This window comes from Mesoplodon mirus (assembly GCF_964341445.2).
Source record: "Mesoplodon mirus genome assembly, chromosome: 4".
Lineage (NCBI taxonomy): Eukaryota > Metazoa > Chordata > Mammalia > Artiodactyla > Ziphiidae > Mesoplodon > Mesoplodon mirus.
The window spans coordinates 17,390,541-18,479,202 of NC_138979.1; the positions used below are offsets into that span (position 1 = coordinate 17,390,541).

Genomic DNA, 1,088,662 nt, shown 5'->3' on the forward strand with positions numbered 1-1,088,662 from the left:
TACAGTTAGTACGTCTCAGACATTTGGCTTCCAGAAACTTCAGTTTGCAAAGGGAGGTGTATATAGCTCTTGAAGCTATTTTACAGGAAATTGAATTGTATGGCTCTTCCATCTCAGGAGACCCACCATCTCTGTCCACTGATTCCCCCTCTCATTGCACCCAGCAATTAAGAATGGACTTGGATCGGACATTCCGATGTAAGGGTGGCATTTGGATTTAGCCTGATTTGTAAACAGCATGATTCACAAAAACCCATGTGAGTAACAGAAGAAAGCAGACAGGGCAGTGCGAAGCTGTAATTACCGCAAACCTGAGGATGTGCAAACTGTCCACATCTTCCTGGCTGCACAAGAGGTAGCAGCTGATGTGTCGAACCGGATTCCAGAACAGCTTGCAATCTCCATAAAGCACTAACCATTCAAAAGATGGGTTAGAGCTGAGAAGATGTATCAAAAACAATCACTCTCTTCTTAAGGATTACCCTCTGGGTGAAGAGGAAAGAAAAGATGCTGATTTCCCCCAATTCCTTCTGTGCCAGATAAAATCATTACACAAGATTAGAGACCCAGAGGGTGGGAATTGCTTCCCTACCTGAAAAGTGACCTGAGTGGATGTCTGGCTTCCCACCTCCTCCCTGAGACAGTTCGATCCCTCTGTCCTCTCTGGGGCAGAGATGCTCTCCAGCCATACCCAGAAGCTGTCCCAGCTTCTTTCTAGCCCAGCAGACAGGGGTTCTTAGAACATAAATTAAGCACTTCTACTAGTTAAGCACCTGGATGCATAAGAGATTTACGAGGGGGGCTGGGGGTAGGGAGGGTATCGTTTGTCTTTCCGTAGGGTTGTTTATATTCACTCTCAGCTCTTTACTTTTGTATGCACACACAAGCGCACACACACTCACTGGAAATTAGGAAGGGTTCTCTGGAGTTTTGCAGGCTGTCCGGAGTTGGCCTGCGTGCATTGTTTATAGCCATGAACATCATCAGAGATGCCCAACATATCTTCCTGGATTTTCTTCTGAGCACAGAGTAGGATTGCAATTCCTCGCCCTCCTAGCCAGGCGTGGGCCTGTGATCAGCTCTGGCAGGAAAGGGAATGGCGTAACACACCTCCCTTCGAGGGGGAGCTTGCAAAGCCAGTGCGTGACTCGCATTCTTTTTCCTCAAGTTGCCACATTGACTGGCTACTCTTTTAGCTGGCATGGTTCTATCAGACTGGGTCCTAGAGATGGCACAAGGCAGGAAACAGACGAGTGCATGGACAGAAAATATACCCTATTTTTTCACACTACTGAGATTTAAAGGATGTTTTCCACCCTAGCTTAACCTTGCTTTTCCACCCTAGCTTAACCTCGCCTCTATGGCTGAGATACTAACCTTGAAAATCCCCCAGACATCTGAGAAACTCTTGTGTTTACAGGGCCTGTCTTCGAGCAGAGTACTAGAGATCAGCCCTTTCTCTGTGTGCTTTCTCTGAGCACCGATGGAAGCCTGTCCTGCTAAGGCCAGCACAGACGCCTGCTGGTTTCCATATCTGCCAAGTGCTTCGCGAAACTCCCAAAGCTCTTGACATCAGATCTGGGCTGCACGTTTCTGCAAAGACAAAAGGTCACTTTAAGAGTCCAAGCCTTTTGCTTTTGAAACGAACTCTTGGTCTTTACCCCTTTCCTACCTGAACTCACTCTCTCATAAATTCAAACAAGATAACTAGCCCATCAGACATTAATAAAGACATAAGGCCGCCAACCCATTTTGGGAAATACACACTTAGTCATCCATTTCTCCACCTAACTATTCATCTGCCCCCACTTCCAGGAATTATTTCTGTCGAGAACAGCAGTTATCCGTCCTCCAGCTCCCAATCTTCCTTGGCTCGGCCATCTCTCAACCCATAATAAGGCAATTTGAAACACAAACCAACTCAGGGAAGTGGCCCGTCTCTGAGCACGTGTGTTGCAGCCTCGGTCTCTTCCACGAGCCGCTCTGCTGGGATTGCCCAGTCAGCACCCTCAGCTGCCGCCCTGGGATTCTCACCTTCCATCCGTACACAAATAATAAGGACCGAATCTCTAAATGCAGCTTTCTGCAAACTTTAGATTCATTAGCCTGAAGTTAAAAAAAAAAAAAAATTCAGTTGATAATATCAGAACTTACTCTCTCCCACAGGCCTAAAAGAAAAGAAACTTAAGTGGAAAAAAATACAGTGACACTGAAATATTCAAATACGGGATTTACATGATAATGGGGGAATAAATTCCATTTTTCACCATTCTACCTGCAAATGATTACAGAGCAGTAGAATTGTTGGTACAGCAAGAGCAAATCATATTGAGATTAAACCTAGAAGTTCAAAAGATTGATGGAAATCTTTTGCTCATTTCCAAAACAAAGGCAGCAAGAGACACCTGACTACACCCTCCATCCAACCTCCATCATCGAGCTTTTCTTCTCATGTCAAAGTCCTCTCTGCTGAGACAATCCGTAATGTGGGTTCGATTATGCCCCGTTGTCCTGAAGACTTTTCTGTTTAGAAAAAGTGAGGCCTCTCTAGGTTAGGTGGCCCTTTTTTATGCTTCCCCAGTAGTCCCTGCATCCGGCTGGTGTGTGCTGTTCACGCTGCAGGGGGCCCATGTGACACCCTTATCTGACGGTGCATTCCTTCAGGGAGGGACCATGTCTGATTTCATTGCTGCATCCTTGGCAGTGAGCATCACGCCTGGCACAGAGCAGACACTCGCTGAATACTGAACGTCGAGGGCTTTTTAATGAGGCCACTTTTGAGTATCCCAGACTCTCCACTTCCAGGGTAGGAGTCAGGACAGAGCCAGGGTCCAGGACAGCAGTAAGGGGACGGCCGAGGTCCCTTCACGAGCGCTTCTCCCAGGAAGGAGCAGGTCAGGCCTGAGGAGAATTCTCCTGGCTCAGGCTTCTCACTACTTAGGGGACCGTCAGGCCAAGTTACTGGGGGGAGGGTGGGGCCTTCTGCCTTCTCCAGGCACACTGCCCTCCCACCACCTCAACGTGTTCATCAGCTTGTAGGGGTTGCATGGGGGCTTTACTATGCAGGCACAATCCATTAAATCGTGGCCCACTGGTGATTAACTCATCACCAGCCCTCTCCCCTCCCCAGCTGGGGGTTGGGGCTGAGGTGTCAGCCCTCTAGTCATGCTTTGGTCCTTCTCACAATCATCCTTCATCCTGAAGCCATCTAGGGGTCCCAGCCACAAGCCATCTCGACAGCACACAAAATATACTCTTCCTCTTAAAAGCGAGCAGGACCCCGCAGGGCTCTCTCAGGTACTAAAACCCCTCCATGTCCCCTGTTTCTTGTTTGTAGAAAGAGGCTCTAGTCTCCTAGGCCTTTCCTGAGCTCCAAAGAGCAGACTCAAGCAGTTACTAATTAGGGAAGTGGGGGAGCAGAAATAAAGGAAAAGCAGTCAAGCAAGAAAAGTAATGATAACTTAAACAATAGCTCAGTGATAAAACAGAGTCCTAGTTTCTCCTCAAGGGATATACACAAGAATCTGTCATGTAACTTTGAGTTGTTCTGCAAGAACTAATATCTCCTCCCACCCCCAGGTGAAGGATGGTGACTACCTGCTGACCACAAGCACAGAGGAGACCCCAGACTGGTTGGAACCAGAAGGTTGATGATTAAGATTCCTGAAACATCACCCTGTCACCTCACCAACAACCAATCAGAAGAAAGTCCATGAAGTGCAACCCCAAATGTTGCCTTTAAAAACCCTTCCCTGAAAGCCATGGGGCAGTTCGGGTCTTTTGCACACAAGCTGCTTGTTCTCTTTGCTGGGTCCTGCAATGAACACTACACTTTTCTTCGCCAAAACTGGGTGTCAGTAGATTGGTTTTGTGGGCAAGTGGACCCAAGTTCGGTCCACTGGAGAGGCCAAAGATTTCAGGAATTATGACGGGAATGAGGGACACTCTTTTCTCCCTGACCCTGAACACTAATGCAATGACATCATTGTTTACTTTTGAACCCATTTTTCCATCTATTGTCTGTCTTTCCTACTAGAATGAAAGCTCATTAAGGTCCAGGACTCAATCCCAGGACTCAGATGTACTCAACAGACACCTGCTAGGTGAGGGAGTGAGGGAGTGAAAAAGCCTGAGGGTCACAGGTACATAACTGCTCAGAGCCACAGACCTGGGTGTTGGGACTCTTCCTTCCAGGCTCTGACTCTACCACCAGGAGGTCTGCAAACAGGAGTTCCAAGTCTCTTCCTCTGTAATCCAGGGAAACCGAAAGCCCTTTCTGAGAGCTGTGTTAGTTTGCTAAGACTGCCATAAAACAAAGTACCAAAACTCAGTGATTTAAAACAACAGAAACGTATTCTCTCACATTCTGGAGCCTAGACGGCCGAAATCAAGTTGTCAACAGGACCGTGCTCCCTCTGAAGGCTCTAGAAAAGAATCTTTCCTAGACTCTTCCTGGTGGTGCCGCATCCTCAGCGCTCCCTGGCTTCTACCTGCATCACTCCAATCTCTTCTCCGTCTTCGCGTGGCCTTCTCCCCTGTGTACGTCTGTGTGTCTCTTCTTTTCTTCTTATGAGGACACCAGTCATTGGATTAGAGCCCATCCCATCATCCAATATGACCAGGATAACCTCATCTTAATGTGATACACCTATAAATGTATCTAGTTCCAAATAAGGTTCCATTCACAGGCACTGGGGTTAGAACTTCAACATCTCTTTTGGCGGAAGAAATTCAAACCCCAAAGCATTGATTAGATTAGTCATGTGGTGCACATGGGAACTACTTTAAGAATCAACCAGTCCTTCCATCTTGGTCTTGAATTCAGGCTACACAGTGTCTCCCGGGACACAGACAAAGGAGTCTCCACGTGGCATCTTTTTATCAAGAAGCTCATCAATCTCAAACACATAGAATTTTGGAAGAAACTGCAGTAGAGAGTTTCTGAAATCTTAAGTGTCAGGGAAGAGGATAAACAGAATACAAAGCAAGTATTTAGGTGACAGACATTAGTAAGGATGGGGAACCATCCTAGTGTTTCTAAGAAGACTAGGATTTTGGAATGGAGATAGGTCCAAACTTTTAATAGAAAAGTGAACAAGTTTAGTCTTAGCAGTGAAAATATATTTACCAATATATTTAACACAACAAATGATTTTGTAGAGTATGTAGAAGTGTCTTTGCATTAGATTCTTGTTTGGGAAAGAAAAATAAAATCCTTAGACTAAAATCCTTAGGCTAAAGTCCTTAGGTTAAAATCCTTAGGCTACAAATTTCTGAAGAAGAAACGTGAGAAATGACCCCAGAAGCCCAGATTCAAAGGCTTTTCTCAACACAAAAAAACGAAAACTGCTTCCCAGTAATGCCCAAACTACCAGATGGTAGTGGACAAATTCCATGAACAGATCTTTGTTCTATATAATCCCAAATGTCCAACTGTCGTGTGGGTGTCGTGGTCAGAAGTACAGTCCTGTTTCCCTTCCCCACCCTGACTGCCGTAGGAGGGTCACGTAAACATCACTAAGAGGACTGCTCAATTACCAGGAGAATTGGGAGTCTGCGGAAAAATCAAATTCAGCAGAGGGCGTGAAGTCCGTGATTACCAAATGGGAGTGTATTCCACTCCTAAGCCGACCGACAGCTTGATTTGGGCTCAGGAGAAGCAGTTACCGAAGCAGGACATACCATCTCTCTCTGTGATTCATAGCATGAGACTTTAAGAGAAGCGCATTTCATTTGGTTCAATGCTGCACTCTCCCAGAATCAAGCACGCTTCCACATGAAGTAATGCAGGCCTAATTTTTGCAAATAGACAAGCAGTGACCGACTAGAATACTATAAAATGAATCTCTGCAAAACTGTGGTAGAGAATCTCTCGTGCTCCTTCCAACTCTAAAAATTGTGTAACTTTGGAGATTTATTTCAGTCCCAGAAGATTTCAGATACACAGATATTTCACGTTCAGTGAAAGAGAGATCAGAAAAGAGTAACATTGTAAATGATACAGAAGGAATGTAATCATGGACACAGCACACAAAATGAGCAGCTGAGACTCCACTTTGAAGCAAGCGTCTAAGGAAATCAGGAGTGGTTGTTTCATCTTCAGAGGCTGATCTGTCTGAACAGGAAAGGACCAGGGCCATGGAGCCATTTCAGAGAGTGGCCATAGGACAGGCTATCAGAAAAATCAAGTCATCCTCCATCTAAAAGAGCCTTAAGAAGCTGTACTTTCTTCAGTAATTTATATTTTGTAGTGCTGGTTCTAAAATTGAGGACAAGGGTGCTAGGTGGTGTGGAGAGAGCATTTTGGAATTAACCTGGGAGTCTTTCTAAATTACATGTCCTTTCATATAACTGACAAAAAAATGTTTTCTTTCGTTCTCTAATCAAAGAAATAAAAAAATTAGACAACAGTGAAATATTCTCTTCCTTCTCAAATTTTTCAAGGATTATTGACAAAGATATAGGCAGTATAAATCAATGCACACTATTTTGGACTCCAGTTTGGCAATAGATCAAGAACTTTGAAACGTTCTTTTTCTTTGACCAAATAATTCCACTTTATGGAGTTTGTCCCAACAAAATAGTTTGAAATATGAACCCTGGTTTAGCTATTCATCTTATCATTACTTGTAATGATGATAATTATATACTCCATATGCCAAATAAATGGAGTAACATGTAAAAAAATTAAATTAAAAGTAAAAAATAAATTACATGTACTTTGGGAGAGTCTGAGGGGAGGCTGGTGGGAGAGGGGTGATCAGGCAGGAGTGTGTTTGAAAAGGTTCCTCAGGTGACTCTAATAGTCTTATCTGTTTCAGAATCATTTTTACAGAAAATAGAATAAAAAGAATTTTCCTTCATTTCAATCTATTTTGTTAATGATTTTTCCTCCAAAGTTGGCTTCACTTCTCACATGGCCATACTTTCCTTCTACGGAGCAGGCTGTAAAGGAAATCGCTGTAACAATTTACTCAGTAAAACTGTCTTAGCCAAGTCTAAAAGGTTCTCTTTTTTTCTCAATTTCAAAAACTCTATTAATTTGTGGTGATAAAAATCTTTCTCATCTTGAGAGCTCAGTGAAAAAAAAATTCAAGGAATATATGATTGCCAAAAACTGTGGTAAATTCCCTTTTGTGTTGCTGCACAAGTAGGAATTTACCCCAACCAGACCTCCCATGCTTAGGGACTTTCCTCAAACCCCTTGACTTTTTAAGATTATGAAACATGCTCTGGGTACGACCCTCTCAGAGCCCACACCCTCCCACTCCAGGAAGAGACAGAACATCTGTTCTTCAGCTCTCTGGGAAAGTATATTTAATTACTGGATGCTTTCCTTTTCAAAATGGTGCTGGCTTTTTTCTTCCCTCTTTTTTTTTAAGCCTCTGGGGCACAAACAAAACAAAATAATCCCTTCGATGTTTAAATCAGATAATAGCATGTGCATCAACAAAAATAACAGCTAATAACATAAAATCGGGTCTTCTAGACCTGCAGAGAATCAAGAGTCAGGATCAGGCATTGCTCCTCTCAGCATCCATGAAATACATTTACCTCAGGAGACTTCTAGAAGCAAGGGTGTGCTGAAAACGGGACAGTGAGGAAGCAAAGGAAGATGATGGGATTTTGCAAATTTGAGCAACCCACAAAGTTCAGCTTGGGTGTCTCAATCCTGGCACGACCTATCAGAAAATTGCACACGTGCATGTGCACTCGTGTGTGTGTGTGTATGTGTGTGTGAGTGAGAGAGAGAGAGAGAGAGTGAGAGAGAGAAGAGATACATTGGAAGAGATGGAAGCAAACCAAGCATGTGAGTCTTCTTCCTGAGAAAACGACATCTTCCACATCATGGTATGAAAGACTGAAAAAATGAGAAGCAGGGATTTCACTGGATTCAATCTTTAAAAAAAAAAAAGTTTAAGTAAGTGTGATCCTGGCATCATTCACATTTAAACACCAACCAGGGACCAATATTGCCAGCCTTTGTAAGAATTTTGTTATTCCAGATTTGTAATTTTCCTACTGTCTTATTTTTTTTTAAGTCCTGTTTTTCTAAAAACCAGCAAAAGCTAGCCAAAAAGAAGTTTGCTTTCGTTTTAGCAAGAGCAGAAGAGGAATAATGGAAACACTCTCCAATTTCAATTCAGTTCAATGGTTATTTTTTGAACCACTTCTAAGCCAGAGTCCCTGCCCTCATGAAGTGGACATTGATCGGAGAGATACGCAATCCAAGACACAGTAGTTCAGTTGGGAGGGGCAGATCAGGGAAGATTCCCAGAGAAGTGATGTTCACACATGGTTCCCAAGCTCTCAGAATTTCCAGGGGAGCCTTTGACACTACGCATGCCTGGATCTCTCTCTCTCTGCATCTTTGAAATCAGCATCTTTAAGAGAGGATTGTCTGTTCAAGTTTTCCCCAGGAAGCATGGAAGCAGTAGTCTGACCCTGGGTTCCAAGAAGAGAAGAAAAATAAAGAACATCTAGGAGGCTGGAGGTGAGATGAGCACGTTGGAGAGAGAACTGAGAACCGGATGGGCGTGCTTGGCGCTTAGGGAGCAACTCGGGCTTAGCTGGCTGATCAAACTGGAGAACGGAGGGCTTCCCTGGTGGCGCAGTGGTTGAGAGTCCGCCTGCCGATGCAGGAGACGCGGGTTCGTGCCCCGGTCGGAGATCGCGGAGCGGCTGGGCCCGTGAGCCATGGCCGCTGAGCCTGCGCGTCCGGAGCCTGTGCTCTGCAATGGGAGAGGCCACAACAGTGAGAGGCCCGCGTACCGCAAAAAACAAAACAAAACAAAAAAAACCTGGAGAACGGAAACGATCAGGAAGGGGTTTGTGTATACTGTCTAGCGGGGTGACCCCGGGACAATACATTTGGATGAATGGGAGCACAGGAGAGGGGCGCGGGGGTCTGGGGACTGCGGGAATAAAGCTGAGAGGTATCAGGAGCCATACCAGATCCACGCCCCCCTATCAGGGGCTCTAAGCAACCAAGAACCAGTTCCGCTGCCTTTGTTGCACTGTTTATCCCCCAGCTCTTCCCTTCCGTCTACACCCCCACACGATTCACCACTGGGGAAAAGAGATGAGATGGACACATCCATGTGGTTTAGGATCGACTGGTCCACCTCCCCTTTCTCGTGTGCACAAACAGAAATGTACACAGCTTCTCCCAAGGAGAAAGGCTTCATTGCCACCAAACCTCTCTAGGCTGCCCGGTGTGACTTCTTCCTCTACTTAAGGCTACTTAAGATGTTCCTTTTAGCTGATCTCACTTGTAAATACTATCATGATTGGTTTGAGTCTCTCCCTCTGACGCTGGTGATTGGCTGTAAAACCTGCCATAGGATGATACACATCCTGTCCTCCTGGTCACATGACCAGGTTCTCAGGGTGCGACTCTCCTCCCTGGCTTCCTTAGAGAGTAGTGATGTCTGTCGTAAGCATCTGAGTGGACGCAGCAAGGAAGAACGGATCTATCAGAGAGGTCGGGTCCAGTCTTTGTCTTCAAGTGAGAGCCGGCCTTACCTGTCCCCGCAGGTGCATCAATGCAGCTTAACTGGCAAAACTGGAAATCAGGAGCAGACGTCAGTGGGAAGATTTAATGAAACCATTTAGTGGTAACAGGTCAAGAGGTGGATCTTTTAAAACCACACATTCTTCCCCCAGCCTCTGTTTACGTAAATCTACTTGTGCTAATAAGAAGGGAGGTTTCCCTAAGCAGAGGAAATGAGAGATGAGAGGAAAATAACCCCTCGACCATAGAGATTTTTATCTTTATCAGTAACCACATAGAAAATAAACTGTACTGGGGAGGATTAGGGCATCCCTCCTTCATCCGGTGGGTCTGTAAACAGCACTGTTGTTGAAAGCATCACCCAGTGTGGAGAATCTCAGCTTAACGTAACTGCAGACATCTTCCAACAGGACACTGCCTTGTCCACACGGCTGCCCATAGCTGTTTCGACGTTCTCGACTTTAATAAGCCTTCATACGTTGCTGTGGGGAAAGCTGGGGGGTGGAGATGAAGAGGCGTTCCCAGAGAATGACTGACCCAAAACTTTGTTTTCTACTCTGAGTCTGACCCAGACAAATGATCTGAACCCCAAATCAAAAGAAAATCCAGAAATCTCCATCTCCCCTACTCAGAAATTGTTTCTCTTAAAGCTCTGTCAGTATGTTGGAAAGAATATTCAGAGGTTGAAACTATCTAATAAAAGTCATTATCAAGATCTAGAAATTAATTTTGGTGAAAGGAAGATTTAACACAACAAATGATCTTGCAGAGTATGTAGACGTGTCTTTGCATTAGATTCTTGTTTGGGAAAGAAAAATAAAATCCTTAAAAATGAATTGAGTTACCATTCTAATGCTGTGGTTTAATATGTTGAATGAAGCCAAGATCCAGATTAAAAGGAAAGCAATTTAAAACACAAATCTAAAAGATGAGCTCATAACTGAACTTTCTAAAAAAAGAGAAAACCTTTCACAAGAGAGGCATCCCAGTTTTGAGCTATTCTTCCCAGGAGAGGGAAAGAAAAATAGAGCAATAAACAGAAACAGAGAGATACCGGGGGGAGAGGGAAGCCGGAATATTCTGTTTTCCATGGACAGGTAGCTCGTCTGTGTCTCACACCCCACCTGAACCCAAATGCTGAATGTATAAGTGAGACAGAATAATAGCCCTTTCCTTGGGTGTTGGACATAGTCTAAAGCTTGTGACTGTGGATTCAGAGACATCTGTCTTCTGCATCCATCATCTGTCTGGTCTACCTTAGACTACAGTCTTGGGTGGAATTAATAGCTCTAGTCATACGAGATGATGCCTCCAGGGGAAGGAGGTGAGAACACAGAAATATTAAGACACCATCAGAGAAACGATTCAAAAGCCAGCAGCTGACACTGTTTAGTCTCATCGACATACAGAGACTGCATAATCTTAAAAGTGAACTATGGGGGGGCTTCCCTGGTGGCGCAGTGGTTGAGAGTCCGCCTGCCGATGCAGGGGACATGGGTTCGTGCCCAGGTCTGGGAAGATCCCACATGCCGCAGAGCGGCTAGGCCCGTGAGCCATGGCCGCTGTGCCTGCACATCCGGAGCCTGTGCTCCGCAACGGGAGAGGCCACAACAGTGAGAGGCCCGCCTACCGCCAAAAAAAAAAAAAAAAAAAGTGAACTATGAAAGAAGTTAAGGGCTTGCTTGAGGCAAATGTTAGCAGGTATCACAACCAGCCCGCTTAGGCTACTTCTAAGATTCCAGTGGACGTGAGTTTGTGGTTGAGAAGGCAAGAGGATTCCTCAGGACCCAGAGTTCAGCTTTTCCTAGTCTGGTGTCAAACCCAAGCAGGGCATGAAAACTGATTTTTATAGAGTCCAAGGCACTGACAGTATATAAAATTTTAACATCTGATTTCGACAACATGATCCTTGCTGTGTAAATTCTCATCCTGCTGAGAATGCAGAATGGAAGACACTGAATGTGAGGGGAAAGTCTAGACCTGCTCAGGGACGAGGGGTTAAAAAGTTGATACGGGTAATTACTTAGGCAGTAAGCCTAAAAAATTCAATATCAAAATCAGGGCTGGTTCGAAAGAGATAACCCAGGGCGCTAGGGAGGCCAGAGGGGCAGGTGAGTGGCAATTGCCTCGCCTCCAATATTTCAGTGCTGTGGAATCTTGCTAAGTTTTCTTATGAAATCAAAGAAAGGACAGATTTCTGTGAGCTCCCCTTCATGCTGTCCTTACGGCAAACACTCTGCAACATCAAGGCAATCATCTTCCTTTTTTGGCTCAAAAAGCAGATTAAGTACATGCGACTGAAATAAAAAAATTCAACCTCACTAATGACCACGCCCCAAAAGATCTGCTGATGTAAATAAGTAAGCAAAGTATTAATTCTGACACTGCACAGTGATCAACCCCCCCCAAATAATGTATCTGCTGATATAAATAAATAAACGAGGTATTAATTCTGACTCTGCACTTAAGACACATTCTGCATTCACACTGCTTTTCGCTTAGTTTATTCATAATTATTCAAAATCATCCAGAGAGGCGTAGAATGATTTCTATGGCAATTTCATGGTCCTAACTTCAAAGAAGTCATTATTTTCTGAGATTCATCCAACAGTAAGAATGACAAAATCACAGAACTGCTTATTTCTAGTTCTCTGCTCGGCAGGTCACCCAGATGGGAGACTCTGTGACACGGACGAGCACTTCATTTTGGATCTTGAGACCTGGCTCAGGGCCCCAGCACCACCTCCTATTTTCAGTGAAGCATACTTTTGACTTGTTTTATTTCTATCCCCTTTAAAACCATATCCCGTCGTTTCTCTTCTGAAATTCTTCAATTTTTGCCATTAAGCATTTTTACTGGGCTCTCTAGAATCACGCTTTTATGAAACATTGATATGCTAAAGAATACAATTTCAAGCTACCTAACCATTGAGTAAATGCGGCCTGGAAGGAGATAACGTAGTGATTCACGTACAGTTATGAAAAAGAATGCCTAATGCCAAGCAGAGTGTTAGATGGCCTGTTTTTATGAAATCAATATTTGAGCATAATTTAAACAAAAATGTACTACGAAGTTTATCATGAGTAACTAGTTATTCCCTTCCTCACACCTCTTTCCACTGAGTCCTACTGCCCAGTAGCAAGAGCTTCAGCTTTTTAGCGGATTCTTTTGATACTTGCTTCCATTTTTCTAAATACTGTGATTAAACTTAGACTTGATGTATCAGTTCCCTATTAAAACAGGGGAGGATTTAACTCTTTATACCAATAAATACACACACACACACACACATGCACAGAGTCTCTGTCCCCCACCATCCTCCCATAACATTATATAACTTTGTTACTCTGTGTAATTATTGTTTCCAGCTGAATCACACAGTGAACTGTGACAACATTTCCTTTTCTCGTATAATTTTTTTTTCAGTTCGTAGTTGCCTCAGTTTGGTTTGTTTGATTTGTTTTCTACGCCCCATCACTCAATCATTCTTTGATAGAGATGGGGTCTCCTAACACGGCCACATGCATCATAAAGTCTAACCCTTTTTTGATTCACGTCCCTGGAGCCTTCTCTCTCCTGCTCTAATCTGTTCTGGTTTCACTATGCACGGCTGCAGTTTTGTGCCTTCTCTTCATCATCAACCTGGGAACTTCTTTTTTCTCTCTTTTGCACCTGATGCACAGTTTCCTGATCTTCTATCTTTCTCTTTACTCCTTTGTCTTCCTAGAACAATCTTCTAGTGGCTTCTATAGAAAAGACACAGGGAAGGTCACTATTTGAGACTTTAATATGTCTTTAAAAATCCTCACTTTCATTTGCTAATCTGACTTGCTCAAGAATTTCAGGTTGGAAAACATTTCCTTTACAATTTTAAAGGCATCGTAATACTGTTTTTCCAGCTTCCACTGTTGTTACTAAGAAGTCTGGTGCAATTCTAAAATTCAATCTTGTGTGTGTGTGTGTGTATGTGTGTGTGTTTGGTTTGGTTTGGTGTTTTTTTTAATCTGTAGAAGCTTCTGAGGTTTTCTCTTCATTCCTATTGCTCTAGAATTTCATAATGAGTCTTGGGTGCTTTGTTTTTGTCTGATTTGGGGGGATTTTTTGGTTTTAGCTTATTATTTTGGAATCTTAGTGTAGAAACTCATGTTCTTCAGTTTAAATTTTTTCTTGAATCATATCTTTGATAAGTTTCTCCCTTCTTTCTTCTCTGTTTCTCTTTCTGGAATTCTTATCAATTAGATATTTTACTTACTGGAGCAAGCCTCCACTTTTCTTATCTTTTTCTCTTTTTATAAGGATAAAAGTCATCTTCATTCTTCTTCCACTTTTTGAACAATTTTCAACTTTTTGCCTTTCTATTAAATATTTTATTTTATTTTTACTATTGTTTAATTTCTAAAAGTTCTAGTTTTCCCATTGTATACTGTTCTTATTTCATAAATACAATATCTTCCTTCTCGATCTGAATATAATAATTATTGGGGTGTTGTTTTGTTTTGTTTCAGTTTTCTTTTCTTCCTCACATTGCTGTCTTTTTCATATTCTTTTCTTTCTTTTGGTTTATTTTACCCTTTATGTGGGAGTCTCTCCTAAGGAACTGGTGGTTCTTAGCCGTCACTCATTTAAGAAAGAGGAACTAGAGAGCTAACTATAAGCTCAGGGTGCCTCCATAGGGCTTATGAGCTTTGCATTTGAGGGCAGAACAAGGACCAGCAATTCTAAAGGATGATCCCAAATGTCAACATCAACAAGTCTTTTTTTCCTGGAACCTTCAATTTCTCTGGAGAGAGATCCTCCAGTCTCTAGTTACTGCGAGGGTGCTGGGGACCTCGGCAGAGGAGGGAGCTGGGGGTAGGGAGGTACGTCTCTCAGTAAGACATAGTCATGGAATCTCCCAGCTCTCACTTCTGCAACGTACCCGCCATCAGCTGCCTTGTGGGCATGGAACTAGAGTCTCTGCTCCAGTTTCTACAGAGACTCCACCTGCCCCCTGCTCAGGTCAGGAAGAATGAGAGAGAGAGGAGATGGGGTTCTAACTACTCCATAAACAGAATTTCCAGCTTACTGAAGTACCTTTTCTGCCAATCCTTGAGCCAGTCCCAGATCCTATGAGATAATAAAAGGACTCCTCATTGCCATTTCTCTCTGGAGGCATGGAGATTTCAGATAAGTCTCTTTTCCTTTCCCCCCTGCTTTCCATCCTTCTGAAATGTCACTGATACTTCTCGTCCCCTCTGTGCCATCTTTCAGTCTCTTTGTCCTTTGATCTTATTTTTTTTAAATAAATGAGTTTTTTTTTAAAGATTTGTTTGATGTGGAGAATTTTTAAAGTCTTTATTGAATGTGTTACAGTACTGCTTCTGTTTTCTGTTTTAGTTTTTTGGCTGCGAGGTATGTGGGATCTTAGCTCCCTGACCAGGGATCAAACCCGCACCCCCTGCATTGGAAGGTGAAGTCTTAACCACTGGACTGCAGGGAAGTCCCTGTCCTTTGATCTTAAACCTCTTAAAATTATTTACTGTCAGCTTTGAAGCACTTTGGAGGGAATACAGCCAACCACGTGTGTTCAGTACACCTTGATGTTGAATAATGGTATTTTACTATTGTTATTATTAATACATAATAAAGTTATTAGTTCATATTACTATTATAATAACCATTGCTCATGTCCTCTGGCCACCGTGAATATAAAGTAATTTAAAAAGAGAAGGGCTATTGGTGAAAAGTCAGAACCTGGAATATTTTGTGTATCTCAGCCTGGCTCTGAACAGCTCAGGGGTAGAAAATTCTTCCTCCTCCCTCTCAACAAAACTGCACCTTTTCAGTGGCTTTCCCCAAGCTTTCTGGGTTCCTTTCCTCCAGTCACTTTTTTTTTTTTTTTTGCGGTACACGGGCCTCTCACTGTTGTGGCCTCTCCCATTGCGGAGCACAGGTTCCATACACGCAGGCTCAGCGGCCATGGCTCACGGGCCCAGCCGCTCCGCGGCATGTGGGATCTTCCCAGACCAGGGCACGAACCCGTGTCCCCTGCATCGGCAGGCAGACACTCAACCACTGCGCCACCAGGGAAGCCGTCCAGTCACATTTTAATAGACCCCTGACTACAATGTGACCTCCCTGTGAACACTTTGGCTCCTGGCAAGTCCTTCTCTCACAAACCCATCTTAGTGTTTCCACATTTCCTTCACCGCTTCCTGGTTCCACTTGCCCCGGCTGGCTTTCTCCTTGTCAGGTCATCAGCAGGATCTCGATAATTCGACTCACAGAGCACTGACCCAGCAAGGCATAATTGAACTTCAAATTAAGTCCTTTAATTGTGGCATGTGGTCCTGAGCTCCTCAGAGAAAAGGCTCCATGTGGAGGGGAACATAATACAGGAAATAAGATCAAACAATGGCTTCTCAGAATGTTTCCAACAATTCCACACACAAGCAGTGAAGGAAAACTGGGCACATCCAAATCAGAGGGGTGGGAACCCAGGGTGCCCTCTGACCTGAGCTTATAGAGGAAGCACAGCAGGAAGGCCGCACCGAGGGCGGCGGAGACCTCACCTCTGTCCAGGATCACACAGATGGAGAAAAATCGGGACGGCTGTTCCCCCTCTTAACCTGGAGCTGTTCGTTGGGACAAGCCAAAATCCCTTCTTTGCCTGGAATATGAATTATTGGCAATCTCCCCATCTACCTTTGAATACAGGGACTCAAATTTCTGAAGAAAGCATCGATTTCCATTCCTATGTCTTTCCATCTTTCTCCCTAAGTACTGCATAATCTTCCTGCAGAGAGAATTGGAATTCTGGTTTCAAATGAGATCTCTGCTCTTTTTGAAGGCTTCCCCTTGCCTTTGGGATTCTTCAGCTTATTTATTTATGTATATACTGCAAAGATGTCAGTGCCCTAAAAAAGTGTGTCATGCACTGAAACTTCTGGTTTTATGTAGGAGCTTTCAGCTCTGGAGTGAAAGGACAGAGAAAAAACATGAAGAAATATCAAAGGCAGGACAGCAAAAGTACAGCACCTTCAGGTGACATGAGCAAAAGGGTAATTGTTTGACAACTTTCTTTCTACCAAGAGACCATACTGCAAGACCAACCTAGGAAAAGATACACAGTGAATTATGCAAGTATGTGAGTAAGGTTCAATAATGGAATAATTTAAGGGAAGATACTGTGGGCCGAAAACTCCTGAACTGTAACAGTTTAATACAAAGAAACACTGGCAAAATCTCAAGTTAGAAATCCCTGGTTGATTTAACTCTCCATTCCCACTGTCCCTCAGCAAACCTCCCAGTGAGCTGACGAGCTTCGCCAGTGCCCCAAAATATTTTGCTTTAATAGAAGATTGTTTATCTTGGCTGCTAAAATTTCGTATGTCATCTCTGACCTTTATTTGGGTTGAAAAATACTGAATTCACAGAAGAGATAAGAAAACTCGCCCTTCAGAATAAAAGAAAGAAAATACATTTTGATTCATCAGATACTTCATAGAAAGACTGAAGATGTGCACGTTCTTTAAATGTCTCCCGCACCGCCGCCTCCCCAAAACTTACTCTCCGAAAAGACTGAACAAGAGGAATTTATACCAGCCGCAGACCATTCAGGATTTGGCCCCTTCTTTTTAAAAATAAAACAGCCTCTTTTGCCCAATCACAACACTGAGTTAATTAGAGTTTTCACCATTAATATCCAATTGTGAATAAAGTAATAAAAATAACAGCATAGGGGCTTCCCTGGTGGTGCAGTGGTTAAGAATCCGCCTGCCAATGCAGGGTTCGAGCCCTGGTCCAGGAAGATCCCACATGCCTCAGAGCAACTAAGCCCGTGCGCCACAACTACTGAGCCTGTGCTCTAGAGCCTGTGAGCCACAACTACTGAAGCCCGTGTGCCTAGAACCCATGCTCTGCAACAAGAGAAGCCCACGCTTGCCGCAACAAAGACCCAACATAGCCAAAAATAAATTAATAAATAATAAATAAATAAACAACAGCATAGTTTATCCCAGAAGTGACTTTCAAATAATTCTTTCATTGACATTTTTTTTCTGGTAAATATGGGATCTTTGTAATTTCTGTAGGAAAATTGAAGTAATTTATGTAAAGGAAAGTTTGGACAGTTTAATCAGTTGGGAGAACCATAGCCAATGGAACAAAATGGAAGAAAAAAGTGATAATTTGGGGGGAGGTATTTCACTAACTAGCCCTCAAAAATACCAGTATGGTCGAAGGTTCTTTATCTTCCCCAAAGCAATGACTTTAAGATAATATTTTAAAGCTTGCACCGCACATGGAAGGATGCAGCTGCTGGGCTGTTTTTCTTGGCAAGCACTGGGATCCTTTGTGGGTATTGAATAAACTTGACCTTCAGAGCTGAGCAACTCTAGAATGAGGCTGTTGGATGGTTCTCCTGAGAGTTCAAACACTTGAGTGAAAAGGTATGTATAAAACTCTTCTTGTTTGGATGCAAGGAAATATGGACACTTAACCAGGTGTGAAAACATGGCTGAGCTTCTGTAAACGTGGTGTCGGATGTCACTGGTCTCAGTAGGTGATGGGAAATGAGCCTTCCCAAGCTGCAGACTCTTGGCAGAAAAACTCAACTCCCCAATCTGCACCAAGAAGTGACCATCTCTACTTTGTGGTTTCCTTGGGGCTTTCAATTAGGAGAACATTCCTTTTCTCCTTTTAGTGTTTCAAGTTTGGTCCAGGTCAGTAAGCACCTGAAGCTTTTTGGACAGCAAATAATAAGCGTCATCAGCCTCCTGATGAGTGAAAATGTTCTCAGAGTCTCAGCACTCCAGCCTTTGGCATTTTCCTATTCAAGATAAGCCTAGATAATATCTGGGATCAAATGCAGTTGATGAGGTTTGAAGTGCCCCAAAGCTTAGTCCTTTGTGTTTTTTTTAAAGAGAACTCAGTCCAGTTACACTCGTAAAAGTGGACCACTTAGTTTCCTCTCCAAAAAGCTTCCATTTTAAATAACATTTCCTTTAGAGCCAACATCTAAAGGTATCAAGAAATGTCTGCAGCAAAATGTGCTGCTCATGGGATGCTAAGAGGCCAAGGAAGAGAATGTTGCCACTTGGCAAACAGCTGAAAAACACAATCTTAACCTATGTAGAAGTTACTAAAGTATTTCATTTAAGGAGGGCTGAGAGAAATGGAAAGAACAGTTTCATAGAAATAAACAATCCGTAAGGAAATCCTGGTGACCCTCTCACAAGCACAGCGTCCATGACTTTCTTTGGTCAGTTTACTTAGTTCAAGTTACTATTCACAAACAAAAGACATTAACCATTTTATTTTTACCTATTGTTGGTATGATTAAATCCATAATTCTAGGGTTTTTTTCTTGATCTTTATAAATGACTAGGTGGCCAAGTCACTCTGTATGGTTCCTCATGCAGATCATTTACAGGAGATGATCACTTGTGCTGATTACCAGGGCATCTCTCAGGGCAGTGGAGTCAGACTCACTTCAAGACGTATTTTATCACATTACTCATCGTTAACTGATAGATGGCAACATACGCACTGAATTATATTCCTTGTTAAAGGGCTGAGAGTCTCCTGTTTCTAGACGTGGTCTCTAAGCCCCTGGATGGAACAATAAGGGAAGATCTGAGTCATCCTGTTAAGAGGGTGACTTGTTTCGGTCAACGTAGCCACAAAGCTCATATGCCCAGAAGACATCCTCCCTGTGGCATCTGACTTGCGTGGTCCTTGTCTGGCTCTCCCTTTTAATTTCTGCATAAAGTACTGCAGGCACAGCTTCCTCCTGATTCTGCCTCCTCTGGCTAGCTCTGTTCCCCCATCCTGCCCAGCCCCAAGGTCTGCTCTGCACATGAGGCTCCCCGCAGCGAGGCAGGCAACAGTGGCCTCATCGCTACTTCATGATGGCGGCAAAGCACGTTGCCATAATGTAGTGGGTAATCACAGCAAAGCGAATGTCATCTCTGTGGCCCAGTGGGGCAAACCAAGGAATAACACCTGTCCTGGTCAAAATCTGCCTGCCAGGGGATGTTGGAGGTAAATGTAAAGTGAGTTTGTGTTTTAGACAGAGCTACAGCATGCTGGTTCGAGAACAATACAGTGTCTTTAGATCTCTAGCAAATAATAATGTTTCAATTAAAATAGATTCAACTTTTTCCATATTATGGGTTACAGGAAAGTTGGAAAGAGCTGTATGAAGAAGGCAACCCTTGAGCAAGATTTTGAAGAAAAGGCAGAATAAGGATGCGTCACGCAGGGGTATGAGAAGAAGAAATAGTAGCAGCAAAGGCAAGGGGGCCGCAGGGGGAGGGGGGAGGAGAAAAGCTGGGAAGGCAGCTGGAGGGTCTCACGTTCGTTGGTCTGACTTCCATGCTGAAGTGGGTAGGCTATTCTGCAGATAAAGGGGAGCCCCTGATGGTTTCTGAGCAGGAGATTGTCATACTCAGAGCAGGATCCTTAGGAAGGTGAATCTGACCACACAGGTGGGATGGAGGTAGCAAAGGCAAAGCAGACGGCAGCTGGGAGGCTGGCGCAGTGAAGCTCAAGGGAAGTGAAGGTCTGAGTCAGTGGGGACAGTGGGGCTGGAGGTCGGGGACAGAGGATGTGTCAAAGACTTGGATAGGAGTTGAACCTGGGGGCTGAGAAAAGAACTGCAGAGTTACTCTGAGGTTCCCAGCCCAAGTGACCAGGATGGCTATGTCACCAAGGATGGACCCGGGGAACCTGTCCTAGATGTTTCATTTGAGGGGACAACCAGACATCCAAGTCCAGCCTTGAAGACACAGGCCTGCAGGAGAGAAAATAGACAAGAACCAGAAATGGTTCTGGTTCTATTTTCTGAGGGAGGCTGGGGGGAGAGTCTGCATAATGTTGGACCCCAGGTCAATGGCAGGGTGCTGCTTACTTCCTAAGTATCAGTTACTTAAATGAATGAGAGGGAGAAAGGGAGAAAAATACGAATATATATTCATTAGCCCCACTTACAGCAAAGATGGAATCAATGAAATTCAGATACAAATAAAGGCTGGAGAGCATAAAAGACCTGAGGAAGCAGGGGCTCTGAAAATGCTGAGTTAAGCAGAAGCCATTCCTGCCATCTAGAAATTACTTAATAAAATTGGCATAACATGATGTAATGATATAATAGAGCATAACTTGCACTAATGAATTACAACAAACACTCACAAAATCCAAGAATATTTTTTAAAGTACCAAGAGTACTGCTCTGTTCAATAAATTATGTAATCAAAATGGACCTATGGCATTCTTCTGAAAACAGTGGTATTTCTGAATCTGAGAATCCAGGCACCCTGCTGCCAGAAGTGGCTTATTACGTGGGATGTCCAATCTTTTGAATCTCTCATTGAGAACAATGCTTCAGGTCTTCAACTGCTGTAAATAGTTTTGTTTGGGTATTTTTTTCCCTCCTGAAACTAGCAGGATGTTATAGCAGTGAAGTTGTAGACAATGGTTATTTCTTCAAACAGTTGATTTTTTTCTCATTTCTTGAGAGGTTGGGTGTTAGTGGAAGATAAGTGTGTGTACGTGTCCAAAAAATTGTCAGGAGCAGAGAAGAAATGCAGAACTGTAATAATATTAACAATTTGTATTTCTACAGCATCCTCACTTGAAAGAGCTGAGGATGGTTTTAGAACTATGTCATAATACCAGTGTAGATGGAAAATATGATGGTCTTCATGTTAGAGATTTTTGAGCTTGGTCAATAGAACTTTCTCTACTCTACCAATAAACTGTATTATTAAGATGTCAACTCTTAAATCTGAGTCCTCTTTTCATCAATGGTCAGTTCTTTCTAAACCTCCACGGTGAATAGCTCATCTGAAATGACTTGCACTAAAGTTCCCTTGGCTGCAGGCCTAAGCAGATTAATGATTTGAAGAATCATGGTCTTTCACTTTGAAAGAAAATAATTTTGCCACAGGAGTGATGGTGGGGAGACAGAGGTAGAAAGGAGGGTGAGAGCTGGGAGATGGGAATTGTATAGGGAAGCCACCATATGCAAAGTTTAACTGTTATCAATCAATCATTCAATCAATCAATCAATAGACAGACAAAGAGATGGACATCCAACTTGTCAGTGGAGTCCAGAAATGTCTGAGTCTTCACCTTTTCTCGAGCCAGCTGTGAAAGATAAGGTAAAATGAGTTCCAGCTAATGGAATTCATAAATCATTTGTAAAAGCCCAGGCACCTTTCAACTTTCAAATCCTTTTGTGTGGTTCTCAGACAAGTTGGCAGCTAAGACATTTAAAAATCCCTCTCAGCCACTGTCCTTCTCCCACTGCCACAAACCCTCAGAAGAGGAGGAGACCGAGGCCCTAACAATTCTGCCTTTCTGGCCTATCAGGTAGTTTCCCTGAGGATCTATTCCAGTTTTGAGAGGGGAGTTAGCAAAGGGGGAAAAGCGCAGCTCAGACACACTTCCTCTGAGTCTTCAGACATTCATGGAGAGCTAGTCTAGTGAGGGATTCAAAAATAAATTAAAGACAACTCCTTCCCTCAGAAAATATATCAAGGGGGAAACTACAAAGCTCCCCACTTGTTGCCACTGTTGGAAATGGCCGGGCCAAGGGACCTTTGCTCTGGGCCCCCTTGGCTATTTGCAACCCTCCCACTATCTCCTCTTCTCAGCCCAGGGAAGGGACAGGGCAAAAGTGTGAATTAGGGCTTCCCTGGTGGCGCAGTGGTTGAGAGTCCGCCTGCCGATGCAGGGGACACAGGTTCGTGCCCTGGTCCAGGAAGATCCCACATGCCGCGGAGCGGCTGGGCCCGTGAGCCATGGCCGCTGAGCCTGCGCGTCTGGAGCCTGTGCTCCGCAACAGGAGAGGCCGCAACATGAAAGGCCCGTGTACCGCAAAAAAAAAAAAAAGTGTGAATTATTTCGTTTCTCTTAGCCCCGCTCTTTTCTCTCCTTCACGATGCCGCTTCCTGTCTCCCTCACTGGCTGTCTCAGAAACACCATCCTCTGGCTCACACCTCCCTCCCATCTCTCAGGAAAGGGTCTGAGATCGGTGGTTGGACAAGAAATGCCACATGTTTCTCTCGGGGTCAGAACACAGTGATGCATCCCTAACAAGCGACAGTCACTCTAAAGCCAGGAGGCTGATTTCCTTGCACGAGGTATGGAAAGCCAGGTCCTCCCCTACTTTATAGCCACCACCTCCCTAACCTTAGCAGGAATTTAAGTTCCACCGATACTTGCTTTTAGGACTTTTGTCTTAGCTCAGGCTGTTGTAACAAACTGCCAAAGACTGAGTTGCTTAAACAACAAACACTTATTTCTCACAGTTCTGGAGGCTGGGAAGTCCACCATCTGGGTTCCAGCATGGTTGGGTTCTGGTGAGGGCCCTCTTCCTGTTTGCAGATGGCTGACTTCTTGTGTGTCCTCACATGGCAGAGGGAGGGGGGGAGAGAGAGAGAGAGAGAGAGAGAGAGAGAGAGAGAGAGAGAGAGAGAGAGAGGAAGCATCTCTTTTGTCTTTTCTTATAAGGGTATTAATCCCATTCACGAGGGCTTCACCCTCATGACCTAATTACCTTCTGAAGGCCCCACCTCCTAATACCATCACCTTAGGGGTTAGAATTTCAACATATGAATTTGGAGAGGACACAAATGTTCAGTCCATAACAGCTTTGTCATTGTGTAAGCTATTTCAAGCATTATGAGTTGATGGGTGGGACAGTGATTTTGGAGAAAGAGCCCTTCCCAATACCTCAGAAATCACTCCATCTAGATGGCCACATGCCATTGTTCACCTCTGAGCCTGCACTGTCCATTATTGTAACCTGTAGTCACAAGTGGGTGTTTAAATTAATTAAAGTTAAATGAAATTAAAAATTCAGAGTCTCCATCACTTTAGCTGTATTTCAAGGGCTTAGTAGCCATATGTGGCTAGTGGCTACCATATTGGACAACAAAGAACATTTCCATTTTCACAGAAATTTCTATTGGACAGCTCTGCTCTGAACCAGTATTCACACCATGGCTGAGGGTCACTTTCAGATGTGAAGTTCATACAACAGCAATTTAACTGTGTCTATAAAAAAATTGGCCACAATAAAAAATTTATAGTGTAATTGTGCAACACAATTTATTCCTCCACCCATAAAAGGACCAGAGACAACATTTTTCATTATATACCAAAGAAAGAACATAACAAAGATGTCCCAGATAGAGTAAGGACTGAACTAAAATGAATTAGAAAAAACCAACTTTGTCTTTTCAACAGGTTTAGTCTTCAGAGATCTGTGTAAAGAGGTAGTTTATAATTATAATAATCTTCACGGTACTCTAAAATTACCATAAATAATTTAATCTGTATATTGGTCCTTTAGTGTCTAATAAAAACACACATGGAAAGCCTGCAGTGTGGAAATTCAGTATATCATACACAAAGCTCAAGGCAATCTCCACCCAATCAGATACAGAAGCCAGGAGCAAAGAGAGGAGCATCCATTCAATACAAAGAAGGTCATGTGACAGCTGCTGATAAAGACCTTCCTGTGGTCCAGGGGCTGGGGAAACTTGCCTGGCTTCTTAAAGCCCTGGTTGGTGTTCTTCCCTGTCCACAGCAGAGCAGTGGATTTTCCAGACCCAGGACTCTCTTGGTCCTTGCTCTCCAAAGCCTTCCTGCAGCTGGTAAAGCTGTGAAGGAGACACAGCAGAAGAGACCTGCGAATTGCAGGCCAATGAGATTTGAGAATGGCCCAGTTTGTGGCTCATCTTTGTCGAAGAACTATATCACCAGCCCTGAGACCCCTCACCCCCACCCCAGTCTGGATCCCTATTTCCAACCCGTCACTTAATAGAATGACAAAATATGGAAGGGCATAAAGGAGGAAGCCAAGCATGAATTTTAGGAGACTCCCCTGACTCTTGTCCCTGCACATGCTCTGAGCTTCACCTGATTCCCAAAGCTGACTCCCCTTCCCCAGGATGGCTCACCCTGAGAGCAGCTTACCACTCACAGACACACAGAATCAGCTTCTCCGTTCCAAGTAAGAGCTAAAATACATCCCAAGGATCCTTGTTCTGCCCATCTGCAGCCCAACATGACACCAACTCTCCTGGTGGCCTGAAGATAAGCCACTCACAGCTGTAGTCATCAGTCATCACATACTTACTGGCACCCATTATAGATCCAAGCTCCGTGCCTTCATGAAGCTTGCAGATGGGAGTACCCACCCCTGTTAAAATGCAAACATTTGAGACAGGAAAGTGACAGGTAGTCACAGGGACCCCACCCCTTGATGACTAACTGAGTACCGAAAGCATGTGGACAGCAGGGCAGGAGTAGGATGCTCAGGGCACAGGGAGGCCATGCTTGAGTGGGGTGTGGATGGTGTCAGAGACACCAAAAGGGCAGGGAGAAGGACCAGGAAGGTCAGCCTTGGCATGACCATGGTCAAGTGCACGGCTTGGGCCTCCTCCACTTCACCATCAAGAAGCTTCAGGAGTTAGTTACAAGCATCTTTTCCTTCCTTTGTCTTCTCCTTAGTTTTGTTCATTGTTTCCCCAAATACTTAGACATGTTTTTACCAAAAGAGTACCAATTAGAACACCCATTAATTCTCTAAAATTCACATAGTAATACATGACTGCTATGGGCAGAATATTTGTGTCCCTCCAAAATGCATGTGTTAAAGCCTAGCCCCCAGTGTGATGGTGTTAGGAGGTGGGGCCTCTGGGAGGTGATGATGTCATGAGGGTGGGCCCTCATGAGTGGGATTAGTGCCCTTATAAAAGTGGCCTCAGCGAACCCCTTCACCCCTCTCACAATACAAGGACACCAGGGAAAGGCAGCCATCTATGAACTAGGAAGTGGACTCTCACCAGACGCTGAATCTGCCAGCATCTTGATCTTGGACTTCCCAGTCTCCAGAACTGTGAGAAATAAATGTCTGCTGTTTATAAACTACCCAGTCTATGGTATTTTGTTATAACCACCCAAACGGATTAAGACAACAACCCTAAACAGTAAGCCTTTCTCTTTATCATACTCTGGTCATGAATATAAGTAGCACATCATCAGTGGTACCAGTTTTAAGATCTCAGGCTTTCAGAGAGAGGTGTCAGGACAAAGCCTATTGGTTGGGAGTTATACCCAAGTTACTTTCTTGTCTTCAGGCTGGATGGGAAGATTGTACTGAAAGAGACAAATAGGGCTGAGCATGTTTAAAAGCTTGCAAGGGAAGGGAAGTAAGATCGGCTACTAAGCTGCTCTGTGACGCCACCAAGACCACAGTTTTAATTGTACTTGGTGGATGAACTAATTATGGTCAGAGAAAGTTAGCGCTGGGGCTGCAAGGAACAACACGTTTTTTTCTAGGACACACAGCACACAGGTGACATCCTTATGCAATTCAAGTGTTTCTTCAAGGGTTTGGAAAGATATTTAAACCAAAAGAGTTCAAGACAAAGGGGAAGGGGGAAAAAGAAAGAGTATCTGTGTGTGATTGTGAAGGTAGAGAGGTGAGCAGGAAGTGAAGTTCAAAAGAGGTAGAATAATGCCTCCAGAAGACAGCAACACGTGGGAAGGAGCAACTAACTGAATCAGTCTGTTAAGACTCAAAACAGTCTGATAGAAAGACGACGTAATATCCTGATTCCCGACTTAGGATCCCAAGTCTTCCGTATGCTGAATAATTAAAGCCAGCTCAGGGGAAATGGATTCTTTAATTTGTATATTCAACAGGGGCAATGCAGTTAACTCTCTGACCTTTGTCCAAACTTTCTTTTGGGGAAGGTAAATTCTTTAAGATCCTCAAAAAAAAAAAAAAAAAAGTTCGGAAGCATTCTATGTAACCACGACGAACTTGAGGTTCTAATGAAAGGACCAGGAAACAGCCTTCACTCCCCAATGTGCAGCCAACCACGTCCTACCCAAACCCCAAAGTCTGTCTCTGAATTCTCACCCACTAGCCTCGCCATGAACTTCAGGGAGTCTTACCGACAATGATATTTCTGGGTTTTTCTATTTCTTCCTCCATTTTGTTACCCGATAGGTATACTTTCGGGCACCCATATCCATACACTCATGCCACGAGGAGCAGGAGGCCAGTCCCACTATCAACAGAGACACATCAGCCCTGGCCTGGGGAGAGCCGTGGGCACCGGGGAAGGCGGCCCCTGGCCTCCGTCCAGTGGGTCACGAGCACAGTCACGGTGAACGTGGAAGATTATTTGACTGTTTTATGCAGTTTTCAAACTGGAGAAGGCCCCACCTCCAGCTCTGGGAAGATGAGTTATTCAAGCTTTATGACTAAGAACACACCAAGTGGGAAAAAGCCACTGAAGTGCATGGAGAGAAAGAAGTGAAAATAAAAAAGTTTCCTTTTTTTGAAGGGGGATTTTATTCTCCACTTCCAGGAATAGTCAAGGGTTCTTCTCTCCCCACAATAGGGAGAAGGTATGCATAAAGTGGCCACAGTGTTAGGAAGAAACAATGGAGGATGCATTGCATTGTTGGTGGGGCTTGGGTGGGGCAAGGGAGGCAACAGCTGAAGGGCATCTCCAGGGATAGTCTGTGAATGAGGGTACCATGTTTTGGACAGCTGAGAGCAAGGCACTGGCAGAGGCCAACACCAAAGGCATAAAGAGCCCAGGGAGCAGAAGGCTCCACATCCACAGGATCACCTGTCATCAGGCCTTGGGTGGTGGGGGCGGAGCAGGGCCTCAAGCCCCGGAGATTCTGATTTGGCAGGTCTGGGATGAGGCCAGTACATCTGCATGTCTAACAACCTCCCCGGTGGTGGCGTCAGTGCTCCTGGCACTGTTGACAGACAAGTTCTGCAAGAGAGCTTGGTTACTATGGAGAACTATGATGGGAAACCTGGTGTCCACGTGCCTTAAACGGGCAGTGCAACAGCATATTCTGTTAGGCCCCTTAGCAGAGGATGATGTAAACGTGCTCACCACGGGGATGCACCACAGTGGGACCCAAGCTCCCAAGAACCAAGGGGAGGGCTCATTGGTTGTTTCCGTCCCACAAAGTCATCTCTGCCACAGGGGAAAGTTTGGTTCAAATATATACACAGCTCTTCGAGCCCTTCTCTAAACTAATGGAAAGCCTCGTTAGTCCGTGATTCTACTGCTTCGTGTTCTCAGTTTCAAGACAACTCAAGAAATCCCTACATATTAGATGAGGATGTTTTCCTCCCCTTCTTCACCAGCAGTGGTTTGTATCCAAGCTTATTAAAAGTCCTTGGAGACATCTGAACACCTGCCCAGAGAACCGAGAATCATATGAGCTCTGGAAAGAGCCGATATTGCTCAACACATTGGGTGTTTGGTGTTGAACTTGACTTGGTGGGGACGGGCTCAGGTGCTCTCCACAGGAAATTACGGTAATACACACACTACATTTAACTGAAAAAGTGACTCCCAGACAGTTATATTCCGTTTGGCCATCTAGAAATTGTGTCCCCAGGTGATCTGAGTGAGACAGCCACTTTAGCTATTGGTTCAAAAGCCTCACTTCCACTGTAAAACCATTTCAGCCCTTGTTCATTAAATTTAAAACATCAAAGAGGATTTGCAAATCTGGAAAATATTTTTGAAAAATTTAAATGGGGTGTCACTTTGGCAGTGTAAATGGCATGAACTGCTTGATTTTCAACTATTTACAGATGTATCTGACTCTGAGATTAATGCCTATATTTTCCAGGAGAAATTGTGTAGGCAAAATTTTGACCAAGTTGGCCTGAAAGAAGAAAATCAGTTTAAATATATATAAGGTGAACTATTCTCCTATCTATAGTATATGTCTCTTTGTGTATATGAGAAAAGAGAAGCATTTTTTCAAATTTGTCTTGTTTTATAGCTCTTGATACCAGAAATTCTGCATCAGAAAATTGAACAATTTAATGTTCTATCCTCATTTTTGCTTGGAATTCCTGAGTCCCAAAGTTGCCAAATCCTTTCATTCTTAATTCATATTTATGGTTGAGAACTTTCTTTAAATAACTTTTTGGAACCTGGTCACATAAGACAATGCCAAAAGACAATATGAATTGGGAACATGTCTGGCCCTCCACAAGTCTAGAATTTTCATCCAATATTGTTTTTCTACTGTAGATTCCAGTAAATGAATGATACTATGACTCAGAGCTTCAACCCTTGGGGAAAAAAATGGAGAAAGTTCAAGTCTTAGCCTAGAATATATTTGAAAGATTAAGTGTTTTCTGTAACTCACATTTTAGTTATTACTTATGTCACTTCTTACTCCTAAAATGATGTGCTGTGACTTACATAAGTACATACAATACTTTTAAAAGCACGCCAAGAAAATGAGGAAAGAAGAAACAATAATTGCTATAAGTACACTTCACTAGAAGTCTGCTGAATATTGGGATCTTCATTTTCTAGCAGCCAACTCAAAGAAGGAAACACTCTTTTTGAAACTATTAGAAGAGAAAGCAATTGCTCAAGAGAAGTATAATTGGGCCTGGCACTAAGACCCGCATGAAAAGTTTTACCCGGGTCAGTTTAGAGAGAATTCTCTGTATTCTCAACAGCTGTCCTACATGATATAATCATGGCTTATAAAAGACTTCAGTTCTATACACCCCTGAATACATGCCAATGGCTCAACCCCAGAAGAGAGCTCAATCAGAGAATGCCAAGAGGAGGTCCAGAGAATTCCAGAGCCTTCCAGAGAATCCGCTGTCCCCTCATCTGGTTTAATCCAAGACCATGTGGTCTATTTAGAAAAATGGATGGATTGCATATACTTAAGGCAATCATCCCTAGATATTATTATCTTGAAAACAAGCCTTTATAAATTGTTGAACAATAATCCTCCTCCTGCATTTCACTTGGAGAGCTTTAAAAAATGCAGTCGTCCTCACGGTCTTCCTGAAACCTCAACCCCTGATCTCAACATTCTCTGTCTTCTCCCCACTCCTGCCCTAGGTCAAGTCATCACTGCATCTCCCCTGGAATTACTGAACTCTAAGCTCCTTTAGTCTTGACACTTTGAGAAGAGTTGGAATAGTTTGGATCGAATTAAGTTGCAGATTTCTAAAGCACACCTCTGAGTTTAGAAGTATGGTCTTCTTTTACCTACCAGAATAAGCTGTATCATGTTTGGATCTCAACCTGCCTTTCCAAACATCCTTATCCCATACAAATTCTGCCCTTTCCATCTCTTTGCCAATGCTCACACTGTTTCCTCCAGTGGAAATAACTCTCTGATCCCAACTGAAATGAAACCCTAATTCCACCCAGCGTTCAAGGCCTGTCAGCTACATATCCCACAGATCAATTAGAGCAATGTCTTGCCCAAGGTTGGAGTTCAATTAATATTGAGTGAATAAATGGATGCATGAATGTTCATCTCAGAATTTTCTCTTGGCTGCATTAGGCAGAAAAGTCAGAACTTTTTCATTATTTTAAATTAATTTAACACAATCCTTTCAGGGGAAAATAGTCATCTGGGCCTGCTTTGGCACTTCTTAAAGACCAAAGTGAAGAGCTTTCACACGTGGCCCTTCACAGAGAGCAGAAACCTTTCAAGCAAGCCACATGTCGTAGCCTCTTAAGGAGACCTTGTTTCCCACCACGAATCAGAGCATCTGTGAGGGGCGAGTCGAGGCATGACACAGGGAAATCCACAGGATAGGAATTTGCTCAAGATCTTGAAACCAGGAAGCTCTGCTAAAGAGCAATAGCTCAGTTAGGCAAGAAGCATGGAGGTTCGCTCTTCACCTGCCTGCTATTACGGGTGCAGTGACACCACAGGACACCATGATTTATCAGAGGAAAATCGCCTGGTAATAGGAATAGAACTAGACCTCATTAAGATGAAACAGGCTCTGATATCCTCGAGTTAGATAAAAGAGAATACGAAATTGATGTGGTCAGCATTACTGCCAAGCTGCATTTGAAAGGAATCAAACCAGGTGGCAATTGACAGCACTTGAGGAGGAAAATACCCACAAATGAAACAGAAGCGTGTTGAATGTAAACCTGGAGTCTTAAATGCATTAAAATATGACTTTGCATTTGATTTCCTTCCACAGTGAGATCACTTGGAGCAAATCTATGAAAGGAACAAGGAGTGTACACTTAATATGCTCTCGTCAAAGCCCTCTGGCAAAGGGTGTTGGGAAGATTAATTTAATTACCCAACTCTCATCATCTTGAAATAAGTGTGGGCTTGTTTGTAGTGCTGAAAACACCAAAAGTGCTCAGGAAAGGGTGGCGGAGAAGAGCGGGTGATGCTTGATTTGGAGAGGACCATGTCACTGGCCACCGCCCTCAAAGACCCTTCACTATTAGATAAAGGTAATGTCAGTTATCCAACCTTGCTTTCAGCCACCTCCCAAAATTTGTAGGTGGGATGGAGGCGTTTGTTTACAGCGCCTTTAGCTCATGAACCATGCAGTCTGTACGTATGAATGGCCTTTATACACATGAATGGAAGGTGGTCGTCACGCTTCTGTCTGAGAAGCAAATGGCAACTAGTAGCAACCTCCATGTCAGGCTTGTTGGTATTGTTGTTGTTTAGTGTTATTTATTGATTAATAGAAGAAAGCTTGGTGATCCATTTTTATTCCAACAAAAATATCTTTGTGCATGATTTCCACCATACATATTCTCCCAAGATACTACCCCTTGATCCCACCAGGGGACCATCTCCAACCTTTTATCCCCAGCCTTCGATGTCCCTCGCCACCCTGAGCATATTTCTAAAGCAGCCAAAGAGCTGCACCGGGCAAAAGAAGGAGCGGTCAAATGTATACTGAAGACCCAACCTTGAGGGGCCGCTCAAGGCAGGGACGGATTCCACTGCTCCCTCCTGGCTGAGGTGCCTCTTCGTCCTTCTGATTGCTCATTATTTTCCAAGTGTATTATTTCTGAAATAACTTGAGGCCATATTGTAAAAAGCATGGACACGTTACTTAGTCTACTTCTTAATTTTAAACACTTCAATGTAGATACATCTATATGTGGTGAATATTACAGTTTTTCAAAATAAATATCTTGTTGTTACACTATTTCTGTAGAACAGAATGTTTGCAGAGAATAAATCTTCGGAGAGCGTCATCTTATCAGACACATGGCTCTTCCTCAGCCAACTGTGACAGCAATAATAAAGGGTGGGAAAAGGCAAAGTAAACCAAAAAAATGCAATATGTGCCTTACAGGGATTTACTTGGAACCGTGACCCATAATAATTGCAAAAGAGGGAAACGTTTCCCTGTGATTTTTTAGAAACCTACCTCATCTGAACAAGTTGATTGAAAATGAAGGAACAACGGACTTTCCTAATTTAAATCTTACTTCCTAAAATAAATAAATTCTTCCAAGAGGGCAAAGGGGCAACATGGTGACAGACAAAACAATGGCCTGGCAATGCAGAGTTTCAGTTCTGCCTCTGGGTGACAAGGACCCCAGGAGTCAATTAGTGAAACTCTCTGATCCAGCTTCCCTACTTGCAAGGTGAGATTCAACAACTGACTCTCATAGACTGAGAAAAAGTCATAGTAAGAATAATAACAATAAAATGGAGGAGGAGAAAGAAGAGGAAGAGGAGAAAGCTTCTTTTGAAAAATTCTGAACTTGGTGAATCCTAATTCAAATCATAGTATTTACACTATTTCAAAAAACTTTCTTAAGAGACTTATCCTTCTAGCTTTGACTTCCCTGGAAATTTTTTTCTAAGGAGCATTGCAATGAGCAACAGAGGTTAAAAAATTTTTTTTCTACAATTAGAGACAACATAAATATGGTGTATGTGCTACATGCAAGGATGAGAGGAAAAGTGAGGAACCTCCTGCTGACCCGCTCCAGAACCCTCTGCCAACAATCCTATGAGGTTATTTTACCAGTTAAAGGGAGATGGCAGAGTCTACTCCAAAAGTGATACTGGGGTCAGAAAACAAGCAAGCACTACAAAAAAAATCATAACCCTTTAATGTTTACTGTGAAATATGAACATTTTATTTTCTCTGTGTTTTGCCTACAGCAAACTTCTTTGTTAATGAGTTCCATGTTTGGGAAGGAGTTTTTGTATGATTTAGAAAAAAATAATGTGAAAACCCCACAAATAGAAGAACCATCGTTTCAACATTAATATAATTCCCTTCCCCACCCATTTCTCACAATCATGTATCTTGATATATTTAATCTTTGCAATGGTTCCCATAGCAACTCCTCCTGGTAGTGGCAGAGCTGAAGGCTACTGGAGTCTTGAAACTCAGCCCTGCCCAGGGCAGCTTCTCTCTCTCTTTCTCCCCCCACCTCTCTCTCTCTCTCTCTCTCTCTCTCCACTTACTTGTTTATATTAAATCTTGGGTATTTTAGAACTCTCCTTACATTGGCCATCAAAATCCTGCCAGAGATGAGAACATGAGAACGTGAGATCCTTTTGAGGACAAAAGATGAGAACAAAAGATGCGTTATTTTTGTTTTGTTTCGTTTGGGGGTTTCCAAGCAGAGGCCCTGACTCACTTAAATCTGTACTCTCCATGACCACTTACAAATTCCTTAACAGCATTTAAACAACACGAGGAGGTGCTCCTTAAGGGGTATTCATTAAAATTTGTCCCTAAAGAGTGAAAACACCACCTCTGCCCTGCCCTGAGTTTTGGGGTGACCAGGAAAACAAGGTGCTGAAAATCTCATGTAAAAATGCATGGGTGACACAGGCAGGGTTTGCAGTGGCAGCTTTGGGACCATGTAATGCTTACAAATTCAAATGGTAGGGCATTCTTCCCATTTCCCTCCTGCAATTTGTTTCTCTGCCTCCAGATAATACCAGCTCTGAGGAGTGGGCTTGGGGACTAGAAAATCAAATATTATTATTAATCACTGTAATTACTTTTCTTGGCCCAACTGTAGAGCTGGGAAGCAAATCAAATTCTCTTGAGTGCAGTCTTAACTAAAACATGGTGCTGAGCCACGATGACATCATCTTTAGTCATCTTAAACTAGAAAGACTATTACTGCAAAAAACTATTTTCTAAAATATAATTGATCTTGTTTACATATATTCAAGTCATGAATGACAGGGTTTAAAGCACTTCTTCCTAAAGAGGGAGAAAATTCTTGTCTCTAATTCCCAAAAGTCCCCAAAACTTCAATGTGAATAAAACTAATTTAAAAATTACTTATATACACAGGTATGAGAATACACTTCTGCTTACCAGTTGAGGAAGATTAAAATTTCAGAGTTAATAATATTTAAATGCTTTGGTTGAAATTATAGCAGTTAGACTTCTAATAACCTAGTGGTACATTCCCTTTTCTGATAAATGTACATCTAGGGCCTCCACTGTTGCCAAACTCTGTAGGGTGCCACTCACATTGAAAAAAATCATAGATCTGTGTATTTATTATGACCATTCTCCAGCAAATGGAATTAAACTCTTTTGATCTTAAACAAACCAGAAACAGCATATTGTGGCAATTTTCTGCGAGTAGAAAGCAAAGTTATCCCGAGGAAAGTATGGCTTTTTCTAATTTGCACAGGAGCAAATACTAAAGATATTAAATGCATTCCATTTAAAGCCATCGATATGGTCTACAGAATATACCAAAATATTTTGAGATTTATGGTCAGATGAAACTCTTGCTTATTTTGTGCTATATTGAACAACGATTCAAAAGATTGCTTAAATTTTTCAATCAGTAGATTTCACCATCAGGAAGTCAGGTTTGAGATCACATGAACATGACATTTTGACCATTTGTTAAAATGTCACTGTGCCTTTGCTTTATGGGGGGCAGAAAATCAAAACTCATTTCTGTCAGCTGGTTTAGACACATTGCATTGTTGTATGATTCAGGGCACATCGATTTACCCCATCCAGGCTAGTTTCTTCGCCTAAAAGATATTAGTGCTGAAATTCTAAGTTCTCTTTGGTGTATATTTTATAAGATTATGAATTTGATCCACTGATACCTTCAAGAATGCATAATTGTATTGTAGTCAAAGAGACACAACCTTTAAAAAATGTTAGTATTTCGTAGGTCAAATGGCAGCATATGAGACATTCAAATAGGTCAGCTTCTATTTCCTTTTTGGAAAAACATATATTGAGCTATAAATAACAAATAATAAACTGTACCTAATTAAACATAAGTTTGGATTGATGTATATACCCATGGTCACCACAATCAGGATAATGACCATATCCATATCCCACACTCCTCATGCTTCTCTGTAATCCCCTCTTCCTGTCACTCCTCTCCTCAAACCCCATTCCAATCCACAGGGAACCACTGATCTGCTTTATTCATTACAGATTAGTTTGTATTTTTTAGAATTTTATATACAAATTTTATATATAAAAATATATAGTATGAATTGGTTTTTGGTCTGACTTCTTTCACTCAGTATAATTATTTTGAGATTCATCCATATTCTTGCAAATATTGATAAGCTATCCTTTTTTATTGTTGAGCAGTATTAGATTGTATGGAAATATCAGAGTTTGTTTATCCATTAACCTGTTGATGGACATCGCAGTTGTTTACAGTTTGGGATTATTACAAATAAAGCTGCTAGGAACATTTGTGTATAAATCTTTGGACATATATTTTCATTTCTAGGAACAGAGTGGCTGGATCATATAGTAAGTGTATCTTTAACTTCTTAAGAAACTGACACATTGTTTCCACAGGGATTGTGTGCATGTATATTCCCATCAGCAGAATATGAGAGTTCCAGTTGCTCCACATCCCGGCCAACACTGGTATCATCAGTCTTCCTAATTTTACACATTCTAATCGCTGTGTATTGATATGTAATTGTGGTTTTAATTTGCATTTTCCTATGTTCAGTATACTTCCATGAGTTTAATTGCCATCTATATATCTTCTTTGATGAATGTCTACTCAAATACTTTGTTCATTTTGGTTTTGGCTATTCATCTTCTTATTACTGAGTCTTGAAACTTCTTAATATATTCTGAATTCAAGTTCCTTAGCTGATATGTGATTTGCAAATATTTTCTCACCGTCAGTGGCTGTCTTTTCATTTTCCTTACAGTGTTTTCAGAGAACACAGTCCTTAAATTGATGAAATCTAATTTACCAAACTTCTTTCTTTTAGGGATTGTGCTTTTGACTTTATATGTAAGAAGTCTTTGCCTAATCAAACATCACAAAAATATTCTCCTATGAAGATAGAAGTATTCTTCTAAAGTTTTATAATAAAGTTTTATGTTTTATATTTAGATCTATGATCCAATTAGAGTGAATTTTTGTATATGGTGCAAGGTATGAACTGATGTTGTTTTGTAAGTATGGTTATCCAATTGTTCTAGTAAAATTAGTTGGAAAAGTTATCTTTTTTTTTTCCCCACTGAACTGCCTTTGCAATGAAACTTCATTGACCATGTATGTGCGGGTTTGTTTATGGACATTCTTCAAGATTTGTCTACTTATCCTTGCCCATCTATTTGTTTTGCTTTCTATATTTTGAAGTTCTGTTATTAGATGCATTAACACTTACAATGGTTGTGTTCTAGAATGAACTGACCTAGTTTTCATTATGAAATGACCTTCTTTATCACTGCTAGTATCCTTTATTCAGAAAACTGTCTTGCCTGATATTAATATAGCCACTGAAGTTTTTTATGATTAGTATTAACATGATATATCTTTCCCCATACTTTTACTTGTAACCAAATTATGCCTTTATAGTTAAACTGCATTTCTTGAAGGAAGCATATAGTGATTCTTGCTTTTTTTTTTCCCCATCTGACAATTTCTGCCTTTTAATTGGAGAGTTAGGCCCTTGTGATTTAATGTAATTATAGAAATGGTTGGGTTATATCCAACATCTCCCTGTTTATTTTTATTTGTCCCATCTATTTCTTGTTAAGTGATTGAATTATATCTATATTTTCACTATTTATTTGTATTTGTCCTGTCTATTTCTCTCTCTCTTTTTCCTTTTTCTCTGCTTTCTTTTGGATTCAGTATTTTGTAAATTTGCTTATTTATTTAAGAGCTATTCATTGACATCTACTCTATGGCAGGCATTATTCTAGGCACTGGAAATACAACCGTGAGTAAAACAGAAAAAAATCCTTGCCCTCTGAGACATAACCTCTAGTTGGAGAGATAACAAGGGGCCAGGATGACTGGAGCAGGGTATACAAGGAAAAGACGGGAGGAAACTGAAGTAAGAGGTTCAGTCAAGGGTCAGATCACATAAGGCCTTGTAGGTCATGGTAAGGCATTAGGATTTTATTCTCAGTGTGATGAGAAGCTACTGACAGGTTTTGAGCATGAAAGAAACATGATCTGGTTTACATTTTAAAAGAATAACTGGTTGCCGTGTGGCAAAGCTAGAGTAGAAGCAGAAAGTGCAGTTAGGAGGCTGTTGCAGTTTTCCATGGGAGAGAGAGTGGTGGTGTAGAGCAGAATGAAGCAGTTCAGATGTTAAGCGGTTGGATTCTGGCTATATTTTTAAGGTAGAACTGACAGAAACTATTAATTGATTGGATTTGGGAAAGGAAAAAAGAAATCAGGGATGATTTCCAGGTTTTTAATTGAGCAACTACACAAAAGCTGGTGCCATTTGCTGCAGTAGGTTGGGTTTTGTTTTGGACATATTAAGTTTGAAATGTTTATTAGATATTCAAATGGAGAGGTCAATTAAGATGATGGATAGGAGCCTAGAAGATGAGGGGAACAGTCATGCTGTAGAGAAATAGTTCAGAGTCACCAGGGGGCTGCGTAAACTTTTAAGAAAATATTTCAATTGCTATACCCCAGGGGAAGAAGAACTTATTTTCTTGTGGAACATATGTGCTACGTTTCTTTGCATGCCCAGTGCAACACACAGCCTATACTGTATTGGTGAAGGTTCTTCTTTTGATCACGTACAACAGAAACTGACTCTGGATAGCTAAAGCAAAAATAAAATAAATAAGATAAAATAAAATAAGGAAGAAATTAATTAAAGGACTTTTTCAGTACAGTCACAGACTTGATGGAATATTGGAAACGATGACACAGGAAGGGCAGTATCCAGGGCCAGCTCAGACATCTCCACGATAAGACTCTGAGAAACTGCTATTAATAAAACTCAGGTCCAATTGTGCTAGGTCCTCCAAAGTCACTGCAATGCTCTAAAAAGCCAGGAGAAGGGCTACCCATCCTTCATCTGCTAGAGAAAGGGACGGAAAGAAATCCTTACTATTAAAGTGTGGTCCTTGGATCAGCAGCTTGTTTGGAATGCAGTGTTTTTGGTCCCAACCCAAACCTAATCAGTCAGAATTTGCACTATAATAAGATCACCAAATGATTAAAATACATGTTAATGACTGAGAAACAGCGAACTAAATGATCTTCTAGCCATAAAATTCTCTGATCATCTGAATTGGGCAGATGATTTTATACAGCAGCTATATCATGGGAGGTTCTTTTGGATTCTTACCCAAATTAACTTTAGGATTCCATCTTGATTTGTTTATATTGTTTTTGAGAGCTTTATATATAGTTTTCCTATAAGTTGCACTGAGTATATATACATGTGTACAATAATAACTATATATATGTACAATGGAATATTACTCAGCCATAAAAAGAAACAAAATTGAGTTATTTGTAGTGAGGTGGATGGACCTAAAGTCTGTCATACAGAGTGAAGTAAGTCAGAAAGAGAAAAACAAATACCTTATGCTAACACATATATATGGAATCTTAAAAAAAAAAAAAAAGATCATGAAGAACCTAGGGGCAAGATGGGAATAAAGACACAGACCTACCAGAGAATGGACTTGAGGACACGGGGAGGGGGAAGGGTAAGCTGTGACAAAGCGAGAGAGAGGCATGGACATATATACACTACCAAACGTAAAATAGATAGCTAGTGGGAAGCAGCCACATAGCACAGGGAGATCAGCTCAGTGCTTTGTGACCACCTAGAGGGGTGGGATAGGGAGGGTGGGAGGGAGGGAGACGCATGAGGGAAGAGATATGGAGATATATGTATATGTATAACTGATTCACTTTGTTATAAAGCAGAAACTAACACACCATTTTAAAGCAATTATACTCCAATAAAAATGTTAAAAAAAAGAAAAAATATCTATATAGGTATTGCACATATAAGACAGACCTATCTTATGCTCATCTATTTACGTTAACATATTACCACTTCAAGTTTAGAAATCTCACCTCCATTTAAGTCCCTTGAACTTCCCCACTTTTAAATATAATTTAGTATCAGATGGTGTTACAATTTTTTAGTCATCAGATTTGATTCATAAAAGTCGTGAAGAGATGGGTGGTCTCTTGTATATCCATCTATTTCTGCTCCTCCCATTGTTCTTACTTCCCGATGCTCCAAAATTCCTTCTTTGGTCATTTCCTTTCTGTTTGAAGAATCTCCTTTAGTCATTCTTTAAGGATAGGTCTACTAGTGACAAAGTCTTTCCATTTTTCTTCATCTGAGTGCCTTTATTTCCCATTCTTTCTTGAAGGATAGTTTCACCAGACATAGTATTTGTGGTTGATAGTTTTCTTCTTTCAACACTTGAAAAATGCTGTGCCACTTCTCTCTGGGGTCCCTGGTTTCGGAATAGAAATCCACCGTCATTCAAATTGGTAGGTAGGTAACATGTTTCTCTCTGGCTGTTTTCAATATTTTTTCTTTGCCTTAATTTTCGGTAATTTAGTTATGATATGTCTCTATGTGGACTTCTGTGAGTTCATCCTACTTGGAGTTTGCTCAGTGTCTTGAATCTGTAGGTTTAGGTCTTTTGCCCAGTGTTTCAGCCAGTATTTACTTGAATACTCTTTCAGTCCCACTCTCTTTTTCTTCTCCTTCTGGGACTCCACTGATACAAATGTTAGCTCTCCTGTTATTGTCCCTCAGATCTCTGTGGTTCTTTTTTTTTTTCTTTTCTGGCTGTTTTCCCTCTGTTGTTCAGAGAAGATAAATTCTATTGCTCTGTCCTCAACTTCGTTGATTGTTTTCTCTATCATACCCACTCTAATATTGAGCTCATCCACCTGGTTTTTTGTTTCTCTTATTGCATTATTTAGTTCTATAATTTCCATTTGGTTCTTTTTAAATCACTTTAATTTCTTTGCTGAGGTTTTTCTATTTTTTTCACTTGTTTCAAGAGAGTTTGTAATACCTTGGTGAAGCATTATTATGATCACTGCTTTAAAATTCTGGTTCTTGGTGCACAGGTAGTTTTTTTTTATTATATCCTGGACATTTTGGCTTTTATGTTATCAGACTCTGGGTTCTATTTAGATCTTTTATGATAGTAGGCAGTCACCACATTTGGGTTTAGCATACAGGTCCTGGCCTAATTTTGTGGGTTATGGTTCCAATGACAACTTATTTTTCAGAGCCATGTGTTATTATTTTGTCTGCTTGTTTTCTTTGGTATCACCGGGGGTCCCACTAGTCTCTGATGGTACTGCTTGGGGTTATGGGATATAGTTTCCCCAAGCCAAGGTATCTAGTGCCTTTAGGTGGGGAAAGGGATTCTCTATCCAGGAGGACAGAGACATCCTGGACCAGTTTCTGATTGTGATGGGTCCCCTTTTTTAGCATCACCCAGCCACTCTGTGGCTTTGGGTGGAAGATGGGAATCTCAGGCCTTGAGGGGAATTAGAACACTTCCCTGGCCAGTTGCTTTTTGCAGTGAGATCCCCCTTGCCAGTGCCACCAGTGAGGAAGGAGAGCACTTCCCCTGGTCACTTATCATTACAGGGCTCTTAGTCAGTCCCCCTGCTGGTGCTACTGAGCTTCCTGTTGTTGCTGGCAGGACTCTCATTCAATCCAGGGCACAAGTGAGACTATCTGAAGCTACCTTCTGTTGGTGTTGGGGGTCAGTGAGTCACCTTCCTCTGTCAGGCAAGGGGATCAAAAGACACCCTGATGCAGTTTTTCCTCTAGCCGTGAGGCCCCTAATCATTTACCTTCCTCTTTCGACCATTCAGAGTTCTCCATTGGTTGCTTCTGGCATTAGTGCCAGAGTTTATAGTTGTACTTAACAGGGAGAAATGAGTCTACACCATTTTGCCTAGATCATAAGTCCCTGGACTGAGCATTTTTTTTAACAATTTCATTTACCTTTTGTGTTTACTTATTAGCTATAACTTTCCATGGAATTATTTTAGTAATTGTTTTAGGGCTTACAGTATAGTATACGTCTTTACCTCAACAGAATCTACCCTCATATGATATTATATCACTTCACATATAGGACCAGGACCTTGCAGCAGTATACATTCATTTTTCCCTCCAAGCCTTCATTCTATTGCTATCATCCATTTTTTTCTACATATCATACATACTCCACAATACATTGCTATTGCTTTAAGCAGTTGATCCTCTTTTCAAGAGGTTTAAATAATAAGAAAAAACTCTTTATATTAACTACAAAGTTCCTGGGCTCCTCATTCCTCTGTGTAGACACAAATCTCCATCTGGAATCATTTTTCTCTGCTTAAAGGATTTCCTTTAATATTTCTTGTAGTGTAGGTATGTTACTAACAAATTACTTTTAGCTTTGTCTGTCTGAATAAGTCTTTATGTGCCTTTATCTTTCAAAGATCTTGTTTTCACTGGTGAACACTCTAAGTTGACATATTTTGCCTTTGAGAACTTTAAAATTCTCATTATCTTCTCACTTACATCAGTTTCTGGGAAGAAGATGACTTTTCTTCGTTCTGCATTTAATGTGTCCCTTTTCTCTGGCTGTTTTTAATATATTCTCTTTGTCACTGGTTTTAAATGATTTGATATGATGTACTTAGTGTAGTTTTCTTCATGTTTCTTGTTTTTAAAGCTTCTTGGATCTGTTTGATTATACTTATCAAATTTGGAAATATTTTGGCCATTATTTCTTCAAATAATGTTCCTGTCCTACCCCAATTACACAGTATTAGACCTCCTAAAGTTGTACCAGAGCTCACTAATGCTCTCCTTTTTTTCACTCTGTTTTCTCTTTGTTTCATTTTGGAGAGTTTCTACTGCTATGCTTTTAAGCTCACTAATCTTTTATTATGCAGTGTCTAATCTGTTGTTAACCATATCCTGGGTATTTTTCATCTCAGACATCTCTAGAAGTTTGATTTGGTTCTTTTTTAAAATATTTTCTCTGTCTCTACTTAATATATTCAAACTTTTTTTAAGATTTTGACCATATTAAATAGAGTTATAATAACTATTTTAATATTCTTGTCTACTAATTCTATCATCAGTATCAAATCTGAGTCAGCTTTGATTTTTAGCCTCAATATGTGTTGTACTTCCATGCTTTTTTTTTTTTTTTTGTATACCTGGTAATTTTTGATTGAATGCCAGACATTGTTATTCTTATCTTATTGGCTGTTGAATATTTCTGTATTCCTGTAAATTTTCTTGAGTTTTTCCCCCCATGGTCAAATTACTTGCAAACATTTTAATCCTCCTGGGTCTTGTTTTTAAGCATGGTAAGGCAGGACCAGGGGAGCATTACGTCTATGGAAAAATTTTCTCACTACTTAGACTACTAACTACTTTACTCAACGAACCATAAATTATGAGGTTTTACATTCTGTCTGCTGGGAATGGGCATTATTGTTGGCCCTAATTGAGCCCTGGGAACTTTTCATTCTAATCCTTCTAGTTCTTCCTAGTTCTAGTTCTTCCTCAACCCTGGACAGTTTCCTCACAGACATGCACTGGTCACTTTTCAGTAGAATACCCGAGGAGGCAACCCAGCAGATTTCCAGAGTTCTCTCTCTTTGCAGCTCTCTCCTCTCTGGCACTCTGTACTATGAACTCTAACCACAACATATATAAACATCATTTTCAATGATGAAATACTGAAAGCATTTCCTCTAAGATCAGGAAAAAGAAAAGGATGTCCACTCTCACGACTATTATTCAACATAGTTTTGGAAGTCCTAGCCATGGCAATCAGAGAAGAAAAAGAGATAAAAGGAATCCAAATCAGAAAACAAGAAGCAAATTTGTCACTGTTTGCAGATGACAGGATACTATACACAGAGAATCCTAAAGATGCCACCAGAAAACTACTAGAGCTAAATGTTGAATTTGGTAAAGTTGTAGGATACAAAATTAACGCACAGAAATCTCTTGCGTTCCTATACACTAACAACGAAAGATCAGAAAGAGAAATTAAGGAAACAATCCTATTCACCACTGCAACAAAAAGATAAAGTACCTAGGAATAAACCTACCTAAGGAGGTAAAAGACCTGTACTCAGAAAACTATGACACTGATGAAAAATCAAAGATGACACAAACAGATGGAGAGATATACCATGTTCTTGGATTGGAAGAATCAATATTGTGAAAATGACTATACTACTGAAAGCAATCTACAGATTCAATGCAATCCTTATCAAACTACCAATGGTATTTTTTACAGAACTAGAACAAAAAATCTTAAAATTTGCATGGAGACACAAAAGACCTTGAATAGCCAAAGCAATCTTGAGGGATAAAAATGGAGCTGGAGGAATCAGACTCCCTGACTTCAGACTATACTACAAAGCTACAGTAATCAAGACAGTATGGTACTGACACAAAAACAGAAATATAGATCAATGGAACAGGATAGAAAGCCCAGAGATAAACCCACACACCTATGGTCAACTAATCTATGACAAAGGTGGCAAGGATATACAGTGGAGAAGATAGAGTCTGTTCAATAAGTGGTGCTGGGAAAACTGGATGGCTGCATGTAAAAGAATGAAATTAGAACACTCCCTAACACCATACACAAAAATAAACTCAAAATGGATTAAAGACCTAAATGTAAGACCAGACACTACAAAACTCTTAGAGGAAAATATAGGAAGAACACTCTTTGACATAAATCACAGCAAGACCTTTTTTGACCCACCTCCTAGAGTAATGGAAATAAAAACAAAAATAAACAAATAGGACTTAATGAAACTTAAAAGCTTTTGCAAAGCAAAGGAAACTGTAAGCAAGACGAAAAGACAACCCTCAGAATGGGAGAAAATATTTGCAAATGAATCAACAGACAAAGGATTAATCTCCAAAATATATAAACAGCTCGTGCAGCTCAATATTAAGAAAACAAACAACCCAATCAAAAAATGGGCAGAAGACCTAAATAGACATTTCCCCAAAGAAGACATACAGATGGCCAAGAGGCACATGAAAAGCTGCTCAACATCACTAATTATTAGAGAAATGCAAATCAAAATTACAATGAGGTATCACCTCACACTGGTTAGAATGGACATAATCAGAAAATCTACAAAAATCAAATGCTGGAGAGGGTGTGGAGAAAAGAGAACTCTCTTGCACTGTTTGTTGGTGGTAATGTAAATTGATACAGCCACTATGGAGAACAGGATGGAGGTTCCTTAAAAAACTAAAAATAGAATTACCATATGACCCAGCAATCCCACTACTGGGCATATACCCTAAGAAAACCATAATTCAAAAAGACAAATGCGGGCCTCCCTGGTGGCGCAGTGGTTGAGAGTCCGCCTGCCGATGCAGGGGATACGGGTTCGTGCCCCGGTCTGGGAGGATCCCATATGCCGCGGAGCGGCTGGGCCCGTGAGCCATGGCCGCTGGGCCTGCGCATCCGGAGCCTGTGCTCCGCAACGGGAGAGGCCACAACAGTGAGAGGCCCGCATACCGCAAAAAGAAAAAAAAAAAAAAAAAAAAAAAAAAAGACAAATGCACCCCAATGTTCATTGCAGCACTATTTACAATAGCCAGGTCATGGAAGGAACCTAAATACCCATCAACAGACAAACGGATAAAGAAGTTGTGGTACATATATACAATGGAGTATTACTCAGCCATAAAAAGGAATGAAATTGGGTCATTTGTAGAGACATGGATGGATCTAGAGACTGTCATACAGAGTGAAGTAAGTCAGAAAGAGAAAAACAAATATTGAATATTAACGCATATATGTGGAATATAGAAAAATGGTACAGATGAACCGGTTTGCAAGGCAGAAATAGACACAGATGTAGAGAACAAACATATGGACACAAAGGGGGGAAAGCGGAGTCGGGGTGGTGGTGGGATGAATTGGGAGATTGGGATTGACATATATACACTAATATGTCTAAAATAGATAACTAGTAAGAAACTGTTGTATAAAAAATAAATAAATAAAATGAAATTCAAAATAAAATAAAATATTTATTCCACCAATAATAATAATTAAACTAACATTTCTAATTCTAAAATCAGAGGTTGAAACCATTTTTGTTTTTATTGACGTGAAAAGCAGACAGAATCATTTCAGGTTGACTCTAAACGATCTTATTACGAGCCATCGTCAAACGTGCAGACATTTTTCAGCAGGGAGAGCAAACACCTGCTGAACTTCCCATCATGGTTAATACTGTGCTGAATTTTGAGATATAAGATCACAGTTTAAATACCTGTCTAACAAAAGAGCATCTGGCTGAAGACACTGACCTTTATTTTTCTAAAACACACAGAACATTCTCTCTCCCATCAATGAGCACTGCTGTCAAATGCTCTGGGTGCAGCCACTAAACACTTGCAGGATTGCAAGTTGAGGCATGGATGTTAACCATGCATTTAATCAGCTGCAGAAGGTGATACAGAGCATCACGCTAATTTCAGTCATAACTGTAATGGGCTCTTAATTACATGTAGTGTCTGGTAGATTCATTTAGTTGCTGATTGCAAGATGGAATGGCAAATACTGAACAGGTTACCTCTCTTTATAGATGGTGCACATTTTAAAGAGAAACCCATATTCTCAAGCCACGTTATTGTGAGTATAAATTGGGGAAACACCTTTGAAGGGCAATTTGGCAACACCTATCGAAATTGAAATGTACTTCTATTCCCTTTGACCAAGCAATTTGAATCTAGTAGTCTATCCTACAGATAGTTTCACATGTGTGCACAAAGACGCATGTACAAGGATAGTCACTGCAGAGTGGAGGGTAAGAGCAAAATATTGGAAACAACTTAGATGTTCATCCACAGGAAATCTGTTGGATAACTTATGGTATTTCCATACACTGGAATAAGGGCAGCTATAAATACAGTGAGACGGTACTTCTGTAAATACCAATCTGGAACATTTTCTGAGAAATGCAGATATGTGAGGAACACAAAATGCAGAACAGTGTGTAATATACTCCTATTCTTCCAAAGGGGGAAGGGCAAGTATAAATACTCTGCATATATAATTGTATGTTTGAAAGGATACCTAAGAAATGAGTAATCTTGGTTGTTTCTGGAAAAGAGAACTGGAAATAGGAAACTGAAGGCAGGGAATGGGGAAAGGTTTACTTTTCATATATATCCTTTACATGCTTTGAATATTTTACTATGGAATATATAAGTTATTCAATATTAAAAATTAAAAATCTATCAAATATTTAAAATTTTATCAAACTCTATTATAAATTTTGACATGGCTGCAGGAAAAAATACTTGCTAGGAGATGGAGTAGAGATACTTAAGAATGTACCAAATCCTGTTAAAATTGCATATTTCAAGGAAATGAGAAGTTTCTGATAAAATGGATGATTATTAACACAAAGTTGGAAATATAGAAACAAAGGAGTTACAGTGCTTTCCTTGCTGGGCTCATTAGCTTCCCGTGCTGAGAAAAAAATCATGACAGCTTTCCTGAACAGAAGATACTTAGTTCCTTGCCGTCCCTCCTCTTCCTCTAGGAAGCTCAGACCCAGGGGTTGCCTGGCATTTATTAATCTTTTATTAATAAATAGGTTGGTCTGACCAATAAAGGAAGGAGAATCAGGAATATGAGAAAAGAAACCATTTAAAATTGTACATGAATGAAAGAGCATGTTAACTGGGATAAAACACTTTACCAGCATGAAAATACTAGACTAAAAATACTTTATTTGTCAAATTTCTAGGTAATGAAAAGTAAATATCTATCTATCAAAAGGACCCCATTTGCATTACCTGTAAGTTTGTGGAAGTATATAGGCCATAAACAAGTGCATATGATAAAATAGATTAAGGGTATAGTCACCCCCTGAGCAGCCCTAAAAAGCTCTGTAACCCAGAGAAAGAACATCTAGGCTATGGTGAGTACTTCTTTGTAAATTTTTCTTGAAGATATAAAATCTAAACTTAAAGTCACTGTTTTGCATTTATAAATATCAGAAGATTTGTTAACACCTCACTTTCATCTTGAAAGGTATTTTCTTTTAACGGTCCTGGTTCAAGACCTTAACGCGTTAAAGGAGTTTTTGTTTTAATTAGACATAAAAAAACACTGGTGTTTTATTTTCCTTTTTTGGCCAGTTTTAACAATTATAAGCTGATGCACTAAAAGGCCTGATGAGGATAGTAGCCACCAGTTAGAGAAGCAAGTCACCAGGTGGAGGACATACTTCAAACACCCAATTGGCCTGGTCATGAATCGTCAGTGAGAAAACTCAGTTCTTAGCTTAAGAATTGCCCTCATCACTCATGAAAGATGCTCAACATCGCTAATCCTCAGGGAAATGCAAAACAAAACAGCTATGAGTTATCACCTCACACCTGTCAGAATGGATATCATCAAAAAGAACACAAGTAAAAGACATTGGCAAGGATGTAGAGAAAAGGGAATCCTCATACACTGTTGGCAATGTAAATTGGTGCAGCCACTGTAGAAAACCATATGGAGCTTTCTCAAAAAACAAAAACTAGAACTCCTAGAACTACCAAATGACCCAGCAATTCCACTCCTGGGTATATATCTGAAAAAGAAAAAAGCACTTATTCAAAAAGATACATGCACTCCAGTGTTCATAGCAGCATTATTTACAGTTGCCAAGATATGGAAGCAACCTAAGTGTCCATCAACAGATGAATGGATAAAGAAGATGTGGTACATATATACAATGGAATACTACTCAGCCTTAAAGAGGAACAAAATTTTGCCATTTGCAGCAACATGGATGGACTTGGAGGGCATTATGCTAAGTGAAATAATTCAGACAAAGAAAGACAAACACTGTATGATATCACTTATACGTAGAATCTAAAGAATACAAGAAACTAGTGAATATAACAAAAAAGAAACAGACTCACAGACATAGAGAACAAACTAGTGGTTACCTCTGGGGCGAGGGAAGAGGGGAGGGGCAATATAGGGTTAGGGGATTAACAGGTACAAACTATTAGGTTTAAAATAAGCTACAAGGATATATTGTACGACACAGGGAATACAGCCAGTATTTTATAATAACTATAAATGGAGTATAACCTTTAAAAATTGTGAATCACTGTATTGTACACCTGTAATTTATATCATATTATACATCAACTATACTTCAATTGAAAAATGAAAGAATTGCCTTTATCAAATCACATTCCACAAGTTGTTGGACATTTTCTTGGGCAGATTCCACTATGGTAGAACTTAACCAACTCTAAGTGCAACTTACAAGAAGATGAAAAGCATATGCTCCTCAACACACACAGGTGGCTGCATTTTAAAGAACTGAACTGTGGCTAAAGGGAAACAGCAATTTCTATGGGAGAAATACAAGGAGAAAAGAAAAGGAAAAGCAAGAGATAATGAAAAGAGAGGATACATCAGAGGATAAAAAAAAATTAATTTCCTCTAGAGGAGCAAACTCCTCCCTTTCCTTCCTGCCTCACAGCTCTGACCAGAACAGCTCCTCTGGACACCAGACTCAAGTCTCACCTCCAGTCACCTAATAAAAACCATTTCCATCCCTCCCCTCTCCACTTAAATCCATCCCAGGCATTCTACCCTAACCTTGAACGATTCTTCTCCCCCCATCTTGGAGTCGTTCATTGAACAAGGCTGCAAGATGGCAGATGAGTTAACTCATGATTCATCATTGAGCTCACAGTTGAGTAAATGTCTTATGGTCCTTGACTCTGAAGCTTGAGCTCAACAAAGTAGAACAGACTTCAACATAACCTATCATTACACAAACTCCTACCTGTTTACTGACTAGCACTTAGACTCACTGCTGAACAGAAGTATGTCCTCCGACTTCAGGTATTATTATTTCTGTTCACAGATTTTCTGCAGCTCCAAACACTGGGTATTTGGTATTTGCATTGCTTCCTGTGATTCAACTAAGAAATGCCTCATCTGTGATGTGGAGGGTTAGAAAAGGTCTTACAAAATTCTCTCATGCCTACAGGTATATCAATCTATGACTCTGTACATTGGGTAACCCCAAATCAGAGCAGCCTCTGATTTGTACGTTAATCATTCAGTAATTCTACAACATATTTATTGAATGTTTAGTATATATCATATGATATCACTTACATGTCAGATGCTGTACAAGGCCCTAAGGAAAAAATGTGAATAAGACATAGATCCTGCTTTAAAATTGCAAAGAAACTTGAACATGAGTGGTGTGTTGAATGGAAGGATGGGGTAGAGAAAGCAGGTCACAGAGGTAAACAATTGGCTAAAATAAGAGTGACCGTTGCTATGGCAGAGGTATGCCTTCCATGGTGGAGTAGCACAAAGGAAGGAAACCTAAGATTCACAGTCAGAGAAACCTCTGGGAGCAGGTGGATCATAAGAGAAATCACTAGCACGTATATGAATCTGTCAGAGAAGGGTGAGCAGGTAACATAGTATCCAGAAGGGATGTGCCTGCTCTAGAGAGAACGGACCAATGGGTCCCATTTGTCCACTGCTTTGCCCCAGTTCTAGCACAGACCTGCCTTATTGTATGCCATCAGTGGATACTCGTTGAATGAATAAATGTTGATTGTTCTATACATCCGTAACATAGAATGGGGGGAGGGCAATGTCAAAGAACAAGGCTTGAGGAGTAGGAAAGTCATAAAGAGACGTCTGTGACTCTCGGAAAGGAGTTTGTAGTTAATTCTACAGGTAACAAGAAGCAATGAAGAATTATCTCCAGAAAACGGACATGGAAATATTCATCATCATCTTTCCCAAGAGTTAAATGCCACGTGTCAGTGCCTGTTCCTGCCTCAGTCCCCAAGAGCTCAGGCGACATCACCTGGATGCATTCTTTGTGCACAACTGCGCTGGCACATCCTTCTTTGATGGAACCTTTCCAGAAGGAAACTCAGAAGGATGAGGAGCAGATCACATGGGGTGGTACTGAGCACACATATTTTTGATATAATCCTAATACCTTGGGGAAGAGGAGGTTTGGGGTCTGTCCTCTCAGTCTGAGAATGAAAATCGTTGGAGGCTTTATCATACTAAGTGAAGTAAGTCAGACAGACAAAGACAAATATCATATGATATCACTTACCTGCGGAATCTAAAATAAGAATGATACAAATGAACTTATCTACAAAACAGACTCACAGACTTCAAAAAAAAACTTGTGGTTATCAAAGGGGAAAGGTGGGGGGAGGGATAAATTAGGAGTTTGGAATTAACATATACACACTACTATACATAAAATAGATAATAAATAAGGACCTACTGTATAGCACAGGGAAATTTATGTAATAAACTGTATGGGAAAAGAATCTGGAAAAGAATGGATATACGTATATGTATAACTGAATCACTTTGCTGTACACCTGAAACCAACACAACATTGCAAATCAACTATACTCTAATATAAAATAAAAATTAAACTAAAAAAAAACTAAAAAGATAAGTAAGCAAAACTGGAAAAAAAGAAAAAAGAAAATCACTGGAGGCTAATTTCAAGGACTCCATTGAGTCTATCTTTCCAATAGGTGTGCCTGGCCCAGCGGCATGAGATGGCTGGTAGGCCCCCATGGGTGGAGCCTTGCCTGAGTCTCTGGGCTTCTCATCAGGGCAGTTCCCAGGTGAGGGTGTTTCCACCACTGTGAGGAAGGAAGCATTCCTCAAACCACTGTCCACAGAGTCACCTAGGCTGGGAATCAGATTAGCTCTCAGTAAATGGGATTGGTCAAGGCACGAAAGTAGCGTCTTGGCGCTTCAGGTGAAGAGGGGTGAAGTGGGAGTGTTATCAGAGTTGCTCAGGGACAACAAGAATGAGACGGTGTAAGATGTACCTTGTGAGGCCTGGGAATCTGGGTGTCTTTTCAAGGGGAGTCTTGCAAGGGCTGAGCTGCTCTCTTCCCAGTGCGGGTACCTACAACCCAGAAACACCATGCTTGGTAAAAACAGAAAGACCCAAAATAGGAAGGAAAACACCCATAGAACAGAGAGCCCGAGTGAGACAGACTTTTAAAAGACTGAGACCACTTGCCAAGCTTCTTAGTTTCTATACCCAGTTCACAGATTTATCATGCTATACATCTTTGTTTAATAAAAGTCTGTACCACTACATTGAGGAGGATGTACAAGGTGTGTGCCCTGGAGGGGGATGACGGGCACTGTCCACACACCTACAAGTACTTCCAGAGGCTATGCTCAGTGACAAGGATATGAGTCCAACCAAAGATGGCTTCCAAAGGAGGGTGTAAATATCTAGTGCACACAAGGACACATATAGCTGTTCAGGCGTTGAGGTACACGAAAGGCAAAAGTGACACATATGTCTGCTGATATCTAATCCTGCGAAGCCTCTAGAAAGAACTTCCTCATCTCAGGTGAAATCCCCACGTTATCCCAACATTTCTTCACCACCACCACCTCACAACTAGAACATTTCTTGTCTGGATGCTTGATTCAATCTGCTTTACAGTTCTTTGATGCCTTAGGCGGAAGACATTGACAACTTTCAATCACTTTAGAAACAGTATTTTTATATTACAGGGAACAAAGCTAGAGTATGAAGCCACAAAGATCTTTGGAGAAATTTTCAGTTGATTTTTTCTTTCTTTTTTACATTTTATAACATGAGAAATAGATTAGGTTCTTAGTTTCAAGTATTCAGAACCAAAATAGAAACTAAGTATCTTTTCTCACCTTTATTTTGAGACATTGCCATTAATGGATAACATTTTAGGGTTAAGAATCAGGAAATTATATAATTAACACCCTAGAAAAGCTCACTTATGGTTGAGAGGCGTCTCCACGTAGGGAACAGCACATTTTCAACAGCCCATTCTCACGTGTACGTACCAGTGGAAAAAAAATGATGACCGGGTAACAGACCACAGGACAGCTCAAGGGCAAATTATAAACAGTATCAGAGGCAAAGGAATTTACAACCAGGGGATGTCACCTTATTATTAGTCATACATGTTGCTGCTTACCATAGGAGCTATTTAAAAGACTTTATTCCAGATTCCAAATTATAATTATCCAATTATGTACCACCTGGTTCAAGAATTGTAGGTAAAGAAAGTTTGGATGATTAAATAATGCCTAGACCACTCTTTATTGCTTAAAAAGATAGAAAATACCTTATTTTTTGAAGGGGAGAAAACCCAGAAGATGTGAACGACAGTAGCTTCCAAGTCAAATCACTTAATTTGGTATCACGTGCTATGTTCATTTCAGTTTTCCTACAGAAGAGTAATTGAAGGTTTATCTGATATTTCTTCTCTCAGCTGCTGTGAGTTCTTTTCCTTGCCATTTCTCTCTGACAAATGGATGCACACCGTTACTTTCTGAGCACCCTCAGGGGCAGCTGCTTCAGCAGAAGTTAACTTTTCTGAATGCCACAGGTTGAACCAGCGATCCATTAGAGAAGACAGCTTTGGCCTGGGATTCAGGATCTGGGCTGCTGGTCCCGGCTCCTCCACCAGCTTGCTGTGTGACCTTGAAGAAGTCATTGCCTCTGCGAGGCTTACGTCTTCATATCTAACTGAAGGGGGCTGCACAGGATGATCTCAAGGATCTCCTCCACCCCTGATATCACCATCTGTGGTTACAGGAAAGAAGCACAGTCATCGGGAGAACAGAGAACCAAGATAAGAGACAGTGACCTGGAAGGAAACTAGTTCAATTGCTGAACATCCAGGCCAGTGAGGTGATCCCAAAAAAATGTCAGGTGGTGGGATTGTAAGAGCCTGTTTTTCAGTTTCACAGTTTCCATCTCAGATCTTGGAAAACCAGCATCTTCAGTCTTTTCTCCACTTTGGCATCTCTGACTCCAAGTCAGCCCTGAGCCAACAATTGGCTCAATGGGTCCTTAGCGAGGGGTGCCCCTGGTCCCCGCACATCTCTCTTCCCACGCTCCCGTTCTCTCGCACCAACCCATCAACAGCACAGAGAGTGAAGGGGCTGACAAAAACTGAAGGGAATGTACAGTCATGCAGCAACCTCACAGTGAAAGGGAGGAGAGCTGGCGTCGCAAAGGAATCCAAAGCAGACAGCGTTTAGCAAAAAGATGACTACAGAGCAGAGGTCTAAGAAACCCCACATCCCCTAGACGGGTAAATCTCAGAAAACAACCAGAAGAGGAGGAGAAAGGGAGCCCTAAGCAGAGAGCCAGCTTCTCAGGAATGATTGAAAAAAATCACGAAATGAAAAAATATGCCCAAATCAAGAAGAGAATATATTATCAAATCCCAAGGGAAGATGCTGACGACGCTTTGTTGTCATTATTCAAATCCAGGCAAGTCCGGGCATCAGAAAGACACACCACTGGGATCAGATGACCGGGCTGCATGACTTAACAAGTCTTTCCTTGCCTGGATGAGAGCCACAGCAAGGGCTGGATGAGAGCCACAGCAAGGGCTCGAGGGCTCCACGAACAAGAACAATCATTTGGTTGATAGTGATTGGACCTTGGTTGATGCAGACAGCATATTAAATTGCTAGTTTGGGCAAACAGTATAACACAATACAAGCGTGTTTTCCCTGCTGGCATCCAAGTTCTCCATCACCATGAAAGCAAGCTGCTTCTCAACCGTAAACACAAACTTCTAAAGAACATTTGGGTCCTTGTGGGGTTTTCTGGTGGCTGATGGGGTATGTTTGGGGAAGGGAGGCACTTTACATTCTATCCATCTAGCTAAACATAAGAATGTAAGCACATACTTTTCTGACATAGACAACGTAAGGAGAATATTCTGACAAAGACCACAGTGCTTCAGCCCACGTCCCCTTCATCACAAACAGCTCGTGGGAGTGCCCTGCTAAGAAAAGGACACTGGTAGCCTCATTTGTGGTATCAAAGAACAGCCAGGCAGGCTAGAGCCCATCCAAATGCATTCGTGTCTCTCCCAGAGGACGGTACCCCATGACAAGACAGTCTCTGTTTTTAGAGACAGGGAACTGGAAAGGGCAAGATAAAATAGGTTTGCAAGTGAATCCTGCTCTAATATGGAAGGACCAAAGAAAATAACTACCAAAACAAAACAACTCAGGCAGCAGCAACCCAGAGCCCCAGGTCACCTGCTCCCCATTTCCTGGCATGGACTTTTCTGCTGCTGTTGCGAAACAAGTCGGTTCCTAGTTAACAAGAATTTCGGATTCATTTTCCTTGCAGGTTCTAACCAAGCTCCACCTGATTGACAAGGCCTTAAGTTCTAAGAACCTTTCACAAGAATGGGGTGTCTTCCAGGATAAAACCTGACCTCCTTCTTAAACAGCTTGGATCCTAATGAAAGGTTAGAAGAGACAATCAAAGAAGTTTCCTCCCTAAAAATCCAAAATTTTGGCCCAATAATTAAAGCAAAAGAAATCAGACAGGCTCAGAGTAATCCCGGGGTTCATTAGAGCTTCAGTATCATACCTCCTGCTGAGCTGATGACAGTTGGGGATCTTATAGAAATCAGTGGATCCAATTAGCACCAGGGGTCCCCAAGCCAAGCACTTCCAGGCTACAAATTATTGGTGACATTTCTAGACACAGATTGACAGCTGGAGCCAGGACAGCCTTCTCCTCACCCTTGGAATCTGATTAGGGAGCAGATGCCCCACCCAACTTTTCTAATCTACAATATTAAAAAAAAATGCATCCTAAGAATTTTGTTACCACACTGACTCATGCCCAGGGGCCTGGCATATGCTTACTCTTAAGAACCCCAAACAGGCTTGTCAGTGATGTTCATGTTTTGAACTTGTAAGAACATGCATATCCAGGCACCCAGACTGTATAAGAATCATTATCGTGATACAATTATATAGTCGTTTGTTGATAATGGCATCACTTCGAGGTTCTCTGTCTGGAAAATTTCAGACTCCAGTCTTGCAATAAAGGAGTTAAGAGTCCACTTCTGTTTTAAACTAGTCATTCTCAAACTGTTTCTTTAACATAATAGCGCTCCAGAAGCTGGGCCAAAATATTCCACAAGTGGCATTCCATCAAGTTAGACAGAAAAAATTACTAGGAAAAAGTTGAAGTTAATGATTCTCAAGTAGGTTTCCTCACATGTATCTTTTTAAAAGCCTCGATGGTAGCTCCCCACGTGGCTGTTAGAGTATGCTGGCCGATGACAACGTGGATGAACAAATAGCAAGTAGTCAGGGAGACTCAGTAACAGTGGACCCTGCTGATTCAACAGCTTGTTTCTTTTCCCATGTACATGTGTGCTCATGATTGTGGTTGTGTCTTACGAACGCGTCACATGCCTCCATCCAGATTTTCAAGTTTCAGAGAAGGAGGATGTCTCTCCCCCCAGTTCAACTGACTGTTTAAAAATACCTGTCTTACCTTAGTAGAAGGAAAAGAGCACACACACTCTCTACGTACTCATCAGGGACTGTAACTTTTCACTCCTTGCCTCTCTGCAGTGAGCAAAACTGAGCGAGAAAAACAAGGCTGAAGGAGAGGCAGTCCAACCCCTTCTACATAATCTAAAGCAGGAGCAAGCTTTCCCAGTGAAGGCCCAGCGAGTAATTATTTCAGACTTTGTGAGCAACATGCTCTGCCCCAACTGTGTAACTGCCGTTGTAGCACAAAAGCAGGCATAAAAAATACATGAATAAATGAATAGTATGTGTTCCAATAAAGTTTTAACGACGGAGACTGAAATTGCAATTTTATATAATTTTCATGTCATAAAATCTTTTTTTCAACTACTTATAAATACAAAAAGAAAAAAATTCACATTTGACCCACAGGCCATAATTTGGCAACTTACCCTAAGTTCTAGATGCTTTCAAATGTATCCTTGATCATTGGAGAACAGAGTGCCTGACTCCCTCATTTTGGCCCACGGCTAGATTACTGAATTGGCTTTGCTGCAATTCCATCAAACTACACAAAGGGAAGTGTAGAAATGGGAGATGAACTTCACAATTGGGTTTACCGAGAAGATGCCACCCAGAACCTCACACGCTGCTATTTGACAGTGGGCAGTGATTTCTCTGGGGTCTTGATCGTAGGAATGGTTGTTCTCCTGGGCAAGTGGCTTATTACAAAGAATAACACTGATAACTTTCCTTCTTTCTTTAGCTGTTACAAAGTTCACTGGCCAATTTGCTCAGATCTAGCAAGCATATTGGATTGCACAGCATATATTTTATGGAAATGCATCCCATTTTTATCTTGTTTTTCTAACCAATTTTTCTCTTTAGAATGAATTCCTCACTTTTAACACATTAGTGTATTATATGGATTTGAATAATTAGCCCAATATGGCAGGATGCAAATAGGATAATACCAATAAAATATATACATTATACTTAATTTCTGTACTTAAAGTTAGTAATTTATTAATCAAAAATAATTTTGCATAATGTCCTCAAAAGAGCACTGTGACCTCCAGGTACATAACCAGTGAGACCAGTGGTTTTCTGGCTTGTCACAGCTGGAGTCCTCTCCTTGAAAGAAATCTTAGGCAGAAGCCCAAGAATGCACCAGACACAACAAGGAGTTGACCTGAGTGAAGTGGGACCACGGGCCCAAGGAAAGAAGATACAGAGGTCACCTGAAGGACAGTCACTGGGAGTGCTTATTAGAATGACAGTCTTCTGGGCTCCACTTAGAACCTCTGGATCTTCTTCTTTCAGGCATGGAGAATGATAATCTGCATTTTAAATCAGATCCTTGGAGAACTCTTTGAAACAGTAGAAACTGAACATCACTCTGCTAAGGACAATCAGAAAAACACTGTTCCAGATAATAACACCAACTACTGGAGAATTCCGAGAGGATGGGGCTAGAGAAAAGGAGCCATTTGGGAAACTGGGCAGGTTCTTGGTGTACATGATGATGACATGGCCCCCAGGACTCATTTGTCTGGGTTCAAATCCTGGCTCTGCAGGTTACTAGTTGGGTAACCTTGGGCAAGTCACTTAACCTCCCTGTAAGTATAATACCTTCTTCCTAATCTATATCCTCCATTGTAAAAGGAGGATGTTGGTAAGCAAAGCCTTGCTGGGAAGATTCTGTGAGTGTCTGTAAGTTTTTAGAACAATTCCCAGACACTTTTCCGTAATCCATCCCCCTCCTATCAGACACTTTCTAATGCCTTTCCCAATGTCTCCTATTTCTCTTCTCTCCTTTCCTCTGTCATTCCTATTCTTCTGTTTTACCCATAGTGGGACCGAAGTGGACAAAGGGAAGCTGATCCTGGTTGAAAAGATTAGGAGGAGGCTGGGAGGGAGATAATCTTTGCTACTTTGAAGCCACGCTACTGTGAAAACCCCACAAAAGAATGAGTAGCGTCCTCACTAGGCTTGGCTGAAGGCACTTTCGCTTCCTTAGTGGATTGGGCTGAATTCTGATGACACCCCTGTAGACCAAGACCCAGTTTTAGATGTCCAGTTTGAGTCCAGCCATGTCCCCACTGCCCCTAATGGCCCAGCAGCCACAGTGCCGACATTACCAGGAAGAGGTGTATACTCAACGCCCATCATCTTTTAGTGCAAATATACATTAAGTATAATCACTACATTTCCATCAGTAGCCAACCATTTCAACAGGTTTTTTCACTTATAGTGCCTTAAGGAAACAAAGTGTAAGATTGACTTGGCAGTATTGTGTGTGTATTTCAGTACATGTATGGGGCGGGGCAGGGATATTGCCCAAGGTGATGAAATTGGTTCTTGGGAGGCAAAAGAATCTCAGCTTTTACAATGGTTTATGGTCATATAGCGGTCTACAGTACATAAACAGATATACAGCATATTTGAGGCATTAAAATTTCATGGGGAAAAGGAGTGATTGGGGAAAAAAATGTCTAAAAAAACTTGGCAGGGTAGTGTAGGAGGATACTAATGAGAAAAGGTTGAGAGATACTGTTTCAGTGAACTAGGCTGATGCAGATTTGGTGGCAGAAAAAACTCAGGATGCTCAGATAAAAGAGATTTTAAGGCAGATCCATTAAAATAATCCTGATGCCTCCTGAAGATTCCGAGGGGGCCTCAGAGCTTCTGGAAGACATCATCATTGGCAAAAGTTTTAAGACGGGCTGTAGGATGGGGTGAAATTAAAGCAATGCCTAGTAAAGTACACTCCATTGTGTTGTCAGTTAGCTCATGGCCTGATTCTAAAGAGCCTTATTGCTGGAAACTGAGAAATCATTTTTTTCCAAGAGAGAAATCCACTCCGTCTTCTTGAATTAAAAATTATGCCCCATGAATTCTGAACGATAACAATAGCTACAATAAAATGATTGAGATGCCCAAATTCATCTAATCACATGTTCTGTCTGGCCTATTCAAGCACAAAAGAATGAGTCCCAGCCTTTCTTCTCGCTGCTGTCTGTAAATAGGAAAGAATGTATGAAAGATTGTGATCAAGTTCTGTCGGAAACACTCATATTTTCACAAAATGTAGATTGCCTTTTAGAGGAGAGATTGGCTGAAACTTTCGTTTATTAAACCAGAATAAGAAAACAGGAGTTTAAAAGAGCAGTATTAATATTCTGTTCAAATCACCTCTTGATTTCTATTTTGAAGGGCACCCTCCAACGGCTTGATTTTTATTACAGTGAAGGAAGAGAAAACGGCTCCTTTCCATTAATCAAAAAGAACCATAAAAATAGGTCTCGCTAAAAGCTGACTCTGACAAGTCCAAATGGAAAGTTTGCTTTTGGGAAGAGATAAAGAATATCTTTCGAAGTATTGCAATCAATTCTGAAAAACTTAATTTTTTTTTCTTTCCTAGCTTCTCAGCTATTGGGATCATTAATCCCAAAGCTTTCTTTGAGTGATTTCTTTCTGTCCCACAGCAGGAAATGAACTATTTAGCTCCACACATAATGGCAAACTCCATTTCAGCATAAGCATCAGGCCCAGACTCCAGCAGGCCCCGATCGATACCTTTGGTTATCAACCAGGGGCCCTTCCCGCAGTGGAGATCCTCATTGGAGATAAAGACCAGAGAGCATCCCTGATTTATGCCCTCTCAGCAGTGCACTGACAGGCCAGGCCCCAGGAGGCAGAGTGGAAAACCAGATGAAGACAACCAGAGATCCTTGGGGACCATCACGGACCCAGGATCACACCTCAAAGCTGACAGAATGCAGCCCTGGAGCGGCCCATCCTACCTTGCGGAAAACCTGGACTTGACATCTGGCCAAAGCAGGTCTGTGAAGCACAGGGCTCTTTTGGGCCAGCTGAGGAGCCTGCCCTCGAGGTGGGCTCACAGAACGCTCCTCAGCTACACGCAGCCCTTGCCCTCCTGTGATCACTCCCTACAGCTTGCTTTGACTGGCCGCTGGGATCGAAGCATCACTGCAGCCACAGCCCCCCAAGTATTGGGGCTCAGCCTAAGACACCCTGCAGATCAAACACCTTGCAGGACAAGTGGCAACAGACAACTATGGAGGGCAGAGTCCTGGTCACAGCCAGACCCCCAATGTTACAGTTCTGCTGGGTAAGACTCAGATTTATTTCATGGGACATGTATGTAAAAAGGCAGAAACAGTTCCTTCTTCTGAATGGCACACGGAACCGACTTTGCAAATATTGTGCAGTTTTGAGGGAGAACTCTGAAACTCATTAAACATTTTGCAAGTAGCAGTAATAGATCAACCAGCTTTAATAAAGACAAAAGAGTGAGAGAAAAGTAGCAATCAGGAACATTCTAGCAGGTAGGCATGGATGATCCACCTAGGCCCACAGAAAGAAGGTATCTACATTCCTGGATTTATGCTTTTATATCTTCTGAAGACAAACCACAAATAGCTCTTTTTTTTTTAATCTGCATGTATGTGTAATACTTCATAGAAATGATTGGAACAACAGAGTCAAACATCCAAAACCTTTAAATTCATTCTTGGCTGTTAAACTGAAAAAAATAGGGATGTGAACCTTCAAGATGGCAGAGGAAGAAGACGTGGAGATCACCTTCCTCTCCACAAATACATCAAAAAAACATCTACAACTAGAGTGACTCCTACAGAACACCTACTGAACGCTGGCAGAAGACCTCAGACCTCCCAAAAGGCTAGAAACTCCCCACATACCTGGATAGGGCAAAAGAAAAAAGAAAAACAGAGACAAAAGAATAGGGACAGGACCTGCACCCCTGGGAGGGAGCTGTGAAGGAGGAAAAGTTTCCACACACTGGGAAGCCCCTTCACCTGTGGAAACAGGGGATGGTGCGGTGGGGGGAAGCTTTGGAGCCACGGAGGAGAGCGCAGCCACAGGGGTGCAGAGGGGAAAGCGGAGAGATGCCCGCACAGAGGATCAGTGCCGACCAGCACTCACCAGCCCGAGAGGCTTGTCTGCTCACCCGCTGGGGCAGGTGGGGGCTGGGAGCTGAGGCTCAGGCTTCAGAGGTCAGATCCCAGGGAGAGGACTGGGGTTGGCGGCATGAACACAGCCTGAAGGGGGCTAGTGCGCCACAGCTAGCTGGGGGGAAGTCTGGGAAAAAGTCTGGAACTGCCTAAGAGGCAAGAGACCATTGTTTTGGGGTGCACAAGGAGAGGGGATTCAGAGCACCGCCTAAATGAGCTCCAGAGATGGGCGTGAGCCACGGCTATCAGCGTGGACCCCAGAGACGGGCATGAGACGCTGACGCTAAGGCTGCTGCTACCACCACCAAGAAGCCTGTGTGCGAGCACAGGTCACTATCCACACCTCCCCTTCCAGAAGCCCGCCACTACCAGGGTCCCATGATCCAGGGACAACTTCCCCAGGAGAACGCACAGCTCATCTCAGGCTGGTGCAACGTCACGCTGGCCTCTGCCGCCTCAGGCTCGCCCCACATCCGTACCCCTCCCTCCCCCTGTTCTGAGTGAGTCAGAGCCCCCTCATCAGCTGCTATTTTAACCCCATCCTGTCTGGGTGGGGAACAGATGCCCTCCGGCGACCTACACGCAGAAGCAGGGCCAAGTCCAAAGCTGAACCCCAGGAGCTGTGCGAACAAAGAAGAGAAAGGGAAATCTCTCCCAGCAGCCTCAGGAGCAGCGGTGTAAATCCCCACAAGCAGCTTGATGTACCCTGCATCTGTGGAATACCTGAATAGACAACGAATCACCCCAATATTGAGGTGGTGGACTTTGGGAGCAACTGTAGACTTGGGATATGCTGTCTGCAACTGACTGTTTCTGATTTTTATGTTGATCTTAGTACAGTTTTTAAGGCTTGTTATCATTGATGGATTTGTTTATTGGTTTGGTTGCTCTCTTCTTTTTTTATTACTTTTTAATTCAATAATTATATTTATTTTACTATTAATTAATTAATTTTTCTTTCTTGTTTTCTCCCTTTTCTTCTGAGCTGTGTGGCTCACAGGGTCTTGGTGCTCTGGCCTGGTGTCAGGCCTGAGCCTCTGAGGTGAGAGAGCCGAGTTCAGCACATTGGACCACCAGAGACCTCCTGGCACCACGTCACATCACTTGACGAGAGCTCTCCCGGAGATCTCCGTCCCAACGCTAATACCCAGCTCCACCCAACAGCCAGCAAGCTCCAGTACTGGATGCCCCATGCCAAACAACTAGCAAGACAGGAACACAATCCCACCCATTAGCAGAGAGGCTGCATAAAATCATACTAAGTTCACAGACACCGCAAAACACACCATCGGACCCAGATCTGCCCACCAGAAAGACAAGATCCAGCCTCCCCACCAGGACACAGGCACCAGTCTCCTCCACCAGGAAGCTTACACAAGCCACTGAACCAACCTTACCCACTGGGGGAAGACACCAAAAACAACGGGAACTACAAGCCTGCAGCCTGTAAAAAGGAGACCCCAAACACAGTAAGTTAAGCAAAATGGGAAGACAGAGAAATATGCAGCAGATGAGGAGCAAGGAAAAAGCCCACCAGATAATACAAATGAAGACAAAATAGGCAGTCTACCTGAAAAAGAATTCAGAGTAATGATAGTAAAGATCCACAATCTTGGAAATAGAAAGGAGAAAATAAAGAAACGTTTAACAAGGACCTAGAAGAACTAAAGAGCAAACAAACAATGATGAACAACACAATAAATGAAATTAAAAACTCTCTAGGAGGAATCAATAGGAGAATAACTGAGGCAGAAGAATGGATAAGTGACCTGGAAGATAAAATAGTGGAAATAACTATCACAGATCAGAATAAAGAAAAAAGAATGAAAAGAATTGAGGACAGGGCCTCCCTGGTGGCGCAGTGGTTGAGAGTCCGCCTGCCGATGCAGGGGATACGGGTTCGTGCCCCGGTCTGGGAGGATCCCATATGCCGCGGAGCGGCTGGGCCCGTGAGCCATGGCCGCTGGGCCTGTGCATCCGGAGCCTGTGCTCCGCAACGGGAGAGGCCACAACGGTGAGAGGCCTGCGTACAGCAAAAAAAAAAAAAAAAAAAAAAGAATTGAGGACAGTCTCAGAGACCTCTGGGACAACATTAAACGCACCAACATTCGAATTATAGGGGTCCCAGAAGAAGAATAGAAAAAGAAAGGGTCTGAGAAAATATTTGAAGAGATTATAGTTGAAAACTTCCCTAACATGGGAAAGGAAATAGTCAATCAAGTCCGGGAAGCGCAGAGAGTCCCATACAGTATAAATCCAAGGAGAAACATGCCAAGACACATACTAATCAAACTATCAAAAATTAAATTCAAAGAAAAATATTAAAAGCAGCAAGGGAAAAGCAACAAATAATATACAAGGGAATCCCTACAAGGTTAACAGCTGATCTTTCAGCAGGAACTCTGCAAGCCAGAAGGGAGTGGCAGGACATATTTAAAGTGATGAAAGGGAAAAACCTACAACCAAGATTACTCTACCCAGCAAGGATCTCATTCATATTTGACAGAGAAATTAAAACCTTTACAGACAAGCAAAAGTTAAGAGAATTCAGCACCACCAAACTAGCTTTACAACAAATGCTAAAGGAACGTCTCTAGGCAGGAAACACAAGAGAAGGAAAAGTCCTACAAAAACAAAGCCAAAACAATTAAGAAAATGGTCATAGGAACATACATATTGATAATTACTTTAAACATAAATGGATTAAATGCTCCAACCAAAAGACATAGACTGGCTGAATGGATACAGAAACAAGACCCATATATATGCTGTCTACAAGAGACCCACTTCAGACCTAGGGACACATACAGACTGAAAGTGAAGGGATGGAAAAAGATATTCCATGAAAATGGAAATCAGAAGAAAGCTGGAGTAGCAATTCTCATATCAGACAAAACAGATTCCACAAGAGAAAAGAAGGACACTACATAAGGATCAAGGGAATGATCCAAGAAGAAGATATAACAATTGTAAATATTTATGCACCCAACATAGGAGCACCTCAATACATAAGGCAAAGGCTAACAGCCATAAAAGGGGAAAACCAACAGTAACACAATCTTAGTAGGGGACTTTAACACCCCACTTTCACCAATGGACAGATCATCCAAATGAAAATAAATAATGAAACACAAGCTTTAAATGATACATTAAACAGGATGGACTTAATTGATATTTATAGGACATTGCATCCAAAAACAACAGAATACACTTTCTTTTCAAGTGCTTATAGAATATTCTCCAGGATAGATCATATCTTGGGTCACAAACCAAGCCTTGGTAAATTTAATAAAATTGAAATTGTATCAAGTATCTTTTCCAACCACAATGCTATGAGACTAGATATCAATTACAGGAAAAGATCTGTAAAAAATACAAACACATGGAGGCTAAACAATACACTACTTAATAATGAAGTGATCACTGAAGAAATCAAAGAGGAAATTAAAAAATACCTAGAAACAAATGACAATGGAGACACAACGACCCAAAACCTATGGGATGCAGCAAAAGCAGTTCTAAGAAGGAAGTTTATAGCAATACAGTCTTATCTCAAGAAACAAAGACCATCACAAATAAACAACCTAATCTCACACCTAAAGCAATTAGAGAAAGAAGAACAAAAAAACCCCAAATTTAGCAGAAGGGAACAAATCATAAATATCAGATCAGAAATAAATGAAAAGGAAATGAAGGAAACAATAGTAAAGATCAATAAAACTGAAAGCTGGTTCTTTGAGAAGATAAACAAAATTGATAAACCATTAGCCAGACTCATCAAGAAAAAAAGGGAGAAGACTCAAATCAACAGAATTAGAAATGATAAAGGAGAAGTACCAACTGATACTGCAGAAATGCAAAGAATCATGAGGGATTACTACAAACAACTGTATGTGAACAAAATGGACAACCTGGAAGAAATGGACTAATTCTTAGAAAAGCACAGCCTTCCGAGACTGAACCAGGAAGAAATAGAAAATATGAACAGACCAATCACAAGCACTGCAATTGAAACTGTGATTAAAAATCTTCCAATAAACAAAAGCCCAGGACCAGATGGCTTCACAGGCGAATTATATCAAACATTTAGAGAAGAGCTAACACCTATCCTTCTCAAACTCTTCCAAAATATAGCAGAGGGAGGAACACTCCCAAACTCATTCTACAAGGCCACAATCACCCTGATACCAAAACCAGACAAAGATGTTACAAAAAAAGAAAACTACAGGGCTTCCCTGGTGGTGCAGTGGTTGAGAGTCCGCCAGCCGACACAGGGGACATGGGTTTGTGCCCCGGTCCGGGAAGATCCCACAAGCCACGGAGTGGCTAGGCCCGTGAGCCATGGCCACTAAGCCTGCGCATCTGGAGCCTGTGCTCCACAACGGGAGAGGCCACAACAGTGAGCGGCCCGTGTACCGCAAAAAAAAAAAAAAAAAAAAGAAAACTACTGACCAATATCACTGATGAACATAGATGCAAAAGTCCTCAACAAAATACTAGCAAACAGAATCTAACAGCACATTAAAAGGATCATACACCATGATCAAGTGGGGTTTATCCCAGGAATGCAAGGATTGTTCAATACAGGCAAATTAATCAATGTGATACACCATATTAACAACCTGAAGGATAAAAACCATGATCATCTTAGTAGATGCAGAAAAAGCTTTCGACAAAATTCAACACCGATTTATGATCAAAACCCTCCAGAAAGTAGGCATAGAGGGAACTTTCCTCAACATAATAAAGGCCATATATGACAAACTCACAGCCAACATCATTCTCAATGGTGAAAAACTGAAAACATTTCCTCTAAGATCAGGAAAAAGACAAGGTTGTCCACTCTCACCACTATTATTCAACTTAGTTTTGGAAGTTTTAGCCACAGCAACCAGAGAAGAAAAAGAAATAAAAGGAATCCAAATTGGAAAAGAAGTAAAATTTTCACTGTTTGCATATGACATGACACTATACATAGAGAATCCTAAAGGTGCTACCAGAAAACTACTAGAGTTAATCAATGAATTTGGTAAAGTAGCAGGGTAGAAAATTAATGCACAAAAATCTCTTGCATTCCTATACACTAATGATGAAAAATCTGAAAAAGAAATTAAGGGAACACTCCCATTTACCACTGCAACAAAAAGAATAAAATACCTAGGAATAAACCTACCTAAGGAGACAAAAGACCTGTATCCAGAAAACTATAAGACACTGATGAAAGAAATTAAAGATGATACAAACAGATGGAGAGATATGCCATGTTCTTGGATTGGAAGAATCAACATTGTGAAAATGACTATACTACCCAAAGCAACTTACAGATTTAGTGCAATCCCTATCAAACTACCAATGGCATTTTTCACAGAACTAGAACAAAAAATTTCACAATTTGTATGGAAACACAAAAGACCCTGAATAGCCAAAGCAATCTTGAGAAAGAAAAATGGAGCTCGAGGAATCAGGCTCCCTGACTTCAGACTATACTGCAAAGCTACAGTAATCAAGACAATATGGTACTGGCACAAAAAACAGAAATATAGATCAATGGAACAGGATAGAAAGCCCAGAGATAAACCCACACCCATATGGTCAACTAATCTATGACAAAGGAAGCAATGTTGAAAAGACAGTGTCTTCAATAAGTGGTGCTGGGAAAACTGGACAGCTACGTGTAAAAGATTGTTATTAGAACACTCCCTAACACCATACACAAAAATAAACTCAAAATGGATTAAAGACCTAAATGTAAGGCCAGACACTCTCAAACTCTTAGAGGAAAACATAGGCAGAACACTCTATGACACAAATCACAGCAAGATCCTTTTTCACCCACCCATTTCTTAGGGAAATGGAAATAAAAACAAAAATAAACAAATGGGACCTAATGAAACTTAAAAGCTTTTGCACAGCAAAGGAAACTATAAACAAAACGAAAAGACCGCCCTCAGAATGGAATAAAATATTTACAAACGAAGCAACTGACAAAAGATTAATCTCCCAAATATACAAGCAGCTCATGAAGCTCAATATCAAAAAAACAAGCAACCCAATCCAAAAATAGATAGAAGATCTAAATAGACATTTCTCCAAAGAAGATATACAGATTGCCAACAAACACATGAAAGGATGCTCAGCATCACTAATCATTAGAGAAATGCAAATCAAAACTACAATGAGGTACCACCTCACACCAGTCAGAATGGCCATCATCAAAAAATCTACAAACAATAAATGCTGGGGAGGGTTTGAAGAAAAGGGAACCCTCTTGTACTGTTGGTGGAAATGTAAATTGATACAGCCACTATGGAGAACAGTATTGAGGTTCCTTAAAAAACTAAAAAATAGAATTACCATGTGACCCAGCAATCCCACTACTGGGCCTATACCCTGAGAAAACCATAATTCAAAAAGAGTCATGTACCACAATGTTCATTGCAGCTCTATTTACAATAGCCAGGACATGGAAGCAACCTAAGTGTCCATCATCGGATGAATGGATAAAGAAGATGTGGCACATATATACAATGGAATATTACTCAGCCATAAAAAGAAACGAAATTGAGTTATTTGTAGTGAGGTGGACGGACCCAGAGTCTGTCATACAGAGTGAAGTAAGTCTGAAAGAGAAAAACAAATACCGTGTGCTAACACATATATATGGAATCTAGAAAAAAAAAAAAAAGGTTCTCATGAACCTAAGGGCAGGACAGGAGTAAAGATGCAGATGTAGAGAATGGACTTGAAGACATGGGGAGTGGGAAGGGTAAGCTGGGACGAAATGAAAGTAGCATTGATATATATACACTACCAAATGTAAAATTGCTAGTGGGAAGCACTGCATCTCATGGGGAGGTCAACTCGGTGCTTCTTCACCACCTAGAGGGGTGGGATAGGGAGGGTGGGAGGGAGATGCAAGAGAGAGGGGATATGGGGATATATGTATACATATAGCTGGTCCACTTTGTTATACAGCAGAAACTAACACAACATTGTAAAGCAATTATACTCCAATAAAGATGTTTAAAAAAAAGATAGAAAATAATTAAGGAGCAAAGCAGGTTTCTAGAAAAAGCTGACATCAAAAACTAACATTTCAGTTCAACATAATCCATTTGGACAAACTCACACATGGAGCACAGGAGATGTAATGATTACTCACTCTCTCTAATGCATCTGCCTATCAGTTGCTAATGTAAGCACAGAGGATCCGTATTTTCTGTCAGCAATTTCATACAGTATGGATGCTCTGGAGAAAATTATTGTTTAAACCAGATAACCCATGTGAGGGGGTCCTACACACAGTAGGCAACTGATCGAAGTTAGACTCCTTCCTATTACTTGATAGGTCAACTTGCTCTTTTCAGAAGATGTCCACCTACACAGACACAGGCCCTGTTCCAATAACAAAATCCCGCTTAGCTCTCCCAGAAGACCTGTATTTATTCCAACACAGTCGCCCAAACATTCCCCCTCCAATTTTGAGGCGAATTCTGATGAGGAACATCATTTGTGGGTGTTTCAGGTAATCCATTTGAGATGATATTTTGCAGTCTTTCTTTTCTTGGTTTGGTTTTGGTTTTAATAACAACAGCTGGGCTCTGAATCAGCTTCTTTTTGTTCCTTCTAAAGTGGCTGGAATCGGAGGGGGCTTTGAAGGATGCTTCTTCGTACCACTGATCAAAGATTCTTTTTCCTGAGAAAGGGTTCACTCCCTATCTGTACATTAATCAAATCCTCCCCTTTTTCTCAACCGCCAAGAGTGTTTTCCTTCCCTCCCTCTAGATTGAAGTCTGAGTCCATATTAGGAAAGTTGATGGAGTGGCTCTGTTGTGAGGGAGACTCGAAGGGCTTTCATCTCTGAGACCACAGATTCCATCTCCCGGTTAGCAAACCATCAGGCTGTGCCTTATCCGTCCCCTCAGAGCCCCTTCACTGCGGGGTCAGAGTCCACACCTGAGAACTGGCAGAGACCAATCTTGTGTGTTTGTGAAGCGATGACCTACATGGGGCAGCCCCCTGGGGGACTTGACCCTGCAACACACATCCGGATCCTTCTCCGAACAGCAACTCTTCACTTTCTTTGCTGTCAGCCACTCGGCCATTTGTCTTCTGTCAGTCATTTTATCTTTTGCAATAAATTTTTATTGGGCAACTATAATTCCCTTAGACTTGAAGCTCTAATTAGGAATCATCTTGGTCATATAAAACTTTTTTTTGGTCAGAGTAGCCATTATTTCACCCCGCATAGCAAATGCCTTATTCCGTACCCAGTGTTGCCTTCCTAATCATATTCTAATTTCCTGCATTTGGTCTCTTTCTGGCTTTGCCAGTCTTGTTCTGAGAATAACCCTTCTAATTCACAAGAAGTAAATAAATAGTTAGTATTTGCAGAACTAAAACATTGCACCAGCCCTTCAAGAAAGGAAAAGAACTCAGCTTGGAAATCTGTTGCCTAGTAACACGGTACTAACTTTTCTCTCCATTTCCCAAACCAGTAGATAGCCTCCTGTTGGTTTTGTCAGCATTCCAATGCAAAACTTTCCCCCCCTTTTTAAAATTAGGAATGAACATTTGGTTTTTTAGTTTCAGAGAACTGACTTTAACCATCACCATTTTTTTCTGTATTTCACAGTAATCTTGGTTCTGTCTTTCTCAATAGGTCCCAGTTTGTTTACCTTCCCTGATAAAAACTGCTCTTATCCTCCAATTAAGTACTACATCTAAGAACAATTTGCATATTTCTCAGAAAAGGACACAAGCTTCAAATAGAAATTGAATTGATTTTAATTAATAATAACACCAGGCAATTAAATGGCACTTTATACTTTGCAAAGTCCTTTCATGTCCACTCACTCATTTAATTCAACTTTTGGATGCTCATTCAAACTTCCTTGGCTTATGACGCCATGCTCACAAAAATCTGAACCACGGGAAAGAGGTTCGTGGTGCTGTCTTTGGTCATTTTGCTTTAAGTTAGGAGACAGTGTCCAGTGACTAGGCTTTCACATGGTAATGTTGGCATTTCCATCCTTAGCCTGGTCAGAAATCTAGAGGAAAATTACACAGAGCTCCATTTTACAGGTGATGAGCCTTGGTCAGGGGTGGTGGGCCAGGGAAAAAAAACATTTTTCTTGCTTCTTCCATTGCAGCCCCTCTGGGTCTTTGACAGGAAGTCATGTCACAGAGCTGCCAAGACAGCGGCAGAGCTGAAGAGGCTCCCGGGCTCACCCTTATCTTGATGCCTTTTTCTGCCTATCCAAGGCCTTTGAAATTTTCTCTAGACAGAAAGTAAAGAGAGGCTCTGACAAAGCATCTCCTTATATCTTACAGGACGTTTGCTGTCAACACTGCCGTGAGCCACATCAGCTGTGTTCAGTGGTTAATGTCTTAGTTTTGACTCAGGTCCTTCTTGACAGTTCACTCCACACCACCTTCCACTTGACTCCCAAATCCTGGGCTAGTGTTAGGGGCTGCAGGCTGCAAAAGCACAGTGATTCCTAGTCTTTGTTCATTCAGTCAGGGAGCCGTTTTCTGGTAGGCTGGGCCCCGGTTCAGCACAATAGATGGCCAAGTTTATGAAAACCACCCATGTCTCGTCTCTTCAGTGGAAATACTCTACAGGGTTTTTGTTTTTGCTTTCAGAGGTTGAAAACAAAGCTTCAGCACAACCCATCTCAAAACCACTCAGGGAGTCAATGTAAAGATGTGAATAAATTAAATTAGATGAGGGAATTTTCACTTTGAAGGCCTGTGTTTAGACATCAACAAAATGTAAGAGAAACAAATGTGTCCTAAAATATCAAAATCCTTTGGCAGCTGTATTATTTGGTTTGTGTTTTAGGATATGTGAATATGTATATTTTAAGGCTCCAAATATGTAATGTAAAAAAAAGAGAGAGAAGAAATATCCTTAAATATTCATCCTGACATACCACAATGCTTTCACTGACCAAGTAAACCTTAGCAGAAATTATGCTTTGTTCGTTCCTTTTTTAAAAAATTCTTTCACTCCAGAAAAAGGATTTCCTGAGTCTTTCTCATCCTCCTCCTTCATTTCCCCACAGCAGGCAGCTGGGCTAGTCATGGTTCATCTCCTTAGAAAGTGGAGAAAATAGTGCACATGCGTGCATGGGGGACAGGACAACGCACCGAGGGAGCATCCTCCACCAAGACGTAATGTGTGGGATCCGAACCCAAATGAAACACCAACCCCTATTTCAAAAATGATTAAGAATTTCCAGGTGGCAACAGTGGACCATGAAACCAAGCCCAGGCCCTGTCTCAGCTCAGGTCCCGTGCACATGAAGCCCACCTCACCTCTGGTCCAGAGGAAGAGAAGAGCATCAATCAGCATCTCGCATGACACGGGATGGTTGTATTTAATACCTGCTATTGCAATGAACTCCTGTAACAACATTCCAAAGAAGGTACGTCAATTTAACAGATGAAAGAAACTCAAACAGAGCAGCGTTCCCAAATTTTACAGCTTAAAAGTGATGGAGATTGGATCTGAATCCCGATCTGGCTTCTCCCAAATTTTGCCCTCACTGTTGTGTTCCATAGGTTCAGAAAAGCCTGTTCTTAGCACCCTTTCTTAACACTAGAGACAAACCTATTCAGTTGAGTGAAAGAGGAAAATTAAAGGGTGGATGAGTGTTTGTCAGCACTATTTACAATAGCCAGGACAAGGAAGCAACCTAAGGGTCCAGTGACAGATGAATGGATAAAGAAGATGTGACACATATATACAATGGAATATTACTCAGCTATAAAAAGAAACGAAATTGAGTTATTTGTAGTGAGGTGGATGGACCTAGAGTCTGTCATACAGAGTGAAGTAAGTCAGAAAGAGAAAAACAAATACCATATGCTAACACATATATATGGAATCTAAAAAAAAAAACAGTTCTGACGAACCTAGGGGCAGGACAGGAATAAAGACACAGACGTACAGAATGGACTTGAGGACACGGGAAGGGGGAAGGGTAAGCTGGGATGAAGTGAGAGAGTGGCATGGGCATATATACACTACCAAATGTAAAATAGACAGCTAGTGGGAAGCAGCTGCATAGCACAGGGAGATCAACTTGGTGCTTTGTGACCACCTAGAGGGGTGGGATAGGGACGGTGGGAGGGAGACACAAGAGGGAGGGGATATGGGGATATATGTATACATATAGCTGATTCATCTTGTTAAGCAGAAACTAACACAACATTGTAAAGCAATTATACTCCAATAAAGACGTTAAAAGAAAAGAGCGGATGAGTATGGTGATTGAAATAGCGCACTTTGTGCTTCCCTAACCTCACCTGCACCCTCCTCTCTTTAGGGTTCACTGTCTCTCCAGGAGCCCCGTGTCCTCACTGCCCTCTGGTCCTCACACCCTCACCTTGGTGTTCCCAGCATGCCTTCCACATGACATCCTAAACCCTAGGTCTTTCCCAAACTTTCTTTCCATCAAAATGTCCCCATTCTACATCCCACCATGGTGGGGAACATTTCTTGCCAAAAATAACTAATCAGATCAACTTATTCATGAGCCAATACCTTAACCCCACAAAAATGTAAATAATGTGTGAATTTCAAGGCTTAATAGCAAGGTCGTTTAGGTGAACTTTTTTCCTTTTCTGAACCCCTCCAATTATACCTCCTAGTCAGATTAGGCCTGTGGTTTGACAGCATCTTTATCCACATAAAACAAAATAAATGATTTAGCCACAATTATCAGGTTTATAGGTTAAGTTACAGGTTGTAGGAAATAGCTTTAGGTACCAGAGAACTTTCCCAGGGAACAGCAATTAAACATTTTACATCTGACCTGTAATATCCTGTACCCTCGTAGTGCTAGACCGGCAGTGAACAAAATGGCCATTTCTGCCAAATTTCATGGTCAGTGAGTCTATGATATGGAGAAATGTCCAGCATGGATTAAAATGAAATCATTTACGGTCCCACACTGACAACCTATGACAGACTTGAACCATCTCTCCAAAAGTACATTCATAACTCAGACCACTTCACCTTGGAGTCCACTAAAATAGCATAAAATAATGTGGGGAAGCATCCAAATAAAAACATAACACAGGATACTCAAACCCTTGGTATTGTTCTTATTGAATACAATGTACTATCTCAGGGTTCCCTGAGCTCAATATTCAAATGTTCGTCTTTGAGAAGAAAGAAGCTATATTATTGGTTCCAATACAATACACTAGACAAATACACAATCCAGTGCAATTGCTATACAATACACGATTGAACCTGGTCCAGGCACAAATTTCAAATGATTTGAAAAGAATAAGCCATTTATATTTGGATTTGGAATATGATGTTCTCCTGAAATTTAAACATGATTATGTCTGATATTCTAGGAAATGACTTCTAACAAGATAACCAAGTCACATTCTGAAGACCTGATCCAGAAGAATCTGGGAAGAGTTTCCTGATCCTGTCCTTTCTGCTTGTTCTCTGCAGTATTTGCCATTATTTGCCCTCTTTTGAAACTCTCTTTCCTTAACTTCCATGATACTGTATTATATATAATTAATTTTTCCTCCCTTGGTCTCTTTCTGCCTTACAATTCCTTTTCTGTTGCCCTGTCCTCCAAAGGCCAATCATGGTTCTCTCTTCATCTCTTTCTCTTACCATCAACTGTTTTTCCTCGCTACTAGTCACAAAATCACCTCATTTCCTTGGCTCCAGATCTTTATCTCCAACTCCAGTCTCTCTACTGATTTAAAATCCTTCATTTCCTATAATCTGAACAGCCTCTCTTGACCACAAACTCAAGAAATCTAAAATGAATCTCCAAAGTTAGTAGATGCTTTTTGAGGAGATAGACCTTGCCTATTATTGGAGATGCCTATCCTAGGTTGAACTTTCCCTTTGCACATTGATATAGAGAAGATCTGAACACTGGATGTGAGGTTGGACTTCATGAACTTAGTCAAGGTCCCGTCAACAATGAGATTCTATAATTTATTACTTTTCCCCCACACCAGTTTCTCCTTTTGAAATTTTCCTTGTCTCCCAGACTCAAAATCATGAGGTCCCCATGGTCCCTGGTTCTCCTTTTCCTTCCACATCTAATTGGTCACCAAGTTCTAGTGATTCTTCTACACAGCTTTGTTGGGTCTCCCCTCCTCTCCATTCCCGTTACCCCCAGTCCCAAACAGCAACAACATTAAGCTGCTGAAGCTGATGCCTTTGAGCCGAATCTGGGATCACTCTAGAGCCAGAATCCCTGTAGCAATTTTTTCATCATCGGTAAAAACTCAGAGGAGAGAGTTTGACAAAATGAGCAAAGGGGAGGAGGAGAAAGAATGAGAAACGAAAGCAAGAGGGAAGGTGGGTCTGCAGCCTCTCCTTGGTCCCCACTCAGCTGCTCTGTCTTCAGAGAGGATGCTGGGCTCCCCACTCCCTCTGGGTTGATAGCATCTTCCTCCCAGGTCTGTTTTCACAAGTTCACTCCCACTCCCCCACAAAAGCCCTCAATCTACATCTTTCCCTCACTACCCCAAATTTCTTGCATATTTAACCAGACCCAATTTCCCCTTCTCATTAGAAGAAAGAGAACATCTTCCATTGTACTTGGGAGCTTCACATTCTCCATCAGGTTCATTTTCATTCACCATCTCACCAGACTCTTTATCTCATTCTTAGGATCTGTAACTGCCTTCCAGTCCCCTGATATCCTTACCCATTGTATACAATGGTACCAGGTGAATCGTCATAGAATATTGATTTGTTTGTGTTAATTTCCTACTCAGACATGCTCAGATAATGACTTCCCATTGAACAGAGTCCAACCTTAAGCCTCATGGTTAAAGCCCTCCCAAATTTCTTCAACTGCTCTGTTCCATCAAATCTTCCACCTATTCACATTTCTCTCATGGTCCCTGACTACCAGGATATATCACTCACTCTAACTTTCCACCATCCATCTCTCTGGGTTGAAGACCTCCGGCTACTTCCAGTTATAAAGATTCTATGCATTCTTGGGCTTCCCTGGTGGCGCAGTGGTTAAGAACCTGCCTGCCAATGCAGGGGACACGGGTTTGAGCCCTGGTCCAAGAAGACCCCACATGCCATGGAGCAACTGAGCCCATGTGCCACACCTACTGCACCTGCACTCTAGAGCCCATGAGCCACAACTACTGAGCCACGTGCCACAACTACTGAAGCCCATGTGCCTAGAGCCCGTGCTCCACAACAAGAGAAGCCACCACAATGAGAAGCCCGTGCACCACAATGAAGAGTAGACCCCACTCGCCGCAACTAGAGAAAGCCTGCGCACAGCAACGAAGACCCAAGGCAGCCAAAAATTTAAAAAAAAAAAGATTCTGTGTATTCTTAAAGATCCAACCAAATGTATCTTTATTGTCTAAGCTTCTCCCCCAATCAGTCAGCAATACGTAGTCTCTTCCTTTCTATATATGTATTTTCTAAGATTATTTATCAAGTAGGTGATGGTGTCACACACTCAAGGTATTATAATTACCATATTTGTGTTGTAATTTTTGCACATAGCTCAGCTTTTCCACTAGTTCCTTCCCTGGAGTTCTGACATACTTCTCTGTAAACATCACCATGTTAAATATGTCTCACATGCAGTAGGCATTTGAAAAGTTTTCATCAGCTAACTAGATGAATGAATGAGTGAATGAATAAATCTTCCTTAGCATCGCCTTTGCTAATAATAGACTATTCTTTCTTAAACAGCTATAAATTTTGCTCTCAACATTCCTTGAGGGAGGCAAGTAACTTGGCTTCAAAAGATGTCTATACAAAAATAAAATAGAGTTGAGATGTGAAACAAGCTATAATTAATATTAGTTACTATCAATGGTGTGTGCATAAGTTTTTGTTTTCTTAAGTATAGTACTTAGGTAGTATGTGTGAAAGCAAGGTTTTCCTCAGATAAATTAATCCACAATTATCAAGCATAATTAGGGTAGCTACATGCGAGTACTCCTATCCCATCATTGCTGGGTGCAATTGGCAAACTTCCCTGGAACAAAATTAGTAAATGACCACTACGTTTAAAATGCCAACTGAAGTCCAGGTAAAACAACACATACAAAAATTCATACAATATAAATGATACAAGACCTCCACAATCAATTCTATTAAATGCTCATGTAAGATTTACACCACTCTTAAAAGATTTCCTCTTTTTGCTCTAGCATACTGATAAAGGGAGGTCGTTACTAGCTGAGAAATTACTAGTTTCCTGTCTTAAAAGCATGGAAGTTTATCCATTGTGATAGCAACCATTTGAAAGGAGATTTTTTGAGATGCTGCTTGTGCTCTATGAGTAAAGAACCATCTGTTTGGCATCAGAGCTGGTATGTTCAAATTGCCAGTATGTTTCTATACATTTAAAACCCAAAGGACTTGGAGACCAATGACATGACCTGAGTTTTTAGAACAACCATGTGGGTAATGCCACTCCTGTAGCTGCTCAGCAAAGTCTGCACACTTCTAGTGTCTACAGCATGATACTAGTTATTTGTTCAAGCAGTTGACAATTGCCAGGCACTGTGTTAGGTTTTAGATATAAAATGATGGACAAGACATGGCCCTCGAGGAACTCTCAGCCTAGGCTGAGAAACTGACACGTAAACTAGCATTTAGCGTGAGAAGGGAGCTTAACAGAGGCATGTTCCATGTGATGGAAAGACACAAAGAAGTAGCCCCAGACTCTGCCAGGAAAGTCGAGAGAGAGAGATTCTTATAATACCTAATATAATGTAAATGCTATGTAAACAGTTGCTGGCGTGTGGCAAATTCAAGTTTTGCTTTTTGGAACTTTTTGGATTTTTCTTTTCTGAATATGTTCAGTTCATCATTGGTTGAATCCACGGATGCAGAACATGCAGATACAGAGGGCTCACTGTATAGATTGCTTTTCTCTGGGCAGTAACATTAAAAATAATTTTCTATTGTATTTGCACATACGTTTTTCCCATTTCCTACAATTGGCCTATAAAAAAATTTTTAAACAACATGAAACAACCTAAATGTCCATCAACAGATGAATGGATAAAGAAAATGTGTTACATCTATAAAATGGAATAGTACTCAGCCATAAAAAAGAACAAAATAATGCCTTTTGCAGCAACATGGATGCAACTAGAGATTATCATACTAAGTGAAATAAGTCAGAAAGAGAAAGACAAATACCATATGATATCACTTATATGTGGAATCTAAAATCTGGCTCAAATGAACCTATCAACAAAACAGAAACAGACTCATAGACATAAAGAACAGACTTGTGGTTGCCAAGGGTTGCAGGGGGAGGGAGAGGGATAGACTGGGAGTTTGGGGTTGGTAGATGCAAAGTCTTACATTTAGAATGGATAAATAACAAAGTCCTCATGTGTAACACAGGGAACTATATTCAATATCCTGTGATAAACCATAATGGAAAAAAATATAAAAAAGGAATATCTATCTGTGTAAAACTGAATCACTTTGCTGTACAGCAGAGATTGGCACAGCATTGTATAATAAATCAACTACACTTCAATAAAAAACATTGAAGAAAAGTATTTTAAAACAATAATCATTTTAAAGCTAGTTGACTTCATTCACAGTTTTCAACATTTTTCTCTGTCAGCCCTCAAGCATATATATATATTTTTTCCATGACCAATTGGAGTTTGTTCCAGGTATGCAAGGGTAGATCAACATTCAAAGATCAATTAAAGTAATCCATCACATCAACAGGCTAAAAGAGAAGTCATAGAATCATATCAATAGATGAAGAACAAGCATTTGACAAAATCCAACACTCATTCCTGATTTAAAAACAAAACTATCAGCCTTCTAGGAATAGAATGGAAATTCCTCAACTTCACAATGGATACGTAAGAAACCTTTCAGCTAATATCATACTTAATAGTGAGAAACTAAACCCTTTCTCCCCCACCCCCAAAACTGGGAACAAGATAAGGATGTCCTCTCTCACCACCCTTATTCATACTAGAAATCCTAGCAAATAAGACAAGAAAAGGAAACATACTCCTTCCTCCTTGCTTACAGTTTTCTCTATTTTTTTAAATTTTTATTTTCCATTTCTTTAGCTTTTTAATGACAAATAATATAGAACAGAGAAGTTAGCATAGGTGTACAACTCACTGCAAATTCATAAAATGAACAGTATATTTCACATCTAGATCAAGAAACAAAACATTGCCAGGAACACAGAAGTTCATCTCATGTTGCTTTTCCACAGCCCACAAACGTATTAAGAGAAACCATAATTTAGAGAAGAAAATTAAGTGGCAATTAAAACAAACCCTACAGAGCCATGTTTTTTCTTTGTTTGAAACCTCAGTCAGATCATACCTCCTCAATTATTTTGAGGCGACACAATTCTTACAGTGTTTATCAAACGTTTACTTTCTAAACATTCCTCTTGATCTCTCTTGATTTTCTGCAGTTCAACCCTTCTGAACAGTGAGTCTGAAAGCACACTACAGCCCTTCTCGTTCAAGCTGCAGTTCAGTATTTATTAAGCAATTTGGACCTCGACAAGAGTCAGGGGAATCAGCATCTCAGCCTCAATGATGAAATTGGTTAATTACTGGGTGAGCAAAGCTAGATCTCTATGCATTTTGCTAGTCTTGCTAATCATTGAACTTATACTATTTTGGAAAGCAGAAAAACTTCGGGTGGCACATACCTATTTGTTTACTTACTTTATTTCATTACTTATTTCTACTAAATACAAGTCAGTTAAGTTTCCATCATGATGTTGGCCATTATGAGAGAATCAAAAAATAAATTCAAAAAGAGTAAATGCATACATAGTATGCAAGGTTCTTTATGTCTGTACTCAGCCACTATACAGTATCCATCACTCACAACCCTCTTCCTTAGATACCTACTTCACCACAATACCCATAGTCTCTGGTTCCTGAGAACAGACTAGGTGAGAGCATGTGCTGTGTTATAAAGTACAACTTGCCTAAAAAAGGAGATTGCCATCTCGCTCACTAATTTTACATTACCATCCTGTGCTTCTATTGATGTTATCACAATGCTTTTTACAGCTACTCACTGCAATTGCAAAAATACACAGATTGTTCTGTCATTAGGAGGAGTAAATGATTTTTTGAGTGATGCAAGGAAAGGAAAAATTTTATGATCATTTTCTCTGACTATAGCAAATTGTGTGTCTATGTGTAAACAGTCATGTGCCATATAAATTGACGTGATGGAGCTACTTCGTTGCCCTTGTACTATTGAACTGTTGAAGATGTCTGGCTCTCCTGCAGAATGTCGGTCTAATGGCACATAAACAAAAGAGCTTACTGACATTGTTATAAAGATGTGATTCATCTCAATTTTCTCTCTTATTCCTAAATCATTGGAAAATGGATTGAGAAGCAATGGCCGTTGAACTACTAGCCTAGTTGTTTGTTAAGGTTTAGTATATCTGCACATGTCAATTACACACAAAAAAAGATAAAACCATCATAAAAAACACTTTGGAAACAAAAATAGTAATTTTTTGTAGAAAAACCATTGGACTGGAAATCAGAAATAGGGTTTCAGATGCCAATCGGTCACTTACTTAAGCACGTTCATTGGACAAGAGCCTGGGATTAATAAATGAGACAGACCCTGGTTTGAACGGAAGCTCTACTACATATATCTGTATGACCTTCAGCAAGTTACTCCCTGAGCCTCAGTTTTCTTCATCTATAAAAGTGAGACCATAATAGTAACCAACTCATGAGGTCGTTGTAAATATTACATGCAATAATGCATGGGAAGCGTTTAGCACAGCATCTAGTAGATAATAACACCCAATAAGTAATGGGTATCATTATTTCTCCTAAGACATTATTTCTAGCCACCAAATTCTTCAGCCCTATAACATAACTGTGTGAGTCCATATCTGAGGGTTAATCCAGCTGTAACAGTCTATGATTGAACTAGATGATGATTACACTTTACAAAAGAATTCCTCACAAAAAATTCAAATGACAAAAATAACATGTCAATTCATTCACAGAAATATGAACCTCTATTATAGAAATCTTATATGAGGTAAAGATCTGATACTAAGGATAGTATGTGGGAATTAAGATCATGTTTCTCTGTTTATCTTCCCCAGTAGACTGTAAAAATTTTGGAGGCAAGGATTATATCTTATTTATCTTTGGAATCCCAGTGTTCAACTCATTGAGTGATTTAAAACAAATATATAGAGTGACTTAAAACAAATATATAGGTGAATGAATGACTTAATGATGGAAACAAGCAGCCGAAAATCTCTGCCTTTGTGGAGAATATAGTCAAGTGAAACAATGTTAAAAAAAAAAAAAAGTGTGCTCAACATTGCTAATTACTAGAGAAATGCAAATCAGAGCTACAATCAGGTATCACCTCACACTGGTCAGAATGGCCATCATCAAAAAGTCTACAAATAGGGCTTCCCTGGTGGCGCAGTGGTTGGGAGTTCGCCTGCCGATGCAGGGGACACGGGTTCGTGCCCCAGTCCGGGAGGATCCCGCGTGCCGCAGAGCGGCTGGGCCTGTGAGCCGTGGCTGCTGGGCCTGCGCGTCCGGAGCCTGTGCTCTGCAACGGGAGAGGCCGCAGCGGTGAGAGGCCCGCGTACCGCAAAAAAAAAAAAAAGTCTACAAATAATAAATGCTGGAGAGGGTGTGGAGGAAAAGGAACCCTCCTATGCTGTTGGTGGGAGTATAAATTGGTGCCGCCAGTATGGAAAACAGTTTGGAGGTTCCTTAAAAAAACTGAAAATAGAGTTACCAACAATCATACTGCTGGGCATATATCTAGAAAAGATGAAAACTAATCCATAAAGATACATGCACCCCAATGTTTATAGCGGCACTGTTTCTAGTAGCTAAGACAGGGAAACAACCTAAATGTCCATCGACGGATGAATGGATAAAGAAGATGTGGTATATATATATATATATATATATCTCAAATGCTGCTTGTAGGTCAGGTAAAACGATGACCAAGAACTGACCATTGAGATTAGCAACATGGAGATCATCCATGACCTTGAAGATAGAGGTTTGGGGAAGTGGTGACACAAAAGTTGATGGAGAGGATGCAAGAGAGAATGACTGGAGAGAAATTAAAGAGAGTGTATATGGGAAACTCTGTTTTTATTAAAAAAAAAGGAGAGAGAGAGAATAGTAGCAATAGGGTAAGTAGTCTCTAGAGAAGGATTTTTTGTCTGCTTTGTTTTTTCTAAGATGAGAGAAATAATCACATATTTGTGTGCTCATGGGAATAATCGACTAGAAAGGGAGAATGATGATGTAGGAGAGAGGAAACTTGTTAGAACAACGCCCTAGTCTGAGAGAGGATAAGATCTAGTGGACAAAGGGAACAGTTGGCTTTAGCTAAAGATCAAGGATGGTTCCTTCATAATCCTCAGCAACGAAGATGAAGGAGAAATGGGCAAGTTTAATCATGTGGTTCTTTATATTCATTCTTTTCTAATGATGAAAATAGATTGGCTTCTTTCTTAAATTCACATGTGATTACTAGAACAGCCCTGGAGTTATTATTCCAAATTGCAGATTTTATGGAAATAATTTTAATTCAGCAAAGCACAGTTTCACCTGACTTTTCAGGAATGCATCTATTGCCTGAAGCAAATTACTCCTAGACAATATAGCTCACTTCTGGAACCAGCCATGGAACAGTGACTTTTCAGAAGAGACATTTAAATTTAGATTTACTACATAGCTTCTTATCTCAAGATAACAGCAAATCTGTAATAATATTTCATATGTGAATTATTGTTCTACATTATGAAGCAACAGTCTTTTAAATCCCTTTTGATTACTCTCCATCTTCTCAGAATGCTAATAGTCCCTATCATATATGTCATTCATTTAATACTTCACCAACTGGAATGTTGTACTGTTCATTTCACATAAGTGTGGTACCTGTGTGTGCACACCTGTCAATAAACATAATATTATAACTAATTGGAGAATATGGGCCACATTTGCTTGTATTTCTGCATTACTGATGATGACTAAAGCAGTGACCTAAAAACAGGCAAAACCAGGAAATTTCTGGAGAAATATCCATTGTCATATAGCCATAAAAACAGAGGTAGAGGGCCTCCCTGGTGGCGCAGTGGTTGAGAGTCCGCCTGCCGATGCAGGGGATACGGGTTCGTGCCCCGGTCTGGGAGGATCCCATATGCCGCGGAGCGGCTGGGCCCGTGAGCCATGGCCGCTGGGCCTGCGCGTCCGGAGCCTGTGCTCCGCAACGGGAGGGGCCACAACAGTGAGAGGCCCGCATACCGCAAAAAAAAAAAAAAAAAAAAAAAAAAAAAAAAAAAAAAAAAAAAAACAGAGGTAGAAAATAAATATACATAAGTCCACGGAGAAATAAGTCTCTTGGACTACCAGAAATAAATGGCAAGCCTATATGCATTCTTCAAAGAAGAAGGCAACTTCCCAAGACAAATATCATATCATTTTTAAAAACAGTATCTCTTTTTTTAGAAAATTGGGCCAAAAAAAATTTCCCAAGGAAGAGAGTACCTGAAAATAAAATTGCTACAACTATAGATCTTTCATATAAGCCTCACATAGAGAACTTGGCTACCCATATATACAAACGATGAAAGTTTAAATGCAGTCCCACATTGGGAGTTGGCATCCTAAAGGATATCAGTATACCATGTCAAGTGAAAGTTGTATGCCTCTTCTTTCCTATCTGAGGTTGACCCTCTTCTGCATGGCAGGTCTTATCTACCTGCTGTAGGTTTCTCAAGGGAACATCTTATACCATCCTATACCATGGTATCAGGCACATAAAAGCACTTGACATATAGTTGTTAAATTTAATTTTCACATTAAAATCTTCCAGTGATAACAAATATTTCTGTAGACTTCAGTTTCTAGTTACTGGATAGTGCATGTTAAAGCAAAATTCTGGCACGTGTTATTTGTATTAATAAACTATAAAGTGCAAATTACTATGTTAATCAATAGCTCCCTAAAATGTTCTAAAAGTGATACACTTTGTTAACATGTATTAATTAGGCTTTGTTGGCAAACATTACAGTTCATTATAGAACAATTAAGAAATATGGAAAAACACAAGGAAAAAGAAAAACACAAAGAAGAAATTTTATATTATCACCCCAAGACCATGTCCCAAATAAATTCACTAACATTTTATTATATCCTCCAAATAAATATTTTTCTAGCCAGTTGGCATTTTATAGTACCTGTTCTGTAACATGGTTTTTTGACATAATTAATAATATAACATAAATGATCTTCCATGTCATTAATGGTTTTTTAAAACATCATTTCTGTTGGCTGCAACAGTATACAGGTATACCATAATTTATTTTACAAATTCTCTATCACTGGTCATTAATGATATTTCTCATTTTTCTTTATTATAAATGATGCTGAAATAAACATTCCTATGAATAAATTTCCCAAATCTGAGGCTGTTTCCTTAGGTTAAATTCATCAAAGTGGAATTAGTTAGTCAAAGGTTGTAAGTATTATTTTTTTATTAATCTAAAAAGGTTATAATTATCTTTATTTTTGATTATCATCATTTTATATTGGAGCATAGTTGATTTACAATGTTGTGTTAGTTTCAGGTATACAGCAAAGTGATTCAGTTGTAGATAGATAGATAGGTAGTTAGATAGATAGATAGATAGATAGATAGATATTCTTTTTCAGATTCTTTTCCCTTTTAGGTTATTACAGAATATTTCATTATTAACACTTTGAATGTATACTGCCAAATGGTTCTATAGAGAGGCTGGGTAATTTACACTCACCACAGAGTATGAGTAAAATACTGTTTTCTCTGTAATCTGATATTAGTCTGGGGAAAGATCCTCCTCCTTTAAAAAAAAGAGTAGTATCCATTTTGAAAATTTTGACAGATGAAAAATATCTCTGTTTTAATTTGCATTTCATTGAATGCTGGTGATGAACTTTTTTACATATTTTCTGGCTTTTTAGAGTTCATATTTTGGAAACTTCTGTTTATGTCTTTTGCGTTGGGATGGTCCTCTTCTATTGATGTCACCTTCTTTTACTTTTCATTTGTGTTTTTATATATTTGGGATATCAGCCTTTTGCTCTCACATGTTACAAATATTTTTTGTTCATTTTTTCTTTAATTGTATTAAAAGGTGTGTTTGGTATACTGAGTTTTTTTTAGTGGTGAAATCTGTTGGTTTTTAGGTAGTGAATATTTGCATGTTGGCTTCCCAGCATCCATATCCTGTCCTTAACAGCACTCCAATTCCTTCCTCCACTCTCACTGGGTATCCTCTAGAGGGACCCAATTAGAAGCCTCCCCTCCCTTAGCCAGAGGGTGGATACATGATAAAAATTAGGCCTTTAGTACATACTCTCTTTGAAATTTAAAATTTTAGCTGGGGGACAAAGAAACTGAAAAAGGTTAGAGTTCCTCCAACTCCAGCTGAAGGGCCCTTTTTCCTGCTACAAATTCATCCTTATCATTTTGATTTCCTTGTCTCCAAAGCTCTTAGGATAACTACCATTTGCCAAGCCTGCCTATTTCCAAGCATCCACTCTGGGGGCTCCTGATATTAACCCAATGACTATCTTTTTCCTTAATGAATCAGTCCTTGTAAGCAATGCTGTGCCAACATAACAAAGAACCCGACAAACCTCACCCAAGTTCATCTCTCACTCAAGTTCTGTGCTGGCAAGAAAGTTCTGCTCCTCTACGAACTGGCGGTATTTTCATACTAATACATACTTCCGTGGCTCTAGGGCCAAGGGAAATAGCAAGTTAAACCTCTCTGAAATTTTCTGTCCAGAAGTGGCATACCATTGCTTCTGCTTACTTTTCATTGATCGGAGAAAGTCCCATGACCAAGCCAGATGTTACAGAGGCAGAAAAGTATAAACCTTACCCAAGGAGAGAGTGTGAATATTTGGAAACAATATTAGTGTCGACTCCACTCACTTGATTGGAGAGGTTTCCTGTTGCTTAGAACAAAAGAACCTTTAATAATAAAATTTTTCTTTCGGAGATCTACATTCAATATGTCTAGAAAGGCCTTCCAAATACCAAAATTATAAAAATGTTTCTTGGAATTGTCCTCTAGTTTTTAAATCCAAATTTCCCAAATTGGTATTATATTTTGAAAATAAAAATAGTTCTACGTAATTATGCCAAGTGCTGCACTCTAATGCAGCTCGTGAATTCACAATGCACATTAATTTCATTTTTAGAGTTTTTGCAGTAAAGAAAAACAGCTTAATTTATTTTAATTTGGCACCTCCCAAACTTATGCATCCATCGAACTAATTTTTCATATTAACCCTATTAACAGCTTACAAGTAAGAGCTCCTTTGAACACATATAGGAATTGTTATTTTCTCTCTTATTTGGGATTTATGCTGTTATCCAGGAGATAGAGTTCTATATCTGTAATCCAAAGAGTTAGTGAATTGCTTTAGCACCATATGTTAAATAGATTTTACTTTATCTAGTAATCCCGCAGACTTTGGTATCCTCGGGGGTCCTGGAACCAATCTCCCATGGATACCTAGGGACGACTGTATTCTGTTTCAATGATCTTTCTTTTAATTCTGATACAAGCAATACTTGTTTTAATCACTATGGCTTTATTGTGTTCATTTCTCTGTTACTACAGTATTTCCTCTGCTACTCTTCAGTATTTTTCTTCCTTATTTCCATTCAGTTTTCCACAAAACCGCTAATGCAAGCAATTGTGACAGGCAAAAGAACACACAGATGAATACTATACAAGAATGTTTGCAGACATGAGGCCTATATTCTAGCAGGATATGCAACCATTAAACAGTTAATTACATAAACTATTCACTGGAATGTTCATGCGTGCTATGAAGTATGGGGCCATACAATGCAACAAGAGGGGATGTACTGAGGTCTGCCTTGAAATACATGATGTTGAACTGGTTCTTAGAGGACAAGGAAGACATACCCAGGGGAAGAGGAAGAGAAAGAGAGAGTCGAACAGAAGGAATAGTAAAGACCTTGGGGTGCAAACATACTAGCAATTTGTAGACTAAAGTTACCGTGCCTGGAGCGTGGCATGTGTCAGGCAAGGGAGCCAAGATGCAGCGGGCAAGGTCCGTGGGAGCTGTGTGATACAGGACCCTATGGATCACAGGAGGATGGAGCTTGTATGTGTACAATAATAAGAAGCTCTGGAAGGACTGGAAGCAGTGGAGTTACAAGATCAGGTATCCCCCTTCTTATTATTGTTTAAGAAAAAAATAAAGAATGGAGGCTGCCATGGGCAATGGTTGAAAAGGGAGGCTACTTAGGAGGTAATCCAAAAAATGATAGTTGCCTGGATAGTAGGAGAGATGATGTGATGTGGAGAAACAGGGAAAATATTTAGGGGGGAAATTAATTGGATCTCATTATTTATGGGATATGCCCAGATAAGTTCGAAATCCAAAACCTATTGTGATTTGATTAAAATGGAATTCAGTCTATGAGTGGATTTGTGGACAGTTGATGTTTTGTACCATATTTATCCTCTAACCCGGAACATGGTTTGCTCTTCCATTTATTCGCACCCTCTTTTATCCCCCTCAGCAATATTTGCTTGTCTCCTTCGTGTAAATCACATATACTTCTTGCGAGGCCAGCTTTTAGGGGTTGTGTTTTCTTGTTGCTGTTATGAATTAGAATCTTTTTGCCAAATGTATTTTTTATCTGATTGCCACTTTGGTACACAAGAAAGCTTCTGGCTTTGGTAATGATTCTGTGACTCATTACTTTATAATAGTATTCACCATTACATCTAATTATTTTTCAACTGATTATCTTGGGGTTTCTGTAGATGATGATTACTTAATCTCTCCTTTCCAATGGCTACACCTCTCTCTGCCAAACTCCTTCTCCAACTTACTGCATAGCCAAAAAGTTCTAGAGATGATAACAAATATTCTTATTACTCCTGGCTTTAAGGGAAATACAAAGTACAGACATTTTAAAGAACATTCCTTAGGATTCTGATACATGGTTACACAAATAAGGGATTTCAGGGTCAAATAAGCTTGGAAACACCATCTTGAGAAAAGTAAAACTGATTTCTTGATTACATTTGATTCTCAGAAGTTTTTACATGTTAACGTTCATTTTGAATATCAAAAAAAGAATCTGGTATAGAGCATTTCCCATATTTACATGAACATATATACCCCTTTCCTTTTCTCTTCTCTTCAGCTTCTTTTAGGCTTCATGGGACACAAACTTGGAAAATGCTGCCCAACTATTTCACCATTGTTTTTCTCTAGATCACCTTGGTTGTAGGCAAGGATTACTCGAAATAACTAGTTTTCCTATCAGTCCCAAATTCCTGGGATGGGGACTCTATTGACCCCCAGCTGAGGCCAGGGATTCACTTCACCTCCAGGCCTGGGACAAGTCTTACACCCATGTCCCCTGGGGCCACTCCAAGATAAGAGACGATTCTCAATTCTCCACATTCTGTGAAGTCAGGCCACCCGGCAAATCATCTGTGTCCTCCCATCGTGGGAGGGTTACTCAAGAAAAATGCCCTGTGGATTTCCTGATGCATCCCGGAGTGGTGCCATTAGACTCACTTAAAAACTAAGGATTAAGTAATTTACCCTCCATTTTATCCAGTGATCTATGGCACTGGCATCATCTAACTACTTGATACATGTCTAGGGCTGTGTGAAGATTGCATAAGTGGGAATAATAAATATTAGTCTTTTTAGTGATGGCACGATTCCAGTGTGGTCCTTGTCCACACATGAGAGTTTCCCAAAATTCAACCTACTCTTTTAGAATTAAACAAACACACTCTATCTCCCTTAACACTGAGTTGTTTTTCTTTTTAATCTCCTATCAAAGCATTCCATTCACAGTACAAACTATTACACAAATTGAATGGATGTGTTAGAGGAAAAATACACCTCTGCTGCTGCCTGATGAGGAAACCTAGAGGTGAGTTGTCTGGACTGGCACTGCGGTGCCTCAAAGATGCAAGCTTTCTGCACAAACACTTTAAACATCTGCAGCAATGTTACAGCAGTGGCCGTCCTCTTTGCCTAGCGATTCCCCCACGGTGCATGTTCCTGCAGTTGCACTCAGAACTCAGATTGTTTCACGTCCAGAAAGCCCCAAAATATGAATGCATAGATATACTATACGCACAACCAAAGACATCGCTTGAATAAAGATATTTTTATTGCCACTCATTAAATTGCTATGTTTGAAATGTCTCAAACAAATGCTCTGGAACAGCAGTGTGCCAAACTCCCCACACAAACAGAAAGGCAACTCAGCTTAAAAAAAACAAAGTGCTAGCAGCCACCCTGCTGTGATTGGAGCCACATGGGACTCTGGGCTGCCATGCGCTGCTTTTTCCACCCGAATTCACTGGGAACATTCCCTCCTGAGGACCCCCTCTCCCATTCCCCCCCACCAATTTAGAACACATTACACAAAACCTGAATGCTCTTTATCCTTTACCCAAGGAGGGAGGACAACACAAATTGATTATGATCAAATAGAGAGAGCTGTTTATTTTTAATCCCTGAGCTACCAAGACTACCTTTTACCTGTTCCAAGAAAGAACTCACCTACCGGCCGTAATCAGGATACTGTTCATTTTCAGGAGGATTATTTGCTCAGCCGAAGTGTAGCACGTGGTGTGAATGCTCGGGGCTGCATCCTCAGTAGAGACACTGTGTGGTTACAGCACAGCCCTGGCCCCTGGGGAAAGAAAAAAAAAGATGAGATGAGGAAAACACACTTTACTGAGGAAGAAAAAGAGATGTGAGGCTTCTTTCACTTATCCAAGATCCCAAAACTCCTAAGAGATGGAAGAAAGACAGAGATTGAGGGCAACAGATGCCAAAGCCCAAACTGTGTCTGCCTCGCTGTTTGGACTCCTAAGGCCACCTACAGCAAGGTTTCCCTTTAGCCTAAGAAAATAGCATATTTCAATCACGAAACAGTCAGACATTTATTTCATTGAATGTTTAATTTGCAATATTTAGTACTGTTTAAAAGCAGAGTTTTGCTGAAAAAAAAACCCACAAAAAAATCTTTGCTTTTTCCTTGACTTGAACAAAGAATCCGCGTCTGTTTCATTACAGCAGCATCTCCTAAGTGTCACTATGTGGACCATCACGACAGCCCTGTAGGGTATTTTCCCATGTAATAGATGGAAGAACTATCTCAGGATAACAACACCACCCATTCGAATGCCCTGTGGCTTGCCAATATTGGCTGCAAATGGGCATCCTGTAAAGATGGTGCCCTCCCCTGCAGCTTGGGAGGGCAGATTCCAAAGCATCACAGATGCACAGATATACTAAGCCAGGCCCATCCACTGAGCACCCTCACAGGAGCACGCTTGGCATTTGCACCTACATGGTCACCCTATTGCCCCCCTGCCCCTTGGCCTCTTGTAAGTGCCTGGATCTTTCCTGCACTTCAAGGCAAGTAGGAAGCTGCTCACCTGTTGTGAAAGAGAACTCAGGGAGAGCTACTCTGTGCCAAGAAAACATACGGTCTAATTTCCTGAAAGAAAGAATGGAAGGGTCTTCCCTGGTGGCGCAGTGGTTGAGAGTCCACCTGCCAATGCAGGGGACATGAGTTCGTGCCCCGGTCCGGGAAGATCCCACATGCCACAGAGCAGCTGGGCCTGTGAGCCATGGCCACTGAGCCTGCGCGTCCAGAGCCCGTGCTCCGCAACGGGAGAGGCCACAACAGTGAGAGGCCCATGTACCACAAAAAAGTGTTCTAAAAGAGCTCTATTTTTAGAGGAAAAAGGTGTTGAACAGAGTAGTGAGTTGGCTAAATTGTTTTCAAGAATAATTTTAAAAGACAGGTGTGTGGACCAGGTTTGATGTTTCCTGAAACCAGCTCACATTAAAAAAAAAAAACCTTAAAAAGGAAATGCGGGTCAGTGTGTCATTCCTTTGACATTGGAAGTGATAAGGTTTCCCATTCACCCCACCGCCTCCTTGTCACCAGCGGCCTTGGTCCCCAGCAGCACAACCAGGCAGGATGGAGGTCGGAGGTCTACAAGATGACTAACACCTCTCCCCATGGGTAGAAAGAACCCTTTCCACTCTGACCTAGTTGGGAATTTAATCATCCACCCAAAGGAATGAGCTTTCCAACCCCTCCCATTACCAAAGCACAACATAAAAACACCCCAGCTGTGGGCAAAAACCTGGAAAATACTCAGAACGAGAAAGCTACAGGACCACAGAGGTAAAGAAGAGGTCGTTCCCCGGCCATCACTGGTGGCATGGGATTGATGAGAGCGTGGGAGAAGTAAAGCCCTTGGAGAGTGTGTTTGTGGAGATTTGGTCGTTATGGTGAACCTGGGGCACAGACCGAGGATGAGTTTCTCCTGCAGCTGGTTTTGGGGACCCTGCCACTTGAAGCTCACATTCCAGGGCCAAAGGCAAAATTGAGAGAGGCCCATGGAGAAGCAAATCTGGTGAGAAACAAAGCAGGAGAAATACTGCCCGGATTCTAACAGAGCCTTCTCATACCCAAACGAGGCTCAGCATTCTCACCAATTCAAACTAAGAAGAGATTGGATTTTTTTTTTCTTTTTTTGCCAAAATCCTGATAAATAGTGGGACAAGGACTGGAACACAGACCAGCTCATTTGTTGCATAAAGATGCCTTATTAACTACATAGAAACCACACAGAATGCTCATCCCATCCGTGGGTTCACTCGCTCGTTGATTATTGTTGTTCTTGTCATATTGCTGCTGTTTTTGAGCAAGACGGCGTCTTCCTTAGGACGGTTGACTGGTTGATTCTCTCCATCAAGGGTCCTGGGCCCCTGTGGGGAGACCATGTGGGTAGTTCTACTGACGAGCAGCCCAAGCTGACTTCAGTCTGTACGTGCTACGCCTGACGTGGAGAAAGGGGAACTGTGCATTTAATAACGAGATGACATGTTTATTGCATTCTTAAAACACAGTCTCAGATCATGCCTTTCTGCCTTGGCTGTCACCTCACAACGGCCTGAGGCCCTTCTCTATGACCGTCGTCCTCAGAGAGAGACTCGTCTGGGGGCAGGGAGCCTGGCTTGTGCATCTCTGTAGCTTGTACCCTGTACCCTGCCTCTCTCACAGTTCCCAGAACAGCAGTTCCCACACCACCGGCACTCAATAAATATTTATTGGGGTCAATCTGCTGGAACCTTCTTCATGCTAGCACCTTGACGATGCTAAACATCTAAGCCAGTCAACTTGAGAATAACAAAACTGTTTGTTATTTGTTGTAACTGTATTGTTATAACAAACTGTATTTGTTATAACTGTTTTGTTAGGAGGAAGCATATTTCCAAATGACATGTGTGAGCTTTTTCTGATCACAGAAGTAATACATATTCATGGTAGAAATTTGGGAAATTCAGAAAAGCATAAATAAAAAGTAAAATAATACTCCCATCATTTACAAAAGAACCACTGTGAACATGCTTATTAGTCCAGGTTTCTTCCTATGCCTCTATTCACATATATTACAAAACTGGGATCATGGCAATTACTATTTTTAATCTTTTTAACATAACTTATGGGCTCTATCATGCATGTCCTTAAGTATTCTTGAAGAACATGATTTCTAATGGTTGCAATGTGTTCTACCATATGGATGTCCCAGCATTCTGTAATTTAACCAATTTCCTTTGTTGGGTATTTTGGTTGATTTTAATTTTCCACTGTTATAAATAAAGCTTCAGTGAACATCCTAGCACATAAATCTTTGCACCCATTGTAATTATTTCCATGTGTGAAATTCCTAGAAGTGAAATGGCTCAAAGACTAAAAAGCAAGAGTATTGTGAAGATGAAAAATGATACACAGACCAGAGTCTAACTTCATTCATTTAGGGAGATGAAGACCAGGTGACCATCTCTCAGCCTCAAAGCACAGCCCTGACTTTTTTGGTTCATGGATCTGATACCTTCCACTCTATGAGAAGACTCTTCTGTTGAGAGTCGGTGCCACGTAATGAAAAGGGGCTTTGACGCCAGACAGGCCTGTGTTCTAAACCTGACACCTTCACTTGTCAGCCACGTGACCTTGGCTAATGCCCTGAGCCCTGCTTTCTCCAAAGACATAGTGAAGATAAAAGAAGGAAGCATCCAAAAATGCTAGTTAGCCACCTAATATTTGTTCTCCCCTCCTCCTTACTGTTGGAACCTTGTTTTTCATTTGGGGAAATACTGTACCGAGTGAACTTATGACAAAGTCAATCTCCCTTGGCAGCTAGATGTGGCTAGAGGCGGTCTTAGGTATTAGAACTTAATCGTAAGATGTAGGGGAAAATTGTGGGACTCTTGGGAAAACTTCTTTATTTCCTAGCTTTATTGAGATATAATTGTCATACAACATTATGTAAGTTAAAGGTGTACAACATGTTGATGTGATACACATATATATTGCAAAAAGGTCACCTCAATAAGATTAGTTAACACACCCATCACCTCATGTACTTACCTTTTTTCGTATGTGTGGTGAGAACATTTAAGATCTACCCTCTTAGAAACTTTCAAGTATAAGATTCAATATTATTAACTATAGTCAACATGTTGTATCCATTTTTCCAGGACAAATTCAACATCTAACCCAAGTTAGTACTTTCAACCAACATCCAGTTCCCCCCAGTCTCTAGCCCCCACCCCTGGAAACCACCAGTCTGTTCTCTGTTTCTATGAATTTTTCTTGTTTAGATTCCACATATAAGTGATATCATGTGGTATCTGTCATCCTCTGTCTGACTTATTTCATTTAGCATAATGCCCTCAAGGTCCACCCATATTGTTGCAAATAGCAGGATTTCCTTTTTATTAATGGCTAAATAATATTTCTGCATGTGTGTGTATAGCATTTGTATAATGTGCAATATAAAAATAAAATATAAATGTCATTTTCTGGGACTTCTGGGGAAGACGGCAGAAGAGTAAGACATGGAGATCACCTTTCTCCCCACAGATACACCAGAAATACATCTACACGTGGAACAACTCCTACAGAACACCTACTGAATGCTGGCAGAAGACCTCAGACCTCCCAAAAGGCAAGAAACTCCCCCACGTACCTGGGTAGGGCAAAGCGGAGAGATTCTCGCACAGAGGATTGGTGCCGACCGGCACTCACCAGGCCGAGAGGCTTGTCCGCTCGCTCGCTGGGGCGGGCGGGGCTGGGAGCTGAGGCTCGGGCTTCGGTCAGAGCGCAGGAAGAGGACTGGGGTTGGCGGCGTGAACACAGCCTGCAGGGGGTTAGTGTGCCACAGCTGGCCGGGAGGGAGTCCGGGGAAAAGTCTGGAACTGCCGAAGAGGCAAGAGAGTTTTTCTTCCCTCTGTTTCCTGGTGCGTAAGAAGAGGGGATTAAGAGCGCTGCTTAAGGAGCTCCAGAGACGGGCGCGGGACGCTGGGGCTGCTGCTGCCGCCGCCAAGAGGCCTGTGTGCTAGCGCAGGTCACTGTCCATGCCCCTCTCCCGGGGAGCCTGTGCAGCCCGCCACTGCCGGGGTCCGGGGATCCAGGTACGGCTTCCCTGGGAGAACGCACGGCGCGCCTCGGGCTGGTGCAACGTCACGCCGGCCTCTGGTGCTGCAGGCTCACCCCGCCTCCGTGCCCCTCCCTCCCCCCGGCCTGAGTGAGCCAGGGTCCCCTAAGCGGCTGCTCCTTTAACACCGTCCTGTCTGAGCGAAGAACAGACGCCCTCCGGCGACCTACACGCAGAGGCGGGGCCAAATCCAAAGCTAAGACCCCGAAGCTGTGAGAACAAAGAAGAGAAAGGGAAATCTCTCCCAGCAGCCTCAAAAGCAGCGGATTAAAGCTCCACAATCAACTTGATGTACCCTGCATCTGTGGAATACATGAATAGACAACGAATCATCCCAAATTGAGGAGGTGGACTTTGAGAGCAAGATTTATGATTTTTTTCCCCTTTTACTCTTTTTGTGAGTGTGTATGTATATGCTTCTGTGTGAGATTTTGTCTATACAGCTTTACTTCCACCATTTGTCCTAGGGTTCTATCCATCCTTTTTTTTAAAATTTTTTTCTGCATAATTATTTTTTATTGTAATAACTTTATTTTACTTTATCTTACTTTATTTTATTTTACTTTATCTTCCTTCTTTCGTTCTTTCCTTCCTTCCCTCCTTTAGACAACAAATCATCCCAAATTGAGGAGGTGGACTTGGAGAGCAAGATTTATGATTTTTTTCCCCTTTTCCTCTTTTTGTGAGTGTGTATGTATATGCTTCTGTGTGAGATTTTGTCTATACAGCTTTACTTCCACCATTTGTCCTAGGGTTCTATCCATCCTTTTTTTTTAAATTTTTTTCTGCATAATTATTTTTTATTATAATAACTTTATTTTACTTTATCTTACTTTATTTTATTTTACTTTATCTTCCTTCTTTCGTTCTTTCCTTCCTTCCCTCCTTTAGACAACAAATCATCCCAAATTGAGGAGGTGGACTTGAGAGCAAGATTTATGATTTTTTTCCCCTTTTCCTCTTTTTGTGAGTGTGTATGTGTATGCTTCCGTGCAAGATTTTCTCTGTATAGCTTTGCTTCCACCATTTGTCCCAGTTTTCTATCCGTCCATTTTTTTGTTTGTTTTTTCTTAATAATTATTTTTCATTTCAATAACTTAATTATATTTTACCATACTTTATTTTATTTTACTTTATCTTCTTTCTTTCTTTTTGTCCTTCCTTCCCTCCTTCCTTCCCTGCTTCCTCCCTCCCTCCCTCTTTCTTTCTTTCTTTCTTTCTTTCTTTTTTTCTACTTTTACAAATTCTTTCTTTCTACTTTTTCTCCCTTTTATTCTGAGCCATGTGGATGAAAGGCTCTTGGTGCTGCACCCAGGAGTCAGTGCTATGCCTCTGAGGTGGGAGAGCCAGGACACTGGTCCACAAGAGACCTCCCAGCTCCACATAATATCAAACGGCGAAAATCTTCCAGAGATCTCCATCTCAACACCAGCACCCAGCTTCACTCAACGACCAGCAAGCTACAGTGCTGGACACCCTATGCCAAACAACTAGCAAGACAGGAACACAACCCCACCCATTAGCAGAGAGGCTGCCTAAAATCATAATAAGTCCACAGACACCCCAAAACAAACCACCAGACGTGGACCTGCCACCCAGAAAGACAAGATCCAGCCTCATCCACCAGAACACAGACACTAGTCCCCTCTACCAGGAAGCCTACACAACCCACTGAACCAACCTTAGCCACTGGGGTCAGACACCAAAAACAACAGGAACTACGAACCTGCAGCCTGCAAAAAGGAGACCCCAAACACAGTAAGTTAAGCAAAATGAGAAAACAGAAAAACACACAGCAGGTGAAGGAGCAAGATAAAAACCCACCAGACCTAACAAATGAAGAGGAAATAGGCAGTCTACCTGAAAAAGGATTCAGAATAATGATAGTAAAGATGATCCAAAATCTTGGAAATAGAATAGACAAAATGCAAGAAACATTTAACAAGGAACTAGAAGAACTAAAGATGAAACAAGCAACGATGAACAACACAATAAATTAAATTAAAAATACTCTAGGGCCTCCCTGGTGGCGCAGTGGTTGAGAGTCCGCCTGCCGATGCAGGGGATACGGGTTCGTGCCCCGGTCTGGGAGGATCCCATATGCCGCGGAGCGGCTGGGCCCGTGAGCCATGGCCGCTGGGCCTGCGCGTCCGGAGCCTGTGCTCCGCAACGGGAGAGGCCACAGCAGTGAGAGGCCCGCATACCGCAAAAAGAAAAAAAAAAAAAAATACTCTAGATGGGATCAATAGCAGAATAACTGAGGCAGAAGAACGGATAAGTGACGTAGAAGATAAAATAGTGGATATAACTACAGCAGAGCAGAATAAAGAAAAAAGAATGAAAATAACTGAGGACAGTATCAGAGACCTCTGGGACAACATTAAACGCACCAACATTCGAATTATAGGGGTCCCAGAAGAAGAAGAGAAAAAGAAAGGGACTGAGAAAATATTTCAAGAGATTATAGTTGAAAACTTCACTAATATGGGAAAGGAAATAGTTAATCAAGTCCAGGAGGCACAGAGAGTCCCATATAGAATAAATCCAAGGAGAAATATGCCAAGACACATATTAATCAAGCTGTCAAAAATAAATACAAAGAAAACATATTAAAAGCAGCAAGGGAAAAACAACAAATAACACACAAGGGAATCCCCATAAGGTTAACAGCTGATCTTTCAGCAGAAACTCTACAAGCCAGAAGGGAGTGGCAGGACATATTTAAAGTGATGAAGGAGAAAAACCTGCAACCAAGATTACTCTACCCAGCAAGGATCTCATTCAGATTTGATGGAGAAGTTAAAACCTTTACAGACAAGCAAAAGCTGAGAGAGTTCAGCACCACCAAACCAGCTTTACAACAAATGCTAAAGGAACTTCTCTAGGCAAGAAACACAACAGAAGGAAAAGACCTACAATAACGAACCCAAAACAATTAACAAAATGGGAATAGGAACATACATATCGATAATTACCTTAAATGTAAATGGACTAAATGCTCCCACCAAAAGACACAGATTGGCTGAATGGATACAAACACAAGACCCATATATATGCTGTCTACAAGAGACCCACTTCAGACCTAGAGACACATACAGACTGAAAGTAAGGGGATGGAAAAAGATATTCCATGCAAATGGAAATCAAAAGAAAGCTGGAGTAGCAATTCTCATATCAGACAAAATAGACTTTAAAATAAAGACTACTAGAAGAGACAAAGAAGGACACTACATAATAATCAAGGGATCGATCCAAGAAGAAGATATAACAATTGTACATATTTATGCACCTAACACAGGAGCACCTCAATACATAAGGCAAATACTAACAGCCATAAAAGGGGAAATCGACAGTAACACACTCATAGTAGGGGACTTTAACACCCCACTTTCACCAATGGACAGATCATCCAAAATGAAAATAAATAAGGAAACACAAGCTTTAAATGATACATTGGGGCCTCCCTGGTGGCGCAGTGGTTGAGAGTCCGCCTGCCGATGCAGGGGATACGGGTTCGTGCCCCGGTCTGGGAGGATCCCATATGCCGCGGAGCGGCTGGGCCCATGAGCCATGGCCGCTGGGCCTGCGCATCCGGAGCCTGTGCTCCGCAATGGGAGAGGCCACAACAGTGAGAGGCCCGCATACCGCAAAAAGAAAAAAAAAAAAGAAAAAAAAAATGATACATTAAACAAGATGGACTTAATTGATATTTATAGGACATTCCATCCAAAAACAACAGAATACACATTTTTCTCAAGTGCTCATGGAACATTCTCCAGGATAGATCATATCTTGGGTCACAAATCAAACCTTGGTAAATTTTAAAAAATTGAAATTGTATCAAATATCTTTCCCGACCACAATGCTATGAGACTAGATATCAATTACAGGAAAAGATCAGTAAAAAATACAAACACATGGAGGCTAAACAATACACTACTTAATAACGAAGTGATCACTGAAGAAATCAAAGAGGAAATCAAAAAATACCTAGAAACAAATGACAATGGAGACACGACGACCCAAAACCTATGGGATGCAGCAAAAGCAGTTCTAAGAGGGAAGTTTATAGCAATACAATCCCACCTTAAGAAACAGGAAACATCTCGAATAAACAACCTGACCTTGCACCTAAAGCAATTAGAGAAAGAAGAACAAAAAAAAAAACCCCAAAGTTAGCAGAAGGAAAGAAATCATAAAAATCAGATCAGAAATAAATGAAAAAGAAATGAAGGAAACGATAGCAAAGATCAATAAAACTAAAAGCTGGTTCTTTGAGAAGATAAACAAAATTGATAAACCATTAGCCAGACTCATCAAGAAAAAAATGGAGAAGACTCAAATCAATAGAATTAGAAATGAGAAAGGAGTAGTAACAACTGACACTGCAGAAATACAAAAGATAGGGGCTTCCCTGGTGGCGCAGTGGTTGAGAGTCCGCCTGCCGATGCGGGGGACGTGGGTTCGTGCCCCGGTCCAGGAGGATCCCACGTGCCGCAGATTGGCTGGGCCCGTGAGCCATGGCCACTGAGCCTGCACGTCCGGAGCCTGTGCTCCGCAACGGGAGGGGCCACAGCGGTGAGAGGCCCGTGTACCACCAAAAAAAAAAAAAAGAAAGAAATACAAAAGATCATGAGAGACTACTACAAGCAACTTTATGCCAATAAAATGGACAACCTGGAAGAAATGAACAAATTCTTAGAAATGCACAACCTGCCAAGACTGAATCAGGAAGAAATAGAAAATATGAACAGACCAATCACAAGCACTGAAATGGAAACTGTGATTAAAAATCTTCCAACAAACAAAAGCCCAGGACCAGATGGCTTCACAGGCGAATTCTATCAAACATTTAGAGAAGAGCTAACACCTATCCTTCTCAAACTCTTCCAAAATATAGCAGGGGGAGGAACACTCCCAAACTCATTCTACAAGGCCACCATAACCTTGATACCAAAGCCAGACAAGGATGTCACAAAGAAAGAAAACTACAAGCCAATATCACTGATGAACATAGATGCAAAAATCCTCAACAAAATACTAGCAAACAGAATCCAAGAGCACATTAAAGGGATCATACACCATGATCAAGTGGGGTTTATTCCAGGAATGCAATGATTCTTCAATATACACAAATCAATCAATGTGATTAACAAATTGAAGGAGAAAAACCATATGATCATCTCAATAGATGCAGAGAAAGATTTCAACAAAATTCAACACCCGTTTATGATAAAAACCCTGCAGAAAGTAGGCATAGAGGGAAATTTCCTCAACATAATAAAGGCCATATATGACAAACCCACAGCCAATATTGTCCTCAATGGTGAAAAACTGAAAGCATTTCCACTAAGATCAGGAACAAGACAAGGTTGCCCACTCTCACCACTCTTATTCAACATAGTTTTGGAAGTTTTAGCCACAGCAATCAGAGAAGAAAAGGAAATACAAGGAATCCAAATCGGAAAAGAAGAAGTAAAGCTGTCACTGTTTGCAGATGACATGATACTATACATAGAGAATCCTAAAGATGCTACCAGAAAACTACTAGAGCTAATCAATGAATTTGGTAAAGTAGCAGGATACAAAATTAATGCACAGAAATCTCTGGCATTCCTATACACTAATGATGAAAAATCTGAAAGTGAAATCAAGAAAACACTCCCATTTACCACTGCAACAAAAAGAATAAAATATCTAGGAATAGACCTACCTAAGGAGACAAAAGACCTGTATGCAGAAAATTATAAGACACTGATGAAAGAAATTAAAGATGATACAAACAGATGGAGAGATATGCCATGTCCTTGGATTGGAAGAATCAACATTGTGAAAATGACTCTACTACCGAAAGCAATCTACAGATTCAATGCAATCCCTATCAAACTACCAGTGGCATTTTTCACAGAACTAGAACAAAAAATTTCACAATTTGTATGGAAACACAAAAGACCCCGAATAGCCAAAGCAATCTTGAGAACAAAAAGCGAAGCTGGAGGAATCAGGCTCCCTGACTTCAGACTATACTACAAAGCTACAGTAATCAAGACAGTATGGTACTGGCACAGAAACAGGAAGATAGATAAATGGAACAGGATAGAGAGCCCAGAGTTAAACCCATGCACATATGATCACCTTATCTTTGATAAAGCAGGCAGGAATGTACAGTGGAGAAAGGACAGCCTTTTCAATAAGTGGTGCTGGGAAAATTGGCCAGGTACATGAAAAAGTATGAGATTAGATCACTCCCTAACACCACACACAAAAATAAGCTCAAAATGGATTAAAGACCTAAATGTAAGGCCAGACACTATCAAACTCTTAGAGGAAAACATAGGCAGAACACTCTATGACATAAATCACAGCAAGATCCTTTTTGACCCACCTCCTAGAGAAATGGAAATAAAGACAAAAATAAACACATGGGACCTAATGAAACTTCAAAGCTTTTGCACAGCAAAGGAAACCATAAACAAGACCAAAAGACAACCCTCAGAATGGGAGAAAATATTTGCAAATGAAGCAACTGACAAAGGATTAATCTCTAAAATTTATAAGCAGCTCAATAACAAAAAAACAAACAACCCAATCCAAAAATGGGCATAAGACCTAAATAGACATTTCTCCACAGAAGATATACAGACTGCCAACAAACACATGAAAGAATGCTCAACATCATTAATCATTAGAGAAATGAAAATCAAAACTACAATGAGATATCATCTCACACCAGTCAGAATGGCCATCATCAAAAAATCTACAAACAATAAATGCTGGAGAAGGTGTGGAGAAAAGGGACCACTCTTGCACTGCTGGTGGAAATGTGAATTGGTACAGCCACTATGGAGAACAGTATGGAGGTTCTTTTAAAAACTACAAATAGAACTACCATATGACCCAGCAATCCCTCTACTGGGCATATACCCTGAGAAACCATAATTCAAAAAGAGTCATGTACCAAATTGTTCATTGCAGCTCTATTTACAATAGCCCGGAGATGGAAACAACCTAAGTGTCCATTGACTGATGAATGGATGAAGAAGATGTGGCACATATATACAATGGAATATTACTCAGCCATAAAAAGAAACGAAATTGAGCTATTTGTAATGAGGTGGATAGACCTAGAGTCTGTCATTCAGAGTGAAGTAAGTCAGAAAGAGAAAGACAAATACCGTATGCTAACACATATATGTGGAATTTAAGAAAAAAAAATATCATGAAGAACCTAGGGGTAAAACAGGAGTAAAGACACAGACCTACTTGAGAATGGACTTGAGGATATGGGGAGGGGGAAGGGTAAGCTGTGACAAAGCGAGAGAGTGGCATGGACATATATACACTCCCAAACGTAAGGTAGATAGCTAGTGGGAAGCAGCCGCATAGCACAGGGAGATCAGATCGGTGCTTTGTGACCGCCTGGAGGGGTGGGATAGGAAGGGTGGGAGGGAGGAAGACGCAAGAGGGAAGGGATATGGGAACAGATGTATATGTATAACTGATTCACTTTGTTATAAAGCAGAAACTAATACACCATTGTGAAGCAATTATACTCCAATAAAGTTGCAAAAAAAAAGAATCCAAAATAAAAAAATAAATTAAATTAAATTTTAAAAATTTTAAAAATTAAAAATAAATAAATAAATGTCATTTTCTTTATCCATTCATCCATGGATGTACACAAGATGTTTCCCTGTCTTGGATGCTATGAATACTGCTGCAATGAACATGGGAGTACTGAGATCACTTTTTTCTTTCTTTCTTTTTTTATTAAGGAATAATTGACATACAATATTATATTAGTTTCAGGTATACAACATAATGATTCAATATTCGTATACACTGTGAAATGATCATCACAATCAGTCTAGTTAACATCTGTCACCATATATAGTTATAGCATGTATTTCTTGTGGTGAGAACTTATAAGACTTACTTTCTTAGCAACTTGCAAATATGCAATATAGGATCATTAACTATAGTTGCCATGATGAAAATTAGATTCCCAAGATTGGTTTATTTCATAACTGGAACTTTGCACATTTTTACTTCCTTCACCCATTTTGCCCACTCCCCACCACCAGATATCTCTTTGAGAAGATGATTTTATTTCCTTCAGATATATATCCAGAAGTGAGATTGTTGGATCATATGGTAGTTCTACTTTTAATTTTTTAAGGAACCTCCATACTGTCTTCCATAGTGGTTGGACCAATTTACGTTCAAGGAAGACTTCTTAAAAGCAGGAATAGTTGAGGAAAAACCCTTTCACATTCCCTCCTTCCTGATGCTTGGAACTCAGATGTGATGGCTGGAGCTCCAGCAGTCATTTTGGGATCTTAATGAAGCCACTCTCTAAGAATGTTGGAAAAGAAAAGCTGGTGCCCAAGTCCCTTGTGATACCATGGAGCTGCCACATCTGCCCTGGACTGACTCATTCACACTCTTCTAACTGAGAGAAGAAACACTGTTTGGTTAAGCCAGCCTTGTTTCGAATTTTCTCTTATCAGCAGCCAAACCTAATTCTAGTTGATGAGAATACCTCTATTATGTAATCATTGTAAAGATAAAATAGAGTCATTTATTAACATTCCTGGCATATAGCAGGCTCTCAGTAAAGGTTCAGTCCTTTGCTGTTCTAATTGAATCCAGTTTTTATTCCCAGAACATGCTAACGTTCTGCTGACACTCTCCCCTTTTCCCCTTTTCCCTCCCAATATGAAACCACAAAAGGACCTTCTCCTCCAGCTTCCAGTGGAACTTTTCTTCCTGGTAATCTTAGCAGTCTATCTGCTGGTATAAATTTCTCTTTCTTTCACCATTTTCTGCTTCCCCCCTTGAAGCCTAAGTTTCCACTGATTAACTGGGATTTCTGGACTCATATTCCTCTCTTAGGGGTTCAGAACCATTTCTGATTTTCCAACAATTAACACAGAAATTTATTTTATATTTCTCATCAAGACATAATCATTAATCACTCCAAATAGCTCCAAATAGCTATCACACACTCAGACATATTTGTGCCTGAAGTTCTAATTTACAGCTTAAATTACCTTACAGATCAGATCTGGAAAATTCCCTGGTCAGAAGAAAGTCAGAAAACTTTATTCTCAATTTGGAAACCAGAAGAATACCGAACTGCCCCATATGAAGTACTGAAGATGCTCTACCTATCTATCTACTATGTTCTCTCAGTGGGCTGGGAATCTGAAACAATAACCAGAGCAGGGCCAACTTCTTGAATGGTGGGAATGAAATTAATTTGAACAGTCAACAAAGTGATTTGACCAAATTTGAACAGTCGTTAAATTAAAAAGGAAAATCATCGTTTGAATTCAAAACTGCCTTCGATTTTGCTTGCAGATGTATACGAAATTTAAAAGGGGCTAAATTATGTTTACCATAGCATTAGTTTTAATATTGAAAAATTGGAAACAACTTGAATGTAGCAAGAGATTCATAAATTATGTTATAACCATCAGTTATAAAAGTATAACTGTATATAAAGTAGATAATAACAAGGGAAACTTTTGTAGTATTAGGAAAATGAAATACACAGATGGGGTAAACATCAAGGCCATTCTGTCCCCCCTACTCACTGTTATCTGCTGATTTTTCAAATACTCCCACACATTCAAAGAGCATTCTGGCACCTGTTTTACAACATTGCCCTCCAGCCTAGTTCTACTCAAACTTCCTGATGGCATGATTGTCCTGGTATAACATACATCCACTAACCTGGTCTACAGTTCTTCCCTTTCTGGAATTCCAATGATCCTCCATCCTTGCGTTCAGGGCTTTTGTCCATTTTGAGTTAATTTTTGTATATGGTGTGAGATAGGGGTCGATCTTGATACTCTCAATGCTTGAAATTCTCTCTCCTCTTGGCCTTCAACACTGCCTTCCCTCCAGTTTTCACCCAATCTCACATCACGTTCATTTTGTTTCTATAAAATGTGTTGTTTTCTTTTCTACAGGTCTCCATTGACATTATTGATTCAATTTTGACTGCCTTACTTGACTCTACGTTTGAGAGCAGAAACTTCATGTTTGACTTTATTTCACCAAAACCTCTGACAAAGCCTGGAACTCTGTGGGTATTAATCCATGTTTATGTAAAAAACAAAGATGGCATCAGGAAAAAGGTCTGAAAGTAAAATATAGAATATGTGTATGTGTGTGTGTTTATGTGTGTATGTGTGTGTGTTTACGTATGTGTGTGCATACACACAGATATATAGATATAGATCTTTCCTTTTTTTCTTGTATTTTTTATAGTAAAGATACATGGAAGTAATAGGAAAACATCTGTATTTAAGGGGAAGAGGGAAAAGAGCTATCATTTTGACAAACAAGAAAAATAATTTACTGCGCTGATAACCTCACTAGATTGCGAGATCAAATGAAACCATGTAATTGAAAGTAAGTTTTATTCAAAGCACTTTACAAATACAAGATAAAGCTCTAAACAAACCTCAGATGTTGATGTCCTTGTCCTCATCTGGTAGACTCTGAATTCCTTTAGGGAAGGACCATTTCATGTGTGTCTCCAGCATCTCACACCATGCCTGGCATAGAGCACATCCAAATTCTTTTGCATATTCAACTAATATGTCCTGAGTAGCTACCACATGCCCTAGAATTGCCCTAGAATCTGTGAGGAATAAACGGATGTCTGAGACCTGCCTTCTGCCCTAGGAAAGTGCAAAGGCTAGTAGAGAGAGAGGTAGGCGGACACAGACACAGATGACTCTAACCCAGGGCAGGTGTGAGGAATGCTGGAAGAGGGGCTTGAACAAAATGCCGAGATAGTTCAGGGTAGGGCAGGATTACAAAGAGAACATCATGTTATCTTAGGGAGGTTTCTGCTCATACCTGCCTGATGGGCAACTTAGGCTGGGACAGCTTTACAAAGCTGGAGCATCTGTGTGGTAACCTCCCCGCCCACAATGATGGACAGATGGCGGCCCCAGAAGTCATCACCGAATGCTGGGCTCCCGTGAACGTGCAGGACAGAGCCTGAGTGTGGTGGGTTTTCCATTTCTTCTGGAATATGGGAGATAAGCACCACAGAGCAGGAAGGGAAGCTGGGGACCATCTAGTCCAACCTCCCACTTGACGCCTCATTATTTGTTTGTTTTTTCTATCTCTGAGTCTATGTACACACTCAAGGATGAGTGTCTTTCGACTCCACCTTCCAGGAGACGCTTGGATTTTTTAAGTTACCTACATTTAAAGGAAAAGTTGAAGAAATGAACATTCAAAAAATATATAACTCAAACAATCTGTTTTATCAAAGCAGATTGATTATAAATCAGAGGAATAGGTGCAGTCCAAGTCACATACACGAGACAGGAACTTGGCAAGGACCCCATCTTGGCAAGCTGTCCTCCCAGGTCTATACAAGGTCAATATGGTAATTCATTTCCTGAAATTGCTTAATTCTGGTGCCTGTAACCAAACGGTTATTTATCTTAATGTACAGAAGCACATCATTTCAGGTAAAACTGATATTTGGAAATCTAAGTTTACACTCAGGTGAATTGTTACTATACCACAGGACCAACTCCTTTACAGAGGGACATTTCTTAAACACTCTAAAATAGGACTTCATTGACAAAAAGTTAAAAATACTTTTTCACTCCCTTTCCTGGAACACAGTACTTACATGGAGCTGGTATATCTCTACAAAAACCTTCCCACTGTGGTCAGCAGATAATGTTTGTGCTGGGGCAAATTCCAAAAATCTGAGTGGTAAAAGTCTTCATGCGGCCAAGCCAGATTGCTGGAAGTCAACTGTAACTTCCTTTCAAATTATAGTAATTAATAACAGATTTGTTTCCTGTTATTGACCCAGGCTTAAATGCAGGCTTGAAAAATAGCCAAGTGAGTCAGAAAGAGAAAAATAAATACCGTATGCTAACACATATATATGGAATCTAAGAAAGAAAATGGTTCTGAAGAACCTAGGGGCAGGACAGGAATAAAGACGCAGATGTAGAGAATGGACTTGAGGACACGGGGAGGGGGAAGGGTAAGCTAGGACGAAGTGAGAGAGTGGCATGGACATATATACACTACCAAACGTAAAATAGATAGCTAGTGGGAAGCAGCCACGTAGCACAGGGAGATCAGCTCGGTGCTTTGTGACCACCTAGAGGGGTGGGATAGGGAGGGTGGGAGGGAGACGCAAGAGGGAGGAGATATGGGGATCTATGTATATGTATAACTGATTCACTTTGTTATGAAGCAAAAAATAACACACCATTGTAAAGCAATTATACTCCGATAAAGATGTTAAAAAAAAAAAAAAGAGGGCTTCCCTGGTGGCGCAGTGGTTGAGAGTCCGCCTGCCAATGCAGGGGACGCGGGTTGGTGCCCCGGTCCGGGAGGATCCCACATGCCGCGGAGCGGCTGGGCCCGTGAGCCATGGCCGCTGAGCCTGCACGTCCGGAGCCTGTGCTCTGCAACGGGAGAGGCCGCAACAGTGAGAGGCCCGCGTACCGCAAAAAAATAAAGAAAGAAAAAAGAAAAATAGCCAAAACAGATTTACATGATGCCCTAAAAGAAAGTTTTCCTCTATGGCACCAACATAAGCCTTACTCCAGATTTCTGGCAAAACGCATCTCAGCCGCCTTGCTCCAGCAAAGTGGGCCTACGCACACTGCAAAATAAACTCAGAAAATATTCAGCAATCTGCTGGCGGAGGTGCTTGCTAAGTGAGCAGCTCTCCCCTCCGTTAGCTGAAGTGTGATCATTTCTCTGTTCACCTCATTTGCATTATCTCGTGAAAACTGCACAACCTGGGACCATATTTAAAGCTATGAATTTATTAGACCTTGACAATAAGGAAGCAGACCCGGTATGGATGTCTTCCCTGAAAACATGTTCACTAACACAGGACAGCATACAGATTAGATGAAGATGTGGATGACATGCTTTATCTATGTGTAAAAGTCCATGCATTTATTTAATAAACATTTAACAAACACTAAGAAGACTAGGTAAGAACCTTACCAAAGGTAGAAAGAAATAAACTGGAGGTAGAATGGCGGGCTGGACATGACACAGTCTAAGAGAAATCGATGGGCCCTCCGGAGAGAAGTTGATTCTATCTTGGGCCAGACGGTGGCTGGACTCTTCCTATAGTTAATAGAAAACGTTGGAGAGATAATCTACCCAGCTGATTCTATAAGCATCGTGTCTTCCTTACGCAAACATGAAAGCTTTCAAATGAGGGTGTGCTTAGGAGAGATACAAATCTGTTGTTGTTTTTCTAAAATTGAAAGTCTCTTTGGAAGAACCCGGGGGATGAGTTACACTGAAAACTCTTTTTTTCCAAAAAAGAAACGGAGATCTTCTTTTACGGAGATGTATGACATCAGACAGACTTCCTTGCTCTCTGCAGAGTGCTCACCTTTCTGCTGTAAGTTCAGGGCTGCAGGTGCTCTGATGATATGTACTTTCCCCTCCTCTCTTTTGAGTAAGAAAATGACAGCTGGACCCAGCACAAGGCATTGCCATCTGTATGCATTAGAAGAAGCCAATTTAACTTTTAGGATTTTCCAAGCCTTCAAAGCTACAGGCAAAGAAGGGAGGAAACCAGCGTAGACTTGCTTGGATTCTGGAATGATTTTTCTCTCTTATGTAAACTATTAAGATGATGGAAACTATGGACATCACTATATTTACTTCATAAGATCCTGTTTCGTAATTGTATTTGAATCTATATTACAGCAAAAGGAATACTGAAAAGTAAGGTGAGATGCTGCTCTGTTAGTGTTGGAGCTGAAGAGACACACAGTCCACAGCAGCCTGGGCTTCTGTGGGGGGCTTGTGAATGTCAGAACGTATCAGGGAATCAGGAGCCGTCACCAAATCCAACATGCTGTCAATGTGGGAAGCTGTTCTGTGCTCCCTACAGAAAGGCACAAGCAGAGTCTATCAAATTGGGCTTTAATTAGGACATGAGTCAATCAGGAGACTAAATTCCAAGGCTAATTCTAGCACTGTCCAAAACAAAAACCAAGAAAAAAAAAAAAAGCTCAATTAGATATTGTCTTCTGGTCCTGCTCTAAAACGGAAGCATCTGCCTAATTAGAAAAAGACATCATTCGTCCAAGACAAATGAGGAGACTCATCCATGGAGGGCGCATGCAAAAGGATGTGAGGAGGGTAAGAATTTCTATAACTCCCAAGAACGTGTGTGCAGAATCACACAGGCTCTGATGAAAGTCTCATTGCATCCTGCTCGCAGGGCTGGTGTGAAGGGAGTTATCCTTATCTTTAAATGAACAAATGCCAAGAATATCTCACCCAATAGCCTCTCTCTGCAGAGCAAGGAAATGTGTAATTTGGGGAACTGAATGCACATTTAGCTTCCTCTTTCTGTGTTGATTATATTTTTCAAATTCATTTTTATTGAATTGGTCCAGCTTAAATTGTAATTGGCTTCAGAGACGATAAAAATAGGTCTCATAACAGTTGTACTGAATTTTTAAAATTCAAAATAGAAAAATAAAATGATGCAAGCACATTGATTCAAGTGTGCCAGTTCCAGCCCACATCCCATCCCACACTCCATCCCACACATGTGTGGTTCAATCCAGGCTGTACATCTTTCATTTTAAGGTGCCCAGAAAATGATAATACATGTGGCCGTATTAAGCAACTTATCATTTGGCTTGGAGGGAGTAATTTTACCAACATTACAGTTCTGCATTTTATTTTTTTATTTGTATTGAAATATAGTTGATTTACAATGTTGTGTTAATCTCAGGTGTACAGCAAAGTAATTCGGTTATACATACATATATATAAATATATATATTCTTTTTTTACATTCTCTTCCATTATAGGTATTACAAGATATTGAGCATAGTTCCCTGTACTATACAGATGGCCCTTGTTAGTTATCTATTTGCTTATCCTTAACTCCTAATTTATCTCCCTCTCCCCTTTAATATAAGGAAAACCAAAGCATGTAGTTGCACATTTAGTAAGAGTTCCTCACCAGGGAACATCTATTAAGAATCCACCTGCAGGTACGGCTCTGTTGAGTACTCAGCAGATCTCACCTGTGTCTGAGGAAGCTTAAATGTGTTCCTGCAAATCACACACCATGAAAGATCCTATTTTGTCAACATTCAGTTTTCAAGTGCAGACTAAATTTTTAATGAAATATTTTACTTTTATCTACCCAAATATCATTCCCAGAAAATTCTTAAGAGGCAAAAAAGGCATATAGTTATTCAGACTCATTCATTTTTTTCCAGTTCAACTTACATTTTTATATTAAGATCGTAAGGCTTTATATTAATAAAATGACTCTGAGTGCAGTAATGCCTCTAGTTACCTATGATGAGTTGCTTAAAGATCTTGCACTTCTTCCTCGTCAAAGATTTTTTTTTCATCATTTGAGAGCAAGTCAGGGCAGTTGCTGTGAGTCAGGCCCCAACCCAGAGAAGGGCCTCACAGGTGAAAGGTCGTGGGAATGACGCAGTCTGCCATACAAAGGAAAATGGTCAAAATGGTCCACCCAGGAATATTTCTCCTTATCCTTTCCCAATCTCCTTTATAGAATGCAGCCCACTCCCTCAAAATACTTAGAAGGGAAACTATTCTCTCCCCAGTATTTCTGTGGAAGGTTGTTATAAGAAATCACCTGCCCTTGTAGGAACTCATGGCAGAGAATTCAAGGCAGATCGGATTCTCCAAAGAGGATGCGGAGAAAATGTTCATCCTTCTTTTCTCATCTCCAAGTCTTTCTTGCTCTAAGTGCCTCTCTTTTCTTGACCTCTAATACACACCTCAAATACCTTCCTCAGCATAATCTAGAAAGCGATTCAACCATTCCATCCCTCCATCTTTACTTCTTCCAGAATATGCCTCAAGAGAATCCCTCCCTTCTTTCATTCCAAGATTTTCACTTGCTCCTTTGACAAAAGTAGCATAACACCTGTGTCCTCTCCGTTCTCTGTTTGGTGTAAAACGTTGCATATCCACGCCGAATTGGACAGTGTTTAGGTGTCAATGGAGCAAGTCACAGCTAGGCTCCACCTTCAGCTAACTGCCCTGCCCTCCAGGACTGCCCGGCAGCACAGCCCTCAGGCTGCTCTTTGGAGGTGGCCAGTGACAGGACAAACAGAGACATCCCACAAGCACCAGCGCCCAGCTTTGTGTCACAGATAGCTCTGGCCAGCAGTGTCAGTGGTAAAGAGTTAACCAAACTGGTTTTGGGGGTTCGGGCTGAACGTGCAGGGAATGGTCAGTAGGTATCACAGTAGAATGGAACAAAGGGAAAGAGACACATCATGATAGAAGATTGTGCAGATCTTAAGAGAGCACCTGACCTATCTCTATTTCCATGGCTTCCATACTAGCCAACATCCATCTAGAGTGACTGTTGCTTAAAATAGAAAATGCCTAATTAAATATGTACTAACCCATCCATTTTCTCTCCACACTCTACCTCCTTCTCCCCTCCCCCTCACATCCTGGAATCCCAGTGCTGTTGCTGATGGTTCTAGAACTTTCTCTCCACCCCTCTACCCTTCAGCAGTGCATCCCCCCTCACCAACCGCGGAGGTTGTTAGACACAGCTAAAGGGCACAGTCCTATTCCACCTCTTGAATGCACAAGAAGTGTCCTAAAGACACCTTAAGATGCACTGGCTAGCTGAGTGCATGTGAGACCAGCTGGGAAAGATATGTATGAAATATAAAAGGGAAGCACTTTTTGGAGAAGGTGTCTAGGATCCAGCGGGAACCAGAACAAGTAAACGTGTAATAGCTTAACCAGTTCCAGAAGGCAGTTTAAGCAAATGAAGAAGACTGGGGGTCAGAACCGGTGATTAAAATATGGCTCAGAATAGTCTGGAGTGAGAATCCATGGACCCTTTGGGAAGTGCGACATGTGCCTGAATGAAGATGGCTTTCCATAATGACCATTTTCACGTCTTGGAGTTTAATTGGCAGATTACTTTTTCCTGGAAATTTTATTTTTATGTTTATTTCTGGTTCCTGATATCTGATTAAGAGCAATGAAGTCAACCCATCTTAAATTGTGCTAAGGAGTGTTTAGCCCTCTGCTAGTCTGCAATTTATTATCTGGGCCATCTTTACCACACCAGTGATGGAAATGCAGCTTGCTTTGCTGTAATGTTGCCGTTAAGTCCATTTTGATAAAGGGGAGAGCCTGTCATGAGCTCAAAAATGGAATGAAATTTGTGTTTTTGTGGTAAAATAAATATCTTTTTTATCTTTTTAAGCCAGAGACTCTTTCCCCAAAACCTTTTAATTTGATTCCACTCTGAAAAACTATCCCATTTTCTTTACTTCACTGGATGGTATTTTTATTTAAAAGTTGATGTAGGCACTTGTATTTCTCAACCCAAATCTTTATGTCCTGCATCCCAGCAAGGGATCCAGTCCACTGACAGTGGTTGTCGGCATCTCCTCACATGACCCACTGCCCCCCACTCATTGTCAACAAAATTCATTGTCAACAAAACTCATGGAGACCATAGAAGTCCCACAGATAACATTTCATTCCCTATAGAATGCAAGTAGTTGAACTGAAGGAAACCAGTCAAAGTGGATTTGGCCTTAAAATCCCCTTGAAGGAGAAAACCTATCTATTGATATTTACTTTGCACTAGAAAATATTCCTTTAAATCAATCAATCAAACGACAACAAAGGAACTTCTCGGAGATGCATGAACTAAATGAAAACATCATTGGCTCTACTCTAACTTTGTAATTATCTCTAATTTCTCTGGGCAAAATTAATTTAAATTTGTGTGTGTGTGTGTGCACGCACACACACATATAAGTCTCAAAAAGCCCCTGCAGAAGAAAAGAGAGACTTGAAGAGCCACGTGAAGCCAAACAATATTAGAAGCAAACAAAAACAATCGGAAATTACTGGACTAGGAAAGGTGCACAGATTTTTGTCCTTTGCTTTTTCAACATTAAGTGCCACTCGACCTGCGTCCGGTTCTGCTCTGTCTGCTTCTTACACAATCTCTTCCTGCTTAGCAGAGTACAGCTTCGATATGAAATAGAACAGAACAAGATGCAGATCATTCTGGCTCTGGGTCATGGCCATACGCCCAGGACTTCAGGTCAATGCCTGGCCAGGAGGGAGGGGTCTTGTCAGGCCCAGATATCGGGCCACAGCAGGCAGCCCTGCTCCCTCCCTGGCCACTCGACCACCCCTCTGAAATAGAGTTATCCTGGAGAGTGACAGATGACCAGACCTGGAGGTGACAGCCCTACGGTGCCTCCAAAGGACAGCTGAGCCTGCAGAGGGAAGGAAAGCCACAGCACCTAATCTGTGACCCAGAGAAGCTTCTCTAGGGAAAAAGGGCAGCCACATTTCAACTGGGCAATCGTTGGTCTTTGTTTTCAAAGTCGCTCTCAGGCTACCATGCTTTTACTTCTCCTTACTCTTGGGCTGAGCTTTGGTGGAACACCAACCATGCCCATTTCCTACAAACTGGCTTCAAGTGGCAGACGGTTTCTGACCATCTCAGCTGATGTCAGCTGAATAACTATTTCTCTGATAAGAAACCGCTGCCTTCCCGCTCTAGACCAGGAGTCATGTTCCCTTTAGAATGTAATCTCTTTTAAGGAGGACATTGTCTCTTCTTGGCTCCATCTGTTTTGACATAATAGACAAATGTTAATAAATATTTAAAATGGATAACCAACAAGGACCTACCGTATAGCACAGGGGACTCTGCTGAATATTATGTAACAACCTAAATGGGAAAAGAATTTGAGAAAGAATAGATACATGTAGGTATATAACTGAATCACTTTGCTGTACACCTGAAACGAACACAACATTGTTAATCAACTGTACTCCAATATAAAATAAAAGGTTAAAAAAAAGAGTATGTTATCCTTCTCCACTCATGTTTTTGGGTCATGAAATGTTCTGACAGCTGATAGATTATAATGAAGATTTATAAAGAGAACAGAAGCTGGCCCTCAGGTGCAAGTAGCACATACAAAATTAGTTGACTTTATTAGCTACTTGCATCTAGAATCAACAGCTCTCCTGGTTGGTCCCTCCCCAGTTTGGCTCTTTGGCCGATGATTTACAAACACTCTCAGAATTGACATCCCCTTGCTAACATCTTGCTTTCAACACATAAGATGAGACAAGTGGTCTAGTCTAACTCTCACTGCTTTAAGGTAATCCGTGCACTTATGCCTTTGCTAAAAATGTCTCCCAAAAGGCCCATCTAAAGAATCTACCCCCCCACTTAGACCCTATTAAATTTTTAAAAAAATCAAATCTTTGCATCCAATGTTTATGAGAGTTTCTATGTGAATCACTGAGACATAAAACCATACATTAATCATCTGTTACACACAACTGGGGAAGGGTCTACATGAGACAAAGACAAATTGGTAGTGTTACTTAGAAGAAAAATAGTGATATTCTATCTAAGTATTTGGGACATAGAAAATACTTCACAAAATGTTGCTTTGTGTTATGATTTCTGTCCTAATTTTACCAGGTAAAGTTGATTTATTGAGTAAAGGACAAAGCAGCTCACCGCTTTCCTCCCCAACAATGGTACACCAGCCTAGAGACAATTATTTTCTATTTTTCAAGTTTTGTGTATTTTGGCAAATGGATCACAGAAAAACCTTAATAATGCCATTTCACAGATATCTCATAAGTTTTCTATATCCAATGGAGATTGATGTGTTGTTTTATAACATGTATTGAATAGCAAAATAATACTAATTTTGTCCTCCCTGGTTTTAATAGATATACCTTTTAAAAAAGAAACCTTGGGAATTTATCATATATTCGATTATTGAGAACTCGATTATCAGATTAATTATTTGTTTCCAAAATATTAAGGACCTACCACCTCCTAGACACCAAAAAGTAAGAAGAAAGGAAGAATAACTATGGTCTCTGTTTCACAAAATTCCCGTACTACAAATGGTTAAGGACTAACCCTTCTCTTTTCCATTATCTGACTAGTTAATGCTGGGTCCTTTTAGGAAAAGAAATGTTAAGAAAGAAGTCATAGGAAACAGGCCCTGCCAGGAAGGCTATTGACCACCTACCTGTTAAATTGCATTGCTACCCTGAACTTTACAAAAATAATAATAATAATAAAATAAAATAAAAAAGGAAGAGAAAAAATACCTTTGAATGAAATAAGCCACTTCCAATATGTCAGACAAACATAATGCATTTTGTTCACACCTTTTCTTATAACAGGTTTCTTTCAAAGGTAAGGTATATTTTTACACTAGCAATTCTTTTTAAGATCAGTAAGTGCTGAGTTAAAAAAGATCTGCAAAGTGCCTCATTCAGATATGGACATTTTAGGAGGGACGGGATTGGTTAGACTCAGAAGACTTTCAGCATTTTCTAAATGTATACTAGTTCATCACTTTCCTCAGGAGGAAAGGTGAAAGCTGGCTTGCATTTTTCCCTTGCTGGAAACATCGGTGTATTCATTTTCTGAACATAAAATAATAATGATTTATAATAATAGCATCCTCTCCTAGTGTAGAACCTATTGGCTAGAATCATATTACTAATGGAATTTAAGCTATTTTCACTTATTATTCATAGTAATACTCGGGTTCAGCTCTAGGCAAAATGGTTAAATAGGCAAAACTTATCTTTGGTGCCTTCCCCATTGGTAGAAATGTCCCCTAGTGGGGAAATCTAGACCCATACTGACTAGGTGTTTATAGCAAATGCAGCAAAACATTCGGTATTACCTCTTCCAGGGATATTTGTGCACTAATAAGGAATTTTTAACATTCCTGGAAAAGGTGAAGCTAAATTTGAGATTTCTAGTCCTCGTGGCCAGCCAAAGAAGGACTTTTTGGTCCAGAATTGCTCCAAGCAGCACCCTTAATGGTCTTCCATGCTTCTCTGTCAATGTCAAGGCTTACTCTTATAAAAACAGCAAAGCACCCCATTTTAAGCATAGATCTTGCTATTATTCATAAGTGTATATTAGGCAAAGTATTTCAGTTTGACGTTACAGAATGGTACTTTGCAAAATGTTGCACAATCTGATTATACAAGCAGCATTCCTATTCTCCGTGCTTTTTCAAAATACAGAAGGCAAAACACTTAACACATTTTCTTTGTTTATCTAAAAGAAATTTCCCTGAACTGAGGAAGAGGAGAAACTCTGTAGACTGCAGGCCACCTCACTGGTCTCTTTATCTACAGACATCTTATGGGCGCGAAAGAACAACAGACTTTCCATTGACTTGATTGCCAAGTCAACTATCCAATTTTAGAGTCATTCCCAGAAAAAAGAGAAAGTAGAATGAAATGAATTTTGGACTAAGAACCAAAGTTATAAGTTCAAATCATGGACCTCCTGCTATGAGATCTCGAACAAATCACATCTCCTTGGGCTAGGATCTAAAATTCTCATCCAGATGGAGAACTAGATTTTTAAAATCCCCCCCAGCACCAAAAGCATCTTGAATTTAAGAACACAATATTAGACAAACATGAATAACAGTCCAGCTGAAATCCCAACTTGGAGAGGCGAAGTATGGCTTTAAATATTTGAACTATTCGGAATAACGAACGGAATCCTTACTTCCTCTTTCCCATGTTCACACTCACACCTCTTACAGCCTTCCAGTTATGATTCATTCAGAAGGAAAAAAACCCTTCTTCCTGATTTAGTGAAAAGCTCATTTTAAATGTAATGAGGGTCAAAGTTTCCTTTTCTGTATCGGGTGAAATTACATAACTAACTCCAGAAATAGGATTACAGAATGGGCAAGATAATAGCATTTTCAATAATTAATGAGTATGGTTGTCTTGGTGGATGCAGTGAACATTTCATGCAGATCTGTATTTATTCTGTGGTCAAATATACGTCCAAATGAGACAGACAGCGTTTGAATTGTACATCATAGTGGGGGGAAAGCCCTGCCAATTCCCCTGCTCGCTTCCACGAATTGCTTAATTACACTTAAGTGGCTTTTGAGAAATTGGATTTTCCCCACTTTTCCTCAGGCAGGAACCAGAAACAGGAAAAGCTCTAAATACAGTTAACAGGACCCTTTCCTTCAGGCTATTTCCTGAAGCTGAATACAGATCATAGCCCAGATTGGTTCCTTTATTCTCATGTAACATCATCTTCAGAGGAACGCTTTTTAATAATAAACTACTCTTTGAGTCTCTGACTTAAGTAGTGACTATTGATTGGCTGGTTAGAACTTCCATGCTTTATGAATTGTTCTCTGGAGGTGATGAAATGAGGAAATCAATGCTCTTATTTGTGTTTATAGTCAGTCTACAGAGTGAATTGGATTTTCAAACACCAGAGACAAAAGGGTATTTTAGAATACCATTACTTAAGGAATACAAATTTAAAAGGGCTAACCACATCTAGGCAAATGTTACTCAAAATATTCCTAAATGTTCTGAAATGAGTGATTAATGTGGAGAGAGTCCATCCTCAACAACTTTCTATAAAACAGAAATTGTCGGGCTTCCCTGGTGGCGCAGTGGTTGAGAGTCCGCCTGCCGATGCAGGGGACACGGGTTCGTGCCCCAGTCCAGGAAGATCCCACGTGCCTCAGAGTGGCTGGGCCCGTGAGCCATGGCCGCTGAGCCTGCGTGTCTGGAGCCTGTGCTCCGCAACGGAAGAGGCCACAGCAGTGAGAGGCCCGCGTACCTCAAAAAAAAAAAAAAAAAAAAAAAGAAATTGTCAAATGTGTCTCTGTTCCCTTGCTGTTTAATTTGTGCAAAACGAGGTTATCTGATGATTCAGAGCATGACTTGGAGTCACACGGAACCCGGTTGGTCCTGGCTGTGGGACCTTGAGCATGAAGCTTAGCTCATCTAAGCCTTAATGCCTTTTCTATCAAATGGAATCATAATAGTCCTTCCTCCGAGGGCTGTATGGAGGATGCAATAATGTGACATGATGTCTGACTATGGTAGGCAACATCATAAATGGTAGTTGTCATATTATTATTATTATTATTAGCAGTACTACATAGTAAGTAGATACTCAATAACTGTTGATGGAGGGAGTTTTCGAAACAAGTCTGCAGAGGTCTTCACTCCCTGGTCTGCCCCTGATGTCTCTCCCATGGTCCGTCCTCATGCCCACTGACTTCGGGTATGTGTTTAGGACTTGGTGATCCAAACCAAGACCCCTGTCTCTTGGTTTTGGACCTTTGGGTGTTCGTTAACTGTACACACTCCTCCAACCAGATTCAACCTGTAGAGCCCTTCTCCATACTCATCCCATAAAACTAACCCTTCTCAGCTGGACTCATGTCTGTAGTCCTTAACCATGGACCACTAGATTTAAATCCCACTTTGACGTGAACTCCTTTTGTGCTTAAATCTGGAGAGTGCTCAACCTTTTCCCCTGCAGGGTAGGAAAAGGCTGGATTTCTCCAAGAATCTAGAGATGTCACAGGGAGAAAGGGAAATGGGTGCTGGAAGGAAAAACAATAAGTATCCACCAGATTATTTATCCAGACCCAGCTCACACAAGAAAAAGAAATTGTAGCAATGTATGGTGTTAGATATTAACCAGACTTAATGTGGTGATCATTTTGCAATATGTACAAATATTGAATCATTATATTGTACACCTGAAACTAATATCAGTATAATAGACATATATGTCAGTAAAAATGACCCAGCTCAAATTTTACTTCCTTAATGTAAATTCAATTCATCTCCATTCACAATCATTTATCTCTTGTCCAAACTCCAATTACATTTTTTTTTTTTTTTGGCCATGCTGCACAGCTTGTGGGATCTTAGTTACCAGACGAGGGATTGAAACTGCACCCTCAGCAGTGAAAGTGTGGAGTCCTAACCACTGGACCGCCAGGGAATTCCCCGTGCCTACCTTTCTGATAATGGTTGACACATTGTGCCTGTTGAGTGTCATTTCTACAAACTCCAAAGCCAGAGCCTACATTACACAATTCTTTGTATTTGTCACCTGGTGTGCCACGATAAATAGTGTTTTATAAATGTTTATCAAAGGAATAAAGTAATAAACTTCCTAATGGAAGTATTACAGTCAATAATAATTTTCATTATAATAACTGGTTATTCCACTCTCTTTCCTATCATTTTTACCAGTTATTCAATTTTTCTGTCAGCCACTTTCTCTAGAGAAAGAATAACCTTAAATAATCACTTGTAAAACTTGAATGGTTAGGCAAAAGCACAGGTGAGATTTATAATACTCTCACCTAACAGTATATATCAAGCTTGATCTTGTTTTCTTTCTCTTTTTCTCATTGTCTTCCCCAAAGGAAAATGCAGTAATTTAAATGTGTGTATTACTAAGTAAAGGACTGTGCCTGAAAGTCTACAAATAACCACAACTGCAACTCTAAAAAATTCTCCAGGTCATCTCATCTTAGTGGAAATGAAATGAGAAAGTACCTGTATAATACTTCTAGTAGACAAAATGTCTTCCTGGGAACAAAATCTCTCCCACAGTCAAAGTCTACTAACTGTAGGGCAGACCGGGGAGACAAGTGGCCACAGATGGAGGGAAGGAAAGACTAGGGGAGCACCAAGGACTGAGGCTAGATGTGTTGTCCCATAAATGAGCTACTGTTCTTCCTCCATCATGTACAGACAGTATGTCCCAAATGGTTGGGACAGTGAGAACTAATATGGGAGAGAACACAGGCTGTGTGGAGGAAACCAAAGGAAACAAGTTTGTGTAACTAAAGGTTCTCTTCCTTAATTATCATTACAATTAAAGGTATAAAATGTGCCAAATTTAACTACAAAATGTCCAAAAGATTTAGGAAGTCATTGGTCTATCTCCCTACCCAATGCTGAAATAGTCAACAAACCTTTATTTTTCTCTTTAAAATAAACATCAACTGGATCTTTTAAAGGTCTTGAGGTAAACATTTAATCATGAGGGTGTGTTTTCCATTCCATCTTGCCTTATAATCATTTGAGCAGAGTAACAGCACTCGAAAAGTGTGTTTGAATGGATGCACTTGACAATTAACACACTCGAATGTGTTTCCTAAGTTGCACTGCGAATTATTACAAACATTTTGAATGACTTTTCTCCACAACTGAAAACTCTGTACACTGTATTTTACAGGTCCTTCCCTCACTCTACTAGCCTGGGAGCTTGCTGTGAACAGTGTGAGAGATAAATAGACAAATCAAAGTTTGTCTAGGAAAGTTACCGTTTCAGTATCTTCACAGCAACACCTGTTAACATAGGTTACTTCTAGATCCAGGTCCTCCAGGTCTCTGGAATGATATTTTTTATTCTTTATATTACTGGGAGTACAAGATACCAATCTATTAATATTCTCTATTATGTATTTCAGTATCGTAAATGTTATCAGCTTAATTGACTACATAAATTCCAGGGAGGAGAAGAGAGAATGAGAATTTTATGGGAAGTTTTGTGTTGTTATTCTTTTTAAATTATTTACAAGGCTAGTAAAATATATACCCAATGTTTTGATTTCAATCAGAAACAGACGTTTCCTCTCATCACTGCTTGTCAGTATCTCTTAGTGCAGTCAGCTTTATAGAATTTCATCCCATTTAAAATTATCTTATCTTTCAAGTAAAAGTGACAGTTCTGAGTGAAATAAAGACATTTTCTTCAGTAGAAGTAGTAATTATTTCCATTTTTCATTAAAGTAATCCATTCAGTAGTAAAGATTAGAGAAAATTTAAATTATGAAATAAAATTGCCGTTAAAGCAGAAATGAGCTAATATAAGAAAGTACATAAACAAGATGAATATGAGTACTTTTGAAAATTAAAAGAAGCAAGTAATGGATAAACATTAATAGCAAATACTTTGTATTTCCAAAATACCTTATATCTAAAAACATAAGACTTGAAGGCAAATGAACAAATAAATATAATGCAAAGGAAGAAAGGCAAAAGAAGGCAGGATTCTCTTTAACCTTTAGCAAAAAGAAATAAAAGCCAAAAGAGAAACAAAGATTCAAGGCATTTCTTTCTGCCTCACTCTTCACATTTTAACGTTCTTCTGAGAAATGAATTTTCTTTGAAAATATTTTTCTCTCTGTGCGTTTCCTATACTCCATGAGTTCCCTTGGATCACAGAGAGAGATAGGCCTGGTGTGTTGGGACCAAGATGGTAATGTGTGCATGTTTTGGAAGGAATACACTCATTTCTTGCCCTGCTTCATTTTTCCTCTTTCTATGGTGTTTCTGAGTAGAGGGCAAAGAAAGACAGAATGGGAAGGTGGGAACTAAAAATTCCTCCAATCCAGCTCCAAGGCCTCGGGAAACTTCATGTAAGTAACTTAAACCCATGCGAAGCTCATCAGAAAATGGACAGGAGGTCTGGAAACTAGAGCGTCTGCTGGTTATGCCAGGTGGTAGCTCTGATACCTCAGTCTTTGTGTGGCATTTTCTCCACCAAGACATGCCTTTACTACTACAGTAAACTGTGGCTGTGCTTTTCCCCACAAACTAGAAATTCTGGAAAAATCTTAATCCCAGCTTAATTTAAAAACAAAAACAATACCAAACCAGGAATCTGTTGTTGTTTTTTTTAATTTGAAAATTCTCATCAAGATTATAGAAGTTTTATCCATTCTTCTGGGTATATTCAAGGGAAAGAAAAATAAGTTAAAGAAAACAGTTCTCCGAACAAAAGGCAATGCTGTTTTTGAGCATATGATCACATATTACACCCACCCTGTGGCCATCACAAAGCACATGCACTGTCAAAGCACATGCACACACAAAGCCACATGCAAAGTCTGGCTTTGCTCCCCCCTTCCCCCTCCCCCAACGGTGACAGAGACACTGCTCAGAGGCCCCATGACAAGCACTGTGTCAGACATAAGAGTCAGATTTCTCACATCCAGGCTTGGGAAAGTCAGCTAACTTCTCTAGGCTTAAATTCCCTCATCTGTAAAATGGAAATTAAATTAGATAATGTGGCCTGGCACTCAGTCAGTGCTCAGCAACTATTCTAAATTATTTATTAATTCTAGCCAGTGATCCTTGAGATAAATGGAAGGAAACAGGTGCCTATTCATAATAAAGATCCAAGTCTGTTTTAGAAACAATTTTTAGATCACAACACATTTAAATGAGCAGTTGATATCCCTGAGCTCAAAAGGAAACTCCATGTAATCATTCTACTGCAGAATCAGGTAGAAGGAGACATGAGGATAGGGATAGGTCAGAACTTGAACTCATTATGAATTTTCCCTAGAGTCTCAAAACCTATAAGTCTTCTGCACAGCAAAAGAAACAAGCAACAAATGAAAAGGTAACCTGTGGAATGGGAAAAAATATTTGCAAATCATATATCTGATAAGGGGTTAATATTCAAAATACGTAGAGAACTCATACAACTCAATAGCAAACAAACAATCCAACTAAACTATGGGCAGTAAGTATTTTTCTAAAGAATACACACAAATGGCCAACAGGTACATGAAAACATGTTCAACATCACTAATCATCAGAGAAATGCAAATCAAAAGCACAGTGAGATATCAGCTCACAGCTGTTAGAATGTCTGTCGTCAAAAAGACAAGAGATAATAAGTGTTGACGAGGGTGTGGAGTAAAGGGAACCCTTGTGCACTGTTGGTGGGAATGTAAATTGGTGCAGCCATTATGGAAAAGAGTTTGGGGATTCCTCAAAAAATTAAAAATAGAACTGCCATATGACCCAGCAATCCCACCTCTGGGTACATATCCAGAGAAAATGAAAACAGGATGTCAAAGAGATACCTGCATTCCCATGTTCATTGCAGCATTATTCACAATAGCCAAAATATGGAAACAACCTAAGTGTCTATCAATGGATGAATTTTTATTTTTATACAATGTCACATTAATCAGTCATTAAAAAGAAGGAAATCTTGTCATTTGGGACAACATAGGTAGACCTTGAGGGCATTACGTTAAGTGAAAGAAATCAGACAGAGAAAGACAAATACTGTATGATATCACTTATATGTGGAATCTAAAAAAGCCAAATTCATGGAAACAGAGAGTAGAATGGTGGTTACCAGGGGCTGGGGAGGGGAGGGAGAGGAATAAGGAGATGTTAGTCAAAGGTACAAACTTCCAGTCATAAGATGAGTAAGTTCTGGGGCTCTAGAGCGTGGTGATTATAGTTAAAATAGGGTATTATATACTTGAAAGATGCTAAGACAGTAGATCTTTAATGTTCTCACCACAAAAAGGAAATGGTAATTATGTGATGTGACGCGGGTGTTAGCTAAGCTATGGTGGTAACAATTTTGTAATATAAAAGTGTATCAAATCAACTTATTGTACACCTTAAACTTACACAGTGTTATATGTCAATAAAGGTAGGGAAAAAAAACCTATGTGTCAATCCCTCAGATTCCTCCAATGCCTACAGAAAAGTGCATTTAGAAGCAACATTATATCTTTTAGATGCAGAAGGTACCATAAGAGCTACTCCACCGAGAAAAGCATGAGGATTGCATGCATTCAACTTCCCTCTCACACATCTATGTAACCTTGGGCAGGTCACTTAATCTTTTTAAGCAAGCGTCTGCTTTCACCGTCTGTAAAATTGTGATTTTAGCTGGATCTACTTCGTTGGTGGTTTCTAAGAGTCATGTAAGCGCTAATGCTTGGCAAGTGGTGGGTTTAAAATAAAGATGGGCTGTTATTTATTAATATTATTCTCTCCTAAATTAAAAACGTTAGCTAGACTGAGAAAACATGTCCATAATGAGGTCAGTTTAGGATGCCACACTTGGTCCCAGCCTACCCATCCCTAGAGCGACCACAGCAGCCCTATGGTCCACACAGCACTATTCTCAAATGAGAGAGATTAATTGCCTTCTCTGAAATCTGAACAAGGAGTGAGCTCCTGGCTTTACGTTATAAAACCAACTCTCATCCCATCCATTTCAGTCCCACTCTGACCCCTCCCTCAGATCCTTTCCCTTTCTTGCTGAAGTCTACCAGCCGGGAAAATATGGAGCCACCATTACTTCAGAGTGATTGGGCTTGAGCTGCAGCTGGCAACCATGTTATCTTTTAGCAGGTGACCCGAGTCCAGAGGCGATCATCATTTCAAACTAGCCAGGAGAGGGAGAGTGAGAGAACTATAATGTTAGTCAGGTAGCCGTTTCTACCTTATCAGCCCCAGCAGACGCAAGCATGCACTGACAAATACTATACCAGAGGGTAGGATAAAAATGGAATTAGAAAATAGCTACCTTCAGGACATTCTGGGCTTCCAAATTCGATATGCAATTGTAATATAGATAACATGGAAAAACTGATAATAAATACAGCTTTTAATTCAAACATGACCTTCAAAGAGCTTTTCCCTTAGAAACACAAACGAAAGGCCTCAAACCTTTGGAAGAGCAGATCCAAACAATAAGCATCCTCCCTGGCCCCCCACCCAGAGCGCAGAGCACGCACCCCAGACGGCGCTTCCCAATCATGGGCTTGTAGCGGTGCTTTTATCACATATTATCACACATTCTAAAGTTCTTTATCCCATTGGAAAGATATGCTTCCTTTACCACGTTTTATCTCATTCCAAAGGTATCTTATCAATATTCACTGGGCGAGCGTATTTCTAAATGACAGCACAGAACAGTGCATGATAAATGGGAACATTGCTGCCCCTCGGATCGGTGGGAGAGATAAAGAGAAAGTGGCCAGCCAGAAAAATCAGCTGGGTTCGGCTGAAGTGTCAGGATCATCTGTAACGTGGCAGGAATGGTGCATCACTGAGCCCCAAAGATGGAGGGGACCAAGAAATGCAAGGTCGGAGTGGCCCGAGTTTCCTGCAGAAGTGGCTTCTAACTTCAGCCAAGTGGGAGCCACGTACTGTCCTTGAGAGGCGAGGGAGGCTCTGCGTTAAACTGTCTGCTCCTTAAGCCATGTTTTATGGGCACCAGAGCTAGAGCCTTTTAATTGAGCTGAAGGACGTGCACGACCCTCTTAAGGATCAGGGAGACCCTTCCCACCATGACATTGAAACAGAGACTGTTTCTGCTCCTCAGCAGTTGGTAAATCACACGGGAAATCCTGAAAGGACACAGTCCCCTCCCTTGACCCTGATGTCTCCTTTGCTCCCTTTGCCCTGCCCCATCCCTTTGGTTTCTGTTCTGAAATGGATCATGTGTGCCTTGTGTAGAAAGCTTTCCACGGGACAGGAAAGGTAAACATGCAGCTTGCTCTCTCAAACAAGCATTCAAGCATGCAACTGCTTTACTCATTTCCAAGAGTACTGCAAAACAGGCTTTGTAAACAAAATTGTATGAATGGTCTAGTTAAGAAAGATGGTTACACAGAGGAATTAAGTTCCACCGAATATAACAAGACACACATTCTCATTTCTGATGTTAAGACCCAAGACCCAATGAATCAAATAAAAAGGCATAAACTCGATCTGTAAGAAGTAAGAGGAATTTGATCCTAATAATGAATATATTATTTGATCCAAAAGTAGATGAAGTGATACCATTCAGAAAACTTGCTAATCTTATCAGTCAAGCCCCTGGACACCAGGTGCAAAACCAGCCCGAAAGCTGTCGTGCTACAGATGACCTAGGAGGCAGGTCAGTGACCCCAACAGACACCAGGAGCCCTTTTGCAGGACTGCGGAGTTGCAATTCACAAGCAATTGAGTGGAAATGACTTCCTCTCTGGGGCAGTTGAGCTGGATAACAGAGTCACGAATGCTGTGACTGGGTTAGCTGAGTTGTTTTGAAAACAGTGTTAATGGTGGCAGGGTGGCAGGGTCAAACCCCATATGGGCTCATTGTTTTTGGAGAGGGAGAAATGGTAAACATGGCCAAGTTGGCTTCAGGAGCGAATGTGTCAGGTCACATGGGGACTCAGCATCAAGGGTTCAACCAAAACCCATCAGTACTTCTGGAAAAGCAATCCAAAGGGCAACCTCTCCACCTAATTATGCCCAATAAGTATGACCCCTGAAAGGAAGACACAAGATTATGATAGCACTTCGTCAACCAAGAATCCAGGACAGGAAGATGATCTGATTTCACTGTATGTTGTCAAGGGGCTCAGAGGAAAGAAAGTTGGGAAATCAGGGCCAGAAGTATGAGGGCTTTAGGAAGAGAGGGTAGTCTCCCCCAAATAAAATCTGATGGAACAATCACAAATAACCGCAAAAGGGAGAACAAGAAGAATGACCTTAAAAGGCATGAGGAGCTCCAGAGAAAGGAGACTCTCTCATGGCTCCCCCAACAGTCAGTAAAACTCACACCTCGGGGCAGGGGGGCCTCCCCAACCCCAAAACCTAACACAGCCTAACTGCTCTATCGTTGAACTGCACCACCACTTTGCAGGATAAAACAGTCTTAAGAGACATGGCTCTTTCCTTTTTGGTCTGCATTCTAAGTATAAGGCACAACTGCTGTTCAACATGTAAGTGGACATTTGTGAGTAAACACTAAATTCTAAATTAACTTATCTTTCTCCCAGTTTCATTTTTGCACCATTACTAATTAAAGATTAACTACCACCTCTAAATAGGAATTTGGTGAGTCAGCTCCTATAAAACAAATTATTTCGACAGCAGCAGCATCAAAGAGCTGACAGATAAGCATCACCACTAGTTCAGAATTCAACCCTTTTCTATAAATATGTTTAGATCCTGCCTTCCTGCCAGGCTGCTGTATATGCCAAACACAGTCCTCGACTCCGTTTAAAAAATGAGAAGATGGAAAGGGACCATCTTTTTTTAATGATTGGCTGGCTGACCAATCATTTAAAAAGTTAGGTTGGATCCTGAATGCTAAGCATTTCTCCAATAAACACTCACCCGCAGAAGGCCATTCTTAAAAATGAAAGGACAACTAACCAGTAGAGAGGTTAGAAAACAAGCAGGGGTTATAAGGGCTCAGGATCGAGATTTGACAGCCAAGCATGAGAAATCTGTTAATTACGTCTATGAAAAAGTCAGTAATTCAAACCTCAGTTTCTCTAAAGGATTACCTCTATCTTCAGCCCTACAAATAAACTCCCTGATGTTTTTCATAGCTTCTGGGACCAAGGTGTATGACTGTTGCAAACAACACAATTACTTCTCTCAATCCTGGGCCACTTAATGGTACCACCATCAAGCTAGAGGAACACGACTTCCAAATTCCAGAGACCTTTAGGAAGAAGTCCCAGAGAGAAACACCAACAGAAAAGTCAAGACATGTACATCTCTATCTTTTTAATATTATTATTGAAGTATAGTTGATTTACAGTATTGTGTTAATTTCAGGTGTACAGCAAAGTGATTCAGTTATGTATATTTTTTTCAGATTATTTTCCATTATAGGTTACTATAAGATATTGAATATAATTCCCTGTGCTCTACAGTAAATCCTGTTGCTTATCTATTCTATGGATAGCAGTTTGTATCAATTAACCCCATTCTCCTAATTTGCCCTTTCCTCTTTTGGAAACCCTAAGTTTGTTTCCTGTGTCTGCGACAGACACGTGGGCTTATAAATGGAATCTATGATTTGATGAATATCCTTCAAATTGTTTTCCTTGAGAACATATTTCTAGCTCTGACTGATGAGGAGAAAGTAGAAAAGGTCAACAGCAAAAGAGATAACGCTGACATTCAGAGCATTCAAATAATCAACTTTCAAAAAAAAACCCTGGATTTAATAAGGAAAATGAGAAATGTAGTTAAGCTCTCTCTGTTCTATTATAAACAGAAGAATGATTTACTCTCTCAGCAACCTAATGACCACCGTTCACATACCTTGACAGAGTGAAGCTTTGCACAAAGGACTCAGCCTGGGGAACCTCACTGTTCACATTGAACCATCTTTTTCATCAAGCCCTTCCTCCAACTCATGGCGTCACATCTGAATTCTCCCTCAGCATGACTCCAGTCCCTCCTGGGAACATGGGATTGTTGATTTGATGTTCAGGGAAAACAGACAAGGAGCAGAAGGGTTGATTCTGGGGCTGACACGCTATACGGTGAAGTCTCATATTTGCAAGCCTTTTCCTGACCAGCCCAGCCTGAAGTCCCTGCTCTCTTCCTTTCTCTCCACCAGCTCTTATCTCAAACATTCACTAGGTACTTGCCCTAACTGGTAGGGTTAGTTGTCTATTTATGTAAACTTGTCATGCTGTCAGAGTAGAAGGTAAACTAATAGACACAGGAGCCATTCAAATGAGATAGCGTGATTACTGTCATATATTTCTGTAACTCCTTGCAACTTCACTTAACACAATAGCTTGTATAGTAAATAATCAATAAATCTGTTGGTTAAACATATGTATGTAAGGTATTTTGTTGGAGAGTCAAACCTTCACTACTCAACTACAAAGTCAGGCATTTATATTAGATTATCTTTAAATTTATTTTGAGCTTTAATTGTCTATGATTCTTATTCATTAATTTGCAATCAAATGTTATACTAAGGTTTATCTTTGCATGGTATAAGAAAAAAAATTGCTGAAAAACTTAAAGTCTGACAAACAAGACTCATGGAAAATGATTGAGCAAAAGCTTTCTTTTCTCTCTTTCCTTTTTTCACACTTCAAGTACATCTATTTGATCCAAATTGGTTACTTAATTACAAATCCTTATTCATTTTGATAACTCTGTTTCCTTTGGTTGCACTAAAGCAAATTATATTTTTAAAAAATATAGTCTGTGATTCCGTGCCTGAATCACTGAAGTGGATTTCACTCCACCTAATTAGGGACAAAGTCAGGATTCAGTTACTGATTTATTTCCCCAAGACCCACAACCTTTTGAAAACCTTACAAGGTAGAAAATATCCAAATGATTCTATTGAATTGACTATTCAAGTCACCAGCTATCCTTTCTCTTTACCCACATCTGATAGCTCATTCATAACCAATTCAATAAATATTTACTAAGAGGCTATTATATTTCAGGCAATGTACTCCACACTAGAGTCAAGAAAAACTTATAAACTAGGTTATGATTCAGGAGAGGTAGGCAGAATTATACAAGCAGCCATGACTCAGCAGTCACATGATAGAGAGGAGCAGCAGATTCTCCTGGTCTCAGGAATATTTCCCTAGGGAAGAGTATCTTCCCGAAGGAAAAGATACCAGCTGAAATCTGAAGAGTTAGCAGAATCTAGCAAGATGTGATAGTTTTGTCAAGGGATACTCTCTAGTCAGAAGGAACTGGTCGTATAAAAGAGAGGAGGTAAGAAAGAACATGTTGTTAGGGAACAATTTTAAGCTGGACTGGAGTCTAAGTGGGGAGAGTGGGGAGAGGTGGAAGGAAAGGAAGGAAGGGAAGAAAGAAAGAAGGAAGGAAGGAAAGAACGAATGAACAGACGAAAGAAAGGAGGGAGGGAGGGAGGAAAGAAAGAAAGAGAAAAAGAAAAAGAAAGAGAGAGAGAGAGAAAGGAAGGAAGGAAGGAAGGAAGGGAGGAAGGGAGGAAGGAGGGAGGGAGGGAGGGAGAAAGGAAAGTGGAACCAGAGAAATGAGCATGAGCAGTGGTAAGATCAGGCCAGGTTCTTGTGAGCCATATTAAGAAGTTAGGACTTTATCTTCTGGGTAATGGGAAAACCCATTGAAGTGTCCTAAGATACAGGAATAAAATGATCAAATGGTATGAAGCTGTAGTGTAGAGATAGTGAAGACTTGCCCAAGGAGAGCAGTTAGGAGCATGAGAAGGTGGTGTGACTGGGCAAGGGCAGTTCCTATGGAGATACAGAGAAGTGGTCAGCCTTTCCAGACATTGAGGAAACATCTAGAGGAATCAGTGATTGGTTGACTATAGGGAGAGCAGGTGGAGAAGTCAAGGATAAGGCCCTGGGTTCTGCCTTGGATACCTGGGCAAATAACATCATTCACTGTGACAGAGAACACAGAAGGAGAAGTGGGGAGGGCAAGGAGATAAGTTGAGTTTTTGTGGTATGGAGTTTGATGTACTTGTGAAACATCCCAGTTGGAAGTGACTGGTTGGCAACTGGCTGACCAGACAAAGGCTCAGACTTGGATCAGACGAGCTCTGACTTGGAGATGGGATCTGGGAATCATTAACATAGAAATGGCGACTGAAGTCATTGGAGACAGAAAGAGGAAATTAAGAGGAGAAGGCAACAGGGACAAAAACCTAATTAAAAGTAACATTTAACAGTGTTTGGGGAAGAAGAAGTGAAAAAGCTGACTGAGTGGGAAGAGCTGGAGAAGTCGAAGGAAAACTGAGTATGTTCTCATAAAGGCAAAGAAAGAGAACGGTTCAAGAAGGAAAAAGAGACGGACAGTGCCAAGTGCTACTAGGAGATGAAGGTTAAATCACAGCCATTGGGTTCAAGGGCAAAGAGGTCACTAGAAGCCTTGTTGAGAGCAATCTAGTAAAGAGATGATTAAAAGCCAAACGGTAGAGCTTGCCTTTCAGACCTCTCCACAGGACTAGCAATGGCCGCCCACCATCTCTCCCACGAGTTTTCATTGGCATCTGGGTTCTGCCTTCTCTTCCATCCTAGACGGTTCATTTCCTGGACTCTTTTCTGCTGCCCAAGCCCACTGAGCATGGGCACTCTCCAAGGTCCAGCCCCCAGACTACCCTGCTCCTTCCTCCCTCTCCCCTCCCCAACCCCTGTCAAGAACCCCATCCTCACACCTTCATCGCTTCCGTGGCCAAACCTTATCTCCTGCAGCTGCTTCCCCAAGCCTCTGGCTCCCTCTGTCTCTCGCTCTGTCTCTGTGTCTCTCTTCTCTCCCCATCCCTCTCTCTCCTTCTCTGGCAGAGACTCCTGTGTACTTTGCTTCTGTAACTTCATCAGCTGAAAACCCCTTGAACTCAAGGTAGCCCAACTGAACTCTGCACCTGCACCAACCCCTCTTCCCACCTCCCAATGCCTCTGTTCCTCCATCTCCCTATTTCTCACTTCTCTTTTGGTCCCTGAGTCCAATCTGTGGAGAGATCCCATCTACCTCATGTGCCCAGTTTTGCTCACGTCTTTCCCCATCTTCCATCACACACCTGCTATTCATTCGGGCTTAGGCCATTCTTACTCTTTGACAACAGATCTCTAATCGGTCGTCTTCACAGTCTGTCTCTTCAACAGGCTGTACATTTTGGAGGACAGTCCAGCTCCACTCATGTTTCTGCTGCTTAGAAGCATTCACACCTCCCCATTGCCTGTTGAATTAAGTAAAAACTTCCCCGATGTCCCTTCAGATCCCTCCATAACTTGAGACTTTACAGCCCTCCCTTCCAGTTTACTGTTCCTCTACCTGCTCTAAGTCCCAAGCAAACTAGACTGCTCACCTTTCAAGGAATTAAACCCACATTTCTCATCTGGCTCCTGTCCACCACGTTTTCTCTCTGGAAATCCTTCTATTCCATGAGGACCATCTCCAACCCCACCCCACCACCAACTCCTCTCTGCCAACATGTCCTTCCCACCCCCAAAAAATTCCTCATAGCATTTCTATTGTACTTCTCTTGTGGCACTTACTGTTTTGGGGGTTCTTTTTTACCTTAATTATAATCATTTGTATCTCAGAATTATCACTCTCTACTGAAGTCCAAGATTCCTATAGGACAAATCCATGTCTGCTAACCCGGAGCTTTGGGTGGGTAGTAATTGTCTGTTGGCCTGAATTAATGAGATTCCATTGCACATGTGTAAGCATTTGTTAATAAGAGTTAATTTTTTCTTTTCTAGTGGCATCTAGAACAGAGGTCCCAAACTGGCAGTTAGAAGCTGAATCTGGCCCACAGATGTGTTTTGTTGAATCCACAGTTATTTTTTTAATTGAGTCAACATTTTTCAATGGAATATTTTACATAAAATGCCAGATTTTCAGCTTCTCTAAAAGTAGAGTGTTCTGGCAACAATGAGCCTGTACTCACATCTGAGAGGAAATGACTGAAGTGGGGGCCGGCCACTCCCTTTGGATGGAGCGTGTACACATCACCTCACACAATTCCCCAGTGCTCCCTGGTCCACTGACTCACTGATGTTACCAGTGCCTCCCCTGTGGGCATTAGAGTTCCAAACCCCTGGTCTAAAGTCCTTGCAAGGGCAGTCTATAGAACCTACGTTGACCCATGTTACTAGCCCAGGACTGTCCCTCGAATCAAATTTGAGGGATACATGAATCGGACCATGGCATTCCTTTCCCTCCTTTCAGTGCACCCCACCTCCACCCACAATGCCCTCGGGTATCCGTGTAAAGAGCCATGCTCCTTTCTCATCAAAATGCATCTGCCCTCTAATGCAAGTTGGATGGTTAATATGTGTTCAATGTTAATGAATTAATAATGATAACACTTCCTGCATAGGTATAGTACAAGTATGAAAAATCTGTGTCAAGAATGATGTAGCCTGCGTGCACACACACATACACACCATGGTAGACGTCACAAATCTATCGCAGGTCTCTTTCCAGGTAGGTCCTCAGAAATCATGTCAATACAGCCCTTCAGGAAGCCACCACCAATGGCTCAGAGCCGGCACTAAAGCAGGCAGCCTGCAACCTTCATGTACATCACCTCTTCATTCACACAACAGGGAGGAGGGGTGGACAGAAGGGACAGCATCCTTATCATTTTGGAGATGAGAAAATTGATTCCAAAAAAATCTGTCGCTTGCTCGACATTAAGTAAGATAAAGGTGTTTGAAATACATTTAAAATCCTGCCCTCAGCGTCAAAAATCTGCTTCCCTACAAGAAGGGAGAAGAGTGACTTAACAGCTCAACAGGAAAAATTCAGAGGCTTCCCATGATTTTAACTGAAACGGATTGACAATATGATGTGGCTCCCTGAAAGTTAATGCAAACAGGGGCTCTCAGAGATCCAGAGAGTGGCGCCTCTCTCCTCTTCCAGGCTTCCTAGGGCACCTATGACCTATGATGAGCACCTGAACACCCTGGTTGCTTCCATTTAACAGAAATAAACTTGCCGGGGATGGGCAGTGCAGCGTGAGAACAAAGGGGACTCAGCTGGAAAAGAAAAGAGGTGGCAATCACATGCACGATGACAGAAAGCCGACCTGGACATTTCAGTGAATACTGTCGTTCACTTTGTGATTCATCCCTGTCACTGGAAACGTGGAGGAGGTTTTAGGGGGATTTCACACACTTGGGTGGGGAGTGTCACTCCACGCCTCCAAGACACTTTCCGTGGTTAGTATTCTGTGTTTCCACACAAAGGTCACTTAACTAGGAAGAGCAGAAGCCAACTTTGCTGATACCCGGTCTGGCAGGCTTTCCTCCAGATAGTATATTTGCATTTTAACAGAGGACTTCGGTGCCTTAGATAATGTAGTAAATCTGCACAACACGATGCTCCAGAGCCACACAGTTTCTGTGTGTCTATCCTATAGAGTGAGTTATCCCTAGTTCCCGTGTCATACCCCATAGCATTCCTGTCTTAACCTGGATATAAGCTCAACCCTGCCAACAAAACTCTGTAAAATGTGCAGGGATATTTGCCTTCCCAAAGGATCACGAAGTATTAGAGCCAATCTAGCTAATAATCTGTGGGAACTGAGAAGCAACCTTTGGATGCTTGGTCCTGGGTTTGTGTCAGTAAATAACCCACTGCTGGGGCTCCGCTCCATCTTATGGTGCCAGGATTTGTAGGTGTGGAGTCCAGGGACTGGTGGCTGCATGGGGAGGGGAGGAGAGGTAGGAATCAGGTAACAGGAAGTACAGAGAACCAGAGCATGGGGCCCAAGGGCAGTGAAGCAAGTCAAGGCCTAGTTCCAGATCCGAAAAGAGCAGAGCCAGCCAGAAATACCAGTATAAATACAGTTTGTTGTTTGTTTGTTTTGCTATAATTTTTCCCAGTTGGCCATTTTATTGAGATATGATTGACATGTAACATTGTATTAGTTTAAGTTATACAACATAATGATTTGATATATGCATATATTGCAAAAATCTACTCTCTTAGCACCTTTCAAACATAAAACACTTGTTACCTATAGTCACCATGCTGTAAATTACATCCATTATTTATCTTAGAATTGGAAGTTCATACCCTTTGACACATTTCACCCATTTCACTCATCCCACCCCTGCCTTTGGCAACCACCAATCTGGTCTTGGTTTCTATGAGTTCATTTTTTTAGATTCCACATATAAGTGAGATCATACAGTATTTGTCTTTCTCTTATTTCACTTAGCATAATACCCTCAAAGTCCATCCCTGTTGTCACAAATGGCAGGATTTCCTTCAATTTTATGGCTGAATAATATTCCACTGTGTATATATATATATATATATATATATATATGTATATATATATATACCACATCCTCTTTATCCATTCACCCATTGACGGACACCTAGATTGTTTCTAAGGCATAGCTATACTAAAAATGCTGCAATGAATGTGGGCTGCAGATAACTTCTTCAAGACAGTGATTTCATTTCTTTCAATATATACCCAGAAGTGGAATTGCTGGATCATGTGGTAGTTCTATTTTTAATTTTTTAAGGACCTTCCATTCTGTTCTTCATACTAGCTGCACCGATTTACATTTCCATCAACAGTATACAGGAATTCCCTTTCTCCACATCCTCACCAGCATTTGTTATTTCTTGTCTTTTTGATAATAGTCATTCTAATGGGTGTGAGGTGGTATATGACTGTGGCTTTGATTTGCATTTCTCTGATGATTAGTGATGTTCAGCACCTTTTTATGTACCTGTTGGCCATTTGTATGTCATTTTTGGAAAAATATCTATTCAGATCCTCCACCCATTTTTTAATCAGACTGCTTTTTTGCTATTGGGTTTATCAGTTTCTTATATATATTGAATATTAATCCCTTATCAGATATATGATTTGCAAATATTTTCTCCCATTATGTAGGTTGGCTTTTCATTTGTTGACAGTTTCCTTTGCTGTGCAGAAGCCTTTTAGTCTGATATGGCCCCACTTGTTTATTTTTGCTTTTGTTGACTTTGTTTTTGGTGTCAAATCCAAAAAAATCATTGCCAAAGCCAGGTCTTATGTTCAAGTCTTTAATCCATTTTAAGCTCATTTTTGTGTATGGTGTAGATAGGGATCCAGATTCATTCTTCAGCTTGTGAGTGTCTAGTTTTCCTAACACCTTTTATTGAAGAGACTGTCCTTTCCCCATTGTATATTCTTGACTTCTTTGTTGTAACTTACTTGATCATATATGTGGGTTTATTTCTGGGCTCTCTATTCTGTTTCATTGACTTATGTGTCTGTTTTTATGCCAATAAAAACAGTTTTGATTACTATAGCTTTGTAATATAGCTTAAAATCCAGGAGTGTGATGCCCCCTCCTTTTTGTCAAGATTGCTTTGGCTACTCAAGGTCTTTTGTGGTTTCCTACAAATTTTACAATTATTTTTCTGTATCTGTGAAAAATGCCATTGGAGTTTTGATAGGGTTGCATTGAGATTGTATACCACTTTGGGTATTATGGACATTTTAACAATATTAATTTTTCCAATCCATGAGTGTGAAAGATCTTTCCACTTATGTGAGTCTTCTATTTCTTTTATCTGTATTTTATAGTTTTCAGTGTACAGATTTTTCACCTCCTTAGTTAAATTTTTTCCTAGGTATGTTATTCTTTTTAATGCAATTGTGATTGAGATTGTTTTCTTAATTTCTCTTTCTGTTAGTTCATTTTTAGTGTATAGAAACACAACTGATTCTTACATGTTGATTTTGTATACTGCAACTTTACTGAATTTGTTTATTAGCTCTAACAGTTTTTTGATGGAATATTTAGGGGTTTCTACATATAATACAATGTCATTTGCAAATAAAGAAGTTTTACTTCTTCTTTTCCAATTTAGATGCCTTTTATTTCTTTTTCTTGCTTAATTGTTCTGGCTAGGACTTCCAGTACTATGTTGAATAAAAATGATAGTGGGCATCCTTGTCTTGTTCTCATCTTAGAAGAAAAGCTTTTTTTTGTATGATATTAGCTGTATGCTTTTTATGTATGACCTTTGTTATATTGAGGTATGTTACATCTATACTTTTGTTGAGAATTTTTATCATAAAAGGATGACAAATTTTTTCAAATGCTTTTTCCGCATCTATTGAGATGAACATATAATTTTATCCGTCATTTTGTTTATGATGCATCACATTGATTGATTTGTGGATGTTGAAACAGCCCTGTGTCCCTCAAATAAAACCCATTTGATGATGGTGTATAATCCTTGTAATGCATTATTGAATTCAGTTTGCTAACATGTTGCTGAGGATTTTTGCATGTATGTCCATCAGGGATATGACATGTCATTTGATTTGTCCCTGGCAGTCCTCCACTGTCCCTGTATTGGTTGGTCCTTCCTCACAGTCAAGGGACATCATGGGATGTAAATGATAAAGCTGGGGTCTCGGGAGGATCAGAGGGCCTTAAAGATGGATTATCATTCAGCCTGCAGTGAAATCAGACCCTAAATAATGGGACATGCCACTCAGGAAGGCCCCATAGCAAAAGATACTCCATAAAAACAAGCAAACTGTGGTCTGAAAGGGAGCACAACCTGGGCAGTGGAGAAAGGAAGTCTTAGTGCAGCACGCCAGTTGAAAAGGAAATACTGTGTATTACAGACTTTCTATGAACATGGGGGTGAAGTGAGGGGAGGGTCCAGAGCACAGAGTTTTCTGAGGTCAGGCTGTCTCTGTGAGGCTGGGCAGCAGACAGACCTGACAATCACCCTGAGGCACCAACACCCAGAGGATGCTGAAGTGCCCTGGATGTGAAGGCAGAGCTCTGAATCAGCCAGCAGCTCCAGGGAGGCTTCTCGTGAGGTCAGGAGCCAAGCCTACAGCAGTTGTAGCCCAAGGTTTAAGGGGGGTGGTGAGAGAATCTGCCTGCCAAGAGAGAAGAAAATGTGGCAGTTCAAGACAAGTCTAACCCATCATATTGGGAGCCATCCCTCAGATTCAGGGACCTACTTTTCTGATTCCTAGTCATCCCACGTGTTGTCTAAGATCTGGAGAAGTAATTTAGAAGAGTGACTACTACTTTCTACCTTTCCAGAGCCGAGAAGTAGTAAGTACATCATGGCTAGTGTACGTGTACATGTTCATGTGGGTCCCTATGCATGCATGCATGTGTACACACACACACATGCCCACACATATACACGTTACTTCCTCATGTTCTGAGCCCAAATATAGGTCATCTACGTAGCTTGACAAGAACACAAATGGGGGAAAATAGAAACAGACTATTCCTGTGCTTCACAATCTTGCAGCACTAATCTTACTGCAGTCTACTCCCCAGTGGAATATAAGCCTCATCTTCTGCTGGATTTTCAAAAGTGGTAAAACCAAGCATATTTTCCCATAGAGCAAATACTTCTCTGCTTCCTATGTGACCATGTCATACACAGCATCACACACAGGAGGCTGCCTAGTAAATGCCTTTTCATGATTCTGGTGACATACCAAGAATCATGTGATCAAGCAGAGTTTTCTAGACTATGTGCTGCAACGTGCTGAATTCCTTTAGCACTCTAGGCTAAATCCATGGGAGAGAAAGAGTTGATAGCATCAAGTCTCACTTAAATAGTTAACCAGATATCTTTGTTTGAAGTCAAACTAAAAATAAAAGAAAAATATTTTTGCTGGTAAAAAAATTCTAAAAATAGTGATTAATGGATATACTTAACAGGGTATTGCTCACATTCATCTCTGTCATAAGTTGCCTTGATAGCTTTTGGAGACCTTTATCTGTGTTAATTTTGAAAGAGATTATCATGAAAAGTATGTTTCGAGATGTCATCTTTCATTTCTTAGGACTGGTTGGTAGGCTCTCCAGGGGTGTAGCCTGGAGCCTAACGACGGTACCACCTCTGTGCCACCACAGCACAGAGGAGCGGAAAACACTGCCCGCTCTTCTCTGAACAGAAAATACCACTGTTTGTTCCATTGCCACATTCAGGGTCAGGATCAATGTCTATTTCTCAGAGTCAGGCTTGGGTAATAACTCAATATTAAAAGCTTGACTGAATGGGGTTCTTTCTAATCAGCTATAGGGTATAATCTAAATGCCCTTTCTAGGAATACAGAGGCAGAAAAAAAGCACAGGGTCCCAAACTACCATAAACTGTATAAAGACAGGATGTGAGGTCTGCTGTGAATGAGGGGTTGGGTTAGCTCAGCATGAACCTGGGGCCCTGTCACTCTAATGAAGCTCTGTCATGATTTGGGGGAAACATCTAGAGGGTGACTAGGGACTCTTAGTTTCAAAAGCTGGAATTCTTGGTCCTTCCTAAATGTCTCCTAAGGTAATGGAGATTTTGGTATACCACAATTCAACTTCTCTTATAGAGGTAATCTCACTGAATAAAATGTTCAGTTGAGGTCCATTGGCCCACTTACAACCTGCAAGGAAGTTACAGGAAACAAGATACAATTTTAAAGAAAGAACTCAAAAGAAAAGGAGAGGCCAAACATGGTTGACACTTCTCTTAGGCTCCGTGACTACCAGGAGGCCTGTCCACACTTGCCCATGGTCACCATGCCACTCAACCCAGACTCCTGGGTCATAGCCTCAGGCTGGCTTTGTAGAGACACAAGACAGACCCTTTCCCTGAACTGGACATGTAGGAAACGGTGGCATTTTCCATCCAAACAGCAAATGGCTTTGAGATAAATCTTGATTTAGACACAATGCAGACCTCTTTTCACTGTGGGTTTGCAGATTCGGGTTTGCTATGACATTTCATCAATTATTGAGCCAGTCCCCGATGGAGAGGCATGGTTGTGTTGCTTACCACACGCAAAGGACATGGGTGACCTCTGTGACAGGGCTACTGTTATTGTGACTTTACCTGTCAAAGAGCTGGGGCTCAGAGGGGTCGAGGACCTCCCCTGGTGCCCAGGACAAGAAAGCGGCTGAGCTAGGATTCAAACGTGGGTCTGCATGGTTACAAAGCTCATTCTCCATGTGACACTCATCACCTCTCACCGATTCGCTCTAACTTGCTGTCTCTGAGCTGGGAAAGGGCTGGGGAAAGAGCATGAAAAGGAGAAAGGAGAACCCGGCAGCAATGTGTTCTCAGACGGCACAAGCCAATAGAGTTCAAGAGGGCAGATGGGAAAGTCAAGTCAAGGCAAGAAACCCAGAGTCCAAGCAAAGAGCGTCCGCGATAGCGGTGGCGGAGGAGGGAGGTTGGTGGAGAAACAGACCAAGTGTCCACCGCTTACAACGAGATCAAGGGCAAGATTCACGGGGACCCAGGCACCAGCACACAGAAGAGACAGAGCCTGATGCCCAGACAGCAGACGCCGCCGCATCCAGACGCTCTTCTTCTCAGTCTGCTCCCTTGGCTCTGCTGTTCTCCGGAGAGTCTGGCCTAAAGCCCCACACGTGAAGAAAATGGAAAGCAGCTGCCGGGCCAGCGGGCTAGGGAGCGGGGAGCAGACCCTGTTCTCTGGCAAAGGCAGTCCCCTGACAGGTGGCAGGAGGAGAGCCTGTTCCCAGTCACACCAAGCTGGATGGAGAAAGAGAAGATGAAAAACAAATGCAATGCCATCTCTCTGAAATTTCCACCTGCCCAGGGAAGCGGGTGCTGGCTGGACCCTGGTCAGGGAGGTGGAAGCCTCCCGGCTGAAAATTGACACCCAGATGCCGGGCCAGCAGAGACCCGCACCCAGATGAGGTCCTGACTCACGGGAGCAGTCGTGATCGGAGTAAGAGCGACACTCACTGAAAACTCCTTATGGCCAAACACGTGTACACATTTCCCTGTTGCATCACCCCAAGCATCCTGGGGTTTCCCCATTTCACAGGCGAGGACCCGGTGGTCCCCAGTGGTTGAGAGAGTTGCCCATGGCAAGGAGAAGCACACAATCCTGTAGAAGAAAATCTCCCAGTCTGGAGAAAATGTCAGATCCCAGAGCCTGTGCCCCTCCTGCTGCATCCTATGGAAGTGTTCTTCCCCCAGCAAGCATCCAAGCCTGGAATTCACTGGGAAGGGACACACACACACACACAGATACACAGAGAGATACACAAACACACACACAGAGACACAGAAACAGACACAGATACACAGACACACAAACACACTCAGACACACATAGACACATAAACACACACAAACACACACAAACACACACACGCACACGTTTCCTGTATCACATTTGGCAGGTTTCAAAGGTATTCCCAAATATTTTCAATTTTGAAATGACCATACACATCCTTTTTCCTTCCGGAAGATATATCTTAAAATACATTTAAATAGAAAAACAACTTTTAAACAGGAATATAAAATCCTTTCTTCACATCCATCTTAAGAGCAAGTTGCTTGTTAAGCTTTTCCCCAAATTTAACTTTTTTCAAAATGGAAATCATATATGTCCATTTAAAAATTTTTGGAAACATTATTTAAACACCCTAGATCCAATTTCCTTCATCCAACATTTCATTATTCCATTTGAATTTGATAATAGTTAGTGGACTTGGGTAAAATTCACAGATCTATTCCCAGCTAGCATATTTAATTCTCTGTTTTTAGACCAAGAATTATGGGATCTACAATTCAAAACATAAGTAACTTCTACACAAGAAAAAATTTTAAAAGACATTTTTCCTATACCATTCACTAAAATGTGTATTTAGCACTTTTGGCCAATCGACAGGACCAGAATCAGAGAGCTTCACAGGAAAAAAATAAGTGTATTTCACTCGTTCACCTGAAAGCTCTGTTTTTAATTTTAAACACACTGAGTCTTTAGAAACCCAGTTTTGTGGAAGTTGGTTTAAGGGCACGTAGACGTTAATAGTGGGTTGTTCTTATCTGTCATTTTACTACCAATACCAGCAAGACCCTTCAAAGAAACTTCCAGGGACTGTTGTGCCTCAAAGGGGCTCGTTTACTCAGTCGCACTGTCCTTGTTCCCAAATGGGCTCTTCCGAACAAGCACAGAAGCTGAAAACAACACTGGAAAAAATATCCTGGAAAATGGTGCACAACATTCTAATGGGTTACAGATGGGCTGGGAACCTTACTGCCATTTTTTTACTGTTTGCCAGCTTCCTTTCTTCTGTCTGCCATTTTATTGCTTGCTTTCCTTGTTAGCCTCCTGGATGCTTGAATCAACCCACCGAATCTTTCTACTCCAGGGAAGGGGGGGGGAGGCAGGACCAACAGCCCTTGGCCAGGAAGGTATCCAGTGGATGGACGGAGAGGGTCCTCAGCCATTGAACTGCGTTTCCACACAGTCTGTAACAGAAGATGCTCAGATGAGTCAGGCCCAGCAAGGAGGTTGGAAAGCGTATTTCTGTAGAGACATTAAACTTACTTTAACAAAAAAAAATTTTTTTTTACTCCTCACAGTTAGAATCATGTCCTTGGAGACCAGGGAAGCTTATCCAGATCAGCTTTATTAGGCTGAATATCAATCAGTAAAGCTCATTCTGCCGGAGGATGATTGTATTAGGAAAGTAAGTTAGCAGGTTAATGGTTCTGCCTGTTTGCAGTGTTAACTGGTTCACAAGACTGAGAAGGATTATGACCTGACACTTGTGTATCCTTGCTGAGTGTGGAATGTGATGCCTCAAACCCAACCAACACCAACTATGTCACGTGTCACTGACACGGAAATAAAAATCAATGGAGCCAGACAACAGAAGAGAAGGTGGAACTTGGGAAGTGCACTGCATCAGGAATCAGAAGACTTGAATCTGGTCCTCAGGGGCCACCCTGGGTCCATACAAGGCACCTCCATGTTTGCCCAGCCTCCTCCCCTGTTTCTTCTGGGAGATGCTCTTCCCTCCCAGCCACCAAGCGCGTCTTCTAGTGGGGATGTGGATCGGGGTGCTCACTGCACGTGACCCAAGCTGCCCTGGGAATTTCTGACCTTGAACTAAGAGAGGACGTCTCCCTGGGCTCTGTAGGGGAATCTGGGAGCCACCAGTGACTACGTGTGCCACCAAGTAGCAGGTTTGTAAAAAGAAAATAGGACTCAGACACACCCAGAGCAACAGAGACCAGGGATCAGAAAACCCAGTGACTGTCAGCTCCAATTCCATCCTCCCAAGGTTTAGATCCGACTTTGCCCTTCCCCCCAGCGTGGGTCTATGAACCACTGTATCTCCCTCACCCTTGAGCTCACTTGGGGTGGGTTTATCTTACATAAAGTTAAAAAGGCCTAACGACAAGAATGCTAGGAATTCATCTCTCTGGGCCCTCTGTGTCTTTGAAAAACTTTCAAAGCACTGCATTACTTGGGATATGGGTTTCTCTGCAGTCAAAGGACCTTGAAAGAACAGTTTCTTACTCACAGGTAAAATTTCAAAGCTGGTTTGCCACTCTGCCCTGTGAATTTGTCAGGGGCTCAGGCTGCTTCTCCCTGGGTGGGGGGGACCAGGGAGCCAGGACATTAGTGCAAGGCCAGAGTGAGGATTTCATGCTGTTTCTGCCTGGTGGGATCAATCATGGTTACGGTCCAATGACCATTGTGTGTCTCCCGCTCTTCCTTTCTCTGAATGGGCGTTTTTACTGGTTACCATCATTAATCTCACCCTGTACTGTGTGTTGACTGTGAAGAGGGAGCGGATGGACTCATTTCACTGTGTAGAGGAACCTTATATAGATGGGACTGAGGTGGCTATGCCTCCCCCAGAGACCCTGGGCCTTCCTGGGTGCAGTGACTCCATGGGACTTTATGGTGGTCTCTCTTGGGAAAGGGCTGGCTGTGTTCTATGAGGGAAGAAAGCACGTGGGTGCTTGCAGGCCTGTGACAGAGCCTGCTGATACCTCCCAAATACCTCCTTCTTAATAGAATGCCCAGTATCTGGATGGACCACTGGAGAAGAAAGAATAAAGAACACATATCCCGGGCTTCCCTGGTGGCGCGGTGGTTGAGAGTCCACCTGCCGATGCAGGGGACACGGGTTCATGCCCCAGTCTGGGAAGATCCCACATGCTGTGGAGCGGCTGGGCCCGTGAGCCATGGCCACTGAGCCTGCACGTCCTGAGCCTGTACTCCACAATGGGAGAGGCCACAACAGTGAGAGGCCCGCGTACTGCAAAAAAAAAAAAAAAAAAAAAGAACACATATCCCAGCCTCCTGCAGCTTGGAGAACCCACGTGACTAAGCTGGGGCTAGTGGAGTATGTGGGAAGGGACATGCTCACCTACGGGACAGGCCTGAAAGGGAGAGGCATGCCCTCCACTCCTCCTTCCTCCTCCTGACAGCTGATGTGCAGACTGGGTGGTAAACCAACTTGGGTCATGTAGACGAGACCGAAACCTTAGGGACGGCAGAGCAAGCAGACTGGAGGATCCTGGGTCTCCAACACAGGGAAGCTGCCATATCAGCCTGGAATGTTCCATGAGAGAGAAATAAACTTCTGTCTTCTGATACCCTTTATATTGGTCCTGTTAGGACAGCTGGACGTTTCTTCTACTATGACAAGCACTACGTAAGTGCATATCCAAGTAGCTATGCATTTCAGAATTGACGTTCCTAGAAGTCAACGTCTAGGACCCCTTAGTTTCCTGTGTGAATGTGAAACTATAATGTTTAAGGTGATTAAAATGGATAACCACACCTTTGTCTGGCCTTCCTCCCCCAGTTCCCGGGGGCAGCCTGTGCTTGCCTTTGTCCCAGAAGCATGTCCCTGCCTGGGGTCCCGTGGGTCTTGCCAGGGGCTGACAGGCGCTGGCTGCCTTGGTCTCACTGAGGCTGGACGAATTTGAAATGAGTTTCCTCCCACAGAGCCAGTGTCACTGAGGACACAAGTGTGGCTGCAGGGACATAGTCAAATGGTCAAGCCTGTGACACTACGGCAGGAGGGAGCCTGGGGCAGCGTGACGAACAGGTCTGACCTCTGCCCCAGCACCCTAACCTTCCCCAGAGCCCCACTGTCCAGCAAATAAAGGGTTAGTGTCCAACTCATCTGGTTAGCAAGGCTCACCAGGACCTTGCTTCAAGGCTATATCTAGTGTCCATGCTGACTTATTGGGCCCGAGGTATAGGAACAATCAAGTACTTGGAATCAACCTTGCCTGTAGGTACCAGGCTCTATTGTTCCACCCACCTGCCTGTTCAGGTCATTCCAGTGAGTTTTCACAATGGGGTGTCCACTTAGTTCCCCTGCCGGTTATTCCTTCTTCCCACTGGAACTGGAGCCTAGTCTTCAAGCCCGTGTCCTGATACCCTGCCATGTTCTTGCAAACTCTCTTCCTCTTTGGGGCTGGATGGGTCCTGCCATGAACGGAAGAGACTCAATGCCATTTCCCTGTCTGTCTTCTTGACTCCTATGGCCATGCACTGCCCATGATATGATGGATAAGTAGATAGATAGATAGATACATACATACATAGATACATACATAGATACATAGAGGTATGTCATATATCACTGATACCTACCTAACCACACTCAAGGGTGTTGTGTGGATTGTAGTTTAAAGCTCTAGATTCAGAGCACCTGGGTTCAGACTCTACCTCCATCAAAGTCTTGGGAAAGTTATCCTTTCTAAGCTTCAGCAGCTTCATCTTCAAAATGAAGAGAATAATACTTACCTCATGGTCTAGTTGTGAGAATTGAATGGCACATAATAAGTAGTTGAGAAACTGCAGCTGAGCTGTGCCGCTATACCTGAGCTCACCACCCACCTGGCCATTACTCCTGGCTCATCAAGCTGCCTCTCGGCATCAGCCTCCACAGCTCGGACATTCTCCTCATCTATCTGGTCCTGGCTTCTGCACCTGTTCTACCTGTCAGTGTTGCTGACCCCTTGCTGAGTGTGCTCAATTCCACCCAAAGCATGACGCCCCATTGGTGGGTAGGCCCTCAGGATGTGTTTACTGAATCAATGAGTGAGTGAGCTCAGGAATTATATATGGTGCCAACATCCATTTTTCTCTAAATACCAAGGGTCTACTCTAAGCAAAGACCTGCTCAGTTGCTGTGTCAATAAGTATGGCAGCCTTCCCCAAGGGGTCCATCCTCTGTCCTTCAGCGTCATTGTCAGAAAGGACAATACAAGCCAGTTGACACGTCATGCCTTCATCTCCACACTCCTGAAACTTACAGGAAGAGAACTACCACAAAGGAAGTTCATATTTGCTTCTGAGTTCCTGGGATTAACCCAACTCCAACATCCTGGTGGCCTCTGTGTAGACATGAGTCACCAAAGCAATCTGTGCTCCCCGTCCTGCAGTAGGACTGCCCCGCTTCAGGGTCAGTCAGCAGGGGATGAGGGAGGTAATGAGAATGTGAGTGTCACCAGGAGTTCCCCACTGGGAAGGAATTGCCAGGCGCTGGCACAGAAGCTGGGAGCAGCTGCTCCTGCCCTAGGAACAGCGCTGGCCTCTGATATCGAGAAGAGTGAAAAAATGTCAGAAAGGGAAAACTTCCCTATTCGACTTACAAATACGCCACCTGGTCCATGAACTGGGGTTCCCTCTGTCACCCCAGAGCATCACCCCTGAGCACCACCCTAGGGTTTAGAATAAAGAACAATGTCCACATGGCTTTGCTTCAATGATTATCTCAACCTTGCTTAGGGAATCTGTCTACATAGATTTAAAAAAAGATCTCTTTTCCTCTACTTCTCTATTCTCAAGTGTAAATATCAGGTCCTGAAAATTTTTAGAAAGGAGTAGGAATGAAAATGATGTTAGGAAGGGCTGGAGTAACAAACGAGAAGAAGGAGACAATTTGATGAAAGAACAGTGAAGATCAAGATAGATGGAAGACAAGTGAGGATGAATACTGAAAACACCAGTGAGTGGTTTTACATAACCAGGAACACACAGGCCAAGGACACTCTGTTCAGCTTGTGGCTGCAAGAACCGGTCCACCTGCAGACCTGCAAGAGACACAGATGATGGAACTGGGAGTTTGAGTACATCATAGCAGAGTGAGACACGTCATCAAAATATTTCCCAGTGGCTTCCCTTTTATTGACCATCCTGGCGCACCTGTGGTACAAGTACAAGCAGTGTCCACGGAGAGGTTCTGCTCCCTCAGGCACGTGGGTGCTGAGCTGCAGACGATGCCATGGGCACCCTCTCCCCACGGCCCTCTCATGGCCTCCATCCACTGGGCATTGCTCTGGGCAGAGCAAATGTTTCCACGGAGCCATGTCTAGCCATGTGGCCCTAGAGGGCGGGCACGGCTGCTGGGCAGATGGGACATTAGCTGCCGCTAAGGAATCAGGGCTTCCCTGGGGCTCTGTGCACCTTTGGCTCAGGCCTGCATTCCATGTTTCCCCCACTGTCCAAAAAGCGAAAGCTTTTGTAAACTGAAATGGCGTAAAGTGAAGAAGCAATGACCTCTTTTTGTAAGAGGGAAAATCCTCTTTGGATTTCTTTTGGCTGGTGAAAACAGGGACTCACAGGAGTTCTTCATCAAAGCAAAGTGGTGTAAAGGGAACCTCCGAAAAGTGGGGGAAACCTATATTCCACAAGCCAAAGGAACAGCTATTTATTATGGCCCTTGACTTTACTCAGTGGCATGGCTGATGAATGACTGGTGCACATTTTCCTCTGCATTGGTGATATAGGCTCTTTAAGGACGAGGACGGTGTCCCAGGGGTGGTGACTTCCCACACAGCGTGGAGCAGGGGGCCAGCTACGTCCTGGAATAGAGCATTTGAAGGTGGACACGTGGACATCAAGACTCTGCTCTTCAGCCTCATTTCCCATCCCGACTGTCCTCTGTGGATGGAAATATGACTTCCATCTGTGGCAAAGGAGTGTGAGAGTTTGCCAAAATTCTCCCCACCGCAGAGCTTTTCTCCAGCCAAAGATGACTCATTCGGGTCATCTTTGTGAAAGACCAGGAAGGCCTGTCACTTGCAGTGGCCTCGTGCCAAGAGCAGGATGGAAGAACTCACTTCTTCTTCTCTCTGCCCACTTCCCACTCTGCACAGCATCAGTCTCCCCTCCACCCTCAGGTGACCTTCCTTGCGGGAGCACAAAGGCACCGGCCCACTTTGGGCTCAGCTTTGCCAACAGTCATAGATTTCTACGCCATGGTGTCTCCTCTCTTTCCCTGGAGAGCAGCCCAAGCTTCCTCTCACCTTGGAATATTTGGGGCACCGCGAGCTGGATGAGAATAACAGCATGAGGACTCAGAGGAGCTGAGCTTTCCCCGTTCCCTTCTCCACTCCTTGCTACCACCCAGCCTTCCCTTGGCTCAGTGGAAGTAGAAAAAGGAGTAATCATGTCTAGTACATAGAAGACGCTCTATAAATGATGTTGAAATATTTGGTCCACAAACTGGGATGCATTCTCAAGCATCATTGAAAGACTGATAGGGAACTCCCATCCTTACAGGATCCCTCTGGAATCATGTTAATTAGATGACTCTTGAACCATGGGAAAAAAATACAGTATCTACCAAGGGAAGAAGGGGGGGTTGGGACGAATTGGGAGATTGGGATTGACATATATACACTGCTATGTGTAAAACAGGTAACTAATGAGAACCCACTGTATGGCACAGGGAACTCTACTCAATGCTCAATGCTCTGTGGTGACCTAAATGGGAAGGAAATCCAAAATAAGAGGGGGTATATGTATATATATGGCTAATTCACTCTGCTGTACAGCAGAAACTGACACGACATTGTAAAGCAATGATACTCTAATAAAAAAAAAAGAATACAGTATCTCATATATGATGTGTATACACATAGGTGGGTAACCATCAAAGAATTATTTCCTTATCATTTCAATTAAACTCAGCAAACATTAATTAAGTGACTACTGTATGCAAACCTCTGTGCCAAGTTCAAGACCAGAATGAGAAGGACACGGTGTCTGCTCTCTGGGAGCACAACTGTATCAGGAGAAGAGTGAGTTGACAATTCATAAAGATGTGTTGAGACCCAAGGATGGTGACAGCCACTAGCATGAGTCTTCCTTGAGGTGGGGTTGGTGGCTAACGTCAAGGCAAGGTTGATTTAGAAAGTGATGTTTCCCTGGGCTCTGAGTGAAGGCTAAGATTTTCCTTAATGTCAGGTGTGTGGGCTTGGGTGGGGCTGGGAATGATGGTGGACCAGTGTTCCCGGCAGAGGAAAGCCACGAGCAAAGACCTGGAAGGGTGAAGACACGTGGGTTCCTGGGGAGCCTGGCTGACCCAATGTGTCTTCAGTGTAGGCTGTATAGAGGTGCAGAGGGCCAGAGGGCTGGAAGGATGCAGGGGGTCTGACTGTATAGGACACTGTGCTCCACGCTCAGGAGACTTCCTGGAGGCCCCTATATGATCTTCTATGGGTAAGGACCTGATTACACCTGCATTTTAGAAAAGGGATTACTTTCACCTGTTAATGAACTACAAGAGATTGAGGGTCCACTCTCTCACCTCCAATACCAATGTAGTGCCTCAAAAATGGCACCATGACAAGAAAAATTCAAGTGCCACTGGTGCGCCTATGTAAAGGGGTGTGTATCACATTGCCCTGGCTCAGGGGTCCCTTCAGGTGGTTCCTGAGCCCAGCCATGTACAGAGAGAGGCATGTCCTTTTCCCTTCCATTGCCCTGCTGGGGGTTCAGAACCCCACATCTTTCTCTTGACCATTTTCAGGGGAGCTCTCCACTTGGGGTTAATCAGACCAGAAGGCATCGGTGAGGGCCCAGGCAGTCCCTGCCAGCTGAGCAGCTGGGCAGGAGGCTGGCTGAGCCTCGCCCCAGGGAGGCTGGGCAGTCTGCGTCCCTGTTCTCTCCTGTCTGCCTGGTCTCTTCTCCTCGTGGTCTCCATCCTCTCGCTCCACCCACCTCCACCTCTGAGCCTGGACATCTGTCCTAGTGCAGGGGCTGAGGGAGAGGGAGGATCAGGTGGGGGCCTTGTGTTTACTTGTGAGGTTTTCTTCCCTAATCTTGCCTAGGTTAGTCCTTTCCTTTCTCATTAAAAGAAAAAACAATCCAGGAAGAGGTTTCTTTTTCTCTGTTTTCTACTCTCATTTCCCCTTTGAGAGCCAAGAGTCACAGAATAGTCCAAAGTTTGAACAGAGAACAGGACAAAATTAAAAAAAGAGAGGTTGGGGCACAGGAAATATTGCCAATATTTTACAGTAGCTGTAAGTGGAATATAACCTTGAAAAACTATGAATCACTATATTGTACACCTGTAACTTATATAATATTGTACATCAACACTACTTCAGTAAAAAAAAAAAAATTTCTGGTGTTTTTCCCACAAAAAGAAAAGAAAGACTGGGGGAAAGTTGTTTCACATCTCAAAAATATCCTATAGCCAAGGGATTCTTTCAATGTTATTGGGTTTTATTAATATATGTATTATGTGCATTAAATGCAAAATTCTTGAAATTCATCAAATACTTTCCTACAGGCATTGAAACATATCCAAGTCACCAGAGCACAGGTATTTATAGACCAGCAAATACTAGTAAATCCATCTGGATCCTAATTAATGCAGTTATATTTCCACGCAGACAAAACTTGAGTGCTTATTACAATCATTCAACCAGCTGGCTGGTTCCTCCCCAACGACATCACCACTCTGAATAATTGTGCATAGAAAATATTTTCGCAAACCATCTTTTTTTATGAAAAAGGAGCTCAAGGCACAGAGATAATTCACTCCATCCCTCATCTGTAAATCTTAATCCAGTTTAAGTATATTCATATCTCTCTTAAATAGTCTCCTTAGGTTCCGTAAGCTTTTGAATCTCTTTTCAAAAATTGCTCAGTTCTGAAAAATGTCTCTTTGGGTATAATACTTGGTTACGTGAAGTCTGTCCTGGACCCCAACCAATTCTGGAGTGCCCACCCCTGACACGGCATCCCGGAGGTCCCAATTTTTTAGTTTCCAGGTGCCAAAATACTGTTCTCGCATCATATTTCACCTGCTGGAAAAGTGGCAGAAGGTTTTATTTCTGTTCTGCTAGATGACATGGTCCAAAATGTTTGAACAGGATCACCCTCACTGTGGTCCACCTAGGAATGTCCCAGTGACCCCAAGGCTGTTGTATTTCAAGATGTACCCATAGTGTGATAGGCCCTTTTCCCTCTTTAGACAGATCACTTTTAGATAGACCCTGAACCCTCATTAGATCACTTTTAGATAGATCCTGCACACTCGTTTAGATAGATAGATCACTTTTAGATAGACCCTGCACCTGAAGGAAGCTCTTCCAGGAGTGAGAGGGAGCCACTGAAGCAGTCCACTGAAGATTCTTGCCCTGGCTTTATTTTTTCTGGACCTAATGCACATATGTTTGAAAACTCTTCCTTCTGCCTTGTCATCCAATCCAGGCCTTTTCTTGGCAATCAGAAGAGCATGGTCTGGGAAAGATGCCCTTGACTTGGGTTCTTTACATTCTGCTTTACATTAACTGAAATTAAAGAAAGCCATATTTCTTGTTATTTTTTGGTGTGCTTGATTTTCATCTGACAGTGCTCTTTGCAAAATTATATGTAAGTGGGATTGTTATTCACATGGTGTGGTGACAGGTAGGAAAGCCCTTCGTCACTTCAAAACATAATCTTTGCACAAGTGACTGAGTGCCTTTTGTGTGCATGTGTGTGTGTGCACATGTGTGTGCGTGTGTGTATGCATGTGTGTGTATGTGAGCAATTTTTTCCTAGAAGTCTGTCATTAGTAAATCACTCATTTGGAGTTTAAAAAGTGTTTATGCTTGACTATGATGGTGTGTAATGAATTGGGAGATTGGGATTGACATATATACACTAATATGTATAAAATGGATAACTAATAAGAACCTGCTATATAAAAAAAAATAAAATTCTAAAATTAAAAAAAAGAAAAAATTTATGCATAAAGCTTGATAATTTATCTTGTAAAAAAAAGTGTATATGCTTGACTCTGAAGGAATTTTTTTAGTATACCTCTCACAGGCCTAACTGATTGTCAGTGTTTCTTCAAGTAACAGAGTCCCCTGGAATGCTCTTTGAAACTACAGCTTTCTAGGTCCTACCCCTATGGAATCATAATCTTTGGTGGGAGAAGCTAAGGATCTGTAATTTTAACAAACATTCTAAGGGTTTCTTATGAACCATGAAGTCTGAAACCATCAACAAAATGAAAGGACAACCTACTGAATGACAGAAAATACTTGCAAATGAAATGACAGATAAGAGGTTAATATCCAAAATATATAAATGGCTCATACAACTCAATTTCAAAAAACCAAAAAACACAATTAAAAAAATGGGCAGAAGACTCAAACAGATGTTTTTCCAAAAAAGATACTGATGGACAACAGGCACATGAAAAGATGTTCAACATCGCTAAACATCAGAGAAATGCAAATCAAACCACAATGAGATATTACCTCACACCTGTCAGAAAGGCTATCATCAAAACATCTACAAATAACAAATGTTGAAGAGGATCTGGAGAAAAGCGAATGCTTGTACACTGTTAGAATGTAAATGGGTGCAGCCACTATGGAAAACAGTATGGAGGTTCCTCAAAAAAATAAAAATAGAACTACCATATGATCCAGAAATTCCACTCCTAGGTATATATCTAAGGAAAACAAAAACACTAAATTGAAGTGATACATGCACCCCAATGTTCAAAGCAGCATTATTTATAATAAGACATGGAGGCAACCAAGCATCCACCAGCAGATGAATGGATAAAGAAGATGTGGTATATATATATAATAGAATACTACTCAGCCATAAAAACGAATGGAATTCTGACATTTGAAACAACATGGATGAACCTAAAGGGTATTAAGCTTAGTGAAAAAGTCAGAGAAAGACAAATACTGTATTTTATCACTTATATGTGGAATATAAAAAATAAAACAAATGAATAATTATAACAAAACAGAAACAGACTCACAGATATAGAGAACAAAGTAGTGGTTACCAGTGGGGAGATGGAAGCGGCAGAGGGGTAGGGGATTAAGAGATACAAACTACTATGTATAAAATAAATAAGCTACAAGAACATACTGTAGCACAGGGAACTATAGCCATTATTTCATAGTAACTTTAAATAGAGTATAGCCTATAAAAATATTGAATAGTTATGTAGTACACCTGAAACTAGTATAATATTGTAAATCAACTATTCTTCAATTTAAAAAAGAAAAGAAATTAGCTGAAATTAAGAATTTGATAGCTGAGTTGTTTCTCAGATTAGACAGAGGAGGAGAAAGAATTAGTGAACTGGAAAAGGGGCCAATAAACTAACCAAATGAGAGGGAAAAAAAAAACCCTAAAGTCTGAGAACCACTAAGTTAAATACTAATAATAGCTATTATTATCCTGGCCTATGTAATCTCTCCACCAAAAAAATGAACTCTCCCTCAAAAAAATCCTGGGGTCTCTCAAGACTTAGTCTTTTTGTGGACTTCCATGCAAAGAAACCGCCTGATACCACAGTCCATGAAGAACTATGTTACAGCAGGTATCAGGACAACGACAGGGCACGACTCTCACAGAATAATTTACCCCAAAACAACCCCAGTGACTCTTCAGACCTCACTCCCACTCCTCCAATTTTTCTACTCTCAAAAACGTATGTATCTATTAAAATTCTTTCCCTCTTATGCATTGAAAAACACAAGCTGCAAAAGAAAGCTTTGGAGAGTTGGAGAAATGTGACTATGAGCTATATACTAAACCTTACTGTAGAATTATCAGTTTAGTTGTGTGTGATGATAGTCGTGTGGTTATGTAAGTGAATGCCCTTCGTCTGAGGGGACGAATTCTGAAGTACTTAGGGGCGAGGTGTCATGACAGCTTCAACTTACTTTCAAATGGTTCAGAAAAATAACCCTATATAAATATATTTGTGTAGTATATTTGTGTGTGTGAGAGTGAAGGAAAGTAAACGTGGCTAAATGCTCACGACTGGTAAATCTAAGGTATGTTTGGATTATCTTGTAACTGTTTTGTAGATTTAAGTTGTGGAGAAGCAAATCCCTTTCTGTTCTTCTTGCTGCCCTCTCCCCACCTCCCATGCCCACCCTCCAGCTGGAAGTGACCACCTTCCTTGACCACATCAAACCACAGACCCAAGGCCACCATGCTTCCCGGTTTCCCTTGCAAGCCATGGAAGCAACTAGAAGGATAGTTGTCTGCTCTCACACTAGTTTTCCTTCAATAAATTCCACCTTGTAATGCAGAGATATGCTTATCACTTAGTTTCCAGTGAACAGTGAACTGAAAAACTCCAGAGTGTATTGCAGTTCCAAGGGACTAGAGAAATAAAAGCCAGCAGACAGTCCAGGGCACTCTTGGGTCTGATTCCATTCTTAGGTGGATGTGTAGAGAGTACACAGGTATCTCTGGACTAGATGGGCCATGAGAACAAATATCTCTTATTTACCACTAAGCCTACTCATCACTGAAATTCCTCCTCCTCTACCCACTGTTCTCCAGTTCTGGATTAGCTCACAAATCTCTTAGCATCACATGGCCGAGTAGAACCCTCCTGAATGGTCAGAGGTTTAGCAATGTTCCAGGAAGCATCCTGTCACTTGCATCTGCCAGTGGGATCCCAACCTCCATGTGATTGAAGCACTTTAGAGCTCTCAGGACACCAGGCCCAAAGTTCTCAAAATCAACAGGAAAAGTGAGATGCTACCTCCAGCAGCATCAAGGGGTGTTATGTAAAGCAGGCAGCTAGAACTCTGTAGAGTTCATTGGCGCTAAGTCAAGGCTCATTAGCAACAAGGTGATAAATGTCACTGTGGTCAAACACATTCTGCTTGTGTGTGTGATACCAGAAAATAACATTTCAATGTAGACCGTCACTGAAGGGGTTGGGTCAGGGGAGAAAGAGGCTGGTCCCATCACGACAGCAGAGCCTTCTCTGGCTCCCCTCTGACCTCACCACTCAGGACCTCAGAGGTGCTGGAACGGGGGGACTTTGAGGTTGTATAACAGCAGGGTCCCAAAAAGTCCAGTGGAGGTAGTTTGATGTAATACAAACATAACAGACATAAGTGCCTTTGAACCTTAGCTCCGCAATGACCAGAGCTTGAGTCTGAGTTTCTCTTTCATCTGAAAATCAGAAGTAATAATGCTTCCAGCTTTCTGTGTGGAAGAAATCCAAATACGGAAGGAAAGACCCCAGCACAGTAGCTCTTCTGATCGTTGTTGATTACAGGAAATGGCTTTCCCAAGCCCTAGAGAGTGTTACTGTCAAGAAGAGGGCTGTCTCCCATGCCCCTCCAGCTCACCAAACTGGACCCCATGGCAGGAGTCCCAAGCTCCGAGGTACAGCACTTTCTGCTCATTTTTCTGGACATTCCTCAGTTCATGGAGCTGACATTTGCAGGGCATCAGCTGCATGACATGTGGGGGTGATTCGGGCTGGGCCATGGGAGGGAGGCACGTGGATGAGCCAAACCATGGCCCTTCCTCAAGGGAGTTCTATTCCAGGGTGTCTAGACAAGCACAGAAAGACACTCATGGTGTCAAGCAAGTGGAGAGCCATGGGGGGGGATGGAGCAAGGTACCACGGCCAGTTCACGGGCAGATGGAAGGCTTCAGTGAGGCTCCCCAAAGAGGGCTGTGATTTACGTGGGCCCTGGAGACAGGCAGGGCTGTGACAGATGGCAGAGGGTCGAGGAGGGAGCCGGAACATCTGGGGCCTGCTTACGCAAGGGCCGGCAGTCTGCTGTGGGTCGGTATTACGTGGACACGCTTACATCCACTCTCTCCACATGCAAACACCATTCCTCAGTTGGGAGGTTCTGCTTGATTCTTCAGGGTCATTACAAGGTACAGAGAAAGGCAGAGCATTTAAACCAACGCTCAGCCCTACTCTTCCTGAGAAAGAGAAGCCGGCTTTTCACTCCTGCGAGAGGAATAACTTGGGTTGCTTTTCTTAGTTAAACAATTGTAGAGCTAGCAGGTGCCACAAGCATAAGGGAAACCCAGAAGATACACTCATGGCTGGAGGAAGGCATCCCCAGGAACCCTTGGTGAAGGGTTCTGCAGAGGGGTTGCTGCCAGTGGCCAGAGTTGCTTCCCAATTCTGAACATAGGAGAGGCCAGCTGACATTGGCTAGGGCACTCTGGCTGTGGTCTGTGGCAGAAAGGAAGCCAAGGACCCGGATAGGAAGTTCACAAGGGAGAAGGTTGTCTGTACTTGTGACCTGAGGTCAGCCGAGGGTGAGAGTCATAGGATGAACTGGTCCCAGCCAAGCAGGGGCCTCATGCTCTAACCCCCTCCAGACCCACAAGGCTAGTGCAGTGCAGCATTCTGGAACACACACCTGGGGGTGTGAGCAGGAACTAAAGAGACAGTCATCTTGGAGCCCATCTACCTCTGAACATAACTGGCAATCCAAGCTGGGGAGGTCACCCTCCCCACCCCCCGCAGAGAGGCATTCACCAGACAGCACAGGACCATTCCTCTGGGTGACACCTACCTTGTTCTGAGCATAGAAGCAGCTGTGCTGGGCAACCTAGAGAAAAAGAAGAGTGTTTATCACATTAGTACCAGCTGGCCAGAAAGGTCCTACCATATCCACACTGTTCATTGCTCAACACAGATTTCAGTATATGACGATCATAACACCAACATCCGTATCTGTGTCATCACTTCCACACAGTGAATTCCTAGCAGGGACTCGGGCTGTGTAGTCGCCTGTTCATCCCAGAGGGTGGCAGCCACCCAAGCCCTGGAATGTTTTTTGGTGGGGACACTGATGAGCAAGTCATGGTTAAACATCTTAAAAATCTTTCCTGTACCAGGTTACATGTAGATTATGTTAAATTCATAAGTACAATCCTTGTCAGTTTGTCTCATTTATATCCAGTCCTAGATAAAAGGCCCTTTTCTCTATGGTTTCCTGTCACCTATTGTTTTTTAATCAGATAATTTAACATCAAACTACACCAGTGTGGAAGAAAGCAGATGAACAGAAGGGACACTGGGCTAATTTCAGCTGGTCTTCTGAAGTTCAAATCAAGGTGCTGGGCGGAACAACTGGTTACGTCCTTTGGAGTCTCAAATTCACCAAGATCAATAGCTGTACTTTCTCACTAGCCCTCTTTATCTCCAATCTGTCTCTCCAACTGCACCACTTTGTATGATCAAAGAGTGAAGGATGGCTCCCCGGACCCTCAGAGGAAGGTCCTTGTGGGACTTGTACCTTGAACATGCTGTCAGAAGGAACAGTGACAATGGCCCGGCGCTGCTGACCTGGGGGCCCTGTCTCCGGTTTCACCAGGGAGACACAAGGACAGACAGCTGCTCCAGGCATGTTTGTGTATATGTAAATATCCATATACTCACTCCAAACTCTGAGAGCAGTCTGGCCATCTGCCACAAATTCAGTGTATGTCTCAACCATACAGGAGCGTCGCAGATGGAGACGGAGTACGCACCGCACATCTCTGCCCCAGTCTCAAGCACGCAGACCATCCCAGAGCTACATTTCTGAGCCTTTGAGATTTTCCCATCCCATGATTACAATAAATAGAGAGTACAATTCAAATGAGATGTTGTCTTATTGTGCCATTGTATCTAACGGGGCGGGGAAATGCCAAGACGTTATTAACAAGACAAGGTTGAAAATGCCCAGACAATAGGATATCCAGACACCCCTCCCTCTCCTCCAAAGCTGTTCTCTAAACACTACCAATAAGCCTCCCCCTCAGATCCAAATCAAGAGCCCATTGAAAGACTTCCTTACTTCAGATCTCAGAGACAAAAGTGAACAGCCAAGCATCGTCTCAAATGCATCCTATTGTGCCTTCTGCTTTCTCCCCGGCCCCACCCCGAAGTTTCTCTGCCTTAGCTGTTCTTTATTTCCCTGGATTCTCAGCACTGCTGCCTTGTTTCCATAGAATCACAGAAGTCAAAGCTAAAAAAGGCTTTGCATGATTTTCCCCTTCACACAAACCCCAAGGGCAGAATGTTACCAAATTCCTAAATTTAGATCCACAACAGACTTTCCTACAGGGAGTGGGGCCTGAGCGCAGACAGTCACACGTGATTATTGAGTCCTGCCATCCACTCGGAGAACAGCATTGGGCTTGGCAGGTCTAAGACGGCTGAGGGAATGCTCTCTCCTTCCAAAAGAGCTTTCATCCCTCTACTCGGCCCTCATTTCCTGCTCAGCATTCGATGCCTCAAGTTCATGTATATTTCTAAGCACTCTCATGGCAAACTCTACCCATCACTAATGTGTGGTGCATACCCCAAGCCAAGAAGCACTCAGAGAGATGGATGGGGCAGGAGACAGGGGGGCAGATGAACTCCACGAAGCTTTGTCCTGTCTGTGCCACGGTGTGACCTTGGGAGCTGCCCAGCTCACGTCAGGCCAGCAGGAAGCTAACTGTTCCAGAGATGACGATATTTCAGAGCATCTGTCTTGGAAGTTGGTTTCCTGCGACCCAGTTATAGGCCTTCTCTTCCTTCCACTAAACCAAAAAGTGCCTGCCTCCTGTACTGTTCTTTTGGGGTCCACCTCGACTGGCTTTAAAGGTTCAGTTAAGTATCAAGATTCGGTTACATGACCTAGGTCGTCCCTTCAATAACTTAACACTAAAAGTATTGCCTAATGGCAGAAAAGTAGGGCGTTGAGAGCTGGCCAGTGCAAGAAATATTTCAGAACCCAAATTAGTGATGGTAGATGACCGTCAACTGCTTGGTGGGTCCTTGTGTTTACTCTTAAGCAATAGAATCAAAACATTAAGTTGATTTTCCCATTACATGATCTTTCCAACACAGATGGGAATGATAAGTCTCTAGGCCTAGGCGGTGCGTCAAATACGTAGACCATAGGGACAAGAAAATGTTCCTGGACCTTCCAGTCTGTCAGTCTGGCAAAGTGGGCACGTCCTTCCTACTGGACAGGCTCACTCGGGCAGCTGTGCCCACCGACCCTGTCCACCAACGGGGACCTGGTTCACACACAGAACCAACACTTGATCATGAGCTGTCCAATTTCACAACGGTAGGAGTCTGCTCTCCACACCAGTCTGAAAATCAGCCTTGTTAAGAATCATGATCAGATATATCGATCACTTCTCTCAGCATCTCTTCAAGGGATTCTCTAGATACACTTGACTGAGCTGGATTTAATTTAAGCACTTTGCTATCTACAGATGCTATGAGGTTAGCTTTGTGAAAATTATGACATGAAGTTCCCAGCTTCCCTAAGGAGAGCTGAGCCCCAACGTTCTTGACGTCTTGCATCTCCCCCAGCTTGAGGAAGGATTTGGACACATCTTCCCCTCATTTCCAGGTGAGCCCTGTGTTACTGTCACCTGTCTCACACCACGCACCATGCCGTCTCGCCACCCAGATTTCTCTCCCCGACGAGCAATGGCTTAGAGTGGTCTCATTCCCAAGACCACATACCCACCACTCTCACACTCCATCCCACTCTGAGAAGCAACTTTCCTGCCCATATAGAGAGAAGAATAAAGCAGTTTGAAGGATCCACATCTCCTTCCTACTGTGTTTTCACCTCTGGAGAAGGTCTTTCTAGCCAACGTCTGCGGGCCTGATTCTTTGATTCTTTGACAGTGGGGCAGAGTGGGAATTATGCGTGTGCAGAGGAGATAGATTTTCAACCCCTTTATTTCCTTGAAACGATTTCCTCTGCTAGTGTGAATGGAATTTTTAAAATGATAGCTAAAGCACAGCAGGAAAATAATGTAAACCTAGTGCTAGGAAATTCTTCCCTCCAGGCACCATTCAAAAGCCAAACTCATTTGACAGAAGATGCAGGGGTTCAGAACAGTTGAGAGGGCACTTGCTTCGCCTTGCCCGATTACATTAAAGAAAGAGACACAAGTATGTAGGGAATGAACTCGGAGACCTTGGGCTCACGTGAGTCAGCCCCAGAGACACCCACCGAAAACGGGCATTCAGACTTGTCGAGATGATTAACTGGAGGCGTGTGTAGGTGCAGCTCGTGTTGCAGATACTTTCAGAGTATTTTGTCATGTCATTTGTTCCATGAAGATTTGTTTAAAAGAAGAAAAAAAATCCAGGAAGCTAATGTCAACAGGTAAGAGGATTTTAAAAATACCATCCCTCCCACTTCAAGTGGCATTGCCTCGATCAACACTTAACCATACATCAGGAATACTTTTGAAAGAAATTATGTGAAAACAGCAGTCAAAAGTTCCTATTATTTCAGGAAGCTTTTTCCAAAATATCTACTTTGATTTCACACTTCTGAACACAAGTAGCCACAGTCATATTTTTAAGTGGAAGCTTGTTCTGAAATGGATGAGTGGTGTTGCCATGAAACGGGAAGCTGGCGAGCAGCAAAGCTCAAGTGTGACCTGGAACAGCGACTGCTGCAGGAGGCTGCCCCCGCTCTAGTAACACGTGACGTGGGGCAAGCCTGGGTGCCAACTCATCCCAAAGGGGTACAGATCTGAACAGCAGTGGGTACTAGAAGTCCCCTCCAGGTGGGACGGTTGCAGTAAGACACAGAAAGCACCAGAGATTAAAGTGAGGTTGAGTGAAATCCTAGTCTTTGGGGTAATACGTCGCTTGAAAAGGACTTTTGCTTTGCTTTGTTACTTTTCTCACCTAAAACTGTAGTGTTGTAATCCTTTCCCACTTCCCAGTAGAAAGCATTGATGGTTGTGAAGGTTTTGTTTGTTTGCTGGATTTGAGAAGCATAAGCAAAGAACTGAGCACAGTAACAAGAGCAGTAGACATGCAATTGATGAACAATGTGAGGCTGGGGAAGGAAACCTTTGTTCCTGATGATCGACTCGAGAGCATCCTAGCTCTGGGGTTTCTGTCTCATTCCAGGGATGGGGTTGACACCCGCTCAGGTTTCAGGGTGATTTGAACTAACTGGGACAATCGTTCAAACTAAGGAAAGGCTTGTATTCCAAATCATAAAACACTGGTATGGTCCTTCTTATTCCAACCTTTTCTGAACGACCCAGTCCCACAGATATTAGGTGAGATAGAGCAAGGGCTGGAGGGAAGGGGTCACAGTGGCCCAGAGTGGGATGAAGAAGCCAGAGAGGATGAAGGAGACACCTGCATAGAAGGGTCCCCTGCAAGGGGTGCCAGGCAGTGGTCCAGCCCAGGGGATGCGAGCCCTTGTGGGGTGAAGGGTATCCATGGGGGGCTGGCTTCAGTGGAGGCTGCACACATCAGACAAACCCAGGCTGAGGGATATTCTGCATGCTACTAGTCTGTCATCTTCAGAAATGTCAACCTCCTGATCATTAAGCAAGGACTGAGAAAATTTCCAGACAGAGAGACTAATGTGGGATAATAACTAAACGCAGTGCATGATTTTGGATTGGATTCTTTTGCTATACAGCCATTATTTGGACAGTTGGTAATACTGGAATGAGGTCAGAGGTAAATTATAGAAATGTATCATTTCTAATATCCTAATTTTGATGGTTGTGTTGTGGTTACACAGAAGAACATCCTTGTTTATAAGAAATACACACTAAGGAATTCAGAAATGATGAATTGGGCTTCCCTGGTGGCGCAGTGGTTGAGAGTCTGCCTGTCGATGCAGGGGACATGGGTTCGTGCCCTGGTCCGGGAAGATCCCACATGCCGCGGAGCGGCTGGGCCCGTGAGCCATGGCTGCTGAGCCTGCGCATCCGGAGCCTGTGCTCCGCAACGGGAGAGGCCATAACAGTGAGAGGCCCGCGTACCAAGAAAAAAAAAAAAAGAAATGATGAACTATTAGGTTGGCAACTTGATCTCAAACAGTCCCACTAAAAAAAATACTGTATTTGCAACGTTAAGTTTGAGATTCTTTCAAAAAATGTTTTAAAAGCATCTTACGGGATAGGTAAATTCTACAAGGATTTTGCATAAATTAATACAGCAGTGCAGCTTTCTGAATAGTGATCCTAGGCCAACAAGCATAACAGAAAATTTTCAAAATTTTTCAAAACACACACATACATATCCTACACACATGCACACACACACACATACATATAGAGAAGTAACCAAATTTAGCCACTAATCTAAGCTAAGTGAGCTCTAGAAAGGAGACGTTGATACTGAACCACAGAATTGGCCTGTCGTTATGTTCACCTATTATTATAACACAAGCGAAGGGTTCAAAAGAAAAATGAGTTAATGCAAAGAAGCATTCGCTGTCTCTCCTCTTAATGATAAGGTACCCAGATTAGCACACAAGGCTGATAACTCCTTTTGTAATCTATACTGTTAATTCTCAAAGTTTAGGTCATAATAATAGCAGGTACTCAATAAATGGCAGCAAGTGTCACTTGTCACCGTGTGCCAACAAGGCTTTTATCAAGGGAAATATAATTACCCCCTAAGTGGTAATAACCTGTCCACCTGCGACTCAGAGAGGCTGAGGTTCTTGCTCAAGGTCACACAGCTAGAAATGTCATTAGTACTTTCTCTCCCTGACCCTGGATGGAGGCCAGATCGCCCTCCCTCCCAGGTACCCTTCACTCAGTTGCACAAGCCCTACTCCCTTGGTAGGAAAGACCTAGAAGAAAAATATGAAGATCTTTTCAAAAAGAAACCCTTTCTCCATCAGAGCACCTTTGAATTGAGCAATGTCACTTCAGTGTCAAGACATATCATCACTATCCCAACCTGGGAAGGAGACAGAAGGTGCAGCTCTCCCCTCCCTCACTGATGGAATCACACGGCAGCACCGGGTAGGAGCCTGAGTTCTCCCTGTCTGCCAGCCTATGTGCCATCGGAGGAGACAGGCTTGTCCCCACTGCTCATGCTGGATGCGCGCTACTTGCTGTCTGATTCCTGCAATCAGCCATATCACTGGCTTAGCTTCAGAGTAAATGTGATCAGGCAGAATTTGACGGCCTCACCCTCACATGGCTTCTCTATCCAAGCAGTTCTAAAGCCTGAACACACCAGGTCTTTATACCGTGCCAGAGCAGTGTCCAATAACTAGGGAAATTGTTCGCCATTCTGTGAGATGTACTTAGATCTTACATTAGCTCTTAGCAAATTTCCAAAGGAAAATCCCTACAGCCGTTGTTTTTAAAAAGTCTGTAAACTGGATACTGGATTTTGGCCCGTATCTTCATGTCCCACTTTGATAAACAAGCAGTTTGCATTAACCCAGCAATAGTCCTTGGATCAGCTCAGGTATTGGAGGACCCCATCAAGTAAGCAGGGGAAATAAGTATGGGGATTCTGTAGGCAGTGGGAAATGGGAAGAAATGCTTGGCAGGAGAAAAAAAAAAAGAGAGAGCAGGGCTTCCCTGGTGGCGCATTGGTTGAGAGCCTGCCTGCCGATGCAGGGGACACGGGTTCGTGCCCTGATCCGGGAAGATCCCACATGCCACGGAGCGGCTGGGCCCATGAGCCATGGCTGCTGAGCCTGCGCTTCCGGAGCCTGTGCTCCACAACAGGAGAGGCCACAGCAGTGAGAGGCCCGCGTACCACAGGAAAAAAAAAAAAAAGAGAGAGAGAGAGAGCAGAGCTCCACAAAAAAGGTAGATTATTCGCCGTACATCATCTTATATGTAAAAAAAAAACTTAAGTGATGCAAAATGGACTCAGTTTCAAGAGTTACCTCCCAAAGGCGAATGGTCCAATCCGTTCACACATTCAACAAAGATTTATCGAGAGTCTGTTACTTATCAGGCACCGTTCTCGCCTCTGAGCATACAGAGATGAACACGACAAACAAAATCTCTGTCCCTGTGGAGAATCAATTGCTCACTCACTCAACACATGGTTATTTGCTGATACAATATACAAAGCCCTGGGCTGGTGTCATTTGCTCCCTTATGGCTCTTCCAACCCCAGCTCCGTCCAGCTACTTAGCTTTATAGGCTGTGTTGGCCACCCATGATCGCTGCCTGCCACACAGTCTGTTAAAGTAAAAAGAGTTAAACTCTTCCTTTCTCTCAACTAACCATACAGAAGTCAGGAGTTGACAGACTGATTTCTCTTTCAAAGAGGAGCACAGTGATACCAGCCACCAGCCATGTAAAGCTTGGGAGAATTTTTTCATGACGGGCGACAACAGTTGTCCTCCAGGGTCATTAATGAAAATCAGGCATCTCGTTTACTCTATCTGGATACTAGCATCACCTAACTGCAAAGCTTTAAATGCTCCAGAAAGCAAAGCTAAGATGGCTCTCCCCTTTGCAGCTTGACTAGGATGAAACCCACCACCCACCTGTTCCCAGGGCCAATTAACTGGCCAGCCCGTGCTGTGAGGTAGCTTTTAATGAATTCCACTATTCTTATGGCAAAGACAAACTTCTACAGTTGTCAGGGATTTATTTCAGGCCCTCCTTATGATGGGAAAGAAAAGCCTCCCTATTTGTACAAGCCGCTGTGTGTTTACAGAGGGATTCTAAACATACTGCCAACTGGATGGCATGGAGCTGGCCTAGTTTTGACAAGAATCTTAATTAGTAACACCAGCAAAAATCCCATTTAAACCAAAATTTCATGTTTCAAAAGCTTTCATCTCAACTCCCCGAAGGCTTATGGATGATTATTTCTGGAACAGTCTAGAGAAGAAAGAGTAAGATAATCCCACACCATATATTTATCTCATTATATCAAAGTAAAAAAAAAAAAAAAGATTCAGGCAACTCCAAGCTCACAAGTTGGAGCATGAGAATGAGTCCTTATAAACACTGATGATCCAGAATCTTAGGTTTCCTTGAGAGGTCCTTCTGTCTCAGGAAGGAGTTTACCAAGAGCCCTCATCTGCTTTCCTGGCCAGGCCACAGGAAAAGTCAGTTCTCCAAACTTGGCTAAGGAAGGGTATCTTCAGTTACAACAACTTATCTGTTTTTTAGGTCAGCATTTCTCAAACATTAATATGCATGTAAACTTCCAGAGGATTTTGTTAAAAATCAGGTTTTGATGCAGGAGGTCTGGGGTGAGGCCTGAAAACCTACATTCCTGAAGCTCCCATACAATGCTGATGCTGCAGGCCCGTGGACCACAACTTTGAGTAGCAAGGTCCTAAGTGATGACAAGTGTGAGAACTTGGTACCACCTTATGCAGAAGTGGCTCCCAATGAGTTAGAGGGAGGAAGCAGTGCTGGAGAGCAGAGCCTGGAGGAAGAATGTATACTCTGGTTCCTGGACCACTTAGTCCATATGTGGCCCCATCCAGCCTCTCACGGGAGATGTTCCCCAACAACACACCACCTAATTCTCAGCAAAATACTTCCAATGTTTTTTCTGCACACCCATCCTGGGGTGCTCACATTTTATGCTCTTGGAGGGTGGAGAATTTCAGGTGTGGCTTAGCTTTACTATTTAGAGTCTTACTTTGGGGACTTTCTTCACTAGTACAAACTGGCTGACCTGCCTTCCTCCCCATCTGAGCTGACCTTTGAGGAAGGGACCCCACCAGTCCCCAGTTTAACAGAGCCTCACCTAAGACTTGGGGCAGCTGGCATCTGTAGTCCCGAGATTTCCAGCATCTTTTCTGCTCTCCACATGGCCCTGCACTGCAGGTTGCTACCTGGTCAGTTCTGCCAAGGGCAGGTCTGACTTTCACAGGAAGGAACTGCCCCTCAACCCCACCCCTCATTCTCTTCCCATCTAACTATTTACTTAACCAAAAGACAAAGCTTTTCAAATAAAAGTGTTTTCTTAGAGCAAGCAAGGATTAAGATACAGAGGGTTGATTAAAATAAAAACAAAATGATTGATCTGGAAAAAAAAAAGTAAAGAAAAATAATAAAAACAACCATTCTTTAGTATGTTCAATGACAGAAATGTGAAACTGCTGACTGATTTTGGCTTGGGTTTCTGCTTCCATAGAGGATCATGATGCATTCTTCTTTGCCCACATTTCTGGGGCCCCAAAAGATAAGCCCGTGTGAAGAGATGGGCCTGCTGCACAACTGTAAATACCATTTACAGCATTGCCAATTAAGATGGCTCTTCTCTTGACATTCCAGTTTTTATTAAATTCAAAAAATCTTTCCATATGTGGAGAAGCCTGGTTTAGGGAAAGAACACAGATCCAGGTTCACTTTGAAATGTTCTGAGCTATAGGCCTTGAAACTCAAAGAGAGGTTTGGGGAACAGTAGCACTGGGATCACTTGGGAGCTTGTAAAAAAAAAAAAGCAGAATATCTGGCCCACCCCAGTCTTACTGAATCAGAATCTGCATCTTAACAAGATCTCCATGTGATTTGTAAATGTATTAATCTTTGAGAAACACTGCTGTAGAATTCCAGTATTTATGTAATATAACATTTTGGCAACTCTCATTTGAGGCAACTTTGTTTGTTCAAGGAACCAATCCCAGAATTGCAAATGAACTGTTCACACAGTTTGCAATTCTAGCCTACAATCTCTAGTGTGGGAAATAAGACCCAGCTGCCCCCTTTTCAGATAGATTCTTCTAAAGAAAATGAGAGTTTTGTTTTAATGGGCATGAACAGTCTAAATTGTCTTTGAAAATATCTTTTAGGACAGACAAAAATGTCCACAAATTCTACTAAATGGATCATTGCTGATGCATTGAATTTGACCCAACCTCACATGACATTTGTGCCCAAGTGACCCAAAGAGTCAAAGTGGGGACTTTGTTTTGTGTCCTGGAGCAACGAGGGTAAGTAAATGCCTCTCCCACATGACTCCTCTAGTCTCTTACTCCAATGGTCATTCTCTCCTGCTGACCACTCTTGAAGCACATCTGGGATCTTAGTTCCCCGACCAGGGGTTGAACCTGCAGTGGAAGCATGGAGTCTTAACCACTGGACCACCAGGGAAGTCCCCTCCTGAAGTACTTCTTACGTTAGTCATTTCTCTGCTCCAAATAAGGAATAGAAGTGCATGATATTTTGAGGAATAGTAAAGTGGGCTATTTGGACCAATCATAAGGCTGAAAACAACCAAAATTTGCAGATTAAAATAAAGAAACTGCCTTCTTAAAGAGGTGATAAGATAGAAAGGAATCTGTAGCACATTTGCCAATCTGGACAAATATGAATTTTCATCCTGCAAGGTTCATGATGGAGGAGGATACAAATCATAGTCCAGAGTTTACAAAAGATGTGGTGGCCCCCAGATAAGCTGGGACCCCAAAGAGGGCAGTCTTAGGGTAAAAGTGAACCAGAAGTAACCAAAACCTAAAGATTGGCATCCCAGTTCAGACTACCTAAAGCTTTACACTGGGTTTAAGCATCTGAGACTGGTAAGAACTTAGCAGAAGCAAACATAAACCCCTTGTGAGATAGGATTGCCATCAAGGATAATCAGGCAAACAGGGAAGTGAGACACCATGAGTAGCAGCCAACAGAAGCAAGAGGCATCAGAAATAAGCTTCAGATACTGGATTATCAGACAATAATTATCAACAGAGTGCTCATTATCTTAAATAGTCAGAAAACATTATCCAGAATGCAGCACAGGGAAACAAAAAGACAGAAAATACAGAAGTAAGGGTAAGAGGCATAGAGAACAGACTGATAATATCTAATATACATTTTATTTGATGTTTCAAAGGGGGAGAAGAAAGAGAAGGGGGGAAGAACCAATGTTAGAGGAAATAATAATGGAAAGTTTCCAGAATGATGAAAGATGCCAAATTACGGATTTAAGGAGTACAACAAATCCCAAGTAGAGTAAATAAAAAGACTGACACCTCCACATATCACAGTGAAACTGCAGAAAACTACAAGCAAAGAGAGCATCTAAAAACAAGAAAATAAAAAAGGGTATGGTTAGAGTGACAGCTGACTTCTCAAAAGTAACAATAAAAGCTGAAAGCCAATGGAAAAATACCTTTCATGTACTGAAGAAAATTACTGTCCATGTAGAATTCTATAGCCAGTACAACAATCTTGCAAATATAAAGGTAAAATACAAATGAAGATTTTGTCACCAGCATACCTTCATTAGAGGAATTTCTAAAGCAGTGTTTCTCAAATTTTTCATGGTGAAGAACCAGGTTTTTTATTTTGTATTTTTTTAAATGCTCAATCTGTCATAGTCTTGGACCTTCAGTTTATTCCTTGCTCAACTGGTCAAGTACACTGATCATCCCTTGGATATTTGGCAATGCTAAATTGCTATACAAGTTTTAGATTCTCAATTTCTGTACTTTGTGGTGGTAACTGACAGTTTGAAGACTGGCAATCTTTCTGTGGACTACACTTTCCGTAGCAGAATTTTCAAGAATGCACTTTAGGCAGAAGGAAAGTGATCCCATATGGGTTGTCTGAGATACAAGAAAGAAAACAGAGTCAAGAAAGTGACTGATCTTGTTGAGGACACATTGGTAAAGAATCTGAATGTCAAGTTTTACATGGGAGTAATTTCACATCTCTTTTTAAATTAAGTGAAGCTGAGTTAGCTGTGGTGGCTCATTAAAGCAGTTTTGCAACCCAGCTTTTGATATGTGGCAGGAAAGAGTGAATCTCATTGCAGAGAGGGCGAGAGAGAGAGAGAGAGAGAGAGAGACTTTCCCTCCTCTTTTCAAAATCAAATACATTGTATAATGATGCACAGTCTTTTAAGGATTATTACCTTTCCCTGATGATATAGGTAATTGTGAAAAACCACTCGAGAAAATTGCCCTAGAAAAACCTCCTAAAACAAATTTTTAAATCAACTATATTTTCTCTCTCATATTATCACGAGTAGAAAACTAAAACAAACTGTGGCTGGGTGATTTAAGTTATGGAGTTCTCAAGTAGAGATCTGGTTGGGGCATGACAGTATCAGAAGTGCTTCTCCTTTGATTGCTTTAATAAATGATAATGTCACAGCATAAAAGAGACATTTACAAGCCAAGTCTAGTATTCTTAAAAATAATGAGAGCTTAAAAATAAGATTCCGACTGCTGACTACTGAGGAGTTTATTCTACCAACTAAATCAGAAACTGGCATTCCACTATTTCATGTTTTTTTTATGAGTACCCAAAATACATATTTGGATCTCATCTTTTTCTTTCCTTTCTCACTAATTAATTAATTAATTCCCTTTATCTTCATACATCATTCCTGCTCCCCACTAAAAGCCATTCAACTGTGTTTAATGTGTATGTAGGGCTTCCCTGGTGGTGCAGTGGTTGAGAGTCCGCCTGCTGATGCAGGGGACATGGGTTCATGCCCCAGTCCGGGAAGATCCCACATGCCGCGGAGTGGCTGGGCCTGTGAGCCACGGCCGCCGAGCCTGCGTGTCCAGAGCCTGTGCTCCACAACAGGAGAGGCCACAACAGAGAGAGGCCCGCGTACCACACACACACACACAAAATGTGTATGTAATCTTACAAAATATATATTCTTGTAAAATGCATACTGTTTTGTGCACAGGTATCTTTATTACATGCAAATAGCGTTGTGTTATATATTTTTAAAATCTAGATGGCTCCTTATTTCACTGACTCATAGATGCACAGAAGTTAAATTGAACTTTGAAGTCAAATGCCTCCTTCCTCCCAAGATCATCCACAGGACGACAGGCTGGATATCCAGGCTGCTTAAATACTCCGAGTAACGGGAATCTCAGCCTGGTGAGGGGGCCAATTCCATGGTGATGGTCAAGTTCCTTCTTCTCACTAACAACTCACCCTCAATGCCACCCACTGTAGGAACTCTGCACCAGGACCCACAATGGCATCATGAAACCGTGGATGCCTCACGAGGGACCACTCTGCCATCTAGTTTCCCAGGCTGAGACTTAGGAATTGGGTTTTATAAGATCTACTGACTTGTATTAACATTGCTTCCCTCAAGTCATTCCCCTCTTCAGAATCCTTCCTCGGCCCCTCCATTTCCGCTGCACTGTGATTCCATGGCTCTCCCGGCCCCTTACACACCCGTCTGTCCCTCTTTGGCGCCGGGAGGCCAGACCTGCTGTGTTACAGCAGGTGCTCATCCCTGGCTCCTGTGCATGCTTTGCTGGTTCCGGCCATCGTGGCTTTGTTCACACTGCTTTTTTTTCTCCTGACACCTTTTTCTCTCTCTCTCTTCCCAGACCCAGGTCAACTTCCACTTCTTCTGCCGAGTGTTGGAGACGCACACTGAGAGAGGGAAAAAGTCCGTGGCAAAAAGCAACCCAGGCAAAGGAGCCCCTATACAGGAAGCTGACGTGCGAGTGCCCGTGACTGCGCTCTGCTGCAGTCTAACTAACTCTAGTTAGTTTAAGCCATAAAGGAGTTTAATATAAGGCTGCCAAGTAGCTCATAGAATCTATGATCAGAACTAGGGAACAAGGCTTGGCAAATGGACTGGAAGGCGGAGGACATGAACAGAGCCATGTAGACCACGAAATCACCCGGCGCGTCACCGGTATCCCCACCATCTCCCCCAGCGGGAGATCCTGGCACCAGCGTCGGTTCCCGAGGGAGGATGGAGACCCTGGACTCCCGCGCCGTGGATGCTTTTCCATCTCTCGCCCTATCTTTAACTCACTTTCTCGAAGTTCAGAGTCCAGGAAAGAGCATCTGACTCCCCACCCTTGGTCCTACTTACATCCGACTTGCTAGCAAGTGAGGAGAGAGAATTATTAGCCCATGAAGATTTCTCAGACTGGGATTCTGAGTGCAGCCACAGGCTGCAAAGGAGACCCATTTTTTCCCCCTCTTCAGGCACCCTACACTCTGGGAGGCAGAATAGGACGGAGACACTTGGTTTGAGACACTTGGTTTAAGGCCCTTCCCTGAACCCCAGATTTCCTAACACATCCTTCCATAGGATTTCAGAACAGCCTATGCTCATTTTTGTGATTTCTTACTGTAGTAGCACCAACCACATCTCTCTGTGTTGAAAATGCCCAGGATCTCTCCTTTAGGGGGATGAGAATTCCTCTTAGTCTTTGCTTATCCCCTCTGTGTCGATGCCTGGCAGGAAAAAGAGAAGGTGACAGAATTCAATTCACTTGACGCAGCACAGCGAAGGTGTGTTTCAGGGGACACGAAGAGGCTCTTGCCTGCCTGGAGCCAGGACTGGAGGAAGACGCGGGTCATGACTGAGGATGGAGGTGGGGATTCCGGCCCCTTCCTGGAAGCCAGGGATGAGTGGCCAGGGGGAGAGGGGTGAGCAGAGACCTGGGCAGTGTGTGCGCATGCTCACAAGTTGGGGAAAGCAATCAAGCCTCCAAAAGACGAAACAAAGTATCCTCCTCTCTCCCCTTCAAAGGAGCCCTGCAAACGCCAATAGCTCAACTTTGCACTTTTCAGGTTTTATGTCCCTCCCAGAGGCTGCTTTTGAAACCCCCAACTCCACTTGGATTAACAATAAGGAAATTCGTCATCCCACAGGGTGGGAGGGAGGAGAGCAGGCAGCTCAGGCCGCCGGCTCTTGGGCTCCCATTGCCGGCTGTGCTGGACACATCCCGGGGCTGCGGCGAGGCGGCCGCGGCTGTTCCAGGCATCATGTCAGACGTGGTGCGTGGGCTGAACTGTGTCCCTCAGATTCGTACGCTGAAGTCCTAACCCCCAGTACCTCAGAATTTGACTGTCTTTGGAGATTGGGTCTTTAAAAAGGTAATTAAGGCAAAACAAGGTCATTAGGATGGGTCCTAATCAGACTAGTGTTCTTTTATTTAAAGATTTTTATTTTTTTTTGACGTGGACCATTTTTAAAGTCTTTATTGAATTTGTTAAAAATATGGCTTCTGTTTTATCTTTTGGTTTTTTGGCCACAAGGCACATGGGATCTTAGCTCCCTGAACAGGGATCGAACCCACACCCCCTGCATTGGAAGGTGAAGTCTTAACCACTGGACCACCACGGAAGTCCCCAGACTAGCATTCTTATAAGAAGAGGAGATTGGGCCACAGACGCACAGAAGGAAGACCATGTAAAGACACAGAGAAAAGACCACCACCTATAAGCCAAAGAGAGAGATCTCAGAAGAAACCAAGATTGCCGACACCTTGAGCTTGGACGTCTGTGAGACAATACACTTCTATTGTTTAAGCTACGCAGTCTGGTACTTTGTTATGGCAGCCCTACCATACACACACGTGGCTATGTCCAGAAACACAGAGGACCCACTCTCTCTTTCTTGGGATTCTGCCCCCAACAGATGTTGCCTCATGTCTCACTGGCCAGAATCAGGTCTCAGACACCTTCCTGGTCAACCTGGCAAGACGAATGGAACTAGTGTGATTGTATTAAACTCCTCATCTGAGATGGAATGGATATGAGAACAGAAACCCCCAAGGTCACCACAGAGCCACAGGAAGAATAATTCTCTCTCTGCTTTTTCTTCCTTTGACTCTTATACCCAGGAGAGAACAGGATAGGAAGACCTCAAATATGGGAAATGAAACATACTAGTATGTATTGTGGCAGATTATATTTCCCTTTCAAGCTCTTAAAATATGTAGGTCTATTTGATTTTTTATAGAAACCAACAGACTTTTACCTTTTGAAATCAAATCTTATTTGAAGAAAGATGCAGCTTCTACAAAAAAAGAACCACTCAACATTTGTCCTTTGGGGTCACAAGGCAAAACGTTCTTTGTCATCTGTTAAGGGCAATGCACAGTGCCTCACATATAGATGGTACTTGATAGTGAATGAAGATTCCTGGTCACTTTAAGAACTTGCTTTATGAGAAAAAGGAAGAATTGAGTGAAAATCTGAGCAATGTTTAGGAACCAAACAGAAGCAACCAAAGATAGCCAACAGACTGAAACATTAGATTTTATCTCTCAGCAGTGAATACATCCAGGCTTTGATTGGTCCCTCTGCCCAGAAGCGACTGTATAATTACTTTGCAAACAGGTTTGGCGTTTGGTAAACTGGGGGAAGACGCTGGATATACTAACCTGCTATCCACACACACGACGGTGCTGGAGTTATGGTCCCAAAGCGTGCCCTGCCCATAGCACCTTAAACAACCACATTTAAGATAACGTAGCCCCTCTCCACAGCCAGATCATACTGGATCACTGAAAGACAACCGACTCATGGGCGAGCCAATGTCTCTGTTGGTCAGTGACATCCACCTCAAAAAATATGGGATGGGCTCATCAGATATCTGAACTGTGAAACCATATCAAGCAAGCAGCAAGAACAGTATTGGAAAAGATGCAAAGAAAATGCTCCTGGAACAGTGGAAGCTCCACATGTTTATGGATAAAAGGAGCTGGGAGGTACAATTGGGGTCACGACAAGCCAAGTGCTGAAGAAGCAGGAACTGAAAGGTACAGAGCAGGTGTACAACATGGCAGCTGCCTTCCGAAGTCAGCACAGAGCACCATATTCTTATGAAAATGGTGTAGAATCTTCAGGCCTTCCCTTTAGAGCAGTGCGTCCTGTTGGGATGCCCCCCATGTGTCATGATTCTCTTTGATGGTGGATTTGCTTTTACCCCAGAGCTATTTATAGCCACATCTTATACATGTAATTTGCAAATCAACCAGCTCAAGAGAATCACTGAGCCCCTCTCCCTGCACTTCAATTGATCAGGAGTTTGGATGAGGATCATCAAGTTCTTTTCCAGTGCTACCGTTTTGTCACCATGAGTTTCACCAATACCTTCTCTTCCTCGCTGCATCTAGACATGAAAAAATACAGGAACATTTTCCAGGGGGATGAGACCCCTTTTAAGGCAGATCTTGGGGAATTTGACAAAAAAAACCCCACAAAATTTAGAAACCATAGCTACTCCAGGCAATATCAGCCTATTTGGTCACCTGGCTTCCCCGTACCACCCCTGGGCTTCTGGTCTTGATCTGGAATCACAGACCATGCTTCTCTTGTGTCCCTGGCTTGCTTCTGGGCAAGGAATGGTTGGAGCCACTTTCCCCAACGTTTCCAACCTGGACTGCCAGACCAACATACCAACTTCCAAAGGCTAGCTCACCACGGGAATGTGTGATAGCAAACATCGACTTTCACTTTTCTGATTTCCTCTGTTAGCATATTTCCCATAAACCTAATCCCTGGAGACCTTGGGGGTACAAACACAAAAACACAAATTGAATCCAAATTCCCCAGAAGAAGGGAAGCCAGAGGACTGTGGAGAGAAGGCCAAAGACAGTGATTCGCGTTGCTCTGGGTGGTTGTGAAAAGAGGAGGAATACTGCTCCCAGGTCAGTGCTTGGAAAACTCGTGCCCACTTGGTTGGCAGATCCGACCACTGCGTTTTCTGGACACACACATCCGGCCTTCCAGCATTTGCTTCTTAATCTTCTTAGCTGTTCATTGCCCCGATGATTCAGGTCCGAGGTGGAGAGTATGGATTAGCTGTAATAACCCCCCCTGCTTTGGAGGCATGTTATGGAGCACACGTTTGCCTCTCAATCACCACATTTTCAAAGGCCTATTGGAAATGTCAGGGAAAATTAGCTTAAAAAGGTTTCTGAAGTAAAGGCTGGTCAAAGGGACATAGCAGGAGTCCTTTATGTGCCTGTCTGCTCTGCTGGGGCCTGGGGTGTGACTCTGCAGTAGATTCAGGACAAAGCAAGGTGGGTGGCTGACCAGCACACAGGGGAAGATGCTTTAGGGCTTCATGGAGCTGTTTCCCATAACCCTCCTCACGGATAGTCACATCTATTTGGGAAGGACTTCGGTCCTTCGAGGTGGACACCATGGAAACCTCCCATGAGGAAAACCCATAAAGGCGCAGTGTCTGTAGTGCACCAGCTTTTCTAGGAAGGGCTGTTTAACAAAAGCACCAGCCTGGTCTCCACTTTGTGAGACTGCATCACCGCCAGTGCCCTCCGCCAGGCTTCCAGCACGAGCCACCAAGGTTGCTCTTGTTCTAAACTGAGCCAGGTACACTGATGGTCGGGCAGAGGAGGGCGGGCAGGACCTTCTGTGACTGACAGCTCCAGGCACTTACGTCTTGGAGCCTCGGGACCCTTTGCACTCAATGACAGACAAAAAGTTTATGCCTTTTACGAGGATGTAGAAGAACTAGACTCCCCTACACTGCTAGTGGGGGGTGAAAACAGCTTTGGAAACAGCTTAGCAAGGTTCTTTTTTTTTTTTCCTACTGAAGTATAGCTGATTATACTAAACAATATTATATTAGTTTCGGGTGTGCAACATAGTGATTCAATATTTTTATAGATTATACTCCATTTAAAGTTATTATAAAATCTTGGCTAGCTCCCCACGGATACACCAGAAATACAGCTACACGTGGAACAACTCCTACAGAACACCTACTGAACGCTGGCAGAAGACCCCAGACCTCCCAAAAGGCAAGAAACTCCCCACATACCTGGGTAGGGCAAAGCGGAGAGATCCCCGCACAGAGGATCGGTGCCGAGCGGCACTCACCAGCCCGAGAGGCTTGTCTGCTCGCCCGCTGGGGCGGGCGGCGCTGGAAGCTGAGGTTCGGGCTTCGGTCAGAGCGCAGGGAGAGGAGTGGGGCTGGCGGCGAGAACTCAGCCTGAAGGGGGCTAATGTGCCACAGCTAGCCGGGAGGGAGTCTGGGAAAACTCTGGAGCTGCCGAAGAGGCAAGAGACTTTTTCTTCCCTCTTGGTTTCCTGGTGCGCGAGGAGAGGGGATTAAGAGTGCTTCTTAAAGGGGCTCCACAGACGGGCGCGAGTCGCGACTGAAAGCGCGGAGCCCAGTGACGGGCGTGGGACGCTGGGGCTGCTGCTGCCGCCGCCAAGAAGCCTGTGTGCGAGCGCAGGTCACTGTCCACACCGCCCTTCCGGGAGCCTGTGCAGCCCGCCACTGCTGGGGTCCCGGGATCCAAGGGCGGCTTCCCTGGGAGAACGCACGGCGCGCCTCGGGCTGGTGCAACATCACGCCGACCTCTGCCGCTGCAGGCTCGCCCCGCACTCCGTGCCCCTCCCTCCCGCCCGGCCTGAGTGAGCCAGAGTCCCCGAAGCGGCTGCTCCTTTAATCCTGTCCTGTCTGAGCGAAGAACAGACGCCCTCCGGCGACCTACACGCAGAGGCGGGGCCAAATCCAAAGCTGAGACCCAGGAGCTGTGAGAACAAAGAAGAGAAAGGGAAACCTCTCCCAGCAGCCTCAGAAGCAGCGGATTAAAGCTCCACAATCAACTTGATGTACCTTGCATCTGTGGAATACATGAATGGACAACAAATCATCCCAAATTGAGGAGCCAGGAGTCAGTGCTGTGCCTCTGAGGTGGGAGAGCCAACTTCAGGACACTGGTCCACAAGAGACCTCCCAGCTCCACATAATATCAAACGGCGAAAATCTTCCAGAGATCTCCATCTCAACACCAACACCCAGCTTCACTCAACGACCAGCAAGCTACAGTGCTGGACACCCTATGCCAAACAACTAGCAAGACAGGAACACAACGCCACCCATTAGCAGAGAGGTGGCCTAAAATCATAAAAAGTCCACAGACACCCCAAAACACACCACCAGACGTGGACCTGCCCACCAAAAAGACAAGATCCAGCCTCATCCACCAGAACACAGGCACTAGTCCCCTCTACCAGGAAGCCTACACAACCCACTAAACCAACCTTAGCCACTGGGGACAGACACCAAAAACAACGGGAACTACGAACCTGCAGCCTGCAAAAAGGAGACCCCAAACACAGTAACATAAGCAAAATGAGAAGACAGAAAAACACACAGCAGGAGAAGGAGCAAGATAAAAACTCACCAGACCTAACAAATGAAGAGGTAATAGGCAGTCTACCTGAAAAAGAATTCAGAATAATGATGGAAAGATGATCCAAGATTCTATTTCCAAGATCCAAAATCTTGGAAATAGAATAGACAAAATGCAAGAAACAGTTAACAAGGACCTAGAAAAACTAAAGATGAATCAAGCATTGATTAAAAACACAATAAATGAAATAAAAAATACTCTAGATGGGATCAATAGCAGAATAACTGAGGCAGAAGAACGGATAAGTGACCTGGAAGATAAAATAGTGGAAGTAACTGCTGCAGAGCAAAATAAAGAAAAAAGAATGAAAAGAACAGAGGACAGTCTCAGAGACCTCTGGGACAACATTAAACGCACCAACATTCGAATTATAGGGGTTCCAGAAGAAGAAGAGAAAAAGAAAGGGACTGAGAAAATATTTGAAGAGATTATAGTTGAAAACTTCCCTAATATGGGAAAGAAAATAGTTAATCAAGTCCAGGAGGCACAGAGAGTCCCATACAGAATAAATCCAAGGAGAAATATGCCAAGACACATATTAATCAAACTGTCAAAAATTAAACACAAAGAAATCATATTAAAAGCAGCAAGGCAAAAACAACAAATAACACACAAGGGAATCCCCATCAGGATAACAGCTGATCTCTCAGCAGAAACTCTACAAGCCAGAAGGGAGTGGCAGGACATAATTAAAGTGATGAAGGAGAAAAACCTGCAACCAAGATTACTCTACCCAGCAAGGATCTCATTCAGATTTGATGGAGAAATTAAAACGTTTACAGACAAGCAAAAGCTGAGAGAGTTCAGCACCACCAAACCAGCTTTACAACAAATGCTAGAGGAACTTCTCTAGGCAAGAAACACAACGGAAGGAAAAGACCTACAATAACGAACCCAAAACAATTAAGAAAATGGGAATAGGAACATACATATCGATAATTACCTTAAATGTAAACGGACTAAATGCTCCCACCAAAAGACACAGATTGGCTGAATGGATACAAAAACAAGACCCATATATATGCTGTCTACAAGAGACCCACTTCAGACCTAGAGACACATACAGACTGAAAGTAAGGGGATGGAAAAAGATATTCCATGCAAATGGAAACCAAAAGAAAGCTGGAGTAGCAATTCTCATATCAGACAAAATAGACTTTAAAATAAAGACTACTAGAAGAGACAAAGAAGGACTCTACATAATGATCAAGGGATCGATCCAAGAAGGAGATAAAACAAATGTAAATATTTATGCACCCAACATAGGAGCACCTCAATACATAAGGCAAATACTAACAGCCATAAAAGGAGAAATCGACAGTAACACAATCATAGTAGGGGACTTTAACACCCCACTTTCACCAATGGACAGATCATCCAAAATGAAAATAAATAAGGAAACACAAGCTTTAAATGATACATTAAGCACAATGGACTTAATTGATATTTATAGGACATTCCATCCAAAAACAACAGAATACACATTTTTCTCAAGTGCTCATGGAACATTCTCCGGGATAGATCATATCTTGGGTCACAAATCAAGCCTTGGTAAATTTAAGAAAATTGAAATTGTATCAAGTATCTTTTCTGACCACAATGCTATGAGACTAGATATCAATTACAGGAAAAGAGCTGTAAAAAATACAAACACATGGAGGCTAAACAATATACTACTTAATAACGAAGTGATCACTGAAGAAATCAAAGAGGAAATTAAAAAATACCTAGAAACAAATGACAATGGAGACACGATGACCCAAAACCTATGGGATGCAGCAAAAGCAGTTCTAAGAGGGAAGTTTATAGCAATACAATCCCACCTTAAGAAACAGGAAACATCTCGAATAAACAACCTAACCTTGCACCTAAAGCAATTAGAGAAAGAAGAACAAAAACATCCCAAAGTTAGCAGAAGGAAAGAAATCATAAAAATCAGATCAGAAATAAATGAAAAAGAAATGAAGGAAATGATAGCAAAGATCAATAAAACTAAAAGCTGGTTCTTTGAGAAGATAAACAAAATTGATAAACCATTAGTCAGACTCATCAAGAAAAAAAGGGAGAAGACTCAAATCAATAGAATTAGAAATGAAAAAGGAGAAGTAACAACTGACACTGCAGAAATACAAAAGATCATGAGAGATTACTACAAGCAACTCTATGCCAATAAAATGGACAACCAGGAAGAAATGAACAAATTCTTAGAAATGCACAACCTGCCAAGACTGAATCAGGAAGAAATAGAAAATATGAACAGACCAATCACAAGCACTGAAATTGAAACCGTGATAAAATATCTTCCAACAAACAAAAGCCCAGGACCAGATGGCTTCACAGGCGAATTCTATCAAGCATTTAGAGAAGAGCTAACACCTATCCTTCTGAAACTCTTCCAAAATATAGCAGAGGGAGGAACACTCCCAAACTCATTCTACGAGGCCACCATCACCTTGATACCAAAACCAGACAAGGATGTCACAAAGAAAGAAAACTACAGGCCAATATCACTGATGAACATAGATGCAAAAATCCTCAACAAAATACTAGCAAACAGAATCCAACAGCACATTAAAAGGATCATACACCATGATCAAGTGGGGTTTATTCCAGGAATGCAAGGATTCTTCAATATACGCAAATCAATCAACGTGATACACCATATTAACAAATTGAAGGAGAAAAACCATATGATCATCTCAATAGATGCAGAGAAAGCTTTTGACAAAATTCAACACCCATTTATGATAAAAACCCTGCAGAAAGTAGGCATAGAGGGAACTTTCCTCAACATAATAAAGGCCATATATGACAAACCCACAGCCAGCATCGTCCTCAATGGTGAAAAACTGAAACCATTTCCACTAAGATCAGGAACAAGACAAGGTTGCCAACTCTCACCACTCTTATTCAACATAGTTTTGGAAGTTTTAGCCACAGCAATCAGAGAAGAAAAGGAAATACAAGGAATCCAAATCGGAAAAGAAGAAGTAAAGCTGTCACTGTTTGCAGATGACATGATACTATACATAGAGAATCCTAAAGATGCTACCAGAAAACTACTAGAGCTAATCAATGAATTTGGTAAAGTTGCAGGATACAAAATTAATGCACAGAAATCTCTGGCATCCCTATATACTAATGATGAAAAATCTGAAAGTGAAATCAAGGAAACACTCCCATTTACCATTGCAACAAAAAGAATAAAATATCTAGGAATAAACCTACCTAAGGAGACAAAAGACCTGTATGCAGAAAATTATAAGACACTGATGAAAGAAACTAAAGATGATACAAATAGATGGAGAGATGTACCATGTTCTTGGATTGGAAGAATCAACATTGTGACAATGACTCTACTACCCAAAGCAATCTACAGATTCAATGCAATCCCTATCAAACTACCACTGGCATTTTTCACAGAACTAGAACAAAAAATTTCACAATTTGTATGGAAACACAAAAGACCCTGAATAGCCAAAGCAATCTTGAGAACGAAAAATGGAGCTGGAGGAATCAGGCTCCCTGACTTCAGACTATACTACAAAGCTACAGTAATCAAGACAGTATGGTACTGGCACAAAAACAGAAAGATAGATCAATGGAACAGGATAGAAAGCCCAGAGGTAAACCCACAGACATATGGTCACCTTATCTTTGATAAAGGAGGCAGGAATGTACAGTGGAGAAAGGACAGTCTCTTCAATAAGTGGTGCTGGGAAAACTGGATAGGGACATGTAAAAGTATGAGATTAGATCACTCCCTAACACCATACACAAAAATAAGCTCAAAATGGATTAAAGACCTAAATGTAAGGCCAGACACTATCAAACTCTTAGAGGAAAACATAGGCAGAACACTCTATGACATAAATCACAGCAAGATCCTTTTTGACCCACCTCCTAGAGAAATGGAAATAAAGACAAAAATAAACACATGGGACCTAATGAAACTTAAAAGCTTTTGCACAGCAAAGGAAACCATAAACAAGACCAAAAGACAACCCTCAGAATGGGAGAAAATATTTGCAAATGAAGCAACTGACAAAGGATTAATCTCCAAAATTTATAAGCAGCTCATGCAGCTCAATAACAAAAAAACAAACAACCCAATCCAAAAATGGGCAGAAGACCTAAATAGACATTTCTCCACAGAATATATACAGACTGCCAACAAACACATGAAAGGATGCTCAACATCTTTACTCATTAGAGAAATGCAAATCAAAACTACAATGAGATATCATCTCACACCAGTCAGAATGGCCATCATCAAAAAAATCTAGAAACAATAAATGCTGGAGAGGGTGTGGAAAAAAGGGACCACTCTTGCACTGCTGGTGGAAATGTGAATTGGTACAGCCACTATGGAGAATGGTATGGAGGTTCCTTAAAAAACTACAAATAGAACTACCATATGACCCAGCAATCCCACTACTGGGCATATACCCTGAGAAAACCATAATTCAAAAAGAGACATGTACCAAAATGTTCATAGCAGCCCTATTTACAATAGCCCGGAGATGGAAACAACCTAAGTGTCCATCATCGGATGAATGGATAAAGAAGATGTGGCACATATATACAATGGAATATTACTCAGCCATAAAAAGAAATGAAATTGAGCTATTTGTAATGAGGTGGATGGACCTAGAGCCTGTCATACAGAGTGAAGTAAGTCAGAAAGAGAAAGACAAATACTGTATGCTGACACATATATATGGAATTTAAGAAAAAAAAATGTCATGAAGAACATAGGGGCAAGACAGGAATAAAGACACAGACCTACTAGAGAATGGACTTGAGGATATGGGGAGGGGGAAGGGTAAGCTGTGACAAAGTGAAAGAGCGGCATGGACATATATACACTACCAAACGTAAGGTAGATAGCTAGTGGGAAGCAGCCTCATAGCACAGGGAGATCAGCTCTGTGCTTTGTGACCGCCTGGAGGGGTGGGATAGGGAGAGTGGGAGGGAGACGCAAAAGGGAGGGGATATGGGAACATATGTATATGTATAACTGATTAAATTTGTTATAAAAAATAAAATAAATTAAAATGAAATGTGTCAAAAAAAAATCTTGGCTCTTTTCCCTGTGCTGTACAATATATCCTTGTAGCTTATTTATTTTATACAGTGTAGTTTGTATCTCTTAATCCCCTGCCCCTGTCTGAGCTTCCCACCACCCTGGTAACCACTAGTTTTTTCTCTATTATCAGAGTCTGTTTCTGTATTGTTATAGTCATTCATTTTATCTTTTAGATTCCACATATAAGTGATAACATACAGTATTTGTCTTTGTTTGTCTGACTTAGTTCACTGAGCATAATACCCTCCGGATCCATCCATGTTGTTGCAAAGGGCAGAATTTCATTCCATTGCATACATATACACATTTTTATCCATTCATCTGCCAGTGGACATTTAGGTTGCTTCCATATATTTGCTACTGTAAATAATGCTGCTTTGAACATTGGGGCTTGGCAGTTTCTTAAAAAGTTAAACATATACCCCCCATAAGATCCATTGTACTCCCAGGTATTTTCCCAAAGGAAAAGAAAGCTACTACCGTACAAAGACTTGTGCGGGAATGTTCACAGCAGCTTTATTTATAACAGCCAAACCTGGAAACATGCCAGTGTCCATCCACAGGTAAATAAATAGATGATGGTAAATCCAGTCAATGGAATAGCACCCAGGAAAAAAAAAGAGACTGAACCATTCGTGCATACAATGGTACGGATGAATCTCAAAATAATTGTGCTGAGTGAAAAAAGCCAGACAAAAAAGAACACGTACTACATAATTTCACTTATATCAAAGTCTAGAAAATTCAGACTAATCTGTATTGACAGAAAGTATCAGTGGTTTCCTGATAATGATAGCTCCAGCTTTCACTTTGGTGTCCTTGGCACATACCATGGCACCAGGAACATAGATGCTCAGTGAGTGTTTGTTGAATGACTAAATGAAAGAATTTTAAATATTCACTTTGCATCTTCTAAAACACGAGATACAAAAGTAGGGACATAATATATGCCTAACATTCAATAAAGGATGGATGAATGGATGGAAGGATGGTTGGAGGGATGGACAGACAGATGGGATCCACTGGCCTGACCACACCTGAGTCTGTAGCATCTGAGGCTATAATTCCACATGACCTGGAGTTAGCTTCTGAAACCTCCCCCTGAACGCTGCCCAGTAGCCACAGTGCCCCCAGGCCAGCAGTCCAGACCCCATGCTCCCTCCATGCCAGGCATCATGAGATCCAGTCCACCCCAGAGCCCTGTTGTGACATCAGGAATTTTTCCAGGCCTTTCCAAATCAATATTTCACCTGGAAAATGTTCTACTTTGTCATGGTGCTGAGTGGAGAAAAATGGAATAAATTATTCCAGTCTGATGCCTTCTTTTTTGCTAATAAACCCCAATTTCCCAAATTATAATTAAAAGGAAAATATTAGAGCACAAACAGCATTATAACATTGAATTGCTGTACTTGGTGGAGTTTCCTCTCTAAATCCACATCAACAGGCAATTTAACAATAGGAGAAATCTCAATGGGAGTTCAACAGATGAAATTAACACAGCACACAGCTCTGGACTAAAATATTTCTTTGCCCATGTAATTGCTTGCAGCCACCCTTGTGTAAAAGCCCCCATCGCATTACAGGATTTGTTGTATGAAAATTGAAGAATAAATGGTTGGTAGCACCTTTCAGCTCTGCGATGCTGGAAATGAGTTTTTTAATAGGAAATTAGATTAGTAATATATTAGTCAACAAAAATGTGGAAAAATTCTGCATAAAGATGAGAAAATCATTCATGCACAGAGACTTTAGCATCAAGAGTGAACAATTGTTGAAATCTGTGAATGGTTATTCACAAAAGAATTTCTCGACATTTCTCCTCGCCAAAGTCCAGGGCAGAAAAGAAATGATTTTCTTTATCACAAGATTCCACCACAATGCGCATTCTAGATAACCAGAGTAGAGTCCTTTCCCGCAAGCTCCCAACATTTTGTGTGTAACCTGGAAGCTTAAATCAGCTGCAGAGGTAATTACGGTGCTTCCTGCATCCTAATACGTGGGATGTGGGCTGCATTGTAAGGACATTAGCTCATGGCCCCTGGAAGGCCAGAGATGGGGATTCACGGGGTGGGGGAGAGTGTCAGGGGGAGGGAGGCGAAACCTGGGGTCTGGTTTCCTTGCTCCAGCAAGGGGACCTGACTGTGTTCTGGGAACCAGGGTGAGATGGGCCTTACCTGTTGTTCTAGGCCAGAAGGAAAAGGGAATTTGATACCTGGATCTCACTCTCAACCCAGGAAAAGTGGAAGCCAGGACAAGCACGCAGTCCCAGTGAGTGGGAGAGACCAGGGCAGAGAGAACAGTCCTTAAGGGCTGGTCACCAAGTCCCCGAAAGCCAGGCTGAGGAGGAGTAGAACTAGAGTTTTCATTTTTGGAGACAACGCCTAGAAGGATCCCTGGAGCAGGGACAAATCTAGGTTTTGAAACTAGTGTGTGAAACTCACACAGTCAGGGGAGCTCTAGGAAAAGAATAGAAAGTTATGACTCTCCCACAAGGCACAAGGTCTCCTTGGAAGGGGCCTTGCAAGGGAGGGGCCTGGAACTGAAGCTTCGTGAGTGGCCCTGTGAACCCGCCTCTGCCCTCAAGACATCCCTGTGAAAGAGAGGAAACCCTTTGTGGGCCTGTGACTGACCGTGGCTGGGAGAAGATGACACCGAGAGATGGGTTATCTTTCTTCACCGAGGTTGGGTGGTGCAGACGGAGGGGTAGAGCGCTGGGGTCTGGAGCTGGTCCTGGACAAGGAACAGAAAACACCGCTGGAGGTGGCCGTCCAGCCCGCTTCCACCAGAAGCAGGGAGTGGACGTTGTGGGTTCTGTCAACAGGCACAGGCCTGCAGAAAGCTGCACCACTCCTTCTAAATGGCCTTTCAGAGAGCTGCGCTAAGGCAGGAGCACGACGGAGAACCCGGTAGAATCAAGGCCAAGGGAGCCTGAGAAAGGGTGGTTCAGTCTCTAATTTTATCTGGTTGAGAGCATTGGCTCTATGGAGAGCCCCACCACCTCAGTGTGAATCCTGGCTCTACCACTTGCTAGCTGCGTGACTTTGGACAAATAATAAACCTCTCTATGCTCAGTTTTCCACATCTATAAAATGGGTACCATAATAGATAGCATCGACCTCATAGGGCTGTTGTGCATGAATGTGTCTAAAGCACTTAGACCGGTCTAAGAATAAATACAAGTTATGATTATTATCTGCTCCTTTTAAATGATAATTATGCAGATTAATGGATCTCAGACGTGTGTACCTTACCATCAACTGGCAACAATTTTTTAAGTAAACTTTTTATTGAAATATGAGGTAAGCATAGAAAAAGCACACAAAGCATAGCTGTACATTTTCATGAAGCAACTACCATCCAGACCAAAATAGAATATTGCTGCACGTGATGTGCTTTTATAAAGGCAGATTCTCTAGCCTCTTTCCAGAATTTCTGATAATGGAAGAAAGTGTTAGAATTTTCAGCCTCCCTCATGTAAGCACCTACTGGGGCCAGGCAATCCAATCAAACGTATGGATTGGCATGCCATTCAGATAGTATTTTTTTAACTGTCTAATTCAATTGAAGTGACAAATGTTAGAGGTTTCTAATGACAGGTCAGACTTCAGCCATAGGAGAGCCCACATTCAGAAGGGGTCTTATATTATTTAAATATTACCCCATAACAGATTACTCCCACACACTATTTATTATCTCATTGTCTCTGTTGGTCATGGATCCAGGTAAGACTTAGCTGTGTTGTCTGTTTTGGGGTCTCTCACAAGGCTGCAATCATTTTGGCTGAGGCTGCACTATCATCTGAGAGCTCAACTGGGGAAGGATCTGCTCCATCACATGGTCTCTGGCAGCATCCATTCCTCACACGCTGGACCAAGGAGGCCCTTGGTTCCTTGCCATGTCGGCCCCTCCATATGGCAATTTGTCTTATCAGAGGGAATGCACGAGGAAAGCCAAAGCAAAAGAGTGCCAGCAGGACTGAAGTTACCCTTTGTTATAACCTAGTCGTGGAAAAGCCCATCACTTTTGCTGTAATTCATTCACCAGAAACTTGTCACCGGGTACAGCTCGCAGACGGATGGAGGGGGAGGGGAAGGGGGGCATCACACAGGGGGTGAACACCAGGCAGTGGGGATCATGGGGGAGCCATCGTAGAAGCGGCTGAGAACAGGTCTTTTTCCTAAGTTGAACACTCCCTCCCTTCTGAGCTGCAACTTAGAAGAGACGAGTAGGTCCTGGACATGGAGGGGTGGGGAGGGGGGCTGCTCCAGCGAGGGCGTTTCCTCCCTCAGCTCTGGCCCCTCACTCAGCACTGGCTCCCTGGTGATGGGCTGAACCGGAGCCAGGCTACCAGTACTGCCTGTGTATTGGGCAAGTCACTCAACCTCTCCTAGTGACTCTTCCTCTGTGATAGGAAGGTAAGGGGAGCCTTGCAGGGACATGGGGAATAAATGAGTTGGCATCTCCGTAACGCCTGCTGTACAATGTGCACTCAGTCGTTTTCTTTTCCTCACCCTGTGTTTTGAGGCATTTGATGTCCCTCCAGTGGAAAGCATCGCCAGTCCTGTCTTACCCCCTGAAACATCTGGCTCCTCCCTAGAGCCCTCTGAGGCTCCCTTCTCTGCTCCCCGGCATCCTGGAACCCACACCACTTATTACCTCTTCCACTCGTCTGGATTTGGGAGTTCAATCAATTTAGCACTTGAACGTATACAGCCTCTTATTTTGGGCCAAGTGTTTCCTAATTCTTTCATGTCAGAAATGTCTCCTAAACAGTGGGCTGTTTGAAGGGAAAAGCTGCACCCAATATATCTTCTATTTTTAATTGAAGTATAGTTAATTTACAACGTTGTGTTAGTTTCAAGTGTACAGCTTATACATATATAGATATTCTTCTTCAGATTCTTTTAGGTTATTACAAGATATTGAGTACAGTTCCCTGTGCTATACAGTAGGTCCTTGCTGGTTATCTATATTTTATATATAGTATATAGTGTGTATATTTTAATCCCAAACTCCTAATTTATCCCTCCCTCCACATTTCCCCTTTGTTAACCATAAGTTTGTTTTCTGTGTCTGTGAGTCTATATCTGTTTTGTAAATAAGTTCCTTTGTATCATTTTTTTAGTTTCTACATATAAGTGATAACACATGATATTTGTCTTTCTCTTGTCTGACTTACTTCACTTAGTATGATCATCTCTAGGTTCATCCATGTTGCTGCAAATGGCATTATTCCATCCTTTTTTATGGCTGAGTAATACATACACAATGGAATATTACGCAGCCAGTGTATCTTTAAAAAGTATATATCCGGCACAGTGTGCAGCCCATAGCACCTGCTCAGTGCCTGCCGAGCTGATCTGAACTAGTTCTCCCCTCTCGTTCAAAGTGAAATGGATTCCATCGTGTTGCCTTTCTGCACTGCGGTTAGGCAGGGAATTACAGGATTGACGAGCTGCAAGTTTCCCAAGAGCCTAGTAACTATTTAAGATCCAGTTTTCTGAACATCCCTGCAAACTCCCTCTGAGCCCATGAATAGAAGGGGGCTGCCAGGAAAAACTGAAGAAGATACTCTCACAAAGGAATCTGTGAAGAAGAAAAACTACTACCATTTGGGGGGCACTTAGGTTCTAAGCATGGGACTAAGCAGTTGTGTTATTGATAAATTGTCTTAACAACCCTAACTGGTAGGTACTGAAATGGGGTACTGTCCCCATTTCACTGATGGGAACACTGAGGCTTGCAGGGGTTAAAAGCCAAGATTATCCAGTGAGTAAGTGGCAAAGCTGGGATCCAAACCCAGGTCAGCTGACTCGAGCCCATGCCTCTTGACACTGCACTGATTTGTGTCACAAACAAGAATGGGGGGCAATGGGGAGGGACCGTGAGCCCCAGTGGGAGGTTGAGGGCCCCCAGAGATCATGGCCTCAGGCACAGGCACTGGTAGACCCAGAGAGGGCGCCAGCAGCAGAGGCAGTGGCTCCTCAGCGCCGTAGACAAGAGCAAAACAGAGCGAAGACCACGGGAGAAGTGAGGGTCCCAGGGACATGGGGGCCGGGTGTCTTCAACGTACAGGTGGCAGTAGAAGGGATGAAAAGGAAGGGGACAAAAGGGAGAAGAGAAGAGGGCCCAGGACATATCCCAGAGGAACATTTCAGGGATGAAGGTGGGGGTCAATACTCTATCCACTGAATTTTATTAAAACATGTCAAATTTCATTAGGAATAACTCTCAAAGTCACTCAAGAGTCTAGGAGTATTTGCCTTTAAAAATTTTTTCTACTTCAAATGTACCTACGTCTGTTTTCTTATTCCTTGGTCTGTCTCTCTCTGTCTTTCACTCATTGTTTACAGAAACACTACACGCTTGCTTTAAGTGCAAAAAGGGAAATCAGAAAGACACTACAGCAAAAACTTCAAGTCCTTTAAATAAAGTTTCAGGCGAAGCATTCACTCAACAAACATTTATTGTCTACTATGAGAAAGAAGCCAGGTTAATTTCAAGGTCAATTAATTTCACGAAGTTAACCTAACAGAGGTGTTGGATGTAGTGTCCTGGGTGTCATCTGGGGACAGCAAAGTGTGATCCAAGCCTGGAACACGTTTGGAGAGATGCAGCTGAGCTGCTTGGTCAAACCAAAAGACAGTGGAGGCTGGGTCACCAAAGAGGGCTTGCATAGAGGATGCGTAAACCAAAGCCAGAAATAAGCCTGAAACACAAGGCTGGGATTAAACAAATCCTTGAGGTTAACTGGGTGAAAAGATCAATGTGGAGATTTAAGCATCAGAATCGGGCCTCAGGGCTCGCCCAAGACCAAGGATTCAGGGTGCACCTGTAGGGTCTTGAAGGGATCCAGCTGTTTTTAAAACAATGGGCCGAAGTCTCATCTGGATTTGAATGGACTCGAGTCCTGCAGCGTGGAAGGATCATTTTGCAAGGTGTTGCAGTATCTCACCTTCAGATTCACCCAAATGGGATTTAACATGCGTGTCCCTAAAAGTCTTAGTATTCGTGGGTTTTTTCCAACTGATGGCCCCATTTTCACATGAAAAAGCATAGATCTTAGCAAAGAAAGGTTTATAGAGAAAATGGGCAAAGTGAAGAGGCACGATGATTGAGTCAGACTAAAGAAGGACACAGCATCTGAAAGGGAAAAGGACGCCGTCAGATCCATTAAAGTCGGATGGACACTCTGGCAACAGACACTCCTTAACGTAGAGATCTCTTAAATGTAGGCTATTAACGATGCCGACCACCTTAAGGTGCTGACCACCTTAAGTTCTCCTTTGTAAGAAACTTTTAATCAGAGAGAGAGTAGCATTTCCTACCCTGCAAGGGTGATCAATACTCCCACGCATGCCAAGAGCCCATCTGCCAAAGCCAACATTTTCGCCAGTCTCTCCAAGTTTCAAAAGGAAAGTTGGCACTCCTGAGCAGAGCGTGAATCTTTGACAGTCTCCTAATGGCCAACGTTATTAAATAGTAATCAGATGGCTCTAGACACCTTAGCATCCTGTCATTTCAGGATTCAAAAGACTGCCTAAGTGCCAGGCACTTGCTACTCATCCCACCTCCCTCATCCTCCCAGGGATGGGCTGGAAAACTTGTACCTAAACTTCCCAGTATGTTACGTGATTTCTCTGGGTCTCTGGCTCACCCTCAATATGAGCTCTAGTGAAAAGTAGTCATCTGGTGGACGCATTCTGGAAAAGTTGTGATTTGAGCCATGAATGGGAGGAGAGAGATCCTAGGGAGGTCCCCACCCTGTAGAGAACGCCCGACGGTCTTCTCCCTCTAGAATCCGACTGTCCATCCTGAAGATCAATCTGTAGCTAAGTGAGAGCTCTTAACTTCCGGTATTTGTAACAGCTAAGCTTTTAAACAATTCTTTTCTTGATTAAACTTTAAAATCTTTTGATAAAGACCAATCAGAAAAGATCAGGCCAAGAGTTCATCATTGTAAGAGATGTCAGCTTGTTCCAGGTACTGAATAAATGGTTAAGAAAACAGGCTGTAAGGCTTTTGTTGCTGGACCAACCTGAGGGTTTAGAAAACTTCTCGGGCTCCTCTTTATTGCATGCAGCTTTTTTTTTTTTTTTAAGGAAAAAAAATAAAACTCTCCCAAACCTCTCACACATGCTCGATGGAAGGTAGTTTCTCTATTAATTTCTTCAGCTTAAGTCACTGGTCAATACCAACAAATTCCCACGCAGCAAGCAGATTTGAAGAGGGGTCAAAATAATTTTGATCAATGACACTTACCCAGAGAACATGGGATGGTTACTTGTTAAGAAATTGAGGCAGGAGCCACTTGAAACATTCAAGGGCTTTAAACTGGCAGTAACTTGGGGACCCATGAGGGCAGCTGTTTGAGGTACAGAGGCCATACGACTCTCTACTATTCTCAGTCCATAAATAACAAAACTCAAAGTTTTGTCAAAGGTCACCTGGTTGAAGCCCTCTTCTTTCTCTGGGGCTTCTTGTTACATATTATGGTACAATAAGACCCTTATAAAAAGAAAAGGAACTGATTAAAATGTGGCACACCTTTATCATTCCACATCAACAGTATTTCCAAGTTCATTACTCAATACTAAGTGACGTAGTAAAGTGTATCAGAGATCTTCATGTGTTAGAGCTTTCATGATCCGCATGGAGTGATTTACTGAGAAAAAATTAATCTCCTAGATATATATGCTATATTCACTTTAATAACTGATAACATACGAGTACATCGTATGCTGTTATTTATTTAACCATTCTCTTATTTTTGCATGTTTAGGTCCAATTTTTGTAATAAACAATTTTTTAAAACTGCTTTGGGTATAAATCTGTCCACCTTTTGGGTTGTTTCATTAGTTCCATTTTAGAAAACGAAACCTCAACACCATAGGTTATGAAGTTTCCAGGTTCTTGATATTTTGCCAAATTGTTGGGTTTTCAGGATCTTTCAGGTCTCAACTCACTAGACCTTTCACTGTCCCCATCGTAATTATGTCCCCTCCTCCTGTTTTTCTCTCATAGCAACTTGGTTTTGAGAGCCCTTGTCATAGCTTAACGTACTATATCTACTAGTGTGTTTATTTAATTAGTGTTTGCTTCTGCCTTTGGACTGTAATTTTAATGAGAATATCCATGTCTCTTTAGTTGATCACTGAATGCACAGTGACGGCACACTGTCTGGTATATATCAGCCCTTGGATGGATGGATGGATGGATGCGTCTATTGTCATCAAGTGGGTTTGGGCATTTCAGCTGCTGTGATGCAAAAAGTCATAGCAGCCCACTGCTAGGCAAAGGGGACTGTAACACTTTGCAAGACTCCTGCTTTCTGGCATCTGAGAAGAGGGTAATGGTTAGAACTGAATTTCTACCTCCCACTCAGAGACCAGAGAACTTTATCTTGCTCTGCACCCGCTTTCACTTCATCAGAAGACGCCCAAGATGTCTGGGTTGTGCTCCTAATGTCATATGACATCCCTGGAGGGCTTTCTCCATCCCCACCACTTCTTCCTCCTGTCGACCCCACGGCCTTCCCAGGGTGGCTGTTTTCCCCGGACACTGTGCATATTTCGGGCTTGGCCGTGGGTGAGGTGTCCCTCTCACTCCTGTTGATGCTCCAGGGCATTCCCCCTCCCTTCTCCCCAACCCTCCCCCAGTTCTTTGCAGCTGTGAATTGGCTACAGTATGTGCTATTCCACTCTTGGTGGCAGGTTTCTACCAGACCTCCATCTTGTGACGATGTTAGCGCCTGCACTACGGTCTTGCAACCATCTTTGTTGCCGTAATTGATTTCAACACCCACGAAGAAGATCCTTCTGCCATACTGGTCTCTCGGTCCCTGACTGTCTCACATCGGCCACCTTCTCCCACGGACACACCCTCCATACCCCTCCACAATCGCTCCTCGGATCACCCCACTCATCAGCTCTAATCCCCAACTCCAGCCATCCTTTGGCCCCACGGGCCCGGTATCACTTCTTGTCCTCGCCTGACTCCAGCCCTCACTTCCTCCTCATCCAGCTCTGATCACTGCCCTCCTCTTCCCCAGCCCATTCACCTGACAACTCGTTAAACCTGGCCTCCTGACTGCTCCGTGACACACCAGGCACACGGTGGCCTCAAGTTTGCACTTATGGATGCTTCTCCCAGGCAGGCTCTTCCTTCAGACAGCCCCAGGGCTCCCTCACCCCTTCAGACCTCTGCTCAGCTGTGATCTGAAACAGAAGATCCCTGGCTTCCTTTCATTCTCTATTCCCTAGCCCTGCTTCATTCTCCTCATGCTAGTTTCACCCTCTGACTGTTATCAGCAAGTCCCCATTAGAATAAGACTGTGTTACTCGCTGGAGTGTTTCCAGCATCTAACCCAGAACTCGGCACACAGTGGGAACTACAAACGAGTGCGTGAATGAATGAATGATTTTCCCTAAACTGACTCCACATTACACATTATCCATTTCATGCCTTGTAAAGTGGCATCTTCTTTAAAAATCAATATTGGCCTCTTCATGGCCTTACAATTACCTTGAATAGATCACACAAACAGGATATCCATGGCTTTCAATTAATCCAGAGGGACCCCTAAAAGGACTTCAAATGGGCAGCGGAAGATACTACCACAGTGTATGAAGTAGCCAGTCAGAGATTAGAAGTCCCTGATGAGCCATCCCCTAATGAATGGAGAGAACATTTCCTGGCTTACGGGAAGGAGAGCTGGAGCCAAGGGAAGTGCCTCGTTCAGCTGGATTAGTTATTGGAAACTCTTATCCTTGGGCCAGCCAGTTCTTCCAGATGCGAAGTCTGTGGCTGTCTGTGTCTCTTCTCCAGGGGCACGGATCAGAGGAGTGTGCCCTGCAGCATCAGTGGCTGGCTCCTGCTTCACAACCCTGCAGCCCATTTAAAGGAGCAGAGGGTGGACACAGCTGTACGGTGAAGCAGCGGGCAAACCCCAGAGGGCCCCCTGGAAGAGGTGTCCCATCCTTCGGAGCCGCCCAACCCTGCCCCCTGCCCTGAAACATACCCAGCAACCTCCTGTGTTTCTCTCCGGATGCTGTGACTGTGTTTGATTAGGATCTGGAGTGAAATAAACCACTGGTTGCATTGGGAATGTCTCAGAGTAAAAGTTTCTTTCTATGCATAATTAATACTCTACCTCTTTGGAGATACATTGTATCTATCCAACTCTGTAAATGGATTGTTTCCCCTTGGCCATTAGTATGCCATCTCTTTACCAAAAATAAAATAAAATACAAAGAAAAAGGAGAGGTAAAGAAGAACTCCTCACTAAAACTGATTTACATTTTTATTCCAACGTGAAAAGCTTAAGAATGTTTTTAATGCCTGTCCAGCTTGAAACCCACCGCAAATGTCTTACAACATTTTGTAACAGGCTTTTCCCATCTGTGCTGAAAACAGCTGATGATTTAATGCAAATTGTCATTGTGTTTTTGCACAATCTCCCAGCGATCTTTTCTATTTTGTATTAGCGTTTGGGAGTCTCTTTTGCATCTGCTTCAGAAACTCGCCTGCTAGGACTGGCTTTCTGTTGTGGCCTGTGTTCTAATGCATCCTGCTTTCTCCATGGTACAGACCCTTATTTTATTATTTTTTTAATTTGTCTGCCTTTAATCTCATAGGACTCTTCCTTTTCTCAACATTAAAACCTGGCTTAGAGAGACATACTTTCTGGTCTAAGAGGTTTAAATAGTGAAGTAAAGGATCCAGAGCATGGAACAGTAGTTACCATCAAGGGACCCAGTGAGGTCTGCAGATCCACACAGAGGCCTGGCTGGTTGTCTATTTCAAAAGGCATTTTTGGACTAAAGTAAGCCATTATAGAACCATTATGTTTGTCTCACATAATGTATATAATATATGTACATATGTATTTGTAAATGCACGCAAATAGTATTATGATAAATAAAATTTATTTTCAGGGCATTGTTAATTTCCTAACTCTTTATGCATTATATTGTGTTTCTTTTCCCAATCAATGAATTACCATCAAGTAAGGAATTTTAAATTGTTAAAAACAAAAAAACCATCCTTTTGATAAAACCCTTATAACCCCACAGGTTCAGGACAATGGGTTCCACATTGTGATTGGGCTGTTCACCAACCGGCAAGTCACAAACTCTCGGAATCCCCATTTCTTCATGCGTGAAATTGGACTCTCATTTCCCTAACGTGCTTCACAGGGTTTGGGGATGCGAAAGAAGAGAACGCTGTACAAATTGTAAAGCACTACGAGCATAAGTCAACCTGGTAACATGGGAGCCAGGGGCTGCTGTGCCCTCTGATGGCGGGTTCAGATTCTGTGTTAACGCTTTGGTTGCCTGGATCAGAGGGCGAGCTCCTTAGGCTCAGATGGGAGGCAAGCCATGCAGATGACATTAAAGAAGGCTTGGAAATGGAGTTGCAAGTCAAGGGCACGTGCAGGACAAATTCACCTGGAGGCCCCACGAGCCAAGTTCAAAGCTTTGCATGATTCCAAAATACCCGGCTTTCAGGGCAAGTCCTCGTTCCACCTCTGTCTGGGTTGTCAGGCTAATGTTTGCTCCCATTTCATCCCAACAGAAACAACCGTGATAAGTTTGTTGCCACTGACAACGAGAGCCGAATAAAAGCAAGTCAGATATGAGCTGAACCCTGAAACCAAATCATTCACCAAGGTCACGATTGGTTTAGAAATTTGGGCTGTTTCCTTCCTGTCCCTTGCCAGCAATTTATGGCACTTCCCCCTTGTAGTTTGCAGTCGGCTGGGCCCTGAGCCACGTGAGACTGTTTTTAATGGCAAAATCTTCAAAGTTGTACTTAAAATATTTGCATTGTAAAGTCCCTCATGGAAGCCAAACTTCAGTTTCAGAAGGAGCCTCCTAGCAAGCAGCAACTTGCCTTCAGAGAAGGGAGAAGGGCTCCTGCCCTGACACCACGTTCCAGCCGCTGATCCAAGAGCTGATGACACCCCAGGAGGAGACTCAGATCATCACGAGACTGCATCTGCAGATGCAGAGATGGGAACAAACTCCAAACGGTTTTTCTAAGCCAACGACCGTGCAAGGTGACTCAGCAGTTAGTTGAGCAATTCAAAAAAGCACTTTTTTCACACATTTAATTGATCCTGTGAGGAAATAAATGTTAAGGATGAAAAGTGAGTAATTGTTCAGCTTCACAGTGGGAAGCCTTAGTCCTTGTTTCTTGCACTTTTCTCCCGTGTCCGGAATGAAATAGACACATCTAGGGAGTGACAGGCCAGCGCACAGATAACTCGCTTTAAAAAATTTAAAATGAGGATCGTTCAACAATCAACTGATCGTTGAAATTTAAACTCAGAAAGAAAAAAAAAAAAAAAAACTCACGAGGAAAGGCGAGTACTCTCTTTAGCAAAGACGTTTGATCTTATCTGACTCATAATGGAATCTTTTATAAAAATCAAATTCTCCACTATAGGGTTTAATCTTAAAAAACTAAATTTATGGACAAAGGGCACCCATCGATTTTTTCCTTTGATGAATATGAAAGCTGAGGGAAAAGGAAAAGGAGGCAGAGGAAGATGTATGCTGACTGGGAAGATGATGAATTTTGGAGGGAACAACCCATCTAACGGGAAAATAAGCTCCTTCTGTGTGGAAGGCAATGATAATCCCACCTTTTCTCTATGAAATCTGAAGTAAAATATCAGTTTCTTGTTCAAAAAAAACAACAAAAAAGCTTATGCTCAGAATTACAACCTTCATCCTCCTTGCATTAAAAATAAAAAAGTCAATTTAATTCAACCAGCTTTGTGATCTAATCATTACTCAGAGCTGAAGATGGTTTTTCCATTAAAGTCTCTCCATCATTCTCACTTTCTGACCTGTGAACATTCTTATTAGCTGCCTTATTAAGATGATATCCTGTCTCTGAAGTAAGAAAAGATTATCTCCTTGCCTGACATGTCATTGTCAGAGTAATCTTTGTTAAAAAAAAAAAAAGAAGAAGAAGAAAAGAACTGACTGTTAAATAGACATTTAAATGTACGGCACACCATGTCGTACAAGGACATCCACGATGGGACAAGCGTGATGGAACCTCAGTCACTTCCTCTGCCAGGACCAGCAAACAAAGCCAGAAACAAATTACTATCTGCTTCAGCTCAGGTTGATATCAACTGGAGGTAAGACTTGGGTTTTAAGAATGAAATAAGGGACACATGAAAATAACCAGCTAAATATAGAATTACGTACGCATTTCACACCTGCTGCATGTGCCTGTCACGTGTATACACGAACAACGTCTACTCCCTAATGAAAACAATCGGAGAAAGGGAGCAGCCCGGGAGATGAGTGCCCTTTTGGGGTAAGTGATGTGGACAGAGAAGCCTCCGGACCCCTGGCCTCTTCTTCCCTCTGGCCTCGTGTTCAGACTCATGGTGGCAGATCATGACAAAGCCCACTGCCGCCTAAGTGGTGGTCAGCAATCTTTGCTTACTTTCTGCCCTTTTTCAAAAAGGGTTTGCAACAAAACCAGTGGCCCCCACTCGATGAAACAAAATTCATTTGGTTTACCGTCTCGGAGTTGATAGATTTGACTTCCTTGGCAGAAAACCTGAGGAGCCTGGGTCCATCTCTCCTTCCTTTTAGTGAGATACCTGGGATCCGCTCACCTCTGAGCTGCCTTTGGTCTAACTGACTCCAGGGAAAGGAGGTGGGTGTGGTGCTTGAGTTACACAGACTATTGCTACATTATATAATGTTGTTTTATAATGTATAGTTACACATACATATTTATAAGACTATCTGTAGTCCTAATGGCCTAAGAGAGGTGATAACAGGGGGACCACGTTTTCTGAGGGACAGTTGAGTGGCTGCACCTCCATCCTTAGCTGCGTGAGGACCTTGGCGTTGCCACCTGCACCCTTTCCTGACTTGAGACTTCTCCCCTGTGGACACACTCTCCCTCTGGTCCCAGCAAGTCCTTGTGAGATGTGCTGGAGCAGAGGCCAGTTCATTTAGACAAGATTGCTTCGTGGGGCATATTCTCACTTCTGTGCTGACCCACATCTATTTCTCCACCTCTTCTCTGTGTGGCTCAAACTGTCAGTTTTAATCAACAAATCCTCTGTGATTTAGGCTCCCACAACATTCAGTACTGTCTCTCTTCTCACTGTCAGCTGAGATAAATAACCTGTGAGTTTTGGCATTTGCAGCGGGCCTCCTGGTCAGTGAGAAAATTAACAAATCTGTCCATCTTTGCTTTTCTACTTTCCCACACCTTGTAGGCATATAAGAACCAAAGACGTGTTATCTCCTTGGGTTGCTATACACCTCTCGTTACTAATCTTGAGGTGACAGAGTTTGGATTTAGTGGCAGGGTAAGGGTTGCTATGACAACCAGCTGATGCTCGGCCCTCCATGGGAGGTCTTTGCAAAGCCTCCCCTTTGGGTGGGGACCACGACCATAATGGTGCACAAGACCCACCCAGGGATCTAGTGCCCTTTGGGCCTTCAAAACACCATACAAATATTAATGAGTGTCCCTCTGGAAGAAGGAGCAAAGCCTCATCGTGTAATCTGAGAAGTAAGAACCAGGATAGTTTGGAAATCAGCTTGCATTTGGACTCCTCTCTGGGATCGAGGTACACGTGGTTAGGACTCAAGCAGAACATTCGTCTTGTTGAAATCGTCCATAGTGCAAAGGGCAACAACGAAATATTACATCGCTCTCTGTATAATTATTCTTTTATTTATTCTAGCGTATCGGTTCCTTCCATTCCGAACTCCCCGGCTACTCTGGGCAGCCTGGGCCTTCCCGTGGACTCATCCATTAGGTCCTTCTCTCTTTCCTGTCCCCTCTCCTCAGGTGTTCAAATAAACAATCAATCACCCACTTCCGTGTTTGCACAGACAGAGACGAGGAAACGTTCAACTTTATCTAAATATGGAAAAAAAAATTACATCTGCTAGTAGACTTTAAAAAAACCCAGCTAAGAGAGTTTTCACAGGAATACTACAGACACACAGAGAACAGGAAGAAATATGCCTTTTATTAGAAGTCTCATATGTACAGGGAAAGCTGTTTCTCACAGCACAGGGGAGGCTGTGAGGAAGAGCAACTGTCGTCGGAGGTCACCACGCTTACACTGGTCACATCATTTCAACATCGCTATGTTCCGTGAACAAACAGAACCATTACACAGAAATGTAAAAGAGACGTAGGTACGGGGATGAACCCCTCACATATTTTCTAAAAAGAAGTGGACACAAAAATACAATGTGCCAGTAAAAATAAAAAATAGGCATATCAGTACATGTCTTTTTTTTTTTTTTCTTTTTTGTTAACACACAGTATGCTGAGCTTTCATCTCAAGCTTTTTTCACATCGGGATTTGCAGGCACTTTAGCAATCCAGCCACGGTTTACAACAGGATGTTCAGACCAACAAATGAGAAGATGGGAACACGGGAGTAACCCAGGTCCTCATGGCCCGCACGTACATGAACATATTGACACCAGGGCAATCTTTTGTTATCCCTGTTTGGGGACACCAGAATGTTCTGTGGGATGTGGAACAGCTTTCTTCTTGTTTACCTTTTCTATTTCATGGCAGAATTATCTAGAAACCTGGATGACATCACCAGGCAGAGAGACAGCAGGTGGATGAATAGACAACCATCCACTGCAACCGACTTTAAAAACCGGAGAAAGCAGGTGAGGTTCTGGAATCCCAAAAGGAGCGTCCGACTGATCCTTGTTCCATGCTGGGCCCTTCCTGCTAACTCATCAAACAAAAACTAATTTAAAAAGAATGGCTGGGATGTACTGGGCCAGACGCTCATCCTGGGAGAATTCTCTCTTTCCTTAGCTACCACCCACCGTGTCATGACACACACTGGGCCGGTGGGTGCGCGGCCCCCTGCCCCACCAGGGCTGACGCCTGTCTCCCCTGTTTCCCACGCAGAGCCATGGTGACCCAACACACGTGAGGATCAGGACTGAGCAAGGGTATTTATACACGCGGACAGAATCATCACTTTATTGGTAACACTGAGTTATAAGGCAGTTACAAAAGGACCCCCCCTGATAAACAGACAGTGTTGGAATATGGCTTAGCTTCTTTTAGATGAAGGAACTTTCTTGTCGCAAGGGGCTGAGAAAGAACAGGGAAACCATACTGGTTACAAAGGATTAAAAATGACTGTGCCGGGAAGTACCACGGAGTCCCAGTTTCTGGTGTATGTCACCCACTTTCATCCACCAGAGATGGAGATGTCACCTCACCCAAGAAACTTAAGGGGAAAAAAGAGGGATCAACGTCACCCTTGACTTCAGGGTAATCTGTTGCCACAAGCTGTATGGGGCGGTAACACGAAGCCACGACGTCTCCCGGGCTGGGCCAGATTCCCAGTACCTGAGAGATGCAGAGCGTAGGATGCCTCGAACAGGTGATTGTCAGATGGCAGGAAATCCTTCAATGAAACAGACACTTGGGACACAGTGGCAGAGACATTAAGGCCTTCCATCGAATTGCCCACACTGCTTAAAGGCACTAATACCAGCAACAGAAGTATTCCCTGCTACCACCGAGGTTTCAAAAAAACTCCCAAAATACGAGTCTTCATAGGAAAATGTCCTTTATTGCATGACACGAAGAGTCTGCTCTCCTCCTGCTCAGGAATAGAAGGGTCTCCCTTTCTCAGGAGTCTGGAGTCTGTTCAGCCTGGCGACCTGAGAAGGGGAGGGGGGAACGTCCTGCCGGAAGGGCCCCTTGGGGGGGATGTGACTGGGGTCCTGGACTTTCTTATATGAGTCATAGTTGTTGAGCCCCTCGGGGGGAGGGGGCTGCTTCTTCATCTGCTGCTCTTTCCGCCTCTGCTCCTGGCGGAGGAGCTCCTGGGTCTCCAGCATGACCCTGGCGTTGAAGCCGTGCCCGCCCAGGTAGCCGTTCCGGGAGCCTTGGTAGCTGGAATACCTGGGGTTCTCCTTGGCACTCTGGAAGCCTTCCCCAGGGGAGTAGTTCTGCTCCCAAGAATCCTGGGAGACGGAGCTGGCATTTTTCCTACTTTGCCTAGGAAGCAAAGCCCAAAGGTGAGTGTGAGGGCTGGGAAAAGGGGAGGGAGAGAGATGGAAGGACGGAGTGAGGGGTCAGGGTTGAGCCAAAATAGCACTTCTATATCCCAACAAATATTACAACAAGTCCCCTACATACGAACCTTCAACTTGTGAACTTTCAAACATGCGAACGTGTGTTCGCATGTCTAATCACGGAAAGTTACTTCATGTGTCTGGCGTACACTGTCACGTGTGTGCATCCTGTACAAACGGTTGTGCTTTTGTGTACTTTACAGTACGGTGTAGAGTACAGTAATACAGTATCTTCATTTCAGGCCCAGGATGTCCAGAAGCAAGCATAAAAGCAGCGGTGATGTAGCTGGTACTACTGTACTCTTCAAGTACTGTACTGTAAGACTAAACATGTCTTCTTTGCTTTGGGGGTTGGTTTGTTTTTTTAAGGTATTATTTGTGTGGAAAGTATTATAAAACGATTACAGTACAGTACTATATAGCTGACTGTGTGAGTTGGGTACCTAGGGTAACTTTGTTGGACTTAGGAACATGCTCTTGGAAGGGAACTCGTTCGAATGTAGGGGATTTACTGTATTTGGTTCCAGTCACGTGCCAGACACTGTGATAGGGACGGGAGGATGAAAACGTGACTGTCCCTGGCAAGTTCAACTCTGAGACAAGTCTGCACAAACAACGGCTACACAGGAGAGACAGCTAACAGATTCTGCAGCTACTCAGAAACAGGGTCCTCCTCCTGTGTCTGGGTGGTGCTATCTGTTCTGCTCAGGGTGACAATATCTCCTGCAGTTTAGACTCATTGGCAGAATGCTGTTAGGGGTATTAGCGATTTGGCAGCTTCTACACCAGCAATAATTTCTCGCTTTAGAACGTTACAATTCAATTCTAAACAAACCAGACAAATATTTTACGCAGCTACCACCATCGTGCCAGAGACGCTAGCTAATATGAAGTACGTGTGATGGATTCCGATTTGAGTTCAGTTATGAAAGATTTAAGTCTAGACTGCTTTATGATTAAAAATACAACAGGCAATCCCTTAAAGCCCCGGCTTTTGAGTTGTATATGTGAGCAACTGACACCCTTCGGAATACATGCTCATCAAGATTGCAGAACCTGGACGTGTGTGGAGAAAGCACTATTTTCCTGCCCACGGTATCCTTACCCAAGCCCAGGGTAACTTACTCAATTCATTTTCTGTCACCCCAGGATGGGGAAATAAATCAGAGTCCTATAGACATTTCAGCTTCTTATCCCTTCTGCAATAAAGCTGCACATCATTTTCAGGAAACATTATTCTTTTGAAACATCTTTAATTTACTATCAAGTCTCTAGATGCTTTTATGAATTTACAATAAGATTGGCTATGATAAAGTAAAACAATTTTGTGCCAGGAAGGAAGACATGCCCTAATTTTTTTGCCTTAAAAATGGAAGAGAAGGAGCGAGAATTGAGCCATAAAACAAAATATATTGCTCCATTTATCAATAAGAAAATCATTCGGTGTCAGTACGTATTGTTCAGCCTTTCCCATCGACACACACAATATGACAGAGTGTTCAGAAAGACCAGTAGAGGAAGAATAAGGTCTATGCAGCACTGGGTCTCCCACAGGAATGAAGCCATTTGCATCCCTGAACATTCAGAAGTTCCGTCAACATGGTTTGGGATAAAATCTGCCCCTTTTCCATAGGACCTAAAATGTAGTCAAGGGTATTTTCAATAAGAAAGATGAACTACTGTCCAGAATCCTCCCTGGATATGACTCTGATTAATTGAACAGCCTACAGTGTGTCCATCCTTTTAATGGGAATTGGGCCATGTGTACAATCAGCCCAGGCAAGGATCCTTATATTTGATGGAACAGTTTATTTGCCTAAAGCACTGATTACCTTCACTTAAAGAGTCATAAATTAATCTGCTCAGAGCAATGAATGATGCAAAGTGCCAGCATGAAAGCAAGGGATTTGACATTAATCCTGAAACTTTAATTAAAACAACCAACTTGCTACTGATGTTACAGCAACAACGCGGGATTCCTTCCCAGGTCAGTTATCAGTTTAAGGATAACCAGAAATGGGCTTCTTCATCCTTGGTCCACGGGGATCCACTGGCCCTGTCCACCCCCGTCTCCGACTCCATGATGCCAGAGGCTTTGCTCCACGTAATCACGTACCGGAAGTTGCATGTTGAATCAGTCCAGGAAAACAGAGTCTTTTTGTATTCAAACACACGGAGAATTCACTAACGGTTTGTTCAGGATGGAAATTATGACAATGTGGGAGAAAGAATTTCTTGAAGGTAAAATTTTCTTCAAATTAAGCAGTTTAGAGAGAAGGAAGAAAACCTCCCTGAGGTTCGAAGTAAGACACTTGAGGAAAGTACATACACACAGATACGTACACATGGATGCATGGACACACGGACACACACACACACACACACACACACACACACACACACATGCTTCCTCAGAAAGGAAGCTAGCGTAGCAACAAGCTCTTGATTAAAGAAGAGGACAAGAAATGAGCAGGTTGTAGAGAAACACAAGAAAGCAGCAGACAGAGAGTTTCCTCCACTGGAAGACGAGGCACACAGGCGCGGAGCACAGTGTGAGAGAGGCTGGGTGTCCCGTGGACACAGATCCAGCCCTGAGTCTGCGCGTGTGGCTGTGTGAGCCTGGGAGGGTTATCCTCCCTGGGCCCAAGGTGCATCATCTGTGAAACAGGCATAGTCTCTAATCTCATAGGGTTCTGGGGAGAAATAAATGAAATCACAGACGTAAAATGCTCACAAAAGTGTGGCATATAGTACATGGTTCACTACTGGGTGACTTTCAAGTGACTTGGCCTCCAATCATTAGGCTCTGGGTTTGGGAGGGCATCTTTCTGACCAAGGGAAAAAAATAAACAAAAAGTTCAGCTTTCTGTCCTTTGTCTGAAGGGTTGGTAGAGATCAGGGAGCAGAGAAAGGCACCAAAGACTAACTGGAGAACCCTCACTCGGGGAAGCAAGTCACAAACATGTCCCAGAGTTAGAATCAGAAGCAAGCTTTCCACTGTCCCAGCGTTGCTCAAAGGCCACGAATAACCACAGGAGCCACAAAGCATCATTCCTTCCAATATGTCTTTACAGTCAACACGCAGGTTTGTTGGGTCCTGGAATGCGCTCACTGGAGACTCGTGAGTCGACCCAAAGCACGGACCCTGGTGTGGCAATAACTGCCTCATAGTGATGACGCCTGAAGACCACTGTCATGCACAGGACACCCAGCAAAGCCCCAGCGCCTGAGGAAAGCCGCCAGTCACTGCGCTGAGGAGGACACACAGGGATGAAGAAAGACAGACCACAGCTGACAAGGTGAGAGGTAGTCGAGACACGTAATAAACGGGCCTGTTGGGGAGACTCAGTCAGGGCGTGGAGACAAAGCCGGGAAGCAAGGTGGATGAGCAAGAAGCCACCAAGGGCAGGAGGAAAGATGCAGAGGAAAGGTAAAGAAAAGCGTTCAACAAAGAATCTTGAGTATGTTTTTCTATCAGTGACTATGACCCAACATACTTTTCTACAACTCAGATTTAGAGCTGCCTTTTGGATACTAAGGAACTAAGCTAGGCATTTTTAAAAGGATTTAAAAAAAGAAAGTAAAACAGAAAAAAGAAAACTAATTTAGGAATAAAAAAATAAAAAAGAAATCCCCCTCTGATTGAGAATTAAGTGTGTGGCCACTCGTGTCCCCTTTCCCCCGATCTCGTGTTACCACCTGGCTAGTGTTTCTTACTGACATTTCGCGGGGCAACCTGAATTCTGCCTATAGGTTTCCTTAATCACAGTGAGAATTTACAAACCCCTCTGGTGCGTATACATCCCTCTAATTCAAACCACCTCACCTAGCGCGCCTGAAACAGAGTCTCGACCATTTGTTTTCTTTTATGCTCCACTTTGCCACTGAACCCTTTGTGTGTGCGTGAAATCGTTTTGGTATCAAATGCCACAGCAACTTGCTTAGACTGAAGTCCGCTAATTGTCCACATCCGAAGAGCTGAGGTCCAGTGTCTTTGAGGAATATCACATGTCAGAAACGGGGATGCGCCTCCAGCTCGTGAGGGTCACAGCCCCCCTCCGATCTCCAGCCTCTGGCTGAGTGAGGTTCCCCGCAAGGAACCAAGAGGTGTGCAAGGCCCTGCATTCCTAATTCCCTCACTCAGAGATGCACATTGAGGAATTACAGTTGACCCTTGAACCGCATGGGTTTCAACTGCGTGGATCCACTTACACGTGGATATTTTCCAAGAGTAAATACCTCAGGACGACAGGGTCTGTGGTTGGTTGAATCCATGGATACAGAGGAGTCGTGGATGGAACCATGGATACGGAGGGCTGACAATAAGTTATATGCAAATTAACCCCCCCCAACTGTACTCTCTAAAAGAAGTGAATGTGATGTACAGGCCGACCAGCCCCGCTCACCTAAACTCACACAGCTCTTTAATTTTAAGATTTCTACTTTTCTCCTATCCGCACAGAATAAAATGGCTAATAGTAAGGGAGTTATAAATGACCAGAGGGAAAGTTCTGGTTCTTTAGGGAAACACTAACTGACGGCCATAGTCCCAGCAGCAGCAAGCCTCTGGTCCATGGACTTACAGGTGCTTCTACCTGTGCTTCAGGGGGAGAGGAGGGAGAGAAGCACAGAGGAGGGGAGAGCTGGAGAGGGTCAGGAGTGGAGATGGAGAGGGGCGCCAGGATGAAAGGATCCGTGTGGAGAACTGAGTGACTTTGGAAGGTGAGCAGGAGGCATCCGGGGCACCTGCCTCTCTCTGGTCCTCTTCCCGAGGATGGGGCCCCGGAGTCTCTCCTCTCACCAGGCCCTCCCACCCCTATCCCTCCTCCTTCCCTTCCTTAGTCCTGGCCATTTCCCATCTCACTTTCTTCTCACACACACCTTATGAGAGCTCTCCTCCAATTCTTATAAATATTCTCAAACATAACTAAAATATAAGAAGCCAAACCTTTTACCAATAAGATAAGATCACAGCCCCTGCGCGGACAACACCATCCGCGTGGGCCGTGATGCACAATGGCCACTGCGTGGCTGGGACGGCAGGGCCACACCACGCGTGTCAGGTCATCCCCATCATCACGCTCGTCTTTCTGATGGAAGGCAAGCCGACAGCCCCAAGAAGGGAACTTACACAGGAGAAGCTTTTTGTGTAACCCTTGAAGTGTTGCCCATTTGATGCTCTGGGGTGATTCAGGCGGTGGCCTTCCCCCAAGTGCTAAGGGCAGCAGAGCACAGAGGCCTTTATATCCATATCGGCTCACATTCCAAGTGTGAGCACCAAAGCCCTCGGTAGCAATGAGCATTACAAAATAGTGGTTTAGGGTCAGGGGTTGGGCAGGGTGGGGTTTGAATTCTGGTGGAATTACATACTAGTGTGTGGCCTTAAGGGGCGTACCTTAATTTCTCTGAGCTGTTTCCTTGTAAGACGTGCTCTCCAAGGACTTGTCTAGACCTAAACTTCAATGACTCTTGCCTAGAGTGGGCTAAATAACTGTTAGTTATGCTCCTATGTAAAAGAAAGGAGACTTCCGTAGTCACAGGAGACACAGCTTTATGGATTGAGAGAGGACAGCTGAGTGATCAAGTTCCCACACTAGGCAGTGCCCCTCCTGGTACAGAGCTTCACTCACACCCACGTGGGCGTGGCTGACCCGGGTCAGTGCAGTGAAGTCCCCCAGGGCTGTTACGGTGATTATTTAACATGAAAAGGACTCACCTTTATTAGAATCAGGATCACTTTTATATCAGTCAGTCAAATTTGCCCCACCCCAGCACTGTTTTCCCCCAAATTCAAAATGGTCTACTTGATATCAACATGGTAAGTAGACCGTTTTCCACCCAAAATGTTTTTGTCACCTGGTTTTGAAATCGTGTTCCGTACAAACGCCTGTAAGAATTGGGATGATAGGAGTGACTTCTTTGGGGAAGTCTGGAAAGCTGAATGTTTTTAAACACTTTCATTATTTACAATACTTAGATGGAAAATGGCTATTAATTTCAACGTCTTAGGGTGCCGTTACCTGAGGGCTCTCCAGGCCTTTGGCAGAGAAGCCCTGGGGCAGAGGGGCCTCCACGTGGGGAGCCCGGCAGGGAAACCCTTCTGGCTCAGCCACCAGCTAGGCAGGTGGACATCCCAGGACTCTCCGAGGTTCAACACTGAGCAGAAGCAGGGATGGCAGGACGGCAAGAGAGGCGGGTTTCGGACCAGTAATGCCCCCTAAATATGGTGCCTGGAGCGTTTAGCACCTATCCTTTTGGAGAACTCTAGATTTACAAGATATCATTTATCCTAGTTACCCCTGAGCTGAGCAAAGTCAAAGTTCTCTTTCCACTTCTCAGTTGAGGAATCTGTCTCCAGCCCCATGGGAGGTCACAGAACCAACACAGTAAGTCCCCTACCTACGAACCTTCAAGGTGCGAACTTTCAAAGATGTGAACCTGCATCTGGTTCCAGCAAGGAACCAGAACCTGTGCCATCCACGTCAGGCGTGAGGGAAATGGCAGCCCGCCCTCCGTCTCCTCTTGCTGATGACCCCTCCACTCTACCATCTCCCACCTCCTCTCCCTCCTCCAGTCCGTACCTCTTCTCACCTGTTCCCTCGATGCCAGCCCCTGGATGCCAGCTATTGTACTACTGTACTTTTCAAGGTACTGTACTGTAAGATTAAAGATGTTTATTTTTTGTCTTTGTTTTTTAGGTATTATGTGTGTGAAAAGTATTCTAAACCTATTACAGTGCAGTACTACGTAGCTGATTGTGTTAGTTGCGTACCTAGGCTACCTTTGTTGGACTTATGAACAAATTGGACTTACAAATGTGCTCTCAGAGCAGAACTCGTTCATATGTAGGGGACTTACTGTACCAGAACCCAGGTCTGACCCCTAAGCCCAGTCCTCGTGGATCAAGCCACTTCAGGTCCAGTGAGGGAGCTGTCCGGTGAAGGTGTGGCCATCTCCTGAAACACCTCCCTCCGGGTCTCCCTGCCACGTGGTAAGGTGGCCTCTAAGTAAGCGATGATTCCCACCGTCTATGTGCGGGTCTTCGTTATTGGAGAAGACAGTGCACTGGGGAGGAGGGATTTCCCAAGGGACAAGGACGGGGAGGATGGCGACGCGCGGGGGGTGCGGGTGGGGCGCTCGTACCGCGGCAGGGAGCTGTACTGGCGCTGGGCCTGCTGGAAGCTCTCGCGTTCTTCCTGCCGTTGCCGCTGCATCTGCACCTCCACCGACACCGAGTGCCGGCCGCTCTGCGCCGACGGTCTGGAGTTGGGCTGCGGGAGGGAAAATGCAACACGAATCACGAGAAAGGAATGACGAATATCACAGGACCAGTGACTATTTCCATTCTCACAGACTGACTTAGAAACAATTTGCAACTTCCGTGAATGTCTTAAAAATCAAGTGCAGTTTTCTCAAGAGGCGTCTCATTGATCTCGTGAGCCCCAAATACCCCATCATCCTAAATTTTAATTACGGCTTTAGAATGGTTTAAAATTGAGACGTCCACCTTTCTAGTCTGCCTAAGTGAGGTTTGGTAAATGCTGACATTAGACACTAGTTTACATCCCTTGTATATACAGCAAATACAGAGGAGTCAGGTTGCTCAGAAATCTAGAAGTCAATGCCAAAAAATATAAAAATTTGCTACAATAATTCACAACAGTGGGAAAGTCCAAGGGTACACACTTGAAAGTTGGCCATGCTGGTGAATCTTTTCAGTAGTTATGTATTTTACTCTAGCAGTAGGATACAATGTAGCGGATCCCCCTTTTATTAAAGGATAACAGCTAAATTTTGAACCAAGATTAGTTGAAACTAGGTAGCGTTCACCACGTACAGGTCCTCCAATCCACGGATGGCAGCCACATGTGAACAAGAAACACTTATTCAAAGAATGAATCTGCAAGGTAACAGCTACTGGAATTGGTTATGAAATAATACATTTTGCCTTAGTTATGAGGATATGGCATTTTTACCTAGGTTAATTATAGGCTACAGAGAAATTTTCCATCCTCTGGCTAAATACTTTGGTCAGCAGGTCATCTGCTCATGGCTGCCGCTGACCAAAACCAGATATTGGGTGATATATGATGCTGGGCCCCTGTGGATGCTTTAGCTTCTCACCATCAGCGTTTAGCTCACCTTCGAGATCTGGACTTTTGAAAGTAGCTCCACGCAAAATAGACAACGATGCCTCTAACTTTACAAAACAGCTGACAGTGGTTGATCATAGCGTCAATGGCAGTCACTCTTTTTTTTTTTTTTTTTTTTTTTTTTTTTTTTCTTTTTGCGGTATGCGGGCCTCTCACTGTTGTGGCCTCTCCCGCTGCGGAGCACAGGCTCCGGACGCGCAGGCCCAGCGGCCATGGCTCACGGGCCCAGCCGCTCCGCGGCATATGGGATCCTCCCAGACCGGGGCACGAACCCGTATCCCCTGCATCGGCAGGCGGACTCTCAACCACTGCGCCACCAGGGAGGCCCAATGGCAGTCACTCTTAAGTAATCCTTTTTAGTGCTCGCCGACCTCTGCCCCCTTTGTGTTATGCAACATTGTGCAATAGGCTTATTCTGAATGAAGACTGTCTGTTATAAACAAGTTATTGATTTTCTTTTAGAGTTGAAAGCCAATGAGAGACTTGGGCTCAATAATCATTTTCTGAGTCTCAGCATTCATTTGGTAAGATAACACGTGGGTTTGTTCCTTAAAGAGTGGCTCCTCTGGTTGGCTTTTGTGCAAAGAGAAAGAACGCAATCTCTATTGTCCCCTTTCTGCCTAGCTAGCATATCCCATATGTTGGTAAGCAATGATGAGGCAATATGCAGGACAAAATTTCAAAGCATATGTGCATCATCAGCGAGCATATTAAAAATATCCTGATACAAAAATAATGGGTGAAGAGATTACCCCAGTCTCTACTAGTGGATGTTTATAACCACACGCCTTGGAACAAATGTGTGTGTGGAGACCCACTCCACAACACCGTTCAAATAACATCAGTGGTGCCTTCAGCAACGAAAACACATTGCCGAGTGAGCTCTGCTTATACAAACAGAGCATGAAGCAATTGTTCATCAGCAACATTAAGGAGACAGACAGTTTCTTCCATGACCCTTGATGAGGCTGGCCCCGAAGAGCACTGAGCTGACCTCTTATCGGTGGGGAGCCCGGGGAAGGGCCACTGGACGGGGAAAGTGAAGCAAGGAAATACGCCTTCAAAAAGAACCCCATTTTCCTTTCCTTTACACCCAGTCTAAGCTACACACATGTGTCAAACAGTCTTGAAAGGCCTGGCATTCTGCTGCAGGATTTAGTAACCAGCTTTTCAAGCTCACGCCGTTCTGTGACACGCTGCTTGTGGAGTTGTGAAAAGAAAATGCAAGGTCTTGTAGAAAGTTGTTTCTCCCAGAGGCCTGAAAATTTGATTCTGACGGAGGAAAAAAAAAAAAAGTTGAAGGGCTTTTGCCTCCGCTACTGTGCATTTTCTGATACTGTTTATCAGTGGCACATCTGGTTGGGTTTGGATGAACCCCAGTAATGCAATTATCATGGGATCTGAAGACAGAATGAGGGGATGAGTTTGGAATCAGCAAACTGACATATTTCATTCTGTTTGCTCACTCTGATGAAATACAAACCTCAGCCTTACTATTAATATTTTACTCTCTTTCTCTTTTCAGAGCATGCAAAAGAGTAGGTTATTAGAAAGAATCACCAGGGCTTCCCTGGTGGCACAGTGGTTAAGAATCCACCTGCCAATGCAGGGTACGTGGGTTTGATCCCTGGTCAGGGAAGAGCCCACATGCCGCGGAGCAACAAAGCCCGTGCGCCACAACTACTGAGCCTGAGCTCTAGAGCCCGCGCACCTCAACGAAGAGTAGCCCCCGCTCGCTGCAACTAGAGAAAGCCAGAAAGCCCGTGTGCAGCAACGAAGACACCATGCAGCCAAAAAAAAAAGAAAAGAAAGAAAGAATCACCCTTATTTTTAGGATGAAAGTTGACTGGGCCGCAGATTTCAAGGAAGATTGTGTGCATGACGGGTCCAGAGCAACAATGAGAGAAGGTCGTCCTGGCAAGTTTTCTACTCGGCCTGAATCAAAAATAACCTGATTCATGATTTCAATGAAGATCTCATAAAAACGTAAATTGTGGGAACAGTCTTACCACCGACAGCCCCAACTTTAAGATACTGTGGTTTTGTGGTTTTCATCCCTACAGCAAAAATAGAATAATGTATCTAGAGTCCAAAATCATAAAAATAAAGATAGAAATGAAGAAAGAGATCAGGTTTAACCCCAGAGAGAAGGGCATGTTTTCAGATAAAACAGCATCAGCAACTACAACAAAGCAACATCTATACAGGGAAACACGCAGGGAACACATAATTGTAATGATTCCAGAGATTCACCAGACAGCAAGGCAATAGCTCAGCTTTAAGAGTGAAAATTATAAATAACCCTGGCCTTGTTTGTGATGAAATTGGTGACAAGCAGCTACCTTTTAAGTAAAAAAATAGCCCAGGTTGCCAAAGCCATAATAATGACAGAGGTTATAAGACAGAAGTATATACATGATTATCTCTTATACAATACACTGGAGAACCACGATACGTGACTGTCTTCATGGCTTATGTTTAAAACCACAAGTGAAAATGATGCAGGCTGCTTTTGTAAATGAGCTGCAAAGTACTGGTCTTTATTGTGATTATGAAGAGATACAATTTATATTATATAAAAAATTACATAAAGCTTCGAAAGCTGAACAGTTTTGGTATCACTAATGTAGAACAAAATATTGAAAATATCTTCTGTACAGTGTTTCACTAAATTAAGTCCTTATGCATTTCTCTCCATTAAGTAAAAATCATCCTTATTTTTCCAAAATAAAAATAGACAACACAAAAAATAAAAATACAAAACCCAAACTGTTAATAGACTAAAGAAAGAACAAAAATAAATGTATACTGTACAAAGTTTCAGTACTAATTTGAACTAGGTGGTATTATAAGACTTTTAGAGCTTCGTATAAAAGTGTATGTGTGTCTCTTACGAAATAAAATTCATTAGTTTTATTAATATTTAATACTGTTTAAATAATCTAATTTTTCTTCATATAGATAAGAAAAAGAGCATGTATGCATATGTGTGTGTGCACTTGTATATATTCACACATACACATATATGTAATAGTCTTATGAATGAGAATTTAGGGTGGGCTTTCTACTTAAATTATGAATAATAAAAAATTTCAAATCTTCACATATGTCCAGGGCATGTAGAGAAAACAAAAATAAAATACAAGAAGTTTCTGTGCTTTGGATGAAAACCTATGATGAAGATGATGATAATGATAAAACAAAGAACAATGATATCCCTTGAGATTTAAAGTCCTTATTTTAGCAATTCAAATGCACTGCAATCCTAGTATGAATTCCACATTCTGATAACAAATAGTCACTTAACCATGTTAAGAGTGTAAGTTGTTTACTCTGTTTAAAAGTGGCCATTGCTAATATTGGTAATGGTTTTCTATAGAGGACTTACTGCCAACCTCTAATCCAAATAAAGTTAACTTTTGTTTCTAGATCCTGTCCTCCCTGCCCTCCCCTCTACCCATCACACACTGTACTTACACAGCTATCGATTGAACTCTGGGTTCTGAATGTTGAAAAGCTTAATTGCTACTAATGATGTGAGTAATGGTTGAAAAAGTGCCACACACACCAATTTCCCTCATCAAGATTTTATAAATATGTGTTTTGGTCTTAACATGCTATTTGTCTTCTTCTCATCTTTCCCAACCAGGGTTTGGATCTATTTTCCCACCTTAATCAGCAAGTAGGTTGAAAATAAAGGAGCAGCCCTCCAGTGTCCCTCACTGATGGGTGGCAGGCAGCCTCATGCACTTCACCACTGGAGGGTTCTGTGGGTAGAACAGCCTGCGGGTCATGGAGGCTCTGGCTGGGAGGGTGGGTCATGGGACTCCAAGAAAAGGGTCTATTCTGCAGCAGCACAGAGACACCCTTGCCATAACTAAAGGGCACCCCTTTGCTGCAAGAATGGTTTCCTCCAAGTGGATTTTCAAGAGAGGTGATTGCCACCCAATTTGAACTGGAGTAACACTACACACAGCAAGGCTATCAACTAAGAAGGTATTTCTTGAGTCCAGGCGTGGAGGCCCATTAGGAGGAAATGACAGCAGATACCTCTGAAGTCTTAAAAAAAGGAAGACAAAAAGAGAAGCATCATCTCCTCAAATTCCCCAGGTCCAGGGAAGGCAGTCTAGGGGTGCAGGATGGCTGTGCAGTGTGACTGGCCCTCTTACTAAAGCAGGCAAGAACCTAAATGGGAAAGTGGGGTCGTTAAAAGTCCAAGGCAGGAAAATGGAGAAAGGGACAGATTTTTTTTTTTTTTTTTAATTTGTTTAAGGACAGCTAGCTAGGAAGAAAGCTTGGGGGAGAACAGGATATTCATATCGTGGAGGATCAATTTTCTCTCTGAAGGACTAAACTACTTTCAGTCACTACCCACCCAGGATGGAAAGGATTTAGCAATACGGCTATTAAAAGCTCCATTATCCCATCCATCAACAGTCTCAGCCAGTATGTCTGCTTGTGGGCAACACTCAGGTATCTGTAAAGTTTTAACAGCATACTGTACTTAGGTCTGCAGCCTGCAATTTAATTCTTTTAAAAGCAACACTAAGTCCTGTCCATATCTGAGCTCTGTGATAATAACCCTAACCTCAGCTATTGTTCCATTATCTTAAGAAAGATTTGCAGCAACTTGCTGCTTTATTTATGCTGTACCTGGCACTGCTTTGGGGGAGGAAGTTCCTTTTTCTTCTTCTTCTTTTACTCAGCTTGGGAGAGAATTCACTTCCGTTATGGAGCTAAGGAAATGTCCTGGGCCTCTGCTCATGGAAGGACCTTTTGTGTCACAAATCAGCTCCCTCAGGCCCAAACCATTATTTTGAACAGAAGCCCAGGAACAGGTGTGTACTGTTCTGCTAGAGTAGAGAGAACATTCTGAAAATGGATAAGTTGAAAAGGGCCCCTTGGAAGAATTTTCTGCAGCATCTCTCTCTGTATGTAAAGCCATTGGCTTGGATATTTTTCAATGATACATCTGACTGCACTTCATGTGTGGGCATTTCTGACAAGCGGGACAGTTTCAATGAATATGGTCTAAGCTGTACACACAGCTTGAAGATGGGCTTGTGGTTCCTTAACACTAAAGTGATTACAAATAATTCCAGTGGGTGAGATCATGGCCTCATCCTTTCCAAACACAGTTATCTTTCAAGGTCAGAATACATACGGGAAAAGAATCAAGATACCAAGATATTCAAAGCTCATTTTGTAAAACAGATAATAAAAACTATAGGCTACGTTACATTTTGAACAACTGAGCCGCTCTTCATAAGGCAACAATGAGAATCTGTATGAAAATTAATACACTGAGTAGAATTACAGTCACTTTACACTCATTTACACGATCTGTAGAATGGAGAGTACACAGCAAGATCCCAATTGTTTGATAAATGAATGAATGAATGAATGAATAAATAAATAAATAAATGGAGAAGGTCAACTTCTGACCCACAATTTAGGAAATTATTCCATTCCCAAGGTAATCAGCCTGTCATCCAAATAATTCCCCGCTCAATCATCACAGGAAATGATCATACAAGCCAAGTTGTCCATCTGAAGTTGCTACAGCATTTTGATATACAATAATTTGGCCTATGACCTTCAGTAGTCGAGTTTCCTAACGTACAAGACATTCTCAAACATTTTTTTCCCAACATGATTGCTCATATTAAGCAGATAACATAGAAACATGTACCAAAATATTCATGCCCCGCATTAAAAAAAACTTATAAAGAAACCTAATGGATACCAAATGGTTGCCACATCTCCTAGCACAAAACTGCTAGAGCTAAGAAGGAGGAAATGCTCATTTAGCCTCCAACAAACCTGGAGATCTTGTATGTAGATAACTAACCAGAAATAATTCCAATTAATTTTAGTTCCCAAAGATAGATTCCTCTGTTTCTCAAAGTTATATATTTAAAATATTTTCCAACTTCAAAGAGGTGTTCTTTCAAGCTTTTTTGTGCCCACCCACAATCAATTTGGGTGTGGTTTCTCTGTGTTCAACAGTCCCTGCATCCCCCTCTCAAGATTGTAAAAGCATGCCTTTCCTTTGTATCAGCTCCACTGTAGGATCCTAAGGGCATTCTTTCTTTGTTTTCCAGAACCAAACACAATAACAGAACATAATCAACACTCATGAAATTTGGTGAGTTAAATGATTCATTACGGACTAAAACATGCTGGTTGGATAATCCACTTTCCCTGGTAAAGTAAAATGGCACGACACTGCCCCTCCTGGGCTGGACGGGGAGTGAAAAGCCCTTGGAGGGCCTGGGCTGCTAGAGTTACGGGTGTGAGAACCATTTCCATATGCAGCGGCTATTTATCCCTTCAGGTTGCCACTGGCCTCTTTCTTCCTTTCAGCGCCTTTGTGCAAATATACACAGTTAAGGATGTTTACCCCGCAACACAAAAGAAGCCTGCTTTAGGAAACCTAGCAGGACTAGGTTGAGTCATTAAGCCAAACAACAGAAGTAGATGAACATAATTCCATCCTGTTGCTACACGGGAATAACTCAGTTTCCTTGATCATCTAGAAAAATAAACTAAATATTATTAATAGTGATATTGTTGCAGAGGCCAATGAGATTTTCATACGTATTAAATCTGTTGCACATGTTTTATAACCTCCCAAAGTCAGCTACGATTGATTTCCTGAGTTTTTCCTCCGGGATGCCGGTCTCATATTGCCTGTTCTAAGGTCCCATCTTCCTCACTTGAACCAAGGTGAGGTCCTTCAAACTGGGACGGCTTCTCCAATTTTTCCTTCTTCTTCTTTCATTTGCAAAATGAACCTTGCACAAACTCCAACTTGATCACCAAACCCCAGATCAGAACCTTTTCTGGCTTTGTGTGGAGTGTGTACTGAGAGTGCTGGATTTTAGGACCAAACAGGACCTCAGCGACGATCTAAACTCTGGAGCAATGCCTCCCAGAGCTGACCATCCTTCGAGGGGATGTGGAGGGCTTATTAAAATACAGATTCCTGGGCCCCCACCCACAGAGGTTCAGATCCAGTAAGTCCGAGGCAGGGCCCAGGAACGTGCACGTGTGACAAGCTCCCAGGAGAAGCTGAAGGTGCTGGTCCGTGGACTACACTTGGAGAAGCTCGGACCCACGGCAGCAGCCTCTGTATTCAACCCAAGGAGCTCTGCTGACATCTGCTTTACTCTATACCCCCAGCTTCCTCTTAAATGTTCATTCTAACAAAAGGTTTAGTAACTGACAATCAGCTACTCTAACCCCCTTGGTTTACAAGTAAGAAAACTGAGGCCTGGAGAAAAAATTTAAAATTATTTTTTCTAACCTGGCTAGTGGGCCGGCATTCTGTCCTGACACCATTTTTGTTCAGACTTTCAGTCTAGCATGGAAAGCTCCTAGAACCTTCCCACCTTCATCTCTCCTTCCCTACAATCTAACCACACTTGGGTCTATGTCAGCCTTTTCTCACACCATTCTTCGTCCGCCCCTACTCTCCCACATATCGAGTGTGATCATATCCCCAACACGTTGAACTGAACTCAATACACGTTTTGGGCCCTAATCACTCCTCCACTTCAGGAACTCCCATGCATGGACGGGACACCTTTGATCCCAACATCATCCAGATTTTCCTGGACTCCAAAAATACACTCTTGACCGCAGCCTCCTAAGCTTTATAACCCTGGACCGCTGGCACCCCCAGCTCCACTCCCAGCAGCCTCCCAGGCTATCAGAGCGGTACTGACCACCGGTTCATCCCTGTGGGGAATACTGTTCATCCCTGCGCTGTACTGACCACCCTGCCCACACGGGGCAGTGCTTTACCAGTATCCTCACCAGGCTTGCCTTCCTTGACTTTCTGCCATGTCTGTCTTGCCAATCCTCATCACAGAATTCAACTAAAAAATTATTTTTCTAAACAACAAGGTCCTACAACTCTATTCAATATCCTGTGATAAACCATAATGGAAAAGAATATGAAAAAAATATATATATGTGTAACTGAGTCGATTTGCTGTATAGCAGAAATAAACACAACATTGTAAATCAACTATTCTTCAATAAGATAAATTTTTTTAAAAAATTATTTTCTGGGACTTCCCTTGGTGGCGCAGTGGTTAAGAATCCACCTGCCAATGCAGGGGACACAGGTTCAAGCTCTGGTCCGGGAAGATCCCACATGCCCAGAGCAACTAAGCCCGTGCGCCACAACTACTGAGCCCGCATGCTACAACTACTGAAGCCCGCACGCCTAGAGCCCGTGTTCCGCAACAAGAGAAGCCACCGCAATGAGAAGCCCGCGCACTGCAACGAAGAGGAGCCCCCGCTCGCCGCAACTACAGAAAGCCTGCGTGCAGCAGTGAAGACCCAACACAGCCAAAAATAAATAAGTTAATTAATTTAAAAAATTATTTTTCTATTCCCTGTCCTCAAAGCATTATTGGCTATGGTCACACTATCATGTTGACTGGACTTACTAATACCCTCAGTTAGATTTTCCTGCCTCAGGCAGCTTATTTACTCATCTCTAGTTGACTCTCTCAGGTTTCCAAAGAAAGCCTTCACAATTCCCATCATATTGAACCCCCAAATCTGGTCCAATGCCTCCCATTCCCAGAAGTGACATCATCTCTAAGGCAAAACACAAGATCAGAGCCCAAGTTTGGGGCTGGATTGGGAGGATTAATTAGCCCGCCACACTGTGGAATCTGGACTTATCTTGGGGGCACTGAGAAGCCATTCAGAGCGCTGCTGTAGAAGGGTCCCTCTGGCGGCGATGGGAGGGAGGATTGGAGATGGGCTAGAGGCAGAGACCTGGCGGGGGCTCAACACATGCACACAGGAGACGGGGGAGAATCAAGAATCTCTAAATACTGTACTTTGCGTAGAGCAGATACACCATAGACGTGTTGAACTGATTTATTCAGGCTCTGACTCTCAGAAAAATGTATATAGAAAAATACTTAACTAAACTTTAAAAAATGCATAGTTGAGAGTCAGAATACTCCTGCTCTGTCTTGTCATCAGGCAAATGAAACCTATTCTGCAACGGACAGATGGTGCAACAAGATATAAAATGAAATTAGCAGTGATGAAACCCAGATGGAAATGAGGAAAAGGTCAATATGCTAAAGGTCAAAGGAATTTGGCTCCATCTTGTCTTGTTTCATAAAGGTCTGAGGTCACAGCTTAGTGGCTTTTACTGCAGGGAAGTTGCAGGACTTCCTACAACTGTGCCAAGGCACCAAACACTCACCCAGGGTTGTTCAAAGCTATAGGTACGTCGCCGATCTTCCACATCTTCATCCTGCTTTGCTTGCTGAAATTCTTGCCGGAGACGCTGTATCCGATCATGGTTGCTAGGAGTTGATCTGTTGCTAAAAGACAAAACAGGCAACAGTGAACACCCTTCAGAAATACAATCTGTGGATGGCAGTTGCTAGGAAAAAATGGCAGCTTGCTGTGAAATGGTGCTGTTTGAGAGGAAGTGAAATTTTAAGACAATATCTAGGCATTTGAAATATGTTTTCATTTTGTTCTCATGATTAAGACTTACTGGGGTGATTTTAGATATTCAAGAGGGCAAGTGGTATTTTTAGACATTCCTTTTTTACGCAGCTCTTTAAAAGCCTCATTTCCTCTCGGTAATCTGGCAAGGTGTTGGCAGCAAAAATTTTTTGGAAAGGACATTGCATGAAAAGTTGGAAATACCGGGGTCCAGTCCTAGCTTCTCCACCTTCTTAAAGTAAGACACTTAACGTCTCTGGGCTGTGGCTTCTTTATATATATATAGGAAGTGCACATAAGAATCCTTTTTGCTCTAAATATAATAGTTGTAACAATCAAGTGAGACAACACCATACAATATAGACTCACAAACGTGCAGTATTACTTTCATAATGCCATTATATGAAGTTCTTATTTATGAGTTTTCCCACATCTGTACACAAAATCCAACACTCACAGTATACATGAAAAGCATTTAAAAAATAACCTCAGGTGATAGTTTGATTGAACCAATGAGTTCCTAATAATTTTGCCTTCTTTTTTATAGTTTTGAATTCTGTTTTATCCTCACAGAAAGCTTATAAGATAGGTGCAGAAGGTAGTATTTCACACACACACACACACACACACACACATCCACACACACACAAAGGTAGAAACTGCCATTCAGAGAAGATAAGTAACTTGTTTGAAGTCTCCAGTTTTTCTCTAGCCAGTGGGGAATGTGAGACTAGAATCCAGAATTTTCTGGCCACTAACCCACCCTCATCTCACTATACCCTGTTGTTTCATTTAGTAAAACACACAGCAGACACCAAAGCCCCTCCCCTATTAAATTACATACATATTTAAAACAGTATTTTGCAAGAGTAATAGATAAAACGAAAATCAATCTTAAATCTCACAGCACTTTTGGTGGATTCCATTCCCTAAGCACAAAATTACATCCAATCCAGACAGCTATTCAAGCACATTAGGTATATAGTTTTCCAACAAAACTTCAGACTTCCTGAGGACAGGAACCAAGTCTTATATTTATCACATATACCCCTCCAAGCTGCTGGCAGAATGGGAAGCTGTCAGCTAATAGGAGGATGGGTCCCTTCATTGAAGACATGTTGCCCTGGTGACTCAGAGTGGATCTGAGTTCTTTTGGCTGCACAGCCCCCTGGGTAATGTCATTTGTGAGAGGTGGCCTGGAAAGAGAAAGTCTGTCAGAGGAGAGCCTATAAAATTCTCAAACTAACATGTCTTTGTATAATTTCACATATTTTCAAGAATTCCAAACGTTTGAAAATCTCAAATTGAAAATGATCACATCCAGGACTATAACATGGACATCTTCTAAGAATAGGGGATTGTCTTTCATCACTTCATCTCCTCGGTGGCTCCTGTCACCCTTATGTTTCTATCAATTTCATGAGAGCTTCTGGAATATCCTGTCGATACATTCAATTTGATGATTTTCCCAGTCAATGAAAACTTGTGTCCCCTTTGTTCCTCTTCTGATAGATCTTTGGAACTGATCAGCCAGAGAACATGGAAAGTTAATCTGTAAAATGTGCTAGTTGACAACACGAAGCTTCCGTCTACATGTGGGTACCACTTTAAACTTCCCCTCCACACTCCTGAGCCTAGCAGGGTGTTATTCCTACTGTTTTTTAAATCATATATACAGCATCTTATCTTGTCCCAGCAGATACGTTTTCCAGATGGAACGCCCAATCCACAGAATTCCTCACCCTCCATGTGAACCTGTGATGGTGTAGGTACGTGGATAGATTCATAAGACAAAGGCTAGGAAAGCGAACATTCATTCACCTCACTGCCCTCTTTCCAGCTGTGACTCTTTTGTCCCCTGCATACTTCACAGCTTTTAATAGGGGGATTGTAGGAGCCTTGCATGGTGAAATATTTTACATGTCTTAGTAGAAATATTTCCCTATTATTTTCATGTAGCACAGACAGTTTTAACCACATAATTATTAGGTCCATGAAGTCCAAACCGTTGGTGAAAACGGACATCTTCTTACTATTTGTGATTACCTGAATGCGCAGTCTCCCAAAAAAGTGATTTGGTTATACGTATACTTGTATCTATTTTTTTCAAATTCTTTTCCCATTTAGGTTATTACAGAACACTGAGCAGAGTTGCCTGTGCTATACAGTAGGTCCTTGTTGGTTATCTATTTTAAATATAGCAGTGTGTACGTGTCAATCCAAAATTCCCAATCTATTCCTCCCCCCCACCTTTCCCCCTTGGTAATTGTAAATTCGTTCTCTAAATCTGTAAGTCTGTTTCTGTTTTGTAAATAAGTTTTTGCATCATGAAATAAAATTTTTTTAGATTCCGCATATAAGCGATATCATAGGATATTTGTCTTTCTCTGTCTGACTTCACTTAGTATGGTAATCTCCAGGTCCATCCATGTTACTGCAAATGGCATTATTGCATTCTTTTTGATGGCTGAGTAATATACCATTGTACATATGTACCACATCTTTATCCATTCATCTGTCAATGGATATTTAGGCTGCTTCCATGTCTTGCCTATTGTAAACAGTGCTGCAATGAATATTGGGGTGCATGTATCCTTTTGAACCATGTTTTTCTCTAGATATATGTCCAGGAGTGGGATTGCTGGATCATATGGTAATTCTATTTTTAGTTTTTTAAGGACCCTCCATACTGTTCTCCATAGTGGCTGTACCAATTTACATTCTCAGTCTCACAACAAGGGAAGTGGACCCAGGTCCTTAATTTTAAGTTCTGGTGACCTTCATGCTTTTCATAGGATAAGACAAGTTCTGGAAGTCACTTCTGACCTTACTTCCAAATCTGAGCAGCTGGCGAGACCACTGTTTCACTCTCTTTTCCCTGCTTCCTTTCTTCTTATGCTCTAGAGGAAGCAGACTGACCTGTCTAAGACTAGCAAGCACCCGAGGGTTGAAGGCTGCAGTGGTTTTCTGATGGATGGAGATTTCCAAAGACTGGAAGCCCATCAAGCATCCTTGGGGAATAACAGCTGGAAGTCTGCAGGTGAAACCCTGGCTTCTAGAGATGGAACCACTGCAACTGCTTAGTTCTGCCTCTCAGGCCAGGCTCTAAGGGCCAATAACTCACATCTGGATTTCTAAAGCTCTTGGTTACCTCTTCTGCCAAGAAGGCCAAAGGAAATTTGAAATATTCATTAGCATTCGTGACGAATGCCTGCAGACCCCAATCAACTTATATTTGGGTTCACTGCCAACTTAAAGTTGCTCATTATTATTATTTTTTTTGGTGAGGAATATAATAAAGATATCACCTAAGTTGATCAGATGGGTGAATGAGACAATAAAACTCTTAATGAGTCAGTAAATCATAATTTACCAACAGTGTACAGAAAGGAGGGATGAGGATGGGAGTGACAGAGATGCTTTTTGGGTAAAAAAAATCTACATGGTTTATGTCCAACATTAGCATTTAGCCTTTCTTACACATTGGTGTTTATACACGTGCACACACTCGTGTGTGTGTGTGTGTGTGTGTGTATTTTAAACTAAATGAAGAGGGTTTTGGTCCCGTAATGATCTGGGACTTTTTCTGACAGGGTCAAGAAAGCGTACATTGGATCACACACTATGGAGATCCCTAACACACATGTACAACCTAACCCTGACTTAGACGGAACCTAAATCTTTCCCATCCAATTACCGTGAGAATGTACTCTCTCCTATCAGAGGTAGATCACACAAAGTACTAAGTATTAAAACCTTCAGATTGGACTCCTGCGATGTGCTTCACAAGCAAAAGTAGCTGAGAAAACACCAATCCATGCTAACTGCAGCCACAATCCTGTTTGTAGATAAGCATCCGAGCCTGCCCTGCATCTGTGCTGCACAGGTGCACTGAATGAGGAAAGAAACTTCAGAATCGTGGGTCTCACCACTAGACACGTCTTGTGTATGAATCTCATCATCCAGAGTGCTTTTTAAAAAATGCTGGTTGAGACTCATCTTGAGATATTCTTTTTTTTTGTTTGTTTGTTTTTGTTTTTTTTTTTTTTTGCGGTACGTGGGCCTCTCACTGTTGTGGCCTCTCCCGTTGCGGAGCACAGGCTCCGTACACACAGGCTCAGCGGCCATGGCTCACGGGCCCAGCCGCTCCGCGGCATGTGGGGGCATGTGGGATCCTCCCACACCGGGGCACGAACCCGTGTCCCCTGCATCGGCAGGCGGACTCTCTACCACTGCGCCACCGGGGAAGCCCCGTCTTGAGATATTCTGAGTCAGCCCGGCTAGTGCAGGGCCCAGGAATCTGCATGCATTTGAAAGCGCCGCAACTGCTCTACGGACAACACTTTGAAAACAAGGCCTGCAGGCTTCACAGTTGGGACAAGTTCCAATGCCTGCGGGGCAATTAACTAAAGAGTGAAGGAGACCCACTGCGCTGGAAGCACGAAGCATGTGCTGTGACAACTGGGAGAAATATGCTTGGTCTAGAAAGGGAGGCCCTTACCTGGTTCCAGGAGATTATTGCCCTGAAAGGATATGGGTCTGATGTCGCCTTCTAACTTTTCTGAGAGAAGTCAGAATTATAGTCCCCACCCTACCTTCTAATTTTTTTTTGTGGTACGCGGGCCTCTCACTGCTGTGGCCTCTCCCGTTGCAGAGCACAGGCTCCGGACGTGCAGGCCCAGTGGCCATGGCTCACAGGCCCTGCCACTCCGCGGCATGTGGGATCCTCCTGGACCGGGGCACGAACCCGCGTCCCCTGCATCGACAGGCGGACTCTCAACCACTGCGCCACCAGGGAAGCCCCCTACCTTCTAATTTTAAATGTTGGCTTATTTTAATTTTTCAATCCTAGGTGAGACAAAAAAAATGTCTGTTGCCTGCTAGCTTGTAAGCTCTACTTTATATTCTACAGATGCTGCCTATTTTATATGTTGCTTTTCTAGGTTATTTACTTTCACTGCACCGAGATAAGGCTAGTGGACCCCTACTAACAGGCCCAAGAAGCAAATATTTTTTTAAAAAAGACCACTGGGCATTGTCCATGCAGCCTTGCCTCTGCTCCTTATCTAACACTGGGCACCCTGGCCTGCAGGCTTGAGTTCTGACCTATCTTTTCAGACCATCATATGCTGAGAGAGAGGTGTTTGTGACGTGACTGATGAATTCTTTATGGACTAAAAATACTTTAACATTTGCATGTTTAATTATGCAAGGGAAATCCAGAAAACTGGAATAGAGGGCATAGCCTTAAGACCCAGAATCCAATGGAAGGGAGAATAACCACTCATTGCTCTGAACAAGGACGTACCATCTTGGTACACACTTTCCTTCCTATAGAAGGAAGGAGAGAGGGAAAGCGAAGAGAGGAGGAAGACAGAGGGAGGGGATGGATCCATGGGCTCAGAAGGGGGAGATGATTCTAGACTCTAGTACAAGAGAAGACACACTCCCAAGGAAGAGAGGAGATAAATTTGCTCGTATCTTTCTTTCTGTAATACCCTTTCTTTTTCTTTCCATCTTTCCAATTCTACCAGGAGGTCAAAGAAATCAAATTCCACCTCCTTGAAGCCTTTCCTAACTACTGCAGCCCATGTTCATTTTTTCCTTTCAATTCCTCAATAATCCTTGTCCTCTGACCCAAATACTGTTGTACAGTGTTTGGTACTTAGATGGGTGTGTGTTCCTCTTCCTTAAGTTTAGGCCTTCATTACAATCACGTTATATATATATATATATATATATAATTATTTTTTTTGTACGTCACATCCCTGTGGCAGGTAAATTGTTAGCAAATATTTATGATGGACAGACTTTCAGGTGTCCCATGATCCCTGCCTCTGGGATCCCAACCTTTGTGCAACCCAAACACGTAAGTGTGGGCAGGGCCTGTGACTTGCTTCTACCCAGTAAAATGAGGCAAAGGTCAAGAAATGTGTATGACTATATGTATGTGGTTAAATAAGAACACAGGGTCCATCTTACTAGTCCATCTTTCCCCTTTCTGGCTTTGAAGAAAGAAGCTGTCACGAATCCTACAGCTTCAAAGAACAGAATAATGCCAACAACTCCAGGAGCAGGGAAGTGGGGCTTCCCTAGCACAGCCTCCAAGTGAGAACCCAGCCTGGCTGATACCTTGATTGCATCGGGATGAGACCTCGAGCAGGGGGTTCCGCTAAGCCCTTGCCAGACTCCAGACCCAAAGAAACTGATACAATAAACATGTGTTGTTTGAAGCTAAGTCTGTGTTCACTTGCTCTGCAGCAAAAACTGATACCCACTGATGATGGCCTTGGCTGTGTGACTTGATTTGGCCGGTACGATGTTAGTGGATATGATGCAAACAGGGGTTTGCAATGTGATTGTATGGCAGGTCTCCCTCTGATGACAACAAAAGATAACACCTAAACTCCCTAAACCTTGCTCTCTTTAGCATGGACACACACACCACCACTATCACCACCACGTCACCTTAAACAATGTGAGGGCGTTGTACACTATTAAATGAAATCAAGTAGCCTGGAAGGGCTCACAGAACTATGTCTTGTCCACAGTTGCAACCTAATAAATATTGCCTGTTGCAAAGCCTGTTGGTTAGAAGAGCAGAGTAAAAGAGAGGAATCATACTTGATGAATGAGTTTTACCACTATCATTTATATGATTAATCACTCCAACGTTCTGGTCTCCTAGAAAAATTACACAAAGGAAATACTATTGCACAAGATGTCACTGAAAGATGGTAACTGCCAGATCTTAACACGTGAAACCAATGGAGTGCACTTTCCACTAGACACTAGTGTACAGCCAAGAACACCCCATGGAAATCTACCCAATGGCTTAGGGTAACTCCTTTTGTCAACCTCCCCATCACTTCACCAAAACGCCCCACTCTGGTTCTGTGATCTCTGAAAATCAGCCTTCATAAGGCCAAAGCAACAATGCTTTCCCCGAGTGTGGGGAGAACAGACCCACCAACCAGGTGGTTTGGTAAAGCCAAACTCAAGGACTCATCCTAGTTTCTCTTTCTGGCAGAAATTGGTGACCTGCTAGGATCTGGGTCGACACACAACCCACAAGGAGATATTCCTGGTTAAAACGAGTTTTAGTTACTTTGCCAAGGATTCAGTTTGTAACAGATCTCCTTCAAATCCCCAATTTGCAAAAGAATAGGTACACAGTAAAGATTCTGGTTAACCGTATCAGCTCATACCTCTGGCCTCTTCATTTTTGCTCTATACGTCTCAGCCCTAGCAATTTACTTTTTGGGCTAAGTACAAAATTCTATTCCAAATGCTAGTGAATTTCATACCTGTACTTGGCATCCAATTACTGGGGATGCAAAAGGACATTATTCTTTTTTCCCAATTAAAAAAAATGCGAAAGCTGATATCCAAATTATATCTGAGACCGTGGAAATAAAGCAGCTCCACACTTGAAGCTTTTTCCTGTTGATATATTTCTATCACCTCCCCCCAGGTATTCCATGGGCACACCAGATGGGAAAAGTGCCAGCCTCTCTGCTTCAGGAACTTTTTCTTCTCCACCTGCCGGCACTTCAAAGACCTATCCTCTCCGGATCCTGGGATGCCAGTCAGGATGCTGTAACATCATTATGGTTTGCGTCCCAGCACCACACTTAGAAAGGCGATAGTAAGTTAAAGCTTCCAAGACTCCATTCATTTATACTCAGATCCTGTTCTGCTGACCTCTGACTTCTCCAAGCCTTGATGATGTCTTTAGCTAACAACTCAAACTTCGTGCAAGGTTTCTGGGTTTTAGTCGACTTCCTTAAGGGAAATGTTATCTTTTTATTAATTTTCTTGGTATTTACAGAGACGGAAAGACTTAAAGATCCAGCACAGTATGGGAACAACCTATCCTGCAAGACTACTCGTATTTTTGGAAACATTTTCATTGGAGAGAAATTAGAGTGTATTTCCCTCCCTCGCTTGATTCATTCTTCTTACATCCTAGGAACGGAAAAGCTTTTAGTGCCTTTATTAGTACCACTGGCAAGTCCAAAATTCAACTATTTCCTGGATGTCACTTAAAACAGACAACCGAACTGGAGCAGGCAAAAAGTGACACTGGAGAAAACATATGTAGGCCAGATCTGTCACATAGCTTTGGAAACAGGCAGCCAGCAATGACCACAAGCGTCTCAGATCATTAAGCAATGTCTTACTGTGATGTTACGCGTCGATGTACGGAGTTGTAATCCTTTCAAACTAGACAGATTGTCAGCATGATAAAGTGGATATAAACAGGTTCTTGAACAGGGATGACTAAAGTGTTGGTGGGGGGGTGATGTTACTGAACCAAGAAGGGATGCCAGCTCAGGGACCAGGAACCAACGCCGTTCAGAGGCTGCAGGTAAACAACGCTCTTCTCACTTAGATATTTTTCTCCACTGATTAGCAATTCCATAAAATATTCCTGATCTTGTAATCGCCAGACAAGTAGTAATAATCTACAGATGTCAGAACTGAGTTCTTAATTGCTGTAAATTAGTGAGCAAACCCAGGTTTCTCATTAAACCCATTACACCCCGTATGGTAAAATGGAGCACGTGTCATATGTTCTCTTTCCTGGCACTCAAATCAAGAGCATTCTTTGTGAAATCCTAGGGACAGACAGAGCAGCAGAGAGAGAGTGCTAGGGTGTGTTTGTGGCGGGTTCCTGTCCCCCAAAGTGTGCTTCCTCTAGGGGAAAAAGAAAAGCCTCTAAATGGCAGTGAATTTGTTGCCTAAATTCTAACAGCGGGCTCCATTGTGCCTCATCTTTGCTTCCTTAAGGCAGAGTAAGTGGTATCACTCCTCTGAAAACTTTTGCTTCTCTTAGAGGAACCTGGAAGCACTTCCTCCCATGGCCCATGGTTTGCCTCCTGTCACCTGTGCGGGCGAAGAGGCATAAATTTCTAAATTAAAAGGGAAGGAACAGGCTAAAATGCCATGACAAAGCCAACTCTGAACTTCAGCTTAGGTACGCATTAGTGGGACCAGGCTGAGAAGACTGGCTTTCTGCTGTGGCTCTACCCCTCAGACTGGAAGATTTATGGGGAATGGGGGAAAGGGTGGGAGGGTTAAACCAAGAAATGTATCAATTAACAAACTACAGATAAAAATACCTCCTCTGCACAAGCTTCATTAAGTTTTATCAGCAAGTATCTTGGGGTTTTACACTCAAACCACAGGTCATAAATTCTCAGTAAATCCTCCATATGTTCACCAAACACCTGAATTCAATTTCTCTTCTGGTTGTGAAGGAGGAATGTGGTGCTCAAATTAATTATGCATGCAAAGTTAGTTTCTAACAAGGGCAGCTCTTTTGTGATGCTGAAAGGTATTTACAACATCTGAAATTTGGGGATAGATCCTTCTTCAATCTTAGCATTTTTATATTGGTATAAATTCTCTCTTCCAAGTTTGTACAGTGAAAAAATAAAGTTGGTGAATACCTTGTTTTAACGTTCGCATTTTTCTGTAGATAATCCCAGATATTTGTGAGATGTAACACATGGTCTTAATATTTACTATAAGGATTTTAGACAAATATTTCTATGGGTAGGTACAAATCACCTTGAATTATAGGGAAAGTCTAAAGTGAGGCTAAATGGCTATATTTATATATGTTTACGTGTACATGTGAAATTAGCTACTTAGGAAATTTCGTGTCATTTTCAGTTTATTTTCAGTTATACTCATCATCTGTAATATGAAAAGAATTATGAGAAACTTATGCAAATCCCAGAGGCACTCACTTTCCTCAGCTGATAAAATTCATTTTCAGATTCTGACACCCATGATTTGTGGTCCATTTCACACCAATTTCAGTGTTATAAATCATAACAAATTAAAAATGTACAGCTATGTTCTCTGGGTTGAAAAGGTGGTCACCAAAGCTGTTAATACTGCACTTGCTTCTGATGTGATGAGTCATAGGGAGGGTCATCTCTCTCCATCAGAAAGACTTGGGACCGGGTTTCACTCCAAGTCCCCCTCTGTGGTCATTCGGTAACAGGGCTATCATTTCATAAGCAGCAAAATCTCAGGAATGTACCCCTCGCCTCATTTTATTACTATCATCATTCTTCCTTATTAGCCTGTCACTGGGCTCAGGCAGGAGTGAGAAAAATTTAGCTTTACTTTTTCGAGGGGAATTCCTCCAGCTACAAAGAACACACACATGCACAGACATACATAATTTCAGGACTCAACAATAAATACATGAAAAAAGATATTCCACTGTGAGCCTGAGGTGCCTCCTCCTAACTAGTAAATTTCACAGAAATAATACAAGTTGGTTTCTACCAGAAAGGGTTGATCAGTCTTCAGGCCACACTTCCAGGGAGGCATATGGCAAAACTCAGCACAAAAGTAATATTATTTAGCAAGCTTTCAAAAACTATCAACATAAAACTATCAAAGAGGTCGTATTCTAATAAACCTTTCTAAACAGACAGTCTTTGAATACTATGAGGGTGAATGGTAGAATCTAAAACCCCAGGGATGGTGGAGAAATCCAGATTGAACTTCCACAAGCCCCTGTGAGAAATGGGGGCTGAGCCGTGGACAGAAGTGGAGTTCTGCAGGCATGAGTCTTCCTAGCAGGCAACTCTGTGTGGTTTTAAACAAATAAATGATGGGAGAGAAAATGCTTTCCAGGTATACCTATGAATTTAAATGCACTCTTGAAAATAAAATGTTACTGCCTATAAGAAACCACATATGTCATTTTTCTTTGCACAATGCAAGAAGCAGTAATAATTTGGGGTTAATACCCAAAGTGCACTTACTTTTCATAAATCGTGTGATTTTTCTTGAACTGTCTATTAAACGGCAAGGACATGGAAGGTTATTCTAATGGGTTAGAGAGTTGAGGAGAGGTTATGGATTACACTATTCATTCAATAAAACCACCGGGGATACAAGGGTTAGTCAGTGGTGACCTACAGTTAAAGTCTGTGCTTTAAACTAAAATATACATTTGAGTGTCTGAATAAAGAGCAAATGGATCTTAATATTATAGGTGAAAACCCTGAAGAACTAAAAGAAGAGTGAAAATCAGGAATATATTAAGGAAATATGAAATAAAAAAACAATGAAAATTAAATTACCAAAACTGATGGTTTTTGATGACAAAATAAAACGATTATCATGTTCTTTTTCACATTACAGAGGTTTTACCATACAAGTATAGAAACTAATTATAGAACCATTATTTTAATTCTTTAATCATGAAATAATTACATAGAATTTAAGGCTAACATTTTTTTGTGTTTTTGCATTCTCTGTCTTTAATGACAGCATAATTGCAAAATATTATACAAAACTAAGCTATGGTTTTTTTAGGATAAAAATTCCAATGCAGTGCAGTGCTTAATATTCATGTCATAATTCTAAATAATGGTTACATTCTATGTGGCTTTTCTGAAATGACTTAAAGTGGAAAATAATGTAACAGGAGATATAGTGCCTGTAGGTTTCATGAGTGGCTAACCCAAACATTTTTGATGCCTAGAATAAAAGCTGAAACATAAATTTATTCATTTTCTAAAAAAACAACATTGGATGGGCCCAAATAAAGAGTCTGCATCTATTATTTTTAAACATTTTAAAGATTATTAGAATATTTTTCTTGACTGGTAATTAAAGTTTTTACTTCTATTTATGCTCTAAATTAATTTCATAATTATTAGTTAATAATTTTTTAGGCTTTTCTTCTATTCACAATTTGACCACAACCTAATTTACAAATTATTTACCTGGAAATAAATGAGACAGAAATGTCAATCAACTAACTTCTCATTTAGGTTTAACTGAATTATTATGAGAAAGCACAAAAAGTGTGACCATATTGGTTTGGAATTAATGGTAGACATCATTCTTTTGTAAATTACATTTTTTCACAGTAATACTCGCCTATGTATAGTTTATATGTTACGATGCTAAAGAAAAAGCTTAAAATAAAAGAATCTCCTTTTTCATCACATCTTGTCCCTCTGACTACCCAATCCTTCCCCCCCACAAAAAAAACCCCACTTTTTAAGGCTTTTAGCTGTTTTCTATGATATTTCTTTTTTTTTTTTTTCTTTTTGCGGTATGCGGGCCTCTCACTGTTGTGGCCTCCCCCGTTGCGGAGCACAGGCTCCGGATGCGCAGGCCCAGCGGCCATGGCTCACGGGCCCAGCCGCTCCGCGGCATATGGGATCCTCCCAGACCGGGGCACGAACCCGTATCCCCTGCATCGGCAGGCGGACTCTCAACCACTGCGCCACCAGGGAGGCCCCTCTATGATATTTCTTTTTAACTCAGCCTGAGATAGTCAGAACGGATCGAACATCATTCCCAGGTTGTGATATACTCTTGATGATTTCTGCATGACTCACTCTCTTTCACTTAGTGATTTTTAATACTGGACTCAATATTATTTAAATTTATCAATATTATCAGTATGACTCATTACACAAAACAAAAGCTAGGGATTTAACAATAATCATATCTAGCCAAATATCTCTGGTATTTAACTACATATTTCAGAATGATACATTTTTACTGCTATCTTCTGATTCATTAGTTTTAAACATCTTTTTTTTTCTATTTCTTTACTTTGCATCAGTATGAAACGATGGGTGTTCACTAAACTTATTGTGATGATCATTTCATGATGTATGTGAGTCCAATCATTATGCTGTACACCTTAAACTTATACGGTGCTGTGTGTCAATTATATCTCAACAGAACTGGAAGAAAATAAAATAAAGCAAAGTAAATAAAGTAAAGTAAAATAAAATAAAATAAAATAAAAAACACTGCTGACTTCCTCTGAAGGTTGGTGAAACATTAGCTCTCTTACGCACTGCAACCCCAATTCCTACTCCCAGTTCCTCCCAGTAGAGCTCTAGCACAACTTTTCAATGATTTTTTTTTAGTGTTTACATTATTCGTATATTGTTCACTGCTAATTCAAGTGGCGCATCATGGTTACATTTCCTTTCTTCTATGACATTCATGGTTTTTCTTTTGCTTCATTTTCTTAGAGCCTGTCCCTACAGCCTTTTTAAAAAAAAGACTTTATTTTTTAGAGTAGTTTTCAATTCACAGCAAAATTGAGAGGCAGGTACAGAGCTGTCCCATGTACACCCTGCCCCCATGCAGACATGGCCTTCCCCACTATCCACATCCTCCACCAAAGTGGGGTATTTGTTACAGCTCATGGATCTACACTAACACATAATTATCACCCTAAGTCCACAGTTCACAGTAGCGTTCACTCTTGGTGTTGCATATTCTATGGGTTTGGACAAATGTATAAAGACATGGATCCATCACTGCAGTATCATATAGAGTAGTTTCATTGCCCTAAAAGTCCTCTATGTTCTGCCTATTCATCCCTTCCCACCACCCCTCCCCTGGCAACCCCTGATCTCTTTATGTCTCCACAGTTTTGCCTTTTCCAGAATGTCATAAAGTTGGAATAATACAGTACGTAGCCTTTTCAGACTGTCTTCTTTTACTTAGTAGTACACCTTTAGGTTTCCTCTATGTCTTTTCATAGCTTGAAAGCTCCTTTCTTTTTAGCCCTGAATAATATTCCATTGTCTGGATATATCACAGCTTATTTATCCATTCACCTACTGAAGGACATCTTGGTGGCTTCCAAGTTTTGGCAAGTATGAATAAAGCTGCTACAAACATTTGTGGGCAGGTTTTTGTGTGGATGTAAGTTTTTGATTCTGTGGGGTAAATACCAAGGAGCACGATTGCCAGATTGTATGGTAAGAGTATGTTTAGTTTTGTAAGAAATTGCTAAACAGTCTTCCAAAGTACTGGTACCATTTTGTATCCCACCAACAATGAATGAGTTCCCGTTGCTCCACATCTTCACCAGCACATACTATGGGTTTGAACAAATATATAAAGACACGGATCCATCATTACAGTATCACATAGAGTGGTTTCACTGCATTGTTGGTGTTTTGGATTTTAGCCATTCTAATAGGTATGTAGCGGTATCTCACAATGTGCATTTTTCCCTGATGACATATGGTATGGAACATCTTATCAGATGCTTATCAGCCATCTCTGTATCTTTTTTGGTGAGATGCCTGTGAAGGTCTTTGGCTCTTTTTAAATTAATTAATTAATTAATTAAAAATTTTATTTATTTTTGGCTGTGTTGGGTCTTTGTTGCTGCGTGCAGGCTTTCTCCAGTTGCAGTGAGTGGAGCCTACTCTTCATTGCATGGGCTTTTCATTGCAGTGGATTCTCTTGTTGCAGAGCACAGGCTCTAGGCACGTGGGCTTTAGTAGTTGTGACAAGCGGGCTCAGTAGTTGTGACAAGCGGGCTCTAGAGCATATGCTCAGTAGTTGTGGCACACGGGCTTAGTTGCTCTGCAGCATGTGGGATCTTCCCGGACCAGGGCTCGAACCTGTGTCCCCTGCATTGGCAGGCAGATTCTTAACCACTACACCAACAAGGAAGCCCTGGATCCTTTTAAAAATCAGATTGTTGGTTTTCTTATTGTTTTAAACGATTTTTTAAACGTTCTTTGTGTATTTTTTTTATCAGATATGTGGGGGTTTTTGCAAATATTTTCTCCCTCTCTACAGCTTTTTTTTTTTTTGTGGTACGCGGGCCTCTCACTGTTGTGGCCTCTCCCGTTGCGGAGCACAGGCTCTGGACGCGCAGGCTCAGCAGCCATGGCTCACGGGCCTAGCCGCTCCGCTGCATGTGGGATCTTCCCGGACCGGGGCATGAACCGGTGTCCCCTGCATCGGCAGGCGGATTCTCAACCACTGCGCCACCAGGGAAACCCGAGACTAAATTTTTAAAGCATTGCATATGTAATCTACAAAGCTCCAAATATAAGTAAATCATATTTTAATGATTTACCCAAGTCCTCCAAACTTTCTCCCCCCAAATGCACATTCTGACATTAATACTCGAAACAGTTTTCCTTCTTTGACATGTGATGAAATTCACAGCTTGGCTTTATGTTTATTACACAAGTTTACCCCCACTGGTCAATGTGGTGGCTATGATTTATAGTTATTAATTCTCTGCTTCAATATTTTCTGGCCTCCACTCTTAATTCTCCTGCCAAATAGTGACCAGCTTCCATTTGTATCTCTTAAAATCATTCCACTTGTGCTCATGATAAAGAATGTGTCCTGACTTCTCCCACAGTACAGTCTTGCCTCAGCTACAGAGCATGCTTTGAGAATACAGTTCCAGACTCCAGAGACCCCACCACACACAAAGCTGATGTCATTTTTCAGGAGATAGCATAGTTTTGTGGCTACTACATGTGAATTAATACAAGCAAATTAAACCTAGTATAAGAGCCCGAACAATCATAGTCTTAGAAGAACCAATTGATACTCTGAAGAACTAAAAGTTTATCAAAAGCCCTTTTTGTTTGTTTCAATCCTCATGTTTGAAAATCCTTCTAGAAAGCACTAAATTCTCTTCCATCTTGGAAAGAAGGAATGATGAATATCATTTAACTTTTAAAAAAGTTTCAAGATTCTCATGACCTTTAGTTCTTTTTTTCTTTAATAAATTTATTTATCTTATTTATTTTTGGCTGTGTTGGGTCTTTGTTGCTGTGCGCAGGTTTTCTCTAGTTGAGGTGAGCAGGGGCTACTCTTCGTTGTGGTGCGCAGGCTTCTCATCGCAGTGGCTTCTCTTGTGGAGCATGGGCTCTAGGCACACAGGCTCCAGTAGTTGTGACATGTGGGTTCAGTAGTTGTGGCTCTCGGGCTCTTGAGTGCAGGTTCAGCAGTTGTGGCGCACGGGTTTAGTTGCTCCGCGGCATATAAGATCTTCCCAGACCAGGGCTTGAACCCATGTCCCCTGCATTAGCAGGCGGATTCTTAACTGTGCCACCAGGGAAGTCCTGACCTTTAGTTCTTATTACTGACTACTCTGAGTAGGAAACAAAAGGAAGAAATTGAGTTGAATGTTACCCTACTGACTATAGGTATTATCCCAAAGCCCTTTCACTTTTTTTTTTACAATTTTTTTTTACAAACTCCCAAGAGTAGCACTTCTGTAGGCATCTACCTCTTTCTCCTAAAAAGTGCAATTTGCAAACACATTGGCTAATTGTGGGTTTGCTTGGTTGGCTTCTAGTTAATCAAGACTTTATTGTATCATTTTGTTTAAAAATTTAAAAATTTTTAAATTATACTTTAGCTGAATAAAATGAGAAAAAATATAATTTCTTTTCTGGGCACAGTATTCATAGAAGAGCTTCTTTTCTCTAGTTTGACTTTTTCTCAGTTTCAGGGATTTTCAAATTTCCAAAAAAAAAAAAAAATTGGTAATATTGAATTCCAGACACAAATCATTTAAAATGTGGATAAAAACCTTTTGACCTTTGTAAGGTGATTCATATGGTGAAATTTTCACTTCTCTGTGTCTAAAATATTGTTCAAAGACTTTAATCTGATACTTTACTAATTTAAATAACTTTCTTTTGGGACAAAATCCTTATTTAGCAAGATTACAGATTTTTTAAAGATTTGTTTTTCTGCAATAAACAAAGAATTTTTGATCTTTCAATTAATATTGAAGAGCTGGAAAACAGAGTAACTACCCAGCCAAGGTGCTACTGAACCATGAGTGGAAGGGGCAAAGGTCATGGGAATTCAGATGTACATTTCAAAACCAGCCTTGATGCCTGAAGGCTCCCCAAGGCAGGGGTAGTGTCAGCTATACCTGAGGACAGAGGAGAAAGAAATGGAGCAAAGCATCTGCTAAAACCCAGTATGATCCCTTACAAGCAGACTGTAACACCGCCTTTCCCATATTTTTACGTTCAACTGATGTCCAAGTACTAGTGTGCAGGGAAGCTAAGCCAAGACCAAATAGAACTAATTATGTGTGTGGTAGCAACAGAAGCCCAGAACATAGATACAGACTTTGACACAGATTTAGATGTAAACATCAGCAATTTTCTAACACAGGCATTATACCAAAGAACCAGTTTGGGATATTTTCTTGAGTTGCAAAAGAAGGATTTAGAAAACATATACTGAACCCATGTTTGTCACAAGCCAATTATCCGACATAAAGCTACATTGAGACTCAGAAGTCACAGATCTCAACGATATCATTCTGTTTTGTCTTTTCTCATATTGTAATGTCTCTACAGACTGGCACTGATATTGTTTGATTTTGATATCATAATAGTGTCTCCATGGATTTTGCCTGACATTTTGTTTTGACATTATGCTACAACAGACCTCCAATGACATTTCATTTTGTCACTGCAACATTGTTTCTATAGGTTTCTGCTATATTATTTTGTTTTGACATCAAAATGTCATCTCCATGGTCTTGGCATGACATTATCTAGAGAACTTTATGAAGTCGTATGGAGTCCATGGAATAGATGGGTAAAATGCCAAACATCTAATAAACTTGAGGGTGTTTTTGATAAACACAAATTTATATGATACTTACTGCAAATTTTGCAAAATTGTTTCCATCAAGTCACTAGGGTTTATTACAACATGGATTCAGTTAAGGAGTTGATTCTCTATCTTTCCAGTAACATGTCAACAATTTTGGAGAAGTAATCTCCACTACCCTTTTGTTGCCAGAATCTAGTTTTTTTTTTTCTTTTAATCAATATAGTCTGATTTTTTGTGTTGCAAACTGAACTAAAATGTAAGAAATATGTATGAAGTATACAATTATATGTATATTTCGCTGAATTTAAGAAACCATTAAATCACCATTTGTAGCAACATGGATGGACCTAGAGATTAAAGAGAAAGACAAATAACATATGATATCACTTATATGCAGGATCTAAAATATGATACCTATGAACTTATTTACAAAACAGAAACAGACGCAGAGACATAGAAAACAAACTTATGGTTACCAAAGGGGAAAGGGGGTGGGGAGGGATAAATTAAGAATTTGGAATTAGCAGATACAAACTACTATATATAAAATAGATAAATAACAAGGCCCTACTGTATAGCACAGGAAACTATATTCAATGTCCTATAATAAACCACAATGGAAAATAATATATATATGTATAACTGAATCACTTTGCTGGACACCAGAAACTAACACAATATTGTAAATCAACTATACTTCAACTAAACAAAAAAGGGAAAAAAAAGAAACCATTAAATCATGACACATTTTATATATCTCTGAGACAGAAAGAAAATGCTGCCAATTAAAATTGGTTGTAAGAAGTATCTTAGTATTGGAGATTTTAAATTGTGAAAAATGTGAATCTTATAATTGATGAAAAGTACAGTGGTATGGCATTTGATAAAATCAATTACCAAAATGGTGATTTAAAAAAAAACTTATGATAGTTTGAACATTTTTTCTTAAAAATCATGGGATAAAAACATAAATCTTAAGCTGATTTTGAAGTTGTAGGTAGACATTTTTGGTGAAATTCCTGACAAAGGATTCTCCCCTTCCTAGTAGTTTCCCCCTTCTTTTGGATTTACAAAATTATCTATGAACATTTTACTGTTCTTAATAAGACCAAGAATATTTATCCAGAAAGCTAAATACTTCTAGGTTATATTACCTTAAATTATCAGGAAAATGTCTCTACAATATAATGTTATATCTTCAACTTTGGTCAAAAGTCAACATGACAAATGGTCATAATGTGAACATTTCTGTGTTCTTTGCAACCCTATATTTACAAATGTAATCCAATTCGTTATACAATTTTTATTTTAGAAAGTGTATATGTGAGAAATTACTCCTAACATATAACACCAGAGAAGATATTCTACACATGATCTCATATATTTCCATTTATTGCCCAAACAGTTGATCATAATAAGAGCATTCATGGATCTTATATAACCCTTCACTTGAAAATGGTCATGTTGTTATGCAATTTCCCTTTTACAAGTATGTATGTTAAAAATGACTCCTGGAATTAATTGCTAATCAGAGCATTTCTCCAAATAAACTCATGCATTTCCTTTTGTCACAGAGTAAAGTTTTCATGTTGTCCTTTTTGCCTTGGCTACCAGGAAACTGAGATAAACTTAATGTTCAATTATAATTACTAGCTAAATTTTCTAATATTTTTTTACCTTTTTTGGTCCTTTTAAGCTTCATTTTAATAACTATTTTAAAGAACTGCTTACAATAATTTTTGGAAATTCAGTGGTTAGTACTCCTACAAGAATAAATTTTATTTCATTAACCACAGTTCCTAGAGGGTCACAATGACCACTCTATTGAGTATGGAATATAAAGCCTAGAATTTCTTTCCCTATTCTGAGTAGTTATTTCTTCTGACTCTTCTAACAGAAATATTTGGCTTGTGTGTATGTGAATAATGTGAGATGATGTCTAAGAAAGCATCTAACCCAGGCACTTGATAAACACTGAAGACAATGACTTCTAGAGAGAGGCACAGAGTACGTTATACGTCTGGGCCTGCAGCCCAGGGGAGAAGTGAAATTGCAGAGAGAGCTTCAGCTGCCACCAACACATGCACAGGTGTAATTTAAGCCATAACAGTGGATCAGATACAGAAAGAACATGTTGAAAGAGAAGAAGGATGAGTATATATGATAAATCCAACCAATATTGTTAGGAAAGGACTGTTTTTACTTTTCACAGCAATAGAGAAGCAAAAAAGAAGGCTGGAAGTGCTTATGAAGGGGGGCTCTAATGGGATATAAAAATGTGCTCTGTTTGAGCAGCAACTCAAGTAACCTGCCAGGCTCTGCTGCTCAAGGCTCATTGCAAGGAATCCCTGTGGGTCCAAACACCAACCTCTCTGCCCCCTCCAGGCTGGGACTTGGGCTTGTTATACCTGGGATGCTGGCAGGTACGCTGCTGTGCTGGTGATACAAAAGAGTGTCCTCAGGGGCTGTCGATCTAGTTCCTTTCACGAGAGCTAAGGTTTCACTAACTGAAAGAAACTTTAAAGAAAATTAAAATTTTGTTTGAATGAACTAAACGTGACAGCTCTGATGTACTGTTGTCAGGATTATCCTAAATCCAAGCCTGTAAGATTAACCTTCTCATTTCCTTGATGTTAGGTTAATATCTGTTATCAAATATGTTCCTTGTTCCACTGAGAGTTTGGCTAACTCTTCTCATGAAAAGAATGAAAGAAAGAGTATAGTATGTGCCCTCTCAGGACCAAGGCTACTGTTCACTATATTCTCAGTATTTCTGATGAGTTACTTAGTTTGATGAGTTACTTCTAAGTCCCAATGGATATTATTATGACAGAGATTTTGTTTTTAAGTTGATTGGACATATTCAATTAATCTAAGCACTTTCCAAAAAAAAAAAACCCCAAAACTTAATAAGCTTTATTTTTTTGTCCTTGTAACTGAGAATCTCATAACTAAGATTTCAGGATCTTAGAAGTAATTAAAATAGTATGTTAAAGATTTTTACCAATCATGTAATTCTAACTACTGATGAAAAGGAGCACAAAAGGACAACGAGCTTTTGCATCTTTGAGAGAAAAGCCAGGATTTATCAGTAACTATGACTATAGCTTATGTTTGGCATCACAGAGAAGAGAGATCTTTTACTTTATAACATTTTAAATAAAACTCTCATTTCAAAAACATGAGTGTATATATTTGTAGCAAACTTTCCAACTGAAACTTAAGCTTGACGTATACATTTGTTATCCCCTTTGTATGCACTTGGGGGGGTGGTGCTCTGAGACCCCACTCAAATCCAATCCATGAACAGCCTCCAATCTAAGACACATTGTTCACATCTTGCCAACGTGTAACTGATAGTATAAAAGGTTGAAAAGCCTGTATTTTAAAAAAGGCAGGCATTCTCGACTTGTCCCCACAATGTGTTCCTAGAAACCACATCATAAAGTGAATCACATTTTCCCATAGGAGCAGTGTTATAATTGGAGGTTATGTTTCTGACCAAGGAGTTGGCACCAGATAAGGCCATGATATAGTAACAATGGATCACATAAGGAAAGATATAATAATTCTAAATCTTTATAGTTAAATAGTAAAAGTAGACTGCAAATACTGTAAAACGAGTTTAAGTACAGTCTATGTATTCCCTATACAAGAGAACACAAGATTCTACAGAATATATATATATATATAGCTAGCTAGCAAGCTTTATCTATCTATCTATCTATCTATCTATCTATAGTACTAAGAAATTTTTAGAAATTCAGCATGAAATGAACATCCCAACTAAATACCATAATACTTCTGCTTTTTTTTTTTAACTAAAAATGGCTTTACAAAGGACTAAGACCAGATTTTTTTGAAGACAAAGAGGGACATCTTCTAGTTAAATCCTTCAATTTTACCCTGTAGACCCAACATGCTTTTTATGTGATTTTTCACAGGATCTTTCTGTTACTTTGAAAAAATTTCCCTGTAGCTAACAGAGACTTTCAAAAAAAACCATACCATCAACTTCATAACTCTTCCAAAATGCTAGAGCCAGGACATCACAGATTGTCCAATTAAGTGTTTGGGTGTGTGTTGATCTCCATCGTGGCATTTAACATTTTATTCAAATGCCATTTAAAAAACAAAGCCGGCTTTAAAAAAAGGAATATTCAATCATTTCCCAGATAATTGATAGAACTGGCATAGAACAACATCCAGGCTGTCCTTGGATTGTCTGCTTTCCTGTCTTCTAGGTCAGATGCAGGCTGGGAAGATTAAAGGCAAAGAAAAGGAAACCGTAACTGTTTCTTGCACAGTAGGGAATAAACAGCCAGCATTCAAATAACTCTTATGCTGCAGTCTCTACTCCAGGATCATAGGACCATTGCTTTTATTTTTATTTTATTTTTATTTTTATTTTTTTTCTTTTTGCGGTATGCGGGCCTCTCACTGTTGTGGCCTCTCCCGTTGCGGAGCACAGGCTCCGGACGCGCAGGCCCAGCGGCCATGGCTCACGGGCCCAGCCGCTCCGCGGCATATGGGATCCTCCCAGACCGGGGCACGAACCCGTATCCCCTGCATCGGCAGGCGGACTCTCAACCACTGCGCCACCAGGGAGGCCCGGACCATTGCTTTTAGAACTGAAGAACACTCCTGGGGGGTGCCCCGGTGGCGGTGGGATGAATTGGGAGATTGGGATTGACATATATACAATAATATGTATAAAATAGATAACTAATAAGAACCTGCTGTATAAAAAATAAATAAAATTAAATTTTAAAAAATGACAATAGGGGCTTCCCTGGTGGCGCCATGGTTGAGAGTCCGCCTGCCGATGCAGGGGACACGGGTTTGTGCCCCAGTCTGGGAGGATCCCACATGCCGCGGAGCGGCTGGGCCCGTGAGCCATGGCCACTGAGCCTGCGCGTCCGGAGACTGTGCTCCGCAACGGGAGAGGCTACAACAGTGAGAGGCCTGCGTAACGAAAAAAAAAAGACAATAGTTATAGCTAATCAGTACTGAGCCTCCCCCAAAAAGAACTGAAGAACACTCAAATCATAAGGTAACACTGAGATCACTGGGACCAACTTCTCTTTATCAATGAGAAAATTGAGGCCCAGAGAGATAAAATGATATGCCAAGGTTATTAACAAACTAGGAGACGGCAGACTCAGGATGATGCAAATATACAGATTCTCAGCCCAGGGCTATGCCGGGTTGGCCCACATTTTAACACTATGTTGCTATTGTCTTCCTGATGCATAGAAATTGGAGAAAAAGCTTTCTAATCTGTGCCGTACTTGAATTAGGGGATCTCTCTCTCTCTCTCTCTCTCTCTCTCTCTCTCACACACACACACACACACACACACACACGTATATATAATAAATTTTCAGTTCATAATATGACTTCAAAGTAAACATATGTATCTGCAGGGGTCTCACCCACTGAGGGTGTTTGCCGGCCCTTCATACACAGACACCTCCACACACCACCCACCATCTGGCTGTGGCAAAAGCAGCCCCCAGAGGGATCTGGAAAGAATCTCAGATCCAGGGAAAGGCAGCTTTTTAGAGGCAGGTGTAGCCTGGGGTGTGAAAGCAGAGAGCTGGGTTCCATCATGGTTCTTCCATCTCTGATCAGCTTTGTGAATTGAGTCAGATGACAAACTCTCTGAACTCTTCTGTGAAGTGGGAATTTCTTTGCAGGCTCACTGTGGGGATTAAATAAAGAAAAACAGAAAGAACAGCCCAGCCTTTGTAAATGCTCTCTTAACAGTTTCTTCCCTCTGCAGAAATCCACCCTAAAGAGGTTGGGATTAGCAGATACACACTACTATATATAAAATAGATAACCAGCAAAGACCTACTGTATAGCACAAGGAACTACACTCAATATTTTATAATAACCTATAAGGAAAAAGAATCTGAAAAAGAATATATATATATATATATGCATATATACATGTATGTATAACTGAATTACTTTGCTGTACACCTGAAGCTAACATGATATTGTAAATCAACTATACTTCAATTTTAAAAAAATCCACTGTAAAGACTTGAATCCAAAAAAAATAAAAATAAACATAATACGATTTCTTATTTATTCCACATGGGATCAGCCAAGTAAAGTCTTTAATGTATATCATTCCTAAAAGAGCACCATATTTGAGGTATAATAAACAGAAAAATAAGAAGAAAACCAGCCTCTGGCCATTTTAACTCAGATCCTCTAAAAGTCAGTCAAATTTATAGAAGTCCTTTGTCCAAGCTCTGTCTTTTATTAGTGGTTGGTTGAATTCAAAGTCTCGTAGAAAAGATGAATTAAATATTAATCAAAGTCCAGCAAATTTTAAGCATCTACCCCATTATCTTAACTGCAACTCCAGACAAACCACCAAAGCAAGTCTCTCTCCTTCCCCCTAACCCTTCAACATAAATAAGCCTTTTAGTCTTTTCCCTGATGGTGTAACTCAGACCAAACCATGACACTATTTACAGTATCTGCTTTAAAAGGGCATAGCTTCCATTCCTATTTCAATTAAAGCCATTGTGCAATTATGCTTTCAAGAAACAATTAACAGAGGAAAAAACCATTTCCCTGGCTCCAGCCTTTTTAGAGTTGGGTAGTGTGGACCCTTTCTTACCACGCGTGGCATTGAAGTAATTATTTAATGTTAAGGTTCACTTCCTCGTGTGTAAATTTTGGTTTTAGCTGACACTAAAAAGAAACATCAATTTATTAGGAGATAAAACTTGTTCTGCAGTAATGGAGCAGCTGCGTACATAAATTTATCGCAGTTTAATGTTCTCACACATAAAGCAATTAGAGTTTTCTGACAAACAGACTTGCCACTGAAATGACAGTGCGTACAGTGGTGGGGACGGGAAGCAGAAAGGGAGGCTTCAACGGAAAACTCTCTGAGGAAACATAAAATAATAATAATATGTGTTGGGCAAATACAAGTGAAGCTCTCTCCTCAGCGAGTTTGAATGGAAAGAAATACTGTGAATTTTACAGCCATTGGTGAATCCCCTTAGCACCCACAGCTTTCCTGGCAATGGACTGACTTCAGGATGCCTGGAACTGAGATTGCCTGGATTCTGAGCAAAGGATGACACAGTCCCAGACCAGCATCACCTGATCTTCTCCATCAATAAGGGGCAACCGCAGATAGATGAGCAGCCACAAAGATTTCTAATCGCTGAATGCCTGAGCCAGAGAGAGAGAGAGAGAGAGGGAGGGAGAGAGAGAGGGAGGGAGAGAGGTGGCAGTTACCTATAGTTTATTTCTTTGCACCCTCCAGCTGCTTCCCCAACACCACACCTGCAGGGCCATAGCTGCCTCTTTGCTTTTGGTGGAGAATGTTTTTCCCAGTTAATATGGGAAGATCCACTGAGACTTAAAACTGCTATAACATATTTCTGTAATTTGTAATTTGTAGCAACAATTACCATGGTAATTTACTGATCACCTATCAGATGCCAGCTCCCTTGCCAATTGCTGAGAATACCAAGGGGTGAAAAATGGTTCCTACACTCAACAGTCAAGTAACATAATAATAGATAAGGTCTTAAGTTAGAAAGTAAATGTATACTTTTTTGTGTGTAAATAAGAGGAGGGAGTGACCAGTTCTTCAGGAAAAGCAGAGACTGGGCCAGGTGCGTTTTCACAGGCTCCCTGGATTTGGGATGGACTTGGAGTGAGGAACAGGTGTCGGCCAGCAAAGAGATGGACCACGGGAAGGTGAGTCAGGGTTGAGAAGAAAGTGGTTCAGGGGTCCCTAAATGGATGCTGACAATTCTTACAGAGAAGCTACTGAGACACCAAACAAACAGGACAGGTTGAGTAGAGACAGGCAGCTCAGCTCTCTTCCAAAACTCCACTAAAATAACAGAGGAATAAAAAGTCTTAAGACCACAAGGGAAAAAAAAATAACGATAGAAGAGACTGAAATACATAAATGAACGGTAAGATTTTAGCAGCTGGAAGGCTAAGGGATGGGACTTAGCACATAGGAAAAGGTGGAAAGCAGAGCCTTCATCGGGGGAAGACACCAAGAGGCAAAACGTTGGTTCTGCAGGACCCCAGAGAGACTCAGGAATGGAGGCCCAGGAACCTCTGAAGATGAGTGGTCAGCCAGAGCAGAAGATGACCCTTTGGGTATTTTTGCTTTACACAGTTTTTCCCCTTCTCCATCCTCAGAAACCACAAGCCCTTTAAGAATACATGTGTAAGGGGCTTCCCTGGTGGCTCAGCGGTTGAGAATCCGCCTGCCAAGACAGGGGACACGGGTTCGAGCCCTGGTCCGGGAAGATCCCACATGCCACGGAGCAACTAAGCCTGTGCGCCACAACTACTGAGCCTGCGCTCTGGAGCCCAGGAGCCACAACTACTGAAGCCCATGTGCCTAGAGCCTGTGCTCTGCAACAAGAGAAGCCACCGCAATGAGAAGCTCTTGCACCGCAACGAAGAGTAGCCCCTGCTTGCCGCAACTAGAGAAAAGCCCACACGCAGCAACGGAGACCCAACGCAGCCAAAAATAAGTAAATAAATTTATATATATAAAAAAAGATTGTGTGTGTGTGCGCGTGTGTATGAGTATACATACGTATATATGTATATATTTATATTAATTGTTTCAACTCCCATGGCAGCAGCAACAAGGCCGATGAAAGGAGCTCCGTGGAGGAATGTGGCCACTGGTGGACAGACAGGTCCTCTGGGAACTGGGCAGCTGCACGGGGACCATCTGCATGGACCGTCATGCTTAGAGGCAGGAGGCAGATGTGACACCGCCCGTGCACAACTTGCTGCTCTGCCCGAGCAGGGCAACACCCAGCTGCTCAGCAGAGTCCAAAGGGCCGTGGCTCACACCTCTAACACGGAAGCTACCTCCCTCTGATGACGGTCCTTGAGCAGGAAGACAGCAAGGGGTTGCAAGGCACGTGGTCCGCAGGCAGGAAGTCAGTATTACGCTGCATGGTTCAACTTCCTATTTTTAATAGAGCAGCCACAAGTCAGAGTTTGCTGGACAGGCACAATTTCAAATACTCTGCCCATAAACAGACTGCTCAGGGTCAAACTACATGCCCCAATTTTTCAGCTGGACCTAGCTGGTCAGCCTGGGGTAAGGCAAGTGCTCCCTCAAGAGAACTCAGGAGGGACAGGTGAGTTGCAGTCAAGGTTCTGTGTGAGAAGGTCCTGCTTCTAGCCCCACCCGAGCTCTGGGCAGGAGCACAGATGCTAGATTCCACTTCTGGAGGGAGGAGCCTCCCGGAGCCGCGGGGACAGAGCTCAGCTGGGATCCAAGTTGCCGGGCTGCCACGGGCATGCTCTTCTCATTAGACCAAACTGCCGCCCAGGCACTCACTAAACTCATCTCTTTGGTTTACATGAATGGGAAGAACAGCTTCGGCACATTTAATCTTCTTACTATAAATACCTCAGTGAAGAAAAAAGGTGACAATGAAGGCTCATCCCACTCAATTTATTCCTGTTAGCGTTCTTACAGTAGAAAAAAGGGAGGAAAAAAAAAAACCCACCAGCCCTTGAGTATGAATGCAACATGAAAAAAAAAATCTCTGCTGAATCATGAGCGTGATTATGATATGAAAAGATTCAAGCTGAATTTTAAAACCTCATTTTATAGCTACTTATAAATCCTCTGAATGGCTGTGCATGGAGCCCAGTGAACTCCACACTAGAACACGCATCATCAAGGGCAGGGATTCTCAGACTTGGTTGAGATGATGAGAGTGACGTGAGGCAGAAGATCCTACTTGAACCAGCAAGGCCCCGAGGATGAACATACCCTTCCACGCCCCCAGCCCCCCATGCCTAGCTGTCTTACTGGACTGGCTCTCTCTGGAACTAGGCAGTGAGCTTTTTGAGTGGAGGGACCTTGTCATTTTCATTGTCATTCCGTTAGCCCTGATCCCAATGCCAGGGAAATATGTGCTGCCTGAATTTGCTGAATCAATGAGAACCTCTGATCTATGCTTTCCAGTGATATGCTCCCCTTTTCTCCCATTTTCTTGATAAGTAGTTATATTCCATGTCTGTACCTCCTAACATAGAACATCATGAGGTCATACACAGTGTTTCCCCCATGAAACCAACCAGAAAGGATTCCCTCTACTCACATCTGCAAATTTCACAACAAAACTCCTTCCATCTTGTATTTCCAAGATTTCCAAACTCATGACTCATGTTTAAAGATTTGAGACCATCACGTGCTTCCTGCACAGGGTTCCTCACTCCAACCACACCCCCCCAGAATGAAGCCCTTAGTTTTCATGGTTCTGATAACCAGAAAAGGATGACATAAAACATGACAAAGCAAGTCTAACAATATTACAGAAATGGGCATTGGAAAATGCGAAAAAGAATTCTATTTACTGTGTGAGCTACAAGTCAAACCCAGTATTATTCAGGTTTGACCACAACCCACAATAAAAAGTACTTTACATAGCTACCAGTACATTAAATGTACGTAAATCTACAACTGAAATAGAGATTATGAAACAAAACCATTTCTATTGCTAATATACTCTAATAGTTTCTGTTCTCTTCTACCACTTTCTCTTTAAAAACCGCTGATAACAACCGACTAAGATGATTTCATAACCTGACCGTGGGAAGTGACTTATGGTTTAAAAACTAAAGCTGTCCATCTCTCATTTCGTCTCAAGAGAGAAGTTTTGATATGATTCAAAGGCAATAGAGAGTCTTTAAGACCCAGGAGGTAGGAAATAACTTTCATGGAAGAAGCTAAAGAACCTAGAATCTTCTGGAGAAATCTCTCTCATGCTTCTTCTCCCTTTGGTACCTTCACACCTCATGTGGTTCTTGGATAACTTCTGATTCTCTTTTCTCTTCCATTTCATGTTGCTCATGTGGTTAAGACCAGGCAGGAAGTAGGCGAGCCCAGGGGAAATAGAAGAGCAGCCTGTGCTCAGGTCTGACTCTGGGCACACCGGGCTTTAATCTCAAAGGCCAGAGGAAGCCTGAGAGCTCACCTGAGACCTGTCCTGTGTTCCACAGCACAGGGTCCAGACCTCAGCTGGAACTAGAGTGTGTATGTGCCACATGCCTCTGTGACTATCCCTCTACGACACCACGCAACACAGCTCCAGCATAACAGAAGGGCTGTTCATCCGTGCTGGACTGTATGGTCACCACTAGCTACGCGGGTCTACTGAACCCTTGACGCTGGGTAATTCAGTGGAGAAATTGTGTTTTTAACTTCATTTAATTTTAATTGTTTGGAAGTTAAAGAGCCAAATGTGGTTGGTGGCTTCCATACTGGACAGTGAGACCCTGGAACCTATTAAACATGGGTTGAGAGGTGAGGTCAGATGGCCTAGGGGTGGGTAAAAATTTGGAGATACTGATCCCAATCATTCCATCAGATATTTCCAAGATTGAGGATTGAACTGTGGCATTTGCCTTCTCAAATCTTGAAAGAGAAACAGAGTCTACAGAACCAAACGACCACAGAGTTTCAAAGTTGGGATTCTGTCATCAGTAATAAGCAGTTCCTTCCAACTACACCTGTGGTGAAGGGTGTTTGCAGGAATAGTTGCATGTGCTTCTAGGGGCAGAGGAGGCAAGCATCTAGTTCACCGTAAGGTTTCAGAAGGACCTAAGTCTAGTTTCTGCTGTCACTTACTGGCTCTAAGACCCAGAGCATGTTCTGAATGTTCTTTTTAGCCCCATGGATGCTGAGGGGCTGCTGGGAGCAGGAAGAAAGTCGGTGTGAGGGAAGCACAACGCTGTGGTTTACAGCACAAAACTCCTCAATGTGTGCGCACAGGCAGGTGGGTAATAATTGTTAGTCAATTTCAGGATAACTACCGATTCAATCACAGGTGGAAAGAAGGCTGACTTTATCCGACATCTGTGTAACTCCTAGAAAAAAGGAGAGTCATCAAAAAATTGCAGGACATAGGATAATCTGAATAGAAATCCTTCAGTGTACAATCTTACACCATTAGCAAATCCCTAAACCTAGAATACAGCTGGCCAAAATCAGTTCTCTGCACCACTTTATCCATTAGTGTATCCACAGCAAAAACAGCTAACACAGCTGTATAGCTCTTCCCACACGAGGCCTGTCCTAGGCACCTAATCCTCACAGTTCTAGGAAGTGAGAAGAGTTATGTACATTTAACAGATGAGATAGTGAGAAAAGAAATGGAAAAATTAAGTAACTTGCCCAAGATCAACACCTAGCTGATAGCAGAACAGGGATTAAAACATAGGGTGTAGAGTTTTATTTATTTATTTATTTATTTATTTATTTTTGCTGTGTTGGGTCTTCGCTTCTGTGCGAGGGCTTTCCCTAGCTGTGGCAAGTGGGGGCCACTCTTCATCGCGGTGCGCGGGCCTCTCACCATCGCGGACTCTCTTGCTGCGGAGCACAGGCTCCAGACGCGCAGGCTCAGCAGTTGTGGCTCACGGGCCCAGCCGCGCCGCGGCATGCGGGATCCTCCCAGACCAGGGCTCGAACCTGCGTCCCCTGCATTAGCAGGCAGATTCTCAACCACTGCGCCACCAGGGAAGCCCAGGTGTAGAGTTTTAATCATTACACGAAACTGCCTTTACAGGAAGAGTGGGTTTTTATGGAGTATAGTCATCTTAACATTTTCTCCCAGGAAGTTGTATTTAAAATAAGCGAGCATCTTAACTGCATCAAAGGCACAATGGTAGAAGTGAGAAATCGTAGATGACTATAGAAGAAGTCTTATAAAAACAGGCTGAAATATTTTAACAATCTGAAGTGATTTAATATAGGAGCAATCAGTTCTTTATATCTTAGAAATCCAATGAAAAAATTAATGCAAATAGATGACCTAGAACCATTAAGTAAGGTTCAATTATCATTTGAATAACTGCTGGGGGAAGTTAGGAAATCATCACATTTACTTAAAGAGAATTCCCATTCAATACTGCAGATAATATAGGGAACATTTTTAGTTCTGAAAAATGGTAAGCTTTGGTTATTTGAAAGATTCACTATACACATGAAACCCATGAACACATGAAATAGTTATACAAAACAAACAAGACTTCAATAAACAAAACAGACTGGATTCAGCGTCCTCTAAGTGCTTATATTCAAAAAGAGTCTACAGCCTGGTGCAATCAGTAGGCACCAACACAACAGCAGTTTCAACACTGCTGTTGGGTACATTTAAAAAAATGTGCTAAAATAATGGGCCATGGAGGCATTCTGAAATTAGATCTAACGAGGTGAGTAATTGCTGTGCTAGTCACGCTCCATTTCCCCGGCTGTGTTCTCACACTGAACAAGGTGCAGATATTGCCTTTCAAAGGCATCATCTTCTGTCATCGTTTTTGGGTGTTCAACACCATTGCTTTCCAGTGGAGGAAGAAAGCAAGAGAACGAGGGTGTGCATCCCCCAGACCTCCTGCCAAGATGGAAACTGCCCCTTCCGTGTGCAGCTAACTGACCAGCTGGACGGAAGGACTTACTGCAGTGCTCTTGGGAAAAGGAGTGGCGTGCCTTTGGAGCCTGTTTCTGGGACGCAGGCCCAGCTGAGAGAGCACATGGAGAAGGCTTATCACCCCATGTGAGTTTCCTTTTTAGGCCAGTGCAAACTAGGGAGAATTGGGGGGTGGTACTCACCTGAAATTCAATGCCAAGAGGCTAAGGAATGCGATTCACTCCCACATTTCTACGGTATATGGTGAGCGACAGGCATTGTGTTACACCCATGGGGAATAAAAAGATGAATAAGACACAGTGGCTAGAGTAGAAAAGGTCCACACTTGGGTGTGTGAACCTATGCATGTCATTATATGCCTCTCAGCAGAACCTAGTGTGCTACGTGCTGAGCATAAAGTGATGCCTAGGACAGGTATGTTTCCTGTCCTTATGGAGTAACTGTGCCCATAATAAAATTTAACTAGAATTGTGTTATGTGCCAGGAAGGAGAAAAACAAGACGCGCCTGCACTGAGGTGAGCCGGCATTCCAACTTCACCCGAATTCCAACTTCATGAAATGGGTTGAAATGATTAGTTAAAAAAAACTCCACTAAATGTTGCCCTGATAGGCTAGAAGGACCCCTCAGCAATAGAAGTGCTCTCAGATGGGCGTTTAAAGCTACCGGCCATACACTTTTGACAGGACTGTGAGAATTCAGACTCATCCCCCCAACCCTGGAGTGAGCTGCTCGGATAGAGGCCACCACCACGTGGAAATCTGAAACCCCATAATCTCGGAGCTGGAAATGCATCCCCAAACTGGCAAGTTGAGTTCTAAGGGGATGCAGGGCACATATGAACCATCAGAGCAGAAACAACTCCATATTCTCACTTTATGACGCCCATGAAGGGTGGCTTTTCACATCACTGTAAATTAGTTTAAATGCTTCTGTGATTATCAGGTGATCAAATCTGTTACGTTTGACTTCAGAAGCAAGTGATGTGTCACCCACTAGACTACAGATGATAGGGGTTTAAGCCCAACACCCAGGCTGGGGCTCAGAGCAGCCACCCCCGGGAAGGGCTGAGCCCTTATCTTGGAAGTTAAGTCTGGGGGAGAGGCCTGAGCTCCTGGACACTCTATGGGCCGGGAAAGGAAGTGCCACAAAGTGCAGGATAGAAAATTAGTTTAAAAGTAGAGTAATCCTTGCTGGTAGAATCAGAGAAGACTTCTTAGGTGAGGTAGCATGCGTGTTGGATCTTAGAAGCAGAATTTGAAAAGATTAGGAAAGGACATGAGATGAAAAGATAACATAGGATGATGTGGTTGGATAAAAAAACGAATGTCGGTCAATAATAAGCCTGAGACACATGAGGCCCAAATGCAGAGACAGGAGCGTGGGAGATGAAAGTGGGAAGACACAGGGGACAAATCATGTACAGTGGGATTGAGAACCACTAGCCACTTTTTCTATAAAGGGCCACATAGCAAATATTTTCAGCCAAACAGTCTGTTTCAGTTATTCAGCTCTGCCTTTGTGGGAGACAAATTACCACGGACAAACAGACAATATCCCCCCAAATGGCAGGCGGGACACTTGGTCCGCGGCCATAGTTGGCAGATCCTGTGTTAGAGGATTTCAGAGAGATAAGATCTGCTCAGCACAGCTTTGGGAGGGCCACTGGGACAGCAGATCAGAATCAGGGATATTCTGCAGTAAGACCGGGAGAGGGGTGTGTGTCCACTGAGTAACGCTGACACTCTGAAGTAAGGATTCTTTTTTTTTTCTTTTTGCGGTACGCGGGCCTCTCACTGTCGTGGCCTCTCCCGTTGCGGAGCACAGGCTCCGGACGCGCAGGCTCAGCGGCCATGGCTCACGGGCCCAGCCGCTCCACGGCATGTGGGATCTTCCTGGAACGGGGCATGAACCCGTGTCCCCTGCATCGGCAGGCGGACTCTCAACTACTGCGCCACCAGGGAAGCCCCTGAAGTAAGGATTCTTGTCATTACATATACCAAAGGGTTCCCCAAACAATAAATATCCGAGGGAAAGAGGTAACAAGGAGCAAAGGAACTAAAGTGGATGATTACTCCATGTTACTTTGCCTAGTTATTATATTTTTAATATACAAAGAATAAACATAGACCCAAAAATGGTTAAATAAAACACCACACACCTTGGTCGACTTGTGGAAGGCAATGAATAGAAATCACTGCTACAGACCTTCTGTAAAGCAGAGAAGTAAGTAGCTTGTAGAAGGCTTTGTATTCCAAACAGAGAGCTACCAAACAACGAAGAAAAGGATGAGATGGCCATAAAAGCCATTCCTCCTGTTTTTGACTAACTTGTGAGAGGTGAGTGGAAAAGTTTCTGTTTATCTCGAATGGGCAGTTTTTCCACTGAGCCGTTAACATCGCTGAACACATTCAAGCATGATCGCGGTTTACTGCTGCGGTGGGCAAGTGCGACAGCTTCTGCGTGAACTGCCGTAATGCTTGTAATTTCCAGGAATTAACCCAACAGGGATACTTTCAGGTCATTCAATACCATAAGAATACGCTTATAATAAATATATTCTGTAACATATCGGAATGTTCTAGAAAGGAATATGCCAAAGCTTTCATCGAGGAATAGCAGCTGTTGAATTATTCTCACCAAAATACAGGACAATGCAAGACAAAGAATCACAGTCTGAAGCAGAGGGAACTGGAGACCAGTCCTTTTTTTTAACTTTGAGGAACATTAAGCCAATTCCAGCAACAAGTTTTGCAGATGTTTTACAGCCACTGCTGAAGAGGACTTGTAGTTTTACTGCGGGCAAACAATCTAAAGCTGGCTTACATATAAAGAAATTGTACTTTTTCAAAATTCACCAAGTACTACTTCTAGTTTCTCTCCTCCTTGGATGGAGACACACACACAGTATTTTAATTTCATAGTCCTTTGGGTTTAAAAAAAAAAAGGCACATGGGAGCATTTCTGAAACAAACTGACTGAAAACATCCATAGATGTTATCAAGTCACTAAAGGGAAAGTTTTCAAGAAATCACCTGGCCTTGACCCTTGACTTCAGCCAATTGAATAGCAGTTATTTAAAACAGATGAGTCTTTTTTCTTTAAAAAAAAAAAAAAATCCCACCCTAACGTTTTCATCAAGTTCTAAGACACGACCAAAAAAAAAAAAAAAAAAATCTCCTTTCATTTAAACTCATTTCACCCTTATTTTGGCCTCCAGAAGAGTAGGAAAAAACTGGTCAGACTCACCCTCATAGAACTCTTTGTGTTTCTGAGAATAAGAGCTAGATCTCCATCCAGTTTTCTCTTTTATAAACTGAGTAAATCTCAGTTCTCCAGCTTTGACACGAAGCCTGTCCTCCACTCCTTCAGCCCTGCCGGTGAAACCTGCCACTTCCTCCTAGTCGCTTTCGATAAGCGGACATCAAATTTCACTCTGGCCTTCCATCACATCTCCAGCATGCCAGAGCATCCTTCTAATATAATCAGTAAAATCAGAAATGTAAAAAGCCAGACTCTGTGTTTCCTGGAACCGTACAGAATATCTTGCATGTTGCGAGATGCTGTCTGGAGACAAACTTAATCATGGCTCAAAGGAAAAATCGTCTTCGATTTTTCCCCCCATAATAATTCTCTTTTGTGTCTCTGTTTTATACCCTCCTCCACCCACCTGCCAGCACACTGCCCTCTCCACCCCTGCTCATCCTGGATGAGCAATTAGGACGTCCCTACCTGAGTTATTTTCCTCTTACATCATCAACGCCTCCTGCGTTGCTGGTTGCTTTAACTCAGCTTAATAGCGTTTCCTTGACCTTCCTATTCAATTGTTATAGGTGCCCAGTTCCCCCTCTACCCTTTCGTGCCCAGCGTTGCCCAGGAGCCACTTACCCCCCACTCCCTCACTTCACACTATCTTCTCAGCGCCCAGCGGGTTGGCTTCGGCTGTGCCCACTGCATCCTCACATGACATTCTAATAGTTATAACAGCGAGTGGGCTCTTCGGGGGCTTGTTTCTTGCAAAAGTTGACGCTGCTGACTCTCTTCCTTTGGCAAAAACAAGAATTCCCCATATTTGTTGAGGAAATTATTACTCATCTCTTTTTAAAATTAATTAATTAATTATTTTGGCCGTGCCGTGCAGCCTTAGTTCCCTGACCAGGGATCGAACTCGTGCCCCCTGCATTGGGAGCATAGCATCTTAACCACTGGACTGACTGCCAGGGAAGTCCCTATTACTCATCTTTTATCTTTATTTGCTGCATCCATAGGCTGGCCCATGCATTTCATGCAGCTCTGACCTCTCTCCTAAAACCCACATCCATTATTCTAATGAACTACCTGCTTGCTGGGTATCTCACCTGCATATACTGACAACATTTCGAACCTGTTACACATAGTCGGCCCTCCGTATCCACGGGTTCCACGTCCACAGACTTAACCAACTGAGGATCAAAAAAATTTTGAAAAAAAAATTTCCACAACAGTCTAAAAAACAAAACTTGAATTTGCTATGCACAGGCAACTATTTACATAGCGTTAATATGGTACTGGGTATTATAAGTCATCTAGACATGATTTAAAGTACATAGAGGATGTGCGTAGGTTATATGCAAACACTATGCCATTTTATATCAGGGACTTCAGCATCTGTGGATTATGGTATCTGTAGTGGTGGGTCCTGGAACCAATCCCCCATGGGTACCGAGGGACAACCATACAAAAATGAAATCTTTCTCCCCAGAGCTTCCCTTCCTTCTATTATCCCTATATTCTGTCTTTAAAATCAGCCATTTAAAAATTTCTTTCCCTAATCCCTGCCACAAATTCAATGAGCTACACTCAAAGACATGAAGTAGGAATAAGGGATTTTACTTTATTGCTGATAAAACATTAAACTATGAAAAACAGTTGCTCTATTGGGTAAAATTAATTGGAAAACAGAGTTAAATTTAGTAATAAAGCTTGGTGTTTTCCAAAGTATGGACTATATTCTTTCTTAAGAAGTACTGGTGGATGTTAATTCTTCTCCTGAGTCTCAAGGAAAATTCTATTTTGACCTTGATGAATGGAAACACCAGAAATTTCGCTTGCATTAAAGAGAGCTCAGAAAGTCTCAAAGACTCTGAGCCCATGTATGTGAGCTTGAGGCCTCTTCACCCCTCTAGAAGAGAGGACAGTCACAAAACACTGGATAAACACAGCCACAACACACACACGCACACACAATATCTAACCTATAATTCTCCTTAAACACTTCTTTTAATTTTTCCCCAGATTTATTGAGAAACAATTGACATACATCACTGTATAAGTTTAAGGGACACAGCATGATGGTCTGGCTTTTATATATTGTGAGATGGTTACCACAATAGGTTCAGCAAACATCTATCTTCTCATACAGACACAATGAAAAGAAAGAAAAAGAGGAAAAAAATCAAAAAAGATTTTCCCTTGTGATGAGAACTCTTGGGGTTTACTCTGTTCACAACTTTTATACAGATCATATTGTACATTACATCCCCAGAGCTTATTTATCTTGTAACTGTAAGTTTAAAAACATAATCTAAAAGTAAACCTTGAAGATCTTTGTGACCTGTGTTTCTCTCCATTTCTAGTTAAGGAAGGGTGGCTGCTATAATTCCGTACCAACATTCTGAACGTTCCATCTGAAACAATGCAGTATGTTGGGGTCACTATTTGCAAAAAAAAAAAAAACCTATCATGCCAATTAAAAGAGTGATTTGTGAGAACAAATGAAATAAGCCTGGCCAATTTGTCTGGGCAGCAATGATACAAACCTGGTCGCCGCTAAAGATTTACACCTGCTGCGGTGTCAGCTCAGTTTTTCTGCCGCCTTCACGTCAGCTGCTGGCGGGCTACATCTGTCTGAGGCAGCAACCGCAGGCAGGGGAGGGGCTGAGCTCGGCTACGGAAAGCTCCCACTGTTCCACAGCAGCGTATTAAATAGTGTTCACTAACAATTATTCATCCAGATCTTACTTACCAAAAGTCTGACTATGATAGAGTATCCTTAGCACAAAATTACACTGAGCACCTTAGGGTCACTGAGAAAGTCCACCATCGTTGTTGGCTTCCACCAGCACGTGCATGTTGGTGTGATGGGCTGTAGCGCCTGAATGCATGCCGTACCACGCACAGTTAGGCTCCCAGGAAAGCCTTTTCATTATACACTCCATACTAGGAGCAGTAGTGAGCGTTTTTCAAGAAAAGGTGCTCCATAAGTGACAAGACTTCTTCATTCTTTAAAGAAATATTTTTAAAAAACAAAACAAAAAACCTCTCAAGTTGAGAAACTACTCCTATGGTTAGTAGTAGAAAATGGAAAAAAGCAATATTCAGGTAAATAGAAAAAAGAACATCTTCTGAAATGAAAAAAAAAATAGCAAGCACAGAGAGAGCAGAACTAAGGAAAATAGAGAAGTGTCTTCCTTAAGGGTAATTTATCTGTGATATATTCTAAACGTATTCTGTCAATTTCTAACAGAATAACTTGTTTATGCTTGAACATGTTTCTACTCTAGTAATGGAAGGTAGTTTTATAAGACACAAATTTCTAATTTGTTTTCTAATTTAATTATTTTAATAGCTACACATTTGTGTCCTTTGGTACAATAATAGACTCTTGGTACTGACATATCCACTGACCCTGTGTCCTAAAATCATGTACCACCATCAACAGAAAGGGCTGCCCTCTGGCCTTCACTGCTCCCAGGGGTGCAAGAGTATGATGTTGAAACATGGATCTTTTGGAGCAAAGGTCATGTCACTAGTAATGGCTTGGTGTTCGGTTTTTCTTTTCTTCTTTTCTCCTTAATGAAAAGGCTGAATATTTGACAGAACTGTAACATGTGAGCTATCTTCATTTTATAGCTTTGGTATTAGTTGCCAAAATATAGCTCTGAGATCTGTAGCTTAAATATTTTATGAAAAATCCCTGCTCCAATAGAAATGTTAATAATTTAATACATGATAGACTATACATTATGTTTCAGAAATAGTTATTTAGTAATATTTTTGTATTTGGTATGAAAGCTTAGTAGTTAATTCCCTTGATGTACACTTTTACTTAAAATGGTGGGCTTTTTCTGCAAAATTACGTTAGCATAAAAGATGTGTTAGTAAACACTCATTTTAAAATGAGTTTCTAATTTTTTAATTTTTTTCTTTAATCCAGAGAACCGAGAGCATGTTTTTGGGCTATGCCAACACATCTTGCCAAAGCTTGGTTTTGATGTTAAATATTCAAGCCCACACATTCCTATGTGGTTCCATTTAGCCAAATACTTTTCTGAGAGGTGGGGGGAAATCTCCAGGACAGGCATAGGATTTGGTAAGTCATCGCAAGGGTGATGTGCTTTGCTCTGATTGTCCTGACGGGCTCTCCCTGAGGTAGTTACTAAAAAGAGCATCTATAATCAACAGCTGTGTCCTGATGTTTTGCCAATCTGTGCTCACAAAACATGATGTTTGGTAACATATTTCAAACACGGTTTGCTTTTGTCTTTTCAATACCAAAACTCCCACTTCTTTCATCCAAGAATTTCTAATAGTTTGAGGGCATTAATTATGCCATACAAAATCCTTTCACAGTAATTATTGGTGTTACTGGTATCCTAATTATCCATAATACCGACAAATCCACTTTCTATATTGGACTGCACCATGGAGATACACTTAATGGAATATGCTTTAATGCTATCTAGAAATGTCTGCTGCCTTGCTGACAAACAAAGAATTCTGAAATGCATACCACAGAATCTTATCTGTTCCACATTGCACTTTTCACATTAAATTTGCTGAACTTCTTTTTCTAAAATGCCTCTTCTCTATACAGACTTATCCCTGTGAGTAGGAATTAAGTTTGCCAGCTACATTTTGTAATTAACTTCTGATGAACTGATGCTACGCATGTCAAAGAAAGGAACAGCTGCTGAAAATTCAATTTCAACATACTGTGTGTAGCAGGAAACACAAAGAGGAGGCATGCAATCTTTGCTTTCTAGAAGCTTACAGTTGCAGGGGAAGACCAGATGCAGGACAGAGCACAGGAGTAAGTTTGGTGTCCCGAGATGGTGACAAAAGGAGACAGGAAAACAGCCTGGGAGAAGACTCATAGGAGGGCAGGAGATGACAAAGCAAGCTGGATATTTTGGTGATAAACTTGGAGCTGAAAGTTCAAGTTTTGTTTTTACTCACAAATATAATGAGAAACTTTTGGAAACCCTAAGGAGATGATACACGATCCAAGAGATGGCCAGAGAAGACCACTTGGAGGTGGCCAGCTGTTTCCACCTCTCTGCTGGGGACTGAATGGAGGACAATGGGCATTGAGGGATTTAGATTAGAACAAGAGAATACATTTCCGACAGTGAGACTTCTTAAGTGAATAATGGAAGAGGTTAGAGAAGGAAACTGTGAAAATGTCATCTGTGAAAGTCTTTAAAATTGGGATACATTTTCAACAACCTAAAGAATGGAGCACTGGGGCTTTCCTGGTGGCGCAGTGGTTGAGAGTCCGCCTGCCGATGCAGGGGACACGGGTTCGTGCCCCGGTCCGGGAAGATCCCACATGCTGCAGAGCGGCTGGGCCCGTGAGCCATGGCCGCTGAGCCTGCGCGTCCGGAGCCTGTGCTCCGCAACGGGAGAGGCCACAGCAGTGAGAGGCCCGCATACCGAAAAAAAAAAAAAAAGTATGGAGCAGTGAGGTATGGAGTGGACTAACCGAATGGAAACCACATAGCATTAACTTCCAAGGACAGAACCAAGGTTCCTTGGCCACCTCTGCTTGGATTCCTTCTCTAGTCTTGATGGTCCAAGTGAACCGCCACATTCCCTCACAGTGACCTACGACCCAGAGAGGGCGTCTGAGAGGTCACCAGCCCAGAAGAGCCCAGATCAGACGCAGAGAATCAAGGTTCAGCTTCCGTATGACATGAACCGACAACGCTAGATTTGCTTGCAGAATCCTCCACAAACTTAATCCACAGGCTCAAATTTTAAGTCCGGCATCCTTAGAAGAGGTTTAACTTTTAAGAGCTGGTTTAAGATACTATTGAAGGGACTTCCCTGGTGGCGCGGTGGTTAAAAATCCACCTGCCAATCGGGGGACACAGGTTCAGCCCTGGTCCGGGAAGATCTCACATGCCACGGAGCAACTAAGCCCATGTGCCACAACTACTGAGCCCGCCACATACCACAACTACTGAAGCCTGCGTGCCTAGAGCCCGTGCTCCGCAACAGGAGAAGCCACCACAATGAGAAGCCCATGCACCGCAACGAAGAGTAGCCCCTGCTCGCAGCAACTAGAGAAAGCCGGCGCACAGCAACGAAGACCCAACACAGCCAAAAAAAAAAAATATATATATATATATATATACATATATATATATATATACTATTGAGGTCACAGGTTTATCCATCCAACAACTTAGATGCTCAGATGGATGTTTATCCATCCAACAACTCAGATGTGTATAGGTGGTAGGCACAGGGCAACACAGAGTCACTACCCTGGGGAAGACAGGCACGTAAAGAGTTAATTATACAGCAGAGTGACACATGTTAGGACAGAGGGAAGCCCAGAATGTGTGGGGAGCACAGATGGTGGACACTGACCCTAGGCAGAGGGTACACGGAAGACTCACAGGCGGACGTGGAGTGATCCCGGGAGGAAGAGTCAGGCAGCTGACAACAGAGCAGAAAAGGTTTCTTTCCAGAAAACGGGCAGGGCATGTTTGAAGGTTTTGGTGCCGCCACAAAGTACGATTGTGCGAAAGCCTACAGCATGGGGAAATCTGGCAAAATCACCATCACAATCTCAGCTAGCATTCTCTCTGCCTTCCAGAGCCAAGGTTGCTTTTTAAAATATTTAAGTAAGACCGTCAGCTTTGATTAGAGCATCTGTCATATGAATATGTATTTGCTGGCTCCTTAGAATAATGTGTTAGACACGGAATTCAAATGCCCTTTCATTTATCAATGGCTACTAAGAACTGTAATCAAGCCAAGTCCTCTTATCTAAACAAAACTCACTAAATGTAAGGGTAGATGCCTAAACAGAAAACATGATTTACTGATCATTGTTTTCTCCCACTGTAAACACTCAACTTTTTATTCATGACATATATTCTCATATGTGGACACATGTGTTTATACACACTATCCATCAGTCAGGGGAAAAAAAGGTGTCACATTGAATATATGATTCGGCAAGCTAGAACTCAAGCTTTACCAAGAGGCAAAAAGAAGCTTTAATGCATCTTAAAATTTTTCTGGTATACATCAGCTCAAACTATAATACTCAGAGTAAAGGTAACCAAGGTTGCTTTTTGTAGGTTCATCGCCCACTGGGGCTTCCCCAGCAGCCTTTGTCCACTTTGTCAGCATGGCTAAGAGGTCGCTAATAGGAAATATGGATGAGGTTCCTGCCGGGGGGTCAAAACACAGAAATCTCACAAAATGATATAAATTCAATTTGTAGAAGAAAGGGAGAGAAATGTCAATGTATGGTTAGTAAAAGTATGGATTTGGGCTAGGCTGCCTGACCTACACGTGTCCTGTTCCTTTTCAGCACCTAAGCCTGTACAATCCTCTGACGTCACCCCACCAAGGATGTGTAAAACAGAAGCTGTCCACACAGGGAGGGTGCACAGATCTGTCTCCAGGCTCAGAGCCTGGAACCCAAACCCCAACTTCTCTGGGGTCTTTCCAGTGACTTTTCCCCATTTCTCTATGCCCTTACGAAGGATTTACTCCAAGACTGAGATTTTTTGGACAGGCAATTGCTGTTGTAACACAACCTTCTCAAGGGTTAAGTGCAAATGAATCAGAAACATGTGGCTTAAATTTCCCACAAAAATTGAATTCATATGGATTCAGATATAAAAGGGAAAACAATGTTTTCCAAGGGATGGTTTGAGTTTTGAAACATTTCAAGTGCTGGGGAAATAGTTTAGGTACTCACTTAACTTTTAACTATAGCCAGAAATCAGTCATCCAGAACACTCTAAAACTTCATTCTTTTCAATGATGTGTCATGCTCAGGGAAAATTACATACATAGTGATTATATGTATATGGAGAAGCACCCACCTTCACAATTTTGTAAAAAGCTCCCACAGAATCAGCGAGAATGGAACGGAGTAAACTGTACGTGTGCTATTCGGGAACCTTGTGAAAATTCAGACTCTGATTCAGCAGGTCTCAGCTAGGGCCTGAAATTCTGCGTTTATAACAAGCTCCCAGGTAATGCTAATGCCACTGGTCCATGGACCCCATCAGAGCGGCAAGGATGTAACCACCCACGCTGCTCGTCACGTAAGTCATTTAATACCATGTTTACAGATCTCGGGGCTGCCTGAGATTCCTACTTGTTTGGTGACAAAACACACACACACACACACAAAAAACAAGCAAAATTACATAAATGAGAATTAAAATACCCTGCTAAAAAGGTATAGATAATTGCTCTGAAATTTACATAACAATATTCACTGATTAGAAGTAATGTATTCATTATGACACACGAACAATGAGAAAACAAATAAGAAACAGTAAATATTCCTCATTACCAGCTCTGCTACCACTTTACATCCTAATCCGACTGGGAATTCTTTCACAAAATCTTCCAAATCACTTCGGACATCGGAGAGACGGCCTGTTTTGAATTCAAGCACTTTTTGTTTACCAAATGACTAATTAGTAAGACATCGGCTGGTCTTTTGCACACCTGAGTTTTGCACATATGGATGTCTTATTTTCACAACTAGATTTTAACCTCTGTGAGGGTGTGGACTGTCTCCTTCCTTCCTGAATTCTCTAGAACCCTCAGCATGCTTTCTGAGTTGACCATGAAACCACCTGCACGTCCTGTATAACCATATTATAGGGTCCTGGTAAATCTCAGCTGATAATTTTTCAAGGTTGTACCAACAGCCATAGCCGTTTCTATACAATGTCAGAATTCATGCTGCTCAGCATGCAATAACGCTGATTCTATTTGTCACCTCGAGGGAGGGGCTGAGGGCAGTGGCTGAAGTTGGAGCTGGGTAAGGAAACACACATGCTCTGAGAAAACATTCGTTACTTCCCCACAAGGTCTGATGAAAAATGTGTACCTTCTTTCCTCCCCTAGGGGGTGAATGGGCCCATTTTTCATACATGCAGCTTTACAGGAACCTTGATAAGATGAAGAATGCTACCTTTCTCCTCTCGGGTAAACGAAAGAAGAGAAGCAGCTTTCTGAGCATCCCACCACAATGGCAACGCTAGGAAAAGGACTTGGCAAGCCCTCCAACTTCCAAACCATGCTATCTGACTGCATCTCCAAGGGCGAGGTCATCCCAGATTCTGGAAAACCCATGCACACACCCTGCCACTGAAGGAGTCACCCGGTCACTGTCCTTCATTTTCCACACGAGAGCACCTGGGCTCCAAGAAAGAAGGTCCTCTTCTTACAGCAAGTGAAGAAAGGCAGCCCTCAGAGTGGCCCTCAGAGTCCTAGCTATGGGCTCCCATCCCTGCTCTGAGTTCTTCTGCAGCTGAGGCCCCAAGGCCACAGCCTCCCATCCCTCGGGCAGGGATAGGAAGCATTGCCTCCTTCCAACATGTTACACGGTTGGCCGCTTGGACATGGAAACAATGTCCCTTGTGCTGGTTGGGTGGTTGACCCAAGCATGGGTCCTGAAGCATAATGATGCTCTAGAGGAAAATGTACCCCAACTTACACACGGCCAAATGGTAATAAACTTAAGTGCTACCTATTTGAGTAGGACTGTTCAAAATGGACTTTTCGAAGATACGACTGTCAAATTCACCCTTCAAGTATCAGCTGAACAGCAACTACATGCACAGCACAGTGCTAGGCTGAGTTTGGGAACAGGCTAATTTTTCTTCTTATTTTTGAACTGTGGAAGTTTGCAATCTAGGTGGGAAGACGAGATACACACATGTAAGCAGTTGAGCAGCTTTACAGAGCCAAGGATATTAATGCAAGGGATGTCATGAAATGGTACGAATTACAAGAAAGAAGGTTCTGAGTTATTCTTGAAGGTCAGGAAAAATGTAGAAAGAAAGAGGAGGGAAAAGCATTCCAGACTGAGGGTGTGCAGTCCTGGAACCCTGATGCTCACCTGTCTGGCTGGTGCAAAAGGGACAAAACATCAGGTAGAAATTTAGGTTGTGGCGAAAGTAAGAAAATCATCAAATCAAAGAGTGTGGATTCCAGCCAGTAAGCGGACGCTTTCCAAAATATATTTCTCAGAATTCTAAGATTCTGCAGAGGTGACTCAAAATTCTCAATGACTTACATTAAGAATAAATAAACATAATACCTTTGACCTTAAAACAAAGTTTATGTTAATAAAATACGATTGCCTTGATTAGTTTTATATACTAAGTTTCTACATACAGTTTCATTGAGAAAAAAGAATAACTGATAAGGGAGAGCTGCCTTTTTTAGTTATCACAGGAAAGAACAGCATTTGTTAAATTTCAAGGATTTTACTTTATTTATAATACAAAATCACTTCAAAATGAATTTAAAATTCATTGTATTTTTAAAATAATACAAATGCTTCATTTGACACTTGGAGTTCCTAGTACCTATAATGGCAAAGTTATTACAGCATCATCATTATTAATGGTATCAATCTGGCCACATCACATTATATGATGAGAACTAATTAAGACGGAATATGTACCATAATGGGATTTAACTGCACACAGTCTAAAAGAATCGCCTGTTTCCCCTGATCACACTTCCTTATATATACAGAATCCACATTAACTTCACGGTGAGTTAAGCATCAGGCAGTGCTGGCAGATGATGGGGCTTTTGTCCTGATGACTCTACAGAAAGATATTAATTTCAGTTTTGCAGCTCATTCAGAAAATTGCCTTGATAACTTGGAAAAGCCCTGTTTATGCACTCTGCTAGTGTGTGTGTGTGTGAACCCAAAGAAACCATGCCAGCCATAAAGGAAATTAAAAATAAACTTAAATATGCTTCCATATGCCAGTGCCAGGGCCCCAGAGACTTGATCGTAAAATTGCACATTTAAATGGTCTCCATGAATTTTTGATTCAAAAAGTGTACTAAGCAATTTCATCATCACAATCACATAAAATAAATTTCCACTTGGGGAAAAATATTCCTCAGACAAGCAATGGGGTATTTTATTTAGATGTTCAAGTATCAGACAATTTCTAATAAATGAACATTCTGGATTTTAAAAAGTCTAATAAAGCTACTACTTTCCCTTGTATTAGAAGGTAATATAGAGTGAAGAATATAGGAGATATAAGAAAGGGAATTTAAAACAATCAATTTTACGGGGTGATTGAGAGTTTTAAAGCAAAATTACATTAACAATTTAAGTGTTAAATCCCCATGTGTCAGTTCATTCAAATCCCCTTATACTGCTAAACAGAAAAGAGGTGTTTAAGTTCTTATACTACATTTTTCATACTTACACCACTCTTTTCCCCTCACTGTATTAAAATAATTTTCAAATAGTGACTTTAGGTGCTGAGCATCCTTCATACAAGGGTGATTGAAAACAACCCACAAACAGATAAAGAGAAGGTAATTCTCTTATTCAAATATTCAACAAATACATTTCTCTAAAATTTTATTTCCTATTTTGGACTACAAGTCATCTCCTTGACATGATTTTAAAATAAGAGGTTATTATAAAACAGGAGGTTGTCACCATGCTCCTAAAATGACTGGGGCTTGTCTGCATGTGGACTGCCAGAGCTGCCACTTCCCTTTCTTGATTTATTAGATTCAAGAAAATATAAAAGAGTTGAATCAATTTAATTTTAATTCCAATTAACAAGAAGTGTCTGGCAATTAAATGACAGTCACAGACTTTTAAGCCACGAGGACGCAAAAATCAGGACAGTATCACTAATGTGTAATGTTACTATGAAAAATTTTAGTGAGCATAAATTAAATGGGGGGAAGGGCAATAGAGCACTGGAGATTAAACTCGTAAAAGTGCTCGTTAGCAGAAAACCCACTTGCTTCTTGAGAGACAGCCTCAATGAGCTGATGGTGGGAGTGGATAATTTGTTTATTGTTTCCACTTTGAGGAAACATTTTCTTACCTATTTCCAACCAAAATAATGGGCCCAGTGGAGTTGTGTTTAGTCTCTAGGGCAGCTCCTGCCACCTGTACCAGTCACTGCAGACCCCACCCCCAAGTCCACCCTAGGCTTGCCAATCACTCTCTACACCATCAGATGTCTTGGAAGAGGCCTGGACTTCTGGGGTGAGGGACTTCGGTGTTGCAAAGGTTGGTGCAATCAGATCCAAAAATGACTACAATTAAAAAGAAAAAAAAAGCTTGCAAGGGGTAAGCCCCGCTATAGGGATGAAAGCCAGCCAATCATAAAACCCTAAATGACAAAGCAACTGAAGTCACTGGGCCTTCCTTGGTACAAGATTGTCAGTGGGAAGTGATTTGCAATTGTGCACAAATTGGTTTTTTTCTTTAAAAATCCTTCCTAGAAGGATTGGGATTGGAGGAATCTGTGCCATTATTTGCTTTTATTATAAATGTCTTGATCTTAAAATCTAAGGCTAGTATGGATATACATATATACACACATATACATAGACATTATGTATATTAATATGTATAAACACATATGTATATATACATTATATTATATATATGCATATGGAAGGCAAGAAAGTAGCAAAAGGACATGCAGTCTTTTAAAAATACACCAAATATTTGACACTGCCCTCTGGCACAGCAGACGTTGAAGCGGAAGCAGGAAATAACCGGGCGACGGGCACTGCTCTGACCTGCGCCTTCCCCCCACCTCCCCGCCCCGCCAAGCAGCTCCTGGAAGAAGATAAAAAATAAGACAAAGACCCCCCCCCACAAATCAATTTGACGAGTCTTCATCAAGCAGATTTCAAAATGTTTAAGAAAACCTTTATCTTAGACAAAATAAATTAAGAAAAAAAAAGTCATCCTTTCTTCTCTCCGGTTTGGTCTGCTCGCTGGGCTGCCAGCTTTCAAGCCTGACCCTTCCTTGATATCCACTTATTGTCCCCTAACCTCAACCCACTGGGCAATTAGAACACAAGCACTGCTTTCCAGCCGCCGCGGTTTAGTTGAACGCCTGATCAAGGAGTTCCCGTGAAAGCAAGCCCCGCACGGGGCTGGGGAACATCACAGCCGCTTTCAAGATGCTGCAACGTCCGCCCTCACAGTTAACAGAGTGACACCAGGAAGAGGGAGTCCTCGCTTCCCTGGTCCTTGTCCCTTCATCTGCTGCGGCAGCTCTTCCCCGATGGGGGCTTGCAGCCCTCGGCCACTCTAAGGTCTTCAAGTGCTTCCAACCTTATAAAGTTATTTCCACAAACTACTATCATTGGTCCTGAGAATGTACTGTAATAATAAAACATAACCTAAAGTATCCAGAAGAATACTTCTGCAGAAGTATCTTCTATTGTCTTTGCTGTAAAAAGTAACATATATAAAATTTTTATGTTTGATCAAAGTGATTTAATTAGAACAATACCTTTTGGGTTGCAGATCTCTGTAAATTGTGCATTTATAGAGACAAGGGGATAAAAGATGCATCGTGAATAGGCTGAGATTTCTCTAACAAAATAACATGACACCAATCAACTCTCCTCTAAGATAATTACCTACAGCAAAGTTGGTTTCTTTATTCACATCCAAGTTCAGCAAATGGAAAAACCTAAGATTTCAGCAGCAAAAACAGAGATTATGAAAGTCAAGGCATCCAGCGGACAGGTCAGCTCAGCCCATAGCCCACTTTCTACCAGACCACAGAGACGTGGATGCCAACATTTTTTTTTCTTTTTAAGACAAGATAATGAGTTTTCATGTTTCTGTGAAAGAAGAAACCCATGAGCCAGAATGCTTCACAAACACTGACCTTTAGCGTAAGAAAGTCTCCTAAGGAAAAACAGGGATAAGAAAGTAACCCTCACAGATCCTTCTTACTGAGTGGCTTTTATGGAATTATCTGCAATCACCAGGTAGAAATGGATGGACCTGCCTCCATCTAAATTCGTCATGAAATGCTGGACCTTGAGGCGTAGAGGTTGGAGTGTATAAAGGGATGAACATTTGCCAGCTCCAAAAAAAGAATGCTTTGGGATAGAAGGAAGGGAAAAAACAATTGGGGGATCACAGATATGATCCTTTTCACTTCCCATAATCTGCATGGTGGTCAGCTAACACAGTGCTTTCGTAACTTTAACAAGAACACAGTATATGATTAGAACTGTTTCACTAATGATGGAATGAGAGGTGATTTCTTTAGAATGTGATATGAAAGAAGCACTGGAATCAGGACTGGCTACCAGGTTCCTGGAGCTGTCAGTGGCTGGTGGCCTCTGCAAGGTCACCCAGCCAGCCAGGCAAGCACACTGCCCCTGCCCCAAGGCCCCCCTCCCACAGAAACTGAGGGAGAGCAAAACCAGGAAAACACCAGGGTGGAGGAGGGGGGAGATGCCAACATTTCCCCCTGCCCTTCTAACAGGAAAATAACACACAGGTGATTCGTGTACAGTATGCACACACAGGCACGCACACACACACACGGAGTTTAGAGAGTGTATTTTTAAATTTACTGCAGGTCACAGAGGCCCTGAGTGGAGGTATCTATAAATAGCATGGGGATCTGGCAGGGCAGCCCTCTGGTGGAACATTGCGGCTGTGGGAAGGCTGCTGCTTCAGAATATCCGCGTGGGTGTGCTGCCATCCCTCAACTGGAGACCTGGAGTGGGGAGATGGTTTCTATCACGTGGAAACGTGAGAAACCTGGGTGTTTCAGTGGAGGAAAAGCAAAGCATCACATAAATCAACTCAAAATGTAAACATACCACTTAAAGATTAATCAAGGTAATTACAGAAAAATAGTCCAGAAAATCTCTGTAACAATCCAAGATAAATAAATGTCCCCAGACTCAAAAGAAACTCAGAACTCATTTGTTCTTAACATGACTTGACTTTCTTCATATAACTCATGCGAATACCACGTGCTTGGCTACATCTGTCCTAAATGAAATTATCTTCCAGTTGTTATCTGATTCTAATCCAGCAAACCTACACAAAACACATATTCAGGCTTATGAATAGGGAAAACGAAATCCAGGATGAAAATCAATGAAAATAGTCACAATATCCATCAAACAGAACCATGCTATATTTTTAAATAGAGCCTGTTTCTTAACTGCTTCCTTTAGGAACATGTTAAAAAGAAGAATGGGCATGTGTGCAGTGGGGGCAGGTATGCTTAGGCCAGTCTGTGGCTAAAATTCCTTACTAGTACAGAATGCCAATAACCTAAGCAGGTAGAGAAACAGGAGAAGCCAGTTCTCAGCATCCACAGGGAGTACAGGCTCTGGAGTGGTTTGAGCTGAAGTTTTGTTGAGGCAGTGTGGTCCGATGGGCTCTCCAAGAAGGAGAAAAGTATATCTATGTTACATGGTGATCTGGGGAAACAGAATTGCAGACAGACAAAACAGCAAGTGCAAAGGCCCTGGGGCAACAAAAAATGTGCCTGTGGAACAAGAAAAGCCTCATTAGCAAGGGGAAGAGTATTCAGCTCAGTGCTTGGTACTCACCCTGCATACTCAAGGGCTTCCTTTTCATCTTCTGAGCTCTTTAAAATTGGAAAAGGGGCTAGGCTAGGTAATCCAAGATGATTACCTAAACTCCAACATATTTTTGGTCACCAGGGAGGCAACTGACACAGGAACTTACTAGCTGTGTGACCTGGGGCCAGCTACTTCACCTCTCTGAGCCTCAATGTAAAATGAAGATAATTGCTACCACCTTGATGGGATTATTGTGCGGATACAGGCCTGGCACACAATAGGTGTGCAAAATTACTGCTGACACAATATAAATATTCCTGGCTTGACCAGTCTCTTTTAAGAACTTTCTCTAGTGGATTTTGTTTTAACAGGTCATTAACTTCTGGAGACACTTCAAGCTAAAGTGCCAAGGCCAATGACAATGGCAGAACAATTATCAACACGGATCAGTCAGCTCTGAAGCCTTAACTCAGTAGGAAGCTATGATCCAATTCACCAACATTTGGTTTGTGGATCTCTGTTCAAAAATACACATCTGTATAATGTCCATTTTTCAAGCTAAAACACGTTCACATGCTAAAATTAGGAGAGAGACTTAGAGAAAGGTTCCGCCTCAACATCACCCCACCACTTCTGTAAAGTGCTGAAGAAGCAAAGAGCCTCCAAGCCATAAAGGATGCTTTCAGAAGGTAAACACAACCAAGAGACCCATCATTATAATCTGTTCTTGTTTCTCAGTATGTGTCTGGTAGATACATACAAACTTTTCTACTATCTACAAATTTGCTTTCTTTTCTCCAAAATCAGTTAACACCAGAAATCTTAACAGCCATAGGTAACAAGCCATCTTCCTGAAACCTGCTGACATCTGGTTACGAGCGATTGCTTTGGAGCGTCATAATTCAGGACGTCCCTACAGGAAACATTGTGTTTGACCTCTATGCAACTAACACTGGTACTTTCAGACATGGCTACTGACCTGACAGTTGCATTTGAAAGCCCCCAATAAAGGCATAGCTCCAAATTTTAAAACCCAGATTCTTCCAAAGGCAGGGGAAGGATCAAAAAGTTGCACTGCTGGAAACACGATTCATCCTCAGAAATTGCCCCAACTTATCATATCAGGGTCAACTAAATGTGTCAGATAAGAATTTGGTGAATTTACTTCGGCTAACACTGCTCTCCTTCTGAGTACACACGGCTGGTGAAAAGCCAGATGTTTTCAATCTGTAAAGCTTAACACCACTGCACAGCAAAACCAGCTGGCAACATCCTGAAAGAAACTGTGTGTCTTTCTTGGAGGAGTCTGGGCCCCGGCCTGTTTGATCTTCTACACACACCCAACAGAGGTCTCCTCTTCCTCAGTCCACGCCTGTGTCACTGTCTTGACAGCCAGCTCAGCAAAGACTTTGGGAGCAATAGCATAACCTCATCCTTCTTCCTAGAGCTCAAAAATACTTGAAAAAATATATACATTTTTCCCCCAAATAGATCTCTCCTTATATGCTAACTTGAAAGTAACATAAAAATGATTTAACTCTCCCACAATGATTTAACCATTTCATCTGATTTGCACCACGGTACAGATATACACGTGTGTGAACACAGGATCTATTTCAGCAATTCATATATCGCTCGTTCTTATAACTTGGGAAGAGCCAGACTGAAGTTGGCTTGTGCACGAATCTATAAAGGGTTGTTGTGCAATTACTTGTATTTTTAAAAAATCAAACACAATGGGAATCTATCATAGGAAACAACTGCTATAATCAGCTCTCAAGCACAGACGGAGAGAACCCACGTATGGATACCAAGGGGGAAGGGGGTGGGTAGGATGAATTGGGAGATGGGGATTGACATCTCCCAATATATTGATACTATGTATAAAATAGATAACTAATGAGAACCTACTGTATAGCACAGGGAACTCTACTCAATGCTCTGCCTTGACCTCAATGGGACGGAAATCCCCAAAAAAGGGGGTATATGTATACATATAGCTGATTCACTTTGCTATACAGTATAAACTAACATAACATTGTAAAGCAACTATACTCCAGTAAAAAAAAAAAGAAAAAGCACTTCAAAAGTACCCATCTGCCCCAGGTGATGCAGGCCAGAAGCTCACGAACAAATCTTATCTATTCGGTACAAGCAAACTCCCAGTCCCCCTAATAAGCAACACTTTGTTGGCCTAGCTTCAAATTGATGCACTTCTTTTTAAAAAAAATTATATTTCTTTAAAAAGCAAGTTAAAACTTGAACTTCACAATTTCCAACACTCCTTCTAAGAGGCTAGAATAAGTGAGATTTCACTACACACGTAAATGGGATCTTTTATGCCACACCATTGCTATCTTCCATGCAAAGTGTGTCTTTCTCATAAGAAATTCAAGTCCATAATGTTTATTGGTAAATTACATCCAAATTGCAAAAACATTTCAATGATCCTAACGTCTCTGTCAGATAAGCAAGCTGGGGAGACGAAAATACTTACCTGACTTGGTAAGAATAAAGAAAATAGCATGGAGCCGGTAGACCACGAGGCAGGAATTGCTTTCCTCATATTTAAGTCCTTGGGGATAAATCCAATGTCTAATAGGAAGTGGAAATTTCAAAAACTTGTGTTTGCCAAATAAAGCAGTGATTGAGGGAATAAATCAACGAATGAATGATTCTCTGAATTGACTATTAAAACCGCTAAGGAAATACTGATTTCCAGTATGGCCCAGTTGCTGCCCGTCCTCCTACACTGGGCAGAGGTGAACTGAACCCAGATCTCTGGGGTTTTCAGACCAAGTACAAGCAGAGCTTTCATAATGAAGAGGGAACAGCGAGAGGCAAAACAGTCACACAGCACACTGAACGACAAATGCCTGGAATCATAGGACAGAAACTAAATTCTTAGTGGATAGACCTTCATTCAACCTGGTCATAAAATCCAGGTTTATTTCCCACACAGGCTGATACACATTCTACCTTTGTGCTTCTTTCTCATAAAAATTCCACGCAACCTCCTTGGCTCCCAAGGCCTGCAGTGTTCGACTAACTTGGATCTCCACTCCGGCAAGAATCTCTGGCCCCCCCCTTCGTGATTAGCTACCGAAGGCACCCCTGGCTCACAGGGGGTTTAGGGAATTAATTAATGTTTGCAAAGTGCTGTAGATCCACAAGCCAAGGGGTATTATATAAATGCAAATGATTAGCATTATTCTGTTTTCCACAGGGACTACCCAGAGCACTTATTCATGCCTTATAAGAACACCAAGTCTCCCTACCTAGGTCTTCCTCTGTTAAATGGGCTGTGGATTTACATACAACCCAGATCATCAACGCCTGCACGTCAGTCTGTGCAGGCCTTCGGATTTTTAACTTTTTTCTCAAGGATCTATTCTGGGACCCTTGGTTATTTATCAGACTCAAAGCCTGCAAAAGAGATCAGAACTGATCATGAAAAGCAAATCCCACCTCCAGAAAGGAATTTCACATCTCACTTTCTCATCATTGGGAGGAGATGAGACAGAGGTCTTGGCTGTTTGGAAAGTTCGCCGTGTCCCTCGGTGGAGGCTGTGGCCGAATTCCACTTTGAGCGATTACCTTCTGCTCACCTCAAGGTCTCCTGCCGTTCCAACTGCGGGTAGTATTTATTGCCACTTCCTGCCTTGAATGTTTTGCAGCCTTCCTCTGTTCTGCTTAAACAAGCGCTGCTGGTCACCTACCACAGCCCTTCCTCTGGAATTAGGGGAGCCACCACGGCCATCACTTTTAGGGTCTAGACCCCTGGTTTATTTTGTTATGTAGATTGGAGGAGCCATTCATATATCATCTTTACACATGTACTGTCCGCCTTTATCTCTGTTATTTTCACTTTGAACCTGGGAATACAGTTGGGAGGTTGTGTAAGCCTTACCCAGAGTCCTGATCCACAAATATCTTTGGCAACTTTTTTTGGTCTTTGAGAAATCCATTCCTTTGTACTGAAAAAACACTCTTTTGGATCATGTCATCACTATCACACAACATTAGGGCACACTGTCATAGAGGCCTCCAAACACACTAGAGGAAGGAGAAAAGGCTTTACATGAGTCTTCTTGTATGTTAAAAACAGAAACAAAAACAAAGGGAGAAAAAGGAATCACTGTAAGGAATGCCTTCATTTGATGGATATTTATTGAACTTCTCTATGGAACCAGACATGGCATTTATTTTAGGATACTTTTCAGCTCTAGGACAGTTAAGTAACTTTGGTGACAAGGTGACAAGGCAAGCAGTGACCACAGCTCCCACTCAGGGCTTCATCTCGGAACCGGAACAGTTACCGGGAACCTTGACGGGCCCCAGAGTAGGTAAGGAGGAATAGCAAGATTGAAAAAGTAAAATGACACTTTACATATCGTATTACATACACACGCATGTGTACCTACTGTATATTATATTGTAGAGTTTTATAGTTTAGAAGGTGCATTAAGATGTGACCCATTTAACTCTCACAAAAAAACCCCAAGTAAAGTATTACAACCGTTTGAGAGATAGGAAAACTGCCTCCGAGGAGTGGGTGCCGTGCCTAAGAGCACAGAGCCAGTCAAGGCGCACGTCCCGAACTTGGACCAGGGAGCTCCTCCAGGGAGCAGTGGAGAGGGGTCAGCCTCTCATGCTTTAACTCAACTAATGCGCACGGAGGAAGACAACGTAAGAGAGAAGAAATACAGGTGGAGCAGGGCGGGGAATGTTTGCGGAAAGGAGACTCAACTCTTCCAGACACCCGCCAGCTTCCCACCAGCGCCCCCGTCAGAAAGACTTTCCAACGTGGATCTGCTTATACGAGTTGGAATATGAGGTCTGACCCTCAGTTGCACCTCACTCTGGTCCCCTGGCCTCCACGGGTGACTCTGAGAGTCATTATGGAAGAAGTCATCTCAGAGACCATGGCTGGCCCCAGATTTTATGCCTATGTTGCCCTCTGATCAGCCTAGAGTGAGTTGCTATCCCCAGAGAACACTGAGTGGAACAGCTGGGGCAGGGGTGGGAAGGGGCACAGAGCAGTGTCAACCTCAAGGGTCCATGCGACCCCCCGGCCTCTCCTTCTTCCTCGCTGGGTGTTGAGGGTCCAGACATCTGCCTCCCCACTGCCCTTCTGGGGTCAGCCCCTGTCTCCTGTATCCTTAACATCTGATGTCTCCCCTCTCCACTCCAACCCTTCCCAACAGGACTGTGACTTCCTGTGGCCAGAAGCAGGCCTTCGTTTTTCTTGGTCTTCCCTGTGTACTAATTCCAAGCCAGACATTCCAGAACTGTCTACTGCATTAGCTCCTGAAAAACCCTAAGTCCTTTCAGAACCCACCTTTGTTCTCTCCCGCTGTTTAATTGATAATATGAACTCTATTCAATGTGTAAGAACATTTCCTTCTGGAGAAAGGACCCTGCACCAGCAGCTACCAATGAGTTGGATTTCAGTTTATTGGTGTGTGCAGTCTTGGTCCCAGGAGGGCATGGGGCAGGGGGAGGGAGCGGAGGCTTCAAGGACTGGTCTTGAAGGCTGCTGGACGCCTTCAGAGTTGGCCATTTAGAGACACCATAATAGCAGCAAGAGGCATGGTATTGGGCAAGAAATGTAACAGAACATCTCGATGCTTCTACAAGGAAAATGCAGGGAAGTGTCGTTGAAAATTCCCATCTGTTAGAATCACGTTTGAAAGTCCTCGGCCAAGACCCACACATTCCTGTACCCTTCCCAAGCACAACCAAAACAGATGCTTGGAAGCTCTTCCAGGGATGAACGCAGGATCAGTCCTGATGTGGATCATTTTCTTCTGCATCTTGTCTCACAGAAAAAAATATCAGACCACAACACTCATGAAGACACTGTCTGAAACGGTAAAACAATGAATCCCAGGTCGGAAAGCCTTAGCATAAGGAAGTCACAAAGCATCTTCAACAACTGATTGAAGCAGTCATGTGGCCGGGGGATGGCAATAGAAGTGCAGCCCCAAATGTTCCCCCCTGAATCTCCTTCTGTGATCCTGGTCTCCCTGTGTTTTCAGGGTAAACGGACTTACACGACATTCATACCCACAACAGTAAACTGCTTTCCAACTGGAGGGAAATCAGCAATGTGTTCCTTCTTTTTCTAGGGCAGCACTAACTACGCTCTCCAAAAGTGAAGCCACCAGGCTTTGTTTCTAAGGCATTTAACTAGTTCACTTTAATCAACCTAGTCAATCAAAGATGAGCTATATATTACCTTTCTCCCATGGCAATGAAAACCTTCCTGTCACCCTGGCCAGAGTGGGGCAGCAAACCAGCGGGTAGATACGGCTGGGAAAGGAGGATGGAGCAGCGGATAATTAAAGTGCTTTAGACCACTCGCCCATTGATTTTCCTCTTGTAAAGGTAGCTCAATTGAAACGATTCAGAATAAATCATGTGTTCGAATGATCCTCTCAAGTAAGAGCTGAGAGCATATTGATTAATAATTATTTGCACTAACAGACTCAACTAAGGCAATATCATCAATTACCTTAAAAATTGGCTGAGATCAATCACAATGGAATCAGCTGAGTTTGAAGGTCCATGGTCTTTTGCTTAGTATTTTTAAAGAGACCCACAGAGAGGCAGGGCTTCTGAATGGAATCCTAGGCGAGCACTGCTGGCCTGAGCGAATGATCGGCGACGACGGCTGAATATACATTGACCTGGACCTTTTAACAAAGTCATGAGTCTCCCACACTTCCCCTGAGTGGGAGGTCTCCATGGTAAACAAATGTTTTCCACATATGATACAGGATGAATGTGCATAGTCCAAGGAATGTACTGCTGATGATAAAACAAACTGGGCCAGAAAGTAATGGGCTGGGAGGCTGACCAGCCAACGGTGCCTGTACATCCAAGTTTATACACACGGACACGTGAATATATGCCTAGGATTCATCCAGCAAGTAACCCGCACATAGTAGACACAAGAACACCCAGAAATACCTGCAACCTAATTTATTCATGCAGTCGAATGTGATTTGAATAAAGACACCACTCCAAAGTGTTGAAAAATGGGGAGCTTACTTAATCTTATACATGCATTTGGCGACTCAAAAAAACACGGCTAATTTTGGCAGTGAGGTCCAGTTCCAACTTCCCAGCTCCCCAGAAGATGCTCCACCCTGCGGCCACCACGGTCACTCTAAAGTACAAATCTGACCATGTGGTTCCTCCCCTCCCGTCCTTCCGGGCACAGCACTGACTAATTCTGCAGCCCCTGCCAAGGGCCTCGGCCTCACCCTCTGGCCCCATGGTGCTCAAAGTGTAGTCTGTGCACTCATGGGTCTCCCAGGCCCTTTCAAAGGGTCCACAAGGTCAGAACTATTTTATAATACTAAGACCTCACTTGCTTTCTTCACCGGATTAACATTTGCAGTGATGGTGCAAAGACAGTGCTCCAGGGAGCTGGTGAAACAGCTGGCAATCGGCACAGATCAAGGCAAAGACACCAAACTATACCGGTGGTCACTGAGTTCTTCCCCTCCAAGCACTTGAAGGAAAACGAGTGCCAGTTTCACTCAGGCATAATCCCGATGAAGCAGTAAATATTAACGTTAGTAACTGGACACTGAGTACACCTCTTTTTAATATTCTTTCCTGAGAAAGCAAGTATGCATAAAGCAGCTGTGTCACATACATACCGAAGTATGATGTCTGTCTCAAGTAAAAGCACTTATGGGATGGAGTTGAAAGCTGAACTAGCCTTGCCCCACGCACCGCCCCCACCCCGACAGAACACCATTTTTAATTAAAAAGAACAAGTGGGCCTCCCTGGTGGCGCAGTGGTTGAGAGTCCGCCTGCCGATGCAGGGGATACGGGTTCGTGCCCCGGTCTGGGAGGATCCCATATGCCGCGGAGCGGCTGGGCCCGTGAGCCATGGCCGCTGGGCCTGCGCGTCCGGAGCCTGTGCTCCGCAACGGGGGAGGCCACAGCGGTGAGAGGCCCGCATACCGCAAAAAAAAAAAAAGAACAAGTGACAAAAACCTGTTATTCAGACTTAGGTATTTAAAAGGCATTTTCCTGAAAATAAACAAAGTATGGATTTGTCCCTTTGTGGCAAATTAACTGACAATATTTATGGCCAATGATAAAATCTGGGTTTTTCAGTAAAAATTCAAACTTTGGAAAACTCACCATGAGTTTGATAGCTTCCTAATACTTTCATCTTTTTGAAAAAAGCTGAATGAAATGTAATAAAATGTATCAGCATTTGGAAGATCTTTAGAACTTAGTGAACCCATATTTTCAAAGTGACCAATGCCTGGTGTAACTAAATCATGCAGGGGTCAAAAAAAAAAAAAAGATTTTTAAGAGCAGGAGAGATCAAAAGTTTCAAGGTAACAGAGAAAATTTCATCCCTGTGGTTTCAGGTTTCACATCACAGTCGCATGAAACTACCACTTGTCAGTTCTGGTGTAGACAACTACCCACAGTCAACGCGCACTGTCTTCATATACTTTAAACAAAACCTCCCACTAAACAAGGTTAATGTAGAAGCAGTTACGAGAATCCAGCTGTCTTCTCTTAATAAGCCAGACATTCTAAAAACATAAAGAGCTTTGAAAAAATGTAAAACAATGTCCATCTTCTTAGTACATTTTATTTTGAAGAATAGTTATCTTATATAAAAATGTAGCATCTGTAATACCATGTAATGAGATTATTATTGTTGATTTTAAAGGAATGAATAAATAATTTTAAGATGTCTCAGTTTACATTTCAAATATGATAACTAACAATACCTGTTTACTCACGTAAGAAACAGAAGGCTCTTTGACAGCCTCAGTAATTTTTAAGAGTATAACGGGAGCCTGAGACCAGAAAATGTGAGAACCACTGTTCCAGTCTTATCCTTGGGCACCATCTCACTCGACACTATTCCTGCCCCCAGGAGCTCACAGCCTAATGGGGAGACAGACCAGGAGGTGGCAGCTTAGAGCACCGTGCAATGAGCATGTGACCGGAGGCCTGGGATGCAACAGAAGAGAGCACGAAAAAGAATGAAATAATGCCATTTGCAGCAACATGGATGGACCTAGAGATTTTCATACTAAGTGGAGTAAATCAGACAGACAGAGAAAGAAAGAAAACCCCCATATGATATCACTTATATGTAGAATCTCAAATATGACACAAATGAACTTATCTACAAAACAGAAACAGACTCACAGACATGGAGAACAGACTTGCGGTTGCCAAAGGGGAAAGGTGGTGGAGGGAGGGATAAATTAGGAGGTTGGGATTAACAGATACCCACTACTATATGTAAAATAGATAATTAACAAGGACCTACTGTAGAGCACAGGGAACTGTATTCAATATCTTGTAATAATCTATAATCGAAAAGAACCTGAAAAAGGTTACATACATATATGTGTATGCATATATATGTATACATACATATATGTGTATGCATATATATGTGTATACATACATATATATATAACTGATTTGCTTTGCTGTACACCTGTGGAAACTAACACAACATTGTAAAGCAACTGCACTCCAAAAAAAAAGTTTAGGTAAGAAATAAAGCAGCCCAAGTGATGGCATGGACAATTCAGAGGGAGAGGAGAGGAGACGGAGGCATCAATAGCCAGGAGAGACTGGGTAGGGAAGGGGCCAGATTGGAGGAAAGTTCCCGAGTTGAATAGGGGTATGTTGACTGTATTGAATGTGGGACCTGCAGGAAAGGTGGGCAGCTAGATGGACTCTGGGCTTGACTGTACCAATCACTGAATCAACCAATTGATGGAGAGGCAGTCACGGAAAGTACTAAGGAATCAGAGTGAAAGAAGGACAAGGACTAACACACAGGAAGGCATACTCCAAGCTCCATATCACAAATATCCCCTGGTCCTAGGAGGGAACAGCAACAACCATGACCCTTCTGAATAAACCTAAATTGACTTGTTGGATCGAAGATGCACATTACCAACCAGATGTTTTCCAACTCACAATCCCAAAGGCTCAGTGTAGTATGTGCCTCAGTACTGTGGGTGTGGGTGGGGTGAGGACGGGTCCGGGGCAGCAGGGGGAGGGAAGGATCAAAGAAGCTGGCACTGAGTCAGAAGGATTTCTGCCCCTGCTGGAAAGAGGGACCAGAGCCAAGCCCCCAAATGAAGAATGACAGTATCAGCATCACCCGCTAATTCCCTGTGTCAGACACAGAGGATTCCAGATGAGGGAACCCAAGTCCAAGAGAGATTTTTGTACGTGACATGTGATCCAAACTGTTTCATAACAAGGAACGATTTTTATCTCTGAAGCCAGGAAATATATACTCTGGGCTAACACATGGGCTCCTTTGAATTCAGAGGACTTGGTCTGAACACACAAGCCGGTAGGAAGCTAGAACTTTGTGGAACGCTTCAGAATCAAGCATCAATGACTTTCCTGTCTGCCCTTCGGGTGGATGTGTCTGAGGCAGAAACAGCACTAATCTTAGAAGAGAGTTCATATCTTCTCAACACAGATCTCACATTTCTCAATGATTTCCTTATTGTTTCATGCTTTGCAAAAATGTCTTCCATTTATTTCAGGGCTACCAAATGGAGATCAAATTCCTCTCCTCTTCTTCTGTCCCTGGTGAGGCTGGAAGATGCCTGTTGATGGCTTAGGCTGGCATTCTTCCTGGCTTGTGTAAAAAAACCTTAGGATCTAGGGATAGCGGGCTGGCTGTGGTCTGCGTTTCAAAGCTTTGAAAGCACCATGGGAGCTTCATGTGACTGGGTGGAAACAGTGACCTCCACACTGCCACCCTCACTCTCCAGTCTGTTAGGGGTAAAGGCATTACAACCAGAATGCACTTTGATGGCATTCTCACTCTTCGGTTAAACTCAGTTTTAAAGTTGGCTGAGCCAGTGACAGCTCCTAAAACTAATTTTTGAAGGAAATGGGAACACTGCTAAGAAGAAGCCTTCCCTTAATTATACAAAACATCTTTTGAATTAAACAAGTAATTCTTCCCACTGAAGTATCTAATTTGAATTTAAACATTTCTTTACATGCTACCTTAATTAGATGCACGTTTCTCTCAGCATCTTAATTTTATGCATTTTACACTTCTAAGCAGCTTGCTAGTGAGGATTGCTTATTTGCATTCATTTACATACAATTTGCAAGAAATGTTGAAAAACCTGGAAAGGGAGAGATTGTAAGTTCATGGGTTTTTTCCCTAAATAAAAATGTCAACTCTATTAGGAAACAAACAGTGCATTTTTTCCTTGCTTACCTACAGTACTTTCAAGACTACTTTTAATATTTGTACACACAAAGAGATCCATTTAATGAATGCTGCAATAGGAAGAGTTTCTCCTGCACGTTAATGAGAATGATGAAAAAGCCTCCAAACTTCTAATCGCCTTCTTAATATGAACATGAAACATCCTCGAGCGGATAATGTCTCCTCAAAAATATTATTTGCAAAGCGCATCTTCTCATACAATAAGGACATAGTTTATCAATTCTCCTCTAAAGAGTCATCCAATTTTAAAACTATTTCTTTTAGCGATGGGTAGTTGATTCTGTATGACTTTCACTCCAGTTAATTGGATTTTTCTCCACATCTCTCTCTCCTCTTGAGCTTAAATTTATATTCACAATAACTCCACCATCCTTACAAGAAGCTGGAGGCACAGTTCGGGCCACTCTTTATGTGAGAAGATTCAAGGTGGTTATTTTGCAGAGATGGAAGCTGTCGCTACCTCCCTGGTTTTCAATGCCTTTTATTTCCACTAACATCACAAAATACGGGGTACTCCTCTCCCTGTGACCTTGAGCATGGGGTCTGCCAGGGCTCTGGGAAGAGATTTCCTGAGGCAGCCACTTCTGCAGGGCTGCAGAGGGAGCAAAATGGTAGCACATGCTTAAAACTATAAGTGCCTTCCACATTAAAATTTTCTCTAATTTCACTGGAACATGGCAGGGAGCCGCCCCAACCCAAGCTTCATATAACCACTGTGCTTCCAGAAGGCTCTCCCCTCTACATATTGAAAGTAATTCTAGGTTACTGCTCTGAGCTTCAGGAAAGAAAGCTGTCTGTCCGAAAGAAGACGTACCTAAGCAGAATGAGAGTTTTGACAATCTTCTAGTTGTAAAATAACGTGAACTGGCAGATGGAGTTTATCCTTGAAAGACAATCAAAAAGCTAGGGTGGAAGTTGCCTCTGTAGAGCAGTAAGGGAGGCCAGGAGCCCACGGCTGGAGGCGGCTCCCGCCACAGCAGGCTCCAGCCGCTTCCTGTGTGGGCTCCGCTGGTCACATGACTCCCCTGTGCCTCAGTCCTCCTGATGTAAAACCAAGATCTCACAGAGAAAGCAAAAACAGATGCTGCACTTAAGATGATCTCTCTAAAGTAAACAAATTAGGGAATTTATGTCAGCTGTGGTCTCTGGAAATCAGCAAGAACTGAGTTTCCTAAAATAATTCAAGAAATCACTGTGAATATCCTGCAACATGCCAAAGCTATGTTGTTGTTTTTCTTCAAAAAAAAAAAAAAAAAAAGCTTTTCTCCCTCCCTTCTCAAGGCGCTGTTAGGTGGATGATGGGAGACGGATTGTGATTAAAGGTCTAAGGTATCACCATAGCCCCTGAAGGGTACCAGTGGAATTGTAGCAGAGGAAAAAAGAAACACCATTTTTATCTAAGTGCTTAAGAAAACTTTGTAAACTTAAATTTTATAGCAGGTGTGATTACATACATCTGAGAAAGTAAAATTTGATGAACTTATCTATTAAGTTAAAATGTCAACTTGTGCTTATTTATAAAACAGATTTGCTATTTTTGGTCCAGCAGTCCAAATCCCCAGTCCTGATTTCATAACTTCCTGAATTGTCTGTTCAAATACCTCAAGATGCGCCAAAGCGATTTCTCCATGCTTAGTAAACGGGAGAATCCAAGTCGTTTTATTTTACAAATAAATATGCCAATGTCTCTTATGGAAAAGCATATTGATAATTAATTAAATAGAATAAGCTGAAAATGAATTGAATAAAATTAACCCAATGTTTGTGGCTTCTTCCTTCAATTTTCATCTTATCTAATTCTAACCTCAAAATAAAATTGATTTTTTATGTGCCATTATCAGACTTAGACAAATAATAAGATCCTCAGTGCTGACGGTGGACTTTCTTCACCACACTTAGCAAGGTGTCTGCTCTTTTCTGTGCTGTTCTAGCAGCGTCTGGCCCTTAGAACAGGCATTCCGTGAATAAAATGTATAATATGCACATTCACAGAAAGCTTGCTATGAATACACACACACACACACACACACACACACCCCTCAAGGTACTAAAATGAGTATTAACTGATGATACACAGCAACACGCTTGGTGCCTGTCAGAGAAAATTTCTTTAAAAGAGACAAATCATAAGTTTACGCATCATAAACAAACATTTATGGAGTGTTTATGTACTGGGGCAGGAGACACATTCACCATCCTCAAGAAACCAGTTCCAGTTTGGGAGACAAGATCTATTTATATTACTAAGAATATAAGGCATTGTATGTTACACGCAAAAGAGAGGGACAGAAGCTGCCAGAAGAAGCAATGCTTAAACATGTATTTAGAGTCATGCAGATGGGCACAAATATCCCAAAGAGAAGCTTAGGAAGAGGTGTGTGACGTCAGCAAACAAAATAGGACAGGCTTTATGTATACACACAAACATCCTCACATCCTCACAAACAAAAGCTGGCCACTCGCGAGCTACGAAGACTTGGGCAGGCTCCTCCACCATCTCTCTCAATCTTAGTTTCCCGATCTAGTCAATGTTGATCACAGTAGTAACTCACAGAGCTGTTGTGAAAGTGAAATGTAGAAAGAGCCACCTGAATCCATGTAAAGCGCTTACACAGGGCTGGTACATGGACCACGCTTTCAAGAAATATTAGCTATAACAGAACTGATTTACATTAAACTTACCTCACCCCTCTTAGCCCATTATTCACTCTTAGGTCATTTGATTTGTTCTCATCATCAGTCTTGTAGCTGGCCTGGGAGCCCCTTGTCTACGCTTTCGAGAAACAAGTGATCCAGGCAGAGTTCAGTGTTGGTGCTCCACACAGTTACACAGGATGACTCAGCTCTGTGACACACGGCCTTAGACAGAGGACAGGGATGCAATCACACCCATCTATCCCTGATCAAATCTAACTAAAGAGCACCCTAGGGTGACAGTCACTTTTTTATCACTTTTATTCTTAAGATCTTTGAATCTCCTTATATTGTGGACTGGTTCTTGTGTTTATGACCATTTTTGATACAATACAGGGATGATCCTACCACCCGTCTTAAATTGAACAATGTGTGAAATAAACAGGGGAAGCTTGGAGCTCATTCTGTCATATAGATTTTCATGATACTAGCTTTTTTTTTTTTTTTTTTTTTTTTTTGCAGTACGCGGGCCTCTCACTGTTGTGGCCTCTCCCGTTGCGGAGCACAGGCTCCGGACGCGCAGGCTCAGCGGCCATGGCTCACGGGCCCAGCCGCTCCGCGGCATGTGGGATCTTCCCGGACCGGGGCACGAACCCGTGTCCCCTGCATCGGCAGGTGGACTCTCAACCACTGCGCCACCAGGGAAGCCCTACTTCTGTTCTTGATGTAACTTGGCAATCTGAGCTTTGGGAGTCCCCCTCAGGAAATGGCTGGTTGTGCCTGGAAGCAGGTAGACATCATACTTCATCACCTTGTCCTTTCCCACCTGTACTCACTAGATGGGGAAATAGTCAGCTCGAAACTAAGTTCAATGAATTTGAAAATTGTTTCAGTGTCTTGAAATAACGTGCTCTTTTCCAAACTTAAAGAGTGTGTGCACACTTGCACACACACACACACAGATGCACAGACAGCTAGCCCACAATCTTGAACAATTTCTTGTAGTGACCAAACACTACATATGTATTCTTAGGAAAACATTTGTTTTTAAGATTCAGTTGGCCTCTGAGTATTCACAGATGGTCTTCATGTTTTAATTACTCAGTCTGAGGGACTGATTGGACCAGAACTGGAATGAAACCTTCAACCTCCTGTTTTTTGTTCCATCAGCACTGTGTTCAGACAACTCTTAGGACAACGTATTGTTTTCCTCTAAGAAAAAATGCAGACCACCTGCCTGCCTCTACCAAACTTAAAACAAAAAAACAAACAAAAGAAACACCCCACCACCCACCTCCAAGTTCCTGGCATGGATCCCTTCAACAATGTAAACATCATTCGTTTGGGTTTAATTCCTTTGGGACATAAAAATTGCTCAGCTCTGCTCTCCGACTTAGACCAGGTGCATGAGAAGTGAACGACCAAATCCAGGATTCTAGGTTAACACATCAAAGATTTTTTAAACATAACCCAACTAGTTACTTGCTTGAATTCTCCACTATTGTTTACCATGCAAACCTTAGCTGTTACTGCAGAAGAATGTAAATCTGTGATTATTTCATGAAAGAATGAGAAATCCTCTTGGACCCTGACATTCACAACACAGCTCTTAACAATAACGATAGCAACAAATTTTTAGAAGATGGTGCAGTCATTAAAATTGTGAAAAAAAAATTCTATAAGCCAAGCATGTGCGTATTTTCTGGCCAACTTACATTTAAAATTATTTTTTGATTATCAAAGAACCATAATAAATTCAGATAATACAGCTATATAAAAAGAAGGAAACAGGGCTTCCCTGGTGGCGCAGTGGTTGAGAGCCCGCCTGCTGATGCAGGGGAAACGGGTTCGTGCCCCGGTCTGGGAAGATCCCACATGCCGCGGAGCGGCTGGGCCCGTGAGCCATGGCCGCTGGGCCTGTGCGTCCGGAGCCTGTGCTCCGCAACAGGGGAGGCCACAACAGTGAGAGGCCCCCCCACATACCGCAAAAAAAAAAAAAAAAAAAAAAAAAAAAATTGTGAAAAAAAAATTCTATAAGCCAAGCATGTGCATATTTTCTGGCCAACTTATTTAAAATTATTTTTTGATTATCAAAGAACCATAATAAATTCAGATAATACAGCTATATAAAAAGAAGAAAACAAATCATTCATAATCCCGGCAATTATGATTTTAATGTTTGGGTCTTTTTTCCTTATCCAGACAGACCTCATTTTATTGCACTTTGCGTTTTTTACAGATTGAAGGTTTGTGGCAACCCTGCTTGGAGCAAGTGTGTTGGCACCATCTTTCCAACAGCGTTTGCTCACTTTGTGTCTCTGTGTCACATTTTGGTAATTTTCACACTCTTTCAAACTTTTTCATTATTATTATCTTTGCTTGATGATCTGTGATCAGTGATCTTTGGTGTTACTACTATTATTGCTGAAGGCTCAGATGATGGTTAGCAATTTTTGGCAACAAAGTATTGATATTTTTGAGGTATGTACACTGGTTTTTAGACATAATGTTTCTGCACACTTAATAGACTGCAGTATAGTGTAAACATAACTTTTATGTGCGCTGGGAAACCAAACAATTCTTGTGAGTTGCTTTATTGTGATATTTGCTGTATTGCAGTGGTCCAAAAGCCAGCCCACACTACCTCCAAGGAATGCCTGTCGTCAACATTCAAGGGGTGGCTTAATGAAGATTTATTGTATTTCAATAAATTCCACCTGGGTACCAATTTTAACTAAAATTAATTTAAAATCTAGAAGAATGCCCATTTGAAATCACTGGTTGGCATGTGTATACACACATAAGGAAATATCTGGAAGGATGGCCCTAGAAGGATATTGATAGGATATGGGATCATCTTTATTTTTTTTCTTTATGCTTTTCTGCATTTTTGAATTTTATAATGAACACTATACCTTTTATTATTAAAAAATTATTCCAGATGGTGGAAAATTTTCTACTGAACCACTGTACAGCAAAATGGGAAGGACAGTCAACTGAACCACAGATACACCCTGATATCCCTTTACAGCTTACAAAATTGTCACAAGCAGTTAATTCCTTCAAAAGGTGTCATAAAATAGGCAAACACAAAGGGAAAGCCAAATTGCCAGGTTGAACCCCAGACCTTGAAAGTACTTGGGCAGGATTTGAGAGCTTTGGGCTCAGACAAACGTGAGTGATGCCCTGCTCCCCAGGTGGGAAGAGAGGACCAGCCCCAGCCTGAAGAAGCCACAGACATGGAGGGCGGCTCCACGGAGCCATGGACATGCCACACATAGCCCAGAAGGAGGGCCTTCCCAGAAGCACAGGTGTGAGGACCACGAGGGAACTGCGAATGCTCTAAGCTGACATCCATGCCCTATGGCTGGTTAGCTCAGGCGGAGCTCAGAGTTAATGAGGCCACAGCCACAGCTTCAAGCTGGTGACCAAGCAGTCTGCTCTGCCCACAGCCATTGAGAACACCCCCAACTCCAGTTACCTGTCAGCAAGGGCTGCCTGTCGTGTTCAGGAAGCCCAAATAGCAACATGAGAATAAAGCACCCCTCTCGTACTTCTGAGAACAGAGGATGCAAACTTTCTCTTGTGAGCCAATTCTCCTGATTACACAACAGGAGCATCAGTAGCTGGGTCAAAAGAAGGTGTGAGCTCTTAGTTACAGCCTAGTTCACCCTGGTATTCTCCTAGGTTCTTTAACAACAAAGACTACCCTTCAAATGTGAGTAGCGATGGCAGACCCTATCAAAAGCCACAATATTAAATCCATGAAAAATGGTCATGGATATATGTGTATATCCTGAATTTCACTGAGGCGAGGAAATCAAGACAGCCATGAAACGGGATTGATAAGTAAAGACCTGCTCAAAAAAAGTGGAATTTTATAAATGAACTATCTTTGAGGCTATGATTGTGTGGATCTTTGTTACAAATAGTGATGAAAGTAAAAGCTTATGTCTATGTTAAGCAGTTTATACATTGTCTCACTTAATCCCCAGATCAACCCAGGAGACAGGGAGAATCACGATTCTTCTTTTGTGGAGTACAGCTTAGACAGGCTGAGTCACTGGTCTAATGTCACCCATTGAAGTTCGGGTCAGGAAGAGTGAGCCCCTAAGAGTGTTGACTTCCAAACCTCTTAACAACAGGAAAAGCAAACCATAGATTTCCTGCAGACAGTTAACTTATCGAGAGATGGGCGATATTTTCGCTGATTGGGAGTGGAAGTTAAAAGAACACGGCTGATATACATATACATATATCTCCCCTTTTTTGGATTTCGTTCCCATTTTGCTGTACAGTAGAACAACATTGTAAAGTGACTATACTCCAATAAAAATTAATTTAAAAAAAAGAACATGGCTGCTGAACATGGATGGACCCAGAGATTATCACACTAAGTGAAGTAAGTCAGAAAGAGAAAGACAAATACCATATGATATTGCTTATATGTGGAATCTCAAATATAACACAAATGAACTTATTTATGAAACAGAAACAGACTCACAGACTTAGAGAACAGACTTGTGGTTGCCAAGGAGGAGGGGGGTGGGGGAAGGGATGGATTGGGAGCTTGGGATTAGCAAATGCCAACTATTATATACAGAAAAGATAAACAACAAGTTTCTATTGTATAGCATATCCTGTGATAAACCATAATAGAAAAGAATATGAAAAAGAATGTATATATATGTATAACTGAATCACTTTGCTGTACAGTATAAATTAACACCTCATTGTAAATCAACTGTACTTCACTAAAATCAACTTAAAAACAAAAAACAAACAATAAAACCATGGCTGCTGCCCTGTGGAACTTCTGCCCAAAACGTAGGGAGTTAAAACCTTGTTGGAGAGAAGAAACACATCAGGAAAGGAATTTGTGTCAGTACATGGGACCTATCTGCTATTTGCTCATCTCTAGTTGAGGAGCCTCAGCCTGTCTCAGAAAAAGGAAATTGTTAGCTGCCCTCTGCCCATCCATCACACAGCTTGCTACCTACTGAATTCCAATAAGGTATCGACAGCTCATCGGGGCGAGTCCAACTGCTCAGCTAGATGTGCAGTAAAGAACAGGCTAGCTAGGGGGCTGAGTATCAGTAGACCCCGAGCAGTGACAATAGGAAGGAAGGGACAAAGCATCAGTTGGTAGGCTACTGCCTCTGTCCACCCCAAGGCTCCTGCTGCATCATGGAACCACGGCCCCAGACAGACAGCAGGACCACAACAGCAGATGGTTTTCAGCTGGCTGCGAGGTCAACGCAGGTGTCAGGACGAGTGTGGCTGTCCCTGCATCAGTCTCTGCTCTTTCCTGAACAGGGCAGACGCTGAATAAACTCTTTGGCAGCTTCTTGGCAAACTTCCCCTTCTCTCCCAATAGATGTGTGAGTGTCTGTGTGTGCAGCCGACACACACACCTGCCAAGTTATCTCTAAGCCCTGTATCTGCTCATGGGAGACAGCCTGGAATAGGAAAGGTGTGAGTTTGGAGACAGAGGGAGAACTGGGTTCCAGTCTGATCTCTGTCCCCAGAAATGGCTATGCTGTACATCTCTCATCTCCCACCTGTCAAAGAAGGACGCGCTCACCTACTTGCAGAGAGCTCTGAGGATGAAGTCAAGTCACGACGCACACAGTGCACTCAGTGACTGCCACCACTAATACTATTGTTAGGAGCCGCTGTTCAGGAAATGCTGATAAATCACATTCTATTTCCACTGTGACAACCTTCTGGGAAGAAAACAGGTATCCTCTCATTATTTAAAAATATTTTACAACAAAGGAAGACCCTTATCTCAGCATAAGTAAAACTTTATTTAAATAAATTATTAGAAAACCAAAGAGAAATATAATTTAAAATTAGAAAGAAACGAAAAGCCACATGTATTAAGAGGGCTGGCGTATTGTGGAGAGAGAAATTCCAGCTGCTGGTTCATCTCTTCAGAGTGCTGACAGTGACACTTTCAAAAGGGGAGACTTTGTTTTTTAAATTTTAAATCAACATAGAGTAAAAGTGACCTGTGTGGTTCTCTGTGTTAAAATCCATAGAGCTGTACACCAAAATGTCAACTCTACTCTTAGAAAAGAAAATTAATTTTTTATACATCAAGAGATTAAATAAAAATAAAATTAAAAGAGAAAATGAACTAATTTGAAATAAAATACATTAAAAGTTAATTTAAAAATAAAATTCATTAAAATAATTTTAGAAATAAAATGCCTTTTCATACATCAAAAATAAATTTAAAATAAAATGAATCTGTTTTTATAGTAAAAGGAATTAATTTTAAAAATGAGTTGTAATCATCAAGAGACTCCTGTAAGTATCCCACAGTCAGGATCCAGGGTCTTTCAGCCTAAAAATTCAAAGGGGAGAAGTGTGGTCTATTTAGCAGACACTCCCTGAATGCTCACTCATGCTGGGTGTGCTGGGTATTAACTAGGGTAACTAGGGATGTGAGGCTGAAGGATGGGGACCCGCACCCCAGAGCATCGCTGCTGTTGGTGAGAAAGGCCAGAAAGCTTCCAAAGTATTTAGTTTAAAGACTTTTCAAGCATATTCATTACACATCCCTTTACCACGTTACAGATGAGAAGCGAGAAAGAGCTTACAAAGATTGAGATATCCACTCTTTGGAAGAAGAAAGCATCACCTCTTGTCCAAACATCACATTGTATAATGAAGACTAAAACAGAGGTACAGAGAAGCTAAGTGACCTCACACAGTGGATCCAGAACCAGGGCCTTGGCAGGAGACCAAACTCCTTCCCAACATATCTGAAAACTCAACAAGACAAACTTTCTCTTCCTTTTATTTCAAATGATATTTTGCATATGGTGGCACTGCTTATATGCATTGATGCAATTACATCAGAGAATCCATTACTTATCATTTATGAGTTTATCTCCAATTTAATGACAGAAGACGAAAAAGGAAAATAGTCGAAATGTGTGTTTAATATGTTACTTTCCTGGCAATATTTAAGCCATAATACATGATTCAATTTCTCTTATTGTGATAACACACATAAAAGACAAGTGGCTTAGATCCAGAAAAAAAGAAAATAGTGAGTCCTCTCAGTGACGGTAGCCATCCTGAGCTGGCTGAAACAGAATGTCTGTCATTCTGAAGGGCCAGAGCTGGAATCCACCAAGGTCTGCCTTTGAAGACAACCAAGGCAGGGATTTCTAACATTGCCTTCCCCACTGCCCAGGCCCTGCTGTCAGCTGCAAACCCACGGGACACATCTCCAGTGTCTCCTGTGTCAAGACAACAGGACAACTTAATTTTGAATGTCCTTTTGGGGCTGGTCATAATGCAGACGGGAGCTCTGTTTCCCTCTGACTCTACCAAGAGAGAGAACAGCAAAACACTTCAATGTATGAGCCAAGCACCTGAAGAATGAAGGCAAAATGGACTCATCGCCAACAGCTCCTCCAGAGAAATTCTCCTAGACTCAGATCAAATGAATGGCACCTCTGAGGCTGGTAAAACTGTCCCTGACTCCTAGCCTTCTTCATCATCTGCAAAGCTTCTGAAGCCAGCATTCCCAAATATCATCAGAGAAATCACCACCTGGAATCCACACATCTGAGTCTGCTGATCTAGCAATGACTGGTTTTGCTACAGTAGAAAGTATACTCAAGTTATGAAATAGGAATGATGTGAATATGTTTTGTTTATATGCAAGAGAATTTGGGGAGATGTCTGATCTATTTTAAAGAATGTTCTGAATAAGTCAAAGATGCCTCTCATGTTATGATTAAAAATCAGTGGCAGCGGGACTTCCCTGGTGGTGCAGTGGTTAAGAATCTGCCTGCCAATGCAGGGGACATGGGTTTGAGCCCTGGTCTGGGAAGATCCCACATGACTCGGAGCAACTAAGCCCGTGCGCCACAACTACTGAGCCTGCGCTCTAGAGTCTGCGAGCCACAACTACTGAGGCCTCGTGCCACAACTACTGAAGCCTGCACGCCTAGAGCCCGTGCTCCGGAACAAGAGACGCCACTGCAATGAGAAGCCCGCATACCGTAGTGAAGAGTAGCCCTGCTCGCTGCAACTAGAGAAAGCCGAGAAAGCCTGCATGCAGCAACAAAGACCCAATGCAGCCAAAAATAAATAAAATAAATAAATTAAAAAAAATCAATGGCTGCTAGATTGTAGTTATCATATTCATAATTAGAGTTCTATCCCTTGATTAGAGGTTTCCGAATAGTAAAGGTATTGACTAAGCCTAGATCTCATGTAGAAAGTGGAAGGGGTATGGAAAGTAAAACTTGATATCTCAACATTTATTGATGGTATTGATTTCAATGATGGTAACAATGAAAGTTACAGGAGGATCTGGATTAATTTTCAAATTATCTTTCTTGATGTGGACTTTAGCCAGCATAAGATTTTTCAGCTCATGCCATGTATATTTCTGGCATCTATATAGTCTGAAATGTAACTTTATAAGTAGAAAAATTGTTTGTTTGGCAAACTTTGGATGTGCTTCTCTTCTAACTACAAGTCCATTAATTTTTACAATCATATTAAAGAACTCCAATAAAACTTTCAGTGACTCAAGGGAAAGGCAGTTTTAGACAGTCAACCATAATTAAGCAAAATGATTGTACCAGCATCATTACTGGAAAATGCAAGGCATAATTTGAGTCTGGGGACAACCATCTTCAAAAAAATTGGAAAAAACACACTGTAAACCTTTTGCATCATAAGCACATTTCGTCAACAGCAGCCTCAGGGCTCCAGTGAAATCAATTAGCTGTGTTATATATTTAACAATGGACAAAAAATCTTTGATTCTGTATTTCTCAACTAAGAGACATCTGATGCTGAAGTCACTGGAACTTTCAGGTGAGAATCAGCAGGGGCTGAGAACTATAGCGCTTGCTTGTTGAACTTGCCTAATCTGACTATATTTAGTCTGTCATATCTGAACTCAAGTTTAAAATATTCCTATGTTGGCCTAAATTCTCTTGAAATGCTACATAGGCCAGGTATCATGAGGAAAAACTTTTCAATGTATTAGAAAAAAAGTTAATAAAGTATTCAAATCTTTCTGTAGTGTTTTTATTTTATCTTTTATTTATTTATTTATTTATTTATTTTTTGTGGTATGTGGGCCTCTCACTGTTGCGGCCCCTCCCGTTGCGGAGCACAGGCTCCGGACGCACAGGCCCAGTGGCCATAGCTCACGGGCCCAGCCGCTCCGCGGCACGTGGGATCCTCCCGGACCGGGGCACGAACCCGTGTCCCCTGCATCAGCAGGCGGACCCCCAACCACTGTGCCACCAGGGAAGCCCTCTGTAGTGTTTTTTAAAAAAAATTTTTTATGAAAAAACAAACTCTTCCCACTCTATTCTCTTGATCCATTTGCAGAAGTAAATCCATGAACAGTCATCACTTAGGACTCTGGTGAACTGTCAGACGCAAAGGCTTGGATTTTGGAAAAGGATGCCAAGCTCTAAGGAAGAAAGGGGAAAGGGAGGGAAAGAGGGCACCGGGACAGAGAAGGCAAAGCCTGGGTGAAGTGCTGAAGGAAGCAGAGACCAGCTCTTGGAGAAATGCAAGGACTCACCCCCTGATACTGTTCCTCAGGGCTCCCCGCTTTTGAAACCTCATCTAGGGTCCAGTGAAGTCAGCAGATCCCAAGGATTCTCTGGCTTCTGTCTGCTCTGGCTACTGGACTGGGAGGAGGCACTTTCTCTGGGTGGAGTCCCCCACCCCCCGGGGCTGGGCTTCTGAGGGCTATTGTCACCAAACCCCGATGGGCTGCGGCTGAGGACTGATGCTGAGCACGGGAGGAGGGGCAGCCGCACGCACGGTGGCAGGTGGGGCGCGAGGGAGGACAGGATGATGGAGAGAACTGGCGCACAGTACATAACTTGATCATCAATCCCATGCAGCATCTCACGGGACACTTACTTCAGGCTCATGGGAGACAGGAGAAGGCAGGTGGTCCAGGAGCAGCTGTGAGCGGTGGCTGTGCCTGAAAAGGACCGAGACGCGCGCCTCCGTGATGGCCCAGAGACCACGAGGGCAGAACAGCGTGCCGGCGGGTCAAGAGCTCTACTGCCCCCTGGCTGTCAATCGCAGATCTTTAGTAACCGGGGTGTGAAACTAGACTAAGGCTCACAGGTGGCATTGGCTGTCGTGACAGAGTTCCAGCAAATCCAGCACTGTCTGTAAGCAGGAAACCGGTGACATTTGCCTTGAGTGAGCCCCTAAAGCCCTGGTTACGCCCCTCCTTCTGCTATTGGGAACCTGTCAAGGTCCAGGCCTGTCCCATTTGTATGTTTCTGGAGGAAGTCCTCCTGAGATTAGAGAAAACTTGTGGTATCTCCATGTAATTCAAGAGGATCAACGCAGGAGTCTACATAGTTTCATCAACCAACAGGCACGCAGCTGTCCCTTGCCCTGCACCCAGTTTGAAACCACCACCTGCCGCGGTGTGGTGAGTGCCCGCAGGTGTGCTTGCTGGTCTGTGTAGCGGGACAGTTGGGACAGGTAAGGTCTCCCTGTTTACAGTTTAACTGGAGAAACAAGACTTATAAAACTTACATCAGCAATTCGCTCCTAAAATATATTCCCCCTTTATCTTATAGAGGGACTCATACTTCATTAAGATTCAGTCTTCTGATTATTTCTCATTCAGATGGTTGTTTGTTTTGCATCTCTTGGGTAAAAAGAAAAGTAATCAGTAATAAAATAAATAAAAATAAGCACAGCAGTGAGTGTTTTCAATAAGCAACTCTTACATTAACTGCTGGGAGGTGGGACTGATCTTCTGCAAGCTAATTTAATGTAAACAAGTCAAGACTAGAGAAAGTGAAAGCCCAGCCGTGGGGTTCCTGGTAAAAGCATTTCCTGAGTGGGTGGAGAACGCCCCCGGTCCTCAGAGGGAGTGAGTGTCAGAGGTCACCATAGGCTGGGACACCACGGATTGAGTTTCACTCTCAGGACAAAGCTGGTTACATAAATAAGGCCTAGAGTCACCAAAGGGTTAAATGCATGCTCCACCTTCTCTTTCACCATGAAAAGATGATTTTCCCCCGTTCATACAAATCCCCCAAAGCACACACTATTAAAGACACACAGTAAACCTTATGGGAATTTCCAATAGATATTTATCAAAAGGGTTTCATTTCAAATTTCTCAATTCCAACTTTAAATAAAAATAACCAGTATGATCTTAGCTTTTAAGATGATATAAATCAGAAAAGTTCAAATATCTGATTTTTTTTAAAGCCCTTTTTTCAGAAAATAGAAATTTGATGTTAAAAGAGGCAGTGGGGGCTTCCCTGGTGGCGCAGTGGTTGCGAGTCCGCCTGCCGATGCAGGGGACACGGGATCGTGCCCTGGTCCGGGAGGATTCCACGTGCCGCGGAGCGGCTGGGCCCGTGAGCCATGGCCGCTGAGCCTGTGCGTCCGGAGCCTGTGCTCCCGTTAAAAAAAAAAAGAGGCAGTGGTCTAACTTTTTATAAAAGAAAAAAAGTAATGAGCTCTCTCTGGACAAAATATGCTTGGGATTCTCATGCGAAGAACGTACTGCTCCAATTTTTCAAAGCTTGAATATTCTCTATGGTGTAAAACAATCGTAAGTACCTTTGCTAATTAATGAGCTGCTTTTAGCTATAAATCACCAGAATTGCATTTTTTATAAACACATAGCCATGAACATAAGATTTACCTTTTTTCTTCTGTATATGTATCATTTTTTAAAAAATTCAGTCTTTGTCACGGACACAGGTCAAATCAGGGCTTATGAGCCAGCCATTCTCTAAAGTGCAAATAACAGCGTTCATTAAAGAAGAAGTGTTTTAGCAAAGAAAAGTAACTGACCCGTAAGGATGACGCGTAAGTGAAGATTGCCTGCAGGTGGCCCGAGTGTGGGACGCTGAACCAAATTATAGAGGCTTTGCATGACTCTTTATTCAGTTGTTCAAGACGAGAACAGTAATATTTTTGAGTTCTCATCTAACATTACTGACGATGACCCTTTTGTCTTAAATCTTCAAAATCCTTGCCAACACCACCAGGGGCTGCCAGGCCTTTAAATACGTCTTTAACAAGGTCGTTTACTAATGCATCACACCTCATGGCATAGGCTCACCTAAGGCTGATTTCTTGTGAGTTTCATTTTGTACCAGGTTACAGATAACAGACAAAGCAGAGAAGAGACGCAGCAAAGATGGCAGGACGTGATGGTTCCAAGGTACCCCTCTCAGGACAGCTGGGTAGTGAGCAGGAGCTGTGCACCCAGCAATCGGTCCTTTACTGACTATATTTCAGAAATATACTTGTCTGATATACAGGAACATTTAAAGAGGAAAAGCAATACTATTTGAGGATGACCATTTTAATGCAAACTAGATGTTCACATATGATATTTTGACACCTCCCCTCCCAGAAAAAAGAGGTAAAACAAAGCAAACTTCAATCCTGTCACTTAAAATTAACTAGAAGGAAAAAAAAATGACTTCAGATTCTCTTTCTACTTCAGTAACCTAAGAATCCCAGATTCCTTTAAATTCCATTTCTTGGGTCAAGAGAGGAAGAATATATGAATGCACTGGTTGTGTCCATGAGAAACAAACTTCATTTCACAGGAAACATCTTCTCATCAAAAGTCTAGCAGAATATTTAGTTGGAGGGTTATGTAGTTATTGGGAGCCAAAAGGATTCAGTCTTACTTAGCTTCTTTTAATATCATGCTATTAAACAGTCTAGAGGTGAAGGAGGGGTGGAATTTACATGGAGATGTTGTCAGTGCCAGGGTTAGAGTCTGGACCTGGAAGAGAAGCGTTCTGAGAAGCAAAGCCTGGCCGATTCTGTTCTTTGTGAGATAACTGATATTAGTTAGATAGCTAGTGGGAACCTGCTAAAAAGCACAGGAAGCTCAGCTCGGTGTTCTGTGATGACCTACATGGGTGGGATGGGGGTCGGGGCGAGGGAGGGAGGTCCAAGAGGGAGGGGATATATGTATACGTATAGGTGATTCACTTCATCGTACAGCAGAAACTAACACAACGTTGTAAAGCAATTATACTCCAATTTAAAAAAATGAAAACAAAATTAAGTTAATGTTTAATATTAATGTATTGGGGAAGAACTACCATGGGAGTAAACATTTAACACCTTTTATAAATAGGGAAAACAGTTCTCAACTCAGTTTTCTTAACCAAGAGTGAAGAGACCAAATTCAGAGGGACCCGTGTTCAAATGCTGCCTCAACCACTTAGTGGCCATGGGAGCTTGGCTGAGTCACCTCTCTGTCTCTGTAAACTCTGTGTGCTGTAAAAATGGTTTAAAAAAAGTGCCCACCTCCCAGGGATGATGCAAAAACAAAATGAGAAAATGCATGCAAATTCTTGCACAAGAAAGCACTTAATATGTTAGCTATTATTAGTTATCATTAACATTCTCATTTTTACCACAAAGTTGTGGTAATGATAAAACTATATTAGGTGAGATATTCATGGACAGAAATCCAAAATAGGTATCCAGTTTGATTATCAGTCACATGTAACCTTCAGCCTCAGTTACCAAAAATCCTCCCTAGTGGAGATTAGATTCACTGAAGTTATAACATATATCTTTCTAAAATTATCCACATATTGCAAGGATAGAAGGATTTTTTAGAATTCATACCAAACTGTGAACATCTGCATGATATTGTCTTTTCTGCGACGTGCTCAATGCAGGACCAGGACTAAGGATTTCCCAACATATAACATAAGAAAATATCTCGCATGTCACTTCTGTTACCATGATAAATGTAAAGATGGGTTGTGTGTGTGAGCCCATATGTGTTGTCCACGTGTGTGTGTGTTTAGAGGTGGTGAAGAGAAGAGAAACTGGAACAATACTAAGAGTATTTGGGTTTTGCTTCTTTACTCTGTTCAGGAAGGTTGTGGTTTCACAACCTCAGTGACATGTTAACTTAAATCAGAATGGCTCTTTCATGGGTGGATTGCCCCACATGTTTTGCTTGTGAATTTTGGAGGAGGTGTTTGATGAGACCAGAGGAGACAGAAAGTACTTCTGGTAGGGTACCACCTCTGCTTGCAAGCCCAGGGCTCCTGTAGCACCTGAAACAGCTCAACTTGTTATGGCTCCTCCATACACAATGAGGAAAGATCTACCCGGCAGTACAAAATGGTTTATCATTCCCAGGACCTGCGATGGTCTGGGATGACCCCAACCCTCTGATCCCCAAGAAAACTAGAATTCAGTCCACAATGGCCATTCACAAACTGACCATTTCCTCTTGACTTAGTTTTTCAACACAGGGAGGGAGTGAGGGGTAGTGCCAGACCTGCTGTGATCCCCTCTCCCCATTATTAGGAGAAGGCGGCAGTGTACTGCTTTCTACTTGCTGTGTCAAGGTGGTCACGTGTGTGATCTCATTGAATGCCTGCTTCACGGGGTTGTCAGGAGGATTGAGAATGCATGCATGTGTACCCCTATGTTCATAGCAGCACTATGCACAAGAGCCAAGACATGGGAACAACCTAAATGCCCACTGATAGATGAATGAATACAGAAGATGCGGTACATATATACAATGGAATACCACTCGGCCATAAAAAAGAATGAAATAATGCCATTTGGAGGCAACTAGAGATTATCACACTAAGTGACGTTAAGTCAGAAAGAGAAAGACAAATACCATATGATATCACTTATGTGTAGAATCTAAAACATGACACAAATGAACCTATCTATGAAACAGAAACAGACTCATGGACATAGAGAACAGACTGTGGTTGCCAAGGGGGAGGGGGTTGAGGGAGGGGTGGATTGGGAGTTTGGGATCAGCGGATGCAAACTATTACATATAGGACAGATAAACAACAGGGTTCTGCTGTATAGCACAGGGAACTCTATTCAATATCCTATGGTAAACCATAATGGAAAAGAATAGTTTTAAAAGAATGTATATATATGTATAACTGAATCACTTTTCTGTACAGCAGAAATTAACATAACATTGGAAATCAACTATACTTTTTTTTTTTTTTTTTTTGTGGTACGCGGGCCTCTCACTGTTGTGGCCTCTCCCGTTGCGGAGCACAGGCTCTGGACGCGCAGGCTCAGAGGCCATGGCTCACGGGCCCAGCCGCTCCGCGGCATGTGGGATCTTCCCGGACCGGGGCACAGGCCCGTGTCTCCTGCATCGGCAGGTGGACTCTCAACCACTGCGCCACCAGGGAAGCCCTATACGTTAACAATAAAAGAAAGAGAGAGAATGCATGCACAGCCCTTCGGCCTCTGACTGGCACATTCTAAGCACAGATAAGCATTCCTTCTCTGCTCTTGACCCCTGATTCTTACCCTTCTGTGAGGTCAGTGTAATCACTCCCAACCCATAGATACAGAAATGTGTATCTCCGTACAAATCCTGGGTACTCAAGACAGGAAGTCACTGAGTAAGGGTTTATGCCCAGTTTGGGCCCATGTGACCCCAAGTCTGAGCAGGCCCTTTTCCTTCTGCCAAGTCAGCTCCTCCAAAGTATGTGTATCCTCTTTAAGATCAGAGTCCTGGTATCAGGAGATGACTGTGCACTTAGAAATGCTTAGAATCTGGGGAGGGGTGGGGACAAAGGCAAAGCAGAAAGGGGTGGAGGGAGAAAGAAGAAAAAAGAGCAGGAAGCAGAGTTCCAGTTGGAAAACTGAGTAGAGATGTTGGTCCCTTTCCCAAGAGCCCCCTTCTCTATTAGCAGCCCCTCTCCCCTTACCCGACGCTCCTTCCCCACTCCTGCTGTCAGGAGTCTGGGGAGGCTGAGCTTCCTCTTTTCCATCATCACAAAAGGCCACTTTTTGGTGTTCCATGTAAGAGGTTATTTCTTTAGAATCTGTCAGTGCCCTAGACTACCTTTCTTTTTTGCTCCCAAATATTTTTGCTCTATATTTTGCTCCCATGTATATTTCTGCCCACTCATCCCATTCTTGTGTTTCCTATTGCAGTGTGCTCAAATCACCATCATCCTAGCTGAATTTAGGACACTATCAGATGAACCATACTGGGGAATCCAACACTCAAAATTATCATTCCTCCCCCCATGCTTTTATTTCCCTAGAGTCTCACAATTCGCCAAAAAATATTTTTAAAACCTCTTTAATAAACTCACGTCGGGATGTGAAGTCCTGTTATCTAAGCTCATTCTTCTGGACCTTGTGGCTGCCTCCCTAAGTGACCCTGCAACGTCCACATTGTTCTAGCCTGATCCCTGACGGCAATCTCTTCTAGCCCAAATGAGCATCATTATTTTGTTCTCTGCTTTCTTTTTTCCAGCTTTTTGTTTCCATCATTAAAAGTGAGAATACTCTGCTAGGCTGTGAGGGCTAGGAAGATATTCAGACAAGGGCCTCACTTAGGTAGGGAAATATAAGGGAGACAAGAAATAGGTGAGGGAGATTAAGAGGTACAAACTTCCAGATGCAAAATAAATGAGTCACAGGTATGAAATGTACGGTGTGGGGAATACAGTCAATAACTATGTAATATCTTTGCATGGTGACAGATGGTAACTAGATTTACCGTGGTGAGCATTTTGAACTGTATAGAAATATCGAATCACTATGTTGTGTAACAGGAACTAACAATGCTGTAGGTTGATTAGACTTCCAAAACAAACAAACCCATAGAAAAATAGACTAGATTTGTGGTTACCAGAGGCAGGGCATTGAGGGAGGCGGGATTGGATGAAGGGGGTCAAAAGGTACAAACTTCTAATTATAAGATAAGTAAGTATTAGGTTTGTAATGTACGATACAATAAATACAATTAACACTGTTGCATGTTATATATGAAAGTTGAGAGTAAACCCTGAGTTCTCATCACAAGGAAAAATTTTTTTCCTATTTCTTTTATTTTGTATCCATACGAGATGATGGATGCTCGCTAAACTTACTGTGATAATAATCTCATGATGTATGTAAATCACATCATTATGCTGTACACCTTAAACTCATACAGTGCTGTATGTCAATTATATCTCAATAAAACTGGAAGAAAAAATATATATATAAGGGAAACAAGACCAAGACATGTCTTGTATGTCCTTTAGCCCCCCAATGGGGGAGGGAATGATGGGAAGGTGGGTGGGAGGGTTCACAGGGGGTGTGGGATACAACGGTGGGAGGAGAGGATCATGGACCATGGATGGGCCTCAGTTCATTGTAAGAGGCTGAGATGTCTAGATATGATCCTTTAACTAATTGCGGGGGGGGTGGCTAAGAAAGGTTATTCATGAATCAGCAAACCCCCATATGACTGAGGATGGATTGGAGGGACCAGAAACTCATGACTAAACCAGTTAGGAAGCTCTTGCAGGAGTCCACAAAAGAGCTGTATCTCCATCAACACTGTTCCAACCTCAGGTGCATCAGACCCATCGGGACATTCTTCCTGAAAGCCCTTTCATCTCCAATGTTCCTCTTCTATCCCACTCCTAAAATCATCTTAAATCAACCTAAAGTTTCCCTGGCTTTTCCTCATTCTTCACACGACCTCAGGCCTTTACAAAACTGCCCCAGGGTCTTCTATCAGATGAAGCCCACCTTTATTTCATCCTGACTCCCTACTCTCCACTCAGACCTAGAAAACCTATTGGCCTAACTTGATTCAAGTACATGTTTACTGAGAACGCTAAGTGCAGGCCTCCTGTTCGTCTGGTTATGTGTAGAGGACGTCAAGAGAGGCTCTCAAGGGCTCACATCCTGAGGGAGAGCTAAGATGGTTACATAAATAACAGGGATAAGGTCAAAGGACAAACCAGCAGTTCAGAGGACAGGAGGGAAAGCAGCCACTGGTACTCCACATCCTAGAACTGTTTCATTTGATGACCACAAACTGCTGACTTTTTTCTGTTATACATTTTCCAACCTATTGTGATTTTTTTTACAGGGTAACTTTTCATGATGACTTTTGTACATGGACTCTTTTGATTAAGTAGAGTGCCCTAATTTATAGCTCTTCGGGGTCTACAAATTGGGAGTGGGGTGGGTGTTTCTGATTTCAGAAGCCATAGTGAAGTCACTGGCATTATTAATCTAGCCATACATGCAATTTGTATGAAAGAATTCAGCAATTCTTCCTTCCCCATCGTCAGTGACAAGTTAAATTGACCACAGAGGAGTCTGCGGTTTCAAGCAAAGTGGGGTGGGTAGGAAGGTGTGTCTGTTCTGTGCACACAAGAGAGACCAGCCCGTGGGTCTTCCACTAGCCCTTCCTTCTGGCTGCCACCACCATCATCCAAAGGGGAAAAAGCTGTGGTTGTATACACTGGTTTTCCTTTAATGAATGCCTGCAAGTATCATATACAGATGGGCCTCTAACAACTCTTCCTCTGGAGAAGTCTAATATCAGAAAGCGACATTTCGAAGATAATTAAAAACTTGACCAAATCAGGTCTTTTCAGGAAAGGAAAGCTATGAAATGAGTTTTCAGCACTTCAGAGCGTCTATACTACTTTTTGAAAAACCTCAAATGATCAGGCTTGGTTTCCCTTAGGGATCAGCCCAGTGAGGAAGTTAACACACGAGCTCTGTTGACCGATGTCATATTAGCATTAAAGGTCCATTGACTTATTGGGTCCCCCTCACCTATTGGCATTCCAGGCACCTTGCATAAACCCTGCAATAAAACCAATTAAAACCTCATTAAAAGATAAAACCTAAAACTATGCCAATAAATGCTAAACACACTTTAAATGCATTCATTTTGCATCATTCTTGGAGGGTATAAAATGGAAAAGAATGGTGTGAATGTTGCAAAGCCTTATTGAGGATGGTGCTGATCTCAGCAGGTCAACCTGGAAAATACAATTAAATTAGTAAAATGTACCCAGACTTGTCAAATTTCCAGGTCTGGTTTTCATCAGTGCCACATTTAAGGGATTTCCTAAGTTTTACATGAAACTCTGTTTCTACCTGTAATAAAGTAAGGGAGAGATTTCTGAGATAAATACACATATTGAAACATACATAAAATGTCATGATAAGCATACTGAAATGTCACTTTCAAAAAACTTATCCTTTTATCCAATTCTTAGCACATATGTCTTAGCAGAAAGCATGGAATTTGCCATGTGAATGTCTCTTACAGGAAAAAGGAGTTGCATTTTAAGTATGATACTTAACAACTTGTGTGAACAGCCTCAAAGAGCTGATCCATCAAGAATTTTTGAAGCGTCCCAACTTCATGGATTATAAAAATGCCCTTCTGTTACTCTCTACAGAAGTATATAACATATGCTCAATTACTCTCCTTTCCATAATGTTTGAAGACAGGAAAAGCCACATTTCCTTTAACCAGAGAGAAGAAAGAAAATGAAAACAAATCATATGCACAATTAAATGAGCGTTTAGTGAAGAAGAGAAATGTCTGCATGTGTGTACATGTGTGGGGAGGCAAGGGGAAGAGGGAGAGAGACGTATTCAAGAATAACACATGCAATACGCTATCCAAAGCCACAAACTCGTCATCACTGAAGGTGATACTTGTGTTTTACACTGTGCCTTTCTGTATTCTCCATGCTTTTGGCATTAAAGATGTAGTATGTAGTATTTAGGAAAATAAGTGCTCTCTGAAAACTTGAGTAGATATTAGAAATACAAAGAAGGTTAGTTGACTCAGTCTACTCAACTGGTCCCCCAAAAAGAAGAAGAAAAAAAAAAATCCATGTCAAATGGCTGACACTTATTTCTGGCACTACCTGTATTCTCTCATGTGGGCACAGCCGTGGTCTAAGATGGCGCCACAAAACCTTTGATGTCCCGCCACCCAGTTCAATCTCTTTATGCAAATATTTAAGAAACACGCATGACATTGAGCAAGTGGGTTACACCGCTTTAACAATAACCGTTCATAATGCTATTTGTACTACTACCTGCTGAGAATAACGCTGGATGATCTCTTTGGAAGTGTTATAAATGGAACACTGTCAAATTTATAAGCAACACTTTAGACAGCAAATATGTTGCTTGGATTTTAGCGTTCTTAAACACTGCAAGCAGCTTAAGCTTATCTCCCAGTGCCACTGCCTTCCTGGAGTAATTGATGCTTGGAGTCCCCAATTTCACATCAACCAGGCCACTGTGTTATTGTATACCGCAATCTGACTGCTGGCAGGGACAGGAAACTGCACTGAACCCAGATCAATAGACATGTCAACGGTAAGCGGCTTAATCTAATCCGGCCAATCTCATCTCGGGGCACAGAGTTTGCAAGTTTGCTGTTGGGCCCCTCTGGCAGGAAATGGTTTGGAAAGTTTAGTCTTAAGAAGTTTAAGTGATATGCTTATCCTTTAGGCTCTTGAATGTTTATTTAGCAGAGTAGCTGTTTTAAATGTTTTTTAAATGGCAGTAATGTAAACAAGGCACTCTGACTTCCCTCCCACGTGACAACTATAATGGTGATTTCCTTGACCGTGGACATCGCGATTAACACCACAGCCAATCACAGTTTAGAGGAAATTGCTCTGGTTCACATGTTCTGAGCTAACCTCACGTTTAAACTCTATCCCCACCCCCAGTCAGTGGCATTCTTCTTCATTTAAAATACATATTTGTTTCTTCTTTAACTATATTTTGGACAAATGACTTCTTCCATTATGAAACCTCCAGTAATTACCCATCAAAACATCATTCTTATTCCTCAGAAGGGTGCGGGTGATAAGATTTGGTGCGTTGGGGGAAGGGAGCATTTCTGCCATGGAGGATGAGAGTCTGAAATCCTGAATTCTAGACCTGCCTGAGACCCCACCCTCTCGGGCTGGGGTGGGCCACCCAACTACCCTACTGTCCCTGAGTGCTCATCACTCTCTCCAGGAAGGCAGATGAGATACCACATCATCACCCGGGAGATGGAGGTGAGTGCTAAGGACCTGAGAGTGCCCGCATTGCTGGTGCAAGCTGTCCTTCAACTATCAGAACAGGAAGGACACAAACCACGTTGCACATGTGTAAAACCGCTCCATGTGTACAAGTCTCCCTACTTTTGTAAGTCTTTGGAAATGACAACTCATTATCACAGTCATCCTTAAAAGGACCTTCTACAGAAGTATAACAGGAGATGTGATCCCACCTTATGGGTGGAGAGGGCGTGGAGGACGGGGAAGAAGCGGGCAAGGAGCATTGGGGATGCAGGAGGAGGAAGGGGGAGGGTAAAAAGCCGATTCATCCTGTGATCAGTGGCATCTAAGAACGACAGAGTGTAAAGATATTTTAAGATCAGGTCTGCGTTTGGAAATTAATTAAGGGCTCCTCTACGTAACTTAAACCAGCCCAACACTTTCTAAGGCAGGACAGTAAGGAAGCTGGGCCAAATATGGGCTGGAAGTGAAGCTCACACGAGAGCTGAAGCATCCAAGAAAGTTCCAGTCGAAAGAGCTGGGAGTCCAGTTGGAAGAAATTAAGTCAAGGCTGGTGCCCAGACTAAGAGCCCAGGAATAAGTCATGACTGGGGATGAGGAGAGATTCGGCCACGGTACTGAAGGCCAAAGGGCAGAGGCCGAGCTGCGGATACAGCACTCACAGGCCCAGAGAAGGCTAAAGAGACCGCTTTAAAGGTTCACCTTAGAAATCAAACTCCACGGCAGGGTTAGGAAGGATTAATTCCCCTTCTCAGCTGGGTCTGCCCATTTAACATATTAAAATCAAAAAGAAAGAATCTAGTAAACCTTCTTCTGGATTTCTAAATAATCTCAGCCTCTCTGGTTCTTCAGGGTGAATCAGACAAGGCGATCCTAGGAGGCTAATCTCCCAACTGCGAGGGAGGAAGGGTCACACAATGTTTCCCAAGAAACTGAGAAACAAAATGCCTACGAACCAGAAACAAAAGAAGAATCCTAGTAAGAAACTGGTTCCATTTATTACCGCACATATTCTTAATTAAAGATGAGGAAGAACCCCTAAGAAATATGCCCTTAGCTCTTTCATGGTAGCTGGACTATGCATCTCCCCGTAATTATGAAACAAAGTACACCTTTACGCACCTGACGATTTTCTAGGCAATGGCGTAGTACAGTGTTCAACAGGGATTGTTTTAATAGGGCTGGTAATGAGATCTGGGTGAAAAATCTCTCTGCTAATTTAGCAGTCCTCCTGAGATGTTAAAACTCTAGTTGGCAAGTGTTTCGAAGTTCCTCGCCAACCTGGCCCCAGCCCCTCCCTCGTCTTGACAGTAGATTCTAAATATCACCTGTATCCCCATATCCCCTCCCTCTTGAGCCTCCCTCCCACCCTCTGATGTATGTATGCATATGGCTGATTCACTCTGTTGTACAATAGAAACGGACACAACATTGTGAAGCAATTATACTCCAATAAAGATGCATAATAAAATCAAATAAAAAATAAGTAAATATCACCTGTAAACCTCTTAGTCAATTTGCCTTCAGCAACAGTCACTTCTGCTCCCTGCCTGCCTCTCTGCCAGTGTGAGTCTCTTTTGATTTGCCCGGCACTAACTAAAATGCTATTAAATGAATAATTTGACACTATAATAATCCATACATTTTGAAGGCAAATCTCTGCAGAGTTTAAACCCTAAGATCTTTCCCGTCAAAGGCAAAGCAACCTCAAATAGCCAGAATCGACCCCAGCAGCTGCGGCTGCTTCCCAACCTTTTTGTTTAAGGAATACATCAGTCCCTGTAAGCGGACTTAAATAAATGACTTGCAAATTAAAAGAAACATTTTTTCTGATTCACTGCAGTAGCTTGCTTTTTGGGATACAAGGTTAAAAGTGAACAGTAAACCTTTTAAGGTTATTGAAACTAAATTATTAACGCTGTGTTTCACCTTCCTTTTGCCCTCTGTGTGGCAGTCTTCCTGATTACTCACTGCCACTCCATTCCTACAAGTTGTAAATCAAATGAAAAATCTTTAAAGCACAAAAACAGCTGATTAAAATGTTCAACCACAGGGGAACTATAGAAGGGATGGGGAGTGGCACGCTGCATTTTAAAGAAAAAATATGAAGCTTCTCATGTAGCTTTTGAAAAAAAATATGTTGTGAAAACTGTACACTTTCATCTCCAGAAGGAAGCGAAAGGGACAGTCCCACTTTTGAAATCCACTTGCAACCTTCAAACTAATGAGTGCTTTTCTCCACTTGGATACCACCTGGTTCCTCACACCCAGAGTGCATTTTACCCGTATGTTTTAATGCTCAAACACGAACTGCTTCAAGGGGACTGGTGACTCGGCAGAGAAGGAAGTTTTCTTTTGGCCCTCACATTAGGGGGTTATCGACAAAGCTCTGAAATCAGAATATGGGGATCTGTAATGTAAGTGAGGAATACCAAATGCCACCTCACCTGCCCTCGGCCTCTATTTCCTCAGCTGTAAAATGGGCTGATGATACTTTCTTCTTAGGTCATAGTTGTGAATAGGCACCTCCCAGCACATATTTAATAAAATATTCATTGGATAACCCATGCTTTACGCATCTTAGAAAACTGTGGTTCTGTGATTCACAAAACAGTTTGAATTAATTAAATGTATTCTGATTAATAAAGCATAGCCAGTGCCACGTGACATCTGGGATAAGAGGGAAAGAGCTATTGAAATGAGGACAGGGAAAAAGGTGGGGACAGGGCCAGACTGTGGGAGACTGATTCCAAGATTGCAAGTGGTCTGATTTAAGAACTTCCAAGAGCAAGGCAGTCCCCAGAATCTTCTGTTCCTGCAACCATGTGTAAAACACCAACCAAGAGCGGGACCAGCTCCACGGGTGTGTGACCGAGCAGGCACTCAGGGCCTGTGCTGCAAAAGGGCTCTGCTTTGACTGTCTTGATCATTTATCTTTGAGCTTCTGTTGTGGAAGTGACATCTGATGGGACAATGGATCATGTGTGTGAGGACAGGAGATCCCAGCAACGTTGTGTCCACTGAGGGTCCTCCTCACCCCATTTCCACGTCCTGTTGTGAACGCTCCCCGAGCTCAGGAGCTGACAGTCCTGAGAAGCCACGCTTGCCATTCAAACCAGAAATTGCTTCAAATGCAGAAAGGAGGTAACATTCTAAGAAACAGGAATGACCAAGGAGTCCTACTGTATCCTTCCTTACTCGTGTTAACTCCTGTAATTAACCACATACAATATAAAGGAGGCACAGAAGGGAAGGGAGAGATAAGGCAACCATAGTTCCTTTTCCTTGGAATCCTTCCTTACTCATCAGTAAGTCAAAGGCAGGGCGTGTGGGTACAACACACTCATCAAGAAGAGATACAAACAGCTGAGTTAGTTTTGTGCAGTATTTCACTGCCCTGCCAACTATGCAATACACCTGCATGTATGCTTTAGGGAAAACAAATTATGTAATTTCAGTGATTCTGTGCATGAGTTAAATGTTCTTATATTACTGGCATTGATCACAACAACGTGAATGTACTTAGCACTGCTGACCTGAACACTTAAAAATGGTTACGATGGTAAATTTTATGTTTTGTGGTTTTGACCACAATAAAAAGGCTGGCATCGTGCAGTATAAAGATGAACGGTAAAATTCATGCTAACAATTTAAAATGTCAGTGTTTCTTTATTTGGAAAAACATTCAATAAGCAAATTGAAAACATCATGACAAGTCAGAAGAGAGACTACAGAAGAAAGGCGCTTTGAGTTTTCGTGCCTTTTACAGCATTTTTTTCTTGCATTTCAGATAAGGGGCCCCATGTTTACATTTTGCATTGGGCCTCACCAAGCATGCAGCTGGCCCTGACCAAGAGCCTGGTGTCTGAGCACACGTCTTTGTCCTCGGCATGACCTGGGAAAAACTGAGGCTTGCCCACGGAGGACGGGAGCTGCCCTGCCTGCAGAAAGCAGAGCTCAGGGCTCCTCCCACTGGGGGCTGAGAGCACCAGGCTCCAAATGCAGAGACGCCTTAAAGATTCAGGAACCCTCCATAGACCCTACTGCTCTGGCAATAAATGTGATAACAGAAGCAACAGTAGAGTAGCAGCTTTCTGGCTCCACCAGATAATAACACATGGAGAGAAGGAGGGATCCACCTGGTGGTGGTGAAGGGAGAGAATGCACTTCTTACTTACCTGAAGGCTACACTGGGTCCGCGAGCATCCCTGGCGTCTAGAAAGGGCCTGCCAGAGGCCCAGGACTGGACCAGCAGATTGGCTTTGGGAACAGAGGCCACCGGCAATGCCTTTCCCTAACTTCCACCTTTAAAGAAGCTTTTCTGCCTTCTCAGCCCTTGGGAATACGCCGCCTCCGTCTCTTGCTCTAAGACCTCAGCTGTCCTGCTCCTCCTGGATGTCTAAGCCCAGCACAATAAACCCAAGTCCCACGTGGGAGATGCAAAGCAGGTTCTGAGAGATGGGGTGGCACATGTGTTGTCACAGAGAACGCAGGAAGGGTACAGGAAATGCAGAGGAATCTGCAGCTGCACTTTCCATCACCGCCCAGGGCTCCCGGGCCATGGGAAACCACAGGCACGTGGCAATCCGGGACATTATACAAGACAACCAGCTGGACTGCACAAATGGCACCGTCAAAAAAGACATGAAAAGGGAATGTGTGGGAGAGAACGTTCTAGATGGGAAGAATCTGAGAAAGACAGTGCAAGCAAATGCAATACATAGAACTGAACTGATCCTGGATCAAAACAAACTGCACCAACTGGGGGAACCTGAACCTGGATTATACATCAGATACCACTGAGTCAATATTAATATAGGAGGTGAGTTTTAAAGAATGGGTTAGGGGACAAAGACCAATTTCAGGACATGGCTCATGTCTTTAAGGGGGACGGTGAACGGAATGGGAGACGCATTGGACCGTATCTGAAATACGTGATTCCTTTAATAAGAAATCTATAGCATAAAAAACAGAATCAGAGCAAGGGACACTATGTGAGGCACAGAATGCTATGTTGAGATCATACAGGTGTAACATAATCAAGTTCAAGTCAGCACAAAAGTAGTCCAAAATGTTAATAACGATGGCCGTCTAATAAGAGCTTATTATGCACCAGGCTTAGATCCGCACACCTTCTATGTACTCCTCAGTCTTTACGACCTCTCTGTGAGATAGGTGTGAACACCGTTGCTATGAAACAGGAAACCGTGGCTCAGAGAGATCGTGTCATGTACTCAAGGACACACAGCCCCAAAATTCCAACCCAGATCTTCATGGCTCCAAATCCCAGCCTGATCAGTATCCCACACTGTGTGTTTTAAACTAGAGGAAAGGTGAGGACATAGAGGTAGATATTAAAAAGCTCGTTCTTAAACCGTGAGAATGTGTTTGATATGTTTCAAACCTCCCGAGCAGGTTAGCCTCAGAGGGGAGAATCCTAGAATCATTGCTGCCCTCCCATTCCTGTCTCAAAACAACAAACCTTAAGAAATTGACTTAAAAGCTTTTCATAAGACATAGTTAAGAAGATCAATATCCAGATACACTGCTGTCCGAATCCTGCTTACATTGACAATATGGAAAGATTATTTCTCAGCTGGATTTGGGAAAATCTCACCAGATTTTGCAGAGGCACATGGGGGAATTGGGGAACATTTCTTCTTCTTTCATCAATGTTCTAAACATATTGAAAACCCCCTGTGGTGGAAGGGCCAGGTCTCATTCAAATGTGTGTGTGTGTGTGTGTGTGTGTGTGTATCAATCTTCCACAGGGTATAGGGAATAGAGTTTAATACATATTAAATCCTCAATAAATATCTGTGGAGAAAGTGAGCTAGATTCTTTCACCTGATTACAAAGAAATATAAACAAACCTTTATTGCAGCAAACTTAAAATAAATCCTTAAGGCACTGCTTGTTGTTTCACCTTGTGGAGTAGAAAAACGGTGTGTCACGGGCCACAGCAGGAAGTGTGCAGGACAGGGAGCTGGAGAAAGGCGCGTCTCTCGATCAACAGGGACAAGGAAGGCCCTCAGCGGACAGAGCACAAAAGGACCGCGAGTAAATAATAGAGGTGGACCTGGTCCACCAGGTCTGTTGTCGTCTGAGGGGTTCCAGGCTTTTAGAGATCTGCTGTTTCATTAGGTCTGTAGCCGTTATCCATCACCCTGTTCAAGCCCCATCAAATCACTGTCCCTTTTTATATGTCTATCTCAAAAAGCTGCAGAGCAGCTCTGCAGAAATCTGGGTCCTGTCAGCTAGAATGATTTATTTCTTTTCCTGAACAAGCTGGTTGCCTGGACTATTGTTGTTGTTTCAAATCCTAGTGTGTTTCAAATTTTAAAAGAGAGAGAGAGATGTTCAAAGTTCGCAGAGGTTGACCTTTAGTCAAATTCAACCCCAATGGGCCTCCCTGGTGGCGCAGTGGTTGAGAGTCCGCCTGCCGATGCAGGGGATACGGGTTCGTGCCCCGGTCTGGGAGGATCCCATATGCCGCGGAGCGGCTGGGCCCGTGAGCCATGGCCGCTGGGCCTGCGCGTCCGGAGCCTGTGCTCCGCAACGGGAGAGGCCACAGCAGTGAGAGGCCCGCATACCGAAAAAAAAAAGAAAAAAAAAAAAATTCAACCCCAAGTATTTTAGGTCCTACTAGGTTTCCGGCACTGAGGCTCTGGAGATGAAGAGGTTCCTCTGCTAATGGGGAAGCCCGACATAAAACACTGTCATCACACAGGGTTTACTCTCAACAAGAGGCAAATGCACAAAGACACAGAGGAGAAGCAAGTTCTATCAGAGTGGAGGAGAGTGGACATCGAATACATGAGAGATGCACTGGGTAACTTAATTATCCAAGCTGGGTCCTCAAGGATGAATAGGTGAATGAATGAATGGAGTTTGCCAGGCAGACTCTTGCCTATCTCGAGTTGATTGTTGGTTAGGATATCCACATGCAAATAAGATTACTTTAGTTCTTTATGTCACACCACACACAAAAGTCATCTCAAAATGGACCACAGCACGGACACATATACACTACCAAATGTAAAACTGATAGCTAGTGGGAAACAGCCCCATAGCACAGGGAGATCAGCTTGGTGCTTTGTGACCACCTAGAGGGGTGGGATAGGGAGGGTGGGAGGAGATGCAAGAGGGAGGAGATATGGGGATGTATGTATACGTATAGCTGATTCACTTTGTTATACAGCAGAAACTAACACACCATTATTAAGCAATTATAATCCAATAGACGTTAAAAAAAAAAAAAAAAAACCACAGACCTGAATGTAAGAGCTACATCTGTAAAATTTCTGGAAGAAGATGTAAGAGAAACTCTTCAAGGCCTTGGGTTAGAGAGAGAGGTCTTAGCTATGACCCCAAAAGTATGATCAAGAAAAGAAAAAATATGATAAATTGGATTAACCCAAATTAAGAACTTCTGCACTTCAAAAGACATCATTAAGAAAACTGACAAGCCACAAACTGTGAGAAATATTGGTAAATCATATATCTCTTAAAGTATTTATATCCAGAATATAAAAAGGATTCTTACAACCCAATGAGACAACGAATCTTATTAAAACAGAGGCAAAAGATATGAATAGTTTACCAAAAAAAAGACATACAAATGGCCAATAAGCAGATGAAAAGATGTTCCACGTCATTAGTCATTAGGGAAATGCAACTTAAAATTATAATAAGATACTATTTTACACCCACAAGGATGGCTATAATCAAAAAACCAGACAATAACAAGTGTTGGCAAGGATGTGAATAATTGAAACTCATATATTGCTGATAGGAATGTAAAATGGTACAGCCACTTTGAAAAACAGCGTGGCAGTTCTTTTAAAAAGTTAAACATAAACTTAGGATACAACCCAGCAATTCCACTCCTGGATATCTGCCCAAGAGAAATAAAACATGTGTCCACACAAAAACTTGTAAGCAGAAGTTCATAATGGCATTACTCATAATAGCCTCACACCAAAGAAAATCCAAATATTCATCTACTGGGGAATGAATAAACAAAATGTAGAATATTCACAAAACCGAATATTATGAGGCAATAAAAAGGAAGGAACTATTAATATTTGCTACCATATGGATGAACCTGAAAATGTTAAGCTAAGTTAAAGAAACCAAATGTCAAAAAATTATAATTTATAGTTCCATTTAGATGAAATACAAAATGTCCAAAAAGGCAACTCTACAAAGACAGAAAGCAGGTAAGTGGTTGCCTAGGGTTGGGGATGAGAAGAGAGATTACCTGCCAACAGGCATGGGGGACCTCTTGGGATGATGGAAATGTTCTAAAACTGGATTAGAGGGATGGATGCACAACTCTGTAAATTTATTTAAAATAAATGAATTGTACACTTAAAACAGGTGAATTTTATGGTTTGTAAATTATACCTCAATACAGTTGTTAAAAATTATTGGTTAGGGTGCAAGTAGGGAAAGATACAGATTTTGAGGCAGCGCGACAGTTGATTAGCCTGGAGCGTGATAAACATATTTAAACAAATGAATAGGAAAATAAAAGAATGATCATCATGCCCCCAAAATACGCTGATAAATACCCCATCACGTAAAACTCTTTCACCTTCTCCTCTGTTGAAAACAGGTACTTTCGTGCCTGGAGGGTAACTCTGGCATTATTCTGAGATCTCTCTCCTCTCTGCTTTTGTTTCTATAGTCACCTTACTTTGCCTGTGATTGTGCTTTCTTCCTTTATAGCCAAATTATCCAAGTCCAAGGGTTACCAGCAGTGTTTCCTTATCATTTTCCTCAGCCTCAAAACTTCCAGTACCTGGCGCCCTGTTACTTTTGGTCTAAAGCCTCAGCCCCCTGAACAGCTACTCCATGTCACAGCACCTGGGCAGTGGCTCCCAAGCCCAGCTTCTCAGCATCAGCTACAGGACTCTTCCTACATGGGGTACCTCCGCTTCTCTCCGGGGCAGTTCACGTCTGTTCCTCCAAAGGTGGTGTAGCATTTTTCTTTTTAAACTCATCCCACAACAATTAAGCTTAGATATGTCTCTTTAATGGTATTATTTTGCTCTTATTCATATGTCCTTTTGTCATTCTTCTCTAGTTGGGGGGGTGTGTGTGTCTGTAACCAGATTGAAAGCTCAAGATCTCAAACCATGTTCTCCCCAGTATTTCTGATGCTTCCAACACACCTAATCTATCTTCATTATTTCTGTTGTTGGGCAATGCATGAACAAATGACCAAAGGAATGAATGAATGAAGGCAGAGGCACCAAAGAAAACATTTCTTTCGTTTTAAACGATTCATCCAATTTGCCCATTTGAATACTTTTGGTTACATGAGAAAAGTCTTAAGTGCAAACTCTTTATCCACAAATACTTATCACATGGTTCTCATATTAATTCCTATCTACATGTGGTCAGTTTGAAAACACCATAGCTTTAGTTCATAATTAGGCATTTGGTCAGCTATGAGGTTCAAATACCTTAATGCCAAATATGGATGACCTCTCCTCACCCAGCTCTGGGAAGCCCTGAGTGGAGGAAACCATTTGGCATCTGGGCTCTATTTAATACATGGAGCAACCACAAATCAAACACTGCAACCAATAAAGAAATACATAACAACAGAATATAAACCACCCGGGCCACAGAAACCAGGAAAGCCTCGACCTGCCGATTTCCTGGATAGAAAGAAATACACCAGGCACAGCCCAGTCCAGACCACAACACCAGCTGGTACCAGAAGCGCTGCATCCCCGTCCCATTCTTGCGTGTATCTCTATCCCAGCTTGCTCTATGAAGACAGATTTCTTTCTAAATTCACATTGGTAAAGCTAAGCATTTTGTTTATATGTGTCAAAAAGCGATAGTAAAAAGACACTTCCATATAGCCAGTATCTAGGTGTTTGTTTGCTTAGGGAAGACAGAGATTGGACGCTTACCATGCCCAGCAACTCCCTCTGCACACTGGAATGCAGCCCTGGAATGAGTTTATCTCCTCCATGTTGTGTTTCTTTTATATTTAAAAAACAAAATTTTTTATTGGAGTATAGTTGATTTACAATGTTGTGTTAGGGTTGTGGAATCTAATAAAAAAATGATACAAATGAACTTATTTACAAAACAGAAACAGACTCACAGATCCTGAAATCAAATTTATGGTTACCAAAGGGGAAATGTGGGGGGGAAGTGATAAATTAGGAGACTGGGATTAACATAGACACACTACTATATATAAAATAGATAACTAATAAAGACCTACTGTATAGCACAGGGAACTATACTTAATATTCTGTAATAACCTATATGGGAAAAGAATCAGAAAAACATGGATATATATATATATATATATATATATATATATATATATTTCACTTTGCTGTACACCAGAAACTGTGTTTCTTTTAATCAGCTTGGTACTGGGATGTCTTGCCTTCTTTTGCCCTTTAACTGCTCAATGCAAACCAGCCACCTGCAAAACGAGAACCCCTTTTTCTAGTCTCCCTAAAATGACAACAAATTTAGAAAGCAGAGGAGAAAATGTACAAGTAATAACTTAAAAAAACATAAATCTCCTCTAACGTTGCTTTTCTTTCTTAGTTTCTTCCACCTGCATCCAAAGGAGAGGCTAATCCCAGCCACAAAAAACTGCCGAAGTTTGTCAAATGAGATTCAGACATCCATATGTACACACGCACACAGCAACATTTCTTGAAATAAACGAAATAATAAACTCCAGTCTTACAGGAAAAAAATATGTGTGTTACAACATGAGATTTTTTTCCCCTTTCATCGGACACGTGCTTGAGTGCTACAATCTTAAAAGACAAATAAAGAACTTATTCATGAACTATTTGCTGTGAAGAATCAACCTCTGGTGGCTGAACTTCATTATTTCCAGAAGTCATACTAACTGGAAATATATTAGTTACCTCTGAAGGTCATAAAATTTCGATCAGTTTTAGAACATCAGGGCTGTCCATGGCATATTCCAAAACTCAACATTCAAAGTGGCAGCTGTGGCTTAAGGGTGATCATTTTTCAGGTCTGTCACTGACTTAAATGGTTTTCACAATGCAGAGACACACAAAAAACTTGTCTGAGGCGAAGGCCACCTCTGGACAGTCTCCACCACTCTCTCCAAACAGCCGTCCACCGTTCTCTAACTTGGACAGACTTTGCTTTAAATCTTCATCTGTTTTTGCGTGTTAATGCCCTGACCTTGGCATCTGTGCTTGAAGGCCAGCTAATGTGATCTGCTCCGACAATGCTGACTTTGGCAGGGAACATAAGCGTGCTCCGTGATGTCACTGAACTCATTAGGGATATATTTGACATTTGGCCCAAGAGAACATACTTATTAAACACAACCTGAGTGAACAGCAGTATGGCCTGTTGATAAGTAAAACAATGCATGTTCTGTCTTACTATAAAAATAGCACTTTGACCAAGAAATAGGATTTCTGCTCTTATCCCTCTAGTTACGGCAGCAGAGCAAACTGAAAGATACATTCTGTAAGAAGAGATAATAGTCTAAAACTCTCAGGGCTATGTTAGGCATTTTATAGACTCTCATAAAGGTCCAAATATTAATTGATCATTTAGCAAACAATCCCCTTCCCAATCCTGGTCCAAGAGCAGAGGCAGGTGTTACTAGAAAAAACATCTTATACGTACACAAGAGCAACATCTAAATTATGCTTTTAGTCCAGATGGGATATTTAGGACCTGATAAAGCTGACAAAATGTCAGTTTCCAAAGACTCCGAGAATCAATGGCAGTTTTATCCCCCTGACCGTTCAGTAAAGCTGGCTTCACCTGGGTGTGACAGGCAGGCAGCAAAGTTTGAAAAGGTTACAGGGACAGTGCTGATCTTTGGCATCCAGAGCAGGACCTACAAAGTTTAGAAAACCCGCTAAAACGCTGCAATGCGGTTTCACTTTGGCACTTGGGAAAGGCAAGTCTTTCATTGGCTTTTTTTTTTTTTTTTTTTTTTTTAATTTTTTGGCTGTGTTCGTTGCTGCACGCGGGCTTTCTCTAGTTGCGGCGAGCGGGGGCTACTCTTTGTTGCAGTGCGCAGGCTTCTCATTGTGGTGGCTTCTCTTGTTGTGGAGCACGGGCTCTAAGCGCACTGGCTCAGGAGTTGTGGCGCACGGGCTTAGTTGCTCCACTGCATCTTCCCGGACCAGGGATCGAACCCGTGTCCCCTGAATTAGCAGCCGGATTCTCAACCACTGCACCACCAGGGAAGTCCCTCATTAGCTCTTAAAAGATAGAAACTCCCAACAACATCTTTTCTGAGATTTTTCCAAACATGAGGACTTTTAGCCTGTGAATGGAGTTTTACTCATTTATTGAGCAGTATGATTGAAGAAAGCTGGTCATAAAAATCACTAAGTAATGGATCTGTGCAATGTATACACCGGGTACTCGGGTCCCCAAGTTATATTGTAGAGAAAGCAACTTGAAGGCATAGATGGGATCTTCATCTCATGGCAGGTAGAGAATAAATGCTAGGAAACTATCAGGACTCACATACATCAGTCCCAGATCTAAATAACTTTTTTTTTGGCCCATCTCTGCATGGTGCCCTGAGCTGAGGAAACAGTGTGGCCTTTCTGTACCCTCAGGACGCTTTGTGTCAGAATGGAGGGCCCTGGCCTTCTGTGACATCTTCCATCTTTCACCCCATCAAGCATGTAGCCAAATGTCCTCAAGTGGCTACACCCACGGTCATCCTTCCATCCACATCTCATTCCACGCACTCAGCACCATTACGAACAGGTGGCCACTGCCTCCCTCCGGTCTTGGTTTCTATAGAATCCCACTGTCTTGATTTCCCTCCTGCTATTCTTTCCATCCTGTGTCCTTCACTCTCTCCCATTCCTGTGCCGACCCCTCAAGACTGGAGACCCCCAGGGCTCAGAACTAGCCCTTCTCTCTCTCCATCCCCTCCCTACATGACACCATCCAGTTCCATAGTTTTTAATACTGTCTGAAAGTTGATGATTCCCACATTTGTATCTCTGGCAACACAACTCTGACCACCACACTCACAAACCCAATGGTTTACTTGACATCCCAACTTAACATGTTCTAAACTCAATGCTTACATTCCTCCCCATACCTGCCCCTCTTGGTTTCCCTAGCTCCATCAGTCAGAGGCTTGGGAGTGCGTCTTGACTTCGTTCTCAGTGAAACCACGCCATCACAGCAGGTCTTACTGGTTCCAGCTCCAAAATCGCTCTCAAATCGATTCCCTTTCCATCCCACCAGCTAGTCCAAGCCTCCAGGATGGGGCAACAGCTTCACTTCCACAACAGGGCAACAGCTTTCCTGTGCTCAGTGCTGGGTATTTCTCTATGGTCTCTGCTCCAAAGCCACCTTCTACTCCACTCTGTCTTGTGAGAGCTGCTTCCTGCACTTGTTATCCCTAGAAACTTCTGTGTTCTCTTTCTCCTCTCCACCCCCTGTATAACCAGGCCCCCATACTAAATCCCACCTGTTTGAATGTCTAGTGTAGTTTCTGTTTTCCTGGCCGACATACCCACCTTACAATCTACTTTGCATAAAGCAGCCATTGGGGTATTTAAAAAGTCTAAACCAGACTGGGCTTACAATCTAGAAAACACTATAATGGCTCCCCCATGACACTGAATAAAGCTCATTTTGTAAGCCTTGCCTGGACAGGTTCGATTTCGACATACCTCTCCAATTTCATCCCAGACCCTACAGGCTTCCTTCTAATTTCTGGAACACGCTGACTGTTTCCCTGCCTCTCACCGGCTCATGTATTGCTCCCTCTGCCTGGACTGCTCTATCTTTCACGTCTGACCTCTCTGTATTCTTCGGGATTCAGCCCAAATGGCATATTCTCAAAGAAATCTCTTTCTTCCTGAAGTATTTCAGAGCCCTGATTCTGTCCTTAACATCATTTGCAATTAAATATTTATTCATTAAACCATGTTTCCTTAACTCCAACCCACAGGATGTGGAAGGCAGGGGCTTTGTTGAACTCACCTCTGGGTCCCCAGCACAATGACCTCAACGTGTATTTGCTCAGTGAATGAATGCAGGAATGAATGGGTAAATGAAGGACTTCCACACACCACAAGTAGTTTAAAAATCAGGAATATCTCTCCTTATGTCTCATAGAGAATGATTTTGCAAGGCAAATTCATAACATGCATTCACTTCAGGGAGCAAAACCACTTAAAAATCCAAGTCCATGGTGGATTCTTTAGAAACAGTGCTTTATTTACTCACTGATATGCAATTTGTAAATGTTTCTTATCTATTTACCAAAGCAATTTCTCCAAGGAACTCCATGAGTCTGAAAGTAATTAAATTACTATTAAATCTTTTAAGATTCTATAATTCAGACCACTAATTTAGTTAGGTTTTTCTACTTAATGTGAATTTATTAAGTTTTGCTGTGCTTTCTGCATTCATTTTTTAAAAGTAAGATTATTCTGTTATAGAAGTATAAAAATCCTTTTAATTCCAAAGGTTAGAATGTCACAAAAAGTTATCCTGAAAATATAAGACTGTTTGGTGAGACAAGGAAGAAGCAGAGAAGAGATTTGCAAAGTCAGCCCCCTGCTGTGCAAGGATGAAGATAACTTCAAGGGCTGAGAAGGTTCTAGGCCTTCTTCCAGTCTCCCACTTGGACTTTTTTGTATAACCGCATTCAAATTAGTGGCCTTTGTCCTGTTCTTTCCTACTCACAGGAATTTTTGCAATGGACATGGCATTATTTACAAATGGTCACTCTTCGCGGACAATTCACTTTTTTCTGATTCATTTATGTGTTTATAAAATGCCACATTAACTACCACTGCCGTTTAGTTACTGATCTCTAATGACTTACATAAACAAACAAACGTGTGTGTGTGTGAATGTGACCGGCATGAAATCAGATCTCATGGAGTTCTGACTAAGGATATTCTGACTAAGGATATTGAGTTTTCCCACAATTCTAATAAAGAAGAGGTCATTCATTTAACTGTGTCAGATATAAAACTAAAAATAATATTATAGCATTATAGCATTTTCCTATAATGAGTATGATAGACATTAAAAGCTTTAATTATGAAAAATATTCTTTCACCTCTAGTAAACTAGAAGCCTTTCCGTTGCTGTTGTTTTCCCATTTATATTATGTACAAATCGTCTTGCAACTTGACTGTCTTGCAACCCTCGATCACAGGAAGGAAAGGCCCTAAACCCATTGTGATGCTGAAGTTTGGAAAATGTTAACAGATGCCCAAATCTTTGAGTCAAGGTAAAACTTTCGAAAGTTTTAGTGGAATTCAAGAAGGAATAATGTGGGCTAACAATCTTCACAATGCTCTTGGCACCAATCAAGTCTGTTCTCCAGTAAGTCTGAGTGACTTCCATTACACAGATGTGTTATTGATTGGGGCTGGTGGGGGGGGAGGGACTGAGAACTACGATTCTTGTTTTAATTTTTTTTAATGACTTCAAGATAGTTTATTGTAGAAGCATGGTCCTAACCTATTTTTCTTTTTGTTGTTGTTGTTGATTAGGTTTTTGGAGATTTTGTTTGTTTTTTAATTGGAGTATAGTTGATTTACAATGTTGTGTTAGCTTCAGGTGTACAGCAAAGTGAATCAGTCATACATATACATATACCCACTCTTTTCTTTTTTTTTTTTTAGATTCTTTTCCCATATAGGCCATTACAGAGTATTGAGCAGAGTTCCCTCTGCTGTACTGCAGGTTCTTATTAGTTATCTATTTTATATATAGTAGTGTGTATCTGTCAATCCCAATCTCCCAATTTATCCCTGAGAATTATGACTCTTAAAGCTTTTGGAAACTTTAAGAATAATTTAACTCCTGGAAAATATTATTGCCAACATTTATAACAGCGGATATTAAAATAACGTAGATTTAGATGCTCCATAAAGGGAACTGAAGAATTCCTACTAAAAGCAGAGAAACTGTAAGTGACAGATGCCGAGGTCAAACCACGCAGCCTTTTACAGCTAATACGAGACCTATTACAGCGCTCCGTACAGAGCGCCGGGTTGTCAGAACGAGCCTGAGTCTTTAAACCCTTAACCACAGATTAGAGGCTTGCTTCCTGAGGGTTTTTGGTTTTTTTTTAAACAGATGGTCCAAAGTGAGGATGAAGAAAGCTGTTTTGATCCATTGTGTAGGTACAGAATGTTATCTTTGTTTTGTTTAAGCATTATACTGCCTAGAGTTAAATAATTGGGTGAAAATTCTCAGCTTTACTTTGAAGCCAGAGCACATGGAGGAGAAGTGTTTGATCATTTTTCTTAGTGTATTTGCATAAATGTTTACTCTCCAGCAAATATGAATATAAATCCAACTATTCTTAGTGCTTACACAGTTATTTAAGGGATAGGCATACTTCTGTATACATTGTTTATTTATCTATTTCCTTAAACAACTGTGATCATCTTTTGTGGAAACAGGAGAAATGCTACCGTTTAACGAAGTTTAACTGAAGATAGGAGGATAAAGCCTTATTTAAGTTTCCACACAGCATCTCAAACAGCTTTCAAAAAGTGGAAAGTAAATCTTCCTGACACTTCTTTTGATTTTACAAGCTATGGACACATACATGTGAATTTAACTCTGAAATACTGATTTACTTATGAGCATTTACTTATGAAATTATTCTGATATACGTTCTGATCCGAAATTACATTGCTAAAATAATAGGACTCAAAGTAGTATTTAATACACACAGAACTGGGAATAAAGAACACTGTCTTTTTAAGCTTAGCATTTGAATGCACTTTTTTATATGCCTCTCCTGGCTTGGCTTCACACTGGTAAATGGTATTTCATCAGCCCAAATGATTGGGAGGATGGTTCATGAATTTAGTTTATGAATATTGACACATTTCAACCCACAAATTGGGATGTAACACTGCATCAAAATGGAGCTAAAAGAGGGAAAAGACTAGAGCAGCCAATAGGAAAATCTAGATGAACTGAACAAAGGCACTTAATTTAATAATGAAAACCACTCCAAGCTACAATGTACTGTACTATACCTCTAGCTATTCAATTATTAAAATAAATGCATATTCAGATGTTTCCCAAAGATGCTTGCCTTCTCTTTCAGATTCAAAAGAACGCCTTTCTAATCCAATACAATTCTTTTCACTCTGCATTTCAGCAGCTGCCTTTCCTGATTTCTAATCAAAGCTGATGATAACTGGCTTTGGCAACAGCCTGTAGTATCCCAAATGAGTAATTAAAGCTATAAATGGGCTCACTTCTTCCTCAAAACCCAGGGTGCATTTCAGAGTCTAACAGACTCAGGCTCAACAAGGCTCTCCTGGTTTTGAAATGTGGTCAGGATCTCGAATGCATCGGTAAAGGAATGGCGGAGTCTTTGTGTTAGCCTTTCTCAATGGCCAGTCCCACTTCCACAATACAGATGTCAGGAGGGTGACAAACTCCCTCAGTCCCAAATATCTCCCACACATATGGGCCCAGAACAAAGAAACCGGCAGCCAACACTTGGTTTAGGCTAAGAAAGAGAAATATGGGCGAAAAAAAGACGTGTAATTTTAAGGGAAAACATAAGAAAATATTTTCAAAATCAGAAAAAGTGCTCTTAAAAAGCAAGGCCATGCCAAACACTTTCAATCTTCTCTATCTGGGAAACAGGAGTCCAGGCAAGAGATGTTCACTCCCCACCTCTTATAAGAAAGATTGAGTAACTCATGAAATGAAGAAAAAAAATAACAGATACACCGTTTCAACTTAATTAAAGCCTAAACAGGATTTTCTTTCCAACTCTTAATAACTGCATTATACGACCATGAACATAGATTTTTTAATATACAGAACTTCAGAATAGAAATTTAACTTTGACATATTTTTTTAATTGATAAAACTTTAATCTTATTGTAATTTTAGAGATAATATAATCCCAACATCTCCTCAATATTTCTTTTTTTTCAAAATTATATAATTTATTCACATAGTTCAAAAAGCAGAAAAATCATTCTTATTTTTTATGCAAATGCAGCATATTACAACTCTCTGTTCTCACCTTATTTTTATCACTTATTGATGTGTCTTAGAGTTCTTCCCGATTAGTACCTTTTTTTTTATACAGCAGGTTCTTATTAGTCATCAATTTTATACACATCAGTGTATACATGTCAATCCCAATTCCCCAACTCATCACACCACCACCATCACCCCCTCCCCCTGTGGCTTTCCCCCCTTGGTGTCATATGTTTGTTCGCTACATCTGTGTCTCAACTTCTGCCCTGCAAACCAGTTCATCTGTACCATTTTTCTAGGTTCCACATGTATGTGTTAATATACAATATTGTTTTTCTCTTTCTGATTTACTTCAGTCTGTATGACAGTCTCTAGATCCATCCACATCTCTACAAATGACACAGTTTCGTTCCTTTTTATGGCTAATATTCCACTGTATATATGTACCACATCTTCCTTATCCATTTGTCTGTCGATGGGCATTTACATTGCTTCCATGATCTGGCTATTGTAAATAGTGCTGCAATGAACATTGGGGTGCATGTGTCTTTTTGAATTGTGGTTTTCTCTGGGTATATGCCCAGTAGTGGGATTGCTGGATCATATGGTAATTCTATTTTTAGTTTTTTAAGGAACCTCCATCCTGTTCTCCATAGTGGCTGTATCAGTTTACATTCCCACCAACAGTGCAAGAGGGTTCCCTTTTCTCCACACCCTCTCCAGCATTTGTTGTTTGTAGATTTTCTGATGATGACCATTCTAACTGGTATGAGGTGATACCTCATTGTAGTTTTGATTTGCATTTCTCTAATAATTAGTGATGTTGAGCAGCTTTTCATGTGCCTCTTGGCCATCTGTATGTCTTCTTGGAGAAATGTCTATTTAGGCCTTCTGCCCATTTTTGGATTGGGTTATTTGTTTTTTTAAAATTGAACTACATGAGCTGTTTACATATTTTGGAGATTAATTCTTTGTCCGATGATTCGCTGGCAAATATTTTCTCCCACTCTGAGGGTTGTCTTTTCGTCTTGTTTATGGTTTCCTTTGCTGTGCAAAAGCTTTGAAGCTTCATTAGGTCCTATTTGTTTATTTTTGTTTTTATTTCCATTACTCTAGGAGGTGAATCAAAAAAGATCTCACTGTGATTTATGTCAAAGAGTGTACTTCCTATGTTTTCCTCTGAGAGTTTTATAGTGTCTGGTCTTACATTTAGGTCTGTAATCCATTTTGAGTTTATTTTTGTGTATGGTGTTAGGGAGTGTTCTAATTTCATTCTTTTACATGTAGCTGTCCAGTTTTCCTAGCACCACTTATTGAAGAGACTGTCTTTTCTCCATTGTATATCCTTGCCTCCTTTATCATAGACTAGTTGACCATAGGTGTGTGGGTTTATCTCTGGGCTTTCTATCTTCTTCCATTGATCTATATTTCTGTTTTAGTGCCAGTACCATATTGTCTTGATTACTGTAGCTTTGTAGTGTAGTCTGAAGTCAGGGAGTCTGATTCCTCCAGCTCCGTTTCTTTCCCTCAAGGCTGCTTTGGCTATTCGGGGTCTTTTGTGTCTCCATACAAATTTTAAGATTTTTTGTTCTAATTCCGTAAAAAATGCCATTGGTAATTTCATAGGGATTGCATTGAATCTGTAGATTACCTTGGGTAGTATAGTTATTTTCACAATATTGATTCTTCCAATCCAAGAACATAGTATATCTCTCCATCTGTTGGTATCATCTTTAATTTCTTTCATCAGTGTCTTACAGTTTTCTGCATACAGGTCTTTTTTCTCCCTAGGTACATTTATTCCTAGGTATTTTATTCTTTTTGTTGCAGTGGTAAATGAGAGTGTTTCCTTAATTTCTCTTTCAGATTTTTCATCATTAGTGTATAGGAATGCACAAGACTCCTGTGCATTAATTTTGTATCCTGCAACTTTACCAAATTCATTGATTAGCTCTAGTAGTTTTCTGGTGGCATCTTTAGGATTCTCTATGTATAGTATCATGTCATCTGCAAACAGTGACAGTTTTACTTCTTATTTTCCAATTTGTATTCCTTTTATTTCTTTTTCTTCTCTGATTGCTGTGGCTAGGACTTCTAAAACTATGTTGAATAATAGTGGTGAGAGTGGACATCCTTGTCTTTTTCCTGATCTTAGAGGAAATGCTTTCAGTTTTTCACCATTGAGAATGATGTCTGCTGTCGGTTTTTCTTGTTTCTTGAGGTAGGCTTGTATAGCTATAAACTTCCCTCTTAGAAATGCTTTTGCTGCATCCCATAGGTTTTGGATCATCTTGTTTTCATTGTAATTTGTCTCTAGGTATTTTTTGATTTCCTCTTTGATTTCTTCAGTGATCTCTTGGTTATTTAGTAACGTAGTGTTTAGCCTCCATGTGTTTGTGTTTTTTACGTTTTTTCCCCTGTAATTCATTTCTAATCTCATAGCATTGTGGTCAGAAAAGATGCTTGATATGATTTCAATTTTCTTAAATTTACTGAGGCTTGATTTGTGACCCAAGATGTGATCTATTCTGAAGAATGTCCGGTGCGCACTTGAGAAGAAAGTTTAATATGCTGTTTTTGGATGGAATGTCCTGTAAATATCAATTAAATCTATCTGGTCTATTGTGTCATTTAAAGCTTCTGTTTCCTTATTTACTTTCATTTTGGATGATACGTCCATTGGTGTAAGTGCTAAAGAGTTTTAAAGGTGTTAAAGTCCCCCACTATTATTGTGTTACTGTCGATTTCCACTTTTATACCTGTTAGCAGTTGCCTTATGTATTGACGTGCTCCTATGTTGGGTGCACGTAGATTTATAATTGTTATATCTTCTTCTTGGATTGATCCCTTGGTCATTATGGAGTGTCCTTCCTTGTCTCTTGTAACATTCTTTATTTTAAAGTCTATTTTATCTGATATGAGTATTGCTACTCCAGCTTTCTTTTGATTTCCATTTGCATGGAATATCTTTTTCCATCCCCTCACTTTCAGTCTGTATGTGTCCCTAGGTCTGAAGTGGGTCTCTTGTAGACAGCATATAGATGGGTCTTGTGTTTGTATCCATTCAGCGAGCCTGTGTCTTTTGGTTGGAGCATTTAATCCATTCACATTTAAGTTAATTATTGATATATATCTTCCTATGACCTTTTTCTTAATTGTTTTGGGTTTGTTTTTCTAGGTCCTTTTCTTCTCTTGTGTTACCCACTTAAGAGAAGTTCCTTTAGCATTTGTTGTAGAGCTGGTTTGGTGGTGCTAAATTCTCTTAGCTTTTTTTTTGTCTGTAAAGCTTTTGATTTCTGCATCGAATCTGAATGAGATCCTTGCTGGGTAGAGTAATCTTGGTTGTAAGTTCTTCCCTTTCATCACTTTAAGTATATCATGCCACTCCCTTCTGGCTTGTAGAGTTTCTGCTGAGAAATCAGCTGTTAACCTTATGGGAATTCCCCTTGTATGTTATTTGTCATTTTTCCCTTGCTGCTTTCAATAATTTTTCTTTGTCTTTAATTTTTGGCAGTTTGATTACTATGTGTCTCTGTGTGGTTTTCCTTGGGTTTATCCTGTATGGGACTCTCTGTGCTTCCTGGACTTGGCTGGCTATTTCCTTTCCCATGTTAGGGAAGTTTTTCACTATAATCTCTTCAAATATTTTCTCGGGTCCTTTCTCTCTCTCTTCTCCTTCTGGGACCCCTATAATGTGAATGTTGTTGCGTTTAATGTTGTCCCACAGGTCTCTTAGGCTGTCTTCATTTCTTTTCATTCTTTTTTCTTTATTCTGTTCCGCAGCAGTGAATTCCACCATTCTGTCTTCCAGGTCACTTTTCCGTTCTTCTGCCTCAGTTATTCTGCTATTGATTCCTTCTAGTGTATTTTTCATTTCAGTTATTGTATTGTTCAGTTCTGTTTGCTCTTTAATTCTTCTAGGTCTTTATTAATCATTTCTTGCATCTTCTTGATCTTTGCCTCCATTTTTTTTCTGTGGTCCTGGATCATCTTCACTATCATTATTCTGAATTCTTTTTCTGGAAGGTTGCCTATCTCCACTTCATTTAGTTGTTTTTCTGGGGTTTTATCTTGTTCCTTCATCTGGTACATAGCCCTCTGCCTTTTCATCTTGTCTATCTTTCTGTGAATGTGGTTTTTGTTCCACAGGCTGCAGGATTGTAGTTCTTCTTGCTTCTGCTGTCTTCCCTGTAACTTTGACATATTTTAAAAGGGGACTATATCTTCATTAGAAGTAGAGATGGGTATTTCAAAACATAACCCAAAATAACAGAAACATTCCAACATTTCTAAATTTGTTTACTTACATACTTCATCTAATGAGAGAAAAGACTCAAAATAAGAACATTTAAATTAAATAGAACAACTTTTTATTGAAGATCAAGAACGTTTAAATTAAATCAAACCACTTTTTATTGAAGGTCATGTGAACTCTGAAAGAATATTGGTGAATTCCTCAACTCTGATAGACAATCTCTTTGGTCCAATATCATTCTGAGGCTAGCAGCCCAATGAGCCCTGAGAGAGAGAGAGGAAATAGAGTCTAGGAGGGGAGCTGTCCAGATTCAACAGAGGGGCACTCCAGGGCATCTGTCTGTAACATCCTAGGGGAACATCAACCTTTAGCCAAAGGTCGGGTGAAGAGGTGTTAGAGGCTGAGGATGAGACAGACTGAGGGAAGTGGGAGGAACCTGTACCTTCAGATGGTAACCCGTAGGGCAAACACCGAAGTGTTTTGAACTTGGGATTTGCCTTAAATAGAAATGTCCTACAATCTTTTGATAATACTATTTGAAAATGAAGAACATTTTTAGAGTTTAAAAATATTTGATTGATAAAATACAAGTACATATTTAGATTCACAAGAAACTGTAGTAGGACCGGACTTCCCTGGTGGTCCAGTGGTTAAGACTGCAGCCAAAAAATAAAAATAAAAACAAAAAATACCTTATGGACTTCCCTGGTGGTGCAGTGGTTAAGAATCCGCCTACCAATGCAGGGGACAAGGGTTGGAGCCCTGTTCCAGGAAGATCCCATGTGCCACAGAAAAACTAAGCCCGTGAGCCACAACTACTGAGCCTGTGCTCTAGAGCCTGGGAGCCGCAACTACTGAAGCCCGCGTGCCTAGAGCCCGTGCTCTGCAACAAGAGAAGCCACCACAATGAGAAGCCCGCACACTGCAACGAAGAGTAGCCCCCGCTCACTTCAACAAGAGAAAGCCCGCACGCAGCAACAAAGACCCAATGCAGCCAAAAAGAAAAAGAAAAAAGGAAAAAGAAATCGTAGTAGGATAGATCACAGTACATTTTAAGTTCTTGAAAGAGAGTAGGAAATGGATAAATAAAAACTGCAGCTAATAATCAATCAAGCACTTTCTGTGACAGGCATTATTCTCAGTCCTTCCTATGTGTTATCTCGTTTAATTCCCTGAGACCGTTTAAGGCATTATTATTATTTCCTTTTACACATGAGAAAACTGAGGCTCAGGCAGTTCAGCAATTTGACCAAGATAAATCCATGAAATGAAATACTGTTGCCATTTAAAAACATGCTTTTGTAAGAGAATACTTGTTTGTGACATATTAAGTAAAAAGGCAGGTTTCTAAGGAGCTATGCTGTATGACTCTATTTTTAGTTGTGTATAAGTACACATATGCAGATAGCAGTCTGTGTGTGTATAGTCCAAAATGTTAAAAATTATTGGCTCGGGGTGAGATCTTTAATTTTTCTGTATTTTCTAAGTTTTATATGAAAAATTTCTACTTTCATAATAAGATAGCTTTCAGGTTTAGTGAAAGGAATCATACCATTACTGTGTGTTATTCCATGTTAACAGCTTCTAGAAGCTCCCCATGATATACTATTGAAGGAGAATTTTTAGAAGGCATGCAAGAAGGGTTTAGGGGCTTCCCTGGTGGCACAGTGGTTGAGAGTCCGCCTGCCGATGCAGGGGACACGGGTTCGTGCCCTGGTCCAGAAAGATCCCACATGACGTGGAGCGGCTGGGCCCATGAGCCATGGCCGCTGATCCTGCACGTCTGGAGCCTGTGCTCCACAACGGGAGAGGCCACAACAGTGAGAGGCCCGTGTATCGCAAAAAAAAAAAAAAAAAAAGGGTTTAAAGCAAAATGTTTGATAAATAGCCTTTGATGTATAGCCACCTGGAGGTAAGGTAGGATTTTTAGATTTGGTGACAAGGAGGTGCTTTGAAAACCAGCAACAGGAAGCATCATAAGGAGAGGGTTTGCTCTGGTCCTGATGGGGATGGTTTTCTCGGTGGCCCAGCCAGGAGTCAGTCACCCATCCCCACCCCCAGCAGGATTTTTGGGAGGTGAGAGTGCTTACCGAGCAAGGGGCAGGGAGCCCACACCCCACCTACAGACAGACATACAACATATAAATATACACACAAAGAGACATGCATGCAAATATCCACAGCACACACAGTACATACATGAAACACACATGCAAACATACACACATAGAAACCCACAGAAACACATTCTAAACAAGCATAAACATACCCTGTACCTGCATACATACATGAAACACACGCACATACGCATATCCATTAGCACCTGCTGCTTGCCAGCCACCGTGTGGGTGCTTACAGACGCACGACAGGCCTGAGGAGGCCGTGGGGTGAGCTTGGGAGGCCTGGCCGGAACACATGCGTCCAGGCCGGCCTCGCTAGAAGTCGAGCAGAGTGTCCAGAGCTCCATCAACAAGGAAGAAATGAAGAAAAGAACCAAACAGAAGAGTGGGAAGCAGCCCCAAGTCGGTTGAAGGATGGAGGGAGCAGGGGGGTAGGGTGAGCACCTGATACAGAGCCAGTCATGTGCCTCGGCCCATGTGCAGTGAAGGGACACCCCGATGCTGAGCGAGACCCTGTAACAGACTGAAAACGGACAGAGCTGAGGGCGCCACGATCCCCGGCCGGCAGAAGCAGCAAGGACGACGCGGGATTCAGAGGAAATAGACCTGGGCTTCCCAGGCCAGATCAGCTGACCAGGTTCTCAATAAAAAGGATGGTAAACATGCAAATCACACATGCACTGTTTACTCACAAACAGCTGTGTCTGCTTAATTTAACTTTGAAGGAAATCTGGTTATGACTCTCAAGATTGTGCATTTTGAGTTCTTTTTAAAAAATCTCTTCTCACTTGAAGTCCAGTTAGACTCTTACTTGGTAGTGCTTATAAAAAATATATTTATATCTAAAATCAATGGAACAGGATAGAAAGCCCAGAGATAAACCCACGCACATATGGTCACCTTATCTTTGATAAAGGAGGCAGGAATGTACAGTGGAGAAAGGACAGTCTCTTCAATAAGTGGTGCTGGGAAAACTGGATAGGGACATGTAAAAGTATGAGATTAGATCACTCCCTAACACCATACACAAAAATAAACTCAAAATGGATTAAAGACCTAAATGTAAGGCCAGACACTATCAAACTCTTAGAGGAAAACATAGGCAGAACACTCTATGACATAGATCACAGCAAGATCCTTTTTGACCCACCTCCTAGAGAAATGCAAATAAAACCAAAAATAAACAAATGGGACCTAATGAAACTTAAAAGCTTTTGCATAGCAAAGGAAACCATAAACAAGACCAAAAGACAACCCTCAGAATGGGAGAAAATATTTGCAAATGAAGCAACTGACAAAGGATTAATCTCCAAAATTTATAAGCAGCTCATGCAGCTCAATAACAAAAAAACAAACAACCCAATCCAAAATTGGGCAGAAGACCTAAATAGACATTTCTCCACAGAAGATATACAGACTGCCAACAAACACATGAAAGGATGCTCAACATCTTTACTCATTAGAGAAATGCAAATCAAAACTACAATGAGATATCATCTCACACCAGTCAGAATGGCCATCATCAAAAAATCTAGAAACAATAAATGCTGGAGAGGGTGTGGAGAAAAGGGAACACTCTTGCACTGCTGGTGGGAATGTGAATTGGTACAGCCGCTATGGAGAACGGTATGGAGGTTCCTTAAAAAACTACAAATAGAACTACCATATGACCCAGCAATCCCACTACTGGGCATATACCCTGAGAAAACCGTAATTCAGAAAGAGTCATGTACCAAAATGTTCATAGCAGCCCTATTTACAATAGCCAGGAGATGGAAACAACCTAAGTGTCCATCATCGGATGAATGGATAAAGAAGATGTGGCACATATATACAATGGAATATTACTCAGCCATAAAAAGAAACGAAATTGACCTATTTGTAATGAGGTGGATGGACCTAGAGTCTGTCATACAGAGTGAAGTTAAGTCAAAAAGAGAAAGACAAATACTGTATGCTGACACATATATATGGAATTTAAGAAAAAAAATGTCATGAAGAACATAGTGGTAAGACAGGAAAAAAGACACAGACCTACTAGAGAATGGACTTGAGGATATGGGGAGGGGGAAGGGTAAGCTGTGACAAAGCGAAAGAGCGGCATGGACATATATACACTACCAAACGTAAGGTAGATAGCTAGTGGGAAGCAGCCGCATAGCACAGGGAGATCAGCTCAGTGCTTTGTGACCGCCTGGAGGGGTGGGATAGGGAGGGTGGGAGGGAGACGCAAAAGAGAGGGGATATGGGAACATATGTATATGTATAACTGATTAAATTTGTTATAAAGCAGAAAAAAAAATCTCTTCTCACTTGAAGTCCAGTTAGACTCTTACTTGGTAGTGCTTATAAAAAATATATTTATATCTAAAATCAGGACTATTCCAATAACCCTCTGGCATGGTGAGGTATATCTCCTTTTCAAAGCTGCTATCATATCCATCTTTGAACTAATTCACCTACTCAACATAATTCTACAGGTCGCAAACAACAGAGGTCAACAGGCGGGGTAATTATAACAGTATGATACAACACACAGGTAGGGATTTGTGTTTTTCAGTATGCTTTCACATGTATACTTTATTTGATGAATATATATTTCTTCTGGAACTGGCAAACCAGGAATGATTATCCCTGTTTTATAAATCTGTAAAAAGGATACAACACACAGGTAGGGATTTGTGTTTTTAAGTATGCTTTCACATATATACTCTATTTGATGAATATATATTTCTTCCGTAACTGGCAAACCAGGAATGATTATCCCTGTTTTATAAATCTGTAAAAAGGATACAACACATAGGTAGGGATTTGTGTTTTTAAGTATGCTTTCACATATATACTCTATTTGATGAATATATATTTCTTCTGTAACTGGCAAACTAGGAATGGTTATCCCTGTTTTATAAATCTGTAAAAAGGCTACTCATGATCAGGACTCATCCAAGGCTGGGCCTCTACACAGGGCAGCAGGCCCACAGCCCGCACGTTTCCTGCCCCCGTGTCAGGCATTCCTGCCACGGTACCAAGACTTTCTTAACTGGAAAGATGGGGATAAGGAGCACCCAGCTTCTTCCACAGCCCCACCCCTCTGTTCCCACTTCTGTAAAACAGGAGGCTGTTAAATCAAGTTCCTTCCTGCTCTAAAATGGTAGAAATCTTTGATTCTAAATAAGGGTTTTTAACATAAAATTTAATGAAAACCAATATTTCATCACCCACAAAAGCAACAGTATGGCTGTCAAACCATCACTACCCCTCGACGCTGGAAACCAAGAAGTGATTACCACTTTAAGAGCCTTGTTAAAAATGTTCACATTAAAAATAATTTACAGAACCAATTCTCCGTTTTGCAGCCACAGTTTAAGAAACGGAAATTTATATCTGCCTTTCTATCTTGTTAATTCCCGTGTTATGTTGGTGTTACTAATAACATAAAAGTTTTAAAATTTATGTTACACAGAGAGCCAATTATAATTATCTAGTGAGAAAACAATTTTATATGGGAATCTGAAAATAATCTATTTTACCACTGTAACAGATCACACACGTTACGAAATAAATTCTATCGCCAATTAATGTTACAGTGGTTCATCTACCGACAGTCCAAGTTTGAAAAGCTCTCATTCCAGCTGATGCCAACATTTATAATACCATACTCAGGACACACTAGAGAGATACAAAATTGTTATCATGCATATGTGACACATATTAAGTACACTGCCCACTATGTCACAGTCAGGGATTATCTCACTTTATTTACTCCACAGTTTGGCCAGCAGTTTATACAGATTAAATTCCATTTAAAATTAAGTCCAAGAAGTTGTCCAGAAATTTATCATGTGCTAAAACAGAATGCTTATTCAAGTAACTGTGCTTCTCACTGAATTTTCAAGATCTACTTATTAGAAGGCTTTTTATCATAATACAGTTTTAAAAAAATTTACGGAAGTATAGTTGATTTGCAATATTGTGTTAATTTCTGTTGTACAGCAAAGTGACTCAGTTATATATATATATATATATATATATGTTCCTTTTCATATTCTTTTCCATTATGATTTATTACAGGATATTAAATATAGTTCCCTGTGCTCTACAGTAGGATCTTGTTGTTTATCCATCCTACATATGATAGTTTGCATCTCATAATATAGTTTTGACATGAGATTTGACCTCCACCACCATTAAATATATGTATTTATAATACTGCAAGCAGGCATTGTACCAAATGGTTTACCTGTATTATCTCATTTATCCCACACAACCCAACAAGAGAGTGATTATTATTGTTTATTTGTATGTAGCTATTTCATTTTACAGAAGAGGGGAGAGAAGTGCTAAGTTTCCCAAAGTCCCATAGTGTTTAAGTTTGAGAGAAAAAAATTCCTTACGTCAGTATATAGTCCTTCAGTGTGGTTGACCAATGAAATTGATGAATGTGTTAATAAGCTTAATATTGTTTCTACCTCACCTCAATTTCAACATTGCAGTACAGTAACAGGATGCTCCTTCAGACAATGTTTAATTACCAGAGCTTTTGCTTAGAATTTGAAATTAATTGGAATAGGACTTTGTTTAGTGTAAACAGACATTTCAAAAGAAGCTGATTAAGGGATAATATGTTTCTTACTCAGGAAACAAAGGAAATCAGCAAAATGTTGTGCCTAGTTAAATACAGTGGCCAGTAGTGTCTGAATAGCTGCACAGGAAGAAAACAGACACTACAGAGATACTGAAGGGTCCCAAAATAACCTAAGCTCTTCATTTCCTGGTCTTGAATCCAGCATTATCAGTAGAAGAACATATCATTATCACTGGCTTAAGAAATGTACAAAGAAAAAATATATATGCAACTTTGTTAACACTGAATTATAGTTATTTTGGGAAAAAAAGTCCTAGCCAAAAAATATACTGTAAGAATGGATTTGTAAAGCAATCCTATTCTGTTCCATGTCATTGACACATTACTGGAAAGTTATAGATAGCTAATTTTTATGAACTGAATTATCCGTACATGCTGAAGCTATTAGGTAAAGGAATCTTCTTAAATCAATCAAATCACTAAACAACTTGAAGCCAAAATTTTTTCATTCATTCATCCTACATACCCACTTATAAATTCTCTACAAATGTACAGCTAGTCCAACTTGTTGTACTAAATTGCAGAAAGATGGCATTTGGAGAATTGGGATTTTAACAATAGAGATAAAGAGGGGTGTATGCATCAGTTCCAGACTGATTTAACAACAACAAAAAAGTACCTGTAATGGGAACTGAGGTAGGGAAATGCTTGATGTACTCTGGGATGGGAAACAGCCTGGAGTGACTAGAGTTTTGACGAGGACAAATACAGAGGGTTAAGACCGGGCTGGTTCTCTGGGAGGAGAATATGCCACACTAAGAAGTTTGGACTTGACTCTGCAGTCAGGTTTTTGGGGGCAGAAGTGATGCCACCCAGACTAGACTTTAGGACTAGACTTCCGGTAATGCTGACCGGATGGAACAAAACACAGTCCTCTACACGCTAAAATTCAAAATGTCTGACAGCTGATGAAAAAATTATTAGACATAAGAAGGAGGAGGAAAATGTGACCCAGAACCAGGAGAAAAATCAGTCAATAGAAACAGATGCAGAAAGGGCTGTGAGGCAAAAGGACTTTTTAAAAGCTGATTTAAATATGGTATATATGCTAAAGGATGTAAAGGAAAACACAAACGAGGAGGAGAGAAATGAAAGATACAAATATTCTGCTGGCACCGAGGAAGCTAGGGAAGCCACAAATTCTTTAAGAATTGATTGATTAGATTAGAAGACAACCTAATCCTGTTATATTACTGCACTGCTACACACAGGAATTAGTGGTTATGATTCAGAAGAATTTGTATATTGAGCCCTTTATATAGATGAGGGAAGCACAAGGTCATTCTACTTTAAACCCTATCTAGAAAAACATGTTATTGCTAAGTATTACTAAACTCCGTTTTACATTCTTCCTGTGTCACAACACCATTCAAAAGAACGTAACCTGTACTGTGTACCCACAACCAACTGACTTAGGGTAGTTTTATAACATTTCAGGCATCCTCAACCGTACTATGTACCTTCTATTCTGGGTCATTTTACATACTGGTTGCCTATGACTCTTTGGTGCAACAAATTTCCAATGACTAATGCTTCATAATCCACACCTTATCTCTTAAGATGGGTGTTTATATCACCAAGAGCTTGGAAAATGGATCAATTCGAAATAGAACGCTTTGCTAACAACTTTCATGGTTCACTGGCAGAGAAAAGAAGGCTTATTAGCTTGGCACTCTAGATATGGCCTTGGCCATATGGTAAAAAACATACCAGATTTAAAAAAAGTCAATCAAACCATTCTGGTCTAGCTATTAGAATAAACAGCATGGTCCATAAAACCGGTTGTGTTATTTAAATCCGTCTGTTATTCTCCCAAAAGACTAGAAGAGCATTACTATCAGAGGCTGGACCTGTAGTTCTCTTTTACCCACAATAGTTGCTAACACAGATCATGATGGGTGGTTATAAAGAATGAATTTTCTAAATATAAAAATCAGGACACAGCTGACATATGGTCCAACAATGGGACAAAAAAATTTAAATACAGTGGAGTTTAACGAGGCTTACAGAGGTTAAATAACTTGCCAAACATCCAAGCAAGTGGCAGAGCCAAGATCTAAATCTAAAACCACATCAGCAGACAATGTCACCTGCTGTGCTTCCTCAGACCTGCATTCACGTGTAGGAGGAACAAAGGCTGTAAAGCAGGACAGGCAGGTTGAGATCACAGAGGTAAAGGAGAAGCCTAGAAAAGAGACATTGTCCACACTACCTCAAAACTTCCCCCCAGAATCGTGAAGAGTCACGTGCAAAGAATAGAATTATTGAAATCTACATACTCACCCAAAGCAAGTCATGTTAACTCCAACATATTAAAGTATTTATTTTATCGAAAGGGTTCTCAACAAACATTCCACAGTTAAGCAAGATGTAAAGAGTAGCTCTGGGCAAACAAGGACTTTTAATTTTTAATGGTTGCTAATATCTCCTAACACAGAAGCATTATTTTAATTCTCCACTAGTAGATATTTATACGTTTATTGGTGGCTTATTAATTTTTTCGGATATTTCTGTAATAGAAATCTGGGACCTGAGGAAAGTCAGCGCTATGTTTTCTTGGAAATATTTAAAAAGGTAAAAAAAAGGTTCCCATCCAATGAAAATATGTATAATTTTCAACACATATACATTTACCAAATTTTGAAGCACGCAAATTTTTATTTCTTAACATGAAGCAATTTTTGCTCAGCCTCAAAACTGGTACAGCTGGTGAAAGTTAATAATATGCAATGTATACAAATTGTTTAACATGCCTATAGGCGACAGACATAGAGTATTCCATAATTAATCTGGAAAAATGAAAATATCTATCTATTCATGTATTTATATATTTTTTCATTGCTAGCAATAGCTTGTCAGAATCTCAGTCTATGTTGGGGATTCTTCCATGTTTTAGATTAGTGACTTCCAAAAAACCTAGGATTTTCTATGCATTTAAGGAGAGGTGCTTGGAATTTGGGGTTTTAAGAGGTCAGATCAGATCCCCACGCCCCGCACGGGCTGTCTCTGGCTGACATCCGCACATAGTCAGTGGACAATTTCAGAAGAGGAAGATTGATGTCATAGTCTAAGAAGGTGCCCGAACTATTTACTTCCCGACTTCTGCATATGGGAAATCAGTCCTTACTCTCAGAAGTTAGGAAACAGAAAATTCGCACGTTATTATCAGATATTCAAATGATGAAAGAAAAATGCCTAAGCACACACACACACACACACACACAGAGCTTTGCACAGCCTAGAACCCTTAGCTTTAAGTACAGTTTAAAAAAAAAAGAAGGGTGGATCAATTAGCAGCCCCATGAATGTTGGAAACATCCTAACAGTGTCTTGGAGATGAAAGAGTATCATACAGAATGAGAAAAAGAGGGAAAGTTAAATGATGTCTGCAGTCATAACGAGTCAAAGCCCAGAAGGAGGTCTGCAAATCAGCAGGTTCTAATGAAATAGTAAGGTAAGTGATTATTGATGAAAAATGAATAAGCCTTTTTGATTTCGGCAACCTTTAAATCACACCTAGCTAATTAAAACAACTCAAAAGCATTCATTGACTCCTTGATGGGCATTTAGCTATCCTTGGGTATAGTCAGACTTCATTTTGTGAGGTATGTATGTAGCTGATGCCAGGTACCTGGATGAGTGTGCCTGAAAAAGACATATCATAAAAAAAAAAAAATCTAGCTCCTTTTCATATTTGATTTATCGTTTCCAAGCTGGAAATAAAAAAAATCACAAGGGACATTTCCTGTGTACCATAAATAAAACATCTATAATGCTCTACTACATACTTATTAATATTGAACCCTATTTTCATTAATTATCATATAATGAATACAAGGCATTTATAATACCAATATTATGTAATTACATGGTAGTTTTTATTTTTTATTTAAGTATATCACAGAGCTATTGAAAACGGCTCTATTATTCCAGCCCACACCTTCAGAAGGAAGAGGCACAGACAGTATCTCCAAAGGTGGGCATCGCCCACACATCACATCACAAGTCATGGGAGGATCTGACTGCAGCTCCAAGCCTGCACCATCTTCATTCATGGCCGCAAATATCACAACCCTTGTCACCTTAGTCTCCTGTTTTGGAAATAAATGAATCTGTGCCTATTCAAGCTTCAATACTATACCAAATTTCTGCAGGTTAAGTGGCTTCCTAATTACAGAAATCAATCGAACGTCCTCAGCCAGGCACCCTTTAGCAGCAGTATAGCGCAGCGGTCTGCAACCTTTTTGGCACCAGGGACCGGTTTCCTGGAAGACAGCTTTTCCCTGGATGGGGCGTGGGGGGGGATGGTTCAGACAGTAATGCGAGCGATGGGGGGCGGCAGGTGAAGCTTCCCTTGCCAGCCCAGTGCTCACCTCCTGCTGTGCGGCCCGGGGTCCTAACGGGCCCTGCTGGGGACCCCTGGTATAGAATGTAAAAAAGCTGCAGGCATCAACTGTAGCGTCCAAATTAAAAGTCGAGAAACCTATAAGTTTTACACACGAAAGATGCTTTAAAAAATACAGAATCATCCAATATCATACCCGTGCAAAAACAATTTATGCAGCAAACTCTTAGCTTCTAAATGTCCCATGAACTCAAGAATACAAAGGCTGCTGCCGACGGCGGTAGGGGTGGCAGCAAAATGATAACAGCAACTAATGCTTTCTGGGCTCCTCCTATGGGCCAGGCAGTATTCAAAGTGCCTTACATGGACTCATTCATTCAATCCTCACACAAACCCGATGAGGTAAGGACCGCCATCCCCATTTTACACATGCAGGAAAGTGAGGCATAGAAGGCGGCGCTGGGAGGTGAGCTCAGGCTGGCCCCGGACCTGCGTCAACCACACCTGTATCCTACCCGCTCTTAGCAGGTCACACTGCATGGTCTCCACTCTCTCTCTTTCTCTCCAAATTACATAAGCTCTAGGAAACCTGCAAGCATCATGGATTTAGCATAAGCAAAAGAGATTTTAACAATTAAAACGGTTAACTGCATTTGGCTGATAGAAATCCCACATTTGTTTCTAAAGCAGGCCCTCTCTGAAATCCCAAACACACGCTTCTGGTTGTCCTGACATACACTACACCCCGACGACTGCCTTTTCTGTGCTGCTGTGGAGTTTGGTTTCTTCGTTCGTGCCGTGATTTAACATATTTGAATGTCTATGTGCCAGGCCTTGGAATACAGCCATGAACAAAATAGACCCAAACTCCCACGTTAAAATGGAACTCCATTCTAGTTGCTAGAGATGAATGACAAACACAATTTTTCAAGTGTGAATCTGCCATATCATCATGTCATAGGCACTAGTCAGAAAAACAAAGCAGGGAAGGTGGTAAGGGAGGTCAGGGGAGGACGGGGTGGGGGGGAGATTAGTGACTTTAAATTATTTGTGTCCCCATAGCAGCTAAAGCCCCTCCCCCACTGCTGTGGGAACAGAGCTTGGGTCCCTCAGAGGAGTGGGCTCTCGGCATAGAAGTGACCATGAGAGCATTCCAGGTGGTAGCACCTGGGACTCCCTCCCTCCTCAGGCCTGAGGCTCCAGCGATGCCCCAGAATTCGCTTGGGATGACAAGCGACTTGTTGTCACCTGGCCTACCTTCCTCTCCCTGACTAACCGTCTTCCTAGTGGCCCCCTTCCCACTGTCGGCAGTGATGGCCCAGGAGAAAACTTACGGTGCCGGCCAAGTGCCAGCATGGGGCACAGCCCAGAGAGCGCTCCAGCAGGACACCAGTCCACGGGAAAGGGTGAAGCCTGGCTCCACCGGCCTGTCCCCACTGAGATGTCCCCACAGAGATGGGGGGACGGCAGGGACCTGCTTGTACCTTCCTCAGTCCTGGGCTCTTCCACGAAGGCAGAGTGTATCACCAGTGCCTACGGGAAGCATCATCGTTACTTTCACCGTGTTTTCTCATCTCTCCAGGAACACAGCCTCTTCCACCCCTGCGTACACACATGTGGGCGGAACTGGCACAGTCATTTGACTTTTAAGCATTTTTAAGAATGGCCTAGATGTGAAAGTGGAGAAGTGATGGTCTCATGCAACTGCTGTAAAGGAAGTCCCAGTACACCACCAGGGCATCATCACCCTTCCAAATCCATCAACCCACTGCTTCAGTTATCAGCGGATGGGATTGTTGGAGGCTGTCTGTTCCTCAGTCGGCAAGGATAACCCTACACCTACATCCAGGTGGCCTTGATCTAGTACAGAGGCTGGAAATCTTGTAGTAAAACCAAGACCATTCAAAGATGTGCTGATTTTTCAAAGAAACCAGGGTAGTATGTTTTGGGTTCATTCATTACACAGAGGGGTGAATGGGATTCTCCCAGGGGCAAATAAAATTCCTTAGAAATCACATTAGAAGGAAAACGTTGACTAGACGATGACTCCACGAGATCTGTCCATCTTCCTGAACTGTTTTCGCAAGGTAGATTGTGGCTAGAAGATGCTCAACAGATACTGTACCCCCGGTGCTCCAGCAGAGCCTGCAGAAGGAGCAATACTGCGAATCCCGTGTCATTCAGAGTCACAAATGGCCAAAACAAGAATTTCAGATTCCTCCAATGCTACATTGAAGACATTACTATCCTCACGAACCTGCTTTGGAACTAACCCGTGAGGGCAACATCACTCACAGTACCTGAGCCGCCCACACAGAAACCACCTGGTTGCTGCCCAGTAGGGTCTGCACCATCTCTTCCCACGTCGGCTCCATCTTGTTATCCTGCAGCCCTCAGTGTGCCACATGCATGAGGGTTCAAGGTACCAAGAGCCCTAGGGGCTGGGCGAGCCTTCCTTGCTGATATCCCATAGCACTTTTCAAAGCACAGACCACTCAGAGAAAAGCAACCACAGTTCTGCCACTGGCTCTTAGGGGCAGGAGGGAATCAAGGAATTTATACAGTAAAGTGTTGACCATATTTAATATTTGCCAGGAGCCTATAAATCCAGCACGTAAACCAACTGGGCTGCACCATCAGTCAAATCTCTATAAATACACATATAATTATATTACTCACATTATATATTATGTACATGTTATAGTGCTGACCCATTTAGCATGGAGCTCAAGCACAACACCTCTTAGAAGCCCCTCCTTCCCTGACCTGAGCCAATCTCCTTAGCATCCTACTGAATTCATATCACTCTGGGTACAATACGTTTCGTGGTCTGTCATGTGACACGGAGTAAGAGGAAGTGGGAGGTGAATTTCTTATTCAATTCTGTATCCCAGACACCGCCCACGTCCCTGTACACTGCAGCCGCCAAATAATTGTTGGGGAGGGGAATGGACAGCCATGGGGGCTGGAAGAAGAACAGGTACAAGAATCTGGGGCTTGTTCAAAGAGCCCTTAAAGATTTAGCCCTTGAAGATTTCACAAAGCTTAAACAACCAGATGAAAGGAAAGAAGGAAATGGAAGAAAAAGAGAATAATTCGAAATAAGTATTTATCCTCAGCTTTAGTTTCTGTCACAAAGCAGGTGATTTTTTAAGTCACGCTAATGCAGCTTGCAAAACCAAAATCGCAACTGGAACTCTCCTGCATCGGAATTAGAATTTTACAGAATCGAAGTCATTTCTAGGTCCTCCTTCCTCCATAGGCCACATGTGACTGGGAAATTTAGAGAAAACCCTCATTCCTCAAGACACGGAGTGCCACCTGCCAGAATTTACCATCCTTGTCCGAATCCACAATGGCTGGGAGTTTTGTGGAACTCTCTGGAGTCTGTAACTTGTTCCACAGATACCCCATGTCCCCCAGTAAGCCCCACTTCCTTCTGCATCCTGTCCATCTCTGCTTCCAGTGTTCTTTAGAATTCTAAGCGCCATCTGAATTTAAAGCAAACTTGGAGTGAACATTTTACTTTACCACTTCTCTGCCTACACGCCTGACGCTGGTCCAATTGATTATACAACCTTCAAAAGACAAAGCAACTATTGCTTTTCAAACTTCATACCTGGCATTGAATGACCCATTAAGTATCAAAGCAGAGACCAGAGAAGAGAAGCAAAAGATGTCTGGTATTTGGTGGTCATGCAGATTATCTGGAGAGACTTGTCATGATAATCGGTAAGTTCTAATATGCCAAACATTTTCCTTAAAGTCACATTTTCCTTCATGAAAGACAACACTATACTTTTATTTTTTAAATATATTTTCACAGTTCCAGAATTATATGAAGTCTGCATGAAAGTATAGCAGGATTTTTCTTAGACAGGTAATTTGTAATTATTTTAGAGACCACCATTTATAACTTTTGAAAATCTATGAAGAAATTTGTCTTTCCCCTAGTAAATTTTTTAAATACACATTTATAGTAGAAATGGGATTTTAGGAGGATTCCTTTGAAGGGAATTTAGGATAATCCTTTTCTATTCCAGTGGTGTTGAGATCAAAAAATGTGTCTCATCTAAACAAAATTTAAGCAAACTGGATATATACCTAAATGAGAATAAAGACAATTGTTTTTTTCTTTTTCTTTTTGGCTGAAACAGCACACGTTTATTTCTCACAATTCTAGAGGCCGGAAGTCCAAGAGCAAGGTGCCAGCAGATCCAGTGTCTGCTGAAGGCCTTCTTCCTGGTTGACAGATGGCTGCCCTCCTGTATCCTCACATAGCTAACAGCAGAGAGAGGAAGCAAGCTCTCTTGTCTCATCTTATAAGAGCATAAATCCCATTCATGAAGGTTTAATCCTCATGACCTAATTACCTCCCAAAGGTCCCACCTACCAATACCATCACATTGTTGGTTAGGATATCAACATATGAATTTAGGGGGACACATTCCATTCATAACAGCCCCTATAGTAAAAACAATTTATAATGTTTAAAAACTAAAGGTTTGCTCACTGGAGCACTGGTAGCCCTTTATCTGAGTTGCTGGGTGCTCTTTAAAATTCAAAGTATGGTATCTTTGAACAGAGCCTTTAATTCAGGCTTTATGCTATTTCCTCTATTCAGACTGACATTACCAATCCATTCCAAGTAAGCACGGTTTAGTTCGGATTCATGCACACCCAGGACATCCTCCAGACTCCTGAAGATGTTATGTTCTTCATTTCATTTGGAGAATCTGAGCTTTGATATGAGCCAGGATCACTGGCCTGTTATTCCTTGGTTTGCTCCAGGCTCAGTCAGGCTCCACCCACGGAAGGTTAACATCTCCAGAGTCTGGGCCAGGCAGGCCTCTCTGGGAGATAACCAAGAATTTCCCTCAAAACATGGGCAATAAAGATATGCAAATCCAGGCTAAGGCTAGTTTCTTGCCGATAACATCTGCTTGACTTTTTAAATTATACTAAACTAATTTGTAAAAAAAGCTAAGCCGAAAGAGTCACCTGCCCTACCAAAAGGAACCACCTTGGAGATGCTTACCTGGGCCCAAGGCATTTTGTTTCAAGGACAAATATTTTCAAAACTCTGTATCCCTAAGGATTCAACGATATAATCCCTGTATAGTTTATTGACTAGAAATAATAATGAAAGGTATAAAGTGATACAGAAAATAGAGTTTTAAAAATATTTGTTTTGGGGAATTCCCTGGCGGTCGAATGGTTAGGACTCTGTGCTTCCATTGCAGGGGCATGGGTTCGATCCCTGGTCAGGGAACTAAGATCCTGCAAGCCGTGTGACAGAGCCAAAAAAAAAAAAAAAAAAAAAAGTTGTTTTACAGAAATGTATATTTATAATAATATTTATTCATTCTATTTATTGAGTCCCTTTTATGCAATTTTAAATGCATATTAAATAATTACTACAGATCCACAGGATATATGAATTATCTAATCCTTTTCTGTTCTGTGACAATACAGAAGTTTTGGAATTTTCACATTTCTATCTACACATCTATTTTAGTGGAAGAATCTAAGGACTTCCTTGATTGGAAAAGACAACAAACATCATTTTTAATCAACTACTGCTTACACAAAGTTACACAAAGTCAACCAATGGTGCACTAAAGGAAGGAGAGGAATGAAACGGCAAATACAGAAAACTCAAACGGTTACCCACACTGAGGGCGGGGGTGCCCAAGGAAAAGCTCTAGAACATCTGGGAACTTAATTTAAAAATGGATTTTGGATTCAGATCTTGATAAGTCTCCCAAGAAGTTGAAAATGCATCTCACAACAGGGCTCCACATAAATCCTCATGAATTTATATTGAGTTGATTGATATTCTATCCTGGTGCAAGAGCAAGAAGGAAAAAAACACCAACCTAAGACCACTGAATACCCATAGGATTGGCACTTGAATCCACAGGTTCGGACCGTCTAAAGGACAGAAGAACCAAGCAGCTGGTCAAAATAAAAAGATGAGTTACTGGCTGAGCTGCATGGAAAGCAGGATCTTAGTGCTTCTGTTTGAAGGCTAAAATCAAATGAAATACCAAGCAGCTAAGGGGAATTTCCACCAGTGTGGCCAGCTCATCATCAAAGACCCCAAAGTTCAGTGCCTTGCAGAGGGAAAGACATTAAAACAAGACAAACACGCTCTGCTGGAGGATTATTTGCCTGATAGGTACCAAGGTCTAAAATAGTTTCCGCTTATCCTCATATTTCTGCAGAATATTTAAACTTTCTCTAAGGCTAAAATAAACCTATAAATAAACAACCCCCATTACGCATTACTTCTCCAAATAAATTGTGGTTTCAGGCAATGTTAATCAACAAAAAGAATGAAAAAATAAGTCTTTAAAATTAGCCATGACCTTATTTATGGCTTCATTATTTTCGAGATTTCAGTTGTTGGGTTGTTTATGTCACCTCAGCCTTTAATTTAATTGCTGCATCTCTAACTATATTCGAATAGCTTAATGAATGGTGATGGCTTGTTTTTACTCACCAAAATTTAACATTTGCAGAACATATAACACCAAAGGGCCACTAAATTCATCCATGCATTAGATGAAGCTGGATTTATACTTTGAGACTGATCCTCTATTAGGAAAGTATGATGTGAGCCAATATGACACAGCCTGACATAATTAGGGATGAGGCTGAAACAGGAGGTCTTAGGGCCCAAAAACCTCATGCTGAGGGCTTGGACTGTATCTTGGAGATGATAAACAGCCACAGAATAATTTTAAGCAAGAGAACGAGATGTCAGATTTTAATTTGAGATAGAAAACTCCAGGTATGGGGTGAAGTAGGGATTTGAGAATAACAAGACGGGAGGCTGAGGGAAGAGTTACAAGATTACTGTCAGCTTCCATGTGTACCGGAACAGAAGGAGAGAAAGGGTTTGGAATTATTTGGGATGTAAAATTGGTAGGCCTTTGTCATTGACTGATGCCTGGGGAGGGAGGCTGGCTGCAGAAGAAAGGCTTGGTCTAGAGTAAATGTGTGGGTGGTGACAACATGCTCTGAGATTAGGCTGATGATACTAGAGGAGGTCTGGACTGAGTAACAATGAATTTGGTTTTGGATGGGTTGGGTTCAGGTGACTGGGAGGCACAGGAAGCATGTGTTGGTAGCTAGCTCCGAGAACCTGGGGCTTACAGAGAGGGCTGGGCTAGTGCAGACTGTGCATCACCAGTGCCTCACAGCAATTAAAACCAGAAGGAGAGATTAGGAACCAAGATGGCGGAGTAGAAGGATGTGCTCTCACTCCCTCTCGTGAGAACACCAGAATCACGACTAGGTGCTGGACACTCACCAAAAAAGATACCCCACATCCAAAGACAAAGGAGAAGCCACAATGAGATGGCAGGAGTGGCGCAATCACAGTAAAATCAAATCCCATAACTGCTGGGTGGGTGACTCACAGACTGGAGAACACTTATACCACCAAAGTCAACCCACTGGAGTGAAGGTTCTGAGCCCCACGTCAGGCTCCCAACCAGGGGGTCCGGCAACGGGAGGAGGAATTCCTAGAGAATCAGACTTTGAAGGCTAGTGGGATTTGACTGCAGGACTTTGACAGGACTGGGGGAAACAGAGACTCCACTCTTGGAGGGCACACACAAAGTAGTGTGTGCATCGGGACCCAGGGGAAGGAGCAGTGACCCCAGGGGAGACTGAACCAGACCTACCTGCTAGTGTTGGAGGGTCTCCTGCAGAGGTGGGCGGTGGCCGTGGCTCACCGTGGGGACAAGGACACTGGCAGCAGAAGTTCTGGGAAGTACTCCTTGGTGTGAGCCCTCCAAGAGTCCGCCATTAGCCCCACCAAAGAGCCAGGTAGGCTCCAGTGTTGTGTCGCCTCAGGCCAAACAACCAACAGGAAGGGAACCCAGTCCCACCCATCAGCAGTCAAGCGGATTAAACTTTTACTGAGCTCTGCCCACCACCAGTCCCTCCCATCAGGAAAATTGCACAAGCCTCTTAGATAGCCTCATCCACCAGAGGACACATAGCAAAAGCAAGAAAAATGACAATCCTGCAGCCTGTGGAACAAAAACCACATTCACAGAGAGACAGACAAGATGAAAAGGCAGAGGGCTATGTACCAGATGAAGGAATAAGATAAAACCCCAGAAAAACAACCAAATGAAGTGGAGATAGGCAACCTTCCAGAAAAAGAATTCAGAATAATGATAGTGAAGATGATCTGGGACCTCGTAAGAGAATAGAGGCAAAGATCTAGAAGATGCAAGAAATGTTCAACAAAGACCTAGAAGAATTAAAGAACAAACAAACAGAGATGAACAATACAATAACTGAAATGAAAAATACACTAGAAGGAATCAACAGCAGAATAACTGAGGCAGAAGAATGGATAAGTGACCTGGAAGACAGAATGGTGGAATTCACTGCTGTGGAACAGAATAAAGAAAAAAGAATGAAAAGAAATGAAGACAGCCTAAGAGACCTCTAGGACAACATTAAACGCAACAACATTCGCATTATGGGGGTCCCAGAAGGAGAAGAGAGAGAGAAAGGACCCGAGAAAATATTTGAAGAGATTATAGTGAAAAACTTCCCTAACATGGGAAAGGAAATAGCCAGCCAAGTGCAGGAAGCACAGAGACTCCCATATGGGATAAACCCAAGGAAAACCACACAGAGACACATAGTAATCAAACTGCCAAAAATTAAAGACAAAAGGAAAATTATGGAAAGCAACAAGAGAAAAATGACAAACATACAAGGGACCTCCCATAAGGTTAACAGCTGATTTCTCAGCAGAAACTCTACAAGCCAGAAGGGAGTGGCATGGTATACTTAAAGTGATGAAAGGGAAGAACTTACAACCAAGATTACTCTACCCAGCAAGGATCTCATTCAGATTCGATGCAGAAATCAAAAGCTTTACAGACAAAAAAAAGCTAAGAGAATTTAGCACCACCAAACCAGCTCTACAACAAATGCTAAAGGAACTTCTCTTAAGTGGGTAACACAAGAGAAGAAAAGGACCTACAAAAACAAACCCAAAACAATTAAGAAAATGGTCATGGGAACATACATATCAATAATTACCTTAAATGTGAACAGATTAAATGTTCCAACCAAAAGACACAGGCTCGCTGAATGGATACAAAAACAAGACCCATCTATATGCTGTCTACAAGAGACCCACTTTAGACCTAGGGACACATACAGACTGAAAGTGAGGGGATGGAAAAAGATATTCCATGCAAATGGAAATCAAAAGAAAGCTGGAGTAGCAATACTCATATCAGATAAAATAGACTTTAAAATAAAGAAAGTTACAAGAGACAAGGAAGGACACTACATAATGATCAAGAGATCAATCCAAGAAGAAGATATAACAATTATAAATCTATGTGCACCCAACATAGGAGCACCTCAATACATAAGGCAACTGCTAACAGCTATAAAAGAGGAAATCGACAGTAACACAATAATAGTGGGGGACGTTTAACACCTCACTTACACCAATGGACAGGTCATCCAAAATGAAAATAAATAAGGAAACAGAAACTTTAAATGACACAATAGACCGGATAGATTTAATTGATATTTATAGGACATTCCATCCAAAAACAGCAGATTACATTTTCTTCTCAAGTGTGCACCGAACATTCTTCAGGATAGATCACATCTTGGGTCACAAATCAAGACTCAGTATATTAAGAAAATTGAAATCATATCAAGCTTCTTTTCTGACCACAATGCTATGAGATGAGAAATGAAGTACAGGGGAAAAAACACAAACACATGGAGGCTAAACACTATGTTACTAAATAACCAAGAGATCACTGAAGAAATCAAAGAGGAAATCAAAAACTACCTAGAAACAAATGGCAATGAAAACAGAGCAACCCAAAACCTATGGGATGCAGCAAAAGCAGTTCTAAGAGGGAAGTTTATAGCCATACAAGCCTACCTCAAGAAACAAGAAAAATCTCAAATAAACTATCTAACCTTACACCTAAAGGAACTAGAGGAAGAAGAACAAACAAATCCCAAAGTAAGCAGAAGGAAAGAAATCATAAAGATCAGAGCAGAAATAAATGAAATAGAAACAAAGAAAACAATAGGAAAGATCAATAAAACTAAAAGCTGGTTCTTCGATAAGATAAACAAAATTGATAAACCATTAGCCAGACTCATCAAGAAAAAGAGGGAGAGGACTCACATCAATAAAATTAGAAATGAAAAAGAAGTTACAACAGACACTGCAGAAATACAAAGCATCCTAAGAGACTACTACAAGCAACTCTATACCAATAAAATGGACAACCTGGAAGAAATGCAGAAATTCTTAGAAAGGTATAACCTTCCAAGACTGAACCAGGAAGAAACAGAAAATATGAGCAGACCAATCACAAGTAATGAAATGGAAACTGATTAAAAATATTCCAACAAACAAAAGTCCAGGACCAGATGGCTTCACAGGTGAATTCTATCAAAAAATTAGAGAAGAGCTAACACCAGTCTTTCTCAAACTCTTCCAAAAAATTGCAGAGGAAGGAACACTCCCAAACTCATTCTATGAGGCCACCATCACCCTGATACCAAAACCAGACAAAGATACTACAAAAAAAGAAAATTACAGACCAATATCACTGATGAATATAGATGCAAAAATCGTCAACAAAATACTAGCAAACAGAATCCAGCAACACATTAAAAGGATCATACACCATGATCAAGTGGGATTTATCCCAGGGATGCAAGGACTCCTCAATTTACTTAAATCAATCAATGTGATAAACCATATTAACAAATTGAAGATTAAAAGTCATATGATCATCTCAATAGAAGCCGAAAAAACTTTTGACAAAATTCAACGCCCACTTATGACAAAAACTCTACAGAAAGTGGGCACAGAGGGAACCTACCTCAACATAATAAAGGCCATATATGACAAACCCACAGCAAACATCATTCTCAATGGTGAAACACTGAAAGCATTTCCTCTAAGATCAGGAAAAAGACAAGGATGTCCACTCTCACCACTATTATTCAACATAGTTTTGGAAGTCCTAGCCACGGCAATCGGAGAAGAAAAAGAAATAAAAGGAATACAAATTGGGCTTCCCTGGTGGCGCAGTGGTTGAGAGTCCGCCTGCTGATGCAGGGGACACGGGTTTGTGCCCCGGTCCAGGAAGATCCTACGTGCCGTGGAGCGGCTGGGCCCGTGAGCCATGGCCGCTGAGCCTGCGCGCCCGGAGCCTGTGCTCAGCAACGGGAGAGGCCACAACAGAGAGAGGCCCGCATACCGCAAAAAAAAGGAATACAAATTGGAAAAGAAGAAATAAAACTGTCACTGTTTGCAGATGACATGATACTATACATAGAGAATACTAAAGATGCCACCAGAAAACTACTAGAGCTAATCAATGAATTTGGTCAAGTTGCAGGATACAAAATTAATGCACAGGAGTCTTGTGCATTCCTATACACTAATGATGAAAAATCTGAAAGAGAAATTAAGGAAACACTCTCATTTACCACTGCAACAAAAAGAATAAAATATCTAGGAATAAACATGCCTAGGGAGAAAAAAGACCTGTATGCAGAAAACTATAAGACACTGATGAAAGAAATTAAAGATGATACCAACAGATGGAGAGATATACCATGTTCTTGGATTGGAAGAATCAATATTGTGAAAATGACTATACTAACCAGAGCAATCAACAGATTCAATGCAATCCCTATTAAATTACCTATGGCATTTTTTACAGAACTAGAACAAAAAAATCTTAAAATTTGTATAGAGACACAAAAGACCCCGAATAGCCAAAGCAGTCTTGAGGGAAAAAAATGGAGCTGGAGGAATCAGACTCCCTGACTTCAGACTATACTACAAAGCTACAGTAATCAAGACAATATGGTACTGGCACTAAAACAGAAACACAGATCAATGGAACAGGATAGAAAGCCCAGAGATAAACCCACGCACCTATGGTCAACTAGTCTATGACAAAGGAGGCAAGGGTATACAATGGAGAATAGACAGTGTCTTCAATAAGTGGTGCTGGGAAAACTGGACAGCTACATGTAAAAGAATGAAATTAGAACATTCCCTAACACCATACACAAAAATAAACTGAAAATGAATTAGAGACCTAAATGTAAGACTGGACACTATAAAACTCTTAGAGGAAAACATAGGAAGAACACTCTTTGACATAAATCACGGCAAGATCTTTTTTGATCCACCTCTTAGAGTAATGGAAATAGAAACAAAAATAAACAAATGGGACCTAATGAAACTTAAAAGCTTTTGCGCAGCAAAGGAAACCATAAGCAAGACAAAAAGACATCCCTCAGAATGGGAGAAAATATCTGCAAACGAATCAACAGACAAAGGATTAATCCCCAAAATGTATAAACAGCTCATGCAGCTCAATATTAAAAAAACAAACAAGCCAATCCAAAAATGGGCAGAAGACCTAAATAGACATTTGTCCAAAGAAGATATACAGATGGCCAAGAAGCACATGGCCAAGAAGCACATGAAAGGCTACTCAACATCACTAATTATTAGAGAAATGCAAATCAAAACTACAACGAGAATGGGCGTCATCAGAAAATCTACAAACAACAAATGCTGGAGAGGGTGTGGAGAAAAGGGAACCCTCTTGCACTGTTGGTGGGAATGTAAATTGATACAGCCACTATGGAGAACAGGATGGAGGTTCCTTAAAAAACTAAAGATAGAATTACCATATGATCCAGCAATCCCACTACTGGGCATATACCCAGAGAAAACCATAATTCAAAAAGACACATGAACCGCAATGTTCACTGAAGCACTATTTACAATAGCCAGATCAGGGAAGCAATGTAAATGCCCCTCGACAGACAAATGGATAAGGAAGATGTGGTACATATATACAATGGAATATTACTCAGGCATAAAAAGGAATGAAATTGGGTCATTTGTACAGACGTGGACGGATCTGGAGACTGTCATACAGAGTGAAGTAAGTCAGAAAGCGAAAAACAAATATCGTATATTAACGCATATATGTGGAACCTTGAAAAATGGTACAGATGAACCGGTTTGCAGGGCAGAAATTGATACACAGATGTAGAGCACAAACGTATGGACACCAAGGGGGGAAAGCGGCAGGGGGTGGTGGTGGTGGTGGGTTGAATTGGGAGATTGGGATTGACATGTGTACAGTGATGTGTATAAAATTGATGACTAATAAGGACCTGCTATGAAAAAAATAAATAGAATTTAAAAATTGTTTTAAAAAGAAAATGGCCTTCTACTATTAATTTTATAATTTCTTCTTCATTTCAAATTTTGATTAAAATTTTTAAAAATTAATAATATGTAAATAGGATGAGTTATTCATTACAAGTACTGACATTAATATTGTTTTTCTAAGAGCTGAAATTGTCTTCTTTTATTAAAGGTGTTATTTCAAACAAAAAAAAAAAAATCCCAAAAGGAACGTGTAGAGAATAGCAGTGGTCCAGAACTATTGCCTTAGGGGACCCAAAGTTAGGGGACAAATAGAAGAGACTCTCTAAAGAGACAGTGAAGGAATAGTCAGAAAGGAAGGAGGAAGCAAGAGAGAGCAGTATTGTACATAGAAACTAAGAGAAGAGAGCTTCACGGAGGCCAGAGTGACCCAGAGGGAAAGAACGGAAGTGTTCACTAAACCAGGAGTCCAGGAGGTCACCGGGAAACTAACACAGCATGGCTGCTGGAACCAATGCCCACAAACCTACTGCCTTAAGATAACTACAATTTATCATATTTGGGTGCTGGAGTTCAGAGGTCTGAAATTGGTTTCACTGGGCTTAAACCAAGGTGCTAGCAGGGCTGGTTCCCTCTGGAGGCTCTAGAGAAGAATCTGCTTTCTGGCTTTTACCAGCTTCTAGAATCCACTGCCCTCCTGGGCTCAAGGCTCCTCCCTGTCTTTACAGCAGCAGCCTGCATCTTTCTTTTTTTTTTTTGCACATTTCAAAAATTTATTGTGGTAAGAACACTTAACATGAGATCTTCCTTCTCAACAAATTTTCAATTTACATTTCAACCAGCATTCAATACAGTGTTTTGATCTATGGGCACAATGTTGTATAGCAGATCTCAAGAAGCTTTTCATCTTGCATAACTGAAATTTCATACCCATATATTAGCAATCCCCCATTTCCCTCTCCTGAAGCCCTGGCAACTATGATTCTATTCTTTGCTTCTTTAAGTTTGACTATTTTAGATACCTCATATAAATTTGAGTTATGCAGTATTTTTTCTTCTGTGATTGACTTATTTCATTTAGCATAACGTCCTCAAGGCTCATTTATGTTGTTGCCTATTGCAGGATTTCCTTTTTTAACAGCCTACATCTTCAAGTCTCTCTCCAACCTTGACTCTCCCACCTCCTTCACTTATGATCCACTGGGCCCATCTGGAGAATCCAGGGAAACGTCCCCATTTTAAGATCTTTAACGTAATCAGATCTGCAGCGTCCTTTTTCTTGCATGAAGTAACATATTTACAGGTTCCCAGGACTAGGGCAGGGGCATCTTTGGGGACCATTATTATGCCTACCACATGGAGTGAACAAGATGTAGGAAAGAAGAAACAGCAGTCTCTATCAATCCTAGATTAATCTTTCAAGAAGTCTGGATTAGAAGTGAAGAGGAAAACTAGGGCAGAGAATAGCCAGAGGTTAAAAAACAATTTTTTTTTTTTTTTAAACAGCATGATCAAGACATCATGTTTACCAGCTACGTAGAAGTGACAGCAGAGACACACAGGCTAAGAAGGGACCAGGAGGAGGCCCTGAGAAGCAGGCTCCTTGCACGGGTGGGGCTGGGATCCAGAAGAGTGTTCCCAGGGCCGGCCAAGAAGAAGGAAAACCCATCCTCAGCAAGCAGGGAGAGAGAGGTGGTCCGGGCACAGACAGAGGAGGTGGATGGAGCTGGCCAAGGTCAGAGATGTGTAGTGGGGATACTTAGCTGGGGCCAGGGTGGAGCTCGTTCATCAGCAAAACATGTGCAAAACACGTTACAATAAGATGGATTCCATTTGAAAATTACTTTCTCACATCTCAAGAAAAGCCGAGATTAAAAAAAAATAACTAAGTAAATGTAAGTAAATAAAATTGTATTTGACTTTTTGAATAGCAAATACAACTTTGTTATATGACCCAACCTTTTAAAAAAGAGCACTTGTTTAATAACAGCCTGTAGCTAAGAAAATTAGTTTTGTTCTGTGTTTGCCAGACTTCCTTTTGACACAACTGGCTTCCGGTTTTTAATGGGGGAAAAAACAAGTTCACAGAGGTCTTTTCTTTTAAAATTGGCATTTTCTCTTTAGTCGTAAAATGCATGCAAAAAGCATATGATTATGGTATTTATGTTTCCATTAAGGTGTCCTCAGCAAGCTGGGGGAGTCTAGCCTACTATTTTCCTGCTATTTAGATTTACAGCAGCACAGTAACTGTTTTATTTCAATTATATTTGAGGACAATGCTCTCTTGGTGGCAAATGATTGCATGGTGACAGTCAGCAAATGTCCATTAGAGCTGTCTTTCTGTGGAGTTTTTAACTACAGATTCTGGGATCTGACTATAAAAAAATGAATTGCACCATGTCCTCAAATAAATAAAAAACATTATCGACAGACATTCCATCAATTCTTTGCTAGAATTCAAAGCACACGAAATTTTGAATTGAAATTGTATAATTTACATGAAAAGAAACTTTTTGGTAAGTGTCAAGAAACACTGGATAAAGTTTATGAATAACACACCTGCAGTCTGACCTTTTGAATAAAATGATGATTCAGTCATAGGTGAAAAATGGGCATTTATGAATGCTCAGTTAAAGCTGTACCCAATATGGAAATTATAAATTATTTCACCTCTTCACTGTAAACAGACCTTACTAAACTAACTGATAATGGAGTTCCAGTTTGTTTTTCATTAGCCCAAGAATAGTACTGTTCAAAGGGTGGATGGACCAACTGCATTAGTCAACTGAGGCACTTGTTGAAAATGTGAGTTCTCAGACCCCAGCCAGATCTACTGCATCAGGATACCAATGGGTGGAGGTCAACACTGGCGAGAAGCACTCCACGTTCTTGATATACATGCCAAAATTTGAAAGATCACTGTTCTAGAATGCAGGCTTTCCTAACTCTTAAGAGCACGATCCCTACCTGCCCAGCCCACCAGAAGACAATCTGATGTAAAGAATAATGTCAACATTTTCGCCAAGGTTTGAGAAGTCCAAGCCTCCATATCTCCATGGAGCACTGAAGCTTGGAATCAGCAAAACTTTCATGAAAGTAAAACAGGAAGATCTTCAAAGACTTCCATGAAAGTACAAAACGAAACCTTCAAATTCACAAAAAACAGACTGAAATTGATGACTCATGTCCTGACACCACTATCCCCCTAACTCATTCTCAAATAAGGCATTTTTTCAGTACCCACCATCTACTTTTTCTTCCAAGTATTTATACTATAGAAGCAATCTGGTATGACTCACACTGAACTCAATAAGTCCTAATTTAAAGAGAAATGGTTCATGATATGATGTGATTTATGGAGAATACTTAGTGACCAACCTACTTGATGACTGAACTGTGGGCATCAGAGAACTGCATCCCCACACTTTTATATGTATGTTAAGTATAAGGAATAAAACCATCTTTTTTTTTTTTTTTTTTTTTTTTTTCCCGTACGCGGGCCTCTCACTGTTGTGGCCTCTCCCGTTGCGGAGCACAGGCTCCGGACGCGCAGGCTCCGGATGCGCAGGCTCAGCGGCCATAGCTCACGGGCCCAGCCGCTCCGCGGCATATGGGATCCTCCCAGACCGGGGCACGAACCCGTATCCCCTGCATCGGCAGGCGGACTCTCAACCACTGCGCCACCAGGGAGGCCCGGAATAAAACCATCTTTATTCATTCCATTTTCATTCCTTGCTTGTTTCTGTATCTGGGTGGGGATGCTGTCCTTTCCTGAGAGTAAGTGCCCATTTCCCAACTTATAATACCAACAGCAAACACCTAAATAGTGCTTACTGTGGACCAGGCACTGTGCTAAGTGCTTGGAAGATATTAACAGACTTAGTCCACCCCAAGCCTAATGAGGTAAGTACCACTATTATCTCCATTTTACAGATGAGGAAAGTGAAGCACAGAGTTCACACTAATGGTGGATGAGCCCAGAACCAGAGTCAGGCAGTGTGTATCTTGGACATCACACTTAGCTGCCTCTGATTTTATAACAGGGGACTTCCCTGGTGGCGCAGTGGGTAAGACTCTGCACTCCCAATGCAGGGGGCCTGGGTTCGATCCCTGGTCAGGGAACTAGATCCCACATGCATGCCTCAACTAAGAGTTCGCATGCCGCAACGAAGAAGTCTGCATGCTGCAACTAAGACCCGGCGCAACCAAATAAATAAATATATGAAATTTAAAAAAAAAAGAGTTTTTGATTTTATAACAGGATTATTGATAGAGGTAGGAGAGAGTGGTATATCAGAGTTAAGAATGATAAATGCTGTCAGTAACACTGCACTGCAAATTTGAAAGCTGCTAAGGGAGCAAATCTTGAAAGTTCTCATCACAAGGGAAACAATTTTTTTTTAACTTTTCATGGTGACATGTGGTAACTATATATTGTACTGATCATTTCACAATGTGTACAAATGTTGAATTAGTGTGTCATACACCCAAAACTAATACAATATTGTATGTCAATTATACTTCAAATACATCAATAAAAAAAGAAGGATAAATCTAGCAGACATTTGATTGATAACATTTCTTTAAGTAGAGGTTAGCAAAACGAAAGGTAGAAGAGATTACTGAATGACACTGAAGAATCTCACAATTCTTACTTAATTTCACAAAACATTGTGGCAATGATTTGACTAGGGGGTAGTTCTCCAATGTGTGGACAACCTTGATATGAAGATGATGATTCCCTTGGACTCTTGTGTGCATGATTCCCTTAACTCAGAATGGTGTTGGGCATGAAACAGAACCCTGATAGAGGGAGACTTAGGTAAGGAAGGGGCTCAGTTCCCAGGTAACAGGAGCAGAGGGCGGGCATCCCAGGACTGAAGCCACTGCTCAAGGGACCAGGCTGCTTCCCTCTTCCTCCATGTGGCCTTCATCCTCAGGCTTATTAGATGAGCCCCATCTAAGGGCACCATCCAAATCCAGGCAGGGAGAAGGGAAAATGGCAAAGGGAAAAAGCTGTGTCGGCTCTATTTTCATCAGGAAAAACCTAGCTTGGCAGAAAGTCCCATCCTCTGAGACTGTGGATCCTATAAATGAGTCCCACTTAGCTCATTCGTCAGAATAATGTCACGTGGTCACCTCTTACTGCAAGGGAGCCCGGGAAATTGAAAATTTTAAGCCGGGCACATTGCCAGCCTGAAAAAAATGGGGATCCTATTAGGTAAGGAAGAGGGGGAGAAGAGGTTCTGGGTAGGCGGCTAGCAGTGTCTCCCACGGTGGGAAAAACGTGGGAACACAGAGGCGCTGCATCAGAAGACACAGCAATCACATAGGAAATACACTCCGCCAAAGAGATATAGGACTAGGAATCATTTACAATAGCTACATCTTTGAGGTCTCTGGTTATAAGCAGGATAAAAGTAAGTTCACCAACACTTTTGTGAGTTTGAGCTTTGTTATTCATAGAAAACAGAAGGGTAGGGGCGACTTCTCTGGCATCCACCCAATATGAAAACTCAGAATGTTACCAAGGGCATTTATAAATAGGAGTAACAATGGCCAAAGGGTACAGTCAGATAATATTTCGTGTGTCAATCCAATTAAACAGGCATGGACAATATTGCCAGACAGAGTATGAAGCTATTGTAAAGAAGCATTTTATAAATAATATATGGAAATTGAGAAAGTGTCCCATTTTGACATCAAATTCACAGCACTTAATAAATTATCCCTGGTTATTTCCACGTGGGACTACCAGATCCACATTTCCATTAGATCAATCAAAATTATAAGCAATGAAATTCAGAATATGGCTTTCTTACTGAACAATAAAAATCCCAGAACAGACTCAGGCTACGCTTCAGACTGTCAACAGACTGGCGATGCTCCCATGAAATCCAAAAATTTGAACAGTAAAGTTCATCTGACACCAACGGCAAACTCGGGTGAAATTTAGTTAGTTGATGGGAGTTTCTTTATTGGGTAAAAACTCTCTCTGAGGAGTTTCAAGTTTTATGTTTCCATCATTTAACTTTTTAGAAAGTTAACAGAAGCATATTCTAGATCATCTTATGTGATAGATATTTCACTGTCTGAATTTAAGTTTACAGACACAGAGGCACCAAGAAATGCTACTTTTACTGTCTCGAGTTAATAGTAAGAGAAGCAGGTTGGACTTCATGCATTAGGATGCGTGGATGTAGCACATGGGTCAAAGGTCACGGGATACAGACATGCAAAAGAACTGCAGAATCTAACTGAGAAGAGTGATGGCTGAACTGAGTGAGTCCTTGGCTTGTGGAGCAAACAAACTGAAATGAACCAGGCATGGAGCATCCACCACCATATTCACGATTTGTGTGAGACTTTAGATTTTAAAAAAACATTATTGGCCACATTAAATTAATGTTGTTCATTTGAATGTAGTGGTTTTACTGTTTTGTTTGTATTTAATTTGTGAAGATGTTTGGTTTTATAGTTACATAATGGCCGTAAACAGAAGGAGTTTGGCCCTATTTTATTTTTATACATATTTAAGTAACATTATAATCAAAACAATTTAACTCTATGTGGCAGTATCAAGAGATCATCTTGTAAAGAGTCTCTAGGCTACTCAAGTCTGAGAAACACTTTTTTACAGCTTTTACTCTGACAGAAAATGGCAATGGAGGTGATGCTATTATTTCCAAACCAAATGCAAATTCAATTATAGGTTGATGAAGAAATACTTTACAGGTGCCATAATTCCCAACTTTTTGGATTAGTGAAATCATTGTTCAATGGACAGCTTACTCTCTGAAAAAATAATAATTACAAAAACACAAAACATAAATTTGTGATCCATTTAAAAAAAATTAATTATATCTCTCTTGAGTTGGACACGTCTTAGAAAGTCTGTAGTCCAATCACCCTTCTGGGACACTAATACATAGAACTGTAAAATCTCTGACACACAGTTGTCTGGGATGTGCCTGAGTGAGGCTGAGAGGGGCTTTGAACATACCGATGTGTATGATGTGATTCTGAGCTCTTCTCCCCAAGACCAAAGTCTCCTCTGGAATGTGTTGCTGAGTGGGATTTTGATGGAAATGAATTAGGAGGCTGAGTTTCAGTCTGAGGTCAGCTTGGGGCAGAACTGAGCCTGCAGGCTGGGATGCTGGGGACCCTAGTAGTCAGGACCCTGGACACAGAAGGCCTTTTGAAAATCTGCAGAGATCTTCAGGAGGTTTAGACTCTTGTAGGGCACTGGGGTTTAAACGGGGGGTTAAAGCAACCATTTCTGGACCCCAGGAGCTGGAGAGACCCCTTCTGACTCCCATCTCTGTCAGGGGGGATTTCTGAGTCATGTGAATAATCACTGTAAGTCAATCTTTTAGATTTTCAAACTAGATGTGGAAGGTGATGAAAATGATCAATATTTTTATCAATGATCAATAACACGTTAACTCATTTTCTTTTAGTTCCTCCAGGAGTTACTAACTGGCAGTGCCAGTGTTGCTGCTGTGCCTTCTCCCAAGAAAACACTTTCCATGGGGCATCCACGGCCTTCAAGTGCTATTTGACCTTTGACAAACAGCTTTCACAAGTACAGCAAAAACCTAGTAGAAGTTTTTTAAGAAAATGTCACTCGCTGATAATAACCTTACTCTTTGAATCCTGATACATCCATATTAGATAATAAACACAGTGGACACCAAAGGGGTTTAAGTAAACCAGAAGCCTCCTATGTTAACTTACAAGCCTCACTCATTACAATCAACACCAAATAGATCTTCCTAAAACAATTTTTTAAAACCCTAAAACCACACAAAACCAAACCAAAAAGAAAGAACAGAACAACAATCTGACTAGCTTTCCCTAAGATCTGCTTCTCCTTTTGCTACTCTTTAAAACACTCCTATCTGGGTTTGCCTGAGAGTTACCTGTTGCCTTTGCAAACCCTTATTAAAAATAGCTGCAAGTAAATAGCTAAAACATAGACAGCTTGCAAAATAAAGCAGCCAAATAACACATGGGTGCTAGAGACAAAGGAATTCCAATACATCTCTAGTCTTGTAGGGGTTCATAAAGTACAGCACCAGCATCAGACCTGGGAATTTGTTAGAAATGCAAATTCTCAGGCTCCACTCCAGTCCTACGGAATCAAAATTCTGGGGAAGGGTTAATCCAACTGTGTTTTAAGAAGCCCTCCAGGTATCTGATGTGTGCTAAAGAACCACTAGTTTGAAGTGAGACCTACTATTTTTAAAGCCTAGCTTCACTATACAGCAATGATTATAAGACATCACTACAAGATGGGATGGAATGAGTGTATTGTTTATGATGACAGCATGCATGTGTTTCAAATAAAAAGAAATGAATATTATTTTCTTCATGAACTAAACTTTATATGGTGCTTGAATACATAAATGAAGGAGCTGAAGATCTGTTTCTAAATTGTTTCAGATAAAATTTGAAATAAATATATAACCATTAACATAGGGTCAGCATTGCACTCCTCTGTGCTACACTAATATACACAGTCAGACCTGTGGTCTGTGGCTATTAACAAGCAATTTGAAGACTGGCTATACTATACATCTCATTCACTAACTCTTTCATGATATGAAATCATGTCACCAAAAAAAAAAAAAAAAAGTGGCCCAAATCAATCATAATTGGAACAAATCATGTCATTGCCCATCTATTTAACTACCACGACTAGAGGCTCTCCTAGCAATAAAAGGAAATATGCCTTAAATAGAAGAACCATAGTTTCAAGTTTGCTTCTTATTTCAGTTATAAACTACAGGTTAGTTCTCCCATCTGAAACCATTTTAAAACAAGATGACATATTTTGGGATCATGAGACAAGCTATCAAAATCTCTACTGTTCTTCCATTAGGCTTTGATTTGTGTAAACTCAATACTCTTAGACACAAGGGTTTTTAAAAGGCCATTAATAAAAGGCAGTTCTAGTCTGAGAATTGATGAACAATCTACTCCCTTGTCACAAACTACATAAAAGTTGATTTGGAAGCAATACCTTGACTGCTCCAGGAGCCTACCTGTCTGCAGGTAAAGGTTTGGAATTCCGTGGCTTCTTCACTTGGGCATACAAAGCATCCATCATATGCCCTTCTCTCGGACTCTGGGGTCTGGTGCTGAGAGCCATGGAACCTTCATAGGAAGAAATTCCCCCGTACATCAACTCATCATCACAGCCAAATGTCCGATGAAAATCCTGGATTTCAGCATAGTCACGCTCCCGAGCCTGTCGCTCCCTAAATTCTCGAGTTTTCGCTTGAATCCTGTAAAATTAGAACAAGTTGGAACAAGAGAAACTATGCCTTTCCTAAGAACTGCACATAGAAACATTCCTCAAAATACGTTGTAAAATACCTATTATTTCATGTAGTTCTAAGAAGATAGATAGGATAAACGATGTTATATTCATTCTAGATTGTCAAGGTAATGTCATGGATGCTCAAAAATTATCATTTCAGATAGCTTTGTTCATGTCAGTAAGACACAGTCATGATTTACATCTTAATTTAAATTATCACTTATTAACTAGCTTTTAAAATTCACTAGGAATAGTTTTAGGCATCCACTTGGGTTTTACTCATGAAATTTTTTGAGGCAAAAAGTTACTTTTTGAAAAGTTACACACACATATACTATATATGTATACATTTATGTGTGGGTGCACCATGTACAATCTTACTCATTACAAATATACCATACACATTCGACAAACTATGAAGCTTAACCATGAATCCACACCACAATTCTTTATTAATGGCAAAAGAAGATCTCAGTTTAATGATAGTGACTTTGATTTTATGTGATGTATACAGAACTGGCAAATCCTGAGATAAAGGACAAGAAGGCATGTATCTAATCAAATTGTGAAATATAACTTGCCTGTGTTATAACTAAGAAACAGACCTTAAATAACCCCTTTTACTGAAGATATGTTTAAATATTTCCTAAGATTTTATTAAGCTACTTGGTACAAAGTCCTCTTCAACCTATTGAAATAATATATGTCCTAAGATGGTCTTAGTTAGCTGAAGATAATTCAACTACCCTTGATAGAATTTTGATAACTTTTGATGGGAAAATAATATTTCTATTACATACTTACAAATTTAAATGTTAATTTAAAAGTGAAGTCTTATCTATAAAAAGCAATACTTTCAGCTGTGTTTAGTATTTTATTGCAAAGTTATTCACCTTTTTCATACTTGAAGTAGACCACTGCTAGCATAAATGATACATAAATGTATTCAAAAAATATAGAAAAGATAAAAAATCAGATGAAAAATCAGTCCAATAATAAAAAAGAAAACTACAGGTCAACATTTCTCATGAATATAGAACAAAATTCCCTAACAGAATATTAGCAAATAGAATTTGGAAATATACAAAAAGAATTACACACCATGACCAAGTGATGTCTATTGCAGGAATGCAAGGCTGGTTCAATATTGAAAAATCTATCAATGTAATACATCATATTAATAGGCTAAAGAAGAAAAAACACATGATTATATCAACCGATGCAGAAAATGCATCTGACAAAATTCAACACCCTCATGACAGAAATCCTCAAAAAACTAGTAATAGAGCAGAACTAACTTCCTAACCTTGATAAAAAGCATCTATAAAAAACCTACTGGGGCCTCCCTGGTGGCGCAGTGGTTGAGAGTCCGCCTGCCGATGCAGGGGATACGGGTTCGTGCCCCGGTCTGGGAGGATCCCATATGCCACGGAGCGGCTGGGCCCGTGAGCCATGGCCGCTGAGCCTGTGCGTCCAGAGCCTGTGCTCCGCAACGGGAGAGGCCACAACAGTGAGAGGCCCGCGTACAGCAAAAAAAAAAAAAAAACCTACTGGTGGGCTTCCCTGGTGGCGCAGTGGTTGAGAGTCCGCCTGCTGATGCAGGGGACATGGGTTCGTACCCCGGTCCGGGAAGATCCCACATGCCGTGGAGCGGCTGGGCCTGTGAGCCATGGCCACTGAGCCTGTGCGTCCAGAGCCTGTGCTCCGCAGTGGGGGAGGCCACAACAGTGAGAGGCCCGCATACTGCAAAAAAAAAAAAAAACCTACTGGTAACATAATGGAGAAAGACTGAATGTTTTCCCTTAAGATTAGGAAAAAGGTAAGGATGCCTGCTCCCACCACTGTAATTCAACAGGATGCTGGGAATTCTAGACAATGAAAGAAGCCTAGAAAAGGAAATAAATGGCATACAGATTGGAAAGGAAGAAATAAAACTGTTCTTATTTGTAGATAACATGATGGTCTTCGTAGAAAATCCCAAGGAATCTACAAAAATCTCCTAGAACTAAAAAGAAAGTTTGGTAAGGTCACAGGATACAACATTAGTATACAAAAATCCATTGTATTTCTATATGCTGGCAATGAACATAGATGCCAAAATTAAAAATACGATGTCAGTTACAATCAATAAAAAATGAAATACTTAGATTATAATGGTTGGTTTATAGATATGCATAAAATACATAGATGTAAACCTAACAAAACATGTACAGGACTTATATGCCGAAAACTATACGATGATGAAAGCAATCAAGGAAGATCTAAAATCTGGAGAAACAAATGGTATTCACGGATGAAAGATTCGACATAGTAAAGTCAGTTCTCCCCAAGCTGACATGTAGTTTTAATGTAATTCCTAGAAAAAAACCAACAAGATTCTAGTAAATATAGACAAGATTATTTTTAAATTTATATAAAAAGGCAAAGGATAGAACAGCTAAACAATTGTGAAGAGAACAATAACGTGGGAGGAATCACACTTCCTGATTGCAAGACTGGTAATACACCTGTAATAATCAAGATGGTGTGGTTTCTGTGGAGTGATAGACACTTAGATCAATAGAACAGAATAAAGAACCCAGAAATACCCAACAAGTATGGCCAACTGATTTCTCGTAATGTACAAAAGCAATTCAATAAAATAAAACAGTCTTTTCAACAAACAGTGCTGAAGCAATTAGACATCCATAGGCAAAAATGAAAACAAAACACAACAGGACAAAACCCACATTGAATTTAAACTTCATTCCTTATACAAAAATTAACTCAAAATGGATCACAAATTTAAATGTAAAATGTAAAACTATAAAACTTTAGAAGAAAACATAGAAGAAAATTTTTAGGACCTAGCAATGGTGAAGAATTCTTAGAAATGATACCAAAAGCATGATCCATAAAAGAAAAACCAGATAAACTGGACATCATCAAAATTAAAGCATTTCCTCTGTAAAAATATTAAGAGAATGAAAAGACAAGTACAGACTGGGAGAAAATATTTGCAAACCATATATTTGACAAAGGACTCATGTCCAGAATATATAAAGAACACTCAAAACTCAACAATGAGAAAACAATGCAATTAGAAGGGCAAAAGACATGAAGCAATATTTCTCTGAAAAGAATACAGAGATGACAAATAGGTACATGAAAAGATGTTCAACATCAGCAGCCATTACGGAAATGCAAATTAAGATCACAAAGAGCTATCACTACACACCTATTAGATCAGCTAAAATAAAACAGTGATGCTACCAAATGCTGGGAAGAATGCAGGGAAACTGGATCTCTCACATACTGCTGTTGAAAAGGTAAAATCGTACAGCCATCATGGAAACTAGTCTGGCAGTTTCTTACAAAACTAGACATGTACTTATCATACCACTCAGCAATTGCATTCCTGGGCATTTATCCCAAAGAAATGAAAACTCAAGTCCATGCAAAAACCTGTACACAATTGTTCCTAAACACTTTATTTCTAATATTCAAAAACTGGAAATAACCAAAATATCTTATGATAGGTGAATGGTTGAAGAAACATCCATAGCATAGAATACTACTGAGTAATAGAAATAAACAGACTACCATTACACACGGCAACTTGACTCGATCTCAGGGGTATTGTGCTATGTGAAAAAAAAAAGTCAATCTCAAAAGGTCACAGACTACAAGATTTCATTTATGGAAGAGAGGGGTAAGATGGCGGAAGAGTAAGACGCGGAGATCACCTTCCTCCCCACAGATACACCAGAAATACATCTATACGTGGAACAACTCCTACAGAACACCTACTAAACGCTGGCAGAAGACCTCAAACCTCCCAAAAGGCAAGAAACTCCCCACGTACCTGGGTAGGGCAAAAGAAAAAAGAATAAACAGAGACAAAAGAATAGGGACGGGACCTGCACCAGTGGGAGGGAGCCGTGAAGGAGGAAAGGTTTCCACACACTAGGAGCCCCTTCACGGGCGGAGACTGTGGGTGGTGGAGGGGGGAAGCTTCGGAGCCACGGAGGAGAGCGCAACAACAGGGGTGCGGAGGGCAAAGCGGAGAGATTCCCGCACAGAGAATCGGTGCCGACTGGCACTCACCAGCCCGAGAGGCTTCTCTGCTCACCTGCTAGGGCGGGCGGGGCTGAGAGCTGAGGCTCGGGCTTCGGTCAGAGCGCAGGGAAAGGACTGGGGCTGGCGGCGTGAACACAGCCTTGAAGGGGTTAGTGCGCCACGGCTAGCTGGGAGGGAAACCGGGGAAAAGTCGGGACCTGCCGAAGAGGCAAGAGACTTTTTCTTCCCTCTTTGTTTCCTGGTGCGCAAGGAGAGGGGATTAAGAGCGCTGCTTAAAGGAGCTCCAGAGACGGGCGCGAGCCGCGGCTAACAGCGCGGACCCCAGAGACAGGCGTGGGACGCTAAGGCTGCTGCTGCCGCCACCAAGAAGCCTGTGTGAGAGCACAGGTCACTCTCCACACCTCCCTTCCGGGGAGCCTGTGCAGCCCGCCACTGCCAGGGTCCCGGGATCCAGGGACAACTTACCCGGGAGAACGCACGGCACGCCTCAGGCTGGTGCAATGTTACACTGCCTCTGCCGCCGCAGGCTCGGCCTGCCTCCGTACCCCTCCCTCCCCGCAGCCTGAGTGAGCCAGAGCCCCCGAATCAGCTGCTCCTTTAACCCCGTCCTGTCTGAGCGAAGAACAGACACCCTCCGGCGACCTACATGCAGAGGCGGGGCCAAATCCAAAACTGAGCCCCAGGAGCTGTGCAAATGAAGAACAGAAAGGGAAATCTCTCCCAGCAGCCTCAGAAGCAGCGGATTAAAGCTCCACAGTCAACTTGATGTACCCTGCATCTGTGCAATACCTCAATAGACAACGAATAATCTCACATTGAGGAGGTGGACTTTGAGAGCAAGATTTCTTATTTTTTCCCCTTTTCCTCTTTTTGTGAGTGTGTATGTGTATGCTTCTGTGTGAGACTTTGACTGTATAGCTTTGCTTTCACCATTTGTCCTGGGGTTCTATCCTTTTTTGTTTTGTTTTGCTTTTTTTTACTTAAAAAATTTCTTTTCTTAATAATATTTTTTTAATTTTAATAACTTTATTTTATTTTACCTTACTTTATTTTATTCTCTTTCTTTCTTTCTACTTTTTCTCCCTTTTATTCTGAGCCGTGTGGATGAAAGGCTCTTGGTGCTGCATCCAGGAGTCAGTGCTGTGCCTTGAGGTTGGAGAGCCAACTTCAGGACACTGGTCCACAAGAGACCTCCCAGCGCCACGTAATATCAAATGGCGAAAATCTCCCAGAGATCTCGATCTCAACACCAACACCCAGCTTCACTCAATGACCAGCAAGCTACAGTGCTGGACACCCTATGCCAAACAACTAGCAAGACAGGAACACAACCCCACCCATTAGCAGAGAGGCTGCCTAAAATCATAATAAGTCCACAGACACCCCAAAACACACCACCAGACATGGACCTGCACACCAGAAAGACAAGATCCAGCCTCATCCACCAGAACACAGGCACTAGTCCCCTCCACCAGGAAGCTTACAAAACCCACTGAACCAACCTTAGCCACTGGGGACAGACACCAAAACAATGGAACTACAAACCTGCAGCCTGCAAAAAGGAGACCCCAAACACAGTAAGATAAGCAAAATGAGAAGACAGAAAAACACACAGCAGATGAAAGAGCAAGATAAAAACCCACCAGACCTAACAAATGAAGAGGAAATAGGCAGTCTACCTGAAAAAGGATTCAGAATAATGATAGTAAAGATGATCCAAAATCTTGGAAATAGAAATAGAGAAAATGCAAGAAACATTTAACAAAGACCTAGAAGAACTAAAGATGAAACAAGCAACAATGAACAACACAGTAAATGAAATTAAAAATACTCTAGAAGGGAACAATAGCAGAATAACTGAGGCAGAAGAACGGATAAGTGACCTGGAAGATAAAATAGTGGGAGTAACTACTGCAGAGCAGAAGAAAGAAAAAAGAATGAAAAGAACTGGGGACAGGCTCAGAGACCTCCGGGACAACACGAAATGCACCAACATTCGAATTATAGGGGTTCCAGAAGAAGAGAAAAAGAAAGGGACTGAGAAAATATTTGAAGAGATTATAGTTGAAAACTTCACTAATATGGGAAAGGAAATACTTAATCAAGTCCAGGAAGCACAGAGCCCCATACAGGATAAGTCCAAGGAGAAACACGCCAAGACACATATTAATCAAACTGTCAAAAATTAAATACAAAGAAAACATATTAAAAGCAGCAAAGGAAAAAAAACAAATAACACACAAGGGAATCCCCATAACGTTAACAGCCGATCTTTCAGCAGAAACTCTACAAGCCAGAAGGGACTGGCAGGACATATTTAAAGTGATGAAGGAGAAAAACCTACAACCAAGATTACTCTACCCAGCAAGGATCTCATTCAGATTTGATGGAGAAATTAAAACCTTTACAGACAAGCAAAAGCTGAGAGAGTTCAGCACCACCAAACCAGCTTTACAACAAATGCTAAAGGAACTTCTCTAGGCAAGAAACACAACAGAAGGAAAAGACCTACAATAAAAAATCCAAAACAATTAAGAAAATGATAATAGGAACATACATATCAATAATTACCTTAAATGTAAATGGACTAAATGCTCCCACCAAAAGACATAGACTGGCTGAATGGATACAAACACAAGACCCATATATATGTTGTCTACAAGAGACCCACTTCAGACCTAGAGACACATACAGACTGAAAGTAAGGGGATGGAAAAAGATATTCCATGCAAATGGACACCAAAAGAAAGCTGGAGTAGCAATTCTCATATCAGACAAAATAGACTTTAAAATAAAGACTATTAGAAGAGACAAAGAAGGACACTACATAATGATCAAGGGATCGATCCAAGAAGAAGATATAACAATTGTAAGTATTTATGCACCCAACATAGGAGCACCTCAATACATAAGGCAAATACTAACAGCCATAAAAGGAGAAATTGACAGTAACACATTCATAGCAGGGGACTTTAACACCCCACTTTCACCAATGGACAGATCATCCAAAATGAAAATAAATAAGGAAACACAAGCTTTAAATGATACATTAAACAAGATGGACTTAATTGATATTTATAGGACATTCCATCCAAAAACAACAGAATACACATTTTTCTCAAGTGCTCATGGAACATTCTCCAGGATAGATCATATCTTGGGTCACAAATCAAGCCTTGGTAAATTTAAGAAAACTGAAATTGTATCAAGTATCTTTTTGACCACAGTGCTATGAGACTAGATATCAATTACAGGAAAAGATATGTAAAAAATACAAACACATGGAGGCTAAACAATACACTACTTAATAACGAAGCGATCACTGAAGAAATCAAAGAGGAAATCAAAAACTACCTAGAAACAAATGACAATGGAGACACGACGACCCAAAACCTATGGGATGCAGCAAAAGCAGTTCTAAGAGGGAAGTTTATAGCAATACAATCCTACCTTAAGAAACAGGAAACATCTTGAATAAACAACCTAATCTTGCACCTAAAGCAATTAGAGAAAGAACAAAAAGCCCCCAAAGTTAGCAGAAGGCAAGAAATCATAAAGATCAGATCAGAAATAAATGAAAAAGAAATGAAGGAAACGATAGCAAAGATCAATAAAACTAAAAGCTGGTTCTTTGAGAAGATAAACAAAATTGATAAACCATTAGCCAGACTCATCAAGAAAAAAAGGGAAAAGACTCAAATCAATAGAATTAGAAATGAAAAAGGAGAAGTAACAACTGACACTGCAGAAATACAAAAGATCATGAGAGATTACTACAAGAAACTCTATGCCAATAAAATGGACAACCTGGAAGAAATGGACAAATTCTTAGAAATGCACAACCTGCCAAGACTGAATCAGGAAGAAATAGAAAATACGAACAGACAAATCACAAGCACTGAAATGGAAACTGTGATTAAAAATCTTCTAACAAACAAAAGCCCAGGACCAGATGGCTTCACAGGCGAAATCTATCAAACATTTAGATAAGAGCTAACACCTATCCTTCTCAAACTCTTCCAAAATATAGCAGAGGAAGGAACACTCCGAAACTCATTCTACGAGGCCACCATCACCCTGATACCAAACCAGACAAGGATGTCACAAAGAAAGAAAACTACAGGCCAATATCACTGATGAACATAGATGCAAAAATCCTCAACAAAATACTAGCAAACAGAATCCAACAGCACATTAAAAGGATCATACACCATGATCAAGTGGGGTTTATTCCAGGAATGCAAGGATTCTTCAATATATGCAAATCAATCAACGTGATACACCATATTAACACATTGAAGGAGAAAACCCATATGATCATCTCAACAGATGCAGAGAAAGCTTTCAACAAAATTCAACACCCATTTATGATAAAAACCCAGCAGAAAGCAGGCATACAGGGAACTTTCCTCAACATAATAAAGGCCATATATGACAAACCCACAGCCAACATTGTCCTCAATGGTGAAAAACTGAAAGCATTTCCACTAAGATCAGGAACAAGACAAGGTTGCTCACTCTCACCACTATTGTTCAACATAGTTTTGGAAGTTTTAGCCACAGCAATCAGAGAAGAAAAGGAAATAAAAGGAATCCAAATCGGAAAAGAGAAGTAAAGCTGTCACTGTTTGCAGATGGCATCATATTATACATAGGAATCCTAAAGATGCTACCAGAAAACTACTAGAGCTAATCAATGAATTTGGTAAAGTAGCAGGATACAAAATTAATGCACAGAAATCTCTGGCATTCCTATACACTAATGATGAAAAATCTGAAAGTGAAATCAAGAAAACACTCCCATTTACCACTGCAACAAAAAGAATAAAATATCTAGGAATAAACCTACCTAAGGAGACAAAAGACCTGTATGCAGAAAATTATAAGACACTGATGAAAGAAATTAAAGATGATACAAATAGATGGAGAGATATACCATGTTCTTGGATTGGAAGAATCAACATTGTGAAAATGACTCTACTACCCAAAGCAATCTACAGATTCAATGCAATCCCTATCAAACTACCAGTGGCATTTTTCACAGAACTGGAACAAAAAATTTCACAATTTGTATGGAAACACAAAAGACCCCGAATAGCCAAAGCAATCTTGAGAACGAAAAACGAAGCTGGAGGAATCAGGCTCCCTGACTTCAGACTATACTACAAAGCTACAATAATCAATACAGTATGGTATTGGCACAAAAACAGAAATATAGATCAATGGAACAGGATAGAAAGCCCAGAGATAAACCCACGCACATATGGTCACCCTATCTTTGATAAAGGAGGCAGGAATGTACAGTGGAGAAAGGACAGCCTCTTCCATAAGTGGTGCTGGGAAATCTGTACAGGTACATGTAAAAGTATGAGATTCGAACACTCCCTAACACCATACACAAAAATAAGCTCAAAATGTATTAAAGACCTAAATGTAAGGCCAGAAACTATCAAAGTCTTAGAGGAAAACACAGGCAGAACATTCTATGACATAAATCACAGCAAGATCCTTTTTGACCCACCTCCTAGAGAAATGGAAATAAAAACAAAAATAAACACATGGGACCTAATGAAACTTAAAAGCTTTTGCACAGCAAAGGAAACCATAAACAAGACCAAAAGACAACCCTCAGAATGGGAGAAAGTATTTGCAAATGAAGCAACTGACAAAGGATTAATCTCCAAAATTTACAAGCAGCTCATGCAGCTCAATAACAAAAAAACAAAAAACCCAATCCAAAAATGGGCAGAAGACTTAAATAGACATTTCTCCAAAGAAGATATACAGATTGCCAACAAACACATGAAACAATGCTCAACATCATTAATCATTAGAGAAATGCAAATCAAATCTACAATGAGATATCATCTCACACTGGTCAGAATAGCCATCATCAAAAAATCTAGAAACAATAAATGCTGGAGAAGGTGTGGAGAAAAGGGAACACTCTTGCACTGCTGGTGGGATTGTGAATTGGTACAGCCACTATGGAGAACGGTATGGAGGTTCCTTAAAAAAACTACAAATAGAACTACCATATGACCCAGCAATCCCACTACTGGGCATATACCCTGAGAAAACCATAATTCAAAAAGAGTCATGTACCAAAATGTTCATTACAGCTCTATTTACAATAGCCAGGACATGGAAACAACCTAAGTGTCCATCATCGGATGAATGGATAAAGAAAATATGGCACATGTATACAATGGAATATTACTCAGCCATAAAAAGAAACGAAATTGAGCTATTTGTAGTGAGGTGGATGGACCTAGCGTCTGTCATACAGAGTGAAGTAAGTCAGAAAGAAAAAGACAAATACCATATTCTAACACATATATATGGAATCTAAGACAAAAAATGTCATGAAGAACCTAGGGGTAAGACGGGAATAAAGATACAGACCCACTAGAGAATGGACTTGAGGACATGGGGAGGGGCAAGGGTAAGCTGTGACAAAGCGAGAGAGAGGCATGGACATATATACACTACCAAACATAATGTAGATAGATAGTGGGAAGCAGCCGCATAGCACAGGGAGATCAGCTCGGTGCTTTGTGACCACCTGGATGGGTGGGATAGGGAGGGTGGGAGGGAGGGAGATGCAAGAGGGAGGAGATATGGGAACATATGTATATGTATAACTGATTCACTTTGTTATAAAGCAGAAACTAACACACCATTGTAAAGCAATTATACTCCAATAAAGATGTAAAAAAAAAAGATTTCATTTTTGTAACATTATTCAAATGACAAAATTATAGACATGGTGAACAGATTAATGGTGCTAATCTGTAAGCAAGGGGTGAGTGGAACTATAAAAGGAGATATTTGTGATGAAATAATTCTGTTTCTTGATTGCAGTGGTGGTTACATGAATCTACACATGTGATAAGATGACACAGAACTATACACGCAGGTGGTATCAATGTTAACTTCCTGGTTTCAATATTGTATTATACTTATGTAAGTTGTAACACCCATAAGAGAAGTAGGAACTCAAATTCTAATGTCAAATTTATCTAAATTTATAGTAGATTTTTTATTATAGTCTACTTATTCATTTCGGAACAAATATGACAGTCAAGGATGGCATTATAGAAGCTGATTACCACGAAATACTAGATATCCACAATGAAAAAGTTTATAAGTTCAGAGATAATTTTATTCTTTGCACCATACTGTCTTTCTGACTCTGTATTCAGCCAGAAAAACTTTCAAGAGAGGAAAATGACTTCTTTCTTCAACTCAGTGGGGTATTATTTTGAAGCTCAATTAGGATCACTTATCTCACAACCCACTTTACTACTATATTTGGTCATTATCGGACAATCACCTAATCATAGGTAATATTCAGGGTGAGTGGGCATTCACACAAGTCTTGAAGTTTGGGAACCCAAAGCAATTTGAGGGGCTCTATTAGAAATAAAGCCAAAACTTCTGAATTTGGAGAACCTCTTAAAAACAAAGGGAGTGATTTGGATTGGTTTAAAAATGATTGAACCCTGTGGTTGGTTAAAAGTGAAACTACTCTTGCTTACTGAGGTTGGAAAGTGTGGCACTGTTAAGCCATCAGAAAAAGAGAATAGGAACAGTCTCTTCTCAAGGGAAGCATGAAACCTAGATAATCTCCCCAAACTACTTACACATCAGTTTCAATGTATTATTGATGGGTCTTGGATTTGAATATTCTTTTGTTCCAAATTACACAAACTCATGTTGACTGGAGGTCAATTTCTGACAAGTCAATGGCTCAGAAGAAATGCTTAGTGGCATGAGGAACAAATCATAAATGCCAGTTCTCAATTGCTTTCTTTTACCCAAAGTTGCACATTATTACTAATTGTCACTCATCACTACATCCAATAAACATTAGTCACATCTATAGTACCTTCTAAAAACATTGATTATTTTTCCTTAAGCTCCAATAACATAAGAAATTATATTTTTATTGTTTACCTTGTCATTACCAATAAATTTATCCCCAAAGTTATAAAAGCTGTTTGTATCCCTCCTTTCCAGGCTAGTGGTTCATACTTTTGACGGAAACCTTAGAATAAAACTACAGTATAACTGCGGCCACCGACGGTGGGACTGGCCACAAAGGACTGACAAATCTGGTTATTAGCCTGAACCAATGTCTATTTCAAAGTCATCCTAGAAATCAATGCTAATGAAGCTTGCTGTGCAAATGGCACTAAAAAGTAGAGTTTTAAAAGGAGGAATGCACTGTGGTTTTGGTGCATTTTAGTGATAGTTCAGTCAACAAAAGACACACAATGATTTTATTATATACTTTTACATTTGAATGTCTTGTTTATTATAAAGTGAGAAAAGGGACTTTGCAACACAACCAAAAGTTATATATACATGTTGTATATTTTCATGTTCACATTTACATTTCATATTTTCATTTTCATATTTTTCTTATTTCAGAAAAAAATATTTGGCTCAGAGGAGAAAATAGTTTTGTTTAAGGAGAATAGCATAGTTTAAGGAAACTTTTCAAAAAGAGGGTATCTTGCAGTGTAGCCCTTAACAGTTCCAGATGGTCAATGCTATAAAAGGACACCCCCTCCACCCTTTTACGGTGACCCTGGGGTCACAAATTATCTCTAAGATGTAAGAGTCATCCGTTTTTCTGAACAGTCAGGTTGTTGTTTAGCATTATCCATCTAATTTATCTCGGGCCAAACCTCACCAATGACAAAAGTAACTGATTAGCCCAAAACTTAGCCAAAGAAATAAATGTCTATTGCTTTAAGCAGTCCAGAAAGTCGTTCTGAGCCATAAACAAGAGAACCATTCTGAGGTTTAAATGATGGCAGACAGCTGTTCTGACATTGATGGGCAACATCTTCACGCACTATTTCCCTGTTCTTGGAATGTTAACAAAAATATTAAAACAACCATTAAAACTTTTTAAACTTTTTACTAAGACTTTTAAAAATGTCAGTAAAAAATTCATCATTTCAATTTGGTATGTTCAAACATAAATATTCACATCTTTCTTTTTTGTTAGAAAAATAACAGTCTTTTCCATTATGAAAATGAAATTGCCTTGAACCTGCACAGAAAGGAATACACAAAATAATGTAATATACTAAATAAAGTAATAAGGTTAATTTCTTTCCTGCTGTCACTAAATTCATGCTAACGGTCTCTCTTCAGCTTGACATCAATTAATGATTTTCATTCCAGACTCATTGTGGTGTTCACTACCCTTTTCTCTAATTAAAATGGATGATGCGTGAGGAGGATAAAACACACAAGACTTCTGTTCTTGTAACCTTTCTATTAGAATTGTTTTTACAATAAATGGCTTCTAGCACTAATTGCGGTAGGGTAAAATGAAAATCACTTTTTTATGACCATGAAGTATAGTTTTTCTATAGCCAGAAAAGATACAAGGCTTGAGAAGCACGACTGAAGAACAACTTCTCAGGATGGAAAAATCAGTGGTTACTTAAATTACTCTGCTGTATCCAAAATACTTCTACTTCCAAAGCTATGAAGCCTCAATATATGGAATGTATTGAATCATGCATTTTTAAAAAAGACTCCAAGAAGCAGAAAGTAACCTTTAATGATTTTAATTTAAAAAAACAAAACACTTTTAATATCTACAGAAGATAAAATATACTAATATTAGTTTAACATAAAAATTAAAATAAACTTCAGATTGCTACATATTAGATAAGGGTTAACTATCTTCCAAAGAATATTTAAGAGCTTGAAGTCAACTCTTTTGGGAAACATTTTACCCCCAACTTATTGCACTACCATCCAGAAGCCTCAGTCTGGAAATAAATTTCCTGGATCTTTTCCCAACAATATTTCCTCTCTCTAAAAATCAGTATTACAGAAATTCGTCAAATAAAACCCAATTTCATGGAGAATGAAATTTAAGCTACAAGGCAACTGGAAAAAAACAGTTCAATTTAATAGCAGTTTGTGTTCAACTGAATGTTTAATTTGCCCCTCAAAACACTTCAGCAAATGGCAGGTGTCAGAAATCTTCAATTTTCAGCTTACCTTGCTGGGCAAATCTAACAACTGCCACCTACCAAGATGTAAGCTGCCAATGAGGTCTCTATGCTGAATTCCCAAAAGAAGGCCAATGTCCCACTAAATTTGAAAACATAGTTATAATTTTAAGTAGGATAATACTTGTGTAATATTGGGGCAAAAGTTGATTTGAAAAGAAAGGCTTTCCACATTCTGATTGGGGCCTTAAAAAAATTATTGAGCAGGAACAACTGTTTTAAAGATACATTTCCATTCAAGGGAAGAAGGTAAGTTGTTGAAATCCACAGTGGTACCTTATAATAAATAGGTGGGGGGCGGCGGGTGGTGTGTTAAATTTCATCCCTCAAAGCTAAAATGAGATAATAGCAGTTTTATAATATATAATGGTTAGAAGTTGAAAAAGAGATAAAAGAACAGCATTCATAGAGACAGTACTAATCACTAATACAACCACAACTTTTCCAGAATCTAAGCAGTTATAAGAATGTGCACCCACCATGAGCCCTGTACCTGAGCGTGGATGTAGAATTTTTCCATTTTGCTAAATTCATAAGTTCTTGGGAACTAGATCTAGACCCCAAATTACCATCTCTAATAAGTATTCATTATTAACTCTAGCCCCCCAACCTCTTCCCTTCCCAAAGCTCTGTGGCCACCAACTTTCACAATTGATTATATGTCTTACGTTGATTTTTTAATATTATGAGGTTTAAATCTTTTCTCCCTCTTAACAAAGGCAAGGAATCCCTGAGAGGGGAACAATTATAATAATAAAAAAATTTATACCATCATTTTATGTACTTAATATATCGTGAACAACAAAAATTTCTCTTTTACACTAATAAAACACTAGAATGATATTTCACTAACCAAAACACACACACATACACTCTCTCTCTCTCTCTCATAGATACTTGCTCATTCACTCACATCATGTTCGAGCTTTCACAAGCGTCAAAGCACCTACAGTGGGCTTCCCTGGTGGCGCAGTGGTTGAGAGTCCGTCTGCCGATGCAGGGGACACGGGTTCGTGCCCCGGTCTGGGAAGATCCCACATGCCACGGAGCGGCTGGGTCCGTGAGCCATGGCCGCTGAGCCTGCGCATCCGGAGCCTGTGCTCCGCAACGGGAGAGGCCACAACAGTGAGAGGCCCGCGTACGGCAAAAAAAAAAAAAAAAAAAAAAGCACCTACAGTTATTTCCAACTCAAAGAGAAGCTACAATGCCAAATACATCTAAGACAGCTCTCATCAAAAATGAAACTGCCTTTCCTACTCCAGTTACAGACTGTCAATAAAATCTGTTCCAATTTGCCCAAGTATTGGTCTATTTTAGACTTCCACAAAGTTAATAGATTCTTTAAAAATCTGTTCACTTGCACAATAAATTCTTAAAATATGTCTGATGAACTAATCTCATTGATTAGAACTGACTTTTCTGAAGGATTTAAGAGGTCAGAGAAAATATGAAGAACTCTGCTAGATGATAGAAAAATATATTTTTTCTAATAAAAGGTTAAATTTTAAAAGTCAAGCTGTGTTTGAATGACAATATGTGACCTGCATGCAAAAATTATCCAGGATATCTGGGTTCTGATGCCAGAATTCGGGGAATCTGAACACTAAGTTTCAAGCCAAAAGGAGTGAAAGTTACTTATTCTTTCAGATACACAGGGAATGCACCTATTATTGCTATACAGTTTAATCCTTCTGTAATTTCACTAATTTTTTATTCATGCACTTTAAAGAAACTTTACTACTACATTATGATACATATTGTTTAAATGTTAATATCTGCAAAAACTGATAAACATATATCATCTTTGAAAAGGATCTTATCAACTAAGAAAGACCACAAAAAAGTTTTTATCAAAATTTCAAGTACTTACTCAAAGCAGATATTGGGAACAGTTGGTAAAACTGAAAAGAGAAATGCCAGTGATTGGAAACTCGAGGCAAAAATGCCACAAAGCATTCCAAAATGACACACCCAGAACCGGGAGTGCACCACTACGGACAAAGATAGTTCAATGGCCAGGTGTTGAAAACACAAGGCTTTTAATTTTTAAGGGTGATTATCACTTTGAATAATGGAACATCTCAAACCATAAGTCCTTAGCAGATTTATAAATAATCTTCATATTATGGAAGAATTTCATAAGAAATTCATTAACTTTTTCATGTCTCAACTAGAAGCATTCAGTCTCCTTGAAAATATTTCCAACTTACAAGGTAGATATAGATAATAATATCATCATGGGTATCCCCTGCTGAGTAACTACAAAATGTAAGCCAGTTAAAGTTATAAATCTCATTTAATAGAATGAATAACATATGAGGTAAATATTATTTGAGAACTGGGGAATTTGGCCAGTTATCACAGCTAAAATTTCATCTTTCAGACCTTATTTCCTTCCTTCCCATCCATCCTGTTCATACAACCTTGGCCTTGTTCCAGAAAACATTTACCATGACTTTCTAAAACTGTATGAAAATGCAAAATAAATCAAAATAAAAATAGCTGTTAACTATTGAAAATAGATGTCAGCTTTTTAGAAGTACGTATGTGTGGAAATATGTATTTTATAGGAAAAAAAATTAGAATGGCATAGACCAGTACGTTAACAGTGGTGTTATTACAGACAAATTTTTGTTTTCCTATTTTATGGGTTTTTTTTTCAAATTTTCTGTAGATTTAGAATTAGAATAAATTTAGAATTAGACATTAAAAAGATATATGTTTTAAACAGATGAGAAACATGTGGGAAAGAGAGAATTGGAAAAAAAAAAAAAAAGATGTTTCAGGGATAAGATTCATAAGTACCCAAAACAGAAGCCATAAAGTAGAGGAAGGTCACAGCACTGGCTCAGAACTTGCTCACAGTTCTATGAAACAATCAACTCTGACAATCCCATTTACAATTGTATCAAAGAGAATAAAATCTAAATAAAAATAACTGGGAATAAATCTAACAAAGGAAGTATAAGACACTGATGCAAGAAAGTGAAGACAACAAAGACAGATGGAAAAATGTACCATGTCCATGGATTGGAAGAATCAATATTGCTAAAATGACCATACCACCCAAGGCAATCTAGATTCAATCCAATGCCTATCAACTTACCAATGGCATTTTTCACAGAACTAGAACAAATAATTCTAAAATTTGTATGGAAACACAAAAGACCTCAAACAGCCAAAAAAATCCTAAGAAAGAAGAACAAAGCTGGAAGTATCACTCTCCCTGATTTCAAATTATACTACAAAGCTATAGTAATCAAAACAGTATAGTAATGGCACAAAAGCACACACAGATCAATGGAATAGAATGGTGAGTCCAGAAATGAACCCACACTTATATGGGCAATTAATCTACTAAAAAGGAGGCAAGAATATACAACAAGGAAAAGACAGCTTCTTCAATAAATGGTGTTGGGAAAACTAGACAGCTACATGCAAAAGGATCAAACTGGACTACTCTCTCCATCCATGCACAAAAATAAACTCAAAATAGATTAAAGACTTAAACATAAGACCTGAAACCATAAAACTCCTAGAAGAAAGCATAGGCAGAGTGCTCTTTGATATTGCTCCTAGCAATATTTTTTTGGATATGTCTCCTCAGGCAAGGGAAACAAAAGCAAAGATAAACAAATAGGACTATATCAAAGTGAAAAGCTTTTACACAGCAAAGGAAATGATATCAACAAAACAAAGAGGCTGCCTACTGAATAGGAGAAGATATTTGCAAATGATATATCCAATAAGGGGTTAATATTCAAAACAAACAAAGAACTCAACATAAAAAAAAAAAAACCTAAGTAAAAAATGGGCAGAAAACCTAAATAGACATTTTTCCAAAGAAGACCTACAGATGGCCAACAAGTGCATGAAAAATGCTCAACATCTCTAACCATCAGGGAAATGCAAATCAAAACCACAATGAGATATCACCTCACACCTGTCAAAATGGTTATTATCAAACAAATAACAGGGCTTCCCTGGTGGCGCAGTGGTTGAGAGTCCGCCTGCGGATGCAGGGGACACGGTTTCGTGCCCCGGTCTGGGAAGATCCCACATGCCGCGGAGCAGCTGGGCCCGTGAGCCATGGCCGCTGAGCCTGCGCATCGGGAGCCTGTGCCCCGCAACGGGAGAGGCCACAACAGCGAGAGGCCCGCATACCGCAAAAAAAAAAAAATAACAGGTGTTGGAGAAGACATGGAGAAAAGAGAACCCTTGTACACTGTTGGTGGGACTATAAGTAGGTGCAGCCGCTGTGTAAAACAAAATAGAGGTTTCTTAAAAGACAAAAAATAGAACTACCATATGATCCAGCAATTCCACTTCTGGGTATTTATCCCAAGAAAATGAAAACACTAATTCAGAAAGATATATGCACCTCTCTGTTTAGCAGTATTATTTATAATTGCCAAGATATGGAAGCAAACTAAGTGTCCATCAACAGATGAATGGATAAAGAAGATGTGGTATAACAATGGAATATTACTCAGCCATAAAAAAGAATGAAATCTTGTCATTTGCAACAACATGGATGGACCTAAAGGGTATTATACTAAGTGACAGAGGAAGACAAATACCACAGGGTTTCACTTATATGTGGAATCTAAAAAACAAAACAAATGAACAAACATAACTAAACAGAAACAGTCACAAATACAGAGAACAAACAGTGATTGTCAGAGGAGAGGGTGTTGCAGGGAGGAGAGAAATAAGGAGGTGAAATTGTCAGAGGTGAGGGAGATTAAGAGGTACAAACTTTCAGTTACAAAATAAATAAGTCACAGGTATAAAATGTACCGTGTGGGGAATATAGTCAATAATTATGTAATAGGGAGCCTGCACACAGCAACGAAGACCCAACACAGCCAAAAATAAATTAAAAAAAAAAACCAAAAAAAACCAGAATGAGATCAAAGGTACTACTCTAGAATTATGGTAAGAATACCACACTTGGTCTTAGAGATGCTGGGTTACAATCCTAAGCTGTGGATGATATTTAGCTTTATAACCTTGATTAAGGCTTCTGATGCTCCTGATACCCCAGATTATTAAAAGTAAAAGAGGCATAGTAGTTCTTGCTACGGCAGCTTGAAATGAAATAGCTGCTACAGAGAAGCTCACTCCAAGCCTGCAAACTCTAATAATACAAGGGTGAGATGATTCTCTCATCCCCCTGCGAGTTATAATGAGAAAAATTCTAATTGCTCATAAAATGGTTTTCAAGTGTCTGCTTCAAGTAACTTCTCATTTATTTCATTGGTCTTTGGGTTCCCAACATGAAATGACTCAACAATAGATAATAATCTTTCTGGAAGAGATGGAGTAAAATTTAAGTAAAAAATGTCACACAAAATATGATAGCAAAATAGAAGGAGAAAAAGAAATAGATGTCAGATTTGATAGGAAAACAGCATAGTAAAAAAACAACAGCCTCTTCAATTCTTATTAGAAATCAAAATATTTTAAATGAGATATAAAAACTCAGAGTTTTATTTCCAGATGAACATTTCTTTAAAATTATTATAATATACTATATACTCACAGATGAATTAGACAGAATTTTACATATTTTTTGTGATTTTAAGTGATCATTCATTGATTTATTGATCATTAGTTGATTTATTCATCTCATATGCCCTACCATCTCCTATACAAAGATCTTAAATAAAACCAACAAAATTCATTTTAATGCCTCAAATAAATATAAGGTTTTTTCTTTTAATCATTCTTTATGCTGTATTCATCCAACCATCAGTATCTGGATTGACACAGAAAAAAACAAAAATAAAATAAATGCAATTTCTTTATATTAAAAAGAAAAAAAGAAAGAAAGAGTAGAAAGGAACAAAAGAGCCTCCCTCTAATAAGGTTCAACCAAATAACTGAAATCTACCTTTCCTGCTCCTGCTTCATCCGTACTCTCTCCTCTTCTGATGTAAGGGAGTCCTGCATTTTTATTTTACCCGTTTTCTCAATCTTGTCATCTTTTCGATGTTTGCCAAACCTGTTGATAACAAAAAATTCTAACTTGTCAATATATACAAAACGCATTGTCCTTCTTTTGGGATAAAGACCTATGCACTCAATGAAGTGTGAGCATCCTCAAAATGAGGCCCCAATGTCTCCTGCCCAGTATTAATATTTTCAATCAGATTACTTTAATCCTTTTTAATTAGAACTTTCCAGAGAAAACCCTTTTTGGAAATGGCCTCCATACCCATTTTTCTTTAGGCAACACAAAAATAACAACAAAATCCTTGCAGTTCATTCTTATTAAACACACAATCCATAAATGTATAGAACAGTGTGCTGAGTACGGCAGGTGCGGAGGATAAAACTCTGCATCAGAGTGGGGTTCTCTTAGGACTGCAGAATGATAATCCACAATCATCTTTTTAATGATCTCTCCATAAACAACTATTCTTCTTTATTTTCACAGTCAGTTTTATTGGCAACATTCCTCGTAGTTTAAACACTGATAAACAAGGTCACATTTGCAAGGTTCAAAGTAAAAAGGATAATTTACACTGTGATTGTACTTTGGGCTTATTAAACTGAAAGCTTTAAGGAAGTCTCAACAAATACTCTTCCTAAATCTGATGAAAAGCTATCGCCGAATGTGGCATCTTTGACTTGGAAATCTGTATCTGATCAAAAACAAACATGAGGAACAAACACGCAATTCAAAAACAGTGCACACCCATTTCCACATATGGGCACTGAATTCGAGGCTCTCCAAAAAAACACTAATATTATTCCCTTCGGGCATCCAAAATACCTTAGAAACCTCCGACTTGGTATCCATTATTTTTCCTGCTCTGTTACTTTTTTCTACTTTTCTCCAGAACATGTTGCCTGGAAGGCATGTGTTCAATCCCCTGAAATAATATTCATCTGTAGTGATTTGGTCACCAGATGTTTCAAAAAAGAAATCTTTTATAGACAGTTACTCAACTAAGCATTCATAAATATATAAAGTATACCAAGCATTTTCTGAGCACAAAGTAGGAATCTGGCTTATGGTGACAACTAATCATATTGAAAAAGAGACGAGTAAAAGAGTTGGTCCAAAGCTGATATAAAAGAGAAAAAAAGTATCTCAATTACTGGTGTGGTTGGGAGCATATGTCTTTCTTTTTTGATATAAATCTGATGTCAAATACTGGTCTATGCAGGAAGTGTACATGGGAATATCTCATGGGTTCACCAAAGTAACACTATGTTGGAAATAAGTAAGGAAAAGCATTCTCAAGATGTTAAAATAGAAAAAAGTTAAAGTCTCACCACCACTATTCCTTCAAAATTATGTGTATTATTAAATGGCATTGAAAACTGCCTATAAAATTAACTTCCATAAAGCAAATCTACCCTTAACTTTTAATGTTATTTAGAAATTAGAAGATCGGGCTTCCCTGGTGGCGCAGTGGTTGAGAGTCCGCCTGCCCATGCAGGGGATACGGGTTCGGCCCCGGTCCGGGAGGATCCCACATGCCGCGGAGCGGCTGGGCCCGTGAGCCATGGCCGCTGAGCCTGCGTGTCTGGAGCCTGTGCTCCGCAACGGGAGAGGCCACAACAGTGAGAGGCCCACGTAACGCAAAAAAAAAAAAAAAAAAAGAAATTAGGAGACCATTTCAGTGGCAAAAAAGAAGAAAAAAAAAAAAAAAAAAGGAAAAGAAAAACTCCCTGGGAACTTAACCCCCAAACTGATGATGTCTGACAGGGGAGAAACTATGTACTATGCTTTTAAAACTAATAAATACAAAGCATTAAAAATAAAAACTTTCTCTTTCTGTTGTTTTTGTCAATATATCGATAATGCCTAAGAGTTAAGCATAATGATTATCTTTATAGAATGAATTAATAAATGAAAGAGCAAACATAAACGACTGATATGTCCCAGGAGAAGCCAACATTTGACAAAAATTTATTGAGCATCTAAGGACAGGGCTAGACAAATTCATTTGCGTGTCATCAGCATTTAGATGGTATTTAAAGCCCATATGAATCCCATCATGAAAATTCTGCAACATTGAGGCACCTGGAAATATAAAATGTATTAAATTCTAACTTCAAGAAAAGTGTCAAGTTCAAATCTTAATACATGACATTTATTATTTTTTAATTGGAGTATAATTGCTTTACAATGTTGTGTTAGTTTCTGCTATACAATGAAGTGAATCAGCTATATGTGACATTTTACTTATAATACAGATTCCTAAAGGTAAATCATTTAACCATTTAGTTTTTCAGTTCATAAATATCCTTCGAACAATACAACGTTGCCATATTGACCTGTTTTGTTTGTGTTGCTGGTTCACATTCTAGACTACATACATTCAACCCTGTACCATATTTGAGAAACACTACCATGATACAAGATATATCATCTATCTTTACCAAAAGGTACAGTTTAATCTTCCAAGAAGAATCTGCCCTTTGAGTTAATAATGTGGGGAAAAACTGAGGTGGTTGACTTTCCCATGTTTTAAAGCAGTTTCGATATTTTCAACCCAAAACCTAACACTGAATTTAATCAGCTATTGTTAAAATCTTTTTTTAAATGGTCTTCATCCTATTTTGTGAAGAAAGTTTCAGTTTTCTATCTCAGTCTACCAGCTTTCAGTTTTTTATCTCAAATACACATGATTAAAAAGAAAAAAAAAACACCTATGAATCCCAACTCATATTTAGGAAGTGAATTTTTTTCTCATTATATTTGATGCCAAAATATTAGTTTCCTCGGCTGCCTCATAATCACCAGAATATACTATTTTATTATTTGTAAATTTATTATCAAACTGTTATATTTTCCTTTTAAAAACTACAGTTTCAAGATTAATGTATGAAAAACTGAACAAACCACAGATAAAATGTTTATAGGTTAGCATTTGGACATTTCCCTTAATGCCTGCTTTAGTTAATAAATTATGTGATTTCTTTAAGGCATACTATAAAAGCACAGCACATTACTTGTTAACTGGGGTAAAAATGGATCCCTCAGCTATAAGTTTTTGACAGATTGAAATAAAGACTGTAAATGAAAAAAATATACCAACCATTCTAGAGTATAAAAAGAAAAAGGAATTAGCTATATCCTCATCACTCTAATTACCAATTTATTCTAGTGTTCATCTTAATTTATAGTTGCTTAATTCTTTCTGAAAGGGGGACAGGGGAGGTCATTGAAAAACTTCAGCTACACATGTACTCACAAAGTCAATTTCACAGCTGAAATCAGTAATCAACCTATGAAGACAATCATTTAATAGCAAGATGCTTAGAAACTTGGAGGACATCAATTACACTTATTTTATTATCTTTTAAAAGCCACAGATAAATTTCAAATGGGTCATTTCCCAAGGAACAGCATAGCTGAAAAAACATTGTGTTAATAGTATGTCCAGGAAGCAAACCCATTCCCAGCAAAGAATCAGTTTCATCAACTGCCTTCTGACTACCCCATACACATGTTCAAAGAGAAATGTCTGTCACCTCTAGAAGAACTTCTTGGTCAAATCTTAGGATGTATGAATACAGTAGAATGGCCTTTTTTTTTTTTTTTAATAGAGACAAAAAGAAAAATAGAGAGCTTGAGAAAAAATTGAAAGGGAAAAATTTCTCTACAGGTACTGCCCCATGGAGACAGAAGGTACAATGAAAAAAGTGCCAACAAGCCACTGAAGACTCCTTTCACAGAAGGATACAGTGGATGAGCCCGTCTTATCAGAGTGAAATTGATTGCAACTTTGCTTAAACATATGGTTTTCTTCATAAAGGATACAGCGATGTTTCCATTCAGCTAATCTCCAAGTAATCTGACAAATGGGTTCTACCATGACGCGCTACAAATGAGATCATTGCCGTCTGCCAGATCAGCCATATATATTATTATTGCAAAGAGTGATGGGCAAGATGTGCACTTGTTGATGAATGCGGGAAGAAAAAAACAAACCAACCAACAGTCACAATGGATTGCAACAAAATTCTGCTGGTTTTATATAGAAAGAGCCATCATGAAAAATTAACTGATAAGAGTTTTGTGCTTTTCAACCATCATTTTGGTTTTTAGCAAATTAACCTCATTCTCTCTGTGGTATAAATAACACTGAACTAGTTTTACTATATTTTCTACTGCTACTAAAATTATAGATCTTTAGGAAAGATTAGGCTGAATGATAACACACAGCATCCTGCTATAAAAAAATGAAAATAAAATTGGTTTTGTAATGAAAGGGCTTTTCCTAATATCATATTTGAAAACACAATAGAGGAAAAAAGAAAGTCTAAAAAATCTGCTGCCATATTTAAAAATAGATGAACAGACTATCTAGAACCAATTATCTTGTAAGTTTTGAGAAATAATTTTTAAAATAAGATTTTCTTCCAAAATAACTCCCTGAAATGTCACCTAGAAGTCTGGTATTTCTCACTGCTAATTACAGAGGTCTTCATGTCTAAGGAGGGCTTTGCTGTAAGACTTGTATGACTATTCACCCTAAGAAACGTATAGATTAAGTGATACTGCTTGGCTGGGGAGAGAAGTGAAAATGGCACAAATTCAAATTCAGTGTCAGCTACCAGAAGCCTTGCGTCCCCCTCCCCCCACCCAACAACTCCCACACTGGTATGGTCAACACAGCCCTCTAACTCCATCCCCCGCCCTATGTTTTCCCCTCATTTCTACATATGTGCACCATCACGTGATTTAATCATCCCTTTCTCCAGGAACTCGCTGTCTCTTTCTGGAACCTTCCAGTTTCTGGTGGACACATGTGTTGGTACAGCCATTGTGCTACCCTGTCTTTGACCACTGCCTGCTTTACTAATGTGCCAGGGCCCTAAAGATCCTTGAGAGATGCCAGCTGCCCAGTGGGCCAACTTCAAGAACCTGCAGAGCAAAACTGAAGACCGTGTCCTGTGCCATTCCTGCATCCCCATCAGCAACCTGTATGCCTCAGAACACACGTTCACTCAAACCAAAGCAAAATCACCAGCTTTTAACCTCATTCCTCTGTAGTCCTTTGAGTGATACTTTTCCTAAATGGTTTTGGATCCAAGTTTCTCTACAAACTCTTTATCAGTTAAATCTCGTATAATCTTACCCTACATTCCTGGTGCCAGCGGTGACTTCCCTTAATTCATCACCCCGGTGATGAACCTAGGAACTGATTTTTGCCTTAAAGCCCTAAAAGGTAACTGCTCTAAATTTTAGCTGAAGAAAATAAAAATCTAGCCACGTGTCTCTGCAGATTGTTCTAGCGCACTCCTGTCCAAGTGCACTGAAGCTCCACATGCACATATGTCTGAAGATGGAAGCCTAGAGATGAGTCAACTTGTCCAATGTCTTCATTTGACAGACAAGGAAATTGAGGCCCAAGAGGTCTGCACGCAGAGCTGTGCAAAGTCACCTTGCGAGTCAGGAACAGAACTCAGTTCACCTCAGTGAGTTTAAGAGACCTTGGTGGGGGCTTCCCTGGTGGCGCAGTGGTTGAGAATCCGCCTGCCAGTGCAGGGGACACGGGTTCGACCCCTGGTCCAGGAATATCCCACATGCCGCAGAGCAACGAAGCCTGTGCGCCACAACTACTGAGCCTGTGCTCTAGAGCCCACAAGCCACAACTACTGAGCCCACGTGCCACAACTATTGAAGCCCACGCCTAGAGCCCGTGCTCCACAACAAGAGAAGCCACCACAATGAGAAGCCCGCACACCGCAACAAAGAGTAGCCGCTGTTTGTGGCAACAAAGACCCAATGCAGCCAAAAATAAATAAATAAATTTATTAAAAAGAAAAAAAAAAAAGAGACCTTGGTGGGTCTGAACTTGGACACTCCTAGAGAAAATGAAATTCCCAGACCCATGAAGTTCACTCCTAAGTGAGACGTAGAACTGAGCATCTGTTGAAGGCTCTTTTGCTCACTTAACAACACTTAACTAGAATTTATTGAATTCTTATTTATGCATACTTGATCTCATTGATTCCAATAACTGGCATATTAGGTATGTGTTCTTTAGGGGAAAACTCAGGAAGCACAGGGCGATTTAGTGATTGAACAGGTCATCTGGCAAGTAAGCAGCAAAACCAGAATTCCGGCCCAAGATGGAATTACCACACCCAGCCACCTCCAAATCAGCCAGTCACTCTATGCTTTTATAATGAGAGCATCTGGTTAACACATCTTGGGTGAAATCAATGAGATAAATCTTGTATTGCTGGCAGCAAGGAGGTCCAAGGGACATTGTTCCTGCATGAACTTTTCTATGAAGGCCAGGAGTTCAGACGCAAGGTCAAGAACTGGTTCCAATCATTGGAAAGGATCACACAAACTGCCACATACTCATTTTTAGGACATTGCCAATATTTCTAAGTGCAACGACACTCCAGAAGTCAACGCTGTCTGCGTAATATATGCAAATCGTGCCAGGCAACAGCAGAAGCGTGTCAAACCGCCCAAACCCAATCAGAGGGTAAAACAGCAAGAAGCCACTGCGTGCATTTCTCTTGTATGATGATGCGCTCGTGGTTTCTGGCCCTACCTTTTTTTTGTGTGTGCCTCAGCTTCCATTTTATAAATGAGGGGAAAAAGGTCCTTTCTAATGTGTCCTTCCCATACAGGATCTTCCATATTTTAGTGACATTTAAAGAAATTGCTACAATGATTGTGTACCGATTTGCTCAGCAGTGGCTTGTGGCAATGCTGGATCAATCAGGGAAAAGAGGGTTGATTAGGAAAAGCAGAAAGCTCCCATTTAGGCAAAAAACATCTTGGTAATCAACCATGATGAGAAGCAGCCTCGGAAAGAGTACATGACAACTTGATAGTGCTTTTGTCAAATGGGATGCAGTTTTAAGTCAGCACAGTGTAGCAGGGGTTCTCTTTAAAAGGAAATCTGCAAACTTGAGAATCATTATTTGATTGTGTACGGTTTTCATCAGTGCTAGTCTGATTAGATTTAATAAACTAAATTTGTGTTGCTTGGCATCCAGGAAAAAAATAAGTGACTTTTTTTTTTTTTTAAAGTAAATATAGCTTCTACTTAACCAAGCTAGAACAGCCTTCAGACATGTGATGTTCCCTTAATGGACAACATATCCTTCTCAGGACCCCCATTAAATGCCCTTAGAAGTGCATTCTTCCCCTGCGTCTTCGTAGCCTGTGTTATCGAATCAAGGATGCACAGATATGCCTAGTAACCCGACACTGCAGGAGTCCAGGACGGATCCCGACAAGGAAATAGTAAAGCAATTAAGAAACTGAACCCAGCACATTATCGATTTTGACTTTGTAAGAATCATCATAAACTCGAAAGATCTTAAAAACCAAACCAAACACACACACACACACCCCAAAAAGTGCAGGATCCAGATATAAAGGCTTAAGGAAAAAAAAAAAAAGCAAGCACAGTAATCCTTCAAAACACAAGATGAACACATAAATAACTCTGAAATAATATTTATAATCTATATTTAGAGCCATTCAAGTCAAATGACAGAAGATGGGTGAAAGTATATCTTAATTATGATATTAAAGCTTCCCTGACATCAGCTAGTCCATGGACCACACTACATACTTTCTGTAGTAAATAAATTCCTCTTTGTAAAAAGGGGTCAATCAGTAATGACTGTTCCATACAGGATTTTTATAAAGTTTGATATACCTCATTATTTTCAAAACATACCCACACAGGTAATCAAACTACACGAACCCAAAACACCAAACACGCAAGGCAAATAATATGCTAAGTAATTTTTTTTGTTTCCCCAGCTACTACATTGACTTTATAATAAATAATATATATATTATTACATATAAGATTAAAAATATATATATATATATACACACAGACACACAATTAAATATAGTAAAAACAAGACACAAGTCTGATTTTTCTAAATGCTTAATTTGGCATTGAAATCAGCCATGTCCACTTTAAATGATTTTGAGAGAGTCTGTCTCACAGCTACTTCTCTGGATCCTTTCTTTACCACTATACTCCTAATTCTTGCGCTGTTCATTTTAATGCATTATTGTTTCATAATACAATACTACAAATTGCAAATTACATTTGGCTCAAGGAGTGATTATGAAAAATACTATCACTGCTGCCTTTGCCAGAATAACTCTGATAATAATGAGAGATTGATTGAGCTCTAAGCAGCCTGAGTGATGAGAAGGGTCGATTGGAACATTTGTATTAAGCTTCTTTTGTTAAACCCAACACTTTGCCACGTTAGAGGCAAATAATCACACCCTATATCTGGTTACCATGGTTTTCCTTTTCCTAAAGCATCAGAACAATTTAATAAGTGGTACTGCCCCAAAGGCAGTTCTTATAAGAAATGTTAATGAGACCTAAGTCAAAAAACACATCTATGTAAAAGGGCACTTGAAAGAAGAAAAAGTAAAAGATAGAGTGATACTTTACAACATACCTTTTTTTTTTCTATTAGGACAAAGCCAGGAGTATTTAGTAACAAAGATAATTCTAATAATTTCTGTTACCATCTGCCTATCTGATGCTCAAACTGGCATCCAGGTTATAAATGCTGAGAAAGTCATGCAAACACACGCACAGCTTAAGGGTATCTTTTTTTGACTCAGAAATACTCACCCTCAGTTAAATATGTATTGTGCTTCAAAGTCTATGTTTTGACTATTGATACGAGATACCTAACTACAGGTACAGCTAACACACCCTCCAATATATTCTTGTCCTGATGGTTACAGAGCAAATGAAAGTGGTAAAGACAGATAGATAATGTGGTCACTGGTGTTTGGGGGAGGGGAGGAAGGAAACAACTCCGGGAAACTATGAAAGATTAAAACTTCCCCAAAGATCTCATTATCTGTAAAGTTAAGGTGTCAGTCAGCACTTTTTTCTGTCGATGATAGGAAACAATTTCTGATGATTCACATTCCTGAGAATACTCTGCAGAGTAAATTAGGAGTCAGAGCTTTTCCTTTTTTTTGTCTTTCAGTTGATTTGCATATTCAGATTTAAAATTAAGGAGCTGACCCGTTCTTTTAAGGCCCTACAGGGCTGTGCAGGCAAATTACCAAGAGCTGGAAGCCACACCTAATTCTTAGACCAGGAAAAACAGAGCAATGCTGCTCAGGGGCTGTGGCTCCTCAGGCCTCAGCGCCCACACCCACCTTCTACCTGACTCACATCACCCTCTTAAAGAACAAAGCAACTAAGGTCACAGACTTGGTTAAAATCGGTGTTCTTACAGTGCACCTGGGTCCTGGCAAGTCTAACACATACAGAAGGTGACCGTGTGACACCAAAAACTGGCAACGGCTGTTTTCTTTATTCTTCTGTGCTGGGGCTTCACTCCACCAGGACGCACAGCGCAGAGTATTGTTTATGACTCGCCCGTAGGTAAGAACCCAGCTGGTAACTGCGATCCACAATCTTGGGATAGGTTCAGGGATCGAATGACAGGGGCTCAGGAGGAAGAGACAGGTTTAGGGTCTCCCCTCCAATCAGCACGCCCCTCCTGGGAAGGGGACATGAAATCTGACAAATGGCCAACCACCACATTTCCCCTTATTTGGCTAAAGAGTTCAACAAGCGTTCCACTACAGAACTTGTAGATTTGTGCACTGGCCTGGAATTCCTCTCATCCCAACTCACTTCCACCTCCTAAGAACTGTCACGTCTGCACTGCCTGTTGTGTGTGGTCTGAGGCTCCATGACTCTCTGGCAAACACAAGGCATAAGTGGGGCTCTGTCAGAACACGCATGTTTGTTCAACAAACCCTCCTGGAACCGGAGCCAACACTACTCACAGTCGGTTTAAATCCCCACATCTCCCCAGTTACAGCAGCTGTTACAGGATATCATTATGTTGCTTTTCCTGGGCTGAAGTTCGACCTGTCTGGTCTAAACTAGTATAATCATGGTATATTAGTAAACCTCATTTCACTGAGGGCAATACACACCCCCCCCACACACATATATGTATACACACATATTTCTGGATAGAAATAAACTATACATCTTTTTGTTAGCAAAGGCACTCAGAATATTTATCTAGGAACTAACACAGGAATAATTAATCTAAGGGGAGAAAAGCCCATGAAAAAAGAACTTAAACAACAGGAGCTGACAGATACGCAGCACCTTAAGATTTCAAAAAGCTTTCAATACACAGTCTTTCACTTCGTTCTTAAAACGAAATGTGAAGCAAGTGGAGATCAGGAAACTGAGGCTGATGGGCTAAATGCCAGAGATGGTGGAGCTGGGCTGGGAAAAGAAGGCTTCAAACTCTAAACCCCAAGTTCTTTCCACTACAGAATACCCTTCTCCCTCTTAGATTGACCTCAACCCCTTTGAATGCCCCTTAGGTTCTTCATGTTCATTTATATGTTAAAAGTAAAGCAAAATCTTTATTGCACTGAAATCACGTTCAAAATAAACTGTAAGAAAGGTCACCACGTAAACTTCTTAAATGGCGTAACATCAACTAGACTGTAAAATACTCGAAAGTGGTTGATGTAATTATAACTCTTAAGCAGGGGTCCTCCACACAGAATGATGGCTGATAGATGGACCAAAGACAATCGGACACAAAACAGCAAAGCATCCAGGGAAACTTATCTGAAGGTCAACAACTCAGTTGCATCTTGGACAGCCGTTGAGCTTGGGCAGGGTTCCTTGACCTTGGCATTGTCAAGATTTCAGGCCAGATAATCCTATGTGTGTGGGGTGAGGGGGTCCTTGTGCATCGTAGGCTATTGAGTAGCATCTCTGGCCTCCAGCCACCACATGCCAGCACACACCCTCCCCACTTGTGACAACCATATAAGTCACCAGCCAAAGTCCCCTGTGGGGCAAATTCCTGGGGGTTGAGAACTACTGGGCTAGGGTTTAAGACAAACAACAAAGTTCAATGTGATAGCCTTATTATTTACAAAGAAGAGGATTCAAAGGATAGTAGAAGGTGATTGGTCTTAACCAATCATTATTTCAGGACTACTTCCTCCACACTAAAGAAGGAAAGCTCTTTCTACAGAGAGGGTTAAGGTTGAATGCTGATGACCATCTAAGTCCCAGAAGACAAGATCTAGCTGGAATATTGGGGGAATATATCCATACAAATCAGAGGGTTAAAAAGGCACCAAATTCGTACAATCAACATTAGAACACTGACTGAGAACTTCTACTCCAAAATCAGAAAGACATGGGTTGGACTTCCCTGGTGGCGCAGTGGTTACGAATCCGCCTGCCAGTGCAGGGGACACAGGTTTGAGTCCTGGTCCAGGAAGATCCCACATGCCTCAGAGCAACTAAGCCCGTGCGCCACAACTACTGAGCCTGCGCTCTAGAGCCCGCAAGTCACAACTACTGAAGCCCGCGTGCCACAACTACTGAAGCCTGCACATCTAGAGCCCGTGCTCTGCAACAAAGAGTAGCCCCCCACTCACCGCAACTAGAGAAAGCCTGCGCATGGCAATGAAGACCCAGCGCAGCCAAATAAATAAATTTGTAAAAAAAAAATAATAATAAGACATGGGTTATCTGATGTGTGGCAATTGGCACTATTAAATAATAATAAAAATACTAACTATAAAAAGTAGTAGTAGCAAAGATTAAATACAATGTTTTTAAACAGGTAATGCACTGCTGGCAGAAATCATTACTCAGTAAATAACAGAAACAATTTTCTAACAAAAATATCTATATATTCAGCCCCTCCTCCTGTGTTTCCAGCTAGCTCCTCTAGGCTCCCTACGTTGGGGAGATCATGACCACTTCAAGTGGTAGACATAATCAGGTATTCCAGAATTTGTGGTCTACTCCCCGTCTTTTGGGTTAAGCCAAAATGATCTGGCCGGTGGTGGGGCTTGGCTGGCACAGCAGCGTGACGGTGGCCAGCACCGCAGTGCTACGGAGCAGCTGCAATTCCAGAGGCCAGAGGCCACCAGGCTTCAGAAACCGTGAGATGGAGAGGCAGCTCCCAGGGGCAGGCGCTCCAGGGCAGACTCTGCTAGTTGCCTACCCATATCCATTCTCCTCCCCCTCCATCGAAGTGGAGCCCCGATTTGGTCGGGAGAGGAAATACGCCTAGTTGAGATAAAACTATTTTCCCCAGCTCCTCTGAAAACAGGAACAGAAGATGGTAGTTAAGAGCATAACATCGGAGCCAGATTCCTGGGTTAAAATCCCAGCTTTGGGGCTTCCCTGGTGGCGCAGTGGTTGAGAGTCCGCCTGCCGATGCAGGGGACACGGGTTCGTGCCCCGATCCCGGAAGATCCCACATGCCGCGGAGCGGCTGGGCCCGCGAGCCATGGCCGCGGAGCCTGTGTGTCCGGAGCCTGTGCTCCGCAACGGGAGAGGCCACAGCAGTGAGAGGCCCGCGTACAGCAAAAAAAAAAAAAAAATCCCAGCTTTGCCTCTTACTAGCTATGTGACTCACTACCCCTGGACAACTCACTAAACCTCTTGGATGAAATGCGACCACCCTCATGGATTTATTTTGAGAATTAAATGGACGATACATTCCCGGTGTTGGCACATACCAGCACTTTCATTATCATCGTGAGTCTCCGTTTCTGGCTCATCGAGGTGGACGGCGGCACTTCCGGGAAGACCCTTACAAAGGGGGCTCCCGCCACTAGCAGCTGCCTCTTGCCCTTCCTGCTTCTTCCTGCTTCGGATTCTGACAAGATGCTCAGAGGTGTCACCAGGAAGTGACAGTGAGGACACAAATACACGTTAAGACACTCGTGTTCATAGCAGCATCCTTCACAACAGCCAAAAGGCAGATGCAAACTAAGTGTCTGTGGATGGATGAATGGATGAAGAACATGTGGTAGATACATACAATGGAATATGACTCAGCCTTAAAAAGGAAGGAGATATTGACACACGTTACCACATGTTTAAAACTTGAGGACATTATGCTAAATGAAATAAGCCAGTCGAAAAAAGATAACTACTGCGTGATTCCACTTATATGAAATACCTTGAGTAGTCAAACTCAGAAAGACAGAAAGTTAGAATGGTGGTTGCTAGGGGTGAGGGATGGAGAACGGGAAGTTACTGTTTAAAGGGGACAGAGTTTCCATCTTACAAGATGAAAGGAGTGCTGGGGAAGGATTGTGGTGATGGTTATACAGCAATGTGAAAATGGTTTAGATAGACATGGAAGCAACCTAAATGTCCAAGGACAGAAGAATGGATAAAGATGTGGTATATAATATATATATATATGTGTGTGTGTATATATATATATATATATATATACACACACACACACACATATATTTGTGTATGTATACACACACACACAATGGAATGTTACTCAGCCATAAAAAAGAATGAAAATACTGCCATTTGCAGCAGCATGGATGGACCTACAGATCATCATACTAAGTGAAGTAAGTCAGACAAAGACAAATATCATATGAGATCATTTTTATGTGGAATCTAAAAAAATGATACAAATGAACTCATTTACAGAACAGAAATAGACTCACAGACACAGAAAACAAAGTTGTGGTTACCAAAGGGGTTGAGGAAGGGGAAGACATATTAGGAAGTTGGGATTAACATATACCCACTCCTATATATAAAATAGGTAAGCAACAAGGACCTACTGTATAGCACAGGGAACTATGCTCGGTATATTATAATAACCTATAACGGAAAAAATCTGGAAAAGAATATATACATATATATCAGAATCACTTTGCTGTACACGTGAAACTAACACACCATTGTAAATTAACTATACCTCAATGTAAAAAGTTTTTTTTAAACGGATAAGATGGTAAATGTTATACATACTTTACCACAATTAAAAAAATAAAGAAATACATATTAAGGATGGCTGAGTAAAAAGGAGGTAGTGACATTGCTGATGCTATGGCGCCACCATACAAGACTTGGATGGTCAATCTTCAGACCTCTTTTAAATTAGAGAAAAATAAGCCGTGTCTTCCTTTAACCACAGTTATTGTGCTACAACCAAAACAATTTCTCACAGATAAAAGCACGGAGATAAGAAGGCAAGGAGTGTTTCCTTTCAGGTATTCAGATTCCCAAATAAAGGAAAGGAGACTATATTCTTTGCAACGTCCTTGGAAAGGATCCCACCTTCACATCAGTACCTCAACTGGTTCAGTCCTACAGTTCCCAGCAACTAACTTTCTCCTCAAGATGTCACCCTCACAGTCAGTCCATGGTGGCCAAGGGACAGCAGGATGGGGCCAACAGCCTTCCAAGAGGGAAAGAGCAGAACTAAATGAGAACCAAAAAACCCACCAACAGGAGCCTCCTCCATTCAGGACAATACCGCCATTCGAGCTGACAAAGACTTCTCAGTAGAAAACAAGAAGCAAACCGCACTCCCTGAGTCAGAAATGATTTCATTTCCCCTCATTGTTTTTGATGCTATGTGGGCATTTCTCCAGTGGGGGAGCAGAGACACCTTCACACACTTCTTCTTATTTGGCTGTTAATGGTGTTTCTCTCTAATTAGACAGCTGCAGCTCAGCTGCATGTATTCAGGACTGTGGAAGATACCTCTAGAAGAAAACATCCTGTTCTATTGCTGACCAGAGTATCTGGAAACAGTATGAAAACCCTGCTTTAGTGAATTATATAACTCCCATCTCACAAGAAAAATAATGTTCAAAGGAGTTTTGCCAGACTAGATGGGGGTCTACTCTAAGAGAAAAAGCGTAAAACTTTGACAGTAAAGATAATAAGACCCATATGGATAAAACTATATTTAAATATGGGACCTTTCAAGAAAAGAGTTCCATAGGAAAAATGTGTAATTTTTTTTCTATTTGTTCACTGAAGTTGAGAAGACAGATCTAAAATCTTAGTAATAACCTTCTAAAGCTTTGTAATGGTTTCTAACATGACCAAACAATAGCTAACTAGTTACATTTTCTGCTTTTTAAAAATTACTTAGTTTACAATACCTTATTACTGAAAATATAAAAGAAGTCAAAATTGTGTCACAGCAGGGAATACATATAATTCTACACTTTCCTGGGAAATATATTTCCAGAAAGAAATCTAGTTGCAATGTTTTTGAATGCAGCAATGGCTATAAAGTACAGAATACACAGAATGATTCATGATAGCAAAAATGCATATAAAAAAAATAAAAAGGTTTTTAAAAATGATGCATATAAGCAGAGCACAGCCAGGAACCCTTCAGGAAAGGGCAATAAACTAAAATCACGGGCATGCTCAATATACCAGTTCAACAGTATATAAACCCATTAAGAGCTTGAACATAGCCAAAACTTCATATCCCCTTGGATGGAACATAAAACATGAGCAGTGTTGCCTTGAAAAACAAAGATATCTGCAAATCACAGTTTATTAAAAAAAAAATTTCTTTCTTTTTTTTTGAAGCCACGGGAATGGAAGCACTCATGAATCTTGGGAAAATAGGTCCTGGGAAAGCACAGTCTGAAAATGAGGACTCCTGAGTACGTATCATAATGGTTAAATGTCACAATATTAAAAAAAAAATCTTTCACACAAGGTAATTTTAAAGCTGGTTCTTTGATGAAGCAAGTAATTTATCTGGCCTCAGGATTTTTCTTGTTTTGAGAGAAAAGTGGAGGAGGGCCCTATTGTCACGTAGCATCTGAGTCATCAGGGTCCACCCACTCGGGTCACGTGCACAGCAACCCCACAACTGCCAACAGGAGGGAACAGGACAGAGATGGGAGATGATAAATTCTCCCACCTCGAAGGAAAGAGCGACCCCACAGTCAACGAAACCATTTCATCATTTTATTCATCTTTCTTCCAAGTTATATTTTGGTAGTAACTTACTTAAAAAAAATTAATTCCTCGAATCCTAATTTCTACAAACCTTTGTGAAAATCTGCAGTTGGGATTAACATGCCACTTAAAACATCATTTCTATTGCTCAAAAACAGGGAAATCTGGCACAGGTTTCTGTGCTTGTGTAGAGAGTGTTGGGGGGAAAAAAAAGAGCTTTGCTTCTTGAAATAGGAGTTGATATATAATATCCTTAACTTGGAACAAGAATTAGCGTCAGGAGATTGTCAGTACTGGCATCACAAAGAGACACTAAAGTACAGCACGAAACAACGGTCACCATTCAACACGGGTCCAGGGACACCTCCTGACGTCAGCAGCTCCCATGCAGCCGAGGCCATGAGCACTTGTGACTCCTTGGTGGGAGTACATCCTTGTAACGAGTAAGAAATGCACTCGTAGTCTGTTGTATTTTTAGATTCCACATATAAGTGATATCACACAGTATTTGTCTTTCTCAGTCTGACTCATTTCACTTAGCAAAATAACGCCCTCCAAGTCCATCCCCGTTGCTGTGAATGGCATAATTTCATTCTTTAAAGAAGCAGACTCACAGACATAGAGAACAAACTATTGGTTACCAGTAGGGAGAGGAAGCGGGGAGAGGCAATTAGGGATAGAGGAGTAAGAGGTATAAACTACTGGGTGTAAGATAGGACACAAGGATATACTGTACGACACGGGGAATATAGCCTATAGTTTATATTGAATAATAACTGTAAATGGAGTAGAACCTTTAAAAACTGTGAATCACTACATTGACATCCTGTAACATATAATACCATACAGTAACTATACTTTAATAATAAAATAAAATAATTTAAAAAAAAGAAACGTACTCCTGCTCTGGCTTTGACAACCACACTTTTCTGGTTTTCCTCCTCTCTCTGCAGCGGCCTCTCCTGGATCACGAGCATCTCCTCCTGCCAACTGATCCCCACGCTGAGCCCCCGGGCGTCTGAAGGGTCCTCAGAGCTCTGGTCCCTGCCCCTGCACACAATTCCCGGGCAGCCCCTCCACTGATACTGCCCCGGGCTCAGAGTCACCTTCTCTGTCTTCAGCTCCCAAATCTCCACTTCTCCAGGCCTCCCCCTCCTCTGCCTCTGTCGCCTCCACTTTTACCTGCAGGTAAGTAAACACCAGGTTCCACATGTCACTCTCCTCCAAGTATACAAATACGATCCTCCTCCGGGGTTTTCCTGTCTGCACGTGACAATCCACCCAGCTGATCAGGCCAGAACATGGATTATTTCTTACTGTTCTTTCTCTCTTGTTTTTTATATCTAACCAAACAATCAAGTCGCCTACATTCCTCCTGAGAAATCTATATTGTATCTCTGTCCCCTCGGCCACCACCATTTCTGGCCGTGACTTTTACAACAGAGACCTAACAGAGTTCCTGTGTTCTCTTTGCTTCAGCCCTTTTCATTTTTAAAATTAAAAATTATAATTTTCTAAAAATATGTAAATTTTATCAAGCCATTCTCTCGAAAGGCTTCCCAGTGTCCTCAGGATACGGTCCTAACTGAGTCATGAGTGCTTCACGATGAGCCACGCTGCTTCTCAAATGCCTCCAGGCTCCTCCCCCACACACCTCTGCAAACCTAGAGGATTTCTACCACCTAAACAGCGTATTTCAAATTGGGTGTTGCAACCCATTAAAGATGTAAAACTGATTTGGTGGGACCCAACATTTTTTTTGAAAATGGAATTACGGAACAATAATAATGTCTACAACAGCTAGCATTTACATAGCGCATTCTTTGTGTCAGGAGGGGTTCTAAAGTGCTTTGCACATATCAGCTCACTTGAGCTTCCAAGCAACCCTGTGAAGCAGCTACCATTATGATCCGCACTTTACAACTGAGAAAAGTAAAGCATAAAGGTGTTCACGAAGTTGCCCTAAACCCAAGGCTGCTGAGGGTACCGCTGGGAGTTGGCCCCGAGCCATCTGACTTCAGAGTCCAGGCCCTCAGCCTCTACACTCCGATGCCTCTCAGCGTTAGAGCCCATCACGAGGAGGAACGGCAGGGATCAGACGGCAAAATGTTTACTGGAGTTGTTGGCGCGTGTCTCTTGCTGAGGACCACATCAAAGGAGTCTGAATCCCACTGATGAAAACTCCTCTCTCCAAAAGCGCCTTCAGATACAGAAGTCACAACATCTGTAGGACCTCGGTTTTGAGGTCATCTTCTGGAAGGAGGCTGACTGCCTCCCGGGCTGGGCCCACCGGCTCTCTGAGCCCCCCTCAACCCCTACAGGCGCCCTCCTGAGGCCCAGGGCCCCCTCGGGCTCCCGTTACACCCGTCACACAATCCCACGCACCTGGCATCGAGCCTAGCCTGCCTGGAGCAGGCCTCCAGTAAGTATTCGTGGAATGTGTGGATTAAAGCTTCTACCTCACAATTACTGGAGAATCATACACGCTCCATAAACAGACTTGAAAAGAATCCACCCCCTCATGGTTGGAAACAATTCTTTCCAGGTGAGGAGTGAAACACTCAGAATTCATTTCCCTGCCCAGGTGACTCTTGTGTGAGATGCGTGGCTGCACAAACCTACTACACGTGCTTCCGAGTCACCCCCGACAGCTGACGGGGTGACAGAGAGGGCGCTGGATATGGTGGGAGGAGAGGCAGTTCCCTTAAGAAGTAATCAGCGGGAAAGAATAGAAAAAAAGAGAATGTCTATCTGTGTATAACCGAGTCATTTTGCTGTACAGCAGAGACTGGCACAGCACCGTAAATCAACTGTCCTTCAATAAACAACAAAAGAGAAGTAATCGGGACCAGAGGCCCACGTCGCACCCCCCAGCAGGTAAGTGCCTTTCCTGCCCGAAGCACCATCTAGGGAACGCGCTGTCCTTCACAAGACTTCTTTGGCCCCAGATCTCCACTCTCACCCGCCAGTTTGCAAAGGAGCCGTGAAAGTTCATCTTTAATAGAATTACTTATCCAATATGATGGCCCATCAGGAGGTTTACTGCTCGTTTATACTTACCTGAATGTGGAGACACATCACACCAAGTTTATTTCAGGGGAATCGCCTTTCCCGGGTGTGCTTAGGACAACTTGGGTGCACAGTAGAGAGTTCTACACAACTGTTTATCAGTGCTTTGCCATTGCCCAGCGGCTGCAGCTAGGCTCTAGAGACACACCAAAGGAAAACCGCCCTCTTCTTAGTGTACCTGTCTGAAACTGTTCCAGAATCAACCTATACTGAGATAAAGTAGATGCTCTCATTTTTCTCAATTAAAAATGTTTTGGGCATTATATTTTAAAAGGAGATAACATTAAAAAGGAAAGAAAAGAAACCTGAAATTCTAGGACTTCAAAAGTACACTTGAGATGCTCTCCTGACAGCTAAAATCAATTATAGAAGCAGGAATTAGATAAATTATTTCCCTGCAAGCAGCAGTGGGAATCTGGCGACGCCAGGGATGACGATCCCAGATGGACACAATGAGCGGAGGAACCGAGGCAGGAGGCACGGAGCCGGGAGAGCCTCCCAGGGGAGGCCCAGGGCTGAGCACATCCAAGGGCCAGGCAGGTGCTGATGTGGGCGGCAGGGACGGGGCGTGGGTGAGACAGAGGAGGCAGAAGAAACACCGGAGGATCAGAAGAGGAGGTCGACGCTGAGAGCCTGCTCCCAGGAAAGGACGAACAGCCCCACGATTATTTTAATAGAAAAAAATAAACGAGAGCGCAGTGATGGACCCATCGCAAAGGCGTGTAGAAAGGCAAGGGAAATGAGGTGTGGAGACAGGAAGGATGTCAGAGCCTTCACAGGACTAGGGGGCCATCCTGAGAGCAGAGCAGGAGGAAAGCCTTTTCAGAATCATCGTCGCTAGCGTTCCAGTCTGAGGGTCAGCTGTGGACAAGGGGATGTGGCAGCCAGTAATTCTTAATTAACAGTAAAATTCCTGCGTCCTTAAGACTTATTTTGGAGAGAGAGAGGACCACAGACAGAAGAAGCTTCAGAAGTCAAATAGGAACAAAAGCCAGGTTCCAAAGGTACTAAGTTCCACGCTTCCCGGCTAGCAGCAGGGGTCTACATTTTCAGAGCACGCAGCAGCAGTGGCCACTTCACACGATGACCTTCACAGCCGTCGCAGCTCCCACATGGGGTTGGGGCAGCAGAACCCACAGGAAAAGGTTGAGGAGGCCGGGTGGTCCAGCAGAGGGGTGGAAACCTGCCCCTAAAGGGGGACAGGCCTTCGAACCCAGTGGCCCCGCCCTCACCCACTGGGTGGCCTCTGTGACTAGTTCACCTCTCCCAACCTGTGGGTTTAGTTTCTTCATCCGTAAAATGGGGCTAAAAACAGCACCTACCTGACAAGGTGATTCTGAGGATTTAAAGGAGTATTGAGAATAGTGCTCTGGGCAGCCTGCCCACGGGCCCCAGCGCTCAGTGACTGCACGCCACCCAAAGGATGCTCTTCTCTTTAAATTTGTACCAACCAGCCCATCACCCCCAAAATCAGAAAGGAGGGCCAAGAAGTGGTCTTGGATGGACAGCCCTCTAAATTAACTGGAAGAGCTGAGACGGAGAGAGCTTAGGACAGAAAGTGGGGATATTTTCCAGTTAGTTTGTGTCAGTTCAGTTCAAAGTCTCTGTTCCTTTGTGTGGACAGAGAATGTAAAGCTGTTCCTTTAGTTTCTTTGTTTAAGGACTGGAATTGTAACATAAGCCAAAAGATCGTGAGAAACAGAGATGCTGTTTTCAATACAGGTGAAAGATAAGTTATAAACATTACAGACAGTGTGGAAGGAGAAACAAAGGAGGTGAGATGTCCCCATCTTGGTCAAGCCACACCTCACACTGGTCAGGACCATTCCAGGCCCCGTGGGGCTGGGAGGGAAAAGCTCCAGAGCGCCACCTAGGGGCGGGGCCGTCTCTAAACTAAACCTGGTGGGAGTGGCCCCCAGAAGGGGGAGGTCAGCCACCAGGTAATTCTCTCTGAGGCAGCTGTTCAGAGACTTGTGAAGAGTAAAACCAAGGTTCTGACTTCTTTTAGGGACAGGATCTTACGCCATCGCCCAGAGCCTGACATTTGAGGCTTAGGAAGACATCCACAGGGCAATGTTAACACTTACTCCATGTTTGAACCTATAACCCCTCAACCATACCACCCCCAGACTGAAGGTTGGGGCCTGCCCGACAGGAGGACTTAACTTGGAAACTGTATCATCTTTTTTGCAAGTCTGATGGAACAGAAAATCCTTAAATCATTTATGACTACTAAGAGCGGAGAAGACAGTCACTTCCACAACAAACCAAAGAACATGATGTGCTCTCGGAGCATGAAAAGACTTGCTCCCTGGGGACCATCCCCCTCCGTCACAGGCCAGCTTGGGAGGTGATTTCATCTCCCAAAGGCGGGAACAAGCAGCCCTGCCCTGGTTCGGTCACTGCTCATAACATGCAAAACCACTCCAGGTAGAAATTCCTCACGTGCACCGTCACCACCTACTCTAGCAATTTTATGGATTTTCTTTATCTGTTCACACAACAAACACATTATCTTAGTCTGGGTTTCATCAGAAGCCAATCCTGAGACAAGGGCTCAGGGCCGTGGTCTGACGGAAGCTGAAGAAACTCTGGTTGGGAAGTGGCGATGGGACCAACGGAAGGAAAGGCAGCCCGGCAGGACGGTTCCCAAGCCTGTTTCCACCGCAGGCAGGAAGGGCGATGCCGAGGGCAAACTCTGGGAGCTGGAGGAGGGACGGCCTCTCCACCAGTAACATGCACGGGGCTCCCCAGGGCTGATAAGCATAGATTCTGATGTCAGTAGATCTGGGGTGGGGCCTGCGATGCTGCATTTCTGCCAGGCTCCCAGGGCCTGCCATGCGCTCTCAGGGCTAAGGGCACCGACTTCCACCTCAGCGTTCTAACCCTAAGGCCATGAGGCCTGGAATGCGTTCACACGGGCTTCCTTGGGTCATCGCTGACGCTGCTCTGAGCAGGCCTTGTTGCAGGCACTGCCGGCAACTCTGCACTGTGGAGCTGGGGGATCCGGGCTAGCAGGCATCTGGTACATTCCCTGGGCACTGATGATGCACCAGGCAGTCTGCACAGGATGCAGCAGGGAAAAGGGGGTAACAGTCCCTGACACTGTTGACATTTTATTAAACCAGGTAAGTGGGATGGATCATATGTTAGGGGGTGGTAAGTGCAAAGGAGAAAAAGGATGCCAAGCAGTGTGGCAGGAAGTGTGCCGTGGGAGAGAGAACAGTTTGCGGTGCTGGACGAGCCCCCCGAAAGCTGACGCTTGAGTGAAGATGTTAAATGTCCAAGAGTGAACCCGTCCGTGACCGTCTGAGAAAAGATTATTTTGGTAGAGGGATGGGTGAGGTCCAAGGCTGGAGAGGGCCTGGCAGTTCAGGGAAGAGAGGCCGGGGTGGTCGGGGTGAAGTCAGCAGAGGAAAGAGTAGAAGAAATGAGGTCCGAGGGACTGGGGGAAGGGGTGGATCCTGTCGCATCCAATGGGAGACTCAGGATTTCCTCTTTCACTCTGAGAGACCTGGGAGCCAGCTGGGGGTTGAGAGGAGGGACGTGCCGTGAGTCTAGCTTCGGAGTTCAGAATATACAGAAGAGAAGCAAGGGAGTGTAGCTGGGAGACTACTGCCCAGATCCAGGAGGGGAGGGGGATGCTGAAAAGCATGAGGGTTACAGAGATGTGTCAAAAACAGATCAAATGGGCCTTTGCTTTTGTACATAACAGATTGAATGCGGGGTATAAGGAAAACTAGGAATCAAGGACTACTGCCAGCTTTTGGATCTAACCAACTGAAAGAACAGAGCTGCCGTTACGTGAGAAAGGAAGACAGAGAGGAACAATCCGGAGAAACGCCTGAGCCGTGTGCTCCCCACGCGCTAGGTTTCAGGCGCCTGGGGAGAGGTAGCCTCTGCGGATCTAGAGTTCAAAGAAGCTGCCCAAGCCGGGGATGTGAATTTGGGAGTCATGTGCCAGCAGACTGTCTTTAGAGCCCCGACGCTCTGTTTCCTAAGAATGCAAACGTTCTGTGTTGCAGAATAGAGGAAAACAGACGGAGACTGAGGCCCGAGCTTGGAGCACTCCAATATCTGGAGGATGGGGCAGGTACAGAAGTGGCAAAGGAGACAGTGACGGGGTGGGCGGGGAGAAAGGCGACCCCGGAAGGGTGATCTCAGAGAGGAGCAGGAATCCACAGGCTGAAGGGTCCCGCGGACCCAGGAGAGGGTGCGAATACAGCAGGAAGACGCAGCAGGAGAGGCCACTGGTGGCCGGATGAAAACAGGCTTTAGGGAGCCAAGGGGGACGAAGGCGTCATTGAAAGGAGTTTAAGAGAGAACAGGCAGCAGATAGAAACTGATCCCAGGGCTTGCTAAAGGAGAAAGGAGGAAATGGGACAATGAGGGAGTACTTGGAAGGGGAGGGAGGGTAAGACAGACTTTTCTCTAACGTGGAGGGTAGGACAGAGATGATGATCCAGGAGGGAAGGGCCAGCATCACGGTGCAGGAGAGAGAAGAAAGAATTGCTGCAGCAACGTCCCGGCCTAGGTAAGAAAGGATCAGACAGCTTTGGGGGACTGGCCTGAGCTTAAGGCATGGGTGGCTCATCCGTCCTCAAAAGAAAAAAAGAAGTAAGCAGAAAGGTTAACAGGAGACCATAGGTTATTTCACTATGATAGGAAATCTAACCCGTCTCTTGTTTCTAAATTGGCCATTATTAAACATAGGTCAGAAGACAACCATCCAACACTCACTTAGGTAAGAGGTCACTCCCCCAGTGAATTCTTTAAAAGACTGTTGGAAAGGATCAAACAGTTACTTTTATATAATACTTTGTGGCTTGACAAAAATCCATTGAGGAATAACATGTACTTGATCCACGATATTTAATGTAAAAGATAGATAGAGAGTCTCTAATGGTAACAAAAAACATGCAGAAAGAATATTTCCAATCTATGCTGTGGTAAATGTCATTAGCCAAGCTTGTCTTCTAGTGCAGTTTTCAACAGTGTGTGGTATTTATTTACACCGTGTTAGTAAGGAGTGAATAGTCACTAGCCTTCAATTTTCACATCAACTGCAGAAAAAAGATGCCATTTTCTACACAGTCTGGTATTGAAATTGACTTAGCATCTCAGAACTGTCAAAAATTTCTTTTACGAAAAGGTTTGCTTTACCGAGACTATAAAGTAGGTGTCATCCTTGACCCTTGCATTCTGTATTCAGGCTGCGGGTCTCTGGAAAAGCAGCGTTAAAGAACGTCAGAAAAGGTCTTAGCAAGGCCCGGTCGTCACGCTCGGCGCCCCTCAGCTCCCTCTGCAGTCAGTTTCCACGCTGGAGATGTCAGAGGCTCTTTGCTTCAGCTAGAAGAATCCTTGCCAAGGATGCTATCAGCTGCCCTAGGACTCATCTTTGCTAAGAAGTCAGTCTGGCACTTACTTTCCTCTGTTAAAAACGGGAACCTGTTTCCTTTCAAATTAAAAGAAGCATATACTAAGTATCGGATTTACAAATTCAGAACTTATTCCAAGGAAACCTCCCAGTAGGTGTACTTATATAAAGGACCCATTCTCTGTCCAGGTGACCAACTAGAAAACAAATAAAAATATGCAAAACCATTCTCTTCCAGCTCCTTCTTTCCCATGACAAAGTACTGCTCTTGTGCTTCATTAAGTAGGCCTAATTTTTCTCCACATTTATTTTAACTGCATCCCCTGAATCACCAGCAGGCTGCACTGGATGTCATTCAATTCTGCCAACGAGAAATCGGTCACATTAATCCACAGGGCAGTTGGGCCCGAGGCAAAAATCCACACGTCCTGCTATTTCTGACGTGAGCAAATTGACACTGTTCTGTGTGCTTCCTTCCGGCAGCACCGGAGGGTTCGCTCAGCCGGGGAGGGTGCGAGGGTCGGGCTGCCAACTGCTACCAGGTCAGAGCGGAGGTGAATCCTTCTCACAGGCTCCCATCCCAGTTCTGTAATACCACTTATGACATGGTTTTCCTCTTCATCATCACATTTCTCTTTGAGCGGGATGCAATTCTACCATTCTCAGGAAATAGAGCTAACTCTACCGTTTCTCTGAAATCCCAGGGGGCCATGAAGCATGAGGGGGTTGTGGATGAAGGCTTTGCTCTAAAGGAAGGACAGTCTGAGACCCACATGCACGAGCTTTCACACCTGTGATGACAACACCTGGCAGCTCTTTCCAGGAACGTTTTTATAAAAGAGTGTGCACTCTCACTCCCTGGGGTCCCAGCAACCTCAGGATCATTATTTGCCAACGTCTCTCTACTTTTTCACCCTGGAAGAACTTGCTGGTTCAGCCATCCCTGAGCAAAGATATCTATTTTCTCAGCACCCCCCACCTCCATTTTTTTGTCTAAACTGTGTAACCCATCAAGGGAAGAACCTTTGCTAAAAAGTCCTCTTCACACTGGCCCATTGGTCCGTCGATGGGTGACTATCCCAACCCACACACCTCATCGCCCGCAGACTGTTCCCCTACCTGCCTGTGTCCCCAGCTGCCATGTCGCACAACAAAACCAACCCGGTACATTGCGCACTCTCAAAGCACCCATCCTCACGCCCGATGGGTGTGGGCGGGTGAGTTCTGAATACACCAGCAGTGAGAACTCTGGTTTTCCACTATGAAAATGGGCCAAGAAAAGAGAGGAAAAAACACTTCTCTGTCTTGTCAAGCAGTAAACCCCCAAGCTTGACATCAAGAACAGAAAGTCCCAAAGCGATTATTGTGGGTGTTACGAAACCATCAAAACTGCTGATGTCGTAAACAAAATCTGTCAACAGCCACTAAGAATTCATTGAAAGTAAATTTATTGTTTGTTTTAAAAAAACAAAAACAAAAACAAAAAACAGAACTGTGCAATATGTGCTTCTCAAGACATTTGGACTCGCGTTTGTTGCTCATCTCTTCTCGGGCTTCAGTTTGGCCAGGCTAAACGAGAAACACGGTACAGACACACGGTTAGTGAGCACAGGTAAGGGAGGCAACCGAGACGCGTGCTTGCTATTCTCTCAAAAGCCTACAAGGTGTGAGCCAAACTATGACATCGAGTTTTAAAATCTCATCGTGTTCACTGCATTCTGAAGACGATTATATTCTAAAAAGGGAAAGACAGCCATATATCTGATTTCAACCAAACAAGCTTTCACACTAAATTATCCTTTTCCTCGTACAGAACTGAATAAAACCACGCTGTAGGGACCCAGGGAATCATTTTCAATGTAACTGGAGGATTCAGTTTGAACGGTAACAGTGCAACATGGCTTTTGCTTTAGTGGTCCAGGGGGCGACAGGCCCTCGGCCATCATGTGTCACAGCGCCACACAAAGCACCTGAGGCGTGAGTGGGGTCACGTCCAGGAACTTTCCGTTTCAGAGGGCAGGCAATTCCATGACATTCAAAAGAAAACGGTTCTAATTTTTCAGGCAAAGTCGCATCGAATTACGCTTATCCAAGGGCTGAAAAAAAGGGGAATACATAGTTTTAAATGCTTACTGTCTGAGAATATTGTCCTAAATAAGGGAGTTTATTATCTTATTCTTTCATTTTGGAGATGGAAACACACAAAAACACGCTGCTTAGCAATGCTATTGCCTTCCTTTAAAAATGGATGCATTTCAAACATTAAACAACACATCTCTCTCCTTCTACAGCACGGACTCAGTTCCCTCTTTGGTGACAATTTCATACAATTGCAGAATTCTCAGAAATATTTTATAGTATTAAATTTGAACAGTCATGCATCCGAGAATCAGACATACACAAAGGCTCCACGTTTCAGACCCTCACGCTGCCCTGCACTTTTCACACAGAACGATCACATCAACAAAGTCAAGTTTACCTTTTTAGTAGAGAAACTCAGCCTTCTCAGATCCAAAGCCATTTTAATTAAGGCAATGGGAGCGCCTTAGGGGCAAAAGAAGATGTAGTACATACAAGGAGAAATTCATACAAACACGGGACCCTTTACATTTGCCATTTGATTCCTTGTAGATTAAATTTGGGATTTAAAACTTGCATTAAGGCAGCTTTTGCACCTCATATACTCCATAATTTATAAATAGAGGAGTGATTCACGTGACTCCCAACATTCTTTCCTAGAGCTGTTTATCAATAATTAAATTGTTTTTGTGACGACCATTCAATGCACGAAGTAGAAAACCATGTCGTCTGTATAGACCAACAAATAAAAATACCGACTCAAGGTGCCGTGGTTTCCTCTGGTACAGTTTTTGAGATATGGTACATCTATGTGGCCCTCATCAAAGGTAAACAAAATCACAGACAACTCACAGGGGTGGGAATAGAGTGTGTGTGTTTTGGGGTCAAGGGGAGAGAGACGGTGGGGAGCAGAACCTGCAAGCCTGTTTTTTGAAGGAAACCATATTATTATTCCCTCAAAAGACTAAAGGGGAAAAGCTCATATGCCTCAAAAGCTACACTCCCAACATCTAATTCCCCTTTCCCTTACCTTCTTCTTTCTGTTATAACTGAACCAAAAAGCAGAAACAAATCATAACAACACCCCCCAACACACACATACACACACACACAGACCCCTGCTTTGTACTTCAGGCCTACGTTGGGCAGCTATACTTGAATCTTCTTACAAAGTGCTCTAAGAAATTATATGCACATACACATTTTGATTAAGGTATTTTAAAGCAACACTGCTAAGGGAATCACATCCTATTCTCCTCAAAAGAACAAAGAGGGAGGAAGAGACTAATTTTTAAATCTTACTATATTCCCCTCTGTTAATTAAAAAAAAAAAAAGGAAACATAAAAGAATCAACCTGCAAGTCTATTAGTCTCAAATAATTAGATCCAGTAGGTATGGAAGGTGGTAAAAAAGGTTTTGAAAAGTCTAACAATGCTTTAAGAGTCTTCTCAAATACTAAGGACATTTCATAATGCTGTGAAGGAGTTAGAGGCAATAGACAACCAAACAAAAAGCTTCTGTTAGTCTAATAAAGGATTCTCAACTTCTTTTCAAGGAGGAATACTCGCAAGCTTCAACCATTTCCCAAAGGGAAACCAGAGAGAAGATGGCCACATTCAAGGCAACTAGACAAGACACTGCAACCTGTTAGGATATCTTTGCATTCTCCATGTGGTGGTATGTGGCTCTCCTGGAAGAAAAAGCCCTGTTTTGTGGAATTCATACACTTCCTGGGGTATAAGTACCCCCAACACGGCTGATTTTAAGCTACCAGCGTGTGGTATCAGCACCATGCCAATACAGTGGGTGTAAATAACCTCAAAAGCAGAGATCATAGTGAAATGTAATAAAATAATTAGGAAGTGATGAGTTTTGAGTTATTAATTACCTTTGATTTTTATAGAACTTATCTAATTTTATGAATGGCTGGGTTTAACAATCAATTGGCAAAATTTCTAAAAATTGAACAATTGACCCTCACAAGCCAACATGGGCTGACTCCGGCAAATTGGTCCCAGAAAAGTGTGGACACCCACGATTTTCTCAGTAGCCATTCTTAAACACTGGGAGACTGTGGGCTCAGGTTTTAGAAAATACCTTCAGCCCCTGCACTTAAACACAGAAGTTGATTTTTAAGAATACTCAGGCCTTTGAAGTTACAAATGGGTCAACTTCTTTATCACAAAGCTAGCTTTCACTATGTATTAGAGGTATAATCTGTAGAATTTGATCTAGAGAAAACATCATACAGTGTTTTACAGAACTTTTAGTAAAAACGGGACTGGGTTGGGTTGCATTCAGGGTCCCTTTGAAACAATATATATTTCCCCATGGTCCCCACACTCACCACTCCTCTGGCCCCAAAAAGAAAACTCTACCATAAAGCCTCTCTTACTCTGGAGTCCCAAGCTACAGAAAAAATAATGTATAATTAAAATAATGTATAATTTCTAAAATCATGATAAACAATCTAGAAGTTTGCTTACTTTTTTATTCAATAAGAACAGAGCGCTGAACCCATCAGATAAATGTTGGCCGATGAAGGAAACCTACAAGCCATTAGCCTTCAGGAAGACTTCATTGGGGCGGGGGGGGGCGCCGCACCTGGAAGTGAGACTGGGCTCCAAGTGGGATGTGTATATCCTAGGGGAGGTTTCCTCTTACTTCATATTCTCTGATTTAAAGAAAACAGGGGTGCAAATTCCCTCAATGTTAATGGATAGACAACAGCTTTATTTCTGTGCATTATGTAGGTGCCTGATTACGAGCTGTCAGTTTGCATATATAGAGTGAGAAGCTCTCTGCCTAACACAGAAACTGAAGTGGCAGTTAGCTCAATTCCATCCGTAAGTGTTCCTGGACATGGAATATAATGATGAAAGATGATCTGACGGCAAATGCATTCAGGAGGAGCGGTATATGAACAAGAAAAACTCTGGTGTGAAAGGATGCAAATCCCAGTGTTCTGAAGATGGAAATGCGACCGTATTTAAATTAAAGCTGATACTGCCAGTGGGCCGGGCCCTGTGTGATCTGTGTCTGTAGCCTACTTATTCCATGCACTTGACTTAGCCAGACATCCACAGGACACATCTGGTATGTGTGTAGCCTGCAGGCTGGGCCCGAGTCCTCGCTTCATGGCCTTGACTTATCTATAACTCCCTGAGTTATTGAGGTCAACCTCAGGACCATAAATCAGGAAAATTCTATGAAAATAAAAACTCTTGTTCACATTTTGCAATTAACAAAAAGCTAAAAGGAAGGGATTCATAACGCAGGATAACTACTTTTTGAAGAGTCAAGGGGCTATGCCATCTGTTTTCAATTTTAAACCATCATCTTGATATGTTTAGGGGTTTAATTTATGGAACAATCAAGCAATCTTTATATTTAACATTAAATACCTGAATATTATAAATCACCTCCAATGAACGTTTATGGGAGAGTTTCAGAGCAACTTCTGAACGACTTGTCACTTTTATTGTGCAGCCATGATTTGTAAAAAAATGATATGCTAAGTAATCCTAGAGTATAATTCAGGGGCACAAAAACAACTGTCAGGAAACAGCCAGAGACTGCATTTAATGAAATCTTTACCGACTGAAGTAATAAGTATTACATTAATCAACACAGCTTAATTGAAGCTCTATTTGTAACATTTTTTTTATTAGACTTGTTATTAATGAACCTTTATATGCTATCACTAACTTGGGCTTGATGTTCAACTTCAACAATGAACAATTGTTCACACGCATAAAAGAACAAACACGGCTGTGAGGGCCCTTTGTCTCTGGCCCTCATTCCTCTCCACAGTTATTTACATGGTTGGCAAGATAGCATCTTTCAGGCTCTTTAAAAGGGTCTGAAATAGTTCAAGTGCAATCCTTAAGAAAGTAAAAACACAGCAGCGAAGCCTGGGAACTAGAGAAGAATCTCCACTGACCTCAAAGACAAGGTCATCAAAGCGGTGCTTGCACTGGCCTGGCACTCACACGGGGGCCGGCTGGCCCTGGCTGGCAGCACCTACCTGAACATGTCTCCCAGGCCCCTCAGCTTCCCCTTCTTGGCTTTCATCTTCTCCTTCTCCTTGTCTCTGTCCTTCTTCTTCTCTTTTCCCATTTTCTCCTTCCTCCGATCGGTCTTCTCGCCTCTCTCTTGGTTTCCATTCATCTGTCTCTCCAGAGAGTGGGAAGGCTGGTCGCTGGCTGTGGAGACAGACTCTCTCCCTGATCTTGAACTTTCTTCCGTGTCTTCTTCCACTTGGAAGGAAACAAACACACAAAAAAGATAAGGAACACAGGAAACCAAAGGGACAAAAATAAGGAGGCTGAAGTCGTGTGAGGGTTTTCTTTCCCACATTTCCAACTAGGCCTGCAAAGCTGTTTACTTCTCAGTAGAATTAGAATGAACGCGTGAATTAGACTGAATGCGTGATGTGGATTATTACTATGCACATGTGTACTCCTGCGTGAAGATGATGGGCCAACAGTAAGAGAGTAACGGTAACAGTAATAGTAACGGTAACAGTAATCTGGCTCCTGGGCCGGATGGATTCTCTCGCGTTGATATAGAGCCTGTACTGCTGGGGGGATAAGCAAGCCCTCATCGCACAGCCAAGCCCAAGGGTCCTGTGTACCACATTGGCGAAATGAAGACAAGCAGCCCCTCGCCAAGAGCTTCCTTTCCTCTTGGGGTAAGGATGATGTAGCTCCACCCCAGCCCCTGATGAATTTGCTCAATCGCACCACTCCCTAGTAAGCACCCCAATGTCAGCACAGGACTCCTTTCCTCAGCCTCCCAAATACGTATGACCCTTTGTGATTTCTGCATAGAGAAGACTGGATCTTCACAGCCTGTCTAATTTTTCCTTATATTGTCATTAAAAGGCCAACATCATAAGCCAACGCTCCTATATGTTCTAATCCAAAATAATTTTGCATGTCGGTCGACACGATGGCAGGTGAACAGAGGCGGATGGAGACACGGAAGGCATAAATCCACAGCCTCACACTCCTTTGAACTTTGCAGATAAAAGCTCTGCTTAGTGATAACGATGTTCCATCCTTTGAAGCAACACTTAGTAAGCATATGGTCCAAGTGCATACCGCCAACTTTTTGCATTTGAAAGAATGACAAGTAACTAGAGTAGGTTTCTACCTACAAAAGAACTTTAGGAATTTCTATATTAAGAAGCAATAGATGCACACATCAACAGCCATTCTCATAAACCTTTTTCCAGATTAGCTGCCTAAGCTGTTCTTACAAATATATTGATAATAAGAATTATTGGGGTTCCAGATTACCCCTTGAAATCTGAGGTAATTTTCCCCCTGCATCAACAAATAAAGTATGAATCAGTGTTTTTCCGCTTCTTCTAACAGAGAAATATATAAGACAGTTAGAAATCTTTCACAAAGAACGGACCTCTAGATTAAATGAATATATCTTCAAATGAAAATACAGTCTTGCCTCTCCACCAGCACTTGAGTTAGCAACACACAAAATCAAGAGTATAATAAGACCAGTTAAAACGATACTAGTATCAATTTATTTACAAAACAGAAACAGACTCACAGACTTGGAAAACAAACTTATGGTTACCAAGGGGGAAAGGCAGGGGGAGGGATAAATCAGGCATTGGGGATTAACATACACACACTACTATATATAAAACATATAATCAGGGCTTCCCTGGTGGCACAGTGGTTAAGGATTTGCCTGCCAATGCAGGGGACACAGGTTCGAGCCCTGGCCCAGGAAGATCCCACATGCGTGGAGCAACGAAGCCCATGCACCACAACTACTGAGCCTGAGCTCTAGAGCCCACAAGCCACAACTGCTGAGCCCACGTGCCACAACTACTGAAGCCCGTGTGCCTAGAGCCCGTGCTCCACAACAAGAGAAGCCAGTGCAATGAGAAGCCCGCGCACCGCAACGAAGAGTAGCCCCCGCTCACCGCGACTAGAGAAAGCCCACATGCGGCAGCAAAGACCCAACGCAGCCAAAAATAAATAAATAAATAAATTTATAAAATAAAAATAAAACAGATAATCAACAGGGAACATGGAACTCTGCTCAATACTCTGTAATAGCCTATACGGAAAAAGAATGGATATATGTATATGTATAACTGAATCAACTTGCCATACACCTGAAACTAACACAACATTGTACATCAACTATACTCTAATGTAAAATAAAAATTAAATTAAAAAAACAATCTTAGTATCTTTGTTCTGCTATTAAACCCTCACAGATCATAGAAGATGCTATCAAATGATGGCACAACCATAACCAAGTAATTCAGTTTTTTACAAAGTACCAATTATTTAACGTAATAACAGAAAAAGTGTAGAATTCTTTTGTTTTCACATTTGATTAAAAATACAAGCCAACATATTTCCCATCCCCGCAGGTCATGACCTGGGTACAGCCAAAGAGTAAAAATACCACTGTGTCTAAATCCGGAAGGTACTTTGGAGGTCATTTAGACCAACTTCTTCCATTTCTTGCTGAGGAAACAGAGAGATTTGGGGCCAGCACATCACCAGTACAGGGCTCGCTCTACTATTTTATTCTGGTACAATTGTACCTCAGCCAGACCTTCATGCATTTCTTTGATCAACTCTGTGATTGCTCAATTCCACGCTTCATACAGCATGGATGTTGGTCATCTATCATCCAGTCACTCCACGGTCTGCCCAGGAGATCATTCCAGCAGCCAGCACTGCATCTCAGGAAACCCACTGTCAATCCTGTAGTCATTCAGCACCGTGACTTGTAGCTGCTACTGAGGAAATCACTCCAGAAGCTCGATCAAATGTGCACAGGGACTCGAGGACCGGCTCCCAGCCACAGAATGAGCAGAAAGGCTGGCCTCCCTCTGTACTGGGGTATCTAACTGGAAGCCACTCTCCTCTTGCAAGAGACAAGGCAGCTTTTTAAAAAGTTGCTTCTTTCCCTCTCTGTCAGTTCATATGGAAAAGGAATTGTGCGGGTTTGTTAGAGAAAGCCAGTTACAGCTTTCAGATGGGCATTGCTAGTGAAAATCCATAGCCTTACAAATAAATGCTGAGTTAAGGCTGTCATTTTTGTGTGGTGCACAGAGAGCAGGGAAAGACTCCTGACCCGGGGGGCTTGCTGTGTAGCCTTTTCAAGGGGAGTTCCCCAAGAAAATGTAAATATAGCTTATGCAGGGTTGGAGCATCTTGTCTGAAAACACCCTTGAACTTGGCTGTGCTCTAACTGATGGTAAACCATGGCTTCCACATTATGGGAAATGGGTGTGGCCTCAACTTTGAGGTAATGGACCAAATCAGGATAAAACAGTTCTCAAAAGTTCCCGGGAACTACAAAACCTAGGTGTGTCTGTTGGTACACTCAAGTGAGATAAATGGATGCTGGTGATTATTCTACAAGTCTCGCAGACAAAACTCCTTTTACCTATCCATCCATAGCGCTTTGTACAAACTTTTATTATTGCACTTCTCATATGATACGATCACAGGTCCGTTTCCCATTCCCTAAACTTCTAAAATGAGGACTGCTGAGCAGACAGCGGCTGCCCGTAAACGGCTGTTTAACTGGAAGACTACTGGTGAGCCTGACTCGTGACTTTATCCCAACCAGACAGACTTTCATCCAACCTCTGTACATCACCATCCTCTAGCTTCAGAACAATGTCTACGCTCCTCCAATGAGGCCTGACAGCACATGCCACACCCCGGCGACAGCAACCCCAGGAAGGCCACTGTGCTTGGTTAAGCTCTTATCAGTTTCTGGTAGAGTTTTATGCTATTATTGTTCATGCTCTATGTATTATCCGGTGGCTTGCCTGGCCCCCTACAATGTCTGAGACTATAAACAAAATAAAATGAGCTCAATACATGTAAAAGAATTCGTCTTCCACAGGGACCATTATCATAAATCATGAATGGAAAGATCAGTAGCGATTCTGCTAGTTTTCTGCCTAATAGTTTTGGGAGAAGCACATGGGACATATGTCTGCTCTTGGCTCCATCACAGAATAAAGGCAGAGCCTTCACAACGAACTATATGCTGAAGTCACATTTGTTGCCAGTTCCTTTCATATTCGCAATAATTTCCTGGTGTATGTAATACAACTTACTTTCTAAACTGGGTGAAACAGAGAAAATTAGTATTAAGTCATTTATTAACTTCAGGTTTTGTAACCTCGTTTTATAAAATCAAAACTCCTTGCTCAGTTTCCTGCCCCGAGCAAGTGGACTGTTTTACAATCACACTTGCACATTTTGAGATTTCTTTATGCTTATTCTGAACATTCTGATTTAGGTAATACACTATCACAGAAACTCTTCTGGGGGTGTACTGATGTAACTAATCCCTTTGAATGCCAACTAATTAAAAATATTTAGCAATATGTGCCTTCATATGCATAAACATAAGATGTTCTTTTAGAGTATTACATTGTGTATGCTTCAAATGCTAAAATTATTTGATAGAGAAAAATAAGAATCTCACTTTACCCCATCCCTATGCAGAATTACTGTGGTTTTTAAAACTTAGTAAATTGGTTACACGTGCTTAATTTTTTTTAAAAAATGTATGTATTAAAGTCACTGGTAGTCAGATTTTGTTTTCAGTTTTAAAACCAGTCTTTGTACATTTAATACTAGCTTTATAATAAGGTACATAAAATATTTTTATTCTCTTAAACTACAAAAGATATTCAGATAAACAATTTTTCAAGTAAGAAAAGTACTGGTAATATATCACCCGTAAATGGCTTGATCTATTGCGTTCATACAATAAATTACAATGCACGGACTAATCATAAACCTACATTTAGGTAATTGACTATTTTAAATGCTATATAAATTTTACGTTTTTTCTCTTTAATTTTGCTCTTTGCAGATTGTTTGCTTTCCTTCTGCAGATAGTCTGCACAAAGAAAGATGATTACCTCCTTCCAAACAAATGGAAATTTCTATTTTTGACTAACATTTCTGCTCTGTGCATTGCACTATCAGCTACTTTCCCACGTGATTACCTATAAAAACAGATACTTTCAAGTTTCTCTTTTTAAAGAAGGTGTAATGTGAAGCTGCTTATTTTTCTTTCAGGCAGCACATTCTATAATTAAGACATACCTAATTACCATGTTTTCAACAGATGCAAATACAGCTCAATTAAAATTCTAGTCCATGCGACAAATTCAGCTACTCAGCTCTGCAAGATATCACGTTAGGACTGGGTCACCAAGAAGTTTGGAAAAGACTGAGCACATACATGGTAATGATTATGCAGAACATGACCTTAGGCGTCAATTGAACCTCAAAGTCCTGTAGCTTCTGCCATAAATAAACACTTTGATCTGGTCATCACACACACTTCATTGTCAACAGTTGACTCTAAGCCACATGGTCTTTTTCTTCCGTTGAGAAGCAATACTACTGTTGCGACCGTAATGATCTCCATTGCTTGCTTATCCCAAATCCATTTCTCCATTTCTTCTTCCTAATGAACTCTGATTGTGCTCAGGAACGCAACCCAGCTTCAAGGGGTGAATTCATTACTAAATTTATACCAACCTATGGGCCCCTGCCCCTGTTGATTTATTAGTCCAATGTTATTAGTCCAAGAATGGCCCCATCACCCCGAATGGACATATTCCATGCGTGGGGAGATGGCTCACTCCCTTCAGTTGGATGTGATCAGGAAAGCACGAGGCCTCTGAGCCCTGCAGTTACCTCTGGAGAAGCTGACTTGTGGACAGTGTGGCAGAGGGTCAGAAGGATGGCGGGGCTTTGATAACACCGTTAGGCTGTGGAATCAATAACCCTGGAAGCTACTCAACTCTAGAACCAGTTATGGAGGACAATGTATTTCCTCATGGTTTGAGCTGGTCTGAGCTGGGTTTTCTACTAAATGCAGTGGAAAGCATCCTAATAGGTACGTTATATAAATCAAACTTTAGAGCAGCTGTGGAATAACCACAGTACTATGTATCACAAGTGTAAGACTGAGCAGTTAATGTCACTCTAGGCAGCTTTGACAATGTTACTAGAATTATTTTGTTCAGACTTGTTACTAGTGTTAACTGAATTGGTACAAACATCCGGAGAAATACAAAACAGAGAAATACAAAATGAAAATGACAGCATTACTTCTTATTTGCCAGTAAGCAAGTACTCTTCTCTGAGGGCATAGCTCAAAGAAGTGTTATTAAATATTTGCTGAGTGGACTGAACAAATAGCCCATCATATGAAAACCATCCTTTACTGTTCCCTGTTTAGAAAGAACTACTCTAGGAATTAGGAATATCTAACAATAGAAGCACATATTCTTGAGTAATTTCCAATTTGCTTTGGAAGACAAAGGATTAAACGTAATAATTGGACACAGGATTATGCAGTCTTCAGAATCTATCTTCTTAAAATTTAAAATGAGTTAAAATGAGACATTAGTAACTGGAAAATTTCACTAGACTGAGCAAATCCACTGACCACTACCAATTTCTATTGACGAATGTTAGGTAAAATACAATGTAATAAAAATAAATGAGGACTGAACCCCCAGGCACTGCAAATCCTGCATAGGATTTGAGAACATTTTATTATAAATAAATATATATATATACAGATATATTTTTATATATGTATACACATATCATTTTTGTTTCTTATTTTAGTTGAATATTTGACTTTGGAAAAGGAAGAAAAGATGTAAGAAATGAACAGCTAGTGACACAGATGGTATTGAATAACAGGATCTGCTTTTCTGGACCCTGACTTTTAACATTAGAATGATGAGCTTTTGGCAATGGAAAAACTTAGCTTTTTCAGAACGTTTAAAAAAAACACATACACACACAAAGCTGGCAAGAAGAATTAAGAAGCTTTTATACGAAAATGTGGGGGTGGGAGTAACAACTGATATTATGAAGAACAGAGAACATGACAGTGAAAGGAGGAAAAGCCATGAAGGAAGTGGGTGACGTTTATCAGCAGGCTTAGAGAAGGGTTTTCAGCAACTGGAGGAATGTTCAGATAGATGATTCCTAAAACCCACTCTTCTAAAATTAGATTTATTTCATTAAAAAAAAAAAGCCAACCTCTTAGTTTACATTGGGGTAAGGAGTAGAGAGACAAAAACAATAAAACCACACTGCCAAAGAGTTTAAGACTTATTATCAAAAACCACTCCTTACTTCTCCTTCACAGTCTAAAGTTTTCTTTAACGCATACTGCCAAACAAACAGGTAGAATGCTCCTGAAGATCCTGGTAGAATGCCACCTCCACTATCCCCCCCTGCCCAGGAGAACGCTGCAGAACAAATACAATGAGGATCACAGCCTCCATTTTCTGAACGCTTGCAAATTTGCTTTCAGTGTATAATTGACTTTCACATACAAATGATGGTCCACAATAGACACTGTTTCCTGTGCACAGGGGACAATGTATAAAGAAGCTGAACGCTTTCCTTTCAACAGATGCAATGGACTGGCTACACAATGAAAATGGTAGCACTCGTAACCCTGCTGTTGGAACTGCCACTAAGAATTTTATTTTTATCAAGGGCTGAATTGGTGTCAAATGTATATTTTAACAATATACAAAAAAATTACGGTGTCAAGGAACGAGTGTCCAGGCCACTGCTCTCTTTTAAGTGAAAAAACAAAAACAAAAATAAATAACAACATAAAAATGTGCAAATGTGATGAAACACTGAATGGAGAGCAGTGCTCTGTTTTGCTATTTACTGAGAAATCAAAACAACTGTCCCCTAAAAGCCAGTGTTCTTAACTACCAGGCCCTACAATCCAAACTGGGAGATCCTCAAAATTTCTTAATGTTAAAAAAATATTTTATATTAAAAAGTCTCAGATACATCTATACACAGATTTTTCTTGAGTTACAATGGGGTTACGGCCTGTTAAACCCAACATAAACTGAAAATACCGTAAGTCAAAAATACACTGAACATGGGCTTCCCTGGTGGCGCAGTGGTTGAGAGTCCGCCTGCCGATGCAGGGGACACGGGTTCGTGCCCCAGTCCGGGAAGCTCCCACATGCCGCGGAGTGGCTGGGCCCGTGAGCCATGGCCACTGAGCCTGCGCGTCCGGAGCCTGTGCTCCGCAGCGGGAGAGGCCACAACAGTGAGAGGCCCGCGTACCGCAAAAAAAAAAAAAAAAAAGAATACACCTAACCTACTGAACATCATAGCTTAGCTTCACCTACCTTAAATGTGCTCAGAACACTGACATTAGCCTAAGTTGGGCTCAGTCATCTAACACAGAGCCTAGGTTATAATAAAGTGTTGAATGTCTCATGTAATTTAGTGAATACAGTACTGAAAGTGGAAACCAGAACAGTTGTCAGCTTATCAGTTGTTTCCCCTTGTGATCACATGGCTGACTGGGAGCTGCAGCTGCTCCCAGTACCCAGCATCTCCACAGAGGATCTGCATATCACCTGCCCGGGAAAAGATCCAAGTTCAAAGTTAGATGTACGGTTTCCACTGAATGCACGTCACTTTCGAACCATCGTAAAATCCAAAACTCCTAAGCGGAACCACCATACATCGGGGAGCGTCCATCCCCAGTTGGCGCTTTAGAAAGTCAGAGGAAAACTAGATTGCTTGGGAAAAAGTGTCTTGAAGAAGGAAGATGACAGTCCAATGTACACAAGAGGGTAGGGGACAGTCAGGGCAGTGAGAAGATAAGCCTCACAGACAGCACATAGTCTGGGTGAGAACGCACACAGGAGCTTGAAGGACTGTGAGGACAGCGTGATCCCAGAGCTTACTCAGCCAATGTAGAGACAGTCGGACCAGTTAGGAGATCCTAATAGTCACTTCAGATATTAAAAAATGAGGATTGGGGCTAGATTGGGCAGAAGGAGAGAAATGAGGAGATTTCATGGGGGAAAAAATAAGAAAACTCGGTAATGGAGTGACTACACAGTGAGATGATGATTCTAAGTTTCTGAGCCTGGAGGTACTAATAAGAAAAATCACATCATCATCATCCATCTTTACATGTGAGATGCTAAGCATGTAAACACAGTCTCTCCCTTTCCTCTGGTTTTGCCAAGCATCATTACTCACCTGGAATCTTGCATTATGATCATAGAACCAGTCTTGCCACCAATGCTGCGACTTACCATCCCATTCCCAATAAGCCATCCCGTACAACCCTAACAAGCATATTCCTTTACTTGAAATTCTTCAAATGCTCTTTAAGGTCCTTAGTGTGGACAAAAATAACGTAAACGAGGCTGTCCGTGATCTGTTCTCTGACTACGTCTTAAACCTCACTCCTCACCATGCCCTCACCCGCAGTGCATACATGAACCTTAACAGGATGACGGAAGTCCAGAGGTGGTCCCGGCTCCCCATATTTCCTACGCACCCACTGAAGACCACTCAAGCAGTATTACTCATCTAAAACAATACCTCTTCTGGGAAGCCTTCTCCTTACTATCTCCCACCCCACTCAACTTCCACATGGGCTGAGTGGGTCCCCCACGGTTTGGTGCCATGGTAACCTGTGCACTACAATGGCCCTTAACTATTAACCACACTGCTTCTCAAGTGTCAGTTTATCCACTGGGTTGAACCACCCACAGCCCCTCAGGAACTTAGAGCTTAGATATCAGATTTTAGGTACTACAACTCATTCATACTCTATAGTAGTTTCAGTGTAATGGCTTATCCCACTCAGAAGTTTGTTGAATATTCTAGAAAACTCACAGGACTGCAAATCAGAAGGCATGCATTCTATGATTTTGTTCCTAAGTACAATCTTGGTCATCTATTTACATACTTTTTCCTTATCAAAAAAATGCTTAGGGACTCCCCTGGTGGCGCAGTGGTTGAGAGTCCGCCTGCCGATGCAGGGGACGCGGGTTCGTGCCCTGGTCTGGGAAGATCCCACATGACGCGGAGCGGCTGGGCCCGTGAGCCATGGCCGCTGAGCCTGCGCGTCTGGAGCCTGTGCTCCGCAACGGGAGAGGCCACAATGGTGAGAGGCCCGCATACAGAAGAAAAAAAAAAAAAAGCTTAAAATGAGGATTCTATAATTCAAACACTTCAGATGTGACTTTTCATCATACTTTTAGCTTAACTTACTTTCCACCTAGAAAAAGAAATGTAAGGAATAGATAGCTTCGACTATTTCACATGCTTACACCTCTATTGTATTCAGAAATTTCCTAAAATTAATCAAAGCTCCTTTTCTTAAACTGCAAGTGATACTTAAGTATACAAATTGGCATAAGAGGATAAGACAGGTTATTCTTATTCCCAGCCCTTCAGAACAAATATTTTTTATAGATCAACACCCAATTATCCATTAAGATAGATTAATCAAATGGGAAATCTTTTACAAAGTACTTTGACTTTGAAACCCCTATACTGAATTCTTCCACTACAGATTAACAGTAATCTAGTGGGTTTCTTAAGATAACAACCTAGCTTGCATTTTTTTTGCTCAAAATGTAATGACAAAAGGTGGTTAGAAATGGGGAGGATGCTGAGAGTAGAAAATCTTGAGATATTCATACAATATGCTATTTGAAGCTAATAAAATAAAAATTCTCCTGGAAGCTTTCAGATTAGCTGATTTACTAACATAAATTCAGTTTCTTCAAATCTCATATTGCTAACCTAAGTTATGTATATTTTAGAGCGGTGCTTTTTTTCTGATCTGTTAAGAGTACTATAAGAAAGTAGGCAAGCTACTCAAAAGCAATCTGTCTCTACGTTTTCAAGGCATACAGTTCTCACATTAAAATTGTAAACTGGATAGATCTTAAAATTGAGAAGTACAATTAATAGGATAGTCTTTGGTTTTGTTGTGTTTCACCTCCTTGACCCGGACAAAAAGCTGTTACTGAATTGATAGTAAGGCTGACAATTTGGCAACTTGTAATAGAGAAAAAAAATGGGACTCTATATTTTCAAAAATAAAACAAAGCAATGTTATATAGCATCCATGTTCTTGGTTTCACAGAAACAGATTTATTATGGGGGATGTAGGAGCTGCTTGCTGGGAGCCAGGCGGCGAGTGTGATTTGCATAGAAGAGGGAGCAGATTGTAGATGCCCTGACCTGTCAAACACAGGTAGGACCTCGGAGATAATGGGTCCCAGAATACAAAGCTCCATCTTGATCCAGACAGACACACACAACATGGAGAGGCCAGATGGATTAAATGAGAGACAAAAACGCTGGCTTCTGCCATCTCCACAGGAAGCACGTAAGTGTTACAGAAGATGACAGATACCAGATACCACATGGATCCCGCCCCAGTCTCTTGGCCCCCATTGTTGTGTGCATGCCACAATTTCGATGCTGCTGAGAAGAGGCAAGCCTGTTCTGAGCCATGAAAGAGAGTCACTGGGGAGGACCTCGACCCGATTGACAAGAGCAATCAACCAGGCCTCCGCCTAAGCGACTTTCCTGTTAAGTGGGAAAGGGCTGCACGGGACAGAAACAGGCAGCTGGGTGGTACAGGTAATGCCGCCCCCATGTTTCTAGGGTGCACGGACGGCATCCTCACAGGACAGCCATCTAACAAAGACTGTCTGCCCAGACAGGGTCCTCTTACAGAGCACCGCTCAACAGTGACTTGGCATCTTTAATTTAACGGCAGCCATAACTGGGTCCCCTGAGTCCCACCTCCGTACAAGAAAGGCCCTCGTACAAGGCCCTTTCTTGTACGGAGTGTCCCACAGAGCACGAGGACGGCAGGGCCTAGACATGTGGCCGGGGACAGCTCCCATATGGCAAGGATGCCAGGTGAGGCTGCACAGGCAAGGATGCCGGGTGAGGCTGCACAGGTGAGGGATGCACAGGCACGGATGCCCGAGGGAGGAGCACAAGCAGAGGACCAGGAGCATAAGCAGAAACACAAATGCAGACAGTGGAAGAGAGTGTGTGGATCACGCCATGAGAATCCACAGCCTGACTCGGAAAAGGACGGTGTTTAGGGAACTAGAGGAGGAGCTAGCCAAGCGGGCTTCCTTCTCACACCTGTACCTAGTCATACGTAAAGGTGACAGTCTCATGACCACCAGCAGTAACACCAGCCTTGAGAGATTTTTTTTTTTTTTTTTAAGAAAAACAAACAGTTTGCTGAGGCACTGGAGGTCTCAGACATGCAGGTCCGGCGTGGGACACAAGCAGGAGGAGTGAAATGTCACTGCTGCCCCGAGTGCCACAGCCCGACGCTCGCTGTGTCTGGGTGTGTGTCTCTCACAAACAGTGGGGCTAGTTAAGCAGGAGTCCATTTACTGATGTGACAAGCAGTCACTGACTCCAATGCTTTGCCGAGCTCTGAGCCTGGTTACGCAGGAATAAGACACGGTGGCGTCTTTCTTTGTGGACTTTACAGACAATGAGAGCAGGCAGGCAGGCCTGAGGTCAGTAAGTGAAGGGGGAAACAGAGTCATGCAAAGTTAAAACTGGAAAGAACCTCAGGAATGGAACCATCTACACCGGAGCTTTTCAAACTTTTTCTGGAAAACTGCGAACTTCCTTTTTTTTAGACTGAAAATTGACAAAGAACCACAATGTATGAAAAGTGATTGTAAAAACTCAGGACTGGGAATTCCCTGGTGGTCCAGTGGTTAGGACTTGGCGCTTTCACTGCAGGGGGCTCGGGTTTGATCCCTGGGTAAGATCCCATGAGCCGTGCAGCACCCCCCCCCCAAAATATAAGTAAATCAATAAATAACACATGACTGTTGAGGCAACAGCAGGGTGCGGGGGGGCTGGTGACTTTGACAGAGCCCATCCACCCAGGCGCCCATGTGCTTCCCGACTCCCTGAGACCGAGGCTCCCCTCTTCACTGGCCGCCGCCACACACAATCTGAGCATTAATGACCTGGGCGTCCAAAGCTTGTTTTACAAGTGAGGGAATTAAAGCTCAAGGATGTTAAGTAACTTGACCCAAATCCCAAATGGGTGAGAAGAATGTGGATGGGATGTAAGTCATCTGGACCCCAGGCTCACATCACCCTACTCACACAGTTTTGACAACCCACACTGCAAACATTTGAAATGTAGAAGAGTTGCCTTTCTCTGGCCATATCCAAAGTTCACCAGACTGGTCTGGAAAAATACATCATAGAGTCAGGACTTTGGGAAAACCCAGCACTTTGTGGTCGCAGGTGCACGTTGTCACAGTGTCTCCCTCAGCTCTCGTCCAGAACTTTCCCTGCCCTGCACAAATCGTAGTTTATTTACTTGGTTTTGTCTTGATGATAGTTGAATACAAAAGTTTTCATATAAAATACTTAAATCTGTTCTTTCCGATTAAAAAAGGAAACTAAGTGTATAGAAGGACAAATTTAGATGTTCACACCAGTGGGAAGCTCTGGAGGCTACAGAATTAAGAACATGCCTGGTACCGATAGCTAGTCCGTCCCCTGTTGCACATTTGAAATAAGTGATATATGTGAGAAAATTGCATTTATGAGGGAATTTAAATAACATTTTAACCAGAACAAGAAAAAAGCTCAGAAGCATAAATTGTGCTTACAAAAACAAATATGGAGGTGCCAAAGCACTGTATCTCTTATTAAATATGCACCCAGGACAGAGGCAAGATCTCTAAGTGATATAGGGTCCCCACCCTAGAAAGGCAGCGCAAGTATACTGGTAAGGCTGGCAAGGAAACACTGATACGCCAGGAAAAACCCAAGAGGGTTGAAAGCTCATATGACTCAGGATCTTGGAGACCAGGATTGGCAGCAAAAATAGGAAATATGTTCTTCATCTGGGAACAATGAGCTGCATATATTTGAAATCACTGGCTGCATGGAGTGAACAACTGTCCAGATTTAGACTAAGAAATCTGGGGGGAGAAAGCAGTGATCCTCTCCTAAGCTTTGCTTTGTGTGTTACATTATGGCAGAAATATTCATCTTCCGAAACACATTATATCTGATATGCAAAGATTATATAATTTTGCTTTAAATCTCCTCAGAACGTGATTTTCATTTAAAACTCTCCTTCCCCAGCACAGTCTTCCTTAGGTACGTGTGATCAAAGTGGTTCACCCAAAAGTTAAATTGTAATTGTTTACAATCCACCTAAATGATCTCTGCTTTAACCTTGGGCAGTGGTGTCTCCAGCTTTTCTTCTCCTTTTTTCCCCCCTCTAGCTTTTCTTACAATGGTTAGATGGGTAGAGTCACTTTGAAGTTAGAAAACTAAAATGTGATTTAGTAGATATGAATAGTATAAATTAATCAACAATTTTTTCTATTAGGACTCTAGTCCTTTCTCTTCTAAATAAATACGCTACTGAGTTTCTTCCTTATGTTTAAATTGAATGGCTATTTTTATACCATAAATATTTAACTACAGTGACAACTCCCTGAAGCATACGTTTGTACGTATTTATACATGTTACTTTTTTCTCAATATACTATGGAAAACACATTGCTCATTCATGGTAACCTTTGACTTTCAATAATCTTGACTTAAAATATTTGGCAATTTGGAAATACACATACACAAATATGTCTTGCTAGCTCAGTTCAAGGAAAGCAAGAGTAATTTATAAAAACAAAACAAAAATATGTTATCAAAATCACAGATGATTACATGTACTCATTTGAGATATATTAAAGACATACTATACAGCAGTGGTTTTCAAATATTTTGGTCTCAGGATACCTTTATACTCCTAAAATTTATTAAGGACTCAAAATTTTATGTGGATTATGTCTATCAATATTTACTAAACTAAAACTGAGAAAGTTTAAAAATACAAATTACTTTATAAAAAATAATAGCTTTCATGTAAACAGAAATTATGGTTTTTACAAAAAAAACCACTGTATTTTCCAAAAACAATTATTGAGAACAATGGCAAATCTCTTTAATATCTAGCTGAAAAGATTCTTCTATCTTCTCTGCATTCAGTCTATTGCAATATCACATGACATGTTGCCTCTAGAAAACCCAATTGTACACCTGTGAGAGAATAAGAGTAAAAAAGGTAAATAACTTCTTCTTCTTCTTCTTTTTTTTTTTTGCGGTACGCAGGCCTCTCACTGTTGTGGCCTCTCCCGCTGCAGAGCACAGGCTCCGGACACGCAGTCTCAGCGGCGATGGCTCGTGGGCCCAGCCGCTCCGCGGCATGTAGGATCTTCCCAGACCGGAGCACGAACTCGCGTCCCCTGCATTGGCAGGCGGACTCTCAACCACTGCGCCACCAGGGAAGCCCCATCTTCTTCTTCTTATGAAAATAATTTAGATCTCCTAGATCCCTTTGAAGGGATGCTGGGAACCCCTAGGGTTCCCTGGAGCACACTTTAAGAACTGCTGCTCTATAGAGATGCCTGGCATGGCTACTCTTTCAGACATTGTAAACTTACATGTCTCCATGCCTTCATCGTCGTCATCTGCCACAGGTTTATCATAGGACTTGTCAATGGCAGCTCTGAAGCTTTCATTGCATCCCCTTCCTCGGATTATCCGCGGCCGCGGGCGATGAAAAGGAATGTCCCCATTCAAAGTCACCTCAGCGACTGCTGTCTGCAGACTCTCTAAAGAGCTTGACTTCTTCAGACCCAAGGAAGGCCCCACATCTCTGCTGGGAGAACCTTGGAGGTTTTCAAAAACAAAATCTTAGTTAGAATGAGTGGAGAAAATTACATGTCTGAATATCTACAAATTGTGGAAAATATCAGGCACATAAATTATTTGCTCAACGTCAACTGGAATGTGGGTGGCAAGATATAAAAAGTAAAGTAAAAGTAACTAATTTTAACTTTTCCCAAATGTATATTAAAGTAGGTCTATTTTCTCTATTCTCATTAGGAAACACTCTGAGTTATTAGTTTCCATTTTTAGCTTAAAGATGAAATCTTTGTCAAATCATTTGCTCCAAGTTATGTCAACAATATAAAAGAGGCTGAATAACCCAGGAGCTCATTTAAAAAGCAGAATGATGAGAAGGCTAAGGGAAGCAACCAAGAGTAAGCTTCAAAATGTAGCTGAAATCATTGTTTGGCAGTTTAAAGTTATTTACAGTGGAAGTGAAACTTTCACCTCAATGAGTTTCATCAAGCCTTTTCCTCATCATGGTGCAGGCTCGGACAACTCAGCAAGTAAGAAAAGCACAAGAGACCACGTGTCACCAATACAAACAGGGCACCCTGGCACCAGGTAGAAACCTAATTCTGGAAAATGGTAGTTCTCTTGGAAAAGCAACACAAGATGTGAATAGAAACAAACTATATAAGGGGGAGAGAGAGAGAGAGAGAGAGAGAGAGAGAGAGAGAGAGTGAGAGAGAGAGGAGTAAGGGAGAAAGGACTCAAGAGCTGGATGTGAGTACTTAGATCTCCAGGCCTGCAAAGAGAAACAGGTGATGAACAGAAGGAACAAGACATCACGATTACCAAGAAAATTTCAGTAGGACGGCAGGGGAGAATTCAGAGGATTAAAAATGTGACTCTGGGGACTTCCCTGGTCGTCCAGGGGTTAAGACTCTGCGCTCCCAATGCAGGGGGCCTGGGTTCAATCCCTGGGCGGGGAACTAAGATCCCACATGCTGCAACTAAAAAAAGATCCTGCACGCCACAACGAAGACCCTTGTGCCGCAACGAAGACCCGGTGCAGCCAAATAAAAATAAATATTAAAAAAAAAAAAAATGTGGCTCTGTGACCTGAGGATCTAGGGCAGGAAGTCCCGAGATGGTAACCGAGCTTTAGAAGGCAATCAAAACAGATTTCTTTAACCAGGTAAGACAACCTCATCCATCACTGCCTGACCTGGCACTCAGAGGTAGATGAATTTAGCGTCTAGATGGTTGAAACACCAGCAACCACCAGCTGGGCAATCCAGGTTACAGAACTAGTTCTTCACTTATACTGTTAAAAAGACAGGTGCAGGGCTTCCCTGGTGGTGCAGTGGTTGAGAGTCTGCCTGCCGATGCAGGGGACACAGGTTCGGGCCCCGATCCGGGAGGATCCCACACGCTGCGGAGCGGCTGGGCCCGTGGGCCATGGCCGCTGAGGCTGCGCGTCTGGAGCCTGTGCTCCGCAACAGGAGAGGCCACAACAGTGAGAGGCCCACGTACCGCAAAAAAAAAAAAAAAAAAAAAGACAGGTGCAAAAAAAAAAAGGGAGGGTAGGAGAGGCTGGATAGTTTCTCTCCACATGGGGCCATCAGCCCATATGTGGATGAATAATTAAGGAGCAGCCTTGATATGTTATCCCTTAGAAGACAAATAGTTCTGACATGGGCTTTCCATTGCTCAGAGTATAAAACAGAATAAAAATTAAATTGGGAGAGTCAAAACAAGAATTATCTTTTTAAGATTCATTTACATGACACCTTTCACATAATTTTCACAATGGGGTAGCAGTTTTAAGTTAGAATAAGTATGTTAAAATGTAACATAGGCAGAAAGGCAGACAGATGACTCTAAAGAAGAAAAAATATTCTATAAATCATTGTGCTTGGGAGAAAAATATGATTTATTTAACTTTTTCCATGCAGGTTTGTGTATATTTGATTATTTATTTTATGACAAAAATTCACAAGAAATATTTCTTTCTAGGATGATCAACCTTACTTTTTCTCTTGATAGCCCTATAGTTTTTGACAAGTTCATGTTTTAAATACCCATAAAAGTCATGTGACAGGAAATAAAATGAATTTTTTTCAGAAGAATGAAAGAAAAAGTAAGAAATCAAAGAGAATGGGAAAAGATGATTCCTGGGTAGGGACATTTACATTCACATTTTTTAGAATTAGCACTAGGAAGATCTTTTTCTGAATAAATCATGCCTATCAATTTTCATAACTTACTAGTTTCATTTAGGTCCTATAAACATTTATAAGGCAAATATTCAGTACTTTATTGGCTTCATAAAGGACATGTTTATGTATATATGTATGTATGCATGTATGCATCTATATGTATCTATGTATATACCTCCAATGAAGACTTGATGCTTCCAGTAAAGATTATCATAAAAACATAATAACATAATTTATGGGCTTCCCTGGTGGCTCAGTGGTTAAGAATCCGCCTGCCAATGCAGGGGACACGGGTTCGATCCCTGGTTTGGGAAGATCCCACATGCCACAGAGTAACTAAGCCCATGTGTCACAGCTCTTGAGCCTGTGCTCCAGAGCCCGCGAGCCACAGCTGCTGAGCCCACGTGCCACAATTACTGAAGCCCGAGTGCCTAGAGCCCGTGCTCCACAACAAGAGAAGCCACTGCAATGAGAAGCCTGCACACTGCAACGAAGAGCAGCCCCCACTCGCCACAACTAGAGAAAGCCCACATGCAGCAACGAAGGTCCAACGCAGCCAAAAACAAAAAACAAAAAACAAACATAATTTATGTATGAAAAGTTAGCTGAGATTTGACTTAAGATACTCAGAGCACTAAAAGCTCTAATAATTTCAGATATGGCATGAGTATTTATTCAAATAAATGTATATATATTACATGTATATAAATATTGATACATGTATAGATAAATGTATATATGTCTTTATTAAGAAACAAAACACAAGCGAATCAGGGATTAAAAAATGATAGAATTGTAACTAAATAAGCAATAGATATTTTGTAAGCATAATTGGGAGCTTACCTATCTACTCTTTTCTCTAAATTCTTAACACTGTAGTATAACATTTTGGCAAAATGTTGATAATTATATATGGTGGGTATTGGGTATATGGTAGGTTAATAAACTACTGTCTTTATATATGGTTGAAAATTTTCATAACATCTATAATTTGTGCATCTATAACAGGGATCAGCAAACTATGGGCCAAATCTGGAAAATCTGACTGGAACACAGCCATGTCCATTCATTTGCATATCCTCATGGCTTCCCTTCACACTACATCAGAATTAAGTAATTGCTCCAGAGACTGTTTGGTCTACAAGATCTACCATATTTACTCCCTGGCTCTTTACAGAAAGAGCTTGCTGACTCTTGATCTATAACTGGATTTCATTCATGTAAGTGGTATGTTTGTCAAAGAAATTTTAACAGAGATTTTGTTAAGTAATAAATTAATAAGATTCCTAAATGAGGATCACTGAGATTCCTAACATCATAAACTTACTATTTAGCAGGAATAAAAACTGAAAATATCTCTCACTATATAAAGTAGGGGCAAGAGAGTAGTTCTATTTACACACAAAAAAATCAATGTCTCTAAATTTTAAATAATTTTTAAATTATTTTAAATAATTTTTAAATAATTTTAAATGTAAAATAATAACTTTTAAATTATTTTAAATTTAAAATAATAACCTGGAGATGGAAACAACCTAAGTGTCCATCATTGGATGAATGGATAAAGAAGATGTGGCACATATATACAATGGAATATTACTCAGCCATAAAAAGAAACGAAATTGAGCTATTTGTAATGAGGTGGATAGACCTAGAGTCTGTCATACAGAGTGAAGTAAGTCAGAAAGAGAAAGACAAATACCGTATGCTAACACATATATATGGAATTTAAGAAAAAAAAACATGTCATGAAGAACCTAGGGGTAAAACAGGAATAAAGACACAGACTTACTTGAGAATGGACTTGAGGATATGGGGAGGGGGAAGGGTAAGCTGTGACAAAGCGAGAGAGAGGCATGGACATATATACACTACCAAATGTAATGTAGATAGATAGTGGGAAGCAGCCGCATAGCACAGGGAGATCAGCTCGGTGCTTTGTGACCACCTGGAGGGGTGGGATAGGGAGGGTGGGAGGGAGGGAGACGCAAGAGGGAAGGGATGTGGGAACAGATGTATATGTATGACTGATTCACTTTGTTATAAAGCAGAAACTAATAAAAAAATAAATAAATAAAACAAAAATAAAAATAGTATTTTGAAGCTCCTTATATAAATCGTTTAGGTCATTAGGATACTTTGCTTATTTTTTATATTCAAGGATTAAAATACTGGAAACACAATTCTCTTATTCCTGTTCCCTCTTTTCTTGCAGAAAGTAAATTTACCCCCCAAATATCATAGAAGATTCCTAAATCCAGGAATAAAGGGGAAAATCATAATCATACTATTTTCCTTAGGTCTATTTTTCTACTCTTACCTACTAATACCTCTCTCACCAAAAAAAAGGAGAGGATGTCTTTTGCAAGGGCAAAGGGAAATGGAATTCAATTTTCATTATGAAAGGCTTACAGCTAGACAGATGATCTACAATAAAATGCCACTCTGACTCTACCAAAAACCTTTGGACTAAACTGTAAAATCATGATAATCTTAGCAATTCAAGTGAAGTGAAGAAAGAAAAATAACTGAAAATCTGTCCACTGTCTAATACTGGAGGATGGGAAGGATTCAGTGTAGATATTTTATTCATTGTAGATTTAAAAGCAATAGACCAGAAAGTACTTTGATGTCTATGTAATAATTTTTTTTTTTTTTTTTTTTTTTGCGGTATGCGGGCCTCTCACTGCTGTGGCCTCCCCCATTGCGGAGCACAGGCTCCGGATGCGCAGGCCCAGCGGCCATGGCTCACGGGCCCAGCCACTCCGCGGCATATGGGATCCTCCCAGACCGGGGCACGAACCCGTATCCCCTGCATCGGCAGGCGGACTCTCAACCACTGCGCCACCAGGGAGGCCCTATGTAATAATTTTTTGTCCCAAGTTTTTCCAATTTAATTCAGTAGGATAGATCGCACTTAGTATTTTATAAATGCTTTTTATCTAGGATCTAACTAACATTCTAAGGCACTATGAAAGCAGATGATTCAATTAGATGATAAAAATCTGCCTTCTCACCATGAAAGTTAATGTTTTCAGTTGAAATCTGGATATTATTATTTTTTAATCATAATAAATTTTTCTTTTCCTGTTAGTGAGTTGGTTAAATTAACTATTTTCCTTACTTTGCCTAATTGGCGTATTATATAAAGTCATGTTCTTTAATCTGAGCAGCTCAATTTGTTTTTTATAAACATTAACTTGAACAGGGGTTACTTCTTGAAAAGTACTGAATACCATTAACTCCAAAAATGAATTACTAATTTACATATGTAAACTATCAAATAATGTTTTTCTTTAGCCCTGCTTCAAAATTCCAATGAATGTTATGTTTGATAAAAGAAATAACTACTTAATAAGGGCTGAGGCTATTGTTAATTGCCCTGCACTACAGTTAGTCCAATGATTTATTGGATGTAGTTTTTATAATCTATCTTTACAGAATGTGAAAACTCCAACCATGTCCACAATTATCTTTACATATGTATGTGGGATACACATTTTTCAAGGAGCCTAAAACTAATTACTACTGCAGGTTAAAAAGGTGAATTGAAGCTAATTAGTGCTAAGTGGTGTAACTACATCATACTGGAGCTAGAATAATTAAAACTCTATTCCAAACTTATAATAATAAATCAAAACACTCAATTGTACAAAGCACATGACTTTAATTACACATAGACTTTCCTCTGATTATTGTCATAAAATAACATATAAAATCTACTATCATGTAAAACCCAGTTCAAAATAATCCATTGTTTCTACAGAATGATTTAGGCAGCATCTTAGAAGCAAGCCCTAAATAGTTAAAAACAAAAACAAAAACAAAAACAAGGGCTTCCCTGGTGGCGCAGTGGTTAAGAATCCGCCTGCCAATACAGGGGACACGGGTTCAAGCCCTGGTCCAGGAAGATCCCACATGCCGCGGAGCAACTAAGCCCATGTGCCACAACTACTGAGCCTGCGCTCTGGAGCCCATGAGCCACAACGACTGAGCCTGCGAGCCACGACTACTGAAGCCTGCACTCTAGAGCCCGCGAGCCACAACTACTGAAGCCCACGTGCCTAGAGCCTGTGCTGCTCAACGAGAGAAGCCACCACAATGAGAAGCCCGTGCACAGCAACGAAGAGTATCCCCCACTCGCCGCAACTAGAGAAAGCCCGCACGTGGCAATGAAAACCCAACGCAGCCAAAAAATAAATACATTAAAACAAAAAACAAAAACAAAAACAAAACCTTCAAGCAGGTTCACAAAGATAAGGATGCAATATATAGTCTAATTCAATGTTAGGTAACTACAAACTAATGCCTGCATCAGAAAAAGATCTAAGCTTTTCTGAGTGACTAATGAAAGCAATACTAGACACTGTCCTTCAGTGAAAATATTTATATTTGTGCCATTATCCGTCAAATGAAAAATCACCACTTTGAGAATCATTTTTTGGATATTAACCTAAGCATCAGATAGATGACTTCAAAACAAAGAATCCACCCTAAGAGATCACATTTTCAGGATTTTGACTTTTTAAATAAATTGTGACAAAACATTCCTACACAAATATAATTAAGAAGATCTAGGTTGTTTTAGTGTCTCTGAAGCACTAAATTATATTTCCATTTAGTATGTACTACAGTGCTAAATTTCTTCTCACAGAAAATTTTCCTTTTCTTGTACCATTTGATTTCCTACTATGAAAACATCCGTGCCAGCCTGGAATATTTATGTTTACGTGCTATGTGATTGGCAGCTCTGTAATTATGATAAGCTCCTTGGACCACGGTTTCTATGGCAACAGTCTAAGTGTCCATTCTTACCTGCTTTCTGGTCATCCACTGTATTGAGTTTAGTCTCGTCAGCTACTGTTAAAAGGTAAATGTATAATGGTTAGCCCAGTTAGTCCCACAGCCCAACATGCTTCAACCATTCCCAGATCTTTTCAGTTAGGTGATAATTCTTAGGTAATATTTCATGCAAAATATATGAAATATCAAGCAAACATTCATAATCAAAAAAAAGGGGGAAAAAGCAGTGTCTCCATGCAATGCCAGTCATCTCATTTCACAGACATGTGTGTTATTGATATGTTAGCATATCATAATTAGCTAGGCAAGGAATAGCCCGATTTTTCTTTTATGCATGGGATAAATGAATGCTTTTAGTCTCGAAGTACAAACAGCCACCAGAGAACAGCATAAATACGTTATAGTTGATTAACAAAGGTATTTTTCTAATCACTCAATTGGTGTATGGATATAATTAATTAATTAATTTGTTTGTTTGTTTTGGTTTTTGGTGGATTTGGATTTAAAAAGAGACACTACGTGATTGGTGTTTGATTGAACAACTGGGATTATTTTCCTCCTCTCATTTGCTTCCAAATACTTCCTACAATAAATATGCTCTCAAATTATGACTCCAGTTAAAGGCCTTAATTATCAACACATAAGAGTTTCTATCAAATAAACCTCAAAGGACAGCAATGGAAGGAAAATATCATGAAGTAACCAAACTCTAGACATGGATTGAGATAATGGTTTCTCTCCAAAACTGCTTCTTCTGGTTCAAGCATCCCTACAACCAACCAAATCATATTCCAATGAAATTGGTTTTAAGCAGCCAAAGTGTTAAAACATTTCATTTTTTTCAAATAAAGATACATGAGTAGAGCATGATATGCACATGTGTTTGTTTCTTTTCTCATCAGAAAACATATATATTAACATATTGCAAATGATGTAAACATGCCACTTAGAAGTATGGTTATCTCAAACTTGGAGAAAAACTAATTTTGCCAAATTGCCTCATTTCGCATTTATTTTCTCTATTGCTCACAGTAAACAGACATGTGTTTGGGACCATCAATTTTCATCCGAAAGCATCTAAACCGTATTTAGATAAAGATTCATGGAGATTGTACTCACTACCTAAATCCATGCTTTTTGATTTTCGCGTTTTAACGAAATCCAATTGACTGGCATCTGAAAATTGCTTTGTGCGTTTTTCTGACATACTCTGACGTCCAAATCCCTCTCGTTGAAAAGCAAGAGCTGGATCGACGTCTGGACTCAAAGAGCTGGTGTGAAGAGAAAGAGAAACATAAAAACATTTACTGAAAATAAGAGACATGACGTTCAGGAAAGTTCATCTACACCTGTGTGTATGAATGTGTGTAGATGGATATTCCTCAGAAATATTTAAGCTAAATAGCACAAATATAGTCCATCAAAAAAACTGTGGTTGTGTAGGAGGTGATGGGAAAATATGACATTAATTTACATTTAGAGCAATTCCTTCTCCATGTGAGAAAGACTGAATCTTTGAGGAAAACTTTCATATATTAATACAAATACTGGCAGCAAATTAGTGACTATATGAATTGCAACTGAATAGAAGTTTTGAAAAGGGTATGTTCTGCAGACTTGTGGTTGACAAGGGGGAGGGGAATGGGGGAGGGATGGATTGGGAGTTTGGGATTAGCAGATGCAAACTATTATATACAAAATGGATAAACAACAAGGTCCTACTGTATTGCACAGGGAACTCTATTCAATACCCTGTGATAAACCATAATGGAAACGAATATGAAAAAGAATGTATATATGTATAACTGAATCACTTTGCTGTACAGCAGAAATTAACACAACATTGTAAATCAACTATACTTCAGTAAAATAAATATTTTTTAAAAAAGGATATGTTCTGGTCATCTTATATATTCTTTATCTTGTGTTTCAGAAAAAAAAAACACACCTTTATGGCATGTAGTTTTATGAGGATGTAGCTTCTCTGCAATACTTAATCAACTGAGAAGAAATCAACTCAACAAATCACGATTAGAACCTATTCTGATGAAAGTGTGGTGCCGGGTACCAAAGTCAAAGTAATAAATAAGAAAAGATCTCTATTCCCTAAGAAAAATACCAAACCAGAAGCACACAGAAGACTCTGTGATGCATGGATGGGAGACTGACTGGTATTCCAGGGAGTCAGGAAAAGCATGACTAAGTCTGGATGGCATTTGATTTGTGTGACACCAACACAGTGGCTCCAGCAGAGATGATGAAGCACAGGGCAGATCAGTGGTAACAGGATACAGTATCAAGTGTTTTCACAATGGAAGTGGCAGGGGAATCGGTCCTATTTGTAAAATCCCACTAACACTTTCAGAAGCACCACCAGGTGTTGTGAGCCCAGCCCCACAATGAAGTGGTTTTTCTCTATGCTGAGCACAGTGAGTAAACAGAGAGCTCTCCTATATCAGTGTGGAGCCACCTTGCCTATGTGGCCAGGTAGGAGAACATCCCTCCACAGCTCACTGGACACACTAGAATGTGGCGGCCTCTCCACTACGTCAGCTTCCACTATACAAGCCCTCCTTATGCTTCTGCTGGAAACCAGCTTCTCTAACCCTGTATTGGTCCTATGGGAATGACCATGCATATTGATAAAAGGGGAATGATCTGGTTTGGATATACATCAGAAATTTAGCTGACATTCACTGTGCGTGAAATGACAGATGGCATTAGGGAAAGGCTAAACCAAAAACTGCGACAAGGAAGACATCCAGGCAGTGCTTCGCCATCAGGTGATGTGGCCTGAAGGCTTTGAGCCCCTGTGTCTTCATTGGCTCCATGAAGAAAAGAGTGGCCCCAACCACTGGCCGGGCCACTGAGAGAATTCAAGGACACAAGGGGAAAGCCCTCAGTAAACTGCATACCACCATGCAAAATAAATTATTATTAGCCAACAAAGACTTGATATCTCAAATTTTCAAAGTCATGAAAATTATGATAACAGAAACAGGGTACTTAAAAACCAACCACCAACCAAAACCTCAAAAAGGAAATGAACGATCCTTCTCCATCTTTTCCACCAAGTACAGAGCAGGGCCCGGGGAGGAGGCAACGTAGGTGTCTGGGACTCAGAATTCAAGGGAGCTCTGATCTCAGGGTCCTGTGAGTTCAGAGGCCACACCTGAGAGTGAGAAGCTCCTTGCGTTTGCTCCCCTGGGCACCTAGCTTGCTAACCCTTGTTCTGGCCCAGGGACTGGGAGCTCAGCCCAAAGCAAAAACGATTTTTTTATGTAAAACACTACATTATATCCTAATCAATGTTATTTTGTTTGCATCCTACACTAAATCTTTTCATTTTTAATATATCATATTTCATCTGTAAAGCCCGGAATAAATTTGACGTTCCAGGAAGAAGCAGGGTCATGTTCACCTTGAAGCCTTAGGTGCCCCTTCTCATATGACTCTGCTTAGACCCTATGTATGGATGTATATACATATGTGTGCATAGCTCCAGCATATATTATGTATATAAGTATAGACTGCTTTTACATATTTCTTAAATATATATGTGTGTGTATATTATGCTTATATAGTAGCATCCACATACTACTATGCTTATAATTTCCAGGGCACATCCACCCCAATTCGAAAACACAGTCCTAGAAGTGAAAAATTAAAACCTATATGGTGAGAACTATGACCCAATTTTGCAACAATAAACACTAAATATTATATTTGAACCGAGTAATTCTTTTTGTTTGTTTGTTTATTTTGGCTGCGCCATGCGGTATACGGGATCTTAGTTCCCCGATCAGGGATCGAACCCATGTCCCCTGCAGTGGAAGCTCGGAGTCTTAACCACGGGACCGCCGGGGAAGTCCAAGGGTAATTCTTTTAGATACTGAAAGTTGATCTCTCCGCCCATCCTGCACATGCTCATCAACCCTTTTCCGTATCGTGTGAATTACACTAAAACCTGAATTCCAAAGTAGGCATCAAATGTGTGAACAGAGTGAATCTGCAACACATTTTTAATAAAAATTATTGGTTAAAGGTTTTTCAAAGAAGTACAAATTTTTGCTCCTGAAAGCCACGTATTGGCGTATTTTTTAAACTAATTTTATATCCTCTGAAATTATGTTGTCACTAAGATTAGAATTTGCTGTTTTACCTTCTTCACCTTCAAAACGTTGTTATGTTCCCTAAGTCAATTCATGGATTGAAAACAAGTATATTCTATCAGTTAAGAAATGCAAAGTTTAGCCATTTAACATATTCAGCCTTCCACAATCGTGCAGCGAACTGTACACGTACACAACTGAAAACGGCAAATGAGTTTTTGAGTGAATAAGCATCTTAAAATAACAAAATATTCTTAAACCATAACATAATTAATTCTTCCCTATCAATATACCCATTAAACGAATTTCAGACACAAGAAACAATACGCTAGCATACTTAGCAAGTTAGTCTGCAGGACTGACAGCTGATTCTTTAAAGAATGCAGCCATACCCTGACCCCCCCCAAAAGTTATTAAAATTCCAGTTATTAATCCTGCCTTATTGCCCTTTTGTTTTCATAACATTTTCATCAAGGATTAGGGAGATATTGTCAGGCTGGAAAAGCTTACATTTTCTGCTGTGATTCAGAACAGCTGCCATTCTTGTTTGGATAACCCTTCATTCATATTCTTTTCCAGCCCCTGCACATTCCCCACAGCAAAATCATACAAGTCCTCACTGTTTTATGAATCCCCTTAGGGAAATTAATGCCACACTCCAGGCTTGCTTGTTGTTTATTGACTTTCACCAATACAGCATTTCTTAAGGCCCCAAACATCTATTCCTACGGCTGCCTTCAAAATTCCTCATCACGGTGGAGACTCAAAAGGTTTTTGTCCCTTCGATGAATACTGCAAATATCTAATCCTTACTTTCTCTGTCATTGCTTTACACTTTCAGAAAGAGATATAAACTGCAGCGGTAAATGCTACAGCATCTGATTCAAGTGGGTTTTTACTTTGTATGGTAGTTCCCCCTCTACGATGAACCAAAAAACTCGTTCAAAGATAAGCTGTTATCACGCGGGCTTGAGTGTGGCTCAATGCCACAACACTGAAATATCATTTTGCTGATGGATTCTTAAAAGACCCCAGAGAAAGGCCAATAAGAAGATTCTGGTATAATGCTTCACATGGTTGCGTTCATTATCACTACAGCCTTCCAAGGTCATCCCTAGGAGGGACTTTCCCTTCGCTTATTGATGTATATAATTACTAGGCACGCAAATGAAGACACTCATCCACATTTATTTGCCACACATTGGCTCAATAATATCAAATGCTTTCTTCTATTCTGAGAGATACAGGAGAAAAAATAGCATTAGACTGCCCCTGAAGTCATAATGTTAGAAGTAAGTACAAAGACTAGTAGAGTTACAGCACTCTAAAAAGAAAATCTGAAAAAGCCTCTTCCCACTCCCAGAATGTAACAACTACTAATTTGGCCAAAGTCACCTAATTGTTACAAACTCTCAGTCACCGAAGGGATTTGCTTAGAATTTATTTATGGAATAGAAAAACAATTCGTCGAATTAACACAGATCTAAAATAAAAGTTTCACTTGTGAAACTTAAATGAGTAGGGTTTGGGGGGGTTAGTGGTAGTTTTCTTGTTGGTTTGGCTAAACTCTTGACAATAGCCCTGGAAAGGCTAACACAGTTGGGCAGGTTTATGAGGTTGGAGGGAATCTTTTGTTTGAGGAGTGACAACTACGAGTATTAAATCATTATTATGAAATCAGAACACCGCTATAAAAGACACTGATTCACTGTGCTATGTGACAGACCATTTGACCCTAAAATCAAGTGTGACTGCAATTAACGGATGTTTCCCAACAGTGCTCTTACCACTCTGCTGACTCACTGATGCCAGCCTTGGCCCACGCGCCAGTGTCCGTGGTCACAAATCCTACATCATCGTGGGAGCTGGAAGATGACTGGTCAGAGAGATGTGGGGGGAGCACTGGCAGCCTGTCATCTTCGATCATGACAGTGTCGTCTTGGGGCATATTCACCGTGGGGGACAGCTGGTATTTACCTGTCCAGTGGAAAAAAAACAAAGAGAAATTCTAGACATCCATCTAAGGGTTATGTATATGAATGTTAATACTTTGCTACATTAGAAAAAGTCTAAATTTCCAAAATCTGCTCAACCTGGTAGAACAAAATAGAATTAAGTAAACTTATTTTTCATAAATGAATGTCAAATGGAGACCTCCGGTCTATTCCTTCCTCTGACACGACAGCTATGGTGCTCTGGGTGTGGTATTCAATGTCTCTGGTATTAAGTTTCCTAAGGCCAGAGATGATCTCCAGAATGACTTCTAATGTGAAAATACCACGTAGATTTGAAGTTGTTATAGTCCTTTGAAAAATTTTACCAGGAAATTTGGAGGGAAGCCCTGCACACTTACATCATTCATTCACTCATTCACTAGCTGGGCACCTACCACCTGGCAGGTTTGTAAGGAAGACTTAATCTCTGCCTCTCAATGGCTCACACCTCAGAGAAGGAGATAGATAAAGTGGTAATTGATTGGTGCTCTGAGTGATGTGCCAGAAGTGCCCTGGCATTCACTAGTGCTGGTAATCGCCTGGGTAGCTGAAGGAAGAGGATGCTGAGAGTCTCAAAAAAAAAGTCAACATCCGAGATGGGTTGTGAATGATTAATACGATCTCTTCTACTATAAGAAATGACGACATTGATTTTAGACATCATTAAATGCACGATGGAGAATAGTGCACTCAGGTGACACTTCGAAGATGAGTGCATGCAGAACCGGGGCCTTGTGGGGAGATGGCAGGAGTGATATTAAAGAGGAAAGATTAGGATCTCACTGCCCAGAGGTTTTTCAGGCCAAGACAGGGGAGCTTGTAAATTTTGATTTATTCAATTAGGATATAGTGTTCTCGGTAAGAGAAGTCCCAGAACTGTCCACATTGATCAGTTTCTTTCAGTAAAATCTGCTCAGGTTCCGGGATCCTCATGATAGGCGTTTATCTTTCCTGGGATAAAATTATAATTCAGGGCTTCCCTGGTGGCGCAGTGGTTGAGAGTCCGCCTGCCGATGCAGGGGACACGGGTTCGTGCCCCGATCCCGGAAGATCCCACATGCTGCGGAGCGGCTGGGCCCGCGAGCCATGGCCGCGGAGCCTGTGTGTCCGGAGCCCGTGCTCCGCAACGGGAGAGACCACAGCAGTGAGAGGCCCGCGTACAGCAAAAAAAAAAAAAAAAAAAAAAAAAAAATTATAATTCAGAGGCCTGAATCCTTAAAGATAAAGCTGGGGTCCAAATGCTACCATCTTCCTCCCCAAAACACCTATAGTTCTTCTGGCTTCCTCCTCAAATCTTGTGCCATATTTCCTCTGAGCAAGAACTCACAGGCGAAGCTTTGGTTCACATGGATATCTTGTGAAAGGCTGTCCTCAGAGAAACATGCATCACGGTGTGGTGTCGCCCTACTGGCCTGTCTCTCCCAACAGAGCAAGGAGAACGGACAGTTTCCCTGTCACCTTACGGAAGGATGGAAACACTGACATTTCAAGTCCCATGTCCACAGCTGTTAAGTCAGCTCTCCTGGTTCCTATGCAAGTAAAAAGGATTGCTGCACTTTCCCAATCCTACCACCGTTTCAAACAGGGTGGCCTTGTCCTTTACGAGTAATTGCTTTTAAAAATAGCACAATAGCAATGTGAAGACAGTTCATGAACATTTTCCCATCTGTATTAAGATCTAATTTTTAAACATTCACAAGAATGTGTAAACGATAATTTTCGTTTTAACACCATTTTGGAAACTGGGAGATGGCATATAGAGACTTGAAGGGTTTTTAAAAATATATATTATTCTAGACATTTCAACAAAGGAGCAAACATTAACTTGATCTTTTCAGGACAACCCACAAAAGCAAACTTGCTAGAAATTTCAAATGTGATCATTACTTAGCATCAACTACTCTATTACAGAAATAGTATATGTTCACTGAAACCTCTACTCAGCAAATTATCATGAAAAATACTCTATTTTGATTTGAAATGCATCCATTTTGACAAATTGTGAAAACTAGCAACTGTTTATAAACACTCGTGATAAAAATGTAAATCAAATTTAATACTTCATTGCTTCCCTTTCCTGAATTCAAATCACTCCTCTATGCCTACTTGAGTTTTAGGATACTAGTACAGAAAGACAGAAATCTGTCCAATAAAATATCATTCATAAATAAGATGGGACAGTCCAGCACTATTACCTAAAGAAACATTTCCTTCCCAAAACATACTTTTTTCCCCAAAAAGTGTATAGAATGACAAATCCAAGTTAACCCTGGTAGCTCACCACTGACAAGGCACATGTCACAGCATTAAATGCCATGTCCTCACACAGGCAAAATTTATTGGAAGAAACTATATTGGTGTAATATAGCACATTCATTTCTAAACACAAAACCAAAAATGTTTATGCAATATATTCTGAGAGACAGTCTAGCAAGCAGTATGGAACACAGAATGGTTCTTCACGTGACAGTCCTTTTTTATGTTGTTTTAAGTAGAAATATTGTTCCTTAGGTGATCTAAAAATTTATACCTAAAGAAATGGCAGGAAATGTCCCTATTAACAAGGATTCAGCTTTTTTTCTTTCCCCTATGATTCTGGAGGCTAATATTTCAAAAGACTTGAGGATATATGTTTTCCATCAATTTTCCACTTCTTAACATACTTGCGACGAACAGTGTTTTGGGATGCGGCTCCAAGAATATATTGGGGGTAATGAACTAAGCTATCAAACTACATATTCTACCAAACTCCCCTTAGAATAACTCTCAATTATGTTTGCAGGTACTTGGCATATCCTAAATGTGAACCCTTCGAAGGGTGACTTCAGAAACCTTTGATCCAGTTTTTGATGAATAAACTTTCCTTTCCTCAACTAGTTAACCAACAAACTAAGATTTAGACTGTAGCCGAGTGAAACAATGAGATGCAGAATGACTGCTTACTAAACATTTATTCATTGGTACATTTACATAGAAGGCAACACTACGTGAAATGAGAAACCTTTTGCCAGAGATTTGACTCACAATAAAAACAACCTTAATGTTCCATTTTTCTATGTTGACTTTCTAACAAGATCAAAGTATGCTGAACAGAATTATTTTTTAAACTCACCACAATGTATCAATATAAAAACTACTGAGATTACATTAAAAAATGGAGACCACAGATTTCAGTTGTGCTTTAAACGGAAAAATTCTTCAGACAAAAAAGTTGGAAAACATTTAAGGTTCCATGCTCCCAAATGTCAGCTTGTGATATGTCCTACGAAGTGAACACGCTGGTGAAATTAGCTACACCTATTACCTCTATGGTTATTAGTAGTACTAGTTAAGACAGTCCAGCAATTTGTAAAATATTTTTAAGGCTTTTAAAAGGAAGAAATCCTATGTAGCCTTGCTACAGATTTCTTTTTGATAAATGTCCAAAATTACTCCTTGAAAATCCATGATAGTGGAAAGTCAGCCAATACAGATGACATCTGGAGAACTCTTGCCTTTGGCTGTGACTCTGGCTGACCCCACCAAAAGCTAAGGAGATCGATCAGGTTCCAGTAACGTGGGACTCGTGACTCAGAAAAATATGCATCGTAATTTTGGTTCAGAAACACAGAAGTCTGGGGCCTCAGACCTGTCAGTTAACTTCTTTGGGCCAGAATTTCCCTGAACAGACGTTTAGTAGGTTGGAGTACACGATTTGTAAGGTTGTTTCAAAGATAACTTCTTTGATTTTTAAATCACAGTGGCTGCCAGAATGGAAGATTCTGTTAGACGGTCTAAAGCCAGTTGCTTGAAAATGTGGATACTTAAAAATGGATGTCAAAAAAGGATGAATGTCACTAACACTTACTGTGTGATCCCGGTATTCCCCAGAGACGGCTATTTTTAGAAAGAGGAAATAGCCAAGAACAAAATAAAACAAAAATTGTCATGGGATCTTGGGACTTAGTTCTTTTATCTGTTAAGTGGGAAAGTGTAGCTGATGACATCTGACACGCTTCCAACTCTAAAATCTCTTTTCCTTTTTTGGTCTATTTTTTGGAAGCTTCTCTCCTGGGTTAGGTTCCCAAAGAAATGAGTCAGAAAGCCTCAAAGCTCCTTTTGGGTCTAGAGTCCCACAGGAGGAATATGCTACATGAAAATTCACCCTGTCCACATAAAATTAATCACTTCTTAATGTAGTCAGCTGGAATTTCAATACAAAGTTCTATCTGAATCATAGCAGATCATGAAGCAGATACCACCACCTCCACTGGTGTCTACACAGGAGATATCCTAAAGGTATAGAAGACAACCGCTAACCAAACAAGATCTGAAAATTTTCCATGCACCCAGATACTGTGCCCAGCACTAAATACTGTTGCTATTTGGTTTAGGTTAGCTGAAAGTCAATGCTTTAATTTCTTATATTTGGTACCTGGCTTTGGTATCTTGTTGCAAGGTACTATCTTTGCAAGATTTCTAACTTTAAGTGGAAAGTGATGTTACGAACACTGTTTCTTAGGGCCAATGATGCTGAAATAGGGACTGACGAAGACTGAGGAATTCTCGAATTTGTAAAACTCAAGATAAATCAAATTAAGCATATACATTTCTCAGAGTAAACATGTATGGGATCCCTAGTTTCCCATACAACATGTAAAAAACTATCTTAAGAAAATATTCAAATCATTCAACATCAATTTGGCCTACCAACGAAGAGTAAGGAGTCTGTCACTGCCCCCCACCCCAGCCCAAAAGGCCAGGCACAGTACCTCACAAAGCACAGAGCTGGAAGATTACTGCCCCAGCAGAAGCATCTGGAATTGTAAAGTCCATTACATCTCTAGCAGAGGGAAGGGAAAACAATGCCAACTCTAATGCGAACTTAAGAGGACTAACGAGGCCACAGCTAATAAAGTCAGAGCAATAGACTGAAGAAAAAGAAAGAATCCTCAACCCATATATACAGCATTTCCAAAGGTCACTAGGTGAACTGGGGGGTTTTTGTTTTTTAGTTTTAGTTTTTCGCCTTCCTCTGAAGCATCAGGGATTGGAGTCAGGACGCAGGTTACAGGAACTGGTGGACCAATGGTCTGATTCAGTATGGCAAGTCCTATGTTCCTATAATAAAGGGGAAATTACAGCGAATCACTTTGTATGCACACAGATCCAGGGAACACATACACTCTCTCACTCAAGGGGTCTTGAATTTTCATCAGTGAAAAAGTATTTAATGGGCTTCCCTGGTGGCGCAGCGGTTGAGAGTCTGCCTGCCGATGCAGGGAACATGGGTTCGTGCCCCGGTCCAGGAAGATCCCACATGCCGCGGAGCGGCTGGGCCCGTGAGCCATGGCCGCTGAGCCTGTGCGCCTGGAGCCTGTGCTCCGCAACAGGAGAGGCCACGACAGTGAGAGGCCTGTGTACCGCAAAAAAAAAAAAGTATTTAACAGAGATAAAGTGTCACAGCAAAACCAGGAAAGTAGGGAAAACCCCACCGCAGTGAGGAGAGTGATCATTAATAAGCAAAGGTTAATCTGACAAACTATGTGCAATGCCTGTCACCTGACAGGTGTGCAATATCTTCAGCATCCTTCCCCGACTTGCACCGTGTCAAGCAGGCCAAAAGAAAACTGTTGGCAAAATTAAACCAGAGAGCTGGCACCTCTTCATTCTACACGTAACAAACTAAGAAATGAGGAATTTAGCAATTTTTCCAAACAAGAAAGCTAGAAGGATTAGAGGAAGGACAACAGAAAATTCTACCAGTCATGTTCACGTATTTTTCCTATCATGCCCGGTAGAAAGTGCTCTGACGGCAGACTGATTCTCACTCGTCTTTGTATCTACAGCAAAAGTATATACACAATGTCCTGCCAACAGCAGGCTTTCCATAAACATCCACTGATGAAGGAAACAAATTCCTGTTCCAGTGAAGCTTCCTAATGGAGACGTGAATTGTATTAAATCTCCATTAAGTGTGCTCAGAATGGAGTTCAGTTTAGGTTGTACTTCATATTAGAGGCTTGCAAAACACACCAGCAATAAGAGTTTTATGTCACGTGCTATTTTAATCAAAACAGCTTCTTATGTGTTAAATTTGACAACTCTCACAAGCTAATCCCAAGATGAGCAACTCAGTAAATCAAACCACTCTGGTGGCAAAGCAAGTCTTTATTAACCGGATCTGTTAGCTGCAGAGCAAATGCTCATCACCTCATTCCCCACTGGGGGCCAGGCAGACAGTATGGTGCTGAATGCAAACAAAGGATGTGAAAAACTAGTTTTGGGATTTTCAATTGGAGGCTTTGAAAAAGTCAAGATGCAATTAAACAAGGGTAACCCCTTATTAAGTACAAACCACAAAATGTGAATATTCACATACATGCATATACATATTCTTCCCCTCCTTCCAACAGTGCTATTGTAAACATGTAACTTTTGAATCCTTCTTGCCATAAGCCACTAAATTTTGATTTAAAAACAAAAACACAGCTTCACTTATCCTCTCAGACATGCTAAGAATATCCTGATCACTGGAAAACAGTTCTGTGTGATCCCCATCTTTTTTCTCTTTCCCACGTTACAGGATCCAAAACTCACTTAAACCAAATCAATGTATTGACTTCCTCTCTTCACATTAACGCTTCCTGAATGATTATAATGAACCTGCTCCTCTTCCCCTTGAAAACATGGGCCTCCTTTACATTAATATTACATTAATAACCTCTCCATGAACCAGTAAAAGCATAAAAACAAGATGTGATCAACAGGGTTTTACCTGACTCACCCATTATCCTGCTGAGCGCAGCATTTCTTGTGGGTGATTCATCAAGCCCCTCAAGCCCGCTGTAGAGGGAGTGGGAAATCCTTCGTTCTCTATCATCCAATACCGTTTCAATGGGCAGCTCAGGTCCAGAGGGGCTCCCAGGTGACTTCAGCTGCAGAGAGCGGGGTGGGGGGCGAGGTAAAGTCAGAACTGGAGGCCCATGAGCAGCATGGGGGAATTAGACCAACTTGCCCAGGGTCTGCATCGCACTGGGTACCAAATGAGCTAGAACTTTTCACCCTGTACCAAAATAGTTTGTGATGACAGCTTTGCCTAATGACCAACTTTCTGTGCCACTTTACACTGTGCCTCCCATGAAGTTGTCAGATTTCAACCACTGGAAGAAAAATATGTATATTAAAGGCTTTTTTTCCAAACTCACCTTGTTGCTTATTTTTTTTCAGCTTGACAGTAGTATCTGTTGAAGTCAATTTGAGTTATGGTTTAATTCAGAATTCTTTATGTGATGTTGCCCTGCGCTAGACATGCTTTATCATTATCAGAATGGAAGCTGGAATTTAAGTCTACTTTTTACACTTAGAGTGCATAGACACACCTGACAGCACACCTTGGTGTGTGTGGGGTGAGAATGACCACCCGCTCTCTAAGACCTAAAGACCACTTGTCAGTTCGGGTGTCTTCAACAATACACTGAGCCTCAGTTTCTTCTGCTGAAATTAGAAACAATCATCCTATTCTCTCATTGTGATCTTAAGTATGAGATAGTAACTGAGAGAAAATAACCTACACAGGATATTGACAAAACAGAAGTAAAAACCGAGTATTCTAATAAGGCAGGCAAAGGTAGCTATTTTGCAAATACATAGGATCTGCTAGATAAGCAAAGAATATAGGTGGATTCCTATCACCAAGAATTAAAATAGTATGTGGCGTTCTTTAAGACAGCTGTGCCTTATAAAGTCATATACTTCATAAACATAATATGAGTGAGAACTCCATGCTAGTAAAGCCATGAAACAAGGAGGAACAAAGCACACAAATCCTCCCAGTGTGGGCTCTGAGGTTAACCCCACCAACTAAAATCTTATGATGCTTTGGAGCTGGCTGGCAGCCAGAGACAGGGAGGGCTGGGGGTTGGGGTGGAGGGGCCCGTGTGGAGGCAGGGGGCAGAGCCTACCAAAGTAGAGAGAGGACTGCACATTCCACACACAGGAAACCACAACTGTGGCTCCTTCACCTGAACAAATTATGATTTCTGTTAGAAGCTATCATCTGTTTAATATAAATGAGATACTTAATGAAGTTCCGAATGGTAGACTTATCTCACTCAGTTTGATAAGCACCGGGGAGATTTAATGCATTGAAGGGTCAACACAATTACAATTGGAGGCACGTCAAACTGCAGGAGAATAATAAACTTGCAGTGCTAGTGAATTGGACTCAATAAGGTTTAAATTGTGAAATGAGGATTTGTTTTATTAGTTTTTTTTTTTAAATTGCAGATTACAACTGACAGCTTTACTGAAAAGTAAATTAAATATTCCAGGTCTTAGATGTAAAAAAATACAAGAACATTTTCTGAAAGAACATTATTCCTAAATTCCAAGGTACTTTGGAGAAGTAAAAACAAACACAACAAATACCCAATACCTTTAAAAACAGGCATGTGTGAATTTTTTTAATGAGCACATACATTAGAGACCTGTTATACAAGTCTCGACACACAAGACCTGCATCCTACACAGTAATTTATTTAATCATAAGAGAGACAACACATCCTCGAGTTTACTTAACAAATAATACATTTAATTGAAGCATATAACTGCAGTTTTCTAGATGATAAAATCTTTATAAAGCACCTTTATGAGAAATCCCTAAATATCCCAAGAGGCTATTTTAGAATTTTATAAAGTCAAATAAAAATTCCATTTAAAAAATAGCACATGCAGGCTTTCCAGAGAAAAACAATAAGATGCCTGTTCATTAGGAACCTTGTACTTGAACACTTTCATGGGAAAGCTTCTGTACCTCCCCACCTCCCTAACCACGTCTAATTTGCATCTCAAAAGACAGATTTAAATGAAGACATCAATGGCCAAATGCATAAATATTTAACAGAAGACACAATGCCTTTTAATTTCTTAAAAAAAAAACTGATTGGGGTACAGAGTTTTGTTTTAAATCTTTTGATGATTTTTTTTGTTGCAAGCAATTGAGTTTAAGAAAGAGGAATGCATCGCCATCATCGGAGTGGGAGCTTAGCCACTCCAAGGAGGGCAGTCCTGGAAGACTGGCCTGGCCTTCCTGCACTATGGGCTGCTCCCAGGCCCTTCTGATCTCCATATATAAAAACCTTATCAAATTAAGCTTAATTCGAAAAAGACACCAAAATAAAAGAACTGCAATTTTCACTTTGTCGTTTTAACTGCAAAAAATGTTCTTCCATCCAAAGGAACTCAGTCCCAAGTGGGACAGTTGTGTGGGACGCCCTCAACTCCATCCCTAGGAAAATAGGAAAGCCTTTCCATCCATTAAAGAAAACTAGGTTGCAGCAAGATAACTCATACTGGGGATCAGCATAAAGTGATACAGTCTCCTCCCAAAGTAATGTGGAAATATATGTCACAGGCCAAAGAATATCCTATAGTCTGTGACCAGGCCATTTATTTCACTTTGTGGTCACTATCCTCACAAAATAATAAGTTAAGTGAATCATAAAGATTCATGCTGATCAATATTTATCAGAACTTCATTTACAAAGACATAAAAATTGGGAATTACCCCATATCTAAAAACAATGTAATGTAGTACGCTCTTAAAAAGATATTCAAATGATCATATATTGCTTTTTTTTTTTTTTGCGGTACGCGGGCCTCACACCGCCGCGGCCTCTTCCGTTGCGGAGCACAGGCTCTGGATGCGCAGGCCCAGGGGCCATGGCTCACGGGCCCAGCCGCTCCGCGGCACGCGGGATCCTCCGGGACCAGGGCACGAACCCGCGTCCCCTGCGTCGGCAGGCGGACTCTCAACCACTGCGCCACCAGGGAAGCCCCCATGTATTGCTTTTATAATCAGAAAGTAATAAGTGCTATTCAATAACAAAGAACTGGATATTGTCCAATGAATATGCTTCATATTATACATTTGGCCTATTCTTCCTAGGAAAAGGTAAAATATTGGTTTCTTTTAAAAAACTAATACAATATCTGTGGGGCTTAATAAAATCTCAAGTTGTTATAAGTGTGCAATAGTGGGTCAAGTCATGTCTTTCACATAAAGAAAATGTATCCCACCATCTCAACTAGAAACGGTAAAAAGCTGGAATAGATATGGCCCTAATCCCCTCCAGCAAACCTAAAACTGGGTCCCAGTTAGTAATTGGCACGATCTTATTATCCGATATTTCAGTCTTTATAAGCTTATTCTATTCTATCCCCAATTCCTGGCACAGAGCAGGCACTGGGTGAATAATTGGATGAATAAATTCATTTCTGAGTGAATGACTCAGAGTTTCCTTAAATCGGTTTAGAGATCTTATATGTATAGGCCATGTGGAAGCGGGCCTTTAACGCTAAGGGCACAGCACAAGGCTGAAAGTAAAAGTTGATCGAGATTACAATCACACATTGCAGAAAGGACTAACATCCAAAGGACAAGTTAACATAGGACAATGGATAGTAAGACAGGGTCTAGCTTTCTTTGGAGAAGAGTGGCCGGAGTTACAGGGTTCAGTTCCAGGTTCTGCTTTCATGCAGAACCACAGCTAATGTCTTTCACGTTCCCATGAGGCTGACAGCACGGACCAGAGGGTGAAGTAAGCCTGGATGTGGCAGGCCCAGAACGCGATGGCCTGCCTGACGCTGGGACTCATGGGTTTACTGTCCACCTCTTCCCAACACAGCCAGAGTATCAACTGCTTGAACCCCACCCTCACAGGCAATCAGACCCTCTCATGTGCATAAGAGGGCTGGACACCTTGCTTCTAAATTACTCTGCCATTGGGCTTCCCTGGTGGCGCAGTGGTTGAGAGTCCGCCTGCCCATGCAGGGGCTACGGGTTCGTGTCCCGGTCCCAGAAGATCCCACGTGCCGCGGAGCGGCTGGGCCCGTGAGCCATGGCCGCTGAGCCTGCGCGTCCAGAGCCTGTGCTCCGCAACGGGAGAGGCCACAGCAGTGAGAGGCCTGCGTACCGCAAAAAAAAAAAAAGAAAATAAAATAAATTACTCTGCCACTATCTTGGCCTTGCAGCCATTAAGCACCTCATTTGACCTCTCTGTATTTATTTCTTCATATATAAAATAAAGAGAAGCATAAACAATACCTTAGGCCCCTTCCTATTCTAATGTAGCTTTCTAAGAGAATTAAACATAGAGAGAGAATTCATTTTAAAGTAGTCCTTGGTCAGTTCAGTGAGTTTTGCCAAACTGATAAACCCATGTAACGTACACCCCTCTCTGGATAAAGGGCATTGCCATCACCTCATTAAATTCCTTCCTAAATTGTGAAGGAATTTAATCCCAACCCGCCCAAAAGCAACCAATGATATTTTCATCCTAGAATAGTTTTTCCAGTTCTAGATTTTCATATAAATTAAATAATGTTAATAATAATATAACATTAATAATAAATAATATAAAAATTAATAATCCCAATTGGTAAATAGTTTGTCCATTGCTATAAAAATTCCTGCTGGGATGATTAATGAGAGTTTATTAAATCAATAGGCCAATTTGAGAGAACTGATACTTCAGTGATACTGAGTCTGCTAATCATATATCACGCCACTAATTTAGGTCTATTTTAATTTTTCAGTGACGTTTTATAGAATTACGAGTACAGAGATTACCTGTGTTGTTAAATTTGTCCCTAAGTATTTTATGATTTTTGATATTACGGTACATGATATCGATTTTTATTTTACTGTCAAACTGTCTATTCCTAGTGCATACAAATAAAATGGATTTTGTACATTGGCCTACTGTCCTATGATCTTGCTAAATTCACTTACTTGTTCTAAAGTAATTGCCTTGTAGATTCCTTAGGATTTTTTACGAAGAAATCATGTTATCTGGAAATAAAAAGTTTTATTTCTTCAATTCCTCAGCATGGGGGCTAAGACAAAACTTACCTGGTCTTATTCTCTACTGGTACCAAGGCAGGCTTTAAATGAAATCATGTCTAACAAAGATATAATGAAGTGACTGCAAACCAGGTTAAATTGCAGTAATTCCTACAAATACTAATTTCCTTGGAACATTTAGAATTATCATAATTCTCCTACACAGGTGATTTTCAAAACCCATTTCCCAAAGTTCTCCTTCCAAGTCCTCAACAAATTTGTCCTTTGCAATGATACCAATGTTTCTGCCTCTTGATTTATGTATTCTTTCCAATGGAAAAGATGCCAAAAAAGTTCATCCATCCTTCAGGAGCACAAAACAAAGGAAAGGCATTTCTTTTCTCTCTCTTTTTTAAAGAAACAATTACTGCTTACAGAATGTTTTTAAATACTTAAGTAAGAGCATTACAGCTAAGGAAAGTGAAGGAAATCCAGAATCACTGCTAAAATATTAATTCTGTTACCTTGCCTTGTTAGAGCTTCAGTGCCTAACAGTAACTAAGTTAATCTTTTTCTTCTAAAAAGGCTCGAATCTCTGAGATTATTTCCCTCATCATTCAGTCCATGTTTAGGTGTCAACCTTGGGTTGGACCCCAGTGATGGAGAGATGAACAAGCTCCCAGCCATCTCAGAATTTGCAGTTCCTACCAAAGAAAACCAGAGAGGAACCATGATGGTGTGACAGCTGCTGCCTGAAGGTGAGTACCCAGGGCTAAGGAAAGGCTTTGGAGAGAGGATACTAAAACCTAAAGGCTGACTTTGCTAGAACAAGGAGCAGAACTGACTCACGTGGAAAATCCAGAGGTGAAAGGCAGCATCAGACATCTGAGAAATTTCAGGTCGTGTAAGGGACAGGCTGGTGGACACAGGGGCTGGTTTGTGCACGTCCTAGTGGCCACGTGATGGAGACTGGCACCCATCCTGGAAAGGAAGGAAAGCTCCCGAAGAGATTTCAGCTGGGAGTGACACGATCAGTTTGTTTTGTGGGAAGATGTGCCTTACTGCCGTGTAGACAAAACGGGATGAGAGAGAAATCCTTCAGGGAGCTGCAGCAGAGAGCCTGGTGAGAGGATGGGGTAAGGGCAGGGGGATGGAGAGGAGTGAGGGAGGAGAGAAAGATTCCAGAGGAGGAGGTGACAGAGACAGGAAAGGCATATGAGAGGTCAGAGCCACCCCAGATTTCCAGCTTCTTCAAGTAAAGAAACAGTGGAGCTATCTCGGGGGGAAGGAGGACAAGGTAGATGAAGAACTGAGGGAGGAATGGGTTTTGGTGGAAAAAGCAGAGGTGCCTGAGAGACATACCAGTGGACATCTCCATGGATGGCTGGACAGAGGGATCTGGAACTAGAGTAGAGTCCTGAGCTGAAAACAGGACCATGGGATTCATCATAAGGAAAGTGGTACCTGAAGACCAAGGAATGAAGGTCTCCCAGGGAGCATGTGCAGAAGAAGACACAGCCCAGAAAACGCCTTGAGGAATACTAACCAAAAAAAGCAACAGGCAGAAGAAAGCAACCTTAAAGGAGACAGAGGGCCAGAGTGAAGCAGGAGAAAAATGGAGAGAGCTGGCAGGAAAGGATTCAAGAATGAGACAGTGTTCACAGACTCCTGAGAAGTCAAGTGGAAGGGATTGAGAAGCACCTTCTAGAAAATGTCTCAAATGTGCTGTATGGGGACAAAGACCAGGGAAGTGCAAGGGAAGATGATACTTCGTGCCGAGAGTTGCCAATTTTGAAGAAAACATACTAAGATAACAGACAGCACTTCCCACATATAGAAGAGGGCAAGGGAAGATGTGACAAAGCACAGAAGATGTTCTTCTGCGAATTTTCATCTTCTCTAGCTTGAAAATAAGTATGCAAACCCTTGATTTAAAGATGAGTTAGTAAAATATAGTTCTGTGATATTGTCAAAGGCCGGACCACACGGCTAACAGATGGACCCAGGACGAGAGAACTCAGCATGTTATTCTGGCTTGAGGTTCATCCGTGACAAGACACCCTATGCTTATATCAATATTTACGGTAACATAATTGACACGTACCCTCCCAGTAATTCAGGGAGATGTTTCTCCAAAGGTAATATATAAATACAACAGCAGCAAAGTCATGTCTTAAGACTTATGGGAAGCTGAAATGAGCTCTTCTGTCTTCACGGAATTCTTTAGTTAAACCCTGTCAGTACAAAAGGCTTTTCGCTGGTATTACAAAGAGAGCACAGCACTTGTGATAAGATTTTTTTTGACATAATTGCTTTATGAGCTTACTCTATCCTAAGAAATAGTAATAACCAGCAATGTATGAAAATGATACCATAAAGAATATTGAATATTAAAGTCTATTACTGCCTATTGCCTCTGTTCCCTTACTTAAATCATTTTCATTCACATAAATTCATATGCAGAAGTGAATGAGACAGAGATACTGCAGTGGGATTCCAATTCCATGTGTTTTATAGGGCAACAGGGGATCCAATCAGTGCTTTTATCAAAACAGTTTCAGGTTGGTACAGGTTTGTTTGGGGAACAAGAGGGAACCCCCTGAGCCAGACAAAAACACGTCTGGATTCAGGATGCTGCCCTGCAGTCCGTTTCTTACACTTTAAGTCCCCCTATAACATTTCAATGTTTCTCTCTAAAGGAAAACTTTGAGAAATTTTAGTTTGTTTTTAAAGAGACTAAGAATATGATCTATTGTCCAGGAGAATGCCCAGAGAGGGAACTCCATCTGTCTTTATTCACCACCAGATCCCCAGGATCTAACCTATTTTCTGAATGTAGTAGATGCTCAATGAACATCTGTCACACGAATACAGTCTTAGGGTATATGAAATTATTCCATTTTTGAAAAAGACCCAATAAAGAACAATGTGTCTTGTGAACTTACTGTGGAGAATTTTTCACATAGCTCTTTGGAGGACTTACATTAAAAACATCAGTTGGGCTTCCCTGGTGGCGCAGTGGTTGAGAATCCACCTGCCAATACAGGGGACACGGGTTCGAGCCCTGGTCTGGGGAGATCCCACATGCCAGGGAGAAACTAAGCCCGTGCGCCACAAATACTGAGCCTGCGCATCTGGAGCCTGTGCTCCGCAATGGGAGAGGCCGTGACAGTGAGAGGCCCGCGCACCGCAATGAAGAGTGGCACCCACTCGCCGCAACTAGAGAAAGCCCTCGCACAGAAACGAAGACCCAACACAGCCAAATAAATAAATAAGTAAATAAATAAAATGTATAAAAAAACAAAAAACATCAGTTAATGATTTGGAAACCAATAAAAATTATCATTCAAGAAAGCCAATCCAGGGGCTTCCCTGGTGGCGCAGTGGTTGAGAGTCCGCCTGCCGATGCAGGGGACACGGGTTCGTGCCCCGGTCCGGGAAGATCCCACGTGCCGCGGAGCGGCTGGGCCCGTGAGCCATGGCCGCTGAGGCTGTGAGTCCGGAGCCTGTGCTCCGCAACGGTAGAGGCCACAACGGTGAGAGGCCCGCGTACCACAAAAAAAAAAAAAAAAAAAAAAAAGAAAGCCAATCCAGTAGCCTACCCTGAGGGATTAGCATTTATATTTATAATAAGAAAGTAAATGTTTTACTTCCCACAGTTTTCCACTCTGCGGTTTTTAAGGTGACACTGTTCTCTTGTTGTTGTGGAAACTAATTTGTTAAATAGCATTAAGCCACTCTCCATTTGGAAAATAAAAACAAGTGTAAAAATAAGTCTACAGTCAGTAAACTTTCAAAAATTGGTCACCTCTCCACTGATTACCCACTGAGCTCAAGGCAAAATCCTATTGTATTAAAGGATCAGATGAGCCATCATCGACGGCTTGCTTTATATATTAAACACAGATTTTAAAATTAAGAAAAACACCTAAGCAGTTTAGATATACTTTCCAGTTTGTACCATTTGCTTATCATTTTCTCTTAGGTGATTTCAAAATGTGAGGAGTTGAGCATCAATAAAAACAAAAACGAGGGCCTCCCTGGTGGCGCAGTGGTTGAGAGTCCGCCTGCCGATGCAGGGGATACGGGTTCGTGCCCCGGTCTGGGAGGATCCCATATGCCGCGGAGCGGCTGGGCCCGTGAGCCATGGCCGCTGAGCCTGTGCGTCCGGAGCCTGTGCTCCGCAACGGGAGAGGCCACAACAGTGAGAGGCCCGCGTACAGCAAAAAAAAAAAAAAAAAAAAAAAAAAAAACGACAAACATTATACTTTCAGCAAGCAGGTCCCACCTGTTTCCTAGAGGTGGCACATACTTTATAAAAATTCTTTGAAAAAACTTTTTTTCGGGTTCTAATATTAATTAACAAATCTGTATATAATTACCTTTAAATTCTCAAAGGCCCCGCTATGCAAGCCTACTTGGTATGTTTTTACTATTTGGGAAGACAGATGCTCACACCCTTTGGGAGAGGAAACCTTCCCACCCATTGCCTGATTACAGATGGCAGCACATGTGCAGAACCCACTGTGGCTTTATGCAGGAGATACCACTGAAAAGGCAGCCCCTCCGGAGGAAAATACTCAGCCCTACAGTGAAGGAGAAAGGGGGCCAGCGGGTGGGAAGCGGGGCTTACACTTCTGACAATGTCACAGGAGAAACAGACTCTCCCCTGTGAGGGGCTTTACAAGAGGCACCCATTTTAGATAAGCAAGGGAACAAGCAATCACTTCAATGTTTCTCCCTCCGGTTCAACACTGCTGAACAGAAGAGGAAGTGCGGGCTCTGAGCAGGAAGGCGTGACCCTGTTTCTTGAACCCAGCTAAAGGTGCCTTCGAGATCCCAGGGTTATCTGTTGAGGTGGCAATAGAAATATTACTGCACACTTAGGGATATTCTGATCACAGAATTAAGAAAACAAATCACAATCCACTGACAGTACAATAAACTCTAGCCAGCAAAGATAATTGAGAGTCTTTCAAGGTAAAGCCCCTGGACCTGCCATTCTTGGCCCAATGTTAGGGAAGAACTCGGTCCTACGACCATTTCAGATGCCTTTTGTCTTTCTCATTCTTTACCTCGGTGCCTTTGGCTATTCTCCTCGCCACAATGAGCTGGATCATTCCTCGCTTGTTCCCTTCGGTGGACATGGACCTCCGGAGGGTTTCCATGGCATCCTGGTTTGTCTTGCCCAACAGGGATTCTCCATTCACTGCTATCAGTTGATCATTCACTCGAAGCCTCCCATCCTGGGAAGGAGGCAGGTTAAAAATAAGTGCCATTAAATAGTCTGTGATAAAAGAAGCTGCTTTCCCTTTCGTTAAATAAATAAATAAATAAAAACAAAGCAAAAAAAGAAAAGGGCTTTAATACTAATGGATTATGTCCAATTGAACACCAGCATAATAATGTGTAAGCGGCCCTTGCAGCCTGTGTCTACTTCAATCATTTATACATTTGTAAATCAAGTCATTATCATAATCTGTTTACCAAAATAGCATACTAATTCATAGGACACAAAATGATTTCTTTCCTGCTTCCAGAGACACCCAGAGAGGTTATTTACACCCAGAGAGGTTACTTACAACATGCAAAAGCTCCTGGCTATTAGACAATTGCAGAGAAGTGCCCCCTTCACAGACAGCCAGGAAATTTTCTCTAGACTGGGAAACAGGAGAAGTGACCCATGGGAGGGGATGAGAGGGGAGGGGAAGAGAGTAACCCTTCCAGTAGGTTAGCTCTGTGCCAGAACCTGAGCTAAGTCTTTGCAGAGATAACCTCCATTTCACTGTAATGACCATGGGCTGTGAATTCTGGGAGACCAAAAACGGGGAGTCGAAGATATGAATTCCTCTCAGTGAGAGATCACTGAGATTGCACTAGTTGTTTGATCATGGATGGGGTATTAGGAAGAAAACAGAAAACATTTAAGTGTTACAGGGTATCAGAATACGCTACCCCAAAACACGCCACTTTGGCATGGGGATTATTTTAGCAGAAGGCAACTGAGAAATGGCAGACACAGGAAGGGGGCTCTGACCTCCCTGCTTCTGGCTGAATGTGGGCATAAAGTTCTCCTTGTGAAGGTGCCCCCTCTCTTCTCCAAAACCTGGAAGGGGAGAATGACCCTCACCACCAGAGACAGAGGTGCACTGAGATGAGCCTACAAAATAAGCCTTTTCTACCATCGGTTTCCTTCATACATTTACCATCCCACTATTTACCACACCTGGAAGTCCGAACCCTCTTTCTTTGTCTAATCCCTACTCCACAATTTATCAGCATTTGCTAAAATGGTATATAAGCTTCCAAGTCTAACTGCTTCTTTAGGTTTTCACTTTTCCTGTGGAGCCCCCATCAATCAAATTTGTAAACATTTTCTCCTGTTAACCTGTCTTTTATCAGTTTAATTCACAGGCCACAGAAACAGAATATAAGAGGGTAGAGGAAAGAATTCGCCCCTACTGCTTCCATGTTTCCAAAATAAGAATAGGGCTGTAATTAAACATTTTTGTGAATGAGCATAAGCTTGATAATGTTGACGTTTGCTTACTTTAGATGCTGCTCCTCCATTAATAATGGACTTGACGAAGATTCCTAAATCTGCGTGGTTCTCCTTTGACCGGTTACCTTTGACACTGACGCCAAGACCAGCAGATCCTGAATCATTCAGCGGAACTTCAAACGTCAGAAATTCCCTGGTGCCATCAGGTGTGAGAACAGTATCCTCATCTTCTGCTTTCTAACAGGAAACAAAATCGCGCATTATATTCCAACATTTCTTTCTGTTATTTTTAAGGACTGCTAATGAGCAGTTCTTTAATCATAACAGGCACAGTATCTCCACCAAAGTTCCACAACAAGATCCATGATAACAGCGCATCTGCACCCCCTCCAGATGATTCCTGGAACCAGCTGCTAATATTTTTATGTGGTACTTGTTTCAATATTGAAACAAACCTAAATCAGATTCTGAGAAATATAGGGAAAAAAATGTAGCAGAAGGACTAAAGTCATGTAGACTCAGAGTTTTGGTTTGTTTTTTTGTTTTTTGTGGGGTTTTAAAAAATCTCTTTATATATTCTAAACCACAGGAGAAAAACAGTAACAGCAGGAAATCAAAATAAATAAAAATAAGTCATTTGTCCCTTTGTTCTTCACTAGAATTTTCAATGTTATTAATAGTTTAATGTTCACTAAGGGTGCATCATTTTATTCACAAACAGTAACAAATCCTGATGATACAAAGTCAGCAGAAAAAACGGTATTCATTTTCAGAGAGTCACTAGAGAGTTTTAATAACTTCGACATCTGTGAGACAAAGTAGAGATCAACAACATGAGAGACATCTTTTTCCACAGTACTGTATGATACATCTACAGCTGGGGATATTATTCAAGCAATATTGTTTAATTAAAGAGTTGTATATGCCGGCTTTGACTTCGAAATTGTAGCCATCGAGTGCATGAGGAGACTGTTGCAGAACCCGACACATTTGAGACACACGTACTTTTGCTCAGCTCCCCTAAAACAGCAGGAAGGAAATGAATGCTTCAAGTATAACCCGATGAAAGACAGTGAGACAACACATAAAAATGTCGGACGCCGGAAGAGGAAGCCATCTGCCTTCTGTAATCCTCTGCAGGGATGCCAGCTCTACACTGGCCATCTCCAAATAGATGAGGCCAGAATTCTTTATCAAATTCAGCATTTCATTTTATGTCACATAACAGACATGTGGTACAAGCTCTTTGAATCACAACTAAATGCCTCATCTAGTCCTACAACTTTTTCTCCTTTTCTTTTTGTAATTTTGGAACATGTCTCCAGCATCCACCTATTCATTCAAGCTGGAAGTATCAAATTACACTTGAAGAATGGTTCAACATCTAATGGTTCAACATCTAATGGTACATAATTAGGCTGGAATATAACGCATCCTTTAAAGATTGCACTTTTAAAGAATGTTCAATTACACACATGAAAGCCTATTGCAGAGCAATGGAAATGTAGGTAGACTTCAGTTTTTTTCTTTGTCTCTCAACACATTTTTAAAAATTTTCTAATAATTATCAAAATTAACATAATAATGATAAAATAATTTTTAATATTAATTTTTAATAATAATTTGGAGATTTAACATGCAATCTCAGATATCTCAATTAGATGAAATAATTTTTGGAAGTACAGAGTGTATCAGTAAGAGATTTTTTTTAAAGATTATCATAATACAACAGATACGTTATTTTTAAATCTCCAAATCCATAATAACATGATTTTTTAAAGTTTCTAATTTACTAATATTCACTGTTCACATTCTTTGTGCCATCTCAAAAGATAGCCTCACAGTTATCAGGACAAGGTGTGTTTTAAAAAAAAATCATTAATATGTTAAAAACAGAAAAACTATATATAGAATAAAGAATATTACAGAAAGAACAACTTGAAAAGATACAGAGGGATAGTATGTTAACTATACAAAGTAAATACATTTCAGTATCAAAATCAAAATAAAGCCTATACCTGCCCATTATAAAAGCCTTTTTAAAATTTTTTTATTTTTTATTTTTTTGCAGTACATGGGCCTCTCACTGTTGTGGCCTCTCCCGTTGCGGAGCACAGGCTCCGGATGCGCAGGCTCAGCGGCCATGGCTCACGGGCCCAGCCGCTCCGCGGCATGTGGGATCTGCCCGGACCGGGGCACGAACCCGTGTCCCCTGCATCGGCAGGCGGACTCTCAACCACTGCGCCACCAGGGAAGCCCCTATAAAAGCCTTTTTACACTTAAAATATTCCTAGACAATAATTACAGCTCAAATAAAATCCATGGATTTGGGAGAAATAAACATTAAATACTCATATCAAAATATTAACATCATATTTACTATGACATATTTACTATTGACATCATATTTACTATACTATTTTTTTTTCTTTTCTTTTCTTTTTTTTTTTTTTCTTCTGCGGTACGCGGGGCCTCTCACTGTTGTGGCCTCTCCCGTTGCGGAGCACAGGCTCTGGACGCGTAGGCTCACTGGCCTTGGCTCACGGGCCCAGCCGCTCCACGGCACGTAGGATCTTCCCGGACCAGGGCACGAACCCACGTCCCCTGCATCGGCAGGCGGACTCTCAACCACTGCGCCACCAGGGAAGCCCTATACTATCTTTATATACTTGTTTTGCTCTTAAAATTTTATTTTCATCCATATGGTTCAAAACAATTCAAGAGTAGTAAATAAAGACCTTGTGTGAATGGATACAGCTACTTCAATATAAAATCTATTTCTGATGTTGGAAATACAAAATAGTATCAAAACATACTACAGCCCCTCCTACTTTAAATTCAGAAGTAACTGAAAGACAAAATTCACTCTGTGAATCAGAATCAGTATTTATATTCCTGGAAAAGTTGCACTTGAAAAGACACGGAAACCAAAGATAGTCCTTAACTGGGCACATTTAGATCTGATTATTCAGTACGTTTATTTGCCTCAAATCTGGAAGGTTCTTAATTGTCACTTACTGATTTATATCTTGTTTGGCTTTTTAACGTTTACTGATTTTGACATTTCCATAATGTTTTACAAAGGCTTAAAATTCTCATTTTTCTTCTACTTGAAAAATCAAGATAAGGAGCTGACTGAATATATGAAGAGAAATTTTAATCAAGTTCGAGTCACTTCCTGATGTGCCCTGCTCTGAACCTGTCTTAAAGGAGACTGTATTCTCCATGGGAAAGTTTCATTTCTTATGAAAACAGCAGACGGGAATAATATTCTTTTTCAGCTTTCTTATCAAGTCTTAAGTCATTATTATCATTAAAAACATTTAAGTGAGAGATTGTACTTTTCCTTTGATATTGCATTATCAATCTATTTGGCTCTTGACATAAGACTGAAATTAATTCCAACTTTGAGAACTTAATTATCTGGCAGCAAAATGTTTAAAAAAATTTGCTCTTTAAAAACCATTTTTAAGGCTACTTTATAGAGAATTTTTCCAAAATCTTACTAGTATGGGGATCTCTTCATGCTGATATAAAGGAGAAGCTAATTTTCTATCATCTTCGATTGTTACTCCATCCAGATTCTGTACTATCTCAACTGTTTCTTGAGTCAAGTTCTTTCTAAGGAAACATAATAAATATTTTGTTTCCCTTTAACTTGCTCCTCAAGCCATTTGGACATGAATGTCACTCAAGTGCACATTATGTCCCTCACGTACAGACATGTATGTACCCCAAGTGATTTTCTATCAGTGCAACCTGTCATGTTTTCCCTTGGCCATTACTCCATTGGCATTTTTGCCTTCTTATATCCAGAAAAACAGGGCATTTTTGCTAAGCATATTAGAAGCAGAGAACCTACTGCATGGGCAGTATGAAAGCTGTTTACTTTCCAGCTATCCTCAGAACAGCAGAAAAGATACACACATATCTGCCACGAGACAGAAAAACAGCCACAAATGATCAGCACTAAAGCCCAGTTTTCCTTCCTCTCCAAACAAGCCCCAATTGCTAAGGGGAGACAGCTGGCCCACAGGCCACTCTAAGTCTGCAGTTAATCTGCAAAATGGGTAACAAGGAAGTAAAAGTTGATTATATTACGTGGCCGAAACATAATCGTTGGGCAGAGATCAGTGCTGGGATGGGGATGACAGGCTAGGAAGGAAAACCTTATGATGGATCTTAAAAAGCAATTATGCCATCATATTCTCACACTTAACACTTGTTTTCATACAAGTTAAAGAGAAAATACACTTATTCTATATCTAGAGATTAAATAATATGCAGGTAGAGCAGACAAATGATAACAACCATTTACAGTTTTAATCAAGAGGAGGATATTTTTATTTTTATTTTTATTTTTATTTATTTATTTTTTTTTTTGCTGTACGCGGGCCTCTCACCGTTGTGGCCTCTCCCGTTGCGGAGCACAGGCTCCGGACGCACAGGCCCAGCGGCCATGGCTCACGGGCCCAGCCGCTCCACGGCATATGGGATCCTCCTAGACCGGGGCACGAACCCGTATCCCCTGCATCGGCAGGCGGACTCTCAACCACTGCGCCACCAGGGAGGCCCGAGGAGGATTTTTTTAAATAGAGAAGTTATTGTGTTTATTTTTTTGCATAAAGGAATAACCCTCCAGTTTCTTTAAGCTATATATTTTAATTTATCCCATATGTGAGATGAATGTTTATGCATGATATTTGTGTTGATAGTTTAATTATTCTTATTAGCAAAGTTAAAATGTCACATCTGGCTTTATTGTGCTCTTTTCTGATTTAAACAGTAGACGTAAAATAAATAACATTTAAAGAATTTTAAAATGTTTTTGCTTGATGCTACAAATTCTGAGAAAAAAAAAAGGTTTTGTACAGTTGTTAATCTGTAATGTGAAGCCAGAAAAATCCTTACTCAATCAAAGAAATGTCACACAAACCCAAATTGAGGGACATTCTCAAAGTAATTTGCTCTTCAAAAGTGAAAAGCAGGGCTTCCCTGGTGGCGCAGTGGTTGAGAGTCCGCCTGCCAATGCAGGGGACATGGGTTCGTGCCCCGGTCTGGGAAGATCCCACATGCCGCGGAGCGGCTGGGCCCGTGAGCCATGGCCACTGAGCCTACGTGTCTGGAGCCTGTGCTCTGCAACGGGAGAGGCCACAACAGTGAGGGGCCCGCGTACCGCAAAAAAAAAAAAAAAAAGAAAGAAAAGCAAAGGTAAACTGAAGAAATGTTCCAGATTAAAAATGACTAAAGAGGCATGACAACTAGATGCCAGGTGTGATCCAAAGGATTTGTTTCTTATGTATTAGTTCATTCGTTCACATCTGCACACCATGAAGGACACTAACTGAGACAACGGGTAATACAACACTGTTAAGTCAATGTTAATTTCATGGCTTTGGTAACTAAACATGATTACATAAGAAAATGTCCTTGTTCTTATTAAAGATAAAACTACCATATGATCTAGTACACACACTAAAGATTTACAGATAAAGGGGAGTTACGTCTACAATTTATCTCAATTCTGAAAAAACTTATATAGTAGGAAGGAAAGGAGGAAAAATTACAGGGAGGGGAAAGGGGGGGATGGAAGAAAATTACATATCAAATGTGGCAAAATATTAACAATTGGGGAATGTGGGAGAAGGGTATACTGGAGTTCCTTAGGCTATTCTTAAAACTTTTCTGACAGCATGATGTTTTAGAATAAAAATTGCACGTAGTAATTAATCCAGAATAGTTTTGCTATATCTAAAACAGTTCTTATTTTAAAAACAGACATTACTACCAACATAATCTTTAAAATAACTTGAGTTCAATAACAAAAAATATCATAGAATAAATTTTAAAGATATTAATTTTTACCACTATACTACAAAAGTAGGACAATAAAAAATAACTAAGATATGTTCCCCAAAGGAAAATACACCAAACATTAGGAAATCCTTAACTTATTATAGTAGTAGAGAATTTCAAATGAATCCCCTAAAAACTGATAGAGATTCACTATACAAAATCATTACTATTTTTGTAAGATCATGAAAATATTATTCTATCCCAATCTTGGAATAAGATTGTTTTAAACTAAGTTTGAGTCATTTGAATTGAAAAGTATTTCATTGAATCATGACTTTAAAATAAGTTTGAATATTTAAAGCACTAGAAACAGAACACATTTAATAAAATTCTTTGTGATAATAGCTACATTTGATGCTCAAAACCAAACTATTAAGGTCAGCATATGATTAGTGTGTGACAGTATAAATCTTCAACAAAAACTCAAATTAGAGAATTTTGTACTCTTTCATCTGTGTTACCTAGGATATTGAAATTAATTTACATTATAGGCCTAAAGAAATGTCTGATGATCAGTTTATCCCAAATAACTTATACAAAGTTTTGGATGAAGATGTAACAAACCATAGTTCAGTCCCCCATTTGGGGCTCCTTATTTGCTTTGTCTGATTTGACTATTTTTCCCAGCTTTGTTGAGATATATTTGACATATAACACTGTAAATTTAGGGTGCACAGAGTGTTGATTTGGTATTTATATATTGCAAAATGATTACCATCACAGCTTAGCTAATACACCTCCATCACACCACAAAATTACCATTTCTTTTCTGTGGCAAGAACATTTAAGATCTACTCTCCTAACAACTTTTGAGTATATAACACAGTATTATTAACTATAATCACCATGCTCTACATTAGATCCCCAGAACTTACTCGTCTTATAACTAGAAGTTTATACTCTTTGACCAACATCTTCTTTTTAAGTACATTTATTTATTTATATTTTATTTTTGGCTGCGTTGGGTCTGCATTGCTGCGCGCAGGCTTTCTCTAGCTGTGGTGAGCAGGGGCTACTCTTCGTTGTGGTGCACAGGCTTCTCATTGCAGTGGCTTCTCTTGTTGCGGAGCACGGGCTCTAGGCACGTGGGCTCAATAGTTGTGGCTCGTGGGCTCCAGAGCACAGGCTCAGTAGTTGTGGCACACAGGCTTAATTGCTCTGTGGCATGTGGGATCTTCCCGGACCAGGGCTCAAACCCACGTCCCCTGCATTGGCAGGCGGATTCTTAACCACTGCGCCACCAGGGAAATCCCAACATCTCCTTTTTTCCCTCACTCTCCTGGTCCTCACTACCACCATTCTTGTCTGTTTCTATGAGTTTGGCTTTTTTAGATTCCACATGTAAGTGATATACAATATATATATGTATACATATAACATGTATGTGTTTGTATACACACACACACACACACACACACACACACACACACATATATATGTACACATACATCTTTATCCATTCATCCACTGGTGGACATTTAGGTTGTTTCCACATCTTGGCTATTGTAAAAAGTGCTGCAATGAACATAGGAGTGCAGATATTTCTTCAAGATCCAGATTTCTTTTCCTCTGAATAAATACCCAGAAGTGGCATTGCTAGATCATATGGTAGTTTTATCTTTAACTTTCTGAGATAACTCCACACTGTTTTCCACAGTGGCTGCACCAATTTACATTCCCACGAATAGCACACAAGGGTTCCCTTTTCTCCATATCCTCACAACTTGTTATCTCCTGTCCTTCTGATGACCATTCTAACGGATGTGAGGTGATATCTCATTGTGGTTTTGATTTACATTTCTCTGCAGATTAGTGATGTTGAGCACCTTTTAATGTACTTGTTGGCCATCAGTATGTCTTCTTTGGAAAAATGTCTATTCACTTCTGCCCATTTTCTAATCAGATTGTTTATCTTTTTGCTATTGAGTTGTGAGTTCTTTGTATGTTTTGGGTATTAATCCATTATCAGATATATGATTTGTAAATATGTTCTACTATTCCAGAGGTTGTCTTTTCATTTCATTGGTTTCCTTTGCTGTGCAGAAGTCTTTATATTTGATGTAGTCTAATTTGTTTATTTTTACTTTTGGTGTCAAGTCCAAAAATTCATCACCAAGACCAATGTCAATGTGCTTACCCCATATGTTTTCTTCTAGGAGTTTTATGGTTTTGGGTCTTACATTCAAATCTTTAATCCATTTTGAGTTGGTTTTTGTACACAGTGTACAATAGAAGACCAGCTTCATTCTTTTTCATGCGACAGTCCAGTTTTCCCATCACTATTTATTGAAGAGACTACCCTTTCCCCATTGCATATTCTTGGCTTCTCTGTCATAAATCAATTAACCATATATGTGTGGGTTTACTTCTGGGCTCTCTATTCTGTTCTATATGTCTGTTTTTATTCCAGTATCAAACTGTTTTGATTACTATAGCTTTGTAATATAGACAAATCAGGAATTGTGATGCCTCCACGTTTTGTTCTTTCTTAAGATTGTTTTGGCTATTAGAGATCCAATAGATTCAATGTGGTTTCAGTGAATTTTAGGTTTTTTTTTTTTTCCTATTTCTGTGAAAAATGCCGTCAGCATTTTGACAGGGATTGCACTGAATCTGTAGATGGCTTTGGGTAATATGGACATTTTAACAATATTAATTCTTCCAATCTGTGAGTATGGAATATATTTCCATTTATTTTTGTCTTTTTCAATTTCTTTCATCAATGTCTTACATCATTCAGTGTGCAGGTCTTTTATCTCCTTGGTTAAATTTATTCCTAAGTATTTTATTCTTCTTGATCCTACTGTAAATGGGACTGTTTTCTTAATTCCTTCAACTGTTTTCTTAATTTACAGTAGGGTCAACATGGTAGGCTTTATTTGATATACCACAACCATTAGTTTAATAAGTCTATGACCATGCTTATTGACAAGCTCATTAAATTTCCGAATCAAGATTATAACCTGTCTGAAGTTAGCTTATCAAGATGCTTTCTGATCTTTAGGGAGGGTCCGCAAATCTCCTCAATGTATCCTTGCAGTTTCTACAGGGAGATCTCACTAACTCTTAGAATGAATGCTGAATTCTTGACATTTAAGCATGTTTTATGTCTTATCCGTATGGTCTAGTATCATCTCTAAACACTATTATTTTCTAAAGCCCTACTTCTATCCAGTAGCTCTGAATATGTTTTATGTACAATTATATTCTTACATGGATCTTACCAAAGAGTTCTTGGGGGCCTTCCTAAGCAGGTTTGCATAGTTCTTTGGAGCCCAAAGAAGAAACTGGCACTTTGGTAAGTCAAGGCCTGATAGCCTGTAGGTAAATTCACTACTTCATTGTGATGGTTACTTTTGTGTCCACTTGGAAAGTGTTGTTGGATGAGATTACCATTTACATTTGTGAACTCTGAATAAAACAGATTGTCCTCCACAATGTGACTGGGCCTCATCCAATCAGAAAACAGAACAGAAAGACAGGCCTTCCTGGGCAAGGGGGAATCCTCCGGCAGACTGCGTTTGGACTTCATCGGCACCATGGGCTCTGCAGGTCTTTGCCTGCTGGCCCACACTGCAGATTTGGACTTTCCAGCCTTTATAATCACACAAACCAATTCCTTAAAATAAATCTCTGTCTATATATCTACACATCCCATTGGTCCTGTTTCTCTGGAAAATTCTAACTAATACACCCATGTATTGTCTTGTCCAACCTGGACATCCACAGGAATAAACTATCAAGTGAATAAACTTTTCAAAGGCAAACGAGTTTGTTCAGGACATGGAATAAGTGAGCTTGAGCCTCTGCTAAATAATTCAGCTTTTTTGTCTGATTTTGAATGGATAGATAACCTAAAACTCAGTAGGGTTTCTAGTTGCCCACTCTCACTAATTAATACAATATTTAGAAGATGTACAAGAAAACTGCATCTCAGATATTTAAAAGGTCTACCAACTACTGGTACAGCCCTACTCACCTACCTAAATGTCCTTTTTTAAAATTTCTCAGACTTAATCAGTTCTGGGAGTCATTGTGATAACTAACAAACAAACTAATTGAGCTTGAGGACATTCCATTCTCAAAGTGCTTACAATCATGGAAAGCTTAAGTAATATCAGAGAATTTTGTGACTTGAATAAATTTAATGATTTGCCATCAAAAGACAGAGAGACGCAGAGATCCTGGAATTCAATTTTTAAATTATAATTTTAACATGAAGCCTTTAACAGCCCAAAATGGTATCACCTAGCAGGAGCAGAAAGAGAGGCCCAGATGTGAGAGAGAAAAGAAAGACCAAGAAACCGAAAAGAAAACATTTAGGCAAAATCAAAAACAAACAAACAAAAAAACTGTACTTTCTTTAACTTAGCTTGGAAAACCCTTATCAGAAAAAAATTCCCATTTGTAATTGCAAGTCAGACACACATACACATATATCACCTCTTTTGTTAAGGTGACTGAACTGTCATTTGCTCTGGCATGCTATCAAGAACACAAAAAGCTTGTGTGTGAGGAGTGGAGTAGAACAAACCTAAACATTCTCAACGGAATACCACATTTAAAGCCAAAGCTGCTTCTTCCCGTCAGCGATTGAAAACTTCAGAGCTAATCCTCAGTCTCCTCACAAGGACTGACTAAATGTTTTGAAAGAACACACCTATCTTTACTGCTTATATCATCATTTTCCATCTCAGATCATCTTAGGCATAAACAGATATAGTTTATGTGTGAAGTCATTTGCTTTGCCAAAAAAGTTCTATGATAAGATTCCAAACACCAAAGAGTGGTTCTTCATCCAAGGATCACGTTGCAAAATGCCCTTAGCATTTATCTTGCAACTCTTTCATGGTGTGGTTATTGCTCTGAAAGGTTTTTAATATATATAAACAAATCTATCAATCTACTCTCTTAGGACATTTGGCTTTGTCATGCTGGGACAAGCATTTACTTTCCAAAGTTAACAGAGAAATTTTTCACATATTTTCTCAATACTTTTTGGTATGTTTTTAGGTTTAATTTCATAATTAACTGGGATTTATTTTGGTGTATGGTGAGAAAAAGGAATCTAACTTTTTAAAGTGAATGGCCAATTGTTCTAAACACTAAACAAACCACTCTTTACCGCTATTTTGAAATGTCTCCTTTAACAAACATGCACACACATGTAAACACTGGGACTGCTTACATCATCAATGTGTTTCAATGATCTACTTGTCTGTTCCTGTAACAATATCATGCTATTTTAAGTATTTTAGCTTTAAAGTACATTTTTGCTATCATTATTGTCTTTTAAAATAAATCATTCTTGTGCCCCACTTGACTCTTCAGAATCAACTTGTCCAACTTCCCCTCACCTCTCGACATACCCGCCATCACACCACACACACACACACACACACACACACACACACACACACACACAAATATACTATTGTGATTCTGATTAACTATCACAGACCTATTGATTTAATGGGTAAAAAATGAAGGCTGTGAATTTCCTACAACCTGTACTTATGAATGTGTAATGTTCTCAAGGTTGTTTACCGATTTTCCTCTGAGGTCTGATTATTCATCCATTTTTGTAATGATGGAATACTTGAAAATAACATTTTGTTTGTTTATTAGGTTCAAAGTTGTCTGCTTATGAATGTGTCAAGAACAATTAAATTATATAATGCTATTATTAGTGTTAATTATGTTATTCAATTTCTTCATATTCTTACTTTATCTGACTAACATGCCAAATTTGGGAAAAAACATGTATTAGCATCACCCACCATGGGTATGGTTTTGCTAAATTTTCATTTTACTCACAAAGGTTTGGGAATGACATGTGTTTGTGCTGTGCTGTTTAATATATAAAAGATCCTGACTGTTGGAATTTCTACTGGATGATATCATGTGTCAATATAAAACACCCTCTCTTTTTTCCCCATGCAATGCACCCACACAAAAAAGAAGGTAAGTTCAGAGACTGATATGGCAATCCTTACTTTCATTATGTTAGTACCACCTGTTAGTACTCAACTTATTCCTTTGTTTTCAGCCTGTATTAGGATTTATCTTCTAAACACCTATTTTTTGCTTTTTAATCTAAGCTGTGAAAACTTACTTCGGTTAGGAGAATTAGCCCCGTAAAATACACTATAATAACTGATAATAAATAACATTAAATATAAATTATTGTGATAATATGTTTAGTCTAATTGCTGATATTTTATTTTTCATGTTTATGATACATTTTTATTGTACTTTTAGCCCTCCCTATTTTTTCTATGCCTGAATTGTTTTCTTTTTTCATTTTTTCATTTTTGTAGCCACTTATAGCACTTCACAACTCATGAAGTCTATATATAGATAGCTAGATAGACAGACAGATGTTAAACTACGAAGCTCACCAATTTTGCTCCCTCTTAATATGCAGGTGAATAGGAAAGTCTTTAATGTCTCTTTTTTATCCCTGTCTGACCAAAAATAATCACAAAATATTCTTCATTTGGGGTAGTAGCAATAAGTCACTTAAGGTAAGACCACTTTGGGATTTAATAAATCTTTGTATATTAGGATCTATTATGAGCCAAGAAAAGAGAGGACAAATAACTTCATAATTAATTAGTAAGAAGTTAGTTCAATTTATCTTTCCAACATCTCTGCACCCTGCAAAAGACAAAGCTCTTACCGTTTCTTTTGGAATCTGCATCTGGCCTGGCTCTGCATTCTAGAAGAATTGAAGAAAAACATAAATACAGACTGACCAAAGCCATCTTTAACACACAGGGACACAAAGCTTTACTCTCAAGGAAAAATTGTTTGTTCTTAAAATCTACAAAATATATAGAGGGTGATTATATTATGGCTGATATATTACTCTGTCTTGCAAACTTTCACTGATGTGGTTATATTATCTTATGTGTGTGTATGTGTGTGGGCGGGGTTGTTTAAAAAAATTGTTCTAGATGTAAATTTTTACTTGCTTATTCACAGTATATCATGAATTTATTATTGGGAGGAAAACAAATCTCACGAAATTGCTTTTCTATTCCTGGCACTGTTTCTAATTTTGTTTTCTCATTTTCCCAACTAAGTCTAAATTATAAGGTATATTGTCATTCGATAGCTAGACCAGATAATAACAGTCTGAACCACAAGCATTATACTTTACAATATTACACAGGTTATAAAGGTGATTTTTTTCATGTATTATAGAGTTTTAATTAATAGATAGTTACAAGGTTGACTTATAAAAAAAAAAAGGGCACCTATTGATAAAAGTATTTTGTTTTAGACACAGAATTTAAACACAGACACCCCAAACAGAGGAAAAGAGCTCTGTTAATTGGATTGAAAGATCATTTTCAATGCACTCCTTTAAGTTTTCAGAATTTTCTTTCTTTTAAACCTTGAATAGCAGCTGCAACGTGAATAAACTGACGGCCTACTGGCTCGCTCCTTAATGAAACGCTCACAAGCAATAAATTAAATAACCAAGAAAAAAAAAAAAAAAGGAGGCAGCAGAAGGGGAAAACAGAAGCCTGGAAGATCAAAATTGGACCAGAAGAACCTGAATAACCTTAAGCTGGTCTGTGCTGGCACTAACTCGGGAACGGCTGTAAGCGCAGTGTTTAAGCTTTGGCAACCTAATAATGCCAACTATCACCCAGGCTCAGACACACTGAGGAAGGACTAAAGCTTTATCGCATCTAAAGCTTCGTGTCTTTTTAAATTTTTTTTAACTGCTCATTTACAATTTAATAGAGACAACTCCAGATTTAGGATCAGGTGGCATTTAAAGCACAGAATTGGATAACAGTGGGGGGAAAATGGAAAACCGAATTTAAATTGAGAAATAATGCATTAAACATTTCTAAATAGAAATAAAGAAGTTTTCATCATTTCTCAAAATCTACTTAAAACACAAGTGTTCAGTTTTCAGCCCTATCACAAGCTGAAATTTCCATGAAATCATAGTAAATTGTCAGTGTGTGTGTAACCAAGAGATGGGATATTCCCAAGACTAAAATTTATCTGTTTTATAATAAAAGGAAATTTTTATTAACCATGACACATCCATACTTGAAGGATTAGCGTAAGAGAATTAGGGCAATCGGACAAATTTGGGAACTGCATCCCTAAAACCTACTGCGTCCCTAAAACCACTCTAGTATATACGGATTCATTATTGTTTAGATAAAGCTAAAAGCTATCTGAAAGACAGGTCAAATGTCCTAAAATGACCCAACTAGAATCTGTTTTGAAATATTTAAAATACCACTTGTACTTGAAGTAAAACAATTTTCCTACCACATCAAAACAAAAGATAAAGGTGATTCCTCCAATTATATTATTTCTACACATAAATGAAACCTACCACTTTTTGCAGAAAAACATTAAGAACTATGTCAATTTAATATACAGATTTCATTCACACAAATACTATGTAAATACCCCTATCTAATATTTAGATGCACTGACATATGTATAAAAAGTGAAATAAATAGTTTGCAAACAAATGCCTTTTCATTTCATTTATGTCATTCTAAATAATGTCTATGTTAGGAATTAATGGCCCTGGGGCTTATTGCAACTCAGGTCTTTTTACTTTCAATAAGAGTATTTAATTAAGGTCCTCTTTTTCATACAACAGTAAGCAAGCGTCTTTATTTGGCTTAGCTACAAGTACCATGAAAACTTGAAATATGAAAATTTGTCATATGTAGTGAAGATGGCAAGCTTTCAACAACAGCCTTTGAAGTGACAGTTATGGAATAATCGACATCTCTGTATTCAATCAGTCCATCTAAAAGCGTTCAGTAATAAACATTTGCTGTCCTAGAAAATATCCCTGCAATCTGATTTTCAAATACTCTTGCACTCAACATTGTGGATATCTGTTTCCAAAACAGAAGAAATATGAGGAAGGAATGCTTGTATTATGCTAAGGCTGAAAGATATACAAAATATAGAAACTGCTTGGAAAATCTCTTAATAAACACTGGCCAGCAGGTCGCTAGCCCAGATCCCTGCCTCGTGTGCATCAGAAACCTTTCATCTGCATTGAATTTACACACCAGTTCCCTTGGGTGGAAGGCATCTTCTTGGCGAAAGACCAGAAGGCTCACGGTCCCTTCCATCTTGGTGCTTCTCAACAGGGAAACAACTTCCTCCTGGGATTTGCCTGCTAGATCAACTCCATTTACCTAAAACAGACAAAAAGTTTTCAGCTGCAATACTGGGCAAACAGATAACAAGAGACGAGACACACATTTTAGAACTGATCATGTCTGCCATGGAACATGGTTCATTGCGTGGTACATTCTGCCCTGATCTGATAACCACCAGGCTGCTGGGGCTAATAAAGAAATGCAGACCAGTTACCTAGAAGTGAGGCAGGAAGCAGTCAATCCTTCAGGTCTTATCAATAAACCAAAAGCCCAGCCACTAGTGCATTAACAAGTAATCAGAGATACAAATATATCTACAATGCCAAGTTAACACAATACTTCCTGGCTTTGAACTGGGCTATCTTGATGCCCTGGTGCGTCACAGATTTCCTTACACCAAAATAAGAAGATGCCACCCTTGCAGAAGACAGTAAAAACACACTAAGAATATTTTGGTAAAAACATTTTAGCTTTCACTGAAATTTTACAGAAAATTAGGATGATAACTTTTTAATCCCTAAAAAGCAAACACTGAAGAAGAATCTCTACTAAATAATATTTTTGGAGGGCTTGCAGTATTTCACTTCAAGATTTTTCAATGTTTTAAGAAAAAAAATTTTACCAGAAAAAAAAAAAAAAAGAGATTTGAAAATACCACTTCCTGGGGAATCTCATCATTTTTTGTAGAAAGTAGAATATGATCAGCAAGCACTACATATTTAACAGAAATGAGAGAGGAAATTTCTTTTTCAAAGTATTCTATATTACTCTCTTTAGACAGAAATAGCATTTGTCTAAGGCAATTAAATATATCATTTAAATTGTAATATCAAAACTTTCCTGTAGCTTTAATGTTCTGGAACCTTTCCCCCACTGAAAACCTTCTTATATAGCTCATGCATTACTATCAAGGGATTGTAGGAAATAGGTCAGTAATAATAGGTTCAAAGAAAGCAGAACTTTTCTAGATAATTTTTAAAAATTAGTCACTTGATACTTGATTTAAATATAGGCTTGCAAATATCCAGATACTCAGAAAAACTTTTTGCCCACAGAACTGCTGATATTGTAGAAATACAACCAAGGATACTAGAGAGGTAGGTTTAAAATACGCCTGAGAGCTACAGAAGATAAAGCCTAATTCTGAAGAGATACAGATCGCAGACCCTTCCATTCCTCAAAAAGAAAAGCAAAAGCCTCTGTAATGTGTCACAAGTAAAGTAATTACATGATGAAAAGGAGACACAGAAACAAAGCGATTACCTTTAGCAAGGAAGAAGGGCGGGGGCCCTGCAGGGAGACAGGGGGAGGAAGAGGACAGACTTTTTTATGATTTAGAGGCAAACATAAGCTGATACACTTCCTAAATGAAACAAGCTACAACTACAAATGGGGACTAAGCTACCCCACTTACAGCCCGAGGACAAGAGGCCCTTTCTGGAAACAATACCCTAAACACAATGTGTACTTAAACCTTCCCTTTTACTGGGCCTCTATCACTCTCCCTTTAAAACATGGTGTCATGCAAACAAGACAAAGAGGAAAGAGGAAGACTGAAGGAATCTAGGCCCAAAATGTAGACACAGGAAAAAATCTGGAAGCTATTCCTTTGCTCCATTACTTTTCAAGAAATCTTTAGAATAAGAGCTGGAGCTGGAGAGTTCAAAACTACATATGAAACGACAAGTTAAGAAAAAAGGATAATGTCATAAAAATTTACTTTAACATTAGTACTTGTTTCTTTTTCTTAATTTAATTATAGTTGATTTACAATGTTGTGTAAATTTCTGCTGTACAGCCAAATAATTCAGTTATACATACACATACATTCTTTGTTTAAATATTCTTTTCTGTTATGGTTTACCATGGGATACTGAATATAGTTCTCTGTGCTGTACAGGAGGACCTTGTTGTTTATCCATTCAATATATTTAACACTAGTACTTAAATGCTAGTTAATAATTATGAAACACAGTGCCTGCCGCTAAAAGTATAGACTATGTTTTCTAAAGAAAACACTAGAAAAACCACTAACAAAGTATCCTCTTTCTCCATCTTTCTCCCCTTTATTTCTACATGCACAACATCCACACAAACTTCATATATAAGAAATTATGTATCTTTATGTATGTCAAAGATAGCTTCAAAGACCAATGAACCGAATGAAACCCATGAGGTACAGAAAGGAAATTTTGAAAAACGATTTCTTTTTTTTCCTGACATTTGATTTTTATGTCTCAATTCATTCTCCACGCTGACATTTCCAAATTTCCTTGTTCTTCTCATCAAGACACACTGTTTTCATTTACTTCATTTGTCTCTGCTCTGATTCCAGAGGAGATAACATTTCTATACTGCCAGACATAAATTTAAAGTCATCCAGAAATATAACCTAACAGACACTGTACTTACATAATGACAAATGTTATGTTATCTCATAAAGCAAATGTCCAAGTAACTAAAAATTTATGAGTAAACTAAATGAAAAGACATTTCTCATCAAATAACACGGAGAAATGTAAAAGTGAAGCAGAAATACTATGTTTAAGGATGCATACTTCTGCTAAAATATATAATTTAATTTCATATTTTATGAAAATGTTAAAAAGACTCTGACTCTTGAAAATGGAACTTTTCAAGAATTATGGAACATCTGAAGCCACTCACCTCTATGAGTCTATCTCCTGCCTTCAGTCGGCCATCTTGGATGGCAGCCCCTCGTGGGAGGATGTTTTTCACATAAATTGGAGCTGAGCCACCTATTGTCACATCCCGGGAAGTGATGCTGAATCCCAAACCTTCTGTACCTGAATATATAACAGAAAAAAAAGAGAGGTAAACAAAATGAGATATCTTGAATTTCACAAGTATATCATACATGAAGGATTTGTTATTATTCTCTACCTCAACTTGATATTTTGTAACTTTCACACTGACCTACACATTTAATACTTTAAAAGTTGTAAGATTTTTCAACATAGACTAAATTATGGAAGGTTTAAATGGTATATATATCAAAATTCATTAGTCTAAGAAAAAACGGGAACCTAGTCAGATGAAAATAATATACAAATATGCCTGCTGAAAGTTTTTTAATTTGTCTAAATATTTGATTATGAAAATAAACAATTTCTCTATGCAAAAAAAACCCACAAAAAAACCTTCTGTTAAAACCCATAGTATCTCAAGTATCAAGTATTACTGTGCAATAATGGTATCCAGATTTGAAGGGTAAGCAGTAAAGAAAAGGAAGAGAACAAGTCCAGGGAGATGGAAAAGAAATAGTGAAATGAGAAATGTTTCTAGATACAGATAAAAGAACCTCCCCAAACTGACAGGATGAACCATATTATCTTTGCCTAGTTCTCTTCTAGTTCACCTAAATCCTACCGTTTATACTTCTCAAAAAAAAAATAAGGCAAATTACCCATCTGAGATCATAGCTACCAAATCTGAGGATCACCATATGATGTTTAAAGGTACTGAAACCAATGAGGCATTTGTACCTTACTGTGTAAGTATAGTGTATAATTTCAATTCCAGGCTCTTTGGCAGCTTTCTCGACAGGGACCCTTATAAGCTCAATACAGTGAAAAGGGTTAAGTCACTGAAACCAACATGCAGGGAGCCAGAACAAGCCAAGAAAAAATGTGAAGATAATGATAAATTTCTAATGAATCAACAGAATTTTTATAACGCTTCCAATAATGATTCATTTCTACCAGAGCTTTTAAAAACTATATTAGGTTCCATTCCAATTAAAATGATCTGAGGACAAATACTTGCTCAATAAAGGAAGAATAAAGAGATATGTAAAGGTGAAAAATCTACAGAAGAATTAATTAATTTGATGCAGCACTCGCTAAAAAACTGTAAGTCAGGGTATGAATCTCTAAGTAAACAAATATGGGCAAATAAACATGAATAAAAATGTGGGTTAAAGAAGAAACAAAGTAGAAATGATGAAAACACAGTACATGTAACAAAAACCTACTGTAAATATTCTCAAATTCAAACAAAACATTCATTTACTTCAAGTCTGAAATCACTTTAATGTGCCTGGGCTGTTAATTTCTTAAGTCTTCTGTGAAGGCCTGAATGGCATATTGTCTATATGAAATTTTCCTAATTACTCTGCTGGGACATTTCCATATGTTTCTGTGCTTTCATAAAACTCTAATGACTTGCAATAACATTTATTAAGGAAGAATTCTAAATTATTCTCCTTTTGCAATATTAATTTCTATGAACTACAAGGACTGATTGTTATATGAAACAAAACACTATTAAAATATCAGCAATAACCCCTAAATCTGTACGCCAAAAGTTCAGGCAATGACCTTTCAAAGAAAGATAAATAGATATCAATTTTCATTTAGCAAAGCCAACAAAACATTTTGCACTGACTGAAATAGATCACTGACCTTCTCCTCTGACTTTATTAAAAAGCTAATTTCTACAAAAGAGCAGGGTATTTGAGAATGCCAAAATGACAATAAATATTAAGAAATCATAATTACGGAAGTAGGTACATAGGGGCTCTTCTATTTTGACATATTATATGACATAGTTCCAAAATTATGCCAAAGAATCATTATAACAAAGGCTTTCTTAGTACTTAGCTTTGACCTCAGTTTATGAAGAGCTTCTGTCATTCAAATCGTCAGTTCACTTTGAACTGAATTTAAAGTTTAACACTGACAAACCCTACATTTTTGATGTACTTCATTAAAAAATGTTAAATGTAACAATTATAACTGGTAAAAACATTGCCTGTTAACTACAATGAAAACTTGTTCAACATCATACAATCGTTAAAACATCTGTATTTAGTACTAATCACAGACAATGAGCATCCTTTGTCACTTTTATTTATAGTGAACATTATTTTTTTATATTTGTAAGTACTGGCAGAATGCATAGGCAGTTTCCACCTTTTGCCATACATTCTCATAGTTAATAAGTTAAAATCAGGCCAGATCTATGATGCTCTGTATCAGTTATATAACTCAAGGTCTGGAAAATGTTTAAAAGAAAACTATTATTTCTATTTTTATGTTGATTGAGCACAATCTTTCTAAATTAACTTCTGTAACATATAATCATATATTTTTAAATGCTACCAAAATAAAACTATTGATTTCTGTATTCAAAAGAGTGATTCTTTTAATGGCAAATAAAATTTCACTTCATTTAAAAAGTTCATATTATATCATAAGGTGTTAACATATAGTAATTGTATGGAAAACTGTAATTAAACAATGAATATGCCTATATCAGAGTAAAAAGGCAAAGATATTTATGAACTAAAATCTTTATGAGAATGGAAAATAGTCTTCCTTTTTTGAAAGATCCCAAGCAGAATTTTATGTTTTATACAACTCTCTGTGTTTTTCTTTCTTTCTTTCTTTCTTTTTCTTTCTTTCTTTCTTTCTTTCTTTCTTTCTTTCTTTCTTTCTTTCTTTCTTTCTTTCTTTGCGGTACGCAGGCCTCTCACCGTTATGGCCTCTCCCGTTGCGGAGCACAGGCTCCGGACACGCAGGCTCAGTGGCCATGGCTCACGGGCCTAGCTGCTCCGCAGCATGTGGGATCTTCCCGGACCAGGGCACGAACCCGTGTCCCCTGCATTGACAGGCGGGCTCTCAACCACTGCGCCACCAGGGAAGCCCTCTTTGTGTTTCTTGATATGCTTTTGCTTAAAAACCACGTCCTTTCATTTGAGTGTAGACAAAGGAAGAAAGAGAATCTGATATTCCTCTCACTTATGCATCAACAGGGTTAAAAGGGGTTTAAGCTGATGTGATTCTATATCTGTAAGAGGTTTCAAAAGTGGAGTGAGGTTGTCAATTCCTGATCAGATCAACCAAGTATTTGGAGCTTAAAAAGCCAGTAACCAGAAGGAAGGCATTTGTGGTTCACATAAAGTTCAACGAAAGAGTATGACTTAGAAAGGAAATAGGAATCTCCGAGTTTACAGAGTTGTAAACTCTACCCCGAATGGAAAGAAGAACAGTCTCAATGTCAGGACACGGAAAAGGTTCCAGTAAGAATCTGCTGCTGGTGGCCACATGACTTGAGGAAGTCGCTCAGCCTCTCTTGGGTTCATTTCCAACTAACTGTAGGAGTTGGTTGAGCTCATAAAAGGAGAAATATTCTTTATAATGACACCAATTTGAAGGACATGATTTAAAAATATATAAAAATGCTCAGCTAAAAGGGATGATTAATAGCAAAAGTATATCTCAGTGCCTGGAGGGGACGGTGACTGGGAATGAGAAAAGTCAAGCCTAGGAGCCTGATCTGAGTCATCAGGGAGGCCAGCACAGAAATGAACGCCTCCTGTACACAAGGATGCACCGTCTAAGGGCGGGGGATCCTTAAACAAACACACTGATGTAAGGCATAGGTAATAAAGTATTAGCAAGGCCCATTCCGATTCCCCTTGTCACCTTGAGGAAGGGAAGAATGCGATATTCTGGAAGAGCAGGAGACAAGGGGCCAGTGGCCTTGCTTCTCAGCATTTCACCGGGAACCACTAACAGCTTCCAAGGAGTCAATCCCTTCCCGTCACCAAAGGACGGACTGAATTGGAGGAAGGACTTCTAACGTCCTCTAGGGGGGCTGTATGTGGACATCAAGTGGGGCACTCAAAACAGTCAGAGCCTCCCTGTTGCTTAGGGTTTGATGGTAACATCCTGAAACCCACTTCCTTCGTTGTCAAAAATTTTACGGCAGTCGTAGCTGTTACTTTTTTCATAGAAACGGAACGTTTAAGGCCTATCCTCTGATCTTCTACGTGTTAATTTTTACACAGCAAAGTGAATCTGAAAAGCATTAAAAATATATACAGCTGTAAATGCTTTTTTAAAAAGATGTATCAGTTCTTAATAATGAGATAAGACTTAGGATGCTTTGGGTTAGTTGGTTGATTTTGAAAATAAGTTCCGTGAAAAACTGGAAGGCAGGCCATACCTTTCTTAAGCTGGATGTTAAGCTTCTTGCCTACTTTTTTGGTGTTGTAACCACTGCTGGGACTGAACACGTGGTGTATGGCTGGGCCCGGAGCAGTGGGCGGCTTTCCCGAGGGCTGTGCACTCTGAGGTAGGAGTCGGGGGTGAGGGTCCGTGTGCTCGGGCAGGGGGTTCGGCCGGGGCACCCTCGGCAGAGCCTGCGGCCCTGCACTGTTCACACTCCTGTGATCCACATGCTGGCTGTCGGGGCTGAAGCGGCTCGAATAGTAATTGTTCCTCTCGCTTTGGGACAGTTGTTCGTACTGCTCTTTATTTGCTGCGGGAACCACATGGAACCAAATGATGGATGTCCGCATGGCTTGGCGAAACATGTGTTGTGCTCTGGGTTTGAGAAGGGATGGAAAGTTAGCAAGTGAAGACTGGCAGACTCGAAGATGTTACGAGCTTAATTAAGTATACTCATTAAGCACCAAGGACGGACAGACTTTGTTGAAACTGAAAACAAAATTCTCATAACCCATTTATCAATCGGGTTTGCAAGCTCTGAGAGCAGCAGGGCTGTGTCTCCAAATATAAATTTCTCATTCTCTAGATAAAAATGACAAAGTTATGTACAACTACAGGCAAAATACCAGTATTTTGGTATGCCCTCCACTGTAAATCATTCAATCATACTGTAGTTTTAAGCACAACAGGTATTATCATTTCAATATTAAGAGATATTAAATATAACCTTCTCTCTACAACATTATCCAATACGACTTTTAAAAATCATAAAGTATTTCCTTACAAGGGGACCAGTCGAGTTTTTAAAGAAATATATTTATAAGTATACTTAGAAAACTTTAGAAAGTGACTATCCATTATTTATCAGAAAAATTCATCCAAGTTTGTGCACGCAAAAATCTCAGGAATGCCAATGCAGCTTCAATAACTCAAAATGTTAAGAGCTGTTGGTCACAGTGCTATTCCAAGACCAGCCCAAGAAGCTACTCCATCTTATCTGGATCCCTAGTCAGGTCTTTAACCAAGTCCTTATGATTTCTGCTCATTTTTGCCTTGTTTTATAGGAACTGGACAAGTTTTATCTTTTTAATGGAGTAAGGGCTTGAGTCAGGATAAGGAAAATCTGAGTGGACACTGCAGGTCCAAGGAGCTTTGTCTTCCTATTTGTCACATTATATGTTACAAAGTTGGACGTGTGAGTTAAAAGTATAATAAAAACTAGCAACCTGATGAATTTTCCAAAAGGCGAGGAAGTGGCCAAGCCGTAAAGCCTAAATTGGGCCCATGATATTTTAAGAAGTGCTGCGTCAGTCAGGGGGCATTTAGAAACATAGTCTAATGACAGCGATGACCTGGAGTTTGATGAAATTTTTTAAAGCTAGATAATGGCAGAAAATATTCCTCTCCAGCTTGAAGGCAGAGACCACAGACATATGGTCTGAGGTACCCCAATCGCCCGCACTCTGTCACGCCTGATGCAGGAAAAGAGCAGCAATGAAGCAGCACACACTTACTGTTCAAATCTTCTATTTCGAAGGTCGCCATCATTAATCCTGACAATGCAATCATTCTCATGAAAAAGGTTTTCTTGTTCAGCTTTACCACCTTTCTCCAATCGTTTTACTAATAACCCCAGGGTTCTGGAACATTAAGAATGCAAATCATTACACATGTAATATTTCCACCGTGCACAATGCCCTACTGCTTTCATGGCGGGATTATACTTACAAAGACTGCCTAATAAAGGGGTGCATTAAATTGCTATTCAGACATTTAAAAATAACACCAACACAGAAATCACAACAGTATATATGGTGTGTAGAAAGGGATCCTTTCAATAAATACGAGCAATCGTTTCTGGTGTGTCAGTGTTATGCTTCTGAAATAAATCGTACACTTCTCTCTATGCTTAAAAATGCTCCCGGCAGAGCTGGCCTGATGGCTCCTGGCCGTGGCAGTGGGCAGCATGGATGAGCATGGGCTGCGAGCAGCTCTGGCAGTTTTCTGTTTTAAGCTAGCTGGTACAGTGCTAATGGCAGCCCCACCTTTCCATGAAAGGAAAGGTAACAAGGAGAGGCTAACCTGTACATGAGACGGAAAATTGGGAAGATTCCAAAAATAGAAGAATTTCCATTCTTGGCATCTGAATTTGGTAATGCCTCATGTTCTGAATTTCAAAACTTCTTAGGTCTCCCCAAAGTAAGTAAGTTGTTGCCATTATTCCCATCAGAAGAAAATAGAAAGCCAGCGACAGGTTCCAATAATGCCAGTCACCATTCACCCCTCCATGTGTACTTAAATTTCAAGTCAAAAGAAAAGCCCAAATGAACTTTTAGAGACCAAGATGGAGAAAAAAAAAATTATTACAAATGTACTTGGTCTAGAGCACTAACTCCTTGATGGACAGGATGGACATTCTTTATACCCTGGGACAAATAACAAACACTATATATGAACATAGCTTGACACGAAATAGGAATCTCCACCTAGTTCTGATGCTCTGACTTAATTGACAGTTAGCATATAATCTGTATTATGATCATGTTAAAATTTTTATGAACTTATTTTTGGCTTGTCCCAAGCTTGCATTTTCTTTCATAATCCTAATATTTAGAGACAAAAAAAAAAGTGCCCATACAGAAACTAGCATTTAAGGGACTTCCCTGGCGGTCCAGTGGTTAAGACTCTGTGCTTCCAGTGCAGAAGGTTCGGGTTCAACCCCTGGTCAGGGGACTAAGATCCCACACCGCGCACAATGCGGCCAAAAAATTTAAAAAAAGAAGAAACCAGCATTTAGAATCCTGAATAAATTAAAGTTGAAGACACCATCATTTCCAGTCGCCTATCTGTATTTTCCAATTTGCAGTACCCTGCATATGCTTTCTAGTAGAAAGACATTCCAATAGATAGCGTCCTTCTTTTAAACCTTTGCAGTAATTGTTGTTGTTGATCTCGCTCCCCTGCTACTGTTACTTGTACACACACCTTATCTCTACTGTTGCACTGTCAGCTCCTGGAAGGTGGGACTCAGCAATACATGCTCCAGCACTCAGCTCGCAGTAAGGTCTTGACAAATGACACTGAATGAATGGGTGCTTGAGTTTAGCTGAAGCAAACAAGTCTCCTATTTCTAATAAGCTTTTTGCAAAATAGAATAAGTGAAGTAAAATCCAGATTTGGATCCTTTTTTTCATGACGGTGTCACTTATACCAAATATAGGACTGAGCTGAAATGAACTGAATGAAAGCAAAGGTCCTTTTTTTTTTGCTTGTTGTTTTGCAGTTTAACCTTCTTTCTTTCATAAACATTTACTGAGTCACTGCTTAACTTCATTCTAATCTTTATTATTAAATATAATAAAGAGGCATGGTGTTTTACTATGGTTAAGCATACCTACCTATAAGAGTAAGAGGAGCTAACATTTAAATTGCCTTTTGTCATGTTACTATTTGGGGATTAGCACCTACTAGTGTAGAGCCTAAGAAGCTTGGTGACTAATGAAAAAAAATATGACGTAGGTCATTTTTAGTTACTTGCCACCATATATTGGAACCATTGATAAATAAATATAAAAATTCTCTCAGCTCAAAGATAAGAAAAAGTACACTGACACAGCCGCATGAGCAACTTAACTGTCTGAGCTCCTACTTGGCAGGAAGTGATCTCTTATGTGCCACACCAATAATCCAGTGACCGCTAAAATGTCACCAAGCCCACAATCTATCTCCCCAAGCTTCCCTACTGTTCACTTGTCTCTATGGGCGACTGAACAAAGTGTTCTATCAAAAGCATCCCATCATTAAGATATACCTATGACTCTGTTGAATGGGACAAAATAATTAGAGAAATCAAATTAAATCACAGTTGTTGGTAATAGTGGAACCAGAAGAAGACATTGGGCCGCTTCGCCATGCAAGCAGCCATGTGAGAGCACAGGGGAAGGCAAAGATGACTTGGCCACCCATGGGCAGTCTTAACAGAGCCACAGCTTGGTACCACACCTGTTGCTAAAAGCTGCCTCTGCAGACCAACAGGGCTTCTTTCAAGTTCATGTATTCAGCCCCTGAGTAAAAATATGCCCTACCAAGAGTCACTCCAGTTAATTAGTTTTTAATTGGTGAGATCGTGAGTGATTTCTCAATATGGTTACAACATTTCTGTGATCTAAAGTGACTGAAAATTATTATGCCTTTATGTATTCTGAAATGTTTTGTGTATCCCAAAATAGTCCACAGAATATTTTTAGAGAAATAGAGAGAGAGAGACTATGTTTAATGGAAATTACTTAGCAGGTAACTAGTACCAGTCATTTGTTCAAATTTATAAATTTATCTCCAATAGAACCTTTCAGTATCTATGACAATTTAAATAATGTAACTTGGAAATCTGTAATTTAATTCTACAAGTGGCATTAATATTTTTCAGATGAATAGGTCTATAGATTTATATTCATCTAGGTAATCATTTTCCTTTTCTTAAATCTACTTTTTTTCCCCATGGGAATCATTCTACAATAATAATCCACAGTAAAAAGGCCTGACATGCTTCACTCACTGAATGACTTGTCTTTCTATACAAGCCCTCATATATGGCCAAATGCATGAGTAATCCTAACATACAGTAAAAATGTTACAAATTATAAACAAATACGCTATCGCATTTACATGAAATATTGCAGACATTTATTAAATGAGGTTTTAGAATCCAATGTTGTAAAAGTAGTTGCAAAAACCTCAGAATCCTCTTTCTCAGCACCAAAGGCTCGGGAGCTGATGGGGGTGGGCTGGGGGGGGACGGGTAGAGGAGGAGAAGGGGAAGAATTTCACCCTGACTGACACAGCAAGTGATCAGGGAGTCAACGGAACAGACTGAATTAAGGAGAACTTAGTAGCCTGCTGATTTCTAAGTAGTTGACCACACTATTAGAATCACCGTCTCCAAAAGAATGGATTAATTTAAAAGGGAAATGGTACAATCTGCAAAATTATCTCATTTGCTTCACTAGGTGAAAGTGATTACAAAAGGAATGGGGATGAACTATCAAAAAAACTTTACAGGAAAACTGAACTGATAACATAACAGCCAGACTGCGAATGAAGAGGGTCCTCTGAAGGGAAATCAACGGGAAGTAATAACAGAGACTTTCATCTTCCTGAAAAACGTGTGTGTGCCAGCAGTTACGTCTCCACACCCGCCACCGCCCTGGGAAAGGCGACTCGGAGAGCACAATTAGAAACACATTTTAGGGATCTATTTTGCAAATTCAACCAGCAACTAGAATTCCTTCTAAAGGAATAAAGAATTGAGTACCAGTGGTGTTGTGGTTCCCATAACACTCTTATTGGAGAAAATAATTGAAGGTTATAAAGGTCAGAGCATTTTGGCATGTCGCTCTACTGGAGTGGACAATGGATTTTCTTCTTGGCAGTTAGTACCAGAATTCCTTACTAGGGCAACCGCTTTCCATCAGAAGCAGCAGCCACTTTGCAAAAAACAGAAGAGAGGGGAGCAGGAGCAAAGGAGTTGGGGGAGGGGTGGAAGCTCTGCTTGTGGGGAACAGTCCAGGGGCAGAAACACCAGCCTGGCTGTGCTGGCTGGCACAGGAGGACGAGCAGGTGTATTATTAACATAGCAGGGAGGGCGGCTCTGTGAAGCCACGGCTACAGGGCTCAGGGGTACAGGGGACAGACCTCTTCACCTCCTGCATGAATCTCATGTGAACCCGACTTGGCAAGATGCTTTCTGAACGAGTGGATTTCTTCTGGTAAATCGGAAACATCCCCAAAGCTACTCCTCCTCTTCCCTGGTCCCTCTACCTTTGCAAAAATTTAGGGAAAAAGAGACTATGCCCACTATGAACAAATCCCACTTCTGAATAACTTTCCTAAAAGAAAAAATAGGTAAATATACACGTTTCTTGGCAGTCTTTCATCATGGCTTTTGTACAATGTTTCTTAACCCCCAAAGAGGGCAAAGAAGAAGAATATAGCCCCAGAGAGCAAGCCATTGAAAGGCGGCATCTCTGTACATGATTTTGGATGCATAATTAGAAATTTAACTGCTTAGATTATATTAAGGATTGCACCACTACATTTTCACAAGGTTCATTAGCCTAATTATACACTTAATTAAAACAAACTCAGTCACACATGTTAACATTTTCAATTCTAAGTATAAATTACAGCCAATGATAAAACTGAAAATAAGTAACAAATGTTTTATTGACATCTAAATTGGCTGAGCAAGTCTGAGTTTTGCTTTGATAATGTAAACTCACACAACTGCCACCCAGCTGTATGGAAATGATCATAATTCATCTTAATAAAATCTGACATAGAATAAACACCACAAATACAGTGAAGGCAGAGAAGGCATGAGCAGAATGGGCTCGCATCAGCAAGACCCTCTCACCTCACTGAGTACTAAACAGCGGCTGGCAATGACCTATATTCTATCCCTCAGAACCACAGCCAGAATGCCAACTTAATATAACATCTTGATTTTTTTTTTTAATCTTTAGTGGATGAGATAAAGTAGACCCAAAAATGGTAAAGTAAAAGTAGAGAATTCCTTTAGATTAGGGCAGAAATGATAGGCATCGTACCACTACATTTAAAGAAGCAAGATTTATCTAAATGTAAAATACGACTTTCCTCTCTAAAACAAATGCATTTAGCGTGTCCCTTTATTAGAACAAAGCAAGTCTGCAACTGAGAATGCACATCCTAAGACTTACAGATGAAAGGCTACAGATTCAGTAAAGTTAAATTGTGTCTCTTGGAAAATACTTAAATTAAAATCAAGTACACAGAGTTCAAGTGCATTTTTATTCTTTTAAAAATGAACAGTCAACTTTAAAACTCTACAGTGAACTGAAATACAGTATACAAGCCTTGGATAAATCTCTTAACACCTGAGCTGTTTCCATGAAATCTAAATTGGCTGTAATTCTTTATTAAATACACCCAACTAACTAAATAAGTGTGTACTGGGATTCTCAAATTTATGATATAAGAGTAAATTCTCATCTCACATTCATGATAGAAGAGATCGTTTTCCACTGTTACAAAGACTCATCAGCACTTGCCTAGACAACCAGAACTCCCAGCATTTGGAGGAAATTTTAACAGCACATCACAGGAACATACGTGGAAGGTGAAATATCATTCTTCTTAGCTGCCACTGCCAAATACCTCACTAAAGGTATTTTACATGTATTTTATAAGTATATGTATTTTCATATTTTAACCAGACAAAGTCAGAGGAGTGTCCCAGCCCTCAGATGTGAAGACTGAGGCTAAGTGAAGCTAACTTGCCCAGACCACACTTCCTAAAAAGACAGAGCCAGATTCTGTCCCAGGCATCTCTGGCCTCAAAACATGGGTGATTCCTAACAACCCCTCTGCCAATAACATGAAGACTCAGCATGTGGTCCAGGCTGTCACTGACTGCCACAAAGAGGGAAGACAGCACAGCTAACTGGAAATTCTGGAAAAAGATGAACTGTCTGTTTTTGATGTTATAGAGCAAAAGATAATAAAATAAAGGTTAGATGAGCTAAGAGTTATAACTAACATTATTTATAACCCAGGTAAATATTTATCAGAGTAGCCAAGTTCACAGATTTTCACTGAATAATTAAGTAGAGGAGTATGCTTTTTCTTAAGACTTTCCAAAGATGTTTGCTAACTACTCTTGTATACAGAATAGTTAAAAACTTTATAAACACTTCAGTTTTTATTTGAGAGGAAAATTATTCAATATGTGCATCTACAATACAGAAAACAAACATTTATATTTCACTCCTTTTCTATATTAATCTGATCACAGGAATATATATTTTCCAACAGGGTCACTTTTATTTCAACTCCAAAACCTAAACATTTAAAATATTCTTTTAGGGATGTGACTTTTTTTAGCTTTACGTGGCAGAATTTATGGATAGTAATACAAGTAAGAAAATAAGTCCAGGAAAAAAGTCATGAAAAGAAACAATATGGCAATCGAAAGGTTTGGTATTGACCCTTCACCTGATACTCTATCAAACTGAAGATAAATGGCTGAAAAAAATCATTTGGGATACAAATCAAAATTAATCAGACAAATCAAATGATGGCACATCTGTAAAAAGAAAGTTGAGAGCAATTAATAAGTAAGGCATTTGGCAGCATGAAGCAGCAGCAGAAAGCTTAAAACATGCAGACCCACACACACACACTCCTTCTTACCAAGGACTGTTTTCCTAATTAAAGACTTTAGATTTTTCCTTAGGTCTCATGGTTGACAATCAGATATTGGGAAGAAGAAATCTGTGAGTGCCTATTACTCATTGGAGGATGTTAAATGCGGTTGATTTTTTTCTATTTCCCCTCCTCCTGGGAATTTGTTAGAATAAGTAGGGTGGAATGATGGGAAATAATATATGGTTACAATAAAGAGGCTTTCTCATCAACCAAGTAGGTGTAAATAAAATTCTGGACTCTAGCCCCCAAAACAATATGAATAGGAAACAGAGAAGAAGGAATTTTAGATATGAAAAATAATAGAATGTAAACTCCATGATGGCAGGCATTTTTTATTTGTCTGCTTCTCTAGAGCAGGGCTGGCAAATTACAGGCCATGAGCCAAAATGTGACCTGCCACGTGTTTTTGCAAATGAAGCTTTTTTGGAATACAGCCAGGCTTGTTGGGTTATCCATGTCTATGGCTGCTTTCACGCTACAATGACAGAATTGAATACTTGCAGCAGAAACTCGGTGGCCCACAGTGCCCAAAATATTAACTATCTGACCCTTTACAGAGAGTTTGCCTAGAACCAAGAGTGGTGCCTAGGAGATACCAGATCTTTAAAAACAAACAGACAACAACATCAACAACAAAACACTTGCTTAATAAAATAAACAAACATACAATTACTATTTGCATAAGAAAAAGCACAGTGAAAGAAAATTCCAAGGGCCACGGGGCTAAGAATAAAGAATGTATATAAATGGGAAAAGGCCCATTACAGAAAAGGCACGGAGAAGCAGGCTGCACTTTATTAAGAATAATATGCTTTAGCCATTCGTGTTTCCAGAGGGGAAAAGATTAAGAATATTCATTATAAGTTAGACTGGGAGTCCAAGTAGAGGAATAATAGTTATTTTTTAAAATAATACAATGATATTTCTCGAGAACCTTCAACAATTTCTCTATCATTTACTGAATGAAGTCTCAGAGGCCATTCATAAAGTGCTTTCTAACCATCTCTCCAGCGTTATCTTCCAATACACTCAGTTTCAAATCATTGACTCATTATTTCTCAGCAAATCACACAAATTTGTATGGAGCATCTTCCCTTCACATGTTCTCTTCCTAGAAAGACTATCTTTCCAGAACATCACGCTATAGCATAAGTCCTATATTTCCTTTAAAGAACAGATCAAGTTCTACTGCTTCATAACATCCAATAGTCAATAGCCCTATTTCCTCTAAACCCTATGGCACATGTGCACTGAGTTCTTTAGACACATAGTATAGATCTTTTTATATACATATTTCTCAATTAGACCTTAAGGCCCTTAAAACTAAATACAAAACCTTATTTCACAAGCCCAGCCCCTATTTCAGAATATACTTTTATATTCTGCTTTCTAAATACTTAACATTGTAACATAATCGTATTCCTAAGTAATTAGAAAGGCTCAGGAAAACTCATTAACATCAAGGCAGGATACATTCTTATTGTTTTGTTTCTAATACAGCAAGGCAGGGCTAATAGGGGTCATCACAGTAAGCTTCACTGAGCAATACCGTTGGGCTAGGTCCTAGAAATATAAAAAAAATAACATGAAACATGGTTTTTCTGCCAAAGGAAATGACAATTACTTGGCATAGCTTTCCTGAAAACAGTAGCACTTGTGATTTAAATAAGGAGGTTATGTTTGACATTTAAATCAGGAGGAAATGAAGTTACATGTGTGAAGTGAAAATCAATTTCAAGGTAACAAAACTGTGAATAAAGAGTTCGGGGTGGGGATCAGTTAACTTTATATTTTTGAATAAAATACAAGATGATGACTAGAGAAAAACAGAGCATCAAGGGGAGACAGCACAGGGACTTCCCTAGCCGTCCAGTGGTTAAGACTTCGCCTTCCAATGCAGGGGGTGTGGGTTCAATCCCTGGTCGGGGAGCTAAGATCCCACATGCCTCTCAGCCAAAAACTAAAAAAGAAAAAAAGAAAAAAAAAAAGCCAGAAGCAATATTGTAACATATTTAATAGAGACTTTAAAAATGGTCCATATCAAAAAAAAATCTTAAATAAAAAGGGGGGAGGGGGGAGACAGCACAGTCTCTCCCATGCATTTATTCTGTCTCCGTTTCTACCATCCAAGACCGTGGCTGGGGGAACGGCAGACACAAGCCAACGGTCACTAATGTCCCCGGTCGGGGAACAACATTCAACCTACTCTAGAAAATAGCCTTTTTAAATTGGTCCAGCAGGATTTTTATACAAAAAACTTCATTATACCTCAGGCCGTAATAATACCTAAGTAGCTTGAAAAATTTCTCTAACGTTGACTTCACACTCTTCCAATTTTCCTGAATTATATTTGATACTCGAGATGTTCAGCATTGAGTTTCTTCTCTTTACGATGTTTAATTCCCATTCTGCACTGTTCCTTGAGACTTTCTGACTTAGAAATTGAAATCAGAAAGCAATACTGACATGCATGTGTCACTTTTAGAAAATAAGTATTCAGTAAGTGTTATTCAATTAGTTACATCTCCCAAACTGAGAGGGCCCAAGTATGACTGGAATTTTGTACAAAGAAAGTTATTCTTGGAAATTTCAACTTACATCCCATGAATATGTATTCTTGTATTCCCACTGGATAATATGTGCAATTTCTTCACGAGTCCTGATTAATTTCTTCCTTTCTGCTATACTGCCTTGCTTAATTTGCCCTTGCAGCCACCACTGAGCTGATGTAGCTCCCTTTATAAGCTGTCATCACAATTAAAATCATCTTCTACAACAAGCCAACTTCAGTTACCTAATTCAGACAATCCCTCCTCCATCAGCTCACAGAACACCTATGATACAGGGATGTCGGCATTTATCTCATATTTATAATAGTGTGAGTTCTTGGCTATCACTCCACCTTGACTGCAAACCCCTGGAGAGAGACTGTGTCCTGTTCATCCTTGTTTCCCAGCACCTAACACAGGAACCATCACACGGTAAATGCTTGGGGAGGTTTCTGACTGACTGAGAAGAAACCACGTGTCAGCATTTCTGAGAACAAGTCAGATAGGTGCCTCTGGCTCCTGAAGACTGGCGTCTATGATTCTTCAGCAGTCCTCCTGCTCTTCTTCGCATTGTCAGCCTCACTCTGAAGAACCATGACTGTCAAGGTGATGAGGAAGCTCAAAGATGCATCACAGGTGTTGGGGGGAAAGAATTCTGTTCTGTTTCCCAATATGAAAACTAGTAATGCCGAAAAAGGATTTATAAAGAATCTCATTTTCTTAATCTCTTTGTCCCTTGTATAGGGAAGCTGTACAGGATATTCTTCATTAAGCTGCAACATCAACAGGGACTAAAAATGACTCAGCTATAAAACACCTTCTAGTTCTGTAAAGGGATCCTTGTCTCCTTGAGTGTGTTCTGTATATCGAAACGAAACGCCATGGTAACCAGCAACTGTGGTCGATTTTGTGAAATGCCTTCCACTGAATTAATCTGCAGTAGATTTCTTTTTCTATCTTATACTTCTTTTGCTTTAGGCTTTTTAACCTATTTTATCCTCATATCCTTTCACACTGAGGTAGGAAATGTGTAATAAATGACAGAAAATAACACGTTTGTAGTTGAAATACTGGTTTAAAGCTGGTACATACACAATTAAATCTCATTTGTGATGAGTTATATTCCACAAGCAGTTAAAGGCACACTAATATTGGGAGGCTATCATCCATGCATTTTACCCTCTTCTCATACTTTTCTACTCATGAAATAAATGGAAAAAGGGTTTAACTTCTGAGATCACTTAAAATTATAATTTTTAAAGGAGATAAAGGCAAGGGCCATTTTGAAAGAAACAAAGCTTATTTAACTGAAAGTCCTTTGAAGACATTTCAATGTTTCTCCAGAGTTGTAAAAAAAAAGAAGTGAAAGCAGTCATAACTCTGTGAACGTAACACACCCCCATCCCCAATTCAAGGTGAATTTCACATCTTGTTAGATGTAACGCTCACATTCAAGCCTCGTACTCCAGCAGAGTTCTACGTAAATCACAGTGTCAGCTTCCAGACCTTCCATAAAGCGTGTGCTTTACGGAAGACATGAAATCTGGACTCGATACTGTCAGGAACATATACCAGGAAGGCAGTACAATTGTTCAAATACTTATTTTGAACAATTAAGTAGATAACTCAATCACATGCTTGTAACTGATGTTTCCTCCATCTCTCACAATATACTGGACGCTTGGAATTCCTTGACAAGGGTTGAAACTATGTTCCTGTTCTTGGTCACTGGCCTAAGGTGACTTCCCAGCTCCCCCTTTTCTTCTGCCAGTGTAAAAGAAGTTAAAAAATAGATAAAATGATAACAATAAAAGAAAGAAGTTCAAACTAAGAAGCCAAATAGTTCGTAAATATGTTTCATTGGGTAATAATTAGATGGGTAAATAAGAGAGGATGGAAGTAAACTTCAAAGGCTAATGCCTGCCCCCCCTCCATGGGGAAGGATGCAGCATTTCACTTGTGGATGATGGAGGCTCATCAAACATTTGATTAGTTGCAAATTCAGTTCATAGTATTTGAATACATATAAAAGCAAACATACACTAATTCTTTCACAAAAAGAAAGCAGCAGGATAAAAGAAACTCATGTAACATTTGACGTTTTAAAGGATATATGTTCTATGAAGTAATGAAGTCACACTAACAAATAGTACAAAATTTTGATATTTGAGTGGGCAGATTGAAGAAGGAGACACAAGTCACACAGTAGAAAATAAATCTATAGTTTGTCTAACTTAAAAAAGTTTCAAACATAATCATAAAAATCATATAAAATTTAAGAACTAAATAAACATAAAAGCAAATTTTAAATGAATCATTTTCTATGTTATCTAGATAATTTTTATTGGATACATTTTTTCCAGAAAATTGCTTTAAGCTCTCCCTTACCTTTGCACATTCAGCTGGAGTTCTGGCTCTAAAGGCTATCATCAATTTGCATGGATGTGATGAACGATAAAATTATTAGGATAATTTAAATGCCCGATTTCTTCATCAGCCTAAGTGCTTTCTGTGATTATAATGCAGTGGCCCCCAAATGAAAAGCCTTCTATTAAGCATATGCTAAGTCAACACCACTCTATATCTGAGCATAAATGAAGATAAAACACTCCACATTATGATTCAATTAAAAACCTGCAAGATACGTTACCTGCCGCCTCGAGCACTGAAAGGCACTACATGGATTCCCAGAGGCCCTCCATCGTTGGGGACTTGTACGAGCTTTACCATATCACTGTGAGACAATATGATGAATGAGGGAGCATGAACATGGACCATCACAAACCGAAACTGAAACCAAACCAAACACAAAACCGCAACGACACAGACACACAATAAACAACAGAGGAGGACAAAACGAAAAATCCCACCAGGCACACACGCATATACATACACGTTCTGGAACAGAAGCATGGTGATGAGGGCACATTCAACTCTACATACCTGCACACTAGTCTGATGGCATGGGGTGGGGAGGGGGGAGCAATCATCAGAGATAACTACATTAAACATGACACAGCACCTGTGCTCTCGGACCACACTCTTCTGTGTGGTCCAAGTATACATTTCGTGATCAAATCTCTAGACTTCCACTGGAAGTTTCCCATCCTAATATCTATTCAAGGACTACGAAGATTAATGGGATAAAGATGCTTCAGCTGCACAGCACTTTATAATTTACAAAGTGCTCTTACACATGTCACATCATTGATCCCCTCCCGCAAAAGTCCAATAAGGTCAAAGCTTTGCCCCGGGAGGTGGCAATCCAGATGGGATACAGCCACCCTTACTTCCCAACTCAGAGCTCCACGGAAGGTCGCCATCCTACTTGCTGTAAGCTCACTGCATATGCAGGCAATGCAACCCCACGGGATACCCGCAAAAAAATCAAATGATTGTCCCAAGGGTGTTTGTAATTGAACTCTAAAGTCTTTAAGCTATTTATATGAAGTAACATGAAGTTACTTCTACCACATAACTACAGTACTTTAATATTAATATCAAGAGCCCGAGTTTAATGCAATTGGTATAATCTGGAGAATGTAAATGTTCTACGCCATTTCAATGAGATTCCACTTTGTAGGTATTTCTGTGGGTGTGAGTACTCCACAGAAACCTAAGCAGTCCTGATCTAACAATCAATATTTGGAAATACTATTTCAAATACTATTTCAATACTATTTCAATATCTAGTTTTAAGCAATCTGGACAACCGTAAGTGATTACCAATGGACTTGACCAAGATCACAATATAGTTTTTATGCAATGGAAAATGCCAATGCTACAACTGTATTTCTATGTGTATAGATTCAATCACATACACTAATTAGGACAAAATTGAAATTTTGTCATATTGCCAACATATTTACTAAAGTAATACTATTTAAATGGATATTTAATTTTTTTCTATTTTCATAGAGTTTCCTAAAATCCTATTTGAGATACTGTTAATACCATTTGAACATGTATTTAATGACTGGTTTGTCAACTAAGATGGTTTGCCAACTAGTATGGTAATTTTAATACATTTATTTTATTTTATATTCTTTCTCAAAAGAACTATGACAGTGCAAGTGTTTCTTAAGTGTGTAAATACTGAGAAAATGCTGGTTGCTGAATATCCAAACATAATCTGATTCGAAGCCTGTTTAATCTCACTGAGAAAGTTCTTATAGCCCTTCCGTGGAAGACCAAGAAAAGACAAAATTAAGAGTTTAATTATTAATATCTGGACCCCAACTTTTACCCAAAATCAAAGAAAAAATTTAGAATGACTGCCCTCCCTGCTCTAAGGTAACTTAGAAGAAGTCTTGAAAACATCTTCCATTCAAACCTGCCATTATTTAAGATAGTTGTAAAGTTGTGACAATATATGGAAGTTTTTCTTTGACCTTTTACACTTTAAATCATTCAAGATCCCTAACCTGTAAATTTTTATCAAATATCTTGAGAGATTCTATTTCTTCAAATCGAAAAAATATACACTAAAATGAGTAATGCTTACATGATTCAACTAGCTTTTCAAGTAAATTATGTCAATTTCTTTTCTAATTTAGCAAAGTTGAAGAACAAACAAATGACCAAAATACTGACTGACATACAAAAGCAATCTGAAAACAGTTACAGTGCTGTGAACATAACAGACTTTTTTCAATCAAATACTATTTTATATTATAATTTAATAGTATTTGCCAAGGCATGAAGCTCAGAGCAGGTACATGTGAATTTCCATGCTATAGTTCTTACATTAGATCATTAACTCAATCGATGAAAGATGCTCTTTGGAAAACAAACCAATGCAAGGCATGTTTTAACTAAGCACAAACGTAATGCATGCCATATGCTTTCGGAATACTTGCTGCTATCAGTGAAGCTACATGGATATTACAGAGTTAGTTGAAACTGTCAGTAACTTACTCCAGAGAAAAGTTGGGTACGTTCTCCACACCAGTGTCGGCGTGCCCCACGGGCTCAACACGGCTGCTGTCTTCCTCCGTGCCATCCTCATCCTAGAGAGGGCGCAACACAAAGAGAAGCACACTCTGAGTCAGGTTTATTCTTATACAGTGAATGAAAGGAAACTGAATAAAACTGGAGTCTAAGAGGCATTATGATAATGTTAACAATCTCTCTCCTTAGCAAGGATGACCTTTAATGATAAGATTAATACTATTAATTAGTATTAATAGTTTGTACTATTGTGGGTTTGTACATGTGAAAAGCTGCATTTTAAAGCAACAGTCTCCTGAGTTAGTATATCCTCGGGGGTGAACAAGATGCCACCGCAATAAGGAAAGAAAACATTAGAACTTATATTAACCCTCTTATCATTTTTATTTCACTTTTCGGTGTATGTTTTAGGAAGTAATTATATATTACTGCAATGTTATAATAAACTAATAAATAAATGTACATTACACTGGGGATGCATGGTTAACATTTATACTAATCCAAACAGTTGAGATCATTATAAACCTTAACAACTAGCAAAATCTTCAGTCCTATTGTCAGTTCCCCAGTTCCTATTAACACACCTTGTCAAAATGAACATCAAGTAAGCACAATCCTAGACTTAGATACTTCATCCTGTGAAATCTCACATAAAGTTATCCTAAGCCAATCGACTGATCATTTAGAGGTAAAGGCATTAAGATCTTAGCCATGAAGAACCACTTGTGTTTACTTCTGTTACAAAGGACCCAGTGCCGGGAAAGGCACAAAGAGTAAGATAACCAACCCCAATAACCACCATTGTATTCTTCCTTTTAGAAAGGCAATAGTTTGTAAAAATTATATTCCAACATGCTGTAGAAATTGGGTAAACATGCTGGTGCTTCAAAAGGTGCATGTGGAATAAATGTGATGGTTCATAAAAGTAAATGAAATGTCACCCAAGAATATGCCTTACTTTCTAATCTTGGCCACTGTCTTTTCACTAAGCAGTTCACTAACAGTGACGTTGGTTTTGCAGGATCATTTGAATAAGGATAAACATGCCTGATGATATCAATGGTCCTATTATCCAAATTAGAATATTCAGAAAAGACTCCAAATCTCCAAACACAGTGGCTAAGAGGCTCATGAGGGTTTCACCTTGGATCCACAATGTGCATAATTTATGTACACATACAATTTGTTAGGTTTACCCTTTCTACTGTATAAATTTGAAAACAGTGAGTTTATATGTGAACTTAACTAAACCACCTAATAAGAGTACACCATTAGAGAAAAACTGTATATTTTTAACCATGTATTTAACAGAATCATAGTAGAAATATATACACCATCAACAGAGACTTCAATCAACAAAATGATAAGCAAAGGTTATAGGTTCAAGACACAGCATCAAACAATATTTCAAATTACTGAAGCAATAGGAAGGCAAGGCAGGGCAGTTGGTAATGCCCAACGGACATTTCCTCTGAGAATCTACCAAAATAAGAAGCTGAATGCACCAAGTTTTTCTCTGAATTTGGATAGGCTCCATGCATCCTCAATGGCAAGGCACTGCATGAAGTCAAGCTACTTGAAGATTGATGACCCTGTGTTCTGAGAGGCTCTAATATGTAGTTCTTAGTCACCTATCTCTTTTAAGCACCAGCACATAACACATTTCAAAGGTTAACCAGCATCTTGAACCTGCCTAAGAACCACACTTAATGTAAACAAGAACTCCCCAAATTATGCTTTTCCATTGGGAGTGGGGGTAGGGAGGAGAGAAGTGGGATTGTATTTATATAAATCAGATGGAAAACATACAAACAGTCTTATGGGTTAAAGACATTTTGTTTCAGGATTCATTAATAATGTAAACACTGCTGAAACACCACCATGATGTATAACCAACAGAAACACCTATGTGGCACCATGAAATGGCCACATAAATGAAACACCCTAAACTACAGTGATGAAACAGTAACTGATAATGGACACATTCATTGTTCCCACAGTGGCCATTATCAGGTCCCCAAGAGCATGCAGAATATTGTTTCATGTAGCTGCATATGGTGTTCAGTTATTTTGCAAAATTCACTGCCTGAGGCTGAGCTGCAATTGCTGTGGGAACCACAGTGTCTGGATGTGTACAGATCAGCTCCTATATTGCTTTATTTTGTTGTTTTGTACTTTTTAAAGCTGCAGCTGAACACAGTCACTTTTAGTAGGAGCTATACACTGAATTCCATCATAACCATAGTAGATGAAGCTCAGTTATTATATATGTCAAATCAAGATGGAAGGTCTAAGAGTATCAATTTAAGCTACATAGTGTTAAAAAATTTTTTCAGGGGAGTCAATGTACTTTTTGTCCTTTCCTTCTCTTCATTTTACAGCAGAGTGTAGTGGTTAAGAGTTCAGATTAGAAAATTAAACAAACCGAGATGTGAACACTAAGTGTGCCATCTGCCAATTTTATATCCTTAGGAAAGTTATATACCCCTTTTGTATCTCTATCCCTTCTTCTGTAAACTGGGAACAATAAAAGCATCTTCTTTGTAGGACTACTGAGAGGAATAAGTAAGATAATCCACATCACAATCATAACATAATACCTGACACATGGTAACTGATAATAAATGTTGTTATTGAAAAGAGAAATAAACAATAAATACATGACATATAAAACATACCTTAGTAATTGTTTTAGGGTAATGTTACACAGCTCTAAAATATTTTGAGAATATATATTTGTCCACACATACCTTGTGCCTTGCAGTAAAATTTAATATTAAACATATTACCTACTCAGTTAATTACAAACTGTATCATCTGCATTTTATAAAGTTGCATAAAACCCGACATTTGTTGCACTTTGCTGTATACAACGTGCTTTCATCATAAAAGGCCTCCAGAATGAGAAAACATATTAAAAAATATAAACAACTAATGCTGTATACAATCTGGTAAATGGTGGGAAGAAGAAAACACTATGGGTTGTTAGTTGAGGAACTTTTCAAAGATAAAATAGATGTGAAGAACCATGAAGGGCCTATGATTTCACCCTACTTGAAAGCTCATAGTGAGCCTGCCATAGCCTCACGGATGTCACAGAGGACACGAGACTCCCGGGTCGGAGACAAAGAACAGCTCATTACAGCAACAGCATTAGCCAGAGCATCATCCTTTTATGCACTGATTCCTAAGCTAAAATTCTCAGGGGCCCACACAGAAGAAACATAAGCCCAGGGAACTCGAACCTTTTACATAGGCAGTAAGCTTGTCTGCCCACTGCTTTGGAGAGAGACACTATGCCTATCTTCCAAGGCTTCTTTCAACACATTGCTGAAAGAAGAGTCCAGAACAAAGGCCTTTATTCTCAAGATGTACAAAAATGCAAGAGAACCATGGAGAATTATCTCCCGACAACAGAGTTTAATCTGAGCATTGCCGAGTGGTAGCATTTATATGATCACTAGCATACTAAAACTGGGAATATGATTAACAAATGCTCTATAACAATGTCTTTTGAATGGTAACATTAAATTGTACTAGATAAAAGAGTCATACCTTCTATATCAAGGAAAAACTAATTTTTCAATGTGGAACAATATGCCCAACCAAACAAAAAAAGCAAGTGTGAAAATTCAAAAAACCTCTCAGCCATGCAAAGTCTTTACTTCCCATGGACCCTTCCACATAAAGCTATTTTTGGATGTGCTCCAGCAAAATCCAGAAAATTCAATAAAACAACGGACAAAACCCAAGGAAAGTCCCAGAATATGGTGACAGTCCAGAGAAGCAAAAACAAGTTCAGATTAGAGCAGCAGGATGGAGAGGTCTGGGAAGTCAATCTCCATGAGAAAAAAAAAAAATAATAGTTCAGTATTTTTGAACATTTGGGAAACATTTTGACAGACCTGATAGAGAATGGGGGGAGGGGAATTAAAGATATGTATAGAGAAAACAAAACAAATTTTTTAGAAGTCAAAGCAATTAGCTCCAAGCACAACAAAGGAAAATGTGTAGGAAAGGACATGTAATCAGAGCACCTACTTGGTTATGCAGTGAGCAGTTCTTACATCACCATATAATGTGACACTGGCTATTGATTTCACTTGGACTTTTCATGTAACAATACTGAGAGGATGGGAATGGGGAAAGTGAAAGTGGCATAAAAGGAAAAACCCCATCTTCCATAAATGGCAAGTCAACAGATGTCAATAACTGGTAACCAGGAAAGAGCAACATAAATATTTTATTCAGAAACATGGAAGTAAATAGCAGAACCAACGTCTGCATAAATTGGGAGTTGCTGCCTCTGGGGAGAGGGGCTGGGGGAACACAGAGGAGGAGAACACAGAGACTGCTAGTTTTTTCATTAAACGCCTTCCAGCATGATATATGTAATTTTATTCTGACTACATATTTGAAATACCCACCAAGAGAGGCTCTTTAGATCCACCTAAACATCCAGACTCTCAAGACCCCCAAATGCCACCTGGCATCAGATTTACTGCAAAGGATAAAAGGCAGGAAACCCAACTTGCCAGCAAGGCAGTGTCTCGCTTCTGTCCTTGGCAGGAGCCATCCTTAAAGATGTCCAGGGTCTCTTCCTGTGTGTCCCCCAGATGACAGCTCAGGTGCGGGGGAAGAGACTCACATGGGCTGGATGCAAAGCGCTACCCTGGCTTGGGAGCCTCCTGTCTCAGAGAAGCCAGTATGTCTCATGACACCACCATAGGGACAGCTGTTTGCCAGCTAGTTACAGTTTTTTGAGTCTAGATGCAAATTACCAATCAAAATAATTTAATTACCATACAAAGATAGTTTACGGAAACTAACAGTTTTCCAGAAAAAGGGAGCCAAAAAAACCCACCAAAGTTTACATTCTCATGCAGAGGGGGAAAAGATTTTGTTAACCTTTTATCTACCGTAAAATATTGATCTAAGCAATTTTTTTAAAGATGGAGGAGACAAGTAGTCAAAGAAGAGAAAAAAGTGGGAGAAAAATGAATATTTGATAAGCTTGGGTGAGAAGAGTGAGTTTTAGATCAGGTTAGAAACTCATATTAGACAAATGGTGATAAAAGCTTCATGTGAACCTATTTGTTCTCTGCTTCTCATAAAAATTAATAATCTTACTCTCTTCCATAACATGAACAATATAAAGACTCACCTTCAATTGAAAAAGTCCTTGAAGGACCAATGGATGATATATTCTGAAATCACAAGCACTCACATGAACTATGTCTTTAAGAAAACCAAATTTGGCTAAACCTCTAATTATCTTTTTAACTTCAAAAATTATCTAGTTGTATTTTTTCCTAATGAGCACTATATATCTTCTCTGCAGTCACAGATTTTTTTTTAATGATATCCAAATACTAAAGTGGATGCCATTGCAAAATAGTACAGGATCTGTAATTAGAACACTTAAAATCTGAATCCTGCCTCCATCACTCATATAAAGTATTAAGAGGACAAGCTTTGTAACTGGTTTGTTTAGCAAAGAAGGAAAGCAAAAGCACACTGTCTGCCTTACGGAACATAATAAAACTTCACCCGGAAAGCAATCACCTGCATGTCAACATTCAAACTCTTGGGTTCCAAGGATCTAAATAGTTTGAATAGTTACTACTTTAAAGAAAAGCCTACAATTTGAAGGAATAATTTAATCATTTTAAAATGTTTTTTTACAAACTTAGGTTATACTTGTGTACATAAATTTCCTGCATACTTGACTTTGATTTTTATGTTTAGGAAGCAAGAAAAGAAACAAAAGTTCTGATGATACCCTGGGAAACAAATTTACAATATTCTTCCTCAAGTGTTTTTATTATTATTTTTTAGAGTAAAATAATTTGACTGGTTCAGTTATATTGCTACACAAATGCTCAACCAAATGATCTTTGTCACCTTTTTAGAATTTTAGAATTGCAAAATTTTCTGAATTTAATGTGAGACATTAACTATTAGTGAACCATAGCATCCCAGAGAAAATATTTGAATGTTGACAGCATGAATTAAACCACTTTTGGGGGGGGATCACATATGGTGGAAAACAAATTCCAAGGGGAATCTGTTTCCAAGTCCTCTAAGCATCACAAATTGGATTCCAGAAGGCTCTTGTGTTAAGGTTTCCACTACTTGATTAACTGGCCAAATCGCCAGGGAAAAATAATTTCCCATCATATGTGGAAAACAACTGAAAACATTTGGGGGGTGAGGGGAATTTCACAACTGAAAATGATAAATCTATAGCCAACTTCTAAAGAAATAAAATCAGGAAATGTGTAATATAATTTTACTTAAAGATCATTATATTCTACTAGAGTAAAAACATTTATATAGAAACAAGAATTCAAAAACTATTAAGAACAGACGAGATAATAAACAAGACTTTTTAGAATCAAAGTATCTTCTTGTATTATATTATAGAGGGAAATTAATAGCTGTTATACCTTTAAAGGCAGTGCAGTTCATTATAATATAAACTTGCTCCACAGAACCCAGAGCTCAACGCCAAATAATTTTGGATTAAATGAAGAAGTATTCAGTACCTGTGATATTGAATGTTTTATGTGAGCTGCATGCCCTCAACCGGATACCTAACATCCTCATCTCAAGCTAATACTGATCAAATGGAATGGCAAACATAGTCCTGAACACAGTCCATGAAATTTTCATTTACCACAGAAATGAAACATTTCCTGTCTTGAAACATACACAACATGACTCCACACAACCCAAGGCAAGAGAAGAGTCTTTGAGAAGAAGAACAGATGGTGCTGATTTATGAAGCTATCTAACCACAGAAAACAGCAAATAGTATGTATCTTTGCACCTGTTACATGCACAGTGGAATCTTGAAATTTAGTTCCAAAATGTAAGCCCACTTCTCATAGATTATTAGAGTTCTATCCCAAAGACTTGACCACTATCACCACTTCAACAATACGGAGGCCATTCGTTTTGCAGGAAGTACCTCTACACTGCTCAGTTTCCCTACCACACACCAATGCCCAAATGTACCCATTAGGTACACTGATTTTAATCATGACATGATTTTAATCAGCCTAATCAATCTGGTTCAGGTGTGGCTTCCTTATGAGACTAATACCCATTGGTTTTCTTTTGAACATTACTGAAAAAAATACTCTGACGTATGGACTGTTGAAATGTACTGATTTTGTCATCTGACCAATCTTGCCTAACAATAAAGTTTTAAACCTTACTGAGGTGACACTTTAAAATGCTTTACCTTTGGGGTGAAATAAGTAATACATGGGTAAGTAAACAATACTTATTCAGACCTATTTTTTTAAAAAACACTTATAACTATTTTCTTTCAAAAAATCGATTTCTCCTTGGCTTAAAAATGATTTCAGAATTAACCATTGATTTGTTAATGGAGAAACTAAAGTAATTATTTAAACTTTTATTTAGATCATTAAGAAAAAATCTAAACAAATATTTCTTGCTACAGATAAGTATAAATCACTTCTTAAAAAGGCAAGACACAACTTTTAAACTTCACAAGTTTTAATTAACAATAAAATAATTGCTAGTATATACCGAGGACTTCTGATGTGCCGATTACTAAAGAACCCACTTCTTTAGTCCTCAATACAACCTCAATTTAATCCTTAACAACACAACCCTTAAACATATTCCAAAAAACAAAGCACATGGGATTTTTTAAATGAATTTTGTGCAAATCTTTTTTCCAAATATAACTGAGCCATGTAACCATGTGACAAGCTTCCAGCTCTCTGAGCACAACATAGCTTGGATAACAGAGCTGTGTTGTTGACACTCAAAGCATTTTTTTAAAATAAATTTATCTGTTTGTTAATTAATTAATTAATTTATTTATTCTTTTATTTTTGGCTGTGTTGCGTCCTTGTTGCTGCACGCGGGGGCTACTCTTCATTGCGGTGCGCAGGCTTCTCATTGCAGTGGCTTCTCTTGTTGCCGAGCACGGGCTCTAGAGCACAGGCTCAGTAGTTGTGGTGCACGGGCTCTAAAGTGCAGGCTCAGTAGTTGTGGCACGTGGGCTTAGTTGTTCCCCGGCACGTGGTATCTTCCCGGACCAGGGCTCAAACCCGTGTCTCCTGTGTTGGCAGGTGGATTCTTAACCACTGCACCACCAGGGAAGCCTTGCAAAGCATTCTTTAATAAAGTTTACTGAATGCTCTACATGAGACTTTATATAGAAATGTACTGGATCCACCCAGTACGTGCACGGGTGTAATGAACAACCAACCTGGGTAAGAGGCCTGCCTCTGCCATGTATTACTCATCTCACCAAGCCCCACTTTCTTAATCCAAATAAAGGAAATACGACTTTCTCTATCTCATAAACTTGCTGGGATTGACTCATGGCTATCACTACATGCAAAATACCTTACATATTAAAACAAAATTTTTAGGAAAAAGAAAAAGAACTAATTTTACTAAACATCTATAACACACCACAAACTACATATACAATCTTTCACTTAATCCTCACAACAAGCTAGGAATTCTTATTAGGAAGAAATTAGGCCTAGAAAAGATTTCAGATTTCTCTGCAGCAGCAGCCCTGGGATTTTGAAAACAGCATCATGGCCTGTGGTTCTTCAGTTTTACCATGTTTTTTCACTCTATTTCACTCAGGGAAGAGTAACCCAGAACTATCCAGTACTGATGTGACCCTAGCTAACTAGTTAGTCAGGGCTAGGGCCTGTGAGAAATGAAAATAAAATAAAATTTATGTTGTAAAAAAATATTAAACTCTGAACATACAATAAATGTACTTTCATAGAGTGAGAATTACTATTAAAATATTTTTGTGTGTGAATTTTCATTTCAGGAGAAACATAAATAATGAACATCAGGAAATCTTACCAGCTGTTACATCTGTGTAACAGTGTAACTGTTACAGTGACTTTTACTGTGTCTCTATAACATTAAGTATTTTTACAACGAGCATAAAATCTTTTAGAAATAAAGAAAGGTTATTTTTATTTTTTAATAAAACCCTATAAAACTTTCATAAAGTACTTTTTATTACATAATATCACTGCTTTATAATTTCTCTGGAAAGTGACTTTTCAAAGAATCAAGGATCTAGAAAGAAAACAGAATATTATAGGGAAGTAAAAAGATGGAACTGGTCATTGATATTGATGTATATCATATTGAATCAGTCCTAGAAATCAAGCAGAGAGTTTTTTTTAAAAATCAATGATTTGGTATAGTGTCTGAATGGCAGAAGAAGAGCAAAAGGCTGGTAAGATGCCATATCAAAAAATTAGAAGAAATTTAAATTAAAAATTAAAGAAAGAATAAAGAGTGAAGAAGAGTCACAGCTAAGCCAGTTCACCTTTGGGCTCTGTGGCCCACAAAAACCTCACATGGCTTCCAACGGGGACCAAGATGTATATATTTTATCCTTTTTCCCTGATGATAAATACATACTTTACCATTATTAATTTTGAAGGGCTTATTAAAAAACATTTTGTAGTCCCCAAAGTTCTACACCTCATTATTTTAAATTGTTAATAAGCAAGTAAAGAGCAACACATGGGTCCTATAACAAAATCCACTCTAAACATCTATTAGAGTTTGCACTGGTTTATTATTTTCCAATGCAACCTTATAACTTCACAAATGAAATGTAGTCATTAACTTACTTGAAACCAGTAAATGGCTTCAATAAAGTAAGTGGCTTTCAAAAAAAAAAAAAAAAGAAAAATCTCGTTTTCACTCAATTTTCTAGTTAAGTTCAATGAAGCAAAAGCTAGTTGGTAGGGCTTCCCTGGTGGCGCAGTGGTTGAGAGTCCACCTGCCGATGCAGGGGACATGGGTTCGTGCCCCGGTCCGGGAAGATCCCACATGCCGCGGAGCAGCTGGGCCTGTGAGCCATGGCCGCTGAGCCTGCGCATCCAGAGCCTGTGCTCCGCAACGGGAGAGGCCACAGCAGTGAGAGGCTTGCGTACCGCAAAGGGAAAAAAAAAAAAAAAGCTAGTTGGTAGATTTTCTGGGGATCAAGAGATTGTATTCTCTCAAACAAAACAAAACCTATTATATTTTGACACAAGGTACATGGCAACAAAGATTAGTCTGAATGCTCAATTTAAAATCATGGTTCAAAGGTTTATAATAAACATAGAGGTTAACATTAATAAAGCTAATTAGCTGTGTATTGCTGCATTGCCCTTAATGCCTGGGATCTGATACAAATGCTAAACAAAAATTAAGACATTAAACAAATACACTAATTTAAACCAATAAACATGTGTTATGTTTGGTATGGCACTTTAGCCGGGTGGTTAAAAACAGAATCTCCATGCAGAATGATTTTGGCAAATTATGTAACTTCTCTGCCTTAGTTAACTCATTTATAAACTGGGAAGAATAATACTATCTACTGAGTTTCTATGAGGATCAAATGAGTTAATTAACAGAAAATGCTTGGAACACTGCCTACTACATAAGTAAAATATGTAAAATATGTGGTTGATTTATCTACTCATCTCACTCATCTATTTATCAGAAGCCTATTTTTTTCCATGAATTTCAACAAAATCTTTATAAACTAGTGATAGTAATCCTTTAGATGCCATATAGCTATTACCAATTACTGTTTGTTTTCACTTTATGTAAAATGGAGGTGGTAATACAAGAGATCATTACCTTATAAAAGCATTTGCCCCTTTCACTGCTTTCTTCCTGGGTTTAATAAGGACCCAGATGTCACCTCCTGCCACCTCTCCTTTCACTCACGTCCCAGAAGATAACAACTATCTGTTCTAATGTGTAACTTTCAGAAATATTTCAACCAAAAACAGTCTTGGAGAAAAGGACTGTTTAGGAAGGGTGATTGTTCAGAGTATCCCTTTCAACACACTTACTTATTACTAAAATTTCTTGAGTCAGAGAAATGAATTAAACACTGGGAAGTCATTTCATTAGGTTTAATAACCATATCATTTGCTTTTGATTACACAATTTGATCCAATTATGTCAGTTCTTTTGGTTTCCTCAGGTTGTTCCCTTGGGATATAATTAAATCTGGAATTTGTGATTTGCAAATGGACTAAAAAAACTTGAGCTCATCTAATGTGAAAGACTGTCTTATCAGTATTTACCAGAAAGAGATGCTTTCAGAGTAAGAGACTCATTACAATATTTAGTATAAAATGATTGCAGCAGTGATATACCGGACAAATAGAAATAGAAAACATAACAGATACTGGTTACTTTCAGTTACAAAAGTAAAAGTTCTGAAATATTCATTTAGGTCATTCATGGGGATAGAAACTGTTTGACTCTTGAAATATTTACTCCTGAATGTTCAGATAAAAGAGGATCAAGTTGTCTGCTTACTTGTTCTCCAGATAATAGACAGGTTGAATTGGACTGATAGGTGGTAGGAGTTTCCTCTCTTAAAAAGTTTTACCGGGCACGTACTACAATTCGGAAGAAAATAGACTTTGTAACTAATAATAAACTGAAATAGATTTTAAGATATTAGACAGTCCATGTATTTTTAAAAAGCTCAACAGCTATTTTTAGCATCACGACCCAGAGCGTGGGCTTATTTCGGGGGTGAACAACTTGTAGTATCTTCAGATAAAGACAGTACAAGGGAAGCACATTCAGAAGTCTTTCACACTTTTCCTGTAAAGTCAGCTCAGCCTTTGTGATTCAGATTAGCTTTTCAAGGGCCAGAGCTACCTTTCTTCCTTTATTTGAGAAATCTTGAATACCAAATACTATTTCCTATTCAAAACCCTGAATCTGTCATTAGGCAATTTCTTAAAATAAGTCTCACAGCCCTTTCACCTGGATTCTTCTCTCTACGTGAGCCTTAGCTGCTGGATTCCTGGACGTGTGTCTGCGGGTGGCTTTTCTCCCTTGGGCATTAAATGTGGAACCCATCTTCTGTCTCTATTCTCTATCATTCCTAAAATCACCTCCACATATGAGAATTCTTTGTAAAATGGAACTGCAGGGGGTTTCTGTGCCTATATATACTCTTGAGGGTAGCAGCCAGATATTAATAAAATTCCAACTTCTTAAAAGAATCATTAAACAGACACTATTACTAGTGAGTTGAGTCAAACATGTGAGGAGGTCAAAGAGACCTGCAGTTACAGACCTCACTTCTGACAGTCTCAAGAGATGCCATCAAGATACAAATGTATTTTAAAAATAGAAACATATATTGTCCTGCACTCAGCTAAGGAGCAGGGGTCTTCTCAAGACTTAACACTCTGTGACCCCAAAGAACACCCAGGCCCTGCCTTGCTTCTCTGATAGGACGAGCAAGTTTGAAAGGGTCCGTTTGACATCACATCCTCAGGTCAGTCCTGGGGTGTCCATCAGAGCAATGTCACTAAGAAAGCACTTGGGAGATGACCTGAACAATCCTAAGCCCAGCTCTTCTGGGGGCTCCAGTGGGGAAGGTGGGGACAGACGCTGACACGCAAAAACTTGTTTGGAGTAAAGAGAAGTCTCATCAGGTTAGAGACAAAACCCAATGCAATGACGGGCTGTCAAAGCAGAGACTTGGACGGATAACCAATGATTTCTAGGAAGTGGCGTGAAGATGTGATACACGCAGGAGTGCGCTGATAACTGTCTAAGAGCTGGCTCTCCAAAGGAAAAAAAAATTTTTAAGGGAAAAGAAGATCTGATTTGTAATGTTCGCCAACACCTGTGATACAAATACTCCCCCTGTGGCAGACTGAAAACTACCAAGATGATGTCACTTAACAGAATTGGGAAGACATATGACCATCAGGCAGAAGCCGGCTATAATTACTCAGGTGGTACTGGGGAAGATCAGAAAGAAAGGAAAGGATTCTTAGAAGATTAATTAAAAATATCAATAATATAAAGTACCAACATTCTGTCTGACACTTATTCATACTTGGCCAGATTACTGCTCAGTTTTATTTTATATCCTAGTAAGGCCATTCATGTAACAGATGTTTAACTATTCTTTGAACCAACTAACAAATGAATTACAGATCTCCTATGATGGGGTTTGTCCCAATAAACTCATAGTAAGTCAAAAATATCATAAGCCCAAAATGCATCTAATGCTCCTAACCTACATCACAGCTTAGCCAAGCCTGCCTTAAATGTGCTCAGAACACTTACATTAGCCTACAGTTGGGAAAAATTGTCTAACACAATGCCTACTTTATAATAAAGTACTGGGTATCTCATGTAATTTATTGAACACTGTACCAAAAGAGAAGAACAGAATGGTTGTCAAGTGTTCTGGTTGTTTACCCTCCAGATCACGCTGACTGGAAACTGCGACTCGCTGCCACCACTCAGCAACACGGGAGAGGAGAGAGCGGATGCAAACATCCATGACTAGATCCAAGTTCAAAATTCGAAGTAAGGTTTCTGATGAATGTGTACTGAACCATCCTAAGTCGGGAACCACGTGTACCATCAAGCAACGACTTTCTAACAATGACCGCCACCACTCTGACAGCAAAGGACAATTTGTATCTAAAATGGAACTTGAATTTCCTAAAAGGCCAGTTATAAAGGGACTAGACACCGAAGTGCATCTGGCACCTCTATGGTGCCTACGTGAGACTAGAGAAAGGGGTCCCCTTGGAGAATCTGGTTTGGGGTGCAAAGCACAGGCTGTACTTCACCCCAGTTCTCCCCTTCTGCAAAACAACTACAAGCAGTGGCCTTGAGCATAATACTGCTTTTCAGTGTTTAATAATTATACCTGTTAAGTGCATACATTTTGAACAAAGCACTTTATTTTATCTTATAGATATTTTAGTTAAACACTGAAAAGAACTTTATATAATTACCTCAGAGGATAAAGATGGGTAGGAAAAGGGAAAATATTTATTGACAGTGGTGATAATATTAAACATCCTCACGAATGAGCCAGGCCCTATATCCGTGCTGTTCCTGTTCTACAAATAGAGAATTGCAGCTCAGAGTGGTTAAGGAACCCATCCTTTGTCACACAGCTATCAATCCACATGTAAATCTACCAGACTCAAAGGCAAGCTCCTGGAGGGGCAGGGCAGGTGACCTGTAAAGGGAGCAAACACACATTCTCAGCACCACAAGCTGAAATGCAAAGAGAGCCTACAGGCAGGGAAGGAGGAGAGCAGCCACAACCACCCCCCTTGTCTTTCAGCAGTCAGCTACTGCTGAGCCAGGTCTGAGGCGGCCTGCAGAGCTGAGAAGGTCTCCTGAGCACACCCAGCAGTCACCGAACAGTCACCAGGCATCTTTACAAACTCACAACAGCTAACTCGGTTCCTGACTCCAGGGCCCTAAACGTAAGGCTCAGCTATCCTGGACAGCTTGGGATTACCAAGGTAACAACCTAATTGCAACATGAAAATGAAAACATGGCCCAACCCTGACAGACACCAACATCCACATCCATTGTTGAAGTCAGAATGTGGATAGGGAGACAATAAACAAACAGGGGCTGCAGATGAAACGGCACCTGAGTTTTTGGCCAAATATTTCTTAAATCAAGATCTTGAGACTGTGAAACACTTTTACTTCCTGAGCCGCAATGGTAAGAATGAATTGCCTTTGCTGTTTTAAAGAAAATGCAAAGAATTTGGATTACATGCAACTTCCTTTTCCTCAAATTTTTGGGGAAAATGTCCAACCTACAGAAAATTGAATAGATACACTCAATAGACCCTTCACCTAAATTCACTAATTGCTAACATCTGTCTTCTCTCTCACATGTTTTATTTTTGAACCATTGAGCTTAAGTTGCCATATATATATTTTTTTTTTTTTGCGGTACACGGGCCTCTCACTGTTGTGGCCTCTCCTGTTGCGGAGCACCGGCTCCGGACGCACAGGCTCAGCGGCCATGGCTCACAGGCCCAGCCGCTCCGCGGCATGTGGGATCCTCCCAGACCGGGGCACGAACCTGTGTCCCCTGCATCGGCAGGTGGACTCAACCACTGCTCCACCAGGGAAGCCCCATAGATATTCTTAAAGGTGACTTGAGGATAAAAACAGAAAATGGAGTACAACTGGCTAGGTTTAACTTTTTATTTATTTATTTATTTTTATTTTTGGCTGCGTTGGGTCTTCGTTGCTGTGCGCGAGCTTTCTCTGGTTGCAGCGAGCAGGGGCTACTCTTCCTTGCGGTGTGTAGGCTTCTCATTGCGGTGGCTTCTCTAGTTGCAGAGCATGGGCTCTAGGCGTGCAGGCTTCAGTGGTTGCAGCACGCGGGCTCAGTAGTTGTGGCTCGTGGGCTCTAGAGCACAGGCTCAGTAGTTGTGGCGCACGGGCTTAGTTGCTCCGTGGCATGTGGGATCTTCCCGGACCAGGGATCAAACCCGTGTCCCCTGCATTGGCAGGCGGATTCTTAACCACCACACCACCAGGGAAGCCCTAGGTTTAATTTTAATTTGGAGAAATTTTTGCAAAAAAATGATGAGTATACATCTTAATTGTTTTCAATTACCAAATGCATTTATTTCTGTTCAGCTTTGCTGACATTTTAAACTGCCCCCATCCAAAAAAAAAAGGAAAAAAGGAGAGAGACAAATTAAGTTTAAATTATGAAAGATTAGAAATTTAGGCAAGGATTTCACAGGTGCTTTCCCATATGATACAAATTAAAATACCCTTGGTTTAACAGATTACAGTGTGATTTTACAAAAGTTTCCACAGAGGGAAATGACCCATGACCAACCTAGAAAGGATAAGATTTGGTTTCAGAGTATGTGGTAGGAAAGTAGCAAGGCAAGTCTAAAATCATATTTTAAAGAATAACTTTTGCTTATTAAAAGCATACTTATAAAGGTTTTTCTTAAGTCTATAAAAATAAATCCATTTCATAATTGTATATTTTCAAAGATTTAGATATACTAATTCAAAAAAAATTATTCTACATGCTAGATTAATGGATGATAATTTTTGAGATTTAAAAAGTAAATTTTTAGGTGTTTATCATGAAACTCTTCAAGGCAGTTAAGTACCATGGTTGGTGATTATACATTCTTTATTTTGGACATTATCCACATTCCTGATGGAAATTAGGAGTAACTTATTCTACCAGACTTAATCTTTTGTCTCATAAACGACAGCAAATAAATTCATGGTCTGTTTAAACATCCATGATTACAGTTCTTCAGAAAATTAATTTAATCTGTTTAGAAATCTTTAATTTACTAGTGTTTACTGAGTGACTACCTTCAAATCACGGCACGAGACATGAGGACATTTATCTGGTCGTGTGCCGTTTTCAGAGGGCAAGTGATTCCAATCTTGTCCTCTGAGAATGCATTAAACTTTTAAGTAAAAGGTGCTATGCATTTATAAAATTGAATATAAAAAATAATAGGGTAATTTTTAAATATTAAAATATTAATTTAAAATTTATCATCAAGTAAATGTTAAAGAAGATGTTGGGCGTTGAGGGAAGAATGGGAGAGAAGTAATACAAAGAAATGTTATTTGGGGGCTTCCCTGGTGGCGCAGTGGTTAAGAATCCACCTGCCCATGCAGGGGACACGGGTTCGAGCCCTGGTCCGGGAAGATCCCACATGCCGCGGAGCAACTAAGCCCGTGCACCACAACTACTGAACCTGTGCTCTAGAGCCTGCGAGCCACAACTACTGAGCCTGTGTGCCACAATTACTGAGGCCTGCGCACCTAGAGCCTGTGCTCCGCAACGAGAAGCCACCGCAATGAGAAGCCTGCGCACCACAATGAAGAGTAGCTCCTGCTCGCCGCAACTAGAGAAAGCTGGTGGACAGCAACGAAGACCCAACGCAGCCATAAATGAATGAATGAATGATTTTTAAAAAAGAAAGAAATGCTCTTTGAAGCAAGGGAAACCAACCCACCTCAGCGTTGGAGTGTATGTGTCTCTTTAGCAATTTTTTTTAATGTTATGAGGAGTGTTTCCCCATCATCACGTCAACTCATAAAAGATTAAACTGGTGCTAATGTACACAGAATACAACACGGAAGCCCCATGCTACCTCCACAAGTCCCCCCTTTAAAATGAATCACAGTTGTAATTTGGAAAATATCCCTCCAATTCCCTCTCTATAACAGTATATATGTGAGATGCCCATATATGCAGGTGTAATTTTTATATGAAATGAAACATATTATATATGCCCTGTGAAACTTGTTTTTTTAACTTAACATGTCTTGGAAATCTTTCAATATTTATACAGGTATTTTAACCTGAATTCTTTTAATAGCTGCAGAGTATCCCTTAGTACAATATAGAATAATTGACATAGTTACTCCTCCATTAATGGACAAGAGTAGCTTGTTTCTATATTTTTTACTACTGTAACAATTAACATACTTATCCATGAGCCAACATTTCTCTGTAGGTAATATTCCCACTAGTAAAATTTTGAAATCAGAGAGAGATATTGCCAAATTCACTTTCAGAAAGGCTTCATCAAGTACCTTCCAATCTATAGCACGCAAGTGTGCCTATAGGGCCACATCTTTGCAACCAATGGATTGCTAAAATTTTTCGGCTAAATTTTTTTGCTGAACTATAGCCAAAAAATCAATATTTTAATTTGCTTTTCCATGATTCCCAGTGAGGGTGAGCATCTATTTATAAGAAGACAATTACTCTTGTTTTCTTTGAAAATGAGACAAAAATATTTCAGTAAAAAGGGCTTCATTGAGCCAATATACCGAAGTGAAGAGGAATTTTTATTCCTACTTGTTTTATTAAATGATATACTCTGATTAACAGCATTCAACCTTTTAACAACCAGTTCATGTGTGGGAGACAGATAGCCAAAACAAGGGTGTATGATCATTAAGGGAATGGAATAAGTGACCAAATGGCTCATGACCAAGACCCCAGAACTCAGCGGGCCTCAACTATATGTCTACAGCTGCACACATGCTCCTGATATTTCTTACTTATTACACAGCACTGCGGCCATTTACATGACTAGGGAAAGGAATCGTCCCTTGGACCAGGAGATGCTCATTGCCCAGCTCAGTTTGTTACATATTTTACGTGTACAATTATTCTTGCAGAATTGAATTGAGACACATCATAGGTGTACATTCTCAGAAAGAAGATACAGACCACAACTGGTCACTTCAACTGTGTATTTATAGCATTTATGAAGCACTCGGTCCCACAGTTTGGCCCGTTGTCTCAAATGATGACATTCAAACATATATACATGTTAACATGCATTCTGTGACTCTTCAATCTGTAATTTTAAAATGTAAAACACAATTTATCTTTTCAAAATGATTCCAAGGAAAAGTTTTAAATTAACTAGTATATGCTAGTTCTTGATAGTTTTGATCTCTCTGAATCATATACAGCTGAAAACTTGGTATCTATTTTTTTAATTGAGATATGATTGACATATAACATATTAGTTTCAGGTGTACAACATAATGATTTGATCTTTGTATATATTGCAAAGTGATCACCACAAGTCTAGTTAACGTCCATCACCACACAGTTACAAATTTTTTTTCTTGTGGTAAGAACTTTAATCTCTTAGCAACTTTCAAATATATAATACAGTATTGTTAACTGTAGTTACCATGCTGTACATTATATCCCTAGGACTTATTTATTTTATAACTGGAAGTGTGTACCTTTTGACCACTTTCACCCATTTTGCCCACCCCCATGCATCTGCACCTAGCAACTACCAATCTGTTCTCTGTATCTATGAATTTGGTTTTTTGTTTTTGTTTTTAGATTCCACATATAAGTGAGATCATGTGGTATCTGTCTTTCTCTGTTTGACTGATTTCACTCAGCATAATGCCCTCAAGGTCCATCCATGTTTCACAAATGGCAATATTTCCTTATTTCTATGGCTGAATAATATTCCATTGTGTGTGTGTTATGTGCATACCACATTTTCTTTATCCATTCAACCATCCATGGACACTTAGGTTGTTTCCATACCTTGCCTACTGTAAATAATGTTGCAATGAACATGGGGATGCATTTTTTTTTCAAGTTAGTGATTCTGTTTCCATGTTTTTTTTAATTCAGTTAATGAACATATGAATCACCACCCCTTGGGATAGACGCAGGGTGTAGTCTAATAAAGTAAGAACCTGAGAAAAGCCATCGATGCTTTCCCTAGGAACAAGCTCATTAAAAAAAAGGGGGGGTATCTTCCTTATGAATTCAGGGAGTTCTCGTGCATCTAGCCACTTATTTATTTATTCAATGATTGAATGCCTATGATGTGCCAGGCGCTGTCCAAGGCATTGGGGACACAGGAGTGAACAAAACAGGCAATATTCCCGCCCTCCTGAAACATATTTTAACAGGCAGGAATGGAAAATTTACAGTAAGTGTGATAAATAAGCAAATTACATGTAGGTAAGAAAGTGCTAGTAAAAATAGAGTACGGCCAGGAGAACTGGGAATGAAAAAGGCAGGGAAAGTCGGGGGTTCAGCAGGGGTAGCAACCCCTTACAGTCCTAAACAGGGGTTCGGAAAGTCTCAGTGAGAAGGTGAGATCTGAGCACAGGTTTGAAAGACGGGGGAGAGTTAAGCAAGGGTAAGTCTGGGGAAAACGCATTCCAGGCAGAGAAGCAGAGAAAAGACCCTAAGAAAGCTTGTGCAATCAAGGAACAGACCTCAAAGGCTTCCCAAAACACACCCCAGGTCAACAGCTCCACCCTTGTGAATCTCAGGGGAAGTTATCTTTGTCTACGCAGTTATCATTAACTAGATAATAGAATGAATGGATTTTAGAGCCAGGAAGACCTTGACTTGAATGCAAAGTGTTGTACTCCCTGTGTGACCTTTAGCAAGTTGTATGACTCTTAAGGCTCACATTTCTCATCCAGGAAATGGGGATAATAATGCTAAACATTACCTCATAGGTTCTGTATAAGGACAATGCATATTAAGAGCTTAGCACTGGGGGTTAATGCATTGTGATTATGGTCAACAATACTGTATTACAAACTCCAAAGGTGCTAAGAAACTATATCTTAATTGTTCTCACCACAAAAAAAGAAAAGATAACTATGTGATGTGGATAGAGGTGTAAGATAATTCTACAGTGGTAACCATACTGCAAAACATAAATGTATCGAATAAACGTTTTGTACACCTTAAATTTACACAATGTTATACATCAATTTTATCTCAGTAAAAAATAAATAAAATAAACAAGCTCTTAGTTTAAAAAAAGTTTAGCATACTAAAGGTCAAGAAATAGTATATCTTGTAATTATTAACCAAAAATTAATTACCTTAACTAAATACAACACAGAGATGCACATATACAACCACACACACACACACACACACACACACACACACACACACACACACAGACTCTTGGGGTTAAAAAAAAAAGTCAGCCCATGTGTTTGTTATTATTAAAGTTGTTTTGATGAGAACTGGAGTATCAAGACATTAAATTATATAACAATCACCCACGTTTTCCAGACCACCTTAAAATCCCAATGATTTTTTAAAAATTCACAGAATCATTATTACAATTCAAATATTAACAACCTGGCAAATTTTAAGTCACATGAGAAATTGAAAAGAAACCATGAAACCCTGGCCCAATTTTTATCTTCTTATTCGTAGGAAGTCCCTAAGCAATATTATTCTAGCAAAAAGCAGCTCACCACTGACTGAAGATTAACTCTTAAATTCCCCTTTATTCTGAAGCTCAGATATATTTCTGTACTTGCAAGCGGTATATACCATAAGGTACAATTAGTTATACATTAACATCTTACCTAATAGTAGAAAAACAATAGAAGAAAGAAGCTGAAGTTTGATGATAAACAGTTCCATCATCTCATTATGTAGAGCAACTCATATTCATTATGTAGAGCAACACATGCAGAGGGTAAAAAATAAAAATCACCAGCCATATCCTATTTTCTGCTAAACAAAAAGTTCCTCAGAATGAACAGAGATTTTAATAGTCAGAATTCCTTGGGATAAGAATCAAGCCTAATGTTATTTAATATATTCATAGTAATCTGTTGGAAGAAACAGCCAACAAGATATATTCCAGTAACACAAAACCATTCAGGTCAGTAGCAACCAGAAGGGTCTTTTAAAGACTCCAGGAGGAACTAATCAAATATGAAGCCTGATGAAATCTGGCTTATTAATGCAAGGTAATCAAGGTTCTCTTTACCTTTAAATTTTGAGCGAACAGCCCTATCCCAAGGAGCAATGACTTCTTCATATCCGCAGGCAACTAAGCAACAATTCCTCCCATCATTTAAAAAAACAAAACGTCTTCCTCTTCTTCTCTTAGTTTTTCATGTTTTATACCTTCCATTTATCCCTCAACCCCCCAGAAATCTGGTGCCTGGCCCTTCGTTCTACTGAAATTGTTGTGAGCCATTTTTAATATCTCAACCATAGGAAATCACATCTTGATTACTACCAAGACCAATTGATTCTACCTCCTAGTACCTATCAAATTTATTCTTTTCATCTCTGCTGCAACAGCATGGATTTAGGACATCATTTCTTATCCTTCTAATGGGGGTTTCTCTTCTCAAATCCATCTTCAGTGTACTTTAATGGGTAAAGAAACTTGCTGTTTGAACCAATGTGACAGATTTGACCCCTTTTCTCCATCACCAATGTTGTATTTGCATAATATCTATTTGGATACTTCCACACAATCTGGACCCAATTTAACTTCTAATATCTATCTTGTCCACACATGAACACTAAACTCCCATCACACCCGACTTCTCACCAACAAAACCTCCCCTATGCTTATCTTCCTGTAACCTGGCTTTACCGGGGTACCACTGTCCTCTTTCAAGACCCAAAGTGAATACCATCTATTTATCCAAAGCAGTCCCAGTGTTTTGGGGTAGAGTAACTGAATATCCATCCAACTGTCACATGCACTGAAGTGTCCATGCGGTGCCCTTCACCCACCTCTTACTCAGCAGAAGCACAAAAGGATCACAGTGCTCTGTTGCCCCAAGAGACTACAAGGCATCTGAGAGCAGGGACAGAATTATTTTGACTAAATACTACACATTTGTTTCACATACAAAAAAAAAACTACACTTTTTGACAGTAGAATAGACTGTTGAATGTAATTCGCTTATTTTTCTATCCGACAAGGCCTTATATTTAAAGATAAGAAGCAGGTTGAGTTCCTAATGATAGAACATGACTATTGACAATTTAAAGCAATCACTAGGACAGGGTGTGTGACAAAGAATAGCAATAACTTTTATATTAGGTTTTGACTAACATATTATGTAATTAAAGTAACGCTTATTGACTGCTGAGCTATATTATTTTACTGAAGAGTCAAATCAAAGTGACCACGGTCACACAGCTAAGGGCAACAGAAATCTAAGTTTTTCTGGTCAGGAGCATAATTTGTAAACCACTGTGATAAGGTCACTGAAGCTTCTGAACTTTATTAGTAAGAAAGAGGTAATTCCTCCAACAGTCCAGATAAGGAAAGGGGGGTTCAGAGCAGACAGACTAACAAATCCCTTAAGGCAGGAATCAAATCTGAGCCTCTGATTGGGAGCACACGACACAGCCTCCTCATACGGGGCTCCACACACACAGAGCACCAGAACATCTTTGGCTCAAAGGCAAGAAAATAACCCCTGACGTCATGGGATAAAAACGGATCGGTATTTTGTGTAAAGATCATTAACTGAGGACTTCCCTGGTGGCGCAGTGGTTAAGAATCCACCTGCCCATGCAGGGGACATGGGTTTGAGCCCTGGTCCAGGAAGATTCCACATGCCGTGGAGCAACTAAGCCTGTGTGCCACAACTACTGAGCCTGCGCTCTAGAGCCCGCGAGCCACAACTACTGAGCCCGTGTGCCGCAACTACTGAAGCCCGCGCACCTAGAGCCTGTGCTCCGCAACAAGAGAAGCCACCGCAAGGAGAAGCCCGCGCACCACAACAAAGGATAGCCCCAGCTCGCCGCAACTAGAGAAAGCCCACGCACAGCAGCAAAGACCCAACGCAGCCAAAAATAAATTAATTAATTAAGAAAAAAAAAGATCATTAACTGAAATCAATGATTTAGATTTCCTCAAAATTTTACCAGACTCCTTGTTTTCCAGAGAGACTTCTGGAATATTGGTTTTCCTTAAGTGACCATTTCCATCCAGGTTCTGCCCCTCCAGGAAGCTAGAGGTTAAGCAGCTTATGCAAGATTCCCATTAAGAAGCATGAACTAGGCCTCAGTTCTGGTCTCCTCCCTGTTCCAAGCACTCCATCCTCAAGCAGGGCAGGATCTTAAAGCGAGCGTCCAAAACACGTGACCAGAGACTGGATTAAGTAATTAACGACACAACACTGATTCAAAAGGGGGGGGGCATTGGAGGAATAGAAGAAATGGAAGGAATATTTATTTAATAGAAGGAATATTTATTTAAAAGGAATGCATAGAAGTCCAACAGAGCATAGGATATGCATGAGGTCATAGTAGGAGATGAAGTCTAAAGAAGTTAACTTGGATTTTGGATTGCAGAGTATACAGGACACCAAGCTAATGAGGTTAATTTTAAATCACTGCAGGAGGGAGTTTTTCTATGCCTTTAAACTTGGAGGTGATGCAATACAAACAGTGGTTTGAAATATTAAGCAAATAGGAATGTGCAGCATTGACTTAAAGGAGGGACAGATGGTAGAGGGAAACATCAGTCCAGTCGAAAGAAGTATGGCTGAAGTGAGAACAGGTGCTAGAAGGTAGAAAGAACACGTATATATGCAAGACTGAAGGTATAATATGTAGTACCTGGCAAGAGATAAAACAAGAAGCAGCAGAAAGAGAAAGACACAAAGTAAGTTTGAAACCTGGGAGACCCATGGCAAAATGACAAGAAACAAGAAAGTCACTGACAATTATAGAATTTTCTAGCTCTAGGAAACATTTGAAAATTAACTACAGACAATTTCACAGGAGGTGAGGTCACTCTGGCATACAGAGGCTGTGATGGATTGCACAGATGGATGGAGAGTCCGGTCCAGAGCAAGGGGTTTCAACTCGCACTGCCCTTTAGACTAGGGACCACGTCCCTCTGCTTGGGAGAAAGTGTAAAGAGAGCTCAAAGACATCTAGACAGAAGTAGTCGGCTAGTATCTGTGGGCAACACAAAGCTGGAAAGACGGGAAGAGAAACTGAAAGGTCATGCCAAGGAAGAGCACGTAAAAACCCATTTAGAAAAATGACCTGCATGCACGCACATGGGAAAAGCAGAAGAAAGACATTTCTGCAAATAAAACAATGACTGAGCTTAGAGACAGAACGTCAGAGAAGCCAAGAGAAAGATTCCCCAGGGATGCAGTAGATTCAAAATGCTGGTCCAGTCACTTACAGAAGGGAAAATGCACGTGCACCTTAAAGAAGGCATTTTCACCATCAATAAAAGTCCTTTGCATATTTTACGATTTCCAATATATTTAAAGAAATAAGACGTGGGATTTATCATTTTATAAAAATCCACAAAATAAATAATAAAAGTTAGTTAAATAATTATGTGTACCCTAATTCAACTTAACTCTTACTGAAGAGCAAAATTTAAAAAAATTCAGATAGGCATTATATTGAGCCACAGAAAGTATATCAAATCACTGCCTAAGTCATGTGCAATATTAGACAACTAAATTAGCAAAACGTTTAACACATAACTCAGTGGAAAAATCTTTTTAAAATAAGAAACATTATTTTTATTTGAATTGAGACCTGTTTTTCTTGGCCAATCCACAAAAATATGTTTCTCTTTCTATGAGTTCAGGACATTAATGCCAAACTCTCAGCCAAAGGTTTATGAAAGTATTACTGAATCGGGTATGTTTATGATTAAAATACAAAGTTCTCAGGAAAATTAGTCCCTCTGGGGACTTAAAATAGGAGTAAGTCCAAAAGCCTAGATTTCTGCTGATATAATCTAACTTTCCTTGCCCTCCCCTCAAAATTTTCCCAATTTAATCTAGAAGAGATTCTTGAAAAGTTAAACATTCACTGTAAGGAAAGATATACTCTCTATGGAATAATATATTTTCTATCAAAATGTTGGCTATAAAAATGTGTTAACAGAATAACCATTTAGATACACAAATTATAAGTATGTAGCCCTTTACAATTACAAAAGCATTCAGTGAAAGTAAGGTGTGCTTAGATGCAAAGGCTGAAAAAGAGATTTAATGCCACCAGAAGTTTAGGCATGCCTCCCTCACAAACAGAAACCCTGAGCAACAAATACGGGCCGTGCTCTCATTAAAAGAGAAAGACCCGTAATTAAAATGAAACATGGTAAGTGCCATGATGGAAAGAAAGGGAATAAAAGCTCCTGGGTGCTCCTTCCCTTGGTTTGGGCAGGAGTAGGTGGATAGGATAATGGGCCACGGAAGGCAGGAAGTCAGGACATCTCCAGAGTGGAGACTTCCAAGTTCTGACCAGGGGGAGAGGACTTAGGAAGAGGCAAGGGGAGAGTGGATGAGCATGTTCAAAAGGCCAGCGACGTAAGCACAAGATGAATCTGGAGACCAAACAAGTTCAGGGGAGCTGGCAGCGCTGGGGGTGCAGGGGAAAAGCGCTGGGATGTCCATAAAGGGGTGGCAGGAAGATCCACCCACAACAGAAACAGCAGCATCAAAACTAATACTATGGTGTGTTTCCTCCGTGTTACTTTGTGAAGGAGTAACAAGAACACCCTCCCCACCCCACCCCAACCCCACTGTGCACGCAAAGGCTTCCTCTTCCTCCCAGGAAGACAGGGATTGAGCGACCTGTTCTCCCTAAGAGGAAAGGAAGCCCACTCTCAGCTCACAAGCTGCAAACTATGTCAACAGCCTTATGCTCTAGAGAGTGGGGAAAGGGAATGATTTCAAAGGCATATCTCATAGGCTGAACAGATTTCACAGAACCTCATGTTGTAACGTGACATGACAGAGTGCACGGGGTCTCCTGGGCATTGCTGGTGGGAGTGTAACTTGGTCCAGCATCTACTGAGGTCAGTCTGGAAACATCCATCAAAGTTATACATGTATATACTCTCGTACAAACCCACAAATATACAATTCATTTTTAGGTTTCCATCCAAGAGATACTCAATGCCAAGTGGCTGAAGGACAAAGGTTATTCACTGGGCTGTTGTTTGCAAGAACAAAACACAGTAAACAGGGCTTCCCTGGTGGTGCTGTGGTTGAGAGTCCGCCTGCCGATGCAGGGGACACAGGTTTGTGCCCCGGTCCGGGAAGATCCCACATGCCGTGGAGCGGCTAGGCTCGTGAGCCATGGCCGCTGAGCCTGCGCATCCGGAGCCTGTGCTCCACAACGGGAGGGGCCACAGCAGTGAGAGGCCCGCGTACCGCAAAAATAAATTAAAACAAAAAAAAAACACAGTAAACAATCAACGTGTTCATCAGGAGACAACATTCCATCTGTACAAAGGAAAATTAGTAAACAGTTTAAAAAATAGACCCTTTTTATGTTTCCATATACAAAGATCACCCAGCCATTCTCAGCAGAAAAATCAAACCCCAGAAGATGATAGGTAGTATTTAAGTAACAATGTGAAAACAGAATATAGTTTCATATTTGCTCATGCAAGAATGGTATTCTTTGAGAGGGTCCACAGGAACTTGGTAACAGTGGTTGCAATAAGGGGAGGTGAGCTGGGGGCTGGAAGGAAGTATTGTGTAATATCCATGTACAATGTTTGATTTGGGAGCTATGAATATATTACTTTGCGAAAATCAAGTAAATAGGGCTTCCCTGGTGGCACAGTGGTTGAGAGTCCGCCTGCCGATGCAGGGGACATGGGTTCGTGCCCCAGTCTGGGAGGATCCCACATGCCGCGGAGGAGCTGGGCCCATGGGCCATGGCCGCTGAGCCTGCGCGTCTGGAGCCTGTGCTCCACAATGGGAGAGGCCGCAGCAGTGAGATGCCCGCGTACCGCAAAAAAAAATCAAGTAAATAACATATTCTAAAATTTTTTTAATTAAAAAAAAATCACAATGCAATCCCTATCAAACTACCAATGGCATTTTTCACAGAACTAGAACAAAAAATTTCACAATTTGTATGGAAACACAAAAGACCCCGAAGAGCCAAAGCAATCTTGAGAAAGAAAAACAGAGCTGGAGGAATCAGGCTCACTGATTTCAGACTATACTACAAAGCTACAGTAATCAAGACAGTATGGTACTGGCACAAAACAGAAATGTAGATCAGTGGAACAGGATAGAAAGCCCAGAGATAAACCCATGCACATATGGTCACCTTATTTTTGATAAAGGAGGCAAGAATATACAATAGAGAAAAGACAGCCTCTTCAATAAGTGGTGCTGGGAAAACTGGACAGCTACATGTAAAAGAATGAAATTAGAACACTCCCTAACACCATACACAAAAATAAACTCAAAATGGATTAAAGACCTAAATGTAAGGCCAGACACTATCAAACTCTTAGAGGAAAACACAGGCAGAACACTCTATGACATAAATCACAGCAAGATCCTTTTTGACCCACTTCCTAGAAAAATGGAAATAAAAACAAAATTAAACAAATGGGACCTAATGAAACTTAAAAGCTTTGGCACAGCAAAGGAAACTACAAACAAGACGAAAAGACAAGCCTCAGAATGGGAGAAAATATTTGCAAATGAAGCAACGGACAAAGGATTAATCTCTAAAATTTACAAGCAGCTCATGCAGCTCAATATCAAAAAAAACAAACAACCCAATCCAAAAATGGGCAGAAGGCCTAAACAGAAACTTCTCCAAAGAAGATATACAGATTGCCAACAAACACATGAAAGGATGTTCAACATCATTAATCATTAGAGAAATGCAAATCAAAACTACAATGAGATATCATCTCACACCGGTCAGATTGGCCATCATCAAAAACTCTACAAACAATAAATGCTGGAGAGGGTGTGGAGAAAAGGGAACCCTCTTGCACTGTTGGTGGGAATGTAAATTGATACAGCCACTATGGAGAAAAGGATGGAGGTTCCTTAAAAAACTAAAAATAGAACCACCATACGACCCAGCAATCCCACTACTGGGCATATACCCTGAGAAAACCATAATTCAAAAAGAGTCATGTACCACAATGTTCATTGCAGCTCTATTTACAATAGTCAGGATATGGAAGCAACCTAAGTGTTCATCAACAGATGAATGGATAAAGAAGATGTGGCACATATATACAATGGAATATTACTCAGCCATAAGAAGAAATGAAATTGAGTTATTTGTAGTGAGGTGGATGGACCTAGAGTCTGTCATACAGAGTGAAGTAAGTCAGAAAGAGAAAAAAAAATACCGTATGCTAACACGGTATGGAATCTAACAACAACAACAAAAAATGGTTCTGAAGAACCTAGGGGCAGGACAGCAATCAAGACTCAGATGTAGAGAATGGACTTGAGGACATGGGTGGGGGGGGTAAGCTGGGACAAAGTGAGAGAGTGGCATGGACATATATACACTACCAAATGTAAAACCGATAGCTAGTGGGAAGCAGCCACATAGTATAGGGAGATCAGCTTGGTGCTTTGTGACCACCTAGGGGGGTGGGATAAGGGAGGGTGGGAGGGAGACGCAAAAGGGAGGAGAAATGGGGATATATGTATATGTGTGGCTGATTCACTTTATTATAAAGCAGAAACTATCACACCATTGTAAAGCAATTATACTCCAACGAAGATGTTTACTAATTAATTAATTAATTAAAAAAGAAATCATGCTATCAAATTAATCCCCATATAGTCCAACGAGTATACTATCTTCCAAGGTAGCAGGGAAGACCCCATAATTCTAATCACTCGTCTCATTAGATGTTCAATGAGCCCAGAGGATGATAAGGAATAAATAGGGACACCTAATAAGCGTTAATTTAAAAAAAAAATTCTCTACAACCTATGTGAGGTTATCTTTCTATAAGAATCAATTCCTGGGCTTCCCTGGTGGCGCAGTGATTGAGAGTCTGCCTGTCTATGCAGGGGACGCGGGTTTGTGCCCCCGTCCGAGAGGATCCCACATGCCGCGGAGCGGCTGGGCCCGTGAGCCATGGCCGCTGAGCCTGCGCACCTGGAGCCTGTGCTCTGCAACAGGAGAGGCCACAGCAGTGAGAAGCCCACGTACAGCAAAAAAAACAAACAAAAAAACACATGGGGGATGACTCGGAGCTACAAACAAACAGTAACCAAGACAACGCCTGTGCCATTTTAGCGCATGGAAACAGACATAAACAAAGATAAATTCAAACTCATAAATGTTATAAACAGAAGGCTGATGAAAGAAGAGACAATAATGTAAGGGCAGCAGGAATGTCCCCCTCCTGCAAGCATGAGGATTAGGGGAGGGTCCCCTGGGAGGGGGGGGATGCATGGGGTTGGATACATGAAAGGTAAGAAGGAACCAAATCTGTGAACTGGGAGGGACAGTAAGCCAGGCAGAGGCAAAAGGGAGACAAGGGCGTGTGGGGCAGGGGGAGTGTTAACTGAAGCACATATCTGCTGGGTGGAAAGATCTAGTGCAGAGACAGACACACACGTTCAGGACTGTGTAGAGAGGAATTAAATACGAAGGCAAAGTCCTAAGACTGAGAAGGGATGGCAGACAAAACAGAGGTGAAGACGGCTGGCCTTAGGGAAGCTTCTTCCAGGTATGAGGACAGGCAGCACAAGCCCAGGAAGGTTTGTAAATGTAATGATGGGAACAGGAGGATACAAGAATGAATTCAGAGAAATAAGGGATTACCGCAGGCAGGAAGAGACACTGCATTTCTCAAAGGGTTTAACTTGATTCTGATTAATATCCACATTGCCATTTTATCTTACAGTTTGGGAATTATGGTATTTATTAAAAATAGAGAGAGAGAGAGAGAGAGAGAGAGAGAACATTACTCCATCTTCTAATCTTATGAAGTTTGATTTACTAAAAATAAAATATTCCAAGTAATATGTTCTTCATGCAAAGGAGTATATATTTCTACAAATACATAAAGTGAAACCTAAAAGCCCAAACAAACCCCCCACCTTGCAATACCATCAGGTGTATGTTGTGGAAATTACATGCTTATTTTTCAGTATTTTCTTCTTTAAAAAGAAAGCTGATCAACAACCTCCTTTCAACCATAAGAGCAGAGAAAAGAAAGAGAGAAAGGAAGGGAGGGACGGAGGAAGAAATGAAGGAAAAAAAATGTCTCATAGGGCTTCCCTGGTGGCGCAGTGGTTGAGAATCTGCCTGCTAATGCAGGGGACACGGGTTCGAGCCCTGGTCTGGGAGGATCCCACATGCCGGGGAGCAACTAGGCCCGTGAGCCACAACTACTGAGCCTGAGCCTCTGGAGCCTGTGCTCCGCAACAAGAGAGGCCGCGATAGTGAGAGGCCTGCGCACCGCGATGAAGCGTGGCCCCCGCCTGCCACAACTAGAGAAAGCCCTCACACAGAAACGAAGACCCAACACAGCCAAAAATAAATATAAATAAATTAATTAATTTTTAAAAAATGTCTCATAGATACACAGACCCAATGAAAATACTACAGGGCACATATACCCAGGCCTTAGTGGCGGAAAAAAGAACATAAAACCATTGGGCAAAATGTTTTAGTGCTTAAAAACGGCCATTTTTTCAGGACCATTCCAGAATCCTGTTGAAGGTAGCTGGAAAAAGCCTGTATAAGACTGATTTTGAAAAAGTATACCTACCTAGATCATAACATTCCAAAATTTTAAATGGCTTAGAGGGATTCAATTGCTACAGGCAGGCTGCAGGAAACGGGTAGTGAAAACAACATACTGTAAGCCAAAGATGTTAATGCAATTTCTTAACCAGGATTTTTCAAGGATAGCAGTTCCCCTGCTCACTGAATGTAGAAATAAAGAACAAATTTTCAAAAGCAAATGACATACAGATGGGTAGGGATAAAGAGAGAGGAGAAAGCCTGTATTTTTTTCATGGTCATATTTAATCACACAGCTCATGACAAAATCTTGAAGACTGCCTGCAATGAATTTATGAAAAGGCACCTGAGGGTTGTAGCTTTTATCCACAGTGCAAGCTCGAAACATCTAGTTCTAGCAGCTGTATTCACAGGCAAGAAAATCATCAGCTACTAAGAGACGCCCCGTGAAGGTTAATCCACACACCACCAAAGATTTGTCACTCGGTAGAATTTCTGAAGCACTTCCCTGCTGCTTGCAGGCTTTGAGCTCCATAGGCCAAGGAAGCAATAAAAATGGCCAGTCATAAAGGAACAGGAGAATCGACTAGTACCCCTTAAACTGCACCCCTCACTCTAAAAGCCCATGGGCAGCCCTGTGTCTCCCGAGCTCCATTCACTTCACAAAGGAACCCAGAAGCTTAGAAAGTGGCCAAGCAGAGACCCTAGTAAGACACTGAGCATTCTTAAATGGCATCCTTAGATCTAATCGTATCAAAACCACACGTGAGGGCCTCCCTGGTGGCGCAGTGGTTGAGAGTCCGCCTGCCGATGCAGGGGACATGGGTTTGTGCCCCAGTCCAGGAAGATCCCACATGCCACGGAGCGGCTGGGCCCGTAAGCCATGGCCGCTGAGCCTGCGCATCCGGAGCCTGTGCTCCGCAGCGGGAGAGGCCCCAGCGGTGAGAGGCCCGCGTACCGCAAAAAAAAAAAACAAAAAAAAAACCCACACGTGCTTGCCAAAACCAAAAGGGAATATAAAAAATGGACACAGACACAGAGATGAACACTAATGTCATTTTTATGTCAGATTATGTTCTTCAGAAAAGAACCAGAGATGATTTAAAATGATTAACTTTTATTTTAATTCTGGTAAGATGCCATGGAAGCAAGAATCCAATTCTGGAAGGATGATGAGGGCATTAGAAATCCACCAGGAATGAAAAGGAACCAGCACAGCACCCCAAATGGTACCCCCAATATGCCAGGAGAAAAACAGCCAGCGACTGTTGTGACACAGGGAGAGTTACTGAGGCTATTCTTACCCAAAATAAAGATAGGAAAGCGGCACCCAACCAGTGCCCACGATGCACCAAAAACTGGATCTGCATTTTGATATGTGCTACTCACTCAACCTTCACGCATGAAGCCAATAGCGGGTGTTATTTTCCCCATTTTGTCTATAGTGAAAATGAAGGTTGCAGAATTTATTCAACTGAGAAAAGGCCACGCCAGTGAGTTCTGTGCCACTGAATTTACATAAGGGTAAAACGCTGCTTGTCGCTCTCAGGGGAAAACGCCATCCAAAGTTGGCCCTGCAGGTGGCTGGCAAGGCTCGCTGGGAAACTCGTGTTTCCTTCTCGGAAGAATGTCCACCAGCCCCCTGCGCTCCAGTCCTGCTCTTATATTTGATGCTATGAGTCCACTGTTCTTTGATGATACAAGTAGAAAACGTGTAGGGCTTCTGAAAAATAATATGTGTCACATACATAGATGACACTATCAGTTTTAAACCTCAACTAATGTATTATAATGGCAGATATCCCACTATCAAAGCACAAGATAATCTGCCCTTGGCATATCCAGGAGACATGACACCTCTCTTCAAAGGTTGTTTTGGTTTCATTTTTGGTGTTATTGTGAACATGACATGTTTCTGCTATAAAGAAACTCTCTGGCATTTTATAATGAAAACTAAACTTAATTTTTAAAGCGATCAATGTTTTTAGTTTCTACATTTGCTGCTGCTAGAGGTGAAAACAATTCTATTAGCTTTGGCACAAGTTCTGCGAAACTTTGCCAACTAGGAAATAATATTAATAAATCCCCTGCCTTTTAATAGAAAACTGTAGAACTTTAGAATTGGGAGGCAGGGGCCTTTGATTATTTTTGACCAGATTATCAAGTCTTTTGGTTACTCAGTGTCTATGTGCTAAAGAATAAACAAACAAACCACATCCCAGTTACTGTTTAGCAGGACCAGAGCCTAACCTCCTGTCCCATTAGTGTGGCAGAGACCACGAAGCCCGGCCAGTTCCCATGTCAGAATTTCCATAGCTCTTCCTTGTTCTAAGGGGTTGACCCTGCAGTCATTTCACTGACCAGTTTGCAGCTGTTGTAATCAGATTTCCGAAGAAGCCACCTCCTCATTTTGTCATTAAGAAAGTATGATCAGTTCATATTCTGGAAAACAAGTTATTTATGTCATCTGGATGGTTCTAAGTGTCAATGAGATGAGACTATTTTTTTCCCCATTTAGAAAAGGTTTTTAAGCACTTGGGGAAGGATGAGGATCTTCCCTGTGCAGGTGGATGGAAGAAAAACCAACCACGGAGAGAGGTGTGGGCCCACAGCATGACCCCGACCCCGTCATTCATCATGCCAGGGTGACATGGGCAAAGCCTAGGAACACGAGGACCTACTGATTGACTTACTCATTTTTTAAAACTATCCCCATATAAAATCTGGATAAGCTTAAAAACATTGCTTCACTACGCTGTTTACTCACATCCAAAACAGGCTCTAATTTTTAAAATTTACTTCTGCTCTAGCTCCTCAAAACTTTGGCTTTAATCAAATTACAGTGAAATGTAAAAATGAAACACTTTCACAGTAACTTACCTTTTCCATAATTTGTGACTATACTCACTGTGTAGCACGTGAATAGCAATCATAATGTATAAATACTGTCAAAAGTTTAAAAAGTATCAGGATAAGCAGACAGTGTTGGACTCTTCTTTTTTGAGAACAGGACCAATGATAAGCATTCATTCCCTGGCATTATTTTATTACATAGGTTTTCTATTTAACCATCAGCTATTTTCTAATTATAATCTCTAGGAGGCAACAAATACAGGCTGATGTAAAAACAGACCTATCCCTGGATTAGCCACATTCATTTCAGAAGGAATAAGTGATCAAAATTCAGCAATGTTCTGTCTGCATGAAAAAGCCTGGAGCAAAGGCATCGTGGCTGGAGACAGTGACAAAAGTGCACAAAATAAGAAGGAAAAAGGCAGTTCAGTGCTTCTAAAACTCATGGCCTCACAGGTTCCAAAGAGGAGGGGACGGCCCATTCAATGTCAAACCTAAACCTCGTGATCACCACACAGTTAAGGTCTTTTCCTGAGTCTGCCTCCCTCGGTATAATCTGCCAATTAGATGCAGTTTTTGCTGGATGGAAAGAACCTTAAAGCGTGGACTTTTCTCTAAAGGTCAGGGCAGTCATCCCCTGTAACAGAGCGTAAGTGGTGGCTGGACTGTGCCTTCCACCTCCTAGTGTTTTCTGTTAATTGGCTTCAGGCCTGTTCACCCAGACAAGGTAGTGAAAATGGCAGGCTCCCAATTAGCTTAAATTTCCCTTAAGGTCCCTCTACATTCTGGTCCCAAATTCTCCCAATCACGTATTGTAAAGTTCCTGCCTCCTCTTCTGTGGAATTTATTAGTTGCAATAAACTGTGGGGATAGAAGAACAAAGGCAGCTTATGATCTATTATCTGCCAATATTAACTTAGAGTCCGTGCAGAGTCAAGGAAATGGTCATCGTTACAAGGAATTCAGATTTCTTAAAGCATTGTCATACATCAAAACTGGGGAGGCTTCCCTGGTGACGCAGTGGTTAGGAATCCGCCTGCCAATGCAGGGGACACGGGTTTGAGCCCTGGTCCAGGAAGATCCCACATGCCGCGGAGCAACTAAGCCCGTGCGCTGCAACTACTGAGCCCGTGTGCCACAACTACTGAAGCCCACGTGCCTACAGCCCGTGCTCCGCAACGGGAGAAGCCACCGCGATGAGAAGCCCACACACTGCATCTAGAGAAGGACCACGTGCAGCAACAAAGACCCAACGCAGCCAAAAATAAATAAATTAAATTAATTAATTACAAAAAAGAAAAAAAAAACTGAGGGGGGTTTGCTGTGTTTTTTGTTTCTTGGGTCTCAGAGTCAAAATTTCGGAAGCAGGAGAACATTTTTAAGGCAACACGACAGAAACCCATTTAGTTTTCAAATCCTTTGTGCTTCCTCTGAGAGATCCCAGGAGAAGGAAGTCACAAGATTGAGGTAAGAAAAGCATGTCTTTGAAAGACGTTCAGTCCTCTACCTTCTGAGATGACCCTGACGTAGGATGCTGCTACAGGCAAATCTGAGCAAGGTGAGTCAGTCATGATTCTGGAATCATGTTGACTTTGACTCCAAGTGCTTCCTGGGTCAGAGTTCAGAGTTCAGATACACCATCTACCACCTTTAGAGACAGAGGTATGACTTACCAACACTCTAACAGAGGGAAGGAAGATTCAGTGGTCCCCTTATCAATCCCCTAGAAGAAAGCACCTCAGCTTCCAGAGGCGCCTGCTAGCTCAGCACTCACACCCTCCTTTGTCCTTTTCATCCCTACTGTTTATTCCCACTGGCAAAGCTGATGTGGTCATAATTGCCTTTAAAAAACAGAGATAATGAGAAACAAGCACTCTAGTAGGAAATAGAGCAAAACCAAAACCACTGGAGGCATATACAATCTAGAACTCTCTTGACCTCTTCAGTCCAGATGGCATAACTAAAAGAAGACATCAGTTCCACCCCGGTGATGCCAAAGCATATAGGCAAGGGCTGATTTTTTTTTTTTTAACCATATGAAATATTCTTTTATCTACATGATGCCACTCCTTTACTATATTTTTAATGGCAAAAAAAGAAAACACACAGAAGAGACATCAGGCCATTAAAGTCAAATGACTCATGGGAACAGTTAAATGAATAAATCCACAATTAAATGAGAACGGCTGGACTAGATTTCCAGTGTATCCAGCACAACCTATTTGTACTCTTCTGCCCAAACGATTGTGCTTACTTTTGGCCAAAGTTTTAATATGGGTTTTGTTTTGTTTTTGCTGTTCCTGTCCAGTTAAATAGACTTCAGGCTAGTTAATTATCCTGCTGATGGGAAATCATTAAGTTTAACGAATGGATCGGCATTTCTTAAACTGAAGCCAAGGAAGAAGATGACTGCAGGCTCAGGAGTCAATAAGCTAATGTCATTTACAGTGGGCTACACATACTAAGAAAGCACTTTTTTTTTTTCTTTTTTAACTTTCTTATCATGGAACAAATACTTCAAATAACTTCAACAAAAGCCAATCAAGGCTTAGTTTTGGGGAAAAAAATGTTTGTGTCTCAATGCATCCCTTTTGCTTAAAAAGAAACCCCCAAATTACAAAGAAAATCTATACTATTTCCCTTAAAAACAGGCCTACAACCGCAATAGTAAGACAAAGTTATATTTTTAGAAGTAATTAAATGTATCATATTTTAGAAACTCCGGGCTGCCAATTTTTTCTCCTAATCTTGCAATAAAAATGGTCAGATTCAGCATCTTTAGCTTGAACAGAGCCCTGACTGTGTTTAATGATGAGCAATTGTGTTTCAGGGAAGGTAAACCCCCATTTCCACCCCCAGCACCAGGAGGTCAAATGCAAATAGTCTAAACCAACACAGGTACTTTTACTGCCTTTGATTTCGAAAGGGGTAGGCAAGTCATGAGATTCTGGACAACAAAACACAAAGGGCATCTGGTGGGCGGGGGAAGGGGGAGGTGTTGGTGACAGGAAAAGCTTATCTGCTTTCAAATGGGCCACAGTGAAGAGAAGGGCCCGGCCCCCTTCCTCTGCAAGGATGTGATGGTCTGGACCCAGCAGGAAAGGACTAGCCAAGCCTGCGGGGCTCCGGGAGAAGCTGGGGAACCTTGACCCTCAGGAAGGTCACTGAGCCAGAAGTGAACCCCTACCTTCCCTCCCCGCTGACTTCTTGTTAAAGGAGCAAGGAGTAGTTCCTTATCATGCAGTCTAGATGTTCTCTATTAGCACCCAATGTTTTTCCAACAAATATACTAAGACACACTGAATTTGTCTGGGTACCAGGCATGACTCTAAGCCCTCAGCAGGTATTATATCACCAATGAGGCCAGCTCTATGATTACCCCATCCGCTATGTCCACTATGTGAATAAACTGAGGGGCAGACAAGGTGAGCAAGTGCCCAAACCCCACACGTGGTGAAGAGTCGATAGCAGCCAGTCTGACCCCAGGCCCGAGGTGAACTATCTCAATCCTAAAAAGTTACTTCAAAGTGTAATTTTCTCAAAACAATACAAATTTTAAACCAATTGGTGTTACTATTTCATTATCACTGGGTTTTCACTTGTTCTTATCACTTGCTTTTCCTAAGTAGAACTTCCACGGTTTTTAAACTATTTAAAATCATTTCCAGGGACTTCCCTGGCGGTCCACTGGTTAAGACTTCGCCTTCCAATGCAGGGGGTGCGGGTTTGATCCCTGGTCAGGAAGTTGGGGTCCTACATGCCTTGCAGCCAAAAAACCAAAACATAAAACAGAAGCAATATTGTAACAAATTCAATAATGACTTTAAAAATGGTCCACATCGGGCTTCCCTGGTGGCGCAGTGGTTGGGAGCCCGCCTGCCGGTGCAGGGGGCACAGGTTCGTGCCCCGGTCCGGGAAGATCCCGCGTGCTGCAGAGCGGCTGGGCCCGTGGGCCATGGCTGCTGGGCCTGCGCGTCCGGGGCCTGTGCTCCGTGGCGGGAGAGGCCACAGCAGTGAGAGGCCCGCGTACCACAAAAAAAAAAAAAAGGTCCACATCAAAAAAAAAAAAAATCTTGGGGCTTCCCTGGTGGCACAGTGGTTGGGAGTCCGCCTGCTGATGCAGGGGACACGGGTTCGTGCCCCGGTCCGGGGGGATCCCACATGCCGCGGAGCGGCTGGGCCTATGAGCCATGGTCGCTGAGCCTGCACGTCCGGAGCCTGTGCTCCGCAACGGGAGAGGCCACAGCAGTGAGAGGCCCGTGTACCGTAAAAAAAAAAAAAAAAAAAAAATCTTAAAATTATTTCCAGCACACAAAGTTTTATGCTCCTTACTATAGGATAAAAATCATTCCATCACAGGTATCAAAGGCAAACTGTCCTTTTTTATTGTTTCATAATCAAACACCCCACATACACAGAACTATTTTAGGAGGTTTATGCTGTAAAACATAGACTGAGATGAATTCAGCAGAACACTTAGGGCTTCTTTCCACTGCTATCATTAATCTAAATTGAAAAACAGCTATTCCAGTATCTAGGCAACCGAATTATCAATAATTTTAGAAATTACTGAAACTGATACACAACAAAACATTCTGACACTGAGTACTCACCTAGTTTGTGATCCATATGAACTTTTTAAAGAATATAGATGACAAAGGAACCAAATAAGTGCATTTTTAATATCAAAACTATTAAAACTACAAAGAAAACACTGGTGTTCCCACTACAGAGAAACACTGTGACTAACAATAAACAATTAACACTTTAAAAAAACAACACTGCAAGAATTTTTTATACATCAAAACTTACCAGATAAATTCTTAGTCTTCATACCGACAGTTTTGTTGCAAACAGTCCTCTTCCCAAGACAGGAAGCCATTATGTATACTGAGTGGTAACAATTCTGATTTCATGAATTGGAGGTGACTACCCCACAGAGTGAACTAAGCTACTCTGAAAACGTAGACACCTACAGCAGGTCCTTGACATTTAGGAAAAGACAAGTCCCCAGACCTGACAAGATAGTCTAAATGCTGAAACAACACTACAGCTTATATTTTTCCCATAAAGTGAAGTCAGGGATAACAGAAAATTTATTTTGCCTCTTCAGATCCTTTGACTTAATTGCCTCTCAGTCAAGAGGAGAGCCCATGGGCGGTCTTGAAAGTCTACCTATAAACCGTATTATTCACACCAAATATCTGTGCCTCACAGCCTAACAAGCTCTACGGTGGTGATACTTGAGAATCTACAGCACCTGCTTATGAGAAATCTTTGATCAGGAACCACCACCGAAATAGTCTACATTTATGTTACACACACTCTGATACAGAGCCTGGTCCTTAACTACAGTTCAGCAGAATCACTTATCTCCAATCATCACTGTGATGGAGGGAAACGTCTGGGGGATGGGCTAGGAAGTTACACCACCGACGCATGTAGAAGGATTCGTTTGTGTTACCTGTTCTTGCTTCTCCAGCCACTTGTCCACCATTGGGTGACTGGCACTCAGAGATGAGCGAGCATTGTCTCTCTGAAATTGGTTAGACCAGTTACTAGTGTCCCGTGGGAGGCTTCTGTAGTTTTCATCTTTCTATTCAAAAAGAAACAAAAAGGTGTCTTGTAAAAAACCAGATCTTGCAAATTAATGATGTACCTGGTTTTTCAAAAGTAGCAGAAAAATGATTCTACATATTTAAAATGTTTTTCCCAAGTCTATACCAAAAAGCTGACTGAGGACATTTCCTCCAGGTTAGACCTCAGAAATGCAGTCACCTGCCTGGGATAAGGGAGTCTGAGGGCTGTGGCCACACATGCAGGCCCACAATAGACAGAAGAACACACTCTGCCCTCCTCTCGAATCAACCTCCCCAAGCCAAGTACATGCACCAGAAAATGGAAAATACTTCTATACCAGACTTTTATCATCACTCAATCACGGCATTTTCTCTTTTCTTCTTCCTTCCAATCTTAGAATAATACTGTGAGACATTTTCTATAATGCATCAAAAATGTTTAAAACAGGGAAGACGAATGAATTTGCTCTTTATTTAGATCCTCGCAGTTCTGTAACTTTGGGCAAGAGATTGAAGACTCTGGGTTCTTCTGTTGCCTCCTTCACAAGCTAGTTGTAAACATTAATTCAAATATCAAGTAGAGAAAAAAATTAGTCTGTCCCAATACATGGTACATAATAAACACATAATTGTTCACCCCGACATGCTTATGACGAGTGATGTCTTCACATAAAAACCTAGTCAACTGATAAATATTTATTTAATACACCCCAGAGCAACCAAGGTATCTCTTTCAAATAATAATTTATAACAACTTGCTTTGGCTTTAGAGCTGCAAAACTTAATTTCAATGTTCTGAAAAGAAATGAGAAGGCTAGGATAAGGTAGGAAAGTCGAACATTTTAGTTCAATAACTAAATCCAAATATCTCCTACAAGAATAAATTTAAAATGTTAACCTCACTTTAACCCACTGACATCAGAGCCCCACTTTAAGTACCCAAATATTTTCCTTAAAAACTTTGCTAAGGGTAGCGTGGTTGTAAATATCATCATATACATGATTGATCCTTCTTCTTTATTACTTAAACCACATGAGCAGTCAGCACGCACATAGAAACAAAAAAGTATAATATAATAGATTTGCATTGTGTAGACCTTAGCAATAGACCAGGATACTGTTTTCTGTTTCATCAGAGAATAAAACTTAAAAATGAATTGACTGTCCTGGACCTATGCCAATGCTGTGACATATGAAAAAGAAATTTTTTTAACCTATAAAGATTTACCAGTATAGTTTTGGCATGAAACTTTGTAATTTTTAAAAAATCAAACTACAGAAAATAAACTTTAAAAACTCAGCAGGAGAATTAACCACTAGCAGCAAGTACTTTTTACTAGTAAAACTCTGTACCTTTTTGGTCACTATGGCTCAAAAAAGCTGTGATAGGGGCTTCTCTGGTGGCACAGTGATTAAGAATCCATCTGCCAATGCAGGGGACACAGGTTTGAGCCCTGGTCCGGGAAGATCCCACACGTCTCAAAGCAACTAAGCCCGTGTGCCACAACTACTGAGCCTGTCCTCTAGAGCCTGCGAGCCACAACTACTGAGCCTGCGCTCTAGAGCCCACGAGCCACAACTACTGAGGCTTGTCTTTTCAGGAAAATGCCGAGGTATGGAAGTAGAACAATTAATAGTATTAGAAAAATCACCGTTTTCAACTCCTAATGAAATCATTCATTCAGGCAAAGATAATCAGTGGATGCTAAAACCATTAGGTGAAAAGTTGATAATGAACCGGATGTATGCATAGTGACAAAACACCACTTGCAAAGGGAAAAATATATCTTTAAAGTAAAGAGACCAGATGCCACAAAACTCTCTTTTCCTGATGTCTAGAATCCAAAAAGCTGCTGGTACTTCCTTTTGATTCCTTTTGAATCTCCATCATTCTTCGTCTTCCCTTAAATGGCCCCTGCAGGCTCTTACTATGGACCACTCACTACAGTCTCCCTGAACAAGCTCAAAAAGGTACAAGTGCAAAACCTCCTCCCCGACAACTTCTACACACAGGTCACCAACACTAAACTGCTTTTCTGAATTCATGATCTAAATTTCCAATAGGATGTCCCAAAGGTATGTACCTAATCTCCATGGTCTCGTTAATCCAAAGCTCATGGCCAAGATCTTACCCTTTGGCCATCATCCTAGTTCAGGATCGACGTGCCTCTCATCTGAACCATTACAGCAGCCTTCTAGTTGGAGGCTGGCTCAAACCTTCTCCTCTCCAACAAGGTTCCACAGAGGATTCTTCTAAAATGCCCGTTAGGTCACACCTGGAACAAGCATGAGGCAGACCTGGGGACCCGTGGTGTCACAGGCCTCCTCACCTCCGTCAGGATTTTCCTGAGCCCAGACTCCCAGCACCATTTCTTCTGTGAAAATACTCACCGCTCTTCAAGGCCCAGTTCCCAAGCTGCCTTCTCTAAGAAGCATTTCCTGACTCTCAACAAAACTGATAATGTCATGCTTTCTGAACTACTAAATTCCGATTTTTCTCCTAATTATAGTTCTAACTTATAATTTAGTTAATTTTTAAGATGGATATTTCCATGATCACAGTGACACCTAGGCAGAAGATCACCAGTCAGTCACCTTTAAACTCTAGCACTTAGCTCAGTGGCCTGCACCTACGTGGATGGCTTTTTCTGGAATACTTACTATGTTTCCTACTTTCACAAGGTTTCAAAATCCCAGAATTTTAAAGGAACATTTCTATCCGTTGTTTTAAAAATCAAATCAATAAGGAAATGCTTTAATCAGGTATCACGACAAACTTCAGTGGAAACGCACTTTCACTGAAATACAATGACTGTACTTTTAAATTTATAGTGAAAGATGTATACCACTGTTAGATGCCTATTTCAATCTAATGTCGCACCTACAGTATACAGTGTCTGCGGAAAAATCTGATTATTTCCAATTGCATCTAAGAAGTAGTGTGGCATTTCTCTATGTCAATTATGACATGTAATTCATGCAGCAGGCCACCACAAAGTAATCATATTAAGGCAGATAGGGCTAAAAAAAAAAGTCAAAAGATCTGTCCTTTTGAACTCCATCTGAAAAATTCTACAATTTTATATTCATAGAATCAACGTTGCGTATTTAACTGGTAAGAAAAATAAAACATACCCCCATAACAAAAAAAAATTCTAATTCAATGCTGATACGGTAAAGTCAATAATAAATGCATATATTAATTGATTTATGATGTATGAAAAGTCCAGTTACAGTCACCTTAGTCATCACCAGGTAAGTGAAGAATTTCTAAAATATATTACTAATCATTATGCAACATATCTGTTATTTTTGTCGACAGCACCATGCAGGTGCTACTAGGATTTCATCAATGTTCGTCCTCAAAATCCTGTCTGAAGTTTGGATCAAGTGCACACACAGAGTATAGTCCTATAAAGCTGTGATTAGTATCTGTGATGTGAGCACATCCATAAACCTAATAACATACAATGTATTTTCTACTTACATTGTATTTTCTACAATATATGCATGGATAGTCACTGTTTTCAACTGAAATGGATACAATGCATTCTATTTTCAATTTGAAAATACTTTTTCCAGTGTAAATGATTTTAAAATTATGGTACTTTTAACTATGTCTATGCAAGACTACATTTTTCATGGACCAAACTATAGTCAACTACGAAAAAGTCAAAATGTTTGTTAAATGTATTTGCAAAACTATTTCATAACCTGAAGAAAAAAATAAACCAACAAATTTTTTCATCATTGATATTTTCATAAGTTAGTGTTGAATTTATAAGAAATTGGAGAATGGGATTTTAAATCTATTTTATTCTATGATCAAATTAATGTCTCCATTCTGTATATGAGCAAACTTAAGAAAGAAAGAAATCTTTTTCTTTAGACTTATAAAAATCTAGCAGTAGGACCAATATAGAAAACCCTAAAAATTACTGAATTTGCTAACAATAAAAAATCATTAAAGCCACTACTTTACATCTAAAAGATTATATAAGAAAAATACCATAATGAATTACTCTCCTTTTTTAAAAATTATAATTTTAATCCTCCACTTAAGAGACTGGCCCAAACATCCACTCAAGCTTTTGCACTGGGTAGAAAACTTTCCCTCTTGCCAGAAAAAAAAACAGATGTTCCTGGTGTGAGCAGGCATTTTCCTTATCATCTAAATGTACTGCCATATCATCAGGTGTCAAAAAGCCACCCAGGCTGAGAAATGCATATTAATTTGCTGCTCCCGAGTAGCAACAGCTTGGTTATGGAGTAAATCTCTTCCAGGGTAGGGAAAGTGACTGTCCTTTCTGCCCCCTGCCTGAGCCAATAAAAAGAAATAACACAGAACCCACCCAATGTCTTGGGATAGAGGCTTATTCCTGGCATACTAAGCTGCAGCTCCAAGGCTTTATCTCTCAGAAACAGCTATTTAGCTGATGGTCAGATTTCCTGGCAAACCTACATCCCTACTGCAGAAATACAGGAATATTTCATAAACATCACAGAAGTAATGGATATTTTTGTGTTAGCAGAGGAAACCCAACTATATTTCCACTTTATCTCAATGTAAAAATTCCAAACATCTTTTAAAAAATCACTAGGAATTGTGCCATATTTTGAAACACCAAACACCCAATGCATATAGGTTTCATTTTTGTTCCCTCTATGCATCCTATGGTTTCGAATATTCCTATGTAGTTTTAAGGTTTTAAATTTACAATATTTTTCAACTCTGCAATTGTGGTCAAAGAGAACTCAATCTTCCGCTTTATCATTTCCACAAGAAAAGACAGACAAAAAACAAAGGAAACCATTTTCAGCATGTCTAACCTGAAATTATGAGGCCGAAGTGAAATGAGTAATTATGGCTTAGGACAATTTTTTTTTTTAATTGAAGGAAGCTTGCTAAAATCTTCAGAAGTCATATTGTCAATTCAGTGTGGCAGCCCCATTCCTGCTCCCAGGCCAGAGTTTGTCTTTTGTGCCTCCTGACAGCTATACCAGAGTACGACCTTGGAAGCAATGCCAAGGCTAAAGCTTAAAGATAACAACCATAAAATGGTCTGTAAACAAGATTGTTGTCAATGTACTTTTCTGACCTTCAAACCACCCTCTAGATATAAATAAGAATTGGGGGGAGGGGGAAGTTAAATAAATAAATTCTCACACACACACACACACACACACACACACACACAAAAACACAGGTTCAATAGCCAACTTGTAAATGAAGTCAGAAAGTTTGGCAGTCCCTATCAGTTTAAACCAATTGCGTACCTATTAAGGCATTTCTCAAAGTAAGGAAACACAGGATTTTATTCCAAACACAGTAATTATCATCACTTGTCTTAGGCACATGGCTATTTTCAAGTGTAATGAACTAAAAAGCATTATTCAAAATACATGGTGACCAATATCTTGCATGCAATGCCGAACGTTGTTGATCAGAGATCAAACAATCGCTTCCATATTAGCAGCAATTCCTGTCCCTAAATGAGCGTAAGTACTGGTACCTGTATGTATACATCTTACTTTCGTTTTTGATAATTGCCTTCTTCCACATTCTTAATCATTATTAATGAGAGGGGTGGAGGAGATAAAGAAAATAATGTGTGTTTAAAATTTGTTCCTACAAACATACGGACACCAAGGGGAGAAAGTGGCAGGGGGGTGGTGGTGGGATGAACTGGGAGACTGGGATTGACATGTATACCCTAATGTGTATAAAACAGATAATTAATAAGAACCTGCTGTATAAAAAATAAAATAAAATAAAATTTGTTCCTACTTCTGAGCAGAACTATGACAGGACAAAGAGGATTCAAACATTCAAAGATTTTTTGTCAAAACAAAATTCTGTCTAATAGTAGACTATATATCTATCATTTATTTATCTATAAATATCTATAAACGATATATAGTCTATTAAAATGTGGTAGAATTTGCAACAAGAGACACTGATTACACTGACATTGTAAGTTGTTTAAAATTAAAAAACAAAAGGGTCAAAGTCCAAAGATTTTGAATGCCAAAACATTTACCACAGCACCTCTTTAGCTCAAATTTCATAAGTAATAAATATTTTATTTTTAACTATTTTAATGTTCTTTTTAAACCGAGTTTATGTTTTGAACAGAAATTAGTTTAAAAAGTTGAAAAATATTAATTTAGCCAAGCAAATTTTTTTTATTAATGTATGAAGTAAAATCTCCTAGGATGCACATCAAATTTTAATCGTTTTCTTTTTCCTTTGAAATGTTAAAGGTACCATACACAGTTCTCAAAACTCATTCTGGCCTTAAAAATTCTGAACTATAACTCATGTCTATTCCAGCATGTATCATAAATACATGCTCAATAGCTTCTAGATCATAAAATTACATTTAGATCAGTGGGACACTCAAAAATGTTAAATACACCAAAAAAAAAAAATCATGTTGGAACTCTCCAATATGGAAGAACACATTTGAGAACTAAAATTAATTTTGAAAATAAGTTTCCTGTTGCACAGCAAATGCTTCAGGTTGACATGTTCACAAAACCAGAAGCTTGACATTATAGGTTTATCTCACAACTTACAGCTGACCTTGTTAACAGTCTTGATATCAGGTAAGAAAAATAACCCCTGGAACAGATACGCATCAGGCTATAACATAAAGGATCTGGCATAAAAGGGGTTGGTCAAATCTCACATGGAGGTACACCAACTTATGAATGCCATGGTGTTTCCAGAGGTGACCATCAGAGCACAAAGGTCTCTGAAGCTACCAGACCTGCTTGTGGAGCAGACCAGGAAATCCAAGAAGAAAAAGATCAGCAAAACTGAGCCTCATTCAGGCTCCTTATTGGAACCAATTACCCCAGTTGTTCCTAACCCACCTCAACAGTTCAGAATGCCATGAAAAACTTTAGATACAGAATTTTAAAAGCTGGAAGGAAAAAGCTAGAGAACATCCAGCTGAACCTCTCACTGTCTGAAAAAAGAAACAGGGACTCAGAGAAGTTATGACAAATGCTCTATGGAGATTAGGATGACTAACCAGATCCCACAGTTATACCTCCCCACTTCAATGCCCAATTTCTGAGTGAGGACATTTACAAGTTCTCATTCTCCATCTAAGCAGGAAGCACAGTTTACCTGGGTGTAACTGGGTATAACTTCTGATATCCAGCCACTCATAAATAATGACCCCCTCCCATGGGAAAGTATCTCCCAAGTTCTTGCTTGTCAAGTAGGGCAAAGCCGTTACACAATCTTGAATCACAACTTCTATTTATGTTAGAGACGGTTGGTTCATTGATAAATACTACATAGTCTTAGGAATAATCAAGCGTAAAATGTTTGTTTTAAAATTGTTTTTAGGGACTTCTCTGGTGGTGCAGTGGTTAAGAACCCTCCTGCCGATGCAGGGGACACGGGTTCGTGCCCCGGTCCGGGAAGATCCCACATGCCGCGGAGCGGCTGGGCCCATGAGCCATGGCCGCTGAGCCTGCGCGCCCAGAGCCTGTGCTCCGCAACGGGAGAGGCCACAACAGTGAGAGGCCCGCGTACCATAAAAAATAAATAAATAAATAAATAAATAAATAAATTTATAAAATTGTTTTAAATACAATGATCTCTTGTCTGATGTAACTGGGATTTACCTCCTTTATCTTACGAAAACATGCATATGGGGTGAGGAGAAGGTAGATGGGGAGGAAGTGTCATCTTTTTTCAAGTTACATAGACGGTATCTCCATCTGTATTCTGAGGAACTAAGGAAAAGAGCTAAAAGAGAAGCAGCAAAAACAGCAGCTCCGGGGCTTCCCTGGTGGCGCAGTGGTTGAGAGTCCGCCTGCTGATGCAGGGGACACGGGTTCGTGCCCCAGTCCAGGAAGATCCCACGTGCCGCGGAGCGGCTGGGCCCGTGAGCCATGGCCGCTGAGCCTGCGCGTCTGGAGCCTGTGCTCCGCAACGGAAGAGGCCACGGCAGTGAGAGGTCCGCGTACCGCAAAAAAACAAAACAAAACAAACAAAAAAAACCTAGCAGCTCCCATTTTATTTCTTTCACAGAATTTCGCAAAAACCACCATGATCACTTAGTTGTTCTACAGCCACCTGCACCCCACGGTCAGCAAGGTCGGGAGCACCACTTCTGACCTTACTCCTTCCACCAAGGGCAAGTGTAGGAGAAAAACACAGGCTACCAAGGCTGCGAGTCAGATGCCGCTCATTTTCCACAACGACAACCAAGAATGTGAGCAGCGCTTGCTCAACTCCGCAAAACAAACTGGAATCTAAAACAATTTTCCAACATTTTAGAAAGTGCTACACGCTTCTTATTTTGAAGGTACAAGATACCCATCTACATTTCATTTTCTTTCAAAGACAGGTAACTCCAAATGTTCCTATCTCAAAACTAAAATCGTAAATAACGATCGCATTTGACATCAGGAGCGAACTGCACAAGAGGGTGGGAACAGATGTGAGGAGGTGAGGGAGAGAGAGTAAAACACGTAGTCGCCTGATTCCAAAAGACCTGCCCTCTTACGTCTCATCCAAATGTGTAAGATGAATCTTTTATGCTTACCTATCTAAATATTTTACCTTAATTTTAAAGCTATATATATATATATATATATTCAAAGAAATTGCTAAAATCTGAAAACATTTTTACCTTAATCTTAAAGCAATATATATCCAAAGAAATCACTACAATTGGCACCATATATAATTAATGTGGCAAGGTAAATATTAGCAGCTCCTTACATTTTTCCGTTTATAATCGTAACTTCAATGGACTGGGTGGATCAGCAGAACAATTGAGTCATTCCTGTGAAAAGTTCTCAGGTACCATCTACAATTTAGTTTCTGTAAAGTTTTCCCCTTGATTGTGAAATGGCCTCCTCAGGTAAACCATTTCCACAGATACATTTTTGAAAAATGTAGAAGATCATTTTTATCTCCTCTAAAACTTTCCGTTAAGCAATTAAAATAGGAATCTAAGAATAGTCAGCACTAATCAGCAGTAAGTAATAAAGTTTATTAATTATTAAAACTGGCATCATTTTTAAAACTTCACCAAGTCTATATTATATCTTAACATCTTAGGCTTGAGTAAAAATATGCTAGCTTCATTAATATCACTACTAAAAATCGGACTTTGTTAATTGATCTCCATTTCCTTCCCTTTTTTGGGGGAAACTTTTGTCTTTGTATTCTCTAATCCTTGTAATTGATATTATTGTTGTTTCTATTATTGAGAAATAATATATTCAGCCCTCTTCTTGATATTTTACGTGCATTGCTCAAAACAGCTTAACAACAGCAAAGTAAATAATGATATAATTGGGTTATAACCCCAAAACCAAAAGAAGTTATCTCTGAGGCTCCACCTCCACAAGAGAAGCATTTAGAATAAAGAAATTAATGGCTCAGACTTCTAAAGAATTAAGTCCTTCTCTCCAAACCCCATCAGCAGAAAAAGCATGTTCTCTGAGAAGAATATTAATTTTCAAGGAAACTACTTTGGTCCTCAAATTATAACTGAAAATTATAATTTTAGAAAATGTGATTCTGGGAAATTTCTGAGTGATTGCTGTTGACCCCACACACACACCTTAAAAAAAATCGTAACAATCTGAATAAAGTAAAAAAGAAACAGCTGATGCAGGAGGTTGTCAGAATAAAAAGTGAAGACAAAGTGGGAGCTCCCAGTCCTGAAGATGCAGCGTGTCTAAAACTGACGCATTTCTCAAACTCAGGCTTGTAGCAGGAAAGGGGGCCAACCTTAAACCAATATTTAACAAAATCAGTTGAAGAACTTTTAACAGAACTCATTTTCAAAGCAAAAAACATATTTCAGGGAACAAAGAGGTGTGTCAGGAGGCTCATGGAGCCCAGTGGCTGAACCCTCGTTCCATAATTCTCATTACTGGTGCATTAACTGCCATTCGGTTCTCGGCACAAAATGTGGGTGGTACAACCTACATTGTACCTTCTTGTTTTGGAAAAAGGTTAGATTTACAGAAAAGATGGTACACAGAGCTCCTGCATACTGTTTACCCAACTTCCTCCAATGCTGACATCTTCCATAACTTTGGTTTATCTGTCAAAATGAAGACCTTAACATCAGTACGACACTGTTAACCGAACTACAGACTTATCTGCAAGTCATCAGTTTTTTCCACTAACATCCCTGTTTCACGGAAGGACCCCGTACTGCATTTAGTTAGCGTGTCTCCGCAGACTCCTCTGATCTGAGACTGTTTCTCAGTCTTCCCTGGTATTTTGCGACCATGACCTTCTTTAAGAATGGTGGTCAGGTATTGTGTAGAACGTCCCTTAATTTTGGTTTGTCTGAAGGTTCCTCGTGATTAAACCGGAGTCAAGAGTTTTGGGGAAAATTCCACTGAGGTCCCATCTCATTAGACTACATCAGGGGCTCATGCCATCACCATGAATTATCACTAGCGATAACTAATCTTGACCACTGGGCTCAGGTCAGTTCACCACAGTTCCCCACTATAGAGTTAATGTTTTTCTCATTCCATCCTCTATTCTTTGGAAACAAATTACTAAGGGCAGCCAATCCTCAAGAGGAGGGGAATTAAGCTCCACCTTCTGGAGGGGGAAGTAGAACATATATTATTTGGAATTCTCCTGCGAGGAAATTTGGACCTTTCCCCCATTTTATTCTTTATTCAATCACTTATTAGTATCACCATAGTCTCGTGGATATTTATTCTGGTCTTTCGATTAAAATCCAATTATATCATTATTTACTTTGTTGTTGTTAAGCTGTTTTGAACAGCACACAGAAAATATCAGGAAGAGGGCTGAGTATATAATTTCACAATAACAATGATAAAAATATCAATCACAAGGATTGGAAAAAACAAAGACAAAAGTTCCCCCAAAAAGGGGGAAAGAAATGGAGATCAGTTAACAAAATCAGATTATTAGTAGTGATATTAATGACGCTAGCATATTTTCACTCAAGACTAAGATGTGAAGATATAATATGACTTGGTGAGGTTTTAAAAATTATTTTGGTTTTAATAACAAACGCTGGTTATTCTTATATTCCTATTTTAATTGCTTAACAGAAAGTTTTAGAGGTGATAGAAATGAGAAGGTTGTTATGAAATATTTTACAGTTTAAAATATTCAACGAAATGAACACTGGGCAATATATAAAGTCTGTAAATGTAAGTATGTTGGAAAGTGGGTAGCATGCTTAAGAGCACAGAATATGAAACAGGACAATTGAGATTCATAACACAACTTTATCTTTCAGCAGTTGGTTTAATTCTTAGGTGAATTATTTAAACTCTCTCAGGCTCTACCTCCTCATCAGTAAACTGGGAATGGCCGCGTTACTTACACTTCAGAAGGTGATTAAATGAGATACAACACATAACACAGCCAGCAAGAAGCAAGTACTCAGATCAACTTGGCTATCATTACACGAAAATACCAAAACCTCAGAAACCGTACAGTTTGGAGATGGGACACGTGGAAACCATTTTTATCCCCACCCTGTAAAAAACACTGCCCCAAAGGCAGCCCAGCACATGACGGCACCTAGAACACATGAAAATTAAAACAGAGCTGCCCCAGCAGCTGGAAAGCAAACACCAGGTACCTCAGTCCCAGCACCTCACTAGGCTCTTCTCTTTAATAACAGGACATGACTTCATGACCCGAAGTAGGTACGTTTATAAGCTAAAGTATTAAAAATTAAAAATAGACACCAACTTAGAAAGATGAAATGAGGCCAAAATATTTTTAAGTGTCTAAAGAATACGTGAATTTTTGTTCAATATAATATAATCAGTGCCAGTTCCTGGTCTCCTCTCCCAAATCAAGAAAAACAGGTGTAACATCTTCATTTCCCTCTGTATGATATGTAACTTTGAGGGTGCTCAACAAGGATTCTGACATTGCTTTGGATTTATATTCCTGGAATAGTTTGTGAACTCTAAAAATATCACACCCAGGCTTAAACATTTTCTCAATAGCACCTTAGGATTTCATAACTTGGAACACAAATTATAATATTTAAAGTATGTGAAGGGGGATTATATTCCTAAATGTGGCACAGAAATAGATGAGTCTCAGTTATTAACAGCTCAGGCTAGGGCAGCTTGGCCCTTGAGGTTAGCCTATTTTAAAAATCAGTAGAACCATCACTTACTGAACAAAAATGCAGTGAATTCAAATTAAGATCTTTTAATATGCAAAACAAAAGGGTGAAATTTATAGTTTTAGAGGCCTTTTACAGGAAGTACAAATGTTGTAGCAGGATAGCCTAAGACCTGGGTCTCAGCTGGATTTCCCTTGAAGCAAATACCCCAGAAAATTAAACACAGCTATAGGGCTCTCCCAAAGGAAACGTAGTTTTAAAAAACTTCTTAGCCCATCCTTTGAGGTTTTAGATGGTTATTGTAACTAGCTGGCAGCTATGGTTGGCCCATAAATAACCAAAAGATAGACAACTTTTTTTTTAATAGCCAGCTGGTCAAATGGACTAATTCAAAAATTAAAAGAATTTACCAATATGACTCACCTTCTACATTAGAAGGAAAAGATGAGAAGAAGCAGACCAAGAAGCCAAAGGTTTGAGAAGAGGATGAGAAAGCAAAAAATAGGTAAATTTAGAATATCACTTTATTTACTTATTTTTTAATGTCTGTACATAATTTACTTCATCAAGATTATAAGCTTTTACAAAGGTCCTGCATAAAAAGAAAAGTTCTCATTTTTTTTAAATTCTAAAGAGAGCAAATATCCATTTCTTTTTTTTTTTTAATTGAGGCATAGTTGATTTACAGTGTTGTGTTAGTTTCAGGTGTACAGCAAAGTAATTCAGTTATATATATAGAATATCATTTTACAATGAATGAACAAACGAATGAATGAATGAGCCAGTAAGCAGCTATTTTAAAGAGACACGTGGAACAGGATTCAAATGTCATTGCTATTGTACTGTCTGTGTATCAACTGCAAAAGTTTTCTCGCTCTCGGTAAAACAGGGAGCAGACATTTTCTGAAGGTTTCTTGTGCCTGACTGGTGACCCTAATGCTGGGAATTCAGTGTCCTGACCTTAACATATTCAAATGCACTTGAACTAAGATTGGAGGGGAGGTGGGATGCACCAAGTAACAGTAAACAGAAACAGTGCTTTTATCATAGCTTCTATCTAGAAAAATATTTCCTGTTCTAGTCTTGTATTGATAAGATAGGATCTAATATCTTAATGGGGTGTTGTAATACTTAAAAAATAAAAATAAAAAAAAAATTAATAGCTTTTCATTTAAAAATTTGAGCTAAGTGTGAAAAGAAGTGACGTGTCACAAAACCAATATGCTAAATGCTCCAGATTCTATTCTAAGATAGAAAAATTAGCCCAAAATGAAGACATATCAAAATAACGATTATATTCCTATTTGCCATCTCTTGACAGACAAAGATACCTTCCACTTCCCGCTGGACCCAAGTTCTTTAAAAAAGACTGTGCCCCGGAATCAACAGAGAAGCTTTAAAGAAAAACACACAAACGTCCTGAAATGGGTAAATGAATCTATTGGTATAAGTGTGTTTCATCTTTTAAAAGTCCACAGGTAATTTTGATACACAGCCAAATGGAACTACTAAACTATTCAGTAAGACAGTAAGTTCTGGAACTCAGAAACAGTACCAGTTGCTTCTTGGTGCTCAGCATCCTACCCCTCATCCCCCAGCCCACCCCATCTAGGACTTTTCACAGAGCTCTTTATACAACATAAGTACTTTTCACTTTATTATTCATGAATTTATGGGAAGCAATTATCAATAGCTTTAAAAATGTTTGCTTCCTTGGTCAAATAAGTCTACTTAAGGAATCTACTCTAAGAAAATAATCAGAGGTGTCAACATAAATTGGTATATAAGGATATTCTCTGAAGGGTACTTCTAAAGGTTACTTATAAGTGCAAAAAAAAAAAAGGCTAAAGTATAAATATGTTAGGCAACAAGAAAAATCACCAAATAAAGTTAATAAACAACTCCAAAAAATCATTACATAATAGAACCTTGGCAAAGTATCGATATTTACAAGACAAAGGAAAATGCTCTCAGTATAACACAGATTAGGGAAAAAGGCAGGAAATTAAACTGTACTGATTGGATGACTCCCCATTGGTACCAAGGACAGCCACCATCTGTGTAGAGCTATACTATGCTCCACAGAAGTCCTCAAATTCATACACCAAATGTCAACACTCCTCATCATCAAGACCCCAAATTACTTATCTGCTTCGTTATACGTTTCATTTCTTTAGAAAATGCAAAGAGCAAGAAATACTATTATAGAGGGGGAAAAAAAACTGTTTGGGGACTCAAAATATACCACAAGAAAGATTTGTAAAAATCATTTTCTGAAGTTAGAAGGAAGATCTCACATTGCTTTGAATGTAATGGAAAGAGAGGTGACAAAGGCATAATCAAGACAGCACCTCTTCCAAGAGTCTGCATGCATCAGGGGTATTGGAAAGATATCAAATGTGACAAGCAACTAAATCAAACAGAAATAATAAACCCAGAGGGTCAGAAACATCCAGAGATGTTCTTAAACATCTCTTTAAGAAATAGGAAAAAAAAATTTTTTTAACCTAAGGATGCCAAGGCAATATGTTCTCTTACCACTTTCCTCCCCTTCCCTGATCAGGTAAGAATCTCCCTTGGAAACTAGTCAAAATATGATTTTATGCTAATTCTACCTATGTTAATTGGGGGGCAATATAACTTAGAAAAACAACACCTCTTCTTATTTACGGGAAGGAACAACAGCTTACAACCACTGCCCAACAAACAGAACAGAGACCTGATTCCTAAAACCTCATGGCAGACTGATTCTGATAAGTGCCTCATTACAGTGGAATGAATCAAACCCTGTCCACATCCTTGGTGGCCTCTTCATTCACAGGGACACGGACCTAGTAAGGATGGCTAAAGAGTTGGCAGAACGACTTGAGAATTCACACTGACTGAAATACTCTTTCCCAAGATGAAGTACTAATAGGCACACACAAAATCTCAAATGAAAATACATCTTCTAGCAAGATACTTTCCACACAAATTGTGAGCAAAATGGTCTCTAAGAGGTGAAAAGGGCAGTCAGCCACAAAGAGCTGGGTAACAGGAATAAGCCAGTAACAGGAATAAGCCAATGTTCCATAGAACTTTGAAAGAAAGCCAAGATTCTCTTCCCCTCTATCCCTCACTGCCAGATAAAACTATGACAGAATTTAAGAAATCCAGAAGCCCGTGAAACCCTTGGTCTCTTCAAGCCCTCACCTGACTTAGCAGCATCAAAATCTGTGAACTTTGCCCTCTAAACTCGACAGTGGGATGAAACAGTATCACTGTTTTAACTGGGAAGACTCCACCTCTCATCTGTGGTTTTGAACCACAAGGGAGAGTTCAACGTGGCTGTGTTCTCACACAGGAGAAAGGAACTGCGTGATTCAGAAATAGAGATTTTAACTGATTGGTGACATGACACTAAAACTGTTTTGCTTATTTAACTTGGAAGAATAGAAGCTACTTACGTATGCAGATGAATTATACAAGAACACCAACCTATTTTAACCATTAGAGATCAATGAATCACAGGACTGTGAACCCTTAACTAGTTGATTTCCGTGTTTTTATACAGAAAACCTAAACCTCTACATGCTGATAAGAATTTATAACATCTTGAAATTGCCCAGCATAGGTAAACTCTCATGGACGCAACAGAAATAAATAAATTTAATACTGATAAGCAAGTATGCTTTCCTCCAAGCATCCTTTCTTAATACTGAAGACATTGGAAGTCATTTTATAACTGAAAATAAGACAGCATTTATCAGACATATACCTGTTAAAAAAAAAAAAAACAGCTCAGACTAAAATACAAACAGCTTAAAAATCTAGACTAGGAAACTTAGTAAATAGGTATTCGAAAAGTAAAACCAAAGATAATTCAAAAGACAAATTCATTACACATTACCTTTTATGTGTGTCGTATGTGAATACGATTTCATCTAGAGATATGTGTGTGAATCAAGGCCTCTGCCATGGGAAAGTGTAGGCATCTGGCTACATTAAATACCACTCCCAATAGGGAAAAAGCTTGTTGGATAAAGTAACCATTTTTAAAACAAAATTATATTCAAGTTTGTCTTACATAGCATAAATGTCCAACAATAAGAGAATGATAAAGTATACTCTACCCTGGAATACTCTGTGTTCATTAAAAATATTTTCTAATAAAATTCACACCAGGGGAAATCCCTATGAGATGAAAAAAATGTAGAAATAATCAGGATGCAAATATGTAGACAAAGAATGACTCCGACTTTGTGTGTGTGTGTGTGTTCACTTATGTCTTAGTACTGGTTGTTGATGAGTTTGGAATTATGGATAATGTAATTTTGTTCTATTCTACTAGTTGCCCAATTTTTTACAAATGAGAGACACATGTTCTTTAAAAGAGAACGAACGAGGGACTTCCCTGGCTATCCAGTGGTTACGACTCCATGCTTCCACTGCAGGGGACGCAGGTTCAATCTCTGGTTGAGGAACTAAGATCCCACATGCCACGTGGCACGGCCAAAAAATAAAACAAAATAAAAGAGAATGGCAGTGAGGTGGACATGGTTAACTGGCCATAAGCATCTCCATCCTCTCCAGGCAGCTCCCCTGGGCTGCAGAGCCTGGAAGGCTAAAGTCCGTTTCCCGGACAGCCCTAGACATAAGGATCTGGAGCAAACTGCATTCTGCCCATTTGGATTCAACAGCCTGAGATTTTAATGATAATTGTGAAATAGGGGATTTTCTTGGGCTGTTATTAGTGGCAAGCCGTGGAGATGACGGCGTTTTCTAGGATGTTCCTGGGTTCAGGCCCAGCTCCACAGGTGACAGGCGGCAAGGTGAGCACAGGTGGAGACAGTGCTAACGTCTACTGGGCCAACGCAGGCAGCAGGACGCCAGGTCCTGCACCTCTGCCCCTCCCCGGGCCAGCTAGACACGCGGTACTGCATTGTCCAGAAAGCCCTGGGGGCCCAGCCTATGGCCTGCTCTTCTAGCCCTTCCAGTAATTTTCTGAAAAACAAATTCTCAACGTTAAGTCCTTTTATGCTGAAAATAGCTCCTGTGGTTCTGTATGCTGTAACTGAAGCTGACTCATACAGCCAAGATGTTGAATGAGTTAAAAAGAAAACTTCGATTACCGCAGTGACTTCTGACCCCCATCCTTCAACTAAGTGAAAACCTTTTTTTAAAGTAATAAATTTTTTTAAACGACCAACTTGACTTGTTATATATTTGTGGATATCCATGGAAATCAGGTCTATTCCGAGCACAAATTAAAGGTCACGAGGCCTATTCAGAAACCAGATTCTTTGAATAGTCTACTGCATGATAAAGCATTCTAAAATTTCAGGCTAATCTCAATGAGAAGAAACTCATCACACATCTAATAAAATATAACAGAAGAGTTAAACCCCTCATCCAAAAAATCAGACTATAGTACATTGTATTTTCTTGGTAGATTCTTCTCAGTTTAAACTTACATATTCCCTTTTTTTTTTTCTTTCTGGTACGAAGAAGAGTTTGTTGAAATGTGAAACCAAGATAAAAGAAATATTTAAAACAGGTATTTTGACATAGATACAAAGGATAAATCAAGCAAATATCAAACTACATTGATTTCGACTATTAATATGTGATTAATATATTTCCACACTTCTCGATATGTATGGTGCTCAATTACTGGCTGCACTGAAAAATGTTTATTAATTCATTCAACAGACGTTTGCTGAGAATCTATTTTATAGATTCAGCAGTGAAAATGACAAGCACAGCTTAAAGCTCATTGGGTAAAAGGTTAGAGGTATAACAGAACGGGATGGTACGGCTTCTGTAGGAATATATGACAAGGAGCATTAACACAAATTGGAAAAAAGGTAGACTAAATAGACTACAATAAAGCTTATTTATTTAGACTAAATAAATCAGGTCATGGACAAATTAAATTTGGTCAAAGAAGAGAATATTATTAAGACTAGACAGTACACTTCCAGTTCGTTTCAATTGAGTAGAGACAGTACATGACCATGGATGGCGTCCACTTTCATCCTTAACGGTTCACATGCTGTGAGTTCTTTAATGTACCTCAGGGGCCAGCATGAATATGTGTTTATACATGCGCCAAAGATCCCTGTAAGGACATGCAAAAAGCTCATGATGGGGTTGCCCAGGAAGAGACATGGGGTGACCAGCAGACTAGGAGATAGGAGAGGGCCCTTAGGTGTACATACTTCATGTTAAAAGGTTTCATTTTTCATCACAGGAACATATTATCCATTCCAAAAATGGATACATAAATAGATACACAATATATAGCAAGGATTTAATCAGAAAATTCAAGGGCAATACAAAATAAGAAGTTATCTGAACTCTGGTGTGAAGGTCACAGAGGACGCAGCAGGGACGCCATGGAAGCAAAGGCCTGGTCCACGGCGGACTCCCATCACTGACAGACACAAACTAGAAGCAGTTACCTTCCTGTCACAAGCTGCAGGGCTGCCGGCGGTGTTTTGTTTGAGGAAGCCAGCGGTTGTCGACCAGCGTGTGGGGTTTTTCCGTGAAGGTTCTTCAGAGGAGAAGTTATTATCACTGACAGACGTGGAGAGGCCAACTAAGGCTGGGTCACTGCTTCGTCGGACGTGAAGAGGCATATCTACGACACAAAACAGCGTTATTACAGATAACCTAACGTCTGAAAACTACATGTTAGGATGAAGGTAGTTACATCAAAAGATTAAAGAACAGAATAACACTTTCAGGGGACAGTGGACCAGCCTCCTAAATAGAAATTCCCTTAGTCCCTTTACACACTTCAGTGCGAAAGAAATACGGTACCTACAGGATATCTGGAGTGAGAAGGCTGGGCTGGCATCTGCACTTCACCCTGGTCACCTGTGTGGCTCTGGGCAAGCGGCCTCCCTGTCCTCTGCCTGTGGCCCTTCCTACACAACAGCAATAAAACAGTACTTCTCTCTTAAGGGTACCGGGAGGACTGAATGAGCTGAAGTGCCTAAGACAGTGTCTGACACACGGTGTGCACTCAGTAGAGTGACAGTCATCACCACTGCTGTTCTTATCATCCTGATATTGGTTCGGCTCGGCTATTAAAGAAATCTGCTAAATAAAATATTTCCTTTGTTCAACAAAGTGTTATCAGAAAGTACAGAGCACAGACATGTTTCTTATCCTTAAGAAAACGGAAATCTTAAAAGTAGTACACCAATACGCAGGTAGTGTCTGCCATATACTCACATACACAATTACACAAAAGATGGTGTTTTAGCAACTGTGTTCAAATGAAAGAGGAGTGTGTTTGCAATGACCCTAACAAAATCAGCAACAAACCCAGGCTAACATTTGTAATGGTAGCACTGAGAACATCCTAGAAGATGTGATCACTGTTACAGAAAAGGAACAGAACTACAAAACCAGAGAGAAGAATAAAGGCCCATGAGTCTGTAGCACTGAGAATCAGAACCAAAAGCCCCACACATCAACAGAGTGAAAAGCATAATAAACATAAGACAAAAATTTTAGATGAAATTACGCTTAGAGTAATCTTTTCAAAAACTAGGATACAAGTTAAATATTTATAAAAAGCCTCTCACAAAGCAGCTTTAGCGGTGAAGGAGTAAACTCCTCATTTACCACGAGAAACATTTTTGGAATATTGATGCATTTGCTCAGTGGTGTGGCTACGGAGAACCTTGAGGATATGAAACTAACAGACTATTAGACTATTTACATACATTGAAGGTTATATTTAAACCATTGTCAATCCAGTATGTTAAAGCAAATTACAAACAACCAGAGAAAACAGAAGCATATGAATCATAATAATATTGCATTTAACATTTGCTTCCAATAAAGGATTTGATAACCAAGAAAGAGCCTGAATAACACTACCAGAGGAAAAAATATACTGAACATTTAATATTGTTGGTGGTTATCTTAACTTGCTGAGAGAAACACATACATGAAAATTATGGGGAAGAATAATTTTCAATTTTCAGTGTGTAAAAAGTGTGTGTAAAAACTTGTGACAGCTCTTGCTGCTTATAATTTGCACCAAAAAAATAAAAATAAAACACAGCAAAGAACTATACAGTCACTCTCAAAACAAGTTCACAAAAATATACATCTAAGGAACTATGTGTGTTAATGCTCTTACCATAAAAAAGTTCCCTCCCAATTAACAAAATTGTTCCCAGATTCAAAAATCAAAAATGTAAGCAGAAAAAGCAATAAAATGGGGAAGAGGAAGAATAAAATACTTCTGGGAAATTACAATAATGCTCCTTAGATATGAGCTCTGTTGCTTTCCAATTACAGGGTCGCTGATTACTTAGTTGTTAAGGAATTCTGTATCCCTCAAGTTTGTGTGTGTGTGTGTGTGTGTGTGTGTGTGTGTGTGTGTGTTAAGTCTAAAAGAAGCACTATTAGTTCACAAAAGGCCTTTAAAAATGGGACAGAGGTAATGACTAAAAGCAGTACCCGCAATAATAAACTAACCGCATGAAAGTCCATTTCAACCCCCAAATACATTCAGGGACTATAAATTTCACCAAATTCACTTGGACACAATAAAACAGCTTACTCAACTTGTTTTTGAAAATTTCCCCAAGAGAAATACATTGCAGACATGATTCAGATTAGATGAATAATTAGGATCATCATCTTCTGAAGGGACATGATCCCTGTGTTAATCTGTTAGTCTGAAACAGACACAAATAATTAGCACTCTACCTCTTTGTATCTGTAACTCTCAAAATTCTAGATGCAGGGAAAGAAAGAGGATTCGAGGCCAGGAGGGTTACAGCAGGACTGCAGACCCTTGGGTTGCACCTTCTGGGGAGATGCTGGGGCACAGCCCCCAGGTAGCATCTACATCAACCACACTGTAAAGGATGTCCCGGGAGACGTGCTACTAGGCAGCCCTTCCTACGAGTTGCTCACAATTCATTCCACTTCTTGTTTTCATTTAGTGATAGCGATAAAAGAAATGAATATAAGGACAGTCTAGATCTTTCATTTGCACCATCCTGTAACTGAGTACCCCCGTGCAGTTTCAGACCCCATGGTTACAGTGGTGGCCACAGTCAAATTCAGGAAGGTGTCCTAGATCTGATTACCAGGCGAATGAGAAAAGAACAGGACTCATTTTAAAAAGTAAACAACGTGTTCTCAACAAAGGAACGCCAAGTGACATCATGATGATCTTGAAGTTAAGGTTTTCTTGCAATTGTTGAGCTGCAAGAACAGAGTATCAGAGTGCACACGGGCAGCAAAACTGGGTCCAAATATAAAGACCCTGTAACATACCACGTGTCCACGCCCATACTGCCTACGATTTAGACACAGTGTCTCACACTGATGGTGAAAATCTACATTTTTATTGGTTTATAATTTCTTCTTGGTTTTATGGTTGTGTGAAAAATATGTCATTTTCATCCAGTTTATACACACACACACACACAGAGAGAGAGACTAAATTAACATTAAGAAACCAGTGACTTGAAAGGATCTAAATCTTTTTTTGTTTTTAATCTTAGTCCCAATGGAGAAACATGCAACTTGCTTCACAGATGAGTAAGCGGAGGTTCGGAGAGGTGACAGGAGGAGCGCAGGGACAGTTTCCTGTCCAGAACTTGAGGTGCCTGGGTCAGTGCTCCCATCACCACCCAAATCATGAAATTAATTCTATTATTCAACCATTCATTGGAAAACAAACTCCACTTCTAGCTACTTGCAGATATAAACATTAGTCTCAATTTTGTAAAAGGGAAGAATTTTGTTGTTTTCACAGTAAAATTACTTACACCTAGAAATCAAACACCGATTTTAACTAATAGCATCATTAGATTTGGGAGAGTTAAAGAACTATTACATCAGCTATACATACAGACTGAAACAACTGGAGCCCCAATTTCAAAAATGCTAAAATAGAAGGAAAGAAAAAACCTCTACTGGTTCAATAGAGGAAGCATGACGTATAAGATGATGTAGCATGCCCCAAGCGAGACCCGCCTACACCAGTATTTCTCAACTCTGACCTCAGGACCCTTTCACACACTCTAAAAATTACTGAGGACCCCAGAGAGCTTTTGTTTATGTGGGTTATAGCTAGGGATATTTACCATACTAGAAGTGAAAATGAAAAAAAATTTTAATATTTATTTATTCATTTTTAAGTTAACAACAATAAACCTATTACATGTTAACATAAACAACGGAGTTTTATGAAAACAATTTTACAAAATAAAGCATATGTAGTGGGTTCTCACTGCTGCTTCTGCATTCAACCTGCTGCAATATGACCTAGTATACGAAGAGAAAACAAGCTCCACAAATGTTTAGCTGGGAGAGGAAATCAAATGTTAGTAATCTTTTCAGATAACTGTAAATCTTCTTCTTTGATACCACACCAAAACTTGAGAAATTAGTTTCTCAAAGGTTAGCTACAATATGGAATGTAAACTTCCCATTCTTTGTTACATTTGTCTGTCTTACACCTGGAATGGATCTTTTACCCGTGACAAATTTTGTAACATTAGTTATTTGGAATATATTATTAATTGGGTTTTGCCAGTCTTCTGAATGTTGATATATTTCTTTGTATCAGAAAATCACATATGTGAATATCATTACCAATTCCATCAGAAAAATCATTAAGTACTGGGAAGTTGTCATGCTCACAGTGGGATATAAGTTTTTCCAAAATCTAATTCTACTAGAAAGCTTGAATGTTATCTTTGGCAACAAATATTGTCAGTCATTTGCCATGTAGTGACAGGCTCACTTCATCCATTTTCTAGAAACCCTGCCAGACACCAAAGTCTGAATAAGCACAGTTTTTCCAGCCTTCTTTCAAACAAAAATAGTGTTCCACTAAAAACGGTTACCTTAGCTTACAACTCAAACTATCACATGGAAGTTTTTCTCAATAAACCACTGATCTTCAATATGTACAAGTACTTTATGCCTACCGTCTATGCTGTCATACAAAATATTAACTTGTGTACTCAAGGGTCAGGATTTTTTGAAAGTCATCGTTTTGCTGCTTCATCAAGAATAGTAGATAAAATGGCTTTTTTCCTTAAACTGCAGGTGTGTTGGGTGAAGAATACCTTTGGTGTTACCATCTCACTTTGTGCCAAGGAGCCTGCCTCTTACCCATCAGTGTCTGGGCACCACTGTCAACCCAGCGAACAACACAAAATGTTTCTGGAACACCACGAAAAGAGTTTTGCCTCACAGTCTCCCTGAAATGGTCTTATTGATGCGAAGGACCCATAGACCACACACATTAAGAATCACTGGCCTGAATGCATAATCCTGGCATGTTGGTTCACCTCACTGGACCTCAGTCTCCCCATCTATAAAACCAGAGGCTGCACTAATGGGGACAGAAGATCCTTTTAATGCTAAAAAACTGTGTGATTCCACACTGGATACACTTCTATACTAGTATTCATCCAACAAACCTCAGCCTAACAGAACTTAAAACAAGGTATGAAGATGTACTAGAAAAAAATAGAAAAGCATTTCAAAATAGTATCAACAGGAATTACCAGTTGCCTCTAAATAAGTGAGAGTATTACAAGCAACAAAGGAGGATGAAGATGCACAGTGTTGGGGGTAACAGTGCAGAAGGAGCCACAACTGGTGTGAGGTCTTTGGATGAACCGCACTTGATTTTAAGGAAAGAGATGCTTCCAAACGTCTGGTCTTATCAACAAAAAGAAGCACGAAACACAACTGCCTGATTCATCTGACAAGCTCCCCACCTCTCACTGATAAAGCATAATATTGCAGAAAGAATGCAATTTTGTCTTGGCCTCAGAGAAATAAAATACAAATACGGCCTTTTTGCCTATAATTTGCTCCATATTTCTGGGGCTCACGGCCTATTTCAGCATTACTAATAATCTGATGTGATTTGTGTTCTTCAGAGCAATTAGAAATAATGGGAGCTTCTCATTTCAGGTAATTTGGTCATTATTATTACGATTCCTCATCCTCCATTTTAGGAAAGTCAATGCCTTTCAAAACATGATAATAAAACTTTCTCTCCTCATAATCTTCTGAGTTATTTAATATATATATTTTTTCAAAGTATAGCCTCTGAAATATTAACAAGAAAATTCAAAGATGAGGATCTTCAATAATTAAGCTACTGGATGAAGCACGGTGGGGGGGGGGTGTGTGTGATGTCACCAGATCCCAGACAGCTGTTTGATGTGTGCCTTCCTTTGAAGAGTGGATAAAACAGCAATAACCCCTCAACACAAGATCTCAAATTCTCTGTGGCACTAATGCACTGTAAATACTGATTTACTTCTCTAGATTAGGTGTCTTTTAAATAAGTGGGAAAATGGAACATCTAATAATGAATTAGAACAAATACTAAAAGGGCAGATACATACATTTTTAACGGTTACACATTGCACCCCTACACGTAATCAACTTTCCCAATGTTTCTCTTCTTTAATTCTTCAAGTGATTTTTAAATTATTTACCCACTCAAGGCAATGAAGAAACCTTTTCCATAAGACAGGCAGCAGTCATCAAGGTATTTATTAACCAACTCTAAAAATAATATGTATGCAGTGACACAAGTTCTATTAGAACATACGATGCAAATGGCATAATTACTCTTCATGCAAAATGAAGACCATCTCCCCCATATTTGGGGCAGTTACACATTTCCTAAAGACACATCTCACAGTGAGGAGAACCAAGTTATTAACACATGCCACGGGGAGAAAAACCTGGCATCACGATTGCAAAGTCCACCTTCCAATATAAGTTGCCCCTTTTTATAAAGGTATTTATCAGTATTTCACTTACTGAGATAAAATCGTTGGAAGAAATCTAGGGAAGGCAAGGCAGGAAATAAGCTTGAAAAAACAATGAATGACTCAGAGAGAAGGATATAAAATGACTTTATCACCCTGTTATTATATATATATTATATATATACAAGCAATAAATAAAGAATACTATAGTTGGAAGGCGCCTTAGAGACAAATTGAAATATCACATTTACAGATAAGTGCACTGAGGCTTGGACAGAGACTGTAGGGCTGGGTCAAAGGTCACACTGCTCCTCTGTGACCCAGCTGTCCCTGGAGTGCCTGTCAATAGGCTCCTCATCTGTGCCATTTGGAGCTGACCGCACTGCTGTCCAGGAAGAACTAAGACGTGTCAAAGCCACAATATGCTTACACTTCACTAGAGATAACGGGTGATCCCTTGGAAAGATAGAGTTTAAAACCCACTTCTATAGATAAGAGGATGCGTTCACTGGTCCCACTGAATCTTAGACACATATGAGGAAGGAAAAGAGAGAAAAGAGAGTCAAGGGGAAAATATACATGCAATGTTCTAATGTCATATGAACGTTTACAAAATAAAACCAAGAATTTTTCTGAGGCATACGAAACTAGCATCATTAGAATTCTTTCTCACTGAAACCGAAAACACAACGACCCTGATCAGGAGCCCTCAAAATACTCATATGGGTACAAGTAAAAGTGGGCATATGTGAATAAGGTCAGCGGGCTGTTTCAGTGTTGCTGTGATCTAATACTACAGTGCTTCAAAATCTTACCAGTAAGGGAAATATACAAAGGATCCCTCTATATTGTTTCTTACAACTGCATGTGATTCTACAGTTATCTCAATTTAAAATAGTAAATAAAAGTCCTCCAAAGAATTAAACAGAAGGTCCCAGGCGAGATGTCTCGAGGTCAAGGGCTGCAGCCACCGGGACTGAAGGCATCTCTCTAACCCCGTCTCCTAGAACAGTCTCTGCTCGCCGCACCCGTCCTGGCGCCCTGCTGACCAACCACACCGACGGCTCCTCCAATATGCTCCACGCTCGGGTGCCTCCGTGCCTCCCCCCCACCCCACCCCCGTTCTCACTGCCCAGGGTCCTATGCCCCGTGGCTGCTCCTCGAAGGGCGCCAACTCCTCAAATCCATCCAATCCAGCAGCAGACGGCTGACTCGGAAAGGGGCAATTAAGGAAAGTTTAAAGGAAGGACAAACATACGACAGGATTAAGGAAAAGCAGCCGGGGATGAAGTACCCAAGAGGCAAGGGGAGCGGAGGGTTTCACTGCAGGGACACAGCCACCAGCACAGCCCAGCCGGGCAGGGCTCCCGTCCCTCTCCATCAGCGCCCGGCCATCGGTGCGGTGCATCCCTCACCTAACCAGGCCACACGAGAGAGCCTGGAGCCCGCGGACACTCCGAGAAGGGTCGGTCCTTCCCCCGCCGGCAGCAGCGGGCCTGCAGGAGCTCAGGACGCCAGTGGGATTCCTCCACCCCTTTCTTCCACTCCACTCTGCCCCTCCTCCTAACAGCATCAGCCCGGCGTGCACCTGGAGGACAGGTCTTCACGCTATCATTGCAACCGCCCCGCCTCCCTCCCTGCACGCATGCGCACATGCCCCCAAAGTGGGAACCTAAATTTTTCTTAGTTAAGATACCTCAGTCAGTGGGACTTCCCTGTGGTTAGGAATCTGCCTGCCAATGCAGGGGACACGGGTTCAAGCCCCGGTCCGGGAAGATCCCACATGCCCACGGAGCAACTAAGCCGGTGTACCACAACCACTACTGAGCCTGCGCTCTAGACCCTGTGCTCCGCAACAAGAGAAGCCACTGCAATGCGAAGCGCACGCACCGCAACGAAGAGTAGCCCCCGCGAGCCACAACTAGAGAAAGCCCGTGTGCAGCAACGAAGACCCACCCAACGCAGCCAAAATTTAATTAATTAATTAATTTTAAAAAAAGATACATCAGTCAGCAACAACAAACTTGCTAACCGTTAAAGATTTCATTCGGGGGTTGCTTTCCTGTGGTCCCTGAGGGTAGGAGAGAGTGGTTCCGGTCTGGCTGCAGAGGTGGAAAGCCTTTCATGGTTGCCTCCTGGCCTCCTGGGGGAGGGGAGGGCTGGCCTGAGGCCATTATGGGAGTGACCAGGGGCTTATCAAAATGTGCACTGGCTACTAAATCCGGACATAAAAACTCAGTGTCCCCAAATCCTGTGCTAAGACAGAACTTGGGGACAGGGTGGGTGCTGTCAGGGCCCTGAGCTCCCTCCAGGCCCATGGGGAACACCCAGGCAGCCCCAAGAGCAGAGAAAACAGTGCTTCCAAGGGCTACCTTGGCCCTTTCACTGATCTGGGGTCCCGTTTCTGTTCTGCTGTGGCAGGTGTGAAGTCAACACGCACCTGCCAACATCTACTAGATGCAGCTCTTCTAGAGAGTCTACAGAATAATGAATACAGGGCCAAGGGTCCTCTGAGAGTTGTGTATTGCAAAAAAATCACTCCAAGTGAATCCCACTCTGACCATTCAAATACTCGAGCAGACCCCCACCTGCCCGGCGAGGGCTGAGGACAGGTAAAACCAGGTGTGAGTGGAAGGGAGGAGGCGAGGGTAAGAAGAGGAAAGACATCCCAGGGTGCCGACGAAACAACCCAGGGCGGGGAGCGGCACAGCCACGTGCACAGGGGGCACGGGGGACTTTCTCTAGGACAAGACCGTGGTTAACTTTGGCTGCTAATTTCTGTATTTTCAGAAAAATACCTTAAGAGAGCAAGGAGGGGATTGAAGTTGAGAACACAAGAGAGTGAGCAGAGAAGAAGCAGATGGGAGCAGGGGCACGCACGGGGCAGCGGGGAGCAGGTAGGAGCTACTCCCGAGCTCTTCTTACAAAATGAACGAAATACTCGGAGAAAGACCAGGAAAAGGCGGGGGGACTTCTGTGTTACTGCGAGTGGTGATGCTTTCCCTCCCAGATGTATGCTGAGCCCTGCACGTGCCCTCCGTCTATTTCCAGGGACAGTCGCCCCAGCTGGAGGGCGAGGACCGCGAGCCTCAAGGCCGGCTCTGTCTTCCTCACTGCCTGATCCCGGGACCCAGAGCGGCCCCTGGAAGAGAAAGTACCTGATTCCTGTTGTGTGCGGCAGCTGTGCTGTGAGACCACTGCTAACCTTCCCAGAATTCAGAAATACTGACGCACTGGTCCAGGAGGGGCCACAGTTGAGGTCGGAGCCTCTGCCCCCAGCAATTTCATCAACCCATCCATGAATGGCCGTGTTTTACATGTGTTTCTGTTCAGAGACACCTCATTTCATAGACATTGTTGATGCGTGAACATGAAACTCACAGCCAACAGGACTAAATCTCATGCCTGATTGAAGATGAACATGTGTATTTTCTCCATAAGACACATCGCAGACTTATTGTACTTAGGAGCACAGAACAGCATTTTATGTTCGGGGGTCATTCTGAACAGCAAAATCACCAACCAAAAGCACAAAAACGTGAAAAGCATGGCACCGAACAGACCATGAAAGGGACCCTGTTTACAGTATGAGCACTGAAAAAGAAGCAGAAGGTCCTTGCTCACCATCAACTGGGGACACGTGCGACTGGATTCAACAATATCTGTGGGAACCTCCACAAAGAGTGAGGTCCAACTGGACCTTCTCCCATAAATATCTGTCAAATGAATAATCGACTCAGAAACCTTTAAAAGAGAACCACCCCCACTCCCTCCAGGTTCCTCCCCAGATAGTGCTCTCTGGCTTCTTTCCTTGACAAGCAATCTCGGAGCAAGAAGAGCCGACTGCTTCATCCCTCCCTTTTCCTTTAACCCACTATTATGTGGCTTCCTCCCCACCGGCCCACCAATACAGAACTAGAAAGCCCCCTCTCTTTATCAGCGGGTACTTTTGAGCACCAGTCTCTGGGGAGCTCAGGGTGTGGCACAGACATGGCCTCTGCCTTCGTGGAGGCTGCAGCTCGGTGGAGAAGGCAGACGGATCACCCAGCCCCGTGCAGTGTGATCATGGTGCTTCAGGAGGAATACAAAAAGAGCCACCAGAACACCTAAGGGGGGACCTTTCCAAGAGCATCCTCGAAGACTTCACGACAGAAGGGACGGCTAAATTTCCCCTGCTGTCCTTTCACACTCTTGGCGTCTCCTCTCTGAGGAAGCCCCGACCACTTCTACAGGGGGCTCCTTTTATGGCCTGAGCCCACCAGCGATCTGCTGCGCTGTCATTCTGAGTTTGGGGATCCGCCTCCCCTGAGCACACAGCTCCTAGAGAATAACACTGCACTTGTCACCGTCACACTCCCCATGGGGTCACCCTGAACAAGTGCTGAACCATCGAAGAAGTGAATGAATAAGACGTCAATGCTGAAGGTTTGGGTTTGTGTGTTTGGGGTTTTGTTTGGTTGTGGTGATGGTGGTGTTTGGCCAGTGGGATGGACAGAAAGGAAGAAAACATGCAGTCAGAGAAAACTGCAGGGGCAGAGGCCAGACGCTTAAGTTCTACAGAATTAAAAGGACTGCAAGCAATTCCGTGTGGCTAAAGTGCAGAGTGAAAGAAGTGATGTAGAAAGTGAATGCCAGGGAGGGAACCCTGGATGAGCCGAGCAGGGTCTTGTAAGTCAGAAATTCTCACACTTTAATGTGTACACAACGCGCCAGGGGATCTTGTTAAGACGATTCCATAGATCTCAGGTCATGGAAGATGAAATTCAGCCTTTCTAGTGTCCACCACCACACTTCAGGATTCCATGCAGCAGGACTGCACTATGCTAAAACTTTCTTGAGCTGTGCTCAAGACTTCTGGTGCACTCTCATCACCTCGTGTGTGCCTTCCCTCCAGCCTGGCCATCTGGATGCATCCCTTACAGAACACCCATAACACCTTTGCTCAACCACACGTCAGATGTCACGACTCAGAACGGTTGGTACAGTCGGGTCACAGGACATCAGATTAAGCCCTGGCACCTACCCCCATGATCTGAGTAGCACCTCTCCACCCTACGCTCAGATCCAGCTGGAATGCTCTGAAGTGACCAGAGGCCACATACTCCTCCAGACCTCGTCCTTTCCTCCCCATTCCACCCCATCTTCACCACTCTAAGGTCAGCCTGGAGGGTACCACCTTCTCTAAGGAGTCCCCATGGTTCCGAAAGCATAAGTGACACCACTCCTTATGTTAATTTCACTGATTAGAACCAGTACTCTCTCGTCTGTCTCCCTCATTAATCTTAGAGGTTCCACCCCAGCAAATGTTTGCTAAAATGTTGTTGTATAAATAAAAGAGATGAACGAATGTGACTATCCATCCATCTCCATCCTTTTCACATTGATTGTCTCAAGTATTATAAGGGCAATCTTTTTAGCAAAGAAAAAACAATTACAGATATTAGATGGCCAGAGGAGACCAAAAAAAGGGGGGGGGGTTTCCTGGGAGAAGCTCAGAGAATTGTTAATTGACGTACTGGTGATAAACTCTCCCTGGCCAAGAATCTCAACAACATTCTACTAATTTTTTATTATTAACTTTGCACCATTGTTCTTCACGCAGTGTGCTCTCCGAAGAGAATATTTGAGTACAAGCAAATCTAAATTAATTCTTCACATAAAATTTTATATGTTTATCCATATCAAATCCTTTATATCACTTTCACTGTACCAATTTAGTTCAACAATCATGTAAATTAAGTTTTGAAATTATCAACTTCATCTGACAAGTCATTTGTCTTTCAAAATTGTTGACTATTGATTGCATTGGAGATATTCTCTAAATGCTCAATGCCCTTTCTCCTTTGACATTTGTCTTCTATTATTTTATTAAGGATTCAAGTACCTCAGTAACTGTCAAGTTAACTTTTGATTAACATTATTCTCCCGTTCCTTTATTATTTTAACCTTTATTTCATAATACTATATGAAAGTGTAATATTTTTCTCCTAACTAGGGACCAGCTTTTCCCTCATTTCACGAGCCAATTTTCTGTTCCATAAGGATGTACATCTGAAGGTCCTCTACTGTACTAGACTTTATAATTATTTCACTAGCACATTAAACATCATCAACTACTTCACAATGGCAGGGCCTTTCTTAGCTCTCAGGTGTTAAACTTCCAGTAGAGTCTCTACACTTCATTTTGCTCATATATAGACTCTTCATCTTGAACTTGAATCTTCATGGTACTAAAAGCTATACAAGAATGTATCAGAAGTCATTCACTCAATTCAAACATCTATTGAGCACCTACTGTGTGCTAGGCACTCTTCTAGTTGCTGCCATTAAGTGATCCCTCAAGGACTGTACATTCTGGTGATGTAGATCAGCAGAGAGATCCCTTGTATGTTTCCCTCACTGAGAGGATGAGAACAATGGATAAACAAACAAGTGCAGATGATGTCACGAGGTGATCAGTACTGTAAAGTAAAATGAAGCCGAGGAAGACATCGGGGCTGCAGAAAGTGGAGAAATGCTAGTTTATCCCGGGGGAGTCTGACGGCGGCACTGCGAAAGCATTTGAATAGCTCATTATCCACTTTCCTGTCCTGAGTGTTCCAGTTTCAAATTAATTCCTTGTACACCCTGGCTATTCATAAAGCCATTTGGCCCTGGCTGCTACAAGGCGGCAATAAGACTGGATGGTTCCGAAACATATGGCCGCGTGTCTGTTTGTGTTACCTTCAAAGTGCAGAGGTCTCTCATAGCTAATCTAATCCATTCCTCCTTCTCCTTGAGGAAAGAGTCATGTAAAGCAAATACGTCCTGATCATTTATAACAAGCCAATTAAGTCTGTAATCACTAACATTCGTTGATCATTTACTATGGGTCATGCATGTGCTAAGAACCTTATTGCATTAATTGATCATCTCCTCAGAACAAGGCTACAAAACAGGTTACATTATTACTCCCATCTTATAGGTAGGGAAACTGGTGTTACAGGGTTAAGATATCTTGGCTGAAGCTAACCTATCAGTAAGTGGTGGAGACAAATCCAAGCCTTGATATTCAGGCCACAGAGAGCATGCCCCTCTCCAGGAAGCATGGAATCCTGCAACACCAAGAACGGAAAGATCAGGGCTCTGAGTTATTCACAACTTCCTCACCAACCTCTACCATCGTGATCTCACCTGAGGTAGGACAGCAGCAAATGCATGTGAGCTGCACTCACTCACGCACCCCGAGCCTCAGAGCTGCAGAAACATCACTGTCACTGAGCCAGTGGTTCACCTGATGTTTGGATCTTTGCGATCCTTTCCACAGGTGAAAAGAAAGGTCTTGAAAGAACTTCAGAATGACACAGGTTCTCTTTACCTAGGACTGGCAAACAAATGATGCTTTAACTTCATCACAATTCATTTTATTCTTAGGGGATTTATGGGGAGGAATGAGGAGTGGCACAGTGAAGGGGGGGGACCTCATGGAGAGGGGTGTGTGTGTGTGTGTGTGTGTGTGTGTGTGTGTGTAAAACTAAACACTTCATACTTCATATCTACGGAGGGAACATTTATCTGGATTAACAGGTTCAATCTGTATGTTCACAGTATGTCACTACAATCTTGTGACATAGGCTATATATTCACCAAAAGAGTCTTTTCAGTCAAGTACATACTCAATTTAGGACAATAATGCCTGGAATACACTAAGCACTCAATAAGGGCTAACTCTCTTTCTCTCACCTGCAGCCCTCCTTTATCTGACCTTAGTAAAAGGTCGGAAATCCAGGTCAGTACTAGGGTTTTCCCGTCTCCACCTTGCACTTGTTCGTACATTCTTTGAGTTACATCCGTGGCTCCAAATCTTCACAAGTCATTAAAATGATCTGGGACTATCCTGGAAAATGCTGATTCCTGGGCCCCCCACCCAGAAATCCTGAAATTTGGGTCTAGGATGAGGCTCGGGCGTTATTTTTACAAGCTCTCCAGGCAAGTGTAATTGCAGCCAAGGAGGGGAATCACTGCTCTAGGCTGGAGAGCACTGCACATCCCTCCTAAGAGATCTTGTTAAAAATACAGATTCTGATTCAGTAGGTCCAGGGTGGGGCCTGAGAGGCCGCATCTCTAACAAGTCCCCAGGTGGTGCCTTGGAGTAGCAAGGCCCCTATCTGTGCTGCCCAGTAAGTAGCCACTAGCCACCCCGGCCACTTAAATCCCGTTCCTGGGTCTCCCCTGCCTGATTTCAAGGACTCAACAGCTGCATGGGGTTAGTGGCTACCACAGTGTGCAAAATACACATCACCGAAATTTTTTTATATATAAACAATTTTGTCAGACACTGAATTTAGCTTAGCAAAAATATAATTAATCATTAATTCTACACTCTCAGTTTTATTAACTTTTAATCACTAAGAAAGGATAAGACATAAGGCAGTCCTGCTTCTTTTTAACTTTAATTCGAAAACATTATATAGAGAGAACAATTTTTCAGCTTATTTGATATAGGGCAAATAACCTACATTTTCTAAGGTCTCATTGTACTTTTTTTTAATGTAATATTTTCATGTGTGCATATGCACATTTGGGGAATCATAATACATGTCCATGACTCCCCAAAGAAACAAAACAAATATTTACAGAAGAAATTTTTTATTAAAGTGCTATATTTGAAATGAACCCACTGTGACAATTCAAATCCTACTGCAAATCTGTATACAACATAGAAAATCCCAATAATAATCGGGGGGTGGGGTGGGGGATATTATTTTAAGAAAACCAAACAACTGCTTGGCTGCTTTTTAATTGAGGAGATAAAGCACTTTAATATAGATAAAACATTTCTAATATTTAAGAAGCACTTTTACAACTATAAAGCCACGAACTTTACCCATAACTCTGACAGCCTGACAAGCAAGCAAAGAGAATTCAACCCAATAGTAGTTTCCTAGGCAACAAGCACAGATATGACCAGTGGAAAAAATGAAAAGAAGGAAAAGCATTGAAGCATTTCCAGTGGGCTTGAGAAATACATTTTAATTGTCAAAATGCCACAAAGACAACAATATTGAAAATCATTTCACTGAAAATGATTCAAAGCAGAATGCCATTTTCATTATGGCAAACGAGGTGTGGAAAAATAGAAAAATTAGTTTCCTTTCCTTTGCTCTGAATTAAGTAGGGATGGTAATCAATCTTGTTTGATTTTACAAAATTTATCTACATTAGTATAGATTTTTAATATGCCTCCTTACTTTTCTCCACAAAAGTGACTATCTGCTGATTCAACGTACAAAAGAAGAGAGTCACCAGGATGACAGGGTAGCACCGGATACAGGGTGCGTCTGGGCATCCTCTGTTACAAAGACATGCTCATACATGCTTCGGTCTTACTTCAAAAGTAAACCACACACACACACACACACACACACACACACACACACAAGTAAACCACACACTTCACAACACAGATTAAAATAGCACTGGGTTGTCCATATTCTCACCAGGCTTCTGTTTCCTCATCTATAACAAGAAGGGCTTGGATTCAAACTCAAAAACCTTTCTGGCTCTAACAGCTTTTGATTTTTAGAAATACAGTATAGAAGGGCTCTTTTGTCTAAAAACATTGAAACAAAACCAATACTATATTCTAAGCCATTAAAACTTTTTCTTCATAGGATCTAAACGTTGACAGTTAACCTTTAGAAAATAATATTATAAATGTCCCACTTCACGCGTATTAAAATGTCTACATTTTACATCAGCTTTTGTAACCATGATGGCATTTGCTCTCATATCTAAGTCAGGAACATTTACTTGGATTAACAGAAATGTGCTGGATGCTCATGATTTATATTTTCACACAATGTGCCACTACAAGCTTGTGAAATAGTCTATATTTTCACCCAAAGAGTCTTTCCAGCCAAACGTTTAGTCAATTGGAACTTAGGTTGAATTGATCAAGTAATTCAGGCAAAACTACGAATGTAGTAGCTGCAGGCAAATGTCACTGAAGTGTTTTTCTGATAATTCACCTTTCAGTGATTGGTAAATTAAGGGAATAAATAGCAAAATGGGGCTTCCAAACAAAAATATGTTCACTGTTTTTTCTTTTTCTATCTTGTCTATCCAACAAAGCCAGGTTAATACATTATAATCCATTCCCCAGAGCCCTTGAACTTCATTAGATCCCGTTTAATGCCATCATGCTCCTCTGGAATTGCCTCCATTCACATACATTGGCTTTTCTTTTGGCTTTTCATCTGACTCTCTAGATTCTTTTCCTGTTCACTCTTCAGAACACTGGGTATCAATATACCTCCATAGAAATAAGCTCCTTCATACATGATATGTGTAAGATCAACTGAAAGAAAATTTAAACAATATGGCCATTAAAAGAAAAATGAAAAGAGTAAATGCTAAAAGAACCTCATAGATAGACGGACTAAACTTATGTGCACGTCTGCGAGGAGGCTGACAAAGCCTGTATTTGGTCAGGAAGTTTGAAAAGGAAGGAAATGTTAAAAGATTGATCTTGCTTCCCTTTTTCACATGAGCTGCCAGGGAGCAAGCCCAAAGTTTTGTGGAATTAAATGTATACTATGTGATAGATGGTACAGACATACATTACATAGAGATTAAATTTTCTTTTCCTTTGTTTTAGTTTTCAACTTACATTTTCCTTTTTCACAATTCTCTATTTTTTTCTAATTATTGTTTCTATTGTTATTTTAGAGATCAACATAAATCCATGTCTACTAGATAATCAGAGCACATATCTAACATTATTGGGTCTATACAGTATCAACAATATATTTATACAAAAGATGGTAAGCTTTAAAGTATCAAAATCAGCAGGATATATACAACCAATTCATTCTAACATGTCTAGAACTTAATATGCTCAAAGTATATGTTGAAGAAATTAGTTAATTGGCATTTATTTATTCCAAGCAACAGTATTCCGATCATACATCACACATTTCACAAGAGGCCTGGGACCGAACACTGGTCTTCCTTTATGAAGAAAAAAAAAAAGTAACATCAAACCTTTGAAACCTCAAATTTCAAAAAATCTCATATGCTCTAAAGCAAATTATGGGTAAAGATGATAATGACCTAAGTGTAGGATCTTTACAAGGGATTAAATAATGATTTGACAAACCACAATCTTTTTGTGCTTGCATTTCTAAAAAGAGAAAAGAGAAAAACTCCTATTGAAAAGAAATAGTATGCAGTATCTTTACAAATTAATCATAAGATTCATTAAGAATAAACTGGCTATCAGAGAGCTGGCTCCATGTCAAAATACATTTACTGAATTAAAATATCAAAAATAAAAATCAACTATGTTGGGGCTTCCCTGGTGGCGCAGTGGTTGAGAGTCCGTCTGCCGATGCAGGGGACACGGGTTTGTGCCCCGGTCCGGGAAGATCCCACATGCCACGGAGCGGCTGGGCCCGTGAGCCATGGCTGCTGAGCCTGCGCGTCCGGAGCCTGTGCTCCGCAACGGGAGTGGCCAGTGAGAGGCCCGCGTACCGCAAAAAAAAAAAAAAAAAAAAGTATTGGGAAGGTACGGCAAGTTTTGAAGCGTCGGGGTAGAAGGAAGAGATGTGGGTTTCTCAACAATCACTCCTGCTATGAGCAGAACGGACTCCAGGGCTGCCCAAGAGAGGACACAGAGAGACGGGCCAGAGACAGGCCCGGGAGCTTTACTTTCCTGATAACAGAGCACTAATAGCAAAAGCCTTCTTCAGCATGCCGCAGTATCGTTTTTTATTTATTTATCATTTAGACGCATGCTCAACTAACAGAAGCATTATTGAACACATACAAGCCTCCAATAAAGATGTTAAAAAAATAAAAATAAAAATGCTTCCATCAGATTAAAAAAAAAGAAGAAGAAATGGTAAATTCTAAACTACGAGACAATACAGATGCATGCAAAGCTTCAGTATTCTGTGTCCCCACGTCCCTGATCATGACCCAGCTGCACAGACTGCCACCGACACCAGCCTTGGAAGGTGAAATGCGGCTCACGAAGTCACAAGGCTTGATGAGGCTTTAGGAGCTGGGGCCTACGCCACTAGGGACCACCAGTTCGCACAGACCCTTAAAGACCCCGGCAGCTCCGGCCATGACCAAATGCCCCCACGGTGTCCACTAGAGACAGTGCTCCAGCCACTCAGTTTCACCAGGGGCACATATAAATGCTAAGCTCACTAACTGAGATGCCAGTTCTTCTTCACTAATAGAACAACAACAAAGCCCTAAACCATTGGCTGTGAGCCATTATAAAAACGCCCTGGCTTCCTTTGAGGGATTCCTACCAATACCTGCATGCTGGCAGCTCTGTATTCTGGCATCTACTGACAGCCAAGCAGAATGTCCATCAGTGCTTCTGACATCTGCCCAGGACGACCTCATCACACTCACAGTCATAGTGCCCACGGAACACGGAAACACGTGTGTGTGTGTGTGTGTGTGTGTGTGTGTGCGTGCGCGCGCACCACGCGGCTTATAGGATCTCAGTTCCCTGACCAGGGATTGAACCCGAGCCCCAGCAGTGACAGTGCCGAGTCCTAACCACTGGACCACCAGGGAACTCCCAACACTAGTCTTATAGTTGCCTAAAAACTTCATCAGAATTCAAATTAAGGAAACTTGGAATTGACAGGAAGAACCCATGCTGATTAGTGCCCCTAGAAAGATTCATCCCTCAAATACTCAAGAGTGGATTCACTACACTTTCAGGCATCACTTTGAAAATTGAAATTACATCACGATGCTCTTTTTAAATTTTATTTATTTTATTTATTTATTTTAGGCTGTGTTGGGTCTTCATTGCTGCGCGCGGGCTTTCTCTAGTTGCGGTGAGCAGGGGCTACTCTTTGTTGTGGTGCGCGGGTTTCTCACTGTGGTGGTTTCTCTTGTTGTGGAGCACGGGCTCTAGGTGCACGGGCTTTGGTAGTTGTGGCACGTGGGTTCAGTAGTTGTGGTGCACAGGCTTAGTTACTCCGTGGCATGTGGAATTTTCCCAGACCAGGGCTCAAACCCGTGTCCCCTGCATTGGCAGGTGGATTCTTAACCACTGCACGACCAGGGAAGCCTGACCAGGATGCTCTTAATTTTAACTTACTTTTAGGCTTAGCAAAATAAAATCAATGTACCCAAATAGCAGTCTCTGAATACCTCTTCCCATTAACAGGACAAGACTGCTTTGGGAAGCGACTGATTCCAGATGTGAGCAGAAAATATATAAGACGAGCATAGAACACATTTCATGGCAGAAAGCAAGGATGCTGTTATCAAGAACACTCAGGGGCTTCCCTGGTGGTGCAGTGGTTGAGAGCCCGCCTGCCGATGCAGGGGACACGGGTTCATGCCCTGGTCCAGGAAGATCCCACATGCTGCGGAGCGGCTGGGCCCGTGAGCCATGGCCGCTGAGCCTGCGCGTCCGGAGCCTGTGCTCCGCAACGGGAGAGGCCACAGCGGTGAGAGGCCCGCGTACCGCAAAAAAAAAAAAAAAAAAAAGAACACTCAGGAGCCAGTTTAGAGAGGTCCCACTGCCATGAACATGGATGATCTGAGCAGCAACAGGAACAATAATGCAATAGACTGAAATAACAACTATACTAATGCTTATGAGTTCTTACTGACTTTTTTTAAAGAGGGAAAAAGGAAAAAGGAAACCAGGAGATGCTAGCCAAGAAAACAAACTCATTATTATGAAAACGGATAAAAAGACAGAATTGGGCATGTGGTCTATTCTTACTATACAAAGGATATCTCAGGGTAACAAACTAGTTGACAAAAAAAAAATTATCTTTAGAGAAATTATGTGGCCAATAAATGAAAGAACTGTAATATCAACATGCTGCAAGCATTAAAAAAAATAATAATGGATCTAGGCAATAATCACCAATGCTGCTAATATCACACAATGAGAAACAACCAGACTTTGTCTCTTGAGTGAACTGTACAATACCACCTAGAGATACTGTTGTCAAAGACTCAGACCAGCATCAAATCAAGACTCTACATCTAATAACTACCAGTTTATAAGAAACACAGGGTATGTAAGAACATAATAGATGCCACAGGGATGGACTCAGCTTCAGACAGGAAAACCACCAGAAAATCAGTCCAATTTCAATGAGTAAATTGCAATGTGTATATGTGTGTGTGTATATACATACATATAACTCATACCCATATATAGACACATGCAGACACACACACAGAAAGAGGAACTTATAGACTAAAAGAAACATATCAATCAAGTGCAGTGTGTAGATTTTCTTTGGATGCTGATTTAAAGTAGCCAAATATGAAACCACATTTACAAAATAGAGTAATTTTAATAATAATATTACATTACATAGCATTAAGAAAGTATTGTATGGGGTTATATATTTAAAGTTTTACTTTTTAGAAATATATACAGTACTGAAATGTTTTCAGAAGAAATGATACAAGATCTGGAATTTACTTTGAAATAATCCCATTTGGGGAAGTATAGATGAAACAAGATTGGCCATAAATTGATAGTTGTTAGAACTGATAGTTGAGCATGGCATTTCTTTACACTATTCTCTCTAATCTTGTATATTCTTGAAATTTTCTACAATTAAAAAATTGAACAGAAAACAAGTGACCTTGCAAAGGAGAAAATTATAAAGACAAGTGAAAATATGCAATGTAATGATACTGAATAATAGTCTTTTTCCCCAATCAGGGTTAAATTTTTTAAAAACGAAAGCTGTGTAAAGTTGCATATTCATCATGATGGTTTATTTAATATTTTCTGTGCTACAGTTGAATGAATCTCCTCCGAACAGACTGTGCTGACTTTATATCAATACAACATTTATTCAGAAGAGGCTCAGTTTCACCGAAAAGATTTGCTAAGTCAAGCCTCCTAAAGTGCTGTTTCTCACATATTAAAGGTCTAAGATGCAACATGAAATTTAACAACATGATTTGTGGGTCTAGATGTGACCCTGAACTCATTTACTTAGATGTGCCTTGACTTTTAAAAGGTTAAGTGACAAGTACTACTGTAGTTTGATTTCTTCCATTTTTCAGAAGGATGAAGCATATTTGATGATAATCAGGGCACAGATATAAAGCAGCTGCATTTTCCCACCAAACATCTAGTAAATCTTTTCAAGGAGTAATGGAGTGATAGACAATAAGTAATGGTAGAGAAATGTGAAAAATATTCTTATATTATTTTGATGTCTTAACATTTATTGTGAGAAAATGCTCAAAAATATAATAGTTACCGGGCTTCACTGGTGGCACAGTGGTTGAGAGTCCACCTGCCGATGCAGGGGACACAGGTTCGTGCCCCAGTCCCTGAGGATCCCACATGCCGGGGAGCGGCTAGGCCTGTAAGCCATGGCTGCTGAGCCTGTGCGTCCGGAGCCTGTGCTCCGCAACAGGAGAGGCCACAACAGTGAGAGGCCCACATACAGAAAAAAAAAAATATATATATATATATATATGTATGTATATATATATATAATAGTTACCAATAAGATTAGCAGATGAGCTGACAGAAAAAAAAACAAAAATTTCAAATATGAGTAGCATAAAAACATGAAGCTTGGGGCCTCCCTGGTGGCGCAGTGGTTGAGAGTCCGCCTGCCGATGCAGGGGATACGGGTTCGTGCCCCGGTCTGGGAGGATCCCATATGCCGCGGAGCGGCTGGGCCCGTGAGCCATGGCCGCTGGGCCTGCGCATCCGGAGCCTGTGCTCCGCAACGGGGGAGGCCACAACAGTGAGAGGCCCGCATACCGCAAAAAAAAACAAAAAACAAACAAAAAAAAAAAACATGAAGCTTGGAACCCATAGGAACTGAAAGCAAATTATAAAAAGCAGTCAGATGCAGGTAGAGAGCTTCACCTGATTTATTAGCTTCATCTGATTAATAACTTCCTTAAAAATCCGTCTGGGTGTGTGGCATGTGTGTGATGTGTACTTATTTCAAGGACAGAGTTGACAATACTTACGAAATATACACAAATAAAGGCAAGGAATCACTACAAATCACACACACACACACACACGCACGCAGGCACACCTTTTCCAGACATGTTTAGTACACCACTATCATGACAGTCCTGATTCTTGCACAAGAAAGTAGACTGCATGCCTCAGCATTTGTGTTACCCATGATGGTGAAGCATCATTCATTGTAAATAAGTATACAGGAATCAAGGTCTACAACAGCCAAGTTCCAGAGAATAAAACTGTGCCAGCAGTAGTTACTCAATTTATTTATAGTTCAAAAATGTTTTTTTTTTCCCTCTAAGTATATACTCTGTCTTTAAAGTTGGTAAGGGATAATAACCACAACTACGAAACCACTGATAGCTAAACCAAACTTCTCCTCTGACACAATTAAGTCTTATATTAAGACCTTAACAAAATGCAGCGATTCAGTATGTCTTGATAATAAAGGAAGTGAATGAAGATGGATGACGTAATCATCAAGCAGAGAGCAGTCATTTTAGATGCGGTTTCAGAAGATATTTTTTCTAATTAAGGGTCTCAGTTTTCTTCACTAATAAGAGTATTGCATTGGCCCCGAATCAAGCATATCCAATTGAGGATACAGATGTAGAAGGTTGTTTGCGAGGTTGCCTGTTAAATTTACAATCTTGCAGAATGTGCGAAAATTGAAATATATATAAAGTTGTGTTCAGTGGAAAATATTATAAAACATTTCTTCAGTGTAAAAGAAAAATCCTATGAAAGGAATATTAGCACCCTGGTAAATAAAATTTAAAGAACAAGTACACATTTGAACTTGGATCTGTTGCAATTTTATGTTCACAGATATGAACAGCCTTTTATCACATTCCATTATTCAGAAACTGAACTGCCAGAGAGGTACATAAAGCAGCCACAAAATAAAGCAGCGTATAAGGGAACCCAGAAAGAGGAAAGAGTGCTGTCTTAGAAAACTTTTAATTCTTTAAAAGATTGGTAAACGCCCAACAATGCACTTCTTTACAGGCAAAAGAAGGAAACAAGGTGAATACCAAAAAAAAAGGTCTTCAGATGAATGTGTTCATGAAGGCTCATTAGAACTAGTCTTCAGTCACTTTATCACCATTCAAAACAGAATTATTAGAAACTTCTAAAAGAGCTCAAGAATGCGAACTGATGCAGGTTCAAGAATGAAAATTACATCTAATACTCACAAGCTCCGTCAGTTTATGTAACCATCCTAAAAGTCACTGTTCAGATACTTTATGGGAAGGCCTAGAACATAACTAAACTAAACTAAAGCTTAAAAAAACAAATACAAAAAGTCATGAGGAAGGTAAGAAGGAGAGCTTGAGCAAGAAGAGAGAGTACATATGAGATAAGGAAACTGCCCAATGTTTTCAGTATTCACAAATTGCACATAATTTTTCTAATCAAAATTTCTCCCTTAGGGCTTCCCTGGGGGCGCAGTGGTTGAGAGTCCGCCTGCCGATGCAGGGGACACAAGTTCGTGCCCCGGTCCGGGAAGATCCCACGTGCCGCGGAGCAGCTGGGCCCGTGAGCCATGGCCGCTGAGCCTGCACGTCCGGAGCCTGTGCTCCGCAACGGGAGAGGCCACAGCAGTGAGAGGCCCGCGTACCACAAAAAAAAAAAAAAAAAATTCTCCCTTAGAGTATAAAATTCAATACTCTGAAAATTCTTTTTAATTATGCAAAAGAGATAAATATCAAACAAATTGTTACATGAAAGTCAAGCAAACAGAATTATATAATGGCTAGAGTGATGGTTTTATAAATATTGCTCTATCTGGCTCACCTAAATTAGAAATGGTCTCAGAGGAATACTTCTAATGAGATGGTTTGTCCCAATGTTCATTACTTTCCTTTCCAATGTACTTACATCAAAATGATCATCACATAAATGTTGCTGGGTCAGACACTGAGTGTTGTATCCAGAGTCACCTGATGAGGAAAGATAATGCCCCAGACATAGAGCAACGGAAGTGGTATTTTTTTCACACGACCTCATATTATTAATATTATATATTAACTGTATATTGTGTAGGCAGAATAATGGCCCCCAAAGATTGGTTCACATCCTAATCCCTAGAACCTGCCATGTTACCTGACATGCAAAAGGGCCTGTACATGTGGAATGAAGGCAAAGACTGAGGTGAGGAGATCATCCTCGATTTTCCAGGGGGGCTCAACATAATCACATGAGTCCTTAAAAATGGGAGAGAAGGGAGAGGGAGGGAGGCGTGACTGCAGAAGAACGGTCAAAGGGATGCAAGGTTGCCGATGGTGAAGATGGAGAAAGGGCCACAAGCAAGGAATACAGGTGGCCTCCAGAAGCTGGAAAAGGCAAAGAAATGGATTCTCCCTTCTTTGGGATTCTCCCTTGGAGCCTCCAAAAGAAACACAGCCCTGCCAACCCTTGAACTTTAGCTCATTGGGATCCAAACGAGACTCTGACTTATGGTACTAAAATTAATCTGTATTGTTTTAAGGCACTAAGTTTGTGGTAACTTGTTATAGCGGGAATAGAAAACTGATACATATACACACAGAGAAAATTATAAACACCCTGCTCTTCAAAATTTATGTATTAACTCTGATCAAACTAACTGCCCAATTTTGAAGAGAAGAGGTGCCATGTCTTCGATGAGGGACAGAAATGAGGAAGGCAGACTGGGAAGCTTTCTGGATGAAGCACCAAGGGCAAGCCCAGACAGACCCCTGCCCACCTGGCTCTCCCACCCACCTCAGAGTGGACACATGATCCCCAAGCCTTGACCATGGATCACAAACCCATTCTCAGGATTCAATGCAGTTCTGCTCTATGATTTGTAACTCATCTTTTCTTCTTTCTTTTTTTTCTTTATTTGGCTGCACTGCGTGGCATGTGGGATCTTAGTTCCCAGACCAGGGATCGAACCTGTGCTCCCTGCAGTGGAGGAGCAGAGTGTTAACCACTGGACCCCCAGGGAAGCCCCTGTGACTCATCACTGACCTTGCTTCTGCCTCCCATTCCCAATCCTCTTACTCTGATTACACAAGAACGGTTATTACCCAGCATTAGTAGATACCCACATACTACTTATGCAAACTGATCACCAGCTGGTTTTTGTTGTTCTAAGTCATAAATCTTTAGGCTGCAACATCTCTGCCAAGCAAGAGAATATTCTTTTCCAATGCATTAACACAAATTCTATATTTAAAATAAACACTTCTCAAGCTGATCTAAATAACAAATTAACCAGTGGATCAGCCATGGCACAAACTGACATTTTAATTAAATGTGATGATAGGCTGAGTAAAGTAGCAGTCTGAAATGCCCTTTGGCTCCTGCTTTTTCCATATTATGATTGGTCCTAGACGGTTCCGGTTGTAATTTTCCATCTTTAAACATGGGAATTATCTCTACAAAATGATTTATTTTCTTGAAGGTACATGCTGCTCCTGTACTCCTTCTATATATAACCTCACTAAATATCAGCCATAGATATGTGTATGTGTACATACAAAGACTTATTACTAGGGTGCCACTATACAGACAAGAAAACGATGCTTGTACAACACGGTCAAAACACAACTGCAGCCCAGGCAACCAGCTGCTGTAATTGCTGTATTTACTCTCAATTCTGTAAGAAAGAGTCGAAAAAATAACACATAGAGGCTGCTTAATCCCCAGAACAGACAGAAAATGGAGGGTAATGTAGAAAAATGTAGGGATAGAAAACTTTCTACAACTTTTAGAGAGAATACGAATGGAAAAGCATTCCACCAAGGAACAGGCAGTGTGACAGTACCTGAGAATAAGCCAGGTCCCCGGTCTGGACCATGTTTCAGAACAAGAGAGAGAAACAGGAGGTGAGGTAACGGAAGCACAGTCCCCTTTTTTGCAGTTATAAAAATTCTAGATTTATTTAAGTTCTGTCAAATGCCAACTGGAGGCAAATATGTAAAGGAAGCATCAGGGCTTCCCTGGTGGCACAGTGGTAGACAGTCCGCCTGCCGATGCAGGGGACACGGGTTCGTGCCCCGGTCCGGGAAGATCCCACATGCCGCGGAGCGGCTGGGTCCGTGAGCCACGGCCGCTGAGCCTGCGTGTCCGGAGCCTGTGCTCCGCAACGGGAGAGGCCACAACAGTGAGAGGCCCGCGTACCGCAAAAAAAAAAAAAAAAAAAAAAAGGAAGCCTGAAATCTAAGCCACAGAAAGTGCTAGATAGAGATCTCTGTGAGAAGGCGCTGTCCTCTCTCACGTGAGTCCTAGAGCACACGATCTCATGCTGCTATATGCACATGCTGCAGTGCCCAGGCTCTTTACTGAGGAGAAAAACAATTTGCTGAAATGTAGGCAATGAATTGATACATAATAATTAATAAATTGTTCATTTATACATCAATATAAATGAAATTTGTAAATACAAAATAGTATAATGAATCAATACACTGATTCAGATGTAAGGTGGTTTTTCTTCGAAACGTGGCCATCACAGGGACCGCTAGCTGTCCATTTCAGGGAAAAGGCAGAAGGGGTGAAAACCTCTGGGGCGCGTTTACCAAGCACTCTGTGTCCCTGCAGGGCTGCCTCTCGGGCCCTTCCCATTTGGGACTCACACAACGATTCTGAGAGATGAAGCCGGTCTCTAGCTGGGGACAGCAGCCAACAGAACGAGGAACGCAAAGCCATTTCTGACATGAAAAGCAATGAAAGAATAAATAAGCAAACACAGTTTCAAGAAGGTCTATACAAGAGATCTGTATCAAGAGCAGCAAGAAGAAAAGAGAAGATGTTATCTGCCAGGATTTCATGATGACAAAATAATCCACATATGGGCCTCTCTGTGACATGTGCTAATAGAAAAAAGAACCTAGATACCTGGTTAGAATGTAGAATGAAAGTGAAAAAAGAAAGCTTGTTTACAGTCTAATCGTGTCTGCTCAAACATTTTCACACAATTATTTTCTCTATGTAATGCACTTCTTATTGCCATTTGAAAATGGGCTTTCTTGCTTCGATTTAAATTGTACTTTCTTAATATATTCATAGCTATATCACGTTTACAAACTTTCAAGTGTCAGTAACCGTTTCTGCACCTGATAGATAGAAAAAAAATCGGACACGTACGATATATCCCCATACAAAGGCAAGACTGCAAGGCAAGGCCTCAGGGTCAAGTAAAATATACTAGCCAAGGACAAAAAGAAGTGAGAAATACAGAAGTGATTGGACAGTGGAGAAATCTTAGTGGGGTGGGGAAGGGATCTGTAAAACTATTCTTCCCTAGATTTCAGCAGGTGTGACAGATACAGAGACCTTGTGCACAAGGGCTCCAGTCCCATAAGGCCTGGGGTGTGGAGGTCTCACACAGGTGGTGCTGTGAACACTACAGGAAGCCTTTTCAATGACCAAGGACCACCCGCTAACTACAGGCCAAAGTCCATCTGATTACATGGGGCAGAGAGTTCCTAAAATACATTCCTCCTCCCAGTGGCCCAACAGTCACCATTATTAAGTGTAAAATACTGTATACATCTGTGTGGAGATTTTTTTTAATTAAGTACTTCACAAAGATGTAATTAAACAATGTAGGAAGCAAATGATTATTCCGCAGAAAGGTAACTCGGAAATACTAGTGTCAGACGGGAAGTGCAAAGATGTTCTGACTTCAAGTCTGGTGTCTGGAAATGCCACAACGGTAGCCTGACATACAGTAAGTGTCCATACATTTTCGGCAATAACTCCACTTGTCTTGAATATGAAGAGGTGTGATATGTATGGTTATGCCATAAGCACAGTCTGTGTTAGTTCACTCCACTGAGCCTCAGTTTCCTGATGGTAAATAGGGGAGATGGACCTGGAGGCTTCCTAAGGGACTGCTCCATCCTACAAAGATGTGGAAACCTGTCCCCAGCGTCCCTTATGCAATACAGTATACTCATAGCCTCTGTGGGGAGAATCCATGCACATGTCTAGATTTTCGTGTGCTCTGTGGAAGGAAAGGATTCCTGGGTAAAGGAAGCAGATATAAATGACACAGTATGATGAAAAGACTACACTGTTACCTTGTGGAGTGTTAAGTTCCAATGTAAAGACCACAGATGAAATGTTTCAGCCCAACGAAGCAACTGATCGCTTACATTTTATTACCATTTTAAAACCTAACATTTCTTGTGTTCTGGTGTGGGGAAAATATATCTTGTCGTTCCCCCCCACCACCATTTTTCTTAATGGATGACCACATGAAAAGGCAAGTTTAAAAATAATTTTGCAACCAAAATCACCATATGTTGATTGCTGGTTCCTTCCCTGGAAAATTGAGGGATGAAACACACATCCTTGAGACACCAGCTATCAACAAAAAAGCAGGCTTTCTTTATGGCGTTGAAATGCCACCTCTGGAACAAGCATCTTGGTCCGCAGACAGCGTGCCTGCTGCTGAACTGCTGACGCCTGACAGCCCGTCTTATCTGCCAAATTGCTCGTTAAGCCTGGCAATTGTCACCTGCGCCTCCAGTTCATACTCCAGCAGGGAATAAACATCAGTCTGCTCACACCATCCTCGGCAGCAAGCTTCCAACACCACCCTCAGTAGCCCGGCCCCCCCGCCACCTGCAACCCTCCACACACACTCACCTTGTATGCACACCATTATTTTTAAAATGCCAATTCGGCTTCCAGCTCTTAGAAGCTGGCTTAGCTTAAATAAAGCAAAAAAATACAAAAGACAGAGAACATGCAACATAAGCCCCGTATTACAATGTGAAGTGGGCTGACCAATAATTCACTTAATTATTCATGCCAGCAAAGAACACATAAACAGTCTGAATGTAGTGAAGAACGCTCATTTCATGGAGTATTTCTGAGTGCACAGGTGACAAGAGAGCGGAGCAGATCAGAGGAGTCCTCTTCCAATGGGATCTGACCCATCCAACCTTGACTGTAAGTCTGAAAGGAGAGTACTCCAATTTATGAATAAACAATAGAGGTACTGTGGCAACCAGAACAAAGAGGTAGCTGAGAGTACTCCAGGATCTCTGTCTTTGCTGCTTCCACTGATCGCTGCCAATGAGCGCTCTGACATTCAGAGGCGGATCGATACACAAAAAAGATACCAAAGAGATACTTTGTGGGCAAAATGCACCAAAGATATGAAACAGAATGTCTGCAACCCCATAAAACAACTTCTGATGGAATACTGTTTTTCATTTTGCAGAAGTAAAATATTCACCACCAACCCTGCAATTAGCTAGAAAATTACAATAATTACAGCAATTTTGTATCCCATCTCCAATCCAATTAATAGATATATGACCTTGTCAACATGTAATAATCAGATTGCATCTACAACAAAACTGGATGGGTTTTGTATGCTGAACAGAACTTGCACAGTAAGAAGGTAATTATTTGAAATACTGAGAATGCCATTTGTATGCCACGCTCCACTTCACAAGTTAAAAGGAAATACAATAGGAATATTATTTCTATTTTCAGTATATGTTTAAATAAAATCCGGAAAATAGTATTCTAATACCAGGTAATGTTAAGAGAATAGGTCTCTAAACCAAAGATCTTGGATCTCGGAGCAAGACAAAACCAATCCGTATATTCCTGAGTAAGAAAAAAAATTTAGAGCTCAAGAAAGAGGCGGCGGGGTCGGGGGCACCTAACTTTATGACACAAGCCTTGTACAGCAGGTTTTTTTTGTTTGTTTGTTTGTTTTGTTTTGTTTTGTTTTGCGGTATGCGGGCCTCTCACCGCTGCGGCCTCTCCCGTCGCGGAGCACAGGCTCCGGACGCGCAGGCTCAGCGGCCATGGCTCACGGGCCCAGCCGCTCCGTGGCACGTGGGATCTTTCCGGACCAGGGCACAAACCCGTGCCCCCTGCATCAGCAGGCGGACTCTCAACCACTGCGCCACCTGGGAAGCCCTGTACAGCAGTTCTTGATGTCTCTGTAAGTTTTCAAAGTTAGGGAGCTAGTAAAATCTTACCAATTAGTTAAAGAGCACCATTTTGAGCACCATTTTGCCAGACGTGGATACAAATTAACTATAAAATTAACATAGCTCAGAAAGGTTAAAATGTTAAAAGACAATCTAATCGGATACTTTGTTTCTCAAAATTTCTACAGCAATTCTATTTCTAGGACTTCTTCCATCACTAGAGCATATATATACCACTGCCAAGGAATCTCGAATCTTCAATCTGGCTTTTCCAAAGGAAATATTAAATCAGTATTCGGGGACGAAAAGAAATCCTGCCATCATTCTAAAGCCAGGCTACCCAGGCTACCCCGAGAATGTCTGATCTCTATAAAAAGCCTTTGAGAATTAAAAAAGAAAAAAATTGTAAGTGGGGGAAAATAATGCTAGACTTGGTCTCAATGATCTGCTCCGGAAATTGTGCTCCTGGGCACAGTAGGTCTCTCTAAAACTGGATTTGTGAACAATAAAAATACACTTAAACATCTATCACAGAACCGTGGGGTTAAGAGAGCACGGTTCGGGCTTCCCTGGTGGCGCAGTGGTTGAGAGTCCGCCTGCCGATGCAGGGGACACGGGTTCGTGTCCCGGTCCAGGAGGATCCCACATGCCGCGGAGCGGCTGGGCCCGTGAGCCACGGCCGCTGAGCCTGCGCGTCCGGAGCCTGTGCTCCGCAATGGGAGAGGCCACAACAGTGAGAGGCCCGCATATCGCCAAAAAAAAAAAAAAAAAAAAAAAGAGAGAGCACGGTTCCACTTTGACCCTGTATGAAAGCACTCCACCCCACCTACCTAAGAAAGGCAATGTTTCCTATCCAGGAAGACATGTCCTATTTACTTGGGTTCTGTAACTCCTCACGCCTTTAGAACACCCATAACTACTGGGTTTGCACTCAAGAGACATCATTATCACCAGCATCTGTCTATAATCTCCTGTTACTCTAGTGCTTGTCGTGTGTCAGAAGTTCTAACATCTCCTTTACTCTTCACAGTCCTGGGCCAGGTACCTGGAGAAGAACAAACTGAAGCTGAGTGAGACTGCTGACCTTGTATGATGTGGCTTTGCCTTACTCTTTCTGAACCATGAATATGCTAAACCACCATCCTAGAAAGGAGTATCTGAACAGCAAGCTCATGTTAAAAGCATAAAGTAGACTATACTCCCAAACTTATCAAAAGTCTGGTTGGGAAAAAAAAAATTATAAGGTTATCCATATCTGCTTATCTTTAAATTGAAGTATACCTATCTATGCGTGAAGGATGCAGAGACCTTCCAAGAAATGCCAGAACAGTTCAAAGGGTTTGATGTCAAATCAGCATATTCATTATGCACCACTCCCTAAAATGGCATTATTGGCTGGAAAACTGCTGCATTTCTCCAGTGTGGACAGTCCTAAGGCAGAGAAGGTCCAATGCCCAGGGCCCACAGCACTTCTGGAGGCCCAAATGTTTTAAATTACTTTTCTTAATCAGAAGGGGAAAATGAACTTTGGGAGGAAAACGTTTTAATTTTTTTTCACGTCATAGGAAAATACTTCCACAGTTTTCTTAGCTTCCATCAATTTTTTATGGAATGGAGGTGATAAGTTAATTCATTCATAGGAAAATTATCACTTTATTTCTTCAAGATAAATTTTGAGGCTTATATATCTGAAATCCTTTATTAACCATGCCCCTAACTGGAGTTGATTATTCCATCACTGAACAAATCTCTACATATTGTTGGTTTCTTTATTTCCATATCTGAAAAAGAGGAAGAACATAAACTCCTTGATGGCAAGGACTAGGCCATATTAACTCAACTCTGAACTCTGATCACCTAGCGTAAGGTCTGGCCAGCACAGACCTACTGTTGTTTTATTTCCGAATGAATGGTATTAATACTGTAGAAAAGGACTCATAGCTATTGGGTAACTTTCACATAGTCACCAAACCTTGTATTTAGTAGATGTTTAACACGCATTTACCCAGTGCCTACCAAGGCCATAAAATCTAAATAACATTAGCAAATAAAATTCAGAGCTTCTTGCTCTGGATATTTGCATATTTTCCCACTGATGACTGCAAGACAGACAACACATATGCTTCAAATATAACTTCCTTTTCTCAGTTAAAACAAGGTAAAAGAGATGTTTGGGGTTGAAAACAGCATTTAAATTTTAACACACAGATCCAGCCAAATATGGGTGGTGGTGGTTTAAAAATCTTGTTGAGTCAGTGAAGTCAAAAGATATAAATGGGGGACTTCCCTGGCAGTCCAGTGGTTAGGGCTCCATGCTTCCAATGCAGGGGGCCTGGGTTCGAGCCCTGGTCGGGGAACTAGGATCCCACGTGCCACACAGCGTGGCCAAAAAGTAAAAAATAAATTTAAAAAAAAGATATAAATGGATGGGCAGCAAGCCATTCAAATTCTTCTTAACCTAAAGACAGGACGGGCCTTTCCTCCAACACATTTTTAAGGTGCAGCTAAATTAAAGGTGCACCTTGCTTTGTAAAACACATGAATAAAAAACCACAACAGTAACACAACCAAAAGCTCTGTATTTCATTATATACATTAAGGTGTAATTACTCACATAAAGACGCTGTTTTCCAAACATCAGGCACCTATGAATCCTTGTACTCTTGTTTCATTAAAATCTTTAAATCAAAACTAGGCAATCCATTTCTTAAACACAAGCTTGTGCCAAGCAGATAATCATTAAGGCATGGACTTAATGAGCTAGTATACAATAAAAGAAAAGAAAATGACCTGCACACCCCCTACATATTACTTCACATACCATACATGGTACACACCTCACCTTTTGAAAAACACTGCCCAAAGTAAATCCTACATAACATTTTTTTTTTTTTTTTCTTTTTGCAGTATGCGGGCCTCTCACTGCTGTGGCCTCTCCCGTTGCGGAGCACAGGCTCCGGACGCGCAGGCCCAGCGGCCATGGCTCACGGGCCCAGCCGCTCCGCGGCATATGGGATCCTCCCAGACCGGGGCACGAACCCGCATCCCCTGCATCGGCAGGCGGACTCTCAACCACTGCGCCACCAGGGAGGCCCCTACATAACATTTTTTAAGTAGTGTATCCATGTAGTAATCAAATGTTACTTCCACAAAATCAGTTTAAAATATATTTGTTCATGTATGTGCACAAACAACCTACGTCTCCTGGATATAAGGAAAGGTCCAGCTAAAACACCTTACAGTGGCTGTTCCTGTCCACGCTTCCTTGGAAACATTTTCCACTGTGCCCAGCTCTCACTACGATTATTCTTGTCCAGGTGATAGAAAGCAATTTTAGAAAGTGGTTAACATTGGTCTGCAACCATACACGATCCCCTGGGCATCATGTACATATCCCATCATGCAATGTGCCTTTCAATCCTCTACATCTCTATATGGCACACTTTCCCTGTGGTTTCTGATGGATCGTCAGATTTGTCAACTGTTAAATTGACGTTCTTTCCTTATTCCCCATATATATATACTCTCTCTCTCTCTCTCTCTCTCCCCCCCTATATATATATATATATATATATATATATATATCCTCAAGGGACAGTGGAAGCAGAAATAGTTTATGAACATCTAGAAGCAAATTACCAAAACGCTACAGACTGCTACCAATGTGAAAAGTGGGGACAATGATGCATTTTATAAGAATAAACTATATATTCTAAAAATTATCTAACTATATTCTATATATTATTTTATAAATTATTACCTATCTCTATGTGAAGATCTACTGAAGACTACCAGTAACATCACACAAGACTAAATTTTCCACTTGAAAAACTGAAATGTTTCTAGAGAGATGTGCCTCAAAGATAAATGATTTTTAAGTTATAAATGTCTTGAAATAGGCCTTCTTAGTCTTAACCATTGCTCAATGATAAGATTATACAATTACAAATGCTAAATAGAATGTTTAGCAGAAGTTCTTCACAGTAAGCTTGGCTGGAATGGCTACAGAATTCCTCAAGCTCGTGTCCCAGAACTCGGGCACTAGGAATCCTAGGGTTCCTACTATAAACTCACTAAGTCCAATCTTTTCATTTCTTGAGAGCATCTAATAGCAGCTCTTCTAGATCCCTGAAGATAACAATCCTTGAGGTCCCTTCAGCCCCTGCTCTCCAGATGAAGTTCAGGTAACTGTCATAACCAACTTGATGGTCAATCCAACGCACTGTGTTTGGTTTCAGTGGTGGGATGTTGGTTATTACTATCTGTTCTAGTGTTCATACAAAACATAGGGAAAGAAAAACGCAGGTAGTATAACGTTAACTATTATCCTTATTTACCTTTGGTGAGCAATTAAAAGTCAACCAGTCCAAAGTAAAGTAAGGCCAATCTATGAAACCGTAAAGAATCTTGCCTCCCTCTCTTGCAAAAGACACTCGCCCAGGTTCTAAACTTAATCAGTTTTTGATATAAACAGACAATGAATTCCATTCACAAGAGCATGGCTGGATAACACAGTCGGCATCCCCGTAAGTGAAGACGGAATATGCACTCACTGGCACGGAGGACCGAAGGGGTGACCTCGATCTCACTCGTTGCTTGGTAAGGCTGGAAGGCTGAAACACTGTTGGTGCCGAGCTCACTGCCAAACATCTCCGGACTCTGGGTGCCTGTGGAGCTGGCACTGGTGCCATCGCCTCCGTGATGCGGGTCTTGCTCATCAAACACTGCTACCAGCTAGAAATGACAGGTAAATTTGCAATTATAAACAAAGACATTTAAAATGACAACCAAAAACTTACACCACCTTTGATGTAAATCTACAGAGGAAAAATATGGATATGTACACACCCAAGAATGTTGCGTTTTAGGAAAAGAAACTTCAAAGAAATAGTCTTGCCCTGAGTTTTGTTTTGTTTTGTTTTGTTTTGCGGTACACGGGCCTCTCACTGTTGTGGCCTCTCCCGTTGCGGAGCACAGGCTCCAGACGCGCAGGATCAGCGGCCATGGCTCACGGGCCCAGCCACTCTGCGGCATGTGGGATCTTCGCGGACTGGGGCACAAACCCGTCGTCCCCTCGATCGGCAGGCGGATTCTCAACCACTGCGCCACCGGGGAAGCCCTGAGTTTTGATGCTTTATTTTTATATTTCTAAGTCGTACACTTCATATGCAAAATTCTCTGGGTGAAAATAAAAATAAAATGGTTTTATATCACAGAATGCTAAAGGGGATGGAGTGGATTTAAATCTTTTTGTAAATGATATATCAAGTGGAAAAGAAAGTGCATATATACCTATATATAATGCATATACATGATACATAGTTTATACAGCAAAAGGTATAAGGGACCCTTCATATGGGAAAAAGGGTATATTAACAACCGTGCAGCATCTGCTCATTTGTGCATAAGAAACAAAGAAAGGATACAAGAAACTAATGAGATGGGTAGGCTACAGGGAGTTAGTAGGAACAGGGTTGAAAGAAAGAGAGAATGGGTACAATAGTGGAGATAATGGGGCAAAAACACTTTTCTGATTATATTTTTCTGTAACTCTGACTCTTAGAACCATCATAATGATTCAAATACCTAAAAGAGAAATAAATAATTGAAATCGACCAGGAAGCAAGGTGGGGTCTGGGGATCGGGAATCTAAAATGGAGCACAAACAAATAAACCCAGCTATGTTGCAAATGAAAAACAGAACCACAACGAAAAGGGTGGGGAAAAAAGAAGTAAGTCACTTTATAAAACTTTTTTTTTTCACTGTTTAACGTAAGGCTAAAGGCAAAAAGAACCTTCGCAGAAATATTGTATTCTAGTTAGTAAAGTTGTTCCTTACAAGCACGTGGTTTAGAAATTCATACTCCTCCTCCTCTCTCTCTCTCTCTCACACACACACACACACACACACACAGCAGGAATGAATGAAAAAGAAAAATATTTTGGATAATGAGAGCCAAAGTTCTCACCGCCAGAAACAGAAGTTACAAGCAAGGAACTATACTGTAGTATTAGGTTAGAATGAGAGGCATCAATATGAACTTGTGGTTTTTGTAAGCAGGTAGGCAGATGGGTGTGGATGGGTGTGAATACATGTGTCCTAGCTCTGTCCAGTGAGAGAGCCTAGAAGCAATGACACTGCTTCAGTGACAAATTGCTGGCCCAAGAACCAATGAACACAAGTGGCCAGATCATGGTTTCCAATACTACTCTCCAATAAATGAACTAGAACTCCTTAGAAAAATAGTTAATTTCAGGGTTGGGGACAGAGAAAATACGTGATGAGCCTGGAACACCTTGTGATACTAAAGAACACATCAAAGGAAGCACATCAAAGGGAATTAGGGCCAGCCTTAAGGAGCTCCCAAGGGCCGAAACCATCTGGGACACTTGTGAACGATCAAATAAGGAGAGCATTAGATTATAACCCAAGATAAACTAAACATCTGTGAGTTCATAGTGATAGAAGTAAATAATCGAAGAAATAAATAAACAAATGGTGGAGAATGGACAGCTTTTCCTTCCTGGAGCATCCCAATGAATAAATATGGAAAAAATCACTAAAAGAGAAATTATCACTAGGCAACCTCCACAGTCAGAAGCGTCTCAGGCAAGATCTACCAATGGATGCTAACGTCAATGGATGAGAGTATGGTGAGATATGGGCACATCTCAGAGTATCTCCCCATAAGATGCTTTTTAATTAAAAAGAGAAAGTAGTGTCTGCGGGCAGAAACTCGGCAGACAGCACTTCACCAAGTGCTGTCACGCACTTCATCAACATCACGTACCCTCTGAAAAATGCATTGAGAAGTATACAACGTTACTTCCGTGGTACTCTTGCCCCAAATGCATAACTTTGGTCTAATCGTGAAGAAACATCAGACAAATCCAAATTGAGGAACATCCAGAATAACTACTACTCTTTAAAAATATCAAGGTCGGGAAAGTAAAAGGCTGATGAAATTGTGTACATTGGAGGAGACTGAGGAGAAATATGAACTGCATGCCGTGTGAGCCCCTTGCCTGGCTCCTGGGCTAGACTAAAGGCATTAGTGGGAGAGAAGCAAAATTCAGATGAGGGCTATAGATTAGTTAGTCGTATGGACTCCATGTTATTTGTTTCCTAACTTTGAAAACTACACTATGATTACATTGGACGTGAACATGAGGGATAGAAGAAGGGTATATGGAAGCACTCTGTACTGTTCTTGTAACTTTTCTGAAACATAAAACTATTTCAAAATTGAAAATTTTCATAATACAGCATAACACAGTACCATAAAAATTAAAATTCAACCTATTCCTTCTTATAACTAAACAGTGGCAGCACTTCTTTAAAATCTCAAAGAGTAATAAAGTTCTAAGGCACAGAACACCTTGGTCATTCATGCTCCAATCCCATGCCTGGCGAACTAAGCTCAGCCTTCCAAGAAAAGAGAGTCAGGACTGCACACAAAAAGAACCAGACCTTCTGCCTCCGATCCAAGCCTTTTCAACGCCAATACTCCGATCAGTTAACAGACCAAAAGGTGTATTCACAGAATATGAAAAGTATTTATAATTACAGTTTTTCATTTTGAACAAATGCTATTGACATCAATCAATTCATTAGACAAAAAAGAAAACCACCATAAGGTCGTAGAGACATGAGGCAAACAGGAAGCTCAGAATCCTGCTGTGGCATCTTATATAATTACCTGATTAAACAATCTGAAGGAAGGTTAAGTGGTAAGAAGAAATTAAAGTCAGATGAATAGTTGGGCCACTCAACCTTATAATAAGCAACATCAGTAAGAAAAGAAATCCTTAGCAGTTATAAAAAATGGAAAGGTGTTTGTATATATACACTAAAGTTTCCATACACAGTATATATGTGTGTGTGTTGTAGGTATATATATGTACGTATATATACATATATATAATCAGCCTGTTTATCTGATAAGCATCCCCCCATATTAGTAACACAGACATTCTACAGATCAGGGGTCAGCAAACGTTTTTCTAAAAAGGTCCAGATAGTAAATATTTTTGGAGCTGTGCAATTCAAACAGTCTCTGTCACAACTATTCTACTTTGCACTGTAGCGTGAAAACAGCCGTACATAATACATGAATAAATGAGGGTGACTATGTTTAAATAAAACTTTATTTACAAAGCAGGCAGTGGACCAAACTTGACCCATGGGCCATAGTTTGATGATCCTGCACTAGATTGCTCATCCCTCTAGTAACATCCAATTTAAAATTTTCAATTTGGGAAATAAAACTAGAAGTCAACGTACCTTGGTAACCCTGATAAGCTAACAATATTCATTTCAAGCTCTTCATCAGGATTTTGAATTTCTGTACTTGATTTTAATTTCATCAGACTTCTCACAAGGTGTGTGGCTTAATATGCATTTTGAAGATATTAAATTCTGACATTTTGGCGCTTAACTGGAAGCAAATGAAATTCAAGTTTTGTTATTAACTTTTCACAATGATGTGTTCTCTCAAGGATCAAGTCCTTTCTGCAAACTGAAAATGGAGATTAAAAATTACAAAGAACGAGCCTTAAATGCCACACATGATGGAAGAACTTATACACATATATTAGTTTCAATAATTATCTTCAGCATTTTTAGAAAACACAAGAATTATGAAATCTGGACTGTGCCACGAACGAATGCTGTTTGAATTTCAGTGGCAGAATCACAGTTGGTGATTTGCAATATGCCAATAACATACAATTCTACAGCTTTCATTTAAACCAAAATTTAACTGCCAGGTGCAGACATAAAGTAATTTTGTGTTAAACTGGGAAGGATATATGATTTTAGAAAATCTACTCTACGAGAATACACAGTAGCACAGCAAAAGAAAACGAGACCTTCACAAAAACATCACATATTAAAAATCTCTATCATGTCCTTCAAAAAATGAAGGAAATGTCTTGCTTTTAAATTTGTGAAATGTGACTCAAATCCATATTTTAACAGATGGAATCTTCACTGCTGTCCATGAAGTAGACTGTTTTTGAAAGTTCACTTTAACTTTCAATAGTTATTACTTCATCGCTCTTCTGATCCATTCACCCATCCAGTCTCCACGAGAAAAGACAGGCAGAATTTAGGATAATACCCACGATGACCCGCCTATCAATAAAACTCCAAACTTGGCCGCACATTTCCACCTCTCTCAGAACAAGTCATTTCAGCTGCCTGAGACATCAGAACCCTCCAAAAGAAAACCCATTTCATAAACATCACACGCAAATGCATATATAGACCACTTGGATCAAGGGTGGCCTTTCATGGGTAAAAATCTGAGCTAAAAGCCCAGAACTGTGTGTAGCCAAGTGGCTAAGAGCATAGAATTCACAAAGAGAACTAAATTCAAAACCAGCTCTGACCTTACTTCTTAGATGGATGTTGGCCTAATCCACTGGCCTCTCGGCCATCTCTAAGCCTTACTTGTCCTCATCTGGAAAGAGGATGGTGATTGTGGTAGGCAGAATAATGCCCATGACTGTCCACACCCAAATCCCCAGAACCTGTGGACGTTGCCCTTCCACGGCAAAAGGGACCTGAAGATGTGATTCAGATCAAGGACCTTAAAACAGGGAGACTGTCCAGGATTATCCAGTGCGCCCCAGCTAATCACAGGAGTCTGGATAAGTGGAGAGCCTTTCCCAGCTGTGGTCAGTGGGAGATACAACAATGGTTAGAGAGAGATTACACTTCTGGCTTTGAGGACGAAGCCAGGGAGCCGTGAGCCAAGGAACGCGGGGGCCTCTGGAAGGCAAGAGAATGACTTCTCCCCTAGGGCCTCCAGGAAAGAATGCAGCTCTGCTCACGTTACCCGTGTCAGACTTCTACCCTACAGAACTACAAGTTAATAAATGTGTGATTTTTTTTTTTTTTTGCGGTACGCGGGCCTCTCACTGTTGTGGTCCCTCCGGCCATGGAGCACAGGCTCCGGACGCACAGGCCCGGCGGCCATGGCTCACGGGCCCAGCCGCTCCGCGGCATGTGGGATCTTCCCGGACCGGGGAACGAACCCATGTCCCCTGCATCGGCAGGCGGACTCTCAACCACTGCGCCACCAGGGAAGCCCAATGTGTGATGTTTTAAACCACTAGTTTGTGGTAATTTGTTATGGCAGCAATAGGAAACTAATCTAGTGCCAGGACCTCTCCTCCTGGACTTGTGACAAATCAGAGAGAAGGCGTGTCGACTTTCAGAACACAAGTGCATGCTTACTGTTAGCTATTATTAAGTGATAGTGTGGTGGTTGATAAATATATACTTCTGGAAAACTGAGGATCAGTTTCAAGAGTAACTACAGACTGAGGCAAAGTTCTTCGATACACCAATAATAAGAGGGGAAAACAACAGGAAAAGGAAAGGAGAAGGCTTGCGAGAAAAATTCAACATCACAATAAGCACAGAGTGAAGTTCTGCAGGTGCCCTCCATCCTCCCCTCAACCCCTCACACAAACACAGAGCAGCTTTTTACATCTCACTTCACTGAAAAGAAAACTGAGACTCAGAAAAATTAATATGACTAGAGCTTAGCTATAAGTATAGAATGAATCTGAAATTGGAAGTCAAATCCATCCAGCTTCAGAGATCTTATTTGCTCCCAACCTCACTGCCCTGGAGCATCTAATAAGTCGACAGCAAAGCCTTCTGGGAAGCTCCAGGCTATGAGCACCTACAAGCCTTGGAGTCGAATTCTATTCATTCTTGATTAACTAAAGCTAACACCCCACCTTACCAAGTTAACATAATTTTGATACCACTACCTAAAAGTTTCTGAACATATCTGAGGGTAACCATGCTAAAGATATCATCACTCAGTCTTGATCAGAAGAGGTTTTTAAAAGAGTCAAAGATGTTGCAGATTCTGTCTTCATACAGGAAATGGCAGGGGACGTAAGTCAAGTAGTTGCCTAAGTGAGGTCACCAAGACTCTAGGCCCAGACGCCACACGCCCTCCAAAGCCATTTTACTGCCATAGCCATTGAGTCATCCGTCTGTCTCTGTTGATTTCTTCATGTAAGGGCTGCACATATCCAGAAAAAGTTGATTATTATTGGTCTCATGAACATCTTTTGCACGCTCAACATTAATATATCGAATTGTTTGACTCTGAAATAAAGACCTGTAACTCTTTAGAAGGGCATCATGTTTCCGGCCCTGGAGAAGGTCCAAAGTATGTGGAAAAATACTAAAACTGACACTGAACTTGAAGATGCCTTTAAGACCCTTTCTTCACCTAAGGAACATGATTGGCCTCGATGAGTAAGCCAGACTCCACTGAATCACTTCATCTGTGGTATCAAAGCAAAATCGGCAAGAAACACAAAAGACAACGTGCACTTGATTTTGCTTCTGGTGGGGAACTCTCTGTGTTTGCCGCATTTTTCAATATTCTTCCTAACACCAGACTATGATGATGATGATGCTTCTGAACCCCCAAGATAACGATGGCATCACGTAAAACAACACATCTCTGAACAATGGCAGGGAGGTTTCATAGGCAGATTTGCCTGTAAAGAATAAATGCAACAGACAGAAAATGCAGTAAAAATGTGAGAGTTCTATCACAGTATAATATTCCAAAAAAACTAACAATAAAAATCAAGTAGTTGGAGATACCTGTATTTTATGATGGAAGTAAGGCTGTTCCATAACATACAGTTCTAAACTATCACTATTCCAAAAATGACTTTTTCTTCCCATAGGTCAATCTAGGAGTTTCTATAGTTAGGATCACACATATCGATACCTTTACCTTTTTTTTTTTTTTTTTTTGCCCTTTGACTCAAGGATACACCTTTAAAAACATGGTAGGGAATTCCCTGATGGTCCAGCGGTTAGCACTCGGCGCTTTCATTGCCGGGGCCCAGGTTCGGTCCCTGGTCAGGGAACTAAGAATCTGCAAGCTGTGTGGCACAGCCAAAAGGAAAAAGAAAAGGAAAACTAAGAGACACTGGCCCAGTTATATAGACTAGTGCAGTATGGTATCTACTCACAAGAAGGGGATCTAACGAGGTAAATATTTAACAGTGTCATTGCAAACAATGTACCATGTAGGAGCGGGTAAGACATTCCCTACCTGAACAAGCAGGGAGACCAACACCATCACAAGCTTCTACCTGTGGATGATCAAAGGTTATTGTCCCAGAAAAGCTAACAGCATCCTTTAAGAAGGTAAGATTTCATGGACAGAGATGCTTAATAAAGATATTGTGCTTCATCTGGAAATCACAGTGAAATCTATTCACCTACGACACTCCCCAGCTTATATTTCAGAGCTGGGATTTAATTCTGCTGTCCCTCAGGGTGACACAGTGTGTCACCCACTGAGCCTTCAGACTAATTAGATTCCCAATTTAAGAGTTATGCTCAACTAATAGCCTTGAGTGTATCAACCGCAAACCACAATGAACACATGCAAATGCTGTAGCCATCAGCTGGCTTACCCACTTGTCAGACATAATGTAAACCCCTCCCCCTCCCATCCCCGTTACCAAGGGCCACGGTTCCGTTTGTACCCATCCATGAGGTTACAACTACATTACGCTATTGCTGAAGTGTTAATAAAAAGCAAGACTGTACAGTAAGACAGAACAAAATGAATCTGAAATTGGCTAATCACACATATATGGGTTGACACCAAATCGGAGGAGGTGGCATTTGTTGTGATTTTACCGTGAGCACATGCAGCTTCCCCTCAAAGAGATGATGGTAAAACTGGGAAAGAAGCCCTATGAACCTCAGAATCAAAGGTAATGATGTAATAATGAATTATTGTGTAGACATGGGCCAAAAAAAAACTATTAAATCAATTTGTAAGCTTTCTAATGACTGAACTCACTTTAATGACACAGACAACACTAAATCCTTAGTCATTCTCTGAGCCTTACTTGCTCTCGTGGTTCATTAAAAGCTCATTTAAATAAAGCTACAGTTTTACTGGTCGAGTAAGCAAAACAACAGCAAAAGAATATATTTGGGCCAATGGTGTTTTATAATAGTAGTAATACAGCTGTACTAATAAAAACAAACTCACAACAGAAGGAGAATCTCAAGCTTGTCGCTGAAAAACTTTAAATATTATATAAGCAAGATTAATTCTCTGCTTCATCAGCATTTTAAAAATTAAGTGTATATTGTCTGATACAAAAAAAAAAAAAACCCACACCAAAAAACCCACAGCTTAGAAGAGAACTCTAAATGCCATGGGCATGCTGAAGGCATAGCCACTTTTCCTCCTGGCTAAGCTAAGAAAGGTAAAGAGCTGGAGTCCCTTCCCTGCACTGTACCTGGAGCCTCAACCTCAAATCTGTCTCCACTTCCAGCTCCGGGGCTTGAGATTTGAGAAGCAGCAGGTCCTCACCTATGGGTGCCCTGCCCCTGTCTCCTTGCCACCGCCAACCTCCTAACATACATCTCTCCAAAAGCGAGCGAGGGGTAGAAACAGGATTCAGCAACAAGGTGTTTTAATCTGTACACAATTTAGCTTGACAATCAGTACGTGTTACACGTTGACTCAGGAAGAGCTGCATTAATGAACTGTACATGAGAGACTCCCCCAGGAGTGACTCCTTTGATGAATTCCATAGTCTGGGGGTTGGGGATCTAAGTTTAAAAATATATGTATTATTAATCAAAAGTCCAACATCATGTAGGAAACAGACAGGCACAATGAGACAAGTGAAAACCATACACACAGAGAGAGCCTTTCAATCAATGCTTTACTCTAAACTGTGATTAAAAGGTCCGCGATGAAAACCCACAGCCCCAGCGATGCGACTTGAGCTTTGCGGAGTACGTATGCATGAGTGACACTTCCCTCTGTCCCACAAAGATATGCCATTGTACGTGGACTCCACAGTCTAGGGCACCAGCCTCAACTATCCCCAACCCCTGAGCCACAGACCGAAGGGATGAGAGGCTGCAATGTGATTGCTCAACCCAGAAACGCAGCACCACAATTACCGCCAGGCAAGACCACTGCTCATGCCCACCGTCCTGCACTTCTGGATTTCTGCCTCCCCTTGGTGAGTCTGCTGAAGCTGAGTTGAGACCTTGGTTAGGAAGCCCCTCTAGTCTTTTTTACCTCCTCAGCTAGCCAGGTAAATTAAGCCAGGGCCTCTTCCACTGACCTCAAAACCTCGTCTCCGTATGCCCTCACCACCCCTGCACCTAGCAAGATACAAATGTCTACATGAGAGGGCAGCAGGAGTCGATTTGAGCCTCAAGTCGCAAGGGCAGCCTCCCATCAACCTGCGCCCTAGACTCCGTGCTGTATGGAGTGCGTATGTATCAGGTGATTCCAGGCTCGCAGGAGAAATCTGCCACGGCTCATCAAATAACCACCTCACAGAACAATGCGTTCACATACTCTCCCTAAGCAACCCATCCCTGATTCCACTGTTGAATCTATGACAAAATGACTCATCACTAAAATTCCTTGCCAGTCAAATCCGGTGAACTATAATACTTTATTTTTTGGCAGCCGGTAGCGGAAAACTTCCCATCCTAAAACAGAAATTTAAAGGATCACTTCCTTAGTTCTAAATTTTGCAAATTATGTTTAAAATTAGAAGCACGAGAAAAGAAAACTTGGCTCTGGTTCCATCAAGCCATCAGTACTTAGAAGGAGTTAAGCAGAAAGCATCTCGGCACAACGTTAGACCTAGAGATGGTGCAACAGAGGTAAGCGAATCATCATCTCTGGCATTTACAGGCAAGATCATACTTCCAACTGAAGGAACCCGCCTTGTTTCCAAGGCAACTTGCCATTTGTATGGGGGACTCACTTGGGGGTTAGTAATCTCTTAACTGCTGACTTCACAATTTGAACCAGACTCCCACTGATATCTTAGCGTCCATTTAAAAGCATCATCAGAAAAAAAGAGAGTTTAACTGCTTTAAAAGACAGGAATTCAGAAGATTCTATGGCATTCATTGACTTTGCGGGGCAGGAGAGGGACACAGGAGCAAAAAGTGACTAAGAAAAGCACAGCAGAACAACTGGGAGTCGCTGCTTCTCAGTCACTTGTTTCCCATTGAAGACGCATCAAATGCACCACTTCCGTTCACTCCAAGTTCTGAACGGAAGTTCAGTTTATACTGATATACAACAAAAAGTCAGTCTTCATTCTGACAACCACAAGCCAATATTAGCAAAAGATCAGAGTTCAACAAATTTGTTTTGTAAAATATAACATTAATGTTACATTACAAAATGCCTTTCAGTTTAATTTGCATGCAAAAAGACAAAGTGTGATTTTTTAAATATCCACCCAGAGGCAAACATGAAAAACTTCAAACATTTTCTGACTCCTTTTGCTACACTCATTATCTCACCACCTTCTACAAAGGAGAGATAAAGTGTCCTTGACATTATCCCAAATTACCTTCAGTATGCAAGACAATGCTGATTAAATTAAGCTCATTTTAATCAGCTGGCAGGTTTATTCAAAAAGTAACTAAATAATAAAATTCTTTATAGCAACTACTCTTCATTAGTATTACCTGCTTAGCAATGTTTTTTTAAAAAGCGAACACAGAATAAATACAAATTGTGTGTCAATCCTTTCTCCTCCATATTTGACAGATGAAAGAAATACCTTAGAAGTTGAACATTTCCCCTAATCCACAAATCACTTTAATACTAAAATTTCACACAAATCTTTTGAAATCCAGTGCCATCTAATGGATTTAGCCAAGCACAAAGAGTTTTGAAACCTTACTTTTTGGCAGAACATATTCTGAAGACAGAACTCTGCTTTCCTTCCATTTACATCTCACAGAAAACCTCCCCACGGCTGACCTGGAACTAGGGCGGTGGGCAGGGGTCGGTCAAGTCAAGGTCATCCCATCATTTGCAGTGCCCTCCACTCCTTTCATAAGGGCGAGGTTGCCAGCCTTGGATGGGCTCCCCAGGACGACTAAGGCTCAGAGAGATGACCCCTCCCAGCTGTGGGACCTGGACAGCTCCTCCACATTTTGGGTCTCAGTGCTGCACAGGGGCTGTTGCATATGTTATTTTCCTTAATTCTGAGCAACTGCTTGGAAGGGTTCCTGCAGGTCTCAAGTACTCAATAAACGTCAGCTACCATGATGATTTCAGAGAGTGTCAAGAGATTGAGGTTATCACCCGAGGAAGATGAAGGGCTCTGGGACTAAGTTCAGCCGTGTGAACTTCATCCTGAAAACCCTGGGGCTGCCCTGAATGCACAGCAGTGTAATCTGCACTTATTCTGCAGAAGGCTTGGAGGAGTTTGGAGAAAGGACTGGAAGGGTAAACACGGCAGCTCCTTAGTCCAATAGCGAAGAAGTCAGGAGGGCCTAGACTCATAGGAAAGCAGTGGAGTGAAAACACAATTAACACAAATAACTACTAAAATGCAGAGCTGAGACTTATTTAAAAGGCTTTGGTGCTTGGTGGGTGAGTGGCGCCTTGGAGGAGGGGGACAAATCTGAGATGTCTAGGCTTGGGTGGCTGGGCAGGGGGCAAGTATAAGGACGAAGAAGTTTGGGACGAAAAACGATGCATTCAGACTGAGGTACATCCAGGATCCAATTCCCAGTAGACACCTGGAGTTGGGGGTCCATGGTGGGAAGGGGAGCTCAAGACTAATGACGTGGAACTGGGCGATGTCATTGGTGGATGGTGGGTGGAGCCAGGAGTTTATTTAAGGTCCCAATCTGGATGTGGAGCATGTAGTGAAATCAGAACCAAACCGCCACAAAGCTGAGATTGCAGGCTTCTCCTTCTCTTCCTCCAATTTCATTTTGGAAGAAATTTGAGAATTGACGAAACAATGTAAGTAAACTCAAGGAAACCAGGAAAGGGAAAGTATCACGGGGTTAGTGATCAGTAGTATTTAAATACCACCAGGAGGCATATTAGCGCTTTCTCAAGGAAGGTGACATCAATACATATTTTCAACAAGTGGGAGCTAAAGCTACTGCAATACACGTGCTAAAATAATTTCAATAATAGGGAATGAATGGTAAAAGAATAGGAAAAAAACCTTAATTTTTAGTCCACTGATATACAAAAAATAGACACTCAGATATTTGTTCAAATAACACTAAGCAAATAAATTCGTCTTCACATTATGCTTGTCTCAACAGATGAGGATTCTGTAAACAGCTCTTGGTTTTCTTGTGAAAAGGTCTATTTCTTTCATCTTCGTGTCCCACCCTGCTCCTGCCTGAAAGGTGCCCCAATAAATACATAATGAATTAATATCAGTTTGCATATCTATTTTGCAACCCCTCTGAAAAGTATAGGCAAGCTAATACCAGCAGCTCAACCACTGCAAGTCCTCAGGGCATCATGCCCTAACCTCACGCCTCTGCTTGCACACTCAGAAAACCACAGCCTGCAAAAAGAGAGAAAGAGATCAGTGCAGCCTGTATCTTAGTTCACAGAATGAGACCAATTACCCATATCATCGTCTTCCTACTTTTTCAACACTCTAACATCCAGATCTTACTATTTATTCTCTGAAGCCAGAAGTACTTTTAAAGTAGGCTGAAGCTAGAATCTCGGGAAACAGTAGGCTGATGCAAAACAAAGAGCCACGGACGTTCCCGGAGTCCCTGACCCTCCAGCTGCGGTTTCCGCCTTTCCTATAGGAAGGATCACAACTTGGACTGCTGATAATACAAGGCTGCACCGGCGTATAAGGCCCATCAACTACTTCACTTTACTTCATTCTTTTACTCACACCGTGCACCTACTATGTGCCAAGAAATGAACGAAATGAAAGAATGAACCTTCTCCACAGAAAAAACAAAATGCACAGAGGCATTGAATTCTGCATGTGGTTGCAGCAGATTCACAGATCTCCCCTCTAAAAGAAAGAAGACAGAATTAAAGACACATTTTCTAACATTCAATTAAATATCAATACACATTTCTTAAATTCCATCACATCACTCTGATAACCACAGTTACATATTAGCAGTGTAAATCTCTTCTCAATATCCTCAAATTCTCTTTATTTCCTTGAAATATTCCTGCTACTTTCTCTGCTCCATCTTCCCATTTTACTATGTAAATGTTCAAAGTTAAAACCCAGAAATAAGGAATCACTTTACATGAATTGGAATAAAAGAGAATCATAAACAAAATTCCTGACTATTTAAAAAATGTGGGACTTCCCTGGTGGCACAGTGGTTAAGAATCCGCCTGCCAATGCAGGGGACACAGGTTTGAGCCCTGGACCAGGCAGATCCCACATGCCGCGGAGCAACTAAGCCCATGAGCCACAACTCAACTACTGAAGCCCGCGTGCCACAACTACTGAAGCCCGCACACCTAGAGCCCGTGCTCCGCAACAAGAGAAGCCACTGCATTGAGAAGCCCCCGCACTGCAACCAAGAGTAGCCCCCGCTCACCACAACTAAAGAAAGCCCACGTGCAGTAACGACGATCCAACGCAGCCAAAAATAAATTAATTAATTTAAAAAAATAAAATAAAATAAAAAATGTGATTACCGTAACAGCAGCAGCAGTCGCAACCAAGTGATACTAATGTCAGGAGCTGTGACCCTTCTCATCCTCAAAATACGAAGAGCACTGCTGTCATACCCGCTCAACACCCAGGGAGACGAGAAACCTACAGGGTTGCCTTAACTGGCTGTGGTCCACCACCACTTGTAATTGGCAAAACCTCCCAAATGTGCTTGAAGCCAATGGTTTCGCTCTGAATCCCTGCAGGACAAACATTATTTCCCATAGATCACCACATTTCCTTGTAAAAGGATCTCACACCTTTTTATTTTTATTTTTTTTTTTTTGCGGTACGCGGGCCTCTCACTGTTGTGGCCTCTCCCGTTGCAGAGCACAGGCTCCAGACGCGCAGGCTCAGATGCCATGGCTCACGGGCCCAGCCGCCCCGCGCCATGTGGGATCCTCCTGGACCGGGGCACAAACCCGCGTCCCCTGCATCGGCAGGCGGACTCTCAACCACTGCGCCACCAGGGAAGCCCTCTCACACCTTTTTAGAAGACAGTATCCACCCCCAGAAAACCAACCACCACTGGGGGGGGTTCCTGAACCCTGGATTCCTGGGTCCTTGGCTGAACCTCTGCTGTGACACTTTGCCCCGTCTGTACATCTGTACAGTGGTCTCAGCGCATCACCCTGCTCTCCGCCGATGAAGTCAACACAGTCAATACCTTGGACACGATATAAGGAATTTGAAACAACAGTATGAATGACCCAAGGACTGCAAGAAAAGGTGAGAGAGACAACAACGTAGAAGAAAGTAACAACAGGAAACCATCTGCAAGCCGAGGAGACCCCGGGCATTCTGGATCCGGTGGCAAACCAACCCAGAACCTGACTGCTATGGGGCCCACGCTCCTCACCAAGAGTTTTATCTCTGAAATCAATGAAAATGCTGGAAATGTCTTAATGATCCAGAAGCTGGAAACTGCTCAGACAATAAAATCACTCTCACACAAAAGAGACCCCATAGACCGTACAGTCTGTCTACACAGGCATGATAGCAAATGCAGAAAAGGCCACTGCTGGGACATTTAAACACAGTTCGTAGAACCTTGCGTACTAGCCTAAAAGAAAGGAAAATACAAACTCCCAAACTGGCCAAATTAGTGCTTATTGTAAAACAAATCTAATTAGACACTTAACATCAAAATTGCCAGAAACAAACACACACTTGATGTAAACAAACCATTAATAGGCTGTTGCTTTTTCTTTGGAAGAAGCACATTATTTATAAACTGCTGCTACCTTAAAACTGGCCTGATTCAATCCTGTCAGACAGTGAAACACACTTAGGCAAGTGGTAAATTAGGAGGGGGGAAAAAAAAGTCAATTCACAAATTGTGACATCACTAAGTGTCATAAATGAATAAAACAGACTGTTGCACAAGACTGTATAAAGACAAGATCTTTATTCAATACTTTCACCAAGAAAGAAAGGCTGAATTAAACTTCCACATGTGATGAAACTGTAAGTTCACTTATCAGTTTCCCCTCATAAAATAACAGTAATGGAAAACCCCTCAAATTAGTGATCCAGAGTTCCTGGCGTCAAATATTCCCAGGGAGCCTTCAAAACCACAAGAGAGTCAGGAAATCTGAGCGCCAGCTTGCACGGGCGCTCCGGGAAGACTGGCTGCTGTGCCCTAACCTGGCCGCCTTCCTGGAAGCTACCACCAGGTGACATCCCTGGGATATACGCTCCCTGATAAACAAGACACAACACGTGTGCAAAGAAATGGGTCTGACGGATGAGAATCTAACGAAAGCTGTCTCGGTCACAGGACTTGAAAGAAAAGAAGCTTTGCAAAGACACAACACCAATACTCCAAGCACTCTGGAACGCACTTCCACCCCGGCAATTTGCTCTTCGGAGGTAGCTGTCAGCTTCATTCCACTTCCTGGAGGATGAGCTCAGGGGCTGGACTCCAGATACTGCGGTCTCTGTACCATCAGTGCCAGGCGGGACACAGGTGCCAGGGTGAACAGAGCAGCAGATCGACTGGGGTGAAACCCTGCGAGAGGCGGGGCCGAGAAGCTGTGCAGAAAGAATGAAGCACAGAAAAGTGTCTTCAAGGGCGAAAGGGAGTCACCCGGCCAGAGGCTGCAGAGGAGGAAGAGGGAGGCGGGGCCACGGCCCCTCCTGCAGGGCAGCTCTGATCCCAGCAGGAGGGCTGCTGAGTTTCCACCCTCTTTCAAACTGAGAAAGCAAAGGCACAGGTACTCATAGACCTGGAATAACGATCCTTGATTTGCAAACAAATAATACAGCTTCACAATGCCTTATCCACAATTCCAACATCAAATGGCTCCAGAAACAAACATGTTTTCGTAAGTTTCTGAGAAGCACATTTGCTGGCAAAATCGAATCTGGACCGAGGCAAGCTTATTTATAATATGCATTTACTCGCATGTTGGTGAGAAGGCACGTGTCCCCGCAGAGCCGTCAATGATTGGACTACAGAGTTCTGCCTTCAGCATCGCAGGGGATGGTACATGTTCTGATCACCTTCCCTACTGCCTTTCTAAAATGGGAAAAAATCTGGACTCTAACATCTGGCCATAGGGATTTCTGGCAAGGCATCGTGGCGGTCTCAGTGGTGTGCTGGCTCTCGAGAACTCACGGTTAAAGTGTCAGGAATTCTGCAAACCCACTGTTAACAAAGTCATCATTAAAATTTACTTATGCAAACTTACAATTAAATAAGTTCAGTTAAAATCAAAGGTAAGAAATAAATAAAAACTCACCCCTTCCTAATTACACTACTGCGTTTCACTGCACTCTGTGGTCTGAGGATATGCATGTCTCTCTCATCCACAGGGTGGAAATGTTACATAATGGTGTAAATGGTGTGTTCCCAACTCCACACTCACTGACAACGTCACACTGGTTCTTGAAATGGGCCGCGGTAGAGCATTCACACCACAGAAACCAACAAGCTCTACAAATCAGTGGGTTGCTGAACATTTACAGGCACATCTGTGCTTTAGGCTCTCTTGACACTCTGAAGACAAAGATGAACCATGAGTACCTCACGATGGTAGAGCTCAGAACGGGCTCCAGTGCACAACAGACAGCGTAGATGGGGAATTTGAGAAACAGGTCTATGGAGCAGAAACTTCCGGAACCCCAGGGCCCCTTTCCCAGGGTTCTGTTAGCAATCAGAGAATAAGCCCTGCAGGCAGCCTCCTTGCTGGCCTCCTACCCCATTCCCAGGGCATTACTTAGAGGTCAGCTCCCAACTGCCAGCAGGCATCAGGGAGGGATTAACCATTTTATTCAATGTTAAGGCCCCAGGGCCTCAACCTGTGCCTTGCACATAGTAGGCACACAGTAAATATTTACTGAAGGAATGAATGAATCCTCCAAAGTACCTTGTGGTCCAATACACACTTTATTTCAAATCCCGTAAGGTAAGGAAAAGTGCCAAACAGACCATTTGCTAAACCTCTTCTAGTAGAAGAATTCATGAGGTAAAAAAACTGAGTACTCTATTATATTTATAAAGATAGAAGTATATGAAATTTCCTTTACTTTCTGATTTAAGTAAGCAGTTTTGCTTGAGTCTGAAATCTAACTATTACTTGCAATATTGTTTCTATGAAGAAAACAAGAGTTCCAAATAACTGATTTTAAAATGAGGTTTTAGAGCACAAATACATTCCTAAGTTGGAGATAGAAGCCTAAATATATAGTCACCATAGCAACTTTTTCACAAGCTCTCATAGCCTTAATTTGAGATACAGGTAAAATTTTAAAGAAAAAAAAATAACCACCATTCAAAACAATTAAATAATCAAAACATTCCATAAAGACATATTTACAATAATATAGAAAATGCAGGAGCCAATTTTTCAGGAGATAAAGTTAATGCTTCCTTCCTAATCTTAATACATTATTTATAAGGCACTCAGAAGGTTTCTTATTTGTTGCCTAAGAGAACCATCATCCTGTACATAACTGTGTGTAACCGATATTTCACACATGGTATCTGTATGAGAAACACAAATGCAAAGAGGAGGGAAGGATTTCCAATGCATATACACCTAACATTCTAAATGCTTCCTTCACAGAAATGGAAATTTAAACCTCCCCGATCTGTAGTACGAGACTCAAAAAGCCTTCCGCCCTAAGATCTAATCTACGTTCCTAAAGGAATAACAAAGTTCTCTTATTCTATAGATCCTCCACAGATGAAGTCTGGCCCCACGGGCAACCTCCAATTTGAATCTTGTGCAAACCCCCTGAAGCCCAAGACGGCACACCCTCTCCTGCTGACAGCATAACCTCTGGCTCCTGAACCGAGGAAGCCACAGGTCTGTAACAGGACGATCCATCTTGCGTGGCAGGTGTTGGATCACAGGGAGGAGCGGCTCTGGGCAGGTCAGCTGCCTCACCTGCTGCTGTTTTTCAGAACCATCTCTGCACACAGCAGCTACAGGAAGCCCAGGACAAAGCATGTTCTTTAGCCCTGGTGCACCGCACTTTAAGAAAACCCACAATATATCTTTATCCCACAAATAGTGAATACAAAGTGCCATAGGGACCCACTCCATCCAGAAAAATATCCTTACAATAACTTTTAGGGACCTCCCTGGTGGTCCAGCAGTTAAGACTCCTGCTTCCAATGCAGGGGGCGCTGGTTCAATCCCTGGTCAGAGAACTAAGATCCCACATGCTGCAGACCTTCAAGATGGCAGAGGAGTAAGACATAGAGATCACCCTCCTCCCCACAGATACATCAGAAATACATCTACATGTGGAACAACTCCTACAGAACACCTACTGAATGCTGGCAGAAGACCTCAGACCTCCCAAAAGGCAAGAAACTCCCCAGGTACCTGGGTAGGGAAAAGAAAAAAGAATAAACAGAGACAAAAGAATAGGGACGGGACCTGCACCAGTGGGAGGGAGCTGTGAAGGAGGAAAGGTTTCCACACACTAAGAAGCCCCTTCGTGGGCGGAGACTGCGGGTGACAGAGGGGGGAAGCTTCGGAATAGCGGAGGAGAGCACAGCAACAGGGGTGTGGAGGGCAAAGCGGAGAGATTCCCGCACAGAGCATCGGTGCCGAACAGCACTCACCAGCCCGAGAGGTTTGTCTGCTCACCCGCCAGGGCGGGCGGGGCTGGGAGCTGAGGGTCGGGCTTCGGTCGGAGCGCAGGGAGAGGACTGGGGTTGGCGGCACGAACACAGCCTGAGGGGGCTAGTGCACCACAGCTAGCCGGGAGGGTGTCCGGGAAAATGTCTGGAGCTGCCGAACAGGCAAGAGACCATCGTTTCGGGATGCACAGTGAGAGGGGATTCAGAGCCCCGACTAAAGGAGCTCCAGAGACGGGCGCGAGCCGCGGCTATCAGCGCGGACTCCAGAGACGGGCATGAGACGCTAAGGCTGCTGCTGCCGCTACCAAGAAGCCCGTGTGCACGCACAGGTCACTGTCCACACCTCCCCTCCCGGGAGCCTGTGCAGCCCGCCACTGTCAGGGTCCCGTGATCCAGGAACAACTTCCCCAGGAGAACACAGGGCGCGCCCCAGGCTGGTGCAACGTCATGCCAGCCGCTGCAGCCGCAGGCTCGCCCCGCACCTGTACACCTCCCGTCCCCCGGCATGAGTGAGCCAGAGCCCCCGAATCAGCTGCTACTGTGACCCCGTCCTGTCTGAGCGAAGAAGAGATGCCCTCAGGCGACCTAAACACAGAGACGGGGCCAAATCCAAAGCTGAACCCCAGGAGCTGTGCGAACAAAGAAGAGAAAGGGAAATCTCTCCCAGCAGCCTCAGGAGCAGCAGACTAAATCCCCACAATCAACTTGATGTACCCTGCATCTGTGGAATACCTGAATAGACAACGAATCACCCCAATATTGAGGTGGTGGACTTTGGGAGCAACGGTAGACTTGAGATTTGCTTTCTGCATCTAATTTGTTTCTGGTTTTATGTTTACCTTAGTTTAGTATTTAGAGTTTATTATCATTGGTAGAATTGTTTATTGATTTGGTTGCTCTCTTCCTTTTTTTTAATATATATAGATAAATATTTTTTTCCTTTTTCTCTTTTTGTAAGTGTGTATGTGTATGCTTCTTTGTGTTATTTTGTCTGTATAGCTTTACTTTTACCATTTGTCCTAGGGTTCTGTCTCTCCTTTTTTTCTTTTTTCTAAGTATAGTTCTTAGCGCTTATTATCATTGGTGGATTTGTTTTTTGGTTTGGCTGCTTTCTTCCTTCTTTCTTTCTTTTTTTTTTGTTTTTTATTTTTATTTTTTAATTTTTAATACTTTTTTCATTTTTTATTTTAATAACTTTTTCTCTCTCTCTCTCTCTCTCTCTCTCTCTCTCTCCCTCCCTCCCTCCCTCTCTTTTCTTCTGAGCCATGTGACTGACAGGGTCTTGGTGCACCGGCCTGGTGTCAGGCCTGAGCCTCTGAGGTGGGAGAGCCGAGTTAGGGACATTGGTCCACCAGAGACCTCCCAGCCCCAAATAATATCAATCGGTGAGAGCTCTCCCAGAGGTCTCTGTCTCAACACTAAGACCCAGGTCTACCCACTGACCAGCAAGCTCCAGTGCTGGACACCCCATGACAAGCAACAAGCAAGACAGGAACACAACCCCATCCGTTAGAAGAGAGGTTGCCTAAACCATAATAAGGTCACAGACACCCCAAAACACACCACCGGACGTGGTCCTGCCCACCAGAAAGACAAGATCCAGCATCACCCACCAGAACACAGGAACCAGTCCACTCCACCAGGAAGCCTACACAATCCACTGAACCAACCTTACCCACTGTGGACAGACACCAAAAACAACGGGAACTACGAAACTGCAGCCTGCTAAAAGGAGACCCCAAACACAGTAAGTTAAGCAAAATGAGAAGACAGAGAAATACACTGCAGATTAAGGATCAAGGTAAAAACCCACCAGACCAAACAAATGAAGAGGAAATAGGCAGTCTACCTGAAAAATAGCTCAGAGTAATGATAGTAAAGATAATCCAAAATCTTAGAAATAGAATGGAGAAAATACAAGAAACGTTTAACAAGGACCTAGAAGAACTAAAGAGCAAACAAACGATGAACAACACAATAAGTGAAATTAAAAATTCTCTAGAAGGAATCAATAGCAGAATAACTGAGGCAGAAGAACAGATAAGTGACCTGGAAGGTAAAATAGTGGAAGTAACTACCACAGAGCAGAATAAAGAAAAAAGAATGAAAAGAATGGAGGACAGTCTCAGAGAACTCTGGGGCAACATTAAACGCATCAACATTCGAATTATAGGGGTCCCAGAAAAAGAAGAGAAAAAGAAAGGGACTGAGAAAATATTTGAAGAGATTATAGTTGAAAACTTCCCTAACATGGGAAAGGAAAGAGTCAATCAAGTCCGGGAAGCGCAGAGAGTCCCATACAGGATAAATCCAAGGAGAAACACGGCAAGACACACATTAATCAAACTATCAAAAATTAAATACAAATAAAAAATATTAAGCAGCAAGGGGAAAATAACAAATAACATACCAGGGAATCCCCATAAGGTTAACAGCTGACCTTTCATCAGAAACTCTGCAAGCCAGAAGGGAGTGGCAGGACATATTTAAAGTGATGAAAGGGAAAAACCTACAACCATGATTACTCTAGCCAGCAAGGATCTCATTCAGATTCGACAGAGAAATTAAAACTTTTACAGACAAGCAAAAGCTAAGAGAATTCAGCTCCACCAAACCAGCTTTACAACAAATGCTAAAGGAACCTCTCTAGGCAGGAAACACAAGAGAAGGAAAAGACTTACAATAATAAACCCAAAACAGTTAAGAAAATGGTAACGGGAACATACATATCGATAACTACCTTAAATGTAAATGGATTAAATGCTCCCACCAAAAGACATAGACTGGCTGAATGGATACAAAAACAAGACCCATATATATGCTGTCTACAAGAGACCCACTTCAGGCCTAGGGACACATATAGACTGAAAGTGAGGGGATGGAAAAAGATATTCCACACAAACGGAAATCAAAAGAAAGCTGCATAAGCAATTCTCATCTGAAACAAAATAGACTTTAAAACAAAGACTATTACAAGAGACAAAAAAGGATACTACCTAATGATCAAGGAATCAACCCAAGAAGAAGATATAACAATTGTATATATTTATGCACCCAACACAGGAGCACCTCAATACATAAGGCAAATGCTAACAGCCATAAAAGGGGAAATTGACAGTAACACAATCATAGTGGGGGACTTTAACACCCCACTTTCACCAATGGACAGATCAACCAAAATGAAAATAAATAAGGAAACACAAGCTTTACATGATACATTAAACAAGATGGACTTAGTTGATATTTATAGGACATTCCATCCAAAAACAACAGGATACACTTTCTTCTCAAGTGCTCATGGAAAATTCTCCAGGATACATCATATCTTGGGTCACAAATCAAGCCCTGGTAAATTTAAGAAAATTGAAATCATATCAAGTATCTTTTCCGACCACAACGCTATGAGACTAGATATCAATTACAGGAAAAAAATCTGTAAAAAACACAAACAGGGCTTCCCTGGTGGTGCAGTGGTTGAGAGTCTGCCTGCTGATGTAGGGGACATGGGTTCGTGCCCTGGTCCGGGAGGATCCCACATGCCGCGGAGCGGCTGGGCCCGTGAGCCATGGCCACTGGGCCTGCGCGTCCGGAGCCTGTGCTCCGCAACAGGAGAGGCCACAACAGTGAGAGGCCCGCGTACTGCAAAAAAAAACCCAAAACGTAAAACAGATAGCTAGTGGGAAGCAGCCACATAGCACAAGGAGATCAGCTCAGTGTTTTGTGACCACCTGGAGGGGTGGGATAGGGAGGGTGGGAGGGAGACGCAAGAGGAAGGAGATATGGGGATATATGTTTATGTATAGCTGATTCACTTTGTTATACAGCAGAAACTGACACAACAATGTAAAGCAATTATACTCTAATAAAGATGTTAGGAAAAAAACGCCCAAAAAATGTAAGGTCCCTCATGCCTCACAGCCAAAATATAATAATAATAATAATAAATTTAAATAAATTGGTATGAAATGAATGAAATGGAACAGAAAAGAATGAAAATATCAATGTACATTTTAAGTAGGAAGGCTGTTTACAGATTTACATATTTGTTCACTGGGCCACCAAGTCAAATGCACCTCTTCCTGTAGAGTGTTTGTCCCAGGGACATTGACAGGTGTGGAGACACTTCTGGTTGTCACAACTGGGGGAGGGTGCTATTGACACTAGCTGGTACAGGTCAGGGAAAACCACTAAACCTCCTACAACGCTCAGGACAGTCCCACGCAACCAAGAACAATCCAGCCCCAAATGTCTCCACTGGAGACAGCCACAAGTTTCAAGACCACTAACTGACCTTGTAGTTCACGCCATCTGACGGTCACTCCTACTGGGCCCACGTATGCACCGCTGTAAGCGGAATCTGCTAATACTTAAGAAGTATATGTAGGGCTTCCCTGGTGTCACAGTGATTAAGAATCTGCCTGCCAATGTAGGGGGCACGGGTTCGAGCCCTGGTCTGGGAAGATCCCACATGCCACGGAGCAACTAAACCCATGTGCCACAACTACTGAGCCTGTGCTCTAGAGCCTGCGAGCCACTACTACTGAGCTCACCAGCCACAACTACTGAAGCCTGTGCACCTAGAGCCCATGCTCCGCAACAAGAGAAGCCACGCAATGAGAAGCCCGCGTACCACAATGAACAGTAGCCCCTGCTCGCCGCAACTAGAGGAAGCCCGCACACGACAACAAAGACCCAACACAGCCAAAAATAAATAAATAAATTTATTAAAAAAAAAAAAAGAAGTAAATGTAACCGTAGCCTCTCAATGGACACAGTTAAAACTTGGTTCCAATTTTTTTTCCTATAATAAAAATGACGGATGCTCGCTGCAGAGAGTTGTGAAACTGAAAGAGAATAAAGGATTTTGTGACAAATGAATAAAAAGATAGAGCAAGGCAGGACAGTCTCATAATTTGTAAACCCTTTACCAGAAAGTAATAAATTCCTATGCTCTACACGTTGTGAAGAAGCCACTGGTTTCAGGTTTTGCTTTTTTTGGTTTAAACTTCACAATTCTTCACACAAGAACTTTAACAATAAGACAGCTCTCACATCATCAGAAACCACCAGAGTAAGTTACTAGAGTTGACTAAAAAAATCCTAAAACAGAAGATGGTGAGAAAGGGAGAACCAGAAAGAGAAAAATAAAGGAGAGACAAGATTAAGCCAGGAAAACACAAGCAGAAACCTACTTCCTATTCACCGCTTGTGCTTTTCAAACCACAATGCAAGTTGGAGTGTTTTGGGTTTGAAACTGCTAAATTTTGTGCCTGCAGACAGAGGCACTGCCATGGAAAAGCACAGCCTGGTGAAGGACTGAACTCAGACAAGCTCCTCTTTGCTTTTCAAACTGCTAAGAAAGAGACCAAGCAACAGAACAACAACAAACTGTAAAGTTCTAAGTTAAGGATTTTGCTTAAAATATTTTTTAGTCACAGTCTAATATATTTTCATCATTATATTTAAAAGAAACCTAATTACGTTCACAAGGAAAGTGGATGTGCTTGCTGTCACTAATGAGATCTCAGGGCATGAGAATTACTTCAGAAGCAGCAGCTACTATCCAAGGGTGCATTTTTTTCATCATTTGCATTAAGCAGAAATTTTATCAGAAGGCCAATTAATAGTCAGTGTAATAGCTTTTCAGAAGGAGTACTAAATTAAGTGTGTCAACACCATACACTCAGTGCCTGCCCCTGTCTTGCACTCATCAAGAAAACTGCATGAGTGAAGCTTCATTCTCACAGATGATGGCCAATCAATGGCAACTCATGACAATACTCAAGACGATTCCAGTTGTTTTAAACATCTGGTAGAAATAATGCCGTGAAAAGGAGCCTAGTCCCTGCAGATTTTTCACAAGGAAGCAAAAAAAAAAAAAAAATTTAAGCTCACAGTCTAATATTGTTTTAAATTCTGCATCTATTTTTATATTCTGAAAAAAATCCCATGTTTTAATGAACTAGATCCATCAGAAACATATACAGAGTCTGTATCAAAGGAAAATGACTTTTCTTAAACCACTTTCATTAAAATTAAGCCAATATTATATACTCATATAATATTACATACTCATATATTATGTATAATCTTAAAGGCTATCAAAATCCTCAAAATTCTACATCATTCTAGCTCTAAAATAACTATGTAATTCCAGCTTTAAATTTCTACAGTAATCCAAAACAATTCAGATTTGACCACTTACAAAAAATGGGACTAGATGATAAGTTTGAAGTGATTTAAATGTTATCCATGCAGGTGGCCAAAAAGAAAAAGTTATATCATTTATTGGTTCAAAATAATACCTGCCCTTATAATGCCCTAACCCAGAGGTACTCAAAGTGTGATCCCTGGCCAGGAGCATCATCACCACGTGGGAACTCAGTAGAAATGCGAATACTCAGGCCCCACTCAGACTTACTGAATCAGAAACTCTGGGGCTGGGGGCTAGAAATCTGTTTACCCAAACCCTCCAGGCAACTCTAATCCAAAGTCAAGTTGGCAAAGCGCTGCCCTAAACTGCAGGTGACAAGAACAAAGACCAGCTAGAGTGTTAAGACGTCCTGTGCTAAGCGACATCCACGACTTAGCTCATTTAACCCTTATGATGATTTCATGATGCAGGAACTCGTATTCTCATTACACTGGAGCAGCTCTGGCTCAGTCATGTTAAGCACTAAACCGAGACTCTACAAAGCTGTGTGAAGCCAAAGTTTACTGTTAACCACTATTACCCACAGCACGCAAGGAGTGTGTCCCTCCCTTTCTGCTCTCACAGTACAAGTTCATCCACTCAGTAACTCACATAAGCTTTGTGGAAATGGACAGCTTCCCTCAGGATGTAATTTCAGTCTTCTATCAAACATAGAAAGCCCCACATGTGTTGACACTACCCTCCTCAAAAAATAGGCAGGGTGTGAATTTCAGACGACCACTGGAGTCCTCTTGCATCAGTTCAAATTTTTATTAATTGCTTGACTAAAGAATAACTTAGGGACTTCCATGGTGGTCCAGTGGGTAAGACTCGAGCTCCCAATGCAGGGGGCCTGGGTTCAACCCCTGGTTGGGGAACTAGTTCCCGCATGCATGCTGCAACTAAGAGTTCGCATGCCACAACTAAGAAGTCTGCATGCCACAACTAAAGATCCCACATGTGGCAACTAAGACCTGGCACAGCTGAAATACATAATTTTTTTTTTTAACGAGTAACTTATGTGCAGCCCATCTCGCAATGTGATCTTCGCAATGTGATCTCCTGTTACTGAGTCAAGGCCAAGTTTCCACAACTGGCTCATCTCTGACCAAAATCTCAACTGCCCCAATCTAAAGGGATGAGATGAGAGACAGAAGGTAACAGGCACTCCAGGAGTAGAGCTTTCAAAGTGGCCTGAGGCCCCTTAAACTCATGGGACGGGCCCAACACCACCACTGCTGGAAAGCACTTGTCAACAGAGAGAAACATGGGGACAAGATCTCAGTGAGAATCTAGCAACGTGGAGGTTGAGAGGGAAAACGCCGATAACAGTTCTATCAAAGATTCATAACGACACCCTTAACTATACACAAGAGATGCATTAAATAAATCACTGTACATCCAAGGTATTTTAAACCAATATAGCTATTAAAAAATATATTCACAGGCATGGAAAGAACAAATGACACACCCCAAAAGATTAACATATTGTAGTAAACATCTGATATTGTAGAATTACAGGAGACACATTTTCTACTTTGTACTCCTTTGTTTTTCAATGCCTTACACTATAAGCACATTTTTTTTTTTTTTGCGGTACGCGGGCCTCTCACCACTGTGGCTTCTCCCGTGGCGGAGCACAGGCTCCAGACGCGCAGGCTCAGCAGCCATGGCTCACAGGCCCAGCCGCTCCACGGCATGTGGGATCTTCCCGGACCGGGGCACGAACCCATGTCCCCTGCATCGGCAGGCGGACTCTCAACCACTGCGCCACCAGGGAAGCCCTATAAGCACATTTTAATGTAAAATATATATTTATGATAAAATGAAATTAGAAAAAAATACTATAAATTACTTGTTCTATACCTCTAGAACCTACTGAATTTTCAACATATATTGATAGTAAAGTAATAATGAAAAATTGTTTTAAATTTTGAAGTTAACACTTTATATTACTCACTAAAACGCTGAATATACCAGATGAATACACTTTTGTACAAAGAAGAAAAATAAATACTTTGCAGATCAGAGCAATTACCAATACTCATTTTATCAATAAGTTTCAGGATTCCACTGGGAATAAATACATAGCTTTAATTTTCACTGTATTAACCGAGTGGTGTTCCTCTTCTTTCATATTGTTTTAGACATTTAATGTATTCTTTTGGTTCAACACAATGAATGAGCACATTAGAATTTAAGACCGTCATGCAGAAGGACCCCTAACAGATAGATAAAACACTTAGTACTGCCGGAACACAAATGAAATTATCTGAAAAGGCAAGAAATTACTAGCCTGCTGTCTAGTTTTCAAACACACAAAAGGAAGAAATGTTTTTAAATTTTTTAACTTATTCCATAAGTTATTTTTCTGAAATTTAGTTATTCAATATTTGATAATAAGAACACAAATTTGGGGGCTTCCCTGGTGGCGCAGTGGTTGAGAGTCCGCCTGCCAATGCAGGGGACACGGATTCATGCCCTGGTCTGGGAAGATCCCACATGCCACGGAGCGGCTGGGCCCGTGATCCATGGCCGCTGAGCCTGCGCATCCGGAGCCTGTGCTCCGCAACGGGAGAGGCCACGGCAGTGAGAGGCTCGCGTACCGCAAAAAAAAAACACACACAAATTTTCCAAGTCTACAACGGCAAATGAAACTTTCAAATCTTTGCGTAAATTTATAGAATGGGTAACATTACTGAACTGCTCATCAAACAGTTAGGGGGACACCCTCACCGTCAGCCAGTTCCCATCCGCAGATCAATTCAATGAACATTAGGAATTTACAGTAATTTACAAGAGGAAATGTGAAGAAACAAGATTACTTACTCTGCTTAGTTTCTTTATTTTCATACAGCCATTTAAAAATAGAACAGAAGGGGTTTCAAAGACAGATACACAGCATTTTTTACCAAACATTTTAAGCAGAAACAACATAAATAATCTGCTAGAATTATGCCACATCATTTTTCCCTTTGGAAGATAAATGTTACACATACCACGTGTATTAAATAATTATGACTGGAGATAATCACGGCACACATAAAACGTATGCATCACGGCCAAGAATTCACCTAGAGCTTTATTACACTGAGACACATAGCTTTTAAGCTCTGTAAGGAACTCACATGTTTAGCTCTTAATATTACCTAGAAATGCTCATCAAGATTAGGGAGGGGACGCGAAGCACTCGGGTGAGTTTGCAATTGGATGGATTTACTACAGGGAGCTGTCTTATTCCCACTGCATAACCTGACACCTGTTGCTCAAGTGGCAACTCAAATTAAAATACTGCTTAATGGTGAGAGAAAAAATACACTGTGTGGACAGGAAAAACATATTTCAGGCAATGACTATGCTTAAAATGGCTAATTAACCAGCAAACTTTGATCATCATTTCCATTAACTACTGAAAAGTTAGCCTACATTAAACAAAAACTTTCCCAAGACTCGATAAATGTGGCTGTGCTTCGGTGGGCTCCAAAAGCTAATGAGATGGTGACAAGAGTTACACAACGGGGTCAGCGTCCTGGGACAGCTCAGTCTCTAGTGATCAAGCACAAAGTCTCCCCATCCGATGTTTTAGGTTCTACCAGTTAGCCAGCCTGTTCTTTAAAAACCTATTTGAAAGCAGTAACATCGATTAACCCTGGAAACAGTTTTCTATAAGTCAAAACAATCTCTTCCTCTCTTCCTTTCATTTTTAAATCTCATTTCCTACAGAAGTTTCTCCAATGTTTTAAACAGCATGAAATTCACTACCCAAATAGCATTAAAATCTAACCTTAAGCATAGTGGTTTCTGAAAAATCCTCCTCAACGCTCCAGCCTTCCAAACAGGAAGTGTCATTCTTCTCTTTGGTTTGAAGACCAAGAACTAAAGAGTCATAGAAGAGGCACCTTTGATTGGCTTTATTTTTGTAAATACTTTGAACAGGATTGCCTCCTAAGTTTTTCTTTGGTCTCTATCACATCCCAAGTCCTATTTCCAGTTCATCACTCTCAGAAGTTAGGTCATCGGAAACAGTCAGGTCTCAATTATTGGGAACAGAATGATCCAGGCATATCCATTATTGGACCTTCCATCCGCTGAGTCCAACCAACCAAACTACCCAAGCATCGATAAAGAGGATGGGCAGGAGCTGGAAAACTGAACTGCAACCATCAGATAGCTCTCATCTCAAAAGTTCCATTTTTTAATGTTTAGCCAATATCTTCCAACAATAGAAACTTCAAGCCAATATGTTTTTTCCATACATTAATTGTGATATCTTTTAAAATCCAGTATCTTGGAAACTGCTGGCAATAGTGCCAATTCCCACATAAGAAACTCTGAACTAGAAGCCCTGTTGGGATGCGCTATGGATTTGTCTCAAGAGAACTCTGATGGTTCCCTCTGACTTGGAGCATTTGACCACAAAGCCTTATTTAAATAAGACAACAAAGGTAACTTTCAATAATTTTCTCTTCTGAAGGTCTTAAGATTTTATGATGTACCTCATAAAGTTGAAAAGAAATAAAACATAGCCCCCTGCCTTCACTTTGTAGAGGCAGAATCTCTTCTGTTTTGAATCCACAATATAAAGTAAGACCAGTACGTGTAAGTTTTGTTACTGTTGTTGAAGTTGGTTCTCAGAATTGTGTCGGAATCCAGCCAATCCCTGCTTCCCATTGATGCAGCTCTGCTTTTTTTTCATTACGTTGGCTGCCATTTTAGCAACAGAACATTTATAGTATCTCCTAAAATACACTGAATTTACGCGCTGGCTAGAGCTGGACTTAGAAGGGTTTTGTTATTTTAAAAGATATCCCACGATCCTCAAACAGGAATAAATTTCATTGAAACACTAGAATTACAAATTTTATCTCAAAAAGTGAACTTCATTGTGTATCTATCTTTGGATGGGTCATGCTCTTCCACTCATCCCCTCCATGTGGGAAGCTGCTGTGGTTCTCTGACCTCTCTGTGAGAAGGTCCTAGCGTCAGAGACTGGACAGCACAAACATCTGAGCCAGCACACGCTTCTGCTTCTTCTGGATGACCATGTCCAGACAGCTCGAGGAGGGGTACCATCCGCCAGACAGAGGTCCACTCCCGTCAGGGAGAATCACCCCGTTTTCAGTCAGCATTGCCAATGACCTAATAATAAGGCGAGAACTTTGCTGGACTTTCTCACATCTAAGCCAACTTAGTTAAAAGGAAATCCCACAAGTTGTGTGAAATGAGTCATGATTCATTTGTTGATTCCTTAACAAAAAGCTGGAGCACATGGAAGTGCTATGGCTGGATGCACAGATGCACATCCAGGAAGATATGGTCCCTTCACGCCACCATGTGACATGAACATCATTGCTGAATGCTCTCCATCTTTATGTATTGAACCAGAGAGAAACTGAATCTTTCCCTTAAAAAAAAAAAAAAAAAAATATATATATATATATATATATATATATATATATTACAGTGCAACATAAAACATTTCAAGGGAATCACGTTCGCAGAGGCTTAAGAAAAACAAGTGTCCCAACTTGGGGCTTACATATTTTACAATCATTCCATATTTAGAGATAATTAGGATTTTCTTCCAACTCAGATATGAGAAAATGTTGCTTTGCTCTTTTAACTCTAAGTTAAAAAACAGAAGTTTAGTGCGCTGGTCTCACCCTGTTCGCTCTCTTCTTGTCCCCCCACTCCCTCTTGGGCTCACGTTCTGCCCTGCCATGCCCTTCTCTCAAGAGGCACAAGTCATCTCCCCCAGCAAGTGGGCCCGGCCTGCGGGGGAGGGCGACATGCAGCTCCACCTTGTCCGGCTCTCGGAGCACACCACCACCTGGACCAAGGGGTATGCACGTGCCGTGGGCTATGACCTGTACAGCACCTATGATTACATACTACCACCTATGGAGAAAGCCCTTGTGAAAACCAACATTCAGATAGCTCTTCCTTCTGGGTGCTATGGGAGAGAAGCTCCACATTCTGGTTTGGCTGCAAAATACTTCATAGATGTAGGGGCTGGTGTCATAGATGAAGATTACAGAGGAAATGTTGGTGTTCTACTGTTTAATTTTGGCGAAGTCTGAAGTCAAAAAGGGTGATGGAATTGCACAGCTCATTTGTGAATGGATTTTTTACCCAGAAATAGAAAAAGTTCAAGTTTTAGATGATGCTGAAAGGGGTTCAGGAGGTTTTGGTTCCACTGAAAATAATTAAAACTTTATGCCAAGAAAAGACATTTTAACTCTTGCATACGACTGATGTAAAGCTTTAAGGGAACTTCAGTAAATGGACTGAGAAAGCCTTTAAGGTGTCAAAATAACCATTATTAGAATGTAACGGGAAAACCTACTGAAATGTTACGTCAGTGCTGACTGAAGTGACCATACCCTTACATAAAGCAGCGCTTCACACACTTGATGCTCCATAAACGATGCGACATAATCCAACAAGACAGTGACACTTGGGAGGTACTGTCATCAGACTTCACCACGTGCTAGCGAGGACTTCGGAGAATGGCAGCAAATCACCACTAATCAACCCTCCTGTCCTTCTCAGCAGCCAGGTTCGGAGCTGGGAAGTAACTCACCACAAGCCACAGTGGTCGCCAGACAGGGTTCCTGGGTCAGAACCCGCACAGATGCGGTTGACAAGGGAACCCCAGGCCTCCTCTCCGGTCCCCTGAACCCAAGTCCCCAGAGCGGATCCCCAGGGGCCATACAGGAAAACGGTGTGGGGACTGGAGTTCCCGGCCAGGTTCTGCATTCAGAGGAGAAAAGGCCTTTGTTTAAATGTCTCTGAACAGTAGAATAATTGCAAAAATGGTGTATTGGATAAATAGCAAATTCTCAGGGAAACTACAGAGAGGTAAGAGAAGATGAGCAGGTGAGGGGGCAGGATGCCTGGCTCAGAGGAACACGTTCGATCTGCCGGGATGCATGTTTTTATGGAACACGCTAATGACAATGGGAGAACATTTGGGAAGAAATACAAGCATGAAACAAAAAGCAAGAGTGAGACGTGAAAGATTACGTTAATCACGTATTTGGGTTTTAGAAGAAAGGTGGGTTTTTTTAAACCCCCCACTGAACCAAATGAGCTGTAACACGTAAACAGGCACTGTTCTGTTCAAAAAAATAAGACCCTCACTGTAACATTTACAATTCTACAAAAGACTCCATCAAATTCTGCCAAAGCATACCCAGTGGCTGGCATCTGAGGCTCTGGAAAGATAAAATCTGAAACTGCATACTGCCGTTTTATGTATTTTACTGCTAGGCTAGGATGCATTTAATGCACAAATGCCAGCAGGCCAGAATACAAACATTTACTATGGATGTGCTTTAAGTTAATGTTGATTCCAACAGTTTACCATCCATCAACTATTCTGGTGCCAATTAGCACCTTAAACACCATGCGTAAATATTTGAAAAACACGTCAGCAATTAAAGGGAGGAAATATTCCACATTAAAATCAGGAAGAGACTTTAGGTTAAACGCTAAAAGGTAACTACATTCTCGGAACATCAAGTTTCACAGCGTAACACAAAATGCTATACGCACTCCAAACCAAAAATACAACACGTAGATCCTATTTAAAATTCAGTAAATGCCAATTATTATTTACTGCTTTCAAAATTAATAGGTCTTCTAGCTGAATATGAGGTTTTAAACTTTGTGCGTCATTAACTTATACTCCATGTTAGTGATGAAGTGTTGACAAATGCTTTCAGTGAACTAAGAATGTGAAAAATTCCGAAAGGTAGCTTACGTTCTTTCTTTGTACTAACTTTTTAATGCTCGCCTTTTTTAAACAACAAGAAAAGTTAGAGTGCCTGGCACATGGCTTAAAGTCAAGCTTTCTTCTTAAGTAATCTAAAAAGAAGAACATAAATTCTTCATCATTTAAAGATTTTACTTTCTAAGCAGAGTAATCCCCATAGTTAAAAAAAGAATTTTAATATAAACTGAAAGAAACTTAATATGCCAAGTTAATCAATGACAACTCAACAGCCTTTCATAAGGAATCAGGATCCCACAGAATTGGGGCCATTTTTTAAGTATGGAGCTTTAAGACTGGGACAAAAAACTTTTAACAGTAGGAATTGATATATTTTTTATCAAGACTACACCAACTCTTTCATCTTTCACAATGAGAAAAATAGGCAAAATCATTAACTCATGGGGAAAACTCTAGAATACTAATAGTAAGATATTTCGATGGCATTGAGCAAAATATTTGAGGACCTATTAACGGGTTGAAACTGGATAAATAGATGCAGTCTTTTAAGAATAGTATTCATAAAAAAAAAATTAAAAAAAAATAAAAAAAAAGAATAGTAATTCAAATGTTAGCTTTCAAGACATGGACTGTGGTCCCAACCCATCCAAACAGAACGACGCTGCCACTGTTCTACTTGAAGAAAATGTTGGGAAGTTTCACTTATATTTTTAAAATTCAATTAGAAGACAAAATCTTGTATATTGCATGTATGGGAAAATGATCTCCTAGAAAAAAAAAATAAGTCAAAATAACTGAGGAACAAAACAAAGTTATAGGATCAAAGAATAATGAATACTTCAAGTTTTGCTTTAACTATTAGAAAGCCTTGTACCAAATACATGCCTGAACGCTTATCTTGCATTATTATTTTACTATCCTTATTTTTTTCTAACATCGTCAAGATGTTTTAGCTTTTTTGTAATCATATGTATCTTATAAGGCCACTATGCCCAGATTCAGTGCCATCCCCCATTTTCTGAGAAACACCTCCACTCACCCGCACACCTACCTTCCCACCACCCATCCAAAGGGGTGGGCGCCTGGTAAACAGGTGTTCTGAGTGGTTCTACTTCAACCCCACGGCCACTGCCACCGTCACTGCCCCTGCGCCCTCCCCTTCCAGCCACACTGATGAGATCAGAGGTGGACTTTTGATCCAAACTGGACCAACTGCACTATCTCCCCAAGGAACTTGCAAGTGGGACTGAAAGACTGAAAGAGGCTGGGACTATCGTAAGGCACATTTAGGGATGTGAGACAGACAAATTATAACATGGAAACAGAGGGGCAAAGAAAGCTGCTCTAGGGGAGGAAGAATAAAGCAGAATTCCAGAAGCAAGCAAGAAATCACGTCTTGAGAAGCGGGACTTCTGGTGTTCCTAATGCCGTTTTAGACCCTGTTCCTGTTCTTGTGCTAGTTGAGGTTATGAAGAACCCCTCTGGTACCATCCCAACTTCATTCTTCTTACACTAACTTGACTTGATTATTGTTACGAGGAACATCAAGAAACTCAACTGAATACAGCCTCACATCCTATGTGCAATAAAGGTTTACCATATGTAACTGTGCTACCACTCTTCAATCCCTCGGCTTAAGATCATTTAGATGAACAAAGTTAAAATGTTTGGGTTTTTTCTGTCCATATCTGTTCCAATCATGGACTTCAAGGGCAATAACTAAGCCTCCCCAACACACTCTTTCCCTTCTACTAACCCACAGCCCTTCACTTTTCTATGTCCCACCCGAAAATATCTAGACAAGGATATTTCTGGTTCATAGATTGTCTGTATTTTATACAAAAACTTTCTGAACACATACATGTACCTGACCCCATCCCACCAGCAGGCACGGGTGATAAAGGAACGTATAATAGTGGGTTTAACTGTCTCAGCCAGTAGCACAGCAATGCTCAATGGACCCATTGGTTCACCCGGGACAAAGGAGTATCAATCACCAAACAGCACCCTTTCCAAAGTAGGTCACTGTTATCACTAGAATGTGATTTTATCTCTGAGTACTTTGGGGAAGAATATAGATGAGAATTACTCAGCCTCTTGAAAAGTAGGAATTGTGCTTTATTCAACTTTATATCCTTGGCACCCAACACATCATGTAATATATAGTACATGCATAGCAAATAATTACCAATCAGAATACCTAGAAAATACAAAAGGGATGATATAATTATTATTATTATCATCATCATTATTATTTTGCCAAGACTATTTCTCAATCAAAGAAAGATGCAGACAACTGTGGTATTACTGGCCGTATATAATAGATTTGGACAAAGTAAGACCTTTCAAACACACCTCCCTGTAGGGACACATTTCTCAGCTCCTACTTACTTACTGACACATGGGTTGCACGTCTCTTTGCTCAAAAGTATGGCTCAAAAGTGAGTCATCATATCCCTCATTGCTACAGCCCAAATGATCTATCACGGCCACATCAGAGGCACATTTATGACTTGCTTATTCCAAAACCAATTTGAGTGCGTGCTGTTACAAAGTTTTTGGTAGTTATAGTTCTTAACAGAAATTCTGCTTCATTTTATCAGCCATATGGAATTATAGGCAAGAATCACATTGTAAACTATCATCATTGCCTTGATCTTTAGAACAACCGATAAAATACTTATCGTGCCTACAAACTCATTTCCTCAAAGTGTCAAGTCCTAAGTAACTTAGAAATGAGTCCTACCTCCTTTCTGACGGTCCCTTGACTCTATAATATGAAATCTGCAAGAGTGTAAAGCTACCTACTGCAAAGACAGCTTCCCTTCCACGATGTCCCCTCACCCCAAGTATACACACTTAGCTTTTATTCCAGTTACACGGAACCACGGATCAATTAAATGCTGCTTCCAAACCCACACATTTGCTATTCCTTCTCCCTGAGATAAACAACTCGTAAAGGATTAAAAGACTTTTCTTTTTCTCCAAAGTCTTAAGTTTTCTGGAGACCCTATGCCAAAGCACTCCCTCTTGTCATTCTTCTGTCCTTGGTCCACATGTCCTCTTAGTACTGGTGCCACACTCTGCCTTTTACTTCAGCTAATTGTGCACATCTTACCAGAGCTCAATCTGATTGATCTTACGGACAAAGTAGTATTTTCAAATGATCTAAGATAAAAAGGCTTGTCGGCTAATTGGTACAAACTTGTTATGATTTTCTATAACCCATGGCTTAGGGGTCTTGCCCTCTTATCTGTAACTGCTAAGTACCCACGCATTTTTAGGCAAGTGTCATAAACTCTAGAGAATTAACCAGAGATGGTTTTTAAGCCCAATTTTATTTTAAACTGTAAGCGTCTGGAGCTTTCACAACACTTTCTAAAAGAAAAGTGAAACACTGAGTTGTGAATTCTACCTGAGTTGCAATAGTTACCAGTCAGAATAGACACATACCAATGAAAGAGAAAACAAGATTGCTACCTTTTTAACATCCCAGCAAGTCAGGATTCCTTAAAGTGAATGCCCACTGGTCAATGTCACAATTTCCCCTGTAAATCATTATTCCACAGTTTAATAAATAGACTTACTCACCAAACAGAAAGACACACAATGACTGGTGAAAAGGATGACTCCCAGGACAGCAGTATCATCTGACCTTACTTACTGGATGAGAACAGAAGTGATTATAACAACAAAAACGCACTTGAGAGGCTTCTACCGCTTGTCAAAGTGAAGAAGAACACAGTGGGTATATTTAAGATGATCCTGGGAGCTGAACTGAGATCCTTCATGCTGTATAGAAACAGGCATTTAAAATGAGTCCGTGAAGAGAGTTTTCTTATTTAACAAAATATCTTTTACAAAGTAAAGGATTTTAAAAGTTTGCATTAGAAGCTGACATAGGTCATGTGCCTTAATTACGTGCATCATAAAATCTAGTATGTCCTACTGAGTAATTCAAAATAGTGGTAAATGTTTGGCTTCCCCGGCAAAAGAAATTGCTTAATTTCTAAGACTTAAACATGAGAAACCATAACTAACCATGATCCGTGAAGAAGAAATCAGAGTCCAAAACAGAATTTGGGGAGATTTTTTATAGACCTTTAGAAGGCTGACTTTACTGTATCCTGAATATTTTCTCCATTTGCTTCTATACTGGGGTATTGGCATATAGCAATAATATTTCTCAAACCCAGAACAACTGTTGTTCAAATCTAGGCCATGCAGAAAAAGTTAATGATACCACAGATACTTATCAAAAGCAAATACTTTTATATATTTTAATTCTAATTCTAATGCTTAAAGAGTTTAAGGGGTTGTTACATGCATAGGACTTGATAATGAAGAAAGGACACAAGCCTAGTACAATGTCACAGAAAACCAAAACGATCTACTAAATGGAAATACATTCATTCTTTTGGTTTCCCCTCTGTAATGCATTTTTTAACATTTATCTTTTTAATCCATGAATCAGTGAGGACAATATTTTGCTATTTATGGGTACAAAACAGCCCTGTCCTAGGTATACCAGGGTATACTTAAGTATGTAACATCACAAGATATAGTAAATTTACTTTACTAGACAATATAGCATAGTAGGATTAACCAGAGATATACTTCAATTAGAAAATCCTTTAAAATAACAAAGTCAATGAATATTTGACTGTACAGTTTATTCTGTCAAATATAAATGTTTGTCAGTGTAGGGCTTCCCTGGCGGCGCAGTGGTTGAGAGTCCGCCTGCCGATGCAGGGGACGCGGGTTCGTGCCCCGGTCCGGGAAGATCCCACATGCCGCGGAGCGGCTGGACCCGTGAGCCATGGCCGCTGAGCCTGCGCGTCCGGAGCCTGTGCTCCGCAGCGGGAGAGGCCGCGGCAGTGAGAGGCCCGCGTACCGCAAAAAAAAAAAAAAAAAAACACATAAATGTTTGTCAGTGTATGTGTGTAAATTATACTGTCAGTCTCAACACAGCCGAGTGTTTTTGTAAGCTGCAAAACAATTAATAAGTAACTCTCTAAGGGGTGTACCAAAAATTTTCCAGAACATGCCAGATATCTGGTCAAAGATATGGGATTTAAAAAATGTTTGATACATAGCTCTAGTATTAAAAACAATTCCTATGTTTGAAAGTCAGTGTCAACAGATGCAAGAACTTTATTTTAAAACTTCCAGGGAGACAAAGCCTTTCAAGAATGGGGCCAGTACCCTGCAATCTGGTTTGGGGGTGGGGGAGTGGTTAGGGAACGGCAGAAAGCACGCATGCCCAAGGAGTTCTTTTTACTCCTTTTTTTTTTTTTGAGACAATGGTATTAAATTTTAATCACGTTTTCATGAGTTCCAAAGGATAGCAAGGGCACAAAGTGTCAGCCCTCTTTGGATGTGTTGAGGCATTTGCAACAAACTCAAGCTTTTTCATGCAAAACAACAGAATTTGAGGTCACATTAGTCTCTATCCTTTCCCTCTGGGCATGTACTCAGGTTAGGACTCTCTCAAACCACTATTTGGGGTAAGGTTTTAAAGAAAAAAAAAATTCTTGTGGTAAAAATAGGTGGCACTGCTTTTCAACATTAAGAGAGCAACAGCTGAGGTTCCGATCCTGAGATGGGGGCAAGGACCAGGAAATATTCTTGATTACTCCAAATTTCTGATGCAAATTACACTCTGTCTCCAATCTTGGGGACGGTGAGGTGGGAGGAGGAATGAGAACAAGATACCCCCTTTACCACCACCCCAAACATTTTGTGTTGCAGGAATTAAATTACTCCAGCCTTAATCTTCATTCACCGTGGCAATTACAAAGGTGAAATGACGGGAATCTTATCTTGCTAAAAGTTTACCAACTGCTTTGCACTTTTCCTCTAATTTCGCACCAGTGTCATCAGATTTCTCAGTTTCAATTTCCACTTATCCTTATCCAAAATCATATTCATTAAAACCAGGTACAGGGTGGAAGCCATGCTGAAATGTCATCCTCCCACCAGACAGCCTAGTAATCGGTGAAGCACACTTTGAACCACTGGTGGCGCTCACTGCATCTCTGCTCCGAGGACAGGCAGCCAGGACCACTTGCTTACTTTATAGGTCCACTTCGGTTTTCTATCTTCCAAGTTTCTTATCAGAAATTTTAAGGGAGGATTACCATTTAAGTTTTTTTTTTAAGTCTATCATTTCTATAACTGTTAAAACCATTTTTCAAAACCAAGCAGAACGTAAACAATTTCAACCAAATGAATCACTGTTTAACTTAAACTAATGCATCTTTCTAGTTCCGTGAACACCAGTTAATTCTACTCTGTACTAACCATGACACTGCAATCATTCATCCTTCTAAATACAAGCATATTTTGTATCACCATTCTTTTAGTTACCCAGATTATAAACTTAATACTGTAATATGTTAAGGATAGACAACAATGACTCTTTGGGGGTTTTTAACATCTTGAAAATTAGAGTTTAAAATACGTGCTTTAGAATGAGTTGCTGGAGCCACAGGGCTCAACAGAAGCACTTACATATTACTCCGTAAGATATTATGAGGCATTTCACAAATTCCACATCCAATTTCTATTTAATAAAACAGTCAATTCATTAGGAAAAATTGTGCTAATATGAGAATATCGAACACTGTGTCTTGTATACGGAATCCGTATATACATAAAGGTCATACCTGTCTTCAAAAATAAGGTAAATCAGCATTACAATAAGGTAAGATTAAGAGCATCATGTAATATCCTGATGCCCAAAAGGAATAAGAAATTGTATTTTATAATGGAAAGAGCTTAAACTTCAGAGGCCCATGTATCTGTCAGCTGATCCTCACCTTGGAGGATCCGTCATCTTGGACTATTGACCTTTATCCATGAAAGGAGGTTAATAGTTTATAAGGAGAAACTATATATATAACAATTAATTCATCCTCTGGTAGGTAGGCTGCATACACCCAAATGTTAGCCTTTATATTCATACATAAATAAATGTTATTTATCTATTTAAAATATAAAAAGAAAGGCTACAATGTTAGTTACTCAATATCCTCTCCAAACTCCTTCGTCACTAACTGAAGCCCAATTTTTTCAGTATCTGTTTCTAATTGGCTATGTGACTTCTTGTCATTTCATTTCATTTTCAGGATTTGCTTGGGGAAGAACAAGGAACTCAATTCTAGCCCACAGGTCAGCAGATCAAGTCTTCCCAGGGCTTTGGGGATGGATTTTGAACTCACGTTGCTGGAATGTGTGGGATGGAGCCACTACAGTTCTTTTGTGATTCTGGGAAGAACCAGCCTAGACGTTGAGGATGGCAGAAAAGAAAGAGCTGGGCCCCTCATAACATTATTGAGTTACATAACTAACAAAACCTCACACGCTATTTTAGGATATGTGATTGTGCAAAGTACAGATTCTCTATTGTTTCACTCTCTCCTGAGTGGCTTTTCTATTATATGCATATAGGTTGAATAGATATTTGGGATGCTCATGTCCTGTGAGAATATATAAACACATTTTATTATCTCAGTCTATAATTGCAAGCCATTAATATGATAATTTTTCATTTATTGATGGAATAAAAATAACCAACACTTCTCAAATGCTCACTGTAATTCATTTATTTCTTACAACAAGGTTATGAGGTAGGTACATCTCTTATCCTCAATTTAGAGACAGGTCAACTGAGGTCCAGAAAAGCCAAGTAAGTAACTTGTCTAAATGCACAGAACTATTAACTTGACGAGCCAGAATTAAGTTCAGGAAACTGGCTCTCCAGCCCACTCAGTATTGTTAAGCAATACTGTCTGTCAAATGAATAGCATTAAAATAAATTTAGACCATTAGTGATATTAATTGCTGGCCAGAAACCCAAGATAATTTATTGTCCAATTATACCCAATTATGAGAGCTAGTTTAATTACATCAAGACAGTTCTTCATCTGGTCACTACTGAAGACCATATGGCCAGATAGAAGACATAACATTGAAAGATTTAATCCCGTTTTTCTTAACTCAATAAACAACTTGCTCTTTAACAACTTTTGTGTTGTAATTAGTTTATTTCCGATTCTTAAAATCTGAGTTTTTAGAAAGTGATTTTGATGCCTAGTACACCTGGGAACCTCTGCCTCAGGTAATTATGGATGACCTTCACTTTCAAACACGAAAGGACAATGGTCCCTTTCTTTAAGTGTGTAAGCTCACAACACTAATTAGATCACCCGGTTTGGTGTGGGGAGATAAACTTTGAAAAATGCAGGATTCAAATTATCATGATAATTGGCTTTTCCTAACTTGTCCCATTTTCTAAATGGCAAAAAATGAAAGTCATGATTCAACTATTTTTCCACTTTATCAAAAGGAAAATACCAACCTTGATTTTTCAATGATTAAACAAAGTCCAATGAACTGACCGTTGACAATCCAACATCGATCCTGGTGTCACCCCAAGGATAAAGCAGGGAGGGAGCTCTTCTTACTATGGGGGTGGGGGTGTGGATTTCAAGGCTCAGTCAACAACCCCCTGCCGTGTGGGTAAGGAACAATGCCCAGCCCTGTCAATGCCAGAGCGCAGAATGAAATTTTCTACTTTGCAGAAAGTTTTGAACTATTTTTTTTCAGAGATTGACAGATAGCGCTGTGCATTCTTGAAAATGACGTGAACATAACATGAAGCACCCCTGAGGGACATTTCTATACAGGTCGTTATAAGCATCTACAAAGAGGCTTAATCTTATAACAAAACACAGATTGCGACTAATTCCACAGATTAAAATCCTTAAAAACCAGGTCAGGGTCATGATTTGGCCCTTCTGACAGGCAAGTGCAAAGATATCCTGGGGGAAACAAGGTGTAGACTCAGGGGGGTAACAAGTAAAATGTAGGGTAAATACATTATTCAGGAAATGCAGTGAGAACATCTGACCCAAAATGGTAGAGCACGTGGGGCAGGATGGATAATAATGCAAAATTTACTTGTGTTATATCAAAACAAAGAAAAAAACAGGCTTTAAACATGAGTTATGTGCTTTCTTTTTCTTACATGCGTTTTTGCTTTTGCAATGGAAAATATCATGTAGAAGTCCCACAGTAGTTCATTTACAGTGTTCTATCTAGATATTAATTAACCACATTAATCCAAGAGTTTTTGCAATTGGTACGTCCATTCCTACATCAGGTCAAACACACACGATGCTGATCTGATGGCTGTAAAGCCAATATTGCTTTAAGACAAGAACATGTCTTTAAATGTTATTATTAAAACTCTTTTTTGTACTATTTTAAGGGGTAAACTTTTTTTTTTTTTTATTCTAGAAATGTTCAGATACTTTCCGGATGCTTTTTTTAAGTGTATTTTAGGATAAAATTTAACTTCTCTATTTATAGTCACTTCCTCCGTAAAGACTTGGAAATAAAGAGCACTATAGACTAGTTAAGGAAGATTGCTACACAGGAAACTAACAGGAAATGCAACTTATAGCTGTTAGTACAGTGAACCACGCAAAGAAAACAAGAGGTTAATGAGGTCTTGCGGATCCAACCTTCCCTGAAAACAGGGTTGCTAGTTAATGTGCAACAGAGAAAAAAGATATTCAACAGAGTGTGAATATCAGTGTCTGTAAGTACTCCTGTTACACCATGAACTGATTTAGTATGTGTTCTGAAAACGAAGTACTAATCTACTAAAAAAATTTAAAAAACAATGTCAATACAGACAAGCACTCGTTTTAAAAATAGTGGTAAAGAATTGAGACCATTTTAAATTAAAATAGTAACTAAATATGGGTGTGTACATATGCAGGAATGTTTGCTTGGGTGTAACGAGTACTATGAAAATTTAAATCACCAAATCATTTCTGGAACAGTTTTAAACCTTAAGAAGACTGTGTCCTTTGACATTTTCTTTTTACACTGATTTGACTTAACATTAAACAACTGGTCTGGTCAGAATTTCAAACATTCAGAGGCTAAATTCATCCATGGAGTACTACTTCGAATCGTTCATTAACACAAATACACAGAGATGCAAACATCAGTTATGTACTCTGACAATTTAATCTAATTTTAAAATTTCCAGTGGCTTTTAAAGTAGTAAGAGCATTATTCGTTTAAACAATAAGATAAACACAGGAAGAGCAGAAACCAGCAGTTACAGCTGGACACTAAGCTATCAATATTTTACCAAGAAGCCTTGCACAATAGACTTGACATTTCCAGATTTATGCTCCAGCCATCTGTCCTCAGATGGTGTGATATGTGTCATTGTTGAGGGGATAGCTAGCAAGCACGATTAGTTTACTGCAGAGTATAATCGAGTTCTGCCTGTCGGAGAAGTACGGATAGGTGGGCTAAGAGGGAGGGAAACCAACTGTCTTCCATTCACTCTGCGCTTCTCTTCCTGTGGAGCCATCAAAGAGACACCGTCCCTCAGCCGTCCCTTCCAGGCTCCATCGGTCACCACCAGGACCAACCTTCCAGTCTGTTATCGATGCTTCCTACTGAATAGAGGAGTTTCAGGAACTACCTTCCAAAAAAACCTGCATTTTATCCTGGCTGGGACTATCACTGGACAGAAAAGTGAAATCAAAATTCACCCAGCTGAAGTTAGTATTACAGATGTGAATGACCTCCTCCACCACGATGATCACACTTTTTTTATAGTCAACCAGTGTTGTAGGAATCTTGTCATTCATTATTGGCAAAAGAGACACCTATGAAGAAGCTTTAATTCATTATGATTTTAAATACTTTTGTTATGAATCAAAACCTTGTTCAATTTGAAAGTGTCTATACAATAAAAAAGAAAACTTGTTTCTCTGATAATTACACCGGAAAACATAAATCATATTTTTAAAATTTTAAATAAATAAATAAAGGCGATTTTATTTTTCAAAAAGCCTTTGACGTTTTCATAAATAATAAAACTCTGAGGTCTAAGAATACGAATAATAACATGCTAATTAATAATAATAATAACAGAGACATACAGCTAAGGGGTAGCAGAGCCAAGGGTAACCCACTCTGTTCTTCTCAGATGCAGCAATTTGCAAGTTAAAGAACAGAGACACTGGAGTCAGATGCTAAAATCCTGTTCCAGAACCTGCTCGCTGTTTGACTTCAGGCAATTAACCTCTCTGAACTTCAATTCCCTCAGCTGTAGGAAGGATGCACTCAAATGTCAATTGCCCAATTCCCTTCCGAACTTTTATTTCTAATGGTGTTGCATATGAAATACTTCAACTGACACAGGCAATTACATTTACAGTGTGTCCTATTACCTCCAGATAAAAACATTAGTAAAGCCTTCCAAAAACAAAGAATCATTCCTTAGTATGATTAATAATTAACAGGTATTAATATTCAAAGCTAAACTCATACTACTTTTCATACTATCTAAAAATATATGAAAACTTTTTAAATGGCAGATAAACGGTATTCTGTAAATAATAATCTAAGGTATAACCAAATCATTCCCAGAGCTCTTCTGAGCAAACAAAGACAGTAACACAACATTAGCCAAGTGCAAAATAAGAAAAGCTTTACTGCCTTAAGTTTTAAACATCAGCATATGGAAACTATAGAGAAACTGGAAAATCCTTTTACAGAAGAATGGGGTTGGGGGGGGCTGATCTTACTACCACAAGAAAACTCACACAGATGTTTAATTTAGTTTTGATTTTCAAATCATGAGGGAGAAACTGACTCAAAATAAATATGCAATGCTATATAATACTGCATTATAAGTGACTAATTTTTTAACAAGTCACCATCACTAAATGCTACCAAAACTTTTAGAAAAATTATATTAGAAAAAATGGTGAAATTAAGTTCATCCATGCCTGAATGAATGAGGATTAACTGACCATTGATTAAACAAGCCTTTCCTTTCTACTCAGACAACTAGAAACAATAGGTGAGATTATAAATTTTTCCATACCATTATTAAAGGTTTTACATCTTGCTAAAATAAAAATAGGAACAGGTGATTCCAGTACCACCAATACATATTTTTACTTTCCTCAAGCAGACACAAGAAATAGGCTCAGATGAAATTTTCTAAAAATAGAAAAACAACACACGTGTATCTAATCCTTTAAGAATCTTCATACTTGAATTCCAAAAGTTGCTTCCTCTCCCAGTTTTAGCCAAAACTCTCAAAAATATACTCAAAATTTTACCTGTTGTTTGAGTTATTTTACAAACAACTCTGTTGGTTTACCACAGTGCTTAGCAATGTTTTCCCTCTCAGTGGTGAAGATGGGCTACAAAAGACTATTCAGGAAAAATTAAGATGTGAGGGACTGCTTTTGTTTCCACCCAAAACTCCAATCGGTTATTAAGTTCCAAACTGTGACAGGGGCATAGTAACTTATTCTTACAGCTAGATGAATGTGAATTAAAATTAGCACCCCTCTTTAGATGGTAAAACGTTCAATTCTGGGATTCTATGAAAGGTAGCACAGAAGTAGGTTTTAATTTTTTTATCCTCACGCTTCAGTGAGCAAACTGAGTTGGCAAAGCTCGGCTGCCACGTGGGACCCAGGAGTCGTTGGCTTTTAGATTAATTATGATGATGATGTGAACAGCTAACATTAATACTGCACTCAGTATAGGCTAAGCATTGCTCCAAGCCTGTTACGTATACATTTCATTTGGTCTTTATAACCCTGCGAGGTAGCATTAACATTATAAATCAGCTACTATAAAACATAAACAGTCACAAGGCTTCCTCTTCAGCAAAAGGTAGCAAAACTAGCAATAATTTTAAATGACAAAAGCAAGAACCCTATATATTTGGGAAATAAAGTAAATGACACACCGAAGAATAATAAACCAAAAGAATAGATGGAATGGAAACTTTTGTTGGAGAAAGCAATGACTGATTCAACTAAGAATGCTAATGTCCTTAGCAAAATTGAACCATCAGTTCAACTTTTTGGAACACTGGGTTGTGAAATTACTCTCTTGTTTAATGTACGAATTCATATTTGGACCAATTTGATGTGCATCACTGGTATAAAGTTAGCTCCTTAGGTAAACAACAATATTTGTTGTTTTTTTTAAGTTCGCTAACAGGAAAAATAATACAGGACTCCATATTTAGTGAGAGAATGCAAACAATACTATTATGCTTTATCTAGTAAGAATATCTGGCCTTGCATTACAAAGCAACGAGAATTTGCACAAAGAAAACACAGTTCTCAAACTGATACATATGAGTGTATGAACTATGGATTATGAAAGCAAGCAACTGTTAACTCTGAATACCATCTACAATTTTTTTGGATTATCTTGAAAATATTATTGATGCTCTAAGTAAGAAAAAGGTTTTGTTTTACTTACAAAACTAACTGATCCAGGGATTTTCCCAAGTAAGAAGGTAATTTGAAAAAAAATGCAATAATATGAGTTGAGATGAACTGAGTTGTGGCTGAGTTCATCTCAGCCTAACCAGCATCGCATTCGTGGCTTTGCTGCTCTCTGCTTCTCCTCTCTTACACAAGAACTCATAAATGATTTTTTTTCTTTAAAAAAAAAAGATAAATAAAATATAACTACTAGATGTGGTAGTAAAAGTAAATGATAGTGAAGCTGTCTAATCTAATGATGCAAAGTGATATAAAATTTATTTTGGTGGTAGCATTTTTTTAAAAATGATTTATTCCTATTTCTATACTAAAGGCAGCACTTAATGTTTTCTGTCCTATTTAAGATATTTTGTGGGGGTCATTATATCACACGCTGGTATTACAATTTTTGGAGATTTAAAACAGTCTCTGCAGTTAACATCAAGAATTTCAAGAATCTATTATAGTTGTGGCTTAGAAGGATTTCACAGCATCAGCTTCTGTGTAGTTTCTGGATTGAATTTGCTTAGAGCATCCACTTTTCGTGAAACACTATCAAGAAGTATAAGTTTAACAAGGAGTTTCCAAGAGGTCTTTTGACGTTATGTAGCCATTTGTTTTCCAGTTAGGTAAGGCTTGAACATTGACATTTTGGATTAATATTTTTATAAGTAACTTCCTTTGTATTTGCAATTTTATCCTGGTAAGTCAAATTAGCATATAATACATCTTATAAATGTTAACATTATAGAGTAATATAATATCCTTTAAGAATGTGAAAGCTTTCTTTTCCACTAAATCAGAATCTGCAAAGAAAGAGCAAGACAAGGAATAAGCACTGCTTTTTCAAGCTCTGCAGGTGATTTTTATGTGTCGTCTTGAATAAATGAGTCAGTTTTAAAGATGTTTGGGAGTTTCCTGGTGGCCTAATGGTTAGGATTCAGGGCTTTCACTGCCATGGCCCAGGTTCAATCTCTGCTCAGGGAACTGAGATCCCATAGGTTGCACGGCGTGGCCAAAATACATATATATTTTATATATATATAAGAATAAAAAAATAAAAACGTTGTTTGACAAGAGGGTAAAAGATAGGGCCTCCCCAAATCTCAATGCGTTCGTTTCAATGGGAGTCCAGGGTAAAACACATTAATGACAAAAGACTATGCTTGAAACACATAGGCTGGCTTAGGTGCTACAGAGGAGAGGGCTACAGATCCAGAAAAAAGCAGTGCCCTTTGCTTGTCTCCGGCCCCTCTTCCTACCCCAAGTCTACCTATCCTGACCTCAGAGAGGTGGTTGGTTGCTTTGTCTAACTTTCTCTCATCTGCTCTGTACCTCTTTCAGCTTTTAAGAGCTCATAATAGCCAAATCAGAAAAATATTTAAAAATGAATTCAAGTCAAATGAAATCAACCACAGAAACACATTGCATTTATGACTTTACATTTTAGGGCAAGAAATTTTTGAAGACGACTATCTGACCAGAGGGGTGGAGGAAAGAAACAAAAAAACGACAAAAGCATTTTTGGACCATATGAAATGAGAGGTAACCGGCTGGTGACTGGTTTTCCTTTCAGCCTTCATCTCACCCCAATTTCATGTTTCACTCCCTGACTGCACTCATCAGAACTCTATTGAAGGAGACGGCTGTGCGAATTTATTGAAAACCAAAGAAATCACTACAGAAACAGTCTCCAAAACCCAAGGAGAATCCTGTAAGCTGACCAGTGTCAAGATCTGAATACTAACACGTACAAATCCAAATGTAGACACCTCCATGATCATTTTAGTTACAGTGCAATGAGTCACCGTATAGTTTCTCTGCATCCAACGCATAAAAAGGAAAGGGAATCTGGTTTTCAACATCATACTCCCTCTAAAACAACTTGCAATCAATTAATGTTGTCAGCAGCAAAACTCAATTTTCTCCCCTGCGTGTAGAGGTGAACACACAGGACAGATTGGTAATTCCCGTTGAGAGTGTGGCTAAGTGTTTCTAAGCAACCTTGCTCCATCATCTTCCCTGACAAAAACAAGGGAAAGAGTCTGAGCTGAGGGCTGATGGAGCTCTGAATACTAATGCCAGGAGGGGAGCTTCCTTACTGACTTTGGGGAGAGAAACAGAGGAGCAGCTGCTAGCTGTAAATAAATTCTAATTAAAATGGTGTGCAGCTCCTACAGCTGAACCCAAGCCCACTGATGAGGTTCCCTCTGCAACTGTCCAGCCATGTGAGCTGGGCTCGTTCATATACCTGTATATTTAGTTTAACAAATGATTTGTGTGTGTTTTCTGAAAATTACTTGGAGGGAAAACCTTCCAAACATGTCCATTTATTTGCTGTGGAATTTGTTTAATCCTCTTAGGAACATTTAGACTGACAACATTCTTAAATTAGCATCTTTGCCCAAGAGATCTTTCCAGTCACATGCACGGAACTATATGACAACCCAGAAGCAAAATTTAAAACGTTTCAAACCGCTGGCCATGGTGGTAACACCACACAGCACAGCAGAACGAATCCAATTTGAATGAGAATCAAGCATGCTTTTCTCCTCACACCCTTTTCCTCCTCTGCACAAATCCATCACTCTCTGTTGCTCTTGTATCATCCCCTGCCTATAAAATGGGAATGAGAAATAACTTTTTCCAATAAAAATGCCATTGAACTAGAATAAGCTTTTTAAAACTGTAACACCTCCTCAGAATACCTTAACTACTATTCAGTAAAAATATCACAGAAAGTTTTTGAAAATTTGAAAAAAAAAATTTTTAAGGAAATTTTAAAGGAAAATAATTTTTAACTGAATCGTATTCTGGGCACACTGAAAAGGTTCTATTTAGAGGACTTCTACAGTTTTTTTTTAATAAATAACCTATAAAAAGACACCCAATATTCATTAGTAAATCTTTATTTCTTATTTTTAAAATTCTTAAGACATGCCATTTTTCTTAAATCAAATGAGAAGGTACTCCTGTGGCAATGAACAATAAAATTACCAAAGAAGACATTATAAAATGGCAAAAGCAACTCACATTTTGCCAAGTGCTATGCTAGCGATTCACAATTATCATCTCACTTTAAGCTGACAGCCCTGAAGTGAGTTCTATTAATCAGCCCGTTTAACATATGAAGAAACGAAGGCTCTGGGTGGTCACATGTTAAGTACTAGGTGAAGCCAGGATTCAAACCCAGGTTCTCTGTCTACACAGGCTGTGCCCTTACCAATTCACACTCATATTTCCAACTTCTCAAACGCACTCAACCCCTGAGGTAATGTACATGCCTTACGTTTCTAAGAGTATTAGGATGTACCCAAGTACACGTACTAATCCGACTTTTATGTGGGCAAAATTTTTATTTTCCAATTTTTCTGAATCAGTTCAGGCTGAATTCCTATCAGTTATGAGGGGAAGTACTGAGGTAAGGGGAGGAGGGAAGATATGCCAGACATATACAATGCCAAGAGATCTGCTTAATCAAGAAAGCAAAGTATTAAATAAACCACTTTAGCAACATCCTTTTCAGTAAACCCTGGTGTCTAAGTATTATCTCAAATGAGGGTGAGCCCACCTGCAACTCTGCCTTCCTGCCACTCACCCTGGATGACCTTGGTTTCCTCACCTGTGAGACAGGTGTTCTCCCAGGAAACTTTTGGAGAGACTAAGCGAAAGAGGCTAGTTCACTGCCAGACAGTAGGCACTAAATAAATAATACCTACCATTTTCACTGAAGAAAATAATTTTAAATCTCCGACTAAACATGCCTGATAGAATCTCAAAAATCACTTTAATCTGCTTGCTAAAAATTGCAAAATGAGATTTCTCTTTTAAAGGCTGTATCTATTCCCCACACTTTTTACTAACTCTGGCTGTTATCCTTAAAATTTATTCCAAAAACCTAGAATCTCCACTATTTAAATTCTTTAAGCTTGAAATCCTGATCAAACTTGGGCACATAAAGATTTACACCGTAATTCACAGAGTAAACAAAGACTACAGACACGGTGTGCTCAGGACAGGCACCTAACTTCAGAACAACACTAGCTGCCGATCAAGTGAGACTCACTATTTGAATACAAATCAAGTTGAATGTCATCAAGGAGGCCGACAGACTGTTTGCCCCATGAGATGACTCCTTAACTGACTTAAGTGATCCAACACATTTATCGTTTAATTTCTAACAGAAAATGTAGAATGTGGTTAGGGCTCGAAAGTAACATTTTTGTTTCAACTTCTTTTTTCCCACAAAATATAGGTATCATTAAAAAAACAATAAGCTTACCTACTTGAACTCATAAATATTCAAATATCAAACACTTCTTGACTTAAATTCCTTTCAAAAAGCTAATAATTATTACATTTCTTAAATACAGCATTTTTAAATATAAATTAACACGTATTTGGGATTCTTGGGAAAATATGTTCTAGAAAAATTTTTAGCTAATTTTTTTTTTTTTTTTTTTTTTTTTTGCAGTAAGCGGGCCTCTCACTGCCACGGCCTCTCCCACTGCGGAGCGCAGGCTCCGGACGCGCAGGCCCAGCGGCCATGGCTCACGGGCCCAGCCGCTCCGCGGCACGTGGGATCCCCCCGGACCGGGGCACGAACCCGTGTCCCCTGCATTGGCAGGCGGACCCCCAACCACTGTGCCACCAGGGAAGCCCCTCAGCTAATTCTTAAAGAAACCATTGCACAGAGTTTCAGAATTTCAGAAGTGGAAGAGAATGATATTGTAACTCAAGCTCTTGTTTTAAATGTGGGAATACTGAGGCCTCAAAAGACACACATCAATTTGCCTAAATGCATATGTTGTCCCTCAACAGGAACTCTAAAACTAAGATCCAGGTCTTTGAGAAACCAGGACTTGCTCTGCTGGTATAGAGCTGAACCTGATGAAAATGGATTGTGGAAAAGAACCAGAATGCTGGGGGCCTGGAAGAGGCAGCATTAGAAAGGAGGGATTTCAGCTGGTTATGGATGAGAAAGAGAATCTCACAATCACGATAGTACAGGCAATTCCTCAAGTGCCTAAAAACTACTATTTAACACGCCTGACCCTGAAAGACGCATGAGTTGATTCATAGGCTACCTAGAAGGCATTCTTTGTCACAAAGCGAGCCTTTTCCCCATTAGCTCTACAACGAAAGGAACAGAAATAGAAAGCTGATATTAACTATTTAAAAACTTACACCAAGAACCAAGGGATTCCCCAGTAAAAATATAAAGACTTGCTGGAAGTTACGTGAATTTATTGCCAATTCGGTTGTCTTAAAAGTTGTGTTATAAAATATATTGTCCTTTGTTGTTCCAAATCACATTTGAAAGAAATAATAACTTTCTTAAGAGTGTTTCTGGAATTTTCTTCTATTCTCGAAAGCCAAATCTCAGACCCTTAAAGGCATGGTGGGCTGGCATTTTGCCCACTGTTCTCTAGGCACTTTTTTGTTCCTTTAAAGAATCAGGGGGTGAGGGGGTATCACACAGAAAGCTATTGCAACATCAAGCTGACATTTCCTCCTGAAGCCTTGGGAAATAATGTCCAAAGTAGAAGCAGTACAAAAATCTAGCGTGAGGGTTACTAGTGAGAAAGTGACTTGTGAGAACAAATATGCTCGCCAACGTCCTTTTGGAGCCCCTAGTTTAAACGAATCAGGTGATTGTCCTAATACTCCACATGCACCTCTACATGAAAGGGAAACCAGGAGCCCTTCTTCCCTCCTTTCTGATGCATGGAATGTGGACCTGATGGTTGAAGCTCTGGCAGGCACTCTGGACCAGGAGGTTGATGGGCTGAGGATAACACTGAAGTGAGTCAGGCATCTGCTTCTCTGACCCTGCGGGTATCATACCAACCAGGCCTGGGATGCAGATGCTTGACTTCTTTTTGTAAGAGGGAAATAAACTTTTAGCATGTTTAAGCCGCTGCTGTTATCTGGGAAATTTGGGTTTGTATACGGCCATGCTTAATCCCAACTAATAAAGTCAAAGATTCACGAAAAAGTATTTACCAGATATTTAGTAAATATAAAAAGAATGACACAGAGATCTCAGTTTTTGTTTTACTGCTATGAAATGTAAACCGAGTTTAAGCGAATGCCATTAAGTGAATGTCTTAAACAAGACACTGAGGAGAGAAAACAAAGTTGACTTTGCAGAACAGACACCCAAAGCATCCTCCTCTGCAGACAGCAGCAAAGCCCTACTCCACCACGGAGTTCGGAGACACGCATGCTCCCTGCTCTCCTTGTCTTTGGGTTGTGTTTTGTCTTAAACCTTTGGAAAAAGAAGTGAGGTTGCGGGTGAAACCATTTCAGGGGTAGTTCCTATCATCCAGGTTCCCTGCTTCTTCCTTTCCTCCGTCTCCTTGAATGCCCTGCCACACAGTTAATCAGGCCAGCCTTCTAAATTGAGGAAATGGAGCCCAATCAATCTGCTTCCAGGCAGAGTTAAGAAATAGACAGTAAAAAACACAATTAGGAAATCTTATCTTCCAGAGGTCATTGCACAGATGAAATATGAGAATATATGTGAATCCCCTTTGTAAACACTAAAGTACAATACAAATGATATTACTATTGATTCTATGTTAAACTCATCAAGAAAGGAAAAAAGAACATTTTCCCTAGGAGAAGGAGAATGTGCTTTGCAATTTTCTATCACTTTAATACTTCAAAAGTTTCTATAACATTGATTTTTCTAAAATCAGTGCAAATGAGGGACTAATTTTAATTCCTTTCTCTCCACCAGTTTAACATATATCAATAATGCCACCATTTCCAGGTATTTTATTTACCAGAGCCTTTGGTATACATGAATCATACATTATGCCAAATCCTTAGGATCCTTAACTCAGGTTAGAAAACCTATGCTTGATACATGAATTTGAAGACACGAAGATGCCTGGCAGGTCCTACTGACTTCAAGCTATTATTTTTCAAACTATTGTTTCTTCCTGGTCCAAAGCAGACATGCATTTGTTGCTGTGAGGCTTTTTAAGTCAAAAGGGCAACCCATCATGACTGCCTTAAGAGACAGAAATCTTCTCCTCCTCCTTGTCCATATACACATAATATTCCTACTTTATCCTAACATGAAGAATGACTACTGACTACTGATGTTACTTCAGAAAATCTAATGCAAACATTCTCTAGTCTAGTAAGGAGGAGAAAGCTGTGTGCTTAAAGACCCACGCACTGTGTATAACACACTTGGTAAGGTGCTGCAACTTTTCGAAGCTAAAGCCTAAGCGTGTAAAATAGGAACAACGTTATGGTGAAGGGCATTCAGAGGCTAGCTCCTTGGTCCCACTTCATCTTTCTCAAGCAGCAGAGTGCAGTACCTTGAGAAAGACAGCAACATGGTACCCAACTCATCAAAAAGTTGAGTATCCCAATAATTCATAGTAAAACAAATGTCATCTAGCTCCATGAATTTTCACGTGTCTCTACAATGTATGTCCACCTTTTTTACCGTCTCAGTTGAGAGACACTCCTTTTTTTGAAAATTTCCCTTATTGCATTAGAAGTTCTTGTTTTGCCCGGTCATAATGCCATCTAATGATGGGAGGGTAATGGAGCTGACAAATATATATAATAGTACTCCAAGACTACCACTTGATATTTGTTCACCATATGGACTAAAAATCTTTAGGTTAATTGTACATCAATATCATATCTAATTCACATAATAACCTCAATATCATATCTAATTTACATAATAATCAACTGTTATTTTATTACTATCATCTCCTGAAACAGTCATCTGGTCACTAGGTTTTTCCTTCCCTTGACCCATGGATTTGACTATTTTTCCCCAGATACAATAGGTTTTTGAAAAGAAGTCTTTTTCACCTTTTGCTATTATACTAAACTTGCATGCTTGACACTATGCTTCATTCTCACTAATACTCATAAAAAAAAGGCACCTCCCCCTCACTATTATTTGTAGAAGCCATTAATATACTGCTTAGCTAATTCTTCCAAATCATTAAAATATATATACATATTACCCGTGGTTCTCTTCAATTTGATATGTTTTCAGTAATCATTATCCCTCTGGATAGTTTATTACACATTTACCATTTCTTTTTTTTTTTTTTTTTTTTTCTTTTTGCGGTATGCGGGCCTCTCACTGTTGTGGCCTCTCCCGTTGCGGAGCACAGGCTCCGGATGCGCAGGCCCAGCAGCCATGGCTCACGGGCCCAGCCGCTCCGCGGCATGTGGGATCCTCCCAGACCAGGGCACAAACCCGTATCCCCTGCATCGGCAGGCGGACTCTCAACCACTGCACCACCAGGGAGGCCCCCACATTTACCATTTCTTTATCCAATTCAGTTAATTTGGTATATAAGATTTCAAAAAGAAACTATTTTCTCAAAATCATGATATTTAACATCTCTAGCCTTTTTTTAATCAAGTAATTCTACAAAACTATCAAGGAAAGCAATCAGGTTTTTGTGTGATGATTACTGCTTTAAAATCTCTGGTCCTGTTTCCATTATCTTATAGATGTTTACACATTCTTGTTAATGTTATTTCATGAGTCTATTAAGAATTGAAATTAAACTAACTGGATGCTAATTTTTCTCTTAAAAACAATCTACTAAATTTCCCCTGCTAATTCTTTATTATTTCTAGTACTAAGGCCCACCACTTTTTCTAATATTCCCTTTTTTTTCGGCAAAACTCTAAAAGCCTACAGATAGCACCAACTCTATGAGAAGAGAAGGTGATCGTGGCCCGCAGGTGTGATTTCGGGCCACTGAGCGCACATACTTCCTATCCCCCAAACTGTTCTGCCTCTATTGCAGAACAACTGTTGCACGACAGTCCTGAAGGTTACTGCCTTTTGTAAAATCCCGTAACATTATAAATTAGGTAATTTTCAAAAGGTGCAAAACTGTAAAAATTATTTGTGTAAAATGAGGGAGGGGTGCGTGCATTTGTTCATTTAAGCCTAAACTCACTCTAGAAGGACACACACCCACACACACACAACACTGGGTGCCTCCAAGGAAGGAACTGAATGGCTTGAGGATGGTGGTGGCAGTCATAACTTTTGAATTTTGAGCTGTATCCAAGTATCACTTACTCAAAAAATTCGGGTTATCATTCCAGACCAAGAGAATCAGAATCCTCCGCAAGATGTTTACCAGAATTTTTTTTAAACAAACTATTTTCCCTAAAATCCCATAATTCCAATATCCGTGAAAAGAAAATAGATTAGTAATATCAAGCAACAATTACTACTTTAATGCTGATTAGTTTTCAGCCCCAACTGAAAGATGTAGGAATAAGACACCTAGAGATAAAGATATGGGAAAGAGGTATTAAAAAACAAGACTATAAAAGAAGTAATGACCCTTTAGGAACCTGATCATTGTCTTTGGAATAATTACTTGATTAAAGGAACTCAGTACCAAGGATTTGGAAAAGTACCAAGAGGCAATCTAGTAGGATGAATGAGCAGGAAGAGACCTCAGACCATTCTCATTAAACCTCAGGCTTCTTCTCCTTGGGCTAATCCTAAATGACAAACATTTCCTTGGCTTCTAGAATTATCTACCTGCACAGTCCCCTTAATGCAAAGCATGGGGAGTGGGGGGAAGAGAAGCAAGCAGGGAAATGGGGAGACAATTCTGAAATGTATGACTCAGTACACAGGTGGATTTATTCCCTGCACAGAAAAACTGACAAATCCATGTTATGAGTAACCCAAGCATTTAAAACTCAATTTTTATATTATTATTATTATTATAACGATCTTCACCTCAAAAAAATGGAATGCATTTTGCTCCCAGAGTTAAATCCAACCATAAAAAGCAGGCATAGTGCTATCTGAAGGACAAAGGAGAAAAATCATCATTTTGGCAAAGGAATTCATGTGCCATGGCCTAGATGCCTTTGAGCCTTTCCAAAGGAAAGATGAGTTATGTATCATAGTCACTGTGGTGTTGGTGGCAATGTTCTGTTTTATACACAGAGAGATGTGGAGGTCGGGGGCAACTCTATTTATACCTCCCACGTGTTCATGCTTCCCCATCCTGAGAGTTTTGTGCAAACACTACATAAAACCATGACTGGTTAGCAGTACAAGGATTTTATATGGGCCAACGAGGGTACTCATTTCACAGATCAGTGTGAATAAGTGCTCTAAGATTATTTCCACTAGCACTCCGACAACAGCTCAGGGCTGGTTCGTTGGCGTTCGACTTGTGTCACTGCACAGGGTCCCACGCACTTAGGTTAACGCTCTGCTGCTGCAGTTCCAAACTTATTAATCATTTTTGAACAAGGGGCCCACACTTTCATTCTGCACTGTGACCTGCATCCTACTGTAACTTTAAAAAGAAATCAGTAGTGAGCAAGACACAAGTATATTATTAATGTGGGTTTTAGGCAAAAATGCTATAGGGTAGAGAGTAGGGGATGGGAGAAATAAAAGAGCTGTAAAGGAGGGAAATGACAGATTGGAAAGCTAATGCTTGCATGCTAGAGGTTCACAGCATAAATAATCAAATAAGAATACATTCTGTAATGAATAAATGCTATCTAGCATAATGAATTCTATAAAGTGTAGTTTGATGCTATTGTTTAAGATAAGCTTATAGCTTTAAAGATGATGAAGTAGTTTCAAAATATTCTACAGAAGGGCATTTAAAATAAGTCACCTTAGGAGTAAATCTTAATAACGTATTTTAGCAGTATGAAGATATATTTGGTAAACATGCCTATGTAATATCTTTAAAATAGTATTTATGTATGCAAGTAAGGATATGCAACAATTAGCTAATGTTTGTTGCTTTTGGACATTCACAATAACTACTTAATGTATGTATGTACTTGATTTCTAAGATCTTTTTGCAGGCAAATAATAAACTCTTACACTCTTAAAAACAAAAGAATTCTGAACTTTTCTCGAAAATAAATCATTATATAGATATAGATATAGATATACCCATATCCACATCTGCATATGTACATCCATAGTTAAAGGTTTTGTAAAAATTCAACAAATAGTTCTTAATTGAGCACTACTTTGTACCCGGTGTATAATATAATAAATGTTACAATGACAGACACAAATAAACCATACTAACATTCACCACAGAGTTAACACACATTTTCGTAACACAGGATGTGTATCATTTGTAATCACCTATTTAGATTAACTACTGCACACAAACACACACAGACACACACACCTTCCAGCATTGAAACCTATAAATAAATCACTGAATACCTCAGAGCTATTAGAAAACATTAATTCAATTCCTCAAGCTAAATTACATTTCACCATTTCCATCAATGGACTTGAATAGAACCTTGAGATGATTAATGTTTTATCAGCGATTACCCAGACAGGGGAACAGAGAGAATGCCACCTCGAATTCAGAATGTTAGCTCAGCACCACTGAGGAAGTGATGGCCTGAGCTGTCATCTGTAGGAGTATTATTATTATTTAAATTTAGTGAAAACTTGAGAAAGTGTAACTTACTTAGGAATTCATTTCTGTCTTTTAAGACTTGATATTGTTTTCTTGCTAGAAGCCAAGAGACGGGAGATTGTGAGAAGCCTTAGAAATCCCATGGCTAAAAAAAGATGAATAATTCTTCCATGATCTGGGCCCCAGAAAGGAGGATGGGGGCATGGGTTTACAAGCTTCTGCCACTCGGCTGTTTGAAGCTGAACCATTTCTCATGGATTTACATTTATTACAACCTACAATAATGACTTATGCCTCTTCCCGAGCACTCAGACTATAGCTTCCCTTTCAGATCGCAGAGAGCAAAGAAAAGGTTTATTACTTCAAAAGTCAATCCTACACCCTAAGGACAATGCCGAGCACAGGGGAACGTGTGCTGTTAGTAAAGACTCTTCAGTCAAAGCATGCTGTTTGAAGGACCTAGCATGTGTGTAATAAATCTGTAAAAACAGTGGCTTTGAAATTACCCACAATTTACACTTAATGACTATTACATTTCAACTCCTATTTCCAAGTAGTACTACAAAGCCTCAATAAAAGAGTATACAATCATTTCTGTCATGAGGAGGTGAACTTGGGTGGACTCTGCAACCCATTTACACAAATACATCACTGAAGCCTGTGCAAAAAGCTCTTCAACTCTTCTCTCACATGGCTTGGCTAGATAGAGACCAAAACAACTCAAGAATGAGGAGTAAGTGATGCCAAAATTTAAAGAGAGAGAGGATTATCCTAGCCATGAAGTCCTTCTGAAGGCAGATGAGGACAGTGAAAGGACATGGCCCTAAAACAAGTCAGATTTGGGCTTTTATCCCAACACTGTCCTTTCAGATGCAAGGCATCTTGGCCAAGTCACTCTTGAAGCTTTACTTTCTTCAGATCAGCACCGTGGGGCTGTTTGCCTCTTGAATAAGACAGCAATGTCTAAAACATCTAGGACAGGGCAAGCAAATAATAGACACATAGTAAAGGACCACTGTCCTCATCATTATTATTCAGTTTCTTAAACTCTAAACTTGAGGTTGGAGTTCTGTGGTCCAGGAATATATGAGAACTTCTTAAGGCTTAAAAATCCAAATATTCCCTAAAAATATCAGGCTGTCAGACTTAGACCATAGTTTGTGAAATTCTGTCTTCATTCCTCTGTTCTAGCTTTAAAGAAGTCAAATCAGCCTCTGATTAAATTTTTGAGAAGTAATTCTTGTTGGACGGGAGAGAGGGAAAGAGATTTATTTTTCTCTTAGCATAGCAAAGATTAATAAACTGAAAATACTAAATACTGTACTACAAAAGAAATTTCTATTGCAAAATATTGGCATACGTGTTCACTGAATGTTCAGTCTCAAATAAATCCTTCAGAAAGTTAGGAATAAAAGATTTTTTGCTTGCAACTACAACTTCTGAAATCTACTACAAAATATCACTATACTCCATAAAGCACCCTACAAGGCATGATGTCTCCAATTTGGTTAAATTTCAAGTTGATTTCACTACAATTTCTTATTTATCCTCATGTGTACCCAGTGACATACCAAATACCAATTATGGTGATGCTTTTCAGAATTACCCATCTAAAGGACTTCAAGGAAGGAGGGTGTGTGTCACCATAACTAAGTCACTTTTTAGAGCAAAAAGTAAAGTTTATTATGCTGTGGTGTAATAAATTAAGTTTTTCCACTGAAACAGACACGAAGTAAAATTTTATTTTTCACTTAGTTACTTCAAATAGAAAGAGCTCATTATTTAGGGCAAAAAATATTCTGCCTCAGTTTTTGCAATAGAATTATCTCCGTTTTCTTTTTCCTATTCTTTCTCATTAAATACATGATGAGGATAAAAACGTAATTTTATCCTTACGGTACCTACCAATTCTTTCCATGAAAACAAAAAGGTGTGAGCGGACGTGGACACCACATTACCCTTTAAGAACAAATGTTGTTCCAGTCATTGCTTTTGTTCCTGAGCTCTAATTCCAGATAAATCCTATACAGTCACTATGGATCAGGTGAGATTTGGCATGTCTGTGCAGATAACCTTGGGAGCATTCAAGTTTGCAAGCAATACGCATCCAACCCTAATTTTTACCTCTTTTTGGAAAATGGGCTTGGTGAAACATAACTGCATTGGACGTTCCTTCTATTACACGCACACAGATTTTCAAAGCCCTGTAGAAAACGTGCAGAGGTGCCTAACCCAATTCTAGAGCAGGGAAGATGACAAAGCTAGGGGCATGTGTGTCCCTTAAGCAACCTGAAAGAGCAGCAGAGGCGTCCAGCAGTTTTTTAATACATTATCTCCATCTTAAATAAATCTAGAGAGAGACTGCAAAAGAGAGAAGGGATCTGACTACTTTTAGGCACATAAATAAGAAATGGCTCCCAGATGTAGAGTTGAAATGGGGAGAGGGTAGATTTCACACCCCGCCCCCACTCCAGTGCCAAAAACATTCCAAGGATCTGCTTTATCAAAGAAACACTGAAAACCCCCGAAGTCTCTAGGTTCCTAACAGAAAGGTCATGGAAATAGTGCTGGGGGATTAAACTGGAGCAAGGATAAGTTAGTAGCCAACGATAGGCATTCAACATAATACTGGAATAAGAACAGCTGGGAAGACCGTGGCGTTCTCAACATCACTGCGGTGATGGCACAACAAGGGTAGCACAGGCTGCTAAGAGAAGCCAGTATCCTCAGAGGATGACTGTACCTCGTCACCTATGTTTATAATTTGTTACTGATTTTTTGGTTTTGCTTATATAATATTATTATATATCCTATAATGTAATGTGTTACATATTTGTATATTTTTCTTGCTTACCATTATCCCCAAGTTTTACTGGGACAAGTTATTTAGAAAGACACTTTTCGGGAATTCCCTGAAGGTCCAGTGGTTAGGACTCGACCCTTTCACTGCCAGGGCCCGGGTTCAATCCCTGGTCAGGGAACTGAGATCCCTCAAGCCACACAGTGAAAATACACACACACACACACACACACACACACACGTGTGTGTGTGTGTGTGTGTGTGTGTGTGTGTGTGTATATATATATATATAGTAAAAGAAAAACACTTTTCTTTGATTTAAAACATTCTTTCTGAGGGGGAACAGTCTAAGAAATCATCTAATTTTCAATGTGTGGGGAAGACAAAGTTGGGGTGAACTGGGGTACAGACTCAGAAAACAGTTTCTAAGGAACAGTCACTTGAAAGAAAACAAGACTCCAATTGTTGCCAGTGGGTGACAATCACAACTGATTTAGTTATGACTCCAAAGTAGTAACTTTCTTGCAGACCCTGTATCCATCTGTATAAGAACCTATCAAAACCTAACCCATGAACTATGAAATCAGTTTTTGAAACTTCAGACATTTATCTTTTTTAAAAATGAACTCACGAGTAACAACTATTACCCATAAATGTCTGTCTACAAGAGTCAAGAAGAAATCCTTGGCTAGGAACTGCAGAATGTATTTAATTATGCACATATTTATATCACCTAATTAAGACACTGAAAAAGAGAAGAAATTCTAATGTGTTCTGTAGAGCAAGGAGGAATCTCTGAAGTTCCTGCAGAAAGAGGTGAGGCATAATAAACAACGCCCACTGAAAGAAAGAACACGAAGACACAATTCTGAAAAACAGCACAAATATTGGGAAATTGGAATTTTAAATATAAATAAACCATTGGAACATAAAATTGGCACCAGATTCAGTTTGAAATTAAACGTGAGCTTTATTACAAGGAGTTGTCCAACCTGGTATAAGATATTTTAGCATTCAAAGGTAAAAATAAATAGAACGTTCAATGTATGTAACACTGCAAGTCTTCAGAGCACTTTCTGGATAACATGAGAAAGAAAAAGCAAATTTGTTCAAGTGAGGGAGGAGAGAACGTCCATAAAGAGGCTCTTTTTCCAAAATATTTACTAAAGTGAACTATTAATGATACCAGGCATGCTTCAGTGCACCCCAGGACTTCGGGAGTAAACTGGGTTTGGCCCCAGCACCGAATACATCTGGAAACTGTTAAAAACTAGGGCAGAGGTCGAGAACCATCAATAAGCTCTGGGGATACAGGAGTATCCTGTATACAGGAGTAAAGAGCTAAGAACAGCTTCTAATAAGGGGACCAGCGCTAAAGCTGATGATCTAAAATCCCAACCCACGTGTGCCCCGCTGTGCCCTACATTGAAAGCCCAACTTAGAAGGAAGGCCTGCCAGGGTCTAGCATTGGCTACTGCTCCAACCAGCCTTCTACCCACCCTGCCCCCCATGGTCCAGAACTGGTACCCATACAGAACCACGTCACAGCCTCTGCCAGTGTAAATACCACTCCCTCCACCAGGAACAGCCTTGCCCTGACCCTGCAGCTACTCTGACTCAGTCAACATTCAGGGGGTAGGTCTGGAAGCTTCCCCCACTCACCACCACCATCATCATTACCCCTCTCTCTTTCACACTCCCCCAAACAGAACAAAACCTACACTCAACTGGAGTAAATACTCCTTTCCTGGTGTCCTCAAATTGGAGAAGTCTCAAAAACAGAAAGCACAATGTTGTTACTCATTACTGTGACAGACCAATATATAGGTGGGAATACACTGCTCACTTTTCTTTCAGGAAAAATAAAGTTAAGTGTAACTAAAAACTATTCATCCATTTCTTTTTTCCTTTTTTTGTACTGTAATACTTTTTTAACTGACATAATTAAATATTGGAGATTCACTAAAGGAAAACTTTCACTGCATTTCGTTTCTGGAGGTTATTTTGTGTTTTGTGTTGTAATTACTAATGAAAATAATTTTGTTGTATAGTAAGGTGCTATAAAAATGATCCATGCTGGTGTCAAATACATTAGGTACACCACTGATCAGAAGTACCCCCAAACTGGAAACAATTTAGAATGGATTAAAAAGCTGTGGCATATGGGGACTTCCCTGGCGGTGCAGTGGTTAAGAATCCGCCTGCAACATATATACAATGGAGTATTACTCAGCCATAAAAAGAAATGAAATTGAGTTATTTGTAGTGAGGTGGATGGACCTAGAGTCTGTCAGACAGAGTGAAGTGAGTCAGAAAGAGAAAAACAAACACCGCATACTAGCACAAATATATGGAATCTAAAAGAAAAAAAATGGACTTGAGCACATGGGGAGGGGGAAGGGTAAGCTGGGATGAAGTGAGAGAGTGGCATGGACATATATACTCTACCAAACGTAAAATAGACAGCTAGTGGAAAGCAGCTGCATAGCACAGGGAGATCAGCTCCAAGCTTTGTGACCACCTGGAGGGGTGGGATAGGGAGGGTGGGAGGGAGACACAAGAGGGAGGGGATATGGGGATATATGTACATGTATAGCTGATTCACTTTGTTATAAAGCAGAAACTAACACACCATTGTAAAGCAATTATACTCCAATAAAGATGCTTTAAAAAAAAGAATCCGCCTGCCAATGCAGGGAACACGGGTTCGAGCCCTGGTCCGGGAAGATCCCACATGCCACGGAGCAACTAAGCCCGTGCACCACAACTACTGAGCCTGCGCTCTAGAGCCTCGAGCCACAACTACTGAAGCCCACGCACCTAGAGCCCGTGCTCAACAACAAGAGAAGCCACCGCAATGAGAAGCCCGCACACCACAATGAAGAGTAGCCCCAGCTCACCGCAACTAGAGGAATCCAGCGCACAGCAATGAAGACGCAATGCAAAAATAAATAAATAAAATTTTTAAGTTGTGTCATAATCATACAATAGATTACTACACAAAACGAACTGCTGCTACAACCCAACAACATGGATAAATCTCACAGACATCCTAATGAGCAACTGAAGCCAGTAACGAGAGTGTATAATGTATTATCTCATTTCTGTGAAGTTCAAGAACAGGAAAAACTAATGTCGAGTGATCAATCAGAACAACAGGCAAGGGATGAACTGCCCATCGACAAAACGGGTTCAAGGAGCCTTCCGGGGCGCAGGGAATGTGCCACATCTCAATCTGAGTGGCAGTTACATGGGTTTATAGATACATAAAAGTTCTTCAATCCTTCCCTATATATACACGTCAATGTTTAAAGGTCTTTTCTACGACCCACATAATGCCTACAATGAACAGAAAGAGAAACTGAGGTTCAAAAAATGTAAAATATGTATTCAAGATCCCTAGTACTTAAAACACTGTTGTAATTTAAAATAGGTGACAAACAGTTGTGCTGTAGTTTTTAAATTTCAAAGTGTGGTACCCTTTAATGCGATAGTTTGGTAGAAAGAGATGAATGGAAAGAAGAAAGGACCGTCTAGTGCTAGAGCAGCAAATGGCTATGAAAATTAAGCAGAGTATACAGGACCTGAGAGAGTACATCAGAAAAAATAATGTTGTGCTTTGAAAATTACTCTTTGCCGGTAGCTTGCCAAGGTGACCTGGCGTGAAGCAATGGCGCCTGGGTGGGCTGCAAGTTTAAATTAGAAAGGAGCCCCTGCCTAGTGCTTTGCAGCTCTGGTGCTAATAAAGGTGCATCCTTGTCTCCCTTAAGAGCTCCTCTTCGTCCTTGATGGCGTCTTGCCCTTGGCAGGGAAGAGCTGACACATTCCAAGAACCCCAGGGATGAACAGTCTTTGCCCAATGACAACATTAACTTGCCCGGGTTTAATCTGCAAAGATTGTCCCTTCTGCCTAGTTCCCTCCAAAATAAAGCCCAAAAAGAAGGCAAGGGGTAAAGGAACACGTTGAAAAATAGACACGCAGTCCAGGATGGGGCGCTTCACCCTGCCTTTGGGGAAAGGGGCTTCCAAGTCAACCAGAGTTCACAACTCAGAACAGAACCTCAATTTATCTAAGCCGTGGAGTAGCAAGGACGGGGACTCTGCAAACAACTCACTTCTTTGCCAAAGACTTCATAACCAGAAGCGGGTAACGGTATGTGAGGCCATCACAGGCACCTAGCACACCAGACAGGGTGTAGAAGGACCAGAAGGGGAGAGGAAGTTAGGAAGGAACGGAAATAGGGGGAAAAAACAGACAAAAACAGAAAACATACATGTAGCGGTCATGGGGAAAAGAGAGAGGTGGGAAGATGCTAAGCTGGGGGAAGGCCCCTGCTCTGGGTTCAGTGAGAGACAATTACACACAGCAAACCATCCCACAGGCCATCAGTCCCTTTATACCCAAATCCTGGAGGAGCGAGGTGACTGTCAAAAGACGCCTTCAGTCCCAGACACGTTCAAGAACAAGAAATTCAAATACCATCTAGTTTCCCCCCCCAAAAAAACTGCTGCCTTAAAATCCTATCAAAAAAGTTGGTTCGGGCTTCCCCGGTGGCGCAGTGGTTGAGATTCCGCCTGCCGATGCAGGGGACACGGGTTCGTGCCCCGGTCCGGGAAGATCCCACATGCCGCGGAGCGGCTGGGTCCGTGAATGGCCGCTGAGCCTGCGCGTCCGGAGCCTGTGCTCCGCAACGGGAGAGGCCACAACAGTGAGAGGCCCGCATACCACAAAAAAAAAAAAAAGTTGGTTCCCTCATTTCACAAAACGGCCCCCAAAGCAAAGGACAAACACCCAATGAAATACATCTCTGTGAGAGTTGTAAAACTGTGACCAGCCAATCCACGAATACAAGTAATTTCTTGTTAGACTTGCCAGTTTTCATAGGAGAAACTACATCTGTACACATGTGCAGGTGGGTGTCTAAAGGCGTATGCTCAGGGTAGGAGGGGGAGGGTGATGTGGGACCCTGGGTGCCTCAAACCAATAGAGCAACCAACAGGAAGGAGAGGAGCAGACAGATGGGGCTGGAAGCGGGAGAAGCACTCCTGATCCGATGCCCTCCACCAAGTTCACACGCTGTGCAGCATGCGTTTCCAGGATTTCTGTTGATTGGTGGTTCTTCGCAAGTCTTAGGGGGCAAACAAGTTAACTGTATCCACGGGAGAGCCCTAACACAGCTGGGACACGGAAAGAGTGGTCCAGGTCCGTAGATAGATGCATTATTTTTGTGGTGAAAGGTGAACTTGAGAAACGTACTTCGGCGCAAATCTTAATCTTCGGGGGCCCATCTGAGTGCCTCGGAAGGCAGTACCAAGTTTTCTGCATTTTACAGATCTTAAAACTGTCAGAGCTTCACCCCATCCCACCCACGAAGTCATTACTCCAGATACATTAAAACCATAAAAATATTCCATCATTTTACAGATAAATTCACAATACATGTGATCCGTGTTTGCAAACAACCCTCCAGGGTACAGACAAATGTGCTACAAACCACAACATCTCATGGTCGTATCAGAAATAACAAGGATGAGCGCATTCCCAAAACTAGGCTTAAGTGAAGGGTTTTGTGCCAACAACAGGAATTCTTAATGTGTAACAGCTAGAAGAACAGTTAAATAATTAAGTAACTTCCTGGGATTATTGGGAGGGAAAAGAGAATGAATGGAAAATGAACAGATTAAAAGAAAAGGATCCTCTGTGCTTTATACAAACTCTAATAATTGTACAAATTCTGAATGGCAGTTATCCGAGGTGATGTCTGTTTTTATAATCCCTTTTCTGTTCCAAATGTGTTGAGAAAAGGGAGGAAAGGTAAATTCATCTTTTGGCACCTCGCAGACATTTCTGCTCATGGGTCTGGCACCCCTCAGAGAGCATTCTATAGCTGTGAGAGGACCAGGGGTCAATCAGCAAGGAAAAACCCGATTCCAAGACCTAGACTGGAGGGAGCTAGGTACACCCTACTCTGCTCAGCCCTCTAGCATCAGAATCGAGAAAGCGTGGGACTTTCCTGGTGGTGCAGTGGTTAAGACTCTGCATTCCCAATGCCGGGGGCCTGGGTTTGATCCCTGGTCCGTGAACTAAATACCACATGCATGCCGCAACTAAGGAGCCCACCTGCCGCAACTAAGACCTGATGCAACCAAATACATAATAAATAAATAAATATTAAAAAAAGAAAAGAAATTACTATTCTTTAAAAAAAAATAATCGAGAAAGCTTTGTGAGAAACATTTAGGTGTTCTTCCTTCATTTGTATGAGAGGAAGAGCAGGGCAGGCCTAAGGGGTGCACCCACCCATGCATCAGCACAGAGCCCCACACTGGGTTTACGCTCTGTTGTCAGTGTCTTGAATGGTGAGTTTTTGAACCAGGCGCATTCACTCTGCACAGGGCGTCCCTGCAAGTTACTCGGCCGGTCCCGACTGAGGGTCTGGTTTGCTCTCAGATGCTCACTTGTCTCTGGCTGCTACTCAGACTCTTCCATACACAAACATGTCAAACATGCTAGGCTGTGTCCCTGTTCAAAACAACAGAAGACAGCAGCACTCATCAAAACCCGGCTGGCACTGTGGGACTAGGATGCTCTTCAAACCAGGAAATCATTATGCAGACAGTCTCAGCAGACACCCAGCCTTCGAGGACAGTTAGGAGGATTAGCAAATAAACCAAAATGTTGTGTGTAGACTTGTGTCAATCAAAGGAAAAGAGGCAAGTACAGAGAATGAATAGGAGGAAAATTCTAAGGAACCAGTAGGATCAGGGATGAACTATATTCATTCACCAAAGAATATTTTTGTAGTTCCTAGAATATGCTACGTTAGGAGGTTTTTCTGATGATGGTAGTGGGGAGGGGGCATTTCGTTTTGTTTCACGTCATGATCATCATTGATTGTAAAATGAAATTGCTGAACACTGTATGTGATTAATTCTAGGTTTTATAAAGTGTGGTACTCAACAGAATAATTAGAAAATAGCCATAGCTTTTGATTGCTGAAAATACACAAGGCTTATTTATATTTGCAAGTCCAGTTGACAAGGCTGTGTGTGTGTTGATAGCAAACTTGAAAATTTTCAACTCTTCCATGACTTTAAAAAGTAAGCAGGGGCTTCCCTGGTGGCGCAGTGGTTGAGAGTTCGCCTGCCGATGCAGGGGACACAGGTTCGTGCCCCGGTCCGGGAAGATCCCACATGCCGCGGAGTGGCTGGGCCCGTAAGCCATGGCCGCTGAGCCTGCGCGTCCGGAGCCTGTGCTCCGCAATGGGAGAGGCCACAACAATGAGAGGCCCGCGTACCGCAAAAAATAAAAAAAGTGAGCAGCACCCAGGGAAATACATTCATACAAAGACAGGGACAAAAATGGGTGTTTTTCTTTTCTTGTTTAAAAATACCTAGTAGCTGAAAACATCCTAGTCCCTGAACAATTTAGAAGAGCTGATATCAGTCTATTGCCATGATGCCAGCCAAACTCAGCCCTAAAAATAGAAGAAACCCATGAACCTACAATTAGGCAGAATAAGGACCAATTTATTTTTACATTCATTATTCAATGCTTACATGAAAGTAAAAATCTTTGGTGGCTGGGAAAATTAATTATAGTCTTCAGAGGTATTCTGTGTTTAATAGTTACTTGTAAAACACGAGGTAATACAAATATGAATGTTTTCCATCACAATTTTGTACATTATAAGTAGACATTTTAGGAACATAATGCTGCCTAACAACCAAGTTAGTTTACTGTTAAAACAACTGTAGTCCTCAACCTAAAAATGGAAAGGAACTAAGCTAAACAAAATGTGAAATTTAAACTTTTTCTTGAAATACAAAATAATAGGAGAGCATAACTCTTAGAGAGGCATTAGCTAACCAAGCATTATCTGGACAAAACTGGAAGGCAGAAGAGATTAAAAACCAAAATATCAAAAGGCACAGAGAGTACTCATACACTGAGGAAAGCAAGGAAAAGAAGCATAAGGGAGGAATTTTAGATTTTCCTAATGCCTTTCCTTTTCTTTTTTTAAATATTTATTTACTTATTTATTTTGGCTGTGCCGGGTCTTAGTTGTGGCATGCAGGACCCTTTGTTGCAGTGTTCGGGATCGTTTTTAGTTGCAGCATGCAGATTTTTAGTTGCAGCATGCATGCGGGATTGAGTTCCCCAACCAGGGATGGAACCCGGACCCCCTGCATTGGGAGCACAAAGTCTTACCCACTGGACCACCAGGGAAGTCCCCCTAATGCCTTTTCAAATTTAATTTCAAACATGGCCAGAAAAATTAACTTGGCAAATCACAAAATTAATATCATTTTTAGAATCCCTTCCCTATGAACTTCTAAATAGGACACATCACAATAAAATCATAGGAGGTCCAGAGAAAAATTTAGATCTTGGACCAACCACAAGAATTCCACCCCTGAGGTCCCATACACGATTGTGCATAATGACATCGGGGGAGGCAGCTGAAAACTGATAAATTTATCTTAATCCATGTAGACGAAAATGGGAAATAAATGGAATGCCTGACATTTAGAATAAAGTAATTCAAATATAGTACACGTCTATAAACACTGTGTAAGCGATACATAAACATAGATATGAGCTAGTAATATGTGTATATAATTATATGTATACACCCAAGTGTTCTAAAGCTATGTTTAAAATGCATTAAAAATATAAAATTTAAAAACATATAAAATCCTTTTCCAAATACACCCCCAAATCCTTAAACATATAGACATTTTCCCTATCAGTGAGAGAGAAATTATCCCTTAGGAAGAAGACAACCATGATTTAAAAAAAAAAAAAAAAAAAGCCTTAAGACAATGTAATGTTTAAAAAATTAGTTCCCGGGCTTCCCTGGTGGCGCAGCGGTTGGGAGTCCGCCTGCTGATGCAGGGGATGTGGGTTTGTGCCCCGGTCCAGGAGGATCCCGCGTGCCGCGGAGCGGCTGGGCCCGTGGGCCGTGGCCACTGGGCCTGCGTGTCCGGAGCCGGAGCCTGTGCTCCGCAGCGGGAGAGGCCACAACAGTGAGAGGCCCGCGTACCGCAAAAAGAAAAAAAAAATTAGTTCTCACCTCTTTACACACTTTTCTCCAATGGTCATTGTGAATCTACAACGACAACCACAACGTGAGTGGGACGGTGCTGGGTGCTCCACGTGCTTAGTCCTAACTCGGCTTCTTAGGAGCTGCGTGCAACCCTGGTCAAGCTGTGGTAAACTTGCATGATTAATTTCCTTATCGGGAAAACTGGGGCAAAATTCTTACCGCAAAGGGCAGTAGCGAGGTTTCATGACATAATGGATGCAGAAAGCTTCTTACTTCTGGTGTACGGCACTGGACACAGTGAATGGAACCTAGCATTGCTAATCATCACAGCAATGCAGCAAGGCGGGTATCCTTATCATCATGGGGAAGAATGAGAGCCTGGGACACTAAGTTACTCGCCTGCAAAATGACAGAGTAACTGTGGGCTGGAAACCAGCTGAAGGGGAGATGATAAAGTACCTAGCCAGGCAATCAAGTCAACAATACTAATTAATCTTAAATGAAAATTAAATGTAATTAATCTCTCAAGTTAATGTACATAATTCTCCAAGCAGCTATAAAACCTAAACCCATATAGGTGACAATAATTCAACCAAAGCTACTCACCGTACAAAAACTAATAAATATTTATACTTAAAGTCCATCACACAAAATAACTTCTTTTCTGAATTTAAAGGCATGCTCAGAACAAACCCACAATGGCTCGATCGTTTCAAGTATTTTAAGTCATTAACATAAACTCACATTTGCACTTTTATAAAAATATGTAAAAATACAGTCGAGTGAGCAATACACAAGAAAGCCAACTTGCATCCTGATTAAAGTATGTGCATATGTGTGCTACTGGCCACCTGCTTTCTTTTCGATTCACCACTCAGTTTTCACCTTTCGGAGGTCTAATCTGTGAAACACAAAGATACATGAAACCTTACTGTCATTAGAAAGCAGTCCCAAAACATTTTTATGGCTTGAAATTTGAGCTCAACAACATCTGTGCAATTACAAAGTATATCATGTAGGAATAATAGAGCTATGTATCATAAATACATACCAGTAGTCCAATGTTAAAATCATTAAGTTTTATTTAATTACAATCCACTCTCTGAAATGCACATGGTCCGGCTCACAATTAATCATAATTATTCAGCCCTGCAGCATGGCACGACACGGCACCAAGAGGATTAGCAAATGTGTGGCCTTCTTACTCTTTCTGCCCATTATAAGAACAGAAAGAAAATTCAGACAATATGGCACCGCAGGAAAAGGGCAAACACATTCATTTCCTGTAGAATAAAAAAGCTTTAAAAAAGGGTTTTCTGCCCAATATTCTCTGGGGATCCGCTTCCAAGTTTCTGAATTTATGCAGGAAACCCTTTAGGGTCAAAGTGCCAATAACATTTTGCAAATGAAAATAAATAAATAAATAAATTTTTAGAAAATGAATCTCATGTAGTGAAAAACAAAATAACGCATGGTTTTCTAAAACCCTTGTCAATTCTTATTCTAAATTTGCTTTTTGAAATTATGTTGCACCACGAGCTGCAAATGTGTAATTCTCTATTGATCAGCAGACCCTCCAGTGAACCAACTTATACAAATTACTAAAACTAAAGCAATCACTAGGAATATACTCCTTGGTCATACTAATGGGACAAGTTAATAAACACAGAAATGTGCTAACAAACATACTCGGATGGATGCGTTTGTTTTCCTGGATCCAGTTTTCAGAGGCAAAGAGCTAAATTTGGAGAAAGGAAAAAAATGTTTTTCCTCCTTTAAAGTTTTATTTCTTCTTGGAAACAGTTCTCCTGACAGGTTCAGCCAGCCAACATCGTCACCTGAGTCCACGACCTCCCCCTCCTCTGGCTCCCCTGCGTGGGGGGGCAGGACCACGGCTCTCCGAGGAAGCAGAAGAATCCTCTGGGAAATTATCTCAGAGCTGCCTCTGAAGAAGAGCTAATAAGAGCTGAAGCTCTGGAGGCTACAAATTTGAATATATCAAGAAGCTCTCTGACAGAAGAATGAGAGAAAAAGGAGTAAAACTTATAAAGTTCAAGGAAAATCAGGGTGAGGCCAAAAAGAAAAAAAGTGTGCTGTTCAAGGATAAGAAAACTCATTAAGAATGACCACATGTATCAACAAATTATCTAAAGGTATCCAGATCGCTTCTTTACATCATACTCTAAATGTCTAACATGTATTTTTAAAAGACTGTTAATACTGATTAATATTTTTACCTAACTCCCTTAAAAAGTTTTTTAAAATATCTTTCAATGTGTCTATAGATAAACTAGTAATCTGGCCCACAGAACCATGTCAACTAATTGTTTCACAAACTGAAGCAGAGAACACACGGCGGGGCAGACAGTTTTCACAGGACTAGTTTTGGACATCTGAACTCACTGAAGGAACAGCCCCCCTCACAGAGTACGGGGCTAGCCTCCAGGAACTCTTTAAAATTTTTTATGTTTAAACTCTTTAACGTCTTAGCTTAGGTAAGACTGTGGAGGTAAAAGTTAAAAGAAATGCAATTTTCCTTGAAATTTTTTTAAAGGAAAATATTTGAAAATATTAGCTACAGCTTCTCTATAAATATTGGTACTCAACTGTATTCTCTGGTGCAAAATTATATTATTACAACAGAGGATCCTCAAAACCATGGCCTTTTTAAGCCAAAGCCCCCAAAAAAGAAGAAGAAATGGGGGGGCATAATTCCTCTAAAATTCAGGCTTCCTAATCTTTATTTTAAAATATTAAGGACTTACACTCGATTATATTTGTTTATAAGTATCCAATGATGTTTCACTGACAGTGACCTAGAAACAAAGAACCAGAACGAAATCCAAAGCCTTTTAACAAGACCTCCCAACATTACAGAATGCACAAGTGCCCAAGCTCCTTAAAAATTCTCAGCTTTGTTTGAAAATTCAGTGGCCCCTTTAAAAACGGAAACACATTCCTTTCCCACCCCACTTAAAATAGCTTTTCTCAACTCTTGGTGACATCAAGTGACATCTTACACCAGTGAAGCCAGCATGTGAGAACACTTCCATAACAGTGACAAACTCAGTCACACTAAGTGTAGACATGAGACAGTGGTCAATGCCTGTGAATCCACTTGAAAAGAAAACGGACCCGAGAAAGAAGAGACCCAAAGGGAACCGACTGTAAGAACCAGCAAACAGATGAACCACTAACAAAACGTCAAGTGTCTTTTTAGCTACGATACCGCCCTGATTGGCCAGTTGGAGCTCCATGTCTATGATTACATCATTTTTGCCTACTCCACACTCCTATCTGGCGGAGGCAATCACTTTTCTAAATGCACTTGAACCACACACACCTCTCCCTCCACACTCAATCACAGGATCAACTCAGTGCTAGGGTGATACCTGAGGTCAACCACAGTGCGACCCCAGCCTCCTTCCTGGTTTGCCTGCTACTACTTTCCTAAGGAAGGTTTCCTCACTGTCCAGGGCACCTCCCTATTCCCGCACCAATTTCCCCCACTGCGCAACCCCTGATGCTCCAGGCCGCCAATGAACTTCTAGGAATTCTTTACAGTCCCACCCCCATAGCCTCCCAGTAGGTTTTGCTATTCTCCCCAACTACAAAGACAGCCCCAGCACCTATAATGCCTATTGGCACTCAAATATTTATTGAATGAATGGTTTAACTATACTGAATTTCACTGTATCTATGTATAATTTGTTATTTGCTAAGTTTTATTCTTAAAATTTTATTTTACTACCAAGATGACATTGGGAACACCCAAGTCTAGGTAGGCATCTCATTGCACACACTGCCAAATCTCTCCCTGGTGACTCACACATCGTTATGGAAACAGGAGATGCTCAAATATTTCACGGAGTCTCAGAATATAAATAGCATTTTAGAATCATCTGGTTTAACTGCCCATTAAAAATCTTTGAGTGCCCTCCGCTTTATTATACCGCTCACCCTCTGCTTGCAGTCCCTCCCTCCCCAGGCAGCTCACAGCAATCTCAGGGGGCTCTGACTCAGGAAGGTTTTCCTAACACAGGACTCCAGGCTTCCCCTCGGCACTGTGCAGGGCAAGCCTATCTCTGGGTCTGCATGACAGCAGAACCAACTCCTAGGTGTATGCCTTTGTTTATTCATTTATCAAACACTTCCTGAATACCTCCTATGAGCTCCCACCCCTACACCAGGCACCAGGGGTAAAATGAACACCACCACCACCTCCACAGCAGGACCATGGGTCCCGCTCTCATGGAGTGAAAATAACTGGAAAAAATAAGACATTGTTCAGATAACCACACACGAGATAATGTCCCCAAGTCACCAGCCACTCGTGCATGATGTGATCTTGCCTCCCTTTGGTCATTTTGGCATCTCCTTCTCAAATGCCATCAACTTATTACCAAAAAGAAAGAAAAAAGCAAGAAAACACGACCTGCATCCCTAACAACCAAGAGGTGACTCTTTCTCCAGCAACAGCCTAGAGCCGCTGAACCCACCCCCATCTGTGCTCTCAGATTCCATTCGCATTTTCCTGCTTCTTTTCCAGACGCACTTACTCCAAATTCACTGTCACCGGAAAGCAAGAGGTCTGGGGGCGTGGAGGGTCTCCCTCTCTTTCTGAACCAGGAGGAGAACGAGTGTGCAAACAAAACCCTTCACAGACCCTCATACGCAGACAAGCTAAAATCCAGACTCGCATAAACTTATCTTTTCATTTGGAATGTACATTAATTTTCTTACTAAAAAGACAGTTGAAGAAAACAACATGCTGTTTGATGAACACAACGGAAAAGTCGAAATTGGGCTGAGCGTTTCATCCACCTCAGAATCCAATCTGTTTCTCCATCTCTGTGCTGCTTCCATGTTATCAGCTTAAAAGTCTCACCGATAAACAGATAAAAGCACACCTTATAATTTCAGGGCACTCTTTAATTAAACTAAGTCCAAAGCTTGAAAGAGAAGTGGGAAATTTCTGATTCCAAATCCCTAACCATGAACCAGCTCTCATTCCTCATGAAAGCTCCAGGATATGAGAAGCACTCAAACCTTAGAAAAGGGTAAAAAAGCCACATCACTACATGGCCATGTGCATGCCCTGGCACTACACTGAGTAGGCGTGCAAGTGCCCTCAAGCCCACGGGAGGTCCCTGCTCCCCCAGGTGGGCTGACGTGACCTCTTCCTTGGTAGTGATCCAGTGAAGAGAAACCTCTGAACAGAGATGGCAGGAGAATCCCACTGTATTCTAGGTTTGCACAAAAAAATATGGAATCAGGCAGGACCCATTAAAGAATTCATAGTTCCAACACTGAACAACAGGAACATGACTTATTCGCACATTCCTAGCAGCTCAAAACACGCTTGAAAACTCTCAGGACAGAACCCAGACACCCAATTCACACCATGACCTGAAATAAACAGCACCTCTGCCTTCCCACCTCCTTATAAAAATCAGCACATACTAATTCTTTATGTAAATATACGCTTTCTAAAGAGGCATGGGCAATATGTTGCTATGCTCTATGAATTTCCATGGCAGGCTATACCAATAACAACAAATGCAATCATATTATGCACAGATTTCTTTTTGTTCAGTGTCAGACTTTTGTCTTATTAAACCTACTTTATGGTACCTAAACCGAAATAAAGATTGTGTACCTAAATATATTTTCATTTAAAATGTATGTTGATGAAGTAAGTATCCAAGCCGTGGTGCTCACATTTATATAACATTCTGTGCCAGGTGAGGAAAAAGAGTTCTCAAGCAACACGTGAATCCCGATCATTTATTTAATCATTATTTAATTTTTACACCTTTCCTAAAATTCAGTAGAAGAACCAGGTTCTTCTACAGGTGGCCATTCCTGCACTTGTTTTCAGTTAGAGACTTTTACTTATTAACCCAAGTCAAACTCACATCTGACCACATTCCTTGCTAAAAACAAAAAACAGAATTCCTCTAAACAGGGCAATATTACCCATCTATTAGAAACATATAGAAAGAAAGATACATTTACAGAACTTAATTTGGAAAACACTCCAGTGACAGAAATCCAAGATCATGATTTATTCTGAAAAACTTCACTTTTTCTGATTTATACATTTTGCTTAATTTTGCAGATCAATGCTGTTTTAAATGAAAACCCAAAGCCTCCAGGTATCATGAAATAACACAGAAAGGGCTATCAAATAACAAAATTATATGTGTGAAAGGAAATTACGTTTCCTTTAAAGGAGCTTCTGAAAATAATTCTATACTATAACTTTCACCTAAAATGTCAGTCATTTCAATTGTTGCAAAAGGATGACAGATAGTATTTGTCACAAGGGAAGGTTTTATCCCCCTTCTATGCGGGCGGGGCAGAGCCACTGCAGAGATAAAGATGAATTTGTATCTGTAAGCAAGATATCAATTATAATTAGTCCCATCAGGCTACATAAAAACACTGAATAAATTATGGTTGAAAGAATATACTGGATAAACTTTAGTCGGTTGCTTTTAATGTCTTTTACGAAAACAAGAAGCTCTGGGGAAAACAAGATGATTCTGCTAGGACAAAATGCATGACAGGACAATAGTGCCTGGGTTTGGTTTGGTTTTCACTGCCTGGGGCATAGTCCATATTAATAGTATTTCTCATAATCCTCCTGATATGATCACTGGAGAAGAGTGGGAATTGAGCTTTTTCACTTATTTCTTTTTTTCCTAACAAATGGACTGTTTTCTTTCTCCTGGCCCTTCAGCCCTGTGTCCGTTTAAGAACTTGCAGGTTACGTGTGAAACATCAGTGTTCCTGGCCCCTGCAGGCAGGGTACTAAAAGTGATGAAATAGCAGAAATCTACCCTAAAGTGCTCTACAAAGGCACACAAAAGCATATGGGAACGTAAGATGGGATTCAGCAGCCCAGAAGTGAAAATTGACACTTCACACGGCCATGTCTGGAGCACATACGGGGGGGGGGGGGGGGGCACGGAACAGTCCCCAAGGCTGTTCGCACACATGAAGGTACAGCATTGCACCCCGTCTGACGGCGTCTATTTATAGCAGACCTGCCTGCTCCAGACACAATTTTTTTTTTTTTTTTTTTTGCGATACGCGGGCCTCTCACTGTTGTGGCCTCTCCCGTTGCGGAGCACAGGCTCCGGACGCACAGGCCCGGCAGCCATGGCTCACGGGCTCAGCTGCTCCGCGGCATGTGGGATCTTCCCGGACCAGGGCACAAACCCGTGTCCCCTGCATCGGCAGGCGGACTCCCAACCACTGCGCCACCAGGGAAGCCCAGACACACAATTTCTTATGCACATTAAATATGCATTATTTAACAGTGCAACTAAACCAAAATGGGAATTTTCTAGGCATCTTTTAATAGGCTATCAAACTTTCTTCCCCTAAATAATTATGTTCCGTTTTAAATAACTTCAATCTTCAACTTTAATCATGAACAAGGCATCTGAATTGAAAACTTCTGGGACAAGAGTGTTTTACCATCTGAACAAAACAAGTGGTTAAAGGGAAACCAAGAGATGACACTCCCCACCGTTAACCAAAGGAGCCGGAATAAATTTCTTTTTTTTTTTTTTAACTTTTGAAGAAGAATATTCTTTTATTTTTTCTTCTTGTGCCAATGTTCTTTTTTTTAATTTTTGAATTCTATTTATTTTTTTATACAGCAGGTTCTTATTAGTCATCAATTTTATACACATCAGTGTATACATGTCAATCCCAAAGGCCAATTCATCACACCACCACCCACAACCCCTGCCACTTTCCCCGCTTGGTGTCCATACGTTTGTTCTCTACATCTGTGTCTCAATTTCTGCCCTGCAAACCGGTTCATCTGTACCATTTTTCTAGGTTCCACAGTCTGTACTTTTCCTTTTTTGTAGTATCTTTGTCTGGTTTTGGTATCAGGGTGATGGTGGCCTCATAGAATGAGTTTGGGAGTGTTCCTTCCTCTGCAATTTTTTGGAAGAGTTTGAGAAGGATGGGTGTTAGCTCTTCTCTAAATGTTTGATAGAATTCACCTGTGAAGCCATCTGGTCCTGGACTTTTGTTTGTTGGAAGATTTTTAATCACAGTTTCAATTTCATTTCTTGTGACTGGTCTGTTCATATTTTCTATTTCTTCCTTGGAAGGTTATACATTTCTAAGAATTTGTCCATTTCTTCCAGGTTGTCCATTTTATTGGCATAGAATTGCTTGTAGTAATCTCTCATGATCCTTTGTATTTCTGCAGTGTTTGTTGTAACTTCTCCTTTTTCATTTCTAGTTTTATTGATTTGAGTCCTCTCCCTCTTTTTCTTGATGAGTCTGGCTAATGGTTTATCAATTTTGTTTATCTTCTCAAAGAACCAGCTTTTAGTTTTATTGATCTTTGCTATTGTTTTGTTTGTGTGTTTCATTTATTTCTGCACTGAACTTTATGATTTCTTTCCTTCTGCTAACTTTGGGTTTTGTTTGTTCTTCTTTCTCTAGTTGCTTTAGGTGTAAGGTTAGGTTGTTTATTAAAGATGTTTCTTGTTTCTTGAGGTAGGACTGTATTGCTATAAACTTCCCTCTTAGAACTGCTTTTGCTGCATCCCATAGGCTTTGGGCCATCGTGTTCTCATTGTCATTTGTTTCTAGGTATTTTTTGATTTCCTTTTTGATTTCTTCAGTGATCTCTTGGTTATTTAGTAACGTATTGTTTAGCCTCCATGTGTTTGTGTTTTTTACGTTTTTTTCCCTGTAATTCATTTCTAATCTCATAGCGTTGTGGTCAGAAAAGATGCTTGATATGATTTCAATTTTCTTAAACTTACTGAGGCTTGATTTGTGACCCAAGATGTGATCTATTCTGGAGAATGTTCCATGTGCACTTGAGAAGAAAGTGTAATCTGCTGTTTTTGGATGGAATGTCCTATAAATATCAATTAAATCTATCTGGTCTACTGTGTCATTTAAAGCTTGTGTTTCCTTATTAATTTTCTGTTTGGATGATCTGTCCATTGGTGTAAGTGAGGTGTTAAGGTCCCCCACTATTACTGTGTTACTGTCGATTTCCTCTTTTATAGCTGTTAGCAGTTGCCTTATGTATTGAGGTGCTCCTATGTTGGGTGCATATATATCTGTAATTGTTATATCTTCTTCTTGGATTGATCCCCTGATCACTATGTAGTGTCCTCCTTTGTCTCTTGTAACATTCTTCATTTTAAAGTCTATTTTATTTGATATGAGAATTGCTACTCCAGCTTTCTTTTGATTTCCATTTGCATGGAATATCTTTTTCCATCCCCTCACTTTCAGTCTGTATGTGTCCCTAGGTCTGAAGTGGGTCTCTTGTAGACAGCATATATATGGGTCTTGTTTTTGTATCCATTCAGCAAGCCTGTGTCTTTTGGTCAGAGCATTTAATCCATTCACGTTTAAGGTAATTATCGATATATATGTTCCTATGACCATTTTCTTAATTGTTCTGGGTTTGTTTTTGTAGTGGAATAAATTTCAACGAGACACATCTTAGCGCAAGGAGCCACCTGATCCATCCTCCAAATCCCAAACCTGTGCTCCAGGTCCTCGGGACAGGCCAGTGGGTGGCCGATTGTGGCCGGAGCTCACGGGTCCCCCCGTACTGCCGGCTGGCCACTGCTGTCCCCGCCGTGTGTCTCTGTCGTGCTTCACGTCATCTCCCCAGGAAAATGGACAGTCCCACGGTGCAAAACTGGTTTCCTGATTGTTTGCATCTCCGGCAGCAACGTCTGTGCCTTCCAGTTGGAGGCAGGAAGATGTGGGTAAAAGGGGGACTGGCCCTTTCTGTTGGGAACATAGGAGTTGGAGCAGAAGCTGCAGCTTTTACATAATAAGGGTGATATTTGGACCCCTGTCCCAGCACAGTGAGGAAAGAGGACCTTGTGGAAAAGAAACTCAGTGGAAAGGCCAGCACAGTCAGTAAGGCCCACCCTGCAACGAGGACACCAAGCCCCGAGGGAACCCCGGCAGAGAGGCCAGCCTGGGACCTGGGGGCCAGGATTCAGGGCTTCGTGAAAGCCGACACCCAACCTGTTGCAGGCCCCTCTGGGAGGCAGGCACCCAGGGAGACCTGCTCACCCCACCCTGACGTCACACCACACAGGGCCCAGGGGACATCAGGCCTCAGGCCAGGGCCGGGGTCACCAGCCCCAAGTTCTGGGCCGGGAAGACACGTGAAAGCTACAGAGGGTGACCTCAAGTGGAGTCCCCAGTCCTTGCCTGGCTCAGCCATAGATACCTCACTGCGTGTCTCTGAGCCTGGGGGCTGATCCACGTGCTGTTCTCACAGTAACTCATAAGAGCAGGGAGGGCAGGAATTACTCTCCTCACGTACAAGATCAGGCAGCTGAGGATCAGAAAGCAGCTTAAATAACACACTGAGCACCAACTATGCACCAGGCACACTTCTTGGTGTGCGCTGTGATCACCAGTGGCATCAAGTCAGGGAAGGGCCCCTCCAGGTGCAGCTGCACCAGGTGTCACACGCCAGTGACTCTGGTCAGATGCCCAAGCTGCAGCTGGAGAAATCCAAGTTCAGTTATTTCCCATTAATGTGACCTGAATGGGGGGTGCTTCACTTCAAATTTTGAAAACAGTGATATTGAGGACATTCAAAGTAAGATTAAAAGTCAACTTTACCAGAACCCTATCCTAATTTGGGGATATGTTCTTAAGCCTAAATCAGGACAGAAGGCAAAGATCTTATCTGTTCAGTATCATTTTTAAAAAATCTCTTCAAACTACCCCGTGGTGGAGCAGACTGTTCTTGCGTTGATTGCCAAAAACGTGAAGTAGGAGGCCGGGGTTGAAGGGGCATAATTAACCACTCTGTGTGTGTGTGTGTGTGTGTGTGTGCGCGCGCGCGCGCGGGTGCGTGGGTGCGTGTGAACAGTGGAATTCACTCGGTGCAACAAGAGGCTGACACTGGGCAGCCAGAAGGAGCTGGGATCGAGGGAAGAGCAGACTCCAGCCTCCACTGAACACTCGTTCTCAATCATGTCCACTGAGTAGAAGGGCAGGTGCACTGGCAACCCTTTTGCAATCACTCTCTATCTGTGCGCGCTTTCTTGCTCTCTCCTACTCTCTGAGTGGGGGAGTGTCTTCTCCGTCTCTCTGGCTCTCGGACTCTCATCCTCTCTCTCTGTGAGCATAAAGCTTGTCTTTTTTTAATCTCTTTCTTTCTAGAGAGGACAGGGGAAGGAAACGGAACAAAACAATATAGTTGGACATGACTGTGTGGTTAACTCATAACTCTACGTCTAGCAGAAGACGGTCTCTGAAAGCACTCACAGACTATGCATTATATAGGTTATGACGAAAATGTAAAATCAAGAATAAAATTCTGACTGGTTTGAGGGCTGAAATTCATATTTGGATATAAACATCTGAAAGTTAGCCAAGGCAATGACAAAACACATGAGAATAACGTGGTTACGAGCCTCACATCTAACACACTTGTGTGCACTGTAATTTCAGGGCAAACTTTCAAAAACCAGTCCCTTCTTTCTAACCACATCCAAGCATGTGAGTATGCATATCCAAAAAGAGACGTCATGGCCGATGGCAATCAACATGTGAGCCCACTGATGAAGCCTAAGCAATCATGCCCAAGACTGTCTGGGCTCAGAGAATGACATGTTGCCTTCTCTTCACCATGTTTTTATAAGACTTCACTTTTGAAGCCAAACATCCTTTTAAACTATATTGATCTTAGACACCCATCTAATATGCATTGAATTATGCCCCCCCCAAATGATATGTTAAAGTCCTAAGCCCCAGGACCTCAGACCATGATCTTATTTGGAGATAGGATCTTTACAGAAACAACTAAGTTAAAATGAACTCATTACAGTGGGCCCTGATGCAATATGACTGGTAACCTTATAAAACAGGGAAGTTTGAACACAGAGACAGACAGACGTCAAGGGAAGACAACGTGAACACACAGAGAACTGGAGTGACGTGTCCACAAGCTAAGGGACACATGTGACACCGCAAGCCTGGCAGGGCCGTGGAACACGCCTTCTCAAAGCCTTCAGAGGGAGCACAGCCCCACTGATCAGACTCCTAGTCTCCGGAACTGTGAGACGACACACTTCTGTGGTTTAAGTCACCCAGTTCTTGGCCCTTTGTTACAGCATCCCCTCCAAAACTAACAGACCATCCATAAGCACTCTGACTGAAACAGTTTTTAACATTTCACAAGGGAAAGAAGGTCAGTGATTTCAGGAGGAAATGAGGGGCGCACAGGAGTTGCTTCATCAGTTTTTTGAAACATCGGAAGCCGTCTGCGCACCTGTTCACCAGCTCTCTCAGTGGGCGTGGCCTGCCTCGCCATCTGAAGGCAGACAGGTGGGGAGCAAGAGCTCACAGCCTCTGCCCTCACCTGCCTGACTCCCCGGGGACTTGCACAGCCAAGAGTAAGCAACTGTACTTCTCAATGAATGTGGCATGCCCATCCACGCTACCTGGGAATACTTTCCAAAGTCCAGCAACTCATTTCCCCAGGTCTTCCCTTTTCTTATTGAGGTACCACACAGAAGCTTACACAACATTTGTACTTAGCGATGACCTGATGGGGATGATACACATCCGTGTGGACTAAACCCAAGCACATGCTCTGATGCATCTTTACTACACGTGCACCAGTAGCCCAAGTACCGGCGACCAGTGGTTTTGTTTCCATGTTAAGTAAAACCTGATTGGGAAATCTTTAATATGTCAATTCATTCAGCAGTTATTAAATACCTGCTATGATTTAGATTAGGGGTCGGCCATCTTTTCTTGTGAAGGACCTGACAGTAGGTGTTTTAGGCCCAGAGGCAACTCCTCAACAGTGCCCAGTGCTGGGTAGTGAAAGCAGCCACAGACAGTGCACAGGAACGGCAGCCAGGTCCAACAATGCAGCGGGTTTGGCGCGAGGGCCACAGTCTGCCACCCTGACTTAGATGATAGGGTAGAGGCTCCATCTAGCCTGAGAGACAGGGACCAGCAAGGTGTCCCTGACGAGCATCTCCAACAAGAGAAGGGTGGCCATACCTGTATCCTAAACGTGTAATTTCGGCAAGAAAATTGGAAGTCAACAAAAAGAGAAGAAAAGAAAAGAAAAAGCATACAAAGGAGAGGAAAAAAAGATGAACCAAAAACAAAAAAAATGCATCACAGATGGGAGGGGGTCACAAGACACCATTCAATGTCACAGTGACACAGTCTACACACTTCAGATATGATTTTTTAAATCCCGGTGAAAAGCCAAATGATCTAAGAATAGGTCCTTAAACCCTCTCCCTGGAAGGGGAGACAGGGTGTTAAATCCCCCTTCACTGTGGGCTCCAGCAGCCATGCAATATCACAGAGTTACAACGTGACCACGATGTCCTGGTTGGCACAGTAATGAAGGTCCCAGGAGGGACCCGCGGCCCGAGCGCCCACACCCATGGATGCCGATTTAACAAGCCCACGTGTGACTTACTGTCCCGACTCTCGTATTAAACATTTTCAATATCTTTCAGCAGTTTGATAAACCCTGTTAAAATTAAATTCCAACTACAACGCACTCATCCACACCTTAGGGGGCAAAGGTTATACTAACATGATCTCTCTTTACAGCCCATGTCCTAAAAAGAGGACATCTTCCAGCCTCCATGTACAAAAGCAGTAATCCCAAAGCACAGGGGTGTAGGGGGTCTCCTTAACTTACACACACACACACACACACACACACACACACACAAGCTGAGGTAAGACAGTGTGGTGCTACATTCCCCAGCTCAGAGCATCTAACTGACTGCAACCCCAGAAAGAAAATCTCCTCCAACCTGCTAGCGGAGAGCCTCACAGAGAGGGCTCAACTAAGCACATTTCCTACCTATGTATCCTGATTCATCAAAATTAATATCGCCAGCATTTATTTTTTGTGGATTTTTTGATGATAGACATTCTGACTGGTGTGAGGTGATATCTCATTGTACTTTTGATTTGCATTTCTTTAATAATTAGCAATACTGATCAACTTTTCATGTGCCTCTTGGCCATCTGTATGTCTTCACTGGAGAAATGTCTAAGACACTGCTATTTTTATGCCTGAGTAATATTCCATTGTATTTATGTGCCACATCTTCTTTATCCATTCATCTGTCGACGGACACTTAGGTTGCTTCCATGTCCTGGCGATTGTAAACAGAGCTGCAATGAACATTGTGATACATGACTCTTTTTGAATTATGGTTTTCTCAGGGTATATGCCCAGTAGTGGGATTGCTGGGTCGTATCATAATGGCATAAAGACGCAGATGCAGAGAATGGACTTGAGGACATGGGGAGGGGGAGGGGTAAGCTGGGACGAAGTGACAGAGTGGCATGGATAAATATACACTACCAAACGTAAAACAGATAGCTAGTGGGAAGCAGCCACATAGCACAGGGAGATCAGCTCGGTGCTTTGTGACCACCTAGAGGGGTGGGATAGGGAGGGTGGGAGGGAGACGCAAGAGGGAGGAGATACGGCGATGTATGTGTAGCTGATTCACTTTGTTATAAAGCAGAAACTAACACACCATTGTAAAGCAATTACACTCCAATAAGACATTTAAAAAAAAAAGACTACTATTTTTTAAATGGATAATCAACAAGGACCTACTGTATAGCACAGGGAACTCTGCTCAATATTCTGTAGCAACCTAACTGGGGAAAGAATTTGCAAAAGAATAGATACATGCATATGTATAACTGAATCACTTTTTTGTACCCCTGAAACTAACACAACATTGTTAATCAACTATACTCCAATACAGAATAAAAAGTTTTAAAATATTAATATCACATTGTATTATCTGGGACCCAAGGAAAAGAGACCACCCAAGTAGCTCAAATGCTTGAGATAAAACACTCATCTGGTTGTCATAACCTCTGTTTAGTGACCTGATTAAAACAAGCACCAAAATATTCAAGACCTTCAGTTTTCATTAGATTTTAAAACTGTTTTTTGAGTAATCTGTCATTTTCCTGAGGTCAATAGACCAAGTGTTTATTCACTAAGCAAATACTACAGATCTTTAGATACTGAATATATGCAGTATATAGATATTTCGATAAATATCTAATGCGTGAAACAGAATACATGGGAATACACGCAGCTGTCCCAACTGTGGTCGGGTGAACGTGGCCTGGATCCCGCAGGTAATGAGCAGCCCCCACAAAAGTCACCTAAACGTACAGACCATCAAACTAGAAGAGGCAATGGTGGGACAGGATATCTAAAATGAGACACAACAATGATAACCCAGGGCTTTGGAAATTAAAAACATTTCAGCTCCCCATAGGCCTCGAGCTGGTCCCCAATCAGCAAAACTGGAAAAACAGATTCCCTTCCGCGTACACTGCCAGGCCTTGTTTGGTTTCACGGAGGTTAAGCCACAATCACGTGCCCCTGCACGGATCTGGCAGGCGCACACAGGCCCCACTGAGGAAGGCACCCCCCTCACCTGTCCAGGTTCCCAACCTCCAAACGCATGACCAGGAGCCCAGGCCTGGCACCTCTGTCCCCACTCAGCCTCTCTCTGAGACCCACTGGGAGGGGCAAACACACAGAGTGACTTCTGTGAACGAAGATCTTTCTTTTCCAACATTCCAAACACTCAAGTTTTCCAACATTCCAAATCCTGGCTGAGTGACCACTGAGGTTAAACATCCATGTGGTCAACTTGTCAAAAGTACCCACTTGGCCTCACTCCGTTGCCCTCCAAGCATCAGCCTGCCGCTTCCTTCTAAATTTGGTACAAAACCACAGTCATGTATGGCCCGGAAAGGTAAATGATGTCAAGGCAAGTGGACTGATCAGGGGAACGTGAGAAGCAAGGGGTAGTGTGGAGAGAACATTCTCCAGGCCAAGCAGTCAACCCTCACTCCAGCAGGGCCAGGGGTTACAGGGTGCCCAAGAGCCTTGTTTTCCTATTTGTGTGCCAGTGAGGACCTGACCCCGCTTTCCCGCCAGCTCCTGCCCCAGTAACTGGTATCCACAGCATAACAGGAATTGCCAAAGTGGAGAACAAATCCTGCTTCTCTGACATCGTGGGACACTGGGCTGGGATGAGGCTTGGAATAACTGGGCACCTACACTCAAACATCACTGTGAGAGACCTAAAAATTCACAAAGCTGTCAGTTATTTAAAAAAAACAAAAACAAAAACAAAAAAAACAACCCTCAGCTATCACAACCACAGTGACAGGCTCTTTGCTGGCTTCACCTATTCCACTTTGTGAGTCTCCTCCTGCCCCACTGCCCACACCCAGAATCCAACTCAAAATCCGTGCCAAGGGGCTATCACAGCCTCCATGTCAGTTAGTAGACCAAGGGGCTGCCTTTCCCCCAGGTGCTTCAGGCTTACTTAGAACGAAGGAATTAACGTTGATTTTAAGAGGCGGACACCAAACATACAGAAAGAAAAAGTAAATAAGGAGGTATGAATAGTTTGACACAGATAATTGTAGATAATGCTACGCACACTAGCTTCTACGGCATTTACACCAGGTAGATAACACTCAGAAATGATGCTTTTAGAAAGAAATTCAAAATGGGTTACCTAAAAGTGCATATTTTGAAAATGAGAATCTTATGCAGTTGAAAGCTAATTATACTGATTATACACAAATTGTCGGTCGCATTACAGCTCTAGAAAAGAAACCTAGCAAGCTATACTGTCATAGAAATATTGATAATATTTACATCGGTTCAAATACAAGGAGTCAATTACATTTCTAATTGTAATTTTTTTTCTAATGCATTGTGTGTCTGTTAATTTCCCATTAAATTCAAATGGGAAATGGAGTCCTGTGGTCGAAGACAACTCAGCCAAGGACAAAGGAGGCGGGTGCAGAAGAGGGGGACCCAGGTCACTGGCCAAAGAACTTTTATCCCCAGAAGTTCTCCTGCACTGGAGGCTCCAATTTTGACGCTGTGAATAAAACGATTATTGCTCCGTCTTGATGCCCAATTCCCTATTCAACTGCATTTGCCTCTAGTTCCAGCTCAAGTTCTGTAACCCACGCCTTTCTTATTAAGAAGTTAATTGGTAACACACCTAGGCAATTGAAAGCCACAGAAAGTTAAGAGTGGGTGACATTAGTAAATGAAACTCTCCCTCAAGGAAGCAGGGCTGGAAGAGCACTGAAAACAGGAAGTGGTACGGGGAGAACCCTGGGAATGGATCCAGATCATCTTGCTTTGGAACCAAAAAAATAGGGGAGTTGTAAGAAATTATCCCCTAATTACTAAGGAGCTGTTAACAGATGAAGTCAAGCTATATTTGCTGATGTGGAAACACATCCAAGATATATTGGCAGAACAGTATGTATAGCAGGAAACCATTTGTGTATGGGGGTGTGTTTAAAATGCTCATATATGTGCAGAAATTTCTGGAAGAATGCTGCCAAAAAAGAAAAAAAAAGATAATTGTGTTTTCCCTCCAGGGGAGGAGAGGGGTGTGGTATTTGGGGCATTTTGTGTTATTTTCCACTTTATACACTTCTCTTTCTTTTCCCGTAAGTATACACTACTTTTACAATTTGAAAAAAGAAAAAAGAAATTAAAGAACAGCTCAGGCTTTTAAGGAGCAGAGAGGTTTTGAGAGCAGGGCAGATGCAACATTTTTAAGAGACGTTCTGTTGAATAATAAGGAAAGAAAGAAAACCATGGCTAACAATCCCCTCACAGACACCAGGGGTCACTGATAACAAAAACACCTCCAGTGAGACAGGGACAGCTTTGGTTTTTGCAGAAGACCCGACAAAGGGTGCTTCCAAATATGTTATGGATTGACTGAAAGCCACAAAATTCCATTTCCAGAATTGGGAGCCTTTTCAATTTGTCAGGTGATTTCTAGTTACGACGGAAGCTGCGCTGCCAGCAACAAAAGGCATCAACAAGCCTTGAGGAGACGCCCTGATGTGAAGGAGGCGGGGGCCAGGCCAGGGGCAGCGCAGGAGCTCACCCGAGGCTGCCCCCCCGGGGCCCCGCTAACACACGGCTCCAAACGGCGGAGGACCCAGGCCCCCAGGAGTGAAGGCTCGTGGACTGCAAGCACAGGTTCCTCCCTCGTGGGAGCCTCTCGCGGCCACGTGGCCTGTGGTCAGGAAAGGCCCGCGGTCACAGCATTTCGTGCGGCAGAAGTCAGCCCGCTTTCGCTGAGGTCAGCTCTGGGCTACCTCTGTGGGTGGGAGGCTGGGCGCCCGCTGAGGGCTCGTCCTGGGGCCACACGGGGGACATCTGAGTCCCCACTGCTTCTTTTCCCGACACGGAAAGGGTTCCTAGCCTTCCGACCGTCCCGAGTGACCTCAGGGGTAAAGTGAGGGCAATAACTCGACAGGGTGGTTAGTTAAAAGGACTCCGGGAACTACGAAAGCACTCAGGACAGAACCTGGTGCCCAGGCTCATCAGTCAAGTCCACTAAACTGTTTGTTCCTTGAGATCAGACAGCTAGCAGGTAGGAAATACTCAATATATTTGTCTTAACTCTGATATTTTTCTATTAATTCAGTTGTAAAGGATGAGGGGAAGAGAGAAACGAACATGTGAGCACCTGCTGGAACACACCAGACCTCGTGCTGGGCTTTTATAAACATGATGTGACATCGTCCCACAAGCTGGGTGGGCATCAGAGCACACACAACAGTGGACGAAGTCGGGGAAAGGTTCTGGAACCCCCAAGGTCACAGAGGTGATGGCCTAGACAAACGGAACCCTCAAGCCACAGCACATGCCATGGTAGGGGTTCGGTCTAATGAGGATGAGGATGCTGTCTTTTTTTTTCCCTTTTCTTAAATATTTATTTATTTATTTATTTATTTTTGGCTGTGTTGGGTCTTAGTTGTGGCACTCGGGATCTTTTGTCACAGCGCACAGGCTCTTCATTGCGGTGCGCAGGCTTCTCTCTAGTTGTGGCGCACGGGTTTTCTCTTCTCTAGTTGTAGCACACGGGCTTAGTTGCTCCATGGCATGTGGGATCTTAGTTCCCTGACCAGGGATGGAACCCGAGTCCCCTGCACTGTAAAGCATATTCTTTACCACTGGACCACCAGGGAAGTCCCAGGATGCTGTCTTCATGCATTGTTCTTAAAAAAAAAAAAAAAAGCCAAAAACTCTACTGGTCATACTTACTCTGCCCGAAGGATACACACAAGCTTTTGCGTGTGTTGAGGCTTGGTCAGTTTCAGCCCAAACAACAGTTGGCTGCAGCCCCCTGGACACCCAAATTCAGGCGCGGCGCTGCCCTGCCCCCGCGGAGCCCGGCAGCTCCGTGCTCTCAGCCAGGCGGCCCGAGTCCCTCCAGGCCTCGGTCACCCAGGCCATCCACGTGGCCGCAGGAGCCCACCTTCTCCATCAGGCCTGCGGCCAGCACCTGGTTGGCCTCTGGGGTGGGGCCAGGCCTCTGACTCCGGTTCATGGCTGGCACCTTACCCGATCTCACACCCACGGGTGAGAAGCTTTGAAAGCCTCAGACAAAAAACGGAGACAGTGACCGCGCAAGCACTTCTGCAGGGCTGGAGAAGGAAAAACAAAAGCCAAATTGCACCTCCGTGCAGTTCCCGTCAGCCAGATGTTGTCAACCAGTTAGCAGAATCAACTGATTTACTTCACGATGGGCTCTGTCCCTGCGTTAATTTGCCTGAGAGCTTGCGGGGAGGACCAACGCGAAAAGAGCCGGTGGGCGCAGCGGTGCACTGCCGTGATGGACACGCGGGAAGGCCTGGATGCAGGAGCAGCAGAGCACGGCTTGGAAAAAGTATGTTAACAAGAAAACCGAGCCGGGGGGAGGAACGGCACAGTTGCTCATATTATAAAAAGCTATTAGACAAATGTTGGCTCCGACCTATCACATTCAAAACTCTGTGTTAGGTGCAGAGAACTTTGAAAAGAAGGCATGAAAGCTAAGAAAGGAACTTAAAATCAAGATAATATTCTAAGATGCGAGTTACACAAACAGCATAGAAATACATCTACTACTATAATTACACCCCTGTGCAAGGATTTCATAGCTAAATGGTCCAGTTTCCAGAAATCAACAAGTAAAATTAGTCTGTTAGCAAGGACTCCATCAGGTGCTATGAGCGTAGTCCTGCAAGATGGATAAAGTAATCCATATGCCTTTATTTGCAAGTAATTTCCACATTCTTTTCACAAACAAGGATGAATCCAGAGAGCAAGCCTCCTCCCAACTAACTCTTATTTTTACGCCTCATAAGTATTCAAGGGATAAGAGGAGCTTGCTCCCCGGGTTTGCCACAAAAGCCCCACAATGAGCCGCCCGGTAATGTCAGCACTCGCCCCATCCACAAGTGTGAGCTTTAATTACAAGTGATCAGTGTCTCAGGCTCGCCCTGGAGACCAGTGCCCGGGACCCTGAGAACTTCCCGGATCGGGTATTTGAATTCACGACAATGCTCTGTCGCTGGGGGTTTCTGCCTTCAGTAATAATGTGCTTTGTTCTCGCAAGTGCCCCTCGCACCTGCCAACTGAAAAGAAAGCCCGGAGACTTTGCCGGACGCTGTGCGGTCGTGCTGCCCTCTAGTGGACGCCGCCGGCACAGCACCTCTAAAGTTGGAGGTCAGGCAGGCAGGGAAAGCTTGTGAAATGAGCGAGAACTGGATAAAGGAAAAAAAAAAACAAACAGAAAACACAAGTTACCCCCAGAAAATATAAAGGGGTCTCTCCTAAAAATTTCAACGCATTTGATGGGAATCAAATAATCAAGACTGCAAGCATGAAATATACTCAAACCTCAGCAATGTATGGACATGCTGACACATTACTTAAAATTTTTCACACTAAAAAACTTAAGCCAAAATATATCTGTATCCATATGCGTATGTATAGACAAAACACACATATACACACACAGACATCTACTGCACCCACCACTCTTGTACTGAGAAAACAGTGACAAGTAAATTCCACAGAATACAAGGGCTGGGTGGGTCTAGCGGACAAAGTTCGCAGGAAGATAACACGGACACCGTGGGGAGCGGGGAAGTGGAGAACGGAGGGACCGAGGCCGTCTGAGTCTCCACTTAAAATGCAATCATTTACCAGGATCCGGAGCTGATAAAGCAATACTAATTGAAACTTAATAACGTATTAAAAATCACCAGGAAATCACAAAGCCACCAATAAGGAATTGTCACGCTTTTTTTTTTTTTTGCTACACATTAAAATCACACCAGAAATTAAATGTGTCCCCTAAAGTCATAACTAATAAGATTTCCTTTATAAAACTCAAGCTGGGGGGGTAGGGGGCGGGGAGCGTGCTAAGTAGGGAATCAAGCCACGTTTAGTAACAGCCCCTACTGTATGTTAAACCTCACTGGAAACTGTTCTGTACCTCCAGCTAGCAAGAAACAGTCATATCTTCTAAGATATCTTACACATGCTATTATGACACCTATAATAATTTTCATGACAACATTCTAAAATAAAGTCTAACTATTTTCACATCACACTCAGACCGGTTTCCTCTGGAAAGCACCGCAGACACAGGCTCACTTAGTTGCCAGCGGTAGAACTCAATCACAAACTGGCAGCGACCTCTGCTGGAAGGTCCAGGAATCACACCCTGAAAATTAGCAAAGTATTGACTTTCATTCCTGGGTATTTTGAAATAAAAATAGCACAAAACAGCTCAACTATTTAGTCTTAGAATAGCCCCTTCAACCTGGTGTTACAAAGCACTTGAAAAGCTTAGCTTTTTAGAGGGTTTGCTTTGACTTGGAAATCAGTTATGAATTGAGTTCAATCACCCACAAACATCTTTGTCTTGTTAGTATGTATATGATTTACAGTTCTCCCTCCGGGGAAAATAAAATAAAATTCCTTCACAATTCTTAGAAGAGAAAAATATAAAATATGAAATACGCCTGTGAGAGGTTATTTCAAAGAATATTTCTTACTATGCCTACGGTCCTCGTGCCATTCACGTAATATCTAAGATTTTCTCTGGCTTCAAATGATGAGACAGGAAGGCGGATACATAAAGATGATACAAAACCTCTTGAAAAAGTGTGCCTGGGAAAATACAGTGTATATTATGACCACTACTCTTTTTTAAATGCACAGGAAAATCCAGGGGGAAATATAACACGTGCTTTTAAACCAACAGGACTGGCGCAGCGCCTGGGGCAGCTCTCCCTGTCCGCGCGTGGAGGGCGCAGCGTTAGGGACCAGCTCGCCGGTGAGTGGCTGGAGCCCCCGGTTCCTCCGCTGTGAACCCGGAAACAGCAGCGACCGAGCAGGGCTGTTACGAGAGCGCATGTAAGCACCTCGCCCGGCACACATCTCACACTCGACACACAGGAGACTTGATGTGAACACACACAGAGAGGGCAGACCTCCCCTCCCCTGCCCCCTCCAAGGCTTCCAAGGTTCCCCGTTCGGAAGCACCCAGCAGAGGTCCACCCGGCTTCCGGGACCAGCACTGCTCAGACCTCGCCTGGGACAGTCTAGGGAGCGGAGGGCTCCGGCTGCGCGACGCAGAAATGGTGGCGCTTCGAGTTCTTCCTCGCGTTCCCCCGTGATGTATGACTTCCTTATCATGAGCACACTGTACTGTATAATTAAAACAACTCCCAACTTGAATCCTTCCTTGTGCCAAAACACATCCGAGGCCGGCGAGGAAACCACAGAGGCCAAAGCTGCAAAGCAATTAAATGCAGCAGCAGCCTTCCTGCCGGCGCCGCGGCCCCGGCGGCGTGGGGGGAGGGCGGGCAACGTGTAGGCTGAGCCCATCTCTGCTTCTTCCGCGGAAAATCGCGGTCCTCCCCCCGCCAACTCGTGCAAAGGGGGAATCTGAGAGCATCCGAGCTCTGCCTTCCAATCCAATCTCTCACCAGACCAGTGTGGCCTTTACTGCCACCCTGAGCCCTGAACTTGCACGACCTGAGAGTCTCGGGGGGCCCTCGGGCGATCGATCCTCGGAGCACACGCGCCCCCCCACCAGACACTGGGGCGGAAGAAACAGACAGGAGGCCTCGAGCAGGGCCGCTCAGAACCCACCCCCACCCCATCCCCGTGCCCCAAGGCCAAGGATAGTGCTGGGCAAGCGGCACGCAGCTCCTCACCTGTGAGTCGGTCCCCTCGTCTGTTAAATGGGACAACGACCCACTGGCTGGGAGGGAGGCGCCTCAGAGCAACACTGGGCAGGTTCCTGCTCACTGACCCTTAACCCCGTGCTGTGTGATATTTAGTGTACGGACGCGGTGCGCTGAGAGCGGAAGGCGGGCGGGAGGCACTGGTGACGGGCTTCAAGGGACCAGAAGATGCACTGAGGTCCCCCTACCTAGCGGCAGGCACCTCCCCAGCAAAGCGTACCTACGACCTTCGCACGGGGCTGTGAAAAGGACTTGCTGGCACGGTGGGCATGAGGTCCCATGCAAATGCAGACGTGCACCCAAGGGGCAGCACCGGCCCCCTGCGTCCCGCGCACGCGGGCCCTCGCCCCTCCTGAGCGCCCTGCACCGTCCACCACTTCTGCCGGCCTCCGCCCCTCCCCCTCTTCCCCCACCAACCAGTCCCTCCAAACGCCCTGTGAATGTACTGTTGTCACCAACCCTCCTCAGGACGACCCTTCACTGTCCACTGCCTCCCTGACCCCCCAAGCCCCTGCCACTCCAGGGCTCCCCCAGCCTGCAGACCCAGCCCCCTCGGGTCCTCATTGCTCACCTCCCCACCCACTCTCCCCCATTCCCTGCTGCAATGGGGCTCACCCTCACCGGAGGCCCCAAGGCGCAGCCCAGGACCCCGTCACCTTCATGTGACCTAGGCTCTCCCTGGACCCTTGAGCCTGGTCCTCAGCCACCCAAGTTCATCACTCCGGGCCAGACCCCTCCTAGGAGCCCCAAACCTGATCACCTGCTCAACAGAGCAATCTGAACGCCACACAGCACATCCACTCAGTGCACCAAAATTTCCCGTGATCACCACACCGCCCCCCCGCCCCGCGCCCCGCACCTCGGCCCTCTTCTGCTGCACCAGCCAGGAACCGTGACCTGTCACCCCACCTCCTAACAAGCCTCTCAAATCTGCCCTCTCTTCCCACTTTCCATGGTCAGAGCTGCCCTCCCCTCTCTCCTAGATTCTGCAAGAGCCTCATGACTGCTTTACGGGCCGCAGAGGAGCCAGACCACCTTTATAAAGACACATCTGTTCACTCCCTAGTGAGCCCGCTCCATGCTTCCTGTGCTCTTATAACTGATCCAGAAACCCTAACACGCCTCTGAAGGCCTCTGCTGGTATGTGGTCCCATCAGAGAAAATGGACTCAAGCAGCCCACTGGACCAGCACCCCACCTGGGGTCACTCTGCCCCTCCTGTTTACGGGTGTTGTCAGCACTCAGCCCTCCTGACGCCCTGCGTGTCTATTTCCGTTACTGTCCATGCCTGCCCCCAAAATATAAAGATCACAAGCACAGAAACTTGGCTTTTTCACTGAACCTAGAATCGCGCTGGGCCCCTGCAGCCACTCAGATGTCTGCTGAGTGGACGGATGGCCCCGCCGCCCCGCCTGGGCCCCTCTCCCCCCGCCTCCAACTCTACTGGCCTTCTGAGCAGGACAGACCCCCCTCCTCCGCCTCCTCCCCCCTCTGGGCTTCCTTTCCCTTACCTGTCCTCCAGCTGGTGACTCCTTTCCAAGCCTTTGGTTTAAAAGCAGGCATCTCAGGGGCTGCTTCCCTGACAATCCCCCAGGATGAAGTCAGGAGAGCATGGGGGTGACCTAAAGGTACAACCTCAGGTCCTAAATGGTGAGATTCTGCTGTGCAAGGGGCACTGAGTGGGCTGCACACAGCAGGGTCTGTGTGTCCTTTGTGCTGATGTTGGCCTGGGGTCCCCCCATAGCTCATATGAAGAAAGGGCTCAAGGCAGTTAGGCAAGAAAAAGGAATTAAAGGCATCCAAATTGAAAAGGAAAAAGTAAAATCATCTCTGTTTGCGGATGACATGACATTATACATAGAAACCCTAAAGACCCCACCAAAAACCTGTGAGAACAAATAAACAAATTCGGTGAAGTTGCAGGGTACAAATCAAAATACAAAACTCCATTGTGTTTCTATACACTATTAACAAACTATCTGAAATAGAAATAAAGATACTAATCCCACTTATAATAGCATCAAAAACAATAAAATACTTAGGAATAAATTTAACCAAGGAGGTGAAAGATAGTGATGAAAAAATTAAAGACACATACATTGGAAGAATTAATATGATCGAAATGCCCATACTACCCAAAGCCATCTATAGATTCAATCCAATCCTTACCAAAATTCCAATGGCATTTTTCACAAACACAGAAAAAAAAAAAATCCTAAAATTCATGTAGAATCACAAAAGACCCCAAATAGCCAAAGCAATCTTGAGAAAGAACAACTAAGCTGGAAGCATCATGCTCCCTGGTTTCAAACTATATTACAAAGCTATATTTAATTAAAACACTATGGTATTGGCATAAAACAGACACATAGATCGATGGAACAGAATTGAGAGTTCAAAAATAAACCCTCACATATACAGTCAACTAGATTTGACAAGGGAGAAAAGAGTCTTCCCTGTTTTCAATGGGGAAAGTATGGTCTCTTCAATAGATGGTGCTGGGAAAAGTGGATATCCATCTGCAAAAGAATGAAATTGAACCCCTTATACCACTCACAAAAATTAACTCAAAAGGGATTAAAGACTTAAATGTAAGACCTAAAACCGATTGAAAAAAAAATAGGGGAAAAGCTTTTTTGACATGGGTCTTAGCGATGCTATTTTTGGAATACGACACTACAGGCAACAAAATAAAAAATATAAACAAGTGGGACTACATCAAACCAAAAGGCTTCCGCACAGCAAAAGAAATAAACAAAGTGAAAAGGCAGCCTATGGAATGGGCGAAAATATCTGCAAGCCATGTATCTGGTAAGGGGATGATGTCCAAGATATACAAGGAATTCATACAACTCAACGGCAACAGCGACAAAGTCCAATTTTAAAATGGGCAAAAGACCTAAATGGACATTTTTCCAAAGAAGACATACACATGGCCAACAGGTACATGGAAAGATGCTCAACATCACTAAAAAAGAAAGTATGGTATATGTATGCAATGGAATATTATTCAGCCATGGGAAAGAAGAAAACCCTGCCATTCGTGACAGCCCGGATGAACCTTAAGGGAGTTAGGCTAAGTGAAATAAGTCAGACGGAGAAAGAACAAATACTGTACGATCTCACTCACATGTGGAAACTCACTCATATGTGGAAACTATAAAAAGCTGAACTAACAGAAACATAAGGTTGACTGGTGGTTACCAGAGGCTGAAGGAGTTGGGGGGAAGAGGGGAGATGTTAGTCAAAGGGTGAAAACTTCCAGTTACAAGATGAATAAGTTCTGGGGATGTGGTGTATAGCCTGGTGACTACAGTTAACAATACTGCATTGTATACGTGAAAGTTGCAAAAATAGTAGATCTTAATGCTCTCACCACACACACACACACACACACACACACAGGAACTCTGTGACATGATGGGTTTGTTAACCAACCTTAGTGTGATAATCATTACACAATATATACTAAGTACATAGTGCACCTTAAACTTACAGTGTTATGTGTCAATTATATCTCAATAAAGGTGGAGGAAAAGAAATAGCTCAAGAACATCTGTGCAGTGAGTGAATAGGAGATTCTGTGTTCATTTTAGTCCTACATTGTCTAAATACACTTAAGTATCCTTTACTGACAGAAATATAAAATAATTAAGTCAAATGGGCACAAAGGCCTTTTCTAATTCCATTACTTCGTGTTTTGACACTTACAAATACAATACCACTGAATTTCTTTCTCCACACTTTAAGAGTATCATTTCCCACATAAATCTAAAAGAGAATTACGAAACATACAAAAGTGAAAGACTCCACAGTGGCGAGATACGTATGTAGTGTGTGCATGCCCCTCGGACTTTCATTCCATTTACTGCCTGCATAATATTTTTAGGCTGCAAAACCTTGCAAAGCTGTCCACAGTGACTGGATATTGAACTCTGAGACAAATACACAAAATTCAGTACCATCTCTCCGTGTCTTTGGGGGCTTCCAGACTCAAATCTGCGAGCTGCACATCCCAGGGCCTAAGCTTCAGCCGGAGAGACGTCTGCCCTGCAGCCGGAAACATAAAACATGTGGGCGGGAAAGACAGAAAGTCTTTGTCCAGCTCAGCAGGAGCTTTCCAAGCTTAATATATTAAAACTGCTTCACACAAGTAGCAGCTGGGTCCCCAGGGCCCAGTTCTGTGCCCTAACAACCGTCTGACCGCTGAGATGTGAGTGTGGCTGGTACAGAGTGGAGCAGGCAAGGGCGGCTGCAGAGGAGAGCCGTCTCTGAGGTCCCAGGCGCCTGGGGCCCTGGGATGCTTCCTGGCAGCTCATTCCAGGCACCAGTCTATGGAATAAGGATAAAAGATACACCCCTTCTCCAGGATGCTGTTCACGGGGTACACAACAGCTATGCGTCTTCACATTAAATACCCCCCAACTGACGGGACTGGGCACCCATTTGTCCTGAGGGCGGGAGATAGGGGACCAGTTGGCCCACTTTGTGCTGGTGCCACCGCATTCTCAGTGATAAGGAAACTGGCATTCAATGTCTTCAGCAGTTTATGAATTTTAAGAAATTTATTTGCTGAATAAGTGAGAGTAAAGATACATATTTTAAACGAGTAAAAGAAAGCCTATGTATTACACTGTTTCCTTGTGGTGCTGGGATACTCACCTGATTTTCCAAGAGGGGTGTCTGTCGTGATCAGACCAGCAGACGGTACATACAGTTTTAAGAAAATGACAATACAGTAAATGAGAAGCCAAGATAATGAGATTCTAGACTCAGTGTTGCCACCAAAAGCAACCAAGAATTTTTTTGCGGGCATGTGTTCTCACCAGCACACTAGGAAACCAAGTTTTTAAAAATTAGAAATAGTGGCCTGGCCTGGCAATGGGCCTGCCTCGGGCTCCTGGTCCCGGTCCCTGGAGCCTGGGGCTCCAAGGAGTCTCTGTCCAGCCCCTCAGGGTTACCATCCTCCCTCCTCTGGGGAAAGCAGATTCGGAGCTGCCACCTGGTCTCCTCGGCCTCTGCAAGGCACTCGGGGTGGGAGATGGCGAGAAACCCCCAGCCCCGTGATCCCAGAGCGCCTGATGCAAGGGCAGGCCCAGCACTGCCTCTGGAGCTCGGGCCCCAAACACAGACCCATGGCCCCTGCCACGTGGCTTTGAAGGTGACCCAAACAAGGCCCGTATCTGTGGACAGTGACAGGGGAGAAGGCTGGCAGGTGGGGCAGCTGCCTTTGCACTGAGCACAGCCAGACCCTCTCTGGCCCCTAAAAATATTGGATCAACGGACGAATAAAAACTCCCCTAAGAAATAGAGAAAAGAAAAAGAAAAAAAGTAGAAATGCAGCTAAGCAGAGATTACCAACTGACTAATAGATTTTTAGAGCAAACTATTAAAGTGTGTTACTATATTTGACATGTTCTAATTTTTCTGTTATACAGTTAGAGAATATTTGAATACTAAGAATAAAACTTTAGGCTAAAATTTGAAATGGAAAAGAAAATCTCTTTAACTGCTTAGCTCTCTGGAGAATCACTAGGACAAGACTGAGGCTTGATAAAAGCATATATTATAGTAACTAGGACATAATCCCCCAAAACACAGTAAGAGTGCAGAAATATGATTTTTCACAAAAGGATCAAGTTAGAAATACTAAGTATCAATTTGTGGTTATAATATCTAAATGTTTACAGTCAAACAATCAATTACGCTTTTCCTAAATAACTCCATTAATAACTTTTCATGTTTGTTTTTGGATGAGTACTGATGAGTGACTACAAGTACCCAAACTTTTTTTTTTTTTTTGGTAACCATAATTAAGTCCAGGTACATGAAAAACAGACTCTCATCTCTCATGAATAGTTTAGAAAATATTGTACTTTTTAATTGAAATTTTGCCCTAAAGGTTTCTCTCCTGTCCAAATAATTTCCCAACTGCATTTCAAATTAAACTCCTAAGTCTTCATCTCTACCCGCAGGGCGTTCTCCCACATTACAATGTATTTTAATATGTGTAAATGATAGCAATGCTACAAAGTGTTATTTCTCATTGCAAATGGTCATTAATATCACTTCATACCTCAGAGAGCACAACAGTGATTTGGCAATAAAATGAAGTGTGATCATCGTCCACTAATAACCCGAGATGGTGGCCCTGTAGGACTTCATGTGTCTCGTGGAATATTCTAAGCACACTCTGGTCATTACTTAGATGGGAACACTTCCCCGTCACATCTCCAATGCAATAATTGCATGATCTTTTATGTCATTACTGTCTCCCTCTCCAAATGCGCACACACCTCTCACGGTCCTCTCCAGCATCAGAGCCATACGCCTCCCACTTGGTACTTATTTTTTGGAAATGTGGAAGTATTTGCTCTTATTTAAGTGGAGAGCTTTACTAATTACTCTTTCACCTTGACTGCTTCTACACACTTTAAGAGAAAAGAGAGGAGGGTGAGTTGCTTTAAATACAGCCAGACAGCTGCTCACACGTGGAACTTTGTTCCGTCTGTACGTGGTAGAATCTCATTGTGAACAGCAGCCATGATGCATCCCTCACCAAACCATCCGTGACTGTGAGCACAGCTGGCATGCAGGCTCTGAGGGCAGGGCTCTGGCCCCCTTGCTGCCAGGTCCCACGTCTGGAAGGCATATTGTAAGCTTCACAAATGGAAGTGTGGCTGAATTAAATAAAGTAGGCGACTTCAGAATGTCTGCTGGGTGAAGCTTTCAGAAAGCCTGTGGCCTACCAGTACAGGTCCACCAATTTTAAACTGTTCTGTATTCTAGGACATAACCAGTACCCAGGCAGTGACAATGGAACCTTTAAAGCCTTCCCTTCAAGCCCCCAGGAACAGATCTATACCTGACAGAAAAATCCAGAAAAAAATCTGAAAAGCCTTCTTTTCGTGTCGGCACCAGGCTGACACGTAGCCTTAATTTCCTTGTGATTTTGGAGCTACAATGCAAGCAAGTATAACACAGCTTCACTCTTTGCCTTCTAATCAACGTGAGCAGCTGCTAACACCTATGTGAGAGAAATCCTAGGACATGTCAGCTTCTGAAAATATTCAGTCAAGAAATGATAAACAGGGGCCTCCCTGGTGGCGCAGTGGTTGGGAGTCCGCCTGCCGATGCAGGGGATACGGGTTCATGCCCCGGTCTGGGAGGATCCCATATGCCGCGGAGCGGCTGGGCCCGTGAGCCATGGCCGCTGGGCCTGCGCGTCCGGAGCCTGTGCTCCGCAGCGGGAAAGGCCACAACAGTGAGAGGCCCGCATACCGCGAAAAAAAAAAAAAAAAAAGAAATGATAAACATATTTGAAAAGACAAAAAAAAAGAAAACAACAAAAAGAAATGATAAACATATTTGGAAACCGAGCTTTGTACTGCTTGAAACTGCAGTTGCGGGTGGGAGCATTTAAGCGTTGCTTCAGGGACCTCTATTAAAACCTCCAAGAACAGGGCCAAAGAGTAGGGGGCCTCATGACTGTTCTCTGCAGAGACCAATCGTAGATAGACATTCAATATGCAAATCACACCTAAAATACTCACCAGCATATTTGTTTATAAATAGAAACACGTTCTTCATCCCAATACTGCCATGTGGCACGCACGTGGGTCTGAGGACTGCATCTGATTTTTATAAACAGACTGAAACTTCATGCAATGCTATATCATCTTAAAACGCATATGGGAAACCAAGATTTAAAACCTGTGAGTTGAACTGCAGAGTGACTGTAATAAATGCAAAATGTTAAATCAGCTTCAAAGCAATTCTTAAAAGAAACGCCAAAAACTTTCATGAATGTTTTATAGTTTATTTTTCATATTGATGTATTTCATCTGAAAACAAATGCCAAGAGCTGTGTGAAATCTCCTCTTTTCATGTTGGCCACGCTGTGACGAGTCTGTGATAAGACCCCGTGACACATGGAGATCTAAGGAGCTCCACGCAAACTGGGGGCCCCTCCCCGGAGCGCGTGGCGCTTTTACAGGGGACGGGCCATCAGCTTACACGTCCCAGGGGGCTGCCCTTGGGGAGCAGCCGGCATGAACTTATCACAGTCACTGGCCAATGACTCCTCCAAAATGGAAAGCCGTGTCACTGGTTTTACACATGGCGGCGGAGCTATGTGTGCTCCAAGTTAAAGGGACCAAGTCCCACAGGTCCCTGAACTTCCGGGACTCCCAGTCCCCTCCCCTGCCCCACGCCTGTGCAGCCGCAAGAAAGGCATCACCCGGCACTTGCATCCTTGTGAGTGACCGCGACGCCTGTAGACCAAACGCATCTCGGGTGAGGAACTCTAGCGGAGCGGAGCTGCAGCCTGGGCAGTGCAGGGACCCCAAAAATAAAAGGGCATGTTTCTTAAGTTGCTTAAATATCCGAGAAAGCCTAGAAAAACTTGGAGCCTTTAGGGTGAGCTCAGAAACTGTCTTCACCTTCAACTCACTCAGGAACACAGCTGCTACAGGCACTCGGGTCGGAAAGCACAGGGGCAGGGAGGGAAAACTGAGAAGGCTGAACCCAGCACCGTGGTCCCAGCCTGGTGCTCATACCCTGGTGGTCTGACCGTGGTGTTCCAACCGTGACTGCTGAGGAAGGGCACCCCCAACGCCCCAGCCCGTGCTTGGGGACCCACGGGCACAGCTCACACACTCCTGGCAGCGCTGACACAAAAAGGGGATTTTTTTGCTCCAAAAGGCAAAAATCAATAAAGCCAAAGAGTTCCCACGTGCTTTTTCTGTTGGTCTGAGCAGCGAATGACACCGTTTCTCTAACAGCAGAGTCTCGCCCTCACATGCCGACACCCCTCCTACGAAGGTGCGTGACCCGCCACCTCCTCTCTCAGGATTCCCTCCCACAGGACAGCCCTGTCCCCCCTACACCCCCAGCCTCCCCGGGGAGCCACAAGGGGAGGGGCGGCCCCCACACACACAGCAATGGCTCACCCTGACCGGGAAGGTCCCTGCAGAGGGGTCCCCACCAGCCTGAGTCCTCGGCCAGACCCAGTGGTGGCACCTTCCAGGCCCCCGGGACCCTGGGAGCCAGTCTGCACAGCCGACTTGCAAGTCCTCCCAGATTCTTGGGCCACACAACACTGAGACCACCTTCCGGCCAGACCTGGCAAGTGATGAAGCCACTGGCTGCACCTTCTAGAGCCAAGTCGCCTTCAATGACCAAGACGGTGAACCCTGCTGCTGGGTCACAAAGGCACACCCAGGAGACTGACTTCCCTGAGCTCGTACTACTGTGTGAGAGACTCGGGCTTTAGGAAATACACGTCAAATTACTTACTTCGGGCTCTCTTCATTCTGGATAACAAGGGGGTGTTTCTGCAGAACAAAGTGGGCCAACTGGTCCCCTATCTCCCGCTCGCATTTTAGACCCCGGCACACACTACCAACCCTCCTTGCAAATTTCACACGCAGAGCGCAGTCCCATGGCTGGTGGCTGTCCCCCAAGGAAAAGCAAGTCCCAAGGAGCAGACATAAGTACTTATTCATGCTGGACAAACAGCGCCCCACCTCCGGCATCTTCCTCCCAGTTCGCCCTGAGCCCCCAGCCAGCCGGCTGTGACTGTGCAGACACGCCCCATCCGTGCATAACCTCAGGACACAGGGCCACTTCTCAGTCCACTGCTGGCCATGGAGAGACAGGGCAGCATATGGGGATGGTCTGTGCCAATGACAAGAACAAGGTGATGGTCCCAGAAGCTTTCACACCTTTTTTTCTAATCCTGTTTCCTTAGGGGATTTGAGACAGAGGTTTCCTTTCACTTTCTTCCAAATCCGAACACTAGATTCCAGACAGCAGGTAAGGCACCTGGTTTGAGATGTTGTGCTGAATAACCACATGGATGCTGGGGGCCAGAGGCGGGGACAGGATAGTAATGCTGAGATTCCAAAATGGCCAACATCCTCCCAGTAATAGACAAGAGCACAGATGTGGCAGGACCTAGTGGACTGACTGGGGTGCGTGCTGTTTGTGGGAGGGGTCTTGTCTCACCACCCGGCAGGGCGGCTCTGAGTCTGCAGCATCACCAAAAGATCCCGCCTGGAAAGACAGACTCAGATTCTAGAGAATGAAACATGTCAATATCCAGGCTAGCTGCAACCAAATGTAATAAACATGTAAATTCCTCAGTTGTAACAAGGAGCCTATATGGAAAGTAACAAACTGTATAAGTGGGTCAGACTTTGGCTTGTTATGTAGAGATTTGCATTTCAAATAAAAAGTTGGTCGCTAAGTCAAAGGGGATGAAGGCAGCATTAAAACAGAAGTGCTCATTTAAATGACAAGCCCTAGAGCTGTGAGGCTGGTAAGGGACGAGGAATAAATAAAAAAGATGAATCACGTGTTTAAGAGGGAAAAAAACGTGTTAGCTTAGATCACTTTTAAGGAAGAAAAAGATCTGAAGGGTCTTATATAAGGAATAATAATCAGAAAAAGAATATTTGGGGTCAGTCATGAGGGCTACGTTCTTTAGGAGGGAAAAAAATATTTTCAAACTTTAAAAAGGAGACAATATTTGGGAGTAGAACCACCTGATAAGCAACGCCTCGGGGTCAGATACTTAAACTGGAAACACTGGATGTACTTCCCTGTGATCAGTTGGGCAGCCTGTCCCTCACACGTTCCCTAATACATGTCATTCTCGTTCTCCTTAGAGATCTGTTCATCATGTTTAAGGACTGAAAAAATCATATCTTTTCATCTTTTTCCCTGTTTTGACAAGCTTTGCCTCCTCTGAAAAGAAAATGCTCCCACACGAACATAACAAGAGCACGTGTAGCGTGAGCCCGTGAAGGGGCTTTGGGAAGAAAGAGAGAAGGAACTCAGGCTCACAGGACACCTCTACAAAGATGCACTCGGAGATGGAACCCTGCCTGGGCCAGCCCAGAGGACCCTGACACAGCCCTCGGGGTGTCCACGGGACACCCGGCTGTGAAGGAAGAGTCTGATCTCTGCGACCTGTTACCTGCAAATGAGATTACAGGGCAGAAAGAAGAGAAATCTAGAAGAGAAGTGTTCATGCCTGTGTACACACACACACATGCACACCTGACAATGGTAGAAGCCTTAAAACTGCTTCACACAGAGGAGTGAGCTAACAGAATAATTCACGCCTTGTCTTTATTAATTGCTCTAATAGTAAACTGACAACCTTTACAAAATATGAATATGATTGCAGTTCTAATAGGGATTAGGTGAAAATACACACATTTGGTGCCAGTAAAATTGTGAAAAACAGTTCAGAGAAGTATCATAAATATGACTCCACTACTGGCTTCTGAGAAAGGCTATGCAGATACAAAACAATGAAATAATAATAGCTAACATGTATAAGGTGACACTCATCCACCACGTACTGCTTTCACCCTCACAACCACCCCCTTGCACATGGTACCATTATTATCATCACGGCCTTTTTGCAGATGCACTGATAGGTTAGGTAACTTGCCCAAAGTCACACAGTCAGATAGCTGGACTGAACCTGAATCCAAGCCATATGAATCCAGACTCTGTGCTCTAGAATCCAAGATGCACTGCCAGCCTTTCTGTGGAAAAAATATCTGTGACTCTCAATGGAAAGGCAATTGTTTCACTGATGAAAAACAAAAACATAGCGCCATGGTTGCTACATTGCTAAATCAGATCAAGTCGCATTGCTAAATCAGATCAAGTCGCACAACAAATCCAATCATAAAACCTTTCCCTCACCAGCACGTGGCACTTTTTCCTAAGCTCGGCTCTGACGTCTGGCTTTAAAGATCTTCCATTTGGGTTCTTCCCCAGCTGCTCCCTAATGAACACAGCCCGCTGCTACATGGACACACGAGAAGCATTTCCACATCTATACTTCACTAAGGCTGATGCCCAAAACATTTGTGACCCTCACCTCTTCTTTCTAAAATCACAGTCCATCCCTGATGGCTCACCCCCTGCTAGACACCAACTGCCTCGTAATAAGAACCATAAAAATAAGCGGTTAAAAAAATCACCGTTTATTCTTTCCTATCATGAAAATAGGAGAGCATATGACAAATGCTTTTCTGAGCCCAAAACTCTGCCCAATGTCCATTAAGCCCAACTCTGAACAGTATTTGCCATTCAAACCCTCTGTTAAGAAAACAGCAATTTCCCTTATGTAATCAAGTGATTCCTCTGTGCTTTAACATGCTCACTCTGCAATCTTACCTGTGTTCCATTGTTCAAAATAAAAGTAAACTTAGTTTCCTATCAAAGCATTGCAAACTCCTAAAACGTGGAGCTTGAATTTTACATAACACAAAGGCTTTATGAGAATCTCTCTCCTAGGGCCACCTGTTTAGCTGTTGCACACTACACAGTGTTTGTCTATAAATCTTCCTAGCATATTATTTCTCAGTGATTTATTTGTGTGTTTTCTCTGTAAAAGACAACAGGCATTGCCCTAGCCTGTGTTTTTCCTGATCACACAGGACCTGGGGTGGGGTGGGGGCGTGTCATATGCATGATGTCACTACAAAACGTGCAAAGTAGGGCCGAATGCAGGGGAGAGTGAATAAGGGAATGGGAACGCTGAAGAACATGGCCATTCTCACTTCTTAAAAACAGCAACTGTGTTACATCATGTGCCCTTTTACCAAGAGCCTTGGGAATGACAACACAGAGAGGACCCACAAGGGGGAGCCAGTGGGTCCATCTTTAAGGTAACTGGAGACTAGGAAATTTGGTTTAAAAACCAAAACTTTACCTTAACAGAAACTTTAAATTCCACTAAGACAAGCCACAAGAAAGGGAATGAAAAAATACTAAGAGTAACAAAAGGAGCAGTGAAAGAAAGCAGTAAAGAACAAGAGACAGAAATTCCCTGGGCTCCTCAGAACTGAATTCAAAAACCAAAAGGACTTTTTAGTGTAACCTTCAGTGTGAGCTCAAAAACAAAATTTGAGAAGGATGGCTTGAAAACAGCCCTTTCACACAGTAGTAAAAAATCAAAAATTTTTATGACATACAAACTTGAGATTGAAGAAAAAAGTAAAAATTAAGAGCATTTTCTTTAAAATTCCTTTCGGTCAAATTTAGTTACTAGGACCGCCCTCACATTTCACAAAACAATTGTAATGTTGACAGAGTGGCTGTAAATCCATTCTCTCTCACATTAGATTCCTCTTGGCCTCTCCTATTTTGCATTTTACTTTTAACCTTCAAAATTAAAAAAAAAAAAAGTCTGGAACACATTCCATTCCAATATTTTCTTGAGGTTCCAGGTAACTGACCTTAATTCCAGGAAGTGTTACCTGATAAATATAGTCAGTAAAGATTTAAATATTGCTACTAAAGATGTAATTATAGATGATCAAGTTTTCATACTACTGAAGCACATTAATTAAAACTTGGCACAGCTGAAGAAAATCAGGAAACGAATGAAAAGGAAGATGGCGTGTATTTCACATGGAGTGTAGCATAATTATTACCTCTTTCTGATAAAGATGTTCAGAGGAAGGCTCCAGCGCTGTGCCTGTAATCACTTTAATCATCGTTCGATACAAAAGAACCGATCTGCCAAAATCCGAAGGGATTTGCTTATTGTTATGGTTTTATAAAGCTCACCAGGTATTTCCAAATGCTTCCTAATGACGATAATTAAACATCTGGTAATGGTGACCTACTTGTGGCTGCTGAACTTCCTGGGATAGTCTCTTCCATTAATTATGTACATGCTGGGAACGGGGAGACAGTTTACGTTATGAATAATAACTCAAGATGCAGGAGAAGTCAGAAGCTGACAGGGGCAGCTCCCCGCTGTCCTGACTGCTATCTGTATTAAGGCCTCGTTAGCACCCTCGGATTGGGGAGCAGATGCTTCAGAAAAACTGCAAAAGCACCAAGCTAAGGCATGCATGCAAGCTCAATGGAAACACGGTGTGAGGAAACAGCCTTTTATTGAACATTCCAAACTGTGCCTGAGGGAAAGAGCCAAGCTGTCACAGTTCTACATTTCACTCCGCAAGGAATTATGTTCGGATGCAACCTTGGACCCCAAGCTTTTGCAATACTGACCAGGTCTTCTAGATCCTTGGCAAAAGTGCAAGTAAGAAAAACCAGAACACACACACACACACTGTTTCACGCTTCCTTAAATTTGGGGTGAAGAGAAAGGAATTTAGACATAGAGGTTTGTGGTCATTTGAAACTCATTTAATGAAAGAATTTTTTAAGTCCACTTGGAGTTTATTAAAATCAAATAATACTTGTTTATTCTAACTGGATCAGCATCTTTCCCAAAAGCCACAGATTTTTACTAGTTAATATACGTGGGGCTACCTCCTACTTTCTTTCAGCTTCATTTTAGCTTTTTTGGAACTCAATAAAGAAATCATTCCAGTTTTGAAAAAAGACTTTTTGGGTTTTATACCCTTTGGTATTTATGTGAAAATATGTACTAGGACTAATTCATAATTAGATACTAGTTTAAATTACAATATTTCTTAGGATAAGTTCACCAAAATTATTTTATTAGCTAATTTGCTTAATCCTGAATATTATTTAATATATGCCAAAAGTACAGTCAGGGCCCAGTAAGGAAAACAGAAATCACAACAGAGAGTATAAGGAATCAGGTAAACAGGTGAGCTTGGAGCTGGGGATACAGAGGAGGCGGGAGACCAGGGTTAACAGAACCAAGAGCCTGGGAAGAGGGTCCTCGGGCAGCTGGTACCCAGGCCTCTGAGCAGAGGGTGCTGCCTGCTGGGGCTGGGATGTGGGGCGCTTAGCGGAGGGGCTTCCTGGGGCGGGGACACTGCCAGGCTGGGCTGGCCCCTCTGAGCTCGGAGGAAACGCTAAGCAGAGCTGGTGCTGGGGCATCTGGGCAGGGTGCTTGGCGGGTGTTGCTAGCCCCCCAGGAGGGCTGATGAAGCTGGTTCTGGGAATTCTGGGAAAAGAGCTGAAAACCAGAATCAGCTGCCACTGAATGGCCCTGGCTGGGCAATGATGACAGGAAGAGCAAGGAAACAAGCAAAATCAGGTGCCACCTCCTGGGCCTTCCTTCCAGGCTCCCTCCAGCACCCCCAACAGGGAGCAACGGACAAGCAGGAAATGCAGGACGTACAATGCAAAGCTTAGGTGGCCAGGTCCGGGCTGACGAATAACCGCTTAATCCTGGCACGTTATCACAGTGCCTCGGCTTCCTCATCCATGAACTGGAGAAGATGGCAGACTCCACTCATAGACGGTGATCGATCATCACGTTTGTTTAAAAGTCCTTATAATCATGCCTGGCGCGGGATAAATGCTAAATTTATACGTGACATTATTTTCAAAGTATTTGTTATTTAATTTGTATAATTTTATTGGTTAACATTTACCCACAAAATCCACTTTCACAGAAAACTCTCATGCAAAACAAGAGCACACATAGCCTGGGCTTGGTCTACACCCTCAGGAAGCAGACCGTAAAGACAGATTTTCAGGAGTCCAGCGCCCAGGAAGGTTCTGCCAGCAACAGGACTCCACACACCACCTGGGCCTGTGCTTCTTCCCCCAAGCAAGGGAGCCAATAAAAAAATTATTTCTAAGCTTCCTTCCAGTGTTTAAAATTTTTATAATTATAAAAACCCTTTTTAGTTTAATTTCAAATTTGAAACTAATTTCTAAAAGTCCTTGGTTTTAATAAGGCTTCTCATAGGACAGAAGTTTGGTTGAACCACATACATAATATCTACATAAATGCCTGCACTGTATGTTTATTTTTCTCAAAATATAGACCATTTAAAACTTAGAATAAAATTTTAGAACACAAAGGACATTTTAAACATGAGGGTATTCTCAGAAGAGCATCAGCTGAGGAGTAAATAACTGTGCACACGGCTGCCACATGCATCTGGGCCGGGTGGCTCCCGTCCCCACCCCAGGGAGGACCCTGAGTGCACGGCCCCTGAAACAACTAAACTGGGCAAAATGAAGATGAATGTGAGGACAGAGCCTGTCGTTCTCTCCCGGATCCAAATACACAGCAGTGAACACATGGACAGATGGTCCTCAGGTTCTCACGGGTGGGTTCAGCAATCACTAGGCTTTCTGTGGCTGAACGAGCCAGACCGGAGCAGCCCCCCATGAGCCCCAGTCAGCACCCGGGATAGCGGCTCCGGCAGCAAGAACCAGGGGGCTGAACCACCCAACACAGCAGCGCTCAGCTGCTTCCAGACTGGAAAATTGTTTTAAAACAAGACACAGAAGCACTGTGTTCTAGGTCAATACTCGAAGGCATTTTTGCGGTGATAGATGTTGTATCCCAATTCACCCCTCATATTCTGTGCTGGCACCCAAGAATGGAATCTGCTGACCTCATCAACGAGGAACTGAAATAAATGTTACTTTTAAAAACTGAACCGACAATAGGAGCTCTTTCACACATTAAATTATCTACCAAAAGCCACTTTTTACATGCGGCAGAAGGGCTAGGATTATAACTAACTGGACCAGTAGAAATAATGTGAGGATTTGATCTAACAAAGATGCTCTCATCTTTAGACATAACATAGCCCTTCAGGACATCCTAGGCACCTCAAGTCAAAAACTGTTTTTTAATTGAAGCTGTAATTACTCTCCCTGAGAAACAAGAGACAAAAAAGATGCATCTCGCATACCCAACATGCTGACAAAGCTAGTTCTTCTGTAACTAATAAAGCAACTGTTTCTTAGGAAATAAATAAAACAAAGCCTACTTGCAAACATCCTAAAACAAATGAACGAGTAAAGGAACTCGGGACATTCATGCAACAAAAATGCAAACTTTTTTCCTGAACAGGCCTGAGGAAGGTCCTGTGGTTTTTCCGAAACTGCTCCTATCTAGTCAGAGGAAGGCTTGATGGTCGTAGCAGAGAAACCGGGGCAAGCCCTTTTCTGTGGAGGTTAGGAAAGGAAGTAACAGCTATTGAGTGTCATCTTCACACAGAATAAAGCAGAAAGAAAAAAAAAAATGGGCATGATCTATTTATTCATCTGCAGCCAAAACTGCGCCTGGGTTATGGTCCACAGGCCTTCACCCAGGTTCAGTGACACAGAGGAAAGAATCACAGAGAGGAGAGTTGTTATCACCACAGCTTTGCAAAGAGCTCAGCGATGGTGGACTTCTGGACTTCACTGCAGTGAAACAACGAGAGACACAGACAAGAGCCCTTGACCTTCAGGTAAGCCCTTCGAGAGAGGGAGGGATTGGCACATCAGTGATGCATTAAGGTTCCCCATCACCGAGCAGCGCAGTCAAAGAAAGGGGCACACGTGCTGCAAAGACCGCACCCCCCTGGAGAGAGGGTCAGATCCAGCTCCTCGGACCTCAGCGCCTAAAACATGCAGGCAGAGAGCCACACCCACACATTCCTGGAGGTACACATGTCAAGAGAATGGTGTCTCCACTTCGTCTGCAATCACTTTCTCTAAAACGGGTTCAGCTGACATCTCAGGGTGGCCGAAAAGAACTGCTGGCCCTTTCTCTCGCTATGGTCAGCTTTCCTTGGTCTCAAAGTACTCCCTCTCTCTACTTCCAGACACCCGATTGTAGGCAAATACCGATGTGACAAACGGGCACACTGAACACAGGGAACAGGCTCCTGTGTGTGACCCACCCGGCCTGGGAAGCGCCAGACATGGCAAATACTTTAAAGATGTTGTGTCGTTCTATTCATCCACAAAACGCTCCACTTTCCACTCTTTTTCCCAAAAGAGTGCTCTTAATATATTTATGTCAATGTCTGTATCAACAGCAAATGCAATCAGAACCTTTTTCTTAGTCAAATTAGTGGCCGCTGCATCTGTCATCCCAGACAAGGTTAAGAGGTTCATCTCAAGCAAGTCTTTCTGTGCAAAATATTAAATACATTTTCTAATCATTTCTGGGTTCTCAAGCACATTCTGTCCTACTCTCTGTAACAGCTTATACAGAATCTGCGGACAGTTCAGAAATGCTTCATAAATTATGTGTTTATGTGTGTGTGTTTTAGATAGACAGATAGCCCATAAGAGGGAACACACGACTTTCTGCAAAGGCTTCCCACTGAGTAGGGACAACATGAGCAAAACCACAACTACCAGGAAAATCATACATTTTAAGAAAAAAGAAAACTTGCCTGGAGAAGTTTCCTGAATTAATATAAGCTGTGCAAGTTATTAATAATAAAGATTTCTAGACTGTCTTTAACAAAATAGGTATAGCAATTCAAATAAGCTAGAGGATAATCATACTAGAAGATTCTCATGAACCACCTAATTTATTTCTAAATAAAAGCCAATCCTCCAAAAACCCCAGTGTGAGTATAGGAGGTATATCTATTACTGAGGCATTCATGATTTTTTAAAACCCTAACACGTGTATTCATGCAATATATATTGACTAATTATGTGCCTAATCAAGTAGCAAGAAACTTCTGCTGACTCGTTACTTTTGGTTCCCAATACAATACAAAGTATGTAAGAATCTCAACTTCGTTTTTTGGCAAAGCTCAGGCGTTAATGCAGTATCACTAGCAGACTCTACATGGCACTGTAGGGATGACCCAACAAAACAACTTCAGCTACTCAGTTTTGTCCTATTCACCTCCTACCATCTGTCCACTGAGGGTTCCTCATTTCTTGTTCTGCTGCTCCTGGGCTTGATTACCTTCCCCTCACCCTTAAAGGCAGAAAGAGGGGGAGGAGGGCATGCACATATAATATGGGATTGAGGGTTCCAGAAGCTGAACATGGGCATTTTGAACCAGACCTTGTTTGGGCCTAATTGGAAACCAGACTTGATATGCATATCCGACAACAAAAGCATCTGCTCCAGATCTTTCAGAAATACTCTAAACTTAATTATGACATAATCATTGACATATAGGTTGAGATCTTGGTTTGGAAATCCAAGAACAAAATCCAAATGTTAAAATGAACCAATCATCAAGGGCCAACCAGCCGGTAGAAGCGATCTTTCTGTTAACGCAAGGCCGACAAGTCAGAAATTAGAATTCAATATATAAAGCAAGAATGGGTTGTACTCCAAGTATCATTCCGCAGTTTCTCAAAACATATTCATCGACATCCAGGGCAAGTGATGGTGGTGAGACCACCAGCACCTACAAGAGCTTTCACCGGGGCTATACCAACAGCAGCCGGACAACTGGGGGTTACAGTGTTGTCACCTTGTTCATTACTGAGCCGAAAGAACATTATGCAAAGAGATATTTTTATCTGCCAGCTTGTGGCACTGAAAAATGAAGAATGATTTTAGATGATTTTGTATCTAGCATATTTGAGAAATATTTGCAGTAGTTAATCCTAAGCATCAAAGTGCTCACAGGTGGGTGGCGTGGGACAAAGCCAGGGTGCTCCCCTTTCTAGTTCAGTCCAGTTGGATGACTGACAGCCGAATGCCCAGCCAAGGGGCACTTGGTCTTGGTAAATTAAGCTGAATGTAAACATCAGCTACTGTAGCTAGTGTTTATTCTTAAATGCCACAGGAAATGCTTATTACACTGTGATGACTTTGCTGAAAATAATTATCATAAGCTCTATTATAAGAAGCTCCATTCTCATTTGTAGGGCCTGAAGGAGAAATTACCTGCCACTTTACTGTTCTAAGGTCATCAGAAGGGAGTGAGGAGGAGGGATTTTCCGAAAACCAAGGAAGGAAGGAGATATGTCACATCTCTCCTTGGTCCTTTAGCTTCCTGCGTGGGCTGATGATGGACATGGCTTTTCGCCGGTTGCCTGCAACGGTTAAGGTGGAAGATGGGTGAACGACTAATTGCTACTTGTTCAAAGCCCTCACGTACAAAGACAAATGAAAACAACAAAGGCCAGGACATGCCCAGACAAACCGCATCTCAGGTCAATTTCTTGGCCATAATAATAAAAAAAAAAAGGTCTCTTTCCACCAGCATAAAAACACCTTCCTATATGTAGAACCCTTCCCATTATAAAATTGTCTGTACTGGGATTTTGTCTGTGCTCTCCACCTGACTGACCTACTCAGCCCAAGTGACTGCTTCATTGTCACCACACTCCTCCTACATTCCATGAAGACTGGAATTATCAATAGAAACTGTCTATCACAGTTCACATCCATTAGAGTAACTTCAAGAGAGATCAAAATCTAAGAAGAACTGAGAGAAAGAGAGAGAGAACAGACAATTCTCTTCCTCCAAACCTGGCTTTACAGCATATAAATGCCCACAGTATCAACATCTCCAGAGCCTTCTTTGTAGTTATACTTAAATCTAATGGTAAATATTTACTTTTCATGGATAAGCAAAAGAAAAAACTTGTTCACACAACTGGACCTTCTCAAAGCAAAGATACTTTGGGTAATATCTAATTCTCATTCATTCAACAAATATTTGAGCACTTCCTATGTGCTAGGCATTGTTCTAGGTGTTGAGGATACAACAGATGAAAATATGGAAGACAGAAAAGAGAATGGAAAAAAATGCTTGTAATACCAACATAACTATTAGGAGCTGAGTTCACTGAAACATCTTAAAGGTGGCAGAAACTAGCATTTCTATAAGCCAGAATTGGGTTTGGGGCAGGTCAGTAGTAAACAATGGTGATTTTATTTATTTTTACTCTATGGAAAAGGAGATAACACAATTCCAGAAAGGGCAATTATGTTTCAAAAGTTAAAAATCTCTTTCATTGCACCTAGGACATTTCTATGCACAGAATGGGTGCTTGAGGTGTTGGGGGTAAAAAAAAAAAAAAAAAAAAACAAAAAATAAACTGGCAAATTTAAGCACAGATTTTGTGCTTATCTTCAAGGTTGGCTGAAGTATAAAACTGCATTTTATAAACACCTGAAAAATTAAAGGATTTGTTTTATATTATGAAGAACAAATACTAACATAACAGTGCATTGTAATAAAAGGAGGTGATGATTAGTTTGGAACTAATGGAAAAAGAACACAATCCTTTGACAAAATGCCTGTTCTCCCATGTTTGGTGGTTTGAGTGTTCCGAGGATCAGCATCAAAAGGTGATTAAAGATAGCAGTTCAAGATGGAGGAGCAGAAGGACATGCGCTCACTCCCTCTTGCGAGAGCACCAGAATCACAACTAACTGCTGAACAATCACCGACAGGAAGACACTGGAACTCACAAAAAAACACACCCCACATGGAAGCCACAACGAGCCGGTACAGGTGGTGCAATCACAAAAAAATCAAATCCCGTTAACTGTTGGGTGGCTGACTCACAAACTGAAGAACACTTATACCATGGAAGTCCACCCACTGGAGTGAAGGTTCCGAGCCCCACGTCAGGCTTCGCAACGTGTGGGTCTGGGAACAGGAGGAATTCCTAGAGATTCAGACTTTGAAGGCTAGTGGGATTTGACTGCAGGACTTTGACAGGACTGGGGGAAACAGAGACTCCACTCTTGGAGGGCACACACAAAGTAGTGTGCGCATCAGGACCCAGAGGAAGGAGGAGTGACCCCACAGGAGAGTGAACCAGACCTACCTGCTAGTGTTAGAGGGTCTCCTGCAGAGGCGGGCGGTGGCTGTGGTTCACCATGGGGACAAGGACACTGGCAGCAGAAGTTCTGGGAAGTACTCCTTGGCGTGAACCCTCCCAGAGTCTGTCATTAGCCCCACCAAAGAGCCGGGTAGGCTCCAGTGTTGGGTCGCCTCAGGCCAAACAACCAACAGGGAGGGAACCCAGCCCCACCCATCAGAAGACAAGTGGATTAAACTTTTACTGAGCTCTGCCCACCATCAGTCCCTCCCATCAGGAAACTTACACAAGCCTCTTAGATAGCCTCATCCACCAGAGGACAGACATAAGAAGCAAGAAGAACTACAATCCTGCAGCTTGTAGAACAAAAACCACATTCACAGAAAGACAGACAAGATGAAAATGCAGAGGGCTATGTATCAGATGAAGGAACAAGACAAAACCCCAGAAAGACAACTAAATGAAGTAGAGATAGGCAACCTTCCAGAAACAGAATTCAGAATAATGACAGTGAAGATGATCCAGGACCTTGGGAAAAGAATGGAGGCAAAGATAGAGAAGATGCAAGAAATGTTTAACAAAGAGCTAGAAGAATTAAAGAACAAACACCTAGAAGAATTAAAGTACAAACAAAGAGATGAACAATACAATAACTGAAATGAAAAATACACTAGAAGCAGTCAGTAGCAGAATGACTGAGGTAGAAGAACGGATAAGTGACCTGGAAGACAGAATGGTGGAATTCACTGCTGCAGAACAGAATAAAGAAAAAAGAATGAAAAGAAATGAAGACAGTCTAAGAGACCTCTGGGACAACATTAAATGCACCAACATTCGCATTATGGGGGTCCCAGAAGGAGAAGAGAGAGAGAAAGGACCCGAGAAAATATCTGAAGAGAGGTTACAGTCGAAAACTTCCCTAACATGGGAAAGGAAATAGCCACCCAAGCCCAGGAAGACAGAGAGTCCCAGGAAGGATAAACCTAAGGAGAAACACACTGAGACACACAGTAATAAAATTGACAAAAATTAAAGACAAAGAAAAATTATTCAAAGCAACAAGGGAAAAATGCAAGGGAACTCCCATAAGGTTAACAGCTGATTTCTCAGCAGAAACTCTACAAGACAGAAGGGAGTAGCAAGATATATTTAAAGTGATGAAAGGGAAGAACCTACAACCAAGATTACCCTACCAAGCAAGGATCTCATTCAGATTTGACAGAGAAATCAAAAGCTTTACAGACAAGCAAAAGCTAAGAGAATTCAGCACCACAAAACCAGCTCTACAACAAATGCTAAAGGAACTTCTCTAAGTGGGAAACACAAGAGAAGAAAAGAACCTACAAAAACAAACCCATATGATTAAGAAAATGATCATAGGAACATACATATCAATAATTACCTTGAACGTGAATGGATTAAATGCTCCAACCAAAAGACACATGCTCACTGAATGGATACAAAAACAGGACGCATATATATGCTGTCTACAAGAGACCCACTTCAGACCTAGGGACACATACAGACTGAAAGTGAGGGGATGGAAAAAGATATTCCATGCAAATGGAAATCAAAAGAAAGCTGGAGTAGCAATACTCATATCAGATAAAATAGACTTTAAAATGAAGAATGTTAACAAGAGACAAGGAAGGACACTACATAATGATCAAGGGATCAATCCAGGAAGAAGATATAACAATTATAAATATATATGCACCCAACATAGGAACACCTCAATACACAGGGCAACTGCTAACAGCTATAAAAGAGGAAATCGGGGCTCCCCTGGTGGCGCAGTGGTTGAGAATCCGCCTGCCGATGCAGGGGACACGGGTTCGTGCCCCGGTCTGGGAAGATCCCACGTGCTGCAGAGCGGCTGGGCCCGTGAGCCATGGCCGCTGAGCCTGTGCGTCCGGAGCCTGTGCTCCGCAACGGGAGAGGCCACAACAGTGAGAGGCCCGTGTACCGCAAAAAAAAAAAAAAAAAAAAAAAAAAGAGGAAATCGACAGTAACACAATAATAGTGGGGGACTTTAACACCTCACACCAATGGACAGATCATCCAAACAGAAAATTAATAAGGAAACACAAGCTTTAAATGACACAATAAACCAGATGGATTTAATTGATATTTATAGGACATTCCATCCCAAACCAGCAGATGTAGAGAACAAATGTATTGACAGCACGGGGGGAAAGTGGCGGGGGGGGGGGGGCGGGAGGGGGGTGGTGTGATGAATTGGGAGATTGGGATTGACATATATATACTAATATGTATAAAATGGATAACTAATAAGAACCTGCTGTATAAAAAAATAAATTAAATTAAATTCAAAAATTGAAAAGAAAAAAACTGGTAAAGCAGAAAAAATCCTATTAACCAAGAAAAAAAAAAGGTGATTAAAAAAAATTTTTAGGGAATTCCCTGGCAGTCCAGTGGTTGGGACTCCACGCTTTCACTTCCAAGGGCCCGGGTTCAATCCCTGGTTGGGGAACTAAGATCCCGCAAGCTGCAAAGCCAAAAATAAATATTTTACCTAAGATATCTGGACTCCTCAGATGGTTTTCAATATAGACAGAAAAACTTATTCCAAAGTTATTTATTAAAAATTTGGCTTTCAATCCTATGATGGAAAATCCTAAAATTCTATGAAGAAGAATAAATATATAAACCATATGACAAAGCGACTTATGTATCCTCCTCAGATTGATACTGAAAAGCTATCCAAAGTCAAATAACTTTGTTAACAAGGTCATACTTTCTGTTAAAGGAGCTAAGAGAGTCTTACTTAGTAACCAGGTTAGATATTTTGATTTTGACTTTTAAATCTTGATCCGAAAGAAAGCAGCTTACCTGTGTTGTTACTGCAGATAAAAAATCCCTGGTGTGGGAATCTGAGGGGACGTCAGTAGCCAGCCTCCTATCTCCACCGGAGGTCACACCTACACAGCTGTAGACACTCCTTCACCTGCCTCAGAACACAGGGACACCTGCGTGAAGGCCAACACCAGCCAACACAACACCGACCAACACCACCAGCGTGCTGGCTCAGCTGTCACTCGCAGGACCCGGAGCCTCATGCTCTTGTTTCTTCCTATGATGAGCACGTGTCCTATGCTCACTGCCATTGAGTTCTATTCTCAGATTTTCAGCTACATACTTCTATTATCTTCCATAAGTCCCTTAACTTCTCCAGAGCTGTTTCTTCACCTGTCAGCGTTCAGTGGTTTAGGTCAGACTCCCTTGAGGTTGTCGGGGGCAGGGGGGGGAGCGGGGGGAAGAGGCCCGGACTGGCCCCCACAAGCATGCTTGAGAGTGTCTCTAAGCGTCTACAACATCTGGTTTGACCCATGGTTAAGAATCCCGAGGTTAGGGACTTCCCTAGTGGCACAGTGGTTGGGAATCCGCCTGCCAATGCAGGGGACAAGGGTTTGATTCCTGGTCTGGGAGGATCCCACATGCCGCGGAGCAACTGAGCCCGCATGCCACAACTACTGAGCCTGTGCTCTAGAGCCCATGAGCCACAACTACTGAGCTCACATGCCACAACTACTGCAGCCCACACAGCTAGAGCCCGTGCTCCGCAACAAGAGAAGCCACCGCAGTGAGAAGCCCATGCACTGCAATGAAGAGTAGCCCCCGCTCACCACAACTAGAGAACGCTCGCACAGAGTAACGAAGACCCAACGCAGCCAAAAATAAATTTTAAAAAAATAAAAAAAAAAGAATCCTGAGGTTAAATGACATCTAAAGTCCAATCAAGCTATAAAAATTCTCCAAGTACAATCCCACAACACTTGATCCGAGAGGAATTTTGTTTGTTGCTTGTTTTATGTACACTTTCAACTTTGTTTTTAAGAGACAGCCAAATGCAAGAAAGGAGCTGAGATCATTAGAACCTGAAGTTTTATGTAACTGAGCCTCACAAAAAGCACAGAAACACATTTCTGTCTCTTTTTTTCAACTGGTTTCTTTAACAATACGTGGGCAGCCATTCAAGTCTACAAAACTGAGACCACAGTGAATCCAGAGTCACTGGCCAAGGTCAGACAATGGAGGACACCTGCCAGTGGCCACTCTTTCAGAAGCTGAGACCTCAGTAGGAATTACAGTCTTCAAATCAAAAGAAATAAGCATTTGGCCTACATTACACACAGCATCAGACAGGTGCCCCTGGGTTCGTTCTATATCCTGTATTTCTGTCACAGTCACGGCTCCAATCAAAGAGTTAGATGTATGATTAAGGCAAGCCACTGCCTTTTGCATTTAAGAAATAGTTTTGACTCGGGGAACTCAAATGTATCAACAGATATTCGAGTTGTATAAAAATGCCAATTTCAGTATGGAAATATAAATATAAAGCAATGCATGCAAATCAAATTTTAAAAGAGAATGAATTTCAAACCAGCTTCCTCAGGTAATGCATTTATCTCCTCCACAAGGGTCAAACAATTCAAAAAAAAAAAAAAAAAAACTTAAAAGTTTGCTTGGTTGTGATTTAGATCATAGTGATAAAAAACATGAAAAAAATATTTTTACTATATGCATCATAGTAATATGTATTTCAAACTCCATATGAAAATTAAATTCAAGGCAAATTTAAACACTAAGGGCCAATGTTACCATATAATGCCGCAAGAGACACTGAAACATCAGGGTTAGGAGAAACTGAAAAGGGAAAATGCTTGCCAAAATGATTATATGTTTCCAAATCAAAGAGAACTGATTCTTCGAAAGTGAACGTCAATCGTTTCAACTGTTACAAAGAAGAGCCGCACAGGCTGTACGTGCTGTAAACTCAGGAGCTGAGCTCCTAAGGGACAGAGAAGCAGGTCATGAATTTCGAAAACAACACATTTTGTGGTTTTAAAGATACGACTTGAAAATAGATATATCACAGAAAAAAAGCCTAGGTTTATTGACATATGACTGATTCAAAAGGTTAACTGCTCCCCCTTTCCCCAGGAACACTGCTATTTATGTACATTTCTTCATCTTTCTCACCCAGCCTTAAGATCAAGTACCAAATTGAAGATTTTTAATGTACAAGTTAACATAAATTACAGTGCATTTAGTTCACAGCCCAAAAAGGTAGACAAGGAATTTACCACCAGCCGAGCACCCAGTCACTCTAACCAGGCAACTGCATGTCCCACACAGCAGGAACAACCATCCTTTCTCAACCGACAGAGATGGTTCCTCCTCAGGAACATGTATAACCAACAGTTCACAACACAAATCATATACACCCCACTGATGGGCTGCTTTGTTTCCACCCTGTTTGAAGACCCTCCGATAAAACAGCTGCTGCCTTTCGAAAGAACATTATGAATCCTCCAACTACATGGCCTAAGTTTTGTATTCATTACGAGCCACGTTTCATGCTGGTCCTTCTGACTCTTGATCACCAAGGCCTGTTTTCGCTGGCATTATAACATGGTGAGATGCTTACTACAGTAAGGGGTGTAGACTAAGAGTCAAGTTAGGAACTTCCCTGGTGGTCCAGTGGCTGGGACTCTGAGCTCCCAATGCAGGGGGCCCAGGTTCGATCCCTGGTAAGGGAACTAGATCCCACATGCTGCAACTAAGACTCAGCACAGCCTAATTAATTAATTAATTAAGAAAAGAATTTTTTTTGTTGTTGCGGTACGCGGGCCTCTCACTGTTGTGGCCTCTCCTGTTGCAGAGCCCAGGCTCTGGACACACAGTTTCAGCGGCCATGGCTCACGGGCCCAGCCGCTCCGCGGCATGTGGGATCTTCCCAGACCGGGGCACGAACCCGTGTCCCCTAGCATTGGCAGGCGGACTCTAAACCACTGCGCCACCAGGGAAGCCCAAGAATTTTTTTTAAAAAGGGTAAAGTTAAAGACCTAGGCCCTGCCTGATGCTTTCTAAAACACGGTGTTCAACAGTCTTTTTTTGCTCACCTCAAGGATGGTAGAGTTCGTCATGGTCACCTACACGCATTTCACTTCTCTTTGACATTTAAGTATTAAAAGCTCTGGATTCATCTATTCTTAAGTTCAAAATTATCTCAGCCTACTTTAACTTGGCTGCCGTTTCAGACCAAACCACCTAATCAAGAAATGTCAAAGGAGAACGAAGGAGTACAATTAATGCCTAATTCCCAGCACAAATTTCCCTAAAAATAACTAAAGAGGCCTTGCTTCAATCCAAATCAGAAATAGAAATAGCTCCATCTGGGGATAGTGTGTTTTTGGAAGAAAATTTATTTGCCCTAGAATAATTTGAGGGTAGCAAATACTAAAGGTCTGTATTTTTTAAACTAATACTTGGAGTACTATAATATGCACATTTTCACCCCAATTACATAGCTATTATTAAGCTAAATGTAATATTAAATATATACATAAGCTATTCTTGAAAATATAAACTGTATTTAAGTTTAGGAGCTTCTTATTAATTGAGGACTGAAAAAAAGCAAGAATGTACAACTTCTGCAACACAGGAGTAAGAGGGAATCTAACTTGATGATGTAATATGGACACAGCAAAGCAATGTCACAAAACTTACCAAGAACACACTTCTTCCCGTCTGGGTGACATCAGTGAGCAGCACTATCTTTTCTGCTATGATTAGGAAACTATTCTGGTAACAAAGAAACAAAACACTCTTCCAACTTAACCACACATATACATTCTACTTTCTAAGTCATTCTCTCTTTAAAAAAAAAAAAAAAAAGGTGGTTACATTTTATGAAATAGAACTTACATATTCCTAACTTGTTACATATTCTTAAAGTACTGACACTTTTCTAAAAAGCACTTAAGAAGAACACGTTTTAGTGTTTTGTGATAAACAGTGTTGTACTTTGAATTATTTTGTACAGAACTGCAATCTCTCACTGATGAGGAGTGGCACTGTCTATCGTGGTAAGAATGACTGGTATAAAAATACAACTTGGAGCACAGAGTTCACTTCGATCAACTGTGGTCCTTCTACATGTTGCTCTTAATAGAACACGGAAAAGCATGAGACAAAAAGCCTTAGCATGTTATCTACACACACACACACACATACACACACAGTGGATACGACAAATTTCTAGTGTATTTGAATACAAAATCCACCCAATTTCCTTTGCTTTGTACCTGAGGATAATTAACAGAGGGGTTCAAAATAATTATCTTTAGGCCCTAGAAGACCAAAGCAGCTTTCTTTTGAGTTCTGTGTCGTCTACTTAAAAAGGAAGGCTCTGTAACAAGATGAAATGTACGTCTATATCACTTACAGTTCTTAGGGTTTCTTTTTGTTGAATTAAAAAGCCATCTAACTTTCTGAGTTAGCTTCATTGCTCTTCAACCGTTAAGCAACCTTGTCAGAATGTGTCATTCTGCTAACTTCCATGTCTAGATTGTGCTTTTCTATATAATCAAGATGTAAAAAGTCAGCATAGAGACAGAGACATACAGACAAACGATCACAATGATAGTTTTGTAGTAAATGACTGAAATCCACACACTGGACCATGCACACATCCTGATGCATGAATTCCAGCCATTTACTCCAAAATGGTTGTGTCTTGGCTGAGGCAGATTTTTCAGCCTCACACACTTTAAATTGAATGTTTTGTCTTGTGAGCCCAGCAAACTGTCCAAGCTATGACATTTCTGCTTCTCTTAGTTTTTTTCCACTTAACACATGATCTTAACTCTCTTGACAACTCTCAGAGGTATCATCATACTCTTGTCTTAACCATTAACCCTTGGCCCGCAAAAGTATACAAACCCTGATTTTGAACCCTGTTTTCTATGGCAACCTTTCCTCAAGCAAAACAATGCACAAAGCTGAAATTATATGGTTGCTTAAATGTCACACGCTGGCCTCTATCAGAGAAACAAGGCTCTGAGGAGGGGACACGTCTTCCTTGAGGGGGAAAAAAACCATGTCTTCCTTTGTCATGAGTGTCACCCCCTGCCACATACATAATGACCCAGGAACTCTGAGCACGAACCTAACTGCTCTTCACCGACACAGCCAATGTCCCCGTGCACCCTCCAAAAGACCACGTCTCATCTTTAACATGAAAAGTAATCTCATCCTACCCAACAGCTTGGAATGTAATCACTTAAAAGCATGTCATGAGAGCAGAACTCCATCACTATTATTACCACCCCTGGAACTACAAGCAATTAGAAATCGTTTCAGGCAGGAAGTTTGAAACGCTCAGCAGAATTTAATTAGACAAACTGGACTTTGGCAGAGAACTCAAGGTGAACACCCTACTTCTATAAACAATGCTATGGAATCCTTAATGACAAGACAGGGCACTCACATTGAAATTCTCAAGCACGGAATTCCAGCATGCAGGGCCCCGCGCTCAAGTTCAAGCAGAGTTTTCAATCTGATGCTTCTTCAAGGCGGAAGAGAAAAGATTCTGCCAACTGAATCAGTGCCCTTAATTTCCTCATTCATTTCTGGTATTATTTTCTGTATACTCTATAAAGAAGGTTTAACTTCTTAGAAACAGGTTTTAATCTGTGTCCTCAACTCAAATTACACTGATCTGCACATAAACAACTGTCACACTGAAAAAAATCACGATTGTTGAGAATTCCTAACCAACAAACATCTGTTAGGGTTGTGATTTCTGCTGGAGGAAAAAGGTGAGTGATTTGGAATGTCTCAGACTTGACTTGTTTCTGATATGTCAACGTTCTCCATGACAACAAGGAAGAGAAGGGGAAAAGAGGAAATTAAAATGACTCAAGATTTAGCAGACATGTGAGGACCAAAATAAGTGTAGAACTGATGATACATATGAGTTTTCAGTGTCCACTTCTTTTTTTTTTTTTTTTTTTTTTTGGCTGTGTTGGGTCTTCACTGCTGCACGCGGGCTTTCTCTAGTTGTGGCGAGCGGGGGCTACTGATCCTTGCAGTGTGCAGGCTTCTCATTGCAGCAATTTCTCTTGTTGTGGAGCATGGGCTCTAGGCCCACAGGCTCAGTAGTTGTGGTGCACAGGCTTAGTTGCTCTGCGGCATGTGGGACCTTCGTGGACCAGGGCTCGAACCCATGTCCCCTGCATTGGCAGGCAGATTCTTAACCACTGAGCCACCAGGGAAGCCCCTCAGTGTCCACTTCTATATACCATTGAGAGATGTTCCAAAACACACATCCTTCAGAAACTAGCCAAATAAATATCACGTATTTGAGCTGAATTTGAATCATATGGAGGAAGTCGTTCTGAAGCACTTCTCTGTAATGTCAAAAGCACAGTCCTTCCCCTAGCAGTGGCTTGGATATCGTGACTACTTGTTAACGGAGCTCAAAAATAACCATTCTACCAAAAGGCCACTGGGGGGCACACAAAAGCCATGGCACTTGTCCAAAAATAAATGATGAAAGGAAAAAAAAATCACATTCTATGTGAGATGTTAGTTGACTTTTTACCAATTATTATTGTTGTTTAGTAACAGAAAAAGACCTCCAAAAATATTAATATTAAGGAGGAATCTTTTCAATTCTAACAGACAATACTATTTAAAGCAAAATGTGCTATGTATTATTTGAACAGCCTCAAGTTACATACTCAACAAATAGATAGTAAAACAAAACAACAAGAAAGCACACAGCCAGAATCGCTTCCTATCATTTATATTTCCACGTGATAGCCTCCAACTATTTTTTAGGAAAAAATTAGTTTAATTCCACATAGTCCTATGGAACAATATTCCTATGAAATTATATAAACACTAATTTGCTTTTATTCTAATATTTTGTTTATGTACAAAAGTCAACTAATCCTTTCAGTGAGATGTTTGGGTAGATTGAGGGTCCTCATTAAAACAATGTTTTAGGAGAAGAGTTCGTATTAGGAATCAGAATCTTCTGATAACATTACGACCTTGTGTTGTGACAGTAAGTAATTTAAACCCACGTAAAAAATAAACCGTACAAATAAATAATAAACATTCACAAACCCACTGATGGTGCAGAAAATGTCCATATGTTTTTGAAACGGAGCTGTCCTTGCCCAGACTCACTGCCTTTGGAGTCTCTTTTCCTCAATGCAAAGAGAGCTCTGTGAGATAAGAGGACACACACACACCCACGATATTCCCTCAGCACCTCCAGCTGTTTCTCCAGTATATTAGAGACTGCAAAGAGTTTGTTGAATGAATGTCAGAAAGATGAAATGAATGAAGGAATGAGTGAATCTGTAAGATCTGCTTAACCTTTGCTCAAACAGATGCTGTAATTTTAGTCTGATACATGAACATGAGGCATCCATAATTGTGATAATAATCAATAATTGTGATACAATTATACATGGCACTAACCTCCTGGCATTTTAACAAACACTCATAAAGAAGATTACATATAAGTAATCTAACAAAATTAAAGACAGTCGTTAAAATCAATATATTTTTACTAGCTAAACTAGCCTCTTTCTCCAACCCCAACCAGCGATAAAAATGTTTGTTATCTGGGACCAGTCAATCGCCCAAAGAAGCGAAAGAGATCTGCAGATTCAGGAAGTATATTTGGTTCTCCCTCTTCTCAAACCAAGGACACTACCGTCTATCCAACCCTCAGGGCTGATACAAAGTTACAGCCGTATCCTGCTACAGTGTACATAGCACATGAGGCTTCAGTTTTATTAGTTGACTTATTTTGGAATTATAAGAGGATCAAAGGGTCCAGGCTCTTCCTATTTTCCTCCTCTTTTACTATAAAATCCAGGAGGAAAAAAAAAACCTCCTACTTTCTACATGATTATACATGAATAACTGTATGAATGAATGAATGGGATGATCTTGTTTATCATTTATAATTACTTCTCCAATTATTCAGAAAATATTAATGAGGAAGAAACCAACAGTCATCTACCTTCCTCCTTCTCTTCCTTTTTGTGATGATAACAGTTTATTATATACACGAAAAGTTGAACTGTATACATTTCACTCTAGATAGGAGAGAAAAGAAAACCTAGGCTAAACATTTTAAAAGTTGAAAGTTATTATAAAACAGCTTTTCACAGCATTTATTCTGGAGCACTTGTTTTGAGATGTGCTGTTTTTCTGGAGAATTGTCAGTGTTGGCCAAGTAATATTTTAAAACTGTAAACAAGGCCTTCCTTCCCCCTGCCCCCCAATTTTAACGGAGATGTAATTGACATATAACATTGTGTAAGTTTAAGGTGTACAAAGTGTTGATGTGATGCACTTATTACACTGCAAAATGATTACAACCTTAGTATTAGCTAACACGTGTATCATGTCACATAACTGCCATACCTTTGCTGTGGGGAGGACACTGAAAATCTACTCTCTTAGCAACTTTCAAGCACGTAATACAGTATGACTAACTCTAATCACTATGCTGTTCATTACCTCCCCAGAACTTATTCATCTTAAATGTATACCCTTCAACCAACATCACCCCTTTCCTCCCATGTTTCAGCCCCTGGTAACCACCATCATTATAATCTCTGTTTCTACGGGTTTGGCCTTTTTAGAGTTCACATATAAATGAGATCATACAATACATATTCCTTTTTCTCTGGCTTATTTCACTTAGCATAAATTCCCTAAGGTCCATCTGTGCGGTCACAAATGACAGGATTTTGGTCTTCCTTATGGCTGAATAATAGTCCTGTGTGTGTGTGTGTCTTTATCCATTCATCCGTGGATGGATGTTTGGGTTGTTTCCATATCTTGGCAATTGTGACTAATACTTCAATGAACATGGGAGAGCAGATATTTTTTCAAGACAATTTTTTCATTTTCTTTGGCTAAATACTCAGAGGAGGAATTGCTGGATCCTCTGGTAGTTTTAGTTTTGATTTTTTTGAGAAACTTACATACTGTTTTCCACAGCGGCTGCACCAATTTACATTTCCACCAACAGTGCACAAGGCCTCCCTTTCCTCCGCATTCCCGCCAACACTTGTCATCTCCTGTCTTCTGATAACAGCCATTCTAACAGGTGTGAGGTGATACTGTGGTTTTGAGTTGTGTTTCCCTGATGATCAGTCATGTTGAGCACATTTTCAAGTACCTGTTGGTCATTTTGCATGTCTTCTTTGGAAAAACATCTATTCAGTTCCTCAGTCCATTATTTGATCTGACTGGTTTTTTGAGTTCTTCACATATTTTAGACATATATGGTTTCCAAATATTTTCTCCCATTCTGTAGGTTGCCTTTTCCTATTATTGGCAGTTTCCTTTGCTGTGCAGAAGCTGTTTATTTGATGTATTCCCACTTGTTTATTTTTGCTTTTGTTGCCTTTTTTTTTTTTTTTTTTTGCCTTTGCTTTTGATTCCAAGACTTTTGGTTTGGTTTGGTTTGGTTTTTAATGATACAGTCCTTGTTGGCTCCTAAATACTGAAAATCAAAACTGGGATCTCTGCTTCTTTTCAGGAAAGAATATACATACTGATAGCTTACTAGGAATCCTCAAATTCTAAAGATGCAGAAAATAACATATTTCTTCCCTCAACTGTTACTGAGCACCTATTATGTGGCAAGCTCTCTTCAAAGTGATAGGAATATAAAATAAGTAAATGAAAATGAATATCTACAGAAATTCATTTTATAAAACAAATACCTACGATAGCCTGGCTTATATGTTTGTTTTTAAACCATTAGAAACTGGTATTTAAAGAATGACTAGTTCACCTAATTCAATGAATGGTGGTAGCAATGGTGACCAACAATGATGACAGTTATTACCATTTCCTGGGGTCCTATTTTTGCCAAGCACAATGCTGAAACTTTAACACATATTCTCAGGCTTAAACTTAATATGACCTTGTAAGGTAGGTATAGTCATTAACCTCCCTTTAGGGATGTGAAAACTGAGGTTAGAGAGATTAAATACTTTGCTCACAAAGTAAAGAAGTCATGGGGCCATAATTCAGACACAAGCAGTGTGGCTTCCTTCCCCCGACCCCCCATAGAAGACGCGCCTTGCTGATGGAGCAATAGAAGAGCAACATGCAGCAGACCAGGGAACCAAGCCCTAGCCTACAGGTAACAGGATAACTGTCCCCCACTCCTCCTGACTCACCGGGCAGCTCCAGCCAAGCAAAGTCCTCACTGCCTCCCCCTCAGGAAGGCTGACAAGCCAAGACTCTACAGAGAGTCCCCACCTCCAGAGCTCCTACTGCTTCCAAGGAACCGTGCAGGGCCCGGGCCCCCTTTTCTATTCCCTTGCACTAACACCCCTCACCCATCACCGCCTCTGCTACACCTGGCCCTGTGCTCCCCGACCCACCCACCCACAAATTGACGAGCTGGGGGTGAACCGGTACTCGTGAAATACTTACATGTTGGGAAATAATCCCTTTGAGTTAATTAATTAGCCATTTAATGCTCTACTTGGCACTTAATTTAAATATTTTCTTTTTTAGAACCCAACTCAAAGAAATCCATTTAGGAGGAAATTAATCAAGGCATCTAGTTAAACCAAGCCTGTTTATACAAATTATTTCAATTCCAAGTTAGCAAGCTCTTTAAATCATTCCTTCCCTATGCCAATTCATACTAAAGTTAAAAAAAAAAAGATGTTTATATTCTAACCTCAATTTAGAACTGCCTAATGCTCTCTTCCTATTGGAATTAGGCAGAAGGAGAATTATGGAGAAATTAAAAAACAGAAGGTAACAAAATCCCCAGTTTTTCACCTACTCCACCCTCAGAGATAACTATTTCAGTCGGTCCCTTAAACCCTTTCCAATGTATGTAATTGTTTGCACTAAAATTAGACCATATTTTGAATGCTGTTTTAATCTGATTTTTTAACAAATTTATATTAGATTCACACATTTGTCTGCGCTTCTGTTCCAAATATCCAACTGCCTGACACCTCCAAGGCACCCCAACTGACTAAAATCAGGACTAAATCCTGATCTCCCCCGTGGGTCCCAAGTCACCCCCACCAGCACGCACTCCCCGCCTTGGGGAATAACCTCACCGTCACATTTACCTATTAAGCCACCTCAGATCTACCTACTCCCCACCTCTCCACCTTCTCCTTCATATCCGTCTCCCACCTCCCCCAAAACCCACACGCTGGCCCCCCTGGGTCCACTCTGCCTCCTGCCCATTCATTTCTGACACACTCAGCTGGGGATATTTCTCACATGTAAATCTGATCACCTAATGTAATGTAAATCATTCTCACCTGGCTTTCCTTCAGATTCCAGCTGGGTCGCATTTTTTTTTAAGGCAAGTCTTGCTTCACCCTGAGCTTTGGCACATCTTTCACAGGACCGTTCCTTTTCCTCAGAATCATTATCTATCAGAAATTCTGACTCTCACAATAGATCATAAGCCCCAGTAGAGCAGGAAACATGGCTACTTCCGTTCAACAATGTATCACAGCACTAAGCACAATGCCTGGCACACAATAGGTGCTCAGCAAACAGGTTACGTTAATTAAAAATACTGAAAGAAAAAAAAAAGACTAAAAGTCTTTTCTTTCAAAGAAAATTATTATATGTGCTATCTTTTAAATTATTATTATTATTTGGGCACCCTGGTTTGAAAAAATTCTCTACCTAACCTTTATCCAGCAAGGGGAGGGGCACTCAGCTTTGGTTCAACATTGCAGCTTTGATTTGTCTATTCCATAAATGCCTCTGTGCTAGCTTTCACCGACATGTAGAAATTGCTGCTTGCCCACAATCCTAATACAGTTTAAAAGTTTCTTTTTCTCCACATTCTTCTACGTGAGGACACTGGCCAGACTGTCCCCTAGAGAATCCTGGCTCCTTTCCAACAAGCAGCAATCAACAGTCTCCACAACAACCCTTCACGGTGCCTGGACCCCACTCTAAACACACAAACTCTTCAAAGAATTTATATTGCTATCCCATCCAACCCTTCGTACAAAAAGCAAGACACCGATAGTGGAAGATTATTTCCCAAGGTCATCCCCAAAACAGATCACACATGACATCATTCTAGGTCAAAACAAAATGACATCCCAGTGTGACAGAGGAAATGCCTGATGCCACATCTTAAATCACCTTCAGCACCAAAGACATAAAAGAGAAGACAATGGCGTGAGTGAGAAAAAGACACTCTTCTTGCTGATCCCCACCCCCGCCAAAAGCACACACACCCCCACTCTAAGTACTGGTCACTTCCCCCTGAAACCTGTTTCCACCCAAGGTCAGTGCGAGGTGCCAGACTGGAGGGAGAAGTGAGTGAATGCCCAGGATTTTTACTCTGTCGTCTATGTACTAAGTTTACTGTAGTTCACAGAGGGAATGACGGGAGGGAAAGAGAACTGAGAGAGGCTCACCGATAGTAAATTATAAATAATGAAGAGCAAACCAGGAAGAAATTCAGACAGAACGCAGCGCAGCACTCAGGAAGGCTCGCATTACGGCTGTTGTAAACGGTGCCGGGGATGGCGTGAAATCCGCTTCGGCTTTTCACAATTTGGCGGAATGTCAAGGAGAAGACTGAGAATCAGATCCTAAGAGTAAACAGAGCAGCATGACAACCCTGCCTGGAAGCAGCAATGTCCAGAAGGGACGAACAAACAGGGCACGTCTTCATGCCCGAAGTAGACCTAGGATATTCCAGAAAATCAAACCTACTCCAAGAACACAAGACGACCCACACTCACACCATTTTGAATACATTTGGGTAAACCCTGGAATTGGAATCGTATAGGCACTAAATGAAAAATTCCTCAGTGCTGTGCGTTGAACTCTAATAACTAAAGGATAATGAGCAAAATTACAGCTAAATAGATACTTCAGTTTTCTTCCGTGATCCTTTGAATTACTGCCTCTTAATCCTCATTTCCCTGTATTAAAAAACAGTTTTTCAGAATTTTACAAATTCAGTGACCAGGTATAAAATCTGTATCTCTGAGAGAGTTTTCCCCATTACAGAGACTGAGAGGAAGGCAGGGCCACTGAAGCCTTGTTTTCACAGTTTGTGAGCAGAAATAGCACCCTGGGGTGGGGTGGGGAATAAAGTTCAGGTGCCCAGAGGAGTGTCCTAAAACAGGACGTGTTTTTAAAGAGGAATTTTATTGTTTAGGAGAATGTTTTTCTAACCTAAAAGCAAAATAGGTGTCAAGATCCTTAGCTAGAGAAACTGCCAAGAAAAGTTGAAAACACTCCAGGGTGATTAAATCAGGATCAAATTTCAGAACCATGGAAAAGAGCCATACAACTCACTACACACAATCCCTCACTTTGAATAATGCATCCAACAACACCGGTGAATCTGGGTGCTGGGATTCTGATTAATTATATTTTCACAGTTATAACTTAAAATGGGTCCTTTAAGATGCTCCTTCAAAAATTTAAATTAATTATACACATACACATATTTAAATATTTCTGAACAAATAAAACAATGATTTAAAAACTATTTTAGTCAGCAGTACCTTGTACTCTCTACCATTTTTCTATTTGAAACCTGAATTTAATCTACATGATGTAAAATCGTCTGAAAACTTATTTTACTTACTAATATTTAAAACCTTTTTCTCAGGTTAAAAGATTTTTTGAACCTACATAGGATATATAATAAAAGATTCCAGAAAATGTAGATTTATCATCAAATTCACATAAGAATATAAGATCTAAAACACGGTTTGTTTATCCTATGATTTCAATATGCAGCTGTTTTAGATTACACAGTTTCCTTTATCTTTGGTTTTTATGTGCGATCTAATGGTTGTGCTGAAAGAAGAGTGCATTATTTTCAGTTGCTGAGTAACAAATTGCCCCCAAATTTAAACAAGAACATCAAACCCCTTAACCTGGTTGATCTTTATAGATCCAACAGCCGTACAGTCCACGTTATTTTCAAGTACACATGAAATGCCCACCAAAAAGGCCATCAAATAAGTCCCAATATGGTTTTACAGTTCTTTTTAAAATCCTATGGCTGAACATCTACATCTCAATACTCTACCTACTCAAAATGTGAACTGTGTTTGGAGTGTGAACGCTGATGGGGGTGCAGGGAGGAGCGTTACTTGTGCTCCATGAACCTGCCCAGCGCTATACCATGTGGGCTGAAGAATAAAGTAGGATGGCACCAACTTGGGGGAAAACTACATCTGTGTTCAATCAGAAAGGAAACAGGTTTCATTATCTTGTAATAACGTGTAATGGAAAAGAATCTGAAAAAGAATATATGTATACGTATATAACTGAATCACTTTGCTGTACACCTGAGTCTAACATACATTGTAAATCAACTACACTTCAATTGAAAGAAAGAGAGGGAGGGAGGGAGGGAGGGAGGAAGGAAGGAAGGAAGGAAGGAAACAGGTGGAGAAACAGGAATGCTCACCACTGCTGCTGGGTGCAAAAGACACACCCAGGACCACTCAGCTTCCTCCACAGAAATCCAAGAGTCCAAAACAGGACGAATGAAAGAGCACATAAATCCCTAAAAGAAAACAGTGTGAGGCTATGTCGGCATAGCTATGGTTAATGGATGTGGAAATGTATTTATAATCAACTCCAAAAAAGCAGGCTACTACTCAATCCTTTTTATTTAAGAGGAAAAAAGTGTGTGTCTGTCTCTGAAGGAAAAAAGCGTCAGGATGCAAAGCCCACTCAAATAGCGGCAGTAATGAGCTTTAAGCAGCAAGGGGGTCATGAGTAACTATTTCCTTCTTTGTATGTTTCTTTTTCCTCATAAGAAGCTGTATTATTTTATAGAAGAAAAACAACCAAAAAAAGAAAAAGGAAAGAAAGAGGAAGGGAGAAGAGAAAATATTAAAAGATCAATACAACACATTAGCTCATCTCTTTCCAGCATTATGGCTGGGAAAGGGCAACCTGTTTAAATTCTTCATAAATTTCTGTAGTTTAAGCTCTGGAGCTGAGCTGCACAATAAGATGACTATAATTTAAGTCTCTAGAGGATGCTCTTCATGTGGACTGCAGGAAAAGGATTTGAGAGCCACCCTATTCCTGGCTCACAGAAGAGCCTGACAAGGAGAACTGACCCCAGGAGAAAGCAGCAAACCACAGAGACAGGCAGGAAAGTTCTGCATTTTTGACACCACGTGCTCCCAGCCCACGGTAGCTGCAGGGAACAAACCCCACTACGGCAGGGGCTAGTGAATCAAGCATCCATGACGTTACACAACACCTGGTATCCTGGAATTTTTCATTTTCCTTAAGATTTCAAGAAAACACATAAGACATCGGCCGGTTCTGAGCCAGGCACTATGCTGTCAGGAACGCAGGCGTGAATAAGCACAGCAGCCGCACTCGCCCAGCCCACAGCTCCGGAGGCAAGGGGCCAGCGGTTGGAGAGCTCCCGGGAGGAAGAGGAGTGGGCACTGGGCGATTTACCTTCCTCGACCCCATGCAGTCACCTCGCTGTGCAGCCCGCCCTGAGCTATCACAGGCTGCGACGAACAGGTGAGGATGTGGCCGCCAGCCCTCCCAGCATCTCCCAGCAGGTCAAATACGAGGGGGTGTGGCCACAGCCTGCTCAAGTTGGATGCAAGCAATGAAGAATCCGCTGACTCCTGTGCCGGAGCCCAACATCCCACCACAGATTCCTAACACGTTCCGAGTCACTCCTCTGCCTCATTCCCTCAAGGAGGACAGACAGGAGGGTGGATACAGGCCAGTGATGCCTCCATCACAGCCAACAGCGAAGATGCCGTTGCAGCGTGACAGCACTCGGAGAGGAGGCACGGAGGAAAGGGCGGCTTCCTGAAAGCCAAGCCCAGCGGGAGGATGCTGGGATGCAGCCGGGCCATGCCAGCTGCTGGGATGGGCCGCCACTGGGATCAGAACAGAGACCTTGTATGTCGCACATGGAAACAGTGAGCATAATGACAGGCCTGAGTTGTCAGGAAAGATGTTACATTTGGTTAAAATGAGGGGGGGATGGCATGGAAATCTCTTAAAGATATTTCCATTTAAAACGCTGCAATTTTAAAAGTTCAAAACCTAGTATTATGTCCCAGATATCAAGAAAATCATTATGCCCTGGGGAGATTCATGATACTTATTATAAAACAAACATACCAGTATGAGTGGCCCAAATGTCCTTTAAAACACATGTGTCTGAAACAGGAAGGAAAGTGCTCCCCCCACCCATGCCCTCCCCCACCCCGCCTTCACAAAATGCACTCAGAGCCGCTTTCCTGACTTGAACTCACTCTGTCTTTATCATCCGCCACATCACAGAGGATGTCGTCGAGATCGAGAATTCCTCCATCTCCATGTTCCAGTCGATGCACTTGTATCCAGTAGTTTGGATCCTGTATGAAAGAACAGACAGCAAGTTAGCATCACCAAAAGGGAACACAACAATTTACACGGGGATAACCTCCTGCCATGAAAAGGAATCGACCTCATCAAGAATATCCCAACTGACTGAAAATTCAAGTGGCTCCCTAACTTTGGTTGAGTCAATTTTCTTTTTTTTATGATGGAGTCACTCCTGCATGCACATCCCTTTGACTCAGACGCCAATACACTATTGTGATAAGAACTGCAGAAACGAGCAAAACTCACTGCACACAAAATATTAATTCCTCTGAACTATGCTGGGTTTCCCATGGTCCAATATGAAATACTTATTAATCCTCCCAATCCAATCTACTGAGATATTCTAATAAGCAAGCAACGTATACTGTGTGTCTGAAAAACTCATGTCACAGCTTATCTGAAGAAAAGGAGGTTGCCTGCCTCGGTGGCTCAAAGTAACCCCTACAAACAGGTCTAAATATACTGACACAGAAGAATGTTAAGACCACAAGTGAACAAAGCAAGCTCAGAACAGCATGTGTGCTTGAGTCTATTTCTGTAAAGACAAAGTTACATACACTTGTATGTGTGCATACAGCAATGTCTCCAAAGATGCACACCAAAATTTGCAATGTTTATCCCTGGGGGTGGGACTGGGGGAGAAGGAAGAAAAAAGACTTCATTTTAAGTGTTACACACTTCTACCTGGAGTGTGTGTGTGTGTTTGCATGTTCATGCATGCACGCACACACATATATACACACACATACATATACACACAATGTAACATAAAATCAAGCTCTAAAATTATGTGAAGAGAGAACATAGTTGTTCTTAAACTTCTATAATCATTCTCTTGTGTACTTAAATGAAAATATACTAAACTATACCTTTTGCCGTTAGCTACTAAATCATCCACAGCACAGAATTACTAATAAAAAGTTCAATTCAAGGTAACACTCCATTTTCCCAGCCTAACCAGTGATGTTTGGTACATTTTTTCTTAAAGGAAAGTCTGAGATGGAGGAGACACAAGATTAATGAGAGTTAAAATACAGATTCTGGACCCTACTCAGATCTACTGACTATGACCTTCCAAGGGTGGGGTCAGGCAATCCATACCCTTGAAGCCCTCCAAGGGCATCTTTAAGAGAGCCATGGCTAAGAATCACAAAAAATGGAACACATAAAAATGCAGAATTGTCAATCCCTGTCATTTCTAACCAGCACAGAAGGCAGTCCAGACCCTAATTCTCAAAGTTATTAAACATTATCGTAAAAACTACTATGCCAATAACCCAGAGTCCCTCTGTACCCTTATCTATCTAGATTTCTTTAATAGATTCAGTGCTGAAATCAACTGTTCATCCAGAGCACAGAGAGTAAGCTTGTAGAAGACACACACACCACACACACACACGCACGCACACCACACACCATGCACACACACACACGCACACCACACACACCACGCACACGCACACCACACACACCACACACACGTACACACACCACACACCACACACACACACCACACATACACACCACACACCACACACACACCACACACACACACCACACACCACACACACACCACACACACACACCACACACCACACACACACCACACACACACACCCTTGGCATCCCCTTCACTCACTGGTCCTTACTCTGCATAATTCCCTGGTTACAATGTCATCCAGAGAGTTCTTAAGAAACCCGCTGCTGTGAGTCCAGCCAGGCTCCAGAATTTGTCATTTCTAGAATTGTTGAGCTGTTGAAGAACAAAGTCCTGAAACAAGCTATACTCCTAACTCTTCTTTACCAAATGGTACTAACTCTCCAAGAGAAATGGGGAAGAATGAATAACCTGGGGGCGAATAAAGAGAAAGTCATCATCCCCAGCCACTTACCACTGATCCATCCTGCCCTCCGCTTCCCCCAAGCAAGCTGCAGGATGACCTAATCAACCTAAATATCAGCTTTCACTTCTGAAACAACGTTATGCACACAGAAGCAGGCTGACCTCTGAAATGTAGCTTATAAAACACATTCTTACAGCCTCTCAGTCCTCCTCACTCTTTCCACATGAGATCACAACCTGCTGCCTTCCCATAGCACTTGGAGCTACTCCTCTGAAATAAATTCCCTCCTAAAGATTTCCCAGCCTCTTAAATTGGTACCTGAAAACCTGCTACGGTCCAGCCTCTCTCCCACCACTTCCCCTCTCACAGCCCACACTGCGCCCTGTATAACTGCACCCCTCCTCACATGCCCAGTGCCTGGGGACCCACCTTACCCCCCAGGCTGACCATTCCCATCCATCAAGACTCCTCAGCCATCCTCCTCTCCAAGAGCTTCTCCTGACTGGAACACCCCAAGAAAGGTTAGAGCTCTATCTCCAACCTCACTGTTAATGTCTCGAAAAACCATAATGGTATGATGCAAACTAATATATAGAGGATGGATAAACAACAAGGTCCAACTGTACAGCACAGGGAACCGTATTCAATATCCTATGATAAACCGTAATTGAAAAGAATATTTTTTTAAAAAAAGAATGTAGGGCTTCCCTGCTGGCGCAGTGGTTGAGAAGTCCGCCTGCCGATGCAGCGGACACGGGTTCGTGCCCCGGTCTGGGAAGATCCCACATGCTGTGGAGCGGCTGGGGCCGTGAGCCATGGCCGCTGAGCCTGCGTGTCCGGAGCCTGTGCTCCGCAATGGGAGAGGCCACAACAGTGAGAGGCCCGCGTACCACAAAAAAAAAAAAAAAAAAAAGAATGTATATATATGTGTGTGTGTGTGTGTATATATATATATATATATATATATATATATATATATATGTAACTGAATCACTTTGCTGTACAGCAAAAATTAACAAAACACAACTATACTTCAATAAAAATGTTTAAAAGCCATTGAGCCTTTAAAAGCTGTTAATACTGTATTTTTCCAAATGCTAAAATAATAGTACAAAATCTTCTGTTGACCATACTTTGCCCTCGAGCTACCACACCCCGACCCTCTTGACAGCAAAATTTTTTAAAGATCTGTCGTCTCAGATTCTTCTCCCATAACCCTGTTCCAATCAGGCTTCCTCCACACCATGGTTCCAAAACTGTCCGTCAAGGTCACCAACAGCCTCCATGTTGCTGAAGGAGTTCTCCAGACCCACCTTCCTTGGTCTATCAGCAGAATGCGAGGCCGCTGGTCACTCCCTCCTCCTTGAAACACTCTGCAAACCTGGCTTATCACCCTTCAACCATCTGATCAAGGCTTGTCTAATTCTGAGATTCAGTTGATGACTTCTGCCTCCAGAGAGGTTCTAATTCAACAGCCAGGTATGCCAAGTAGCCCTGACAACACCATATCAAGGCATTCATCAGGCTGGTGCTTATTAAATGTCACTCCACACCATGTGCTGAATGGAAACAACCATTTGGAGAGAAGGCACCAAGAGGGAGTCATCAGGAATCTCAAGAGAGCACAGCACACTAAAAAGTCAGATCTGAGCAGCGCACGTGAACATGACCTCCTCCCACAAGCGTGTGAAAACCAGGAAGGAGGCTTTTTGCCACTGAGAAATACAACTCCTTGGAAGAGTAGTCTCTCAGCAGATTTTAACTGACAGCCTCATGCACACAATTCTCTCTCGATACCCAGAGCACTCGCTGTGCTTTCAAGGAACAGTCAAGTACCCGTGAGGGAAATCTTGTCTAAAAAATTTAGATCATATTCGTTGACTCCACTTTGTGTCAGTCTACACTAAGTTTGAAATAATAACAGAAATCACTGCTGTCCCGGCTGTAAAACTTAGAAATGTACCTGAATAGAAAGCTGTGATAAGCCACTTTTTAAAATACCAAAAACAGGGCTTCCCTGGTGGCGCAGTGGTTGGGAGTCCGCCTGCCGATGCAGGGGACGTGGGTTCGTGCCCCTGTCCGGGAGGATCCCACGTGCCGCGGGGCGGCTGGGCCCGTGAGCCATGGCCACTGGGCCTGCGCGTCCGGAGCCTGTGCTCCGCAACGGGAGAGGCCACAACAGTGAGAGGCCCGCGTAATGCAAAAAAAAAAAAAAAAAAAAAAAAATACCAAAAACATTAATTCTACAATCTGTAGACCTGTCAGTGGGTTAAAAAACAAACATGACACAACACTCGATTTTTTTAAAAAAAGTTTCACTTACGGTATGTACATATAAAATAACCAAAGATTTAAACACTAATAATAAGATTACAGTATGATGAACAAAAATCCATCACACATGAGCAAGAAATGAGAGACAAGGTTTGTCCAACAAGTGGCTGGAGAGAGGGCTACCAAGAAGCAAATGTCCCCTCCAGACAAGGCTCCCCCCAGGATGGATCCAAGCCCAGAGAAGAAATTGGGAGGCAAAACCACACAGAGAATCACTGCTTCTCCCCCAAGATGACTGGGAAAAAAGATGGAGGGAACATTTCTATGACCAGCTAGAATGAAAGCACAGAGATATGATAAGATGCAAGCTGCAAAGAATGCTGATACCCACCCTATCCCAGGACACAGGAAGAGAATACAGTGCAGGAAAAGTCCTAATGAAAGACTGACTGCTATCCAAATTTCAAGAAATCTCTCACACTCCATAAAGAGCACTGTCACACTGTACAACAAGATACTGAGCTTTTGCGCGTGGTGACCTGGGTAACACACAAGCACTGCATATTTTATGCCCATGCAAGTTTCAAAAAAACATCTACAAATAGAAACAGTACCCTACTCTTGCATTAACCATGGCATACAGCAATGGTCTATATCCTGTCAAATCTTCAAATGAGAATATACTTGTAAACGTAAGACTAGGAACTTCATGTTGATCCAAAAGAATTGAGTATTTCCTATGTGTGAAGCACTGACAATCATTACCTACTGTGAGAAATTAAAATTTATCAGATATAACAAAGAGTTAAAAAGAGACAGACCATGAGTCATAAGAAAACTAAACATAAAAATGCTTTGTGAGTTCAGAAGAGGAAAAGATTACGTTCACTGAAAAGATTTGGGGAAGGTTTGTGGTGAGGTTTTAGCAGAATCAGATGCCAGAAGAGGGAGGGTGGGAAGGAGGGAGGGAGGGAGGGAGGAAGGGAGGAAGGAACTTCCAAAAAGTAAAATACAAGTCACCACCTCAAAGGGAAAAGGAATCAGAAATCAGAACGGGTTGGACCCTCTCAAGAGCAACACCAAAATCTAGATGATAATAGAATACTGACTTCAAAGTTCCTAAGAGAAATGGTCTACAACATGGAATTCTAGACTTCAGCCAACAGCTACCAGAAAAGGTAGAAAAGGACATTTCTAGAAATGCAGTGTCTCTAAACAATTACCCTCTCTGTACCCTCCTCAAGTGAACACTAGAGGATGTGCACCAACAAAACCCAAGACATAACCGTGAGTGAGGAAGGCGTGGCACGTGAAGCAGGGGGCAGACACAGGAGAGAACTGCCAGGGGGCGGTCCAGCCAGGAGCCATCCCCAAGACTAGGCCCAGAAAGGACCCGACGCAACTAAACACACCCAAATGCTACTTAACAGCTGGCAGAGCTGGGATGGAATTAGCTGCAAATTCACAGAAGACCAACCAAATGGAAAAAAAAAAAGTTGTTCATTTCAGGGAAAACACAAAACTTGTGAAGGAAAGAAAGAGTAATCAAGCTATCTTTCATACATGGTTCAGCTATGAGAAGCTTTTAATATGGAAAGTAGTGTGAACGTCAAGTATTTAATCAAAATTATAACTACTTTGGGGGGAAAGAGGTCTAAAAAGTGTGCCTGTGTGCGTGAGAGAGAGAGAGAGAGAGAGAGAGAGAGAGAGAGAGAGAGAGAGAGGCAAAGCATGCCTGGGGCAGTGAAACAGGGTTAAATCTTCCACATTGAGTCAAAAGACAGACGACCCCCCCCCCCACTCCCAGCCCTGCAAAAAAAAGAAGAACCGACATAAGCACTCACACAGAAATATGGAGGAGAATATGGAAAGGAGCAGGTACAAGAGTTGGAAACGGCAACCTCTGTAGGAGGTGCTGCTCTTTTTCATGAGAATCCTGGTAGAACTATCTCACTCTGCACATCTATAATGTTCAGAAGCAAAAAGACGAGAAACCGTTTGAAAAATTCCTTAAAATAATGTGCATGGCACATGGCTTCAAGGTTAACAACCGTCCATCCCATGAGCCGAGGATAACTGTGTCTCGGGACAAATGAAGTCATTGGTAATGACATCACAATTACTGACAGAAAGCACTTCCTCGTTCAAGTTAATAAAAGAGCACAATCCAGAGGACTGATGCCTCATGCTAGATACTCTTGGTTAAGTATCTCTCCAATCTACTTAAACCAAAAACAAGACATTTAAAATACGTTCCAAAGTTTTTTGGGTTTTTTTTAAATGAATCATTGGTATTTCAAGACAGACGTGGTAGAGTCCTCCCACAGTATCTGTAGGGGGGTTGGTTCCAGGACACCAAAATCCACAGGCGGTCAAGTCCCTTGTACAAAATGGTGTAGTATTTGCATATAACCTACCACATCCCCCTGTCTACTTTAAATCATCTCTAGATGATTTATAATACTGAATACAATGTAAGTGCTATGTAAATAGCTGCCTGTGCAAGTGGTAAATTCAAGTTTTGCTTTAGGAACTTTCTGGAATTTTAAAAAATAGTTTCAGTTGAAATCTGTAGATAAGATTGAATCTGAGGGCTTCCCTGGTGGCGCAGTGGTTGAGAGTTCACCTGCCGATGCAGGGAACACAGGTTTGTGCCCCGGTCCGGGAAGATCCCACATGCCACGGAGCGGCTGGGCCCGTGAGCCATGGCCGCTGAGCCTGCGTGTCCAGAGCCTGTGCTCCGCAGCGGGAGAGGCCACAACAGTGAGAGGCCCGCGTACCGCAAAAAAAAAAAAAAAAAAAAAGAAGAAGAAAAGATTGAATCTGAGACGCAGAACCCACATATAACGGATACAGAGGGCCGACTATACGTGTGATTTTGACCTTAGCTACTGTAATCATTTCCACTTCAAAAATGCCTATCATGTATAAATTCAAACCACAGGACCCATTTTCAATTTTGTTGCAGTAACATTACACAGATTTTTTGTTGCCTTCTCAATAAAGGCAGAAAACATAGCTGCTGTTCAACAGCAGATCACCATTAAATACCAGCCAGTGCCTCGTGGTCAGTGCACTCCGCTGCCCCCCACTTTTGCACCCCAAACCACACCCAACACCCATGCCACCACCTCATCAGCACAACACAACAGAGCAAACCACAAACCTTCTGCCTCCCTTGAAGAGTGGATGGCTTCATTTAATATGTCAATCAAAAAAGAAAAAGGCAGCCTGAAACCAAAGGTGAATTCCAACTTCAAGGAAATAACATTCTGGCATTTTGCTTTATTAGAACCAGCACATAATCTCTCATAGGGTCGCATATTAGCCCAGTAATATGGGAAAGCTGCCCATTATTGACCTCTCTACCTGTGACATCACTTTCAGAACAACATAGAGATCGCTTGAGCTATGGATGCTCCCCGATTCCGGCCCCACTCCACAGAAATCATGTACAAGAGATCACAGAGCTGGCTCGGGACGGAGCCAAGGCAAGAACGAGAATGCAGTAACCACCGGTTATATTTGCGTTGCATTCATGTGCATTATCTAATGTGATGGGAGGGTTTATAATCCCTATTTTCAGATGAAAAAACTGAGACTCAGAGCGTGTAAGTTGCTGACAAGAAGTCACAACTAATAAACGCTGTCAGCCGGGACTCGGCCCTACGTCTGCGGACTCATTCCCAGCACTTTCTCAGACCCACACGGATGGTTTGCAACGACATTACCACAGGCGCTTGTCTTCCTACAGCCCTTCCTCCCAATCTCTTCCCAACAGCACCATTTTTAAAATATTTTGCATAATGGGGAGGTCCATAAAATATTTATTTTAATAAAAAAGTTTTGCCTGTTTAAAAAATCAAGTCTGAAAAACCACTCACCTAAGTATTATACTACAGTTCTAATCTCATCCATGATTTGAAGCAGTAGTTCTCTAAGCGGGATTCCATCCCAGATCAGCATCACCTGAAAACTAATCAGAAGTTCCAAATCTCAGGCTCTACCCTGGTCCGACGGAATCGACATTTCTCAAGGCTGAAATGCTTTGTGCTTCTTCTATGTATCATTATGTATTATGTTTTAGCTCATAAATACATGGGTTAACGCTTATCACAAACACTTTTTTTTTTTTTTTTTGCCGCTCCGCGCAGCATGCGGGATCTTAGTTCCCCGACCAGGGATGGAACCTGTGCACCCTGCAATGGAAGCACAGAGTCTTAACCACTGGACCGCCAGGGAAGTCCCATGAACTCTTCTTAAATCAAACAGATGCTTGTTACTTCATCTTAAAAACCGTCACCATGAATACATACACATATGTTTGATGTTCCTGTGATGACCATACAGGTGGTTATACATATATTCACAGTGTCAGATACAAATTTCGCAGTCAGTATCAGATATAAATTCTTTCTCAGAGCTGTTTCACCTCTAAGCTCTTTGCAGAGAATTGCAAAATCCATATCTCTAGACCAGAGCCCTCCAGACACACCAGCCTCAGACATCGACCTCTCTCACTGTATGTGACTTTGGGAGCTGTCTGAATTTCCCAGGGAGCTTGTTTTGATTGCTTGCCAGGAAATTTTAATGCCATGAATAAAAGCATGTCTGTCTGGGAACAACTAATAACTGAACAATATTTTTATCAAGTCCTATTTTAATTCTAATTTATGAAGCTTATATTCCTTATCTTCCCTGTAAAAGCAACTTATTACCTTCATTTCTACTGGCAGCAACATCCTCCTCGGACTTAATCTAATCAAGCCATAAACCTAGCCTCTCTACAGGAAATACAGGGGATAGAGAATCAAGTCAAATGACACCACAAGGAAACAACCAGACAAGTCCAGAATATGAGACCTTTAATAACACAACTGCATTGATTTCTTTAAAAAAAAAATCCACGTTGTCTAATATCTGGATGCAATATATGATCCTAGAATGGATCCTGCATCTGGAGAGAAAATTTATTTTTAAAAACAAAACAAAACAAAACAGTGCTGGGACAATTGAAGAATCTGTCATATCATGTGACAGAATTGATAACTGGAAAATTTCCTGGATGTGAGTGGTATAGAGTAATTATATAAAGGAATATTCTTGTTTTTAGGGGATATGTGAGGTAGTTAGGGGTGAGTTGCAGGGAGGGAGAATTTGGTGCTATGCATCAATACGCTTAAAATTGAACATACCCATTAACCCAGGAATTTAAAATGTCTGTCTACATGGTCAGGATGTATATACAAAATCAGATGTTTTAAGAAACAGTAATACAGAATAGGAAACCAGCCACATACCCAACAATTAGAAATTGGCTGAGTACATCCAATCAATGAAACACTATACAGCAATGTAAATGCTGTGCACAGAATATCATGGAAGGTATCATCTCATCTTTAGTCTGAAGACAGTGCAACCTGCAGACACAGACGAAAGGTACCAACGGCTACACAGTTGGCAGCCCTTGTCTGTACCTTCTGGTTTTCCACAGCAAACATATATGTGCAATCTTATCTTATAACTGTATCACCTTAAATAACGAGTGAACACATCCCTTCCTTTCCCCTTCCTTCTTCTCCTGTTCTCAATAATGGCATCACCTGCTAACCCATCTCACTGCTTCCAGGCTGCTCCCTTCCCAATCCTGTCCACATCCTGCAACCACCTCCATCTTCACAAAACACCTGTTTCATCGTGTCCCTGACCCGTGATGAGTCACTTCCAGTGACTCACTACATCCTAAACGTTAAGACCCAACGTCCTTGGCCAAGCACTCAGTGCTCTCTCCAGGCCTGCTTTCCGGGCTCTCCGTGGATCCCATCCCCAGCGCTCGGAGCAGCGCCCGAGAGAGCAGGTGCTCAGTAAACGCTAGTTCCTTCCACTCCGCACATCTGCAGGCTTTCACACCCATGGCTCCAGCGGCCCAGGCTGTCTGTGCCTCTCCTGATGGAGAACACAAGCACCTCCTGTGTGAAATGTGCTCCAACCCCAAGGTGTTCATCTAGACCACAAATCTGTCACTTAACAGCCTATCTCCTTGTACACGAGTGGTGTTTTGTTATCTCTAGATAAGTTCCCGAAAGGCAGGGAGCATCTTCTGCTCTCTTTAGCGTAGAACAATGAACAAAACACCATACTGTTGTATAAATAATGTGTAAAATATATATGAATAAAGTAATAACCCTATTGGGCAAAGAAAAAAATTTCAACAAGACTTTCTCAGAGACTATAATCAACAAATGCAGGCTTGTGCTCCCCTAACTGCCAAGAGAAACCCCGTGGACATAGGTGCCTTGTCATGATCAACACCCCCTTCACCCTGTATCCTCAGACCCCAGAGCTCACTCAAGAACCGCAGTGTGACTATCCCGGCTGACATTCCAGACGACGTGAGCTATGGGGAAAGAAACCTTCCAGATACTCTACCCTTCCAGTGTAAAGGAACCCAATTTCCAGCAGAAACACCTTCATGCTCACCCACAGAGCTGCATCCCGAGCACCACCGCAGGTCTGGAAGGCCAGGAAAAAGTGAGTTTACGCCTGGATAAACCTGCCTACAACCCATGAAAGGGTGGGCCAGAAAGCAGCTCACATGGATCAGCCAAGTTCTTCCTGCTCTTCCTGCTCATGTCCTGTCCCAAGGCAGGGTGTGGGCAGTACTGTCACCTGATGGGCCAGAGACACCGGAGAAGGGGTGTGAGGTAGCATATGAGCCTGAGTCCCTAGAAACAATGTAGATCTACAGGATTCTGCACCCAAACTCCAAGCCTCTCTCCTTCCAGGCGTGGTGACCACCGGAGCTCTGAAGGTAGGTGCCTGCTCTGGGCCTCCCCTGGACCTCCCCATCCCTGCCCTGACTCCACAAAGGGCCAGCGGTGGGGCCACTCATGCACAGTGACTGTTTTCACGACACTCATTCGTGGGAAACGCTTTCAGCTCCATGTGCAGATGTGAGGACAGGGGAGCGGGAAACCTAACCTGTCTGAGATCGTCACACATGTAATTACAGGTGAAGAGGAAAGGGAGTTTCAGCTCATGACTCCGACTTCTAAATTCCTGCTAGGCTCTTTCTGACACACTGCGTCTTGCACGAGGATCAAACAGATTCGTCAAGGGGACAAATGTGGAAGGGAAAATTTGATCAAGATAGAGTCCTTTCTTTTTTTTTTTTTTGCTTAAAAAAAGGGCTTCCCTGGTGGTGCAGTGGTTAAGAATCTGCCTGCCAATGCAGGGGACACGGGTTTGAGCCCTGGTCTGGGAAGTTCCCACATGCCGCGGAGCAACTAAGCCAGCGAGCCACAACTACTGAGCCCGCGTGCCACAACTACTGAGCCCGCGTGCCACAACTACTGAGCCTGCGTTCCACAACTACTGAAGCCCGCATGCTCTAGGGCCAATGCTCTGCAATAAGAGAAGCCACCACAATGAGAAGCCTGCGCAGCGCAACGAAGAGTAGCCCCCGCTCACCACAACTAGGGAAAGACCACGCAGCAACGAAGACTGAACTCAGCCAAAATTAAATTTAAATAAATTTTTTAAAGAATGGGAAAAAAATGAAAAATATATCACCCACCGATGAACAGACTTGACTAACTTCAGTATGAGGAAGTAATGCTTTACCCCATGCTACCTATAAAGACACACTGATTTAAGAAGCATTTCATTCCAGCCATGCACCTGGCAATGCTGGATTCCAAGCGGCAGAAAACTACAACCCATAACCATTAAAACCGGGCCTCGGTCCCCTCAGGGCAGGGACCCACTCTGCAGCCTCAGAGGCCCACGGCACCTGTGCAGCTCAGGCAATAACTGAGATCTTTTAAAGCGAACTAAAATGCTGAATGTTCTTCTAGTGTTTATAAAGAAATAACCAACCTAAGAGATTCTTAGGGCTCTCACCCAGCCTAACAGAAGAAAAATCTCCCCTTTCCTATTTACTCTCCAACCAGCCAACAAGAGAGGCTGACTCAAACCAACAGGAATTTCTCTGACCTGGAAAGAAAGCCTCCCTGAAACATGAGAAACTCTAAATAGCTCAGAATTCTAAAACGAACCAACCATATCTGACCCCAAAGCAGCTCTCCACTGCCCCCTCATATTACTTAATCCAAAACCCGCCTCCCAGTTTTTCTTTAAAGAAGTTATCTCAAATTGCTTTAAAAAAATCCACAATTAATTCCTTACACCTGGCAGTACCCGACCAGGCTGAATCAGGATAAATACTCCTGAACTAACAGAGGAGATGGTGAGGAAACGGTGGGTTTTGATAGAGAACTTGCACCTACCTGGGGTCTCCTCGTTGGAAGCCTGGGCACGCAGCCGTCCAGCCGCACCCTGTGGCCCCTACACCTAAATCCAGCACAGCCCACCGCCGCGCGGGGTCCCAGCGCGGGGTCCGGGGCAGGGAGGGCCGCGGCACCAGCACCTCGCTCGCCTGGCCCCGAGGCGGGACGGGCGGTGCTCAGAGCGCGGCTCAGACCGCCGGCGCTCGGGAGGGAGGGAGGAGGGGCCTGACCCAGTGTCTGCGGGGACCGCCGAGGCCGGAGGTGGGCGTCCTCCTCCCGCTAGGCCACGGAGGGAGACTAGCGACAGACAAAGGGCACACAGGCCCCGCATACACCAAGAGCCAGGCCGGTGGGTCCGCGGGATATCCTTGCCGCTCAGCTTTTTGCTGGGGCTCGTTTGGACCCTCCTGGAAAGCCATTCCCACCTCTTCCCCTGTGGAAAGCTTTACCCAAATGCCACTTGCCGCTAGCCTCTACCTCTCCCCGGCATCGGCCTTCCATCCCGCTTCACCCTTTGTCCTGTCTCTCCACGGCACGCACACCTACGTCTCGAAGGCGTGCACGCTTTACGGTTATCCCCGCTAAGGAGCCCGCGGACCTGATTCGCGCCCTCGCACACCTGCGGAGCATCCACGCTACAGGCAGGCCCTGGACAGACACAGGGTTTATGGCAGCAAACGGTCCCTGCCCCCTGGAGTCGCTAGCAGACGAAACAACAGGGACTCTCGCTTAAACACGGCCCCAGAGCCCAAAACTCATCGACACGCTACTGGTGATCTCAAACCAAAGATCAGTTTGTACTCCTTTACAGACTCATTTGTTTCAAAATGCGTTGGCGCTTAGATTTTTCCTGAAAATCCCTAGTGCGACTCATAAAGTCATCTGGGTTTATCTGGTCAATTTCAAGTACATTTGAAATAGGGGAATTTTAAAGGAAGGGCTCCAAGACACTTTATGAAATAACATAAAGGAGATGATGCAGGTTAATACCGTATAATTTCTTAATCCCTTAGATACATGCTTAGTTTGCTGTCCTTGTAAAGATTTCCCGTATGAGGTATTTGAAATTTAGGTTAACGGTGCCTTCAATTTATTGCTTCTGGGAAAGTATGGTGCACAGTATCTCAGAAACAAACAAACAAACGAACCAAAACACACTAAGCAGCACAATCGAAGCACTAAAACAGAAAACATAGCCAGCCCAAACCCAAGCAGTCTGTACTAACCCTATTCTGCCGCATAACTTTAAAGTTTCCGATAAAAATCCTGCATGGAAGCAAAGAAACAAATTAGCTGTATGGGAACTAAGGGAAAATCGAACTACACAACTAGTAATTCAAGGGTGAAACGGACTAACCTCAAACAACAATAGAACTTGTAACTATAAACTTATCAGACAATGTGGGGGACAGCAAAACAGAAGTGAAGCTGGTCTGTGAAGCTTGGAAGATGCACACATAGAGTGGGTGGGGCAAGGAAGCCTGGCTTTAACGACAGAGGCTCCAGTGGGCGCATAGCCCATTGGCCCATACATCAGTCAGTAGCCACGAAAAGGGGCAGTGAAAGGACCCCACGGGCTCAGTGGCCCCACGCGGCAGAATCATTTCCTCCTTGCAAACACCTGAGGCCGTGTGTGTCCCAATGAGGAGGAGGGCTGTCTCTGAGGTTCCTTCACACACTGCTCAAACAGTCACAAAAATTCAACACACTCCAGGCAGCTCTCCTTCTCAAAGTGGAAGGAAGATAGGCATTTCCACAACCACCATAATCCAATCTTGAGAGCAACTTGTGATGCAAAATTAAAACTACCTAACCGCCCCTACAACAGTCTCTGTTGACATGTGTTTACAAACATGTGTCTTCGCAGCAGCAGAGTTCTGAGCTCTGTTGATCCCATCCACCTTTCCAAACCCAGGGAGCCGCCTGATGGCGGCAGAACCACAAGTCTGCACCACCCGACGCAGAAGAGCAGGAAGCGAGGCCACGGGCCCATCCAGGTTACTGGAAGATTCCTGCCAGCAGGAACAGTCGAGGATACGGAAGAACAGCCGTCCACGTGGAGGGGCCCAATGACTGAAAACACTGTACACTCATTACCCAGTGTAACAGCTGCAGATGACAGGGTGGCACGTTACACACCACCAGGCGATGAAGAACTGAACGCTCAGCCTGGAAGCAGTACTTGTGTTTCAGGACAAAGCGGGTACTGCCAGGTCTACGTAAGGCCCCTGTTCTCCAAGACATTCAAATCAACTTTGGGAGGCAAGCCATAGGTATGTGGAAAGTTCACTAACAATATCCAGTTATCAAAATTAAATGCCAACCAAGTGGTACAGGAATTACAAAAACTCAGAAAACACCAAAGACAAAGAACACTTCATGAAGGAATTATGTGTCACCTCAAATGGGGGACATCTTAGGACAAAGGTGGAGGCCAAGACATACATGGCATGTTTGAATAGCGGGGAATAAAGCCCAGACTCGACACACACACGCCATCAGCACTTGTCTCATACTTGATTTTTCTCCCTCCCCAGGACCGGGCTGTGCTGAGCTGAGCTGCACACCCAGGACCCCCGGGGGCCAGGCTACAGAAGAGGCTCTCTAAACCCGAGTGGGAATCGCTGACACTCAAGCCCTAATCCGGATGTCATCTAGAGCTTCATGTTTGCTCTAAACAACTATTTAAACAAGCTAAGATGTCACCCACAGAAGCAGCACATGTGAACCCGCAATCTGAGATCGGACAAGAATTTCCAAAGACCCCAAATCATTCTGTTTAATTCCAAAATTTTAAGGCTTATGGGATTATTTTGGGACTACATTCTCCCCCGCCCCCAATCCCTCCTTCCTCTTTTTTAAGTTAAATCCTATCTAGCTGAAACTCCCATCCCTCAAATGTGTTTAATAATAACAGGTCCTTACAACACCCCCTCCGAGCACAGCAGCAGTGCTTCCTGTTTATCAAAAGACAAAAGTAAACAGCAGGGCTTCCCTGGTGGCGCAGTGGTTGGGAGTCCGCCTGCCGATGCAGGGGACAGGGGTTCGTGCCCGGGTCCGGGAAGATCCCACATGCCGCAGAGCCGCTGGGCCCGTGAGCCATGGCCGCTGAGCCAGCGCGTCCGGAGCCTGTGCTCTGCAACGGGAGAGGCCACAGCAGTGAGGGGCCCGCGTACCGCAAAAAAAAAAAGAATTTGGGCTTCCCTGGTGGCGCAGTGGTTGAGAGTCTGCCTGCCGATGCAGGGGACACGGGTTCGTGCCCCGGTCCGGGAAGATCCCACATGCCGCAGAGCGGCTGGGCCCGTGAGCCATGGCTGCTGGGCCTGCGCGTCCGGAGCCTGTGCTCCGCAACGGGAGAGGCCACAGCAGTGAGAGGCCCGCGTACCGCAAAAAAAAAAAGAATTTGGGCTTCCCTGGTGGCGCAGTGGTTGAGAGTCCGCCTGCCGATGCAGGGGACAGGGGTTCGTGCCCGGGTCCGGAAGGATCCCACATGCCGCGGAGCGGCTGGGCCCGTGAGCCATGGCCGCTGAGCCAGCGCGTCCGGAGCCTGTGCTCCGCAATGGGAGAGGCCACAGCAGTGAGAGGCCCGCGTACCGCAAAAAAAAAAAGAATTTGGGCTTCCCTGGTGGCGCAGTGGTTGAGAGTCTGCCTGCTGATGCAGGGGACACGGGTTCGTGCCCCGGTCCGGGAAGATCCCACATGCCGCGGAGCGGCTGGGCCCATGAGCCATGGCCACTGAGCCTGCGCGTCCGGAGCCTGTGCTCCGCAATGGGAGAGGCCACAACAGTGAGAGGCCCGTGTACCGAAATAAATAAATAGATAGATAGATAGATAGATAGATAGATAGATAGATAGTAAATAGCAGTTCAACAAGACTGGACAAGGAAAACAGAAAACCCGTCTGACGTGTGCTATGTGAGCAAGAGAAGCGGCCCCTGCACCCTTGGCGTCAAGCGTGTCCAGCCCGACCCTCTGACCTCCTCCTGCTACAAAGATACCGCCCTGCTCACATCACAGCAGAGCCATGAATAGCACGGAAGTGACTAAATTAGCATAACACCAGCGCATCCGCATATGTGAACACTAGGGCCCATTCTTACTGAACATCTATGGTGTCGAACAAGAGGCAAAGCCCATCTGGCCTTGGTGAGTGTTTGTTTTGACACAAAGCCTCTGTGTGGGCCTGTCCTACAGTCACATGACATTCCTGCAGAAACTTGTCTCTGTTCTGGATGGACCCACACACCAGGGAACTGGCACCAAAATTTCCGTGTGTGGTGCAAGGTATGCTGGGAAACAATTGCTCCCACAAGTGAATATAAATAGAGCGTAGACTAATGACACTCAATTTTTCTTTCTTTTTTTTCTTCCTTCCTTTTCTTTAAAAAAAAAAAAAGAAAAGCTGCCTTTGAAATGATGCCATTTTGTACCATGTCAAGACTTCTTCTCAACTCATCTAAAATAAAACCTATAGATACACAAATATATACCACTAAAGTCCTAAAAATGTGCCCAGTTATTTAGGAAGGCAAAATCCATCATAATTTAAATAAAATAATTTGCCTTTAAGGACTGTCACTCTCATTTAATGAGAAGTCACAATGTTATGAACTAAGATGATAGAAATTTTCAGACTAATTAGAGGGCGTTTGATAAAACTTTGGGCCCCATCACAGCAGAAAGGCAATGTAAGTATCTTGAGAAGGGTGATGCATTGATTCTAAATCTACACCAAATATTCAAGCCCCCTTGACAAAGCTTACACAAAGGAATACGATACGGAAGCAAACTTGACTCGGTTAAGTGTAAATCCTAAGCAAGGTCCACTCTTCACAAAGACCAGTGGCAACCAAATGAAATCAATGCCAGAGGCGAGGAGATTGCATTCTAAAAATAACAGAATTCTAACCTTTAAATTAAGTTTGTTTCTTTCTTTCCTGTGTCTCCATGCTGTCTTTGAAAAGAGTCAAACGACTGTGGAAAGAATAGAGTGTAAAGCAAACCATGTGAAGAAGGAAAATGATGGGTTTTCCTTCATCATCAAACGAAGCAGCGCTTCATTTCCCAAGTGCTGCAGGGACGCTTGACTAGCATCTGGACTCTGCGGGGATGGCAAGCAGGAGGACACAGAAGAACTGACCCCTTCCCTCCAAACCCCAGCGAGCACGCTGGGCTGGATGAGACGAGGGTGGGGGGGCGCGCGTGGGGGTCCCTCTCCCTGCGAGTGTCCAATGTGCACAAGGGACGGGCAAGTGACCGGGGTGCTCAACCCTCGCAGGGTCAACAGGCGAGCAAGGCACAGAGGTTCCACAGCTCAAGTCACAGACGCTGCTGGACCGGCATCTCCAGGAGCTGTCAGAAGCCCCACTTTCACCAATCAGGACAAGACTGAAGAAGAAGGTGGGAGATCTAACAAGTAGGATGATTCAGTATCTGATGGAAGATACAACTAAAGCAGTAAGTATCACTGCCAATCTGAGTTAGATGGAAAAAAAAATGTGTACTGGGTTACACCAATACCTTCCATTAAGCATCTATTAAGTTACAAATACATAAGCTCTACACTAGAAAAACACTGGCTTGTTATTTTCTAAATAGTCATAAGTAAGATGTCACCCATCGCCATCCTGTCCTTCACCCTTGCATCTTCGGGTGGACTTCACCTTCAGAGAAAACAAGTCATAGTTTACCTGCCACACATTTTTTTTTTACACAGATGTTTTTGTATATAATTTTCCATTTGTAACAATTTTCTAAATAGTCATTTAAACATTGTAGATGTGGTGTGATTTATTTTATTATTTTTTTAACATCTTTATTGGAGTATAATTGCTTTACAATGGTGTGTTAGTTTCTGCTTTATAACAAAGTGAATCAGTGATACATATACATATGTTCCCATATCTCTTCCCTCTTGCGTCTCCCTCCCTCCCACCCTCCCTATCCCACCCCTCTAGGTGGTCACAAAGCACCGAGCTGATCTCCCTGTGCTAGGCGGCTGCTTCCCACTAGCTATCTATTTTACATTTCCTACCACACATTTTAAGAGTAAACGGGCTCAGTGCACAGGGTCCCTGCCAACCACGATCACAGGAAGCATCCAAGGAGGTGCCATTATGGTCAGGAACTGAGGGACAGGCCTGGCTGCTCCATCTCCGGTGGGCACAGGGGCACTCACACTCGGTGTTCAACAGGGCAGCCCCTGTGGTCACACCACTCCCTCCTCATGTCAGGACACATGCTCAAGGCCTCCAGCTCAAAAACTTTTAACTTTGTATTATTTGCCTCTGCATTTGGGATATTGCAAAGCATGTTTAAAACCCCTTCCAAAACAGAATGGCCTTTACAAAGCACAGCCAAAAGCAGGGTGTTTTTAGTTCAGTGTTCTCGTCTGCCAACTACATATATTGACTTAAGGGTAGAGGTTGCCCTTGACTCTCGTGTTTCCAATAAAACCTTAAGAGGAAAAGTCGTCAACGACAGCAGAAACACACACACACCAGCAAAGTCATCATACCTATTATGACTTTCTGGAGCTTTTTCCCCTTAAACGAACATGGTGCCTTACTGACTCCCCACATTTTATCTGTCACAGATAAGATGGTCTTCTTTCAACCTCTTTCAGCTCAGATCACTGTATATTTCAAACAATTCTTTAAAAATCAAAATGTATTAGGGATCAATCAGATCAGAGTAATTAACCTCGGCTTTATTATGTCAAGATACTTTTTAAACTTCCTGGGTTCGCTAGTTCCCTGCTTGGGGTGGGGGGGAACCCAACCATGTCATAAATTTTGCATTATCCCAGTACATTGTGGGTTTTTTTTTTTTTTAAGAAATTTATTTATTTTATTTATTTCTGGCTGCGTTGGGTCTTTGTTGCTGCGCGCAGTCTCTCTGTAGTTGCAGCGAGCGGGGGCTGCTCTTCATTGTGGTGCGCAGGCTTCTCATTGTCGAGGCTTCTCTTGTTGTGGAGCACGGGGCTCTAGGCATGCGGGTCAGTAGTTGTGGCGCATGGGCTCAGCAGTTGTGGCTCACAGGCTCTAGAGCACAGGCTTGATAGTTGTGGCACACGGGCTTAGCTGCTCTGCGGCATGTGGGATCCTCCCAGACCAGGGATCGAACCCGTGTCCCCTGCATTGGCAGGCGGATTCTCAACCACTGCGCCACCAGGGAAGCCCCCTACATTGTGTTTTAAAATATGCTCAAGTATTGATCACAGTGATGCAGCAGAGGCACTTGAAGGCGCCCGCTCGCTCGGGCTTGGTAACTCCGCAGGGATACAGGGATGCAGGACCGGGACGGCGCTGCTTCCTCCTCGGAGGCTGCCTTACACTCTAGGCCACAGGGCAGAGGGATGCTGCTGCTGGGAGGTGGCTTTAAAGTGCCTTTGACTCTCAAGTTCATGTTCCTTCTGTTACTTAGAGGATGATGGCTCTGTGACTGCTGATAAAACCCACAGCCGCCAGCAGAGGGCACTCTGCGAGCAGAGGTTCCTTTCCTCCGCGGATGCTTTCATCCCATCAAAGCAAACACATTCTTAACTGATGCTTCATATTCAGCATGGGAACAGTTTAATCAGAAATTAGAATAAACTCATGTGTTCACGAGAAAATAAACAGGCAATTGGAGGATGCTGCAAAACGAATCCTATATAGTTTAAAACATCTTTCTATCTAAAACACTTTTTAAGGGGGAAGGGAGGAAACCCCAGTGCAGTGCATTTGGAAGCTGCATTGTGATCTATGAAGCCATGCAATTACAGTGTCCTTCCAAATCATGCCCGTGTTTAAAGTCTTGTACGACCACCCACTCTCTTGTGATGGTAGAGACAGAGCTGTTTATTTCCCTGCAATTCCATACATGACTAGTTTTTTTAAAAAACTCATACATTTCTATATGTTAGTAAAATGTTTCTAAATTTATTAGTAAATTTCTAAATTTGCTTGTAAAAAATTAAATTATATATAATAAACTGCCCTGTTCCTAATCTCAACAAACTATTTAAAACAACTTGATTACTACCACAGTAAACACAGCACATAGAACCATAGAAAATGCTACAGTGAAAATACATACATATATATATACATGTATATTTATATACACACTAGTTAAATTGGCCACAAACCATGGGACATTTTTGGTTTTCTCTTCACCGCTATGCCATGGTATTGATCCTTAAGACAAAGCACCACAGGTGGCAGTGGGGAAGAGCTCTGGGATCAGCCCACCCTGCAAGCAGGTGTTTCCAGATCTCGTGCACATCACACAGGGTTCTGGATGCCCCGGTCCAAGGCACAAAGACATGCTGTGGAGCACAAGCCCAAGCAGTCAAAATGCCGACGCTCTGAATCAGTCGCGGGCGCTAAGTGGCTTTTTTTTTTTTTTTTTTTTGGCGGTACGCGGGCCTCTCACTGCTGTGGCCTCTCCCGTTGCGGAGCACAGGCTCCGGACGTGCAGGCTCAGCAGCCATGGCTCACGGGCCCAGCTGATGTGGGATCTTCCCGGACCGGGGCACGAACCCGTGTCCCCTTCATCGGCAGTTGGACTCTCAACCACTGCTCCACCAGGGAAGCCCTAAGTGGCTTCTTGATCATCAATATGAAGGGAGCTTCCGCACAGGCAACAGAGCCCGGGAGTCAGCGTCCAGACTCTGCACCCGGCTGGAGCCAACTACTGAGCCTCTCTCCGCCTTCCTCCCTTCGGCTGAGAAATGTAACAAGAGTCCCCAACGTACAGGGTAGTTAAAACGATTACAGGAGTCGAAAACGTTAAAGCAGTTAAAAATCGCTCATGGCATTTAGTCACTGCTCGGTAAGTTTAGTTACTATCATTATAGGCAGGATTTTCAAAAAAGCCCCTTCCTCAACTGTGTAGACGGGTATTGTACATTGTAAACCCTACTCTTTTTTTTTTTTTTTTTTTTTTTTGCGGTACGCGGGCCTCTCACTGTTGTGGCCTCTCCCGTTGTGGAGCACAGGCTCCGGACGCGCAGGCTCAGCGGCCATGGCTCACGGGCCCAGCCGCTCCGCGGCATGTGGGATCCTCCCGGACCGGGGCACGAACCCGTGTCCCCTGCATCGGCAGGCGGACTCTCAACCACTGCGCCACCAGGGAAGCCCAACCCTACCCTTTTAGGGGTGCAAATATCTAGGGTCAACGTACCACAAAAGGGAGTGAGGGTATACATAGGAGCTCTCAGTCCCACTTCATCTGAAGCACCCAGGGAGGTTTATTAACTAGCTACCCACCACCCCAACCCAGACCAACTGGTCTGGAAACCAGTACTAGGAGCTCTCCCACCTCCCATGAGGGTTACAACTGAATAACAAGGTTCTGTACAACCCAGAACCTCGCTTGATGATTGGCTTGGTGTGGCCTGATTCCACTCTGCTGGGTGAGTACACTCCTGGTTTATAAAGAAATCCCGTTTCCCCTATTCTCAGCCATGCAGCAGCTAAATGTAGTATCTAAGCGCAAATTTCTCTAGACAGAGATTTGGTCCAAGTTAGTCCCAGCTTTAAGGGTCAGCAGAGGTCATCCGTTAGCACCTCGTGGATCTCTGCCTCAATTTAACCATCAACAGCCAACCATCTGTGAGCCAGATGCGATATAACTTTCTAAAGCTCCCTAAAGCTCTCAGTTATAACTATTTTTATACTTAGGAGTTGGTGGTTTCCTAAAACAAAAGCTGTTCTCTCTTAGATGTGCAGGAAAGGCCAGCACTGCGTCTGTACAGCATCCTCCCTGAGCCTAGACCACAGTATCCCTGAGCCCCAGAGCCCAGTAGGCTGGCAGCTTTCCACGAGATTCTGTGGACTGGAATCAGCTCTAGTCCCTGCTTTGCCAATAACTAGCAGTGTGAGCTCAGGCAGTTAAAAGCTCTGGCCGTTTCCCCACCTGTAATCACAGAGGAGCAGCTCAAGACGTAAGGGCCCCACTACCCCAAACATATACCATCCCCTGAGCCGCAAAGAGCAGACCACCCATTCCCCCTTCACAGTGTGCCGGGCTAGCCCATCATTCGGAGCAGTCAAGTTTAAACACTTTGGCACAAGAGTCCCAAGCTCACGTGCCTATGGGAACCATGAGAGCAAATGAAGGCAGCTGGATGGGGGTTCCTGCAGCCTGGAGAGGAAAATCAAAGTTGTGGCGTGAGGGCTCGCTCCCGCCTGGGAGGCCCCGGGTCTCTGGAGGAGCTGCACGTTCTGATGAGCCATGCGGCATCTTCTCACCTGCTCAGGTGGCCGTGACAGATGCCATCGAAGCACTGCTGTCCACACTAGCTCCCCCTGCAGGCAGGGCAAGCCCCACCGGACCCCAAGCAGGCCTGTCCTTCCAGGCGGCTTAAGCCTGAAAGCATGAAGAGCTCCCACCCTGTGCTTGGGAAAGAGGTCGAAATTCATTTCACTGGAACAAGTCCGAGCACAGCCACTAGAGAGACCACTACATTTGTTTTCTTAATCAAAAACTACCCAAGTTCATAAGCACAATGACTTATGGGCACTTTGAAGCCTTTTAGATTTTCTTTCTGTCTCTGGTCTCTTCTTTTTCTATCCCTGATGCTACATTGCTGCCAGAATAAAACTCTTCCGGCCCCGTTGTTAAACACTCTCTTTGAGAATTAAAGGCGGGTTTCCTCGTTGGGAATGGTGGAAGCATTCACCCTACCTCACCCGGCACACGCCCCTCCACCACCACCGTGTACACCTGACATCTGACCAGTCATGTTCAACCTTAACACCAGATCCCTGCACTCATTCTGGGTCAAAGACCATGTTTATTCCTTCTATTTGATTAGATTCCACAGGTTTGAGGCTTAGTAGTGTGTTGTGTATGATGGATCAGAGGTAAAGGTCATGCAGAGAAAAAGCCCTTCATTCTCCGTTTTCCTCAATCTAGTTAAGAATTTATCACAATTAATAAAGCACAGTTTTTTAGAAAAAGCTCTCACATTTTGTATCACAAATACTTAACAAAAGTATACAGTTCTTCAAATACATACAAATAGCCTTTGGGAAACCTGTACATTAAAACACAGCAAATAAAACTTTTAACAGACTCTGATAATAAGTGTCATTGGTGAACATCTTCACAGATTAGAAAAAGTCATGTTAGTAGCCAGCGAGTCCCAATCTTAAATATTTCCACGGACTGTAACGACACAGGGCACTTGAGAAACAAAAGCAACAAAATTCTCTTCAATCCTGAAACATCCCCTAAAAGATGAGTATAAAAGAATGGAACATATGCACCTAAAAGTGCCTTCCCACTTTAAAATGATTCATTTCCACTAAAGCTACTACCCGGTTTACAGTAAATGTGTCACACTGTTGCCTATTTTTAAGTGCTCTCCCAATCAGCTGATATCACTGCAGGCTGCAGTAAAATGTTTTTATTGTCCAGCAGAACACAACCATTTCTATACTTACCTTTTCTTTCTCATTACCTAGAAGCAGAAATCAAAAGATTCTACATTTTCAGGAAGTCCATTAAATTTTTTTAAATAAATTTATTTATTTATTTTTGGCTGCATTGGGTCTTCATTGCTATGCACGGGCTTTCTCTAGTGGCAGCAAGCAGGGGTTACACTTCGTTGCAGTGCGCAGGCTTCTCAGTGCAGTGCCTTTTCTTTGTTGTGGAGCACAGCCTCTAGGCGTGCAGGCTTCAGTAGTTGTAGCACGTGGGCTCAGTAGTTGTGGCTCACGGGCTCTAGAGCACAGGCTCAGTAGTTGTGGCACACGGGCTTAGTTGCTCCATGGCATGTGGCATCTTCCCAGACCAGGGCTCAAACCCGTGTCCCCTGCATTGGCAGGTGGATTCTTAACCACTGCGCCACCAGGGAAGCCCCCATTAATGTTTAAAATAGCTTGTCGGGCTTCCCTGGTGGCGCAGTGGTTGAGGGTCCGCCTGCCAATGCCGGGGACACAGGTTCATGCCCTGGTCCGGGAAGATCCCACATGCTGCGGAGCGGCTGGGCCCATGAGCCATGGCCGCTGAGCCTGCGCGTCCGGAGCCTGTGCTCCGCAACGGGAGAGGCCACAGCGGTGAGAGGCCCGCGTACCGCAAAAAAAAAAAAAAGAAAAAAGTTTGTCATATGTAGTGCAATATTCTGAATCCTCACATCTGGCAAAATTATCAAATTATCCTCATATGTAAAACCCTTCAAATGATAAAAGCAGCCTACTCTTTTAAAAGAGAGAATGCTATGAATAAAAAGCTCTCGTGAGAATTTAAAATATTCTATGTGTGAAATGGAAGCTAAACATCTTCAAACAGTGTGACTTGATTTATTAAAGAAGGCCTACTACTATAAACCAATCTGACCAGTGTGCGCACACAAAAGCCCCACTTAATTAAAGATACACTAAGGAAGTTACACACAACAAATTAACTCATTATGCAACGAACAACCTTCTAGAGGAGCCAGAAAGTAATCTGACGGCAGACCAACAGCTCACTGTGCTTCACTCTGGCTTTTGTGCACTCATCTGTGATCTATCCCCAGGGAGAGATTCAATTTAAAAGGATGGGAAAAGAACGGAGGATCCTTCTGATAAAAACCACATCCAACATCCCCCTTGCCTTGCTTATGCAAAATCAGGAGCTTTTCAATATGCGTTGGAGAATTTTAATAGGTCTTATAGTCTAAATCAGAACTAAAGAGCAATTCATAAAGAATTTTATTGTTTCTTAAAATACTGAAAAAAATAATTTCTCAGGGCTGTATCCTGACCCAAGATAAGCATTATCCCTCCTGCAGCATCTTATAACACATAACACACATGGTTCATCTTATGAAATGTGAGATACTTCTGATACTCGTTATCAGTTCTAATGTTTTAGCTCATCTTTTAGAAATTATGCCCTTCTGGACAAATAAATGTACAGATGTGGGAATGTCGGGCTGTTGAAAGTGAGATTCTGAGCCTGGAAAACACATTAAACTACATCAAGAGACAATGAAAATTTAACATTACCAAGGTTTCCAAAAAACATAGTAAATATTTCAAAACTTTCAACTCGATAATAAATCAATGTGAAATCAAACTTTCACAGAAGTGCCTCCTTTGCCCTTTATTTACCCTAATGTGAGCTGAACAATACACTAGTATTATGAGTACTGAGGTAAAAATTTTGGTGGCAGTTGTGATTTGTCATGATTTTAAAACTATCACCATCCAGTACGAGCAAAATGCTTTTTAAAAAATTCAATGTTTAGGGATTAGTGAAATTCAGTTAGGTCAATATTCCTAGAAAATAAAATTTAGTTTATGTTGCCAAGTAGTTGTATTTATCTGACAGAGTCCCTTGTTAGTCTAAGTTCTATAAGAGAAAGTGATGATGATTTTTGTCGTGACTATCCCAGGGTGTTTTATTCTACCTGCCACACTCCAGCTACAGAATTCTAAGTTAAAATAGAAGAGGCTCAAGGCATCAAATTTTAGTATTTATTTTAGTAGAAAATGCATACTGAATAAATTATTTCACAACAAAACAGTCTGAGCCATCCACCTATGAAATTATCATCCTTAGAATACATACAGTCGGCCATCTGTACCCACAGGCTCTGCATCCAAGGATTCAAGCAACTATGCGGGTCAAAAATAGGAAAAAAAATTTACGGAAAGTTCCAAAAAGCAAAACTTGAATTCGCCATGTGTCAGCATATTTGCATAGCATTTACATTGTATTGGTAATCTAATAAATAATCTAGAGATAATTTAAAGTATACAGGGAGATGTGCTTAGGTTATATGCAAATACCATATCATTTTATATGAGACTTGAGCATCCACGGATCTTGGTGTCCGAAGGGGTCTTGGAACCAAGCCCCCATGGATACCGAGGGACAACTATATAATATTACATAAAAGTCCTACTGCTGAAAAATGAAATTTCAGTAAGACGAATCATATTTCCATCATTTTTTGAGTTGCCCGAAGAATGTGAGCAAATTTGCAATTTGAGGAAGGAACCAATGAAGCAATCTTCCTTCTATAGACTACAATTGCCTCCCGTTTCATGATTATAGCTTTGCTGTCAGTCATACAGGGAAGGGACCCCCAGATCCCCTCCCACATAAAATACACCAAGAAAGTCATTGTGAACACAGCAGCCTGCATCACTCCCACACCTTAGCCGGGAGAGAGATGCTGTTTTGTTCTCAATCCAACTTGTCTTTCCTTTTCCGGCTAAAATAAGAAGGAAATAGGGTTTCAAATGCACATGAAACTTCACCAGGATTCAACTACAGGCTGAGTCATAAAACAAGTCTCAATAAATTTCAAAGGATTGAAATAATACAGCGTATATTCCCTAGCCACAGAATTAAATTATAAATCAATAATAAAGATATTTGGAAAATCTCCAAATGTTTGGAGATTTGAAAGTTAAGGGACATACTTCTAAATAACCCAAGGCTAAAAGAACTCACAGGGAAATTAGAAAGATTTTGAACTGAATGATAATAAAAACTCAACATATCACAACCTGTGGATTGCAGCTAAATCTTGATGGGAAATAAAGAAAAAACAGTCTAAAAACAATTATCTAAGTTTCTACCTTAAGAAGCTTGAAAAAAAGACAAGCAAATTAAACCAAAGTAAGTAGAAAGGAAATAATAAAGCTAAATGAGAAATCAATGAAATGGAAAATGGACAAATACAGAATATCAACCAAATCAAAGGCTGGGTCCTTGAAAATTAATAAAAAGTGATAAATCCCTAGCTATACTAATCAAAGAAAAATCACAAATTATAATAACAGGAATGCAAAAGGGACATAACTACAAATTATACAGATATTAAAAGGATAATAATAGAATATTATGAGCAACTTTATGCTGAAAAATTTGACAACTTAGATGAAATGACCAATTCCTTGAAAGACACAAATTACCAAAACTGATACCAAAAGACATAGAAAATTTGAATAACCCTGTTTTTAAATATAGATTCATAATTTAAAACTTCCTCACAAAGAAAACTCCAAGCTCAGATGGCTTCATTGTTGAATTCTCTTATAAACATTTAAGGAAGAATTAATGTCAATTTTATATAAACTCTTTCGAGAACTACGAGGGAACACTTCTCAACTCATGTTGAAAGGCCAGCATAAAACTGATATCAAAATCAGACAAAGACATTAAAATATATATGTTACCTCCCTCATGAACACAGGCACAAAAATCCTTAACAAAATATTAGCAAAGTAAACCCAGCAATATATAAAAGCAGTCAGGATATAAAGGCATTTTGTCCACAACCACAACTCTTAAGAGCCTCTCCTTCCCCAAAATCCAAACCTTTTTTTGTTTTCTAAAGGTTAAATTAACTATGTCTGGAAATTAATGAGTTTGCAGATTGAAAACTTTTCACCTACATTATATTGTACAATACAGCTACAAATTTGAAGAATGCAGCAGTATTATTTTTTAATAATCCGAAATCAAGAGTAGAGAAATTAAATTTAGAAAACAAAGATGAAGTCAAGGGCGATATTCAAAATGCCTTCCATGAAGTCTCCAGATTGGCTGTGAGGATTCTAGAAGTCTGGGCAAGAGAGGGCCCCTCTCACTGAGTACATACATGTAAGAAGAGAACCACAACTGTGTATATCACCAGGAAGAAATTTCCCCTGTGGATTCTCAAGAAGAATGCTGTGTGAGACACAGTAAACCCATGTCCTCAAAACCATTCTTTAATAAATCCAGCATTGAGTTTCATAGGTATGCTTATTTTATTGTCTCCCAATTAAAAGGAAATGACTTAATGCCAAAAGCAATGGCGGGGGGCGAGGGCAGGAGCCCATAATGTGACCTGGTTACACAGCTCTATCACTGTAAGTTACTCAACTCTGATACCCAAACTTAGGAATTTTATAGCTACAAGTTTCCATAGGCAGGGTCTCTGTATTGTAAAGATATTTGTATCCCCATGAATGCATACATGATTAAGTCATCATTATAAACATCTGTAAAATATGCTTTGAGCTATTTCTTAAACTATTTTCTCTGTGCCTATCATTTTTTTCTGATTCAGAAAAAATGTTAAAGTACAAAATTATGACTGATCACCTTCTTTTAAGAATGCTTCTGGGACTTCCCTGGTGGCAGAGTGGTTAAGACTCTGTGCACTCCAAATGCAGGGGGCCCAGGTTTGATCCCTAGCCAGGGAACTAGATCCAACATGCATGCCACAACTAAGAGTTCGCATGCCACAACTAAGGAACCAGCGAGCCACAACTAAGGAGCCCGCCTGCCGCAACTAAGACCCGGTACAACCAAATAAATAAACATTTTTTAAAAGAAAAAGAACGCTTCTATAGAGGAGGTCTGAGTTTGAGGCTGTATGCAAAGAAAATGTATTCTAGTATGAGATCCTCAGTTCCCCTATAAATTTCACTCAACTCTTATTTGGAGAGCTGTTCTTTTACATGTGTCTTTTACATGAGTCCTTTACACTAACTGCTGACGTTGACAGTTATAACAGTTCCTGCTATAGTGCTGACCAGAGTGAGTCCTAATCAGATGTCACATTACCTGAACTACTGTACCAAGTTTGTTTAGAAACAACACAAAATATCTATATGTCCTATAAATTAATGTTCTTCCGAAAACAGCACTTTTTAGGCCATAAAAGAATATAAAACACTTTTTGTTTGCCATTAAAACCACTGAGATTTAAACGAATGCGAAGAATTTGAAGGTCGTGAATAACAACTGAGAACGTTAAGGCTCAAAATTAAATGTTAACTGGAGAGCAAGATCTAAAAACTTCCAACTCCCAACTACTATGCCAATATTTCTTTAGCATGCCACACCTTTTGCCAAAATCTTTTTTTTTTAAACTTAAACCACAGGGAAAGTAAATATTGTAATGAATTTGCAAATATTTACAAGAGGGGAACAAAGAAGTAAGCCAACTAAATTAAAGGAGACAGACATAAAGGGAAATAAGCTCAAGGCTCAGGGTTCCCAGCTTCTCAGAATTGACAGCGTTGTAAGAATAAAAGGAAGAGAAAGAATTTTGCAAGACGAAATCTTGAAACGAATAGCTTTTTGCAAGATTTAATCACAGCTATTAATCCCTCCTTGAAAGACAGACAGCAGGGAAGCGTCCCTGTCTCTAATCTAAAAGACCTCCACAAAAGAGCTATTATGGAGGCAACACCACCACAGGGACGTGCAAGATTATGAAGACGCTAAACTACGGAAGAGTCACCGATAACGTGAACATGCAGTTCTCACTTTTCTTCCTGTGGAGGAAGGTCTGAGATGTACTGCACAGCCCTCTTCTGCCCTGCCCCCAGCACAAAGGGCTTCCAAGTCTCTTTTGGAGTATCTCGGTTTTATCTTTAAAATGTATATAAAATGTGTATCTTACGCCACAATATCCGTATTTGTCTTAATAAAACAAACCTGCACCCCTGGACAAAGGGATGACCATCCCTGACACCCCCCGTACCCCCCAGCAGTGAGGGTCAGCACCTGAGAGAGAACCCTTGCCTTCAGCACCAGGCAGACGCGGGGCCTCACGGAGGAGTCCCTGCATAAAGACCCTGGTCTCCTGCCTCTTGCCCTACTGCCCACCTACTCTTTGGATCTCCCTCTCTCCTGCCCTCTGGAGGAAATGAGGTGACACTGCAACAGAGGAGCCGGCCAGGATCAGACAAAGAAACGTGAGGTTTCTCAAGAAAAACACAGGTGCTGGGCAATAAATCTCTGTCAACTGCAAACCTAAGGGTCTCACTAGTACAATGAAACGTATGTTTCCCTCTTACTTAGACTTTATACCAAAGTTCAAAGGTAACACCATTAATCATGCGTGAAAGCATGACTAACCAAGTCATCACTTAACCACTCGTTTCCTGACTGCATATGAAAGCTGAACTTTACAGCATCACTGCCAGAAACTACTAGTATTGAAAAATCCCTTACAATCACTCTTCAAAGGGTTCTTTCTCTTGAAGACAAAATTTAAGGAGAGAAAGAAACCCATTTTCTTTACTACTAGTTGTCTAAGATTTTAGTGCAAACATATTTCCATGTTGTCACTAATAAGAAAAAGTATCCAGTTTAAAAAAAAAAAAAAACACAGCTGGTGACAAGCACGATCAGAGTTTTTATCAGGTTTCTATTCTAGTAAAAGCAGATTCAAGCTTAATGCGAACCATATTTCTCAAAATCCCTAATATCAAGCTAACTACAATCCACAAAAAGAGTAAATTATGCTTCTGTAAATGTGAAATCACAGCTCTTTTCCACTTATTTCCCACTGACAAAATGAACCCCATAAATAGCAAAACCACCCCTTATTCAGAAAAAAGTGTAAACAGTATGTAAGCAAACCATGTGATTTAAAAAGTCATAAAGAATGATCTGCAAAATAAAATATTTCCTAATCTAATAATTTATGACTTAGAAAGTTACAACTTACTTCTCAGGCTCAAAAAATAATTTCTCTTAAAAACTTTTATCACAATGCAATGCATCAGTGTTACCCAATCCAAAAAAGTAAACACAGGATATTATATCAAATAAGTACCTGACAAAAGCCCTGGGACAACATGCTTCCGTACTTAAACATCAGACAAATTCCCACCATCGAAGAATTGCTCTTTTTGTACATAAGAAATATGTGGGCACTTTCAAAACAAAACAGACACAAAATAAAACTTTTTGATACTGTGTTAAAACAACTGGCTCTCCACTTGGCAGGCAGGGTGATGCAGAGAAGAACTTAGATTGTTACCTTACAAAACACAAAATCAATTTCAGATTAATTCAAGATTAGATTCTAAAAATTTTGTTTCATTATTTTTAAAGTATTAGATTTACAAACATAGAATAGCTTTGCAATTTGGGATGAGTAGGGCTTTCTTAAGCAAGACTCTAGACATAAAACTCAAAAGGCAGAAAGTTAAAATTCCTGTATAGTATGCACCACTAAAAAAAAAAAGTTAAACGACAGAGAAAAGACAGAAAATATATTTTCAGTGTGTATCACAAAGTTACTATTATAAAGGGCTCATAAAAAACAACAACCCAAAGGAAAAATGGATAAATAGGAAATTCTGAGCAAAAGATAAAAATATATAAGAAGACACTGAGGGGATCTCTCCCACCAAAGGGGAAAGGTAGGGGAGAGGGATAAATTAGGGGGTTGGGATTAACATATATACACTACCATAGATAGATAGTATCTATAAAATTATAAAACAGATAAGCAACATGGACCTACTGTAGAGCACAGGGAACTCTACTCAGTACTCTGTAATAACCTATATAGGACAAGAATCTGAAAAAGAATAGATATATGTATCTGTATAACTAAGTCACTTACGTTGTACACCTGAAACGAACACAACACTGTAAATCAAGTATACTCCAATATACAATAAAAAACTTAAAAAAAAGAAAATACTCAGAGCTACCAGTGCTAAAGTAAAGATCATACACCAGCTGTTGACTACAAAATTAACGACGAAAATAATAATAATAATATATAGATAACTTATATTCACAAGAGGCCAGGAGCATAAAGTATCTTGTTTAGTGCAATTTGTCAGTATCTAATAAAACATAAGATGTGCACTTCCTTTGCTCCAAGCAACTCGTTTATACTCTATAGGAAAAACTCCCACACAAAGAATACATCTGTAAAGATGCTCTACCAGTAGTTATTTATAACAGAATATTGGAAAAAATATGAATCATCATTAGAGGAATGGTTATCTAAATGAGGCTACCTCCACACTATGAGATATTATGGGTTATGTGGTGACGCTCACAAGACTTCTCACTAGATGGGACCTGCAAATCCAGACCCAGTCTGGCATTGAACCCTCATGTAACTAACCACAATCTAAATTCTCTGCCTATCTCCCACTCTTCCTCCTCCTCAAATGATCTGTTCCAACTGAAAAGTACTTGCCAGCCCCCAAACTTGGCTTATACTTCAAGAATTCCATCTCCCTGACTTCATCAGCATTGCCTATCAAAATGCAACCTAACCGGGCCTCCCTGGTGGCGCAGTGGTTGAGAGTCCGCCTGCCGATGCAGGGGATACGGGTTCGTGCCCCGGTCTGGGAGGATCCCATATGCCGCGGAGCGGCTGGGCCCGTGAGCCATGGCCGCTGGGCCTGCGCGTCCGGAGCCTGTGCTCCGCGACGGGAGAGGCCACAACAGTGAGAGGCCCGCGTACCGCAAAAAGAAAAAAAAAAAAAAAAAAAAAAATGCAACCTAACCTTATCAAACAGGCTTCAAAGATTTTGCCTAAGAAAACAAAGTCCAGGGACTTCCCTGGCAGTCCAGTGGTTAAGATGCCATGCTTCCAATGCAGGGAGTGCGGGTTCGAACCCCGGTCAGGGAACTAAACCTGACATGCCACACAGCCAAAAAAAAAAAAAAAAAAGAAAGAAAGAAAACAAAGTTCATGTATGCAATCATTATTCAGGAAGATTCTGATGACATCCTTTATAATAGAGAAAATTGAAACAATTAATCTACCCTATTTTTTTATTCATTTCAAAGTAAGTGGCAAATGTCAGTATACTTTGCCTGTAAGCATTTGAGCAAGGCAACATATATAGTTAATCCCAATTTCTTTTGCCCATCCCCAGATTTTTTTTTAACATCTTTATTGGAGTATAACTGCTTTACAATGGTGTGTTAGTTTTGCCTTTATAACAAAGTGAATCAGCTATACATATGCATATATCCCCTTCCCTCTTGCATCTCCCTCCCACCCTCCCTATCCCACCCCTCTAGGTGGTCACAAAGCACCAAGCTGATCTCCCTGTGCTATGCAGCTGCTTCCCACTAGCTATCTGTTTTACATTTGGCAGTGTATATATGTCCATGCCACTCTCTCACTTCGTCGCGGCTTACCATTCCCCCTCCCCGTGTCCTCAAGTCCATTCTCTATGTCTGTCTTTATTCCTATCCTGCCCCTAGGCTGTTCAGAACCTTTATTTTTTTTTCACGTTCCATATATGTGTTAGCATACGGTATTTGTTTTTCTCTTTCTGACTTACTTCACTCTGTATGACAGACTCTAGGTCCTTCCACCTCACTACTAATAATTCAATTTCATTTCTTTTTATGGCTGAGTAGTATTCCATTGTATATATGTGCCACATCTTCTTTACCCACTCATCTGTCAATGGACACTTAGGTTGCTTCCATGTCCTGGCTATTGTAAATAGTGCTGTGGTGAACATTGGGGTACATGTCTCATTTTGAATTATGATTTTCCCAGGGTATATGCCCGGTAGTGGGATTGCTGGGTCGAATGGTAGTTCTATATTTAGTTTTTTAAGGAAGCTCCATACTGTTCTCCATAGTGGCTGTATCAATTTTACATTCCCACCAACAGTGCAAGAGGGTTCCCTTTTCTCCACACCCACTTCAGCATTTATTCTTTGCAGATTTTTTGATGATGGCCATTCTGACTGGTGTGAGGTGATACCTCATTGTAGTTTTGATTTGCATTTCTCTAATGATTAGTGATGCTGAGCATCCTTTCATGTGTTTGTTGGCAATCTGTATATCTTCTCTGGAGAAATGTCTATTTAGGTCTTCTGCCCATTTTTGGATTGGGTTGTTTTTTTGATATTGAGCTGCATGAGTTGCTTGTATGTTTTGGAGATTAATTCTTTGTCAGTTGCTTCATTTGCAAATATTTTCTCCCATTCTGAGGGCTGTCTTTTCATCTTGTTTAAGTTTTCCTTTGCTGTAGCAAAGCTTTTAAGTTTCATTAGGTCCCATTTGTTTATTTTTGTCTTTATTTCCATTTCTCTAGGAGCTGGATCAAAAAGGATCTTGCTGTGATTTATGTCATAGAGTGTTCTGCCTATGTTTTCCTCTAAGAGTTTTAGAGTGTCTGGCCTCACATTTAGGTCTTTAATCCATTTTGAGTTTATTTTTGTGTATGGTGTTAGAGAGTGTTCTAATTTCATTCTTTTACATGTAGCTGTCCAGTTTTCCCAGCACCACTTACTGAAGAGGCTGTCTTTTCTCCACTGTATATTCTTGACTCCTTTATCAAAAATAAGGTGACCGGGCTTCCCTGGTGGCGCAGTGGTTGAGAGTCCGCCTGCCGATGCAGGGGACACGGGTTCATGCCCCGGTCTGGGAAGATCCCACATGCCGCGGAGCAGCTGGGCCCGTGAGCCATGGCCGCTGAGCCTGCACGTCCGGAGCCTGTGCTCCGCAACGGGAGAGGCCACAACAGTGAGAGGCCCGCATACCACAAAAAAAATAATAATAATAATGTGACCATATGTGCATGGGTTTATCTCTGAGCTTTCTATGCTGTTCCATTGATCTATATTTCTGTTTTTGTGCCAGTACCATATTGTCTTGATTACTGTAGCTTTGTACTATAGTCTGAAGTCAGGGAGCCTGATTCTTCCAGCTCCGTTTTTCTTTCTCAGGATTGCTTTGGCTATTCGGGGTCCTTTGTGTTTCCATACAAATTGTGAAATGTTTTGATCTAGTTCTGTGAAAAATGCCATTGGTAGTTTGATAGGAATGGCACTGAATCTGTAGATTGCTTTGGGTAGTAGAGTCATTTTCACAGTGTTCATTCTTCCAATCCAAGAACGTTGTATATCTCTCCACCTGTTTGTATCATCTTTAATTTCTTTCATCAGTGTCTTACAGTTTTCTGCATACAGGTCTTTTGTCCCCTTAGGTAGGTTTATTCCTAGGTATTTTATTCTTTTTGTTGCAGTGGTAAATGGGAGTGTTTCCTTAATTTTTCTTTCATATTTTTCATCATTAGTATATAGGAATGCAAGAGATGTCTGTGCATTAATTTTGTACCCTGCTACTTTACCAAATTCATTGATTAGCTCTAGTAGTTTTCTGGTAGCATCTTTAGGATTCTCTATGTATAGTATCATGTCATCTGCAAACAGTGACAGTTTTACTTCTTCCTTTCCAATTTGGATTCCTTTTATTTCTTTTTCATCTCTGATTGCTGGGGCTAAAACTTCCAAAACTATGTTGAATAATAGTGGTGAGAGTGGGCAACCTTGTCTTACTCTTGATCTTAGTGGAAATGGTTTCAGTTTTTTACCATTGAGAACGATGTTGGCTGTGGGTTTGTCATATATGGCCTTTATTATGTTGAGGAAAGTTCCCTCTATGCCTACTTTCTGCAGGGTGTTTATCATAAATGGGTGTTGAATCTTGTCAAAAGCTTTCTCTGCATCTATTGAGATGATCATATGGTTTTTCTCCTTCAATTTCTTAATATGGTGTATCACATTGATTGATTTGCATATACTGAAGAATCCTTGCCTTCCTGGAATAAACCCCACTTGATCATGGTATATGATCCTTTTAATGTGCTCTTGGATTCTGTTTGCTAGTATTCTGTTGAGGATTTTTGCATCTATGTTCTTCAGTGATATTGGCCTGTAGTTTTCTTTCTTTGTGACATCTTTGTCTGGTTTTGGTATCAGGGTGATGGTGGCCTCATAGAATGAGTTTGGGAGTGTTCCTCCCTCTGCAATCTTTTGGAAGAGTTTGAGAAGGATAGGTGTTAGCTCTTCTCTAAATGTTTGATAGAATTTGCCTGTGAAGCCATCGGGTCCTGGGCTTTTGTTTGTTGGAAGATTTTTAATCACTGTCTCAATTTCAGTGCTTGTGATTGGTCTGTTTATATTTTCTATTTCTTCCTGGTTCAGTCTCAGAAGGTTGTGCATTTCTAAGAATTTGTCCATTTCTTCCAGGTTGTCCATTTGATTGGCATAGAGTTGCCTGTAGTAATCTCTCATGATCCTTTGTATTTCTGCAGTGTCAGTTGTTACTTCTCCTCTTTCATTTCTAATTCTATTGATTTGAGTCTTCTCCCTTTTTTTCTTGATGAGTCTGGCTAATGGTTTAACAATTTTGTTTATCGTCTCAAAGAATCACCTTTTAGTTTTACTGATGTTTGCTACCATTTCCTTCATTTCTTTTTCATTTATTTCTGATCTAATCTTTATGATTTCTTTACTTCTGCTAACTTTGGGGGGGGGTTGTTCTTCTTTCTCTATTTGCTTTAGGTGTAAGGTTAGGTTGTTTATTTGAGATGTTTCTTGTTTCTTGAGGTAGGACTGTATTGCTGTAAACGTCCCTCTTCGAACTGCTTTTGCTGCATCCCATTGGCTTTGGGCCATCATGTTTTCATTGTCATTTGTTTCTAGGTATTTTTTGATTTCCTCTTTGATTTCTTCAGTGATCTCTTGGTTATTTAATAGTGTATTGTTTAGCCTCCATGTGTTTGTACTTTTTACAGTTTTTTTCCTGTAATTGATATCTAGTCTCATAGTGTTGTGGTCGGAAAAGATACTTGATACAATTTCAATTTTCTTACATTTACCAAGGCTTGATTTTTGACCCAAGATATGATCTATCCTATCCAACATATGAGCTCAAGTGCTCATATGTTCCATGAGCACTTGAACAGAAATTGTATTCTGTTATTTTTGGATGGAATGTCCTATAAATATCAATTAAGTCCATCTTGTTTAATGTATCATTTAAAGTTTGTGTTTCCTTATTTATTTTCTTTTTGGATGATCTGTCCATTGATGAAAGTGGGGTGTTAAAGTCCCCTACTATTATTGTGTTACTCTCAATTTCCCCTTTTATTGCTGTTAGCATTTGCCTTATGTATTGAGGTGCTCCTATGTTGGGTGCATAAATATTTACAATTGTTATATCTTCTTCTTGGATTGATCCCTTGATCATTATGTAGTGTCCTTCTTTGTCTCTTGTAATAGTCTTTATTTTAAAGTCTATTTTGTCTGATATGAGAATTGCTACTCCAGCTTTCTTTTGATTTCCATTTGCATGGAATACCTTTTCCCATCCCCTCACTTTCAGTCTGTATGTGTCCCTAGGTCTGAAGTGGGTCTCTTGTAGACAGTATATATACAGGTCTTGTTTGTGTATCCATTCAGCCAGTCTATGTCTTTTGGTTGGAGCATTTAATCCATTTACATTTAAGGTAGTTATCAATCATTCAGTGCTTGGCGTGTCCCGGGGTTTACTGTCTTTTTTAGGAAGTACACACAGATAGGTAGAGAACATGGGACCGGTCATGGTGGGCTGCACTAACCACTTGGGCCAGGGAAGGGGTTCTCCCAGGAAGGGACAGACGTTCCGCAGCACCCCCTGCTGCCCGCCAGCTGCCAGTGTGCGAGGCCTCTGGGGCGACCTCCGACTGGCATAGTCGCGCACTGCTCGGCTGGTCAGAGCCTGCACCTGGCTCGTAATCCCGATTTTTTAAACCAAGTATTTTATATACAGTGCACACTCCATTTGTGTAATAAGCACTTTTCCTGGAGTGATAAAATTATAGATTTTTTCCTTCATGTGTGTTTTTCCCCAAATATTTTGCACAAGCAATTAAAATATATAATTCTGAAATGGAGAAAGTCCTAAAAAATAAATAATCCAAGAGTTGCTTTCATCTTCTTTTCCTTTCTTCTCTTAAAAAAATATATTTTGCAAAGAAAATGCAATATTAGCAACTGAATACACACATTCATTTTTCTTGACCCATCAATGAAAGGTTTCCCTTTCTTTTGCCTAAAATTGAAAACAGAACAAGATAAAATAGCCAGTGCTGACGATATGATCTAGTTCTTACAGCAAATTCTTCAACATCATTAAACCCTTGAATGAAAATTCATTGTTAAGTTAGACACTTGGTATTTCACTTACTTATTCTAGCTTTCCCTTGACTACCTGTAGAATGAGAGCTGCATAATGTCGTACATCTTTCCAGGCCCTCACACCACAACTGCACACTTTATTGCAAAAAACACCTGAGACCAGTGTTTTCAAACTGTAAAATGTATATTTTTTCACATGAAAACCCTGCATCACACACACAAACTCAAAAACTCTACTGATAGCAATCCCACTCCTGGGCATATATCTGGAGAAAACTCTAATTCAAAAAAAATACATGCACCCCAATGTTCATAGTAGCACTATTTACAATAGCCAGGACATGGAATCAGCCTAAATGTCCATCAATAGAGGAACGGAAAAAGTAGATGTGGTATATATACACAATGGAATATTACTCAACCATTAAAAAGAAGGAAATAATGCCATTTGCAGCAACATGGATGGACCTAGAGATTATCATACTTAGTGAAGTAAGTCAGACAGAGAAAGACAAACACCATATGATATCACTTATATATGGCACCTAAACTATGACACAAATGAACTTATCTACAAAACAGAAATAGACTCAGAGACATAGAAAACAAACTTACGATTACCAAAGGGGAAAGGGGGTGGGAGAGCGATAAATTAGGAGTTTGGGATTAGTAGATACAAACTACTATATATAAAATAGATAACAACAGATAAATAACTGAATCACTTTGCTGTACACCAGAAACTAACACAATATTGTAAATCAATTATAATTAATTAAAATTAAATTTTAATTAAAAAAACTCTATTGAACAGTCTTACTCTATGTGCACTCAAATATTTTCAACTCTCTTTTTTAATGTTGTTTTTATCCACTAATGAAACACATTCCATTTACTTTGAAACACTGTTCTCTCACTGTTGTATTATGAAATTATACAGACATACAGAAAGTTAAAAGAATTAGACTGTGAACTCCCATATATCCACTGCTTAGATTCTACAAGTAATGGTTTGCACATTTGCTTTATCACAAATCTATCCATCTGTCCATCCATCTATCCACCCATTTTCTATCTCATTTTGTGATGCATTTCAAAGTAAGTTACAGACATCAGTAACTTTTCCCCAATCACTTCATGCATATCATTAATTAGAGATCAATATTTGAAACACTTTTTTATCCAGGCATGTTTTCTTCCTTCAGCAAGACGTAATAAGAATTAAAATTTTACACAGAAAGAAAAGGCCTTTGGCCCCAAAACAGAGCCCCCTTTCCTGGGAGGATGCCCTGGCCTCCCCTGCAGCCACACAGAGCTGCCAGCAAACAGTCAGTCCTCTGGACCTAAGCAAGACCTGGCAGATCAAAGAAGCTGGATGGACCACATGTTGCTCGTGGCTCGCTTAAATCATTCCATGATACATGCATTTCTGATACTGTAATTATCTGTACATTTATATTCTCAAATATTTTACTGCCTTCTAAAACGGAGAAACCATTCTCCATAGCATTTAATAAGTATAAAGCATTGTTTTAATTCAAGTATGTGAGGTAAGGCCTAAAATTGAGGCTCCATATTATGTGCTGCCTTGACATCTATAAAACCAGGAAGGTCTCCAATGGCCTAGCTCAAGTCCCCTCCCCACCCTGATCCCATGGAAAAGGCCCCCACCCACCCACCCTCATCCCTGAGGTGCCGCCTCTAGCTCTCCACCAGCGCACGAAATTATTCAAACGAGCCAGTTACATCCTCCTGGGGGAACCAGGGGTCACCCCTCCCCCTCGATCCTACAAAGCCTTCCTCCTGTGGCCCCTGCTTGTTCACTCTGTTCCCAAGTGGACCCTCCCCCAGATCGGCATGAGGGGTTCTCCTCCCCTGGGCTGTGGGTATATGTAAGCTACAGTTTATGTAATGGCCTGCCGACCAGGGCATCTGTCCAGTGTCAGGTGTCATAGGTTTGGTCATCCCCGTATCCCTAGGGCAGGAATCCCTCCCTCCCCAGTGGAAGGAAGAGGAGACAATCAAACCAAAGATTTGCTTCTAATTAGTGCATGCAGGATGACCAAAGAAAGAAAAACGTATGACCATTATAACTGCAACAAAATAGCAAATTTTTAACACTTAGGAAATAGAAAATTAAGAGGGGGTAATGATAAGTGAATACTGAATTTTGGCCTTTACAAAAACAAAACAAAACAAAACAAAACAAAATACTGCTGGCATCTGAAACTCAACACAGCCAAGCGCAGCTCCCTGAAAGCCCTCCAAACCTGCTCCTCCCTGGATCTCCCCAGTCAGTGGCCACACCACCAGCTGTGAGGCAGCTACCTGAGGCTGGGGCCTGTGCTTCCTCTTTACCACCAGAGCCCCAACACCTAGAGTGGGGCTTAGCAAAGAGTACGTGCGTTATAAATGTTTGTGAAAGAAATGAACGAATAGAAAAATGGTTTCCTTGGAAAGATTTAAGTCCACCTTTCATGCACCCCATCCATTTATAATTCGTGTTTGGTTAAATTCAATTTAGAGTTGATCTTCTCATTAACTGCCTGTGTTACAGAAGAAATGGGATAGAAATAGAGTGCTTAAATAATTACTTCTGCACACTATTGTCTATGTTCATTAAAAAGTGACAGATACAGAGAGGAAAGTTTAAGAATGATGTTGAAATGTTGGAATCCTCAGAGTTTTGTTTTTTTTTTTTTTTTTTTGCAGTACGCGGGCCTCTCACTGTTGTGGCCTCTCCCATTGCAGAGCACACGCTCCGGACACGCAGGCTCAGCGGCCATGGCTCACGGGCCCAGCCACTCTGCGGCATGAGGGATCTTCCCGGACCGGGGCACAAACCCGTGTCCCCTGCGTCGGCAGGCAGACTCTCAACCACTGCGCCACCAGGGAAGCCCTGAAATGTTGGAAATAGGTTACTTTAGACATTCCAGAACGCTGGATGCGCCCAGCCTCATGTCTCCATCCCCTCTTACAGCTGAGGCTCTCCACAATCTCAGCTGAGAACAGGAGGATCCAGATCCAGTCCCAGGAACACGAATGGACAGAGAGAGAAGCAGGGTGCGTGGTGCTTATCTGGTCCAAGAACTAGTTCTGTGCTGTGTATTTAGGTGGTTGAGCTAACAGTTGTGAGGTCAAAGGTATCTCACTCATACAATTTGCCGTTCACTTTTTAACAGAAGCCGAAGTTTATTCTGTGATTATGTGGTCAGGCAAGGAGGATTTCCTATTTCTGCAGTCACAACAGTCAAAAGCAGAAAGCCCTTCTAGGTACTTGGCTACATTTGCCTTCAAGGACAGGTGAAGTCAGGCCCTTAAACTTGGCACTCAGGGACAGAAAAGATGTCTGCCACAAATATCACTGAGTGGCACTCACCCCGAGGACAGAGAGGTGAAAGTCAGGTCCCCTTCCTCAACAAGCTTATATCTGGAGAGGCAAAACTACAGCAGGGCAGCCTGATGCACACTGAAGAAAACAGGAACACAGGCACGCAGGGTGCCACGCCCAGAAGCCTGGGACAGACGCCATCTAGGCACCTGGGGCACAGGACGCACCTGGGGCACAGGACGCACCTGGGCTAAGAGCCAGGAAGGAGGAAGGCTAGTCCAGGTGTGGGTGTCTTGTTGAAGAAGTAGAGACTCTGAACTTTTCCTAAAGGCTATGGGTCTTACTATATGCAACGTCCTAAACTATTTTCTTTTTAAGTCTTTTTTTTTTAATGCCAGTTTTAACCCACTAAGAAACAACCTACCCTCCCTCCTCCCACGGTGGACTAACTCTCCTACATCATATACGCATCTATAATTTTACGGAAAATACCTTTATTAGACAGCTAGACAAGTACCGCTGGTCCTGGAAAAGCTGGTACTAGATACATCTGTCATACAAGTAGAATCCCACTTTTTTTTTAAATTAATGTGTAGTTGATTTACAATTTCATGTTAGTTTCAGGTGTACAGCACAGTGATTCAGTTATATATATACATATATATATATATACACACATATATATATCCTCTTACAGATTCTTTTCCCTTATAGGTTATTATAAAATATTGGTAGAATCTCACTTTTAATCAGCCCCATGGAACATCAAAACTACTATGTATTCAAACCTCATTAAAATGGAGGGAAGCTTATTGCCACTTCACACAAAGTATTGCTGATTTTACTTGTAAAGAAGTGTTTAAAGAACACACTACTACAGAACATAAAACCAGAAAAGTACAAATGTGGTCTTCAGTGAAAGGCTATAAATGATACATCTGAATTAAATACCTACCAAAGAAGTAAGGAAAGACGACGGCCAGAGGAAGGTAACTCACCCTCCCCACTTAAACAAAATTACTATGCATTGAAATGTAAGTTTTTATTATCATACAGTTGATAACTAACTATAATGGAACAGAAAGAGGACACTTATGGAAAAACTGGAGAAAACCAAACAAAATCTGGAGTTCGGTTAAGTAACACAAGGCAAGCAGTGGAAGAAGCAGGGGCACAGACAACCACTAGGGTTCACCTCCCACAGGCTCACAAGAGGCAAAGGGGAGGGAGGAGGATGTCAGAGGGCTTTTGCTAAAGAGACAAAACACAAAGACGGCAGCTGGTGAGAGCCAGGCTGCCCACCTACCACCAGAGGAGGAGGGAAGGAAATAAGAAACCAGTGCAAGAGGGATTTGGAGGCGGGGCCCCTTCCCAGATGACTACCAGCGCTGGGGGTCAGACGCATGTCCTTGGAAAAAGCTCCAAGCTGGGCGGCAGGAGATGACTCTAAGAGCTCCCCTAGATGCCGAGATAGTAGCTGATTCAAGCAGACACAGATGCTCTGAATGCAAAATGTTAAATATATATATATATATATATATATATATATATATATATATATATATATATATATATATATCAGTGGATCTGGTCTCCCCGTAAACAAGTGTGCCATTAGGATTTGGCCCCTTTTATGACCCAAGTATCTCAAAGTCACCGGCCTTTTGAATCGGTGGCAGTGGCACTAGATAACTTCCTCTGCCAATCACCTTTGCAGTTACAACAAAACGGAGGTTTATTCTCAGTTCCTGGCAGGACTGTTAAAAGCGTGTTCAGAGCTGACTGCTGTTTTGGCTCCCGCCTCCTCCCACCCGCCATCTCCCGGGTCTCCTCCATGTTCACTGGCAATCTGTTCCGAAGCTTCGAAATGTCTCCCCCACCAGCCTCTTTTATATTTTATGAACAACAAATTCTGTCCCCTCCCCCTCTCCTCCTGGGGACTCAAAGACGAATCTTGATTCTGACCCAAGAAAAATTCATGGGCATATATCTTTTTTTTTAGATCCAGACCTCACAGCATAATAAAATCAATTAATTCAACGGTGATTTTAAACGTTTAAAATGTGAAACTTGACTTTATAAGTCTGTTTATGCAGAAACATCACTATATCAATAATCTGCTGGGCACACAACATTGGAGAGGTCTCAGATCGCTGTCTCTTAAGTTCAACTTTTAATGGAACACACCTAAATATAAATGCATAGAACTTAGTTACACAGAACTTTTTCCCCAAAAATGAGTACTATAGCTTAATGGGACTGCTCTCTTTGCAGATGGACAGACCAATTGGCCAACGTCTACTCAACACCGTATCTCCAAACACAATAAAATGCCAAACTTAGAAACAGGTTGTTTCCTATGGAAAAGTCTACTGCTATGTTTTCACAAGTCAAATATTTATTTTTATTTTAAAAGAAAATCTTTGATGGACCAAAAAAACAGCTAATTCCGTTTGTGTCATTTTCCCTGGACACCAAAAATTCTAACAGCTTTGAATGAACATGCCTCCAAATCTCTGAAGTGACAGCCCCCTGCGCACAGAAGCGCGGCCATCTGCAAGGGACCAGAAACCAAACGGCATATTCAACAGGCAGCACAGAAATTCTGCCCGTGCTGGTCAGTGCAACGTGGTCCTCACTACCCTGGGGTGCGAGGTTCCCGGACAATAGTAGCCCTTATCATGTATGAATCAGTACACTGTACGTTTCACTGAGAAATCGCTCACCACTTCACGATGAAGCATGAACAAGAGAGAGAAGCTAACAATGGTGATAAAATGCTTGCTTTAGTGCAAAAAATAATGACTGGTTTTTGTTTGTAAACTCACAGGACACTTCTTAAGATTTCAAAGTCATTAGAAATATAAAAGTTTACAAAATCATTAAAACAGATAACAGTAAGGCAAACTCCTACAAGCAGGGTCAGTGACAAAACCTAGCAGGCAAATAAAACATTTCCTTCTCTTCACCCAGCATAAGAATTGCCTTTTTAGTTTTCAGGATGTTTTTACTTCTGGTATCTCAACCTCCCCATAACAACCTTGAGAGGATGAAAGGGCACGTGACATCCCCAGAACCAGGAGATTAACTGGATCCCCTGCCACCCCAGATCTTCCGACTCCCGGTTCTTGGTCTGGTTGCCCTGAACGGCATCACCCCATCGGTGGTCTCCATCTCACATCCTACAGCCCAAGCTCCTCACTTCTTTTCAGTTTTCCTGGCCTTAAAATGTCCTGGCAGGTTAGGAGCAAAACTGTGTCATCAGATCAGAGGTCATTAATTCGCCCTAAGAACACAGAGAAGCTCACAGATGATCTACTGAGCCCACCCCCTACCCCGCCCCTAGCCCAACACCCACTCCCTTGCTGCCTGTGCAGGGCAGGCTTCTCAAGCCAGGGAGTGAAACTAGCAAGAAGAGGGTCAGTCCTTACTTCCGTACTGCTTGCTGTTCTTTAAAAATATGTGTTATGTTTAAAAACCAATTTTTGAAAGAAGAAAGGAAACCATGCAGGCTGGCATCCCTGTGTCCAGAGTGAAAAATCTATAACCAGCAACAGGGATGGGCACGTTGCAAGCCCAGAAACCGTGGCCCTCGCACTCCTTCCACAGGCTCTTTGCCGGAAGCAAAGGCTTTGGAGCCACGGGGTCTCGGGTTCCAGTTCTCACTACAGCCATGCTGAAGTTCCCGCTTGTATGATGTAAAGGTAACACCTAGTTCAGGGGGTTACCAATTCACGCGGGAAGGCCTAGGAGAGGGCCCTGGACTTAGTAGACATTCAATTAAATTGTATCATCATCTTCTCATTTTTCTCCACTATATCCTTCTCCCAACCAGGAAACCTCTGGGGACGTCTGGGTTCCAGGGCACATGCACAGAAAGGACCAGAGGCCAGAGAGAACCCCACCCAGGCCACAGTGCTTGTCTGCCCTTGCCTTCTAGAATGAGCAGTTTCCTAAGGAACCAGCGCCATACGTCTGGTCAGTAACTTCAGTCCTCCTGTCAACATGGCTCAGAGTCAGTGACCCAACAGAGCTTTGTCAACTCGCAGGGAAGGTGGTGGCACAGCCTCAGACCTGCTTCTGAGATAGATCTGATGGACAGACAGCTGAATGTAGGGTAAATGGACCCTGATAAGACCCCAACTTAATCAGCGCACACAGAGGGCCTCCCCTCACACCTGCCTTTCACAATGGATTGAAACCGACTCTAAATTTCAGATCCTGAAATCTCCTGCCAGTTAATGCAGTGCACTGAGCCAAAGGGAAGCGGCCAGGTTCTCCCCTACCTAAAACCCATGTCCTCTGAACACGCAGACATCCTCACCAGCCTTGATGGGTTTTTACAGGCAGCACCGACTGTGAATGACTGTCTGAAGATGAAGTGACTTATTCCAGGTAACGTGAAGACTGATCCTGCATTTCAGCTGTCAGAAGTCAATGCCACGGTTTGAGGGAAGAGGAAAACAGAGCTGGCCTGAGGGCTGGCAAGCCACAGGACTGCCTGGGATGGCTCTGAATCCCCCTACGATGGGGGGAGGGGGGAGGGCAAGGCAGCCCCTCCCACTGCAGCCCTTCCCTGCCTTATAGAGCAGCGCGGGGCACCTGGCACTCTGGGCCGCCCGCAAGACTGCTCCGAGGAGAAGCATGTCTCTGCTAGTCGAAGAGATCCCCAGACACTCTGAGCCTGTGCAAGCAGCAACAAACAGCCAGGCCTGGGAGATCCTGGCGACAGACAGAGCACAGCAATCCCAGGGACCCAGACCGTCACCACAAGCCCCACTCCTGCATCTCATTCTGCTCTAAGGACCCCCCATGGTATCACTCAGAAATGATAATAAATAGTGCAACAGCTTAACTTTACAGTTAAAGACAACAAGCCAGGTGGGTCTGTTTCTCCTAACATTACTCACCTTGGAGGAAGATTTGCATTATCTGTGTAAATCTTAACATATTTACTGCAGGAAATCCCAGTTTTAAAAAAAAGTTCACCATTAAGAGGAATTCAGTAGCAAGGACATTACATTTACCATCTCAAAAGTAATAAAGTTTTTTAAGTTAATCCAATATTTGGCTGTTTATCTTCACCTTCCAGGATTGAAAGACTAAAAGGTTTCTTTTCACCCCTAAGGGGAGAGACTGGCACCTTGACCACAGCCCACCTTACAGTTCTTTTTTTTTTTTTCACTTGAAAAATTTCAAGGGTTTTATTTTTATTTTTTTAACATCTTTATTGGAGTGTAATTGCTTTACAATGGTGTGTTAAGTTTCTGCTTTATAACAAAGTGAATCAGTTATACATATACATGTTCCCATATCTCTTCCCTCTTGCATCTCCCTCCCACCCTCCCTATCCCACCCCTCTAGGTGGTCACAAAGCACCAAGCTGATCTCCCTGTGCTATGCGGCTGCTTCCCACTAGCTATCTGTTTTACATTTGGTAGTGTATATATGTCCATGCCACTCTCTCACTTCGTCACAGCTTACCCTTCCCCCTCCCCGTATCCTCAAGTCCATTCTCTAGTAGGTCCGCATCTTTATTCCCATCTTGCCTCTAGGTTCTTCATGACCATTTTTTTTTTTTAGATTCCATATATATGTTAGCATACGGTATTTGTTTTTCTCTTTCTGACTTACTTCACTCTGTATCTTTACCTCAGGATTTTGCAACTGCTATTCCCCAGCCACCAACTAAGTCGGCATAAACAGGCATCTGTTTACCAGCATATCTCTGCAATCTCTTGTTTAAACCTCCAAATTACCTGGCTTTGATAACCACTCTTTATGACAAACAACAAAGAATTGTAGTCTTTACAAGGCAATGACTAGAGCAGGGCCAGGACTGGGGTGAGACAAGGGGGACTTGCCTGTGAGACAAAATTTAAGCAGGGGCCAGAATCTCATAAACACTTTAATGCAAGTTTTGAAAAAAATCAAAATTAATGCCTAAAATCCATGATGAATAAAATGTCAAAATTTTAAATAAAAACAGGATCATTTGAGGAGAGTTTAGAAACTTCCCTCCAAATGTTCATCATAATTGCAGGCCACACTGTTCCCCCCAGGGATCAGAAGTGGGTCAGTGGGCTTCAGGAAATCAGCACACAGGCAGGAGTTCAGGCCTCAGGTTAGAGACCCAGCCGCTTGGGGCATTTGCTGCTTCAGGTCAACCCTCTGTCGAGGGCAACCTGCCCCCCCCACCCCCGCAGTCCTTCACTTCCAGGTGGGAGGAGAGTCAGCTGGAGGAAGCAGACGTGAGGAGGACCTGTGCATCCTCCCAGGCACCTTCTCTGTCCTGAAAATCAACAGTGGTAACCAAGACACCAAACTCACCATGGTGCAAATAAGAAAATGAGAGTTAAAGGGGTAAATTCCAGAAATGAATACACACACTCTGGGCCCACTGACTGTTAGTGGAAAGACTGGGACCAGAACCCAGGAGTCCCAGGCCCACCCAGGGCTGCAATCCAAGGAGATTCGGCAATTGACACACCTTCTTTCTCTACATCTTTAAAATTGTTAATATGTATTGATAATTGCATGATACTTATTAACTTTTAAATTTTTCTATGCAAAAAGCTCTCCTCATTTGTCCTCTTAGGATTACTCTTCAAGAATCAAAATGAGAGCAGTAACAAAAATAATACCCTCTAATACAATACAACTTCTAACAGAAATATTTGCCCTGTTCCCGAAGGAACAGCCTTGGAAATGCACACGTGCAACTTTTTAAAATTTAACTTTTTTCACACATCTCTAATGTTTTAACCTACTGGTACTCATGTTGAATGACCACTCCATATGACTCTTGTAGTTCAAAAACTAGAGAACTGATGCTTTGCAACTTTTCAAAAAGCAGATTACAGTTTTGTAATATGCCAGCAAAATGCCCAATAGTTTGCAAATGTCGGGTATTTATCACTAACAGCCACAAGTGCTCTCTCTGTCCCAGTATGACGATCAGGTGACCAATACATTTTTCTTCAATTGCCAAAGTTTCTCCCTTTTGTTTCCCATTATAAGAAATAACTATAAAATGCATTATTAAGTTTTATTTTTTAAAATCACTTTGGAATTAGCAGATATTCCCATTTTACAAAGATCTGCAAGTTGCAACACAAAAGTCTCCTTAAGTTGCTTTTTGTAGCGCAGGCTGAGTGATCATGTGTGGGCCATAATTCCTCTGAGAAGCTCTCATACATGTTACCTTTAGCATACATCATCTCAGGGGAACAGGTAACAGAACCTTGAATTCTCAGACTAGGGAGAAATCCCAGGCTCCCCCTCCACCTCAATGCCAGCAGCCCCCCTACAAAGTGTGCTTTGCAGTAAGTGGTCACATCACTTCACAGGCCAGAGACCTGACTGCCCCCATCCCAGCCAGAAGCTCCAGTCAGACATTCCTGGGTTCCAGTCGTGACTCTCACCCACAGGCTCTGAGAGATGGTGCAAACTACTTAACCTCACCACACTTCAATTTCATCTTCTATCAAAATGGGGGTAATATCGGGCTTCCCTCGTGGCGCAGTGGTTAAGAATCCACCTGCCAATGCAGGGGACACAAGTTCGAGCCCTGGTCCGGGAAGATCCCACATGCCGCGGAGCAACTAAGCCCGTGCGCCACAACTACTGAGTCTGCGCTCTGGAGCCCGCGAGCCACAACTACTGAAGCCCACGTGCCTAGAGCCTGTGCTCCGCAACAAGAGAAGCCACCGCAATGAGAAGCCCATGCACCGCAAGGAAGAGCAGCCCCCGCTCGCTGCAACTAGAGAAAGCCCGCACACAGTAACGAAGACCCACTGCAGACAAAAATAATAAAATAAATAAATTTTTCTTAAAAATGGGGATAATATCGCCTACATCACAGAATCAGTGTGAGGACTTAATCAAATAACGTATACAAAACCCCTAGACTGTGATATAGCCGGCAATAAACACCAGTGTCTGTCCCAGAACACTGGGATCCCACAGGCCACATGGCCAAAAGATTAAATTAAAAAAAAAAATCTGTTCTTAAATACTGTTGTCAGAATACTGAAAACGTAATTTATTTTTAAACCATGGAAGTCAAATGTCTCATCCTTAAACAACGTAAAAGCAAACACTGGGAGCTATTACTTTACATCGTGCTAACCTTCTCCACCACTCGACCAAAAGTGAATATTATCAGGTCACAAGTCCACTGATATTTGCTGATATTCTTGCTGAGCTTCAGGCAGCATCCTGGAGACCCGGGCCAACGCCCTCAAACTGCGCCCCAGACAGAAGGTCTCAGCTCTTCCCTGCCCTCTTCCCCGAACCCAAAGCAGTCTTTTCATCGTATGTTCACCCTACTGGGCTCCCTCCTCAAAACAGTTCATTTAATCAAAGGGCCCATGACTAACAGTGACTGAAAAGCCACTCCTGAAAGATGCTGAGAAGGGTTCACAATAGTTACAGGAACCGCTCTTACAGGACGGCTCTGCAGCAGACCCTGGGACTGCCTGGCTACCCATCCACTCCAATACCCCGTGCCCTTGCTGGTTCCCCGAGGTGGACGGAAAAGCTCAAACCTTGTGTTCACTGCTCTCTGACCCAGGAGACCTAACACGAGCCATCCTAGCCCAGGATGGAGTGCAGGCACGGGGTCGGGGCAGCACCTGGACCATCCTCTGTCCTGTCTTCACAGCACGGAACACCGAGAAAATGTGGGCGCAGGAGCCGACACCGGCCAGCCCACCGGGGGCTGCCACCCGATCTCGGCCACCAGGAGCTCTCCACGCTGCATCCGCTCCAGGCGCCTCTGCAAAGCCCCACGCGACAAACAGGGCCACGCGCTCCAACCCCGTAGGGGATGGTTCACCTGCATCCAACTCTTCCGCCTCCAAGCAGCAGCCTCTCCTTCTCCTCCCACCTCCGCTTCCCTCCGTTTACCCCTTCGCAGACATGTACGGAGCCGCCCCTCTGTCTCAGGCGATTCATGAAAGGATGTCACCTTCAGAGCATCCGTCAGACAGAAACGGTGCCTTCATGCACAGCTGGTTACGAAACGTTGGCCGACTCAGCACAGCACTGGGTGCAGCCCTTCCACTTGGAAGACCTTACTTTTCTTCCCTACTTTTCTTCCCTTAGATTTCCTCGTTATTTACTCCCCAAAGTCTAGTCCTAGTCTCTTACCTCCACCGTGTACCTTTGCTTTCAATTTACTTTATCTCTTTCCACATTTATAAATTTAACAGTCACGTGTCTCTATGGAAGACCTTGATAGCTTTTACACCAAAAACATCATGTCGTCTGGCAGATAGTTGGCTGGATGCTAATTAACACCACTCTCATTTAACATTACTCTGGAAGTGTTAGCCAGGCAACTAAAAAGAGAAGTCAGTATTTGCTATGAATACAGAAATGAAGGCAAAATTATCATGATTTGCATATGATAAAATTATATACCTGAAAAATTCAAAAGAATAACTGGAATTATTATAAAAAATAATTCATAAATGTTATGAAAATTAAACACAATAATTGCTCCCCTATATATAAACTATAGCCACTTTAAAAATATAATGAGAAAAAGTTGACAATAGCAATCAAAAGGGTTTACTACCTAGGAAACAATATAATGTATTGGACTTACACGTATTTAGAACTCTAAAAAGAGATCAAAAAAAGACATAAGTAAAAGGGAAATTATATATATTCTTGAAATTCTGGGGGGTTAGATTTAACTATTGATAAAGATGTCAATTCCCTCCATGAAGGAACTGATAATTACAATGCATTCTCAATTACAATATTAACAGATTTCTATTTGTTTTGTTTCTGTGGAATGGGTCAGCTTTGGCAAAATGAGACTAAAGTTATAATCTTGAAAAATAAACACGGAAAATTCATAAAAATTATGAAAACGAAATGTAGTGTGGAGGTGCCTTATCAGGATTAAAAACGGTTTGGGACTGAGGAGAGAAAAGGAAAAAAAAATAAACAGAATAGATACAGAATACAGAGAGTCAAACATATCTTAATTTAGGGAAGATAAAAGCAAAAGCAAAAAGGATTATGAAAAGAAAAATGGCTCAGCATTTCCACTTCTAGAAAGCAACAGGCATACTTCTAGTATTACCAAACCATCACACACACACAAGCAGACACGCGCACACACACCCCTACCCGAAAGCCTAGAAAACTGGAAGGCTCTGCAGAAGCCACAATTAACGTGTTTACATTTGGAGGTGAGGTGCTGGGGCAGGAGCCTTCATTTCTTGTTTGCACTGATTAAGTTGTCGAAATGTTTATACACTGTGTCCATTTGGATTATTCTTGGAAGTGAGATAAGAAACATTTTTCTTTTCTTATTTATACTCTTTTGTACTGTAAATTCGGGGTGGGAGGCACACAGAGAAGTACAGGCATTGCCATCAGACAAAACCGGGTTCAAAGCCCTCACTTCCAGGCACTGTTCACATGAGCTTGGGGAAGTTGCTTACACAACTTCATTTGCAAGATGAGGATGAATTCCTCCGTGAGCTGCTCTAAGTATTAAACGCATAAAAATACTCAGCCTAGTACCTGGCACATAATTACCCACCGAAAGGAAACAGTTGCTGTGCTGATGAGGACTAGGGTTAAGACAGCAAGAGCACCTCAGCTCTGCGGAGTAAGTTACTGAGTGCTTGTGAGACAGGGAGCTCGAGTTGGCTACAACATCTGAGACACGCAGTTCTCCTAACTCATTAATCTAATGCTTTTCCCAGTAAACGAAAAGGCAGTCATATTTCCTTAGAGAATAACAATTTATTTTTGTGGGAGATTTTTCTGTGGGACAAGAAAAACCCAGCTTCTAAAGTGCCTGTAGGGCTTCCCTGGTGGCGCAGTGGTTGAGAGTCTGCCTGCCGATGCAGGGGACACGGGTTCGTGCCCCAGTCCAGGAAGATCCCACATGCCGCGGAGCGGCTGGGCCCGTGAGCCATGGCTGCTGAGCCTGCGCGTCCGGAGCCTGTGCTCCGCAACGGGAGAGACCACAACAGTGAGAGGCCCGCATACCGCAAAAAATAATAATAATAATAAATAATAAAAAAATAAAGTGCCTGTAAACTAGAAAGTACTAGTGGAGACAAGCTAAACCAGGAGAGAACAACCCATCTGCTAATCACAGAAGAAGTATATGATAAAGGCCATCTCCTTCCTATCCCCAGTTCAAACCTCAGTGGGACAACTTGAAAATAAGGTATTCACGTCAGCTTGTGCAGACAGCATGCCCGACCTGGCAGCTCCACTAACATAAAGCAGCACTTTATATTATTTATGGGATAAACTTTTAAGAAGTCATTTAAATGCCCCTGAAACCATAGCAAAAGCTAAGAAAGTTCTGGAAAAAATATATATATATATGGTATTTATACTTTAAAGTATTTATACTGAAGCTAAGTCAGAGCTGATTGATATGAAGACCACTTCACAGTGTTCTATGGGGTCAAGTGTTATCACTGACCTCAAACACTTCTGTCTCCCAATTCAGTGGAATCTCTTTACAAAATAGCCAAACAAAATGCAAGAGGCAGATCTGACTTACAACAGACACCTGGCCTTAACTGGCAGTGGGATGTTGTCACCTGTCACACAACTAAACCTGAAAAGACTGGTATTCGGTCAAGGACAGTGCTCTGATGTGTGGCCGTGCGCCCCACGTGCACGGCCAGGGGCTGTCTGAGGACACGAAGCCAAAAGGTTTCATTCCCAGGAAGCCTATCGTTACTAAACCGAATACTAACAGAGACTGGTCTCAAAGCCAGAGTGGAAATGCTTTCTTCTTCTACCACTACCGATTTCTCCAGATGTCGCATCACAAGTTGTCAGAATGGAAGAAAAGAAACAGAGCAGCAGGTAAACCCCTCCTGACACACTTGGCAGCCTCGGCCTTGCTGGATCAGACCCCAAGGGTCAGTGCGCAGAACCCGACCCGGCTGGATGTGTGCACAAAGCCTCTACTCTCCGCCCGCACCCAGCTGAGGAGCAGGACTGGGTGACACACTATCCCTGACCCAAGGATGCTTGGACTGACAAATGGAAAAACTAACCAAGATTGCAGGGCACCGTTGGAGAAGCTGGCAGCCAAGCTCCAGGCAAACCTCGAAGAACAGGTATATTGGTGCCAACCGTGAACCACAGGGTGCCACATCTGCCTGACACACCAACTGACTTTATCTCTAATCCCCGCCCCCTCCATGTAAGGCCAGATCACTGCAAGTGAAGCTGTGAATGCAGTCATTTAAAATGCCAAAGGCACAAATATTCCTGAGACCTTACCACGTGGCGTGGAAGGTAACACAGAAAGTTAACTCGCGCTCTGGTTAAATAATGCATTTGTAGGGTTTATTGCTGCCTATCAAAATACCAATCGGGATGAAAGTAAATATTTAGCTACTTACAATAGTTGTAATAGGATACCAGTCAGAGAATGCATAATTTTTAGCAGAGGATTGGAAGCAAAGTTTTCGACCAAGATGGAAAGCGTGAAAGGAAATGTTTTGATTCTCATTAATTTAGTAATAAGTTTTCTTCTCCTTCCCCTCCCTTCAATCTTAACCCACCTGAATGAAGTATACACACCAGTGATTCCACACCACAAAATGCAAGCTCCACTGAACACGGTTAAAGCATTTGTTTAAAGCATGTGGGCATTTTAGTTTCCAACCTACAAAATCCTCGACTGATCTGGGCTGAATTACTTGGTGGAAGTCTTCACCGAAAACAAGATTATTTAACCCTCCCTCCTCCAAGCACTTGCTTTCCAGGGCTAGCGTCTGAGCCCGGTTCCTGAGACTTCAGAAAACTCCTAGAGAAGAGGGAACATCCTTTGGGCAGCCCATCCCCATGGGGCACGGCAGAGAGTGCTGTGAACTTGAACTTTCAAATGCCTGACTAATAAAATCCAAGAGGACGTTTGCTTCAAATCCTCTTCTGTCTCTAGACTGGCCAATCCAGACCGTGGAGAAGCAGAGAATCATAGACAGGAGAGCGTGCTGTGGGCAAGGGAGGCACAAAATCGACCTCAAAGTGCATGGCGGAAGTACAGGGAGAAAAAACTAACTCAAAGCCAAAAAGGGGCAGATACTTCTCATCTAGCATATGTTAGAAAATAGGCGTGCTTGAAAGGCGTGCTTTGTTACAGCATGTTAACAAAACAGATCGGCCCTGCTTATAATGAAGCCACTTCAAAAGTGGCTTCCCCTGAATAACATAAGGTAAAGTGGTTTTCAGGAAATTGTGGGGAAAACAAAAAATAGTTGTCATAGGTCAGACAGCATATAGATTTTTTTTAACGTTGCTGAATCACTGACTTATTGAGAAATATACAAGCATCTGTTCACAGCATCAACAAAAACTCTTCCAAGTCACAGTGGCTATTCCTATAACCCCTGCCTTAGGTGACAAGTTGTATCTCATCTCTTACCTCTCAAAATAAGCAAGTTCCTCGAAAACAAGGACAATATTTTTTTTGTGTGTGTGGTACGCGGGCCTCTCACTGCTGTGGCCTCTCCCGTTGCGGAGCACAGGCTCCGGACGCGCAGGCTCAGCGGCCATGGCTCACGGGCCCAGCCGCTCCGCAGCATGTGGGATCTTCCCGGACCGGGTCACGGACCCGTGTCCCCTGCATCGGCAGGCGGACTCTCAACCACTGTGCCACCAGGGAAGCCCAAGAACAATATTTTATACTTACCTATTTTCTGTGCATCCATAGAACTATACAAGACAACTTCAAATACTTTATTAGCAATAAGGAATATTCTGTTACAATGAATCTGTCCTTTTCATAGGGTATGTACACTTGTTAAAAGTCACTGATTCCAAAATCAGGCAGACTTTCTTTTTCCACCTTCAGCTAACATCTATAAATTCTAGACTTTTCTGAACAAATTATACAGGCTAATCTGAAACCCTGCCAACTTCCAAAAATTATTTCAGACTGCATCAGATGACAGACCTAAACTACACACATAGGAACATCTCTCATCACAAATAATTTTCATAGAAATAACCTTCCCCCTTTTAACAAATGGCCTTTATGAGTAGCTAACAGCAGGAAGAGACACTTCAACCAACAACACAGACGTCAGTAGTGGTGAGAATATGGGCTGGCTGCACCGATGCAGGACCACATGCCAGAAATCCCCCAAGTTTATGAACAAATTGAGAATTTCGATCAAGGTGCTATTGTCATTTTCCAAGGGCCTTAGAACAAGTGGGGTGAGCCAAAGACAAACGTTTTCCTGGGCAAAGGAGGGACTGACAGCTCCACCAAGAACTGTTGGGTGTAGCGCTAGCCCAGGTAGTGGTAATTGGCGGGTATTCCAAAAAACGGTTGGTGGGATTTTAAAACTCTTTTTCCTTTATTCAGCTGACATTTCCTAGCCTGGCTCCTTCTGCATCAATGCTAAGACTAAGACCTGGGTTGTGTGAGGTTTTGTTAAAGTGGCCCATGTAGATGATGGACTCCCTCCATAGGGAGTCCTCCCTTCTTGAGGCTCCACTGGCCACTCATGAGGTCTTAGTCAGGGTCCGTCTGGGCTCCAGGCCACTGTGATCCAGACCCTCATCTTAGGTACTAACGATAACCTAAGCAAGCTTCCACAGTCAGCATCTGCAGCCACTTCTTAGCAGTTTTCTAATCAAATGCCTCCGAAGAATAGTCTCTCCTCAAGGATGTGGATGATCAAAGAATGGTCGTTAAAGTGAGAACTGAGGTGAGGAATGGGAAAAAGAAAACATCCCACCCTAACCATGGACAACACGCTTTTTTCCAGTTTTCCCTTTCCATGCTGATCAACTAATCACAGAACAGAGAAAATGATGACAGATCAACAGAATCAAATAGTCACTAATCTCAAGATTCAAGACAGGCTGTGTTTACCTGCCTCAAAGGGAACAGTGAGAATTGTGCTCACTGGCCCCTCTTGCTCTAGGGCTGGGGGTGGAGAGCTTCCCCGTGATTGAGGAAATGACCAAGGTCACTGTCGAGGGCTCAAAGGGGAGCAACTGACTCACAACAAGATGTCAAGTAAAACCAGCAGAGGGACTGGAGTCCCATCTGGATTGACAGCCCTGGGCAGGTAAGCAGTACTCTTTCCCCTCCTTCTTCCCCTCCCCCTCCACTCCCTTTTTACAGACCACTTCTGTCCCTTTGAACCAATAAACTGTTTACAGTGCAAAGCTCCTAGTTTCTAGAGGACTGTCAGGTTGAAGATAGATGAGTACATTTCTAATCCATCCTCCTCTTGAAATTTTATTCTTCTACTTGCCTTTCTGCATGAATCTTAGTTTCAGGTTTTAGACTCAAGTCACAAAAAGGTACTGCCGTTCTCCCAAAAGGAGGCTTTTAAACAAGATAAATGACATGATTTCTTGAATATTTGTGAAAGAAAATTTCCCTTTGACTCCTTTGTAGTGCACAATGTTAGGGGTTTTTGTTTTGTTTTGTTTTGTTTTCCTTCTGATCCAAAGCCATTCTGGAAGTCTATGATGCCATTTTGAATCCTTTTCTTTACTTTTGAGCCTTCATTTACATTAAAAAAAACTTTATCACTTCAAAAATATGTATTTCCAGGATGTCTGCATGATAGATTCAAATATAGAGATCGTAACTGAACTTCCTAACTGAACAACAGTCTAAACTAAGAAAAAAGAAAAAAAATTAAAGTTTGCATCCTCATACCACAGTATCTGGTTAAGGAAATTCACAGAAGCTGTGAGCTCAGGGACCTCCCCCTTATCTCCTACCTTCTTATCCACTCACTGAGACTCTGGAACAATCTATTTTCTTAAACAATATATCCTAAAAACCACTGCAAATTCCCCTGGACAATCTAAGACCATGCCCAAGGTTCTGGTCCCCACTTACCCTCGTAAGGGACACGTTTTTTCTGACAACTGCTGTAAAATACCCAACATGCGATGCCTCATTTTGCCCTTACACCTGGAGGGCTTCGCTGCTGGTGCTTCACAAAGATGTTCTAAAATTCTCTTTTAAGGCAAAGCCGCCTTTTTACACATGAAGTTTTGAGGCATGAAATCTGATTTCCTAAGCTGAGTCCTTACTGTCGACTCAGTTACGAGCCCACCTGGCTCTTTACTCCTAAATCGCATCTGTTCCCGCCCCCTCTGTTGGCACTCAGTGTTTCTCGGTCATCCAGTAGCTGCCTACACCATGCTGGACACATTACCATCATCTACATGGGCCACTTTAACAAAACCTCACACAACCCAGGTCTTAGTCTTAGCATTGATGCAGAAGGAGCCAGGCTAGGAAATGTCAGCTGAATAAAGGAAAAGAGTTTTAAAATCCCACCAACCGTTTTTTGGAATACCCACCAATTACCACGCACTGCGCTAGATGTTATTTCATGCATTCTTATGAACCTCCAGCAAATCTCTCAAGGAAATTGGCATTCTCCATTTTACAGATGAGGAAACCCAAGTTCAGAGAGATTAAGTACTTTTTCCAAGTACTGAAGCTGGGAAGTGACAGAATATCATTCCTAAGTCTCCCCACCACACTGCACTACATCTCACGCTCAACTGCGGGACAGTAGTTTTGAAACAGAGGACGTTAGAGAAGCCAAGTGAATTTCAATCAGAGTACTGTTGCACCTGCAATTTCCTTTTTCCTCTGTCATGCCACGCTCTCTGCAGAACTACACCTAAGGATGAATCACTTTGTCATTGGGGCAGCTAAGTACACGGACCTTCAACTTACAGTGTAAAATATGCAAATGTGTTTTAAGTTAAGCCCTGAGCGTGGATTAATTTCACTGTTACTCATTCACAGAAGAAAAAAATCCCTAAGAACAGCTCCCACCCAAAATGCAAGACCTGGAGAGTTCTAGCCCCGCCCCCTGAAAGGCACACCTTGGACTCTGGTGACAAGGAGGGCTAAACAACACTGGAAATCCCCCATTGTATAATGGGTGTGACAAAAACAACTAAATTGAGTCATGACAGACTCAATTCTGTGTCTGACAGGATAGGTTATGTAAACAAAAGATACATTAAGGATGCTTTTGGATATCCACTCACTGCTGCCCAAGAAGAGCAGAAAGGGAAAAAGAAAAGCTATGGAATCAGAGGCACTGAAGATAAGTTAGAACTGAAATAAACGAAGAGAAAATACTTTATTACTGCTTCCATTAATCAAGACTCAATACTGAGACCAGAAACAGGAAACCAAAGAAATACACTACTGCACAGAAAAGAACAGCAAGGGTTTGGCAGTGGATTTTAGCCACATGGTCAAGTCTCTAAACTTAGGACCTAACTGGCCCTATCACCTCCAAGGAAAAGCTAAGTATAAATGTAACCAATAAATACTAAGTGTCTACAATTAATAGACTTAAGAGTAGATACAATGTACTCTTGAGAGCTGTTTCACAAGCGGCCCTGCTTAATGAAAACATCACATCATTGGTTAGAATCATCCAGGTTATTTCCACAAGAGACTGTCATCTATTCAGCACCTCAGCAAAAAGGGAAAATAAACTTCTACAACTTTCTGCCTCAAACATTTCACTTAACAATGATACACTTAGCAATCAAACATTCCAAGTTAAAGCAAGTGAAAAAACGGTAAAGAAAAAGTATCAGTCTAAAAAAAGAATTGAGAGAGTTGATTTAAGTCAGGCAATATCACTACTCACCCAAAACCAAGGCAAAATTCTTTTGAGCAAACAACATGTTAAAGCACACGGATTTCAGTCCACATAATAAGGCTGAGGGGGCCTCCCTGGTGGCGCAGTGGTTGAGAGTCCGCCTGCCGATGCAGGGGATACGGGTTCGTGCCCCGGTCTGGGAGGATCCCATATGCCGCGGAGCGGCTGGGCCCGTGAGCCATGGCCGCTGGGCCTGCGCATCCGGAGCCTGTGCTCCGCAACGGGAGAGGCCACAACAGTGAGAGGCCCGCATACCGCAAAAAGAAAAAAAAAAAAAAAAATAAGGCTGAGGTCAAAAACTATTAGAGAGGATTACTGAATGAAAGGTCACCCCCAGTGGCAATTCCCAAGTCACTTAGTTCACATATGAAATAAAAGAGTCTTAAGGTGTAATGTTTTAATATAGTGAAAAGCTCTGAGTACACCACTGAGCTTTCTGCTTAGAACATTTATGAATTTTAAAAATCCTCATTTTCCTTGGAGATTCCTTTATTCATTTTCAGAAACAGAACTTTACCCATCAAAATCTTTCACGTTGCCATGAGGTATTCAGGTTTCAACCAGTTCACTGTAATTCCAGGCTCCAGCAAACTGTATATTCTATAAGTAAACGTAATGCAGGAGGCAGCCTCCAAACCCCCTCCCCACCGCCACCACCACCCCCCCGCCGTGATCTTCACCTCCTAGTTGTCAGGGCCCTGTGTGATCGCTTCCAAGAGAATATAGCAGAAGTGGGGGCCTGTCACTTCCAAATTAGGTTATAAAAAGCAGATGGCTCCTGTATTAGGTGCTCACTCACTATGGTGAGGAAATGAAGCCTCCTGTCAACAGCCACGTGAGTGAACCTCAGCAGGTTCCCCAACCCCACTCTCACCTTCAGAAGACTGAAGCCCCATAAGAGATGAGCCAAAAACCCAGCCTAGCCACACTGTAAGTCCTGTCCCTCAGAAACGATGAGTTAATAAGCATCCAGGGTTTTAAGCCTTTACGTTTAGGGATAATTTTTATACTACAATGGATAAATTATATAAATAAGATAATTAATATACTTTTTTTCACATAGAGCCCATCATAGAAGAGATAACATTATCTGGGCATAAGGTTCAACCAATCTTTTTTCTTTAAAGGCACAAATGTATTCAAGTATCTGACCTTACTGAAAAAAGAATCCTAATTTGGATTTATTATTTTTCAAACATTAAAAAAAAGAGTTACACACATATCTTAGTATCCAGGGTAGTTTAAAACTAAACAATTAGGATTTATTATTCTTTAACTCTAGGAAAATGATCAGTGAAGCATTTTAGAAATATAGCCAAATTATAAAATTCCTAGGAGATTTCCAGAGGCAAATAATGGCACTTTTCTCCTACTAAGTTGCATAAAATGATTCAAGCATTCCTCCCATGACATTTAAATGAGTAGATTTCCCTGGAGAATCAACTCTAAGCAAAGATACATGCCTTCCTTCTATAATATCTTTGTAGTATTTTCATTTTTATTTTTTATTATGTATGATACATTTTTAAAATTTTTTTATGTATGATACATTCTTTTTTTACATTTACTTTATATTTAAGAACATGATGTCTTAAAGGAACAAAGTGCTACACCAAAGGAATTATGGATGCCATGATAAAGGAACTAGGGAGGAAGAGGTCTCGAGGATGGGGCTTGAAAAAGTGCTTCCACGTGGGTAGGTAGCTTTGTATACACTGCGTGAGAACCCATGAGATGTATCCACATAACATATACATGCGTATGTGCACACACCCACAAAAGAGACCTTGATTTCACTTAACAGGGCTATTTTTTTTTGGCTGTGTTGGGTCTTCGTTGCTGCACGCCGGCTTTCTCTAGTTGCGGTGAGCGGGGGCTGCTCTTCTTTGCGGTGCGCGGGCTTCTCAATGCGGTGGCTTCTCTTGTTGTGGAGCACGGGCTCTATGCGCGCGGGCTTCAGTAGTTGTGGCAAGCAGGCTCAGTAGTTGTGGTGCACAGGCTTAGTTGCTCCAAAGCATGTGGTATCTTCCTGGACCAGGGCTCGAACCCGTGTACCCTGCACTAGCAGGCAGATTCTTAACCACTGCGCCACCAGGGAAGTCCCAACGGGGCTCTTTTGATGCCTTCATTTACACTCATACTTTTAATGACATTGAAACAAGTTTAACTTGAAAAAAGAAAATCATAAAAACAGAAACTTGTTTCTGCCTCTAAGCCTGAAAGTCATCCAGTTCAGCCCAATAACAGATTAGGTCCCAAAACGCAAGAACACTTAGCAACCTATCTGACTAAACATTTTACTTTTGTAAAGTTTCTTTCCATCTATATGATACAAGACGAAAGCTCTTATGTTCCACATAGTAGCTTTGATATATTAGAGACCGGGGTAGGGAATTTGTTGATTTTGTTGCTGATGAAGAAACTGCAGCTATTGGCGCTGGGACTGGCAGGGCTCCGCACTCCCAGAGAACACGAGCTCTCACACCTGGCGAGCAGCTAGGTGTGAGCAGAGCCCTTGCAGAGCGCTCCATCTGTCCTGTGCAAACACAACATACACCTAGGGTGTATTATATTTTTAAGAAGAAACACTGTACGTCCGAACGTCAATATTATCAGACTGGTTCAAACCAACACTCCACACCCTGAGCATTTTCTCTCCAACATAGGCACTAGGGACAGATCCCGCCGTGAGAACTCACATTTCTTCCTCTGTCTTAGTAGTTCTCCAAGGGGAGGTACCCCTCCCTGGCAGCATTTTGGAAATTCTGTTGTCACATGGCTGGGGCACGGCTGGCATTTAGTGGCAGAGGTCAGGGAAGCTAGACAGCCCGCAAGGTGGGGACAGTCTCCCAGAGGGAAGAAATCATCTTCAGCTTCTGACCGTCCCACTAGACACTCGGGTAAGTAACAAATTGTTTATAAATTTCTGATCCTTGAGCTTAAATCTGTCTTACACAGAATTTTGCCCCGTTTCAATGGCACTCAATATTGTAGGAGTGCAGTGACCGTGCAAATTGAGCAAAGACGGCCTGGAAAAGTTCAACTTTGACACACTGGTTTTCTAATACCTCTATTTAACATCTCTATCCACAAAAGGAATAATATAACACTCTGAGGGTAAAGACTCAAACCTAAACAAGATGTCCAAACCTATACTTTTTTTAAAATTTATTTTATTGAAGTAGAGTTGATTTATAATGTTGTGTTAGTTTCTGGTGTACAGCGAAGTGATTCAGATATAGATATAGATAGATAGATAGATACATAAAATAGTTTGCATCTGCTAATCCCCACTCCCAATTGAGCCCTCCCACCGGCCCCTGGAAACCACAAGTTCTCTGTCTGTGAGTCTCAAAAACCTATACTTTCAAACTAAAACCATCCCCAGACATTACACATCCCAGAGAACAGCTGGCGCAACCAGCGCCTTAGAAAGAGAAACAAAGCCAAGCTGGGTAGACCACGCAAAGGTCTCGGCTGGACACTCGTTATCCAGATCTGGCCCTTCTTCCAGCCTCTCTACTGTGCACATGGGCAGCGACAGCTCTGATTTCTCAGATGAGGACAGTGATGGTACATGAATGGTATCAGTGACAGAGCTACCATCTCAGTGTGATTATGAGCCAGGAAGCACTCTCAGCACTTTGCACCCATGAACTCATGTAATCCCCATTCCATCCTAAAAGCAATACTATTATGGCCGCCCTCCCTCACTCCCATTTTACAGATCAGGAAACTGAAGCACAGAAATGCGAGGTCATTGCCTCAGTCTACACAGGTCTTAGTGATAGAGCTAAATTTCAAAACCAAGCAGCCCACCGACAGCCTGAGTTCAACAGATAATCTGAAGAATCAAACTATATTTAGTGAAATGACATTTTTAGTGTTATAAACAGTAGTTCGTGTTAACGGTGTGTTTATCAACAAATTGCCGCTTACCCAGTCAATCAAGACATTGGACTTGCACTCGAATAAGCATGTGGATTAACCGATATTGAATTACTTATGTTTCATTCGTCATACTTTATCAGACTTCTTTGTAAGGATCTATGTAGCCCCTTAGCAGAGAACATCACCCATAACTGAAACAAGCAGGTCAGAAGTAGGTGTTTGTCAAGGGAAACACCTCAAGGTACAAGAGCAGATTAAAGTGCTCTGATTCCACACAGGCATCTGTTCTGCCATAAGCGACCATCTGCTTCATATCCCAGACAGCAAAACGCTTCAATAGGAAGTGTCAAATCTGATTCCTAATCAGGAAACAATTATCTACATTTGCTACCAGCCCCAAAGCTGATCCGAAACTCCTGGGGCAAAAGTTAATGGAAAAACCGTAGTATAGGTACATATTCTAATGAGACTAGATATTGGCCAAGATTCCTACCAGCTGTAATATTTTAAGTAATTCATTGACCAAAAATATATACAACTGAAGAGGTAAGATGAGAAATGTTGAGAAATTTTCAGAGGGGAAAAAAAAAAGCAGTTTGGGAAACAAAGACCTTTGAGTGAAAGGTCCAGTGGGCCTTCAGCTGCTGGGCCAGGAACTTGGGTAGGCAGGGGGTCCCCAACCCAAAGGCACAAAGACAGACACAACCACACCCATGGTTAGAAGGCACTTTTAAGATAGAGGATGCCTTTTAGGGGTTCAGAAAAGCAAGCACTAGAGCCAGTTAGGACGTGAGGAAAGGCTTTTATCGGGGAGACCCACAAAACATTGAGTTGGACCCTAAAGACTCAACAGGTCCTCATCGGGCCCCATGTGAAAGGAGGCAGTCAGGCAAAGGAGGCCCCCAGGCTGCAGGGCACCACAGGCAGGGCGCACGTGGGATGCAGGGCAGTGTCATTCAGGAAAACAGTCCAGGAAAGCCGATGGGGCAAACCGAAGATCGGGTGACAGTCTGCACTTGTTTCCACGGGCAACAGAGAGCCTCTGGGGCTCCCTCAGCACCTCTTACAGGTCAGATCCTGGGGGGACAGCACAAACTAGAAAAACCAAGTGCTTGTTCTAACAGAGCTTGGATTCTAAGGGGACAAAACAGAATCAAAGATGTAAGATGATTTCATTTGGGAAGAAGGGCCCTGAAAAATGAAACAGGGTAAGGACACAGAAGGGCGGGTGGAGCCCAGCGACTGGTCAGTGCCACACCTTGCTCCTCTGGGCACAGGGAAGCAAGGAACACACGCAGCTCTGGGAGCCCGAGTGACAGACAGGCCCCCGAGAAGTGCCCCTGCCCACCTGAGCATCCCGAGAAAGTCAACCGATTCCGTGTCTTTTTAATTCAACCTCAATGGACCGAGCTAATGAGAGGCGACCAGTAACGGCTTCTCATCTTGAAGAGTGGCCTCCAGTTCTCTTTGGGGTTTTGGATGACAAACACGTCCACTCCTGCTACTGTTGCAATCCAAACACCGCTGGACACGAGGGCAGGGGTGGACACCCTCCCTTGGTAAAGTTCCAGGAAGCACAGGACAGCAGCAGACTTTTTCATTATTATTTCTGAATAAATTTAGCAGAAGTTTTTAAATGATGTCATTCCGTAGATAAAGGTGAAATGAAGCCTTACTTTCATAAGTGTTGGTATGCGGGTGGGACTACAAAATTACAGCCTTTCTAAAAAGCAACATGGCAATAGAGACACCTTGTTTCCTTTAACCCAATAATTCTTCTTTTGGAATCTAAAGACAATATTGGATATTTAGATAAGTATTTACATATAAACAAGCTCGGTGCAGGGTAATTTATAAAAACAGTTTAAATATCTAGGAAGAAAAGTTATGTAAATAGTATATCCATACAAAGAAATATGTAAGCCATTAAGAATGTTTAAAATAATATTAATAGAAGAAAACATTAATATGTTTTTAAAGTAGTAAATAATCATCTTAGTGTGTGACCTCCAAATTCGTAAGAATGAGAAAAAAAAGATGAAAATACAAAATGTTAAGTGATGAGATTCCAATCTGTCTGTAAGAAGCATGAATTTGTTTTTTAAAAGCACACGCAAATGTTTTCTTCTTTGAAACTCTTTACCAACGTCGTCTCCTTATGCTGCCAGCTGCATTACTCCACTGGACTTCAGGGCTCGAAGGACCTTCCAAGGTCTAAGTTTACCACATACAGCCCTGAAACTGTCTCTCTGAGAGCGTCACCACAGAGGGAAAAGGGAAAGGAGCCCTGACTTGGCCCTTGTCCACCTTTATTCTCAAACAGCTTGGTCCCTGGCTCCCAGCCCTGGCTGCAGCCCTGCACACATGTCACCACCTGTGAGCACAGCTGGGGTGTGGCTCCAGCCGCCACCAAGACAGAGCTCTGATGGGTGTGACTCCCTTAGTTCCAAACAGGTAAATACCCAGTTCTCAGCGCTGAGCTCGAGTTCACCGCCAACCTCAGTGCCCAGCCCTCACTGCTCACCAACCTGACAACATGCATGTTCACCACCTCCCCCTCCCAGCCTTCCATCAATAAATTCAGTAAACTCCCTCGACGTCTGCCTCCTGCCAAAGGTGAATGAATTCCATCATCCCACTGGATCTTGGTCTCAATTTGATGTCGCCGTCAACAAACCCTGACTCCCCACAGAAACAAGCTGGCCCACTTTGCGCTCCGAGGTAGGCGCTGCCGCCGTCCGACAGGTGTGGGGCTCGGCTGGATCTCAGCACCGACCGCGTGCTCTGCCAGTGACCCTGCACACCACAGCCTCGGCCGCAGCTCTCGGACCACCACCCTGAGCCACTCTGTCACCACTTACTAACCCACCTCTACAACCAAGTTCTCACTTAAAAGACAGCTTTCAACTGGTTTAACTGAAAGCCTCTGAACACAAAAGTCGACATCACCGAAGGACGCAGCCAGCCCTGCGTTCATTCTGACTCCCTCCCTCCCACCGTACTCACGTTTAGGCCTCCATTTGGAAGGAGCCAGTCTTTAAACTGGTGAACGAGAGCCGGCCCACCTCTTGCCCACCCTCCGAAATGTCGTCAACTACTCTTCAGCTGGACTGTGCCTGGACCATGGACGCCCTCCTGTACATGTATGGGCTCTGCATGTGTGTATTCCGCTCCCACTGCAGCGACAGCCCCTCGAAGACCAGCACATGACTAACGTTTACCGTGAGCCCGTCAGTGCTTCACAGGGCACCGCGAATCCTATGAGTGCTTTAAAAGAATCGATCTGAGGACTTCTCACAAGCACTAAAATGAAGAGGCCATCGGTGCCCTTTCCATATCCTCTGATGTTCTTGGGGTGGCCTCTAAGCCTCACTCTTCTAATCTATAAACATGAGGCAGGGGATGTCACAACAGTATCAACCTCCCTCATATATCGAAGCTGTGTGCATGTATTCCAGCAATTACGGTAGTTCAACGTACTCCCAAAAGCCCACCCCAGCCGCACTGTAGGTGCGTATTAGCTCCTCCATTTACCTGACATCTGTCGAGCACATACACACCGGGGCGGACAGTGAACGGGAGCTGTGCTCTCACGGAGTCCACGGTCTGATAAGAACACGAGTGGGTAAGAATGCGTATAACCACGTGTTACAGTAGAATGCCACCGGAAATGCGACGGGACCGCTAAAGAGCAACAGGGCTGGCTGAGCAAGGGTGAGAAAGAGGCAGGGTGCGTGCGTGTCTAAGGAGGAGCGGGGAGGGGACACTTGGGGAGGATGGGTTCGGTCAAAAGAGACGGCTTAACCAAACGCTGATGGAGATTAACTGAGGAAAACAGCAACAACAGAATTCATTGCTCTCTTCTCCATTAAAATACTTGAGCTCTAAAAGGATTTTACAGATGAAGGGACCTCAATGTTTCTCAGTTCTGCCATTTGAAAAATAGAACAATACTTTTTAGCACTTTACCTACCATGAGAAAGCAACCAAAATGCTCCAAATAACTCAAAGGTCTTTAAAAAAAAAAAATAGGTTACACATCAGCACAGTCATTAACTCTGACAGACTGATTACTGAGACTTTTAAAGAGTTACATTAGACAAAACGCTTTAGCGTCAATTTTTTCTCTGTATAAAACCGTATCCAGCGTTCTTCAGTTACATTTCTATGCACTTCACACACGACACCCCACAACCACTCCACACTCCTGAGAAGGACGACTCCCTGCAACGTGCCTTCTGGTTACCATGGGGGACACTGGCCTCAGCAGCACGATTGCCGGCAGCTGTCTGCAGAGAAGCGCTGGCTCTGCTCTAGCACATCCTCTTCCTAGACGGACAACATCCATTAGTGTCTGAGATTGGGTGTGAGGCCTAAGTGCCTCTTTACGTGCCCCCCCAGCTGCTGAGTCTCTGTGGCTCTTTTCTAAGTGGCATTAATTCAGAATGAGGAGGGGGGCGGGAGGGGGAGGTTCCCTGCTCTGATCCGCCCTTACTACCAAAGCCAGCTTTATCTTATTAAAATACAGCCCCAATCACTTAATTCCCCCACTCAAGAACTTTCAATGGCTCCCAATTACTTCCTAAATTAAGTATCAGCGGATGGTCCGACATCCAAGACCCTTTATTACATGATGCCATTTTTCCGTCTTGGCTGCCACCTTACAGCTACATTATTCAGCCAAATATTCCCTGCACCTCAGACATGAGCCATCCTGTCACCTCTGTGGCTCGCCATGCTGTCCCAGCCAACATGCCCACATACCTGCTCTTCTATTAAGATCCACTCAATGCCATCTCCCCTCCAACATCTTTCCTGGTTATTCAACCAATGATGATCATCTCTCATGCCTTTGAGCTGCAAAAGCACTCTCTCTCTCTGATTGAAACTATCCCTTTTTGCCTGGTACTCCTGAACTAAGCTTATACCTCTAGCCCTGAGCTAGCCTATAAACTCCCTGAAGACAGAGCTTGGACATCTGACTCATCGCATCACCTCTGCTAAGCACCCTGAACAGAACGGCTTACCTGGACTTGATAAAGCATCCTTCACCCAACTTTTCACTACAGAGGCCCTGAGTGTCAGGAGGAACAGCTTGTAGGTAAAAGAGAGGCACAGACGTTTTTGAGCAGGTGTATCACAGGCTTGGAGCTCACTCTCAGAGGGGCAGGGTGGCCTACCAGAGTGGAAAGCACTAGACTGGGAGTCCATACTCGCCTGCCACTTACCAGGTATGTAACTGCGGACAGATGACTCACCCTCTGGACCACAGGAACCTAACCCAGAATGTCTGCTTTGAGAGTAAATTAGAGGGGACGAATAAACTGCATGTCAAGTTCCAGTTTCAAGGTCCTAGTGGTGGCGCCTGCAGTGACTGAGGTTACGTGGGGACTCCAGACAGAGAGCGTACGACCTGTTCTCAGGATCCACCAGACTGGAAAGCTGGGGTAGCAAGGAGAGGCCATGGATTTGCCATGACCTTCAAGGTCTAACATCACTGGATTTGGGGAGTTTTTGTGATATTCCTCTGGGAACTCAAAACCCGAAAAGTCTATGAGGTTGTTCTGGAATGAAGTTCAAGTGCTCCTCTGGGAGATGAAAAGGAGGAAAAGGAGGGAGGGAGGAAGACCTGGTATTAAAAATCTGTCACTGTAAAACATGGCGAGCATTCACGATTTTCCTCGAGAAACTACACATAAGTAAATTCATAATGGGTTTTAAAAGTCTGTACTCCTTTCATTAAAATGTTCCAGGATAAACAACAAGGTCCTACTGTATCGCACACGGAACTCTATTCAATATCCTGTGATAAACCATAATGGAAAAGAACATGAAAAATAACGTATATATATGTATAACTGAGTCACTCTGCTGTACAGCAATAATTAACATTGTAATTCAACTGTACTTCAATAAAAAATAAATTTTAAAAAAAATCCTGGCCTCTGAAAGCAAATGTGGACAAAGCACAGCAGTACCAAAGCCATTCACCAGGGCAGGTTCCCCGAAGGCAGGCACAGCACAGCTCTGCCCATCCCAGCTGTTGGACTTAGTATCACTCAGCCTCCTGGGTTCATTTTCTGGGGACAACAGCAATAATCACACCCACCAGACAGGATCGCTGAGAGACTGACAGGATCCCCCGTGTGTATCACTGTGCCTGGCACATGGGCGTGCGCCATGGACATTTGCTGCTCCCATCACCACCACTATCAAGATGGTTGCCATGCAACTAGCAGGGTACATCTGTCCGCATGTTGTTAGCGCAAAACAATCTTCTAAAGCAAAAACTAATTACACAGAACTGAGAAAGAAAAATAACTGTCAGCCAGTCCCACCCATGTAAGCCTTACAAATACTTGCTGCCTTTTTTTTGTTGTTGGTGTCTGGCTCTAATACCAGCCAAGGAACAGTTGTCACTGCCTCTTTCAATTCTGTGGTGTATCTCATGAAGTAATAGGTGTTTAGGCAAAGACACACACATGCCCAGGCTGGTATATCTAAAAGAACCAATCTGATAGAAATGAACGCCCTGTCCTTTTAGGCAGAAACAAAGCAGTTTTTCCACGGGGTGAGCTCAGACCTTGTTTAATGGAGCTTCACAGAAATAGAGCAAATTAAAATGACACTATTTCCTAACAGTTCACAGGATAAGCCAACAAAGGTGGGTCCACGCCTATAAACAAGTTCAGGTCAGCCCTTGACAGTGGTAAGAAGTGGAACCAAATACCAAGGAAGTTTTTCATTCTGGAAGGCGTGACTGCCTTTATTACTCCCAACTAGCAAAGCACAAGGGCGCGCCTCTAAGGGTTTCTGCTTTTTCCAACAACTCTGTAATGCCTTGGTCCAGTCTACTGCAGAAATATACCCATCAGATTATAATGCCTGAATAAAATAGACACTCAGGCCCATGTGAATCTAATGAATAAACCAAGTGAATAGAGAGTTGGATATAAACAGGATCTGAAGATAAAACCAGATTTTGTGTGGTGCATGTTACCAGGTTTGAAGCCCATCCTCTCAAGGCAGCTAATCTTTCAAACCCTCTGGGTCGGGGCAAAATTTCCCACATTTGCTACTGAAGCAGCAGCTAAAGCAGTTGGCAGGCCGGCTGGTCCACGAGCAGCTGCCAGTGCTAAGAGAACTGGAGTGGCAGGAATGTCTTCACTACATATAACGAACGTATGGATACATATTGTTTTGCTGTTGCCCGTATGAGCGAGGACACGTACACCTTGAGCCAATAACTCTTTACAGCCAGGATGAACGTAACTACGATAGATGTTCGAACAAAGGAAATGACACTAAAGTTGGCAAAAATCAAGTTGCTCCCTGAGAGATTCAATTATATTAAAAATGTGAATGGGAAATCATCCAAGTGACTTTATTATCAGAACTTCAACATGTTTTATTTCCTTTTCAGAAATGGATCTGCAACTCCACATATCAAGAACATAGTTCAAGTTTTGACATGCACATCCTTAACAATTCTTTTTTTTTCTTTTAAATCAGTTTGTGCCCTCGTTTATAGTGATTGCTTAATTACCCATGATTCTTTTTTAAATTTTATTTATTTATTTATTTGTGGCTGATTCTTTTTTTAATTTATTTTATTGATTGATTGATTGATTTTTATTTATGGCTGCATTGCGTCTTCGTTGCCACACACAGGCTTTCTCTAGTTGCAGGAAGTGGGGCTACTCTGTTGTGGTGTGCGGGCTTCTCATTACGGTTTCTCTTGTTGCAGAGCACGGGCTCTACGCATGCAGGCTTCAGTAGCTGCAGCACGTGGGCACAATAGTTGTGGCTCGCGGGCTCTAGAGCACAGGCTCAGCAGTTGCGGCGCACGGGCTTAGTTGCTCCGCGGCATGTGGGATCTTCCCGGACCAGGGCTTGAACCTGTGTCCCCTGCATTGGCAGGCGGATTCTTAACCACTGCGCCACCAGGGAAGTCGAAGAATTCTCAATACAATAAAAAACAGATATCAATTTAATAAGGTCAGCCTTTTTAAGGCAGACTACCAATACATTAAAAAATATATATATGTAAAATATATATTATATATATATAAAGTACCTTAAATGTTAGCAATTAAGCAATAAACAGATAAGTTTTCCAAAACACACGGGCAACTCAATGAAAATGGATGCTAGAAATTGGACTAATTTAATGTTTTTGTAACCTGTTTTTTTAATTGATTTCTCTGTATTTCCCTTTATTTAAAATGCCTATTTATAGATATTTATCTAAAAGAGATAATAAAATCAGGAGCCAACCTCCCAAAGAAAAATTTCATTCTCTATTCACGATTACCTTCTTAAGCAGTTAAAATCACTTTTGCTTCAAATCATTTGGCACCAAAATATGACAGATACACAGTGATGTTTAAAATTTCACTAACCTAATTCCAATATTTTTCACAGGACATTTTATTCCACAGTGCTGTCACGATTCAAAATAAAAGGAAGCCATTTTATTTGGAACTATCAAAGTAAACCCTGCTAATTTTTCCTGGGTCTGCTCTGAATTGCAGATTGCAGAAAGTCATTTGGAAACTTTCTATATTTTGCAGCTATTATTAAGCAACGTAGGCTTCTTCAACAGTAGAAAGTATCACTATTCAAATGTCGAGTTTACTTTAATACATAAAACTTTTTCTAAATATTAATATTTCTATAATGCAAGCTCTAGAAGGGAAGTAGGGGAGATCCTTTTTGATATTCAGCAATATGGAAAGCAGGGTGCAAATGAAATCTGCCTTCTCAGCAATATTTAAATAACACTAAAAACCTGAAGCAGTGGAGTTCCTTCCCACAATCAATAATTAAATCAGGTTTCAAAGCATGCAATTTAAGTAGAAGCATCCTTCCTGCAGAGCCCGCCGCTCCCGATCATCAAAGGTCCAGCATCATCTGCAATGCCTGGGATCTTGTCTGAAGTACAGACCCTCAGCCCCCACCTCAGACCTGCTGACCCAGAGTCTGCATTTTCACAGGTTCCCCAGTGTGCACATGAAAGCTGAAGAAGCGCTGCTCTAGAGGAGTATGGCATTTAAAAACACAGAAAAAAGGGACCTCCCTGGTGGTCCAGTGGTTAAGACCCCACACTTCCATTTCAGGGGGCACAGGTTTGACCCTTGGTTGGAGAACTAAGATCCCGCATGCAGCACGGCAAGGCCCCAAAATTAATTAATTAATTAATTTTAAAACACACACACACACACAGAAAACAATGTAATGAAATATCAACAAAAAAAAACCCAGTATAACTCATGAAACCAGGCCTCCCATGTGTGGCAGTGATAAAATCCCAAGTCTTACTAGAGTATCCCATTGACAAAATGTGCACACCAAAAATCAGGGGCTTGAAATTATCCTTGACTAAAAGCCAGGGCCATCCTCAGAAAATAAGATGTGTGGTTACATAAAAGTGGATAATCATTACACTTCCCAGTTTAAGGGAACCTGCAGGTTAATTCTGTAGTCTACAGATGAGAAAATTGATATGTAAGGTTACAAAGATGATCGCTGACCTAGAATTGAGTTATGATTGAATAATTCTCTATCTCTGTGTCTCAGCGCCTAACCTCAGCATGGCATCTTTGCCTCCTTCGTCTCACGTTGTATCAAAAGAAGGATCCATGTCGCTTGCATCAGCCCCTTCTATTCCCACTGGCATCTTCGTTCAGATGCTCATCACTCACTACCTAATGCAACATACGTTCCCCCAGGTCCTCTGTTTATCCCCTCTGCAACTGAGATAACCCTACAGGTCCCTGCCCACAGTCTTCCTCAGATATCATCAGGAATCTCACCTATTCAAAACCTCACAGGATCGCATTTCCTAGGGGATAAGGGAGAAGTGCCCATGTCTGCCTATGCAGCCTGCCATGCAGGTACGTCTCTCCCACCTCACCTCCCAAGATGGCCGACAGCACCCTCTGTGCACCAGCCCACCTGCTCTAAGTATGGTTCATGATACCCTGCAGATTCCTCATTGCTCAGACTTGTCTCCTGGCCTGGAATTTGTTACTCTAACAAGGTCCCATCTCCAAAGCCAAGTCCCACCTCCTCCATGGGGCCAAAGCTCTCTGTGTCCCTGAAGAATTCATGTTCACAGACATTCACTTTTCCTTCTCCTGTCCTGTTAGTGAGTTCCGTCAGGGTAATGACTGTGTTGTGAATCCTTTTAACGTTGACAAGCCCAGTAGGTAAATACACTGGAGAGTAAGTGATGACTGGTGAAAACTGCAATGGAAGGAATTTCTTCCAAGTTGGTACCCAAAGCCACCCAACTCAAGTAAAAATCTGGATGAAGGGGAAAGAGATCGGGTAAGGATCCCTCAATGAGATTTTCTTCACAACAATGTTATATTTATAAGGGTAGTGTATGTACCCCTCACTAATTTTCCAAACTTAGGCCTTATAATATGCCAATGATTACAATCCAAAAGCAGCGATTAACCTTATTTTCTAAAATATTCTCTAAAATACTCAAGTGCTAGGATACCATGTATCTCTCAGCACCTTACATGGTACCTGGTACCAAAAAAGTGCTCAACAAACACTGGTTGAATCCACAGATGGGGTTTCCTTTTTTTTTCATTTATCACACAAAGAGACACCATGAGTAAACAACCAAAGAAACCAAATTAAAAAGGAAGATGTAAAGAGACTCAGGAAAGAATCTGCCCTAAGCAGAGCTTAGCTCCTCCTACACTTCTCCTCCTCACCTTCCAAGAAGCAAATTTCATTTAATGAGGAGGCTCTTCAGTAGATGTAAATTTAAATGAAAAACTCACCAGGCTGTGAGTGACCCTTATGCCTGCTGACCCAAGTAATCCTTGCCAAACTGCACAAACAAAAATGCAGAAAATACACTGCTAACGGCTCATAAGATGGTTCCTCACGAAAGGAAAAAAAACCCGCTATCGAAAGATTCCATGTATTTTTCTCAAAGAAACATGTTCTCTATAAAGTCACTTTAAGTTCTTCTAGAACAGTAAGGAAAATATGTACAAATAAAACACATAACTGAGAGGTCACCAATAGAGTAGATCTGCCTATTTATTGACTAAGACCCACGTACACTTCATGAATAGGCATTTATGCATATTTCAACCTTCATCCAAAAACATGCGATCTTAGTTATTTAGTGAGGACTGAACATCTTTGAGAGACGTGGACTATAGAAAAAGTGTAGTAAATACTTTGCTAAAAAGCATGAGTCGCTAATACATCAATTACATATCAAAGGTAGGACAGACTTTTGCAAACAGGATTATAAAAACGATCCAAGATGAGAAGTAAGAATCAAAATATTTGATGATTCAAAGATTTACTCTAAAATACTTAAGAAAGAAAATCTATTTCTACATGGTCCTCTGGCTTGTATTCTCAATAGAGGAAGGAAGCTGCAATAAATACCTTCACGAAAACAGACACACTCAGCAGATGGAACTTGAGGCTTTAAAATATGGCCTTAATGAACCCTCTTGCACTGTTGGTGGGAATGTAAATTGATACAGCCACTATGGAGAACAGTTTGGAGGTTCCTTAAAAAACTAAATATAGAACTACCATTCGACCCAGCAATCCCACTACTGGGCATATACCCTGAGAAAACCATAATTCAAAAAGAGTCATGTACCAAAATGTTCATAGCAGCCCTATTTACAATAGCCAGGACATGGAAGCAACCTAAGTGTCCATCGACAGATGAATGGATAAAGAAGATGTGGCACATATATACAATGGGATATTACTCAGCCATAAAAAGAAATGAAATTGAGTTATTTGTAGTGGGGTGGATGGACCTAGAGTCTGTCATACAGAGTGAAGTAAGTCAGAAAGAGAAAAAGAAATACCGTATGCTAACACACATATATGGAATCTAAAAAAAAAAAAAAAAAAAAAAACGTTCTGAACAGCCTAGGGGCAGGACAGGAATAAAGACACAGACATAGAGAATGGACTTGAGGATATGGGGAGGGGGAAGGGTAAGCTGTGACAAAGCGAGAGAGACGCATGGACATATATACACTACCAAACGTAAAATAGATAGCTAGTGGGAAGCAGCCGCATAGCACAGAGGTCAGCTCCGTGCCTTGTGACCACCTAGAGGGGTGGGATAGGGAGCGTGGGAGGGAGACGCAAGAGGGAGGAGATATGCGGATGTATGTATATGTATAGCTGATTCACTTTGTTATACAGCAGAAACTAACACACCATTGTAAAGCAATTATACTCCAATAAAGATGTTAAAAAATAAAATAAAATAAAATATGGCCTTAACATGTTCATTTAACTACCAAAATTACTTCTTATTCATACCTGGGCATCTAGGAAAGCAATATCCACTTACACAGCAAATGAATTGCTAGCAGAACCAGGCGGCACACCAAAGGAGCTGACACATTCCCTTGGATTCAAAATAAAATCATCCCAGCATTTCATTTTCATCCTACCATAGCCTTATCTAATTCTTTAATTTTCTCTTTACTTTGATGAAGCTCTTAATTATAAACCAAAAAAATAGAAAATGCATCTATAAACTCTCTACCCTTCAACAAATAACATCTGGGTTTTACCTTAGTTATAGCGTATTTAACATTGTTCTAATTGTAGGGTACATTTAATTTTGTACCTTTTTTTCACTTAACCTAGCATAACCTTTTTTCACTTTCCTATAAAGTCTCTGTATACGTTTAATGGCTACACATCATTTCTTCTAATGGATAAACCATGGCTTACATAACGATTTTCCTGCTGTTGGACCTTTGAAGTCATTCTGAGGATTTCAGAATTTAAGTAATGCTGGCTGAAAATTCTCACCCATAATTTCAATTTCCTAGGGATAAAAAATTTCCCAGAGAACAATATTCCAGGAACTGAATGAAAGGGTAAGAACATTTTTGTAGATATTGATAATCTTGCCAAAGTGCTTTTCAAAGGAGATGTACACTTTTTCACAAGAGCACCAGCAATGTGGTGGTCCAAACGCACCAGGTCACTATGACTTTGCAGCATGGGGTATGTTATGCACTTTTTGTTTCACCAACTTAATAAATGATAATATTTTAATTTGTGAGTCTGTGAAGAGTAGGTATATTCAGTGTTTTTCCATGGCTTTTTACTAGTTAGTTCTCTCCTTTGTAAACTGCTCATTTGAGTCATTTGGCCAAGCATCCATTGGGCTCTCAATGTTCTTCTCATTAATTTGATGGAGTCAAAGTGCCCCGTAAGTGCCTTGCATTTTCAGTGAGAAGCCTTTCGTACTAGAAGAAGAATAATAGGGACTTAATTCTATCACTGGTCAGTTGGATGAATGTTCAGAAGTGAACAACACATCACTACTCCCAGAGACTCCCACCTCTGGGAAGGAAAGACTGCTTTGCTTTAAACCAGTGGCTCTCCAGTTTATTTAACACAGCTCACATTTCTCAACCATTACTACTTCCCAACAGAGAACAAAGTCAATGACAAAAATGGACTGTCACTGTACAAACAAATGGAGGGTGAAAATACACATCTACTGACATTGGGTCATGCTTGAACACCAAAGCATACCTAACTTAAATTCTCATTATTAAAAAATTATAATCCCCCAATGCTGCTGATAATAAAGCGTATCACTACACCCTGTAGATCTGGCCAAAGAATTCACAGCAAACCGCATGGCATCACCTTTTATGCAGGGCTTCTAAGATCAAGGCTAAGGTTAAGACAAAATTATCCCTGAAAATTACGTAAATAGACTACACAGTACAGCACGTATATGGGTTTCTGAGTATTGCATTTTCTCCCACAAAGGCCAATGCTGCCAGTTTTTCCTGTAGTGTTGGAAGAGACTGCTATTTCTTTGGTTGAACACCAGAAGTCTGGTAAACACAAGTCTGACTTGTTTAGGAAAATGTTGCATGGAAAAAAATATATATATATACTGTTAATTATCTTTAAGCAAATATTTATAGTTAAATTAGCATAAGTTAAATGTACATGACACAATGCCACTGTAAATTGATAATGATGATACCAAGTGAACTAATTTATAATTTAAAAGCAAAAAAAAAAGCAGCCACTGAAAACCACAACCAACTCAAAGACCACACTGATCTTATACTGATATAACTTCCTTCTCGAGTTTTATTACTTGAATTAAAATCACCTGCATGTACATACCTGTCGCTGTTTTGCAGCCTTGCCAAGTACTAAGTGACATCCACACTTTAAAATACTGAACTCAAATCTCACACTAATTTTTCATTTACAGATAACAAATTTCAGTAACTATTAAATTTTTACTTAGTTTTTTAAAAATGAAAGTATATGAAATGGAAGAACCCAAGATCTTCATTGTCAGAAATTATGCTTTGAAAATCACTGCTTTGAAGACAAGTGCCAACCAGATAAAGAAAACGTACTTTGAGGGAAAAAGGAATTTTTTTAAACTCCAAAATCCCTTTCTTCTGGAGGCTGATACAACATAGAAAGAAGCAGCACAGTAGCCAGTTGTTCAAGATTATGTGACAGAGAACCTGCTCAAAATACAGCAGTACTCTAACCTTTATGTGCCATTAGACCAAGACTGACCAGCGAAAAGAACACATTTCTTTGCAGGATCAAGACTGGACAGACAATGGAATGCAAGTCTGCCAGTTAAAGGTACCCTTTGTTCAGAAAATGTATTACAAGAGGAAATGCTGGATGTACTTGCAGGAGTATGAAGAAATTTGGGTGCAAATAAGAGGGAAGCAAAATAGACAAAGCACTGCTATGAGCATTTGCCACTTACTATCCAGAGAAACCAAGTTTTATACATATAAAACACGTATAACTTTCTTATTTTTAACCACAGATTTGCACAGAATCAAGATGTGAGGGAAACCTCCAAGTATCACTCTGGAATTTTAAGAGCATGTCATAAGAACTCTTGACCTGCCTCTGAAGAAGCAGTAAGAGAAGCTATCATCCTCAGTTTCATTCTTTGTAATTAATAACACTTTGTTCTTTAACAAAATAAATGTAGTTCATTGTAGAAATGTTGGAAAAGTATGAAGAAAATCAAATTCACCCATAGTGTGGACCAAACAGGAACTCATTAGTCAGGCAGTCAAAAGTCCTGGAAGAAAGTGAGAATCCAGTTTTGAAACTAGTAATAACAAGACAAGGGAATAAGAAGCACAGCAGCAGATAACATCTCTAGACCTAATTTTGAAAACTCCAAGAAGAAGAACACATTACTCATCTAAAAGAGATCACTGTTTTTGCAGCTCTGGGGACACTAAAGCATGACAATCTGAGAAAGATAACACAGCATTATGCAAAGCAATTAATCTAACTGGGTAGTTCAGTTTTTAAAACAACATATCTAAAAACTGGAGGGGGGACTTCCCTGCTGGTGCAGCGGTTAAGAATCCCCTGCCGATGCAGGGGACACGGGTTTGATCCCTGGTCCGGGAAGATCCCACATGCTGTGGAGCAACAAAGCCTGTGCACCACAACTACCGAAGCCCGCGCTCCTAGAGCCCATGCTCCGCAACAAGAGAAGCCACCGCAACGAGAAGCCCGCGCACTGCGACGAAGACCCAACGCAGCCAAAAATAAATAAATTAATTAATTTAATTTAATGCTAAAAAAAAAAAAACTGGAGGGGCAGGCACATGGCCAAGGAGGAAACAGAAATGTGCTATAAACCACAAAGAACTCTGTCAGGAAGATAAACCCAAGAATTAGCTGAAGTGCAGGAACAATTTTCTTTTAAGTAACTAAAGGAGGAAATTAAGCTATATTTGGAGCACAGAACAGACACAGGCTACAGTGCAGAGAACGTAGGCTACTACTAACCAATTGTATTTCTTCTTGGTCTTTTATAACAGAAGTTCAAGCTAGAGAAGGAACAACACTGAGCAAAAAAACAATAGCTTCTCTCTCCCTCCAAAAAAATTTAAAGAAAGAACATTTCCAAAGCATTTTCAGTAATTTCGTGTAATTTCCCCCACTTTAGAACCTTCAAATGCTCATGGAGGCAGGTCCAAATTCCTCTGCTTGACAATAAGCCCCTTCCCTCCACAGTCAGTCCCTCTCCCCCTGGTGGACTCCCCCAAATCCACTTTCAACGTCACCTTCTCTGAATGGGCTCTTACTTGCCCTCAGCCTGGGAAGAGCGAAGGTGGCCCTCCCTGGGTTCCCACGACACATGGTGCTTGGGTCTCTACCCCATTTCCCACCCTGTTGCCGCTGTTTCCCACTAGACTGGGGGCTCTGAGAGGGCATCTTCACATCACTAGCACCACAAACTCAGTAAGAGATGCTCATGTCTTAATTAATCAACTAATGACTGATTCTCTGAAGAATGGTCATGGGACCAGGAAAGAGATCAGAAAATTAAGATGAGCAGCATTGTCTCCCCAAGGATGCAGGAGACCAGATAGGCTCTGAGCTAGAGCTTTATTCTCCAACATCCTTCCAAGGGAGGGAGCGCCGTGCCCTTCAAAAAGAAAAAAGAAAAAGCTGCAACTCAGTGGTTGAGTAACTTGTCTGAGGTCCCACAGCTAAGAAATGGTTCCAAACCCCATATCCACATGCCTCCAAAGCGTCTCCCTTCTCCCTCAGATGGAGCTGGGGGAGTGCAGGGGGAGCAGCAGATTCCAGTAAACTCTGAGCATCAGCCAGGGACACCGTGACCTACCCTGGGACCGCTTGGGCCGCATTCATGAAACTAGTCTCGTTTTTTATGCTATGGTTGCCAAATGTCAACCAAGTATTTTTTAAATTTCCCGAATTGTTATTATTATATTAGATGGTGAAACTGTGAATGGATGGTAAATGTCCTTGGGTGTTGAACCTGGTCAAAACCACACGTGTGGCACTTTGGACCGTACTTGTAAGCCGGTGGGGTCTCCAGGTGTCCCCCGTAAGTGGGCAGTGAGGGAGGGAGAGAGCACCAGGTGACCTCCAGGTCTGATTCTGCGCCCCTTGGCCAAAGACAAACGTAAGACAGCAGCTGGTTCAGATCCACGTGTCTGGCAAGTAGCAGTATCTCTGTGCTGCCTCAACCTTATGTTGGGTTTTTAGCTTCTAGACCTGGGTATCACAGATGGAGGGGAAAAGACTCGCCTGTCTTGGGCTTCCCTGGTGGTGCAGTGGTTGAGAGTCCGCCTGCCGATGCAGGGGACATGGGTTCGAGCCCTGGTCTGGGAGGATCCCACATGCCGCGGAGCAACTAGGCCCGTGAGCCACAACTACTGAGCCTGAGCGTCTGGAGCCTGTGCTCCGCAACAAGAAAGGCCGCGGTAGTGAGAGGCCCGCGCACCGCGATGAAGAGTGGCCCCCGCTTGCCACAACTAGAGAAAGCCCTCGCAGAGAAACGAAGACCCAACACAGCAAAAATAAAAATAAAATAAATTAATAAACTCCTACCCCCAATATCTAAAAAAAAAAAAAAAAAAAAAGACTCGCCTGTCTTGCTGAACAACAAGCAACGTGAATTGCCAAGGGTGAAAAAGAAGCAGGTATCAGGCCAACAGAGCTTTTCCAATAAGAGTACAGGCTCCGGACGCGCAGGCTCAGCGGCCATGGCTCACGGGCCCAGCCGCTCGGCGGCATGTGGGATCCTCCCGCACCGGGGCACGAACCCGTGTCCCCTGCATCGGCAGGCGGACTCTCAACCACTGCACCACCAGGGAAGCCCCCCAATAAGAGTTTTTAACACTTAGAACTGGCTGCTGTGAATGGCACTGAGTGCATCACCACAGGCGTGATCCCCAGGCGAACACTTGGTGCAGGACAGGTCTACACTGCCCAGGGGCTTTCATATTTACAAGTGACGTCTTAGGATCTGTGCTGCCCTACATTCTATTCTACTACCTACATGGGGAATTGTACGTACGCTGAACTGATGTAAATGTCAAATCATATGTTTAATGAAGAGCTTGCTGTTTAAAAGACCTAGTGTGATCTTCCCTAGTGCGTCCTTGGTAAAAATGCATCTGTTGTTTGGCCCCTCACATTGCCTTAACGTGAGGCAGGTCAACCAGCATTTCTGCTCACAAAGGATGTGGCCAAATAACAGCTAATTGACAAAGGTGTCGGATTCTGACTTAGAGTAACCTAGCGCCCCATAGCATCGGCAGTACATGTAATCAATCCACATCGATACATATAAAGTTACAACCACCATCCATATAAAATAAAGCAACTATGCGGAGATCAACCGTTCCTGAATTTGCTACAAGAACCCACTGGATTCACTACTTCCATGAAGTGACCTGCAGACAGTGCAAGCAGTAGGAGACACTCACTTGTTGTAACGTTTCAATCATGTGTCATGTAAAACTGCAAATACTATCCAGATGAGATTCACACGTGAAAAAATCCAACACAGCTCCCTCACTTGGCACTTTCCGGAAGATGTGCCCATTTCAGAGAAACTCGTATACAGGGGCAAATTCCTCGGTGGTTTTCTTGGGTCCCTTATAGCTGAGGATCCATATGCTTAGAAATCAGCGAACGGTGACACGGATGCCACCGAGTGACACATGGAATCAACATTCCCCATCACACTCTCCATGTCTTCTCTCCATTATTTTCTTGGCACAGGAGATGCCTTACACCTACAGGTTATCCCCACGGAAACACTGTGAAGTTTATTTTGACTCTGCGTCTTTTATGTGAATGGTTTTAAAGTTGCTGATACATATTTTATAAAATATTTATTTTGCCCTTGACCTAACCTAACCTTAAAAACCAATCACCAGGGGCCTCCCTGGTGGCGCAGTGGTTGGGGGTCCGCCTGCCGATGCAGGGGATACGGGTTCGTGCCCCGGTCCGGGAGGATCCCACGTGCCGCGGAGCGGCTGGGCCCGTGAGCCATGGCCGCTGGGCCTGCGCGTCCGGAGCCTGTGCTCTGCAACGGGAGAGGCCACAACAGTGAGAGGCCCGCATACCGAAAAAAAAAAAAAAAAAAAAAAAAAAAAACCAATCACCAGATACGTCCCTGGTTTTCCATTTCTCCCCCCAGACCCAGATGCTATTCAACAATGGAAGTGTGGGTACAATTTGTCAGGCACTTTGAAGGTATTCTCTGTAAGTCCAAGAACTGGTTTATGGGAGAACTCTTGGTCAACAGCCTTCTCAATACATTTTTGGAATGACGTAGACTATAGGGTAACAATTTACATGATAAGGTACACAAGCATTTCCCTTGCACAAGTAATAAAATTTTATGGCATTTTTTTTTTCTGGGGATAAACATCTAATTATTACAAGCCTGTAATCAGAAAGAGGTCATATGAGTGCTATCCTAAAGAATTATATCTTGGAGGTCATCAAGAATCACAATAGGAGGAAATCCTGCTCTGCTGTTAAAACTCTACTGGGATTCATTAATAAAATCATTACTAAGTGGAAATGGAGTTGTCTTTGGTCTCCTGCCTATTTTATCCCCAGGGACAACAGCACGCCCCGTCTTTCCTCCGTTTTTATAGAAGCCGTATTTTTTAAAATGAGAACGGGAAGAGCTGCAATTCAAAATTGCTGTTATTTTTCTGTTCTGTGTCTCTGGGTAAAACAGGACTTCTAAACTAACAAAGAACAATCACCAGTGCAGACGAGACATACAGTACAGTGTAATAAGGAAATACTGAAAACCAACCCTCGGGATGCTACACAGTGAAAGCAGCTGAAACTCAATATTAAGGCTAAATTGCAAGATATTATTTCACACAGCTGTGAGGGGAAACATAAAAGCAACTGGGGATTTCCTGTATTTGAAGGGAAGTACTTCCGTTTTCTCTGTACTTTTCTTGAACCTGGGGGGCAGATGAATTTCCCATCCCAAGCTTTCCCGTTCCAGCCCAGCAGCCAAGCTCTGCCCCTTTGGGGACCTGGGGCACCCCTCCCCGACCAGCCCCCAGAGCGCCCACATGTGCAGAGGCTCACAGGAGCATCCATCTAGGAATCTGGGTGACGCCGAGCGTCTCCGAGGGGCTGCACAGCTGCAGATGCTGCGGGTGGGTCGGGTAGCAGAGACGCCCTCTGTGCTATTTCCCTCGCCCCTCTGACCCCGACCTCAGGCTCTGGATGAGCTGCGGTCCTTCGCTAGGGAAACTGGTATTTCCTGTCTGCTCTCCAGTCACTTCCTATTCTTTTTTATTGGTTTCTGGTGGTTTCCATATTCAGAAAAAAAAAAAAAAAGAGCAGAATAAAGAGGCCTACCAGATTTCGGCTTTCTTTCATTGCTAGTACGTGATGCAAAAGGAAAACAGCCGAAAACCTCTCAAATCAAGAGTCTGGTGGTGTTTTTAGGAAAAGGTTAGTGTGATCCTGTAATAGAATGTTTAAACAAAGTTGGATCCGATTCTCTAAATACAACATGCCTTTTCCTATAAGGCATTTAACTTCAGTTATTTGAATAAACAAGGGTTTCTAGGAGGAGAAGTGTGTAGAGGGGAGTCGGACACAAATTAATTTCTCAGCAAGGTCCATACTCACAAAGTGTAAAAGAAACAAAGCATCACCCCTGGCCTGGAGCTCACAGTTCTACTCGGGGGAGCCAGCTCCTGGACCAGGGGAGCATAGGAGCCACACTGCACACCTGGGACTGAACTGCATGGTCCCAGCAATCACAAGACAGCAGTGGAGATGTTTTTGAACTTTTTAGAAAAACAAAACTGTATAATTAATGGAATTCTCTCTTCACAGCACTTAAGCACTCTAAACGTTGATGCCTAAATCTGGCACCTACTGAAAAATTGTGACACGCCTGCTATACTTTTTAGACATTTTTAACTTGTAAAGAGAACAGAGGAAGGGAATACACCCTGACTCCATTATTACCATATAATTTTCCCTCATATATCATCCCAACTATTTTCTGGACCCAACTGCATCACAGCAGAAGCCTCCAACAAATTACGGAGGCCCAGTTTAAGGCCAGGGTGTAACCCAAACCCATTCTGATCAAGCAGCGTGAGAAGACCTGCCTGTGTGCTCACGGAAGATCCCAAGAAGTCCTAGCAGAGCAGAGGCTACACTCAGCCTCCTCCACTGAGCGCTGGAGAAAAGTTGTAGAAAGGCTACCATGGAATCTTGAAGGAGGACCCCAACACCCTCCGAGAGAGCCAGAGGTGCTCAACCAACCCTGGGGCACACAGGAAGGTCTTCCTTGAGGAGATCCATCTTTCATAACCTCCAGTGTTGAGATGAGCCCTACATCTGTTCTTTTTAATTACCTGCAATTCTAACAATGACATCAACACACTTAATAGCTGGCCCCTTCACTTCTGGCTGCTCAGAAGACCTGCAGTACTTGGAATTATCGCCCCAACACGTCGGTGGTGTCACCTTTACCCAAGGAATTACAAAGGTTCACTTGGGTTCCCCCTACATGACAGCTTTATTCCAAGAAGGACTTAAAGTAAGCATTTAAATTTCATTTAGTTTAAAACATTTTTAAAATACCTTTGTCAGTGTGCTAAAACTTAAGATTTGATTGATTAAGTTGAATTTATTTTAATCCAAGGGACAATAGTTACAAAGCTTTAATTTGGGACTGATGTAACTCCCATCTAGAAATTTCCGTTTTTAAATGTTCTCTCTAATGCACATTTACTTGGACTTTTAGATATTTGATTGATATCAACTTTTTATGTAGAATAATTGCCTCAGGGTGCATATTATTTAAAACTATAATAAGTCTTCCAGGACATTTAAAATAAAAGCAAGAGAGTATATAGTTTTAGTTTATCACAAACATACAACCACATTATAAAATTTTTAGAATAAAAAAAAGGGGAAACCACCATATTTCATCACTCTAAAACAAACTGTTATTGGTTTAGTATGTTTCCAAATCATCTAATGCATTCCTTTAACTACTTGGAAGCACGCTATATATAAAATGTGCATCTTATAAGTGGTTTCTGAAACTGCTACAGCTTTTGTAACCATCATTCTAATATTTAAAGTAAGTATTCTCAAAAGTTAATAGTAGTCCAAGCCATACAATATAAATAGCAAGATATAAAAATTAAGGGGGCAGTTCCCTGGAGATCCAGTGGTTAGGACTTGGCGCTTTCACTGCCAGGGCCCGGGTTCAACCCCTCCTCGGGTAACTAAGATCCCACGAGCGGTGCAGCACAGCCAGAAACAAACAAATACATAAATAATAAATAATACAAACTAAGGGAAGAAAACGCTAGCTCCCTGTGAGATGGCAGGAGAAAAGGACTGAAGTGTTTTAGCATGTTTCACTTTGTCCAGTGAAGATCTGGATGCTAACAAAAGAGCAGGTCTGGGCTTCCCTGGTGGCGCAGTGGTTGAGAGTCCGCCTGCCGATGCGGGGGACACGGGTTCATGCCCCGGTCCAGGAGAATCCCACATGCCACGGAGCGGCTGGGCCCGTGAGCCATGGCCGCTGACCCTGCACGTCTGGAGCCTGTGCTCCGCAGCGGGAGAGGCCACAACAGTGAGAGGCCCGCGTACCGCAAGAAAAAAAAAAAAAAAAAAAAAGAGGTCTAAGTGGAGATGAGCATTCTCCTGGTATTTTCAGATGTACTTTTTTTTTTTTAATTTATTTTTTGACTGCATCGGGTCTTAGTTGCGGCACATGGGCTCTTCATTGCAGTGCGCAGCCTTCTCTCTAGTTGTAGCGTGTGGGCTCAGTAGTTGCGGTGCGCGGGCTTAGTTGCCCCACGGCATGTAGGATCTTGGTTTTCTGACCAGGGATTGAACTGGTGGTCCCTGCATTGCAAGACAGATTCTTAACCACCGGACCACCAGGGAAGTCCCTCAAATGGAAGGGAAGTCCTTTAAAATCTTTTTTAAAGATTTTCTTCCCTTTTCTTTTTCTGTCTCTCCTATGTAATCTTGTGGAACTGGGAATGCATCCTGAACTTTCCCACACAGTCAAGTGGGAACATAACTGTCCATGGGCATTGAAACCCTCTTATTAAAAGCATTACAATAGTAATAATTCCTAGTATTCATTCCTCTCAATCTTCACATCAATGTCCTCTTTGAAAAGCTGGTGTCAGAAATCCAATCACCAACTAAGCTTCCTCGTTGCCTTAGAATTGCTGGAAGTGGTTAAAGTGGACACTGGAATTTATTTAAATTCATTTATAGGAATATTAAAGTGTTTCATACTAGAAGATAATGGCTAGAGCTTCATAAAAATGCTGTTAATCTTTCAGTCCACATAGCAAAGCTACCTGGGATGTTAGGTTACATTTTTACTTAAATACACAAAAGAAGAATGATTTTATCCTTTTAAAAATGAATGGTTTTTCAAATCTCAAATGACCTCAGTCTCCAAAAACTTGCCCAAGTATCACATAGCTATGTTTTGAGGCCCCAGACAACTAAATCCATGATTTTTAACAGGTTTCTCCTTATTTCCTTAATTCTGCACTTTGAAATCCATACTCCGATAGCAGCTTGGTATAATCCAACTGACTCCTTCTGGCAACCATTTTTGGTTCTGGCCATAGCTCTGACCCATAATCACTGACTAAACGTGGCCAAGTGATGGCAGAGCATTCGATGCTGGAAGAGCCCAAGTCAACAAACAACACCCCACTGGTCTGAGCGGTGTGAGCCCCGCAAGGGAAGCGCAAGTGGGCTACGAGGGGATGGCAGACGTCCTCTGACAGTCTGAAAGGCACTACAACCGCCACTGCCACCCGGGAGGACTGGCCAGCAGTTTTATGAATGGCAGTTGGAAGTAACTACAAAGGCATCCCGTTACATCTGGGGATTATAAAGGGAAGAGGCGCCTGCCAGTGTCTGATGGCGCAGAACAGCCACGCACCGATCCAACCCCATTCAAATAACACGCCCGAAAGATCCACCTAAAATCTACCCATTTCTGACACTCACTGCCATATTAAAAACTTAAAAATGGGTTTTAGGGTCCTATGTCTATTTCTTTTCCAATATGTACGCATAGATTTCTTTTCAGAAGTTCAAAGATGTCACGCAGACTTCAGTGAAAAAGTGACTACTGTGCATCATTATTTCAGGGGGTTCAAACACCCAAAAGTGGGACACACAGCTGCAAGCCTTCTAAAAAGTTCTCAAAAGCAGTTAGTCTAAAAACTAGCACCACATCCATCTCAGAGTCAAGTAACTGAAAAACTACTGGGTCTTTCCCAACTTTTTCAATCCTAGGAAACTTAACACAAATCCTTATAAATCTGTTACACACCTCAAGAATACAAAGATAAAACCCAGTTCATATGAAGAGTACTGAAGCGGTACAGACTAATCCAAATGCAACAGTAACAAGGACACCTTCTTCACCTATCATGGGGAGACGTGACACACTCAAAAGAAAAGGACAAAACACTTATAATTCCAGCAGCAGAATCTGAACAGAAGACGGAGTGTTGCTCAGATAACTCATCTCAGTGAGAAGGTGAGTGGGCAGGTAACAATTGTCAGGGAACTGCTAAAACCAGATGTGCTTTACAACTGATCTAAGTAAGGTCTGGGAGCAGGTAGGCAGCAGGATGAACAATGGTGCAGATACTTGGCATTTCTGTATCTCAGGCAAGATAGAAGGAATCCTTGAAGACCACAGAGGCAAAGGAAACGTGTAAGTCTTAAAGTGGAGAAAAGACAAACTTCACAGCCATAACCCAGTCAGGCTAGCAGGAAAGTTGTAGAAAATGTCATCCCACACCCAAAGCACAGGGCAGAGGGGCACCTGACGTGCACTGACTAAGCACCGCAGGGGTGCCGTGTGGAAGGGCCGGAAATTATCTACACACAAGGACACCTTTGCATTCCACTCACATAGCATCCTCAGGAGAAAAAGCTGCTTTGGTTTGTTTTATTTTTTTAATATGAAACATTGGTTGTCAAACTGTTTTACACAGAATCCCAGGTCGGAGAAGCACTTTGTGTGTCTCCCTGAAAGTGGGGGACGAGTTGCCGTGGTTACCTCTCACCTCCCAAGCCACTGCCCTGCTCCAGTAACATGGAAGAATCTAAACCCTGCACATAAGATCAGTCACCTCCTCCACAACGACCAAGCACCAGATGCCGACAGTGGACAAGCTCATGGACACACCCTTTACATACGTGTCTCTCATTCAATCTTCAAAGAGAAGGTGCAGGTCTTACAGCCCAGCTAACGGATGATCAAAATGAGGCTGCGGACCTCAGTCCTGGGCCCAGGGGCCCACAGCTGTGAGTGTGAGTTTGTCACCCACTGACCCAGGAGGTCTCCCTGGCAGAGGCAGGAAGAACCTCCCAGGCTGGCCATGTGTGCACTGGCACAACTTCTGGAGAGCAAACGGGCAAAATGCATAAACTGAGAGCCTTAAAAAAGTTCATGACTTCCTACCCCCCAAAAAACTATACACCTAACTTAAATAAATAATCCAAACCATAGACCAAATTTTATGCGCTGATTGTTACAATATTTTTAAATGGTGAAAAATAGGGCAACGAATTTCCAACACTAGGCAAATAGTTAGATAAATATGTATATATCCACACAATGAAATACTATATAGCCTTTAAAATTTATTATGACAATTTTTAAAAGACAGGGGAAGGACTTCCCTGGCGGTCCAGTGCTTAAGACTCCGCGCTTCCACTGCAGGGGGCGTGGGCTCGATCCCCAGTCAGGAAACTAAGATCCTGCTTGCCACACAGCACAGCCAAAAAAAAAAGATATGGGAAAATGCGAACATAGCAAGTAAACGAAGTAGGAACAATCATACATCATGATTTCAACTATTTTTAAAAAGCATCTGTATTTACATACACACAAACATACAGAAATTCAGACTGAAAAGAAACTCAAATTTTAGATCATTCTGGTGAGACTGTAGGTGACTTATTATGTCCTACAAAATCACCTGTATATTCCAAATTCCCTATAATAAGTATCCATGCTCTTGTAAACAATTAATGCTGAACATTTTTCAAGAAAACATTCATCACACCAGCTCAAAGCAGCACCTCTGAGGAAGAATCCTGCGTTCCCAGATGCTGAACCATGAGCTACAGAGAGATTGCATCTGCAGAGGCAGATTGTCTCAAACACTCTGCAACTTGGGTTGGGATAAAACTTGTCATATTCCTGGTTAATTATTGATGACTCTGGAAATTGCCTCATTTATTAAAGACTTATGTGCTTCCAAAGGCACAGCAACACACTCTGAAGCCTGTAATCTGGTGTGAGCAAGCAGTTTCTAGGCTGTAATAGGATTACTTGTGGTGTTCTCCTTCAAAGGCCAAAATCCAATAAAATAAATTGTCGAGTGTTTGTTTAAATAAAACACTTGTGCATTGTCTTCCACTTCCTCTGCCAGCACGAATTTACCAATCAGTCAGATCCCCAAGGAGCCAGACACAGTAATGATGCTGATGCATAAACAAGGGGGGAAACGATGCTGAAATGACTTCACAGGCGCGAGAGCACAGAGCACCCGCGCAGATGAGCTGAGGGGCTGAGAGGGGCCTCAGAGGCTCCGCCCTGTGCAGAACCAGCGTTCGCGCAATGCAGCACTTGTACGTAAATGAGAAGTTTGGAAATGAAGCAGGAAAAACCAAGTTAGAGCTGAGTTAATACAAACAAACTGAAAAAAAAAATAATGAAGCTTTCTGTAAATTGGTTTCTAAATATTCCAGCAATGTACCCCAGTCTAAATGGATTTTTAAAGATGTAATGAACCATACAAAAACTGACTGCATTTCTTTTATTCCCTGGGAGACACCAAAAGCCAGCCTAGGACTGTAAACTAAGTCCCGAGTCTTTCACTAGAGAACTCAGTGCAGTTACTACCCTCCATCCCAGCCTCCCGCGTGGACACATACGTGGTGCTCACAGATCCACGGACACAGTTGGACACAGGCCACACACAGACGCACACACTGTGGTTGATAGTTTGAGAGCATCATAAAACAGAAAATCATCCCACTGGGAGAAAGAAAGCAAACTGAGGGCCTAACTCACCTCTAACACGCTCTTCCTCGGTTCAGTTACACAGGACAAAATACAAAACACGATTTTTTTCCTTGATGACCATTCCTAAATCCAGCCACACAGACACTGTCACTCTGCAGTCTCCTGCACCTCTGAGTGAGCAGCTGTCATGCAGGAGACCACCTGCCAGGCCAGAGTACCCTGAGCTCAGCCTGGGCGGCCCTGACACCCCGAACCGACGCCCGCCAAGCCCCTGAGCGCCCTGGAGCAGGGACAGGGGCCGGCACCCTCCTCGGGAAGGTGGGCTGGGAGCCCAGTGGGGCTCCAGCCTTCTCGGGAAGAGACTGGAATGAGGGACGGGTCAGCACACTTCATCCTTCACCTCACCCCGTCAGGGGCCCTTGGCACCTCCCGGGGAGCTGGCACACTGACCTGACCGAGACTCACTCAAGGGCAGCAGGTCCAAGCTGCCCTGGGCTACACGTGGATTGCACCTTCACCCCTCTTTGGCAGCTTCGTCTAACTGCCCCTGACCCACCATCTAACTACCCCTGACCCATCCATCATCTAACTGCCCCTGACCCATCACCTAAATGTCCCGATCCATCAGGCCGGAAGCTCAGCCTCCTGGAAGGTGCCCGTGCACCACTCACTCTGCATGGACCTCCTGCTCTGCCCAACACTAGGCTGAGGAGATCGGTGATGACAGAATGGAGTCCAGGAGGTCTTGCCAATTCTCCCAAGTAAGGAAAGATGAACATTTCAAATACCCAGCTCAGGCTGCCAGTTCACTTTCCTCACTCGATTCAAAACCTGTCATTAATACAGCAGCACCTGTTCTCCCACTATCAGTGCTTCACAGACTCCACTCCTCAGAGCAAAGCAAATGCAAAAAAACACATCTTAATATTCATTCAGGTTTAATTATTTTTTTTTTTAAAAAGTGGCTCCTTGCCGCCAGAGGGGTATTTCTTAATTAACTCCAGCTTTAGTCATAGTTGCCATGCAGTTTCCAAGGACCCTGTTTTTCCACAAAGGACACACTTCCCCCTCCTTTATCCACTTTATGGAAAAGTCACCCAACCCCTGGAACGTGCATATCCACCCGTAATCTTTACGGTGGCATCTGAGCACAGTAAATCCAGCGTGTCAAGCCACGGCTGTCAGCAGGGGAGGGCGGACAGCACCACAGATTCCTCGAGGAGATGGGTTGCTGGAACCAGCACCACACTGCAGAAGGAACATGCAAGAAACCCTTCTTGATGGTATCAGCGTATGGTCTCTTAAAAGTGCATCCTCTTCTAATTATTCACAAGTAATAAAACATGTAATAGGGGCTTCCCTGGTGGCGCAGTGGTTAAGAATCCGCCTGCGAATGCAGGGGACACGGGTTCGAGCCCTGGTCCGGGAAGATCCCACATGCCGCGGAGCAACAAAGCCTGTGGACCACAACTACTGAGCCTGCGCTCTAGAGCCCGTGAGCCACAACTAGAACCCGCGTGCTGCAACCACTGAAGCCCGCCCACCTAGAGCCCGTGCTCCACAACAAGAGAAGCCACCACAATGAGAAGCCCGCGCACCGCAATGAAGAGTAGCCCCAGCTCTCTGCAACTAGAGAAAGCCCACGCGCAACAAAGAAGACCCAACACAGCCAAAAATAAATAGATAAATTTATTTTTTTTAATGTAATAACAGTTGAAATAATTGTGGTAACTTCCTTTCAAAAAGAACATGCTTGCATTAGTTACATTTTATAGCCCTGTAACACGATGTGTCTAGTTTTGGATCTCTCTGGGTTTCGGGGGTGGGGGGAGGACACCTTTGGGGCCATGCCTAGGGCCGTGGCAGAGATGACCCCGCAGGGCCCGGGCGGTTGCATGTGGTGCCAGGCGAGGAGAAGCCCAGGGCAGAGCCTTGATGCCCCCTGGGTGTGGGAGGGAGACAGTCCTGGGGCCACGGGGAGCCCCTAAATCTATCAGAGCAGAAAGGCACAGGTTACAGCTCTGGCAACGGTACAGAGGAAACAATGGGAGGACCAAGGTGAGAGGGGAAACGAAGGCAAGAGGACTCCAGGCCAGGGAACCGGGAAACAGCACAACTTTGGGGAAACATGAGAGTCCGTTCTGTCATGACAGGCAGAGTGAAGAGAGGTGGTGGGAGATCAAGGCGAAAGGTAGGCAGGGGGCCGTTTTCAGGCCGATATATGTTGTTTTTACCTGGAAGGCCCTGCTGACCCCATGGACTTCCCTGTGCTGGAGAGTGTTGTGATGAAAGCTGTCCTTGGGGAGTTTCCCTGCTGGGAACATGCAGGGTGGGTCACCGCACATGGCAGGGGGAGGTCATGAACCAGGAGATGCTCTTAACAAGTGGTGGCTGGAGAGCTTTATTCCCAAAGCCTGATACCTATCAATTATACGTAAAGTGTCTCATTTTAAGCAAAACCGAATGAATGTAAGCAATACCACATTTAGATCATTATGGTGTAGCCGCATATTACCCAAAGGTTAGGCACTCAACAGCATGAATAAAATGAGCTTAACATATGGTTAAACCACCCGTGAAAACTCCATTTAATCACCCATAATCACAAGGAGATGCTCCCACGATGGGAGGACTCAGGAATGGACACCACAGGGGACAAGGGTCTCCCACTTCCAAGGCCACACTCAGTCCACAACACACACTCACGAGGGGGCAGCCACCTTCACCTCATCTACTGTCTGCCTGTCTCTGCTGAGCACAGAGAATTTAACTCATGATAATGAAACACCCCAGTGACGCAACACCCATAAGCTTCCACCCCCAAAAAATCCACGTTAGAAAAATAACTACCTCTTTTTTAAACATGACACTTTTTGGCAAACAGCATATAATTCAAAATATTACCAGTTGTTCAAAAGTCAGTCTCCACCATTTTCCAGAATCCTATCTAAGAAAGGTAAACTCATACTCAAGCTCTAATCAGTATGTAGAACATTGGAAGAGCCGCATTCTGAATACTATTCATTAGCAGACTGATGGAATTACTTCATTTCCTCATCGGCACATGAACTTGAGGGTATATGGCTAATTTATCTCACAGGACATTCCAGTAAAGGAATCATGAGTGGCCCAGCCACTTTGAACCTCTTAGAGAAGATGCCACATAAACGTAAGGTGTTATCATCATTATCTCTTTCTGCAGTACAGCCTGGAAAAGCTGTCAGGTCTTTGGACTCATGAAGTAGGAACTCCAACTCCTTCTTAGGTTTTCAGCTTTGAAGGTTCAGGACATACATTTTATTACTGTGCCCAGATCAAGAAAAGGAGAACTTTAAAACATGACACAAAACAATAAAAAGACTAAATGTTTGATGTTACATGCAACACACACACACACACCCCTACACTGACAGCAGAATAAAGATGGTCACAAGTTCACAAGTTCCTGGACACTCCTGGCTTTGAGAAGTGCAGCCAGCATCCCCTGCCCAGGAATCCTGGCTGCTTAGTGACCAGTTTGGCACAGAGAAGACAGGGATAATGATTCTGTGCTGGCTTCCAGGTCTAGGTCTTTAGAGAGTGACAGCTTCCTCTCCTGACTCCAAGAGCCCTGAGCCCTCCATGCTGGAGACGAAATGACACGATGCTCTGGTCAACAGTCCCAGCGAACCCCAAGCTTCTACCACCCCCACCAGCACCAGACATGTGAATGCAACCATCTAGGTGCCCCCAGACCAGATCACCTGCCAGCTGAATACCCCTGAGTAACCCCAAGTGAAGCAGAAGAACCATTGGGCTGAGCCCTGCCCAAACCCTGACCCACTAAATCATGAGACATAATTAGTTGTTGATTTAAGTCATGAAGTTCTGGATGGTGTGTTAAGCAGCAATACCTAGACAAACAAATTTTCAAGCAACATTTTTATTAACCAACTTATGGTTAAGTGCTATTTGAAACTGCTAAATAAGAAAAACATTCTCACATGGGCACGGCTCCCAGACACATTACGCCTTTAACTACAATAATTTCTAACAGGTCTGTAAAATTCAGTACTGGTAAGTTCTTATAGCTGCAGCATCTTTGAAGACAATGTTTTTTGGTTTTTGTTTCTGTTTTTTTGTTTGTTTGTTTTTGCGGCACGCGGGCCTCTCACTGTTGTGGCCTCTCCCGTTGCGGAGCACAGGCCCCGGATGTGCAGGCTCAGCGGCCATGGTCCACGGGCCCAGCTGCTCCACGGCATGTGGGATCCTCCCAGACCGGGGCACAAACCCATGTCCCCTGCATCGGCAGGTGGACTCCCAACCGCTGCGCCACCAGGGAAGCCCCGAAGACAATGTTTTAAATGTTATTACCGAGAACTGCACTTTGCAGCTCTGAAAGCTCCCTTGAGGAAATGATGTCCTGTCTTAATCACCTCTTGCCAGTGAGCCCTGTGCTGGGTCTTCCCTGCACCGCAACACGGGAGCTCAGCCCCACGTGCAAATGATCCAAATGAAGGTCGGTTGGCAAATTCCATGTGAAGAATGACAGCTGGGTGCTCCCCTGGTGGCACAGTGGTTAAGAATCCGCCTGCCAATGCAGGAGACATGGGTTCGAGCCCTGGTCCGGGAAGATCCCACATGCCACGGAGCAACTAAGCCTGTGCGCCACAACTACTGAGCCCGCGTGCCTAGAGCCTGTGCTCCACAACAAGAGAAGCCGCCGCAATGAGAAGCCCGTGCACCGCAATGAAGAGTAGCCCCTGCTTGCCACAACTAGAGCAAGCCTGGGCGCGGCAACGAAGACGCAACACAGCCAAAAATAAATTAATTAATTTAATTAATTTTTTAAAAAAAAGAATGACAGCTGGTCATCTGTCCTCTTTTCCCTACTCTGAGTAACAGAGGAAACGTATAAAAATGTAGGGTATAACGAGCCATGATGCCAGGAAAAACAAAAACAATTATGCCGTGTCAAACTTAATAAAACGGATCCGGGCAGGCACATCCTCTGACCCATGTTCAGGTTCCCGAGGCCTCGGGCCAGAGACACATGTTTGCCCTCACTCTCTGGTGTGGGGATGGGGACTGTTCGACGGGAATATTCCAACAAGTTGAGTGTGGAAGTGTGTGAGAGGGACGCCCCACTGGCCTGATGAAGCATGCCTTCTCTCCTACACAGGAGGCTCAGCCACAAACAAGCTTGAAAAGAAACTCCAGCAAAACAAGCATTCAGTCCACTGCTCACAAGCCTGCTTTACCCAAAACCAAAAATCTTAGTTGCCCTGTCTCTACACATCACAGGCACCCAGAGAACATCATGTGACTCACACCGAAACTCACATATTTTACTCAATATGACCTTTCCTTTCCCGCCGCATTTCTATCCCACGTGCTTTTTACGGCTCCTCCTGGACCCTTTAACTCATTTATGTTATTAAACTCAGACTAGACATCCTTAAGAGTTAACGGCTAAAACCTAAGGAATACTTAATACGGGTGCTGTCAACTGTGTCCACAAATAAAACTCAAAAATTAACAGACAGTCATTAAAGTGAGTGACTTCATTTTGAAAAAGAACAGATGCTTTTATACATATAATTGAATCACTCTGCTGTACACCTGGAAACTAACACAACATTGTTAATCAACTATACTCCAATATAAAGTAAAAATTTTTTTTAAAAAAAGGGGGCCCTTCCCTGGTGGCGCAGTGGTTGAGAGTCCGCCTGCCAATGCAGGGGACACAGGTTCGTGCCCCGGTCCAGGAAGATCCCACATGCCGCGGAGCGGCTGGGCCCGTGAGCCATGGCCGCTGAGCCTGCGCGTCCAGAGTCTGTGCTCCGCAACGGGAGAGGCCACAACAGTGAGAGGCCCGCCTACCGCAAAAAAAAAAAAAAAAAAAAAGAAGTGAGTGACTTCAAAAGAAATGAAAATGTACAGATTGGGCCACTGTCACTTAAGTGACAAGCCTGTGAGCACCCTGGCTGATCCTCTCAACTTGTGTTCTGGAAATTTCCACGCACAGCTACAAGGCAGCAGGTCCCAGGTCACATAACACAACAACTCCAAAAGGCCTGGAGGCTGCTCTAAACCAGAGGTTCTCCACCCTGGCGGCACAGAGAACACCCAAGGAGCTTCGAAGCAATATAAGTATCCACCCCGGCCTGGAGATCTGATTCCCGTGGCTCGTGGGGAGCCTGGGCATCTGGTTCTTAAAACCCTGCAGCCAGGGTTGAGAGCAACTGCTCTGGAACCATCCGGGGATCTGGCCAAAATGCAGATTCTGAGAGAGTCTGGGATGGGATCCATGATTCTCTATTTCTAACAAGCTTCCAAGCAAAGCCAGTGCTGCTGGTCCACAGACCACACCTGAGCAGCAAGGGGCTTCGACATCTAGCCAAGCACACAGGGGCCTCCTCGACCCAACCGACCCCGTCATCCTGAAGGTGCACTTCTTCCTTATGCGCATGAGCCACTCAAGGAAACCCAGGTCAGAAAACAACCTGTCCTCTCTGATGGGCACTGTTTAGTCTTTCTTCTGGAACAGCACAGACTCTCCAGCCAGAGGGGTCACATCAGATGTACAATTTTTTGCCACTTTCTTAATCCAATTTAGCCCAAGCGTCCTCACCCGTAAACTCGGAGTTGCATCACTACCACCCCAAGGGATTAAGGAATACACTGGGAGCACCAGCCCAGCACCTAGGGCCTGATGCACAAAATGTCCCAAAGCGCTAACCATGACTCTTGATGATAAGGGTATCACTGCTTCTATCTCCAGATACCATTGTGTCCTGGTTCCCCTCCTGCCTGTCAGAAACTCCTCAGTGAATCAGGACTGAGAAGACATGATGGGGATCACTGTTAAAGGTACTTTCTCAGCAGCTCTCCAACCTGATAGGCAGAAAAATAATGCCCTTGATACAGCAGCTCTTGTGCAAGAGCTTTCGATCATCCATCCTGACCTAAAAGGCTTATTGACACCAAAAGCAAAGACCGACCTGAAAATACTCCTCCCCTGGATCTGCAGAGGAAGCAGCCTCCCTCCTCGTAGGTGGAAAAGCAGCCCAGGACCAAAAACTCCTCTGCTTTAGATTAAAATCCCACGCCAACCACCTATCAAAGCAGATCTGTCTAAAACTCTCCCAGGTAAAAGAGCAAAACTTAAATGTTCTCAGCAAGCATAAAGAAAGAAATATGCGAGGTGATGGACGTGTTAGTTAACTCGATGGCGGGGAAAGTCTGCACAATGTATACATGTATCAAATCATGGTATACACTGTAAATATGCTACAATTTTATTTGTCAATTATACTTCAATAGAGCTGGGGTGGGGGGGAACTCTCCCAGAGTTACTTCTCTACAGTTTCGTTATAAAATGCTGGGGTATTCTGGAAAGGTTTTGAAAGCACCATTCATCACTTTCACTACAAAGCACAAAAACACAGGAAATTGTGAATGGAAAAGATATGTATAAATTCCAATCTCCCATGCTGCTGCATCTCTTTTTCATGTCCTGTATTTGAAACAAAAGCTTTGGATTTCAAATGCACTCACGTGACACGGTGTTTACAAACAAATACGGGAAGGGATCAAAGTCAAAATATGGATGTTGCACAACTAGATAAGCTTTATGGTTTTAATCACTACCTAGCAACTTCCCTAAGAACATATGCAGAGAGGGAGGAAGCATTCCTTTAACTAATAAGAGGTTTAAAGTCCTCAAAGACAGGAAGACGACTCTCAATATTGTGGTGGGGAAGAGGTATATGAGAAGAGGTGGTCCCCTTGAGCACAAAGCCAGCTGAGTTGTGATGACTTGGCAAGACTGACAGGGTAGTACGGCCACACCCAGAGCAAGCCTCCCGGATTCCAATCCTGGATTCAGGATGACACACAGGTCAATTTTTCTTGGGTGAAGTCTTCAGGTGACTGGCATTGGGTGCCTTTAGCTGAACTAAGGTATTACAAGTCGCATCAATCTGCCAACCCTTACAACTACCTACCCAAGCAAAAGATGCTCTGTGTTCACTGACTGCTGATGCAGCTGCCCAGAATCACCATCTTAATGATCCAGAGGAGTAAAGAAGTGTTATCCATCTATCTTTGTTATCTAAAGAAGTGGGCACGTGAATTATAGAGGCCTATATAATAAAGGATTAGAGGAGTCAAAAAATGTCAACTTTCAGGTGGTGATGTGATAAATTGGGAGATTGGGATTGACATATATACACTAATATGTATAAAATGGACAACTAATAAGAACCTGCTGTATAAAGAAATAAATAAAATTAAATTTTTAAAAAATGTCGACTTTCCCATTTTATTTTATAACTCATTATCTCTTTGAGCTCCAGGGTATTCTCAGAACTACTACTAGTAATTAAAAGCTAAAGGTCTTTTGGGCCTCCCTGGTGGCGCAGTGGTTGAGAGTCCGCCTGCCGATGCAGGGGATACGGGTTCGTGCCCCGGTCTGGGAGGATCCCATATGCCGCGGAGCGGCTGGGCCCGTGAGCCATGGCCGCTGGGCCTGCGCATCCGGAGCCTGTGCCCCGCAACGGGGGAGGCCACAACAGTGAGAGGCCCGCATACCGCAAAAAAAAAAAAAAAAAAAGAAAAAAAAAAAAGCTAAAGGTCTTTAAAACATCTGTACATTTTATAAATATCAATAGTATCTACAATTTCTAGTTTTACTCTTTCCAAGTTTCAAAACATTTTTTAATGGAAAAATGTGTAACCAGTGCCTTTTAAAATACTGTAAATACAGCAAAGAAATTTTCCATAATCTCCATTCATCTAGCAGTATGGCAGCCACAATTATTTTAGAAAATAACAAGGGCTAGTAGTAGAAAAAGCAACACAGTTAAGATAGACAAACACACTTCTTGATCTGTAAAAGGATCAGCTTTAACTACTGGGTTATCAGAACATTCTTTTTCCCTATTTCCAATTGATTTATTAGTAAATACTAAAACTGGAATTTCTGTAGTACTTTTATGAAGAAAGTAGTAACTCTTTAACAAATCATCTTGAAAAATGACAACTGGTATCATACATCAAATAAAAATCAAGTTGACTTTATGAATTAGCCATTAAAAGTGTGCCTAATCTATGTGTAAAACTTGAGACAAAGAAAAAGATCTAAAATTGACTAAGAGTCTATAATACAGCAAGGGGATTATCTACATTAAATCCCTTGATCTTCATTACTGCCAACAAAATAAAACATTCCCAAATTACAGATGAGAAAACTAAGGCTCACAGAGCTGGTGGGACTTGCCAAGTTCAAAACTACTGTGGCCAAAACCAAAAACTAGAAAAGCTCTTCCACTATGGACATCTTTGGAGCATCTAAATCAATGTCACTGGGATTTTATTTCTCAAACTGCAGAAGAAAGTTTTCGAAACTTTTTTAAGGGAGAACTTTTTTTACCAAACATTCCATTTCCCACATCTAGAGCAATTCTAAGGAGGATGAGAAGAAACAATTTAGAAGCAATTACTCAAGTGAGCCTTAGTCACTGGCAACCGTTCTTCGCAAAAACGAAAGAACAGTACAGTTCACATTTACTCCGTTTTACTTCCTACAATGCTTTTTTACATTCTCTCTTCATACCCTCACAACAATCCCATGAAGGATGTGGTATTAGAAGCCAAGGATCCTGGGCTTACAGAAGTTGCCGTTCTTGCTCTCAGACACACAAATGATGCAATCTGCTCTTCTGAATCCTGGCCCAGAGTGTGTCACACTGATGTGCCTGCCTCCCAGGAGGGAAAAAAAACACCCACCACCAAACTTTCCACTTCCAGCTAATTGTGTTTTTGCAAACATCTGTGTTTTTAACAAGTGGGTCATAAAATACAAAAGATAAAACTGACTCCACCATAAAAAGTTCAGGGTTTTATCAGCTTTCCAGGTTTCCTTGAAAAAAATATCCCTGATAGTATGTGCCTTCATAACTGAAAATATGACTCATTTCATATTTCTCAGGCAGTACAAATGCTGAAATGCCACCATCTTCCAGATGCAGTTGTCTAAAGAGTTATCAATCCAAATGAGGCACTTTCACTTAGAGATCCTCTTGATTTGTCTGAAAGGTTTTTTCCAGATCTCTAACAAAGTGGTAAAGATTCCAAATCCTACACTCAACTTTCATGGATTTGTGATTAGTCATATCCTGTGCGGTGGTACACCAGGAACCAATATCCTGCACGTTCCACCTCCTTCTTCTGCAGGTGCTGCTGGCTGGGATGAGAGAATCTCAGGTTAGCGTATAACCCTGCTGGGCAGGAACCTGGCTAACTATTATTCACATATGACTTTGCACACTGGATTTCAGAATTACAAATGATACATCTGAAACGCCTTTGTGTGGTCACTGGGAAATGGCTTTTTAATTCTGGATTCAATATTAGATTTAGAAAAAAATTAAAACACGAACATGAAAAAACTTTCCCAGTTTTTACTGTATATTTAAAAGAACTAGAACAAAAAAGCCCATTCTCATATCAACCACTTACACAGAAATGGCACTCTCTTTTTTGTGTTTTTCATCTGTTAATACCACATATTTTCAGTATTCAGCAATTTTAGGTTTTTGATATACAGTGACTTGTTTTCTGAAATAAACATTGAGAAGGAAACACTGATTTTTATTGTAGAATATCTCAAAGAGGCCTTTTCAGAAACAGAAACCCTATCATACAGGGATGTAATACAATAACAAGAAAAACTACACACCAGAAAAAAATAAATCTGGGTTCCAAAAAATTAAGTCTTACTGTTTCTGTATATTAAAGAACATTAAAAGTGGGAATAATATTGACCTGTCATCTCTAAAACCACTTAAATTTATACCACCATAGAAATACCAAGTTCATGAATATATATGTGCGTGTATATGTACACATATACCAACCATTTAGAACCGTGCAGAAGCATACATTTAGTTTCGCTTCACAAAATGAATAGTCTTATTGTTACCTCTGACCATGTAATTTTATTTTAAAAGATACTTATCTTAGGACAGTAAGGAATTCTGAGGGACAGTCCAGGCGAAATACATACTAACTTTCAAACAGTATGTTTGACCTGGGGGCCAAGCCCATCATTTCAAAGTAAGAGAAGCAAAACACTCTCACAGGGAGGGCGGATGGAGTAGAGATCTACCCTGTCTGAGCCTCTGAAAAGCCACTGCACACCACTCATGCTTCATGGTCCCACAGGCAGACAACCAACCATGCAGACTCGGGGTGGCTGTCACCGGGAAACAGACATCAGGAGCCCATCCCAGAATTTCTGAATATGAGAAGATGAAGATGGGAAAACTGGCGCTCACAGAGCTTGTGAGATTTGCCAAAGCTCAAACCTACTGTCCAGAACCAAAAACTGGAGCAGCTCTTCCACAATGGACATCTTAGGGCATCTGAATCAACTGCCAGGGCAGCTGGTGAGCTGGGGAGGAAGGAATCTCTGGCTGAGGGAGAACAAGGCAGAACAGGTGAACGGTTAGTTGGTGAAGCCTTTAAAGGGGGGACCAGGGGACTCGGAGCCTCAGCAGTCGGGGGCTTAGCAGACAGCACCAGGATAGAGTAAGCAGGCTTGAGAAAGCAGGTTCACACATTGTATGGAAAACTCCTAAAAATAGCCAGTCTTCATTTGAGGTTTTTGAGTATCTCTGACACAGAAAAACACAGAAAAGTGCCATGTTTTACGGGACTCTCAGAACTATAAAATACATAAAAATGGAGCTTTGTTCATAGTGGCTTATGTAGTCTATTTTTTTAACATCTTTACTAAGACATAATAGTATTCCATAAAATTCACCCATTTAAAGTGTACAATTCAATGATGTTTAGTATATTCACAGAGGCATACAACCATTACCACTATCTAAATTTAGAACATTTTCATCACCCCAAAGACCAACCCCATCCCCACAAAGAGTCACTCACCATTACCCTCAACCCCCAAGCCCTGGCGACCACTACTCTACTTTCTATATCTATAGATTTGCCTACTTTGGTCATTTCGTATATAGGGACTCATACAATATGTGGGTCTTTATGACTGGCTTCCTTCACATAGAATAATGTTTACAAGGTGCATCTACAGCGAGGCATGTATCCTAACTTCATTTTTACGGCTTAATAATATTCTAATGTATGGATATACCACATTCTGTTCAGTTGAAGACTTGGCTTGTTCTATTTTTTAGCTGTTATGAATAATGTTGCCATGAACATTCATGTACATGTTTTTTGTGTAGACATGTGCTTTCATTTCTCGTGTGTGTATGTCTGTATGAGCTATTTCTGAGAGAAAAAAATTAAATAATTCACATTTCAAGTCACTTGGAATGAAGCTGGAAATTTTATTTCTAAGTTCCAATATGAGTTGATGGAGGAAAAAAGAATAGACAAAAGTAATATTTAACAACAAGAACCACATACAGATGGCAGGTCAGACACAGGAAGACACAGAGCCATGAAGGAAAGGCATTTTTACATAATCCTTCCAAATGGAAAAAAAATTTCAACAGGATAAAATAATGACTGAAAGACAAAAAATAATCACCTTCTACTATGTTCACAGAGCTCTGCATTTTTCTTTTCATAAAGATTTTTCTATTTTCCATGTAAAACAGAAAAGATACCAAAAATCGGTAAAATGTATAAATTTCCTGAGTCCCTGCTCTACTGCCATTGACCTTGGTGGCAGCCAGGACTGCTGCGTGAGTGGCCGAGCAGGAGGAAAGCCCCCTGTGTGGGCCTAGCCACCCACCTCCACCCCGTGGAAAAGCACCTCCACTTGTGGAAAGCACCTTCCTGGACCAATTGTACATATTTCTTTCCATCTTTGAAAAAATGCAGAAGGCTCTGTTCATCTTTCAAGTGTCTGCCATCACCCACCTGCATCCAGCTCTACAGGGAGGTACAAACCTCAAAGGACGGGCGGGGATTCTGTGCAAATGGGGCTTTGAACCTCACCTCCGCACCCAGTTCACCAGCATTCACCGTGAACCAAGAAGCACCTCCCATCGCCAGACTCTCCCTGTGACTCTCAGATCCTAAACATTTCTGTTTACTCCTGGAACTTACCCATGGGTCCCAGCTGACAGTTTTAGAGGCACCAGACGCAGCATAGGTGTGTTTCAGGGCCAGATTCCCGCACTGCCCTGGCCACCTGCCTTGACCCAGGCCCAATGCAAACCCCAGGACTGATCGCTCTGCTCAGTTTGAAAAAGGGACCAAACTCCCTGAAAACAGCCGACACAAAAGAATAACTTTCAGATACTCCAAAGTCACACTAAATCTGAGTTTCAATGACAATCTCTTTGTACTACTATGCCAAACATACCAAACCTTAAAGTCCTTAAAATTACACAGTCTCCGAAGCAAACGTGCACTTTTTGTGTGAGAATACGTGCCGTGTATTTGTTCTCAACTTCGTCCATCTACTCAACTTGTAAGATGACTACGTGGCAGATACTAGCCATACAGGTAAGACCGAGGTAGGACCATCACCTTCAAGCACCTCACCTGGAGGAGAAGGGGCACAGTTCTGTTCCGAAACAAACACAGGGAAGCACCCACAGCAAAGCACGTTCCTCCAGGTGCGGGAAGCTCCGGAGACAAGCGCCCAGCAGGGAGAACCTCGGGCCGCCTTGGGATGCAGGGCCAGCTTGAACTGAGCTGGGGCTCCAGAGATGAGTAGACAGGAAGTGAGCAAATGGTCCAGGTGGGAGAAACAGAAAATGCCAGAGCAAAGGCAGCAAAGTGCAAGCAAGGCCAAGTGGGTAGGGGTGGGGTAGGGGGTCTGGGGAGGGAGAGGCTGGAGGCAAGAGGGGTCCTGCAAGGGGCAGGCCCTGCTGAGGCGGCAGACCTTGGCCTCTGGGGAAAGCGGGTGTCGAGGCCCTTAAGCAGAAGAGTACACGGAGAGTTGCATTTTAGAAAGATCAGCCTTTCAGACATGTTTGTTTATTTTTTTCCTTTCTGAAAGGGAAGGCGGAAGATGTTAATGAAATAATAAGATGTATTTTGTTTCACTATTCAAAAATATGGTCATTCGAATTCTGCCACAATCTATTTTCCTAAAAGTTTCAATAAGCTCGTGAATGTGTAACAACATGCAGTCATCCATCTGTTCATGAGAAATCTCACACCAACCACAAGATTTGTCATAAAAACCAAGATTTACACGACTTTAGTAATCAACAGTCCTCCTCCCCCCACAAAAAGGAAAGCACATTTTCAAAAGTTACTGCCCATAAATTTGTTATTTTTTTTAATAACAACAAATTGCTATTAAATAACTCTCACATAACTCTTCCATGCTCAAGGGACAGAGGCAGTGGCCCCAAAACCACAGGTCCAGAAAGCCACCTAGGGTGAAGCCAATATCCACAACTTTTACGTTCCCTGCCTCATACACACACCACACACACACACAAATTTGCTCCTCTGATTGTGATGCTGCTTAGGCAAATATTACCATTTCTACCTATTCTTTTAATTAAATTACACACTTTCTTCTTAAGCAAAGAGGAAAAACCCAAACAGGAAGAGCAGACTGCTTGGGAAAGCCTCGCAGGTAGTAAAACCATCCATCCAGTAAAACCCATTAGGGATCCAGAGGCAGTGCTGAGGAGCTTCCCATTCATCATCCCCTCAGTACTCACGGGAACCCTGCAAGGGAGTAACCCGTTTTAGAGGGGAGGAAATGAGGCTCTGTAGGGTTGGCGTGCCCAAGGTTCAACAGGGAAAACAGCTAGGTCTCCAAACCCAATCCAAAGCTCCCCCTGCCAGAAGAGGGCTATGGGTGGCAGGCGGGTGGCAGTGAGCTAAGAGGCTCCAGCCACCCCCCACCCTCACTTCTGCCTTTACCCCGTCTTCCCTCCACTACTTAGCAATCAGCAGTGTTTCTGTGGATGAACGCAACCCTGGTGGTCCTCCTCCCAGAGGAGCACTTGTCCTGCCCAAACACCCCAGTCCTCCCCGGACCATCAGACTGCAGGAAGTAACAGTGTCTTGCCCCAGCGTTGCCAGTCCTCCTCAGCTTGGTCCTGCCCCACCATCTGACAGGAAGGCAGCATAGGAGCCAAACTAGCCCCGATGCTCACCTGCAACGCCTCTCTCCCACCCCTCAGAATGGCAGCAACTCTCCAGATTCACACGCCTGGACCCTACCGAAGCCCTACAGACTGGGACACCTGGGCCAGGCAGGTGCTTCTGGAGGTCACCCCACTAACCAGTTAGGAAGCACCGTCCTAAATCCAGGCCAGCCTTCCCACATACTAAGCCCAAGGCAAACCCCCCAGGCCATAATGACCACTCCCGTCTCTGAAATCCAGAAGCAACTACTGTCTGTATGTACCACCCTGTTGCTAATTAATGCTACTGCCTACTGTTGTTTATACTTTAATATATTCACCGTCTCCCAGATTACATTCTTCCGCAGTGCAAGAATTTAGCCTTACATTTCTTCATAGAGCATGACATTTTGCATACAGTAGCCCTTCAACAAATTAACAATTAAAAAAAAAAAAAAAAGCATGGAGGTTTTCCTATCTTTCTCCTAACCAGAGCTGGGATGCACAGCAGGAAAAATGGGAACTCTCGGAGCCAGCCCCAATCCACTCAGAATTAAGGAGCAGGCAAAGCCCTGAGAAGCCAAGTCACCACACTACAGAGTGCCGGCAGTTGATGCTCTGCACGCTGTGTCCATTGGGGATCATGGATGAGTCAGGCCACAGGTAGGAGAAGAAGGGTCACATACACAGCAAGTCCATGTAACATGGTCCTCAGTGTCCAGCAGAGCACCCTCCTTAGAGAAGGTCTGGATGAGGATGGGTGGATGGAGAAGAACAGCCAAAGCATTTTCACCCATCAGTGATCATAAACAGAAAACTATTTTTTCACTGGAGAAAAAAAATGCTATGAATAAGTGTAAGCCTTCAAATATCTGCTTATTGAGGACATTTCTGATATTAAGTCATGCCACTCCACTGCCCAGAAAAACTGATTTGCTTAACCTGAAAACAGCTCAAGTATAATGCCAAAAAATTAGCCCCATCACACCACAAAATGCTCTCTGCAGAGAAAGTCTTAGTGGCTTGGCATCTTTCTTTCTCTTTCCTTTTTCTTTTCTTTTTCTTTTTTTTTCTTTTCTTTTTTTTCCAGCTTATCTGGTTTTTATACAAAGCCATAAACATGATCTTCCCCCATTTTTCCCCACCAGATGGGAGTTCATCATGGCACATGTCACCTAGCAACCAAACACCACTCTACAGCTACCCAGTTACCCAATTCTTCATACAAAATTTATCTTGTTCTATTCAACAGTAAGGGGTAAGGAAGAGATAAGAGAATAAAAGTTAAAACAAGTGTTAATAAGTGTTTGCTTCATAATCATTTTAAACAGTGTGGGAGAAATGGGAAGAGTGACTGAAGTTTAATCTTAGCCATTACCTAATCATTTAAGAGGAAAAAATACAAATGGACCTGGAATAAACTCCAGCTCGTGCCAGAGGTGAGAGTCAACAGTCTTGTGATCCAATGAGTGAACTTTGTATACCACAAAGCCCATTTTAAAACTTACCTGCTGAACTGTGAGTTGCACGTAAAGAGAACTTAAATAATTTTGGAAACCCCTGAATCATCTCTGAGTCATTTATCTCCAACTCCAACAATACCCTCACTCTCTGAGAATCACCCTTCCTTCCTTCCTTCTCCACCAGAAAAAGTAATCAATCTCATGCCTACCCTTCACAACTCAGCTGTTGTGCTCCTCTTGGGGTGCCTTCCCAGGCACCCTGCAAAAACTTGTGCTTCCTTTCCTGCTCCCCAGTCACTGTGAAACCACCACCACTGATACCTAAAAACAAAGTCCAGATCTCTCAGCGATACCTCTCAACTCCATCTAGAAGACACCCCAGAGGCCTGTCTTCTTCCCACTGCACCACGACTCGCCAGTCCAAACGCCCTCACTTGGAGGACTGTGGAGCCCCTTTCCTAAACTCCCACAGTCCAATTTCCACAAGCAGCCAGTGGGTCCCGCAGGTGTCCAGCACCCAGAACAATGCCTTGGACATGGCAAACGCTTAAGAATTTCTGTGGAACATACAAATGACTCAAACAACTACATTTGTATCTCCCAAACAAGCTGTTCGACCAACATGCATCATGTGCATAATGAAATATGACTAATTTTAAGCATGTAAATGTTTAAGCATGTAAATGACTAATTTTAAGCATGTAAATTTTAAATTAAGCATGTAAGCAAAGAAATGTCGATCACCACTCCCTACTCAGGAACCTGGACACACTGCAGAGTATATATTACTGTATTTCTCTTTCCTTGCACGATTTATTTTGTTGGTTTCCTGAGTACATATGCAACCTGACTTATTGATATAGAACATTTAGATCACAAACTGTCATTCATAAACAGTGCTTTAAAATGCTAAACATGGGTTTAGAGGGGTTTTCCCCCTTGACAGTGGTTCAAGATAAACAGGTGCCCCATTTCCACTAATTTTATTTGATTTTCAATGAGTTCAACCAACTGTAAAGAACATTTTAGAGCCGTTAAGTAAAGTCAACATCTTCCATCATTGTGTCAGGTTCTTAAACGTTCCCAAGATTATCTTTAAAAGGCCAAATTTATGCTATTTTTCTCTATACTAAAAACAACAGTGTAAAAAGTATTTTTCCCCTCTTAATTTCTGAGACTTTGGAGAATGTCACCCCAGCACCGTCTACGCTCAATCAGGCTTGCCAAAGCCACCGTCCCTCTCACCTGCGACCCCCCAAACCCCCAGGACGCAAACCACTCCAAGATTGGGGACAAAAAGGAAATTCTGAAAGTGAACATGCTTTCCACCAAACGTTACTCTGCCGCAAAGGAAATATCCTCAGGTGCTGGGGAGAAACTTGGGAGGCGTGGGCTGTTGTCAAACAGACACAGACGATAAAACAATTTAACAAGATGTCTTTTCACTTCTGACACATTGTACAGGAATGCAGTGAAGTGGAGACAATGTTATCACTCCACGGGGAAAAAGGGAAAGCTACTCAACTCCAGGCCCCGGCCGCGCGCGGCCCCGGCTCCACATGGAGCTCGTGGCAGACAGGTCAACGCGACGTGCCTGCAGGAAAACTCGATATTCGGTGACGGATTTAGGGGCTGTGCTCCTTCAAGGAGCCGTGCTCCGGCGCCTCTCGGTCACCGAGGTGCTGGGCTCCAGCGACGATCGCGAGCCAGTGGGAGCGGGTCGGTGCCCGCGCCGCGCCCCCATCCGCCCGGGACCCCCGCCTGGCACGCACGAGGGGCTCCCACTGCCCGGCGGGGGCCCAGAGGCACAAGCGAGCCAGCCACTCTCGCAGCGCGCGGAGCGAACTCTGCTCCACCAGGAAAGTTCCCTCGCCCGGCCTCCGCCCGCGGGCCTGGGCGGGGAGCCGGGGCCGCAGCCCGCGGCCGGGAACAGGCGCTCGGCCCGGCTCCGCGCGCCCCGGCGCGGCTCGGGCTCGGCTCCCGGGAGGCTCGGGGCGCTGGCGGCCGGGACCCGAGGGAGAGGCAGGGGCCGGGGCCCCGGGGCCGGGCGCGCGGAAGTTTGCGGCCCGCAGCCCGAGCGGGGGGCGCAGGCCGGGCCGGCCGCCGCGCGCTCCCTTTCCCCGCCTCCGCCTCCTCCTCCCCTTCCAGGAAGCGCCATATTGATCCCGGCGCCTTCCCTCCTCCCGCTCCTCCTCCCCTCCTCCGCCCCCCGGGCCGCCCGCCCCCGCCTGCGCCCCCGGCCCCTCACCTTGGCGATGGCCTTCCGGTAGCGGGTCACCGCTTGCTGGATGAGGCTGAAAACTTTCATGTGGCCGTCCCCGCACGGCACGACCACCCGGGTCCTCCCGAAGCACACGGTCACTTTCATGCCGCCGCCGCCGCCGCCGCGGGCCGGCCCGCGCCCCTCGGTGACCGCGGCCGGAGAGGCCGGAGCGCCCCGGGCCGGGGCGGCTGTACGCGGGGCGCGGGGCGCGGGCGCGGGCGCGAGGCTAGGGGCCGAGGCCGGGGACCAGCTCGGCTCGCATGCCCGGCCCGCCGCCCTCGCCTCGCCTCGCCTGGCCCGGGGCTCGCCCGCCTGTGCCCGCGCGGCGCCGCAGCCTCCGGCCACCTGTTCGGCGTGTCGTCGCGCTCGGCAGCAGGGCAGTGTGGCGCTGGCGCGGCGCTCGCTCCGGGCCGCGGGGGAGGGGACGGCGGCTAGGGGAGGGACGGGGAGGAGGCGCGGGGAGGGGAGAGGAGGGCAGGGACGCAGAGGGGAGGGGAGAGGAGGGCAGGGACGCAGAGGGGAGGGGAGGAGAGCTGAGGGGAGGGGAGGGGAGGAGAGCAGAGAGGAGGGGAGGGACGCAGAGGGGAGGGGAGGAGAGCTGAGGGGAGGGGAGGGGAGCGGACGGGAGGGGACGGGAGGGGAGGGGCGCGGCGGGCCCACAACACCGTGCACACGCGGCGACCTGGCGCGGGGCGCGGGGCGGAGCGCGCGGACGTCTCCCTCCTCCCGCTCCCTGCCAGCCCTCCGACCCCCAGCCAGGGCGCCGCAGCCCCCGACCTCCCGCAACCTCTCTGGAGCCCTCCTTCCTTTGTCGCTGTGAACCCCCCTCCTCGGGCTGGAGGGGCTCGGGCGGAACCGCGGCAGACTTCTCGCGCCCCGGAGGGCTGGGTGCTCCCGCCCGGTTCCCTCCGCTCCCGCCCCCGGAGGCCAGCCTACGCGTTACCAGCAGAAATGAGGGGGCTGCTCTGCGGGGAGGCCTTTCTCCCGAGGCCACTACTGACCTTGAAGCTCCTGTGACCCCGGGTGACCCACCCGCTTCAACGAGTGCAGCTCAAACATCAGCAACTCACATCGTTTTATTTCTGAAAATTCTGCAACCCAAGCAATCTTAACGCAAAGTTATGAACAATACACTGAGAAGGCCGGCGCTGAACGCTGCCACCTCAGCCGCGGAGAGGAAAGCAACTCCGCAAGGAATTACCTGCATGGGGACAGGCGACAGTTTAGAGGAACGGAGACCGAGTCAAGAAAAGTAACTGACGCTCCTCTGTCTCAGTTAGGGCAGGAACCTTGGTGATCCTTACAACTATGTGTCATTGTGTTGAAAGAATGGCAAATGTCAGCGGAGGGTTGTCGCCGGCCCAACGTCGTCCCAAACGATAGTGGATTCATTTTTGCCAGCGTTTCTAGGGTGTGTGAAAGCAATCAACAGCTCCGTGGGCTCAAGGAGAACTTCAGCAGGTAGAGCCGCAAGAGCTGGTGACCGTCCACCTCCCTTTTTAAACTAAGGAAACAGGACAGATTCATCTTTTCCAGGATCCCTGCACTTTCCCTGCCCCAGGTATACTGCGTTTTGTCATATAAAACATTGTACTTCCGCTCATCTACAGGACTTGACCAATACGATCCGTTGCCCTGGCAAAACAGTGCAATAAGTAGGCACTGTGTGTCAATATCCCACCTTACCCCAGGATGCTAAGGAGTGTTGAAATCACTTGCCCAAGGCCACAGAGAAAGCTTGAGGCAGACCCAGAAAGAGACCCCAGGTTTCTTTCCACACATTTCACGGAGAAAGCTCTCATACTCCTCTTCTGTTTAGCGGCAACGTTCAACTTTTCTACCCAATAATTAAGTTTGTGACAGCGATGACAACACATCTTGCTGAGGTCTTCTTGCTTCTTGTATTAATACTTGGACCCACAATAACAAGTACTGATAATTATAGATGTTGTTTCTGTATTAATGCTTTGGGGAGGGAGGAGTATTCTAGTTTAGAGTAGGGCTTTCTGAAAATAGTTCTGATTGAAAGGCAAGTTTAGGCAGAGCCAGAGGAAATCAGATGTTGCTGGGATGTAGGTTCAGATCCTGATTCTACCATTTACTAGTGCCTTAGGCATGGCATTCAATCTCCTTCTAGCCTCAGTTTCATCTGCTGAAAAGTGGGACTGATGATTATGAAGATTAAATAATGAGGATTAAAAAAATACTGTATTAAGACACTTAGTACATGCTGCCGCATGGGAGTGTGTAGTTTAGTAAAGTCCAGTTACCATAGTGTAGGTGAAGGGTAACAAAGTCAGGACCAGACAGCAAAGGAGGGTGCTGAGGGGGAAGAGAGAACCGGGGGTGGGGGGGTGGGCAGAGCCCAAGACTCAGAGAAATTGCTAGATGTGATACAGCTGTTCAGTGTCTGGACCAGGGCTCATGACTCTCAGGCCTGTACTCACTTCACTTTAATTCGATTCCACATGCAGTTAGAGAAGAACTTCCATGGGGAAAGCAGAATTTTCAAAGTGAGTAAGAAAAATACAGATTTTAGAATAAGATAGCTACTCCAATAACTGTAATTCAAGACATTAAATATTAAGTGCCAGCAAAGTGTTTACAGCAGTACAGAGGAGGGAGGCCTGCCTTCACAAAAGAAGCAGCATCCGAGTACCCCTGTACCACTTTACTTACATCAATTCCTTCCACTATTCAATAGTTAATAAAGGGTTAGACAGTTTTTCAAAAATATGATCATAAGATTAATAATTATAATGTCTATTTAGGGCTTCTCTGGTGGCACAGTGGTTGAGAATCTGCCTGCTAATGCAGGGGACACGGGTTCGAGCCCTGGTTTGTGAAGATCCCACATGCCGCGGAGCAACTAGGCCCGTGAGCCACAACTACTGAGCCTGCGCGTCTGGAGCCTGTGCTCCGCAACAAGAGAGGCCGCGACAGTGAGAGGCCCGCGCACCGCGATGAAGAGTGGCCCCCGCTTGCCACAACTAGAGAAAGCCCTTGCACAGAAACGAAGACCCAACACAGCCAAAACTTTAAAAAAAAATAAAAGGCTCAACATTAAAAAAAAAAGTTAATAAGGGGTTAGACAGTTTTTCAAAAATATGATCATAAGATTAATAATTATAATGTCTATTTAACTAACTAGATAAAGCCTTTAAGCTTTATTTAAATCTACCTAGTTTATCTAGATACAGTGATTCCCTTTATATTAATAACTGATGGAAAACTAATGCTGTGTTAATTTAAGACACCAGACACTTTGGTGTCTTGGGTCAAATTCATAAAATTTCCTCACAAATAATGAATCTGTTTTCACTAATATACTTACCTAACATCTAACCATAAAGGTGCGTTAGGGCCAGGCTACCTTCACATCTACAAAGTGTTCAGCTTGACCAAATTGCTTCTGGCCTGAGATTAGCATAAAATCTAACCCAGTCCCAGTGAGAAGCAAAATCATCAAAGACGAGGGTCAAATGTTACATAAATATCTTCTGGTGTGTTTATTGTCTTAAATTCTGCATATTTTGAGTAAAACAATTATGACATCTTATATTGTACTTCTCTTTTATAATTGATTGATTACATTGGCTTTGAAAACACCAGAGAATCCTGAGAATTAATTAGAATCTAGCTGGGCTTCGTGTCTATTTTGCAAATGGACCACATGGACTATAAATTTAACTATATCCAGCAGCATTCATGTGCACAGTGAAATAAATACACACCCCATGCGTGTGGGAACAGTACTGTATTACCTAGCATCTTACCCTTAAAAGTTTTAATAATTAGGAATAAAGAAAACATTCATAGGAGTTTTTAAAATTCAGTTGTACTTTAGAAATTAAAATTATCCCTGAAATGTTTCACACACATATTGAATGCCTACTCAATATTATACTTAAGACCATGTTAACAATCTTGTATGCCTAGCCTCACACAAGTTTAGTCTAATAGGAGAATTGGATCAGTATTCACCAAATAATTATTGTCCACCTATTTTATACCAAGCACTGCACTGCAGGCTGGATAGTAAGTTCCTCGTTCAAGAGGTGCCCAGTCTGGAAAAAGTTTCAGACGTGAACGGTCAGCCACTAGAGTATAATAGGCGCTACACATCAGGAATGGTGGTGGTACCCAGAGGAAGTGCTCACTCCTGGAAGAGAGGAAAGAGAAAGAGGTGGAAGCAGGCCATCTAGAGCGAAGCTGTCCAAGAGAAACATCAAGAGAACCACATTTGTAACTTTAAGTCTTCTAGTAGCCAGCCACAGATGAAGTTCATTTTAATAATACATTTTATTCAAGCCAGTATATCCTATTATCATTTCAACATATAATCAACTTTTTAAAAATACTAATGAATATTTTCCTTGCAGGACATTTGGTCCTGTCCAAAACATCCATGAGCATAATTGGTCCATGCCAAATGGTTTTGGAAAGGACCAAATATCAAGAACCTTTTGGCATGGGCCAGATGTCTCCATGGATGTTTTGGACAGGACCAAAAATGACCAAATATCGAGAACCTTTTGGCATAGACCGAATGTCTTATGGAAGTTTTGGACAGAACCAAGTGTCTACTAACCAACATTTTTTCATACATTTTTTTGCCTACTAATTCTTCATGACCCCATGTGTAGTTTATATGAACAGCATGTCTCACTCTGAACCTGCCCTCCATATGCATTCACTCACACATTCACTCATTCGGCTGAATAACCGAATAACTGAATAACCAGCACATGTCTGACCTTGTGAGAGCTCAGTGGCTACATGTGGCTCTTGGCTGCCATATTGGACGGCACAGCTCTGGAGGATTGGACTGCCAATGGCTGGAAGCCACATGCACTGTCGAGAAACTTACTCACAAGTGGACTGAGCTCTCTGAGGGCAGAGGTGGTATAACTCACAGCACTTCCCCAGAATTGTTCTCCCAAGGCTGGACGCACGCTAGTTACTCAGTAAGTGTTTGATGAATGAGTGAATAAATACAGAGGGATGGGGGAAAGACGGTTTCTTGACATAGATATGAATCTTGTAATAGTATAGCTGTGCTTAGGATAAAAGGCAGATTGAGAAAAATAAGAACAGCACTTAGGCTCCACAGAGCTTCTCTGTTGTGCAACATTAAATATAAGTCTAAAAACAGTGGTTATTCTATTGAAGCTTGAGCTCATATAAATTGTATGGGTGAGAGTAACAGCCAATGAAAGAAAGGAAAAAAAAGAGGAAAGGAAAAGAGAGAGGAGGAGCCTTAATAATCCCCTTAACTACTGAAAACTGTCATCAGTCATGAAAAGTACTCCGAACGACCTGGTTCAAAACAGAAGAAAATTGCACAGGACAGGGTGGGCCCATCTCCTTTCCCCTCGCATCCAACGCTGTGTCTTCACTTTCAAGGCTGGTGAGATCCGTAAGGCACCTGAATCACCAGCTTGTGATTTCAGATGGGGTGGTATTGACTTTCATGTCCCAACCATGTGCCTCCAAGTCCTCACCTTCAAAATACTCCAGATCACCCTCAACCAGTCCATCAACTACAGCCACCAAAGTATCCACCACATTCTTGCTGTCCTGTTCCAGTCCCTAGCAATGCCTGGAAGCTGTGTCAGCACTGTCCTGCTTGGAAAAGCTGGAGTCCAGGCTGAGATCACCACTTCAGCATGCCCCCCGTGTCACCCAACCACGGAGTGCAGTGAGAGGCCCGGGTTCCTTGCAGAAAGCCATCACCTGCATCCTTCCATCCATCCGTCCAACATCATGACCTACCAGGCAGAGCCCAGGTCCCTAGTCAGATGCCTCTCTCCCTCCTAGGCTCCAAAGCCTAAGAACGAGGGAACTTGTCGATCAAGTCCTCGAAGGCCAGCCCAGCAGGTCACAGAGCAGGGTGAAGACAGCACAGTTGGTGATGTTAAAACCCAACTATTGGAGACAAATCTGCAGGAGGGTCAAGCAAAGCAGTCTGAGCCACTTACTTCCTAGTGGCCACTTGACCCAAGGCAGATCGGAGCGGCCGGTGGTGTGGAGAGGTGTTTCCACCTGAGGTTCTTTCAGCTGAATCTTTGAGGGCAAAGTTCAGGGTCAAGTTCTCCAGCGAGGCCTAGAGTGCTGTCCTTCTATGTTGGGGGAAACCAGAGGCATAGGTAGTGAAATGCCTAGTCTGAATCGGGATTCGTAGCGGGGTAGACCATTCTGCCTTCTCTCCAAGGTGGGCCTGGTTCTACTAGAGGCATAATGTACTTGGGTCATTTTTTGTGACCCAAGTTTCTAAAAAAAACTTGGAGAAAATGAAGTGGGAATGGGAGCAGATCAAGGCAATGATTTTAATCATTTCTTAAGAAGAGAAATTCTCCTCACCCAGAGGACACAACCTTTGATGATTAAAAGGGAAAGGATGAAATGAATTCACATAAAGCTTCACACCAAGGCATAGATAAATCTAGCTCTAAAGGACTTCTGGTCAGGGGATATGAATCAGCTTTTAAAGACTTTTTAGCAAATGTGGCTGAGCAGTTTCATTCAGTAAAGAGAAAAAATGCACTGTGGTTGATAATTGGAACAATATAGTTTTTCTTGACCTTGTCAAGATTAAATGCCTGAAATTCTCCAATCCTGAAACAATAAGGCTGCGTGACGGAGAAGCTTGAACTGCATCACTGTTTTGGAATTAAACAACCATGTGGGGCCTTCTCAGAGGGCCTCTGGGTGGCGGTTACCAGCCTGAGACCCACCCAGGGGCCCCCAACCCCATCCAGCTGAGGGAGGGACGTCCTCCTCCCTCCGAGCCAGACCTGCTCATGTCAGAAGGAGGTGAGTGGCAGTGAGGCTGCTCTTTGATGAGATCCAGTGCCCAGGCCCTGGCGTTCTGTGCAGTAATCCAGGTGTGCAGGACCAGCGTGCACCCAGCCCTGCTGCTCCTGTCCCTGATGTTAGATGGCTGACTCATCCTCCCCTCCTCTGTCAAGTTACTCAGTTAAGCTAGGGCTTCAATTTCAAAAGCTCGCTCTGTGCTGTGGAATGTCATCTGCTCAGCCTCTCAGCAGAGGCTACACACTTGTTCCAGATGGGGAGGTTCCCCCGGGGGGAGCACGATGCAGTGGGTCCCATCCTGGACCCGGAACCCACAGAAGGAAGTAGTCTCTGTGCTGACAAAACAACGTCGTATGTGTTTTGTCAGCCGGGCCCTGTCGTTTCCCTGTTTGGAGCCCCACAGTGCCCTCCATTTCGCGCACAGGCAAAACCGAAGCCCTGACGGTGACTTCCAAGGTCTCCGTGACCCACCCAGCATCCCCGAAGCTCTTCTCCTCCTTCCCTGTCCACTCTGCCCCGTGGGCCTTGTTGACCCTTAACCTGGCTGAGACCCCCCTTCCTCGGGGCCTTCACACTTGCTGTTCCCTCGGCTAGAACGCCCTTCGCCCCAGGATCTGCTTGGTTTCCTCCCTCACATCCTAAGGGCCTCTGCCCATTGTCACTGTTGCATTTCCTGACCCCCCGACATGGAATAACAATAGTTCTGCCCTGTCCCTCTCTGCCCACCCCCCCGCCTTATTTTTCTCCATCTGACACATTACCCAGTTACCTGTTTATTAATTCACTGCCTGTCTCTTCCGAAGGAATGTAATCTTCATTCAAGCAGAAACTCTTCACGTCTGCAGTAGTGCTCAGTCCACACAGATGCTCAGTATGGTTTGTTAAGTACCTCTCAGTCACTAGTGACCAGCAGGACCCTTGTCACCTGGTGGCTTTGTGGCATCGTCTTCACTTCAGAGTTCAGCCTTGTGAGGTAGATGTCATGATGGTTCCTAAGTTACTGTTATTTTGAAAAGAGCAGATGCTGACTGTGGGCTGGGTACCACAGGCGGATACACCAGCTGAGTGGGTCTGGCTCTCCCTGGCAGAGCAGGTGCGTCCTTGTGAAAGCACAGCTGTCCATTGATCCACAGGCAAAATCTGACCAACCACCTGTTTGCGTGGCCTGTGACCTAAGAATGGTTCTTTCATTTTTCAGTGCTTGAGAAAAAAAAGATTAAAGCAAGAATAATATTTTCTAATGTGAAAATGCGATGAAATCAAATTTCAGTGCCCATAAATAAAGATTTATTGGAACTCAGGCATGCTCACTCGCTGCATATTATCTATGGCTTCTGCGCTCCATCAGCAGAGGTGAGCCGTTGCAACAGAGACCATATGGCCCAGAAAATCTTAAATACTTACTATCTGGCTACTTACAGGAGAAGTTTGCTGACTGTGGTTTAAAGCAATGCATGGTGATCAGAAGACAGGAGACAGTGTAGAATAGAAGGAACGCTTGGCTGGAAGCAAGAGATAGGACTTCTCCTTCCACGTTTGCCTCTCGTTCTTCTGGGACCTTGACAAGATAATCTCTCAGAGCGTCCGTGTCCTAATCTATTGTGGCAGATGCTCTATGAGGCAACCCCAGTGAATTACACCCTGTATAATCCCTTCCCCATGCATGGGGGCAGAACCTGTGACTTGCTTCTGATCAACAGGCTTTGGCAAACCTGATGGGATGCCACTCCAATGATGACATTCCATCCTATAAGACTCCACCCAGCACACTCAAGGGGGACTCTCCTGCTGCCCATGCTGTGAATGGCCCACAGAGAGGGCCATCTGGCCAGGAGCTGGGGGTGCCCTCAGAGCCAAGGTCTCCATCATACAGCCACTGGGAAGTGAATTCTGCCAACAACAAATGAGCTTGGGGACTTCCCTGGTGGTCCAGTGGTAAAGGATCCACCTTCCAATGCAGGGGATGCGGGTTCGATCCATAGTTGGGGAACAAAGATCCCACATGCCACGGGGCAACTAAGCCCACGTGCCACAACTACAGAGCCCACACGGTCTGGAGCCACAGCTAGAGAGAGCAAACCAGCACGCCACAACTAGAGAGAAGCCAGCACGCTGCAATAAAAGATCCCACATGCCGCAACTAAGACCTAATGCAGCCAAAAAGATAAAGAAAATAAATTTAAAATTTTTTTTAAATGAGCTTGGAAGCAGTTTCTTCCCTAATTGAGCCTCCAGATGAGATCATAGCCAGGCTGACACCTTGAAAGCAGTCTGTGAGAGCTTCAGCAGAGGACCCAGCTCAGCCATGACAAGACCCCTGACCCACAGAAACTGTGAGTTAATAAATAGGTGTTGTTTTAAGCCACTAAGCTTGTAACAATTTGTCATCTAACAATAGAAAACTAATACATCTACACAAAAAGGTCTTTGAATTTTATTTTAAATTACCTTAAAATTCTAAGTTTCTCCTTAAGACCTTAGCCTGATGCTAAGAATCACCTAGGATGCTAAGTAATGCACAGGTTCCCATGGCTTTTCCTTTGACATTCTTGCTTTGGACATGCTAGGGGCTGTTACAATCTGTGTGTGTGTGTGTGTGTGAGCGTGCATGCGTGTGCACACATGCATGCACAGCCTCCTTTTGCTGCCCTGGGTCTCTGCTCAGTCCAGAGATAGCATGGAGACATTCCCGCCTGCACCCTAAGGGTGACTCCCATGTAATCCAGGAAGGGGGTCCCACTGAGCAGGAGCAGGGAGGCAAGATGACACAAGGCTTTGGGTGAAGCAGTGATGAGCAGACAGTCCCTGTGGAATTGGGGGATTCTTGGAAGTGAGTGGCTAGAGATAAAGGGTGAAAGGTGTGTTGGGGGACCCAGTAATGGGTGGCCTTTTATGCTAAAACCTCTCTTTTATTCAGTGGTCAGTGAGGAGTTTTTGAAGGATCTGGAGTACCAGTGTGGGTTGCGGAAAGGAGTCAGATCAGCTGGGATGGCCTCCCTGCCTCAGCATCCTAGCAAAACGGCAACAAGCGGTGATTCCGGGGGGCAGTGCCCCCACCCTGCAGTTAGGACTTAGGATAACACCTCACCCTGAGTGGACAGCATCTCCCTGGGCAGCTGCCTGGGCCTGGGCTCCCTCTGCTGCCCTCCCAGGCACGACCGCTCAGTGACTCGTGGTCAGTGCCTCTGGAGTGTCTCCACCGCACCCCTTCAGCTCACCCCTGCTGCCTTCCCCGAAAACTGCCCAGAGTCCGATACGTGAGGATGTGTAGGCTGAAGCAGCTAGCTTTCCCCAGGGCCTGCACCCTCTCCTCTTTCTCAGCGTGACTGGGTCACAGCGCAGGGTCCTGGTGCCTCCCTTGGCCATCTCCCTCCCTCTCCTGACACCCAGCTTCCCTCTTCCCACTTCTGACACCCAGATTTCATGTGCTCCAGAGATGTCCTTTTGTGAAAAATTTATTCATTCACTCATTCAACTTTTACTGGGAAATTAGTATTTTGTCAAGCACTGTGCTAAATGATGGTGATAAAAGGTAAGAAGTAACCTCGACCCTCAAGGATGTCCTTCTACTTGAGAGGGAGAGAGCCGGAGATTGATGATATAAAAAGGCCATTATAACACGGTGTGTAGTTTGCCATGGGAACACAAAGACTGAAGCCTCAGTGGCCAGAGGTGGTCAGACAAAGCTTCCAGAAAAGGGTAATTTTTAAAATGGATGATCGGCAGTGAGTGAGCCACACAGGAAATTAAATGTCTGAACCAAGGTGGGGAGGTCCAATCCATGCAAATGGATTATGGAACAGATCTGAGTTCCTTTAGGAGAGAAACTAAAAGACTTGAAAATAACCAAGTATGGAATAAAATGAGATGGAGAAATCAAAGAAAACTGAAGTCTGAGACTGTGATCCTGGAAAAATGATGGAGTCATTGATAGGCATGGAATTCAGCAAGAATATCAGTTTGAAGGTGGGGGAAAGTGAGGGGTTAAACACATAGAGATTCCAGTGTTTAGAGAGGAAAGTGGAATATAGTTCGGAAAAGTACTGTCAATGCAGGCTGCGTCAACATGGCTTTATTGTGTCATGGCCACCAGGGGACCACGTGCCCTCCACGGGGAATGGGCTGGGAGGATGCTTCCTGACAACTTAATATCCTTCCATGGCAGCACTTGTTGTTATGAAATGGGAGGAATATGGGACTTACAGCCAGAAGTCTTGAATTTGAGCCTTCTCATCACTAGCAGCGTTGTTGGCCAAGCAAAGTAACCAAGCACTATGACTGTTTCTGTTTCTACATCTGCACAATGTGAATAATTCAAATACACATCTCCAGGGTTGCTGTAACAATCAAATGAGATCATTACAATGAAAATATTTTGGAAAATGGAATGCCGTCTACAAATGTTAGCTATGACGATTGGTATTTTGTTTTTCAGCTTGCTCTCTTTCTCGCCATATATTTTTTTTTTACTCATGGAGATGATTTTTTCCTCCTAATATTTTAGATGGGCACATTCCTCATCATGGCTTTTCTGATTACAAAAGTCACCATGCTCTGCTTCCATAATTCAAACATAGTGGAAACAGATAAGAGAAAAAGAGAACAACTTCCTGTCCCCACCCCCTAGAGATAACCGGGGCTGGTGTGTCCACTTCCCGGACATCTTACCTTGTTTATGAAACCGGTCTTTCCATGAAGCACAATAAAGGGGTGTGAGAAAAACGTCCGTGTATTTTTGTTTCCCTCTAGCCCTTTAAAGTTGATTCAGTGGGGAAATCTTCCCCTGCCACTGGCTAAACACTTGACAGGCCCCTCAATTTTCTCGTTCAGTTTTTAGGAACTAGACTTTTGTGCAATCACAAAACACAGTAGCAAATCAGAAACTAGGTATCCAGTCCAAGATTTTATTCATCAATTCAGGCTTCGTTAGAAGGAGAGACTTCCTTTCCTGCAAGTGATCATCTGGTTTTCTTACTTTTCTCCTCTTCCCTGCTTGCTGGCTTGGTCAAGTGTGGTGAAGACAGGTGAGGGGAGACTCGGACCTCCTTACTCAGCTGCTGGCTGCCACTCTGGGCAGACAAATGCTTCGAGCTGACATCTCCTTTCCAGGGTGTTTTGGGGCCATCTTGGGGGTCCCCTGCTAGGCCCCCAGGCCTGGGGGATGCCTCTTCAACTGGATCCTACCCAGTTCAGTCCTCGGGTCTCAGGATCCACTCCTCACTCAGACTCTCTCTGATGGAGGCCCTGGCCTTCCCCAGCCCTCTTTCTGGACTTAGATAGACTCTAAGTGGCTGCAGACTGGCTTTCTCTCCCTCTTGGCCCAGGATCTAGAAGAAATAGTCATGCATTCCATGTCCATGCACACGGATCCATGGGAGCGTGGCTGCTTCTCGAACGCAGCCAGCCACTCTCTGCCCTGCCACAAGCCACTTTTGCTTTGTCAGGCGTGAATCAGGCACCAATCCGTGGGGTTCCCCAACTCCGAGAGACACAAACCCAGCTCTACAAGTGTCTGTAGAATCCCATCCTCTCTGGGCTCCAGATGAAGGGCCAAGCACTTCCTGGCTCCTGGCCCCCAGTAGCAGAACTCTTCAAATACATTTCCTCCCAATGTACCTCCACTTGCTTATATTCTCAAAATGGGCGACAGGATTCAAGGGTCCCAGAATCAGTTTTCAGTATTTACTTTGAAGATTCCCCCAGGGTGACCTGTGTCACACTCCACGTGGTATCTGACATCTATCCTACCATGTCAATTCTATTGAATCTTCAATTTTAACATCCAGTTCCATGAACTAATATATATGTCAATACAAATATTTTAACAAAATGTTCTATTATGGATACAATTTTGCAAGTTTTTGTTCACTTAATATATCTCGGGCAGATTTTCGTGTCAGTACAAGTAGATTCGTCTCATTAACGTAGATTATTATAGTGTACAGACGTAAAGGGATTCCACTGTGGTTTAAGACAGTACTCTAGAAGAGGATGGTCATCTAACCTCAGTGCAGGCCTTGGCAAAGCAGTGGAGGTGGCGGCTCTGGGCCTGAGCTGGGTGGCAGTGATTCGGTGGGTGAGGTGATGGAGGGGAAGTTTGGAGAGAGCATGACGGCTTTCCCTGAAGGGCTATAATTCGAGCAGCTGCTGCACAGAGCTACGCTTTGGTCCCTGAGGTGTGCTGAGAATTTCAGTTATGGGATGGGGGCTAAAGGTGCAATCCTCCTACCTTTTCTCAGGGCCTAAATCCATCTCCTTGTTGTTTAATAGCCCAAATGCCTCTTGGAGAAGCACTTTTACGCTCCAGGCCCTTCCAAGCTTCCTCTCTTTCCTCCCATTGCTTGGGGTCAGGAGAAAGAGTGGTTGGGTAGGAAATGTTAGTAAGTGGGGTTAATTGAACTGGGGTTGAAGCAGGAGGGAGGATGTTATTCTAGCGACATATGGAACATCAAGAGACCTGAATGGGATGAAGTGGGAAAGAAAGTTAAGAGCGAATACTTCAAATCCTTCTAATTCTTTTCACTCTTTGGATGGGCAAATCAGGATGTTTTTATCTTAGCTCCAGAATTACATAGCTTAGAGAAACAACCACCAAAACAGGCCACTGATGGAGCTCCAGGCACAACCACTACGATGTCTCTTTCTGCTCAATGGCCATGTCTCCATGGCCGTCCAGGTCATCGAGGTCCTAAGTCGTTAACGATCTGACCGTCTGAGGTGGTAAACATCTGGTGCAGGTGTGCACAGAGCAAAACTGCAATCTCATGACATAGGTGGGTTTTCATGGAAACGATGTTGGACAGCCACCCCCGTCACAGCCAGCGCTGTGGACCAGGGAAGGTCTACTCAGGTTAGACTGCTGAAGACAGAAGAAAGCCCACAAGGGTGATGAGGACAGGGCTTCAGAAAAAATTGGTTGGAACATCAAAGGATTAAGAAGGGCCCTTGGAAAACTGACAAAGCTCGGGGATATTTTGTAAAAACAGTTCTTTTCACGGTCAGACTGTAAAATCAGCCGTGAAGCAAAGGATGCTGGATTGTACGGTTGTGTCAGAAAATTCACCCCCTCCCCAAATAAATAATTCATTGGTTTATTCTAAGACTCAGTTCATATTATAATGTGACCTAATCTAAACCTTATTAATATAAATTTTTAATTTAAAAAAATTTTTTTGGCCACACCATGCGGCATGCGGGATCTTAGTTCCCCAACCAGGGATCGAACCTGCTCCCTCTGCAGTGGAAGCACGGAGTCCTAACCACTGGACTGCCAGGGAAGTCCTTAAATTTTTAAAAATTTAGAGTTTTTCACGTTATCTACTTTCATTTTTCTAGTTAAGTCCCAATCAAAAAATTTTTTAAATTTAATTAACATGAAATTTCATCCCCTATTGAAAGTGGATTCTGTTTAAGTAGCTTTTTATGCTCAGATAATGAGGGCCCTTCTATGGCATACATACACAACAGAAAGCAGATTTTCAAAGTTTAGCAATCAATCAACCATTCCCCAGGTTGATATTAAAAATGGAAGAAAGGCTTTTTCGATCAAGGGTCCGATCCAATAAAGTTCTCATTCCCTGGAGCTCTTCATGACCTAGATAGGAGGAAACTCAGTAAGAGTCTGAGCTTTCCACAAACACTTGCCATCAACCAGACAGCAGTTCCACTACTGAACACATTTTCTGCATACCAAGCTCTTAGGAAATATATATATATATATATAATATATATATAAAGGAAATATAAAGCAGTGAAAAACACAATTCTTGATCTCCAGAAGATTGCAGTACAAACACACACATTTATTTATGAACTCGAAATAAGAAGCCTTTGGAAAATATAAATAACCTTAACCACAGCTTGCTAGAACTTGTCCTGAACAGGTCATATTTATTCCCAAGGGACTTTTTGTTTTCAGGCAATGGCTGGTATGCGAAAATAGCTCTTGCATTAACAGTGGTAACCATTTTGGTCCTGGGAGAGAAAACGTAACAATTTCAAATGGGAAAAAATGGAGGAGCTTCTAAATAGAACCATGAGACAGGTTCCCAGCATCTTGGCAATCATCATACATCTTGTTCCGTGGTAGCAGCACCTCAGGGCCTGTGGGGTTTGGGGAAGCACAAGGGTGGAGAGCCGTGGGGAGGGGGGCTTGCAAAACCCAGATCTGAGCATCGTTGGGCAATCAGAGCACCTGGGCATTAACAAGTCTGGATTTGGATCCTAGATCTGTGACCTATTCATCACCTGTCACCTATTCATCGCAAGCCAATGAAACTCTCTTGAGACTCAACCTCTTCACTTGTAAACATTTCTAAAAAAATAATAACTTTTTCATCTGGGTGTTTTCAGAATGATAAAGAAAGTGGCAGAGTCTCTGACTTATAGAAGGTGCACGATAAAAACAGTTCTTACTTCACCATTGTCATTATCGTTATTAATATTTATTTTATAGTCCAGAGTTAGGGGGAATGCCTTTGATTTTTTCAAAATAAATTTTTAGTAACACTCTGGTTGACAATAATCCAAATTCTATGTTCCTTATCCTCTCTTGTCTTGAGAACTTTAGTCCCCGAAATTTTCATCAGTAGTTCCCCCTGTATTAAATCATTCCCATTAGCACACAGACAAGTTCCAGTCTCACACCTGGAACAAAAAACAAAAACCCCAGCATCTTCCTTGGTCCCCCCCACCCATCTCCCTCCAGAAAGTGCTCCCATTTCTCTGCTGCTCTCTTTGTTTTTTTTAAACTTTACTTTTTATTTTCTACTTTATTTATTTATTTAGGTTGCACCGGGTCTTAGCTGTGGCACGCGAACTTTCAGTTGCGGCATGCGTGTGGGATCTAGATGTGTCTTACCATGAGCAAACATTTTTATTTTTAATGTATTTGAATTTGAGTCAATATAGGAGCAGCTGATATTGACACTTTCCTTCTATGAATATAATACTTCTTTCCACTTTTTTTGTCCTTCTTTAATGTCAGTCCACAAAGTGCTGTTTTCATAAAGAGCTTGCTCACTTTGGAAGATTTCTCCCTTGCTCCTTTATACTTTTGCTGCTACTGTAAATGGCATCTTTTTTCAAAATTATACTTTGTAACGACTTTTGCTGGTGTATAAAAATGCAATTGTCATTTGTGCATTGATTTTGTATTCAGCAGCCTAGCCAAACTCTTACTGATTTTCATAATTTTTCTATATAGTCTTTTGGGTTTTCTATGTAGACAAGCATATCATCAATAAATAATAAGAGGTTTATTTCTTCCTTTCTAATCTTCAAATGGCGGACAAAGATGAGAAATACTTTGCAGTTATAATCAGAAAGGCTTGAGATTTGTTGGGTTGAAAGGGTGAGAAAAAGGGAAGAATCAAGAATATTTCCCCACTCAGACTCTATAGATTCTATATGGTGGCAGATGGTGTCCCTATCTGAAAGGCTGCAAAAGGAAAAACACCTTAAATTAATTTAAAAAGAATAATATACACAGATGGGTAAATTAAACTTGTTCTAACCTGTATAGAATGGAATCATGTCCTTAGCTTTTATCATCACCAGCTTTGCTGAATGATGTTGATAGAGTCACGGCTACATTATGTGATCGCAAAGTACAGTATCTATAAAGTGTGACTATGTAGATTCATTTTCTAAGGAGTTTTGGAAAATAAATGAGCAATATTATTGTCACCTCATTACCATGGGTCTCCTTTTAAAACAACTGCATCATTTCAGTCAGCTTTAAAATTGTGCATTATGGTGCTGTAATATAATCCCTATTGAGGTTATACATATTTGGAGGTATTTATTTTCAATGATCAAAAATCCCCCCAAGAAAAGCTGAAAGGTGGTTGGGGGCTGGGAGAGGGGATGAATCTTAGGTCAGTGAATATGTGCTGTGGGGAGGTGCTGGGACGGCCCTTCCGAGGACCCTGGGGATGTGGAGGAGAAGAGATCTCAGCAGATATTTGGAAATGTTCCTTAGAGGAGGGCATGATTTGTCGAATTAATTGGGGGAAATGCAGAAGAGGAACACGGGTTTTCCCCATAAAAATTAAAGATGTGGAGATCTGGATTAGAAAATTTGAAGTCTGCACCCACTTAAATATCCTCAGACCCAATCAAAGGAGCATAAAATAAATCAAAGATAAAAATCTAATGTTTTTAACAAGAAAAGCTGACAGAACTAAGACTTATGAAAATTGGCAAGAAAATGTTTGCTTTTGTTTTCCCAGTGTCTACATTTACAAAGGAAGAACCTTCTACAATTGCAAAAAGAAAACTGCTGAAGAGCCTCTCTTAAAGTGAGACAAATATTCAACCATGGTTCATGATCCTTGTTTGAAAAATGAAAGTAAGAGATGAACTGCTTTCTCTTGGGAGAGATCCTTCTAATTTGGTATGTAGGGTGGCAATGGGCTTTGGGATCTGACAATTTCATGGTGTATTTTTCCACACATTCGAATATGATTCATATTTCACATTTGCGTTGTCTGAGAAGCCTAGTCAAGTCAAATGGAGAGGTTGTCCAAAAAAGAGAGAGGCTTCATCTAATTCCATAAAGACTGTTTCCACTAACTCAGCTAAATTTGAGATACACAAAAATTATAGAGCCATATTTTCCATGTTTATCATAAAACATTTTCCAATAGGAAAAATAATATTTTTAAAAAGAACTTGAGGGGGCTTCCCTGGTGGCGCAGTGGTTGAGAGTCTGCCTGCCAATGCAGGGGACACGGGCTCGAGTCCTGGTCTGGGAAGATCCCACACGCCGCGGAGCAACTAGGCCCGTGCGCCACAACGACTGAGCCTGCGCGTCTGGAGCTTGTGCTCCGCAATGAGAGGTCGCAACAGTGAGAGGCCCGCGCACCGCGATGAAGAGTGGCCCCCGCTTGCCACAACTAGAGAAAGCCCTTGCACAGAAACGAAGACCCAACACAGCCAAAAATTAATTAATGAATTACTTAATTAAAAAATGGCAAAAGAGAGAATTTTAAAGGCAGCAAGAGAAAAAGAGTCATATACAAGGGAATCCCCATAAAGCTATCAGTTAATATCTCTGCAGAAACTTAAAAAAAAAAAATAACTTGAAACTCGCAATTGTAACGTTAGTCTTCTGCTAATATAATTCAGTAAGGACTTAGCAAATATACGATTTCTGAATTACCTGAGAGTTGTACAAAATGATTATTAAGATCTCTCTTAAGAGTCTATGGGGCCTCCCTGGTGGCGCAGTGGTTGAGAGTCCGCCTGCCGATGCAGGGGATACGGGTTCGTGTCCCGGTCTGGGAGGATCCCATATGCCGCGGAGCGGCTGGGCCCGTGAGCCGTGGCCGTTGGGCCTGCGCGTCTGGAGCCTGTGCTCTGCAACGGGAGAGGCCACAGCAGTGAGAGGCCCGCGTACCGCAAAAAAAAAAAAAAAAAAAAAAAAAAAAGAGTCTATGGCTCTAAATTTATGAACTTTTTGTAAGGAATGGGTGTCACAAAAATTACTACCAATGAAGGGCTGGGTTTAATGTTATATCCTCACCTCCAGGTTCCACTGGATTGTAGTCAGAAACCCAAGAAACACCTAAAGGAGATGGCCACACCCTCAGCAAAGTTTTTCTACCTCCCCTTACCATCCTTTTCCAAAATACGAAAGGAATGAATATCTGGGGGGCTGGTGATGGCTGGAGCATGATTTTCATCAACTGGCACGGGCACCAGGGTTAGGAGGTGACAGGACATCGCTGGAGAAAGTGGAGGGTGGAGCTTTATCACGTAAGAAGCTTTAATGCTGTCAATTAATCCTAAGTGCAAAATTAAACTGAAAAATTTCCATCAGCAAATTCAACAGTATACAGTGCTAAAACAGACATCTTCCTTGGTTGTCCTTTGCCTGAGCAAGTAAACCTAAACATATCCAATATATAAGGAGTATCTATCATGAAAAAATATAGCTCAGCACAGGCTGCAATCGTAGTTAAATAATATGTTTTCTTAACCATTTTTTAAATTGAGGTATAATTAATTTACAAAGTTGTGTTAGTTTTAGGTGTACAGCCAAGTGATTCGGTTATATATACATATAAATATATATATATCCTTTTTCAGATTCTTTTCCATTATATGTTATTATAAGATATTGAATATAGTTCCCTGTACTATACAATAGGTCCTTGTTGTTTATCTATTTTATATCTAGTAGTGTGTATATGTCCATCCCAAACTCCTAATTTATCTCTTCCCCTCCTCCCCACCCCTCCCCCCACCACCCTTTGGTAACCATAAGTTTGTTTTCTAAGTCTGAGAGTCTGTTTCTGTTTTGTAAATAAGCTCATTTATATCATTCCATGTCTTGGCTATTTAAACAGTGCTGCTATGAACACTGGGGTGCATGTATCTTTTCGAATCAGAGTTTTCCCCAGATATATGCCCAGGAGAGAGATAAATAATATGTTTTTATCTATCTCTTTGGTGGTGAGCCTGTACTTCTCTGAACATAGTATCATTTTCATCTATCTCATTGTCTTAAAGAGAGAAAATTGCCCTCAAGAATTAGTAAGGCTATATAAAATTTAGGGATTAAAAACTTAGACTTATAATTTATGACCTGGGTAACTTTGTCTCATATTACTTCTAAGAAATGATTTTTTTATACTGTTCCATAGAGAAAACTTGAGTATAAAGATCTTTCTATGAAAAAAATCATAATAGTTTATATTATCTCTTAAAAGAAAATATAAATTTAAGGTTCTCCTTGAGGTCATATTTCCATTCTCCAGTCTTAATTTCTTCTACATCTAAACTAACTCAAGGCCCTTTGGCATAAGCAGTAAGACTATTCAATACTGTATGCTTTCAAAAGAGCAAAATAAAGTTTTCTTTTGTGTGTAAAGAAAGCTTTGGTATAAAGTAGTTTGGCCTGTTAGAAGAGCATTATAGGGAATTAAACGTAGGGAGACGTAGGAAAAACTAAAAGTGAGTGAATGAAGCTTGAAGACCAACAGTATGGAGAAGGGGACTCTGGGGTTGGACTGCCTGGGTCCTTTTCTGCCTCTGCCCCTTTCAGCCCCGTGACCTTGGACAAGCTAAGTCACGTCTCTGGGACTCAGTCGGCTCATGTGTAAAATAGGAAGAATAACAAATGCCTACTGCACAGAACAATGATGAAGTCTAAACGGACCAGTGAAGCCCTTAGAGTACTACCTGCCACTGTGCAACAGGAGTATGTTTGTTCATCCATCCATTCAGTCACCAAACACCTAGCGAGCGTCTACGGTGTGCCCGGCACTATTCCAGGAACTGTAGCTACATCACTGAACAGATAGGAGAGACTCCTCTGCCCTCATGGAGCTTACATTCAAGTGAGGACGGAGAGACTCTGACACATGTTGAAGGTGGAAAGCTCAGTAGGTGTTAGCTGTTGTTGTTCTTACTGTTATTATTAAAGAAAAAGACCACAAAACCCATGAAAGTAATCACTAAAGAGATGTGGACTGATTGAGTTCATGACTATTAAAAAACCTGTGAATCTGGGACTTCCCTGGTGAGCCAGTGGTTAAGAATCCGCCTTCTGATGCAGGGGACATGGGTTCAATCCCTGGTGGGGGAACTAAGATCCCGCAAGCCGCGGGCAACTGAGCCTGTGCGCCGCAACTAGAGAGAAGCCTGCAGGCCACAACAACAAAGACCCAATGAAGCCAAATAATAAAATTACATTAAATTAAATTAAAAAAAAAAGAATGTGGAAACTTCTAAAAATAAATAAATAAATGAAATAAAACCTGTGAATCTAATTGAAGAAACATTCATTCCCTGTTCCCTCGGTGAACTGAACACACGTTAGGAGCAGTCAAAGGCAGCTGCGGTACCAAACAGGTGAGCCGGGCATCCTGGGCCCAGACCCCATGCTCTCAGCCCCTCGGGGTCTCTGTTCTCCGTCTTCCCTTCACCCTGGGGCTCCTTCCACGTGGTTGCTCCAGCTCATATCCAGGCGCTTGACTGTGTCTTTGTGTTTGGTTGTTTTCCTGCTGCTTCCTGGGTTTCTGTCAGCAATCCAGTTTTACAAATTGCTTGGCTGAGAGCTGTGTTTGTCGTCTTCCTTTGAAACTGTGATTCACAGTGTACACCCTATACACAGAATCCTCGCCGCTGAGAGACGGAAAAGCTTGTTTTCAAAACAAATTGCAGAACAGGCTGGCTACCCGGGGTTTTCACGCAGCTGCTCAAATGGTCAAATGTAATTAAGGGAGCACGTTCAAGATCTCTGTTTTTTGAACTTAGCCAAAATGTTTTTAGATGCGGATCAGATGGTGATGTCACTTCGCCCACAATCTTGTCAGCTGAGAAAACAAAGTTGAAACTGAAGAAGAAAAGGAGAACACTTTAGCCTGAGGATTTGTGTAAGATGTGTTCAGACTGGGCTTTTTAATTCAGTAAGAAAAGGCTGATGATCGCAGTAAGCTTGTAGGGTCCTTGGTTCCTAACCTTTTAACTCAGGACAGATGCAGGGATAGCTCTTGTCCCATTCTCTCATGTGGAGGATAGGACCGTAATGGCGCTGGCCTCTGGGTATTACTCTGGGTTCAGTGAGATCGGGTACGTAATAAACACTTAGTGCCACACCTGGGGCAGGGCAAGCGCTGCACAGGTGTTGCTGTCATTGTTACTGTTTATTGCATGGCCTGTGCTGTGTGCACTTGCCTGAGGGGGAAATAGGGTCACAGTAGCAAAGTACTATGTCCATGACCTTGTCCACTGGCAGAGTTTAAGAACCAACGTCTTGCAGCCAGGAGCCCCAGTGGTTCACAGAAGCCCAGGAGTGTCGTAGGTCTGTTTGAGAAGTGAACCCTCTTTGCTGCTACAAAGGAGACCTCATTTTCCTCTGTCTGGCCCCTGAAACCATCCCCAGTGACTCCTCCATCTCCAAGCACACTGACAAGGGCTGTACAGCCCACAGATCCACCCTGGGCCTCGGGCCTCCAGTCCCCCTGAGGCGGCCGTGTGTTCTGCCCCTCACCACCTGCTCCGCAGCGTCTTATGCAGCCAACCGGGAAGCAGGCCTTTCTTTTTTACCACCTGCTCGATTCAGCACTTCTGTACCAGCCCCCAGGACAGCGTGGGCTGGACACTCACATCCCCTCCTGTCGGGCCCTTTTCTCTCCCCCACTGGCTTCCCTCCAGTGAGTCATTTGCCTGGAGGAAGGGATCTGCCCACCCTGTCCTCCAAAATCCTGGAACAATTCAGACATTCAAACTGGAGTTACACCTCCTCGTTCTGGAAAGGCAGCAAACATACATGGTGATGACGAGCAAGAGATGTGTGGACATGAGTCCTGGATGTGGCTCGGCCTCTTGTTGTATAAACGTGGGGAGTCACCCCACCCTTCTGTGTCCCTGTCCCCCTCTCACATTGGGGATCCCCCCTGCCCCAGGCTGCTGTAAGTACTGATGGCACAAACCCATGAGAAGTGTCAGCTCAGTGCTGCTGGGAAAGCTGCTTCCCGATCCACACCCAGACCCCCGAAACCAACAGGACGACTCCAGCCGGGTGTCCCTCGAGCACCATCCTCCTTCCTTGCCTCATCCAGCATTGCAAGATCCTGCCATTTCTAGTCCAGAAACAGCTCCAGGTTCTACCAACCTTTCCTGTCATCCCCACAAGCACTGTCTTCCCTCAGACCTTAAGGGTCCCCGGAAGCACCGCTCTAGCATCCTAACTAAACATCAACTCCTGTCTCGGCCTCTTTCCTTCTTGAATGTTCTCCACACTGCAAAGGTGTGCAGACAGTCTACCAGCTCACCGTCACCTGCAGGGTAAAGTAGAAAGCAACACCCTGGAAAGACGTCAAAGGCGCTTCACAAGCCCCGCGCCTGCACCCCCTCGCCTCCAGTCTCCTGCACTGCCCTGGGCCAGACCCTCGGGCTCACCCTCCCCTCCAGCTGTCTGCGTTTACACCATGACCTCCACTCGGGCAAGCTGGTTCATAAGTACCTGGGGCCTCATAGGCTTGGTGGTCCCTCTTGGAAATGAGTTAGTGGCCCACTGTGGGCCTGAACACCAGAGTTGTGGGTGACCAACGCTCTCATCTTTTACTGAGCCCTGAGCAATGTGGCTGGGGAGGAGTGGGGGAAGGGTGGACCTGCTCAGTAATCCAGGGTCTTGGCTGGCTGATGGTCCATCTAACACACTATATGCCATCTTTCTAGAATGGCCTTCTCTCCCATTTTCGCCTTGACAAACTCCAACTCATCCTCCAAGCAACGATATCGCCTGCTCGCATCGCCATGTTCTTACATTCGTACAGCTTCTTCCATCACTAATTTTAAGTTCCTCAAAACTGATTACGACTTGTTCATCTTTGGCCATCCAACTCCTAGCAGATGACATAGTAAGTTCTCAATAAACATCAGTATGTGATGAATGGATAAATGATTGAAAGCTGGAGTTTTTCTTTTCCTTTTCTTTATGGATAAGTTACAGTTCCGAGACCTCGTGTTCTGGGAAAGTAGAAAATAGTTCTTTTCCCAGGGCAAATTCCCAGGGCTTTGAAACAATTTCCCAGATAAATCTCACTAACCTGAACCATCTGAAAGCTACCTTCATTCTCTGTTTGGCGTTGTGTGTGAGGACCAGATCCTTGGGCATCTGACAAGAAGGGAGCCTTGGAAGGTTGTAGTACAATGTGAATCTAGACCTCTGGGCCAACTCAATAAAATGCAAAAGTTCCTGCTATTTTAGAGCTTTAGGGAAATAAACTTGAGGTCCCGAAAACAAATCTCTAGGGAAATGTGGAATGACTTCTACCCTCCCTCAACAGAGTGTTGTACGACCTGCAAAGCAAGAGGTTTTAAACCTCATGGCAAGTGAATGATAGTAATAATAAGAGATTAATGTTAGATGCATCTGATGCTGGCTATGAGACAAGCATTATAAGCGCTTTAAATGAATTAATTCAACCCTTGCAACCGTCATGACAGCCCCAATTACAGACGAGCAAACTGAACAAACCCCCAGTCTGATCCCCAGTTAGTGCCCCGGACCTTAACTTTGTAACAAAAAAACAAAACAGGGGCTTCCCTGGTGGCGCAGTGGTTGAGAGTCCGCCTGCCGAGGCAGGGGACACGGGTTCATGCCCCGGTCCAGGAAGATCCCACATGCCGCGGAGCGGCTGGGCCCGTGAGCCATGGCCGCTGAGCCTGCGCGTCCGGAGCCTGTGCTCCGCAACGGGAGAGGCCACAACAGTGAGAGGCCCGCGTACCACAAAAACAAAACAAAACAAAAACAAACAAAAAAAATGGGAAAGAACTGAAAAGTTCTCTATTGAGAACTACATTTACAGTCTTAATATTGTCTACCACAACCTTGCTTTTTTTTAAAGGAAAATTCCGATTAGTGTGAGATCTGCAGACCCAGAGTCTAAAGCCTGACAAGGCTGCTCCCCAGAAACACACGGGGAGACAGACTGTCCTCACACCCGAGGGTGCCCTCCCTGCACCGTACCCATACAGCCCGTTTGTCCACGGGGCAGAGGGGAGAGGGAAAGCAGGGCCAGCCTTTCTGGATGTGTCTGGCTGCTCTGGGCAGACCACTTCCTGTTTCATGATGGAGGGTCTGGTCAGACAGGGCCCCGAGCTCATGACATTCACCTCGATGCATCCAAACGGTTCTCTCTTTATGTTCAGCTCCCTTGGGGAACAAAACTTCCTACCTGCCTCTTCCATTCACACTTACTGATCTTCACAAAGAGGAAGAGTGTGTGACTTAAAAAAAAAAAAGAGGGACCTTCCTTCCTTCTGATTCAGGTCAGTAGGCTGGGTTTGGGCTTCCCCCACCCTCCCAGCCAGAATGAAGACAGAACTTCAGCAACCTCCACAGTGGGAAAGGGGATGAAGAGGCTGATGGGAACGGAAGCTGAAGTAAGAGCAATAGCAACGGCCAGATCTACTGGTTTATCTTAAATGACATATATTTATCACAATCTAAATAGTTTGTATAAGGTTCCAGAAAATCCAATTTTTCCATCAGACAAAAACTAAATAGGACATAACTATAGGAAAGATCTCAGAAGCAGACCCCTCATCCTATTTTCAAAATGAAAAGTACCACCCTTGACTCAGTTTGGAGGGCAGATAGGACTATTGGAGCTGCCTCTGAAACCAGCTAGTGTGGCAGCCCTGCCGTCTGTACCTACATGTCCTGAGAGGCATCAGCCTGCTCCCTGAAATCCAAAGCCATACGGTGTCAACACACAACTCCCGTGCAAATATGTGCTGCAGAGAAAATGTCTTAAAGGCCTGTATACCCAGTTCTCTAGCGGGCGGCAGGATGAAAAGGGGAATTCAGGCGTGTAGTAAGAGATTTCTTATCCGAGCTCTATCAGTCTCTGCGCAGCCTTCATCACAGGGCACTTCATGGCTTTTTCCTCCCTCCCACTCCCTCCCCTCTTCCTCCCACCAGGCCCTTCTAATAAAAAGCACACTAAGGCTTTAGCCCTGTTGGCAAGGAGAATTAAATTGCTATTTGCCACCTGGTGTTGCCTTACTTAACATACTCCCAAATTGCTCTTAAATCTCCCTTTGGAATTCTGAGTATAAACACTAGAAAGAAGGAAAGGGAATAAGAAGAAAGAAAAACAGAAACGTGAGCGAAGTTGCATCATTTCTGTTAGCTTTCCTTTTACCAGACTCATTCGTGTTTCCTCTTTGCCTTCATCTTCTGTTCATCTCATTCAACTTCTCTTGACATTCATCTCCTACCCCCCATTTTTTTCTTTTTAATTAATTAATTAATTTTGGGGGGGGGCTGCGTTGGGTCTTCATTGCTGCGCGCGGGCTTTCTCTAGTCGTGGCGCGCGGGGGCTACTCTTCCATGCAGTGCGTGGGCTTCTCATTGCAGTGGCTTCTCTTGTTGCAGAGCATGGGCTCTAGGCGGGCGGGCTTCAGTTGTGGCACGAGGGCTCAGTAGTTGTGGCTCACGGGCTCCAGAGCACAGGCTCAGTAGTTGTGGCGCACGGGCTTAGTTGCTCCGCGGCATGTGGGATCTTCCCGGACCAGGGCTCAAAACCGTGTCCCCTGCATTGGCAGGCGGATTCTTAACCACTGTGCCACCAGGGAAGTTCTTTCCCCCCCTTTTTGTTCTCTAGAATTTTATTCAAAAAAGAGGCACATGTTTTCCCCATGACAAAAATCATACACATGCTCACAATGGGATGGTTTGAATGTTTTTAATTGAATATGATCCCAGGAGCTCTTAGATCCTGCCCATTGTAACTCTGTTTTTAAATTTCCCTTTTCTCCTTTTCATTCAATTTATTCAGCAAACATTTGTTGAGAATCTATTCTTGCCTGGCACTGTGCTCTCTTCTTCTTCCACTGTTTTCTGACTTATTTCCTTTTCAGTCCAATTATCACTACTAGAAGTAAGTAAAGTAATAAACTTAAAGAACTCACTGACCTGAAAAAAATTCCATTCTTTGCAACTGTAAGGCACTCTTCCTCCTAAAGCTTTTGGTAATAAAATGAGGCATTATAATTAGTACAAAGTTCTAGAAGACTCATCAGATTACAAATAATTTCTACTAAAATGAATTATTTTCAAGGGGTAGGACTGAGTCATTCTCAATAACGATTTAAAGTGATGTTTTCATTCTATTGATAAATAGCGTTTCTCTGTGCTCTCAGAGGCCCATTGGAAGCTGCGTTTCATTCATTATAGTGGCAATTTTCTGAACCTTAAACAAGAAACAAGGAAAAAAATCAGTTGACAAACCAATAACAATCTCAGAATTAATGTCAGGTCCCTTAGGGAATTTATAATCAGAGGGAAAAGATGATAGGACCCACAGATGAAAACAAACCGTAATAAAGCACCAGCCTTCACCCATGGACTGCCCAGTAGGGGAATAAACACAGCCAGGGTTGTACATCACAGAGGGAAACCATAGCTTCCAAACAAGCTGGACAGACTTGGGGTGGGAAGGAGCCTCTCTGACATGTTTGAACTCATCCTGTTAACGAGATGTTTAAGATGTTTAGAATTCAGATTATTTTGTTCAACTTAGAGGGAGAAGGTCTACCTTAGTTGGGACTTCAGTGCAGACAGATGAAACGTCAGGTCTGTACTTCTGCCTGGAGGGCAAATCCATGCCCCTCTAAGCAGAGTTGATGGGAGGGAAGAGTTCGGTTGCTGCGAAAGGAAAGAGGAAAGGCATGGGTATTGAGAACCTAATAGATGCTTGGGGGCATTTCAGGCTTCTAGCAAGGAGCTTGGAGATGTTAAAGAGGTAATTAACATCTGTATTCTAAATAGCAGCGGCGAGTACAGGTTAGAACAGATGGGTTCAGAAACCATACAAACAGCCTGGGATAGTCTGTAGGTAGAAGGAAGAGCTTAATATTTGTGAGCTGTGAGCGACAAGAAACTACAGGAAATGGTTTCTCTAAACACTTGCTTTAACTGCATAGTGTGGGCATTAAAGAGAAGGTGGCTCCCACGATGGAGAACAGTATGAAGGTTACTTAAAAAACTAAAAATAGAGCTACCATATGACCCAGCAATCCCACTCCTGGGCATATATTCAGAGGAAACCACGGTTTGAAAGGATATATGCACCCCAATGTTCACTGCAGTGCCATTTACAATAGCCAAGGCATGGAAGCAACCTAAATGTCCATCAACAGAGGAAAGGATAAACAAGATGTGGAACATATATACAATGGAATACTACTCAGCCATAAAAAGGAATAAAATAATGCCATTTGCAGCAACATAGATGGACTCAGAGATAGAGATTATCACACTAAGTGAAGTAACTCAGAAAGAGACAGACAAATATCCTATGATATCACTTATATTTGGAATCTAAAAAAAAGGTGCAAATGAACTTTATCTACAACACAGAAGTAGAGTTACAGATGTAGAAAACAAACTTATGGTTACCAGGGGGTAAGGGGTGGGGCAGACGGATAAACTGGGAGATTGGGATTGACATTGACACACTACTGTATGTAAACCAGAGAGCTAATAAAGACCTACTGTACAGCACAGGGAACTCTACTCAGTACCCTGTAGTGGCCTATATGGGAAAAGAATCTAAAAAAGACTGGATATATGTATATGTATAACCGATTCAGTTTGCTGTACGCCTGAAACTAACACAACATTGTAAATCAACCATATTTCAACTAAGAAATAAAATAAAACAGAATTAATCTTACTTTGAAAAAAAGAAGCACCTTGAATTTTGAAGAGCTCAGAATAGAGAAAGAGTAGGTGCTCAGAGGAGAGCATTAATTCATGTCTGGTCTTGCTTTCCTGCTAAATGAAAGTACTCCACAGGAGGACCTTGAGTTTGCATTAAGACAAAATGACATTTAAAAATAAAACAAAACACTTCATTACCATTTGAGACAGTTGTCTAAGTGTGCTTAATCCTCATTTCAAGTTAAACGCTTCAAGCTGATTATTTTTATATGAAAGCCTATGTCTTGTCCCAAATGCTTCCAAATGTAAATATTCTTTATTTACAGACAATAAAATTATACACACAACCACTGACAAGACATGGATTGACGAATTTGAAAACAGGGAGCATTTTTTGTCTAGAAAATTCCCCAGGATCATAGTAACTAAAGTGCCATGAAGACAAAGCAAATCCCAAACTAAATATTGCCACCTACAAGGATTTGATCCATTTGCTGACTTGTTAAAACACTTGATAATGTACAAGTGCTAGTTATCTCTATGTTTGGGTATTCCACAGGTTAAATTTGATTGGCAATGTGATCATGGTAGCAGAAAGGCAGATATTCACTAGGTGTTGGCTAGAAAGAAAAATTTCGGGGCTTCCCTGGTGGCACAGTGGTTAAGAATCCGCCTGCCAGGGGCTTCCCTGGTGGCGCAGTGGTTGAGAGTCCGCCTGCCGATGCAGGGGACACAGGTTCGTGCCCCGGTCCGGGAAGATCCCACGTGCCGCGGAGCGGCTAGGCCCGTGAGCCATGGCCGCTGAGCCTGCGCGTCCGGAGCCTGTGCTCCGCAACAGGAGAGGCCACAACAGTGAGAGGCCCGCGTACCGCAAAAAAAAAAAAAAAAAAAAAAAAAAGAATCCGCCTGCCAGACGTAGAGAATGAACTTGAAGACACGGGGAGTGGGAAGGGTAAGCTAGGATGAAGTGAGAGAGTGGCATTGACATATGTACATTACCAAACATAAAACAGATAGCTAGTGGGAAGCAGCCGCATAGCACAGGGAGATCAGCTCGATGCTTTGTGACCACCTAGAGGGGTGGGATAGGGAGGGTGGGAGAGAGGCGCAAGAGGGAGGGGATATGGGGATATATGTATACATATAGCTGATTCACTTTGTTATACACCAGAAAGCAACACAACATTTTAAAGCAATTATACTCCAATAAAGATGTAAAAAAAAAAAAAAAAAAGAATCCGCCTGCCAATGCAGGGGACGTGGGTTTGAGCCCTGGTCTGGGAAGATCCCACATGCAATGCAGCAACTAAGCCTGTGCACCACAACTACTGAGCCTGTGCTCTAGAGCCCACGTGCTACAACTACTGAAGTCCATGTGCCTAGAGCCCATGCTCCGCAACAAGAGACACCACCGCAATGAGAAGCCCGGGCACCGCCATGAAGAGTAGCCCTGCTCGCCACAACTAGAGAAAGCCCGTATGCAGCAACAAAGACCCAATGCAGCCAAAAATAAATAAATAAAATATATAAATTTTTTTTTAATTAAAAAAATAAGAAACATTTCAACAGTAATTAGTAAGCAGTAGTTCTTTACCAACAAATACTGAAAATTTCTATAAGTTTTTGGAAAACTGAAACTGATAATGGGGAAAAATTAATGCAGTTCAGGAAAGAATTTTTTTTAAAAAACCAATACAGTGTTAATTATCCCTGACACTACGATTTCTCTTTGTGGTTTCCACAGAGCCTCCACATGGAGATGATGTTATCTGTGGAAGCATGGGGGTGGGGAGGTTTGGTGACTGAAAGCAAAGTAGGAAGTGGGGAGGTAGAGATGAGGCCCTCAGGAAGGACCCTGGCATTAGGAGAGGGGTTCCAGTGACCCACCAGGGCCTGAGTTCTGTCTGTCTCTGCTGGGACCACTGGTTCCCCTGGGCTTACAGTAGCCCTGTGAGAAGGAGGAACAGTATTACATCATGAAAGAAGAAACTGGGGTTCAGAGGCGTGATGGCATTTGGCCAAGGTCAAAGTTACCAAGCAATGAAGTGGGTTGGGGGCCCTCAGTGTCAATCCCCCCCAACACCCCACCTCACATGGTGGGTTGGGGGTGACTGTCTTTTCTGAGATGTTGTTCATCTGCCACAGGCAAAAACAATAATAAAAGAATATGAAGAGTGCAAAACAAAACCAAAAGCAAAAAGGGCTTTTAGTGGTTTTTTCTGTCCCAAACTTTTAAAAGCCATGTAGATTCTATGGCAGTTTGACCATATTCTCTGGGGTAAAGGGAAAGTAAGCTTAGTTTGATTTTGGTTAGAAAATGAGTGCTGTTTAATCTAGATTTTCAAAACATCCTGATCCTATTCAGGGGTCATGCTGAGGTGAAATGTAAGGAGTATCAAAAAGTTGACAAAATTCAGTGTCATATAATCAACTTAATAATTCATAGAGTTCCTGTGGTGCACGCTCAGAGTAATGGATGGTTTTATAGCCAAATGTCTACAATGTGTGGATCTCTTTATTCTGTTTTCAAGTATTTGAAAAAGAAAAACATGAAACACATGCAATACGGGAAGCAGACACACAAGATGAAGTTGTGCGTTCATTGTTGGGGGAAAAGCACTCCCACCTCTAAGAACTATAAGAGAAAACAGCAAAATAGTATTCATGCAGGCAAGGTGCTAGACCAATCACTAGATACTTAAAACTCCTGAGAACAAAATGCCGGTGGAGTCCTGGGGTGTAGCCCTGGGGCTCGCAGCAGCCTGGGTGGATAACGTTACACAGGCCCAGCTCGACTCTAGCACAGTGATACGCAAACCACACTTAATATAGCAGAGGGTGTAATTTAGGTGACATACTCTGCAAGACAGCAATTCTAGAACTGTCCCCTGATGCCTCCAAGTCTTTACAAAATGCCACCTTCTCAGTGGGCGCGGCCCGGCCATCCCAACATTGAAACCCCTGACAGTTCAATCTTTTATCCTCCTTCCCTGCTTTAGTTTCCTCCACAGCTCTTTGTTTTAAATCTGCTCGGTTTGCTGTGTTACCCTCGGTCCACTACGGCACATAGTGGGCACTTTGTTTGTTGAATGAATAAATGACTGAATGAATGAAGAAATAATGGTGAGTAAGGGAAAAATATTCCTAAAACTTGTATCGTGATCATGCTGTGGAGATTAGGGATGGGATGACGGGTAAAAATGAGCCAAAGTAATAAATATATTTATAAACAGAGCAAACTAGACAAAGAAATTACACCAACAAAGATGAGGATAATGAAAAACTAGGCAATTTTCCAAAGCAAATAACATTCCCTTAAGGAATTATAATATGATAATGCAGAATAATAGAAAAGTACATTTGTTCTGCTAAATGCCCATATTAAAATAGGCTAAAATAATATAAAATAAATTCGGGGGAAACTGAGTCTTTTGAGCAGAGATCGATGCAGATAACTAGCAATGTTTCTGCTTGGACAGTCCGTGGAGGACAGGATGGACATGTGTCTATATATAGACAGCCTCGGGCAGTTGGGAGATCATAATAAGAGCCTTACATACAACTTACGGCTTAAAAGGAACTTCTTCGTATACAGTATTTCTTTTGATCCTCAAAGAAACTCTGGAGGTCTGGAGGTCTGAAAAACTGGTTTTCAGGACAAAGACTTGACTTGGAACACCAACCATCATCAACCAACCCCAACCATCACCAACCATCATCAACCTTCACCTCCAGCCTGGTCAGGACCCACCCTTCTTCCCTGCAGGAGGATCACCTTTTCCCAGAGCATCCAGGGCTCTGGGCTGTGGCCCTCTCCCTCACCCCTGCTAACACTATATACATCACTGTAGCTCCTGTTTATGGGGTATCTGCTCCCACTTTCAGGAAGTTTGCTAAGCTATTTACAAAGGACCCCATTTAATCCTCCCAACAACTTTTCAAGGCCCACAGGTGCTAGTGTTACCACCATGTGACAGAGGAGGACACCGAGGTTCAGAGAGGTTAAGTGACTTGTTCAGTGTCACTCAGCCAGTAAGTGGCAGAACTGAGACCCGGAATGGACTTGCTCTACCTTGGCAGCACTGGACCTTTCCTCTCGCATTAAAACTTACCTGCTTCCTTCCTTCTTCCTGCAAACATGTACTGAGCATCTTCTATTGTTCTATAGATACAGCAAAGCATAAAATACATAACACCTCTGCTCTCATGGAGCTTACATCCTAATGAGAGATGAGGAAGAGATTAAACGAACAAACAAAAAAATATGTAATAGGTGATGATAAATGCTAAGAAGAAAAATAGACAACGATCACTGGGGTGCTATTTGGATAGGGTAGGCTGAGGAGGCCTCAACGAAGGCGGCGCTTAAGTAGACACCTCCTTAGAAAAGGGAACCTTCCTACACTGTTGGTAGGAATGTAAGTTGGTGCAGCCACTATGGAAAACAGTATGGAGGTTCCTCAAAAACCTGAAAAGAGAGTTGCCATATGATCCAGCAATCCCACTCCTGGGCATATATCCAGAGAAAACTATAATTCACAAAGATACATGCACCTCTATGTTCATAGCGGCACTATTCACAATAGCCAAGCCATGGAAACAACCTAAATGTCCATCGACAGATGAATGGATAAAGAAGATGTGGGATATATATACAATGGAATACTACTCAGCCATAAAAAAGAATGAAATACTGCCATTTGCAGCAACCTGGATGGACCTAGAGATTATCATACTAAGTGAAGTAAGTCAAAAAGAGAAAGACAAATACCATATGATATCACTTATATGTGGAATCTAAAATATGACACAAATGAACCTATCTATGAAACAGATGCAGACTCACAGACATAAAGAACAGACTTGGGGCTGTCAAGAGGGAGTGGGGGAGGGATGGACTGGGAGTTTGGGATTAGCAGATGCAAATATTATATAGAGAATGGATAAACAACAAGGTCCTACTGTCTAGCACTGGGAACTATATTCAATATCCTGTGATAAACCATAATGGAAAAGTATATGAAAAAGAATGTATTATGTATATATGTACACTGAATCACTTTGCTGTACAGCAGAAATGAACACAATGTTGTAAATCAACTATACTTCAATAACATTAAAAAAAAAACAAAAAAAGACACCTCCTTAAATTAGGGAGTAGGTCATGCACCTCCTGAGCGAAGGCAGTTCAGGCTGAGGTCTCTAAGTGCTTTGACTTGAAAATGAAACAAAAATACTCTCCAAAAGTTTGACCTGTTCAAGTTGGTCACTCTTCACAGTGAGGTCAGTGTGCTCGGTCTGCTAGTTTAGAAAACTGCAATTGAGCAGTTGCTTTTTCAGCCCGAGCTTTAATCTGAAGTGACTGACTCCCCCAGCTGCCTGTCCTCACTGCTTCCTCCCAATCCCATTAGCATCTGACCCGTCTGTCTTATAGAATTTGGTGCTCAGGACCTTGTATTATATTCGTTGGAATCCAGGACCCATCTCCCCTTCTTGTATCGGCACCAGAGGTTCGATGGATGTGTTTGGTGAAAGGATGCAGTATTCGGGGGCACACGTATGGGTAGTGCTTTGGGATCACTTGGCCAGAGAAAGGGGTTCTCAGACGTTCCTCCCAAGGAAGAGACTAGCACAGGCACAGCGCCAGGGGATTGTTGGAGCCTGGGAAGTACCCTAAGTTTTGCCTGCTCTGGGGTAGGCCATGGGTAACCAATCCAGGCATAAATTATAGCTCATGCCTGGCCAGGAAGGAATAAATGTTAACACTGGAACAATATGTCTTACCAGAGAAGATCCAGAGCAGAATATGGCAGTAGAAACTATATGAAGATGGAATAAACTTAGCACAAAGAACTTTCCAGCCATTAAAGTCTAGCCAAATGCCTGTGCAGTGTGAACAACTAGAAGACCAAGATGGCACACTGAAGTAGGGTGGCTCAGGGTCCCAGTTTGCAGAGACCGAGGTGGTTCCCAGTACACAGGACTTTCAGTACTCAAACTGGGAAAATCCTGGCAAACCAAGTGGATTGATCACCCCAACTGGAAGTTTGGAGCAAAGATTCACACAAAGCCCAATAAATATCTGTTGTATAAATCAATCAATCAAATTCTATGATCCTAGGAACTTCGTCCACTTGTACTGGGTGAATCATATTTCTTCTTTCTGTGGGGAAAGTTTATCTTAAGAATTACTTAGTTAAAAGTAATATTGGGAGGGTTTCCCTGGTGGCACAGTGGTTGAGAGTCCGCCTGCCGATGCAGGGGACACGGGTTCGTGCCCCGGTCCAGGAAGATCCCACATGCCACAGAGCGGCTGGGCCCGTGAACCATGGAGCGCGTCCGGAGCCTGCGCTCCTCAACGGGAGAGGCCACAACAGTGAGAGGCCCACCTACTGCAAAAAAAAAAAAAAAAGTAATATTGGGGCTTCCCTGGTGGCACAGTGGTTAAGAATCCGCCTGCCAATGCAGGGGACACGGGTTTGAGCCCTGGTCCGGGAAGGCCCCACATGCCGCGAGCAACTAAGCCCGCGTGCCACAACTACTGAGCCTGCGTTCTAGAGCCCGTGAGCCACAACTACTGAGCCCCCGTGCCACAACCACTGAAGCCCACGTGCCTAGAGCCCGTGCTCCACAACGAGAAGCCACCGCTTTGAGAAGCCCGCGCACCGCAACGAAGAGTAGCCCCCGCTCGCCGCAACTAGAGAAAGCCGGCACACAGCAACAAAGATCCAATGCAGCCAAAAATAAATAAATAAAATAAATATATTTATTAAAAAAAAGTAATAGAATCCATCCAAACTAGGTCAAGTAAAATGGAGATCATGGGAAGGTTATAAAGGACTGTCACAGATCACAATTAGGAAAAGCAGACAGGTCTGGGAGGTGTGGAACAGGGAAGTGGAAACTACTTTGAAATAGGGCACAAGACTCTCCCCCTCCCCCTCCCCTCTTCTCTTCCCCCTCTCCCTCTCCCCCATCCCTCTCTTTACCTCCCCATCTCTCCCTTTCCCCTTCCCCCTTCCCCTCACTTCTCTGAGCATCTGCTCAGTCTTTAAATTCCTCCATGCTATTCACACTCTTCTTCCCTCTCAAGGCTCATTGTGGCCACACCCAAAATAAGTCTAAGCCCGTCAACTTTGCATGACGCGTCAGTTTTGTTCATCACAGCAAACTAGCTCAGGCTCTCGAGTCTAAACTCCTGAGAAGCAGCAGCTGACTGGCCCAGGTGTGTGGAGCATCCACCTGGGTTGGATCCCCTGTGGCTGGAGGGGGAGGGGAAAGATCACCTCTGTGTTGGGCTGTGGCTTCTAGGGCTGTGGAAGTTTCTCCAAATTAGGACAATGTTACCTCTGGTGGGAGGAAAAGTGAGGAGGGATACCCAAGTGGCTGCAACTGTACTTTAGTTTGGGTTTATTTCTTAAACTTTGTGGTGAGTTCCCTGGTGTTCGTTATATTCTATTTCTTGTTTATATTCACACCATGGTGAATGCCTGAAATCTCACTTGAAAGTTTCCAAATAAAAAGAAGCGGCCCAGGGCTTCCCTGGTGGCGCAGTGGTTGAGAGTCCGCCTGCCGATGCAGGGGACATGGGTTCGTGACCCGGTCAGGGAAGATCCCACATGCCGCGGAGTGGCTAGGCCCGTGAGCCACGGCTGCTGAGCCTGCATGTCTGGAGCCTGTGCTCCGCAACAGGAGAGGCCACAACAGTAAGAGGCCCGCGTACCGCAAAAAAAAAAAAAAAAAAAAAAAGAAGCGGCCCTTCTTGAAATAAAAAAGAAAAAAGAAGCGGCCCTTCTTGAAATAAAAAAGAAAACTTGAATAAAATTACATGTATATAGACACAAACATATCTACCCATGATCAGCTTTTCATAAGGTGATTAGATAATTCCACGATAATCCTTTGGTTCTCGAACTCTTGTCCTGGTTTCCTGACAGGCATGATTTTTTTCAGGACTTGGTGATATATTCATTCATTCAGCAAATGCTGATTGGCTGCCCGCCACGTGCCAGTAGTGGGTTCACAGAAGCTGAGGTCCCGAGGCTTCAACAGGAGACAGACATACAGTGAGGAAACACTCAGTAGGATGGAGGCTTTTTTTTTTTAAATCAAAAATGAGCTTCCATGTAAAAGTTTCTCACAGCTTCTATCTAGGAAAGTTCTCAATTTTTCAGGAGCAAATTGTCTTTGTGTTGGAAAGGCTTACTTGAGTGGTCCTTCTTGGTAGCAGGAGGAGAGCACAAACCTTGCTTTAGAGCTAGGGGATGGAAGGCCCGTGTCTGAGTACGCCCAACAGAAGCTGCTTCTCCTAACCCTCCAGGCAAGCAGGGGAGGGGGTGACTCAGACAGGGGCCAGGCCTCCCCGGGATGAAAGGGAAGGAGACCATGACAGTGGGTGCAGGTTGTACAGCCTGGATAAGATGGCTTCAGTGATCAGCTGGCAGCGAGACTGTCAAGGGTGCGCAGGCAGCTCATCGTGGGGGAGCGGGTCTCAGGTCCCCTCCCGCCGCCACCGACCCTGAGACGCGAGAATTCATCAGTACGCGGTTCTGGGGTGTGGGCTGAGGGGAAGCAGGACCACAAGGAGGGAGGATGTGCAGCTGGATCCCATGGGGGACTCTGGAGTGTAAGTGGTCTACCCTGCAGCAGGCTGGAGTCCTCAGGGATCACCCCTGAACCCAGTTTCCAATGTACCACAGAGGGGCAGCGCCAGCTACAGAGCCTGGTGTAGAGCCAGGAACCCCATGGCCACTGGGCAGGGATGGGACACTGGAGCTGAGCCCCAGAGCCACATCGGACACCCCGCCACCACATGGTGAGCCCCAAAATGTGAGCTCGGCCAACAAAGGTGGACCGGGGGCAGTGCACGGGTCAGTTCTCAACAAGGAGCACAACCATTTAAAATAAGGACACGAACTCCTGAACTCATCAGAAGCTCCAGCTCACTCTTGTCGAGGTGTTTGGGGTCTGGACTGGCCCCTTCAAGGTGAGTAAACCCCTGAAGTTATTGGGCAACTTGATGGGAAAAGAACATACCCACAACCCCAGGAAGGGTGTAAGCTTCCTGGAAATCTGGCTCGTGGAAACCAGAGCCAGTTCTGACTTGAAAATGAAGCACTGTGATTTATTTTTCACCCCAAGCTGGTGAAGCAGGTCGTACCAGTTACACACAGGAAATGAAAACAATTTCAAAATGTGGTAAGTGCCATGGCTGTAAAATACAGGTTAAAGTGAGACAATGGGGGCTTCCCTGGTGGCACAGTGGTTGAGAGTCCACCTGCCGATGCACGGGACACGGGTTTGTGCCCCGGTCCGGGAAGATCCCACATGCTGCGGAGCGGCTGGGCCTGTGAGCCATGGCCGCTGAGCCTGCGCATCCGGAGCCTGTGCTCCGCAACGGGAGAGACCACAACAGGGACAGGCCCACGTGCCACCAAAAAAAAAAAAAAAAAGTGAGACAATAAAAGGGAGATACCATTGGCTTTGGGGAAGAAGGGCTTAGAGAAGCCTCTCTAAAACTGTGGTATTTCAACACAGCCTGAAGAACCAGAGCTGTGGGGAGAGCCTTCCATGTAATGAACACAGCGTGTGCAAAGGTCCTGAGGCAGGAAGCCATGTGATGTGCCTGATGCGTACAGCCCAGGGAGAGTAAGTGAGGAGAAAACGGCTCCAATGAGGCTGAAAAGGTTGTGGCAGGGTCTTATGAACCATATCAAGGGGATTTTGTTTTGTTTTGTTTTTGTTTTTCCCCTAAGGGTGATGGGGATCTGCTGGAGGAATTACAGCAGAGAACTGACCTGATAAAATCTACCTTAAAAAAAATTGCTCAGGCTGCTGTGTGAAGAATGGACTAGAGCCAGACAAGAATGGAAGCAGTGGTGGGTGAGGTCAACATTTTGGAATCAGATTACTTGGATTCAAAACCCAGTTCTGCCACCTACTAACTGTGTGACTGTGGGTGAGTTACTTAACCTCTCTCTGCCTAAATCTTATCCACTCCAAAAGGCAAATGAAAATGGTACACATTTCACTGAGTTATTATGAGCATTATTATGAGAAAGATACGCCATTTTATAAGCATTTTCATGTGTAGTAAACCTGGCACATAGTAAACACCCAATAAATGTTTATTTATGGCCAATTTATGGTTTATTATTGTGCTAGTGTTATGATTTTCAATAGAAGGAGAGGACTGTTAGAGTTTTAGGAGACAGATAAAAAACAATTCCATCTTTCCCTTCTGAGACTGGAACCAACTGAGAAATAAGACACAGAAGATGACAGCTGGGCATCTGTTATATCTTAACTGACACCTACGATGTGTCAGGCACAATGAGAAAAGCAGATGAAAGCTTAATTATAACACGGGTGAGGGGGGTGACACATAGGGACAGAAATAAGTAAATGTTTAAATCAGTAAGCTGTATCATGCTTCAGAAGCTATCTCTTTTTTTTTTTTTTTTTTTTTTTTTTTTTGCGGTACGCAGGCCTCTCACTGTTGTGGCCTCTCCCGTTGCAGAGCACAGGCTCCGGACGCGCAGGCTCAGTGGTCATGGCTCACGGGCCCAGCCGCTCCGCGGCATGTGGGATCTTCCCGGACCGGGGCACAAACCCATGTCCCCTGCATCGGCAGGCGGACTCTCAACCACTGCGCCACCAGGGAAGCCCAGAAGCTATCTCTTTAATACTGATAGTGAGAAAATGTGGTTAGATCAGCAGTCAGATCAACCTTCTCCTATGTTTCCCTAACAAGGAAGACTTATTTTGTCATAGAACTAGGAAACCACAACCAACCCCTGACCCCCACTATTGCTTCAGGGGAAGAGTCTCCCCTGTAGCTTACCATACAGCAGAAAGACCAGTCCTGGTCATCTTTCTTAAGTCAACAATGTATAAGAAACGCACCCATTTAAACTGTGCACATAGCTGAGTTTTGACAAATTTATACATCTGTGCATCCATCACCACCACAATCAAGATACAGAATATCTCCATTACTCCAGAAAATTTCCTCCTGCCCCTTTGCAAAACACCCCTCACCCCAACACATGCCCAGATGGCAACTAGAGATTGGTTTTCCCTCTTCTAGAATTTCTTGTAAATGTAATCATATATATTCCCTGTGTCTCACTGCTTTTGCTCAGTGTATGTGTAAGACTAATGCATGCTGTTGTATGTCAGTAGATTTTTACATTCTGTTGCTGAGTAGCATCCCGTTGTATGGGTGTACCACAATTTGTGTGTCCATTCACCAGTTGATAGATATTGGCGTTGTTTCCAGTCTTTTACTATTATGAATAGAATGGCTGGGACTATTCATGTAAAAGTCTCTGTGGACATGTTTTTACTTTTCTTGGTAAATGCCTAGGACTGGAATTGCTGGATGATATGATAAATGTATTCTTAGCTTTATAAGAAATTGCACAACTGTTTCCCAAAATGGTTATACTGTATTTTATATTCCCACCATCAGGGTATGAGTGTTCCTGTGTTTCCAGTCTCATCAGCGTTTGATTTGGTCAGTTCTTTTCGTTTCAGCCATTCTAGTGCGTGTGTAGAGGTACTTCATTGTGGTTTAATTTACATTCCTCTGATGCCTAATGATACTGAGCATGTTTTCATGTACTTATTGGCAATTCCCATGTCTTTCTTATGAAGTGTCAGTTTAAATCTTTTGCCCATTTTTAATTTAGGAGTGTTTTTTCTTCTCAGTATTGAGAAGATAGATATTTGTTCTTTCTCATGTGTATGAGCTGCAAATATTTTCTTCTCTCTATGGATTGCCATTTAATTTTCGTCTTTCAAGGAACGGAAGATTTTAATGTTGATGAGGTACAATTTATGAATTCTCCTTTGTGTTTGTGCTTTTTCCCTGCCTAAGGAATCTGCCTACCCCAACTAAGTAGTGATTTTCTTCTGTTTTCTTCTAGAAGTTTGATAGTGTTAGCTTTTATAGGTAAGTCTACGATGGATTTCAACTTAATTTTTGTGTATGGCATGAGTTAAGATTGAGGTTCTTTTTTTGCCACATGGATGTCCAATAGTTCTAGCACCATTTGTTGAAAGTACTATCCATCTCCCATTGAATTAAATTGGCACCTTTGTCAAAAATCAACTAATCATATACACGTGGATCTGTATCTGGACTCTCTCTTCAGTGGCAGGGGTTTATGTGTCTGTCTTTTTTTTTTTTTTTTTTTTTTTTTGCTGTACGCGGGCCTCTCACTGTTGTGGCCTCTCCCATTGCGGAGCACAGGCTCCGGACGCACAGGCCCAGCGGCCATGGCTCACGGGCCCAGCCTCTCCACGGCATGTGGGATCTTCCCAGACCGGGGCACAAACCCATATCCCCTGCATCGGCAGGCGGACTCTCAACCACTGCGCCACCAGGGAAGCCCTATGTGTCTGTCTTTATATCAACACCACATTGCCTTGATTACCTGGTAATAAACCTGAAAGGAGGTAGTGTAAGTACTCCAACCTATCCTTTTCTTCAATATTGTTTTGCTTCTTGTTGCTCCTTTACACTTTTTTTTTTTTTTTTTTTTGCGGTACGCGGGCCTCTCACCGTTGCGGCCTCTCCCGCTGCGGAGCACAGGCTCCGGACGCTCAGGCCCAGCGGCCACGGCCCACGGGCCCAGCCGCTCCGCGGCACGTGGGATCCTCCCGGATCGGGGCACAAACCCGCGTCCCCTGAATCGGCAGGCAGACTCCCAACCACTGCGCCACCAGGGAAGCCCTCCTTTACATTTTTATAAAATTTCACAATCAGCCTGTCAATTTATATATATATATTTTTTGAAGTAGAAAAGAACAGCTTTATTGCTTTACCAGGCAAAGGGGGACACAGTGGGCTCGTGCCTCTCAAAATTGTGTGTCCCAACCTGGAGCGGGTAGTGAGGAGTTTTATAGTAATGGTTCAAACAGGGCGTGGTCATCTCGTAGACATTCTTCTGATTGGTTGGTGGTGAGGTGATTGGGAGTCAGCATTGTCAACCTTCTGGTTGCAATCAGTCTGGGGTCTACATGCATACTGATACTTCTCCCACCTTGTGGGAGTGTCAATTTACATTTTCCAAAACGCCTGTTGGAATTTTTGCTGGGATTACATTGAACCTGCAGATCAGTTTGAGGAGAACTGACATTTGACCAATTCTGAATTTTCAGAACTCATGGTTTCTCTCTCTGTTTATTGAAGTCTTTTCTCTCAGCAAGGTTTGATTGTTTTTGGAGTACACATCTTGCACATCTTTTGTCAGGTTTATTTTCAAGTATTAAATATTCTTCCATGTTATTGTACATGGTATTTTTTCATTTCAATTTCTAATTGTCTCTTGCTAGTATAGAGGAATACAACTGAGTTCTACATCTTGATCTTACATGCTTCCACCTCCAGTGCTGCGTAGAGAGCATGCCTGTCCAGGCCCACTATGTGCACCATCAAATTAGGAATGTATCTGGTTAAAAGTTCAGAAAATCTGGCCGTAGTGACATAAACACATACTAGGTGGTTGCTGTTAAGCAGCAGTGGTTTTGGAGGAAATGTCTGGCCTTTCGCTCATGGCTGCAGGATGGCTCTCGCAGCTACAATGCTCACACCCTTGTCCAAGGCAGGAGGGAGGACAGAGAAGGAGGGACCAGACACACTGGTTCCCTTTTATCAGCAACGCACGATCTTGCCTCTAAAACAGTAGTTCTCAAGTGGAGGTGATTTTACTACCTAGGAGATATTTAACAATGTCTGGAGATATTAGTGGTTGTCACAATTAAGATGGTGCTATTGACATCTAGTGGGTAGGGACTAGGGATGATGCTAAATATTCTACAGTGCACAGGATGGCTTCCCCACAACAAAGAACTGTCTGGTTCAAAATGTCAGAAGTGCCAGGGTTGAGCAACCCTGTTTTCACCACCCTGAGACCTCCACTTTGGTGCCACTGGCCAGATCCGGGGCATATGGCCACCCCAGCTTTCAGGGAGACCAGAGTAGTAGGAAACATTGATGGTAGCAGTTAGATTAGGTCTCTGATGCCTATAACCTGGGGCTGGACTTACTGGTTTCTCAACAAAATTAGAGCTCTGTTAGCAAGGAGGAAGTGGGAGATAGATACCGAGTAAGCAAATCATGGGGTCTGCCACAGGCCGACAGCAAAGATCTACCCAGCTCCAAGGAGTCTCCCAGGGACCCGGATGAAGAGCATTTTCCATTTTTTTAAAATAAGTCCTCTGACCCTAGGCTTCAGAATCACCAGCACAGGGATGCATACATGAAATTTCTATGTAATGTTCTAGATCTCTTGAGGGAATATGATACATATTCCTTCCAATGATTTTTTTTTTAAACCTTGAACTGCACTGCCAATAAGCTGGGCACAAAATAAGAATTTATATTGTGCTCTGAAGATCTTATTTCAATATACCACAAGATAGGCTAGTAGGGGCAGGTGAATATGTAGCTGTGATGAAGATAACAAAATCAAGAATCAATAACTTGGCATGGCCACACAGTACCAAGTCAAGATGAGAACTACATCCCTGTGCTTCACAGCCAGCCAGCAGGCTCCACATAAATTCCATGGATCCTGTACCAATTAGATTAATTTTTTAAAAAGAGAATTTGTTAGTTGATACTTCTGGGAAGACTGGGATACAGCTAGCTGCAGACCAAGCTGAGTCCAGATGCTCAGAGGATGTTATCAGGCTCAGCTCCACCTCGTGGCTCTGTTTCTGCTTGCCTGGCTGGTGGCGACTAGAAAGTCCGGCCTCACCTCCTTTAAGGGTTTCGAAAGAGTGTATCCACCAAAGTCCTAGCAGGAAGCAAATCGCACACTCTAAAGTAGGCTATGTGAGATAATTTAGTAAAGGGGTCATTTACGGTGGTGAGTACAGGTTTCAAGGAAACCAGCACAAGCTAGTGCTCTCCTTGGTGCTACAAACCACAGGACATATTATTCCCAGGCCAGAAGAGGCAGGAGAAAGAAGCAATCTGGAGGAGCTGGAGTGGGGAGCTGTGTGGAGAGGCCCTTCTTACAGGAGCTGTGGCATTTGGGGGGCACAGTGAAGCCACGCAGTCTGGCCTCTGCCCGGCCCTCTCACTGATCTCCGGGCAGCGCCCCAGAGGCTCAGTCCAGTGGGAGGCGGATGGATCAAGGAGCCTCCCAGGACAGCGGGCAGGTGAACGCAGGGCAAGGACGTGTCTGGAGAGGCCAACAGAAGATAGCCAGGCAGATCTATTATTAACTACACAACAGAAATGTGACTGGCCTTGCTTGAGCCCCCCTGCTTATCCCTGTGGTCAGATGGAGAAGGACACCATGATCGATCAGACCCACAAGTGAGAGAAAGGTGATTTTCCTAAGAAGTGCTTTCAGACAAATACTGCACGGTCACTCCAGACGCACACTCACAACCTCAACAAAAGCCAAAAAAGTCCATTGCTTGAATGGATAGAGAAACCTCCTAGAACTTTCTTATTTCTATACCTTTATTTCTTTATCCATTTATTTGTTTTTGTTCATTGTAAATATTGTTCCATAATAAAAGTAGAGACTCAGGGGTTAAGGGTCTACCCAGTCAAACTGTCAATCATTTGTGAAGAAGAATAATGACATTTTTAGATATGTGAAGTCTCAAAGAAATTTACCTACTTGAAGTATTTTTCCCTACCCAAGTGAACAGGGTCACACAGATCCCACAGTAACTTTCAGCTAACAGCAGGAAGTCTCTGTTTTGGGTATTTAAAGTCTAATCATATCCATTCTGATATCAAAACTGCTATCAAAATTCTGCCTTTTCTTTCTTTCCTTCTTTCTTTCTCTCTCTCTCTCTCTCCCATCAGACTCCTCACACTAGGTGGCATTCAGGTGTCCTCTCTCCCGCTGGTCATTACCAGGCTCCCGTGGGTACCGTAGTGACCTGCGCAGAGGGAGACGGCAGCTGCACCCTTCAGTCCTCCAGCCTTCCGTAGCTATTTCTATAGCAAAATCTCAATAGAATGTCTTCTCCCCTAAAAAACATTCTGCCTCTGGATTTGATGGACTAGAACACAATCAGACGAGCCCCCCACTCCGCTACAGGAAACGACTATAAAACCTGAACATGAAGCAAGAAGTACTGGAGGGCTTCCCTGGTGGCGCAGTGGTTAAGAGTCCGCCTGCCGATGCAGGGGACACGGGTTCGTGCCCCGATCCAGGAAAATCCCACATGCCGCGGAGCGGCTGGGCCCGTGAGCCATGGCCGCTGAGCCTGCGCATCCGGAGCCTGTGCTCCGCAACGGGAGAGGCCACAACAGTGAGAGGCCCGTGTACCGCAAAAAAAAAAAAAAAAAAAAAAAAAAAGAAGTACTGGAGAGGGACTTCCCTGGCGGTCCAGCAGTTGAGACTCCACACTTCCACCACAGGGGACGCAGGTTCAATCCCTGGTCGGGGAACTAAGATCCCGCATGCCGTGTGGTGTGGCCAAAAAGTAAAAAGAAGAAAGAGAAGGAGAGGGAGAGGGAGAGGGAGGGGGAGGGGGGAGGGGGAAGGGGAGGGGGAGGGGGAAGGGGAGGGGGAGGGGGAAGGGGAGGGGGAAGGGGAGGGGGAGGGGGAGGGGGAGGGGGAGAGAAAAGAAGTACTGGAGAGTGAACAGAAGCTGACCCCCGGGGTGGGGTGGTGCACATTTACTGGGGAAGGTGAGATCGGGAGCCATACAAGTAAATTCCCATCTCTGTGTCTTTCTGCCAGTGGCTAAGTGTGGTCCACGCAGCATGCACAGCAGCAGTGGTGGCAAACATGGAAAACCCCGCAGGTTTTCTGCCCTGGGAAACAAGAAAAATAAAGACAGTGAACCGGAAAAGTGAAGCCAGGAAACCATGAATGCTGAAGGAGGGGAGGGGCCCTAGGAGGGAGAAACTCAAGGGTCAGACCCTCCACCTCTACCTGCCCGTGTCTCTGACAGACCCTGAGCCACATGTATGTGAAACAGGCTTAAGACAGCTCAGCTAAGGAAATAAGATCTAGACTGAGACTAGAATTCACATCGAAAAACTGAGTTTTCACACAAAACCTTCCTGTGAACACATATGAAAAACACTCTTTGGAGAAAAATAGCAGAATCAAGAATCTCTACAACTTAACATTCATAATGTCCAGGATCAATCCAAAATTACCTGTCATGTGAAGAACCAAGAAAATGGAATTCATTCTCAAGAGAAAAGAAAAGCAATGAAGCCATATCCCCACATGAACCCAAGTTGGACCCCACAGGCAGGATTTTGAAGTGGGTATTGTAACTATTGTCAGTGAAGTGAAAGAAACATGCTTTCAACAAATGAAAATCTCAGCAGAAAAACAGGGAATCTCATCAGAGATACAAACACATTAAAAAAAGAAAACTAAAAGGAAATTCTAGAACAACAACAAAAAAACTCCCCACAATTTCTGAAATAAAAATTTCACAGGAATACACTTAGCTGAATAGACATACTAAAGACTAAACAAAATGCAAGATAAGTCAATTGACATGATCCAAAATGAAGAAAACAGAGAAGACAAAATTTTTTTTAAATTTGAACAGAAGCTCAAGGACCAGTTAAATGATATCAAGTGGTCTAATATTTGTGTCACTGGAATACTAAAGGGAGAGGAGAGAGAATGGGCAAAAAAAAAAACATTTGAAGAAATAAAGGCCAAAAATTTCCCCAAATTTGATTAAACACATAATGATGAACAAACACCAAGCAGGATAAACACAAAGAAGCTTATGAGTTACATCTAAGTCAAACTGTTAAAAACCAAAAATAAAGAACAGTGTCTTGAAAGCAGCAAGAGAAAAACAACATATCACATATAGAGGAATATCAATTCCATCACTACCGACTTCTCATCAGAAAACCTGAAGGCCAGGAGAAAATGGAGCAGGATCTTTAAAGTGCTGAAAGACAATCCTGTCAGCCCAGAATGCTATACTCAGTGAAAACATCCTTTAAGAATGAAGGTGAAATAAAGACTTTTTCAGATAGAATAAAACCAAGAGAATCCATCATAGTCAGAACTACACTATAAGACACGATAAAAGAACTTTTTTAGACTGAAGAGAAATGTAATGAAACTGGTCCTCAAAACAGAATGAAGAACAATGGAAATGTTAAATATTGGTAAATGCCGGGGTACACAAAAGGTCTGATTCCAAAACCAGACAGAAATGTCACAAGAAATAAGAACTGCAGACTAATGTCCTTCATGAATATAGACATAAGTCCTCTTAACAAAATATTCACAAATTGAATCCAACAATATATAAAAAGGATAATACATTATGCCCAAGTGGGGTTTATCCTAGAAGTTCAAGTTTGGTTAATATCCAAAAATTAATCAATATAAGTCATCATTTTAATTGAATAAACGGTAAAACCACATAACCATTTCAATTGATGCAGAAAAAGTATTTGATTAAATTCAACACCAACTCATGATTTAAAAAATAATAATAAATCAAAACTCTCAGCAAACTAGTACAAGAAAGGAACTGACTTCAACCTAAGGGCATCTATGGCACACCTGCAGCTAATATTATACTCAGTAGGAAAAAGCTTACTCCTTTCCACCTAAGATCAGGAACAAGGCAAGGATATTCATTCTCACCACTTCTCCATGTTATTAGTGATCCTAGCCAGTGATATAAGGCACAAAAAAAGAAATAAAAGACATAGAGACTGAAAAGGAAAAAAACGCCAGAAATCTATTTTTAAAATTCAACCAGATTAGTAAGTGAATTTATTAAGGTTACAAGATACAGGTCAATTTTCAAAAATCAATTGTATTACTATTGATTGCCAATGAATAATTAGAAACTGAAATCTTTGTAACTATAAAATAACATCGGGCTTCCCTGGTGGCGCAGTGGTTAAGAGTCCGCCTGCTGATGCAGGGGACTCGGGTTCGAGCCCCGGTCCGGGAAGATCCCACATGCCGCGGAGCGGCTAGGCCCGTGAGCCATGGCTGCTGAACCTGCGCGTCCGGAGCCTGTGCTCCGCAACGGGAGAGGCCACAACAGTGAGAGGCCCGCGTACCGCAAAAAAAAAAAAATAATAAAAATAAAATAACATAAATCTATAAAGCTATAAAAGAGCATCAAAAACTACTTAAGAATAAAATTAAAGAAATATATGAAAGACACATGTCTTTTGTACGTGGAAAACTGCAAAACACAGCAAAGGGAAATTACTCAAGACCTACACAAACTGAGAGGTACCCCATGTTCGTATATGGAAAAACCCAACATTGAAATGCCAATCCTCCCTAAATTGACCTGTAGATTAAACGCCATCCCATTTAGAATTCTAATATACTTTTTTAAAAAAAAGAAATCAACAAGATTTTAAAATTTATATAGAAATATAAAGGGACAAGAATAGCCAAAACCACTTGAAAAAGAATAAAGTTAGAGAATTTATGTTGTGCAAGGCAGTAATTCCGGGATTTCTCAGTGTTTTTGCACAGTCCTGCCTCCTAAGCAACAGAAATCAACGTGCTGTAAAGATGAGGTCTGCTCTGATCGCCCAGAAACATTTGCTCTTCACATGCTGTGGGTGTTAAACCTGATCCACCTGCTTCCTTCACGATAAAGCCATCTGCTCCCACTCGAAGGGCGGTGAAACTTCTGATCCCCCACAAAGCTGGCGGCTAACACTCTGGAGCAGGGACCTTCCTTTCCTCCCCCAAATAAGGAAAAGATAAACTCTCTCTCTCTCTCTGCCTCTAAGGGAGGGGTAGATATTCCTGCTTCTATATTTCTGTGGTACCATCTCACCGAATGTTCAGGATCTACTTGGCTCACATCATATCACTCGTGGGGACCAACACTGTGATGCCACTCTGGTCACTATTATTCCTAAATAAGTAAATAAAGATGTGCTTTCTGACTCAAAGTCTTGGTGCTTCTGCCTCTATCTCTATCTACCAATCTGCTATCTATCTATCTATCATCTATCTATCTGTCTCTCCAGATACAACTTTGAAGGTGGTAACATCTCCAATTCACAGTTTCAGACTTAACCACACTATCTGATTTCAAGACGTAGCTTAGAGCTAAGTAGTCAAGTGTGGTATTGCAGTAAGGATCGACATGTAGATAAATGAACCCACACCTAAACTGTTTTTTTTAATTAATAAGCTTTCTTTTTTAAGAGCGGTCCTAGGTTTACAGAAGATTGATCACAAAGTACAGAGCATTTTCACAAACTCCTTCCCACCCACCCCACCCCCACTCTATTATTTACATCTTGTGTGAGTGTGGTACATTTGTTACAACTGATGAACTAGTATTGATGCATTATTATTAACTAAAGTCCATAGTTTATATTAGGGTTCACTCTTTCTGTTCTACATTCTATGGGTTTTGGCAGATGTTTGGTGTGTAAACATTTCATAATAGTACAGAATAGTTTCCCAGCTCTAAACATTCCCTGTGCTCCACCTTCTTGTTCCTCCTTCCCTCCCACCCCCCTGGCAACCATCAATCTTTTAATTGTCTACACAGTTTTGCCTTTTTCCAGAAGGTTATGTAGTTGGAGTCACACAGCCTGTAGCCTTTTCAGATGGGCTTCTTTCACTACGTAATATGCACTTAAGAATCCTCCATGTCTTTTCGTTACTTGATAGCTAGTTTCTTTTTAGCCCCGAATAATATTCCATTGTCTGGACGTAGCACAATTTATTTGTCCATTCATTTACTAAAGCACATCTTGGTTGCTTCCGAGTTTGAGCAATTATAATTAAAGCTGCGATAAACATCCATGTTCAGGTTTTTGAGTGGGCTTAAGTTTTCAACTCCTTTGGGTAAATACCAAGGAGCGTGATTGCTAAATCATATGGCAAGAGTAGGTTTAGTTTTGTGAGAAGCTGCCAAACTGGCTTCCAAAGTGGCTGCACCATTCTGCATTCCCACCAGCAATGAATGAGAGTTGCTGTTGCTCCACATCCTCGCCAGCATTGTCAGTGTTTTGAATTTTGGCCACTGAAATAGTTGTGTAGTGGTAAGTCATTGTAGTTTTCATTTTCAATTCCCTGATGACATATGATGTACAGTATCTTTTCATATGCTTATTTGCCATCTATATATCTTCTTTGGTGAGGTGTCTGTTAAGATCTTTTGCCTTTTATTAAATTGGGTTGCATGTTTTCTTAATGTTGCGTTTTAAGAGTTTATGTATTTTGGATACTGCTCCTTTATCAGATATATGTTTTGCAAAGATTTCCTCCCAGAGCATAGCTTATCTTTTCATTCTTCTAATAGCGTCTTTCTCTAAACAGAAGTTTAAAATTTTAATGCAGTCCAACTTACCAAATTTTTTTTTTGTATATTGTGCTTTTAGTGTTGTATCTAAAAATCATGCCCAAACCCAAGGTCATCTATATTTTCTCCTATGTTGTCTTCTTCTAGGAGTTTCATAATTTTGCATTTTACATTTAGGGCTATGATCCATTTTGATTTAATTTTTGTGAGAGGTGTACGATCTCCACGTGGAAGGTTGGAGTTGAGTATTTTTCTTCCCCCAGGTTGGTTAAGCTCTGGTTAGTTGGTTTGCTTTTTAGTTTATTCTGTTCATCCTTCCTCTCCCCTGGGGGCTGAGGGCTGTGTATGCAGCCCCAGGCACAGAGCAACTTGTGTTAGAAGCAGGGAGTGAAGGGGACAAGGGGATTTTCAGGGGAAAAAAATGTTCAGGTCTATAGACACAAACAAGGTAGAAAAGCAAAGAACTGGGAGATTTGCAGCCCTGTGTTCTTCCGAACAGACTATAACCTCTTCTTGGATCTCACCTGTACCAGGATTTTAGGACAGATTTCAGGAGGTAGACTCTTGGCCACGTCAGCCAGACACAGAGAGAAAGCCAGCTTGCCCAGGGCTTTCCCTGGGATGGGGCAGCAATCTCTGCCACTGCGGGCAGAAGAAGGAAGACATGCGAATTAGAAAAACAGGAGACTGTGTTAGAAGATCAGTTTTCAAAATCTGGGCTGGCCATAAGCTGGAAGTACAGTCCCATCAGAACATCCAGGGCGTGACAGGAGGAAAATTCCATTTTGAAACAACAGGAATTGCTTGATTTCTGAGTATTTTGATGGCTCGCGCCACCTTTGTAAGGAAATCCAAAGACACTTTAGGATGGGTGGATATGTATCCTAAGCGCTGCCTTCTGCATCACATCAACAAACTTGAGATAAATGTTCACCTGAGTTTAAGCCATAAGAACAAACATGGCTAAAATCGATTTCATTCCACTGGAAGATCCCAAGTGCGCAACTACAAACATGGGGGACCACGTGGTTTAGGATAAACCTGGTTCCCATGAGACCCATCTATGAAGAATCTTGGTCGGGGGGTGGGGCATGGGATCCTGACCTGTGACAGCACTGGAGCCAAAGTTCCAGCTCACAAGCTGGTCAGGGTGCCTAAAGCGTGGCAAAAAGCAAGAGACCGGTGTCAGACCACACAGCACGGCCAGTGGCCAGCGGGAGCCCCCAGGGTAGCTCTCTCGCCCCTAGGATGGAACCAGAGGCTCAGCACGTGCCTCAGGAGACTTGTGAAATAACAGGGATTGAGGCGCTCACTCTCTCTGAGGAAGTGGAGCAATTAAAAAAAAAAAATCCATTCATACCATCTTAACAAGGACAAAACTGTCAGCCGGTGTAATGCACTGCTGCTTAGCTACCACCACCACTCCCCATTTCTTCTTTGCCAAGAGAGCCCTACTTCTTTCTTTCTTCTTTTCTTCCTTCCTTTCTTCCTTTCTTCTTCCTTCTTTCTTTCTTTTTTTTTTTTGACCACAGGGCTTGAAGGATCTTAGTTCCCTGACCAGGGTTCGAACCTGTGCCCCCTGCTGTGGAAGCTCAGAGTCCTAACCACTGGACCACCAGGGAATTCTCAAGAGAGCCCTACTTTTGTCACAGTATCTGGGCTTCTCCTCTGTGACTCTTGGATAAGCCAGTCCTAATGGTTCCATTCCCCTTGGCAGTGATTTATCTAGGGATGTCCCTGTGCCCATTTCTGGCCATTTGTGATATAAGGGGAGGTCTTCTGGGGATGGGGAGGGAATTCCAAGAAGCATCTTCTTGTTTATAAAAAGAGTCACAAGTGAAGGAACGATCATTTTTCTTCTGTCCGTGTTGCCATATCTGGATGTGAGGCTCGGACCTACCGTGATTATCTTGTGAACACAAGGTGAGTAGCCAGAGTTCTCACTGAGGCTGGAAGGGAGGAAAGAATGGGGACCTCTGGTAACAGTGTGGAGCCAATGAATGAGCCAGCCCCAAAGCCACCCTCCTCTAGACCTCTCGTTAGGCCAAGGAACACATTCCCTAATTATTTTAGACAGTTAAGTTAGACAGTTTAGGGGTTTTCTGTTACTTGCATCCCAAATCATTCTAAACTGATACAGATGAACGGAAGGAAGGAAGGAAGGAAGGAAGGAAGCGGGGAGGGAGGGAGGGAGGAACGGGAAAGGTGGGTTTGGAAGCAGAAATACCGCTGCCACTTGTAGGCAACAGTCTAGACAGTTGAAGGCAGATGTTTCAGTGCAGTAATACGGGAGATGGGAACGTGCTGCCCACCTCACTAAACTTGTAGACCTCTCCCAGAGTTACGTCTCCTATAGGAACTAGTCTAAACTAATATAAATAAAACTAAGATTTTGCTTCTCAATGAGTCAAAAGATATTCATTGGCCAAATACTCAGCACACAGCATGTGGGGCAGTTATCAAAGGAGATCAAGATTTATTCCCTCTGAAAAAAATGTCAGAAAGCTCCAATCTATTTCCTTGCAAGAAGCAAGGCATTTTGAGGTTCACAATATGCTCATGGTTCATTTACGCATTATCTTTCTATTTCTCAGAAGATTCTGAAACCCAGACAGGAAAACTTTTAAATTCTCACATGTCCAGAGAGATGGAAGGCCTTTGAAAGGCACCCGGTCCAGTTTCCCAGCTGAGGTTGGGTGATTCCAGGAGGCCATCCATCTGAAACCAGAACCTAGGTCTTCTGCGGCCAATCTGGTGCTCTTTCTTGTTCATTTTGTTCACTGCAAAGAAAAAAAAAAAAGAAAAGAAAAAACAAGTCTGTAGCAAAAAGACATCTTCAGGTCTGTGCAGTTTTAACCAAAGTCACTCATCATGTGTATTGGATGTAAATTGCATTTGATAACTCAGGTAGGTAAGAAATACAACACTTTTATGTAACGCTTTTTAATTTCTTTGATTATAGAAATATACTTTCTGATTGGAGCCCCTGTCCCTCTTGCATCCTCATGTATCCTCCATGCTCTGGGTCCCTTCAGAGCCTAGACTCTTGCAGCCTTGAATGCTAAGCATTTGAAACTCTGAAGCAGGATTCTTAAACTTTTGGGGGTCTGGTGAAGCCTATGGACCACTTCTCAGAAAATGTTGTAATTGCAAAAACATAATGCATTGGATTACAAAATAAGCCAAATATATGGAAATATATTTATCAAAACATTTAAGGGGAGTTCCCTGCTGGCCTAGTGTTTAGGATTCTGGGCTTTCACTGCTGGAGCCCAGGTTCAATCCCTGGTTGTGGAACTGAGATCTTGCAAGCTGCGTGGTGCCACCAAAAAAAAAAAAAAGAAATGAAGTTGTTACATAATGCTTCTATTTTAACCCATTAAAAAAATAAGACCAACAGGTCTGATGAGTACCACAATTTCCAATGAGTGTAAATGATCATTAGAGGCACCTGCAACTACTGTCTTGTGATATGAAAACATCCATGATTTTTATTGGTAATGAAGTCACAAATATTGCCATTACTTACCTCTGTGGTTTGTTGCAGCATTCATAATTGAATTTCAACTAGAGGCTACTGAAAACAGAGATGTGGTATTGCTCCCATCCAACTTCACTCACATTCTAACCACAGACTCCCCGCCCCCCAACCAGTCCACGGATCTCAAGTGAAGAAAGTGTGAGTCCAAAGACTTTTCTCTGCCTTTCTGCTGTATCATCTTTGCCCAAAGCCAGAATGTGGCTGACCGAAGGGGGGAAGGCCTAAAAGATACAACAAGGTTCAGAAACAAAATGTCGTCCTGCTTCAGCTGGGACGGCCTCACCACCCAGAAGTGGAGGAACCTCTGCTCTTCCCTCCTGTCACCAGTGCTGGTGAAATTTCTTCAGCAAAATGGACAGGTCTGGGACTCCTGGTTAAATGTGATGAATTAGCCATGTACATGTATCTCCTTTCCCTTCAAAATAAAAAATATATAAAACCATAAGGGTAAAGATATTGGTAGAGGAGACATCAGAAGATGAATGATTTGAACACATTTCTGAGAGCCAAGAGTGGAGGGGCGGCTAATTTGCAGAGTGAAAGAGGAGAGGCGGGATCAATAGTTCGGTTTGCAGAGGGGATGCTAAAGAGAGCACCGATTTTTTCCGCGGGACCTGGGAAGGCTCAGAACTGACGACAGGGAGGTGGGAGGTGGAGTTCACTCCCCCACGCCGAGAAATCAGGCACCTGCCCACCCCACCCAGGCACCCTCCTTACTACCCCAAATGCCAAGAGACCAGAAGGAAATAGAGAGAAAGCAGGGTGAGCCTGGGGCTTGAACATAGGATTATTAAGTGAAATTCTTCAAGTTGACTCCCTTCATTCCTAATCTGCTTCCAGAATCCCAGCAGGTTGCCCTCTGGCCCCCAAGGAAAGGGGCGGGAGGGGGGCGGGGCTGGGATTGCAGGAATCTTCTCCTAACACCCTGAACATGTTGTCTTTGGGGCCAATGAAATGGCCACCTAATCATTTAACGTGGAAGTTCCTGAGCAGACAAGCTACATCAGCATAGAGAGCTTCCAAAGAGCATCCTGAACACCTCCCTCTCAAATACGGACGGATAGGCAAGGAGCAAAGAGCATCTGAGAAAAGTCTCCAATACGAGTTTTGCACGGACTCAAATTTGCCTCCCCTACATTCTTTCTCAAGAAGGAAGGATTTCCCCCTCCAAATCAAGAGCACAGATGAAGAAGAAAAGCAACCCAGGAAGTGGGATTCAAAGGAGAGCAGTAAACAGTAAAGGTAGTTTCTATGAGGACAGCTTTGTCCAGGACAGTACAGATGGCAACAGGAGAGTGAAGAGGTCCAGGAGGGGGTTTCCAGGGGGTTGGAGTGGGAAGGGCAGGAGGAATGGAATTGATTCATCAACTAGCTTATTCACTATTGGAAAAATAATACTAAAACGTTTATAATATCTTAGATGAAGCTTGTGGATCAAATTAAGTTTATAAAAAAGCAAAAAAAAAAAAAAAAAGACAAAACATTGATTATTCATTCCAGGAAAGAGGGAAATGTCGTGTAAGAAAGGAAACGTAATTATAGCACATTCTATGGCTCAGCAGCAGACAGTATTTACAAGGTCCTAATAGGGCTTCCCTGGTGGCGCAGTGGTTGAGAGTACGCCTGCCGATGCAGGGGATACGGGTTCGTGCCCCGGTCCTGGAAGATCCCACATGATGCGAAGCGGCTGGGCCCGTGAGCCATGGCCGCTGAGCCTGCGCGTCCGGAGCCTGTGCTCCGCAACGGGAGAGGCCACAACAGTGAGAGGTCCGCGTAACGCAAAAAAAAAAAAAAGGTCCTAATAATGCTAACACTATTAATACAGCCCTCTCTTTTTTATTTATTTATAAACTGAACTAACTAGCATGCACACAATATCACAGCATCCATGCTGAAGTCTTTTTTTTTAATATCTTTATTGGAGTATAATTGCTTTACAATGGTGTGTTAGTTTCTGCTTTATAACAAAGTGAATGTTATACATATACATATGTCACCATATCTCTTCCCTCTTGCATCTCCCTCCCTCCCACCCTCCCTATCCCACCCCTCTAGGTGGTCACAAAGCAGAGCTGATCTCCCTGTGCTATGTGGCTGCTTCCCACTAGCTATCTATTTCACGTTTAGTAGTGTATATATGTCCATGCCACTCTCTCGCTTTGTCACAGCTTACCCTTCCCCATCCCCGTGTCCTCAAGTCCATTCTCTACTAGGTCTGCAACTTTATTCCCATCTTGCCCCTAGGTTCTTTTGACCATTTTTAGATTCCATATATATGTGTTAGCATAGGGTATTTGTTTTTCTCTTTCTGACTTTCTTCACTCTGTATGACAGTCTCTAGGTCCATCCACCTCACTACAAATAACTCAGTTTTGTTCCTTTTTATGGCTGAGTAATATTCTATTGTATATATGTGCCTCATCTTATTTATCCATTCATCTGTCGATGGACACTTAGGTTGCTTCCATGTCCTGGCTATTGTAAATAGAGCTGCAGTGAACATTGTGGTACATGACTCTTTTGAGTTATGGTTTTCTCAGGGTATATGCCCAGTAGTGGGATTGCTGGGTCATACGGTAGTTCTATTTGTAGTTTTTTAAGGAACCTCCATACTGTTCTCCATAGTGGCTGTATCACTTTACATTCCCACCAACAGTGCAAGAGGGTTCCCTTTTCTCCACACCCTCTCCAGCATTTATTGTTTGTAGATTTTTTGATGATGGCCATTCTGACCGGTGTGAGGTGATAACTCATTGTAGTTTTGATTTGCATTTCTCTAATGATTAGTGATGTTGAGCATCCTTTCATTTGTTTGTTGGCAATCTGTATATCTTCTCTGGAGAAATGTCTATTTAGGTCTTCTGCCCATTTTTGGATTTGGTTGTTTGTTTTTTTGATATTGAGCTACACGAGTTGCTTGTATGTTTTGGAGATTAATTCTTTGTCAGTTGCTTCATTTGCAAATATTTTCTCCCATTCTGAGGGCTGTCTTTTCATCTTGTTTAAGTTTTCCTTTGCTGTGCCAAAGCTTTGAAGTTTCATTAGGTCCCATTTGTTTTTGTTTTTTTTTTGTTTGTTTGTTTGTTTTCTTTTTGCGGTATGCGGGCCTCTCACTGTTGTGGCCTCTCCCGTTGCGGAGCACAGGCTCCGGATGCGCAGGCCCAGCGGCCATGGCTCACGGGCCCAGCCGCTCCGCGGCATATGGGATCCTCCCAGACAGGGGCACGAACCCGTATCCCCTGCATCGGCAGGCGGACTCTCAACCACTGCGCCACCAGGGAGGCCCCCGTTTTTATTTTTATTTCCATTTCTCTAGCAGCTGGGTCAAAAAAGGATCTGGCTGTGATTTATGCCATAGAGTGTTCTGCCTATGTTTTCCTCTAAGAGTTTTAGAGTGTCTGGCCTTACATTTAGGTCTTTAATCCATTTTGAGTTTATTTTTGTGTATGGTGTTAAGGAGTGTTCTAATTTCATTCTTTTACATGTAGCTGTCTAGTTTTCCCAGCACCACTTATTGAAGAGGCTGTCTTTTCTCCACTGTATATTCTTGCCTCCTTTATCAAAGATAAGGTGACCATATGTGCGTGGGTTTATCTCTGGGCTCTCTATCCTGTTCCATTGATCTATATTTCTGTTTTTGTGCCAGTTCCATACTGTCTTGATTACTGTAGCTTTGTAGTATAGTCTGAAGTCAGGGAGCCTGATTCCTCCAGCTCCATTTTTCGTTCTCAAGATTGCTTTGGCTATTCGGGGTCTTTTGTGTTTCCATACAAATTGTGAAATTTTTTGTTCTAGTTCTGTGGAAAATGCCAGTGGTAGTTTAATAGGGATTGCATTGAATCTGTAGATTGCTTTGGGTAGTAGAGTCATTTTCACAATGTTGATTCTTCCAATCCAAGAACATGATATATCTCTCCATCTATTTGCATCATCTTTAATTTCTTTCATCAGTGTCTTATAATTTTCTGAGTACAGGTCTTTTGTCTCCTTAGGTACATTTATTCCTAGATATTTTATTCTTTTTGTTGCAGTGGTAAATGGGAATGTTTTCTTAATTTCACTTTCAGATTTTTCATCATTAGTGTATAGGAATGCGAGAGATTTCTGTGCATTTTGTATCCTGCTACTTTACCAAATTCACTGATTAGCGTTAGTGGTTTTCTGGTAGCATACCAGATTCTCTGGTAGCATCTTTAGGATTCTCTATGTATAGTATCATGTCATCTGCAAACAGTGACAGCTTTACTTCTTCTTTTCCGATTTGGATTCCTTTTATTTATTTATTTTATTTATTTCTTTTATTTCTTTTTCTCCTCCAATTGCTGCGGCTAAAACTTCCAAAACTATGTTGAATAATAGTGGTGAGAGCAACCTTGTCTTGTTCCTGATCTTAGTGGAAATGGTTTCACTTTTTCACCATTGAGGATGATGTTGGCTGTGGGTTTGTCATATATGGCCTTTATTATGTTGAGGAAAGTTCTCTCTATGCCTACTTTCTGGAGAGTTTTGATCATAAATGGGTGTTGAATTTTGTCAAAAATCTTTCTCTGCATCTATTGAGATGATCATATGGTTTTTCTCCTTTAATTTGTTAATATGTTGTATCACGTTGATTGATTTGCATATATTGAAGAATCCTTGCATTCCTGGGATAAATCCCACTTGATCATAGTGTATGATCCTTTAAATGTGCTGTTGGATTCTGTTTGCTAGTATTTTGTTGAGGATTTTTGCATCTACGTTCATCAGTGATATTGGCCTGTAGTTTTCTTTCTTTGTGACATCTTTGTCTGGTTTTGGTATCAGAGTGATGGTGGCCTGTAGGATGAGTTTGGGAGTGTTCCTCCCTCTGCTATAGTTTGGAAGAGTTTGAGAAGGATAGGTGTTAGCTCTTCTCTAAATGTTTGATAGAATTCGCCTGTGAAGCCATCTGGTCCTTGGCTTTTGTTTGTTGGAAGATTTTTAATCACAGTTTCAAATTCAGTGCTTGTGATTGGTCTGTTCATAATTTCTATTTCTTCTTGGTTCAGTCTCGGAAGGTTGTGCATTTCTAAGAATTTGTCCATTTCTTCCAGGTTGTCCATTTTATTGGCATATAGTTGCGTGTAGTAATCTCTCACGATCCTTTGTATTTCTGCAGTGTCAGTTGTTACTTCTCCTTTTTCATTTCTAATTCTGTTGATTTGAGTCTTCTCCCTTTTTGAAGTCTTTTTTTAATTAATTAATTAATTAATTTTTATGTTTGGCCGAGTTGGGTCTTCTTTGCTGCACGCAGGCTTTCTCTAGTTGTGGAGAGCGGGGGTTACCCTTTGTTGCGGTGCGTGTGTTTCTCATTGCAGCGGCTTCCCTTTGTTGTGGAGCATGGGCTCTAGGTGCCTGGGCTTCAGTAGTTGTGGCACATGGGGTCCCTAGTTGTGGCTTGCGGGCTCTAAGGCACAGGCTCAGTAGTTGCGGCGCACGGGCTTAGTTGCTCCGTGCCATGTGGGATCTTCCTGGACCAGGGCTCAAACCAATGTCCCCTGTATTGGAGGTGGATTCTTAACCACTGTGCCACCAGGGAAGTCCCCAGCCCTCTCTTTAAAAAAAAAAAAAAAAAAAATTATTGAAATATAGTTGATTTAACAATGTTGTGTTAAGTTCTGCTGTACAGCAAAGTGATTCAGTTATACATATATATTCTTTTTCATTTTTTTCCATTATGGTTTATCACAGGATATTGAATATAGTTCCCTGTGCTATACAGTAGGACCTTGTTGTGTATCCATTCTCTATATACTAGTTTGCATCAATACAGTCCTCTCTCAAGATACAACCACCACATGGGGGAGGGAGAAAGTGGGTGGTACGTTATAGAGAAATGCTCAGCTGTTAGAATCAGAAGTCAAGAGAAAATGTCTAAACTTGATGAACTGAGAAATAGCAGAGTAAGGGCACTGTTTGAGAAATATGAAGGTAAATACTAGAAGAAAGAGCTACAGGAAACTGAAGTGTTTGCCCTGGAGAGTGGGCAACAGGGGCTCCTTACTGGACAGGGCCACCAGGAGAGAGGTAGAGGCTAAGCCAGCGTGAGGGGGCTGACCTGCTTTGTGCAAACACCAGGGCCTAAAACAGATCTGATTAACAGAAATACAGTGGCGGGGTGGGGCACCTGGCCTTACAAAATGATGCTCTTTTCTGCTCCCAGAACATGACATAGATCACTTCATCTCCATCGAGGTTGCCATTATCATGTTCACTTTCTAAATAACGAGAAAAGTCATTACTTCCCTAAGGTCACAGCGCTAGGAATCTGGATTTGGACCCGTGTCTGTGTGAATCCAAGGGTGAGCTTTTCCATTAGTTCCAGGGTGCGAGTGTGTGTTTTCCGATTTTATGACTTGAGAAACATGCTTGTGTCAACTTGGAATAGACCCCTCTGTGAAAGTAAGAGCACATTACAGAAAACAGGATGGCAAGGCAAGAGACCAGATTCTCAGCAACCAACCTCAGGCCCACGGTGGGCAGTGCCGCCGCCCACCACTGCCTGCCCTGGGGCAGCCCAGAAACCCAGGGCTGATCAGCCCCATGCTGTGAGCCTCTGCTTAGCCCAGACTCCAACCAGACCCTCCCCCATCCCAGTGCAGGAATGGCTGCCCCACCCCACTTCAGTTAGCTGACTTCTTAACAAATGAATCAGAGTTTTAGATGAAGCCCCTATAAAACCATGGGCCACTCAGAGACTGCAAATTGCTAACAGATGTCTTTTGGGTTAGAGTACATTCCTGCCAATGATAAAAATGAGAGGTTAGAGAACAGAGCATTTTATTATCCCATAAAGAAAACCAGCCAATTGTGCATTCGTGTTTTTCAGGTATATGTGAAGCGAATTTTGAAATCTCCTGGAAAAAACCATATTTTTATAGCTAAAGAAGGCCTTGGCTATTAGAGGTGAAGCCCTGAGCATCTAAATTTATTCGTTTGAAAACAGAGTGTGTATATCTGCATTGCTTATATATCGGGATGGGGTGGGGGGGTTCTTTTAAACTTTATTTATACATGCTACCACGAGCCATTCCAACATAATGCTAAAATTTCATCAGAGCCTAAACCTTTTCCTTATTTGTTCCTGTTCTATAATCATATACAATAAATTATAGGATTTCAGCTAAAAGGAGATATATATATATATATATATATATACCACATGTATGTGTATGTATAGGCTATAATTTTTCTCTTTGTGGCTAATGGGTGGGGTGTCCATTGCATATTTTTACTTATCCAGCTTAGAGTGTGGTTATCATAAGACTTCTATTTTAAGAGCACTTATCAGTCTGGTTAAACACTCCTAAAATGTCAATCGTCAAAAACCTTTAAAATTAATCAGCTGAGCTTGATTAGGGACAAGCTTAATTTAGCAATTAGTCTGACCAAATTGTCTTTTACTATATAAGAAGAGTTTAAAATAAGGAACATTTCTATGCATAATTATTTTTGCCAGGCACAGTAAATTCAAAAATCATAACCCATACACATACAGAGTCAGCTTGCACTATAGGGATGGCAGCTAAAAATGTCACTGGCTTATAATAAATTCAGATCCCCATTGTTCCAGGTTAAACCTAAAGACAAAAATAAACATTGCAATGTCAAAAATACAAGTGGAGTTAACCTTTCCCTGTGCTGTTCGAATGTATACAGTTGCTAGCTCCCTTGAAGCAGGGGCTATGAAGCTCAGAGGGGGGAAATTTGACCATATTTCTGACTAGTTCATTCAGCCCGAAGCCAGCAGGCCTCCAGCACTTGTTTTAGTTTGGTTGCAGAGGGCCCTGAGCCAGAGAAGAAAACAGGCTGGGCCCACCACAAAGGAACTCTCTTCCCCCACCACTTTTCAGTCCTGAGGCTTTGAGCGTTTTGATGCTCCTCTGGATTTAATCATGCACATGTGAGTCTCTCTGAGCTGGACTTGGAGGAAGAGGTTTCTGAGACTAAGCCGGTTGCAGCCCAGCCCACCCCTCAGATGCACGTTGCCTATAACCCCGTCCTTAGGGGGATGCATTGCCATGACCTAAGCAAAGAGCAGGGAGCTCCAATCAACCCATTAGTCACCCACTCAATCAGTCAACCAGTTGATCAACCAATCGATCAGTCTGTGTTTACTAAGCATCTGCCAAGTGCCCAGCTCTTGCTCTCTGCACATCGTGTCTGGAGGTGGAAACAAGTGAGCAGAAAAGAGGGGCTGCAGCATCACCGGGAAACAGAAAGCAGTACTTGCTGACTCAGCGCCAACAGCCCAATTCAAAACCAACACCAAACAGTGCAGTGTGAGGCAGGTGGTTCTGGGGAAGGCAGAGTGTTCAGAGGAGAACGACAGTGAGGGCGCACGGTGCGTCTGGAGCAGCCGGTCCCTGGAGTCAGCAGAGTCGGGGGCGAGAGCTCTCCGCCTGCACCGGGCAACGCGCAGAGGACCCCCGGCCCTGCCGGCCCGGCAACTGCCAGCCCCTTGCTCCAGGCTGGTCTCAGCCAGAAGGGACTTAGGGGGCTCTGCCCGTGCCACCAAGTGGTAGGAGCCACGTAATATCTAGATGTGAACCCTGGCGAAGAGGCATCACAACTGTGAGCTTCGAGGAAAGGTGACCGTTGAGACGGCTATCTCGACGGATCAACTTCCAAATTTCATTCCAGCCACCAACTGAGGCTGTTTGGCTGACAATTAATTAACTCCTCAGAGTGGACTCACAGGGACAGTGACAGGCGTTGTCATCATGAACCACAGGCTGGAATTGGGACCTTTGTATTAGTGCAGCCTCCTCCCCGATGGCTGAGCACCTGGCCTCGTACAGGAGGGGTTGGCTCGTGGGATGCTTCGGAGGAGTGAAAGGGCTACGCATTTCCTGTGTCGATTAAAAATGATCATCTTGTTTCATCTTAATGTATTTTCAAATTAGTCTCCATCTGTCCTAATTCCCTAGCATAATAGAGAAATGCACACAGAAAACATGACCCGGACTCTTAAAAAATCATTTTGTTGACAATTTTGAGTAGATAGATGATCAAGCAGTTCAAATGTAACCATTTCCTTAAGCATCTCTTAAGTAGAGTCATAGATAAAGAGTACTCAAATTTTCAGGAAAATCACCTTAATGATGTCTACTTGCCCCTTTATGGCAGACTGAAAACTTGTTTTACTTTTCCTGTTAGAGAATATGTAGGAAAGTCTCCTTTGTGCCCTAATAGAATGTTCTCAACCTGCCGGCTATGAACCCTTTGAGGTGCAAATGACTCTCTGTACCAGAGGAAGGCCAGTCTCACTGACAGTAAGTACTTTTTGAAGAAGTCAAAAGATGATGAGTTATTTCTACCCATTCTTTTCCGTTCCAAAACTAGTTAGTCAGGGAACAGGATATCACTGGTCCTTAGGGAACACTAAACCTGCCCGCATGGAAAACTGTCTAGTACAACGTGGATAAGAATGGAAGCAAAAGTTGAGCCCCAAGTAATTTACATCTAAAGCAATAATAAAACCAGAAAAAGCCCTCAGAATTTTGGGGGGTGTTCTTTTGTCTGCTCTAAGCAAAAAGCAAAGGTGGGTCCTGGATAGTGAGTTTATTGCTACAATGTGTGACCACCTCACAAGGGGAGAAGGATCCAGAAGAAGTACCCTTTAAAGAAGACAGAAATCCAGAAGATAAAAAAGTGAGTTTCCTCTACTCTCACTGCAGACCAGGATTCCTGCACAGACAACAAAAGAGCTTTTACTCAGCAGACTTATTAGGTACATGCTCTCAGATTCTTACAGACAGAACTTGAAAACTTCAGCCTATAAGCCTTCTAGCCGGTTCTCCCCTTGTGTAGTCCAAGTAGAACAGAAGTAGTATTTGATGGCAAGGAGAGACCGCACCATGAAACCACCCCGTCTACAGAGCAAGTGGTATTTTCAAGTTTTCTTCCAATCCGAGTTTTTTTAAAAGCTTGGCCCAGTTCTGCTCAGGCCCCAAAATCATGAGTCCAAATCAATTTGTTGAGCAGACTTATACATGCTCTGAGTTTTGAGACTGTAACAGAAGAAAGAAAACCAGGACAGAATGACTATTTCAGCACCTGAGTTTCTTAGTTCCACTTCACATGTGTCTGAGGATGGCCTCTGAGTGACACAGCACTGATGTTTCTGCATGTGTTGGATTTCTTGATTTCACTAACAGCATGGATTTTTTTTTAAGTGCTTCTGACTCATGCACAGGTGGTGCCTGACATGAGCCCATACACCATTTGTTCACAAATAAGTCGAAGACCTCATTCATTAAGAGCCTTGTCCTGCAAACCCCGAGCCCAGACTACCAGGAAGCTCTTCCAGCAACTCGAATGTCTAGAAACGTCCTCATCTCTCAGCTGCATGTTCCCAGACGCTGTGTTATCATGGAATTCTCCCTTACACACACGCGCATACCTTTGACAAGGTGTTGTGTTGGTCTGGTGAACTCTGAGTTGAAGTTAGGGATTTTTTTTTCTTTCTGAGTGCTGAAGTTAGATCCTAGAAGGGCTTAAAGGGAGGGTTAGTTCAAAGTCTTCTTTGGCCCCCAAAGACAGTCTTTTTTTTTTTTTTTTTTTTTTACCTAGGATTTATTTTTTAGAGCAGTTTTAGATTCATAGCAGAACTGAGCAGAAGATACAGAGTTCCCGCACACCCGTCCCCGCAGGACGTGCTCTGCCTGCCCCACTATCAACATCCTGTACCAGATGGTACATTTGTTACAACTGATGAACTACACCGACGTTATCACCCAAAGCCCGCAGTTTACATTGGGTTCACTCCTGGCATCCTACGTCTGTGTGTACAATGACAGATACCTACTGCTGCAGTTGGCTTCACTGCCCTGAAAGTCCTCTGTGCGCCACCTCCGCCCAACCCTTGGCAATCACTGATCTTCCACTGTCTTCACAGATTTTTTTCCTGAATGCCGCGGAGTTCGAAACACACAGTATGTAGTCCTTTCATTTTTTTATTTTTATCTTTTTATTTTGGCCAAACCGCACGGCTTGCGGGATCTTAGTTCTCCAACCAGGGATTGAACCCGGGCCCTGGCAGTGAAAGCGCCAAGTCCTAACCACTGGACCGCCAGGGAATTCCCTATGTAATCCTTTTAGATTGGCTTCTTTCACTTGGTAATACACATTTAAGGTTCTTCCCTGTCTTTTCATGGCTTGATAGCTCATTTGTTTTTAGCGCTGAATAGTATTCCATTGTCAGGATGTGCCATGGTTTATTTATCCATTCACCTACTGAAGAACATCTTCATTGTTTCCAAGTTTTGGCAATTATGAATAAAGCTACTATTTGTGTACAGGTCTTTGTGTGAACACAAGTTTTCATTTCATTGGGATAAATATCAAGGAGTGTGACTGCTGGATCGTATGGTAAGAGTATGTTTAGTTTTGTAAGAAACTGCTAAACTGTCTTCCAAAGTAGCTGCACTATTTTGCATTCTCACTAACAATAAGTGAGAGTTCCTGTTGCTCCACATCGTCACCAGCCTCTTTTGTCAGGGTTTTGGATTTTAGCCATTCTAAAAGGTGTGTAATGGTATCTCATTGTTTCATTTTGCAATTCCCTCATGACGTGATGTTCAGCACTTTTTCATGTGCTTACTTGCCATCTGTGTATCTTCTTTGCTGAGATGTCTGTTCAGGTCCTTTGCCCACTTTTTAATAAGATAGTCTTTTGAAATCCAGTTCTTATCCGAGTCAATTATAGGACCCAGAGAGAAACCAGGTACAAGGAGATTACATGCGTGGACTCTGGAGGCAGACCGCATGGATTTGAAACCCAGATCTGTCCCTCTCTAGCTGTGTGTCTTTGGGCAAGTTACCTCACCTCTCTGAGCCTCCATTTCCTTCTCTGTAAAATGGGAACAATAATAATAGTATCTACCTTGCAGGGTTGTTATTGAGTTCCGCACATTAATACATGTCAACCACTTTGATCAGTGCTGGGCATGTGGGGTGCACTCAGCATTCAGCAGGCCTTCCAAACAGACAAAGGACACACCACCTAAGATGTGCTCTGTTACCAACGTATCATCGAGGCTCACCCGTAAATGCCCATCAGTTAGTAAGAGCATTCTTCTGGGTTGTGAATTTTAACCATCACACCAAACATTTGAGGTCGGTATTGTTACCTTCATTTGATAACAGAGGGAAACAGTGACCCGTGTTGGACAGCCAGGGGGGCAGCACCAGGGTTTGAACTCAGGCCTATCTGACTCCTGAGTCTGGGTTCCTAGTCACTTCTATGCTCCCTTAAGCTATTAACTAAAATAATTTATCTGCTTCTTTCAATCTGACATCTATTAGGTGAACTCTATGAGACTGCTGATATTTGACCATTGTTGCCCTAAATTTTGTATGGACCATCCTAGTAGTGAAAAAGATACTTCATTTAGAACATGACCCAAGATGGGGTCTGGAGAGAGATGGCTGTGCCGAGCTCCCTGGGGGAAGAAAGGGCTTGTTCTGGACAGCAGTGGAGGTTCCCGTGAGCAGCGGGGCACTCACTCCCGGGGGAGAGGCACCTGAGAGCTGGACCTGGGTGGGAAAGGCCGGCACTGTCCACTTGCCCACTTCACCAAGAGCAGCCCCTATGGGTCCACCCAGCTGGAAACGCCAGCACGGGCGGGCCCAGCCGTTCAGAAGCCAGGAAAAAATTTTTCTTTACTATCTAAAAAACTGTGATTACCGTGCTTTCAAAATTGTCTCTGAGAGCAAGAACCATCTTATTAGATACCCTGTAAATAGTATTTGACTCATTGTGGAAGCTTAATAGATATTTTAGAATTAGAAGAAAAGTCATAATAAGTCCCTTGTTGATGGAAACACAAGCACTCTCTGGCTTCTCCTGGCCCACTCCCCAGTCCTGAGGGAGCTCTGCAGATGCTCAGATGCGGACGGCGTGCTGGGCTTGCTGAGCCTGGGAAGGACCCACCTCCCCTGGGTCCCCGGTCCCTGCATCTGCCAGCCTGGGGTTCTCCTCCGCTTCTGTCCAGGGGGTGATGGTCCTACCACCTTATCAAAGGCAGTCACCTTAATTCCAAGTTGGGTAAGACTAACAGGAAACCCTGCAAAACTATGAAATAATGTCAACACCCCCTTTTCTGTCCTGTGACCAGAAAAAGCAGGTGCTCAGGTGCTCCTTGAGCCTCCCCACTGGCCACTTGGACCAGACAAACAGTTGGAGCAGTTTCCACCCTTGGGGTTAAAAATCCACTCAGGGAGACCGACTGATGCACAGGGCAGTTAGAGATGGGCACGCTGTCCCTCCTGAGTGTGAAATTCAGAGGAAATCAGTGACACCTCGACCCGGGGGATGGCTGCAGCTAAAACTCAGTGACAGTCGGATCTGGAAGGTGGCCACGAGATGGGAAACCAAGGGAATTCCCTGGCGGTCCAGTGGTTAAGATTCCGAGCTTTCACCGCCAAAGCCGAGGGCCCGGGGTTCGATCCCTGGTCTGGAATTAAGATCCCACAAGCTGCCAGGAATGGCCAAAAAAAAAAAAAGAAGAAAAAGGATATGGGAGATCAAGATAAGGAGTGGAGGTGGCAGGAAGATGAGTGGGGAGAGCAGGGATGCATGGGGGGCCGGGATGTGGGCGGAGCTTGGGCGGCAACAGGGATTCCCTGGGAGCCCCGGGTCCCTAGCACCAGGGATGCCCACGGTTGGCACTAAGTGGACAGATCGTCCATCTCGTTCACATACCCCCCCTCACTCGACCTCAAATAACCATCTGAGGTGCGTGCTGTCCCCGTTTGCTGGTGGGGACCCTGATTCCGCCACACAGTTTGCAAGAGGCAGAACCTAGACACGACCCAGGTTCAAGCCCAAATGCTGTGTTCTTTACACTGAGGCCTACTGCTTATAGGGTTAAAGGTCGCTCCTGCCCAAGCCGTTCCCACTTGTGGTCTAGTAGTAACCACAGCACCTCACATGACTCTTTACCCAGCTGTTCACTCTTACACCCGATTTATGCATTAGAGAGTTCCTCTTTTCACAGAGCCAACACTCAATCGTGGGCGAGTGACACTAAAAACTTAATGTTCTGACAGTCATTTCTGGAGAAAAAAAAAAAAAAAAGCTGTCCCAGTACAAGGTAGCATCCACAGAAAGGCAGTTGGTCCAGGCGCTGAATGAATGTCCGCGAGGATGCGGTAATATCCAAGGCAAGGATGCTGCCTGCGTTCCCAGACTTGAGCCACGCTTCAGTTAGCGGTTTTTACAGGAGCCACAGGAGTGGATTAACCTTGTGACCTAAGGACTTGCTCAGAAGTGGGCTCTTTTTCCACACTCACTGCCTTGGTGGATGACTGGCTTCATCCCTTAATACCCAATGTGAAATGAAATGTGTAAAACAGTAACCAAATCACTGACATCAGATGTGATGCCAAATGCTTGGAATTACCCAAAACAGCTGAATCAGGGCCGCCATCCACATTTCTCCAGTTTCCGGCCTGGAAGATGGCCCTGTGGGGTCTGCTGGGGCTGCAGCCACAGCTGTCACCTGGCAGCTCGACCCGGAGCCCTGCCTTTCCGGCCTGCCAGGTTGGTGGCTGTCTGGGAGAGTGACCCCCACTCCCTAGAGGCTCCCCTGCAGCTGCTCTCCTTTTGTGTAATCAGTTGTTTGCCTCCTGATAGGACTTCACAGCTGCCCCAGGAAAGAGCCCCTTCCCCCAAGCACTTTGTTCTCATTCCATTTTCCTGAGAAGTCAGATCTGCCTGCTAATCACTGCACAGTCTTATCAAGAGACTAATGAATTTAAGAGGCAAAGAAGCCCCCTTAGATGTCGCTAAATGCCCACCGCTCAGGAGTACAGCTGTGTCTTCTGTGCATCCCCCCGCATTTTCTACCAGCGCTGGACATCTGATGGACGTGTGGAAGCTTTGTTTCACTCTGCGCAGCTGCTTCTCTGTACCATACATCAAAGGAGGCGCATTTCCACCCTCATCTCCTGGGCACACAGTATACAGCGTTTGAGGGAGTTTTAAGGAATTGAGTACTTGCATTTAATGAGATTCTTCCTTCACTGGTTCCCACTGCAAGATGGTTTTGCATTAACAGAATTATAATGCCATAATGCTCCACTTTAATTATAGCCAGTGGCAGCTGGCACCCCAGTTCATGTTAATGATATGCAACTCACGTACATCCATTCCTACTCAAAGTTGGGAGCGCTGCGTCAAGTGGCGTGTGCCCTTCTGACTTAAAAATAAGGAAGGCAGTGATGAGGTCCCCATTTTCATGATCTGTTATCTTTTGCTACTTCCCTGGTCCTAACAGCCTCATAATCTCATCAAACCCACCGAAACTCACAGAGCCTCATCTTCTGACTTCATTCCTTTTCTTAAACAGGCTCCTAAGACTCTCAGCTGCAGTCCTTTGGAATAAAATCAGATCACAGCAGGGTACTTACAAGTAGAAAGAACATCAAGAAATTTCATTCATTTGTTTGTTCATTCAATAAACAAATTCGGACAATAAACAATAAAGAAACAAATGTATCGAATGTCAGAAGGTAGTAAGAATTATGAAGACAAGATGGATAAGGGGATAGACTGTTGAACTGAGGGTACAGTTTGCTGTTTTACGTTGTTTGGTCAGAAGCCCTGACCCAGAGGATGGAGTGCCCTGGAGGAGAGGGAGACACGTGGGTGAGTCGTGCTCATATCTGTTCAGGGCAAAAGGACCATCACGAAGGGCCTAAGACAGGAACGTGCCTGGCCTGTTTGGGAAAGAGCAAAGAGGCCATGGCGGTTGGAGTCATGCAAGAAAAGGGAAGACTTAGGAGATGAGGTCAAGGAGAGAGCAGGGGCCAAATGATACCAGACTGTGGCCAGCGTGAGGACATGGGCTGTGGCTTGAGCTGCATGAGAAACCGACGGGATTTCAGCAGAGGCGAGGCATGCCATGATCACGTTTCAACAGGCTCAGGCTGCTGCTGTATTACAAGCAGACTTTTGGGGGCATGGATGGAGGCAGGGAGACCCGTCAGGAGTTGTATTCATTTGTTAGGGCTGCCTTAGACTGGGCGGCTTAAACAACAGACATTTATCTTCTCACAGTTCCAGAGGCTAGAAGTCCAAGATCCAGTTGGCAAGCTTGGTTTCTCCTGAGGCCTCTCTCATTGGCATGCAGAAAGCTGCCTTCTCTGTGTCTCCCAGGGCTTTTCTTCTGTGTCCTCACATGTCTGGTGTCTGTTCCTCTTCTTATAAGGATGCCAGTCATATTGGATTAGGGTCCCTTCCATTTAACCTTAATTTAAACTTCTTTTTAAAAGTCCCGCCTCCAAATACAGTCACACTGGGGGCTAGTGATTTAACTTATGTATATATTTTGGTGGGGTACAACTTAGTCCATGGGAATTCCCTGGCAGTCCAGTGGAAAGACTCCACGCTTTCACTGCTAGGGGCTTGGGTTCAATCCCTGCTTGGGGAACTTAGATGCCACAAGCTGTGCGGTGTGGCCAAAAAAAAAAAAAAAAGCAATTTAGTCCATAGCAGTATGTGAGTGAAATAATGCCAACAAAAGATGACCATGCTTGAACCATGGTCATACTAGTGGATATGGTGAGAAGAAGCTGGATTTGGGCTCTTTTCCTGAAAGTTGAATTAGATGGAATCATGTTTGTATCAGTTTTCATGAGCATCATGATGGTAATAAATACTCAAAATTCATCACTTCCTAATTATTTTACATTTTATTATTGTCTGTGCTCTTGAAGCTATTTATATTTCTTATATCCACATGGTAGAAATCATATACAGTGGAATACATGTCCCTTCTCATCTTCAAGTTCAATGAGGACACTGGGCAGCTTGAAATCAGCCACTGTGGGAGTATTTACACCTCGGAAATTGGCAGATACTACAAATCAGGGCTTGATTTGATTGTTTTGTTTTGTTGATTGTCTAGACTTAAGGAAGTAATAGAAAAAACTGCTACATTGCCAAAAGCACAGAAAATTCAGGAAATATTTTTCAGTTTTCAAAAACCGTTATCCAGTTCAGCAAATCAGTCACTCGTGTTGTTGGTGAACCAGTGAGTGAAGTTATGACACACATCTTGCTTGTTTCACTTTCATCTTAACTTGTTCACTTAAAGGAAAATATCAACCAACATGGCTGATGGAACCACAGTTGTTCTCTAGTTGTAACCTTAGGTTGCCTATGGACACCGAGTTTGACAAAAATCAATGAAGCCAGACTTCCCTGGTGGCGCAGTGGTTAAGAATCCACCTGCCAATGCAGGGGACACGGGTTCCATCCCTGTTCCAGGAAGATCCCACATGCTGCGGAGCAACTAAGCCTATGCGCCACAACTACTGAGCCTGCGCTCTAGAGCCCACGAGCCACAACTACTGAAGCCCGCATGCCCAGAGCCCGTGCTCCACAACAAGAGAAATCACCGCAATGAGAAGCCTGCGCACCGCAACAAAGAGTAGGCCCCGCTCGCTGCAACTAGGGAAAGCCCAGCCTGAGCGCAGCAACGAAGACCCAACACAGCCAAAAATAAATAAATAAAATAAATACATTTTTTTAAAAAAGAAATGAAATTTTAAAAAAATCAATGAAGCCATTCTGTGAGAATTAATTGGCTATATGGAATTTACAATAAAAATTGTAAATACCGTTGACTCTTGAACAGTAAGGGTTTAAACTGCACTGGTTCACTTAGACATGGCTTTTTTTCACTAAATTATGTGCTACAATACTACTCAGTTAGTTGTATCCACAGTTAGTTGATGCAGGACCGCAGAAACAGAGGGCCGATGGCAAAGTTATACTTGGACTTGCCACTGTGCAGGGGTTGGCGCCCTTAACCTCTCTGTTGTTCAAGGGTCAACTGTATTGTTAAAATTGTATATTTCATGGGAATTCCCTGGCTGTCCAGTGGTTAGGACTCTGCGCTCTCATGGCCAAGGGCCGGGGTTCAATCCCTGGTCGGGAAACTAAAATCCTATAAGCTGCACGGTGTGGCCCCCCAAAAAAAAGAAAAAGAAAAATTGAATATTTCATTATTATCTGTAAATTGTGTGCTATACATTCTTTATGTTGGTAAAGTTTATAATAAAATCCTTACATATACAAACTTTTTTTTTTTTAGAGAGCTTGCTGTTAAGCATTTACTAGCACAATAATCACACCTGTACTGTGGTGTGGGAATGGGATTAGGTTTAAGATGGACCCATTTTGCCTTTCCATGGGGTCACTCTCTCTGAGATTCATGGAGACTATTATCTTATGGAAAATATGCATAATTATGGCCACCAACATCACTGCGTTCTCTGATGTTACAAGACATAGGATGTCCCAGGTACCATGTCCTACACCACTCTACCCTGTACCTTCCCCTGCACCCTTCAAGTCAGCATCCCTCCAGTCCAAAAGAAACTGATCTCCTTCAAGCTCTTAGCATCCCCCAGGCTCCTGTGACGGCCAGAGGCAGGGAAGGGCAGTGCGGGGAGCCCTGCTCGTCAAAAGCCAGGCTGGACAAATGGTTACACCCACGCAAACAACCCCACTGGCTGCTATGCTAGACAATGCTCACACCCCCCGTCCCTTCACTAAACCTTCGTTTCCTCCATAGTACTCAAACCTGTCTGCTTACTTTACTTGTTTATTGTTTGTCTTCTCACTGAAATGTAAGCGCCACGAGGCAGGAACATTTCTCTCTTGTTCACAGTCATGTCCATGATGCCTAGAAAGTGCTCGGCACTTAACAACTGTCAACAGGCACTGGATGATAGAGTGAAACTTCCAGCTCAGGAAATCTAGTGCCTCCTCCCCATGAGCACACACTGCTGGTGTTCAAGGCCCATGTCCATACATGCTGATGAGAGAGGACCAGCTGCTAGGAGCTACCCACGGGGGGCCTGTCCAGCCCTCACAGGCCCAGGTGGGGACCACTAGAGACAGCACTGAGCTGGGCGGGCCCCAGGGAATCACCTTCCATGGGAAGATGGGCACTTGCATTGCAAAACTCCTTTTAAAAGTATTTTTGAAGAAAGGGTACCGGAATTTTTCTTATCAGTCACTGTCTTTGGGCACCAAGTATCAAAGCCAAAACTCTTCCCTATTTGTTTTCCCATGTGTGGTTTCAGATCAGCAGAACAAGGTCAATATTGTCAAACTGGCCAAAAGAGCAATCACGTCTTTTTCCTTGCTGTTGACCCCACTGAGCATACACCCTGCTGGTGTACAAATGGCAAGTAACATTGACCCTATTCGTTTCTACACTTGGAGGAATCCAACAGCTAGACAGGATGGTGACTCATTTTTGAAAATATGGTAGGCACCATATAATTAAACCTTATATAAAAATTCTGAAGGAAATAAAGATGTTCAATTTCTAATTTCTTTATAGGAGACTAAATGGAAAACCGGCATCTTATTATAGTAGCTGAAAACAACCCATGCGTTTTATTAGGCCAAGAGTCATAATGCCCTTGAACTTGAGCCAAGGCAATTGTACATGAGCCATCCCAGTTTATCTGCCTTCAATACCCAGAATTTATTTCCTTCAAGCTGAAGAACATTAGGATGGAGATGACACTTTTAACAGCAAACAGATGTGCGGCTGGATTCAACTGAAATAGACCCAACAGAATCTTTTAAATGGTGAATTACATCATAGGAACAACGGCCTTTCTAGGAGTCTGCCAGTCCTCTGGTGTGGGGTTTAGAGGCCTTAGGCAACTTTAAGCCAGAGCTTTATCTTTGGGGAGACCCACCACCACCCCGAGGTCTTTCTCGCTGTCTTCTCACCAGCATTTTGTCTCCTGTTGCCGCTCTTCACATGGGAACATACATGCCTAAGCTTTCCCCATTCCCCATTCCTGCTCCCTCCCCTGCGTCTCCAGAATTTGGACTAACAAAAATTGGGTTTACTGTTACCCTCTTTTGGCCACACACTGGTGTTTTTAAGGCACCTGCCCCGAAGTCACTAAGCAACCCCAGAGAAAGATCTTTAATGGTGGAATCCCCACATTTGGTGGGGCTGTGGGGCAGGGATTGGGGGCAGGTGGACTCTGGCTTGGACAGTGGGGCAGTGTTGAATAGCAGGGCAGGTGTATCTTTTTTTTTTTTTTTCTTTTAATGGCCATGCCTTGCGGCATCTTAGTTCTTCAACCAGAGATTGAAACCCAAGTCCTCAGCAAAGGCAGCTGTGTTCTGACAAAGGCTAGGAGGAAGGAGAAACAGCACTTGCTTTCCAGTTTTCTGCTGGGATTCATTGGAAGAGTCTAACCAGCCAAAAAGGCATTTGCTATTCCAGTAGCTCCTCGGAGCACACCAGACGGAGATGAAGGTGCCCTGATAAATACTCGATGAGCTGTTACCGCGTGGGCAGTAGACAGCCAGACGGCCGGGGCTGGGAGGACTCTCATTTCACCCGAACACACTCTCTGAGCAGTTTCCAGGGTCCATAGATTTGCAGGCTCCCGCTTTTAAATGCACCCATTGTAGGCAAAGTCGTGGTCGCCTGCCTGCTCTTCAGAATTCCTGATCAACAGGCTAAACAATGGGTCAGTCCTGCTGGCCCGTGGTTTCTAAGACGTGGATTGTTGGCATGTGCGTGGCAGGAAGCTGATTCAGCCTTGACCAATAGCAGCCTTTTTTCAGGAGCGAATAGATCAGGCAGCGAAAGCAGATCTGGCCACGTTCCCACCTTGGCCCAGACACTGCTCACGCGGCGGTCGTCTAAGTTCTGAGCAGCCTGCAGCAGCAAGGTGAAGTGTGCTGTCCGGTGATGTTCACGGCCAACTCTATCCCTCGATTAGTCCTTCCTTCGGTTCCTGCTGTGGTTCTAGTACCAGGGACACAGAACTTTTGCACACATTCCAACAGGTGCGACAACGGCACAGTGACTAGCCCATCAGAGGAACAGCCCCCTGAAGAGTGACGTGATCTACTATCCTCCTTGCCAAGTGGAGGACACTGTGCCAGGCAGAGGGAACAAGGTGGTGATGGTGATGACAACCAACACTGAAACTGCTGGAAGGCTCCCAGAGAGGTGACTGCCAGCCAGCGTCCTGGGCAAACAGGCTCCACTTCTGCCCCAATACCCCAGGGGCTTCTCCAGCCTCTGCACCTGGCCACCCTCCTGAACACACAACCCTTATTTATGTACCCATCTTGGAGGATGTACCAGGTGTCTCATTCTTCCTGTCCCTGGACAGTGTCATTTGTTCTTCAGTTCCTGCCCTGAAGCTTCGGGGACCAGCTACTGCAACCCAGCTCAGGCCACAGCCCAGGACCCTGACCACTTGCTGGGAGGAAATAACCCTGGTTGAAGATAAATAAAATGATGGGTTTCCTGATTTGTGGTCCTGAAACCCTGGTTCTCTTCAACCACCTTCACATGGAGGGGAAAACTTCTCGGCGAGCTGGCCTCTGCAGAGAAGCATAACCGTCCCTGAAATGGGACCTCTGCTTATGTGACTGTGGCATCCTCCGTGTTGGTGATGGTGGCCTCCCTGCCAGCCCTGAGTCCCCACTTAGCCAGGGCCAGCTCTTCTCTCTAGGTTCCGTCCAACTGTAATCAAGGGTGTTGGCTTAAATAAGTGACGTGAGGCTCTGTAAATTCAGGCTGTACCTCAATCTGCTTGACGCTGACACTCATATCACAGACGTGCTCAGAACCACCACAGGCAGTTGGAGGCCAGGATGTCCCTAAAATGTGTGTTGTCAGGAAGCACACAAATCGGTTAGAATGATCCAAGTAATAAGGCTTTTACTGTTGTGGACAGGTGTTTCTCGTGTTTTTGGGTTTTGTCTTTTTACTGCTTCTTTGGGGACTTTCTGTTTGTTTGTTTCTTACTGAAAACTGTAAGAAATAGTTTCATTAGAAAAGGAAAACTAAAGATGACAAGAAAGGTAATAGGTAGGCAACCGTGGTTTAAACATGTGGTTGACGATAAGCCCAGGAGTCTACTTGCCATTCCACGGGTTTCTGGATTTAAAAGGGCAATTGGGGAAATTCCATGGTGGTCCAGTGGTTAGGACTCCGTGCTTTCACTACCAAGGGCACGGGTTCAATCCCTGCTTGGGGAACTAAAATCCCTCAAGCTGCGCAGCACAGCCAAAAATTAAAAAAAAGAAAAAGTGGGGTTGGTGGCTATTAGAACAAGAGACTAACCATTTGGAGGTAAGTATGAATCGGTAATTTTGGAAGAATGTGTCTCTGAAATAGCAGATAACCATCCCACACGGGTAGAGCTATTCTAACAAAACTGACTTTGACATGAACAGCCATGTCACCTATTCAGACAAATGATATTATTCCTAGAGACTTGGAGTGAAATCATTTATTCTAAACCATTAGCAATCATTTATTCACACATGCGTGTAGCAAAATTTTGAGTCCCTGTTATGTGCCAGGATATAGCAAACAAGAACATGAACAAAGCATAAGAAGTAATGAGGGAAACAGACAGTAAACCCAAAAATCACATAAGTAAATATACAATTGATAAATGTGAGGAGAGGTACCAAGAAAAAGTAAAAGGTGTGCTGAGAGATGACATGGGGATCAGGTGGGGGGTGGCAGAGAGTTAGGGACAGCTCTCTGATGTTAAACTGAGATTTGAAGGATGAAGAATGGCTGGCCAGGCAGAGAGTGTGGGGAAGAGAGTTGTGGGCATAGGGAACAGCCCGTGCAAAGACTGTGAGGCAGGGAGGACGTGCGGAGTGAGGGACTAGAAGGGGGCACGAGCGTGGTGAGCCCAGGGACAGTGGCTCCAAGGAGGCTGCTCACGCAGGAGGGGCACACAACAGGTCCTTGAAACACTGGTGCGTGCTTAGATTGGCCCCCTGAGTGGTGGCTCTGGTTGCTCTGTAAAGACCAGCTTGGAGTGTGGTAGAGAGACCAGATGGAGCCCAGTCAGGATGCTCACGCAACCCTCCCAGAGAGAAATGGTTTCTTGGGCTGCGAGGGTAGTGGTGGGAGTGGACAGGGCAGACCAGGACAAGGTGGATTTTGGAAGTGGACTCAGTGGACATGTTAACAGACTGGATAAGGAGAGAGGAAGATATTAAGAACAACTCTTAATTGTCAACTTAATTGAATAGCTCAGAGATTATCATACTGAGTGAAGTAAGTCAGACAGAGAAAGACAAATGTCGTATGATATCGCTTATATGGGGAATCTAAAAAGAAAATGATACAAATGAACTTATTTACAAAACAGAAACAGTCTCACAGACTTAGAGAACGAACTTATGGTTATTGTGGGGAAGGGGGGAAGGGATAGTTAGGGAGTTTGGGATTGACATGTACACGTTGCTATATTTAAGATGGATAACCAACAAGGACCCACGGTCTAGCACAGGGAACTCTCCTCAATATTATTTAACAACCTAGCTGGGAAAAGAATTTGAAAAAGAATAGATACATGTGTATGTATAACTGAATCACTTTGTTGTACACCTGAAACTAACACAGCATTGTTAATCAACTATACTCCAATATAAAATAAAAAGTTTTAGAAAAACCAAACAATTCCTTCACTGACATTATGAGAAATGAAGACACCCAAGGGGGCAGATCTCAAGGTGAGGGGGAGAGGCAGGGAGCCAGATGTGGGGCGCATTACGTCTGAAGTGTCCACGAGACAGCCACACAGAGAGGTGGAGGGGGCAGCTGGCTGGAAGAGGCTGGGGACACACACTGGGGCCTTGGCAGTGTGCTGACAGCATCCGAAGCTGAGGAAGCAGATAAAATTCACTGGGGGATGAGGGTGAAGAGAGGAGAGAAGATAGCCTGGCGCTGAGCTTGGAGAAGAAGCTGCCAACAGACAGGCAGGAAGGAGGCAGAGACTCGGCCTTGGGAACTGAGTCGAGGGGAGAGGTCTGCAAGGAGGGCCACCTCCACCAGTGACGCCGGAGTCATTCAAGAGGACACCACAAAAGCATCTGCTCCATTTAGCCACGTGGAGGTCCCGGCCACCTCACTGGGGCAGAGTCTGCAGCATGACGGGTGCGGGGAGCCCATACAGCAGGGGAAATATCAATAGGAAGCAGGGAGGGCAGGCAGAAGTGGGGGGCGACTGCAGTGCTGAGGGCCTTCTCTAGGGTGCGTGGCAGCCTGAGAGGAGGGCTGGGCTCATCTGAGAAAGCCTGGTCTCATCCCAGCCCTGTCATTTCGTGATGTATGACATCCTGGTGAGTGGGATGGAATCTGATAAAGGCGCCCTGGTGCTGGGTCAGTGCTGTGACAGACATGCTGGTCACCCAGGCCCAGGTCGCCTTCACCCACTGCCCTGTCAGCTGCCAACTGTGTCAGCTCCATCTTCAATGTGTCTCTCAGATACGATTCCCTTTCCCCAGCCCCGTCTTCATCTGTGTTGGTTGATGTGAGCCCAGGATGGGCCTCCAGGCCTCTCTCATCCCCGGGCCATCCACGTTTGGCTGAATGTCTCAACGTACACAGGTAGAAAGATACTTTCACAGAAATTTGAGTCCTAAAGACTCACAGATTTTCAACTAAAATACATGGAATTATCTGCTACGGACAGAGGAGGAAGCTGGTAACCCTTTATTTTGTTTAAAAAAAAAACAACTTAGCTTATTAGGAAAAGTCTATCCTACAAGAACCCTGATCTGTTACAGGATGTCAGGTGATCACGTGGAAAATGGGATCTGACAAGAAACTGTTGGGATACCTGTTCGAAGAAAAAGAAAGAGACAGAGATTCTAAAGTCTATTCTTGAACACTGAAGAAGAAAATCTGGATTTAGTTCCATCTCACCAACTTCTTTTTCTTTAAGCAAAACAACTAGATGTTTCCCCTTGCACCGTAAGTTTGTTTCTTATTCTGCCTTTTCTTTAACACCAGTATTAATAGTGGGCCCAGAGCAAGCAGAGGCGATTCCATGATAAGGCTCCATGGCCATTTGCACTGGGTTAGAACTGACCCCCTGAGTGCACGGATGTCAAGGAAGGAGCCAGAACTGCTCCCAGCTTCCCGGGTATGCAGAGGGCAGAGCAGCTACCAAGGCCAAAGCTGACAGTTGACAACTGTCTGCACTGGCCACAAAGTAAACGTTTCGACGAATAAAGGAGCCTTCTCTTAACAAAATATATAAGAACAAACGTTTTAGTAAAATATTAGGCCAAGAAGACCAATTTCCATTTCTAAGAAACAGGCCCTCAAGCTTTCGAGATGCTCTTCCTCTGACCCAGAGGCAGGCGTGACCGTGGCGCTGGGGAAGGACGTGAGCAGATGCGGGAGGTCAGGGCACTGGGTGGGCTGCCGCGTGGGCGCCCCCAGTCAGTGGGGAGAGAAACACTGGACATGTGGGGCGTCTGGGGACAGGCAGGGCTGAATGGACTCTAATTAGATTTGTGATCCACAGAGGCACTTTCAGAGATTTCGCTGTGTGCTGTTATTCATTTTCAGGGCTTTGGAAATGCACTCTGAATTTTATAGAAAACAGACAAGACCAGGCTACGAGAGAGACCGCACAGGGAGCTCACGCCTAATGGCCTCACTCGGGCTTGGGGGGGCGTCCTGGACAACACACTAAGCCTGACTTACTGCCCATCACTCATACCCTGGAGCCATCGTTAAAATGTAGTTCAAGAGCAAATTTTCATCAAATTTAAATCATTATTTGTTTAAGTAATAAACACGTTATGAAGAGGGAGGTACTGGAGCAGGCAGCAATAATAATATCAAGAGACACGGAAAGACTTCCTAGGGAGCCTGAGTTGATGGGTGCTTCCTTAGGGCCATGAGTGATGGGGATCCTGTGAGCAATGGTGACCCAGGCACGAGGAACCCTGAGTATAACTGGTAACAGTAGTTGTAATAATATGCTATGATTTTAATAATTGCTTCTATCCTCATAAAAACTGTTTGTTAGATCATTTTAAAGGTTGTATTATACATATCTATATGTCTGTGTGTATGTGTACTGTACGCAGATGACAGATAGATAGATAGATAGATAATAGGTAGACAGAAGTGAATCTGATTTTTTAAAAAGCATTCTCTCACTTACTGGGTTGTTGGTTAATATAACAAACAGATTGAGGAAATTTTTCTTTGAGAGGACAAGGTAAATTCTATAGCCACAGGAAAGAACAAAAAGCTTTATTCTTTGTAGACAAGATTTTTTGCAAGTATGCCTCTATTAACAGTAGTTGCTTCTGGGGATGAGTATGGGGAGGAAGTTTCATGTTTTTCCTTACATGCTTTTTAATATACTTATACAGTTTCACTTTTTTTGCCCCAAGCAGGTCCCAAGTATGCCATATGAAAATGGCATTGTATATTTTGAAATGAAAATGGTATTTTGTATTGTATTGTCACCCCAAACCGGGTGGATCTGGTGCCAGCCCCTTCAATCGTGGTCATATAATATAGGAGTGAAGACAGAAAAAGCGGAGAAAAGTGAGAGAAAAAAATAGGAAGGAAAAATAAGGTTGATAGTGGGTTGTCTGAGCAACTTTAGAGAACAACCTTTCAAGCATCCTAAAACAATTTGGAAATATTCAGCCACTAATTGTGCTCGGCAATTACTGAGAGTTAATTTCTGTGGAGCCACTTCTGGCCTCCTTTCATTTCGGTCGTTTTGTGCAGCTGTCTAAAACATCTGTAATTCCTATTGTTCTTTTCCTTAATGGAACTGGAAAGTATAATGGGAGTGTGTGGAATCCCGGCCTCGCTGAGCCACAGTCTACAGCTGTTCAAGAGGGTGTGGGGCAAGCCCTGCGGAGCCCCCTGCTGCTGTCAGGGTGTGAGGCTGGAGAGGACGTGGCTGCATCATCTGCTGACGTCATTTGAGACTAGGAGTCAACTCAGGACGGATATTTCCATTATTTAAGTCGAGTACCAGCACTCCTTTTCGTGTGCACTTAAACATAGTTTGGTTATCCCTTTGCCAAAAAAAAAAAAAAAGCTTTCACTGCTAACTTCAAGATGAATAGTTGCGTATTATTTTGTATTGCATTCATGGTGTTCCTTGTAAAGTTAAATGTACAGCCGTCCTCCAGGCCAGGAAGGACCTTGTGCTGCCATCTTGCTTGCTCGCTCGCTCTCTCTCTCTCTCTCTCTCTCTCTCTGAGCGAGGGACCTCTAACCACCTCCAGCTCTCAGGTCCTCCGACCACCCCACCCTCTTTCTTCTTGGACACAAGAAGCAAGAGCTTGAGTTTCCTACACTCACTTCTTGTTGCTGATGTCCTGAGACCGTCATGAAAAAGATGGTCAACACTTTACACTCAAGTCACCCCTACCTGTGCCTACAGCAGATATTCCTAGTACATCACAACTTGCTTCTCCACTGAACCTAGAAATTCTTAATCTGGAGCTCCAAGGAGCCATTACCAATTAATCCCAGGCCATGTGGAAATGAAAACGTACTGTCTGCCCCTTCTCTTGATTTAGATTCCCACTGCGTGGGGACCCCGACGCTCAGCCCTCCGCTCCGCACTTCACCCTTTGGGACTGCACCTAAGGTCTCGGCTGCGTAACTCACTCCGCCTGTCAGCTCCCACCTTCCATTTCTCAAGTGGAGTCTTCTGGGCTTGATGGAACGTACCAGCACCTCCCCTCACTGGCCCTGGGAGTGACGCTACCCTACCCGTCAGAGGAGCAATGCTAGCAGGGCTATGGGGTGTGACTGGGGATTTACTCGCTATGTTTGTGTTCCAGCCTCACTCTAATGTACTTCCTGTCTTGGGAGCCAGGACAGGAAAGGTCACTTCATGAGCTCCTGAGCAGCTAGGGTTCTACGTGAGATTCAGGTGCTGCTAACTGGGTGCACTCATGCAAGACTTGAATTTAGAATGGAATTAGGTGGGGTAGAGGCAGGGCACAGGGCCTCCAGCCTGCCAGTGTGCACTGCAGCCGAACTGGGTGGATCCGGTGCCAACCGCTCCAGGGGAGGCCTCCCAGTTCTGCAGGCAGCTTTCTGATGTGGTTGGACCGATGACTCCCTCGCACCCACTGCTGGAATGTGGGAGATGGCAGCTCAGCCCAGAGTCTGCTTCTTCTGTCCTCCCAGTGCTCCTTTCAGCCAGCCAATACCCTATACTAAATCCCTTTCTGCTTTAACCACAACTGGACAGGATGGACATGGGATGCAGCCATAGGATACTTCCCAAACATCTTCCTGTTGCTTCTTTCATCTGACCTGGCTCCACTCTCAGAAACTGCTGGGCTGCAAAGAGTGCAAATGCTGGGCTGCACCAGATAATGTAGTTACCACAGATAAGAGAGGAAATATGCTAAGTTTTCCACAGCCGTTAGCCAGAAGATATATTGAATATAGAAGAACACAGAAGGCTATTTAAATAACGTATTTTGATTACTGCAGAGAATGAATTGTTTCTTTTTAAAGTGGGAGAACTTATATGCAACACAGGGAGAAAATGACAATGCTAAACTGTAACCTTAAGGAGCCACAAGAATGCGTATCTTCCACACTTGCTGAATGTTTATGTTGAGAAATCTTTTCCCACTGTGCTCCTACCAAAATACAACCACTACTACTCATCAGATCCTAGACAGAAGGTGTGAACAGACTCACTATCAGTATTTTTAAAAGATCGCTCTCAGGGATTTCCAGAGACTTAAATCCTTAAGGAAACTTTAGCATCCTAAATCTCCATGGGTACAAAGTTAATGCTATGGATGAGTTTAGTGAGGAGAGAGATGTTTTTCCTTTGATAAAAATAAAAAAAGGATACAAAGGGAAGGGAAAAAAGTAAATTTACAGTGGTAAAACCTGATACACACTACCTCATGCCAGATGACCAAGGGTAACATCACTGGTGATAATTCATGTCGGGAGCACATTCCTTGATATGATGTGATGAGGAATGCACTTTACCTTCCACTCCAGGACCCAGGACCCCAGTCTAATTGTGAGAAAGATATCAGGCAAATCCTAATAGAGGGCTATTCCACAAAACACCATACCCATACTCCTCAAAACTGTCAAGGTCAAGAAAAACAAGGAAAGTCTGAAAAAGCTAACAGCCAAGAGGAGCCTGAGGAGACATGACAAGTAATATAGTATGGTATCTGATGGGACACTGGAACAGAAAAAAGACATTAGTTTAAAAATAAGGGAATCTGAAGTGTGGACTCAAATGATAATATATCAATATGGGTTCGCCATTTGTTACAAATATATCACACTAATATAAGATGGTCATAATAGAGGAAACTAAGCAAAGGGTGTGTGGAACTCTATGTGCTATCCTTGTAATAATTCTGTAAATCTAAAAATTACTAGGGAATTCCATGGTGGTGGTTAGGACTCAGTGCTTTCACTGCCCGGGCCCTGGTTCAATCCCTAGTCGGGGAACTAAGATCCCACAAGCCGCGTGGTGCAGCCAAAAGTAAATAAATAAATAAAAATGTCTAGATAAAGAGTTTATTAAGGAAAAAAAGAGATATGTAGCTATTGTCATAAAAGGAAACTTACCAAAAAGGCCAGAACAACCCAGTGCCTGGATTTAGTCGCTATAAAAAAGTCAGCTTGGGCCTCCCTGGTGGCGCAGTGGTTGAGAGTCCGCCTGCCGATGCAGGGGATACGGGTTCGTGCCCCGGTCTGGGAGGATCCCATATGCCGCGGAGCGGCTGGGCCCGTGAGCCATGGCCGCTGGGCCTGCGCGTCCAGAGCCTGTGCTCCGCAACGGGGGAGGCCACAACAGTGAGAGGCCCGCATACTGCAAAAAAAAAAAAAAAAAAAAAGTCAGCTTAAAGATGCCTTGAGAGTTTTCTCTGAGTATTTCAGTGAGTTTGTAATAGAGACGGAACTTTAAAACATCAAGTGAGTTAAAAAGCAAGGGAGTAATTTTTATCACTTATTAATTCTGAATTGCACTATTTACTTAGCAATGATGGTGTAATTCAGTGTACTTTTTGTCTACATTGATACCTATCCAGAATGTTATTTTATTTCAATTATTTTCACTGGGTTTTAAATGGAAATATGTATGTACACACACACATGCAAATTTTAGTGGCTGAGATAGCTGTATTTTCTCTAGTATCACTTCTATGTACTTATACACACTCAATAGAAACTGGAAGGATCTTATAAAGGTTTTCTTATTTATGGACACCTTTTAAAAACTTGGCCAAGATATTAATGCCGGCACTAAAATGAGGTCCATGCAGGTATTACGCTTCCTCATTTGGAACCCATACACACATTCTGGGATCTCCATCTTATTAGATAATCATAAAATACCAGAGTTTTTATCAATTCCATCTCCCTCCGACTCACTTAGGCTCACATTGGCTGAGATTAAGACACATATCTTTAAATGCTTATGGTATTGCCTGTCAAGAAATGTTAAAGTATGATATTATTTGTAGCCCACCTGGGAAAGGTAAAATATCTTGAAACTTAAAAATCCCAGTCGGCAAAACAGAATAGAGAGACAGCGGGAATTCTTCCTAGAAACTCTAGTTTTAAATATGCATTGGGGGAAGTTACCTGGCAGTCCAGTGGTTAGGACTCTGCACTTTCACTGCAGGGGTCACGGGTTCAATCCCTGGCTGCAAACTAAGATCCTGCAAGCTGTGCTGTGTGGCCAAAAAAATAAATTATATATATTTTTTAAAAGAATGACTTTAGTTTAAAAAAATATTCATTTGGGCCACGGGCATAAAGATTTTTTTCCTAATCTGGGAATGGCTGGCTTCCTTGATAGGAGAGTGGAAAGGCTTCTGCTGGCAAAGGTGACTTGAGCCGTGTGGCTGACAGGGTCTTGGTGCTTCAGCCTGGTATCAGGCCTGAGCTTCTGAGGTGGGAAAGCCAAGTTAGGACACTGGACCACCAGAGACCTCCTGGCCCCACATAATATCAATTGGCAAGAGCTCTCCCAGAGATCTCTGGCTCAATGATAAGACCCAGCTCCACTCAACAACCAGCAAGCTCCAGTGCTGCACACCCCATGCCAAACAACTAGCAAGACAGGAACACAACACCACCCATTAGCAAAGAGGCTGCCTAAAATCATACTAAGTTCACAGACATCCCAAAACACCCCACTGGACGCGGTCCTGCCCACCAGAAAGACAAGATCCAGTCTCAACCACCAGAACACAGGCACCAGTCCCATCCACCAGGAAGCCTACACAACCCACTTAACCAACCTTAGCCACTGGGGGCAGACACCAAAAACAATGGGATCTATGAACCTTCAGCCTGTGAAAAGGAGACCCCAAACACAGTAAGTTAAGCAAAATGAGAAGACAGAGAAATACACAGCAGATGAAGGAGCAAGGTAAAAACCCACCAGACCTAACAAATGAAGAGGAAATAGGCAGACTACATGAAAAACAATTCAGAGTAATGATAGTAAAGATGATCCAAAATCTTGGAAATAGAATGGAGAAAATACAAGAAATGTTTTACAAGGACCTAGAAGAACTAAAGAGCAAACAAACAATGATGAACAACACAATAAATGAAATTAAAAATTCTCTAGAATGAATCAATAGCAGAATAACTGAGGCAGAAGAATGGATAATGACCTGGAAGATAAAATAGTGGAGGTAACTACCGCAGAGCAGAATAAAGAAAAAAGAATGAAAAGAACTGGGGACAGTCAGAGACCTCTGGGACAACAATAAACACACCAACATTCAAATTATAGGGGTCCCAGAAGAAGAAGAGAAAAAGAAAGGGACTGAGAAAATATTTGAAGAGATTATAGTTGAAAACGTCACCAATATAGGAAAGGAAATAGTCAGTCAAGTCCAGGAAGCACTGAGAGTCCTGTACAAGATAAATCCAAGGAGAAACACATCAAGACACATATTAATCAAAATATCAAAAATTAAATACAAAGAAAAAATATTAAAGCAGCAAGGGGAAAGCAACAAATAACATACGTGGGAATCCCCACAAGGTTAACAGCTGATCTTTCAGCAGAAACTCTGCAAGCCAGAAGGGAGAGGCAGGACATATTTAAAGTGATGAAAGGGAAAAACCTACAACCAAGATTACTCTACCCAGCAGGATCTCATTCAGATTCGACAGAGAAATTAAAACCTTTACAGGCAAGGAAAAGCTGAGAGAATTCAGCACCAAGAAACCAGCTTTACAACAAACGCTAAAGGAACTTCTCTAGGCAGGAAACACAAGAGAAGGAAAAGACGTACAATAACAAACCCAAAACAATGAAGAAAATGGTACTACAAATATTCATATTTCATATTTCATATCGATAATTACCTTAAATGTAAGTGGATTAAATGCTCCAACCAAAGACATAGACTGGCTGAATGGATACAAAAACAAGACCTGTATATATGCTGTCTACAAGAGACACACTTCAGACCTAGGGACACATACACACTGAAAGTGAGGGGACGGAAAAAGATATTCCACGCAAATGGAAACCAAAAGAAAGCTGGAGTAGCAATTCTCATATCAGACAAAATACACTTAAAATAAAGACGATTACAAGAGACAAATGATACATACATAATGATAAAGGGATCAATCCAAGAAGAAGATATAACAATTATAAATATATATGCACCCAACATAGGAGCACCTCAATACATAAGGCAACTGCTAATAGCTACAAAAGAGGAAATCAACAGTAACACAATAATAGTGGGGGAATTTAACACCCCCCTTTCACCAATGGACAGACCAACCAAAATGAAAATAAATAAGGAAACACAAGCTTTAAATGATACATTAAACAAAATGGACTTAATTGATATTTATAGGACATTCCATCCAAAAACAACAGAATACACTTTCTTCTCAAGTGCTCATGGAACACTCTCCAGGATAGATCATATCTTGGGTCACAAATCAAGCCTTGGTAAATGTAAGAAAATTGAAATCGTATCAAGTATCTTTTTGACCACAATGCTATGAGACTACGTATCAATTACAGGAAAAAAACTGTAAAAATTACAAACACATGGAGGCTAAACAATACACTACTAAATAACCAAGAGATCACTGAAGAAATCAAAAAGGAAATCAAAAAATACCTAGAAACAAATGACAATGAAAACACGATGGCCCAAAGCCTATGGGATGCAGGAAAAGCAGTTCTAAGAGGGAAGTTTATAGCTATACAGTCCTACCTCAAGAAACAAGAAACATCTCTAATAAACAACCTAACCTTACACCTAAAACAATTAGAGAAAGAAGAACAAAAATAACACCAAAGTTAGCAGAAGGAAAGAAATCATAAAGATCAGAGCAGAAATAAATGAAATAGACACAAAGAAAACAATAGCAAAGACCAATAAAACTAAAAGCTGGTTCTTTGAGAAGATAAACAAAATTGATAAACCATTAGCCAGACTCATCAAGAAAAAAAGGGAGAAGACTCAAATCAACAGAATCAGAAATGAAAATGGAGAAGTAACAACTGACACTGCAGAAATACAAATGATCATGAGAGATTACTACAAGCAACTATATGCCAATAAAATGGACAACCTGGAAGAAAAAAGACAAATTCTAAGAAAAGCACAACCTTCTGAGACTGAACCAGGAAGAAATAGAAAATATAAACAGACCCATCACAGGCACTGAAACTGAAACTGTGATTAAAAATCTTCCAACAGGGGCTTCCCTGGTGGTGCAGTGGTTAAGAGTCCGCCTGCCAATGCAGGGGACATGGGTTCAAGCCATGGTCTGGGAAGATCCCACATGCCGTGGAGCAACTAAGCCAGTGTACCACGACTACTGAGCATGCGCTCTAGAGCCTGCAAGCCACAACTACTGAGCCTACGTGCCACAACTACTGAAGCCCACGTGCCTAGAGTCCGTGCTCCACAACAGAAGTCCCCGCAATGAGAAGCCCGCACACCGCAATGAAGAGAAGCCCCCGCTCGCCGCAAGCAGAGAAAGCCCACGTGCAGCAATGAAGACCCAACACAGCCAAAAACTAAAAAATAAATTAAAAAAAAGACTTCCAACAAACAAAAGCCCAGGACCTGATGGATTCACAGGTGAATTCTAGCAAACATTTAGAGAAGAGCTAAAACCTATCCCTCTCAAACTCTTGCAAAAGATTGCAGAGGGAGGAACACTCCCAAACTCATTCTACGAGGCCAACATCACCTTGATACCAAAACCAGACAAAGATGTTACAAAAAAAGAAAACTACAGGCCAATATCACTGATGAACATAGATGCAAAAGCCCTCAACAAAATACTAGCAAACAGAATCCAGCAGCACATTAAAAGGAACATACACCATGATCAAGTGGGGTTTATCCAAGGAATGCAAGGATTCTTCAATATATGCAAAACAATCAATGTGGTACACCATATTAACAAACTGAAGGATAAAAACCATACGATCATCTCAACAGATGCAGAAAAATCTTTCAACAAAATTCAACACACATTTATGATAAAAACTCTCCAGAAAGTAGGCATAGAGGGAACTTACCTCAACATAATAAAGGCCATATATGACAAACTCACAGCCAACACTGTTCTCAATGGTGAAAAACTGATACCATTTCCACTAAGATCAGGAACAAGACAAGGTTGCCCAGTCTCACCACTAGTATTCAATATAGTTCTGGAAGTTTTAGCCACAGCAATCAGAGATGAAAAAGAAATAAAAGGGATCCAAATCAAAAAGAAGTAAAACTGTCACTGTTTGCAGATGACATGATGCTATACATAGAGAATCCTAAAGATGCTACCAGAAAACTACTTGAGCTAATCAATGAATTTGGCAAAGTAGCAGGATGCAAAATTAATGCACAGAAATCTCTTTAATTCCTATACACTAATGATGAAAAATCTGAAACAGAAATTAAGGAAACACTCCCATTTACCACTGCAACAAAACGAATAAAATACCTAGGAACAAACCTACCTAAGGAGATAAAAGACCTGCATGCAGAAAACTATAAGACACTGTGAAAGAAATTAAAGATGATACAAACAGATGGAGAGATATACCATGTTCTTGGACTGGAAGAATCAACACTGTGAAAATGACTATACTCCCCAAAGCAGTCCACAGATTCAATGCAATCCCTATCAAACTACCAACAGCATTTTTCACAGAACTAGAACAAAACATTTCACAATTTGTATGGAAACACAAAAGACTGCGAATAGCCAAAGCAATCTTGAGAACGAAAAATGGAGCTGGAGGAATCAGGCTCCCTGACTTCAGACTATACTACAAAGCTACAGTAATCAAGACAGTATGGTACAGGCACAAAAACAGAAATATAGATCAATGGAACAGGATAGAAAGCCCAGATATAAACCCACACACATATGGTCACCTTACCTTTGATAAAGGAGGCAAGAATATCCAATGGAGAAAAGACAGCCTCTTCAATAAGTGGTGCTGGGAAAACTGGACAGCTACATGTAAAAGAATGCAATTAGAACACTCCCTAACACCATATACAAAAATAAACTCAAAATGGATTAAAGACCTAAATGTAAGGCCAGACACTCTAAAACTCTTAGAGGAAAACATAGGCAGAACACTCTATAACATAAACCACAGCAAGATTCTTTTTGACCCACCTCCTAGAGAAATGGAAATAAAGACAAAAACAAACAAATGGGACCTAATGAAACTTAAAAGCTTTTGCACAGCAAAGGAAAACTTAAACAAGATGAAAAGACAACCCTCAGAATGGGAGAAAATATTTGGAAACAAAGCAACTGACAAAGGATTAATCTCCAAAATATACAAACAGCTCATGCAGCTCAATATCAAAAAAACAAACAACCAAATCCAAAACTGGAGAGAAGGCCTAAATAGACATTTCTCCAAAGAAGATATACAGATTGCCAACAAACAAATGAAAGGATGCTCAACATCACTAATCATTAGAGAAATGCAAATCAAAACTACAATGAGGTGTCATCTCACACCGGTCAGAATGGCCATCATCAAAAAATCTACAAACAATAAATGCTGGAGAGGGTGTGGAGAAAAGGGAACCCTCTTGCACTGCTGGTGGGAATGTAAACTGATCCAGCCACTATGGAGAACAGTATGGAGGTTCCTTAAAAAACTAAAAATAGAACTACCAATCAACCCAGCAATCCCACTACTGGGCATACACCCTGAGAAAACCATAATTCAAATACAGTCATGTGGGCTTCCCTGGTGGCGCAGTGGTTAAGAATCTGCCTGCCAATGCAGGAGACACGGGCTCAAGCCCTGGTTCGGGAAGATCCCACATGCCGTGGAGCAACTAAGCCCAGGCGTCATAGCTACTGAGACTGTGCTCTAGAGCCCGCAAGCCACAACTACTGAGCCTGCGTACCACAACTACTGAAGCCTGTGTGCCTAGAGCCCGTGCTTCACAACAAGAGAAGCCCCTGCAATGAGAAGCCCGCGCACCACAACGAAGAGTAGCCCCCGCTCGCCACAACTAGAAAAAGCCCGCACGCAGCAACAAAGACCCAACGCAGCGAAAAATAAAAATAAATAAATTTATTAAAAAAAAAAAAGTGTCATGTACCACAGTGTTCACTGCAGCCCTATTTACAATAGCCAGGACATGGAAGCAATCTAAGTGTCCATCAACAGATGAATGGATAAAGAAGATGAGGCACATATATACAATAGAATATTACTCAGCCATAAAAAGAAATGAAAATGAGTTATTTGTAGTGAGGTGGATGGACCTAGAGTGTGTCATACAGAGTGAAGTCAGAAAGAGAAAAACAAATACCATATGCTAACACATATATATGGAATCTAAAAAAAAGAAAATGGTTCTGACGAACCTAAGGGCAGGACAGGAATAAAGACGCAGACGTAGAGAACACACTTGAGGACACGGAGAGGGGGAAGGGTAAGATGGGACGAAGTGAGAGAGTGGCATGGACATATATACACTACCAAACGTAAAATAGATAGCTAGTGGGAAGCAGCCGCATAGCACAGGGAGATCAGCTCAGTGCCTTGTGACCACCTAGAGGGGTGAGATAAGGAGGGTTGCAGGGAGATGCAAGAGGGAGGGGTTATGGGGATATATGTATATGTATAGCTGATTCACTTTGTTATATGGCGGCAACTAACACAACAATGTAAAGCAATTATACTCCAATAAAGATGATTAAAAAAATATGCATTTGAAGATGAGGTCCGTCTGCAGGTGTTGGCTCAACCCTGCCTGAAACAGGATGGACCAGAGCGAAGACATGAACATCTCCTGGGAACAGGAGGTGGGTGGTGGTGACCAGCCGTGCACAGCCTGCTGGGCGTGGAGGTTCACCATCCCACAAGAAGGGTAAGGCAGGTACCCCTACACTTTAGGAAACAGGCTTACAGAGAGGAAGTAAGTTAACAGGACCCAACAGCTCATAAGGAACAAAGCCAAGAACCAAACCTGGGTCCACCTGGGTCCACAGTCTCTGACACTGAAAGCAGGCAGGTCCTGCTTCGTTGGCCCTCGCCGTGCTGTGGCCTGAGTGTGGCTGCTTCAGCACCGCTGTTTGCTGAGAAGGATTTCTGCATCTGATTAAAAAGTACTTTTTCTGTCAAAGGCTTTGGGAAATCTTTTCACTTTTATTTCATTCTATTTTATTTTTGCAGCTTCTGCGGGGTGATGTCAACAGGACCTGACAGCTACACAGAAGCCTATATTTCCATCTTTGCCAGCTCTCCTGTCCTAAACTCACGCTCAGAAGAAGATAATGGGCCTTCTGGTGACCTAATGGAGTTGAGCTGTGGAGCCCTTCTCCCTGATTTTATTGCAAGGCAGCCAGCAAGACTAGTCAGTAATTACCTCAGGTAATTGCACAACATCTGCGTGTGCCTTGCAAACCTGGTCTGGAGACATGCAGATCCGTGCAGAATGAAGTCTTTACATGATGGGATCTGCTGCTGCCTGCATGGTTTCTGACACCCCAGAGGGGACGACTGGAAGATAACTGAATGGGCCAAGCCAGGGTTTTCTTTGGTAATCACACAGGGACCCAGGCCTCAGAGAGTTAGAGCCTAAAGATCTTAAAAGACCTTAACATTTGCATATCAAACACTGTTTACATGTTTGAAACATTTGGAATAAATCTACAGACAGAGCACCACATTTCATTGTGTTTCTAGAGGCAAACGTGGATATGAACCATGACGGTGTAAAACTAAAAGTCCCCTGATAAAAACCAAGAGAGGAGGAGGGGTGGTGGGAGGGGCGAGACAGCTGAAGAAAAGCCTGTGGTCCTTCACGAAGGCTTTGCGCTGCTGGAACTTTTTAACCAGATGCATGTACCACTGTGGCCATTTTAAGTACTTTATTAGAGACGAGAAATCATTTATATCCACCCAGCATCCCATGGCAAGGGACCGAAGGCAACCTGGGCCTCCGGAGTCTGGGGACCGTATGTCAAGACATCCCCTGATGTGAAGTGCTTTGTGTTTCTTGAAGATGGTTGCTATACAACACCCATGATGCTTTCTCTTATGCCTTTCATTTCACTTTGAAGTCACCGGTTCTTAACCGCCTGTTTCAGGACGTTTTAAGGAATGAGCACAAACATTCAACAAGAGAAGCGCTCTGAAGGCGATCAGCTCTCATAGTCCCAGCTGGCAGGAGCCCAACTCAGAGACCCCTTGCCTCCCTGTAACCAGCGCCCACCAGGAACTGGGAGGCAGTGGGCTTAGCACACTCAGCGCTCTGGGCTTTCTGGCCTTCGAGGAAGAAGCCGCCAGGGGTAATTCCTGCACCAAAGCAAGTAGGTGCAGGCAGGCCCAGGCTGACCCCTCGCCAAAGGTCAGGCAGCCCCTGGCTCCTCCTGCCTCTTTGTCAGAAAGAATATCTTTTTGTGACTTGATGTGATTTTAAATGTGTTCTGTAGAAGGTTTTTCCTGGAAGAGCGTACTCTGAAGCAAAAATTGTCAGCGGTCTCTGCAGGAGCCATCAGAACATGGAGTTCCAGTAACAGTTCTTGGCTGCATTGTGAGTGTCAGACTCCCTCCTGGGGTTAGAGCGGGCTTGGCAGAGGATGTAGGGGCCAAGGCCAAGCTGGCTGTGACCCGCATCATGGGCAAGCGCTCTCAGCGGGCCCACGCCGACCCTGGCCAGACACTGGAACCACTGCTTTTCTGGGTAACTTTCCTTTTTTCCTAACGGTAAGTCCCAAGGAGACCACAGGGACTGTTTGAACCCCACATATTGTTTCTCCGAGGATTATTCCAACCTCAGAAGAATGAAAACTTCCCACGTTCCCAAGGAAAGCTTTTCAGGTACCAGGTGGATGGCACCTTCCTTCCTACTAGCACAGGAAGATGAGCTAAGAGGTTGCTGCAATAATCCGACAGCCTGAACCCTGCTGGTGATGAGTGGCAGATAGTCTGGATGTATTTTGAAGACAGAATTTGCTGACAGATCTCTGTGTCTCTTCCTCTTCTTACAAGGACACCAGTTCTATGGGATCAGGGCTCCACCTTTACAACCTCATTTAACCTTAATTCGCCGTAGGGCCCTCTCTCTAATACAGTCACATGGGGGCTTAGGGCTTCAACATATGAATTTGGGGGGCACAATTCAGTACCGAGCAGCAACCAAAAGCATGAAGTTGTCATTTGCTGAAATAAGAAGCCATACGAGCAGCAAGTTTTGGGGGAAAGAGCAAGAGTTGGAGGCTTGATTCTGAGATTATGCCCTTTCTATTTTTAAAATGTTAACATGTCCTTCGTCTTGTGAAATGAAGGTGACTCTAAATAGTAAAGTCTTTTTTTTTTCTTTTAACATCCTTCCTGGACAAAATGAAGTTGGTATTCCCATGTCAAAAAAAAAAAGAGTTGGAGGCTTGAGATGCCTGTTCACCTGGGGTGTTGGACATAAACTTGGAGTTAAGGGAGCTGGTCTGGGCCGGAGATCTGAATGTGGGAGACCTCACCCTACCGGTGGCCAGGAGACTAATGAGATCACCAGAAGTGAAGAGGACGCATGATACCCTGAGCACCGCAATGGGCAGAGTTTGGGGGTGAGGAGGAATGGCACAGGAGACTCCAAAGCAGCAGTCAGGGACAGGAGAAAACCAAGGGAGTGTGGTGCTTTCCAAGCCAACTGAAAACAATCGTGTAATGAGGAGGAATTGGTCAAATGTGACAAGAGCCGCAAATCGGCCAAGAAAGGGGAAGACTAAGAATTGCGGGTTGATGTAGCCCCACGAAGGTCACTGGGGATCCTGATATTGGTAGCCTTCGTGAAGTGAAGCCTGATGGAGCAAGTGCAAGAGAGAACAAGAGAAAGCACAGGAGGATGGTGTAAGAGGCAGCCTGGAGTCCTGCTGTGGACGGAGGAGAGACAGCGGGACCTTCCCTGGAGTCAGGAGTGGACGGAGGACAGAGGGTTCAGTAACTGAAGGGGCATGTGGGTCAAAGGGGGATTCCTTTCTGGGGGACGTCATTAATGTTGCATTTGTATGTTCAGGAGAGGGAGGAAGGATGACAATAACCTACAGTTTTTCCTCTCTCACTAGGCGATTACTGATTAAACCTTCTCTTCCTGATTGAACACCAGAAGCTGTGTCAGCCTCCCCGCCCGTGACTGGGCTTTTGCTCAAAAGCGAACTTTGGGGCCTCCCTGGTGGCGCAGTGGTTGAGAGTCCGCCTGCCGATGCAGGGGATACGGGTTCGTGCCCCGGTCTGGGAGGATCCCATATGCCGCGGAGCGGCTGGGCCCGTGAGCCATGGCCGCTGAGCCTGCGCGTCCGGAGCCTGTGCTCCGCAACGGGAGAGGCCACAACAGTGAGAGGCCCGCGTACCGCAAAAAAAAAAAAAAAAAAAGCGAACTTTGCCTCTTAGGCTCCGTCTGGCTCACCGCGCCCCGCCACCCCATTCCTCCGCTTCTTCTGCACGATGCTGACCTTCACGAGCGCTAAGGGCCAGACTCTATGGCTACTCACTGAGTTAATCCTCAGAACAACCCTGTGAGAATGATGAAGGATGCCCTTAAGTTATAGGTGGGGAAGCTGAGAACAGAGTTGAGGTCTTTGTCTAAGTTCTGGAAGGAGGAGTGGGGACTCAGTCCAAGAAGGCAATTTCTGAAGCTCATGGTTTTAGTCTTTACTGACTCAAGGAGAAAAAACAGCCTTATTGTTCAGACCCTCCTCTCTCCAAATGCTATTGGCTTCCAGCCCCTGCTGAACCCATATCAGAGCATCTTACCGCCTCCCAACAGTATCTGGACATGAGTGTTATGTGCCTCCATGACCACTGTCCATTCGGACATGGCCTTGTTGCTTATCCTACTTTGGGAAAGAAGCATGAATCACACCCATCCAAGTCCTTTCCGTTGTACACTCTTCACTGGGTTGTGTGAATGAGTAAAACAGAACTGAGTTTTCCCTTGTGATCCAGTAACATCTACATCTTGCTTCTGACACAAAATATAGAGTTATTAAAATTTCACTACATGCCAGAAAATGTTTTCTTTTAAGGGTATTTCATTCAGTCAAACACGACAGAGGCAACCTGAATGGAGCTTCCCCGCCAGGCACAAACCCCGCCCCGACCCCGCCTGACTGCACAGCCTCCAGGGGCCCTTTCCATCCCACCAAGTGCACTTGCTCGGAAGTGGCCACCGAAGGCTAGGGCTCGGGTGCAGTGTCATCAGTCAGCATATAGGAAAGAAGGATTCAAGAGATGACGCCGCAAGTGTCACTGTCTTTGACTTGAGTCCTTTTCCTCTGCCATTACTCCCACCTTTTATTATTTGTGGTTTGTAATGTTGCTCTTTCTTGCTCAGGTGTCCCCATGATTTGGCAGATGAGGACTCTGAGGCCCAGGCAGGCTCTGTCACTTGCTCAGTCACAGACCCAGCCGGTGGTATACTTTGCCTAGATCCAGGCTCCGGTCTTCAGAGCTTGATCTGATGTCCCAAACCCAAATAAACTCGACGGAGCTGGCCGACAGACTCTGGGGGAGCTTAGAGGTAGTGCGTGTAGCTGGAGTCCCGTCCAGCTCATTGAGGGGGACTGTGTGTCATATATGTATGGTTTGATATGTTCATTTATACATGGGAGAGCAAGAGAGAACCATCTATCGAATGTCTATCACATGACATTATCTCAAGTGCCTTGCCCGTATTTTCTCGATTTTTACCCAAGCTCATTTCCATCTTGCACAGGAGAAGCTGAAGCTCAGAGGTTAAGTAATAAGGTCAAGATCACACATTAATGAGGGGAGAAGCTGAGAATGGGAGCTGGGTTCCTCTCAGTCCAAGCCTGTGTTGCTTCCATATGTGACGCTGGCCCCCGAAATCCAAATTCACAGAGGACTGGCTGTGGCGCTGCAGAGCGTCAACGCATTCACTCCTGTGTATCATGAGCATACTTGTTTCAACCAGTCAGCACTGTTTCTCCCCAGTGGGAAAACGCACTACAAAATGCAAAGGAAGGTAAGAACGCTACTTACTGGATATAAAGACAGAACAAAGGAGACCCGATATCCTTAAAGTATCCCCTTTTCAGGTCCTTATGGCCGTGGCTGTCCGGCTGCGGCCGGAGGACCGAGTCAGCCTGCTGGTGCAGCCGCTTCTGACATATCCCTGGAGCTGCCCAGCAAACCCGTGTCCTGACTTCTCCTTGTGACCACATTTTCTCAGTTGTGATTCACTCTCCGTCACCCAGTTACAGGCTAAACATGGCACAACTCATGGCTTGTTTGGCATGGGGTACATTTTAGGTTGCCTGCTTCTTATGGAATCTGGGGAGCCTCCTTGCCCCTCTCCAGACAACAGCTAGGAAGCACTGTGTCTGGGAAATGGTGAGCTTTTAAAATCTCATCTACAGTAAGTGCATCAAGTAAATCTCACTGACTTTAGACCTTGCTCGGCTGGCTCCCGGAGCCAAGGGGAATTCTAATTCCCTTCGTTCTGTAGTAGCCACTGTTTACCACTAAAAACCATTGGTTTTGCTTTCTTGGTTGACTTTTAATGATAGCATGTGATCATATTAAATCTAACAGTAGAAAAGGGCATTTTGTGAAAAGAAACTCTCCTGCCCCCTGACCTCCTGACCTCTGATCCTCAGTTGACTCTACCCAGAGGCAATGGGCCTTTCCCACTGTTGGTACATATTTACACGTAGTTTTTTAAATTAAAAGTAACAGTGTGTGTTTCAAAGAATGGTCACGTGTGTCTAGATTACCGCAGACGTTTCAGAAATGTGAACTGCATTTCAGATCTGAGCCCTGGCTTTGCCTCTGCCACCCAGCTCCTGACGTGGCCTCTGTTAACCTGGACAGCAGGCAGAGCTCAGATCCGTTTGGCTCCCCGACGGTAGATAACTCTAGCAAAGGACTTAGTAGTACAGGAAGAAGTTGAATTCATGGACAAAACTGTGATTTTGGATTAAGTTAGGATATTAGGATCTAGAGCTGCTTTGCTCATACAAGAACTCCTGGCACACGTAGCTACTTATATTTAAATTCTTAAAAATTTAATAAAATTAAGCATTCGGTTCCTCAGTTACATTAGCCTCATTTCAGGTGCTCACTAGCCACATGTGGCTATGGCCGCCACCTTGGACGGACCAGATCTAGAGCACTTCCCTCACTGCAGAAGGTTCTATTAGACAGACTGTTCTAGAGGGCCCTGCAGCTTTTTCTTTACCACTGTCCCTCGCGGAGATGGCTCAGGACCCATCCTGAGCTGCTAATGGCTTCTGATTCTCTACACCTGTTTCACCGCCAGCTGCCAAGCCACCCTTTCCTCTGCCTAGAACATTCCACCCACTCTGACCCCACACTCTTTGCCTAACTAACTCCAGTAAGGTCCCAACTTAGGAGTTATTTCATCCAAGAAAGCATCCCTAACGCCCAAAGTCTAGATTACCGCTGCTCTTCTGGCTGCCCTGTACTTTGCCCCTATCGCAGTATCATACCACTACGTATTATTATTATCTGCTTGTTTGTCAGTATCTCTCATTTATCCATTCACTCATTCATTAACTGAACCCTTAGTTATTAAGCTCCAGGCACTGTGTTAGGCATGGGGATTCTCTGACGACAAACATAGCCCTTGTCACAAAGCAAGTGCACTGTGTGAGGCCACAGCCTCGGTCTTGCCCACAGCTTATTCTAATCTAGGTGCCTAGCACATAGCAGGTGCTCAGTCCATTGCTGTTCATGGGATGAATGGAAAGTTCTTCAGGAATGGGCCCTTATGACTCTTCCATCGGGGTTTGGACTGGGACACAGACAATGGGCAGTAAAATGAAGCCATCAAGACCTATGGTTACCACAGTGAGTTGAATAGTGGTCCCCCAAAATTCGTGTCCACCCAGAACCTCAGAATGTGACCTTATTTGGAAACAGAGTCTTTGCAGATGCAATTAGTTAAGAAGATGGACCCCAAATTCAATGTCCTTATAAAAAGAGGAGAAGATGCACAGAGAAGGCCATATGAAGATGGAGGCAGAGAATGGAGTGATGCAGCTGCAGGCCAAGGAACACCAAGGATTTCCTAGAGCCCCCAGTACTGGAAGAGGCAAGGAAGGATCCTCCCCCAGAGCCCTGCGGGAGCATGGTCTTGCTGACACCTTGATTTTGGACTTCTAGACTGCAGAATTGTGAGAGAACAAACTTCTGTGGTTTTAAGCCACCAAGACTGTGGTAATTTCTTTTAATGGCAGCCCCAGGAAACTAATACAGCCACCAAATGTTTTCATGATGGCACCCATACTGTGGAATGGTATGCCCTGGTTGAAAAGAATGAGATGGATCAAATATACTGCTAGGAACACCCTCCGGATGCAGTGCTTTTGTTTTGAGTATGTAAGCTACAGCCCTATGTACATAAGAAAAAGAAAAAAAATATATCATGTGTATGTTTAATGTGGATTGTGTGTGCACTCACACTTAATGGACAGGAAAACCTCCAGAAAGGTGCACCAAACCTTTCAACAGTGCTTACAACAGTGTTGCATGTGGACAGTGGGAGTGGAGGGCAAGAAATATAAAGAAGGATTTCACTTTTTACTCCATATACAACAGCATTATTTTGATTTTTTTAAGCGATAATCTTGTATTTCTTTTTAAACCATAAAACCACTGAAAAGCATTTTGATTCGTGGAAGGTCACAGTTCACCTCACCTGTAAGGCAGCTCATTCCTAAGGGGCCTGTGTCTGTCTCACCTACTCTAATGGCCAGGAGCCTGGTCCGGGAAAAACGCTTGGAGCCCCTGATGGGGCACATTTCTCCGTTTGTTTGAACCAGTTAGCTTATCCCTGGGTGTAGGGTAGGAACAGGACAAACACAAGAAGGCTAGAGCACCTTGCTGCAATCACCCTTCCTGCAATCGCTCCACAAGGAAACCCTTCCAGATCAGACTGGCAGCTTTGCCTAGAGGAACCTGAGCCAACAGGGGGAGGCTGACCCCGCCCACCCAGGCCCCGCCCCTCCCAATCCAGGCTCCACCCAGGGCCCACCCTTCCCAGTTCAGGCCCCACCCCTTCCTAGGCTCCACCCAACCCGGGTGGGGACTTCAGGTCCCGCCTACCCTGCCCCACCTCGGGCTCCGCCCAAGTTGAGACCACGCCCCTCCAAGTTCAGGCCCTACCCAGGACACACTCTATCCAGCCCAGGCTCCACCTCTCCCCAGGCCCTGCGCCTTCCAGGCTCCTCCTTATCCTGCCACGGCCCCGCCCCCCAGGTCCAGGCCTGTCTGGAGATGGAAGCTCCTGGATCAGACAACCTGTGGCCTGGTGGACACTGGGAAGCAGGACAGGGACTTCCGCCCTCTGGAAAGCGAGCCGGGCAGGCCTGCGATGGGCCGAGGGCTGGACCCACGGCCTGCGCTAATGCTTTAGCGACTTCAGAACAGAGGCCATGCCCGTGCGCCCTGGTGAGACGCACCTAATAAAGGCCCAGTGGCGGTCCCTGCCAGGCCTCCCAGCTGCAAGCAGGGAGAAGCAGCAGAAAGACGTTGCGTTGTAGCAGAAGTTACACTTGTGGACAAGCCTACACTTCGGAAACCGCAGATGTGCGCAGTACAAACAGGGTGTCCCCTCTTTCACTGTGTGCACTTCCAGACCATGCACTTTCCTGACTGCAGTGGGGAGAAAAGAAGGTGACGGTCTGTGCACTACGGTCACAGATGCTGCGGGACCTGTTTTCCTCACCCGGGGCCTCCGAGGCCTCGTGTCTGAGTAGCCGCAGGCTTCAGGGCCCAAGGCTGTTCCCTTCCTCATTGGTGTGAGAGTGGATCGTGTGTCTGGTAGGAAAGCTGCCAGCCCCGAATGCTCCCGAGGAAGGCTGAAGACCCTTTGGTCCAGACTAATGGTCGGCATTCATTCGCACTAACTTCCGGGTGGATAGATCAGAAAGATCCGGGAAAATCCTTCAAACAAAAACTGCCGTGCTCATCTTTGTCACCAGGTGCCCAGAGCTTTTGCTATTTGTCTGGTAGGTGACTGCTGTTCTAAGGCGTTCCTTCTCTGAACTGAGCCTCAGCTGAGAGCCAGCCAGCTCTCCTCAGGGAACATAGGCAGGTTGGCCCAGGGACCACCACGCAGCCTCCCGCCCCATCCTGACCGAGGCAGACGCTGAAGTTCCATTCTGAAGGGCATTAAAGGAAAACTGCACTGTGAACATCAGACATGCCGTCAACAAGCCATTGCTCTAATATGCATTCTCATGCTTCCAGCTTTAACTCATTCCCTAATGCATTTCCATACCATTTCTCACCATTTAGGATTTCACTAACCAAGTGAACAATCAAGACTTGCCTCCCCCAGGTGGGAGTCATCACAAACTTCAATAACTGTCCCTCCAGCCCATTAACCTCCTGGTGGACCACGCCACCAGAAGGAAGATATTTGGGGGCAAGCTGGCCTTCCTCAGACCCTTCCAACTGCACAAGACTACATGGGTGGTCTACTCACGAGGTCAGCCCTGCCTGCAAACCTGGAAGAGCACATACATCAGAATAAATTACTCATGTTAGAAACATGTTTTAATTTACCATCACACTCAAATTGTTTTTCAGGATAATTAAAGGTGCTAAAAAGGAAAAGGAAAGCAGGCACTCCATGAATCCATCTATAAGACAGCAGACTCAGCTCCAAGGAGGCTGGGCCCTGGTCCTTCTCCAGGTAAGACGTGACTGAGCCATAGCCCAGCGCAGGGAGGATGGCCTGCAGCCCTACAGGCCTTCACCAGAGCGACCATGTGGTGCTGCTCCGTTAGGCAGACTGAGGCATCCCACTGATGCCTCCAACAGGTATTTATCAAGTGCCTCTGGACGCTTGAAATAAACAGGTATTTATCAAGTTGGGGATGCATCAGTGCACAGAACAGATCCCTGCCTTCCAGAATGTACATTCCAGTTCAGGGAGAAAACAGACAATAACCGTAATAAATAGGCAAGTTCTACCGTTTGCTAAGGGTGACAGATAAGGGCTACGGAAAGAGGAGGAGTGTGGCATGGGGAGATCAGCACTGTTTGGGGGAACGGGTTTGTGACAGGACGGTTTCCCATCCTAAATGGGAGTATTCACACCAGGCTTCGAGATTTAGGCCGATACTTGAAGGAGGTGAAGGAACCAGCCAAGTGACTATCCGGAAAGGGAGAGCAAAGGCCTGGAGGCAGGGTGGAGAGGGCAGTGTGGCTGGTGCTGAGTGTGGAGCTGGGGGCGAGGAGTGTGGGCCTGGCTGACCATCGTGGGGACTTTGACTCTCCCTCTGAGAGAGGTGGGCCATGGCAGGGCTGGGACAGTGACAAGATCTGACTCATGCTCTAAAAGGGACACTCTGCCTGCTGGGCAGAAAACAGACTGAAAGAGGACCAGGGCCGGGGCAGGAGGACCAGACAGGAGGACAGTGCCCAAATACGGGGCCTCACTCCAGGATGGCAGGGGAAGCTGTGAGCCCTGGGAAGATTCTGGATATATTCCACAGGTTGCGTCAAAAGCACTGTCTGGTGGATTTGGATATAGAATGTGAGAGGAATCAAAAATGATTCTGAAAGTTTGGCCTCAGCAAGTAGAAGTATGCGGTTGCCATCCATTTAGGCTAGAAATTATTCATGCAGTACTGTCTATATTCTGTAATAAACAAAGGATGCAGTTCTCCTAAAGATACTTATAACCCGAATCTGCCTGAATCATCATAAAATAGTATATAAAGCATGAACAAATATCACTGACGTGTAGCAAACTGCCAGGACTTTAGAAAAATCGAAATCTGGAGACTATGCCTGACTACTGAAAGTGTATACTAAGAATATGTGGTGCATGATTTTTTATGAAGTAAATGTCCAGAAATTTCCTTGCACCCAAACCTAGTCATGGAAGCTACTAAATGAATGGGAAATAAAACATTAAGAACATTCTCCAGGGTTTAAAGCTACATATAAACAGTGACAACTGTCTGCATCTTTTGACCTGATTTTTATAATGTATCCCATTTCCCAAGTGAAAATAGACATTTGCTTTTTATGACAACTGCAGAAAATAAAGTAAATCCCAGACTGCCCCTTTTGTAATTGTCTGTGTCAGTGTGAATACAGAAGGACAGTCATTTTCTATCATGTATACTGTATCCTGGGAAATGACAATTCCTTTTTGTTGCTTAGATCTAACTACCCATGGTAAAAATACTGAAATAAGTTAAAAAGTATAGAGCCAGATATGGTCAATTTAAAGAGGAAATAAAGTTTTTTCTGAAATACGTTTTTCTACCCTAAAGATGTTTTAATTCTATCTTTCAGAGTGAAATATAAAATAATACAACAGTCAGTCCCTGAATTGATAAAGTGAACCTTGATGTACTTATGCAGCGTTAGTTGTGACTCCCTAAAATACAAATAAACTGCCAAATTACAGTAGCATGTGAGTTTGTGTGTTGGTTATCTACAGCTAATATGATTGCCAAAATTATTAATCTGCCACATTGTTTCACGTGTGGACTGGAAAACTGCATTCAGTACAGTTGTACACAGTGCGTGTGAATGTCATTCACAACACACATATAATGTGCATTTTTATGTTTTTAACTTTAGTTCATTCTTTAAACACTCAGTGTACCTGTTGGGCTAGATTTCTGGAGACAGATACCCAAACCCCACTAATTACAGCCTAACTCTTCCTGGCTGGTCTTATCAGCCTTCGGAGCTGCTTCTCTGCCCTTGGCCATTTTCTCAATGAGTTGTCCCTCTCCAGAGAGGGGCCCTGAGCCATCCTGCCCAGGAGGCATCAAAACCACAAGCAGACAGCACGTCAGCCCCTCAGGGGGTAGTGAACAGGTAGGCCGGCGCTGAACAGGGTGAGGCCAGAGGTAGGAGTCGAGGAAGAAGCTCTGCTTGCTTCAGCAGGAGGCCTCCTGAACCTCTTCAAATTGTGTTTCCGTGACACATAATGTTTCTCTCAGTTTTTGTCTCATATTTATTTTCTTTAAAACCAAGTTTGCTCTCTGTTCTTCAATTTCCATGGTGTTGCTTTAAAATAAACATCAACCTGTTAGGATGCAGGCAGCCCCACGTAAGCAGACCCTAGTTTCTCTGAACACAACTCAGTTCTAGGAATTCGACCGAGAGGCAGCTCCGCAGGCTGGCAGGGGAGTGAGCTCTGGAAGAAATGGACCCAGATTTCAGCCTGGGCCTTGCTGCTCATGAGCTCATTGATAACCTGGCCAGCTGCCCACGCCGCTGCCCCCAGAACTTCCAGCCTTGCTCGGCCCAGTGGGAAAGCCAGCCTGAAGCTGCCTGCCCTTCCTTCTCTTTGACCATGACCCCGGGCCCCGCAGAGCCCTGTTTGCCTGGCCCAAGCAATGCCACTGCCGCCCAGGCCTGGGCCACCAGCCTTTTTCCAAACAGCACCTCCACCAGCCGCTGACAGACTGAAACTTCACAGATGAGCTACATAGCGATAGCTTCGTGCCAGAGGAAGGGCCCGTCTCCGTTCCTACCTCTAGTGCAATGTGGAGTCTAGAACAGTCATCTTTTGTATTAATTCACACGTTTAGTCACTAACCCAGGAATCAGAAAGTGCTCTCAAAGCCGCAAAGCGTTACCCAAATACAAAGTGGTATTTTGATTGCTGTGGCCGGTCTGTTGGAATCAGACTGTTGTTGGATTTCACAATCTCTTTCCCTCTGAAAGTGTGTGCTTGTAACGAGTACAAGGTGTGAGCTTAGTTTAAAGTGCAGGGACTTAAAACCATTTTATTTTGGGAATTTCACGATCGCCCTTGGCATAAAGACACCTGGAGGTGTCCTAAAACCGGGGCTGGGAATCACTGACTTAACCACTTGGAAAGTCGCATAAACAGGGTGGACTTGAAAATCTAGTTTGGATTTTTTTCACAGCTCTCTATCTGTAAGCTGGCCACCATTGTCACTCTTGTGTTGTTTTTTGCTTTGGGGTCTGGGAAGTAGGGGTGGGTAGGAGTAAAGGGGGAGAGAACGCAGGGAGTTCAATACACATAATTCTCCCCTTTAGTCAGGGTCTCTGGGCAGCCTGACGAGGAGGACCCTGCTGACGCCTTTCCCTCTGAGCATCCAGAGGTGCCCATGGGCGCAATGAGACTATTTTTTTCAACACTCATAACTGTAATTGCCCAACTCCCCAGGGCAAAGCCTGACCCCCCCCCCCCACGACCCAGCCAGGGTGAGTAATCAACCCAGCAGCGTGTGCAGGAGGCAGGGAAGGAGGCACATGTCCGCTCACACTCGGGTCTCCTGTTACTGTGCGTCTTCCCAGCTCTTTCTCTCTTGAAAAAAAAAAAAAAAACCACCCATCTTTTTCTAGATTTCACATGTGGGACCCCCGGGCGCTCCCTGGTCAGGCCTCATCCCTGCGTGTTTCTCCTCTTCTCAGACCCGTCCCGCTCCCAGGGCAGTGCGTGAGGGTCTCCCCGGCCGCATTCCCTAGATGGTGGACGGTGGCGGGCAGTACCTGGGAACTGGCGTCTCTCTGCCACGTGTGTCAGTTAATCCAGGCCTGCGACAGGCCCCAGAGGTCTGCATCCGCGCCCCTGGCCTCACGCGGGACCCGCTCTGCACGGGGTTCCCGCAAGCGGGAAAAGGCCCGCTCCCCGCCTCTCCCAGCCGCCATCTTCCTTCCTTCAGAAAGCGGTTTCGGGGACTTTGGAGCGTGGGGGGAGGGCCTAAGCAGGGCGACGTACAAGCGTGGGGCGGGGCCTCTGCTTAGGACCTGCGCAGAAGGGAGAGGCAACACGTGAAAGGAGAGCTGCTGGAGCGAGGAGTTGCAGAGTTTGGAGTTCAGCTAACAGAGCGTGGAGTTCAGGTGCTAACGGATAACTTTGCTGATGTCCAGGTGTCTGTAGTTGATTGCCCTAATTTGACTAAGGAGCCATTTACCTTTCCCGTGAAAGGTATCTGTGGGAAAACTAGAATTGCAGAAGTAGGAGGTGTGCCTTACTTATTGCCTCTTATAAATAAAAAAGTTTATGATCTAAATAAAATTGCAAAAGAAATCCAGCTTCCTGGAGCTTTTGTTCTTGGAGCAGGAGCAGGCCCATTTCAGACTCTTGGATTCAATTCTGAGTTTATGCCAGTTGTTCAAACAGAAAGTGAACACCAACCTCCTGTGAATGGAAGTTACTTTGCTCCTGTTAACTCGGCAGAGGGAGGGTGCCTACTAGAGAAATACAGTGAGAAATATCATGATTTGGGGTGTGCATTACTGGCTAATCTTTTTGCCAGTGAAGGCCAACCTGGAAAGGTCATTGAGGTGAAAGCCAAAAGAAGAACTGGAAAACTTAAGTTTGTGACTTGTATGAGACAGACTCTTGAAAAACATTATGGAGATAAGCCTGTAGGAATGGGAGGTACTTTCGTGATTCAGAAGAGAAAAGTGAAGATTCACATTATGCCAGCAGAATTTTCTTCCTGCCCATTGAACTCTGATGAAGACTTGAATAAATGGTTACGTTTTTGAGATGAAGCCTCCTTTGGTTTGCCAGTTTTTATCTCCAGAGACCCAGGGTTTGATTTGTGGTTGGAGCACACTCATTGTTTCAGTCATCATGAAGAAGGTGGGCACTACCATTATGACACCACCCCAGACAAAGTGGAATATCTTGGATACTTCTTACCTGCAGAGTTTCTCTATTGCATTGATCAACGAACAGAGACCCATTCATTTGGGCGAGATTAAATCAACTGATACTCGTTTGACTGATTAACTAATTAATTGATACTAATATAAGGCCTAATAGAAGTGATCTCACTACTTAAGGCCCATTTTTTTTGGCCTTTGAAATGAAAGGTATGTCGACACTGTGCTCTGTATTACTTCACAGATCTATCTGAAAGGGATTATTGGGAACAAAGACACATGATGGAGATGTTCTTCATTCTTTTTATTCTAAAAATCAGTCTTATGTTTATAATTAAATATAAACAGGATTAAGAATCAAGTGATTATTCCTACTAGCTAATAGTAATAATTTACATTTGTATAATAGTATTCAGTTTTTCAAATTAGTCTTACAACTGCTAAGTGGATGTTTCTGGGTATTAGAAAAATCAGTGTTGGAAATGTTGATAGTTGTTAAATCTTTCTACTGAATTTTTTAAATCCATTTTAGAAGTCAAAGTACACTTTTTTCATGGAATAAGGTGGTCAGAGGGAGCAACTTTACTCCTTTTGGTGATGTTGAACCATACTCAGAAGTTTGCAATTTGCCTTTAACAAATATTAGCAACCAGACAGTTAGCCATGATTCCTCCTTTGTTTGGACTGTCAGCTGGAAGCAGTTTCTGCCTTGTTGGTTATTTGCAAGAAGAGAATTGAAAAGAAACAGCATCAAAATACAACCTCGAGGTGAATATACTCTATAAATGAGGCTATTGCTAAATATGACTACTGTCCTTCATGAAATATAAAATTATACCTTTACTGATTGTAATGGTTGGAATTTTCTTCAGTGTTTTTCTATAATAATCATTAGCCAAAAACAACTCTTTAATCTTGTAATGCCAACACTGTTCAGATTTAGGAGCTTTTTAGTACTAAGCATATAATAAATTGTCACGAAATATTTTTTGTCTTTGGAAGTTAACTATAACATGTCCTGTGAGTATAAATTCCTAAATATTATTTTTAAATAAACACTAGTTTGTACCAAATGAATAAAAATTTTACATTCATTAAAAAGAAAAGTGGTTTTTGTAATTTGCAACAATGTTTTCACCACAAAAGCAGTTTTCTCCAATGTTCCATCTCTTTCCAGAAGCACATTTCAATAGATACAACACAATGTACATCAGTGACAGACTTGCCAATCAGTCAACTTGTGAATAAAGTGTAACTGTGTGAGGTGATGACTGTTACCAAAACTTACCACTATGATCATTCCTCAATACATAAATATACATATAGCAAATCATTATGCTGTACACCTCAAACTAAGACAATGTTCTATGTCAACTATATCTCAGTAAAACTTGGGGGGAAAACACCGTGATTAAATGTGAAGCTCTTTGGAAGGTCCTCCCCTGCCCTGCAGATTTCATCAATGCGTTCCTGCAGCTCCCCTCGGTGTTCCACGATCTAAGCTCCAGCTGGCGAGGAAGCCAGACGTGGGAAGAAACGGGTTGCCGGTGACTAGTCACCTCCCGGGGCCTGTGTTCATGGCATCACAGACCTCTGGGCGAGCCGTCTCTTGGGGCTTTCTGTGGCGAGGGGCCTTCCTCCCCACCCCATTCTGCTCCTCGGCCCTGTGAGGTTCACTCACCACAGAGGTCCACGCCATCGCGTCCGGCCCAGGCTTTGGGACCAGGCTGGTTGTATTTTTAACTCCAACTGCTATAAATACGCCCCTTGGAGTGTCCACTTCCTCCCTCCTCCATGGACACCTGTCCCTGGCCAGGCTCAGTCAGCCATCTGACCTGACACAGTGCGATTTCAAATGACTGCTTTAGGATAATCAAGTTTCACATGCCGATCTTAAGGGGACTGGGGAAGGGGGGAGGTCAGGAGCTCGGAACAAAACGGGGGGAGAGGCACTGGCTTTGCAAATGCCTTTCTTTCCTGGGTAAGGACCAGGCTCATGGCCTCCCCTGTACTTGACTATAGCCAGCAAGAGGGCTACACCGCATCCCTTAAGATGAAGTGAGCTAAAAACCAACCTTCAGATAACTTTCCACCTACCACGCGAAAATGCCAACTCATCCTATTAAAAGTACTTGACAAGCCTAGAAGCTGGCTCTACTTCCAGCTCACAAAGCCCTTCTCTTTTTTAGTTTTTTTTATTTTCATCAAAGTAATATGTATGCTTGGCTTCAAAAAATAAAATTTGTTTGAACAGTTCCATGTCATAAAAACCCGGCTTCCCAGCAGTGTTTCAGCCTTGCTGGTTCTCAGCACCACTCCGGACCGTGGGAGGTGGGTTCTGCCCATTGGCTGACCTCCCACACCTTTGACCTGGAGCCTCGCCTCCTCATGGCGAGGAGGCTGCTGCTCTCAGCAGGGCAGTGGGCGTCCAGGCAGTGGCCGTTTCTGCAGCCCAGTGTGGAACCACTGTAGAAACCCAGCCTCTTCACATCTCCCCATGATTCCTGGAGCTCCAGCTACTCCTTAAACTCCTGTCTTCTTAAGAAAAAAGCTAGAGTGGATTCTGTCATCTCAACTAAGAACCCTGACAATAAAGGATTATGGGTTCCTAATGAAAAACAGCAGCCCCACCCTAAGCCCCACTCCCAGTGGCAACGCTGGAACCATTTTAGTCGATGATTCTGGTACATATTAACTTTAGAGCCAGTGTTTTCACAGGATTTTTGTGAACTTAACGCAACTACCTACTTCTATTTTTTCCTCTTTCATTCTCCAAATATATTTATATGTTAATGATCCACTTTATATTAACTATGTAAATACTGACCGTTGAGTTAAGCCGTGTACTTCTCATGTAACTTTTATGTCTTAACTGTTTTCCAGTTGTTTAGTTTTCTGAGCAAAAAAAGATCTATTGTTCTCAGACCCAGGATGAGAATGTTTACGGACTTTGCCCAAGATGCCCCAGAGAACAGATGATAAAGGTGCAATGCGAACGTAGTTTGTGTTCTGAAGGGGCTTGCCATCCTTCGGGTATGAAAATTTACAAAATACACCCCCAAAAATTCGTAAGGTCAGCAGTGATACACAGGAGACAAAATCTAGAACTGAATTCTGTTCCAACAAGATGATGGCAGCCAAGCCAGCACCACAGACTCTCAACATCTATTGATTTACAACTATTCTCAAAAGATTATAGGACTTCCCGGGTGGCGCAGTGGTTAAGAATCCGCCTGCCAATGCAGGGGACACGGGTTTGAGCCCGGGTACAGGAAGATCCCACATGTCGCGGAGCAACTAAGCCCATGCGCCGCAACTACTGAGCCTGCACTCTAGAGCCTGGGAACCACAACTACTGGGCCCGTGTGCCACAACTACTGAAGCCCGCATGCCTAGAGCCCGTGCTCCGCAACAAGAGAAGCCACCGCAATGAGAAGCCCGCACACCGCAACGAAGAGTATCCCCAGCTCGCCGCAACCACAGAAAGCCCGCGCGCAGCAACGAAGACCCAATGCAGCAAAAAACAAAAAAAAAGATTATAAAAGTCAATGACGTGGAATAATGTTTTGCTAAGCCTCCATTTCTTTCATTTTCTCTTAGGCTTCAAATATTTATTCATATGGATGGATCAGTCGATTTTAAAATTTTCTTGCTTGCTTCTTAAGAATTACCAAAGTAATAAATTGGCCCTGGATCAAAGTTGAATAATCCACAAACAAATAAAGGTGTGTCTTCTTAACTCCCTCCCCACCCTGCTCCCCACCCTCTATAGGAGGGTGTTTCTTCCCAGACTCCCCTGAGTGGGAGGCATGAGGCATGTGGTCACCCGGCCAGAGGCTGTGAATAATCAGCTCTGCTGTGAGGGAACCCGAGTGCAGAGTCTTGCTCTGCCCTATAGTAGCTGAGTGACCTTGGACAAGCTCCTTGGGCTCTGAGCTCTGGCCACCCCTCTCCAGCACACAGACAGCAACGTGTGGCTCATAGGCTCGTGTGGGTGCATCTCACCCAGTGTGGACCCAGAACCTTGGGACTCCCAGGGACCCCACCTTGCTGACCTCCCAGCAGCTGAAACTCAGCGCATTCTTATTATTGTTCCAACTCATCAGGGATAGAACCTTTAGCTTGTGTGTATATATAGTACTTAAATTGTTTTTAAAAGATTAGTAGCTTTGTCAAAAATAGCCCTTAAAAAAGCCAAATGCTATGTGTCAGTGGTGAAAGATGTTTTAAAAATTAAGAAAGTGATGGTCCTCAACCAAGAAATTCAAAATTGGGGGTAAACTAAGGAGTGAAATTTTAGCTATGTGTTGCCTTGGAACAAGGATGTGGACAGATGCCTCCTGCTGTGCTGTATAAACAAAAATGAATGAGGACGGCATTTGTAGAACTCTCCTCAGCAGAGGCTCTAAGGGGTGCAGAATCGTGCAGGTGAAAAATATTCCTGAAAATCAGAGCTCTGATTGCCTCGGGGTCCGGGGCGAGGACTGTCCCGGAAACCACGAGAAACCAGATGGAAGTAGGCATGGCTGGGAGTCACAAAAAACACCACCTTAGCCAAAACGTGTACAGGTGATTAAAAAAACCTCCAAAATATCCCATGGAAAAACTTTCTGTTGCCCGAGGAAAGTTCCAGAGAAGGAGGGGACCTTGAGAGGCTGGACTGAGGGCGGTGCAGAGACCGAGGAGTGAGGGTGCTGCTCTGAGCATCAGCATCACTGCCGGGGCTGCACTGGCAGGGTCTGAGGTCCACTCCGCCCGTGGAGCACCCCCAGGTGCTGAGGGGCTCGGTTCCCCTCATCCTGCCCCGGATAGAGGTGTCCCCTCTCACCTCCGACCTCGAGTGCCCCATCCCGTGTCCCCCACCTTTCTCTGTGTTTACTCTCAGAAAAGGGTATGATGAATTCATTTACACTCGTGTGTGTGACAAGACAGTCACAGGGCACGGGTTAAATCAAAATTCCAGATTAAAAAATGAATCTTTTTTTAGTATGCACTCTAGCAAAGCTGGCACACTGGTCACTGTTACCTACCCAAATCCAGATTTTTGGTGTCAACTTTTCTATTTTTATCTATTAGCAACTAGCAGTTTTTGTTAAAATACATGTCATGGGCAGCATCTGGTGACAGGACACAGGGAGAGGACCAAGTGAAGGGGGAGGGTTGGAGTGATGGGTCTGCAGGCCAAGGAACACCGAGGATAGCCAGCAACCACCAGAAGCTGGGGAGGCCTGGCAGCTGGTGTCAGAGGAAGCCCGGCCCTTCCGGCACCCGGAGTTGGACTTCCAGCCTCCAGAACCGAGAGACAATATATGGTATGGTACCTCATTCAGCAGCCCCAGCAGCCAGCACAGATGTGGTATTTCATGGCCTCTGGCTAACACGATGTGGAGTGTCCTGTTAGGCCTCACTAAGCCACAAGCAGCATCTTGCACACCACGTGGTGACCAGCAGGGCTTGATGGCCCCTTTCACACGGCCTCTCATTGGAAGGAAGATCAGGGCCGTGCCGGAAAGCAGTCCAAGTCACAATTGTGCAGAAAGTCACAATTGGGTATAGGTCTCTGGGAGCTAGCAGGGCATCTGGCATCATGAAGTGACTCAGAAGTGAGTCTGAATCCCATTTTCTCAGGTGACACAGTTCCCTCTGAGGACTCCGGCCCAGACTGGGGATTCACCTACTGGACCAGAATGAAAGAGCAGGAAAGGCACCCCAGTCACCACCTGCCCCACAGCAGATGGTGTTGGGTGGAATTCAGCAGGGATACACATCTACACCCACCTCTGGAATCCAATCACATCTTCAGATACAGGGTCTCAATGGAACTCGGGCCTCTGGACTGATAGCATTTCTACTAGATTCCTCTCCGAGCTGATCCTCACACCAAGGCAATGGGTGGATCTGTCTAAAGAACAAATCTGGGGAGAGCCTGAGTCATGGGAACCAGGAGAGCGGATCCCATCCTGGACGTGGATCCCAGGCAGGGGGAGGAGAAGTGCTCAGGAGGACGTGGGGACCAAGCAAGCACGCTGGGCCCGGCCCATTTGGGTTCTGAGCCTGTGGCCTAGGGTGGAGGGCTGCTTTATTTATTTATTTGTTTTCACACCTTTATTGGAATATAATTGCTTTACAATGGTGTGTTAGTTTCTGCTGTACAACAAAGTGAATCAGCTATATATGTACACATATATCCCCATATCCCCTCCCTCTTGAGCCTCCCTCCCACCTGGAGGGCTGCTTTTAAGAATAGGACCAGCCTGTGAGCAAGAGCAGTGGGCCTCTGGTCTCCCCTGTGGAGCTAAGGAGGATTCGTCTGTGTCCTTCACAGGCAAGCTTGTCAGATAAAATACAGGACACCCAGTTAAATCTGAATTTCAGATCAACAATGAGTAATTTTTAGTATAAGTATGCAAATATTACATGGGACATCCTTAGACTACAACAATGAAACATCTTTAATGTAAGCGTGTCCCAAATATTGCACAGGACATACTAAAAAAAGATTCATTGTTTATCTGGAATTTTGACTTAACCCGTGCCCTGTATTTTTATTTGCCAAATCTGGCAGCCCTATCCCAGGCAACAAAGACAGCACCTCCTTCGGCATCGCATTTCTCATCAACACTCAATAAATATCCACATACAGGAGAAAAACCTCCACAGGGCTGCAGAGAAAAGCAGGGATATCTGAACAGGCAGAAACATAGCAAATTAAGCTCCTCTTCCTCCCTCAAACAGCTTGAAGGTCGTGGTGATGACAGCCTTTTAGAAACTCTACCCAAACAGTCCTTTTTTCCAGACCAAATCCTAGTGAGTTGCAGGAGATCTCGATTTCTTTTATGATTCTACCCAAAGACACCATCTTGAATGTAGCTGGCCATGCCAGGAACGTGGTTTGGGACGGGGCCCAGCGCAGTTTTTCCCAGAGCTATTATAAGGAAGTAGTCATGAAACAAAACGCATCTGTGTGGTTGAAACTGCAGTGCTGACCCAAAATATTTCTCATGTGTGGAACTAGCTGGCAAGCTGAGAACCTGAGAAAACACAAAGAGCTGTCTGGCTGTTTGAGATGCCCAGAGCCTCCAAGGGTGGCTTTTGCTCCATGCTATTAGCTGTTTTCCAACAGGCAGGAAGCCAAGGCAGGCAACTCCCGGGGAGATATGCTGGCAGACACAGTTCGGCCTTGACAGCTTCATCTGGAGGACAAGCAGGGGTGAGAGGGAGGGAGCACTGGGGGATCGGACGGCAGAGGCCCCAGCCTGCCTCTGGGTGGCACCCCAGAGCCCGGCCGTGCAACCCACTCCCTGCAGCCACCCTGTGAAGTCGCATCTGTTTTCTCTCCATTTCACAGATGGGGAAAGTGAGGTTCCCTCGGTTACCTGAGGGTTAAAAGTCAAACTCAGTTCTTTGTAATCACACTATGTTTTGCACGTGGTTCAAAATCCAAAAGGTACTTAGGGGTATGGTGAAGAGTTTGTCTCCCCAGGCCCTGGCCTCCTAGCTCCCCTCCGAGGAGGTGATTGACATTGTCCATTTATTATATGTCCTTCGAGAGAGATTTTATAAATATATGGTTTTTTCTGCTTTTCTTGTTTTAGACAGTTGCCTGAAACCAAGCTCTTTCAGTCTTTCTAACTAAAAAAAAAAAAAGGAAAAAAAGAGTATTTCCCCATTACAAAATACGATCAATTTAAGAAATTAGAGAAAATGGAAAGAATGCACTATCATCTCCTGCCCTGCTCCTCAGAGGCCACCACTGCTAACCGTTGGGCCTTTCACTCCAGAATTTTCACAGAGGTGTTATTCGTAAACAGCTTTATGTGTCCTCTTCCTACGGCACTATAGTTACCTCTTTGGATAGAAAGACAAGGAGAAGAAGAGAAGAAGAAACAGGAGCAAATAATTTGTCCAGAGGGCGTGGGGCTTGTGGGCAGGAGAGGCCAATCAATCCAGGGAGGAAGTGAACACTTACTCATCCTTCTGAGAATACTTTTTTTTTTTTTGAGCTCCAAGCACCTGCTCTGTGGGAACACAGATCCGATCAAAAATCAGAGACCGGGGCTTCCCTGGTGGCGCAGTGGTTGAGCGTCCGCCTGCCGATGCGGGGGACACAGGTTCGTGCCCCGGTCCGGGAAGATCCCACATGCCGTGGAGCGGCTGGGCCCATGAGCCATGGCCGCTGAGCCTGCGCGTCCGGAGCCTGTGCTCCGCAACGGGAGAGGCCACAACAGTGAGAGGCCCACGTACCGCAAAAAAAAAGAAAAAAAAAAAATCAGAGACCAGGGGAAAATAATAGATCAACGCTGCGCCATAAGTGTTAAAACAACAGGAAGCTGGGGAGCTGAAGCCAGAGGAGGTGGGAGACAGAGCCGGGTCCCCAGGAGACGGGCACCGGGGCTGAACTTGACCCAGAGACCCATGGGGTCAAGCCAGGTGATGAGCGGAGGGGGCATTCCTGTGGAGAAAGGGACTGCAGAACTAGAGATCAGTTAGTAAGGCAGCAGGAATGGCAAGAGGCAGGAAGGGACAGGTGGGTCCTATGAAAGGAATGTTGGCTTTATCCCAAGGATAACGTGAAGCTCTCGCAAGTCACAAAGCAGGAAATGGGCACAGCTGGATCTGCACTTCGACAATGACCAAGTTGGCTGCTGGAGGAGGACTACATTAGGAGTGGACAGAGTGGAGGGGAGTCTGGAGACTGGAAAACTAGTTAGGGCGGTGCTGCGTCAATTCAGGTGAGAGAAGATGGTGGCGTGAACAGAGGCTGTGGTGACCCTACGGATGGAGAGAGAAGGATGAATTCTTAAAGAGGTTACGGATGTAGATATGCTGACTGATTGGGGAAAAGAATGGCTTCCAGACTGAGTCTTGGGCATTTCTCGATTCAAAATTCTTCTCTGGTTTCCCCTCTTCTACAAAAGTTGAAGCTTCTAAGCTTGACCTGAAGACTGTCAATGACATCATTTCAACCTTCCTTTGATAATCTCTCTCTGTCTCTGTGTCTTTGTCTCTCTCTTTCTCCCTCAACTTGTACTTGAGCCATAGTAGAATGCTGGTGATTCCCCAAGCACACCCTCCTTTTGCCCAGTGTCCTCCTCCACCCATCTGGACTTCCTGAAGCCTTCAAGCCCAGCTCAATGCCACCTCTTCCAAGAAGCCTTCCCAGACCTGCCTTCCTCTTTTTCCCTGTACTCATTTGGAACTAACCTCCTCTCGGCTCCAGTAGTACTTTGCTTCTCCATCTGCTGAAACACCACAACCTACATTTTGATTTTTGTGGAAGTGTCTTATTTTCACTACAAAGTTAAAGGTTCCTTGAAGGCAGAGACTGCAGCTCTCTTGGAAGCTCAAGGAATGTTTGTTGAGTTGAATTGAGCATTCACTGGGGAAACCAAGTTCAGAGCCAAGAAGGCTTGTGAAATAAAGGAGAATCAGGCAGGCCTGGGGTTCAGTGGGGTAAATAGGGTCAAACCTGTGAGAAGACCCTGAGGGCAGGAAGGATCGGCAAAACCATACTTACTGTTAAGGTCGTGACCTCTGGCCTGGGACAGAGGCTGATGCCCTGAGTTTAGGCTTCCTCCTTCTGTCAAGGAGCAAAGATTCACAGATGCTGGTTGGTAGGCCCTGAATAGAGCAGGACCAGGGACGAGGCCTTGGGAGATGTTTGGAGTCAGACCCCAACCCCATGAACCGAGATGAGAATCCAGACATTTTCACGAATGCTCTGCAGCCATTAGATACCCTCCCATCCCCTCCTGGAATAAGAAACATGCTTCCTTGTCTTACTCTCCTTACCGTCAACTTTTACTACTTGTAGGAGCCTGCAGTGACCACAGGCCAGCCTGGCACTGCCAGAAAGCTCCCATAACTCAGCCTCAAGGCAACTCTTTCTAGTGGAGCATTTCTCTTTCAACATCGGGTTGGAGGCAGTGAGGAAGCGAGCTGCTGATATCCCCAGCCTGAGCAGAGGCCAGCGTTCTGGGCACCGCCTCCTGGGCAGGTTCCCAGAGACCAAGATGTGTCCTTGTCCCCTCCAGATGGCACCTTCTGCCTGGAGAAATGAAGGACCAAACAGGAGAAGAGAGAAGGTCCGCAAGGTCTTCTCTAAAGCACAGGAGAGAAAGCAGTTTTGGACGCTTACTGGTAAGAGGGAACATCTTCCAGATGAGAAGTCTGAACGGGCTCCAGGTGCTCACCTGCGGGCCTGGGGAACTGCAGGGCAGTGGGAGAAGCTTGGAAGCTGCCAGGATGGCACTTGGCCACCTCCGCGGCCTCCTGGCCGGAGCCCCGGCTCTGTGTGAGGGGCACTGGGCCGTGAGAAGAAAAGAGGGGAGTGATTAGTAGAAACATTGAGAGGCGACAGCAAAGGGCAGGAAGGGATGCTTCGATGCAGTTGAAGGCTGCTCGGCTGTGGAGGGGGATCCAGACATGGAGAGAAGGACCAGCTCTGTGGTCGCTCATGTGCTGCTCCCTCAGGCAGGTCGGAGGCCAGGCTGAGGGGCGACAGGGACAAAGCCCTCAAGGAGTTCCCCGTCAGCTGTGTGCAAACAGAGAAACCCACAGAATGACAGAACACAGATGGTTCCCGCACCGCGGAAAAGGGGCATCGGAGGCTTTCCAGCAAAGAGTTTTCAGCTTTCAGCTTTCAGCTCGGATTGAAGAGATCAGCAGAGATGGCTTTGAAGACTGAGCAGGATTTTGATTTGTAGCGGCTGAGAGGACAGTGTGAGGACATGAGAAGGAAGGAGACGGTAAGGAGGTGACAGCAACAGTCGGTAAGGAGATGACAGCTGAGAGGCCGTGAGAGGAGAGATGGGTGACAGAGACCTTGGGAAGATTCCAGCCTCTTCTGAACTCAAGAGACAGGTGTGGCCTGAGGTGGAACTAGAAAAGGTGATAGAAATGGACCTGAGGGTCAGAGGAGAGGGATTCTGGAGTGTCCAGTGCCCTGTAGGAATGTCCTACATTATATGTCCTGTGGTGGCCACTCAGGGGTTAGGAAAGGCACTGCAGACCCCCGGACTCCCATCTTCCCCGAGGTTCCAGCGCAGGTGAGGGACCCTCCCTCCAGCCCGCTTGCCCCGGAGGCCCCCCCTGCTCCAGTTCCTCTCGAACTTGGCCACGGGACAGGGCAGAGACTGCCATGCACCCCAACTCCCAGCCCCCAACCCTGCCCCTCAGCTCCCCCCGGGCCTGTTGACGCCAGCCAGCAGGGAGGGGGCGTCCTACCCAGTTCCCTAACTTACATTGAGGCTCAGAGAGGCTCAGCCACCTGCTCAAGGCCTCAGAGCCTCAGGAAGTAGAAGCCAGGTTCAGACTCGGGATAGAGGCTGATGCTGGTCCCGGCACGTGTCCCACGGAGGCAGCCGGGTGAGGGGAAGGCGGGGACCTGACTCACCTTTTCTAAACCTCAGCTCACTCTCTGTAAAAACCACCACAGGGGGTTGATTTGAGAATTAAATTATTTTTAAAATAGAGGATGGGGGACTTCCCTGGCAGTCCAGTGGTTAAGATTCCATGCTTCCACTGCAGGGGGCATGGGTTCGATCCCTGGTCGGGGCACTGAGATCCCGCATGCCTGCATGGCACGGCCATAAATAAATAAATATTTAAAAAATAAAAGTTTTTAAAAAATACAGAGGGTGGTGGGAGGAATTGGGAGATTGGGATTGACATATATACCCTATTGATACTATGTATAAAATAGACAACTAATGAGAACCTACTGTACAGCACAGGGAACTCTACTTAATGCACTGTGGTGACCTAAATGGGAAGGCAATCCAAAAAAGAGGGGATATATGTATATATATATAGCTGATTCATTTTGCAGTAGAAGCTAACACAACACTGTAAAGCAACTATACTCCAATAAAAATTAATTTTAAAAAAAAGAAGCAATCAAGTTTAAATGAGACCATTAAGTGGGTCCCAATCCCATAGGACTGTGTTCTTATAAAAAAGGGAAATTTGGACACATAGACAGACACACACAAAGGGAAGATGACGGGAAGACAGTGAATGAAGATGACCATCCACAAGCCAGGGAATGAGGTCTGGAGCAGATTCTCCCTCACAGCTTCAGGAGGAACCAACCCTACTGGCACCTTGATCTCAGACTTCCCACCTCCAGAACAGAAAGACAGTACATTTCTATTGTTTAAGCTGCCCAGTCTCTGTATTTGGTTAAGGCAGCCCCAGCAAAATAATATACTTCCTGATCTGCATAAATAAATAGATAAATAAATAAATAAATAAATAAAATACAGGGGGAAATATGGGAAGCCTATCACAGACCCTGGCACACAGCTTAACTGAGCTGACGCCCCCCCTGCCTTCTGCTTCGCATCCCAGCACCTCCTCTGAGAACGAGGTGGAGGAACAAGGGTGGGGAGACTATTCCCCTCGCCATCCAGTTCACAGCACTCCAGGTCACAGGTCCTAGGGCCCAGTGCCAAGATCAGAGGGCCATGGAGCTCTGGAGGAGAGCTCATTCACAGGCAAAGAGATGGGAACCCAGAAAAGAGGAAGGGCCCTGCGAAGCACCACGTTGCCAGTCGAGGCAGCGGTGGGACCGTGCAGCCCTCAGACACAGGTCACGGAGCCTCCTTGGTGTGCCCAGGCCCTCTGAACCCCCGCCGCATGGGGTGGTCCAGGCAGATGGGTGCCTTGCCCACAGGGAGCATACATTTCAGCAGGGAGGCAACAGTGACACAGGGCTGCCGAGGTAAGGAGACTGGGAGAGGAGGGGGCTCCATCAGGAGGAAGAGTTAAAGATTCAGAAGTGTGTGTGTGTGTGTGTGTGTGTGTGTGTGTGTGTGGCAGGGGGGGTTCTTCCCTGGCGGCGCAGTGGTTAAGAATCCACCTGCCAATGAAGGGGACACGGGTTCGCGCCCTGGTGCAGGAAGATCCCACATGCCGCGGAGCAACTAAGCCCTTTCACCACAACTACTGAGCCTGTGCTCTAGAGCCCACGAGCCACAACTACTGAAGCCCACGAGCCACAACTACTGAAGTCCGTGAGCCTAGAGCCCGTGCTCCACAACAAGAGAAGCCACCGCAGCGAGAAGCCCGCACACGGCAAGAGTAGCCCCCGCTCACTGCAACTAGAGGAATCCCGCGCGCAGCAACAGAGACCCAACGTAGCCAAAAATAAATAAATAAATAAAAATTTTTTAAAGTGAGAGGGATCCAGAGCATGGGGCAGATGGGGAAAGAAACGCCCCGTTTACTGCAAGAAGGAGAAGGGATGGGGGAGGTGGAAGCAAACAGGACTGCAGGTCTGGGGGCATCTCCGGGGGCACGTTCACTCTTCTGTAGCTCGGGGTCTGCTCCTCCGCATCACTTCGCGGTTACTTGAGCCCCTCCATCCACGTTGTCATCATGGCTTCCAGCGAAAACAACTCTCTTTGCATTTCATATGCGAATACACCACCACCTACCCATTCTGCTGTTGATGGACACTTGGGTTCTTTCCAATCTTGGGGCTATTTGAAACAATGCCGCTGTGCACATTCGGACACATCTCTGTTAATTCCTAGGAGCATATGTTGGGGGTATAAAGGTAGGAGTAGAATTGCTGGGTCACAGGGTATGTATATGTATTTTCAATTTTAGGAGACAGCCATCAGTTTCCTAAAGTGATTGCTCTAATTTACTGCCACCAGTAATGCATGAATTTTTCAGTAGCTTCACATCCTGGAAGTCAGTTTCTAAAATTTTAGCCATTCTGTAGGTGGGTAGTGGTATATTATTGTGATTTTAATTTTAATTTCCTTGATTACTAAAGCGATTGAGCGTCCTCTCATGTGTTTATTAACCCTCTGGATTTCTGTTTTTGTAAAGTTCATTCTCTTGCCAATTTTTCTGCTGGGTTATCTGTCCTTTTCTTATTGATTGGCAGCACCTCTTTAAATATTCTAGATAGAAGCTGCTTTGTCAGCTAGACAGGCTGCAAGCATTTTTTCCCAGTCTGTGCTGGCCTTTCTACTCTCCCCCTAGTGTCTTTTCATGAACAGAAGTTCCTAATTTTAATGTAGGCAAATGTATTGATCTTTTTTAAAAAAAATAGTGTTAATGCAAGGTCAGGAAAATATTCTTCTATGTTATTCATCTTCTAAAAGTTTCATTGTTTTACCTTTCACATTTAGTGCACAGCCTATCTGGGGTTGACTTTCTGTCTGGATCCAGACAGATGCAGTTCTTTTTCACATATGCAATGTCATTTTTTAAAAATAATATTTTGCTAAAATTTTAAAATTTGGCTTATCTCCATGAACATAACAGGTATTGTGATTTTACAGTTTCTGTCTAGTTAACTGCACCTTAGAGTATCTCTGAGTCTATTCCTCCTAGCCCTGGAAGGCAATCCCTGTGCTGCCAGCCACTCACCCACCTCTTCTGGGTCAAAAAGTGTCCTCTAGGCAAAAGCAGTCCCAATACTGGACTTCGTTCCCTGGATTCCTATCTCATCCCACATCCTGTCCTTGTAACTCTTCACTATCTGTTTAGTTCTTTGATGCTTTTAGGAAGACTATGTTTTTTAAACATATTGTCTGGCTTTTTTGCTGGCTTCAGTAAGGCAATTGGGGTGTTAGGTAGTTCAACTCAGACCTAGTAGTAGAAGAGAGACATCATTCATTGTTTACTGAAAACAAAGTGTTGATTCTGTACTGTGGACCATCTGTAGGCTTAGTTCCTACTCTGGAGCATCATTTCCCCCAGGAAGCTGTCTTTGAACACACACTTTCACCTTCCACAATACCCTGTGCATATTTAATTATCAACTTAATACTGTTAGACCGTGAGTTGCTTGAGGGCAAGAACTGCTTCATATTTATTCCTTGTATCCTTAGTGTCAACTATGGTACCTTGCACATTGGAGGCATTCAAAACAGCTATGTGAGTGAAGGTATGATTAATAACAGCTTTGTTCTTATTTCTTAAATTTTTGACATTTCCTCTGAAAAGTTGATCTTATCTTTGGGAGCAAGAGTTCAATCTGTTCTTCAAGGACTGAATCTTAAAGGAGACCTAAGAAACATGCCCAGGCTTGCTATGGATGCCTGTCTGTCTTCCTCTTTCTCACAGAACTAATCTCTGTTCCTAGGAGAACTTCCTTTCCAGGTAATCATGTTTTAGCAAGTCAGGAGGGACATGATGAGACATGAATGTAGTGTCAAAAAGAAGTCAGCCTGGAATCACAAAAGAGATTTTTAACAATCCACACACAGAGAATTAATTTATTTTAAAACACCGTCATTTTCACAAAAGTATTTTGGTAAGAACAATATGATGTAAATGTGTGTGTGTTTATTTAAAATGCACTTAAGAAATCAGTTTCTTTAATCAGAAACTTGCCCTTCAAAAGTGTTCAGCTAATATTTAACCCAAAAGCCACACAGCAGAGTCAGCTACTACAAAGGTTTCATGATAGATAGATAGATAGATAGATAGATAGATAGATAGATAGATAAGGAGAGTCTTTTTTACTGGAAAAATAAATGTCATAAGTAGGTTTTCATTTGAAAAATTAGTGACTTTCTAAACATGATGTATGTCAGAAATGGGCTCTTTCCCATTAAAGAAAACACCAAGCCCAGTTTGTCTTACAGGCAAGTCAACCTATTTGAGGAATAGATTATTCTAATTTTATAAAGACATATCTAGAATAAAGAAAAAAGTTTACTCCTCAATTCATTTCATGAGTCAAGTATAACTTTGATTTTAAAGAAACAGTAGGAATAGTGTCCTATAAAGTCAGAAAGAAGGCAACAATGTCCACTATTACCATGTCCATTCAACATGTCCCAGCCAGCACAAGACAAGAAAAAGAAATTCAAGTCATAAGGACTGAAAGGGAGGAAATAAAATTATAATATTTTATGATGATATGATTGTCTTCATAGGAAACTAAAAGGAATTAACAAATGAATTACTAGATATAAAAAGGAAAGAGAGTTTGGCAAGATGATATATATATAAACATATAAATGACAGTTTTATTGCACTCACTAGCAACAACCAATTAGAAAATTTCATTTTAAGAAGACACCATTTAATAGTAACAAAAACCTTAATGAACCTAGAAATAAATCTAATAAAAGATATGCAAGCCCTATACACAGTAAGTTGTATACCTTTATTGAAAAACATTAAAGAAGACCCAAATAAAGGGAAAGATATTATATGTTGATGGGCAGGAAAGTTTAACCTAAAAGTGTCATAATTCACATAATGATCTATAGCATTAATGCAACTCCCATCAAAGTTCACAATAGAATTTATGTGTTCATTTTTATGAAACATGACAAATGTATGAGGAAGAGCAAAGACTATCCAAGACACTTCTGAAGAAGAAGATGAGAGAGAAAAGACTACCTCTGCCAAACACAAAGACTCAGGATAAAGTTAGAGTAATTAAGGCAACTGTGTTACTGGCAGACAGGCAAAGTGACCAATGGAATGAAATAGCCTGAAACAGAACCATGCAAAAGAGGAACATTAAAATATGACCTAGGGGTCATGGCACATCCTTGGGGAAAAGAGAAACTGCTCAATGACAAAAAATAGGTTATCTCTATGGAAAAAGAAGTGAACATGGATCCTCACTATACAAGTAAATTCTGAATAGATAAAGAACTTGAATGTCAAGAGAAAAAATTTTAACTTTTAGAAGAAAACATAGGCGACTTCTTCTAGCCTGCAAGTAAGGACTAATTTTTAAATAAGGCCTTATCTACAAAATACTTGACTACTACTCCTCAAAAGTGTCAGGGCATGAAAAGTAAAGAAAGCCGGAGAAATGGTCCTGGAGCAGATTAAGAGATGCGACAAACAGATGCACTGTGGTTTCCTGCGTGAGGTCCTGGAACAGAAAAGGCTGTGAATGGAAAAATCAGCAAAATCCAAACAGAGTCTGGTGTTTAGTTAATAGTAATGCACCAGTGTTGGTGTCTTAATTTTAACGATGTCCCATGTAATGTAGGATAACATTAAGGAAAATGGAAACTGGTCAGGGGAGACGGGAACTCTGCACTTACCATCCTTGCAACTCTTCCGTAAATCTAAAATTATCCCAAAAGATACTATTTATTTTAAAAAGAAATAAGACCAAAGAATCTCTAATGATAAAATACCGATAAACTTGACTACCTAAAATTAATAACTTTTTTTCATCAAAAATACCTTCAGGGCTTCCCTGGTGGCGCAGTGGTTGAGAGTCCGCCTGCCGATGCAGGGGACATGGGTTCGTGCCCCAGTCTGGGAAGATCCCACATGCCACAGAGCCGCTGGGCCTGTGAGCCACGGCCGCTGAGCCTGTGCGTCCGGAGCCTGTGCTCCACAACAGGAGAGGCCACAACAGTGAGAGGCCCACGTACCGCAAAACAAAACAAAACAAAACAAAAAAACAAACAAAAAATACCTTCAGTCACTCATTGATAATTGTTAAAAACTGGTGTATTGTTAAAACCCAAGGGGCCTCCCTGGTGGCGCAGTGGTTGAGAGTCCGCCTGCCGATGCAGGGGATACGGGTTCGTGCCCCGGTCTGGGAGGATCCCATATGCCGCGGAGCGGCTGGGCCCGTGAGCCATGGCCGCTGGGCCTGCGCGTCCGGAGCCTGTGCTCCGCAGCGGGAGAGGCCACAACAGTGAGAGGCCCGCATACCGCAAAAAGAAAAAAAAAAAAAAAAAAAAAAAAAAACCCAGGTATCTGGGGATTCATTATATTATACTTTCGACTCTTATGTGTTTGAAATTTTCCATGATAAAAAGTAAAAAATTTAAAAAAACACAATTTAAAAAACAAATAGAAGACACCCTAAAGAAAAGACAAATTACAAACTGGAAGAAGGTATTGCCATAAATATCACTGATGAATGATTACTATCAAATATACATAAAGATCTCCTAGAAATCAATAAGTAAGAAAACACAGCCCAATAGAAAATAGGCAAAGGATATGAACAAGCATTTCAGAGAAAAGGAGCCAGTTCTGACTGAGGAACTGCCATTTCTACTACCTGTCCGGGAAAGCATCCTTACTTTCTGGGACAATAAGATACTCCACAATAATTTGGAGAATTGTCTGAGGATGGCCAAAGTGACTGCAGGGCCCCTCTGGCCCACAACTGGGACCCCTTGATCTCTCGGATCACATTTAAGGAAAATGTATTCAACTTGTTGTTGAAAAGCCACCCAGGCCAAGTTATTTTCTAAAATTCAGTCAGTGTCCATCCTAGATGTGTCAGCTTCTTTGTCTAATCACAAGGAAACCCCAAACCAGCCCCAGATGGGAGGATCAATCAAAGATGGCCAGCAGCATCCCTGTGTTTGGACAACAGCAGCATCCCTGTGTTTGGACAAGCCAGCCTTATTCTTCATCCTATCAAAGCATGTTAGGAGGACCTATGGGATTTGGGACAGGTGGTATGGAGGAGGGTTTAAGGGCATGGGCTTTGCTCTGGGTTGGTTACTGTTGAGACACAGGGGTAAGTTATGCCCAGACCTCTTAATCCTGTCTATGGGGAGGGCAGGCTAGAGCAGCTGTCACTTATTAGCCAGAGCGGGTGTCTGGTACTTTGCAGCTTTGGCAATGGTCGTGTTTTCTCTGTGTTGAGACGTGGTCATAAGGTGGTTTTGTTTTTGTCATGATCCAGCATGGCCACAGAGTGGCCCTGGGGTTCTGTGATATCGCTGGGCTTCAGCAGAACACTGATCCCTTCCTGTGGGTGCCGGCTGCTCAGAGCAGCACCAGGGCCCAACTGGCGGGGTCTGCCAGTGCCTGGGTGTCGGGGATGCTTCTCTCCTTCTCGGAGAAATTCTATAGAACTGCCTCCTGCTCTTCCATAAGCTCACAAAGGACAATGAATATTGAGAAATGTTTCCACATTGAAATAGACTGAAGAGAAATGATACTGCATGGTCTGGGCTTTGATTCCAGATAAGAAAAATATGAAATGTAAATCGGGATTGTTACTAGCTAGCGGTGGTGTATAAATGTCTCCTGCTTCTGATTGCCCTCTGGTTATGCAAGAGAACACACTCAAGTATTTAGGGGCAAAAGGGGTACAGGATCAGCAACTTATTCTCAATCAGTTCAGGAAGAAGAATGTTTACGTAAATAGAGTAATAGAGTAATTTATTGCTCAAATAAACCAAGTTGAGCAAATTGAGCAAAATGTAAATAATTGGTGCATCTGAGAGGGAGCATAACAGGGTTCTTTGTGCTATGCTTCCAACATTTTTGCATGTTTGAAATTACAATGAAAATTCATTCTCCCCCACCCCAAAAGGGCAAACTCTAAACAGGATGGTTTTTCTTAATTTTCTTCCAAAATGGCAACAAAAACATAGCCCCACAGCTGGGGCTCCAGAGCCTGTACTTGCCTGGAATGAGGAGGACTCAGGCCCTGGTTTCTCCACGAGGCACAGGGAAGGAAGTGGAGCTGGATACCACGGGTCTCTGCGTCCTCTGCTGCTCTGACTTGGTGACTTCAGCCAGAAGTGGGTCCATCACCGCGTGGGTCTCAGGCATCACTTAGATCAAGTCTTCTTTTCCAAACGTGAAAAATGAAGCACAGCACCATTAAAGTTTGTTCTCAAACTCGGGCTTCACAGAGTTTTGAGAACAGTGGGAGGATGTTTCTGAAAGTGTTTTGACAAGAATGAAGAGCCATGAAAGCATAAGATATTATCAGTAATAGACACAGCTTTTTTCTTAGTTTTTGTTTTGATTTTTGTTCTTCACTCCAGTGAATCTGGTATAATTATGCACAAGTCATTTTCTTTCATTCTATGGCTATTTTATTTAGTTTTTTTTTAAAAATAAATGCTGATTATTATAAATGACTCTTCTGCATCTGTTGGTATGATTATAGATAAGGATTTTAGTGGTATTCTGAATTTGTGATTGAATTATATCAATAGATTTCCTGATATTGAATCAACCTTGCATTCCTAATCAGAATTTATCAATTTTTGATATGTTGCTTGAGTCAGTTTGCTAATATTTTACTTAAAATTTTTTGCATCTCTATTTATAAGGGAGATTGATTTATAACTTCATTATTGGATTCGTCTATCAGGTTTTGATGTAAATGATGCAGGACTCATGAATGAATGAACTATTTTTATGGCCTGGAATAGTTTAAATAACATTGGAATGAACTGTTCTTAAGAAGGGATTTAAGGCTATAACTTTTCTTTGGAATATAGCTTTAACTACACCCTGTATATTTTGGCACAGAGTGTTAAAGAAACGTTAATTTTGATTTTTGGTGGGTTTTGTTTGTTTTGTTTTTTTTGTTCCAAGGGTTATTTTGAAGGATATTCTTCTTTCTTTCTTTTCAAATTTACATTCAGTAAAATTGACTCTTTTTAATTACAGTTCTATACATTCTGACAAATGCCATCTCACAACCACAACAGTGGAGATACTAACAGGTCCATCACACTTCCCCTGCCCCCGACGTTATTCCTCTGTGTTACCACTTTGCAGTCAAACTCTCAACCGAGTCTTAGACCCTGGCCATCACTGATCTGTTCTCCATCCCTGTTGTTTTTCCTTTTCTAGAACATCATATAAATGGAATCCTAGAATGTGAACCTTTTGAGTCTGGCTTCTCTCACTTAACATGATACATTTGAGATTCATGTACACTGCTGCATGTATCAATAGTTCATTTCTTTTTATTGCCAAGCAGTTTCCCATTGTATGCATGTACCAGTTTATCTAGGCAGCAGTTGACGGACATTTGGGTTGTTTTCAGGTCTCAGCAATTATCAATAAAGCTGCTAAAAATATCCCCATAGCAGTTTTCACGTGAACATAGGTTTTCGTTTTACTTAGGTGAATATCCAGAAGTGGGATTGCTGGGTCATATGGTAGGTTTGTGTTTAACTTTATAAAAATGGTCAAACAGTTTTCCCCAGTGTCTGTACTATTTTGCATTCCCACCAGCAATGTATGAGCATTCCAGTAGCTCCACATCCTCACCAGCACTTTGTATTATTGGATCATAATGGTGGAGACTGTTTCTTAACTTTCAAGTTTTAAATATAATTTTGGCCATCTTTGTAATGTGTACTTTTATTATCTCTTATCTATCTAATTGAATTGCTATGATCAGATAACGTAGCCAGTAAACTTTCTGCTTTTTAAAATTAAGGTTTTCTCTGTCATTGATCTTTTCCATAAATATCTATATGTGAAATATACATATATTTAACTTTTACTGAGATATATATAGTTCACATACCATAAAATTCACCATTTAAAGTATATAATTAAGTGGTTTATAATATATTCACAATGTTGTGCAAATATCACCCTTATGAATGGAAGATTTTTATCATTTCAAAAAGAAACTCCATAGCCAGTAGCATTCACTCCACATCCCCCTCTTCCCAGCCCACAGCAACAATTTATCTACTTTCTGTCTCTATGGATTTGTCTATTCTGGACATTTCACATAAATGGAATCATACACTATGTGGTCTTACAGGACTGGCTTCTTTCACTTAGCATCTGCATTCAAGGTTCATCCATGTTGTATGTGGCATATATCAGAATTCCATCCCTTTTTGTGGCTGAATGACATTCCATTGTATGGATACACTACATTTTATTTTTCCACTCTTCAGATGATGGATATTTGGGTTGTTGCTCCGCTTTTTGGTATTACGAACAATGTGACTATAAATACTTGTATACAACTTTTTGTATGAATATAAGTTTTCAACTCTGCTGAGTATATACCCAAGAGGGAATTGCTGCATCATATTTTATGTTTACATTTTTGAGGAACTGACACGTTTTCCAGAGCAGCTGCACCATTTTGTTATCTTCCCACCAGCAAAGGATTCTCATTTCTCCACATCTTTGCTCACACTAGTTCTTACAGCCATCCTAGTGGGTATGAAGTGGTAGCTTTTTGTTGGTTGATTTGCATTTCCCTAATGACTAATGATAATGGGTATGTTTTTCATGCACTTATTGACCATTTGTATTTCTTCTTTGGAGAAATGTCTGTTTCTTGGTCATTAGCTGACTCAATTATCAGACTGACTGTCATGGTATCAAAATGTTTTTATTCTAATAACCCTTATTCTACTTAATATTGACCCCAAAATGCAAGAGGAGTGAGGCTGGCCATGCGAATATGCCAAAGAGAAGCTGCAAATGCTTCAGTAAGTGAAAAGGCAAAAGTTCTTGATGTAATAAGGAAATAAAACCGTATGCTGAGGTTGCTGAGATAATGAATCTTCTGTCGATGAAATTGAGAAGAAGAAAAAACAAATTCATGCTAGTTTTGCTGTCGAAACTCAAACTGCAAAAGTTACAGCCACAGTGTGTGATAAGTGCTAGTTAACATGGAAAGGGCATTAAATTTGTACAGTAAGGCATTTTGAGAATGAGGGACCACATTTACATAACTCTTATTATAGTATATTGTTATAATTTTTCTATTTTACTACTGCTTATTGTTATTAATCTCTTACTGTGCCTAATTTATAAATTAAACTTTATCATAGGTATGTATGTATGTATAGGAGAAAACATAGCATATATAGAGTTTGGCATTGTCCATGGTTTCAGGCATCCACTGGGGGTCTTGGAATGTATCCCTGACAGATAAAGGGGGACTAGTGTATTTCTTGAATGCAAAGTTCTCTGTATATAAAACTGCGTATCTATTAAACTGTATTCGTTGATTATCTTGTTCAATTTCTCTGTTTTTACATGACTTTTTATCTAATAGGTTGGCCATTCTGAGATTGATACATTAAAATCTCCTATCATAATTGGCACCATGTTGATAATTTTTGAAGCTGGGTGATGAAAACACAGGAGTCATAACACTTTTATAACATAGTGTAATTCTCTCCTCTTCTATGTATGTTTGGAAATTTCCTTAAAAAGAAGTTTATTTCTTGGGCTTCCCCGGTGGCGCCGTGGTTGAGAGTCCGCCTGCCGATGCAGGGGACACGGGTTCGTGCCCCGGACCGGGAAGATTCCACATGCCGCAGAGCGCCTGGGCCCTTGAGCCATGGCTGCTGAGCCTGCGCGTCCGGAGCCTGTGCTCCACTACGCGAGAGGCCACAACAGTGAGAGGCTCGCAACCGCAAAAAAAAAATAAATAAATAAAAAGAAGTTTATTTCTTAAATCTTCAACTACAATCACACTTTTACAACATTCTCTTTGCATTCCTAATCATTTTTGCTTTATACATTTAGCTGCTATGTTGATTGGTGAATACAGATTTATACTGATTACATTTTTTTCATAAAGTCTGCCTTCATTATAAGGCCTCTTTCTATTTTGTTTTGTATTAGTAATCTTAAACACTACTTTGTCTAAGGTTAATATTGCCACTTCTGGGATTTTTCCTCCCTGTATTTGCCTGGATCACTTTGCCTATTCCTTCATTTTCATCCTATCTTGATTGGTTTGTGTGCTTCTTATAAACAACATATAGGTTACGATTTCTGTCTTTTAATATAATAGGGAACTCAGCCTATGCACACTTAGTGTAACAAAGATTATAGATTTTAAACCTTACATACTACTTTGTTTACTATTTACTTTATACTGTTGTTTCTTCTCTTTTCCTTGAGTTTGCTCATGTGATCACATTCTCCTTCCCGTCTCCCTTTTCCTTCTTGTTAGTTAGGAGATTTACAGGCAAGCTGCTTTCCTACTGGAAAGATGGATGCTGAGGGGCCACTCAGGGTGCCTGGACACTGACTCTGACTCCCACTCCAGCTCCAGAGACAAGGCCTTGACGGCTCTGAATTGGGCTGAAGAACCAGCAGATCTGCATGTTTGTGTTCACTCCTGAAATGGAAGTTTTAGGGTTGTTAGTATAAATTCTCCCTGAACAGAATTGCAAGTCCTAAAAATATAGGACTGTGAAGCATAACAGAACTAAGCCTCTCAGATCCAGGATTCCAGCTACACCAAAACACACAACTTCTCTGGTCCTGTGTGGTCTCTTCAAGTTTCTGTATCCTTAGCCAAGGAAATGGAGACCTTCCAGGATGTGGGGCTGGGGAGTGGAGATGAGGCAAGGAGCAGGTGCGCATTTTTGTCAGTCCTTAGCTGACTTGAGAAATGCAAAGTTCTACCATAATTTTCCATTTTTCTAGTGGATACCATCCTACACCTGGTACACAGGGACAAGTATTTCTCTACCACTGTATGTAAAAACAAAACACAGAGCAAACAATGTCTCTCCACCATGGCACTCCATTACCTCATTAAGAAGGAAGCTTGAGGGCTTCCCTGGTGGCGCAGTGGTTGAGGGTCTGCCTGCCGGTGCAGGGGACACGGGTTCGTGCCCTGGTCCGGGAAGATCCCACATGCCGTGGAGCGGCTGGGCCCGTGAGCCATGGCTGCTGAGCCTGTGCGTCCGGAGCCTGTGCTCCGCAACGGGAGAGGCCACAGCAGTGGGAGGCCTGCATACCGCAAAAAAAAAAAAAAAAAAAGAAGGAAGCTTGAGAACGTTACAACTACCCTGCAGGTTCCTGGACCCAGATGGAACACACAGGCCACTGCACGATCAGGTAGTTTAATGCTTTTAGTTCCCGGTTATTCTCACAGTTTTGCTTGTAGAATCGTTTCTATTCCAAGATCCTTATCTAAGCACTTATGTTACACATTCCTGACCACGCTATCATTTTACATATATCACAACACACACACTGCAAAGCTCATTGCCCATCACTCCAATCTTCAGGTTTTTTCTGCTTTATTTGTAGTTTGATTAGAGTCCTCAAGTATAATATTTTCATCAAATGGAAGTAGATTATGATTTATTCTCTGAATCTTTGCATAATATTGAATATTTGTCTTTTACCATAATAGTTGTACAGTAATCTTGGCTGCTTTTCTCTCAGTAGTTTTAAATGTTATTCCACCATTTCTAGCTTTCAGTGTTCTAGAAGACAAATCCAGTGCCATGCTGATTCTTTTCCTTTTAGTCCAGAGTATGAAAGATTTTTCTCTTTTCTCTTGGAATTCAGAAATTTTACTAGGATATTCCTTAAGTGGCTGTTTTATTAATCCAGACTGGGATCTGGTAAATTTATTCACTTTGAGCACTCAAGTCTTTTTTTAGCACACAGGAATTTATTATTATTATTATTATTATTTTAATTATTGCTTCTCCTCTACCTGGTTCTTTTACCTTTCTGGGAATTTTACTATCCACATGTAAGGTCTTCTGGATCTAACTTTCAAGTATGTTATCTCTTCCTTTAATATTTCCATCTGTTTGTAATTTTGTTCTACATTTTTTGGCTGTGCTGGGTCTTCATTGCTGCGCGTGGGCTCTCCCTAGTTGCAGCGAACGGGGGCCACTCTTAGTTGCGGTGCGCGGGCTTCTCATTGCGGTGGCTTCTCTTGTTGCGGAGCACGGGCTCTAGGCATGCGGGCTTCAGTACTTTTGGCTTGCAGGCTCTAGAGCGCAGGCTCAGTAGTTGTGGCGCACAAGCTTCGTTGCTCCGAGGCATGTAGGATCTTCCCGGACGAGGGCTCGAAACCCGTGCCCCCTGCATTGGCAGGTAGATTCTTAACCACTGCGCCACCAGGGAAGCCCTGTTCTACATTTTGAGACTTTTTTTTTCACTGAATCTTCTGGGCCACTAATTCAGGTCTCAACCGTCCTCTACTTCGATTCATCAATTGAAATTTTAAATGCAAGAGTCATGTTTCTTGTTTCCACAAAGTATTTTTATGCCGTAATTCTCTTCAATTTTACTTTTTATTACTTTTGTTTCAAGTGGTTGAATGTCTCTGCTGATTCTTACTTTTCCACAGGCCAGATCCCTTCTGGCGGGCTGTTCCTTTCCTTTGCTCACTCATGGCTCTATATACTCTTGGGGTCCAGACCCACTCAGGGGACACTTTTGCAATCCCAAGAGTAGTGAAAGGTCCACTGTTGGCTGCCCTGTGTCAGGTGCTATGGCAGCCGCAGGCTGACAGGGAACAGGGCAGCTCTGCTGTCTGGGCTCCCCCGCTGCAGAATGAACCCTCCGCAGACTCAGGGCTGGGGGACCGCTGCCTGGGAGACGGGTTAAGCACACGGGTCTTCCCCAGCTCCTCTCTCTCTCCAGATGCAGAGCTCTGGTCATGGCCAAGGGCTCCCTTCTGCTGGTCCCACTCACCTTCTGCCCAGGAAAGGAAGCTGGGGGCAAAGCAGGAGGCCTGCCAGCTTCACCCGCCTGCTGGCGGCCTCAGCTTCTGCTGCATCTGAAAGGGAGTTGGTGGCTGAAAGGGGTTAGGAAAGAAAGCCTGCCATGAGCTTGCTGTTGTCATCCAGGGGCAAGCAGCCATGACGACGCCCATGAAAGGACTTATTCTTCGGCTGCAGAGAGAAGAGAGAAACATTTAGAGTACTGGTTCTTATTGGTGCTGGTGGCAGGCACATAGTATTTATCAAACACTTAAATTAACATGTCAGGCCCAGTGAATGGCACTCAGAGAAGCTGTCTCATTTCATCCTCACAACAATGCTCCAGTTATTTTTCAGCAAGAGGTACTACGTAACCTGGTCGGGGTCATTTCAGGCAGCTAGCAAAATTATTATTTTTTTAGATGTCTGCAGTTCAGCCTCCTGACAGGTGAGGGCCCAGAGCTTCAGCTTCTGCAGCCTGCAGTGCACGTGCAGGCATGCACACACACACACATGCGCACACATACACATGCACAACACCCACGCACAATACACATACACACATGTACACACGTGTACAGAACACATGCGTGTACACATGCAGACATGCATCTATACGTGTGTATGCACTCATACACACGTACATACACATACACATGCACACACGTGCACACACGGACACACACACACACCAGTTGTCACAACATGACAAAGTGCTGCCATCCATGTTACTTCCTAGGAAACCCTCTATCTGCCAGAACTCACACCACCAGAGGCGGAGAGAGATCTCCAGGAGGGCACAGTGGGAAACATTTGTCTTCCAAATCCCACTTCCTCCCCATGGCCCTGCCTTTCCCAGTCTCCTGGGCTGACCCTCCCACTTCCAGGGCCCTTCCGACTGTCTCCTTCCAACCAGAGCTCCAGACCTGTGACCCAACCCCTTTGCACAGAGAGAAAGGCCTCTTGCTGGTTTGTCTGGTGGAAAAGCAGAGGCGTTCGAAACCTGGGAGCCCACCCAGAACACCAGTTTGCACAACCAAACCCAAAGGAGCCCCAAATAGAGGAATTTTAGCCACTGAGGTCAGGGTCATGTTTGGAAGGAGGTTTGGCCTGAGACGTTCGCAGACCCCTCAGCGCACAGCAGCACAGCGGCCTGTAGGCAGCTTGCCTCCGCAGACCACTTTCTTGTTGCCCCAGCAATTGCAGCCCAGGGTCAGGGAAGATGCCCTCAGTACTCTTCCCTCCAGAAAAAGAGCAGGTAGCCTTTCTTGTCCCTCCAGAGAGCCTGGGGGATCCCCTCACTTGGTCTATGGGAGCACCGAGAACATGGACTTGAGCTGAGAATCGAGGGGCCTCCCTGGGTGTTGCTGGTGAGCGTAAAGGAATTGCATTTACACCAAAAACGTAACTAGGGCCTGGACTCAAAAGCAAACCTTTGTCTTACGTAGACTCCTGCTTCGCCCCAAGTCCTCAGAGGCAGGTGGTGAGCCTCCTCAGCTCTGAGCACTTGAACACTTAGTCTGGTCCCCGCGGGTGGTGCCTCCCAGCAAAGTGCACGCCATCATGGAGCTCGGTATGGAGACCAGCATAAGTGAGGGTGCTTAGCTTGCAGCACGGAAGTTGTGAAGAGTTCCCGCACAGCAGGGGATTACTTGTGTCCTCTGCTGCTCCAGAGAACCAAGCTGGAACCAAGAGAGGGGCTTGGGCATGAGGCACAAAGAAGCAAGCTCGATAGGGGAGAAGCCTGTGGAGAGTGGTGCCAGGGGACAGAAAACCGACATGGCAACGGCTTCCAGGCACCCCAAGCCCAGGGTGAGAGAACGCAGGGGACTCAGCACCCTCCGGGCAGTCCCAGGACCAGGCGTTCCTGGGCGGGAGAGGCCCCACAGCCGGGGGTGCAAGACAGCATCTCGAAGGTCCTTCCTCCAAGGACCGTAACAGCTCCGGGGGTGGGAGTGGGGCTCAGCAGGGCCACATCACCACCCAGGTTCTGGACAAGGCCCAGTCTTGGGAGCAGCTCGGGGGAAGGGAGCAGACCCACCCTTGGTTAAAGCCCGGCCCGAAGGCCTTGGCCAGTGGAATGAGATGCGAGGGTAGAAAGGAGAAGCAAAAGGAGCCGTGGCCTGAGGCTGCTTCGCAGGGCCCGTGGCCAGCTGGCCCCGGGAGGGTCCGGCAGAGCGCGTGCGGCCTGGGGATGGGGTGCAGTGTGCGCAGGTGGGGAGACTTGGGAAGCCGGGAGCCAGGAAAGCAGGGGCTGATGGGAGAGGCCACCTGAGGACATGGTGATGCCCTACACGCTTACAGGGTGAGAAGTTTACCCACTTGGCCCTTAGGGCCTGATCCAGCTCCAACCGTGGATCCTACTGAGGCCCCTGAGACACAAGGCCTGGAAGCTGCTGTCCCTGGCCCTCACCATGCACACTGTCTGGCCTCCTTGCTGGAATCGAATGTTTCAGAAACGGGCCCCCATGGCAACCTCTTCCTCCACCCGCTCTCTCAAAGTCTCTCCAAACCGGGGCCTCTTGACCTCCTTTGCAGGCGCAGCCTTATTCCAGCCTCCAGAGCAGTCCCTGTGGTAGTAGAAGAGGGATCTGGTCCACACTGCTGGCTCGGGCCTGTCTGGTGTCCACGTCTGCTGCGGGAACGTGTTCCCGTTTCTGAGACTCTCAGGCTCCTCTTGGGTTAAGGAAGGAAGTTGTAAAGAATTACCTCTCGGCAGGGGGTGGACATGGGTTCTCCGCCTGCCCCGTGCTCCGATCCCTGTTATGGAAACCCTGTCCTCAGCTTGCAAGGTCCAGGCTCGGTGGCCGGGCCCTGATGTCCGCCGACGCCTTTCCTGATGGCAGCGTTCGCTCATCCTCAGCCTGCAGCCATCTCGGGGTGCAGACTGCAGCTACTGCCTGCTGCGTCTCTGCTGCATCCCGTCCTTGTCTCAGGCAACCCGCCTGCCAGACTCTGAATAGGTTCTGAAAGCAGAGCCAACATGTGGGCTGTGAAAGAAGAGGTGAGTAAAGAAACCTCCAAGGTTTTGGCCTGAGAAACTGGAAGGAAGGAGTTGCCATCAACTAAGCCAGGCAGGGTTGTAAGTAGCACACATGCGGGGCAGCTGGAGGAGGCCTGGGAATTCAGCTGTGGATGTGCTCAGTCAGAGACGCCCACTGGCCATCCAGGTATGGAGACTGAGTTGGCCATTGGAGTGTGGGAGAGAGGCCTGGACTCGATGTTATGATTTTGGATGCTGTTGGCATTTAAGCCATTGCACTGGGTGAGATCACCAGAGTTGATGGAGAAAAGAAAGTCTGAGACACTTGTACATTAAGAGACTGGGGAGAAGAGGAAGAACCAGCAAGAAGACTGCTTACTGGAAAACTGCTTGCTTTTTTCAGCAGATAACTAGTAATCTGCTGATCCAGATGCTGGGATCTGACCAGAGCGTTTCTTCTTTGTGAGTGTCCTTATCATGCGTTTCATACTTTACATGCAGACAAGATGCTACATACTCACCATTAGCACAGGTCTTCTTGAATAGTTCTGACCGCAGACTTGGGTTGCCCCGAGCCTTCCCCATGTTCTCCTGGTCCGTGTGGGGTTGGTGGTGAGCACTTGCAGGAAGATACAGCAGAAATAGAAGCAAAAGCTCTGTCCAGGGGGCAGAGCAGTCTCTGGTGGACTGAATAAGATTTAAGGACAAGCTTCTCTCTCCAAATACGCTGACCAATCGTACATGCAAGGTGGGCATTTGACTTGTTAGTCTATATATTCTTCATCTGGTAAACGGTGATTCTTTGGGAGCTATTTCTCCATGTCTTTTTAAGGAAAAATCAGAAAAATCTGTATTTAGTTGATTTTTATACCGAAGTGTAATCTCCTAATTAAAGTATAAAATACTTAAAATATAAAAACCCACAAAAATTTAAGCACACCCATTTTAAAAGCATATAAAGGGAACTGTATACGTTTTCTAGGACTGCCATAACAAAGTACCATAAACCTGGTGGCTTAAAATAGCGAAATTTATTCTCTCACAGTTCTGGAGGCTAATAGCCCAAACCCAAGGTGTCGGCAGAGTTGGCCTCTCTCTGAAGGCTCCAGAGGACCCTTCCTTGCCTCTTCCTGGTCTCTACTGGTTATTTCTGATGCTTGTGGCTACATCACTCCAATCTCTGCCTCTATCGTCACGTGGCTGTCTCTCCTGTGTGTCTGTGCCCAAATCTCCCTTTTCTTATAAGGACCCCATCACTGTACCAGGGCCCACACCAACCCAGTGTGACCTCACCTTATTACAACTGCAAAGACCCTATTTCCAAATAAGGTCACATTCACAGGTTCTGGGTGGACATGCAGTTTTGGGGGAACACTATCCAACCTGGGGCAGTAATTGAGAGCAAACGACAATCAATATGTAACTAAATACAGGGTATTAGACGAGTCTCATTAAAATGAACATACACACCCACTGCAAAACAGTTAACAAAGTAAGCCCTTCAGGCAGAAGAGGACTGACCCTAATCCTGTGAGTTCACATCACACCTCGCATCTCTCAAGTGTTTTTTCAGAAACCGCAGCACAGTGCTCCACTGAGCCCCCTGAGCTCCCTGAGTTGGCCCCATCCTTGCCCCTTTATGAGTCACCCCTGGGGGGACTGATGGTCTGGCAGAGGCAAAGATGCATTAGCCAGCTGCCTGGTCCTTTAGCTCGGCTTCCCGGAGAATCCCAGATTGGTCACTTTTGGGAACTCCAACTGGTGCCAGAGCTTTGGGATCGAGTCAGCTGGGATTTAAATGACTGGGTCAGGGGCTTCCCTGGTGGCGCAGTGGTTGAGAATCTGCCTGCCAATGCAGGGGACACGGGTTCGAGCCCTGGTCTGGGAAGATCCCACATGCCGCGGAGCAACTAGGCCCGTGAGCCACAACGACTGGGCCTGCGCGTCTGGAGCCTGTGCTCCGCAACAAGAGAGGCCGCGACAGTGAGAGGCCCGCGCACCACGATGAAGAGTGGCCCCTGCTCGCCACAACTGGAGAAAGCCCTCGCAGAGAAACGAAGATCCAACACAGCCAAAAATAAAAACAAAAACAAAACCTTCAATGTTTAAAATAAATAAATAAACAAATAAATAAATAAATAAAAATAAATGACTGGGTCAGCAGTGAGCCTGATTGACTTTTCCAGATCAAGGCTGGCCTCGTGAAGGAATGCAAACCGGCTCTCTCTGTTTGGACACGGGCCGATGCCAGTGTGGAAGAGGGCAGAGAAGGCGGGGTCAGGCTGTGGACACCTCTTCCTCCGCCTGAGTGCCTCTGGCCCTGCTTTGTGGAGCAGTGCCCGGGGTGACCCCAACCCAGGTGGAGCAGGTGGTGTACAAGCAGTGACGGCATCCCCCTCCTTTCCCGCCCCCCTTCCCCGTCCCTTCCTACACCATGCATTTCCAGTTTACCATTTCTACAGGTGGCTGGAGAGCCACATCTTCCTTGGCTGCCACCATCGAGAGATGGTTATTTTTAAACGTACTGTCTGAACAAGGCGTCTCAGAAATTTCCTCCATGCACGGCATTGATTTGAATTTAGTCACCTCAGCAGTATATGACTAAAATGCTAAAACGGCTTTTTTTTTTTTTTTTCTATTCAGCATTCAGCTTTTCCTTTGTCAGAGTACTTCCGTTGCATCAGCGACCTCCTTGAGCCACACGTTAGGTACAGTTTATGTTAAACCAGCTTATTTCTGCTAAAAGTAGATCTTTGCTTCTCTGTGTCTATCCTTTCTACCCCAGAAGACAAACTAATGAAACCCACCCACACTGAGAAGGTCAGGTTCTCAGCATAGGATCAAGTGCTGTGCTGGGGCAGTACTGCCCTGTAATGATACCTAAACAGGGCGGTTATAAAAGTCACAGAACATTTCCATCGTTTTCCTGCAACACCAAAGTTCTTCCAAGGAAAATACTGATCTGGCCACAGAGGATAAAATTAGCAACCCACTCGCTTTACCCCTCTCCCCAGGGCTGGGAACCTCAACACAGGCTGCAATGCTTCAATTACTGTAACTAGAAATAGTAAACAATGGAGAAAAAAGAAAACAATAAACGAAAACTGAAAAAACCCTGCCTTTCTTATTCAAGTTCTTTTCCACAAGTTGGTTCTCAAAGGTTTCTTCCTTTTGCTGAAAAACAGTACCGTTCAAGTTGCCGGGAGAATGCAAAACCCGGGGATATTCCTCCTTCTAGGTAACTGCCTAACACTAACAAAGATTGTGAACAGAAGAAATAATCATATGGCACTTTGACTTATGGCTCAATGTTGCTACTTCTACAAACGTGTCCTCGCCTCCAAGTAGGATGACAAAGACCACCGTCGGAAGTTCTAGGAAGACAAACCCTAGAACGTGTATAAACAACTAGATATTCTCATCCCTGTTCATTCTTGTTTTCATGATTTAAGACGTATGTACTGTATTCGTGTGGTAGTATAGGTCTGTTACTCTCTAGTTGCATTTATCCTGGACATTAATTCAAGGGCTAAAGAGTCAGGGGAGTGAGAATGGATTAAGCAGCCTCCAGGATTGGATTCTGAGGTTCAGGTTCAGAGCATCTACAAGGCGGAGCACCAGGCCCGTTCAACAACCGCCAGCTCCACTGGGTTATCTCACAGGCACGACAGGCACGTCGCGTGCGAGGTGCCTGGAACCGAGCTCACCCGCTCCTTCTCCACCCTGGCCCCGTCCAGGTCCCCCATCTCACTAGATGGCATCACTGTGACAGCCAAGAAAGAGTCTGGGGTCATCTCACTCACCCTTCTCGCTCACCCAACTCACTGGGAAGTGGGGTCAGCTCTACCCACTGCCCCCTCTAGAGGGCGCCACTGCTCCTCTCCTAACTGCCGCTCCTGCCCAGGCCTCCTGCGTTCACACGACTGACTTCCGCCCTCCCTCCAGAGTCCATTCTGCACACGAAAGCAGCGTAGCCATTTCCCACTGAACTTTGCAAATACTCTGAAACAGTTCACGAACACCAAAAATAGAAATATACACACTACACACCATAATTAAAGGAATATTCATGCACCCACCACCTAAGAAAACATGACCATCATCTTTTTTCTTTTCACGCGAATGGAGTTCACCCACGTAAACACCAGCCGCTCAGGCACACAGGTATTCTGGATCCGCTCGGGATCCATGATGTTGCCCCTGCACTCTCCTGCCTTTTTCTGTCTTTCAACTTCTCTTACAAGACCTCCTCCGAGAGCCAGGAGTTCCCTTCGCGAGCACTTACACTTGGAATGGCATGTTCACGTCCGACTGTCACAAGTCTAAACGCTCCACGTGGGCACAGACCGTATCTTGGCTGCTGATGGTTGCAGCAATGGTACCCACACAAGACCTGGCCCCAGGGCATGGCTGTTAGGTGACAAAGGAAGGGGTACTGCCTGAACACTGGATGAAGGCTGGGGAGGAAAACCTTTTATTTCCCAGGGGGCACAGTCACAGCAAGTCAAAATCATTCCTGCCCATCAGTGAAGCCCACCTTTGACGAACTCCAACCAATGGGGCTTATGTCTCACCTAGGATTGCCTGATTTAATTGCTTCAGCCTAAGGCATGCTCCATGAACATACCAATCCTCAACCAGTGAGCCTTTCTGTATTAATTTCCACTCACTTAGCTACGGCGCATTTACAACTGCCTTCAGGAGTAGTATTTTAAAAGCTCACATCTTTACTCTGACCTTGCTCAACCAAGAATCTGTCCTAGGGACCAAAAATTAAGAGCTCAATAAATTACCCACTGCTGCCATAGAGCTCAAAAACTTCTGATTGAAAACAGGCTTGCATTTAACATATGCACTTGAAATAAATGTTCTATACTTGTGCATGTGAATGTAAAATATTAAATTCACAAGTACTCTCTGCCATGAATCAGTTTTGAGCCAAGTCACTTAACCATGTATATTTACAGCTTAAATAAGTACTTTAAGAAACTAAAATAGAAAGTGTTTATTATATCGCAAATTAACTAGACACAAACTTTTATTCTGAAAAGTCAGGAAAAACTATTCTTCATGTAAAACATGAAGTTATTTCTATCTAATTCACAGGCTACTCTATATAAATAGACTGTATTTATTAGGTCCACAGTCCTGCCTGGGTTTTGTTTTTTTGTGGTACGCGGGCCTCTCCCTGCTGTGGCCTCTCCGGTTGCGGAGCACAGCCTCCGGACGCGCAGGCTCAGCGGCCATGGCTCACGGGCCCAGCCGCTCCGTGGCATGTGGGATCTTCCTGGACCGGGGCACGAACCCACGTCCCCTGCATCGGCAGGCGGACTCTCAACCACTGCGCCACCAGGGAAGCCCCTGCCTGGGTTTTAAATTCAGGTTCTGCAGTTTCTGGCAATGACTCCTGGAAAACACTCTACATTTAGTTTCCTCACCTGTGAAAAGAGAGGAACGCTGCCTATTTAACAGGATTGTCTGAAGATCAAACAAGATGTGGAAGCACCAGCCACAGTCTGCCTTCAATAAGGGTTTAAAAACAATTAACAGGAATGTTATAGCATTATAGCATACACAGGTTATAAAATCCTATCAAGATCTAAGTTATAAAGTAAAACACAAACCCCAGAGTGTCTATCCTTTTGTTTATATTAAGGCAATTGTCGTAAAGTATTGGAGCAAACCCTAGAATAAACCTGCACCTCCAGGAGCAATGAAAGTATCTGGTTTCGAAGGGAAAGAGCAAAGTGTTGACAAGAGCTGCACATTGTTTGGCTGTAAAATACATCCCTGGCTCACATGTTAACCACCTCAGTCTTCAGGATTTCTCTTTTAGCTTCTGAAAGTTTTGGTCACATTCCTTTCGTTTTCTAAGCTACAGCGTCGAGAGCCATTCCTCTCCTCCCTCGCCGTGCCCTTCTGTCGCTCCGACCCCTCCTGCCCACAGCACCGCGCTCCACGCACAGAGCTGTGTGCCAAGGTTTGGCGCCGTGACGTCCACTGCCTGACCCCACCAGACAGCCTCAGCTCTTCCCAACCTCCTGCTCCCCCGCAGAAAATGCGCTACACCCATCCTACTCACCGCCCCCTCTCGGGAGGGGGCTCGGGGAAGCGCATGACAAGCGTGCCTCCAACATGTCTCCTTTCAGGTGCAATGGGGAAAAGGGTGGGACAACAACTCCTGTCAGTCATTTCCGTCGACCTCGGCACAAGTATTTTGTCCATTTTTCAATATATTTTCTTGGCAATTAGATATCAGGATAAGACTTAATTTAACATTTATAAATATTTAAGAAAAAAAGGAATCAATTTGGAAAACTTTATCGACAAGTTATCAAAACAAAGGTTTGTTTTTTTGACAGTGGACGTACAATATTATACGGTTTGCCATTATTTTCTCTCTGGGGGAAAAAAGGGAAAATGAGAAATACAGTATAGAAGTCATTAAAAGCTCAGTAGATTTTTTAAACACTTAAGAAACATGAGTTAGAAAAAGTGCAATCAAACAAACCAACTGAAAACGCCATTTTTGCAGCAATAAGAGAAATTTGTATATGGACCCTATATTAAATGATATGAAGTTATTGTTTATTTGTTAAGTGTAATAAAGTAACTGTGGTTGTGTTTTTTTTTTAAAGGCCTTTTCTGTTAGAGACATAAACTGAAGTATTGTAAGTGAAATGATTCATGTAGGATATACTTTAAAGTATCTCAGCTTAAAAAAAATTGTCTGTGTGTGTTGTGGTGGGGGAAGGGTAGATAGATAATAAATATGAAAATAGACCAGAGCATTCTAATGGTGCTGTTGATATATATATAATAAAATAATGGACTTTCATGTCTATGCAAGTGGCAGCTGGTGTAACGCATCACACAGATTAAAAAACCAAAAAAAAGAAAGGTATTTAGGTTATGCACTGCGAAGAACACCTGTGACGTCGGAGAGTGACTCTAGTGTGAACGTGGTAGGGGGTGGAAGGGTAACAGGCAGGCAGGAGTATGGGAGGAATACACCAGGAACACAAGATCACCTACAACCCACAGGAAGGAATAAGGGGAAGCAGCAGAGGCGGGGCATCAGTCTACATTAGAACTGACATACTGTGGAAACAGAAGTAAGACAGCCTTTGAATGACAGCTCTTTCTGAGCCAGATGTGAGGTCACACACATTCCCCTCACTTTTGGTTCTGAGCTGCAGCAGGACACCACCAGAAACTCTTGATGGAATTAAATCCTCACTATTCAAAACGCTCAAATCCAATGTAGTTCTAATCCATAAAAATAAAACATTCTTTATGCTGAATGCATCTTTATGCATTCAAAAATAACAATCTAGACGTTTTTCATGTAGGATTTAAATAGGAGTATAAGTGAATTACACTGTTCAGATACAAATGCAACTAAAGCTGCATGAGCTGCTTTGAAAACTCACGGACATTTATATGTATTATTTTGTGATATTCCATCCACATAAAAAAGGCATTCTATTTCTTTATTTTTTTATTTGACAAGCAGCAATATCATGTCTGTCATTTTAATGTAGATACAATTATTAGGTTATCTGTCATATTACAATATTTAAGTTTTTTATCTTATGTCCTTTAAGATACATTAAAAAAAAAAACATCAACTGCAAACGTGAAGGGGAGAAAAAGCATGGTACCCAGCCAAATTCCCACATTTCAGCAATACTTCATTCGTTCTTTTTTAATAAAGTTTTAAGAAATGTCATAATGACATGAGCTTGAAATATCTCTAGGCATTTTCTCTGACGCTCATGACGTGGCACTGGTGATGTTGTAAACAGCAGAGAAACAGGGGCTGCCAAATGGCCAAATTATGGAGGCACAGGCCTGCTTTCTCCCACAGGACACACCGGATGGCGATGGCAATGACCTTCTCACATCCACACTGGGGGAGCGCGCGTCACGCTACGTAGCTGTACTCATCTGCTGACGCCTGGCTGCGTTCGATGTACTGTTTGTCTATCAGAACTTCAATACACTTCTTAATCATGCTGATACTAGGGTTAAACCGAGCTCTTGACTGGCTAATCACCTGTGGGAGAGACATGGATGTTTAAGTGTTCTTCTCACCAGGAGGGCACTGGAGCAAATAACTTTTTATGCAAACTAAGGAAAAAGCCCAACCTTTATGTTGTGAAGGGATAAAAACTGTGAAGAACACGGATACAGCAAAATCTAATAATAGTCATATATAACTAAATTAAACCATAAACTAATTCATCTATCTAACTACTCATATACACCCCTCAAGCTTCCACTTAACCCCTACTCAACTTTCAGCTCTTAGTTGAAGTAACACCTGCTCAGGAAAGCTTTCCGCCACACCCCCAAGTCAAGACCTTTATACAAATTCTCATGCTACTGTATACCTTTTCTTTGTTGCATGTGAGTGTAATTTTATATTTACTCCTATATTATTTCAATAACGCGTTTCTTCCCTACTAGACTGAACTCCAAAACAGCAGGAGCCACATCCTGAGCTGCTCAGTGCTCCACACATGGTAGATGCTCGTGTATTCATGGAACGAGTGAGTGTGTGATGTGGTCCACGTCCTTCAATAACTGGACACAAGACTGAATCGGTGAGGCTTAGACCTCTAAATTCAAACATGAATTTAATACTGAAATTTTAAGTGAGTACTGTTCTCATTAAGTAATGAAGCATTTCTTCGTGTTATTTGGGAGTTGTATTATTTCTGTAACATCTTCACAAAGAAACATTCCTAATCCTAATACCCTCTGCCCCAAGAAGTCTTGAGGACTTTTCCCCCTTTTACCTCCTGAATAAGGGCATTATGCCGAAGTACTTTTCGTGCTTTCATGATTCGAACTATAGCAGCTTGGAGGTACATTTTCCGATCTTCATCTACAGCACTTCTTGTCTGCTCCATTTCCTATTTTACAAGGACAAAAAAAGCCAATGAGACATTAAGTCACTGCACTTGTTTTTAACTCATTTTGTTTGTGAGTTTAAATAAATCTCCAATCAATACAGAGAATCAAATTATATGATTATGTGCCCAATATAACATAACCATTACCAAAAGAATATTTACAGTGAGTTATGTATAATTTCTTAACTTAACGTTGGAAGGTTTTTTTTTTTTAAATGAACACTATTGTAAATTGTACTCAGTGTAAGTAGTCAATAAAGGAGAACTTAAGTGACACAGAGTAATAGTTTTCAAGACCGCTGTCCTATCAATGAGTAAAAACTTATACGACAAAGCTTGTAGACTTTAGTAACTGGCTCCAAGTGCACACTGGAGCAGGCTTCAAGGGCAAGAGCTGTGAAGGGCTCCATTTGACTCTAGCAGAGAAGCCAGCAAGGATGGGCCAGAAGGGCCTCTCTGCATGGAGCTCAAGGAAAGACAGTGCAGGAGAGGCACAAGCAGGCAATGCCACATCAGTAGGGATCTCATAACAGCTTTTAAAAGAGAAAATACAATCCATATTACAAATTATTATCATTAGCCTACAGGAAAATGAGATCTTGAACATTTTAGCGTTCAAATTTAACAGCAATTGATTAATATTTGTCTCCCATGGGGGAGTAAGTCCCTGGCCTGGCATCTCTGATACCTTCACATCCTGCCCCAGGCCCAAGGTCAGGGTGGCGCATAGGAGGCAATCAGGAAACTTCAGTGATATGAATAGGCTGCCCCAGAACAACTGCTGCTGAGGTAAAACAAGCAACAGCAGATGTTCACTGTGCAAACTGGCTCACCCGGGGTTGGACCCCACTCCAGACTAACAAGCTCACAATTTGAATTTTAACACCATCCCCAGGTGGTTCCTTTGCACAGGAAAGTTTGAGAAGCATTTTCTACAACTTTTCTTTGAAAAATGTGTTGTAAAACCTTCCCTTGTTTTACAAATGAAAAATATGAGATTATATTACTATTCAAGGTAGAAATTTTTGGAAATACAAAACAAATCCATACATTTTAATACAGTTTAAGAGCAAATATGACTATGTTCATTGTGGCATTATTTACAATAGCAAAGATATGGAAGCAACCTAAGGCCCATCAATAGATGAATGGATAAAGAAGATGTGATATATATACACAATGGTATATTACTCAGCCATAAAAAAAGAATGAAATCTTGCCATTTGTGACAACATAGATGGGCCTAGAGGGTATTATGCCGAGTGAAATAAGTCACACAAAGACATATACTGTATGATTTCACATATATGTGAAATCTAAAAAACAAAACAAATGAATGAACACAGCAAAACAGAAACAGAATTACAGATACAGAGAATAAACAGGTGGTTGCCAGAAGGAAGGGAGATGAGGGGAAGAGAAAAATAGGTGAGGGAGATTAAGAGGTATAAACTTCCAGTGGCAAAATAAATGAGTCATGGGTATGGAATGTACAGTGTGGGGTAATTTATGTAATATCTTTGTATGGTGACACATTGTAACTAGACTGGTCATGGTGATCATTTTGAAATGTACAGAAATATTGAATCACTATGTTGTGTAACAGGAACTAACACAGTGTCAATTATACTTCAAAAACAAACAAACTCACAGAAAAAGAGATCAGATTTGTGGTTACCAGAGGCAGGGGGTGGGGGTGGGGAGAGGGGAAATTGGATGAAGGGGGTCAGAAGGTACAAACTCTCAATTATAAGATAAATGATGATTAGAGATAGAATGTAAACATGATAAATACAATTAATGCTGCTCTGTGTTATCTGTGAACGCTGTTGAGAGGAAATCCTACAAGTTCTCATCACAAGGAAAAGTTTTTTTCCTATTTATTTAATTTTGTATCTATATGAGATGATGGATGTTCACTAAACTTACTGTGATAATCATTTCATGATGTAGGTAAGTCAAATCATTATGCTGTACTGCTTAAACTTATACTGTGCTGTGTGACAATTATTAAAACTGGGAGAAAAAAACGAAAACAAAAGAGCAAATATGACTAAACTACGACAGCTTTTTCCTAAGATACTCATTATACTACTGTTTTTAAAATCTAAAATACTGTTTATAAGGTTAGTCGATGCAAAAAATAAACCAGAGAAGATGTATCATAATTTTGATATGAAAAGTTCTGCATTGGTCTCAATGTTACCACTTGTAAAGTCCAATGCTTAAATATTTCCAAAAGAAATGACGTTAGAAAGCACTTACCTGTGGTGTGTCTTTCTGCATTGATGTAGTAATTTTAAATTTTGTTCTTTTACTGCTAAAGTTCATATTTAATGAAAATGAAGATTCTGCATCAATGTCTTCCTACAATTAAAAATAATTCATTTACATTTATAAAAATAAAATCACTAAATAACAATTGCTACAAATAATATGCCACGAAATTAAATAATGACCAAGGAAAAAAGACTCAACTCTTGTAATCTTTTCCATTATAAATATTATTTAAGAGAAAAATAATTGTCTTCTGTCAAACAATGAAGGAAAAAACAATTCTTTCCTAATTTATGCTTGATAGAATTTTAATCAGCTTAGATTTAGAATAAAGCTATTTTCTGGCCCAACTGTTTAATACATTACCACCAGATAAATCTGGCGAGAGTCAAGCTCATTGGCTTAAACAGAATTTAACATTTTAATTTTTATGAAATAGCGAGGCTCATAATTTTTCCATCACATTTTGAAAAACCAAACAACCAAAAAAAATTTTTTTTGAATGCTGCAGTAACAAAATACCATTAAAATAACCTGACTAGAGAAGCCAGCTGGTTCCAATGGCACACAAGCATCACTTCCTCACCACCCCAGTGTGATTCTGACATCACCCCTCAACGCCCGTTTTATTCACTCTGCCAGAAGCGAGTGGACTTTTCTCGAGTGGAAGTTGTTAAGCCAATTTTTGGCTCTTAAGCTCTATTGGGCTTAAGAAAGCCACGCATGTCATACGGTGGAAACTGTCCGCCAGCAGGACCATGAAGCACTTGGCAGATGGCACTTTCTCAATAATAACCAAAGAAACTCTATTAAAGAATGCCAGGGCTTCCCTGGTGGCGCAGTGGTTGAGAGTCCGCCTGCCGATGCAGGGGACACGGGTTCGTGCCCCGATCCCGGAGGATCCCACATGCCGCGGAGCGGCTGGGCCCGCGAGCCATGGCCGCGGAGCCTGTGTGTCCGGAGCCTGTGCTCCGCAACGGGAGAGGCCACAGCAGTGAGAGGCCCGCGTACAGCAAAAAAAAAAAAAAAAAAAAAAAAAAAGAATGCCAGCTTCATAATTAAAATTTAATGTGCAAACAACCTATCAATATTTATTTTGTACATTTCTGAGCAGTAAAAATAACATGCTTTAGAAAAATACTTAACTTTTTAGGCACTTAAGCTTAAAAATTTAAACTTAACATTTTAAACTTAAAAACTTTTACTTATAATTAATTGCCTTAATTAAAACCTTAATATTAAGAACTTAATATTCTGTTAAGTTTCTGAAGTCAGAAAAATTAATCGTTTCTCAAAATTAAGAAAAGCTTGATTTGAATTTCAGCATATATGCCATTTAGAGCTGTTCAATTATAGGCTACAAAAGTCATTATTAGCAAAATGAACTCATGAGAGAAGTCGTAGGCCATGAACCAAAATTAAAACAAAGCAACATTTACAAGACTTTTTTCTTATGGGCACAATAATCTGAAGCAGGAGATTTAACCCATATCTGTTGCTTTTTTAACCATTTAAATATCCAAGACGCACTTTAAAAACAAAAACATGTTACTAGAAAAAAAAAGTTATAAATAAAAAAAGGAATATACTATCAGCTTGCTAATTCTCAGGACAGATATTAAAAACATATGGGGCTTCCCTGGTGGCATAGTGGTTGAGAGTCCGCCTGCTGATGCAGGGGACACGGGTTCGTGCCCCGGTCCGGGAGGATCCCACATGCCGCGGAGCAACTAAGCACTATTGAAGCCCGTGCACCTAGAGCCCGTGCCCCGCAACAAGAGAAGCCACCGCAATGAGAAGCCCCCGCACCTCAACGAAGAGTAGCCCCTGCTCACCACAACTAGAGAAAGCCCACACACAGCAATGAAGACCCAATGCAGCCAAAAATAAACAAATTAATTAAAAAAAAAAATATATATATATATATATATAGGGGTTAGTTGAGTCCTGAAATTCAGGGACATGAGAGTGACGGCACCTGAGATGGAGTTACACATATTAAATATGTGTATAAATAGATATCAACAGGCTGTCATTTCCTATCACAGAACCATGTAATTAAATATTAACTAAACATATGGGGGAAAAAACCCCAGCAAGACTTAGGACAGACGACAGTTTTAAAACCTCAATTAACCAGAATCCTTCTGCTGTCAACTCTTCAATAATTTTTCAGTAAACTGTCACAGTATAGGACAAATAAAATCAAATAAAATCAATCTATAAAGGGCACACGAGTACCAACTGAGACAGCCTTCTCTGTGACACCTCAAGTTCTTGGCCGTAAGGAGCCTGAAGTAATGGAGCTGATTCGAGTGCTTCTCAAAGAACAAAGGGCATTAACAATTATAACCTTACTTTTAAAACTGCAAACATCCCATGAAAAAGCTTTCATATTTATAATGCTTAAATTCCTTGAACTATTACCCCATACCTTTTCTGAATCATGGTTAATCATTTTCACATCGAGTAATGATTTGATTGTTTTTGTCAGTTCCTTTTCGTTCATCTGGGTGCTGTCTTGAAGTTCTTTATAGCTGACGGTTTCACTGTTGTTAAAGGCAAGAAGAACCGCCATTTGGTATGTTGTGACCATAGCTACGTATGGTTTGCCCAAATAGTTCATTTTAACTTCACCTACAATTAAAACAAAATTGTGACAATAAACTCATCATTCAAATGAAGCATTCCAAAATGACCTCAGTAATACTTATTTCAGATATTTTCTACTGAAAGAGTGAACCAAGAACTCCTGGTTAAATTGTTGCAAAGCTATTCCTGCCAGCAATGTAATCATCTGTTTGCGGGGGTAGGGGGGATGCAGGGGACAGCTCTTAGTTTTGAGTATGTAGTATAAATCATGGTTAAGCTATCATAACATTACCAGTAAGCTCAAACAATGTCTTTAAATAGTAACAGGAAGGCTAAGACTTGGGCAGAGAAAAAGTAAGAGGAGGTGGAGGTAGGAGGAGAAACAGACAGACAAAGGGAGAGCATGACAGCCTGCTACCAGCAACTGCCTCCTACGTGTGTATCTGGTCTACCCCAGCGAAGGTTCAAGCATACAGGAGGACACCTGTACTAAAGTGTCTAAACCGTAATTTCTGCCAAAATGTAACAATGCTATTTTGTTTCATAAATAATGTTTTTCTCCCCAGTAATTTTCTAGGAACAAACACAAATGGGAAGAGAGACGCATTATTTTGTTGAAACAGTTGATGGAATAACGATGTTCTGGACCCAGCACTACCCTGAGAGCTAGAAAGATACATCAGGCTTAGGCCAACTACAGTTCTACCCATCCCAGGGGGCAGCACACTGAAGAGCTTGTTAACAAACAGTGTGTCAAACAGTTATGCACTTGCAACATGTAAAAACAGTTAATGCAAGTCAAAGAACTGCTTCCTAAAGAATAAAGTTGTGGTTTAGTGATTGTTATTTCTCTTTCTCTCTCCTACACAAGGACACACACACATCCTGCATTATTTGACTGTTAATGAATTATAAACTATATCAGCATGAGATCTGGTTTTAGGGCTCTGTATTTTCACTCAAGGAAGCTGTATTTTACATGAACTTACCCCAGAGGCTGCATTCTCCCTGTTAGTGGTAATTAGTAACTCTGATCAAGATTGTGTGCTTCTTTTATTATTTAATAATATATATTTAATTCATTATGTAATTAAAGACTTTAAAGGATATGAGTCAATTCTCCAGCTTACTATGACCACACAGATGCTTATTCTAACTTGCATTATGCCTCGACTTATTTTTTTTAAAAACTGGTATTCAGAAATATTTTTCAAAATTATTTGGATAGGAACACCTAGAGAAAAAATTCCTAATCTCTGAATTTTCATGAAAGGAAGTTTAATTAATTGGAATATCCAATTCATGTAGAGTTTAAGTAGACTACAGTCATTAGGACTGCCCTACTAACAATTAGTATAAAGAGCACTTTAAGAGCCTCATCTCAACATTAAAGTTTAGGAAACGCGGTGAGAGGCAAAAAAAAAAAAAAAATCACGTAAACTGCATTACACCATTTGTGCAATGACTGCTTAATCATATCCCAGACACAAGTATAAGATAATGCCTCAAGCACCTATATGATTAAGCTAGGACCATCACCTAGCTGTCACAGATGCTGCAATGTACTACCATGGGTTTGGAAACAGAATGAGTCTTCTGCCACAAGCTCCCGAAGAGCATTAGGAGACAATGCAAGTAAGGGGTCTAAGTATCATTTACTGACATCAAATCCACTCTGCAACCCTTAAAAACGGGAAAACTTGTCACTTTTGTTTTATGACTTTTGCTTGCTATTTTTCAATAAATTATCGGTGTCGGGGTACATGGACCTCTTTCTACTTTTTTTTCAGCACCGTTCTCTTACTACTCAGCTCATGGCTGGAAGTACTGGGGAAGGGGTGGAGGGACATGTGGGGCAAGGAAGGAAATCCCAAATCTGGATGATTCACTTAATTACTGCTGTGTAAACAGAAAAGGAAAATGACAGAGAGGTCATTTAACCTTCAGAATAGGTTGACAAACTTTAAGAAACTCCAAACTAGAATAAAACACTCTAATACATACATACTTGAAAAATCAGACAACCATAATTGAAGTGGTAATTAACAATTACCAGAAATAAGAAGTAGGCAGAACTCTCACAAGACTTTAATCCACGTTACTCCTCTACTACCTATCAGCAACCTAGTCTCTAAGGGAAAGTTTTTTTTTACAGAAGAGCGTCAGCTACTAAATGCTGAGTGCATGACAGAGTATCACTGATCTGCAACCAGGAAGCAATGATCACCAGTGGGTGCTACAACCATCAGATACAGTTGTTCCTGGAAGATGGTATTCATTTGGGACCTAAGTGTCGCCCCTCAGATCACCTGCTAATTGAAATGGGCAAACAGTCTCCTCACAATGGAAACATCACCTCAACCAAGTGACCACTTTACTGTCTCTCACAGTGGGACAGTCTGACACCACGTGCTTTCTGATGTAATGCAACACAAGTACACAGGACCACCGAAGAAGTATTCTCACCAATAATATCTTAATCTGAATATATAACTAGTTGCCAAACACCAAAATAGTAAATCCCTCATTAAAACTACTTTAGGAGACAGACTGATTATTGCTGAGGTAATGCAAAGGAGTTTAAACTCCCCAAGATAGATATAGGGGAAGTAAAAGTAAACTTAATCCAAGTACATTAAAACACTGGTCCAGCAATGTTTTTCTCCTTAAAGTCAATTATATTTACTAAATGAGAATATAAAAAATTCACAATAGATGTAAAATTAAAGGCCAACTACTAAGCGACCACTTACTAAGAATATCAATGAACATCTCTTTATTTCACAAACTACTGAAAAAATTAAAATGCCCAATTTGTTCAATAAAGATAAACTTGTAAAGATATGTATTACTATGTACTAATTATTATGTACTAATATGTATTACTAACACAATGAGACATCATATTCCAAATACAAAGTAGTCAAATAAATGGTACTCACGAGAAACTACTTAGATGAAATTTCTCTTAGGTGAGTGAATTTCCTAAATAAAGGTATGGCAACTAATCAGATTTTCTTGTACCATTTCTAAGAGACATTGACATACATGGCCATCCTTTCCCTCTTATACAAAGAGAAAGTTGATTCAATGTACTTTTCAAAGCATAGCTTTAGCAAAAGTAGAGAAATTCTGAGTGTTTGCTTTGGCTAACATCTTCAGGCAGCTTAGAGAAATTAAATACAGGCTCCAATCACTCAAAGTATTAATCCTACTTTCCAATTAGTAGACCCCACTGTTCCAGGAGGAAGCTAAGGAAATGATTAGATTTTGATTAAACTTTTCTAAAACTGGAAAGTACTGGAAGTTAACTGGGACATTCTGGAAAAAGCGTTTACTACTGCCGTTCACTACAGTACCACAAATAAAAATCAAATGGTTAGGTCTCCTTGTGATGCTATAATAGTTAATGAAAGTTTTGAGGATATCTGCCATATCTAGAGACAAGAGGTTTTTAAGATGTTTTATCAAGTCCGGGTTTCTAAATAAAATTCCTAATATCTATAAAAAGTGGTTTGTTACAGAAATGTAGGAAACCATTATAAAATTCAGAAACTCCTTATAAGTAGCATAATTATAAAACACTATTAAAAACGCTGCACTTGCTTTAACCATATAAAAACGTGCTCAACTTTACTCATAATAAAAGGAATACAAATTAAAACAAAAAAAGTGCTTCACTTGAACTTCATTATTAGTTGCTTTAATGGTAACCAGAAAGGTAGATGAAGAAGAAAACGTTAAAAACTAAAATCAGGAAAACAACAACAACTATAATTAGGGCCTATGAAATCGCTTTCCAAATTTTTAACATAATCATATCAGGTAAATTTCATTAAACTAGATATAATTAAATGCATTTTACCTGTACAAAGATAATGTAACCATGTAAGTTTCCTTCCACTGAAATGCTGGCTGTAAAATAATTCAAACTGTAAAAAAGAAAAAAGGAATCAAATTATTTTCAGCTACTACAACCTAACTTACTTGGCTATCACTACACTAAAAAAGTAAAAAAATTCATGTTAGAGAAGACATTAGAGCCCATCTGGTATATTTACTCGTTTTACAGATGAGAAAACACATCTATGCAAGTTCCTGACAAAGATCATATAAATATCAGGCCAGCTCTTTTCACTTAAAACCCTGTCTGTGGTTCTTTCCACCAAACCACAGCCCTGCAAATTTAACTTTTTGTATAAATTCAGAAATTATCATTTTGAATGATATCAATTTGGACTTTATAAATAAAATCCCTGACCAAAACCACTACCATATACATTTCAACATGAAAATATAAATCAAACCTTCATTTCTAGTCTCCTATTTGCTAACATATACCCTTGCTGAACGGACGGGTTGAATAATATCAGTGGTCACTCCAAAAGTGACATCCACGGTTTAACTTCCACATACAGTCAAACACTAATACAAGCAAAGCTTCAGAGGCCTGTCTTTGTATCTTTTGTTGACATTATTGTGAAAAATTAAATTTAACATTCTATTAACATAGCTTTAAAATTTTAAAGATTCCTCCCTCAGATTGCATGTAGGACATCAGTCCAAAAAATAGAGTTCATATCTTCTGAAGAGCTAGTACATAATCTACAGCGAGAAAATGATACTGAAATGTAAAAAAGGTAAAAACTCAACTTCCATATAAAACTGAAAAATGAATATATTCATCATATCACAATTCAGAATTCAGGACATACTTTTAGCATAACGAGCCATATGTAATATACCTAAAGCTTTTATCTGTACTTCAAACTTTACATTTTGAAAGTACAGAAAGTACTTTACTTTCTGTACTTTCAAAATGAAGTTTAAATAAAGCAATCAGCAACATTTGACCTGTAAGCTGCACTATGCCCACTCCTTACAACAAAAGTTCACAGCTGCCAGCCAGGAGAATTAGTGAATTCTTTTAGCAATTTATTCCAAGATAGTCCTGGGAAGCTGAAACTTGAACATTTCTTCCCTCCAACGGTGCAGCATTCTCCTCTATGAGCAAATTCACCAGCCCCTTGGCATGATAAATAGGAAATAACTGGCACCTGGAATACTTATGATTTTCTGCCTGGTCCTAATCTAGACAAAGAAAAAATCAAAGTATGTCATAAAAGGATCCCAGAGGTATGCTCTAATAATCTCCCTGGGTGTCAATAAAATTCAATTACTACTATACAATTTGTAATTATGAAACATTTATAAGGAATTTATGGACAAAAGCAAAATAAAACATTTTTGAAACTGAGAAAACCAAACTTTAAAATGCTCTTTATAAATTATGTAAGTGCAAAACTAGCTTTAGGATGTATATTCCAAGCTCTGAGAGCACATGCTTTACCTCTTTATAGCCCTAGCAACTAGTACTATCATTAAAGTTTTATTGATGATGATATCAATATGCCAAAGAAAGCATTCCTTTATCCTTAAATTTGAAATCTGATTATAAAGATTCTCATATCCATAGCTAGTCAAGAACAAAAAGATTCAGTTCCAAATGAGAGTAGTATCAATTCATCTAGTATTAAAATACAAAAGTTGTAACATCTTGCTTAATGATATTATTAAATAGCTGTGTTATCAAAGTTTATTAGTAATAAATATACCTTGAGTAAACTGCTCATTTTAAAGTCAGGCTTAATAGTTATAATAGTCAGGCTAACAGAGAGCATCTTTCAAATACCATTTGAGGCATTAATTGAAACTCAAGGGGCCTTAAAAATGAACGTTTCATATTTGATGAGCGTATTCATTTCAAACAGACAGCTGCACTAATATACATGACCTTATATTTCTTTAGTTATTATTCAGGTTTGTGGACCAGGTACAAAGGTAGATTTAAGATATACTGGTCTAATATGCAAAATAAATTACTTTTTTTTTTTTAAGATTTTCTGACGTGGACCATTTTTAAAGTCTTTACTGAATTTGTTACACTACCGCTTCTGTTTTATGTTCTGGTTTTTTTGCCCCGAGGCATGTGGGATCCTAGCTCCCCACCCAGGGATCGACCCGCGTCCCCACCTGCCCCGACTGGAAGGCAAAGTCTCAACCACTGGACCGCCAGGGAAGTCTCCAAAAAAAATTGCTTTCAATTAAAGCTTAATTTCCATAGTTTTAAGATACATGTAAAATGGATGTGATTTCTGATAAACAGCTATATTTAAGGGAAAGATGGGACAATATACTGATGACCATTAAAGCAAAAGGAATTAACTTACATGTGAAAAAATGTACATTATTAAATACACAGATGGATCTTCATTCTTATGTGACTGAAAACTTGGATTTATCAGGAGAAATGTAAGGACAAACTCCCTCTACTGGTAATTAGAGAAAGTCCAAACTGAGGGAATGATATGCTTGGAATCATAATTTATAGTCAGAAAGAAACCCACTTCCTGTTTGTAAATGAGGACACTGGAACCTGGGGAAGGTCATATGTTAATAAATAAAGTTTAAGGGGTTGATTCCAGTACTCCAATAATTACTGGAAGATAATTATTTCAAGGAGAAAGAGAATAATAACAAACTTAAAGGAGATTTCAGTTCTGCCAGCCCCCATCCTGTCCCTTAATTTCGATTGGAAAAGCAGAAGAAGAAATAAGGTTTAAGACTGTCAAAGGTGAGGGGTCAGTTTTCTTTCTCTTGCCTGGTCACAAATACATCCAAGTGCTTTACACCTGGTTACCCCATCCCCTGCCCTGGGATCATATTCTGCCCATCCAAACAAATGCTCTTCTTCGTGAAGTTTCTAAGATGGTTTGCACTATCATGCCTTTTCAAAGACGCAGAAAGTCCTAAATTAGACTCCTATTCGGAAAGTCCACCTTATGCTTGGTATCGTGAAATCTACCTGGCTACTCTGCTATTGCCACTACGATCACTATTAACTATTACTTCTGCTTTCAGCATTTATTGAGTACTTCTTATACACCAGACTAAGCGCTTTACATATTTCATCTTCATATTAACACTCTGAGTAGTAGTATTATCAGTTAACAAAAAATTCGGAAGTCATTTGCCCAAAGTCACAGAGCACAGTAAACGGAAGAGCAGACATTTAAAATCAGGAGTTATGATTCCGGAGCTCACACTGTGTTACTTGAGTTATAATCCTTATTTTGAAAGAAGCAAAAATAACATGCATACATAATGTAATGATTCAAACTACACACTGTGAACATCTCTAGTAAACAGTGTAATGAAATACCATTTTCATTTTAAACTTCATAAACATATGCATAACTCACTGGTTCACAACCTCAAGTTACTGCCCAAGTAAAAGACTATTAAAAGATAAGCCTCCTTTGGTGAGTTAGAGAATCAAAAAGGGTCAGCTTCAAGAGAAACGAAAACATGTTCATCCACTCAAAAACCTGTACATGAATGTTCATAGCAGCATTACGTACACACCCAAAAGTCAAAACAGCCCAAACGTCCAACAGCTGATGAATGGATAAATAAAATGTGGTGTCTCCATACAATGGAATATTATTTGGCAATAAAAAGGAATGGACTACTGGCACAGACTCAAACATGGATGGACCTTGACATTCTTCTGCAAAGTGAATGAAGGCAGTCACAGAAGACCACGTGTGACATAGCTCTACATGAGATGTCCAGAACAGGCAAATCTAGAGAAAGAAAGCAGATTGCCTAGGGCTAGGGAGAGGGGAGGGAGTTGGGGAAGGTGAGGAGTGACTACTGATACGTAGGGGGTTTCTTTTAGTGTAATTAAAAAGTTCTAAAATGGTGCTGGTGGTTGCAAAGCTCTGTGAATATACTGAAAACCAATGAAAGTGTACACTTTGAGTGAACTGTAGAGTGCTGTGGCCTGAATGTTTGTGTCTCCCCAAATTCATGTTGAAATCCTGACGCCCAATGTGATGGTTTTAGAAGGTGGGGCCTTTGGGAGGTGCTTAGATCATGAGGATAGAGCCCTCATCTATGGCATTAGTGCTCTTATAAAAGAGACCCCTCAGAGATCCCTAGCCCCTTCCACCATGTGAGGACACAGCAAGAAGTCTGTCACCTTAGGCCCTCATCCCACCGTGATGGCACCCTGGCCTCAGACTTCCAGCCTCCAGAACCATAAGAAATCAATCTCTGTCATTCATAAGCCGTCCAGGCTGTGGTATTTTGTTACGGCAGCCTGATACAATGACTACAGGACTACATGACAAAGCCGTGTGGTACAAGTTACATCTCAACAGCTGTTAAAGATGTAGTCTCCACAGTCTCTTTAAAAGCTCTGGGTAAGAAGTCTATGGTTTCTATTCAGTCACACTTTAAAGCCATTTTTACTTGAATTTTCCAGCTTCAATCTATTTTTTCTAGAATATTTCACATTCTACATATATTTACCTAAATTACAGCCCAGAATAAAAATAACTATTATAAGGGATAAATGAATTATAAAGATGGCTCAATATTCAAAAGAAAAATTAGAAAATGACTGTTTTAAGTACTGGATTCTAAACTTTCTTATAATATCAAAATCTTTGTAATTTAGAACTACTTAAGACAGATAACAGGTTTACTAAGAATAAGAGACATGCTTTGACAAAGAACTGATACCCTTAGGATTTTAGTTTTAATATTAGAAACTACAATAATTTACAGTCTTCCTACAAGGCAGAATAACAATAATTTGTGAATATATATATATATATATATATATATATATATATTTTTTTTTTTTTTTTTTTTTTTTTTTTTTTTTTTTGCAGTACACGGGCCTCTCACTGTTGTGGCCTCTCCCATTGTGGAGCACAGGCTCCGGACATGCAGGCTCAGCGGCCATGGCTCACAGGCCCAGCCGCTCTGCGGCATGTGGGATCTTCCCAGACCAGGGCACAAACCCGTGTCCCCTGCATCGGCAGGCGGACTCTCAACCACTGAGCCACCAGGGAAGCCCTGTGAATTTTTTTTTTTTTTTTTGCGGTATGTGGGCCTCTCACTGTTGTGGCCTCTCCCATTGTGGAGCACAGGCTCCGGACATGCAGGCTCAGCGGCCATGGCTCACAGGCCCAGCCGCTCCGCGGCATGTGGGATCTTCCCAGACCGGGGCACAAACCCGTGTCCCCTGCATCGGCAGGCGGACTCTCAACCACTGTGCCACCAGGGAAGCCCATATTTTTATATCACGTGAGCCCTCAAGACTTCGGAGAAATATTTAAAGTGATATAACGTGAAGATAATTATTAAAATTCCTTAGGTCTTCCAATATATTTTCTGCCAACTTGCCATCTGTACACTTTTTTCCAATTCCTGGGGAATCGCAAATGTAGATGAAGGAGCCTGAGTAAGAGGCCATGCACCAGCCTAGAAGGAGAAAAGTCAAATAGTTAAACATCTCACTTGAAAGTAAATGTTTATAAAATGATTTAAGCAACTAAAGCACCTTTTTCTCCTTCCTCAAAATGTTGATAAAACCTACCAGCATTACTATCAAGGCACGGTTCATTTCAGATCAATATAACATATAACTTTAGAAGCTATAATATTCTGATTGAAAGAAAGGTAATCAGGCATCAATCTATTAATCGTTTGTATCAGAGTATTTGAAATGATTAGTAAATGCTCACAATGAAACACATATTCATACCTGTAGAACATATATTTGAAAACTAATTCCCAAATCTATTACTGTGTCTTGATTTTTGATAAAATTGTTGAACTTATTGTTGAGATCTGCACTGACACTCATATCTGTGTACATCCGATGTAGCTTGCTGGTAAATTCATAACCACAGGCTTGCTGTAAAAGAAAGTTTTAAAAAACATATGACTTAAAAACAAAAATAAACCATACTGATTATTAAGAATGTTTTGCTACTGCTAGGTCCATGGTCAAAGGTCCTGCTTGTACACTTACACCAAAGGCCTGTATTATTCATGACCCAAAGCAGCTATTCAAAACCTTTCAAAAATTCCTTCTTTTTAAAATGCAGATTAAATAAGTGAATGAAAACAAATATTTATGAAACAATAAATTTCCCTTTAAGACAAGAACTTTTCTATAAATCTGTATATCATTTCAACACTACAAAATGCTCCATTACTGAATGTAAGATACCTTATAAGGTTTACAGATAGTATCAAATACACATGAAAGATAACTGGGAATATTTGTTAAAAAGGAGGGTACTGAGGCAGATTTTTAACACCATTAACTGAGTAATGAAGAAATCTATTTCTTCGAAATTATTCAAAACTCTGTCATCACCAGGTCAGAAAATTTGGATCTCTAATCTTGGGATATAAAAAGCTTTGTTAACATTACCTCTAAACATTAAAGGGAAAGTTATTTTTGGTATATTTTAAAAGGACCACATATTCAATGTATACCATACAGGAAAATTATCAACTACTGAATAACTCAGGATAAAAAAAATTAGCAACTGCTTATCTCATCAGTGTGTAAGCTAAAATGACATAAAAGTGAACTGAAATTCAAATGCACTCCACAAAACTTGTACTTAAAGGAATATTTTAGGTGTGTTCATTTATACGTAATACAAGTTTTTTGTAAAGTTAACACTTTATCTTGTGGATGATTCTATATCAACATATAGGGAGACTTTGCCCTTTAACACAGCATTTGCATATCCCACCATGAGACTACACCACTTTACATTTAACCAGTCAACTGTTGATGAATTATTTCCTGTTATTACTCATATTGCTACAATGAACATCTTTGTGTGCTAGTGGAATAATTTCTAGGACATTATCATATCAAAGGCCTACAGTACCTTTAATTTATTGATCATGGCTTCTTCAGAATCCATAGACATGGATAACCCATGAATTAAACGTTTCGCCAGCATTCTTGCGTAGAACTACATTAAAAAATATTTTAAAAGATTACTTCCTTTCTGATGATTTAAAGTTCAAACATAAATCAAAGCTGACACATAAAACCTCTCGATTCACAACTTACCTTTTGAAAAACATCCTTATCGTCGATATATTTGAAGACAGTAATAAAGCTCGTGAGCTTGTCCTCTACTTCATTCTCTGTCATCCCCTTGGCTGATTTCTTCAGCAAGTTGTCACAGTACTTAGCGAGCTCAAATAGAAATTGACAGTAACGCTTATAGAGGGCCCTTCTCAAAGGAGGCACAGTGGCGACAACACAAAATAAGATCACGGTCTTTGCCATCCTCAAGCTTATGTTTTAATAATCATGGAGGGCCTCCCTGGTGGCGCAGTGGTTGAGAGTCCGCCTGCCGATGCAGGGGATACGGGTTCGTGCCCCGGTCTGGGAGGATCCCATATGCCGCGGAGCGGCTGGGCCCGTGAGCCATGGCCGCTGAGCCTGCGCATCCGGAGCCTGTGCTCCGCAACGGGAGAGGCCACAACAGTGAGAGGCCCGCATACCGCAAAAAGAAAAAAAAAAAAAAAAAAAAAAAAAAATCATGGACATGCACTAAAGAACTTGAAATATGTCATCAGGGAAATTTTTCAAAAACTATAAACAGTAAAAAATCTAATCAACCCTGAGTGATCAATACAGCAATGATATAAGTAATAAAGTTTTGTTTTGTTTTGTTTTTTTTGCGGTACGCGGGCCTCTCACTGTTGTGGCTTCTCCCGTTGCGGAGCACAGGCTCTGGACGCGCAGGCTCAGCAGCCATGGCTCACGGGCCCAGCTGCTCCACGGCATGTGGGATCTTCCCGGACCGGGGCACGAACCTATGTCCCCTGCATCGGCAGGCGGACTCTCAACCACTGCGCCACCAGGGAAGCCCAGTAATTAAGTTTTGATGCAACACCTAGGTGAGCTTTGAGCAGTTCTGTCATTTCTGACATTACATGAGTACTTTTTAAAAATCTCACAACAACCTTGTAAGCAAGTTTCCTTTAAAGGTTATCAAACATTTTTCATCAAATTCCCTTTAGATCTCAGGTAAAATAAAATCTCCATGTAAAGTAATGCAAATTATTTTAAAACAGTCATACTTTCAAACCCAAACATTGTAAAATGGAATATTTTCTCCTTCAATTATTTCTTAAGAAAAGGCTACAGAGATGACCTACTGCATTCCTTAAATAAAAGCCAAATGATATACAGTATTGATGTTTTTATTTTTAATAATTAATTTCAACTACTTTTTAAAAAAATGCTACAAAAACAAATTAATTTGACATTCACCTCAGTTTGCATTTTCTAATGCTGACTTTTCATATGTTTACATTTATGCAACCATCAAACTTACCAATTCAGGTGCTTTGCAAACAGACTTGGGTTCTCTGTAATTTACAACTGATGTAAGGGCCTACAGAGAAGACAAACCAGGAATTAGCCACCATTAATAGGGTAAAAACACAGCTGGCTCTATATATGCTATAATCTGTACATCCAAAAATTACTACCCCACATAAAACGTGGCATTTTGGGGGTAGTTTGTTAATACTGTTGTCATATCTAACACAGGGTAAACTCCTCTCGCTGTGTCCCTCATGGTAATTATATAATGATTATATATAATCCTGTTCCTACTGAAAGATACTCTTCATAACTCATTAAAGATATTTGAACACACATAAAATAAGGCTATATTTTAAAAAATCTTACAACAACCATGTAGGCAAATTTAAATTTAAAATTTGTAAAATATAATACTTTTCTTTCAAATATTATTCATTATAGCCTAAGTATTATATTCAAAGGAAAAATGAGCACAAAAGAATATTAAAATTATACATGTATTTTTCAGAACATACTAGTGTATTAACAAGTCTCCTTTTATAGCAAAATCATGGGAAATTCAATTCCCATATAATTCAAGCATTCAATTCAATCATTCAACTACTCACTTAAAAGTTATGTAACACACTTCTATTTTGACTTTCACTATGAAATTGGTTGGTTAAGGTGAATCTCCATCTCCAGATTAGAAATCTCACAATTAAAAGCCCTAATTCTGAAACTACCTTAAAGAATAATGATTAAATGAAGAAAATTATATATAGATAAGAATATAGGTATTAAAAAGTTACCTTATCCAATGCACTCATAAAGTGCTGATCACCATTCAAAACAGTGTTGATAAGCTGAACAAATTTACCATGTACTTCCAGAACTGACTCCACAAATAGTGTCGGCATCTAAAAATATGAAATACGAAGTACAAAACCACATTTTAAGAAGTTCAAGGGTATAATCTGGCTTAGTGAAGAGTCATTTAAGAGTAAAGTTTTCCCTAAGCAAATAATGTTACACACGACACACACCCTCAAAAAATGTTTTTAGCTAAGACGGTCTTAAAAATCTAAAACTTTGATGTTGAAATTAGCTGTTATTCAACACTGGAAATGCAGGACTGTAGTTCCTCTGCCAGAAGAACCCATGGAAAAAAACACTTCTCTCTGGTGCTGGAATTCTGTATCTTAAGTGTAACAAGATACAATCTCAGAACTACCAGGCCTATCCCTTTCATAGAGGATTATGTAAATAAAAACGGCCTTCAAACGCACTGAAGGCTGAGAGAGAGAGAAGTTAAAAAGCCATTATCTGTGAAAACTGAGACCCCTAGAGTTGGGCAGTACAGTTCCCCGCATCTCAGAGAGAAGAAATACCTAGTAGTGCAAAAGTGAGTTTTCATTCTTAATGGAGATAACTATGAAGTTAGACCTAAGACTTCTAAGTCAGCTAAAATTATGTGAGTCTCCTACAAACGCATTCTCTTGTATTTGCATCTCCCAGGCCTTGACACCAAACTCTATGCCTCTATGCCCAATTTCATTCCACACCCTGAATCTATAAAACTAATATAAACTAAGAAACCTAATAAATAATACAGGCTATTAGATCTAAGCAATATAAATTAATAGTTTTACAAAAAATGGGAAAGTTTATGCATTACTGTGGCAGGACATAACATCTAAGAATTATCTGCCAAAGACAAATAAATCTACAACTAAGGAGATCAGCATTTAATAAATGCTCCTGAACAATGCGGTCTATACACAGATCACTGCATTACAGGAGGAGCAAACAACTCTACATAGGAAAGAGAAGCGACATGCGATGTCATGTCTATCTTATTTGTCAACCATCACTAGTAAAAACAAAGAAGGTGGTCCAACAAAATCTGACAATAGGAGCACACTTTGATAGGAGACACCTTATTGTAAACAGTAATTTAAATGGCAGGGAACTCCTAAGATGGGGAGTAAGGATATGAAGGTCACTGCTGGGTATTTTGGGTAGTAAGCATATATTTAGGGAAGATAGTTTTAATCCAAATTTGCTTCCCGGGCTATCAAATCCAGGGCAAGTAAAAGGAAATCAAATTGTAAGTTGTCTATATTATCACTGATTAATACCATTACCACTACAACTAACTAAACATTAATGCCAGTTACACAGAAACAAGACTATTTAGAAACAGCAAACAGGGATTTCCATGGCGGCACAGTGGTTAAGAATCTGCCTGCTAATGCAGGGGGACATGGGTTCAAGCCCTGGTCCAGGAAGATCCCACATGCCGCGGAGCAACTAAGCCCGTGAGCCACAACTACTGAGCCTGCGCTCTGGAGCCCGCGAGCCACAACTACTGAGCCCATGCGCTGCAACTACTGAAGCCCACACGCCTAGAGCCCGTGCTCTGCAACAAGAGAAGCCATCGCAATGAGAAGCCCGCGCACCGCAACGAAGAGTAGCCCCCGCTCACCGCAACTAGAGAAAGCCAGCGTGCAGCAATGAAGACCCAACGCAGCCAAAAATTAATTATTAATTTAAAAAAAAGAAACAGCAAACATACTTTTCTGTGAGAAATTAATTAACAATTGCTAAATGAACACGACAGTGTGTAGGAAGAAGTTTATCTTATTCACTGATTTTCTAATAACTGATAATTCCAAAATGTGTCCAACAACTTCTAGGTTTGAACATTTTAATAAAGACGTTTCATTTATTGGCATGGTAGGACTTTTCTTTCATGCTTTTAAACAGTAAAGTCAAAAGAAAAACTCCATGATAATCTGATTAAGAGAAAAATTTTCCAGTTCCTTATGTAACTCACATTTTCCTGAGTAAGATTACTGGTTGCTCTAAGGCCCTCATCATGGATATGATTTTGCAGCTCCTGAATCATATGAGGTAAACCAGTGGACACAGCACGGAGTAAGACATACATATTTGCCATGTCTGAGGGGAAAAAGAAATTTATTATTAAATTTCCAAATAGTTTAAAAATGTTTCCAATATAATAGGTAATATATGGTTCCAAATGCAGAATTACAGAAGAGTATGCAGAGCCGGATCCCCACACCTTTCTCCCAATCACCCCAGCCTCTTCCCCTGGGAAAACAATGTTGTGGTTGCTTAGTATCTTCTCAAAGCTGTTTCCTACGCATTCAAGCAAATACGCTCTTCTTCCCTCTGCCCCTTTTCATACAAATAGTGTAGTCTATTTCATGCACTATAAACAACATTTTAACTTAGAGATCTTTTTACATCAGTACACAAAGCATTTCCTCATATTTTACAACTGCTTAGCACTCCATTGTATGGCTACATTACAACAATTACTTAACAATTGATGGGAATTTGGTTGTTTCCAATCTCTTGATATTACAATGTTACAATGAATAATCCTGCATATGGGCAAGAATATCTGCAGTATAAATCCCTAGAAGTGGGACTGCCATGAAAAGCTTAGTCTTGTAGAAGGACCTTCTAGACAGAGCTCCCAGTGGCCAGGAGCTCCCTTGCCAACAAATGTTTTGATCTTTGCACTGAGAGGTGGAAAATGATATCTCAGTGTAGTGGTTTTTATTTTAAACTTTTTACTGAAGTGTAACACACATACAGAAAAATGTACAAATCATAAGTGTATATCTCAATGAATTATCATGAGTGAAGCCCCCTCCCAAAGTTATCACCACCCACAGTGAGAAAGAGACATGGCCTCCACTCAGAAGTCCCCTTCATACCTCTTCCCAATCACTACCCCTCCTGTTCTTCTGCAACAGTAATCACTGTCGTGACAGATTAGTTACTTACTAAACTAAACCAGACCACAGGTTCGGTTTGCCTGTTTTGAGCCATTTATACAAATGAAATCATACAATTCTTTCATGTTTGGTTTCTTTGGTTCAACATGTTCATAAGGCTCACCTGTGCTGTATGCAGCTATGTGTTCCTTTTCACTCTCCTATAATATTTCATTGTGTGAATATGCGGTACTTCAATTCATTCTGCTGCTACTGGACATCTGAGCTGTTTCCAGTTTGGAGCTATTACAAACAATGTTGCTGTGAGCATGCTTGCGCATGTCTTTTTGTGCATGTGTGCACGCATTTTGGGTTGGCGGGGAAACACCTACGAGAGCAACAGCTGGACCGTAAGAGATGTGTTTGCTCAGCATTAGCAGTCACTCACTGGCAGTGTTTCAAGGTGGTTGCATTGATTTATACTCTAGGTCCAACGTATAACAAGTTCCTGTTACTCTATACGCTTCCACACACTTATTATTTTCAGTCTTTTTCATTTTATATCAAAATGTGATTAAGTAATGATACCTTAGTTTGGTTTTAATTTGCATTCCTCTGTTGTAGTGAGATTGAGAGCCTTTTTTATATGTTTATTGGCCATTTGGATAACCTCTATTCTGCAGTGCCTGTTCAAACTTCTTGACTATTTTATATTTTGGACATAAACCTTTTTCAGGGATTGCAAATATATAACCATATGACAGCCTTTTTGAGGTATAATTGACATATATTAGTTCCAGGTTTATAACATAATGATATTGGTATATACTGCAGACTGATCACCACAATCAGTTAACATCTGTCACCATACATATTTACAAATTTTTTCTTGTGATGAGAACTTTTTTATTTTATTTATTTTATTAATTTTTATTGGAGTATGGTTGCTTTACAATGTTGTGTTAGCTTCCACTGCACAAGAAATGAATCAGCCATACACATACAGATATCCCCTCCCTTTCGGACTTCCCTCCCATTTAGGTTACCACAGCACATTAGGTAGAGTTCCCTGTGCTTTACAGTATGTTCTCATCAGTTGTCTATTTTATACATAGTATCAATAATGTCAATCCCAGTCTCCCAATTCCTCCCACCATACCCCTTTCTCCCTTGGTATCTATATCTCTGTGTCTCTATTTCTGCTTTGTAAATAAAATCATCTATACCATTTTTCTAGATTACACATAAGCGTTATTATACGATATCTGCAAGAACTTTTAAAATCTACTCTCTTAGCAACTTTCAAATATGCAACATGGTATTATTACCTATAGTCATCATGCTATACAATATTACATCCCCATGACTTATTTTTTTAATAACTGGAAGTTATTAAACCTTTTGACTCCCTTCACCCATCCCCACTGACTCTGGCAACCACCAAGCTCTTCTCCGTATCGATGAGTTCATGTGTTTTGTTTTTTAGATTCCATGTATAAGTGAGATCACACGATATTTGTCTTTCTCTGTCTGACTTATTTCACTTAGCACAATGCCCTCGAGGTCGATCCACGTTGTTGCAAAATAGCAGATTTCATTTTTTTTTTAATGGCCGACTGATATTCCTGTGTGTATGTGTGTGTGTGTGTTTATTTTCATCCATTCACCTATCAGTGGACACTTAGGTTGTTTCTTTATCTTGCTTATTGTAAATAATGCTGCAATGAACATATATGAACAGGGTTCATATATTTTGGGGGGTTAGTGTTTTTGTTTTATTTGGATAAATGCCTGGAAGTAGAATTGCTAGATCACATGATAGTTTTAATTTTTATCCCACCAACTGTACACGATGGTTCCCTTTTCTTCACATCCTCACCAACATTTGTTACTTCTAGCCTTTTTGATAACAGCCATGCTAACAGGTGTGAGGTGATATCTCACTGGGGTTTGGAGTTGCATTTCCCTGATGATTAATAATGTTGAGCACCTTTTCATGTACCTGCTGGCCATCTGTAAGTCTTCTTTAGAAAAATGTCTGTTCAGATCTTTTCTTTTCTTTTTTTTTTGCAGTACACAGGCCTCTCACTGTTGTGGCCTCTCCCGTTGCGGAGCACAGGCTCTGGACGTGCAGGCTCAGTGGCCATGGCTCACGGGCCCAGCTGCTCCGCAGCATGTGGGATCCTCCCGGACCAGGGCATGAACCCGTGTCCCCTGCATCGGCAGGCAGACTCTCAACCACTGTGCCACCAGGGAAGCCCTGATCTTCTCATTTTTTAATGTCTTTCTGCTATTGAGTTGTATGAGTCTTTTATATATTTTGGATATTAACCCCTTATCAGATAAATGATTTGCAAATATTTTCTCCCATTCAGTTGGTCACCTTTTCATTTTGCTGATGGTTTCCTTTGCTGTGCAGAAGCTTTTTAGTTTGATGGAGTCCCACTTGTTTATTTTTGCTCTTGTTGCCTTTGCTTTTGGTGTCAGATTCAAAAAATCATCACCAAGACGGATGTCAAGGAGCTTATCGCCTTTGTTTTTTTCTAGGAGTTTTATGGCTTCAGGTCTTAGGTTCAAGTGTTTAATTCATTTTGAGTTTTTTTATGTATGGTATAAGACAGTGGTCCAGTTTCATTCTTTTGCATGTGGCTGTCCAGTTTTTTCAAAAACATTTATTAAAGAGATTGTCCTTTCCCCATTGTGTATTCTTAGCTCCTTTGTCCTGACTGTCATTGTGAGGCTATTTTGATGATCCAATGGTCTTAATGGTTTTTTAATGATCCAAAGTTTTTAATGATAAAGTAGTCAACTTGATCAATCTTTCCTTGTGGTTAGTGCTTTCTGTGTCTTATTTAAAATACTTTTCTCTACCTCCAAGGTCATGAAGTTATTCTCCTATATTATCTTCTGGAAGTGTTACTGCTTTACATTGAGATCAAAAGCCCAAAATGAATTGATCGATTTTGTATATGGTGTTTGAGGTACAGATCAAATTTCACTTTTTTCCCACATGGATATCCAACGGACCTGGCACTGTGCGTTCAAAACACTATCCTTCACCCACTGCTCTGCAGGGCTGCCTTAGTCTTAAATGAAGTATCTACATATGCATGGGTTATTTCTCGGCTTTTTATTTTATTCCATTGGTCTCTTTGCCTATCTTTGCACCAACGCCTCATATTCCTAATTACTGTGGTTTTTACAAGTCATGCTATCCTGCAAAGTTTTCACATCACACTCTTCAAAATTGTCTTGAAGAGTAAGTATAACTTTCAGAGTTTCAGAGTTTCAAAAAAAATCTTGGGTTTTGAGAAGATTGCCCTGGATCTATAAATCAATGTTGCTTTCAAGAATGTTTGGTTTTCTGTGTAGGTGTGACACATATCTTGTTACATTTATTCCCTGCTATTTAAAAATCCTTATTGCTTTTTTCTAAAAAATTCCATTTTATTCACTGCTTATTGTTAACATTTCATTGTATTTTCATTTTGTATTTCCCCTATTTTGAGTGAGACTGAGCATCTTTATATATTTAAAATCTATTTATATTTCCATGTTCTTCGTCTTTTCTCCTCTTATTTACTAGAAACTCTTAATGTATTCAGGAAATTAGCCTCTGTGATTTTTTAAAATGTGCAAACGTATTTTCCCAGTTTTTCTTTTGACTTTAGAATGCAGTTTGAAAATATACTTTTCCAAAACAATCTTTTAAAATAGATTATTAATATCTGTAAAAAGGCATATCGAATATTTTAGAGACTATTACTTAAATATGTTTGAAGTCTAAGGTAGCTGGAACATGATGTAAAAAGTGAGTTTATAATTTAATTTCTATTCACGTTGATGTTTGGTATCACTTACCATTTTTTTTCTCTTGTCGGATGATATTATGACATTCTGCATGTAAGAACTGTAAGTGGTCTGCTACCATTCGTTGCTGACATTCATGAATTACTTTAGTATATGAACTTGGATTTAAGTATTTTCGACATCGAATTTCTTCATCTTTTAATCTACCTAGAACCTTTAGAAATATATTCTTACAGTCAGAAACTACTATGAGAAAACACCTGTAATATCAATAAGTAACTTACATGGCAAAGTAACTTACAAGTAAGAATTATATAACTAATTTAAACTCTCATTCCATAAGTCATTTCAAAATTTTATTAAGCTACTAGATGTCACCGACATTTCAGCACTGTCTTATGAACAGCACGGTCTTATGAAAAGTTAAATGGTCTGCATTTTGCCCTCATTTATTGACCCCAATCATCCTACATATAGACAACCTATATATGCAATAGGAAACATGGGTAAAGATCATTAAAAACCGGAATAGGTGGTCGCTTAATGGATATTTAACTATCAAACTAAAAAGTAATTTACATCAACTGGATCATGTAGATTAAGCTAATTACTTTATGTTGATTCATCTTACAAAACATAAACAGTATGTACATGATAGTAACTATCACGTTAAATATTCCATTAAATTTTTTTAAGTAAAAAAAATTTAGTCATAGTCAAATATTTCAATCAAGACCTTTATTAAAGCTTATCCTATAAAAAAACCACTGAGGTACAAACAATACACTGGTTAACATCAACAAGAACCAGATAATAAAGATAATAGCCAGAGAATCTGGCTAATTTCTACCTCAAAAGAAAAACAGACCTAGCCATGTTTAGTATACAAACATGACTTTAACCTGTTTATGGACTAACTAAATAAAAAAGGAATTAGAATGTGGGTCTGAGGGAGGCAAGGGAGGATGAGAAAAGGAAAAAAATAAAATAATGAAAACGACGGGGGGCAGTGTGCATATCAATAAAAAGTAGATTAAGTTTGGAGTGCCTCAATGCAGGGCTTCAAATAAACCACCTGTAGCTGGCAGAGAAAGCCAAAACTAGAGGAAAGATACAGAAAGGGAAGTAGGAAGGCCATATGAATTGTCTGTTAATTAAATGACCTATTCTTATAAATGTTATTTTCCAAATATAATCTCCAATGGCCTTCCTTTTAATAGTTTGAGATCTAGTTTACATATCATATGATTCACCCATTTAAAGTATACAGTTCAGTGGTTTTTGGTATATTACATTATTAGTTTTTTTAAATTGTGGTAAAATATATGTAACATAAAATTTGTCATTTTAACCATTTTTAAACATACAATTCAGTAGCATTAATTATATTCATGTTGTGCAACTATTTCCAAAACATTTTCATTACACCAAACAGAAACTGTGTAACCACTAAGCTATAACTCCCTATCCTCCCCTCCCAATAACTTCTAATCTATAATACTTTCTGTCTCTATGACTTTGTCTATTCTAGATATTTTATATAAGTGGAACCATACGATGTTTGTCCTCTTGTGTCTGGCTTATTTCACTCAACATAATATTCTCAAAGTTAATCCATGTTGTAGCATGTGTCAGAACTTTATTCCTTTTTAAGGCTGAATGATATTCCATTGTATGTATACACATTTTGCCTGTCTTTTCAACTCCTGAAAGGCATTTGGGTTGTTTCCATTGTTTGCCAACAGTCTGTTTTTGAGAGCCAGATATAACGAGGAGAGTATGTATCCCTGATATTCTGTGTGCACTTCTCAGGACTGGATCTAGAACCCTTAACAAGAGTCTAAGATGTAAAAAGGGCTAAGTGCTAAGACCCACTGACTTAGTGTAGCCTGCACTTAATGGAGGAAAATGTCCTAGATAACTTCCTCAAGGTCCCAGAGCTAAAGAGTGACAAAGCATGCAAAGAATTAAACAACTCAGACTTCTGGACCTGGGCTTTGTGGAATATTCACCATTTGTATCATATCAGTAAGTACTGATATTTCCTGACCTATGGCCTATGGAAGCCTCACTACAGCTATTCCACTTGAAACATTTTACCTTTTAAAAAATATATATTTATTTATTTATTTATTTGGTTGCACTGGGTAGTAGTCGCGGCAGGCGGGCTCCTTAGTTGCAGCATGTGAACTCTTAGTTGTGGCATGCATGTGGGATCTAGTTCCCCAACCAGGGATCGAACCCAGGCCCCCTACATTGGGAGTGTGGAGTCTTAACCACTGCGCCACCAGGGAAGTCCCCATTTTACCTTTCTTAAAGGTAAACAAACTAACAAAAATCATCTGATAATAAAATGCTTGAAATCCAACAGTGCCGATGAAACAATCTAGTTAAAATTTCTAACATCTTACCTGATGACTGAATTTATAATCTCACTATTCTTTTACTGAGAAGATATACATGGAATTATAAATATGGTTATCAATGTGTTGGCTTAATGATTAAAATTTCTCGTGGAGGTTTTTCTCAGCCTTCCACAAACTTAACAGACCAAAAAGACCAAGTATCTAGAATTATTATATTTTTACTATTTTTTTCCTTCCATTTTAGAGGAAGATAAAAACCCCAACCCCTAGCTTTTGTACTTATCCTATTCCCTTATCTACTAAGCACAAAATATAGTTTTGTGAAGAATATGAATATATATTAATTTTAAAGACAAGCAAATCCAGCAATCAGGATTTTATCAGAAAGCATCAACCACAAGGAAAACTGGAATAGCACCTTTGCTATGGAAAATGCCATAGCAGGAACAATGATTTATCAATAGGTGTTGTACATTAACTATAACTCAGCGTAATGATCAAAAAAACAGAACTTTTTCCAGCAAAAAAATATATTAACTAAGATAACTAATATTAAATAAAACCATGCCTGATATATAATAGATGATGTAGTTAACATAATGTTTTCTTACCTTTTCCATATACTGTGAGCAGTTTGATTCTTGTAATAAATTTGAAGCTTCTTGTTTGTAGTACTCTCCTGTTTCAGTCAGGAAGGGAGACTCAAAGATTTCCTGATAAAACTAAATAAATCAATTAAATCATATTTAAAAAATTAGAACAGGCAACTTAAGAAATTAAAGGTCTAATTATTTATGTTTTTAAAGGAGGCTTTTTACCTTTAAGGGGAATTTTTTCTTATACTGTTCAACATGAACAAAGGAGTTAATAACCCCATGGATTACTTTCTGGTTTGGGTCTTCTCCACCACGATCACTAAAACAAGGTATAACACAAAACATTCTTGAGAATACAAATATCTCTGGAAATACACCAAAGTATGCCACAATATGGCTGCTTATTCTATTGGTCTAATCACATTATGTATAAAGCGTTTTAAAGGTCAATGCACATGATACTTAAAAATGATTTTTCATATTGCAGCTGAATTAATATTTATGATAGTTTATGTACACATTAGATGTCATTTCAATAAACAACAGAAAAGCTTAATTGTAAAATTAAAGATACTATGTTGACACTAAGATGATACTTCTTCAATTTTAATAGAGTAGCTATGAGCCCATCAATTCAAGACTTTAAATACCAGTGGTTAAGAATATTTGAATTTCACTCACCACAAACTCTATTACTAGAGGATGTGGTCTGAGAATGCAGTCTTTGAAGCATCACAAGTATGCCTACAGTAATCTGATGAGACTCATTCCTCAAAGGTACACTCTAACACAATATATCCCTCATTGAAATGACTAATAACTGTTGCTCTCTCTCTAAGAGGTCTGCTAGAGCCACTGAGTTGCTTTCATCTAAGCACAAAGGTATTTCTCTACTTAGAAATTTAGTGAGATATGTTTTAATATTTCTATATTCTGTTACAGTTACAAAGGGATCTAAAATCATCTCAATTATTCATGTGACATTTTGATAAGTTCCTACTTAGTCAAGGGTACTACTGTGATGCAAGTCTTAATCACAGTAAGAAATGTAGGTGAATTTTGGCTTTTATAATTACAGAAATAGGAAAAAAATAAGAGTGGGCCTAAAGCCACAGTAAAATGGTCTGGCTCTATGCTGGAAGTTTCTGACTCCAGTAATAATGCTCAAAGCAAACCACTATACAGTCAAAGGTTTACCTTTCCATGGTAATCTTCCACCTCACTTTAAAACAGTTTTTTTTCTTTGAATTAATAATTATTTTACAAAGAAAGCAACAGAAAAATATATTATCATCATTTCCTAGTAAAATCTTCTGGTTTTCGTACTGGGATATAAAGATTTTCTAACAGTTAAGAGAAGTATTGTGGCAATTACCTTTATGTATCAGTGTCCCTCCCTGCCTCTGCCTCCCTCTAATCCTCGTTCCGTCTCCCATTAATTATCTGGATATTCTGGGAAAAGTTTGTTGTGTTTGAATTAACATGGCTACAGTCCTTCTGACAGTCACAGAAATGTAGTTACAAAGTCTACATTTTGATATAAGAACGACGAGTTCATACAAGGTGACACATGGTGAGCTCCTTTCCTCTGCTGACCTTCCCTCTTAAGCCCAAATTAAATCTGCTGAAATAATGATATAACCTATTCCACTGATTTGGAGCGCATCACTTTTTGCCTTTTAACTTTGTCTGGGACCAAATGAAAATCAGTCAAAAGTGAGAAATATCTAGATATTTGGAAAATCAGGTTACCTAAAATTATTTTCATGACCAAATCCTACTGTCCCTGCTCAGCACCAGGAAAACGTCCACTGCTGCTATTCTCAGCACTCCTGCTGTTTGTTTCTGACCCCAAAAGGCCCAGAGAAGCTGGAATCAGGTAAGGTAGTGCCCAGAAAGAACATTGACATTCCTACTGCTTAATAACTAAATTGTCCTCTCCTGTAAGAAGAACATCTGAACTCAGAAACTCTTAGGCATAATTATTCAATTCACCATACACTTTGATAACTGCACAAAAGGTACAATAGAAAATCATTGTAATTTATTTCTATTAGGCTGACAGATAATGAAAATAAACTGAAATGATGCTAAGTTAGTACTATATAAAAGCAATGACTAAGCTGGTTATCTGAATAAGCTCTGGTCTCATCTAAGAACAGTGATCCCAAGAGACGAGTCTTGAGAAAAGAATATGAAGAATTTTTAGAATATGGCTCATTATTTGATCTTGACAGAACTAAGTGGAAAATGCCTACAACAATCATAATGAAATCACTCAGCTGGGAGGACGGGAACTAATAGGAATAGTTTATTGTAGCCCCTAAGACCAGGATTTTGGAGTCAGACTACCTAGGTTCAAGTTCTGGCTGCATTAATATGTCACCTTGTGCAGGTGCTTATTAACCTTTAGTACTCAGAGATGTCCCCTTCTGTAAAGTGGGGGTAAGAAATGTACCTACTCTCACGAGGATATGGTAAAGATTACGCATAATCCAAGAAAGTATGTAGCACAGTGCCTGGTACATGAGTAAACCATCAATAAGCTAGTATTTTAAGTACAGATAGGCGCAAAATGGAAGCATTTTCAATAAATTAGAGAGGAGAAGAAAGCTAAGAGACCAAAGAAAGCACTAACTGTGATTTTAAAACCAAGGTCTTTTAGAGAGCAGACCAGGTTTGTGGTGGTCACTAAAAGTGAGGCTGGAACTCTCAAAAGTCCTGATTCTGATATGTGACAATGGGTAAATTAATCTCTTGGTGAAGCTCCCATTCACCCCCTAGGATTAAAATGAGAATATGGTTCCAACAAATTAAATGCAGCCTCCTGCTCTCACTCCAAATCTGAGAAGTGACAGGAAGGATACTTTTTAACACTCCATTGTTGGCTGTAGCCCTTGGACCTGTAGAAATTGAAAAAAAGAGAATGAAGACTAGATAGCACAGAAAAACAAAATTACGGACCAAAATGCACAAGAGAAAGAACTGCTAAAAGGAGGGGGTGGAAGATAGTGAAGGAGGGCGGGCAAGAAGTGGTGCTACTGAGAGCGGGCTGGCACAAAACCAGCAAGGTCATCAGCAGACTAGCTGCTCTGCGTGTCCCTGCAGGAGCCGTGAGTGTGGTGCCACAAGGAAGGGAAGCGCCTGCGCCCAGACCGCTCCAGACTGCCGCCAGACTGCGCCCAGACTGCTTGGCCCCAACCCCAGAGCACCTCAGGAGGCACTGGGCAATCAAGGAAACAGTTCACCTTCAGACAGGCAAGACTTGATGAGTAGTAGGGAAACGGGTTCCCATACTCTGCCTTTGGAAGAACAGGTACTTTACAGAGGGCAACATTAATTCTAAATGCACATACTCTATGGCTCCAAACATCTGCACCTGTGCATGACAGAACCAAAGAGTTGTAGTAATGGAAAAACTGGAAACAACCTAATAGACATTACTAGGAGAAGAGTTTAAAAAATGAGGTGGGGCCATACCAAATATTATATAGAGTTTAGGAAGAATGAGGAAGATCGCTACGTACAAACATAGAAAAATTATCAAGATATAAAATTGACTTTTAAAAGAAGTACGTCATAAATGATTTTCAGAAGTTAGAAAAAAAGAAAAAATTCTACACTTAAAAAAAGAAAACAAAACAATATTCTGTATTGTATTCTGTATCATATTTATTTCTCTACATAGATATAAAAATTCATAGGAAAAGGTTTGAAAAGACAGTTAACCGAATGATAACAGGGATTACCTCTGTGGAGAGTAAGACTGAGGAAAGGATCTGGAACACTCAAAGTTTTTCAAGAATGCATTTACATATCATTTGTGTATTTGCAACTAAGTTTTTCACTGAGTAGCTGGTACCAGGTCTGGGGAAGAAAATGTACAAGATAAGGCTGGAATACACTGACATAGTAGATAGCAAGAAAGTTATCAGTGATGACTAGGGTCACTTCAAAAGGACTCTGGCACCAACTAACCGAAGAGAGGCTATTTAAACTTTAATAAAGTTAGACAATGAATAGGAACAAATCAAACATATTTAAGTCTATAAGTTTCACCACAGTATGTTGGAAAAAAAAAGCTAATTGGCCACTTTTTGAACATGACAGCAAACCAACTCATTATCCTGACAACTGGGTAAAGAAAAGAAAAGAAACAAGCAGTTATTTCACCCGTCCTATATGATAACCAAATAGTAGATAAGGGTAAGAATATTTTTATAAAATTTTTCAAGTTAAAAAATGAAAACCGAATGACAGAATTAAGGTGGCATCGTTTTACAAACCCCAATATACTAAAAGATGTCAGCATTTAGCATCAGTGGCTGCTTACATCAAAAAAAGAGTGAAAAATCAGACATTACCAAAGAACAAAATATCTATGGTTTTGCCGGCAAGAACCAACCTGAGTCTGAGTAAAACACTGAACTGCCAATTTATAGGAAACAGAGGACAAAGAAACACGTATAAATGGGCCTCATGCATGCAATCCGCAAAATCCAGACGGTGGTAAAGTCTAAAGATCAAATGGCCAGGATTCAGGAACAAATAAGTTACAAGTTTAAAAAAAAAAAAAAAAAAAAAAAAGGATGGAGGAGAAACCTATTGATTAAAAGATTTAAAAGATGTATTAGATTAAAAGTCTGGGGGCAGTCTGGCGCAGTCTGGGGGCAGTCTTGTGCAGTCTGGGGGCAGTCTGGTGCAGTCTGGGGGCAGTTTGACGCAGTTTGGGGGCAGTCTGGGTGCAGTCTGGGAGCTATCAGGGTGCAGTCTGGCACAGTCTGGGTGCAGTCTGGGCACAGTCTAGCTCAGTCTGGGCTCAGTCTGGCGCAGTCTGGGCGCAGTCTGGGTGCAGTCTGGAGCAGGTTTTTTTAGGATAGACAAGACTAAACTACAGAGTCTAGGAATGCACACATGGGTGGAAAAACCATAAGGAAATAGAAGAAAGTGATTGCCTCAAAAGTTGGGTAGTGGTTACTATGGGAGAAAAGGAGGGGTGGGACACACACAGGGTCTCAGGGGAGGCTGGCATGGTTCTAGTCCTTAACCTGGGTGGCAGTAACAAGCACATTCACCTTATAATAATTCATTAAGCTGTACATTTGTGTTGTATGGCCTCCTGTATCTATATTTAATTTTACACTAAAATGATACACACACACAGCAAAATCCCCGAAAGTCCAAAAGAAAACTGTTATAACAATATTAATATGTGACAGAATATGGAAAAAGAGCACAAGATAGAAAAAGTTACTACATAACAATAAAAACAATTAACCATGAACAGAATAATCCTGATATTTATTCAACTAACAACAGAGCTTCAAAATTCATAAAACAAAAACTAACAACTGCACGGATGAAAATCCATAAATCTAAAATGAGCTGGGAAATTTAAAACATCTCTCAGAAACTGAGATAAAAAACAATAAAAACTACTACATTAAATTTTATTTTTATCCAAGATATTTTTCCTCAATGAAATCTATAATTTCTTAACAGTTAAGAAATAGAATAACAAATATATGAACATGTCAGAGAAAACACAAATCAGCCACAGCAGCCTATGTTATAGATTGTTCCTAATTCAAAGGGGAAGAAAAAATTTTATTTAAAGTTTTTATTTTGGGGTTTCCCTGGTGGCACAGTGGTTAAGAATCCACCTGCCAATGCAGGGGACATGGGTTCGAGCCCTGGTCTGGGAAAATCCCACAGGCCACGGAGCAACTAAGCCCGTGCGCCACTACTGAGCCCAGGCACCACAACTACTGAAGCCCGCACGCCTAGAGCCTGTGCTCCGCAATAAGAGAAGCCACTGCAATGAGAAGTCTGCCCACCGCAACGAAGAGTAGACCCCATTCGCCGCAACTAGAGAGAAAGCCTGCGCACAGCAACTAAGACCCAATGTAGCCAAAAATAAATAAATAAAATATATTTTTAAAAAATTTTTTAAAATTAAAAAATTAAACTTTCTATTTTTGTTCAAAGACTACTTGACACTAGAAAGCGGAGCTACTGGAAAAAAGGAAAGCAATTCTGAATCCATTTAGCATTAAAAAGTCTGTGTTTTCAACAGTATCTTTAAGCATCTAAGCAATTCCTTTTACCTGCATTTAAAAATGTATCTACTTTCTTCTAATTTCATATTCTTACATTGTAACATTTAGATCCACAAAGTTACAGCATTTTATTTATTAAAATTAAAAACAATGTTAGGTTGTTACTACACTTAAAGTCCCAATTGGCAATTCTACTATTTTATTATAAAAGACAAGTTATTATATGAATAGAATTACTTTTATCTTTCCTTAGTGAAGCAGACACTGTGAAAAACATGCAGACACACAGCCTATGATTACATCACTTGTTTCTTTCTTCCTTATATAGGAGGAGCACTTTTACTTTTGGATTATCAATTAAATTTTATGTGTACAGATTTCATGATACCATGAAAAAATTAAACTAACAATTGTCTCATTGACTCTCTTAAGCAAACAAAAAATTTCTGCAACCTACATTCCACTTTTAAATCTAGTACTTCACTGAAACAGTTTCTCTAAAATGCATGAAGCTGGGATTATTCCTGTAGCGTTTACATACCTCAAAAGAAGCCAACTTTATAAAATACAATTAATCAAAAAAAGAGCCTGGATCTAGTCTGTACCTTAAAAGTAGAGGATACATGGTCGTTTAGCCTTTTATGTCACTTTATGTTGCTGTCTTGTTTTCCTGCCTGTGGCCTTTTTAGACCATCTTTTTAGACCATCTTTTCTGATCTACAGAAACCCCACTCCACCCAATTACAACTTTTTTCAAAAGTCATGAAATTGTATTACAGTTTACTGAGCATTTCAGCATTCATGCCTAGTAAGAATTTTCACTTAGCAGAACATTTTGATTTCACAAGTCCTCCATTAACTTGACAGATAACTTTACCTCTTTCAAGGCTGAGATGGCCCTCAACTTTCTGAAATCTTCCAAGAAGATCAACACACTACCTGTGAGTTGGGGAATTTTTATGATCTGTATATTTCTCTTACAATAAGAAAAGGAAGGACAGTTCTATGTGTGATTCTATACAAAAACTCCTAGAGATGTAGGTGATGGTGCAGCATAAAATATACCTCTGCACAACCAAAGTTACATTAGGAACTACTCTTTTCCTAAAGGTGCTAACCAAATTAATTCATCTACTGATGAAGCTAAGAGCACACAGTGAAAAGATGGAGAAAGTATATTACTTGGGTAAAATAAAGAACAATTAACTGAGGTAGGGATTATCTAACCCAAGTTGTAGGAAAAGAGCTGTATCATTAGTATCAGATAAGCACCTGAGTGGTGGAAGCAAGCATTTTAGCTAAAGGACAAGTGCTTAAGAATCACAGGGCTAAAACAAACGTAAAATCCTGGGAACAGTTTTAAAGCAGCAGTATCTAAAAAATGTTGACGTCCAAGGGTAAACAGTGTACCAAGTACTAAATGTATTTAAGAACTAGGAAAGACACATGTCTTTTCTTTTAGCAACTCTTGATTATTATGATAAAAATTAACCTCTCAGGGCCTCCCTGGTGGCGCAGTGGTTGAGAGTCCGCCTGCCGATGCAGGGGATACGGGTTCGTGCCCCGGTCTGGGAGGATCCCATATGCCGCAGAGCGGCTGGGCCCGTGAGCCATGGCCGCTGAGCCTGTGCGTCCGGAGCCTGTGCTCCGCAACGGGAGAGGCCACAACAGTGAGAGGCCCGCGTACAGCAAAAAAAAAAAAAAAAAAAAAATTAACCTCTCAGACTACATTAAATAATGTTAGCACTAAGGGAGACCTATCTAGGCAGGAATAAAACCACATCTATCTGTTAGGGATTGCTGGCATGTCATTTGTCCTTGCTCTGAAATCTTTTCACTGTATAATCCTCTCCACTCCATCTCACCTTTTTCAATCTACTTTTCCCAGTGCTCTGGGCAATTTACCACTCTCTCATCATGCTTTATTGTCACCCTATCTGTCCATGATATCTCACATGACAAGGGGTAAATAGATGTTAAAGCAATGTAGCAGAAAGACCCAAATTGGAAACTTAAACACATGGAGCCTCTTTCCTACCTACATCAAGTTCAGTAAGTCATTTTTCCTTATTGAAGTTCAATTTGCTTACTTATAAATAAAACCTGCCTGGCCTCCTTGGGATCAAATAAAGAAAATACGTGTGAAAACACTAGAATACTCAAAGCATTATAAAACCAAAATATATTCATCATTAAGCTAAAGTACTGGAGCTAGGAGTGGAAGAAACATTCTGTAGATTGAAATGACAGGCATAATGGACTTAGAGTTAAAAATTCCAGATTTGAATCTCTGGAATTAAGAAGATGGGAGCTGAATAGAGCAACACAAATGTAAAATGGTAAATTGTACCAATCACCTAGGGTGACGATTAAATGGGATTCATACGTAAAGTTTTTAGATCACTGCTTGGTACACAGTTTCCATATTTTATTATTATTATTAAGCCTTAGTACCCTTAGCTGTAAAATGTAAGATAATACCTACCTCATAGAGTAGACATAAAAAATAAATGAGATATTAGTAAAGCATGTTGAATAATACTTTAATGGAAACTGATTTTAACAACAAAACCAAAACAAGTTGCCCTAATGTCTCTAAACATATAGTCCCTATGTCTTTTCCAGAATTAGTATCCTACTGTTGTATTATTTTTCTCAGTTATATTTTCTTTAATTTTTCATAAAATTCATTTTTAACAAGCTAACAATCACACTTAAGGAAAATTTACTAGGTTGGATCAAAATTATATTAAAAGAGACATTTCATTAAAAGTGCATTTAGAAAATTATAACAATATTTTCATTATACTTTTCATGTAAAATAGCTGAATTCCAAGTCAAGAAGAAAGCTAATATTTCTTAGCAAAGGAAATTATACTAGAGCCTGTAACTCTCGCTGGAAATGTTCTTTAGTCAGTCATAGTTCAGTGGAGAAAGAGGAAGGAAGAAAACTGTTCCACCCTACTGCTTCACTACTGCCTTTCCTCTCTCTCATCACCTTTGGAAACAGTAGAATCATGAAAAGCGTGAGTGACAATTTTTAAAAACCAAGTTACTAACTCCTACCATGTATTTTCTATTTGGTGTTAACATTAAATATTAAAATAGTCTCTCCTTTTGTGGCTTTTTTTCTTAGCCTCTTATTTCTTACTAGGAGCCCCATAGTAAGAACAACGCTCTGCTTTTTTTCCTCACATAAAAAACTCCATATTTGGGTCTTCTTAATGAAAGCAGTTTCAGAGGGAGTGGCCATTATCACACAGCAATTCACTGGTCTACAGGATTCCTTTCACAGTAGTTCCGTCACCTAAAATTTATCTGTGTGAGCGATTTCAGTTTCTGATTCCCCAGAGCTGAGGTCGAGTAAGAACCTTCTAGGCCAGAGCTGACCAAGAATGTTCTACTCTGGACTCCACAGGATAACTTACTTGGTGCCAAACCTTATTCACACAGCAGTCAGGTAAAGAGTCAACCACTCTGGGCCATGAGGACAGTGGGAAGCCCTTTTCTCATAAATTTACCTCACAAGTTAACTGATTATTAAGGTGACCAACAACTGGAATAATCTGTTTTCCTGAGTAGGTTATTGTCATCAGGGTTTCAGCTGAGAATATGTTCAAACAACTCAGCACTGCCTACAAGATCCAAGACGTTTCAGAATTACAAAACAAGTCATTTCCTTCAGGGACTTATTTACTAAGCATATTAGGTCATAGTGAAATCTGTCCCCCAAAACCAAAAGATTATAAAACGATTTTAAAATATTGGCATTAGAATGGAAAATGAGGCTTGTTACAGTAAAATGAGGCCTATGTGCAGTTGACAGCCATGCAACTGTTCACTATTTTAGACCATTTCAAACAGCAAATTAGAACTGACTCAAGAAGATCAATGTCAGTACTCACTTTTTGATTTCTCGGAGGAGCATTCGGATGAGGATGGTCTGAAGTGGTTCAACCATCAATTTCCTCCACATATCCAATGCTAGCTGCCAGGAAAAATGAATATCATCAAGGCTGAATTACTTAGTATTTGATTTAAACATTTGTTCAAGACTTCTTTTAAAAGTAAAAACACCCATCAAATGAAGTATTTATAACTATACTTCAAAATTCAAATAAAAATTGAATATAAGGAAAATAAATCTCTAATTTAAAATGACAATCATATCAGACTTGTACAAAGAACAGAATTAAGCTTTTATCATTAATTGAAAATCTTACAGAAATAACTGATTTTTATAAAACCTTAATTTATTGATTGTTAAATGCCCAATATTCGGGAAGGGCTATAGACACCAAAACTATAATGGAAACAAAGGAGTTATGTTAAATAAAATAATGTGATTTGGCTGTTGGCTGGTTTTTGAAATTATAACACCTCTCATACAAACATAAAAGAATAAGTCAATTTAAAGAAAAATAAAATAAACATACCTGTATTCAACACCCAATTTAAGAAATACGACTTCACCATTACTGTTGCCCCAAATGTCCTCCTCCTTTCTTTCCCCTCAGAGATTATCACTATCCTGTGTTTTGTGTTAAATCATTCCCTTCCTTACAGCTCTACCAAGTGTGTAACTATCCCCATATGATATTTTTGAAGTTGACTATTTCTTTTTTTTTGGCCGCACCACGTGGCATGTGGGATCTTAGTTCCCCGACCAAGTTATCAAACCTGTGCCCCCTGCAATGGAAGTGCGGAGTCCTAACCACTGGACCACCAGGGAAGTCCTGAAGTTGACTGTTTCTGACCTTGATAACAAAATCACATTGTATGCTCTTCCATGTATGATTTTTGCTTTGTTTTGTTTTGTTTGTTGTTATTTTTTAATTTTAGTTATTTTTTAATCTTATTCCTTATGTATAATTTTTTTTTTTTTTTTTTTTTTTCTTTTTGCGGTATGCGGGCCTCTCACTGTTGTGGCCTCTCCCGTTGCGGAGCACAGGCTCCGGACGCGCAGGCCCAGCGGCCATGGCTCACGGGCCCAGCCGCTCCGCGGCACATGGGATCCTCCCAGACCGGGGCACGAACCCGCATCCCCTGCATCGGCAGGCGGACTCTCAACCACTGCGCCACCAGGGAGGCCCTTTATGTATAATTTTTTAACTGTAACTTTGTTATTGAAATCCAACCAAATTGATAAAGAGTTTATAGTTCAATCACTGGCACTGCTATATAGTATCCTCTTGTATGAAGACACTATGATCAACTTTTACTTTCTACTGCTGATGACACTGTTTGTGATCCCAGCTTTTGCCACTGAGAAACTGCGGCTGTTCCTGCATTCACCTTCTGGTGGTCATAAGCAAGCGGTTCCCTGACACACACCTACAAGTGGAGACACTGGCCGACAGGAGCAGGCATGCGTGCAGCTTTACTAAACAAAGCCAACTGGTTTTCCATTTTACACTTGAAGCCAACATCCTGACAACAACTGCTATTGCCAGGCTCCGGTCAGACTTTGCCAATGTGATGGACATAAAATGGACCTCCTTCAGGTTTTAACTGGCAATTTCCTGAATAAGGCTGGGCATCTTTTTATGATTTTTTTTTTTTTTTTTTTTTTTTTGTGGTACGTGGGCCTCTCACTGTTGTGGCCTCTCCCGTTGCGGAGCACCGGCTCGGGACGCGCAGGCTCAGCGGCCATGGCTCACGGACCCAGCCGCTCCGCGGCATGTGGGATCCTCCCAGACCGGGGCACGAACCCTCGTTCCCCGCATCGGCAGGCGGACTCTCAACCACTGCGCCACCAGGGAAGCCCTGGGCATCTTTTTATGATTTTTGTGCATTTCAGTTTTTCTTTTTCTCTGTAAACAGTCCATTCATCTCTTTTGTCCATTATTCCATTAATGTTTGTCTTGTTCTCAATGCAACCTCGTAGTTCTTTATATATCATGGAAATTAATCCCTTGACAGTTTAACATATCGCACTTTGTCACAGTTTGTGACTTGACTTTTGAATTTCTTTACAGCATTTTTTAAGTAAAAATATATTCTATTTTAATGTGCTCAAATTTATCAATCTTTTCCGTTATTGTTTGCATTCTTGTGTCTTTTAAGAACTCTTTCGCTCCCTAAGGTCAACCTTGAGGAGATATGTGTGCTCCTATGCTGCCTTCCAAAGTTTCCAAGTTTTGCCTTCACATGAAAGCCTTTAAACTCCAATATATTTTTCTCATACAGAGTACAAGTTATTCCAGTATCAAAAACTGATTGCTGGGCTTCCCTGGTGGCGCAGTGGTTGAGAGTCCGCCTGCCGATGCAGGGGACACGGGTTCGTGCCCCGGTCCAGGAGGATCCCACATGCCGCGGAGCGGCTGGGCCCGTGAGCTATGGCCGCTGAGCCTGCGCGTCTGGAGCCTGTGCTCCGCAACGGGAGAGGCCACAACAGTGAGAGGCCCGCGTACAGCAAAAAAAAAAAAAAAAAAAAAAAAAACCTGATTGCTCCTAAAAAAAAAAAATTGATTTCTCCTGTTTCCAACGTAGCTGCATCCACACAGTTATGATTCTGTTTTTAGCCTCTCTACTGTTTGCCTGGGATAACTTTTTTCTGATCTACTGGTAATTTTATAAAAATAAGTAAAAGCATCTGTTTTCCCACAAGGAACATTCTTCAGGTTTTGCCTTCTTTTTCTTTTTAATTAGCACAAAGAAGATAATACATAAGAAAATGGGATCTTATAGCTGTAGTAGGAGGGCAAACTGGTAAAGCCTTTGAAAGGCAAGGTGGCAGGGCTATCAAAGTTCAGGCTGTGCTTTGACCCAGAAAATCCACTTCCTGGTACTCACTCCATGAAAATTTCTGCTCATGTACAAGCAGATATATACACAAATGTAACTCCATGATTGTAAGATTTCTGTTTACTTTACTCATTACCATATTCCCAGCATATAGTACAGTGTCTAGCACACAGAGGGATTCAAAAAATATTTAATAAGTGAACAAATGAACAATGATGTTCACACAGTATTATTTGTGACAACAAAAAAATGAAAACTAAGGGGAATAGTTTAATAAATAATTAATAATTATTTGATATCCCTACTTTTTAAAAAGGCAATTAATACAAGTTGCAGAATTTTATATATGCTCTGATGTCAAAACTATTATGTGTGTGTATATATATATATATTTATATGTAAAAGCGCAGGTAAAATTCAGAAAATATATAAATCTAATTGTTTATAGTGATTTCCTCTGGGAAGAGGAGTGGGCATGATGGTGTTAGTGATAAGGAACGATTATAAAATAAAACATTCACTTATAATCCTACAAACTAAAACAACTGCTATTAAGATTCTGATATTTCCCACTGATCTGTTTCTCTACATCCTTTCCCCTCTACAGCTTTATTCCTATTAAACATATAATGTCGTGTCCAAATGTTTTCAAAATCCATTTTCCCCTTTGTTAATGTTTCTATGAACTGTTTTCTACTAATTTATCCCTTTGCCTACTTTTATAACAAAACCATATTGTATATAGTCTTCTATGTGTGATTTTTATTGGATATTGGAAATTTAGACTGTTAGCCCATTAGTCACCCTTATTAATGACTGCAAGGAATACTTTTAAACGTTTAAACCTTTTTTTCCGTATTAGTTTTGCAGTACAAATTACCAGACATGGGATTACCTGGTCAACAGGTATTGAACATTTTAAAGTCTACTGAAAGACACTGATTAATTTCTTTCTAAAGGGGTTATTCTAATTTAAATTTCTACTAATGCTGCATCTTAGTTGTTTATTTCCTTCACTGACACCCATCAAAATTTAACATTAATTTCTTTACTTTGTTGGCATCTGCTTCCCCATGAGGAGAGCGGACCTTCGATCTGTTCACCATTGTATCCCCAATGTCTGGCTACTCGATAAATATGTACGACATGAATAAAAAAACACTGCACTAGGGCTTCCCTGGTGGCACAGTGGTTGAGAATCTGCCTGCTAATGCAGGGGACACGGGTTCGAGCCCTGGTCTGTGAAGATCCCACATGCCGCGGAGCAACTAGGCCCGTGAGCCACAACTACTGAGCCTGCGCGTCTGGAGCCTGTGCTCCGCAACAAGAGAGGCCACGATAGTGAGAGGCCCGCGCACCGTGATGAAGAGTGGGCCCCACTTGCCACAACTAGAGAAAGCCCTCGCACAGAAACGAAGACCCAACACAGCCATAAATAAATAAACAAACAAACAAATAAATAAAATTTAAAAAACACTGCACTAGAGTATTTCTTGCATAGTCAGGATATGTCTTATATATTATTATAATTTTCCACATTTAAATCTGAACTGTACCTCAAAAATTTGAGTGAATTGGTTGAACTGCACACTTTACTGTTTTACTCTGAATTTCTTTAATTACTTTTTAAAGTTAAAATAAATTTGTCGCATCCACAAATTTCTATTTCCTCTCTTTTAGGTTCTCTTTTAAGTCCATGTCCTTCACACTTTTCAACCATAAGAGTCTCAACATTTTCTAAATACTTTTTATGAGATTTTTCATACAGCAGAACTATTAACCTTCTGTCATTCATCCATCATTAATTTAACTATTAAAATAATACTCATCACATCTTTTCTGTTCTTCTCATCTATCTGAAGATTCTTAGGAAATCATGACAGTATTTCATTTACTTAACATTCAGGATTTTTTTTTTTCCCCTTTGGTCACGCAGCTTTCAGGAACTTAGTTCCCCGACAAGGGATCGAACCCACGCCCCCTGCATTGGAAGCACAGAGTCTTAACCACTGGACTGCCAGGGAATTATTCCCTAGGATGTTTTAAATCTTGACAATTTTGAGATAGTCCACTCAGTGTCCTTAAGAAAAGGACAGTGAATCAAATTTCCTCAGTATATAAAAACACTCTTATGTTCGCCAGTCACTTAAAGAATGTCCTACCTCTCCTATTTCCATAAGTGGTTCATTCATATCTACACCACCATAACCATACTGAAGGTCAGCTTCTGTCAATTTATTCTTTTTAATAAACTGGGTGTTGAGATACCTGAAAAACAAATGTAATATCAATAGACACTATGTCAAATTCAGTAGGAAAACAAGTAACGTGCAACTTTAGAGCAATAATTTTAGGGTTATAATCAACTGTAAAATAGTTCAGTAATACATCCAAAAGAAACTAATTATATATAAATTAGAAATATAACTTTAAAAAAAGATAAAAATTACCAGCCCAACTCCCTTTGCTAGGTCCTAAGAGACAAAGAGTAAGACCTCTAGAGTAGCAAAAAAAAAAAACCCCTATTACCACAGTCTCACTTAAAAAAACTCAGGGGTTTTGTTCTAAAACTTTCCAATACTCTTATAGCCCAACAGCTCCTATCCAAGGGTCAACCCTCTACAGTCTAATTTGCTCATTCCCAGATTCTTCTTGTTAAATAAGCCAAGTTCACTTTGCAAAGAATTAAACAGAAAATGGTTAAAAGATCAAAGTCAAGAAAGTTCTCTACATTTTATCACCATTAAATATGTAACTTTTCATTTTTAAACAAACAAACAAAAAATTCACAATCAGTAGGTGAGAAAATGCAATAGATTGTTACAGTAAGAAGTATGGGCAAAACTGACAGATTCAAGATCACTTTGTCTACTAGGGGTAAACAGCTTTATAAAGAAAGACTAATAACTGTGATGAACTCTAAGAACTACTAAGATGAGTAAAGAGTTCTAAGATTAAATAAAATGTGTACAAAGGCGTGTAATATTCAAGCATCACTTTTCACCATCCCAGATTTCACCACAAGGCCTTTAATGCTCAACACCTAAAACTATTCATTTGACGGCTTCTGCCAAGGTGAAAATAGCTATTGACAATACAAGTATTTAGGCAACAACCACAAAATCTCTGTGTTAAAAACACACACTTTCCCACGTTCACTGAATCAAAATGAAAGGTCTGCTGAATGTTTAGACAACTGAAACTGCACGCAAAGAAAACAAAAATTTCAACTACATAACTCCACTGACAATCCTAGCAGACGGTGAAAAATAATAAAGCGCTTCGGCCACCACCACTTACGCAAGTTCCCTCCCACATGCACTCACTTCAAGCTCTGGACTCCAGGGCGTACAACCTTGGTGCTCCATGTGACACGTTAGTCTCTTCTGTCCGCTGGTTACAAAGTCATTTCCTTCAAAATGTCATTTAGCTTTCCCTTCCATTCTTACTGTAACCCTAATAATTTCCTGCCGTGCTTCCACCACGCCTTCCAGCTGAGAAAAGGGGAACAGGACTGAGAGACGGAAGCAAGAGCTGGAGAGAAACGGCTGCTTCACCTGAAACAGACTCCCTGGGGTAGGGCGTTTCACCTCTGGCCTCTGTCACTCTGGTCTTGGCTCAAACACACCTCTCTCAGGCCTGATCTGACCCCAAACCAAACTAACCTTCACTTCCCACCCCCAATGAAGTAACTCTCTAATACATAACTGTTTTCTTCACAGCACTTGCTACTATGTGAAATAATCCTGTTCTTTTCTTTGTCTACTGGTTTTTGTACATCCACCTCCTCTCTAGAATATGAGGTCTGGCAGACGGTGTCCAGAACAGTGGCAGGCAGATAGGCAGTCCTCGAAAAATACTTCTCCGAATTACGAAATGAATAAACGGGTAACGTTCCAGCAGCACGGATGGCAAAAGCTAACATTAGAACACAAACTTGGAAAAGCAGCCTGGAGCCAGATCACAAAAGCATGAATGTCAGGAAATAAAAGTAATCACTGACACTTATGGAGCGCCTATCGTGTGTCAGAGACAGGCGTAGGCATTGCAGCTGGCTGAATACTAGGAGGTGGATATATGTGGTACTATTAGGATCCTCATTTTACGTGTAAGAAAATTGCAGCTTAGACAGCTTAAAGAACTCGGCAAAGGTCCATCAGCTACTAAGTGGCAGAGCTGGGCCAGAAAACTCACGAGGTCTCCCACTCTCATTCAGCAAGTACTGACCAAGTGCGTACTGCATGCCAGGTACCACAAGGCACTGAGGATAGAAAAACGAAAAACAAACATGTAGGCTCTGCCCAGAGAGCTTACCCATCTGGTAGGACATCAAAACATAAACAACTGTAACATTTCAACAGTGCAAAGTGCTGAGCAGGGGGAACTTAGTCATATCTGCACCATTACATGTGCCTTTCTATAAGACCCTTTGCTCCAAACCATTCCTTTTCTGGTCACTGTACCATGGCCATCCCAGTAATCCTACCTAAAACATTAGCATCACTTATCTCATCCTTCCGTTTACCTCCTTTAATCAGCTGGTCCTCCTGTCCTCCTACACTATTCCTCACCTCCTCCCATTATTTTCCTTTTCACTTTCAATGCCATTCGTTGACTCTCTGCTTGGATCATGTGCAACACTCTCATGACTGATCTCTATTTCCCATTTCTGGCATATCCAATTCACCTAAAAATTCTGCTTTCAGGATATCAACTCCCTATTCAGCAGCCCCCTTATTCCTATACAGTAAGTGTAAACTTCTCAGCGTAGGAGTTTGCTGACTCTGAAGAGTAGCTGCTAGATCTGCAGAAGCCTGGCTTCACTAGAGATCTGTGTGTATATTCCACAGCCAATACACTGTTTTAGTGGAGCTTTATACGTTTTATATCTGATAGGACAAGCCACTGTTCTCTTTCCTGCATGGAATAAATTTTAAACTAACTTTCATTATCTATATTCTTCTCATTACAGATTTCTACTCTTGACAGTTTAAGCTTGATAGAGAAGCTTTTAAAATAATTTATAGATATAATTTAAAATGTAAGTAGCATAATTTTTCATTTTGATTCAAACACCATTCTTAATTTCTAAGTCACTGTAGTATTTTACAATCAGATTTATTAACCACACATTTGTTTTTAAATAAAGATATATATTCTAGGAAATCGTAAAGTAAAATTGCTTTCAATAATTTCTTTAAATAGTCGATACTCTACCACACAGTCAATACCTGACTGTTCTGCTCAGGTCTAACTCATGCAGTAGTACATGTTTTTATAATTCATTCTGGCAACAAAGTGATTGATAAGTATCCTTTGTTTTTCTGGAGTATCAACAGTAACACAACAGTATTAACTAACAAGAACTAATAGCCTAAGGTAACTGTGAAGCCTCTAAGAAATCAGGCATTTCGATCTATCTTTAAAAAAAATCCATTATGGGCTTCCCTGGTGGCGCAGTGGTTGGGATTCCGCCTGCCGGTGCAGGGGGCGAGGGTTTGTGCCCCGGTCCGGGAGGATCCCACGTGCCAAGGAGCGGCTGGGCCCGTGGGCCATGGCCGCTGAGCCTGCGCGTCCGGAGCCTGTGCTCCGTGGCGGGAGGGGCCGCAGCGGTGAGAGGCCCGCGTACCACACACACACACACACACAAAAAAAGTCCATTATAAGAACTGTTCCCACACTAATACCTACTGGATTTCAAGAGTCGTTAGTTCTCAAGCTAATACTTTAAGTACCCCACTTCAAGGGCCTGCACGCAGGGCCTAAACAGATATGTAGCGACAGGAAAGGTGGGGTAGGAGCATCATTATTTTTCTTTAAAATTGGAATCCTTAAGTCACCTATGCTAATGCATATCCATCCATCTTATAAATCAATCAGAGTAAAGAAAAGGCTAGAAATTACTTCAAAACAATAATACTGAAAAATGCTTTGAAATAAAACTGATTTTTTTCCTTTACATTTCTTCACACAGATTTCCTTATAGACTAAGATTAATAACAAGAGATAGCCTGGATAACCTACTACCCAACAAGTAAAGACTATCAAGCAGTTTTTATCTAATTACTGCCAAATGTGCCCTCTATGAGAAGGATCTCACCACTCAGTCTACCAATATAATTAAATAAATCAGTCACATGAAGCCAACCCCACAGAGGTCAAACAAAACACTCTATAAGTGAATCCCATGAGCCATGGGTTCTAAGTCTTTACTACAGACAGTGCAAAGTTACTAAATGATTTCGGACGGTGATCAAATTTGCACTTGAGAAGTTTACTAAATAGAATAAATTAGAAATCAAAGGCTGGGAGACTGGTTACAGGGATGTTATCAATAATAGTCCAGGTCAGAAACAATAAAAAGCTTGAACTACAATACTATAATAGCACTGCAAAGGAAATAATAAATTTAAGAGACATTTGGAGGATTTGACCAAGAGGGGTCAGGTAGAGAGGATAACCCTAGGTGAAGGATAACAGACTTCCGGCATATACATCTGGATGTCCAGGACTACCATTAACCAAAATGAGTATTACTGGGGCAGCGTGTGTGTAAAAGATAACAAGCTCAGTTGTGAACATCTGCAGTAGTACAATGTACCCACGGAACATCCCGGAGGTACAGGCATCTAGGTAAGAATATTCCTCTGAAACTTAGACCACCTGCAATAAACATTTATTTTGGTGGTTATCAATATACAGGTTGTAGTTAAAACCAGGAGTAATAGAGATCATCCTAGAAAGAATGCAGAGTGTAGCTAAAGGATGAGAATAGAACCTACGTAAGTGACTACAATGACTCCCTAGAGTGAGGCTAGGTAGAATGAAGAAGTTAAATGGATTTATTCAGACTGATCTGGGTTTAAATTCTGCCCTTGTAATTTTTCCAGCTCAGGGATCTTGACCTCTCTGACCCTTAGTTTTCCTCCATTGTAAAAAACCAACTACCTCATATGGCTTTATATATACGCACACATATGTGTATATATCATATATATTGCAAAATTTAATAAAAGCTCATCAACAATACCAATTTAATAGTACTACTTTCAATAATACCAAATTGATTTTGGTAAAGAGAGGTGCAGGAGAACCAAGAGAACGGTGCCCCAGAAAACTAAGAAAGAACAGAAAAACAACTGGAATCTTTACTGAAGTATCTCAGCTAATGAGGGATCCACTGCACGGCACACAGTCGAAGCACTCTGTTTTGTCATCCATGTACCAGCGGCCCCAGCTTCTCAGCAGTGACAAAGACACGCGTGTGCTCTCACTCTGATCCTTAAAACCCCCCGCTCTCCCCCACGGTTTAGCTAAGGAATTCTTAAAGTTCTATTTATGACTAGGCCACTTTGGTGGATGGAGGGGGGAAATCAAATGTCAGGATGTTTAATGGATGGCAAAAATGTTCTGTAAAAGCCAAAGCCCCAGCAAACCTTGCCCGTGTTAGCAATTGCTGGTTTCTGGTTTTATTATATTTTGCTCTTCTAAGAGGAAATAGAGCTACTGGCCATTTAGAAGTGAGTTCCAGTTTCTAACATAGGCAGCTTACATCTAGTAAAGTCCAGTGTTGTTATAAAAACCAAAGGGAATATGAACCAGTAAAGCAAAGAAGGACAGACACACCAAGGCGACCATGCCTTGGCCCCATGTACCTGTGCAGGAAACGCTTTGAGACCTAGCTCTATTCCTCTTTTCCAGCAAGAAACTGAGGCAGGGGTTCATCTGTGGCCCAAGCCACAATGCACAGGGCAAAATTATCACTGCAACCATCACAGGCCACAAGGCCCAGGTGCTTAACAGCACTATTCCCTATTTATCCACTGTCCTTCAACAAATGGGTCTCTGCCTGTGTACCTAGGTACTGTACTTATTTCCACCGTCTACGTGAATGACTTAGAGAGGACCAGCCCAGGGTGCCACAGGAACATGCATGAGTGGCAGTTAACACCAAAGATCTAAGCAGGAGACTGAGGCAAGGGGAGGGGAGTTCAGAGTGGGGAATGGGAACTAGTCATTCAGGGAAAGGAAGAAAAGCAATCCAGACAGACAGAATAGCACAAGGAAAGGCGGGATGATGTGAAACCACAAGGCATCACAACACTGCCGGTAATTCAGCACGTCTAGAGGAGAGGGCGGGAGAACGTCAAGAGAAAACTGCCAGGTACTTCCATGAAACATAAAATGCTGAATCCTAGAGTCAAACAAGAGCAGGCTGGAGGGGGGCACGAGCTTAGATTCACTAAAAGTTTCATCCAAGCTGAAGTTTCACTTCGGATCTGTCAAGATTTAATGTGTGTTACACAGTCCCAGACAACTGAAGAAACAGAGCTATGCCATCAAATACAGTTTTAGTTTTCACAGAATAAGTTTCCATACACTGCCTGGCTCCCAAATACCCACGTGACCCACACTACAGACCTTTCCCCATAGCAGAGAAAAGTCCATACATCAGGTAATGCTTTAGTTCTGCTCATTTTCACGGGTAGCAGGTAGTAAAAACAAACAAAAAACTCCTGCAATTACCAAATGCAGGCACTACTGTTTAGACTGCCGAGAGTCTAAAAGTGTACTTACCTATACAAGCAGTCCATATAGTCAGCACCCTTGCTGTATTCCTCCCAGTACCTATGATACATAACAAGCACTTGCTCTTCAGACTCCAGAACTCTCTAGAAAAAGAAGAAAAATATTTTTTCCTCAGAAAGCACTAATCATTTTCATTTGTAAGCTATGAAATTTATCAAAAACTAATGTTCTTAAATAAGTGACATAATTCAAGCACTATATATTACATTTACAAATTATATTCTTATTTTAAACTACCTTTAGTAACAATTAAAGAGCTAGAAAAAAAATGTGAATCTTAGATATGAAAGTGAAGCAGCCATACTAGAGAGTAAATGTTTCATTCTCTAAGATAAAAAAACAAAATGTAATGGTTTGATGCTGTTCTTTGGGCTAGAATATTAGATCAGATTAAAACAAAAATGTAATTCTATAGTGTTTCCTCACGTCCATCACTTTTGATCAGCCTGTAGTTATGTCATCACCTCATATTATTCACTTTTGTGAATAAGACTACTTATGAAAATTGACACATTTTCCATATTCCCCAAATAAGTTATATTATATTTATTTAATAAAAACCTACCATTTTTTGAAAAATGAAAATCAAACTGAAATCTGAGGGCTGATGTTTAAACAGTTAATTTTAATGGAAATCCAGTCTAACAATAAAAATCCACTAGACAGGACAGACATTCCCGAGGCCACCGCTGCTCTTACTTCGGTTCTTCCACCAACCGTCCGTGTGACCTTAGGCAAGACATGACCTCAATACTCATCCAATTAACTCTTGATGAAAGCTATGCTTTTAAACTTGGAGTTTTACCAATTAAGTCTCAGGATGATAGGAATAGCCTATAAATAGTACTTTTTTGCCTATCATATATGGTAAATAAATTAAAAATCGCAACCACTATTAATAATGCTGGGGAATAGGGCCCACTTAGGAACTACTGCTGCTGGTTGGATAGAATATAAATCTAGGAACAATTTCTTACTACGGTTGTTCCAACATCAGTGGGGACTGTTTCCAAGATCCCACCATGGATACCAAAATCCGCAGATGCTCAAGTCCCTACAGCCGGGCCTCCATATCCACTAATTCGGAACACACAGATATGGAGGGAAATGTTCATGACTTATGAACCAGTAATTCCACATCTAGGGACTTATCCTATAAAAAAAACTTGGTAACACAAGAATAATTTAGCTACAAGGGTGTTCATGGAAGTGTTGTTTATAATCACAACTTTATGAACTGGAAATAATCTATATGCCCAGCAATATAGGAATATTTAAACAAATCACAGTATCTCCACAATATGAAAAATGTTACAATCATTGCCAGAATTACAAAAGTCTATTTAATGACAAAGAAAGAGACCTACAATATTATTAAAAGTAAAAAGCACATTATAAAGTATACAACATGACTTCATTTTCTAATAAAAAATGGAAGTCTACACAAAACAAAAATATGCAAAAGACATATATCAAATTATATTTTTGTTAATATGTATCCAAAAAAGATATATTTAAAAATAGATATATCAAAAGTATTAACAGCGGTTAATTCTGGAGGTATGTTATGGGTGATGTTTATTTTCTTTTTCCTCATCAGTATGTTCTAAATGATCTACAACATAATGCAATACTTTAGTAATTTAAAAAGTTCTCACAGGTGAAACTTTTCAGTTCTGTTGGCTATATTAACAATTTACTTTGTCATCTACATAATAGCCAACTTCTTTTTTTGTAACTGGACTTGAGAGAAAATATGGTATACAATTATATAAGTATTCTAAACTTTCATAAAACTACTTCACAATTGTAATTTTTCAATCACACAATTATACCAATGTTAATTTCTTGGTTTTAATAATTGTACCACTGTTATGCAAGATGTTAATATTAAGAAGCTAGGTAAAAAGTATTTGAGAAGTCTTTGTATTATTTTTGCAACTTTTCTATAAGCTTAAAATTATTTCAAAATAAAAAGTTTTTAAAAATCACACTTACAACCTATGCTAAAATATAAAATTGCAAAATTTATAAATGACTAACACAGTTATCTAGTGTATTATAACCAAAGCTAACCAGCTCACAACAGCAGAACTTTAACTTCAAAACTAACATATGAAAAATGTTAAGACTAAGTTAAATTACTTGGTATTAAAACCACTTTCATAAACTGATAAATGTACATACTAGAATGCTAAAATGTATCTGGAATATATAATAAAAAGTAGAGCATTTCCTGCAAATCAAAACCAGAATGAGCTATAACCTCACACCTGTCAGAATGGTTATCATCAAAAGTCAAGAAATAGGACTTCCCTGGTGGTGCAGTGGTTAAGAATCCGCCTGACAATGCAGGGGACACGGGTTCGAGTCCTGGTCGGGGAAGATCCCACTTGCCGTGGAGCAACTAAACCCGTGTGTCACAACTACTGAGCCTGCGAGCCACAACTACTGAGCCCACGTGCCACAAATACTGAAGCCCACGTGCCTAGAGCCCGTGCTCCACAACAAGAGAAGCCACCACAATGAGAAGCCCACGCACCGCAACGAAGAGTAGCCCCCCGCTCGCCGCAACTAGAGAAAGCCCGTGTGCAGCAATGAAGACCCCACGCAGCCAAAAATAAATAAATAAATAAAGTCAAGAAATAGCAAGTGCCGGCAAGGATCTGTAGAAAAGGGAACCCTCATGCACTACTGATGGGACTGTAAATGGGTGCAGCCACTATGGAAAACAGGGTGTTCCTCAAAAAATTAAAAACAGAACTACCACGTGAGCCAGCAATTCCACTCCTGGGTATTTACCTGAAGAAAAAAAAAAACACTAATTCAAACAGATACATGCACCCCAATGTTCACAGCAGTTATAGCAGGAATACTTACAATAGCCAAGATACATGAGCAACCTAAGTGTCCAACAATAGACAAATGGATAAGGAAGATGTGGTACATATACATATACAATGGGATATCACTCAGCCATAGAAAGAACGAAATCTCACCATTTGCAACAACATGGATGAACCCAGAGGGTATCATGCTAAGTGAAATAAGTCACACAGAGAAAGACAAATACCCCATGATCTCACTCATATGTGTAATCTGAAAAACAAACGGACTAGCAAAACAAAACAGACACCGACTCAGAGGTACAGAGAACAAACAGGTGGTTGCCAGAGGGGAGAAGGCTGGAGTAGGGGGCCAAAAAGGTGAAAGGGATTAAGAGGTACAAACTTCCAGTTAGAAAATAAATAAGTCATGGGGATGTAACATAGAGGGCGAGGAATATGGTCAAGATTGTAATAACTTTGTATAAGGACAGATGGTAACTAGACTTAATTTGGTGATCATTTCATAATGTATGTAAATGTTGAATCACTATGTAGTTCACCTGAAACTAACAAAGTATTGTATGTCAACTATATTTCAATGAAAATAAAATAAACAGATAAAATCGGCTCTGAAAATCTGAGCTTACAAAATATTGTACGTCAACTATATTTCAATGAAAACAAAATAAAATAAACAGATAGATAAAACAGGCTTTGAAAAACTGAGCTTTTCTTCAAATGTTATAAGGGAAATATCACAGGATCAATTGTGCTCTACTTATGGGGTATTACCATTTGAAAAAGATCTACTCCTAGTCATGTACAGGGTTAGACATATTATTACAAAGACTGTGTTACTTTATCTCCATTTTACAGATAAAGGAACATGAAGTTCAATCTACAAGGTAGGTTAGGTGAGTTGCCCAGGGTCACAGGGCTAACAAAAGGTAGTCAAGTTTCCACAGACTTAGAGAAGGAACTTATGGTTACCAGGGGGGAAAGTGATAGTTAGGGAGTGTGGGATAGACATGTACACACTGATATAATTTAAATGGATAACCTTTGGCTATTTGGGTTCTTTTGTGTTTCCATACAAATCGTAAAATTCTTTGTTCTAATTCTGTGAAGAATACCATTGGTAGTTTGATAGGGATTGCACAGAATCTGTAGATTGCTTTGGGTCATTTTCACAATATTGATTCTTCCAATCCAAGAACATGGTATATTTCTCCATCTGTTTATGTCACCTTTGATTTCTTTCATCAGTGTTTTATAGTTTTCTGAGTAAAAGTGTTTCACTTCCTTAAGTAGGTTTATTCCTAGGTATTTTATTCTTTTTGTTGCAATGGTAAATGGGAGTGTTTCCTTAATTTCTCTTTCTGATTTTTCATTGTTAGTATATAGGAATGCCAGAGATTTCTGTGCATTCATTTTGTATCCTGCAACCTTACCAAATTCATTAATTAGTTCTAGTAGTTTTCTGGTGGCATCTTTAGGATTCTCTATGTATAGTATCATGTCATCTGCAAACAGTGACAGTTTTACTTCTTCTTTTCCAATTTGTATTCCTTTTATTTCTTTTTCTTCTCTGAGTGCCGTGGCTAGGACTTCCAAAACTATGTTGAATAATAGCGGTGAGAGTGGACATCCTTGTCTTGTTCCTGATCTTAGAGGAAATGCTTTCAGTTTTTCACCATTGAGCATGATGTTTACTATGGGTTTGCCATATATGGCCTTTATTATGTTGAGGTAGGTTCCCTCTATGCCCATTTTCTGGAGAGTTTTTATCATAAATGGGTGTTGAATTTTGTCAAAAGCTTTTCCTGCATCTACTGAGATGATCGTATGGTTTTTATTCCTTAATTTGTTAATTTGGTGTATAGCATTGATTGATTTGCGTATATTGAAGAATCCTTGCACTCCTGGGATAAATTCCACTTGATCATGGTGTATGATCCTTTTAATATGTTGTTGGATTCTGTTTGCTAGTATTTTGTTGAGGATTTTTGCATCTATGTTCATCAGTGATATTGGTCTATAATTTTCTTTTTTTTGTGATATCTCTTTCTGGTTTTGGTATCAGGGTGATGGTGGCTTCATATAGCCAAAGCAATCTTGAGAAAGAAAAACGGAGCTGGCGGAATCAGGCTCCCCGACTTCAAACTATACTACAAAGCTAAAGTAATCAAGACAGTATGGGGGCTTCCCTGGTGGCGCAGTGGTTGAGAGTCCGCCTGCTGATGCAGGGGACGCGGGTTCGTGCCCCGGTCCGGGAGGATCCCACATGCCGCGGAGTGGCTGGGCCCGTGAGCCATGGCCGCTGGGCCTGCGCTTCCGGAGCCTGTGCTCCGCAACGGGAGAGGCCACAACAGTGAGAGGCCCGCGTACCGCAAAAAAAAAAAAAAAAAAGACAGTATGGTACTGGCACAAAAACAGAAATATAGATCAATGGAACAGGATAGAAAGCCCAGAGATGAACACATGCACATATGGTCACCTAATTTACGACAAAGGAGGCAAGACCACACAATGGAGAAAAGACAGCCTCTTCAGGGCCTCCCTGGTGGCGCAGTGGTTGAGAGTCCGCCTGCCGACGCAGGGGATACGGGTTCGTGCCCCGGTCCGAGAGGATCCCATATGCCGCGGAGCGGCTGGGCCCGTGAGCCATGGCTGCTGGGCCTGCGCGTCTGGAGCCTGTGCTCCGCAACGGGAGAGGCCACAACAGTGAGAGGCCCGCATACCGCAAAAAAAAAAAAAAAAAAAAAAAAAAAAAAAAAAAAAGACAGCCTCTTCAATAAGTGGTGGTGGGAAAAGTGGACAGCTACATGTAAAAGAATGAAATTAGAATACTACCTAACACCATACACAAAAATAAACTCCAAATGGGTTAAAGACCTAAATGTAAGACCAGATACTATAAAACTCTTAGAGGAAAATACAGGAAAAACACTCTTTGACATAAACCACATCAAGACCTTTTTTTGACCCACCTCCTAGAGTAATGAAAAAACAAAAATAAACAAATGGGACCTAGTTAAAAGCTTTTGCACAGCAAAGGAGACCATAAACTGGACGAAAAGACAACCCTCAGAATGGGAGAAAATATTTGCAAATGAAGCAATGGACAAAGATTAGTCTCCAAACTATACAAACAGCTCATGGAGCTCAATATCAAAAGAGCAAACAACCCAATTAAGAAATAGGCAGAAGACCTACATAGACATTTTACCAAAGAAGACATACAGATGGCCAAAAGGCACATGAAAAGATGCCCAACATCACTATTAGAGAAATGCAAATCAAAATTACAATGAGGTATCACCTCACACCGGTCAGAATGGCCATCATCAAAAAATCTAGAAACAATAAATGCTGGAGAGGGTGTGGTGAAAAGGGAACCCTCCTGCACTGTTGGTGGGAATGTAAATTGATACAGCCACTATGGAGAACAGTATGGAGGTTCCTTAAAAAACTAAAAATAGAACTACCATATGACCCAGCAATCCCACTACTGGGCATATACCCTGAGAAAACCATAATTCAAAATGAGACATGTACCCCAATGTTCATCGCAGCACTATTTACAATAGCCAGGACATGGAAGCAACCTAAGTGTCCATCGACAGATGAATGGATAAAGAAGATGTGGCACATATATACAATGGAATACTACTCAGCCATAAAAAGAAATGAAATTGAGTTATTTGTAGTGAGGTGGATAGACCTAGAGTCTGTCATACAGAGTGAAGTCAGTCAGGAAGAGAAAAACAAATACTGTATGTTAACGCATATATATGGAATTTTTTTTTAAATGGTACTGATGAACCTAGTGGCAGGGCAGGAATGAAGACGCAGACATAGAGAATGGACTTGAGGACACACCATTGAGGGAGGGGGAAGCTGGGGTGAAGCAAGAGTAGCACCGACATATATATACACTACCAAATGTAAAACAGATAGCTAGTGGGAAGCAGCAGCATAGCACAGGGAGATTAGCTCGGCGCTTTGCGATGACCTAGAGGGGTGGGATAGGGAGGGTGGGAGGAAGACACAAGAGGGAGGGGATATGGGGATATACGTATGCATGTGGCTGATCCACTTTGTTGTACAACAGTAACTAACACGGCATTGTGAAGCAACTATACTCCAATAAGGATGTATAAAATAAATAAATAAAATAAATGGATAACCAACAGGGACCTACTGTATAGTGCAGGGAACTCTACTCAATGTTATATGGCAGCCTGGATGGGAGGGGAGTTTGGGGGAGAATGGATACATGTATATGTATGGCTGAGTCGCTTTGCTGTGCACGTGAAACTATCACAACATTGTTAATTGGCTATACTCTAATATAAAATAAAAAGTTTAAAAAATAAATACAATAAAATAAAATACTGGGGGGAAAAAAGAAGGTAGTCAAGTTTCTAGTTCAAAGAATAAATGATCTCTTCCAGTTCCTGATAAGATCAGTAATCCAAAATAAGTCCTAAATGCTGCGTGTAGCCAAATATGACAAAATTCATTCACTGCTATACACAGATCAAGTCGGTGATGTTGCCCTCATGCACATGGCACACTGACCAACATAACTGGTCAGAGACTTTCTACCATACTTTTTAATTTACCATTCTCCTTTTTAATTCTAGGTTCTTAAAGACCTTATATAGGATATGAAGAGGCAGATAAAATGTTGAATATAAAGACAGAGATTCACCAAGAGGTGGGAAGCAACAGTAAAAGAAAACTTGGTTCTATAAACACCATCCAGAGGATATGTAAGCACTTGATTTCAAGTTGAACACATCTTGATTTGAAACCCTACTCTTTAACTTACTAGTTGTATGATCTGGAGCAACTAAACTGACTTCCCTTGGAGAACCTAACAACACAGAGCTTGACCCAAAGCTCTTATATACATATTAGAAAAATGCTAATTAGGAAAACAAAACAAATAACCTTAACCTGATACAAGTTCTGCACTGGAAAACAGTGAACTAGTCAAGTAACTATGTAGCCATAAACACATTTACATCATGTATATATCAATCCTTACCTTGTGCAAATGCCGTACGTGATTTTCCAAAAAAATCTTAGTTTCTGTATAAAGTCTTTCTCCAAGGGGTTCAGGATAGGCCACACATAAAGCATAGATATCTCTAGTTAAATTGTTAAGGTTTTCATATTCATTGAAGATACTACTTTAAAACAAATGAGATTTAACTCAAGTCTGGCATTAAAAAATGAAAAATCCTTATTTCATTTTTGAAGTTTAGGATTATATAGATACATACACAGAATGAAAGACACTTACCCAACACGTTGGTGATAGAAGGGAGGTGGGAAATCAACCTCACATGCTCTGACTCTTTACCTTGTATCCTCACCCCAAAAAGAGCAAGCAGCCCTCTCCACGTGATGTCATTGTCTGGGAGGCCTCAGTCAGACTTTCCTATGTTCCCTCCAAATTCTTTCGTTGTTTAATTGTAATTAGTAACCAATAAAATATCTCCATGTATCCATGTATATATATTTGTTCAATTACTATTATATTAAATATTTAAAATTTTATTTATATATTTAAGAAACGAACATGGTGAAGCAAAAATATCACCCAAATAGTGTAATATCACTGTGCCAGGTTTCTTTATAGAAAAAAAAGTTACAATAAGAAACTATTAAGTTATTTTAGGGATCGGGAGGGTGGGAGGGAAACACAAGAGGGAGGAGATATGGGGATGTACGTATATGTATAGCTGATTCACTTTGTTATAAAGCAGAAACTAACACACCATTAAAGCAATTATACTCCAATAAAGATGTTAAAAAAAAAGAAACTATTAAGTTATTTTAAATCAACTTAGATATCATAATGAACCTTTACAGACTGGAAGATTAAATAAAATAGTATAGATATAAGAACTATTTTTCAGCAATAACACAAAAAATATTCACCTGTATTACAAAGAGAGACTTGAATATACACTACCTAAGAAAGAAAAAATTTTTAATTTATCTGGACACAAATTCTATAGAGAATTGACATGGTTTGGTGGAGGGGAGAGGGAACAAGGCATCAATGGAGAAGGAGCTTCCAAGTAAGGTATTACCTGAGCTCCCGGATCAGCCTGGGGTCCCTCCAGGTTTCAGCTAAAAATGCCTTTAGAAAAAAAAGTCCTAGTTCATGACATAATTTGAATCTTAACAGATCACAAGCCTATCCTAGTAAAACTAGATGTAAAAGGGTTGTCAGAATTAGGTGTTGTAGAAGCCGGGATAGCAGTTAACTTCAGCGACTGGGGAACAGAGGTTCCTGGTTGGCAGGACCACTCTGTTTACTGGGTACACAGGTGTGCTCACTTTGTGAGAATTCACCTCTACATTCACCAGTCAGCATGTATATCATACTTAAATTTAAATTAAATTAAATTCTTTATAATTCCCTCGAAGTCCAGTGGTTAAGACTCGGAGTTTTCACTGCCATGGGCCTGGGTTCAATCCCTGGTCAGGGAACTAAGATCCCACAAGCCACACAGCACTGCCAAAAAAAAAAAAAAAAAAGAAAAAACAAAATTTTTTTAAATGACTAAATTTGGCCAGGCTCTAGATCAACAATCAGAAGTGATACATTTATTATCTTTAAGTTCTGAATACCTACTGCCAGAACTTCCATCCAACATGATGATGATATTTGCTCCTCTAATCTTCCCTTAAGCCATATACACACATTTCTAGAATACACAACTTACTTGATACTGAAAAATCAGCAATTCAGTACCATAATTTCAACATGATATGCTAATTATGTGCTCAAATGTTTTACATCAACGAAGTTAATGTCTCAATATAGCCACTGCATGTATATGTAAACAAAAATGACCAGCAAAATTCACCTAACAGGGCTTCCCTTCTCTCGGCTGAGGGAAAAGGATCTGTGCAAGGTAGGAATCCAGGGAGACTTTCCCATTTCACTCCACAGACAGGACTTATATATTGTTTGACTCTCCCTCAGTGAGAATGTACTCATGTATTGCTTTTAATGGAGTCCACCTTAATAAATTTTTTAAATGAATATTTTAACTCAGCATAGTTTGGAGTCTCACTGCATAATTTCACTCAACGGCCTAAAAGATATACCTAAATATGTTCTTTTTCTTTAACCTGTTCAAATACCCAACCACTCTGGAAATAGTTAGGTCTTGGGAAGAGCACCCAAGAGGAGCACTTTTCAACCCTCTAGCATTCAGTTATGATTTGGTTATAGACAAGATGCTTTAAGAGTCGAAAAATGAGAAATAATGTAGGTGGTCAGAATTAGATTTAAACACTCTCTTCTCCAAGTCATCTTTTCTGGGAGCTGGAATAGAAAGATACCTGTATGTATGAACTTTCCACTTACAAATTCTCAAAGTCAGAAACAAAATGTGTTCAGGAGCAAGCGCTCTGAATTCTGTTACGACCAAAAGGCAGTGCTGGTCAGCAGCAAATTACTTATTTTAGTTCATTTTCTCTATTAAAAGATGTTTCCTATGTTTGGGCTTAATTTTTAGTTTTAACACTATTAACTCTACTGCATAGTGGGTCAAAAACAATGTTTTGCAATGGGAATAAAAGTAAAGATGACCTTAAAATTGAAAATGGTAAAATAATGATCAAAAAAGAACTGACAAAACAAAACTATAAAAAATGAAAAATTTTATTGACATTTCTTAAGAGAAAAAATTAAAATGTGACATGTAAAAAATGCAGTATCTATAAAATCATCAATTAGCAAGCAAGGATAAAAAAATGACTCATTAAATAAAAGAACTCTGACTTAATTTAGAAGAAGGGAGTGAAACTGTTACTGATGCACCAACCAGGGATGACTACAGATACAACCTTTTCCAATCCACACAATCTAAGAAAGACTGATGGGCTGCTAAGTGTAGATGCCAAGGTTACTAAGAGGTCATCCTTCTAACACTTGTGAAGATCATCAAGGATGGAGATTTCCCACCTCAACATTTTTCAATGCAGTCAAAATTGTTCTATGTTTGAAAAAGACTCCTCATAGAATATGTATTTGAAATAAGGACAATAGTTTTAGAGCCAGGTTTTCCTATCTGGGAGAATTACATTCAGGGAAGAAATCTTAAATAACCCCTCACTGAGTCACTATGGACTTAAACATAAAACCATTTATTCACTAGAATCTATCTTGTCCTTAAGTAGGAGACCGTCTATATTACACTGCTGGGGTTCGGGAATTGTCCTAACAGCTACCAAAAGGCAGAAAACCATGAATACAAGTACACTTGTCCCTCAGTATCCACAGAGGATTGGTTCCAGTACCCCCTGTGGATACCAAAATCCGAGGATGCTCAAGCCCCTTACAGTCAGCCCTCCATATCCGTGGTTACAGGACCGACAGTATACTTATTGAAAAAAATCTGAGTATGGGCAGACCTGTGCAGTTCAAACCTGTGTTGTTCAAGGGTCAACCATAAACCAAAAGAACCAAAGAACTCCAACCCAGGGAAGCAAATAGTAAATGTACATCTACACCTAGCCTCTATCAAATCATAAGCATTTGATATACCTCTTAAAGGGTAAGTCCCAAACGACCCTAGACTGCACCTAAGCTGTCACAGAGCTTCTGTTATAGAGCATCATTATTACTTGTGTTAGGCAGAATTCTAAAAATGGCCTCTCAAGACTTCCCTCCCTAACCCCTGGGACTGTGAATATGAGGAAGCACACCCAGTTACTTTACATGGCAAGGAGACTTAGCAGCTGCACTTATGATTACTAATCAGTTGGCTCTAAAATAGGAAGATTATCCTGGACTTCCCTGATGGGCCTAATCTAATCGCATGAGCCCTTCAAAGGCAGATCCCTACCAGCCCCTGCCCCCTCCGCCAGCTGCAGAAGGGGAAAGGCTTGACTCGCCACTGCTGGCTGTGAAGATGGAAGGGGGTCACAAGCAACAACTGGAGAGGGACCGTAAGTCAATGAGAGCAGCTCCCAGCCAAAAGTCAATTGGAAACCGGGACCTCAGTCCTATAGCTTCAAGGAATTGAATTCTACCAAATAACAAGAATGAGCTTAAAAGTGGACCCTGAGCTCTAGATGAGAACACAGCCAGCCAACCCCGATTTCAGCCTTGTGAGATCCTGAGCAGGGAACCTAGTCACACCATGGACTCTGACCTACAGAACTGGGAGATAATAAAGAGTGAAACACTAAATTTAAGCCACTACATTTGTAGTAATTTGTTATGCATCAAAAGAAAACACTGATGTCTTCTATTTACATTACCTATCAACCAGAATGCCTTGCATACATAACTGGACCCAGTACATTTATGAAGGATGAGGGTTAAGAGCCCTCTTATCAACACAATAAGAGAACTAGCTAAATATTAATGCTACTTCTTTCATCTGTACGGTATACTTCATGGCATTCAGTTGACAGTAGCTATTCACTCATCAAATATTTGCTAGGTGTCTATATGTACCAGATACTGGGAATACAGCAGTGAACAGAACAGACAGGTATCTGTGCCCTTACAGAGGTTATATTTAGTAAAAATGTTGTAGACAGGGGTTCACTAAGTTCCACACTTACACATGTTAAACACTTCGGCTGGCAGACCAGGCTTCTTTGATACCCATTTCAAGGGTGTAAGGAGGCTTGAGCATTTTTATCTCAGCATCTAGCCTACAATATCAGGAAGTCATCTTAACCCTCTTGGGTCACTATATTCTCAACTGTAAAGCGGGCTAATAATATATATTTTACAAGATCATCTGTAACAAATTAATCACATGCATTATATGTTGAAAGACAAAATTATGACACAAAAGAATGTACACAGTATGATTCCATTTATAAAAAGTTCAAAACACAATTAACCAATATTGTTTAAGGCTGTATATATAAGCAATTATGCTGTTCTTTAAAAAACAAGAGAATATGTAGTAGTTACCTCCAAGGGAAAGGAGCAGGCTTGTGAACTGAGAGGGGCAGCTGGTGGGGGAAGATTGGTAGATGCCAGCAGTGTTCTGGTTCTTAACCTGTGTGGTGATAATGCAGGTGTCTGCCTTATAATTTGCTCAACTCTACATGTATATCTTACTTACATATGTATTATATTTCATACACCTCAAAAAATGCTTTGGAAAAGATCAAACACTAATATATGGTGGTGAACAATTTGTAGGGAGGGCTTTTTTCCAGTTTCAAAATATTAAAGATTTATAGCCTCTAAAATTTCTACCTAAAATATCTGAGTATCAGATGTCAACCTTATATTCTAGGGCAAAATAATAGGGAAAAGGAGGGAATCTGGCTTTAGAACAATTAGGAACTTTACATAATAAATAAAATCATAATAAAATGCTACTTTTTTCACAATAAAATTTAAAATGATATTCCATTCCTTTATTTTTCATAATAAAATTTAAAATGATATTCCACTCCTCAGTTTACTGTTTCTGTAGATACTTTTTATTTCAGGGGAGGAGGAGAAAACTCATTTTCAGGTAAAGAGTAACTGAACCATCTTAGATGGATCAAACAATAAACATCTTAGAAATATCAGTAACTGAAGGGGCACTTTCAAAGGAAGTCAGCTATCTCAAAACCATTTATAAACCAGCAATTAACTATATATTCTGTAGAAGAATAAGAACACATTTAATGACTCTATTTTCTTTACCTTAGGCTCATTTTCTCTTCTCTTGTAATCTTCTATGACCAACTCCTCCTCTCCTCTCTCTGCTCATTATTTTAGTTAAAACAGCATTAAAAGTACCTGAGTATGTGCCTAGCCCAACCTCATTAACACACAAACCCTTTCTCAGTTTTTACTGATTCCCACCAAAAACAATTCATGATGTTCCACACAAAAAATTTAAGAGACTAATTCAAAAATAAGCTCTTCAAAGGCAGACTCCATAACAATTATCATCTAGATACGATGGAAAGTACAGGAAATTAGATGTTAGACATCTTGTATGCAAGTCTGTGCTCCGTGAATGACTACCTGCATAACCCGGGGCAAGTCCCTTCACCTCTGAGTATCAGTTTCCTCATCTATTATATCTGCCCCACTGATCTTATAGGCTTGTTTTTATATTAAAAATATAGGGCCTCCCTGGTGGCGCAGTGGTTGAGAGTCCGCCTGCCGATGCAGGGGATGCGGGTTCGTGCCCCGGTCTGGGAGGATCCCATATGCCGCGGAGCGGCTGGGCCCGTGAGCCATGGCCGCTGGGCCTGCGCGTCCGGAGCCTGTGCTCCGCAACGGGAGAGGCCACAACAGTGAGAGGCCCGCATACCGCAAAAAGAAAAAAATAAAAATAAAAAAAATAAAAAAAAATAAAAGATCTTTGAAAACTCTGAAGCCTTCTAGAAACGTTACCATCATTTTCTGTATCTGTAGTGCCTAGAACATAGGTACCCTAACAAATGTTTCTTACTGACAACTGCAATTGTAATGAATTCAAAGAACTTCACTGTTCTTGCATCAACATTCAGTTTAATATTGACAATTAGGTTAGGCATTGAGAACAAGCTGAATCAGTCTTATGAAATCCAAGCTTTTCTAGAGAATACACGCCTCGCACAGTGAGGGCAGCCATGCTTCAGCCCCAGGACACTGCTGGAGAGGGCGGCACAGCGCGAGAGGACTCGGAACCTCCATGCGCACTCTGGTAATAATACCTTCACATCTCACCTTCCCTTTGTGGGGAAAGAATCTCTGGTTCCTACAGTGTCCACCCAGTCCACAAGGCCTCCTTCAGGGCCCTGGGGCACTGCCACGGCACTTAGACCCAGAGACCAGGCCTCGACCCTATGCCCTTTCTTCGCCCTGGAATGTGGTGTGTGTGGTGGTCCCTATGGTGGAAGACGGAGGCGGGTCAGGAGTCTGCCAGGGCACAGGCCGTCCTCAGGCCCTCCCAGCCGTGGCCCCGGGCAAACACTGGGCAGAGTTGATGAGGCTGCCACCCACCACTCTGCTCCAGCTACCTGTGGCTGAGGGTTCCTAGAGACCCCTTTAACCTCCCCAATACTAAGAAACTACAGTATTGTAATACTGTGGTTTTTTTCTTTGGTGCCAGAGTATATATCCTGGGTGCTGGAGGTTGCACTGTGTTTTTTACATATATAATGTATATATATAATAATATTATTAATAATGTTATAATAATATACATACATTATACATATGTACAGTGTGTGTATGTGTGTGTGCATATATATATATATACATATATATGTATTTTTTTAAAAAAAGATTGCTGTCATGTAGGCATGCAGGACAGCAGGTTTCAGACTGTCCTAGGGAAACCACAAATTTATATTTTCATATAAAACCCCCAATTCACAAATGTAGAAAACCCAAATAAGAAACGTTTCCATCTCATAGCCACTGAATTTGCTGTCTGCTCTCTGCTTGGAACACTTCCCCCCAGGTTTCTGTGTGACCTGCTCCCTCCCTCTGTTCCAGCCTCTGCTCAAGTATCGCCATCCTCGCCATCCTCGAGGAGGCCTTCCTTGACCACCATCTAGAGAGGCGCGCGCACACGCACTCCAACCACGCTCATGCCCTCGCTTTGCTTTACTTCCCCCCACGGGATGTAACCTGTTATTGGAAGCGCTGGCATCAGGTTTTGTGCTTTACACATGTTTAATATCTATTTCCTTTAGCAGAATGAAGGGAAAGTAGTCTGTTTCGTTCACAAATGTACTCCCAGAGCCTAAAGTAGTGCCTGACATACACTAAGTGCTCAGTAGAGTATTTGTTGAGCAAAAGGTTATCAAAGATTGTTGACTGTCACATACAGGCAATGAACTTGGAAATGGGAACAATAATATATACGAAAATAGTCACACTGGCCTGTTCTTCCACTTAGGAAAGCTTAAACCTGGTGTCACTTTTCAACAAGCTTATGAACCTAGCATGCTGACCAGTGCAGGCGTCCATGCCCCTGGAAGGATACGAGAAGCGGTCGTTCCATGTTGCTCTCTCCACGTACTCCAACATGACCACAGCTTTGATTGTCGTGAGGAGTTTGTTCCAGGTTTCATCAAAATCCACTACTCTTGGTTTCAAAGACATTGTGCAAGTTTAGTGTTGAAATCTGTTAATTAAAAACAACGGTAACGTTAGCATGAATTCTACAAGGTCAGGTACTTGTTTCTAAAGCACCACATAACTAGACAGCATGCTGCACGGAAGGGGTGAGACCAGAACCTGGCACGTGGTGAGAACAATAAACACTGGCTGCCATCTTTTCATGACTGTCCAGACAAGGAATTCCACAGAATATGTGCATTCACTGCAAACTCTAGGAAATAAAAAGCTTTTAGCACAAATTATTTATAACCCAGGGTGGTCCAAAGATTGAGAAGCCTCATTTAATTTGCTGAGAGAAAGAAGCTGGGACCTAATGAGCCAAAAAGTTAACTTCCATCATGAGAAATGCACAAGAGATACTCAATAAAAAGGTTTTGGCCCCAAATCCTTGTGGTTTGCACTCCTTAAACTGGAGACTGAGGTCATATATGAGAAAACACAAGACAATTAAAGGGTTTATTTTCCTGGAGCATCAGTTTAACTAGACTCCAAATCCTTTTCAATATCACACCAGAAGAAGAGAATTAAAAAGAGAAACCTCGGGCCTCCCTGGTGGCGCAGTGGTTGAGAGTCCGCCTGCCGATGCAGGGGATGCGGGTTCGTGCCCCGGTCTGGGAGGATCCCATGTGCCGCGGAGCGGCTGGGCCCGTGAGCCATGGCCGCTGGGCCTGCGCGTCCGGAGCCTGTGCTCCGCAGCGGGAGAGGCCACAGCGGTGAGAGGCCCGCATACCGCAAAAAGAAAGAAAAAAAAAAAAGAGAAACCTCTTAAAGTTAAATTTAATTGCACAAGGGAGCACTTTTCCGGCACATGCCTTCACATCCTCCCCAAAGTTTTCCCTCGTTACTAGGACTGTGAAGCACCAAGCTAGTCTGTAGCCAGGGCCAAACAAGGAGGAAACATTCTTCCTCCTGTGTCCCGCTGTGGTAAAAAAAAGGAGGTAGGGAGACAGTGGGGAGAAGGGGAAAATGCATAGAGAGAAAGGAAAAAAGAGACAAGGGGAGGAGACCAGCTGCACAGTCCCGGCCCACAAACTGGAGGTGGCCCTGGGCCCTTCTTACGTTTCTGTCCTGTGAAGAAAAGAACTCAAGAGGAGTCCAAGGAAGAGAAGAAAAAGAATCAGAGAAGCCAAACAAAAACCCAAAAGAGGGTGTGCCACACTAAATCAACCCTCTTTCTTCAACATACCAGGGACTCCACCTACAAGCCTTAAACTTCCTCTAACTACCGAGAATGGATTAGCAGTAGTTCCTGTGTGTGTGTGTGTGTGTGTGTGTGTGTGTGTGTGTGTGTGTGTGTGTGTGTGTGTGTGTGTGTGTGTGTGTGTGTGTGTGTGTGTGTGTACTGGGGGAAGGGGGAAACCTAAAGCTCTAGCTCTAAATCAGAAAATTAACCTTAACTCCGTCTCACCCTTATTCACACATCCTATCTAACTGTGTTACTCTATATTTCTTAAATCCATCCATTCCTGTGCAACCTTATGAATGCTCTGAGATCAGGCCCTCAGCAGTTCCAGTTTGTATTAATCTTTATCAAAGAAATACTAACAACTGTTAATATTTACACAGTACTTACTATAAGCCAAACACAAACCTAAGTGCTTTATACAAATTCACTTAATCCTCCCAACAAACTGATTAGGTAGGGCCCAATGTTCTCCCCATTTTCTAGATAAGAAAACTGATCACAGAGTGATTAAGAAACTTGCTTAAGGTCATGGAGCTATTCAGACCCACGCTGTAACCCCTGCCCTCAACTGCGATATACAACTATACTGCCTTACTAACATCCTTAGTGAATACTTAGATACATGCCAGGCGTTGTACTAGGCTGAGGATACAGTGGTCAATAAACAAAGTTCTTGACCTTCAAGAAGGTTAGACTCTTGGATCTGGCACTCAGAAACAAAAATAACCTATGTAAACCACAGAGCTGACCATGTCACTCTGGTACTGAAAGCTGTTTGTGATTGTCCACTATAGACAGCATCCGGTTTAAGCTCATTGGCGACATGGCCCACCAAGCTTCCATGGTTTGACCTTGGACTAAAGCACCTCTCCACCTTGCTCTTCTCATGGGACTCCCTTCCTTGACATCATAATCTGGTAACTTCTCTGCTTAGAGGTCACTGAACACAACAGGCTGATTCACACACCCTGCCTTTTATCCTCATTGTTTTCTGTACCTAAAATTCGTCTCTTCTCCTTGCCTCCCCCTTTCCACCCATTCCCCTAACTCCTACTGATAGTTCAGCCTTGGCCAAGAATATCTGCTTTCAAGAAATTTTCTGGGCCCACTTAAGCTAGGTAAGGTGCCCTCTTATGCATTACTTGAGAACTCTATGTTTAACCTCTATTAGAGGATTAAACCATGCTCAACTGTGATTATCTGAGTGTTTCTTCAAGGTAGGGACTATTTTGTAACTGTCTATCAAAAAGCTGTCACTGTCTGCTTCACATTCGTTTCCTCCCCTTATAAAAATGGAATCATACTACACACCCTGCTTATAAATTATTTTAATGGTTGCACAGATTACCTTTTAGCTTTATTGAAGTTTTAGCAGAATCAGACTGGCATTGACTTCTCTGCTGAGACCAACAGATTTCTGATAGAATGGGTTTATGTGCAGTGATAATCCATTCTTAGATGGGTGGAAAATGTGGACACCAAGGTGAGAGAAGCCTTCATTTTATTTCAATTGTTTAAATGATCATTTACTCATGGAGAATTTATGTAAGGATGTGAAAGAGGGCAAAGAAACAAGACCACGACCACCACACTGTTCTTCTCCACTTCCCAAACTGTCAGACAACTCACAAGAATACATATGAGTCTCATTTTCATTCCTGTGCCACATCATGTCCTACACCTGGTGTCCTGTCAGGACCACTTCCATCCCCAGTCAGTGAGACTATGTCCTACTGAGCACCTGCAAAGTTCAAATCTCACATTACTACAGTTTCCTCTAGCTTTCTTCTGGGTCCATTCATGCAATGTTAGGATTTTTAACACTTTGGCACACAGGTACTGTGCCTATGGCCCCTAAAAATAAATCACAGGCTCCAAATTAAAAAAAAATTGAAAAATAAAAATTCATGTTTACTTATGTTTCCAGATAACATTATGACAATATTTTATGACAACAACATTTACAAAATTTTCATTACATTTGAAAATGACTCCTAGATTAGATTTTCTCACTTAGAGCACCATTTCTAAGTATGCATGGCTGTCAATAATAGTAAGTTAAATAATCACAAAAGTGATTTATATAAACATAGTTACCATATGACCCAGCAATTCCACTCCTATGCAAGAGAAAGCATGTCCACACAAAAACCTGGACGCGGGGCTTCCCTGGTGGCGCAGTGGTTGAGAGTCCGCCTGCCGATGCAGGGGACACGGGTTCGTGCCTCGGTCCGGGAAGATCCCACATGCCATGGAGCGGCTGGTCCCGTGAGCCATGGCCGCTGAGCCTGCGCGTCCGGAGTCTGTGCTCCGCAATGGGAGAGGCCACAACAGTGAGAGGCCCGCGTACCACAAAAAAAAAAAAAAAAAAAAAAACCTGGATGCAAATGTTCAGAGCAGCATTATTCATAAAGGCCAAAAAAGTTGAAATAACTCAAGTGTCTATCGAGCAATAAATGGATAAATAAAATGCAGTACATCCATACAACAGATTATTATTCTGTAATACAAGAGAGGAGTACTGATAGATGCTACAATACAGATGAACCTTGAAAACACGCTACGTGAATAGAGTTGGTCACAAAAGACCACATATTTTAGGATTCCACTTACGTATATGAAATAACCAGAATAGGCAAATCCACAGACACAGGAAGTATTTTAGTGGTTGCACAGGGCTAGAGGACTTGGAGAAAAATGGGAGGTGACTGCTAATTAGGTGATGAAAATGTTCTAGTATTGATTGTCATCATGTCTGTACAACCCTGTGAATGCGCTAAAAACCACTGAATTGTACAGTTCAAGAGTACACTGAAATGGTATGTGAAGCATAACTCAATAAAGCTGTTAGACACTTAAGGTGAAATAATCGTATCAAAAACTTTGGAGCAATTTAACCTGGAGGGGAGGGAGAAAAGGTATATTTAACATGGTTGCAAATTCTGAAATCTCAGTCTCCCTCTCACTCCCATGCTCTAGTCACCAGCTCCCATCACCAGAGGCATATATTATATGTGTCTGGGGGTATTATATACATATATATTGTTATTCCCCCCTTTTACATAAATGAATATAGAGATGGTCTTTTTCTACTTGTTTTACATAAATGGCATTACACTGCTTACTTAACAATATATTCACTTAACAGTATATTTGGGAAAGTATTCCATTTTAATACACAAGGGTTTCTTTAATCTTAATAGCATTTCATTGTTTGGCTGTATCTGGATTCATTCTACTAAGTTTGATATGATATGTGATGAGTCCTCCAAAATTGAAGTGCGTAGTTTAATATCAGTAATTTTAAGTTAAATAGTTTTTTTTATGAATTAGTAAGCTCTTTTTACATTGACATTAACAAGGTTTTCTTCTAAAGATACTAATAACACAATTTAAGTTACAACTGCTATATTAGTTGATAAGAGAAGAAAATTACACTATTATCATTATCTTTAACTACTGTTTACTAAATACCTTCTGAATTCCTCCTATGCTATACATATTATATATATAAGCATTACTAACCATCAACCTGCAAGTCAGCAAAATCCAGACTGCAGGAAACTACTGGATAATCAGATTTCTTCAATAAACTATGCACACACATAAGAGGAAAAGAGAGAAAAGAAAATGAAAGTGGGAGAGAGATATATGTGGAATGGAAACTGAACTAAAATAGACTAAAAAGGCACATTCATCTACCACAGTGTGACTGATCTTATTTGGATCTAGATTTAAGCTCTTTTTAAAAATTATATTTATGATAACCCTGGAAATTTATAAACTGATGGGATATTTGATGACTTTAAAAAATAATTTTTATAACAATAATTATGAGAGCTTTAAAACTGAGAGTCCTTATCTGTCAGAGACACATGCCAAAATATTTATGGATGTAATAAATGATGTCTGAGATCTGCTTCAAAATTAAACAGCTTGGGGCTTCCCTGGTGGCGCAGTGGTTGGGAGTCCGCCTGCTGATGTGGGGGATGCTGGTTCGTGCCCCGGTCCGGGAGGATCCCACGTGCCACGGAGCGGCTGGGCCCGTAAGCCATGGCCGCTGAGCCTGCGCATCCGGAGCCTGTGCTCCGCAACGGGAGAGGCCACAAGAGTGAGAGGCCCGCGTACCGCAAAAAAAAAAAAAAAAAAAAAAAAATTAAACAGCTTGTTTATGAATTGATAATTGTTGAGAATGAGTGATAAGTACATGAGGGATTATTATAATATGCATTTTCTGTATATGTTTGCAATTTTCCAAAGTAAAAGGGTAAAAAAAAATCTTCACCATCATCATCATTAACAGTTCCATAAATATGGGGGGAGGGGGAAGCACATAAAAGAAATCAGAAAGCTTAAAAAAAGTAGTATTAATCCAAAAGGTCTAACATTCAATTAATATGCATTCTAGAAAATTAGAATTGAGAGGTAATTATCAAAGAAAAAATATCCCAGAACTAATGAACATTAGTTTTCCAACTTAAAAGGGCATACCGAATACCCAGAATATTTGATTTTAAAAATAAATAACAAGGCACCTATTTTTGACACATTAAAACACTGGGGGTAAAGAAAAGATTCCGTAAGTTTTCAGAAAAGAAAAAATGACTATATAAATTATAAAGTCTTTAGATTTACAAGAGCAACACTGGAAGCTGGAAGGTAATATAAAGCAATGCCTTCAAAATTCTCAGGGAAAATGACTAACCACCTAGAATTCTCTATCAAGAGTGGTATCAAATAATTTACTTCCCATGAAGTCATTTTACTCAGGAATCTATTGGAAGATATCCTCTATCAGGAGGAAATGGAACAAACCAAGAAAGACTTGGGATCCCACAAACAGAGGGAGCTAACATAGGAGAGAGGAACAGGAATTTTTCAGAACAGCAGCTTTACAGATTTTGAAAACAACCTGTCTACACAGACACAGAACAAAGGGCTCCAGGATGGTTCTCTCCAAGAGAAAAAAAGGGTGGAGATACTCATTTTACAAGGCCAGCATTATCAAGACTACCAAAATCAGACAAGGACACCACAAGAGAAGAAAATTACAGGCTAATATTCCTGATGAACACAGATGCAAAAATCTTCAAAAAAATTTAGCAAGCCAAATTCAGTGATACACTAAAAGGATCATATACCATGATCAACTGGGATTTATTCAAAAAGAATATGATATCCAGGAATAAATTTAACCAAGGAGGTGAAAGACCTGTACACTGAAAACCATAAGACATTAATGGAAAAAACCGAAGACAATACAAATAAAAGATAAAAGGAAAGATATCTGTGCTCATGGATTGGAAGAACTATTTTTGTTGAAATGCCCATATTGCCTAAAACAATCTACAGATTCAGTGCAATCCCTATCAAAATTCAAATGGCATTTTTCACAGAAATAGAAAAAACAATGATAAAACTTGCATGGAACAAAACAAAAAACTGAACCCATAAGTACAGAGAACAGACTGATGAATGCCAGAGGGAAGGAGTCTGGGTGTGTGTGAAAGGGGAGAAAGAGGTCAAAAGGTATAAACTTCTAGTTATAAAATAAGTCATGGGGATGTAACGTACAACATGGTGACTACTGTTAATAATACCAAATTGCATACTTGAGCTTGTTAAAAGAGTAAATCTTAAAAGTTTTCATCACAAGAAAAAAAAATTTCTAACTATGTATGGTGACAGATATTAACTACATTTACTATAGGGATCATTTGTAATATATACAAATATCGAATCATTACGTTGTCCACCTGAAACTAATATAATGCTATATATCAACTATACCTCAATAAAAAATTTTTAAAAAGAAAGAAAAGCCACAGTGTAGGAGAATATATTTGTAAAATATTTATCTGATACAGGATGGATACACACACACACACACACACACACACACACACACACAAAGGACTAGTACTTAGAATATATAAAGAACTCTCAAAGCTCAATCAAAAGAAAACATACAACTCAATTAATAAATGGCCAAAAGACCCAAATGGACAGTTCAGAAATACTGATAACAAGTAAGCACATAAAAAGATGCTCAACATCATTAGTCATTAGAGAAAGGCATATTAAAACTTCAACAAGATACCACTATACACTTATTAGAATGGATCAAAACTTCTGACAGTATCAAATGCAGATGAGGACATGGAGCAACTGAAACTCTCATTTGCTGCAGGCGGGAATTTAAAATGAAATAACCACTTAGGCAGTTTCTATTAAAACTAAGCATACACTTCCCATGTGACCCAGCAATCCCATTCCTGGCTATTTATAGATGAGAAATGAAGACATACATTTACAGAAAAACCTAAACACAAACTTTTAGAGCACCTTTATTCATAACTACCAAAACCCAGAAACCCAAATGTGCCATCAACTAGTGAATGGAAAACAAAATGTGGTGCTTTCACACAATGGTGTACTATTCAGCATTAAAATGGAACAAATCACTAATATGTGGACAACAATGGATGATTCTCAAAAGCATTATGCCAAGTGAAAGCAGACAGACTCATTAGGCTACGTATTGTATGGCTGCTGAAAAAGGCAAAAATATAAGGACATACATCAGATCACTGGTTGTCAGAGACTCAGGATGGACTACAAAGGAGCAAATAGGAAACTTCTGGGGTGATAAAATATTCTATATCTTGATTGTGGTGGTGGTTACGGGACCATATAAATTTGTCAAAATTTGAATAACTGTGTATCCTTTTAGGGTGAATTTTACTATGTGTAAGTTATACCTCAATAAACCTGACCCCTCAAACTCAACATGTCCACCCATTTCCAATATTTCACATCTTAATAAATATTATCATACATCTAGCTCCTTAAGGTAGAACTTTTATGAATCATTCTTGATTCCTCTCTTACTCTCTTCTTCAAATCAGTCAGTAAGTCTGTCAACCCTGTCTTCTAACCATTTCTTGAATCCAACCACTGCTTCCCATTCCCACTGACATGACCCTGATCCAAACCACCACCTCTCACCCAACTACTGCCGCCTGAATGAACCACCTGTATCCTCTTTGGCCCCCTTGGTACATTCCAAATACTGTGGCCAATGCAAGCTTTCCAAAAGTGCAAGTCTGATAATATCATACCCTCTGCTTACAAGTCTTCAAAGACTTTTAACTTACAATCCTTATTATCTATCAATTATCTTTTTGTTTTTTTGCGGTACGCGGGCCTCTCACTGTTGTGGCCTCTCCCGTTGCGGAGCACAGGCTCTGGACGCGCAGGCTCAGCGGCCATGGCTCACGGGCCCTGCCGCTCCGCGGCACGTGGGATCTTCCCGGACCGGGGCACGAACCCGTGTCCCCTGCATCGGCAGGCGGACTCGCAACCACGGCGCCACCGGGGAAGCCCAGAAATTTCGTTTTTAATATATTTAATAGAATCACAAAATACCTCTGCCATGTTTCCGGTTGACTGTAACAATTCCAGTATTGTAACAATGTTAATTTTCCTCATTTTGATCATTGTGCTCTGGTTATGTAAGCTGTTAACATTACAAAAAGCTGGGGGAGGGGCTTCCCCTGCCGATGCAGGCGACACGGGTTCGTGCCCCGGTCCGGGAGGATCCCACGTGCCGCGGAGCGGCTGGGCCCGTAAGCCATGGCCGCTGAGCCTGCGCGTCCGGAGCCTGTGCTCCGCAGGGGGAGAGGCCACAACAGTGAGAGGCCCGCGTACGGAAAAAAAAGAAAAGCTGGGGGAAAAGTATACTTGGGCTCTCTGTACTATCTGTGCAACTTCTCTGTAAGCCTAAAATTACTCCAACATTTTAAAAAATTGGGGGGACTTCCCTGGTGGTCCAGGGGTTAAGACTCCACACTTCCACTGCAGGGGGCACAGATTCAAAAATTCCACATGCTGCACAGTGCAGCCAAAACTAACTAAATAAATAAATAAAAATTTAAGTATCCTGTACTTTTTTTCAACTGAAGTAAAACAAAGCTGAGAAATTCAAGGAATATCTATACAGGGTAAATCCAACATTTCACTATTTGAAAAGCAACCTACATTGGAACAGGACTTAAGTCATTGAGTTAATAGATATTTATTAAGTATTTACAATATTCAGACCTCTCTCTACCAGGTACTAGAGATGCTGCCTTCAAGAAGCATACAGATGATAAGAGAAACAAAAATGATGAACTATTAGCCTGATTGATGAAAAATTCCGACACATACACAATCAGGCTATAATCCAATGATTAAATAACAACAGTAACATCATTTACAACGTTAAAATATATAAATGAAAATCCCTTGGATAACTAAAATCTTCAAATAGGACATTAACATATATACATTCACAGAGTTTAAGTAGGCTTAATACGTTCACCACACGTTTCATAGTAATTAGTGTCTATTGCTTCAAAAAGAAATATTAAATTTTTTCTACCAAAGATTATATTTCTCCAACCTAGAAGCTAGCTGCTTACTTATCTCAGACAAAAAAGAAAAAAAGAAGGTAACAATAACAAAAATAACCACAAGAATCACACTGAACAAAACAGTTCATAAATCAAGAACAATCTCAGAAAAAAAAGAGGTAGATCAATTTACATAAGAAGTTATCTGGCTAAAGAGAGCTAACTAAAAATCAAAATGCCAACCAATATAAAAAGTATTATAAATTCAGTAGAGAACACAATAAGTCTGGATTTTTTAATTCTTCCAAATAACAAAGCTTAAAGCAACTTACAGAATATTCCATCTCCCCTCCTCCAGGTCAATCAACAGGGTTTAACTGCACCCAAAAGTTGTTGCAGATGCTAATATCATGATCTTAACACTACTCATTGTCTCAAAATTTTTAAGAATCAAAGGAACTTCACTGTTCTAGTATCTCCAACAGGCCTTTCCAAATACACAGTAGTAACATAGTTTGAATCTACATACAGATCTTCTTCAACTTAAGATCGGGTTACATCCCACTAAACCCATCGGAAGTTAAAAATATCGTTAGGTTGAAATGCATTTAATATACCTAACCTACGAACATCATAGCTTAGCCTAGCCTACCTTAAACGTGCTCAGGACACTTACATGAGTCCACGGTTGGGCAAAATGATCTAACACAAAGCCTACTTTATAATAAAGTGTTGAATATCTCATGTAATTTTTTGACTACTGTACTGAAAGTGAAAAACAGAATGGTTGTATGGGCACAGAATGATTGTAAGTATATTGGTTGTTCACCCTCATAATTGCTGGGCTGACTGGGATCTGAGGCTCACTGCCCAGCATCACGAGATTATCATACTCCATATCGCTAGCGCCAGAAAAGATCAAAATTCAAAGTATGGTTTCTACTGAATGCATATCACTTTTGTACCATCATAAAGTTGAAAACTTGTAAGTCAAACCATCGCAAATCGGGGAAGGTCTGTATTCTTTAAGATAATAACACAAGGATTATGTTAACATCTGCAATGCAATAGAAACATTACTGTTAAGATTCAAACCCAGGCAAAGAGCCAGATCACTCTGAACAGATAGTTTGATTATTAACTGGTTACTGAGAGAGAATTCAGTCATACATCTCAAGTATCAATAACTTGTTATGTCTCATGATAACATTCCAAATTTCTGCTTGTTTTACTAAGATTTAACATCAGCCAAACTTCTTCAAAATATTAACGTTCAAGGGCTTGATCTTGTCATTAATTTACTTGAATTTAACTGACAGTACATATATGAAAACGCTGCTTTCAATCATAATCAAACATTATTTTAGCATATAAAGAAAACAGGCAGATAAGGTGAAACACACACACACACACACACACACACAGTGCAAACTTCTGTAAAAAGCCTCACAAAAATAACAGCTCTTTAAACAACTCCACATTTTCAGGTCCCAAACTCAAAGAGGGCAGGGACCAAATCAGAAAATGTTGCAGTGCCCCCGGACTGTCTCCTCTTCTTTCTACATTCTTTCTTTAGGTGGTCTCATACTGCTTCATAACTTTTAAATACTATTTAATACTCTTAAACATACAAGGTGTCAAAGCAAGGAAAGTATGCTGCCGCTTTTGCCGAGTGGGGAGAAGAATCTACACACATTTGCCTACATGTGCACAAAATATACCTTTGGAAAGATGAGTAAGAAACCACTAACATATCTGGCCTTGACAAAAACTGCAGGGACAAGAAATAGAGGAGATTTTCATTCTATATCCCATCAAACATTTCAAATTCTCAATCAGGTGAATGTAGTTTCTATCCAAACATAATTATAATAAACCAACAGATAAAGGCGGATGACTCCCCATCTCTTTCTCTCACTAGAATTTAAATCTGACGAAGGCAGAGATTTTTTTCTATTTTTTCACTACTATACATCCCCACCGCCTAGTCCACAGCTAGTACTTGAAAAATATTTGCTGAATGAACGAAGGACTCCCTAACCTCTCCACTGAAGTCCAGACGTGTATATCCAACTGCCTGCTTCTCACCTCCACGTGAACATCTAACAGGTCCTATGTAATACGTCCCCTCCAACCCTATCCCCATATAACAACCTGCTTCCCTCACTTCTTCCCCATCTCAATACGTGGCATCACCATGCCCCAGGTGAAGCCCCAAACCCAGGAGCCACCCCTGTCCCAACCAACTGCATTCCCATCCAACCATGCCAAATCACTACTTTTAACTATAAAATATATCTCAACATCTTTTTTGCTTGACTCCAGTCACTACTCAAATCTGCCACAGACTTCTCACTGGTATCCCTGCTATTCTCCTCTTATCCAATCTCCTTCACAGTCAGATTGTAAACCAGACCATATCACTCCCAGCTTCACAAAAAGGGAATAGCTTTTCAATGTACTTTAAGAATAAAAGCCGGGCTTCCCTGGTGGCGCAGTGGTTCAGAGTCCGCCTGCCGATGCAGGGGACATGGGTTCGTGCCCCGGTCTGGGAGGATCCCGCATGCCGCGGAGCGGCTGGGCCTGTGGGCCATGGCCGCTGAGCCTGCGCGTCCGGAGCCTGCGCGTCCGGAGCCTGTGCTCCGCAGCGGCGGAGGCCACAGCAGTGAGAGGCCCGCGTACCGCAAAAAAAAAAAAAAAAAAGAATAAAAGCCAAACAAACTCCTCTGGATAACAGACCTCACATGACCTGACTCCTGGCTACCACCTAACCTCTTCTCTCTCACGAGGGTCCCAGCCCACCTTCACTGAGTTTCTTTCAATTTGCCGAACCCAAGCTTGAAACCACCTCTAGGGACTTCCATTTACTGTTCCCTCAGACAGGAACACTCTTCCCTCAGACTTCCAAAGGCTAAATCCTTCCCACTTTTCAGATATCAGGTCAAAAGTCACCTCACACGGGTCTTTCCTGACCACAGCATCTGAAGCAGTCTGCCCCAGTCACTACCACAACTCCCTATTTTACTTCCTTTATAGCACTTATGATTCTCTGAAATTGCTTTTATTTCTTAATTACTTTCCGACTTTCCCTTACCTCCCAGAATTGAAGCTCCAGGAAAGCAGAAATTTCATGTGTTTTGTTTATGGTTGTATCCCTAATGCTTCCAGTAATGCTTGGCATACGAATCAGGTGCTTAATATTGAACTGTTAGACAAGGCAAAACTGACTTTAAAGAAGGTCCACAGCATTTAATTTAGTGACAGACTGGTGACGATAAAAAACATGAATAAACTACCTTTCCACATAAAACACTGAAAAAATCACCAAAGGGTGGAGAGTGAAGTAAGAGTATTTCAGATGCATGTGAACACTCAAAGACATAGAAAAGGTATTTTTCACATACTTTGTGCATGCACACTACAGAGATGTTCCCCCAACTTATAAACAGCATCTGGGGGGGGATTAACTCAAAACACTGTGTACATCTGCTATTTCATCTCTGACTCTTTTGGAAGGGTCTTCCAAACACTGTATTTGGGCAAAAGAGGCAAAATATAAACAATTTGTTCAACTGTCTGTCTTGGAAAGAACTGTGAGATTGTAAAAAGGAGGGAGCAGTCTTTTGAGTGTTTTTAAATGCCTATTACGTAGTCGGTAGTAAATGAGAACTAAGTGATTATTTCCCATACCTTACTATGAGTGTAGATTTGGGAACAGGTCTAGTTCAAAGATGCTTACACTGTAAAGTCAAACAGGCTGTAGCGAATGTTAATAGTTTTTATCTTACTATCAAAATTTTAACTTCCAAGGCACTGTCCTTCAACTGGTAATAGTAATCCCTGGGGAAAGGAGAGGATTTAACGATAACAACAGCTTGCAACTCGCAAATGTTTTATGTACATGCACGCATTTGCGGGGTGATGGGGAATGGTGCAGACTCCCTGGTGTGTAACTAAGTGCTCTTAAGAGAGTCTAAGGATCTAATTTCACCAAACCCTAAGTGGTGAGACAGGTCTAGCACGCACATAGGACACTACTCCCCAGAGCTATCAATCTTCGCTGTCTACGGAAACAAAAGTGAAAACACTCGTAGTAAGGATATAAGAGACTGATGCCGCCGCCCCCCCCCCGCCCCCAGCAAGCACACAGAGCTCTGTGCCCGCGTGAGGACGTAAATAAGCAGAGAACACGCACTCGCACCTTCCCTCCCTAGGAGGAAAATGAGGCCGAGGGAGGGGCGGCCAAGACCGGCTTGGGAGGCCCGGGATGCAGTCCGGGGTCGGCCGGGCTCCGGGGCTGGCGATCCTGGAGCCGGGGTCACCCACAGGACACCCGGTCCCCAGCCGCCCCTCCATCCCTCCCCTCCCCCTCCGTGCCCCCAACTCCTCTCCCCACCCCAGCCCCGCCACCCACTAACCGGGAAGGGAAGTTTCCCGGTGCTCGCAGCCGGCTCCGGGCCTTCAGCGGGTTACCTGCTGCAGAGGCGGGACGCGGGGCAGGGGCCAGGGGTGGGAGACAGCCCGAGGGCGCGCAGGACGAAGCCCGGCGAGGAGGGTGGGCGGCGGCGGCTGTCAGCTCTGTCCCTGCTCACCGCGCTGCCATTACTGCGCGCAGGCGCCTCCCCGCCGGCCGCCGCCACCGCCGAGAAGGGGGGGGCCGGGCCGGGGCCGCGGCCGGGCGCTCACCTGCCGCCGCGGGAACACGGCAGAGCTCCCGGATGGGACGGCGCTGTGGGAAGCGGAGAGGGGAGAAGGGCGGGCGGGCTATGCGAGCTGTGAAACAACTGTCCTCCGATGCCCGGCTTTCCCGACACGCCCTCGGGGATCCTCTTCCGCGGCCTCCGACCCCCCTGCGCCGGCGATGGTAGAGTCCGCGTACGGCGAGTGCCGAGGGCCGCTCTTGTGCGATCGCGGAAGGCCGCGGGACCCGTTCTCCGAGCGACTGCGAGTGGCTCCAGGTGCCCACGAGCCCTCGCTGTTCGCTGAGCAGGGGACCGGGGACCCCCAAGTTAGGGACTGCTGATAACAATGTGTCAGAAAAGTGGTCTCAACACAAGGATTTATCCCTTGAGTTCTTTCAGAACTATGTGAATGTTCTGATACACCACCATCTCCTTGCCACCTACTTCTATGGGCTTTTCAAAAGATCAATATGTATTAGCAAAATTAGTTTCCTCGGACATATTCCTTTTGTAGTAGGTTTTTATCTGTAGCCATTCTGAGACACAAATGTGTATTTTCAGTAGAGGCCCGTCTCTTCACAGCCGTGACCCCAACTCTCCGCCTCTCCGCACCTGTCAGTCCAAGGGTTTCCTCGCATACAATTTCTAAGGGTGATGTTGACAAAAGGGCAGACGCACCCATCACCTCCTAGTACACACAACACCGCACGGAACAAAAGCCTGGCTTTATTCCTTATCAGCCTTTCGTATCTACAAGATCTCAGAAGTCAGAGTCTAGTCTTCTTTGTGCGTTCTGAGCAAGCCTTTCCCTTCCAACACTCTTTTCTTCAAACTATTTGGACCAGTCCTTTAGGGCCCACTTAAAATCCTGATAAGTCCCACCGGTCTTTCTCCTCTTCTAATCTGCCTCTCACTGCACTTGAAGTCCGCAGCCCTTCTTTTAAGAAAGTTATTATTATATGCTAAATTCAATTCCATTATATGACCTGTTTTCTCACATGTTCTCCTTCTAATTCAGCAATTCTAAGTGTGATCCCCAGACCTCTGGAAATCTCCAAGAGCTTTTTAGGGTTCCCAATGTTAAAAACAATCTTCGGGGCTTCCCTGGTGGCGCAGTGGTTGAGAGTCTGCCTGCCGATGCAGGGGACACGACTTGGTGCCCCGGTCCAGGAGGATCCCACATGCCATGGAGCGGCTGGGCCCGTGAGCCATGGCCGCTGAGCCTGTGCGTCCGGAGCCTGTGCTCCGCAACGGGAGAGGCCACAACAGTGAGAGGCCCGCGTACCGCAAACAACAACAAGAACAATCTTCGTCGTAAATGACATGTTCTTTGTCTTTTTTTCTGGGTTCACATAACAGCTGACATCGCCTCAGCAGAAGTCAAGAGGGTGGCACAGGGAATTCCCTGGCGGTCCCATGGTTAGGACTCGACGCTTTCACTACCGTGGGCTTACGTTCGATTCCCGGTGGAGGAACTAAGATTCCCCCCAAGCCCGGTGGCTGGACGAGAAAAAAAGAAGAGGGTAGTACAAAACTATCCCGCTGGTCGTTGCATTGCTCCCATACTCTCCCAGTTTTGTTTTTTTTTTTAATTTAGGAATATCCTGGATGAAGTAGTAAAAAATATGAGTTTTTTAAAGTTCAATCCTGAGTACACGTCTTTCTAACATTGTGAGGGAAGAAACGTGAAGCTCACACGCACTTTTGCTGTATACCAAAGTAACAATGGTCGTCTTGAAGAAAAACACTTGAGCGGCTGACTTGGGAGCTGAACCAGCTGTTTTTCATGGAGTGCCATTTTTCCTTGAAAGAGCCGTTGACAGAAAAACTAATGTTACTCTGACTTGGGCATTGACACATTTCTCCAAAATGAATAAAGTGAGCCTAACACTTCAAGCAAAACAACTGACAGTATTTGTTGCCAATGATAAAATGTAGCTTCCCAGTGAAATTTTGAAAATTTGTGTCAACACTGTCAATGGAAATAATCAATAAACAATCTATAATCAGAATAGAAAAGAGTTTTCTTCCAGCCAAACTGAGAACTATAGTCCGGGAGAAACAGCTTCCAGAAGCACCTGAATTGTGTTCCTCCAGGCTCAAAAATGGGGGAAGCTGATATGGGCAAAACCCACAAAGTTACCTAAGTTGTTTGTGAAGACGTAGGATTGGAGCTAGCAAAAAGTAAGGATGCTTGTTAGGTAAGACTTGGTTGGGGTCCAAAACGGTTGCAGAGTTCAAAGGGGAGACCTTGAGACCATAAGGTCGCAGCTGTCAGCTGCTAGAAGATATTGTTTTGAGAACTGCTGGTGGTGTCCTTGATTCAGAGAATTCAAGTTCTCAGTGCTACAATAATATGTCTGAAACCATACCCACAATGGCAACCTGGCTCCATTTTGAATGCCTGAACCACAGTTACGCCATTTTGATTTTTTTAATGCATTCTTTTCTTTAATGGTTAAAGCAGATGTACAATGTATGTTTCACTGGTCATAAGACAGGCTGTTCTTTTTTTTTTTTTAAGATTGAAATCTGAGTTTATTTTTTTTAAATATGCATGGCAAAAATATCATACAAGTAGAAATGACAAATTGTACATATACATTTCTTTTTTTCTTTTGAATTTTTGAATTTTATTTAATTTATTTTTTATACAGCAGGTTCTTATTAGTTATCCATTTTATACATATTAGTCTATACATGTCAATCCCATTCTCCCAAACCATCCCACCACCACCCCTTTCCCCTCTTGGTGTCATATGTTTGTTCTCTACATCTGTGTCTCTATTTCTGCCCTGCAAACCAGTTCATCTGTACCATTTTTTTTGGTTCCACATATATGCGTTAATATACGATATTTGTTTTTCTTTCTGACTTACTTCACTCTGTATGACAGTCTCTAGATCCATCCACGTCTCTACAAATGACCCAATTTCGTTCCTTTTTATGGCTGAGTAATATTCCATTGTATATATGTACCACATCTTCTCTATCCATTTGTCTGTTGATGGGCATTTAGGTTGCTTCTATGACCTGGCTATTGTAAATAGTGCTGCAATGAACATTGGGGTGCATGTGTCTTTTTTTTTGTTTATTTTTTTTTTTGCTTTATAACAAATTAAATCAGTTATACATATACATATGTTCCCAGATCCCCTCTCTTTTGCGTCTCCCTCCCACCCTCCCTATCCCACCCCTCCAGGCGGTCACAAAGCACCGAGCTGATCTCCCTGTGCTATGCGGCTGCTTCCCACTAGCTATCTACCTTACGTTTGGTAGTGTATATATGTCCATGCCGCTCTTTCACTTTGTCACAGCTTACCCTTCCCCCTCCCCATATCCTCAACTCCATTCTCTAGTAGGTCTGTGTCTTTATTCCTGTCTTACTCCTATGTTCTTCATGACATTTTTTTTCTTAAATTCCATATATACGTGTCAGCATACAGTATTTGTCTTTCTCTTTCTGACTTACTTCACTCTGTATGACAGACTCTAGGTCTATCCACCTCATTACAAATAGCTCAATTTCATTTCTTTTTATGGCTGAGTAATATTCCATTGTATATATGTGCCACATCTTCTTTATCCATTCATCCGATGATGGACACTTAGGTTGTTTCCATCTCCGGGCTATTGTAAATAGGGCTGCTATGAACATTTTGGTACATGTCTCTTTTTGAATTATGGTTTTCTCAGGGTATATGCCCAGTAGTGGGATTGCTGGGTCATATGGTAGTTCTATTTGTAGTTTTTTAAGGAACCTCCATACCGTTCTCCATAGTGGCTGTACCAATTCACATTCCCACCAGCAGTGCAAGAGTGTTCCCTTTTTTCCACACCCTCTCCAGCATTTAATGTTTCTAGATTTTTTGATGATGGCCATTCTGACTGGTGTGAGATGATATCTCATTGTAGTTTTGATTTGCATTTCTCTAATGAGTAAAGATGTTGAGCATCCTTTCATGTGTTTGTTGGCAGTCTGTATATCTTCTGTGGAGAAATGTCTATTTAGGTCTTCTGCCCATTTTTGGATTGGGTTGTTTGTTTTTCTGTTATTGAGCTGCCTGAGCTGCTTATAAATTTTGGAGATTAATCCTTTGTCAGTTTCTTCATTTGCAAATATTTTCTCCCATTCTGAGGGTTGTCTTTTGGTCTTGTTCATGGTTTCCTTTGCTGTGCAAAAGCTTTGAAGTTTCATTAGGTCCCATGTGTTTATTTTTGTCTTTATTTCCATTTCTCTAGGAGGTGGGTCAAAAAGGATCTTGCTGTGATTTATGTCATAGAGAGTTCTGCCTATGTTTTCCTCTAAGAGTTTGATAGTTTCTGGCCTTACATTTAGGTCTTTAATCCATTTTGAGCTTATTTTTGTGTATGGTGTTAGGGAGTGATCTAATCTCATACTTTTACATGTCCCTATCCAGTTTTCCCAGCACCACTTATTGAAGAGACTGTCCTTTCTCCACTGTACATTCCTGCCTCCTTTATCAAAGATAAGGTGACCATATGTCCGTGGGTTTATCTCTGGGCTTTCTATCCTGTTCCATTGATCTATCTTTCTGTTTTTGTGCCTGTACCATACTGTCTTGATTACTGTAGCTTTGTAGTATAGTCTCAAGTCAGGGAGCCTGATTCCTCCAGCTCCATTTTTCGTTCTCAAGATTGCTTTGGCTATTCGGGGTCTTTTGTGTTTCCATACAAATTCTGAAATTTTTTGCTCTAGTTCTGTGAAAAATGCCAGTGGCAGTTTGATAGGGATTGCATTGAATCTGTAGATTGCTTTGGGTAGTAGAGTCATTTTCACAATGTTGATTCTTCCAGTCCAAGAACATGGTACATCTCTCCATCTATTTGTATCATCTTTAATTTCTTTCATCAGTGTCTTATAATTTTCTGCATACAGGTCTTTTGTCTCCTTAGGTAGGTTTATTCCTAGATATTTTATTCTTTTTGTTGCAATGGTAAATGGGAGTGTTTCCTTGATTTCACTTTCAGATTTTTCATCATTAGTATATAGGAATGCCAGAGATTTCTGTGCATTCATTTTGTATCCTGCTACTTTACCAAATTCATTGATTAGCTCTAGTAGTTTTCTGGTAGCATCTTTAGGATTCTCTATGTATAGTATCATGTCATCTGCAAACAGTGACAGCTTTACTTCTTCTTTTCCAATTTGGATTCCTTTTATTTCCTTTTCTTCTCTGATTGCTGTGGCTAAAACTTCCAAAACTATGTTGAATAAGAGTGGTGAGAGTGGGCAACCTTGTCTTGTTCCTGATCTTAGTGGAAATGGTTTCAGTTTTTCACCATTGAGGACGATGCTGGCTGTGGGTTTGTCATATATGGCCTTTATTATGTTGAGGAAAGTTCCCTCTATGCCTACTTTCTGCAGGGTTTTTATCATAAATGGGTGTTGAATTTTGTCGAAAGCTTTCTCTGCATCTATTGAGATGATCATGTGGTTTTTCTCCTTCAATTTGTTAATATGGTGCATCACGTTGATTGATTTGCGTATGTTGAAGAATCCTTGCATTCCTGGAATAAACCCCACTTGATCATGGTGTATGATCCTTTTAATGTGCTGTTGGATTCTGTGTGCTAGTATTTTGTTGAGGATTTTTGCATCTATGTTCATCAGTGATATTGGCCTGTAGTTTTCTTTCTTTGTGACATCCTTGTCTGGTTTTGGTATCAAGGTGATGGTGGTCTCGTAGAATGAGTTTGGGAGTGTTCCCCCCTCTGCTATATTTTGGAAGAGTTTGAGAAGGATAGGTGTTAGCTCTTCTCTAAATGCTTGATAGAATTCACCTGTGAAGCCATCTGGTCCTGGGCTTTTGTTTGTTGGAAGATTTTTTATCACAGTTTCAATTTCAGTGCTTGTGATTGGTCTGTTCATATTTTCTATTTCTTCCTGATTCAGTCTTGGCAGGTTGTGCATTTCTAAGAATTTGTTCATTTCTTCCAGGTTGTCCATTTTATTGGCATAGAGTTGCTTGTAGTAATCTCTCATGATCTTTTGTATTTCTGCAGTGTCAGTTGTTACTTCTCCTTTTTCATTTCTAATTCTATTGATTTGAGTCTTCTCCCTTTTTTTCTTGATGAGTCTGGCTAATGGTTTATCAATTTTGTTTATCTTCTCAAAGAACCAGCTTTTAGTTTTATTGATCTTTGCTATCGTTTCCTTCATTTCTTTTTCATTTATTTCTGATCTGATTTTTGTGATTTCTTTCCTTCTGCTAACTTTGGGATGTTTTTGTTCTTCTTTCTCTAATTGCTTTAGGTGCAAGGTTAGGTTGTTTATTCGAGATGTTTCCTGTTTCTTAAGGTGGGATTGTATTGCTATAAACTTCCCTCTTAGAACTGCTTTTGCTGCATCCCATAGGTTTTGGGTCGTCGTGTCTTCATTGTCATTTGTTTCTAGGTATTTTTTAATTTCCTCTTTGATTTCTTCAGTGATCACTTCGTTATTAAGTAGTGTATTGTTTAGCCTCCATGTGTTTGTATTTTTTACAGCTCTTTTCCTGTAATTGATATCTAGTCTCATAGCACTGTGGTCAGAAAAGATACTTGATACAATTTCAATTTTCTTAAATTTACCAAGGCTTGATTTGTGACCCAAGATATGATCTATCCTGGAGAATGTTCCATGAGCACTTGAGAAAAATGTGTATTCTGTTGTTTTTGGATGGAATGTCCTATAAATATCAATTAAGTCCATTGTGCTTAATGTATCATTTAAAGCTTGTGTTTCCTTATTTATTTTCATTTTGGATGATCTGTCCATTGGTGAAAGTGGGGTGTTAAAGTCCCCTACTATGAGTGTGTTACTGTCAATTTCTCCTTTTATGGCTGTTAGTATTTGCCTTATGTATTGAGGTGCTCCTATGTTGGGTGCATAAATATTTACAATTGTTATATCTTCTTCTTGGATCGATCCCTTGATCATTATGTAGTGTCCTTCTTTGTCTCTTCTAGTAGTCTTTATTTTAAAGTCTATTTTGTCTGATATGAGAATTGCTACTCCAGCTTTCTTTTGGTTTCCATTTGCATGGAATATCTTTTTCCATCCCCTTACTTTCAGTCTGTATGTGTCTCTAGGTCTGAAGTGGGTCTCTTGTAGACAGCATATATATGGGTCTTGTTTTTGTATCCATTCAGCCAATCTGTGTCTTTTGGTGGGAGCATTTAGTCCATTTACATTTAAGGTAATTATCGATATGTATGTTCCTATTCCCATTTTCTTAATTGTTTTGGGTTCGTTATTGTAGGTCTTTTCCTTCTGTTGTGTTTCTTGCCTAGAGAAGTTCCTTTAGCATTTGTTGTAAAGCTGGTTTGGTGGTGCTGAACTCTCTCAGCTTTTGCTTGTCTGTAAAGGTTTTAATTTCTCCATCAAATCTGAATGAGATCCTTGCTGGGTAGAGTAATCTTGGTTGCAGGTTTTTCTCCTTCATCACTTTAATTATGTCCTGCCACTCCCTTCTGGCTTGTAGAGTTTCTGCTGAGAGATCAGCTGTTATCCTGACGGGGATTCCCTTGTGTGTTATTTGTTGTTTTTGCCTTGCTGCTTTTAATATGATTTCTTTGTGTTTAATTTTTGACAGTTTGATTAATATGTGTCTTGGCGTATTTCTCCTTGGATTTATTCTGTATGGGACTCTCTGTGCCTCCTGGACTTGATTAACTATTTCTTTTCCCATATTAGGGAAGTTTTCAACTATAATCTCTTCAAATATTTTCTCAGTCCCTTTCTTTTTCTCTTCTTCTTCTGGAACCCCTATAATTCGAATGTTGGTGCGTTTAATGTTGTCCCAGAGGTCTCTGAGACTGTCCTCTGTTCTTTTCATTCTTTTTTCTTTATTTTGCTCTGCAGCAGTTATTTCCACTATTTTATCTTCCACCTCACTTATCCATTCTTCTGCCTCAGTTATTCTGCTATTGATCCCATCTAGAGTATTTTTTATTTCATTTATTGTGTTTTTAATTGATGCTTGATTCATCTTTAGTTCTTCTAGGTCCTTCTTAACTGTTTCTTGCATTTTGTCTATTCTATTTCCAAGATTTTGGATCTGGGAAATAGAATCTTGGATCATCTTTACCATCATTATTCTGAATTCTTTTTCAGGTAGACTGCCTATTACCTCTTCATTTGTTAGGTCTGGTGGGTTTTTATCTTGCTCCTTCTCCTGCTGTGTGTTTTTCTGTCTTCTCATTTTGCTTATGTTACTGTGTTTGGGGTCTCCTTTTTGCAGGCTGCAGGTTCGTAGTTCCCGTTGTTTTTGGTGTCTGTCCGCAGTGGCTAAGGTTGGTTTAGTGGATTGTGTAGGCTTCCTGGTGGAGGGGACTAGTGCCTGTGTTCTGGTGGATGAGGCTGGATCTCGTCTTTTTGGTGGGCAGGTCCACGTCTGGTGGTGTGTTTTGGGGTGTCTGCAGACTTTTTATGATTTTAGGCCACCTCTCTGCTAATGGGTGGCGTTGTGTTCCTGTCTTGCTAGTTGTTTGGCATAGGGTGTCCAGCACTGTAGCTTGCTGGTCGTTGAGTGAAGCTGGGTGCTGGTGTTGAGATGGAGATCTCTGGAAGATTTTCGCCGTTTGATATTATGTGGAGCTGGGAGGTCTCTTGTGGACCAGTGTCCTGAAGTTGGCTCTCCCACCTCAGAGGCACAGCACTGACTCCTGGCTCCTCAATTTGGGATGATGTGTTGTCTATTCATGTATTCCACAGATGCAGGGTACATCAAGTTGATTGTGGAGCTTTAATCCGCTGCTTCTGAGGCTGCTGGGAGAGGTTTCCCTTTCTCTTCTTTGTTCTCACAGCTCCTGGGTCTCAGCTTTGGATTTGGCCCCGCCTCTGCGTGTAGGTCGCCGGAGGGCGTCTGTTCTTCGCTCAGACAGGACAGGGTTAAAGGAGCAGCCTCTTCGGGGACTCTGGCTCACTCAGGCCGGGCGGGAGGGAGGGGCACGGAGTGCGGGGCGAGCCTGCAGTGGCAGAGTTCGGCGTGACGTTGCACCAGCCCGAGGCGCGCCTGCGTTCTCCCAGGGAAGCCGCCCTTGGATCCCGGGACCCCGGCAGTGGCGGGCTGCACAGGCTCCCGGAAGGGTGGTGTGGACAGTGACCTGCGCTCGCACACAGGCTTCTTGGCAGCGGCAGCAGCAGCCCCAGCGTCCCACGCCCGTCACTGGGCTCCGCGCTTTCAGTCGTGACTCGCGCCCGTCTGTGGAGCCCCTTTAAGCAGCGCTCTTAATCCCCTCTCCTCGCGCACCAGGAAACCAAGAGGGAAGAAAAAGTCTCTTGCCTCTTCGGCAGCTCCAGAGTTTTCCCGGACTCCCTGCCGGCTAGCTGTGGCACATTAGCCCCCTTCAGGCTGAGTTCTCGCCGCCAGCCCCAGTCCTCTCCCTGCGCTCTGACCGAAGCCTGAGCCTCAGCTTCCAGCGCCGCCCGCCACGGCGGGCGAGCAGACAAGCCTCTCGGGCTGGTGAGTGCCGGTCGGCACCGATCCTCTGTGCGGGAATCTCTCCGCTTTGCCCTACCCAGGTATGTGGGGAGTTTCTTGCCTTTTGGGAGGTCTGGGGTCTTCTGCCAGCATTCAGTAGGTGTTCTGTAGGAGTTGTTCCACGTGTAGCTGTATTTCTGGTGTATCCGTGGGGAGGAAGGTGATCTCCGCGTCTTCCTCTTCCGCCATCTTACCCGGAAGTCCCTGCATGTGTCTTTTTGAATTATGGTTTTCTCTAGGTATATGCCCAGTAGTGGGATTGCTGGGTCATATGGTAATTCTATTTTTAGTTTTTTAAGGAACCTCCATCCTGTTCTCCATAGTGGCTGTATCAATTCACATTCCCACCAAGTGTACAAGAGGGTTCCCTTTTCTCCACACCCTCTCCAGCATTTGTTGTTTGTAGATTTTCTGATGATGCCCATTCTAACTGGTGTGAGGTGATAACTCATTGTAGTTTTGATTTGCATTTCTCTAATAATTAGTGATGTTGAGCAACTTTTCATGTGCTTCTTGGCCATCTGTATGTCTTCTTTGGAGAAATGTCTATTTAGGTCCTCTGCCCATTTTTGGATTGTGTTGTTTGTTTTTTTTAATATTGAGCTGCATGAGCTGTTTATATATTTTGGAGATTAATCCTTTGTCCGTTGACTCCTTTGCAAATATTTTCTCCCATTCTGAGGGTTGTCTTTTCATCTTATTTATGGTTTCCTTTGCTGTGTAAAAGCTTTTAAGTTTCATTAGGTCCCATTTGTTTATTTTTGTTTTTATTTCCATTACTCTAGGAGGTAGATCAAAAAAAGATCTTGCTGTGATTTATGTCAAAGAGTGTTCTTCCTGTGTTTTCCTCTAAGAGTTTTATAGTGTCCAGTCTTGCATTTAGGTCTCTAATCCATTTTGAGTTTATTTTTGTGTATGGTGTTAGGGAGCGTTCTAATTTCATCCTTTTACATGTAGCTGTCCAGTTTTTCCAGCACCACTTATTGAAGAGACTGTCTTTTCTCCATTGTATATCCTTGCCTCCTTTGTCATAGATTAGTTGACCATAGGTGCATGGGTTTATCTCTGAGCTTTCTATCCTGTTCCATTGATCTAGATTTCTGTTTTTGTGCCAGTACCATATTGTCTTGATTACTGTAGCTTCGCAGTATAGTTTGAAGTCAGGGAGTCTGATTCCTCCAGCTCCGTTTTTTTCCCTCAAGACTGCTTTGGCTATTTGGGGTGCTTTGTGTCACCATACAAATTTTAAGATTTTTTGTTCTAGTTCTGTAAAAAATGCCATTGGTAAATTGATAGGGATTGCATTGAATCTGTAGATTGCTTTGGGCAGTATAGTCATTTTCACAGTATTGATTCTTCCAATCCAAGGACGTGGTATATCTTTCCATGTGTTTGTATCATCTTTAATTTCTTTCATGAGTGTCTTATACTTTTCTGCATACAGGTCTTTTGTCTCCCTAGGTAGGTTTGTTCCTAGGTATTTTATTCTTTTTCTTGCAATGGTAAATGGGATTGTTTCCTTAATTTCTGTTTCTGATCTTTCATTGTTAGTGGATAGGAATGCAAGAGATTTCTGTGCATTAATTTTGTATCCTGCAACTTTACCAAATTCAATGTTTAGCTCTAGTAGTTTTCTGGTGGCATCTTTAGGATTCTCTCTATATAGTACCATGTCATCTGCAAACAGTAACAGTTTTACTTCTTCTTTTCTGATTTGGATTCCTTTTATTTCTTTTTCTTCTCTGATTGCTGTGTCTAGGACTTCCAAAACTATGTTGAATAATAATGGTGAGAGTGGACATCCTTGTCTTGTTCCTGATCTTAGAGGAAATGCTTTCAGTTTTTCACCATTGAGAATGATGTTTGCTGTGGGTTTGTCGTATATGGCCTTTATTATGTTAAAGTAGGTTCCCTCTATGCCCACTTTCTGGAGAGTTTTTATCATAAATGGGTATTGAATTTTGTCAAAAGCTTTTTTGGCATCTATTGAGATGATCATATGGTTTTTCTTCTTCAATTAGTTAATATGGTGTATCACATTGATTGATTTGCATATATTGAAGAATCTTTGCATTCCTCGGATAAATTCCGCTTGACCATGGTGTATGAACCTTTTAATGTGTTTTTGGATTCTGTTTCCTAGTATTTTGTTGAGGCTTTTTGCATCTATATTCATCAGTGATATTGGTCTGTAATTTTGTTTTTTTGTAGTATCTTTGTCTGGTTTTGGTATCAGGGTGATGGTGGCCTCATAGAATGAGTTTGGGAGTGTTCCTTCCTCTGAAGTCTTTTGGGAGAGTTTGAGAAGGATGGGTGTTAGCTCTTCTCTAAATGTTTGATAGAATTCACCTGTTAAGCCATCTGGTCCTGGACTTTTGTTGGAAGATTTTTATCACAGTTTCAATTTCATTACTTGTGATTGGTCTGTTCATATTTTCTATTTCTTCCTGGTTCAGTCTTGGAAGGTTACACCTTTCTAAGAATTTGTCGATTTCTTCCAGGTAGTCTATTTTATTGGCATAGAGTTGCTTTTAGTAGTCTCTTAGGATGCTTTGTATTTCTGCAGGGTCTGTTGTAACTTCTCCTTTTTCATTTCTAATTTTATTGATTTGAGTCCTCTCCCTCTTTTTCTTGATGAGGCTGGCTAATGGTTTATCAATTTTGTTTCTCTTCTCAAAGAACCAGCTTTTAGTTTTATTGATCTTTCCTATTGTTTTCTTTGTTTTTATTTCATTTATTTCTGCTCTGATCTTTATGATTTCTTTCCTTCTGCTAACTTTGGGTTTTGTTTGTTCTTTCTCCAGTTCCTTTAGGTGTAAGGTTAGATTGTTTATTTGAGATGTTTGCTGTTTCTTGATGTAGGCTTATATTGCTATAAACTTCCCTCTTAGAACTGCTTTTGCTGCATCCCATAAGTTTTGAATCGTCGTGCTTTCATTGTTGTTTGTCTCTAGGTATTTTTTTGATTTCCTCTTTGATTTCTTCAGTGATCTCTTGGTTATTTAGTAACGTATTGTTTAGCCTCCATGTGTTTGTGTTTTTTACGGTTTTTTCCCTGTAATTGATTTCTAATCTCATAGCATTGTGGTCAGAAAAGATGCTTATTATGATTTCAATTTTCTTAAATTTCCTGAGGCTTGATTTGTGACCCAAGATGTGATCTATCCTGGAGAATGTTCCATGTGCACTTGAGAAGAAAGTGTAATCTTCTATTTTTGAATGGAATGTCCTATAACTATCAATTAAATCTATGTGGTCTATTGTGTCATTTAAAGCTTGTGTTTCCTTTTTAATTTTCTGTTTGGATGATGTGCCCATTGGTGTAAATGAGGTGTTAAAGTCACCCACTATTATTGTGTTACTGTTGATTTCCTCTTTTAGAGCTGTTAGCAATTGTCTTATGTATTGAGGTGCTCCTATGTTCGGTGCATATATATTTATAATTGTTATATCTTCTTCTTGGATTGATTCCTTGATCATTATGTAGTGTCCTTCCTTGTCTCTTGTAACATTCTTTATTTTAAAATCTATTTTAAGGTCTTCCCTGATTGTGCAGTGGTAAAGAATACGCCTGCCAATGCAGGGGACACAGGTTTGAGCCCTGGTGTGGGAAGATCCCACATGCCATGGAGCAACTAATCCCGTGCACCACAACTACTGAGCCTGCGCTCTAGAGCCTGTGAACCACAACTACTGAGCCCACGTGCCACAACTACTGAAGCCCGCACACCCAGAGCCCATGCTCTGCAACAAGAGAATCCACTGCAATGAGAAGCCTGCGCACTGCAATGAAGAGTAGCCCCCATTTGCTGCAACTAGAGAAAGCCCACGCCCAGCAACAAAGACCAAACGCAGCCAAAAATAAATAAATAAATAATTAAAATAAAATAAAATAAAATAAAGTCTATTTTATCTGATATGAGTATTGCTACTCTAGTTTTCTTTTGATTTCCATTTGCATGGAATATCTTTTTCCATCCCCTCACTTTCAGTCTGTATGTGTCCCTAGGTCTGAAGTGGGTCTCTTGTAGACAGCATATATATGGGTCTTGTTTTTGTATCCATTCAGCCAGCCTGTGTCTTTTGGTTGGAACATTTAATCTGTTCATGTTTAAGGTAATTATCGATATGTATGTTCCTCTTACCATTTTCTTAATTGTTTTGGATTTGTTTTTGTAGGTCCTTTTCTTCTCTTGTTTTTCCCACTTAGAGAAGTTCCTTTAGCATTTGTTGTAGAGCTGGTTTAGTGGTGCTGAATTCTCTTAGCTTTTGCTTGTCTGTAAAGCTTTTGATTTCTCCATTGAATCTGAATGAGATCCTTGCTGGGTAGAGTAATCTTGGTTGTAGGTTTTTCCCTTTCATCACTTTAAGTATATCATGCCACTCCCTTCTGGCTTGTAGATTTTCTGCTGAGAAATCAGCTGTTAACCTTATGGGAGTTCCCTTGTATGTTATTTGTCATTTTTTTCCTTGCTGCTTTCAATAATTTTTCTTTGTCTTTAATTTTTGCCAATTTGATTACTATGTGTCTCGGCATGTTTCTCCTTGCATTTATCCTGTATGGGACTCTCTGCGCTTCCTGGATTTGGGTGGCTATTTCCTTTCCCATGTTAGGGAAGTTTTTGACTATAATCTCTTCAAATATTTTCTCGGGTCCTTTCTCTCTCTCTTCTCCTTCTGAGACCCCTATAATGTGAATATTGTTGCGTTTAATGTTGTCTCAGAGGTCTCTTAGATTGTCCTCATTTCTTTCATTCTTTTTTCTTTATTCTGTTCCACGGCAGTGAATTCCACCATTCTCTCTTCCAGGTCACTTATCTGTTCTTCTGCCTCAGTTATTCTGTTATTGATTCCTTCTAGTGTGTTTTTCATTTCAGTTATTGTGTTGTTCATCTCTGTTGGTTTGTTCTTTAATTCTTCTAGGTCTTTGTTAAACATTTCTTGCATCTTCTTGATCTTTGCTTCCATTCTTTTTCTGAGGTCCTGGATCATCTTCACTATCATTATTCTGAATACTTTTTCTGGAAGGTTGACTATCTCCACTTCATTTTGTTGTTTTTCTGGGGCTTTATCTTGTTCCTTCATCTGATACATAGCCCTCTGCCTTTTCATCTTGTCTATCTTTCTGTGAATGTGGTTTTTGTTTCACAGGCTGCAGGATTGTAGTTCTTCTTGCTTCTGCTGTCTGCCCTCTGGTGGGTGAGGCTATCTAAGAGGCTTGTGCAAGTTTCCTGATGGGAAGGACTGGTGGTGGGTAGAGCTGGCTGTTGCTCTGGTGGGCAGAGCTCAGTAAAACTTTAATCTGCTTGACTGCTGATGGGTGGGGCTGGGTTCCCTCCCAGTTGGTTGTTTAGCCTGAGGCAACCCAACACTGGAGCCTATCCAGCTCTTTTGTGGGGCTAATGGCAGACTTTGGGAGGGCTCACACCAAGGAGTACTTCCCAGAACTTCTGCTGCCAATGTCCTTGTCCCCATGGTGAGACACAGCCACCCCCGCCTCCACAGGAGACCCTCCAACACTAGCAGGTAGGTCTGGTTCAGTCTCCTATGGGGTCACTGCTCCTCCCCCCGGGTCCTGATGCACACACTACCTTGTGTGTACCTCCAAGAATGGAGTCTCCATTTCCCCCAGTCCTGTCGAAGTCCTGCAATCAAATCCCGCTAGGCTTCAAAGTCTGATTCTCTAGGAATTCTTCCTCCCGTGGCTGGACCCCCAGGTTGGGAAGCCTGACGTGGGGCTCAGAACCTTCACTCCAGTGGGTGGATTTCTGTGGTATAAGTGTTCTCCAGTTTGTGAGTCACCCACCCAGCACTTATGGGATTTGATTTTATTGTGGTTGCACCCCTCCCACCATCTCACTGTGGCTTCTCCTTTGTCTTTGGATGTGGAGTATCTTTTTTAGTTAGTTCCGGTGTCTTCCTGTCGATGATTGTTCAGCAGTTAGTTGTGATTCCCAGTGTTCTCGCAAGAGCGAGTGAGTGCACATCCTTCTACTCCACCATCTTGAACCAATCTCCAAGACAGCCTGTTCTAGTTAGTCTAAGGTTCAAGCCAAATCATGTATAAGCCGGAATGTTTTCACCATACCTCAATATGTGAAAATGTCTTCTATCACTGCCATGAGCTTGACATCTTAAAGACTTTTCTGATGAGATTGTAGCACTATTAATGGTTGTGATTTTTTGATACTGTATGATGAGATATCTCAACATATGGAAGATGTACATGACACAGTGAACCAATATTTTCCAAATGACCAGTGCAGGACATTTCAAAATCATGCATGGTTTAAAGATTGATTCGAAGTGAAAGACAGACCAATGGATAGATAGGGGGGTGTGTGTCTGTGTTTATACATATATAAAAAACAGAATACAAAACATTACCTGATATGGTTTCAGATTTTGATTGCAACTAACCTTTAAGAAATGTCCACCTGTCAAATTTTCTGTAGTATCAGAGAAGAATATCCACAATTACCCAAGAAGACTATTAAATTCTTCTCCTAAGACCTCCTATTTTCTTCATATACCTCAATCGTAGGGAATCTAGCTATCTTTTATTAAGCCAGATGTTAAAGAGAAACACAAAAACGGAAAGCAGTGCCATTTTTCTCACTAAAAGAATGAAAACTCAAAGAATTTCTTTTATTTTGGAAAATGTGATTATTTTTCATAAAGACATGCAGTTTATGTTAAAATGTGTTGGTTTTTTAAAATTAATAATTAAGTGTTTTTAATTTCTGTTTTGAACTCTAATATGGGAACTAGTGCTAGATATCACCCACATAAACATAGCTCTTTGAGTTCCTCAATAATATTTAAGAGTGTAAAGTGGTCCAGGGACCAGAATTTTGAGAACAGTTGCCCTGAACTCATGAAGCACCTCTGCTCTCACCATTTTCCTTGCAAACTCTAGCTGGAGGTGTGGATTAACACAGAGAATGCCAAATATGAATCACTGTAACACTCCTCCATTCTAAATGCTAGAGACCTTTCTAGAATTTATATCTTACCCAACCTGGGTAATAGGGAAATTACATTTCTAAAAAAGTTATAGCATATAAAGCCCTAATATTAAATTGAGATTACTTCATCATTCCAGAAAAAAAAAAGTCTCCTTTCTAGTCAGTCCTTCAAGGCACTGCTTTAAGCGATACTTGACCTTTACCTCCAAACCAAACCTCAAACCCTAGTTCATCTCTGAGTCCTCTCCTTCTTTTACTTTTTAGCAAAAGCTACATATATTACTTTAAAAATGTATTTTGGCTTTCTGTAATGTTTATTGAATTCCTTCATTTTTTTCCAATTTCAAAAGTAATAAATGCTTTTTTGTAAAAAAAAAAAAACTAACAATATTACAGAAATAGATAACCATGTTTAAGTTGATAAATATTCCTCAAGATTTTTTTATGAATATGATTAAATATGTTTACACAAATCAGATCATATAACAATAGATATGCTACTTTGTAGCCAACTTTCTTCACTTCAAAATCTTTCTGATTTTGGTCCTTATGAGAACACTTAAATAATCCTTAGACAGGTAAAGTAACTTATAAATTAATATTTAAAGAGGTAAATTAATGAAAAACATTTTAAGTAGAATACCTTAAACTGTCATTACATAACTCAGTAAACAAAGTATGTCTATTTCTATTCATTTTCCACTTGTGAGTGGACATAGTTTCCTCTTTCAAAATTTTCCAAGTTCATTTCATAATCTGCAAATAGTACCTACTATGTGAGGAGCCCAACAAGAATCATTTTCTGTCCTTCTAAGCTTCCTTTATAGACATGAAACCCAAAGATCCCTGGTTTCTCTGGGACTTATGATTTCAAATAATTTGTCTCTTTTTTCTTTTTTGTGGTATGCGGGCCTCTCACTGTTGTGGTCTCTCCCGCTGCAGAGCACAGGCTCCGGACGCACAGGCTCAGCGGCCATGGCTCACGGGCCCAGCTGCTCCGCGTCATGTGGGATCCTCCCGGACCGGGGCACGAACCCGTGTCCCCTGCATCGGTAGGCGGACTCTCAACCACTGCGCCGCCAGGGAAGCCCCTTGTCTCATTTTTATAATCTACATACTAAATCTGAATCATCTTTTCTTAAACCTTTACTGGAAATTTGCATTTCATGGCTGCATCATTTATTAAAACATTTTTCCATCTTTTGTTTCTAGTAAACTAAAAAAGAAAAAGAGATTGAAGAACAGTTTTTATGTTTGGAATAGCTAATTAAGGAGCTGTTTTGTGCTTATAAAAGTGCAAGGTTCATCTTTGGAGGAGCATCTGACTTAGGCCTAGGGCAGGAAATGTACAAGATGAGCCTGACATCTTGTAGTGTAGTGTAAGAAAGTAAGGAAGTGATCAAAAATAAAAACATCCACACTGATAGGAGTATGTCAAAGGGCACAGGAGCTGACCGAAAGAGCTCCCATCGGCCAAAGCTAGAACAATGTGAGTAAGAAAATAAAGGAGTCAAAGATTATAGCCCACAGAATACAGTAAATATCCATGGGTCCGTACTAATATAAATGAATGACTGAATAAAGTATTATGTGAGAGAGAAGAAACAATCTCGTGCAGGAGAATTCCAAATAAATTATGTAGGTATTCCATCTAAAGGAAGGGGAGCATAAGTGCCCACTGCTTAAGTATAGACCAGGAAAAGTGACTTCCTTCCAAAGAATACAGTACAAAAAGGGAATTTAAAAGAGTAACTTTACAGTGGAGAAACCTGACAAATGTCACATCAGCCAGAAGATTAAGGTCAAGATTAAAAATGATAACTCACTGCTGATAGTATGTCCCCTTGATGTGATGTGATGAGACTGGCACTTTACACCTGTGATCTTCCTCCCCAAAACTTAAAATTCCAGTCTAATCATGAGAAAAATTCCAGTAGAGGGGCATTCTACAAAATACCTGACCAGCACTCCTCAAAACTGTCAAGGTCATCAAAAACAAGATAAGTCCTATCTCAATAAATCTGAAAGAAAAAAACAGAAAAACAAAAACAAACAAGCAAAAACAAGATAAGTCTGAGAAACTGTCACAGCCAAGAGGAAACATGACTGCTGAATGTAATATGGGGTTTCTGGAGAGGATCCTGGAACAGAAAAAGGACATTAGGGGGACTTCCCTGGCAGTCCAGTGGTTAAGACTCTGTGCTTTCAGTGCAGAGGACGCAGGTTCGATCTCTGGTCTGGGAACTAGGATCCAACATGCCACGCAGTGCAGCCAAAAAAAAAAAAAAAATCAAAAGGACATCAGGTAAAAACTAAGGAAATTTGAAATATATGGATTATATGGATATATAATAATGTATCAAAATACAATCATTAATTGTAACAAATGTGTCCTCTCAATGTAACATGTTAATAGGGAAAACTGGGGGTGAAGGGAGAGGGGATGTGGGAACTCTATTACCCGCTCAATTTCTGTGTAAATCTAAAACTATTCTAAAAAATAATGTCTGTTAATTTTTAAAAATGTCATTTAACTGTACACTTAAAAAAAGAAAAAGTCCAAGGTCTCTAGTCAGAAAAGCTGAGAGCCCATGAGAATTTTCCATGTGGGAAGGTGGAACCAGATGCAAAGTTTACATCTATGCCTCTCCTAGACAATTCTGGTTGAAAGCTATTTTAAAAGAAAAGGAAAAGTATCCTCTTTTATTTATTTATTTTATATAAATATATTTATTTATTTTTCGCTGCGTTGGGTCCTCATTGCTGTGCACGGGCTTTCTCTAGTTGCAGTGAGCGGGGGCTACTCTTCCTTGCAGTGCGCGGGCTTTACATTGCGGTGGCTTCTCTTGTTGGGGAGCATGGGCTCTAGGGCACTCAGGCTCAGTAGTTGTGGCACACAGGCTTAGCTGCTCTGTGGCATGTGGGATCTCCCGGGACTAGGGCTCGAACCCATGTCCCCTTCTTTGGCAGGCGGATTCTGAACCACTGTGCCCTCAGGGAAGTCCTCCTCTTTTAAATTAAAAAAAAATTACCTATGAATCCTTTATATTTCTTTGCAGTCACATTCAGACAGGTAATTTAAGAAGATCAAAGCTGTGTCGAAAGAGAGCTCATTTCAAAGAAACACCCCACAACATTGTAAATCAACTGTACTTCAATAAAATTAAAAAAAAAAAAGAAATACCCATAAAGTTCACTATCTGAGACAGTGCATTTAGAAGTTGATTTCCCAGAGTTGGGAAGAGAGAGTGAATCTGAGTAAAGGCTTACAATAAATAATATGTGATATATGAAAGAATGAGAGATGACATTTTTCTCAACCGTTATATATATTAAAAATATGTGTGTCCATGAAAGGATGCTCAGCATCACTAATTATTAGAGAAATGCAAATCAAAACTACAAATGAGGTGTCACCTCACACCAGTCAGAATGGCCATCATCAAAAAATCTACAAACAATAAATGCTGGAGAAGGTGTGGAGAAAAGGGAACCCTCTTGCACTGTTGGTGGGAATGTAAACTGATACAGATATTATGGAGAACAGTATGGAGGTTCCTTAAAAAACTAAAAATAGAACCACCATGTGACCCAGCAATCCCACTGCTGGGCATATATAGCCAGAGAAAACCATAATTCAAAAAGAGTCATGTACCACAATGTTCACTGCAGCTCTATTTCCAATAGCCACGACATGGAAGCAACCTAAGTGTCCATCAACAGATGAATGGATAAAGAAGATGTGGCACATATATACAATGGAATATTACTCTGCCATTCAAAGAAACAAAATTGAGTTATTTGTAGTGAGGTGGATGGACCTAGAGTCTGTCATTCAGAATGAAGTAAGTCAGAAAGAGGAAAACAGATACCATATGCTAACACATATATATGGAATCTAAAAAAAAAAAAAGGTTCTGAAAAACCTAGGGACAGGACAGGAATAAAGATACAGATGTAGAGAATGGACTTGAAGACATGGGGAGGGGGAAGGGTAAGCTGGGACAAAGTAAGAAAGTGGCATGGACTTACATATACTACCAAATGTAAAATAGATAGCTAGTGGGAAGCAGCTGCATAGCACAGGGAGATCAGCTCGGTGCTTTGTGACCACCTAGAGGGGTGGGATAGGGGAGGGTGGGAGGGAGACGCAAAAGGGAGGAGATATGGGGATGTATGTATATGTATAGCTGATTCACTTTGTTATAAAGCAGAAACTAACACACCATTTTAAAGCAATTATACTCCAATAAAGATGTTAAAAATCTAATTAATAAAATTTTAATTAAATACAAAAAAATGTGTGTCACTAGAGTAGAACATGAGTCATGATCCACCCAAATAAGTGTGATAACAGAGACGATGGGAAAACTTGTAACTTAATAAAAATAAGAAATGTGGACTATCCCATTCTAGGAGAAAGGGGTAAAGAGCGCAGAGCAAATCAAATGTGGCAAGTCTAGAAGGAAGCTAATTTAGTGAAAAGGTAACTGGTAAAGTCACAATCTCTGGGCAAAGGAAGGAGGTCAATCAATAGAGTTAAGTTGTGCCCAGTGCGTCCTAAGTGCTTAGTCTGCTCAGCACCAATGTTGGAGATAGGAACTATGCAAGATTATGCAACGGGATTTCTAAGATAGGATATTTAGGTGTGGCAAGGTTAAGAGCCAGCAAATAGAATATGAGTCCAGTAAGAAAAAAAAAACATTGACCCTTTTAACCTTACGGTTTGCTTATCTAGATCCCTACAGGTCAGCAAATAAGACTAATAATATACTGAAAATTGCACAATGGTTTATCATTTAATAAAAATATTCACATATCACACGTACCTAAAAAAAAAGTTAACAACCTCTTGCTTCCAAAAAGATGTATTTTGCTGGTAAAAAAAAAAGAGAAAAAGTGAAACATTCACATATTCATACAATATGTATGTAGTCTTAGAAATAAGCCCATGTGTAAGTGTGGTAGGTCTTTTTACCTATACTATTGAATATTTCTAACAAGTAGCCACTTTGTAGCCTAGATCCTCATCACATTTCCCTTATGACTGTTTAGGAAGATAGGAAAGACAAGAAGTCTGACCTCCTTGCACTCTTTCACACTTTTTAATTTGTTTTTATTTTGTTATCATGCAGTAAAATTGATTGGGGGAGAGATGTACATTTCTATCAGTTGTAACAACGTTCAGAACAGTGTAGCCAGCCCCACCATCAGGATTCAGAAGCGCTCCATCACCCCGACAAGCTCTCTCATATTACTCCTTTATATCACTCTTCTTCTTTCCACGTCACCATGGGTTCTTGTCCAAGTTCTTTCTCATTTAAGTTTTCCTCCAGTTTACCCAGTCATTTCTGACCAATCTACCCCAGAAAAGAACAGGAGAGAAGGACAATGCCTATCTGTGTGGATGGGTACCTGGTAGTGACAAGAAGGAGAAAGAGGAAATGAGAGAAGAGGACTTCTGGGTAGTGGGAAGCAGGGAATGTATTCAGAACACAGTTTTCAGTCTTCCATCTGAGCAGCTCTCATAACCTTCAAGGAAGTCTCATGTTCCTCATCCATGAAAGTCAGGAGTTGGAGAAGTTAAACTTGTGTAAGAGATACAGTACCTGGAAGTCAAGATATTCCTAAAGGAATATCATAAAATGATGACTTTTTACAATTTTAACAGTTGATATGTAGTTTTATCCTAATTCAGATGCTATCTTATGTAGATTCTATTTTTTAAAAAATTTTTGCATATTTTTCTTATATTACTTTTTTCAGCTTTATTGAGATATAACTGACACATAACCTTGTAAGAGGTTAAGGTGTACAATGTGTTAATTTGATACACTTACATATTATGAAATGATTATCACCATAGCTTAGCTAACATGTCCATCACCTCATAATTAACATTTCCTTTTTGTAGTGGGAATATTTAAGATCTACTGTTTTAGCAGCTTTCAAGTATATAGGCAGTATTGTTAACTATAATCACCGCGCTGTACATTAGACCCCCAGAACATATTCATCTTATAACTGGAAGTTTGTACCCTTTGACCAACATTTCCCCATTTCCCCTTCCCCCTGCCCCTGGTAACCACCACTCTACTCTCTGTTTCTATGAGTTCAGACATTTTAGATTCCACATATAAGTGGAGATCACACAGTATTTCTTTCTCTGTCTCACTTATTTCACTTAGCATAATGCCCTCAAGTTTCATCCAAGTCATCACAAATGGCAGGATTTCCTTCTTTCCCACGAAGACTCGACAACATTCTCAGTTCCTCCAGAAGCCTCCCCTTCTAGGTCTATTGAATCTCCTCACCTTTGATCTTTCATAACTTTTATAGACTGTGATGTGCAATGCAACACAAACATTCCTATTGGTCTCTACCAATTTTGTCAGCTTTCTTCTGCAACTAGATTACAAGCACCCTCAGGTGAATGATGATGGATATTTACAGACCCCCCATAGTGCCAGGACAATTCTGAGTCCATTATGGAAATTTGTAAATACTTATTGATTTACTGCTACATGTAATCACTTTTTTCTTCTTACTCTGCATTATTTATTCCTCACTTGTTCCTCATCATAAGTGAAGGTGCAGGAAGGGTAGAAAACCACTCTAAAAATATTTTCTTCAATTTCCATAAACTCTACAGTGAATTTCAGAACCAAGTAAGGAGTAGGATACTCACACGTTCCATGGCCCAGATGGCAAAAAGTATAGAAACAAGTGTCCCAAGTGTGCAAGTGTATTGTGAGTATTTACCCTCATCTCTCCCACTGAACCTCTTCATCATTGGTCATCGGTGAGTCCCAGTTTTTTCAGAAACGTGCAGAATACATACCATGAGTTGTATGCTAAGTAAGTTTAAAAGCACATGGACAAGACATTAAGTGATATTGAATCATATAGTGGCAATGTTATTCTCTATTCAATTATCTTACTATCTTCTAATTAAGTCATGGGAAAGTACTAATTTAGCGCTAATACGTTTATTTTTGTATTGAGTTGTAATTGACATATAACACTATATTAGTTTCAGGTGTACAACATAATGGTTTGATATTTGTATACACTGTGAAATGATCACCACAATAAGTGTAGTTACCATCTGACACCACACAAAGTTGCAATTTTTTTTCTCTTGGCAACATTCAAATATGCAATACAATATTATTGACTATAGTCACCATGCTGTATATTACATCCCCATGACTTATTTATTTTATAACTGGAAGTTTGTACCTCTTGACCTCCTTCTTTTTGCCCACACTCACCACCCTCCTCTATGGCAACCACCAATCTCTTCCCTGTATCTATGAGTTTTGTTTTGTTTGTTCATTTGTTTTGTTTTTAGATTCCTCATGTAAGTGAAGTCATTTGGTTTTTGTCATTCTCCATTTGATTTATTTCACCCAGCATATTGCCCTCAAGGTCCATCACTGTTGTCACAAATGGCAAACTTTCATTCTTTTTTATGGCTGAATTATATTCCATTGTGTACATACCCACATCTTCTTTATCCATTCATCCATTGATGGACACTTAGGTTGTTACCATATCTTGGCTATTGTAAATAATGCTGCAATGAACATAGGTGTGCATACATCTTTTTGAATTAGAGCTTTCATTTTCTTCAGATTCATACCCAGAAGTGGAATTACTGGATCATATGCTGGTTTTATTTTTAATTTTTTTAGGAAACCATACTATTTAGAAAACAGCCATACTGTTAACAGTGGCTGCACCATTTCACATTCCCACCGTCAGTGCACGAGCATTCCCTTTTCTTCACATCTTTACCAACACTTGTTATTTCTTGTTTTTTTGTTACTAGCCATGACAGCAGGTGTGAGGTGATATCTCCTTGTGGTTTGGTTTTTTATTTCTCTGATGAGTAGTGATGTTGAGCATCCTTTCATGTGCCTGTTGGCCATCTGTATCTCTTCTTTGGAAAAATGTCTATTCAGATTCTCTGCCTATTTTAAATTGGATTTTTTTTCTTATTGAGTTGTATGAATTCTTTATATATTTTGGATATTAACCCCATAACAGATATGTGATTTACAAATATCTTCTCCCATTCAGTAGGTTGCCTTTTCCTTTGTTGTGCAGGAGCTTTTTAGTTTGATGAAGTCCCACTTGTTTATTTTTGCTTTTGTTGCCCTTGCTGTTGAAGTCAGATCCAAAAAAACACATCGCCAAGATGGATGTCAAGGAACTTACAGCTTATACTTTCTTCTTTCTTTCTTTATTTTTGGCTGCACTGCAGCATGTGCGATCCTAGTTCCCCGACCAGGGATCGAACCCGTGCCCCCTGTATTGGAAGGGCAGAATCTTAACCACTAGACCAGCAGGGAAGCACCCTGGCTTATGCTTTCTTCTAGGAGTTCTATGGTTTTAGGTCTTACGTTCAAGTCTTTAATCCATTTTGAGTTAATTTTTGTGTGTGCTGTAAGATAGTAGTCTAATTTCATCCTTTTGCATGTAGCCTTCCAGTTTTCCCAACCCCATTTTTTAAACTTTATTGAAGAATAGTTGATTTACAATGTTGTGTTAATTTCTTCTGTACAGCAAAGTGACTCAGTTATATATATGTGTGTGTGTGTGTGTGTGTGTGTGTATATTCTTTTCCATTATGGTTTGTCACAGAATATTGAATATAGTTCCCTGTGCTATACAGTATGACCTTGTTGTTTATCCCCAACACCATTTATAGAAAGGCTGTCCTTTCCCCATTGTATATTCTTGTTTCCTTTGTTGTTTATTTCTGGCCTCTCTATGCTGTTCCACTGATCTATGTGTCTGTTTTTATGCCAATACCATACCATTTTGATTCCTGTAGCTTTGTAACATAGTTTGAAATCACAACACATGATGCCTCCAGCTTTGTTCTTCTTTCTCAAGATTCCTTTGGCTATTTGGGATCTTTGTCAGTTCCATAGAAATTTTAGGATTATTTGTGCTGTTCCTGTGAAAAATGCCATTGGAATTTTGACAGGGATTGCATTAAATCTATGGATTGCTTTGGGTAGTATGAACATTTTAACTATTAATTCTTCCAATCCATGAGCATAGATTGAATCTTATTTTGCACCTTAGGCTGATTGGAAGTCACCCTCTGGCAGCATCCTTTAAAGTATGAAAATATATACAGCCCTGTGGGACTGCAATTGTAAACCCTGCTGGCCTCCAGACAAGGTGATACTGAGGTGTCATCTTGGCAAAGTTGCAAAGTCTGGGACTCCAGACAAATGTATAAACTTCTTTCTGGGAGGTACTGGTGAGCTGTAGCAAGGCCAGGGTAGAGCACAAAGATGGCCTCTGTTCTTTGACAGCACCTCTGTAGCCTCTAGATGTGTGGTAAACCTGCTCATCAGGCTGAGGCTCCAGGACAAGTAAATAGGCCTTTTTCACAGGAAGAATGAGGGTGTGTTTCAGTCTGCTATCTGCTATCTGTGCCATGCCCTGGGGGTGGTAGCATGCCAAGAATTGTCTCTATGATTGTTTTAGTCCCATGGGGTCCATAAACGCAAGCCCCTCCCACCAACACCAGAGGCAGTCACTCAAGGGGCATCCCCTGGGTGGACTCCGTGCACCACACCAGCTTTAGAGGTGCCGCAGTAGAGCACCAGGGTGGGGCACATTGCTGGCACTAGCAAGGTAGGGCAAGAGTGCAAAAATGGCACCCACCAGTGCCTCTGTCCCCAGAGAGAGTCCCAACAGGCCCTTGCCCCAGTGACAGACGATTTATGATAAGCAAATGAATCTCCTTCACATATGGTCTAGGTGATTTCAAATCACTGCTTTTGCACTGGGTCCCAAGGTGAGTGAGTTTGCACTTGAACCCTTTAGGAGCAGAGTCTCAACTCCCTACAGCCTTTTGGGCCTCCTGGAGGTAAGTCCCATTGGTTTTCAAAGCCAGATGTTCTGGTGGCTCATCTCTCTGATACTGGTCCCAAGGGCTGTGGTGTCTGATGTGGGGTGTGAACCCCTTGCTCCTTAGGGAGAAGCTCCATCCTTGTGAGATCCTTCCCGATTGTGGGTCACCACACTGTGGGTGGAGTATTTGCCTCTCCTGCCCATCTCAATGTGGTCCTTTTATCCTTTGTTGTGCAGGAGCTATTCAGCTAGTTTTCAGAGCTTTTTCCAGAGGGGTTCCATATGTAGCTGGGGATTTGGTGTGTCTGTGGGAGGAGGTGAGTTCAGGATCTTCCTAAGCCACCGTGTTGAACTGCCTCCTCAATTCCATTTTTAAAAACAGAAAGCACAAATTGTGTAAAAATTTGTGGGAAGAAAAACAGAAAATTGAAATATTATGTCTCCTAGTGTAATGCTTTTTATTAATTAAGAAAATTATTTTTCACCTTTAGTGGTAGAATAATTAAATCCAGCATACAGAGAGTACTAGACTAGAAGAGTCCTAAGTTTACTTTTAGATTCCACATTTCACAATTCTATGTATAGGGTTTACCTATCTGTGCTAGGAAAGAATATATAAAGTATAAAGGTGACGATTGATATTTGAAAAGAAAAACAACTTAAGCTATAGCACTTGATCTTAGAATAGACATTTTTCAAACATTTTGCAAAGTGTTAGAAGTATATATATACATTATGAACAATAAATTTTATGTAGGAAGAGACATAAACAGAAGTCCAAAAATCTAATATTTATTTGTTTAATGTGTTTTACAAGGTTTTTAAAAAGCAAGCATATTTATACATTTAAACAGTCTCGTTTATTAGAAAAGATTAACACTACCTGAATTTGAAACTAGTCCAGAACAGTCAAAGTTTGCTCAGAGATGCAAGTTTACCTCCCTGAGTGCAAATTTAATTTTGAAAATAAGGTCAGAAAACAGTGCAATTACAACATATTTCATAGGTTTGGAATACCTGCTTTTAATGGGCTAATACTTTCCAATATTATCTCCTGCTACCGACCCAATTTATCCTGTTACTAAACTTTTAACTATTTCTAGACACATCAGGCCCTTTAATGACTCTCTGCATTTGGGAATAAAGATATTCCCTCTCTCAGGAATATCTTTACTCTTCTCTAGGAGTGAAAGTTTTATTCATCCTACAGGACTGTATTCTCCCAACCTCCTACCACTACCATCAAGCTGAGCTAGTATTGCTATTCATACTTCTATATGAACACCTTCCCTTTCATACTGTAACATACCTATTCACATGTAGGTCATCCTTACTATATGTCAGGCACTGTGAAGGATCAGAGAATTTATATTAGGAAGCAGATAAGTTGCCACAGTTTCATGGATGCTGTCAGAAAACACAAAAACTCCTGGGTCAGAGACAAAGGACTTTGTTATGTACATCATCACAGCAGGAAGCATGAGCTTCATGCTCACACTAGTTTCCCATGTCCCTCCCAACAAGTGCCACAGGGGTGACATGAAGCAGCCCAGGTGATCGTTGAGTGCATAGTGGGTTTGTGTTATATCTCAGGAACCCTGAGATTAGGAATCTCAAATCTTCAATAAGCAGTGGCTTTATAATGGACTGTTTGCTATACAACATCCTTGATAACATCCTCTGCAGCAAAAGTAGTCAGTGCCTCTGTCTGCAAGATGAGCAGAAATGTGAGAGACCCATGGGGAAAATCTGCCAACACTAGATTGAAAAGCTATTGAAAAACTACTCTATGCAAAACACTAGAGAATATATAAGAAGGCAGAAACATGTCTAATGGGACACTCAGTAAATGTTAATTGCATGAATGAATGATTTGAATAAATGGGAAATTACTGGGCCATATGGGTCTATGTATTTCCACAGCAGACGTTTGTCTAATTCTATATTCTTATTTAGCAATCTAATGTTCTTGATTTCGGAAGTAAGCTTTGGAATCAATTATTAAATTAATTTTCTGATTGGAAATGGGCCTCAGGTGAATCTGGTTAGCATGAGCCAGTTAACCTGAGGAGCTTATAATTCCTAGACAGTAGTTAAAAAGAGACTTTGTGGGCTTCCCTGATGGCGCAGTGATTGAGAGTCCCCCTGCCAATGCAGGGGACACGGGTTCGTGCCCCGGTCCGGGAAGATCCCACATGGCGTGGAGCTGCTGGGCCCGTGAGCCATGGCTGCTGAGCCTGCACGTCCGGAGCCTGTGCTCCGCAATGGGAAAGGCCACAACAGTGAGAGGCCCGCATACAGCAAAAAAAGAAGAAACTTTGTGCTCTGGCACCTGCCTCATTTTCCAGCCTTGGTTGCTCTCTCTGTGTGTACCATGCTCCAGCCACATTGGTGCTCTTGCACTTCCTCAGATGCCAAACTCCATCATAATGCAGAGCCTTTCCACAAGCATCCCTTGCCAGGAACAATTCTGTACTGACTCTTCTCCAAGATAACTTCTACCATCCTTCAAGATTTAGCTTAAAAGTTTCTTGTTCAGGAGAGCCAACCTGCTCCTTAGACATGATCGGGTTCCTGTTTCACGTCCTTATAATTTTTTGTACTTTTCTTTATAACCCTTATCACAAGTATAATCAAGTAATTATTTGCATGATTGTTTATTTAATGTCTGTCTCCCCCAATTGACAATTGGTAGTGTCTTTAGCATTTTCTATGTATAGTGTCATGTCATCTGCAAACAGTGACAGTTTTTCTTCTTCTTTTCCAATATGGATTCCTTTTATTTCTTTTTCTTCTCTGATTGCCGTGGCTGGGACTTCCAAAACTATGTTGAATAAAAGAGGCAAGAGTGGGCATCCTTGTCTTGTTCCTGATCTTAGAGGAAATGCTTTCAGCTTTTCACTGTTGAGTATGATGTTAGCTGTGGGTTTGTCATATATGGCCTTTATTATGTTGAGGTAAGTTCCCTCTATGCCCAATTTCTGGAGAGTTTTTTTGGGTTTTTTTGTTTTTTGTTTTTTTGCGGTACGCGGGCCTCTCACTGTTGTGGCCTCTCCCGTTGCGGAGCACAGGCTCCGGACGCGCAGGCTCAGCGGCCATGGCTCACGGGCCCAGCCGCTCTGCGGCATGTGGGATCTTCCCGGACCGGGGCATGAACCCGTGTCTCCTGCATTGGCAGGCGGACTCTCAACCACTGCGCCACCAGGGAAGCCCTCTGGAGAGTTTTTATCAAAAATGGATGTTGAATAGAGCAGCAGCTTTTGACATTGGTAGTAGCATAGCTAGTGTTCAGCTTATTGCTCTCATTTTAGCACACCAAAGGGAATAGTTTCTAACTAGAGGGAGTAGACATAATAGAGCACAAGAAACAGGAGATCTGTTTTGTAGGTGTAACATCACACAAGTCATTTAAATGTCTGTGCCTCAGTAATAAAATAAGAAACTTGAACTAGGTGACATTCAACATTATTTCCAGTCCAAATTGCTGAAATTCCATAAAACCTAAAGTGAATAATGCTATCTATTAAGGGAAAGAACTAGTTGTAAAATCAATATGAAAAGCTCTCTTGATATTTTTTCATTCAGTGTCTAATCTGTTGGATTTTTGCAAATGATCTAAGCCAGAAACCAATGAGACTTCCGGGTAGTCCCACAGAAAATCTACTTGACTCAAAACATTTTCATTCAGCCTGTCTGAACTAACATTGACCTCATATTCTGTCCCCCATTCATCCTTCCCCCTCTATTTACTCTAAAACTTCACGGTAAAATGTAACCTCACCAGCTCTGGGATTGGAAGGGTCATCTTTAAGAAAAAGAATATAAAATTACAAATTAAAAAAACGTTAGAGCCCCACAGAGGGCCTTGGAAAGGAAATTCAAGATTCATTAACGTTATGGTAAATCATTTCTCTCTCTGACATCTGGAAGAGCTTAAATACAGTCTATTAGCTATACAAAAACAATGTTACTATGACACAAACATACATACACATTTACGAAACACACACCCCAGAAGGTGGTGCAAGACATTTCTTTACTTTTTCCATTGAGCATAGCCTCTTGGCTTTCTGGCCTCCTTCTCTTTTATTTCCTGCCCTTTTTGCTTTCTCAGTCTTTTTGACTCCTCATTTTTCTTGGTTGCCTAGAACCTTGGTGTGGTGGGGAAGAAGGGATTGCTGGCCTTCTTTTCTAGTTCTTAGTTGTGCTAAAGATAGGTGAAATTTTAGGAAAACATAGTAATGTGCAAATACTAGGCACTCAATAAATCAATGTCAAATTAATTCAATTTGTAGGTCATTGCAGAATCAAGATTCTTAAAGATATACTCAGGTTCCAGAAATGAAACAAACAGCATGACATTTAACAAGGGTTAAGTGTGATGGCCTGGATTTAGGTTACAAAAAAATTAAATAATTTTATCCAATAAAGGGAGTACAATTAATGTTAGTCACAAGCTTTATGAAAAGCCATGAGTCTGGATCCTGAAAGAAGCAGCCTCCTTAAATTAAAAACAACAACAACAACAACAAACAGTATAAGAAAAAAAATTTCACACGCAAAATGAGATGTTGGCATGAGACAATGTATTTTATATGTCTCATGAAAGATGAGAAAGTTATGAAAGATGAGAAAAAAATATATCCTCAACAATTATTGAAACAAAGAATTAAAGGGTTAGAGGGCTGAAGGCTAAATCAAAATGTGTGGGATTGCCCTTATCATTATAAATCCTTCGGGCAATAAAGAAAAAGGATAAAATATATCTGCATTGCCTTTACATGGTTTTGAAAGCAGAGTGGTTATGACCTGAAAAGGAATTTATAGGAAATGGGTTTGACAGCAGGCTGAAGGTCAAGATTTTAGAGACAAGGGTAGGTTACTTCAAGTACTTCCCATAATTGCCAATAGATATTTATAAAGTACATCTAGAAAGATATATTCAAAAACTACATAAGTGTAGCCTCTGGAGAGACCTGGGGGCATAGAGACAGGAGAGAGTTGTACCTTTCATGGTATGCCCTCTTGTGTCATCAAAATTATGTACCATGTTTATATATTATCTATTGAAAAATTATTAATAAAAAAGTAGGAGACCTGGTTCCTACTCGCAATAAGTTTGTTGCTCCTTTTTGTGTACTTGTAATCTCTGAGATTACCTTGAATTTAGCACTTATCATAGGTCATTGTAACTATTTAGGGGGAAGTGAGGAGTTCATGAGATTTGTGTGTTTGGAAGAGAACACTTTAGCCTCCACATGGAGAACTAAAGGAAGGCCAAAATGGATGCACTCTGAACAGTTTAAAAATTATTGCACTTGCCTAAGAGAGAACTGACTAGGATAGTGGAGGGAAAGACAGGGAGAAATGGAAGATTTGGGAGATGGGTAGATGGCTTTGACGTTGGAATTGAAGGAGAAGAAAGTTATCAAGGATGAATCCTAGATTCCAGGTTTGTGAATTTATCAGTTATCTGTTGCTGTGCAAAAATTATCCCCAAACTCACTGGCTTAAAAGACTAAATATTTATTTTCTCTCAGGTTCTGTGAGTCAGGCATTTCAGAAGGGCTTGGCTGAATGGTTCTTGCTTGGAGTTTCTCATGAGATTTCAGTCAAGATACTGGCCTAGGCTCCAGTCACTGAAGGGCTGACTGGCTGGAGGATCTGCTTCTGGGCTCACCCGCGTTGCTGTTGGCAAAAGGCCTCAGTCCCTCCATGACTGCTGGGAGGAGGCCTTGTTTCCATGTGGTCCGTGTGGCCTCTCCATAGGACTGCCTGAGTCTCCTTAGAACTTGTCAGTTGTCACAAAGGTGGTCAATATTTATTGAATTAATTTAAAAAAAAAACACCTAAACACTTCAGTCAGGCCAAATTATACACATATTTACACATCCTTCTTTCATTCACTGATTCCCTGTGCTGTTATTGCATACCTACTATGTGTCATGTAATGTTCTAGGTGCCAGGCACAGCATTCATAGGGTCCCGGCCTCAATGAACTTACATTCTAGTGAGGAGAGGCAGATAATAACCAGGTAAACAAATGAAAAAGATCATTTAAATCTAGCAATTAATAAAGGAAATTAAACACAGTAATGGAATAAAGTGATGGGGGTAATGTGTTAGCTAAGACAATTAGCAAAGCCCTCTCTGAACAGAGAAGGTGCCAGTCACACAATGGTCTACGGAACAAGATTTCCAGGCAGAGGAAACAGCAAATGAAAAAAGCCTGAAGAAGAGATGAGTTTGGTGTGTTTGTGGACTAGAAAGACAGCCAGTATGATCAGAGCATAGCGAGCAAAGAGGAGAGTATTACAGCATGAAATTGAAAAGGAAGACAAAGACCAGGTCTTGTAGGACCTTGTACGCTATGGTAAGAAGTTTAGATGTCATTTTAACCACATTGGGAAATCTTTGGAGGCTTTTAAGCATGGGTAACAATATGATTTGGTTTGCCATATTTTGAAAATTCACTAGGTTGTAGAAGGGTGTATTGGATTTCTAGGGCTGCCTCAACAAATATACAACTGGGTTGCCTTAAACAACAGAAATTTGTTGTCTCACAGTTTTGGAGGCCGGAAATCCAAGATCAAGGAGCCGGTGGGTTGGTTTCCTCTGAGGGCCATAAAGGGAGCATCTGTTCCAGGCCCTTCTCCTTGGCTTGCAGATGGCTTCCTGTCTCTTCACACGTTCACCCCTCTGTGCACACACTCCTGGGATCTCTCCCTCTTCTTATGAGAATACCAGTCATATAGGATTAGGTCCCCGTGCTAAGGGCCTCATTTTAATTTAATCACATCTTTAAAGACCTTATCTGCAAACATGATTACATTCAGAGGTAATGGGGGTTGGGACATCGACATATGAATTTGAGTGGGGAGACACAATTCAGTCCGTAGCAGGGGGCAAGAATGGAAACAGAGAGACCAGTTAGGATATTATCGCAATGTTTCAGCAAGAGATGCTAGTGTCTTGGATTAGGGCTTTTAGCATAGAAGGTAGTGAGAAGTGGATGGATTAAGGAATTATTTTAGAGGTAGCATGAATGGGTTTGCCACTTCTAAGTGAGAGAAAGAAAAACCTCAGGGATTATAATCAGATTTTTGGCCTAAGCAATGAGTTTGCCATGTGCTGAGATAAAGAAAACTTTTCCTTAGATTTTATTGCTCTCCTGGGCAAGTCTGAGATGATTCTGTTTACTCTTTATATTAAAATGGATATTAATGTAAAGAGTATTACCTTTGGATATTGCCTTTTCAGAACATGAGAAAAAGACTTTGGCCCATGATTTCTTTTTCACAGCCTCCTAACCATAAATAAAGGAAATTTAAAAAACCTGGTCAGTAAAACCTGAAATTATTATTCTTCCAGAAGAAAACATACAAGAAAAATCTTTGTTCTTTAGGCAAAGATTTCTTAGGTATGACACCGAAGGCTTGATCCATAAAATAACAAATTAATAGACTGGATTTCATCAAAGTTAAAAATTTCTCTTCAAAATCCATTATTAGGATAATAAAGATACAAGCTGAGACAGGGAGGAAGTACTTGCAAAACACACATATAATAAGGACTTTCATCCAGAATGTGTAAATAATTCTCAAAGGTCAATAGTAAGAAAATTTGAAAACCAATTAAAAAATGAGCAAAGACACTTCACCAAAGATATAGAGAGGGAAAATGAGCACATGAAACATTACTCACTTAACATCCTTAGTCACTGGGGAAATGCAAAAAATAATGACAGTGAGATACCTCAGTGCACCTACAGAATGGTTAATTGTAACATAATAATAAATATATATATGGTCACTGCCCCTGGTTCCTGACACAGAGCTCCTAAGTCCCTTGGAATTTCCTGAGTGATAGATGCATCTTTTTTTAAAAATTAATTTTCATCAGAGTATAGTTGCTTTACAATGTTCTGTTAGTTTCTGCTGTACAGCAAAGTGAGTCAACTATACATACACATATATCCCCTCTTTTTTGGATTTCCTTCCCATTTAGGTCACCACAGAGCACTGAGTAGAGTTCCCTGTGCTATACAGTAGGTTCTTATTAGTTATCTATTTTATACATAGTATCAGTAGTGTATATATATCAATAGCTAGGACATGGAAGCAACCTAAATGTCCATCAACAGAGGAATAGATAAAGAAGATGTGGTACATATATACTGGGCTGGCCAAAAGTTCGTTCGTGTTTTTCAGTAAGGTGGTACAGAAAAACCTGAACGAACTTTTTGGCCAACCCAATACAATGGAATATTACTCAGCCATAAAAAGTAGAAACATCTTTTGTTCTAATGAAGTAACTCTTGGTGGCCTCCTGGATAGCTTCAGGATGGGGTCTGGTCACCCGAAAGACCAAGCCATGATTTGAAGCTTGGAACTTTCAGCTTCCAGGGAGGAAAGGGAGCTGGTGTTTACCTGCATGATGCAGCCCCCTTAAAATCTCCAAACTATGGGATTCTGAGAGCTTCCAGGTTGGTGAACACATCCATGTGCTGGGGGGGCGGCACACCCCAACTCTAAGGGACAGAAGCTCCTGCACTTGGGACCCTTCCAGACCTATGTACTTCTTCATCTAGCTTCGTCTAGCTATTCATCTGTATCCTTTACAATAAGCCAATAAACGTAAGTTAAAAAAAAAAACCTGACCATCCATAGGGACTGCATGAATCTTCAAGCTGTTGTATTTGTAAGGTTTCCTTTTTTCTTTCTTTCTTTCTTTTTTTTTTTAAACATCTTTATTGGAGTATAATTGCTTTACAATGTTGTGTTAGTTTCTGCTGTATAACAAAGTGAATCAGCTATATGCATATGTATATCCCAACATCCCCTCCCTCTTGCATCTCCCTCCCACCCTCCCTATCCCACCCCTCTAGGTGGTCACAAAGCACCGAGCTGATCTCCCTGTGCTATGCGGTTGCTTCCCACTAGCTATCTATTTTACATTTGCTAGTGTATATATGTCAGTGTTACTCTCTTACTTTGTCCCAGCTTACCCTTCCTCCTCCCCGTGTCCTCAAGTCCATTCTCTACGTCTGCATCTTTATTTCTGTCCTGCCCCTAGGTTCATCAGAACCTTTTTTTTTTTTTTAGATTCTATATATATGTGTTAGCCTACGGTATTTGTTTTTCTCTAACTTACTTTACTCTGTATGACAGACTCTAGGTCCATCCACCTCACTAAACTCAATTTCATTTCTTTTTATGGCTAATATTCTATTGTATGTATGTGCCACATCTTCTTGTAAGGCTTCTTTTACCATTTAAATGAATGCTTCCAAATTCTGCACGCTTACAACTCAGATTCAGAAGTCCCCAAGTGAATCTATACACAGCCAGTCTTAGGAACCAGTACTGAATTATAAGTTGTTGTGCCTGGGTGTGGGAATGGCTGGGTTTCCCAATCAGTTTTCTAGTCTCTGTTACAAAAATGTTACATTTTATTTTAGGAAAATGAAGTATCCACATGATGGCACTATAACCTACAAAATAAGAGGCTGTCAGTTTATGAAGAGCAAGAACTTGGTAAATTCTAGTTAAAGTACTTATTATTGATAGAGCATGCATAAAAATAAGGCATTTTAAATACAAAATAATATGGATATCATTTCCCTTGTGTTTTACAGAGACACACTGGCTAATCTCTCACTTCAAGTGCTTTTTAAACATTTTTTCCTGTTCATTGGATAATAGGATCTTAGTCCTCATCTTTTTAGAAAACAGTTATTAACCATCGCTAGCACATGGCCCTCAACTGAATAAGTAGAAGAAAAGCAAACAAACAGGTATTTAAGAGCCTAATATGCAACTGTGTTGGGAGCTACTTAATGCATCACCCATAATATCATTTCTTCCTATTTTTGAGTTTGAGGAATAATTCAGAAGTTATTAGGGAAACAGTGTTGAATAAGACAGATGTCATCATGGAGTTTATATTCTGGCACGGGAGATAGGCTTTAAATACACGTTGACATAATTACTTAATTAAAATTATAAGTGCTACCAAAGAGAAGTCTAAGTAAAATGAAAGCATATAAATGGTTAAAGGGGCTGAATCCAGTGTGCCAAGTAAAGGGAAGCTTCACTGAAGAAGATACAATGAGCTAAGCCCTGAAGGTAGAATAGAAATTAACTAGGCAAAAGAAAGGGAAAAGCATTACAGTCAGAGGGAATGGCATGGGCATGTGCAAAGGGCCTGCAGTGGCTCGTCCAGGAACTGAGAGCATGACAAATCCATCCTATCTTGATTTTCACGAGTCAAGAGTTAGTTCAGGGCTTCCCTGGTGGCGCAGTGGTTGTGAGTCCACCTGCTGATGCAGGGGACACGGGTTCATGTCCCAGTCCGGGAAGATCCCACATGCCGTTGAGCGGCTGGGCCCGTGAGCCATGGCTGCTGAGCCTGCGCGTCCGGAGCCTGTGCTCCGCAACGGGAGAGGCCACAACAGTGAGAGGCCCGCGTACCACAAAGAAAAAAAAAAAAAAGCAGCAGCAGCAATGTGACTAAGGTGGAAGAAACTGGAATGATGCCATCACAAGGCAAGGAATGCTGGTGCCACCGAAAACTACAAGAGGCAATGGGTTCTCCTCTAGAACCTCTGTAGGGAACACAATACTGCCGAGACCTTCATTTTGGACTTCTACCCTCCAGAACTGTGAGAGAATAAATTTCTATTATTTTAAACAATCAAGTTGAGTTTTGAGTTTTTTTAAATTAATTTATTTTTTATTTTATTTATTTTCGGCTGCGTTGGGTCTTCTTTGCTGAGTGCGGGCTTTCTCTAGTTGTGGCGAGCAGGGGCTACTCTTCGTTGCGGTGTGTGGGCTTCTCATTGCCGTGGCTTCTCTTGCTGCAGAGCACGGGCTCTAGGCACGCAGGCTTCAAAACTTGTGGCTCGCGGGCTCTAGAGCACAGGCTCAGTAGTTGTGACGCATGGGCTTAGTTGCTCTCTGGCATGTGGGATCTTCCCCAACCAGGGCTCGAACCCATGTCCCCTGCATTGTCAGGGGGATTCTTAATCACTGCACCACCAGGGAAGTGTCTCAAGTTGAGTTTTAAACCACTAAATGGTAATTTGGTATGGCAACTCAAGAAACTAATACACTTAATCTTAAATGGCATTGGGGGTGGTGACAGATAGATGATAGACAGATATATAGATCATTGATAGATAAATAATAGGAGAAGGAGTGGAGGAAAATGGAGAGAGAGAATAAAACTGAAATGGGGCACAATGTAAACACCTGTTGAGCCTGGGTAGAGAGGATATGAAATTTCCTTGAACTATTTGTGCCACGTCTGTATGTTTGATATATCAGAATCAATTTACCAAGATCAATTGGAAAGCCTCTGATATATATTATTTTCCTTCTATAAATCATGAAATATGGGTGTATATTTTAAAATCTTACATTTGTTTTCATTTAGTTGTAATATTCTTAGTGGTATTTATGAGTGTATTATTGTGGTACTCAAAGAAGGGATCATTTCAGTACTCTTTGAAAGTGTCAAGGTCATGAAAGATAAGGAAAGACTGAGGAGCTGATACAGACTGGAGGAGATTAAAGGAAATGAAAACTAAATACCTTGTGTGATCATGGATAGGATCTGGGGACAAAAAAAAGACATTAGGGAGAAAATTGGTGAATTTCAAGTAAATTCTACAGTTAATAATAGTGTACAAATGTTGATTTCCTGTTCTTGATCATGGCACTGTGGCTATTTAAGATGTTAACATTGAGAAGTGGAGTGGAGATATAAGGAAACTCTTGGTACTATTTTTGCAACCTTTCTGTAAGTCTAAAATTAATTAAAAATAAAATGTTTTTAAAAGGGGGAAAAAAGAATAGATAATTTACCAAAAAAATAAGGCTTTTTTTCAGGGAGACTAGTTGCTTGCCTGGAGAGAGTAATTCACCACCAATGTCTCTCCCTTTTTTAAAAAAAATAATTTTTTTTATTGAGTGAAAGATTCTTTAAATTCTATAGTGCTTTACAGTTTTCAAATTTTCACACACATGGTTTCATATAATCCCATAATAACCCTTTTTATTAAATCCCCTACTCCTATATTGCCTCCCCTCCCCGTTACTAACCATTAGTTTGTTCTCTATATCTGTGATTCTTATTATACGATACTTCTGCATTATTTGTAATTAACAAATAGAAGAAAGTTACAGTAGAAGTAATTTAAAATTTTATTTTGCATGCTGAAGATGGAGGATAGTTTAATTAGGGAAACATTTAGGTCATCAATTGAGGCTTTTGTGGCAATTCTCAACCGAACTTCTATGCACATTAAAGAGATCTTTAAAGGTTGAGGGCATAGACTCTTTTTTTAGCCTAATTTTACTTTAAAACTTGAAACTTTCTTTTTCCTTGGTATAGTTGTATTACCACATCTACCCTTACGCCCCAGGGGCATGATGAGACTCATGTTCTGGCTTTCTAAATGAAATAAAATCAGAGAAGGTAAGGAAGAAAGTTGTTTTTGTTTTTTTCCTCTAGCAACTAAGTGGTAGTCAAAAAGAAAAAAAGGAGAAACTACAGCGTGAGAGTGTGGGGATGGGGTGTGGGCACAGATGTGGCAATGGGGGGAATAACAAGAAGGCACAGGTGTGGGGTGCAAGAGGGAGGCACAGGTGTGGAGGTGTAAGAAAAAGGCACAGATGAGGGCTTGAAGCGGAAGGCACAGCATGACAGAGGGAGAATACTGCAGCCCGTGGTGGACCTAACTGTAATGTGAGCACTCAGGGTGGAATGGGAGTGTGGCAGGTATGAAATATCTCTCCAGTGAAGAAAGTCATAGAAGAAAAGGAAGGGAGATCACATCGTTTCCCGGACTGTCATCGGTGGTGTCAGTCAAGGATATTGAATGATTTAATGGCTTCCTGTGACTCGTCAGATAAACAAAGCCGACACTAGTGAAAGTGGTTTTAATCACCTACCTACTCTAGCAATAGGTAAAAGAGCCCAGCATAAACTGAACTCAACTTCAATTTGTAGAGAGGTGACTGGGTGTTTTAAAGGGAGAATGGAAGAATAGGGAGGGGGCTGAACAGGGCTCAGTAGAGTCAGGGAAATGATCAATTTTAAGAAGCTGGAAGGCAGGGTTAGGTCATGTGGACCTGTTTGGGTGTGTTAAGTGGTGCTTATGGAAGCTCCTAGGAATACAGGGTCTCTGTCTTGAGGTGTAGCTGGAACTAGCTGTGAATTCTTTTGGCAGCTCTGAGTTTTCTCAGGCAGGTACCCTAAGGGGGGCTGGGGTCATCCTGGGGATAAGGCCTTCAGCTGTTAGAAACTAAGTTGGTAGAGCCTAGCTGAGAAGAAGGCTCAGAGGAGCCTGGCTAGAGTTTGGTCAAGATGAGAATCTTTTTCGGACTCAAGGGTGGTGAGATCTGGCCGTGTACAACTGGCTAGTCTTATGGATCTGATTTTCACAGGTTGTTAAGGTCAAAATGTAAGAAGTACATGTATTAGGGTGCTAAACTTTACTAGATGATTTTTGAATGTCTCTACTACCATTTCTACTATTTTATGGGTATAACTACATAAAGTAATAATGATAGCTAATATTTATTGAGTGTTTACGATATGTATTGTACTAAAGCTTTACATTATTTATTAGTTAATTTATTCTCCACAAATACCTACTGGGGTCAGTATTATGATCCCTCTTCTACAGCTAAAGAAAAGTAGGCTGGGAGAAGGGTTATGGTCACAGAGCAAAAATGTGGCACAGAGCTCTTTTCCAATATGAAATAGATTAACAATGACAATCTCTCTTCCTCATACTTGGCTTCTTCCTTGCTCTAGTTCTTAAGGACTTGAAGGGGGCTGGGTATACATATAAACAGCCTCCTACCCTTTTACTTTTTCCCTCCTGTTCTCTCCTTCTCTCCACATGTAATCCCCTTTGCAACAATCTGAGTTAGGATTCTGGAGTACCTGATTTCAAGTTATGGCACTGATGCCTCTTCCCCTGTGTTAACCTGGTCTTGTGTTCCCTCTTTTTGGTCTGATCAATTACCTGTCTTAACATTTGAGTCAATCCAACTTGATGCTTTTTCTCCAGCTCTCGACACGTGTATTCAGTTTGGCTCACCTTGACTTCTGAGTTTTGATAGCTGCCATGTCCATGCAATGGAATTTAGTCCCTGACCAAACGGTTGTTGGAATGAGCTCTCTGTTACAGGAGTCACTGTTTTATTTTAACCCTCTTGTAAAATGGGGCTCGATTCTTTTGAAGGGTCTTATATAATAGTCATTGGATTTAATTCTGGGACTAGTTTCAAATTTTTTAAATAATTAAAATGATAAAGTAGTTAAAAAGCAGTTCATATGCTCTGTGAATTATGACTGATGTCTTTACCATGCTGGTGTTCCTCTGGCATCTTGTCTACATACCCAAAAATATAAAAATAAGAGAAATGCTAATTATTATCATTATTCTACCAAAAAATATTCAGGAAAAGCAAACCAAGTCTTTACAGCAATTCTATCAAATCCTATCCTGCGATTTCCAGGGTTGAACAGAGGTCAGTTTTAGCCAAGCTTCAGGGAATTCCCTGGCCATCCAGTGGTTAGGACTCTGCGCTTCCACTGCAGGGGGCATGGGTTTGATCCCTGGTCAGGGAACTAAAATCCCGCATGCCATGCGGTGAGGCTAAAAATATTTTTTAAAAAAATTTTTTGTAGCCAAGCTTCAGAGTTTTCCAGTCCTTACTGTTCTCTCTGACAATAGCTACAATATAATTCTGTGTGGAAACAGCTGGCAGGCAACTGAATTTGTTGTCAATTAAAAAACTCTAGAAAAATATTTGAAAGTAGATTTTCATTATATATTTATTATTTTAAAAATGAGACAGGATAATCTAATGGCTATAAATAATCTTATAGTTTTAAAGAATTCAGTGGCCTGAGTTTGTATTATAATATTCATCCTTTAACCGTCGTTCTAAATATTCTGCTGAGTTCAGAGCCCATTAGCTTTGGAAGTTTAAGTTTACCAAACTCAAAAAACAAAGTACACACACCCACACATAAAAGGATATTTTCTATGTTGGACCCTAGAACTGTTAACTTTCTAGTAGAGTGAAACATTTCTTGCCAAACAGCAAATTAGAGAATCATAAGTCAAGTACCTATTACATGGACTTGTTTTACCATGCTCAAATATTTAAATTGGCACACTGTATTTGTCAGAGTCTTAAAGCCTAAAGCTTGAATAGAAAGGGATTGTGTAAATTATTTTAAAGTAAATCTGTTTTCTAATTCTATTCTGCAGTAAATTAGTAAAACGAACACATTAGGAGTGAAATATTGGTAGTATAGGGAAAAGAGTTAAAAATACTTTGAAAACAAGAAATTGCATGGCTTTGATTCTTGTGGCCTGATATGAATTCCTATTCTGTGACAGGGATAATTGTTGTGGATACAATTCCCCTTTAAATCATCTATGAAAATTAGATTTGAACAAAGCTGGCATTTAGACTAGGTCCTACTCAGTGCAAATTACGAAGACACTTGTTAACACCACAGTGGCTGATCACACAAAATGAGAATATAACCGTGCTCCTCTTCTGTATCCCTGGTAACCATTTTAGATTTTACTATAATCTTGAAGTATAAATATGAGAAACTGAAAAATCAGTTACTGGCATTTCCAAGCAAATGCTTGAATTCTTTACAAGGGATGACCCTGAGAAGCAGGTGATTTGTCTCAGGAGCTCAAGCTTCTTTTGGAATCCTTGTGTGCTGGCAGAATAATGGCCCCTCCAAAGATGTTCACATCCTAATCCCTATAACCTGTCGAATATGTTAGGTTACATGGTAAAGGGGGAAATAAGGTTGCTAATCACTTGATTTTGAGATGGAGATTATCCTGGATTCTCAAGGTGGACCCACTGTAATCACAAGCGTTCATATAAGTGGAAGAGAGAGGTATGAGAGAGAATCAGAGAGATGGCCGCATAAGAACTCAACCAGCTGTTGCTGGCTTTGAAGAGGGAGGAAAAGGGCCGCGACCCAAGGGATGTGGGTGGCCTCTAGAAGCTGGAAAAGGCAAGGAAATGGACTCTTCCCTGGAGCCAACCCCTTGATTTTAGCCCATAGAACTTCTAGATAATAAATTTGTGTTTTAAGCCACTAAGTTTGTGTGAATTTGTCATACCAGCAATAGGTGACTACGTGTACCTTTCCTGCTATCTCCTGCCCTCTCCCTTCAGACCCCAGGTACTCTCTCCTGTCCTCAAGAAGAGCAGGTACTCTCCGCCTGCTCTCAAGGATTGTGTATGACATTTACATCTTA

At 41.7% G+C, this 1,088,662-nt stretch overlaps 3 protein-coding genes and 1 pseudogene across 24 annotated transcripts; 2 read left to right on the plus strand and 2 right to left on the minus strand.

Moving 5' to 3' along the window:
* Positions 1 to 194,104: 194,104 nt before the first annotated feature.
* PARD3 (par-3 family cell polarity regulator) lies at positions 194,105 to 824,088 on the minus strand. Of its 18 annotated transcripts, none has more exons than XM_082620050.1 (25): positions 823,893 to 824,088; positions 715,088 to 715,189; positions 581,702 to 581,882; positions 546,900 to 547,078; positions 528,214 to 528,345; positions 489,197 to 489,288; positions 486,930 to 487,013; positions 475,001 to 475,126; positions 473,482 to 473,861; positions 469,177 to 469,316; positions 466,417 to 466,545; positions 464,028 to 464,066; positions 451,538 to 451,726; positions 450,063 to 450,233; positions 439,930 to 440,080; positions 432,957 to 433,146; positions 428,267 to 428,328; positions 427,070 to 427,114; positions 419,861 to 420,088; positions 404,513 to 404,744; positions 374,092 to 374,202; positions 353,813 to 354,055; positions 213,614 to 213,734; positions 203,363 to 203,490; positions 194,105 to 196,142 (listed from the first exon to the last, which is right to left on the minus strand). In XM_082620050.1, exons 1-25 carry the CDS (start codon positions 824,010 to 824,012, stop codon positions 195,746 to 195,748), a joined length of 3,972 nt encoding a protein of 1,323 aa, XP_082476176.1. In that variant the 5' UTR covers positions 824,013 to 824,088; the 3' UTR covers positions 194,105 to 195,745. The 18 variants fall into 18 exon arrangements, with proteins under 18 accessions (XP_082476176.1, XP_082476171.1, XP_082476170.1 ...); XM_082620045.1 differs by having other exon boundaries at positions 428,180 to 428,328; XM_082620044.1 differs by having other exon boundaries at positions 428,177 to 428,328.
* Positions 611,369 to 613,888, plus strand: LOC309802595 (deoxyuridine 5'-triphosphate nucleotidohydrolase-like; annotated as a pseudogene). Its single transcript has one exon. The product of its transcript is annotated as a deoxyuridine 5'-triphosphate nucleotidohydrolase-like (transcript).
* A 104,044-nt stretch (positions 824,089 to 928,132) lies between the features above and the next one.
* On the plus strand, positions 928,133 to 928,819 carry LOC309802049 (ester hydrolase C11orf54 homolog; the record flags this gene model as incomplete). The annotated part of the gene is given in 3 exon segments (XM_082617251.1): positions 928,133 to 928,596; positions 928,598 to 928,620; positions 928,623 to 928,819. Coding segments are annotated over 3 exon segments (606 nt in total). The 5' UTR covers positions 928,133 to 928,210.
* A 36,523-nt stretch (positions 928,820 to 965,342) lies between these two features.
* Positions 965,343 to 1,046,172, minus strand: CUL2 (cullin 2). Of its 4 annotated transcripts, none has more exons than XM_082620056.1 (21): positions 1,046,014 to 1,046,172; positions 1,031,609 to 1,031,749; positions 1,023,679 to 1,023,781; positions 1,015,783 to 1,015,877; positions 1,009,368 to 1,009,473; positions 1,004,364 to 1,004,446; positions 994,622 to 994,718; positions 994,415 to 994,525; positions 991,489 to 991,651; positions 986,715 to 986,839; positions 984,688 to 984,795; positions 983,904 to 983,963; positions 982,625 to 982,753; positions 982,437 to 982,523; positions 981,287 to 981,439; positions 980,926 to 981,003; positions 975,533 to 975,599; positions 971,510 to 971,712; positions 969,064 to 969,165; positions 966,682 to 966,798; positions 965,345 to 965,936 (listed from the first exon to the last, which is right to left on the minus strand). In XM_082620056.1, the coding sequence occupies exons 2-21, from the start codon at positions 1,031,725 to 1,031,727 to the stop codon at positions 965,805 to 965,807; spliced, it is 2,238 nt and encodes a 745-aa protein (XP_082476182.1). In that variant the 5' UTR covers positions 1,031,728 to 1,031,749; positions 1,046,014 to 1,046,172; the 3' UTR covers positions 965,345 to 965,804. The 4 variants fall into 4 exon arrangements, with proteins under 4 accessions (XP_082476183.1, XP_082476182.1, XP_082476181.1 ...); XM_082620055.1 differs by lacking the exon at positions 1,046,014 to 1,046,172 and adding an exon at positions 1,045,801 to 1,045,941; XM_082620054.1 differs by lacking the exon at positions 1,046,014 to 1,046,172 and adding an exon at positions 1,045,746 to 1,045,941.
* Between the last annotated feature and the right edge of the window lie 42,490 nt (positions 1,046,173 to 1,088,662).

Excerpts from the sequence above, each read along its gene's own strand:
- CUL2 (XM_082620056.1), bottom strand. The coding sequence starts at position 1,031,727 with ATGTCTTTGAAACCAAGAGTAGTGGATTTTGATGAAACCTGGAACAAA. Across the intron at positions 1,004,447-1,009,367 it reads CACTTATGGAAATAGGAGAG|CTAGCATTGGATATGTGGAG; the intron begins GTAGGACATTCT and ends TTTTCCTGGCAG. Across the intron at positions 982,754-983,903 it reads TTTGCAAAGCACCTGAATTG|CTCGCTAAGTACTGTGACAA; the intron begins GTAAGTTTGATG and ends TTTCTATTTGAG.
- PARD3 (XM_082620033.1), bottom strand. The coding sequence starts at position 824,012 with ATGAAAGTGACCGTGTGCTTCGGGAGGACCCGGGTGGTCGTGCCGTGC. Across the intron at positions 466,546-469,176 it reads CAGGAGATAGACTCATAGAG|GTAAATGGAGTTGATCTAGC; the intron begins GTGAGTGGCTTC and ends TGTCTGTTTTAG. Across the intron at positions 404,745-419,860 it reads CGATGAAGGCATGGAGACAT|TGGAAGAAGACACGGAAGAA; the intron begins GTAAGTTTACAA and ends TTTCCTTCCAAG.